Source organism: Pogoniulus pusillus, chromosome 3 (assembly GCF_015220805.1).
Source record: "Pogoniulus pusillus isolate bPogPus1 chromosome 3, bPogPus1.pri, whole genome shotgun sequence".
Lineage (NCBI taxonomy): Eukaryota > Metazoa > Chordata > Aves > Piciformes > Lybiidae > Pogoniulus > Pogoniulus pusillus.
This window is the reverse complement of record NC_087266.1, coordinates 9,341,615-10,344,114: the sequence shown is the minus strand read 5'-3', so window position 1 is coordinate 10,344,114 and position 1,002,500 is coordinate 9,341,615. Positions and strand designations below refer to the sequence as shown.

The 1,002,500-nt window shown below is 42.7% G+C and overlaps 1 protein-coding gene, 1 long non-coding RNA gene and 1 pseudogene across 8 annotated transcripts; 1 reads left to right on the top strand and 2 right to left on the bottom strand.

Moving 5' to 3' along the window:
- LOC135173275 (uncharacterized) overlaps window positions 1-85,904 on the bottom strand; it is a 150,718-nt pseudogene extending 64,814 nt beyond the window's left edge.
- Window positions 85,905-103,155: 17,251 nt separating this feature from the next.
- On the bottom strand, window positions 103,156-589,456 carry FAT3 (FAT atypical cadherin 3). Of its 7 annotated transcripts, XM_064169908.1 has the most exons (30): window positions 589,346-589,456; window positions 480,078-483,389; window positions 354,600-354,914; window positions 254,452-254,513; window positions 221,887-222,201; window positions 218,419-218,629; window positions 217,919-217,987; window positions 210,588-210,727; window positions 200,724-200,999; window positions 198,445-198,655; window positions 191,360-195,433; window positions 182,334-182,530; window positions 181,148-181,301; window positions 179,050-179,283; window positions 166,957-167,346; window positions 163,780-163,994; window positions 163,008-163,145; window positions 158,372-158,515; window positions 157,628-157,825; window positions 153,945-154,743; window positions 144,622-144,756; window positions 143,422-143,579; window positions 134,343-134,811; window positions 123,263-123,416; window positions 121,571-122,226; window positions 118,619-118,732; window positions 112,946-113,005; window positions 110,791-110,866; window positions 110,359-110,394; window positions 109,718-109,729 (listed from the first exon to the last, which is right to left on the bottom strand). In XM_064169908.1, the coding sequence occupies exons 2-28, from the start codon at window positions 483,370-483,372 to the stop codon at window positions 110,796-110,798; spliced, it is 13,254 nt and encodes a 4,417-aa protein (XP_064025978.1). In that variant the 5' UTR covers window positions 483,373-483,389; window positions 589,346-589,456; the 3' UTR covers window positions 109,718-109,729; window positions 110,359-110,394; window positions 110,791-110,795. The 7 variants fall into 7 exon arrangements, with proteins under 7 accessions (XP_064025943.1, XP_064025963.1, XP_064025953.1 ...); XM_064169873.1 differs by lacking the exon at window positions 110,791-110,866 and having other exon boundaries at window positions 103,156-109,729; XM_064169893.1 differs by lacking the exon at window positions 110,791-110,866 and having other exon boundaries at window positions 103,156-109,729; window positions 118,619-118,690.
- A 136,668-nt stretch (window positions 589,457-726,124) lies between these two features.
- On the top strand, window positions 726,125-729,049 carry LOC135173533 (uncharacterized). The gene is made up of 3 exons (XR_010301366.1): window positions 726,125-726,188; window positions 726,301-726,442; window positions 728,529-729,049. It is a non-coding gene; the product is annotated as an uncharacterized LOC135173533 (long non-coding RNA).
- The last annotated feature ends 273,451 nt before the right edge of the window (window positions 729,050-1,002,500 follow it).

Below are 1,002,500 nucleotides of genomic sequence, written 5' to 3'. Positions count from 1 at the left end.
GGATATTAGGAAGAAGTTCTTCACAGAGAGAGTGATTTCCCATTGGAATGGGCTGCCCAGGGAGGTGGTGGAGTCGCTGTCCCTGGGGGTCTTCAAGAAAAGCCTGGCTGAGGCACTTAGTGCCACGGTCTAGTTGATTGGTTAGGGCTGGGTGCTAGGTTGGACTGGATGATCTTGGAGGTCTCTTCCAACCTGGTTGATTCTATGATTCTATGTTCAAGCCCATTTTGTGACCCTTGGGACTCTCCACCACAGTGTGGCTGTGCATACTTCCACAAGTCAGCTGTCCAAGACCTGGACAGTTAAGGAAAACAGAAATTGGAACCGGAATGCTGAGTGGCTTGGCAGACTCTCTGAGCCATCCTCAATCCCGTTCAACCACAAGAAAGGGATTTCAGTGATGCAAGTAGGTTAGAGATACTCGTAGGTATTTTCCATAAAAGCAATGAGCACTCCTCAACAGTGAACCTGCTGAATGCAAGTTGCCTAAATTAATCAGATCATTCGAATGTTAATGATATTGTACTTAGGCTACCACGACAGCAAAGTTTCTGACATTTTACACAGTGCCACAGGTAAAGGGCAGCTATTACAAACCTAATCTGTATTTGGGGAAATACAACACAAAAATTAAGTAGGCTGCAGCTCCAGGGGCAGATAACCAAGTGTAGGTGTCTATCAATGAGCTAAGAGTTTGAGCTCACATGGGAATCAAGGAAGCTCAGAGAGCAGTGAAGCTTGTGCTTCAGCAGGCATCACTAATTTGCTCTGCAGACTGTGCTCTTAATAAATGAATTATTATTAGTTTCTTCACAGAATCATAGAATCAACCAGGTTGGAAGAGACCTCCAAGATCAGCCAGTCCAACCTAGCACCCAGCCCTATCCAATCAATTAGACCATGGCACTAAGTGCCTCAGCCAGGCTTTTCTTGAACACCTCCAGGGACGCTGACTCCACCACCTCCCTGGGCAGCCCATTCCAATGCCAATCACTCTCTCTGGGAAGAACTTCCTCCTAACATCCAGCCTATACTTCCCCTGGCACAACTTGAGACTGTGTCCCCTTGTTCTATTGCTGGTTGCCTGGGAGAAGAGGCCAACCCCCAGCTGGCTACAACCTCCCTTCAGGTCGTTGTAGACAGCAATGAGGTCACCCCTGAGCCTCCTCATCTCCAGGCTGAACAACCCCAGCTCCCTCCACCTCTCCTCATAAGGCTTGTGTTCCCTTCCTTGGTTATAGTAGAAATGTAGACACTTATGACTGTACAGTTGTTTCAAGACAGATCTCTAAGGCCATCTGAGATCACCTTTGATCTCCATCTGCTTTGCCAGAAGTACATGAGTCCTATATACCAACACTGTGCAAACGTACCAGGTCACCCAGAGGATCTTGGCATCACAAGACTCCTACCCTGGGAGCAGAAGGATGAGGCCTAACAGGAGAAAAAGAATGTCATTGGGGGATTGATTTCTGTTTCCAGCTGCTTGAAAATAAATCCCTGCAACACAATTTTCATTTATTTGTTTGTTTGTTGTAGGAGGAGGGTCTGTTTCTGAATAGGTTGTTGTTAACATTAGCCAACTGTATGCTGACCTGGAGCTCAGGCTAGCAGAAATGCAGCCAATCAGATCATGATGCTAGGGTCACTTGATCAGTTTAGAAACATATATAAGGCAGCATTTGCCACCAATATGGAATCATAGAATGGTTTAGGTTGGAAGGCACCTCAAAGATCATCCAGTTCCAACCCCACACCATAGGCAGGGACACCTCCCATGAGAGCAGCTCGCTCAAGGCCTCATCCAACCTGGCCTTTAACACCTCCAGGGAGGAAGTAGCCACAACCCCCCTGGGCAACCTGTGCCAGTGTTACACCACCCTCACTCTAAAGAACCCTTTCCCAACATCTAGTTTGAATTTTGTCTCTGCCAGTTTAAACCCATTACTGCTTTTCCAGTCATTACAAGACCTTGTAAACAGTCCCTTCCCAGCCTTCCTGTAGGCTCCCTTCAGATACTGGAAGGCTACTACAAGGTCTCCTCAAAGCCTTCTCCTCTCCAAGCTGAAGAGCCCCAACTCTTGTAGCCTGTCCTCACAGCAGAGGTGCTCCAGCCCTCTGATCATCTTCGTGGCCCTGCTCTGGACTCGCTCTAACAGTTCCATGTCTTTCTTGTGTTGGGGGCTCCAGAACTGCACACAGTACTCCAGGTGGGGTCTGGCGAGAGCAGAGTAAAGGAGGAGAATCCCCTCCCTTGCCCTGCTGTCCACACTACTCTTGCTGCAGCCCAGCACACAGTTGCTGTCTGGGCTGCATGAGCACACTGCCAGCTCATGTTGAGCTTTTCATCAACGCAGACCCCCAGGTGCTTTTCCTCAGGGCTGCTCTCAGCCATTTGCCCCCCAGCCTGGATTTGTCCTTGGGATTGCACTGACCCAGGTGCAGGACCTTACACTTAACCTCCGTGAATCTTATCAGATTGGCCTGGGCTTACCTATAATTTATTATAGAAGAAGGCACCACTTACTATTAAGAACTAATTTAGCTTCTTGGTTATCAACAACTAGCAGAATTTGGCATGCTGTAAAGTCTTCTGTCTAACTGCTGGTTACAGACTTCCTAGTTCCTGTGCCAGCCTTAATGTTTAATGCTATTAGATCTCAATGTCATATATCAAATGATATTAGATAGAATCATAGAATCAACCCTGTTGGAAGAGACCTCCAAGATCAGCCAGTCCAACCTAGCACCCAGCCCTAACCAATCAACTAGACCATGGCACTAAGTGCCTCATCCAGTCTTTTCTTGAAGACCCCCAGGGACGGTGCCTCCACCACCTCCCTGGGCAGCCCATTCCAATGGGAAATCACTCTCTCTGTGAAGAACTTCTTCCTAACATCCAGCCTATACCTACCCTGAGACTATGTAGGTAACTGAGTCAAGTCTTTCAGGTTGACTAAAGCACTGGTTTGTCCATTTTGTTGATAAGGATTCTAGCAAATATATATTGTGTTTCCTTATGTCCACATCCCTGAGGTTCTTCTGCACTCATTAAATGCAGTTTTACTTTTCCATTCTAAATAATAACTCATTTGAATTGGTAATGGTTTTAAACAGAGGCATTTCAATCAGAAGCAGCAACCCATTTGTTTCATTTTCTCTGGCTGATGCATTTATGCATAACTGAGCTGGCTGAGAGAACAAAAGTAACTTCCTCCTGTTTGTGAAATGTCAGTGTGACATCCTGGGCATGGGGTACTGGAGTCTCAGGAGAAGCTAAGTGCAGTGAGTAACTTTATTTTGTCCAGAAGTGGAGCTGCACCCATTGGCTAGCTGGGTATGACGCACTCTCCGCATGCCTTATGTGCGTGCTTTCGTTGGTGATGGGGCAAAAATGACTCACTGCCGTGTGGGTTGGCTATCAGCTCAGCTGAGCCTTCTAACTTCGATGAAGCTTCTTAATTGACTCTGACAAGTCTATATCTATCTTTTATATAATATTTTATAATGCCCTAAGGTCAAAATAAAGTTCTGCTCCTTGCCTGACCTTCTTTTACAGAACGTTAAAAAAAAAAACGGACTAAATCATCTGGAACTAAGTATTATTTAGGGGAATGTACTGTGAAGTAGCATTTTGTATCTTTGCTGGCAAACTCTGCAACAAATAAAATAACAAATTCTGCACGTATCAGAAAACCTTCATTGCTTGTCAAGGAATGTAAGCTTTGTCAAACCTTGCTCTCTGAGAGATTGGCAAGTGCTTTTATTGCTGGCTGACAAAGTCGCTGTGCATATTCATGTGAAACAAACAAAGCCGATGGTCACTGCTCTGTAGTGCAGGGTTACTCTTACAACATGGAGTACTGCAGCTATAAAGAATGCTAATGCTCAGAGTTAGGGAGCAAACAATTAGGTAATGATTTTAAAATAAAAATCTTCCTTATTATTATGCCACTTTTGAAGAGCTGGATAAGCCAGATAAGCAGCAGCATTGCACACCAGGAGATTCTATTTCGTGTTGCCCTGTACTTCGACCAAGAAGAGAAAGCTGATTATCAGAGTTTTCATGAGTACTCTGTCCTTATGCTGAATTATGGGAAACAACAAATTTTGCAGATTAGCATTATGAAAATAATAACCAACAAAAACTAAGAACATCAGATGCTCAGGCTTGAGTTCAGGTATCAAACTTTACACATCTTTGCCTGAGTGTCTCGTTCAAGCTCATCTTCTAGTCTCTCAGTCCATAGGGAAAGAGGGTGATCCATGTGGTACCTCAAGGCTGATTCATCTCTCTTACTCTAGGAGGAATTGTCCTTTGGAGATGCTAGTCACTCTCATACTAGCTCAGTCTGATGCTGTGATGGTTTGGGTGTTGCCCGTCCCCCCCCCCCCCCCCCCCCCCCCCCCACTTTGGAAATCACCCAGACTAGACTCAGCCAGTTCTGGAAATATGAATGAAGCTTATATTTACAGCTAGCATAATATACAAGCAGATATTTACAGTATATACAGTTATATACAGAAATAGACAAGATAAAAGGTAATACAGAAACACAACAGCCCTCCCAGAAACCTGAGTCCCCAGGAGGGGCTTTCAACCACCGCTTCACCTTCCTTCTACCCCTCCCAATCTTACCCCAGTCCCAAAGAAGAATAGAGGTTCAGCTGATGTGGGTAGGAAGCAAAGTGGATTAGCCAAGGAAACGGAGGATGTGATTAGGAGAGAGATGCAGCTCAGAGCTTGCCAGCAGTAGAAGTGGCTTTATCTATGTTTTGCTTTTTATTCTTGTACATCTCAGTGAGCCTCTGAGGGAAGTAGGCATCACCATTGTTTTTCTTTTGCAGCCTGTAATCTAGTTCTTCTTACCAAAACACTCTAGCCAGCTTCAAACTAGCACAGATGCTTGGCTTATAGATAAAGTTAAAGAAGATGAACCCCACCTCTGGCTTTTGTTTTGAGGAGGCAGGCACTGGCTTTATTTCCTATGTCTGTGTAGTGACTGGCCAGCAGTTTTGACGAGCAGGCTATGGTTTACGGTGGAAGCCCTCAGGTGATAGTGCAATCTCTACATTTTTCAGAATTCATGGGCTATTATCATACTTCAGTCTCACATTGTGCTGGGGGAAGTACAGGCTGGATGTTAGGAGGAAGTTCCTGACAGAGAGAGAGATTTGCCAATGGAATGGGCTGCCTCGGGAGGTGGTGGAGTCACCGTCCCTGGAGGTGTTGAAGAAAAGCCTGGCTGAGGCACTCAGTGCCATGGTCTAGTTGACTGGCTAGGTCTGGGTGCTAGGTTGGACTGGCTGATCTTGGAGGTCTCTTCCAACCTGGTTGATTCTATGATTCTATGACTCAGTTCTTTGGGCTGATACTAACTTCCGTCTAGCCCCAAATGAGGACACAGACAATCAGAGAGATAAAAAGGGAGGTACACTTTTAACACAGAAAATAATGAAGATACATATGTGTCATTTGCTGCAACATAGGTAGATCGGTAAGTAGATGACGGAGAAGAGAAGAGGCAACTTTTGCGTTATCTGTGCGTATTTATCATGCACTTCAGTTGCTGCAGCTCGAAAATGAAACCACTTATTTTAACAGTACTGTGGTAACATCAGAAAATTGCATGTGAAGAAAATGAAGCCCAAATTAGATACAATGAGACCACAGTGACTTACAAGTTTGAATGAGGAGAAGGAAACAGATCTGCTTTCTAAGAGTCCCTCAGTGGCTCAGTTGAAGGTTAATATGATACCATTAGCCTTCAACTAAATCATAGAAGCTGTTTATCATTACTGTGAAGCTGAAGTAATAGCGAGCTTAAGACTGTGACTGATAAATAGCTTGATAATGACAGAGTTGCCTGCAGCCCATTAAAGAACCACCACTGAAGTCTGCCACAAGGTTTCTGCAGCCTGACACAGATGAGGTGGTGATGACTGGGAGATATCCAGATCACGCTTTAACAGATAACTAGTAAAAATTGAACACATGGATCTTGCATGCATATGCAGCCCAGGGCTAAAGATATTCACAAATTAAAAACTGTGTGATGAAAGATGGTAAGGGAAGATGGAAAATGTATAAGTACAGGGAGTAATTTATGTGTCTGGGAATATGCCAAAGCTCATGCAAAAGTATTGCACCACTATTAGTAAGAAGTGAGAAGAGGACCACAGGATCTAGAATAAAGGCAGTAGACCAGTTAGAAAGGGCAAACACTGGGGCAGAGAGAGAAGGAGAGTAGGGAGTATGGCTTTTAGTTAAATAATGGGGAACTGTGCTGCAAAAGAAGTCAACAGCTGTGTGTGCTGGAGAGTTCACCAGTCTTGGGGGTTGCTGTACCATCCCATCTGCACATCACCATCTGTCTAGATTAGGTGGTCTAATTCTACCAAGAGCCAGCATGACCAACCAATATGGGAAGAAGCATGAATGGGACATTGAAAGGATGGTGATACTAGTGAGTCAGCAGGACATATGCCTGCTGCTGCTGGTACATATCTTTGTGGTTCTGGCTTTTCATTCCATAAGAAAATTCTGCATTTCAGCTGCAGGATCAAAAGAAGACAGAGGACAGTTCTCTGGATGTGGCTCCATTCACCACCACTCTATGGGTCCAGCCACTGAGATCCCCTCTCAGTGTTCTTTTCTCCAGACTAAATGGCCCCAGGTCTCTCAATTGCTCTTCACAGAGGAGATGCCCAAGTCCCCTAGTCATTCTCATGGCTCTCCATTGGACTCCCTCTAGCAGGTCCCTGTCTCTCTTGAACTGGGGAGCCCAAAACTGGACACAATACTTCATGTATCTTCTCACTAGGGCAGAGTAGAGGGGGAGAACCTCCCTAGACCTGCTGGACACACATTTCTTGATTCATCCCAGGATACCATTTGTCATCTTGGCCACAAAGGCACACTGCTGTTCCATCAAGAACTTGCTGTCCACCAGGACTCCAAGGTCTTTCTCCATGGAGCTACTCTCTAGTAGGGCAATCCCTAACCTGTACTAGTACGTTCTGTCATTTCTCCCCAGATGCAGGATCCTGCACTTGTCCTTACTGAATTTCATGAGGTTTGCTTTCACTCAGCCCACCAGCCTGTCCAGGTTTTGTTGGATGGCAGCACAGCCTAATGGAGTTTTGGCTTTTTGTGTGTGTTTGTTTTTATTTTGTTTCATTTTGTGTTAAGTTTTTATTTCTTTAAAAAGTTCATGAAGACAAATCCATGATAGACGAGATCTCTTGTTAAGGAAGCTCTTCTAATATGAAACTGCTTATCCTTAAATGCCTGATTCTTCTTGAGGCAAAAAAATTGCTCTTGGTTAAAAGTTGAAATTTCCCATAGTCAGTTCAACAGAGTTCTAATTACAAGCAGAGATTTGACAGTCTCTCAGCAAAGTTTATTCTGGATGTGGACTGTTTTGTAACAGAGGCTGACTCCCCACAGTGACGGACAAAAAGAAGTCTATAAATTGAATATCTGATGTCTTAATACCAAAGAATTTTAAATCTCAGGTTGATGACAGTCATCCTTCCCATCAGGCAGGAAAAGCACTGCTCCACTTTGTAACACATCTGGTACATTAAAAATTCCCTCCCCACCAATCTGTGAGGCCCAGGAGAACATGAGAGTAGGCAGTTCAAGGGGTATTTAAAATATCAAATGAATGTATGAGACATTAAGTCTTGCATGGGGTGGCAAGTTTAATAAGCACTGCGATGTTTAGTAAGCCTCCATACTTAATAGCAGTTTCCTTATTGGAATAAGATACCCAGCAAAGTCTGTCACTACTCTGAGGTATACATTTATTTTAATCTTCCACCCTGTGCTAGTTTGAAGCAGGGTAGAATGTTTTGGTGAGAGGAACTAGATCATAGGCTGTGAAAGGAAATCAGTGGTGATGTCTACTCCCCTCAGAGTCTTGCTGAAGAAGAAATGAAAATATTAGATAATACTCTTGCCATTTTGTCTCACTCTGCCTTGGGCTTCTGACTGAGCTACATCTCTCTAACACACCCTCCACTCACCTACCTTTCTTTCTTTCTTTCTTTCTTTCTTTCTTTCTTTCTTTCTTTCTTTCTTTCTTTCTTTCTTTCTTTCTTTCTTTCTTTCTTTCTTCCTTCCTTCCTTCCTTCCTTCCTTCCTCCCTCTTTCTCTCTCTTTCTCTCTCTCTTCCTTCCTTCCTTCCTTCCTTCCTTCCTTCCTTCCTTCCTTCCTTCCTTCCTTCCTTCCTTCCTTCCTTCCTTCCTCCCTCCCTCCCTCCCTCCCTCCCTCTTTCTCTCTCTTTCTCTCTCTCTCTCTTCCTTCCTTCCTTCCTTCCTTCCTTCCTTCCTTCCTTCCTTCCTTCCTTCCTTCCTTCCTTCCTTCCTTCCTTCCTTCCTTCCTCCCTCCCTCCCTCCCTCCCTGCCTCTTTCTCTCTCTTTCTCTCTCTCTCTTCCTTCCTTCCTTCCTTCCTTCCTTCCTTCCTTCCTTCCTTCCTTCCTTCCTTCCTTCCTTCCTTCCTTCCTTCCTTCCTTCCTTCCTTCCTTCCTTCCTTCCTTCCTTCTTTTCTCCTTCCCTTTCTCCCTTTCTTCCTTTCTTTTGTGTCTTTTTCTAATACTTGCCATTAGTAACAATCTAAATCTTTTTTATGAGCAAAGAGGCTCAGTTTATATAAATTTACGTATATCAAATAATTTATTTTTAGTATACTTGAAGTCCTGTAATTCTAACCATTGCTGATCCAGACAGAATTGTTACAGCAAAGAATAACGAAGTTGCATGTGTCTCTACAAGATGGTCTACACATGGTAACTTGCCATCGCTTCTTGTCTGTAAATCAAAATTGCATAAACTTCTAAAAATATTCTGCAGGAAGGGAGGAGAAGAAAGGACATAAAACCTACTGCCAAAAATGGCATGATAAAATCACATACGTTTCAATTCTGCAGGAAGAGAAGCAAAATTGTTTGTCTATCAGAATTACACAATCATAGAATAGTTTGAGTCAGAAAGGACTTCCAAATGTCATCTAGTCCAAGCCCCATGCAGTGAGCAGGGGCATCCTTCACTAGATCAGGTTGCCCAGAGCCCTGTCGAGGCTAACCTTGAATCTCTTCAAGGGTGAGAGCTCAACTACCTCCTTGGGCAACCTCTTCCAGTGTTCTACTGCCCTCACTTGCTCCTAGTGTCCAACACTAATGGGACAGCACACAGAGTCTTACAGATAACCTTCATCTGCTTAGCTTCCCTTGAAAAGAAAATGTGCCTGAGCACCCATCTCATGTCCTCACTACTTTCCATCATCTCCAGCCTGAACTCCAACTTTGTCTCTATCTGCTTTAGTTCCCTCAACATTCAAGGAGGATGTCCTACACTCCCATTACACTGTTGTTTTTGACAGGAGACTATGAAGCAATGGGAGAGGCCATAAGATATTCTGGTTCAGTTGTAACTCTGGTACTCAAGCAGTTGCCAAATAGCAATTTTATTAATGCAACATATTTCAAATAAATAAAAGCAGCACCATAGAGCAAAATATCCATCACCAAATAATACCCATGGGATGCAGTAAATGAAGTTAAATAGATAATAGCTTTTTGTTTAAAATTGCTCTGAAGTGTGTGGAGGGAAAGGAGCTTATAGCATACTGGGTTTATAGACAAAAGTAAAACGATAAAGCTTTGCACTGAAGACAAGAGAAATAAATTCTAATCCCTGTAGAAATTATGTAATTGACACAAAGTGTAAAAATTTCATTCTTGTTTAAGTAATTTGTTTATACATCCCTGATTGCTAATCTTTCCCATGCATCTAGGATGTTTTGCAGACCCTTGTCAGTAGTAAAGCCAAACATTAACGCTGTGGGATTAACTATCCTTCTTAGTCAATCAGGTCTGTGTCCTGGCATAACACAGAAGTGATATTTTTTTTCCCAGATGTCCTGGAGTCCTGTACCCCTAAATTCCTCTCCTGCCCGGACTTCGGGGGGGAAGGGGAAAAGCCGCCTGGTTTCCCCCCCCCTTGCCTGCCCTGCAGCCGAGAAGGGGGCGGGGACTGCCCCGTGAGTTCCCGCGCTGGAGCCAGGCTGGGATTGGCCGTGCGCTTTCGCGCCTAAAGTGTGGTAACTCTGCCCTTTGTCTAGCGAAGGGTATAAATATTGGGGGTCTTCCCGCCTTTGGGGTTCCCGCTTTTGGATTTTGCCTGTGCCTGGACGAGTTCGCTCACTCTCCTGTGCCTGGACTGCAGAGAGATAAAGGACTTGCCTTGGTGTTAGGCACACCTTTGTCTGCCTAACGACCCTTAACGACCCTTAACGACTCCTGTAGCCGCTGGAGGAGGAAGACCGACTGCACGAGCCAGCCTGAGTGAGTTATTTGGCTTAGCTTAATTTAGTAAGAAACCGCTATTAATTAATAGCAGAATCCTTTTCCAAAAACTGACTTCTAAATATATATAGTCAGATTATTAATGGTATCCTTGTAGAATTCTCATGCAACTTAACCTGTTTATCAAACGAAATTAATCTTTGTATATATAGTTGTGGGGGCGGGTTTTTTGTAAAAATAAAAAATATCTATTTTTGATAAATTTCCTTCTCGGCCACGTATTTCTGCCCTCCGCAACATTATGGCGCAGTGTATGCTGGGTAGTTCAATCATAGAATTTCTACAAGAAAAGGGATGCCTAATCACAGGTCTTGATTTAATTTGGGCTCAGAAAAATTGTAAAAATCCGGAGAAAATCCTGGAGAAATTAGCTGAGCGCTCAGACCCTGTGATTTCTGAGTCTCCAACGGAGCATTTCTCTGTTGTTCTGGGGTCAGTCGTGACCCAGACTCTGGCCGAATTTGAAAATTATGAAAAAAGAATTCAGGCCTTGGAAAAGGACTTATTAGCCGAAAAAGCTAAATGCCAAAGCATCTGGGAAAGCATGCTGGCGCAGACAAAGAGCCTGACCGCGGCACTGACTGCCCAGATGAAAGAAAGGCTTGTAACGCCTGCAGACACCACCTCTTCGGTCTCCGTGTCTGAATTTGAATGGAGTGATTCGCGGGAATCGGGGAAAAAGGCAGAGAATGCCCCGAGGGGCTCTTCGGGGGAGAGGAGTTCCCCGAAACCAGGCACAAAAGACTCTGCTAGAGACTCAGAGAATTCCTCTGCACATGCCTCTGCGCGGCAGAAAGCCTCAAAGCCACGCAGAAAGCGCAGGTCCCGACCGGACTCTCCCGTAGCTAGCGGAGAAGAGAGCTCCGGTGAGGAGGGCGCCGCGGTGCAGAGGCACGTGTTGCCTGTGATAAGAATTGAGTCCGTGAAGGGCAGGAAAGGCGGTGCAGGGACCACCGTGATCAAAAAGCAGTTCACAGATGCACAGCTCAGTGACTTACAAGTCAAATATGCGAGAGATCCTGGAGACTCAGTCGCTGACTATGTGTATCGAGTGTCCCGAGCCGGTGGGGACCGGGTCCTTCTAGACTCGCAGGAAGCTGCTGGAGACTGGGGGGACGATGTGTTCCTGACTCGTGAACCCGAGGGGACACACAGCCTCACCGCTCGGATAGCCTACTGGGCAAGCAGTGTCCGTCCAGCCTACCGGGGGGAGCCGACGGAACTAAAGGTCACCAGCTCCTCTGAGCTCATCACTGCTCTCCGCAGACTTGCCTGTGTCCAGGCTATCTATGATAAGGGACATTATGATTGCCCATTTTATGCCCCTGTGGACCCGGAGAGACTGCACCCTATTATGAAGGGTTTGCCAGCAACTCTGCAAATCCAACTACTGAAGAATGTTGAGAAAATTGAACGTGTGCTTGGAGAAAATGCAGAGAACGATGGTGCTAAAGAGCACGTAATGACTTGGGCTGAACTGTTAACTGACTTAAATGCCCACGGGCTGCAGTTTGGGTTTGGGTCTCCTGAAGGAAAAGGGGCTGGGGAGAGACAGTCTCGTGCTTCTCCCCCAGAAAATCCCAGGACTCTGCGCAGGCAGGTCCGGCCAGTGCAGGACTGCCCCCCCAGGGGGACCGGTCCTTCAGGCTTCTCCCCGAGGGGAAGGGGCAGAGACCCACAGAGTGACTGGAGACCCAGAGAAAAGAACAGTTGGTATAGACAAGCCCTGACTTTAGGGGTACCAAAAACTGTTTTAAGGCAGCTGGCAGACTGGCAGCTGAAGGATCTAGTGCGGTGCCTTCAGAAATCGGCTGCAAAATCCAGAGGCAGCCGCGCCAGGGCCAGCGGCAGCGGCTCGCCCAGCGGTGGTTCCCAGAGCGGCTCGCCCAGAAGCGGCAGCCCCCCCGCTGGGAACTGCAGCTCGTCCCCAGACAGAAAGGTTAACCCTTTCTCGTCTCCCACACGGGAGGCAAAACACTGAATTACCGTAATAGTGGCTCGGCAGCTTTTAATGGTCAGCAGTCACGGGGAGAGCTACAGAAGCCCCCAGAATAAAGACCTGCTGCCTAGGTGAGCCACGTGGTCACTGACCACCTGCCCCAGTACAAAAGGCCAACCTATAGGGGTAGTGCCAATGGCATGGGGTAAACCCAGAGGCTTATATGCCTGGGAAGCCCTAGATGCAAATGGAAAAGGCCACCGGATCAGTACACGGTGGATCGTCCCCAACTATTAATTGCTAAGCCTGGCCTTCATAGGCCGAGGCAGGTTTTGTCTCCTTACAGGTTAAGGTCGAGGCAGAGGACCAGTTCCTGACCACCTGACCAGCACCTGGGAAAGGGAGAACCAGCTACACGGGAGATGGAGTCATATCACCGGGGTGGCCAGTGGATGATGGCATCCGGACCCACGGACTGTGACCTCCAGCCATGGACTCAGAGCATCTAAGGCTCTGCCATGAACTTGGTTGCTCTACCAGGAACAGAGCAATCTTCAAATGGACTGTGTAGCTTTGTTAATACTGTTTGGGCTATTGTTAAGCCTTGTTAAGTATTGTTAAATATTGTTGGGGCGATTAATGTATTGTTAATGTTGGAAAAGGCTAAGCCATATATATATATATTAATAGGTTCCTAAATTGAAGGGGGATCACCTCTCACTCAAGTTCTAGACAAAGATGCTCATTACCACCGGGGTGGGATGTCCTGGAGTCCTGTACCCCTAAATTCCTCTCCTGCCCGGACTTCGGGGGGGAAGGGGAAAAGCCGCCTGGTTTCCCCCCCCCTTGCCTGCCCTGCAGCCGAGAAGGGGGCGGGGACTGCCCCGTGAGTTCCCGCGCTGGAGCCAGGCTGGGATTGGCCGTGCGCTTTCGCGCCCAAAGTGTGGTAACTCTGCCCTTTGTCTAGCGAAGGGTATAAATATTGGGGGTCTTCCCGCCTTTGGGGTTCCCGCTTTTGGATTTTGCCTGTGCCTGGACGAGTTCGCTCACTCTCCTGTGCCTGGACTGCAGAGAGATAAAGGACTTGCCTTGGTGTTAGGCACACCTTTGTCTGCCTAACGACCCTTAACGACCCTTAACGACTCCTGTAGCCGCTGGAGGAGGAAGACAGACTGCACGAGCCAGCCTGAGTGAGTTATTTGGCTTAGCTTAATTTAGTAAGAAACCGCTATTAATTAATAGCAGAATCCTTTTCCAAAAACTGACTTCTAAATATATATAGTCAGATTATTAATGGTATCCTTGTAGAATTCTCATGCAACTTAACCTGTTTATCAAACGAAATTAATCTTTGTATATATAGTTGTGGGGGCGGGTTTTTTGTAAAAATAAAAAATATCTATTTTTGATAAATTTCCTTCTCGGCCACGTATTTCTGCCCTCCGCAACACCAGATTAGATCATAATTTCTCTGTTCTCTTCCATTTTGCACCCATTTCCAAATTATCCTTCTCCACTGCTTAGCATCTCACTTGAATCACTCCAGTCCTCGGGGTTTCATAAATGAGCTCACAGCTGGTATAAATCTAGAAGCTTGTTCTGCTTATGAACAAGTTTCTGTGCAACAAATGTCTGCAATAGCACCTAACTAAACCAGGGACTAAAAAAGGTCTCTTCTACTGCCACATTCATAGTGGTATGAATTGAGTGCAGCAAGCAAAACGTTAACCTTACCCTAACAAGTTAATATCTGTCAACATAGCTAAAGGAATTAATTATAACTACCATTGTGATACTAATTCAAACAAATCAACTTAAACTGCAACACAAGTGAGCATCTGTCCCCATCTTAGCTACTCTGTGATCTCCATCCACGCTTTGCATCATTCAATTTTAGCATGAATACACAGATTTATTATGCTGAAGCTTCTCTCACTAGAGTCATGAGTTCTGCTTGACCTAAATTCCTAGGACTTTGAGTTGGACGAATGCACATTTGTTGCTTTAGCAGTAAGTTTAGACATGGAAAAATGCAATCAAGCAAAAATCCTTCAATGTATAACCTGATTATTTTCAAAAGTGAGAAGACAGTGGTCAGCCATCAAAATAGGTTGTCCAGGGAAGTGCTGGAGTCACCATCCTTGGAGGTGTTCAGGAAATGCTTGGACATGACACTTCAGGACATGATTTAATGCCCATGATGGTCTTAGGTTGATGGTTGGACTCAATGATCTTAGAGATCTTTCCAACCAAAGAAAATTCTAAGATTCTGTGATACTAAGGCAGGTAAAGAAGACTTTGAATAGATCATTTTACAATGCAGTGAATTTTGTCCATTGTCAAGATATTGGATCACTCTAATTAGACATTATCTGGATATCTTATCAACATGACAATTTCTAGTTTAGAAAATTGTATAATCAAAGTAATGAAACAGAGTTGTGTGACACATATCAATCCCATCAGTCAGGTGTGCTGGATCTACTTATGTCACTCTATTCATGCAAGTTGATCCTGACTAGATCCACACACCTGAAGGAGTACAAGCCAGTCCCACAAGCAGGCTCTGAATACATTATTGCAGGACAAGTGGCACAGAATCACAAGAGATTGCACCAACACAGACACAGATACAAATACATTATGGCTAGAAAAGGGAATTTTTGAGTCCATATCTGAGTGCAAAGAAGGGGAAACCATCCACTGAGTAGGGTACAGTGGGTGCAATGGGTATAATTCTGGGAATATGGCAATGGTGATGGGACAAGCCTTGTTAAAGATGGGGGCTTAACCTTAAAGATATGGATTGTACATTAACAGCAAGAATCATAGAATCATAGAATCATAGAATCAAACAGGTTGGAAGAGACCTCCAAGATCATCCAGTCCAACCTAGCATCCAGCCCTGTCCAATCAACTAGACCATGGCACTAAGTGCCTCATTCAGTCTTTTCTTGAAGACCCTCAGGGACGGTGCCTCCACCACCTCCCTGGGCAGCCCATTCCTGACTCCTAAGCCAGGACAAGCTGCCTTCATTTAGGCAAAAAGAAGGTTAGTCACTTCCATCAGGGCATTTGGGAAAAGGCCATGGGGCTTTCTCCTAGGAAATCTCTTCCTATCCCTAGAAGAAAGACTTGCTGGAGGAAAGGAGGGCAGGATGGATTGAGCCTGGTACAAATGTGCTAGATGCAATAACTCCCCTCAGAGCATTTCAGCATGCAGTGCAGTAGAACCTCAAATTTCCATTTTCATGCATATTTTAATGCAAAATCTTCCATTTCATGAGACCTGCACAGGAAGCTTCATGCAGAGCCTATGAGGTTTCCTGTTAAGAGAAAATTTTATTCAGAAAACATAATGTTACAGTCTGCTTTATGATTTCTGCCCACTCTTGTTCATATTCAAGTGTCTTTCCCTGCTTGAAAAATGGGCAGTCTTGTGTCAAACTGGAAAAGTATATTGGATATTGAAGAGACTAGCAGTGTATTCCCTTTGACTCTACTCATATTCTCTTGCTAATACATTCTTTTTCAGTCTCCTGAGCAGGACAAAACCCAATCTTCTTCAAATCCTCCCTGTTAAAAAATAATGTTCTGTTTGCCCTTACAGATAGATGAGTTCTCCCTACAGTGAATTGGTTTTTAGAGCAGCTTCACTTTGAGATGATTAACATTCATTTCTGGGTCAGCAATGTGTTTCTGCTGGTATATCATTTGCAAGATCTGAAGCCTCATCATCCTGTAAAGTTGGAGACTATATTGTGTTGTGGGGAATCACAGAGCTGGAGTTTCTGAAGGGGATATATGTTTGTTAGAAGCATGAAGATCGTAGAATCATAGAATCCCTAAGGCTGGAAAAGACTTTTAAGATCATCCTGTCCAACCATACCCTAACTATCATGACCACTAAATTGTATCCTGAAGTGGCATATCTATAGGATGGCAACTCTACCACCTCCCTGGGGAGCATGTTCCAATGATTCACCTCTTTTTCAATAAAGATTTTTTCCCCTAATTTCTATTCTAAACCTCTCTCAGGACAACTTAAACCCATTTCCTCTTTCCTCTCTTGCTAGTTTGAAGAAAGAGACCAACTCCAGCCTCACTACGTGCTCCTTTCAGGTAGTTGTAGAGAGTAAAATCTTCTCTACAGTCTTGAAAGGAGCATTTTAAACATGGAAAGGTCACTTCAGAGGAGGTTTTATGCATCCTTCTAAGCTTAACTTCTTAGGTTAATGAAAACTAAGGCATATAGCTGCATATATGAAAGGGCACAAAATCTGAATATTGGAAGCATATAAAGCTTCTATAAAATATCTAAGAGAATTGTTCTGTAACCTAGGGAGCATATGTGTAACAACTTAAACTTATTTGACAGACTGAGAGTTGCACCATAGGGTTCAAAATTTTGTTCACAAAATATTTGATGGTAGAATTTTACAGTATGCACATATTTGGGAAAATTCCAGGAAATGCTAGGCTTTCAGCTATCATCTTCCATGACAAAACTCCAACCTATGCTTGACACAAATGAAGGTTTTCATGCAAGACCCAAAAAAGGTCAATGAGAAGCAAACACATTAAGTAAGTGTTTTCAAATACAATATATGTATAGTTGTGGTAGGCTTATCCATGTCCTGCCTTGCCTAGGCATGTTTTTCTGCTCCATGAGAGTGGCAAGCTTGGGAAGAGGACACAAAAGAACCTGAAGCCACTGAGTCTGGCCTTCCCAGGGTCCTGTGGTGTAAGGTACAGACACTTAATTGTGCCTGCCTAGTGCAAGGCCTCTGCTTTTCCCAAATTAGGGAAAAGTGAGCCTATGGCTTTGCCTAATGTGCTATGGTTTGGCTAACTGCCATCCTGATTGGCTGTTCTGCATCCAAAGGGCAATTAATCTCAGTCCACACTGATAAAAGGAGAACACAGGTAAATAATGTGCTTTGCTTCCCTGCTCTCTCTGCTGTGCTCAGCCATGTTCTACCGTTGCCTGTCGCAATTGCCAACTGCCTTATTGTTTGCCTGGTAAACTCCACTGCTGTGAGTTACCAGAAGCAGACCCGGGATGCCTGTACATATTTGGCCTGTGTGGTCAGCATGACATTGTACTGAGACTGCACAACATCTACATTCTGCACCTGAAAGTCCTGCTTAGAAGAGCCAGGAGACAAGGTCAGAGTTTGTTTGCATCCTTTCCCCAGAAGCTGGGAAGAACTGAGTCTCAATGTCCGACAAGACAGAGTCCCCTGAAAGCATTTGGGCACTGTCTGGACTGTGTCTGCCCCCTGCGAGTGGGTAATAATAATTTGTGAGTAAATGCTTAAATCCCTCTTTGTAATTCTCCATTGCCTTCTGCCATAAGCAGAAAGAGCTCCTTGAGCCCATCTAGTGGGCAAGCAGCATATTGACCCAAGCAGCATTTGACTGTGGGAATCTTCTCTTCCAGTTCAATTACTGTTCACATATTTTGATGATTATTACCAGATCTAGATATTATCCATGGAATGTTTCCATGACCATGTAAGAACCAAAATATTATTAAAATGAGTGGTCAGGGGTGGTGAGAGTTCTGAATAGCAAAATTAATAAACAATATTAATTTTTGGAAAAAAACCTCATCCCACATAATTAATTTTCCCCTCCACAACAATAGTGTTTGCTTCATTGTCACTTTCCAGGTAAGAACCAGGGATTTGACACACAGAAGTTAATGTAGATAATATGCCTGACAATGCTGTCTACAACTACCTGAAGGGAGGTTGTAGCCAGGTGGGGGTTGGTCTCTTCTGCCAGGCAACCACCAATAGAACAAGGGGACACAGTCTCAAGTTGTGCCAGGGGAAGTACAGGCTGGATGTTACGAGGAAGTTGTTGCCAGAGAGAGTGATTGGCATTGGAATGGGCTGCCCAGGGAGGTGGTGGAGTCAGCGTCCCTGGAGGTGTTCAAGCAAAGCCTGGCTGAGGCACTTAGTGCCATGGTCTAGTTGATTGGATAGGGCTGGGTGCTAGGTTGGCCTGGATGATCTTCGAGTTCTCTTCCAACCTGGTTGATTCTATGATTCTATGATTCTATTCTATGAGGATTTCAAAGTCATGCACTTCAGCCATTTTTTACCAGGACAGTCTTCTGGAAGTCAAATGGGTACTAATTTAATATTTTGCTGGTTTTAAAACTGGGTTAAAGTCTTGCTGGTGTTCACATTTACCATGCATACTCCATACAAGAGTGACTTAAGCTGCTAACAATTACACCTAGTCACATTGCATTTTGGGGATGGTACATAGTGGTGGAGCTTAAACTAAGATCTATGATTTCCTAAACCACAGGAATTGGATTTTATCTACATCTAGGTACATGTAGAAAGACATTCTTATTGGTATATAAATTTGCATTCAGTACAACTTCACTCACGACATCTCATGGAACAGTGCTGTGACTGAAGGGATATCACTGCAAGTGCATTTCCCCAGGAGAAGCTTCTGCTGAGTCATCTTATGTGCTGTCTATTGAAACAAAAGCAAAGGAGGGACCTTCCCAGTCACAGCATGTTACTGGAAATTCAGTATCTGAAGCTATCTGTGCTTTAAAAAGGCAAACTATGAAAGATGCCTTAAGTGTACATACTGCACTTGCTGCTCTCTTTTCAGGTGAAATATTCAGCAAGGCAAGAAAGCATTCAGAGAAATAGAGTCTTTTGGAACTCAAAGGCATCAAAAAGTGAGCAATCTGGAAGAGCAGTTTGAGATATGTATGCCCACAGGTAAGATAAGAAAGAGACTGAGAATTTGCTGAATTAACTACTTTACAAGAAATCAAGGTTGTAAAACCAGCTCTGCCATCCCTTGTATGAGAGTGGGATGTATGGGAACTTTAGAGCATAACTGGCTTTTAACAAGCTGCAATGTGGCTTTCTCTAAGTGCTGTGCTGGGAAGCTGTCCAGGGGATATTGACTTCTGGTTTTCTGGATCCAGGAAATAGTACTGTCAAGTCCTGAGGGCTAAAACTAATCCTTATTTAATTAAGAATTTTGATTAACTGAGTTCGGGTAAACAGGATGATGCAGTAACCAAAATATCTTGAAAGCAAAATGTGGGAACTGAGACACATGTCCCTGGCCAGCCACTTGTCAGTAAAGATACATTCTTTGTCTTCCTGCCCTTGCAGCTGCTGGGGATAAAAATTCAACCTCCTGGCTGCAGAGGGATCAGTGTGGGAAGAGCTGGAAGAAGGCTTTGGTAGAATTCATGAAAGGCATCTGTCAGTAGTGTTTTATAGCATTAAATGTGCTGCCAACTGTGTTAGAAGGAAAAATGAACCTTCGTACTGGGTCTGCTTGGGGTGGTTAATTTTCTTCGTAGCAGCCTGTACTGCAGTGTGTTTGGGATTAGTGACCAAGCCAGTGTTGATAACAGACTGATGTTTTAGTTGTTGATGTGTTTGCACAGTTTCAAGGGCTTTTGTTTGTCCTGTTCTGCTCTCCCTAGAAGTAGGCTGAACGTGGGCAAGATGTCGAGAGGAGACCCTACCAGGGCAGCCAACCCAAGGTGGCCAAAGGGCTACTCCATATCATATGATGTCACACTCAGCTAGAAAATCTCAGAGAAAGTCAGAGGAAGGGAGGCTATCTGTAGTTATGACATTTCCCTTTTGCACATAGTGAAGCCCTTCTTTCTGGAAATGGCTGAATATTTTCCTGCTGATGGGAAGTAGAGAATGAATTCCTTGGCTTATTTTGCCTTGCTTGCACATGCCATGTTGCCTTGATCGTTAAACCACTACAAGAGGTAGGGCTTTTCAGCCTGGAGAAGAGAAGGCTTCAAGGAGACCTTAAAGTTGCCTTCCAGTATCTGAAGGAGGCCTGCAGGAAGGCTGGGGAGGAATTGTTTGCAAGGTCTTGAAATGACAGGATGAAGAGTAATGGGTTTAAACTGGAAGAGGGGAGATTCAAACTAGATGTATGAAAGGGTTCTTTACAGTGAGGGTGGTGAGACACTGCCACAGGTTGCCTAGGGAGGTTGTGGCTGCTCCCTCCCTGGAGGTGTTCAAGGCCAGGTTGGATGAGGTTGTTCTTGAGCAAGCTGTTCTAGTGGGAGTTGTCCTTGCCTATGGTGTGGGGTTGGAACTGGATAATCTTTGAGGACCTTTCCAACCTAAACCATTCTATGATTCTAACATTCTTTGGAACACTGGAACAGGTTGCCCAGGGAGGTGGTTGGGCCCCCATCCTTGGAAATATTCGAGATGAAGCTCCACAGGGCTCTACACAGCCTAATCTAGTTGAGGATGACCCTGTTTACTGCAGAGGAGGTTGCACTAGATGACCTTTGGAGGTCCTTTCCAGCCCAGACCATTCTATGATTCTGTTCCACTTGGGGAGAATAATTGAGCAACTGGCTTACCTCCTAGCTGGGATCAACCCACCCATCACAAGACTGTGATGAGACCCTCATGACAAATTCTTTCCCTGCCTCTGAATTTTCAGCTTTAAATGTTTTTCCCTTTTAACTTACACAAAAAAATGCTCAAGAGACATTTAAGAGTGGACCAAGTAAGTAACATTCAAGTATGCAGTTGCACAATTAATTTATGTGTACAACTTTGAGGACTCATAAAAAGGAGACACTCAGAAATAAAGTATCTCTTGAGTGAGATGGTCATTTGATTATGAAACAATAATTTTCCAAACATTATTTAATACAAGTGATGCAACTGCTCTGTTTGTGTGACTGATCTCTTGGAACACTCTGCTAAAGGCTGTCCTCAGTCATAGCCATGCAAACACGTTGGTAGCAGTGCAATTGTACAAGCATGGCTGCAGAAAGAAGCTCACCTCTGTGGTGTACCTTCCTCTCCTGCAGAATCACCTGCCATTTAGATCTTATTTTTTGCCATTATAGTTCATTACTCCTTGTATAACTAATGTGACAGTGTATGAGTGATTCTGGTCTCAAGCCTGTACCAAGGCACGTTGTCCTGAGTCACAGTATCACAGTATCATCAGGGTTGGAAGAGACCTCACAGATCATCAAGTCCAACCCTTAACCACAGAGCTCAAGGCTAGACCATGGCACCAAGTGCCACATCCAACCTTGCCTTGAGAGTCCTGCCAAGTCATCCTAGGAGGACTTCCACCTAAATGACTTCCTTTGCATCCAGACTCAATAGCTTACCAGACTCCTCTTCCCAATTTATTAGATATACTTTGATTATTGTTTTCCTTTACAACAGTGTGAAAATAATTAATTTAGAATGGAAAGTACAGAAAAAATGTTTGAGGCACTATCATAGTCCTCTGTCAAACTTGAAGGTGGATTTTGGACAGTCTTAGTACTGAGATCATTATAGTCCCAACCCCTGCATTTCAAATCCAGGTAAGGCTACTACAGTGCAAGCAGACCCACAGACTTTGCTAGGTGATTTGGTTAATTGTCCTCACTGTTAAAAATTTCTAGTAGGAATATATCTGTCTTTAGCTTCCAGCTGTTGGATACTATCAGAGCCCTGAATTTATTGCAGGAAGTTTAGCTGATCAGGGACCTAGTCAACAAAAGGGAAAACACAAAGCTATAAACCAGAATGTATAGAGACACAAACCTAACATAGAAGCACTGACATGAGACAAATCTTGTCAGTCTGTGCTAGTTTGAAGCAGGCTAGAATGTTTTTGTGAGAGGAACTAGATCATAGGCTGTGAAAGGAAAACAGTGGTGATGTCTACTTCCTTCAGAGTCTTGCTGAAGAAGAAAGTAAACATTAGATAACACTCTCAACATTTTGGCACTCTCACTCAGTCTCTGCACTGAGCTGCATCTCCCTAACCTCACCTTTCACTCACCTTTGCTTCTTAACCTCTTGGCTGAACCTCTATTCTTCTTTAGGACTGGGGTAAGGTTGAGAGGGGCAGGGGGAAGGGGCAGGGGTGGTTGAGAGCCCCTCCTGGGGACTCGGGTTTCTGGGAGGGGAGTTGTGTTTCTGTATTACTTTTACCTTGTATATTTCTGTCTATAACTGTATATACTGTAAATATCTGCTTGTATATTGTGCTAGCTGTAAATAAATAGCGTCAGGGAGGTCATTCTGCCCCTGTACTCTGCACTGGTTAGACCACACCGTGAGTACTGTGTTCAGTTCTGGGCCCCCCAGTTTAGGAGGGACATTGAGATGCTTGAGCGTGTCCAGAGAAGGGCGACGAGGCTGGGGAGAGGCCTTGAGCACAGCCCTACGAGGAGAGGCTGAGGGAGCTGGGATTGGTTAGCCTGGAGAAGAGGAGGCTCAGGGGTGACCTTATTGCTGTCTACAACTACCTGAAGGGAGGTTGTGGCCAGGAGGAGGTTGCTCTCTTCTCTCAGGTGGCCAGCACCAGAACAAGAGGACACAGCCTCAGGCTGTGCCAGGGGAGATTTAGGCTTGAGGTGAGGAGAAAGTTCTTCACTGAGAGAGTCATTGGACACTGGAATGGGCTGCCCGGGGAGGTGGTGGAGTCGCCATCCCTGGGGCTGTTCAAGGCAAGGTTGGAGGTGGCACTTGGTGCCATGGTCTAGCCTTGAGCTCTGTGGTAAAGGGTTGGACTTGATGATCTATGAGGTCTCTTCCAACCTTGGTGATACTGTGTGTGATTGATATTCCCAGAGCCGGCTGAGTCTAGTTGGGTATTTCTAAAGTGTGGGGGGGCAGGGAACACCCAAACCCTCACACAGTCATAATAATTTATCAGGAAACTACAGACCACACTTCCAGGAAGATCAATCCAGACTTTGCAACTGCTAAGACTAAAGCAGGAGAGATCAGACAGTCGGCTGGGAAGGGTGCAGGAACTGATAACTGAGATCACCTAAAGAAGCTGAACACCCACAAATCCACAGGCCCCGACGGAATGTACCCACAAGTGCCAAAGGAGCTGGCTAAAGTTATTTTTGAGAGATCATGGAGAAAAGGAGAGTTAGCTGAGGATTGGAGGAAAGCTAATGTCACTCCAGTCCTCAAAAATGCAAGAAGGAGGACCTAGGATACTACAGGCCAATCAGCCACACATCCATTCCTGGAAAGGTGATGGAAGAGCTCATTCTGCATGTCATCTGTAAGTACATAGAAGAAAAGATTGTCAGGAATAGTCAGCTTGGATTCATGAAGGAAAAGTCACATTTGAGCAACCTGATAGCTTTCTATGATGGTGTGGCCAGCTGGGTAGAGAAGGGGATAGCAGCAGATGCTGCCTACCTCGAGTCTGGCAAAGCCTTTGATAGTCTCCCATAACATCCCCAAAGGTAAGCTTGGGAGGTGTGAGTTAGATGAGTGGACATCTCTGAATGACAAAGCACAGAGAGTCATGACCAAGTGTGCAGAGTGTAGTTGAAGGCCTGTGGCTACCTGTGTTCTGCAAGAGTCAGTACTGAGTCCAGCCTTGTTCAACACTTTCATCATCAATCTGCATGAAGGAACTGGGAGGAGTGATTGACACACCAGAAGGCTGTGTTGCCATTCAATGAGACCTGGACAGGCTGGAAAGTTGGGGAGAGGTGACCCAAAGGGATCTTATGGGGGTGGACACTTTTCAGTGCTGGCCAGTGATAGGACAAGGGCCAACAGGTACAAACTAGAACACAGGAGGTTTCACTTGAATTTAAGGAGAAATTTCCTTACTGTGGGAGTGATGCTGTACTGGTCAGGGAGGGTTAAAGAGACCCCCATGAAAATAATAGGCAGGTGCTGATTCGTAGCACAGGTTAAACAGGGCCCTTAATTCCCAGAGAAGGCTAAATGCATAGATACTCAGCCCTTATACCTATGCATGGGCTGGACAGTTTCTGTGAGGAGAAAGTTCTTCACTGAGAGAGTCATTGGGCACTGGAATGGGCAGCCCGGGGAGGTGGTGGAGTCGCCGTCCCTGGGGCAGTTCAAGGCAAGGTTGGATGTGGCACTTGGTGCCATGGTCTAGCCTTGAGCTCTGTGGTAAAGGGTTGGACTTGATGATCTGTGAGGTCTCTTCCAACCCTGATGATACTGTGATACTGTGTGATACTGTGTGATCTGCTCCAAGGAGAGGTACCCATTAATTCCTAGGGAGGATTGAGCAGGCTGCTGCTCTGAGACAGATGCATTTGCTCTCATATATGTGATCAGCAGACTATGTATCTGAGAATGCTGGAAAACTCACACTTCCTGCTTTCTAGGAAGAGCCCAAAGAGCAGCATCCAGAAAGTGTAGCTGTTCCTTCTCTCATCACTGCAGCAGAAAGATCTCGATCTGTCTCTACTAGCTGAACTGAACAAGATGAAGGAGGTCATAATAAAGCATGTGAGCAAAGACTATTTTTGTTCCCAGAGCCAATTGTAAGATGAGACAAAGAATGCTACACTCAGATGCAATTTATGTATATCAAGCAACTTGCTACTGTACAGGTCAAGGAAGATGCTTGGCAGTTTGCTAAGGAAATTTCTGCAGAATATAACATAATAGGACAAAGAGAGGCATGCATTAGTTCCCAGGGAGGGCTGAATCAGACACCACTCCACAGACAGCCAGCTGCTATTTGTTAGCCCTAAGGAGAGACACATAATACATACAGCTCTGAAGTTCTCAGCACAGGAAAGACATGGATCTGCTGGAGCAGGTCCAGAGGAGGACCACAAAAAATTATCAGATGGATAGAACACTTCTGTGAAGAAAAACAAGAGAGTTGAGGCTTTTCAGCCTGGAAAAAAAGAAGGCTCCTGGAACACCGTATAGTAGACTTTCAATACTTAAATGGGGTTTATAAGAAAGATGAAGACAATGTTTTATCAGGAGCTATTGCAACAGGTCAAGAGGTAATCATTTTAAACTAAAAGAGAGTAGATTTAGATTAGAAGAAATTTGGAATTTTTTTTTGCAATGAAGGTGGTGCAACACTGGAACATTGCTCAGAGAAGTAATAGAAAACTCATTGCTGGAAATAACCCAGATCAGACTGGACGGGGCTCTGAGCAACCTCATGCAGCTGAAGGTGTTACAGCAAACTCAACGTGTGTTATGCAAGCTAATGGGGTCACTCGTGTCCTGTTGCAGGGCTGTTGCAGAGGCAAGTGGAATTAGCTTGAATTGAATGTGTTAGGCATGGGCAGCCCCAGGCTCTCCTCACAGAAACTGCATCCCTCCCACTTCCAGCACCTTGCCATGAACACCCAGTACAGTTATAAACAGACCATGGAGCCCTGAACTCTTAAATTCATTTCTATACCATTGCCTAGCAATAACATTTTATGCTCCTTTTTGGCAAGCACTGTACAAACCCCAGGAAACCTCCATCCCTAAAAAGTGAGTGTAAAGCAAGCAACATAGCTGGGGCACAAAGTGAATTTCAGAGGTGTTTAAAAGATGTTTGCAGTCCAGTTTACACGCCATCAGTCATCGTTACCACAGTACACTGCCACTCTCTAGACCCTATCTTTTTGTCTGATTTTATTTTGTCTTACTGCCTCCTTACATCATACCAATGGAGTCTCATTTTCTGCTCCCCTGGATTCTCCTGCAGTCAGTCATCCATGTGAGGTACAATGCCATTGTGTTTTTCATCCTTTTCACACCTTCCTTTTTCAAAGCTTTTCAAGTGAGCAAGGATCCTATCTCAGAAACTTGGGATTTTTTTCTTGGCAATATCTGAAACTCCTCCCTTTCTTGATAAGTAATTTGTGCCATTACTGTGCACAGCCATCTCCTCAAAATATCATTTCAGAATACACCTGGCTGGTTTAGTGCACAGTCTGCAAACGAAGGACCAATTTTATAAATACTTTGATTTTTTTTCCCAGCCTTTATCTATCACACTGTATGTCCTCAGCAGCTCCAATGACCTGTTGGAGACAGAAGGCAGAGGGATAAACAACCAGGAGAAAAGCTTAGTAAATACACGATTTGAAGCCTGTAGCAGAAGTCTGTTTAGCTTAGAATCATAGAATCATAGAATCAGCCAGGTTGGAAGAGACCTCCAAGTCCAACCTAGCACCCAGCCCTAGCCAGTCAACTAGACCATGGCACTAAGTGCCTCAGCCAGGCTTTGCTTGAACACCTCCAGGGACGGTGACTCCACCATCTCCCTGGGCAGCTCATTCCAATGCCAATCACTCTCTCTGGCAAGAACTTCCTCCTAACATCCAGCCTATACTTCCCCTGCACAACTTGAGATTGTGTCCCCTTGTTCTGTTGCTGGTTGCCTGGGAGAAGAGGCCAACCCCCATCTGGCTACAACCTCCCTTCAGGTAGTTGTAGACAGCAATGAGGTCACCCCTGAGCCTCCTCTTCTCCAGGCTAAACAACCCCAGTTCCCTCAGCCTCTCCTCATAGGGTTTGTGTTCCAGGCCCCTCACCAGCTTTGCCGCCCTTCTCTGGACACATTCCAGCACCTCAACATCTCTCTTGAATTGAGGACCCCACAACTGGACACAGTACTCAAGGTGTGGCCTGACCAGTGCTGAGTACAGGGGCAGAATAACCTCCCTTGTCCTACTGGCCACACTGTTCCTGATGCAGGCCAGGATGCCATTGGCTCTCTTGGCCACCTGGGCACACTGCTGGCTCATCTTCAGCCTACTATCTACCAGTACCCCCAGGTCCCTTTCCTCCTGGCTGCAAGAATGTGGTCAAGGCCCCACAGATCAGTGTGATCAAGGTGATGCCACATGGGCTCCAGATGATTCAATGTGAATTATGCCAGAGACGTTTATTGATCATTTTGGCTCTCAATGTATACCTTCAGGGCATAAAGCACATGCCTACACATTAGCATAATTAGTCAAGGACAACCCACTCCATCAGCATAAACCATGCCTTGTTTTCATCATTAATGAGGTGTCCATTATCTATCCTTTCTGAGATAAGGTAGCCAGCAGCTGGTGGGAACCAAGGTCAGCATCTGCCTGTTATTATCCTTCTTCACTTTGCATTCCCACAGAAGCCCATTCCACCTGAGGCCATACACAAACAACTAATACCCCGCTTATAACCCATGAAACACTATTTAAATGATGAATACTTCTATCTAGATCTTCATGGCTAGAACTTTTTGCGTACCTAGTTATGTCAGAAAGTCAGTTAATAGCATCTGGATGTATACATAGGCTGGAACACAGAGTGCAGCAGGTTGGAGGATACTTTATCAAAGTACCACACAAGATCAGCTGCTTCAGCCCCTTTTCAGCCCTGACAGTTTGTTCCAGTAGGTATCACGGTCAGAAGAGTATTGGCACTGGCAGTGCTGACTGTATGATTCAGAGCAGCCAGCACCAACTTGATGGCCTTTCTGCATGAGAGGAGCTGTGTGATCCTTTGTATAGTGAGACCTTTGAGATGAGATATGATTTTGTCACTTTGTTATCAAATCACTCTGACGAGGTTTTACTAAGATTTTGACTGTCTTTCTGCCTGCAGAATTTCTCAGGGGCAGTATCAATAGCTCCAAGTGCAGGGTGCTGCACTTTGGCTACAACAACCCCATGGAGAGATACAGGCTAGGGTCGGAGTGGCTGGAGAGCAGCCAGACAGAGAGGGATCTGGGGGTGCTGATTGATACCTGCCTGAACATGAGCCAGCAGTGTGCCCAGGTGGCCAAGAGAGCCAGTGGCATCCTGGCCTGCATCAGGAATGGTGTAGTCAGCAGGAGCAGGGAGGTCATTCTGCCCCTGTACTCTGCACTGGTTAGACCACACCTTGAGTACTGTGTTCAGTTCTGGGCCCCCCCCCCCCCCCCCCCGTTTAGGAGGGACGTTGAGATGCTTGAGCGCGTCCAGAGAAGGGCGACGAGGCTGGTGAGAGGCCTTGAGCACAGCCCTACAAGGAGAGGCTGAGGGAGCTGGGATTGTTTAGCCTGGAGAAGAGGAGGCTCAGGGGTGACCTTATTGTTGTCTACAACTACCTGAGGGGTGGTTGTGGCCAGGAGGAGGTTGCTCTCTTCTCTCACGTGGCCAGCGCCAGAACAAGAAGACACAGCCTTAGGCTGTGCCAGGGGAGATTTAGGCTTGAGGTGAGGAGAAAGTTCTTCCCTGAGAGAGTCATTGGACACTGGAGTGGGCTGCCCGGGGAGGTGGTGGAGTCGCCATCCCTGGAGCTGTTCAAGGCAGGATTGGACGTGGCACTTGGTGCCATGGTCTAGCCTTGAGCTCTGTGGTAAAGGGTTGGACTCGATGATCTGTGAGGTCTCTTCCAACCCTGATGATACTATGATACTACTATGATACTATGATCTTCCTCTCTCTCTGTCCTGTATGGGCAAGATGGGATTTCTACAAACCCAGTAGGTAGCCTGAAGAAATATGCTGACTTTCAGTGAAAGGTCCAAGCTAACTTGTCCTCAGAGAACAAGGTGAACTGAGAGCTGTATGAGAGTGCTGAAAGGAGAGAGATAAAATAAGCTTCCATAGGAAGCAGAGAAGAAAAATGACAATATCCTAAGGTTCATTGTTTAAAAGTGACTTGATGGTCCGAGTCAATTCAGCATCAAAGCTTAGGGCTGGGCCAACCACTAAACAACTCACAGACACTCTCTATTAACCTCTTTCCTTTCACAAAGGGGAAAAGAAAGGGAATAAGGGAGAGAGACTTAGGAATTGTAAAACAAAAATTAGAACTACTCCAATGAAAATAATTATAATAAAATGAAATATACACAAATACATACAAGGCCAATATTGAATCCATCCCTCCTCATAGCAGTTAGTCACCTTCACCACTGGTGCTGTGGCAAAACATCCCAGACTAGACTCAGAGGCAAATGGGAACTGGATGCATGAGCTGGATTCTGAAACTAGATTTAATACCTCAAGTATCAGGATTGCAGGCAGAATCATAGAATCATAGAATCAACCAGGTTGGAAGAGACCTCCAACATCATCCAGTCCAACCTAGCACCCAGCCCTGTCCAGTCAACCAGACCATGGCACTAAGTGCCTCAGCCAGGCTTTTCTTGAACACCTCCAGGCATGCTGACTCCACCACCTCCCTGGGCAGCCCATTCCAATGCCAATCACTCTCTCTGGGAAGAACTTCTTCCTAACATCCAGCCTATACTTTCCCTGGCACAACTTGAGACTGTGTCCCCTTGTTCTATTGCTGGTTGCCTGGGAGAAGAGGCCACCCCCACCTGGCTAGAATGTCCCTTCAGATAGTTGTAGGCAGCAATGAGGTCACCTTGTATGATGGTCATTGAAGACTAGCAAGAAAACGAGACCCTACCTCTCATGACCTCTCAGCTTCCTACCAAATATGACAGACATGGAAAGGAATACTTGGTTAGTCAGTTTAAGGTCACTTTAACTGTTTGGTCCTCCCCACGGGCACAGCATTTTACTCCGCGTCCCTAACACAGAAGATTGAACAGTGACTTTGGTCTGCATACCAATCATTGTTGCTCCTTAGAAAGATTGAGCACTATCACTGCTAGAAGAGACACTGTGAAGAAATGTGGTTAATCTCAGAAATTGTAGTTTCTTAGAAGTACTTAGAAGCTGAGAAGTAAAATCACTGCGCAGGATTCGTTCTGTTCTAACGCAAACTAGGACATTCAGGCAACTCCAAATCCCTGATGTCTGAGTATCTTTTTTTAGTAAAACATCTTCGTCAGGTTCTTCAAATGTCTACCATTTCACTTTTCTGAAGACCATGGACATGTCACTTTTAGGAAGCAGGTGGGAGATGGGAAGAAGCCCATTCTTGGAGAACAATGACTTCAGGATAAGGCTAGAGAATCTGCGGTCAACAGGGTTTGGAGGACAAATCTTACAAGGCAAAGGTCAGGTGGCAGATATTGTCTCTTTCCCTCACATTGTGAGTATCACCTGTGGATACTAAGAAGCATCTCCAAAGCACTCCAAGCTAATTTGTGTCGACAAATGAAGCATTGGCATCCAGCACGTGACCCAGATGGACTGGGTCTCCAAGGATAATGCTCAGAGCTCCTGCCCTCAGCCTTCCCCCACCAAGGAGTGTACCTTTGTCCCCCTTTGCCTCTCCCTCCCCATTATCACAGGTTATAATTCACTCCTCTCTGTGAATTTACATGGTCATAATACTGTACCTGCCCTTGTAAGGGTGGAAAAAAGCCCAGGTTGTGAAAAATATCATTTTAGGAGAAGTCTTTTTCAAAACTGAGATAATTTAGCAGAAGCAGGAATAAATGGATGGTGTCAAGCTAAGGATAGGAACACCTGAGGTAGGCATAATAAATAGGTTTTTTTTCAGTGCTTTAGGTCTTTTTCCTTTAACTGAGACCTTGCCAGAGCATGAAACTGGCTCTCTGTAAGACAAATATCTTATTTAAGAGGGTGAGGAGCGCATTTGCCTAAGGGGGGGCAAAAAAAAGGCAAACAGTACTAAGTTGTTGATCTCTATTTACCATCCACTTTATACGGCTGGGTGTATAAGAGCAGCAAAAATGCCTGTCTCTAAGCAGGAATCTGCAAGATGAAGACTGAAGTAATCCTGAGGGCTACATTTCACACAGCTATGACTCTGCTGTCTTGAATAGATGTTCAGGGAAATATTAGCCTGGACAGACTGTCCTGCCTGTCTTGCAGCTGCCCTTATGGAAGAGCACGGGTTTTATGTGGGGCTGATGACACGTTTGTGTCCTGGAGTCCTGCACCCCTAAATTCCTCTCCTGCCCGGACTTCGGGGGGAAAGGGGAAAAGCCGCCTGGTTTCCCCCCCCCCCTCGCCTGCCCTGCAGCCGTGACGGGGGGGAGGACTGCCCCGTGAGTTCCCGCACTGGAGCCAGGCTGGGATTGGCCGTGCGCTTTCGCGCCTAAGGTGTGGTAACTCTGCCCTTTGTCTAGCGAAGGTTATAACTATTGGGGGTCTTCCCACCTTTGGGGTTCCCGCTTTGGAGTTTGCTTGTGCCTGGACGTATGTGTCTGCCTGAGCTCACACACTCCCCTCGGCTGGACTGCAGAGACCTTCAGGAATTCGCTTTCCTATTGACACCTTTGTGTGCCTAACGACCCTTAATGACCCTTAACGACTCCTGCAGCCGCTGGAAAGGAAGAGAAGGACAGACCCCACGAGCCAGCCTGAGTGAGTTATTTGGCTTAGCTTAATTTAGTAAGAAACCACTATTAATTAATAGCTGAGGCCTTTTCCAACTTCTGACTTCCAATATGGTCAGATTATTGATGGTATCCTTGTAGATTAATTCTCATGCAACTGAACCTGTTTATTAAACTAAATTAATCTTTGTATATATAGTTGTGGGGGCGGGTTTTTGGGAAAATAAAAAATAACTATTTTTGATAAATTCCCGACTCGGCCACGAATTAATTCCTGCTCTCTGCAACAGTTTGTGTGCTGGTTTTAGGGCCACGAGCTACCCAATACCAGGGGGCAGAAATGATGTTTGCTCCTCTGGGGGAGTAAAAATGGGCACGCTGCACACTGATTGGACGTTTAAAGGGGGGTTCTATTTACAAGTACATATGTACAGAAGGCAATCAGGTAGAATGAATGCATTGACAAACTAGGCCAAGCTTACCAGGTCAAAACCATCCAGAATCCTGCACCCCAAGAGGCCTGAGAGTGGGCCAAAGCTGCCCTCCCCACCTCAGGCTTACAAGGTCTCGGCGGCCTCATGATGCATCTCAACATTCTCTGCCAGCTAGAAGCTGTCTCCCACACACAGACCATGAGGCAAGCAGGGATGTGCACTCGTCTCAAAGAGAGAAGTGAAGGGAGGAGAAGCAGGGAGGAGAAGAAAATTATATTGGCCAGGCACTGCTTTATAAACTGCGATACCAGAAAATGGAGTAGAATAACAATGTCACAACGTCCTGGGATGACCAGGTGTGTCCCTTGGGACTCTCTTTTTGGAGGACTTTGTCTTTGTGGTGTTCTTAAGGGTGCCCAGGGCCCAAAACCACCACAGTTTGTTATGCTGGTACACGTATGCCATAGTGTCATGACGTTCTATGGCATCTCTAGTGGACAACAATTAGATAGGAGCCCTCAGTGTGCACTTGCAGCTCAGAAATGCAGCCATAGCCTGGGCTGCATAAAAAGAAGCATGAGCGGCAGGCTGAGGGAGTGACTCTTCCCTCTGCTCTCACGAGATCTCACCTGTAGTACTGCATCCAGCTCTGTTGACCCCAACACAAGAAAGATTTGGATGTGTTGAATAAGGTCCAGGGTACTGCCACAAAAATGATCAGAGGGATGGAACACCTATCTGTGAAGATAAACTGAGATAGTTCTGTCTTTTCAGCCTGGAGAAGACTCTGGGAGGCCTTTCCATATATGAAGGGGGTTTATAAGAAAGGTGGAGGGGGACTTTTCACCAAGGTATGTAGAGAGAGGATAAGAAGCATCAGTTTTAAACTGAAAGAATATGTTTAAATTTGACATAGGGAATATATTTTTTTTAATTTAGGTAGTGAGGCTCTCACACAAATTGTCCAGAAAGTTGTTAGGCATTCAAAGACAGGTCTGGACGGGGCTTTGAGCAACCAGCTGAAAGTGGGAGATGCCTTAGACTGTGGGCTGACAAGACAATCTTTAGAGGAGATCCCTTCTAACCCAAAGCATTCTATGATTCTTTGATTCAATGTTTTTCTTTTTAATTAAATTATCTTGTCCACTTCTCTTTAGGCAACTAACATTGCCTCCAGCCAAGCTCCTAATTTTTTTGGTGGGGAAAAGTCTCTTCTCCCAGACAACCAGCAACAGAACAAGGGGATACAGTCTCAAGTTGTGCCGGGGGAAGTATAGGCTGGATGTTAGGAGGAAATTCTTGCCAGAGAGAGTGATTGGCATTGGAATGGGCTGCTGTGGTGGTTTGGGTGTTACACGCCCCCCTACACTTTGGAAATCACCCAGACTAGACTCAGACGGCTCTGGAAATTTGAATGAAGCTTATATTTACACCTTAGCTCAATATATACAAGCAGTTATTTACAGTATATACAGTTATAGACAGAAATATACAAGGTAAAAGGTAATACAGAAACACAACTCCCCTCCTAGAAACCTGAGTCCCCAGGAGGTGCTCCCAACCACCCTTCTACCTTCTCCCACCCCTCTCAACCTTACCCCAGTCCCAAGGAAGAATGGAGGTTCAGCCAGGGGGTTAGGAAGCAAAATGGATTAATCAGAGAGACGGCAGAGAGGCTAGAGAGAGAAATGCAGCCCAGAGCTCCCAAGCAGAAGAGTGACTCCCTTATCTATGCTTGGATTCTTGTTCTTATACCTCTTAGCAAGCTTATGAGTGAAGTAGACATCACCCTTGTTTCTCTTTCACAGCCTGTAATCTATTTCTTCTCACCAAAACATTCTAGCTAGGCTCAAAATAGCACAGCTGCCCAGGGAGATGGTGGAGTCACCGTTCCTGGAGGTGTTCCAGAAAAGACTGGCTGAGGCACTTAGTGCCATGGTCTGGTTGACTGGACAGGGCTGGGTGCTAGGTTGGACTGGCTGATCTTGGAGGTCTCTTCCAACCTGGTTGATTCTATGATTCTATGATAATTTCAGTCTTGGAAGAGATAGGAACACTATGTATAGGTAAAAGGGAAATACAGATTTGAGGACGGATGAAGGTACAAGAATATCTATGAACGGAGAGGTGGCTTTTGTGGACATGAGATGTGGTTTCAGCCACACTTCAAGTAGATCTGTTTCTCCACGTGATGCAGTCAACTGCCCCTTCATTCAGTGAAACTGCTTGTGGATCTTCTCCAGCAGGAAAAATAGCAAGCATACTGTTGCATCTGTTCAAAGCATGGGGCAGAAAGTTGTGGCTCCGAGGCAAGAAGCAGCAAGTAGAGAAGAAACTCTGTATCACCTACAACCTGGGAGAAAAATCTGTGCAAGATTTCTTTAGATGAGCTCAGAATCTGGAAATCCTTTATCCTGAAGATGGATTTACATGAATGTTGTCACTGTGTTTAAGCATTGGGGTTATGAATTATCTGATGGAAAGGAGGAATTGACTTGCATTTTGGGATAAGTAAAAGCTCTTCATCTGCTGTCTCAAGAAAGTCAGTAGTCCAGCCATTTGTGCAGACCCTTATACCCTTCAATCCTATATCCAATAGGCTTTTCAATGCTATCCCTTACATATAAATGTCCCTTTGTCCCAATGCAAACTTGCAGCTGTCAACACAGCCAACACTAACTACCAGGAAATGATCTGTCTGAGAAGGAAATGTTGCAAACTATCAAGTCTCCACAATGTGCTAAAACATCCGTAGAGGCAGACTGCCAGGGGGCTATTATAAACTATGGCACATATGTTCTCTTGGCTTCCATAGTTTTGAACAAGGAAATGTGTCATCAAATAATCCTGAAGGGAAAGGAGAGTGCACTGCTCAGGGGAAGAGTTATAATGATACTTCACTGGGATGGTACCCCAACATCTGCTTTCCTGAAAAGTGTGAAGGCTGAAAAGACCAACACAGATAAAAAAGGGGGTGTTACTAGAGTGTGGATAGGAACAAAATTGACAGGAGCTCCACCATATGGAAACCTCAGGATATGTGATAGATTTCAGAGGAAATCCTGCTGTCATTCATGCTGGTATAAGGAACAATAACAGTCTGATGTATGTATCTTTCTTGGCTGTAGTCAAGACAGGTATGCCAAAACATGTATGTATCACAAGACTCAAGGTGAAGCAGACAAGTAACCCTACCATCTAGTCTTGTTGACCATTCTGGTGAGCTGGTGCCCCACGTATGCAGTGTATATACAACTTGTGTCGAATAAGATCTGAGTCTGGCTGACAGATTCACCTGCTAGGGGACAGAACTGAGGCTACATCGAACTTTTCCATTCCAAGCTGGTATAATTTCTTTACAGGCTGCTGTTTTTCTGTGCTGATACCAGACAGTGCAGGTAACACTGCCTGTTCTTACTCCTGAAATTGCAAAATTCTGAACTGCATGAGTTATGACATATTCATTTATCTGGCAGTTGATGTCACTAGTACCCAGGATGACTCTCACAGTTCAGTGCAGAGCCCTTCAGACCTTGAAAATATGTTGATGAGCAGGCACTAAATGTGAATAATGCCTGAGGTGAGCAAACAAATCAGTCCATTGGAAACAGAGATTGTAAGTACCTTCAAGCATATTCTTTTTACTAGCAAGGTTGAAGTCATAGAATCATAGAATGCTTTGGGTTGGAAGAGACCTTTAAAGGTCATCTCATCCAACCACCCTTCAGCAAGCAGGGACATCTCCAACTAGGTTCAATTGATCAGAGCCTCATGCAACCTGACCTTGAATACTTCCAGAAATGAGGTTTCTATCACCTGTCTGGGCAAGTTATTTCAGTGTTTCATGACCCACACTATAGCAAATTCATTCCTTGTATCTAGTCTGCATCTACCCTCTTTTACTTTCAAATAGTTATTTCTTGTTCTGTTGCAACAGGCACTTCTTAAGCTAAAAGCTGAGTTTGCTCTTGCAAAGTCTGAAGTTGGCCAATTGATTACAAACCAGAGACACAGTTATGAAAATGCTGCCACAAACAAATATATTTTGCTGAACACAATCTAACAAAAAGGTTAGTATATAAATTAAATAACTCATATTCAGTTGATGGTCAACCAATACCTTCAGCTCCCTCTCCAAGCTGCAATTTTCCAACCACACACTCACAAGTCTGTAGCTTACCATGAGATTGTTGTGACCAAAGCACAGGACCCAGCACTTGGCCTTGTTGTGCTTCATGCAATTAGCCTTGGCCCATTGGTCTCACCTGTACAGGTCTTGTTGTGAAGCTTCCCTAACCTCTAAGAGATCAACACAGCCACTCAGCTTGGTGTCATCTGCAAACTTAGAGTGCATTCAATCCCCTCATCCTGATCATTAATAAAGATATTAAAGAGGACTAACCCTAGTACTGAACCCTTGGGCATACCACTAGTGACTGGATGCCAGCCAGAGTTAACTCCATTCACTTTGGGCCAGCCATTTAGACAGCTTTTATCCAGTGCAGAGTATACTCATCCAAGCCATGTGCCATGAGCATCTGAATGCTGTGGGAGATTGTCAAAGTCTTTCCTGAAGTCCAAGACAATCTGTGCAGTTCTTCCCTCATCCACTAGGTGGGTGTAATGGGTTGAACCGAACCAGTGGGTTAACCTGTCTGCCTCTTCCAACACAAAAGTGGGAAGCAACACACACAAAACTCCCAAAAGTCCAAGGTGCGCCCAAAAAGAGTGAGATAAAACAAGAGTTTACTGAGCAAATCAAACAATCATAATACAAATGCACGATTAGCTTAGCCTTTTTTGCAGGAAAAGCACAGTAGAAAGCAGCAGCAAGCAGAAGCAAGCAAGCTAAAAACACAAGCCAGGGAGCTACCCCCCCATCCTTCCCTGTCCTGCTGCCATCTCAGTGGAAGAGAGACAACAGTCAAAACCCTGCAACTCCAAAGCAGCAATGAGAACAGGAAGCTTCCCAAGTCCTAAGCTGAACTCAAGCCCCACAACACTTTGCTCCAGCCGTCACTTTCACTTTGAAGCTGGCATAAGGCAGAATGGTTTGAATAAAAGCAGCAGATTAAAACTCAACCTGTGACAGTGGTTCACCTTGTAGATGGAGATCAGATCAGTCAGACAGAGCCTGTCTTTCATAAGCCTATGATGACTGGACCCAATCACTTCGTTGTCCTACACATGCTGCATGATGGCACCCAGGGTGACCTGTGCCTTAACGTTCCCTGGCACCAAGGTAAGACTGACAGGTTTGTAGTTTCTTTGTAGATGGACATCACATTAGCTACCCTTCAGTCAACTGGGACCTCCCTGGTTAGCCTGGATAGTTGATAAATAATGGTGAAGTGACCTGGTGAGCACATCTGCCAGCTCTTTAGGTATACTTGTGTGGATCACATCCATTCCCATAGACTTGTATACATCTAAGTAGCACAACAGGTCATTGGTCATTTCCTCCTGTGTTATGGAGACTGTATTTTGCTTCTCATCCCTGTCTTCCAGCCCTGAAAGCTGGACTCTCAGGGAGCAGCTGGTATCACTGGCAAAGACCAAGGTAAAGCAGTCTTTCAGTAGCTCAGCATTTTTCTTGTCCTTGGTATTCAGATTGTCTCATGCATCCACTAGTGAGTGGAGATTCTCTTTAGCTCTTCTTTTATTGTTCTGTGGGACAGGACAGACAAGTACCATTAGGTAACCACAGCCCCATGGAGGAGGCTGTCCTCACACAGACTGGAATGACAGCAGGCTTTGCCTTTAGGCCACTTTCCCCATGAACCTGAGCTTTGTATTTAACAAGTCCAAAGAGAGACAGTCACATTTCCCTGCACAGCCAAGGGCTGGGCCTTCCATAAGCTGTGGAACCCCTGGTGATGTGGTGGTGATGTGACAATAGATGGAACACCTCAGGGGTGGTTGCCATGAAACAGGGCATCGGTGACAAAGCCACCAGGACTGAGCACAGAAAGGGTGTGCAACAAGCTGGCCCAGAGTGCAGACCACCAGAGAGGTGAGTGAGGGCTGAGGAGGACATAGGGGAGTGAAGAGGGCAGACAGGAGAGAGCAGGGCTGCTGGGCATGAGCAAGGGGCAGGTGTTGCCCATTGTGCAGCAGATAGCGATTGGTTTTCCTTTGCTTTTCACAGGCAAAGACTCAAACAAAGATAGAATCAAACCATGGAGCAATCCTACCCAGACAGATTGCCTACATTCTGCCTTGACATTAAGCTAAGTAATCAATTGACTGGCAGAGCCCTGGGCAGGGCTTCCCTGTGCTGAGCTAGAGTGACTGTTCCCTTGTTTGCTCTCCTGCCTTCTAGAGCTGCAGAGCAAGACAGGCTCAGGACCACAACATGGTACCCTTCTGCCTTCTGCCACGCAGCTGAGAGACTCCCTGCATTCTGCCTTGACCTTAAGCTAAGTAATGAATCGACTGGCACAGCCTTGGGCAGGGCTTCCCTGTGCTGAGCAAGAGTGGCTGTTCCCTTGTTTTCTCTCCTGCCTTCTAGAGCTGCAGAACAAGACAGGCTCAGGACCAGAACATGGTACCCTGCTGCCTTCTGCCGCACAGCTGAGAGAGTCCTTGCATTCTGCCTTGACCTTAAGCTAAGTAATGAATCGACTGGCACAGCCTTGGGCAGGGCTTCCCTGTGCTGAGCAAGAGTGGCTGTTCCCTTGTTTGCTCTCCTGCCTTCTAGAGCTGCAGAGCAAGACAGGCTCAGGACCACAACATGGTACCCTTCTGCCTTCTGCCACGCAGCTGAGAGACTCCCTGCATTCTGCCTTGACCTTAAGCTAAGTAATGAATCGACTGGCACAGCCTTGGGCAGGGCTTCCCTGTGCTGAGCAAGAGTGGCTGTTCCCTTGTTTGCTCTCCTGCCTTCTAGAGCTGCAGAGCAAGACAGGCTCAGGACCACAACATGGTACCTTGCTGCCTTCTGCCATGCAGCTGAGAGACTCCCTGCATTCTGCCTTGACCTTAAGCTAAGTAATGAATCGACTGGCAGAGCCCTGGGCAGGGCTTCCCTGTGCTGAGCAAGAGTGGCTGTTCCCTTGTTTGCTCTCCTGCCTTCTAGAGCTGCAGAGCAAGACAGGCTCAGGACCACAACATGGTACCCTGCTACCTTCTGCCACGCAGCTGAGAGACTCCCTGCATTCTGCCTTGACCTTAAGCTAAGTAATGAATCGACTGGCACAGCCTTGGGCAGGGCTTCCCTGTGCTGAGCAAGAGTGGCTGTTCCCTTGTTTGCTCTCCTGCCTTCTAGAGCTGCAGAGCAAGACAGGCTCAGGACTAGAACATGGTACCCTGCTGCCTTCTGCCACGCAGCTGAGAGAGTCCTTGCATTCTGCCTTGACCTTAAGCTAAGTAATGAATTGACTGGCACAGCCTTGGGCAGGGCTTCCCTGTGCTGAGCAAGTGTGGCTGTTCCCTTGTTTTCTCTCCTGCCTTCCAGAGCTGCAGAGCAAGACAGGCTCAGGACCAGACCAGGAGATTCCCCCTGCCCTTTGCCACACAGTCTGAGATTCCTGCAGCGTTGAAGAAAGCCACTCACCTAAGGACAAGATGTGCACACAGCCTCAGTCTGCACCACACCATGGTCCCAGAAGGCTCCCTGGGGAGCCTCCACATCACCTGCACTGTGTTTGAAACTAACCTTGTAAATAAAATCTTCTGATTCGTGAACCATTTCTGGATGTTCTGCTTTGTGCATGTTTTCAGGGCAAAACAATTGGATTTTCTGGTTACATTTCTTACTGCATAGAATTTCTTCTTCATAGATGTCCATAGAAAAATGTGTAGATATCTTTGTATAGGCATATGGAACATGTGGACATAAGGTGGCCAGGTGAGGCTTCTTACAGTACTTGAAGTGGCACTGGAGCCTATTTCCAGACATGTCAATCCTGCTCTCTGCAGTCAGGTGTGAGTATAGAGACTGTGGCCTTCTAGGTTTCACAATCAACATTTCAATGAGCATTTAGTGGATTTTTCACAGGTTGCATGTTTTATCATGTTTATCCATAGGTTATGAGGCTGTAGGAGAGGTCAGCATGCTAAACACCTGAATTGCTCCCCAGTGTTTAGGCAATACATTTATTACTCTGTGTCCTCATGCTGAGCTTCACCTTACTCTGCCTCAGACCTGATGGCAATGACAAAGTCTGGAGTGGGACAGAATGGTTAGGTTCCATTAGGTGACCACAGCCCCAGGGAAGAGGCTGTGCTGATGCAGACCAGAATGACAGCAGACTTTCTGTTCTGGCTGTTTTACTCAAGGTCCCAGATTTATGTATCTCCCAACTAAGTATCTCCCAATTCCCAATGTATCTCCCAACTATGTATCATGTCCCAACTATCCCAAGGAATTCCTTCCTGTGTCCTGGCTCCCAATGTACCATGCTTCTGATAAATGTGCTACTTCTTTATTCTTCTGAATTGGAACTAATAGTACTGACGTGGTGCAGCTGTGGGAGTGACTCAGCGGAATGGCTCTGCATTTTCCTGCACATGACATCCTGTGACAAAAACCATCTCACATTTCAAAGATAAAAAATATCTTAGTTTCATTAATTCCTTCCTCAAGGGGAACTAAAATTATTTTGAAGAGGAAACAGTAAAATTGAGATTCCACTACATCAATCTATCAAGATGGCAAACATGAAAATCATATCAAGAATAGGTTGCACTTCAAATTTTATTGAATTTATAGTTATTTTCATACTTTCTAGGCAGAATTTAGGAGCATCTAAAGCAAGATTTAAAATGCAAAATAAGTGGCAGATGAAGATATTAAACAGGACTGTGCCAAACACAGATCCGTGGGGCACACCGTTGATGACTGGCGACCAACTGGGTGTGGTGCCACTCACAACCACTCTCTGTGCCTGGCCACCCAGCTAGTTCTTGGCACAGAGTGCCCCTGTGCAAGCTGCCACAGGCTGCCAGCTTTGCCAGGAGTTTGCTATGGTAGACAGTAAACTCATGTATGTTTGCTCATGTCACCTCAAAGAAAGACTCTGCTGCACCAAATTTCTCAATTTGCAGCTATTTGACTTCTGTACTGTGGCAGACTGAGGAGACAGACTGCAAACAAGCTCTGATACAAAACACACTCATTCTGCTTTGGGGTTAGCCAACAATCTACACTGCTAGGAAAAATCACAGAATCATAGAACTGTTTTGGCTGGAAAACTCTGCTAGGATCGTTGAGTCCAGCCATCAACCTAACTCCACCATACCACTTAAACCACCTCCCAGAACACCAAGTCTGCATAGTTTTTTTAAGACCTCTGGGGACTCACCATCTCCCTGGGCAGCCTATTTCAATACTTGACCACTCTTTCAGAAGAGACATTTTTCCTAATACCCAATCTAAACCTCCCCTGATACAGTTTCAGGCCATTTCCTCTCATCCTACCACCTGATATTAGGGGAAGAGTCCAACTCCTACCTCACTACAAACTTCTTTTAGGTAATTTTAGAGAGCGATGAAGTCTCTCTTCAGCTCTCTTCTCTGGGCTAAACAATCCCACATATCAAAGACAGATATTTCACAGAATCACAGAATGATAGGGATTAGGAGGGATGTCTGCATATAATTTTCCCCAAACTCTCTGCTAAAGCAGGTTCATCTAAAGCAGGTTTCCCCAGCTCCTTTAAGTTTGGATTATTATAGCTGGTGAGGCTTCATGGATGTGGATAGGGATTCCTCATTCAATTATCTAAACACACTACATAATGTCATTGGAATTTCCCTATGCAATATACCTATACGGGGGTGGCAGTCATGGTTAAGAACCTCTATGAAACCCTTGCCTTTTCTCAGGGGTGATTTGATGCTGGAATGGCACTACAGGTATGTGAATCCCTCCACTAATTAGTAAATCAAGTGAGATTCATGAGAATTCCAGGTCCAGGTGCCCACTTATAGTCTCAGTGTCCACATCTAGTCCAAGTTGCACTGTATCCACGATGTGCTCTTGGAGCTTGTAGCTTCATCACTACCTATATATAATCATAGAATCAATCAGGTTGGAAGAGATCTCCAAAATCATCCAGTCCAATCTATCACACAGCCCTCTCCAATCAACTAGCCCATGGCACTAACTGCCTCAGCCAGTCTCTTCTAGAACTCCTCCAGGGAGAGCGACTCCACCACCTCCCTGGGTAATCCATTTCAATGGCAAATTACTCTCTCTGGGAAGAGCTTCCTCCTAACATCCAGCCTATACCTCCCCTGGCACATCCCCTGGCACAACTTGAGAGTTGTTCTGTTGCTGGATGCCTGGCAGAAGAGACCAACCCCATCTGGCTACAGCCTCACTTCAGGTAGTTGTAGGTAGCAATAAGGTCACCCTTTAGCCTTCTCTTCTCCAGGCTGCACATCTCAAGCTCCCTCAGTCTCTCCTCATAGGGCTGTGCTCCAGGCCCCTCACCAGCTTTGTTGACCTTCTCTGGACAAGTATCTCAAAATCTCTCCTGAATTGAGGAGCCCAAAACTGGACACAGGACTCAAGGTGTGGCCTGACCAGTGCTGAGTACAGGAGTAGAATAACCTCCCTTGTCCTAATGGCCACACTCTTCCTGATCCAGGCCAGGATGTCATTGGCTCTCCGGACTATCTGGGTACACTGCTGGCTCATGTTGATGAAAGGCTACCTAAAGGCCAGGCAGAGTACCCTGTCTTGTTTGCCTTGACTGATTGATTGTCATCCGTCAAAGTAATCAGATTTCTGACTGTAGGTAATGGAATCACAGCAAAATGCTGTTTGTGAGAGTATTCACCTACTTTTGTGAGGCCTCTATAAGGATGACTCTTAGTCCAGATAACAACAGTTTTCATAGAATCATAGAATCAACCAGGTTGGAAGAGACCTCCAAGATCAGCCAGTCCAACCTAGCACCCAGCCCTATCTAATCAACTAGACCATGGCACTAAGTGCCTCAGCCAGGCTTTTCTTCAACTCCTCCAGAGATGGTGACTCCACCACCTCCCTGGGCAGCCCATTCCAATGCCAATCACTCTCTCTGGCAACAACTTCCTCCTAACATCCAGCCTAGACCTCCCCCAGCACAACTTGAGACTGTGTCCCCTTGTTCTGTTGCTGGTTGCCTGGGAGAAGAGACCAACCCCCACCTGGCTACAGCCTCCCTTCAGGTAGTTGTAGACAGCAATGAGGTCCCCCCTGAGCCTCCTCTTCTCCAGGCTAAACACCCCCAGCTCCCTCAGCCTCTCCTCATAGGGTTTGTGTTCCAGGCCCCTCACCAGCTTTGTTGCCCTTCTCTGGACACCTTCCAGCACCTCAACATCTCTCTTGAATTGAGTGGCCCAGAACTGGACACAGTACTCAAGGAGTCAAAGGTTGCACAGCTTGTTGTACCTGCTGTTGTTTGCAGTGTGCTCAAGGAGGATGTGGGGGAAAATGTGTGTATGAGAGCATTTTCTAATTAAAAATGCATCTCCCAGAGGTGAAGCTCTGGTTCTGTGTATCCTCACAGTGAAAGCGGAGGACAGGCTCAAGTAAAAGCATTTGCTTTGCGTGGGAGGAAACATAGGCCAGTGATACAGAATTACCTCCCACACTTTGGCTGGTATGTGTGACACTTTGAAAAGGGTATTAAACATTAGATGAGACAACAGAGAAACTTCCAGTCAACTGGCATTTCGTTCTGCTCTGTCTGCACTCTCTACACTCATTTGAATGCCATCCTAGTATTTTCCTTTCAGTGAAATTCTAGGTTTGCTGAATCTTCCATCAATCCAGTGAAGTTCTTTCGGGTCTCCTTGTTTTGCAGGTGATGCCTGGATCCCTCTGGCAGTCTCCTGTGGGAGCACTGCTCTCCCAGCATCTCTCCAATGCTTGACCTCCAGCTTATAATGAACAACCACACGCATGCCAAAATCCTGTGATCGAGAACTTTGACTAAGTCTGCAGGAATGTTCAACCTCAAAAGCAAAGTGTAATCTATAAGGTACAGAGCAGAAGGATGTCAGTCATGGTCTACCTTGCCCTGTGGTCCATCTAGCCTAATATTGCATGTCAAGTAGAAGCATTGAGAGGTACTAATTAGGGAGAACATGTGAGTGTGTCAGTGATTTAAGGTTACTGATGACACATGCCTATGTTTTCCATTTACTATGTCTTTAGGTACCTGCTTTCCAAGAACATATTTCCCTTTTGAAACTGCTGTACTTCTACCTGCAGGGCAGACAACAGTCATGAAGTATAAGGACTAAATAGCTTTCAGGTCATTTAGTTCACTGAAGATAAAAAAATCATCCCAATTCATCTCAACTTGTTAAATTCCAAGCTGTAAATTACAATAAACTACTTAATTTATCTGAAAAACAAACTGTATCCCATTCCATAAGGAGAAATTGCACCCACTAACAGCTGGACTAAAACCTAACCCAGAGGTCCACCACTTGTTTCTCTACAAGCGACTTCCAGCAAGAACAAACTCATCTCACAGTAGCAGTCTTAGCACTGGGATGTGGCTTTTGCTGTTGAAAGAAAAGCTTGGATGAGACATTTAGTGCCATGGTTTAGATGACTGGCTAGGGCTGGGTGCTAGGTTGGACTGGCTGGTCTTGGAGGTCTCTTCCAACCTGGTTGATTCTATGATTCTATGAAGGCAGGGAGATGCTGGCTTAGATCAAAGCCTGATGTCTACATAATAAAAGTCCAGTGAAATGAATCACAGTGCTGGTGGCCATATCATTACTGAAAGCTGGGAAGTTTCTGAATCAAAAATAAAGGATAAGGATCTGGTTGTGCTTGTATTCCTGAAGTGGCCCAAGGCATGACACTGATGCTGCGTTGCTAGTGTGCCCACAGACTGGGCTGGAGTCATGTTTTCTGGCTCACTGCTCAGGCATTATCCCTGGAGATGTTCAAGACTGGATGAGGCATTTAGTGTCATGGTCTAGTTTTTTGCACAGGGTTGGGTGCTAGGTTGGACTGGATGATCTTGGAGGTTTCTTCCAACCTGGTTGGTTCTATGATTCTACGAATCTACGATTCCATGATCACCACACAGCCTGCCCCACTCCTGTTAAGACACCTCATCACAGCTGCTTCATTTTTGCTTTCTTCTGCTCTGCACAACCCTCTAATAGTGCCTTCAAGAGTCTCTTTTCCAGGTATACAGCACAAACCCTGGGCTTCACATTGTAAAAATAACTTCCTATTGGATGGAGACATGCAGCCTCATAGCAGCCACAGATCTGAAGCTGGAAGAAACCCCACATGAACAAAGCAGTAATTATGATTGATGGCCTTCAAGGGACACACACCACATTGTACTCAGAAAGGACCCAGGACCTATGGTTATGTGTCCTTTTTCATTGATCTCATGGTAGGATAATCTCTCAGCAAGATGCTCCCTGACTTCAGATTTATATAGCTAGACAGATGCAGTCTGTGATACAGATATAGACTGTGAAACAGTCAAGAGTATAAACAAGGCACAGAATGCCATGTATTGACTCATAAACCCCAAGCATAATCTCTTTAGAGAAGAACCATATGAAGATTATTTGACCTAGCAGTGCTCTGCACCAAAGCTGCTGAAGATGACCAGAATTTAATCACCTTAGACAGGAAAACTACTGGGATGAGAAGAAAAACATTCTCACAGTTTCAGAAGAATAAGAATGTACTTTTCAAACTGAGATCCTGTACTCTCCTGCTTCCTCAGCTTTTCCTACATTTTAGAACACATTTTCATCCTGTGTAAAAATGAGATGGATACCTAACCAAGAGTTGAACCCTCAATAGAGCAAACTAGCACAGTTCCAGCTCAGCCAGTGACATTGTAAGTACGAATCTAGCCCAATAAACACACACACACAAAAATGTCATCAAGTTATGACTGAAATGGTCTGGACTGAGCTCATTAAACAGCATTTCAGATTGCTCTTGTCAGTTGTAATGCAAGTGAAATTGCAGGGTTCCTTTGAAATCACATTAATGAACAAGGGATGTTCTTATCTCACACACAGATGATAATTCAGTGGTGAGGGAAAATGGCACATCCTCTGCCTCACACTGCCAGCTAATCACTCACAGCAGAGAACACTGGGGATTCCCATATGCTGGAGTGCAGCCAGCAGCAGGATAATGCAGATGAACTTGACTGAAAGGACAAGATTCAGGACATTTCAGGGCGATTTCCATTCTCAGCTAAATGTCAAGACTTATTGAAATTCAGGCAGTTCAAATCATGTTCTCTAATGAGCTAAATGAGGATTGCTGCCATTGCCAGAGCAGCACAATGCTGTCCAGGCCCACCCTTTGCTCCACCTGGGACACTGAGTAAAAGATAGGATCAATAAATTGTCAAGTATTCACTCTCTAGACAGGTCAGATGGTAATTAACCCCATGCTTGTTGCTGCTGCTTTGAGAGCTAATTCAGTATCAACCATGCAGCTACAATTTGCCCTGATAACCACTATACAGGGGAGGTGATAAAGGTGTGCAGAGCATCACAGGAACTGTGAAAGGAAGGGCACAGGCTGAACAGGCACCTCTTTGAACAGGGATTGCTGTGGGCAGTGAAGCAGCCTAGGACAGATTGAACAGTCTCTAAAATTGTCTGTTCTCTCCAGAGTCCTGACTTTGCAGTGACAGCCACAGCCAGTGCTCCTGACATGCATGCAACTTTGCTCTGCTGATGGATGTGGACACGAAATGAAACAATTCTTGCTCAGTTTCATTACTCCCATGGAAGTACTCCCACAGCAGTTTTTCCTTTGGAGATCTTTTCTAGAAAGGCTGCACTAGCCAGTGTGTTTTCTGCAGTGCTGCTTCTCTCTGGCAGAGGCAAAAGATCCACCAGCAATAAAAACAGGCTTAGTGCCATGCCTTGGTATCACCATTGATACTACACTTTGAACTGGTAGAGAGGGGAAGGGTAACTTCCCCTTCAGGTAAAGCTGCTTCATCTGTCCCCTTTTGTGTGAAAGATTTCATGTTTTTAAGGATGAGCTGATGGCAGCTGGTGTTTATGAAACATCTGGAAGCACCAAGAATGCATTTCTTTCCCACACCAAGTGCAACACAAGCCTTGAAAGCCTAGGGTTTTTTTAACATACCAAGGGAGGGGAATACGCATCCCCACACTGGGTTGGAAAACCTGATACTCCTTTGTCATTTGAATGCCCATTTAAAAAACTTCATTCTTGACCTACCTGGGTGATTAGAACTGGGAACTATATTATCCAGAAAGATAAAAGATGTGGAATAGAGGACTTCTCACAGAACTCCACAGGTCTCAGTATCACTTGCTTTATTGATTTTTCTGTTGGCAAACTATAAACACAAAGAGGCATTGAACATTGAATTGTAGTGCTTATCAACTTAAAGATGAGATAGTCAAGTTAAATATGATCAAATTTTACCAGAGAACATAGTAAAAGCAAGGTCACTTAAGAAGAATAAATGTCAATCAGTCAGCAGTCAGTCAGTAAGTTGCATGAATCATAGAATCAACCAGGTTGGAAGAGACCTCCAAGATCATCCAGTCCAACCTAGCACCCAGCCCTGTCCAATCAACTAGACCATGGCACTAAGTGCCTCAGCCAGGCTTTTCTTGAAGACCCCCAGGGACGGTGCCTCCACCACCTCCCTGGGCAGCCCATTCCAATGGGAAATCACTCTCTCTGGGAAGAACTTCTGCCAAATATCCAGCCTATACCTACCCTGGCACATGGGATACTTCTGTTATAAATCACCCCCTGTACCTGCAAACCATTCAACAGCACTGAAGTGATATTGGACTGAGTTTTCCACAGTTGCTAACACAAAATGCTGTCTCTCTTTTAAAATCTGTATACAGGATTGACTGGATGTCTTACACACCTCTTTGAATGCACCACAGGGTGGGGTACAGGATATCAAGGCCATTGAATATACCCTGCACTGAATAAGGCAGAGTTTAGATATAGTTACAGCTATATCTAAAGGAAGTGCAACTGTTCCTCTTCTGTCTTGAAACTTGTGTTAGAAGATGTTTGCCAGATTTCATATAGAATATGTCATTATCATGCTGATTTTCTCTCCTGGAATGGTTCTGCAAAGACAAGGACTGCACACAGCAGAGTCCTTATTTCCTTTGGCTTGGACAGACTCTTACTCTGTCCTCTCACTATTGCAGGTCCGTGGTGGACTGAATCATAGAATCAGTTGGAAAAGGCCTTTAAGTTGATCTAGACAATATGCTTTAAACAAACAAACAGCCCTTTTATAGTGACATTTTGGAGCTCACATTGGCCAGAAGAAAATAGAAGGAAAACATGAGACTTGTAGCACTTTCATGCCCCTTGTCTCAATGTGGACTGTGGTGACTGCATCTTCTTCAGTGCACAAGGCTTCTGCTGATTTGTTTAAAATCACTTTTGATTTCTGAGAGCTCAACAATGGAAAAATTAAATGATAGATTCCATAACAGGCTCTCCTTCTCCCAGCTGCTAAAATGGTATGGCAGTGTGGAAGAGCACTGATGGAACAGACTAGGCTGTTGCAAACTGATTTTCATCATATATAAGGGCTGGACTTTGTGATCAAGGATTCTCCTGAAGCACAAGATTTTAAGCCCAGGATTAGATGCTAACCATATAAATGTCTCTTGAAGGGATCAAATCTTGACCAAGGCTTAAAATTAACTATTACAGTATCACAGAATCACAATATCACCAAGGCTGGAAAAGACCTCACAGATCATCAAGTCCAACCCTTTACCACACAGCTCAAGGCTAGACCATGGCACCAAGTGCCACATCCAATCCTGCCTTGAACAGCTCCAGGGACGGCGACTCCACCACCTCCCCGGGCAGCCCATTCCAGTGTCCAATGACTCTCTCAGGGAAGAACTTTCTCCTCACCTCCAGCCTAAATCTCCCCTGGCGCAGCCTGAGGCTGTGTCCTCTCGTTCTGGTGCTGGCCACCTGAGAGAAGAGAGCAACCTCCTCCTGGCCACAACCACCCCTCAGGTAGTTGTAGACAGCAATAAGGTCACCCCTGAGCCTCCTCTTCTCCAGGCTAACCAATCCCAGCTCCCTCAGCCTCTCCTCGTAGGGCTGTGCTCAAGGCCTCTCCCCAGCCTCGTCGCCCTTCTCTGGACATGCTCAAGCATCTCAATGTCCCTCCTAAACTGGGCGGCCCAGAACTGAAGAACACAGGTTTAATCCGGATTCCTTGTTTCCTGCTGTAACTCCCCTGAAGAAGACAAAGTGGCTCTTGCAGTGGTGCATGGTGGTTAATCAGCCATCGTTTTGAAACCCGCGGGATGTTGGCATTCATTGGATGTTTGAGAAGCAAGGCATGCAAGCAGAGTGTAGTTGCCAGCGAAGCAGAGAGTGGATTTTCAAGTCTCTCATCACCACCACAGGCAGACAGTACACCCAGCATGTAACATCAAAGAATGAGAATTGCATGTATCTTCATTTTCTCTGTGCAACACAGGTGTTTTCTCTGATGTCAGAGACACGTCAACAGTCAAAACGTGTTTCAAGCAGCAAAGCAAAGTTAAACCACATGAGCTTAGGCTGAGGTTTAACACACGGCCATGCTCCAGGTGACAGCGATAGCAATGGACTGCAGAGCACACCTCAGCATGTTTCATGCAATCAGACAAGGCTGTCCTCGGCTGTGGAGGACCAGCAGGGCTTCTGCCCTCACTGCCCATGTTCCAACAAAGAGCAATACTAATGTTCTGAGGCCACCTACTGTTTACTTTTAACACCTACACGTCAGTGCACAGGATGCTGCTGGAGAGAGCAGCCTGTTCTTAGTGACTGACAAGTGCTCCTGACCGGCCTGAAGGAAATCAAGAGACATCAAAACCAGAACTTGCTCGACTTCCATTGTCAGTGTTTTCTTCATTTAGTCATCTCCAGCTTGCTCCATTTTTTTCTCACGGAAAGTAACTATTACTATCTTGCTAATTTTTTTTTAACTTCATTAACATCTTCTGCCATCTCTGTAAGAATAGCATTAAAAATGCTAGTTCCACTTTCAAGTACTAAGGAGGAATATAGATGAACAGAATGAAATCCTAGCTCTGCTGACTCACAAGCAATTATTCCCCCTTGCATCAGTAGAGCTAAGTTAGGGTTTTTCTCTCTCTCAGTTCATCATAACAGGAATTTGCTGATCCCATGCTGTTAAATTCATCTGCTGCCTCAAGCTTTGGCTTGAAGTACAATGAATAAGAGAGAGAGAGAGAAAAGGAGAAGGAAAATCAGAAGCTGTTATCCACAAAATGTCCCAGGCTGAAAGTCTCAAGCTGAGCCTGTGGAGGCCAAGCACTGCAACACAAATGGAAAGAAAGCTGAAACTTGAGGCACTATAATCTTCTGCCTATTACTGATAGCAGGATTCAGCCGACTCCGTGACGCAGGGACTCCCTTCCACTTACACGTTTGTTACACGTTTTCAGCCACTATTTAGCCCTGGGCTCCCAGTTCTTGTTGCAACACCAAAGCCACTTTCCTTCCTGTTAAGCTGGATCGGTTGGATGCTCAGCCCTCTCTTCCAGTCTCATTCAGCAAGCAACGGGACATTCAGTTTGTCTAACATTAGTACTTCTCACCAGCATCTGGTTTATACAGGCTTTGATGCTTCAACCCAACAATCATCCATCAATTAAGGCTTTTATTTTTGGCTTTTTTTTTTTTTTTTTGGTCAAATCTGCTTCACTGAAGCTCCCATCTGTCTAAATCAGCTTCTTCAGAGACTTAAAGAAATATGTGTTCCCAAAGCTAGCTCTATTTAATTTGCTGCACCTTACTGGCTAGCTGTACCTTGACTTGACAGCAGGACTAGTTGTGCAGAACCACTGCTTCTGGGTACTGTCACAGAATCACAGAATACATCTGGTTGGAAGAAACCTAAAAGATCATCCAGTCCAATCCTTGATTCAGCACTGAAGGGTCAACACTAAACCATGTCCCTGTGCACCAGGTCCACACACTGCCTAAACACCTCCTGGGGTGGTGACTCCACCACTGCCCTTGGCAGGTCATTCCAATGTTTGATAACACTCCTCTGTAAAGAAATAATCTACTAATTCTAAGAAAGAAGTTACTTAGCACATTCCACAGAGCTGCAATCTCCATCTCCAAGGAAGATGAAAACAATTTGAAGCATGTATAGTCTTGCATTATTTGCAGAGTATAAAAACAGACAGAGAAAATAATTATTTTAAAACTCCCTGTAACAAGTAACCCTACTTAAAGGCAACAAAGCTGGTGAGGGGCCTGGAACACAAATCCTATGAGGAGAGGCTGAGGGAGCTGGAGCTGTTTAGCCTGGAGAAGAGGAGGCTCAGGGGTGATCTTATTACTGTCTACAACTACCTAAAGGGAGGTTGTGGCCAGGTGGGGGGTGGCCTCTTCTCCCAGGCAACCAGCAATAGAACAAGGGGACACAGTCTCAAGTTGTGCCAGGGGAGGTATAGGCTGGATGTTAGGAGGAAGTTCTTGCCAGAGAGAGTGATTGGCATTGGAATGGGCTGCCCAGGGAGGTGGTGGAGGCACCGTCCCTGGAGGTCTTCAAGCAAAGCTGGATGAGGCACTTAGTGCCATGGTCTAGTTGACTGGCTAGGGCTGGGTGCTAGATTGGACTGGCTGATCTTGGAGGTCTCTTCCAACCTGCTTGATTCTATGATTCTACGAACCCATGTGTTAATAATAAAGCCCTCTAATTTTTAGTTCCATGTCTTAAAAATCACCTAGCGACTCATGGATGTTGCCAAGTTATGTGAAGTTGGCAAGACAGCTAGGCTTCTGAGTGATTTCCATTTCTAATTATACAGCAGTCTGTCTATGAAGATTCCTTTTATCAAGTATTGAAAAACTGATGATCGTGAGAAATAACTAGCACCTCCTCCCTACTCATATGCAACAGCACAATCAACAATCAGGTTGATATTTGCTTCAGCCCATAGCTGAAACCTTTTTACTTACTGTCACTACATCTACAGAACAAATCTATTTCCATGTACTGCATATATGTACTATTTTACTGAAGACATTGACAAACTAAGGAATAAAAAATTGCCATTAGTTGTCAGCTTATCACACCCATGTTTATGTTTTCATCATTTTTTTTTCCCTACTATAGTAAGTCTAAAGCTAAAATTAATTCAGATGCCAGTTCTTCCCAAGGAGGAATGCTGACAATAAGACTCAGTGGTTTCTCAATCAATTTAATTTTTTTTTTCCCCAAAACATTCCCTGGGAAACATCCACATGCACTGTGTCTGTGTATACTCACTGTGATACTTTAACACAATAAGCAGACTTACAAGAAATATAGAAAGGGAGAGATTTTGACCAGGGCCTGTAATGATAGGTCAAGGGGAAAGCAGTTTTAAATTGAAAGGGAGTGGATGTACATTGGACTGAAGGGAGATTTTTTTTTTTACCATGAGGATGCCATGAGACCTGCATGGTTAAGTAAGGAACTGTTAAGCAAACTAAAGTGGAAAAAGAATCATAGAAGGCTGGAAGGGACCTCAAGGATCATCCAGTTCCAACCCCACACCATAGGCAGGGAGACCTCCCACTAGAACATCTTGCTCAAGAACAGCCTCATCCAACCTGGCCTTGAACACCTTCAGGGAGGGAGCAATTCACAACCTTCCTGGGCAACCTGTGCCAGTGTCTCACCACCCTCACTCTAAAGAACCCTTTCCTAACATCTAGTTTAAATCTCCCCTCTGCCAGTTTAAACCCATTACCCCTCAGCCTGTGATTACAAGACCTTGTAAACAGTCCCTCCTCAGCCTTCCTGTGGGTCTCCTTCAGATACAGAAGGCCACTATAAGATCTCCTCAAAGCCTTTTATTCTGCAGGCTGAAAAGTCCCAACTCTTGTAGCCTGTCCTCATAGTAGAGCTGCTCCAGCCCTCTGATCATCTCGTGACCCTCCTCTGGACTCTCTAACAGTTCCATATCCTTCTTGTGCTGGGGGCTCCAGAACTGCACACAGTACTCCAGGTGGGGTCTGATGAGAGCAGAGTAAAAGGAGAGAATCCCCTCCCTTGCCCTGCTGGCCACACTGCTCTTGATGCAGCCCAGGACATGATTGCTGTCTGGTCTGCATGTGCACACTGCTGGCTCATGTTGAGCTTTACATCAACCCAGACCCCCAGGTCCTTTTCCTCAGGGCTGCTCTCAGGCATTCATCACCCAGACTGTATCTGTGCTTGGAATTGCTCTGACCCAGGTGAAGGACATTACACTTGGCCTCATTGCATGTCATGAGGTTGTTCTGGGCCCACCTCTCCAGCCTGTCAAGGTCCCTCTGGATGTCATCTGTGCCCTCTATCAAGTCGACTGTGCCACATAGTTTGGTGTCATCTGCAAACTTGCTGAGGGTGCACTTGAAGAGAGTCTACAGATCATGAAAGGAGGGGCTGACCACCTCAGAGGAGTAAAGGACTTTTGTCAGAGGATGTAATTGAAACAAGTAGGAAGGCTAAAGCCTCATTGGAACTCAATCTTGCAAGGGAAGTCAAGGATAACTAAAAGGGCTTCTTCAAATACATTTCAGGAAAAGCTAATGACAAAGGAATCCACAGAACAAGGGGACAGAGTCTAAAGTTGTGCCAGGGGAGGTATAGACTGGATGTTAGGAAGAAGTTCTTCACAGAGAGAGTGATTTCCCATTGGAATGGGCTGCCAAGGGAGGTGGTGGAGGCACCGTCCCTGGAGGTCTTCAAGAACAGACTGGATGAGGCACTTAGTGCCATGATCTAATTTATTGGACAGGGCTGGGCGATAGATTGGACTGAATGATCTTGGAGGTCTCTTCCAACCTGTTTTGATTCTGTGATTCTATTCTGTGATTCTATGCCCCTGCTCACAGCATGTGGTTTGAACTAGCTGATCTTTGAAGATCCCTTTGATCTTTGAACCCTTTGAACCCAAATCATTTTATGATTCTATGATTCTTTGATTCTAATATGAAGATGGGGAAAGTAATGAAGGCATAACAGTCTACATATGTGAATCAAATGATCAAAAGCACTTGAATACAGAACAAAAAGACTATGAGAAAATATCATCCTCCAAGAAAAGAACAGTGCCTATAAATGTGGGAGTAAGTAGGTGTGACCCATTGATTTATGACTCCCTTTAGTTTTCATGTAAGTTTATTTCACCCCAAAAGCCAAAGTCTTCTTTTTAGAGTGTGGCCGTTCCCTTGAAGATGAGTTGACCAGTTTGTATTCTATGGTGATCCTTACAGAAATGTATTGCTCACTGCTGGTATTTTAAGAGAGTAGGCCAAAACTACAATGAATTACATCCTGTGCAACACCTCTGATTTCAGAAAGACTGCATGAATTGCAAATTAGTGCAAAAGCTGGTCCAAGCTTTGTAGTCTTTTTAGAGAGCACACAACACATGCACTAATGCAAAGGGGGGAAAATGCATTTGATAGAACAACCACTTGGACTCCTTAATAACTACGTGAATTCAATAAACCACTTGAAAAATCAGTGTCCTTGGATTTTCATGCAAAACTGAAAGTCCCTTTTTAAGTGGCATGATTCATAGCTATTCAACTTCTGTAGTTCTACAAAGAGCATTTATACAGCAAGTTGGAATAGAGGGTGTTAAAAATGAATAAGCAGTACTTAGGGCTATTTTTATTAGAATAGATCACATTAATTAGCCCTGGTATGGAGAGGAGGAGAAGTTTCTCTTCAGTGCTCTGCTCTGCAGCGCATTATTAATTTTCTCATTCTTTTTTAGCTCATTAGTGTTTAAATGCTATAGTTTAATGCTGATGTGAAGATGGAAGTGTCTGTTCACTCTGCCATCCATTTCAAGCCATCTCACAAAAAATGTCATTGTAATTAATTTACTGTGGTGGTACCCAATCTAGTGTAGAGATACTGTCACCACAGCTTGTGGTAATGACAAAAATGAACTCTTAAAGAGAGATTTATTTCTGTAACATTTTAGGACTTTTTAGGGTTAAGGTGAATTAAGGAATTAATCAAATCTCAAGTATCTTTCATTTTCTAAATGCAAGCAGAGGATTGGTGGAGGAAAGAAGTAGGTACTGGTGAGATTATAGGACACAAAGACTTGTATTTGGAAAGAAAACTGAAGATTGGTAGATCTTTCCTCCAGGTAGAGTGTTGCACCAAGTAATCTACAACTTAACACCGTTTGTCCTCTCCAACTCATGGCCAAATAGCTGAAAGACTTAATTATTCGTGGGATGGGGTCGGGAAAAGCATAGAAACAGTCTCATAAAATGTCATCTGGCTCACTGAAAATGTAATCTAGCTAACAGAAGTGAACAAACCCAAAAATTCTTACATACCCCAGCAGCCTCACCTTTTGAGATGGAGGAGCCTAATTTACCTAACTCTTAATTCCTTTCCTCTGACATCTAATTATTATGGCACCAGGGCTTGGTTCACTAGGACCTTGAACCTCATGCAGTGCTTCTATCAACAAAACCTCCTTAAAATGCAACTAACTGATGATGTGGTGGAGTTTCAAATGTAATTGTTACAGGAATGCATAACTAGAGGAACAGTCAAGTTGTGACAATGTTAATTGGCATTTTATATGGACATTTCACACCACAACTCCATAATGCTTATGGAAAACACACATTAACAGATAGGACCTGCATCAAGCAACTGCCTCTACTCTTTGTAGGCAGCAAGCTCAAGAACAAAAGTTAACAGTGTGCTAATGCAAGTCCCTTCAGGATCTTTGAGCTGTTAAACTTTGTTTTGTAGGATATTCCTTTGACTAATGAATCACCAGGCTCACACTTTTGGAAGAGATCTCCTATATGACGTCATACGACATTTTATGGCCTGAGGCTGTAAACAAATATTTTTACACTGTTCTTTTGGTGTCCATCACGCAATGAATGCCATAGTGCTCCAGTCAACTGACTGAACATTTCTTAGCTGAAATTCCTCAACTTACTTGTATTTCTGCCTTTGTCACAGAAGACTCCATTAGGTACACTGCAGAAACTGGCTCCCTTCACCGCTGTGCTAAGCACTACAAGTGCCAGGAGCTGGTATTTGAAGGAGGCAGTTGAAACCTGTGAGTTGTCTGAGAACACTGTGACCCTGCTTTTATGTGTTATAGTGTATTGCCAAAGGGATTATACTGGATGACATGAAATATTTTCAGGCAGGTAAGGTTCTCCCACACTATGAAAAACATATGACTCACTTCATGCTAATCACACAGTATTTTTGTAGCTGTACGTCATAGCAATTTCATCAGTTCTCGTCAGTATTCAGCCTCCTAATCAGATGGAGCTGCTGAAAGGGAACTGAGAATCAACTAGATGTTGAAAGTCAGTGAAACCTGCAATGCAAACCTAAAGATGAATCTCCTCAGCTTCACGATTTCTCCCATGCCTCATTTGCCCAGCCCTCCATCCTCACCTTCAAATCCACTTTAGTAATCTCCAATTATTTTCATTTCTCCCTAATAGAGGTCTCCAAAGGGTTTCTCTGCCACACCTACCTTGGTCATAAAGCACAAGGTGACCAACAACAGAAATTATGTCTCTGCCCTGTTAATATATGGTGACTGAGGTTCTCAATAGACACTGCAGTGCTGAGTGTCCTGTGCAGCACAGCAACCCTTTTCCCATCCAGTTAAACACTTTTCATGCACCACATGGAACTACTGGGAGAGAGAGAACATATTTATGACTTGCTAAAAACTTTGCTAAGTCACAAAAAAGTTTACAGTTTTGGAAAACAATTAGGGGAGTCATGCTGCTTTCCTGGTCTACTATTCTTTATGTCTTCATAACAGCATCACCACTAGCAAGTGACTTCTTTTTCATGTTCTTTCTATTTACATAAAATAGGCTTATAACATAGCATGTCTCCTGTTTTCCTAATCCAAGTTGTTACAAATGGAGTTCATTTTACATGAAGAGGAGGTTCAGGGGGGACCTTATTGCTGTCTACAACTACCTGAGGGGTGGTTGTGGCCAGGAGGAGGTTGCTCTCTTCTCTCAGGTGGCCAGCACCAGAACGAGAGGACACAGCCTCAGGCTGTGCCAGGGGAGATTTAGGCTGGAGGTGAGGAGAAAGTTCTTCACTGAGAGAGTCATTGGACACTGGAATGGGCTGCCCGGGGAGGTGGTGGAGTCACCGTCCCTGGGGCTGTTCAAGGCAGGATTGGACGTGGCACTTGGTGCCATGGTCTAGCCTTGAGCTCTGTGGTAAAGGGTTGGACTTGATGATCTGTGAGGTCTCTTCCAACCCTGATGATACTGTGATACTGTGAAAATCTGTGCCCTATTCCTTTTCCCCAAAATAACTGAAAGATTCAGAAGTACTTTGGAGACTAATGCTCTGGCTTCTGAATCTGCTGATGCCTGTGGTTTATCTTCTGGAATCACAATCACCTGGAGCGCTGCAGCATCTCAGTTTAGCTCAGCATCCTTGTTGAAGGAAACAAACCTGTAAGATTTTACACGGGCTTGTTGCTGGAGGCTTTTCTTACAGTTTTATAAGATGTACCTACTCCCTGAGATCCTCTCTCTTCATCTACAGCTGCTTCATCCTCATGGTTCAATCTGGAAGAGAGATATGTTTCCACCAAACTGACTGCAAGTACTGACTGCTCACAAAAAGAAGAAATCCCCTCTTCCCTCTCCTAGCTATACATCTTTTTTAGTGCCTCTTTCATGCCAGCCATTTCTGGTGCTTTTAAAAGTTATAATTACCCAGTAAAAATGTGGATATTCTTTTGTTATCTTATGCCAGGTGGATCACATTATGCTTCAGTGAGCACGCAGCCATCGTGCTCACTCACAAGAGTGCATGATTTGGAACAGAGGAAAAGCTGGACTGTCGTGGAGGGGATTTCTCTATTCCTCCCCTGTTAGGGGGAGGTGAGAAATTAATTTGAAGCGGTTTTGATTTTTTATAAAATTATTTATTAAAATTAATATTTACAAATTTACACCACCCCCAACCAGTATGAAATCCAGGTTCTTATGCAAAGTTATGACAATAGCTTGGGGTATATTTACAGGGATTGATTATTAAATGGAAATATCAAATTATTAACAATTACAGACAGAGAGAAAGATTTCTTAGGCTTAATGCCTCTTAACAACTCTAGTGTTTGCCCAGCGAGGGCTGAAACTGTGTGTGCTCTTCAGATAGAGATAACTTATATTACAAAGGTTTAAAGCTTGCTTAGGTGTGATGCTCTTGAGTATTAATCATTAATCACCCTCCCGGGATCCTGTCTCAGCGTGTGCCCAGTACTTGGGGTCTTTGCAGCTGGAGTCTGTCCCGGCTTGTAGGGTTGCTAAGGTTTCCCAGTCTCTGGGGTAAACAGAGTTTCTCTAACCTTCTCTCCTGGGGTGAAGTGGTCTCTGCCTCGGTGCTGCAGCTTCTGGATGCTGTGCGTGTCCAGGGATGATCAGCTGGTAGGAATTCCAGGTGCAGGACAAAGATTGGTCCATGTAGCTTCTGACATGGTCTCACAGCTAGCAGGCTGCGTTTGCAGGTTTGCAGACAGTCTGAGGGTCTGATGAGCTCTGGGTCTTTCCAGAGTTACAGAATATAGCTGGCGAGCAGTATTTATGCCAGGCTAGCAGGGTCTGTGCCGTGCTGCAGGGAGACAAGCTCTGTAGATTAATCAAGATAGCTCTAGGCAGGGGGTCCTCGGCTCCCCATATATGTATGGTGCAGGCATGAATGTGCTCTGCTTCTCAAAGGGTTCGCAGGTAGCTTGACTGCGCCTTGAGATCAATGCATGAGGTCTGAGCCTCTGTAATGCTTGCAAGTGAGTAAGGCCTGATCCTGTGTCTAGGCCATGCAAGCAGGGTCAGGGCAGCAGGATGCTGCTGTGGATCAGAGCTGAGTCTAAATGCTCTAAGCTTCTGAGCCATTTGAACCTCTGGACTGTGTGACCACATGGTGCTGCTGTGCACCCCTCTTTATGGACTCTGGGCCGAGATTCGTGGCTTGTTGGACATCTAAAATGACCAATCAGGTTGGCAGTAAGCCAAACCTTGCCCCAATAGGCAGTAGAGACATGCCTGGACCTCCCAACAGGGGATTACCTGCCCGGACCTCAGGGGCACACGGGCTGTGCATGTGTGTGTTACACAATTTGTTTGCTGCCTCTTGGGTCCTGGCAGAAAAACATGTCCGGGCATGTAGAGGCATGGTGAAGCCTCAGTTTTGGGGCTGCTGCCCCTCCACCACGTGGACTCACCTTATTTGATGTGATTGAATCAGTTCACCTGCCCTTGGACAACTGCTGAACCTCTTTGCAAGTGTTTTATGGCTTATCAACAGAGACATCTTATTACATGCCCTTGAGCCCACCACCTGAGACAAAGAGTAGTCAGTCACAAATCATGTCTGGACACGTCCTCACTAGGAACTGGAATGCAGTGCAGAGATACGGAACCATGCAGAGATAGTAAGACCCTGAGGCATTAAAGCTACAGGATGTGGTACAAGGTGGCATGGGCTTAATATTCTGTGCCTGATAACAGCACAGCTTTGCTTCCACCATGCTGTGTGTAAGCTAGAGTACCTTGCTTCTTTAGACTGGCAGTGCCTGTATTTGGAAAGAAGCTGGTTGCAAAGGACGCAGCTGCAGGGGAAACTATCTCCTACAAATATGTGAGCCATGCTGCAAAAGCTGAGAATAATAGTTCTGCTCCCACCACAAATATGGCCTCTTAAGAGGGCTGCCTTTGTGCTTCTGACTTGCCAGCTCACGTTAAAAAATGAATATGAACGGTGCTTTCTATCTCAGTAGTTCAGGCACAGCATCACCCCAAAAGTGCTCTCCTACTCCCACTGAAGGGACACTCTACAGAGCCCTGCTGTAGAGTTAATACAGAGCTCTGGAATTAGGGTTTTCTGTGCCTACAGCATAGGTAGTCAGAGTCATGTAAGCCTCATGAGCCATTAAGTGACACTTGAAAAAGAAAACATTACACATACTATAATGTGCCAGGGAACAAAGTGTTCATTCAATTACAAAGGGCTTTGTTAGCACAGTTCTTGAATAGCAATATTCTCTTGCATGAAGAGATTTTTTTCTGCTCTTTCCTATGATATTAGTGAGTTTCATTCCAGCCTATTAAAATTTGAAGTTTTCAGCCTCCAGAAATTAAAAATTCTGCAGGTTCGTTTGAGAAATGAAGTGTGCTACATACTAGAAAAAACACTTACTATGAATTCATACAGTTACTACTGTTACTGTTTGAAATAAATGGAGAAACACCATTTCAGTTGTAAGTTTAAACAGTGGAGGCATTTCTGTATCAGTAGCTAATTCAAGACAGGTAAAAAAGGATGTTTATGCAACAAAGACACAAAAGCCATGTGCCTCTGAGTCCTCTTCCAGATCAGAAAGCCTCATATATAAAATGTTCTCTTATTCTCTTCCTGGAAATATCAGCTTGGTTTCTGAGTCAGCCATGACCACCCAGGTTGATTTAATCACCAAACCCAGTGCATCTCACTGACAATTTCCACAGCACTGAAGGAGGCCAGACCCCTTCATCAAATCAATTACTGCAGTCACAGCTTCAAAATTTGAAAGGTGAGACACCATCTCAAAATCAACAATATATGGATGGTTGTCTTCATTGCACAAACTGTTTTCATGCAATTCATAAACCAGTATTTGACAATAAGTGAAATGTAGCTGATGTAACAAACCCTTGCACTTCCATAGCCTTGTCGTGAGTTTCTCCCCTCTCCCTCTGCCCCCAAACCAGTAATCTGGGGAAATCTCCTTTTCCTATGAAGAAGTTAATTGCTGAATTAAAACAATCATGGAGAAGATATACTTCTTAGCTAGAGGGCCAAACTCACATCACATGTTTCTTCCAAGCTTTTTCATCATTGTGTGGAAATGAATACTTTTTTCCCAGCACATCCTGTCTTAGTTCTGTACAGAAAACAGGACTTCCTAGACATGTCTTCCCTCTCCTGATTTACAGAAAGAACTCTGCCTTTGTAATGCAGATATGGAAATTTCTGGGTTGTTGTAGAGCTGACTGGGTGTTTAAGAGGTTTGGCTCATCTTGCTTTTGAACTGTGGCTTATTAGAGCTAATTGATGAAAAAATCTGACAAAGGATGAGGCTTTCTCTCAAGCTCTTCTCTCCAGTATTTGTTCGTTTATCTTTTGTTATATAGAGGACTCATCAGAGATATGTGTTCTGATTCAAGGTTCATGTGAGTCATCACATTAGCCACACTATTTGGTAGTAGTGGAGATGGAAAAAGAAAAGTAGAAGAAAAAAACTTGAGAAACTAGAGCAGAAGGTAAAAACCCCGAGGCACTTCTTATTCTCCAGAAATGCTGCCAACTAGAAACATCACTGGCAGGAGTTTTGTCTATACGTGAATGCAAACAGACCTTCTGGAAAGGAAGACGTGAACAAGGTAACTATTTTTATTTGGATATTAATGGGTTGGACACAGTAGATTTAGTAGCTGGACTTAAGCGAAGAAGAATATAACAGCTTGATGGTTGAAGATATTTTAAGAGTGCTGTGCTCTGACAAAAAAATTATGCATTTGAAACATATCAGCTTGATAGAAGAAGCCAAAAGAAAGGCAGGAACTGCTGCATCATTTATAACAAATTTGAGATTGTGGAGCTGAATGTGCAGTTTTGGATGTTTTGCAGGATCTGAGCCCAAAAAACAGTATCAGGGACTCAAAAGAGGCACAGAACTGCTTAAGTTCCTTTTTTTAAGCTGAGGAAAAGTAATAAAATTTGTCAGGCAGCAGAAAATATCTTTTCAGAAGGAAAACAGAATAGTGCATAGTGGACTGCAAGATCCTACAACAGAATGTGCAAAGAAAAACCAAACCCATATATCCCAAGAAAGGATTTGTAAAATACAAGATAGATCTGCAAGGAGAAGCATGATAAACAAAGCAAGAGTTTGTTTAGCAGAGGGCTAGCATGCCTGTAAGAAACAGGGCTTTGCAAAAATCTCCAAAAAAGGAATGTACTTACTGAAAAGGGTTCCTGGTCTACTTAGAGAGTCAGAAATCTTGGTTGAGAAATCTTGCTTCGAGATCCAGTTAAATCCAGTGTGGATATTTTACTCTGAAGACAAATGAGACTCTTCTAAGCAGGATGATTTGGCTCAGATACATGGGGTACTGTGCTGACCAAATTGTATCTATTAGAACAGGGAAACCACAGATCTTATGCCAAGAGATCATTCTTTGTGATTCTAAGTCTCCTAACTGTTAAAAAAGTAGATTAAAAAAAATTAAAAGAGAGAGAGATAAAATAAACAAACTAATAGAAATAGTTAAAGCCAAAAGTTTGAGGTTCTTTCTGTGAACAGATTACCTTTTATTAAGTGGGAATGCACCCTGTATCAGGGCTAGGAACAGTCTCATCCTGCTTGAGTTTTCTGCTAGCCCACTCATTCACCTGTCATGAAATGGAGAGGAGCAAAAACTTTTGTAATTCATTCATTGCATTTTTTCACACATCTGCATTAGGGAGCAGTGAATTGTGCCCTTGAGTTGCTCATGGTGGCAGGCTCAAACATAGGCACATGAGGTCTGATAAATCCCTCTGATGGTCTCAATGACAGGGTTCATGCTTTATGAAGGCTGGAGAACAGAAGGTTGCAATCGCTCTATCTTTTGCATTCTTATATATAGATAATCTTAGGGAAATGTTACAGATCCAACATCTGGCTTGTTTTTAATCCATTGAGAGAAAAGAATAAGGCACAACAACTCCATGCAGAGCTACAGACTGGGAACAGAGTGGCTGGAGAGCAGGCAGGCAGAAAGAGACCTAGGGGTACTGGTAGATAGTAGGCTGAAGATGAGCCAGCAGTGTGCCCAGGTGGCCAAGAGAGCCAATGGCATCCTGGTCTGTATCAGGAACAGTGTGGCCAGTAGGGCAAGGGAGGTTATTCTTCCCCTGTACTTAGCACTGGTCAGGCCACACCTTGAGTGCTGTGTCCAGTTGTGGGGTCCTCAATTCAAGAGACATGTTGAGGTGCCTGTCCAGAGAAGGGCAACAAAGCTGGTGAGGGGCCTGGAGCATGGTCCTATGAGGAGAGGCTGAAGGAGCTGGGGTTGTTTAGCCTGGAGAAGAAGAGGCTCAGGGGTAACTTCATTGCTGTCTACAACTACCTGAAGGGAGGCTGTAGCCAGCTGGGGGTTGGTCTCTTCTGCCAGGCAACCAGCAATAGAACAAGGAGACACAGTCTCGAGTTATGCCAGGGGAAGTATAGGCTGGATGTTAGGAGGAAGTTCTTGCCAGAGAGAGTGATTGGCATTGGAATGGGCTGCCCAGGGAAGTGGTGGAGTCACCATCCTTGGTGATGTTCAAGAGAAGACTGGCTGAGGCACTTAGTGCCATGGTCTAGTTGATTGGAGAGGGCTAGGAGATAGGTTGGACTGGATGATCTTGAAGTCTCTTCCAACCTGGCTGATTCTATGATTCTATTCTACGATTCTATATCCATATAAAAAATAATGGCAGGTTAAACAGCCCATGTCCTGTATGGATATCTATTTGCTAACAAAGTAGACAAAGAATGCCACTTCTGGTAGTAAGAGATGATCATCACAATCCTTGTGCTGCGTGAAGTCTGATCTAAAGGTACCTGGCATTGTAGATAAGTGGAACATCAAAACACAGATGTTCCTTTCCCAGTGAGTGCCCTGCTGAAGCACCACAGTGCCGAAAATGCACACCGATCACTGAAGCCTCCACCCAACACAGCAATCTGTGGAGGGCTGCTGCCCTATTATTCATGGGCTGCATGGTGTGTAAAGAGGTCCATGAAGGACACTATGGGCTTCTGCCAGCAGATGTACACTCGATGCTTGAAAAGCATGCTAACCAAGATTGGAGAGTCTCATGGTCACTTCAACGTGTTCATTTTATCAGTCTGTCTGGTCTCTCACTCCAGACGCTTATCTAAGTCAGATAAACCTGCCTTGTCAGTACCGCTCGCCTCCACACAAATGTTTTGGATAGTGAATTAATTCAAGATACACAATGAGAGCAGCAGGCATCCAGCTTGACAGTCACATGAATCATTACTCATACTATTGAGCAGGATATAAATTAACTTGCACTTTTTGAGTGTATGGAGATGTTTGTATTTCCTGGGAACAACAGCTTTGCAGTTCAGGGTATAAAAGACCTTGTGCTTGGGAAGGTGTAACAGGGCTTCTTCTGGTGGGATGCTTTGCATTTTTTCAAGGCAAAGCTCATGAGTAAGGATTTATAGTGTATCATTGGGGGAAAAAAGTCTTTTTTCCTTACATTTTTCTTTACTTGAATTGGTAAATCTGCTTCTGATAATAACAGATGATAATGAATCACCACATAAAGAGCAAGATCAGCCATTTTGTCATCTGTCATGTTTTTGAGAGAAGTGGTCTTTTGCTACCCTAAGTAAGAACCTTGGAATTACCTTTCCCATGACTGTCTGTCTCCAGGATTGGATGAATTTTGAAGATGCTGGATACAAAACTAGAATAATCCTGTTGTGCGCTAATCCTTTCAGCAAATGTATTATTGTGAATATTACTGCACAGAGATATAGACAAACACTGTCATTCAATGCAAGTCTCCTTTAGCTGTGCATCTATAAGCATACAAGTGGGAAGGACAGATAACAGCTCTATTGCTCCATTCAGGCTTGAATGAGCTGTGCTTGTAAATATGGTTAGCCTCGTCTGTCAGATGTGATGCCGTCAGATCTTGCTGGGTTTTCAAAGGTTTTTTTGCAGCCTCTTCCCCATGGGAGTGAGTGAAGTTGAGCATGTGTCTGGGCTTTGGTTTTCAATGTGCACACCATGATTGTGGATTTATAGCTAAGGCTCCTTTTTGCTGAATGTTCAGCAGGGACAGTAAGTACCAACAGAAAGGCAGAGCAGGCAACTGTAGACATCACCATCCTTACAGCAGAATTTGCCTATAATTGTATGAAAGCCTTAAGCTATGTCTGCGTAAGAATCAGGGCTAATGTAAATTGGAAGGGATCTCTGCAGGCCCTAGGCTATGTCTACATAAGTACCAGGCAGACCTAATGTTAGTTGGAAGAGATCTGCACAGGTTTCTTCTCTAACCTCCTACTTAAAGATCACTTAAAGCAGTGTTGCTTTAATGAGCCTTCAAGAATGGAGACTTTTCAGCCTTATTGGACAGTATGTTCTAGTGCTGGTGAAAAGATTTTCTCTTATGCCCAACCTGAACTTCCCACATTCTAGTCTGTGATTGTTCTATTTTTTAAATACATATGTTCAGTTATGAATGAAAGGAGTTTCTACTTCTCCTTCAAGTCATATAGATTGCAGTTAGGTCACCTTTTAAACCTTCTCTTCACTGCATTGAACAATCCCATCTAAACATCTCCGTGTTGGAATTCTAGGTACTGAGCATCTCATCAGCATTCTCTGGACTCTTTTCTGTTTCTCCACATCCCTTTTGGCTGGGAGATCCAAAGCTGAACTGAGTTTTGTGAATTATGGTTTCACCAGGACCAAATAGAAGAGGCTTATACCTGCCTTTGATCTGCTGGTCTTTTTTCTCCATACTTAGCACTGCTATACATTTTTTTTGGAGGAAAGCACATTGACATTTAGCCCTGTGTCCACCAAAACTCTCAAGTCCTGTTAACAGTTAGTCAGTCAGCTCACCAAGTTTATTCACATCTGTAACAGTGGAGTTATTCTGCCCCAGGGGAAGCACTTTGCGTTTCTTGTTGAACTTCCTGAAATCTTGATTGATCCCATGCCTGATTTTACCAAGATGCCTCTAAATTGAAGCTCTACCACATTTCATGTCAAGTGTCTTCAATTTAGCTTAATCTACCAATCTGCTGAGGGTCTGTTCTTCCTCATTGCCCAGATGCTAACTGATGAAGATAACCCCTGATACCTTCTATCCATTTCTGGCTGACCACTGGGCACTGAAGCACTGGCCACTGCCCTCTACTTCTGCCAGTACAGCCATTTTTGAGTACACCTAAGAAAACATCCATCCAGTCTATGATTTTGGTCTATGCCAACAAGCACTGTCCCAGGGAATGCCCAAGCGGAGTCTGATAGACAAAGCAAGCTATGGACCACTCCCAATAGACTCTGGGGACAGGAAACAATTACATAATAGTTTGACACATTAGACATAGCATTGGACATTGGACAGCATAGAATTTTCAGGCACATTTAAATCCCGATTTTACTTTTAATTAAACATCTTTATGAGTCTTTAACATCTTTATGAATTTAATCTATAAAGGAAAAGCTATTTTACCTGAAGAAAACCAAATCCAAAGATGATGAAATCAGATACGTAGACATCTTGCATTGTCCAGACTTCCTTCTACAAGGGGAAGAAAAAAAAAACAAAAAATGTTGGCTTCAACAAATGGGCATTTATTGATTAAAAATACCATGACAATTCTTATTTCTTTTGATGAACAAGGTGCCATGCATTTCCTCTAACATTAACCATTGCAACTGTGTTAGTAGAAAGGATGCAGTTATTCTAACCAGAGACTAACAGTCTGCTTAGTCAGACTTCTCCATCAGTGTTTTAGGAATCAGCAGCTGGATGTTTTAACTTAGTTGTAGTAGGAAGGACTGGAAAACCATTGAAACTCATGATGAAGTCTTTATTGTATGCCTGCAGGGCAGCATATCCAAAGGCATTTTAGTCACATTTAGAGTCTTGAAGCAGAAGTCCTATAATAAAAGATAACAATCAACTGGAAACAAACTGCACCATGAATGAGAGGAGTTTTGAAATTAGTGGAAGCAATAATCGTAGCCCCTAAAATCTTAAAAACCTTTTACTTCTTTGGTCAAGGAATTTCTGTGTTCCCTAGACTGCAGATTCTGCTGCCACACATGGGCCATTGCTTTTTATCCCAAGAAAATAAAATTACTCCATTAGTAGAAAGTTATATGGATTCTATTAGATTGTTATTGAAGAACATTATAAAATATTAATGTATTTGTATGGTTCTGGCTTTTTAAGATGTTTTCTATTTTATCTAGCAAAGATCATTAATGCTAAGAGAAGAGGTCTGGGGTTTTTTTTGCATATGTTGCTAAATAAGTCATATTTCAGTTATATGACACAGAACATCTTAAAAAGATCTCATCTTTAAAAGTTCACAGTACCCTCATCACCACATTTGGACATATATGTGTGTGTGTATCTACATATATGTATATATGTGTGTATATATATAGATACACACACACACACAAATTTGATATTCTTACTTAAAATAAATATGAATTGAATATGTTATTCTGGAAGCTGCACCATGAAGAATAACAGAGTATTTTACATAGTAATATAGTGCTTGCCAAGAGTAAAGATACCTGCACTGGTTCCTGTATGTTAGTGACAAAATAAAATAGGAATACTAATGTAGACTTATGCTAAAATAAAAGGTTCCATCAGACATTATGTTTCATGGGAGATCAGCCTGCTTTCCACTCTTCCAGACTGGTGTTAACCTCATCTTGTGGAACTAGTACATTTGTTTTCATCTTTTCTTGCATTTACCAAAGAGGTCACATTCCATTATATTGTTCATCTGAGCAAGAGTTGCAGAAGTCAGCCTGGTATTTACGTCTAGGAAGGGATGTAAACAGAGATAAGTGGACACTTTATGAGCAGAAACATCCTGCTCTAGGTACACATGTACCAGCCTGTCACTTCTGTGCACAAATAAAAGAACCATAATTGGCAGCACTTTATATAATGGACTGTTTTCCATTTTGTCTTCAGCCGCAGAGACATTAATTCCCCAAAGCTGCAATGATGTGACAGCCCTTTGTGCTTAGGTGAAACTGAACTGCTGCAGAGGACAGGGTCTCCAGGGAGAGTATTGCCTCTCTCTGTTTTCCCTTTTCAAGCATGCAGAAGTCATATGCATATTATTGCTGTCCCTTCTCTCCCTCCTCACCATCAGCTGCCTGTGAGTTTGCGCCAATTGTGATGCTTTCAGCAGGTCTCTGTACCAGCTTCCACATAATCACCAGGAAATCCAAGTGTTCTTTAGCTGGTGAGGGCTGTGCTTTAATAAACTCCCAGAGGACATAGGTTTTTTCACATTGTTCCCCAGGAAGTGGCAAAAAATATCTGTGGGTGACTCTCAACCTTCAGCAAAACAAGCAGGAGGTTAGAGAGAAACATGGATTGAGGGAGACAATCTCTCTGTTGCAAGAGGAACAGTCAGAAAGGGATTGCAGTGAGAAATCTGAGCTAAAATACCTGATATATGACTGACACTCCTTTCTGTAGCCAAGGTCAAAACCACAGCCTGATTCACCAAGGCAATTATTAATATGGGCTTTTCCCCTTAGGTTATTGAAATTGCTGAATTCAACAGTAGAGGCTTAAATGCTAGCTAATCCCAAGGTTCCCCTTCTCCCTGTTCAATGCAATTGCTTGACTCAAGTAGTTCCTCTCTGCCCAGCCAGTATGGAAGCTTAGCACTCCACACCTGTGTGTAATGTGAGGCCAGCACATACATTCTGAGTAACAGCTGAGATGCCTTCCTGAGCAATTCTAATAATGCACTTAGTTTTTCACTATAGGCTTGTGCACAGTCAGCTCTTTTCCTCTGAGTGAGGGCTTTTGTCCATGATCAGGAGGTGACTTGACCTTTGCCAACAACATCTGAGGGCTGTGTTTGCTAGCAGGGTGCCAGGTGCTATGCTCGGCTTCTTTCTGGCCATGGGTGTATGAAAGAAGAGAAACTCATAGATTTGACTGAGCTGCTTGATAATTCTTTTCAACCAGAGTTCACCAATGTAGATGTGTATTAAAAACAAACAAGCAAAACCTCTAGACTCTACTAGTAAATGCACCTCTGTGTCTGTATTCTCCCCATTGCCAAGCCCTATCACTGCTGAGTGCTGGCAGTCGGTACAGGAGCAGGGATCAGATCCCAGCTTTCATTCATCAGGGGTTCATGGCTTCCAGAAACTGCTGGCAGGTTCTCACAGTTTGCTGAATTTACATCAGCTTGCTTTAGGCACTGGAAACAACAGCAGCTGCTATGTGCTGAGTGTTGCTGATAAAAATCATCAAACTTGCTAGCATTTCAATAAATACTGTTCTTGGTGGAAATAAAGACACAAACAGAAACCTGGGTGGTGGTTTGCAGATACAGCTGGTCCTTTTCAGCAGAGAGCACAGAGGGAGGCAGGCCATGCAGTAGACTGCATATAGAAGGGGTTTAGAGAAACCCTTGCTGAGGAATGGACTACAGGCTACGAATTCCAGGCTGGGCCACTATGCACCACTTTGACAAAGTCTCCAGATGGACACCTTTATATGTCAGTGCCAAGTGTATCACAGATGCACAAGGAGAACTGAAGGCCAACAAAGCCTGTGTTTGAAAGAAGGCAGCGGTAACAGAGGGTTAGAATCAAGGGGAAGAGAACAAGTGAGGCCCAGGCTGTCATGATAGGCCTGAATAGGCCAAAATAGGCTTATGCATGTTCTGGCTTGCCTAGACATGTTTTTGTGTTCTCCTCCTTCTGTTTTGGGGAAAAGCAACCATGGGAAGAAGGACAAAGAACCTGGATCCACTGAGTCTAAGGACTCTGGCTTGCCCAGACTTGTTTTGATCCTGTTTACATCCTGTGGTAAACAAGGTACATACATTTGGCTTGTGCCTGCCTCGTGCAAGGCCTATATGTTCCCAAATGTGGATAAAATAAGCCTATGGCTTCACCTGATGTGGTCAAGCTCGACTAACTGCCATTCTGATTGGCTATTCTCTGTCCAAAGGCCCATTAATCTTGGGCTGTATTGATAAAAAGAGATGAGCAGGTAACACAACATGCCCTGCCATTGTATTTGTGCTTACTGCTGCTGCTGCCTGCTGCCATTGCGCTCTTCCTCTGGCAGTGATTCTGTTATTGCCTTCTGCAGCATTATGCTATGCTACAGTAAGCCCAACTGCATAAAGAGAATCCCTAATGCTTTGGGCCTGCACTGCCTGGAAGCTGCCTGCTGTGAATTTACCAGGAACAGGCTCTAAATGCCTTCATGTGATTGGCCTGCATAGTCACAGTGACATCTGTGCCACAACTGCACATTGCAAGACAACCTGCCTACATCTGCCAAGACAAGGAGCCCTGGAAGGGACACATACATTGTCCAGAGGGGCCAGGATAAGGTTAGAGATCATCTGCCTCCTTTCCCCAGCACTCTGTGAAGTCTGGGAAGAATCAGAAGCCTCAGTAGCTAAGACGACACCAACAGAACCCTCTGCAATGGGTATGCCTGAAGCTGTAGCTAGCCGCATGAGTTGGGAGATAAATATTTATGAGTAAATACTTAAATCCTCTTGTAATTCACTAATTGCCTTCTGCCATAAGCAGAAAGGAGGTTCCTTGAGTCCATCTAGTGGACAAGCAGTATATTGACCACCAGAATCATAGAATCATAGAATCAACCAAGTTGGAAGAGACCTCCACGATCAGCCAGTCCAACCTAGCACCCAGCCCTATCCAATCAACTAGACTGTGGCACTAAGTGCCTCAGCCAGGCTTTTCTTGAACACCTTCAGGGACGGTGCCTCCACCACCTCCCTGGGCAGCCCATTCCAATGCCAATCACTCTCTCTGGCAAGAACTTCTTCCTAACATCCAGCCTATACCTACCCTGGCACAACTTGAGACTGTGTCCCCTTGTTCTATGGCTGGTTACCTGGGAGAAGAGGCCAACCTCCACCTGGCTACAATGCCCCTTCAGGTAGTTGTAGACAGTAATAAGGTCACCCCTGAGCCTCCTCTTCTCCAGGCTAAACAGGCCCAGCTCCCTCAACCTCTCCGCATAGGATTTGTGCTCCAGGCCCCTCACCAGCTTCGTTGCCCTTCTCTGGACATGTTCCAGCACCTCAACATCCTTCTTGAATCGAGGGGCCAAGAACTGGACACAGTACTCAAGGTGTGGTCTGACCAGTGAACCTTCTCTTCCAGTTCAATTGAGTTTAATGTTTATATTTTTGCTAGTAATTTCTTAAACATTATAGATCTTATGTTATTATCTGTATAATATTTCCATGACCATTGCAAAATCACCTAATTATTATGAAAAATTACTGAGCAAGAGTTTTGAGTATTGAAAATTAATAAACAATATTAATTTTGAAAAAATACCATCTTGCATTAATTACCCTTCCATCAGACAAAGAAGGAAATCGTAAAGAAATGGAAATATGGATGCAAGCAGCTGTATCACATTCTTTTTCTGTCCCCTTAGTCATACACTCTACCTCTTCCCAGGTTTTTTTCCTCACTTTGGCTGTTTGAAATGAGTTGAAGAGTTCTAGCTAGGGCATTAGAAAAAATCCCAGTGAATACATTTGTCCAGGATAGGTTTTCCCTCTATATTTTTCATACCTTTTGGTTTCAAAAGAAAACCTTCATCAGAAGATAGAAGTCTTAGGTTAATCACAGTATCACACAGTATCACAGTATCACCAAGGTTGGAAGAGACCTCACAGATCATCAAGTCCAACCCTTTACCACAGAGCTCAAGGCTAGACCATGGCACCAAGTGCCACGTCCAACCTTGCCTTGAAGTGTCCCAGGGATGGCGACTCCACCACCTCCCCGGGCAGCCCATTCCAGTGTCCAATGACTCTCTCAGTGAAGAACTTTCTCCTTACCTCCAGCCTAAATCTCCCCTGGCGCAGCCGGAGGCTGTGTCCTCTCATTCTGGTGCTGGCCACCTGAGAGAAGAGAGCAACCTCCTCCTGGCCACAACCACCCCTCAGGTAGTTGTAGACAGCAATAAGGTCACCCCTGAGCCTCCTCTTCTCCAGGCTAAACAATCCCAGCTCCCTCAGCCTCTCCTCATAGGGCTATGCTCAAGGCCTCTCCCCAGCCTCGTCACCCTTCTCTGGACACGCTCAAGCATCTCAATGTCCCTTCTAAACTGGGGGGCCCAGAACTGAAGGGTTTCTGTTGGAAAATAACATTTGATAAGTAACTAATGCTCTAATGAGCCTGTGAATTGCTGACAAGAAGACTGCCCAGGCACTTCTATAAACCATGTATGGTCCATGATAGACATACTATTATCAGATAAAATCCACTTGGTAAGCCAGATTTGAAATCTAATCCAGAAAGACAGGCTACTAAGACTTTGCATTAAAAGACAAATGCAATTGTCCACTTCTCGAGCCCATGTGGGAAGAAAAAAAACAGTAAAACAAAGGATTTGTTCCTTGCATCCAGAGACTGTAGTATTCTGTCTCAGAATGTAGTTCTTTCAAAAGTCTGCTCACAAAAGCATATTGAGATGCCTGCCTTGGAGCTGTTTGTGGAAGTAGTGAAGTGCCACAGTCTTTATGAGAAGAAAAATTACTATTGAGCACGAAGTTTCTACTCTGAGAGACTCACAGGGCCTGTCTCTTGTCCCAGGCAGAGCAGTTCAGATGCTTTTTCTTGTTCAGGAGTCTCATGGCTGGGAACTCAGCTGTGGAGCTGGCAGACTGTTCTTTCTTAGTTCTTCATTCGTGTGACATGCCCTGGAGGTGCAGCAAAGAAATGCTTTAGTGTTTACACAGGCAAGGGAGTACCTAGTCTTTAGCTCTTCACCTTGGGAGAGCTTCTTCAGATAATTGTTACCACTGAGCAGCTGTAATCCTTCCACCACCCCACATCCTCCACCAGGGAGGTGGTGGAAGCCACATCCCTGGAGGTCTTTTAAGGCCAGGCTGGATAGGGCTCTGAGCAACCCGATCTAGCATGAGGTATTCCTGCCCATGGCAAGGAGGTTGGAACTAGATGACCCTGGAGGTCCCTTCCAGCCCTGACAATTCTGTGATTCTATGATTCCTCTGAGGATCTCTGTCCTAGTCTTGAGCCACGAGCTGCCCAGGGCAAAAGGACAGAAAATGTGGTTTATACTTTTGCAAGGAATAAAATAAGAAATGCTCCACACTCATCAGATGTTTAAATGGAAACTCTGTTTACAAATATATACAAAAGGTGTTCAAGTAAGAGGAACACATTCACAAACCAGGCTTAGCCTTTTACTTAGGCCTACCAGGTCAAAACCTTCCGGAGTCTTCCAGAGAATCTCCACTCACCTCAGACTCAACAGGCCCAAGAGCAGGCCAAAACTGTCCCACTCCACCTGCCCTCCCCACAGACACACACGCTAGAGGTCTACCGGTGGCTTCTAGAGGCTTTGTGGCGCAGCTGGGAATTCCCTACCAGCCAAGGCCAGGAGAAAAGCATCTTCCCCACAAGCCAAGAGAAGGTGAGCTCTTCCCAGGGTGGAGAGAATTAGCTGTGCACTCTCTTAAACAGAGATAAACGGGAAATAGGAATAGAATAACAAGTGTGGCCATAGTACGAGAAAGGTTATTCTGGCCCTGTACTCAGCACTGGTCAGGCCACACCTTGAGTGCTGTGCCCAGTTCTGGGCTCCTCAATTCATGAGAGATGTTGAGGTGCTGGAACGTGTCCAGAAAAGGGTGACAAAGCTGGTGAAAGGTCTGGAATACAAACCCTATGAGGAGAGGCTGAGGGAGCTGGGATTGTTTAGCCTGGAGAAGAGGAGGCTCAGGGGTGACCTCATTGCTGTCTACAAGTACCTGAAAGGAGGTTGTAGCCAGCTGGGGGTTGGCCTCTTCTCCCAGGCAACCAGCAATGGAACACGGGGACAAAGTCTCAAGTTGTGCTGTGGGAAGTATAGGCTGGATGTTAGGAGGAAGTTGTTGCCAGAGAGAGTGATTGGCATTGGAATGGGCTGCCCAGGGAGGTGGTGGAGTCAGCATGCCTGGAGGTGTTCAAGAAAAGCCTGGCTGAGGCACTTAGTGCCATGGTCTAGTTGACTGGCTAGGGCTGGGTGCTAGGTTGGCCTGGATGATCTTGGAGGTCTCTTTCAACCTGGTTGATTCTATGATTGTATGATTCTATGAATATCCAGGGACAAGCTGCCCATGTCCCGGGCACTCTCTCTAGTCTCTCCAGCCTCTGGAGGAGTTTCCTTACAGTTATACCAATTAACTCTTAATTTCCCTTAATCTATAACAACCTCTCAGCCTGTGCACGCTTGGTGGTCTTTCATGCTTTTGTTTGCATCTTGCTTTTGTGGTGGGGTCTCAGGAATTCTTTTGAATGCCACACAAGACCAGCTTTGTGCTGGAATATGAATGAGAGTTTGGTTGTTCATCATATGAAAATCACATCTGTGACATAGAATTCACACTGGCAAGACAGACCTAAAAAAAACCTCTCATAGAATCATAGATTCACCCAGGTTGGAAGAGACCTCCAAGATCATCCAGTCCAACCTAGCACCCAGCCCTGTCCAATCAATTAGACCATGGCACTAAGTGCCTCATCCAGTCTTTTTTTGAACACCTCCATGGACAGCGACTCCCCCACCTCCCTCCCCCATGATGCTGAATGGTTTGTTTTACCTGACCCAGATGAGAGTCAGCATTATGACACTATCTGTGTTTGCTTAAACTATTCTCTAAAGACTGCAGTGATGGAGATCTGCTGCTTCATGCTTCTTCCTCTGCTGAATATTTGCTTAAAATCTAACTGGAAATCTCTTGCAAATTCTAAACCCATGTGGTATCTATCTTTCTTAGAACACGTGTTGGTGAAAAATAGACACATCATTGTGAAGTACACCAAAAATATTTAAATTAAAATGCCAGGACAGAGCAACAGGGCTGGTAAAAGCTTCCTAGCAATGTGTCAAAAGTGAGGTATTTTTCTGTTTCCAGGTGAAGGCAGTGAATTTCTCATTGTTTCAGACTCCCCCAAGAAAGAGGGAAGACAAATGGCATTTACAGTAAGAACAGGAGTTCCATACAGGAGTAAACAAAATGCATGTTTTTTTCTCAGATGAGTCATTTCATCCTGGCAGAGTCTCTAAACTGTTATTCTAGGAGAGCTTTTGATTGTCTGTCATAACCAGCATTAATCTCTGTATGTCTGTGTCTTGTCTGCTTCAAGTACTTCTGGGGTTACGCACTTGAATGCAGGGTTACATCTTGAACTAACTGCCACACTCTTGTGAAGGCCTCCAGCAAGAGATTTCTCCATTCAGGAGTGTCATTGCAGCATATTTATGTTGCTTTTCACCATGCTCTTTACCATATCTTTAGCAATTGTAACTGCCAACGCAAATTCACCAAGCAGGAGTTACAGTTTGTGGAGTTCACTGTAAAAATAAGCTCTGTTTTTCCTTTTTCCTCTAGACTTGCTAACAATGGCATTTCCTTAGCAGGGGTATATTTACTATGGAGGCTAATTGTGATCTATACCATAAGAATTATCTTTTTTCCACAAGAATTATCTTTCTGTGGTGGGGGGGGTTTGGATCTGGGTGGGTTGGTTGGTTTTGTTTTTTTTTTTTTTGTTGGTTTGGGTTTGTTTGTCTTTCCATTTTGCTTGTTTGTTTCTTTTTTCTTCCCCCCCCATCTTAGGGGGGGAAATTAGGCTTATCTTTGGTGCTTTTAGCAGGTTGAGACACTGGAATGGGCTGCCCGGGGAGGTGGTGGAGTCGCCGTCCCTGGGGCTGTTCAAGGCAGGATTGGACGTGGCACTTGGTGCCATGGTCTAGCCTTGAGCTCTGTGGTAAAGGGCTGGACTTGATGATCTGTGAGGTCTCTTCCAACCCTGATGATACTGTGATACTGTGAGATCTGCTGACCATTCACACTTCCAATGGCAGGACCTCTGTCCGTATCACAACGGCATCTCCTCAGATGTGTCATGTATGTCTTTGCTCTGTCACCACTTCTTTGCTCTGTGACATGGCTGTGTGTGAGGAGATAATATTGTGAATTCTGCCTCCTCAGCTAGCAATGGCTTTTTGGAGTCTTCAAGAATGGAGAGAGGAGAGAGGAGAGTCGACTCGAGCAGAGGAGACTTGAGGAGACTTGACTCGAGGAGAGCAGTGGAGATTCGACTTGAGGAGAAGAGAGGAGAAGCAGAAACTCTAAACTACTGCACTGACTTAATTACTTCTCTCTTTCTGTGTTCCTACTCCTTTTTGCCTTCTTCCTTGTCTGCCATTCCCACTCAATATAACTAGTTTGTAATGTCTGATACCATATTGACACAGTCTCCTTTCACTGCATATTCTACTTCATTCGTTAAGTGCTTCCTGAATGTTAAGGGTTTCCCCTTAGTCGTTTCTTCACAGGGAGATGCAATGCCATGGATGTGCAGGTACCACTTAAGAAATGAGAATTATTGCTTTGTCACCGTGTTACACTTTGGGGAGTTCAACTGGCATTTAAGTGGTTCAGTTCAGCCATTAATATGCACAGCCATACTGTCAATAAGTAGCTGTAAGCCACCTTTTGTGTCTGAATCCTGAATAACGTATAACTGCACACCTGTACTGATCTTTCCCCTTCATTGAGTGCTGCAGAATCAGAGAATCAAAGTGGTAGGGACTGGAAGGGGCCTCTAGAGATTATCTAATCCAACTCAGTACCAAATGCAAGTGTATACTTAATGTCAACTTCAGTTTGGTGTTTCAGCTGTCTCTATCAATGAAACATTTTGGATTTGGGGGATATATTCCTTAGAACAACAAGCAATTGCTGATTTTCATCTTCTTGAAGAAAGAGGGTGAGTTAACTCAGCAGTCTCCTTTATGAGCTTCTTATAAAACAAACTTGAAAAGAAAGATTCTGGGTTTGTTTTTAAAACAAACTGCTGCTGCGAACTCTTTTAGCATCTTTGTATTTTAGAATATAGTGTGCTGCCAAGAGGAAAAAAAAACAATAAAGTGCATCCCTGCCTCCAGATACTCACTGCATTTAATGATTCACCTACTTAAATGTCAAAGCAGATGCCTGAAATCAGACTGTACCTGAATGTGGAGGAGTGGCCTTCTTATACCAGTCACCAACAGCACAGTGACTTGATAGTGTGGTTTCAGAGTCTTAATTCCCTTTCCTTTTGTACAAATATCCAGACACTCTTGTGTAAAGTTCACATTTTGTGGCTTTTCTCCCTCCTGATCCACCCTCTAATTTCTTTTTGTGTGGAATACATAGAAATAATATTATTATAGAGCACAAAGAAACCATACCTTAGTTCTTTGGTGTGAGTAGCCCATGTTTTTAGGAAGAGCTTGATGTGAGATCATAGACACCTGGGATCCTCATTATTTTTCCCCAGAAATACTCATGTTTGAAATGAATTAATTTTCCTGTTTTATGGCTGTAGACACTTGGCACTGCTCTTACATAGAGGAGACATAAGACAAAGATGTGAGATTGCTGTTCATTTAGTCTTCTTATGAGTAACAGTTTTCTATAACATCTACTCTTCTGTAGAATGAAGATGATCATAAGAACCACTTTTAGGAGCTCATTATAAAGTATAACTGTTCAAGTCAGTTGTAATTTTTTACACCAAAAATATTGGGGGTTTGAGATGAGAAAAGTTCTTCACCATAACAAAAGATTGAAGTGAAGACATATAGGAACTGTCACTATTTTAGGAAGAGATCTGATGGAAATGAAGCTTGGTCTCAGTGGGAAGAACTACTAACCCACTGGATGATACTCAAACCAACAATGCTTTCCTATGTCCTTATCTAAGCAGCTTCTTACTCATCTAAAGCTCAAAGCAGTTTTAATTTGAAATAGAACTTTTTATCTTGATAATGGGAAGAACAATTCCAAGTCCTCTCTTCCCACTTGTATCTGGATAGTGAACACATGCAATTCAGTTCCTTGCATATCAAAACTGATGTGCTGAAGAAGGTGAGGCAGTAGAAATGTCAATTGGATTTACAATACTGTGTTTCAGGCAGTTTTCAGGGAGCAAATAGCTTGTCTCAGGCCTTCCTTCAATCATAGAATATAATCACAGAATCATAGACTCATGGAATCATAGAATCATTTTGGTTGGATCTGGACAGGTTAAATGAATGAGCTGAGATCAGTGGATTGAGGCTTAACAAGAACAAGTACCTGGTCCTGAACTTTGGTCACAGTAACACAAAACAATGCTACAGGATTGGGGAAGAGTGGCTGGAAAGCAGCCCGGTGGAAAATGATCTGGGGTTGCTGGTGGATGGCTGGCTGACATGAACCAGCAGTGTGCCCAGGTTGTCAGGAAGGCTAACAGCATCCTGCCCTGTATCAAAAACAGTACACAGCAGGAGTAGGGAAGTGGTTGTGTCCCTGTACTTGAACACCTCCAGGGATGCTGACTCCACCATCTCCTTGGGCAGCCTATTCCAATGCCTGACCATTCTTTCAGTAAAGAGATTTTCTCCTAGTATCCAATCTAAACCCCTCCTGACACAGCTTTAGGCCATTTGCTCTCACCCTATCACCTGATACTAGGGAGAAGAGACCAACTCCCACCTCACTACAAACTCTTTTCAAGTAGTTGTAGAGAGCAATGAGGTCACCCCTCACTCTTCTCTTCTCCAGATTAAATAATCCCTGTTCCCTCAGATGTTGCTCATAAGACTCATTCTGCAGACCCTTCAACAGCTTCTTTGCCTCTCTTTGGACAAGGTCCAGCAACTCTGTCCTTCTTATAGAGAGGGCCCTGGAACTGAACACAGTAGTAGAGGTGCAGCTTCACCGGTGCCAAGTACAGTCTCTCAGAGGCTGATCTCAACTTTTTTGTCTGCATACTTAGTATCTTGATATCAGGCTTATGAGCACTAAAGGAATCACTATTAATTAATAGTGATGAGCACCGAGCAAACAGGAACTTCTGGGTAAAATTTTGCTAGCATTAACAACACTCTCTTTATTCTCACAGTTTAGGAAACACATGGTTGTCTGTAGGTGTTTCCCTGTGTCCTTTCGATGCTGAGATCTGGTCGTCAACAGTTTGTGGTGCTTGTTTCAGGCAGCATTTTCTGTGTATGAAGCATGAAGCTCCCACTCTGTGCAAAAATGTTACCTGCTCTTAGAAACTGAGATTACCACTCACAGTGTAAAGGCTAGAGCCACAATACTCAGTGGTTTGATGTCACAGCTATGAATTATGAATATTTCTTAGTCATCGCCTCCAGACTGGAATATTAACAAGCAAGTGCAATCTCTCCCATTCACTTGCTGTGGGTGTTAATACAGAAAGGCCTTTTCACACATATTTAGCTATCAATGCTGAGAAGCTTTTCATCCATAATCAGAAATCTTTGAAGTTCCTTATGATGTTTCAAGCAGCTATTATGCTGGCTTTGGTTTTTAAAAGAAACAATCATTTTGGCCACCTGTGTTTTGGGTGCCTTGTTTTCAGTCTGATTTTCTCAGCATGGGCAGAAAACCCTTGTAACCACACCATGCCTCAGAGCAAGCTTCAGAAAGCCTGAAGAACAATATAGAATCATAGAATGATGTCGGTTGGAAGTGACCTCAAAGATCATCTAGTTCCAACCCCCTGCCATAGGCAGGGACACCTCCCACTAGAACAGCTCACTCAGGGCCTCATCCAAGCTGGCCTTGAACACCTTCAAGGAGGGAGCAATTCACAACCTCCCTGGGCAACCTGTGCCAGTGTCTGACCACCCTCACTCTAAAGAACCCTTTCCTAACATCTAGTTTGAATCTCCTCTCTGCCAGTTTAAACCCATTACCCCTTGTCCTGTCATTACAAGACCTTGTAAACAGTCCCTCCCCAGCTTTCCTGTAGGTCCCCTTCAGATACTGGAAAGCTACTATAAGGTCTCCTCAAAGCCTTCTCTTCTCCAGGTTGAAAAGCCCTGACTCTTGTAGCCTGTCCTCTGAAGAGAGGTGCTGCAGCCTGATCATCTCCATGGCCCTCCTCCGGACTCGCTCTAACCGTTCCATGTCCTTCTTCTGTTGGGAGCTCCAGAACTGCACACAGTTCTCCAGGTGGGGTCTGATGAAAGCAGAATAAAAGGGGAGAATCCCCTCCCTTGCCCAGCTGGCCACACTTCTCTTGATGCAGGGCAGCACACAGTTGCTGTCTGGGCTGCACATGCACACTGCCAGCTCATGTTGAGCTTTGCATCAACCCAGATCCACAGGTCCTTTTCCGCAGGGCTGCTCTCAGCCATTCACCACCAAGCCTCTAGCAAGTCAACTGTGCCACACAGCTTGGTGTCATCTGCAAACTTGCTGAGGGTGCACTCAATTCCTCTATCCATATCACTGACAAAGATGTTAAACAGCACTGGTGCCAGCACTGACCCCTGAGGGACATCACTTGTCACTGGTCTCCAAGTGGACACTGTGCCATTGATCACCACTCTCCAGCCAGTTCCTTATCCAGCAGTGCTCCTCTCATTGAGTCCATGTTTTTCCAGTTTGGTGACCAGGATGTCATGTGGGACAGAGTCAAATGTCAGGTAGATGACATCAATTACCCTTCTCTTATCCACTGTTGCTGTGACTTCATCATAAAAAGCCACTAAATATATGTACACATACTTTGCTAGCCACACACTGCCTGGGAGTGTGCAGTTCACCTGCTCAGGCTACTTAGCAGCCACTAAGCCACCAAGCCTGGGGCTTTTTTTTGGCAATGAAGTTTATTTGCACTTGATTTTAAAGAGACTGTTCTGTAAAAGAAGGGTATACTACTCCAAATACAGATGTATCTTCATATTTATAGAATCATAGAATCAACCAGATTGGAAGAGACCTCCAACATCATCCAGTCCAACCTAGCACCCAGCCCTGTCCAATAAAATAGACCATGGCACCAAGTGCCTCATCCAGGCTTTTCTTGAACACCTTCAGGGACGGTGACTCCACCACCTCCCTGGGCAGCCCATTCCAATGCCAATCATTTTCTCCGTGAAGAACTTCCTCCTAATATCCAGCCTATGCCTCCCCTGGCACAACTTGAGACTGTGTCCCCTTGTTCTGTTGCTGGTTGCCTGGGAAAAGAGACCAACCCCAACCTGGCTAGAACCTCCCTTCAGGTAGTTGAAGACAGCAATGAGGTCACCTCTGAGTCTCCTCTTCTCCAGGCTAAACACCCCCAGCTCCCTCAGCCTCACTTCACAGGGCTGTGCTCCAGGCCTCTCACCATCTTCGTTGTCCTTCTCTGGACATGCTTCAGTACCTCAACATCTCTCTCAAACTGAGTAGCCCAGAACTGGACGCAGGACTCAAAGTGTGGCCTGCCCAGTGCCGAATACACGGGAAGAATAACCTCCTTTGTCCTACTGGCCACGCTCTTCCTGATCCAAGTATATGTGTGTGTGTATAGATATAGAGAGCACATCCAGGCCATGTTTGATATAAGGATCCTGCTTTGCAGCCTGCTATATAAATATTGTTATATGCAATGTTTTCCATTTAATCTGCTGTGTAGGATAAGGACTGATGATGGTAATTCACAGGATATTAGGGGTTGGAAGGGACCCAAGGAGATCATTGAGTCCAACCCCCCAGTTGCATTGTGCTGTCCAGGGATAGCAGTTCATGTTCAATGACATTCTTCAGGACTATGAACATTTTTGAGCCTTGAGCCCCAGGAAAAGAAAACCACATGTTTGCCACAGCTTTTCTGTCCAGTCTACTGTATGTGAGACAGTCTGTTCCCCACCAAGCAGATGATGACTCATGTCAATTCAGTACACTGTCAAAGATAGGACTAGCTGGGTCATGTTAGCATCTGGGAGCATGCTGGGATTACCATTGTGAAGCAGTAATCTATAAGCTGAATTTTATTTGTTGAAATATGATTTTAAAAAATACTCTAAATCTGTTGCCAGGAACACTTTTCTAATGTTTAACAGCTTTTTGGTCCTCAACCAAACTGGTTGCATTTGTGTAACAGGTATTTGAACTGGAGATACTGGAATGGGCTGCCCGGGAAGGTGGTGGAGTCGCCATCCCTGGAGCTGTTCAAGGCAGGATTGGAGGTGGCACTTGGTGCCATGGTCTAGCCTTGAGCTCTGTGGTAAAGGGTTGGACTTGATGATCTAGGAGGTCTCTTCCAACCCTGGTGATACTGTGATAGTGTGTGATAATTTAGGTGAGATTAATCCCACTTCTAAAGACTTGCTCTTTGTGTATTTAAAACTGGATAATCTAATATTAAGTGTTGTGGAAGGCCAATAGGCCTAAAACATGTCCTGCTGATGGAGGAAGCAAGGGTGGGAGGAAAACAAAGGTTTGGGACATTATGTCTCCTCCCAAAGTGATAAACAGGTACCCACAGGTGTTTATGCTCTTGTCCTGTCCTTGTCCTTGTCTTGGCCAAATAAGGGTAAGCAAGCCCTGGTTTCACCTAATACAGTCAATTTTGGCAAAGTACCATTCTGACTGGTGAGTCTCTGTAGACAAAAGAGCCATTACACTCAGGAAAATAACATAAACTGAGCTACGTTGCAAGCTGCTCTGACAACATAGCTTTGATGTGCAAGATTTGAACTGCCTGGAAACTTAAGTGCCTCAAGTTTAGCATGAGAAGGCATTAAGTGCCTCACGATGTGGCAAGAAGTGCCACTGACACTGTGCTCTCTGCACATCTGCAAGAGATCCTGCCTGCACATCTGGAAACTTCTGTATCAAGTCTGGAGTGCAAGAGGAACCAGGATCAGGTCACAGATCATCTGCCTCTTTCTCAGAGCTTTGTTAGATCTAGAAGCCTCAACAGCTATTAAGACACTGACAGAACTCCCTTCAAATGTTTGGGTACCATCTGGAAACTATAATTCAGCTCTGGGAGATAGTATTTTGTGAGGAAATATTCAAAAGCCTCTATGTAAATCCTCTAACTAATTCTTGAGCTGAAAGGAGCTTCTTGAGTCCCTTTAGTGGACACAGTATCACAGTATCACAGTATCATCAGGGTTGGAAGAGACCTCACAGATCATCAAGTCCAACCCTTTAGCACAGGGCTCAAGGCTAGACCATGGCACCAAGTGCCACGTCCAACCTTGCCTTGAACTGCCCCAGGGACGGCGACTCCACCACCTCCCTGGGCAGCCCATTCCAGTGTCCAATGACTCTCTCAGTGAAGAACTTTCTCCTCACCTCCAGCCTAAATTTCCCCTGGCGCAGCCTGAGGCTGTGTCCTCTCGTTCTGGTGCTGGCCACCTGAGAGAAGAGAGCAACCTCCTCCTGGCCATAACCACCCCTCAGGTAGTTGTAGACAGCAATAAGGTCACCCCTGAGCCTCCTCTTCTCCAGGCTAAACAATCCCACAAGATTCTCTTTCCAATTCCTAATAGCTGAATTAACATTTGTTATATTGATGCTAGTTATTTCTTAAGTGTTCTAGATTCCCTGTTTCCCTCTGTGCAATACTTTTCATGACTGTACAAAGAACCTATTATTAAAAAATTATGGTCTGTGGAGAGATTCCTAAATATCAAAGTTAATAAATTATATCAATAAAAATAAATTAATAAAAAAGAATTAATTAAATAAATAAAATTAGTGAACAGAATGAATAAATAAAAATAATAAACCATTCCTAAATATCAACATTAATAAATTATATTAATTTTGGAATAGATCCTGCCCATACTGGTACATTAAGTCACCTTGAGCAATTTTTGAAAGGAAGACTTGATTGTAGATCCAGTTTAGGAAACTGAACCAGTATATTCTTTAAAAGCAACTAGCTAGAGACCAAAGGGAAGAACTCGACTGAGTATAGTCTTCATGAACTGCACTCTCTTCAGTTATACTCAGGTGGGGGTTGGTCTCTTCTCCCAGGCAACCAGCAATAGAACAAGGGGACACAATCTCAAGTTGTGCCAAGGTAGGTATAGGCTGGATGTTAGGAGAAAGTTCTTGCCAGAGAGAGTGATTGGCATTGGAATGGGCTGCCCAGGGAGGTGGTGGAGGCACCGTCCCTGGGGGTCTTCAAGAAAAGCCTGGCTGAGGCACTTAGTGCCATGGTCTAGTTGATTGGCTAGGGCTGGGTGCTAGGTTGGACTGGATGACCTTGGAGGTCTCTTCCAACCTGGTTGATTCTATGATTCTATGATTCTATTGGGCAACTTGAGAGACACTATTGTGAGGCCATTTGTAACCTAGTTAATATTTTTTCAACCTGCTAGGAAGTGTTAGTTACTATTTTATTTAAATGTATGATAGTAAAATGTGGTTCACAGGCTGAGAGAACTGTCTCTGTGCTTCACAGAAGACACTGTAGACTCATGCCATGCTAGTAAGATACAGTGTGATGAAAACAGAAAAAGGTGAAACTGGAAATGGATTTTGTAAAAATGCATATTCTCACCAGTCCTGAGCAGTGGAGAATCCCAATGAGAAGTGCATGGGTGGAAGATCAGTCTCAGTGAAAAATCCTTTTTTACATTGAACTTAGTACTGAAAAGTGCTAAGCACAGAGCTTATATGAAAACTCCTCAACGATCTGATGTTTCAGCAGCCCTTGTAGCTCCAACAGCTGCGCTTGAATCCATCTAATCAGTGAAAGCTGTAACTTATTCTGGGAGCGTGTCACCAAGATCAGTCAAACTCAGGAACTGTACAGAACATCTGAACTTCACATGAACCTTTTTCCAAGAACTTGGTGGCAGATGAAGTCAGCAAAGGAAATGAATGCAAATGAACATCAATACAATCAGTTTTATAGTGCCTAGTGCTCAGATCAGACCTGATCAGCAAGACAGGTATTCCAAATCACAAAACACTTAGTTGAACACTAAGTGTAATAAATAGCTGCAAATACCAAAAAGCGTGGTTAGAAAATGGAGTTGTGATTTCAGCTGTGGTAATTAATCTTGCAAGACAAATGCCATCTAACTGAAGGTTACTTGAAATCAGATCACTTAGCTAAACCGAAAAGCAGGTCTACAACTACCTGAGGGGTGGTTGTGGCCAGGAGGAGGTTGCTCTCTTCTCTCAGGTGGCCAGCACCAGAACGAGAGGACACAGCCTCAAGCTGTGTCAGGGGAAATTTAGGGTCGAGGTGAGGAGAAAGTTCTTCACTGAAAGTGATGGAATGGGCTGCCTGGGGAGGTGGTGGAGTCGCCATCTCTGGAGCTGTTCAAGGCAGGATTGGACGTGGCACTTGGTGCCATGGTCTAGCCTTGAGCCCTGTGGTAAAGGGTTGGACTTGATGATCTGTGAGGTCTCTTCCAACCTTGGTGATACTGTGATACTGTGAAGTGTTTATGGTTCTTAATGAGGAAACACTTTGCTATTTCTTTCTAAGGTAAAATGTCTTTATATATTGTCTTCCCGTGTGGTAGAATGCCACTGCTGCTGCATCCTGTCCTGCACCTTCTTCAGTTCAGCTGTGCCCTCTGTGAGATGGAAGACCAGAAAAAAATCCCCCAGTGTTGAAGGTAAGGGTGCTTTATGGATTTAGATGGAAGAATATTTTTACCTCTATTTTCAACTGTTTTCCTTATAGAATCATAGAATCATAGGATCAACCAGGTTGGAAGAGACCTCCAAGATCATCCAGTCCAACCTATCACCCAGCCCTAGCCAGTCAACTAGACCATGGCACTGAGTGCCTCATCCAGTCTTTTCTTGAAGACCCCCAGGGACGGTGCCTCCACCACCTCCCTGGGCAGCCCATTCCAATGCCAATCACTCTCTCTGTGAAGAACTTCTTCCTAATATCCAGCCTATACCTACCCTGGCACAACTTGAGACTGTGTCCCCTTGTTCTATTGCTGGTTGCCTGGGAGAAGAGGCCACCCCCCACCTGGCTACAATGCCCCTTCAGGTAGTTGTAGACAGTAATAAGGTCACCCCTGAGCCTCCTCTTCTGCAGGCTAAACAGGCTCAGCTCCCTCAACCTCTCCTCATAGGATTTGTGCTCCAGACCCCTCACCAGCTTTGTTGCCCTTCTCTGGACATGCTCCAGCACCTCAACATCTCTCTTGAATTGAGGGGCCCAGAACTGGACACAGCACTCAAGGTGTGGTCTGACCAGTGCTGAGTACAGGGGAAGAATAACCTCCCTTGTCCTGCTGGCCACACTGTTCGAACAACTTCTAAGCACTAAGATATTTTCAGAGGAAACCTGATTTTTGTAATGTCTGCTCACAATGGCTCCTAGATTTCTTTTCTGAATAAAAAATATATCATTAGAATCCATTATGCACATGGTTAGAGCTATATTTGTAACGTGCAGTACCTGACATTTATCAACGTAAAATTTCATCTGACATTTCCCCATGCTGTTACTCAGACTTGTAATAACCTTCTGCAACTGTTTGCAGTCGGCTTTAATTTTGACTATCCTGAATAATTTTGTATTATTTGCACACTTTGGTACACGATTTTTGTGGATAATTTATGAATTAAGTTGAACTGCACATATTCTAGCACAGATCTTTCCCAAAGTGTTTCTGTAACCTTGTGAAAGTAAAACGAGTCAATGCTCAACTTGTTTCTGATGTTTTAACCACATTTTGCAGTGAAGAGATCTCTGTCTTTGCATGTCAGCTTAAGTTCTTTGATGATTATTTCTTGCAGAACCATATTGAAAGCTTTTTAAAGACTCTAGGCACAGTCACTGACTTCTCCAGAGAATTCAAGTAGATTTGCAAGATATTATTTCTGTGAACCTCATCAGTGCTATCTCTTCTCTAAAGCTACTCTTCATCATAGTTTCCAGTTATTTGCTTAAGGCAGTGGTCAGTCTTGCCAGTCTGTAGTTAGCTGGAGGTATCTATGCAATATGTCATCACAGCTGCTGTCTTCCATTCCCCTGGTATTATCTAAAGCAATAAATTTATCAGTTAGAAGTGCAGTAGATTTGTAACTGTTAGAACTCTTGGGGATATTCTAGGAAAATCAGAAATCAATTCACATTCCTGGCCCACCAGTGAATGTGTTTACCTTTCTGGGAAGTAAAATTTCATTTCTTGAACTGGTGCTATGAGAAATCACTTTGAGAAACCTAAGCTGTCTTAAGGCTTCAATTAAATGAGTAGCTGTATGCCAGCAGATGTTTTTTATGCATTCAATACAGTGGCACAAAGGAACTTCACCTCTAATCCATGGATGTCTTAATGCTTTGTGTATATTATGCTGAGAGGCAAAGGGCTGCCAAACTTTTAGTCATTGAATATTCCTGTGAAGGAAGAATTTAACCTAGGATGATAAAGCAGATAACCAGATGTATTAGAGACTTCACAAAGTGACACCAGCATTCATACATCAGTGTTGCCTCTGTACAGATAGTGCAGGAAAAGAGCTATAACTCTGCTGAAGGTTACCAGCTGCACAAAACACAGTCTCCTGAGATTAACATAACTGAAGGCTGAAAGTAGTAGTGGAAAGTTTCATACATTCTCATCCTGCTGTTGCCCTTCCCTGGGTATCTGTTTGTTGCCATTGAGCATTTCTTTTCTCTCCCCACATCACACCTCCCTCCACGAATTATTGCTCTTGCTGGATGTAAATTATGTCATTTTGGAGACATCTGTGGTCTAGTCACAGCAGCCAGAGATCGTTGAGTATTAGCCTTATGTGAACCTCAGAAGTGAAGCAAGCATCTATGCACAGGGATTTCCACAGGTGTTCTAAGTCTTTATGCAGTTTTCAGGTCCAGGTGGACCTTTTATCTGAGCTTTTATGCCTTTTTCTGTATCTTTCACACACGTAGGCAAAACCCCAGATTTGAGTCTTACTCTTCTGCTTCTTTCTTTATTTTTTTCCCTTTTAGCCCAGAATGTGTAATTTTAAAGCAATAGGGTGTTGATTTTCTTTTCTTTCTCTCTCTCTGTCTTTTTTCAGGTGGAAAGAAAAAGTCACAACCATTTTATTTTGAGGGTAGCAACAATAATGTATTCATCAGCAACAATAATGTATTCTGTGGCTAAGATGGGGGACTAGTACCTGTCCCCAGCTTACCCACAGACTTTTAGCAGAGCCCAGTTCTTAAATTCCCATTATAAACAGGTTGATTTGGTTCATTGAGAGTTAAGTATTTCCATGCTGAACTAAATTCCAATTATTCCTTATATTGTAAGCACTCTATTTATTTTGGGAGACAATGGTATGCAACTTAGCAAAAGGGCAGCAAAATTATTGCAATATTAATAAAAATGCACCACAACAGTTCTGGAATAAAGCATTAGGCTTTAAATCAGAGAGGTAATTACAGGCCTATTAACCAATATGGCTACAGCTGCTCTGTGTATTTATACACACAATTGCTTTCACATATACATCAGAAGGATTAGAATGAAATAAAACCCATGAAAGAAAGTAGTTATCCAGGGAGTTAGAGCAAATGCAAAGATTTCCTTTCCATCCCAAGAGAAAAGAACCAAGCAGCTGTTCAGTCATTTTGGGTTCTTGTTCTGGCTTGACAGTGGTTAAAGATGTTAAGAGCACTGAAATGACAGATCAAGATAATAAACAAGGTTTTCTTTGTGATCAGCATCTGTCATCAGAATTTCTAGTCCTCTCAGCAGTGCATGGCTACTTAACAAAACTCCACCCACCAATAAAGATTGCATTATACTTGCTCTTGCACATATTTATTTATATTTTTCCTCTGAATAAGGGTGTTTTATTTCATCATAAATCTCTGCAAAAAGAGAAACAATTCAGCATTAAGGAATACCCCAAGCTGCCCATTTTTTCACTGAGAATCCAAAGCCCAAGCAGGCAAAATGCTCATGGAGTTTTAGGAAACCACTATGCTCCCATAGCAATCAGTTCCCTGCATTTCTATTCTGGCCATGCAAAAATGTTTCTACCACACTTCTCTTCTGCAGTGTGCTATTCAGTTGCATTCTAGCCTAACCCACAAGTTACACTTCCCAACGCCACAAACGCCCATGTTACACTTCGGTTCGAGATGGTTCCTGTAGGCAGAGGCGGCTGTTTTAGCCACTCTAATCTACTGTCAGAGAAAGCTAAGCTAAACCAAACCAACTTCTTTGAAGAGTAAACTTTTTATGTTGCATTCAGAAACTGGGAGAGGTCCAAAGACAAAAAGAACCTATGTGTCTAGTGGCCATTTCAGGATCAGCCTCATGGCAGAGATATCTGCAAGGCTGTTGCTTGCACTCCATTCACAGAAGGGAGGGATCAAGCACTGTGCTTTAGGAAGTGATACAACACCTATGTCTGGAACAATAAACCAGCTGATCTTCTCAGGTAGAAAGCAGAAAGGGTGAAGAATGCCTCTGCTTAACAAAGCCATCACAGGCAGGTTGGCTCCTGACAGTGCCATCTTATATCCAGAGTGGCAGCTCCCAGGTAGTTTGCTCCTCTCTGTGCCTAGATGATCAAAGTTTCTTAGCTTTGAAAGTAGTTTGTAGCACAAAAGCAGATATCCTGGGATTCTGCCCTGTCAGAAAGCCATGCTATAACTGGCCCCATGAACCCATTCTGAGGACAAGGATAACTCTCTGGTATGCATGACAGAATCAACCTAGCAATAAGTAGTGATACAGAGGTTCGTAAAGGAGATAGATGCACATATGGAAGGCACATGAGAGGGAAACAGATGTCAGGGTGAGGAAGAAGGGGCATATATGGGCAGTTGGCTGGTAAGTTACCTTAAACTTGTGCTTTGGGCTCACATCAGTGCCAACATTGCTGCTTTGTACGTAGCAGCCTCCACTGCTATGACTCACCCCATCATGGCTAGAACCTCCAACCAGCCAATTACTGAAAATAACTCATTCAGCTTGACTATTCTTTCCTGCTGGTACCTTATTTTAGTTAAAGCTGCCTTTTCATGCACATCCTCAGGGTGGTTTCCCTGGGCTTCTTTGTCTTATCTCATCCTACTGCTTTGTTTATGTACTCTTCTGCTTCTTCATCCAGACAGAAAAGCAAAGGTTAGAAAGAGGACAAGGAATGAAGTAGAAACTAATGCAAGCTTTGGTCTTTCAGGGGAAAAAAAATAAACAAGAATACTGAAACACCAACAACAGAAAGACCTAAGTGAGCATGGACATATCTTAGCACTGGACAGAACCAACAGCTTCTGCCTTGCTGCTTTTCTGGCTGGTGGAGACCTGCTGCTTGCCTGTCAAGTTGTTCAGTGCTACAGGTAGAAGGGCAGAAAAATATGACATCTCAATGATTTGCACCTTTTCTGGCAAGAAGATATAGGAATACAGTTTCTTCAGCTTTGCCCTTTGATACAGAATCATAGACTCATAGAACTGTTGAGGTTAGAGGCTTTGAGATCATGAAGTCCAACCACATGCCTACAATCCCACCATTGCTCCTAAGTTACTACTACTAAATCATGTTCCTCAGCACCGCATCCACATATCTTTTCAATGCCACCAAGGATGGTGACTCCATCACTTCCCTTGGCATCTCATTCCAATGCCTGATAACCCTTCCTGTGAAGATTTTTTTCCTAATATCCTGCATGAACCCCTCTTAGCACAACTTGAATTTCCTCTAGAACTGTCACTTGTTGTATGTGAAAGGAGACCAACTCCCACCTCACTTCAACCTCCTTTGAGGTAGTTATAGTGAGTGATGAGGTCTTCCCTCAGCCTCGTCTTCTGAAGGCTAAGCAGTCTGCTTCCTCAGCCAGTTGTCACATGGCTTGTGTTCAAGGTCCTTCACCAGATCCGGACACACTTCCCCACCTCAATGTCCTTCTTGTACTCTGGGACTCAAAACTGAACACATTACTACAGTGTGGCCTCACCAGTGCTGAGTAGATGGGGACGAACACATCTCTAGATCTGCTGGACACACTACTCCTGTTGCAAGCCAGGATGCTGTTGGCATTTTGGCCACCTCAGCACACTGCTGGCTTGTATTCAGCTGGCCATCAATCAACACCTCCAAGTCCTTCTCCACTGAGCAGCTCTGCAGCCACTTGCTCTTATGATACGGAGGAGAATCCAAAAGGGCCCTAAATGCTATTGATAGCCACTGAGGTAGCTAACCATCAGAACAGCATTTCATGGGAGGCATTGTTTGAAACTGGAGAGGTCTGAGATGACTAAGTGATGCATATTATTTCAGTGTTGCCTATCACATACTACATATGCAACTATATCACACTATTATTGTGCACTACTTCACAACTGAGAAGGGATGCTGACAATGTGTTGGAGGAGAGTTAAAAGGTCATTTGAGCTATGCTAATTTGTAAAGGCATTCTGCCTTTGATACAGGCTGTGGCCGTTTAAGCTAGACTTCTAGCTCAGACAGATAAATATTCCAGAGAAATTTAGCAGTAGAAGCTCTGAGTGCAGAGGTGAACATTGTAGGGGTAGGCCATAGAATGGCAACAGTGGATAAGTTAATATAATTTCATAGAATCATAGAATCAATCAGGTTGGAAGAGACCTCCAACATCATCCAGTCCAACCTAGCACCCAGCCCCAGCCAATCATCTAGACCATGGCACTAAATGACTAAATGCCTCATCCAGCCTTTCCTTGAACATCTCCAGGGATGGTGACTCCACCACCTCCCAGGGCAGCCCATTCCAATGCCAATCACTCTCTCTGGCAACAACTTCCTCCTAACATCCAGCCTAGACCTCCCCTGGCACAACTTGAGACTGTGTCCCCTTGTTGTATCGCTGGTTGCCTGGGAAAAGAGACCAACCCCCACCTGGCTACAGCCTCCCTTCAGGTAGTTGTAGACAGCAATGAGGTTCCCCCTGAGCCTCCTCTTCTCCAGGCTAAACAACCCCAACTCCCTCAGCCTCTCCTCATAGGGTTTGTGTTCCAGGCCTCTCACCAGCTTCATTGCCCTTCTCTGGACATGTTCCAGCACCTCAATATATCTCTTGAATTAAGGAGCCCAAAACTGTACACAGGACTGAAGGTGTGGCCTGACCAATGTTGAGTACAGGGGAAGAATAACCTCCCTTGTCCTACTGGCCACACTGTTCCTGATGCAGGCCAGGATGCCATTGGCCCTCTTGGCCACCTGGGCACACTGCTGGCTCATGTTCAGCCTACTATCTCCCAGTACCCTCAGGTCCCCTTCCTCCTGGCTGCTCTCCAGCCCCTCTGTCCCCCTCATTGGAGCATCAAGAGCTTTATGTTTGGAAGCACAGCTTGGACCTTTCCCTTGCTGCTTCTGCTGCATCTGCTGCTATCTCCCCCCCCGACACCCGCACGCTGTTTTGGCTGCTGCTTCTGCTGCTTTTGCTGCTTCACCACTGCTTGACCCCTCCCCCATCTTCGTTGAGGTTATTATACTTCTCTAGTAGTTTATTCTCCTTATACTGTTATATTTAAACTGTAACCATTTCATTTTTCTCTGACTTTCCAAAAATCTGTGTTGTAGTGAGTTTATGCTAGCAGGGGAGGGATCCACCCTAACTGGGACACAGGCAATTATAGATCCTTAAGTTAATAAAATTTGCAGTTTGGATTTTGTTAAGTTTCTCAGGATCAACATGCAACTAGGATAGGTAACTTCATTGTTTATTTCCTAGCCTTTGAGTGCTTTTCAACACATACATCTTAAATGAGTAGCTGATCTTGCAAAACCTGAGCCCCATACTGGTGTTGCCATAACCTGAAATTCAGTGAAACACATGTACCTAATTTGATTCAGCCCTATGCAAAACTCAGCAACTGGTTTCTGCTTTGAGCCCATTCGTCTGGGGCAGTGTCTTTGTGACTCACACAGGAGTTAGCACAACAGTTCTGTGGGATGCAGCAAGAACACCGGATAAAACAGTCTTCCCTATAACAAATCTCAAGGCATCCTTGTCATATTGATGTGACACATACTCTTAATTTGAAGACCGAGCTGAAAGCTGCTAAATTCTTGTCTTCTATGCTACCAGGAGTGTGGCCATTATCTTTCCTCATCTATTTGTGTATGGGAACATGCCAAAACCCTCTTTTGTTATCTAAACCATTCAGAGTCAGAGCTTCTAGTAAGTGCTTCTGACAATTTGAAGTTTTTCTCTTTTCCTTAGTTCCTGTAAGCAATGAGTAATTCTTCTTATGATAAACTCCATTGCCCCCTAAAATTAGTCTCCTGTAAAGAAACCACATCAAAGCAGTCATCTAATATCAAAAACATCTCTGGCTCAAGAAAACAGAGCAAACAAGAGAGAGGGGAAAAAAATATTAAAAAAAAAAAAGACACAAAACACCTTCACTGGCAATTTGGAGAACTTCTTTCTTCCTACAGAGTTCATGATGAGTAATTCCTTAGCAAATGCTAAATCCCCTCAGAAACTGTTTTGGAATAATATTATTGAAGTCTTGTGCTTTCAGCATTGCAGTCTGTATAATCAAAAATCCCTGAATTAAGAATACACTTTAAGAAAGAAAAAAAAATGAGTGGTGAAATAAGAAAGAGGTACTGCAAATTCTCATAGCTTGCTTCCATCTCCCTCAAGAGTTACGTTCAGCACTGTTGTGCAGGGTCTGTAGGCCCAAAAAGAGGCTTCTTTGTTCTTCACTGAGAGAGTCATTGGACACTGGAATGGGCTGCCCGGGGAGGTGGTGGAGTCGCCGTCCCTGGAGCTGTTCAAGGCAAGGTTGGATGTGGCACTTGGTGCCATGGTCTAGCCTTGAGCTCTGTGGTAAAGGGTTGGACTCGATGATCTGTGAGGTCTCTTCCAACCCTGATGATACTATGATACTATGATGATACTATGACCCCTGGCTGTAAACAGATTGTGTAAGCCACACACACCCAGCTCGTGTCTCCCTGGGGCTAATCCACGTGATCCCCATATTTGGGAAAGTCCAGGCAAGAGCTCCTGCCTATTATGGTAAGGTTTGGCTAACTGCCAACCTGATTGGTCACTCTGGTGACTTAAGGAGTCCATTTAATCTCGGCCCACAGCCCATAAAGAGGGGTGCACAGGAGAACCACGTGTTCAGCTCAGCTCTCTGACCCTGCCTGCAAGGATCAGACACAGCTCTGACCTTCACCTGAAGCGCTCAGCCGCTCATACTCACACGCTCGGATGCCACTGCATTGCTCCGATGCTCAGAGGCATAGACCTCATGCATTGATCTCAGTTGCAGCTGACCTGTCTGCGTACCTTAGATGCAGAGCTCATTTAAGCCTGCACATTTATATATAAAAGGAGCTGATAGCCTCCTAAACCAGCTGTGCACATCTGCAAGCTGTCTTGCTTTACCTACGGAGCTCAGACTCCCAGCAGCCTAGCACACTTTGCATGCTCGCCACTGCTTATTGCCTGGTAAAGCCATTGCAGCTGAAAGAACCAGGAAGCAGACTTCTGGATTGTCTGCTAACACACACACACACACAGCCTGAACCTGTGAAGGAATCGTGCCAGAGCCAGCACGGACATTCTTCTCCTGTTCCTTTAATCCTGCCAATCTGATAATCCCTGGACACAGCATCCAGAAGAAGACAGCAGCATCGAGGCAGAGATTGTCCCTCGCCAGGAGAACAAAGGTTAGAGAAAGCCTATTACCCCAGAGACTGGGAAGATTTATCACTTCCCCTCACGCCAGGAAGATTCCAGCATCCAAGGGTCCACAGGCAAAGATCCCCTGAAGTCTGGACATTGGGCACAGGCTGTGACACAACCCTGGAGGGTGATTAATAATTAATAGCAACACTTGCAAGTAAAGCTTTAATACCCCTGTAATATAAGTTATCTCTTAGAGCAGAAAGAGTTTCAGCCCCTCTGCTGGGCTAACAGCATAAGCTTCCCAGCAGCACTAAGCCAAAGGGAAAATTCCTCTCTTTGTTTATAGTTTGAATGTTTTGCTAGTTAAATAACCAAATCCCTGTATATATTCTATCCTAAATTGCTTTCATAACTTTGCACAGAACTAAATACTATTACACAGTGGTTGGGGGTGGCAAGAGTTCATAAATATTAATTTTAATAAATTATATTTTTATATAAAATTTGTATCACCTCAAATTAATTTCTCACCTCCGCCAAATAGGTGTAGGTACAGAAATCCCCCTCCGCAACAAGCACTGTTGCTCCTCTTGCACCCAACTTCAACTGGGGGTGCAGATTCTCCACACAGGGTCTGCTCAGCATCAGAAGGAAGCTTGCATCTCTTTTAATTTCCTTTCTGCAATTTCCTCTCCTCTTTTGGAGAAGAGGAGGCTCAGGGGTGACCTCATTGCTGTCTACAACTACCTGAGGGGTGGTTGTGGCCAGGAGGAGGTTGCTCTCTTCTCTCAGGTGGCCAGCACCAGAATGAGAGGACACAGCCTCAGGCTGTGCCAGGGGAGATTTAGGCTGGAGGTGAGGAGAAAGTTCTTCACTGAGAGAGTCATTGGACACTGGAATGGGTTGCCCGGGGAGGTGGTGGAGTCGCCGTCCCTGGGGCAGTTCAAGGCAAGGTTGGACGTGGCACTTGGTGCCATGGTCTAGCCTTGAGCTCTGTGGTAAAGGGTTGGACTTGATGATCTGTGAGGTCTTTTCCAACCTTGTTGATACTGTGATACTGTGATGAATGAATATATTTTCAGTCTTAGAAGAGATCAGTTTTGACCACATTAATCTGCTTTCTGTTTACCACAGACCAAACAGCATTCTTGGCCATGCTGTCAGTTTTGCAACTTTTATCTGAACCTCACCTTATCTTTTGGAGAAACAGATGGAGATTTAAGAGCAGACAGATTTAAGATCAGACAGATTTAGCATCATAGTGATCTAAAGGTGTTCAGAGACAGACAACCAATCCAAGCTCTAAGTGACTCCCTGCCTTACTCCAGACATAGTCTTAAATGGTTTTCTCTGGGAATTTTTAACCATGTTTTGATTACTAAATAGAGGTTTCAAAATTGTACTTTATCACTGTAAAGTTTGCATCTCAAATCTCAAAGCCTTGCAGCTTTTCTGAATGCTTTGTAGTTTCTCAACATCCTTTTTCTGAAGCATGGAACGAGTCTTACCTATTCCCATTTGGTATGCTCAGTCTTCTCCACCCCAAGATTGCTTCTCAGCCCAAGCTCAACCTCCTACCACCACACTGAAAGCACTTATTCAAAAGATTATCTTCAACAGTATTTCTGAGTTCAGTTTACTGAGACACTGAGAGGCTGAGGGAGCTGGGGTTGTTTAGCCTGGAGAAGAGGAGGCTCAGGGGTGACCTCATTGCTGTCTACAACTACCTGAAGGGTGGTTGTGGCCAGGGGGAGGTTGCTCTCTTCTCTCAGGTGGCCAGCACCAGAACGAGAGGACACAGCCTCAGGCTGTGCCAGGGGAGATTTAGGCTGGAGGTGAGGAGAAAGTTCTTCACTGAGAGAGTCATTGGACACTGGAATGGGCTGCCCGGGGAGGTGGTGGAGTCGTCGTCCCTGGGGCAGTTCAAGGCAAGGTTGGACGTGGCACTTGGTGCCATGGTCTAGCCTTGGGCACTGTGGTAAAGGGTTGGACTTGATGATCTGTGAGGTCTCTTCCAACCTTGGTGATACTGTGATACAGTAGCAACTTGCAGTTCCTCCAACTTGTAGAAGAGATCTATGTTTACTTATCTGACTTAAGTACTTTGATTGTCCTGAAAAAAAAAAGGATCATCTTTCTGAAACAGTCCTGCTCCATCCTGCTCTGCATGGAAGCTGCAATCAGCTTCTGTAATTATTTACCATTCACAGAGTAGCTTTGTGTCACTGCACCATCTATTAATTATACAAGCAAATTCTTTTATACATTTCCAGATGATTTTTATGAATGAGATTGAGCCAAGAAGAAAGTCTATGCTCTTCTGGGAACGTGTCTACCCTGTGGGATGATGATCCACAGTTGTTTCATTTACTACTGTGATGTTTATTCAAGAAGAACTTACATAACTTTTTTTCCCCACCCTCTTCCTTATAGTCTGGGTATTTTTTCACTCATTTATGTCAGCCTCTGCAGTCTCATTCAGCCCTTAATGCTGGGCATATCTCCCTTCCCACCACTTCTAGCTGAGATTTCAGCCAAACTGAGCTCCTGCTTTGCCCCACATAGTTGCCATATACACACTAATTTTCACAGCAGCCTAATATGTAGTGGCCATATCTTCAAAACTTAGCATATTAAGAAGGAACATGGCAACTCCACACATACAGACCAGGCAATGTTAGGCTCTGAACCATCCAGCCCTTAAGGATGAAATGGTCAAAGGGCTTTTCTTCCTTCATGTTGAAAGATACAGTGCAATGATTACTGGACTCAGCAACACTGCACAGGTCTATAAAGAACTGTATAGTCTACTATAGTTTCTCAACTATAACACTTTGGCTAATAACAGTTTGATACAGCATCTTCTGAGTTGGCATGAAAATAGGCAACTACTGAAGCTTTAGTTGTAAGGAAGAGGTACTTTCCGTGGTAGCAGAGAGAACAAGAAGCCAATTTCCCTTAAAGATTTGCAAGGCAGAAAAGTGAGAGTGTTGTCTTGGGATTATCAGAGCCCAGCACAACCCAGCAGGATCAGCCACAGCAGCTCAGGAAGAGTTTTGATAAGCTCAGTCTGAAGGAAAGAGATGTTGGGACCAGAAGTGGCAGTCTCAGAAACCCGGTTCAGAGGTAGCACAGCACTCTTAGGGTGATAGAAGCTTTGGCAAGGTGTGTCAAGAGATTCAACGCTAGCCTGGCCTGTCTTGTAACCAGGCATTTAAGGCAATATATGGCAGTTGCAGAAGAAAATGAGAAGCTTTATTATAGTGATAAAAAGAAGAAAATACCAGGACCTCAGGGCAAAGAACAAGAAGACCTGCTAAGAACTGGCACTGCACCTAAGACAGTGTCTGCATGGAAAGGAGCAAGAAAGTAGAGAATGAAATAAGGGCATTATGCTGGGCATAAATTGCAGGGTTTCAGGGGCATGGGGGTTCAGGGGTGGTGTGTGTGTAAGCAGGTCAAGGACTGCCCTATGCTGGTCACAGCTGATTTCATTTAGCTATGAAGATGATGTAAACAACTAATCAGGTTCCAAAACCTCATACTTAAACTTGTTGAAACTTGCCAGCTGCACATGTTAAGACACATGGAAAAAATACATAAGGAAATATCTGAAAGAAGTTGTTGTGGGCAGGGCTGGAGATGCTCGTTGAAAGAGGTGTTCCAGGACAAAGAAGCTAGCTCTGAAGAAACTGCCACTGTGGGTAACCCACTATAGTGGATGGAGACACACGAGGAACTGCTGCCATAGGCTACCCACACAAGGGCAGGAATGCCTCTGAGGGGCTGCAGCTTGTGTAAGAGTTGTGTCCCTGTTTCTCTGTTATATTGGCTGGGTTTTGATCTTTTCTTTTTTGATGTCACTGCTCAAATCAGCAATCAAAAGTTGTTAACTAGCAGTATATTAAATTACATTTATGAAATAGAGACCACTTCAAATACCACAGCAGTGCAGGTCTCCCTGTTCTCTAGACTCTCATTTGGAGAGTGCTGCCCCCACACCTAGCTGTGTACAGCCCAAAGGACCAACCTGCCAGGAAGGCAGAGGCTGTAGTTGAGTCATGAGCATTTCTTGCACTTCAGATGAGCAGGCCTTCGGGTACTTTTAAAGGTGAATGATTGTATTCCCCTGATTTTGCTGCACTTTGCTATCACCCACAAGTCACTTTTTCATTAAGTGACTTCAATTTATCACTGAATAATAGTAATCAAAGGAATTAAACCAGCCTTACCTCGGGATGAGAGGGAAAAATGATGACATTGTCTGAAATGGAAGGGCTGCATAGCAGAGGAGCCCAGCACTTGGCAGCAGTACAGTGCTGCATTTTCCTGTGAGCTTGCAGCACTGATGTCCTGCTGGTACCTAATGCTTGAGCTCTGCTGTGTTCTGAAGAACTCCTGTATCTCTGTGAGACAAAGTAAGCTTACACCTTCTTGTCATTCCAGAAGTCACTCATTTTAGCAAATAGATTATTATGTTTTCACATAAAAAAAAGGTATGCTTTCTTGGCTGCCTCTAGACTTAGGACCTCTTGATCCAGGATCTACACTACTTCTTATTGGAATAGCAGCAACAGCTCCACAAGTACATAAGGGTTGGACTTGATGATCTATGAGGTCTCTTCCAACCTTGATGATACTGTGATAAGCATCCCACTTACTGCAGTTATACTGATTAGGTTTCTGCAGAGTCTCTACTCACAGGTGGAAGAAATTCAACTCTTTTTCTGCTCTGGAAACATGAGATTTATGTAGCAAATGTCTGTCCAGGAGCTCATAGTACTTGGCTTACAACTATAGGCCAGTGGAGAAAGCAACAATCCTTAACACTTCCAGGTTTTTAACAGAGGACGGCAGGAAAACACAGGCTGCTGGTCAACCTGGCTGAGCCTGAGTGCTGAGTAGGTGACACTGATGTACAGTTTACTGCTGGTTACATCAGGCTATGCATGAATGCATTCATCAGCAGCCAGTATGATAGCATGTGTTAGCAAAACTTCACAATGGACAACAGGCCTTCATCAGAGAGTTGCATTCTTGCTTTAGCAATAACATTTCTTTTTGCATTTTTTATAATATAGTAATGTGGGTTTGAGTTTTGCCTTAATTAGTGTGATTGAAATTAAACAGTAGAGAATCATAGAATAATTTTGATTGGAAAAGACCTCTAAGATCATTGAGGCCAACCATTGCATACTCTCTCTCTGAGACAGTCTCCAAGCAGAGAAAATACAACATAACTTTTCCTGGAGACTTACTAAATGAGGTTCATATTTACAGCAATTAATGTAAGGCAATATGTGTGTGTGTGTGTATATATATACACATATATATATACATATATTTTATATATATATATATATATATATATATATATATATATATTATATACATATATATTTTTTATATATATATATATATATATATATATATATATATATATATATTATATATATATATATATATCTCCCTGTGATAGGACAAGGAGCAATGGGTGTAAGTTGCAGCAAAAGAGGTTCCACCTCAACACATGGGGGAACTTCTTTACTGTAAGGGTCACAGAGCACTGGAACAGGCTCCCCAGGGAGGTTGTGGGGTCTCCTTCTGTGGAGAATTTCAGGGCCTGTCTGGATGTGTTCCTCTGTGATCTGTGTTAGATTGTATTGTCCTGCTCTGGCAGGGAGGTTGGATTCAGATTCAATGATCTCCTTGGGTCCCTTCCAACCTCTAACACCCTGTGATCCTGTGATTTTATATATATATATATATACACACATATACACACACATGGCTAAGGAGGAATTTCAGTAGAACAGAAAACATTGTATTTCTTATGATAGCACAGAACAAGATGAGTCCCTTAAATACTCCCCATGTCATATATCCCAGCCCGATCCTCTTAATCGTTTTCTTCTGACTTCTTTCTAGTTTATTCATCTCTCTCTTGTAGGAGTAAATATACTCAGTTACATGAAACGACAATTCCTGGTGATAAATTATGTGCTGGGACTGGAAACCATAGGATACAAATAAAAGTTCATGGCTGTATCATTTGGAATACTTAATAGTCATTGAAGACAATCTTCTCTCAGCTAGTGTCCTCCTAAAATAGATACTAACAGTAGATCAGATGACTGTGCATCCTAGATCCCTTCACTGGATGTAAAGAAGCTAAGACTGAGTGGCTTAGATGGAGACACTACCACTGTAGATATCAGAGGGTAGATGTCAGAATCTACTCTGCATTACTGCATTTTGATCTTTGCTGTGAAGGAAACACAAGGCACACAGTTTTGCACTGGAAATCCTGCAGATAGTGGCCTCAGTACTCACAGTATTTATCTTTGACCACAAGGTGCACAGAAACTGTTAACTCTCGCTTTGCTCCAAGTGGGATGGAGAACTTGGTCTGCTTGCAACCTGTCAATTCACATCGAACTCTGAAGTACCAGATATGTTTTGCTAACACACTACTTCTAAGAGAAACCCTTTCTGCTTCTGCTTAGGCAGTAATAATGCCTCAGCTGCTGGGTTACAAGCATCCCATCACTTTTTGCATGTATTAGAGCTGAATTACTTGTGCTGATTGAATCCTCACACGTTGTTTCACAAAAATGTGATCACCTTGTGACACAATGTTAACAGCAGTTAATGCACTTGATTTACTATGATACTTTAAATAAAGAAAATCTCTTACAGGGACTTGGGGGAAAATATTTCTCATCATCATTTCTCTTACCTATTTGTCATATAAATGACCTTGCAAACTCTCCCATGTAAGTGTTTAGCAGGTTGCAGTAGGCAGCTGCTTTCTCCGCTTGGCCAGTTTACAGCAGATTTTTTTCCCTCAAGAGAGATTCATGACATGTCTGAGCAAGCCAGGAACTAGCCATGTGGGACAGCTGGGATTAGCTTCTGTGCAGCTGGTTCTTTGTACCTTCTTTCTACACTAGGCAATAGCTTCAGGGTAGCTATGCCTACACAGTCTGGTGGATTTACCTCTAGCTTGCAAAGTGTATCACCCATGGGAGGTGTCTGTGACTGCCCATTAGTTCTAGTGGGAGTTCAGGTTAGGTGTGCTGTAGAAAGTTATTCCAAAGATGCTGAAAGCTGCAAGTCTATCAAACTGTCAGTGGACTTACAATTCACATGTTTGTGAATTAAGACTCCCTTGACTGGCTTGTGTTCAGTCATCCTTGGCTGTATCTCAACTATAACCAAAATGGCAGTGGTTTTAGGAACAGTGGGATTTTCTCTGCCAGGGCTAGTCACAACCTTTTTATGTGTCTGGCTCATTGAGCCCTAGAAAGAGCCCTAGGAGATGACCTCTCCTCTGCTCCAGAAGGAGGAGAATGAGGGTTTCATGTGCTGGGAGGAAGCCTAAAAAAACAAGTTTGACAGAGGACATGAGCTAAAGACCCTTGATACTGCTGGAAAGAACACACACCAGAAGTTAAATTAAGAAAGAACTCCATGTTCACCTGTTACATTTTCCTTGCCTCATCTCCTATTTGACCATGCACATTCCTCTCTGCAGGCAAGAGCCCTGCTTTCAGCTGCCTGATGTGCACTCTGGAAAAAGGCTTTGCTACTTGTGACATATGACTGCTGGCTGAGAAGTGGCAGGGAGTTTCTAAATTGCTTTCTTTGAACTTGAGGGAAAGTCACAGTTATTGCACTGCTGTTTTCCATCACTGCACAAGAAGAGTGGGGGCAGGCAAGACGAAAAGTGGAAGCAGGAAAGGTGTTACCACTAGGAAAAAGTCTTTCTTTGATCTGAAAATGGAGATGTTCCATAAGCTTACAGCTAGGAAGGCCTCCCTCTGTCTCTTCATGTCCAGCTCACTGATCCCTAGGATATTGCATTAGTGCTCCACGTTTTTCTGAAGGGTTGGAAATGCCACAGCCAGCCTCTTAAACTTGATTTTCACATTGTTTTGCATTACAGATGTTTCTGTGGCCATAAAGGAAGATCTTAGATTGAAAACTCCAGGTCCAGTGCAATCACTAGACGTTGGTTTTGTGCCAGCTCCTTTTCATTCTTTCTCCTTAGATGCTACACCACAATAGCTACTGCTGCTATGTGACTCCATGCACTGGCAGCACTGCAGTGTTAGTGGAGGAGGACAGTTCCTACCAGGTTGGACTAGATAATGACAAGTTTACACAACTTTCTACTGCAACACATAGAAGGAAGAAAGAGAATATTTTTGGCCCAAGTTAAAGGGACAGTGGTGGTGACTCCATTTAGACAAGACACTTACATGTTTTTTGACCTGTTTGCCATCTTGATTCTCACCTTTTCCATCCCAAAAAAAAAAACCCTGATGTTGTGCTGGTTTGATGCTAATTGGAATATTTCAATGAGAGAAATTAGATCACTTGTTGTGAAAAGAAAATAATGATGACATCTATATCATTCATTGGTTTGCTGAGAGGGATAAAAAAACCAAAATGTAAGTAATTTGCCCCACTCTGTTCTGCAATGCTGCAGAACAGCTTCACTTCCCCCTCGCTCCGCTCTAATCTCTCCACTAACAATAACAACTCAAGCATTGCTGGGTTGGTTTGTTTGCCTGTCTGGGAAAGTAGAGGGAGAAAGAGCTTTGAGCCCCTTCTGGACAGTTTTCCTTGTCTGGGAGGGAATTTGGAACAGAATTAGGAACAGAAGAAATTAGACAGTGATTGTAAAGTGGAAAAGTACTGGGGTGTCTGAGTGAAAAGGTAAACATACCAGGGGTAGGCCATAAAATGGCTACAGCAGATGACTTAATACAATTTCACTGGAGCATCGAAAACTTTATACCTGGAAGCACAGCCTGTATCTCCCCCTTGCTGCTTGCTGTGCCCACAGCTATCTCCCCCTGCCGCTTGTTTTGGCTGCTGCTTCACTGTGCTCCTTTACTCCATCCTCACTTCCTCTAAGGTTGCTATATTCTGCAATAGTTTCTTTTGTCTATCTTGTTATATTTAGCTTGACTGTAGAAATACAATTTCACTTTCTGACCTTCTAAATCCTGAGTTGTATGGAATTCACTCTCTCTGGGGCAGTTTTACACTAAGTTATCGGGGGAGGGATCCAGTCTAACCCATAACAGCAAGAAATAGTCAACACACCTGGGCTTTTCTTTTTGTTTACTTGGAAAACGGTTTTAACCATCAACTTTTAGCAAATTTTGGCAGTTACAAACCTGTACACTTTTTTTTTGTTGTCGTTGTTTTGTTTTTTTATAGCAAAAGAACACAAGACAATACTGCCAACAGCCATTATGAAGGAACAGTTAGGTTTTGGATGAAGGATTATTACCCACTCAAAGTGATAAACCTTCCTTTTTGCATAAGATTGAATTTGCTATTGTCGGCGAAACGACATCGCTCCATATCTACTTGAAATGGCATAAAAATCATATCTCTAGGTTGTTGGGTTTTTTTTGTGCAAAACACACTTGTTTTAGAAAAGTCAATAAAAAACACCCTCTTAAAACCAGAAAAAGGTTAAACAAAAAGCGCTGAACCCAAAGGGAAGTTACAGTACAGTTTGAAATGGTTAAAAAGTTTTCAAATCTAAAACTTTTTTTGCATCTGTTTTTTTTTTTCCTGTTGCCTTTTTTTTTTTTTAAATATATTTGTGTTTTTTTTTAAGCTGTTACCTTAAAAGTTTAAACCAACTTCAATGACTCTTTAGAATTGCATCAAACAAACAAACAAACGAACAGAAATTAAAGCAACCTGATTGGCATCAAATATCTACAAAAGCCTGGTAACTTGAAACCATTATATACATTATTTTATAAACTTCTTTTTTAAACACCAAAACATACATCTTTTACAAACCAGCCTGCTTGGGGCAGGTAAAATTTACAAGACAATCTCTTCTGATACAGTGCTTCCAAGAGAACTGCTTTCATTCCTAAACCTCTCTGTCACCTCCTGAAAAGCAGCGGTATGGGCTCCTTGCGTTGTCAACTGACAGCGATTCAGGTCTTCCTATGACAGAAGAATGCTACAGTTCCCAGGGCTCCAATCTCTTTCCATAATACAGTTCAAGTGCACTCTTAACACTGGTAAAGATTACTTATGGCCTTTGTGTAACACCACATATTTGCAATTATTGCTTTTCATTATTACATAAAGAAATCAATTTCACTTCATTTCCTCCCCATCCGTCCATCTCTTGGATGATGCAGCTCAATGTGCTAACTGAGTGGCCCTTCTGATAATGGAGATGTTAAATGTTAATTTTATGAAACACAGGATAAAAAGTCATGGATAATGGGTGGTAGTCTAAATTTCTAAGGCTCAAATCACACTTTGGTGTATTGAGAGGAATAGAGATGCAAATGAGTGAAAAGCACATTTTTACTGCATGAGAATGGATGGTGAACTATAAGAGAGTGAACCTGAACGAGCAGTTCTCTCATTGGAACCTTAGAAAATAGCCATTACTACTCAGTAAATAGCTCCAAAAATACCAACAGATACAATTCCAGTACAGGTTTTAAACAGCTGGCTTTCTCCATTATTAAGGATGCTACCTTTTCAAGCAAAGCTTAGCAGAACTGGTCCAGGACAACTCCAACTCTCTCTCCTAGGACTGTAATTATTATCAGCTATAAGGATACACTACAACATCCATTTAGCTTTTTCAAGCAGGAGCTCAATGAGGAGTAAAGCTGTGTTCTTAACCATTGTCTTGGCCAGCTCACATTTCTCTTACAATGGAATTTATACTGAGACAAGAGAAACAATTTTTATGTCACATTAGCACCTGCCTGTCTCACAGAGTCAACGAGCTGCTGCCTCCCTATTAATGAGCATTTCAGTGGCATGCATTTCTTCACTGTGTTGCACCTACTCTGGGTTTTTGACTAGAGGGGGGACCTATACATGAAGGCTAGAACTACCTTAGATTACACTACAGAATTTAGAGAAGGGAAGAAAAAAAAGCATTTCAAGGAGCAAAATACATCTTGTCTGTGGGACATGCAGAGTGAAAGAGCTTGTGTGACAGAGCTTCCTTTCACTTCAGGAAAAGAGTGACAGTGAATAACCTTTGACTTCTTCCATCTTTTTATCACAACTACAGGTTAAAGAAACCCGTAGGATAATAGAGGATTAAAGATGTCACCAAGCTTTAGGAAAATAACTTGATTGCCTGGAAAGTGCAGTACTGGAATAAATCTCTGCATTACAACATCCTCCTGGCTGCCTTCACATGCAACTTCACAGTGCTCTCCCAGTGGCGCTGTCCATTTGACCTCACGGGAGGGAAGTGATTCTGCAGCTCCTCGGTGTCACCTTTTGGCCTTTGCCTTGCTGTAGGATACTGACTCAAGACAGCAGTCAGGGTTTGTGGGTTTGAGTTTGGGTTTTTTTGAATTACATTCTTTAAGATGCTTATAATACAAAGGCAAAAGAACATATTTAAGCAAGGTACATAAGCCTATGTTTTCCTTTTGCACAAGGCCATTTAATGTGGTATTGGCAGCATTATGTTGTTAGTCACTTTAAAGGCTCTTTCCATTGCCAGAGTTACCAAAAAGGCTGTCAATGTGCATGGCATTCTCAGCCTGATCAAAACACAGAGAACAAGCATCCTTTTACTCAGACTCACACACCCCTGGCAGGCAGTGATCTCTGACAAAAACATGGGTTTGTATTTTAACAAGTTGCTTATTTTGCTTGTTGTTTCTTTACAAAAGTAGACTGTACTGATCCTCAGAGGTCTAATCCACTGACACTCGAAAGTACTGTTTTAAGTCTATGAAACCTCTCCTGTGGATAATTCTGAAAGAAAACACCACACAGTGGAGCCATCTACAGGAATGTGAGTTGAATACAGACGCACAGGACAGGCAGACATGTGAGAGGAAGCTCTAATAGAACCAGGGACCTGGTAATGACAGCAGCAGTGACATAAAAATCATCATACAGCAGAAAAATATCTATTGGATGAAATAATACAAACAATAGTTCTTTCACTATGAATGTTATGACTGTCTTGTTATCTGCCAGGTTAGACAGTTGCAGCTTGTCCATGCAGAGCAGTAATTAAAAATGAAACAAAATGGTTTGGATTAATGGGAGAGGTGCTAAGATGAAGATCTTGCTCCTAAGATGTATTTCACCTTAGGTCTGCATTAGTGTCTTATCGTTATCAAGAAGAACCAGAAAGGCCACGGAAGGGCATCTGTTTGAAGATGGATTAGGCCTGTTTGATTTGGAGAGGAGGAGATACTGAGGTATAGAAATCATGAGTGTGACAGAGAAGGCTGAAGCAGTGATCCTTTACACCTTCCCAACAGCACTTTTAACAAGCACGCGTTCAATGAAATGAAATGGCAACAACACCAAACCAGTTAAAGTACTACTATACATTGTATTTATGCATGTTTTACTAGTAAAACTCACTATCAACAAGATATTACTCAGTCAACAAGCTTGGTAAGAAACATTGATTCTTTTTTTTGTATGCCACTTGCTAGACTCCCATGGTGTTCTCCCTCGTGACACTTTTGATATGTCCTAGTAAAGATTTGATATTGGTATCTCAGGCTTACTTAAGGATTTTCACTACAGAGAAGAGATGCCAAGTACATTCTGTAACTAGCTGGGGGCTCAAACAGAACTAATTGCATAATGGATAAAAATGTCTCACACCAAGACTGAGTAGGAGCAAACCTCATGTAAACCACAGCCTGATGCTAAGAAAGCATTACACAGAGAAAGTCATACCAGCTTTAAAAGTGCAGCTATATTTGCAGCTTTCTTTTCCAAACTCAGACGTTTCTGCTCTTGAAGACACCTCAGTTTAATTGCATCTGTCTTGCTGCAACACAGACTTCTTGAACAATGCAAGTCATCCTCTTTCTGTGCTTCCAGGCTTGCCAAACCATTTCATGGCTTTTTGGCAAATCCCTCGCTTCCTTGCAATCATGATATACATTGCCACATTTTTTTTTCTTCTTGAAAACATGTGGGTTGTAGCAGGGAAAAGGCTGAAATGCACCATGAGCACATTTAGAATGTATCACTCTTACAGAAGCATGTTTGCTTTGAGAAGACCAATCACATTAGCAAACTCAATGGACAGGAACTCTTCGCAGACAAGTACATGACATACTTGTATGTGCAGCACATTCTTTCTAGAAGTTCACTCACTTTATTCATCTACCTGTATAACGAGCTGCATTTTAGTGAAGAATTGCTGCATGATCCCAACGGAAATATCTACACCAGTTTTTCACGGCTCTATGAGCTCTTGGAGGGAAGTGGCAACACACTGTGCCTACTCTGAGAATTTCAGAAATCCTGTTTTATTAAAAGTGTTACAAGCTGTAATTCCTTACAATGCAGTCTATTCATTCCTTATTTGTGCTGGGGCAATTTCGGGAAATAATCACTTCCTGTATGTCAAGAAATGTCCCACAAGTCAAGTTTGGGTGAAACTCAAGTTGGTCAAGAACACGCCCTGGAAGACAACTGCTGAAAGCATCCAGTTAGGACATTTGACCAAGAGACAGGACATGGAAAGTAACAGAGGAGACCTGTTAATGAATCTGTTCATCTATAGCAATGATTTATGCATTCAGTAGCTCTCTGGAATGATAGAACTATGCCATGGGAGGAGTGGCTGAAACCCCAGTGGTAATGCAGATTGCAGACTGACATTCACTGTATAAGGTGTACAGATGCTGTAAAATGCAGTGGTAAAAACACTTTCATAGCACCAAGCAACAGGTGTGCACATTCTGCTTTAATATAACGAGTGAAAGTCCCATTTCCGCCTAGCTGCTCGGGTGAAATCAGCGTGAACGGCCTCTGCTCAGGGCAAGGGAAACACAAAGCACACAGATGCCAGGGCTCTCCCCAGTGCACAGCAGTGTTCTGAAACCTACAGATGACCTTTGGAAGTCCTTCAATCTTACAAAATCACATGTCCAGCAGAAGACCTAGGGCCAGATCTTTGGCCACAGCTCATCCCACTGAGTCAGTTCACAGCAGCTGAGAATTCATTCTGTACACTCCAAGCATGGACATTTGCCAAAAGACGTTAAGCTAAAGATTTGAGGCTACAGCAGCATTATATGCAACTTAATTTTACTGCAATAATCGTAGCATGATGATTGCTGTTCAAGAGGTGATCACCCAAGCAAAGTATTTAAAAACAAAGTCATCAGTGCTTTGTAGATAATTAAGGTTTCCTGATGCTTTCAGATACGTGTTTACATTGCATACAGAAGTCAAGGGAGGCTCTGTATATTCAGCTGGGGCAAAACTAGACCACTACTTAGCCAAACTCTGACACTTCTAGATCCTCGGGGGTGAAGATATGCACACACACCTGACATCAGGTTTTAAAAAGTGGCAATCAAAGTAGGCCTGTTTGGAGTAAGTACAGACTGTACATATGTTGCTCTATATGCACATTAAGTAGAATGGAATGCCATGTAACAAACAAAAGCAGAGACAAATATTTATGGACAAATGCCTGTTTGCTTGTCTTCGATAGCTCAGTTTACAGATGCTGCTTTTTCAGCCATCTGACCTGTTGCACACTGCAGCCTCAGCGATCAATTGCTTTGACTCTTTTGCTGACAACATTTCACGCAACAGAGCATCTTGGAATGATCCATATCAGTTTCTTAATACTGTGGGGAGATCATAACACTGTAACACTTTTAATAATACAATACAATAAAATAAAATAAAATAAAATCCAACTTTGTGGGGGGAGAAAGAAATTATTTTGCAATTATTGTTTCCTCCTGCCTCAAAAGCTGAGTTAGTCTTGGTAATAAATAGAAGGTACATACTCTCCAGATTGTCTGTAACAATTTTGTGATGTATAAACACTTAACACAATTGGTCTCGTTGTGTCTGCACATACAATATCATCTCTGAACAAGTTAATAATGGGTTATACTGCATTTTTGCCTTGCCCAATATATATAGATACAACTTCAGCAAAATTTCTTCTCAATATTTATACTATTAATTGGACAAAATGACAACAGAAAAACAAAAACAAGAAGAGGAGGGAGAAGAAGGATAATAAGAAGGGAGCTTCCTTTACACTTGTGTCTGATGCTGGGTCTCCAAAAATGGAATGTGAACATTTTCTAGGTTGAGTTCCTCCACACTTTCATAGTCACTCATGGCTACTTCGGAGTCATCAAAGCCGCAGCTGGCTGAGACATCAGAGGAGGAGGCATCTAGAGAGTTGTGCAAGGATAAGGGCGTCTTACCTGCACTAACATTTTCTGTGTTCTGGCTTGGGCCCACAGCAAAAGTACTAAATTCGTTCCCAGTCTGAGACCCTGTGGTGTCCGTCTCATTGGGGAACTGGTGAGGAGGGAGGTACTGGCTAGGGTGGAAGTGCGGCCGTCGCCTGCAGTCAGGGCTGAGTGTATTTGCCATTGAGACTGGCTGAGAGGGTGGGAGGGCTTCGTACTGGTCCGGATAATCCTCTGGAAGAGGAGGTGGTAACTGGTCCTGGCTTAAAAACTCATCTTCATGAGGGGGAGGGTAGTCGCTGTCAATGTCGTAGCCACCAAGGTAGTAATCTGTCTCCAGCTCTCTGGTACTGCCACGGTGAGCTGAGCCTCCATCTGCCGTCTCAAAATTGGGCACTTCCTCAATGTCAGACAAGCGAGCACTTGGCATCCAGTCAGAGGTATCCCAATGATACGCTGCAGCAGGAAAGAGAACCACAGAGCTCCATTAGGATGGGGCCACTAATGAGAGAAGGTGTCCTGCATGCACTTGCCTCTTAGTCCTCCCAGCACGTTCAAATCACAGCATGCACCACAGGCCATCGACACAGATCAGTCATGCTCTGACCAGCGGGGCAGGAGAGGAAGACAAATTGTATTGCGATGCTAATGCAAACGAGCAAAGAAACAAAATGTGGCCACTCTCAGGTGCTTCCCTCTTTAGGACACCACTGGGTTATGTGAGAAATTACAACTCCAAGAAACCAAAACAACGAAAATCTCTGAACTAATGCTTTCCACAGCTGATTGAAAAAAATCCACAAATGCAGTCAGCATGCTTATGATATCACATCTAGCCTCTCCTTCCACCTCCAGTGACTTCATTTCAGGAAGAAAGTGTGCAAGCATGGAATCTGATCAACTGAAAAGTAGACTCTGAAGTAAACAAAAAGTGGCTGGCCACTCTCATGCAGCACTTGAACCCAACACAACTCAAATGTAAGAGGACATGTGAAGCAGTTCAAGAAAAAAAAAAATCTGATGAAGCCAGTGCCTCGCCCACCCTAGCCCACTCCAACAGGCAGAAAGTGTCTCAGAAAAGTCACCTCTGTTGTAGTTCTGTCCTTGATCCATAACAGACACTGTTAGACACAAAGTGAAACGTAAAAACTGGTAACTCGGAGCTTGTTACCAGCACAGAACTGCACAGAAAAACACACAACTCTGCATGCATATTTCTAAAGTACAGCTGCCTCAGTGATGGTTTAATAGGGTATTTAAATGTTGTTTATTTTAGAGCACAAGACACAGCTTGCCCAGTCAAATGCAGACACACACAAAGAAATGACTATGTCACGTGTATTATATTCCTTTTCTATCATATCTTAATTATTTACCCTCACTGAATAGATATGGAATTACATTAGAGCTGGAATTCTTAATTACAAAAAGGGCTACCCATCTATTCTGTGATTTATAATTGCAAAGCACATTTCTCTCTCACTTGTTTACTTTGAAACAGAAAAATAAGAATCTACCATTCTCAGGGCCGGTTCAAACAAATCTGGGCCCACCTGGGCTCAGATACCATGGTGATGGGCACGGTATAAGAACCTGAATAGAATAGAATACAAAGCCATTTAATGGGGCTGTCAGCTACAATGCCCTGCTACCCCATACCCACCTCCCACCTGCAATGCCATGCTAGCCGGTGGGGAGGGAGGCATTCCAGTATGGAGAGGGTGCTGGGGTGGGGGAGAGAGCAAGGAAAGAGGGTTCATGTGAGACAAGAGCAGGGAATAAGCTGCAGCATTTTCTAGATGAGATGCTCTTGTTCAGCCACATTTTATTTGGCTCCATGCAAGAAGTCACCAGGCAAGGTCTCTGGACTGCATTGCTGGAGGAGATCGGGCCAGGCAAATAGACCCTCACGGCATTATAGTACTTAACATCTGGATCTCAGCCACAGAGGAGGACAGAAAAGACTGCCCTTCAGGCCCCCATCTATTAACATCACTCTTGCCCTTGTCTATCACCACATGGTGCTTGCGGTGATGGTAATTAGCTCACTGGCCAGACAGAATCTTTCTACCTGCTCTGTGTTAGCCTGCATGGGCTACTGTGGGTTTAGCAGCAGTGTCTGAACCGGCCCTAACCAATCTTCTCCTTCTTTTTGGTAAAGTGGATTTGGCTATCTTTTGGTCGGTGTATAACATTGTGCTGAGATGCACCAGGTCCCTCTGAGATGTGTTGTTCCAGGATCCAGGAGAACCTCACTAATTTGCTGACTCACACAGCCACTAGAAACTCCCTGGGGAAGGAGCTCCATCCTCCTGTGGTTCTCCAGCAGTGGTTCTGCCCATGCCGCACTGGGAGATCCAGTGAGGCTAACTATTCACCTCTTCCACCAGCTCCTCTGCACAGCATGCAAGGTTCCTAAGTCTCATGTAAGGAACTGGGAAGTGGACAAAGCATTTTCAGTGACAGCCTTTTGAAACTGCAGCCAGACCGGCCTTTTCTGACCTGCAAAGCCAATGTGTTTGCTTAAGCTTTCCTTTAGGAAGGCAAGGCCATTTATAGTGTCTATGGTTTCCTTTCAGGGTTATAATCAAGTGGGACTTTCTTTCTGAATGACCCTTGGCTAGTTCATTTTATTTGACATGGAGAAGAGTGGCATTCCTATACTTAGGAAATCAGTAATATACTATGGACAAATACCCAAGTGCCATCATTAGCTAGGAGTGAAAGTGCCTTTCAAAATCACCAGGACATCAGTTCAAGAACAAAAGTCAGTCAGTTCACAGAAACCATTTACTTGATCATCTTTAAGTATTATGCAGACTAGATCAGCTGAAGTCTGCAAAACATGGCTTAAATTTGCTAAAGACAGATGGATTTCTGGATAAATTCAGTTAATGTTGACCTGACATTTTCCCAAGAGTGAGACAAATGTATAAATAAATGAATGCAATGTTTATTTAGTATACATTTCCTCAGTGCTTTATGGAAAGGGGAAATAGTGACAGTCCTCCTTTACAGAGGGGGAAAGCAATTAACTTGTAACACCATGTGCCTGAGGTTATGCAGGAGGTCAGTGGCAAAGCTCCTTGGACCCAAATGCCACGCTGTGTTCAAGGGGCACATCAGCTGGAGGTGAAAGGTGGGGCAGGCAGGCTGCCTTGCTACACGGCATCCATGCAGTTGTGCTTACACATCTTATTGTTTGGGAGAAATGAACCACCCACATACCATCACTTTTCTATCCATTTAGTCCCATGGGAGTGTGCAACATGGCTCTGCTGCAGCTTGAGATACATTACAGCCTTCCTGTATCACCTGTTTCCAAGTCTCTGAAGCCAAGATAATCTCAATGTTTTGGCTTCATTATCAATCTAATCAAATCCTTCTTTTCATAACTGAAGGCAATGTGAACAAGCAAGCAAAAACATTGACTTGAACAGAAGAGGATGAAGGCCTTGACACCTTCTCTACCACCTCCAATTACCCACAGGTATTCTATGGTACATTCCTCTGGTGGTAGTGTGCTCGCTGGTGAACATGCTGATCTGAAAAACCCAGTTCCTGCCACAGGCTGGCTGGTCAGTGTGGATTAGTGAGGTTCTGCTGGAATGTTTCACAATGAAAACAGGAAGCATTGTTGCATAACAAGAAATTAAAAAAGAAATTAAATACCTTCATTTTCTATAGTGTCAACTACATTGTTGACAAGCTGTATGACAGTCACTATGGAAGCTTGCAGGGGAGGGAAGGCAGAAAATAAAGGGAGGGGAAGGACAGCTTCAGGTTAGTATTTATAACACACATCGTATGTTACCACAATAAATTCTCTCAAACAGACAGAACTGACATTGAAAAAAAAAGAGGCTGCTGACCAGTGCATGATTTATGCAGTGGCTTGCAGGACATTTCATTTCAGATAATCCCATACATTTTCAGAGTGGTGATAAATTCCAAACCAGCATTTCCAGAAAGGCTTCTGGGATGATGGGTATGGCCTCATAAATTCAAGAGGACTGGTCAGCTGATTCAGTTAACGAAAGCAGTATCTTGTCTACCTGACATTAATTTCTAATTCATTCTTGCTTAAAGGTTTCCAGAGATGATGCCACATGCTCCAAGGGATTATTGTCTTTTAAACCATCACCAAATGGATCTAAGCTCAACCTAGTTCCTAAGATGAATGTTCTACTTATTCACTGCTTGTGTTGTGCCTACTGTATAGTAGTAGATTACACTTAATTGTACTGTGTCTTTATTGCTGTAATTAAGAGGACACATACAAGCAGATTTGGTTCAATTTTTTATCTCTGTCTGATCTGAGAAAATATTTTCACAAATGATTTGTGTGTTCTCTGCAGGTGTTCTACCAAAACATAATCTTCCTTTGAGATAATTAATATAGACTGTGCAATTGCTTAACGTGGAGTTCAACAGACCCACAATGTGTGGATGCTCTGCATTTGTGACTAACACCCTTGCCTTTGAGGGAAAGACCTGCTTCAGTAAGTACTGGATCTGATCCTTTTCCTTTGTCTTTAATTTTGAGAAAACTGATTGCACTGGAGCAGGCTAGAAGAGGACCAGAAATGTTGGGCAAGGCACACTGTTTTGTTTCATGCATAACAGACTTAGAGGTCATAAGAAACATGTTAACATTAATAGTACCATTCAAATGTACTTTGACTATTTTGCCATCCTTGCTAAATTTTGGGCATAAGACCAAAGACCTCATCCATTTTCCTTGTTCCTTGTGAAGCCTTGGGAAAAAAGAGCCTTGCTAAACAAAAAATCATGTTCTCTGTCTGAGTTGAGCATGTTTGTGCCATCAACAGCAGTTGGGGGTGAGGGAGACTTGCAGTGGCTAATGTGTAGTAAACATTGTGGAAGAGTAAGTGACTTCATATAATTAAATGGTGCATGGCTGGGAAAAGAGATGGAGGGCAGATGTAAAATCTAATAGAAGAGCAACTTAGACTGAAAAACAGAAGGTCAAAAGTGAAGGCCAGCAGAGTCACAGAATCAACCAGGTCAGAAGAGACCTCTAAGATCATCCAGTGCAACCTAGCACCCAGCCCTAGCCAGTCAACTAGACCATGGCACTAAGTGACTCAGCCAGGCTTTTCTTGAAGGCCTCCAGGGACGGCAACTCCACCACCTCCCTGGGCAGCCCATTCCAATGGGAAATCACTCTCTCTGTGAAGAACTTCCTCCTAACAACTGTGGGCACTGAGTAGACCATACTCATGGAAGGGAGGGAAATCACAGTTGGACATGAGGATCTTACAGGTCTTTTCCAACCATAGTGACACTGTGATTCTGTGTGATTCAGAGCAAGGCAACATCCAAATACAGCATCCTTCAGGGGTAAAAACTGCTCTCATCAACAACAGTTCTGCAGATTTCCCAGCACAAACATCCATTGGCCAGCAGTGAAACGGTAACCTAAAAATACACTTTTATCACTCCCCCTACCTCTCTTCAAAGCATCTTACTACAAAACCTTGTAACTTGCCTCGGAAAGGCTTCTCAAAATATTCTTGCTGAAAATGGATAATATTTTCTTAAAAAAAAATTGGCTAATGATTTTTTTTTAATTGTTGCTGACAAAACCCATTGCTAACTACTCTCAGCAAGACTGGGGGAGCTGATCAATTTAGATGTAGTAGAAATAAGGTGGAAAAGAATAAAAGTAGGTAAAAACTCACACCAGGAAAGAGTTTGCACAGTAAGCCAAAACCTGTTTGACCCGGCAAAAAAAAGGCTTCATGCACCATGGAGAGTGTGAGTGGAGGCTGCCTGCACCTGACACAAAGTGAAGAGTGTAGGGCTGCTCACAGCTTCAGTGGGATACTTCCCGGTACCTCCCTGGTGCAAAACAGGTTTTCCCAGTTGGGAGCCATTAACCAGTTTCACAAGAGTGTTGGCACAGTCAGCTGTACAGAAGCATGACACGAGACTGTCCCTCCTCCTCACTGGTTTTGGAGGAAGGAGTGTTGAGAAGGAGCAACCTGGCCACAGAGTCGCTGAATTGTTTTTGTTGTGGTTTCACTGACAACCTCCTATCCTTTGCAGGGATGTTAAGCACAAAGAATTAAAATGACAGGGAGGGGAAGGATTTATAGCTTCAGGAAGAACATCCATTAGCCCCTCTGCACATATATATAAGCATAAGTGCCATGGTCTAGTTGATTGGATAGGGCTGGGTGACAGGTTGGACTGGATGAACTTGGAGGTCTCTTCAACCTAGTTGATTCTATGATTCTATATATATGCTTACTTATGCTTGTATTTATATTTTAAGCTGTTTCATTGCAAACTCTCTCTGCCACTGCAGGAAAACCAGAGCAGGCAGTCTTGGATTGACCTCTGCAAAATGACTTAGGTGATTTAAGTTTCTTTAATTTTCCCTAAAGATACAGATTTGTTTAGAGCCTGGACTAGAATTGTTATCTCTAAAGACCATATTTTAAATACATCTTACACAAAAAATCAGCAGGCACCAATGGTCCAATCCAGCCTCAGTGGACACTGTGTTACTGATTTAAATGGGGGCAGGAGAATATGCTTGAAAAACTTAATTATAATTTGGGAGATATAAAAAGTAACCACATTCAATAAATGATTACCAGAATAAATATTCTGAAGGTAATTATAACATAAATATACATTATTAAAATAATAATAATAATAATAATTCTAAAATTTACTCTAAAAGAAACAAAAGGTTTTTGGGGTTGTGTAGGGGCTGAAAAGCACCGAGGAGTTTGACAAAAACAGTGCTTCAGACACAGCTGAACCAAAAGGAACTTCAAGTGCACTTCTGTATAAGTGCTTTTTCCAACATTTAGGAGTAGCTGGGGAAAAGCTGCATGACATGACTGAGGAACTGAGTCTCCAGACAGTTCATTAACTGGAGGCTGAGGAAACTAAGTGCAATTTCTTTGTGCTAATCTTTTTCTGTGTATCTGAATGAGGATTACTTGACATTCATCATCCCTTCCCAGCAGAAACATCTTGCCTTTACTCAGACCCACCACTCAACATCTATGGGCCTTCAGGAACAAAGGTTTGCACTGACTTTGTAGGACTCTTTCAGGCTGTGTATGGCTCTGCCCATGTCACCCACTGGGATAATGATGTAGGAGCAGGCCATGAACATGAACTGAGCAAGGATTTAATGGTGCTCTATTGTTCACTGAGCTGTGATTGCCAGGAAAAGGCCAAGCCACCAGGGACTGGATCATCTGCTTACTGCTGCTGCTGAACACCAGCAGAGTTTTGTGGGGACCATGAATAAGACCTGGCACACAGCACAAAAATTCCCTTTAACTGATAAAACATGAAAATTATGCTCTTACAAGACAGAAAAGGATAGAAGATCTACAGTTTCACTTGTGACCTATTAGTCTACAACTACCTGAAGGGAGGTTGTAGCCAGGTGGGGGTTGGTCTCTTCTTCCAGGCAACCAGCAACAGAACAAGGGGACACAGTTTCAAGTTGTGCTGGGGGAAGTCTTGGCTGGATGTTAGGAGGAAGTTGTTGGCAGAGAGAGTGATTGGCATTGGAATGGGCTGCCCAGGGAGGTGGTGGAGTCACCGTCCCTGGAGTTGTTCAAGAAAAGCCTGGCTGAGGCACTTAGTGCCATGGTCTAGTTGACTGGCTAGGGCTGGGTGCTAGGTTGGACTGGATGATCTTGGAGGTCTCTTCCATCCTTGATTCTACTATTCTATGATTCATTCAGCTATATGAAGGACTGTCCTTCACTTATGTGATGGAAGTTGTCCTCAGGTGTACCTCTCAGTACAATAGGAAGATGTGTGCTGCTTAATATGTGAAGATCAAACAAATCTTAGGTCCTTAGCTGACCAGGATATTCAATGGTTAGTGCACTCCACAGCTTTGCTATGAAACAGATTTTCCAAAATAAGTGTATTACTGGAAGTAGTATATGCAGCATCAGCATGAATTCACTTGCACTACTTGGCCTCGGATTTGTGTATTCTCTAAATGTTTTATTTAGCAACATAGAATTGTTGGGCTCCTCACCTCTCAAGGATCAAGGAGCTGCTAGAGGAGGGCTACAGAGATTGAGGGGACTGGAACAACTACAACTCCCTGAAAGGCAGTTGTTGTGCAATGGAGACTTCCAAAATTTGTCTGAGTGCAAGCCTGTGCAAAATTTGTCTGAGTGCAAGCTGCTTTAGCAGACACATTGGACTAGATGATACCCAGAAGTCCTTTTCAACTCCTAACATACTGTGATCCTGTAAAACACTGACTTCAGACAGGCTGACACTTTGCCAGCAGCTCTGCAAGTGCTAGTACTGATTTACTGGGAATTTCAGTGGGGATTTTTCACTTACAAGTAGCACAGGTTCTGAGCTGCTAAATACACTGCCCACTTGGCAAATGAAGCGGTGGTTTGAGATGTAAATACTGGCACTCGAGCTCACCTTGCCTTGATGAAACTGAACCCTCATTGCCAGGCTTCCTCCATGCTGATTCAATGCTTCTCATAAACATAGCACAGGTTCATTCCTGTCAGTTTTACAGGCGAGCAGAAAGAAGCAGCTGAACGTAGAGGAGCTCAGCCTCAGTGAAAAGGCCCAGCCAGCAATTGTGAGTGATGCCACAATCAGAATGAAGCCTACTCCTATGAAACCGGGGGGCCACCAGGCCCCCCGGCCTTTGAGTCCCCTTCACCAGCCACCCAGTGCGTACCATGGGTACTCACCAGTGATGACAGGAGGAGGAGGATCCCTCTGCCCAGTTGGGCAAGCTTAGGCACTGCCTTTCCTGGGGCCCGTTAAATAGGGGAGTGGACAGGGAGAGAAAAGTGGTCACACCTGGGGTGGGAGGAGACTCCAACAGAACCCAGGTGCTCTGGGTTTGGGGGGAAAAAAGGGGCAGATATGGTGGAAAATGGGACAGGGCTGAGTGCTAGGTTGAACTGGATGATCTTGGAGGTCTCTTCCAACCTGGTTGATTCTATGATTCTAGTTGGCTTATACCTTGTCAATGTGACTCTGCTTTATCACACCTCTAATCCACTGTAAAGCTTGATATTGATACACCATCTCCAAGTGTCAAAATTCTAATTACAAGTGATCCTGCTCTGTCAAGGGGGTTGGACTACATAAATCTTTTGGAGTCCCTTCCACCCTCTAACAGTCTGTGATTCTGTGATTTCTATACTTTGAAAAATGGACAAAAAGTGAGCACTTAAACCCAGGACTTTCTGACTTTTAGCATCGCATTAACACATTTTCCAGATACTACCTAATATTATAAAGACTATTAAATAGCATTTCCCCCAGCATAATAAAGATAAAATTATTTCTTACCATTATCATCACCGGAATCAGACTGGAAGGAGCTGAGGGACTGTACTTCAGAGTTGCTGCCTTTATTACTTCCTGAAAAACAGGTCACTTCTTCAGCGTCATCAACCCCTTTACCTTCATTGACAGCAAAAACAAAGCAAAATGATACTCTCTCGGTAAGCACCTTTGTCTGTTTATACTATGGAGCCATTTAAATACTGCCAACAGGGAGTTTTATTTTTGTCAGAATAAAATGATTTCCTTCAGACAGAGGAAATGACCTATTGCTGTAGAAGTCATCTGATGAAGATACCTAATTTTTTTTGGATTGTGTGAAGCCCAGAGAGTCTTCCAAGTGGCTGACACCACTGTAATCAAGGGAGAAACATCTGTATTCGGTATTGCCTTTTTAGATGACATGTAGTCTCAGTAGCAAAGAAAATGATGACTGAAAAAATGTGGTATAAATGTCTTATACAAGAGATTACAGTTACATTTATCTTTACTGTTCATGTCTTCATTTGAGAGCCTCATTAGAGGCTCATTCAATGCTCAGCATATTATTGTGCATCTTTTTATTCATATCAGTGTCTCTTGGATCAGATTTTTACAGCTTCACCACTGACATATAATAGATTATGCTTCAATTTACATTGCTTTTCATCAGGGACATTCAGTCTTGACAACTCTTGTACAATTTGGAAATGTAACTGCAGCCTATGGTATAAACCCTCATGGAACACGTGAATAAACATATTCGGCTACGCATTACGTAAGTGATAATGAGGAATACAAAAAGTTACCCTCCATAGTAAGCACTGAGATAGATGCCTGGGTTAATGAGCAAGCTCAGGTGTTGCAAACATGTAAGTACAGCTCTCCACCTGCTAGCTGGAGATATTTCTACCCAGCGTGGGGCACCTCCATACAGTAAGGGCTGATTTCCTCCTGCTGAGAAGCAGGGTATATATAGTAGATGGAGAGAGTGCTGCAGTAACAAAGCTGCACTGCTTCCCACTCCTTAACAGCTGAGGTCCCTCGTCATGGTGTGGCCTCATGCTGTGCAGAAATTCATACAGACACCAGCAGTGTCAGCAGCAGAAGCACACAGGAGAGCAGAGAACAGAGCAGGTACGGGGGCTGGCATGACGATGCTTTCAATCAGCAGAACTGTTACTTAATGGTTACAAAGGTCAGACACAACACAACTATGAAATGTAGACCAAAAAAAAAAAGAAAATCAGTTCCTGTTTTTCACTGGAAGACTTTATCCAGTGCTGTCTTAGATGAAAAAGTGCAGACCAGGGCCAGAGTCCTCTCTTTTCTTCAATTCTTACTGCTCAAAACTACGGGACCGAGAAAGTTTACCGCTCAGGGAGTTTACCTTGGCAGTTTTTGTTTATGCTGTGTTGCACAGAGTTTGAAGATGCATTAGGGAAAAGTGCTGAAGCCAGCTTCTTCTAGTCAATATGGCTGACTTGCAAGGATAGGTAAAGTAGGGCTGTTATTGTGTCCCAGCAAACTGCCATTTCCTGCCATGACAGAAAATGCAGTTTGCTGCATGCCTAGAAACTTGTTCAGGACTTGAGGGGGCACTGTGTTATCACAGAACCACAGAATGGCTTGACTTGGAAGGGACATTAAAGATCATCTAGTTTAAACCTTCCTGCCATGGGCAGGGATGCCTCCTCCTAGGCCAGGTTGTTCAAAGCCTCATCTAGCCTGGTCTTAAACACTTCCAGGAATGAGGCATTCACAACTTATCTGGGCAACCTGTTCCAGTGTCTCACCACACTCATAGTAAAGAACTTCTTCCTAATGTATAATCTAAATCTACCCTGCTCTGGTTTAAAACCACTGCTCATTGCCCTGTTAACTGCAGGCCCTTATGAATAGTCCCTCTCCATCTTTCCTGTAGGCCCTCTTCAGGCACTGGAAAGGTGCTACAAGGCCTCCCTGCACCTTCTCTTCAGGCTGAACAGACTTAGCTGCCTCAGCCTGTCCTTGGAGGAGAGGTGCTCCAACCCACTGACCATCTTTGTGGCCCTCCTTTGGACCCACTCTGACAGATGAATGCCCTTCTTACGCTAGGGAATCCAAAGCTGGACACAGTGATCCAGGTGAGGGTCTTACAAGAGCAAAGTAGAGGAGCAGAATCACCTCCCTTGGCCTGCTGGCCATGCATCTTTTGATGCAGCCAAGGGTACAGTTGGCTTTTTGGACTGCCAGTACATCCTGCCGACCCATGTCAGGCACCTTATGAACCAGCACCTCCCAATCCTTCCCTGCAGGGCTGCTGTTAATCTAATCACCTCCCAGCCTGTGCTGGTACTGAGCATTGCCCCAGCCCAGATGCAGGACCTTTCACTTTGCCTTGCTGACATGAAGTTGGCTCACCTCTCCAAGGTTTCAAGCTGGGTTACTCTCAGGTTTCTCTCAGGTGAGAAAACACCAGAGCACAAATAGGATTAAGAGCGGGGATCAGAAATTTTGTGATCACTGTGATACATGGGACTGCAGTGAGCAGAAAAGGAGGTCCCAGAGCTAGCACATGATTTCCAGAGAATATTAGTTCACATGTCCCTATTGCAAAACAAGATTGCATCTTGCAGGAAGTTTGCTCTCCTCAAGAGGCAAACTGCCCAGACCTAGCAGTGTTTATATCTGAGGATTTTGCCCCAGATTACTTTTTTTCCAGTAGAAAGCTGATTGCATTGTATCACTTGAAGAACTAACACTCAGAGCACTTACTCATATGTACTTTCTGAGCAAGTGAAATAAATGTGTTTAGTCATACTTAATGCATACAAGTAGAGGCTTTGTATGCTTCATTTAATTATAACCTTTCAAAATGAAACTAAATCAGTTCTTGGAGAAATGCAACAGTTGTAACTGTACGAGGTTGGAGCATTAAAAGCACCAGTGCCACTGTACCTGCTGCACCCTATGACAAGGCAGAGGAATGGTACTTACTTTCGGTCCCAGCATCCCATGTGCTCTTCCTGATGGAGTCACAGTCAGAGCGACAGGGAGACACAGCAGGCAAGTTTGGAGCCACACTGCACACCACCACCCCTCGTCTGGCTGTCAGTATTCGAGGGGACTCAGGATGAAACGTTGTCATCTCCTGGTGCTCCACACCAAGTCCATCCACTATCTTGTCCAAGTTATTACGTGAGTCACTCTGGAAGCATGGGGTATAGGCCATTGGCCTCACTGGGACCTGTGGAGGCCCAACCTCTTGGTAGATATTTCTAGTGTCTCCACTGTTCCTCATGTTCTTGAACTGGATGCCATTGCTCTTGTTGAGCAGTGCAGCAGTAGCTGGGTCCTGTACGAGCGTGATGTTGTTGCGGGAATAGTTCTTCCTGAACACTTTCTTACGAAAGATGATGAAGAGGATGATCAACATAAATATGACAAAGAGGACCACAGCTATTCCTATCAGCTCCTCCTTGCCAACATATGAATGCCCAGCTTGTATATTGGGAACCACCACAGGGCGAAGACCACAGTATTGCCCCACGTAGCCAGGGGTGCAGTTACACAGAAATGAACCAAATATGTTGACACAGGAGCCACCATTTTCACATTCTTCTCTTTCACACTCATTGATGTCTTCTTCACACCTTAAAAGGAGGAAAAACAGAGCTTAGAGAACACCTAGCAAACAGCCCAGATGGTACACAAGGAATTATCTTGCCAGTGATACTATTAGAGTTACGCCTTGAGGGTGCTTGGCAAATGATCTTATCATGATATTGTTCTCTTTTTCTACAGACATTCAATAGTTTTTTAAGATAGTAAAATGAAAGCATCAAGAAGGAAATAAAAGTTTAAAGCATCTGAAAGGAAAAGAGTCCTTGACCTTAAGGATGCTCATTGAGTGTGATAGAGGATCTCAGCCTTTTTACATTGCTTTTGGACCATCCTATGGGATCTAATTCAAAATACTAGGACGATTCAAGGAGAAAATAATTCAGATATATATAGCAAAATAATCAGACTACTCATTTAAGAGGAGGGTATACTGACTATGTAAAAGAGAAAATGAGCAAATATTAGAGAATTGAGGGAAACAAAAGAACAGCAACCTTAATGAGAGAGGAGAATTGGAAGAAAAAGAGGTGATTTTAAAAAAAAAGGCAGAATAAAAACCACAAATGCTGGACAAATGAGATGAGAAAAAAACAGTTGGTGGGCAGGCCAGAGAAATTTCTGTTTCTACACCAACTATGAGACCAAGACTGTGATTTAAAGAAAAAAAGGGGGTGGTGGTGGGGAGGGGCAATAAATTAGGTTTTTATGTCAGGGATAAAATAACTAAATAATTGATCTATTAAAAAAAAAAACATATCAGCTTTCACAGATTATGAGATTGCTCAAAAAGCCTCTAACACAGTTGTGCTTACCTCAGTGAAAACTGTCTGGAAATAATTCCCTGAAACAACAACTTAGGGGGGCAAGGTCAGAAAAGCATTTCTGAACATGCAAGTGTCACGGATTTCTCAGCTGTTGTCAGCTTATACTGGAAAAAAAACCTATTAATTTGAGGTTATTTTTTGCTAGGTGAATCAAGTTTTTGGGTGCAAGACGCCTGACCAAAAAAGCCTTTCACCACTGAACTGCCAAGCTCCTGTTGCCCATGTGGGGCAGGTCACTTACGTTACTCCTGTCAGGCCATTTCTGCAGTTGCAGATGAAAGCGTTGCCAATGGGATCGCACGAACCTCCATTCCGACAGGGATTTGGGAAGCAGGCTGTGATCTCTGACTCACAATTCCTTCCTGTGAACTGGGAGAGGCAATTGCACTGGTAGCCTGGAAGGTGAGGGACACAAAGAAGTAAATCAGAAACCTATCACTGCATCTGTTTGGAAGCAAGGAGATCCACTTGGCTAATTTACTCAAAAAAATATGTTGTACTGCGGAGTGAAGAGGATGTTTATTCTCATTCTGGTACATCTGTGCTGTCCACACTCGTGCCAGTCAAGTGTTTGTTTATCTGAGATGAATGAACATTTGGAGCTTATGGGTACAACCAGAGATCACAGAAACTGCTGCAGACCATCCTGATTGTCGTGATTCAGTTTAAAATAAATGTCATTCATGAACAACTTCGGTTACAAGAACCATTCTACATTAAGGATGTTCCTCCCAATAGTTTTGAAAATACAGACCCCAACTGCTGATAGCAGCAGCCCACACTCCTTTGGGGGCTTCACTGAAGAACAAATACAGGAGCTGAGAGCTTGTCCTCATCTGCCTTTTACGAAAACAATACAGTAGAGGCATGTCAGTAAGAACACACTTGGTGGGGATACTTCCCCCTTTCATGAAGCACATCATCCAAGCATGAACTATCAACTTTATAACAACAGCTGACCTGGACAACACTCACCCCAATCACAGCTGGTTATGTGCCATGTGCACTATTAAAAGGCTGATTAATCAGTGGCTGCAATACATCAGACATAACTCCACTCTAGTGGAGGAGGACCCTATAGGGGATCAAAGTCCTACTTTTATGTTTCATGCCAACAGAGGAGCCACATCAGAGTGAAAAAACAGTTCTTAAACCCATCGGTTCACTCTGCCAAGTATCAAATAGACACTTGTGTTTTTCCTCTCCTTGTGATTTCATATGGCAGAATTCCATTAACAAAATATTTAAAGTCACAAAGAAATCCAGTGAGGTGGTGAGTCTCTTCATGTTGTGAACTTGACATTGAAGTCTGAATGCTTTTTCACCCAGAAAGAGCAGGAACATGTATATTGTGAGGGCCATGAGATGGCAAAGGCAGTCCCTGGGATGGAAAGACTCCTACATTAGAGTTACTGAACTGGCAACATTTTCCAGAGCATCTGCAGAACACTTTGGCTGACTTTTAAAAAACACTACACACACAGTCCAGATGTCCCAAACAGATGTGGAGGCAAAGTTTATGCTCCAGTTACGGGGTTCACATACTTACTGAATATAACATATTAAGCAACCTGAAGAAGAAACCTTTCTGCCATTAATACTGTTGGAGGTAGAGTTGAAATGGTTGACTACAACTCAGTCCAGTGTCAAAATCATTTGAGATCAAGCTGATGTAGCTGAAATACCATCTCTTGGTGATAAGATTTTAAAACCTTTTAAAAAACTTTCTGTATTTATACAGCTGAAAAGAACCTCAAAACCCCAAAGTTCTTTTAAAAGCCACTGGTTAAGAATCAAGGCAGGAATTTCCAGCGGAGTTACAAGGAACAAAAAAAAATAATCATGGAAACAGTGTGGAAAAGCTCAGTGGAGGCATGAAGCAAAAGTAATTTTGCTTTAAGACTCTCACTTCTTTTATGTCCTATCCAGTTCAATTTGCCTTGTTCGGTTACTCTAATTGAATTCTTTCACAAGGACAGGCTTTTGAGACTAAACCTGGAACCAGACTTGCTGCATATTCAGTCACGAGTCCAATCCTATTTAACTGAAGATAAATGAGATAGATACTCAAGTATTTTTTTTGTTGTCTTCCTACATGAAGAGAGGGAGAAGCACTGCTGTTTTCAAGGTTGCAGACTTAAGAGAAATTATTTGACTTTGGAGATTCTTAGAAAGCAAATTTGCTCAGCATCAGTAGGATGGGATTATTATTTCAGTGTCTTACACACATATCACTCAGACAATGAGAACAACTTTCTTGACCTGCAGAGAAGTGAAGAATTACAAACAAAACTGTGATTGCTTCAGGCAGTGAACTTCAGTGCCATCCCTGTGATAGATTTTATTGTTAGTTGGCAGAGTAGCTCAGCTGGAAATACCACAGGTAGAAATCTCAGCATGAATAAGCAAGGCTGCTTCACAGCTCCTCATTTCATGACTGAACAGTGACATCTATAGTTCAAAACTCTGCAGTAATGCTTTGTATATTTTCATGGTCTCACTGAGTTGATGTGAAATGAAAACGTTCAAATATAAAATATTTTATTCATAAACAAATCTCTGCCTTATATAAACAACAGAATAGATATGTCCCATCTGCCAACTGCTATTGTAAACCTACGTGACCTAAAAGTTACTTTAAAAATCAGCTTTCTGTACTTAAGTTGCTACTTGTCATTTGTCAAAGCCTTTGAAACACTACTTGCATATCTTCCACTTGTTTCAGCTGATGAAGTTCTGTGTTCTCTGTCTGTAATATATTCTGCTACGTTTATTCATGGCACAAAATAAAATTAAATGGCACTAAATAAAATATTTATTTAGTTTAAAAAAAAGTCCTTTGACCACTAAATAGAAGAGGAAAATACATATCTTAATTATTACGGTTGCCTATTGTATATATTAAAGGTGCACTAATGTCAATGGAGATTTCACACCAAGAGGAGATTTAATTGAATGCTCCAGATAGGTCAGAGCTCAGACCAGCAAGACCAGAATGAGAACTGTAATTCTGAAAGCCTGCAGTTTTGACTGAATTTGATTTACTGATGGTGGAACACAAATATTAGAAGACTGAAGTAGTCAGTATAGGTTCTAAGTCTAAAGATCAAAGTCAGAATTAAGAAAAGGCCTTGGAACCAGACTGTATTAAATTATTATAGTTATCACTGACTTTTCTTCCTGCTGGAAGCATTGCCATATACCTGCCAACTCTGAGCCACTGGCAAAAGACACAGAACTTTCCCGTGACACACATGCTGAGAGGCACAGAACATTCACCCGGGAGGTCTCCAACACAGCAAAGCATATGTTGAAATTCATGGAGTGGGGAAGTGAAGAGCTGACACAATGGCTTGGTACACAGCACACACACTGACTCGGCCAGCAGACATGCCAGACCTTTCATGCCTTTCCAAATCTCTCAGCAGTGGCTGTAATCCTGCCCACTACTGCACATTTTAGCCACATGGCCACAGACAAACTGCACTTTTGGTCAGGAAAGCATTCTAGGTCTAACAAAGAGGTTTTATTACTCTTTTAGTTTAATATCCAGGTAATGTATCATGCATTTCTTCCCATCACTTAGCACAATAAAAAGCAAACTTTCCATGTCCAAGAACAACAGAGCTGAAATAAAGGCTAAGTACCCTGTCTTCTCAGAAAGGGATGAAAAACTCCTTTCAAGCAAACTAAGGCTTGCTCTTGCTCACAATGAGGGCATTGGAAATCTGGGAAACTCATCAGTATTTAAGACCATACAGTTCAGCTGGGCTCCCTCCAAGACAGAGAATGATATTTTATATTCACTGATGCTGGAAAATGTTGCTCTTTGTTCCTCATGGCAGCAAATGTTGTGATGTCCACCACTGTACTTCTTCAGAGGGAATCAGTGGAAAAAGAAAGCTCTGCTAAACACACCTGCAATGCTGCTGAGGTGGCATCACAACACTTTCAGCATGTGCCACAATTGCCTCTACTAGGAGCTAACTGAAGAGCAGTAACAATTCATGAGCAATAATATAGCCCATTCAGGCTACACTGTATCTACACTAGGAAGCCCTGTGAAGCAACCAAGGGGTCTGTGGAGCAAAACACTTGGTGCTGAGACCCCAGTATCCTCAGCACATGCATTTCAGGACTTTAGGAACCTGGTTGATTCTATGATTCTATGATTAGCAGCACTCCTGGTGCAACATCTTCCAGCTCAGCATCAGTCAGAAGGAAGCCTGGTCCTGTCCTCTGAGATGTCACGTCTCCACAGTAGGAAACAAAAAGCAGTGAGAGAGGATGATCAGAATATTCACACTAATGCTCATTTGTGACCTAACCCATTATGCAGACATAGCCCTCTCCTGCTTACACATTGTCTTGGGCTTTCTGATTTTTTTAGAGGACTTCTCTCATGGCCCTCCACTAATATGAATCCCCTTTATGTAGCTGAGCCCCACCTTCTCAGCCTCCAGCAGATTTTCTTCCTGCCTTGCTGGCCTGTCTCTGTCCAGAGGAAAAGAGATTTTTCAGCCCAGACCTTACTGGAGAGCAACATGCTGTAAGTGAGGACTCTACACAGGCTTCCTGCCTATACCTATGTTTCCTTGGCACTTAATAAGCAGAGACAGTGGCAAAAGGCAGGCATGGTGCCATCAGCAGATGGGATGCCGCTATGCAGCAAGCGTCTCCGTTGGTAGCGTTCCCAGCCTGAGCATCTGAATGTCTGTCTATCCTCAGGTTTACTTGGCTTTAATAAAGAGGATGCTCCGAGCTGCTGCCAAGTCTTTTTTTGAACATGTGTATGCTCGTTTCTATCTATCACATACAAGAGGAGCTGGCTTTTATCTGCTTTGTGCTTTGACTCCTGCATTTGATCTCCCCATGTAGTTCCTTTCCCTGCTGTGCAGCTAGCCCTGACAAATTCAATGTCCAGCAACAGACCTGCCCTTGACCCAGCTCATAGAGTTTTTAACAGAAAGTTAACTGATCAGAACTGAAGGTGAAGAGGACCTCTCCTATCACTTTTATTTTGGGATGTTTAAAGATGTATGAGGCAACCTTCAAGAACTCTGTGTTCTTCAGCCATACATGTTCCTGCCTCTTCAGATTTACTTGATCTGTTTTCAAGCAGATGATGGCCTGTTGCCACTAGTTGAAAATGAACCTCAGTCTTAGTACTTTCTATGACTGGGTTGCTGCGTACGTGCTTGGAAAGTGGGAATTTCAATCCAGATGTCTAAAAGTGTAGCCGTAAAAAAAGATTAAACCCCCTCAATTTTTCATGAGCTTTTAAAAATCATCTGATGTGCCTTTGCTACGCTCACATTGCAGCACGGTGGTTTACTTGTGTGTGTGTAAAATCAAGACTGAGAACACGAGTACAACCAGGTCAGTTCATGACTGCAGTGTTAATATGCCCATTTTCCCCTAATGTCATTTTTATGAACCACATAATCCTCAAAAATACTCGTGTGCTGATCTTGCCAACATGCTTTAAAACACATTTTAAAACCACCTCCTAAGTGCCAGGTTGCATTTTTTTCCCATTATTTGGATTTCACAGTATCACAGTATCATCAGGGTTGGAAGAGACCTCACAGATCATCAAGTCCAACCCTTTACCACAGAGCTCAAGGCTAGACCATGGCACCAAGTGCCACCTCCAATCCTGCCTTGAACAGCCCCAGGGACGGCGACTCCACCACCTCCCCGGGCAGCCCATTCCAGTGTCCAATGACTCTCTCAGTGAAGAACTCTCTCCTCACCTCCAGCCTAAATCTCCCCTGGCGTAGCTTGAGGCTGTGTCCTCTTGTTCTGGTGCTGGCCACCTGAGAGAAGAGAGCAACCTCCTCCTGGCCACAACCACCCTTCAGGTAGTTGTAGACAGCAATAAGGTCACCCCTGAGCCTCCTCTTCTCCAGGCTAACCAATCCCAGCTCCCTCAGCCTCTCCTCGTAGGGCTGTGCTCAAGGCCTCTCCCCAGCCTCGTCGCCCTTCTCTGGACACGCTCAAGCATCTCAACGTCCCTCCTAAACTGGGGGGCCCAGAACTGAACACAGGACTCAAGGTGTGGTCTAATCAGTGCAGAGTAGAGGGGCAGAATGACCTCCCTGCTCCTGCTGACCACACCATTCCTGATGCAGGCCAGGATGCCACTGGCTCTCTTGGCCACCTGGGCACACTGCTGGCTCATGTTCAGGCGGGTATCGATCAGCACCCCCAGATCCCTCTCTGTTTGGCTGCTCTCCAGCCACTCTGACCCCAGCCTGTATCTCTGCATGGGGTTGTTTCAAGTCTGATAATGAAGAAAAGAAATAATTAAAAATGAGGAGGGGGGAAAGCAGTGACTCTCTGCCCTCAGACTCTGCCCACAGCCTTTGACTCAGTAGATATTTCTGCTCAAATGCTTCGTGTTCAAATAAAATTGCCTACTCATATAAGCCATTTACTTTAATCAAAGCCAGATGTCTATCGGACTGATCAAATTAAAAGGAAGTAACCATACTTACAATTGCAGCCTTCATAAACATGAGGTTTCTCTCTGAAAAGCTTGGCACAGTACTTGGGCTTGATTACAGTAAAGCTTTCTATTGCTGTGATTGCTCATGTTGTTATTCATGCAGATATACATACATTTACTATTGGCAGACCTGGTAACGCCACTCTCTCACAAAGCTTGTGTGACATGTCCCATTTTAAGATCTCAGATTCAGCAGCTTATAGCTTAACCACATTTCAAATACTTGGTTGAATTTTCTGTTTTTCTGTTTCTGAAAGTCAGGTTTTCTTGTCAGGTTTCAAAATGCTAACTACTTTCTTTAAAAATAGCTTTACTGACCCATACTTATGGGTAGGGATTGCAAGAATGTGGCCCAGATTCAGGGCTGTGGTTTTCAGTGTCTCCCAAGAAATGTCCTAAAGTTCTATACTTTAGGAGTTTCCTAAACTGTCAGATCTAGTCAATGTATGCCTTTCCTAGCCCTTTCTAAGCATGGGATCCAAGGACAAACAGTACCCAGCCATTGATGTAGCATGGGCTGCATCAAAAGCATTGTGACCAGCAGGTCAAAGGAGGCGATTCTGTCCCTCTACACTGCTGTGGTGAGACCCCCACCTAGAGTATCACAGTATCAACAAGGTTGGAAGAGACCTCATGCTGGTGGTCATCAGAACAGGAAAGGCATGGACCTGTTGGAGAAGGTCCAGAGGAGGACCACACATTCTATAATAAAAGACTGAAAGAATTGCGGTTATTCAGTCTGGAGAAGAGAAGGCTCTGAGGAGACCTCATTTCACCCTTTTGGTACTTAAAGGAGACCTACAGGAAAGACGGGAACAGACTTTTAAAGCAGGATTTGTTGCAACAGTTGGTTTTAAACTAAAAGAGGATAGACTTAGACTAGATACAAGGGAAAAATATTTTACAATGAGAGTGGTGAAACACTGGAACATTGCCTATAGAAATAGCAGATATCCCATCCCTGGAAACATTCAAGGTCAAGCTGAAAGGGCTCTGAGCAACTTTAGACAGCAAAAGCTGTCCCTTTGCATTGCACAGGAGGCTGTATTAGATGACCTTTAAAGGTCCCTTTGAAGCTAAAGTATTCAATGATTCTATGATAATGCTGGGCATACACTGCTGCCACAAGACTTAATTTGGATCTGTGGGAACACAGACATGCAAGCAAAGGTTCATGTCATGCTTGCTTCTGCTGGCCCACAAAGCAGATTTTGAAAGCAGAGATATTTATTTCTGTAGTCTCAGTGATGTCACAGAACATCTGAGCTATCTATGCTTTCCTCTGCAGGCTAAGATCCCTGTTCTGTCCTTCTCTTCAATATGCAGAGAGGTCAGACAGAAAGAGCCGACACAGGTGAACTACTCCTGTGACAACTCTCTCTTCAGGGCTATACCTTTGCCATCAGTCACAAACTCTGTGAAGCCCATGAACAGCACTGTTCTTGAGCTGGATGACTCCAGGTTGCTGTGAGTTTACCACACAGACACTAACAGAAGTGCAGACACACTCATAGGGCATACAAAGCATCACTTTAGCAAAAATGGGCCATAATGCCTGTAAGCACAGGATGAAGTAGAAGGTGATTAGAGGCAGCTTTTTATTAATGGTGAGTAGGGCAGTAGGCATTTCTGTTGAAGGGAAGATCTCACAACAGGAATACTATTATGGAAGGTTGTGTTTTAGATGACCAATTTATGCAAATTGTATGGAAATTAGATATGGCCCCTTTGATTTCTGGCATGTGGCCAGCAACTCTTTCATGTTATAATCTTGGGTAACCTTTGCTTGACTGTTTTCTTTTAAAGTTAGCTACAACTCTGAGCTTTCTTTCTCTCTCTCTTAATTTTCTTGTAAAGCACAGCAGGGGTTTTTTTGTAAGAAAAGGAATGTTAACAGTATATGAAATCTGCTATGTAGAATTTAAAATAGGGGATTTATTTATTAAAATAAGTTCCATCACAAGCTAAATACTCTCTCTTTAGGAAAAGACACATTAGAATCATAGAATCAGTCAGGGTTGGAAGGGACCACAAGGATCACAGAATCACAGAATCAAGCAGGTTGGAAGAGACCTCCAAGCTCATCTGGTTCCAACACCCCTGCCATGGGCAGGGACACCCTACTCTAGATCATTGTTCTCCACAATTTTTTATAGGAAGATAATATGGTAGTAAATAATTAGCCAAGAGACTCTGATGATACTGAATCACAGAATACATTCGGTTGGAAGAGACCTCAAAGATCATCCAGTCCAACCCTCGACCCAGCACTGAAAAGTCAACACTAAACCATGTCCCTGTGCCCTCGAATTGGATACAAGACCTTTGCACAGTATGTTATTGAATGCTTCTTCCCACCAAAAAAAGCCAAAAAAGCTGCCATTTTCTTTGTTAAGATAAAAAATGAAGAAGTACTACTTTTCCTCCTGTTTTAAATGAAAATCATCTGCTGACATCTAAGTCAGCAAATACAATGGTTGATGATTCTTAAAGGCACACTGCAATTTGTGGCTCCATAACTAGCATTTGCCATAGTGCTGAGCTCTCCACACTGTGGAATTTAATATGGTGGCCCTTTTGCATGCAGAGGACAGAAACGACAGAACTGCTTTGCTTGGTGGAGACCAGCATGTCCATGCCTCCTCCTTGTGGGCAGGGCTGCAGAGTCACCGACACAGAGTCAGGGCCTGTTGTGCTGGAATTATGGCTTTATAACCATCCTTTATTTACATGCACTGCTGAGGCAGTGGAAGCAGCAAATAGCTTTTTTAACTGCAGGCAGCTGAAACACGTCCCTGCAGCGCATGTGCCCCCTTGCCGAGGCAGGAAGGCAGGCAGGCAAGTCAAATCAGTTCCATGACTGGTTTCCAGCAGCGAATTATGTTGACGTGAAAATGATGTGTGCCATTCCAGTAATAAAATGGGTCTAATCTTCAGCACTGCCTGTGTCTCCTCCACCCTACACATCCCCTCAGTTTGAACTGGCATGCACACGGCACCGGGAAAAGAAGCATTACTGTAAAGTGTTTGGTTAGAAAGGTTTCAATTTACTCATCATGAGATTGCTGAGCAATATTGTAAGTAGACTCAAAAAAAAAAAATCAACAGGAGCTGTTCTTGTGTTTCCTAGGATGCTAGGGGAATGGTTAACCTAATCTATTAAGTATGGAGTTTGAATCAAAGCCACACTACGTTCATGTACATATTACAGACGTATATCCTGGGGACTTGAACAACCTTGCTTAGCAGTTCTCTCAGTGGCTGCAGCAACCTTTTGCCTCAGAAAGTTTTTCTTGTGCCCTTGTGCCAGCCTCTTTTTCTTTTCCTGCCCTTGGAAAATAAAAACCCATAACGACACACACAATCAGCAACACTGGTCTGATGATGCACATCGCACCCTGGCTTGCTAGTGCTGTGCTTCATTCCTCCCAACTGTCCTCCCATCTCCTTCCACTGACAGCAAAGCCGATAGCATCTCTCACACATGATTTGCCCTGACGTGGGAGAAGTGGTGGCTGAACCAAAGTCAAGGATCCAGAGGAGACTCTAGCTGAGATAGCTCAGCATCAGAAAATCCACGTTGTCAGGGCTTACTCTGCAAGAGCAGGGCTATCCAAATGAGAAACTTCTGTTTGACATATCTCACCAGATTTCAGCCTTGAAATGAAAACTGTTCTGAAGTTTAGGAAGTTTCTAAAGTTTAGAAAAACCTCTGTGGAGGAGGGGAGCCAGAAAAGAAATATGAGAACAAGGCTCAAAATAATGAAAACTGAAGTAGTAATTATGGGTGCAAGGGAATTGCATGGACACATTAAAGCAAGAAAGCTCTGGGACAGTGGTTAAAATGATCCCTAGAAAAAGAGTTTAGTGGGAACTTCCCTGGGGAACCACAATCAAAACCACTGACAATAAGTGGATGGGAAGTTTTAGAAGAAGATCTTTCTGTTAAGCATCCTTCTTTTCAAAGGAAGTTTCTGTCTGCCAGAAAAGGTAAGAAATACTACCTGCTATATAGAGAACGGGAAGGGACACTGCAGAGAGAAACCAGCTCTAAAGAAATGTCCTACTCATACGTCAGTTGCTTTTTTTTTACTAAGATGCTAACTGTTCTCATGGCCTAGTAACTTGTGCACTGCATTACTGTGTGGTAAGTCACTGGCACCAAATCACACAAGGCACCATCTAACCACTGGATAGGAAACTCCAGCACGAGCACAGTTTAAATCAATGCCCTATAAACTTTGGATAGTATTACTTAGACCTTGAAGCACTCAGACCTCCAAGGAAGCCGTAAAATACACTTCTGAGAAGGTTTATAATGGGGTGAACTTGCTATTTTCCATGCAGACATGTAATCAAATTACTCACTCGCAAAAGCACCAAGGTGTTTGTGGACAGCTCAGTAATTATTTGTGACAGCTTCAGAAACCAAGAAAGGCACCAGTGCTGTTGCAGCTGTGAAGGACATTTGAAATCACCATCTTTGTGTACAGCCTTCCTGTAAATGGGTCCTAAAAAAATCCAGCTGAGCATTACAGTAATTGTAATTCTATTGGTTTCTATAGAAATAGGATTACCCTAACAGCCAATAAATCAATTTCCTCCTGGAACTCTAATGCAATGAGAAGGGGCACCGTTTCACCGTTATTTATAGAGCAAACAGCTTTTACACAATTTGCAATACCTAGCAGAGTTTTATAGAGTTCCTGAGATTTTTTTCAAGCATGTTGCTGCATAAAACTATCTCTGGCAATAAATCCTAGAGGAAAACGGGGAGGGGGCAAGGCGGAAAGTAATGCAAAAGCTTTACCACCAGATGGCACGCTGGTACAAGTGCCGCCGTTCTGGCACGGCTGCCGCTCGCAGGCGTCGGGGTAGAGGACGCAGCCGAGCTTCAACTCGGTCAGCCCGACCACTTCGGCAAAGCTGCTGCGCTTGTTCTGGAGCGGCAGCTCGTTGTTATTTAGGACAACGGAATCCAGGCAGCCCTGAAAGCCGCTCAGCACCTGCGTTGTTCTCTTGTCAGTCAGGCTGCGGACGTTATCCACTTGGACCTGGGCGCCGAAGTAGACGGAGCTATCTGTGCTGAGAGTCTGGAAGTAGAGGGGGGCTTTGCGGCGCTCCACGTAGCTGTCGTCCAGGGACAAGCTGGTGAAATTGCGATTCAGCTCCAGGAAGACGGAATGCCAGCTTCCATCATTAACGGCCCTGCCAGAAATTCCCAGGATTCCTGGGCCACTTCCACAGTCCAACTGGAACCAGAGTTTGCCACCGACAATCTGCAGGAGGAAAACAGAAATTAGAGCGCTTCAGGTACTCACCATCTTGGAATATTCTATCATGGAGGACTGGAAACACAGAAGACTTCTGGAGCCTTCATTGTTAAAGCTGCACTCCTACACAACACTAAAATAGAAATTACAGTATCACAGTATCACAGTATTATCAGGGTTGGAAGAGACCTCACAGATCATCAAGTCCAACCCTTTACCACAGAGCTCAAGGCTAGACCATGGCACCAAGTGCCACGTCCAACCTTGCCTTGAACAGCCCCAGGGACGGCGACTCCACCACCTCCCCGGGCAGCCCATTCCAGTGTCCAATGACTCTCTCAGTGAAGAACTTTCTCCTCACCTCCAGCCTAAATTTCCCCTGGTGTAGCTCGAGGCTGTGTCCTCTCGTTCTGGTGCTGGCCACCTGAGAGAAGAGAGCAACCTCCTCCTGGCCACAACCACCCTTCAGGTGCCTTTATCATCAGGAGAAAGAATCCAAAATGCAAACCAATCAACCAAACTCGACAAAACCCAAAGGTGATAAACATCATCTGGCTCTGAATTCACCCAATGCCAATTAATGCAAAAAACTGAGAATGTAGAAAGAAATCTGGATACAGAGCTCAGCTGAGGGCTGGGATAATGATACGTCTCATTGAACATGGGCATGGGCTAGAGGACCATGCTCTGATGCTGAGTTGTGCTATTTCTCTGAGCAAGTCCCACTGTACACCCATGCACCCTGGTTCTGCTTCCGTGGGTGGTGCTACTAAAAGGACAGTCAAGGCAAGGGACCACCTCTGAGTGATTGAGAGAATCTTGTGGCAAAACGATTCGTCACTGCTTTTAGCTAGGGATGTGAGGTCCTCTGTTCATGTACACATCCTGTGATTTTGCAACCTTTTGGAGTATCTCAGAAAGGTTTAGATTTGTCCCTAAGTGCCATAAGTTCAGTTTCCTGAATACAACAATAAGACTCTGCTTAAGTCAGCTCTTTTCCAAGGAAGCTATAACATCTGCTCTGTGTACACCTCATAGAAGACATAAGATGGCTTTCACGTTTCTTTCTTTCTTTCCTCAACGGGTTCGTGGTTTTTGAGGGCTTGTTAGGATTTCTCATTCTCCTTCCTGTTCCTCACCCATCTGAAGTCCTCACAAAGGGCAAATCTGCGCTAGCCTGATAGGGCAGGCAGCATGAAGTGAGGGAATAGGGATGAAGTGCTGATTTCCTGATTAGCAGTTTACACGAAGATTTTAGGTTTCTCTAACAGATGGCAGATAAGTTTAAAAAGGCTGACAAGGCTGGATATAATTTCTTATGACACATTAATTGGATTCGAGCTCTCTGAAAGCTCTTGCGATTATTTTACCTTTATGTCATACCCTAGCAAGTATTTATTTCTGCAGACCTCATCTCAAGACAGTTCTGTTCCATTATTTATTCTCCTGAAAAGTTCAGGTGCTGTGTCCTTTTTCATCCTTCCCTGTAGCACACATTGTACTCTCACTGGTTTACCCATAACATAACCCTACTGCTCTTTTGCCAGTGGAGGTGAGTTACCACAGCTGTCAATGCAGAGCTCTGGTATCCTGCTAGCCATCTAGCCTGGCAATGGCTGATGCAGATATAGGATGCTGCATTGTGCCCATTGTCTTTGGCCATTTTGGGGCATTTCTGGCATGAATAACTGGTTGAACTTGAACTGGGCTGTAACCTCAAACTGAATCAGATTGGGTAGCTGCGGGGTAAATCACACAACTCCACCATACAAAATGATGTTATGCACGTGACAAGCTCTCTGTTAAGTCCAGCATGGCATGAAGCATGTTAGAAGGATACACACATGGAAAGAGTCAGAAGAGGAAGAATTAGACCCTGCTATGGGCAGGGGACCATTCTGAAGTCCTTGACCTCAAGAATGTAATGAAACTGAGATTTATGATTGTAATACAACATGCTTGTGGGATGGATGTTCCCTGGTTCTCACCACAGCTCAATCAAAACTGGCTAATGGATGTATAGAAGAATAAGTCTGGATCATCTTTAATTAAAAAAAAACCCATCTTTTCCTACAGGACTCAAAACTCAGCTGTAAACTACTTCTGTTGATTAAAATTTGGCCTATTAAAGCATCTGCTCAGGAAGAATTTCTGCAAATAAGACGCCCTGATAAACTGAGCTGATTTCTCTCCAGAGATGGAGCAATAGTTTTCACAAACCTTTAAGTCACTGCTTAGAAAGTGTGGTCTGGCACAACAGGAATACAAATCAAACAGAAAAATACATGCCAGCATAATGCACTGAGAAAAACAGCCATCATCGGATAAGCAGTTAACTTGCTTCTTGTTCAAAAGGCTTTTTCTTATGGAAACTGTTCTACCAACTGTGTATAATATACATATACTTCCCCTAAGACTACTTATACCCTGAAGGACCTACTGCCTGCATGTCTATTATCCTTGCTCACAGAACATGCTTTTCCAATTATCTTTATAAATACTACATCACATATGAGCACCTGGGATAAAGATTACACCATTTGTATATGGGAAATGATGACCTAAAAGATTTGCCATTAAAATAGGCTTTATACATCTTTCTCATCCAGTTTTTATTTCTTTTTACTAGCAGATGATCTGATGTGCACGGTAAATATATACTGTACAAAAGGGTATGCTTCCTTTCTTTTATTAAAAAATCTCTAGTAAGTCCCACCTCAGGCTAGAGTGAAAGATGGAAAGGATGGTCTGATGCTTACAGTACTGGCCTAAGATATGATAGATATGCATGGGAACCCACACTCTGCAGCACTCTTCCTCTGAGATCTCAAGCAAGCCATTAGTTTCAGGTCTCCATCAGTACAAGAAGGATAACGTCATTTCCCTACCTCACACCACTGCTTTATAGATACATACATTAAAGGCTGTGACATGCCCAGATACCTCTAGCAATGGGACCATAAAGGTGCTTTCATTAATCAGATGGTCACAGGCATTGATGGAGAGGGATAGGGAGGAAATATTTGCCCCTTGATGGTCCCATGCCTCTAGGAGAAGAAGAGTCCCTTCCAACCCAATGCAATCTGTGAATCTGTGAACAGCTGGTGAAGAGCAAGTGCTGCAAAGGGCTCCTGTCCCACTTGCTTAGTAGCTAGGCTGTCTGGACTCAGAAGAGTCCTTCACTCAACAGGACAAAATGGCATCTCTGCTCCTTAGCATGGAGAATTCAACCATAGATCTTTGATTCATCAATTAAACCCTGGTGCCCCCATGATTCCTTGTAGCCACTGTGATATCAAGGACACCATTCAACCTTCAAGAGGAGGATCTTTGATTTCAGCCAAGAAAGGCTCAACTTCAAGTTAAATTCTGACTAAATGAGGTACACTCAAGCAAATAGTATGGAAATCCAATGAACAGCTAATGGTGTGGTCCAGCAGTTATACAGTGGGATTACTGGTCTGTTTGAATGCTGGTAGCATCAGACTCTCAGTTGAGGACTGAAGGTGTGGCACTGATTTTGTCTCCATCTATGTGATGCAACACAGCAGAGCCTGAGTTACTCCATCTGCAAATTCTGCAGCCCCTCCCCAGTGCAGCCCCTGGTGCTAGCAGAGAGTCTGCGTACCAAGATGAAAACAGCGAGACATTGCTTCATTCTAGCTGAACAGAAAATTCCCACCAAGCTTCCAACTCTTGGAGTTTTCTGAGCTTAGTTACAGTATCTCTCATTGTAACTACTAGGAAAGTGAGGTCAACGCATACTTAAACATATATGGTCTTACAGATACAAAATTCCTCACCTGTAGAGAAGTACAAAGAACAGAGAAGGCTCCAAAAGCTGATGCAATCTGTTACATTTCAACATTTTCATTCAGTGAGCAAAATGGAGCCAAAGACATACTGTAAATTATATTAGAATATTAGCCTGGCTAAGATGTTTGGCTAGCAGCCATATTTGTGTATCAGCATAAGTAATAAAATGATCAAATGGTTCTTCTGAGACCACCTTCAGCTCACACAGTCCATCTGCAGTCACACACCACGGATGCAGCATGCTGTCTACTCCTCTATCTGGGGAAATATTTCCTTAGCCAAATTACATTTCAGGTTCGTTTGTGTAAAACGGTGTCTTTAATTAAAATATTCCTTGTTTCAACTCCAGCCATAACCGGGATCATATCCAAGCTTCAGTCCTATCCAGCATAAGCCACACAGCAGTAATGCATTCAAATGTATAATAGACACTTAACTAAGCCACGCAAAGTTTCGCGTTAGATGTCTGGATGGAAGAGCATATGCTTGCCTTTCACCATTTGACATCTAGATTTGTGCCATGATGGGAAAGCCTTTCACAGTATCACCGTATCATCAGGGTTGGAAGAGACCTCACAGATCATCAAGTCCAACCCTTTACCACAGAGCTCAAGGCCAGACCATGGCACCAAGTGCCACGTCCAACCTTGCCTTGAACTGCCCCAGGGACGGCGACTCCACCACCTCCCCGGGCAGCCCATTCCAGTGTCCAATGACTCTCTCAGTGAAGAACTTTCTCCTCACCTCCAGCCTAAATCTCCCCTGGCGCAGCCTGAGGCTGTGTCCTCTCGTTCTGGAGCTGGCCACGTGAGAGAAGAGAGCAACCTCCTCCTGGCCACAACCACCCCTCAGGTAGTTGTAGACAACAATTTTGCAAAACAAGTTGAATTTCTATTATATCCCTTGGGGGAAAAAAAAATTAAATACATTGTATAATTCTCTTCTGTGATGGCCTCGTAATGCTTTAAACTGCTAAATCTTACTTTTCCCAAAGAGATGCTACAGAGCAAAAAGAAAATGGTGATACCAGTTTTTGGCACATGTATTCTCTTGAAATGAAAAAAAGAAGAAGGGTCATTGATCTGCATCTCATTTTGCTCCAGTCTTAAAAGCAAGAGCATGCAGCAAAACCAAAAATATGGCCAACCTCTCAAAATCGATGGATGAGTTGCTTTATTTGAACCAGTTGAATAAATAACACCCTTATTATATTGTATCAATACAGCAGAGATGGTAGGCTCTCAGCAAAGTAGTAGACAAGCAGTTTGCTCTATGGAATTGATTATTCATCCAAGTGTGCTGTGTTTATGATTATGAAATATTTCCATCCCTGGAGTTATCACAAATGTATGAGCTCTCAAAAGGAAGCTGGTCATTTAAACACTGAAAACCATATTGCAGCATTAATTATTAAATAGACTTTGATAGGGGAGACTTGCTTCAAAACAATTAATGTCACTATATGCCCCAACACTGGTGGCATTTTCTGACCATTCTCCCATGTGCTCACACTGTGTGGTGAGTCTACATTTCTTCCAGCTGCCTTCGTTTGCAGCTCAGTGATGGTGTTGGGCTCTCTAGTGCTAATCCAACAGATACTTAAGTACATGCTTAAAATTAAGGTAGGTGAGTAGTTCCAATTGCCTTCAAATGCAGGAAGTTAAGCAAGTGATTAAGTGCTTTGCTGGAGAGATGCCAGAGTGCTCAAAAGAGTACAGGATCCCATCCTTTATCCTCTCTTTGGAAAGCTTCTCCTCATGTTTAATTTAATTGAAAGCAATGCACAAATGATAACAACTTCACGTTTACAGACCTCTAATTAATCTATTTAATGGCCTCATTTCTGAGTACCTCCCTATCTCACAACATACATACCTGGTTAAAAAAAAAATAGAAAAAAAGGCTTTATCTCTGGTTTACAATTGAAAAAAAACCAGATGCTTAGAGAGTCTAAGGGTAACATCTGAGTTAGGGACCCCTACAATGCAGTTCAGAAGTCAAATGCTATCCCTGAAGAGACCTACTATGGCTATATCCCTAGAGCACAATACCATTTGTCTGCTCATAGAGGCACTTTTGTGAGACTTTAGTCTAATGTTTCTCTGCTAAAATGACCTTGACAAAACTCTAGCAATTTCTGATCTTTTAAGTGCTGTCTTTTCTTCAAAAAACATGATGAATGTAACAGTTTGCTCTTCTTTAAACCCTATGCTTATAGAAGCCAAGGGCCAGTACAACAGTAAAATCTGCCCTAGCTAAAAGCTAAGCATGAGGCTCTGAGTAAGGAATTCCCTGCTGAATGCATGGGAGAAAGTGGAGTCTTTGCATCCATACATGACTCTGGACCTCACTCACTGGACAAGTGAGGTGACAGCTGCTTCTGAAGCTCTGCAATGAATTCTGCATGAGATTGTTTCAGAGTTGAAAATTCTTTCTTAGAGCTAGGAAGCACAACAGAGCATGACAGAGATCGGCCTCCGAGATGAGAACAGCATAACCATAGCTTTTATCACTGCTCCTCTAAGTACTGTTTTTCCCCCCAATATCTTTTAAAGCGTAATGGTTAGGTGTTTGTTTGAAGTGGTGACTGAAAACATGTAATTCCTATCCCACAACAAAACCAGCCCAGGTGGCTGCAGTGAAGGGGCTCTCTTCCTTCTTTTTTTATTTTGGTAATAGAATGTTTTTTTCTCTTTTGACACAGAATTTCCCAGCTTCAACCAGAGATTTCCAATCAGTTACCTATGACCTCACCTGCTGCACTCCTTAATCATGATAGTTTTTTACACAGGAAACTGTAACAAAAAAAAAAAAAATATATATCCATTTCAGTCTGTCCCTGTATCATCTCCTGTTGTTTTCAAGTGGCACCTTCCAGCCAGGCTGTTTGGTTTGGTCCAGTCATTTTTCAAAACTGCAGCACTGCAAACATTCCCTACTGATATATGCAAATAGCAGCTATGATGAAGTCTTCAAAGGCCTTCAAGCCTGAAGGTTTGTTTTGGGTTTGTGAACAAAAAAGTATACTGAAAGGTTCAAACTATGCATTTTTACATGTCTCAAAGCTGAGTTTATCCTGAACAAATTTAAGCTATGCTGAGAGTCCCCAGTGAATGACAGACAGTACTGCTGCTCATGAAATACTTCAGTGTAACAGCTCTAAAATGATTTGTTGCCCATTAATAACTCATCTAGCCATTTTAACATTACCTAAGGATTCAGCCAAAAGAACTCTAAAGATAGCAAATACAGACACAAAAGGCTCTGTGCCATTTCTCCTACTGCTGCATAATGGGACATGGCCAAGTTACAAAAGTCAATGTCTTCATTTTGTACCTTAGAGGCTCTTGCTAAAACACTACACATGTAGGCTCTTGGATGAGCCTAGGACTCACTCTTTTTATCATCCAGCAGATATTTGCCTTTCCACAGAAAGAACAAAAGGAACAAGAACGCACAGAGACCTTATCAACTAAATACTGATTGGCTACCTCCAACTATACCATGCCTCTCTCAGCAAATAATCTTAATTCACAGAGTGCAGAAATCTTCATGTTCACAGAATCACAGAGACATTCCGGTTGGGAAACACCCTGAGGATCATCAAGTCCAACTGTTTCCCTACTCTACAAAGTTCACCCTTAAACCATATCCTCAAGTACCACATCACAGTATCACAGTATCACAGTATAATTAGGATTGGAAGAGACCTCATAGATCATCAAGTCCAACCCTTTACCACACAGCTCAAGGCTCGACCATGGCAGCAAGTGCCACGTCCAATCCTGCCTTGAACAGCTCCAGGGACGGCGACTCCACCACCTCCCCGGGCAGCCCATTCCAGTGTCCAATGACTCTCTCAGTGAAGAACTTTCTCCTCACCTCCAGCCTAAATCTCCCCTGGCGCAGCCTGAGGCTGTGTCCTCTTGTTCTGGTGCTGGCCACCTGAGAGAAGAGAGCAACCTCCTCCTGGCCACAACCACCCCTCAGGTAGTTGTAGACAGCAATAAGGTCACCCCTGAGCCTCCTCTTCTCCAGGCTAACCAATCCCAGCTCCCTCAGCCTCTCCTCGTAGGGCTGTGCTCAATGCCTCTCACCAGCCTCATCACCCTTCTCTGGACACGCTCAAGCATTTCGATCTCCCTCCTAAACTGGGGGGCCCAGAACTGAACACAGTACTCAAGGTGACTTTTAAACACATCCACGGTTGGTGACTCAATGACCTCCCTGGGCAGCCCATTCCAATGCCTGACCATTCCTTCTGTGAAAAAATGTTTCCTAATGTCCAGCCTACACCTACCCAGTCACAGCTTGGTCTATCACTATGTACCTGTAAGAAGAGACCAGCAGCAGCCTGTTCAGTAGGAGACACGTTATAAGCATTTGTTTTTTTGGAATTAACAGCAGTGAGGGCATATCCTTCAACCACAGCCATGGACACAGAAGAAGAATAGCTATTTCAGCATGCACAATTTTGACTATATGGCCATATAAATGACCAAATCTTGCATCTCATGCAGACTGCCTCCTGCATGCAGACAAACATAATGCTCTTACAACGAACAGCAGCCAGTGGAGCATTTTCCAAGTGCCACTAACAAGCTGCTTTTTTTTTTAATTGTTGTTGTTGTTGCTGCCATATTCAAAATTGTCGTTTTCCGCTGCAAGCATGAAACAGATCAGACTTCATCTTCTCAACCTACTGCTGAAATGAGAACAGCATTCCCCAAATCAAGAGCCAACAGAAAACATATAATCAAGAAAAAAACAACTGTGGAAAAGATAAGCTATTTTAATTACCTTCAGAATTATACAGGGATTCGCTCTGGTGTACATTATAATCCCGTTGCTTTGCAGGGTTCGCAGACGGAGAGCCAACTTGAATTCCTCTTTCTTGCTATTTTCAGAAACCCGGTATTTAATGTAGCTATTCCCAGCAAAGCTAAGGGAAGTGTGGCCTGAAATAGCCATTTTGAAAAGACACACACTCTTTTAGTGACACATGAAATAATTCCTCAGCTGTCAAGTTAATTAAAACAGTTTTCAGAGCTAATGAGAGTGACTAAGAAGAAGTGAATAAAACTGAATTTTGATGGGAAAAACAAACAAACAAACTGGAACTACAAAATAATAAAACAAACAACCTACAAAAATATTAACAACAATAAAAGTATTTTTCAGAAGATGAAGAGAAGTTTTATTTCTCCATACTTGCATTAAAAGAAAGAGATTTCTCTAAGTATGCAGCATTTTTAAAGTTATAACCCCTGGAGGCATCTACCTTCCTCACTGATAAAAAGGAGTCAAAGATGACCATAACTGTACATCAGGCAGTTGAATTAGTGCATATAATGTTAGGGTGTGGGATTATGCCAGTCAAACCCTTTCAGTGAGTTCCCTGCAACCGCTGCCCAGGACGACAGTGCTACAGCTCAATATCTGCTTTGTTTCCAGCAGAGAAATAGCACATGTCCTCTGTCATGCAGCCCTGGATTCACTGAAGTAAACAGAAAGCTCTAATTCACCAGCTTTCCACCTGGCTCTTTATCTCCCAGGGAACAACACAGCTGCAGAGAACTCACAAATGTCCTCAATCTTTCTTTTTTTGGGGTGGTGCAGTGTTTTCATTAATAAAGGCTGGAATTCCAGTAATCTAAATAGTAAGCAGAAGAGTTAATTATAGACCTTTGCCCATAGCAGGAAAACATCTGGCATAACAGTCTCTAGGAAAAGTCCTGTTTTCTTAGCAGCCTGTTTTACTGATCTGGGATTCAACCAAGTCAGTGGGAATTTCCCAACAGAAACTGGATCACAGTCTTCGTATAGCCCCACAGCTGTGAAGACAAGTATTTTACAGGGCTCAGAGATCCACTGAGTGGCAGTGGTAAGAAGGGTTAAGTAGTACATCTTCTGTTAACTTCAGTAACATCTCTACCTACAAAATGAGAACGGCAGCACTCTGCAGTTCAAGTATACCCCCGTTACTGCTGTGATAGACACCTGAACATTCGCCAAGCTTTCCTGGTGGGCACTGGCAGATGAATGGTCTCCGGTTAGCTTCATACCCCACACACTGCATGTCCCCTGGACATGGCTTCTCCAGACAGGGATCGTTAGACCCTGGGCAGAGTCCTCCTGCAATGAGTTAAAACACTGTCAGGGATACATAGTGCAAAGCATGATCTGCAGCAAGACAAGAGTCATGAAAGACAATCGACCTTAAACTTCAGTACAAGCAAAGAATGGCTTAATAATAATAACTGCCCCAAAAGAAAACCTTCACAGAAAAGACATCCTTTGGACAAGTATGTAGCAAAACCATTATGGTTGCTCTTCAAAGGCTTCACTAAAACCCAAGGCATGACAAAGGATTAAAGCCAAGTATTATGAGCAGTAACGGCTTTGTAATTGGTGTTGTGACTTTCAGGCCATTCATTTTCTCACAAAGCATTCTGTGCAGGGAATGTAGAGATATGAGAAAAGAATTACTCCTCTTGCATCAGTGTACCCATGAGAAGCAAACTGAAAGAGGCAGAGGTCTCATGGATAAAAATATGAACAAGTAATCCCTGAGCTACAAAGTGATAGTTGGACTTTTGTTGTCATGATGGACAGGACATGCCATCAGCCTGATCATACAGCACAGGCAAACCTGCCTTGTCCCCATGTTCCTCCTGACATTTCTGAGAGCTCACAACCTTGCCCAGGCTGCCAGAACCTATCCTCCTTCCTTCTGGTTGCAAATACATAAATCTCACTGCACCTGGAAGTGCATATGTCCAGGGAAAAAACAAACAAACAACAACAACAACAAGAAAAAACAACCCCAAACCCTCCAAAAAAGTTAATTCCTTGCTTTGGAGACTCCAAGTGAGTAAGTTTTGAAAAGTAAAAATAAAGTTGACTCTATTTCTTAACATTTCCTAATTGAAGACAGAAGTTGTTTAGCATGTTAAACAGCCAGTTGCAATTTATAACTTTGGCAAAATATCCATGAGCTTTTGTATTTGGAGAAGATTCTGACAAAGTTATTTTGGATGCTAGTGCAAACTCCTTTGTAAAGAACTTTTATTAGTAGAATTTAATCTTGCCCAAGAATAGGTGAATTCAATACTACTTATTTCATAAGGAGAGTAAGAAGAAATAAGTACTACTTATTTCATAAGGACAGTAAAGGGACAGAGGGATGCTGAGTTTACAACTTGTTTAAAGTACTTGTGTGACTCAATCACATTCAGGGTCTTCAAAACCTCCTAAAATCTTAATGTCTACCAGGTTGAGCATGTCCAGGGCTTACTTCGAAGCCTGTCAATGTCAAAGGAACTTCTTGCATTTCTTATAGTTTGGTTGACACTTCTATATTACTTATTAAAGTGTTTAAAAAAATGGTTTAATTGCCCTTTGCAGTGTTTGCAAATACAAGAACACAAAGCACAACACAACTATTGCAGCTTAATGTGAGAATTCTGAGGAACAGACAGGTTCCACACGAGTTATCTTTCTTTTGGTTGCAAAAAGGAACTCAGCAGATGCAGGGTCAACTTCTACCTCTGGGGCTGCTATGAAAGTAGCCTTTAAGAACAGGAAAAAATGCACTCCTGCTCTTGTTTCTGTTGATTTGCAACCAGAACTTCAAGAGAGTGAAAGACAGTTCCTAGGAATGGACAGGAGCCTCTTGTTTTCTTATCAAATTCCTAGGAATGGAGAGGACTCTCTTGCTTTCCTATCAAATTAATTTTCTTGTTACATGGAGGTGATGATTTTCCCAAGCAAGTCATCCCCTTCCTACCCATCACCTTCTGAATGTTGCCAGTTCTTGTTTATTGTGGACTCCTGATGGCATTCAAAAATTACTTTATTTTATGAGTGTATGTTTTTTATTCACAGTTTATAAAGGAAGAAATCAACTTGTCATAAAGTAGATCTCTCAAAGTAATGAAAGAAAGGATCTTACTGCTGTCACAGTTTAGTGTAAGCCAAGCAGGGCTCATAGTAAGCAGAGCTGAAAGTACATAGCACTGTAAGTATTTTCTGGAAAAGGCAAAAATACTACTGTAGGTTTCAAAGTGGATGTGGGCTGACTACTAATATGGCAATGACTGTAAATGTCTTGCTTGATGTATAGCACAGTCAATTTAATCTTTAACATCCTCCCCTCCTTTGTCAAACATTTGTTTGAGAGGTCTATGCAGTAAACGATTTACAGTGCTGCCTATAGCACTGTTAGAAAATGATGCATGGCAATCTTTATTAATCACTTCAGTAGGTAACATTAGCAGGAATAACAGCTGCCACATACACTCACATTTTAGGTCTTACGGAATCAAGAAACAAATGCCAATTCATAAGGGTTCTGCACTGCAGAACTATATTCTATTTAAATGGAGAGCCTGAAGAATTTAAGAGAGAATATGATGCTTTCTATAGCTTTTCTTTTTAGAAAAGGCCTCCCTATTCTTTGGAATTCAATGGCAAGTAACAATTACTTCCGAAATTATAACAGGTGGTTAAATATTCTGTAGGCTGCCTCCTTTTTCTATTTGGTTGTTTCAGCCATTTTAATTAATTCTTATGTGACAAATACACAACATCCTGCTGTACACAGAGTATATCTCCTCTCCGAACACACTTAAACATTTTGTGAGCTGTAATTCAAGTGAACCTCTGCGTAGCTGACAGACAAGTCATTTGGACAAAAGCCGTACAGCTCATCAGCGTGCAGCAGAAAGGGGCACTGAGATTTCCAGATGTAGCTCCGCCAATTTTCACACCCTTTAACCTATGAATCTACCTTTGACACGAAGCAATAAAAGAACAGCTTACTTTGTTATCCATCTCTGCCAGGTTTTGAGCTGATTTAAACTCTGATTTGTACTTCAGAAATCCTTCCACAATGACAAAAAATATATTGAAAGGATCTGATGTATTTAGCGCAGTTGTGGAGATACACTAACAAACTCCTTTTCCTGCACCTGGCCATGGATAGTTCTGGTAAACTAGAAGCAAATCAACGTTTTATTCATCCTGCTGCAGCAGCATTTCATAGCTGTCACAATATTTTTTCAAATACTCAGACTTGGGAGGAAAAAAAAGCCTTATGCCTGCCTGTGCAGTTGTAAGCATATAAGCTACAAATCTGCATTATTGAATTGCTCCAGCTTACACGCGCTTTCAGGCTGATTTCACAACTGTATGGAGCAAAATTGTCAAATTGTTTGAGGTTATGTTGCCCACATCAAAGATTTACAGCCTGAATTTAAATAAAATTATTCTAATGTTGCATTTCCACTCCAAAGAGCAGCCTATTTACCATCCAGCAAGAGATTCAAGAAATATCTATTTGAATTGATCTTTATTTTCTGTAGGTGAGTCCAGACAACCCACAGTGTTCCCTTGAAACTCACATTACTATTAATAAAGCTGTTCTCTGCAAGGTATCACAGAGACACATGAGCTAGCACCAACTAGTGCATGGCAGGAAAAGGTGCAATAGACCCACTTGATTCTGACAGCTCAGCTTCAGTTTAATTCTTGAAAAGAAGGTAAAAGTATTACAACCTCCTTCTAGTATCCTGAGGAAGAAAACACACTTCCATTGCAAAATGAGACATACATTTAATTCCTGTCCCTCTTTGGAAGGACCACTTCCAGGAGTGTAAATGTATTTTGAAAATGGAGTACTTCAACAATTTTAACTTTAGCCTTGCAATATTTGGTGTTTTGCTGCAAGCCCATTATCCTGAATCTGTGTGAACATTAGAGCAAGAGACTGCCTTGCTCACTTGCAGAGGAAAGTTTGAAAGGTAACTCCTGGAGAGCAGTCTCACCATGTAAAGCAAATGCCAAACCACTACTTCTAAGCAACTGAATAACTAGTTTTATAGGAAAACTGTCAGCTCCTAAGCTTAGGTTTGCTCTTATGTTTGGAGCATGGTGCTCATGCATTGTAAGCAATGACTGCTGTATACGGATCAGTGCAGACACCACAAACTTGTTTCGGTATATGTCAGCCATGGGTTTCAGTTAGCTCGAGTGACTGGAAAACTTGGTGTCACACAATACATCCAAATGAATCAGATTCACTCCCAATTTTAGAAGAACTGATCTATTTGGCCTCTTCCATCCAGGCCTGGATCACAGCTACCCTTAAGAAATCTTCAGTGATAGATGGCACTTCCTAGTCACTCTAATTCTACATTTATGCCTCCACTTCATGCTTCAGCTCTTCCACATTTTTATGAGATTGTGCATTCTCAGCATGGGGCCTTAATACGAGAGATAAACCTTTCTCCTTATACAAGTGCAGTTTTAAAAGGACTTTGGACAGACCCCCAAATCTATCAAATTTATCTCTAGTTCTTTGATCCTAAGCACAGAAAGGACATCTTCATCCATATTCCTGGCTACCTTGCCTGGACAACTTAAGGCTCATCAATAGGTGTTGCTTCCTGAAAACACAAAAAGTGATGTTGCACACATAGGAACTGAGTTCTTCATGCTGCATCCTGCAAAACAGGCAAGGTTTTGTGACCTACTCTAGGTGATCCTGCTCTGGCAGGGTGGGTTTTACAAGATGATCTTTTGAGGTCCCTTCCAACTTTTAACATTTTGTGATTCTGTGACTCTTTAAGAGGCAGTGTGTGCTCTGTGGAACTGAGGACATCACCTCTGAAGATGAGGTCTTATATCAGAAGCAGATCATCACAGCCTGTGATCTGCTTTTGTCAGAGCATTCACAAAATGCTAAAAATGGCTCTATAAAGTCAGAATTGCCTGGTTTCATGAGAAAGTGGTCCAAGACTGCCATTCACTTGATTAAATAACATGGATGTGAGTGTCTGCACTTTTACTGAACACTTCTGGGTCTATTAGAAAAATTCTTTCAAACTATTTAACCAGAACCATATTAAACACTTGAAATGGAATTCATCTCATCTAACTTTAGGGCATGATTCATCCGACTGATTTTAGACATCTAGGGAGAGATGTATCACATCATTAAAAATACCTCATTCTTTCCACTGTCTGCAAATGGGGCCTGGAGTGACCAGCTGAGCTGTAGATAGAAACCCACATTTGTCAAGATGATTTCAGTGAAGCCCTCTCCCATAGACATATTGATATACTCCCACTTTTCTAAGGTTGTAAGTGCAAGACAACTCTATAGCAAAAGCAGCCCAAACAAAACCTGCTTCTTCCTTGCATCTTTGTCTCAATACCATAGAACCATTTTGCACCATGAAAAAATACAGAGTAGACTTTTGCTTCTGAAAAACGAGAATGTCACGAGAACTCTTTGACACATATATGTTTATCTTCGTCCTCCCAGCTCTATTTCCCACAAGCATTGACAGATGTTTGCATACCTCAGGTCATGTGATGGCAGAATGGATATTGCATGCTCCTGTAGCTACACTGAAACAAAGCCCAGTGTGTTGCAGTGTTTTTCATACAAACACAAGCAGATGAGCTAGAAACCTAGGAAGACAGTCTGTTATTGGAGAGCTCCTTAGTTCAATTTTATTGATCCTAAAGTCTTAGATTGATGCGTGTGAACTTTCGAACTTCTCCCTGAGCTGAGCTGCTGAACCACCGAAGCTCACCCACTCCCTGCCTTGCAGTCTCCCTGCATTTTCATGTGAGATAGCTCTGTTTGCTCACAAAGGTAATCTAGGTAAGCTATGCACAGCTGGCATGCATAAATTGTGCATATCTGTGACATCTCCCAACGGGAAAAACACTCCAAGTATGATACATATTTCAAGAACGAGTGAATTAGTTCAAACTTCAGCTTTCTGGGTCATAATTGAATCAGATCTCTGGGACCATATGCAATACTTTAATGGCTTTGTCATAACTCAAGCTATTAATATTTACTGGACTAGATCATGAAACTATCCTAGTAACAAAGGAAGTATAATTCTTTTATCATACTCTTATCTTGTTAATGCTGTCTTGTTAAATGAGCCAAAATAAATCTATTCAAGTATTTTGTGTGTTTCTTCCTGACTTGCTGTATTTATATGTACTTACAACAACTACTGATCAAAGGAGTTGCATTTCTCTATCTCTTTAACTGGGCCTAGTCTTGTCCTTTGTGAAAATAAAACTATACATGTAGTCTCTAATTAACATGCCCTCAGGAAGTCTTTTTTACCACCTACATGATAAACACATTGTGTGTGTCTGTATTTACCTAAATACCAAGACATTCCTTGTGGCTCCTTTGCCTGCTCTCTAGCCCTACTTGACCCATCTTGTTCTATTCAAAGTACAGCAAAATCTCCTAAGAGCAGGAGCTGTTTCATTTGGGGGTGACTCTTGCAGTCTTGAGGAGAAGGGTTTGGGTGTGTCAGTGGGGAGGGACTATTTACAAGGTCTTGTAATGACAGGATGAGGAGTAATGGGTTTAAACTGGAAGAGGGGAGATTTAAACTAGATGTTAGGATGAAGTTCTTTACAGTGAGGGTGGTGAAACACTGGCACAGGCTGCCCAGAGACTGTGGATGCTCCCTCCCTAGAGGTGTTCAACGCTAGGTTGGATGAGGCCTTGAAGGACCAGTTCTAATGAGAGGTGTCCCTGCCTATGGCAGGGAGTTGGAAAAGGGATCTTTGTGGTCCCTTCCAAGCTAAACTGTTCTATAATTCTATTCTATATGATAACTTGGCATAAGTCCACAACGGTTGCTGGCAGCCCAGAAGGCAGCAATGTGCTGGTCTGCATTGAGAGCATCTTTCCTGTACTGAGGGCTGCAGCTGGGGACACAGTACTCCAGATGAGGTCTCACCAGAGCAAAGTGCTGGAGTGGGTTCAGAGGAGGCCATGAAGATGATCAGAGGTTTGGAGAACCTCGCATCTGAGGACAGGTTGGGTGAACTGGGGCTGTTCAGCCTGGAGAAGAGAAGGTTCTGGAGGAGACCTTGGAGCAGCCTTTCAGTACCTGAGAAGGGCCTACAAAAAATCTGGAGACTTTTACAAGGCCCCATAGTGACAGGACGAGAGGGAATGGATTGAAGCTTGAGGAGGGCAGTGTGAGGGATTAGGAAGATTTAGACTGGAGATTAGGAAGAAATTCTTTACCATGAGGGTGGTGAGACACTGGAACAGGTTGCCCAGGGACATATAAATTCCCAAGGGAGTTGGTGGATTGCCCTACATTAGACAGTTTCAAGGCCCAGTTTGACAGGGTGCTGTGCCATCTCATTTAAACTACGTTCTTACCCTGAAAGGTTGGACTAGATGACCCTTAAGGTCCCACCCAACCTGGTATTCTATGAATTCCAAACAGTGTGAAGAGGTTGAAGCACTGGCTGCTGTGGAGAACATCTTTAAAGCACGGATACTTTATACTTTCCTTGGAGACCTCTTATCTCTGTGCAGGTAATAGACACCAAGGCTTTCTCCTCAATGGTAACTATGCTTAAATCAGAAGTTCTGGACACTTTTGTTATAAGAGGGATGATGGTGGACTGGACATGCAGAGCCTCACCCCAGATCTTGAGGACCACCTATGGGAAATCAGCAAACACTGGCTTGAAGGGGAGCTGTGGGAATTTATCCAGCTTTCCATCTGGACCATGGAAAGCTCTCTGTTGCAGCTGTTCCCATGCAGCAGTCTTCAAGGCTGTGATAAATTGTCCAGAAGCAAGGGACCACAGGCAGTCTGCAGAACCACAGTGCCTTTCTGGCAGCCAGACATGCACTTCGAGGACTGACTGGTACATGATATAAAAAATGTGGAAATCACTGTCCCACTGAATTTTTGTGCTTCCAGTGCAAACTTGCTTTGCAAGGAGGAAAAGGGAGAGAACTGATGGATCAGAACTGTACTGCATTGAAGTCCTTTTTTGGAGCTAAGCTAAGGGATTATGAGGGAGATCCACTTACTATCAGTATCTGAATAACACATCTTTATTGACTTCAGTAAGTAGTGAAATGAAATTACAAACAGTGAATATTTTGGCTGCCAGAAAACCAATTTCTGACAGCGAGGGCTATCACTGTCCCCATGGAGATGAGGATTTGTGATTTCTTGGTATAAAAATAAAACAAAGCTACAACTTAAGAGAATCAAAAACTGTCTTGCAGACAGTGCTGCTGCACTGGCTCCTGGACTTGTCTAGATGATATTGCAGCATTGTCCCTTTTAAATCTGTGAAAATCCTTTATTTCAGAGCCTTTCATGTGTAACAGCATGCTGGCTGTTGTTATAATAGGTACATTAATTTGAAATTTATAAAGCTGTTACCTAAAAATTGACCGTTCTGCTCTTGAACGTACATGAAAACACCTCAGGTGCAGTATTCTGTTATTTTAACAGAACCGAACTTCTATGGCATGATTATTTATGTGCTGCAGGAGACAATGAGTCCTGGGTAAGGTTTATGCAATTTATGCCTGTTTTCATCCCCACTGAAGTCGATGGTAAAGACATGCAGTCCTGCTGACTGCTGCAGAAATAAAGGTTGGTTACTGAGACATGGCTGCTGAATTCTTGTGGTGCTCTGTGTGTGTATATGTGCACATGTGCTTACGATGAGAGAGACTTAGATGTATTGATTTTACAGCAGCTTTTTTCTCTGCTCTTAAATGAAGTGGAATGAGGAGCAAATAGCCTGACAAACAAAAGAAACAGAACTATTATTATAACTGCCTGAGGTTTTACACTCCAAGTGGAGAATCATAAAGAAGATTGGCTCTCAAGCCTATTTGTCATACATGCCCACGTGGAATCTCTACCAGAAGGTGGAGCAGCCTGAAACCCAGCCAAAAATGCACCCTGTGACCCATTTTAGCTTTAAAGGTCAGAAACAGTGCTTGCTTGCAGTTGCTTAATAAAATACTTCATTGGTTTCTATGCCTCTGTAAAAATGGAATTGGAAAAGGCCTTTCCACCTGCAATACATAGGTCAGGGGTCTCCTTCCTTAGAGACTGCTGGTGCCTCGCTGCAGAGCAGCCTGTACTGCTATGGTTACACTCCAGGTTTATCCCTGCGGTGGCAGTGAAGTGGTGGAAAACCACATCCCTCCCTCTCCTCTCCCTCTCCCCTTCCTTCCCCTGGAAGCTGGCTGATGGCTCTGATTATGGAGCCTCCAGGAGAGCTGTCTTTGTCGTAAAAGGCCAAAGTTCATCAACTTCCATTTACATCAGTAAACATGAACAATTCCTCCTGAGCCTGAGAAATCAATTCCCACAATACATCAGCCAGTCGTGCTTTAACAGACTGAATTGAAATGCCCCTTCTAATCTGCATCAGAGGAATAAAACCAATCCTATCGCATAATGTGCAAGGCTGGAAGGGGAAGAGGGAGCAGTACTCACCATTGCACATGCAGCGCACATTCCTGTAAAAGCGGGGACACACAAAACTAATTCGTGCTGTGCTATAGGTCATCAGGGAATGGGAATCAATAGACAGACTTTGCTCACAGTGTTGCTCCTGACAATCCAGTCCGGAGCAATTCTTCTCCAGGATAGCAGAAATACGAATCACATTTTCCAAGTGTCTCCTTGCATTGGTAAGCTTCTGAATCAAATAGGCAGGCTTATAGAAACCACTGTTGTGCATCTGAACCGCAAACAGCATGTCAAGCTGATTGCCACCTGCCACCGGCTGAATACTGATGATGTGCAGGCTGTCCTGCTTTTGGGAGAGCACTGCGTTCCGCAAGGTACGCCTGAAACCGTGCATGTGAAGGCCCACAAAATCTTCCGGGGAGACGTTCTCAAAACGGATGGTGACTGTGTTCTGCAGCATTTCTTGTAGCAACTGCTCAACGTGGACCACAACATCGATGGGTACCTGGAACCGGCCATCGCTGACAGACACATTCAGGATATACTTGCCGTTATCCAGCCCTCCAAGGGCAATAATCTTCCCGTCGTGGCTGTTGACCTTGAACAAACTTTTCTGCTCTGATTTGAGTGTGTAAGTGAGGACATCGTACACATCCTGATCTGTGGCATGAATTTTCCCAATGACTCCCCCAGGAAAATCATCTTCCATGGTGACAATGAAGATTTCCAGTGGAATGGCAGTTGGTTTGTGAATGCTTTCTTCAATAACCCTCACCTGAACGTAGGTGTGGGAAACCTGCTGAGGCTTCCCAGAGTCCTTTGCCTAGTGTAATTTAGAAAAAAAGGAATGAAAAATGGAAATAAACCACACATCTATAATACAGCCAGCAACCATAACTTCTTGCTATATATATTTTCACAGCGTTAGGAATTCTGAGGACCTCTCAAAAGAGTTTCCCAAATGCATTTGCAAAATACATATGTAAAGAAATGTCTCAGCCATTTCTAGCAGTGGAACTTACAAACTCTTTAGGGAAGCACAGATACCTCATCTAAGTGGATTGCAGAGAGAAATGTGTCAGCAGAATGTCTCATTACTCAAACTGAAACGTTCCCAGGATCCCACAGCTATCACTTGTCCTTTTCACCACGGAATCACTTGAATGTGGTATATATGTGGTATATTCTCCACCAAATAAAGTTTGATCTCAGTTCTATATTGGAAAAGAGACTGAAGTCCAGTGAAATACTAGCATCCATTTCTGCACTGCTTGGTGTGCTCCAAAGTTTCAGACTCTTAGTTTGTGTGGATGTGGAGGAGTGCAGAGGTTTTCTGCAGTGCTTTGCCTGAAGCAATCAAGAAACATTCTTGAAATAAATAAAATTTATCATCCAACAAAAATAAAACAGGGTTCTTGTGCTGCTACTAAAGATAAAATAAGAGAGCAGCCCTGCACTTGGACAGATGACTGCATGACCCAGAGCACATATGATAGCATCATTTGCACTTTTTCATAGAGAGTAAAGGAGCCAGTATGACAAAAAACAAACCCAAGGCCATCCTGACAGAAAGTTGTGCAAACTTGAATCAGTCCTTCCCTGCACTAAGAAAGATGATTCATCAGAGTTACTATTAAGATATACTGCTCCACACATTTATTTGCTTCAGAGAAGAACAGGACCAAACTACCACTGGGCAGAGATGTAGAGCACAGTCAAAGGTCTCTGTACTTCAACACAGTGAGGAAAATTTACAAGATTAAGAGAGAAAAAAAAAAAGCAGGATGACAACAGCAATAGGGAAATTACTAGGAAAGGATTGGTAAGTCTAAGGCATAAAAAAATCATTTATCATAATTTCTGAAGGGACTGGCTTAAGTATTTAAATGAAGACTTTATGTATGCACACACACATATACACATACATGCATAAAGATTTCATCCAATTCCACTTCCAATTTTATTATTGCTTTTTAACAAAACTGTGGGCTTTTAAACCCTCCAGGATGGCAATTCACTGTGCTAATTCTAGCCTAATCAATTGAAATACAAGATTGAAGCTATTGATAATTGACTGAAGAGAACAAGGGGACACAGTCCTGAGTTGTGACGGGGGAGGTGTGGGCTGGATGTTGGGAGGAAGTTCTTGCCAGAGAGAGTGACTGGCATTGGAATGAGCTGCCCAGGGAGGTGGTGGAGTTGCTGTCCCTAGAGATGTTCAAGAGAAGACTGTCTGAGGCACTTAGTGCCATGGTCTAGTTGAATGGATAGGGCAGGGTGACAGGTTGGACTGGATGATCTTGGAGATCTCTTCCAACCTGGTTGATTCTATGACACAGAAGAGAAATCTGACAGTGGATAGGAGAAAGCGACACTCTGGCACATATGAACAGAAAGAAACATTTCTGTGGTCTGCACATAACAGGAAAATATGAAATACATTTTCACTGCAGAAATCTCTAAAGGAAATAATACTGGGAGGAATTAGGTCTCTGGAATCCAACAGTGTGGTTTTCTGAACATGTTGGTTCATCTCAGATATTGTGGTCTGCCTAATATTTGATTTATATGACAAACTTGGATCTGTATAGCTAGAGGATGTTGCTTAAATTTAATTTACACACCAAATTTTGTCTGTGTTGGAATTCAGGCTAGCAAATTTTCCTGAAAGCAGGATATTATAGGATGAGGGCATGTAAGAAGGAGAGGTGAGGTCTTTTTGCTTGTTTGTTTGTTTTGTAAAATCATAAAACTGAAGGCTCAAAACACAGGTTTCCAGAATATTAAATAGCAAACTTGTAAAACTGTACTCTGATTTGAGCTGTTGATTAGCATCACAGCTTCAGCTTATGTTTTTAGACTTGTAACTAACTGAGGATATTACCACAATGTGCAGCATTAAATGTGCTTGTAATGAAGCAGACAGGCTCTATTTAGAGAAATAACAGAAGTGAAGCAAGGGGAGGAAGCCTATATTTCAGACTTAGCTTATAGGACCACATCCCATTTCACTGAAGTGTAGTTCATTCCCTGGACTTGCATATTTACTCAGCCCTACAACATTTTCTCTGGCAGGCCCGAGAAACATGGACAAATTACTTCTGGATTTACAGTTTTTTGCAATACAAATTACCTTGGTTACAAGGTTCCTCAACAATGACTCTAAAGCTAAGTCTGAGCTGGACTTCTATTGCATGGCTTATTTTCACATTCTTTAAAAGCTAAGCTGACCTTGGAAATGTGATTTCATGAATTCTTGGTAAGCTTCCAGAAATTTATGATTAAATTTATGACTTAAAAGCAGAAGTGATTTTCCTTCCTAGAACAATATTTTGCTGTCACTCGTTCTGTGGTGTATTTATATGTATATAATGCATTTTTGCTTATTTTCCTCACTTGGCTACAGAAAGTAAAAGAAACATACGAAAAAAAAAAGATGAAAATCTTAAATCATAACGTCTGCTGATCAGAAAATCCATTTCATGCAGAGGAAATTGGAAAGGTGGCTGGCTACCTATTTATATTTATGTGAAATTAGGTTTGAGGACATCAAAGGCAATACACCATATTGTGAACCTTCAAACTGGAATGTACGGTATTTACTCATAGAATACAGTCAATTAAAACCAACCCATACAGGCACTGCACAGATGACCTGCCACTATGAGGGCTTTTGATTCTGTGCAGATGCAAATATCAAGTCATACCTGCACGCAGAGCACATATTCAGTTGCTACCATGTGCTTGAATATGACTGCAGATCTCAAGACTCCGTGAGGGTCCAGAGTAAACTCCTCCTCTTCATTACCCGTGAGGATGGTGAAGGTAAAGGGGGGCCCGTTGTGAAAAGAGTCTTTGTCTGTCACCACCAGCTGCAAAATGCTTGTGCCCACTGGTTTATTTTCCTTTGCACATATAGACAGTGTACAGAGAAAAGTATTAAAATTGTAGGTATCATCATCATAAAATACCACACTTTGCTGTTGAGAATATTTAACTGAATGCTCTTTGCTCAAGATGAAATTCGACAAGCAGTTTTTATTTTGACACTACTTATGTCCCATTGATCAGAAGCAGAGATGGAGGTCTCCACCATATAATCAGGGACTGATGAACTCTGCCTGATATTGAGTCTGATCAGCACTAATCATTATGACTCAGACCCTGAGCAAGGCGGAAAGAAGTGCAAACTCATTCCTGCTCAGACTTTTAAGGCTAGAGTAACTGGTGCAACAAAGATGAAGGGTAAAATGTGTGACAGATGCTGAGGCTAAGGAACCTCAGCAAACAGAAACTTAGCAAAGACTTAAGAAAGACGTGTTTATACTTTCCTTTAAATAAGATCAGTTGATATCTTTGGCAGATAAACCACCAAAAAGCTACTTAAGTGAAACCAAACACTTTTATATATTAAAAGTCAGAGAAGGTTTTGATCTGCAGAGTAAACTTACTTGAATTACAGCTGTATAGTTAGCTGGAGTAAATACAGGGCTATTATCATTCACATCTGAAATGTCCACATTGACCGTCACAGACGAGGACAAAGGAGGGATGCCACTGTCTCTTGCCTGGATAACTAATGAATAACCAGATATCTGTAAAAAGGTGAAACCATTAAATCACTATGAAAGCACTCTGAAATGTTAGCTCATGTTTTTTACATCCAGTGCAACACCTGCCATATACTAAAGCAAGCTGTTTAGCCTCATTGCCTTCTCTGCCCTTAATATAACATTATCCTGTTTACTGCCACACTGTGTCCCAACTTGTTGTATAACGCTAAGCAATAAACAGCCACTGTACTATAATAACTGTATCAGATGAAATATTCCTGAAAGAAAGGAGCAGACAAGAATTACCACATGAAGTTCAATAAGGACAAGTGCAGGGTCCTGCATCCAGGAGGAAGAACAACAGGCACCAGTACAGACTAGGGGCTGGCCTGCTGGAAAGCAGCTCCTTGAAGAAAGACCTTGGAGTCCTGGTGGACGGCAAGTTCTGTATGGGCCAGCAACGTGCCCTTGTGGCCAAGAGAGCCAATGGCATCCTGGGGTGCATCAAGAATAATGTGTCCAGCAGGTCTAGGGAGATTCTTCTCTCCCTCTACTTTGCCCTAGTGAGACCACACCTCGGATACTGCATCCATTTTCGGGCTCCTCAGTTCAGGAGAGACAGGAACCTGCTGGAAAGAGTCCAGCAGAGAGTCACTCAGATGACTGGGGGACTTGAGCATCTCCCCTGCAAAGAGAGACTGAGAAACCTGAGGCTGTTTAGTCTGGAGAAGATAAGACTGAGAGGAGATCTGATCAATGTCTATAAATAACTGAGGGCTAGGTGTCGAGTGGATGGGGTAAATTTCTTTTTGGTAGTCCACAGCAATAAGACAAGGAGCAACAGATTCAAATTGAAACCTAGAAGGTTTCACTTCAGCATGAGGAGAAACTTCTTTACAGTGAGAGTGACAGAGCACTGGAACAGGCTGCCCAGAGAGGTTGTGGAATCTCCTTCTTTGAGACTTTCAAAACCCGCCTGGATGCACACTTGTGTGACTACCCTAGGGGATCCTGCCTTAGCAGAGGGTTGGACTTGATGATCTCTGGAGGTGCCTTGCAACCTCTAATGTTTTGTGATTCTGTGAATGAAACAATAGATAATACCTAAACTTAATCATTACTAGAATCATAGAATCAGTCAAGGTTGAAAGGGACCACAATGATCATCTAGTTCCAATGCCCCTGCCATGGGCAAGGACACCCTACCTTAGATCAGGCTGCCCAGAGCCCCATTCAGCCTGGCCTTAAACACCTTCGGGGACGGGGCCTCAACCACCTCCCTGGGCAACTCATTCCAGGCTCTCACCACTCTCATGCTCAACAACTTCCTTCTCACATCCAGTCTGAACCTACCCATCTCCAGCTTTGCTCTATTCCCCCTAGTCCTGTCACTCCCTGATAGCCTGAAAAGTCCCTCCCCAGCTTTTTTGTAGACCCCCTTCAGACACTGAAAGGCCACAAGAAGGTCACCTGGGAGCCTCCTCTTCTGCAGACTGAACAGCCCCAACTCTTTCAGTCTGTCCTCATAGCAGAGCTGCTCCAGCCCTCTGGGCATCCTCACGGCCCTTCTCTGGACATGCTCCAGCACATCCACATCCTTCTTGTAATGGGGGCTCCAGAACTGGATGCAGTACTCTAGGTGGGGTCTCAGCAGAGCAGAGTAGAGAGGGAGGATCACCTCCCCGGACCTGCTGGCCACACTTCTCCTGATGCAGCCCAGGATCTGGTTGGCCCTCCGGGCTGCAAGTGCACACTGCTGGCTACAGAAGATAACATTTTCATCTCTCCTAGGAACATGTGGCCTAATTCTATTTATCTTATGTTTGGTTTCCAGGATGTTACATAAACTGATAATTAGAGCCAACTTCAGCTTGAGACACGGCGTTTCTAATATGGTGATGGAGAACCAAGAAAAAAATCACAGGCAGTTGGCTTAAACAGAGTGGAAAACATTTGAGACTACTAGAGACTACAGTCACTGTAGCAACAGGGAATTATCCATCACCCAGTAGAAGATAAGAGTTTTTTGAGTCTACTTGTTTGCAACAGACACCAACTACTCAGCGCAGTGTGGGCAGTTTGGTGCATCACCCATGGGCCCCCACTGCACATATGTGCCTGTGCCTGAGGTGTGAGTGCATGTGACAGTTTGCAAAAGCTCCATCTATGCACAGCGTATGGGTGACAGTTTGATTTCAAGAACCACATCCGTATGTCAGTCTCCTTACGTCTTACAACTGCTCTTTGCTGTACAGTGCTCTCGCTTCCCAGGGAAGGCTGCTAAGATGTCTGCCCATGAAATCCCTCTGTGGGGAAGGGATCAAAGGGCAATGAAAGCCAGGTAAAACACCACTCTCGGTGCAGGGTTAGAGAAGGGAAAAGCAGGTACCCTGCAGAGGGGTACAATGCCATGTTAAAGGGGCTTTTTCAGGGTGGGAGGATATCCATTGGGGCACTTCTGGGATATGGGAACAACCCAAAGGAAAATAAAAAAGTTTTGGGGATGGATGGTGTGTGCTAGTTTGAGCCTAGCTGGGATATTTCAGTGAGAGGAATTAGATTATAGGCTGTGAAAAGGAAACAATGGTGATGTCTACTTCACTCATACACTTGCTGAGACGTATAAAAACAAGAACACAAACATAGATAACATAGTTGTTTTCTGGCTCTGGTTGCCTCTCTTCTCTCTTCAACTTGCTGTCTAACTAATCCATCTGCTTCCTAACCCCCCTGGCCAATTCTCCAAACTCACCTTGAACATAAAGCAAAGTCTGGGATAAAGTAGAAGGGTGGAAAGGAGGTGGAAGGGTGGTTGGGAGCCCCTCTTGGGAGGGGTGTTGTGTTTCCGTATTACCTTTTTAACTTGCATATTTCTGTATATAGCTGTATATATCATAAATACCTGCTTGTACACTGTGCTAAGCTGTAAATACAAAGCTTCATTCTGATCTCCAACTTGGCTGAGTCTAGTCTGGGTGATCTTCATAAGAGTAGGGGGTCAGGTAACACCCAAACCATCACATGGCGGGAGGAGAAAGACTGTGATTTGGGTAGGGCAAAGTGATGCAGGTGAAAGGAAGAATCTTGAATGCTGCAAAAGTTGAGACATTGAGGCAGAGAATTAACTGGCTATTCTTCCTGATTTCCTTTTTCAAGATGTAATTTCTGCTGCTAGATACATACTTGACTGACAAATTTGTGAGATCTTTCTCAAATTTTGTTTCTTTGCTTTCATTTCAATGCATCCCAGAAAGGGAAATAACAAAAGTCATGATCTCTGTGCGATTACAGCTCTGGAAATGAGCTTCCTTAAACCACTGAAACTGGGGACTCATCACTGCTTTTGGGGATCTACAGCAGATGTGACACTATGTACCATTTTCCCCGAAGTGGTCAAAAACAACTGTGTCTAGGAAATGTGCCAAAGAAGCAAAGAAAAAGACAGTTGTCACAGCCTATTTTAACCAAGGGAAACACAGATAAAACAGATCAGGTATTCAGTACGCACACCGATTAATGGTGAAGGTGAACGTGTCTGTGTCTGAATGTAGTTGCACATGATGGCACTTCAGAAACAAAATCATATTAAGAAACTAAGTCTGTATCATTTAAGAGAAATATATTACAGCAAATTAGTAACATGCCTAGCTGTTGTTACTTCCCTGTTCTCAACAGCCTATAGTTCAGTCTTTCTGCCACCAAACACTGACAACTTAATCCTGGTTTTGTGAGAATATAAAAAGGGTATTTGCCACTGTTTTAAACAGCAGCCCTGTATCCAGCAGAGAGCTTTTCCAGCTGAGCCTATATTCTGAGGATAGCAACCAGCTTCCCCATTTTTGTGGATGCATTGCTCAGAGGCAGGAGGCATGGATTTCTTTCTGTGTTGTGACTTTTGAAGCCATGTAGCATTCTCCTGCCCTGCTAGTAGCAGAGGCAACTCTGTCTGTGTTTTTTTTTTTCTTCAAAAGCTGCTAATTGCTAGCTATGGCAAAATGGTGATAAATCACTCTGAATGAATAATCCAGTGAGCAAACAAAGCAGCAGAATCTGTTTAATGAAGCACTCTTTCAGTTTTGGTGCAGCCTGGCCACTTCATAACATCACCTCCCCAGTGACATGTTCTGCACAGTGCTAATTAATGGCTGAGGTCTCAGCTCAGTGCTTGCTGCCACAATCTGGAGTATGTTGTAATCACTCGGTTGCACACACCACTGCACGTGTGTGCTTGCACATGCAGAAGAGAGGAGGCAGCTCATTAACACAGCAAGAGCTGCCACAGGAGAATCTAGAGTTATTTTTTACCCTGAATTGTCCTCAGCTGCTGTCTTGGAGCAGGATGGGAATGCTAGCAGAGCAGGTGGCTTGTAGAAAGGATTTGGGATGGGGTTGGGGTGGGAAGAAGTGAACAACATTAGAAAGATGTTGGAGCATCTCAGATTGATCATTGGAGACTATACAAGAAGCTTTTTCAAAACAAGCTAGCAGCAGAGCTGAGGTAATACACATCTGTAAGAAGTCCCACAAAACTTACTCTTTCTCTGTCCAATTTCTTTTTAACCTTCACGAGTCCCAAAACAGGATCAACTGAAAATTCATTGTCTTGGTCACCATTCACTATGGAAAAATGAATCTGGCCATTGGAAGGACTGTCCAGATCTTCTGCTATCAGCTTTTTTGGGAGAAGAATGAAAATTAGCAAAAGAAATACTATAAGCCATTTGCATGACCAATTAATTTCTCAACACCCCAAAAAGTCAAGTTCATATTCCGTCAGACTGGCTACATCTAAACTGCACACCTGTACAGTATCAAGCCAAGTATCGAATTAATCAGTTTTTGGTAAGAGGTTCCCATTAGAGATTCTCAAAATTCTATCCTTAAAACATACACAATATTTTAATCTTAATATTCCATATAATGTTTTATTTCTGCATCCATAAGTTCCAAGATAAGAGTATTGTGAGATTTGAGTGTGGCAAACTGCATGCTACACAAGTACTATGCATTTCACTGAAAAGCTGAATTCTACCTTTCCAGCAAAAGCTACTTGTTTCTAGCTGACTCATGAAATATGACACTGCTCTTAGCATTTTGGGGTCAAAAAGAAACAGACAGTACCGCTACTTTCCTTTGAAGGAAAAGTAACAGGCAGCAGTCTGGATAGCAGTAGCAGATGCAGACACACCAGAGATAACTCTGGGTGATTCAAGATAGACTTTGTTAACCACTGCAGCAGTATTTTACTAAAGGCCATGTGGCAGAGGGCTTTGGTCTGCCTAACTCCTGCCCATGGCCTCACTTACCATGATCACTGAGTCACCGACGGCAGCATCCTCGCTGATGACTGCACTGTAGACCAGCTGGCTGAACGTTGGTGCATTGTCATTCACATCTGTCACATTAATGTTGACAGTCGTGACGGCGCTCAGGGCTGGAGTGCCTCCATCTTTTGCTTCCACTACTAAGTAGAAATCCTTACACGATTCATAATCCAAAGCTTCAAAAATGGAAATCACTCCTTTGAAGCAAGGGAGGGAATGTCAACAGCCAGTGAAAGCCATATAATGCTAGAGACTAAGGATATGACTAGTAAACAGTACAGCATGCTATTTATCACCATGGCACACAAACAAAATCTGTTGTTCTAACTGTAACGCTGCCCAATGCAATAAAAATATTTGTTCAGGTTTCTACTGCTGTTGTTTGATTAAAGAATGATGCCAATTGCACTTGATTGCCTCTGCAGAAAGGACCTTCACATGGCATGAAGCAATCATGAAAATAGCTTTTATTGTGTGAGGATTGTAGATGAAGAAGTGGGGGCCTGGGATCATGCACAGAGCCTGTGGGAGAACTGGATGCTGACTCTGGAAATCAGCCCTGACCAAATCAACAGAAATTCACTCCCACATAATTAACTTCTCATGAATTAAATACAAACAAATGGGGTATGAACACCTTTGAGGAATCAGTTGTCTATCATGCAATTTAAAAGGGACTTCTCCACTCAACTTGGCTTACACACTCTAGGATCCCTCACCACACAATCAGAAATAAGATTCTCTATAAATCAACTCACTCTGTGCACCCAGACACTATCCAGGATGGAAATTATTTTTATGCAAGCCTTCCACTATTTTCCTATGCACCCAAAACATTAATGAGAAGAGAGGAGTGGGCTGTGCACAGATTGTGAGTACCTTGAAAGACATAGTATTTACCATGGCAGGAAAAAGTTAAAAGCAAATCCTTAACCCTGGCATGCTTATCCTTTTCAATACAGACCCATCAGGAGTGGGGATGTACAGGGCTTAAAGATCATTTAGGCCAGCTGCTGCCCAATGCAGATGAGCTAAACCAAATGTTTCTTGAATGTACTTATCTCTAATGTTCTTATAAACTTCCAACAACAGCAGGTTCCTAATCTTCTTAGGAAATGTATTCCAGTATTTTAAAATAATTTCAGTTAGGAATTTCTTTCTATCATTTAACCTAAACAAATCAAATGCAATTTAAGTCAATTCACAAGTTATTTCTCACGAGTGGACATGGAGAACTGTTTACTCTCCTCTTATTCATGGGTTCTTTTGACAGGCTTGAATACTAACAGCAAGCCTCCCCTTTTCTACCTTAAATAGTCTCAATTCCTCTAGTATCTCTTGGTATACTACACTTTACAGACATTGCATCATTCTTCTTAATCTCATCTGGGCTCTCTCTGAATGAATTCTACCTTTCAGCATGACTTGCTGGAAGCAGAAGCCCTGAAGAGAAGCTTCAAAATGGCTAGGAGAGAGCTCTCACTGGTAACTTGTGAGAAGGGCATTATTTTTCAAGACCTGATCAGGCATGCTGTATCAGCACCAGGCTGTCTGGAAACGGAGCTCCTGCCTCTAAACCGATAATAATGGAGCTGTCACACATTAATGAATAATAAATAGTTTGAGGTTTTTTTTTTTTTCCTGTGTGATTAAGCTTCATTATCAGTTTTTATTGATTTATCTTCTCGGTTTCATTGTCAAATGTGAAGTTAAGTGTTGCTGCCTGGGCGTATTTGTTTTTGTATTTTGTTAGCACTAATCAACATTATGAAGATGACAGACAACACACAATCACGGTAACTCCCTTACATGTAAGGCAGTGGCCTGCAGAGCGTGGAAGAAGACTTTTGCACACAGTAATATAAATGACACAATACATCATTTTGAGATCTTCCTGGTTATTACAGCTGCCCTCCAAGCGGTACCCTTAGCTAGCAAAATCATGATTATTTAGCTCTGAACCTCTGATGTACTGGTCATCCTGAATGCTATAAGGGGATATGCCAAAGGAAGCATAGAAGAATCATACCTTACTGTATGTGCCAGTTTGAAGCTAGCTAGAATATTTTGGTGAGAAGAACTAGATTACAGGCTGTGAAAGGAAAACAAGGGTGATGCCTACTTCCCTCACAGTCTGGCTAAGGAGTATGGGAAGAAGAAATGAAAACATTAGATAACACTCTCGCCATTTTTCTCTCACTCTTGCTTGGGCTGCATCTCTCTAACACACCCTCCACTCACCTTTGCTTCTTAACCTCTTGGCCAAACCTCCATTCTTCCTTGGGACTGGGGTAAGGTTGAGAGGGGTAGGGGGAAGGTGAAGGGGTGTTTGGGAGCCCCTCCTGGGGACTCAGGTTTCTGGGAGGGCTGTTGTGTTTCTGAATTACCTTTTACCTTGTATATTTCTTTATGTAACTGTATATACTGTAAATATCTGCTTGTATATTGTGCTAGCTGTAAATAAATAGCTTCATTTATATTCCCAGAGCTGGCTGAGTCTAGTCTGGGTGATTTCTAAAGTGTGGGGGGGTGGGGAACACCCAAACCATCACATTGTTGATGGATTAAAACCTTAATAAGGATAAAGAATATCACCCACTAAAAAAAATCAGATAAAATAAGCCATTTGCACCAAACAAGGTAGCTTTTCTTAGAATTCCTTAAAGAGAAGCAGCTGCATGGTTTTAAAATTTGTGATGCATAACCAGAAAAAAACACAACCACAAACCATGGCTGAAGTCAACAGTCATAACACACAAATCAGGAGCAACCTAAGTCAGTGAGGTTGCATACAATTGTATAAATATGTTTGAACTTGTAGCTAGTGGGTCCTGATAGCTTGGATGATGCTGGCTAAGGCCCATCTGCTCTGATGGTAAGCAAGTAAACACTGACAGTGCTTATCACCGTAAGGGTTGTTACATCCACATCAACTTCAACAGATGTACTAATGGAGAAACTACTTGAGTTGGGGCAGCTGTGTGTGACTGCAATTTACATCACTCTCCATCCTAAAATTGTCTTTTAACTGTGCAACTAATTCCACACTGACAGGCTCAGAGTCTGTTCTGAGAATTTTTTTAGTCCAAGAACCCTTCCTAAAGGGTTGATGTTTTTTCTGAAGCTTGTATTTTGCATTTCAAGTAAGAGCCACTTTACCTGTTCTTGAGTTAATCCTGAATTTCCCTTTCTCATTCCCGGATCTGATGAAATAAGCAATCTCAGCATTAGTACCAATGTCTTGGCTTGTAGCAAAAACAGAAAGGACTTCAGTACCAGGTGAGGTGTCTTCAGGTACTGTAACAAGATAATCTCTTCTTTCAAACACAGGCGGGTTGTCGTTAATGTCAAGCACTGTAATGGTAACGGTGGCAAACGAGGACAAGGTCAGCACAATGCTCTGATCTGAGGCTTTTACACTGATGTTATAGGAAGATTGAAGCTCTCTATCAAGTGGATGCTCCAAAATAATGATTCCTGATGATCGGTCAACTGAGAAGTAACCATTTGCAGAGTCTGCCAGGGAATAGGTAACTTTTCTGTTCACACCTGAAAGAAGCAAATGTGAAAATGATAAAGTGAAGAAAATGACCTTTCCCCATCGAACAGAAACCCTATGCAAAGTCTACTATCACACCGATCGTCTCCAGTGCAAGTGGAGTACGTGTAGGCAGGTCTGCCTGTGGGTGTTGGTGTGCTGAAATTTGAGAGATCAGAACATGCTCTTCTCACATGTCAAACCTTTGTGGATAAGTAAAGTTTCTTCCTTCATCACAACACTTTTCTAAAAGATCGCTTTGCAGAGCTGCTGTGAAATGAAACTCGAAAGAAGAATCCAGATATGGTCCTCACTCAGGAAGCTTACAATTGAATTAGATGTGACAAACAGAATGCTTAAATTGGAAATGTCTCAGAGCACATCTTGAAGGAATAGAAATGTACATAAGGGGAAAATCAACCCATAAAAATACATCGGGTGGCACAGAATTTACTTGCTACAATGGCACCTGCATTTCACCACTGAGCAGCAAAACATTATCAAAACACAACTCCTCTTAGACAAAAGCTGCATCAAACAACTCCTGACAGAATATGGACATTTTAGAAAGAGAAGACCCACACTCCCCCCCAGTTTGAGATAAAAAATTGCATTGTATGAAAGATACTTTGTGTTTTTCAAACCCTGTCTGTATTTCACAATACATAACACCTATCCACTTGACTGCTGAATATGCAGATCCATGCTAGTGCTGTTGTCAGTAATAAGGCCTGAGGGGAGACCTTGGTTGCTTTCAGTACTACAGTGGGATAGCCATTTCAAATCTAATTAGAAGTGAAAACAGATACAACCCAATTCAACTCCCTCGATGCTGGTTGATTATGTGATTTGGTCCTGGGTGCTGTGCTTCACTGAGAGATTATAACTAAATGCAAAGATCTTTAAAATGGAGAGACTCTGTTTTTAGTATCTCTCACTTGAGCATTTGCTGCCCTTTTTGTTGGAAACAGACTTTACAAGCCTGGCATTAATCAGATGAACAAGAGCTACCAACCCCTTCTAGGCATATTTTGTTAATTTAAAATTTGTGACACTATTATTCTGCTTTTCAGGAGCAAAGCATTGTAGAAATGTCTGATCAAAAGCAGTACAAGTCACAGTTGCATTCTGCTTGACGTAGCAGTAGAGCATCCACACAAGGGGGAGCTGGGAGACTCTTTCTTCAATCACAGGCACATAAAAGCAAGAGCAACTACAAAGTCCCAGGCCCTGCTTGGAGACTGTTAGGAATTACTATTTGGCCTCCCAAGGGAATGAAGCTTTTATGCAGTGCTTGACACATCACAGTATATTTCAGACGTTAAAATGCCTTGAAAATAAGTAAAATCTTAAGCAGCAGTGTTGAAATGAACTAGGTTTACTGGTTTGTTGTTGTTGTTGCTGCTGGTTTTGGTTTTCTTTTTTTTGTTATCATAGCAAAAGCTCTCTGTTCACTATGGCATCTCAAATGTGAAAAACACACAGGCCCTTCCTTCAGCAACACAGGCAAGGCAGCCCCAAGGTTTTGACTCCTGTTTTGCAGACCAGGGATCAAGCTCAGCACAGAGGCACCTAAACTCTGAATATCCCCCCAGCCTGCTGGAGACCACACCATGCTTACCTCTTCACTTAGCTGCTTTATATATGCATCCAAATGCTTTGTCAGCTGACAACCAACCAAACTGACAGAAGAGAAAAGGACTGAAATGTTATGGAAAGGGAAGGTTTCGAGGTTCTGAATGGCTGGAGATGTGGATGCTCACCTCTTCACTTAGCTGCTTTATATATGCATCCAAATGCTTTGTCAGCTGACAACCAACCAAACTGACAGAAGAGAAAAGGACTGAAATGTTATGGAAAGGGAAGGTTTCGAGGTTCTGAATGGCTGGAGATGTGGATGCTCACCTCTTCACTTAGCTGCTTTATATATGCATCCAAATGCTTTGTCAGCTGACAACCAACCAAACTGACAGAAAAGAAAAGGACTGAAATGTTATAGAAAGGGAAGGTTTCGAGGTTCTGAATGGCTGGAGATGTGGCTACATTTCTGGGAGAGAAGCTCCCAGAAGGAAAAGCTCTTACGGGTGAAAATGTCATTTTATGCAAGGAGAGACAGAAAATGAGCAGAGAGGACCTGAGCTGGGACCCTCAGATACCAACCCATGGTGGCTTTCAGCCTGAACACAGAGGCATGATAGAAGGAGAAACACAAAGGGAGATATCAGCTGCCCACTGACTTTCTCCCACAGTGTTTCATGGGTCTGAACTTTAACACTTGCTTCTTGGGAAGAAAACAAATTCAGTGAAAAGCTGTGACAGAAAAAGCACTTTGGAGAAAATATGTTATACCTAGAACTGTCTCAAATCAGCTTCCTGCCATGAGCCTGAAAACAAAATGAGCATAAGGCAAAAAGTTACGTAGGAAGTTATTTTCACTGAAATCCAAAATGCTTTAGTCCAGGGGCTACCATCTGAGTGAGAAGCATCCACCACTGTGTGTCAGTGGTATCCCTGCCACGGAGAAGATAGTGGATTCTACTGTGACTATGGAAGGGATGATTTCTGCAGAAAGGAAACAACTGCTCCAACACCAGGGTTTCTGCACTGGTAAAGAGAGCAGTCCTCCCACACTGCTTGCCCACAGCTGTTGAGGGATTAATGCTTGAAACTGTGTTGTGTCTATTAACTTACTCACTTAACTTCTCAGATTTCGAAGGTGCCAATCACGAACTTAAGCTATTTGAACATGGAAAGCTTTGCAGGAATTACCATTACTATAAGAGGATTGCAATACAGTTTTTAAATAAAGGAATAACCAAGTAGGCTTTCTATTAAGATTTGTATTAGCATATCATAGAATATTGCCTTTTGCAAACTCTCTGGTGTGAAGAGCTTGTAGTCTAGTCACTTAGTACCTCAAATTCCATCCTTCAAACAGAGCTTTTTTTCTTCTTTTGCTCTCTACTAAACCACGCTGAATGTCACATAAAGACATATTGTATGTCATAGAATCAACCAGGTTGGAAGAGACCTCCAAGATCAACTAGTCCAACCTATCACCCAGCCCTAGCCAGTCATCTAGACCATGGTACTAAAAGCCTCATCCAGGCTTTTCTTCAACACCTCCAGGGACGGCGACTCCACCACCTCCCTGGGGAGCCCACTGCAATGCCAATCACTCTCTCTGGCAAGAACTTCCTCCTAACATCCAGCCTAGACTTCCCCTGGCACAATTCGAGACTGTGTCCCCTTGTTCTATTGCTGGTTGCTTGGCAGAAGAGACCAACCCCCACCTGGCTACAACCTCCCTTCAGGTAGTTGTTGACAGCAGTGAGGCCCCCCTGAGCCTCCTCTTCTAATTTAAATAGCATCAGAGAAATAAAGTAACTTATTTTTATAACTCAGAACTACCAAATTCCTCCTTTTCTAACTCATAACATCATTTAAGTTGGAAAGGACCTTTAAGATCATTGAGTCCACATGTCCCTAAGGGCCACATCTATGTGTCTTTTAAATACATTTAGGGGTGGTGTCTCCATCACTTCCCTGGGAAGCTTGTTCCAATGTTTGATGATCCTCTTGGTGAAGAAAATGTTCTCAATATCTAATCCAAATCTCCCCTCATGTAACTTGAGGCCACTTCCTCTTATCTTACTGCTTGTTACTTGAGAGAAGAGACCAACATCCACCTTGCTACCACCTTCTTTCATGTAGTTGTAGAGAGCAGTAAGGTCTCCCCTGAGCCTCCTTTACTTCAGGCTAGACAACCTCAGTTCTCTAGCTGCTCCTAGTAAGACTTGTGCTCTACACCCTTTGCTAGCTTCACTGATCTTTGGACATACTCCACCACCTCGACCTCTTTCTTGTAGCGAGGGGTCCAAAACTGAATGCAATATTCGAGGTGCAGCTCAGCTGACAGTGGCAGAGTTACAACATAGACCAACATGAACTAAAAACCTGAGCACCCTGCAGCACCAATATAACAGTGAGTTTCTGCAGTGGGCAATACCTGCTGACAGCAACACACAAACTAATATTTATATACATTAAAGACCATGCATACTGTGTTTCTCCTTTCTGTTTCCATCTCTCACCCTGAACTCATTATTTAATGTATTTTCTCAAGTACAGCTAACCCATTCACTCTTGTTTATCTCTGGAAAATGATGCTTAACTTTTTCATCTGCTCATTTTCACTTTGAAAACTTACAGAAATAAAATTAATGGCAAGCATTAAAAATGAACCAACAAGAAATAAAGCAGAAAGCTGTCCAGAAAGAGAGCTGTAAAAGAGTTATGTATCGATTTAGCAGTGATTTGCAAGCCTGGTTGTCTGATTATTGTGCTTCCTCCCACTTCTGCCTTTCATGGTGTGACTATTAATGTCAGTGTGTACCTATGGCCATTCCTGGCCATCCAAATCTTAACCACAACATCAATTACTGGAAGTTCAAAGGCCACAACTTCATTAACAACAAACAAGACAAAAGGCAAATAATAAACCAAATTTTATAGCAATCTACTACATCATTTTCAGATGAAAGAGAAAAACCTTGCCAAAAAACCTTGCTGAACTGTAGAAGAATATATAGCCCCATAGGGAAAGATACTTCAAGTGAGTTTTACAACTTAAGCAGAAAAGCTAGCCAAGTTCAATCCATAACACTGCTACTGAGACAAGCTTTCAGTGCTCTGTCCCATTTCTGTGGGGAAATGATAGCCTTAATCCAAAGTAAAGAGTCATGCTACCATGGGATGAAAGCAGGGCCACAAAGGACATGGGATGAAAATAACCAACCCCTCACTGAAAGGAAATATCATACAGAAATGGTACAGGGTGCCTAAAACCCCGTTTTCCATTTCTGCTGGGTCAGATGCTGTCTTTTTTTGTAGGAAGATGAGACCTGGCTGGTTGGCTCACTGTTTTCTAGCAGAGATCTACAGAGTCCAGGATACTAGTTGTGCTAGTTTGAAGCGGGGTAACCCCCAAACCATCACACTAGTTTATAAAGCTTGACATGAATGCTTGTTTCCATCAGCGTTCCTCAGCTTTTCACTTATTTGTGCTGATCAGGTGTAAGCTTGATTGTTTTTCTCAAGTAGGGGAAGCTAATTTGGATTCACCTGATTTAGGACTACACACTGCAGCTGATAATATTGGGCATTTTAGCCTGAAGCAATCGAACACACATGTCTATGTGCATATATATATCTATCTATGAAGAAGTATATGTATGTATGTCTGCATATAAACATATATATATGTGTATATATATACAGACACACACACACACACACAAGCATATAGATGTTTCAGTGATCCAGTTTAAATATGGGGCTCATTCAGTCAACACAACCCATGGGATATAATTCTCCTTGTCCAGTTCTTTGTCTCCATATCTTTGAAATCTCAAAAAAAATACAGAAATCAATAGAAATGACAGAGTATAAAGACAGCAGGAATCTTGTGAGGTAATTTAATTTTTCCCCTGCACAAAGGCAGGATGGATGCAATTTATCCCCAAATATGGGCTTATCCTTTGATCATGAACTTGCATAACCTCTTTGGATAATACGCCCTAGCGACTCATTTTTCTTACAACTGAAAATCTTGTTCTGTCATTTTTCTGAGACTGAATAAAAATAATAAAAGAGAGGGAAAAAAAAGAACAAAGGTTGACTTCCTTCCTCAGAGCCACTTCTCTGAAATCTGAAGTCTGTTCTACTTTATCATCTCTGTCTTCTTTTCCCTGGCACCATCTCTCAACTGTTTTAATATTCCCTGGTAGCACATATTTTCCAGAGCTGTGATCTTTCCTGTAAACCTCCAGGTAGCCTACATCTTCCTGGAAGTGCTGTACTCAAAATTCAACACAACCTTTCAGGTCAGGGTTTGACAACACCAAATAAAAAGAGTGAGCCTACTACTGACTTCCAGCATTACTCTTGTTTGCCCATCTCATTAAAATATTTACCTTCTCACAAGAGTATGAAAGTGTAAACATACATTCCACCTGTGATTCCCCATGACACAGCTGCTTCTTTGCGCTTCTGCTGCTCAGTCACTACCCAGACAACGCTGGTGCACTTAGTTACTCTTACCTAAACAGAGGATTTCACACTTGGTGACTTGCATTGTATTTTTCCATACCACTGTTAAATCCTACTACTACTTTGATGCTGGGCAGGGCTTGTTACGAAAGGGGCTAGTTGAAATCTGAGTTTGGGGTGAAATGCAATGAGGCTGATTCAAAAGTTATTAAATAATTTATTAATATACACAAAATAATTCCCCCAAACTTGTTCACAACTCTCCACACAAGTTCTTGGATGTGGTTAGCAGAGCTATTTTACAGAATGTCTCTGTACCATGGAATTTTGAAAGGTTTTAGAAGTGTCTCTGCTAGAGAGTCTGGCGGCTTCATTCACCACTTGTGAGGTTAATTAAACTCCTTTAGCAACTTGAATAAAGAATTCAGAGTACTCACTAGCCCTCATGTCTGTGGCCCAAAACAGAGAAGGGCAACGAGGCTGGGGAGAGGCCTTGAGCACAGCCCTACGAGGAGAGGCTGAGGGAGCTGGGATTGGTTAGCCTGGAGAAGAGGAGGCTCAGGGGTGACCTTATTGCTGTCTGCAACTACCTGAGGGGTGGTTGTGGCCAGGAGGAGGTTGCTCTCTTCTCTCAGGTGGCCAGCGCCAGAACGAGAGGACACAGCCTCAAGCTGCGCCAGGGGAGATTTAGGCTGGAGGTGAGGAGAAAGTTCTTCACTGAGAGAGTCATTGGACACTGGAATGGGCTGCCCGGGGAGGTGGTGGAGTCACCGTCCCTGGAGCTGTTCAAGGCAGGATTGGACGTGGCACTTGGTGCCATGGTCTAGCCTTGAGCTCTGTGGTAAAGGGTTGGACCTGATGATCTGTGAGGTCTCTTCCAACCCTGATGATACTGTGATGTTGTGAAAACATACACAGGAAAATATTCAATAGAAGTCCTGTGGCGAATTCCACGAGGGCTGAGATGTGGAATCAGCTGCTGGCTGAGGTGGCTGAGGCGGCTGAGGTGACAGGCGGGCGAGCGGCAGGTGAGCGAGGGACGAACGAGCAGGCAAGCAGCTTATTCCCCTGTTCACCCCATTTACAGGGTAATGGCCGAGGCTAATGGTCTCTTTGGCCACACAATCACCCAATCACCTCTGGCAATCACCCAAGTAGACCCCAAAATGGCAGAACCCACAGGCTGCTGTCTTCCAAAAATGGGGGGCGCGTTCGCCTTGCACGCCACAGGGGCATGGGCCTCATGAAACCCCTCTCAGGCGACCGGATTAAACCAGACTGGGTTGCCTGGGTTTCTTTTGTCCTGTTTTCCCGCCTCTGGCTGCAATGCAGACAGGCAGGTAAATATGTCTGGACAATACAGGACATGCTCAAGCCCATTTTGTGCCCTTTGGGACTCTCCACCACAGGGTTGCAGCCCCATCTGCTTTCTGACATCTTGTAACACAGACCTTGTGCTTGTTTATCCATGCAGGAATGAAAATAAGACCAATGCTACATCCAGTACCTTTCTCACCTGACCTCTCCAGTGTAACAGTCATTACTAACTCACTATCATTTCCACTGTAGACCCTGTTTCCCTACTTGCTTATTAAAGTATCATATGCTACAGTGTCAAAAAGCTCACTAAACCTAAGACACATCACCCATAACATCTTTTTCTATATGGCCTCTTCACACGTTGCAGAAGGAAAAGAGATTGTTCTGCTGACTTCTGCTTGTTGAACACAGACCAGCTCTTAGTCATCTTGATATGCATATACTCATTATTTTCATGCAAGTTGGCTGATACTACCTTGTCTGCAACTTTAAAGCTCTGTCCCTTTGAAAGATTCCACAAGAGGGTAATACAGACTGACTCTGCCCAGGATTAGGTCTCCTAAGGGCCTAGGCGTGGAGAAGCACAATCAGCAACATGAAGCAGGGCTTATTTAGGCAGAAACATAAGCTTTCTGTAATTCCAAAAGACCCTCTTCCTTCCCTCCCTAACTCTAGGTACTCTAAACTCCACAGAGCCTGACTACTATTTTTTGTTTGGCCATTCTCAGGATCCCACTGTGCTGTATCTGTGTTTCTGGAAGTGCTTCTGCTCTTATTACAAGGGTAGTAAGTTTTTTTTCCTGAACAAGTTACTAGGTGAGCTTAGTCCTGTATCTGTCCTCAGGACTGGTCACTGCCCCTTCAGACTGCAGAAGCATTGGACTAAATGACCTATAAAGGTCCTTTCCAACCCAAACCATTCTATGACTGGCCGGCCCACTGGGGAACGTGGGGCATTGCCCTCCAGCTCTCCCTATGGAACAGAAGTCTAAAGGCAAGGACACATTTCCAAGAAGGAGGAGTACAGGGGTACCTTGTCATAGACAATTACTTTATACTGAATTAACCTTGGGGAACAAAACCCAGAACCAAGCCAGCCACCAGGCTACAGTGAATGATCACTCTTGTCTTGTTTTTTGGTTTTCTTCATCTGGACCATCTTTCAAAACAGCTTCCGTGACAGTGGAAAGGAACCCCTACTTCAACTATAACCCTTTACTTCTGAATAGATACAGAAAATAGAACTAAATTGTAAGGCTGCCATATTCTGCATTAGTGCACTAACTCCTGGATTATTTTAAAAGCCAGTAAGGCAAAGACATGAGTAAAGACATAGGAAACTCTACAGATGTTTTAAAGAGAATGAATCACAGAATTATAGCATCATAGAATCAACCAGGTTGGAAGAGACTTCCAAGATCATCCAGCCCAACCTATCACCCAGCCCTATCCAATCAACTAGACTGTGGCACTAAGTGCCTCATCCAGGCTTTTTTTCAACATCTCCAGGGATGGTGACTCTACCACCTCCCTGGGCAGCCCATTCCAATGGCAAATCACTCTGGCAACAACTTCCTCCTAACATCCAGCCTATACTTCCCTCTGGCACAGCTTGAAATGTGTCCCCTTGTTCTGTTTCTCATTGCCTGGCAGAAGAGACCAACCCCCACCTGGCTACAGCCTCCCTTCAGGTAGTTGTAGACAGCAATGAGGTCACCCCTGAGCCTCCTCTTCTCCAGGCAAAACAAACATCCCCAGCTCCCTCAGCCTCTCCTCACAGAGCTGTGTTCCAGGCCTGTCACCAGCTTCGCCACCCTTCTCTGGACACGTTCCAGCATCTCAACATCTGTCTTGAATTGAGTAGCCCAGAACTGGACACAGGACTCAAGGTGTGGCCTGACTAGTGCTGGACCAATCCCCTGGTCCAGATCATCAATAAAGATATTGAACAAGACTGGGCCCAGCACTGATCCTTGTGGAACACCACTACTGACAGCTGCCAACTGGACGTGGCACCATTCACCACCACTCTCTGGGCCTGGCCCTCCAGCCAGTTCTTGACCCATTTCAGAGTGAATCCGTCCAAGCCATGAGCTGCCAGCTTTGCCAGGAGCTTGTTGTGGCAGATGGTGTCAAAGGCTCTGGAAAGTATATTACAGTATTCATCTTACAAAAGCTTAGCCAGTTATCCAGAAATATCACCTAGGTAGTGCTGGCCACACTGCCTAAATTAGCTACCTACTGAATAACCAAAACCTGACTCTACTGATGTTATCAGGATGCTGGCCCACAAAACCTTGCAAGGATCTCAGACTCATCAGGAATATTAATAGTATGTTTTGCTCTGTGATGGGAACATTGTGCTACCTGGACTCACTCATTATGCAGCAATATGCAATCAGAAAATTTAGTCTGGACTAATATAAAATGCAATTTTAGAGGACAAAACCACTTCCATATGCCACAATGTCTTGTTTGCTTTTCAAGGCTAATCATTAAGGAAGTGCACAGCCTCTTCTCATTCTTCGCATGTGTCACTCTCTTTATCTTATCTAGCTTCAGAAGGAAGATGCAGCAATTAGCTCATGGGTTGTTTTTCTTTCATGGCTAACCATCTTTTTATGTGAAGTTGGTGCCAGCAAGAACTTTTATTGAAAACTTTTAATTCTAATTATTTCTGTCTCCCCTCTCTCCTTGAATGTCATCTCACCTAAGAGAAAAAATGGTAATTAAGACAACAGTGGAAAACAACAACATTGGGTCTCCAGGCTGCTCAGTAGTTTACTGCCAGTAATTGGCTTTTCACTGCAGGACAGTATCATAATTTTAATTGTGATTTTCCAACCAAGGCATATAATACAGCTCTTCATAGATACATTAATGAATGCTTGCTGCTTCTATACTAATTCCTGTATATTTGCATTATCAGCCTTAGTAACAACTGAGACTTCCAGCATGCACTCTACTTCAAAACATAAAAAAAGAATTTTAACATGAAATATTTTTTGATTCAGCAAAAGGTCTTAGAGTCATAGAATCATAGAATCAGTCAGGGTTGGAAGGGACCACAAGGATCATCTAGTTCCAACCCCCTTGCCATGGGCAGAAACATGCTGCCCTAGATCAGGCTGGCCACAACCTCATCCAGCCTGGCCTTAAACACCTCCAGGAATGGGGCCTCAACCACCAACCTGGGCAACCCATTCCAGGCTCTCACCACTCTCATGCTCAACAACTTCCTCCTCACATCCAGTCTGAACCTACCCATCTCCAGCTTTGCTCCATTTCCCCATGTCCTGTCATTACCTGATGGCCTGAAAAGTCCTTCCCCATCTTTTTTGTAGGCCCCCTTCAGATACTGGAAGGCCACAAGAAGGTCACCTGGGAGCCTCCTCTTCTCCAGCCTGAAAATCCCCAACTCTTTCAGTCTGTCCTCATAGGAGAAGTGCTCCAGCCTCATGGCCCTTCTCTGGACACACTCCAGCATGTCCACATCCTTCTTGTAATAGGGGCTCCACAGCTGGATGCAGCACTCCAGGTGGGGTCTCACCAGAGAAGAGTAGAGTCTTCTTTTTATGTGAAGCTACTCAGGTCATGATTTTTACAAAACACCTCCAAAACCACAGGAAGAAAAAATAAACTGTAGGCTTTATTTATTCTAGTTGAAGTGAATCAGTTGAATGAAAAAAAAATTTAAAAACTGATATTCAGTAGGTTTTACCACTGTGTAATGCAAAAAACCTCAACCTTTAAATATTTATAGTTCGGCCCAGATTTCAAGGTTAAGGTCCTCATATCATAAACTATTACACTTTGAAAGAATGCACAGTTAAATAGCCAGAACATTCACAATGTACATTCAGAGTGTACAATAGCTTTATGCTAAGGTACCCAGCTGGAACAAATGGGAGTTACAGTGGTATAAAACTCCAGAAAATCTGTGATCAATCAGGCACATAAGGGTATTATTTGCATAAGTAGAGGTGTGGGTAATCAAAATCATGGCTCAAGAAGAGATGAGACCACCGGAAGAAGAAAGCTGGAATTTACCCCCAAAACTATCATTTACCCTTAAACATAGCTATCATCAATCAAGGCAATAAAAGACCACATGCTTCTGTGGCTGCTGCCATGTGGTTCTGTTTGTAACACCATTATGTCAAGATCAGCCGTGAGTATTCAGAGGCAAAGAAACAGAAGAGAGAAAAATGGGGAGGATGCAGAAACAAAAGAAGGAAAGACTTAGAAATGGCATCAACAGAAGAATTCATCTGCACTGCAGTTCCACCAACCCACACAGCATTCACGAACGGTAATTATTGTTTTCAGCTTTTCTCACTTACCGACATCAGGATCAGAGGCTTGGACTCTTGTTAACAAAGCTTTAGGGGCTGTATTCTCATAGACACATGCAGTGTAGTGATCAGATGAAAACACTGGTGGATTATCATTAACATCTTCCAAAATCAGATGGACTTCTGATTGGCAAAACCTGCCACCACCATCTGTGGCTCGGGCAACCAAGTTGTATGCAGGGATTTTCTCTCGGTCAAGAGGGGCCAAGGATTTCAGCTCACCTGAAATTGATTGAAAGTAGTAGCCTTCATTACTACAGTTTTAACATCACTAATGCTCCACAGTGTATCTCAAAACCATATATTTGACACTTCCTTTTTCGTCAGGAATGCTAGTGCAGAGAGAGCTGATTCCTGCTAGCGAGGGAGAGGAGGCATTGCACAAGGACTTAGTCTGTCATTATGGAAATCAAACTCCTAAGAATAACAGAGGGGTGGGATTTTTATTCGTGGAAAAAACATTTTATTTAGCTTCACTTTGTAACAAACACAGAAACTAGACCTTAGGAGAGATCAGTATCTTTTTCCAGACCAACAGCCAAATTCATAGAATTCCTGGATTCGTACACTGGTTTAGGTTGGAAGGGATCTTAAAGGCCATCCAAGTCCAACCACCCTGCCATGGACAATGACAACTTCCACTAGGTTAGGCTGCTCAAGGCCTCATCCAACCTGGCCTTGAACGCCTCTAGGGAGGTGACCAACCCAGTGGCCTTCTATGTTGGAGTGACTAGATCAGTGGACAAGAGGAGAGATCTGGATGGCATTTATTTGGACTTCTGTAAGGCCTCTGATATGGTTTCCCTAAACATCCTTCTCTCTATATTAGAGAGACACAGTTTTGATGGATAGGCTGTTTGGTGGATGAGGAATTGGTTGGATGGTCACATCCAGAGGGTGGTGGTCAATGGCTTCATGTCCAGATGGACAGTGACTAGTGATATCCCTCAGGTGTCTGTACTGGGGGCAGTGCTGTTTAATGTCAGTGACAATTGACAGCAAGTTTGCAGACAACACCGACCTGTGTGGTGCAGTTAACACTCTGACCAGAAAGATGAGATGCTACCCAGAGAGACCTGGACAAACTTAAGAAGTGGGTCCATGTTCTGCACCAGGGCTGGGACAACCCACACTACCACTGTGGACTGGGAGATAAATGGACTGAAAGCAGCCCTGAAGAGAAGGTCTGGAGGGTACTGGTGAATGAAAAGCTGGATACGAGATAGCAATACGTGCTTGCAACCCAGAAAGTCAACCTGTATCCTGGGCTGCATCAAAAACAGCATGGCTAACAGGCTGAGGTAGGGTATTCTGCTGTTCTACTCTTCTCTAGTGAGACCCCACCTAGAGTACTGTGTCCAGCTCTGGAGTTCACACAAGAATGATGTGGTCTGCTGGAGCGTGTCCAGAAGAGGGCCACAAAAATGATCAGAGAGCTGGAGCACCTTAGGAAGAAAGGCTGAGGGAGCTAGGATTGTTCAGCCTGGAAAAGAGAGACCTTATTACAGCCTTCCAGCACTTAAAAGGGGCATATAAAAAAGATGGGGACAATCCTTTAAGCAGGCCCTGTAGCAACAGGACAAGGCACAATGGTTTTAAACTAAAAGAGGCACTGTCCCTGGGGGTCTTCAAGAAAAGACTGGATGAGGCACTTAGTGCCATGGTCTAGTTGATTGGATAGGGCTGGGTGCTAGGTTGGACTGGATGATCTTGGAGGTCTCTTCCAACCTGGTTGATTCTATGATTCTATGATTTAAACTACATTCAGGGAAGAAATATTTCACAATGAGGGTGGTGCAACCTGGAACCAGTTGCCCAGAAAGGTGGTAGATGCCCCCATCCTTGGAAATATTCAAGATCAGGTTGTACAGGGCAGGGATGTTGAACTAGGTGACCTTGAAAGGCCCCTTTCAACTCAAAGTATTCTGTGTATGATTGTATGATCCTATGACCTGTGACCTAACATGCCTGCCATAAGAGGAACAACTATCTGATAACCAAGTGTAAGCTAACTCTGCTTAAGGAAACTAGCAACCACTGCAGTATAGGAATTAAGAAAGGTATTCAGAAATATTTGTCATCTTACCATTTTCTGGATCTAAGAAAAATTTATTGTTCCCAGCACCATAGAGAGAATAACGAATTTCACCATTGGATCCAATGTCAGCATCTTTAGCACTGATTTTCAGAATTACTTTGTTTGATGGAATGTCTTCAGGAAACAGTGCTGTGTATGCAGCCTAGAAACAAAACCAGAAATGTAAGCTATGCTGAAACAGTATTTTGTGATCTTCATACAACTTTTGTTTATAACTTCTCTGTAATGTATTCTTTCTAGATAAGAAACCATTTTCTTTTATGTAACATATTCCTAGAAATTCAAATCACTCTTAGGCTTTGAGGTGTTATACAAACAATGCTGAATTATGACTCTTACTAAGCTTGCCTTGGGTGTTAAATGCACTCTTGTTTTCTGTTTTCTGTTTGTTTCAGCAACACCCATGCAATGGGAACTTTCATGGGTATGCTAACGAAGACAACTGTTTTTATTGCATCATCCAGCAGTGTTTGAATGAGACACAGACTGTGATTCCCCAGAGTGGTGCTTGCAATGACAGTGGCCCATTAGTGATAATGCAATGATGTGAATTATAGGAGTACATTAATACAAGCAGGTATGTAGACATAAGATTCTGTGAGCAGTACTGCTAAGAAACTTAGGATTTCATCATGTCTTTTCTTCACACAGATCATTGTATTGGAGTAATGTCAGTTCTCCACTTTGCCTTTCCACAGAATAAGAGACAGCCAGCTCTGTGAAAGCTGTGGTTAGGCCACAGTGCATGCACATCCAACAACATGAGAACAAGCTACAGTCTTCTGCCTTTTACACTGAGTCTCTGGAATATGCCAGGTTCAGAAAGGCTGGAGTTAAACTAGATTGAAGACATTTTCACATTGGTTGTGAAGGGAAAGCACATTTTTTACTGTAGAGGAGGAGTGGATGCCCAGTGCCACCTTGCAATGATTCATTTTTCAATGGAGTGGATGAAGGTCACTGTTGGCAGGACTCCACTGCTAGCTTTACTGGTCCATATCCTTCAGTCTTGGTGTTAGAATGCTACTTTATTCTGCTCCTTTCCCAGATCACTCCAGATTCTTCACCTAAAACCCTGAGGATGCAAATGGGCCTTGCCTATGAATAGCTGTAAATTGCAGGGACAGCCACAGGAGAACACAAGAGTCCACTGCTGTGGACAGTGCTAACTCACCTGTTCACAAACGGGATTGTTATCATTAACGTCGGTGACGGTCACCTCCACGGCCGTTTGGGTTACGAAGAGGCCATCCGTGGCAGTTATGTTCAGATAATAGAGGTCTTGCTCTTCCCGATCTAGAGGCCTTTTCACATAAACTTTCCACTCATTCTGAACCAGTCCCAGGGCGAACTTCCCTTTGGGATTCCCTCCTGCAATGAGACAAGCAACATGCAATGGGCAGAGGTGTCCCTTTGGAGCTCCTACCTAGTTTCAACACACAGACATATCACAAAGAACCTAAAGCAAGCAGATGTCATTTCCTTTACAGTGATCAGTGCCTTCAAACTTGCAGACTCAGGAAATCTGTAATGAGATTATGCTCCCCGTGTTTATTGTCCCCCCAATGCCTTGTAAGAAAGTGAAGCAATAACTTTCAGTGGAGACAAAATCCATGTAGGAGCACTGAAGATGATCTCTTGTTTAGCTCCCCTTAAGGGCAATCAGATTCAAACTGTGAACAATCAATAGTCCTCTCAGGCTGCTACAATTGTCTTTCCACTTAGTCTCGGGAGAGGATGTAATACACCGTAGCTCTTGTTACCAAGACAATTTCATTAGCGGTTGATTATGTAATCAAGGACTGGAAGTGGGTTCTATTAAGGAATCCTCTAATGAAAGCTTTATCATACAGCTGCGCTGTTCTTCTGCTCATTAAAATTCTAATTTTTAAGAAAAAGTTTACATGACACAGGAAGACACATTAGTATTAAATAGTCCTAACAAGAGGTCATTCGAGGAGCAGTTGGAAGATAAGCAGTACAATTAGATCAAATGGATCCGACAGTGAAAGCTGGTGAAAAAAGAGTGCAGGAGATGAAGCAGAACAGCTTTTTATCATACCATAACACTGACACTGAACCTGGCAATGTTGCTTTTCCCCATCATTAAATTGCTTGGTAACAAAAGCAGGCTGGGTGAGGAAAAGTTTAGGTCTACCTCATCCTGAGGAAGGAGGCGTGTCACAAGTAGAAGGGTACCATAATCAAGGTGGCCACAGCTGTTGTGAATGTTTTCCTGCCACCTTCAATCACCTTTCTCTGAGCTCTATCTCAACCTTCTGTCAGATCAGACAGTAAAATATCTTAAACCAATGTTGTGGCTTAACCTCAGTAGGCAGCTAAGCTCCACACAGTAGTCACTTGCTTATTTCCCCTCGGTAGGATGAAGGAAAGAATCAGAAAGGTAAAAGTGGAAGTCATGGTCTGAGATATAGTCAGTTTAACAGGTAAAGCAAAAGATGAGTGTGTGAGCAATGCGAAATAAGGAACTCAGTGCAGGTGCTCAGCCATTTCGAGGAAAACAGAGGTATATTACCCATAAGTGTTACTTGGGAACATAAACACCATAGCTCCAAACACCACCCTTTTCTCCTTCTTCCTCCACTTTTTCTGCTGAGCATGACATCACACAGTATGGACATTCTTTTGTTCAGCTGGGATCAGATGTCCCAGCTGTGTCCCCTCCCAACTCCTTGAGTGTCCCTAGCCTACTTGCTAGTGAGATGAGAAGCAGAAAATCCTTGGCTTTGTGTAAGCACTGCTCAGCAATAGCTAATGTATCTCTGTGCTATGAATGCTGGTTTGGTCACAAACCAAAACATAGCACTTGCCAGATGATATGAAGAAAATGAATTCTAGTCCAGACAAAAACCAGCAAAGACAGCTACCAAGTCTTCTGTGCTCAGCATCTAGCATAACCTTGATCTGCAAAATCAAATCTGCACATTTATTAATTTAGGACAGAGCACCACAGTCATAGTAAACTCATGTGCTACAGAAATTGAGTGAGGACACAGACTAAAGCATCACACTGCTCCACCGGGTGAACTTTAATTCCGGATAACCCACTACTGGCACTTTCTCCACTATATTAAGTTTTCTGATGTGCTCTCCCATGCAGAAATGCAATCTGAGAACTACTTTCCATGTTTCTCATGTATAATAGGGGCATAAAAATACTAAGGGAATGCTTATTCTTTCTTGTAACAGGATCAAGAATGTCAAGTGTGCTTTTGCCAGTGTACTGTTGCCTACAACTTAATGGCATCTGCCCAAGCTCAAAGGAAATACCAAGTTCTTAAACCTTCCTCTCTAGAAATTTTGTTAAATGCTTGAGTAATTAAGTACTGAAAAAAACTCAAACAACCAAAAACCTCAAAAGCTTATATGAGTTGCCTCTGCTGTCAAGAAATTAGGTGTCACTATTGCTACTGATGTCACAATTCTGTCAGTTCCCAGGGACCTCCTCAATGAAAAAAAAAAAAGGCGGAGAAGATCTGAACTTGCAACTGATCTTAAAACCAAGCAAAAAAGTCTAATGCATATTTCATACCTTCTCTCTACATCAAAAAGCAGAAAAGAGGTCACAGGCTGCAATCTGTGCCTTCTTCATTAGCTACCAATGACAAGAGAGACTGTTTTCTATTTAATGTGAAAGCTATGTAACTAAGTCAGTTGAGACAGGGTGAGCAAATCATTCCTGTTAAGCATCACCATTTATGATAGCTGGAACTATGTAAAAAAAAAAGCACATTGTAATGAATAATACTTGCAGGATATTAATCAGATACGTGTTATAAATACAAACATAAAAGCCCCTCTAATTGTGAAATTAATCAGATAGGTGTTACAAATACAAATTTAAAAGCCCCTCTAATTGTATGGAGCACAAACGTTGTATCTCAAACCCAGGCATTTTCTGTTCATAGAAAAATCACCAAGCAGGTCCCAGTTTTCTGACTGATTGCTATGACAATATGGAATAATCATCTCAGGACTCAGATAAAATTTATCTAATCAGTTGTGTGATAGAAGCACACATTTCTCTTGGTGGGTAACACGGTAGGTTGATGTGCACTATAGCACAGTTCTGAATACAATCCAAGGCAAAAAGGGCCTGTACATTGACTTGGGTCTTAATGTGTCTTCAAAGAAGGTAGATGCCTGCTGACTGACTTCTCTCTATTCCATTGAACATCAGTACAAAAAGGCTTAAGTCTCCTTTATAAAAGGCTGCAATCTTGTCACAGTGAGTTTAATGTTGTAAACCATTAATAAAAATGGTTTAGATATTCTTATTTAGCTTCATGATATCAATCAGTGCTTTCCTGTATATTAGTCCTATTGTGAAAAGAAATGATTAACTGTCTTGGCCAGCTATGAAGCAATACAGTCAAGGTATGGATACCCCATTGCTAAGAAAAGAGCAAAGGTAAAAATCTAATTAAAATCAGTTGGTGGCTTTTATGGCTGGCAGTAACACTAGCTTGGAGTGATTTTTAAATCACTCTTGCTTTGTTATTGATGGAATGGCTTTTAAATCACGCATAGAAATTTGAGGAGTATGTATAAAAAGAAGAAAAAAAAAAGGATCCTTTTTCCCTGGCTTCACCACGCTGGAAAGGGATCAATTTGAACGACAAGAAACCTATGCAATAAGCAGCAAACATGTAACAGTTTATCTGTAAGACTCCTTCATTAGAGGTACCTTTCTTGTGTTTTTTGATTCTCAGGACTGGCCACGGACTTTGTTGATGGAAGACAAAAGTGGAGATTGTACTATAAAGTGTGGCAAAAAATAATGAGATGTAAAGACTGAAATACAACAAGGAAATAGTCTTTAAAAAAAAAGAAAGGCAAAAAAAATTCCATGCTGTGGCCCAGGCATTTTCTAGTACTTATACATATGTCTTGACGCAGATCTCGTTCTGCAGTGATTAATTAAGTTTTTCACTAATATATGTAAGCAGATTCAGCTTCCTAGGGGCGTTCTAATTAATTAGTTTTTCACTCTGAATAATGTAGCTTTTCTAAACGGAAGCCTCCTGACTACATGTATTAATGGATTCTTTAAAATCTTTTGGCAGTTTTCTTATGTTCTACTTTGAATGTCACAGCAGCAAAGTGCCAGCTAGAAAAAAAACACAACCCACCACCCACTCCAATAACTTTTTAGAAAGGCTTTGAGACTAAAAGAATCAGCATTATCTTTTATCTGTTGTTACTTGAAGTTTAAATAACACTCCCCCTCCCTCCCTAGTCAGCAAATAGTACAAAGTCAAATCAAGCTCAAGTTTAAGGAAAGAAAGAAAACAGCCAGACACAAATGAAATGCAGAGGCACAGTGATCCAAAATAAACAAATCTTGACACACATCATTACTAAAGCACACACAGAGGGAATTATAATGGCTAAAAGGCAACTGGAAACTAGAAGCCGACAGTATCACTTTTCACTGCAATGCCCCAGTCTGGCAGGGGGAAGAGAATATTTGCTAACTTAGTTTCTCTCTTACAGTTATGTGTTTATTCAGATACTTTCAGCTCTCAATCAGAACTCTAGGCATTTGCATCACATAAACCCAACAGCTTTATTCTCCACTCCCAGTTTAAGATGCCGCATGTCTACTGGGGTGCCAAAATGACAAACCCAAACCTCTAAGCTTCACTATCATAAAATAGCAGAGGTTGTTCTTAAGCATGCAGCACACATCCTTCCCAGTCACTGAAATATCCATTTCTCCAGAACTCCAAGATCAAGAATATAAAATAAAAACAATCAAAAAAGCAACACTTTGCTTATTCTGGGCAATCACCCCAGGAAAAATGCTAGTTCTTTCCTCCAAAACACACTGTTTCTGCTTTGTACTCAGCTGAACCAAGCTTCAAGGCTACTCTCTGTCCTTAGATTTATGTGTCTGATAGAGCTTAATTAATATCACTAAGAAACACAAACCACTTTACTGTACCAAAGTCTTAGCAACTGGCAGTCTTCTCATGGCATTTTCTAGTTTACTTCTGTAAAATCTCAGTAACATCTGTCTGGGCTTAGGCTGGCTAAACATCCTAGTTAAACATCATCAGAGCCCTGCTTTTAGCCAAACTGTCTCAAATGAGGCTTCAAAAGAAAACTGCTGTGTGCCCTAAGTGCATCTGTGTCATCTGCTCTTCCTATTGATTTTCTGTTAAGATTTTTATATATGTAGTGCTTTGCTTTGTGAACATCTCCAGCTGCTATCAAACCACAAATAACAAAGGGTAACTGCAAAATTCCTTCCCATCAGCACCAAATGCAGATGAAGGCGGATTTGAAAATGGCAATTACTTGCCAGTAATCACAGAAACCAATCCCAAACCGAAGGAGTTCAAAACAGAATATATATTTATCCACTAGAATGTATCCACTCCTCTTCAAAGTTAACCAGAAGACTGTAGTAAGTGTTTGCATTTCTCAGAAGAGTTCAAAGCACTTCTGGTGAAGTTCCTGCTGACTAGAAACATAATTCCCATCTTCAAGAAGGGAAAAAAGCATGACTCCAGGAACTACAGACCAGTTAGTCTCACCTCTGCCTGGCAAGATCATGGAGCAGATCCTCCTGAAGGCTCTGCTAAGGCAAATGGAAAACAAAGCAGAGGTGATTGGTGGTAACCAGCAATGACTTCACCAAGGGCAAATCATGCCTGGCAAATTTAGTGGCTTTTTATGAAGTCACAGCAACAGTAGACAAGGGAAGGGCAACTGACATAATCTACCTGGACCTGAGTAAGGCATTTAACTCTGTCCCACATGACATTGTGGTCACCAAACTGGAAAAACACAGACTTGGTGGGTGGAGCCCTGATGGATAAGGAATTGGCTGGATGGGGGCATGCAGAGAGTGGTGATCAATGGCACAGTGTCCACCTGGAGAGCAGTGACAAGTGGCATCCCTCAGGGGTCAGTGCTGGCACCAGTGCTGTTTAACATCTTTGTCAGTAATATGGACAGAGGAATTTAGTGCATCCTCAGCAAGTGTGCAGATGACATCAAGCACAGTCGACTTGCTGGAGGGCAGGGATGCTATCCAGTGGGACCTGGACAGGCTGGAGAGGTGGGCCCAGGCCAACCTCATGACATTCACCAAGGCCAAGTGTAAGGTCCTGCACCTGGGTCGGCACAAATACAGGCTGGGTGGTGAATGGCTGAGAGCAGCCCTGAGGAAAAGGACCTGGGGATCTGGATTGATGCAAAGCTCAACATGAGCTGGCAGTGTGCATGTGCAGCCCAGACAGCAACTGTGTGCTGGGCTGCATCAAGAGAAGTGTGGGCAGCAGGGCAGGGGAGGGGATTCTCCTCCTTTACTCTGCTCTTGTCAGACCCCACCTAGAGTACTGTGTGCAGTTCTGGAGCCCCTAACACAAAAAGGACACAGAACTGTTAGAGAGAGTCCAGAGGAGAGCCATGAAGATGATCAGAGTGCTGGAGCAGCTCTGCTATGAGGACAGGCTACAAGAGTTGGGACTCTTCAGCCTGGAGAAGAGAAGGCTTTGAGGAGACCTTATAGTAGCCTTCCAGTATCTGAAGGGGACCTACAGGAAGGCTGGGGAGGGACTGTTTACAAGGTCTTGTAATGACAGGACAAGCAGTAATGAGTTTAAAGTGGCAGAGAGGAGACTTAAACTAGATGTTAGGAAAGGGTTCTTTAGAGTGAGGGTAGTGAAACACTGGCACAGGTTGTCCAGGGAGGTTGTAGATGCCCAGGGAGGTGGTGGAGTTGCCATCACTGAAAGTGTTCAAGACAAGACTGGATGAGGCACTTAGTGCCATGGTCTAGTTGACTGGCTAGGGCTGGGTGCTAGGTTGGACTGGATGATCTTGGAGGTCTCTTTCAACCTGGTTGATTCTATTCTATTCTATTCTATTCCCTGGAGGTGTTTAAGGCCAGGTTGGATGAGGCCTTGAGCAACCTGTTCTAGTGGGAGGTGTCCCTACCTATAGCAGGGGGTTGGAACTGGATGATCCTCGAGGTCCCTTCCAATCCAAACCATTCTATGATTCTGTGATTCAGTGATCACATCTGACCCAGAACATCTATTTCTTGAATTTCTTAAATTTCTTTTCTGTGTGCTACTTTTTTTTCAAGATGTATTTGCCTGAAGCTGGTTTTGGTGGACCCACATGTCTTTCTCACAATTTTTGTTCTGTTCTCCCTTTTTCTCACTGTCCTGTTCTTCCTCAGAGTTTGCTTATTGTATTCACAAAAGTTTCTATGCCTCAAAATGCCTTGAGAAAGCCACTGCATTTCTACAATCATCTTGCTAATCTGATTCTTTGAAATACCTAAATGCAGTTCCTGAGCTCAACTTGAGGTGAAGTGTGAATAAATTATTGTTAAACTATACTTTAATGTGACTTGACAATTTAATCAAAAGTACCTAATTTTCCTTGTGCATTCCCATAATTCAAAGGCCATACTCAAAGACTGTGAAATTTCTGAGCTCACACACTTTAGTAATTGTACAGTACACATTAGAGAAAGTTTGGGACTGTGACTTCTAATGTTTCCCAAAACTGAAATACCAGGAAAATGTCTGACATATTTTGAACTGTGATAGAAATGAAGGTATAGAATAGTCTATAATTTTTGACTTCTATGTGACAGTTATTATTTAAAAAAGTCTGGTTTTTTTTGCTAAATAAACAGCACAGAGATGTGAAGAAAAAAATCCTGTTTAACTAAGAGCATCATTCATTGTAAGAGATGACTGAATGACTTCAGAAGAAAGAAAAGAGGTACTTTCACCTAATGATCACAGTATATTGACAGATCTTTGCTACAAACATGAAGAGTTTGCATTTCCTACAGTACTTTCTATACTGGGATCCTCATATTCTTCTAATATCACAGAATCTCCAGGGTGAGTCATTATGTTTAGGTATGTGGGAAGTGAGGCACCAGCAACTAATGCACCTTGCCCAAAGCTTTTATCTAGAGGATTATTTTTGCCTCTCTTTCTTACATCCTACACTATAAACAGACACAAACCTTTAAACCAAATCTAGCCTTTGAAGGAAATGGTTAGAATGTATTTCTGGTTGCTTTGAAAATGATGCTATTTTGGATGAATAACACAGGCAATCTACGGGTAACTGGAACATCACACCTTCCCCTATGCACCATTTCTGACCTGATAGCTAACAGAGGGCTAAGAAGTCTCATTCTCAAGAGCAAAGTATGCAAACTAGTATCCTGTTAGTTAAGTCATTTTTACCCATAGCCTGCTTCCTACATACAGTTGTGTAATTCTAATCCCATCCAGTAAGAAAAATGTTATTTTGTCAAAAAGTCTGATTATGACTAGGAAATTAGCATTAGTTCTTTGATTGCAAAGATTGTGGGGAAAGACAAAACTGTTCCCTGACAAAATCTATTGGACAAAGAAAGCTGCAGGCAGAAGAATAACTGCAGCACCCCATCACTCATAGCATACTCACACAAACGCCAGTCTTAATCTACAAGAATGATAATAAATAGAGTGCAATAGGAAAGAGTAATGTTGTCACACCTTGAAAAATATGTTAGTAAAGGAATCAAAATTGCCTTACACTGTATATAACAATGCATGGCATCTAACCAAAGCTTCTAAGTGGGATACCATTTCCCTGGCCAGAAATCTGTGTTGGTAAGATACAGTATCCCCGTACTCCTTCAAATGTAAATTCATTCCTTTTTGATTTTTCCCTCCCTCATAAATGGTGGTATTTTGAAATGGCCTTTCCATGCACTTTCCCATCTCAGGAAGAAAAAAAATGTTATTTCAATAACATTTTAAATGCTTGGAAATGTAAGAATTTTCTCCTTAGGAATCAAATGTTCTTTTCTTGGATGAAACATTAAGTCCCGGTGGTTTCCAAGCTGACATATCAATTATGATGGGTTGATGGGTCACAGTACGTTGCACTGCAACAAATCATGAAACTTTAATCTTGGAAATTGGAGAGATAATAACCCAAACAGACAGACAGACACACATTCCTATTCCCTCTTTTTAGCTTTGCTACTCACTGCAAATTCAGTCTGAATAAAAAAAGAGAAAAAAAACAGAGAGATGCAGTTGTTTGATTGACAAAGACAGTTTGGTTATAACACTGCTACATGGACACATCACAGTTCCTCAGTAAAGCTGGCTTTGGGAAGAATGCATGCAAATGGTTTCTTACCTGTGATATGGTAGCTAACCTGTCGGTTCACATCAGATGTGTCTTCATCCCAGGTGCTAAGCACAGCCACAACTTCCCCTGGAGGGTCACTCTCCTTCACTGATCCTCTGTACACCTCATGCTCAAAGATGGGTGCGTTATCATTTATATCTGTCACAGTAACTGAGACCAGGGTGGTTGATGACAAGGATAAAGCTTCTCCCAGATCTGAAGCCACCACTGCAAAGGTGAAAGTGGGATCCTTTTCATGGTCCAGATCCTTCAGTGTGCTTATCCAGCCACTGTTGCTGTCAATGGTGAATGCTTCTGTGATCTTTTCCAGCTCTGATTCCATTGCAAGTGTATAGGTGACCTGCCCATTGGCACTTGAGTCTGCATCAACTGCTTTAACTTGCATAAGTTTTGTCCCTATAGGCATCCCTTCCATTATGACAGCATCATAGGTAGCTGTTTCAAACATGGGTTTGTTGTCATTTACATCCAATACCTTAACTTCCACATCCACAGTCAGCACAATATCTACTTTGTCTAACTGAATGGTGGCTGCAACCTTGAAGTGAAAAGCAGGATTTGCCTCATGGTCAAGCCTCTTATCCAATTTCATGAGCCCTGTGTCTTGCTCTATGATGAAAACCCCATCTTTGTTGTTCTCACTCATCTCACCATTAACTGTGCTGTACAAAGCACCCTGGCTAGGCAAAACATGCAGAATATCAATGGTGCTACCTATGAGAGCGTCTTCTGCTATGGTGAAAGAATACTGGGGTTGAGAAAAGGAAGGCAAAATGGTTTCTGGGGGTAAAACATGGATGTAGACAGGAATAAGGGAGTGCTTTACAGGAATACCACCATCAACTGCTTTGACAAAGAATGACAGAACTGTGTTTTTCAGCTGGTTAAAGCTGCCCTTGGTAACCATCCATCCGTTGTCTGGATCTATTTCAAGCAGATCAGCTACTGAAACAGAGGCTTCACTATAAAGAGAATAGGTAATTCTAGAATTTGGTCCATCATCTGGATCTACTGCTTGCACTTGGGTCACCAAGTAACCTTTCCCAACATCTGCCTTGACACTTGCTCTGTATTCAACCGTCATAAATTGCGGAGCATTATCATTCTCATCCACTACTATCACTCTCACTGAGCAAAATGTACTTCTGCCACCTCCATCAAGGGCTCTCAAAAAGATGCCAATATCACTCTCCAGCGGGTTCTCCCGGTCTAGCCTCTCAGTTGTCAGAATCTGTCCATTGTTATCAATCAAAAATCGGTCCTTGGCAAAGTCATTTATTATGGAGTAGCTTATCTGGCCGTATATACCTGAATCCCCATCTGTTGCCTTCACATGGATTACTTTAGTTCCAGGAGCAGTGTTTTCTCTAACCTCTGCAACATAAACAGTCTGTGAAAACACAGGGCTGTAGAGGTTGGCTCCAAGGATCTGTATGTGCACCTGTGCTGTGCTGGTGAACAGCCCGTCTGACACAGAGACGTTTAGGCTGTACATGGGCTCCATCCGTTGTTTGCGGTGGTTGGAAAGGGTGATAACGCCACTCTTGCTGTCCATAACAAAACTGGTCCGGTCATTTCCTGACAGGATGCTGTACTCCAGTCTATCAAAATCAGAGCTGTCGGCATCAGAGGCTTGGACACAAGTTACAAAATGACCTCGAGGTGCCAGTTCACTCACATATGATTCATATATTAACTGGTTAAAAACTGGAGGGTTGTCATTCATGTCTGTTATTGAGATACTGATAAGAACCTCACTGCTAAGTGGTGGGAACCCATTATCAGTTGCTCTGACTTTCAAGCTGCACTTCTGTATGAGTTCGTGATCCAGCATCCGGGCTGTCAGAATTAGGCCACTGGTGCTGTCTATATGGAAATAGTCCGTGCTGTTAAAGGTGTCCTGGACTATCTGATACTGCACAATCTTGTTATTCTCAGAATCAGCATCGATAGCAACAACCTGCAGTACAGGAGTCCCAATCAAAGACGCTTCAGATAAAGTGGCGTTATAAGCCGACTGATCAAAAACTGGAGGATTATCATTAACATCATTAATGATCAAGTCCACAGTGACCTCTGCTCGCGCACCAGTGAGGGCATCACTGGCTCGCACCATCAGCTTGAAAAGAGAATTTATCTCATAGTCCAGTGGGCTGATGACGCTCAGAACCCCTGTGTCAAAGTCGATATTAAACTGGTTGTAGGGATCTCCATCGACAATGATATAAATGATACCCTGGCCTTCTGGACTGGTTGCATTTATGCTTAAAATTGGCGTGTGCATTTCTACATCTTCATTCACAGAAGCTGTGTAGAAGGGCTTGTCAAACACTGGCATTGCTTTGTTAACAATTGTAATGGGCAGCTCTACTGAAGCAGACAGTGATGGGTTACCACCATCTTTTGCAAGAATGACAACCAAATACTCTATGTTAGACAAATCAGAATTAAAGGCTGCTTTTAAAGTGACGCTACCAGATTCTCTATCGATTTCAAAATGCCCATAGTCTTCCTTCAGAAGATACGACACATCACCATTTTCACCTTTATCTTTATCAATAGCTGTGACTCGATAGATCAGGGTACCAGGCTCGGCATCAACTTGCACAGCAGCGTAGTATGGAAGCCCTACAAACACTGGGGCATTGTCGTTTATGTCCTCAATGTAAACTCTCACCACCACTCGAGCAACACGAAGATGATCGAGCTCACGGCTCGCTTCCACCACCAACTCATACAGCTCTCGTTCCTCTCGGTCGAAGGGGATGCCTGTGGTCTGAATGACCCCTGAGGTGGATTTGATTTTAAATTTGTTGCCTGGGTTTAAGATACTGTATTTCAAAGGCTCATTGAGGCGGTTACCAACCGCATTCACCACAGCAATCTTTGTGATGTTGGTGCTGTTTTCTGAGATAGAAGTGGAATAAAAATTTTGTGTGAAATGCAGCCCGCTGTCCATGGCTTCTTTTACCATTATTGTCACCATAGCAGTGCTATAAAATTTCCCATCAGATACTCTTACCATCAGCATGTAATGGTCTTTTGAGAGGCTATTGTTTTTAATGGTAAGTACCCCTGTGCTTGGATCAATTAAAAAATGGTCCACATTGCCTTCAATTAGACTATATGTTAGCTCAGGAGGGATCTCGGAATCTGGGTCTGTAGCTTTCACTTTGAGAACCTCAACACCAACATATGTGGGCAGGAGCAAGACTGTCTCAAATACGGTCTGGCTGAAGACTGGTGGGTTGTCATTGACATCAGTTACCTCAATGGTCACTTCGACTGGGCTCTCTGCTGTAAGCTGGGGATTCCCACTGTCTCTAACATGCACGTGGAAGTGGAAGTGGGCTATTGTTTCATGATCTAAATTTGCAATTGTTCTGATTGCACCTGTGCTGGAATCTACAGTGAAATACTTCTTTGCAGTAGATTCAACAATCTGGTAGACAAGCAAAGCGTTCTGGTTACTGTCACCGTCAGTGGCACGTATCACGAGGGGGCTGTTATTTGCACTCCGGACTATGCTGTTCACAGGAGCAGCTTCGCTTATGCTGCCTGAGTACTGAGAGAAGAGAAAAACCGGTGGGTTATCATTTTCATCAACAATCTGAATGTTCACAGTGGCATTTGATGCCATGCCAGCCATATTTGTCGCCTGTACGATGAGCTGATAGGAAGAGGTGCGTTCATAATCGAGTGCCTTTTGACTGGTGATCACTCCGGAATATGGATTTATGGTGAAGGCTCCGTCCACATTCCCGTCTTTAACCTCGTAAACTAACGTGGACTGGCTGATTGCAGAAAGAGAGATGACAGAAGTACCAATATCCATGTTTTCATTAATCTCTGCTTGGTATTCTTTGAGAGTGAACTTGGGGTGGGAGTTATCTGCCATGGTCACAGATATCCTCACAATTGCTGTTGCAGACAGTGGTGGAGAACCTTGATCAGTCACCTTGACTGACAAAACAAACTGTCCCATTGTGGTTAAGTCTGGCTCCTTCAGCAATGTAATGATCCCTAAAACTGGTTCAATCTTGAATGTGTTTCCAGTATTTCCTAAAACACAAAGATCAGAAGCAAATTAGAAATTAAATACAGTACACTCGATAATTTAAAACAGGATTATAAAGCCCCTTCCAGCTTTCCTTTCTGAAAATCAGGTATCTCAGTAGATGGATGGTACAGGTTCAAGAACTCAGGTGCTGCTATCTGTATCTTGATTGTGAATATCAACATCTGAACAAGTGCTGCATGAACATTACTCCTACTGAAAAAGGAAAAAGCATCCCTAAATTATGGGAATTAGTCAAATACATGTACACCTAAGGCAAAGAGACTAGATCAGAGGCTAACAAGCCAATTACATGATAAATGGATAACAACTCAGGCTCTTAATTGAAGGGGATATTAAGGAACTGTAGAGAAGATTATAGTAGCTCAAGAGTCAAGCAACTAAATATAAGAAGGTTAAAATGGTATTTAGAAAAACAAAACAGAATAAACAGTACAGGAAAGAGATTCAAGTAACCTGTGGCAGAAAGGTTGATCACATAATCTCTGAGGAGAATGAATCTAGATGAATGAGATTTAGCAGAAAATGTCATTAAATGTTTGTTATAGCATGAAAGCATGGATATCACTGACTGCACAAAGCTAAAAACAGTCAGTCTCTATCAAGGACCTCCTTGGGGTCTTCACAGTCTTTTTTTGCCAACCTCTTGTTCATTGTGACAGACTCAGAACTTTTGATATGTATCCTTACCCTGCAATTAGAGATCACCTTTATTAGTCATCCTTGAGTACCTGCTTAAATTATAGGATGCCGTGTGTGTATATGGTGTGCATTCTAAATACAAACAGCATGTGCTGAGTTACAGCCGTTCCAACCATCGTAACATGTTCCTGCTATGGTAATTTACACCTTAAAATCCAGAGCTGCTTCCAATCTACAGCCAAGCATAAGTTCATGACCTGGAGAGAAATATGTCTCATGGAATTGGTGATAAACAAGAGATTTTCTTTTAATGGTGACCGTTAGAGGTGCTGCGCACAGAGCGGTAAACGTGAAAATTGTAGCTGGAATACCAACTAAGTGGAATCCTAAATGAAGTGAGTTAATGTGAATTATTTCTAAGATGTGATTCACTATCTTGTAAATTCTGGGGTTTGGAGACTAATTTAAGCTGCCTACTACTGTATATAGTTCAATACTGGTAGTGGCTTTCTATTTATAGCCAGCCTTTCAGATCAGTAAAGCTAGCTCTACTAGCTAAAGCAAAAATTGTGCTGTTCACAGAGGAGCTGAGATACTTGCCGAGCTACAAATTCTCATGAAGATCACAGTTATCTGTCACATTTGGAGACACCACAAATGCTATTACAGTTATTTTTTCAGTGCTTGTTAATACAAATACAATCCCCCTGGAATGGGTTGCGCAGGGAGGTGGTTGAGGCCCCATGCCTGGAGGTGTTTAAGGCCAGGCTGGATGAGGCTGTGGCCAGCCTGATCTAGGGTAGGGTGTCCCTGCCCATGGCATGGGGGTTGGAACTAGATGATCCTTGTGGTCCCTTCCAACCTTGACTGATTCTGTGATTCCATGATTCTCCAATTTTTAGCCACTGGCTGCCTCATGTAAGTCCAGAGCTGGTTCTTCTCCTTCAGGAATTTCTTATGAAATGACACAAAAGCTACTTTCTTTAGCAATTGCTCTCCTCACATGATGTAAATAATTGCCCTGATGAGAGTGCTGTGTACAATTTGGATGCTGCAGTGAAAATCAGTATCCTCAGCTGCAGATTTTATGGACCATAGAAACTGCAGCAGCAGAAGACTGAATTTTGATGCATCTGAGATTGGAACATTGGTGGATGATGAAACTGAGGGAGTGTATGGCTCACAGAAAATGGAAGTTTGGATTCTAACACTGAAGGGAGAGCTCATGATGAAGCAGAAGCATGCTGTAATGGAAGAGAGTGCCTCTAGAAATGAGAAAAAGATGCAGACCAGCTGCAGACCTTAAGAAGTGCTAAAGACTCTTTTTCAATCATCATATTTTTTCTGTCTGAACCAGGTATGATTCTATTACCAGTGTATGGGAGCCATGCTTCTAGCACATCAACTTGCTCTTTATATTGTGGTGGCAGCTATAGGTGTTTGGGTTGGATCCCATAATAGCAATAAGATGTCAAGAAAAAGATGGGAACAGTCCTGAAGAGCAAGATTTGCTGTTCTTGCAATGTAAAGATTCATATCACTAAAAAAGTAAATAAAAAATGCAGAAATAAAATGTTAAAAAAATCAAAGTTAAACATTTCTGCTTCCTTCTCTCTTTTTCCAGGCACCACTCTTGTATATATGTCAGTGGTTTATCTCAGAGATAACTCTTAACTTTAGATCCATATGAGCCATGGAAAGTTAAGTTCATTTGCATGTGTGGCAGAGATAATGCAAATTTCTCGTGACCGTGCTGTTGCACTGGCACAGCAAACGCTTTTGCTGGTACAGATTATGTGGTGAATGTAAATATCCAAAGCTTAACAGCAAAAGCAATTTTAAGCTGGTATTGTGATGTCCTCCCTTAATTTCAAGAGAATTTGTGCCACTAAAATGCTGTGGTCCCACTGACAGAAGTTTTTAGCGTAGCCCTGGTGTTAGTCTCCTTGTTCCTCTGACTTGAATACTGGCAAAAATTCCAGGACATACCAGCTGTTGTGGCATTTGTTTAGGAAGGATTCACTGTGTACTAGACTGAAGCCAGCAACCTGAAAACAAGTCACTGGCAGCAGCTTTCAATAACTATCTTCTGTGATGGTTTTGAAGCAATAATTTAGAGGTAAAATGCTCTGTAGCCACCTAGAGAACATGAATGAGATTCTGCTCTGATAGGTGTTGAGGATAGTAGCTTCAACATAAAAGTCATCCATCAGGAAGATGTCTCCTTTGCCCAGCTCTACAGGAGAGAGTAGACCAAAAAAGTTGACTTGTATATCAAGATGAACCACCATCACTTCACTACTCATATATATGGCATGAATCATGACATTACATTTGCAGCCTCTGTCCTAACCTGCTTCAATAGTGTAGATAAGCTCTGCATTTTCTCCTTTGTCTTTGTCCAGAGCTGTGACCTGTAAGACTGCTGATCCAACTGCTGCTGACTCGAACACTGAGGCTTCATACAATGGGCTGGTAAAGTAGGGACTATGGTCATTGGAGTCTTCTACATTTATGATCACTCTGGCCAGGTTTCTTCTGTAAGGGAACTCTTGATCTCGGACCTACAGAACAAATGCATAATACATATCTTGATATCCATGCAGCAAAACGTTGCAGCTACTACTCATCTGAGCGCTAATAATACTTTCATCTCTATTTAGTACCAAGCAATAACGAAACCCATTTGTCCCAAAGAGCAGTTTAAAATACTCCTAAGATGGTAGATGGCAAAAATTAAAGAAACAGGGAGAGATCAGGGACGTATTCTTTCTTATGTGAAAAATTCATGTCAAGTAACTATCATGACAGGAGTTTTTAAATGGCAACTAACTATCATGACATGAATTTTAAATGGCAACCACATGACATCCTAAACTCTGTTTCAGGTTTGCAAGAAATACTTTGTTTTTTATTTTAAATACATGCTAAATGCCTTTGTCCTGCTCTACTGCATAGAGGCAAACAAACCTTGTCCATTAGCTCCCTCTTTCAAAGAGCTACAAAGAAACTTCACAGAATCATGGAATCAATTAGGTTGGAAGAGACCTCCAAGAGCACCTAGTCCAACCTAGCACCCTGCCCTGTCCAATCAACTAGACCATGGCACTAAGTGCCTCATCCAGGCTTTTTTTGAACACCTCCAGGGATGGCAACTCCACCACGTCCCTGGGCAGCCCACTGCAATGGCAAATCACTTTCTCTGTCAAGAACTTCCTCCTAACATCCAGCCTGTACCTCCCCCGGCACAACTTGAGACTGTGTCCCTTTGTTCTGTTGCTCATTTGACCAATTCTTTATCACAAATTATTGAATGATTTGAGCTGGAAGGGATTATGGTCAGTTATGTGTTAGTCCAGTGCTTGTAGCTACCAATGGACTTTTTTGCCATTATGTAGGTACATATCTTTCTGAAGATGATGACATTAACAGTAAAGAGAGTAAGAACTACCTAAAGGAGTGCTGAGGGCTCCTGACAAAACTACTATTTATCACATCTCTCTCAACCCCCCCCCCAAAATACCTCAGCACTGATACACTGATAACCCTGCCAACACTATCCCTGACACTTTTTCTTCTTGAAGATAGACAAAATCTTCTTGTATCAGGTAGAGATTAAAACCAAGCACCAGGAAATGAACTCTGTCAGCCATGTCTCTCTGTGATTCAGTTTATATTTAGCTTGCAGCATCCTGACCAAAGGACTTGCAGCTTGTTACTCTAAGCTTAGACCCCACTCAGCTTGTACACACAGCAGCTCTGTGATTCCTAGGGTCTACTGCCCAAAGCTGACCCCATACCCAACACATCCTGAGCTGCACCTCAGGGAGGTGGTGGAGTTGCCGTCTCTGGAGGTGTTCAAAAAAAGCCTGGATGAGGCACTTAGTGCCATGGTCTAGTTGACTGGATAGGGCTGGGTACTAGGTTGGACTGGATGATCTTGGAGGTCTCTTCCAGCCTGGTTGATTCTATTATCTCTTCTACAGGAGTCTCATTAAAGACAACAGCAGAGTACCACATTTCAGTTAATTTTTTTATCAACCTCCTGCCACTAATATACATTCTTCACTTAAAAACCAGAGAATCTTTTGTTCTCTAATTTATGCATACTGAGCAAAAAAATTTTAATTAATTTTTTTTCCTGTCTACACAAAATTTGGAAATGCAGATGAAATCTGGGTTTTTTTATATCAACAGTTTATGTACTGAAATAAGTCTGTAAAAGTAAACTATAAATGAGGCTTGGATCCAGAGTGGCTGTAAAATCCTCAATGGCAAGAAAGTAGTTAGTTATCTTCCTGTGAATAACTTCTCAAATAACATTCAGCCTCACTTCAGAAACTCTGAAAATTACTTTGAGTGAGAGGGCCAGATGCCAAGAGATTAAATAATTTCCTGCTTGCTCTCCCTTGAGATAGGAAATCATATCACATTCCATACAGTGAATTCACAATGCTTCCCAAAAAGTCCAAATAAAAAAAAAAGTAAAGTAAATACACAGCAGGGCAGGTAAGATGAAATTAATGACTACTCACTCAACTAACAATCCTTTACTCAAGCAAAGACTAAGGCATGGACGCACCTGAAGCAGCAGTGACTCTGTCCTGAGCGAAATGAGTATTGCATTCTTACCATGACATTAAGGATGTGCTTATCTTGAGCTTCATGGTCTAATCTCTCAGCAGTATAGAGCACCCCAGTGCTAGGATCAATTCTGAATTTTCTCATGCTGACTGTATCGATGCTGCTGTGAATTATGTAGCTCAATTTATGCTTTTCATCTCTGTCTATAGCTTCAATCTGCAGAATTTCAGTATCAGGGAGGATGTCCTCTGAAATGGTGACATCGTAACTTGGTTGAGAGAACTCTGGGCCATTGTCATTGTTATCCAGTACTCTGATAAAAACCTACAGTTAATAAAAGAAAAACATTTGAAGCTGTTGAAATCTAGTCAGATAACTAAATAGACACCTAAAGAAGTGTAACCCACTTTAGATGGCTGATGAGGTTATGCTGGCGTATGATGGGACAAAGAAACATTTCACACTCAATGCTTACTGTTCAGATCAAAAGAAATAGTAAGGATATGACTTTGGTGGCAAAACGTTCCTAATGTTAAGACCTACTCAGAGCCAGACAAAGAAGTCCATATTTTTGGTATATAGACTGGAAAATAATCCTGCAGCGTTCATAGGAAAGGTTTTGTCATCACTTGTAACTGCTCTGGTTACAAGAGCTATTATGGGATTTCCTTCCCCCTTCACTGTTAGTAAGGCTATAAACGAATCCTTTTCATATTACTTAAATCTGCTTTTTATACAACCAAGTTTCTGCTAAATCCTGTGTTATTTTCTACCTGGCAGATTGAGCTGGGATGTACTAGCAGCATCAAATTGTGACAGCAGCAAGGGCTTCCCAAGTTTCTGTTACACCTTTGGCTGTGTTAGGAATGATGACACTTGATGAAGCGAGAACAGGAGATATCTCACCACCACACAAGTCCACCCCACACACCTCAATGCATAATACCAAGGACAAGTAATCTCAGGGCACTGGTGACAGGGAAGGATCACTTTTATGGTTTTGTGCTTGCTTTTCCTTTACCAGTCATGGCTGCCCCTATGGCCAAGTATTTGCCTCTCTTCTGTTGAAGTTTATGAATGTCAGTGAATGGTAGAACTTCTGGCTAAAAATGTGAATGAATATTGTGCTATTTGCTTCAAATCTGACTTTAAAAGTTCATTATCGATCCCTAAAGAAATCTGGAGGAGGAAGGCAGCCAGGATGCTGCAATTGCTGTTCATTACACCCATTTTAACACATCAGAAACTGAGCCTGGTAAGTAGTAAGAGTCACTATTCTCAAGACTTTGCCTTTGAGAGTTTAGGTTAACTATGCAATATTATGCATCTGTGGCTCCAATGAGTTTTTGTGGGTTTCACCATTGGAGGAATCACTCCCTGCAGAAAGTTTGATTTCCAGACTTTGTTTGCTCTAGAATAGCAAACCCCCTAACAAACTCTGTAATACTGAAAAACGAAATGGAAAGAGTTGATTCCTTTTTCAGTACCTGAAGCAAAAAAAATTTGTGTTGCAGAATATGCCTGTGAAAGCACACACCTAATTTTACAGTGACTGAAATGGAGCAATCTCATTATTCAAAGGCTTTGAAATATGAAGCAGCTCAGTGAACAACACAGATTTAGTCTCTAAGACCAATCCCCCATGATACTGGCTTTGCTGTTCTGAAAAGTACTTGGCTAATTTTTAAGCAAATATTTTATTACTTTGCTTGATCAAGTCCTTTTCACCTACACTTTCTTAATAGAAGAAAGAAATACACTTTTACTGCAATATTGCACAAACAGATGTTGGCCTTAGAGGGAAATGAAATTTTAGATTTCCATGATATGTGAAAGGGTTTGCAGAACACATTACCCAAAGGAACATGAGCAATTGGAAGCAGCAGTCGTAATGAACTAGCCTGGGAACTGTTTAAAAGACAGCTGAAATAAAATGCTCTGCAAGTTAAATGGCAGAGGACTTCAACTGCACGTTCCATGGGATTTAATTTTCACCAGATTATCGTACACCAGAGTGAAACAGGGCAAGGCCTATATTAAGTTGTGCTTCAGTCTTGGACAGACAGCAGTAAAAACTGGGGGGTTAAGATGCAATGCTGGGGCGATAACAATGAGGAAGATTTACTTAGCTTTTCATGTTCTTTGGTGTGAAGGTGTGTTTTTAACCTAATGGTGTTTAAAGAAAGGCCAAACTCACATCTGATAAATACAAGAAGGAATTAAATTATAATACATGGAAGAAAGTCTGAGAGAATAATTAAAGACCAATGGGAAGCAGAGCTTGTGCTGAACCACCTTTGTTAGTGCACAGAAGTGACCTGGAAGTAGCTCAAATTGAGAATATTCTCATTAGCAGTGTTTAAGACTTAAAGGCATTTTCTAAAGCAGTTTTGATGCCCTCAGTTCTTTGCCAAGTATCACTGTAACATGGCTGGATTATCTTATGTCTGCATTGATAACAAAGACAAAATCATAATTTATTTTCCTCATAATTAGGACCCAAAAACTTTGTCATGTTATCATTCTAGACAGTCTAACAGAGAAACAAAAACATCTCAGATGGATTCAACTGAAAATATCAAGTGTTTGACTCTGCTGTAAGGCAGTCTGATGTGGGATCTGCACAAGTAAGTTGCTTTGTGAGGGACAGACAAAATCTGTGAATTCATTTTTAACATTTCTGTGTACAAGATCAAGTTATTCTTTAAGCAACGACAACAACCAAACAAATAACAAGTCCAGATGCACCCTGCTGTGTCTTAAATATACTGCTAAATCACTGACACATCATTTTGTTTGTGTGCTGCATGATCACCCCGGTGCTGGGGTTCATTTCCCATTATATCTAATGCATTTTGGGATCACTGGCAAATCCTGAAAGCAGGGGATGGCACAAAGCTTTATCCACCACAAAGCCTGCACCGTGACTGTGCAAGCCACAGTTCCATGATTTATGCCTTCACTAGGTTGCATAAACTCAACAGAGTGGGACGAGATCAGCATCAGAGGCCAAAGGTAGGCCATAAGAGTATGAAAATTGTAGCACAGATTGACAAAGCAGCACTTCTTCCCACTTATAAGCTAATGTCCTGGCACACAGATGTGTCATGGTGGTTCCTGGGAGGCATGAAGAAAAGATAAAAAACTATAGGTCCTCATTCACTGTGCTCATCAAATTTACAGGGAACTATACAACTGATATTGCTTTGATAGTTTCTTCTATTTTTTTTCCTCATTTTTTCATCAACTTTCCCCTCTGCCCCCTTTCATTTAATACCTACTGTAAAATTTAACAAGTGTCTAAGTGGCAAGCATCTTCCTCCCCAGAGACAGCAGCATTTTAATGATTTGTCAAGAGATCTACACTGAACCACACATTATTTGTTACAGACTCTGCATTTCAACAGTCACTTCCATCTGGAGATGGAAGGCAGTGGCTTAGAGAAGCTAATGAATAAAAAGGTCATTATTGATTCACAATTTCTTCTATTTAAGCAGTTAAGAGTATTTCTAATTTTTTGTCAGCTGTCCTTCAAAATCCCCCAGAGTCAACTGTAATTTTAACATTATGGTCTCTCCTTTACTGGAGGGGGCTAGGTTTTCCTTGTAACAAAGGGAAGTTAAATTATATATGAGAACAGTGATTATATGGAGCTCTGTTAAACCCACAAGCTATGGAAAAGGAGAAAATGGAACTCTTTTATGTTTTTTAAAAAAATTAACTGTCTTGGGAGCTGCACGAAACAGAATCAGGTAAAATAAAATGGAACTTAAGTTTTACATAGATATTAGCCTCTCAATTCTTACAACACCTTTTGAGGAGGAAGTGGTTATTACCATTCCCATCTTTTGCCTCCATGAAAACCTTGCAGCAAGGTTAAATGACTTACCAAAGCCACACAAGAAATGCAGTGGCAAAGGTGGAGAAGATGTTCTAGGTTTCTTTTTGAGCCACCCTTCTTTCTTTAAGGTGATTTTAAAATACCACCTTCCTATACAGAGGATTGCCTGTTTCATCACCATAACTTCTATTAAGGTGTTACTTAAAAAGGGGGGGCAATGTATTCCTTTAATAACAGGCAAATGTTTCACTGACATGAACACCAGGCTCACAGAAAACCTGATCCTACAAACATATGTGAAGTTGAGTAAGCTGAATGCCACCAGATCGTTAATATGTGGAAAGTTGCTCAAATTCATTTAATGGCTGCCAAACTTAGGCACAAAATCTTGGTACTACTGGCAAATTTCCCACTGAATTAAAAAAGGCTAGCACTCTGCTCCTTGAAGCCTTAAGCTTTAGCCAGCCTGTAGCATGTCTTTCACCTCAAATAAAGTGTTATCCTACTGAAGCAACGCATAGCCTCAGAGTGTACGAGCTATTTAATACTTTCTTCATATTTATTTCCAACCAGAAGTTATGGCAAGAATGCAAGAATGAACAGTTGCATAAATAACTTTTATTACTGTGTAGGAGCCCGGGGTGTTAAGTTGTGACAATGCCCGTTGTATAAAATCAAAGGCAGGCTTTGAAAGTTTCCCAACATGTCTCTGGAAGGTGACGAATGGAAATGTTTACTATTTGTTTGCTGCTAAGAAGGGATTTCTCTTTGCTGAGGACTGTACAAGGTTACTGACTAAACCACTTTTCATAGGCAAACATTAGCTGCAAGTCTTTTTTCCACGCTCATAAAGCAAACAGGCAGCAAAGCAGTCTCTGCCTGGTTATCCTTGAAAACTCCTATCTTTCCAGCACGTCGTGGGCTTCAGCAAGGCAGGCTTGCCTCCTTCTGTTTCCATTGTGCACAGCCTAATTTATAGTCCGAACAAGCGCCTTGCTATAAAAGATCTGCTTCTCCCCGCTCACTTCCTATTTCCCACAGTTAAAGCAAGTTTCAAATAAAAGATTCACAGGCCTCCAAGCTTACAAATTAGGCAAAGTAACACTCAGAGCACTAGCAAAAACTTTGTATTCAAAATGGTAAGTGAAAGGCCTACAGAAAACACAATCAAATCAAAGCAGGACAAAACCTAATGCAGGAAGTCTCTCCAAAGCTGTTTTTAATGTTGCCCATCACAAATACCTTTGGTTTCGGCGCAAACATATTTGAGTGAAAGCTGGATAAATGCCAGGAGCTGCTTTAGAGGCGTTCGAAGCTGGAAGAATATGCTTGGCTAATTGCTTGGTCTGTGCACAGTGTTGTAGTACAACCTATTAAGTGCCTGAATTGCTTAAACTCAAGTTACGCTTTTGTATGCGTTTTGGAAACCTCTTTGATTTAATATTGCTTTAAATGGTGCTAGCACACAGCTTCGTTTGCTTCTTCCTTACAAGTGCTTCTTCCCATCAAACTCCAACCTTAACATGAAAATACAAATAGTTTTTCTACCAAGCTCAGTGGTCCATTATTTACACTTTACCACGCTCTGTGTGTTATGTTAAAATAAGGGACAAAGTCATTGTTTCACTGGCAAGACAGTGCTGAGATCGCTGGATGGGACAGAAAAATAATCAAGGATTGGGTTGTTCCAGTTCAGAAGAAATGTTCAACTTGGCAAAAGTGAAAAACTGACTTGAAACTCCAGGACTTCTTGTCCATCCTAGAAGAGTCCACAGCCCAGAACCTCTTAAGGCAGGCCCTTATAGTACTCCCTGTATTTTGGCCACAGTCCTCTAAAAAGAGCTTTTCAGTTAAAAGACCCAACCTCACTTGGGATGATCAATTGTCTCCTCCCTGTTAGGAAACAATGTTATAAAGAAAAGGTGTTCTCTGAAAGGTGAGACCAAGTTTGATACCCTGAAACTCAGACCTAAAGGTCAATCCTGAACAGACGAATACATAAAAGTCCACAACCTTCAGCAGAGACAGAAAGGGGTAATGAACGGTGACTGCTCCTCCAGCCATGCTGGCTCCAGCTGAAGGCTTTACAAGTAAACCATGTATTGATCTACAAAACTGCACGTTCCTCTCTGAATGTCTGCTATACTGGGACATAGTGAGATGGTTTGTCAATAAGTGAAGCTGAGGCACTTTTTGCCTCCTAGCTTGGAAGTCTGTGTGCTTTAAAGCATCCTTTTTATTGCAGTTAGGATGATAAGAAAGAAAAGGGCAAGAAAAAAAAGGAAGAGGTAAAGCCATCTTTCCTAAAATACCAGAGCTTCAGGATTCTGGTCTTAAAAAAATAATTATCTGTTAGTAGAACATTCTCCATTAAAGTGAAAGAAAAACCAGTTGGGTGACTGTTCCCCATTGTGCAGTACTTCTGTGGATATGTTCATAAAACACAAAAGTATGCACTACACATAGATTGCAAAATGCTATACCTGTGCTGTGCTTGGATGTAAAGATTCTGACTTGTTCATTTAAAAAAAAAAAGGCTTTGGGATAAACCTGACTCATGACCAAGACTAATGTTACACAGCCAAACTGTGGCAGGACTAGGCATTTAAATGCCATTACACTGGGTTTTTTTTGCTGGGAGGTGGTGATAGTGAGGAGCCAGGTCTCTGTGCAGATCTCTTGTCCTGTCCCTCTCCGACGTGAGACACAGAAGTCCTGTCCCCACCCAAGGCCAATAGCTCTCCTGACAGCTGCAGGAATCGTGTTTCGTGGGGATTTAAGGCTGGCGTATGCCTTCAGCCTTTAATACATTACTGCATGGCCTTGAGCAATGATGAATTAAGCTAAGGGAAAAAACCCAAAAGCTCTCCTTAGCTAAGCTAGGAGACTTTGCCTTCCCAGAAGTTAATCAGTGTGACACAAGCTTTATATCCGCACTCCAGATACATAAATCAAACAAATCAATATTTCTTTGTCTCTTGCTCCCTCCATCCTTCCCCATAAGGGTGTTATTGCTGAGATGGCTGGGGCCCAGCTGGACAGGCAGCACAGTGAGTGGCAGTGGCTTAACAAGTCCTGGTTCTTTGGTTCTCACATTGGAGATTTTACTCCTTTTTGAAATCCTCATCATGTCCAAACTAAACAGGCTTTCAATTACCAAGGAAGTTAAATTTTTTTTCCAATATTATGTTCTTTTCACCTCCTAATGCAGCAGCAAACCATGAATACATCAGATGCAGCTTTAAAATCAAAACTATTTCTTCCCTCTCATCGTGGGTACTGAAGCATGTGTGCAGTGAGTCATGAAGGAAGCAAACAGTTTATCAGAGTTGAAGGAGTGCAGGAACACTGCTAAAAAAACTTGTGCAAGTCGGTGCCAGGGATCATGTTACCAAGGCAAAAAGCTTTGGCATTTTTATGCTCTGTTTTACCACCTCCAACTGTGTAATAGACAAAAGGCCAGAAAGAGATAAAGGGAAACAGGTGGGGTGGAATAAAAAGCAAGACTGTTCATTTGGCATGGTGGTGATCAGCTGTTTCATAACAAACTAAGGCATATTAGGGGTGGGGGGGAGTATAATATTTTATTATTATAAAAGAGAATGAGTTTATATATTTACTTTCCATCCACTTCCTCTTCTATCCTATCTTCTTATGGTTTGAAGTGCACATGCGACAAAATGCTCACAACATAATTTTATCAACACTCAGAACAAGGCCAACCAAAGCCATCAGTAGATGCTTTTTTGATTTGTTCTCTGAGATACTTTGCTTAAGCTATCAGTTTGATTTATCTTTTTTTTTTTCTCAAAGGAAATAAAGATGAATAAGGTAACCAAAGACTCCAAAGTCCAGTCAAAAGAACAGTATGAAAGTTTATTGTAAAAGAGAGAGATAATGAGGCAGGCTCACAGCTCTGGCAGCTTTGAAATAATGATAGCTTTTGAAATCTATGTTGTGAATACCAAAAGAAACACATTCTCAGATGTGATCCAGGTCACAATTAAGCACTTCAGTGGTGTCAACATGGAGAGTAAGAGAGATGGAGGAGAGATGGGTCTGTACCCTCAATGATTATCTAATGCTATATTATTGCAATCTTAAATTACTATCTTACATGTTTAAATAGGCCACATCACTGTTGCAAGAATGTTCAGCCTTCTTTTAGAATGCAGCAGTTTTACTGAGATATGTTTTTACCATATGTTTTAATTAAAAATGTAGAGTTTGCATCAAAATAGCTTTTGAAGACTGTCACAGAGATAAATTTATTAAATCAAAAGCAGCAAGACTAATAAATATATTATCCATGAGAAGATCAATTACTTGGATCCAGCATGTTCAAAATGTGCTTTTTAGCTCTTTTTTTTAGCTGGACTGTTTACCAAAAAAAAGAGAAGAGTCACATTAGGGATTCAGCACCAAATTTCTGAAATGTGAACTTCAAAAAGCTTCTACTAAACAAATTATTAGCTACTACTACTGGTAGTATCATTCCTAGTGATAGTAGTTTAGCTACTCCTAGTAGTAGTTTAGTCATTACTAACTAAACAAAAAAATTCTGAAGGGCTGAATAAAATGAATGATTGAAAGAGAATGTAAAGAGGTTTGTCATTCTCCTTTGCTTGTCTACCAGAATACTGGGAGGTGATTTGACTGCTCTGAGTAAGTGCCTTCCTGAGGAGAAAATACTGTTTATTAAAGAGCTCTTTAAGTGACCACAGAAAGGCATAACAAGGAATGCAAGCCAGATCGATCAAATTAAAAATAAGTGATGTTTTTAGCAGAAACTATTAGGGAAAATAGTAGATTCCCTACGATGTAATTTACTATCAACTGATGTTTTCTTACTAAGAGTGGACTATCAGGAGAAATTATCAGATAAGAATACTTACAGATTTTAGGGCTGGTTATAAAGAGGAATTCAGACTGAGAAAGTACTTAATGATTTAACAGTCTTAGAAAGCTGGGGGAGTGACTCAGTGAATACAGATTTACATCTAATCCATTTCAGCAAAAAAGGCAAGGCAGAATGAAAGCATCTGTGTGTGCATGCATGAATGTAAACACCTTCCTCTGCATTATAAAGGAGTAAATAGCATCACAAACCTATTTTTTTAAATTTCCTCTACAAACCACATTCAATTTGAATTTGAGGACACAGATGTCCTCTACTAGTACATTTTTCCCTATGTATCAACTAATATTTAGGCTATAAACACACTTTACACTTAAGCAGCAATTCAGAATTTCAGGACCTAGCTAATCCATGCCCCACAACTCCACCTAGTATTATAGGTTGCTCTCTTTGAAGTCTACCCAGTGTCACCTGGACTGAAAAGTCCCTGTCCCTGCACCATGGACTCTGACCATGTCCCATCTCCAGACTGGCTCCCACTGAACAGATACCCAGCCTCTCCACCAGTCTGTCTGACAAGGATGTGTCAGAGCCATCACTATCCCATCCCTTAACGTTTATCTGACCTGACTTCTTAATTGCTGAAAGGCACTACGCCTGAGAAGCAAGTCTGGTTGTAAAGGATTCAGTGGGGCTGTTCCCCAGAAGACAATGTAAACGCAGGCGATGACACTAAAGGAAAGATCCTTTGAATTTTAAGCTTCGCCTCTGAGCAATTTCTTCTCTGAACAATTGATTCTGTGTCCCACATTTGAGTCTTTGAGGATGAGAGGAATAAACTTCACTTAATTCAATCAATAGCAATATTCCCTAACACCACAAAAGCACTATTGTATTTTAGACCATTGTAGGGTGATACAATTGTCAAAATCTAAGTTTTGCTGCCTTTGACCAGGACTCCCTCAGCTGGAGGAAGGCGAATTACTTTTGTGTGAGCCTGAAGAGGACAAAAGGAGAAATAACACCTTGAAATCTTCAACGGCTGACTCTTTACAACTAGATGGACAAGCACTGCAGACTACCCCCTCCATTAGTTAATGGTGATCTCAAAGAATCTGGTTTTATTTGAATGGCAAAACAATTCGTCTTTATAGCACGTACATTCTACTAACAAAGGCAAAAGCTTGCTAAGAAAGGAAAGTGAGGTTCTACCTGAGTCGTGGCAATGTTTGTTCCATCGGTGACCTCCACAGTCATATTATATATTGACCTCTGCTCTGCATCCAAGGGCTTTGCAATGACAATAGTGCCCACTCCCTTCTCCGCGTCGAAAGAACTATCGTAATTCCCTCCTAATTGTTGCACAAAAATACAATTAAATTAGCCATTTCTGGAAAATTTCCATGGAAAACGTTCCTAGAAGAGGGCATATCTGGCATCCATCTTAACAGCTTGCCTTAGCATACATAGTACATCTACTGCTACTTCTTTGTCCGTAACTCATTTATATTTCAAAGCACAGTTTGTATATTGGAAAGCAGACATCATTAAAATGCACTGAAAAAAAACCCCAAACAATCTAGCAGTGTATTTAAGTGAACCATAACTGAGTCTATAAAAATAATCAAATGGCTATAAGCTCATAAGATGTGGGTCTGTGTGGTTTGGATAATGAACAAGCACAACTATCTTGGCTTTATAAAACTAATTTCAGAGGCTTTTATTCTGCAAATTTTATTTTCAGGAAATTCTCACTGATGCTCCTGGGTGCAAGGATTGCCAACTGAGACTTTAAAAATTGCAATTATCATCAATTTTTAAAATGCAAATAGAGAGTGGTTAGGTTAATTTCAAGGACAGTGATAATTACTGGCAGCAAAGGTCAAATTCTGCTAGTTCTTTCAGAATTATTCAAATAGATCTGACAGGATACACATCTTAAATTCCTTTCCATTAAAGAAACCCTCACAATGCATTCTTCTGAAGCTAATAGCCCCTTATTCTGTCACACACTGAATGATGATGCAGCAGTGGAAAAACCCTCCCAAGTCTCAGGTGAAAGAAAAAAAAAACCAAAAAAATAGGTTAAAAAATTATTGACAAAGCCATAAATAATTTGAGATTAAAGGGGTTTATGATTTCTCAGCCACAGCTACAGCTTATAAATTAGAACCACACATTGTGCTCAAAAGTAAGGCACAGACTCCCTGCTGCTAAGCTGTATCATACTCATCTATAAAGTGGTATTTACTATGATTTGAGCCTGAAACTTTTGGAGGCAGGGGACAGGGAGAGAGAGGGGGAACATAACACTGCTGACAAATGAACTCTTAAGACATATTCATCAAAGCCATGTCATGCCACTAGCTACTGTCTTTGACAAGGCTTTTCACTTAAAAACTGTATAACAGCTGCTCAGACCTCTTGAGATGAGACCCATTCTTGTGCATTATATATAGACAGAGATATATTTTAACGGCTCTTATTTTAGTGCTGGGGACAAAGAAGTGAAAGAGAACAGTTTGTCTATCATCAAGTCTTGCATGGGCATGGTTTTCTGACCAAAAACCAACATTATTCTCAGAAACCCTCATGCAGTTAGTGAGAGGAAAAAGGTATTGACATTGCAGGGAGTTAAGATCAGGAGAAATCACAGTCATATCGAAGCCCTTAATGTGAAGAAATCTTGAGCTCTCTAACTCTTGCACATTGCAAGGAAAGTGTAATCTACAAGAAGCAATGGCCTCAGAGGCCATTCAGGAATGGGAGAAGAAAGAGAAAGGAGGAGTAAGAGTACAGGTGACCTGTGCAAGAGGGAAGAGGAATAAGAGTACAGGTGACCTGTGCAAAAGAACTGATGGACTTCTTCATGCTTAAGTGATCCAAATGTAGTCCTTTCAGTTGTGCCATCAGACTGACTTAGACATATATACATTTCTAAGCTTAATAGATGAGTTGTGATTTTCCAAGAAAATCACACTGGATCTGCTGTGATGTATGGTGGATAGAAACATTGCTTATTCCCTAACCTCCTGCAAGCCCAATCTGCATAATTTTCTCTCTCTCTATATATATATATACATCTAAAACGATTTGACACTAGGAAAAGATACGCAATAGCCCACGACATTTAAGCAATAGCAAGGCTTTGGACATTGATCCATTCAGTGTTTGGTTGTGGATCTTTTTAAAAGTTGAGTTTGGAAGAAAAAAGATGCCATCTCTCAATTAATGTTTCAAATTGATTTACTGGAGAAAAAACATGCCATGAAAACTAACTGCAAAAAAAAAAAAAGGCTCCTTTGAAGAAAAGAGTTTGAGCTCCTTGCAAGAAAATCTCTGCTGAAATGAAGCTAGCCTTGGGATAGTAGGCACTTTACAAAGAGAATGTTTCATACTGATAACCATGAAAACAAAATGAAAGTCTATACTTCAAGATGCTTAATAACCATCTTAATGAGCAATCAAAAATTATATGCTATCAACTGGCATGCACTTCCAAATATCTCCCTGCCTTTAAAACTTCCACTAAGTAACACCGAAGGATTAGCAACGAATGTTTTAAATGCCCTTCCTCCGCTGGCTTAGAGCTGGGTTTGCATTGCAAATACACTGACTTCTTCCAGCCATTTTCATTAAGTGAAGCACATTCCCCTAAAAAAAAGAATTGAATTAATCATATGATTTTTTTTTTTATGTTACTCACATATTTCAAAATGCTCTAGTGGCAAACAAATAAATCCTGGTTGCCAGCCACCCCAATCCAGCCTACACTTGTAACTAACCAGGCAAGGTATTTTATTTTACATTGACTAATGTTGTATTAAGTAAGGCAGAAACTGCATCAAACACTGAGACAGAGATAGATCAGAGAACATCTTGCTGTGAGATTTGTAATTACAACCTCTTCTGGAGGGAAATTCTGATCTATTCCTGTCTCAGTGTGGCACATTTTAAGAGCCCATGGTCAAATGAAGAATTACTCAGATGGCTGAACTTGTGGGAATAATACCTGAGATATTGTGCCCTGCCTCTCCTCATTCCTAGCTTGTTTCTTGGCTTCAGAGTCACAGCAAACATATTTTCCATTTGACAAAAGTCCCATATGCTTTGGAAAGAACAAACTTTCCTTTTAATAAGAAAGATAGTTGTGAGACGTTTTTTTGGTTGTTGTTTCTTTGGGCTTTCCTGTTTTGCTTTAAAAAAAAAAGAATCAAAACCCCCACTGGACCTTATATAACTAACAAGAGAGGATCTTCAGATGTAAAGTTGCAGCTGGAGAATTTGTCTAAGGCAAGACATGATGCAGATCTTGCACTCCACAGAATGTGGGCTCTGCATCATTTTGGATTTCAGTGTTGGTTTTTCAGTGAGTTTTACTTTGAAGCATATTCCGCTTACATTTTGACTATTGCATTTGCTGAAAACAATTACTCTTTCTGGTAGTGGTTTTCCTGGATGAATTCCTTTTTGGAAAGATACTGACCTTCCCTATATTCCTACCAGATACTGGTATTCAGTTTATGATGGGATTATGCTGCTGTGAGACATTTTTTCTCCTCTGAGAAGAAAATACATAACAAATCTGGAGGACTTTCAGGCAAATTAGTCCCACACAAAAGCTTTGTGTTCCACATTTCCTGTGGGACAATCCAGAAGAGTGAGATTGACTACACAGCTCAGAAACATCTAATGATCATGGGAAATCAGACTTGTTCAGTCTTAGATGTAAAGATGGATCACACCAAACTCCAGAGGACATCCTCAAATAAAAGACAGGTAAAAAACTTGCAAGAGTCTTCCTTCAATGGTAGATGGCAAAGAGTATGCATGTTTCAAGTTCAAACCTACTGAAGCCAGGAGTACACTGAGATCTTCACACAGGTCTCTTTGGCTATGATTGACAAGTGGAGAAGAGAAACACGAGAGATGATCTCATCTAGAGAATAGTCCTCTGAAACATATTTCCCTGGAGAAGGGAAGATTCTTTACCAAAGTACAACACTAAGGACATTGATGATAAATTGGGCCAACTGCTACAATTCACATGTTGCTCAGAGCAGAGATTCAGAGGAAAAAGTTAAAAAGGAATTAATCCTGAGACTCCAAAAGTGCCTCTGGGGTTTTCAGGAAAAGAAGCAAAGCCAAAATTTCAATTTTTTTCTGGTTTTAAAAAAGATGAAATAAACCTAGTGGCTGCTTCAAGAGATACAAATTTGACTACAGCCTTTTATTAATCAAGATGTAATAAATATTAATAATGTGAGATATAAATATTTATTCTTTCATGTACTATATCAAGCTAAGAAGAGAATAATGCAGACTGAGTTTTCAGATAAAACAACTGGAATGAGAGTCAAAGCCTTGGATTTACTGCTAAGAAGCAGAAAGTACGGGCATAAAAATCAGAAAAGAAATCAGAAAGGTATTTTAGAGAAGATAATTCTAGGGCTAGCTAGGGAGCTATGTATTTTTGACACCAATGAAACTTTATAGTACTGTGAATCAACTGGACAATGAATTAAAAGTAATAGTTATTAAAATTATTGCTATTTAAGCACCCTTGATAAAAAGTTCTGACATGCTTTTAAAGTTTGGCTGTTCTTATAAAGGCACAGGTTGGGGGAAGAAGGAAAGAGAGAGAAAGAGAGAGAGAGAGAGAGAGAACAGGGAGGCCTGTTCAGAGACATCAGAGAGATGTTGTGCAACATGCTACTTAAGCAAAAACTAGCACCATGCAGCTTAGCACCAGTGTCAAAGTAGTCATCACACCATTCCCACCACTAACAAAGGAAGAGACAAAGAGGGCTCAATTTACCTGGGAGAAATAAAGATATCTGAATTATTTTGGAGTTGTCATTAAAAATTAGTGTCTCATGAATGACTTAATAAATTCAACACAACTGAAACGACCTACGTTCATGTCTTTCACACTGTGGAATCTGCATGAACTGAGAATGGCTTTGAATGCAGTCTGAAAACAGAAACCAAGTATGACATCTCAACCATTCTCAATTAAACAAACATACAAATGAAACATCCTGATCCTCTCTAGTCCATGGAGGAGAGGCAATTTCTTTCCCTGCCAGGTGCTTTAATCTCTTGGAATTGATTCGTTCAAAAATGTAATTTTTATTTTAAAGCATATATAACTGAGGTGCAAATTCGATGCTGACATTAGGCAGACAGAACACTACATGGCCAAACTTCATCTGCCCTCATTCCTTCTTTCTTTTTTAGCAGGGAGAAAGTGTATGTTATCCATAAAAAGAAAAAAAAAAAGAGGTCCCCTGGAATTCCAATGCCCATTTAGTTTGAAAAGGTCATAAACATAAAGGTCAAGCTGCAAACTCTATATTAAATGATGCCTCCACATAAGCCTTAAGGGCTTTTGTTGACATTGCTGTGAACTGAGCAAGGAGGTTCAGAATCACAAAATAACCATGGAGCAGCATCAGATCCAGGTTTTACAGCAGCACAGAAGCCATCTTTTGCATCAGCAGTCCCATACAGCTCTCCATACATCACAACTAATTTCTGCTAATAACCCACATATTTCCACGTGGTGATACTGTGGAACAAGGACAAGAAATGGTTTCTACATACTGACACTGACTAAAGGCAGCAAAGATAATCTGAATATACAGTGTTCTGTCTATAAACTGCTCAGAGTGAGGTTTGGATGTGCATCTTGCATGCTGAGCATCTGAAACAACACAGTCTTCTGCATGTCCAGGATTGCTGGCTATTCCTATTGCAGAAATGGGTGCTGTTGCTACTGCTATTATTTGTAACAGCAGTAATATTTAATGACAACATTCATATGGTAACAGTACTGAACTGCATAGCCAGTCACCAATTTCTCTGTAAGTCTAGGGAAGCTCTGTCTCCACAACCCTCTGCACTGATGAAGCATCTTGCACTGTGAGGAACTATATCCTATAGGGAAACAGTAAGAATTGTTTAACCAGCAACAATCTAAAACATTTGAACTATTTTAGCCATAAAGGTCACATTAAGTGAGAAATTAAAGGCTTACATTTCATAAAGCTCTCCATATAATCTCTGTTTGGTAGGCAAAATTGGAATAATACTGTAAGGTGCTGCTTGATTGGAAGTGACTCTTAATAACATAAAAGAATGCAGCAGAGTGAGGGCTTCTCTCAGTGCTTAACACAGGCAGCATTTTAATGAGAGCTAGTGAATTCACCAAGGGAAGCACCAAAAGGCTGTGAAAGGCAGAGGAGTCCAGCAAAAGGTTCAAACGGGAAAAAAAAGTGTCAATGACATCAATAAAGATGGATTTCTCCTGGGAGGAAAGCTAGGGTCAGTGAGAAAAAGAAACAGAATGTAAACATTAGCTAACAAATTGCATGTAGCATACTGAAACAACCAAGGGAATATGATGTAAACTGTAGGAAGCATATGCTGTCCTTTTCCAGGGGCTAGCAGGAACCCTAGAACATGATAATAGCTTTGGGTTTAATTTTAATGCGGTTGGCTCTTCAGAAACCATGCTACAAATTCAAAGAGGAAATGTTGCTGCTTCTGTCTTTCATCTGCACAAATTAGCAATAAACAGTGGATGAAAACAACTCTGACAGATCCTTTCTCTAGTGGTCCTTGTCTTTCCTGTTGGCTAAACCCATCCACAAATGGCTTTGCTGAAATGAGAGCCAGGCTCAATCCCTGTAAAAAAGACTGCTGATGCACCCCATCCGCTAAGTCTGTGGCAAAGGCTTTTTGTTTCTCTAACCTTTCATATAGTATTTGCTTTCTATCCCTTCATCTAAATAACACCACTTTGTGCAGACATAGTGCTTCACATCCAACAGTATGCACAATTTATGCACAAGTACCTGCAAATATGAATTAGCATCATAACTTTGTAGGGCCATTGTGCTGCTGGAAAAGGTCTCATTTTGCAGATGTTCTTTTAAATGACCTGAGTCTGCACCAGAAGCTATGAGAAAATGCCTAGGAACACTGACTTCTGTTTCTCCACTGCAATCAAGTGAGATCCTCTGCTCCCTGTCTTTTTGGCAGCAACACCCTTAGTGGCACTTCCCTGCAATTTTGAGATTGTTACTTCTGTGGCTTCTTCTCATCTTCGCTAAAGATACTTCCCCTTATCTCTATAGGCAATTTTATGTCAGGCAATTTTGTGGTTGAAATCTCCCATTAAAACACATTTTCTCTTTTTCAGCTTGCATTCAAGACAAACTTTTGGTGGCTCCATTTGTAACCCATATGTTGATTCATCCCATTCTGTTTCACAGTTAAATGGGTGGCACTGGACTGTGAAAAGTTGGAATTAATTATTTGTGATAAACTGGGGAAAATCCGTGAATAAAATGATAATAATTTGACACAAATACGGTAAAAGCTGTCATAGAAAGGAACGCAGCACATCCATGTGTCGCATCGCATCCTGTCACAGGCACTTATGAAAGATGTAATATAAATTGTCTCAAAAAAACTTGCAAAAATAAAAGGCAGCCTGGATAGTTGTATTTTAGCAAATGTGTTTGCACTAAGGGTACCTTCTGTTGAACAGTTCTGCCCACAAGCTGTCTGTAGAATATAGAACATCTCTCGAGCATGCTTGCCACCTTGAAGCAGGGCAGTCGGAAGCAGAAAAAAAAGAACAGAATGCAGAAAAAAAGGTGAAGAAAGAGAGAAATGAGGGACAGCAAGTCTAAGTACCATAAATACATTCAGAAATGAGATTAGCCAAGTATGACAATAGAATTTAAATGACAGACAACATTAAGATTGCAGTAAATAACGTAGTACAAAAAAAAACAACCCAGTTCAGCCATATAGCACTTTTTTTTTCAGCTTAGCTAAGGAGTCATAACAAAAGCAGGAATATTATTCTTATTGTTACAGCTATATTAAAATGGCATTTTCATTTCAGCACTACAAAAGTGGGCTGAATTTTAGGGGGACAGTTTATGGTTAGTTTTCTTGCTCTCAAATCCACACATCCATATGCTTTGCTTCTGAAGCATCCTCCTCACGCCACTGGCTCCCTACTTACCCACAATATCAAACCAGAGAGGAATGTTAGATGGCTCCACAGAGACCACCCCAACGATTTCTGTTACTTTATCACTTTCCATGATGGTGAAGTTGTAAAAGGGCTCATCAAAAGTCAGGGGCATGGGTGAGGGCGCAGGCTTTTTGATCCACTCAATATGAAGGCGTGCAGTTGAAGATTTTTGGGGCCGGCCATTGTCCACTGCTTTGATCTAGCAGGCACACAAAAAAAAGGAGGACTCAGATTGAGCATCCCAGCTTGTCAGTTCAGACCTAATTCTATAGCATGATGATGACTGCTTGGAAAATGGTCTTTGTAATCCACTGTGTAAAATCTCATTGAAAACAAAAAAGAGACATATAAACACTGTTTCTCAGGTCTGTTTTTTTTTTTTCTATTACACTTTGACTTTTTAAATGGAAATATTTTGTTTTAGAAATTCTGGTGCAAGGCCTCCAGGAGATGCAGTTCAAGTGCTCCCCACACAGATCTTCGTCTCCAGAACCAGCTTCCCTCTCCAACTTCATCTTTCACTCAGTTCCCTCCTGCAGCAAAGCCAGGAGCTTTATAATGACTCTGTGGGACACGATGTACTTGCAAAACATGCTCACCCAGACCATGTTTGATTGCTTTTAAGTGGCATCTGTATTACAGATAAGATTGGTATTTTTAATACTGTCTTCTTCAGGATTTTCAATTGAGCTAAATACATTTCAGATCATTTCCCTTGTTCTTCAAAACAAACATAATTTAAAATTCAACCATATTTATTTTCCTTGCTTTCTCACTCTGTCATGTTCATTAAGAACTGCCCAGCTTGGTGCTAATTCTTTTTATAATAATGTCCTGTAGAGGGATGGAGAGACTTGATATTTGCCTATCATGCTTTCTGGCTTTAGCACAGCAAAGAGAAGATAATCAGCAATAAAGATTAGGCTTAAGGAAAGAGAGGAATGTAAGTTATAAAATGGTTGCTTTGGTGTATCATAAAATCATAGAATCAACCAGGTTGGAAGAGATCTCCAAGATCATCCAGTCCAATCTAGCACCCAGCCCTACCCAATCAATTAGACCATGGCACTAAGTGCCTCATCCAGGCTTTTCTTAAACACCTCCAGGGACGATGCCTCCACCACCTCCCTGAGCAGCCCATTCCAATGCCAATCACTCTCTCTGGCAACAACTTCCTCCTAACATCCAGCCTATACTTCCCCTGGCACAACTTGAGGCTGTGTCCCCTTGTTCTATTGCTGGTTGCCTAGGAAAAGAGACCACCCCCGACCTGGCTACAACCTCCCTTCAGGTAGTTGTAGACAGTAATAAGATCACCCCTGAGCCTCCTCTTCTCCAGGTTAAACACCCCCAGCTCCCTCAGCCTCTCCTCACAGGGCTGTGTTCCAGGCCCCTCACCAGCTTTGTTACCATTCTCTGGACACATTCCAGCACCTCAACATCTCTCTTGAATTAAGGAGCCCAAAACTGGACACAGTACTCAAGGTGTGGCCTGACCAGTGTTGGGCACAGGGGCAGAATAACCTCCCTTGTCCTACTGGTCATACTATTTCTGATCCAGGCCAGGATGCCATTGGCTCTCCTGCCCACCTGGGCACACTGCTGGCTCATCTTCAGCTACTATCTACCAGTACCCTCAGGTCCTTTCTGCCTGGCTGCTCTCCAGACACTCTGTCTTCAGCCTGTAGTGCTGTTTGGAATTGTTGTGGCCAAAGTGCAGAACCCTGCACTTGGCCTTGTTAAATCTCATCCCATTGGATGCATATGGTGAATAACATGAATGTGAAGCAAGGGGCTTTTCTTTTAAAACTGAAGGAAATATTTCAGGCCCTATAGGTTCACTGGTGCATCCATGCTGTTACTATGCCTGTTAAAAATGAGAAATATTTTCCTGAAATACCATACCCTATTTCTTCCTTGAGAAATGTGTTAAGTGGGTTTGATGCTAACACTCATCACCCTGCTCTGTTCAAGGCAGGCAGGCTCTTAGTGAAAAGAAGGTGAGTGTGTGAGAGGAGTTGCAAGGTAGAGAACCTTCAGTTGTTGCATTCTCTTAAGGGCCAGATCCCAGATGTGACTTCAAGCTCTGCACAGAAAAAGGCACTCACTCACCCAAAGAGTGGTCTGTTCTGCCTACCAGATATTTTTCAAGATTTGGATACTTATTCATTTTCCTGCCACAGTTTCTTACACTATAAAGGTATCCCAGTGGAGAGTTGTTACTGTAAGAGACATCACTTATTTTACTACAGGCCAGATCATGGATTTCTAACAAAGTTTTTTCATCTCCTTAACTACACCTTGCTGGCTTATTGCTGTAGATGAAGAGAGAACATTAAAGCCTTACACTGCTTTACCTAAACACCATTATCTTGTATTCTTTCTTTCTGTGATCTTGTCTATATGGTTTGAATTCTGACAGAGGTAGTTTTGCTGAGTCTTCTTTTAACTTAAATTGATGCCATACTTACATTAATTAATGTGGTGAGGAGGGTACTACAACACAGAGTACACACTACTACTCCTGGAAGCCACTTTACTTGGACAGTATAAAGAACCTTCCATGAGGACAAGTAACTGTGTCCACACAGAAGGTGAATAACCATTTGTCCTAGCCCCTTCTTTTGCCATTAATATACCTATAGAAACATTTTTATTCTCCTTATCAGTGGCCAGTCTAAGTTCTAAATAGGCTTTTGCCTCTCTAATTTTTTTCCTACAAGACTTAGCAACATCCTTGAACTCATCCTGGGATACCTCCCCTTTTTTCCAAAAGCAATACACCCTCTTTTTTTCCTTAATTCCTTCAGAAGCTACTTGCCCATCCAGTCTGGCTGTCTCACTCATCTGCTCATCTTTCATCACAATGGCACAGCCTGCTCCTGCACCTTCAGGAGTTCTTTCTTGAAGTAGGTCCAACTTTCTTGGACTCCTTTGTTTTTAACCATAGAATTAGTCAAGGTTGGAAGAGACCACAAGGATCATCTAGTTCCAAGCCCTCTGCTGTGGGCAGGGACGTCTCATATTAGATCAGGTTCTCTAGAGTCTCATCCAGCCTGGTGTTAAAGACCTCCAGGGATGGGGCTTCAACCACCTCTCTGGGCAACCCATTCCAGGGCCTCACCACTTTCATGGTGAAGAACTTCTTCCTAATATCCAGTCTGAATCTATTCACTTCTAGCTTTGTTCCATTTCCCTCTAGTCCTATCTCTACCTGACATCCTAAAAAGTCCTTCCCCAGGTTTCTTGTAGGCCCCCTCACCACGTCCAGCGCTATCAATAGTCTCTCAGACTGAACTTTCTGGCGGCAGTTGTATGTGAATGCATAGTTAATACAGTCAGATCTTACATATAGATCATCCACTAAGCAGTCATATATCTTTATACAAGATGGCCTATTTCTAAACATAAAAAAGTTTAAGTCCTAAGTTTGCATGCCAGTGAAAAAGCACTTACTGTTAAGATGTCGTAACTCCCTGCTGTGAATTGCTTTCTGGATGAAACCATCCCTGTTTTGGGGTCAATAAAAAACTTCCCATCATCGTTTCCATCCACAATGCTGTAGGAGATTTCTGCGTTAGGGCCTTCGTCTTTGTCAAAAGCAAAAGCTCTGTAGATTGGCTCCCCTCTTTTCTTACGGTCCCTCTCTGGCAGCTTGATCTGATAGACTTTTTCTGGAAACTGAGGTTTGTTATCGTTTTCATCCAGAACCTGGACCACCACCCAAACGGATGACTGCCTGGGAGATGTACCCCCATCTGAGACGGTAACCTGAAAAACAACAGCAGTAGAGGTTATTCTGCACAGGTACTGCAGGACTTCATAAATTAGAAATAAAAAACGTAAGGAAACAATCTTCACTCCCTAAATCTAACCTTGTGCTAGTTTGAGACTAGGTGAAATATTTTAGTGAGAGAAATTAGATTCTAGGCTGTGAAAAGGAAACAATGCTGATGTCTACTTCACTCATAGGCTTGATGAAATGTATAAAAACAAGAACATAAACATAGATAACACAGTCACTGTGTGTCTCTGGGAGCCTGTATTTTTCTCCCTGGCTTGCTTCTGTGTGACTAATCCTTCTGCTTTCTAACCCCCCTGGCTGATTGTCCAAACTCACCTTGCATGTAAGGCAAAGTCTGGAATAAGGTAGAAGGGTGGAAAGGAGGTGGAAGGGTGGTTGGGAGCCCCTCCTGGGGACTCTGGTTTCTGAGAGGGCTGTTGTATTTCTATATCACTTTTAACTAGTATACTTCTGTCTATAGCAGTAAGTATTGTAAATATCTGCCTGTATATTGTGCTAAGCTGTAAATATAAAGCTTCATTTCATAATTTCCAGCCAGCTGAGTCTAGTCTGGGGAATTTCATAAGGGGGAGGGGGGGGCACTGTAATGTCCAAACTGTCACAAACCTGCAAGTTTACAGAATCTTCTGTGTACAGAAGACACGCTTGCTATAAACATACTCAGTGCCTAACTCAGATATGACCACAATGGCAAACACAGGAATCTAGATGACTTTTTACTTTTGAGATGAACAAGAAACAGGGAAGCTGCAGACTAGGAATCAATTTCTCAAAATATAAAATCCTTTTATATCAAATTCTGCAAGTTTATCTCAGAAGAGAGAACTGGAATTAACCCATTAAGCAAGACCCTTATTTTTTTTCCAAACCTATTTCAAAGTTTCTTCAGTCATGCCATGAATTTGAAAGACGCATTTCTTCTTAAATTGTAGAAGAACCTCTGTCACTTTTTTTCCCCATTAATTATTTAGAATTTCTTAAACAACAAAAGGATTTCTGTCAGCTCTTCTCATTCATTACCTGCGATGTGACAGCTCATTAATTCCAAAACTGCTTTATATGATTGTAAGGGGCACAGAGAGGCAGGTAGCAAAAAAAATTCTGCTGCATTGAGTAAAGAGCGCACTGCGCTGCCAGGAACAGCTAAGAAATAAAATCTTTGAGACAAAAGTTAATTAGTAACTTAGCTGCAACTTAAACAGAATTACTAATCATTTTCAGTGTGAAACACTGGAAAAAAAAATCGATCCAAGATCAACAAGTGCTCAAGAGAGTTAGTAATATGCCTTCAAAATGCAATCGATATGCTTCGAACTTCTTCCTCGATATTTCGATTGCATTTTTCAGAGGAAGAAATATGGCAGAAAGTTATTTCTGTTTGCATGAAAGAAGTTCAAATTTCACTTTCAGCTACACAGGCTAACATGCCAATTCCCACAGCAGCAGTTTAATGGTAGTGAGCCAAGGTACTACAGACTCTCCCCTGACCATAGCGAACACTGCATATCGATTGCTTTGCTGATTAACTCCTCATTGCTTTATTTTTCCTAAAGGCTTCTGTGTTCCCTTGCAAATCACAGAGGTTAGGCTAAGTAAAATTTTCTGGGAATAATATCCCTTGCCATTTTCCCCTCCTTGAGACCAGAAGTCTATACTTAGGGTATCACCCATTTAGAATCACAGAATCATAGAATCATAGAATCAACCAGGTTGGAAGAGACCTCCAAGATCATCCAGTCCAACCTAGCACCCAGCCCTAGCCAGTCAACTAGACCATGGCACCGAGTGCCTCATCCAGGATTTTCTTGAACACCTCCAAGGATGGTGACTCCACCACCTCCCTGGGCAGCCCATTCCAATGGAAAATCACTCTCTCTGTGAAGTACTGAGATTAGCAGAAAATTTCAACTTTTTTTTTCTGTGAGAAAGGCAAAAGACCTTTTACATTTCCTGTATTTAATTGTACATTCAAAAACTGATGCAGTGGAGAGGAGCAAACTGACAGCCTTAAATGTAAGCTCCTATTTACAGAAAAAGAAATGTTTGGGCAATAAATAGTGGCCACGTAAAATCCCACAAATCAGCCTGTAACTCATTTGGAGGGTGGAGCCTGCTCTTCCAATGACACATACCAGCCTCAGGCTTCTCTCTAAGATTGTCACCAGGGCTGGCAATTAGCACTTGTTGGGATGGCTGTCTCATGAGGAGGATGACTATCTGCTGAGGGCAGGGACCATCCCATCCTGCAGAGCCACCAACGCGCCATCTGTCAGTCACTGGCGAGGGGTGTGGGGAAAGGACCTGCAGCTCATTACTGGAGTACTCAGCCCTCCAGTTCCCACTTGCTACACTTCCAAAATAGCATCGATCATGCCGAAAGGCTGCACGCAAAGCTGCGAATCCGCCTGTCCACCCGGGGAGAGCAACACCACCAGGGACCTCAGCCTCTCCACTTCCCCGCTGCTGCAGCAAACAGAAAGGCAGTTGTGCCAGTTCTCCCATTACATGCCTTTGATAATAAGTAGTTTCTGCCTCACCTAGAGACTGATCCCCTCTGTGTCTATTCTACTCTGCTGAGACAGGCCAAGCTCTCAGGAAGAGCACAGGTTAACAAAGTAAAACCTTTTTCAGGATTTCTGATGACTCTGCAGATAAAATAATCGATGATGCCAGGTATTATAGACTGTAATACATAGAAACACCTGGAGACACACTTAATTAGATGCTGGCTAAAAATACCCCAAAAATGCTTTTTAATGAGTGTAATGCTCTTAAAGCACAGGACACAGTCTCAAGTTGTGCCAGAGGAGCATAGGCTGGATGTTAGGAGGAAGTTCTTCACAGAGAGAGTGATTGGCATTGGAATGGGCTGCCCAGGGAGGTGGTGGAGGCACCGTCCCTGGAGGTGTTCAAGAAAAGACTGGCTGAGGCATTTAGTGCCATGGTCTAGATGACTGGCTAGGGCTGGGTGCTAGGTTGGACTGGATGATCTTGGAGGTCTCTTCCAATCTGGTTGATTCTATGATTCTATGAAAATAAGAGCAAATTTAAGAAAACTCTTGTCTCCTGAACATAAATGTACTCAGCTTTTCACTAAAAGTGGCATATTCCTCACCCTTCTAGTAGTCATCTAACAAAAAAGGTGTGGAGAGAAGATATAAGTTGACAATAAGAATAACAAAACCTCTAAAAACCAGAGTGATATAAACCATCAAGTGACTATGATGAAAAACTTGCTTAAGACAAGAGACTGCTCAAGAGGTGAAGTCATTCTCTTGGCTTACCAATGCAAAGTTTGTTAGGCTACTGCCAAAATCCAGACTAGCATGGTGCTGTGGCAGTAAATTCATGAATGCATTTGTTTGTTTTTGTAAGCCTAAACTTGTGGGAAGTTCATTCAGCAACAGAAAAGCTGCACTGAAAATATTTCCTGACAGCTAATTGAAAAAAGCAACTGCTAAATCACAAAATGTCAGCTAATTAACAGAAATTAACGCAGCCAGCCTAAAGTTAGTCAGTTCTACTCTCTAAAACTTTGTATCTCTGGAGAGGAAAATGTTATATACCAGTTAAGCTTTTTTCTCTGGGTGACACTCAAGGCTCTTCAAAATGACAGGCTTCAGCTCTGCTGAAAAAGCCAGATGCAGGAGCTGAAGTGTGAGTTAAAGTTCTCTCTTTGCAGGCATGTAAATTAATTAGTTAAGCTGCCCTCACACCAGAGGTGATCTTTCCCTCAATGTAAATCTGTACCCTGCATGAACTCGCCTTCCTGCTCCACTGGCCTGACCCTAGCCTGGTTTTTCAGGTTTCAGTTATCAAGAGGGCAAAATGTCTGCAAAATATCTTCTGCCTCTACAGAAAAAAACCTCCAGGACAACACATTAAAGAAACCTGACAAATTGCTGCCATTTCAAAATCGTTCCCAGACGCAAATGGGGTGGACCAAAGAGGTTGTCCAGCAGACAGCTCATCAAATACTGTTTCCATCAGGACACTGTATCACACCAGCACTTAAGGGCCCCTCTAACCAAGGCAATTTTGATTCAAACATTAACAAAATTCTCAGTAAAACCCTTAAACAGCTGGAAGTTACAGCGAAAAGTAACTGGGGCGGGAGGTTGGGACGTTTGCAGAACAAAGATACAAAAGCTAATTCACAGCTGGTATCTCTGGAAATGTGAAAAGCAGATGTGCAAGGCACAGGAGAGCCTGCCAGCATAGAAGCTGTAATTCAGAACCAGTGAAGTTCTATTTGTCTAGACACCTGCAGATGGAATGGTAGGGGGAAAAAAAAGGCAGAAAAAAGGTGATATAGATGAATGACAGACTGTCTCAATATGTGCTTGTCAAGATCTGTCATCAAAAACCCAATAAGAAGTGAATCTCTCTGGAGACACTCAAGGTCAGGCTTGTTGGGGCTCCAAGCAGCCTGATCTAATTTAGGATGCTCCTGCTTACTGCAGTGGGCTCAGACGAGATAACCTCTAAAGGTCCCATCCAAGCCAGTGCTTTCTGTGATCCTATGAAGTGGTGAGGACCAGAATTAAAGCTTTCCCAGAGGAGGTAAGGAACGGCTGCCTTGTCAGCATGTGCTTTCTTAAATGCTGAACGCCTTCTCCAGTCTGTGTGTTGTGTCTGCTATCCAGACACAAGGGATACAGACACGGTACTCCTCACCCATGTGCTGAGACAGCTACTACTTCATCTGCCCTTCTGGTTAGATATTATTGCTTATATAGTATCAACATGGCCTAAGCAGAGGATATAACCTCCCAAAGCTGGGATATGGCCATGAAAGAAGTTGAATTGTGACTCTCTGACCAGCCACATAAAGGGTTGATCTATTCACCAGGGGTGGAACATCTTAAATGGAATGTGATGACTTGTTTAATGGGGTCTGGTGGCATCAGACAGCAAAAATAATATGAACTTTATATACCACTTTCACAGTGAAATCCTACACTTCACTGCTGTTCTCCTACAACCTACAAACAATTCCACTACAGTTTTTGTCATAAAATAAACCACTCTCTGCCAGGAACCTGCATTGGCTTTAATGCTTATAACTTTCCTGAACAATGTCAGCCTGTGCACAAATAGATATTAGTTACCTGGAAACCTCTTTGCTAGAGTAACAACATTCACACATCCCTTACAATGCTTAGTTCAGCAAGATGAAGCAGGATAAGACCTCCTGAAATTCCCATTTCTTACATCAGAAACACATTTTTGGAGAAAAGCACACAAAAAATATCTCCTCCTGCAGAGTATAACATATTCAGTAATGTAACAGATATTTCAAGACACAAGCCAGACAATTTCCATTTCTTCTGCAGGGTGGCACTTGGTGCCATGGTCTAGCCTAGAGCTCTGTGGTAAAGGGTTGGACCTGATGATCTGTGAGGTCTCTTCCTACCTTGGTGATACTGTGATACTGTGATCTATTTCACCAGATTTGGCCCATACACACTAACACTACCTCTCCTACAGGACTAAGAGATGCTCTTTCATATTCATAGTTATTTGCAAGTACACAGAGATTTCCAGAGCAGTGGACCTGCTCAGTGACCTAGGTCAACACTAGATGTTAAGGTACAACATCTGGAATGTTAGATGGGAACATTTACTTTTATTTTCACTTGAAGACATGGAGGAGCTGTCTACTGTGAAAGTACTGGCAAAACCACAGCATCAGTCTAGCAGACATCACTGCTGGTGACAAAAACAATTTTGCCTTGAGACAGTCACTCTTCCTATGAACTGGACTTTGACACTTGGCTGAAGAAGGAATAGCTCTTGCATTTCTTTTTAGAATACTGTGAGGACTGACATCCTGAATTAAAAGTACACTATTGAGTCTCATTAAAAAAACTCGAGACTTCCAAAACAATTATTAACTCAGCTGGAGAGAGTAGCTTACAGGGATCTTACTTCAACAAGTATAACAAGACAATCGGCTGTATTTAACGTCAGTTACAGAGCCTTGAAAGAGAATCTTCTTCCACAGCATTTCTTGTCAAGAGGAAGTACTCAGCCTACCCAGTTCTTAAGAGGAGCTGCCACACTACTGTCATTAGCATTGCAAAGTGCTGAAGATGTCCTATTTGCTTGTTTATTTTTGTCTCTGTGATAACTGATTGATGCAAAAAAAAAGCAAGCTGAGACGGCTATGTCTCATCTGAGGAGTGTGCATAATGAGGTTTCCAGGTAAAAGCCTCTCCCTTCCCCCAGCCAGAAAGGCCAGTTTTGCTTCAGAAAACTTTAGAAAAGAGAATCTGGTTGAGTTACTGGAGACAGAAAAAATGATCAAAGGGAGCCTGAGAGCTGAGGCATACCCCTGCTGTTAGTGACTAATGGGTTTATTTCTTCTGCCAATGCACAAACGAGCTGCGATGCCTATTGTAAGAGTCTCTGGAATTCGGCCCAAGTAAGAGAAATAAAAGATTATAAAGGAGAGCTCATTGAGGGATGAATGGAACTTTAAAGTCAAATACACTGAATTACTATCTCTGCCTACTTCAGAGACACTAATTCGTGGCTGAATTCTTACAAGGAAATACTTCCCTGAAGCGCATGATATTATTGAGCTCTATGTCAGATAACTGTTACAAAGCTAATGCATCATAGCTCACAGATATAAAGAACTGGCAAAAAAAGAGAAAAGGTACCTAAGTTTGGGGGGTTTGCGTTTGTTTGATTGTTTTAACACAAACAGTGAGTTAGCTGTAGCAAACTAGATGCCTTTTCTTACTAATCTTTTATTTGGCAACTGTGGTAAACAAGGGGGCAGCTGCTTACTTCACTTACCTAAGTGAAACCTGAAAGACAAATTTACTTAAACACTTCTTGTAAGAAAGTGTGTTGATGATATTGATATGATCCACCTTTCCTTATTTCTTTTATAATGTGCTTATTTGGGAACTTCTTCTTTCAATCATAAAAAAAAAAACCCACCCAAAACAACAGAAACCCAACTCACAAACAAACAAAACCCAGCAAAAAAAAAACACAAACAAACAACTTTCACTCTGGCCAGTTCTGAGAAATAAATAATTGAGAGTGTACTTTAAATACAGATTATTACTGACACAAACACTCTTGATGGCTGATTAGTAAAGTCAATGGCTTCCAGCCACATTCAAGCTAGAAAGCTATGCATAATGGTCTGCTATACCATTTGAGAATTAATGATGACACCAGATAATTTCAACACTGTATTGCCAAAACACAGGAAGGAAGGAAAGCTTCTTCATTTGGAGTTGAATGCTCCCTACAGTCTCTGCAAATCTAAATATTAGAAGAGTGTATTGAAGAAAGTCTTAAGAGGCTTGAAATCTTAAAGATGTCACTGACAGAATGGGTGACTAAAAGGTCCAGAAATACTACTACTACACCAATTATTCTATGCTATGCTTTATCATGCTTTATTCTATGAGGTTTTTTAAACATTGAAACAATAAACAAAAGTGATAAACTCTGAAAAGAAATATAAGACTTGTAGGTTAGCTTTAGCAGTAATGCAGGGAAGGATCTGCACATCTTTTGGCAGCTGCTCTCTAACAGAAAAGAAGTAGTTTTCCATGGGCATTGCTTTTACAGTTCGTTACAACTTTGAGATGTTGGCAACCTCAGTGCATCAGGCTGTATTCATAGTGTCCTTCAATCAATACATCTTAAGGTAAGTGCAGAGCCAACCATTACTCCATTAAATTCCCAGGACACCAGAGCAGCCTGCTAAAAGAAACTCCTTTAGGCAATCTCAGAAAGTAACTTCTCTTCCTTTTCAGTAAGTAAAAAGAAGAGTACAGTCCCCGGGAATGTCAAACTTGTATGATTTTGCTTTTGACAAACTGCAAATAAAACTTTGCCCAGAAGTGACTACAAGCCAATCACTTTCCAAAGTCCAAAGTTGCCTCCTACTTCCATTGCTGGACTTAAATACAGAAATTCTTCCCCTCTACTGACTAACAGTAGTGTATGTCACTTGTGATGCAGTGAAAGTCATCTGTGTTGAGCAGTTCCAAAGTTTGTAACTAGGCTGTCTGAAAGTTTGAGATGATCATAGTAGGAACCTCAACAGCATTCTGTGATTCTGTGATCAGTCTCCAAAACACTGCCAAGGTAAAGATCTTGAGTACATCAAGAAATTAATTTCTTTGTTCATGAGGCTGAAATAACGAATCTCACTACCCTAGCAAACCACAGAGTCACAGAACATTAGGGTTTGAAAGGGACCTTGAAAGACCATTTAGTCCAAGTCCCCTGCCAGAGGAACATCCCCTAGAGTAGGTCACATAGGAATGCATCCAGGCATGTTTTGAATGCCACCAGAGAAGGAGACTCCACAGCCTCTCTGGACAGCCTGTTCCAGTGATCGGTCACACTCACAGTGAAAAAGCTTTTCCTTATGTTCACTTGGAACCACCTATGCTCCAGGTTGTGCCCACTGAAGAAAAGTTTGGAAAACAGAAGAATATACTCAAAATAGCTCTTTGGCAGTATCTGGACCCAAAGACATTTACCAACCTTCAGGCTGACACCTGACACGCAAGATAAAGACTGCTGTGTAATTGCTTAAAAATACTTTTTACAGGCATATGAAACCTCTTTAGGAACAGCCTATTACTAAAGAGAATTATAACTACCCTCATAGCTTCTAAATGAGAAAGAAGATAAAAGTTGTGCATTGATCTTCACAGTAAACTCTGAAGAAGTGTTTAGCTCCTGCTGATAGCAAAGATTACGATCAGGGAGTTCTGTGAAAAGAAAGTAAGGAATAGTCGACTCTGAAAATATTTCAGTTCAAGCAGCTTTAAATAACATCAAACTTGCAAATTAAGATATTTATGCAGTTTAATATTAGTTGTAATCTCTATCTCAGTTGTAATTCTATCCATATTTGAATATCTACTTCAACCATTTGTGGATTTTGCTTTTCTTGTGATAAGAAACACCTGTGATCAGATATCAATAAGTTCCCCTTTACCAGCTCTACCTCTGCCCTTCTCCAAATAATGACCTTTTCCAAAAATCTTATCTTGGTATTTGGGAAACACTGTAGCTCTCAGCTTCTGTGCTTCTAAAGAGGTGTGCATCAACTTCTAAGATCACTGCACTGCCCTTTTCTCAAGTATTCAATTACCCTTCATTTTCTATCCACAGAAGTAATTTGATTCTCATCTTCACTGTAAGAAGGACCAAAACATCTTCTTCAAAGTTTTCTCAATGTTACAAAGATTGTTACATGCCCCAAATGTGGGGTTTTTTTTTCCCTATGAGACCAGTCAATATATGTAATAATTCTGTTTAATAATAAAGACATAGATTTTATCCTTCTTTCAAGGTCTTTCTCTAACATTAATTTATTTTATGGTTTAGCTATCAGCAGAAATGCTATGCTCAAAAATATGTGTTGATCTATTGCCAAGATTTAATCAAGCTCTAGTACCAGTCACTGTGTAGCTTATTAATCAAGCTGCAAAACGATTTATACTTTATATCCCTGCTTGGGTGTGCAGCTGTGTCAGTTTATAAATGTAGGTCCCAGGATATTCAAATTGGTGGAAAGTTAAGCAACTCATTTAGCAGAAATTCTCAAATTTGGTGTAGGTAATTTTCTGTGTGTTGTAGTAACTCTCCATCTATTTATCAGCAAGTCAGCAGCCATGTCTCACGCTGATGCTATTGAGCTTCCTCTAAGAGAAGCCTGCTCTGCGTGTCCTTAGAAATATCATTTCATGCAGTTTCTGCAACAACAGATTAATAACTTTGACTAAAACTTTAAGTTTTCAAATGAAATATTATCTTCTCTGCTAAACTATAGAAGTTCTATACAATTTTTGTCATGCCAACAGCCAGTGCCTTTTGACATTCGATGAAACACCCTTAGGTGAGGCTCTGTGATGGTCAATCTTGAAATGATATTGTTACTGCTTAGGAAGTAATACATTCATTTGGCCACCACTGAGGTGAAAGATACACTGAAATTCCTTTCATGTTATTTAATTTATAGGTACACTGTATCCAAATTCTACATTGCTATATGAAGCAGAACTGAGTAATTTTAAAAAGAAAGATAACTTTTTTTCCCCCCCTAAGTTTCCCCCATTGCATTAGCAAGCAGCACTTGGTTGTGTTAACAGAGAGTGACATCACCTTGTCTCTGGCAGAAAGTCAGATTAAGATACATCAGCCTTATCTTCAGGTTCTCCTCCTGCCATTTGTTCTTCCCCATCATCAGTTCATAGCCACATTCAGCCATCAATAAACTATTTGTGCATCTGTGCTATGAATTGGGCAGCTAAAATAACCAGGGCTTAAAGTGAGCCATCAAATAAAAAGAAATCTCTCAAAAGGAAAGTGATTAATAAGTGATAGTACTGAGAGGGCCAAATGAGGAGAGGCATGCTAGGTCCCCAAGTCCTAGCACAGGGGACATTTTGGTCACTGAAGGCAAATGCACTACAATTTGAGAGAGTGATTTGCCATTGGAATGGGCTGCCCAGGGAGGTGATTGAGCTGCTGTCCCTGGAGGTGTTCAAGAAAAGACTGGATGAGGCACTTAGTGCCATGGTGTAGTTGACTGGCTAGGGCTGGGTGCTAGGTTGGACTGGATGATCTTGGAGGTCTCTTGCAACCTGGTTGATTCTATGATTCATTGATTCTATGAATTTTGGTGATGAATTCTGCAGTTTCACAACATAGAGTAGTTTCCTCTCTGCACCTTGCCCCACAAAATACCTACAGTAGCATACATCATTTCCCAACAAGCCTTTGAACAACACCAAAGGAGGCTAAACCAAAACCAGTGATCTCACATTAAAGGTCTTTGTCTCCCACCAGTAACTGCTGAAAATATCCAATTTCCACCTTACACCATTTTCCCACAAGATGCAAGCAATAATGAATGCTCTCCATCTACACATACATGTAAAACGTTCCAAAGACAGTTTTATAGCTGATAGCCTGATGAGTAGCCTTTCTCATTAAAATGCAATTTAGTTTTTTCATGGTAAAAAAATGAAGCTTCTACAGTTTTATGTTCAAAATGAAACTTACCAGTTAAAAATCTTATTAACAAAGATTTATTTCTCAGCTAGGATGAAAGCATAAAATGAGACCTGTAAGGGCTACAGTCTATGCCAAATTTTTGAACTCCTGGAGACATTCTGAATTTGTAAAAGGCAAAAAATGGACTTTATTTAAGCTCTCAGGAACACATCTGGCTTTAGTGAACACTCAGGAAGATTACTGTGACCATTGGTTTTAATCTAAGAGTTAAAAAAGGAAGATATGATTTTTTGGTGATACTCAGGTTATTTGATTAGCAATGATGTGCAAAGCCAGATCTTATTCATCTTAGAGGACAATATGATAGCAATTGCTTATGCATAATTTTTGTTGTCAGATGGCAACTACCTCCTAAAATATCATGTAAAGTAGTATAAAAATACTCAGAAAATCAGTTTAAGAAGTAAGTAAAATCAGAAGATTGGTTGTTGGGCTTTCCTGAAGGCAGGGTTTTTTTTTTTTAATCACAGTATACTCCTGATTTTGCCAGACCAGGTTAAAGTAAATCACATTGATAATTGCTTTGATTTTTAGCAATAAAAAGTTCTACTTGACTTCTTGATGCCTACTTCACAACCTTCTGTGACAAATTAATTTTAGACAGATAATAAGCATTAATTGGGCCATATTTAATCACACTTTCATCTAATAAGGCAATATAGACAAGCCTTATTATCTCAATCTTTACTCGTCTTCAATTCTAAGTGTCCTATAAATATCTACTATCCAGTTTACATTGACATAGGGTCAATTTTACAAGCTGTGTGGAATTACATACAAGAGAATAACACAGATTCTGATTTTGAAGCAAAACTCAAATTTTTGGACTGTCTTCTGATTTTTTCCCACTTCAATTTCTATCTTTGAAAGTTCAGCCTGGAAAATAGGCTCAGGTATTATGTCCGGTACAAAAGATTTGAAACTGAAGTTTAAATAACTGTCCTAGTGATTAAGGATGAGTGCAATCAGCCCTTTCCCTGATGGGAGCACTACGACTCTTTCATTTAACACAGCAAGACACTTTTTCCCCCCCTTGCCTTATCTTGCCTTGCCTTTCTTTTCCTTGTCTTGTCTTGCCTTTCCTTGCCTTGCCTTTCATGGAATCATGAAATCATAGAACCAATCAGGGTTGGAAGGGATCACAAGGATCATCTAGTTCCATGGCCATGGCCAGGGACACCCTACCCTAGATCAGGCTGGCCACAGCCTCATCCAGCCTGGCCTTAAACACCGCCAGGAATGGGACCTCAAACACCTCCTTGGGTAACTCATTCCAGGCTCTCATCACTCTCATGATGAACAATTTCCTCCTCACAACCAGTCTGAATTTCCCCACCTCCAGTTTTGCTCCATTCCTCCTAGTCCTGTCACTCCCTGGCAGCCTAGAAAGTCCCTCACCAGATTTTTTGCAGGCCCCCTTCAGATCCTGAAAGGCCACAGGAAGGTCACCTCAGTGCCTCCTCTTCTCCAGACTCAACAGCCCCAACTCCTTCAGTCTGTCCTCACAGCAGAGCTGCTCCAGCCCTCTGATCATCCCAGTGGTCCTTCTCTGGACATGCTCCAGCATCTCCACATCCCTCTTGTAATAGGGACTCCAGAATTGGATGCAGTACTCCAGGTGGGGTCTCAGCAGAGCAGAGTAGAGGGGGAGAATCACCTCCCTCACCCTGCTGGCCACACTTCTGATGCAGCCCAGGCTCTGGTTGGCTTTCTGGGCTGCAAGTGCACACTGCTGGCTCATGTTGAGCTTCTCATCCAGCAGCACCCCAAGTCTCTCTCCTCAGGGCTGCTCTCCAGCCACTCACTGCCCAGCCTGGATTTGTGCTTGGAATTGCCTCGACCCAATTGCAGGACCTTTGCTCTTAGTTCAGTCCATTACATATACAGCCAGTGATCCCCCAAACAGCAATGAATATGAATCATTTTCAGAACGTGCCAAGACCATACTGTCAACATAAATAGCAGGTGTGCATAGAGGAATGAGCTCATTTGGGGGAATGATACAACACAAAACATTGTCCCAAAGTTTTAACATTCCAAATGAGTTTACAAAAAAAAAGGAAAAAAAAATCAAAAATAATCATGCCTCAAAATGTTAATTTCCCTGAGTAGCACTCAGAACGCATTAAAAATGTTCGGGTTATTAATATTAATTAAACAATTAATACTACTATAATTAATTAATTACACAGTGCCTGGAGTCCTGGAAAAGGATCTTTATGTGTCTGAATAATAAGAAGATGATATTCTACTCTTGCAGTGCAGAAGGAATTTTAAAAGATTGCAACTTTTTGAATATTCTTAGCGCTTTGATTCTTCTGCAGAGTTAGTTTTTAACATGCATTTGGTTTTTGCAGCCACAGGATGGCATTCACTGCTGTGCAGAAGGTCAATGAAATGTAAGCTGAGCCTAGGAAGAATATTTTCCATCTGCGAAAGGGAACATTTAATCAAAAATGATTAGTGTAATTTTACTGCTTTCTACTGATGACAACCATTTATTCAAGAATGTAGTATCAAAACCCTGCCATTCATGGGCTTTAAGGTTCATGTCCTTACTGTATGGACACCAAGGAGCTCAACAAATACTTATCTTGCCTGACTTTGGTAAGCTGAGACCCTTTCAAAACACAGACCAGCAATTACAGCTTGCTGGTATCACCAGCAACTGTGTAAAGCAGTTGGGTTTCACTTCCATGGTTTATGGAGTCACAGAAACTCTTTAATGGATTTATACAGGCTCATAATTTACTGTTTATTTTCCCATTAGGGCAGTATAAGGAGTGGGTGTTGACACATGGCATATCAAAGGGAGGACAGTTGGACTGAATGCATGGCCAAGGTGACCTATAATTGGATTGCAAATGTCAAAGAGTGTGGTTGAAAAGCCAGGTACATCAACCCACACATACTTTTCCCTGTTGTGAAATGAAAGTTAAGAGCAGGGAAAATCAGCTACAAGTAGTTAGGATTTATAGAGTTGGGGTTGAAGTCAGTGGTAAGCAGTATCCAATTAATTTGAGTAGAGATGTCTAATGCCACTAGTAAAGCTACTGGATTTAGAGTGATGAGCAAGAATGTCAGACTGAGAGACAAGATGGTAATGCTATTAACCTTTTTGAGATTGTCCCATTGATAATGTCACCTGGGGGACAATAAAACACTGAATAAGAAAATATGCCCAAACTGGTAGTGAATGATTGATATGTGGGAGAAGAATAACTTTTCTGATTTCAGTTTACGGGCCTCCAATTAGCCCTCACTAGATGAAGGGAGCAGAAGAGGGGAAGCAGAAGGAGTCCCTCTAATGAGTTGCTTTGTTGGTTTGTAGAAGAAGAGATTGAACAAGGAAAGTTTTAGTTGGTGTTCTGCTTTTGAGATTGTCTCAGGAGATGTAAAAGGGGTTGGGTACTTTGTTGGAAGTAGCTGTGAGAAAGCTCCTGATTTATGGGAGCTCTTAAACAGCAGCGAGTGCATCCTGTCAGGATCAGTACAGGGAGATCAGGCACGTCAGCCCCATGCACTAATCCCCATGGTTAGATGCTGGGGCCAGAACCCCAGGTGCTTGTTCACGATGTGCAGCCCTAGTTGGCAACATCTACAGATGCTACTGCTGCTTCCTCTGACCAACTATATAAAAACACTTGTTCTGCAAAAGTGCATCCAGTTTCAGAAAGGGGGATAAGAAAAGCAGGTCTAATCCACGGATTACTGCTCTGACAAAATGTCTAAGTCTCATTTGCAGGCTCAGCGAGGCAAAGGTAGTTTGTCAATCAAATGAAGTTTAAGACACATTTCCTGTTTTGCCACCGTATGTCTGGCAAATGTGTGCTCAACAACCTTGAGAAAATGGAGCATGGATGTGTGGTTCATTCAATTACTACTGTTTAGGCATCCAACGTCCAGAGTAGCTCTCACAGAAACTGGAGTGAGTTTCAAGTTAGAAGTCCTGAGGTTACTCTCAGTCCATACTCCAGCATAGAGGAGAGGGAAGTGACACCAAATTAGCCTTGCAAGAACTGAACAAGGTACTGAAAATGCAGCCCACGGCTCCAAGTAGGGTCATTTGCTCTGTCAAGAAGCAGGATAAATGACTGCCTCATGCTGAGCACTACGCTGCAGCAGCAGGGATTTCTTTCAGGAGCTCAGCAGCTTTTTGGAAGTTGGACATCATATCACTGGTGTGATCCATCACCAGGCACCCTCCTAGCACTGCAGAAAAACAAAATCTGCCAAACACTTTTAAACATCTTCTTATTAGGAATGCCACAGCTTTCAGCTGATACTTTCACACTGAGAGTCGGATATTATGAGGATTAAATGCCAGAAGGGAAGGCATTTAAAGCAAATATTATTTCACTTTTTAAAATGCTGTTCCCTGGCTGAGGTGCTACAGTTAAGATTGCACTCAGGAGGTATCCAGCAGTTTGCTACAAAAAATAGAGAAGCATCCTTAACTGCATACATACTTGGTAAATGCCAATTGAAATAAAAAAGACAAAACTTGGACTTTACTATTAAATTTAATTCCACAAATACGGTCAAAGCTACACAGAGACAGTTCAAGCAGGTCCATCTGAACAACAGAGCTTTGGTGAGGAGGATAAGGACTATATGAAAAGGAACCTCGTGCATCATTTAATATTTTCATTCCTGCTGCTATACATTAGGGTCTTGCTGAGGCCAAGCTAATGCACTTGTCTGCCTGCCTGCTGCATCGCTTTCAGTTAACAGAGGCCACGTCATTTTGGCATACTTTGATGTATCACATAATAAAGCATCATCTCTGCTTAGCTAAAGTATGTATTCTAAAACTTATCACAGAATCACAGAACTTTAGAGGTTGGAAGGGACCTCCAGAGATCACCGAGTCCAACCTCCCTGCCAAGCAGGATTCCCTAGGGTAGTCTGCACAGGAATGCCTCCAGGCAGGTTTTGTATGTCTCCAGAAAAGGAGACTCCATAACCCCTCTGGGCAGCCTGTTCCAGTGCTCTGTCACCCCCACTGTAAAGAAGTTTCTCCTCATGATGAGGTGAAACCTTCTACATTCCAGTTTGTATCTGTCGCTCCTTGTCTTGTTGCTGCTGACAGTGGAAAGAGATTGACCCCATCCATTTGACACCCACCCCTCAGATATTTGTATACCTTGATCAGATCTCCTCTAAGTCTTCTCTCTTCCAGACTAAACAGCCCCAGGTTTCTCAGTCTTTCACTGTAGGGGAGATGCTCAAGTCCCCCAGTCACCCTTGTGGCTCTCTGCTGGACTCTTTCCAGCCCGTCCCTGTCTCTCCTGGGGAACAGAGTGAACTGGGGAGTCCAAAACTGGACACAGTATTCCAGGTGTGGTCTCACTAGGGCAGAGTAGAGGGGGAGACTTTGCAGATTATTTTTGAGTGTTCTTTTAAAACTTGTTCTTATTTTTATTTAACGTGTGGCAATATAAACCTTCGTGTTTAAATTCTGTCTTGCAAAGTGTTAACCCCCATGGGGGAGGTCTGAACCTGACCCCAGGTCCTCCTGACTCCTTCCTAGGGGTGGTCTGAACCTGACCCCAGATGTAGTGGTTAGCCCACTGTCCAGCTCCCTGTAAAAACAGAGGAACATCCTGTTTCTTTCTTCTTTTTGCCCTTCCTGCCTGCCAGCAGCATCCTTGTTCCTACTGCTCCTGTTTCTTCCACGTGGCCATCCTACCACATGGTGGACAACTCCTTCCTCTATCTACCTCCATCCATTGCCATCAATCTGCTTGTATATATATTTTTTTGTCTTGCTACCCTTCCCTATACCTCTTTGCAACTCCCTTACCTTAAATACCTTTTATTTATTGTTGAAGTTTTTCTTTTAACTTCCAAATCAGAGCAAGACTATTCTTTGGGTGTTTTACCCTATTCCTCTCTACATCTAGAATAGAATAGAATAGAATAGAATAGAATAGAATAGAATAGAATAGAACAGAATAGAATCAACCAGGTTGGAAGAGACCTCAAAGATCATCCAGTCCAACCTATCCCCCAGCCTTTCTTTCCCAAATGGGGGGAGAGGGGAAGGCATCCTATTATCATATTGGTTCTGTTAGCTATATTTTGAGTCTCTGGGAAGCTTAAACTAGAACCAATACATCCATGCTTTTTATTTTTTTCCCCCAATTGAGTCTTTAAAACAGCTCTTTGGCCTCGAGGGTTATGAACACATCTTTATTTATACAGCATCTTAAAAATTGGATGGGAGAACACTGGAAGGAAACAAGATTCACAGGGAACCCCATATACATTTCAGTCTGTGACAGAAAGTATTAAGCTATTTGTTGGCATCTGGATTAAAGATAACATGCTGGTCTTCAGAAAAGCCAAAGCCATAAAGTGACAGACTGCTATTAGCAATATTTGCATTTTTTACTTTCCCATGGAATGTCAGAAAAGAGAATGAGTTAATTTTTATTCTGATACTTCTGCTCTCAGTCATTCATGTTAATCCTTGCCTTTGAATATTCCTTGCCAAAGAAAGTATTGTTTTTTGCCAAAACATAAAATGTACTCTAGAACTGCTATGATAACATTTTCAACGTCTCCGTATCATGAGAGATTAACAAACAGCAATATTACATTTCAGAATGAGGAGATTAATATGTTTCCTGACAACCAAAATTTGTTAGGCTGGGAAAAGAAAATTGCTGCTTTTGAGGGCAGATTTCATAATACTTGATGCTTCAGGGTCTTTGTACTTTTCTGTTTAAGTCATATCTTCATAAAAAGCAAAATAATTGTTTGGTCTCTGATTACCATCAAGCAGGAGTCAGATAAGAAAAGCATTAGGACTCTTATGTTCCATGATAACATAGTTAGAAAGGAAAAAAAGGTGTCAAATATGCTTATTAAACTGATTCTCAAGCTGATTAGAGGTTTCCTTATCTCTAGGTGTCGAGAAAATACTTTAATTTGTGTCATGTTACAAATTACACTGAACACTCTGATCTTATTTCAGTACATTTCACATAATGCTGCACTTTTGTCACAACAAATCACTTAAAAAATAAAATACAATAAACAACATTTTTTCAGACATTCTGTATGACATTTTCCTACCCTTTCCAGTATGTCTTTTTGCTCAAACTGAATGTGGCAGAGGGATAGGGTGGAAATCTGGGAATATGAATGATCAGATAAAGAGGACAAGTACATAATATTGAAATATATTAAAGGCTATGGTAAGAAGACTGTAAGGGATGTGATGAGCCTTGAAGAAAATGTGTATTCAAAGGGGATACAGTCTCAAGTTGTGCCAGGGGAGGTATAGGCTGGATGTTAGGAGGAAGCTCTTGCCAGAGAGAATGATTTGCCATTGGAATGGGCTGCCCAGGGAGGTGGTGGAGTCACCGTCTCTGGAGGTGTTCAAGAAAAGACTGGATGAGGCACTTAGTGCCATGGTCCAGTTGACTGGACAGGGCTGGGTGCTAGGTTGGATTGGATGATCTTGGAGGTCTCTTCCAACCTGGCTGATTCTGTAAGAGGCTGCATGAATTTGTGGGGCAAGTTTTGGGGAATGAAGAGTTTTCAGTACATCACATATACTGGAAATTATGAGGCCCTGGACAATACGAGCGTTAATAAGGTGAAGACAAAAGTTAACTAAAAAGTCAGAGAAAGCAGCACTGATAAAACCCAGGTGATGTTACTCTACAATGACAGTATGGCTCAGGGGATTAGACCTCAAGAATATAAATGATCTTCATCATAATGAAGGAAAGAGACCTGTAGGGAAGGTAGCAAAACTTAACAGAACTTTCAAAAGGAGAGTTGGTCCAGTTTTCGCCTTGCAGAGAAGCTGCCTGTGAACTGAACTATTCTCAAGTGAGGGTGACCTGGGAAATGGACTGCTTAAAATGCAGTCCCATCAACCAGCCCCAGACAAACTCTATGAACACTGCAACAGCCTATGACCAAAGACCATGTCTCGATCCAACCCAAAGTCCACTGAAGCCAAAGAAATGGGAGATTTAGTGTTGGGATCTCTTCATGATGTGTTGCAGTGTGGTTGGATTTGGTCTCTATAAACTGTGTCAGTAAGTCACTGTAAAAACATCCCAGAATTAACTTTTTCCTTTTTTATAGAGATAACAAGCATGGATTCTGAACAGCTGACTATAGATCATCCTGGGAGAAAGGACAAATGGATGCAAATCTTATTCAAGGGCATGTTTCTAAATGATGGATTAATTAAAAGGCATAGTGAAATTTCTTACGCCCAGGAAGGATTAGGTACAGATACAATGCATTCCTAACAGAGGAAAAAAGATGCTCCCCTGCCTTAAATCCAACACTCACTCTGGTCTTAAGCAAGAAGTCAGAAAACTGAGACCTTCACAAAAAGTGTATGTGCATGCACGTATGTGTGCTTAAACACTTAAGACATACATTAAAAGTCTGGCAGCTGATGGGTATTGCAAATGCTACAGAAAACATGATATAGCACTAAAGCAGACATGCTTCAGATAACACAAAGGCTCTGTATATCTAAAATAGACTCAAAGCATGTGAAAGATTTCCTGCTGTTTCTGCAGAAGATTAAAACTTTGGTACATTCATAAAACAAATGTGAAGACTTAGCAAAGCAGCGTGCCCTTCACAATGACTCTTTGTCTCGCCAAGCACGGAGCCTGGCAAAGGAGACACCCTGAAAGCTGTATCTGACCAGTTTGGGCCTGGTAGGTGGGCTCCAGCCCATTAGGAAAAAAAAAAAAAAAAGAGCTACAGATCTTAAGAAACATTCAGTGAAGAAAAAACCTGTTAACCCTGAGCTAATCTGTGAGCTAATCCCTCAGCAAGAAAGCAACATTAGACCAAACGCTGAAATTCTGGCAGAAAAGGACTTGGTATAGATTAAGCACAGAACTTGCCTACACAAGCTTAGCTTCAGGAACGATTTATAGCACAAGGAGACCATTAACATATCCCTCTCCATTTCAACAGCATTTAACACATGGGTGCAGAGTGACTTTTCAAACCTCACAATAATGTTTGTTGTTTTCAACAACACTTTTTCACCCCATTTACATTGATCTAATGCTCTGACACCTCATACTTCTGCAAAGAGCAGGAAAAAAAACCTCCCAGGTTTTGTGTACATAGAAATTGCTTTTCTCTCATGTGCTCACTCAGTCATTTCCAGGACTGTTTAGGGAAATGCAGCCATGGGTGCTGATGTCTAATTCTCTTGTCATGGGGATTACTATGGATAACTCCAAGAAAATTACTGCCACTGAAGCCACATTGAGCACACCACTCAGGGTAAGCAAAGGAACTCAACTAGCCCTCAGGATAATAAATAAGACTCTCCTCCCCACAGTGCCATCACATATGTCTCAACATAATGCTAGTTAACAGAAAGTTCACTTTGTTTCACCACTTCATTTCACAACTGCATGATGCTAAATTCCGTGAGATTTTAATTAGGTCCAGAGGATGAAGGAAATGCTGATGCACCTTACGGCTACCAGGAGATGCTCAGAACCTTGCAGCATGGCAGCTTGCAGGCTGGATTTGCTTCCTGGCACAATTCCAGTTTCTCTGTTATGTCTTTAAAACAATTGGAAAGCACCTGATAAGACAACACACAAAGCCTATATGCTGAGCATCTGCTTCTGTGCTTGCATGCAATGAGGTGCTTAAAGTCGAGACCTGCTTCTAGGCTGCTGTGGGTCCAAAAGGGAAATCCTAAAAGAGGCAGTGGGTGCCCAGGATGAAAAAAGCTGACAGTGCTGTGCTTTGCAGATTTTAATTTCTTCATTTCATGACCCAATGGTTCAGGTCAGTGATTCATGAAATTTGTAAAACAAGCTTCCTCCCCTCTGCAAATGTATGCAAATCATTCCTTAACTAAGGCAAAGCTCCAGGCAGTAAGAATGTGATTTTTCCAAAGAGATACAGCAACTGTTGTAGGCAGCAGTGTGTGATCCAAAACCCTAACCTTGGACAACTCTGATCTTGCTGTGCTCTTCAAAACGTGAACATGAATTGCTACATGCAAAATCATCTGTAGCTTTATATTGAGTCAACTTTTCATCTAAATGGCCAATAGATTTTTAAACTTGGATCATAATACCAATTGTTCCTTGCCCATTTCTAGCAGACTCACTGTCTGGTGAAACGTGATTCTGTGTGAAACGTGATGTTGTGGAAAATACACTTGGGGTAGTGTGTAATTTTAAGCAGTGTACCTGTCATTATACAACAACGAACAGGGAAAATTAAACCTCTTCCATGAACTAAGGAGTAGTTATATTATAAACAAGTTGTACTTTTTATTTAATGCCCAAATTAATACCATTTTACAGCACCTCTATAAAAGATAAACTGTACAACAAAAGATACAACATATTTGACTAATTTCTGTAATTTATGGCAAAACTCCAAAGTTTTGCATATTGAGTTATGAGGGTTTCTGATTTTGGAACTTCATTAAGCATAGAAAAGAGGATTGCTTTTTTTTTTTGTTACTACTGTCCTGAATCAGTAGAATGGAATAATCAAACAAGTGTGAGATTTTAGTACTGTACTAAGTTCTGCCATTTGAGAACTTTTATACAGCTTGAGATTAGCTGGATGTCACCAGCAGTCTCCAAGAGAGACCATAGTCAGATACTTGGACATAAATGATACACTTAATTGAGCTGTCAGGATTGTGTTTATCCTTGATCTCATCCTGATGTTTGCATGTCCAAAACATTTTGAAGAGAAACAATCCAATCTAGAGAGAGTTTGAAGAATGAGATGAATGATATCTAAAAAAGTAAAGACTGCTATCAACCATAAGCACAAGGCAAAAAGCAAACAAAGCATCCTCAGGGTTGACTCAAAGTCTACAAATTCACCAAAGCATGCTGTTCAGTGGAGCTACATCCAGCTGGTGGCTGGTCACAAGTGGTGTTCCTCCAGGTTCAGTGTTGGGACTACTCTTTAACATCTTTATTGATCATCTTGATGAAGACATAGAGTGTGTCATCAGGAATTTAGCAATGACACCAAGTTGGATGGCAGTGTTGATCTTCAAGAGGGTAGGCAGGCTCTATAGGGCGACTTGGATAGATTGGATCAATGGGCCAGTGTTAATGGCATGAGCTTTAACAAGGCCAAGTGCCCGAATGAATAGACTGGAATAATCAAACAAGTGTGAGATTTTAGTACTGGACTAAGCCCTGCCATTTAAGAACTTCTATACAGTTTGAGATTAGCTGGATATCACCAGCAGTCTCTAGGAAAGACCAAAGTCAGTTACATAGACATAAATGATACACTTAATTAAGCTGTCAGGAGTCTGTTCATCCTTGGTATCATCCTGGTGTTTGCATGTCCAAAACATTTTGAAGACAAGCAATCTAATCTAGAGAGAGTTTGAAGAATGAGATGAATGATATCTAAACCAGTAAAGACTGCTATCAACCGTAAGCACAAGGCAAAAAGCAAACAAAGCATCCTCAGGGTTGACTCAAAGTCTACACATTCTGTGGAAATGTCAGAGTTAATCTTTGCACATCCAGTCTCTTAAGGCTATTGCTATTTCATTGAATAACTTAAGCTGAGGGTCACCAAGACTATTTGATATCTGTGGACCCATTCTTGCCCCTTGCCTTCACTATATATTATGTCATGAGAATTGTGTGTATATTTCCTATTGGCTTAACACAGAATATTAAGGAATTTAAATACACATTTTTTAATTAAATATTTAAACTTATTATCATTTTATGTAGCATTTTGTTTTTTTTTTTAATTCAATAAGAAAACAGAAAAAAAAATTCCACATGCTTGAAAAAAATGCAAGTAAACTCAGTTTTCCCAGTGCTTAAGCTTTGTTGTCTGTGTTACTTCTCAAGTCGCTATCTAAAATAAAGGGGCATCTGAAAGCTATTGCAATTTGCAATAACCAAAGAGAATAATCCATAGACATGTCATGCCTTAAGTATTTTGCAGTTTAAAACTCCTCTTCATATCTCTTGCACAGAGGCCACTCAGTTAACAACTGAACTAGTAATGTTTTCAGAGATGCACTTGATAATTTTTCATCTTTTTGGACCGTATTAGTTAGAGACAAAAGTCTGATTGGGGATACCACTTATCACTGCAGACAGAAGAATCACACCAGGAGTTTTCCTGTATTTTGTTGTGTAAGGCTTTCTGCCTGAACACACTTGAGAAGCAGTGTGCAATGTCATATGCAAATCTGTCTCTGAAACAGTTTCAACCTCTGGTCATCTCTTGCCTTTGGAAGGTTGTTGCTTACTCCTGAAAATAGCAACTTGATGAGAAAAAATAAAAGTAATTGTGAGGGGAAGGGAGCAAGCACAGCCCAAGCATAACTAGAAAGCTGATGCAGAATAACAGCTCTCAAAAAACACAGGGCACAGCATGGAATTCTGCTATGTGAGATGAGCAAGTTCAGCATGTCCCTTCTTTGCTAGATCCACCACCACACTGACCTATCCCTGCAGGTGGCTGCACCCTCTGCTGATCTATCCCTGGTGACGTAGTAGAAGAACATGCTTTTAATTTTCCTTTAAACTGTTTATTTTCTTCCCTTTCTCTTATTTTTTTCCTTCTTATTTTTTTTATTTTAGTTTTTTTTCACCCAACTTTGAAGTTGACATTCAAGTTCCATGTTCTACCACTCAAAGTTTATATCATGATAGAGCTTTCATTGCTTGTTGTTTATTCTTATTTAGAAATTCTCCTTTTCATACTTAACCGTTCTACTAACAATCCTTTCAGGTGCCCTCAAAATCATAAATAGTTCTCTTATTTCCAGCCAGCACTTTAAAGCTCAAGCTGGAAACAAGAGGCTGTTTACCTTTTTGTTTTGTTTTGTTTTTACATTTCCCTTGCATCATCTGCTAGGCTTCAGTGTTAAAAAGGGGAAAGCATGTGCCTTTGGAGCCGTGCAGTCCACAAACAAAATGTTCAATCAGACACACTGCCTCATTTTTACCCTATCACCAGCATGTCACCATGAAAAAATGCAGCTTTTTCTGCCAAATGTGGGCAATGCTAAAGATCCATGAAACAAATGCTTACACAGATTCGTAATCCAGGATTTAAGCAATCAATGTTCTCTAGAGCACTATTCAGCTACATAAACCAAATGAACTTCAGCTTTTGTACTCCTCCTGGAAAAATATACAGGAGCATATTGCCACAGGGCTGCCATTCTTCAAAACCAGCTACAGTTTCTCACAAATGACACACTGACTTTAGGCATCACCATTAGCAAAGGCTACAGACTAATTCAATAGGCTCAAAAGCAAAACAAGGTTAAATCTATTAAGGTCTTGGGAGATGCTTGAGGAAAAGAGGAAGATGGCGGAGAACACAGTACTGATCCAGTGCTGAACCACCATGTAATGAGTTAGGAACTTCCCCTTCTCCCCAGTTAAATTTTACCAGACCAGCTTAGATGGCTTGGAAGTAAGATAAAGCTGTATTTTACAGCAAAGCTAAAATTACAGCATATATACAAAATACATTTACATGTATTTACAATTACACACAAAAAGGTCAAAGAAAGCCTAGAGGGGGCCAATGCCACCCTCTCTCTCTCCAGATAGAAAAAAAACCCAGCAAGGCTTACGTGCTATCTGGTCATTCACGGTTAGTGGAGGAGATCAGAGAGAAGTGAACAGAGCCAGTATCCAAGGGCCAAGAAAGAGACATTGTTTAAGTATTCACTTTTTATATCAGTTAGCAAACCAATGAATGACATAGATTTGATTGTTGTTGTTCTTTTATAACCAATGCTCTGCTCATTCAGATTCTGTACAAATTTCTCTTATTAGAATATTCCAATCAACCTTAAACTACCACACACCACCACGGTGTTTATGGGGGAAACTGAAAGGCAGTGCTGCTTTTAATGATTTGACTCTCTCCCCCCTATAAACTGTGGTCATAGTTTCCAATAGCGATTTTCCCTGTGATATTCCAGATCAAATTCCAAGTGGAATAAAATGACAGTCTCTCCATCAAAATTCCCCTCACAATTACAACTTCCCATTAAGCAAATGGAAATGTGAATTCTCTTTAGAAGGCTACAATTACAGGCGATTATTATGTTTCCCTCTAATTGCTGCATATAAATACATACCATGTAACAGAGTTTATTCTATCCTCTTAGTGTACTTACAGTAAATAGAAACCAATATGCTTCATTCAGCTCATGCATTTTGACACTCACATCAGATTTACCAATTTATCTTAATTACAACCCCTTGCACTGTTACTGACATCCTTCTCAGAGCTATGCTCAAGCATCACAGCAGGAAGATTGATGAGGCTTGTGTATACTGATTTGCGACACAAGCAAGACACTTGAGGGGCACTGTTACCATTCTGATAGTGCTAAGCTGGCTAAAAATTAGCTGCACTAAGCCAACACTCTGCTCTCACTTCTCCTCCTCATTAATTATGGTACATGACTTGGACCTCCAAAAGCTAAAGCTGTTGAAACAGCATTTTTACACCTATTGTCCTCAGCTGCTGAAGTTCTGACCATGCCTATTAGCACCTCTTTTATTCTTTAGAGAGGCTTTGAATAGACAAGTTTGCCACCATGACAAATGCTGAAGAAGATAATTTCTGAATGAATCTACAGCGGTAAATTTAAATGTAGTTTAACAGGAAGAAGAGGAACAGGAGGATACTATGCACATGATTTTTAAAACTGACTGAAGGACTGAAGAGCCTGCACCACATGCTCTCATCAAAGAGACACTAAATTGCCTCAGCACTTTAAAAGCACCGACTCATTATATGCTGTTATCAAGAGGATGAAGAGGTCATCTCTTGCTACAGATAATTTATCACTCCAATCATGAAGTTTCAGAGACTGTTTCTAGAATTGCACATTGAAGCCTGTAACTCTTTTAGCTCATTCTTTTGCTAAATACAGGTCTTGCCCCAGCAATCTCCAGCAAACTGAACTCCCCAGCAGTGAATGCATTTTGCAGAGACTTGCTGTGTTGAACGTAGTAGTAACTCAGCATCTACAACAGAGCACGCAGAAACCACTCAGGATGAGAAAGTGTGCACTCAAAGCCTCTTTCCAGGCTGAACATTCACATCTATGAACTGTAGCCTGGATTCAACAATCCCTTCCCATCAAGCCGCACAAGTACACTGGAGTTATTCTTATTCTGAACACCTCAAAATCAGCTGACACAGGACAAGGATGTAGACCCTGCATGAAATGGTTTCATTTTTATGTTTATAACCAGACCTCCATCACTCCAGCAGCTGTTTGCATAAAATCACATAACAAAACCACTAGAGTTTGTAAAGCTGTCAGACCAGGATTAGGAGGCATTGACAAAAATTATGGGCAGAAAAATAGTCATGTTATTTTCTCTGTTCTCCCACAGCTCAAACTTCTCTAATATTTCCCATTTCTAGCTTCTTTTTTGGAAACAATACAAAAGTAGATGTTAACATGCATAATTATTAGAAGATATAATGAGAAGGAACTAAAGGAAAGAAAAAAGGAATTCTGTGTGCAAATATTGAAGAATAAAGACAGATCACTTAAACCCTGCAATTGCATCTCCCTGCAAAACACATTGATATTTTCATTTACTTGCAAAGTAAGAACATAACTCTCAGAATTACTTTCCTTATTTCACATGGATATTAAAATATCTCATCCCAGTTACAGAATGTTTGAGTAAGTCTGTGAAATAAACCAAATGCTTTTGGCTTGCTTCATGTGAGAATGCAATCAAGTGGTCATTTTCCTCCCATTTCAGTCAGAACAATTTGAATAGGAAGAATCCTCTAAAGCAAGAGACCATCCAGTATAAAATCCAGTGACATCCAATTTAAACATAAGCAGAGAAAGTCTACTAATGAGCACTGAATAAAACCTGCAGCCTTGCAAGACATTAAAGATGAGTGCAAAGAAAAATTAAGCCTTCAACTTGAGCGCTGAAAAAAAGTAGCATTTACAATGTCACAAAAATCAATGAAAAAATCTGGCATAAGAAATACTTTTTTTTTTGTCTTCCCAGAAAGTCTAAAATAATAAAAGAAACTCTCACCCACCCCAAACAGCAGCACCAAAACAAACAAAAAGACTCAATTTTCATAAAGGGGAGTTTATTTCTGATTCCTCAGGTATCTTTTAACTCAGTTCCTGCACTCACCGTGGCACATACCCTTTGGTAAGTGCCCGTGGCAGGGGGGTTGGAACTACATGATCCTTGTGGTCCCTTCCAACCCTGACTGATTCTATGATTCTATGATACAGCTGAAGGCTGTGTGGCCATCCAGCAAGACCTGGACAGACTGGAGAGCTGGGCACAGAGGAACCAAATGAGGTGCAACAAGGACAAATGCAGAGTCCTGCATCTGGGGAGGAATAATAAAATGCACCAGTACAGACTGGGAGATGATCTGCTGGAGAGCAGCCCTGTGGAGAGGGATCTCAGAGACCTGGTGGATATCAAGTTAACTATAGGACAGCAATGTGCCCTTGTGGCCAAGAAGGCCAATGGGATCTTGGGGAGTGTATTAAGAAGAGTGTGTCCAGCACATCAAGGGAGGTTGTCCTTCCCCTCTACTCTGCCCTGGTGAGACCTCATCTTGAGTACTGCCTTGAGTTTTAGCCTCCCCAGTTTCGGAGGGACAGGGATCTGCTGGAGAGGGTCCAGTGGAGGGCTATAAGGATGATTAGGGGACTGCAGGACATGTCTTATGAGGAGAGGCTGAGAGACCCTGGACTTTTTAGCCTGGAGAAGTCTGAGAGGGGATTTAATAAATGTTTATAAACATCTGAAGGCTGGTCAGGAGGCAGGGACAGGCTCTACTCACTTGCTCCCTGTGATAGGGCAAGGAGCAATGGGTGTCAGTCACAGCACAAGATATTCCACCTCAACACAAGGGGGAACTTCTTTACTGTAAGGGTCACAGAGCACTGGACCAGGCTCCCCAGAGAGGCTGTGGAGTCTCCTTCTCTGGAGACTTTCAAGGCCTGTCTGGATGTGTTCCTCTGTGATCTGTGCTAGATTGTGTGGTCCTGCACTGGCAGTGGAGTTGGACTCAATGATCTCCTTGGGTCCCTTCCAACCTAAACCATTCTATGATTCTATGAACACCCACCATCTTATTCCATCTTGTTTCCCTAACAACTTTTGCTAAAGAGGTAGAAATACTGTTTGTGATGGAATGTGCGCAGCAAGTACTGGCTGGTATGGATATAACATCCCTGTCAAATTCAGGTAGGGAAAAGACAGGCTTATTAAAAATAATTAAGAAGTTGTATCTAGTGCCTCACACACACACTGCGAAAGAGGAGCAAGGGTTGCCAGGTCAACCACGAATCAGAGCTTTTCAAAGGGAATTAACTTTGCTCTCTTTTATATCAGACAGCCTACTGGAAGAAGGGTATGAAGTGAAGCCAGAAGGGAAATACTGTACTACTGGGAGACCACGGTTGCCTCGACAATTAAGACCTCCCCAGGGGGTTAATCATGCACAGAGACAGGCAGGCATTTTAGAAAATGCTTTCTGAGTATGCCACAAGCATGAGCAAAGCTTGGCCTACCTGGATCCTGATCCCCAGCAGCTTATCTGCTCTGATGGCCAGGAACGCACTTCCCAAGAGGCAGCAATGGTCGGTGTTTCATCAGCAGCTCCAAGGGTCAATTTGGCTATCAGAGTCGTGTTGCTGTCACAGTTTCTTGCACACTATGTCCAGGTGGGCTTAATAACAGTGTGGTTCTCCCCTACTTCCCTAGACACCCCACTCTGGGGTTTCTCTGCATCTTGCCTTCTGTTTCTGTGACAGTTTGGGTGTTCCCTGCCTCCCCCACTTTAGAAATACCCAGACTAGTCTCAGCCGGCTCTGGGAATATAAATGAAGCTATTGATTTACAGCTAGCACAATATACAAGCAGATATTTACAATATATATATACAGTTATAGACAGAAATAGACAAGGTAAAAGGTAATACAGAAACACAACTCCCCTTCCAGAAACCTGAGTCCCCAGGAGGGGCTCTCAACCACCCCTGCCCTTTCCCCCTGCCCCTCTCAACCTTACCCCAGTCCCAAGGAAGAATGGAGGTTCAGCCAAGAGGTTAAGAAGCAAAGGTGAGTTAGGCCAAATGGAAGGTGAGGTTAGGGAGATGCAGCTCAGTCAGCAGCCCAAGGCGGAGAGTGAGACAAAATGTCGAGAGTGTTATCTAATGTTTTCATTTCTTCTTCCCAAACTCCTCAGTGAGACTTCTGAGGGAAGTGGACATCACCACTGTTTTCCTTTCACAGCCTATGATCTAGTTCTTCTCACCAAAACATTCTACCCTGCTTCAAACTAGCACAGCTTCCTTCCCCATTCACAAACTTGAAGCATCTAAAGACTTCAATTTCCCTCAAGTCCCATCTTCGGTCCTCAAAATCCTGTGGATGGTTATTTTTCCAGCCAAGATAAAATTTGTGTGAAAGAATATATTAACTTACACTGATGATTAAAGCTTAATTCCTCCAAGTAATTTTTTTTTTATTTTTACTATTAATAGCAACACTTCTTGGAGGTCTCTTCCAACCTGCTTGATTCTATGATTCTATGATTCTCCATCTGTGTATGGGAACCCTCTGGTAAAAGTGTATTTGATAGGTTTCACTAAGGTCTCTGTGGAGAACACATAAATCCAAAAGAGACTTACAGACCTAAGATTCTCATTAATAGATAAATTTCAAAATCAATGACTATTTCATTTAGTTTGCAATATTCTCTGGCAGCATAAACTGGAAAGCCTGCAATTAGTAGAACACAGGATTACTTTACTAACTTTCTGACTTAATAATTCTAGGGGAAAATTCTTTTACTTCCCTCCATTTTATTTATGGCCTGGAATGTGTAAGAATCTACAGCGAATTATCAAGGGAAAAAAACCCATGAAAACCCACCACAAATATGTGTAGCAATAAATTAACCCCTTTTCTTCTGTGTTCTGCACTAACTAAAATCATTTGGGATATCTAGCAAACACAAAATAAACATGAAATATGCTCAGACCAGGATCACATTGGGAGCTCTTTTGTCCAGATGTTTTTTAGCTTATGTAGATTTTGTGCTAGTTTGAGCCTAGCTAGAATGTTTTGGTGAGAAGAACTAGATTACAGGCTGTGGAAGGAAAACAAGGGTAATGTCTACTTCACTCATAGGCTTGCTGAGAGATACAAGAAGAGGAATGAAAACATAGATAAGGCACTCAGCTTCTCCTGCACAGGAGCTCTGAGCTGCATCTCTCTCTGTAACCTCACTCTCTGTTTCTCTGACTAATCCATTTTGCTTCCTAACCCCCTGGCCGAACCTCCATTCTTCCTTGGGACTGGGGCAAGGTTGAGAGGGGTAGGGGGAAGGTGAAGGGGCAGTTGGGAGCCCTTCCTGGGGACTCAGGTTTCTGGGAGGGGAGTTGTGTTTCTGTATTACCTTTTACCTTGTCTATTTCTGTCTATAACTGTATATACTGTAAATATCTGCTTGTATATTGTGCTAAGCTGTAAATAATAAGCTTCATTCAATTTCCAGAGCCTGCTGAGTCTAGTCTGGGTGATTTCCAAAGTGTGTGTGGGGGGGGGGGGGGGGGGGGGGGGCAGGTAACACCCAAACTATAAAATCTTTGAAGATAATTTCCTTAAAATACATAGCAGGGATTATTTTTTAGGTGGTACAACTTCTTATTTAATTTTTTTTTCACTTGTACCAACGCAAGTCAAGAATTGCTTATTTTGCAAACAGACAAAGAAAAGAGAATCAAGGATTCCAAGTCCCTTCCAACCTAAACTACTCTATGATACTATGACTCTACAATTCTGTGATTCACAGGTTCACAGAATACCACGTTGGAAGGGACCAAGGATCTTTTACCCAAAGGAAAATAAAAAGCACAGCAATGTGAACAAAACCACATCTGGTAAAAGCAGTAGTTTACAAGTTTATCACTCTCTGTCTAATGTATGTGAGCAACTTGTAAACAAAAACATTCACTTAAGGCCCAAGGGAATAGAATCATAGAATGGTTTAGGTTGGAAGGGACCTCAAGGATCATCCAGTTCCAACCCTCTGCCATAGGAAGGGGCACCTATCGCTAGAACAGGTCATAGGATCACAGGATGTTAGGGGTTGGAAGGGACCCAAAAAGATCATCAAGTCCAACTCCCCTGCTGGAGCACAACAATACAATTTAACACAGATCACAGAGGAACACATCCAGACAGGCCTTGAAAGCCTCCAGAGAAGAAACCTCCAGGACCTCCCTGGGGAGCCTGTTCCAGTGCTCTGGGACCCTTACAGTAAAGAAGTTCCCCCTTGTGTTAAGGCAGTCACTCAAGGCCTCATCCAACCTGGCCTTGAACATCTCCAGGGAGAGAGAGCATTCACAACCTCCCTGGGCAACTTGTTCCACTGTTTCACCACCCTCACTGTAAAGAACTTCTTCCTAACATCTAGTTTAAATCTCCCCTCTGCCACTTTAACTCATTACCCCTTGTTCTGTCATTACAAGACCTTTTCAATAGTCCCTCACCAACCTTCCTGTAGGTCCCCTTCAGTTTAGGTAATCTTTTTAGATGGCAATTTTAAGTCTGAAAATTGTCATTGCTAGTCCCAGTGAATGAACGCTAAGAAATTATTCTCTGATCCTGATGAGGCAGTAAATGTGAGCAAGGTCACAATTTGTTTTCATCCAAAAGACAGCCTGCATGTTAGGTTTGAAATGCAAAAAAATGTAAACACACTTAACCTGAGAGACTGAAACTCTTGCAGGGTTGGGGTGATTCTGGCAATTTAAATTTTTTTGTCTTTAAATCTTGCTCTGGATATTCTAAACTTCTGTCACAAATAAAAGGGCTGCAATGAGAGATTTAACTGAAGCAGATTAGAGGTGGAAAACAGGTGTTGTGAATATGTGCTCAGTTTTTTTCTTGTGCTTGTGAAGTGCAAAATGTATTATTTGTTCTGTATAATCAGGCAATTCCCAGCTTTGTGTGAGTCTGTCATACACTGAGAGAAGAGAGAATACCTCTCTCCTGGAACAGGAAGAAGTGATTTTATAATACAAAACTCAGTTAACCTTTTAACATATCTCTTCTAACTTCATCTTACCTCCAAAAAATGCTCTGCTTGCTGCTCCCGATCCAATTTTCTTGACGTTGTTGTAATAAGACCTGCGGAAAAAAGCATATTTGATTGTCAATAGATGCTGAAAAATATGTCTCCATCGAGCAGAAAAAAAACAAATTCACTTCTCAAATACTCAATGGAAGAAAAAAAAAATCTATTTGAAGCTGTATCAGACACAGATTTCCTGACATCTGTCAAGCAAGTTCTTTCTCAGTGCAGCCATTGTGACTTTCTGACTAACAATGAATCTTTAGGAAAAAAAGCTGTGAGAAAAGTAACTAAAAAAGAGTAAGCTGTGCATCTAGAGTTAACACACTACATTTATTAGTGAATTAAAAAAAAACCTTACTAAAGAATTACTATTTGTCTTATGATTAAGTGCTTCAATGAATCATTTGCATTTGACTGAAATCCTTCTGTAAAAGACCTCATTAAAGATTTCAGAGTTCTCAAACAATTAATGGGATAGGATGCTGATTACTTCCACGCCAAGAATACTTGACAAAGGTTATTTCTGTAATAACCACTTGTATACATAATGATTTCCAAATGTAATCATTTCTAATGCATTAAAGTTTTTGTACTACAATTTCATCAATTTGTTCCACACTCAAATTGAGGCTTTAAAATAAAGTACCCTTTTACAGGAGGATGATGAAGATCTCTTTTTTTCTTCTTCTTTTTTTTTTTTTTTTCTTTTAAAGCAATATACTTCACAAATGATTAACCTCTTGGGAGATTTATGCCAAGGAAAAAAAAAATTAAACAGTTCCAAGTTGCCTGAAGAAAAATGACGCATATCTTCTATGAACGCAGCTTAGGTTTCTGTTTCTTTTATTTTCTTCTCACTGGAGATTTAAAGGGCAGATTTGACTTTTCACTCATACAAAAGATTGGCTTTTTTAACACGAAAATGCATCATGTGCTTCTTTTGTGAGAGATTCCGATGAGAATAAAGGGATGAACTTTTCCTAGGGACAAACCCGGAGACAATGTCAGTGGAAAAAGTCATTCTTAAGAATTCTAGGTTTGTAAGCTTATCAAGTAAGACAAAAAAATAGATACTCCCTGGATTACCTATTGAGTAAGAAGAAGAAGCTCCCAAGTGACCTCATTGTGGCCTTCTCAGCCTACTAACCACAGTCCTTCTATACCGTAACCACTATTACTGCTACTACTACCATTACTACTATTACGACTACTGCTGCTTCTCCTCACAAAACTGTATTACTAAAGGCCTTTGTTTTATTGTTTGGGGTTTTTTTTCTCCTTTTTTTTTCTTTTCAGTGTGCAGCCTTTTAAACTGCAGTAATGGTCAAAATTCCTTCAGACCTGAATTTCCATCTAAAAGAGGTGTATGAACATATGACTCTACGACAGCACTGCCTATAACACAGCAGAGCTTAACAGATTTAGCATCCTTACTTAAGAGGTGATCCTAAGTGGCAGGTAACCAGACCATCATGACCAGTTCTGTTGACCTCATCTTGAAGTATGGTGCTAGCAAAATTAGTAGGTTTTTAATTTAAAGACAAGTCTACACATATCTGCCAGTTCTGGCCAGTTTCACTAGGTTGTTAAAATGCTCTAGAAATAATTGGTCACAGATATTCACAGCCATGGGGCCTCCAGATTCCATCCCAGTCTCCAAGGAATCTCTACCATCTGACACTTGTGTTGGCCCCATTGCAGTCTCATGGCTGTTCACTCCCATGGACATTTCTGAAATCATGGATAGATCACACTATAGACCATTAGTATTTAAAATATGGCTATACACAGAGTCAGATCTCAGCTACTTAGCATCATAGAATCATAGAATTAACCAGGTTGGAAGAGACCTCCAAGATCAGCCAGTCCAACTTATCACCCAGCCCTATCCAATCAACTAGACCATGGCACTAAGTGCCTCAGCCAGGCTTTTCTTGAAGACCCCCAGGGACGGTGCCTCCACCACCTCCCTGGGCAGCCCATTCCAATGGGAAATCACTCTCTCTGGCAAGAACTTCCTCCTAATATCCAGCCTATACCTACCCTGGCACAACTTGAGACTGTGTCCCCTTGTTCTATTGCTGGTTGCCTGGGAGAAGAGGCCACCCCCCACCTGGCTACAATGCCCTTTCAGGTAGTTGTAGACAGTATTAGGTTAGTATTTATTTAATTATAGTCATGCATTGGTATTGATGTTAATCTGGTCCTTTCAGATTATAATAACTGCATTTCAAGACATTCTGTTTAAGACCAATCATCAAAACTGAAAAAAAAAAAGAGCAATTATACTCCATTTATGTCTAAGATTACTCAGAGCTTTACTACTCCAGTCACAAAGAAATTAATTTCACGGGTTTTATGAAAACCTTGCTGTGTATTTCACTCCTGTATTCAGTACTCCATCTCCTAGATACATAATAATAGTAATAGTTAGCAGGATGTAGAACATTTTTTTTAGCTACAGGGACAACTGAGAGAAACTTGGCTTTTCACAGAAGATTGCATCTGAGTTTCAGTTGTCTAAATGTATTAAATCGTCATACTCTGTTATGGTGTAAAGAAATTATCTAAAGAAAATAACTCACAGAGAAAAATAAACCAAAGAAATGACATTAGGCTGCACTGCTGTTTATGGTATAAAATCACAAGGGGCCGATGATGAAAAATTACCTTTCCCCCCCCCCCCCATCTTCAATGTGTGCCGTAGCTCTTCTAGACACAGTCATCTGGACAACTGTCTAAAGCCAGCTGGGAAATACAGCACAGATTTATCACAAAATAGTCAAAACCACTAACAAGCTTCAGAAGTCACAGCACACCTCTCAAATGGTTTCTCTCCAATTTCCAGGGAAACATCATGATCCTGCTAAGGGCAGGAGATATTTATAACTGTGATGGCTCTTTAAGAACAGCCATGAAAGTGAAGAGGAAAAGTGGATCCAATAGAAAAGTTATTTACAACAAAACCACAAGCAAGGTTATGTGATTTTGTTGCCAGTATTTCACATTTTTCTTTGACTTTCTGAGTTAAAACATCTTTCTGTGCATCCTGGCACATCTGTTCCTCAGGCCATATAAATGAACTGTTTGGTGAAACTTCAGAACACTGCTTGACACCACATTTCAGCTTGGAGGTAACCACACGTTCTTCTATAACTTGCTTTTTGACAATACCTGTTACTTTAGCTATTGAAGCACTCTTTACATCTTAATAAATAAACAATTACTGTTCTCCTTTCACTACAGAGTTCAGTGAAAAAGCTCACCCCATACAACATATCTTGTTATACTGCAGGACATGGTGACAAGTCCTGGCTGACACCAACTGGGAAATATACTCCAGCATATCAGCATAGACTGAACAGGATCATCATCCTTTACTGAGTAACTCCCCCCTAAAAGGAAATTCTGCATATAGATGGAGAAGAAGTCCTGTGTTCAGTTCTGGGCCCCCCAGTTTAGGAGGGACATTGAGATGCTTGAGCATCTCCAGAGAAAGGCAACAAGGCTGGTGAGAGGCCTTGAGCACAGCCCTACAAGGAGAGGCTGAGGGAGCTGGGATTGGTTAGCCTGGAGAAGAGGAGGCTCAGGGGGGACCTTGTTGCTGTCTACAACTACCTGAGGGGTGGTTGTAGCCAGGAGGAGGTTGCTCTCTTCTCTCAGGTGGCCAGCACCAGAACAAGAGGACACAGCCTCAAGCTACGCCAGGGGAGATTTAGGCTGGAGGTGAGGAGAAAGTTCTTCACTGAGAGAGTCATTGGACACTGGAATGGGCTGCCCGGGGAGGTGGTGGAGTTGCCGTCCCTGGAGCTGTTCAAGGCAAGGTTGGACGTGGCACTTGGTGCCATGGTCTAGCCTTGAGCTCTGTGCTAAAGGGTTGGACTTGATGATCTGTGAGGTCTCTTCCAACCCTGATGATACTGTGATACTGTGAAGAAATATAAGTATCTTTCACCCTATCATCTAGAATGGAGAACCAGAGATTTGGCCTGGACAAGGCAGACCTGCCTTCCAGCCTATCTGCAGCCATTATGACACAGAAGAAAGGACAGGACCAAGACTAAGCAATCCTGACACTCTAAACAATACAATCTTTAAGTCTAGACAATCTTTTTGGGAACAAATCACTAGTTACTAACACCCAGCTGCGAACAAGACATCTGAGCAACACTTAGCACTAATTCTTGGAATAATGCTTTTAGCACACTGCACAAGTGAAAAACAGGAAAAGAACTTTGGTGAAAGAGATCAAAATCCATGTGAGTTACTTCACATGTGCAATGAACAAAGCATGCAGTTACTAAAGTGCAAACGAGGGAACATAACTTAAGAGTAAATGGTAAGTTGGTCACAGGTCTGTTGTCTTAGAATTAATACCAGGTATGCACACGGATGTGTGTGTCTGGGTGTGTCTAGATGACTGGATTACCATAAAATCAGCAATACTTATGAATTCAATACTATGACTAATGTTCTATCATTTAGGGGTTTTTTTTTGGCAGAAAACTTCAGCTTTGCTAACAATAAAGCCAGCAAATCTAAAAGAGAGAGCAGCAATTTGTTGGTTCTATTTTGTCAGCTAAGGTGTGCTTTGTTATCCACAAGTGGCATAATGTTCTGTCTCAAAATGAGTTCTTTTGTGCTATAAACAGTAGCTCTGTTTGGAAGTGTAAACACGTGGCTGTGCTAAACGTCTGTGGCTGAGGAATACCCAGAAGTACACATCAGTCTCTGATGATCTGCAGGTAATAAGCTCAATCTAGTGCAATTTCACTGCAATCAAAGAGGCTTTGTAAATTTTTGTTAGCAAAGAATCTCTCTCAAGTGACTGCCATCTTTGCATTTTTATTTTTAGTCAAGAATATATGAAAAAGCAAGGAAAGTTATTATTTAACACAAACAAAGCAAGGCAAACAGCTTTATATTCAAATGTAATTTAAGGCCAACATCTTTCACTTCAGAAGATTCAGTGTCTGTATTTCTATTTGCATATCCAAATTAGTCCTTCCTTGGAAGGCTGTGATACTGCCATGTAATCTTACCAGAGCTCCAAAATTTAATTGGAATTCTGACATTTTTTTTCCAATCTTTATCAAAGTTTGCTTTGTGTGCTACTGAAGATACAAATATACTTTATAGGATGCCTAAGGCTAGCAGAGATGTTTATGGCTATTTTTATTATTGACAAGAAACGTGGGGTAATATGCAAGCAAGGTTAAGAATCTTGAGAAATCCAGACAGAGGAAAGGCAAATAGCTACTTTCCAAATCTTTGGTCAATCTGAAGCAGATCAAAGTGAAGGGTGACTACTGAGCACAGGGGAAGTAATGCCAAAACTGCACTAGTAGGAATTGTCACCTGAGGATCATGTATTTATTGGACAACACTGTTTATAAATTCCATAAATTATCAGCTAGGAAGCCAGTGCAGACTATGCACATAAGCCTTAAGTTATATACTGGAAAAGTTAGGCATTTCTTAGTTTTCTTAACAGTTTTGTTCTGGAAAACTCAAGGCATTTGCTAGCTTTGCTGTTGCAGACAGAAAGGGTGATGGCACCTGGACAAATGTGAACCTTCCTGCTAGCTCTACTTTCAATGCTTTAGAGTGGTCAGTTGCTAATTAGGATTTTCCATCTGATTAATCCATGCTTTGCTGGCTTTCTTTCACAGAAAGCTCCTCATACCTATAAAACCTCTGCACTTCTGTGTGTGCTTAAGTCAATAGATGATGCTGTACACATATGTACACACACAGAATCATAGAATCAACCAGGTTGGAAGAGACCTCCAAGATCATCCAGTCCAACCTAGCACCCAGCCCCAGACAATTAACTAGACCGTGGCACTAAGTGCCTCAGCCAGGCTTTTCTTGAACACCTCTAGGGACAGTGACTCCACCACCTCCCTGGGCAGCCCATTCCAATGGCAAATCACTCTCTCTGGCAAGAACTTCCTCCTAATATCCCTAACATCCAGCCTAGACCTCCCCTAGCACAACTTGAGACTGTGTCCCCTTGTTCTGTTGCTGCTTGCCTGGGAGAAGAGATCAACCCCCACCTGGCTACAGCCTCCCTTCAGGTAGTTGTAGACAGCAATGAGGTCACCTCTGAAACTCCTCTTCTCCAGGCTAAACAGCCCCAGCTCCCTCAGCCTCTCCTCATAGGGCATGTATGGGTGTGACATTTTATGTATGTCAAATGGCACAAATGTTAAAGAATTATCCTAAGCCACACATATTTACAGAGGTATATTTAGCTCTGAGGTTTACTGATGCTCATTCTTTCAATATATATGCATTATTTGAAATATTTGCATTAGAAACTACTTAAAGCCTTTAGTCACAGAGGAAAAATCCACCAAGGTCTGTCAAATGCAAGGGCTGTGGCAGGGAACATCTCTAAGTGCTGGACAGTTTGAACAGCGCTACCCAGAGGGAAACACTGATGTGGGTTTGCCTCTTCTGATACTTATTCTTTACACATCCAGATCAACCCACAGCTGGAGGAGTGATAGTGAACTAAACTGACCTTTGGCTTAGAAGAACTTCACATATTTTTCAATACGATGGCGCTTAGGGACCAAAAATCAGTTTGCCACAGGCTATTTTCTAAGAGAGATTGAATTTCCCTAATATGTCTATAAAGCCAGGGAGAGTTCAATAGCCTTCTCCTTATGAAATGAAATTATTTTCGCTCAACCTGTGGAGGGACAACCTTACCTGAGCTTTGTCCTGAAATACAGCTTAAAATCTAACAGAATCTGGTATGGAAAGACAGCATATTTTACTCCTGACACTGCAAGTGCTGCAGATTTTCTGGTACAAAGATTTTTTTTTTAAAATAAACTATTTTATTCATCTTTCATTTCCAAATTTTGTTTAGATGAAATATGAAAAGAGTAGATATCAGGTAGTAAGCAGGCTAAAGTGAAAGAAGCCAAATACATTCCTTTGCTTTAAGCTGAAGGTCTGTCAAGTGCCTTCACAGATTTTAGGGAGTAGGAAAGCAGCACCTTCTCATTCTGCAGCAAAAGACTAACAAGATACAATTTACTGCACATATCACTGTCCATTATCAAATTGTATTTTTTTTTCCCCTGTTATGCATATTCATAAAAAAAACTTCTGGATGAAAAAAATCCAAGTGTGAGATAAGTTAGAAGGATGACTAAAGGCTTCAGGTTATTACACTGAGTTTGACTGAAATCTCATGGTGTATTGCTTAGCCGCAACTTTGAGCAATACATGTTTTATACCCACTCCACTCCCGGTGTTCAACCACAACGGTCAGGAAGAACAGGACCATACATGGCAGAGCTTATACATCATATCCACACAGAGATGGTCTGGTTGGATTATTGGGGGTCTCATATCAAAGCTCTCTATACCAAAGTTGCTGGGGGGAAACTGTTTCCTCATTATCAATCCTGAAAGAAAACAGTTTTGAAGTGGGAACAGGAATATAGAACTAGCTTTCTCTGAAGCGTTCCTACACCTTGCAAGATGCTTTGAACATCCTGCAACACTGATGATACCTCTTCGCAGTCCAAAGTAGATGTGGTTCCCAATGTGCCTTTCTCAAATACTGAAAGGGACAAGGAAAGAAAAAGAAAACCATATGAAGGTATCAAAGCAAACATTCTGCAGAGTTATCTTTGGAAAGCTCCGCCAGGGGAGAAAAATGCTTTGGGTTTGCTAAAAATGCAGGCCTTTTAACCCAACAAGTTAAACAGACAAAAGGAGCAAGTAAAACAAACACTGCTTTTCCAAAAGTGCACCATAAATTCAGTGCCTGGTTATAGTCACTGATCGTTCAGCTGAGCCCCTAGGCTGAACTTGCAGAAATTCATATGGGAATGTATGAGTTTACTGATGAGTTTATGACAGATCTCAAATATTTATTAACAGTACACACACAAAGGTATGAATGCAGCCTTTCCACAACTATGTTGAACACAGAAAAGAGAACACATCTGTTGAACAAATATAACCATCAGCTGTCAACTGCCCTGCTACTCTTTGAAAGGAAATTTAGGACTTTAGATGGAAAAAAAAAGAGGTGGGGGTCAGACACAGTAAAAAGCATTAGGATTTCTACCCTATAGTCAGGAATGTATAAGTATTGTGTATTCCCAACCACAGAAATGTTGAAATGAATAGCAATAACCAGGGTAATTTTATTACCCAAGGCAGTGAGAGGTGTTGTGAACACTCTTAACAGCACATTCATCTCTTGCAATAAATTAGGGATCGACAAAATGAAATTGAATTTCAAAGATAAATGATAGAAAACAATGTGCATTTTACTTGATGTAAACAAACATATCAGTTTATGTAATTACACATGTACACCTCTAATTTAGAAAGACTGTATTCTAATCTAAATGAATGACACTTCATTCAACGAGAAAGAGAACCCACCAGGCCAGCCTGGAGGACTGCTGCCCTATTGTTTTCCCTGAGGTGACAATGAGTGTGAAATAACCTTCTTCAAATAGGCATTAAAAGCGATTGCTTTTAAAAACAGTTACACTTTCTAATGTGTGGTTTTGTTTGCAAAAAAATAAAGGAGAAGCTGAAACTAAACTTTTTAAATTCCTCTTTGGCTGTCTGTTCTGTTTCTTGTTAGAGTTCCCTCAGCTTATTGCTGAAAATATCAAAGCACTGCACAAAATGCACAGCAAACATTTACTTCAGTGAAGAATTTGGATTATACTTTCATTGAATGGCAGACTCTGGCCTTTATTCTGTTCCTAAAATCTGTTTAAAATGACAATATGATGTGCCAGCCTGGAGGAACAGGAGACTCAGAGGGACTCCCTTTCATCACTTCACAACTCAGCCAGCACAGTCCTCAGTATCTGCAGGCAAAGCCACCGTTCTCCTAAATAGTACTCTCCATTTTAGAAGTGGCCAGGTTTTCTGTTCACTTATTTCTCCTGGAAGGCTATTTGGGAACATGCTTACACGGCAGAAAGCCTCAGTTTCCAGACAGACTGCATTTATAAGTGATTTGCATCTTCATTTTGGCCAGCTAAACAAACCAAGCAACTCTGGCGTCTTCTCACCTTATGAGTTTGCCATTGCCCTTCTTGCATTGCAATTCTAGCCCTCATCCCTCCTAAGCCTGATGGATGCAGGCTGATGACTTTACAGCCCCAGTATAGCAGCCTCCCTACTGCCACTACACAAGTGGAGGTGTGTCTATCAGAGTGGCAATTTCACTAGTCCCCAAATGCAACTAATTACTTTGTATTCTTCAACCTCCCAGGGATCCTTTCTTTCTATTTCCCCGTCCCTTCCTGTTTGGATGATAGCTGCTAACTCTGGATCAGAGCAAACTCCCAGTGTTGAAGCCAGTATCATTGGAGAAACCATTAAACAAGACCATTTGTCTTGTCAATACTTGAAATAATCTGTTAATGTGTGCCCTTCAGCATGCAAATTCCTCTTTCAAGACTCATCATTTTTATTTCCTCTCTAGCCAGACCCATATGCACATATCAGTTGGACTATTAATCTCCATGTTTCTGTACCTCATAAATTCTGCAGTGCAACCATATCAAATGCATTACTGAAGTCCATGTAGATGGCCACAGAGGATTTCTTAGAACACCATTTATCTTATCAATGACATCGAGATTGGCTGATATGATTCACTTCTGGCAAACCCATGAGCATTTTTATCCCATTTTCTATTTATTTCCATGTTTTTAATGATACTGTCCTTCAAAAAAAAAAAAATCCAAAAGTCTTGCAGATAAGAGGTCAGACAAATAGTTCTGTGGCTGCAAGGCTTATTTCTTTACCCTGTCTTCCTGCCCTTAACATTGGCATTTTATTTGTTGTCTCCCAATGTATGCTTCAAATCCCTGTTTTGATAACATCCCTCCATAGTTATTTGCTACAGGAGCTCATTTGTGGTGCCATTTCTTTCACATTTCTAGAGTGGACATTATCAAAGAGTGAATTTGGTTTGTCCTGAAAAAAGCCAAATCCCAAGTATCTGTCTGTAGATTCACACCTCATCATGACACGACAGACAAACCATAAAGTGACTGTTGTCACTTTGGACCATAAATAGCTTCAGGCATCTCAGTGAAGTGTCTGACCTCAGGTGAGATGAAGTTACTGCTCAAACTGCAACACTAAAAAAGCCTACCCTCAAAAGCAATTCCTTAGCAACAGGTGGTAGAAACGCCATCAAACACAGACTGCAATTCACAGTTACAACTATTAAATGAAAAGGCTAACAATACTCAATGTGTTCAAGCTGCACTGGCTCCTCTAGCACATTTGATGGACAATTTCTTCACACTGCCACTGTAGCCTGAGCCACTTCTTAGGGCTGCAATGCTCTGAAACAACTAAGCAAACAACCTCAAGGAACTTAGCTGTCCTGTAACACTTCACACAGAAGTTCCTAGTTTGTAGGATAAGAAGGTTTTTCAAGTTCAAATTCTTTCTTTAGGCTCAGAAGGGTACATAAGAATAGAAACAGCATTCATGTCTTCTTTTATTTTCTTCCCTTAAAAGGTGCAGTGCCACTTAAAAACCTAATTGCTAATACGGTGTCTCAGCACAGATTTTAATGTCCCCCTGCATCGCTTCCATTTTCAGGAAGAAATTACAGAATTTTATTTGGGTTATAATTAGCATATAATTATTACTGGCAGGAATAGCTATAAATACATATAACTGGTGGCTAGTTTAGTAACCAGCACACATAATCATTATACAATTTTCTTCAATTTTTTTTTTTATTCTGTGCACAAAGGCCTCATAATTCTGCAAAAGCAATGCCTCAGCCTAACTAGATTCTGGGTTTAATTTATGCTAATTAATTTCACTATTTGCAGGAAAGAAGACTTATATAACATCCCTGGCAGGGGGGTAGGTGGTGCCATTTTCTGGGGAAAGGGGCTATGCAAATAAACTCTGCACCTTGGGCCTGAGTGCATTGTGAACTGCTGTACATCTCTTCCTCTGGCATATTGTGAAGTAGTGACAAAGGAAGGAAAAAAAATAATTAGAACAAGTCTCTAGTGTATGCTCATGTATAACATATGCCTAGGTCACAACATGATGAAGTCTTGATATTTTCTTTTCTCAGTTGTAGAAGAGGTGTGGAGGGTGCATAGGGCACTGCTGTCAGTTTTTCCTCCGAATATGGACACTCTCACTGACTTGTAAAGAGAAGTGATTTTTGTGCTGTTCCCTACTGGGCTCAAAAGAAAGGCGTTGATCCCTCATTACCAGCAATTGTCTCCAGCTCAGCAAAGAGGCAGCACTAGGAGGACAACCTTAAGCTAGCTGCAGATTCCCCAGGTCAAGGCAATCTCATCTCCATTTCTAATAGAAAAAAAAAAGATTAATCATCCAGATGACCTTCCTGATCCATAGGCAGAATGCAGAGCTGTGGAAGGAAGCCTCATAGAAAAGATAGATGGCCTTGATTCATGTCATGCAACTTACAGATAGACCTTAGCACTATCAAGATCCAATGCCCTTTCCAAGGTGGTTTCCTGCCTAAGAAACCACACTGAGACACATGTGCTCAGTTTCCAGCTCTGTCTTGGTCTGTAACCTTACATGAGACATTTTATGTCACCATGCTTCAATTGCCCCTTCCATAAAACTGAGATAATTGATATCTTCCTTTGTAAAGCACCTTGTCACCTATAAAGGAGAAAAATGACTTGTATAAAAGTAAGATAATATTACTACCAACATTATAAAGCTCAGCCATAACAGCACTAAAGATTTTCCAAAATTCATTAAGTAAATAATTTATTTAAAGCCTGCAACGAATCCCTTTGCTTTCCAGGGTATTCTGTTCTTTTTTTTTTTTCACTTCTCTGTGCATTAAGCTGTTATCAATAGGTAAAATACAGCATTAGCTCTCCACCTCGGCAGATCAGCACATAACAAATAGCACACATTTACAGTAAAACCAGAGCATGGGCAGTAGCTGTGTTTCTCTGCAAAGCCACTCTAGTACCTCTCAGCCTTGCCAAACTGCTGTCAGAGCAGAGAGGCAGGAGTGGGTCCTTGGTACCAGGAAATCTTCAGCCAAGGAAGAGAAGCGGAAGCAGTTATTAGTGAAGAAAGAGCTCACTCTTGCTTTGACACCAGATGAGAGGTAGCATCCTCAGGCTGAGTCCTGTACACTTGCACAGGCAGATGGAGCGGAGGAAGGGCAAACAGACGCCATGTTCTGTTGCTCAGTCGGGAGTCTCAGCAGCATCCCAAGCACTGTCCCTGCTGGCTGCTTTTAAACAATGACACTGATGTATTTATAACTCCCACAGTGACTGGGGAAGAACCTGAAGGGCTAGGATGAGAGTATAGAAGGGATGAAGGAATGAGATGTGCACTGGGGGAGGATGTCTATGTGCATCAATCCCAGCAGAGAGGACTGAAAGCAGAGCATGCTAAGCAAGCCCTTGCCACTGACAGGCTAACAACAGCAAGGGCTAGCCATCACCTGATGACTTATGACGGAGTGGTGCTACTACAAGGGTCGATTTTGGAACAGAAGACACATTCAGAGGCTGTGACAAGCTGGTGTAGGAAGTATTGCAGATGCAGGGGCAATCACCACTTGCATTTTACTTTCTCCTGCCTGAAGCATAGCCCTGCTGTTTTGGTCCATCACTGCTTATACACTTCCCCTTTCTATTTTCTACCTGTTGTGCTATCAATGGGTAAAATACAGCATTTCATCTGACCCTTTCTTCAGTGGATCAGCTTGCAACAAACAGCAAAAATGCACAGTAAAACTGTAATATGAAGAGAAGCTGCTTTTCTCTGCAAGTAAGAGAATATTCAACTTTTGGTTAGTGCATAAGTTTTCATGTTCCACTTCTTCACCCTTTGAGGGCCTCAGATAGTAACATTCACCTAGATGAGAGAGGGATGTGTGCAACTTGAAGCAGATCTAACCTATGCTTCTCTCCTGGTCAAACAAATGGGGCTCTGAGGCCCTTCCAGACCTGCATGGCAGAACTCTGAGCACAGGGACCAATGGAAGCTACTCCTCAACTCAACCTTTAGTCCTTCTAGTTGAGTAAATCAAGTCTTGTTAGCTACCTTTCTCAGAAATATTAAGATGAATATAGATGAATGAACAATGTGTTTGGAATATGTATGGAATGAAAATGTGTGTTAAAGCACCGAGAGAAACAACAGGCAGATTTAGAAGAATGGTCTGTATTGATAAATCAGGGTGATGACTAACAGCAGGCAAACAGGTGATCTCTGGGGAATGTGCTATTTGTAATCTAGGCAGAAGCCTCTTAAAAGGTCCTGTGTTTTGGAAATAAAAGTTTAAAAGGGACGTTGAGATGCTTGAGCGTGTCCAGAGAAGGGCGACGAGGCTGGGGAGAGGCCTTGAGCACAGCCCTACGAGGAGAGGCTGAGGGAGCTGGGATTGGTTAGCCTGGAGAAGAGGAGGCTCAGGAGAGACCTTATTGCTGTCTACAACTACCTGAGGGGTGGTTGTGGCCAGGAGGAGGTTGCTCTCTTCTCTCAGGTGGCCAGCGCCAGAACGAGAGGACACAGCCTCAGGCTGCGCCAGGGGAGATTTAGGCTTGAGGTGAGGAGAAAGTTCTTCACTGAGAGAGTCATTGGACACTGGAATGGGCTGCCCGGGGAGGTGGTGGAGTCGCCGTCCCTGGGGCTGTTCAAGGCAAGGTTGGACGTGGCACTTGGTGCCATGGTCTAGCCTTGAGCTCTGTGGTAAAGGGTTGGACTTGATGATCTGTGAGGTCTCTTCCAACCCTGATGATACTGTGATACTGTGATAAACTTGGCAACAAGTTTACAGCATGTCACATATACTATCATCCTCAGATAAACACAGACAATATTCCTACAGATATCCAAGAGGAGGAGATGAAGAAAGCTAGCAATTATTTACAGAGATAAAAGCAAGCAAGAATGCGATGCAAAGATAACTGTTAATTTATAAATGCTTTTAAAGACCTGTCCAAAATTCAGTTTCTTGTCAGTCAAAAAGAACCCAAAAGACACAGTGAGGATATCAGTTTCCCACACAACGCTTGGATGTGTAGGGTAGGAGGGTGTGAACAGGTAAAACTAACTTACAGAGCAAGCTAAATGTAATAAAAAGTCTTTCTCCCTTCAGAAGGTCTCACACTGGGGTTTGTTACACTTAGCTGTGACACACTTAGAATCATAGAATTATAGAATCATAGAATCAACCAGGTTGGAAGAGACCTCCAAGATCAGCCAGTCCAACCTAGCACCCAGCCCTATCCAATCAACTAGACCATGGCACTAAGTGCCTCAGCCAGGCTTTTCTTGGAGACCCCCAGGGATGGTGCCTCCACCACCTCCCTGGGCAGCCCATTCCAATGCCAATCACTCTCTCTGTGAAGAACTTCTTCCTAATATCCAGCCTATACCTACCCTGGCACAACTTGAGACTGTGTTCCCTTGTTCTATTGCTGGTTACCTGGGAGAAGAGGCCACCCCCCATCTGGCTACAATGCCCCTTCAGGTAGTTGTAGACAGTAATAAGATCACCCCTGAGCCTCCTCTTCTCCAGGCTAAACAGGCCCAGCTCCCTCAGCCTCTCATCATAGGATTTGTGCTTTAATCTAGGCGACTTCTTTATAAAATGGATGCCACATTTCACTCTCCTGCTGACCACAAGCTGAGGAGAACCATGAGGCTAATACACACACTCATTGTGAAACCTATTCTGTGCTAACCTATCATGACTCAAAAGCTGGTTGTTATTGCACTCCTGGATACAAAGGCTCTGAAGCAGAGTGGGATGCTTGGTGTGCTAATTTGCATCTCATTACCCAGCATGCTCTTCCTCCTCAGAGCTATTTTCATAGTGGCATTGTTGTCCGAGGCCTGGGAACAAGTGCAAAGATTTGGTGACTTCGGATGCATGCAGTTCTTTTCTACTTGCTCTGCTCCCCCTTTATAATGAAAGGCTTTTACAAAGTGGTGAAAATGAATCAATTTTCCATTTTTTAAGGCTGCATGGATGGGATTTTTTCAGTAGTTTAAGCTATCAGGAGCAAATCTTGAATAACAAATAAGATTACAGAAATGTGAGCCTAATGTTCCTCTCTACAACGTGCTCAAGCATGAAGGTTTTGATCGGAGACTAAGAAATTAGATTTAACTTCCTTCTGATTTGAGTTTCATTTGTACAAAGAACCTATTCCAGCAAAATGTGATTGCAAGCTCATTATTCAGTGAAGGGCAAGTATCTTCAATTGCAATCCAGCAAGATCAGCAGCTTTCTCTGTGTGTTACAAGCTTCAACGAAGAGAACTGAACATACTGGCTTCTGTCATTGTCTACTTCTAAGACTGTGATGATTTCATCCTGTCCAATTCATTTTAAAAGCTGTAGCTTCCAATTAAAAGCATAAGTTGTCAGCCAGAATAAGTGTCTATCATTTGAGCCAGAGCAGTTTTGGTTTCTGGCAGTTTTACTGCATCAAAGGGTTGATTTACAGATCAGTTACTTTTCTTTCTTTTTTTTTTTTTCAATACCAAAGGGAATAAAATTGCCTCAAACAAGGGGACTCAAAACAACAGCAGATTACTTAATTTTTCCATAGGCTTTGGTTTGTTTAATAAAATGTGAGATAAAATTAATTTCTTTGTGGCTTTTTAATTTTCAACAAGCTCTTAAAAGGATTAAAAAACAATTAAAATCCAGGAACAGAGAACGGAATCATAGAATCACAGAATGGTTTAGGATGAGGGGACCTCAAAGGTCATCTAGTCCCAACCCCATGCCATAGGCAGGGACACCTCCCACTAGAACAGGTCACTCAAGGCGACCCTCTAAGACCCTGAACATCACGGTTTTTAACAACATCTAGCACACAATGATTACATTGTACTTCATAAATATCAACTGATTCAGTGCCAAACCTGTGTGAGGTATGAGGTTAACTCCTCCACAGGTTAAACAGATTTCTCCCATTTTACAGATAGAGTATCTTACCCGTGAAACTAGATGTTGAAAACTGGTGTGAACTATAGCAGAAGCTCATTTCAAACTCTCATCTTCACTCTGTCAGGTTTGTATTTTAAGTATGTAAGCAAATTAGAGACTTCTTGGGATTAAAAAAAGGACAAGTATAGGTAGAAATAATGTACAAATACATGACAGAAAGTCTCTGGAAAAGGCAAAATCACAAGTTTCTGGGGTTTTAAGACTAAGACAGTACCTCCTTAAAACATGCAGAGCATTTGCTCCTTGGGCTTCATGTGACTGAAGGCTGAGTGAGCATTTCACAGCAGGATACTTTGACGATGCTTTTAAGTGTTTGTGCTGCATAACACTTGATGAATCAATTAAGCATCCTCACTCCCCCAAATGATCCATTTTACAAGCAGTATTCTTTTTACAGCAACAGCACAGCCCTAGGTCTAGAAACTGGTCTTGTAAGGTCACAAGAATTACAAACCAAAATTTATATCTAGTAACAGTGACACAGCGAGCTGAGTGCACTGCTGGAGCACCTGGACAATCCTGATAGCTACTGCACACAATGGTGATGGTGCTAGAAAAACAGAGATGTGTGGAGAGCTACAGCTGCTTTTTTGTCTTCCAGAGGTGATGCTTGTAGATGTGGGCAAAAATGAATTGAGGCAGCAACAATGCAAAGTAACAAAATAACAATCAGAAAGTTCATTAAAAAGTGATATGACCAACAGTTCATTAAAAGTTCACTAAGAAATCCTGTGGCTGTAAATAATTTTGCTTTGTCAGTCAAAGGAATTCAAACAAGTAAGGTTCTGTGCATTTTCAGAACATGGATTTTTCCAAGAGTCAGGAAGCACTCAACCCAGCCATGCTCGAGAAACAATTCTCAAAGCCAAGGGTCACTACAGGTTCCATGAATCAGAATAGGACCCGGGTTAGCCAGTACGGGTTCATCCCTGCAGCCCACCTGGCTGACAAACACCCTTGGACAGTCAAAGGAGAGAAGCAGGCACTTATTAAGCATGATTTTTATGGTTCATTTTAAATATCCAAGCCAAGAACAGATAAAATGAAGTGTCAGTCACTATAAGGCAGTATACAAAACTAGCTCAGGTGCAGATGTGTCCTAGGATATGAAACCCAGCAGGCAGGTAAGGGAGGCAGAATGGGACTATCTCTCTAGGTCCTCCTGGATTTTGAGCTATCAGAGAGGCCGCATGGCATAACTTAGAGCACCCTCCAAATACTGGGAATCAGATCTGCATCCTTCCCATCATTGATATTTCTACTGGAGACTCTGCCAGATGTCCCCTTTCAACGTCTATGTGCAAGAAGGGACCTCTCCTGTCCTGCAGCTGAGACGGTTTCCTTATTCTCCAGCCACTGGAGTCCAAGGAGGGAGATAGCACCTGTGACCCCTATTTCTACTGCTGAGATAAATTCAACTTTCCATTCCATTTTTATTTCTAGGCCACGACAGCATGATAGATTAAAAACAAAAATAGCTGAGCATTCAGTCTGGAAGCTCCTGCAGTGCTGCACTTCCAGCCTGCCAGACCCTCCTGACTCCAACTATGCCAGTTATTGATTTTTGTACCAAAACATTTACACTGGCACAACACTCACTAAGTGCAATTATATGAGTATAAAGGTGCTTTATACTAGCGCAGATTATGAGATAAACAAGCTCATTTGTACCCCTGAAACTGCATTCAGTTCAGGGTATTTGTACTGCTTTAATGGCACCAGCATAGTTAAAGCAATACAACTTGTGTTTACAGACAAGACCTCAGCCTAATGGTAATTAACACAGACATTTCCAGCCATCCTGAGCAGCTGAGGTTCATATTAGAAATAGCAACTGACCCATAACAATTTGCAACAGCACCAGAAACCTCTATAAAACAGCTCCACCTTCAATTGCTTTTGCCACATTTGCAGGAAGGATGTTTATTATGTCCCTTTTAGCAGAAGCCTCCGAGGGCTAAAAGTTGCTAGTAGCCACTTTTCTTTTGCATCTGGACAGCAAAACAAAAAAAATCATCAATTCAGCCACTGACATTTTACTGTGAAAGAGCTAAGCCAGCACAAAAATGCTGATAAAGGTGGCGGTTAACCCTGTGCTACCCTTATTGTTCTTTATTCACCAGATCTGAGTGCTTGAGTAGCTCACAGAGCGCGGGAGAAAGGGGCTCTACCATCTGTTGCTAAGGCTGACATCACCCCTGTTTGCTCAAACATCGCTCCTCGGGGCTGTGTTTGCATCATTAATCAACCCTGGCTCTGCACTGGCTCATTCAGCAGGGTCTCGGCTGTCAGCTCTCGAGCACCTCGCTGCAAAAAGGACCTGCCAGAGAGTTTTGCCTCACTTGGAGAGAGATTTGGATATACATCAAGATTACTTTGGATGGAGTATTTGTCAACTCATCCTGGGAGAAACTGTGCCCTGCACGGAACATAACTTGACAGTGGCAGAAAAAAACAACTTCAGAAACCCATCCTCCTCTTCTATAAGTACCTCCATGGGTTAAAGCTAACTCCAAACACGGAAAACCAGATTGTGCTTTCTGTTGAGACTGGATTTGCCAAGGGGCTGCTGAACCCGTCAGTGTGATAATGGATACACATTTTGCTCAGCTTCATACTCTCAGTTTCTTTATCTGTTTTCTCTGAGTAATAGTAGAACAATCTCATGGGAAACTACAAGGAACTTTGTGTCCAGAAAAAAATGAGGTTTAATAAAACATGGGCTGCCAGTGCAGATGGGTGGGAACGCTGTTGCTGGACAGTCAGAGAACCGAGGCACAAAAGGACTTAGTGACTTGCTTGAGGTTAAACACACAGATATGCAGGAGCAAGGAAAGACCAAAGTGCTGCTGCAAACATTGCAGTAGCACAGACACCAACTTGACACACAGAGTCCTCATTTGCAATCATCTTCTTCTATTTTCCCAAATGTCTGAGTGGGTCATGCAACATTGGAAGTCATGTTTAAAATATGTATGATATAAGTATGAAACAGTGACACAGAAATTGATCAGGAATCCAGAAATAAGCAAAATTTCCATGTGGAGCTGTGGTTTTGGTTGATTGTTGGTTTTGTTTTTTTTTTCCTTAGAGTTGAAGACAGGAACACAAGTACAAGGGATTTTTACAGGTCTGTAATTGAAAAAGTATTAATACTTTAAATGTGAAGCATCAGATGGGTCTCACTTTGAAACTAAGACATCTAAATATAAGTATCTGCATAGGACATAGAGAACACATCAGTACATGTTCAGCTGGGTTACACATAAGCATCTAGGGCTCTGGGTACTTCCTCTGGTTCCTAGCCATTGCAGTGGAGGGATACAACTCTCCTGCAGGTCCTGCAGATTCCAGAGCTTCTCATTTAGCACTCCATGCCCATGTCTGGAGTGCTTTTTTCCCAGTTTGAGGGAGAAAAACAAAATGTTATTTTGCTTGCATATTCCTACAACTTGATGATAAGGACAAATTATTGAAGAACAACCTAGGTTCCTACTTTCAGTGACCTTAATTTCATTATCATCTTATATGGCCTATTTTCCAGACCCTACCTGACATCAAGCTGTGCTCGTTAATATCTTCCTACAGTGCTCAGCACCAGTGACAGTGTCTCTCCCAAGTGTTTTCAACAAAATTAAGCATCAAATGAAGTGCTTCTCTCACTGAATCTCAGCTTTGAAACAGTTGTGTATTCTTGGGAAAAAAGCCCACACCTGTCCACTACAGTGTTTTTTCATTTCCATATTTTTCCCCTGAAATTGGTAGTTTGGATTTGGGAATACCACTGTGCTGTCTAATAGTCTCTATTCATGCCTTGATGCAGGCGAAGTTCCCACAGCCCTCCTATCTCCGATTCCCAAAGGGACAAAAGCTGCTGCTCAGAGGAAGCTGTCTGAGTAGGTTGCCTGACCTAGAGGACTGGCAGCTGTAGAAAAGACACTGCAATTGCCATTCCAAGCAGAGAAAGAAGTGGTGTAAATTTTGATCTTTCACCCCAAAACCTCAAGTTTGTATACAGCATTTTTTCATCAAGAAAAAAAAAAAACAACCGAGAAGATTCAGACTCTTCTATGCTTTATATACAGTGATATAGCACTCTGTGGCATGTCACCAACTGCAAATCCTCCTGTTACAAAAGGTGTCTTGGCTGACATACATCCAGTTTCTGTACTACTGTGCTGACTGCACAATATGTGCAATCTGAGAAGAACTAAGAAGCTGAGTTAGACCCTAACTAGCTCTTGAATAAATGGGTGCTCAGGGCTGCAAGCAGATATATCAGTTTTCCTGTTCTTCTCAATACACTGCCACTGAAGACATCAGAACTTGAGTGAGAAGGCCTTGTGCTTTTTCTCTGCTCTCCTAACTCAGTTGAAAAAGAAAGGAGTTGGCTTTGGACAGAGGTCCAAGTGGTGCTATGTTCGTTCTTGCTCCATGCTGCCCTTTCTACAGAGATGATACCATCAGAATATGAACCTTAAATGAAGTTGCTTGATAGTTCTACAGTAAGACATCTAACAGGGTAAAAAACCACAACCTTTCTGACAACTTTACAAAATGGTAGCACCATCCTGTCACAGAAGAAGGATTAATATCTCAACTGATATGATGCCAAATACTACATCAGATGAAAGTCTGCTTGTCAAGTTTTTGCTAAGTAAATCTGGGTGTCCTGTCCAAGCCTGCAATCCAGGTTTCTGATGCAAGAGGCACAGGTGGTGTTCTCAACACTCTGGACTGCCATTCCCTCTTCATTTTCTACAGACAAACCTTTGTGTCTGACTTAGTATGGATGCTTGACTCCAAACGCTGACACTAACTAAGATTAATCCCATCCTTTGTGGCCAGTGGCACGACCACTGAAGCTGTCCTCACTGCTCCTTACACTTCTCCCCTCTCTCTCCTTGCTCATTCAGGTATATTTTATAAGTTCCTGGGCAGCAGCATGCTGGTACTCAGAAATCTTGGTTTCTTCTGGCAATTTAGTCCCAAAGTTTAGCTGTTTATACAGTAAGACTTAATGAGTACAGCTACTTGTGTGAAAACAGAAGCATCTGTGGTTGTGATTATGGCTAAATTCAGCCTGCAACCTCAGCTGTCAATAGTTTGTTATCTTTTGTAAATTATAATAAAATCAAACGCCATCCTCTAATTATGAAGGAATTCTTTTCAGTAGCTGGAAAAAGGTGACCTGCACTTTTTTGGGCAGGAGCATGCTTGCTCTGTGACCTTCCTGTCACCCTAAGCACAACGAAGCAGAAATAATTGGGAAATTCCCTCCGATGTCACCTCTCAGACTGCGCTTGCTGCTTCTCAAGGCTGTCATCGCACTGCCGCCTGCTCGCAGTAATCGCTGCTGGCACAGGACGTGCTCGTACCACGCTGCATTATTAGCAAGCTGTCAGACACCAGCAATGCTGAGCCCCGGTGCCAGCACCGAGAGTTATAGGGGCAATAATGTTGTTTGTTAGGTAAAAATAACTGAACTTCTAGAGTAAAAAAAAAAAACCAACAACAAAGCAAACCAAAACAAAAAACCCCAACCCCAACACAACACAAAATTCTAGTCTTTGGTTGAATGCTGTTTTATTTCTTTCCCCATGCCAAGCACAAGAATTAATTGATGAGGTGGATACAAGAAGATGTTGGAGAGTGGTAATTTATCTGCAGAGTTCTTTCTCTAAGCCTAAAAGGGTTGCCAGGGGGGAGTACCAGCTATGTTTTAATTGCCTTTCATAGGCCAGATAGTGCCAGTAAGCTAAGCTCTGAGTAAGGATTTGAACACAACCTGCACGACAGGGAGAAGAGCTCCAGGAGGCACCATGGCTCAGATACAAATTTTATAGTCTTACTTACTCCCATGCTTCCCTGTCATGTCCACTGCAGTCACCCACTATGGACCCATGCCAGTATCAGAGCTTGGCATGGTTCTTTCTGCTCTGGCTTCCTGGAGAGTCCAGAGGCAGGAGAAGTCACTCATACAGTCCTCGTTCATCTGCTCCCACTATGAAGACAGAGAATTGAGCAGTGATCCCCTGTAAGCCTGGCCCTGTATTTTGAGCAACCAGCAAAGGAGGTGGGGGGGATTCACATGCTCCTATACAAAATATCCATCACAAGTCAAAGTCCAGCTGTCAAACAGTTCATTCCTTTATACTGTCTTCCCCTACATAAGGAACAGCCTCTCAGTTCAGTTTTCAACCTAACACCTCATTCAAATCTCTCCTGGAGCCCATAAAAAAAATCTGTGAAAGGCAAGCAGTAAATACTTCAAGAAGAACAACTCCAAGTTATTTCCTCTTACTAACTTCTCAGCGTATCCTCTCCTTCACTTCCCCTGTTTCTCTTGGAAACCCAGGATGCAGGAACACCACCAATTTGCAGCAGTGACGACTGTTCATGTATCACAAAGACAATAGGATAATAAAACAATTTATGAGTAAGTTGAAACGCTTAACAGCTGACCTCCTCTCTGTGCTGATGAAATCAATAGCCAGAATTTCCCTTCCTATAGCTGTAGCTTAGCAGCTTTGTTACTGTACCTCACTGCACACTGCCTGCATCTGTTCACGCATGTGGAGTGCAGGGCACGTAGCATGGGATGGCCTCTTTCCAAAGGATATTCACCAGATTAAATGGAAATAAAATATAGACACGTATTTCCTGCTCTCTCCAAGTGACCGAATGCAAGATTCATTTACAGAGACGGCCTAGGAAACTTCACACAATCTGTGTCACTTCCAGCACCGAGGGAGAAATATATTTCTGAAACATTTATTTCTAAGACAAATGGTCAACACTTAAAGTTTCAAAGCAGCATTTTAGCCATTGCTGTTTTTATTAGGAGACCAGTTTCATACATCACCATTTTGATCTTGAAGTCCTATTTTACTGAAATGAGTAAAGGTTGGGTAGGTTCTGGATCTGTAATAGACAAATGGTAATTCCTCTCCCCCAAACATCTCTAAGAAAAAAGAGACTGAACAGTACACCAGACTTGGGTGAGCCAAACCTTGAGTTTTGGCTCTGCCATATCAGTTCTCGGAAGCTGCTTGGCAAAGGGATAAATGATCAGCTTCCTGCACCCATTTTGTGAAATCTCATCACAGTTCTCAGCATAGGAGTAAGATTCAGTGTGCTGATGAGGTTTCTGCCTTCACAAATCAGAGCCAAAGGCCAAGAAGAGTAATCACCAGGCTTGCATTGCTGAGCTGCACAGGGCTCCATTCTCTTCTACATCCACGCAATGTCCACACAAACATCTCAGTCAAATTATTGCTAGAAACTAGAAAAGATCACAGCCTGGAATGGCAGCAGTGCATCAGCATGCTGGCAATGTTTCCCTCTAAGCCAGCTTGCCAAGGAAACAAATTCACACCTGAAGGAATTGCAGGCAGTTGAAGTTGAGGCTGAGTTATTATGATCTTAAGCATAAGAGACGAAGACATATTTTAATATCTACTTTTTCTTTTGAAAACACAGCAATTTGAGGTGCTGTGAATGGAGGTACCTTAAAGAAGCCAAGTTTTAAGAAGACTGAAGAACACCATCTTCTGAAATCAGATCCCTGTTCATTGTTTCTTTTGGGGTGCCCCTAAAGTAACATTTCCATATTGAACTATATCCATAATCACTCTGAATTTAACTAATGGCTTTAAAATAAGGCTAGATAGTAACTGCATGCTTAAATTTGGAGGCAGTCCTATCTTGCTAAATTTATCTTTTCATTCTGAGGTCAGGTACAGATTTTACTAGATAGTGTCCCTCTCATTAATCACTGAATGTATGTTTGTGTCTGTTGTCTGATGCTTTGCAACCACATAGTCACATCTCTGGTTACAGATCCCTGGCTCACTGGGAAGGATTATCTACAGCTGAAAATCAACTACTACACAAGAGGAGGCTTACCACTAAAGACACTTCTGGACATTCAGTTCTATGAGAGGCCCAGACTAGAGTCACCACCTCTGCAGGCAATGAAAAAAAATTGAAATAAATCCCTAGCTGTCAGAGTAGAAGGAGACACAAAAGTTGAAAGCTCCTGAGTGATCTTTATGGACACTGAGGCAATAGGAAAGTGTGGCTGCTGCTGCTGTTTAGATAATCTGGGAAGCACATAAAATGGGACATAGTGGGGGAGAAAAGCTGTAACTATTGCTGCTTTTCAAGGAGAAAACAGAGGAATCTAAACAAGAATAATGTGAATACACATACATGAAATAATGAGCTCTGAGGCTAATATCTTTATAGGTCTTTGGGGGGAATATATTAGGCTTCTCTGTTAAGCAAGGGTGGGAGAAAAGCTACAAGAAGCCATAGCTGCGGTAGCCTCTTCACACATGAGGTAGCTCATGGATTAGGGAAGATCTAACTCTCCTATTAAGAAAATTTTAGAAGCATCTGTATTTGATACACTTGTCAGAACATGATAGGTCCAGTTAGTCAGTGATCAGGATGACAACTGCATCAGTTTCTCCTTCGGTTGGGTAGCTCCAAGGAGTAATCAAAGCTGCTGTCAACTAGAAGCCATCATTTGAATTTGGGAATCAAGCACATCTTTTCTCAGTAGCTGCACAAGCACCCTGTTCCATGTCTGTTTGCAAATGAGATATTTTCTCAGCATAAGTTTATCTGAGATCTACACTTCTGCTTACCCATCTGGTCTTGCGAGATAATTCTTGGGTATCTTTTGTTCTTCTTATTCCTAATGCACTCTGCTTGTTTGGTTAAGGAATAATTTATTCTGTCTGCAGAAAAGAATATTAGAGAGATCTATGTTTTCCTCCAAAGATGCTAAGCTATCCTTACAAGAGAGAAAAAAATTAAAAGTAATGAAAAAGCCATATGCCATTAATATATCTTCACACATATACTGTTAACAGAAAAAACAGGGGCTGAATGTCTCATTTTCGCTTGATCAGTTGTTAATGGACAAGATCAGCTTTTAGTGGACAAAATCTGTGTGACACATAAAGTATTTTTTTACTACTAAAGATGGAGTATTAAGAGAAGTTACCAAAAGTCTATCCTAATTTTGGGAAGACAGCTTTCCCTACCTGTGGCTAAGACACAGTTTAGATTGAGGAAAAAGAAACTGGTGTTACCTGGTAACACTTTTAAGAGACCAAAACACGTATTCAGTGTAATATGACGTACAGAGTGGATCAACAGGAGGTATTTACATAAATTTGAATCTGAGATTCCATATCTACACATCTTGTTTTTCAGTCTTCAGAGAGTATTGCCTTCCTCTCAGACATGTAAGGATGTAAAAAAGTGGGTAACCTGTAGTCACATGTGCCAAGTTTCTTGGATTTTTCACAAGGAATTAAAGTAACTTATGTTTGCAGCTATAAATCTGTCACGGCTAGACAAAGTAGCTAGCAATCAGCTGTTCATGGAAAGATACTTTGGAGATCTCTGTTTGAAGTTGTAATTGCCTTTGCAGAAGAAAAAGGTGAAAAAAAGGGGGGAAAAAAAGGCAGACTGGTAAACATATCAGGCTGAGTTATTGCTGATCTGCAAGTCTCCTCTATGCCACTGAACTCTCAATCCCTATTTGCAAAGGGGACAGAACTAGAGGTTAGGAGACACTATTCTATTCTTCCCTCTAAAGAGAAATTAATCCCCATATAGTGCAAAATACAGTGCAGGTAATTCTTACTGATCCAGGTTCAAAGCATGAGATGTGAATTTGAGAAAAGCTGTAGGTGGGTCAGCATATCTCAAGATTGGACTCTGGGGCACTAAACATAAATAAAGAAAACCGATGGAAACACGATTGAACAGAAAATATTATTTCCAATTTGTTGGGGTTTGTAGGGAAACTCTTCAGTATGATTCACTATGCGACAATGTCACCGAAGATAACAGCTCTCATTCTCCAATTTTACACTAGCTAAACTTTGCTGACTCTTTCGTGGCCACTTCTCATTCATGCTATTGTAACTTGGAAGAGAATTAACTCAAGCATCCTAATGAAATTTTAATTAATCATTCAGCGCAAGCCCTCAAGAACATTTTTAACACTGCAGCAAGTGGAAGCAAGCAGACAGAGTAACCAGCTAGGAATGCTCTTAACGCCAAGACAAAGAGACGTGGTGTCGAGCCTGGTTTTGAAAGACTGAAGCAGCCCCAAAGAATACATCACTGACACAGAAAATTACCCAACATTTATGAATAATACAGCATGCTCAAACCTATCACACTACAAACAAAACAGATCAGCGAGCTATCAAGCAGCTGATGAGAAAGGAAGACACGAAGGCAGACAGCCTGAAGTCAGCAAACTGCTGACAACTGCTGTACACGATGGGGCAGGTGAACCGAGGTTTTAAGGAGGTCTAAAGCAAGGGGGGCTGCAAGGGTGTAAGCCACCCTCACTGTCCCAGCTGTTCTTATGACTGGCTTCAACTCCACAGCCACAGCTGACATGCCTCAGCCACCCACAGAATCTGTGAGAAAATCAAGGTATAAGGAGCAAGATATGGCAGTGAAGGAAAAGTCTGATGCTGGAGATTATCTCCAGCAGTGAAGTGGAAGTGACATTGAAAGTAAGCTTCATGGATAAAAGATAAACGCAGTCAAGAAATCCTAAGTACCACTAAAAGGCTCTGTGAACCGATATGTCTATTATGAGAAGCAACATAATTGGCTCTCTTCAAGTCTGAATGTCACTCAAAGAGTTTAGCGAGACAAAGAAGACATAAATCATATCCAGAAGGAGGTTCTTTCCCCAACCCATCGCTGAAATACTAGATAATAGGTCATAATGCTACAATTTAGTGCTCCTGTCAGACAGAATTTTAGGTAAACTAGCACTGCTTTATTTACAGATTCCATCGTCAGGGTCAAATCATCACATCAAATCAAAATTGGTAATGAAACTTAATGGATTCTAGCAATATTAACTAGACGAGGATGTAAAATCCACTTCCCTTCCTCTCTTGTTGACATCCAAGTCAGACAGAAGTCACAGACAGACTTCATAAAGTACCCTTTGTTTAGCTTCTTTTCTGAGGTAACAAGATGACAAGATTGTGTCCCTCGATAAATGCCCTTGATTGCTTTTGCACGCCTGATAAAAATCTTCCATCATTTTAAATAGGTAATTCTGACAAACTTTAACAGAGGAGTACGGTCTCTATAATACTAATTTGATATAACTTGCTATATATTTCACCAAAACTGGTAGATGTAGACAAGAGTGACAGCAATTTCAGGAAAGTGGTGGTGGTTCTACTCATGATGACAGGTACAAGTCTCAGGACTACTGGACTCCAGCACAGGGATGGCCAATTCTAAGCTCATGACTCTCAATTTGGTAATTCTTCAGTTTTATGTTGGCCATTTTATTCAAATTATGGTTCAGTAAGAAACACCAAAGATGGCCCAACAGTAGAGAAGAGGGTTGTGAGAGTCTAAATCCTCTCTCTTGTTCATCAACAAAGATAAAGATTGCATCATGTCTCCCTGACCAACAAAGATGAAGATTGCCTTTGTTAACTTCTGGGACTCAGACTTGCTTGGCTGAAAGCTCAGAGATGCAAACCAACAGACAACACCTTGGAAACTCCTGGACCTCAGCCTGGCTGGAATGCTCAGGATGCCTACATCTTACCTACCCCGAAGAGAAAAGGCTTCTGTGTATTCAGGGTATGGACAGGTACAGCCAGGGAGGGGGCGGAGGCCCTGTGGTGCCGGACCCCGGCGAATGCATGAGAATACACAGGAAGAGTTCCTGGGGAGCTGCACCTGGACACCCGAGCAGACAAGTGTACAAAAGGCAGGAGGAATGCCTGCCAAAGGGTGGCACTCCCACCAGACCACCAAGGGTGCATTTCTACCAGACTACCAGGTGTGCACTTATGCCAGACTACCAAGGGTAGACCTCCACCAGACCACCAAGTGGACCTCCACTAGACTACCAGAGCTGTGCCACCACCAGAAGAACCCCTGATGAACTCCACAGAAGATCATCCCTGTGCCACGCACCCATCTCTCTCTCTCTCCCCCCATTTGTGACTGAGGGTAATATGATCCCAGCTCTTTTCCTTCCCTTCTTCTTCTCTTCTTCTCCATCGTTTTCTTTATCTCTCTCTCTCTCCCCCTTCTCTCTCTCTTCCTCTGTTTTGTCTGACTTTATCCTTTAATAAATAGTTTTGTGGTGATATATGGGTCTCATTTGCACCTTAATTTCACAAGACAGAAATCCATAAGAACAGATCTTGCTCCTCTGGACAGAGATACTGTTAATCTCTGCTCTCTGGACCTTGACAAGGGTCTGGAACCATCCCATCCCAGGTAATGTTCATAACACTGCAATGGAAAAGTTCTCTTGCTCCCTCTGCAAAGATTGCTTTGTATTACTTCTCATCTTCCATTACAGAAAATCATGATTTTTTTTTTCTTTTCACTGAGAGACAGCAAAAAAGAAAGGCTGCAGCAGTCATCAGTGCCTCTTATACAGCACACTGATTTCCTGGAAGAGGAGAAATGCCAACTTGAATCTTCGGGCCACTAAGTTTTCTGGGTAAGTGCTGAAGTCACATCATTACTCCATCAAAGACAGAGCCTCTCTGCCCTTCCTACAGCCATCCTCAGAAATGACAAAGCACAGAGAGCACAACCCTGTCAATGGGTGCTCCTTACACACAGAGAAATCCTCCTACATCAAGCTCATCCAGTTTTATATGTGAATTACAATGCAGGCTGATCAGTCCTGTTGTGACCACAGCGATCCAGGGATGGGAATCTCATGACCTTGGGGTGGCAGGAGCATTCAGTATTAACATAAATGTGCTGAAAAGATGAAAAGGCCTCGGGGTTGTGTGTAATAAAGGATTTTGGGACTGTAACATTAGATTTAGGTATCAAAATTCTAAGTATAATTTTAGGCAATCAAGATGTTTTCTGGATCTGACTCCTGGTGAGTAGTCAATAGAAGCAGATTTCATGTTGCCTAAGTGTGCAATAATTACTTTCCCACAGAGTAACTAGTAGAACATCACTTCACTCTCAAGGGAGCCTGGGTCCAGAAATGCTGGTTTGTTTTTTTTCTAAGAGATCCACATTTGGCTGAGCAGTTCTACTCCAGGTGTTCATTTGACATAAAAAATGCCAAACGCAGTTACATTTCCTGCAGTCTGTAGGAAATACATGCAGATCTGGGGATTATGTTGAAGGGGAAGCAGGCCCTGGATGGTTAGATGCTTACTGGGAGAGCTGGAACAACCACAGGAAGAAGAATGGGACAACAAAAAGGAAAGTTTTACTGTAGAGTCTGAATGCCCCTTCCCAGCATCAGCACTACCCTCAGGTGCAGGGCATGTACTTTGGTCACTCTTGCATACCACAGGTTCATCCACCTCACACACACAACACTACTTGCAAAACTAAACCCAAGCCATTTCCTATGGACAGTTACAAAACTCAAACAAGATGGTCACACAAAAGTCCCCAAAATTATTTTAGTAGTAAAACACTGTGGGGTTTGTTTTTGAATGACAGTACATATTAGGAAGTAAATTCACCCATTGCAGCCCCTACTGTATAGCTCAACCTTTTGGATGTCAGACATGATGACAGGGATGCGAGTAGTCTAGGCTTTAGAAGTCACACTCACTATGATTTAACATTGTTGTTTCCCTAGTATGTGGTCCCTAGATACAGACTCTGAATTCCAAGGGCTTTCTATCTATTTTGTATTCAGTGCTTTACAACACTGTGGTCACATAAAAGTGATGTCAGCAGGGTTCATTCTTCCAGGTCAGAAGATCTGGATCATGGCTTTGTACTGGAAGAGTAGATGGTTCTTGTGTGAAGATACTAGTATCTACCATACAAAACCTTCAATTAATGTGTCTTAAAGCAACTGAAAAAAACCCACATTGTAAACAATGCACCCATCTAAGATTTCCTGCAAAACAAACACATGCTTCAATCATGTTTTACCATTAAAATAGACATGTGCCCCTATACAGATCCAGAACTTCAATTTCTTTGTCCAAACCCAAGTTTCATGGTGTGCATAGTATAAAGGCTCCTTCACCTCCAGGCTAAGACAGAGGATCCCCTTGCCTGGGATGATGATGGGATAGGGACTGTGAGGAGAGCATGATGCCATGGCCAGACAAGGATCACTATTCTTCATATGGATCTAGAAGGCTGATGGCTACAGCAGGTATGAGACAGGACATCAAGACTGTGTGGGGCACAACGCAGCATGTATATTTCAGTGAAATAGATCCTGAACTTCTCAAGAAGTCTGTGATCTGCAACTGCATTGGCACTGGAGGATTCCTGAAGTCCCATATCTGGATGATTTCAAGGCTATGCTGGATGTGGCTCTGGACAACCTGAGGTAGCAGAAAGTGTCCCTGCCCATGGTGGGGGTGGGGGGGTTGGAACTAGATGATCGTTGAGGTCCTTTCCAATCCTTATGACTCAGATTTTGTGAAGCTTGAGGGGCTCCTGCAGCACCAGCAGGACTGACTACTTAGTCCTAGTTCGGCTGCTACTGACAGAGACTGTCACATGTCATCGAAACAGTGGCAATTTTCATAAATAAGGAATTGATTAAAATTATGCAGTCAAATTTTCCTCTTACAGAAAATCTCAGAGAACCCAGGAGATGCCACTGAAAGCAGCTGACAGTGCCTCCTGTGTAGCTCCAGTAAATAACTTAGACTTGAACACATTCAAAACCTCCCTAAGGCTCTGGGCCAGTCTTGCCTCCCTATGTTTTGCAGGACCTCACTAACCCTTTCCACAGCTGTTGCTGCAACTTCTTCTTCAGCTGAGCAGCACTCTGCAGTCCAGCAGAGATCCTGCTGGGGCATACCGGCTGCTCAGGCTGACGTAGTTTCTTTGAAGAGAGATATGGAGAGCTGTTCCTAAATCACAGAGGTAGTAGTAACTCCACAGAGCTAATGTGTGACTTTCATGAGGCCACTGAAGGACTTCACGTTGGAGCAAAACCATAGGCAGATCAAGACAACAGGCTCTAAACCCTTAACACAGGCACCAGAATTAGTCCTACTGCTGTGATACAGATCAAAACTAGTTCACTGCCTGATAAACTCATATAAACATATTAATAAATTCTTTTTGGACTCCAGAATGCTGGGGGAAAAGAAGATAGAACTACTTAGATAAAAAAAGCCATGATACAACTCAGTTTACAACCCTGACCAATTTGCAGTGTAAAGGATTAAACTCTAGACTGCTTTCCTGCACTCCTGAAGTTACCCCATGTCTTTAAAAGCAGGATAAGAACCTGAATCCAGCAACAACCAAAAAGTGTTTACAGGTTATTCCCTAACCATGGCTAGATGTATTGCATCATAAAATGTCAACATCAAAACAATATAGAAAAAATAATTACAGACAGTGTTAGTGTTGTAAGCTGATAAGGACCAGATGGTCTTTTGTATTTATGGTTTGCCTTGTGCATACAAATGCTTTTGGGATCTAATTAGCCTTCTACAAAACTCAAACTGGGTAATTACTATCATTATCCCCTTTTCAAATAAATCTGAAGTCTAAACTGCAATTAAGTTTTTTATGCCACGATTCCTATCCACGCATTTTGCGAATTGTTCTTTGCTATCTCTTCACAAATCTTCTTCCAGTGAGTGACATAAATAAAATGGAAGAGCTTAAAACAGTTTGAAAAAGGGATGGTTTCGTACAAAGAAGAGTTTTCAGTGGGTTAGAACATTCATGATGAACAGGTTGCTGATTTCCTGGGTATTTGAGTCTGCCACCTTTGTGGTTATTGAACCACCCCATATTCCTATTGGCAGCGATCACTAAAAACAAAGAGTGAGGCGCAACGGGCAGAGCTGCTGACAAATGTGTATATGGAGACATATAACTCCTCCTGTACATACAATGATCATCTTTTATATGGCACAAAGTGGCAGTCATTCTAATTAACTTTTGACTTAGGCAACACAAAGGCTGATGATGGGCTATGAAAGAGTAGTGGTGCAAATAATAAGCAAGAATGTCATTTTTATTGGTTTCTTGCCCTCAGGACAGCTAGTCACCTGACAAAGGTAGCATGCTACACAAGAGCATGACAGTATAATAATGCACACCACTGAATTCATTTAATGGAGAATTAATCAAAATCTGTCCAAAAATAGATAGAAGATGAGATTACAATGTTATAAACTAATCACCTTCACCCTCATCTCCAACAAACGATTATATGTCTCAGGACTGCACCGCCATTTCTTCTTCCAAGAAAGAAAGCACTGAGGAAAAAGAAGATGCTAAAAAAACATATTGTCTCTGGTCACCAGAGGAAGGTGATCACATCTGATGCAAATTTCTGTTTTCCTGCTGAAAAATTTTCATTTTATTCTACTGCTTCTGTAAGGATCATTACTAAGCAGTGTATCAAAATCAGTAATAAAAGCAAAGTGAAAGCTCTTATGCTTCAACCCGGACTGGCTTTCTGTAAAATAACCAAACCCCAGTTGTTTTTCTAGATAAAGTTCTGCAAACATGCCCTTCCTCTGCAAACATAAACTGCTTCCTCAAAAGACATTTAAGTTTGGCTGTGCTGTGAACAAAGGTTTAAGCATTTTTAAACACTCCTGAACGCAAGCCAGGTATTTCAGGATATAGGACCACAGGATAATTCAGGCTGGGAAGAACCTCAAGAAGCCCAGTTTGTCACAGTCATCACGGGCCTTGCTGACCCACGATGTGTGGTAAATGTGTACTGTTGTGTGGATGAGGCTCACATTTTCCCTTTTTACTAAACATTTTCATTTTACAACACCAAAACTTGAAGCATTGAAGTCAGAAGATGATCATAGGGTCCTACATCAATATGGAAGGATCCCCAGACATCTAAATTCCCACCACTGCCGCATTTGAGAGCTGACATCTGACATGTGATGAGGAAACAGTTTCATGCTTGGATAAATCTTCATGTGAATAAAGTCAGGCACCCGTTTGATGTCATCTCACTGAAACACTAAGGTTGGAAAAGACCTTTGAGATCATCACGTCCAACCATCATCTAACTCTGCTGGGGGCATTACTACACCATATCCTGGAGTACCATTTCTAGATGGTTTTTAAATACATCCAGGGATGGCAATTCAGCCACTTCCCTGGGCAGCCTTTTCCAGTCTTGGATAACCCTTTTGGAAAAGGAGTTTTCCTTTACATCTAACCTAAACCTCCACTGGAATATCTTGATGCCACTTGCTCTCTCTCTATCAGATGTCACTTGGGAGAACAGACCAACACTCAATTCTCTACAGCCTCCTCTTGGGTAGTTGTAGAGAGCAATTAGGTCTCCCCTCAGCCTCCTATTCTTCAGACTAAACAACCCCAGCTCCCTCAGCTGCTTCACAATCTCATTTAGCTGCAGCAGTGTAGGCAAGTGTGTTTAGAACTTGCCTAAGTACCCAGATAAGAACAGGAAAGTGTGACCATCTTCCCTCTCTTACCTCCTCATTCAGAGATTAATATATGAAAGTGAAATAAATTTTTTCCCTCCTCCTGCCTGATGAGGACCAGAGACCTGAATGCAAGCCTGACTGCAGTGACCTGACAAGAGTTTTCTGTGCCATGGTCTAGCCTTGAGCTCTGTGGTAAAGGGTTGGACTTGATGATCTGCGAGGTCTCTTCCAACCCTGATGATACTGTGATACTGTGATACCTCCTCGTAATGCATCCCTTGCATTGGGAGAAAAATAAGTATATATTAATGGGAGCAGGGGCAGAAAAACAGACTTATCTTTTCCTAGCCGAGTGCCTGTATCACCTGGTTACTGAGTCACTGTCACTCTTTGTGCCCTAATTCTGTAATGATTTCCATGACAACAGAGCTATTTGCTATTTGAATATTGTGAAGTCTGAAAAAAAACCCCAACAACTGACTTCTTTACAGATGATAATGCAAAGAAATATCACAGGTAATATTAAAAGCAAATCTAAAAATGAGAAAGACAGCTACTACTCAGGAAGCAATCATCATCTCTGACTTCAGAAGGCAATTTCCCTGTGTTTGCAGGCTGGCAACAGAAACTGCTTATGTGCATCAAAAGATCTTTCCTGCCATAGTGAGATAAATACATGCTTAGTTGCTGATTTCCTAATCTTCAATTAAAAAGTGCATCATGTCAAAAGGCAGCCTTGCTTGGCTCCTCAGATAACTGTCCACTGTGATTTTTGGGAAGGGGGATGTTTTTACTTGCATACTTGCTGTTTGTGGTACAGTATGCAAACAAACTCATTTTACATGAAAAAGGTTCTTATAACTGGAAATTCATAGCTGAAAAACAGTCTTACTTCCCAGGAGCTGGAGCACTTTGTGATGTGCATGCATCAGAAGCACACGTGCATCCTACAGGGGAGGGAACACATCCCACACATTAAGCTCCAAAGAATTTTGGTTTCTCTAGTGTTTCTTATAGAGGGCACATCTGCCCTACCCTTCTATGTACATTAAGGGCAGAGTTACAGAATCACAGAATTAACCAGGTTGGAAAAGACCTTCAAAATCATAAAGTCCAACCTATCACCTAATACCTTCTAATTAACTAAACCATGGCACTAAGTGCCTCATTCAGTCACCTTTTAAACACCTCCAGGGATGGTGACTCCACTACCTCCCCAGACAGCCTATTCCAATGCCAATCACTCTTTCTGTGAAGAAATTCTTCCTAACATCCAGCCCCAAGGACAGCTTGAGACTCTGTCCTCTTGTTCTATTACTGAATGTCTGCGAGAAGAGGCCAACCCCCACCTGACTACAACCTCTTTCAGGTAGTTGAAAAGAACAGTAAGATCTCCTCTGAGCCTCCTCCAGTTCAGTGCTTCTCCCTCCCCTTTTCTCTCCTATGGCAGAGCTCAGAATGCCACTCCAAGGAATAGAGGCAAAGAGGTTACAGATCGCCTAGACAAGCTGGACACCCACAAATCCATGGACACTCCATGGGATGCACCCAAGAGTGCTGAGGGAGCTGGCTAAAATTATTGCTAAGCTGCTCTCCATCATTTTTGACTCCAGTCTTCAAAAAGGGCCAAGAGAAGGACCCAGGAAACTACAGATCTGGAAAGGTGCTAGAACTGCTTGTTCTGGAGGTCATCCCTAAGTACATGGAGGAAAAGAATAGACAACATGGATTCATGAAGGGAAAGTCATGTTTGACCAATCTGATAAGCCTCCTGTGATTGTACGGCCAGTTGAGTAAATGAGGGGAGAGCTGTGCAAGGCTTTTGACACTGTCTCCTATAACATCCTCAATGGTAAGCTTAGGATGTGTGGGTTAGATGAGTGGACAGTGAGGTGGATTGAAAACTGGATGAATGACACAGTACAGAGAGTTGTGATCAACAGTGCAGGGTCTAGTTAGAGGCCTGTGGCTAGCAGTGTGCCCCAAAGGTCAGTACTGGGTTCAGTCTTGGTCAATATCTTCACCAGTGACCTGAGTGAAGGAACACAGTGTACTCTCAACAAGTTTGCTGATGATACAGAACACACACCAGAAGGCTGTGCTGCAATTCATCAAAACCTGAACAGACTGGAGAGTTGGGCAGAGCTGAAGCTCAACAAAGGCAAGTGTAGAGTCCTACGCCTGGGGAGGAATAACCCCATGCATCAGTAGACATTAGGGGTTGACCTGCTGGAAAGCAGCTCTGCAGAGAAGGCCCTGGAAGAGCTGGTGCACAACAAGTTCACCATGAGCCAGCAAAGTGTCCTTGGTGCCAACAAGGCAAATGGTATTCTGGCATACATTAAGAAAAGTGTGGCCAGCAGGTGGAGGAGTTTCTCCCTCCCCTTTACTATGCCTTGTAAGGCAGCACTAGGGAGAGCTGTGTCTAGATTTGGGCTCTCCAGTTCAAGAAGGACAGGGAACTACTAGAGAGAGTCCAATAGCAGGCTGCGAGGATGCTTAGGGACCTGGAGCACCTCTCTGACGAGGAGAGGCTGTAAGAGCTGGCTCCCTGTAGCCTGAAAAAGTCAAGACTGAGAGGCAAGACTGCTCTTACCTGCTGCTGCAGTGAGCAGCAGAGCACCGAAGCTGAGCTCACAGCCGGACCAGCACCGGCACAGCGTGGCAGATCAGGCACACCGTCAGGTCACTCCCTGCCTAAGCCTGAGTCTTGCCAGAGGGGCAGGCCAGACTGGGGCGGACGGAGCCGCAAGGGTTGTAACTTGGCCCGAAGGCACTTCTGAAAGAGCTGTGTCCACCCAGAGAGAGGTCAAACATAAACACGCAGCTGTCCGGGCTCCTGGCTGCGGGGAGTGCTGGAGTCTCTCACTTCTCATGTTAGGCTGCAGGAACTACAGGTGTGAGCTGTGAGCAGGTTAATGACCTTCTCACTCTAGCGGCTGAGCTGAAGGAGGAAGTCGAAAGGCTGCAGACCATTAGGGGGTGTGAGCAGGAGCTAGACAGGTGGAATCAGACACTACCATCGCACAAACAGTCCCATCAGCCATGCAGAAGTCAAGACCGTGAGAGCTCCTTACCCTCTTGTCAGCTTCCTTGAGGAGGGCATGGATGCGAAAATGCAACGGATGAATGCCTGCTGCGGGACTGGTGCCAACGTCAGAACTTAGGGTTCTTTAAACACAAGCTACTCTACAAGACCCCAGGCCTGTTGACTACAGATAGGAAATGCTTGGCTCTAAGAGGAAAAAGAATCCTGGGTCAAGAACTAGCAGGACTGGTTGACAGGTCTTCATTTACTTTCAAAGGGGGAAGAGGGAAAAACCAGTTTCACTGAAGAAGCTCCTTGGTGCCCGGTGGAATCACACCTCATCTAGTCACTGACCAAAGTGGCTCAGCTTTGGTCACGTGTTGGGTTAGATGACTTCCAAGGGTCCCTTTCAGTCTAAACTCCTCCATGATTTAGTAGATGAAGGCAAATAAAGAGAGGAAAAGCATAGGAAGGAACACATTCATAAGACGTATGCAGAGTAGGAGCGCTTTCTTTTGAGCAGCAGTAGAGGAGAGCAGTGATTGCGCAATATTATCCAGGCTCCCTTTGCATGGGGTACTTAAAGCATGTGGATACACACATGACAGACAGATACACTAAGGAAAGCAGTCTTGGCACTTGTGCACTGGAGGTGCACGGAGGCCAGCAGTGCAGTGTGCACACAGACAGGTACTTTAAGGATAACTGCGTTCTTCCCTCCAGCATAAAACTCAATTGTCCCAGTAATGACATGGCTGGCAGCCAACAGTACTGTGGTGGTTTGCTCCGAACAGTAATTGAGTTGACAGTCCATTTTTTCACTGGGGGTTGAAATATCAAATTTGATCAGATATTAGTACTGATGCTGCTGCATTTTGCCAGCTTGCCAGTTCTTCTGGATGACAGGTGGATTTGTGATCACAGCACCATGACTGAGAGCCACAGCTGTGGCAGGAGATTGCCTTGGTCATGAGTTCAGAAACTTGTGCTGTAGAATATAATATAGTGGAAAAGTGTGAAAACAGGTCAGTCAGGAGTCAGACTGATGAGTGACAGGTGACGTGAATTCATAGAGTCACTGCAAATGTCATAGTCTGTGATGCCTTTGCTGCCGTTTCTCAATCAGACTCCTGCCCCTACTGGACTTATGATGTATTCCTAACGAGAGTGAAACACAGGACAGATAAGGAATATTAGAACACGTGTCTTTTCTGTCACTCTGTTAAACCTGAAGTTGGAAATTACATTTGAACCTTTCCAGTCATTGGTTTTCAGGTTGGGTTTTTTTTCAGTCTTTTTTCCAGTGAAAGACATTCTGCATACAATTTAGTGTTCTTGTTTTCAAGACCATTCTTAGCTTTAGGAGTGTGCTAAAGTGCCTTCTTAAACTGCTTTGTGATATGTGCCTTAACACAGGCTGACATAACTGCTTAGCCATGTAGCAGCTCACCCAAAAAATTCTTAGTACCTGGATGGCTCATTACATCTCTCCTGCAATCTCTGCTGCATGCCAAATGGCTCCTAAGTAAAGTTTAAGGAGTGGTACTTGACCTTCTAATGCCATGTATAGTTCATATCACTTGGGAAGCCATCTTTCTTCTCCTTTATAAAAACCAAGCAATCACACTCTCCTGATGATTAGCAGTGAGCTAAGATCCTCAGCACAAAAGCTTCATGATTTGAAAAGGATGAGAGCAGGTAGTGAGTTCCTAAATAGGTACATCCTGATGATACTTCCTGAACCATGAAATGCATCTTCCTCCATCAGAAGCCACACCTGCTGACACACTGCAAACCTCAGACGGCCCATTTCCAAAGAACTGAGAGGTAAGTGAACACAGTATGTGTGCCTGTCATCCTTTCCTGATAACATTTCTACCATCTTAGACAATTTTAACCTTAATTTAACACAAAGAGAGAATTATCTGTCTAAGCTCCTATGAATATGATGAAAACAAGCAGCCAACTAAAGCATGGTGGCCCACATAACTGCTTCTCTGTGCTCAAACTGTAGCCTTCCTGCAGCTAAGTGGTAATTACAGAATCCATGTGCCAAAAAATGAATTATGAATAGAGGAGTAAGAGGAAACGTGCAACTCATCAGACATCAACACCAGATTATTTTTCTCCCTGGAAGACCATGGTCAGCACAATTACATTTCATGCACTTGCTGCATCCTTGATGCTCCTGTGATTTTTTATCTTTTTTTGGACAGTGTAAACCAAGCGAGACTGAGGGACAGTTAGAAAAAGGAGAAAAAATGCTCAAGTACTCATTCAGTTCAATTCAATTCTAAAATCTCATCTGTTAATCTCTGCAGCTCTGTGTAAGAGCCTATGTGTCACTGTCAGAATACTCAGAATGAGAAGGTGAAGGCAGAGGACTTTAGAGATGTACAGAGAAAGAAGAAAAAAATCTGTTTGCCGAACTTCAATTTACAAGCACCTTTAGTTGCTTGTAAACATTTTGATTAATATTTTCTTGTGACAAGCATGGTTACAGAAAAAAAAGGGGGAAAAAAAGGAATTCTAAGCAGAAAAAAAATATTTTTAATGATAATTCATTATCATCACTCTTAAGCAACACACCTTTCTGACAAACTGCTGCCAAGTATTGAGACCAGTTCATATGTCTTAATTTGGGGATATCAGAGAATCATAGGATCAACCAGGTTGGAAGAGACCTCCAAGATCATCCAGTCCAACCTAGCACCCAGCCCTATCCAATCAACTCAACCACGGTTCTAAGTGCCTCATTCATTTTTTTAACACCTCCAAGGACGGTGACTCCACCACCTCCCTGGGCAGCCCATTCCAATGGCAAATCACTCTCTCTAGGAAGAACTTCCTCCTAAAATCTATCCTAAAAATAATAGTTTATAACAGAGTAATAATGTAATAGGGATAATAATAGGGTAATAGTGTTGTGGAAGTTACATGTCCTGGCTTGCCCAGGCATGATCCCATGGTCCCTTCCCTCTGCTGAGGGGTGGGGAAGCAGAGCACAGGGAGAAGACAAAAGGCTTGGAGAGACCCACTTTGAGGGTCCAGGACTTGCCCAGGCTTGTTCCTCCCAAATAAGGGAAAGCAAGCTCCTGACTTCACCTAATATGGTCAGGTTTGGCAAAGTGCCATTCTAACTGGTGAATTTGGCCAGAAGAGCCATTACATTCGGGCAAAGCAATAAATCGGCCCTGCCACATGCATGCTTTCACTTTTGCTTTGCCTGCTCTGCCCTGCCACATTATGCTCTGCTTTGTCTGCAATGACTTTTGAGACACCGACAGAATTCCCTTGAAGGCTTGGGTACTGTCTGATACTATTTTGTGAATAAATATTCAAAGCCTCTCTCTAAGAAATTCTGTAACTAGACTCTACTGTGCCTTTCTGCCTTAGTAGCAGAAAGGAGCCTCTCAAGTCCCCTGGTGGGCAAGAGGTATAATTGAAACTATGGACCTCTTTCCAGTTTAAAGTTTAATGTTTGTGTTTGCTAGTTATTTCTTAACGTGCTCTAGTTTTGTCTGTTCCCTGTGTGTATAAGTATCCAAACTGCGCATCTTGAACACTGTAAATAAGTTTTCTGTCGAGATTTAATGTCAAGAAACATTTTGCATAGTTATTAGCAACCTTCACCTGGATATCAAAATTAAAATTGATTATTAATTTGGCATTAATTCACAACAAATAGTAGGAAAAGCAATAGTTTGGTTATATGCACAACCAACAGGATCTAATAGTAGTTAATGGTATAATTTAGGAACTAGTTCTTTACCATGAGAGTGGTGGAGCACTAGAACAGGTTGCCCAGAGAGGTGGTTCAGGCTCCAGCCATTCTCAGATTCTATGAAAACCATTAATTACTCAGTTTCCAGCTCAGTAAAACAGCAGGGCTATTGCATCTGAATGACACCAAAGAATGAGTACAACTACCTCCTTCATTTGTGGATCTTCTCTGTACGTACTCTTTTTCAAGGAAACTTTTCCCAGGAAGCATGTTCCCAGGTGATGCTTGCAGGCTCATGGCTCTTCCTGGGCTGGAAACATATTTAAACATGCAAGCTGGGAAAGATGCCCCTTGCTGAAACTCCAGTGTGTGCTCTTAATTCAGCCAGCAGTTCTTCCAGGTACTTAAAGACTCTCCACATCTTCTTAAAGTTCCCAACTTATTCAAATAAAGGAGGGTAGCAAGGTGCAGTGTGCAGTACTAGATCCAACCCCCAAAATATGTGCACCCATAGGGCAACAAATTAATCAGATATAAGAAGAATCTTACACTGAATTTAAACAGGTAAAATGAGAACCAAATCCTATTTACTACTTCTACCAACATTAGATGTTAACAATTTTCTACTGGCCTCACCACTTTTGTAAGGGCTGAAGTTAATTCATGTCCTTCTGGCTCCTGTAGCAGTTAAGGAAAAAAACCTGGGTTTGCATTCCAGAAAATGACAGTCACAAACATCTGCCCCAAGAGGTCTCCTTGGAGGAGACACAATGACACAATTATTACTAATAATCTTGCTTCATTTATCAAGCTGATTTGCTTCAAAGGAATGACTGAGAGGAACTCAGCAGAGTTTCCAAAGGACTTTGAGCTAAAGGGAACACAGAGAAGCCAAGCTGTGCATCAAATGGAGGATGCTGCTAATCCAGAACTGCCAGTGTCAGCTTCCTACTGGTTCAGAGTACAGCTGCTTCTTAACAAATTAAATAGCAAATTTAGCACAAGTTCTAGGGGAACAGAGTACTGATACTGGAGCCAGAGTGCCACATAAGATCCTTTACTAATACCAGTCATTGTTCCCCACACAACATATTCCAGTTTGTCATTTTTTCTCTAACCAATGGACCTTTCATGCCTCAACACAGGATACTTGATGCTACGTGTCCATTCATTTCTCCTGTCTTTTCTATTCACATGTCAATCTACCACTTGCCTACTTATTCTAGTTTTCCCTGGAATTCCAAAGAAGTGCTAAGGTCAAAGCTATGGCAGGCAGAAACCAGCTCTGCCTCAGTGAACTCTCTAGTCAACTCAAGCTGTAATAGAGAAGATCAACTACATATCTCTTATCAGAAGGAGAGCATCTCCGATCACCCTTTTCAATCAGCTCTTACTCTCTTCCAACTGTTACAAGCTTGACAGCATCTGTTACCACCAGTCTGAGACTAGTCTATTCTCCAGTTAGAGCTGGTTTTATGAAATTTTCTAACCTTTCAAACCTTGTCAGCAACCACTCACATTTCACTATTGGACCCTGAATGTGAACTGAAGGACAGGACTGCCTCTGCTTATTCTCTCTCTGCAGACTCTTACAGACCAGCTTCCTTGAAGGAACCAGAGGGTGTCCCTTGAGTCAAAGCCAAAAGACAAAAAAAAAGACTAGGGCTACACAAACCCCTCCAAATGTTTTCCACTAAGAATGCCTGGCAATATGGAGACAAGCCCAGAACAGTAAAGTAACACTGTGTGCTTCAAGCATCAAAGAATAATGCGAAAAGACATTCAACAGGGAATTGTCTAAGAGAGAAGCAAGGGCTGCCAAAGAATTCAGGTTCCTAATGGTCTTACTGCTTTGTGACAGTGACATCTTGAATGAACGTCTTGATTAGATTATATCGTAGTTGGTGTGCAACAAATTTAAGGCAATAGATCTTTGTATTTGCAAGTGCTCCAAACATGAACATCATGAACATATATCACCATGGGTAGCCTGCTACTGAGAGCATGTTGTCTGTACTCCAGCTTCAAGAACTTTCAATCTGTTAGAGCATCACAGAATATATGTCAATATATCCATGGAAAAGGGCCATCATACTTTTTATTACCCTCCCCATATCAGTGCCAGTCTCTTTTGAAGCCAAGGAAGGACGCTTCTTTGAGCATTTGTGTTTCACCATGCCTTCATTTCCATCAAGACACCCGTAACACATATTGCAGTCTGTTGCAGGCTTCTTTATGCCCCGAGGGGAGAGAGGGGTGTGAGCTGTTCAAATCCAAATCCTCACATAAACATGATGCAGCCTTAGAAACTGAGCCCCTTCTGCCAGCGGCAGTCAATGGGGAAGCTATTGCATGCTAAGCTTAGCTTTGTGCAATCAAAGATTGTTTTTCTCCTCCCCAAAAGAGAAATAATGGCTTATACAGAGAAGGGCTGGCAAAAGTAAGTTACTGCAGTATAACTCACCCATGAATCAAAAGAAGAGTGCAACCTATAACCAACTGTGATGTCAAAACACAGAGAAAAGAAAATTAAGTGAACCAGAAACTCAAGAGAAGGAAATCCTCATCATCAACATCACACACCTATTGCAAAGAGTATGTGGTGCTGACAACTCAGCCTGTATTATAGGATGGAAATGTCACATCAGAGGAAAGGCCAGATATATGTGCAAATAGTTTTACTGTACTATTAATGATCATTCACAGAAATTGGCTGATCTAGATTCGTGTTATAAGTGCTCTAATAATAAGTAGTTGCTGCACTGTGATTAGACTGGGAAGACATTGCTTAGAGCAAAAATTAATTCCAATTCTTAACATTCTTGTGTAAGATGTCTTCTTTTGCTTTTCCGGATTTTGTATGGAAATAGTTGGCATTCTGTATCTAAGAATATGCATATGTATATATACACATAAAATGATTTACAGAAGACTTTTATTACACAGCAGTGCAGCTGTGGAAAGTATTACAAGGCATGAATTTAAAGTAAATCAGACCAAGTCATTTGCTGGAAGACCTGTACATTCCTATGAACAGCAGTAGATAAAGTGCATAAAATATCTGAGAAAGAGATCATCTGAATCCCAGAGTTAATAAACTTTTTTAAGTGGACTAACAGGAATTATATCCTTTCCATTACTTGAAAATATTTGACTATAATTTGTCCTACCAAGATAATTTCTACTTCAGAGATAAGATACAGAACAAAATAGGAGGCAAGAGCTGCTTCTACAGCAAAAAGACATCAAATCAATCAGTTCCATGTTGTTCTGAATAATGGCAAAGCTCTGAATTTGGTCCTTATCCCACCGAGAATACCTAAACCAAAGCGGTCTCTTTTTAATTTGTTTCTTGTCACTACCAAAAGAGGTGCTAGTTAAAAAAAAAAGCTTGAGGATTTTCCATGCTGAGCCTTTCAAGGCTCTTAATTTTTACTGTGACATCAATCTCACTCTCATTGCAAGTACTATCATCAAGCAAAGACGATCACTTTTTATAAGCAGTCAAAAAAGGCTTCTGAGGTTTGCCAGAATACAGTTAAGGGGAAACTTTCCCAATTAATAGACTATTTTCCTTTTCTTCTGGAAGATTTAAGGTCATAAAATCTCCTTTAAAAATAGATTAAGGTGAAAAGAAGTCTTTGTGATTATCAGAAAAAATTAATTTGAGAAGAGGTCAATGAGTGCATTCTCAATTCATTATTAGACTACACAGCAGAGGACTGGATGGTCAGACCCCAGCTCTTGCCACAATCGTCTATTGCAAAGTAAAATCAAGTCTTTCATTTCCCCTGTTGTTCCATGTTGCTCAGAGGGCAACGTAACAACACTAGAAACCTCTGCAGATATGTTCTGGCCACCTTTTGCCCTGGTGAGTGATTACTGAAAATACTATAGAGATAGTCTGCTGAAGGATTTATTCAGGCTTGCAAAGTGTTCCCATTTTACCAACGCTTTAATCACCAATTAGTACACACGCTGCTGCTATTAACTTACTACACTTTTATCTACAGTGAATAAAACCCATCAGCCCACTTCTGCTTTGGAGAAAATTAATAGGAATGAGCAGCACAGGACTGGCTGAGCTAAATGGTATCTCTGTTTTTATAAAGGCAACCATGTCACAGGTTAGGCAGAGAGCAGCAAGCAATCCTAGTTTTCAGGGACTGGACAAATTGTTTTAAAATGCTTCAAGGTTGAAAATCTTTTCAAACACATTCCAGACAAGCTCAAGAGATAGCACATCTTTGACACTGTACTGCTGACAATTACAGAGCAATACCAAAGATATGATCTATGTAGACATGATGGTGAACAGAAATTCTAAACCATGGCAGGTGATTTAAGTCTAAGGTACAGGTGGTTCTATTACACCTTCTTCCTTTGTGCAGTGTTTGATTCCTGTCTTATGTGTATGCTGGTCACTGTTTCACCCACGTTTTTATGCATATATCTGACTTTCTGCTTCCAGTCTTGTATCGTCATCCCTCCACTGACTAAATAACAAAACTCATATCCACAAAGAAATCTAATGCTCCATATAGCTGCCAAACAATGTGTAATCAGCATCTTCATCTACAAATTTATGATATTCAACTAGTGCCCTGAGCACTTATTAACTCTGCCACCTTCACTTTAACAGGGATGAGTACCAGATGTTCTGAAGAAGCTACAAGAACATGTACCATCAAAATATGTACTCTGTGCACTGTGGAAATTTCTTCATACCTCCCTGTCAATTAATGGCTGTCTCTGAAGCATGAAGATTTATAATTCTTGGGTTTTTTTTTTTTTCTCTTTACCCTTCCCAGTGCAACTGTGGATATTCTCATTAGCTGGTTTCCCATTAAGCTTTATACCTTGAGGCCACAAGCAGCGCAGGTTCATTATCTGGCATTACTTTTAATTCTGATTGTTCAATGATTGAAAAAAATGAACAGTAAAAACTTCTAAATGCCTTAATGTTATGTGATTCGCTAAAGGTGTTCCTAATGGAAAGTAAAGCTACCTGAAGGGACATTGTAGCCAGGTAGGGGGTGGCCTCTTCTCCCAGGCAACCAGCAATAGAACAAGGGGACACAGTCTCAAGTTGTGCTGGGGAAAGTATAGGCTGGATGTTAGGAGGAAGTTCTTCACAGTGAGAGTGATTGGCATTGGAATTGGCTGCCCAGGGAGGTGGTGGAGTCACCGTCCCTAGAGGTGTTCAAGAAAAGCCTGGCTGAGGCATTTAGTGCCATGGTCTAGTTGACTGGATAGGGCTGGGTGCTAGGTTGGACTGGATGATCTTGGAGGTCTCTTCCAACCTGATTGATTCTATGATTCTATGATTCTTTTCACAAAGAATAAAATACCAGTGGTGGAATAAACCTTACCACTACCAATGACTGTGCCTTAAAATCCTCACATATGCTTTTATGTTCCTAAGTCTTTCACTAAACATTTGTTATGTGGATACAATTTCTCATCCTACATCTTTTCTGAAGATATTTCAAAATCATTTAAAGCCCTAACAGCTTTAGTTTCTTCTTCCTTTTCTATCTTTGCACACAAAGCAACAATTTAAGTCCACATAACAGACCCAACAGATTTGCATTAAAAATACGACTTCAACATAAAAACAAAGAGCCTTTTGACAAGCTCACTTTACAAACTGATGAATATACTGCACCTAACTGTGATGAAATATTTAATACTACCAGCTATTTGCAGTTCACTTATAAAAAAACACTGACAACTCTGAGGAAACTGTGAAAAACATACTAAAGAATTATGCTGATTAATTACAGTTTCAAATGGAAGAGTCCTTCTATTTACCTAACCAACAAGGTTGGCATTAAGAAACTGAACCTGTCCTCCTCTAGCAGGAAGAATGACAGTGGTTTGCTCAACATAGAAGAGAGCCTTCATGCAAGTGCAGCCAGAGAAAATGTCCTACAGGAAAATGTCAAGCCATTTCAGACCACCAGACCCAATGACCAGGGCTTGGAAACCAGTAGCCGATGGTGGAACCCAAGGCCAACTATTCATGCAGGAGAAAGCTTGACAGTATCACAGTATCATCATCATCATCATCAGGGTTGGAAGAGACCTCACAGATCATCAAGTCCAACCCTTTACCACAGAAGTCCAATCCTTTACCACAGAAGTCCAACCCTTTACCACAGTTTTTGGGCTTGTTGAAACAGAATCACACATCGAGGACCTTGATCTTGTTATGAAGGATTGTTTTGCTTATTTTATTTTATTTTATTTTATTTTATTTTATTTTATTTTATTTTATTGCTTTAAAGTTGGTTTGTTTGTTTGTTTTCTTGAGGAAGGGGAAACCACGTAAAAAATAACCTCTGCCAGGCTGAAAACTGCTTATTTTGACTTTGACAATACTCTCCTGTTGTTTCATCCTCACCTGCCTTCACATGCTGTGTACTCCTGACTGTGAAATCCAAGCTATTACACTGAGAACAAAGAACCACAGATGTCTGAGCAAGAAGTAGTAGAATATTTGGTGCAGGTGAGGTCTGCAAAGATTATTTTTTCAGAAGCTTATGCTGATAAGAGTAGCCTTATATATATCCACACACAAAGGTTCCTCTCAGTGTTACGAGATGCAAATTAAACAACAGATGTTATACTGGGAGAGGAAGCTGGAAGTGACACAGACAGAAGGGAAGAACTCAGGATATATAGAAAGAAGTGTCTTAGTATCCAAGGTGAAGAGGCACAGCCAATGTTTTAAAAGAGCAGAGCTAGAAAGGGAGCTTAAATGGAGACTGCAAGGATGACTGAATGCAAAGCTGATTCAAGAGAGGAAGCAAGTAGGAGCCCTCTAATCAAGTACAGGCATGTACAGTACAGATCTCTATAACTTAGCTGTCAGTGAGGAATATCCTTCATCCTCATACAGATGCCTAAACTGGGTCTTGTTTGTTTTCAGTGAATATTCAGGAAATCCTGAGGAATGAGCTGAAATTTCAATATCCATATTTACGGCTTTTAAAAAACTAGGTGACAAAAATTCTACCAAGAAGACTTAAATGGCTCAGCAGTGCAGTTTTTTTAAAACAAGTGCCTGAGAAGCTGCTGGAAACATAGTGGAAATTCAGAAACTTAGTTTCCAACAAGAAGCAATTTTTAGGCAATGGCAGTAAATTCTAAAATAGGAGATTTCTCATAATATGTGCTCAGTGGTACTTTTCACATAAAATTCCCAGGAGTCATCAGAATGTTTATGTAAATGAGGAAAATATACACTAAAACTTTAATGTGATAAAATGAGTCCAACCACTAACTACTACACCAGCTGCTGAGAGCACAAGCATGGCACAAGCTATGATCACATGATATGCAGATTTTATCACACTTACTGTTATTGACCTGGACATACAGCCTGGATATAATGATTTGAATACTGGTAATCTGTCAGTGCCTTCAAATTGCTGATCTGATTTACCTTGTCACATGCCTCATTCCATCGCAGTTAAAACTCGAGGCCGTGAACACAGCCATAACAAACCTGTCATCCACAACTACACAAGAGCTGTATCAAAATGGTGCATCAAACCCTGAGTCCAAATTAACTTTATATCCAAATGAAGACCATGGGCAGATGAAGGCAGGGGGAACATCTGGAAAGTGATGAAAGTTTGTGCCCCAGCAGGATCTGGATGAAAACTGAGGTTTGCAGTCCAGACAATCAGGCAGAAGATTGTCCCAGCTGTTTAACTCAATATACCACCAGGCAGCCCATAGCAATTTTTAACTACAGCGTCTACATAAGGTTGATGAATTGACCCAAGATCTTCACAAAAGGGGTCAAGACTGCAGCAAAACATTATGAGATGATGCGCAGGCCCCCAGGTTATAAACATCCTGGTGTACCCATGTGGATTTCTCAAGAGAAGGTCACAGTGCTTTACACTTATTCAAGTTTCTCATGTGGCTTCTGTTGCCTCAAGAAACTGCAAAGCAAACACTGAGAATAGGAAATTTGTCCTCTGGGATTGGCCACCTCACACTAGGCTTTGAGTAGTGCTGAAACTACCTTACTGTTTGAGGACAAAAAAGGAGGTAAAATCAGCATTTAATCAAACTGCATGTGCCACAGAACACACATCCTTACAGAATGATGACCATGAAATTCCAGCTGTAGGGATCGTACAGTTATCTTATTTACATTATCAACTTCTCAGATCCAAACATTACTATCAGTGAGGAATAAAGCCACACTACACATCTATATAGAGTTTTATGTGCATATAACTCAATTATGTATTTATAATGTAAAATAAAGTACCACAAAATAATATGAAGAACTAACATAACAAAGTCATCAATGTCATTCCTCCATAGTGTCTTTAAATTCTAGCCATAGGCACTTCAACACAAGCACTGAAACATCACTGATTATAAAATCAGAGAGAGATTCAGAGGAGTAAAACTAAATGTACGAATTCACCTGAGTATTATTCACTTATACTGAGAATAAAGCCAGACAATGGATTATTTACACAGGATCAGTTACATAACTGCTAATAGTCAGTTGCCAACAAATGCTACCTGCTTAGAAAGATTATTCAACCTACTGATCTCTGTATTTAACAATGACAGTCTTGCTAGGTGGGTAGGAGTTACTCACTTACATGCTGTATTTCAGAATGGTTGGCCTTTTACTGCTTACCACAAACATAATTAACGATGCCCTGTTTGCAGGAATTTGATGGAAAAGGCTTTGGGGAGAGCTCATAGCAGACTCTGAATACTTAAAGGGGGGCCTACAGGAAAGATGGGAAGAGATTGTTTATCAGGACAGTAGAGATAGGATAAAGGGTAATGGTTTTAAACTGTAAGAAGGTAGATTTATATTAGATTTTAGGAAGAAATTCTCTACTGTGCAGGTGGTGAACACTGGAAGAGGGTTGCCTGGAGCAGTTATGGATGTCCCATCACTGGAATTGTTCAAGAATGTGTTGGATGGGGCTTTGACCAACCTGGTCTAGTGGAAGGTGTCCCTGCCCATGGCAGGGGAGGGTGAAACAAAATGATGCTTCAGGTCCCTTCCAACCCAAACCATTCTATGATTCCACGAAATACAAGAGATCCAGTCTGGCAGCATGTCAGTAGCAAGGCTTCTTTCCTTTGCCCAGGTTTTAGAGGTGCAGACAAGGCTAGATGCTCTTCTTTTTAAGTCTTCTTAACTAAAATGATCATTTCTCCTTGGAAATCCCTAGTGTCCTTCTCAAGTCTTCTTATACAACCTTTATAACCTCCTCATTCCAGTAACTATGGTCTTTGAAAAATCGCAATACTCAGATATTTATCAAACCACTAGATGTGACAACACACCTCTTTTGACACCACTTAGGTCAGGTATTGTCTCAGTCATCCTAAAAATCCTTACTGAATTCCCCTTCCTAAGCATCGTCCAGAGCAAAAAGCCTTCCACCTGCATCACAGTTTGGGGGTTGATTTGTGCACTGTATTACACTGCTGAGCCTGGATATAGATATATAGATATATACACAGACTTGATCTCATCCACAGAAAGTCATCACTGCCTTTAGCACCTTACTATGTCATTCTTTTTATTACACATTTCATTGCTAAAACACCCACATCCAGGGTGAACAGTATGTTCAGAACAACTCATTAATCATCTAATTTAATACAATAATATGGAAAACAAGACCCAAAGATTTTAAGAACTTCTATCCACCTCGTGACCCCAAAGATGGATCAGCAATACCTAAACCCTTCCCAATAGGTATTGTCTTCACTACCTTGCTATTACAGATATTCTCTTATTACTCCACTATTCCTGGGGATGTTTCATGGCCCCTCATGCTTCATCACTGCACTACTTAGCTATTCTTATAGTTTAAAAGTTTCCCCTGAAGTTTAGCCTAGATCTCTCTCATTACCATGGCACTTACTGAGAAAATGAGCTTGGATTTTTCTTTCAATCACAAGTCCAGTGAAAAGGTGTCATATGAAAATTGATGTAAGAAAATCCCTTGGAAGCCTCCAGCCTGAATATCAAGTAAAGGAGAAGAGCAGGAGTGATATGAGCTGTTCAGGCAGCATACACTTACAGACGGGGCAGCAGCATCACCATCTGCTGGAAGAAGCGGATTTAGCTAACGTACCAGTTGCCACCAAAGGAGGAGTGAGAAATGCCTTTGGCAGATATGCAACATAATGAGAGGAACATGGGGATGCCACGTGTTGTCCAGTTCACAAGAAGTGAAAAGCCAAATGGCTTTCCCATGCTACAGAGCAGAATAAACCTGCCCCCATAGTCTTAACAAGAGTGGTTTCAAACGTTTTGTACTTTTATCTATCAATCAAAATGTATAGCCTAATCCTTTTTAAATTCACCTTTCTTCTGGCAAAGGCCATCTGCTGTGGTGGAGGACTTCTGGTCTTCTCTGCCCAAACAGAGCAGATTTCCTGTCACTGCCTTGCAGGGATCAGGCAAGAAGGCACACGTGTGCTTTGGGATCTGCCCATCACTCTGTGAGGAGCCAAGAGCAATGGGAGTGTGAAATGCTGATAATCACCTCGGGAACAGATTGGGCTCCTGCTGAACTGGAATTTAGCACTTCTGCACAAGCACCGCCTGGTCAGATGGTGCTCCCTTGTGCTGTGTCTCTGCATGCACATCCAGGCAGCTAATGCCTACTGTATCTCCCTAATATCTGTTCTCTTCTTCATAATTTCTGTAGTAGCACCAGGGGTCCTGCATGAGGAGGAACAGGAGCCTCCAGGCACAGTTGGAAGTGGAACACCCTGTGGCAGAGCACAGGGGACAGCACTGGGGAGATGTCTCTGAGGCTACTGTGGTGCATCAGGTAAGATGCTGCTCTCCAGAGGGACTCAAGACATCACTGACGACTTCAAAACAAACTGGAGAGAGAGCAGTGTCTCAATGCACTTGGCTGCTAGAATTACTGGCAATAGTTTGACTCTCAGTGCTGTCATTTGAGCCCTTCTGAGGGCTCAGAATAACAGGGCAATGAAGGCAAGTTTCTAACACATTGACTGTGGTAGCCTACCGTGTCATTTTTGGGGTGAGAGTCCAGGCTCTGAGAGGTGCTGAAGAGGGTTAGCATATCAATTAATGTCACCTTTCACCACAGACAAATGGTCTTGAGAGGTGTAGCAAGAGGAGATCCTGCAGGTGCAGCACAGTAACAGCCACTGGACTAGAGCAGCCACTTTTTGCTGGGTTTAGCAGTAAAAAGGGCTGGGAATTCAGGACTGATGGTAGGATGTGAAACACCAAAAAAATGTAATTCTTGCCACACTGTTCACCTCTCCTTCCCTTTTCCAAAGCCAACAAAATGCAGACAGGAAGGAATGTATTTTATCCACAGGACAGCCTCTGTAATTTATCTCAGTGTAGAAACAAAGTGGTGACAAGGCCTCGGGGCCTTGGAGGTATGGAGGATCACTGCTGGTTAGCTTGCTAAGGAGTAGTGCAGGGAGGTTGTCGCCCCTGATGATTTCAGATCAAACCAAACACTGTATGCTAGCTGTCTGTGGGAAAATACAATAATGCATTTGGCTTTGTGTCAGTAGAGATGGCCTTGGCATCTCCTTTGTACAGGGTCTTCTCCCCTCGTGCTCTAGGGACTGGCCCCAATCACAGCCTCAACACGATGCAAGCCAAGCACCAACATCTACCATTTCTTATGATAAGACATCAGTATGACTGACGGATGTGACATACACGAGTGTGTGTCTACGAATCCATTCCCACCCTTAAGATATGACATTGCACTTAAAATATGTTTGTGGTATTAAATAGCTGTAGCTATCAGCAGCCCACATTTTGCAGTCTGGTGAAACCCTGGCTTTGCACTTCAACAGTATCTAATACTGATGTCATTTTAAAGATGCGTTTCTTTTTCTGTTGTAAGAAAAGACCAAACTCTCACTATTTAAGGCCTCCTCCGAGCCCACAGGCAAAGTGATTATCACCACATGCCTGAAATTGCTATGTTTTATTAAAGCTGGCATGTCACATTGCAGCAGGCAGGCTGTCTTGTGAATGACATGGTGGAACTGCAACCATGAGCACTGCCCTGCTCTGCGCATCGCTGCGAAGGCTGAGTAGTTTTCAAATCTAGTACGAAGTGGGATAGTGAACTCCTCTTAGCTCTTACTGCTAATTGCACAAAGCACTATGCTACTGCTTCTAAATAGTTTGGGAACAACTACTGAAGTTCCCAGTTCGTGGCCCCTTATAAATGCCAGGAGATAAGCCTCTGCTTACAGAAAACATCAATGTCCTAACTGTCTAAAAAATAATGATCAATCAAGTTCATGATCCATGCATCATCTACATTTTAGGTGATATATGTACACCTGTGTTATCAACCACTGGTGGTGTTATCCTTCTGAGACCTGTACTGTCATGGTCTCCTGAGCCAGAGTCCAGTCTGGGTGCTATGAGAGCAGAGGAGAGATATGGCAGCACCCAGAATTCCATCACTATCAACATGATGGGTTACAACTGCCCACAGTAGTGTTCTGCAAACTTAGCAGCCACCAGCTAGATCTAGTAGTACCAGAACAAACTTTCTCTCAGGTTACATGTTATGTGGTGGATTGATGCTGGTGTCTAAGAGGATGAAAACCTGGCAAAATGGTCCTAGTCATAATTTCTCAAACTCTCTCTCCTTTTTACTCTTTCACCTTTTCACCTGACTGTTTATCATGCAGCTTTTCTAGTGTCCAGTAAGTCACAAATTCACAGCACTTGCTTCTGTCCTTCTCTCCTGTCATTACTTGTCCTTATGTCACCTGAAAGAACTTAATCATCTTTCAGATACTTATCTTACTGGCAAGGTTGAAGTTGGTCAATGAAGTAAAATAAAACAAAAAACTGGGGGTTAACAAAGACAGAGAGACAAAGACACAAATCAGATGATCACTGATACAGTCAGGCTATAAGAAATCACTGTGTGATAGAAATGTTCTTGATTTATACTAGCAACAATGTCCTTCCCATCAGATGTTCTTCTTTTTTTTCTTTTCAGAAAGCAGACATAACTGATTTGAGAGATGGAGAGCATAAGGCTTCCTTCCAAATGTTGTCACCATATTTCTTTAATACAGAGGTTTGGGTGCATTTAGAAAAATCTTACAGAGCAACACTTCCAAGAAGGGATCTCCAGAGGGTGTTAATTTTAAAAGCAAATATTATATTATAATGGATTTCACAACAAAAAAACTACTGGATATAAACTTTGAGTATTCAGCGCTACAAAAAAGCAGAATTCCAGGAAACAGACCTAGTGTACAAGCATTTAGGCCTAGACTTCCAGTTGCTCTGCGGCTCTGCAGTCTCAAGTTGTTGCAAGGGAGGTATAGGCTGGATGTTAGGAAGAAGTTCTTCACAGAGAGAGTGACTTGCCATTGGAATGGGCTGCCCAGGGAGGTGGAGTCACCGTCCCTGGAGGAGTTCAAAAAAAGACTGGATGAGGCACTTAGTGCCGTGGTCTAGCTGACTGGCTAGGGCTGGGTGCTAGGTTGGACTGGATGATCTTGGAGGTCTCTTCCAACCTGGTTGATTCTATGATTCTATACAGTTGCTGAATACAGTGAAAATGGTACTTACCATTACAAGCCTGGCTGAAGAGCCCCTTGTGTTCATTTCACAAGGGCCTGGCTACAAAGTGCTGGGCCCTGTGGCAAGTCAGGATTAAGTGGCTTATTCATTTAGGACATAGAAAGCTGATGCCAGTATTCTTACCTTGTTATTTCATGGTTAAAAGGGCTCTGAATGGCAGACATCTTTATCTGGAAGTAATATACCTGGCACTATTTTCAATAGTGAATACTCAGAATGGCTTTTCTTATTTCTTCAACCCCATTAACTAGGTGTGACATCAAGCCACGCCAAGCAACAACACTTGTGACAGAATTAGGAATTACAAACAGACTTTAAAACCCTCAAACTTGCAAACAAAGTGATGTAGAAAGCTCAGGTAGCGCCCCACTACATGTATCATTTCGGATTAGAGTTGACTTGCAGGGGTATTTAGGTCTCCAAATACCCGGAGAGATATAAGAGGATTCTCAAATGCATTAAACATAAAATAGCAATCAAGTGTCTAAGGCCTTTAAGCACTGAAGGAGCACCTTTGAAAACATGGATTTTAGGCTTTTCTGGGATTTTTACTCACTATCCTTTAGCTGAGCGCAGTACTGTACTGCAAAAGAGAAATCTCTTCTGAGGAGGTATCACTGATTTTCAAATTAACACTCTGTCCTGTTCATGAGGCAACATAATAGCAACAATGATCATGATGCTACTGTAAACAGGCTACCAAATATTAAATGATTTTCAGCACAAATCTCTACTGCCCTCATGAAATTGCCATATATTGCTGTCCTAAACATACCAAGGAACCAGATAAGGGACTTGAGTGTTCCCACACATCTGGGAAAGAGATTTCAAGAGCAGGAAAAGGCAAAGAACTAAATGATCTTTCAGCTGGACAGAAAATACATAAAAAACATGCAGCTGTTTATACATTCAAGCAATATCAAATGTCTGCCGCTGAGGAAAGGTCTTTACATGTGGTAAGACTGATTCAGCCTTTCCAATGCAGGTCCCTAGAAGCTGGGCTGATATCAATGGTGCCAGGCAGCTGGGGTTTCAGCACCTGCAATGGCCATTTACAGGCTATGCAGCACTGATGAAAGATGAACCTTGCAGTCAGATGTCTGTAGACAGATAAAAGGGTCTACCAGTGGGACTACAGGTTTCTCCATCATCTTTCATACAAATAAACAGACCTTCAACCCCAAACTTCTGCCCAAGAAGAGCTTCTTCTATGAAAAGAGATAAATGTCAAAAGACTTTGTGACATCAACTTAGGACTTCAGCCTGTGTAGGAGTTGCAACAGAAACAATGGTTGTACCTACAACAGCATCACATTTTGGAAGAGACCAGTGACCAGGACCTGCTGTTTTTCAGGAGTGCCACGAGGCAGCCCAGGGAAAATCAGTGGGTGCAACACTTAGGCAAAGTCAGAAATGGTCAGGATGGGCAACAAAGCTGGTAAAGAGTCTAGAGCACAAGTCTTATGAGGAGTGGCTGAGGAAACTGCAGTTCTTTAGCTTGGCAAAAAGGAGGCTCAGCAGAGACCTTACCACTTTCTACAAAAGGCCTCGAATACCTCATGAGAGGTATGAATTGAACAGTAGGAGAAATGTCTTTGCTTAAAGGGCAGTTAAGCACTGGAACAGGCTTCTCAAGAACTTGTTTGAATCACCATCCCTGGAGGTATTTGAAAGACATGTAGATGTGGTTGTTAGTTTGTGGTTTAATGGTAGACTTAGCAGTGCTAGATTAATAGTTGGACTGGATGATCTTGAACATCTTTTAAAAACAAAAAATTATGCACCAGAACAGGGCTTGACCTGCTGAAAAGCAGCTCCATTGGGAAGGACATTGGATTCCTGGTGGAGAGTAAGTTACCCATGGGACAGCGATGTGCCATTGTGGCCAAGAAGGCCAAAGGTATCCTGGGGACATTGAGAAAAGTGGGGCAGGCAGGTCAAGGGAGGTTCTCCTGCCCTTCTACTCTGCCCTAGTGAGGCCACATCTGGAATATTGTGTCCAGTTCTGGGCTTCTCAGTTTAAGAGGGGCAGGGAAACACTAGGAAATACTAGATGGAGTCCAACAGAGTGCTACAAGAACGCTAAGTGACTGGAACATCTGTCTTAAGAGGAAAAGCTGAGAGACCTGGGACCGTTTAGTCTGGAGAAGACTGAGGGAGGATCTTATTAGTGTTTACAAATATCTGAATGGTGGGTGTCAAGAAGAAGCAGCCAGTCTCTTTTCAGTAGTGCCTTGTGTTAGGACGAGGGGCAACACAAACTGGAATACAGGAAGTTCCACCTTAACATGAGGAAAAGCTTCTTTACTGTGAGAGTGACAGAGGAACAGAACAGGCTACCCAGAAAGATTGTGGAGTCTCCTTCTCTAGAGACTTTCAAAACCCAACAGGACACATTCTTCCTAGATGATCCTGCTTTGGCAGGGGAGTTGGACTCAATGATCTCAAGAGTTCACTTCCAATCCCTGCCTTCTGTGATTCTGTGAGGCTTTCAGAACTGTGGTTTGAATGCATCTCTCTGCATAAACCCATGGATAAGAAGCTTTGCTCAACACACTCCTTGAATTTTTAATCATTCTCTTGAATCCAAACATCAGAGCAGGTGACTAAGTTTGCCACAGTAAATCATCTGAATATGAGCTATGTAATTTTTTTTTAATGTGGAAAAAGCTTGAATAACATTGAGAAAGGTACTGGGGACATTTGAATAATGCTGTGTTACAGCAAGTCAAGCTTGTGGGCAACAGAAAACACAACACTTGGAAAAAGTAAATGGTGTAATGGTGTCAGGAGGAACCTCTTCAACAGAGAGTTCACTGAGTCCCATATGATTCAGCAGTCATTAGTCTGCATCTGTATGTTAACAGAGCAGCTGTTCCACTGCTAATTGCTGCTCCGACAAATTGCTTTTTTCCAATTAAGATTTTATTATTGGATTTATCATCACAAACAGAAATAGATGTATTTCAATTTTAGAAAGATAACAGAATGGTGCAATTATCCACTACTCTTCCAGCCAGGTATACATCAGAACCCCCAATTCTGAGGTTTTACAGGCTCTTCAGAAGCCGAGCAGATATCTAGAGATCTAATCATGCACCTTCTGTGAATGTCTTCCTCCCCACAGATGCCCAGATTAGCCTTTTTAAATTGCTGTTTTTAAAATGCCTGGGTAAAATCCAGGCATTTAAAGCCTTAACTAGAAATACTGATAAATGGCTTGATTTTTAGAAATGTTGAATACTTACAAACCCCATCCTCATTTTCATTTGGTAGTCTTAACGCAGTTGATGCTACAAGGTGAATTAATCTTATGAAAAGAGTTATGGTTTTCTTAGAGTCCTCTACTATAAGGCTTCCTGGCCAAGTGGGAACTAGACTTTTCAATGAAAAGTAATAGATTTTTTTAAACTGAATTCAATACTACTTCAGAAATGTGAGATCTGAAGAACCTCTTAATAAGTGTATACCTCAATGTTCATACAATGCTTCACTATGGTTTGAAATACATTTATCTATGTACAATTTTTTAATGTAGGAACTTTCAGAAACTCAATAAATGCTGTGTTAATCACAGCAGAAGTGTGGTATCCTCAGACGGAAGACAAAGGCTTCACAAGCCTCTGTCCAGTGTCACACTTATGACACCAAGCTGGGGACAGATGTGGCTGGGTTGGAGGGCAGAAGGGCTCTGCAGCGGGACCTTGACCGCCTGCACAGATGGGCAGAGTCCAATGGGATGGCGTTCAATAGCTCCAAGTGCAGGGTGCTGCACTTTGGCCACAACAACCCCATGCAGAGATACAGGCTGGGGTCGGAGTGGCTGGAGAGCAGCCAGACAGAGAGGGATCTGGGGGTGCTGATTGATACCCGCCTGAACATGAGCCAGCAGTGTGCCCAGGTGGCCAAGAGAGCCAATGGCATCCTGGCCTGCATCAGGAATGGTGTGGTGAGCAGGAGCAGGGAGGTCATTCTGCCCCTGTACTCTGCACTGCTTAGACCACACCTTGAGTACTGCGTTCAGTTCTGGGCCCCCCAGTTTAGGAGGGACATTGAGATGCTTGAGCGTGTCCAGAGAAGGGTGACGAGGCTGGGGAGAGGCCTTGAGCACAGCCCTACGAGGAGAGGCTGAGGGAGCTGGGATTGGTTAGCCTGGAGAAGAGGAGGCTCAGGGGTGATCTTATTGCTGTCTACAACTACCTGAGGGGTGGTTGTGGCCAGGAGGAGGTTGCTCTCTTCTCTCAGGTGGCCAGCACCAGAACGAGAGGACACAGCCTCAGGCTGCGCCAGGGGAGATTTAGGCTGGAGGTGAGGAGAAAGTTCTTCACTGAGAGAGTCATTGGACACTGGAATGGGCTGCCTGGGGAGGTGGTGGAGTCGCCATCCCTGGGGCTGTTCAAGGCAGGATTGGAGGTGGCACTTGGTGCCATGGTCTAGCCTTGAGCTCTGTGGTAAAGGGTTGGACCTGATGATCTATGAGGTCTCTTCCAACCTTGGTGATACTGTGATACAGCAAGAACCCAGTTCATGTGGGTGCTTTGATTTGCAATTAGCTGCACTGAAAACAGCACAAGTGCATTTAACTTTGCTGCACTTGAGGAATCTGTTCAAGGGTACTTGGGACCATGAGGATAAATGAAAAAAAAAAAAAAAATCAAAACTCAAGACCACAAAAAATACAACCAACTAGCCACCCAATAAAAAAAAACCCAATCAAACAAACAAAAAAAAAAAAAAAAAAGAAAAAGAGAGAAGACTAAAGCACACAGCAAAAATTAAGAATGTGGCAACTTCACAGACCCACACATGTGATGCTGGGAGGATAACACTTTCAGGACACTGCAGTGGTCTCAGGAGGAGAGGAGAAGAAATTTTCTAAGACTCTTTTTTTTTTCCCCTATGTGCTTTATAAAATCTTTCTAGCTCAGCAAGATAACATAGAAAAATCATGTAATATAAAGAAGCCATCCCAGGCTTTCTGGTCTTTAATTGTGCACTGTATGCCTCTTTCAAAATACTGCTAGCAGGCCTAAAGCTGTGTCTTCACTGGACTGGATGGATAATGGTTATTTCCTCTTCAGAGGAAAGCCAAATGGTTACCAAGAAAATAAAGTATTTATAATCCTTGTAGAAGGATCTGACTTCCAGTTCAGAAATGAGGTGCACAAGTAAACAAAAAGGAATTTCAAGGACACATCTGCTTCATAGCACAGCTTGTGGCAAACAGTAACCAGCAACAATATGCAATGATACTACAACTGCAGTAAGGAAAGCCAGTGCCAGACAGCTGTCTCTGCATCAGTGGTGATTAGGAAATATTATTGCTATATTTATTTTCCTATTAATTGTTTCTATGGTTGATCTCTTCATGAACACAGAACACCCACCCACCACCTTCCTTCCTTCCTTCCTTCCTTCCTTCCTTCCTTCCTTCCTTCCTTCCTTCCTTCCTTCCTTCCTTCCTTCCTTCCTTCCTTCCTTCCTTCCTTCCTTCCTTCCTTTTTCTTTTCAAAACATTGCAAATTTCTAATAAGGTTTCACTGGCTTTTTAGACAGCTGGAAATAACTCTGGCATCAAATTTATAGCTGGAGAAATAAATATTTTAAATACAAACACAGCAATAACCATCCATCTATCAAGCATCAACTTAAGAGTAATGGATTATAGAGAAGAGCCACTTTAGTTAATCGAGTTGGACTTGGTAATACTTTTGTGTTCCATAAATAATACTCTAACAGAAGCTTTACTTTTGGAGATCACTTTGAGCAAATGGTGAAAATGAATCTGTCTTGTTTTCAGAAAGCCTCAAATACAAAGACACACTGATGGCTATCTCTGCCCTTTTAAGCACACTATTAGAAAATGAGTCTCTTTAAAGATTGACCTCCACTAGCCCCAGAAAGAACCCAGCATCTTCAAAATCATCTACTGACTGTCCAAAATAGCAAGGCTAAAAGTGCTAAGTCGGAGAGATGCAAATATGGTTATTTTCTCTACTTAAAAAAAAGCCCAAGCCACTAAAACTTTTGAGGTCTCAGAGCCAATGACTTGGGAATACAACACTCACTAAGGAACTTTGCTGGAGATTATGAGGGCTATGATTAAGTGGTCATGTAAGAATAGCATGCTTGAGCCCTTTTATGTATTTGTTCTCACAAAAATTGCCTGTAATGCATCATATTGAGGTGAAGTGTGACAAGGTCAACAACCTTCTAGAATCTATAGAAAATAAGTTTTCTCAATTAGGCAAAACCTCTGACTCCTTAGAAACATTCCCTTGAACTACCCTTAGAAAAACTATCAATAATGTAATAATAACAGTAAGTTAAAATGATGAAACCATTTCTGGCAGAGGTATCCAGAAAGCTTACATAAAGTGAGTACTCCTGACACCTTCAAACAGCACATGTCCTTCAAGTAGAAGTGTCTGTTATGATGATCAGAAACTCAATGTCATTCAATGATGTGAGTACTGCCAAAGAGGCATTCCCCTGATGGATGGCTACTACAGTGTTGAAGGCTGTAGACAATTAGTAAACAGCACATCACACAAGACAAAATTCTGTCTAAAGTGATTTGGCAAATTTTTACTGTTACAGAAAGTGGTAATGTAGTGTAATAGCCACATCGATCAGATGAGGCATCAGTCATTAGTATCTCATCTAAAAGAAGAAAACATGCTAAAATGGCTAGTCTTTAATTCACCTAACAGGAAAAGATAAACACTTAGGTGATTCTGCTAAGATTTACATCTGTGGTTCCAGGAAATCAAGGTATTTTTGTCTTGATGCTAAAGGTTAACAATAAATCTCATCTTGCTATTCATTTGTCATCCTTCATTCTGAAGTATTCAGCAGCATTTTAAATTACAAATCAGGAGCTCTGCTTATAGTAGAATTCACTTTTACTCTTCACGCTTTATGAGCTCCTAGAACATCAATAGAGAAGTAATGGGAAGAGGCAGCTTGATGTTTTAAAGCCAGCACAGTTCATTTCCTGCCATTGTTACTACTAAATAAATACATAGTCACCCAAGCTCTCCCATCAACAAGCAACCAAAACTCGCCTGAGTTTCTGCAGCTTGCTTTCTTTCACTCAGACTGCAGACTACAGTCAAAATGGAAAGAAACTGAGATTGGGCATAAATAAAATGTCAATCCTTCATGAAAGTTCAGGGTGAACACATCTCTGACTACTTTTCTTGTAAGTTCAGTTATTAGCCACTGCCATGAAAAATGCTAGATACTTTGACAGACCTATTATGAATGCAACTGAGGCTGCACAGAAAGTCTATGCTGTGAGGTTAAAACTTCTAACAATATAAAAGGATTAATAAAAAAATAATCTCTTCCATGTAATTGGTTCCTGCTTCACAAACTATAGCTTTTATGAACTCTCTGGGGTTAGCCACAAGGACTGCTAAATATCCACAGACAAAAGCCATAAGGATGTATGCATTTTACAATAAACAGTGAGCCTTGCGTGCCAAAGTATGTACATTACAAATTCAAGTAACCCTTATTTTGTCCTTCACTGACTTCTTCTCAGTCTTCCTCCTCCATTTTCACACTGAGTGGACACCAGCAGCTCTGTCCATCTTCAGAAATGCTGGTCAACACTTCTGAACAGAGAGAGCCCATAGGCATGGACCTAGGAAGACACACTGTTTCAGCGAATCCCAGCTATCACAGAGATGTCTCTCTCCTACTTCTGTTTATGCCATAAGCAGCTTCAAAGCTCTGACACACACTGATTTGGCCCCCTTTTGAAAATGTAACCAGTGGAATAATTTGCAGCAGCAATAAATAACATATCTATGGACACAACTAAGGACTTTTTCTTATGATTTACCAGAGAGATAAAAAGAAATCAGAAAACCACGTCAGCAGCAGAAGACTTTCTAGGTTTTAATGCAACTGAAAGGTACTGCATCTTCCCACCAGGAAGAATTTATCAAATATGGCCTATTTGATGATGTTCTGAATTATCTTGCAGGAAGCTGCTAGCCCATCTACCTCTTCCAAATTCCACTGTGGAGAGAGTATTGAAGACCCTTCTCCCCTCTGCTGGCTCACCATGTGAGAAAGGCAGAGGTAGCTACCCTTCGATGCAGCAATGCAATTCCTGGCTGTGCTTGCACTTACTTTTGAACCTGATGGCTGCTCTTCTGAGACAAACCCAAATGCCTCACCTAATCCATCACTTCACTGCAAGATGAAATTTCCTAAGAAGCATGCACAAAGACCTCAAATATAATATTTACTTGCTTGATAATGCTTTTAAGAAAATAAATTATTTAACCCATTTCTAGAACACTTTTTTTTGGAAGTGAAAGTGCTGTGTAGTGTGAAGAAAGACCCAACAAATTCCACTTGTAGCTGCATAGGCAGACCACAATAAAAGCTCACCTCCCTCTCCTCCTCTGCCAAGCCACTCTTCCTCCACCAGGGTCAGATTTGTGATTCACAGGACAGTGAACCACTGATTCCAGTGCCCAAATGCTATCAGGAAGTCTGTTCTGGAGAAGGTGCATAGGAGTTCTGCACTCTCATTAGCTTCTGTGAGATTGATTTCCTTTACTTCTGCCTCCTTGCATGACATTGTTCTGGATGCAAGCCTGATGAAAACACAAATGGCCCCGGTGTGGATTCTCTTTATTAAGGATGTATGAGAGGATACACAAATTGTTTAGCTGAAGGAGAATGACTCAATCCCTTCTGACACTAATGTAAAAATCCTTCAAAGTGCAGGTCAGTGGCTTGGTTTATTTAGGAAGACTAACAGCATAATATCAGTTCTTTAAGTTGCAAGTCTTTGGTTTCGCTTTCTTCTCCCCCGCCGCCCCCCCCCCCCCCCCCCCCCAAAAAAAAAAATGTCTTTAATGAAATTCCATTTGCTACTCCATAGAGCTGGATCCCACTAAAATGCTTTTTTTTCAGGAATCCACTCTTGCCACCCTATGAAGCTGCCCCACATAATTACAGCATGCAATGAGATTAAAACCTTTTGAATGTCCTTAACCCCATTACTGGTCTTTGATAGGTTTGAAACAGAAGTACAAAGAAGAGAGAACAGCACATTTTGCATTCCCTTTTGCATTGCACATCACCAAATTTACTTATTAGAAGAATTATGATTTTTTCTAAAAGGAAAAAAATAACCTTGGATGTTTGACTGAACAAAATGTGTGCATTTTCCACCTCTTTAAAGTCAGCCAGAGACCTTCTCATATTCATTTTCTCATGCTTTAGGCAAGTGATATTCAAAAAAATGAAGATTTCATTATGATCTCTTGTATTTTCAGTAATTTGGTTTAACCTCTAGGTTATAGTGACAGCTCTCATGTATTCTGCTTGCAAGGACTATGCAAACTCTCCAGCTGTCTAAGATTATTCACTTATATGAAAGAGAAAAGTTAACACAAAACTTGTATTGTATGAAGTCAAACCATGCCATACTAAGCCAATTCTGAATAGTGAGACAGACAATAAGCAAGGTGGCTGGAATCAAACACACTGTTTGAGTTTACAGACTTATCACTGAACTACAGTGTGCACATTCCTACTCTGCTGCAAATGCAAAGGAACACACAAACTAAATTTAAACTCTCCTCGTGGTGATTTTTGCACTGGAATGCCTCAAGTGGGATTGATGTCCATCACCATGCTCAGCTGAAAAAGAGTTATTTATTAACCACAGCAGCTGTGGTAGTGTCACCAGACAATGTCCTCCTACAAGTGCTGGGAAGAATTGTCCAGGATGACAACATTACAAGCCCTATGATGAGAGGCTGAGGGAGCTGGGGGTGTTTAGCCTGGAAAAGAGGAGGCTCAGGGTTGACCTCATTGCTGTCTACAACTACCTGAAGGGAGGTTGTAGCCACGTGGGGGTCAGTCTCTTCTCCTAGGCAACCAGCAATAGAACAAGGGGACACAGTCCCAAGTTGTGCCAGGGGGAGGTATAGGCTGGATGTTAGGAGGAAGTTGTTGCCAGAGAGAGTGATTGGCATTGGAATGGGCTGTCCAGGCAGGTGGTGGAGTCACTGTCCCTGGAGGTGTTCAAGAAAAGACTGGGTGAGGCACTCAGTGCCATGGTCTAGTTGACTGGCTAGGGCTGGGTGCTAGGTTGGACTGGATGATCTTGGAGTTCTCTTCCAACCTGGTTGATTCTATGATTCTATGATTCATTGCAGTAGGAAAGGACAAGTAAAACAAAAGACATTTCAGGGGAAAAAAAAATCACTACCTAGGTTGTATAGAGGCCAAAGGAAACAGTAATCACAGGATCATAGGATGTTAGGGCTTGGAAGAGACGTCCACAGATCTTGACTCTACCTCCCCCTGCCAAAGCAGGAGCATAGAATCTAGCTCAGGTCACACAGGAATGCTCACACAGGAATGCATCCAGACAGGTCTTGAAAGTCTCCAGAGAAGGACACTCCACAACCTCCCTGGGCAGCCTGTCCAGTGCTCCGTGACCCTTACAGTGAAGTTCTTCCTCATGTTGAATTGCAACTTCCTGTGCTGTAGTTTATATCCACTGCCCTTTGCCCTACCACAGCATGCAACTAAGAAGAGTTTGTGCCCTCCTTCTTGACCCCTTGCCCTCATATATTTATCAACACTGATTAGGAGTTATAAGTCTTCTCTTCACCAGGCCAAAAAGCTCCAGGCACCTCAGCCTCTCCTTCTAGGGAAGTGCTCCAGCCCCTTAATTATCTTCATAGCCCTCTATTGGACTCTTTCAAGTAGATCCTTCTCCCTCTTCAACTGGGGATCCCAAAACTGAACACAATATTCCAGGTAATTAGATAACTTGTGATACAAATGTAGCTTGTTTAAGCACAGGGAGAGAAAAAAAATCCTTGATTAACTAATGAAGGCAGAGGCAGTTCCATCATACTGAGAGAGGAAATAACATTTCTGGACTTGGACTGTCAGTCTACAAACTGTATAAAATGATATAAATAGAAGTGACTTAAATCACCCATTTTAATCATGATTTAAATCAGCAAGCAGGAAACATTCATTTAAATAATCAATCCTAATCTTGGTTTGCAGCTGTACTTTTAAGTTATTTCCCTAAAGTAAGTTTCACTCCAGTCACTCCAGTGGATGGTAATCATTAAAAAACACTGAATTGTAACTAAACTGTAACTATAAGCCAAATTGGAAACCTTATTCTAACCAGAACCCTACACTAAATTTCCACAAACTTTAAAGCAGTTCTTGGCTATGCTAGATTTGTGATTTTTTTTTTTTCCAATTTGCTAGATTATTTTCAGTATTTCATTTTATCTCTTATTCCTTAATCCAGCTGCACTGGGAGCCTAACTAGAATTCAATTATAAAGGCTATAAACAATATTTTAAAATCATGCATTGCTTGTTAAGAAATGACAGATTAAGTATAGGAAAACAAACTAAAATATTTATTAAATCAATAAAATGCTACTCAGAGAATCATAGAATCAACCAGGTTGGAAGAGACCTCCAAGATCATCCAGTCCAACCTAGCACCCAGCCCTAGTCAATCAACTAGACCATGGCACTAAGTGCCTCAGCCAGGCTTTGCTTGAACACCTCCAGGGACGGTGCCTCCACCACCTCCCTGGGCAGCCCATTCCAATGCCAATCACTCTCTCTGTGAAGAACTTCCTCCTAGCATCCAGCCTATACCTCCCCCTGGCACAACTTGAGACTGTATCCCCTTGTTCTGTTGCTGGTTGCCTGGGAGAAGAGACCAACCCCCACCTGGCTACAGCCTCCCTTCAGGTAGTTGTAGACAGCAATGAGATCCCCCTTGAGCCTCCTCTTCTCCAGGCTAAACACCCCCAGCTCCCTCAGCCTCTGTTCATAGGGTTTGTGCTCCAGGCCCCTCACCAGCTTTGTTGCCCTTCTCTGGACATGTTCCAGCACCTCAACATCTCTCTTGAATTGAGGACCCCACAACTGGACACAGCACTCAAGGTGTGGCCTGACCAGTGCTGAGTACAGGGGAAGAATAACCTCCCTTGTCCTGCTGGCCACACTGTTCCTGATCCAGGCCAGGATGCCATTGGCTCTCTTGGCCACCTGGGCACACTGATGGCTCATCTTCAGCTTACTATCTACCATTATTCCGAGGTCCCTTTCTTCCTGGCTGCTCTCCAGCCACTCTGTCCCCATGCTGTAGCGCTGCTAACTGAACTGCTGGCTTCTAGCTACTGTCTCTCTGAAGAGATTTCATGAATCTCCATCTGTGCCTCTTCAATCTAACCTGACATTACAAGATAAAGTCTAATTCCTTGGGTTTTGTGGTTTGGGTCTCTGGTAGCTAAAAAGGACACCAAAATGAACAGGATCCGAAAAAAAAAAAAAAAAAGAAAAGAGAAGAAAACAACAGTAACAACAACACCAAAATACTCCCCCACATATCCCTGCACCCCCCCCCCCAGAAAAAAAAAATCACAAATCAAAACAAAAAACAAACCACCAACTTAAATGAAAAGGCTCCAGATAGCAATTCTTGGTCCCATTTTCTGACTTGGTGACACCACTTACACAAAGACCATTAACAGAATAAACCAGGTTGGAAGAGACCTCCAGGATCATCCAGTCCAACCTAGCACCCAGCCCTAGCCAGTCAACTAGACCATGGCACTAAGTGCCTCAGCCAGGCTTTGCTTGAACACCTCCAGGGACGGTGCCTCCACCACCTCCCTGGGCAGCCCATTCCAATGCCAATCACTCTCTCTGTGAAGAACTTCCTCCTAACATCCAGCCTATACCTCCCCTGGCACAACTTGAGACTGTGTCCCCTTGTTGTGTTGCTGGTTGCCTGGGAGAAGAGACCAACCCCCACCTGGCTACAGCCTCCCTTCAGGTAGTTGTAGACAGCAACTTCAGGTAGCTGTAGGCAGTACTGTCTATTGAAATCACATTTGTCTTGATCGAGTTTAGGAACTGTAGCGCTCTCATCTTCCAAACTGTTTGGGAGAGCAGAGCACAGTACTTGGGAAGGAGAGGTCTGGGTTATCTGTTGCATGGTGAAGGCGAGGAGATCTGTTTGCCAATCATAAAAGGAAAATGGAGGATACTGTAGCTTTGTTCCAGTGCTCAAGAATGTGAGCCCACCTGCCATGTGCCAGGTTTTGGGGAAGGCAGCAGTTTTGTAGCTCTCAGTGTTCAGAGGCAGCAGCAGCCAGGACCAAGTACATCACCTATGTATGGCAAACCAGTTTTGGTGCCTATGGGGAAGATGAAGGTGAAAGGCCCTTTCCAGCCTCCTCCACTGCACAGCAAGTGTCTCTCCTCAGGCAGAGTATCCTCCTGACGGCCAAACAGCACTGACACACAACCAAAGCCATTTAAAATGTGATGTTGTTAATTTTACTTAATGAGGTGCCATACTTCGGGTTGACTATTTACCACTGGAGTTCAATGTACTTAGTATTTTATGTCCCTGCTCTGAGCATTCAGCAAATACAAGCAGTGTAACATGTGAAAGGGCACAAAGGTTATGCAGTCTTGCTTAATGTGTGCTACTGAACAATTACTGCTAGAAAAAGAATTAATTACTTAGCTATGAAAAAACAAAAAGCCAATTCTCTTTCACATTAGTTTTATGTTGGAAATTGGAAATATTTTTGCTGTGTACATACAGTTTTTGCTGTGTTATGGAACGGGCAAGAATTCAAACCAGCTCTACAGCCATTAGTAAGAGAAGACACCAACTATGCCTTATATTGAGCTGCTGCAGGGAAAATGACTGACCTGAGAAAAAACAACAACATACTAAGGGGATTTAGCAAGTTGATGTTTCATGAAAGGTGGATTTGGCTCCAAATTTGGATCTGTGTTGCAAAAAAGAGCCAAATAAAATAAAGCACAATTGCAGAGCATCACTTCAAAATGGAGATTTCATATACGGTTCTCTGCCCACTAACCTTTTCATTAAGTGCATAAGTAATGCAGTTAGAAGGCACAAATTGCAGATCATGGGGTTTTTAAACACAATCCCATGGCGTAAGGGCTCTTTGGAAAATTTAACACATTGTGCTCAGCTACTAATTGTAATACTAGAACATCACAATTGTACTTCTTCTGAAAGGCAGTGGTAATTACTGCCTCTTGTTCTGGAGTGGGACCAGTCAACTCTTTAAATTGTGTTGGATCTAAACCTCTGGGTGGGTTGCAGATCATAAAACACAGAGGAGACAGCAGCATGCTGGAACATTGCCTCTGCTTTTAAGATCTTGATGTCATCACTTATTTTACTTCCAGATCAAAATGTGGTCAGAGATACATAAAGCAGAAGGGATCGGTTCTGACAGTTTAAAAGTCACTTTCAGGATGGCAACTCAGAGATTTAGTAATGGTAAATACTTAAGTTACATTTATCTTTAGTTATTAACTATGCTTATCAATATTCTTTTCCATCTGCACTTCCCATAGAATATTCTGCACTACTAATGGAATAGAAAATTGAATTTTTAATGCAGAGGACTGAAAATGTTGAGTGTTTTTTTGCACACATTCAGAATTATATATACATATATTCAAAACAGAAAATACAGAAATATACCAGATCGCATTTTTTCTCAATCACTTTCCAATTTTCCTTCCTACCTTAACAAAGAAACATAATGTGTGTGTGTTTGTGTGTATGTAGATATGTGGCCAGCAGGACTAGGGAAGTGATTGTCCCCCTGTTCTTGGCACTGCTGGGGTTGCACCTTGAATGTTGTGTTCAGTTTTGGGGCCCTCACTACCAAGAAGGAGACTGAGGTGATGGTGCATGTCCAAAGTGCAGTGAGGTTGGTGAAGAGTCTGGAGAATAGGTGTTACAAGAAGCAACTGAAGGAAGTATGGGTCTTTAGCTTTGTGAAGAAGAAGCTGAAAGGAGACTTTGTTGCTGTCCTCAAATACCCAAAAGGAGGTTGCAGTGAGGTGGAGGAAAGTCTGTTTTCCCAACTAACAAGGGAAAAGACAAGAAGAAACGATCTCAAGTTGCACCAGAGAAGGTTTAGATTTGACAGTGGGAAAAGTTTCTTCACTGAAATGATGGTCAAGCATCGGCATAGGCTGCCTAGGGAAGTGGTAGAGGTATTTTAAAGATGTTTAGCTGTGGTGCTTAATGACATGGTTTAGTGTTGGACTTGGCTGTGCTAAATGGATGGTTGGAATTGATCCTAGTTGTCTTTTCCAACTTAAACAACTGCATCATTCTATATCACAGCATCTCTTTTTCCTCACTTTTCCTATTCAGTCATTAATAATGCCAAGGACCAATTCTATGTTGACTTTTAAGCCACATTATCCTAACTAAAAGAAAGGCGTTACACTGATTTGCAGTCACGGGAGAATTCAGTTTACAGGCACTGTGCTATATTCAAGCTGTTCTTGTACACTATCCCTTTGCAATGATCAAATCAAATTTTACTCCTCGTAAGTAAAAAGCTAAAGAGGTTTAAAACTTAGATTGGAATATACAAATACTTTCTTACCCAAGGGAGACTTAATTACTGATATTTAAAACATTCAGAGATGACCTGCCTTTGTTTCTTTTGCTAGTTCTTGTTTCTTGTGACAAACTGGGACAGCACTGAATAAAGTGATGGTATTTCAGTAAACCACATTATTCCACAGATCCTTGCTTGAGTGGGAAGCTGTGTGCTGAAATCCAAAGGGCCTTGGAATAAATCCCTTCCTATTATGAAACTGAAGAAGTGAGACTCTGAGGGTCTGTCTTCCACTTGATAGGTAGGATGCAATTCAAAGAAGAACTTCCTTCTGTCCAGGCCAACTTTTGCAGTGTAAAAATACAACTTAATAGTAAAGACACTGTAAAGACAACAGCGACAATTTTCCATATTCACTCTTAAAAAACTCGGAGCACCTGACCAGCATTTTTCCCTTTCATCTTCCCAGTAGGTTCATTGTTCCCATCAGGCTCAAGAAATAGAGGAAATTTCCTCTTCAAGGTACAGTTTTAATATCTACAGTTGCACCAGCTGCAGGGTGGACATGACATTATAGACAGCAGTGGCTGTCTCTGAAAAGCACACAGTGCATTTTCCTGAATAAGTGAATTAATGAAAAAAAAATAAAGAATTTGATGAAAAAGACTTCAAAGACTCCACTGTAAGTCCTTCTCTACATACTAAGGGATTAAATGCAGCCTGAAATCCCATCCAGAACTATAAAAAATAGTATTATGTTGCAGCAATTCTTTATGGTGGCAAAAAAACTGTGCACAGAACACTTTAAAATAGGCTTTTAGGAAGCCTTCCAAAAAAAACCCCAGCACGCTCTATTCACTGGATTTACCTGGTTCACTTGTAGACCTCCAATAAGTTTGGGAGCAGTGACATCCTTTACAAAAGCTACACTGATCAGGTTTACCAGTCTGAAATTCCTGGAAGCGTCTTTTCAGATGCTTCTGAAGGATGCTGCTGAACACTCTAGGTTTTGCAGAACTGAATTCTGGGCTGGGGGCAATAATCTTGTTAAAAAGTCCTAAAAAAAAAGTTTGTGACATGAGACTTCAAAACTGGTACCATATAGCAGGGTGGGAACAGCTAGGAACTCCACTTCTGGTTGAAACTGCCTTTGAGAGTAAATGCATGTCAAGGGTTAGGGCTGGGCTGGCCACTATACAAATGATAGATGCTCTCTATTAACCCCTCTTCCTTCCCCAAGGGGAGGAGAAAGGGAATAAGGGAGCAAACTTTATGGATTGGAAAAGAAAATTAAACCAGCTTTAATGAACCAGTAACAAAAATAAAGATAATAAGAAAAAAATAATGAAATTAATGAAATATACACAAATATATACAAATCCAGTAACAAACTCTATACTGGACTCAGCAGCACAAGGAAGCTGGAATCAGGAATGCACAGTTTGAGGACAAAGGCAAAAGAACTATCAGAGTCCTCCTTGGGCACCAGACACTAAAGAAAAGAGATTAAGCCCTGTGTTCCCTCAGCTTTACACTGAATATGAGGTATATGGAATGGAATATCTTGTTGTTAGCTTTTGGTCACCTGTCCTGCCTGCTCATCCCCACAGGTGCAACTTCTACTTCAGACTGTCCCAATATGGAGCACAATATTTAACAGTGACCTTGTTTTCTACAGGAACAAGTATAAGCAAGAGCCTTTTTGCACACCAATCGTAAGTGATAGCTATGAACATCAAGTGTTATCACTTCTAGAAGCAGACAATGTCTGCAAAACTGTGTCACTAACTTCAGAAAGTGCAGTTACTTAGAAGAAATTTAGGTGAAATTTAAAATCAAAATTAGTTCTGTTCTAACTCAAACCAGGTCAATGATCCAGTAAACTTTGATCCAAAATAGTCCTGTAACAGCAGCACAGAAAAGATGCTGTATGTGAAAAGACCTCAAATAATGCCACCATTTATTTGGTCTGTTAAAATACAGTCTCAGAGATAGCATTGTCTTGCACAGCTACCCACCTGTATTTGAAGAAAAAATAAAGGTGTTTAACCTACATGTGGAACAGAGGGAACAACTGAAGTGACTTAACATGCAAAATACATTGTCTATCTTGTCTTGTAGTGAAGAAGTGACTAGAATCTCTAATGAAGATCAGCACACCTCTCTCTTTCATATGCCTAAAATGTCCTACTTTCCTCACGCTGCTGCCTGCACTAGAAATGTCACCCATGCAACCCAGCTTCTCACACCACGCACACTCCATTCTTTTCCAAACACAACTTATCTACAGCAGCAGACTCCGGTTTATTCACCCAAATGTTTTTATTGGATCCTTCTCTCCTTTATCTTCATGCAAACTTGAGTTGAGAATAATGCACATTTGTACTCCATACAAATGTACTTTTCTCACTGGGAGCTGCTGGTACTTTCTCTGCTGGCACTTGGGGAATATTGTTTGAAAGCCTTAGGCAAACTATTTCTTAGATTTAGACATTCCTTTTATATTGAGGAGGTTGCTCCTCTCCTTGAACAGTTCAACAGCTGCAGTATAAGGTGTGTCTTTCAATTGTTGCCTCATAGCAGCTAATAAAAATAAAAATAGAGAACCTAGATAAACATAAGAAGATTAATTAAAATAGCAATAAATAAATAAAGGTATTCAAATGCCTTTTTGATGGGTATGGTAATGAATTCAGAGTATAATGTCTCTTTCTGAGGTACTATACTGAGGCCTTTCTGAAGAAAGCATTTAGCAAAGCTGTTTCTCATAAGTTACAATAAGTGCTACAACTTGTTTCCTAATGCCATTTTAACACCAGACTAGCAAAACAATGCTTACTTTTCATCTTATGCTTGTTTGATTGTTTTTCTGGTAGGACTAAATGACATAGTTTAATATATGACACATCTCCTGTGCCTGTGACAGCTTCTGCAATGAATACAGAATCACAGAATCATAGAATGTCAGGGGGTGGAAGTGACCTCGAAAGAGCATCTGGCCCAGCCCCCCCGCCAGAGCAGGATCACCTAGAGCAGATCGCACTGGAATGCATCCAGATAGTTCTTGAATATCTCCAGAGAGGGAGACTCCACAACCTCCCTGGGCAGCCTGTTCCAGTGTTCTGTTACCCTCACAGTGAAAAAATTCTTCCTCAGGTTCAGATGGAACCTCCTATCCCTGCCTGTGTCTGTATTGCCTATACATGTATCCACGGCCTAAGTGATCCTGTAGTGATTCAGAACTAAAGTGCCACAGATTTAGTTGGCTCTGTAAATGCAACAATCTGTAGAAAGCTCTCTCTCAAACCCCAGATGGCCACAGAGCTACAGCATACATTGAAATAAAGCAGAAAACACAGCAAGTACAGCTTATCTGGCGACACTGTTGACCAAATCAATGCCATTTAACAATGAAATGCCTCGTTTTCTCTCACTTGGTGTTTGTTACAGAACACTGAACAAATAAATTCTGGTTTGTTACAGACCACTAAAGTATACAATGGATGTTTAAAGACTGTCCAGAAACAAATTATTTATAATTAAAAGGTCCTAGAGATTGAGTTGCCCTTCTATTATAAAGAATAAGTGAGGGGAAATGCTTTGATTCCTGCTACACTTCATCTTTCACAATGAAGACCTCAGACTACCTATCTTTTATGTCTGATAGTACAACTGCAAAGATCTTCATTTCCAGATATCCCAACACAGAAAATCCTCAAGCATGTCCTTAACGTAGAGCAAAAACATGCTGGCATGCTCTTTGTGGTGTGCACGCATGTGACAAGGCACTGCAATGACAGACGGAGAAGCAGCCACAGCCTCTGCTAACCCTCCTTCACCTTGTCACTGAGACATTAATCAGGCTCTGCTCCTCTGCAAGATCTTCAAGATGGTTTGGTCAGTGTCAACCCTTGGAAAATGAGAAGTTTGCCCTTTTGTCAAACTCATCTTGAGAGACATCTTCACCAATTATATCCAGGGCTGTTGAGAAGAAAGCTTGAACTCTATGAGATTTGTACGAAGGCACCTGACAGCATAAAAAACGACCAAAGAATTCCCTTCTTTATGTTTCACCATCATCTCTTACATCTTGTTCAAAAGTACTATGCAAAGCTGTATTCTTCATCACTAATCCATCTTCTAACAGGTTACTGTGGAGCTGTGGAAAGCTACCTAGGGTGCTCTGAAGCTGCACTCTTTATTCTTCATAAGCCCAGCAGTCATTTTGATCAACAGATGTACGATGCTGGGACTCTGGTCTTAGACAGTCATTTTAGATTTAAATAGCATGAGGTTGTTCTCAGCATGTCAAGGAAGAGTAGGGAAAACCCACAAAGGACACTACTTCACTGTTCTCAGTACTGTCAACCTAGAGAATTTAGAAGCCATAGGGTTACTCTAACCACAACGATGGTAAGCAGCAAAACACATGGTGTAGGCAGATAAGCTGTCTTCTTTTCGTTGATTTCTGAATACAGTCCCCAGAACTAAGGAAGCTCAGCAGATGTTCTCCATCTCCCTTCTTCAAGCACTTCTCCATCATCAATTTCATTCTGCACCACAGCAGGAGAGAATTGAGCCTGGAGTGGATCTGCTTTTTCTGCACTGTCTGATACAAGTTCACGGTGCTGGGACACTGTGTGTGCTACCATATTGCTTGTGTGTGGTTCTGAAAATTAAAAAGCTTCCCCTCCACTTCTATCACACATCATCCCCACCACCAGGCCTCCTCACTCACCTCCCCTTCCCTGGCTTTCTTCTCCCTGCACCTACATAAACCTCCAAAGATGAGACACTTGCTGGGTGCTATTTCTGAAAATGCTAAGCTCTGGTTCCAGAAGCCTCAACAACAGTAGTTTGTGCAATGTTTGGATCTCAGCCCATACCTTATGCCTACACCTACACATCCATATTTAGTCAGACTCTGCAATGCTCCCCATTTCTATAGTCAAGTGCTGACTGGCTGAATGAGTTTTAGCAGAATATGACTTAAAGCTTTGACACATGCTTCATGTGAGAATGGCAGAAGCTATGTTAACAGGGTCATGTGGCTAAACTCATAAAGTTTAAACAGTGAATATGATATATTTGTCTTGTTGTTAGAATACCATTGTGAGACATATGAAAAAGCTGAGGCTATGTTGCAAAGGAGGTGCCAAGCAGAACTGTTCTACTGTTGTCTATATTGTGCCTCCTTGGGCTGGCACAGAGAATTTCCCTTGTTAAACAAAGTCTGTGCTGTGGAGAGGTCAAAGCAGCTGAGAATCACCTGCTAAAAAAAACCAATGGGTGTAATGGTTGCTTCCCCAAACCTCTGGCTGCTGCATACTCAGAGGGCTCTGCTCTCACCTCTTTCTTCTTTTGACTGCTGCATGTGGCCACCTAACCTCAGCTCTGCTGCCTGCCCCTGCTACACTTTTGCCTGGGAAACACCCCCAAAGTGCAGAAGGCTGAAGACAGCATGATCTATGAGAGCCTTTGCAGCAGAGGCTGCTGGAGAAACCCACACAGCCTATTTATACACTGACAGCTGCAGCAGAGGCAGAACAGACTGAACACTTGCAGACTCAGGAAAACAGCACCTCCTCAATTCAGCAGATCATTGTAATAAACAAAATGTATAGCCTTTTTTGTTCACCTTTAAAGAAAAAGCTTAAACTGATCAATCTGCTCTTCATGATGGCTACAACATGCTCCTCCTTAATGACTTCTGAACAGCCAGCATTTGCTAGTGCCCAGAGCAACTGTGGAGAAAAAATATTGAGACCCCGATCTAAAAAATGACTGGCAATTTTATCTGCTTCAATACCCAAGTGGTGTATGTTTGCAGTCGATTAGTCACTGCAGATTACTTTTCAGCCCACGTGGTAATAGTTGCTTGGGTGTTTTTTTTTTTCACTGAGAACAAGGAAAATCAGGCCAGAATGGTGAAATACGAATCCAATTTTCTCACGTCCTTACAAATATGAAATTGTTCGTTTACACGTAAAAAATGCAGCTGCATATAATGAAACATGTGAAATAAAAGTAAGAATTGGTGCTTTTAAAATTATATTAGGATTCTTTTAACACATAGGGAAACATACAAACAACAACCAATCAAACAAACAAAACTAAAACAAAAAAAAACACCAAACATTGAAAAACCTACCAATGCCTGGCACCACCATTGAAATCTAATCATTAAGTAGCATCAGAAGAATATTCTTTCTCTGAGCACTGTCTTCTAAAAGACAATTTGAGTAATAACCATAGTTGCTATGTAAATTAAACCTTGATAAGTCTTCCCCAACATCATTTTCTCCTGTGTAACCTCTTTAGAAAGACACATGCTCAATTTTACATTTTTCATTAATGCACCAAATCACAGGAGGTTGAAAAAGGTTAAAGATGTTTAATTGTTGGTAGATGGTAATAAGTCAGAAATTATATTCTAGCATGTAGGTGGCTGGCAAAGAGGTTGTATTTTCAGACACATTCCTCCTATTTCTTCTTTTCCCTTTGGAATCTATCATCAAGCTACATTTATATGCCTCACATGACATGTACAGTCAAGAATCAATCTGAAAAGCCAATTCTGAAAGCTTCATGTAATTTCTCATTTTCTGTGACCAAGTAAGGGAAACAAGGCTTCTTCAGTGGAAGAGAATAGATTTGCTATTTTCATTGTTTACACTGTGACAGCCTTCAGAGGCCCCAAATGTGGACCAAGACAGGACTCAGGGCAAGCAAAAGAGGAAAACAAGCTGGATGCCAATATATATGTGTGTGTGTGTTTATGTGTCTACAGATATAAAAAGACCTGGGGGTCTTGGTTGATGAAAAGCTGAACATGAGCCAGCAATGTGTGCATGATGCCCACACAGCACTGTGTCCTGGGCTGCCTCAAGAGATGTGTGGCCAGCAGGGCAAGAGAGGTGATTTTCCCCCTTTACTCTGCTCTCATCAGACCCCACCTGGAGTATTATTAGCAGTACTGTTAGGAAGAAGTTCTTTACAGTCAGGGTGGTGAAACACTGGAACAGGTTGCCCCAGGGAGGCTGCAGATGCTCCCTCCCTGGAGGTGTTCAAGGATAGATTGGAGGAGGCCTTCAGCAATCTCTTCTAGTGGGAGGTGTCCCTGCCTATGGCTGGAGATTTGAACTAGATGTTCTTTGAGGTCCCTTCCAACCTAAACCATTCTATGATTCTATGATTATATATATGTGTATATATATATACACACATATACACACATATACCATTTCACACCTCTCCTTCCAGTCTCTTTACTGAAAGTGATACCAATGAATGTGCAAGACAGGGGATAATAAGAGGACAAAAGAGACAAAGATGTGGCGATTTCCAACTTGAGGCCTCTCCCTCCTTTTTGGTGTTTTTCTAGTCTGGAGCAATATATCCTACAATGCAGGTGGTGAGGCTCTAAATAGTGATATGTCACTTGAACTTTTTCACTAAGACCTTCAAGGACCCATTTGCCCCTCCAGCTAAAACCTGAATAGGAAGAACTGCCTGTTGGAGAGATTTTTCTCTGCACTTTCATTTCAGAGGGATACTGAAGGATTTAGTTGGGTTTTTAGGCTTCTGGCTTATATAAGCTCCAACAAACAGTATGTTGATGATATTTCTCATATAGAAAAAGTTTGTATCTTCCTGGAGATGTTAAATGGATTGGTGAATGCATGAGTATGGGCATTAAATCTTCATGTAAAAACCTGAACAAGAAAAAATGCAATTTAATAGGTACTACAGTACAGTATTTCAGGCACCAATTCAAGTGGCAAATTATACTGTTTGATAACCTTACATCTGCATTCATTTAAAAAGTAAAATACAATATTGACAAGAGCATAAGCACCTTAAAGGCTGCAGAATATATCAAAGGTCATAGAACTGGTTGGCAAAAGTTAAAGGATATTCGACTTACAGGATATTTTGATTTTTTTTCTTTTGCAGATACTGAGTAACACTGCCACATCTGCAAAGCTCTCTGTGAATGGGTACGAGCTTAGATCTTTGTCCTGACTGGCAAAGGCATAGACACGGAAAGTCCTGGGACCTGGCAGGGCCTCCAGACCCAAATTCTCTGTGGAAAACAGAGGCTACCTCAGAGAAATCGGTCCTTTGAGTTTGGGCCCTGAGGAGACTCTGTAATCTCCATACTCCTACCTGAAAAAGTGGGAAATAGTTTTTCCTCTGACTGGTTGTCTCAAAGACCCTTGGAAGCAATGTCATCAGGCATTGCTTCCTTCTCAGAGGGAAGACCAGGCTGAAACAGGGGATTACCATCTAAGAGTATAGCCACAGGAATTAGAAAATCAGTGAGGTAAAGCCCAGGGACAACTCAAATAGTGTCACAGTAGCCTGTTGGCATAGGGCAATACCCAACTGGGCACTGACAGAAAGCAGAGGGGGACAGGTGTGGTACACCAAATCAACCACCTTGCCTGGCATCAGGGACACCTGAACACAAATATCTCAGTGGAAATGGAGGATGGGTGAGAGCAACCACGGCTGAAGTCATGGGCTGTAGCCACAGAGGTGCAGGATGCGAGGCCACCATGGTGCACCTTGAGCACCTCAACAAATGCTGAAGACAGAGCAGCAACAATGCCAAGTGTGACTTTGACTCTGCAAGTTGACTTTTATGATGGAGAGCAGTTACACTGAATGCAGAACGCGTCTCTGTGAAACAAAGTGCTGCAGCATATTACATCCTTCTAAACAATATTATTAAGCTACCATAATAATCACCCTGCTCTTCAATCCAAGGTCTCAAAGCACATTACAGGCAGTAATGAAATAACTCACACAAGACCACTGTGAGGAAGAAGGGCATCATTACTGCTGCTGCTCATAGTCATAAAGATGTGCTTTCAGACACAGAATTTCATTGCAAGACAGTGCACTGCCAAGCACACGGGCATCACCATATACTTCATCCCACTGAAGTCAGGGATTGGTCCTGCCAAGGATTTATTCTTGCTTTTCTGATTCTTAGTACTTCATCTGAAGTTCCAGCTATTTGAGAGTCTTGTGATTACAAGAGACTCTTGGCTTCCATACAAGAAACAAAACGAAAATGATCTCAAGAAAAAAAAAGCTGTGTTTGTGGATCTGAAGTTAGAAATCTGTTCAGTCTATCCTAAGACAGAAGGCAAATGGAAACAACACAAATCTATTTTCTTTTTGTGCTTTAGATACTCACATTCTCCTAAGAAGCTGCAATATCTTCCTAGAGGCTGAGTCAGGATTTCTTTCTGCATGTGGCCACCAGCCCTGCACCACTGGCATTATGTCAGCTGGCTAAGATTAAGTCCTGACCTCTGAGCAGAGGAAGCTGCCCCAAGAGACATTTCCAGATTGTGCAAGAGCCTTATGGCAGAGCTAAAGAGGGAATCCATGTTCTTAATTACCCCACAGTTCACATTAAAGAGGAGTTATTAATCCACAAGTGAGTTAACTGGCAACTTGCTAGAGGAAATGCAATGCAACGTCTTAAGGTTCACTTGTAGCTGAAATTTGGAAGGATCCAGTTCAAACTCATGACTTTCTCACTGCTTTCCAGTGTTGCCTAAATCCAATCTCTCATTTGTGACGCCTCATTTTCCAAAAGCACAATTCTCTCTGACTTATTACATTGGCTTCTGTGCCATCAGTAAGGTTTTGAGACAGGGAGTAAGGAAGAGAGCTTCATCTTGTACATAGGACAGAGATGAATGGCAGGGCAGCAAGATACAGCCCAGACACCAGCACTAGTTCTTTGGTAGGAAAACATGTGACCTCAGTGCTAAGGTGATGGATCACACCTGAATTATTCCTATTCTGGAATATACAACATCCCTCATTGACTGTGACAGATAAATACACATTAGTTGGGTCTGCAATGTGTGCAAATCTGAAATCCATGGTAGTAAAGGGCAAACAAATGGAAGTTCCTAGGAGTGTCTGCTGTTGTTTATAGTAATATCAGAACTTGGGCCTTTATTGCATTTTTCCTTTAAATATATATTGTTGTCCTGGGTTAGGCTAGGATAGGGTTAATTTTACCATCAGTTGGGAGAGGCTGTGCCCCGGGGAAGTCAGCTGAACCAGCCCATGGAGTATTCCATACCACACCATGTCATGTCTGCTATATATGGGGAAGGCTGGCATGAGTAGGAGCAGGGTTTTTTGGCATGGGCAGTGCTGGGTGAGATCATCGGGGTTTATATCACTCCCTTTATACATTACCCTATTTCTATAACTGCTATTCCTGTTGTTTTCTTCGTTCTTTGCATCGTTCTGTTTAACTCTCCTTACCTCAGCCCACAAAGTTTATCATTTTGCTCCTTATTCTTCTTCCCAGACTACTGATGGGAGTGGGGGGGAGCAGCATTTGAGCAGCTGCATGGAGCTGGGCTGTTGGCTGGGACTAAATGGCATAATTGTGGAGTTTAGATAGTTAACATCTGTCTAGGTTCCCTATCCTCAAAATGCTTACTAGGTGTTTAGATGCAAGACCAATTTTTTTAGCTGTTGACAGTGAAGGAAGCATTAGATGGGGTGACTGCCCCCAAATAAGAAAAAAAAAAATCCATCTCTAGCCTTAAAAAACATGGACTAATTTGTCTCTGGGGAAGAAAGGAACAGCTACGGTGAATGACAAATAACTAAGTCATATGCATTCACCTTCTATCTACACCAAAAAGAAGTAGCTATCAGTCTACTGTGGAAGCCAGAGCCACAAGCAATATTTTTTGTGAATGACAACCTGGCACATCTTCTCTGCTGCCTTGGGAACTGCTGTTATTCATGTTGGGAAGGTCCTTGGAACTACTTCACACCTCTGCAGCTGCATCTGTCTCTGGTCTTTCCTACATGCTGGGCACTTAAGGAAGAAGGACTTTAGAGGTCACCGCTGGACTTTGACCACTTAACAGCTTTAAGGAGGCAGAAAAACCTGTCAATATAGTCAACACTCAGATAAGACAATGACAATCTGGCACTAACTAAATTAGTGCTTGCTTTCCCCTCTGTGCAGTAAAGAACTACATTGTAATTAATTAATAATTGTGTTAACGTGTGTAAGTACCTGATCAGGGAGAAATTACTAGGGCATAAAGGGCTCTTTATTCTAACAGAGAAAACTACAACCAAAGCAAATGACTGGAAAGAAGAGGCAGACAGATCCAATGAAAAATAAACTAGAGAGTTCAAAGAATGAACAAGATAACCATCAGGGGAAAAAAGGTCTTGTAGCTGTTAAATCAGCATCTTCCTGGAATACAGGCTTTAGTCAAACATCAGTTCAACATCTCACTGTAGGAGCAATTAGGTGATTTTCTACCATTTAAACTATATAGGAAGTCAGAGTAGGTGATCTAATAACTCTGTGACCTTAGGACTATGAATCTGTTCATTCACTATCCTATCACACTGCAAAACCTCCACAAAACCTCGGCTTCCATGTCTTAAACCAAAACTATCACAAGCGGGAAAAACAGAGGAGCTCTCATGAGTTATGCTGGGAGGTCTAGGGAAAAAAATCACTTCCACTGCAAATAAACAAATAAAACAGAATAGCAATAGTGAGTAGCACAACAGTAGTAAAAATTGTAATACAACAGTATTGTAAATACAATGATATTCCAGCTATAGGAAAAGAACCATTGCCTGCAATTAGTGTTGGGCCTCTCAATTCAAGAAAGATGTTGAGGTGCTGGAACATGTCCAGAGAAGGGCAACAAAGCTGGTGAGGGGCCTAGAGCACAAATCCTATGAGGAGAGGTTGAGGGAGCTAGGCCTGTTTAGCCTGGAGAAGAGGAGGCTCAGGAGTGATCTTATTACTGTCTACAACTACCTGAAGGGGCATTGTAGCCAGGTGGAGGGTGGCCTCTTCTGCCAGGCAACCAGCAATAGAATAAGGGGACACAGTCTCAAGTTGTGCCAGGGTAGGTATAGGCTGGATATTAGGAAGAAGTTCTTCACAGAGAGAGTGATTTCCCATTGGAATGGGCTGCCCAGGGAGGTGGTGGAGGCACCGTCCCTGAGGGTCTTCAAGAAAAGACTGGATGAGGCACTCGATGCCATGGTCTAGTTGACTGGATAGGGCTGGGTGCTAGGTTGGACTGGATGATCTTGGAGGTCTCTTCCAACCTGGTTGATTCTATGATTCTATGTTTTTTATCTCAAGTTAAAATAATTTCTTAAAATGGAGTCAATTTCTGAAGGGCAGACAAATAGAAAATATTTCTTTAGTGTTACATTATAATCTCCTCACAGAGAAGAGATGCATATGGGGAAAGGGATATTTCATACTTATGACATGTTTTATGGTCAATATGCTGGAAGACCATGGAAATTAGCCCCAACTGTTATCTGAGAATTTGTCGCTCATATGAACCCAGCTAAATATACTTTCTCATTTCACACTCAATCACTACAGGTTCAATCCCACACCCATCTGCAGCAATGGCAGAAATCCCATTGACTTCACTGAGAGCAAGACAGAACTCATTCCTTGGAGGTGTTACACCACAATAATAATCACTTTTTCAAAAGTATCCATGAGATTAAAAAATGTAGGGTTTGCTGATTGTTTTTTGCTTGGTTGGGGCTTCTTAAATATTAAATTAGGAGTAAAAATGAAGTTAAGGTTCTTCTACACCCGCTGTGATTTAGATCAAAGTAACCTGGTCTGAAAGCCAAGTGCACAACACCAAAGCATTCAACGCAGGAGTTATGTTATGAGACCAGACAGACATCTAGGAAGCATATATTTTTGAAGGCATCTAAAATGAATTCTCAGAAGTCATTCCTAAAAAAAATCATTCTCAGGCATTTTGCCTAGGGTTGTTGTGCTACCTACCTTACAAATCAGTTTTGACTGAACAGAATGAAAGATTGCAACACAATTCAAGGTGGGGAAAGGATGGACTCTAAAGTAGTAAGATCAAGCTGTTAATCATTTACAGTAATTTCACATGCTGACAGTTCCACGATTTCTTGGAAAGATTTATCATGTTCTAACAAAACCATTTCTCAAGTGTCAGGACTTAAGTGGACCTCTAGAAGGGGCAGGGTTGAGGACTGTGTGCCAGGTGGAAGCTGGTACAGTGCAATGCACTTAGTTTCACATCACCAATAGCACGGATGCAGTGACAGAGAGGGGATGTCTCTGCTTGGAGTGTGGGAAAACTGATCCTGCAGTGATTCTGAAACTATACCAGCATGGGAAATAATCCCAAATTGAAACAAATTAGTCTTATCTTTTAAAAAAAGTATGCAGCTTGCAGTTGCATTTCAGTGAATATTTTTGGCAGCTACTCATTTAAACCATTTCTAAGGCACTCAGCATTGCATTTATATATATATATTTTTTAATGTTAAAGGCAACTGAATATTCAAATACACGTTTGTATTTTAAGTGTGCTTTCTAATTACATGCACAATTGCTAATCCATCTGTTTACTACATACTGTAAATGTCTGTAGTTATATATGCTTGAATAATTATTGAAAATTAAATATTGTAAACAGTCAAATTAATTTCTCTCACATACCAAATTGCAAGAAGGCTGCAAGATGATAAAATATTACATGCCCCCAGAAATGGAACAAGTCACTCCTACTCTACACCTCACTGAATGTGTTCATTGCTGTTCTGTAGCAGATAGGAAACTTTTTTAATCCAAAATTTTGTGACAAGAAGAGACTGAAAAGCTCTATTACACTGTGCTATCAGTGACAGAGTGACTTAAAACGAATGTGGTCTGCAAATGTTTCAGCTGTGCTAGAACAAGAGAATCGTGTTTCTTACGTGAGGCAAGTTGGTGTCAATGCATTTCCACCCTGTTAGAAGCACCACAGGAATATATGCAACTGTATTTTTCTTTTGTTGATTTATTTATAATGTTGCATGGCAGTGATGCTATTCAAGAAGGCCCAAACTGGAAAACACAGGAATGCACCATATCCTCATATCCTCAATTCACTTGAGGTGCTTGAACGTGTCCAGAGAACGGCGATGAAGCTGGTGAGGGGCCTGGAACACAAACCCTACAAGGAGAGGCTGAGAGAGCTGGGATTGTTTAGCCTGGAGAAGAGGAGGCTCAGGGGGGACTTCATTGCTATCTACAACTACCTGAAGGGAGGTTGTAGCCAGGTGGGGGTTGGTCTCTTCTCCCAGGCAACCAGCAACAGAACAAGGGGACACAGTCTCAAGTTGTGCTGGGGGAAGTATAGGCTGGATGTTAGGAGGAAGTTCTTCCCAGAGAGAGTGATTGGCATTGGAATGGGCTGCCCAGGGAGGTGGTGGAGTCACCGTCCCTGGAGGTGTTCAAGCAAAGCCTGGCTGAGGCACTTAGTGCCATGGTCTAGTTGACTGGCTAGGGCTGGGTGCAAGGTTGGACTGGATGATCTTTGAGGTCTCTTCCAACCTGGTTGATTCTATGATTCTATGTCAAATATATAAGTACATATATTCAAGAATCGTCTTGTTTCGATTTGGAAATTAGAAGAAAAACTCCAACAGTAAACAAAAGGTATTTATGGTAAAGGGAGTTACCTTTTCCCTCAGCATTCTGCACAAAACAAAGTTGTGTCATAAAGCCCTCCTACTGCTAGGGTTGTTTCTGGCATAAGCTGTGTCGCAGTTATGCATTAGTAAGTTTTCAATCCAGATCAGATTATCTTTTTTGACCTCTTGGATAACAATGGTCAGGGAATGTCACTGTTCAGCTCCTTTTTCTGGACCATAGCTTTGGAATAGCCCCTTTAAGGTTAAAAATATCCTGAGCCTGAAAAATTTGTAGTCTAGATTTTTCTAACTTCACCTTGCACTGACTTTCATGCCTTTTATCTGTTAGATGAAAGAAAACTTCAGTCAGATATCCTGTCCCCATGTAGGCACACACAAACTATGAATGCATCACCTCTTCAACTTTTCTTGACAAATCACACAGCTGCATGTCTTTAGCTCCTCATGGTAAGGTGGTGAAAATGTTAGATTTAAAGAAAAAAAAAAAAGGTGATTAAGAACCCCAGTGATGAGATCCTTTCAAGTAGATGGCTTGACACAGCATCAGACAAACTTGAAAAGAGATGAGAGTCTGGCTCTAAATGTCTGACTTCACGATTTAACAGTGACTCTCACTGCCAACACGGAGAGGTAGCTGAGGGGAAATGAGGATTTTAACTCTGATACGGGCATCTATGCACACACTGTTATCCACAAGAAATCAGGTACCCAGATGCCATCCCAGAACCCACCCTGGTTGCAGACATCAAGTCTCTCTAAATTCCTGCTACAAAAGCCTTTGAGCTATAGTGTAGGAGGAAGCAAAGGAGCTGCTTCATTACATATTTTAACTGTGGTGAAGAGAGTAAACGGAGGAATTTCATCTTTCAAGAAAGCAGCTGGACATTGTGTTTGGAAAGTTTGGCCTTCCTAGAGGCTTCTGCCCTCACACCCCAAAAAAGCAGCAGTTAAGCTCTGTTATTATAGGACTGCCACTGTCTTTCTTTCCTCATGAGAAGGGAAAAGGACTAAACTTACATATATGACATTAAAGTGAAAATAAATTTTAAAACCCCCAATTTTTAATGGTTTCCCTTAAACCTAGTTTAATTTCAATAATATTTTAATTTAAAGAAATTCAAAATCAAAATAAAACACAGCCCTTTGCAACTTGTGCAAGGCCTTGGAAACTTTATATTTATTTTTATACATATATATATATATATATATATATGTGTGTATATATATATATATATATATATATATATTTATATGTATGTATATAATGATAACACTATCACAGCAGGAGGGAAATCTCTCTCTCTCTCTCTCTCTCTCTCTCTCTCTCTCTATATATATATATATATATATATATGCAGGAGATATGTATATTATATGTAGGGCAATTTGGGGCAAAACACCTGCACTCTCTCCTTTCTGGCTTTGCAGAAAGAACATCAAATGCTCCAGTCCCAGGACAAATGACACGGCACACTGAGGAACTCTGGCACCTTGCCAGGAAGAGACTAAACTGCCTGCTCCTTGATTTTCAAAGCCTGGTCTCCATTTCTTCTCACACCAAGAATGTCCAGGCACAAACTTAGCACTGATCAATACCGCCTTGGTTTTTCTGCTGCATCTCCATCTGCTTTTCCCCATCTGTTGTCTCAGCTCCCCTTAAAACTGTGAGCTTTTTGGTGTAGCAACCATCTTTTACTCCACTAATCTTGCCAAGCACAGCAGGGTGCTGCCTCATGACTGAAGTTACAAAGGTGTCACAAAATAGCAAATAAATATTAAAGAAAAAGTCAGAGTTTCGGCTTACCAAAAGGCAGCATACGTTTTGCTTTTCCTCAGTTCTGAAATATATTTTCAACTACTAAATGAAGGGGAAAAAAAAATATCAAGCACCACCACCCCACCTCCCCCACAATGAACACAGAAAAGAAAACCAATCCAAATAAACAAAACAAACTCAAACCCACAATCCCTCCTCCTTATCTTGCAGGACTGAATGTGAAGAAATTAATGTACTTTGAACATAAGTTTCTGGGTTCTATTCTGGTTTTTCTTTCTTTTCATCCAAAGGCACTATCGGAGCATTCATGATGACAAAAGCCAAGTTCATGCATATATGTGGGTGAAACCGACTGGAGCAGAGCATGTCCTCCGGTACAACCATCTTTGTATGTTCAGTTCAACAACATACATATTATTTCCTTCATCTTTTCATCTCTTCTCCTCATTTGTTTCTAAGCAAAAAGGAAGGTGGTGGAGGCACTGTCCCTGGAGGTCTTCAAGAAAAGACTGGATAAGGCACTTAGCGCCATGGTCTAGTTGACTGGATAGGGCTGGGGGATAGGTTGGACTGGATGATCTTGGAGGTCTCTTCCAACCGGGTTGATTCTATGATTCTATGATTCTCTCATCTACATTTTTTGTTTTCCATTAAGTAATTTTATCAAATTCCTAATGCTGCACTTCTGCTGTTAATGAAGCAGCCAGGTAAAGAGCCTTATGCCTTGCAGGGCATTTGCAAAATCCTGACTATTATGCACAAAGATTCCAAGCAGAAAGTAGAAATAGAAGTTTCTACTCTGCTCTCATGAGACCTTATGTGGAATACTGCATACAACTCTGGTGTCCACAACATAAGAAGGACATGGACATGTTGGAGCAAGTCCAGAAAAGGACTTTGAAAAGTATGAGAATGCTGGAGCACCTCCCTGGTGAGGTCAAGCTGAGAGAGTTGGTTAATATCAACTGATTAATACATTGGTTAATACCAGTGTTCATCCTGGAGAACAGAGGGCTTCAAAAGCCACAGTAGCCTTCCAGTATCAGGAAGTCTACAGAAACAATCTATGATGCTGTGATTATAAGTTTTTGAGATGGAGAGGGAGCTTCTTCCTGCAGGTTGAATGAGATCTTCCCTTGAGATCTTCCCTTCTCGACATAAGACAGCAGCAGAACCAACAGATTTGAGCTCATGAGAGTGCGAGTAAAGTGCCTGCACACAGCTGACCAAAGTAGGGCTACACCCAAATCCCGTCTTTTTGACTCTGACTCCAGGTTTTGTGTTGCTCAATAAAGGACTTTGTTCTCAGCAAGCAAAATCAAGCTGAGGAGTTTACGCACATATAAATTCAGCTCATGTGCATCTTATTGAGTCAAAGCTGCAGTTTGCCCCAGTAGACTACTCTAGAGTTAATTCTGGTCATGTGGCTGCTCAATGTTTTGGGGTTTTGTTTCCCTTTAATACATAACATTCCCTTAATCAGTTTGGATTACATTAAGTGTTACAAGAAGGAAAGAAAAAACCTGAGAGAAATCCCCTAAGAAATTACAGACTTTGCTGAAAAATATCTACGGCATCAGGCATATTGAAGCTGCTAATACCATCTAACAACTTTTCCATCCCTGCATCTACTTCAGGTAATCTCCTGTGTGTTTATTCTTTGTTCAATCCATCTAATTCACACCTGCTCAATAAATTAAATCTAGCAAACATTATTCTTTGTGTCATTTGTAGTATGTTCTCAAGTCCTATCTCAAAAATTGCCTCATGCACATTGAATAATAAGGAAAAAGATAAAATTCTCCATTCCTGGTTGCCTCACCTAAAGGTAGCCAAGAGAGCCAGTGGCATCCTGGCCTATATCAGGAATAGTGTGGCTAGTAGAACGAGGGAGGTTATTCTTCCCCTGTACTGAACACTGATCAGGCCACACCTTGAGCACTGTGTCCAGTTCTGGGCCACTCATTTCAAGAGAGATACTGAGATGCTGGAATGTGTCCAGAGAAGGGCAACAAAGCTGGTGAAAGGCCTGAAACACAGCCCTGTGAGGAGAGGCTGAGGGAGTTGGGGTTGTTTAGACTGGAGAAGAGGAGTCTCAGGGTTGACCTCATTGCTGTCTACAACTACCTGAAGGGAGGCTGTAGCCAGGTGGGGGTCAGTCTCTTCTCTCAGGCAACGAGAAATAGAACAAGGGGACACAGTCTCAAGTTGTGCTTGGGGAAGTACAGGCTGGATGTTAGGAGGAAGTTCTTCACAGAGAGAGTGATTGGCATTGGAATGGGCTGCCCAGGGAGGTGGTGGAGTCACCATCCCTGGTGGTGTTGAAGAAAAGACTGGATGAGGCATTTAGTGACATGGTCTTTCTAACTAACATCAGTGATGGGTATATAACATTTCTTCAGAGACTGAAAAAACCCACTTTGTTCTCACATTAATAAAAGCAACATGAACATCTTTGAGCAATGACAGCATTGTCCCTAATAATATTTTCTATAGAATAAGGCAGTCCAGTTCTCTGGCAGCACAAACCACATAATTCATCTGAAGCTGTAGTACCATAAAGCACCTGTGCTTCTTTAAGCAACAACTTTTTTATATGCTGCACATTTTATTACATAGTGTCTGTGATTCAAATGAAGGTTAGAAAATACAAGCAGATGGTGAACGGAAGCAAAATTAATTATAGCCAAATATTCTTCTGCAGAGCAGACTTAAATTTATCTTTCGGATATTGTAGCTACATAAAATACCCAAAACAAAACAAAAGATAATGTGCACTGTTGTTCATACATTGTTGGTAAGTTAAAATTAATTAAATAATACTTTTCCAATCAAATCCCTTGATCTGAAAAGCTACTTGCTAATTATGATACAAATAGATCACTGCAGCACAGAATCCTTGCACATAACTCATCTGACAAAACCAAGACATTTCTCTTAAAAGGCAACAAAACCACAGCAGAACATGACATTGACTCATACTCTCAGGATGGAATGAGCAAACATGTTCTTGCACAGGAAGTGCAAAGAAATGTGATATTGAGAAAGAAAAAGTGAAATTATTAGGGAGTATCATGGGACTTAGGGCTCTGGACTGACCTCCTTGCTCTACAGCAATGTAAGACAAGATGTTTAGGGCTGCAACTTCATTAGCCTGATGGAGAAGGGGTTTGCTTCATCTCCCAAGAGACATGAGTGAGCACTGCCCTTCGAATGAAGAGAAGGCTTCATCACAGCCGTGCATGCCTACTTGCCCCTGGGCAAACTGGAGTCTTTCCTTGCATAGGGACAAGACAACTTCTGCATGGGAGGGAACACTGGTGGTGGGTCAGACTTGTTTTCAAGATTCAGTAGGACAGCCTGGGCTGGACTCATGCCAGTAAGGCTTTGCACTGCATGTGGCCATCAGCTTTGAAGGCACATTAAGACCAAATCTTTATTACTGGCATAGGACAAGTTAGTTGCTTCCTTTGTCTCAATAATCTGCTTGCTAAAAAAGCAGCAGCAGTGCTGCTCTATCTTGCCACATGCTATTAAGGACTTTGCTATCATGGGAAGATGAAACACATATGTACAACAGGTGAGGAAGTACAGGCATAGCAGAATCCACAACATGATCATGGCAAAAACAAGGTTACAAGAGCAGGTTCCCCAGTAGGGGAATCATTAGGGTTGGATCAGCAAGCCCAACCATCAATCCAATACCACCATGCCCACTAAACTATGTCTTCAAGTGCCATGTCTACACTTTTCTCGAACGCCTCCAGGGATGCTGACTCCACCACTTCCCCAAGCAGTCTATTCCAATGTGTGACCACTTTTTCAGTAAATAACTATTTTCTAATATCCAATCCAAACCTCTGCTGGTGCAACTTGTGGACATTTTCTCTTGTCCTAGACCAACACCCACCTCGCTGCAACTTCCATTCAAGTAGCTGTAAAGTGTAAGGTTTCTTTTCACTCTCATCTCCTCCAGGCTAAATGACCTCAGTTCCCTCAGCTGCTCCTCACAAATCTTATTCTCTACACCTTTCACCAGCTTTGCTGCCCTTCTCTGGACATACTCCAGCAACTCAATGTCTTTCTTGCAGTAAGGGGCCTCAAACTGAACACAGTATTGGAGGTGCAGCCTCACTAGTGCCGAGTTCTACAGAGAATTTGGTATAAAATGAAAGCTGTGATTAGGGGGGTCTGATATTTAACCCCCAGATACTGCTTTATTTTTATCTATCTACGTCTCCTGTTAAATTAAGCTCTGTGCGTCTAGACATATGGCAACACGATCTGTACAACTGTATAGATAAGGTCACATACTTAACTGGCAACAGCACTACTAGCTTCAAAGAAGTTGTGTCAATCTTCCCAGGGAGAGAAAAGCAGTCTCATTAACATAAAGGGAAGGGGGAAAGAGAAGGGAGAGTAATTTCACAGGAAATAATTATCTTTGGTTATATGAGCTTAGCTCTGATGGAGACAGAGACTGAGAGAGTAAAGGAAAAAAAACAACACAATTCCAATGTTAACCTTGATTTTTGCACTAGTTTGGCTGCACTGTCAGGTGACAAGACTTTGGAGGTTTAGTAGGTGCTGATACCAGCTCCTATAAGACAGAAGACAAAAGATGAATTAATAATTGGTGATTACTGACACCATGATGGTTTACACAAACACACCTGTCTTCACAGTTGCTTTTTTTCCTTATTCCCATTTCTGAACTGTTTGTTTGTTTAATATTCACATGCAGCATATATCAGTCTCACTCTCTCAGACAGGAAACACCTCAATCTTCTATAATTCATACCAAGGATTGGAGGTAAACTGAGAGTAAGCTCCAGCTACAGTCCTTGCCTTTAACTTTCAATCCATAAAGAGATATCAGAAAGTGCTCATACAATACAGCAAAGACACCCCATTCAAGTCACAAGAAGTGTCTGTTCTAAGATGGCACAAGTGTATCCATTGTGATGGCCTTGAGCAGCCAAGTCTAGTTGAGAGGCATCCTTGCCGTTTGCAGGGAGGTTGGAGTAGATGATCTCTAAGGTTCCTTCTAATCTAAGCTATTCAGTGATTCTATGCAAAGAGAAAAAATACTTTTTCAATTTTGCCTGCTTGGGATTTGCAAGGATTTGCAAGAGCCAACATCATAGACACATGCAGTATCTCTGAGCATTGAACAAAAATTAGTTTACTGATTAAAAAGCAAAAGGTGCTAAAGAGAAAACTAAAAACTACCTCTCATCCTGCACAAGCCTTCACCTCATTTGGGATACATAGGAGCTTTGCAGTCCTCCCTGATAGCTCCCTGTCCACATCCCTACCCTTGCATGAGCACCACACTAAGGGGCTCCTCATCACGGCATCCCTAACTCACCAACCTCATTCCCCTTGCCAGAAATGAGAGCTGGATCACAGGCGATTACTGCAACGCAAGGACATTCACCGCTATTATCATAATAATAACATACGGAGGGTTATGGCAAGCATCCATAGCATATGCACTGGGCATAAATTTGAGTGGGCTGTGACTTGTGGTGCACAATTTCACTCAATCATCTCAATTATGCTTCTGTCACTGATAATAATTCTATCAAGAGTATTCAGCTACCTGGAAGTGAATGCTACAGCCCTAATTACAAATTAAGGAAGGGACACTGCAGCATACGAAAAAAGGTAGGGTTTTTTTTCACCAGTTCTGACTAGTTGTGGCTTCTGGAAATTCATGAAGAGAGACTGAACTGACAGACAAGGTAAAAGATTTATTTTGACAGCTAAGCTGCTAGCCAAAGTCAGCACTCACAGGACAGAGGATCTGATGGGATGATGTTTTTTGTGAAATTAAAAAATGAGTGCTGTAATGTATAACAATGTAAATTCATGGGATTAACAGAAAAACCCTTGCTGTTCCAGAATGGCTGCTGGAGGAGGAGAGGAAGGAGCCTTCTGGTTATTAGGAAGTAACATTCATCAGCAAGCACTGACTCACTGGCCCTCACCAACCTTTAGCCATTCAGACATATGTCTCCACTGAAGCAAAATAGCAGTTCAGGTTAAAAACTGATGCTGCATGGAATAGAATCATAGAATCATAGAATTAATCAGGTTGGAAGAGACCTCCAAGATCATCCAGTCCAACCTATCAACCAGCCCTATCCAGTCAACTAGACCATGGCACTGAGTGCCTTATCCAGTCTTTTCTTGAAGACCTCCAGGGACAGTGACTCCACCACCTCCCCGGGCAGCCCATTCCAATGGGAAATCACGCTCTCTGGAGTAAGTGAGGACACAATGGTCCAGTGAAGGCAATGAGAACACTTCTTCAGCTTCTTACTGTGAAAAAGAACTAAAAAGGTCATCACAGAGATCTAAAGAAAGGTTAACATTTCTATAAGCCAGGTTTAAATCTGCTGATTACAAAGAAATGACATTTATAAGCACTATTGTATCTTCTAATGCCATTTTAAAAGAGGCACTTGATACTGGAGCCATAGAGCAATCTCTTGTATTCATTGCTGCATGAATCAAAACCCACTGCTAGCAGAAATCAGGTCTGTTCAGGAGAGATGATAAAGCTGGATTTATTATTTTATTAATAGCAGCATTACTGTAGCCTCAGCTAAGGTGACACAGCTCACACCTTTTTCCTCTCCACAGATAACACATGCAGAGTAAGGAGGGAATTACCACCAGGAAGGGTGGAACAGATAGGTTGGTTGAGCTCAAATTTCTCATTTTCAGTGGAATCAGTGGTCTGGCACTAGACTTGTGTAATCTAAAAAAAAAGTTTTATATTCCTCTTCATCCTACCATATCAGAAGGGATGCTTCTCTTTCTTTTTATATGCTTATGAACACACAACTGTGTGTGGATGTCTCTTAGTGCCGAGATGCCTAAAAATCAATAGCTTGCATTTCCACAGCCTATTTGATCTGCAAACTGTCTGCTGTGAATTAATCTCCATGACAATCACATGAGGTAAGAAAGTATTTCCACTTCCACCAGAAAAAGAAAGAAAAAATAGAACACCAGTGAGGTTAGGTGATTCACTCAAAGTCAGAAGAAGAGTCTGTGTCAAAGCTGGGCTGCAGCTGGGGAATAAACGTGCATTGGGAAGTAGATGGAATTGATGATTTACATAATTTCCTCTCTGCTTTTTGTTGTTTTGGTTTTTAAATTTTTTTCTTAATTATTACTATTATTATTGTTATTACGAAAGGTTTCTTAGTGCAGGAACTTTGTCTAATGTGAAGTACAGTGCCTAGCAGGCTTTTAGGTCCCACTGTGATTAAGCATGTAACTAACATCTACGGTCCTCTGATTTGCTACTGGTTCACCTTGGGCTCAAAGCATTGGAAATATGGTGTCTAGTTAAGAATAAGTCATCCCAAAGCAGTAAATAAAGCTTTAAAAAACAGAAGTTCAGTTTTTAACAGCAAGTATGTCATAAAGAGTTCAGTTTTTAACAGCAAGTATATCATAAACAAGGCATTAAGAGCCATACTATTAAACAATATTGAGAAGTGTAAGAAAAGAGAGATCACCTAGCACGTGTTGATACAACACAAACTGCTCAAAGTGGAAGCCATACAATGCACTGAAGAAATGACATTGTAAAAATCTGGTTTAGCCATGGATAGTTGCAGTGATGGATATACTGGGTGCGATTCTGCAACTGTTGGTGAACTTGGCACTTGTATGGTGTTACAGATCACCTAAGTAATAGAGATCAATTCTTCAAGTTCACTTTTGGATGAAGAAAACTACAGTCAAAGGTTTCATCCTCTGCAAGGTCTTCTATGATCCTGGTGTGGTGGTTTGGTTATGGCTGGGGTCCAGATGCCCATCAATGTCACTCTATCATTCCCCTTGGGGATGTGGGAAAATATAACATAAGGTCCATGAGTCAAGATGGAAGCAAATTAATAGGACAAAAAGCAAAAGCAAAGGCCACTCATGGAAGCAAGAACAAAGAAAGATGTTATTCTCTGTTTCACATCAAGCAGACAGCTTTTGGTCATTCTCCAGGTAGAAGAGTTTCAATATGCATAGCAATTGCTCTGGAGGACAGACCCCATCAACAAATGTCTGCACACTTCTCTTTCACTCAGCTTTTATATCTGAATGGATGTCATATGGCATGGAATACCTCTTTGATCAGTTTAGTTCAGATGGCCCAGCTGTGTCCTCTCCCAAGATCTTGCCCATTCCTCAGCCTACTGTTGAGGGGCAACATGCTGGAAAAGCAGAGCCTTGGTGCTTGTCTCAGCAGTAGCCAAAATACTGCTGTGTTATCAACACCCAGCTACAGCACTGCAAAACACAGCACTAGAAAGACACTCTGGGAAGAATTAACTTCAGCTCAACTGAACTCAATATACCTGGACAGGTCAACTGCAGGGACACATACAAGACGAATAGCAGTGAGTGTGACATGATCTGCATAGCCAGTTCACATTGTAGACAGAGCCGCCAAATGTGGCTGCATGGTCAGCACATGTGCAGGAGATGACACCAAGCACCCTTCAGAAGGAACCTCTTTGTGAGGTTTTCAATATTCAACACATGCATTTCCCAAATTGATCACAATAGCACCTAAAACCCACTCTGAAGGGAGATGGCAGGTTAGACTGCACAATCCAAACAAGCATAAAAGCTAAAGACCTTCATTTGCACATTACTAAAGATTTTATTCTAAACTTAGTAAGAGTTCAGCAGCATAAACAGCACCAACTACAAAGTCAGGTAAGTCTCCCAGTCATACAGCCAAACTTCAAAGACAGTGTGGGAGCTAGGAGAATCGGTGGCCAATGGACATAAAGAGCTGCCCATTCTTGAAGAACAGTCTTGGGAAGGAAAAAAGGTATCCTACGCTGGCTGGCTTAGTAAGTGCAAAAGGAAGCAATGTCCAGCCCTCTGAGAAGAGCAGCAGTCATATCAATTCTGACACCCATTCCATGTTAGCTTATATAAATATTAATAGCCTATGAAAATATCCATTCTTTTTCCAAATCCAGGTGCAGATGTGACAGTTCTGAGATACATTCCAGAAGCAGAATCACTTGCTCTGGAAATGTGTACTGACCTACATACTATTTCTAAACCCACTAGTGCATCCTGCCTTAAATACTGCAGCAAAAAACTATTTCAGGAGTGCCAGGTGTTTGCCTCTGCTTAAAAGGTGCCAGCAAGAGACTACACAAGGTATAAGTAAATTCTTGCAGATACGCCAGCATAATTTCAGAGTAAATTAATTAACATCAACGTGCAAGAGAGTAAAATTTGGTCTGTTAGCATGTTAGCTAAAATATCTCTTAATCTACATAAGAATGAAGAGAAGCCTACTGGGTTTGCCCAACATATGTGCAACAGTAAACAAAATAATGCAATGCTTTGAATTAAAATTCATTGTTTTCCTCAGAGCACAGAAAAATAATAAATCAAGACAGTAAATTACCCCTGTGCTGTGCTGTGGAATTAACACCATAACACATGAAATAAGAATTTACAGGCCTAATCAATCAATTTTTTTATGAACTCCATCATCTATTTTATTTACCTTATTTCACATGCCTCTCACCCCAAAATAACTCATTCAGCTCAGGGTGGTCGTGACACTCCAAGAGGCTCAGCTGGGAGCTAATAAGCCACTCCACCAACAGCCCTGCCTCCCTCCTCTACCTCTTTCTCAGCCCCGTCTGAAGCCACCTAATAAGGAGCAAATCCTTGTGACTGCTTGTTCTGCTGAAGCAAGCCTGAGCCCTCTGCAGCATAAAATTCAGGCTAAGAGGGAAACTGCTGGCTGCTCCAGCAGCCACACTAGTATTTAGGCTGACTTGTGGTTGCTGGAGCTGTCAAACACCAGGAATGCTCCCATGACTGCTGGGTGCATGACATGGCTGGGGAACCAATGCACAGAGGATGTGTTGCCTTGCAGTCATGTAACATGGATAGCCACTTTGTCTACTTGGAAAGCATGTTACCTACCTCCCTGGAAAAATTCTGTCTTGCAGTATCTCTTGCCTAGATTTGGACAAACCCAAATTAGATCTCTTGCTAAACCTAGGCAACAGTCTTCACTAGTTTGCCGAATGAAGCAGCCTTGCCCTCAAGCACAGATGTGTCATGGTACACGTCTCACATGTACTCATGTGCTACAATATTAAGTTTTTATGCCAATGAATCATAGAATCATAGAATTATGGAATAGTTTGGGTTGGAAAGGATCTCTGAAGGTCATCTAGTCAGTGAAGCACAGAATCACAGATTTAATCACGTTGGAAAGGACCTTTGAGATCACTGAGTCCAACCTATTACCCAACACCATCTAATAAACTAAATCATAGCACTAAGCACCACATCCAGTCATTTTTTGCTTCACTGTATGTTAGACAAAACAGTTGAGGTGAGAAAGCAATAATGTTCATGGGACGTTGGCCACGCTGCCTTTGCACACTTGTCCAGCTGCACTCACATTCCCATTATCCTCTCCTGCAGCACCTACATAAACCTCAAACCCACAGGGGAGAGTTCCCACTAGCCATGTGCACTTTTTTATCACACAGTGGAGCCAGCCCCTGGTGAATGCATGGGTTGCCCAGGGTGACCTCACTGACAAAGTCCTCCTCTCAGTAGCTTTTCAGCAGCCCTTAGCTCTTGCAGGAGCAGTTCTTCTCCTTTCCAAGATATTAGAGAAAATTGCAAGATATAAAACTGAAAGGTCTGAAGACTGCATTCTAACAGATCCAAATGCATGCAATGTATCTGCAGTTCCACACTAGCTAAAACAGTCACCCAGAGCCGTGCCAGTCTATAAGAAGGTGGGTAGTGGCAGGTTGTCTAATGAAAGGTTTCTTCTATCTACAGACACAGCACTCCTCAGGTGGTAAATCAAGATTGTAAGATTCAGCTGTTTGGTTACTATCCTGTATCAGAACTGGGAACAAAACTTCATCTCCCTGCTGTCCCTACTCGGTGCCTTGATCAGATGGCAACACATGCAGTGGTACATGTGCCTCCAGAAATCTGCATGACTCGCAGCAGCTATAAAATGGCTCAAACTACACTGCAGAGGTAGGCAAACACACTCATTGCTGAGATCCAGTAACCAACGTGAAGCACAAGACTCTGCAGAGGCAGAGAATAACATCACACAAGCAGAGTGCATCAATGCCCAGGATATTCTTTTCCATGATGGCAAAGACCACCCAAAAAGAAGATGGGATTACTCACCTCACCTAGGCTGAATATAGCCACATTTTCTGGACTCAAAGCTATGATGTGCCCTGTGCATTCTCTACACTGTAACAAACATAACTTTATCTGTACAGAGCACCAAGTCCTATAAAGAACAAAGAGGTCACAGGAGGCCACAGATAGTAATACCTTGTTCTCCAGCAATAGTAGGAGATTTCTGGCAGCAATATAGCCAGGCGATCTAAGGAAGCAATCTTTGAACCACAATATATGCTTCTTCACAGTCAAGGAAGCCAAACTCCTCTCTCTCACCTGTTTTCCTGAAACTGAACAATCCAGGCGTAGGGGATACTCATTTCTGGCTACAAATCCATCAAGAGGTTTAACCCTGAGTGCATTAGCAAAGTCTAATCACATACTGGATAATTTCTTTAGCACTCCAAGAGCACCCATATGCTTCAACCAACTCTCTGTCACTAGTCAAGGCCAAATTGTGCTGCTTCCCATGCAAGGCTGGAGAAAATGTAGGATGCCGCCTTCTTGTTGCCTCTCATCACCTGACTAGTCACAGGAGTGAGATGTCAGTTTGTTGGCAGCGTTTACACTTCCAGAGTGACAGAGAAAATAAAAGATCTCCTTTCTCACAAATGAGTGTTCTATCCTGATGGCAGGATCATGCTCACTCAACCCATATACATGGCAAATGCCACATATTTGGGTTCACATTGAACATTTTCATCTTGATTATCCAGCACTAATGTGCTTAGGCTGCTGGGCAAAGCATCATGTTGAGTTATTGCTGTGCTGAGTCCCAGCGACCACACAGAGCTGGCACGCTACAAATCTCTTCTGTGTGTGCTGAAGTTGCTTGTAGAAAACAAACAGGGTGTAAAACACTATTTTAGAGAAGCTAGTGCACTGCAGGGGCCAAAGATCCCCAGGGGCACTCAAGGAAAATCCATTATGCTTTTATTCATCAGACATCAGCATTCCACCAGGAGAAAGCCTCCCCACATTGGGGCTGGGCCGGCAGAGATCGCCACACATCGTTACTTTCTTTCCAATGGAGAACAAAGTCCCTGTATTCAAGAGGACAAACCTCCCTTTTGGGACAAGTCGCCTCCTTGCACAGATGGTCTATCAGCCTCAACGTTTTCAAAGACAAAAACAAATTAGAAGAGATGACCTTGCCAAGCTCTCATTACTCTGTGTTTGGCATTGAAGTAAATAGAAGGGGATAGTTTATCCCTTCTTTGACAAATCCCTGCCAGCCACCAGCCGGGATGTTCACTGAATACAACAGAGGTCCTTCGAAGGTTGTCCAAGCAGCAATGTTACTCACTGAATCACAGAATTAACCAAGTTGGAAAAGACCTTCGAGATCATTGTGACCAACCTATCACCTAACACCTTCTAATTAACTAAACCATGGCACTGCTTCATCCAGTCTCCTTTTAAAGATCTCCAGAGACAGTGACTCCAATACCTCCCATGCAGCCCATTCCAATACCAATCACTCTTTACATGAAGAACTTCCTAACATCCAGCCTAAACCTGCCCTGGCGCAGCTTGAGATTGCGTCCCCTTGCTCTGTCACTGGTGGCCTGGCAGAAGAGACCAATCCCCATTTGGCTAAAACCTCCTTTCAAGTAGTTGTAGAGAGCAGTAAGGTCTCCCCTGAGCCTCCTCTTCTCCAGGCTGAACCCCAGCTCCTTCAGCCACTCCTCGTAGGGCTGTGCTCCAGCCCTCACCAGCTTTCTTGCCCCTCACTGGAAGCATTCTCATCCTGAAGCATGTAAGCTCTAAGACAAGCAAAAAGAAGAGGAACCATCTTCAGTGTTGGCTGTGAGGAGGAAAATCTTGTTAGGGAAAAGCACCCCTGCCCACTGCTCTGTGTGAGGAAATGCCACTCCACATGGTGTGCTACCAGGCTAGAGTGCTGTGGGGCTGCAGCAGACCCAGCTCCACTCCCTGGCACGGGGTCATCCTGTCTGCTGTGTGGACAGGCATAGCTGTGCTGAGCAGGTTGTTCTGTGGGGAGAGCTGATGGAAGAGAAGCACATGCATCAAAGACTGTGGAGTCCTCACTCTGCTACTTTGCCCAGATGGGATTTATGGGGTGGGGAGGGGGAGAAGGGATGCAGATGGAAGAGCCATCTTTGGCCATTTCAAGTGTTAAAAATAAGTGAGATATGTGCCGTAGGGCTCAGCAGATTGAACATCATGATTATATATGCTCCACGATTCTTCACCTGGGCTTATGTCTGAAAAGGTCCTGACCCCTTCTTATGCTACATATTGCAATAGAATTGCCCAGCCAAATGTTGAAAACCTATTTAGTGAATGTCATTTTCCTACACCAAATTAAAGATGTTTCCTCTCAGATCTATTCCTTCTGCTTTTCTGTCTGTTTAACAGTTTGCAGCAGACATAAATAAATGTAAAGAAAAAGCAATCCAAACCTCAGCACAAAACAAGCACTACAACCAGCACGAGAGATATGTGAACCTGATAAAGATCAATCTACTGCTGTGAAAGAATCCCCTGACTCTCTAGCTCTAGATCATGCTGGAAAGTCCTCACCCACCACTAAACAACATGGGTACACACCACAGTGAGGATCACATGTGGCCAAGCACAGTTAGGCACCCAGTAGAGCATCCATGACCTTGGGTTATGTCTCCTGGGATGAATTCTTCTTTGAGGAGGTACTGGGGACAGTTAGCTCAGCAAAGACACTGAGAGTGGAGAAAAGTGCAGAGCTGGTCTGCACAGGCACAGTGCACCACTGCCAGGCTCCACTGGCCATGTCAGCCAACAGCAGCACTTAAAACTGTATCTGCAACACCCTATTCACAGGCTACATCCACAGCTGTTACAAGTCAATAATAACAACTAAAATAATAATAATAACAACAATAATAATAAGCTGTAGAATTGCATCCAGCTACTGTAACGTGGGGACTAATTAGTTGTGCTGGACAACACTCATGCCACTCACTTCAGTGGTAGCACATCAGCTTACAAAGGATGTTCCGTAAATTGCAACAGCTTGAATCTGCTTCCTAGAATTGCTCTGCAGGCTCAGCTTAGCAAAATCCCATCCCTATAGACGCAGGGAAGAGGCAATAGCCAGAAGCTATTTGGTGACCTCCAGAAGAGCAATCACTGCAGCAGCACATCAGCAGCATGTCATCTGCCAGTGTGCTCATATACCGATGTAAAAGAGGATGCTTCAGACACATACAAGAAGTTTTAGACATGTAACTAACCAGAAAACAGAGGCCAGAAAACAGTGCAACACCAGCAGATTCTGAAAGGGAGAAAGCTGATAAATATTTAAACTGAAATTTCCCAGCACTGTAAGAAAGTAGGAGCTTGTTACCTGTTTTGGGGTTGATTACAAAGAAGTTCTGGGGATTTCCACTTGTAATCCGGTAAGTCAGTTTTTCATTAGTACTGGAGTCGGGGTCCTGGGCTTGGATTTGAATGACAGATACATCCTTTGGGGAGTTTTCCATGACAGATGGGTAATAGATAGGTTCAGAGGTGAGGGGGGCATTATCATTCACATCCTCAACTTCGATGTAGACTTCAATGGTAGTGTAGAGTGGAACAACACCATGATCAGTTGCATACACTGTCAACCAGTAGGATGTGGTTGTCTCCCGGTCAAGAATATCTGCTGTGTAGATAACTCCTGCAGAAAAAACAGCAAGCAGAGGATGTTAGGAATAGGATCAATGAAACACCACATCTATTTTGATTTGTCTATACTATAGAAATGTGTTCAGCATGTAACAAATGCTCCACCCTAAGAAAAACAAAAGTTGTGTATATAATGAAAACAGAAACTTGAATGTGGCCATTGTTTCCTGAACCCTGCTTAAAATCTCAATCGTTTGTCATAAGAAAATCATGGGGAAACATGAAGAAAGTGGCTTTTTGTAAGCATCCTAATGTCAGAGCTAGTTATTTTCTGGGACCGCAGCTGGAAGAGTAACAGAAGAAACACCACGATTTTCTACCAGTAAGGCACACTTGTACAAACCTCGTTGAGAGATATATCACCATTAATTGCCAACAGAAAGTGACTTCTCTTTTCAAATTCTACCAGGGCCCTTGGTACAGAAGAAAATCTGGGAGGCAGTTTAAAATTAATTTGTTCAACTCCAGCAAATATATGGTAAACTGAGAAACATGATCACTCATTGCACAGTGCCAAAATCCTTGATAGCAAGCGATCAAACACTCATATAGTAGAAGCTCTCAGACAATCATAGAGGTTAAAAGGGTTTGTCTATTCTTATCAATAGTTTAAGAAAACATCAGGTGGTTTCCTCCCTGGTCCTAAAAAATCACGAGAGAAAGTGGTTGTATGTAATAGAGTTGTAGGGAAGCATGGCACCCACTACTCCATTGAAGTACTACCCATACCCCTGTACAATTCCTGCCATGAAGAACTTCCATCCACCTAATTTTTTCCTAAAGTGATTTAGAAATCCATCTTGCTCCTGAAATGAACACCAAAACTATGATGACAACAAGTAAAAACAGACACAGAGCTCTTAAACCAGAAACATCTCTGAGTATTGGAAGACCTGCTCATTTTTGTGGACTCCAAAGCTTTACTAACTTGAGAACTGACCAAATGCACAGAGGACTATATATGCCAGTACCACACACAACCACACCAGCATCAACATAACCAAATCCACCTTCCCACCACTTTGCAACGCATCTATGAAGAACATTTTCCTCTTCTAACATTGCATTACTAAGTGTTGGGTGACAAATCAATACAATAGATCTCACGCTTGAGGTACTTAAAAGGACAGTTCACAGACACTCGAGTCATGTTATTAGATGGAAACTAATAGTGGAGAAGCTGCAGAGCAGGACAGGAGCGTAAGAAATTTGAATTTAGCCTCAGATGTGTTTGATGCTGCCTGGAACAACATTATGAGTTAATCACTGAGGAAAAAGGTTCTCTGAGATCAGCACCAATAAGGGGTGCATGTCTTTATGGCTTTTCAGGAGGGCATTTTTTTTTAGTATCAGACTGCACTGAAAGTTTCTATGACAGTCTGAAGTCTAAGAAAGCGTTTGAAGACACTGGAATAGGCTGAAAGGTTTTGGGCAGACTTTGGGCTTGGCAAAGAAGGTGAAGGCTCTGTGCTCAGCCACTTCACAGAGCACACAGACTTCCAAGAAGGGATCCTGCTTGCCGGTCTTACTGGGACTTCTTGATGAGGTATGTGAAGTTCAGATGTAATTTATCTGCATTACTTTTCAGCCCTGGTCTTACAAGTTATGCATTAAATATAGCTTTCTAGATTAGACCAGCAATTAATCCCTTTATGGCACTGGATTCAGACAGGACCTTTGGTTTAAACATTAACTGGTAAGTCTATTCCATTTCTTGAAAAGTAGCCATGCAAATCACGGGGCCATGCTCCTGAGACATCAGCAGAAGGGATGGATTTGATGGGAGATACACCTTTTGATATTTAACACCACGAGCAGCCCTGATGCCACCTTCTCCAGACATTTCACTGCAGAACACATCCTATACTGAAGTTTACTGCCCAACTGACTAAATCTCTTTGAGGGGTAGCAGCAAGAGGAGAATGACAGAACTTCTGCTCTAAGGGACTACCACCCCTGGCATAACACAGAGAAGTCAATCAAATGATAAGGGATGTTGCCTGTGCTCAGGGACTGAGGTCCTGGCTCATCCAGCTCTGCCCTGGGCAGAAGTCAGCACAGAAGTCAGCACAGGGTTACAGAGATGCCTGATGTACTTGCTCTTGTCTTAGAAGACACATCTGTTTAAAAAAAACATAATCTGAATAATTGTTTTCACTTCATGATTTTTGCATTATGTTTTTGACCTGACAAGTATTTTCTTACAATTTGATCAAATATATAGACAGGAAGGGGAAAGGACAGATGTCAGTTCCAGCCATACATGGACTCAGGTCTTTTGATGGTAGTATCAGATTCAAGACCTTCTTCCTCAGCTGTATTTTTTGATCAACAAGGTGAGCACTGCAGGACAAAGGCAGAGTGTATTCTAAATATTCTTGCTGGCAGCAGCCTGTGCTATGTAACGACTTTCTGCAGAAACATGGGTGAAATATGTAGCAAACTGTGATGAAAATACTTAGAAGTCCAGAAGAGAAATTACATTGCAAGGAGGAAAAGAGCCAATAATAAATGACACCCAGTGGAAATAAATAAATAAAATAAAATCCATGCGGGCAAGGATGAGGCAAAAAAATATGAACATTACTGCTCCTAGAGATGTTGATTTATTCAGAAGACAAGAAGAATTATTTCAAATTTTGAAGCAAAATTTGAAATAAGCAGGGTTTTCACCCAGAGAGAGCAGGAAGGTTTTAACAGATTAATCTCTGTTTACAAAGCTGAATTTCACCAATACGAAGCTGATTACCAAAAAAAATTATCTTCTGAGTCATTCCTTCATTTTATGACTCCTGGCAACAGTTACTTTCCATTTCTGTACTTCAGAAGGAAAGGATCACTGAACAAGCATTGGCAACTGCCAGTGGATCTGCCACACGGGTTCTTCTTTGTACTTTTGATTTATTAGAAGGTACCAGATATAAATTAATTCCTTCTGCTCAATAAGTCTTGTCATTTCACCTGTTACCAACACACAACAGCTTGAAAAATAAGGCCTTTGTTCTCTTTGAGGTTTTCCAAATGGAAACCCTCCTTCCATCACTCCAGGAACATCTACTTTCAAATGTCCTGCAGAGAAAGTGCCTCCTTGCTGTGTACCCAAATACAGGCCTAAAACTAGTACCCACAGAAGAGACATGCTGCCTGAATATTTAATCTATGGAGGTATGGGTGACACATTCCAGATGGATGTCAAATTTTGTATTCATATGAAGTGTTAACTCTGAAGATAAATGATGAAACTTGATTATCAGCACCACTTCCTCACCAGGATGACATGAATGCTGACAGAGCCAGCATCAGGAGTGGCCAATCCAGTCCCAGTCACTTTAGCTGAGTGAAAGTATGGGGAAGGTCAAGAATACTGCTGAATAAGACCACAACAAATTCGAAGTGGACCTCACTTACTTCAAAGCTGTGCTAGTTTGAAGCAAGCTAGAATGTTTTGGTAAAAGAACTAGATAGTGGGCAGTGAAATGAAAAACAATTGTGTCTCCTTCACTCACAGTCACGCTGAGACCTCTGGGAAGAAGAAGGAAACATTCTCCATTTTGCCTTTCACTTCTGCTTTTGCCTTCAGACCTAGTCACATCTCATTAACCTTGCTCCCACTAACCTTGCTCCCTAACCTCTTGGCTGCACCTCTATTCTTCCTGGGAACTGGGGTAAGGTTGAGAGGGGACGGGGAAGGTGTTGGGGTGGTTTGAGAGCCCCTCCTGGGGACTCAGGTTTCTGGGAGGGGAGTTGTGCTTTTGTATTGTTTATCCTTTGTATATTTCTGTATATAACTGTATATACTGTAAATAGATGCTTGTATATTTGCTGCTGTAAAATAAATAGCTTCATTTATATTCCCAGAGGCCGTCTGAGTTAGCTGGGGCAATTCCAAAAGTGTGGGGGGGCGGGTAAGAGCCCAAACCATCACAAAAGCTTATAGATATCAGCAGATAATAAAGAAAGATAGAACTTTGTTTTCAGGGCCCTGAGAGGAGAAGCCTCTTGGAGTAGCTCTAAGGATTTCTTTTTTATAGCGTTTGTGGTGCACTCTTCCCAGCTGCCTGCTAATTGGAAGAGAAACGTGACCAAGGCAACGATTCCTGAGCTAGACAAATCAAGAAGAAGAAACAATAGCAGAGATCCTGAAAATTTCCAAGTGATTAAAAAAGTTCCAAGATTTTGGAGACACATTTCTGAACAAGACAGAAAAACAGATGTTCTCATCTACTGGGACGCTACAGCACAGAGGCGCTACTGCATTTCTACACAAGGCAGCTGGAATCCCAACTGAGCAGTCTGCAAGCCAGCCTTTTATGTCACCCTCAGCCAGATTTTGCAGTATCCCTAAAGGACTGAAGCCAGCACTTCCTTGGGCCCAAGGCAGCCTTCGAAATAAAGCCAGCCATCAATCCAAGAAATGGTGCCACCGACATGCTCGCCACTGCATTCCTTCAAGTATATTTGTCCTGTTTGATTTGCCAAGCACTACACGCATTATAAACAGTGAAAATTAACAACAGAGTGCATTAATCTCTGATTAAAATCCTGGGCACACTTATATGTAAATTAAGTGCAGCCCTTAGGCTTGGCAAATGGCCAGGAACGCGAAGGTTGTGTGCTTCTTTCTCTTAAAGGCTTGTTTTCTTTCTTTGCCCAGGAAAATAACAGGATAATGTTTTCTTTATGGCTCCTGCAAGTGGCACACACTGAGACGCTGCACTACAAAGGGTAAAGGCAAAACAAAAACCCAAACCACGAGTAGGAATGCAGATGTTACTGTGGAGAAAGAATAGGCAAACTGGATTTCCTGCCTGCCTCTCCCGCTGATCTGCTGCACACCTTCTGTCAGATGATTTCAAATGATGCAGTCCGCTCAAAAATTATCTCCAAATTATGTATTTATGAAAGCCATGAGACCCCTGAGAGGCTCTCTGGTAGTTTGAGGGATCCCAGGTGCCCCTTAAACAAAACCATAGGGACAGAGGCCCATCCCAGGGGATCACAGAATCATAGAATCAACCAGGTTGGAAGAGACCTCCAAGATCACCCAGTCCAACCTAGCACCCAGCCCTAGCCAGTCAACTAGACCATGGCACTAAGTGCCTCTTACAGGCTTTGCTTGAAGACCGCCAGGGACAGTGACTCCACCACCTCCCTGGGCAGCCCATTCCAATGCCAATCACTCTCTTTGTCAAAAACTTCCTCCTAACATCCAGCCTAGACCTCCCCCAGCACAACTTGAGACTGTGTCCCCTTGTTCTGTTGCTGCTTGCCTGGCAGAAGAGGCCAACCCCCACCTGGCTACAGCCTTCCTTCAGGTAGTACTAGACAGTGATGAGGTCCCCCCTGAGCCTCCTCTTCTCCATGATGGACCTGCTCACTCCAGGCTATTGTAATATTGCTGTTGTGTTCCTTTTCTGGTATCACAGCTTAAAAGACAGTGCTTGACTGCACTTCTGCCCCTTCCTTTCCCTGCTTTCCTAGCTTCTGCTCCCCCTCTCTCGGAACAGCTGTGTTCCTCTTACCTCACGCCTGCTGGAGGAGCTGGCAAGCAGGGAGTTGGGTCCCTGCGGCCTTGTAGGCCCAGACTGGGCGGGGGGAGGCGGCTTCGGCCGACCTTACAGGCCGACTGGACAGTGGAAGGGGTCGAGGATTCTAGAAGCCCAGCTTGGGCCTAGACAAGTTTATACTTATTATATCTGACTGCCTTATATACACAGTCTCAAGTTGTGCCAGGGGAGGTATAGGCTGGATGTTAGGAGGAAGTTCTTCCCAGAGAGAGTGATTTGCCATTGGAATGGGCTGCCCAGGGAGGTGGTGGAGGCACCGTCCCTGGAGGTGTTCAAGAAGGACACAGCCTCAAGCTAGAGGACACAGCCTCAAGCATAGAGGACACAGCCTCAAGCTATGCCAGGGGAAATTTAGGCTGGAGGTGAGGAGAAAGTTCTTCACTGAGAGAGTCATTGGACACTGGAATGGGCTGCCCGGGGAGGTGGTGGAGTCGCCGTCCCTGGGGCTGTTCAAGGCAGGATTGGAGGTGGCACTTGGTGCCATGGTCTAGCCTTGAGCTCTGTGGTAAAGGGTTGGACTTGATGATCTGTGAGGTCTCTCCCAACCCTGATGATACTGTGATACTGTGATACTGTGAGATAAGAAAAGACTGGATGAGGCACTTAGTGCCATGGTCTAGTTGACTGGCTAGGGCTGGGTGCTAGGTTGGACTGAATGATCTTGGATGTCTCTTCCAACCTGGTTGATTCTATGGTTCTATGATATATATACTCTTATAAATAGAATTCCTCTCTAAGCTTCCAATCAGTGTACAGCATCCTCATTCCTACTTCTGAAAAGGGGGAAGAGTCAATTCTGCTCTCCAGAACTGGGTATGCTCATGGCCCAAAGTGGAACAGGCCCTTTAAACAAAAAAAAAAAGGATTAGATAAAAGCACTATTTCTTTCCTCGCCTCTTCTTTGTCCCCTGTTTGTTTACCTTATGTGTTTGACAGTAGTTTGTGCACAGGTGACGTGACGAATGGACCTGCCACAGCTCTGCAAGAGAGTGTTTACTGGAACCATCAGCCTGAGTGTTTACATAGGTGCCCATTGCCATGGATATCTGCTTTGCACGTACGCTCCCCCTAAAAGTCAGATCATCCTTGATGAATGCTCTCAATAGTGCAAACACTGAGAGGAGTTCAATGCTGGGCATTTATTTTCAAAGGCAAGATTAAAAGACAGCTTGGTGGTCTGTAAGAAGTTGGGCAAGGAGAAGACAGAGGAGAGTAATGAGGTTCTTTAATCTAGCTGAGAAAAGCAAACTGAAGTCTGATGGCTGGGAGTCAGTGGCAGAAAAGCAGAGTGCAAATACTCAATGTGGAAGCTATTTGGCAGGAGCTACTGCTTGCCAGCGATGGGCCAGAATCTCCCATCTTCTCACATCTTGCTACTGAGATGAGACAACATAACCTATTTCCTAGGTTATTGGCCTAGATGCAAAAAATAATGTAGCATGTGGTTTTGCTGAGTCAGCAGTCCGTGTTAGCAAAATTTGCCACTCTATGCAGTCATATCCTCATTTTCAGTAAATAATGAACAAGATGTAGAGAGGCTCCTGTGCAGACAGAAAGAAGACTCACTTGGAAGTAGCAGCAAGTTATCACACATAAGTATATTACAGAAAACCCCTCAATTACCCTTTCTCTCCAAATACTGCAGTGGTTTTGCAGGAGGGCATTCAGTTTCATTTGTTCAATTGAGAAGAGCCCAAACAATAAGTCATTCCCTGTTCTTCTTACCCCTTTTCAGGAATATGAGTTAACTGCACAAATCTGCATCTCAGACTGGGCAATTGGGAAAGGCCAGGGAAGGTGAGCAGCCCACTTATTCCCAAAGCCTGGCCTAGGATTGGCCATAGAGGAGTGGGAAGCAGCAAAGGCAGAGCCCATCCTCAGCACAAGCTGCAGTGCAGGATGGAGGCGACATGATGATATCACAGTCCCAGGTGTTTCCAGCTGCCAAAGTGTGGGACATCTCACCCAAAGCCAAAGTACATTTAAGGTTTAGCAGTTAAAATGGCCATGACTGAAGAACTAAGAGTGATGGATGGTCCTTCCTGACTCCAGCCCCTGGGGCACCTTCAAATTCACCTTCAATATGGGAAGGGCCACATCAGCCTCTGCCATACAAAGTAATACAAAAATGCATTTCCAAAGCCCTAATTCTGCTTCTCCTTCAGCTTCTAAACAAAAGGTCTCAGTAAAAACAGCTACAAAGTAGAAGCTGTTTTGTCCCCAAATTAAAATGACAGGAATGAGGCAGTCAGGAATGCCTACTGACAGCGAAGTATTCAGGGTTCCATTTCATCCCTGAAATTCAAAGGAGAAAAAGAAAAAAAATCAGTGGCTCTGAAATGTCACTAATTATTCATGACCCTCATCAAAGACTCCTTGAGTCTCATTGCAGTAAACACAAAACCTTGTTTGTCACTGAGTTGTCACCTAAAGGTTCTTGCTTGCATTGCCTTGCTGGGTAAAAATAATACACAAATTCAGTCCTAGCAGAAAATACTTTGAGTTGAGCAGCCTGATGCAGTGGTACAGGCTGGGGACAGAGTAGCAGGAGAGCAGACAGTCAGCGAGGGATGTGGGGGTACTGGTGGATGGCTGACTGAACATGAGCCAGCAGTGTGCCCAAATGGCCAAGAAGGCCAAGGGCACCCTGGCCTGTATCAAGAGTAGTGTGACTAGCAAGACCAGGGAAGTCATTCTACCCCTGTACTCAGCACTGGTCAGGCCACACCTTGAGAATTGTGTCCAGTTCTGGGCCCCTCAATTTAAGAAAGATGTTGAGGCGCTTGAACATGTCCAGAGAAGGGCATCAAGACTGGTGAGGGGGCTGGAGCACATCCCTATGGGGAGCAGCTGAGGGAGCTGGGGTTGTTCAGCCTGGAGAAGAGGAGGCTCAGGGGTGACCTTACTGCTGTCTACAACTACCTGAAAGGAGGCTGTAGCCAGCTGGGGGTTGGTCTCTTCTGTCAGACAACCAGCAATAGAACAAGGGGACACAGTCTCAAGCTGCGCCAGGGCAGATTTAGGCTGGATGTTAGGAAGAAGCTCTTCACAGAAAGAGTGATTGGCACTGGAATGGGCTGCCTGGGGAAGTGGTGGAGTCACCATCCCTGGAAGTGTTTAAAAAATGACTGGATGTGGTGCTTAGAGCCACTGTTTAGTATATTAGATGGTGTTGCGTAATAGGTTGGATTTGATGACCTTGAAAGTCTTTTCCAACCTGATTGATTCTACGATTCTGTGCCTTTTTTCAAAACTTGTCATTCTAAAATACTGGGTGGAAGAAAGAGTTGACACACACACTTCCTCTGCCCCTACTGAGATGAACACTTTACATCTGCCTAGTCCAAGTCCTTACCCAGAGCTCTGGCCAGACCCTGCTCCCTCACGCCATTTTACAAGGTGAGCATGGAAAGATTTGTGAGTGTAAATTCAAATGTCAGTGCTAATCTGGACTCCTTGCACTGAGCAAAGCTGTGATTTTTGAAGGACACTTTGCAGAGAACTAAGATAGGCAGGAAAAGTTTAAACATACTGCAAGCCCATTATTCACCAAACCAACACACGTAAAAGCAACCAAAATGGAATGATTTGTAGACAGGAATTGAATTTCACACCCAATTACAGAAGAAAATTTATGATTTCAGGAAAGCTAACATTACACCTAAACTATATATTTTTTATTCAGATGTTTCACATAGAATGGCTCTGATGTGTATAAAATCAGAGTGCATGCCTCTTTTAGCAGCTATTTATTTAGTTACTTCCATTAAGGGTAAATTGTAAATATAACCCACAGGATTAAACAGCCTTAGCATAACGAAGACACGAACCTGAGCACTGATGCTAGACAGATTCAGCACACAGGGGCCACCAAAGCTAGTGCAAATCTGAATAAACCACACATTACATTCACCTCTTTTTTAAGTCCTCTGAAGCCATGAATCACCGGTGCCAGCTCTGAATACAGATGGTGGTATCACATCAGACACAAACTCAACCAGAGCATGAAGGAGACCTATTGCCTATCCCCCCTACTGCTCACAGTTGGTAGCTTTGAAAATCAGGCTCCTTACTCTGGTGATTAAATGCTATTTCAGTGCCTTAATTTAAGCCCCCCCATTGTGCAAAGTGTGGCCTCCTGGTTTTATTTTATTGCACAAATTTTCTAGGCTTTAATGCATATTAAAATGCAAACCCAGCTCCTTAGTGAAGTGAATGGAAATATCTCCATTGACTTAAATAGAGACTATATCACGCCCAGGAACAAATCCAAAAGCAATATTAACTTTGTGAGCCTGTATATACTCAGAAATTCCTAATAGTCTTTTTTATGGTTTAAAACATATATAATAAACTTCGCTTGTCAAACAATATAATTCAGGTCATGTTCCTGTCTAGGATTTAACTTTTAATTTTCTCTTATTCACTAATGTTTTGAATGTGCAAATTTGCTGTTACCTCAAAATGCAGTTTCTGCAGTGTGATTGGAAATTACCTGCTCCCCTACTCTAATGAAATCACCCAGACTAGACTCAGTTGATCTGGAAATTAAGGAATGAAGCTTTATATTTACAGCTTAGCACAAGATATAAGCAGATATTTACAATATATACAGCTATAGACAGCAATACGCAAGTTAAAGGTAATACAGAAACACAACAGCCCTCCTGGAAACCTGAGTCCCCAGGAGGGGCTCCCAACCATCCTTCCACCTTCTTCCCACCCTCTACCTTATCCCAGAGTTTGCCCTAGGTGCAAGGTGAGTTTGGAGAATCGTCCAGGGGGTTTAGGAAGCAGGAGGATTAGTTACACAGAAGAAGAGAGGGAGAAAGCACAGGCACCAGCTGCGACAGAGACCCACTGTGTTATCTGTGTTTTGTGTTACTGTTTTTCTACATCTCAGCAAGCCTGTGAGTGAAGTAGACATCACCACTGTTTTCTTTTCACAGCCTATAATCTAATTTCTCTCACTGAAATATTCCAGCTAGCCTCAAACTAGCACATGCAGTGAATATTACATTCAAGTTTCCAGAGTGGTAAAAGAATTAGAAAGCAAATCCCCAGCAACACTATTTCCACTGACGCTGGATTAGCCTGCAAATGCACCTTTTAGTGTTACTATACACAGTATCATCAATATCACAACCAGCCTGGATTGTGACAAGGACATTCATCATTGATAAATTTAATGTATGTCCTCCATGCAATAGGTAAGTAGGTAGACAATGTGCAGGTTTACAGTTCTTACTGAAGATGACGTGCCACCACGTGTTTCAGAAGTAACTTCAACTGTGGGCTCTTTCCAAAGGAGGAAACACTATTGTTCTTGTTGTGCATAGCTCTGGGTGTACAAAGAGGCTGTAAACCACTTCTGCTCACCCCAACCACACAATGGTTTAGAACAAGCATCACCAGCTGGTCTGAAATGCAGATCAGGTACATATGGAAATTTCCTCTGACCTCTGAGGTCTTAGGCCAGCCAACAGCTCAGCTGAAGTCAGGGATACTCATGTGATTTGGAGGCACAGTTCAATCACACATCAGGCTTGGTAGGTGCCATTAAATCAGGTACAACTCCATCAGCACAGATTGCATGAGCATGACCTTGATACCAGGCTGAGGATATTGTCCTGTATGAGCACAAATAGTGGTCAGCCCTGCCTCAAGCTGAAAAATACAAACATAACTTCATTTACTACAGGTAGAATGGAAATTCAACTAATTAAAGTGGTAATCAAGATTAGGTCCGGCCAGTGCTCCCTCAAATCAAAATGATATGATTTTTTATACATATGTCTGTTTACCTATTTGTTTATATGCATATATATACAGATATTAATATTTATGTACATATCAATATTTATGCATTTATTAATATTTATGTCTGCTATATCCATAGACATGAATGCCAACAAATATGAAGAGTGTACACATATTTACATATATGAATGGCATGATGCAAAGGGTAAATGCTGCATACAGAATTAGCAGTGCCACTCCATCATACAGACTCGATCTTGTCTGATTGCAGTTCCCTGGATGTCCCAAAGCAAACACCAAAGCTGTGGAACTCCTACCACAAGGGGAGATTTCACAGAATCACAGAACTTTAGAGGTTGGAAGGTACCTCTCAGAGACCATCAAGTCCAACCTTCCTTTCCAAGACAGGACCCCCTAGGGTAGTTTGCACAGGAATGCATCCAGGTGGGTTTTGAAAGTCTCCAGAGAAGGAGATTCTACAGCCTCTCTAGGCAGCCTGGTTCAGTGCTCCATCACCCTCACTGTAAAGACGTTTCTCCTCATGTTGAGGTGAAAGCTTCTATGTTCCAGTTTGTATCTTTTTGCTGACCAACAAAAAGAGATTGGCTTTATCCATTTGACACCCACCCTTCAGGTACTTATAGACATTGATAAGATCTCCTCTCAGTCTTCTCCAGATTAAACGGCTCCAGATTTCTCTCTTCATAGGGGCGATGCTCAAGTCCCCAAGTCATCCTTGTGGCTCTCTACTGCACTTTTTCCCAGCAGGTCCCAGTTTCTCTCAAACTGGGGAGCCCAAAACTGGACTCAGTATTCCAGGTGTGCTCTAATCAGGGCAGAGTAGAGGGGGAGAGTAAAGCAGCATCTTAATGGCACTGAAACTGAGGCATAGTACTTGACCTTCCAGGTTACTTATATTCTGAGTTTGGAGGTAACTTCAAATGACTTAAATTCAATGTTTCTTGTTTCCTTTGCTTGTTTTATTTGAACCTGAGAGAAGAAAGGCTTTCAACTTCACATCAAGATGAGCCATCACTTAAATAGAACATCGTCAAGGTCACTTACACCTCAATTTCACAGCAATTTTCCAAACATATCACCAAGACACTGAACCAGAGGCTTAGTCAAATAAATGGTCTACCTTCTTCCATTTATGAATTAAATGAAATAAGAATCACCAACGTTTTCAGTTTACTAGGCTTTATTACAGTCCTTGTATCTTCCATCACATCCCTCGACTTATTTAAACAAATACCCATATTCATCTTGCTTTGATAATTTTTGCTTAGGTGAAAAAAAAAATTCCTACATGGGTAAACTAAATACACACAGTGGACATCTCTGGAAGAATCAAATTGCCTTCAAAGGCACAAATATTATAAGGAAAACCTTTCACAGAAACATAGAATGTTACAGGTTGGAAGGGACCTCCAAAGATCATTGAGTCCAACCTTCCTGCCAAAGCAGGATCACCAAGGGCAAGACACAGAGGAATGCATCCAGGTGGGTTTTGAATGTCTCCAGAGAAGGACACTCTGCAGCCTCTCTGGGCAGCCTGGTGCAGTGTTCTGTCACTCTCACAGTAAAGAAGTTTCTCATGTTGAGGTGGAGTGTCCTATATTCTAGCTTGTACCTATTGTTCCTTATATTACTGGGCACCATAGAAAAGAGATTTTGTATCTGCTTGTCCCTTCAGCAAATGATGGCTTTTGCCTTGTCTTCTGAGAACCATCAGGATTACAATGCCTCGCACCCATCTCTGCAGATTTCCCAAGCAAAGCTGCAGCGGGAATGGTACCAATAGAAATCCTCACATTGCTAGCACCAACGAGGAAAGCTGTTAAATCTCAGTAATAACCTGCTTGCATGGAGGAACTTTTTTTTTTTCTTAAAGAGTTTGGCTAATGCCCAGAGCAACCCAGGTTTTCTGTACATCCTCTTTAGTAGATTAATAAAGAGATCAAAGTTTGACCCATGTGTTCTCTGCCAGGAGGACTGGGAAGCTATTTTAGAAAAGAAGGGTTTGCTCCTGGTTATTTTAGAAACAAGATCAGAAGCAGAGCAAAGTTGAAGCAGGAAGAAGGGATGGAGAAAAAAGGCAAAATATGCTCAAAAGGATTCTGATAGAAGTCCTAGAAAGAGACTTCCATGCAGGGTCCTCTTCCTTTACACACAGCTCTGTCTACATTTTGTGCTGATCTACTTCAGCTGTTTTGTACTGGTGGTGAGGAAGGTGGAGGAAAGCAAAGACAGCTCTGCAGAGGAGCCCTGCTGCTGGGGCAGGCTGCCCTAAAGAGCAAGTGATCCCTCAGACAAAGGAAGGGAATGTTGACCTTACCTAGGCTCAAGGACGACATAAATAGGCACTGCCTCTTGTGATGGTTGGAAAAGCAGCCAAGGGACTATTGGGACTGTTCAACCTAGCACATGTCTTTCATATTTTAGTTTTACACATATTACACTTGATGTAGAGTATTAATGATATGTTACACTAGAAATTTCCCCCCTTTCGTTGCTTTCAGCCTATAGCAAATAGGCAACCATATGAAAAGAATAACAACATTAACCCTGAAATCTGCCTTTATCTTTCTTTCTATCCAAACATAACCCTGGAGAAGCAGTCAAAAAAGACAAAAAGAACACCTCTGAAAGGGGTTTAATAGCCACATTGCACTTGAACATGAACAGCACAGGGAAGAAGAGAGTGTGATGCACAGAGAGAGCACGAGGGTATCATTTAACCACTCTGTAATGCACAGCCACATTTTCCCTGCTTGGAGGTACCATGCATGACTCTGGAGTCTGTCTTACCAAGCATGTCAAAATATAGGAGAAGCTTAACAAAAAAAAACTCCACAAACAACATGAAGAGCAGAGACAATGATTTTTACAGTAAGAGTTTAAGATTTTAATCTTCTAAGCTTATTAAAAAGAAGATGCAGAGGCAACTTGATTATAAAATTCAGGTAAAGTTTAGGGAGAAAAATTATTGGTAAGTAAAGGGTTCTTTAATCTAAAAAAATAAGGTGGAGTAACATTTAATGATTGGAAACTGAAGCCAGGAAAAATAAAATTAGCAATCAGCTTTGATACTCTTCTTTTTTTTTTTTCTCTATGTGTGTGTGTGTGATTAATTCCTGGACTAATTTCTTCCTATCTCTAGACATCTGCAAACGAGAGCTAAAAGCTGTTGGGGGACAAAGGTTTTGTGCCAAATGTATGCTGCACTTTAGTTAGAGAAAGATCATTTAGTCAAGATCTATGAAAGTTAAATATAGTAGGAGGACACATAAAAGGAGTGAAACCAAATGATCAGGTCTCTTCTGGCTTAACACATTACAGGACCTGGGAACACAGTCCAGCTGTTTTCTCTTTGAGGAGCTTGGAAAGAGGAGGTTCACTGCATGGTGCTGGGCTGCAGTGTCCCCAACCTGCACAGCTGCACTTCCATAGCCTCATTGTTGTCCCAACAGCTTCTGAATTGCTGTTCCTATGGAGGGGAGAAAACATACCTAGTGGAAAAACTGCTCCTGGAATCTTCTCACTGTCACATCTGAGGGCATGAAAGAAACTGAAGAGTCTGTTTTAGAGATGTGCTCAAGGCATTAGAAGCAGCACATCTGCTGGCTGTGATTATATAGGTGAGTGTGGTGAAACAACCACCCTTTGTGTGCCGGCTGAGCACTGGGAGGCAGGTAGCAGGAGGAGTGGCAGGCAGTGAACAACCTGGCTGCCTTCAGTGTTTCAGGAGAGGCTCTCAGATTAAAAGAGGCTCTCAGGTGGCCAACCTTGTGGCTCTGTAAGAACAATCAATTGCCCTTGTGTTTCTTTGAGTGAATAAGGGCTCTCTAGACAGTACATACTTTGTCAATATTGTCCATGACAGCAGCAGAACGCTGTTGTTTTGCAAGGTGCCACATTTTCTGTTTCTCTATGAAACGCAGACTGTGTGCACTGAAACCTGAAGTTTCATCCTGATCTATTTGCAGGACTCTCCTCAGCTTTCCCTCTTTATCACAATGGCTGTGCATAGAGGGGCCAGAAGTCAGTATTTAAATAAATCTATTTTTTATAAAAAAAGGAAAAAAAAGATAGTTATCTGTAATCAGAAATACTGCTTTAAAACACCCAGAAGCAAAGTATTTTTTTCTTAAGTACACTTCAAGGTGCACTCTCTCTTCTGTTCTCCAGAGATGATGAGGAAGACACTCTTGCTTTCATCCTTTCTGTCCAGAGGGTTTAAAAATTACTTCAAGCTGCTGCTTCTGCTCTGGGCAGAAGTTTCCTTTGCTGCAGCAGAAACGTGTTAAGAGGGTTGCCTGGAGGCAAAAATTTAGTTCAGATTACCTGTCAGCATCAAAAGGATTAGGACCATCTCTTGCCATGTACGTCAAAAAAGACAGGGGTTGAAGTTCCCTTGTTCAACAGGCACAAGAGCGGCTCTGGTCAAAAGCCCCAGATCTCTTTCACTAATGGGAAATCACCCTCCACAAAGTGTGAGACACTCTGCATAGATGCTGAATCTCTCCAAGGAAACTGTTATTCCAGACCTAATCGAGGAGAACCACAACTATCTGTGCACAGTTGGTAACTTATGACTTAGGAGATGGTATTTACCAATTCATACAAGCCACACAGCAAGCAAGCTCTGATGTCTTCATCTGAGCTGGCAAGCTAGAAGACCACTGATGAACTGGGTCTAGTTTTTCTACCTGACTGACTGATTCTATGATTCTATGATTCTACTAACTGAGACCTGAACTTGCAGAGTGAGCAAAAAGAGCAGGACAGAACAGCTCAGTACTTGACTCTATGCTGAATTTTACTGTATCGAAGCGACTGTGGAGATTAGTTTTTCTTTTGATGCCTAAATGGGTAGGCTGAGGAGCTGCCTACCGCCCCAAAACCTTACCTGAATGTCATTCCAATACTCTCACCTTCCTGAAAATTTTGATTTTTCTAATGCTTTGATCATGTTTAGAAAACAGCAAGCTGCTCCCCTAATTTTCTTTAAACCTCCATTTCTCATTTCCCAACATCTACCCCAAGAGCATACTTCCTTTGACAAGACCAGCATTCAAAAAATGCTGACAACTCTTATGAATTATGTAAATTAGTAACTGCTCTAAATTTTTATATACAGGCAAAGATTGTTAGTAACTATGAACATTGTTTATTAACATTAAATCTCACCAGAAAACTTATTTACCGCATTCCAAACACACGGTTTGGATACTTGTGCACACAAGGAATAGGCAAACTAGAATACGTTAAGGAAACTAACAAATACAAACATTAAAACTGGAAAGAGGTTCTTAGTTTTAATTATGCCTCTTGCCCATCAGGGTACTTGAGAGGCTTTGAATATTTACTCACAAAAATTAGCTCCTGACTCACGGGGCTAGCTACAGCTTCAGACAGTACCCAAACACTTGCATGGGGTTCTGTTGGTGTCTTGTCAGCAGCTGAGGCTTGTAATTCTTCCCAGGCTTTACAGGCTGCTGGGGAAAGAGGCAGACAATCTCTGACCTTATCATCAGGGTCGGAAGAGACCTCACAGATCATCAAGTCCAACCCTTTACCACAGAGCTTAAGGCTAGACCATGGCACCAAGTGCCACATCCAACCTTGCCTTGAACAGCCCCAGGGACGACGACTCCACCACCTCCCCGGGCAGCCCATTCCAGTGTCCAATGACTCTCTCAGTGAAGAACTTTCTCCTCACCTCCAGCCTAAATTTCCCCTGGCGCAGCCTGAGGCTGTGTCCTCTTGTTCTGGTGCTGGCCACCTGAGAGAAGAGAGCAACCTCCTCCTGGCCACAATCTCCCCTCAGGTAGTTGTAGACAGCAATGAGGTCACCCCTGAGCCTCCTCTTCTCCAGGCTAACCAATCCCAGCTCCCTCAGCCTCTCCTCGTGGGGCTGTGCTCAAGGCCTCTCACCAGCCTCGTCGCCCTTCTCTGGACACGCTCAAGCATCTCAATGTCCCTCCTAAGCTGGGGGGCCCAGAACTGAACACAGTACTCAAGGTGTGGTCTAACCAGTGCAGAGTACAGGGGCAGAATGACCTCCCTGCTCCTGCTGACCACACCATTCCTGATGCAGGCCAGGATGCCATTAGCTCTCTTGGCCACCTGGGCACACTGCTGGCTCATGTTCAGGTGGGTATCAATCAGCACCCCCAGATCCCTCTCTGTCTTGCTGCTCTCCAGCCACTCCGACCCCAGCCTGTATCTCTGCATGGGGTTCATCCCTGACCCCACCACAGTCTTCTGTAAATTTTGCCAGCTTTCCCTGCCTGCTTTTCCAGGAGATGTTTTGACTCTCCCCATGACACCAGGAAGCAAAGCAGGCAGCCTGGTACCCAAGGGGTGTCAAGACATCAACATCTACCCAAATACTCCCTTATTTGTTTGGGGCAAGGCTCAGATACACTCAGTAGCAGAAAGTATCACATTCCCCAGCTGGTTTATATCTACTTGCACATAAACTGCAGCAGCTCAATTTTAGAGTGTTTTATGATGAGGCAGACTAAGCTCCCTAAAGAGGCAGGGAAAGTCAATGTCTTGATAAAGTAAATAATGAAATGTTGCAGTACCAATATACACCGTGTGATCCCATGAGGGAAAGCACAAGCGCAAGCCCTAATGAAATAAGACACACAGCAAAGAAGGACTTTGCTGTGGACACAACCCTTACGGGCTCATTATGCACCACAGAGACTTCTATCACTTTATCACACTTACTGATCCCACTGAAGCGTTGTATATATGTATAGACAGATATGGTATGTATAAAAACACATGCACATATATTCTGCATGAAAGATGGCAAAATGAAAAGTGATTTATTTTCATCCCTGCAAATGACCAGACTATAAATACAGAGTATGCTTTCTCTGCATGGATTGTCTTGCAAGTCAATCATTGTTATATTCCAAAGCTTTCATAAACACTTGGTGTTTGAACTTGCATTGTGACTATTTTAGCTTTTTCCAATGTGCTTGCACTTCACAGTATCACACAGTATCACAGTATCATCAGGGTTGGAAGAGACCTCACAGATCATCAAGTCCAACCCTTTACCACAGAGCTCAAGGCTAGACCATGGCACCAAGTGCCACGTCCAACCTTGCCTTGAACTGCCCCAGGGACGGCGACTCCACCACCCCCCGGGCAGCCCACTTCATGCTTTAAGTTCTTAAACACTTAGTAATATCAGTGTGGGCTTTGCCTAGAGCTAATGAATAGGCTGCACTTAAGATAGAAAAAGTCTGTTTAGATATTTATACACAATTTTGAAAGGGAGATTATATTTTCCCTGTCTGAAATGCATCAGTATGAGTAAACTGTAGAATGAATTTATTTGTTTATAATGCAACTTGGGCAGCTGCAGAAGCAGTAAACCCAACTAAACAAACAAAACAAAGGAATTATCCCAGTTTCAAGAGCAGGAAGAAGCATGGTTCTCTCTAAATGAGTTTCCTTTGCTCTTATCTTCTCAAGATCCCTTAGATTGTTTTCCAATTTTCATTTCCATTTCTTCCATTAAATGCCTCTAACCTATGACCTCCATTTACTGCCACCCATTTATCTTCCATATTTAATTGAGATGTGATGTGTCTGCTTGTCCAGCACTGAAACTCTGACAGAACAACTGATAAATATTAGCTCCTTCAGAAAGCCTACTTGGGAAAGAGCAGTTCAAAACTTGATTTGTGAACAGCTAAGTCTGTCCCATTACACTTAAGTTTACCTTATAAACATACCATGGTGACAATCCAAACCCCAATAACTAGTTATATCTTTGGGCTTATTTGGGCTTTTTTCTGCTACAATATGTAATTAGATTTGTTTTGACCCTGAAAGGGTATGAGGTGACAGAGCCAGTGGGAAGAAACATTCAAGGCAGCTTTCAGCAGTCAATCATTTTTTGGTTTCAGGTAGTATAATTTTACATGCGGTGGTTTAGAATCAAACTCCCTCCCCTGGGACTTGGTGTACAGGACTTTTTGAAAGATGGCATTCTTTAGAAAGTAGTTAAAGCTTAGACAACATTACTTGAGGAGCTTTTGATAAACATTAATAAAACTTCCAGCAGCCAGGTGCCTCTGCATGTATTTAACAGGGCGGTAAACCCAGCATCAGAGAGTCAAAAATACAAAAGAAGAGAAAAAGTAAAGCCTCAGCTACCAAGTAGTGGCAATTTGAATGAATGAATGGTGCCACATCCAGTTGGCAGCCAGTCACTAGTGGTGTTGCCCAAGGATCAGTGCTGGGCCCAGTCCTATTCAACATCTTTGTTGATGATCTGGACAAGGAGATTGAGTCCAGCATCAATAAGTTTGCAGATGACACCAAGCTAGGAGCAGGTGTTGATCTGTTGGAAGGTAGGAGAGCCCTGCAGAGAGACCTGGCCAGGCTGGATGGGTGGGCAGAGGCCAATGGGATGAGATTGAACAAGGCCAAGTGCAGGGTTCTGCACTTTGGCCACAACAACCCCAAGCAGCACTACAGGCTGGGGACTGAGTGGCTGGAGAGCAGCCAGGAGGAAAGGGACCTCGGAATAGTGGTAGATAGTAGGCTGAAGATGAGCCAGCAGTGTGCCCAGGTAGCCAAGAGAGCCAATGGCATCCTGGCCTGCATCAGGAATAGTGTGGCCAGTAGGACAAGGGAGGTTATTCTTCCCCTGTACTCCGCACTGGTCAGGCCACACCTTGAGTGCTGTGTCCAGTTCTGGGCTCCTCAATTCAAGAGAGATGCTGGAACACATCCAGAGAAGGGCAATGAAGCTGGTGAAAGGCCTGGAATACAAACCCTATGAGGAGAGGCTGAGGGAGCTGGGCCTGTTTAGCCTGGAGAAGAGGAGGCTCAGGGGGAACCTCATTGCTGTCTACAACTACCTGAAGGGAGGCTGTAGCCAGGTGGGGGTTGGCCTCTTCTCCCAGGCAACCAGCAACAGAACAGGGGGACACAGTCTCAAGTTGTGCCAGGGAAAGTATAGGCTGGATGTTAGGAGGAAGTTCTTCACAGAGAGAGTGATTGGCATTGGAATGGGCTGCCCAGGGAGGTGGTGGAGGCACCATCCCTGGAGGTGTTCAAGAAAAGCCTGGCTGAGGCACTTAGTGCCATGGTCTAGATGACTGTCTAGGGCTGGGTGATAGGTTGGACTGGATGATCTTGGAGGTCTCTTGCAACCTGGTTGATTCTATGATTCTATGAATTTAATCCCATGGAGTAATGCTAAACTAAAGCAGGAGAGAACCAAGCAGTAATACCATAGCCTCTTGGAGCAGTAAAGTAAAATTACTACAGTACCTCAGGCTGCTATCAAATTGTGGTCAGTTATCCAACCTCTCAAAATAAATAGAATAATCACTCCATGCTTATATTAAATGACTAAATGTGACACCAAGTAAAACACAAATTCACTGGGATCCCAAAGGCAAACATTCCAGAGGAAAATTTGTCATTCTAAACTATGATAGTGGAGTCTAGGCTGGAAAGCTTCATGGCCAAAACATCTGAAGGGAGTGCACTCCTCTTTCATGCTCCAGAAGTGTGATTGCGAATGGTGCCAATGAACTCCGGACAGCTTTTATTTAAGGCTAAGGTTTGGTACTGATGGACTGATAGTGGTGCCAGTAAGGACTGGAGAAGGCTACATGAACTGCAGCAAGCGGGCCATACCTAAAGGCTGCCCAGTTTCAGTGCAGCCACACTGCTGCATGAGCAAGCACCAGCCCTTTCCCCAGACATTCCTAGGGGTCAGTCCTCAGTGAATAAAAGGTATCCAAGGAGACTGAAGCATTGTGATTATTGTCTAGCTGCAGATAAGAACAAGAAGTATGAGATGTTCTATCTTACTTTCTGAAAGGTGACTGACAGGCAAATCAGCTACAGTACAATCTTCAAAAGCTGAAGCAAGGAGTATTTTACTGTGTATGGGTGACAAACACACAGCAACACTGACAACCAGGTATCCACAGGGCTCCCAGCTGAGCAGAATATTACACTTTATATTACAGCCATTTATAAGCTGAGCATTATGTCAGAATTACTCCTTGTGTCTCCTTGTGTCTGGATGTCTGATGGGCACAATGAATCCCATCTCAAGACTATGCCATTCATCGCCTGCCTGCCATGCCCAAAGTGACCCTCAGAGGCTTACATCTGGATAGCTGCTGGCATGGGAACAAGTTAGTTGAAAGGATCTCTATTAACTGGCACTATGACCACAACACTGAATGGCAGGCAATGTAGACTTTGCCTTGATATAAATTTGCAATTCAATAGGAAATGTACTGTCAAAGGTTTCCAATCCTGGATGCCACCAAAGAAGATCCTGGGAAAACACAACACTTTTACTTTGGCTGGTCAGTAATTTTAAGCAATGCACTGGAGCATGCAAATCAAGGTCTGATGGAATGGCCCTTGCAAGGAACTTGAAGACACAACAAAAAAAGGAAAGCAGAGGTTGAGAATAAGGACACTATGGATGTTTCTTGCAGAAAACATTGCTCTGGGGACAAAAAGAGAAGGGAAGCAGCAATGGCACTGCGATGACATTGGTATTCCCAGCATGAGTGCTCCTCAATTCACTTACTACCAAACAAGCATCTGGTGCCACCTAATTAAAACACCAGTTCCAGGAGGTGACATCCAGCATCACGAATCAAATGAAACATCTGTTAATTCTTACAACAGACAGACGAAACAAGGATTAAAGAAGGCAAAACAAACAGGCAGACACACACATTACTAACTTTGGCACTGACATCTCCGCTGAACAGCAGAACCGCGCATACTTCCCACGTTATTAACCAGTGCATCTTCAGCGTAACCGATCGACTGTGCAAATGTGCTACAACACATGTTCAGCTGCTCAACGGGAAAAAAAGGATCAAGTTCTACAAAAGTGAGTAAACATGCTCCACTGCACAGCACTGCACTGCAGAGAGCAAGCCTCCCTCGTGCTCATGCAGGCTAATGGCACAAGCTATTAACTCAGATGATTAAAGGACTGGAGACTGCAGAAATTTCACCACATGCATGACCTATGATAGCAGAAAGAGGGTGTGTTTTCCTCAGTTACAAACAGATGCTTTATTTTTATTCCTGCTATAAGTAATTGGGGTTTTTTTTAATAGGTATAGATAATCAGGCATTTATATGGGTTCCAGCAGTGCAGCGATATTAAGCTACTACATTACAGCCATTCATAAACTGAATATATCGCTGGAATTACTTTTTGCTGTCACTATTATCTAACAGTCTCTACACTATGCATTGTTACCACAGCAGTAAAATCATTAGATTCTGAGCATTGCTGGAAATCTGTAAGTAACACCACAGAGGTGAACCCTGAGCAAAATAAAGTATTTAAGGAGAACTTCAGATCACAGTATCACAGTATCATCAGGGTTGGAAGAGACCTCACAGATCATCAAGTCCAACCCTTTACCACAGAGCTCAAAGCTAGACCATGGCACCAAGTGCCACCTCCAATCTTGCCTTGAACAGCTCCAGGGACGACGACCTCACCACGTCCCCGGGCAGCCCATTCCAGTATCTAATGACTCTTTTATGGTCTTTTATGCTGAACCCTGAGGACTCCTGAATACAGAGGAGGGACACAGTTCATGGTTTCGGTTCTACATTCTTTTACACCATTTTTTTCACCAGTAGTACTTCATCTACATGGTTTTCCTCTACCAATGAGCCTACCATATACGTGTGTTATGGCATTTCTTGAGATGCATCATTTTGCTAAGTAATCTCAGTGTTTTGTTTAGCCTTGCCTTCCCTCTCCCCATTACTCTTACATAAACTTGTTCTCTACATTGCTTTTAACTTATATTGTTTTTCTTACTCCACTGTAAGCCCTTAAAGCAGAGGCTATGTTTAACCTGAATGAACCCTATGGAATGTAAGTTGACCTCCTTGCTGTTACTGATTTTTCAGCAGCATTTTGCATGAAAGATGTAATCAGAAATTGAGCAAAAAGACAAAAGATATTCTACAGAGACCATTAGTTCTGTCTGTCACTAAGAGTGTTCATACACAAAGGTATTTTGGAAGTGCTGCACAAGGAAAATCCTCTGGTAACCTTCAATGACCTATCTATGCTCAGTCAAAGAAAAAGAGTTGGGCTTGGGTTTTTTACCCCCCTGTGATACAGAGGAAAATAGGACTTTCAGGAAGGGATAATGCATAGGCTGATTGCAGCAACTTACAAAGGAGCTAGCAGGGGGTGTCTGGGAATAGATACCAATTTCATTCCAACCAGAATGGAAGTTTCGATATTAAAGGGCATTATTTTTGAGCAGTCAGCATGGAAGAAGCAGCTGATGCAGTAAAAACATATGAAACCTCTAAGTGATCAGGACCAGAAAGAGAGAAGGAAAGCAACTGAGGCTGTAGCCTTGCTAAATACTAAGATGAGTGGGATACGGAGAAGATGCAGCTGCCAAGGCAGTCACTGAACAACACACTTCAGAGATAAGAGGCACCAGCCATTCTTTGAAGCAATCATAGCTGCCAAGAGCTACAGAGAAAAGAGTGAATTGAAGGGGATAGAGGGGTCAACTGCAGTGAATACAAAAACAAGTCAGGGCCAAGGACAGGCAAGACGCTTTGGGATTTGGCCAGGAGGTGATAATTTCTGGTTTTAGTCAACTGCAATCTCAGTGGAGCAGAGAGGGCAGAAACTCAACAAGAAAACAGAGCTGGCAGCAGAAATATGAAGGCATGCAGAACACAGAGCAGAAATAAGGAGCTTGGGTAGAAAAGAAGGGGTGCCTGGCAGTGGCAGATATGCTTGGAGAATTGTGGGTTCTTTTGCCAGTTCAGGGACACAAAGGCAGACCTTAAAGTTGAAGTTATGCCAAGAAAAAAACAGGGTTAAGCAAGGTGGCACAAACAACACAAGGGATTGAAGAAGCAGCTCAAAAGAGCAAGTTAAGAGCAGGAAGAAAGAGGTTTGTCCACCAGAGGTCTCACATGAAAGAGCAAATAAACGTAATTTGCATCATCCTCAGCTGGTCCTCTCGAGGCTTCTTTGCACCCATAGTCTGGGAAGCAGCTATCCAGACTTTCTCAGAAACCAATTACATCCTTTCACATCTTCTGCTTTAAGTTCTGAATTAGATTTATATAGATCCTAGGTTAAATAAGGTATGGTATATTCTTATTTTATCTTTCTAACTCTTCTAGCTTAAGCACTGTCTGGCTATAAGAAGCAATGACTTTGACTTGCTGCCATCTTCACTTACAACACTGACAGAGGAATACCACATATCACTCCCAAGAAGTCTATTTGCATGAATTTCCATTAAGACTACAGCAATAACCTCTAAGCAAATGTAGCATGAAATCACAGTGGTATTCACACCAATGCTACATCTCTCACGCCCTCTGAAAAAAATCCAGATCCCACCCTCTGGTTTTAGAAGTCTCCTGTAAGGGCAGCTATAAAACTTCTCCACTGGTCCTGATATCATTTCATCATCATATCACCAACTAGATCACTATTCACAGTTGGTATATTTAGTATAATTTTCAGGATACAATTCCTTATCCTGTTTACAAAACGTAAAACCTTTGCCCCAACAGTTTATAGGGAGAAAAAAAGCTTGCTGTGATTAGACAAGGACAACAGCATTACAACCACAATTACAACAAAGCTGCACTTACTGACCTCAGTGACAAAGGAAGAGTTGGAGGGAAATTCTGTGTAATATTTTATATCCTGAACTAATTAAAGATCTCATTCCCCAAACAGCCAGATAGCAAACACAAGCAGTGCCTCCAGATGAAGGATTCTTATTTTGATGGTTACTGTAATGAGCACATTCCCAAAGGAAACGGCCAATAAAAGGCATCTCCTATCTGGAGGATGCTGAATGAAAGTTGGAGTTTTCTTAATTTTATAGCAATTCCTTATTGCACCATAATGGCCTCCACCAAAGGTCTCAGTTCAATTTTTCTGTAATGAATGTCAAGAAAAATTCCATCCTGCCTTAGCCAGCTCGATTTCTGTCTTTGACTTAGAGCTGACAATGATTACAAACAAAATGCTGGTTTTACATCATTGTATGCAGCTGTAATTAAAATTTATTAACTTGAGAGAAACTATCTCCTTAGCACCAACAGACACTAGAACAAAAATGCCTTTGATTGTCATATTAACTGATGCTTAAGACAGAATCATCACTACAGCACACTGTAGCTCAACTGCCTATAGCAAATTAGACTGATCTTTCCCTCTGTCCCTCCCCTTTCTTTTGTGCCTCAGGCAAAAAATATTACACTAGTGCCTCTGGCAAAACTGTTACACCTACAGCCTGATATATCTGCTGAATCACACACAGTTGTCCTTAACCAAGTGCTGGGCCACTTAGGAAAAATATTTATGTACTTTGTCTATCTCTTATAACAAGGAAAGCAAGTACCAGGGACAAGGTTGTGATGTGCCAAGCCATGCAGCATGTACACTTTGAAAGAATCTTTGGAGTTACTACTTTAGAAGTGACAGCTGGAGTTAAGAGAGTCAGATAGAGGACATATAAAAGTAAGGATGTGATGGTTTGGGTGTTACCTGCTCCCCCCCTACACTTAAGAAAATCGCCCAGACTAGACTTAGATGAGCTGGAAATTAAGGAATGAAGGTATTTACAGCTTAGCACAATATACAGGCATATATACACAAATATACAGTTATATACAAATTAAAAGTAATGCAGAAATACAATACCCCTCCCAGAAACAATCAGAGTCCCCAGGAGGGCTCCTGACCCAACCCCCCTTCCCCCTTCCTCTTTCCCTCCCTTCAGAAATAACCAGATCAACCCACGTATATCTCAGGCGGTAAATCTGGAGACGTGAGGTGAGATGTCAAAAAAAGAGACAAGGAGGTTAGAGGAAAAAGGGGTTAGGTGGATTAGAGAGTTAAAGGCAGAGTCAGCCAAAGACCAGACCACCAGAAAGAAAGCACAGCCAGAAGAGAAGAGCTGAGCAGTCTGTGTGTATCTTATCTATATCCTGACTAGTTGTGCTTCTCAGCAGAACAGTGACATAGGTTACTGCTGGTTTTTTTTTATTTCTTCTCACAGCTAAGGATTTAATTTCTCTCAGTAAAAATTTTAGTTAGTCTCAAACCAGCACAAAGGAAAAAAATTAAAAGACTATTGAAAAATTTAAGATATCAACTGGAATCATGATGGGGAATGGCTAAGTGAAGCTGGAAAAACAAGCTGTAAACCAGGAGGAGAACACAATACACCAAAGCCAAAAAAGGAAGAATGGCACACATTGGGTGGCTATTATTTGAGATGATGTGATTGGGAGTTACTACAGAGCTGACTAGTATCTGCAGTGACAAGGAGTAGTCAGAAGAAATTAAGAGAATCACATAGCCAGGTGAGGCAGGATGTGACACAGCTAAAAGTAATAATAGGAAGGAATAAGCAGTGGTCTCAGCAGTGGAACTCCTCAGATGTGATTTCACAAGTAGGTTTTATTCATGGCATCTCTCTTGCATGGGGTGGAGAGAAATGGGAACCACAGGCAGAGATAAATACAACTATCATGACCACTTAAATCTGTTTTTCTCAAGGAGCAAAATTGGAAGAAAGAAAGACAGAAACAGCAAAGAGGTGTAAAAAAAAGGCTTTTCTCCTTGACAGAAAGGAGACAGAGTTTTATTCTGGCAGTGGGTACAGCAGAGATAAGCACAAGAAGAGGCTTCCCAAAGGATGAAGGCTCACTGGACTGAAGTGGTTAACGAGGAACAGAAAGATTACCAAGAAAAGCAGGGCAAGGAATGAAATTGCTGCATTAGTAAAGGACATTGAAGGTGAGAGACAATACACTGGAATAGATATTTATTGTAGCAGATTGAGTGGAGTGGGATCATTTACATGTGCTTTGAAAAACAGTACACAGCAAGCAATTACACCACAGTAAATAAACCAGTAGTGCACATGCAAATGAGGATGCCTAACAGACTGTGCACAGAAGATATGGCACATCCCAGGAGACTTGATAATCCCTGCCCAGAGCCAGACTTGGAGAGGTCCTATGGGTGGAATAGGGATACCTTCTCCATCACGGGCAGAAGGAAACAGATGATGCCATGCAGAGCCCTCCTCTGCCAACCTGCTGCACACAGTTACAGACATAGAATGACAAAGGCCTAAAATCAGGTGAAAAAGGGATTTTTCCAAATTCCTTTCTCATTCATTAGAGCCAAGAGCATGACTGGGGGACTTGAGCATCTGCCCTGCGAAGAGAAACTGAGAAACCTGAGGCTGTTCAGTCTAGAGAAGACTGAGAGGAGATCTTATCAATGGCTACGAATATCTGAAGGGTGGATGTCAAGTGGATGGGGCCAATCTCTTCTCAGTGGTCAGCAGCAATAAGACAAGGAGCAACAGATACAAACTGGAACACAGAAGGTTTCACCTCAACATGAGGAGAAACTTCTTTACAGCAAGGGTGACTGGAACAGGCTGCTCAGAGAGGTTGTGGAGTCTCCTTCTCTGGATGCTTTCAAAACCCACCTGGATGTGTTCCTGTGTGAACTACCCTAGGGGATCGTGTTTCAGCAGGGAGGTTGGACTCAATGATCTCTGGAGGTACCTTCCAACGTCTAAAGGTCTGTGATTCTGTGATTCTCTTTGAAGATAGCCCACAAAGTTATGCAAACACTGAGTTAGCTCTAGTTGCTGATCATGAAAATCAACCCACTTCTGTTTACTGGGACTTGGGAAGTAGCCACATCCAAGTCCCAGCAATTTTTAATGGCTTCCTAACCAGCCATTAAAACAGTATTTTAAAAGCATGAATGTTCTCAAAACTGTGACCCTTCCTCCCTCCTGACACGGTGCTTGTCCTAATGCTTATAGCTAGAAGAGACTGAAGATCTCTGCTCTACATATGGATTCCTCCCTGTGTATGGGTTACTGGCCATGGCAAAATATGATTTCAGTCTCATGGAATATGGTTATTTTTGTATGTTATCTAATATGAACAGTTTTTAACTCACCTTTTCATCCTGATTGAAAGTCCCCACCAAACTCTTGGCAATCTCATCACCCATTCTGCCTGGTAGCACTCCACAAAATACCAGTCCATCCCAGGCTATGAATATTCAACAGAGACAGTACTTTTTTTCCAGACAATATTGGAAGTTGATAAAGACAATCAGTTCATCCTGTTTAAGTAAATCCTAGGCACAAAACTACAGCAACATGAGACCAAAAAATCTCTCCTTTGTATCTCTACCCCTAGCTTGATTTAAGAGCTTTCAAGTCAGGGCTAAAGCTAAGAGTGATTCCAGGCACTGTGGAGAGTACTTCCTAGCAAGAGGATGAAGTTTAGAGAATTAATTCTAATTTTATTCATAATCTATTATTTTAACTCCTTTTTGACAGTTAGAATCATAGAATCATAGAATGTCAGGGGCTGGAAGGGACCTCAAAAGATCCTCCAGTCCAACCCCCTGCCAGAGCAGGATCACCTAGACCATATCACACAGGAATGTGTCCAGGCAGGTTTTGAGTTATCTCCAAAGAGGGAGACTCCACAACCCCCCTGGGCAGCCTGCTCCAGTGTTCTGTCACCCTCAAAGGGGAAAAAAATCCTCCTCATATTTAAATGAAACTTCCTATGCCTCAGCTTCCACCCATTGCCCCTTGTCCTGTCGTTGGGCATCACCGAGCAGAGCCTGGCTCCATCCTCTTGGCACTCACCCTTTACATATTTATAAACTTCAATGAGGTCACCTCTCAGCCTCCTCTTCTCCAAGCTAATGAGTCCCAGCTCCCTCAGACTCTCCTTGTGATGTTCCATTCCCTTCATCATCTTTGTGGCTCTGCACTGGACACTTTCAAGGAGTTCCATGTCCCTCTTCAACTGGGGGACCCAGAACTGAACACAGTACTTCAGATGTGGCCTCACCAGATCTGAACATGGAATGTAACCCAAAAGTGTCCTTGACTTCATAGATTCTCTGCAAGTTTCTAAGCAAGACTAAAAACATCTTTCATCCCACTACTCCTGTAAGGCTCTCCTTTAAAGAATCAGAGAATCACGGAATTCTTTCGGCTGGAAAAGACCTCTAAGATCATCAGGTCCAACTGTCAACCTAACACCACCGTGACCTCTAAATCATGTCTGTGTCTCCAGGGATAGCAACTCCACCACTTCCCTGGGCAGCCTATTCCAATGCCTGACCACTGTTTCAGTGAGGTTTTTTTTCTTTCCTAATATCCAACCTAAATCTCCCCTGGCACAACTTGAGGTCATTTCCTCTTGTTCTATCACTTCAAACTAGGAAGAAGAGACCAACATCCACCTCACTACAATGTGTTTTCAGGTAGCTGTAGAGAGCAATGAGGTCTCCTCTCAGCCTTCTGTTCTCCAGACACTTTCCCCAGCCACATCTTCTAAGACTTACTCTCCAGGCCCTTCACCAGCTCGAAGTGATGATTCATCAATCCTGACTGCCACTCTCCAAGCACTTCCTGCATAGTAGCTGTATGTCTGGGCTGGCTTTTTCTGCAAACAACTGCCTGTCGGAGTTGCTCCAGAGGTGTGCAGCATTTTGCCTTCACTGCCTGCCTCCCAGCAGCATCTCCTCCTAATAACCTGCAATTTACACTTGCACAAAGCACTTAACCCCCACAGCTCTTCTGGGAGTCCCACATTTCATGTTGGTCTGCAAGGTATCTCAAAAAATCCCACTAGCTAATTGAATAGCACAAGTGAGTGTTAGAAATTAACAGGACATCTTCTACTGCATTTTTGCTCATTTATGTTGAGGCTAAGGGGAAGATCCTACCCTCTCAGAGGCAGAAGCTATACGCAGCTCCACTCATATAACTAAAGAAAAGCCTTTGTCTTGTTTACTCACAACGATTAAGACTTTGTCAAACTGTCTGTCTCAAATGAAAATAATCCATACACTGGGATGGGTTTTAAAGCTGGCAGGAGGAAAAGCACTTCCTGGCTTGTAAGCTCAGGGAATTTGACAAGGATATGTGCTTGGACAGCTGCAAGTCTCCTTTTACAATGACAGTTTTCAGAATAAAATAGATCAGTAAAGGCTCTTTCCTGACAGTCACAAATAATTCCAGCAGCATTGTTATAAAGTGTCTAAAAGATGTTTTAACCCTTCTTGAAGAACCTGTATGACATCTCTGGCTGTCACGAGAAGGGCAAGCATTAAAAACACGGTTAAAAGCATGAGGAGTTACTCCTGGAAACTGGAGTAACAGGCACAACAAAAAGATAGGTTAAAAAAAAACCCAGTGCAATAAAAAGAAAATCCACTGCTCTGGAAGGCACTCATGATGGAACACAAACCCTATGAGCAGAGGCTGAGGAAGCTGGGGGTGTTTAGCCTAGAGAAGAGGAGGCTCAGGGGGGACCTCATTGCTGTCTACAACTACCTAAAGGGAGGCTGTAGCCAGGTGGGGGTGGCCTCTTCTCTCAGGCAACCAGCAATAGAACAAGGGGACACAGTCTCAAGTTGTGCCAGGGAAAGTATAGGCTGGATGTGAGGAGGAAGTTCTTCACAGAGAGAGTGATTGGCATTGGAATGGGCTTCCCAGGGAGGTGGTGGAGGCACCGTCCCTGGAGGTGTTGAAGCAAAGCCTGGCTGAGGCACTTAGTGCCATGGTCTAGTTGACTGGATAGGGCTGGGTGATGGGTTGGACTGGATGATCTTGAAGGTCTCTTCCAACATGGTTGTTTCTATGATTCTATCATAAGTCTCCAAAGAGGAAGCTACAGCCTCTTTCTCCACCCCTGGAGTTATTTGTTATAGATTGTCCCTAGGACAGAGAAGCCCCACAAGAAATGGGGTGCTTGCATGACCACCTCAGCCATATGTAGCTGTCAAGAAGTGACACTTTCTTGAGGAGAAAAAAGATGATTCCACAGCAATGCAATCCTTTAACGGGCATGCAGCTGGGGAGAGGCATGCTATAGAGTGAACTGAAATCTAGCCACACAGTCCACAGTATAGTAGTTTTAACCTTTTGTTAATCAATCCCTCACTTCCTTTTACTTTAAAAGCCTCTTTAGGCACTGGCTTGCCTTTTTTCCCCCCTCCAAAGCACACATCTCTGTGCTGACCACTAATAAGCCATAGTCACCTAGCTGAAATACAAACTACAACATTCAAATCACAAACATAGAAAACCTGCATTCGAGCTTATCATCATTATTTAATCACATGTTAAATGAGCTAAGAATTAACAGTTAGCACATGAAAAAAGTTGGCTTTCCATCAAAAGCAATTATAATTAATTCCTATGAAATGTATTTCTGGATGCCAAATCAGATGGAAGAATCAACTGGGGGATAGATATGCTCCTTCCATAGCTCCACTCGAAATTCTAATTAAGACCAGAAATACAAAAGTGGTTGTGGTGGAAAGGTTAATAGAAGAGGAGGAAATCTCAAGAGAAACCATGCCAGATATTCACTCCCTCTTTCTGGTTCTTCCACACTGCTCCCCTTAATAGACAGTCCCTAGAGACACAGATATGTGAACACACACACTCCATCACATGGATATTTTAGTTAAAAAACCCCAAGTGTTCTGCCATCCTAGAAATCTCATGGCCAAAGTGGCTTTGAAATCTTGGTCTCTGCTGTCACCAAAAATTACCTAGAAAAGTGTATATCCTTCAGCTGCTGAGGAACGGAGAGAAAGGAAAGGGAAAGGTGCAACTGAGGATGCTGAGCATGCAACCCACTCCCTATGCAATAGTGATGCTGAACAATTACAGTTCAGACAACAGGATGACAGTGTGTGGGTCAGAAGGGCAAGGAATGCTTTTCAGCTAAAAAGCTCCTTTCTTTTGCACATATCCTCCTGAAATATTCGTTAAGATAGATAAAGAGACTCTGCACAAAAGAATGGAGCTTTCTAGATGAAATCATCATAGACTGGGAAGGAAAATTAAGAGGCAAGTGCTCAAGGCAATGTTTCTCAAAGCTTATGGTCTCCCAACAAGGACACAGAAATGAGGTTTGAGATGCACTCGGATGCGTTCCTGTGTGATCTGGTATAGGTGAACCTGCTCTGTCAGTGGGGGTGGACTGGATGATCTTTTGAGGTCCCTTCCAGCCTCTAACCTTCTGTGATTCTGTGAAAACAGAAGATTTCCCAAATCTTCCTGAGGTATATTGCCCTTAAATAAACCTCCAAGACTAGAATGAGTCTCCCCAGTTTGCAGGTTCTGACTAGGCTTGCAAACACCCTGACTGCAGTACATCTGAGCTACAAACTACCACCTTCATTTCAACTGCAGGTCTTGCAAATACCAAGAGCAAGACTTCCAATGTTACTATTGTGAACACCTGAGACTATTGAGACACACCTATTGTGTCACCATGAGCAGTCATTAAAACACTAGTTAAAATCAGGCCTTTCTGATGACGACAAAAAAAGATCTTTTAGGGAAAGTCATAGAATCATAGAATCAACCAGGTTGGAAGAGACATCCAAGATCATCCAGTCCAACCTAGCACCCAGCCCTAGCCAGTCAGCTAGACCATGGCACTAAGTGCCTCAGCCAGGCTTTTCTTGAACACCTCCAGGGACAGTGACTCCACCACCTCCCTGGGCAGCCCATTGCAATGCCAATCACTCTCTCTGGCAAGAACTTCCTCCTAACATCCAGCCTATACTTCCTCCAGCACAACTTAAGACTGTGTCCCCTTGTTCTGTTGCTGGTTGTCTGGGATCAGAAAGATATTTTTACACACATTTATTATTCAACTATTTCTCTCCTTCATCAATACTGGGCGAGAAAGGGAGGAGCGAAGATATTTAAAACAAGCTCTGCTGTCACCTCCCAAGCCCTTGTGCATATGCTACATTGTTGAGAATTCTCCTGAAGGCAAATATAGCTTTCAGAGGCTGAAGAAACACTGTCCTGTGGGAAGGTAAATCAGAAAGGATCCTAAGACCAGGAGTTGCTGTTCCTGGAGGTGTTCAAGGAAAGACTGGCTGAGGCATTTAGTGTCATGGTCCAGTTGACTGGGTAGGACTGGGTGCTAGGTTGGACTGGATGCTCTTGGAGGTCTCTTCCAACATGGTTGATTCTATGATTGTATGATATTCTTTTTTATTTCCACTTAAGACATTTTCCACTGAGAAAGAATATACCCTGACCAACCACCTCACCGTGGTCACTCAGACACACCTCATGAATGGCATGAAAGGAATCTGTCCGTCACCTAACCACTCAAATTAATCTCAAAAAAAACCAAACTCCTCCAAACCTTTATCTAATGTTCTTTTGATGACTTAAATGTCAGTCATTTGGAAATAAAGTAGCACAGAAGATCCACTGCCTGTGATTTCCATAAATATTTAGGCTGCTTAACTTAGGCACTGTGCACAAAGGTATCTTCAGGATTATTCTATTCCTGTCATCTTATCAGGAGAAATGCTTCCCTTCCTATTATTAATCTTACATGAAGTAAACCATAGAGCTAGGGTGTTGTTTTTCTTTTTTAAGATTAATTTATTGGAAATTCTCTGTCTGCATTAAGATTAATTTAAGCCCACTAAAACTGATAAAGTGTTGTTATTGGCCTCAATCCACACTACTTTAAAAATATTTGGATTTTCATTTCAGGGCTTTGCTGAAAGATTCATTCCAAGTACACAGAGTAATCTTTGCTTTCTTCTCTCTCTCTCCTACATGCCACTCTTTTCCAGTATAATCCATTTTATGCTTTCAGTTATAAATACCTAGGTCTGTATACCTGGCACTTTAGATAACAGAGGTTCTCATATAGCACAGTCTGCCTCAACCACATTCAATGTCAATCACAGACACTTTCTCTCTTACTGATGCTGGTCACCTCACCCTTGGTGCAAAAGAAGAACGAAGCTTTTCCATGTTTCCATATTCAAGGCAGAAAGATAGAAATCATTACTATAATTTTTCATCCCAATCTCTACAACTCCGAAAAAATATCATAAATAAAGCATTATCAAACTATCAGATTGGGGATCAAACCTGGTACACATGGACATTCCGAAGAAATTGACAAACTTTACTCCAACTGAGGTTACTTCACACTTTATTTCTATCACAGTATCACTAAGGTTGGAAGAGACCTCATAGGTCATCAAGTCCAACCCTTTACCACAGAGCTCAAGGCTAGACCATGGCACTAAGTGCCTCATCCAGTCTTTTCTTGAAGACCCCCAGGGACGGTGCCTCCACCACCTCCCTGGGCAGCCCATTCCAATGGGAAATCACTCTCTCTGTGAAGAACTTCCTCCTAACATCCAGCCTAATGACTCTCTCGGTGAAGAACTTTCTCCTCACCTCAAGCTTAAATTTCCCCCGGCATAGCTTGAGGCTGTGTCCTCTTGTTCTGGTGCTGGCCACCTGAGAGAAGAAAGCAACCTCCCCCTGGCCACAACCACCTCTCAGGTGGTTTTCTAAAGTAACTGAAACAGAAAAGCTGAGTGCTTTATACACCACTTGCTGCCACTTGAAAGCTGTGCTCATCTGAGCAGAGGCTTTCTGTAAAGCTGCTTTTTCAACTGTATGATTTTTTTGTTTCCTTTTAAATTAAAATTTCTGATGCCACAGTAAATAATCAGGTGCAAACAGAAACTTGCCCAATAAAAACTGTCTGGCAATACACACAAATGCACAGGCACCAACACAGTTTTACACTGAGAGTTTTGACTGCACTGGGCATGTAGCTGACTTCAAGCATACACAGATATGTCATTCTACACCAAATAAGCACTAAACCTAAACTAATATTTATTATCTTAGTGCTGCGGGCCAATAAAAACCAGGTCACAAATGTAGCAACTTGGAATACAATATTCATACGAATCAACTTTATTTTCTATGACACCACGAAAGGTATAAAATACTTTAGAGGGTTAAATAATAAATGATAGGAGACAAATGAGAGGGAAAATGCTTTAAGGAGTAAAATTTGTATCACTTGATGAAATACAAACTGACGTGGACTCACTGAAGGAGAAGGAAGCAAAGAAACTGGCCCAGATAGGAAAACCTGCAGAGGCTCTTTAGGTCGAGGGAGGTGATTCTCCCCCTCTATTCTGGTGAGACCCCACCTGGAGTACTGCATCCAGTTCTGGAGCCCCCATTACAAGAAGGATGTGGACCTGCTGGAGTGTGTCCAGAGAAGGGCCACAAGGATGCTCAGAGGGCTGGAGCAGCTCTGCTATGAGGACAGACTGAAAGAGTTGGGGCTGTTGAGTCTGGAGAAGAGGAGGCTCCCATGTGACCTTATTGTGGCCTTCCAGTATTTGAAGGGGGCATACAAAAAAAATCGGGAAGGACTTTTCAGGATATCAGGGAGTGACAGGAGTAGGGGGAATGGAGCAAAGCTGGAGGTGGGTAGGTTCAGGCTGGATGTGAGGAGGAAGTTGTTCAGCACGACAGTGGTGAGAGCCTGGAATGGGTTGTGCAGGGAGGTGGTTGAGGCCCCATGCCTGGAGGTGTTTAAGGCCAGGCTGGATGGGGCTGTGGGCAGCCTGCTCTAGGGTAGGGTGTCCCTGCCCATGGCAGGGGGTTTGGAACTAGATGATGCTTGTGGTGCCTTCCAACCCTGACTGATTCTATGATTCTGTGAGTTAAAAGAGCCTATTTCTTCATTTTTATCTTGAATTTCATTTGCATTCTAGGATAATCCTGTATTCACAGGCCATCTAAGGCATAAGAGCTTTATCAAAGCACAACGTTTATTAAGTAAGAATAAAATATTCCCATTTTCACGTTTTCAGATCTTGGATCAAATGTTGCTTGTGGTGGTTTTTTTAACTCACCTCGCACTCTGGGTTGTCTGTTCATGGTCAGTGCACACAATGGAGAACAATGGCACACAGGTATCTTCTCAGATCTCATGGGTTATGTGAATATGCTAGAGCAGAGATTTTTCTCATTATGATAGAATTCATTACTACAGCATTGATTATGTTATTAGCATTTCTTAATTTTGTTAATTATCATGTAATTGATTATACTATTATATTACTGATAGCCTCATCTGCCAGCAGGATCACAGGCTTCACTGACTCCAAACCACTACTTTCAGAGGCTCCATTTCGCTGACATTCAAACTCCAAGAAATACTGTTATCAGATCCAGTGAACTACTCTATTACAACTGGCTGGAAGGCCAGGCCCAGAGAGTGGTGATGAATGGTGCCACATCCAGTTGGCAGCCACTCAACAGTGGTGTTCCCCAAGGATCAGTGCTGGGCCCAGTCCTGTTCAACAACTTTATTGATGATCTGGATGAGGGGATTGAGTCCAGCATCAGTAAGTTTGCAGATGACACCAAGCTAGGAGCAGGTGTGGAGCTGTTGGAAGGTAGGAGAGCCCTGCAGAGGGACCTGGACAGGCTGGATGGGTGGGCAGAGGCCAATGGGATGAGATTTAACAAGGCCAAGTGCAGGGTTCTGCACTTTGGCCACAACAACCCCAAGCAGTGCTACAGGCTGGGGACTGAGTGGCTGGCGAGCAGTCAGGAAGAAAGGGATCAGAGGGTACTGGTAGTAGGCTGAAGATGAGCCAGCAGTGTGCCCAGGTGGCCAAGAGAGCCAATGGCATCCTGGCCTGCATCAGGAACAGTGTGGCCAGTAGGACAAGGGAGGTTATTCTGCCCCTGTACTCAGCACTGGTCAGGCCACACCTTGAGTGCTGTGTCCAGTTCTGGGCCCCTCAATTCAAGAGAGATGTTGAGGTGCTGGAACATGTCCAGAGAAGGGCAACAAAACTGGTGAAAGGCCTGGAACATAAACTCTATGAGGAAAGGAGGCGGGAGCTAGGGGTGTTTAGCCTGGAGAAGAGGAGGCTCAGGGGTGACCTCATTCCTGTCTACAACGACCTGAAGGGAGGCTGTAGCCAAGTGGAGAATGGTCTCTTCTCTCAGGCAACCAGCAACAGAACAAGGGGACACAGTCTCAAGTCATGCTGGGACAAGTATAGGCTGGATGTTAGGAGGAAGTTCTTGCCAGAGAGAGTGATTGGCATTGGAATGGGCTGCCCAGGGAGGTGGTGGAGTCACTCTCCCTGGAGGTGTTGTAGAAGAGACTGAATGAGGCACTTAGTGCCATGGTCTAGTTGACTGGATAGGGCTGGGTGCTAGGTTGGACTGGATGATCTTGGAGGTCTCTTCCAACCTGGTTGATTCTATGATTCTATGATTCTATGAACTGTTACCACCTACCAAAGTTTACCACCTCTAAGAGTATTAAACTTCTCCCTGAAGTTTCTGTAAGACAGTTACAGAACTTGTGAGCTACCACATGCAGCGTTCACAGGCTGACACTGCATAAGCAACCTGTATTTTCTTAACTGGGTCTTTCAATTATTTAAGATACTTGGCAACTGTGCTGCTAACAGCTGTTTTATAACAGATTTCATCGTCCTGTACACCTGGTGCTAGTGCTTCAGCATGTCTAAACGGTTTTCCAAAGATTACACAATCAAACATTGTAAGATAATATCACTGTAATTGGAACCCTCATCAAAGATGAAATTACTGCTACAGTTTACAAACTGTATGCACTACTTCTCAAAGCTGAACAAAAGGCAATATTATGACAGCCAGAGGACTGAAATATCTATGTCCCCTCATCTTACCTCAAATTTAGGGATCCCATTCCTTGCTGTGAATCTGAAACAGCCATACAGAGTCCACATGACCATATGGAACACAAAAGCCATCTCTGGTGCACCTGCTCTATTTCACTTTAAAATTTAAAGCAGAGCATCGCCTCAACTACTGCGCCACAGACCCTTTTTACTTATCTGGCAGCATCCCTAGCAGCCAACATTTATTATTTGAGTCATGCCTTCAAAAACTTGATTTCCTCAGCAGTGATAGCATGCTGAAAGCATTTATTCTGATCCCTAAATGCTACATAAATAAGTGGATATTTTTTAGATGCTGAATATTAAATTGGTGCCAGATAACTCCTAGCTTCGCCCAAGTGTTTTCAATAAGACAAGCTGGGTAAAAGTAATGCAATACAGATGTGCTGAATCGATGATGTCTTTAGGGAATTAGCTGTGAAAACAACACAGAGGAATCACACACATATCTCCAGGTTTAGGTTCTGTCTGGGAATCCAGAAAGAGGAAGATAATTTTTATCAACATTAATTCTTGCACCTAGTTAAATGTTGTAGGACTGCTGTGACTGTGACTGGCATGGAAACGGTAGCTCTGCAGGTGTTCAGGAGTTCTGGGCCCCCCAGTTTAGGAGGGACATTGAGATGCTTGAGTGTGTCCAGAGAAGGGCGATGAGGCTGGGGAGAGGCCTCGAGCAGAAGCCCTACGAGGAGAGGCTGAGGGAGCTGGGATTGGTTAGCCTGGAGAAGAGGAGGCTCAGGGGAGACCTTATTGCTGTCTACAACTACCTGAGGGGAGGTTGTGGCCAGGAGGAGGTTGCTCTCTTCTCTCAGGTGGCCAGTGCCAGAATGAGAGGACACAGCCTCAAGCTGTGCCAAGGGAAATTTAGGCTGGAGGTGAGGAGAAAGTTCTTCACTGAGGGAGTCACTGGACACTGGAATGGGCTGCCCAGGGAGGTGGTGGAATTGCCATCCCTGGAGCTGTTCAAGGCAGGATTGGAGGTGGCACTTGGTGCCATGGTCTAGCCTTGATCTCTACGGTAAAGGGTTGGACTTGATGATCTATGAGGTCTCTCCCAACCTTGGTGATACTGTGATACTGTGATACTGTGATACTGTGACTGCTGATAGCCGTGCTGGGTGAAATCCTAAGTTTACTGAAACTAATACTAAGTTTGCCACTAACTTCAACAGGGATTTGAACACAAATAGAGTGTGTTAGATGAGATCACATTAGATTGCAACAGATCAAAGACTGCACGACTGAGCTAAATTAAAACAGAATGAGGATGACTAATAGGCAAAACCACGGACACACAGTTCTGCAGGCAGCGTCTCCTGAGCTCTGAAGGCCAGTAGGGTCAACCACAAGAGCAACCACCTTTCTCAACTGATTCCTATGAAAAAGACCATGATACTGATCAACAAGTGAAGCAGTCTCCTCCCTCCTCTCAAGGGTCATTTCACAGGGTGCTTGCAAGTGAAGCAGCCACCTCAATGCTGACCTTTTCTTCACTACCGAGATTAAACACTCAGTTCGCAGTTGGCATGAATGAAACTGGATGCCCACCTGCCTCTCAGAGTATCTAAGTAATACTAATAGAGTTAAAAGAAAAGTTATTCTGATCAAACCCCTTGTGCTGTCTTCCCCTCGGGGAGTTGCACTCCCACTCCAAAAGGTTTGAAATAAACTGTTTTTATTAAATCACATTCAATTACAACAGTATTTATTAAAACCAATAACTGCAACTGGTAAGAATCCCCCTGTGCTTGTTTCTAGGTATTTAAATTAAGTTAAATGCACAATAAACTTTACATTGTTTCAATTTACATGACCCCAGAGTCTTTAGACATCCCGGAGGCAAAATTCACAGACTTATAAACTGCCATTAAACACGAACATATGGTGGACTCAGCGTCCTGTGCTGTTGCTGCTCTTACAGGAGGGTTGTGAAGTACCCTGCTGCCTCTAAATCCACTAAAGCAGCCTTTCACCAAGCCAAATTTCCCCTTCATCCTAAGGAAAGGTGCTTTATTTCCAGCAACAGCTCTGGTTGAAGTCACATCAGGGAGAAATTTATTTTCCATATGTGCTGGCACATGCTGGGCTTTGGATGTATGGCTGGACCTGCATTTTCCACAGCAGATCCACCAATGCTCTGGTTACCTGGGCCACTATCACAGTTCACAGACCTCAGAGTTCACAAGGGACACATATTTGCACAAGCTCAGAAAAAGTCTCCTGACAGAAAGATATCCCCTCATTGTAGTTGAGGAGGTGCTTCTCATGGCTTCTTCCAGTACTGGCTCACTAACTCCTAAGGTGGTATTCAGGCTCCCTTACCTACCCAAAAAAAAGCCAACCCCTAATATTAAAGAAGAGACTCCTCTTTTTCACTTGCCATCCCCTCTCATGGCTGTGTAAGCCACTGCTCTGTATCACCTCTCTTAGGGTTTCCATTCCGAATAGAAGCAAGTCACTGAATTTCTCTGGTCAGTTCTTGACTCCTCTTTCTGCCCTCTCACCTTTTGAACCCCATTGTGGGACTGAATCCAATATCACATTTGAGCAAGTATCTGCATTCATTCCATTCCATTAGTAATTCTGCCCATAACACTTCCCTCACGATCGGCTTCCCTGAATCACTTTTCACATCACATTTGAACATTTTACCTATATTTTGCTGTAGACCTTCCACTTAGTTTCCTGACAAAGACTATATGGTTTGAGCAGTACAACTGAAGTAAAGTTGTACTTTTTCCTGTGCAACAGAAAGTTCAGATAGCATTTTCTGAGATCTCATTCACTGGGTGATTTGCCATTTTATAAGTGTGCTAGCTTGAAGCAGGCTAGAATGTTTTGGTGAGAAGAACTAGATTACAGGCTGTGAAAGGAAAACAAGGGTGATGTCTACTTCACTCATAGGCTTGATGAGATGTATAAGAACAAGAATCCAAACATAGATAAGGGAGTTGCACTTCTGCCTGGGAGCTAGAAGCTGCATTTCTCTCTCTCTCTCCTCTCTGCTGTCTCTCTCATTAATCCACTTTGCTTCCTAACCCCTGGCTGAATGTCCATTCTTCCTTGAAACTGGGGTAAGGTTGAGAGGGGTGGGAGAAGGTGGAAGGATGGTTGGGAGCCCCTCCTGGGGACTCAGGTTTCTGGGAGGGGAGTTGTGTTTCTGTATTACCTTTTACCTTGTCTATTTCTGTCTATAACTGTATATACTGTAAATATCTGCTTGTATATTGAGCTAAGCTGTAAGTAATAAACTTCATTCAAATTTTCAGAGCCAGGTGAGTCTAGTCAGAAACCTGAGTCCCCAGGAGGGGCTCCCAACTGCCCCTGCACCTTCCCCCTGCCCCTCTCAACCTTACCCCAGTCCTAAGGAAGAATAGAGGTTCAGCCAAGAGTTTAAGAAGCAAAGATGAGTGGAAGGTGAGGTTAGGGAGATGCAGCTCAGTCAGAAGCCCAAAGCAGAGTGTGAGACAAAATGGCCAGAGTGTTAGCTAATGTTTTCCTTTCTCCTTCAGCAAGACTCTGAGGGGAGTAGACATCACCATTGCTTTCGTTTCACAGCCTATGATCTAGTTCTTCTCACCAAAACATTCTACCCTGCTGCAAACTAGCACAGGTTAACCTTAACTCTAGAAGCACTGCATTTCTTGAGTTGGGTTTGGAATAACTGCAATATACCTGTAACGTGCCCAGACCTAAATCAGTTTCACACATTCTAATCTTTGTCTGCATTTTAATAAAACTTCAGCTTTCAAATATGTTTTTAATTATCCCTTTGTAGAACACAACAAAAATGCAAGTGTGCATACACCTGTATGCAATACACCTGTAATGTGCCCAGACCTAAATCAGTTTCACACATTCTAATCTTTATCTGCATTTTAATAAAACTTCAGTTTTTAAATATGTTTTTAATTATCCCTTTGTAGAACACAACAAAAATGCAAATGTGCTTGTACTCTATGACGCTTAGGAAACCTTTATTTGAAGTTAAATCACCTTTTTATGTGCCTGTTTGTGTCTGTTTCGCTTTGCTAAGTCCCCATCTCACTTCAAAAGCCTGAGTGTGTCCAACCAAACTCATTGATTCCTCTGAAAACCTGGACTTCAGTGTTCCTGCTTTTGCCATCTGCTTCCTACGTGGCTTTGCTCTCCTCCAAATACATAAAACCTTGCAAAAACTCATTCTACTTCTAGCAAGTGAACTTAACACCATGACATTTGTGTAATACGCTGGTACAGAAAGAAGAACACTATTTATTCACTCATCTACACCATCGCCTGTAGTACCTGGATTCATCACTAATGGTCTCTCCCCAAGTGCTGATTAAGTCGCACGGCGCTTATCTTCTGACAGCAGGCATTACATGGTAAAACTCAAAGAAGGAAAATAATAATCCTAGCCCATCTCACAAGAATTTTAAAATGTCCTTGCCATTAATCACTATTCTCCCTTCAACAAACTTTATCTGGCAGCAAGACAAATCACCAAAGCCAGAGCCCGTATCTATATTAAAAATAGGAGACCACAGGAAATTTCCCCCAAGAAATCAGGTACAAAGGCATAAAACTCAGATTCTAATTATTAATTTTGACTTTTTTTTTTCTCCAGACAAACAGTATCCTAACCATGAACTATGTGTAGCAGCTGTGGATTATCGATCTCTGAAATGGATAATGGCACATAGTAATAGCTTTTAAGGTCAAAAAAGATTTTCACACAGTCTGACCTCTCGTGTGACACAGACAATGTCATTTCACTCATCTGACCCCTGACTGAACTTCAAACTCTGGGCTTGTGTAGTCCCTTGAGACATATTTTCCTGAAGGTGCAGGGAGATGGGGCAGGCTGCTCCAGTAGTGGCTCATTCTCTGAGATCCAAACTCAAGATGCTTGTCTGCAACCTCTCCTCTTTTGGGTCTTTCTTTTCTCCTCATTCTGCAGTAAAGATCCCCACAGCACCTGGCACTGTCTCTGGGTGAAGACTTTCACCGTGTTTCCCAATCACTACTCCATCATTCTGACAAACTGTGCTAGTTTGAAGCAGGGTAAAATGTTTTGGTGAGAAAAAGTAGATCATAGGCTGTGAAAGGAAAAACAATAGTGATGGCTACTCCCCTCACAGTCTCGCTGAGCTGTATGGGAACAAGAAGGGAAAACATTAGATAACACTCTTGCCATTTTGTCTGCGCTCTGCTTCTGGCTTTGGACTGAGCTGCATCTCCCTAACCTCACTTTCCACTCACCTTTGCTTCTTAACCTCTTGGCTGAACCTCCATTCTTCCTTAGGACTGGGGTAAGCTTGAGAGGGGCAGGGGGAAGGTGCAGGGGTGGTTGAGAGCCCCTCCTGAGGACTCAGGTTTCTGAGAGGGAAGTTGTGTTTCTGTATTACTTTTACCTTGTATATTTCTGTCTATAACTGTATCTACTGTAAATATCTGCTTGTATATTGTGCTAGCTGTAAATAAATAGCTTCATTTATATTCCCAGAGCCTGGCTGAGTCTAGTTTGGTACTTCTAAAGTGTGGGAGGGTGGGTAACACCCAAACCACCACACAAAGTAAGCAGAATAACCTCTATAACTTTAAGATTTCTCACTGAAAAGCAGTCTCTCACAAATCCACTCATTTTTCTGTTTCCTTATCAACTATATTGAGTTAGATGGGTACACACATATACTTTCCATGTTCTGGTGGACCATGTCAGGAGTCACTGATTTTTTTTTTTGTCTTGTTTCCTTGTGCTGTCAAAGACCAATTATTTAATTTCCAACTCCAAATATAAACATTCAGTTTTGAACAGTAAAAATCTAGAAAAAATACAAGTATAGGTCCATTGCATCCAGTTCTGGAGCCCCTATTACAAACAGGATATGAACACGCTGGAATGTGTCCAGAGAAGGGCCGTGAGGATGATCAGAGGGCTGGAGCACCTCTGCTGTGCAGACAGACCGAGGGAGTTGGGGTTGTTCAGTGTGGAGGGGAGAAGGCTCCAAGGAGACTCTGTGGCCTCCCAGTATCTGAAGAGAGCCTGCAGGAAAGCTAGTGAAGGACTTTTTAGGGTGACAGGTAGTGACAGGAGGACCAAGAGGAGGGAGAAGGAAGGCAGATTTGCCACCATGAGGATGGTGAGACGCTGGAATGGGATGCCCAGGGAGGTGGTAGAAGCCCCATCCTTGGAACATTTTAAGGTCAGGCTGGATGGGGCTCTGAGCAACCTGATGTAGTGTAAAGTGTCCTTGCCCATGGCAGGGGGGTTGGAGCTAGATGATCCTTGGGGTCCCTTCCAGCCTTGACAATTCTATGACTCTAACAAAATAATAAGTGAGCTTAAATGGCTGCTACAGCTTGAGCCAAAAAAATGGGATATTCCTATAAGCTCAACCACACTGTGTGCTACCAATCTGCAAGCTTGCAAACTTTACTATTCTATTTGGTTCTTAATCATTAACCAACCTCATGGACTGCAGTGTCCAGAAGCTATGAAGTGCATGGGAAAGCAACAGAACAGTGGTCTGGTGTCAACTGCTTTAGTTGAACTCAGAGCAAAAAAAGTAATAGATATTCAATGTAGCATCCTGTAACAGTAACTGCCAGTAGTCAAGGATGAAGAAAAACAAGGATAAATTAATACTTAAGGCATGTTGCTTTATGGGTGCAGCCATTAACCCAAGGGACCATGCTGACAATAGAATCATAGTCACAGAATCAAGCAGGTTAGAAGAGACCTCCAAGATCAGCCAGACCAACCTAGCACCCAGCCCCGTCCAATCAACTAGACCATGGCACTAAGTGCCTCAGACAGTCTTCTCTTGAACACCTCCAGGGATGACAACTCCACCACCTCCCTGGGCAGCCCATTCCAAAGCCAATCACTCTCTCTGTAAAGAACTTCTTCCTACCATCCAGCCTATACTTCCCCCGGCACAACTTGAGACTGTGTCCCCTTGTTCTGTTGCTGGTTGCCTGGCAGAAGAGACCAAAACACCTGGCTACAGCCTCCCTTCAGGTAGTTGTAGACAGCAATGAGGTCTGCCCTGAGCCTCCTCTACTCCAGGCTGCACACCCTCAGCCTCTCCTCACAGGGCTGTGTTCCAGGCCCCTCACCAGCTTTGTTGCCCTTCTCTGGACACATTCCAGCTTCTCAACATCTCTCCTGTATTGAGGAGCCCAGAACTGGTCTCAGTAAATAGAGGCATTCTTTTCCTTTGGTCTTGCTTCACAGGAGGAGGGAAAGTGGGGATCCACCCTAGGGTGCTGAGAGAGCTGGCAGCTGAGCTGGCCAAGCCACTCTCCATCATTTATCAGCAGTCCTGGCTCACTGGAGAGGTCCCTGAAGACTGGAAGCTGGCCAATGTGATTCCCATACACAAGAAGGGTCGTAAGGAGGAGCCAGAAAACTACAGACCTGTGAGCCTGACCTCAGTGCCAGGCAAGGTCATGGAACAGGTCATCTTGGGTGCCATCACAAAGCACCTACAGGATAGCCAAGGGATCAGGCCCAGCCAGCATGGGTTTAGGAAGGGCAGGTCCTGCCTCACCAACCTGATCTCCTTTTATGATCAGGTTACCCGCCTGGTGAATGTGGGGAAGGCTGTGGATGTAGTCTACTTGGACTTCAGCAAAGCCTTTGACACTGTCTGCCACAAGAAGCTCCTAGCCAAGCTGGCAGCTCATGGTTTGGACAGATTCACTCTGTGCTGGATCAAGAACTGGCTGGATGGCAGAGCTCAGAGAGTGGTGGTGAATGGTGCCACGTCCAGTTGGCAGCCAGTCACAAGTGGTGTTCCCCAAGGATCAGTGCTGGGCCCAGTCCTGTTCAATATCTTTATTGATGATCTGGACGAGGGCATTGAGTCCAGCATCAGTAAGTTTGCAGATGACACCAAGCTAGGAGCAGGTGTTGATCTGTTGGAAGGTAGGAGAGCCCTGCAGAGGGACCTGGACAGGCTGGATGGGTGGGCAGAGGCCAATGAGATGAGATTTAACAAGGCCAAGTGCAGGGTTCTGCACTTTGGCCACAATAACCCCAAGCAGCGCTATAGGCTGGGGACTGAGTGGCTGGAGAGCAGCCAGGAGGAAAGGGACCTGGGGGTACTGATAGATAGTAAGCTGAAGATGAGCCAGCAGTGTGCCCAGGTGGCCAAGAGAGCCAATGGCATCCTGGCCTGCATCAGGAACAGTGTGGCCAGCAGGACAAGGGAGGTTATTCTTCCCCTGTACTCAGCACTGGTCAGGCCACACCTTGAGTACTGTGTCCAGTTCTGGGCCCCTCAATTCAAGAAAGATGTTGAGGTACTGGAACATGTCCAGAGAAGGGCAACAAAGCTGGTGAGGGGCCTGGAACACAAATCCTATGAGGAGAGGTTGAGAGAACTGGGCCTGTTTAGCCTGGAGAAGAGGAGGCTCAGGGGTGATCTTATTACTGTCTACAACTACCTGAAGGGACATTGTAGCCAGGTGGGGGTTGGCCTCTTCTCCCAGGTAACCAGCAATAGAACAAGGGGACACAGTCTCAAGTTGTGCCAGGGTAGGTATAGGCTGGATGTTAGGAAGAAGTTTTTCACAGAGAGAGTGATTTCCCATTGGAATGGGCTGCCCAGGGAGGTGGTGGAGGCACCGTCCCTGGGGGTCTTCAAGAAAAGACTGGATGAGGCACTCAGTGCCATGGTCTAGTTGACTGGCTAGGGCTGGGTGATAGGTTGGACTGGATGATCTTTGAGGTCTCTTCCAACCTGGATGCACATTTAGTCTCCAGCTGCTGGACAGAAAGAAATTCAGTGGGCAGAACCAAAATCAGAATTGTTTTGGGGATGTTGCAGGAGATGTGAAATTCTTAACCTTTTCATTACAATTCTTAGCAAAACTGAGCAAAGTGACAAATCTGGATCATCAAGCTGAGAGGTTCTCTGACCATGAAGACTTGTTATACTAAAATTATAATAAACAATCATATCTAGTGATGCCAGCATGCAGTATCAGCAAACTGTTTTGCTCCATCTCACTGATAACCTGGTGTCACAGAGCAATGAAGAAGACAGCCCACCTTGCCCACCCAACCCTTAGGGTGAGCACTGTCCCCAGGTCCTGCCTGAGCTCTCCCAGTCATTCCCCCTAGGTGTGCAAATTGTACTGCAAGTAACTCCCTGATGTCCATTTGTGGTTTTAGGGTATCTTACCAAGCTCTGAGTCAGCTGAAAATCTTTGGGATTGTTTTACTGTAAGGTTCTCTGAGCATGAAGTCTCCCATAAAATACCATGAACAGGACTCAAAAACTCGGTCATGGGTAATTGCCAGTGGCTCAACTCATGGAGACAAATGGTTAATATTAGCCCAACTATGTCTTACAGATTTTATCTTCCACTCCTTTGATTTATCAAGGCAGATTGAAAGTCAGCCTACAATTAAGATATGGGGAAAAGGGAAAAAAGCCTTGCAGGACAAGTAAGTGTAAACAGACTTACTTCAAAATGAGAATCTATAATAAGGGATTTGGGTTTTTAATTACAGTTATATTACAGCAATGTCTCCCCAAAACCTTCCACAAATATTAGGAAGGACTAATTTAACAGCTCAGCAAAAGAGCAGAGAAAAGGAGAGCTGGACTGAATCAGGCCATGAGTTCATTTTTGCTGCTGCTTGGAGCCAGATGTAAGGCTACAGCATGAGTACAGGGACACCTCCCCAGGCAGAGCTTACCAGCCTCTGGCAACCTAAAGAGGATTCCTGAGGCGTGAGAAATAACTGTTTCTTGGCAAATAACAGCTCTTGAAAGTCTTTTCATCCACGACTTTCTGTAGCCCTCTTGTAATCCTGTTTTGGTCCCCAGCAGGCAGACTGAACTTGCTGCCTGGTTATTTCACTCAAAGTCCCCAGACTCTTTATCAGGTACACCTGTGAAATATCACTCCCTCCTACCTACTCTGTCTGCCACTTCAGAAATGCCACCGCTGGCATTTCCATCTTATCTTAGCTCTCCATAAGATGCAGTCTCAAGTCCTTGTCCATTTAATCTCTTGCACAAAAGCCATTCCACACACGTGAGCATCACTGTTGCCTTGCTGCAGTTTCTCTGCTGCCATATCCTTTTTGATCTAGAGATGAATGTACTTTCACATGCATTTCTTATTATTTCAGAGTCTCAGTGCCTTGGCAGTATGGCAATACTGATGACTCAGCCTTGCATGGTGCACTTACAGACGTATGCATTTGCTCACACACTACAGAAGGGGAATGTGCACTTCAAGTCCGTTCACAGCTAATGCACACACTTTTGGCTGTGGGACTCTGCTCCTTCACATTTTGCCAAATTTAAATGATTCAGTATTTAAACTTTTGTACCAGAGATCTGTATCACAGCAAATGAATTATCACCACTCTTTATTTCAGGCCAAAGCAAAACCAGCTACTATTTTTCTGGATGTAACACGTACATTTGGTGGGGAAAATCTCAATTTTCATGGGATGATTAGAGATGCATTTGTGTTTGACTTGTCAGGATGCTCTTGGTGTCTGAGATGCAGACCTAGGGTGAAATGCTCCTGTAACAGCCGCTTCAGTTGCAGCAGGACTCTCGTTACACAGCAGGGAAAGTAGGATTTTGATACGGTATATTAAGTAGTGTATGATTTAAGTTGGAAAAGATCTTTCAGATCATCAAGTCCAATAGTAAACGTAACAGTGCCGAGTCCACCACTAAACCACATCCCTAAGTGACACGTCTTTTAAATGCCTTCAGGGGATGGTGGCTCAACCACTTCCCTGGGCAGTCTTTTCCTGTGCTTTACCAGGAAAGAGAAAACTCAGAAGCACTGGATTAGGAAGACAGAGATGGACCAGCACAGACAAGTGAGATTGGCACGATGAAGGATGAAGGCATGTAACAATCCCTTTCCCTGCATCTAGGACTGGAATACAGAAATCTCAGTCTCACTATTTTAGGGTCCCTGCAGGTATTGGCACAATGCACAGGGAGGCGCTAACCCCTGCTAGTCCTGTGGGGATTCGCAAAGATACAGAGGAATGACAAAAACAACAGCACAAAGAATAAAAGGCTGCTAAGTCAAGTGCTCTAACTTAGTGCCAGAATTTGCTATGACACAAACTCATCCTTGATACACACATCTATTTTTTTCAGCAATTCGTGTTCTTTGTATTAGGCACCAGAACATACACTGGTTCCTAGAATCATAGAATCAGTCAGAGTTGGAAGGGACCACAAGGAGCATCTAGTTTCAACTCCCCTGCCATGCCCAGGGACACCCTACCCTAGATCAGGCTGGCCACAGCCCCATCCAGCCTGGCCTCAAACATCTACAGGGATGGGGCCTCAACCACCTCCCTGGGCAACCCATTCCAGGCTCACATTTGTGCATGAAAATAGAAAAAAAAAAATACAGATGATGTTTGGTTGTTTTTTTTCTTTTCTTTCCTTTAAAAAAAAAAATACTAACAGACCTGCCTAGCATAAAATGCTTTGCATTTACAGTACTCAAACTTGAGTCCCACAATATCATCCCACCATAAATACATATGTTGTCTCACCACAACTAACCCAGATTAAATTATCAGCAGTGTAGTTCACCTCATTAATTGCCTAGCACAGAAAGGCATTCTGGCTTCTATCTTTCCACAAAGGGAAGTTAAAAAAAAAGACAAAAAAGGCAACAGTAAGAACAACAGAAAAACCCTATAAAGCTTTAAATTGGAGGTGTTCAAGAGAAGACTGGATGAGGCATTTGGTGCCATAGTCTAGTTGACTGGATAGGACTGGGTGCTAGGTTGGACTGGATGCTCTTGGAGGTCTCTTCCAACCTGGTTGATTCTATGATTCTAAGATACTGGTGTGGTGCTATGCAAAGCTGTGCATGTGAAACACTCACACAGAGCACCAGATAAAGGCTTGTCCACATGACACAGATGGAGTAACGGAAAGGAGGCCGAAGAAATAACTCCCTACAGATATCTTAGCATCAGCAACACACCACTTCTGCCATAGTGTTACAATGGTCTGGTCCCCAAGTTTTGGTTATTTTCATCTCTTTTGAAATTGGGGAAGAGATGCAAGACCTTTTCTCTAAAATGCTTCTGTGCACTATATTAAGAAGCTCATTTGCACTTTAAAAACCCTGGCAGTCACTGGGTTTGCTTGAACTTTGTGGCGCAAAGCAAACAGGAGTCTCTCAAGACATTCAAGACTCAAATATAATTCCATTAGTTTTCAATTAGCAGTTTGCCCACGTACACGCAAAACAAATTGATTTAGCACCTCAGTCCTGAGATACCAAAATCTAAATGGAGGGTTTTTTTCTTCCTCTATTGTATCCTGTCTGCAAATATTAGTTACCATAACAGAATATCACGTAAATCAAATAAGCGCCTCTTTTTCATAATCACACTGGCAGCTGCAGTGCCATGTTTCAATGGCTATCCACTGGAACTCATTAAGAAAGTATTATGTATAGTAAATTAAAATGCAGGGTCTATGATCTGCAGACAAAAGGATGACAAAGCTTATCAAATGTGTGCTGTGGACTTCTCATTAACTCAGGGTTTAAACGGCATTGTCCTCTCCGAGTAGGTTACTGTGCTCAAGCATTTTTCACTTTGTAATGAGCTGCCTATATCTGCTTTCATGGAAATTGCTCTGAAGAAAAAAAATTATTTTCCTTAATAAAAATAAGATGAAATTTTGATTGGGATGAGATTGCACCTTGAGCCAGCTTCTGCAAATCTGGAAAATATCAGCAAATAGTTTGGCAGTGAGCACTAACAAAGGCAAGCAGCATTTGTGAGGACTGGTCTTTGCAACAGCTCAGAACCTTGGAGAAACAAGAAACAAATTCAGCCTAGTCCCACAGGAACGACCTGTAAACTTCCTCAACAAGAGGGTTTCTCCTCCATCTGCACAGGGTACCATGACCAGAATTCATCCCTTTCTTTTGTAAAATAACAGAGTTCAAACTTTCCCTAACACAGCTCTGGGCATTTCCAGCATCACCCTCCCAGTGCTTCAAAAGCAGTGCTGCAAGGGACGGATGCAAAAGACTTCCAGAGCAACAGGAGAACGTTAGTTACACAGTGCACAGACTTCATTTGTTAAGCAAATCAAACCCCAGCCTTGTCTCACAAAATGTCATGGGTTAGTTCCACGCGCTGTGGCAATCTCATGTTCTTCACTCTGATTTTGTGTTATAGATGCTTGTCTTTCACATTATAGATGGTGATCAAAACATCTACGCCTCACAATAAGGCAAGATACTGTGAAAACAACCTGAAATCCCAACAGCTAATACAAATTTTCACGAATTTAACACAGGAATGCACAGAGCATTTGTCAGTGTATCTGACATGCATAATTAGCTTTGCCCATAAGCTTCGCTGTAATACTGCTGGACTTGCACTGAAAATGACAGTGCAGACAACACTGGTGTGCTTCAGTACATCTCTGATTTCCCCAGTGACAGCTCTCTTCAAAGAACATCATTCATTCACCAGAAAATTAAAGAAAAAACACCCAACCCACCAACAAATCAACAAACTGTCCAGGCCCTGGCAAGTGCTTAATTATCTGCAACCTCTTTAATACAACTAGGGTCATCAACATTGATGTTCTTTGCCTCACCTCCAAAAAGAAAAAGAATCATTTATTAAACCAGTCATCAAATACTCATCTGGGCTACAAAACTCTCAAGAAGAAAAGGTTAATAGCTGCTGTTTAAACACTAACAAATGAACACATCTTGAACCTTAATAATTGAAGAAGAAAATTTTCTACTCACAACAGATTCTTTTTACCTATTTTCAATGCATCTGAGCAACTTCTTTTTTTTGTTACTTTCCAGTGCTAGGCACACAGACAAGTGGTGCTTCATAAAACACAGTGCAGCAGCTAGAGAAAAAGCACACAGCAGTGCCATGTCTTAAAACTGCACAACACTTTGGCAACTGTTCAGATGCCAACACCAAGAGAGATTTTTCTCGTTAGGAAGCAGCCACCACAATGCCAGCAAAGTAAGGTCTACCAGATTCCAACTCCACCAACCCTTCCAAATTTGGATTAAGATATTGACAAGACAATTGTAGCCCTGTGGCCACCCCATTTCCATGTTTTAATACTTCCCTCCTGCAAGCTTGGAACTGCAGGCAGGTCACCAGCCAATTAAACTGAGCATCTATGCTGAAGTGACCATCTGAATTCTCCATTTTCCACTGTTGGGTCTTCAAAAACTCTAACCAAGCTTGATGCTGCCTAGAGCTACAGCCATGAATCCTCCTGCATCACCTTGATCTCTCTGCATCTCTGCTCATGGAGTGTCCTCAGTCACAGAATGGACCTCCCAGAGCCCACGGACACCATGTCTTCAGAAATGAAAGCGAATAGGTAGAAATGGGGATGCAATCATGACTCATTTAAATTCACTCCTATCTCCACAAGGTCAGCATTTGTGTTCAGTGTAAAGGCATCAGGGGATCTCTGGTGAAGCTGAGATCTTGAGGATCTTAGACTGGAAAACAGAAGGCTGAGAGGAGATCTTAAAAATCAATATCTAAAGAGTGGAGGTCATGAGGATGGAGTTGGGCTTTTTTCAGTGGTAGCCAGTTACAGGACAAAGAGCAGTGGGTACATACCAGAACACAGGATGTTTCACTTGAACTTAAGGAGAAACTTCATTACTTTGAGGGTGGCAAACCAATGGAACAGGCTGCCCAAAAAGGTTTGGGAGTCTCCCCTGGAGACTTTCAACACCCACCTGAATGCATTCCTGTACAACCTGACCTAGGTGCAGGTGAACTAGATGGTCTCAAGAAGTCTCTTCCAACCCCTACCATTTGTATTCTATGATTCTCATGGAGGATGCTGAGCAGAAGTTCCCTTTCCACAGCCTGCACACCATGCAAGGTGGTGAGACAGGGTATCTACATCTCACCTAGCTGAGGCAAAGCCAGAATTGTCCTTTGAAAGCATTATCAGAGGTTTCCTGGAGTCAGAGTTCTGGAAAACTTTGCTGTGTAGCCAGAGATCACATTCATTCAGTCCACTTCAGAAGAATGGGCTCCAGTCAGACCACATCAGCTCTTCACAATGATTAGCTCCTGCTTCATCTTCAAAGACCTACAAAATTCAACTCCTCAGTGCCTCCTTAAACATCTTAATTTTATGATATTTTTTCCCCTTCCTTTTCCCTCAGCTCTTGGCTGTCGTCTTCTGTGAGACTGAGAAAGTCTTTGCATTTGCTCACATTTAAGGGAGATAAAAACATAACTTGAGAAGGAAAAAGAAAATGAAGATTAGAACCCTTGAGCTTTGCCAAAAGAGTGAAGCTTATACAAGCACTATAGTTTCCTTCACTGCATACAGATGTGATTGAGGCTATGAAGTTTAATTATTTCTCTTCTTAAATATTGGTAGAATATTACTCAATATTGACTAACAGCATGGAGGTTGTGGGACTCTAAAGAAGCAAAGACAGGAGAAATATGGAGATGTGCAATCTTGCACTTACACATGTACAATTTGGCATGTGCTTAACGACTCACATGTCCCATAACCTTCCAAGAAGATTTTACCTCATTCATAAACTGAGCCAAAAAATTTGGAAAATGCCAGTAATGGAGGTAGTTTTGATGCTAACAACCTTGGAAAAACATAGGCACTCCTACAGCTTCAGACTTTTAGGAAGCAAAGATCATGAATAAAGCAGGACAGGAAAAAAGACAGGAAGAAAACAGCTGTGATAATGTCATGGTTCAGGCTCAGCCAGCAGCTCAGCCCCACACAGCCATTCACACAGTTGCCACCACCACCCACCCCACAGTGGGATAGGAACTAGAAGAGGGGAAAAAAAGCCCCATGGGATGAGATAAGGAGAGTTTAACAGAACAGCATGGAGATAACAACAGTCACAGAGAAAAATAATACTGATGGAATAGTGCATAAAGCAAGTGATAAGGAATGCAGCACTGACCAAGAGTACTGTGTCCAGTTCTAGGCCACTCAATTCAAGAGAGATGTTGAGGTGCTGGAACATGTCCAGAGAAGGGCAACAAAGCTGGGGAGGGGCCTGGAACACAAACCCTATGAGGAGAGGTTGAGGGAGCTGGGGGTGTGCAGCCTAGAGAAGAGGAGGCTCAGGGGTGATCTTATTGCTGTCTACTACCTGAAGGGACATTGTAGCCAGGTGGAGGTTGGTCTCTTCTCCCAGACAACCAGCAACAGAACAAGGGGAGAGAGTCTCAAGTTGTGCTGGGGGAGGTACAGGCTGGATATTAGGAGGAAGTTTTTCACAGAGAGAGTGATTGGCATTGGAATGGGCTGCCCAGGGAGGTGGTGGAGTCACCAGCCCTGGAGGTGTTCAAGAAAAGCCTGGATGAGGCACTTACTGCCACACTCTAGTTGACTGGCTAGGGCTGGGTGCTAGGTTGGACTGGATGATCTTGGAGGTCTCTTCCAATCTGGTTGATTCTATGATTTTATGATTCTAAGATGGCTTGGCCTGGAACAGCCTGATTCTGCCACACTGCATCACGCCAGTCACCTGCTCAGAGCACCCATACTTGCCCCAGCCAGCCCTTCCCTTCCACAGTGGGCAGAACATCAGTATGGTATCCAACATCCACGGGCTGGTTCAGCTGCCTGTCTTGGCTGTGGCCAGCCTTATGTGAAGGGTAAAAACAAAACTACATAAAATAAACACCACTCGACTGAAAACTTAACCCTATCCTAGCCAAAGCCAGGACAGACAGGATGGACAAAAGAAATAGAAGAGATGGTTAAAAAATTTGATCAGCACTTGGTCAGCCTCTGAATCAAGACAAGATTTTGCATTTTCAAAGAGTCAGCAAGTTACAAGCATCTCTGTGCCCCTGAATCATGGGGTGGAAAGCCAAGCAGTGCACAAATGCTCAATCCTGGTTGCAAGGAAGAAGGAGGAGAAGGAGGAAGAGGGGAGCCTGTCCTGCTTCATGGGGAATTGCTGTAGAGGTTAACTTCCTCAGCTTTGCAGTGGAGTACACTTTCTATTCCCTGCATCACCCAGCTGTACAGGAGCCTTCCCAAGCTGCTCCCTATGGAAGACCAGAAGTTGTAAATGCCCTCCCAAAACACAGACACATGGCCCCACCATGACATCTTTGAGAAGATCAAACAGGAAAGAAATAGCTTTAGGAAAGGGAATGGGGTGAATTAAATGACACTGCAAGATCTGCATTCTAAGATGATTATTTTCAAGACTGTGCATTTGAGGATTTGGTTGGGTGTGTGTCCTCCCATGGACTGCCATTCAGTCCTGCTCACCAGACACACAGAATGAAGCTCCTATAGTGTTAATCACCAGGCAAAGGCCCAGACTTCCTGAACAGAGGAAATACTCCACACAGTAAAAGTACTTAGTGGTTTTAGTCTGCACAGATCTCCTTGCAGAGCTAAGGAGGCCAAAGCAAAGCTGAGCTGAACTGTGTCCTGTCATGAGACAAGGACATCACTGTGCCTGAAGCATTTTATCAGTTATTGCCCTGGGTCATAGGATGCAGACTTCAAAAATAATCAGATGTGGATGTTAGTCTACTTTGGTAAGCATTTCCTTCATTCTTGTTGGTGTCACCAGATGGCACATACTGTCACTGAACTTCTTCATGAAACATTCCTACAGCTTTCAATACTTGGATTTCAATTAAGCTGTAAATTCCCAGGGTTTTCAGTGGCTGCCTCTGGGGTAATTACAAAATTGATGTACTTTAAACCAAAGAAAGCTCACAGGCTAATGATGTGAATGATGGAACATCTTAACACTGCCCATGTTTGAGATGATGGCAATAAATGTAACCTTATGACCTAAGACCAAGAAGCCTCCAAAAAGGCACTATTTGGTGTTACAAGGCACCCAAAGGTCTGAAACTTGCAGACATTCTCTGGAGCAAAGGCAGTCAGAGAGCCCAAACTCCTTGCACCAGGAAACTTCAAAATACCAATCCAAAGCAAAACACCCCAGTCTGGATGGTGAATGTGCAGCTCACAGATGCACTGAGTTTACTGACAAGCAGAAGATGAAAAGGAAAACTCACCAGCACCAGTTAACCTGTGAACCAATCTGCACAAATCCCAGCACAAGAAGTTTGCAGAGGCTGTGTCATGCCATTATTTAACCACTTTGGCTGAAAGCAGGCCTTAACAAACTATTGTGCAAGATTCACTTAAAATACTATCAAAATGGGATCTACTTAGTCAAGAGACCAAATCACATCTTCAGCAAGTTTTGCCATCCACAGACAACCCCCACAAGTTGGAGTCTTCCTGCCTTTGGTGCAGGATTGAATGCCTTCTATGGCTTCAAATTTGGTTTCCAACACATGGTCATGATTGCTAGTCACCATAGTTTACATATGCACACAGAGGTATTATATATACACATATACATGTAGAAACAGAAGAGAGCAGCTCAGCCACCAAATACTGCTAGGAACAACAGATTGCTCAAAAATGGCAGACTCCTACTGTGCATTTCTCCAAGTTGCTTAGTGTTTGTTTCTGTTTCTCAGTAAAGGTTCATCTTCGTAATATAATTTATTGTAGGAAGCTATATAGAATCATCGAATCAACCAGGTTAGAAGAGACCTCCAAGATCATCCAGTCCAACTTATCACCCTGCCCTATCCAGTCAACTAGACCATGGCACTAAGTGCCTCAGCCAGGCTTTTCTTGAAGACCCCCAGGGACGGTGCCTCCAACACCTCCCTGGGCAGCCCATTCCAATGCCAATCACTCTCTCTGTGAAGAACTTCTTCCTAATATCCAGCCTATACCTACCCTGGCACAACTTGAGACTGTGTCCCCTTGTTCTATTGCTGGTTACCTGGGAGAACAGACCACCCCCCACGTGGCTACAATGTCCTTTCAGGTAGTTGTAGACAGCAATGAGGTCACCCCTGAGCCTCCTCTTCTCCAGGCTAAACACCCCCAGCTCCCTCAGCCTCTCCTCATAGGATTTGTGTTCCAGGCCCCTCACCAGCTTTGTTGCCCTTCTCTGGACATGTTCCAGCACCTCAACATCCTTCTTGAATTGAGGGGCCCAGAACTGGACACAGTACTCAAGGTGTGGCCTGACCAGTGCTGAGTACAGCGGCAGAATAACCTCCCTTGTCCTACTGGCCACACTGTTCCTGATGCAGGCCAGGATGCAATTGGCTCTCTTGGCCACCTGGGAACACTGCTGCCTCATCTTCAGCTACTATCTACCAGTACCCCCAGGTCCCTTTCCTCCTGACTGCTCTCCAGCCACCCAGTCCCCAGCCTGTAGCGCTGCTTGGGGTTGTTGTGGCCAAAGTGCAGAACCCTGCACTTGGCCTTGTTAAATCTCATCCCATTGGCCTCTGCCCACCCATCCAGCCTGTCCAGGTCCCTCTGCAGGGCTCTCCTACCTTCCAACAGATCAACACCTGCTCCTAGCTTGGTGTCATCTGCATATGGACTACTTGTTAAAGCTCTAGGAAAGGAAGACAGAGGAAAGTGTTATGTTAGTCAGAACTCATCTGGAAAATTTTGGCTTTTCCCAGAAGAAAAAAAAAATAAAAAAGGTTTTATATAGCATGTGGAAAATTGTTCTCCAGGAAATTAAACCTTCATAGCACCTTCAACCTATCAGTCTCCTTGCCAATTACTTCCCTTCCCATGATTACAGTGCAAACAGGGAAATGAATCAAACTGGAAAAACAATGTGTACCTCCCATTCATGATAGCCCATCACGGGCAGCAAGTTCTGCATAGGCCAGCAATGTGCCCTTGTGGCCAAGAGAGACAATGGCATCCTGGAGGGCATCAGGAAAAAGTAGGAAGGTTCTTCTTCCCCTCTATTCTGCCCTGCTGAGACCACACCTGGAATACTGTGTCCAGTTTTGGGCTCCCCAGTTCAGGAGAGACAGGGACCTACTGGAAAGAGCCCAGCAGAGAGCCATGAGGATGACAGAATCACAGAATGTTAGGGGCTGGAAGAGACCTCGAAAAATCATCTGGTCCAGCCCCACTGCCAGAGCAGGGTCACTTAGAGCAGATCACACTGGATAACATCCAGAGAGTTCTTGAATATTTCCAGAGAGGGAGACTTCACAGTCTCCCTGGGCAGCCTGTTCCAGTGCTCTGGCACCCTCACATTGAAAAAAAAAATTCTTCCTCAGGTTCACATGGAACCTTCTATGCTTCAGTTTCCACCCTTTGCCCTTTGTCCTGATGACTGTGGGGGACTTGAGCATCTCCCCTGCAAAGAGAGACTGAGAAACCTGGGGCTGTTTAGTCTGGAGAAGAGAAGACTGAGAGGAGATCTTATCAATGTCTACAAATATCTGAGGGGTGGGTGTCAAGTGGATGGGGCCAATCTTTTTGCTGGTCAAGCAATAAGACAAGGAGCAACAGATACAAATTGAAACCTAGAAGGTTTCATGTCAACATGAGGAGGAACTTCTTTATAGTGAGGGTGACAGAGCACTGGAGTAGGCTGCCCAGAGAGGTTGTAGGGTCTCCTTCTCTTGAGACTTTCAAAACCTACCTGGATACATTCCTGTGAGAACTACCCTAGAGGATCCTGCTTTGGCAGGGAGGTTGGACTTCATGATCTCTGGAGGCCCCTTCCAACCTCTAAAGTTCTGGGATTCTATGATTACCCTCTCAAGACAAGCCAAGGCTCTACTATTTCAAGAACCACTTCTTTTTTTTTTTGCTTTTAAAATAAACACTCTTGCTGGGACAGTCAAACATGCCAAACCTTCCTTGCTCCCCACCACCACAGACAGCCAAAGGACATCAATGGTATAATATCTTCCTTCCTACTCCAGGATGCCTACAGCTGCCAGGAAGGCTCTGCACACCAGGGTCTCTCCCTGTTGGAGGCACTTCTTTTCTATGGCAAAAGCAAAAGGATCCAGAGGAATTCAGTCATCCCTTAGACCCCAGCAACTTTAATTAGTATCTCTGGTGTCAACAAAAGTAAGACTATACTCAAATCCAGAGATTACAGATTCAGTGCCGAGTGACCACACTGAATTCAGCAGTGCCATGACAGAAGCTCAAAGAACCTGAGATACTTACACATTTGAAGTTCAAACATAAGGATGTCTATATTGAACCCTTCAGGACATGACCAGAGTCAGGCAACAGCAGAAATAAATGGCCATATGGGACCAAAGATCCCAGGGTAGCTTTGCTGAATTTGGCTCCAGTGGTCAGCACTACAAGTGGCCAAGTCAATACCAATTAGGGGAAAAAAGGCAATTTCAGGGAAAAAAAAAAATCCATCTGTGTTATTGACTTGATGTTTCTTTCTCCTTCTCTCTAGCAAACTGCTGCTCCAGAAGTACTACTTTAGGGCTATTGAGTCCTAAGTGCTAGCTTTTGATTTTGTTTACCCCTGATTTATTTATTTGTTTATTTTCTCTTCAAGGAAAAGCAGCTCTGGTCACTGAGTGCATCCAGGGGTATTATGTGGTTATCTGCTAGAGAGAATTTTGCCTTTTTAACCTTTCTTCCTTTGCCCCACATCCCCTCCCCTTTCTTTTCGTATATTCAGTTCCTTCACAAGGCTCATTGGAAAAGCCTACTAGAGATAATTAAGCATGCAAATTGCCCTAGCTAACCAAAATGAAACAGCTCCTTGAACATGCATGATAGGCAACCACAGGAGCAGTTTTGAAGGACGTGAAGAGAGCTGATAGTATCTTGAGTTTGGAAGTGCTATGGTGGCTAGAAAAGAAAAAGGAGTAGGAAAATGCTTATTCACCATTTAACAGTGTATCAAAACTTGCCATGACACCAAGGATCAGGAGTATTTGTTAGCAATGCCTCTGAGGAATGAATGGCTTCAGGAAATGATCAAAAGTATTAATTAGACTTTCATCTTTCTGTCTGCTAGTCTGAAAACCAAGTTCGCAGTGACAGCAAACATGGCTCTCATAAGGCACAGGTGGTGACATTGGCAGAGACCTTAGCTGAAAGGGCACAGAAGTGATACTCTTCTTTCTGCAGGCTACTCTACCCTGTCAAACTTTGGAGAGAAAGCATTGGAAATGTTTGCTCTGCACTGAGGACATGGACTCACAGAGGAATTCTGTGAGCTGAAGTATCCTTTGCCTTTTGAATATAAATTTCCTTTTAAATGTAAATCCAAAACCAGAACAAAATTCTCTGGGTATAAGCAATCCCTCCAGCCTGCACCCAGTTACTTTAGATGTCCATGAATCTTCTCAGTTGATGGCTTTGTCTTGCATTTCTGGGAACATCATTTTCCATCTTCATTTCAAACACTTCAATGAATGATTTTACCAGAGAAGACTTCATGAGACCTTATTCTACTCTATGTGGCTTTACTCCTCCAATGCATGCTCTCTCCTTAGGATGTCTCCAGCACCAGATCAGACTATTGGCTGTGATTTCCAGATGCTTAAACCAGTTTATTTCACCTTTGGTATATCTCAGTTTTAAAAGAAGTCATTAAGTAAAAATAATACACCTACATTATCTTTGGTTTTGGTATCTGTACCAGTGTAGTACCATCAACAAGCAACAGTCCTCAGGATTTGGATGCGAGGGTAACAGTAGTCAAGCTATTGAGAGCAACAGGGTTTCCTCCTCCAGGCCTACATAGTCATACATAGAGCCTCTGCAGACATGCTAAAGCTAAAACTCTGCAAGTTGCCATAAAATCCCAGTTTCTCACCTGGCACAAGTAGATCTGTAACTCCCCCTGGGCTGCTAAAGTAGGTTATTTAAGGATGTGGGTTTTTTTTTCTCTGTTTGCTTTGCAGGTTTGGAGGCTGTGTCAGGCTCATAAGGCTCCAGTGCTTCACAGGGGATGAGCTACAGGGGCAGACAGTGGCAACATCATTCTAGTACACTCTAGCAGGAGCACAAGCATGGCTTAGAGAAGCAACCATCACCTTGATTATAGCTCAGATATAACTATTGTCAACTTACTTTCCAATGGCATAGTCCATCAGTTGCATATAGGTGTAGAAAAACCCTGTTACTTAATACATTTCTTAATAAATAGCAAGACTTCTTTCTGAGCAGGAAGGAGGACTGATGGAAAATGCTGATGTATACATGTCAGGTCATGCTAGACACAGAGAACCACAGAAAAGTACAGGTTGGAAGGGATCTCAGAAAATCATCTGGTCCAACCTTTTATGGCAGTGAGAGTCCAGGTGAGATTATCATAGAATCATAGAATGGTCTGGGTTGGAAGGGCCCTCCAAAGATCATCTAGTCCAATCCCCTCTGCAGTAAGCAGGGGCATCCTCAACCACATCAGGTTATCTAGCACCCTGTCCAATCACATCTTGAAAATCTCCAGTGACTGTGACTCTACTGCACCCCTGGGGAGGTTGTCACAGTGACTAATTCTTCTCACTGTAAATAAATTATTTTTCCCATATTTCAGCCTTTCCTCCTGGTATCACAAATGCAAACAGAAGAACCCTTACATTCTCTCCTCATCACCACAGCTCAACCTATGGAAGACAGGTCCTGCACTCACCCAGTGGTTATATTTCAGTATATCTGCACAATTCTCTTTTAACTGACCACATGAAATGTTATATCTTGTTGTTTAAAATATGAACAAAAGCACTGGTGTGGAGTCTTCATTTTTAATCTTTTAAATGATGGAGCTTGTTGCTAATCACATAGAATCATAGAATCAGGGTTGGAAGGGACCACAAGGATCATCCAGTTCCAACCCCCCTGCCATGGGTAGAGATACCCTACCCTAGAGCAGGCTGGCCACAGCCTCATCCAGCCTGGCCTTAAACACCTCCAAGAATGAGGCCTCAACCACCTCCCTGGGCAACCCATTCCAGGCTCTCACCACTCTCATGCTGAACAACTTCCTCCTCATGTCCCGTCTGAATTTCCCCACCTCCAGCTTTGCTCCATTCCCCCAGTCCTGTCACTCCCTGATAGCCTAAAAAGCTCTTCCCCATCTTTTTTGTAGGCTCCCTTCAAACACTGCAAGGCCACAAGATGGTCACCTTGAAGCCTCTTTTTCTCCAGACAACAACCCCAACTTTTCCAGTCTGTCCTCATAGGAGAGGTGCTCCAGCCCTCTGATCATCCTTGTGGCCCTGATCTAGAAGGTACAAGATCAAGAATGTACAAGGCCACATACATGAAATTATACTATATTTTAAACTGCTTATTTCCTAAATTATTTCCCCTCTGGATAGGATATTATACTGTTACTATGTTTATTCTCCCATTATCTATAGATTTATTGCAAAGATCTTGTAACAGATGATGACTTTCTGGCTAGAAGTGGCTAGAAGTTTCTCTGAAAGAAATGTTTTGTTATATTTTGTTAGAAGTGCAATTGCAAAAAAAATACATAAACATGTAAATGACAGACAATAGACATTTTAAAAGCCAGCATGCATCCCACTTAAAATAATTGCCAGGATATTTATCTAAAGCACTTCAACTTAATGCAGATGCATCCTAACAAATAAAATGCATTTTGAAATCTGTCATCATCCCCAGCCAGGCAATCAGTTGTCCATATCCTTAAATTGCTGTACATTTAGCAATGTAGGGGAGAGGGATATCAACACTATTAATCATTCTTTATTTACTTAATGTTCATCCCTCTTATATACTCCTGCTGATATGCTCATTCAATAAAAATTAAAGAATGTCTACCTAAAATTTGAAAACGACCCAAAAATATTAATTACACCCAAATAAACAGCATTAATGAAAAAGAGAGAGAGAGAAAGAAGAAAAATAGAAACAAAACAGTACCTCATCCTACCTTTTTCAATGACTTTTAAATGAGACTGAGTATAGGAGAATTATTTTAACTTGTAAGATATATAGACTAACCTAGAAGTTAATCCAGTTAAGACCTATTTTTGGCTCTCCCAGCAATGTTGCTGCCTTCACTGAGCTCAGATCTGCATGACTTCAGCCATGCCATTGGAATGGGCTGCCCAGGGAGGTGGTGGAGCTGCTGTCACTAAAAGTGTTCAAGAAAAGATTGGATGAGGCACTTAGTGCCATAGTCTAGTTGACTGGACAGGGCTCGGTGCTAGGCTGGACCGGATGATCTTGGAGATCTCTTCCAACCTGCTTGATTCTATGATTCCATGATTCTATGCCAGTTTTTTATTGCTGCTAGAGAGGTTCTCTTAATTCTCAGGAGCTTCACAAGATCAGGAAGACAGGAAAAACCTGGGCTGACACAGCCTTGCTAAGGTTTTCACATTTCCATTGAGCTTTCAATTCAATTCCAACATGAAGATTAAAACAATAAAAGAAAAGCCATCAAATCACCTCTGCATCCACAGCCTGCTTAATTCAACACAGGTCTTTAATCTGTTTCTGATGTGCTTGGATGTGAGCTAGTTTGTGGGTGTAATTCTCATGTGTATCCTCCAGCAGTCTCCTGGACCAGCCCCTTACAGCTCCTGCACACACACACAGCCTCTCCTGGGAAATTGATGTTTGCTCCAAGCAGCACCAGCTGTACCTTGGCCAGCGGGGTCCAGGTGACAGCCCTGGCAGCACTTCCCTGCTTGCTTTAAAAATAAAGGGCTTGATGAAGCAGCATTTAATGAAGTTGTATTTAAATAGTAACATATGGCCTCTTTTTCTATTGTTCCAACTTTCTGTTATCTCAAAAACATTGACATTTACATGCTGGCAGCAATTTCAGAGATTTTGGGTTGTTTCATTTACCCAGAAAGAATCCTCATGCAGTTTAACAAAGCTCAGCTGAACAAGGTGCCTAAGTCTGATGCCTGTGCCATCAGCATTTACTTCAGAAGTTTCTACAGGTCAGCAGCAAGTGTATTTCAGGAAATTCAGTTACTGGCACCATCTGACAAGTGCACAACTCCTGGGTAAGAAGAGGGGAAAGGTCATTTTTAGGAATGAAGAACATTCTTTTGTATTATTTTTTCCTAATGTTGTTATAAGGTCTCATGTCTGCCATGTTAAAAATAAGGCAGATAAATTGTTCTTTCAGGAAAGCAAACCAGTTTTCACTGCCAAGCTTTCACTTTTGAGAGTTATTAAAGAGCACATGAACTTCAGCTCAAATCCCAGCACACTTGTAGAAAGACTCACAGAAGACATTGAAGAGGTGCTTGATCAATACAAGTTTCTGTTCAGGTCTTTACAAAGACTGTAAAACTCTTTCATCCCACACCAACAGCCTGTACAGCAAGACCTACAGTGGGTCCCACAGAAGCTGGCCATGGCTTTCCCATGCCAGATGTGGCAATGAGCCACCCTCCCAGCCACAGTCAAAATACAGTGCAAAACTGAAAGGAAGCTCAAAGGGAACTCAGCTGGATGGGAGATGCTGGCTTATCAAGATGCTGGTTTACCAAGTGATGAGCTTGCTGGGGTCCTGGTACAGTCACCAATGATTTAAGGTTGAAGTGCAATCCACAAGTGGTGTTGAACACTTCTAAACAGTGTTTACTGTCTCCTGGCGATGATTTATGGGGTTTGATTACCCATTTTTCATTACATCCAAAAGTGAGATTAAAATGTTTCAGCGGCAACTGCTCGTATCAATCTCCAGAGCAGAGGCTGGGAGTGGAGCTGTCACTCAGGGAAGTGTTGGCATCCTGGCTGCCAACACCACTACAAGGCAAGAATCATTAAAAGCAAATACCTTCTTATAAGATAGACTGGAGACAGGGAGAGCTGTGGCTGGCCAAAGAACGTTTCTGAACGGTGGCCAACACACACACATGAGCAGCCAAAATTCACTGACTGTCCTCTGCTGATTTCATCTCAGAAAGAAAAACAGAAGAAGTACTGAACCAACACCAACGTTTTGTGTAAGAATAGCACATGCATTTTAAATATCTGTATTTAAATCACCTGTTCCTTTGCACCTAATAAGGCACAAAAATTAAAGTCCAGGCAGGATTAATAAGCTGAGCTGAAAGGAGTCACTTTGGTGAGGCACCAAGAAAGTTCAGCTCCAAATATGGAGCGGTGAGATGTGGAGAGGCGCAGGCGAGCAGCGGGCAACCTCCCTGTTCCCTCCCAACCTGAGCCATCTTCAGGCTCAGCTCAGTGGGAAGAATTTATCTTATCTTTCCAGGGTGAAAGCACAGGAAAAAAAAAAAGAAAAGAGAGAGAACATCAAAGTAACTTCATACTAGACTTCAAACTGCACAATAATATCCTCTCCATGTGAGAGAAAATATTAAAGCAAGCTCCAATCCCACCAAGCCACAAGTCACTCTGTTATTTTCAAGGGATTTTGCAAGCATCTGAACAATCACAGTTATTAACAGTAGCTTCATATTCGTGTCTGATCCATGTCAGTATGAAATGCAGCTCAGAGGGGAGTTTGGCGTGCTCCACGTCAAAACGAAATGAATCACAGACTGCTCTACCCCATCACAAGGGGAGACAAACATTGCTTTCTCTGCCTGTTGGCCCAGCCCCTTGCTTCATTTTAGGAACTTCATTCCTAAAAATAAAAAAATAAAACCCAAAAGCATTTACTGTAGTAATTTACTGCTGAGGTTAAGAACGTGCTCCAGGGGTGGTAATGGCAAAGAGGAACTACAGTGGGAATACAAACAGACACTTTCCTCCTAAGCTGCTTTGATGTGCCATTCCTAGGAAGACTGGGCTTTTTTTTTTCCCTTTATAGCTTTGGGCCTGTGAAGACTTTACACTTTTTCTTTATTCTTGCCTTTTTTTTCCCCCTCTTCTAGATATCCTTAATGCAGGACCCTTTCACGACCTCACAGTAATAACAAACAGGAGATGAAAAATCCATGTGCTGCCTTATCAAAGCCATCTGCAGAATTTAAGCTTTCATTTAAAAAATAAAAATTAAGCTTCTACCCTTTAAAGGTTGTAGAGATAACCTTCTCTACGTCAATTGATCTGCAGCCATTCTGTATTTCTATCCTCCTTTGTCTGCGTGTCTTGAGGGACATAACTGCTCCCCATAGTTGAACTATTTAGGGAAAAACGTTTGACAGATAAAGTTGGCTTGTCTTTCCCAAGTGAAAGAGCGTCAGTTTCCAACTCCTGATGTGTGAAGTGGAAAAGCAGAAGCAAAGCAAAGCTTTTGCTGGAATCTCCATACATTCACAGGATCAAAATATGGACTTTTTAAACATTTATGTATCTAAGCTTAGTGTTCATGAGTCTCACTATAGATCACCAAGAGAAAAGACTACTTTTGGGTGGAATTCATCACACCGTCCTCCCAGGTATGCAGGCAGAGGCAGGTGCTTCTAAGTGAACTGCTCTCAAGATGCCCTGAGGCTAAAGGATGCTCACAGCTCCTACCAGAGACATGATAGGGAAGTGACTGGAGAAGAAACGGCAAAAATTACTGCCCTAGATGATGGATTAGCCCTGCTGCAGAGACATTCTTTTTTCCAAGTTCTCCTTTAATTATGCCAGGGAAAAATATCTCACTTCAAACAGCTATCACTGTGATGTTGACCAAATATATATATATATATATATAAGCCTCTCTGGACAAATTGGTAGGACCAAGCATTCGTTCATCATGCTCAGGCTCTTACTTTCAAATCAGGTTCCACACTCCTCAGGGAAGAGACAGGAAGAAAATTCAAACAAACAAAGAGAAAAACAGCCAAGGAGAGATCCAGCACATCCTTGGCAAATTATGGAATAAGGAGGATCCTAGTAGACAACAAGTTTGAAAGGAGGAGCATGGAACCAATTTTATTTACCACCAGCAGCACAGACAGTCTCAAATATGAAGAGTCCCCTGAAGGCTAGACAAGTAATCTTGCCTCTCCCCAAGAGCCAACAAGGGCTACGATAAGCAGGTGGGTGCATGACTTCTTGATTTGAAGGTCAAAAGCACAAAGCACAACTGCCCAGCACTGTGTACATTATTTTCTTTCTCAGAATTAACTAATCATTTTTAAACTTCCCAAGCCAGGTCCACCACCTTCCTTTGCAACCATTCTGGTATTTAGTGACTTTCATTAGGAAGCAGCAGGCACTTTGGCCACAACAACCCCATGCAGAGATACAGGCTGGGGTCGGAGTGGCTGGAGAGCAGCCAGACAGAGAGGGATCTGGGGGTGCTGATTGATACCCGCCTGAACATGAGCCAGCAGTGTGCCCAGGTGGCCAAGAGAGCCAGTGGCATCCTGGCCTGCATCAGGAATGGTGTGGTCAGCAGGAGCAGGGAGGTCATTCTGCCCCTGTACTCTGCACTGGTTAGACCACACCTTGAGTACTGTGTTCAGTTCTGGGCCCCCCAGTTTAGGAGGGACATTGAGATGCTTGAGCGTGTCCAGAGAAGGGCGACGAGGCTGGGGAGAGGCCTTGAGCACAGCCCTATGAGGAGAGGCTGAGGGAGCTGGGATTGGTTAGCCTGGAGAAGAGGAGGCTCAGGGGGGACCTTATTGCTGTCTACAACTACCTGAGGGGTGGTTGTGGCCAGGGGGAGGTTGCTCTCTTCTCTCAGGTGGCCAGTGCCAGAACAAGAGGACACAGCCTCAGGCTGCGCCAGGGGAGATTTAGGCTGGAGGTGAGGAGAAAGTTCTTCACTGAGAGAGTCATTGGACACTGGAATGGGCTGCCCGGGGAGGTGGTGGAGTCGCCGTCCCTGGAGCTGTTCAAGGCAGGATTGGACGTGGCACTTGGTGCCATGGTCTAGCCTTGAGCGCTGTGGTAAAGGGTTGGACCTGATGATCTGTGAGGTCTCTTCCAACCCTGGTGATAAAGGGTTGGACTTGATGATCTGTGAGGTCTCTTCCAACCCTGGTGATACTGTGATACTGTGATACTGTGATACTGTATGTATCCCTGTGGAAGGATGAAGACACCAAGCAGCCTTTCATAAAATCAAATACACAGAGATCCTTGCTTTTGTATTTTTTAGCAGAGACTGAAGTTCAGCCTGGTCACTGCTCAGTACAGCATTGGTAGTCTCACAATATGATCCAATGGTTCTGTTTTGACCAGTTGTCCTGGAAGGTTAATGGGCCTAAAATACGTCCTGGCTTGTGATGGGGTTTAGAAGTAGAAATACTTTTGCAGTGATGTAAGTCTACATATCTGCATACCTAAAACTAACGAAGGACAAGCTGTGAAATATCTGCCCACCCAGAGACATTGAGATAAGGAAACAACGACTCTTACAGAGACCCTGAAAGCTGGAGACATCAAGATAAGGAAGCCAAGACGCCTAGAGAGCCCCTGAAACTGGCCAGAACTGACCTAGCAGCTTGGGCTCAGTGATGAGCTATACAGCTCAGCACATTTTGCAACCACAAGGGCAGCACAAGAAAGGCTATTGCCTTCATCCCTAGGACCCCAGAGAACACCACCAGGGCAGCACCTGCCTGTGTCAGAGATAAGGACTGAGGGCAGGCAGACATAAAACACCTCTCAGAAGTACTCTGTATAAACTTTCCCTACAACTCTCATGATTATGTAGTAAGTAACAACACATAAACCGCAAGGTTGGGATCCGGGGTGTGAGCATGCTTTGGTGGAGAGATTCCCCATGCACCAGCATGCTTAATAAACACACCTGCTTTATAACCTTTAGGGTTATAAGTTTGGGGGCTTTTGCCATGTGTCATTTGCCCCACCCTTCTGCTGATGGGGAGAAGTAAAGGCAGGAGGAAAACAAAGGCCTGGGTCATTGGAATGGGCTGCCCAGGGAGGTGGTGGAGTCACTGTCCCTGGAGGTGTTCAAGAAAAGCCTGGCTGAGGCACTTAGTGCCATGGTCTAGTTGACTGGCTAGGGCTGGGTGCTAGGTTGGCCTGGATGATCTTAGAGGTCTCTTCCAACCGGGTTGATTCTATGATTCTATGATTATGTCCCTTCCCAAAGTGATAAACATGTACCCAGAGGTGCTTAGCTACTTGTTAGCATCTTGCCCAAATAAAGTAAGCAAGCCCTGGTTTCACCTGATATAGTCAGCTTTGCAATGCCATTTTGACTGGTGAACCTCTGTGGCCAAAGGAGCCTTTGCACTCAGGCAAACAACATAAATGGAGCTAAGCTGCAAGCAGCTGTGCTGCCTCTGCTTCATTGCTCTGACTCAGCGTGTGTTGCTCTGCTCAGACAACATGCTCTGCCTCACTGCTCTTGGCTTGGATGTGTTCTGCTCTGCCTGATGCTTAAGACCAGTTTAACTCTGATGTCTGGGGCTTGAACTACCTGGAAACTTAGGTGCCTCAAGTTTAGCAGGAGGTGAGGAGTGCCACCAACATTGTGCTCTCTGCACATCTGCAAGAGATCCTTCCTGCACCTCTGCAAACCTCCATGCCAAGAGGAACCAGATCTAGAAGCCTCTCAACGACTATCAAGAAGCCCAGCAGTTCCAACACTAACACAAAGGAGCCAGGGACTATCTCTGAACTGTACTGTGAGTAGAACAGACTTGCCCTAGGGCTCCAGGCTGCCTATTTATAAGTGGAGCAAAACCATTTTGTGGCTAAACCTTTCCAGTTTTCTGATTCTTCTAAATTACTGAATTGCCCATAAGCAATCCCTGTGAGGATTTTCCCAACCAAATTATAACTTAAATATAACTAGTTTGTATAGAGTTTGTGGGTGGGGCTTCTTGGAAAGAAAATAACTACACAATGTATAATTCCTGCCTCATTAACTGCCCAAACTAATTCACCGCTTTGGAGATAAAATCCCCTCTCAGCTTCTTTTTTTATGTGTCAAAGGACTGAATTTGCTTTATTTTCTTCACACATTAACAAATAACCTCCTCATTTTGAGCATACTCGCCTATTTTTATGTCACCTGCAAACACTTCATACCATTGTCTAGGCTGCTGCCAAAAACATTGAGCAGCATCAGCCCAAGAACTGTTCCCAGAAGCATCAGTGAGAAATAACTTCCTCACTGATACCTCTCCCTAACAATAACATTTTGACACATACCATCACACTGGCTTTTAATCCATCTAGCACGTGCTGTTATGGCTACATGAGTTGAATCAAAAGATCTGGTGGCACCAAGTCCAAAGCCTTATGGAAATGTGAGTACTCTCTAACAGCAGGCTTTATGTTGACTTTATGTTATGAAACATATCTCTTGACCAGGATTGACAGGTGCTATCTTTATAGACATAGCAGTTTCACAATGGAGTGGTATCAGGAGACTTTTCACTTCATGTAACAAAAAGGCAAACTATGGAACATGTAGAAAAGGGGATAAAGAAAAAAAAACAAGTAGTGCCAAAATATCAAGTGGCAACAACTGCTGGCCTGAATTAGAAAATCCTGGCAAATTCAGAGTAGAATTAAATATTTTATTCATAGAAAGAGTACCAAAAAAATTATCATATTAACCAGTACATTCATTCTTTGTTTCCTGGACCAAAACTGTCTGTGTGTGCTGTCATAGAGTTGAAAGAATCACTGTGGTGTTTCCATTACTCTGAAAGAATCACTGTGATGCTTCCATTACTCAGAAAGATGAATAATGGTCCTTTCAGGTCTTCAATTCTGTGATCTTATCAGACAGAATAAGCCTATGTCTATGCTCACAACAGTATTGGAGTGGGTCTGCATGGCAAAGTATTAGGCTCTGAGGAGCCCAAAACCAAACTCTGTGCCCCAGAGGGATGTGTTCCAGCTCACTCCTATTGCTGCACGCAGCAGAATTAGGCCCTCTGAGATAATTTCCAACCTGAACCAAAGCCCAGTAATAGGAGACAACCAGATTTGCTTCCAAAAATCCCTCTTGATCCAAATATTTGGGCTGCCCAGGGAGGTGGTGGAGTCACTGTCCCTGGAGGTGTTCAAGCCTGGATGAGGCACTTAGTGCCATGGTCTAGTTGACTGGCTAGGGCTGGGTGCTAGGTTGGACTGGATGATCTTGGAGGTCTCTTCCAACCTGGTTGATTCTATGATTCTACGATTCTATGTCTGAAGAGTTGCTGGATGCAAATGGTAAGCAAAGACCACAAAAATGACCTGTTGGTTGTGTTTGTCTTTTTTTTTTAAAGAGAGATGACAGAATGAAGCTCTCAAATGAACTGGACTAAAAAACAGAATTATATTTGGAGAGAGAGATACAGAAATTACAAAGCAAATACAGCATCCATGGTGATCCCCTTGAATTTTCCCCCAACCCAAAACTAAAGCTATAAACCCCAGTGCTTCAATCCTCCCTCCCCCCACCACCTCTGTCATCCGAAAGGCCTAAACATAAGCCTCTGGAGGCCCTAAAACAGGTCAACTCCTTACATGTTTGTGCCAATAAAAGTGGCTCCAGCCTGACACAGGGCTGGAGGAGGAGGAAAGGAGAATGAGGTGGCCTCACCATGAGTTTATAAAGAGATAGCAGAATTATGGGACTGAATTACAATCTTCTGATCTCTAGAGAACTGTGTTGTTTTTTTTTTTAACCCACATAGTTCTCAACTTGGGACACTGTTTTAAGAGTTGGGAAAAATATTTCTTTAGTAGTGTGACATGTTGGGGCTGACTCAATAGTGGCGACATTTAAAGCTATTAGTAACAGACGTAAGTTGGAGAACATCATTAATAAGCCTAATCCTAACAAAAATGCCTTTGACACAACTGACACAGGGTCCACCACATCAGCCATTAGAGGAATGGTGGGACACTGTATCACAGTATCACAGTATCACCAAGGTTGGAAGAGACCTCATAGATCATCAGGTCCAACCCTTTACCACAGAGCCCAAGGCTAGACCATGGCACCAAGTGCCACATCCAACCTTGCCTTGAACAGCTCCAGGGACGGCGACTCCACCACCTCACCAGGCAGCCCATTCCAGTAGCCAATGACTCTGCTTCCAAGGGAATGAACAGCTTGGTGATCTAAGCTCAGGATACTAAAACACAGGTACCTCTGCCCGAATCCATGAGAATTACAGCTACTTTTGTGTCATGCACAGCCCCCAGGGCGTACCCAAGCACTTCCTCCCACAGCACAGCACCTGCTGCAACCATTGCGTAGCCCTCAATGAAGATGAGAATGAAGCATAAGGCACTTACTTAGACTAAAACTCCCACTAAATACCATGATATTTCCAAACACCCCCCCACCCAGTTTTAAGTCAGGGTTGTTTTTTTAATGCATTTATTTGCTTGGATTTTTTTTTTTCCTTGTAACCCTTTGTCTGAATCTGTCTTAGTTTTGTCCAATATATTTGATTATTTCTGCTTTTGCCACAAACAAAAAAGGCATTATCCACAGAACCTCAAACAGACACACTCATTTTATCCTTTTTTTTGCCTTTCAAAGCAGCCATTGTCTCTACTAGATCATATTTGTTTCCTTCAGAAATAAATAGCAGATGACATTATGCCTCAGTTACTGTATTTAACACTTTTTCCATTTTTGTATTTATTGCAATGAAAATTTCCATAGATGAATGTTTCCCTAATACTAACAGCCCCTCTATTTATTATACACCCAGCCTGGAATGATACACTCCTTTTTTCTAGGGGTAACCCCACACCATTTCCAAACACTGTGCTAAACTGCATACACTGCCCTTATGGTAGTTTGGAATCTGTCCCTACTTTATCTCTTTTTTTATTCAAAATCCTTGTGAATTTGACAGTGCTGTTTCACCCAGTCCTCCTTAAGGGCTGAGAGAGGAAGAAGACTGGGTTAGTACAAGCTGAAATACTGTGTTTGAACAATTCTCAAAGGATCTCACTGCAAGACAAAAGAAAACAACAAAACCCCCAGACAAACAAAGCTCAGAGTTGCCCTGCTGTTAATGCTCTGTGCTGTTCTGTGGCATGGCACACACTAGAAACCTTTCCTGAAGAAATGAGAATGTATTTATTTATTTTTAATCATAAAAATTAAAAATGCCAGCACAGAACAACAGTCTTGATGACTCTCTCAATGAAAGCCACCAGTAGTGCCTCTGACCATCCTCCAGATTTGGCTTTCTGCCACAGCAAGACTGAAGGCACCGATTCAAAGCAGTCATAAACACAGGTCCAACAAGAGGCAAGGCTTTGGGTAATTTCACAGCAACTAAACACCTTCAGTCTTTCAGGGCAGATACAGTTATGTTAAGTGGTGTGGTGGTAATGTCTTCTTTAACTACCTGAAGAGAGGTTGTAGCCAGGTGGGGGTTGGCCTTTTCTCCCAGACAACCACCAATAGAACAAGGGGACACAGTCTCAAGTTGTGCTGGGGGAAGTATAGGCTGGATGTTAGGAGGAAGTTCTTCACAGAGAGAGTGATTTGCCATTGGAATGGGCTGCCCAGGGAGGTGGTGGAGGCACCGTCCCTGGAGGTGTTCAAGAAAAGACTGGATGAGGCACTTAGTGCCATGGTCTAGTTGACTGGCTAGGGCTGGGTGCTAGGTTGGCCTGGATGATCTTGGAGGTCTCTTCCAACCTGGTTGATTCTATGATTCTCTCCACCCATCATCCTGCTCTTCATAGCAGCCTCCAAATCCAAAGCTTGTCCTTAGGGGAGAGAGAAGAATGTGTCCTCTTTCTCTGCCCTCATAAAACAGGACTGTAAAAGGAGGAGTCCAGAGTAGATGCTTCTGTTCAATCTTGCTTCTTGCTCTTCTAGCAGAAGTCACGTATCTACCATAAGGGTTAAATCAATGAGCGCTACAGCAAGCGCATCCTTGGGGCCCAGCCCAAGACCACGAATTTAATTGCTCTAGGAATAAAGGCATGAGGGTTTTTTTGTTTGTTGTTTTAAAGCAAAAATTCTACCAAGTAAAACACTTTCCTGCCCGCTCCATGCAGGCAGGAAATGAACCACACAAGACAAATTCTGGTCATCTCATTTAATTCCCAAGATTATAGCTACAAGAGCAGGGAGGCAGTTGAGCCAGACTACCCAATGATAGGTTAGAACATCATCACTAAAGGCTAATGTAGCCACAAAGAGGCTGCATCTCAGAAGCATATTTAGACTGGAGAGGAAATATCCTCACTAAGGAAAGCTTAGGACCTAACAATGGCTAATGTGCTGTGGAGTCATACTTTGTGCAGTACATGTTTGCGTGCTGCATGCTAATTTCATCTTATAGCAAGTACAGAGAGGTTTATGCGGGAGGGAGAAGTGGGAGGGGAGGGTTCCACTCATTTTTTTTAGCATGCCTAATGGCTTTTGGTGTTAGAGAAATATAAATAACTATATCATCAGGAGGCAAAGATTAGATCTGAAGTATTCCTTGGAATGTGAAAAACAGATTCTCAGAAAGCTTGGGTTTGAAGCACGTGGAATAAGACCATTATTTGACAGACTGCCCAAAGAAGTGGCATTTCATGGAGGAATTCCTTTCTGAGACAGCAAAGACAACGCTTTGCCCTTCAAGAAAAGAAAGTGATTTCACTCTTCAATATGCATGTGAGGAGGCAAATAGTTCATCCTTAAAAGTCTGCTTGTTTCTCCAAGTAACAAATGTCAAGCTTCACAGAAAAATGGTTTTGTTAGTGCTGCAGTTTGGCTTTGTGCTAGTTTCCTTCTCCTTTTCTACACAAAACCTCTGAAATTGTCAAAGTTGATTTTCTGCTAAGTGATCAGTGAACTATTTAATGTCATCTGCTACAAGGCAAAGCAGCCTTGAGTTGGGCTTGCTGAACTTTAGCACATTCAGTATCAGTCTCTGTTGATTCCCAAAATGTCCTGCAGCAAGCAGGGTAACTGGCAAGTGGTTAAGCACTTAAACTTTTTTTTCCCAGCATGATGTATCATAGTATATATGATCATAGCATAAGCCCTGATTAACATTTTCTTCAGATATCTTGACAGTGGCATTACTGAGTCTTTTAAAAGCTTGAGCACTGTGAATCCCCTCTCCCACCGTGACAGCAATCCAATGACGTCCCAGACTAGGAAGATAACCAAAGCCCATTTTTAGCAGCAGAGAAACCCAATCAGACAGTGTGGGAGCAAAGCAGGACATAAAGGCAGAGTGGAGCCTCGATAGCTGAATACTTAACCCAAATAAAGTGCATTGACTCTGCACCTCTGTACTTGGGATGGGCCTCCAAGTTGCTGGAGTCTGCTGTTCTCTCTTCTTTCTGTCGACCCATGCAAGGACAGGGTCAGTTTTGAAAGCTCACCGGTTCTCACCATCGTGACAAAGTGTATCCAATGCCTCCAGGCTGATGTTTCATTGTCCCAAGTAATTGACTACAATGGAAACACCAAGCCTCAAGTGTCCTCTTATCCTGAGAGGGCTCTCATCTACCTTGCACTGGTGCTTTTCTACCCTGCTCACAGATAGAAGCACAAGTCCATGGAGACAGTACCACACTTCCTCCAAGATCAGGAGGAGCTGCTTATATGCTTTCCAGAGGCTATGAACCTACAGTTTTGATGAACAATTTTCCATGTATCATTTGCTGGGTAAGAAATGAAACTTGTAGCCCCCATTCCACAGCAGTTCATCCTCTCCAGGTGACCCTGTGCAATGGGCAGGATCCCAAAGGTGATTACCAGGGTGACAGGGTGCATGCTCAATCACATGAATCTACACCAAACCAGTTCTGGATGGTCTCCACAATACCCATGAGCTGGGCAAAGGAGGGAGTTACCAAAGAGCCACAGGTTTCTCATCAGCACAGGCAGGGATGTTAGGTCCACCCATGAGTTGTGCTAAAAATTGCCTTGTCTATTTGGAGAATATACAACAGCTTTGTCTTCTTTCCTCATGTGTAGGTTAGAAGACTTCAGACTGGAACAGTACTTCAACACTACAGATGAGCACAGGAGTCCAGGGGTGCATGTGGCAAGTTTGCTTTGTTACCCCAACCTCAACTCTAACCAGCCTTACCAAGGCAGGTGAGGGTTGGTCTCTTCTCCCAGACAACCAGCAATAGAACAAAGGGACACAGTCTCAAATTGTGCCAGGGGAAGTACAGGCTGGATGTTAGGAGGAAGTTCTTCACAGAGAGAGAGATTTCCCATTGGAATGGGCTGCCCAGGGAGGTGGTGGAGTCACCATCCCTGGAGGTGTTCAAGAAAAGCCTGGCTGAAGTACTTAGTGCCATGGTCTAGTTGACTGTCTAGGGCTGGGTGCTAGGTTGGACTGGATGACCTTGGATGTCTCTTTCAACCTGGTTGATTCTATGATTCTGTACAAAGAGAAATGGAAGCTATGGAGTTTGCACATTCAAACAGGGCTGCACAATCTATCCAGTGACAACACTGAAAGTGAACTGGCAAAAAATGGGTTGCTCAGACGCTGTGTGAGGGTCAAGTTCACCCCTGTTCTTGTGTAATGCTCTCTCATTAAAACTGCCCTTTCACAACTAGGCATCTGGTTACTTACACATAGGACACAAAGCACAGAGACAGATGGATGGTTGTAGGTGGATAGTACATACTACTGCATTATGAATCACATCCCTGTCATTTTGATTCACACTCCTTCAGTGCCTCAGCTCTACTCAAAGAAGGACAGGTCTTACTTTTGAGGCAAACCCACAAATATCAGGTAGCACAACTGAAGCCCTCTATCTGACACAGGTTGTTTCTCCCTGTATTATCTGCTTATTCATCATAACCAAAAAAAAAAAGATGAAAAAAAATCAAACAAAGACACTGTATATGGGCACCAAGATGCTGAAGAGCATCATTAAGTTTGGATCATGCTCAAGCTTTCTGCATTTGTAGAAGTACTTGGCAAGTTATCAGTTCTCCATCAATAACAAATAGATGTTTATACTGTATCTCTACTGGACTTGTCAGGTCTTAGGCTTCCTCTAAACTGAAAATACAGCACGCAGTTAATGCCTGTCTGGATGTGTTCCTCTGTGATCTGTGTTAGATAGTATTGCCCTGCTGTGGCAAGGGGGTTGGACTCGATGATCTCTTTGGGTCCATTCCAACCCCTAACATCCTATGCTCCTACGATCACATATCAGCCATGTGCGAGACCCAGATAGGAGGCAACCAGTTTATGGAATCCTCCAAGAACGTGCTCCCAGTGGTGCTGGGAGACCTTTCAAACATAGGGAAGTGCAAACAAATGGAAGTACAAAGCACATTACTTTTATTGTTAAATCACAGAATCATAGAATCAACCAGGTTGGAAGAGACCTCCAAGATCATCCAGTCCAACCTAGCACCCAGCCCTAGCCAGTCAACTAGACCATGGCACTAAGTGCCTCAGCCAGGCTTTTCTTGAATGCCTCCAGGGACGGTGACTCCACCACCTCCCTGGGCAGCCTATTCCAATGGGAAATCACTCTCTCTGGGAAGAACTTCCATTGACACAAAGCAGTATGATTGATGGAACTGTTATAAATCAGCTCAAAAAAAGAGAGAAAAGTTGATATTCTGCTCTTTTCTTTTTTTTTTTAAGTCCCTTGAGGCAAAGCCAAGAATCTCAATGTGCCACAATAACCACGTTTACTTATTCCCAACTCCTGTCTGTGGTATCATATCATATCAGCTCAACCTGGCATCAACACGGTGCTGTTTGTCGATGAGCCCAAGGAATCGAAGGAATCCAATCTGTTCCTCATTATGTGATGCTTGGGAGATATGGGAGGGTTAAAAAAAAAAAAAAAAACCAAAACAGAAAGGAGAGAAGGGGGAGCTAACCAGTGGACAGTATGAGAAATTGAAAAAAGTGAGTAAGGACCAACAAAAGTGTGAAGGAGGAATGTGATGTTGAGACACAAAAAGAATGAAAAATAGAAGAGGTGATATATGAGGGGATGGAATAGGTGGGAAGAAGAAAAGCAACAAGACAGCCTGAGTTAGAGGAAGGAGAAGTGAGAAAGCCTAAAGAAAACAAACCTTCTGGAACAGGGTTCTATCCCTCTGTAAGGTACAGGCTTTCTAAATATTTCTTCCCAGAGCTTTATTCACTGGTGGAATTGAAAAAAAAACCACACCAAACAACAGGAAAACCAACTTCCAAGCAGGTGGAAAGTGCTCCCAACCAGCCCACTCCCAATAGGGCATGATTTCCTCTAATTGCAAGAGAATAATCATGTTCCCTCTGGGCACAATGTTAGTGAAAACCCAGAGCAAAGTGAGTGAGCGAACACCTGCTTAATGAGTAGGTTTGCCTTTCCAGAAAGGCTGGTTTATAGGTGCATTATACAGAGCCATAGCAGAGTTTAGGTGTGGGTGTGAGCTTATACAGTCAATTAAGCATAATTTAATTACATTTAAATAATTAATAACGAAGCATACTTTAATTGCATATAATATTTTTGTTGTGCAGTGCTGCGCACTTTATAAAGAGGCAGTTCACATACACTCAGCAATCCAGGTTTCTGTACACCCAGGCTACCTCCAGCCTCTTCTACCCTTGCCTTAGGACGTGGGGAGCAATTAGTTCAATTCATGTTACTATTTCCTTCACAGTCCTGTCTCTTAAAGGATATAGAACAAGCAGAGCTCCTGAGATATCAACACTTGTTTTCATCTGCCACGTTACATTGTGGGGTGCCTGAAATATAAAGGCAAAGACCAAAAGATCCTGACTACCTGAACTGAGCTTCAGCTGTCAGTCAGGCAAATATATGCATGTGGTCCTAAAAGCCTGTTCCCTGATACTTCCTAAACCTACAGCTGCTTCCCAAGTGTTTCCTCCTCAGTTCCCCATAAGGCTTCCTGCTCAGCAAACATCGTTCTTCAGGCACAAAACTTTTTTTTCCCCCTCTCTCTGCTGGGGTGTGTGTGTATGTTTTTGGATACTATAAGGGAATCCAGATGCTTCATTTCATTTGCCTGTTGGAAAGCTATGCTTACCACTAAGGCTTTATTTAGCTGTCAAAAGTATGTAAGTATGGCTCTTGGCCCTAGGCTTTAAAGGCTCCCAAAGATTTTGCAAGCAGCTGCTTACTAGGCTTGCCATATACGGTTTGCATGATGGTGTGATTAATGCAGGTTTCCTTGGAACTGATGTTGATTTTCACATCTCACAGCCAATTAATCAAAAGCAGAATCAGGCCATAGGCTGATATAGCAGGTCTCGAGAACAGGGCAAGATAATGGCACCGAGAGATGCCTGAGGCATCTGCATTACAGGGCAGTGGCTATTTCACTCCTTTCAGACACCACCACACTTCTTATGCCAGCTATGCCTGAAGACAGTGAGACTCCAGGTAAACTAGATGATGTCAAAACTCACCAAAATCAATAGTAATTAGTAAACACACATAAGCAAGCCAGAAATCATGGGAAGGGACATGGTGGATAATTTGGGAAGAAACATGGGTAAACAATTGCTATTAAATTTACAATATTTAAGCCCAGGAAACTCTGCAATACCACAGAAACTGAACCTTACAGGTAAGGTTCATCCCTCAGATACTCCTGCACAGAGCTCACTAATTTGTGTTTCAGTGAAGGACAGTTTTGCTGGGCTTAAACAAGAGTAAGCAAGGCAAGAAACTTTGAGATCAGAAAGAAAAATCCCACACTTCCAATCATAATGTTTCAATGGATTCTAACTGTCAAAAATGTGTCTCACTTCCCATGACAATTTGTCTGCCCCAACGTTCAGACACCCCTTTATGCAATGCCTTTCCCCACTAGATTTAAGACCCCTTTAATGTTTAATGTTTTCTTTCCTTTAAAGTCCTTAATGCTTGCAGTAAAGAACTAGCCATTTCAGACAATTTTCCCTTCAAAGCCTGTTATTTCAGTGTAACTGCATACCAATGTCAAAAATCACACAAAGTGTCTAGACTGGTGTATTCCTTCTGATAATATGCTTACTAAGCAGAACTACTTGCTAAAGCTCAGCTTAGCTGGTCAACTGTATAATACTGTCTTGTTTACTTAATACTGTTTCCAAAGGCCTTACAAATTGCCTGTATAAAGAAGTCTGTCAGTCACTGAAATAATCCTGTTCTTCACTGCAAACTGGTGGCTGAGTGAACTTGGGCAGCACTTCATAATGGGGAGTGCTCAAGAACACCAGCCTGCAGCCTCTGCAAATCACAGAGTGCCTCTACCCAACACGACCATGCATGTATTTCCCTTGCTTTTCTAAGCTACTCTTGAAATAAGCATTAACTGCCACAGAATTTATTATATTCCAGCTTAATAACTGTCCATAAGCCAGTTGGTATTTTAACCTTACTGCACAGCACTCCTACACAAGAAAAGACTTCTCTGATTGCCAGCTGCATTTAATGCTATATGGAAAATAACCAGTTGTGCTAGGTACAAACCCACATTTGGGGTCAGTACTGTCACCTGGTGTTAAAATTGCCCAAAAATGCCTTATACAAACACTGGTAATACTGGTTTTGATAGCTTATTTGATACTTTTCCAAACTATAACCTTTAACTGACTGAGATTTCCAGGCCAGGTTGCCCTGCGTCATGGTGAGTACCTTTGAAATTCACTGAAGATGGAACAGCTACTTAATTATAGCTAATAATAAACACAGAGCTGCCTGAAAATGTATACTGTCCATGTCTTTTCAAAGATGGACTTAGAATTGCAGCCTTCATGTCAGAGATGTATTGGATTTTTTTCCCCTCTGTCAAAACGCTGCCCATTTTCTCACCCAAGTTATAAGCCTTTAAAAAACTATCACTTATAAATATCACTTATAAACACTTGGTGCTTGTTTCCTAAAAGTTCAGAGCTGACCTGTGTGATATCCCTGCAAATGAGGTGTGATCTATTCCCTATCAAACAGGACTTCTCATGCTCATCCTTATTTGTTGTACTGGGCTTTGCTACCTGCTCACCCCTGAGCTGAGCACAGGAACTGTGCATGACAGTGACCTCTCACTGTCTGTCCCAAGACAGTAAGAAATGTTTACCAAAACATACCAAAAATTGGAAGTAAAGAAAAAAAAACCAACCCAAAACCAAACCCACCAGACCTGCATTATGAGGATGGGAGAGAGATAAAACAAGAGAACAGGGAGAAGTTGTGTCAAGGATGCTAATGAGGAAAAACAGGTAGTGAAAAGCTAAGAAGCAGAAAGGAGAATTGGGACTTTAAATACAGGAAGAAGCTGTATTTAAAAACTTTGACCAAACCAAGAATGTGGTTTTCTGGACAGTGGATAAAAAGCCTATGACTCTGAGCCAAGAAAGGAAAAAATGCAGTTATGGAGTCCAGCAAGGAAAACCTGGAAAACCATGAATGGCCTGCTGAGGAGGATGGGACTGGAGCAACAATGTACCTAGAGCCAAGTACAGATCACTAGGCTGGGCAGCCGAGCAGAAGAGAGGAGAGGAAGGGAGAAGGAGATGATAAAAGCAGTGTTGTACCAGAAATGAGCAGAAAAAGCCCATGCCCAGTAAGCTGTCACTCAAGCCTACAGTGAGAAAATCCCCAAATTTCAATATTTCAAGGGAAACAATTGCAAAGTACAACTGCAGAGTTGGTTGCAACCATGCCTTAACAATGGCTCACGTTAGACAGTCTGTTACTAAATGGATTTGCCATTTAGCACTGCCATACAACAGTTATTTCTTTTCTGCTTTTCTTTGCAAAACAAGGAAATCTCATGCTGAAAACAAAACCACTATCGGAAAGTCAAGTGCTGGATAACAGAAGTTGTCTTCCAGCTTGTTGTGACCCTGAGCTCTTCCCCTCACAACTGCTATCTCTTTGCATGCGAGTGATGAGGCTGCTGTCAAGTTAAGCCCACAGATCTGCAAGGGTCATGAGGATCCTTGTGCCACTTACTACTTTTCACAGCATATATCCAGTGATCTTCAGTCATATGTCTTCAGACAAGTCAGGCAAACAAAATCATCTACCTTTTGGGATGTTAATCATTCTTTATTTTAGCACTGTTCTATAAATTCCATTTTGAATATGGAAGAGAAAGAAAGTTGAATAGTCATGCAAAGTCCAAGTACCACTCAAGGAAGGAACTGGATAAGGCTATCACTTCTCAAACTGCACAAGCTTTTAAATTCAAACCTGTGGATACTGCAGGACACAAGAGATGCAAGCACCATGGGCAGCCTTCATCCCCCTGCTACTTGGAGCACTTGCCTTCACAACTTCATCAATCCTTTAACATAACTGTATCACAGTATCACAGTATTATTAGGATTGGAAGAGACCTCACAGATCATCAAGTCCAACCCTTTACCACAGAGCTCAAGGCTAGACCATGGCACCAAGTGCCACCTCCAATCCTGCCTTGAACAGCCCCAGGGATGGCGACTCCACCACCTCCCCGGACAGCCCATTCAGCCCATTTGCAAAAGATAAGCAGTGACAGAGCTTGTTCACCCAGTGACAAACACAGTGACAAACACAGAATCACAGAATGGTTTAGGTTGGAAGAGACCTCAAAGATCATCCAGTTCCAACCCCCTGCCATAGGCAGGGAGACCTCCCACTAGAACAGGTCGCTCAAGGGCTCATCCAACCTGGCCTTGGAGACCTTCAGGTAGGAAGCAGCCACAATCTCCCTGGGCAACCTATGCCAGTGTCTCACCACCCTCACTGACAAGAAGCCTTTCCTAACATCTAGGTTGAATCTCCCCTCTGCCAGTTTAAACCCATTACTCCTTGTCCTCTCATTACAAGACCTTGTCAATAGTCCCTCTCCAGTCTCCCTGTAGGCCCCCTTCAGATACTAGAAGGCCACTATATGGTCTCCTTGAAGTCTTCTCCTCTCCAGGCTGAAAAGACCCAACTCTTGTAGCCTGTCCTCACAGCAGAGCTGCTCCAGCCCTCTGATCATCTTTGTGGCCCCCCTCTGGACTCGCCCTAACAGTTCCATGTCCTTCTTGTGTTAGGGTCACCTTTATGATTGTGACAGCTTTCATGTTATTTGAACAAGATGATAAATGCCTGTCACTGCTTTTCACCTGCCTAAACCTAGAAACAGATTATGTTTGCTTGTGCTATGAGACACTGTTTTCTAACGGGAAGGCAGAATTATCTGATAGGAAACACAGTTAATGTGGCACAAGCAAGTTATTAAATGGAACCCAACTGGGCACATGATGAGCCATCCCAAAAACACAATTCAAAGGGGTAAAACAGCACCATGCAACTGAGCATAATAACCTGCTTGCAAGGCTTAGAATCTGCGTGGGACAGAAATAATTTTAAATCAATTGAGTTACTGTTTCTTGGCAATTTGATAGCAAGGAGAAATAGTGTAATTGGCAATCAAATACTCCTTTGGGAGCTTCCAAACAGCCAGCTGGATTTGTAAATGCATGTTAATCTGCTGGGGCCAAATCCTGCAGGCGCCTCAAAGCAATGGAGTAAACTGCACACTGGGTGTAATTTACTCCGATCAGGGATGTAAGCAGTAAAGGAATACAACTCACATGTCAAAGGAACACTTGCTTTTGTCCCTAAAAGTAAATACAAACCTGCTTTCACTACCCTGCCAAAACAGAGAGTTCATTGAATGTAATCAAGCACAGATCTACTCACCCTTTACTTGTTAAGCAGTAACCAAATATAGCTCTGGGACGAAAATGCAGTCTGCATGATTAATTAGTTGGCTTCTTTATCTAGCTTTCCATCAACCTTTATATGCTTAATAATATCTATTTATTAAACCAGTGAACTTACGTATAAAATCAAGTCCATCAGTTTAAGTCACTATAGATAGACAGGATTTCACTGCAGGAGCAAACAATATGGGGAAATTTTACCAGTCAGCTGGATCAAAGGTCTAGAAGAAGTGAGGGGAGACAGAGAGCCTGATCTCAGCTCGAAGAGACATGCATTTCTATGATCCTTTAATGACTCTTTCAGGGTTACTTTGAAAAAGAATAATATTCCAACTGAGCTAATAACCCTGCACTCCTGGAAATATTTTCTGTAAGTATTGATCATCTTCATTTGAAAACCACAAAATTGACTTAATGTCCTGTGCTCCGAAGGAAGTGACCTTTCTTACTTACTGATCAGACTGCTTAGATGAACAAATCCAAAGAGAAATTATCTTCAAAAGGAATGATGCTTCTTGCTCCTCACTGCATTTCAAAACCATTCAACCAACCATCTCAGGTACTTGATTTAGGAATGATGCACTGTGTCCTGCAGAGGACTCTCAGTATTCATTATGGCAAGAGCCCAGATGATTACCTATAATTATGTATTTAACTTCCAGATGGCTAAAGTCAGGTGAGATGAATCCCATCCCAGCCTGTCATGTCTGTGAAAAAAGGGAGACCTTCCACAGAGCAGCTTCAAAGAACTTCACTTTAGTGGATTCCAGGTAGAAGCCACACATACAGAAAATCAGTGAAGGTTTCTTCTGTCTATTTTTGTCTGTTATCTCTTCCAGATGAAGAAATGGTGCTGAATGCCAGTCCCATTGCTGTTTGTTTGAAGCCACTCATGAAGCTAGACCTTGCAGTTGCAAGGCCAGGCATCCTGCAAGTAAATCTTTGCAAGTAAATCCTCGTGAAGTTGCTCAGAGAGGCTGTGGGATGCCAAGCAGTTAAGTCAGGCCAGCATCTTCTGAATGCCCCAGGCAGTTTGATATCCCACTTATCCCTGCATACAACACAAGTGCTTTCTGGGAGGGATCCAATCCAATATGGGTGAAATAGGAGCAGCACAGGGAATTATAATCAGTGTGGGACCTTATAAGCTACACAAAAAAGAAGAAATCCTTCTTAGGTGCAAAAAAAATTATCATATATCCTGTTCCATGCATTTCTCCCCTCATGAAGAACACACACTCTGGGAGGTCAAATCTTCTGACACCATTATATGTGACTCATTGTGTTAAAAAAAATAATATTGAATTTAACAACTGCAAACTAATTCATAGGAAAAAAATAACAACAGCAGCATAAGAACAATCAGACAACTCCCCCATCCACTCTGTTTTCACATCCTCTGAGAAAGCAAAATCCCATTGTCCATTTTAATTCCAAAGGTTCAGAGTGAAATTAGCCACCTCCAGGTGCAATAATTCAGCAACATGGAAACTGATGATGACTTTTGTTATTCCTGAGCCATTTGAGAAAAATCACTTTATTCTGCATCTGGCCTGAGACTGTTGTCTGAGTGGCTCTCAAGGAAAGTTCTGTAGTGCCCACAATAAGCAAGTACTTTAGAAATAAACCAGACTGAACAGTAGAAATTACAACGGGAAGTAAAATACAGCATTTTTCCCCCAGAGATGGCTCTCTTGCACCCTTCAGAAGTGCAAAGCATCACAGGAGCACTTCCTTTCTCCTGGTTGTGATTAAATCCTCATTTGGAAAAGTGAAATGCACCATTAAAAAAAAAAAAAAACAAACAAAAAAAAACCTTAGGAGTTGAGGAAAGAATCAAATGGTCTTAAAGACAAGGTCAAATCTCACCACAATCAATATTATCTGCTGTCTTCCTTCTTCATTTACACTCTTCCCTTCACACTCTTCCTTCCTTCCTTCCTTCCTTCCTTCCTTCCTTCCTTCCTTCCTTCCTTCCTTCCTTCCTTCCTTCCTTCCTTCCTTCCTCCCTTCCTTCCTTCCTTCCTTCCTTCCTTCCTCTCTCTTTCTTTCTTTCCTTTCTTTCTTTCTTCTTTCTTTCTTTCTTTCTTTCTTTCCTTTCTTTTTCTTTCTTTCTTTCTTTCTTTCTCTTTCTTTCTTTCTTTCTTTCTTTCTTTCTTTCTTTCTTTTTCCCTCCTTTCTTTCTTCTTTCTTTCTTCCTTTCTTTCTTTCTGTTTCTTTCTTTCTTTCTTTCTTTCTTTCTTTCTTCTTTCTTTCTTTCTTTCTTTCTTTTCTTTCTTCTTTCTTCTTTCTTTCTTCTTTCTTTCTTTCTTCTTCCTTTCTTTCTTTCTTTCTTCCTTCTCTTCTTTTCTTTCTTCTTTCTTTTTTCTTTCTTTCTTTCTTTCTTTCTTTCTTTCTTTCTTCTTTCTTTCTTTCTTTCTTTCTTTCTTTCTTTCTTTCTTCTTTCTTTCTTTCCTTCTTTCCTTCTTTCTTTCTTCTTTCTTTCTTTTCTTCTTTTCTTTCTTTCTTTCTTTCTTTCTTTTCTTTCTTTCTTTCTTTCTTTCTTTCTTTCTTTCTTTCTTTCTTTCTTTCTTTCTTTCTTTCTTTCTTTCTTTCTTTCTTTCTTTCTTTATTTATTTCTTTCTTTTCTTTCTTTCTTTCTTTCTTTCTTTCTTTCTTTCTTTCTTTCTCTTTCCTACATTTGTACCTTTTCCTAAGTTTCTTTGCTGAGAAGCTTCAAATTGTCCCTGAAGCTCATTGGAACACCTCCAGTGAGCTTTACCTCATCTCTCCCATAGGGTAAGGGTAAAAGGATAGGTAAGTAAATCTCCCCTGGTACGCCAGGAGCAGGGATGAAAGAGCACTCTGTGGCAACCCACTTTCCTGGAGAGTGAATCAGATGTGGGTACCCAGGAACAGCACATCTGGGCCATCCCGTTGGGCAACCATTGGCACAGTTCAAGCAAGCACTTCATAGGTATGTCACCCTAGCCTCTGTTTGAGCAGGGTGTAGACCAGAAGGCATTGAGATGAAAAGTCAGGAATTTCACTTCTTCACCTGTACATTGCAGCACACTACCAGGAAGAAGAGCTCTAGCGTGGGTCTATCACACAGAAACAGAAACCCAGGAGACTCCCAAAACAAGGGGAAAGAAAATAGCTTCCCAGAAGAGAAGGGAGGAGAAGAAAATGCTGGGATAAGGACATTTATTTTTGGCTATGACTAATGCAGCACTTATTCTAAGTGCTTCACACAATTTAAAAGAGGAAGAAAAAAATACTATTCATTTGTCTCCATTAATAACCATAAATACAGTACTTCAGGCTTCTCTTTGACTACTGCCATGATTAAAAGGCATGTAAAAAATGTGGGGATTTTCCATTTGAACCTGAACAGCAAGGACAGAAATTGTCTTATTTAAGCTATATAAAGATTAGGAAGCCCACTGCAAGGTAATCATTTCAGTTCCCATTATAATTCCTGAAGAAGGAAGCCCCCTGTGTGCGCCTCCAAAATGCAACTTTTTGACTTAACATGAAATGAAAGGATCACTGTTGCTAACTTAAGAGATGACAGTGAGAAAGAGCCAAAGACAGCAGCTATTTGCTCTCCAGAGCATGTGAGATATTTACTTATCAGAAGCTGTATGCAGCAGAGAAACAAGAAGCAGTCTGGAATTTTACTTCAGAACTGTTCTGCGGTTGGACATATCTTGTTCTTCCTTCCTTCCTTCTTCTTTCTTTCTTTCTTTCCTTCCTTCTTTCCTTCCCTTCCCTTTCTTTTCCTCCTTCCCTTTCTGTCTGTCTTTGTTTCTTTCTTTCTTTCTTTCTTTCTTTCTTTCTTTCTTTCTTTCTTTCTTTCTTTCTTTCTTTCTTTCTTTCTTTCTTTCTTTCTTTCTTTCTCTTCTTTTCTTTTCTTTCTTTCTTTCTTCTTTCTTTCTTTCTTTCTTTCTTTCTTTCTTTCTTTCTTTCTTTCTTCTTTCTTTCTTTCTTTCTTTCTTTCTTTCTTTCTTTCTTTCTTTCTTCTTTCTCTTCTTCTTTCTCTCTTTCTTTCTTTCTTTCTTTCTTCTTTCTTTCTTTCTTTCTTTCTTTCTTTCTTTCTTTCTTTCTTTCTTTCTTTCTTTCTTTCTTTCTTTCTTTCTTTCTTTCTTTCTTTCTTTCTTTCTTTCTTTCTTTCTTTCTTTCTCTCCTTTCTTCTTTCCCTCCCTCCCTCCCTCCCTCCCTTTCTTTCTCTTTCTTTCTTTCTTTTCTTTCTTTCTTTCTTTCTTCTTTCTTTCTTTCTTTCTTTCTTTCTTTCTTTCTTTTCTTTCTTTCTTTTCTTTCTTTCTTTTCTTTCTTCCTTCCTTCCTTCCTTCCTTCCTTCCTTCCTTCCTTCCTTCCTTCCTTCCTTCCTTCCTTCCTTCCTTCCTTCCTTTCCTTCCTTCCTTTCCTTCCTTTCTTTCTTTCTCCTTCCTTCCTCCCTTCCTCCCTTCCTCCCTCCCTCTCCTCCTTCCTTCCTTCTCTTATTTTTTTTCTTTCCACCAAAACTGCAACTGAATCAATGAATTGAGAGTTTGGAAACTAAGAAAATCAATACTTGCTGGAGTTTTCTATTGGAGTTTCAGAATGAGCAATTCATTCTGTCCATTAAAGTGCAACGTTAACTACATTATAAAACATTTAAACACTGATCTGAAATAGTTGACTTAATATTATCCAAAATTTGCTGTATTCTTAGTTCACAAAAATGAGGAGTTGGAGCTTTTTGAATCAATTAAAGAACAAACAGCCTTCAAAACACCAAAGATACCCCTGAATGAAACCAGTTCCACATCAGTGGCTCCTAGCCATTACACATGGGGCAAAATTGAAGGTAGACAATCAGTATTCTTGTTAGTTACTTGTCTCTCCAGTTCTGGAAACCAGCAGAAGGGTAAAATAACACAAACTAAGAGAACTCCCTCTCTTGTCTAGTAGGATGTACCTCAGCAATCTCTCAACTCAGCCTTTCATCGTACGATGCCAAATGGACTGTGAAATTGTTTACCTTAATGGACAGTGCTAGTTTCTCTTAGAATGAAATTTATTGGGTAATCCAAACCAAAACCATGGGATTTTATTCATTTTTAATGAAATCACCTCTATTGTTTCTCTGTTTGCACAGCCAATAATTCACCAAAAATGGTGAAACCTTAACAATCACATCTGCACCTCTGTCAAGCACAACAGGCAGTGGTGGTGCAAACCACTGTGGTTGGACTAAGAGCTCACCAACCTCATGGCACTGACACCTACCAAAATGGACAACATGTCCCACTAAATGAACTGCAGGGCATGGCCTCTGGATTTTAATTTCTAAAGCCAAAATTGTCATTTTTCAACTGCCACACAATTTGACGTTGTTAAGCCTTCACCGATGAAAAGAAAACCCAAAAGCAAGTAAATATAAAAAGAAAACTCAAAAAATCACCATGTTTTCATCTAAACAGGATTAGACCCAAAATACCTCCAGTTTCCTGGCATTCTTCAAAGCCTATATCAACAAATCCCTATAGAAATATATGGAATAATCTCCTCTTTTGAAAGCCTGCACCTGGACACCAGAAGTCATACACTGGTCTAGCCCAGAGCCTAGGAACCACAAGTAGGGTTATGGCAGTGACAAATGGGGTGACAAATGGGGTTACAAGCTATCCAGAATTCAATCTCATTTGATGTTTGGGCTATTATTAAAGTAACATAAGGCCACAACAGTAGATAATTCAGAAACCATTGGATGAAATTTTGAAGCACAAGATCCAATATACCTTCTGAAATTGTTAACATCAATAATGATAAATTCTCATAGCCTTAAAAAAAAAAACCACCTTTTAAAATACAGGATACTTTCAAATCACTTCCTCCAAGTTATCAAGCTGCTATCAGATGGCAATGTTATCAGCCCAGGGGTATAAATGGAAAAGTCTGTTTTCACAAACAGCACCATAAGCCCTTACACATTTCTTCATATTTCTCTTTAGAAAAGGATGCCAGAAGTATATCCTGAAACACAAGACCAGCACACAGCATGAAATGAGGAAAACATCCTCCATAAATTCAGGCACCTCCCTTGAACATCGAGCTCACAGAGCTACAGTATTTGTGGCTTGTTTTGGTTTTAGGGAACATAAGAGGAAAATACATTTGAAATTGCTAAAACTGCTATAAATACCAGATGGAAAAAATAAGGCAAGAAGTAAAAGATGTAAAGAGAGGGAAACCAGGGAAAACTCTGATTCTTTATCCATCTTGACTGTCCAACACTGTGGAAATACAGAAACCCAGGAACCACAGAGCATGAACAATAATGAAAATGGAGATCAGTCGATTTTCAGTATAATGCAAATACCACAAATGATACTCTCTAATTTCTGAATAAACAAGTCCAAATCCAAAGAAAATTAGAAGGGAAGAGTTAAAGCTCTCTGCTATTTATTCTCATCTAATTCATACAAATAATTTACAGAACGTATCTGAGCCATTCTACAAGCTCTGCTCTCAAATCCTCCTTCCTTTCAAATTAAAAGGAAATAACATATTTTGACTTCAAATTAATTTAAATTAGGGTCTTAACCTGAAATCTGCTCTGGAAAAAAATGCAACACCTTATCTTGAAATCTGCTGGAATAGAAGTACTTCTTTCTAGCTCACAAAATTCAGGCAGGATTCTGGGTGAAAGGAGAGAGAAAATATTTTCCATCTCTACTCGAAGGAGGAAAAAAACATAAACAGTTTGTTTGGTTTTTTTTTTTTTTGGCAAAACCCACCAAGCTTCTTAAAACCAAAAGTAAAATCACCTTTAAGTTATCATCTAACCCCACTATCCTGAAATTCCTTTTTTTATATAATCTCAGAAAGGTAAAACTGTCCTATTTTGCCACAACTAGCAACAAACCAATGAGTCTATAATGGACCTAAAATCACAGCAAGAAGAAAATGTAGTGAAGGAGAGGTGAGGACCATGAAAATCAGACGACAGAAGAACCAGGAACAGAAAAGGAAAGTCCACCAGACCCGAAAATGGAGCTGATGAGAGAAACAGTTGATCCTTAACTTGATAACTCAGGGTTGACCAACTGTGTGCATCATCCCTAAATGTCACTTTATCTGTCCAGAAGGTTAAGAATTTTTGGGAAAGTCTTCCTATTATCACCATTTTGCTTTCACATCAGCTTCACTGTGCTCATCCTGCCTCGACTCCAGGGCTCAGGTGGGCTCTCCTCCACAAACATACTACATTTTACCTGGTTGATGTGACTTGACCAGAGCAATAAGACACACAAAGAATAAGACTGCAAGTCACAGAGCCTAAAAGCACAGTCCACAAGTTTCCCAGATCTACTTTTCTAATGAAAGGGACAAATCTTAAGTAATAAAACTGGTGTCATTTTCTGCAGTCCTGGAAGTCAGTCTGTATACTATTTAAGGGCACAATTTCTTTCCAGCTTCCCTTACGTATCTACATTTGGTGTCCATCTGGTCTCATAGGTTTGTGGTGGAGCCAGCATTTCCAGAGGAGAAATCACACACAGCTTCTCAGAAGGGTCTGTTACAAAGGAAGCTCAAGTAACTACACTAGACAGAACATGCAATTTCTAGATTAACAATGTCAGGTTAAACAAGCATCTGACTGGCAAAACAGAACACCAGTAAGTGTGTAACCACAGGATCAAAGGATGTTAGGGGTTGGAAGGGACCTCCACAGATCATCAAGCCCAACTCCACTGCCAGAGCAGGACCATAGATTCTAGTGCAGGTCATCCAGGTGGGTCTTGAAAGTCTCCAGAAAGAGAGACTCCACAACTTCTCTGGGCAGCCTGTTCCAGCATTCTGTGACCTTTACAGTAAAAAAATGTTCTTCCTCATTTTGAGGTAGAACTCCCTGTGCTGTAGTTTACATCCACTGCACCTTGTCCTATCACAGGGCACAAGTCAGGAGAGGCTGTCCCTTCCTTCTTGAAACACACTCCTCATATATTCATAAACACTTAGTAAATCCCCTGTCTTCTCCTCTCCAGACTAAAAAGCCTCAGGTCTCTCAACCTCTCCTCATAAGGCAGTGCTCCAGTCTCTTAATCATCACTGTAACCCTCCATTGCACTCTCTTGAATGGATCCCTGTCCCTCCTAAACTGGGAAGCCCAAAACTGGATGCAATGTTCCAGGTGAGGTCTCACCAGGGCAGAATAGAGGGGGAGGAGAACCTCCCTCAATCTGCTGGACACACTCTTCTTAATGTACCCCAGAATATGTGGCTGCAAATAAACCCCTTCTTGATGCACTCTTTCTCCCACAGCTGGGCAGAGCTTTGGTCCCTCCCGCTCCAGGAGGCTAAGACCTAGCTCACACTCAACACAGGTCTTAACACCAAGAAGCATATGAGAGATAAAACCAAAGTGTGACACCTATTCTTATACCATTGTGAAGAAGTTTCCTAGCAAATATGACAATTATTTCAACTTTCAGGATTTCAAGCAATCAGGCCCAGTCTGAATGGGTTTATGAAAGCAAAATCAGCTTGACAAACTTGAACTCCCTCTATGACAAGGTGACCTGCTTAGTGAATGAGGGAAAGGCTGTGAAAAATGTTTTTGGGACTTCACTAAAGCTTTTAGAATCATAGAATCAACCAGGTTGGAAGAGACCTCCAAGATCATCCAGGCCAACCTAGCACCTATCACCCAGCCCTAGCCAATAAAACAGACCATGGCACTAAGTGCCTCAGCCAGTATTTTCTTGAACACCTCCAGGAATGGTGACACCAACACCTCCCTGGGCAGCCCATTCCAATGCCAACCACTCTCTCTGTGAAGAACTTTCTCCTAACATCCAGCCTAGACCTCCCCTGGTACAACCTGAGACTGTGTCTCCTTGTTCTGCTGCTGGTTGCCTGGCAGAAGAGACTGACACCCACTTGGCTACAGCCTCCCTTCAGGCAGTTGCAGACAGCAATGAGGTCACCTCTGAGCCTTCTCTTCTCCAGATTAAATGACCCCAGCTCCCTCAGCCTCTCCTCATTTGACACCATTCCCAGCAGCATTCACCTAGAGAAACTGACTGCTCATGGCCTGGATGGGTGAATGCTTCACTGAGTTGAAAAACAGCCGGGCCCAAAGAGTGATAGTGAAAAGAGTTAAATCCAGCTCGTGGCTGGATGCAACCCTTTGCCGTGCTACAGCCATGTCTGCTTTCCCTTTGCAATCATCACATTTCACAACAACCATTAAATGTAGTTTATTTCTATATATAACAGGGAAATAGCCAATTTGTGAAGCTGGAAGTCCTCACATTTGGCATTCCTCTCATATCATAAACTAAATGTGCTATGTAACTTTACAGACACTTTTTATTAGCTTGGCTAAAATAGTTGGGCTGCAGTACTGACACTAATATTTCTAGAACTTAATTTCAGAAGTATTTATCTTCAGTTCTTTGAAAGTCTGCTCTATTACTACACTTAGTTTTTTTTACTAAACCTATCTTCAACTCAATCTTTTCCTATGGTTCAGCTTAAATTGGTAGCACCTATCAAAAACTATGTCAGTGAAAAATGTTTTAAAACATTAAGAATAGAAACCCCAAAAACATTTTCTAGGAGATGCCACAGCAATTCCACAATTTAAACTGAGTAAGAGGTCAGAAGTGGCAGGCAGGTACAGAGGTACCAAGTCATCAGAGCTTGGTCCTGGATGATGCCACCAAGGCTGGAGCTTGCTGAAGAAGGGAGTATCAAGAAGGGCATCCCACACCCACAAAGTGAGCAAAATGTGCTCGGGAAGCAGAAGGGAGTGTGAAGAAAAGCCAACAAGAAAATGTTGTGAGAGGTAAGAACACGCTCTTGTCTTCTTGTCCACTCAGAAGCACTTAGGGAGCTTCCAACAGTTTATGTCAATGGATCCAAGGAGTTAAAGAGGGAGTTGATGTGGTTCTCAGCTGAAAGGCAATGGTATTGGATCAGCCTGGAGGCATCTAAGACAGACTGTCCTCCAAAAAAAACAACAGGGGAATGTTGCTCTCTTTCAGCTGAAAAACAGCTACAGTCATAGGCTTGTCACTCACAGCTGATCATGGTGAAGTTAAAGCTTTACTTCAAGACAGCTTTTGTTATGTTTTCTGTAACCTAATTTTGGGGATCTAGATGGGAAGGGGGGACAAAGTGGAGTAACTGATGGACTGCTGGGCTCAAGTAATACAGGACTGTACTTCCAAAAGACAAACTGGTGTCTGCTACTTTGAGCCTAACTGGAACATTTTAGAGAGAGAGATTAGATTTAGAAGCTGTGAAAAGAAAACAGTGGTGATGTCTGCTTCACTCATAGGCTTGCTGAGAGGTATAAAAACAAGAACATAAACATAGATAAGACAGTGTGTGTGGGTCTCCGTCAGTGCCTGTGCTTTCTTCCTGGGCTATTTTATATGTAACTAATGCTTCTGCTTTCTAGCCCTCCTTGCCAATCCTCCAACCTCACCTTGCACATAAGGCAAACTTTGGGATAAGGTAGAAAGTTGGAAGGAAGGTGGAAGGGTGGTTGGGAGCCTCTCTCAGGGAATGTGGTTTCTGGGAGGGCTGTTGTGTTTCTGCATTACCTTTAACATGTGTATATCTGTCTATAGCTGCATATATTGTAAATATCTGCTTGTATATTGTGCTAAGCTCTAAATAATAAGCTTCATTCCTTAATTTCCAGCTCGGCTGAGTCTAGTCTGGGTGATTTCATGAGAGCAGGGGGGAAGGGCCAAACCATCACACTGGTGTCTATTCAGTAAGACTCTCAGAGGTACCAAGAGCATAAAGCAGGATAAGAAGCTAAAGGAAATGGGTTACTTAGATTGGAAAGAAAAGATCAATGATGGCAGAGGACAGACAATCTCATTGCAGTTCTTCCCACCTAAAGAGAGGCTGTGGAAGAGACACAGCACAGAGAGGCAACTGTCAGGGGTTACTTAGATTGGAAAGAAAAGATCAATGATGGCAGAGGACAGACAATCTCATTGCAGTTCTTCCCACCTAAAGAGAGGCTGTGGAAGAGACACAGCACAGAGAGGCAACTGTCAGGAAGTGCATCAAAGGCAACTCCTATTAGACACAAGTGAAAACTCACAGCTGCAAGCATGGTCAAGCACTAGAACAGGTTGCCCTGATGTAGTTTTCTTGACCAATTCAGATAAAGCCTGCAGCAACTGGACCCAACAGGTTGGAACAACAGCAGCCCAGTCTAAAAGTTTCTGCAGTTTTCTGATGTGCTTTGAAATACAAATTGTTGCATTTCCCATATCCAACAGTTCTTAAAGTTTCTGTGTATTTTCTGTCTTAATTTGGGCCTCTGTTCCCTACCTGCAATATGTTAAGAACATTAGCATCAAGGATGGAGTCCAAGGCCAGATTCAGATTCCTAACCGTAGGTGTCTCAATGTGAGTGGAACACCTATACTCCCCTCATGCTCAACAAACATCTGAAAAATCAGATCCTTCCAACTGGCATCTAGTGACATTTAAGGCTCCCCAGTGTATTACTCAAGACATCCTCAAAGGACTGCCAGATATGACATACTATGCATGGAACAATACTCCTATGCATTTCTAGCAGGAGACGGGGCAAGCAATGCTAGGGCAGATGAAGTGACTCTGCCCTTCAGCTGACCAAACAAAAGTTCACACTCAGAAAACTCTGACACCAAGCCCACATATCTACACTTGCAAGCTTCAACCTGGGGTCAAACCTCAACTACAATTTCCACAGCCAGACAGGGTCATGATGAAAAGAAAGCAAGACAGAGTGAGGAGTAAAGAGTATCAAAAGAATCCCAGTTCAATATCATGGAATGTGTCCCACTGGAGATCCTCAAGAATGTGAACTGTACCACAATAAATGAACAACGAGGAAAAGTAATGAACAGTTCCCAAGAACTTGTGGTTTGAACAATCAAGATCATGTAAAGATATTACTATGCTAAGAATGATCATATAATTACAGAGTGCCTAAAAATGCAAACAGAGACTGGATTCATATGGGCACCACCTTAACTTTTTTGACTTTGCAACGTTAATTATGCACCATCAGTGTGCAATATTCCAGGCACAGTCATGAGTGTATGAACTAAAAGGTGACGTTATCAAAGACACTCAGTGTTGGATTAACATTTCTCTCCCTGAAGACCAGGGCAATTTCTTTATGCTTCTAACATCTTCCTCCCCCTCTTCCCCTCTCCAACCTAAGATTTATAACGTAATCTTAGACAACCTTACTTTTTCTTCTTGAAATCATTCCTGAAGCTTTGTGAATTACATCCAGAACAACATGTTCTGAATACTTATTTTAAGGAGTTTCTTTCATCCTAATAGTTCATACAGAAAATTGGCTGAAGTTGGCAATGCTCCAATAAAGTTCATGTTCAGTTACTCCAATAAAGAAAAAAAAAGGGAATACTTTTGCATATGTGCTACCCTACAACATAAACTAGCATATGTGAAATACTGCCATTATTTTACAGCACTGATGTAATTTTCTATTGAATGTCCTAAAATGAAGGGTTTCTTCAGAGCACAGAATACAAGGACATGGATTTAAATATGGTAATTTGTCAGCACTTCAGACTTTTAAAAAAAAATAGATTTTATTTCCTATCATATTAAATAACACCAACTGACAACAGCTCTACATACTGAGTAAATCCAGATGCATTTCCTGAGAGTAAAAATCAGAGAGTTACAATGTGGCAAGAGACTGGTATTGTGCTCATTAGACCACTAAGTAGCAGTGCTTATAAACAGAATATTTAACTAGACTCTACAAAGATATTCAAATGTAGCTGCCAGAATGTACTTTGAAATTTTCCACCTAATACAAAAATGCAAGAGATGAGAAATTATCTTTCTTTAAAGGAAAAAGTTCAAGGTGAGTGTTACCTGATTAACTCACTTTGTTACTAACCAAATTCAATAAAAATCCCCAATATGGCATGCCATCCCTTATTAGCATTTCTGCAGAAATAAGAACCACATTTACCCAAGGCTAAGTGCAGGGTTATGTAGTTTGGCCACAGCAACCCCAAGCAGCGCTGATACTGTGATACTGTGATACTGTGTGATACAGGCTGGAGACAGAGTGGCTGGAGAGCAGCCAGGCAGAAAGGGACCTGGGGGTACTGGTATATAGTAGATGCAGATGAGCCAGCAGTGTGCCCAGGTGGGCAGGAGAGCCAATGGCATCCTGGCCTGCATCAGGAACAGTGTGGCCAGTAGGACAAGGGAGGTTATTCTTTCTGTGTGCTCAGCACTGGTCAGGCCACACCTTGAGTGCTGTGTCCAGTTCTGGGCCCCTCAATTCAAGAGAGATGTTGAGGTGCTGGAAGGTGTCCAGAGAAGGGCAACAAAGCTGGTGAGGGGCCTGGAACACAAAATCCTATGAGGAAGGCATGCGGGAGCTGGGGGTGTGCAGCCTGGAGAAGAGGAGGGCTCAGGGTAAACTCACTGTTGTCCACAACTACCTGAGAGGGAGTTGTAGCCAGCTGGGGATTGGTCTCTTCTGCAGGCAACCAACAACAGAACAAGGAGATACAGTCTCAGGTTGTGCTGGGGGAGGTATAGCTGGATGTTAAGAGGAATTTCTTCACAGAGGAGAGTGATTGGCATTTGGATTGGCTGCCCAGGGAGGTGGTGGAGTCGCCATCCCTGGAGGTGTTCAAGAAAAGACTGGATGAGGCACTTAGTGCCATGGTCTAGTTGACTGGATAGGGCTGAGTGCTAGGTTGGCCTGGATGACCTTGGAGGTCTCTTCCAACCTGGCTGATTCTATGATTCATTCTGGAGTTCAACAATTAAGTGCTTTAACTAGCCTGAGGAACTTGAAATCTCTCTTGTTCTGTCAAACATTTTGGGCAAAAAGCACAAAACTACAGCTTCCAATAACTGTCTTCTTTCAATAAAACAGAAATGAACATCTTAAATACTCCACATATGTCTATACTTCCAAGCAATTACTTTAAAACATTCTTTTTTAAGCTTGAAACACTTCTTCTCCAGGAAGATACATTCCCAGTAGAAGGAACTTCCCCTGATAAAACCTTCTTCTAGCATTAGGATGAAGAAAAGATCTCTCCAAGTATTTGGGTGGAAGAAGTAATACAGAAAAGAGCCACTCCACAATTTCACAAGCATTAATACCCACTCAATATAAAAGCACTGCGCCAAATCTGTGACTCAAGAGAAAGCTATAATGGGTATTAATTGATGCCATCTGTAGACAGGGAAGAACCCATTTGTGACCCAAATGTCATGAAAATCAGCATAATTACACACTTTATCATTTGGGTGGGTTTTTTTCATTAAATTAGGAGTTCAAAGTGTGACTACAGTTGCATCATTTGATTACCTTTATCTCCTGTGATCATTTTCTTCCAGGCAAACCCAGAGAGCAATGCTGAGAATTAAAAACTGTATGTGCAAAAAGTGAGACCTATGAAGGCTATCAAAAGCTGAAATATGCCACTTAGAATCGTAGAATCATAGAATCAGTCAGGGTTGGAAGGGACCACAAGGATCATCTAGTTCCAACACCCCTGCCATGGGCAGGGACACCCTACCCTAGAGCAGGCTGCCCACAGTCTCATCCAGCCTGGCCTTAAACACCTCCAGCAATGAGGCCTCAACCACCTCCCTGCACAACCCATTCCAGGCTCTCACCACTCTCATGCTCAACAACTTCCTCCTCACGTCCAGCTTGAATCCACCCATCTCCAGCTTTGCTCCATTCCCCCTAGTCCTGTCACTCCCTGATATCCTGAAAAGTTCTTCCCCAGCTTTTTTGTATGCCCCTTTCAGATACTGGAAGGCCACAAGAAAGTCACCTGGGAGCCTCCTCTTCTCCAGACAGCTCCTACTCTTTCAGTGTGTCCTCACAGCAGAGCTGCTCCAGTCCACTGATCAACCCAGTGGCCCTTCTCTGGACACACTCCAGCACCTCCACATCCTTCTTGTAACGGGGGCTCCAGAACTGGATACAGTGGTTCCAGAACTGGATAGAGTTTTTCAAGGTTCAGATCTGGTAATCAACCAGAAGGTTCCAAAAAGCTACCACATTGCTGAAATGTAGGAAATAGGTAGTTCAAACAGGGAGAATGGTACTCTCAAAGACTCAAGGAGACCATCAGGAGAAACACTAAGAAAGTCCATCCTGTGTCTCCTCTAGGAAGGAGACAGTGGTAGCCCCTTCAAAAAAGGGAAACTTCCCAAAATGTGAGATTTTATTTAAAACATAAACATGTCCCAGGCTAAGCAGTTATGAAAAATGTTCCCAGTGAATTTATCCATGAGACAAATCCATCATTTCGAGGCAGCACGAAAGAGACTGTATTCAGGAGAAAGAGAAATGCATTCCCTCATGGTGTGAGTAATTTGGGAGGCACCATGGTATTTGCTTAGGGAATGACTAATTAGGTATGAAGACAATGGGGGAAAGAGGGAGGCCTCTAATGTGCTAAAAATACAATTATTTTTAAAAATGCATGAACTGCAGCTAGAAACATGGTCACAGGCAGAGCCCAGGGACATGTCAGGATTCAGCCTCAGCCCTCTGAACTAGTGGCTCATGAAAGGACTTATTTGTCACCATGCCAGACACTTGGAAATCACTGAAGTAATGACGAGGCTGAGGAAGAAGGGAGGCAGACTAGCAAAAAAAATCCCTCTTAATCACTCCACTGTGTGCTGTGGTTAGGAAAGGCAGGCAGCTGGGCACAAAGTCACCCCAAGAGATGCTGAGAAGGGAGGAGAAGCCTCCTGTGACAGGGAGGGCAAGAGCACTCTGCACTTTGACCATCCAAAAACATTTACAAGAAAAGGTACTGTGAATTTTTACCCCTTGCCCAAACACAGTCATGCATCTCCACATCAAAAATCTTGATGGGTGATGTTTCTACAGAATCATAGAATCAACCAGGTTGGAAGAGACCTCCAAGATCATCCAGTCCAACCTAGTACCCAGCCCTAGCCAGTCAACTAGACCATGGCACTAAGTGCCTCATTCAGTCTTTTCTTCAACACCTCCCAGGGATGGCGAATCCACCACCTCCCTGGGCAGCCCATTCCAATGCCAATCACTCTCTCTGTGAACAGCTTCCTCCTAACATCCAGCCCATAGCTTCCCTGGCACAACTTGAGAATGTGTCCCCTTGTTCTGTTGCTGGTTGCCTGGCAGAAGAGACCAACCCCCACCTGGCTACAGTCTCCCTTCAGGTAGTTGTAGACAGCAATGAGATCACCCCTGAGCCTCCTCTTCTACATTTGGAACATTTAAAATGAGGGCTGAGCATCATAACATGATGGCTTTGAAGAGCATAAAACAGTGAGGTCAAGGTAATTCCAATCACTGTTTTTTATGATATGATCAAGTACTCAAAAGAGTCAGGAACCAATTTCTTTCTTTTACAAAAGTATGCCGCTCAGCAGGCGCCTGTGCACCCACGCATGCACTTATCCACTGCATTAGTCACGTACTGCTACCAAAACAGAATAAAAATATTTTAACAACTCTTGCACAAAGTCAAAACATCTTTCCTTCACAGACATGTTAGTCCACAAATCCCTGTCACTCAGTTAGGCTTACAGAATCTCTTACGGCCTGCATCAGGAACAGTGTGGCCAGTAGGACAAGGGAGGTTATTCTTCCCCTGTACTCAGCATTGCTCAGGCCACACCTTGAGTGCTGTGTCCAGTTCTGGGCTCCTCAAGTCAAGAGAGATGTTGAGATACTGGAATGTGTCCAGAGAAGGGCAACAAAGCTGGTGAGAGGCCTGGAACACAGAACCTATGAGGAGAGACTGAGGGAGCTGGGGTTGTTTAGCCTGGAGAAGAGGAGGCTCAGGGGGGACCTCATTGCTGTCTACAACTACCTGAAGGGACATTGTAGCCAGGTGGGGGTTGGTCTCTTCTCCCAGGCAATCAACAATAGAACAAAGGGACACAGTCTTAAGTTGTGCTGGGGAAAGTATAGGCTGGATGTCAGGAGGAAGTTCTTCACAGAGAGAGTGATTTGCATTGGAATGGGCTGCCCAGGGAGGTGGTGGAGTCACTGTCCCTGGAGGTGTTCAAGCAAAGACTGGATGAGGCACTTAGTGCCATGGTCTAGTTGACTGGATAGGGCTGGGTGCTAGGTTGGACTGGATAGTCTTGGAGGTCTCTTCTAAAATGGTTGATTCTATGATTCTATTACACAGACCTGCCAAAGCCATAATTTACTTTATGACAACAAGTAATAAATATATAATGCAGACACACATTTTCTCTTTTCAACATTCAGCTGAAATCCATTTCTTTAGATAAGAGCATGACCTGTCCAAGTCACCTTCCAAAATGCAGAACATCTCTCTCCACTGAGGGAAGCACTCCAATCTTGTCATCCTGGCTGCTAATTGAAAAAGGAGCTATGTACATCCAGCATCTGACACTAAAATTGGAATTTATGACCGCTTTGTGTGTGTCATTGACATGTGAAGTGCCATTCATAAAGCAGATACTCATGGCAGGGCTGACTGTACAGGCAGAACCAGGTGGCTCCACGATCCGTAATTAAAATGTTTACAAGGAAAACACCATGCAGGCTGCTCCTGAGCCCAGAACGTGCTCAGTGGTAACATGTTTAACCTTACACAATTTCTGTCCATCTGGAGGACAGTGGCCTAAACTTATGGTGAACGTGGGACTCTGCAAACAGTTACACTCCAATTGTCTCCTGAAATTGACTTCTATTAAAGGATGTTGATGCTGAGACAAACAGTTCACATATAAGGAAATAGCCAGCTCTGTACTGCTTAAAAATGTAAGCGTCACCTTTTCAGGACTAACATAACTAAAAAAGGGATCTGTATCACACAGCACTTACACAACCTTACAGATACCAGCCCTGCTGATTAATGCTTTAATTTCATAGTCAAATAGAGGTCACTGCAGTAGGTGTTTCTCAAAAGAAATTATTAGGATGGGGAAGGATGTAGGGAGGATTTGCAAGAGATGAAAACAAATGACACTGGCCTTGCAATAAAAATTCTGAGTGCAGCAGGGAGGGGAAGATGTATCATCATTAGCTCATTTACCGGTTGTGAACTAGCAAGGGCTCAGATCTATGAATCTCTCCATACTGATTGCACATTTTCAAGAAGGTAGTGAGCTCTAGCACGTAACCCTAAGATCAGATCAAATGATCACACGAGCAATATGCCCCAGAAGAGAAGAATAACAGTTGAAGTTTGCTAGCTGTTGCACTTCTGAAGTCTGCTACACTTCAAACAGAACAAGAGCCACCATAGACACTTGCAAAAAATAAACCGTGCTCTGTCAGGGGAGTTCTGCCACTGGGAAAGGTAAAACACATCCCAGCTACTGCTGGGCAAAATTAGGACTGAGCTCAGGGAAATACTCAGCCTTAGTAAGTTCAAACATAAAGTCTGACCCAGGAACAGGAAAAATTAGTCAAGCAGGAAAGCATAAGGACATTTGGATTCATGTGGCTCTTTGCCTTCCAACCTATATAGAAACAAGGTTGGGTTTTCAAACTTAGCAAAACAAAGATTAAGGAAATCTGACTTTCAGTGGCACTTGTACTCCTTCATTATAAGGGATACTACGAAGAATAGCAGCAGCACAATAAGGCTGAGGTTAAAAAAAGAAAGAGGAGAGTCTGGGTCCATGCAAGGTGACAACCGCTCAGATGGAGCTACCACTCCATCTGCAACCCCTGGAATCCTGCAGTCATTAGGAAAAGGCAGAAAGAGATGCCAGAATCAATTCAAAGGTCTGACAGCAATTCAATGCAAAGATTTATTGCTCTTATTTGTTGATGAGTTAAGGCAGAAGACATCACAGTGTTGGCCCCCTGGATGCAAGGAGCAAAGAATTAAGGATCATGCAAAGGAAAGAGATTAAGCAGCAGCTGTGAAAGGAGGAGATGGCATGGGAAAAAGAAATCACCCTCACTGAGGACATTTTCTTGTTAGCTGATGTAAAACCAAAGATTGGCATTTACATCAAGACAAGGCTAACTGTTAACTTCGAAGTCCCATGCTTAGTCACTTCTCTTTTTAAGGTAAGAAGAAGACTGTGACAGTGAAGAAGATCCAGCAGGATGGGCCAGTCCTATATCTGGCTCACTGGATTTGAATGTTGGTAACAGGTATTTGGATTTGCAAAGGAATTTAAAAGCTCAAACCATGCCAGAAGAAGGCTCCTCAACATTCAGTGGTTTCAAGCTGACTGCAAGCACATCTGTCTTCTCAGTGGCATTGCCTTTGTGACTCAGCTCTTTATCTACACAACTGTAGATGAAGACCGAATCATTGCTTTCATAGAGGACCGAGTTCAGTAAAGCTAATCCCATTCCAAAACGCTCAGACAGAGATTTAAATCCCACTGGTTCTGTGGGTTAAAAGCCCTTAAATGAATCAGGGTCCCATGCTGGTGGCAGAGACAATAAGAAAAGCTATGATGGATACACAGGAGGAGAGGACATACCAGGGTATGCTTGAATTTGCTAGAGAAGGCTTGGAAGACTGCAAGAGCCAGAATTAAAAAATGAGAGAAAGCTTTCTAGTTAATTGAAGATTAAGAAGAAGTAGAAGTAGAAAGTGCAGCACAGCTGAAGGTATGATAGGTTCACAGCAGAAGGCAGGAGATTACTTAATAGTCTTACACAATTAAATTAATTCCTTTTAATCTTTTTATACACATTGTAAACAAGATCTCTCTATCCCATGAAAATTACCTTTTAAAGGCTGGGTAAATACATTAACTAATCCTAAAATCCCAGAAATCCCAGTTTAATTTTTTTTATTTCCTTTCCATTTTTTTTTTTTTTTTTTTTTTTAGAAAATAAAAGCCAAGCAGGGAAGAGCTTTGTAAACAGTTTTGACCTTCAGAGAGCCTGGCACTGTTTATTTATTCCAAAAATGAAACACTGCTTCAAGCAGCTAAGAAAAAAAAAAAATAATGGCCATTTACATAGAAACAGCTACACCTCATTTGCAGTAACTAAGAGGATACACCCTAAACATGTGCAATATTACACAAAAACCACGGAGCAGATAATTAGTAACAGCATCTAGAAGGAAAGTCAGGTGGAAGGTAAAAAATGTACTTTTTTTTTTTTCAGAAAACAATTTAAGAATCAGTTTTAAATCATTCAGCATGGCACAGAGGTAGAAGCAATGTTGATGATGTCTCTGAGTTTACAATAGACGATTACTTAACTGCTACTATCTCTTCAGGGGTTCACTGGCAAGTATTGTAATTCCTGCTGTTATTAACACATACCTTGTTACTTGCACCCCAGGTGAAACAGCAGCACCCTGCACCAGCAGGGGTGCAGACTTAATGGGTACTAACACATCCATTTTGGATGTCATAGAAGAACCATGTGTGTCCAGCAGATCAAGGGAGGTTCTCCTCCCCCTCTACTCTGCCCTCGTGAGACTTCGTCTTGAATACTGTGTTCAGTTTTGGGCTCCCTAGCTTGAGAGGGAGAGAGATGTGCTGGAGAGGGTGCAGCTGAGGGCTGCAAAGATGATTAGGGGAGTGGAGGGCATGGCTTATGAGGAGAGGCTGAGGGACCTGGGGCTTTTTTAGTCTGGAGAAGAGAAGACTTAGAGCACACCTTGAGTACTGTGTTCAGTTCTGGGGCCCCCAGTTTAGAAGGGACATTGAGATGCTTGAGCGTGTCCAGAGAAGGGCAACGAGGCTGGTGAGAGGCCTCGATCAGAAGCCCTATGAGGAGAGGCTGAGGGAGCTGGGATTGTTTAGCCTGGAGAAGAGGAGGCTCAGGGGTGACCTCATTGCTGTCTGCAACTACCTGAGGGGTGGTTGTGGCCAGGAGGAGGTTGCTCTCTTCTCTCAGGTGGCCAGCACCAGAACAAGAGGACACAGCCTCAGGCTGCGCCAGGGGAGATTTAGACTCGAGGTGAGGAGAAAGTTCTTCACTGAGAGAGTCATTGGACACTGGAATGGGCTGCCCGGGGAGGTGGTGGAGTCGCCGTCCCTGGGGCTGTTCAAGGCAGGATTGGACGTGGCACTTGGTGCCATGGTCTAGCCTTGGGCTCTGTGGTAAAGGGTTGGACTTGATGATCTGTGAGGTCTCTTCCAACCCTGATGATACTGGGATACTGTGATTTGATAAATGTTTATAAATAACTGAGGGCTGGCCAGGAGGAGGGACAGGCTCTGCTCACTGCTCCCTGTGATAGGACAAGCAGCAATGGGTGTAAGTTGCAGCAAAAGAGGTTCCACCTCAACACAAGGGGGAACTTCTTTACTGTAAGGGTCACAGAGCACTGGAACAGGCTCCCCAGGGAGGTTGTGGAGTCTCCTTCTCTGGAGACTTTCAAGGCCTGTCTGGATGTGTTCCTCTGTGACTTGTGTTAGATAGTATTGTCCTGCTCTGGCAGGGGGAGTGGACTCGATGACCTCCTTGGGCTCCTTCCAACCCCTAACATCCTGTGATCCTGTGAGCCAAGGCCACCCTCCAGGTCCATCGTCGCCACAGCCTGAGCATGCAGTGCTGAGTGCTCAGCAGGGTCTGACTCCACACTGGTGGATAAGGGACCCCCAATTCTCCCAACCACCATGAATGCAGTCATCTGTACTGACTCACTTCATTTTCACAGACTGTTTTTTCAGAGAGGGATATCATAATGAACAATACAAATACACCACACTATTTCTTTGTAAATTTAATTAAACAATTGAAGGCAGAGTTAAACCATGGCCATGCAGTGCAGTAATCTTTAGCTGCTCTGCCACATTGTGCCTAGGAGAGCAGAAAGCCAAATTAACAGCCACAAGCAAGTGTTATAGTTTTGTTTCCAAATATCTGCAGTGGGGAAAATAAAAGTCAAGAGAACAAAATGTGAGATTGAAGTAATATTGTCAATATTATCTAGCAAAAGGTGAGTCATATAATATAAAGGCTACTGCATCTGTTTTTACTTTGGTCTAAACATGCAGTTAGCCTACACATTTTATATAGAGAAACACAGGAATTTTGATTACAGCATAAGCAGTTCCTGTTCCACCCTAACGTGAAGGGTGTAACCTACCGCTCTCAGCAATACAGAAATCTCAATTAACAACAAAACAGAAATGTTAATTGATCTAGGAGTTTTGTCATAAGGAAAGAGATAGCCATTTACTCCTTAACACTCAGTTTCTATTCAAGAGAGAAATTGTATCTAAATTAATAACTAGAGATGAAAATGCCGATGCCTCCCAGAATGAAGAGCTCTGGAGGCAAATTACAGAAAGGTTACAGGATGCAGGTAGCACTGCTGATGAGAAATGTGGTCTGCAGGATTTTGACTTGAAGTTTCAGGGCAACAAAACTCAAGTTCAAGAGCTGCTGCCAGGGTGTAACAACTGGCAAGGCAGTACCTATTTTTACATAGATTTCTTTTTCACCTGTGATACTGTACATTTCGCTGCCATGACAACAAAACGCTTTCTGCCCATCTGTATGGCGAACCGAACAGAGATACACATCTGTTCATGAATCTTGTTTTTAGGAGACAGATAATATTTTCCCAACTTTTGTATGTTTTTAAAGCTGCCTTCAGAACGAAGCAGGATATTGCAGCTTCTCTAAAATAGTGGTCCATAAATCACACGACACAGGCAGCATGTTGCCCAGGAGACACTCTTAATATCGCTCATCGCAACCACAAATGAAACAGTCAAAGCAGAGGATGATGACAAGGACCAGGGAACATTACCTTCAGCACATGTTCCCTCCCCATGTTGCCTTTGTTTATCACCATTTCCAATATTACTATCTAGAGACCTACTTCCTTACCAGTTGATTAGAAAGACAAAGCCATTTCCACAAATAAAATAGGACAACATATGAATAAAGAGAGCGAAATGCATTTTATTGCCATGCAGTTTAATAATTCTTTAAAGTCTATGTAACAACTTCCATCACAAGGCCTTCACATCTCTAGAACACATAATCAATAAAAAAACATCTCTTGTGACACCAAGAAACTCAAGCAAGGCTGAAGCATCACTAATCTTTGCATTTGCCTAGTCCTTAGGCACTTCCATTAATTAAAACTTCCTCTTCCACACTACTGAACCCTGACCCTACAGCAAGGCCAGACTGTGAGACTGGCACATGAGACTATTCCCAACCACAACAAACAAGAGCTTCCTGATATCTTTAGGAAGATTTCCAGCCCTGTGCTTTATCTCTAGATTAGTGAAAAATTGGGCAGGAGGAGGAGAAATTAGTTCTGGAGTTAAGGCACTGCAACAAGGTTGCAGGAGATAACAGAGGTTTTGATGTGGAATAGATTGAAATTTAGATTGCACTGGGAAGGAAGACATTTCACACACACTTAAGTAAAACAAATAAATCTACAAACCAAAAAAAAAAACCAACAAAACCAGTGAAGGTTAAGCATCATGTGGAATCAAGGAACAATCTACAACTCTGCTTGTACGGTAGAAGTCAGTATGGTTATTGAAATAGAGTTGAAAAATGGGATGAAAATGAGACAGTGGAGCATCCTTTCCTAAAAGAACTACTACTGTATTTTATGCCACATAACACAGCAAGCATTTTGGCAAGGCAGTGAAGCCACAGTAGACACATTCCTTCTCCACATTTTTGAGCCAAAATACCACGTGCTGCAGGCAGTATTAATCTGCTTCTCCACTTTCTGCATGCTGCCTTGAACTGCCTGGCCCCAAGCCCAAAACTAGGAATTAGTTGTTCAGATTAATTCCTGTCACTTCTATAGTGAGCCTTGTACTGGATTTAAACAAGGACATTACAGCAGAGCTCCTTACTGACATGAAAGTTACTCTAAGCAGACAGGTTAGCTGGTAGCTCCTGAAACAATTTATTAAGGTAAATGAAGAGAGAAGCATCAACTGAAGTCCTAGTGTGACTCTTCCTTACCTACAGCCTTTCCATCTTGCTATGCTCATGCTGCATATATTGAACCATGGCACAGATGCAGAAGATGGGCATTTCTTGTTTGCCTTGCTGTCTGTTGTCCCACAACCAGGCATGCCAGCAACGATGCAGGGATGAAGGTTCTCATGCTATCCAGGGGGCAATGTCACAGAAAACCACCACCAGTCCTGGTTAGTAGTGTAGTGGAGCCCCTTCTCATTCTGTACCTTCGACAAACTAGAGTATCACAGAAAGTATTAGCTGGCTCAAGAACACCTAAGCAGCTTTCTCTCACAGCACCTAAGAGGCAAGACCATAGGTCCTCCAAAATCTTCTAGGTCCACCAAAATGGTCTCTTATTATTTCTTACAAAGTATATTTCAACAAGGGGAACATCCAACAGCCCTTTCAACCTCTAGCACTCAGCTCCACAACTGACAAAAATGGCTACAAATATTCTGTAGCTGCATTTTTAACCCCTTTAACACAATGCATCATAGGCATCCAGGCCACATGGAGACATGGCAGTTATGACAGGCAGAAAGCAACACTAAGGAATCATGTCACTTGATCTTGGCATTTATTTTGTGTCTTCATAGAATCATAGAATCAACCGGTTTGGAAGAGATCTCTAAGATCATCCAGTCCAACCTAGCACCCAGCCCTAGCCAGTCAACTAGACCATGGCACTAAGTGCCTCAGCCAGGCTTTGCTTGAACACCTCCAGGGATGGCGACTCCACCACCTCCCTGGGCAGCCCATTCCAATGCCAATCACTCGCTCTGGCAAGAACTTCCTCCTAACATCCAGCCTAGCCCTCCCCCAGCACAACTTGAGACTCTGTCCCCTTGTTCTGTTGCTGGTTGCCTGGGAGAAGAGAGCAACCCCCACTTGGCTACAACCTCCCTTAAGGTAGTTGTAGCCACAATGAAGTCACCTCTGAGCCTCCTCTTCTCCAGGCTGAACAACCCCAGCTCCTTCAGCCTCTCCTTATAGGGTTTGTGTTCCAGGCCTTTCACCAGCTTTGCTGCCCTTGCATTTCCACACAGAGCTACAGCAAGCCAGGTTTCAGAGCAGCACTCACCCCTGGAAGGCTGAAGAGAACACTTGGGCAACCTGAGCACATGGCTGTTGGGTATGTCCAGCACAGGCAGTGTAACATTGCTACAGTTAATTATTTGGAATAAATGTACTATCTTAAATAGGTCACTGCAATAACTATAATTCTCCTTGGAGATTAAGCTGGGAAAGAGTGACTCCTGAAGGGACATCTACTTTAACACTCTTCAACTCCAAACACCAAGTGACTGCATTACACACAACTGCCGCAATGCCTTTTGCTAACGTTCCCATCAAACTCACTCCCAGCACTTTAAAATCATTAATCGTGTGAGCAATAAAACGGGCACAAAAATGCCTTTGACAATGTGATGATCATTAGACTTACTGTACAGACAGGTAAAGTGAGGCATGAAAAGGTTAGTTGTGCTGCCAGAGGGATTTTATCTGTCTCTGTAACATGTAGCATCGAGCTTTATCCCCCTGACAGTTACTCTGACTTGTGATTTCCGCTTCAGGCTCAGGGCCCCACACCATATACACCACACAGCAAATAAGCATGCTGATCAGCTAACACACCAAATCCCCATGTTAGCTCATATCCTGCTCGCTCCATCACAGCTGCCTCTTCCACACCAAAGCCAGGCCAAAGCAGCAGCTCTCACCATGTGTTGTTATTTCCAAGTCATTCCTCCATCCTGCTAAAATCACTTCTGGTTTATTAGGATCACTCTCCATTGAGCAACCTCTACAAAACAGGGAATTACTAAGTTCCTGTATGGACAAATTTAAATGTCTGCATATGATGTGTGTGTGTATATATGTGTGTGTGTCTATATACAAGTGTATGGTGTCTATATATGAATTTGAATAACATCACTCATAGAATCATAGAATCAGTCAGGGTTGGAAGGGACCACAAGGATCATCTAGTACCAAACCCCCTGTTTCAACCACCTCCCTGGGCAACCCATTCCAGCCTCTCACCACTCTCATGCTCAACAACTTCCTCCTCACATCCAGCCTGGACCTACCCATCTCTAGCTTCACTCCATTCCCCTAGTCCTGTTACTCCCTGGTATCCTGAAAAGTCCTTCCCCAGCTTTTTCATAGGCCCCCTTCAGACACTGAAAGGCCACAAGAAGGTCATCTCAGAGCCTCTTCTCCAGACTGAACAGCCCCAACTCTTTCAGTCTGTCCTCATAAGAGAGCTGCTCCAGCCCTCTGATCAACCCAGTGGCCCTTCTCTGGACTCACTCCAGCATCTCCACATCCTTCTTGTAATGGGGGCACCAGAACTGGATGCAGTACTCCAGATGGGGTCTCAGCAGAGCAGAGTAGAGGGGGAGAATCACCTCCCTCACCCTGCTGGCCACACTTCTCCTCATGCAGCACAGTACCTGGGTTGGCTTTCTGGGCTGCAAGTGCACACTGCTGGCTCATGTTGAGCTTCTTGTCCACCAGCATTCCCAAGTCACTCTCCTCAGGGCTGCTCTCCAGCCACTCACTGCACAGCCTGTACCACAGCACTTATCACTGCATCTCTGTGCATGCATGCTCTCCAATCCATATGGTCATAAGCATAGAAAGAGCAACACTTAGTTTTATACCTGATCTCTCTTCCCTGACTCCACCAAAATGCCTACCATTTGCAGGGCCCAAAAATCCCATCAGGGAACAAATCCCCTCACTTCTTTTCTTTATAAAAAACAAACAAACAAGGAAACAAAAAAAAAAAAAAAAAACCAAACAAAATAAAAACCCAGACAAACTAAAAAAACAATAACAAGAAAGAAAACAGAATTCTCCTCACTGCTTTCTTGATCTGGCTTACCAAGTGGCTAACAAGAAAATAAAAAGAGCCACTGTCCACTGCAGTTAGGACCAGGAACAGGATGCCTCTGTTGTAGTCAGAACAGATCAGGTTTAAAGGAAGCTGGGAATCACAGCCTTACTTTACTGAAGAAATGGGATTCTTCTGTAGTAATTCAAATTAATACAGCAAAAGGTGTTTTGGTTTGCAATTTCTTGTTGATTTTTTTTTTTTCACTGTTGGTTGGGTTTTTTTTTTTCACTACAGATCAGCCCCTCAGGAACCCCACTAGAGAAAACAGTATCTCCTAGATTCAGGTGACTAGCAAAAGGAAATCACAGCTCCTTTGCCAGAGGTTCCCATCTCTCCAGAGACTTTCCATCAGAGTCCAAATCCTCTTGTAAAACTTGACTGAATTAGACTTGACAGTGTAAAGCAGCCTGCTTATCCTCCCTGTGACCACATGGTTAATTCTGACCACATACAATGTCTAGACACAGCTTCCAACTGGTATCAGAGGAGTTTTAATTTGTAAGTAGAGAGAAAGAGAAACAGATTTTCTGAGAATTAGCTGGATTTTATCTTTGCCAGTGATAGATTAATGTTAATTATGAAAGATTAAGCAATTAAAGGAAATCCCCACGAAAGAGCTGAAACATATGCAAAAGGTTTGTGTAAACATACTAGTGTTTAAAAGACAACACAAACACTCCTATCAACTCAACAGCACTGCACTCTGCACTGCAGAAATGGCTATGGCCAGGAATCTCCACCAGCAGAATGGGTTTTATTCTACTTCCACCATCAACAAATTCAACTCTTATAATTCTGATATACAGTATCACACACAGTAATACACAGTAATTTAGATATTAAGCAGGAATGGGTTTCAACAGTACTTGTTGAGGGGCCAAACTCTCAAATCAGCAGTCCTAAATTCATTAACATTTACTAAACAGATTTTGCCATTTATCCTTTAGTTGGCACAGCTAAGTCCTGTTCTTGCCTCCTAAATAGTCCTCATTTCCTCTCCAAATGTTGCCATAGTCACAACTTTCCTTTTTCATTATTTTGTCTTTATCCAGAAGGCAGCTTCACACCTCAGACTTGCTGCCCACACTGAACTATGCATTCTTAAAAGGACAATATCTCATTAAATGTAGAGTCATACTGAGAAGCAATGGAGCCACAGGCTCACAAAAAGCATCTCATCTCATTAGCAAATGGCTGGTGTAACTGCTTATCATGGAGATGAAGATACACCATTAATTTGCTCTGCATTTAGATAACAAAGGCATAGAACACACTTCTACATCCCTGGAACTGTGGAAGGAAAACTCAAACACTGAGAGTTTATCAGGCTTCTAATGGAAGTAGCTCATGTGGGCTGAATCTGTTGTTTCCTGAAGCAGGATGAGGTGGGTGTCTGTGAAGAGTGGTATTGGGAAAGGTTAAAGCAAGGGAGGCTGCCTTATCCCCGTAAAGAACACACAGCTGCTCAAAGCATCCATTGCTGCCCCAAAGAACCAGCCCCAAAGTCCCACTGAGATTTCACTCCAATTCCTCTACAGCTGCTGGCAGCCCCAAAAAACACCATGGGCAGCCTAGAGACTCCAGCTAGCCCCAGACTGGATCACAGTGCTGGTGTTTGTTACAATCCCCCACAGCAAAACAGATTAACATCCCAGAGGAAGCTGCATTAATCACTGATGATGGTTTGGACTGCAATCCACAATCACCTAGGAGTTACTGCTTAATGATAATCAAGGCAAGGTGATAAAAACAACCAACTAATATATAGACAGTAGAAATAGGGCAGCACAAACCAGTTCATAGAATCATAGAATCAACCAGGTTGGAAGAGACTTCCAAGATCATCCAGGCCAACCTAGCACCCAGCCCTAGCCAGTCAACTAGACCATGGCACTAAGTGCCTCATCCAGGCTTTGCTTGAACACCTCCAGGGACAGTGCCTCCACCACCTCCCTGGGCAGCCCATTCCAACGCCAATCACTCTCTCTGTGAAGAACTTCCTCCTAACATCCAGCCTAGACCTCCCCCAGCACAACTTGAGACTGTGTCCCCTTGTTCTATTGCTGGTTGCCTAGGAGAAGAGACCAACCCCCACCTGGCTACAACCTCCCTTCAGGTAGTTGTAGACAGCAATGAGGTCACCTCTGAGCCTCCTCTTCTCCAGGCTAAACAACCCCCAGCTCCCTCAGCCTCTCCTCACAGGGTTTGTGCTCCAGATCTTTCACCAGCTTTGTTGCCCTTCTCTGGACATGTTCCAGCACCTCAACATCTCTCTTGAATTGAGGGGCCCAGAACTGGACACAGCACTCAAGGTGTGGCCTGACCAGTGCTGAGTACAGGGGAAGAATAACCTCCCTTGTCCTACTGGCCACACTGTTCCTAACGCAGGCCAGGATGCCATTGGCTCTCTTGGCCACCTGGGCACACTGCTGGCTCATCTTCAGCTACTATCTATCAGTACCCCCAGGTCCCTTTCCTCCTGGCTGCTCTCCAGCCACTCTGTCTCCAGCCTGTAGCACTGCTTGGGGTTGTTGTGGCGAAAGTGCAGAATCCTGCACTTGACCTTGTTCAATCTCATCCCATTGGCCTCTGCCCACCCATCCAGCCTGGCCAGGTCCCTCTGCAGGGCTCTCCTACCTTCCAACAGATCAACAGCTGCTCCTAGCTTGGTGTCATCTGCAAACTTACTGATGCTGGACTCAATCCAGCAAAGTTCATTCTTACAGACCATCTCAGTAAGAAACAATAAAATTTAGTTCTTTTAAAAGCAGCTCAAAGACTCTTCATATTGTAAGAAGGGTGACCTTGCATGGAAAGACATGCTGAGAGTCAGAAAAATCTGTCCTATCCACCACCACATGCTATGGTCAAGCACAGCTTCAGCACAGAGATCTCAAATTTTCTTTTAATTTTTAATGAATTTCTACATTGTTATTCACTGCCCCCAAAGAAAAAGAATCAAACTATTAACTTATCTACACCTCTCACACCCTTTCAGTAAAATGGGAAACTACATAAATGTTGTACATCAAAGAGCTTCCTTCATTAAAATGTGAAAAAATAATTTGTGTACTTTAGATGAAAGGTGTTCTGGGACTGTGAAGTATTCTGGCAAATTTAATTAAATCCCATAGTTATTCTCTCATAAAAATAAAGCTTTTTTTGGGGGGAGAAAAAAAAAGTTATTCAAAATTTAACTGATTCACATTTAGGGTTTGTTTTTATCATTGTATCGTTTACCTTCTAAACTGAAGCAGTGCCAAGAAGCAAAACTATTTTTAATGACTTATGTGTAAAGTTATATTTCCAGAACATGAATTTTTGGTAGAACTTTCACAGTATCACAGTATCACAGTATCACTAAGGTTGGAAGAGACCTCATAGATCATCAAGTCCAACCCTTTACCACAGAGATCAAGGCTAGACCATGGCATCAAGTGCCACATCCAATCCTGCCTTGAACAGCTCCAGGGACGGTGACTCCATGCATATAATTCATTATGGGCTGCAATAATCTGAAGTCAGAAATTAATTTGCTATGCAAATTCGATAGAACCGAAAAACTGAAGGCTTCGATTGTGAAAGACTGGCAGATGTAGCTGTCACATCATGAAAACACAGCTATTAAAACCTCAGATAGCTCTCAGGCCAGCATAAACTCTTCTTTGCAATTAGTCCTGACATAAATTAAGAAACAGAAGTTTAATTTAATTTCTTATAGTTGCTAGGATGATTATTCATCAGTGCTAATGGCTATGTGCTCAAGTTTATAACTAAAACCTGATTTTCACTGGCAAAAGCTCAAGACAGACCCAAACGTAGCATCTCCTTAGCTCCAGAGCTGCACATCTCTCCAGTCTGTCACCCAGGAGAACTGTCACTCGTACAGATACAGCAAGAACATTTTGCTCAACTCCAAGAGGAAAGTATCTAAGTAACTGAAAAGCATTTCCTGAGAGAAGCAGCTTCAGGAGGGGTTGTGATAACCAGACTGTCACCAGTGGGGAACAGCTGCGAAGTTGAGACATAGCTTGCTACAAAGACACTGGTTCTTTAGGTGCCTTCAAGACATGGTACAGGCATCAGAGACCAAAAAGTAAACATGTACAACTATGTGTAGGGGCAGGTAAGCTCCACAGAATGTGTCCAGTCACAAAATCATAGAATCAACCAGTTTGGAAGAGACCTCCAAGACCATCCTGTCCAACCTATCACCCAGCCCTGTCCAATCCACTAGATGATGGCACTAAGTGCCTCATCCAGGCTTTTTTTGGCCTGGGAGAAGAGACCAATTCCCACCTGGCTACAGCCTCCTTTCAAGTAGTTGTAGACAGCAAAGAGGTCTCTCCTGAGCCTCTCTTCTCCAGGCTAAACAACCCCAGCTCGCTCAGCCTCTCCTCATAGGGCTTGTGTTCCAGGCTTCTCAGGCAATTAGTAGAGTGACGAGCTGGAGCGTGCAAACTCATATTCCCCCTATTCCCCCCTTTTTTTCCCTCTTGTTTCCCCAATGCAGAGACCACAGAGAAGATCAAGCACAGCACTACATCTTCCCATACTTCCCACTCTCATGGCTCTCTGCAGCAACACCTGCCCAAGCAAGACTCACCCAACTATCTTTTCACCACCTGAGGCAGGACTCACCTCACTTTAGTTGACCACCATGTTCACGTCCAACCTACATGAGACATTTAACCAGGAGAGCAAAGCCATATGAGATGAATACTGCCTCATGTTATATGTCCAAACTAATCCCCATGTTACCTCATTACAATGCCAGGAGGAACTCGGTAGGAGATCATATAGCTTCCCATTCCATGTCCCTGACTCATTCTCTGCAGAAGACAGGAGATGAAGTGTCCGAAGAGCTGTCCCCAAAACGTCCCCAGAAGAACAGAATGACATGACAAACACCTAACCACAACTGATCCAATCTACCCTTTTTCTTGATAGCAGTGCACAAAACAATCAAACCAATGTCAGCGGGCAACTCTGAGTAATACAAAAATGGATTAGTGCAAACACCTAATGCAAACCAACTGCGGTGAAAATTCCCTCCCCACATGCACTCTATTTGGCTTTCCCTCTGTTATTTCTTACTGGCAGCACTTCAATACTAATGAGACACCATAAGCGTATAAAATGTAATAAAGATGTTTATGTTAAACAGCAGACTACAGACTGAATGAATCTGTTCCACTGGCTATAGAAGCTCATCGCCAAACATCTACTTCAGGTAAACATGTATGCATGAATAGAAAGAGATCTCACAGCAAAAGGACTTTTTAAGTTTTACTTTATATTTACCTTCATGGCAAAAGACTTGACAAGTTCCAAGCCTTGAACACTGAAATTAGGCAAATAGCTTTAGGTATGACACAATTTTTAGCGATGAGAGCAGTGAAAGATTGGAAGAGCTTGCCAAGCAATCATAGAATCATAGAATCATAGAATCAACCAGGTTGGAAGAGACCTCCAAGATCAGACAGTCCAACCTAGCACCCAGCCCTATCCAATCAACTAGACCATGGCACTAAGTGCCTCATCCAGTCTTCTCTTGAAGACCCCCAGGGACGGTGCCTCCACCACCTCCCTGGGCAGCCCATTCCAATGGCAAATCACTCTCTCTGGGAAGAACTTCTTCCTAATATCCAGCCTATACCTACCCTGGCACAACTTGAGACTCTGTCCCCTTGTTCCGTTGCTGGTTGCCTGGGAGAAGAGGCCACCCCCCACCTGGCTACAATGTCCCTTCAGGTAGTTGTAGACAGTCATAAGATCACCCCTGAGCCTCCTCTTCTCCAGGCTAAACACCCCCAGCTCCCTCAGCCTCTCCTCATAGGGTTTGTGCTCCAGGCCCCTCACCAGCTTTGTTGCCCTTCTCTGGACATGCTCCAGCACCTCAACATCCTTCTTGAATTGAGGAGCCCAGAACTGGACACAGTACTCAAGGTGTGGCCTGACCAGTGCTGAGTACAGGAGAAGAATAACTTCCCTTGTCCTACTGGCCACACTGTTCCTGATGCAGGCCAGGATGCCATTGGCTCTCTTGGCCACCTGGGCACACTGCTGGCTCATCTTCAGCTTACTGTTTATCAGTACCCCCAGGTCCCTTTCCTCCTGGCTGCTCTCCAGCAAGTGTCTGATTCGCCATTACTTGTTGTCTTTGAACTGCAAATAGCCTTCTAAGAAGTACCCTTTTACCTAGCTTGTGAGGTAAACCCTGGAGCCTGCCTATGTGCTCAAGAAGGGGAAGAGATATGCAGACTTTGATTTTTCATCAGTTGAGTGTAACTACCCATAAGATCCTGATTAACTCTACTGCTTCCTAGAAAGCTACACAACCTGCTGTAAGGGTCAAACAGCAGGATCACAGTATCACACAGTATCACAGTATTATTAGGATTGGAAGAGACCTCACAGATCATTAAGTCCAACCCTTCACCACAGAGCTCAAGGCTAGACCATGGCAACAAGTGCCACATCCAGTCTTGCCTTGAACAGATCCAGGGACGGCGACTCCACCACCTCCCCGGGCAGCCCATTCCAGTGTCCAATGACTCTCTCAGTGAAGAACTTTCTCCTCACCTCAAGCCTAAATCTCCCCTGGCGTAGGTTGAGGCTGTGTCCTCTCATTCTGCCACCCTTCAGGTAGTTGTAGACAGCAATAAGGTCACCCCTGAGCCTCCTCTTCTCCAGGCTAAACAATCCCAGCTCCCTCAGCCTCTCCTCGTAGGGCTGTGCTCAAGGCCTCTCCCCAGCCTCGTCGTCCTTCTCTGGACACGCTCAAGCATCTCAATGTCCCTCCTAAACTGGGGGGCCCAGAACTGAACACAGTACTCAAGGTGTGGTCTAACCAGTGCAGAGTACAGGGGCAGAATGACCTCCCTGCTCCTGCTGACCACACCATTCCTGATGCAGGCCAGGATGCCACTGGCTCTCTTGGATGTGTCCTCCATTTTATTCACCACTTGAAATTCCTGTCTTTTGGACTTGTTTCAGTAAAAGATTAGGCAGTACACCAAAATGGCTCCACGTAATCTTTTACACTGTTGAAACATCCTCCTCTGTACATCCCAGGAGGACAGGTCTGCTTGTGTTGTCTTCCATATGCTCATAAGCTTGTAGTTTTGCATTAACAACATCACTCTCGATGTCCCTGGGCATCTGTTGGTACTTTGGAAGAGCTAAAATGGATTTTTCTTCAGTTACCTCTGAAGTATCATGAATTGCTTACATGGGAAGATAGATCATGGTCTGAAGTGATGCCAGGACAAAGCTGGTGCTCAGATGTTCGGACTGAACATCAGACAGTGAAAGTCAGCCTTCCTCTAGTATTGTCTAACTGACTACCTTGTGGTTTGGTCCCTTCACTGACACTTTGGACATAAGCTTTCTGCAGGAGCAGTTGGGTATAACTTAATAGATGGTGGTGCACAGGATAGACTAAGGATCACCTCTGGGTTTACACACTAAGGGAGAGAATAATAGACAGTAAAAATACTCTGAGAAACAAATTTCAAGGGTGATAAAAGGTAACTAGTTCTTGCCTTAGAAAGAAATACAAACTGCACATTTCCTCATTAATAAATAAATTACTTCAAGATTGAGATAAAATATCCCATCATCAGAACCATCCTTAATAATAAAGGTGATTTTCTAAACATTTTCCAGAGAAGGGAAAACAGGCAAATTACAGCTAGCTATAAAAACTGTGAGCTGTTTTAGAGGATATAAAGCCAAGAGAGCTGAGCAATTTGAATGGAACAACTCTGCATGACTGGCCTCACTAGGAAATTTTGAAAGCAGGTCAGAGTGATACTAACAGTCCTTTAAAGTACATATTATAGTAAGCTGATGCATTATGTTAGGGTCCATATTATTAAATAAAAAGTTAAACAAATCCATTCTAGTGAAACCACAAGCTTGCTCCTTTACTAATTTGCAGCTACAAATATCACCAAAATTATAAACATACAGACACAGAACTCATAAAAAAGTCTTGTTTTTCCATCACAGACAATTTCAAAGAAAAATATTAACAATTCCTTTCCTAAAACTGGAAATCCTAACTGAAAGAATGCTTGCACTCTCAGAAGCTGCCAGAGATAACTCACAGAACAAGGATAACAGTACCACAGAAATAGCTGCTCCCAGGAATGCTTTATTCAAGCCTGACGCAGATACAGGATGATAGACCAGATTTTGGGCTCAGCAATCCATTTGGTATGCTCCTTCCCATAGAGGCTGATCGTGATCAGGATGACCATCAAGAATCTCCAGTCCCAAGTGGCTGCTGCAAGTGCCTCTCCTGTGAGCATCGCCTTTTCTTCAGTCACTTCCCAGCAACACCCACTGGTACTTCTCTTATTATGTGGCTTGAACTTACTTTGAAGTTACAGGGTTTAGAAGCCTGAGATAATTAAGTGACTCTGAAAATACTGGCTCTGGGCAATGAAATTTGCCTACACTCAAGGAAAATGAAGAACATTCACAATACTAATGCCTCAAAACTTTATAATGAATTAAATTCTATCACTGAGTCTGCCCAGATTTAGCCACTGGCTCCTACATGTTTTCCTAAAATTAAACAAGTGAGAGGGAAAAAAATCATGCATCACAAACCCTTTTCATTTTCACTTGATTTCGTTTCAAGGACATGCTTGTAATGTTCCTACACAAATATTTATCAGACCACTCAAACTGCAATAAATGAAAGTATCATTCAACAATCAAAAACTTTCAGAAGAAGGTGAGAATTAAGGGGTGTAAAGCAAGAAATTTATTCCCTTCTGCCAAACAGGTATAGCAGTGCAGGCAGGTCTGGTTTATTGTAAAACATATCATCTGGTGTTTCTAGTTACTATTATTAGTCGTTTGAAGCCATGATCAGGGTTTTCCAACACCAACTGGCTTCTTTTTAGACTCTAGCCACAGTCTGTCAGGAATTTCCATCACTCCTGGGGTACCTTAAAAGGTATCAAACCAGAAGACCAGACTGCTGTCCTTGGCACCATTAATGTATCTGTGGAGTCTGTAATAACTTAGACTTCATCTCAGTGTAATATAGCGACTTCAAGATTTCGGCATTGAGAAAGGTGGGATTGGCTCATTCATTTGAGTTTCAGGGCTGAAAGCCCCCAAAGAGAACAAGTCCATAAGGTCATCTCCACCATGTGTTCTTATTAAAGGGCCTCCACATGGGTGGAAATTAGAATCATAGAATCATAGAATCAGTCAGGGTTGGAAGGGACCACAAGGTTCAGCTAGTTCCAACCTCCCTGCCATGGCCAGGGACACCCTACCTTAGAGCTGGCTGGCCAGAGTCTCTTCCAACCCTGATGATACTGTGATACTGTGTGATACCTCCCTGCACAACCCATTCCAGGCTCTCACCACTCTCATGCTCAACAACTTCCACCTCATGTCCAGCCTGAACCTACCCATCTCCAGCTGCGCTCCATTCCCCTTGTCCTGTCACTATCTGGTAGCCTAAAAAGTCCACCCCCAGCATTTTTTGTAGGCCCCCTTCAGATACTGGAAGGCCACAAAAAGGTCACCTCGGAGCCTCCTCCTCTCCAGACTGAACAGCCCCAACTCTTTCAGTCTGCCCTCATAGGAGAGCTGCCACCTAAGTGGCCCCTAAGGCCTAAATCAGTGCCACCTAAGGCCTAAACTTAAAGCCCCAATGCAAACCAGGGCACTCAGACTCCTGAACACCCGTAGGAAACGAGGTCAGTAAATTCTGAAAGCATTGCTTAAGACCATGCTTATGGGCTTTGCAAGAACATTGAAGATCTCCTAAGCATTTAATTAATGCCACTATTTTATCTCTATATTCAATTTCAGTGGTATTTAAGATGTTGCAAACCTTTCCTGAGAAGCAGAAAAAGACCTACTGATTCATTCTTCCCACCTATTCAGAGCCAACAGTCACTCCTTGCACCCGAGGGCACTGCCACATCAACTCCAATCAAGCCTACTGAATTCCAGTCTCTCTGCTCCTCTAGAACTCATTTAAGCCATTTGCTGTTACCAGTAGATCCATGGGTGGCGTAGAGGTAAACATAGAACCTGTTTGAGTGCCAGGTTGTTACATCAACTGTGCACAGAGCAGAAACACATGCCAGACTAAAAAGTGCAGCTTGAGTAAAAAATGCTGTGTAGCTAAACCACAAATCATTAAAATATGAGAAAGGAGACGTCAGCACTTAGGCTAGGACTGATCTCATCTCACTGAACCTTTGGAGAAGTTGAGAAGACTCCATAGTTGTCCAAGTCCCCACCGCAGCCAGACAAAAGGTACCAGTAGATTGTATTTAGTCACCCAAGGTAGATGGTAGTGTAAACCTATGTGGTTTTGTTGGACTCAGCGTTGGCTCCTGAGACAGCAAAAATACACCACTTTGCTGTGGCATCAGCACTACGAGGGTGCACATACCAGAAGTGAGAAAATCCAGGTTTTTACAGAAGGCAGACATCACTTCCAGCAGTGTAGTTTTCTCTATTAAAGCTATCACTGTGATAAAAACTCAGAGCACACTGACATTCCCCCCCCCGCCAAAAAAATGTACAAATTTGTGCCCATTTTGTGCTCATCTGGAAATACAGAGGAGGGTTTACGCAATTCTCTTCTAAGGAACTACAATTAGCAGGCTGGTGAGGAGTGTAGAAGGACAGAGCAGGCAGGAAGCAGTACTAGAGTTGACAAAGTAATTCAAGCTTCTCCATAGTCCTTGTGTTGCATAAGGGCAATGTCACAACCTGCTTCCAGCACTAAGGTGAAAACATCAGATCTTGATGACTTTCTGGAGGTAATTCTTAAAAACATTTCTATTTCTAGAAAAGCATTCATGTGTAGTTTTCTTACTGAGAGACAATTCCCTGTAATTAGGCTAAAACCACTCATTAATCTGGCAGGAAGGAGATAGATTACTTAGCATGAAAACCTGACAGCAAATATTCTTGTTTACAGTTCCTTTACAGTTAACACGGCTGGATTGTATCTCCAAAAACCTGAGTGTTTAGTGTAGACCTCCACCTCAGAGCTAGGCATACAAAGACCTCTGCACAGTTTTAGAGCATGATTCATCTAATTAATTTCATATTTTTACTGTAGGGTACAATGAATCATGTTTCTTAATTGCCCCTTTCTCTCTGTTGACCATGAGGAAAGCCTGCAGTGACTAGTTCTGATGGTAGACCACCATATTTCATCCTATGGATTACATCCCTGGAGTCCAAGGGAATGGGAAGAATATGGGGGAGGGGGGCAGCAATTTTTTACAGGAGACAGAACTAAGAAAAGAAGGCATAAATGTCAGGATGACTTTATATGTCCCTCAGTGCAGGGATCTTAAATGGTATGCTTGTGGCATTTACACCATCAGTCAGTAAACAGGCCAATGAATACAAGAACATCAATGACTTTGAATCATACACCTAGGCTGGTGGCAAACTCAAGTCTCCATCAAGGCAGGAGTCAGCAAGTAGGAGTCCACTGTTAAAACAGAAGAATTTTGTTTGTGGGATTGTTTTGTTGGGGTTTGTTTTAATTGCTTGTTTTTAACCTCTAGAAAAGTCTTAAACCACTTAATTTTAGCTACAAGTCACACTTGTCTTGTAAACCCATGAGAATTTAGTCTGTTGGCTAAGACACTAGTGGGAATCCAAGGATGAAGCTGGAGGAGGAGAGGAACTGATGCTTTCTACTTCAGGAGAGTTTTTACTGATTTTCAAATTTGTACTGGCACTGCCTCCTGGAAAAGGGAAGCAAATCCACTGAAACAAATCTGAAAGTGATTCACAAGGCTGTGGGACCAAATACCTGTAAAATTTCACTTCATCAAATAGTTCTAGCTGGCAAACACTTGCTATGCCTCTGGTGACTACCACATAAGAACTACAGTATTTAGCAGTATATGCTAAAACACAATGACAATCCTCAAAATTGATTTTCTATGGCAGAGGGCAGGAGCAGCACTGTCAGAAGGAAATTCCAGGCTCACTCTCTTGGCAGACCAAACTGCAACAGAACCAAGATTCGCACATATGCCCTATGCAGAGATTCACATTGGTCAACATGGAGGAGACTCCTCAGCTTACAGTTCAGACCTGTAAGGACACAACCCTGTTGTGGAACTCACAGTAAATGTCAGGTCAAACCCAGAGGAGCAAGACACACCTCTATGCACTTCTACACATCTGTAATGGAACAAGAACAAAGCTACTATGCCAACAAGCGTGCAGCAGCATGGTGTGGATTCACCACTCGGGCCAGCTCCTTCTTAGGTGTCTCTGCACCAATTCCTCTCCTTGGTATGGACATGTCTCGAGGAACACAAGCACCTCTCACTCAGCACAGGGGATGACACCATTAAGATGGAATATTGCAGAAGAATAAAAATAATGCCCCCAGGCAGAATTTTGCTGAATGCACAGGCTTACTTGGAGTTCAGCCTACTCACATATCAGGATGAATTTGGTCCAGTTAATATCCTAATGATATAATGGATACTGCAGGCTTCTCTTCATTAAGGCAGCAGCCAAAAATATTGATTTGTTGTACTTCCCACTTCTGCTTACCTTCACAAATTTCAGGAGAGATGGTGCAGAAGCCAATAGAGCTGGTCAGTTTAAAAGTGACAAATTAACTGTGCTGAAAGTAAATAAACAGCTATCTCTTTGTAAATTAATTCAGTATGTGACTTGAGCTCTTTTCTACAGCTAGAAAGCTGATTCATCATTCAGCAGCATTTAACTTGCCATCAGTTCGATAGCAGAGTATTAATGCTCTGTCCTGTTTGACACAGCAGGTCCCATTCTGCACTCAGGTTATGACAGCTCAACTTGGAGTAACTCTTGCACCCTCAAGTCCTGCTCTCCACATTGCCCTGGCTGCAGCTATGCACCCAGGTCTTCTCTCAGTTGGTTTTGAGAAGGATCAAGTTGTATTGAACAGTTGGGGAAAACAGATAAAATAAGAATCAAAAAGTCTTGTGATCTGTTGGATTACCAAGTGTCTTTTGGAACAGTCTATGTGAAACAGCACAGCATGGTTCTTTTTCATGAAAACACTTGTGAAAGATTAAAAGGTAGACAAATATTTGCAACTTTTAAAGTTCAAGGGATTGTGAGGTATTTTTCTCTACACAAACTAGATTTCAATTCTGGAAAGAAACCATGTACATTTAATTTGGAATACTGAACACGATTCCCACTCAAGTCAAAACATGATTTGTGCTCCAGTGAATGGAGGGCCCTAACTTGCCCTACTAATCCAGGAAGTAGGTACAAACTGCAGGCTAATTTATTAATGAGAGACATGGATTAACTTAATTCTCCCTATCAATCCCTTTCAGTTCAATAAATGTTGAATCCTGAAATTTCCAGATTAATACTGGAGCATTTGGATCAATCATAGAATCAATTCAGGTTTGAAATAACCTTTAAGAGCATTGAGTCAAATCATTAAAGTAATGAAGAAGAAGGAATGAAGAAGACAGTTGAGGAAGACCTACCCTCTCCTCTATTACAAACATTAATACAACATGAAGCCCATCTCCCATTGCTTTACAATGAACTGCTTTAGCTGAAATTGATGATACTCAGTAAGCAGGAAGGCAAAAATTTTCAAAGACAGGAGCTGAAAATTGAAATTCCCATTCAACTGCCTACATAATGTTGCCTGAATGCCTTCAATTGCTGTTCAGCACTGCAGGATACACAAGCTCTTAAGGTTTCTGGAAATTAGAGTGGGTGCCCTTTTGACTTCTGACACTCAACTTTGATGTTCATGGACACCAAGTTCTGCCTATCATCTGTGAACAGCTGCAGCAGAGAGACTACAGCACAAATAGAATACAAATATTTTGCACTGCTTATCCTCAGACATAATCCACAGCACTTGTAATGTCATCTGTTTTTCATAATGTTCAGTTTAGAAAGTTGACATTTGATTAAACAGTTTGCATTTGCCAAAACATACATTTTAATCTTATGTTTTAATATCACGTTCTCAATTAAAAGCTTTAGAAAAATACATACAAAGTCTGCTTAAACCACAGTAAACCCACAGACCTAACACACTTAATATGATTTCTGAAACTGTTGACTAATATTTTTTAATTCCCCCTTGCTTTTAGTACCACAGCTGCACCGTTATTCCCAGCAGCTCTAAGACATTCAAACAGCCAGTCTGTAAAGGTTTTACTAGACAGCCTTTTATACTTAGTACTTTCCACATTTTCCAATAGGGTGGCATGGTAGCTAAGTTCAAAACCTTAAAAATCTTCACCCTATTAGTACTGCTTTCTAACATCAGTGTTTGTAATACAAACACCACCAAAGGCAAGCTAACACAGTTGGGTTTACAGCTAAGCACCTGTCCCTGTATTTCTACCTCTACACAAGCATGCCGACACTGATGAATGATGTGCTAGAAGGAAGTGTATTACAGGGAATGGCATATCATTCCAGACTGTTAAATCCCATGAAATATTACTTGCAACAACAGTAAGCACAAGACCACAAATAGGTTTTAGGATGAAATAACTCTTGTCTCAAGCTCCTTATTTCCTTTCATTGGGTTTAATGCTGCATTCAAGGTCACAAGTGCTACGGCTCTGTGGAGGTGACCTGAGTAATTTACAATGATCAACAGATAGCACAGAAGCAAACCATTCCACAGCTATCACCGCTTTTTTAAATGGAGTCATCACACAGCTGCTGAAAAGGAACATGTATTGTTTCACACCCACTGAGTGACGAATGTAACCAGGTAATTAAATCATGTCACTGCTGTGCCTGGAAAATCTTTATTTTATCATTCTATCTTGCCTGTTAAGAAGAACTGAACTTCTTGGTAAGGACAGAAGACAATTATGTCTTCACTTCGTTTTTGCAAAAACCTCTATGAAAATAAAAGGAGATGAGAAGCAAAACTCACCGGTTTCTTCATCTATGCTGAATCTCCCCAGGCCACTGCCATCCCTGATAGAATACTGGATCTCTCCATCCCTTCCAGAGTCCTCATCTCGAGCAACAACTTGCAAAACACTTGTACCAATGCGGGAGTTTTCCTTTACAGATCCAATGACAGCAAAGTCAGGAAAGTAAGGGGTATAGAGATTTTCGTTAACATCCACCACTTCAACTTCCACGAAAGAAACAGAGGAGAGCGAAACCGGGCGCCCCTTGTCCTTCGCACGCACAGTCAGGTTGTAGAACTGCTGCTTCTCATAGTCGAGCTCCTTGTTCAAGCGGATGGCGCCGCTCGCCTTGTCTATCTCAAACCGCCCGTTGTAATCGTTCACCAGCGAGTAACGAACTTGACCTCCCAAGCCGAGATCTGGATCGTGAGTTTCCAACCAAGCTATGACAGTGCCAACTGGCAGGTCCTCAAGGACCTTCACGTTGTAGCTGGATGGTATAAAGGCTGGAGAGCAATCATTGACATCATCCAAAAAAACCTTCAGAGGTACAACTGAGAACTGCTGATGGCCACTCTCTGCTTTGTCCCTCGCCTCAATCTTCAGCGTGTAGTTGGCTTTGGATTCCCGGTCTAGTTGATCAGCCACATACACCATTCCTGTGGAACTGTTGATGGCAAATTGCCGGCTGTCTGTCAGTACTGAGTAAGTCACTTCACCATTAGATCCTAGGTCTTTATCTCTGGCTTCCACCTGGATTATCTCTGTACCAAGACTAGTACTTTCTAAAATATTAACTGAGTAACTGTCCTGTAAAAAAACAGGCTTGTTGTCATTTGCATCCTCCACAGTGACAGTCAACAGTCTCCATGCAGATTTCTGTGGGTTACCTAAATCATAAATTGTAATATTAAGGAGATAGAGCTCTGTTTTCTCACGATCCAAGGGCATAAGAACATTAAGCACCCCGGTCTCCATGTCAATGTTGAAACAACTATCTACATTACCATCGGAAATTGTATAAAGTACTCTCCCATTAAAGCCTGAGTCTGCATCGTAGGCTCTTATCCTCAGGATGGTAGCACCAACTGGCAGATCCTCTAAAACCTTTACATCAGTAGGGAAGGATTTGTCAAAATGTGGCGCCTGCCTGTTAACCGAATAAAAATCAAGAAAACCATCTTCCAAATTCAGCTTCACATTTGCTTTTGCCTTTTTGAGTAATTTTTCTGCTAGCTTCTGAGCAACTCTAGTTTCTCTACAGCTAAAGGTCTTTGAAGACACTTTCCCGTGAACTACTGAAATATTAACAAACATAGCATCAGCAAAGTTCTCTCCATCAGTTGCCGTTATCTTAAGGCCAAAGTTGCTGTTCTTTATGCCAGAATTAATTAGAGATTTTTTAAGCTGCAGGACACCAGAGTCAGGATTTAAATAAAAAATGCCTAATTCATTTCCAGATATTATTTTGTACTTCACGAGCTCTAACTCATCTATGTCTATTGCAGAAACAGCTGTGATGTGACCGCCAACAGGAAAATCAGAAGAAATCACTCCCTGACACGCCACTTTTTCAAACAGGGGTTTGTTATCATTGACGTTGCCTATGTATATGGTGACGTTCACCTCACTTTCATGACGGTAGGGAGAACCCCAGTCAGAAGCTCTCACAATGAACCTGTAACTTTCTGGTGAGGACTCAAAATCCAGTTCTTCAGATGTGCTGATGACACCTGTAAATTGGTTTATTGTAAATGGTAGGGAGTTCAGACTGGCAATGCTGTATGTTATGTACCCATTTTCTCCCCTATCTTTATCAACTGCTGAAACGGCCAAAACGCTGGACCCCACAGGGACACTTTCGTTGATGAATGAGCTGTAGGAAGGCTGCTGGAATTCTGGAGTGTGATCATTGGCATCTTCTAACCTGACAGTAACCTGTGCTTTTAAATCAGCACCTTTGTTTGTATATACTTCTAATTCATAGACGTCCTTCTCAATGATTTTCAAAGGACGAGCAGTAGTAATAAGGCCTGTTCTGGGATTGATCTTAAAATACTCAGCTTCCTCATCTGGAGATAATCTGTACTCCACACCCTGTGGCTCATGCAGCAGCCTAACTACTGCAACCACTACACCAGGAGGTGAAAATTCACTGATCAAAAAATCATACGATTCCTTTTCAAATTTCAGGGGGATACTCTCTTTTTTGGGACTAGCAATGTGGACCAGTTTGACTGCAGAAAATTTCTGAGGAGATCCTTTATCCTTTGCTTGAAGAGTCAGGTTATATCCATACGGGAAGCTGTCCCAATCAATAGGCTTTCTTTCTTTGATTTTGTACTCATTCATCCATTTACCTTCTTTAATCAGAAAGAACTGTTCCAGTGGATCTCCAGCCACAATAGAAACAGATTCTATTTCTCCGTTGGCTCCTTCATCTTGGTCATCAATGTTAACAATTGCATAGGTAGGCTCCTTGTCTGATGGGAAGGGAACATGAGTTACTACGCTTATCGTTGGCGCGTGTTCATTTATGCGTTCAATGTGAACATAAAGCTTGGCAGTGCTGCTGACACCATTGTTTCCATAAAGCTTCATCCCGCGGTCCACGGCCAAAATCTCAAGGTCGTACCTGTTTTTCTCATCGTAGTTCAAGCGGCCACTCAAGGAGATGACACCACTGGTAGGATGAACTGAGAAGAGATCAACTTTGTTTTTGAAATAATAATAAAATTCACCATTGGACCCAATATCTGCATCCGTTGCGGTCACCTGTGCGATGCTAGTCCTTAAAGGAGTGCTCTCCGCTATCGTGACAGAGTATGTGGTTGGTGAAAACAAAGGCCTTAAGTCGTTCATATCCAAAACCTGGATGCTTACTTTTGTCCATGCTTCCAAGTCCTCTCCTCTGACAGACCCTTTCACCATCAATAAATAGTTGTCCTGTATTTCTCTGTTCAATATAGCTGAATTCCCACCTTTAGTCCTTATTCTTAGGAAGCAAAAGTCAGCAATGATTACTTCTTCTGCTTTAAAAAAGCCCTCATCATCACCAGACACGATCCTGTACTTGATATCCCACGAAAGGTCAGCCAAAGTAATGCCCATCCTTGCTTGACTGTTGACATAGGTCCTGGCTGCAGAATTCTCATACACTGTAGCATTGTAAGTGGAATGTGTAAAGTGAAAGCCAAGTGGGGCGGTCCCATGAACTACCTGGCAAACAGAGGCCAGGAGCCTGACAATCAGAAGGGCAAGGCATGACGGAGGTGGCCGTGAGCCTGACCAGCGGCCCATATTCATCTCCATCACATCATTCTTTCACCCTGTAATAAAAACAGAAGACAGGAAATAGTTGAGGAAATAGGAAACAGTTGATCAAGAGACAAAAACTGTACTGGGAAGTGTCATGTCAAAAGCACTTTATACACTTCTAGCAAAAACCAAAATATTTGTAAATATTATTTAGTATATAATTCCCAAAACTGAAAGGTAGCACTATTGGAATGGGCTGCCCAGGGAGGTGGTGGAGTCACTGTCCCTGGAGGTGTTGAAGAAAGGACTGGATGAGGCACTTAGTGCCATGGTCTGGTTGGCTGGATAGGGCTGGGTGGTGGGTTGGACTGGATGATCTTGGAGGTCTCTTCCAACCTGGCTGATTCTATGATTCTGTGATTATACATACACACATACCCATTCTGGAATATATGTTTACCTGTGTGTGAGTGTGTAACACATATATATGTTACTATATATATGTATACACACTTCTTTCTAAACATAAAACACCCCTATGAGACCCATGAGACCCTACCACATCAATATACCACATGCTATACAGACAGGAATAACAATCACAGTGAAAAAAACTAAACCAGGCACACACATTTGACTAAGTTTATACAAGAAGACAAACTACAATCAGAAACTGGTTTTATTTACCAGTAGCTCCAATTAAGCCTGAACTTGTTTGTTTTCTGAGCATATTGGAAAAGTCATTTTTATACCCAGTGTTTGGAAGGGAAACAGGATTTTCATTATGTATGTAGCAATGTGATATCAAATGCTACTAGTGTTTTTATGGACAGTTAAGGCAAATTATATGGTTGATGAAATCTGAGACATCAGGAACAAGCAGTACATAAAAGTCACTATGCAGCTATTATTTTAATTACAGATACCTTCAGAAAAAATCAAAATTTAGGAAGAAATACAGCTAAATAAACACAATTGCATGCATATATATATATATATATATGCTTACACATACCTAGACACCGAGAACAGGCAGAAGAAAAAAAGAAGAAAATAAAGCTGCTCAATAAAGCAAACAGGTAAAGACTGAGGTTAGGAAACAGCATGGCTGAGAGAGCCCAGAGAGTTTACCTCAATCTTTGCATATGCAGCAAAATGCACACATTCTAAATGAGCTCACAGACGAACATCCATGAGAAGTGTGGCCAGCAGGTCAAGGGAGGTGATTCTCCTCCTTTACTCTGCTCTTGTCAGACCCCACCTGGAGGACTGTGTGCAGTTTTGGAGCCCCCAGCACAAGGACATGGAACTGTTAGAGCGAGTCCAGAGGAGGGCCATGAAGATGTTCAGAGGGCTGGAGCAGCTCTGCTATGAGGACAGCCTGGAGAAGAGAAGGCTTTGAGGAGACCTTATAGCAGCCTTCCAGTATCTGAAGGGGGTCTACAGGAAGGCTGGAGAGGGACTATTGACAAGGTCTTGTAATGATAGGATGAGGAGGAATGTGTTTAAACTGGCAGAGGGGAGATTCAAACTAGATGTCAGGAAGGGGTTCTTTAGAGTGAGGGTGGTGAAACACTGGAATGGGTTGCCCAGGGAGGCTGTGGATGCTCCCTCCCTGGAGATGTTCAAAGGACAGACTGGATGAGGCCTTCAGCAATGTGTTCTAATCAGAGGTGTCCCTGCCTATGGCAGGAGGTTGGAGCTGGATGATCTTTGAGGTCCCTTCCAACCTAAACCATTCTATGATTTTATGATTCTATCTTTTTCCTGTGTATCTCCAGTAAATGCTCCATTCACTGGGTACTACTGCCATCCCAACCTAAGGTAGGTGAAGACTCCCTCCTGCTGCCAATGGACCACCCCAATGAGAAAAAGCATGAATGTTTCCTTGCTCAGATGGAGTTAATTCAGCTTACGTCACATTTCGCTTCTGCAAACCCAAGGAGAATGTGGCTACATGTAAGGCACAGAGCTCAAACATCATCAGTCTGCCTCAATCCAGTCTCTCCCACTCCTGTCAACTCAAAGCAATAAGAGACTTTCTGTTCACTTCAAAAAGCTCATTATAAATGTAAGTATTTAAATGCAGTTAATAAGCAGCCACTTGGGGAAGATTTAAGAGTCCCTCCATGCAGTCCTGTGACGGAATAGCCCCAGCACCTCACTTCAGGGATTTAAATCAGGAGTTCAAACAGAGACAGAGTAAGTGGAGACACTGGCTGAAGGTTGTTAGAGGATGCTGCAGAAGCTGAGAGCTCGGTCCTGCTTATTGCTTCCCACTGAAAGCAGAGGAATCCAAGGAAACTAGGCAGGTGCTTAGAGAGGCAATGTGAATAACTGTCTTTGTTGCAGAGTGCATTCACTGCTACTCATGAAAATCAGAAAAATCAATTCCAAAAGGCAATTATTGAAAGACTCAATGCACACACACATTGTTCTCACTGTCATTTAAAAGCTGCTAGAAAATGTAGTATTCTCCAAGCTAAGACACAGAATGGAAAATGATAGGAAAAGTTGTTGATAATGACAGGGGTTAATTTAAATTTCCAACATGATTTCAACATCCCCTCAGAGACTTACAAATTGCATGTAAGTTTTGGAATCCGAATTCACATTAGTTATCACTTCCAGTATAACTGGATGATTACCACAGCCCAGTATAACTGGATGACTACCACAGTTTGAAGTTCTAAGGACAACCAGTCACACTGATGTTCTAATGTTCACAGAAAAACACTTCCTGATCCCACACTCTATACTTCATTGCTTTACACATTAATCAATTTGATCAATCCTCTCAATGTTTGTCAAGACACTAGTCTTTCCATACATCTGTTTTCACACACAGTTCCTCCCTTGCTTTGTCTCCTTTTTCTTTTCTATTGTACCAACAAAGCAAAACAAAACAAAACAATGAAGAAGGTAAGCTGCTGGACCCAGAGTCCCTAGAAATGAGCAAACCCCCACAGAACTGCATGAGGCAGTTCCTTTTCTGAATACACACACTTAATTGTTGTACACCTGTCCTACAAAACCTGAGATTAGTATTTCATCCCACACAGTTTATACATCAAATATGTACAGTTCCCCAATTTGCTTTGTGTACATGAGGGATTGGACCTCTCTGGGCTTTCCCCATTCTCAGGATGCTTCTCAGGAGACCCACGATAGAATTTTTCCGCTTCAGCTATGATATATTATTTTTTTATTGTTGTTGCCATTTCACTCAGCCAAAAGATCAGAGCAGTGGCACCTTATTTTTCAGCACAGCTAACATTCATCAACTTAATCCACTAGTGTGAAAATATCAAAGTCCCTTACTTTCATGGGGCTTTATGTGCTCTCTTTGAGTACTGCCATTAAAAGCTGCTGCTCCAGCCTAGCATGGCAGACAATGCTCTCCAGTAGAAAATACAACCAATATACAGTATGCTGCCAAGGAAAAGCCAGCCATGAGTAATGAGAAAATCTAATGACAGAGACTTAACTCACAACAAAATAAAGGGCTGTGCCTTTCCTGTGAGGTAGCATTATTTAAATACTCAAAAGACAAATCACTGTAGTGAAGCCGTTCACCAAGAGCACTTCAGCATCCTCTGTCTGTACTGCAATTCCAGCCTTTCCCCACTGCTAGGAGGAAGTGGATCTTTGCTGGCTTACGATGGAGACTGACGTTACATTTTATATGAGCATGTAGAACCTACTCCACCAAAGCTCAGAAATTTCCCAAAAGCAGGTCTCTCTAGAGTAATTAAATGAATTGTACTATCCAATTTATGGATAACACCAAGCTTAGTTTAGACTGAGTTGGTTTCTCTTGTCATTCATGGAAATCAACATGAGGTTTCTAGGTCCACTGTGAAATCAGTTTTCCTGAGAAATTAATTACTATAAGCAAAAATTATTTAGAACTTCTAGTTTAGTCATACCTAAGGTTAGAGACTGCTGTGGAAAATTGACATCAAGTCCTAATCTGTACTGCTGTAAATGCAGTCATGTCAACATTTTAGTGGTTCAGTGTTTCAGGACTGATCTTGATTGCACTAAATTCCACCTACAAACAAGCATGTATATGAGTGTGTGCATGTTTGTGAATTCATGCTTTAGCTGTGTATACACACGTATACATAAACACAAAAACTGTGTCTGTTTGGGTATAATTTCAGGGTTGGCACTGGAAAAAATTGGACCTTCCCATCAGGCAGCACTTTGAGAGTTTGATTTCTTTTCAGATGTGGTATGCAGAGTTGTAACAAGCTCCTCATTGAAGTTATGCATCTATCCATATATTTATATGGCCATCATCATTATATCATTTGAATGCCGCAATGGATGAGCTATTAAACTGCCACTTAAGCTACCCAAGAATGTTTTATTCATTTACCAAATCCCTTTCTTCTGGGATATTTGTTTTTAAGATCTTATAATACATATATACTCAATGCATAGGAAATGTAATGTGATAGGTTACAGAAACAAAGTACAAAGCAACCCACTGTAAATTAAGGGGCATTTCTTTAAAGGCATTTCTTGTCCAAAAAATGTTATAGTTTCAAGTGAAGAGAAAGGTTGTGATTACTTTTGCTTGATTTTGAAAGATTTGGGCAGGAGGCACTAAAAAGAAAAAAAAATTCCCCTGGTACTGCTCAACATGAATCTTGGTCTGATGAAAAGAAACAGCTCTAACAAGGGCAGATTAAAATAACTCTCCTTTAAAGTAAACAAGGAGGTGAGAAGATAACAAAAAGCAGGAGTCCAGCATTTTCCACTCTGTCTCACACTAAATACTTCAGCCTTCAAGGATGAAGGAAGAAGTGGAGAAATAGAATGTTGTGTCTTTATATTCAATGCTCTTTAAAATAACCTTGAACATCATGGAGGTCTCTCCACTCAGTTACTTTCCTCTGCTCCTTGAACAAAAATTAACTACGTAACTCAAACCTTGCAGAATAGCTGCAGGGACCTGTAGGTGGATGGTAGTCCTTAGAGGAATTGAGAGAGGTATGGGTATCATTCCTTTTTCTCATCTTGGCTTTGGCAACCTCCAGTCTGGGCTGCATCCAAACATAACACCCCACCAGACTGAAAAGGGAGATTCAAGTCCCAGGAACTGCCAGGATTCCTGCATAGCAATCATGGCTCTAATTCAACGTGCAGATATGAAACAAGTGCTGTGTGTTCCTTTGTTTGATTCCCTCTCCCTAGAATAATTCTTCTAATCCCAAAGATCTCCATACCATAAAATACTTGAAAAAGAAAATAATACTTACATCTCTTGGGTAAAATCTAAAAAATATTTACCAAGAGCTGAAAGGACTTTTATAGAACAGAAGGCATACAGAAGGTAAACTTCTTCAGCAAGCAGGAGGAATATACTTTCAGCAGACCACAATAAGGAAAAGAGCCTTCTTCTCTCTTCCTGCAAGCACAATTATACCCTATGAGATAAGGTCATGTAAATTAATTTAGGCAATGTGACTAACTAATACCATATGACTATTTAAGACTTTTCTCAAGTTCTTTGAGAAACAAGAGAGAAGAAACCAATTTGTGCTTTAACTTCCATCTTTACCACAAGGATCCAATGAATCTCACTTATAGGGTCCTCTGGGCTGGGAGATGAAAAGACACTTGCTCAACTCCAGATGACAAATTTCTGAGTCAAGGTACTTATATACCACTGTGACCAGGAAAAAAAGGTTAACAAATCTTGACTTACAGGCTTTTATCTTTATTGGTATTGCTCTTGGAGAAGTGGGGCAAGAAGGGATGTCTCCTCATGCAAGACAAGACTAGAGACCTTAGTGACCTCATGGTTTGGAATTACTATTTCTTTCTCAGCAGAGTTGTCACAATTCTCTTTCAAAAGGTAGCTATTTGAATCCTATTAAATAAGCAGCTTCACAGCAAAAAGGTATACTTAAAATATAAAAGCCTTAGAAGAATGAAGAATATTAACTTCACATGTGCATTAAATCTAAATAACATGTAGTGAAGTCATACATTTGTAAGCAGGAACAAAGCATTGATTTTGTTTGTCTTAATCTTACAATTCTTTCACTTGAGACAGGTCAGCATAAGCAGTATTCTATGTGTTCTTATTATCTAACCATAAAACCTACAAGCCTGCCACGCAAGCAAATCCATGCATCAGAACGGAGCCTCTTACTCTCGGTGCTGTGTTCATCAACAACGACCTGCCTACACAAAAATTTCTTCATGGTCAGGCTATGAGCACCTGCAAAAAGAGTGTAATGAAGGTTACAAAGCATCTTGACTGGTTTATAATTTGTTATCTATTAAAGGCTTATGTCAGTCTGCAACAATGAAAGGACAAGATGTTTCTCACAATCTGTTGTGGATACTGCACAAGAAGGTGGGACCCTGTGCACATCACTGTCCTTTCTTGGAAGGAGCCTCTTCCATGGTACAGAACTATGGAAAATTCTTCCAAATTAATGGAAATTCATACCAAAGGCACAAGGAAGCCTTCAACATTGAAGTCTAAAGACCAAGACATCAGCCTACCAGCAAACAGAGCAAAGATAGCCACAGATTTTATACTTCCACTCCTCACATGTCTAACCAGGCAGCTTGCTCAAGTTGCACTCCACAGTAATTTAGCTAGCCAGGAAAGGCTAATAATTTACTAGCCAGGGAAAGAAAACAGAATGTAGAATAAGAATCCAGAATTTGTGTCATGTGGAAATAAATTCAAAATGTGTGTTGAACTCTAGGCAGAAGGGGGAAAAAATCCTGACTGACACCAACAGATTTACAACTGGGGATAGATTCAGAGGGCTACCTGCTCCCCGATGAGCACAAAGATACACTTTTCCATGATTGTATCATGATATGTTTATCCCAAAAAGAGAAGATGAAAACAAAACGACCGTTTCTGCAGAGTAAGCCCTTGCAAGAGACAGCACCATAAATCCTAACCTTCCTTAGAGCTGCAAATCCTCCTGCTGCCTGCATAAAATTTCAGACAGGAGAAAGGCCACTCAGCATGTAGCAAGTGTAATTCAGGCCGTCCCTAGGAAGCAGAGATTTAGCCACCCAGCCGTATGTCATGAATAACTTTGTTTTCCTAGCAGGTGCTGGGGATTTTTTCCATACAATACCAATTTTTGCCAAGTATCAGTTCAGCAGCAAATGCTTCCACTTGTGAGCAGGAGTCAGGCGTCATTTGTCTTCCCAGGGAGCGGGTGCAAAGGGTCTCTCCGACTTTCCCTTCCCCCTCTAGGATGCAACTTGGCTTGGAAATGATGGGGGTGGGGGTGGGGGAGAGGGAGGAATAATTTGCCGCCACGGGAGATTTGTCAAAAGGGAATTCCTGGGAGCCACCTTACAGGGATTTGAGCTTGTCCCTTGGTGGTCTGCCCCCAGGGAAACAAAGCCTGGTATCCAGTTTTTATGCTTTGCGTATTTGCAATCCCTCCAGGCTCCTGCTTCTTAATCACTCTAAAAAGGCGAAGCTTTGGGGTAGTTTCGAAATGAGCCAGTTATTTTCATAGGAGCTAGACGAAACACAATCAAGGATACTATTTTCTTGCATATTTGGCTTCCCATCCCCCTTAAGTTTATCTCATATTTCTCCTTTGACCCCCTTCCAAGGAGCTCTGCCTTGAAAGTTCTTTCTAGGTACAATGCCAATGTTAAGCATCCAGGACCACTGAATTCCACTCTTAGAACCGCTGATTTCTCCCCAGCTCCCCCTTCACCACATGTTAATTTGGATCCCCCCTAGGCAGTTCTTTCCTGACCTGCACCTCTGAACCTCAGGGGAAAGGGCAGTGCTCATCTATCTGGAGGACTGCTGAGGACTGGAAGGCAGGGTCACATCCTGCCATGCAGCACCTTTCAGCTGCATACTTTGGAACTGGAGTGGTGACTCAACTGAGCCATTAGCAAAACTTACCCTAACTACAGTGCATGTAAGAAACACAACTGAGACCAGCAAGCCTTTTGTACAAAACCCTAGAGCAATCTGATCTCTGCTTTTCACAATGCCAGGTGAAACTCAGTAATGGAATAAGTACTAAGAGTCACAGCACAGCACCAAAGCAAATGTGCTGTCCCTGCAGCTGAAAAAGCACCTTCTATCTTTCCTATGCAAAGCTCAGTTGTCAAGCTTCACTCTATTCCATGTGAGTTTTTCTGCAAAGCCATTCCTGCTAGCGTTGGTTGTTGCTGCTGGTCTGCTCTGTGTTCAGGTTACTGCACATGCTCCTTCTGACAGCTCACACAGGCTCATGTAAACTATGTGGATACAGTTTATATTAAGAAAGAAGTCTACAAGATTTACAACTACTGTTTCCAGGGCCATAATAGGTATGTAGGTATAATGACTGAGGTAAGCTGTTACTCCTGGAGTTAAAAAATACTATATATCTCCACTAGACACTGTGTGTGGAGGTAGGGCAGCTCAAATGGTCCAGAGCTTTATATACAGGCAAAAGGAGGGTAGTTGAAAAAGATGTATATGTAAAAGCTTCTTTCCAGTTGATAGCTCCATGTAAAATCCACAACATAAAATTGAGATAGGGGAAAAACACTGACATGTTGGACTAGATGAGTTTTAAAGGTCCCTTCCAACCCAAACTATTCCATAATTTGATGATTACGAGATGTCATGATAAAATGATAGTCCAGCAAGGACTTTACAAAGGGATTGCAGGATAAAGCATTTCACTCCACACCAGACCTTGTGATAAACCCAACTCTAGGCTTGTTTCAAAACGATTTGCTGAGTAACAGAGGTGTCAGTGGGACTGTCTCCTGCAGTGGCACTTAATGCTGAAAAGGCAAGTATGGACAGAATCAGTGAGAACAAGAATGGACAGTCAGGATAGGCATGAGCAAAGATATGGGACCTGGAGAATGAGACAAGGCCAGGATGGTGAACAGCAGTGAGGGACATGTTCCTCTAACAAGCACCATGCCATTTACTGTGCACACAGGCACACATGGCATGCCAGCAGTGTCTAACAATTCAGCCTGTGTTGCTCCAATTTCTTTGATGGTATTTGGTCCATGCAGGAGTAACATCCCAAATGACCTGAAAAATTGGCATTGCCTGAAAAATACAGGAATAAATCTCAGAAGATATGCAGGTGCCATAAAAAGGAAAAGAAAATACATATATATTTATTAAAAAAACCCAGAATAACCACTTGAGAAGTACCTCGATCTTATGATTCTAGAGGAAAAACCGTGCCTTTCTTGAAGCTAGGAACTGGGTGGAGGTTTGTAATGCTATTTCTCTTTGAGATGGCTGTCACACAGCAATAGACAGAGATCATGACTGAAGTGCAAGAAGCAAATTTTTTGATTGAGAATGTCAGTAAATTCGAGATCTGAGAATCAAACCTAGATTTAGCATGGAACACTTTTCTTTCAACAGGGCAGGGATCTGCAGGGTGCTGGCAACTGCTGCTGTGCCACAAGCATAAGTAAGGACTGCTTCCACTTCTGGAGCAGCCCACTTGTCTGCAATCAGCTAGAGATGTCCACACAGGTCTGACTTACAGGCACTGCAGAACAAACAACTTTCTGAAAGACAAGTCCCAAAATTAAGCCCTCTGATGAAGTAACCTCTGCAAACTTGGACCAATCCAAAGCCCAGAATTGTTCACTGTGACAGTTTGGTAATTACCTGCCCTCCCACTCTTATGAAACCACCCAGAATAGACTCAGCTGAGCTGGAAATTAAGGAATGAAGCTTTATGTTTGCAACTTAGCACAATATACAAGCAGATGTTTACAATATATACAGCTATAGACAGAAATATGCAAGTTCAAGGTAATACAGGAACACCACACCCCTCCCAGAACCAGAGTTCCCAGGAGGGGCTCCCAACCTTTCAACTCCTTTCCACCCTTCTGCTTTATTCCAGACTTTGCTTTATGTGCAGGGTGAGTTTGGAGGATTGACTACAGGGGTCAGAAAGCAAAAGGATTAGTAACACAGAAGCAGGCCAGGGAGAAAAGTATAGGCATCAGCTGCAACAGAGACCCGCTCTCTTATCTATGTTTATGTTCTTGTTTATATACATCTCAGCAAACCTATGAGTGAAGTAGACATCACCACTGTTTCCTTTTCACAGCCTATAATCCAATTTCTCTAACTAAAATATTCCTGTTAGCCTCAAACTAGCACAACACATTAAAAAAAAAGACTACTTTCTAAACCTTCTTGTGCAAAAAAATCAGCAGGGTTATTATTGCTTGCTCAAACATGCAGTGTTTAGAGAAATGGCTACTGCCATCACCTGTTAAGATTAGATCCAGTTCAGGCCATGGAAATTACTTAACCTAAGTAAGAAACAACACGCAGATACAGCAGGTAAAACACATCACAGTTTCCCTCAGACAATGCAGGCATCATGTGAAAAATAGAGAAGTAGATGGAGCCAGCCTTAAATCGAACAAAGTTACAACGGAAAGCCAGAAATGTCTTTTCCAACCCACATGTTAAGGCCCAATCACTGAAAGGAAGAAAGTTTTCCATCAAAGCTGGCTTTAGACTTTCAACTGCATCAGACATATCTGAATCCATACAAGGAGCAGAATCAAATTACTTTAAACAGGATATTATAACATGCTGTTTTCAATGCACATAAGAGAGCACTGGTGGTGTTCAGACAGATCTGCCTCATCTGCACAGAAGAGCCTCAGGTACTACCTCGGCCAGGTACTCACACCCCACTGCGCAGACACCACAGGAAAGGCACAGCACCAAAATACTTCTGTGCACTGAAATTCTCACCACATTCAAACCCACGCTGAAACCATGTGTGCTTTTCCCCCCTCGCCTCCAGTGTCTGGCCCAGACATAGATACTTGAGATGATAACCACTTTTTAGCTAACCAGACATTAACTCAAACCACTACAGCTTCAACTTTCCAACTCAGCCAGTTCAGTCGCCACAGCTGGGAATCCCTCAGAGCCTGTTGCATGTTTGCAAAGGTCCAACTTTGCAGGCACAGCCCAGTTTAAAACTCCACAGAGCAGAGATCACTATTTAAAGCTGAACTGTTTGCTTTTGTTTATTTATAGCAAAACCATTAATTGCTAATCACATATTTGTTTGCTGGAATACCAAAGCTCCAAAATAAACACCAAGTTTAAAGACCATTCCCAGAACACTGAAAGCTATCAGGAACAGCGCTAAAAATGTAAATCAGACACATCAAAACACATCAGGATTTCAACTGGGGGAACAAACAAACCGTTATTTCTGTGCCAGAAAAGAGGTTACCCATAACCCATCAGCTGCACAATCATCTACAGCCCACCAGTTCTTTATGTCCTGCAGAATGACAGGCACCACTGCACCAGATCTGCTGAAAGTATCTTCATGGCAATCAGCATATGCTATATTAAATGAGGTATGTCTTAATACAGAGTTTTGATAACCACCTTGGAAAACTGCTTTTTTAAGTATTTGGCATTAGAGAGAGAACTTCAGAAAGAGGACCATGTCATTTATCACAGTATCACAGTATTATTAGGATTGGAAGAGACCTCATAGATCATCAAGTCCAACCCTTCACCACAGAGCTCAAGGCTAGACCATGGCACCAAGTGCCACGTCCAACCTTGCCTTGAACAGCTCCAGGGACAGCGACTCCACCACCTCCCCGGGCAGCCCATTCCAGTGTCCAATGACTCTCTCAGTGAAGAACTTTCTCCTCACCTCCAGCCTAAATTTCCCCTGGTGCAGCCTGAGGCTGTGTCCTCTTGTTCTGGTGCTGGCCACCTGAGAGAAGAGAGCAACCTCCTCCTGGCCACAACCACCCCTCAGGTAGTTGTAGACAGCAATAAGGTCACCCCTGAGCCTCCTCTTCTCCAGGCTAAACAATCCTAGCTCCCTCAGCCTCTCCTCGTAGGGCTTGTGTCAAAATCATACAAAACAAAACAAAAATTAAGAAGCTGCAGGGGTTTTAGTCCTCTTCACTAACAAAGATTCCCCCAAACATCCACAGGAATCACACATGGAAAATTAAGGAAAACAGCCTTACAGGGCTGTGATCAGCCCTCTCTTCATGAAGGGTATTTTAAGCAAGCACAGCAGGCCAGGCTGAGGGAAGCCTCACCACCAGCCACACTGGGAAGCAGTAACAACTCCACAGCAGAATGCTTTGTTCCTCCTGAAATCCTTATGGGTACAGTACTTCCCTGAAGTACCCACACCTACTGGCTGTCAGAAGGGTTCAGCTACAAAGTGCCTACACCTGCCCTGAGAATGCTGCCCTTGAAGTTTCCTGACTTGCATGCATATTTCAACAAGAGGTTAAGTGCACACATTCAGCCCATTTCAGGATCAGAAAACAGATACAGCAGCTCAAGCCCTTTGCTCCAGGCCACCCTAGAAGACCCGCAGCCATTCCAACTATCAGCTCTCACTGCCTCACTACAATGCCCTCCATACCTGCATAGTTTAGGGCAGAAAGGTTTCCCTACAGAGCAGTGTTCACCAGCACTAGTAGCCTAAATTTCCAAAACAGGGAGTCATAAAGTTATGAGTCTCACACCAATTTTAGTGGTTCCCATTCAAAAGTCATCACTTTTTTACAGTTGAAGAATTTGGGTTCAGTCTTGAAAATTATATCTAGATTTTCAAAAATTAATTGAAGACACTGATCATGAAATGGAGACCATTAAGGCAGAGATAATAATGATGATAATAATAATACCAACAATGAAAGTGTCAAGATTCCATTATGCTATTAAAAATAGTAGCCCGTAAGAAGAACAGGCACATATCTTGATGCATCATCCTTCTCCATTTGCTCTCCTGGAGTCAGGATCAACTGCAACCCAAGGCCAAGTTGGAAACCCTACGCTCTCAAATCCTGGGCAGAAGGAAAACCTCACATGCACACCAAACACTAACTGCAGTAAATCACCTACATACAGGAGAAAAGGTCAAGCTCGATGCCTCTGACTGTGCTTTCATCATGCTTTACCTAAGTTTGCCGAGATAGCTCCTTTGGTCTCAACTTCTCTCTGCTTGCTGTGGCTCCATGACACTCCCTGCAGCCCCAGCAGATAAATCTTCTTAATGGGAGCCACTTTATGCTTTGGCTGAGAAGTTGTCACCACATGAACACAGAATCACAGAATCATAGAATCAGTCAGGGTTGGAAGGGACCACAAGGATTATCTAGTTCCAATCCCCCTGCCATGGGCAGGAGCACCCTACCCTAGAGCAGGCTGCCCACAGCCTCATCCAGCCTGGCCTTAAACACCTCCAGGCATGGGGCCTCAGCCATCTCCCTGGGCAACCCATTCCAGGCTCTCACCGGTTTTGCTTACTGGATGCTTACATCTCAAATCACACAATGTTGAGCATCCAAGTTAGCACTCAACAATGTAAACAAGGTAATTCACTCCTCCCTGAGCTGATCCACACCCTGGAAACACAACCAGTCACTGGCTCCACATCTTCTGTTCATGTGCCAGGAGAGGAGGAAGCAGTGCTGGGAACCCTGTATCTTCCCACAAACTATCTCTCTGCATTTCCAAAACCAGGCATGTCTGCCTTGAACTGTTCTGTCACTCCTGGCGTGTGCCAAAGGTGCCATGCTGGTGCACAGCTGTCAGGCTCTGCCCCTGCACAGGCACAGAGATGTTCTCTCTTTTAGCATCCTGCAGAAGCAAAGTCACACTATGTGCCTCCCAGCCACCTACTTATTGTTTTTCCCCATTTTTTTCTTCTGCCAACAGATGGGGAATGCTGCTGAAATAAAAGGACTCCAGCCTAAGTAATAACTGTTAGCTCATATCCACTGAAGCTTAGTGCTGATCAATTTAAATCCTTAATTTTAAAATGAGGCTTCATATAGCAAGGTGCTACTTGTTCCTCAAATTCCTCTATGCACTGATTGAAAGTCAGCTGTCATTTCAATCTGACTCCAGCAAATCTCCAGAAAGGTGTCAAAAAAAAAAAAAAACTGGCTCAGAAAGCACCATTTGGGTTACATTCTGAAGTGACCAGGAATAATATTGCCTAATTTGATGCTCCACTACCTGTTTCCTTTGTGTTTATAAAGCGAAAAAGCAAGAGTTATGAAATAGCAATGCATCAACTGAACAACCCAAAACTTAGCAAAGGAAAGCTACAAATCCATAAGGAGGAAAAAAAAGCATGTCTCACTTGTGAAAGGAGCAAGGATAAGGAAATAATGTCTGTGGCTATAATTTGTTTCTGTACCACTTTAATAGCAAAAGGGTCTCAATACCTTTTGTCATATGAAAGTCACTGTGAAGACTGCAGTAAAATTGACTGTACTGTAAAAGAATCATCACACGTGCAACCCTAGAATTTATGTTCAAATCCTACAGTATTAAATTCCATATTCTGTCATTTTGGGAATTCTAATTTATTTAATGAACTATATGATACATTGTTTTTCCAAAGAAAAAGCATAGAATCATAGAATGGTTTAGGTTGGAAGCGATCATTTAGTTCCAAACCACTGCCATAAGCAGGGACACCTCCCACTAGAACAAGTCACTCAAGGCCTCATCCACCCTAACCTTGAACACCTCCAGGGAGGGAGCATCCACAGCTATTAAAATGGTTTCAACTTAAAACACTCCCAGTGTGAAAGCATCTCTAGTGTGATTAGGGGTGTATACACATAGAATCATAGAATCATAGAACCAACCAGGTTGGAAGAGACCTCCAAAATCATCCAGTCCAACCTAGCGCCCAGACCTAGCCAGTCAACTAGACCATGGCACTAAGTGCCTCAGCCAGGCTTTGCTTGAACACCTCCAGGGACAGTGCCTCCACCACCTCCCTGGGCAGCCCATTCCAATGCCAGTCACTCTCTCTGTGAAGAACTTCCTCCTGACATCCAGCCTATACTTTCCCCAGCACAACCTGAGACTGTGTCCCCTTGTTCTATTGGTGGTTGCCTGGGAGAAGAGGCCACCCCCCACCTGGCTACAATGTCCCTTCAGGTAGTTGTAGACAGCAATGAGGTCGCTCCTGAGCCACCTCTTATTCAGGCTAAACATATACTGCCCATTTCACCACCACTGTGAGTAGGGCTATACATACACATACTGCCCATTTCACCATGCCCAGATGCCCTCACCCCTCACATAACTACACAGTCTCTGACAGTTACAGTTATTTAGAGTTTAAATCCTTTTTGCTGTGTTTCTCTGTGATATCATAAAATGGCTTAGATTGGAAGGGAGCCTGGACGTCATTTACTCCAACCTCCCCATCATGGGCAGGGGCACCTCTCAACTACACTTGCTTGCTCAAGGCCTCATCCAGCCTGACTTTGAAGATCTCCAGGAAGGGGGCATCCACAGCTTCTCTGTGCAACATATTCCAGAGTCTCATCACCTTCATATTTCTTCCTAAAATCCAGTTTAAACCTATTCTCCCTCAGCTTAAAACCATTTCCCTTTGTCCTACTGCTAGACACCCTTATGAAAGTCTCTCTCCAGCCTTCCTGTAGGTTCCCTTCAGGTATTGGAAGGCAGCTCTAAGGTCTCCCCAGAGTCTTATATATCCTAAAGTCCAAAAGTCCAATGACATCTCAAAGAACACAAAAGCATCAATTTTTTGACATGCAAAATTATTGCTCCTGAACATATATTCCCCAAGTGCATTTAAGTGCAGCCTTTCAAGCAAGTGGAGCAGGCAGACTTGCTGCATGCCATGGAGGTAATGCACACTTTGCTGCAAGCTCTGTGACAGGTGACCTCATTGAAGTTTATAAATATGTAAAGGGTGAGTGCCAAGAGGATGGAGCCAGGCTCTGCTCGGTGATGCCCAATGATAGGACAAGGGGCAATGGGTGGAAGCTGAGGCATAGGAAGTTCCATGGAAACACGAGAAAGTTTTTTCTCTGTGAGGGTGACAGAACACTGAGACAGGCTGCCCAGGGGGGCTGTAGAGTCTCCCACTCTGGAGACATTCAAAACCTGCCTGGATGCGTTCCTGTGTGATCTGGTGTAGGTGATCCCCCTCTGGCAGGGGGGTTAGACTGATTGATCTTCCGAGGTCTCTTCCAGACCCTAACATTCCATGACTCTGTGATGCTTCCATGCAGGAGCAGTCATGGGGTGCAACACCGAATGCCTCACCCTAGCACACTGTACCAGTCTGGGCATCACAGCCTGATGCTCCTAACAACTTATCTGCAAGAGTGGCAGACACTCTGCACAGTTAAACCAAATAATATTCAGACACAATCAATTCATGCCACAGTTTGGTGCTTGTTGTGCAGAAGGATAAGCCACTGTGGCCACTCAAGCAGCTGTCCCAGACTCGCCCTTTCTATTTTTTCCCCTTTTCTTTTTTATTTCTTCTTTTTTTTGTCGATTTTGTTCACACCAGGGATTGAGCTTCCCTATTGCAAAATGCCTGTGAACAAAAGGGAGGGAGGGAGATGGGAACGGGTGCCTGGGGCAGGCGGGAGGGATCTTTTCCATGTCCATGGCAGCTTAAACTGTTTGTCAAACAACAGCCGGAGTTGAGGCAACCAAGATGGTGTGTAAAGACCAGAAAGTACCTTCGAGAAACATACTGAACACTATCAAAATACCCAAGTCTTAAATAGACACATGAAGTATTTAAATGCTTTCACACCCATAACAAATTTTGTTTACTGCCCAGCATTTAAACAGCTTTTTCTTTACTATTGTAAGATTGTTCCCAAACAGTGTGAATTTGATGTTGCAATGAATAGTAGCACTTCAACTCCTATTTACAACCCATTCAGCAACACAATTCCACAAATAGCACAGAGGATTTCCATGCTTTATGAAATAAAACCTGCTCTTGGCTCAAAAGAAGTTGTGCAAATTAGCTGACAAAAATCACTTTCTTTTGTTTTTTTTTCCTCTCCAATACAGAAAATTAAGCAAAAAAGATAATTACTAACCAAGTAATAGGAAAAACTTTCTTAAAACTATTAGCACTATCAAGCATTGTTCACGTTCTTCTTGTGATTATATGCAAAACGTTCTGTATCCAAGGAAACAGCGTAGTAATGAAGCTGGAGAGTACTGTATAACTGCACCTTCTAAATCACCACCAAGAATGTCTATTCCAGGGAGACTGGCCAGTTTATTAGTGTGTGACACTCTGATCTCTTAGACATGCCACAGCTTAAAAACAAAAAGCTAACAAGCTACTTTTGTATAAAGGACCCTTTTGTCTGCTGTGTATGAACAGCCCCTTCTTAGCATCTACTTACGGGGTTCCTCAACAGAGCTGCAGATTTCTCTAAGCCTATATTCACCTTTAGGAGAGTTGTTCAGAAATCTGTAATGATGGGCACTAATTAAACTGCATAACCAGTAACAAATGAAGCAGAGACACTGTCTTTTGCTCCAGCTTCTCAGCAAGCTGCAATGTGCAAGAGGAGAAATACTGAAACATTCCTTTATTCCAGAGCTTGTTGGTCTGAAATCCATTTCATTAGCACCAAACACTAGTGCAAACTGACTTATGCCCACACCATTAAAATTAACTTTAAAATGAGTAATTATGCTCTAATACCAGCAGCTCATTCTCAGGGATGCGTCCTAGGAAGACAGACAGCTCGTACAATATAGAAGCAAACACAAAATCAGCTCACACTTTTTGGTGTTAGCACCTTAAGATCATCACACCAAATCCATAGTTTTTAGGCTCAATTTCATCAAGCATTCATTTATTCTACTGACTTCTGTGGCAGCTTATTCCACCCAACAACCAGTGAATATAAAGCGGTTCCAGCCAGGATCAACCACCCCATCACTTTGTGGATGAACTTTGGTATTTCTCCTTTCCAGCACGTGTGACAGCTTCATAGGAGCACATACCTCAACTTCTCCACTTCTACCATCGGATGCCCCTGCAATCTTTCTCTGTGACCTTTACATTCCCTTTGGCTCATTCTTTTCCATGACCATAATACCCTCTATATAAGCAGATAGGCTAAGCCTCACACAGTATTTCCAGTGTGGGCTCAGGCAGAGATAGCCAAGTGCTAGAATATCTCCTGCCTGAAACATGCACAGTCACACAACTCTCTCACTTTTTCAGATGCCCTCAGGCACTGTGCTGGTTTGGTTAAAAAACTCCATCATCTTCATATCCTGCCTTGTCTTTTGTGCTCTGCCTCTTTGGTTTTCACAATGGTAGCCCTCGTTGCCACTTTATGCAGATCCAAAGACAACCTGTATGCCCTTCTTTCCACCCACACTGTTTTTGGGGGTCTTACATCTTGGAAACAACATTTACATCTTCACTAAACTCTGCCACTCTTCTTACACCTCCCCTCTTCCAGATCAGCATAGGGCTGATCTCCATTCCTCACCACCACAAACAGCTTCATGTCATGAAACACCTCACTGCTTTGTCTACTGCTTTCTCCTCCCAAGCTCTGAGGCTCACTTTCACACATCACAATGACTGATCTTGCCCAATTAACCTTTTTAGCCAGCTCCTATGCTTAACACATTTTTTTAAGGCTATAGAAAACTGGACCACAGCTTTCTCTCACTACTCACATCTTCTCTCTCTTTATCAATATACCTCAATGGTACAACATGCTCTAATGACAACTTCTGTATTGTATCAGTAAATCTGCAAATCTGGCTTTTAGTGGCATAATTATCTGATGCTTCTCTAGATCTCTCTTTCATTAACTTTCTTTAAATTCACTCTATAATTTTATAAACAAGTTAGATTGGCTAAAAACTGTATTTTGTAAAGGTGTTGTCTTGTACTCTTGTACTTAAAGCATGGAAGCAAGTGAACTTTCTTATTCCCATTCCGTTTTACTCTACTGACAGCTCATCCACTTCACTAGCACTGTCAGGGACTTTTTTTGCCTATGACCAAGCTTATTGTGGCCTTCCAGTATCTTAAGGAGGCCTACAAAAAAGCTGGGGAGGGACTTTTCAGGCTATCAGGGAGTGACAGGACTAGGGGGAATGGAGCAAAGCTGGAGGTGAGGAGGTTCAGACTGGATGTGAGGAGGAAGTTGTCCAGCATGAGAGTGTGAGAGCCTGGAATGGGTTGCCCAGGAAGGTGGTTGAGGCCCCATGGCTGAAGGTCTTTAAGGCCAGGCTGGATGAAGCTGATCTAGGGTAGGGTGTCCCTACCCATGCCAGGGGGGTTGGAACTGGATGATCCTTGTGATCCCTTCCAACCCTGACTGATTCTATGATTCTGTGACCAACAGTAACCACAGCAGTCATCTTGAGAGCATCAGCCTTCTCTCAAAAAACACATTAGTGGTGGAATGACTAGGAACATTACATCAGTGAAGTCAAAACCTAGTAATGGTCAACATCTGTCAGCACTGTGAGAGTTGGTACACCTTAGTCCAGCACTTTTCTGCTCAACACAACATGATACTTAAAAGTTACAATTCCAACCAAAGCTGATTAATTCAGAAAACACAAGCCTCTATGTAAAGGAACTTTTAAATAACCTGATGCTGCTTATGCAGACTCTCCAAGAACTCACCAGCAAGGAAACTTTGAGGGAATGTGAACTGATTTTGTCTCTAAAAAGCCAGTGCTGGATGCAAAACTGCGAATACTAACTGCCTCCACAAAGTCCATCTCCAAAAGGGTAGCTCTCCTAGCCAAGTACCCAGCAGCCTCATTTCTGGAAACACAAGACACCTCTAACTCCATCCAGGAGGTGTTAGTAGTTGAGCTCTACACCTCTTTGTTTTAGCTTACTGCTTGTGGTTCATCCATATCTGCCTGTCACTGATGTCATAAGGTTTAATTTTCGGCCTGTAAAACACACTGACATCCCCCAGAAAAGTTGTATATGCATTCACAGTAGATAATTTTCTTGGCATCCCCAGAGTAACTGACATGAGCACTCAGAGGACAACTCCAAAGACAAAGTACTTGAAGCACCAAGTTGTCTGCAATCTCAACCCGTATTGAGGATCCAAAGTTTCAGGAGTAGCCTTTTGGTCCAACATATGCTGAAAGTGATGTGGAAAATAACACCAGGTTTACAGAAGAGTACTTGAAAACACATTCTCATTAGCAGCTTTCATCAAAAATGAAGTAAAAAAGAAAGGACACCATGAAATAGAAACAATAGGTGAAAAATGCAAAACAACACAAACAAAAGCACCACATGAGTGTTTTAAAATATCTCAAACAGCTTAAAGTTGCCCAGACTTCTGTATTCACTAATTGCTTGGGACACAGATTCATTTATTTATGGCTCAGAAAAGAATTCCCAGCTCGGAGGCTTTCCAAAGAACAAACCTCCCCAGTTCTGCATGGCCACCTCGGCCAACTCACCCTGCCATTTCTTATTCTGATGCTAATGCAGTTCAAACAACCCAAGCCTGCATTTTTTTATCTATGCAATAAGCCTATCTTTAGGTCACTTAGTTGTGTCAGTTTAAATCACAACATTCCCATAGAGAAAAATCTGAACACTTTACTTACTTTTGGAGACGGAGAGGGGAGTAGGGAAAAAGTTCACTGTAAAAACAGTTTCAGTGGCTTGTTTTTTTTTTCCAATCATTTGTGCTGCCTAATTCTAGGCTCACCAAAATCTACATCAGTTTAAACAGAAATAGAACCATGAGAAAGAACACATTTTAATTAAGACTTGCACAGCTACCTACCATCAAAACAGGATACCTCGAAAGTATCTGACCGTGCATACTATCGTAACTACGTATCACTAGGTCTTATCCAAAGTCTGCTGGAATTAAAGGCTGATCCCACTGATCTCCATGGGCTTCAGATCTTACTCTTTTGTAAAAGAAACCTGGATTTTGCCACTTTAGCTTTCACAAGCATCCACACAGGGATATTCGCAGGGTTCCTCGCAAGCGGGATAAAACCACGAAGTTGAAGTCATCCATGAAAGGTACTGGATTTATTCCAGATGTGGAACTGGTTTTAATTAATCTGGAAGCACTTGAAGTATTCGCTCATTAAATATGCTTTGCATTTCACACATGCATGTAAGAGAGCAAGAAAATCCAAAACTGAAGCCACAACCATAATGTCTTTTTAATAGAGTCTGACACAACTTTGAGGAAAATTAGGCTCACATGCAGACAAGAACTACAGTACAGTCATGTCCACACCAATGTCCAAAGTGGTTAGTGCTTCTTGTGCTGCACATCCCCAGAGAAGCTCACCTTGGCCTGGAGAACATACTGGTTGGGAACTCTCCCACCTCCACTCAGCCCTGCCCATCTCTGTACTGTGATACTGTGATACTGTGATACTGTGAATTTCTTCACAGAAAGATTGATTGCCCATTGGAATGGGCTGCCCAGGGAGCTGGTGGAGTCACCATCCCTGGAGGTGTTCAAGAGGAGGCTGGATGAGGCACACAGTGCCATGGTCTAGTTAATTAGAAAGGTTAGGTGATAGGTTGGACTCGATGATCATAGAGGTCTTTTCCAACCTGGTTGATTCTATGATTCTGCGATTCTGTACAAGATACTTTCCAGTGTGTCCATCCTCATCACCCAGGGAAATAACTCAGGTTCAAGATATCTATCCTCCAGAGAAATATGAGACAACTTATGGTATATCTATGCACTAAGTCACCGTTACCAATAAACATTTTGCATGTGAACATACCTCATTCAAGAAGCCAGCAAGGCAGTAAAGACACTTTCTCCAACTTTTGAGGTCTTGAGACAATGCCTACCAGCTACCTGTCACCACTCAACTCCAGTTGAAGCAATCCATGAGCATACCACAGTCACCTACAGACATGAAGAGCAAACCAAATACAAACGGATTCCAGGTTTTGTCAAGTTTACAGCAAAAAGCTCCACCACATACACACAAGAGTAACTTCAGACACCTGCACCAAGGCTGGGCCTACTCCTGTCCAAGCCAGGTGAGAGAGAGGTTGTGCTCAGAGACACTCGGGCAGGTCCACATGCAGCAAAAGACAGACCCTTCAGCACAACGCACAGATACATTTCTGATGCATCCAAACTTTTAATGGGGTATTATTCACAGTATCACACAGTATCACAATATCATCAGGGTTGGAAGAGACCTCACAGATCATCAAGTCCAACCCTTTACCACAGAGCTCAAGGCTAGACCATGGCACCAAGTGCCACGTCCAATCCTGCCTTGAACAGCTCCAGGGACGGCGACTCCACCACCTCCCCGGGCAGCCCATTCCAGTGTCCAATGACTCTCTCACTGAAGAACTTTCTCCTCACCTCCAGCCTAAATCTCCCCTGGTGCAGCCTGAGGCTGTGTCCTCTCGTTCTGGTGCTGGCCACCTGAGAGAAGAGAGCAACCTCCTCCTGGCCACAACCACCCCTCAGGTAGTTGTAGACAGCAATGAGGTCACCCCTGAGCCTCCTCTTCTCCAGGCTAAACAATCCCAGCTCCCTCAGCCTCTCCTCGTAGGGCTGTGCTCAAGGCCTCTCCCCAGCCTTGTCGCCCTTCTCTGGACACGCTCAAGCATCTCAATGTCCCTCCTAAACTGGGGGGCCCAGAACTGAACACAGTACTCAAGGTGTGGTCTAACCAGTGCAGAGTACAGGTGTTCCTTGAGGAAGAGGCCCTGAATCTGCCCATGCTATGCCCTGTGTGACCACTGCTAGCTTCTCCCAGCATCCAGAGGGCTCAGGTTAGGTCGACTATTCCTACTGCACGGCGCAACCCCCCACTTCAGCACCGTCGTGTCTGGTACGCCGTAGGAAGGGACGCGAGCGTAGCGCAGCTCTTGTCTGCCCTCTAGTGGCTGACCCACCACAACCGCTTGCATGTCTTCCGCTGCTGCTGCCAACGGCGCCCAGGGCTGGAGCATGTCCCCTGGCAAAGCCACCACATGCTGAGCTTATAAGTCTCCGAGCTCGGGCTCAGTGCCACGGCCAGGCAGGGATCTTGTTGCACAGGGAAAATGCGTAAGGCAGAAATGAGCACATCTGGGCAGATGCACGTCTCTTCTGCTTGCACAGCAGCCCCAAGACTCCCAGCTGTGACAAGAGGTGAGCAAAATCACCACTTAGTGTGAAGAAACACAGCTAAGTTTAGAACACAATTAAAACAATAATATTTTCAGAGACCTGAAAGAATCGGGTACCTGGGGACTACGAAACTCTCAAACTTTTCCTGTCCAGAGACTTCAGTTGTATATAGGACAACAATGGTTTTGTCATCAAGGGTCAAAATCAATTCTAGTGATCACCAGACAAGTCATACTCCCATTGATCTCTAATCAATTTTACCATGTGTTACCAAACAGCGTGTGATGCCCTCCTGTTCAAAACCAGCTCATAGCCCCTAAAACTTCACATTTCTTCACAAGTCATCTTCCTCTTTTTTTTCCCCTTTCTCTAAAAAAACAAGCAGGAACATTCAAGTTTCTTTCCTTTGGTTGCCAGTGCTAAAATATGCTAACAGCATTAAGGCAAGGGACGACTTGCAGAGCTCACAATCTGTATTCAGCATAATTAGCAGATGCCAATTTAACTTATTACTGCTTCTTCCTTTCTATATTATAAAAAGGATGCCACTGAAAGCCTGTTATCTAAATGACTGTTTTCTCAGTGCTGATATAAAGCAACAATCATGGGAAAATAGAGTCACAGAGCAAGTGTTAGGAAATAACTGATTTAGAAATGACATTATAAACAGCCACAGTAAAGAAAGAAATTAATGCCTGCAGACAGGACATTTCTCTCTTCCTTCACACTTTGCATTTTCAGACTGCTTTTGATCTAATTACACATTTGGTGGCATTCCTACCTATTCAAATAAGCAATGCAACATTCGAGGTAAACTGATACTATTAAATGAGGTTGCTCAACTGTCTCAGCCACTGATCATTTCAAAGCGTGAGAAATGAACACACTTAAGATGCATTTTCTATGCAGAGAACTAACAGCTAAGAAGTAAGGACACAAATACCTGTGAAAGAAACCAAGGCAAAGCCTAAAAACCAGCCTTTTCCAAAATGCCCAACGATGGGCTGTGTCACAGCTAAGCAGACAGTTGCAGAGTGCACTTCTGCCTGCGAAGCTGAAACACATTTTATAAAACAAAGCCCTCTTGAACTAAGAGGCTGTTGAAAGATGCATCCAGCACACACATTAAAAAGCAGTGCACACCAAGGTTGTGGATTTAACAGGTTTCTAACACACAAAAGATGTAATGATCCAGTCCAAGCATGATTTGCTGCTACTTCTGCTTGGTTAAGATCCCTTCTCAGTAACATTTCTGCATATTACAGCGCACTGCAAAGAAATATTTTAATAAACTATCTTCTGACTTTCAGGGCTAAGTTGGAAAGCCTTGTAAGGCTATGCTTCTCTGCAGCTTTAATTGATTTCAGCTATAACTTCATTTGTTACGCCTAACAGACAGGGTAAACTTCACCCTTCCCAAGAATTAAGAAAAAAAAAAAAACATTTCATACTCTCCCATAAGCAGTGTATGTAAAGCACAAAATAGAACCACTGCACACATGCCCCCAGTTAAATTGGTCTCTGTGGAAACTAATAACTTTCCACAGTATGCACTGTAATCCAAGTAATAATTTTAAACAGGCATAAGCTGCAGTGTGCTGAACTAAGGCATTCTTACCTTGCAAAGAGTGCTTGAAGACATTTAGTTACAGTAAAAGAGGAGAAGGTGCATGCTGCCAAGTATTTCCCATGTAAAGGGGATACGCTTTACCCCACACATGCGCACGCACACACAAACTGGGTGCGTGTGCTTCCTAGGTAGAGAAAGAGGACCAGAAAAGATAAGCAGCAGCGATAATGCCCCAGCTTTATGTCTCAATCAGTGGTGAGTAAAACTGGAGGCACTCTTTGACATGAAAAGGGGAACAATTCTGAGAAACAAGGTATTTTCCTCCTCTGGATGCCAAGAGCTTTGCTTGGGTGACCTATAATACCTTAACACAGAAATCTTACTAACCCACCTCCCTCCCGAGCCAGTGAGTTGCACATGTCAAATGACACTGCACAAACAAGGCACAAAGACTTAAAACAAGTGAAAAAAAGAAAAAAAGAATCCCTTACCTTTTAGTCAGAATAAGTGACAGATAACAGGCATGAGAAACTCAGTTGGCACAGTTGCTGTACATATTTCTCTGTGGACTTCTCTTCAGTGTTCCCAAAGGCACTGAACACAAAAAAAACTCCATCCTGCCTGCTCCATTCTTCAGCAACAGAGATACAGGCTGTCACGGTAACGCGAAAAGGCAAAAAGAACTACAGAGCTTAGTTTTTAAAGCCTTTGTGCTTATAGGGAAGAAAAAGAGGGAGTGGGTAAAAGAAGGAACAAGAGCAAACACTTTCTAGGAGAAACCTGGTCTTGGCTGTAGAAGTAACCACAGCACAGAATCATCCAGTTTGAATTTCCCTGTTTCAAAGCTCCTTGGGAAAAAAATAATTAAAAAGAATCACTCTTTAAGGGGAAAAAAAAAATCAAATGCATGGATGGGGGAAGGGAGAGGAGGAGGGTACTGCTCCTATGTGACATACATATGGAATGAGCATTAGAACAATGCTGACAGGACAGCTAAGCAACTGCACTCTGGGGCAGCAGTTTTCAAAGCAGAGCTTTTGCAGCTTTGCAGAAAGGAGGAGAAAACAATAATAATAAAAAAAAGCCTTCCGCAAAGAGGGGGAGGGAAAAAAAAAAAAAAAAGGAAAGGGAAAATAATAGAAAAGAAAGGAGATGTTAATGCGAGAAGAACTACCAGACTTTAAAGAAAAAAAAAAAAAGAAAAAGAAAAAAGAGTTGCCTAATTTCTGAAAGGGGGGCGGGTGGGAAACACGGCGAGTGCTTCCCAGCGATGCAAGCAGCAGCCTTGATGTCTAGTGCACTTACATTTTATGCGGCGCACAGTGGGTCCCCTCCTCCCCGCCTGCCTCCCTCCCACCCCTCCTCCCTTCCCTCCCTCCTTCCCTCCGCCCTCCCTGCCTAGGAAGCTCTCCCTCCCAGGGGACAAGAATTCCAGTGGACCCAATTAACACTGTACTTTGCTGGCTCCTTGGTATGATCGATATTAAATAAGCCGAGTTTTAGCAGCACTGAAAAATAAAGCAGCCATGTAATGTGTGACTGATGGAGACCGTGGGTTTTTTTTTCCCCCCTTACTTCCCTACTCCCCCAGCCTTAAAATCATCCAGCGCTGGGGGGGGGGGAGGGGAAGGGGGGAACAACAATAAAAAATCCCATGTGCCAGCACCAGGAACACAAGCTGCATCAGATATTTGTTAGAAACTTGATGGAAGCTGAACATCAGTTGCTCATTTCACTAGCTTCAACAGTACTTTAATAAAGTGGATTTACAAATCAATGGAAGGAATCCAAAGGTTCACAAACAGGCTCTTTCATCGGGTCCACTGCCTGACCATACAGGAAGTTTGCTGAAGGGGTCTGGGGGCTGTTTCGCCAGCACGCTTGTTTTCAATGGACTCCCAACAACATGACTTGTTTGGCTTGGTGAAAGAAATGCAGTAAGAGGTTCAGCGCTCCAGGGGAACGCTGCCCAATGTGTTTGCTGCTTCGTGCCCGCAGCACGTGCGAGGGGGCATCCTACGAACTGCAAATTATTGTCATTTGAAGGGGAAAGGGGCTGGGAGGCAGCAACCTTCTCTGGCCCTGTTTTGCCTGATCTATCAATCACAGATTGCCATGTAAAAACAATCTACTACTGGCTCTCTCTATAGAGGAAAAGCAATTACTAGCATTAACTCTTGCCATTGCAAATTAATGCAATGCAGTCCACAACTGATAGAGTCTGCCTGCTAGCCATTAATCTAAGAATAAATGGGTGGTTTGCTTAAATCCACCTGTCTGAAATTCTCAGGTTAAGATCTCCCCTTCCCCTTTCCATATTTCTATTCGTGTTTGTGCAACTAAGTGGAAAGGAAAGAAAGCCATATTTATTTCCTGGGACTAGCATAATTTGAAGCTAACAATACCCATCAGTGAAATTGCCTACACATACAGGATTTTACAGCCAGCACATGCTTTTCTTTTTGTGTTTCTAGGGTAGACACAATCTTCAAAGCAAGCCAAATAAAACAGCACCCAGCCATATCCTTGGTTGAACATCTGGACTGACCAGCGACTTGAATCCATCTTGTTAAATTAATGTGAGATTGCATTTCCATACAAATAAGATCAATTACAACGACTCATAAAACCATGCTACCAAAAGGCAGTGAAGAGTTAAATTAATTAACTCAAAAAGCCTCTGATTAAATAATGTTAAGGCCATGAGTCTCCTAGGTGAGGGAAGAAAAAACCCAACTGTAGGACAAAATTCCAGGCAGTGACTACTGTTAGTAGCTCTACATGCCACACTGTATGCCACAAATTCTTTAGGATGCCCAGTAACATCCTTCACAGTTAGATAAATGTGGAGTATGTAGAAATTCCAAGCAGTGGTCAACAGATAGCACAAACAAAAGATTTATTTACATGGGAAGATCTCAAAAAGCACAGCTATATTTTTTGTGCACATGAAGTATATGTTTCTGGAGCTGTAGTAATTCTGGGCTCCTATACTCACGATAAAGATGCTGCACTTTGTGTGTATTACCTTCAAAAATATAATCTAGCTGACATGATTGTTTGGTGCAAAAAGGGTCAGGGAAGAAATGTCCTTAAGTAACATGGCACTCAGCAGGGAAGTGATGGGTTGCAATTTGAGAAGAAAACACAGAAAAAAATCATAGGTAATCACAGAAAATGACGCAAAGCTTCATGCTTCATAGTCATTACTGACCCTGCATCACAGCACAGCAAACATACTGATTTCAAGTGAGATGTGGTGATGGCTGATACCTGCCTGACAGTCCAGAGTCTTCCAAATTATATCACTCTTTCAGTCCTCTAAATTACTGGGCAGTGTCAATTGGTAGAAGTGTCCCTGAAAGTGGCCTCAACCTTGTATAGAAAGCTTCTCTTTGTAAGGGGATCAAAGCACTTGGCAAGTGCTTTGGAATCCCATTTGAGTGAAAGAACATATACATTCCTTCCACTACAGAAAACGTAACCACCTTCCATGAAAACACGAGACACAAAGCTAAGTTTCAGCCAAGATGGCTGAGGAAACTCCTGCAAAAATGGGAAATCTCCTTGAAGGGCATCTGGCAATAGCCCTCATTCCTGCAACTACGCTCATGAACTGCTGAAGACTTCAAGCCCAGTCTGACAAAAGGCAGAGAAAACTCACCGGAGCAATGACATTATTCACAGAGAAAAGCACTGTAGTAAGGATAGAATCCACTGAATATATCCACACTGAAGTGGTCCAGTGAGTAGCTGCATTTTGGGAAAGGTTGAGGCTTAGAGCTGCAGAGGGGATCATAAGTGCTTCTGGATCCCATGAATGATCCATCAATCCACCTGTCATCTCAACATTCCTAGGCACTAGGAAAGTCTTTATTATCACCATCTTAGAGAGCCTAAAATGTCTCTCCAAGGAGGTGCAGGAAGTGCTAGAGAATACCAGGGAACTGATTCCAGGCTTTTTAAGTCCCTTAACTGTGAACACTGTTCTTGCTTCAAACACAAGCAACTGAATTTGACATATACTGAAAGTCAAACTGTTTGTTCTGTAAAAAAATATCAGCATCGTTCTAGTCTATCTCTAAGTATGAACCAAAGTGCAGTTCATGGTATTTAAGCAGCTCCCATGCTGCTTAAGAAATCTGCATGTGTATGTGCTGACAAGGTTTATTCCAGATAAAAATTAACAATTCACATTATTTTACTAGAAAGTAACTTACATGTCATTCCACAATTAGAATTACAGTTCCAGTTTGGTTTGACATTACAAACCAGTGAGGAATTGCATGGAAGAACATGTCTTATGTGTGAAGACAAATGGAGAGCAAGCATCTCTCAAAATAATCAATTATGTCAGTATCAGACCAATTGTCATATAATGCCTGCCACATTAAAGACCCCAGTCCCTAGATGCCAACAGAGCAACCCTTGCTGTTGCTGGAGGCAGGGAAAGAGGGATGTGTTGCCTGTCGTGATGTGAACAAGAGGCTTCCACAAATAGTCTCCCATGCACAGACACCTTGGCAAGCTTCCTGTGCTGCCTGAAGATCTTACTCTACCACCAGAGCCCCTGAACACCCTACTCAAGAAAAAACAGTTCTCAGAGATCAGCATTACCCAGCACATAAGCCCACCAGTGTTGTCCCTGTCAGAGCCCATGCCCTGACAGTACCAAAAAGGTAATCCACAGAAAAGCACATTTTCAGATGCCTGTAATTTGGAGGAAGAACATGTTTGCATTGTTCTCAGAATTTGCATTATTTACACAAAAGCCAACTCTGCAGAAACTGTAAAGAGTACCTAACAGAAGTCCAAGAAGGAAAGATGCATCAAAGAAAGAGCTGGTGCCAGAAGAGGAGGAAGTCAGTACTTCCTACCTGAGGGCAGGAACTAACGACTGTTAATGGGACAGAGGAAAAGCTATAGAGATTTTTCTCCCTTCTCCTTCTAAAACTATTATATTATGAAGTGTCAGCATTAACAGCTCTCTCTGGAGAACTATAATCTCTCTGGGTGCTCTTCAAGAACCTATGACTGAAATTACAAACACAGAAGATTAGTTATGTAAAGATACATGGTATAACACAACGTGTAACAGCTAATCCACTTTATTACAGGCATCATCAACTCTGTTCATTATCTAAAACTCCCAATTCAAATGTTCTCAAAGACTATAGCCTTTGGCACTATTTAAAGTTGCTTACATTTTCTAATATGCTCATTTTGATTATTAAAAGGCAAATAAATTGGTAGGGTTTTCTCTCTTCCTTTATCTTCAATTTTGTACAGTACAATAAATATTAGCAGTTATAAAAAAATATTTAACTAAAATAAACCCTAGCTTCAAAACACTGATACTTAGAAGCAGAAACAAGGGTGAACACATGGTGCTGTGGTCCTTGCTCAAGAATGTGAAAAAATGTCTGTGGATATTTTAAATATTTACCAAATGAAGGGGGTGTATATCAGATTGCAGAGCTTTGGCTTACACACACTTTCAAGAGACAATGATTCATGTTGATCTACACCAGTAGGCTTGGAGGTCTTGCTTTGTTCTTTTTAATTTCTTATTGCATTTTAGTAGCAGAATAAACACAATGAACATATAAAGCCAGAAACAAAACCTAAAATAAAGGAACAACCTTTTAAGGCACTTAACATCAGAGAAGGTTAGTCAGCCGATCACGATTTACAGCTGCACAATAAACCACAGCTAACTAATGCTCTGCACCATTATGTAGTGAGTGCCAAAGAGAAGAGGCCAATTTCCTATTTGAAAACTATATTTCAGTAAAATGCAGCCACCAGTCGGGGGGGCTACAGCAGCATCCATCATCGAGACCTAGTAAACCCAAACAGAGCCACAGTGCCCATCAAATGCACTTCCACACCCAAGCTCTTCAGGAGGTGTCTGTGCTCTCCAGCCAGGTACAAAGGGCTCACTGCACCCTACACCAAAGCACCTATACTCCCATGGCAGTCCTGAGCCAGGTGAACTGGGATTTGAGAAATCTCGTTATACAAACCCTTGTGCTGCCAATAAGCTGCCCAAAGGTGACATCTTCAGACTTGTTTTGTAGCTTGAAACCAGACCCTGGCAGAATTTTGCACCAACAAAGTGCACAGGTCTGCAGGCACATGCATGAGGTCCCTTCGCCCACCAGCATTTGTATGTTGTTCCTGAAGCTTTCCTTGCATCCTGGCATCTTTTGAGCGTGCTTGATTTTCACTGCTAAGTGCAAAGGCACTTTATTTCAACTGACCAAATAATCTTCTTGCATCTGATTTTCACATCTTTTGACTCCTACAAAACAGACCCTTCTGAGAAAGGTATGTATAAAATAAGATAGAGCACAAACTTAAAAATCCATAGCTATTTTTTCACCGTTCCCAACAGAGATGCTCTTGCTCTGTAACAGCAAAATGCTGATACTGTACTCAAAACCTAACTGCAGTACAGACAAGCAAACCTAAACTAATTTTAAACTAGACTGAACAGCATTGCTATTCACACCACTGAAGCTACAAATATCAGCACAGACCACATAAATCTAATCTGGATCCAGAAGACTCTGACCACTGACCATACCATGATAAAGCATCTGTTACCCAGGCTTCAAGGCAGCAACAGCCAAACTTGGTTAAAGTGAGTTGGGACACTCTTCACGCCTTGACTGCAGCATCAGAAATATCTGTAATTTACTGGGGAGGAAAGAGCTCCTTCCAGAATGAATTGAAAGAAAACTAATCTTTTTAAAAAGTTGGAAGAAATTCATACAACTTGACTTTAACTATTTCCTTACAGTTCCCACAGCTACCACAGATAGTGCAGGATGGCTCCCAGGGCACCTGCCTGGCTAGGATGAGTGCACAGTCAGCCTGGATCACTGCTGCCAACTTGACACAGCCCATCCTACCATATGTTTAAGATTACACAATATACATCCCACTCCTACTCTTGGTCCTGCTTACACTGAGCACTAACACAGGACAGCTCTTCTCAAACAGCTTTTCGACACTACCCTGCTGGTGTTACCATGAGTTACCATGCTTCAGTTCCTCCTCTGCGACATGGAAACCTTCCCCTATTGCTCCAGCTTGGCAGCTTAGGGGTGAAAATAAGTATGAATAAAAGCATTACAAGTACCTAGCTAAATTACTATGTAGTGGTCTGTGACTCCATAGAGAAAAACCCAGCTTATATGATAATATGGCTCCAGGGCTAATTTTGGTTACTGATACGTCAGACCTTTCTATAGACTGTTGGCATACGATGTGGAATATGTTTTAAGTGTCACTCTGCTTCAATATATACCTTCAACACATGCTAATAACAGCTTAAATGTAAAACCCAGCCACGTCACAGCTGCTCATATCTATTACTTTGGAAGATGAAAAGTAACGGCTAAACACCCTTCTTCAGAAATGGAGAATGTGGGAAAAGAGATGGATGGATTTGGCAAGAGATTGCAAATGCCTAAGATTTCTGTCTCCTGCTCACTGCAAGCCTGCATACTCAACTCCCTTGGTTTTATTTTAGCAGCAGCTTCTCTCAGCATCATTTGCAAGCCACTCTACCCAGCACAAAGTGTGTTGGTACATCTCAGCATCACAGCCCAGTCACTATGGTCAAGTAGTCAAAATCCCCATCAACATTTTTGGAATAAACATTGCATTGGAGTAGCCAAAAGCACTTCCTGTCATATGTGGACTGTCTCTCTGAGAGCCTCCTTCTGGGAAGATACAACTTTACAGGGTGTCTTCAGGCACAGCTGGAAGAGATGACTGTTAAGATCACTTTTCCATTTCAGGGACATTTTTGAAGGTCAAGCTGTAGCTCAAATGTATTAGCCTCAAACTAAATAGGCAAAATGACAGTTCTCTCCTCTGAACCCTTGTTTTCCACTTGTTTGGTATGTGTTTTCTCACCAAAACTTTCTTTCCTCTCTCACGCCTATATAAATACATCATATTCTATGATTTGCTTACACAGGCTTCAGTCACTCCTTAGAGAGGAAGGGAGAGAAAGAGAGGGACCACTCTTGAAGGACCATGCATTTCTAACAAGTTTCCAGCACATCCAGACTGATGGCCTGCTATTTGGAGAGCGTGGATTAGTGTAATTGCCTTACAGTTCTGACAGTTTCTGTCATCTTCGGAACAGATGCAATCTGAGTTCCATTCTATTTGCTAAATGCTATCACATGACAATCCTCATCCATTTCGGGGAGGACTCATGAAGTAAACTGCATGGGTCTTTAAAGAGACTTGGACTCCTTCAAAGGAGGACTTAGGACTACTCTTTGAAAGGCTGCAAAGTTGGTTGCCATGGTTGCTGGAACTTAAATCTGGCAGGGCTTATGTCTTTATCAAAGCCATGCACTGTCTGTGGAGTGAGCTCCAAAGGCCGTGGATGCTCCAGAAAGGCAAGTTCAGGGCTAGAGGTCCTGGCAAAGAGCATTGGAAGGGAGTATGGCAAAAAAATGCATCCAGCAAATGATAACTGGAATGGTCTAACGCTGGACTGGTAGAAGTGAGGAACTTCCTAGTAAAACCAGAAAACCATAATGCCATTTTCCTTAAACAATCTGATGTTATTTTTATAAGAAGAGATTAACATTTACAGCTTCATCCATTTCCTTAGCATGTCTTCAACTCTAAACCAGAACAAGAAGAGTGGAGAAGACCTGGAGTGGAAAAATTTACACTGCCCTTGTTACAACTTGGGTAAGACAGTTACCATTGTCTTAAGCCATTCTGAATCCACCCCTCCTCAGCAAAGAAGGGCTGAGATATCCATTACAGGGCAGCTCCAGTGGACAGAGAAAGGAGCAGCAGCATCTTCACCATGTGTGCCATAGCTCAAGTGTGCTAGGGCTTAATGGCATCTACTCCAAAACTCAGGTTGGAGTCTTAGATTACACACAACACTACAGTTCAAATTAAGACTTTATGGCTGCTTAACATTTTTCTGCTCTTTACACACAGAACAAAAATGTCAGAGCAAAGGACACTAATGTCATTTCCACTGAGCCCTTTCCCATCCCATCTGAAGACCGCAGAGCCCTGCTTACAATATCCAGCACTACACAAAAACAAGGGCAGCAAAGAACAGAGTAATGGGATAACATGCAGCATATCCTGTGAGGTTCATATTGTGGCAAATGATGGAGACAAGAGATCAGGGTTCACCACACAGAAAGCACAGATTTCAGTTTAATTGTTACTAAACTATGTGCTACACTGAGTAATTGCATTTATGGAAGTTCCTGGCAGAGACAGAGGGGAACCCATCCTCTCAGGGAGCTAAGTGCTTGACTTCTTTGTATTTTTATGTGTTTCTCAAACACTTAGACACTACAGGCACTTAGAATCCTTTAAATAAATAAAATGCATTGTGTTAGCTCAGTGCAAAAGGCATTGTATCAATGCATGTTAACTACTTTAGATCGAAATTATAACAGGATATGAGCCTAAGTGCAACCAAAAGAAAAGCTTAATAAAAACAGGGTAGCAGAGAGAGGGGGGGGGAGGAAATGTAAAGCTGACAGAATTGTAGCCTGAAAGAAATCAGAACGGTAGATCTGAGAATAGCTCAGATCCTAAGATAGAGAGGGGGAAAAAGCACCTCCCGTTTTACTACAACTAGCCCAGCTTACATTTCATTAGAGGGAATCCAGGATAGGCAATTGTGTAATCAAGAGCCAGACAGCTTTACTCATTTATAATTAATGCAGAGTACTTTGAAAGTGAGCTTAGAAAATAGCCAAGTGCTTCCCTTTAAGGAAACCTCTTGTAAAATGCTTCTGCAGGGCACCATAAGCAAAGCAGAAGTTGTTCGGCTGAAGACAAAAGGTTTTCTCCTGACATAAATGAATAAAGTGTTACCACAGGCAGTGGAGCAGAGAACATGGAAAGTCATCCTGAAGGAAGGCTTTCATCCAAGCACTGCAGTTTTCCAGCAAGAAACACCATTCTGAACTCTTTTACACCATTTTAAGGGTCGAGATACGTTTCAGTACATTATGGACTGAGATACAGACTATTCAGTCTCCTATTTATTGTATACAGACAACTGCTCCCTTAGAGACAAGCGCTGATTTTTGGCTCCAAACCCACAACCAGCACATCCATCCACTCAGCACCTGCCAGAAGAGTGGGTGTTAAAACCCAGTATGGTTGCACTGTCCTCCATGGAGTCTGCCACCCCTGCACTGCGAATTACATCAACAGCAGAGCCCTGCATCCTGGCACTGCTTGTTCCTTCCTATCCTCAGGTATTCATTAGCTGCCCAGTGCCCACACAAATAATTCAGAAAGTTAAATGCTGCCTTCCATTTTGCGTAGTTACTAATTTATCTACGCTTAGCTTTTCATCTGTAATTCACATTAACATTAATGGAGAGACAAATATGTGTGTAATAAAACAGAAGCAGAACAAAATAAATGAGAAGAAATGTGGTCACCAGCAGCTAATTATACATTCAAAGCTACATAGGGGAAGCCACCAGGGGTGTTAAAGTGAAGTGAGGAGGAAAATGCACCAAAAACATACTTGGTCTAGGAGAAGAAGGGGGTGCTGGGACAAAGTTGCTAGCACATACAATCAGTCTCAGCCTCATGGAAAAGAGTATAAATATTTAGACAAGAACAGACCTCTTAAAATACAGTTGCAGAGTCTGCTGGCACATGGACAAACATACAGTAAGCCCACCAATGTGGAGACACAAATCAGGTAAATCAGACATGAAATTGGCAGGCAACATGTGCAAGATGTATTTTGTAAAGGCAAAAATGTGTTCACCACCAATAGGAAGATGAATTTTCCAAGACAATTTGAAGCTTCAGTGTAAAAGAAATAAACATCAAATATTTAAGGCTGTTCACCTAAATGCTATCACTTGGAGCACATGGTGGCTTTTTCCTCGATCAGCATTCTTCTCACTAGAACAAAAATAAGAAAGCTTTAAAGAGAAATACTTGTACAGTCTTGCTACTTTGAAAACTTAACATCTCCCTAGATGTCCCTGAAAGAGTTAACTGCTTCAGAGCTCAGATATTCTCCTTCCCATGTCTCACAATAAGTACTAGAAGATTTATGTGCAATGAATTTCCAATTACTGATCTGCACCAGCTGGGCTGTCAATCATCCTGCCTATACAGTCCATGTCTTCACCTCCCCATGTTCTCCTTGAACACAGAGATTCCTTCTCCCCTCACGAGTACACACAAAAGCATGTAATTCCCACACTCCTATTAACTGGAGTAGGTTAAATGTTGCTTTGGACTTCCCTTGCTCCTCCAGTTGAAGACTGACATTATTTTCTCTCCATGCCGTCCAGGAGAACAATTCCAGTGATGAATCTGAGACAGTAAAGTCTATTTTGAAAGCAGAGCTACACTTCCTCCAAGGCTGTTTCTATTAGCAGTCATTGCCAGGGAATGAAGGGTATGAGGAAAATCTGGGAGGGAAAGCTTAGGATCAGGACACAAAATTCTCCTACATTGGTACACAAGGTCCAGATATGAAGACTAAAGAGAAGGGAAAACTTACTGCCCTGTCTTGGAGGTCTCTTCCAACCTGGTTGATTCTATGATATGATATGATATGATATATGCCATTAATTACAGTTTTGCCCAGGTGAAAAAGATACAGTGTTGTCAGACAATTAGCTACTGTAACTTTGGGATCTCCAACAAACTCCTCAGATTAACCTCAGAGGTATTATCACCAATAAATGTTAAATTTCTCCATGGGGGTATCAGCATTTTTAGCTCACAGAATCATAGAATCAACCAGGTTGGAAGAGACCTCCAAGATCATCCAGTCCAACCTAGCACCCAGCCCTGTCCAATCAACTAGACCATGGCACTAAGTGCCTCATCCAGGCTTTGCTTGAACACCCCAGGGACGGTGACTCCACCACCTCCCTGGGCAGCCCATTCCAATGCCAATCACTCTCTCTGGCAACAACTTCCTACTACCATCCAGCCTAGACCTCTCCCAGCACAACTTGAGACTGTGTCCCCTTGTTCTGTAGCTGGTTCCCTGGCAGAAGAGACCAACTCCCACCTGGCTACAGCCTCCCTTCAGGTAGTTGTAGGCAGCAATGAGGTCCCCCCTGAGCCTCCTCTTCTCCAGGCTAAACACCTCCAGCTCCCTCAGCCTCTTCTCAAAGGGCTGTGCTCCAGGCCTCTCACCAGCTTCATCACCCTTCTCTGGACACATTCCAGCATCTCAACATCTCTCTTGAACTGAGGGGCCCAGAACTGGATGCAGGACACAAGGTGTGGCCTGACCAGTGTTGAGTACAGGGGAAGAATAACCTTCCTCGTTCTACTGGCCACACTGCTCCTGATCAAGACCAGGATGCCATTGGCTCTCTTGGCTACCTGGACACACTCAGCATACATAGATTTCAATAAAACAGGTGTTCTGCTCAGGGTCATCATCCACCCCATTTTGATGGATTTACATTTATTTCTTTAATACTTGAGAGTCACTCTTAGCATCAAAACACATACTTCACCTCATTTCTCAGGCACATGACTAAGGGAAATGCTGAATCAATAAACCTTTTGCAGAGCAACATTAAGCAGTATAACCAGTGATTAAATCCTGTTTTCAATGCAGGACTCAGCCTGAAGAAACATAATTAAAACAAAACAAAGAAAACCCTAACCACAAAGCTAAGTAAAAATATTTTCCTCTTCTGTTTTCAAAGATTTCACTAAGTCATATCCTTGAAATAAAAAAAAAACAACAAACCACAGACATGGCATCATCCTTGAAACTGTGCCTGTTAGAACATGATATTACTCCAGGCTGTTGTTTTTGCACCTGCATTTCACTTCCTAACCTGGGTTACAGAGAAGATGATTCTTGAAAGGTTAATTAGCAGCTATGTAAACAGCAAATCCTTGCTATGTATCAGAGTGAATGTGTTTTAAAGCAGAGGTTGAGCAACCTGCGAAGGGCAAGGCTTTGAGATACAACACCAAGCCAGATCCTCTAGCAAGACCCATAGAGGCCTTACCAGAGCTCCCTGGAAATTTTTATCCAGGCTCAACTGCCTATAAATAGAGAGCTGCAGCCCCCGGGGGCTGTGTGGCTCTGTGCTGCTGGTGAGCTGTGAGTTGCTAAGGAGATGGCAGAGCAAAGGCTTGCTAACTGCGTGGGGGAACCAAGGGGAAAGTGGCACTCCTGCGGGGGCTGGCACAGAACCAGGGAGGTATCTTCCTGTGGGTATCCTCTGGATCAGAGGAAGAGAAAAAAAAGGATGGAGATTCCCTCTCAGCCTGGCAGAGGCCAGGCACTGAGAACATCAGGGCACACATTCCCACTGACAGAATGGGAGTAATTATTAGAAACCATCAAGCGTCTGGGTTCACACAGCATCTGTTTCCTGAATCCAGAATTGGTTCTTTATCTTAGAGGAAAGTAATTACAGCTTATATTAGACAGCACCAGCCAAAGGGAATTTTTTTTGTTGTTGTCATTTTTTTTTTAAAATCATGGAATCACAGAATCATAGAATCAACCAGGTTGGAAGAGACCTCCAAGATCATCCAGTCCAACCTAGCACCCAGCCCTAGCCAATCCTTTTACTCACTTCTATGTAGACTTGTAAATAAGACTGACATACAAAAGGTGAAGCTTTGAACTGCAGCACTGAGGAACTGAGACTAGGATGACCCTTCATGCACAGATGTGAGCCAATTGATTTATACTGAGATAGAGGACGCCTGAATGGAGATGGAGTCTGGCTCGAGACATGGGAGGAAAATAAGAGTCATGTTAGAATTAAGGTTGTATATAGATACTACTGTCTACTTCAGCTGGTCACATTACATCTCTAAGTAGGAGATGATTCACATCAGTGTGGTGGTAGTAAACACCAGCAAGACTGAGTTTACACCCTGAAAACAGGAGTTTCTGCATTTCCAACATAAATGGAGATACAATTCCACTGGCACATAAGGCTTAAAGTTTATGCAGAAGCAACACTGCAATTGCTCCTGGTGGACTGGGAAACCGCCTGAAGATAAAGCTAACTGTAAGAAAAAATCTAGAGTAGATTCTAAGAACAAAACCCTCAGGAAAACAGCAAGAAAAAAAAAAAGGTGTAGGAATTCCTCAAAAGAAACAGGTAAATACAAAAAACGCCAAGGTGGCTCCTGCAAATGCAGCAGAAATGCTCCACGGTGTTAGCGACGGCTTCTCACACAGATCACTTGGTTGTGATAGAAAATTAAATGCTTTTGTTTTCCAAGACTCATCCACAGCTAAAATGATAGATCTTAGCAGAACAAAGGCAGTATCTCTTGCCAGTGGTGTATAAGCTCATCTTTCACTGAAAAAAAACCAAAGACTTAGCAGAAAAAGGTGTATTTTTCTCTGCAGCCACAGCTGTTTCAAGTCACAGAAGTATCAAACTGTGCCTGACAGTTGCTCATTACTAGGCAGGTGAAAGAGAAAACTGAACTTACTTCTTTTGCCCAAGACAGCCATGAAACCACATTAGGAATACTTAAAACAAAGAACATGTAGAGCAACCAAACAATATGAACTTTTACTGTCTTCCATCTTTTACAGACGCTAATGCTAACTCCCCAGCAGCAAATCGACAGAAAGGGAAGGAACATATGATCACAGCTTATTTCCCAGTGTACATAGTTCTTAATATAGAAGAGTGTGCAATAGATCTGCCACCATCTGATCTTGATTGTTGTAAAACCAGTCACTCTGCCTTCATCTGCCAAAAGAGTTTCAGAATTACTGGGGATATTTTTGGCAACCTTAAGCATACAGAAGCACTGAGGTATATTCCCAGGGACAGATGAAAGTTTTTCAATAGAATCGTAGAACCAGGTTGGAAGAGACCTCCAAGATCATCCAGTCCAGTCTATCACCTGTCACCCAGCCCTGTCCAGTCAACTAGACCATGGCATTAAGTGCCTCATCGAGGCTTTTCTTCAACACCTCCAGGGATGGTGACTCCACCACCTCCCTGGGCAGCCCATTCCAATGCCAATCACTCTCTCTGGCAAGAACTTCCACCTAATATCAAACCGATACCTCCTTCCGCACAACTTGAGACTGTGTCCCCTTATTCTGTTGCTGGTTGTCTGGCAGAAAGAGACCACCCCCCATCTGGCTACAACCTCCCTTCAGGTAGTTGTAGACAGCAATGAGGTCAGCCCTGAGCCTCCTCTTCTCCAGGCTAAACAACCCCAGCTCCCTCAGCCTCTCCTCTTAGGGTTTGTGTTCCAGGCCCTTCACCAGCTTTGTTGCCCTTCTCTGGACACGTCCATCTATTAGATGCCACTTTTGCACATTACTTGAGGATTGTCCAGTGTGATTTTAAGTTATTTAAGGATGGTGAAAGTATGAAAGGAGGCTTCAGCTCTTACTGATATTACTACATTTCTTTTTTCTCAAAAGAAGCTTTTATGTTTTTGACAATAAGAAAAAAATCAGAAACCTGATCTTCTGTCTACTCAGTTTTATGATATAATGCATTCACTGAAGGGACAACATACAACACGGATCTGATAAAATATTATTTGGTCATAAATATAACTCTGAACTGGGGAGGAGGAGGGGGGTGGAAAAGAAATAAATCAACCCACTCACACATAAAAACGGGGGGAAATTGCAGTAAGAGTTCTTATTCAAAGAATCACAGATGGGTTGAGGTTGTTAGGGACTTCTGAGATGTAGTCCAACCCCTCTTCCAAAGTAAGAACACCTAGGACAGGTCACACATGCATGCAGATGGGTTAGGAGAGCCTTCAGAGGAGACTCTACAACCTCTGTGGGCAGCCTGTTCCAGTACTCTGGCATCTTCACAGTAAAGATGATTTTCCTCACGTTGAGGCCACCTGTGTTTCAGTTTGTTCTGTTGCCCCTATACATTTTTAAAGACCTAACTTCACATTGTGAATTCTAAAAATAAAGTATTTTTACCTTGATTTCCTGTTAAAAAAAAACAAACAACCAAAACCAGGAAATTATATGCACAACTGAACCAATCTAATTTCACAAAAGGTCTAATACAAATTATTCTCACGAAGAACATTTTTATAGGCAAGAGGCAGTGGGCACAAACTGAAACACAGAACATTCTCTTCAAATGTAAAAACCCCACAATCATTTCTCCACTGTGAGGGTGGTCAGGGTCTGGTGCAAGTTGCCCAGAAAGGTTCCAGATTCTCTGTCCTTGCAGATATTCAAAATACAACTGGACATGGTCCTGAGCAACAAGCTATTGCTGCACTTACTCTGATCAGGGGCTTGGACCAGATGATCTCAAGAGATGCCTTCCCATCTCAGCCAGTCTGTGATTCTCTGAGTATTAAGCCAAAACATTCAAATTTACCAATTGTGTCAAGGCTAAGCACGAAATTAAAGTTAATTTCAGCTACACAAATACAGAAATTTGGTTTGGAATCTTAGGCCATAAAACTGATGTTGTAATTTTAAATGAATGGAAGTCTTACATGATCATATTGGATATCTGCTAGCCAACAAAAGAGTATATGAAAAAAACCTCCACCTTTTATTTTTACATACCTTACATTTCCAACACATGAAGTGATGTGCCAGGAATTCTTCCATTTTTAAATCAAAGGACATGAATTCTGGATTTCTCTCTGCATATTGCTGTAATAGTGTTGATGGTTATGAGCCCTTTTCCTGCCAATCTTTATTTCCATATGCCATTTGAATGGCTATCACACTTCCTGTATTTCCTTTTATATTTCCTCCACTTTCCAAGCTTGAAACCCATATGAGGTTATTAGAAAACAGTATCACAGTAACACAAATAAACCATGCAGCCCTTAGCAAGCATAGCCAAGTTAGCTATGGAAGCCTCTTAAGCTTCCACTCAAGTCTGAAAACACCTTTTGCATCACAAAATGATGCTCATTCCAGCACTGATTGTGCAAATCTAGTTAGAATAGAATAGTACAGAATCAACCAGGTTGGAAGAGACCTCCAAAATCATCCAGTCCAACCTATCAACCAGCCCTGGCCAATCAACTAGACCATGGCACTAAATGCCTCAGCCAGGTACTGGCTCCCTGGGCAGCCCATTCCAATGGCAAATCACTCTCTCTGGCAAGGACTTCCTCTTAACATCCAGCCTAGACCTCCCCCGAAACAGCCTGAGACTGTTTCCCCTTGTTCTGTTGCTGGTTACCTGAGAGAAGACACCAACCCCTACCTGGCTACAGCCTCCCTTCAGGTAGCTGTAGACAGCCATGGGATCACCCCTGAGCCTCCTCCAGGCTAAACAACCCCAGTTCCCTCAGCCTCTCCTTGGAGGACTTCACTGCTAATGAAGAAGGGACCAAGCAGCAGTATCAGATTTACCATCAGTGGCACCCATTCAGCACAAGTAGATTCACAGCAACTTCGGACAGGTCAAGAGGTTCAGGAAAAACTGCAGGAGCTCAGCCTCTGCTATGAGCACAGGGCTGGAGCACAGGCAGGCAATCAGAATTTCAAAAGCTCTAAGCTAAACTGAACAGCAACAGCTGAACAAGCAATATCTAGACACACACAAATCTGTAAGATAAGAACGAACATAGCAAACAATGGTGTAAGTCACTAGGGCGCAGTGTTAGAGAAGGGAAGTATTTGAGGGCCATTCATAATCATCTGAATTCAGGTATTTCTACAATGTCAGACAAAGAAACCTTCTTAGGTAAGTTTTCCTTTAGTACACAGATGTTAAAAATTACTAAACATGGTGAGGGGAGTGGGGAAGAGTCAAGTCAAAATATATTCAAGATAACAAAGTCCTTACACACATTGTACAAACTCTTTAAATACTCACCATGCTGCTTTTACTCTGCACATTTCCCTCAACCAGCCTACTGGAAGAGAGGGGAAATGTGGCCAGATGCAATGCAGCTTTCAGGTTTGCATGCATCAGTGTTGCAGCATCCATGCTGACGAGATTCAAAGGGTTTAATTCATTGCTGAAGCAAAACCTTTCACTGAGTCAAAAATGAATACAATTTCCATGAGTGTATGGATGCATATAAGTGGCGTTGGGCAAGTCTACACTGAGAAGCCTGAACTCCTCGTGAGCATTCACTGATGTCTCCCTGGAGGTTCAAGGCCCCAGTGCTGCCCTGCCAAAGAGGCAGGGGCAAAACAGGTGCTGCAAGTATCTCTTTGCAGAATGTGGGCTCGCAGAGCTTTCAGATGTTTACCACTGTGAGCACAAAGAGTTAAACACCGCAAGGCATTGCTCTGATCTCACACATCAGTGAAAAACCAGCAGCAGCTACCCAAAGCAATGCTGCAAAATAAACACAAAGCTGAATCAGATCCATAAGCTCTTAAAGAGAACAGCGAACTAGATATAGATATGAATTTCCCAAGGTGAACCTCCTTTGTGCCAATGCAACCTCTAAATATTATTGTTCAACCTTCTTGAGGATTTGGGTTTGATTTCAGGTTAGCAGCCATTTGGATCAGCCAGACAAAGTAAATCTACAGAGCTCCTAAGTATTGAAAAGGGATGGCAGAATCCGCCTGAAACAAACATTTTGCCAGACCTCTGCAGTGCTGAAAAATAACATTACTGTCAGCAGAGTGGAATCAACATTTGGTACGTTCTTAGTGATAACAACAAAGGATCCATGTGCCACCTAAAGTTGAGACAGGCTAAGGAATTAAATAATGAAAACTTAGGGGCACACTTTTCCTTATCTGGGCTGACAGTGACACTATTTAAGCTACAAATAAAACATTTTTCATAGTATTATCACTGCCCATCTGTAGTCCTCACAGGGTTAAAGTTGAAATGTCCAACTCTGCTTCTCAGTTTGGAGCTTTTTGCCCCTGTGACCAGCTGTTAGAGCTTAGGCATATCATCAGTAATCCAGTGACACAGGGAAGGTCTGAATGCAGACATACTTTTCTGACTCCTAGTAAGCAGAAAGCAGATATCAAACTTATGCCCATGACTAACAAGTCCCATCATGCTTTCCAAGGCTCTTTGGTATAAACTGATTTGAGAATGTAACAGTGATCAAACTTATTACCTTTTCTTAGAGAACTGTTGGGGTTTTTTTCCAAATCAAATGGGCTTTTCATTTTTTTTTTCTTAGTTTAAAAACATGTAAAGATACTCATCTATGATCACGACCACAGCCACTTGCAAAACAGCTCGATCCTGCTCTGAACCTTGCAGACACAACTAATTTTGCTTCCTGCATTGCTGTAAGGTCAGCAAGAAGTCAGAATTCAATCACTAGTGCAAGCGGCAGCACATTTTTCTCTCCAAAATAGCTGCTAGCCAGGGGGCACAAGGCAAGGCTTGGCCACCCAGGTCTGCAAAGCCAGTCGACTTCCACAAACAAGCACTGCTAGAGTTTCTCCATCCATGGTGCTCTTGAGAGGTGTGATAGGAAAGCACGGGGAAACAACTGATGAAAAAATGAATTAATGAATTAAAATCTGTGTCTGGGAATTAATATAAAGGAATAGGCAGAGATTTTCTTTCCCCTCCTCTCTATTTTTCTTCACTTTAACTTTAAAACCACTGCCAAGAGAAAGAAGAAGAAGTGGGATGAGTTAGTGAGTATGACAGCATCACTAGAAGACACAAACAAGGAAGCTGGCAGCCCAGACGATGCACCAGGGCACAGCCTAAGCAGGGATACGGCAGTGGGTCATGGTCTCAGCCACTGGCCACGCTGCAGCATGCTGGGACACCTTATAGGAGCTGACAATACTTCATTGCAGAGCTGGGCCAGGATGCCCCACAACTGACAAACAAAATTGGGTTTTGAGTGTGAAAAGTGGGTCATGGCTACGTAGAAGAGGACAAGCCCATTGCAACAGCAATGTGCAGGGAGTGATGGAGGAGCAATTGGCAGGGACCTCACAGCTTTTACTAGTGGTGCTGTTTTGCAAATTCAGCAGCACCCATCAGCCTGTCAGCCCTGTAGCAGTGAGGTTACCTAGGAGATTATCATTAAATGCCCTGTCCCCAGTCTGTGCTTCTTAATGCTCCTATCCTTCTGCAAACGCCCTCCTTCTCTCTCAGCTCTTCCATTCCTGCCCCAGCCACCTGCCCATCCCACACTTCTCTGGCCTCACCACAGACCCTCCAGCATTCACCACCAGCACTCATTAGGCAATCTTCACAGTATCACAGTATCACAGCATCACCATGGTTGGAAGAGACCCCACAGATCATCAAGTCCAACTCCCCACCACAGAGCTCAAGGCTAGACCATGGCACCAAGTGCCACCTCCAATCCTGCCCTGAACAGCTCCAGGGACAGCGACTCCACCACCTCCCCGGGCAGCCCATTCCAGTGTCCAGTGACTCTCCCAGTGAAGAACTTTCTCCTCACCTCGAGCCCAAATCTCCCCCGGCACAGCCCGAGGCCGTGTCCTCCCGCTCCGGCGCTGGCCACCTGAGAGAAGAGAGCAACCTCCTCTCGGCCACAACCACCCCCCAGGTAGTTGCAAACAGCAACAAGGTCACCCCTGAGCCTCCTCCTCTCCAGGCCAAACAATCCCAGCTCCCTCAGATACTGGAAGGCCACAAGAAGATCACCTGGGAGCCTCCTCTTCTCCAGACTGAACAGCCTTGTTCAGTTCTGATTAGTTGGCGGCCCTAGACCACAGAACCACAGAAAATCAGGGTCCATCTGGGTCCATTTTCAATTCCATTTCTGCAGGTGTCCCTGGCACTAAGCAAAGGGGCAGTTTGGGAAAGGGGATACTGACTTTGTCCTCACAATCCCATCCTGTGCTTTGCCTTTTGCAAAACCCAGGGCTGAGGCCACGAGCATGGACACATTGCAAAGTCTGGATTTCTTTTTAAGCATTCTGGGTTTCCTCCAAAGGTTGAAGTTTCCTGATGCATCTGGCTTCCACGGAAATAGCAGAACCAGGCTCCTTCAAGGAGCAGGTGGGCACCCACCTGCATGTTGAGAAGGACACGAGCACTGCATTGAATGCAAGCAGCACTGTGCATAAAAGCCTTGGTCAGACGACTTTCCAGTCATCCCCTTTAGTAACCATTACAATCTTTACACAAAAAAAATCTGGACTTTTTAAACAGTGCTTAAATGATTCTCTCCCCCAAAGAATTAAATTACCATTTATAGCCTATTCTTCCTATTAAAAATTTATCAATTTATTCATCACTTCGAGGACTGAGACCTTTCATTTGTTTTACAATGAAGAAACCTTTGATCTGCAATTCTCCAAGGCTACCATTTTTTATTCTTTACTTCTTCTCATTAAAAATAAAATACCTCTCTTCTCCAAAATGCCTTGATGACACTCTCAAAATGCCTATTTTAACAATAGAAACTTTTTTTCATTCTTACCTTGGGATAGGCACTACGAAAGTGTAAAAGATTTTTTTCTACTTTCATTTTTTCATTTTTAATCATAACTGTACTGTACTGCAAAAAAAAAAAAAAAAAAGAAAAAAGAAGAAAAGAGGTTTTACATCCAAGAATCACCAGGCTGGAAGATTGCAGCCAGGCAGTATTTATAATGTGAGCCAGAAGAACACTTTTCTCCCAAAGACACAGAAGTAAATAGCAAAAATAGAGTTCTGCAAAATTGCTTCACCTGGTATGCTGAATTTGGCTAACTTGAAATGACTTTGCACTGAGATACCTAAGCTACACCTCAGCCCTGCCAGTCTGCTTCCAAGGGACAACTCCTGATTGGAGCCCAAGCCAGAGCATGCATTAAGACTCAGAGCATGAGTTCTTTACAGAAGAACATTTGGAAACCACATTTTAGCATTTTTGCCCCCCTTATTCTTTGTGTTCTCCACAGCTGGACACACAAAGACCCCTCTCATCAAAACAATCATTAGCACTTGGGTGTGACTACAACTACAGAAAGCAGATTTACCACTACCTAAGCTACTAAATGTGTGTTTCACATCAGTGGCCTCAGGCTACCTACTCAGAGCAGAACAAAATGCCCAAGTGGTTATGCCTTACTGTAGTTCTGGTACAACTCATATTTCACCTACTCCAAGGAATTTCTGCATTAGTTTACTTTATAAGGTTTTCACCATTAATATTATTAAAGGCACACAGATTTCACACTACCAAGCAACAAAACAGTGCCAGGGACCATTTGCCCAACTTTGGGTTGCATGGCACAGTCTGGCCATGTCCACCTACATAATAGCAGTGTGCCCAGGTGGCCAAGAGTGCCAATGGCATCCTGGCCTGCATCAGGAACAGTGTGGTCAGTAGGACAAGGGAGGTTATTCTTCCCCTGTACTCAACACTGGTCAGGTCGCACCTTGAGTACTGTGTCCAGTTCTGGGCTCCTCAATTCAACAGAGATGTTGAGGTACCAGAGAAGGGCAACAAAGCTGGCAAGAGGCCTGGAGTACAGCCCTGTGAGGAGAGGCTGAGGGTGCTGAGGTTGTTTAGCCTGGAGAAGAGGAGGCTCAGGGGGGACCTCATTGCTGTCTATGTCTACCTGAAGGGAGGCTGTAGCCAGGTGGGGGTTGGTCTCTTCTCTGCCAGACAACCAGCAAGAGAACAAGGGGACACAGTCTCAAGTTGTGCCGGAGGAGGTCTAGGCTGGATGCTAGGAGGGAGTTCTTGCCAGAGAGAGTGACTGGCATTGGAATGGGCTGCCCAGGGAGGTGGTGGAGTTGCCATCCCTGGAGGTGTTCAAGCAAAGCCTGGCTGATTGGACAGAGGTGGGTGCTGGGTTGGACTGGATGATCTTGGAGGTCTCTTCCAACCTGGTTGATTCTATGATAAATACTTTGGCCCAACACAAAGCACAAGGACATCGCTACTGTGGCTCTTGAGTTTCGAGTCAAAACAACTCAAAAGTTTTACCACCACTGCTCCACAGAGAGGCACTTTCACACACTGGAGAATGCTGCAGGAGAGCCCCAGGATGCAAATTCATCAGCAGTGATTTGATCTCATGCTTTTGTCCTGTTTCCTGAGGGCAATGGCCCAAAGTATACAGAAGAGTACTAGCTGCTGTCGGCCAGGCAGCAGGCTACTGTGTCTTCAAGCTTGCTCTTATTTACAAGTAGAAATGCAGCAATAAGGGTTACACTTTGCTGCTGATCTGCATAAAGCTAGTATATCTGGCACCAGGCTATTCTCTGGGACAAAAGCATCTCATGGACTTCTGTTGGTCCACCACATACAGTTCTGCATTGCACCTCTGCACCACAGAGGGCTTTGCAAGTGTTCCAGCACAGGATTGCTGCTGAAATGGACCTTTATAATAAGCTTCCACCACACAAAACCTTCTGAAAGGGGATTTTTAAAATAGACATAGCAAAGATTTTTCCTTTAAAATCATCCTTTCAGGAAAAAAAAAAATGATTTTTATCCCAAGTACACATTTCCCCACATTCACTCTCCACAGAAACTCTGTGGGGAGAGCATTGCTTGAAAAGCAAAATGTGCTGCTTGCAGTTTGACTTTTAACATAAAACCATTTTCTGTCCAATGAAATCTCTGTCACAGCTGAAGAACAAGCTCAAGCTGAACTCCCAACAGAGACTAGACCCCATTCCAAATCTGCATTCAGCTCAGATGCAATGTTGAATCAATCACACACTCATCTTCTGAGAGGTCAATGAAAAAATGAAACCTAAAGCACCAAATTCCCAACACTTAGGTGCAGGAACACCAAAGCAGAACGACCCAGTAACTTAGTAAAGAAACAATACACTCTACTGCCAAAGCAGAGCGTATCAGAGGATCAAAAGCCATTTAGTGTCCAAGCCTCTGTTTAGTGCAATGTAAACTCTCCAGCTGCTACAGTGAAAGAAAAGGCAGCTTCTGCAAGCAGATGCATTTCAATGAGTGAGTGACTTAATTCTGAAGGCAGTGGAAGGCCCAATATGCAGACCAGATCCGTGTTTTCAGGAAGTCTGCTGCCTCCCAGGAGCCCAGATTAGTGATGTCAGGAGGAAGCTTCTTTTCCTACTGCAGGCCTTGGACTGCTATCCACTGCTCATCTTCCAGGTAGGCAGTGATGAAGCAATGACACAAAGTCCAAGGACAACAACAAGAGACTTCAGGGCCTTGGGATGACTGGTTAAGAGATCTGGAGCACAAGTCTCTATTCCCCTAATTGCAGAGGGTGACGAAAGAATAAACAGGAGGAGCCAGCAGATCGATGCCTGGCTCCAAGCCTGGTGTCCCCAGCAGGACTGTGGGTTCCTCAGTCACTGACTGATTTACAGGATACCAGGCCTGCTGGCAACAGACGGGATACACCTGTCTCAGAGAGGAAAAATATCCTAGCAGAGGAGCTAGCAGGGCTCATTGAAAGAGCTTTAAACTAGATTTGAACGGCTCAGGGCACAGAATCAGGCTTGCTAGGAATAAACCCAAGGGCAGCACACCAACATTTGAAGGATGGTATGCTAGCAAGGTCTGTTGGTCTGATGTTATCAGTGGAGATGGGAAATGGAGACCCATGCAGGAGCTAAGTCACTAGGGTCACTGATGACTTAGCAACCACAGGAACACCTGAGAACAGCCAGGCAAGAACCCTACAAAAAGGTGGCAAGACCTTCAGACCAACAGAAGTGCATCTACGCTAACACACACAGCACAGGAAACAAAAAGGAGGGGATGGAAGTCATCAGGAAAACTATAACTTAGTGTCCACAACAGAAACATGATGGGATGTCTCACAGGACTGGAGTGCCCAATCAAGGCTACAAACTCTTCAGAAGGCATAGGCAAGGAAGGAGAGGGTGTGAGGTGGCTCTTTATGTCAGAGTGTTTTGATTGTATTGATGTTAATGATGGTGATGATATGGTTGAGTATTTATGGGTAAGAAGAAGGAGTAAGGCTAACACTGCAGATATTGTGGTAGAAACTTGTCAAAGACCATCCATCCAGGATGAATAGACAGAGAGAGTATCTTTATGCATCTGGCAGAAGTCTCACAATTGCTTGTCCCTGTTCTCATGGGGGTCTTAACTTTTCTATGTCTGCTGGAAATAAAACACAGCAGAGAGGTACCTAGAGCATGGAGGATAATTTCCTGACACCTTGCTGGACCTGCTGCTTGCAGACAGAGGACTGGTGGGTGGTGTAACAACTGGAAGCCATCTTGGGCACAATGATAATTATAGAGTTATCAGTTTTCAGAGCAGTAAAGATGGGGACCAACAGAACTGCTACCTTGGACTTCTAGCTAGCAGAATTTGGGCTGTTTCAGAGACTGGTCAATAGAGTCCAGTTGGGAGATAGTCCTCAAGGGTCAAGGAGTCTAGGAAGGCCAGACTCTGATGAAGGAAGAACTTTTAAGTTGCAGAACAGGCTATCCCTTCATGCTGTCAGATGAGTTGGTGGGGAAGAGCCCCGTCCTGGCTGAACAGAGAAATCTGGTTGCTTCTTAGGGAGAAAAAGAGAGTTTATGGTGTCTGGAAGAAGGGGCATGCTATCAGTGGTTCTGGCTAACTGTGGAGGTCTCAGCTGACTGGAGACTGGCAAACCTGATGCCCATCTACAAGAAGGGCCAGAAGGAGGACGTGATGAAGTACAGGCCTGTCAGCCCAACTTAGTGCCAGAGAAGGTCATGGTGCAGATCATCTTGAGTGCCATTATGCAGCAGGTACAGGACAACCAGGGGATCAGGCCTGGTCAGCATGGGTTCACAAAGAGCAGGTTCTCCTTGACAAACCTGAGGTACAACATGGTGACTTGCTTATTGGATGAGAGAAAGACTGATGATGCTGCTTAGCTTGACTTCTGTAAGGCATCTGACACAGCAGCATCCTGGAGAAAATGGCTGCTCATGGCTTGGATGGGTGGATGCTTCACCGGGTTAAAAACTGGCTGCATGGCCAGGCCTAAAGAGTGGTGGAGGACAAAATTTAACCCAGTTGGCTGACAGTCACAAGAGGTGTTCCCCAGGGCTCAGTTTTGGGGCTAACCTTAATATCTTCATCAAAGATTTGGATGAGAGCACCGAGTGCACTCTCAGTAAGTTTGTACGTGATACCACATTGGGAGTGTTGATCTGCTTGAAGGTAGGAAGGCTCAGCAGAAGGATCTGGACAGGCTACATCAATGGGCTGAGGTCAGTTGTATGAGGCTTAACAAAGCCAAGTTCCAGATCCTGCATCTGGACCACAACAACTCCATACAACATTACAGGGTTGGGTCAGAGTCTGGCAAAAATGTGTGTGGGGGTGCTGGCTGAAGGGCAGCTGAACATGAAGCAGCAGTGTGTCCAGGTGGCCAAAAAGGCCAACACTATCCTAGTCTGTATCACGAATAGTGTGACCAGCAGGTGCAGGGAAGTGATCATGCCCCTGTACTCAGCACTGATGCAGCCACACCTCAAATACTGTGCTCAGTTTTGGGCCCCTCATTACAAGGAGAACATTTAGTTGCTGGAGCAGGTCCAGAGAATGGCAGCGAAGCTGGTGAAAGGTTTGGAGAACAAGTCTTACGAGGAGTAGCTGAGGGACTGGGGTTGTTCGGTGTAGAGAAGAGGAGGGGGATGTGAGACCATACTGCTCTTTACAACTACCCAAAAGGAGGTTGTAGGGAGGTGGCTGTTATCTCTTCTCCCTAGTATCAAGCATTAGAACGAGGTAAGGGCCTCAAACTGTGCCGTGGGAAGTGTAGATTGGGTATTTCTGTAGTGAGAGTGATCAGGCATTGGAATAGGTTATCTAGGAAGGTGGTGGAGTCACCATCCTTGAGGTGTTCAAAAAACATGCAGGGATGGCACTTCAGGACATGGTTTAGTGGTCATGGTGGTGTTAGGTGAACAGCTGGACTTAGTCTTGGAGATCTTGTCCAACCAAAACAGTTCTATAATCTTCTCATTTGTGTGGGAGCCCCATGGGAAACAGCCAAATATAGCTGTGCTTTCTATCCCTCATCCCAACAATTGTAGCTACTTGCATCAGGAGAGAGCAAAGGAGTCAAATCATTATAAAATATGAGGTGGCTAAGTGCAACTAATTATACTTTTGTCACCAAATAAGAGATGGACCAGAAGTATTACTGTCTTGTAAGCCACTTACATATGCCAGAATATTTCCATTCTGTATAAATGGATTCCATTCAAATATTGTGAAAATGAATTCATCCCAAAAAAAAACCACAACAGGCCTAACTGCATGTCACCAGATGTCACCCAGGCTATGATACAGCCACTTGAGCATGCTCTTCACCAGCAATGCAGAGGAGCCATGAATGTCTGATGAGCCCCAGGAACACAGGCTTGCCAAGCACTTGTCAATCTCCAGTGCCTGTTATTCCTCTTCAGTAATCTAACGTCAGCATCTTGTTCCTGTGTACATAAAAGCTTGCTCAGCGTGTTCAAATTGCTATAATTCTGACAGCCTAATCATTTGGTGAAATGCTGCCATATTAACAGATAACAGCTTGCCCTCTCTGCAGACAGGAGGCTCCTACTCTGCATCACTCATTTCGAGGAAGAGGATGGACAAGGGAGTTTCACCCCTTATTATTATCCTTAGTAGGATAATATTAACTATACTTAATGTTCACTATCCTCAAGAGTGAGTATGGTGCTCAAATGTATGGTGGAGGGCTGTTTCACTTAGGCAAAACAACACATACATGCAGAAAAGAAGCATTATCCCCATTTTATAATGTGCTTCACAGAGACAGGAAAGAACTTTTTGTGACAAAGGAAACCTGTGGGCTGAGAAAGAAAACTAAATTCATCCCATCCAGCCACAGTTCAAACAATCATGATATTATTGAATTACCACTCTGCTTAAAGTGAGTGGAGAACAGAGGCCCCCAAAGTGTGGTTTGCAGTTAACCTTTGCTTCATGAATCTCAGGAATGACTGACAGAGGTCAGGCCAGAGGTTTCCCTAGCCCAATATCCTGTTCAATAGTGGCTCTCAATAGATGCATACAGGAGGGTAAAACAAGGCAAAACACACTGTAATAACTCTAAGCAACAACACAGCAATTTGCAGTTTCCACATTTCAGGAACCTGAGGAGATTTTTCTCTTTTTAAAAGCATTTGATGGATTTCTCACCCATGAATTTATACAGATGCTGTCTGTTGGCACAAAAAGTTCTGGCATCCACAAGGTCTGGTGGCAGCAAGCAGTACAGCTTCATTACAGATCTCTATCAGGTCATTTTAAGCCTGACGCCTCAGACTTAAACCAGCTGGGACAAAGAGCAAGCAATCCTTCACTTCCCAGCTAAGCAAGTTTTCCTTTCTGATAATAGTTACTTTAGATCTCATTACTGTGCATACAAAGTTGAGGTTGTTCTTCACATAACTTCGCATTTGAGTCCATCCTGAGGAAAACACTAAACTCTGGCCGAAAATGCAGTGAAGCTTTAAAGCAAAAGGTACATTTCAAATGTGCCTGTGTTGGTTTTATCTTTTAAATGCAAGGAAGTATTTGTGTGTTCCCCTTTTCACAGCGTACAACAATTCACGAATGACTCTCATCACAGGAGGAATCTTGCAGCAAGTCCTTCTAGTACAGTAACTGTAAGGAAAGTGCTTGATTATTTGGGCCAATGGTTCCCAAATGATCTCTTCTAAAGTGTGAACAACCTTCACCTCACATTGCTTCTTTCCCAGAAACCCCTCCAAGCACTCTTCCCTTGAATAAGGGATCAAGTTATTATCAACCCTGTCTTCTTGCTTCTCTTTGCATATTCTACACAGCTCAGATACTCACAGTAGTGCACACAACATTGCTGCCAAGTCCAGGGCTTCTCAAAGAGATCAGTAAAGGGAGTACCTTCATTATATCAACAATACATTGATCAACGTAGAAACTGGTTTGTACAGGAAATAAACAACCTCCATCCTGATCAAAGGTTCTAAACATATAGCTTGACAGACTGTAAAGAAGTGTTTTAAACACTTCAGGGCACTATGTTTGTATTTAATCTTTTTTTTTTTATTATTACTTTCCTTAAAAAAAAATAAAACAACCCACAAAACATTTTCCCCCAACCTGTCAGTGTTTGCTTTGCAGGATTTGTTTATGCTGTGTAAGCTGTAGGTTATTTCTGTTACAGACCCTAATTTCCTCCTCTGCTGGGACTATGGCGATAGCCCCAAGGAAGTTTACACAGAGAGAAAAAGCATGACAGGCAGTGAATTAAGTGGTTCAGAAAGAGATTCAATTAGCTTTCTCAGAGCAGCAAAATGAAGATAAAAAGAAAGAAATTCTTGGCAGTTTCACTCTCCTGTCTGTCTCAACTTTGGCAAATGGACATCGAGAGACAGTCAAAGAAAATAATCATTAAGATCTGAAATTTAATAGGATGTGTGATTTATTGATATGAGACTGAGTACCAAAATCTGTCCTTCCCTTTTAATTATTTTAAAATTTTATTTAAAACTCTCATTCTTGGAGGTATCACATGCAAAATGCTGAGTTCATACTTCTCACGGAGAATCCCAATACCAACTATTGCAGTTGATCTACAGGAGATGATACAGTGATCATCTCTCGTCACTCCTCCGTGCCTCCTGTGGTGACAACAGCACCAGGGACAGAGAGGGAGTGATCAAGGAAAGATTTGATGCACATAATTAAAAATATAGTGGGAGTTACCTGTCAGTTACAGCAAATGGAGTTATGAACTTGTGATGACAAGCCACAGGGCTGGAATAGCCCTGAGATGCCCATTAGCGGCTGCATAACTCCTGTGCTCCAGCACCACCTCTCTTCTTGCTTCCAGAACCTTCAAAGTCTGACTCACAGCCAGGAAGACCCCTTCATCTCTCTGGGTCTTGCTTTGCAAGGGATCAAGCTTTCCTGACAGTCCTTGTTCTTCCTCCCAGCCTCCTGCCAAAAATGTTAAGTTCCAGGTTTTTTCTTTGGCAACCCTCTAAAAGGGCAAAAGTGTAAAGGAGGAGCTTAAATTTTGACTTTTTCTTTTTGTAGCCAATTCTCCAGCTGGCTGAGTTCAGCTCTTTCGCTTCTACCGAATGTTTGCTGTTTGAGCTGCTGTAAAATTAGATGGCAGGAAGCCTAGAGCTGCTGTGTAGGCATCTTCCCTACCATGTCCCAAGCCATGAAGCACAGAAATGGTGTGTTCATTCCAGTGAAGAAAAGCTGGACAGCATTTCCACAAAACTTAGAAATGCTTTGAAACTCAGCATTGAAAGCTTCTGGACTGATCAAGGCTTGTATCCTGCAGGAGAAATCCCAGCCTAACAAAACAACAACTCGAGTATTGAGAGAAAGCCAGATCCTGAGAGGTGTTAGAACTCTAAGTTTTGAAAATGCCAGACATTTCTAGATCTGATGCCTAAACTACTAAGCTGTCCTAAGGCATTAGTTGAAATATTTATTATTTTTAATACCTGCTGCCTGCAGGCTGAGGCAAACAAAATAAAAGAGAAATGACAAGTGCCCCTTCAAAGGGACTAACAGCTGAAACAAGAAAGCTGTATGTATAGTTCAGACCATACCTCTGAATGCATCTGCACCTACAAAGAGAGACAAAGCAGTACAATCATGCTATTCCTGACTCCAACCATTTCTTTGCATTAAAAAAAACCCACACAGAATGCCACAAATAGTCATTATTCTTTAATGGCATTCTTTGGCCAGGAGAATCAAGTGCAGGAAAATAAAAGACCTCGTTTGCTATTGAAAATTGACAGCTTCTCATTAGAAGTCTTTTTTTTTAAGGAAAGTGTAATAGTCAGGAGAAAGTGTCTACCTTTAACTCCCTTCATTTGTTCCTCCCCAGCTGAGCTCAGGGCCATGAAGATTAAGCAAGTATTAAGAAAGAATGCTTAATAAAGGAGACTTTTTCTTAAGAGCAAATTGCAAAAACTATAAGGGAATCTTAATCTGATTAAAATAACAATGACATTTACCAAACCAGAAAGTCTGGTAAGTCTATATGCAAAACAATAATTTTCAAATCTTTGTGACTAGAAGACTATTTTATGATAGACCATAAAAGGCTGTGTTCAGCTGTCCTTGGGATTTACGAGGTGCTAATAACAGTTCTCCCGTAACTTTTTTACCACACCAGAAATACATTCAGATAAATGCCATCATGGTGGATGAGTGATGTTACTCTAAGAGGGCTCAAAGTACCCTAGAGTCAATGTACAACCTTTTCACAGTCTTCCTTGATAACATCTTATCTGAAATAGGAGAAGCATAAAATTTACATCATATTAGTAAGAGCCAATGACATAACACATGGTCCATCCACTTCATAAAGACTAATACACGGGGAGACAGTACATTATTCCCTTGCCGGTCTGGTTTGTGCACCATGGAGCTTTGCAGCAAAAACCTCCCAGGGCTGATCCCCAACAGACCAACATACACCGAAAGCTGGACCTTGTAGCATCCCAAAGACTCTACACAAGGCAGCAGCTCTCACCTTCCATTCAGTTTCTACTGGCACATGTAACCTCCAGTTCAGGAAAAAAGGGATATAAGGTGGCATACCCTCGCTGAAAAAATTCCACCTGCTCTACAATAGCTCTTTTAAATTCCAGGATTTCTTGCAGCCAATTTCATCTAACTTCCATTTCATTTTATTGCTACAGTCTACAGCCTTTTTGCTCACATAGCTTTTAAGTCATTATTTCCTGAAGTGAAAGATAATGTGTCATTATTATACTATATCTTAAGAAAACATGATACAATACTAGATCGATATCCCAGTCTACTATTAAATGACTGCACAGCCAGCCACAAATCTTCCTGTCCCTATCACTCAAATACAGAAATACCAAAGGTTCTTCTCTCCCACAAAAAGCTCTTCAACATTTAGTATCTTTTCCACTTAATGGATTTACTCCATCCTGAAGTCAGTGGCACATATTCTAATAATGCATTTCCTCTACGACTTCTCCATCTGTGATTTATGCATGTGTGAACTTAACTCCTGTGAACAATAAATTCAAAGAGAAGAAACAGTGAGCAGCCATCATACAAACTTCTTCAAACTCATCTAATCTGATAGCCTTCTCTGAGGGCATGACTAGACAGATGAGGGAAGGGCAGTGGATGTTGTCTACCTTGACCTTAAAGCTTTCAACACTGTGTCTCATGGTATCCTCATAGGCAAGCTTAGAAAGTGCATTTTAGATGAATGAACAGTGGGGTGGCCTGAGAAGTGGCTGAAAATCAGAGGCTTATGGTCAGTAACACAATCTAGTTGGACATCTGTTACAAGTGGCGTTCCAGGGGTCAGTACCAGGTGAAGTCCTGTTCAATATGTTCATCAACCACCTGGATGAAGGGACAGAGCGTACCTTCAGCAAGTTTGAGGATGACACAAAGCTGGGAGGGGTGGCTGACACATTAAAAGGCTGTGCTGCCATCCAGTGTGACCTGGACAGGCTGGAGAGCTGGGCAGAGAGCAGCCTTATGAAATTCAACCAAGGCAAGTGGAGGGTACTGCACCTACAGAGGAGTAACCCCATATATCAGTACAGGATAGGGGCTGACCTGCTGCAAATCAACTTTGTGGGAAAAGACCTGGGAATCCTGGTGCACAACAGGATGACCACAAACCAGCAATGTGTCCTTGTGGCCAAGAAGGCCAATGGCATCCTAGGGTGAATCAAGAGTATGGCAAGCAGCTGAAGTTCTCCTCCCTCTTCACTCTGCCCTAGTGAGGTGTCATCTGGAGTACTGTGTCAAATTCTGAGGTCCCCAGCTCAAGAAGGACAAGGAACTTCGAAAAGTCCTGGCAGTCAGGTCTGGGGACTGGGAAAAAAGGAAACATTACACCCATCTTTAAAAAGGGTAGAAAGGAGGACCCTGGGAACTTGTCAGCCTCACCTCCATGCCTCAGAAGATCATGGAACAGGTCCTCCTGGATGCCATGCTGAAGCACATGGAGTTTGCAGCCTAGAAGGTAAATCACACCCTGGGCTGCATCAACAGAAGTGTGGCCAGCAGAGCCAAAGAGGTGATTCTTGCCACTCTACTCTGCCCTGGTGAGATCTCACCTGGACTACTGCATCCAGTTCTGGAGCCTTCATTACAGGAAGGACATGGACCTGATGGAGGAGGTCCAGAGGAGGGCCACAAACATGGACAGAGGATTGGAGCACCTCTGCTATGAGGACAGGCTGAGGGAGCTGGGGTTGTTCAGTCTGGAGAGGAGGCTTTGGGGACACGTAATAGCAGCCTTCCAGTACCTGAAGGGGGCCTAGAGGAAGGATGGAGAGAAGCTGTTTACAAAAGCCTGCAGTGACAGGATGAGGGACAATAGATTCAAGCTTGAGAAGAGCAGATTTAGACTGGATGTTGAGAACAAGTTCTTTACTATGAGGGTGGTGGAGCACTGGAACAGGTTGCCTAGGGAGGTGGTTGAGGCCCTTTCCCTGAAGACATTCAAGCTGAGGCTTGATGGGGCCCTGGGTGACTCGGTCTAGTGAGCACATCCCTGCCAACTCTAAAGATCCCTTCTGGCCTGGGTTATTCTATGAGTCTGTGATTCTATGAACTGTTTGACAGGATACAGCAAAGGGCTACAAGGATCATTAGGGGACTAAAATATTTCTCTTAAGAAAGGCTGAGGGAAAGGCTCTTCAGCCTGGAAAAGAGAAGATTGAGAGGGGATCTTAACAATACTTATAAACACTTCAAGGGTGGGCATCAGGAGAACAAGGCCAGTCTTTTTTCAGTGGTGCCCAATGACAGAACAAGTGGTAACAAGCAGAGAACCTGAAGACAAGAAGTTCCATCTAAACATGAGGAGGAACTTACTTTGAGAGTGGTAGAGCAACATAATGCACTGTCAAGAGGGGCAGTGGAGTCTCCATCTCTGGAATTACACAAAACCCACCTGGATCTCAAACTGTTTTCTGATCCATCTCATGTGGGCCAGAACTGCCATCCTGTGGTAGCAACCTTGACCCAGTGCTCCCAAGTAATGCTTGAAGAGGCCACCATAACTGAGCTGTCCTACCTAGATGGTATCATTAAATATGAAAACACAAACTGGTAGGGGATGCACATGAGGTTCAAAGATGCATGTGAAGTTCAGACAGCTCCTTCAGCCTCAGGCTGTGTGGGATCCTGCCATCAATGGCAGTGTGTGGAGCAAGGAGGAAAGAAGAGGAGGTTTCTGGTCTCTGGTGGATGGGTATCAGTCATCCAGAAGATACCTAGGATCACCATTATACACTTCCCTCCTCACAAAGTCACCAGGCTTCCCAGTCAGCAGTGAGCCCTCCCCAGCTTCACAGCTCTGGGCAGAAGAGCAAAACCTTGGCTTGTTCCATCAAGTGATAGGTCTCCTCAGGACACAGGCCAGGATAGACGTGCACCACTGGCCATGGATGCTGCCTGACCTGGGCTGCAGTCACCTGCTCCCCCTGTGGATCCTGGAGCTGGAGGACTGGGAAAGAGGAGGTTCTCAAACAGCTCCAGGAATGATGTCCTGACATTATTAATGCACTGAACTAACGCTTAACTGCAAGAGAAAACATCTTAAGAATCTCCCTTCCCCAGTACCACATAATCACAGAACTAACCAGGTTGGAAAAGACCTCTAGGATCATCAAGTCCAACCTATCACCTAATCCTTCTAATCAACTAAACCATGGCACTAAGTGCCTCATCCACCTTCCTTGAATTTCTTATATTTTGTGGAGAGTGAGAGGTTTTCCGGACAGATCTGCTTTTGCAGGGAATGTAGGCAGAGTCAAGAAGCATTGTAACACCAAAATATTCTAGCAGCTTTGCCTGGGAGTGTCCATGCAGAAATCAAGAGGCTGTGAGCAAGTCTGAAGCCCTCCCGCCCTCTCCTCCCAGTCATCCCTCCATGAGCGCAGGCACTGCCAATGACACAGCACAAGCTCCGTGGCCAACAGGCACCATCCCAGGTTAAAAAAAAAGCTCTAATCTGGTTTCAATTAAAAGAAACTGTTTTGAAGATACTTCGGTCCCAGTTCCAGGCGCATCAATTTCTGGCTGGGTGCTTTAGAGAACTCCTCTCACACAGGCTGCTGGTCTCTGGCCGCTGTACAAGCAGTGCTCGTTCTAAGCTGTGGACGTTAATCAAGCTGCTCTTTATTTTTAGCTTTTCTTCCTATGACTTTATGCCACAAACTCTATTAACGTTATGTCTTGGAACATCAAAGTTATTCGCAGATCAATCAAACTGACAGAAAACCTTCCTCCTGCTACGGGAGAACTGAACTCAGCTGGCTTTTTAATAGAAGGAGCTGAGAGGGAAAAAATAGTTTAAAAAATACCCCCCCTGCAATAAATCAACTGAGTGGACATCTTGGCTATGAATGAAATCTCTCTGCGGAGGTAGGGAAGGAAGGAGCAGAGCAGCGATTCTTCCCCGCAGCTGCCTGTGTGCGCAGGTTAACCACTTGTCTGCATGGAGTCGCAGGAAGGCTGTTTGACTTCAGGGCAGTGCCCATCGGAGGCTGGGGTGAGAGAACTTAGCTCTACACTTCCAGCCTGTTTAAAAAGCACATTTTCTTTTGTTCTTCTTCCTTCTTCTCTCTCTCTCTCAATATGCTGAATGACACCACAGCTGCAAAAAGTCTCAAACCCCAATCCCCTCCTAGCCTAATAGGAACCTTCTAATTCAACCAGTTCAAAAAGGCTGAATTATTCAGCTAACACACTGGGACCTGGGGCAGCTGCAGGTACGACGATCCCAGTTGCAGGAGAAAGAGAAGGGCTGCAACCTTACATTATGTGCTATTTTGAAGCAGGGTAGAATGTTTTGGTGAGACAAACTAGATCATAGGCTGTGAAAAGAAAAACAATGATGGTGTCTACTTTCCCTCAGAGTCTTGCTGAAGAAGAATGTAAACATTAGATAACACTCTCACCATCTTTGTCACTCTCAGGCTGGGCTTTGACTGAGCTGCATCTCCCTAACCTCACCTGCCACTCACCTTTGCTTCTTAACCTCTTGGCTGAACCTCCATTCTTCCTTAGCACTGGGGTAAGGTTGAGAGGGGCAGGGGGAAGGTGCAGGGGGGGTTGAGAGCCCCTCCTGGGGACTCAGGTTTCTGGGAGGGGAGTTGTGTTTCTGTATTACCTTGTATATTTCTGTCTATAACTGCATATATTTTAAATATCTGCTTGTATATTGTGCTAGCTGTAAATAAATAGCTTCATTTGTATTCCCAGAGCCGTCTGAGTCTAGTCTGGGTGACTTTTAAAGTTGGGGGGGGCGGGTAACACCCCAAACCACCACACATTACATTCCAGTAGCCCATCTAACTCATGGTCATAATTGAAGTTGTCATTCTCCAAGCAGAGACGGAAAATAAAAGATACAACTGCTTCAAGCCCCGTCTTTTCTGCTTACCATACTGAACACTGCTCTTTAAAACACTCCTAAACTCTCTCTCCAAAACCAGAAAGAAGTCACAGGTCAGCAGCTATATGAGAGGCTGAGTTTTATCTAGATTTCCTCACCAGCACTCAGAAGTACTTGGGAACCTTCCTGAATTACCATGTTTTGTTGGCACCTGGAGGTACAAGTAAACCATTAATGAGGAAAATCTTCTGCTGCATATCTCAACTGATGGAAGAGTGCAAACAAAAACAAACTCATAAATGCACAATGAAGATTAAAGGCATGCTGTCAGCTAGTACTGTGACTTCTGACTGGCAAATCCTGACCTGCAGCTCTTAGCAGTGACACCCAAGATTATGTAAAAAGGATATTAGACTCTTCTCTTCCCTCCCATGTGCTCACACTGAGCACCACAGCAGAGTCTGTGACTCTCCGGGGCCCTATGTGACAGCTCACACGATGCCACAGACATCCAGGGTGAGACCCAAAACCAAGAGGTGAAGTTTCAGCTTCTGTAGGAAACAGCAGCTGTAGTATCAGCAGAGCTATGCTAGGGAGTGGTAGAAGTTACTGTCTGCTCAGAGCAAGTAATACAAAGCCAAGCTGGGAGTAATGCGACACCCTTTTTCACTGTTCAGAGCAAAAATCCAGGGGTCACTGAATATTGTGAATATTTATTTTTATTCAGTGGGAAGTACTGAATCAGTCAGGGCTGGAAGGTACCACAAGGATCATTTAGATCCAGCTCCCCTGCCATGGCCAGGGACACCCTACCCTAGAGCAGGCTGCCCACAGCCTTATCCAGCCTGGCCTTAAACGCCTCCAGGCATGGGGCCTCAACCACCTCCCTGCACAACCCATTCCAGCCTCTCACCACTCTCATGCTGAACAATTTAGTCTTTTCACCCAGCCTGAACCTACCCATCTTCAGCTTCACTCCATTCCCCCTAGTCCTGGCACACCCTGATAGCCTAAAAAGTCCCTCCCCAGCTCTCTTGTAGGTCCCCTTCAGATATTGGAAGGCCACAAGAAGGTCACCTGGGAGCCTCCTCTTCTCCACACTCAACAGCCCCAACTCCTTCAGTCTGTCCCTATAGGAGAGGTGCTCCAGCCCTCTGATCACCCCAGTGGCCCTTCTCTGGACACATTCCAGCATCTCCACACCCTTCTTGTAATGGGGGCACCAGAACTGGATGCAGTACGCCAGGTGGGGTCTCAGCAGAGTGGAGTAGAGGGGGAGAATTGCCTCCCTCAACCTGCTGGCCACACTTCTCCTAATACAGCCCAGGATCTGGTTGGCCCTGCAGGCTGCAAGTGCACACTGCTGGCTGCTGTTGAGCTTCTCGTCCACCAGCACTCCCAAGTTCCTCTCCCCAAGGCTACTCCCCAGCCACTCACTGCCCAGCCTGGATTTGTGCTTGGGATTGCCTCGACCCAGATGCAGGACCTTGCACTTAGTCTTGTTGAACCTCATGAGGTTGGCTTGTACCCACCTCTTCCAGCCTTTCTAGGTCCCTCTCTATGGCATCCCTTTGAGTACTTCTGCTTTGTCCCCACCCCTCAGTGTGATCCACCAAACACTTGCTCACTGCTACCATAAAACAAACAAGCAACCAAACAAAACAAACGAGCCCCAAACACAAGGCAGTAGAAGAGCGTAAATACTAAAGACATTACCCCAATCCCTTGCTAAAGAAACACAAGCTAAAATTTCACAGCAGAAAAAAAACGTTTCAGATTGTTTTTTTAATTCCATGCACTGCCACATAACTGGATTAGTCCTGTGCATCTTGTATATCCTGTTATAAGTTGGACTTGGTGATCCTGAGGGTTTTTTCCAACATGGATGTTACTTTGATTAAGGTTGCAAACATTTAAATGGCAACTTTTTGTAAAAGTCATAGAATCATAAACCCATAAAATCACACACAGAATCAAGCAGGTTGGAAAAGACCTCCAAGATCATCAAGTCAAACCTACCATCTAACCCCTTCTAATTAATTAACCCATGGCAGTGAGTGCCTCATCCAGCCTCCTCCACAGACTTACTGAAGCTGACACCAACTGAATCATAGAGTCAGAAGAAATCAGAAACTCATGGAATTGTTGAATCATAAAAGAATAAATTCATAGACTCATTGACTCATGAAATCATAGACTCTCAGAATTACTGTGGCTGGAAAAGGCTACAAAGTCAGGAAAATTCTGTCATCAGACAGAGCAAAGTGACATTCTCTGCCAGTTCTCCAGTTTCATGTTTATTATGAGGGGGATTCTCCTTGAATTTCTCAGTATGAACAATTTTACTAAGCAAATTGCAGTCCAGAATGATATATTCCTATTCTAAAGGTGTTACAACTGATCACTGAGTTATCCTCTAACCCAAGGAAATGAATGAGAAAGCACTGAGCAATAAACTGTATGTTCACAGAGCTCCAGGTGCATAAGCACCCCCACTGGCTTCACCATCCTCACCAGGTTATTGGCAGGATCCTGCACACAAGCCACCATCACACCAGTGACCAGTGCCACATGCCAAGGCCCCAGACAGCACATCTAACTTCCATTCATGCTTTCCACACAGGAGGAAAATTATAGCAACTGTTGGCAAACAGGATGCTTTGTCAGTACAAGTACCATACCGACTGATGGAGGTTGAAGAAAAGGAAGAAGAAACCTTAACTAAACCTGGGCTTATGACTTCAAGACCAGAAGATAAGAGTTTAATTTGTGAATATTCCTCCCCAATACCAGACAAGAATTACTTGTTTTGCCACATCAAAACACACAGGGCTTTTGTTATGCTTTCTGAAGTGTTGTATTTATACACTGTGGTTATAGTTTTTCTGGCTGCTTCTCTGATGCTTAAGGAATGATAAGGATTCCTTACTGCATTAAAGAGCTTTAAAATGCAGTGCACAGTCAAGCAATTTGGGAAGCAATCACTATGTTTCTAAAGTGAACTTTAATCTAGAAATGCTCATAAAAATCATATTATGGCATATGGAAACAATAATGTTAATTAAATAATTTGCATTTACATAGCAATCGGTCCCAAGGGCCAAGCATATAGTAGCACAATTCACATGAAGTACACCACATGCTCAGCAGCAACAGATCTTGCAGGTTTGTCCTGAAGAAACCCAAGCACATGCAACATCTTCTTTCTCTCACACCTTCTCCCTTCAGCCCTCACATGTCCAAAGGCAGCCAACAGGTTCTGGCTGCCTTAGGTTATCTAACAGAACTTTTGTGCTTGGTGGTTAGCTGCATGAGATGCATCCACACCTCTGGTACATTGTTTTGTTTTACTAAGCCATACACAAGCATGCAAGTGACAACAGGTCTTTTGAGTACCAAGGAGATGCTCCACCCAAGCACAAGCACCTTACTCAACTTTGCCGCACCGCCTTCAGCTAACTGGGCAGAGGGCTGCTTCTCTGCAGGTAACAGAGCAGCACACAGATGGGACTGTCCATCCTTAAGCCTTCTTTCACTTCTTCACTGCAAGCAAAGATAACTGCAGAGACATTTACCATCCACAAGTCAGCTTTAATTTAAAATTCTTGTCCAAACCGGATTTGTACACAACAGAAATAGAACTAACTGCATTACAAGAGAAATGAACTCTTTCCAAGATCCTGCCTATTGAAGGAGCAGTGCCAAGCTCTTTAGATTTATGTGGTTCCCTTAACAATTTAGGAAAGAATCAGTAGTGGCAAGAATCACAAAACACTAAAAGCACACTATTGTTTTTAAATGAGGACACTGTCAAAATAAATATATAGAGATATATAGACACACTTTAAAAATGTATACAATCCCATCTTCATTTGTGTTTCTCGTTAGATTTTTCTGCCCCATTTATTAGCTCTGTTGGGGAAGCTGCACTAGCTAATTTCATTATTTGTTCTCAGCCAACTCGACTTTTTGGCTTCCTTCCTATGCCCTAACAGAGATGCTCTGTTTCCAAAGAAGGGAAAACAGCCATTGCATGACTGGGGATCAGATAGTTTTCCCAAGTTCGCTCTAGCTCTGTGGGAGAAAAGCATCCCATAAGCAGCAGGCAGTGGCACCTGCAATGCCAGGCACCTCCAGCCAGGACAAGAGCAGGACGTGATGTGGGAGAGCTCTCTGGAGCTGTAGCAGCTGTAGGAGTGAAAAGTCATGAGACTAGAAAGTCTCTTAGCAAATCAGAAGGACTAAGAAGTGGAAGCACCTAGACTACATTTCAAACTGGAACTTTGTTCTCAGAAACGATTTTCTGAAATCATAAAAACACTAAGCTTGGAAAGGACCTCTAGACCACCAAGAACAACCATCAACCTAACACCAACATGCCCACTAACCCATGTCCCAGAGTGTCATGCTTACAGTTTAACACCTCCAGGGATGGTGACTCCAGCACTTCCCAGGAAGCCTGTTCAAATGTCTAATCATTCTTTCAGTACAGATGGTTTTTCTAATATCCAACCTAAATCTCCTCCAGCACAATTTCAGGCCATTTCCTATCTTCCTATCCCTTGTTACTGGGGAGAAGAGACCAACACCCTCTTCACTACAAGCTCCTTTCAGGTAGTTGTAGAGAGCAATAAAGTCTCCCCTGAGCCTTCTTTTCTTGACTAAACAAACCCAGTTCCCTCAGCTGCTCTTCAGCTCTCTAGACCCTGCCATTCTCTGGACATGCCCCAGCAAAAAAATATCCTTCCTGTAGTGAGGGGCCCAAAACTGAGCACAGTATTTGAGGTGTGGCTGTACCAGTGCCGAGTACAGGGGCACAATCACTTCCCTGCACCTGCTGGTCACACCATCCCTGATACAGACCAGGTTGCTGTTGGCCTTCTCAGCCACCTGGACACACAGCTGCTTCATGTTCAGCTAGCCTTCAGCCAGCACCCCCATATCCTTTTATGACAGGCAGCTTTCCAGCCACTCTGCCCTAAGCCTGTAACACTGTGTGGGGTTGTTGTGAGCCAAGTTCAGGACACAACACTTGACCTTGTTAAACCTCATACAGCTGACCTTAGCCCATCAATCCAGCCCATCCAGATTCCACTGCAGAGCTTTCCTGTGTTCAGGCAGATCAGCATTCCCTCCCAACTTGGTGTCACATGCAGATTTCCTGAGGATGCACTCAATCCCCTCATATGAGGATATGAAACAAGACTGGCCCTGGAACTGACCCCTGGAGAACACCACTTGTGACCACCCATCAACTGAATTTAACTCCATTCACTTGCGCTCTGAGCTTGTCTGTTCATATTTTACCCAGCAAAGAGTAAGTCTAAGACACGTGCAGCCAGTTTCTCTAGGAGAATGCTGTGGAGAACAGTGTTGAAGACTGTACTGGAGTCCAGGCAGACAACATCCACAGAATGCCTCTCATTCACTAGGCAGGTCACCTGGTCATAGAATATCAAGTTTATGATGCAGGGCCTGCCCTTCAAGAACCCATACTGACTGGGCCTGGTCCCCTGGTTGTCCTGCACATGTGCAAATGCACTCAAGATGATCTGCTTCAAAACCTTACCCAGTACCAAGGTCAGACTGAGAGGTCTGTAGTTCCCTGGATCCTTGTTGTGGTCCTTCTCACAGGTGGCTGTCACACTGGCAGCCTGTTAACCAGCACTGCTTATTAATAATGGAGAGTGGTTTAGGGAAGCTTCACCAGCTCCCTCAGCACTCTCAGGCGGATGCCACCTGGCCCCATAGTCTTGTGAGTGTCCAGATGGCATAGCAGGTCACTAACCACTTCCCCCCTGGATTATGGAGGGATTTATTCTGCTCTCTGTCCCTGTCATCTTCCAGTCCAGGGTGCTGAACACCTTGAGGTATACTGGTCTGACTAATGAAGATTGAGACTAGAAGGCATTAAGTTCCTCACCCTGTTCCTCATCCTTGGTGGCAACAGTCTCTGCTTGAACCCAATAAAGGGTGGAGATTCAACTTGACTCTCTTTTTGTTCTTAATGTATTTGTGAAACCATTTTTAGTCTCTTATAAAAGTGGCCTTACTGAGTTCTCTCTGCATGACCTATTAGACATCCCTGTACTCTTTTTGAGTTGTCTTCTGCTTCTTTCAAAACTTAGTAGATTGCTTTTATTTCCTGAGTCGCAGTAAAAGCTCCTTCTTCAGCCTGGCTGGTCATCTTCCCCATCAGGTCATCTTAAGGCACATTGGGACAGCATGCTCCTACACCTTTAAGACATCCTTCTTGAGTGTCCAGCCTTCCTGAAACCCTTTGGCTTTCAGAACTGTCTCCTAAGCGACACTCTCAAACAGTGCTCTGAACAGGCCAAAGTTTCCCCTCTGCAAGGCTGTGGTAGTGGTTTTGCTTATCCCTTCCTTACTAACAAAAATCTCAACCTTTATCATTTCATGGTCACTAAGCCCAAGATGGCCTCTGACCACCACATCACCCACCAGTCCTTCTGTTTGCAAACAGCAGGTCAAGCAAGGCACTTCCCCTGGTGGACTGTGTCAGGAAGTTACCTTGCACACACTCCAGGAACCTCCTAGACTGTTTCCTCTCTGCTGTGTCACATTTCCAGCACACATCTGGCAAGCTGAAGTGCCCCATGAGAGCAAAGGCTAGTGATTGTGAGACCTCTGCTAGCTGCTTGTAGAACGCTTCATCTGCCTCTTCATCCCCATTAGGTGGTCTATGACAGACTCCCAGCAGAGTATCTGCCTTGTTAGCCTTTCCCCTCATCCTTACCATAACCACTCAACTTTATCACAACCATTGAGCTCTATAAAATCAAAGCACTCCCTAGCATTTTGTGCCCTAGGACATCAACCTTCATCTTCCATGGAGGCTGGAGGCCCAAGGCTTTGCTAGGGGAATACCTCTAGACCTCACCTTTTTCTGAATGCTACACAAACACACCACGGGCTACACACGAAGGGGCACAGTGAAACACCTGCAGCTTTTCTGCAAAAGCAGGCACTTAGACTGCATGAAACTGAAAGGCTTCAGCTAGTTCCACACAGGCATACGTTGATCTTTATCACTCAGTTCAACTTTTTCAATCAAAAGGATGATTTAAGTAACTCAGATCTTAACTGGGGCTCTTACGTCTTTGTTTTTAGCAAAAAAACCTGAAGCCTCAAAACCCTAAAAACAAAATAAAGGATAAAGAACTAATAAAAGGTAGGCCTAATCTAAGTCCCACAAGTTTCAAAGGGATTTGCATAGGGCCCAGTGCTGCCATTGTATTTTTCACATCTGTCTGGCATTAAAGGAAACAACCAAATCTTGAAATTAAAGTTGGGTGTCCCTCGTGGCAGTGTCGAGGAACTAAGCCTTTTTCCTTGCCCCTTCATTTTCTTTTCATCTTCAATTTTGTTTGCCACTGCTAACTTAATATACAGGAGTTAATTTCTTTCCTGATTTGAGGTATCACTAAGGGAATATTGTGTGTTACTGTGGCAGCTGGAAGTCATTACATCTATATAAAAATTAACCTGTGGCACTACTCTCATTTTTTTCCCTTCCTTTCTTTTTCGTATTTATCCAAAAGCACCTGCCTTACTAATACTGGAGTTGGAGCAATTGCTAATGCAAATAACTGAAATTCTAACTACATTAAATACGCAAATACAACCCCCTAAGCATTTCCCTAAATCAATATAAATAAGATCATAGTCCTTGAGCTGCAAAGTACAATTTATCCTACAGCAAGGCAGTTTTCATCAAGAAGAGGTAGGTTTTCCATCTCAACCATCCTCATGATAAACCCTTCATGTAAAAATCAAGCTTCTTTTTTAAAGCAATCTCACAAGCAAAGCTATTATTTTTACTTCAGAGACATCTCCTATGAGGACAGACTGAAAGAGTTCAGGCTTGTTCAGTCTGGAGAAGAGGAGGCTCCCAGGTGACCTTCTTGTGGCCTTCCAGTATCTGAAGGGGGCCTACAAAAAATACAGGGAGGGACTTTTCAGGCTCTCAGGGAGTGACAGGACTAAGGGGAACAGAGCAAAGCTGGAGGTGGAGAGATTCAGACTGGACATGAGGAGGAAGATGTTCAGTATGAGAGTGGTGAGAGGCTGGAATGGGTTGCCCAGGGAGCTGGTTGAAGCCCCATTGCTGGAGGTGTTTAAGGCCAGGCTGGATGGGGCTCTGGCCAGGCCGATCTAGGGTAGGGTGTCCCTGCCCATGGCAGGGGGCTTGGAATTAGATGATCCTTGTGGTCCACTCCAACCCTGACTGATTCTATGATTCAAAGTAGAAGACTAAACCCGCAAGAAGACAATTTAAATGGACTGAAAAAAAGGAAACAATGGACAGAAAGCAAGTGGAGTTGTTGAACACATGGAGGAAACCACCACATCCTGCAAAGCCAGTTACATTACTCTTATTTAGAACACTTCTTCCAGAACCAAGTATGCCTGTACTATTTTCCTAGATGTTTAGTACACACAAGAAGCAGGGAAAATTGTCCTGTGTGGAGCTCTATCCTACCATTGCTAAATTGCATTTAGTGCCCAACTTATCATTTAGAGCAACTTGAGGTGTTTCTGTGCTGCAGTGTATTCTTGGGATTGCTGTAGTCATACCTATGAGGGCAGCCAGTAAAGAAACAAAACAGGCATGTGCTCATCCCAGAGTGGCGTAGCAATCTATCCAGCCATCGCTCATTCAAAACCATTCCATCCCATCCAGATACACAAAAGGCACAAAAGCACATTCTTCAAGAGTCAGTGCCCACAAGAGATCTTATCAGGGAGCTCTGCATGAAAAGATTCTGTGCATTTCCACCTCCCTAACACCAAAAACGTACATGATGCCAGAGCACGGACAGCAAGACTGTAACAGAAACTCCTCAAGCATACTGAAAACACTGAACATATACTACACATAAACAAATTATATATGGTGCCATCCCAAAGGACTATAGCAAACTTCCTAATCTACTGCAGATGCAGTTTTCCCACAAAAGTATGTTCAAATCAATGCCAAGAAACTGAAAAACTTCATTGGGAAGGGATAATTCTCACTTAAAATTAATCCATACGAGTAGTAGCCTGGGGGAATGCTCCCACCTTCATCAGTGGAAACCAATCAGCACCTTAGCAAGGCAACACATCCCATCGTTAAAAAGATGCCTCAGAAGAGGAAACAAACCATTTTCTCTCTTTACAGGCTACAGAAGAGAGGACAACATGCTTGGATCACACTGTGTTTCTAGCTTGTGAATACTGGTATTGGATCACACTATGCTCCTAGCTTGTAAATACTGGTATTCAGCAAGATGAAGACCAGCCTGGTGGACAACCCTCTCTCCCTCCTGCTGCACCACAGGACAGCAGCATTCTCTATATAGTTAGTATTGGCTCTGGCTGGAAAAATGAACCCCTGGGTCACTGGGTCAGCTAAATATTTTCCAAAAAATTGATGTAATTGAAAGCATAGCTGTGCAGGAATGTGAGGTAAGCAAAGGTGGGAAATTACAGTGTGTTTTTGACTGCTCTTGTGTATTTTGCTGCGTTGAGATTAAAGGGTAAGTTATTTCCCTGCCAGGTCTCAGAGATAGGGGTATGTATTTACCAAGGCAGCTACAAAGAGCAAGTTACAGCTGGGAATGTAATGCCCTACTAGTCATCACCTTGGTTTACCCTCTGAAAGCTCAAAAAGTTACCTGACACTTAGAAACTGCAACACACACATTTGCCAGCCCAGTGCTTCCTTCTCCTGCATCCTCCTTCACCATCCACCGAGCTCTCTTTTATAGATTTGTACTCTTAACCTGGAAACTCCTCCAGCTAGGGAATACATCTGTCTCCACTGACCATGGCGTGACTAACCAAACTAGTAACAGTGCTCAGAGAAACTGAAGTGTAACCCAAAGGCCAGCCCCACACCAGGCACGCAGCAAGACATGAGAATGCATCCCCTAGGCTGCAGTCAAGGAGGCAATTCTTGATCAAAAGCCAAGCAGAAATGCTGCTCTTAGGCCCTGCGGAGAAAGCAGGGCACTTTGGTCAAGGCTACACACTGAGATTTGGACCTGATCCCCTTCCCTCTGTTTTGGCATGCGGCTAGAGGGGAGCTTGCAGGAGCCTATCACAAGCCTTAATCAGTCTGGAATGCATCCTTACGGCTCTCTTCTAATGCAGTAGCATTATTGTTATCATTTATAAATTAAACCTTTCTGGCAGCAGTTAAATACTATAGATTTTTTTTCTTTTCTTTTTTTTTTTATAATTTCATAGGACCAAGATTTTACATATCCTATTTCAGCTAAAGCTTTGACTTATTCCCCATCCCAGGCATCCATGCTGCGGCAGATGAGAAATCAAACACTGCAGTACCTAAGCACCTCGAGGCTAGAGTCTGAACTTGAACCTGTCTGCTTTCTTCTCCTAATGCCATTTCCAAAGCAGCTTAAGAAGTGAGAACTTTAGAACTTATTTAATTTTTTTTTGCATTCTCCCCAACCTTACCTCCTGTCTAAGTAAAAATCCTTCACAAAAACCTCTAGGGATCCTGTCTTTGATTTATTGGAATAATACTGTAGTGCAGAGGTACAGTGTCAGAGTTCAAGGATACGAAAAATGATACAACTTCTGCTCCAATGTCTTCTTCCCCTTTCCTATAAACAGCTATTGCCATATCCAAAAATAAGACAGCTTTCCCTCCCGCTATTCAAATCATTTAGCATCCCACCACAAAATCAGAACTAGATAGCTCTTTTTATTCTTGTTGTTTGGAAGCTTTCACACTGGCACAAAACCTGAAGAATTTCATATCATTTCTTAGGTTTCATCATTCAAGCTGCCATTAGCAAAATTTTGATCACCACAAACTATTTTTCTAGGTCAAGCCCAGTTATTGCACTCATTACAGTCAATCTTTAACGCAGAAAGGTTGCTACTGCTTGGACCCAGCAAAGAGGTAAAATAAATGAAGCAAAGACCACTGTGAAAGGCAAGGGAGACAATTTTTATTGTGACCTGACAGTAATGGGTTTACTTAGAGATGATGTTTAACCAACAAACAGTTCATTAACTCATAACTCTATTTTCTAAGGCACAGAAATTCAATTTCTTAATGACTTCACTGCAGTCTGTGATTCTTTACCATTTCAGAATAGGCAAACAACAGATTCTACACAAGCTATCCAACAAAAATTCTGTGGACTGCAGCACCCATTTTTTCAAATTCTACTTCCATGGCTTACAGAAAGCTGTGATAAAGCTTCTACCTTTTCCCTCTCCCTGGTTTTGACTCAATCTGAAGATTTCTAACACTGGAGTTCAAACTGAAGCCATCCTGTTCCATATTCAGGAAATGGGAGTCTCTTTTCAGATGCCAAATCTGCAACATTAGCAGCATCTTTGCTGCCACACATACCTGACTTATAGCTTGTCTGGGTCCATAACAACTGCTCCTTATGCATCCATACATACCTGTACAGCTGAGCAGGCATAGGCTGGGAATGAGAGCTCAATTTCATTGAAAACAAAAACAGTCCCCTTCTCCCAGACAGAAATTTGCTAAGCTCAGAGAATGATCCAACAGAACAAGAGACATCTTGTTCACATGATGGGCTGAATCTACTTTGGAAGGGTTACAGGCAGGAAAAAAACTAGGCAAACAAAAAGGTCAAGCTTTGATTTCTTGGTACATTGGTACTTATAATTTCAATGAAATGTACAGCATTCAGGATGCATTAACTTCCTTTTTCTCTCTAAAACCAACCTGCCAGCCTGATAAAAACAGCAGCATTTGTATTCAGCTGTACCTTTCAGCACATAAAAGCTTGGAAAATAGAAAAAAAAAAAAGATAAAAACCTGATGAATCAGACTGCCCTTCTCTTTGCAAAACTCTACAGAGCTCCATCCAGACCACAGACACAGCAGTTTGTGCAGCCAGTGCTCCTCAATGCTGAGGGTCTCTGTGCCATGGCTCACAGGGGAGACTGATGTACTTTCTGGATGCATGAAGTGGAAAACCAAAGCAGTGCCTGGGTCATAGTTGAAGGAGAGTTGTGCTACTCACCAGGTGCAGCTTGTTTGGTGCTGCTGCCCAAAGGTCAGCAAAAGCTGGGGTACATGGCTTCATTTCCCTGCAGAAATTAAATGAACTTACCTTGATGCCACTGAAGTTTCACAGAGGAACCAACTGGAAGGTAGCGATGGCTCAGGAATTAAAGACCTCATGGTCTACTTTTAAAATCTAATCTCACAGACCATCAAACAAAATTACTACTAGCTTTGACAAATGATGCATAAAATGCAGGAAACTCCTGGTGGGAGCACAAAGTACCAAGTTCAGAGCAAAGATCTTGGATGACTCTCGTCTGGGGATTTTATGGTCTTTCTTTTCCTTGGGTGATTTCAGCCTGGAGGTTCACAACATCACTTCTGTGGGGAAAGGTCACTGCCAAATGGTAGCTAAGCAACAGCTGAAGACTTGTGGCACTCAAAGAAGGCCACAATGTTTTTGGTTAACTTTTTCAAGATGTGATGGACAGTCCACAGAATGGCAAGTGACATCCCCCACAGGAAGTCAGTTAAGGTGATTTCTTTGTAGTTCTTTGCATGTTTGTGCCAAATGAAGGTAGGAACTAATCTGGAAAAACACTGAATAAACATAAGAGCTACTTGAATTTCAACCTGATCATGTTTTATATTATACCAAAAATTCCAGTTTCCACAACACCACAGTGGGAGGCTTGCACTATTTATTGCTTGGAGGAGAGCCTGCATTGTATTCCTTTTTGTGCCACTTCACAGCTCTCATCCACTCCAGCTAGGGTAAGAAAAAACACTGTGTCCACTGCTCACACTGCACAGGTGGAGGGCTCAGAGACTTCAGCTCTAAACACTTCCAAACCACAGAGCACAGGTCAGCATGGCTGGAGACCCTCCACTATGCTTAGCTCCAGCTGTTGACGAACTAATTCAGGTCTCTTACAGCTGCCCATTCAAGGGTTCAACAAATATTGCTCTGATTACCTGGGTATCAAATGCATTAACCCAATCTTTGAGAGACTTTGGGCACGTTAAAGCCTCAGGCTGTACCATGACTCAAGTCAACTCTGTTATACAATTTCTTAATCATTTTAATCCTTTTTTTCTTCCCCTTTCAGTGAACACCCTAAACTTTGTTACATGATTAGGCTCCCATCTTGTTTGCTTTCCTCCCAACCCTTAGATTGCTGGCTACCACAGCTTTACAAAGGAAGAACAAAGGTCCACACATCATGCAACATCCCTGCTGAAATGCAGGTGCTACTATGCTTTCCCTGCCTCTAGGGCTGCAAAGCCTTAAATCAGTATTCTCAAGTGCTTTCTACAATTCAAGCAGCTAGATATTTATTGAGCACACACTTCAGTAGCCAAAAATGTAAATGCTTTTCTGCTTCATCCCTACATTGACTCATTTACCTGAAGCATTTAGTCTTTGGCACGTGGGCATTCTGAAGTCTGCACAACACCTGGTTCCCAGTCACACCAAAAAACTCTGGGACCTACTGATGTATTGATAATGATAGCAGAGAAGTGAACAAAATCTTCCATCATCTCTTCCCCAGACAACTCCCATGCTAGAAACAGGACACAAAGGAAAGTGGTGAGAAGTGCATTGTCTAGGTGGATATTTTGGTGTCTTCAAGCCCCCAACAGGCCTGTGCAGCCATACAAATGCCAGAAGGGCAGTCTGTGACCTATTTTCCCTCCTTTGCACAAGGTACTGTGCTATTGTCAAAACTGTCACTGAATTTCAGTTTCCTAACAACAACGAGAGGGATTTCAGGTAGCTACATGCTGTGCAGCTAACTGTGCAATGGCAACCACTACCCTGGTGTCATCCTCTGCCACACTGGGCCTTAGCTGCTGCATAGAGAAGTGTGGCCCTCCAGGGCAGCTTAGCAGCAGGCTCACACAGCAACTCACTTATGTCATAAGAACTGTTATTTCTTCTGCCTCAAGCTCTACCTGAACAATAATCCCCCAGTAGCTGCACTGAAGTTTCTTGCATATCCTCTCTGTCTTGGAAGACCTTTACCCTGCTGAGACCATTGCTGCTTCCCTGCTGTCTTGCACAGAGACAACCATGCCATTAACATCACAACTAGGCAAAACTTTGCAGTCCAGCTATGACCACTGGTATGTGTTGCTTACAGTGGTCCCACAGAAGCCAGCCTTACAGCCAAACTGAGCTATAAACAGCTATTTGATCAATTTAAGTAAGAAGCATTTGTCCTTAGCACAGCTCTCAAAGAACATAATGGGTGTCTAAGTGTGGATCTGGGGGCTTACCTTCAGGGACGCAAGCCTGACAAGGGTGGCTGAGAGCCCACGAAAGGATCTCAAAATTAGTTGTGCAGTATCCACACTGCAGACAAGTGAGCCTTCTCCAGGCACCAGGAGACTGATCTGTACTGGAGCTGCCCTGTTCACCGTTCCCTTACCACCCCCAGGTAGGACTTTTTCAGGCAGTTATTGAGCAGTGCTATTCCAATGGCACATTCTCCAGACTTGGGCAAGTCCACAGGCTGAAGAGGGCAAGCTCAGCCATTTGCACAGACATGTCCTTGCTGCAACCAGCGTCAGCAGCTTCTGTGTAGTAAAAATGCCTCTCCTTTGCCTGGACAGGTTTGAACTGGGGCTGAGAGACCTGGCCATTCAGATCCCAGCTCTTGTTCATCTATGGGAAGGATGAGCTGGCCAAGCAGCCTTTCCTGAGGGCTGATGACAGTGTTTCCCTGAATTACCATTTCACACTTATCTTTGTAGCTCTGGGGAAACCTTTGAGTCTGTACTGCTCAAATCCAGTTCAAATAGGTGTCTATTAGTCTCCAAGGCAAGTTTCATCCAGTACCTCCATATAATAAAATGTTAAATGAAAGGATAATAAGAAAGACACTTTCCTCTCAGTCTTACAAGACTGGATTGATCCTCAGATGCTTTTCACTTCCCTACTACTACTACAGAATATGAAATAACCATAACTTCCAAACATGGGCCTACCTACCCACTGAAAGATACTTCACTATTTTCATAGTTTGATGTCTACTGAGAATAGCAGAGTTTCCTGGAGCACTCCTCCTCTTTTTTCTGCAGAGAAAATAAAATACCATCTCAGTACTGCACAATCTCCTTCTCGAAAAAAAAAGAAAGACAAAACCCACTAATCAGCTAATTACAATAGCATCAGTCTTTTCAGCCTCAATTAGTATTAAATAATCACCTGGATACAGAATGCCTTCATCTCAAAGAGAGAAGATAAACACCTCAAGTGTTTATCCAGCACACTAATGCAAGGGATACCACCAGCAGTCCAACTGGTGGTGAAGAAGGAAAGCAAACAGTACTGCTGAGCACACTGAGGATAAGCAGGTATTGAAAAATACATTAAAGTAAAAAGCACAGTACTCATCCCCTTATAGTTACCATCTTCTCAGGGTGAGACAATTCCCATTTTTTTAAACTATAAACTAACTTTAAAAGAACATACTGAAAACACACACAAGAGTGATTCAAGTGTCTCACAGAACTTAAGGTCAAGAACACGCTGCTTGACTCAACAGTTCAGTCCCTGAACAAGTTCAGGCCAAATGGCTTCTGGATCAAGTGTACTGTTTCTAACTGAACTACAACACCTCTCTCAGAAAGGCACTCAGTCGTGAGAGCAGGTGACAGCCATGCATCACACTTCTGGCTGAGATTTTCCCAATCGTTAATTGCCCTCACTGAAAAGAAAAACTCAAGTGTACCTTATTTCCTTCAGTTCTGCTTTCCAGAACACTACTTAGTCCTTACTACACCTCCACCTCACAGACTGAAGTACCACCCAGTCTGGATAACCTTCTCCTTGTGCAGGTACAAAACCACCACGAACAAATACCTTATTCATTATTGCTTACACCTCCCTTCCACCTGAGAGTGGGCTGTGGGGTTGGTTGGTTTTCTTCAGTTTCTCAGAAAAAACAACACCTACTTACAAAATTACAGGGTTTGGTCATCAGATGAAATATTCTTCAGCTCCCAATTTTCATCTACGACGCCTCCTCCAAAGCTTTTGGTTTCAAATCATCTCCCCGTAAGTGATGTAAATGATATGAGATGCCAAGAGCCTCCTCCCATTTTCCGTGCAACAAAGATGTGTGGAACTTGTGCAGCAATGAGGATATGGAGCAAACAAGTGAGAAATGCCTGCTACACACCTTTAATAAAATTCTGGGTTTGTGCATGTCTTCAGAGAAGCAAAACCTCTGATACTTCCACTGAAAGGTTTGCCTGAATCAATGTTCAGGATAAGGCCCTGCTGCAGTGTTTTAAAACATACTGTAAAGTTGTCCAAAACAGCCACCAAAAGGCAAGACAGATGGAAAGTGTGCACATTCCTTCAGCACATTTCGTTAAGAAAGGATAATTCAATATAATTATTGCCAGTAATATACTACCAGTGTAGTGCAGGTCTAAGAAGTTCTTCTCTCCCTCTACTCTGCCCTATTGAGATCACAGCTGGAATACTGTGTCCAGTTTTGGGATGCTCAGTTCAAGCGAGATGGGCACCTTCTAGAAAGAGTCATGCAGGGAGACATGAGGATGACTGGGGGACTCCTACATCTCCCCTACAATGAAAGACTGAGAAACATGGGGCTGATCAGTCTGGAGAAAAGCAGACTGAGAGGAGATCTGATCAATATATGCAAATATCTAAGGGGTGGGTGTCAAGTGGATGGGGCCAATCTCTTTTTGCTGGTCTGCAGCAATAAGACAAGGAGCAGTGGCTACAAATTGGAACACAGAAGGTTTGACCTCAACGTGAGAAGAAACCTCTTTACAGTGAGGGTGACAGAGCACTGGAACAGGCTGCCCAGGTAGGCTGTGGAGTCTCCTTCTCCAGAGACTTTCAAAACCCTCCTGGATGCATTTCTGCACAAACTACCCTAGGGGATCCTGCCTGGGCAGGGAGGTTGGACTTGGTGATCTCTGGAGGTGCCTTCCAACCTCTAAAGTTCTGTTGATTCTGTGATTCTGTGTATCAGCACTATCTGCTGTTCTCCAGTCTTGGGTGAAGCTGCAATATAACTCAGGTAGCTCTTGTAACCTTGAAAAACTCCTACTTTCCATCTTTAATGACTCTGAATAACACAAGTTAATTATTTCAGACAGGACAGCTCATCTTGTTTCTTCTTTCACTTCAAGAAAGTGTCAAGGAACAAAATTAAGAGGAAATTAAGTATTGTGCCATCTCTAACCACATGAAAGAAAAGAAGGTTATCATCAAAAGTAGTCAGCTTGGATTCACTAAGGGAAAATCTTGCTTGACTAATCTGATAGTCCTCTACAAAGGCATGACCAAACAGATAGGTGAAGAAAAAGCAGTAGATGAAGGAAAAGCAGTGGATATCATCTATCTTAACTTCAGCAAGGTTTCCAATAGTGTCTCCCATAACGTTCTCATAAGCAAAGTGAAGAAAAGAGGGTTAGATGATTGGGCTATGAGGTGGATTGGTAATTGGCTCAACAACAGAGTTCAGAGAGTTCTGATCAGCAGCACAGAGTCCAGTCAGAAGCCTGTGGCCAGTGGTGTTCCCCAGAGATCAGTACTGGGTCAAGTTTTGTTCAGTATCTTCATCAGTGACCTAAATGAGGGGAGTTTGCTGGTGATATGAAATTGGAGGGGTAGCTGACACACTGCAAGGCTGTGCTGCCATCCAAGACGATCTGGACACACTGAAGAGATGGGCAAAGGCAAATCTTGTCAGGTTCAATAAGGACAAGTGTAGAGTCCTGCATCTGGAGAGGAGAAACACCAGGCACCAGCAGAGACTAGGGATTGCCCTGCTGGAATTGCCCTTCTCCCTCCATGCAGAAAGACCCTGGAGTCTTAGCAGATATCAGATTCTCCAAGCGACAGCAATGTGCCCTTGTGGCCAAGAAGGCCAATGGCATCCTGGAGTGCATCAAGAAAAGTGTGTCCAGCAGATCTAGGGAGGTTCTCCTTCCCCTCTACTCTGCCCTGGAGAAACTACACCTGGAATACTGTGTCCAGTTTTGGGCTCTCGAATTCAGGAAACACAGGGATCTACTGGAGAGAGTCCAGCGGAGAGCTGCACGGATGGGTGTGGGACTTGAACATCTCTCCTATGAAGAAAGACTGAGAGAACTAGGGCACTTTAGTCTTGAGAAGAGAAGGCTGAGAAGGGATTTTATTAATGTCTATAAATATTTGAGGGATAGGTGTCAAGATGAAGGTGCTAGTCTTTTTGGTGGTTACAGTGAGGGTGACACAACACTGGAACAGGCTGTACAGAGGGGTTGTGGAGTCCCCTCCAGAGACTTTCAAAGTTTACCTGGATGTGTGCATGTGCAGCCTGCCCTAGGTGATTTTGCTTTGGCAGGAGGAGGCTTGGACTCAATCTCTAGAGGTACTCTCCAGACACTAACATTCTGTGACTTGGTGCCACCAGAACAGGCATCAGAAGGCATCCAGAGCACTCCAAAGCCTCTCCCCAAGCCCTAAGATTATGACACCCTCAATTACCAACATCATACTTACTTTATATAATAGCTACACACATGGACCAGTAGAAATGTCTTTGGAGCATACTTTCACCCCTGTCACTCATGGAGGGGGGGAACCACAAAAACCCCCACAACCTAAAAATCATTCTTATTGTGTTCACCAAGTCATATGCACGAAAACAAAAGAAAGGTTTAGTACTACTCAAGCAACAATCTGCATTCAAGAAAAAACACAAACAAAAATCACACTCTCCATCTTGTCTCTGGCTTTTGTTCTTGTTATCAGGTTCAAGCAAAATCCCTTCAGGCATATTAGAATGCAGCAAGGGCATAATTAAACCTTCAAGAAGCATGAAGGATATTACCTTTCACAACAGGAACAGGAAAGAAAGTCCTATACTTCCCTAAGGACCAGATCTGCTAAGTGTAACACTTATCAGCCCCTGACTTCAGCTTTCATTGTGTAAACATGTAACTAATGGTGAGTAATACTAAACATATGAGACGTAATAGAAACCCTTATATGCCAGCAACACTGGGACACTGGTGAAACCAAAAGGACAGCCAAGATGCTACCATGTATACATATACCATATTTCCTACAGAACTCTCCCGAGGTTGGCAGATATTCCCTGCTCCCAGAAAGAGATTACTTTGGACCCTTCTCCAAAAGGGTGAATGGCTCAAAGACAGTATTGCACTATCAGTGCTTTCATCTGTGTAGTTTGCACTGCACAGATCTACAGACTCAATCTGGAGATTTGTCCCCAGCTTCTTCTCTCTTTCCCACACTCATCATCATCTAGAGTGGTTGGTTTCACACTAGGCTTATGGTGCTTTACTGTGGCTAGAGTAAGCTCCTGGGCACCTCTTGTATTTGGTCACAAATCCATCCTTCTGGTCACCAGAAATGAAAAAGCAAAATACAAAACAACTCCTTTCACAGGGTGACTTATGAACTCATAAAAGTTTAGAACTTAGTCACTAGGTAATGAAGTAAAACAACAAAAATGGCAGGCCACATGGCTGATGGCTACTGCTGTATATGCTGAAAAGATTTGGTTCATTTAGAAGAGCTCTCACCCTCTGATTAGCACTGATTGATGTGCAATACAAACATGTTATCTGCTGCCCAAGCTTTAAACTTTTAATTACCTCCTTGGGGTTTTTTGTTTGTTTTGTTCTAATCAAATTCCCAAATCAGTGCCTCTGGACACCAGTAAATTCCATCTTGATTTATCAAAATTTAGGCTTCAACCAGCATGTTTAATGTCTATGCCTTTTGGTTATCATCACTAGCACCAAAATCCATGAAATCCTCCACAGTACTGTAAAATGAGTTTAGTCAACATGGTGGATAATGAGGCACAGTACACTTCAGGGTCATCTTAGCATTATAGGGTCTTTACTTCACGTAATCACTGTGGCACATAAATTTGTTTGTGATAGCACTTGAATGAAGATCTAAAGGCTGAAACTTGACATATCCCCAGCTTCCATTTACAGTATCAACACAATCATCTGGTCATCTCTCCTTTTATTTGACAGATGTAATATCTGCAATTAAAATCTGAATCAGTGGGGGCTATTTTAAGAACAAAGAAGGTATTTCAGCTCGGTGGAGCGCTGCAAGATTGGGTAGGATATGCTACAATCGACATTCCAGCTCATTAAAACAGCTTTGCTGTGGACTACTTGTTCTGAAAGCATTCTGCAACTGTATATACACAACACAAGAACCACTCAGCACCAGCATTTACTGAAATCCAGCCAGCTTCATGTTGCCCTAACACATGAAGATATTTGTCATTGCAGCCCTCAAGGGGCCAGATGAACAACTGGAGCCAAGGAGAACTCAAGGGAGGCAGCATGATTCCTTGCAGGTGAGTGGGAACTATAGCACCCTCTCATCTTGCTTGAGGCATCCCAGGAACATTGTTCCAGCAATCATAGTCATGAATTTGGCCCATGCTGCACCCAGGAGGTAGCATTTGATATGCTCTTGCCTCTCTCCCTTCTCCACAGCAGCAGCAGTTACTGTTTCCTTCCTCTAAAGTCCTACACAGCACAGTCAATACCCATTGATCATAGATTCCCCCATGAGAATAAAATCACAGGTATTGAGACAAATTTCAGAGATAACTAAGAATCACACTTCAGCTAGACTGAGACCTTATAATTCAAGATTTCAGACCCTAAATGAACATCTGCTCTGCAGAGGGAACCCTGAACAGATCACTAGACAGGCATGTGGCATTAGACAGATATGCTCATCTGTCCTCTGAACACACCTTGAGAGCTGTGGTGAAGAAGAACATGGCCCAGGAGATGCTGCTCACCTTGATTTGTATGGTGACATGCAGCCACAATGCTCACACACCAAAGCATGTTGTAAATTCATCCATTTATGAAGTCATGCCGCTGTATCTCAGGACTCACACAGGTAAATTGTCCAATAACAATGATTTGAAAAGCTACACTACCTCTTGGCTGTAAATTCCACCAAATGTGGAAAAAATTAAAGTCTAGATAATAATCTTGCTTGGATTTTTTTTTAATGGCATCTGGAAGAACACACTTTGTCATTCAAGAAAGGTGGAAACAGGAAGGTCCTGTGAGCTGCAGGACTTTAATGCATCTCAGGACAACAAAAAACCCAAAAAACCCAATTTCAGCTTAGCTCCTCTAAAGTTAGGTATCCAAGACAATTACAGAATCCACAAAATCACAGAAAACATCTGTTTGGAAGAGACCTCAAAGGTCATTCAGAACAACCTTTGACCCAGCACTGAATGGTCAACACTAATCTATGTCCCTAAGTGCCAGGTCCACACACTGCTTAAACGTCTTCAAGGTCTGTGACTTCACCACTGCCCTGGGCAGACCATTCCAAATGTTTGATAACCTTCTCTGTGAGGAAATACTTCCTAGCATCCAGCCTGAACCTCTCCTGGAAAAGCTTTCCTCTAGTCCTGTCACTTGTCAACAAGGAGAAGAGGCTGCCCTCTTCTTCCTCCAACCTCCCTTCACATAGTTGTAGAGAGTGATGAGGTCTGCCCTCATGCAAGTAAATAAATACAAATATGTATTTATTTGTATATTCGGCCTGTTCAGAGAGGTGTGTTCTCATGGAGAGAGAGAGGCAAACTGCCTGCCATAGTGCCAGATTAAGGTAGAGAGGTGAAATGATTAAATTTTTCTTTAAAAAATAAAGGGAAAAAAAAAGTAAAGCAAAACAAACCCAAGGAAACTTAAATTCTTCTCTCATTCACTGTTTTAGCATCTCTCATTTAGCAAAACAAACCCAAGGAAACTTAAATTCTTCTCTCATTCACTGTTTTAGCATCTCTCATTTATTTTTCCAGCTTCCCTTTGCTAAGATTTATTTTAACAATACCCAGTTATTAAATGCACCAGATAGCATGACACTAGAGATAAATTTGCAAGACATGACAGCAAAGCAAATTAAAATAGTGGAAGCTGTCAATGCACAGCAGCTCCTTTCTAATGTCAAACTTCTGTCCTGCCACAATGGTACACTACTGAAGAACTAGATACAAGCACATCCCAATAGGATCTATCACAGTGAATTTGTTTTAATACATTACTACCTTTCAACTCTTTTATTGCATTTTCTCCTTAAAAAACTTCCAACTTCCTTAGCAATGGGTATATTGAACTAGCATAATGGATCAGTATCAAACAAATTCGTTTTGCCAGGGAAGAATAAAAAATTGTGAAGCACCACATCACACACTGCTTTGCCCCCTTCATAGCAGTCTATCACCCAATTACCAAAGCATGTAAGAATTTCACTTGGCCAAGCACTGGGGCATGGTATCTTAAAATGCATCTTGGAAGCTAAAAGAGATGCCTTTCTGGACCAACAATGATGTGCTACCCTAAAGTTCCTAACATGGCAGCAGATATCTGTTCAGGCAACTCAACTCCAGCCTTCATGCTTATTTAAGCATTGCAATGCTCAGTGAGGATTGCACCAGTTGGCTTTGGGCCTCTGTCATTTGTGTGCTCTCCAAAAAGAGCCCATAGATGCTGCCAGGACAATGAATACTAGTCAGAAGCTTTTAAAAGGAGTTGAGATGGCAAAGGAATACAGACTGCATCCAGACACTCTCAGAATGACAGACAGCTGATCAGATAATTCCTTAACCCAGAGGAAAATAAAATACTCATGAATTTTCATACCGCATAAAGTCATTACAAAGAGCAAGGTTGGGAGTACGTGGTCTCTGCCAGCGTGGGTGTACTGTTTGGGTCCCTGTATTTGGCACCATCTACTGCACACATCACTTGTCTTCTAGGAAGAGATTAAAAATTGAAGCTCTGAGACCAGGCTTTCACTAGATTAGCTCACAAATTCTCTTTTGCTTGCAGATCACATCAATTAAGCACAGAGCAAAGAGAAGTGTACTGACTTGAGATGCAGACAGCTCAAGTCCAAGTTCCTGCACCAGCTGATTCAAAGTGAGACGAGGAAATGTACTTGATTCAGAAAAAAAGCATCTTAACTGCAGTACCCTGACACTTCTGATTTCATGGAAAGGAAGGAACGCAGAATACATTTAGGCTGGTACAGAGTGAAGTCAGATTTCAGTACTTGCAAGTTACTGAAAGCACAGGTGCATTTTTCCAGTCAGCTCAATGCTTCCCAGCAGTTAGCACAGATAAGAGCACCTGAGACTAACTCAGTTTTACCAAGTTACCAACAGTCACATTGCCTATATTTCTAAATAACCTTCCTTGGCTTGCTTTGCCTTTAACGTCCCCTGGTGAATAATCCCAAGGACATTTTCATTGTTGGGTCAAGTACTTCTGATTCTTCGCCAGCACATGAGGAAATTCATCCACTCTTTCAGGTATCTGGGGAAAAATACAGGAAAGCTCTGGAGAGCTTACTGGTATTCCGCTGGATTTTCCAAGTCCTCACCAGGAAGAGGGAGGGTTACCAGCTTGAGTGAAAGCAGAATATGGGCTCCAAGCCATCACCAGCACAGCCAATTTGAAATGACCACCACACACAAGCAGGAGTTTTCTGCATGGACACAGGAGGACTGAAATCAAGGATTACAAGCAAGCTGAAGGCAGCACACATTCTGCAACCCAGACGTGTTACCAGTGAGCTGGGCCAACCCTGCTGCTTCTCAGCACTGGCCACAGAGAAACCGTTTAGGCTTAGCTAGCACAAGCAGTAGCAGTGTGCACTTCAGTTACATCCTGACCTCACATCTCAGGACCAAAGCTCAAATCCAGAAAATCCAATTTCAGTCCGTATCTTTACAGCAAAACCAGTTTAACCACAACACCAGTCTCACCTGCAAGAGAAAAACAAACTGACAGAAATAATGCAACAACATTCACCATCATGAGAAAGCAGCAGCATCAGCCTGAATGCTATCTGTTGATGGGCAGCTCCTCACATAAAGTGTCAGGAATGTTGTTAATAAATTAAAACAGCAAAAAACAAGAGTGGTTTGCTTGGTTGCTTTTTCCCCAAAGATATCCTCAGCTGATGTCAGGCACATCTTATCCAATGCCATGCTTTCCAGAGCCGCTTTCTCACCTTCAGTGATATCCCCGTGGGCAGTGATTAAAAGTGAAGAATTAAGGTCACAGTGCTAATGTATGATATTTGGGGAACAGATCAAGCACTGTAACAGAGAATACATAAAGTAAATTACATTGTCTCAGGTTTAAAATTAAGAGGTTTTATTCTAAATGATGGTTTGTGTAAAACGATTTGCCTGAAGAGCATGTGTATGGTAATCCTCTACATAGAGGCTTTGGACATCCCACCTCACTTCTCCATTATCCTGTGGGATAAAAATTAAAACAAACAAACAAACAAAAACCAGAACAACAAATAGCTATTAAGGAATCACAGACATACTGTGATTTAATGCCAGGTGCAGAGGAGCAGAGGAAGAGGTATCACATTATACCTTCAGAGACAAGTCATGCTCCCTTCAAAAACCTTCTGTCAATCCATCTGAAGAAATAACCACGCTGCTCTCTACAATGTCATTGGATTCAGAAACTTGTTTTATGCATGCTTCACTCGCTCAGGTGGCTCTCAGACCTTCTGGTGTCTCACAAAAACAAGAGACAGCACCTGTCTCTTCAAAGACAGTATGTAGCACATGTATTCACTCATCTTTGGTAGGCTGCAAGGTGCCAGGTGCACCCTTGACAAAAATCAGATTCATACCTGCAACAGTCTTTTCTGCTCAGACATTCATACAAAAGGAAAATAGTTAAATTTTCTTGCATTTGTTCTTGAAGTGGTTTTGGACTACATTTTGCTATAGCATGCAATAGCCAACCTCTCCTGAACTCATTAAGGCTGTACCAATGTGCAATACAGTCATAAAACACAGTTTCACTCGTAAGACTTCCTTTATTTTCATTCAAAGCTATGTGAAGCTCAAATTTAAGAAGGTCACACTTTCTCCAGCACAAATAGAACAGAAGAATAAAACCAAAACAGAAACCCAGAACATTATTGCACTTTTCCTCTCTCAAGTCTAGCACTGCATAGTAACAAGAAGTCTGAAACACTTCCACAATGCAAATACGCAAATTAATTACCCTCTTATGTTGATTGATGCAAGTTATTTTGGTTGAGAACAATGCAAGTCACCCAGAGTTTACAAAACAATATGTCAATAAAATGAGCTAGACCTGCTGAAGAAAATATTTGTTGTAGCCCAAAGCTATTTTTGCACATGCATAACCTTGAATTACAGTTTTTAGAGAAAACCATGCCACTTCCATGTTCTGATTAGCAACTAGTAAGTAGAGATTTGCTTTTCCTCAAGTATTAAGGAATCTATTAACATACCAGACAAAAATACACAAAAGAAGGTTACAGGGAGCATATTATCATCCTTCATGATGCCTGCAAACAAGAAGTGACAAAAATGGAAACATTTTGCAGAAAAACTTTTTATCAAGAAAATAAAAACGCTTTGAGACATCAAGTGTTACTCTCTCAGCATGTTTTCTCCTTCTCCAGCCACCCCAGCATATTTGTATGAAGAGAAAAAAATAACCTTTATAAAGGAAACATCACTACAAATAAAGTGTCACTTTGCATCGAACATTTAAAACACTTCATAGCACCTTCCACAAGGGCTAAAGCTGTTTGCTGCTCTAGTTCAACCTGCTACGCCCACAATTTCTCACCCTGGCCAAGAAACAGGGTGGAAATTATGCAAGGGAGAGCAAGAGGGACTCATCAGTTTCTGGATGAAAACAACAAGTATTCAGGGTTGGAGATACTCAGATAACAGTGGTTAGAGTCTCTTCAACGCTGTTTGGGATGTAACATATCTATAGCTAACCTGAGATAAGCCCCACAGGTATATCAGCTCCCCAGATGAGGGTAGGACAAGATGGAACTTTGCACTGAGAAGCCCAGTTCATGGCATGCAGCTCTTAAAACCACAATGCAGCAATCCCATAAAAATCAAGGGACTTGCTGGTTTGTTCTTTTTATGACTTGGGCAAACTGAAGTGAGTCATAAGTACCAGAAAGCTTCAAATATGCAAATATACACTGCAAAGAATCAAAACATTTACCCGACACCTGCTTGCTGAAGGATTTAATTCAGTCAACAAAATTCTTGGGTAACTCCCTGCTGAGTACCCAGCTTCTTGTCACCATCTCAGCTTCTGGGAATAAAGGTTCTGGGATTTCTGTCAGAAAACTGTCTCCCAGTCCTATCCATTTCTTGTGTTAAATTTCAAGGGAAAGATGGGAGAAAACTGTGAAGTTTCACATTCCTCTCCAATCCAAGTTGCTGCAGAAAGATCAGTTTGTCACCTCCTCCCTTCTTCCAAAGCTCTGCTTGAGACACTGCTATAGGAAATCTGACTTTATCCACTGCCTTGAAATTGCAGCATCCTGTATTTCAACCTCTCTCAAAGAGAACTCTGGCCTCCCTCGGTGCTGCTTGGTACTCCCCAAAAGGACACCAGCCACAAAGGAGCTGGGGGGACAACTGCCACTCCCACCACCCACAAAGCTCCCGGTATCAGCTGCAGAACAACCTGCTAACTTCACTCTGCAGCTGCTAGGGAAAGTATTTCAGCTGCTGATCTGCATTACATTAAGTTGTTACCCTAGAAACATAAGAGACAGTACAAATTTAAGCTTCCCAAACAAAAAAAAATCTATTTTGCAAAAACTTTACATTTCTCACCATGCCTTTACCCCTACCTCAGTACTTCCTAAAAGGCTTTAAACCCAATAAATGCAAGTAAAATCACAAAAACACCCAAAGAAGCCTTCCAATTACAGACAAGGAGCAATTTCCAAACACTAATGATGCCTGTATCTTAGTGGACATTACATTAGGACTTAACAAACTAAAACCAGTTTTGCAGCGAGCTTATATTATTCAGGTCCAATTAGCAGTGAATGCAAAACTGAAATGAGATGAAAACCACTTTATGCTAGAAGCCTTACTGAGCCTGTGACATTACCAAAGATCAAAAGAAGCATCTTAAGCAAGCTATTCTCACTGCAAAATAAATAAATACATTTTAATGAGAAGGAAAATATCCTGTGTGTCAAGAATTAGCAACCTGAACCTGGAACAAGTCTGCCTGACTGTAATGGCAAGGAGACCTCAAAAACATCAGATTAACTAGGAGCTTGCAATAACAGCTCATCCTATCACTTCTTAAAGCTCAAAATACAGAAAGAAATGTAAACTAATATATATTCCATTTCTGCAGGATACATATTTTTTCTGCTCGCCTCCCCATTGACGGATATTACTTCTGCATCAGTGTATTATCTCTCTGTATTTCTATTTCCAGAAAGTAATAAAAAAAAAACTTATTTATCTGAAGCCAGCTAAGAAAACTCTCAAAAGCCACCTCCCCACCTCCTCTGAATTTCCTTAGACCAGGCATATTTAAATGAAGATGCTAAACTGGAAAATCCAAACATTCTAAAAGGCATGTGTGATGTGATGTTTTTTTTATCCATGAGTTTTATAAAATAGGGAAATGGAGAAAACACCTCAGTGTCTTTAAAAAAACCCTGAAAATTCATTCCAAAGATGACTGAGTAAGGTCACAATTTCTGGGTTACACCTTCAGCGCAGAAAAAGACAGGAAAAAAAACCACAAGCAAAATAATTTGAAGTTCCTATCAACTACTGACTTGTTAAAAGCTATGACAGGCAAACCTAAGTAATTGTAGAATGGAAGGAAGACATCAACCTAATAGCAACTTGGACTTGCATTAGAAAATCTCATACTGCACCAAAGTAATATCCACATTAAAGTGTATAATATAATTATTTCTTTATCCATTGATCTGATGACTCCTCCTAAAGTGAAATATTGTTCTATGCCACAATATTAATGATATCTCAGGCTCCAGTTTTGTTTGCTTCGCTTGGCATGTTCATGAAAAGTGATTTCCTCTTGCAATTTTAGGCTGCGATTTTACAGCAAAGCTGAAATTTCTCCACCTCCATCTCATACTAGATATTTTCTTAGGCCAGTTTTTCATTTTTATTTCCACACCACTACAAAAAGTAAAAAAAAACCCAATGTGATGCAGGAGTACCTAGCCTAAAGAAAATAATGCTGTGAGAGATGAGGGCTGTTTCCAATGAGGGGGAAGAAAAAGAGCAGAATGGAAAGGCATGTCCCTTCTATTGTAAATTCATTGCAACAGCTAACAATGCCACTAAGACACACAATTATGACACTCCAAAACACCAAGTTTATTTTGAGAGACAGCTGTGTAAAGAGGTAGATATAAACTCCACCATAGGATGGGCTGCAGGAACAGTGTCCTATGTCCTGCAGAGGGACCTAGACAGGCTCGGTGGGTGGGCAGAGGCCAATGGGATGAGATTGAACAAGGCCAAGTGCAGGGTTCTGCACTTTGGCCATAACAACCCCAAGCAGTGCTACAGGCTGGGGACTGAGTGGCTGGAGAGCAGCCAGGAAGAAGGGGACCTGGGGGTACTGGTACATAGTAGCTGAAGATGAGCCAGCAGTGTGCCCAGGTGGCCAAGAGAGCCAATGGCATCCTGGACTGCATCAGGAACAGTGTGGCCAGCAGGACAAGGGAGGTTATTCTTCCCCTGTACTCAGCACTGGTCAGGCCACACCTGGAGTACTGTGTCCAGTTCTGGGCTACTCAATTCAAAAGAGATGTTGAGATGCTGGAAGGTGTCCAGAGACGGACAACAAAGCTGGTGAGGGGCCTGGAACACAAACCCTATGAGGAGAGGCTGAGGGAGCTGGGGGTGTTTAGCCTGGAGAAGAGGAGGCTCAGGGGGGACCTCATTGCTGTCTACAACTACCTGAAGGGACATTGTAGCCAGGTTGGGGGTAGCCTCTTCTCCCAGGCAACCAGCTACAGAACAAGGGGACACAGTCTCAAGTTGTGCCGGGGGAAGTATAGGCTGGATGTTAGGAGGAAGTTCTTCCCAGAGAGAGTGATTTCCCATTGGAATGGGCTGCCCAGGGAGGTGGTGGAGTCACCATTCCTGGAGGTGTTCAAGAGAAGACTGGATGAGGCACTTAGTGCCATGGTCTAGTTGATTGGCTAGGGCTGGGTGCTAGGTTAGACTGGATGATCCTGGAGGTCTCTTCCAACCTGGTTGATTCTATGATTCTATGGCAAACCAACTGCCCTATCTCTTCAGAGGAAACTGAGGCACATCCATGCTTCTAATATTTTTTTAATTTATAACTTGGATTAATTTATTCTAATACTTCTATGGGCTCATTTGATAATTTGAAGCAAGGTGGACTTGCTTTTAAGTTCCAGTTATTTCTCAAGCTGACTTCCATTACTTCTGCAACAAATTCTGGCATATAATTTTGTAGTCAGTGAAGAATAATTTAGTCTCCAGAATTATTCACTCCAAAATGTAATTCTGTAGTACACTATAAAACCCCTCTAGCACTGCATCTCTAGTTTTATATTCCTCTAGAAGACTCCAGAAATTGTTTGTGCAACTTCCTTATCCTGAAAAGTAATAGGATGACTCAGTTAATTTATTTGCATTCTATGTAATTTGGCATTTGAGCCCACAGAGACATTACTTTGTTGCCATCTCCGCTCAAATTCTGTCTTGTTAGTGTCTAGAGAAATCAATGCCATGAAGCATTTCATTTTTATAACTTCATCTTCTTTCAACCTAGAGCTTCATTAACATGAAAACTAAACAGGTACACAGCTGACTGTCTCTCTAAACATTAAGTAAATTTATAGAGAAAAATTAGAAGAGGATGCCTGATAATTCTGTGCATGCACACAGTTTACTGAAGTCCCCATTCAAGTTTATGGAAGATGTTCAATCTATCTGGAGAACAACCATAGGTTTTGATGATGATGCAACCACCTCTTTATTTCTTTTGCACTTTGTGTCATACAAGAATAGGGGGGGGAATTACTTGAAATAGTCAAAACTAGGAGAAGAATCCTCTCAAGTTTTACAATGTTTCTAAACAATTCCAATTGGGTGGTTTTTTAATGTAAAAACTAAAGTAACCAAACAAAAATAAGTTGAAGCTTTGAGGTTCCAAACCATTTTCAGGACAATTGATCACTCAGGATTTCTCATATTTTCCACTGAAACAGCAAACTGAGCTTCCCAGAGTGCTGACAAGTCTCCTCCTGCAGCTTTGTAAGCACCAGTCAGCACCACAGCACTCCTGGCTGACCAGTACCAACGCATATCCCATCCACTGCTGTCACTTCAACAGCTTCTCATCCCAGTTCAGTTTCTGCAGCTGTTACAAGTTTCCCAGATCAAAACATCACTATTATAATTCCTCATTTAATAGCATTAGTCCACATAAAGAAAGGTCTCAATTTTTTCTTGCTAAAAACAAAAAATCACAGTCAACACTAATAGATTTGATTCTTTTTCTGCATTTACACATCCTTACTCTGACTCACGAATTACTCTCCTCTTCCATTAGCTCTGGGAGGTTTCAAAAGAAAGCTAAGCTATACATTCACACCCCCTTCCCCAGCAACCTCTTTCCAACATTACCTTACGTGATCCCCAGATATACCATGATGATCGCTGCCTCCTTTCAAGCACTTAAAAACTCAGAGTCAGAACTTGATTCATAACCATGTAACTAAATAATGAAGTTTTTCAGTGTAAAATGGAAGTATGAGAATGCTCCCATTTTGCCCTGCCAAACTCCACTCCCTCTTTCAGTGACCTCCTCATTATGTGCAAAATAATTGGACTCTTACCCTTGTGTTCACTGGGGAGAGGGAATTGGTGTCGTCACCTGCTCATCACGCAAATGGTTTTCTGTGGGTCCCAAATCAGGGCACCTCAATTCCTGTGCACACCCCGTGACTGCAGTCCTGTGCAGGGGGGAAGGGGGTCCCACAGTCCCACCACCACCCACGCAGCAGCACAGTTTGCCTCGCATGGGACACACACAAAGACGGTGCCTTCCACCATGTGCAAGAGAATAATCTTGCATGGCCTCAATTAATCTGTTTTCACCCCTTCATCCAGAAAAAACAAAAGGCAAAATATTTGGCTATCTCTACATGGGACTGCAGAGCTGACATCCTTCATTTCCAAAATCAGAATATAAGACAGTTTGTGCAATTTTCCAGTACTCTTTGCTTTACACCACCAACACTGATTGAACCACCACCTCCGCTTCAGCATCATTCTTCCAACCTTGCTGTGTGAGAACTGCAGGTTTGTCCAGGATCTCTCAGCTCACTGACCTACTTACTACCACAAAGGCATTAATAGAATCTTCTTTCTCTCATAATTTCTGCTATTTTGTCATTTCTAATTGCTACTTCCCAACTACAGTCTCTGTAAATTAAGCATGCTTATGCTTTTGTCCAAAAAACCTACTTTCACAAAACAATGCTCATATGCTTTTTAGAGCAGACATCTCCAGTAAAGCACATCTTGGGGCTTCATATTAAAGAGAATCTAATAATGACACTTTTTTATATAAAAAAACCCAAACATCCAAATGAAAACACATCTATAAAGACTTTTTTTTACACTTTTCTTTCAGGAAATCTCTTTCTAACAGATGCTAGTGTGGTAGCACTACTGGAGGTTACACTCAAGATGACAAGTGGGGATTTTTTCTGATCTGATTTCAGCCAGCTTAAAGTTAGGTACCTAAACTAAATTAGCCAATTCCACCGCCACTGTAATCAACAGTAACAGCATGAGTCACCCACCCCAAGAGCCTTGCCAGATATTTGGGAGGGAATGAAGGAAGGAATCTCACCTGGAAGTGCTCATCGTTAACCATAAAGGGAACCTCTGCTACTAGGCTGGGGTGACCCTTCATACATGGAATTCCTTTACCTCCAGCTTTGCTGATAAAGAGCCCAAGAGATCTCTCTTCTTTACAGAAGATAGCAGCAGTTCAGACTACCTTAAAACTTGGATGTCTTTATATTAATTACTACTGTACTAAGTGTACTTTATAGGAAAGAGAAGGATAGGAGGGAAATCTCATGTTAGATAAATATGCACAGCATCCTAACCAACGAGACTTGCCTCACTACTGCTGCAGAGCTGGGGCAAGCTTATGTAATACATAGCACATATATAGCCAGGGATTGCACCGCTAGAGGGACTCCAGAGCAAGATGATGAAATGGGATCTCTTCTTTACTCTTTTCCCTTATCTACTGTGCCTGTGATACACAAAAGTGCACTCTGCACAAGGACAGTCCAAGACAGCACAGACTAAATAAAATATCAAAAGGAAAGAGCCTCAAAGGCTGAAATCATGAAGTTTTAGTTTTTAGAGAAGATGCAGGCAATTCTGGGTTCCAGCTGATCTGGATTACTAGAAGAAAAGAAAAAAACTGGTGGCAGATGAACAACATGGATCCAAAACATCTTAGACCCATCTCTGTGCTCTTCTGACCCTAGACAAAATCACTGAGCACATTAAATACTGGTTTCAGTGGAAGAGAATGGGTTATCAGCCAGCCTACGGCAAAAGGGAAAATTATACCCAATGCTGAAAAGAGCTCAGGGGCTTGCAGTAACATCAAACCCATCTCAGGTCTCTTCCCAAGTCCACCAGCTCTGTATACCAACTGAAAAGTTCTTACCCAAACAAAACAACACAACTACCTTGCAGTGTCTTCCTTGTCAGCGAAATTGCTGAGCAAGGTCTGCTGCTCATCAAAAACCTGATGACAGCTGGCTCCTGTATCTCACCCCCTAACCCTTGCATGGCCCCAGACCAAGTCAATTCATCTGCCTCTGCCTTGATTCCTTCATCTCTAGAATAACTGAGGTTCTTGTCATTCCTTTTGAAGTCTTTTGATATTTCTCAGCAAAATACTACGTGCTTGTGGACTGAAGCTGTTCCTGCAATACACAAATGCAAGCAAGCCTCCAGAAGAGGATTGCTGTGAAGAGCAGGAGAGCATAGGAGATAGCAGCAGCTCAGGGCTGCTTAGCAGCATTTTGACTCATTATCAGTCATTCCTATCAAACTGCTCTATAGGTTTCCTCCTTCTAAAGTCTCATCTTCTAAAACACCCACATACTAAACACCGAGATATACTTAATGTTTTCTGGATACTCAGAGAAAGCTATCACCAGGACAAATCAGAATCCCGTATCACTGCAGTACTACTGCAGATGGAGCTCAAGTCTGTCCATTTAAACAAAGAGTGAGGGCTTGTTACTAATCCTTTCCTAGGAAATATAGCTTTGAGCCTTACTGCTGGGGGGAGGGAAAGCCCACCAGGCCAACACCTGCATTGAAAATTTGACCCTTAGAAATTTGGCACAGATCTTGTACAAGGTGATAGGCAGTAACACCTCTCTTCAAACGAATCTGGAAATATTCCTCAACTTGTTCAAGTTTCAGGATTTCCATTTTTCCCCTCAGTTTCTCGTTTCAGTGGGAAGAACTTCAGCACACAGACAAAAACCAAAAAAAAACAGTTTCTTTTGGGGAACTGCTGCTCTGCACACTGATTTTTTCATTCCCTAATTGCTAAGCAATTATGTCTTGATGGATTTGAAAATCGAGACACTACAAAAGATGCCAAACTTTCACATTTTCACAATATAGCCACCAAGGAAGCCTGCTTCACTCAGAAAGAAAAAGAGTTACTGGTTTTGGAAATGGTGGCATAAACCACACTTCTCATTCCTGCTGGTGTCCCAGTGACCCAGTGTCGAACTCACAAACAGATATGGAAGAGATGCTAAAAGCTAAAATCAAACAAAAATGGCAAAACACCCAGTACAAGAAAGCAAACTAGAAAAAGTTTTACCTTTAAAATTAACAGATTGACTGATAGCTTTAAACCTCCCAGTCTGGTGTGGTTTTATACTTAATTCTGTGGTTTTGCTTGGCTCATGATAAAATAACATTACTTCAAATGAAAGGCTCTGTCTGGCAATAGGAAAGAAGAGACGAGTACAGTCCACAGGATTTCTGACTCTGTATCTCAACAACCTCCTGATTCCTCTCAGCTGCACCTGCAGTTGACCTGCTGGAATAAGCAAAGTACCTCCACTTGCAAGACATGGCATGCAACTCTGCAGGGTGGCTGGTTTTAAAATCCTGCTATATAAATAGGAGCCACTCAGCAATCACTTTGCAAAGGACTCCCATCTCCACCCAGAAGAACAGCTTCAACCTTATGCTGATGGCATTGCCCAAAGAAAAAGGAAGGAAAGAGCAAACCAACCAGCCACGCCTCCCTCAGGAAACATCCAGAATTAACTCAGCTTTACCATTTCCACAGAATCACAGAATGCCAGGTTGGAAGGGGCTTCAAGGATCATCTGATCCAACTGTTTTAGATAATAGTATAGATTAAATGAGATGGTCTAGCACCCTGTAAAGCCAAGTCTCAAAACTGTCCGATGTAGAGGAATCCACTACTGCCCCTGGATGGTTATTCCAATGTCTAATTGTTCTCATGGTGAAATTTTTTTTTCAGGAGTCAAATCACAATGTCCCCAGGAGCAACTTGTAACCATTACCCCTTGTCTTTTCCATGTGATTCCTGGCAAAATGGAAGTCTCCATTCTCCCGGTAGCCACCCTTTATATACTGGTATGTGGCAATAAGGTCTCCCCTAAGCCTTCTCTTCTCAAGGCTGAACAAAGCCAGTTCCCTCAACCTTTCCTCACACGGCATTTTCATGGAATCTCATCCTTATGACTTCCTAACAGGTATCTGGAAGGGAAATAGTCTCAAAGACTTGATTTTTCCTTTTGATATGGGTGTGCTTGATTAAATGCCATGCCACAGGCAACTCTGGCATTAGAAGGCTGTTTTGATAGACCTACAGCTGACTATTACTGCAGATAGAGCTACCCTAAAATCCACCTCTCAGTTTTCACTCCCATTACAGTCAGAACTACATAACCAGATGTCTACATTTAACCCAAACCTGAGGTTAAACTACAGCAGTTAATTTATCACCCACTTACCCCTCCCCATCAGAGAAGAACAATCAGGAAAAGAAGAGAAATCCCACAGGTCAGAATGAAAACAGATTTAAAGAGATAGCCAAATTGATATCAATGTCAATACATAATACATAGTTATACTTTGCCCAGCACACAGGCAGCAGTCACGATATGCAGGAAAGATGACCTCAAGAGCAGGCAAGCAGGAAGAAGAAGCAAAAGCAAGATGCTCCAGCATAAGGGTCCTCTCTCTCATCAGCAAACTTCCTCCTCCATACTGAGTGTGATGCTCATAGTCTGGGATACACCTATAGGCCAATTCCACTCAGCTGTCCAGGCTGACTCAGAACTGTATTGGCCCACAGGCCATGGCTGGCCTGGGATTCCATCCCAGCAAAACCAGCACAAGATTGAAGGAGTTAAATTACAGCCCAGGCTTACATTTTTTAGTATTTGTTATAGTTACCCCTGGATATTTTGCTGTGAAATTTGATCAATGTGTTAATGTAGACAGAGATTAAGTCATCCAGCTTCTGCTATCAGGGAAACAAATACTCACAAGAAGTCACTATTCTTTTCATCCAAAATGCAAAGAATCTCTGCAGCAGATTGGTAACAGCTCCATGACTGCCAACAACTACTTAACCAAGAGGACAGTACAGACTAGGACTTCTGTTAACCTTCATCTACAAACATAGTTATGCTGTCAGTACAATAAAGATAGCTCACGCATAAAGTGCACCCTGAAGGTGGCCAATCTCATTATGAATAACTTTAAGACATGTAAGAGCAATGTTATTCCAACTCTGAGGATGTAATACGATAACATCATCCTCAGTGTACACAAGCACTGCACAAGAACTCCCACTCCATATAGGATAATGACCTACATAATTTCTGCTTAATGGTTCCTACTAAAGCCGGTGCATATCTGCATATAACCCCTGAAGGGCACCTGTGATAATGGCCATTGGGCACAGCATGCTCTGCGGTCATGACAAGAGCCTGCTGTCTGTACGTGGCTGCCGTGCAAGCCCCCCAGCTGCCTGGGAGCACCATCAGCCAACACCTGTACTTGGGTTCACGAGCTCCTGATTCAGCAGAGGGCTGACCTCTGGCTGCTAGAGAGCTGGTGTGGTCGTGATGGCAATATCTGAGCAACCCATAAGGTGCAGGACTGACATACCAAACAGGACTATCCAAATGAGTAATGATGCTTCTAAGACTCTAGCATCACATAAACTGGGAGACAAACTACTACTACAAACCAGGTCTCTTACACTCTAGCATGTGGACTGGGGATATCTCACTGTGGTTGAGCAGAGAGGGAAGAGCACACAGTAGATTAAAAGCAACCAAAGTGGAAAAGGTAAAATGCATATGCAAGAGATTACTGGAGCATGCTTCAGATTCTCCCCTCTTTCCAATGACCCTCTTGATGCCTGGGTGCTGAGCAGACTAGCCCCTTGCAGGACATAAACAGCAATCAGACTGAGATAGGTGTTACATCTGCAGGAGTGATGGAATGTTAAGTTCGTTTTATAGATGCTTGGGCTAAGAAGTATTTGCACAGCAAAGAAATTATGAAGGTAAAAGGAATCTCTTAGAACAGTTAGTGAGTGAAACAAAGTGAATTTCTGCAATAAGCAGAACAATTTCCTCCTCACATCTAGCCTGAACCTACCCATCTCCAGCTTCGCTCCATTCCCCTTAATCCTGTCACTACCTGATAGCCAAAAATGTCCCTTCCCAGATTTTTTGTAGGCCCCCTTCAGATACTGCAAGGCCACAAGAAGGTCCCCTCAGAACCTCCTCTTCTCCAGACTGAACAGCCCCAACTCTTTCAGTCTGTCCTCATAGCAGAGCTGCTCCAGCCCTCTGAGCATCCCAGTGGCCCTTCTTTGGACACACTCCAGCATGTCCACATCCTTCTTGTAATGGGGGCTCCAGAACTGGATGCAGTACTCCAGGTGGGGTCTCAGCAGAGCAGAGTAGAGGGGGAGAATCATATCCCTCGACCTGCTGGCCACACTTCTCCTGATGCAGCCCAGGATCTGGTTGGCCCTCTGGGCTGCAAGTGCACACTGCTGGCTCATGCTGAGCTTCTCATCCACCAGCACCCCCAAGTCCCTCTCCTCAGGTTCAGGCAATCCCAAGCACAAATACTGGCTAAGCAATGAGCAGACTGAGAGGAGCCCCTCTGCAGAGATGGACTCAGAGGTGTGGTGGGTTAAAAGCTGAACATGAGCCAGAATGCACCTAGGAGTCTAGATGAAAGATGGGATAGAACACTTTACCAGGGCATATACTGATAGAATAAAGGGTAATGGCCTTAAACTGGAGGAGGGCAGATATAGATTAGACACAAAGAAAACATTCTACACTGTGAAGGTGCTGAAGCACTGTAACGGGTTACCCAGAGAGGTTGTGGGTGCCCCATTCTATGATTCAGAGAATTCAGCTACACCTCACCATGTAAATTCACCCAAATACAAACCACTGCCAAACAGATGCATCAGATATTGATGAGGGTCAATCCTCAAAGTCCTGTCAGCAGTGTATGTGCCTCACTGTTTATTCTTGTCCTCATGATATGCCTGCAGAAGCACACCAAATATTTGCTTATGGCCCTAACGCTCTATATCACAATGCTTTTTACTGAAGCAATAAGCCACATTGAGGAGTGTGGTTTTTAAATACTCCCTGCATAAATCATGTTGGGTAAAAAAGCCTACCAAACAGATGCTGCCATGTGAAAAGAAGAGAATTGAGCCAGCAGCCTGCTGTAAGGCCACAAAGCCCCACCCAATGCATCAGCGGTGACCTGAAGCTCACACATCATTTGGAGTGAACAGTGTCTACACATGGAAGGTCAACAACAAAACTTTCTAAAATGAGTCTGATCCATAAAAATCCACAAGAATTCCAGCATTATCCAACCTCCTGGCTCTGGATTAAGCAGCATAGGTGCTACAATGCATTACTATCATGCTGCCCCTCTTCTCTGTGTCACTCTTTACATCACCCTCCAGCTACTCACTGTTTGATAACTTCTAAATCCTGGCTACTGGAAAACAGCAGCTGCCATTTCACTCTGTTTGTATCCTGGCCTTGAATGAAAACCTCAAACTTAAAATAACAACAGTAATAATAATTATTACTGTTATTCCACCCAATCCTCTAGCTTCTTTGCAAGAGAAATATTTTCCTTACAGTGGCACAGGCTTTTTCTAGGTCTGGGCCACTACAATGATATGGACACTCACTATTATGAGCAAAACAGTAATAAAGAGTAACATTTTTTCTTCAAAAGTGGAAGAACTAAGAAAAAGGCTGGATTTTTTCCAAAGAAAACTAGAAATGAGGCTCCCTTGAAGACCCTAATAGTGAACAGTGGTGTCTAAATTTTGATTAAAGAATACCACATCAAGCCACTGGAAAAAATGCCCATGTAAAACCTCAGCTCTGGTTTTACTGACTGCCAGTGTATCCATCACATGCATTGAACTGCAGTGAAAATCCATAAAACTAGGTCATCCCAACCGAAGCTGGCAACCTCACATGCAATCACACCACAAAGATGCAGCCACGTGAGCAGCAACTAAACTCACCTGGCTGTAGCATGAGCTGCCATTATTTAATCTCCACTTAGAGGATACAAATGAAAGAATTTCAAACACTGGCTTTCAAAAATAAAACAAAACCAAATTAAACCCACCTCAGACAGGCAAATTTCAAAATTATTTAAATATGAAGAGTCAACAAATCATTTCACTCTGTGGCAGAATACAGAGGCATCTTCTTAAGACTCTAGGTGCTGTGATTTGTTTAATCGATATGGGACATCATCATGTTTAATACTAAAAAGATACCAATGAAGCACATGTGATAACAAAACTGACATTTATGCTGTCATTGTCACTAAATTTAATCTGCATTATCATAATAAGTGCTCAAATGGTTCAAAGGCTAAAAAACAATGTATGTTCAAAGTTATTAAGGAATATTAATAAGCTCCTTCATTTTTAAGATGCAAAACATTAAGAGTTATTCTGAAGAGGGCTCGCTTTTAACCTTTAACAACATTCAAGTGGCTGTAATTTGTATCAGATTGTTTGGATTTTGATTTAGCTCAAGTCCTGAAGCTACAATTAAACTTGCAGCTACCTTCTCTCACTAGACTTCCTTCAACAGCTGGAATAATCTTTGAAGTTTGCTAAGACACAGAATAAATGTTATTTACAGACAGTTTGCAGAGTGCAAGCACAGACAAGTTGCGTTGTGCATTTCCAGGGCTGGTGACAGCCCATTTCTCACCAGTACTACAGGAAGTCATCAAAACTATTTCCCCCCACATACCCCGATGCTCTGCAGGACCAATCTAGGAAGCTAGACATGCTGCAGGACAGGGATTTAAGTGCACTGAATGCCCCAAACCAGTTTTCATTGCAGTTAGTGTTAAACCCCAGCACCAGCAACAATGAAGACAGAAGTGGCCTATCTCAGCCTGTCGATGGCCACCCACCTGGAAAGCCCAACAAATCTCAGAATGGGATGATAAATCCATTTGAAAAAAAACCCCAAAACTTTAAAAAAATCACAGATGTCTTTTAAATGTATTTTAAAGCAGAGAGAAATCCAGGAGAGCCAATGGCATCCTGGCCTGGATCAGGAACAGTGTGGCCAGCAATACAAGGGAGGTTATTCTTCCCCTATACTCAACACTGGTTATGCCACACCTTGAGTACTGTGTCCAGTTCTGGGCTCCTTAATTCAAAAGAGATGTTGAGGTACCAGAATGTGTCCAGAGAAGGGCAATGAAGCTGGTGAAAGGCCTGGAACACAGTCCTGTGAGGAGAGGCTGAGGAAGCCGAGGTTGTTTAGCCTGGAGGAGGCTCAGGGGTAACCTCATTGCTATCTACAACTACCTGAAGGGAGGTTGGAGCCAGGTGGGGTTGGTCTCTTCTGTCAGGCAAGCAGCAACAGAACAAGGGGACACAGTCTCAAGTTATGCCGGCGAAGGTATCGGTTTGGTATTAGGAGGAAGTTCTTGCCAGAGAGAGTGATTTACCATTGGAATGGGCTGCCCAGGGAGGTGGTGGAGTCACCATCCCTGGAGATGTTCAAGAAAAGACTGGGTGAGGCACTTAGTGCCACAGTCTAGTTGACTGGCTAGGGCTGGGTGCTAGGTTGGAGATCTCTTCCAACCTGGCTGATTACATGACTACATGATTACATTAGGGAAGGAAGGAGGAGCCACCCCACATCTTGACACATCTCACCACATCTCTCTGACCAGCTCTGCAGCTGAGGGATGGAACCATGTACTTTGCAGGAGCACAGGGACACGACCACCAAACCCAGAAGAAGCTGCATATATGTAATGATCAGGGCAACACTCACTGATGTCAAAGGAAGTTACACTCACGCACTGAAAGCCATACAATTAGTAGTGTCATCATCCAGTAGAAAGAAATAAAATATTGTTTTCTCCCAGGCAAAGCCACTGGTGTTTTTCATTTGTGTTAACGTGCTGTAAGTGCCTGCAGGGTTCATGCTTTGATTTACTGTGGATGACTGGCAGTACAGGCACAGACACGTTTAGGTATAATCACTATAGTAGCCAAGCTCATACACCAAGAACAGCAGCAAAATCAACAACAGTTCAATAAGACAATGGAGAATTTTCCAACACAAAACCTACATCACTCACATCAAGGTTTGCTCCTGATACTTCCATGATAAAAAAAAAAAAAAAAGTGTGAAATCAGGAGTTTGAGATCAGTGGTAGCTTTGATACTAATCAATTTCACCAATATTACCCTGTATTTTGCAGTTTTCATATGAATTTAAGCAAAAAAACAAGCTAAGAACGATGCATTGCTCAAACCGTGATACACATTCCAGCTCAGGACCCAACAAGTCATGTCTCCGATTCCCAGCTTAGCACTCAAGTCCAGGCACTGAAGAGAATGCAGTACTTAGGGTTTAGACAACACACAGACCAATTGACATGTTAATGGGTATCATCAACTCTGACTTACACTTCCTAAAAAACCAGAACAAACTCAGAAGATGGAATTCCATGCAGATCCCATAGCAGACATTTGAAGAATAGCCCAGTGGGGTTTGCTAAGATCCCTCTTCACAGCACTGCCATCTTTTGCATTCTGATAGTACTAACAGTGCAAACTTACTTGCCATTGATACATTTGTCCAGATTTTAACATCAGTAGTACGACTTCAGGGTTTGATTCAATGCTTGATAATGATATCTACAGTTTTTTATACAGACACAAAGTGAGAATTATGCAGTTATCTAAATTAAATGAGAATCAGGACTGGGGTTTTTTTTAGATACATCAATTTTTATAGCAAACAAGATAAGACATACTAACAAGGTATAATTTATAACTATGTAAGATTTTCTTCTTATTTAAGTCTATTAAAATAAAGACATATGGTTGCACATGGAGGACAACCTACTCAGCTCTACATTAGTTCACAGTGTCGTCCCTTTCGTAGTCACACGAGCAAAACACCTAAGTCAGGAGCGAAGATACAGTAAAAGAATGCACTGTAAAAGAAAACTGTCTGTACTGGTATTACAGAAAGTGTTTCCACTGTAAAAAAAAAAAAAACCTCACTCAAAAAATATCAGACAGATCCAAATACCACAATTCCATTCAACATTTTTGTTGTGTATTAATAAATCCTCTTCCATGCCACCAAATACAGCAAAACGAAGCAATGCACTCCTCCTGAAAAAAACAGTATTATTACATGGCCATGACCTAGACTAGCCTTCAACCAGCACTGATTAAATGCAAATTCTGATGTTCTGCACCATACACCTTCCATGGCAAAAAACAGTATCACACAATTCCCATTTGTCACTGTTGTTTAACATAAAAATTTATCTGGATGCTGATTTTATCTGGATGCTGGATATATGAAGTGTCTCTGATAATAGCTCACTAGATCACACAGACACAGAAAACTCACTCGATGTGCACAGGCTAAGTAGGGCTGAATTAATGAATGTACTGTTGCTTCGCATGTTGAATGTCTGTCACTAAACTGATAATCTGCAGAAGTAGGGACCGGGCAGCCAGGACTGGCTGCAGCCGCTCATGGCTGCCTCCACTCCGGTCTCAAAGAGCTAAACTTGCACAGTTCAGAGTTCTTGGTCCATGTCCCTAGGAACAACTCAGGATATGAGCAATGAAACAGTAAGTATGTGTCCACATTTCAGTTTTCATTTCCACTCGTATCTGTCCTGATTTCCTTCCTAGGAATGCTGTGCTTGTGAAAGGCACAGTGTGACATCCTAAGAGACTTACATCTTCTCTGAACTAACAGACAGTCTGGGTGGCAACAGAAAAGCAAAAGCTTCCTTAGAGTATATACCAGAATTACCAACAAAAAAGGAAGACTACTTCTGGACTGAAACTTTGGACCATTGTCATCTATGGCAAAACTCCCACTGAAGTCAGCATAGCCAGCATTTCACTTCTGTTGCAGTGATTTTGACTGCATGCCCATCCCGCCTTGGAACTTCCAGCCAGCACAACAAGGGTCTTAACACTGCCAGCAGCTTTTGTGTAATGAACTGCAGGCAGAAGTTGTGAAACCGTTCACAAAAGCAACCAAATACTCATCAGATAGTTAAGAAATTTAAGACACTGCCGAATTGTAAGGGATTCAAACCTGCATCCAGAAGTATGAAGTTTCACATTGGCACACCTCACTAAAACAAACCTTATCCTAACCAACTTTCCATCCCTCAGAAAAAAATCACTGTAAATACAAGTGGTAGGAGTGCAGTTGGCATGTGTCAGAAGACATTTGAGAATTCAGCACAGAAAAAAAACATCTGTAATGGAACAGCAGCTACAAACTGTTCCTAACAAGTAAAGGCTAAACATTCTAACTCTCTCCTAATTGCCCATTTCATCCTATTTGACAGAATCAATCAACCAGGGTACATCAGATCACAACAGCACAACTTGATGGTAGGAATCATGACAACACAACCTGGTGGAATAGAAGGCCCTCGAATCAGAAACAGTGCAAGCCAGCACTTAGAGAAACTATAAGGGTTATATTCCACCCCTGTCCTGTGCACACAAGATAACAACATGCTAATGTAACACAGTTCCAGAAGCATCCTGTATACCTTCAGCACACAGGTATTGCACCAAAAGATGCCAAAAGATGTCATGTTAGGAATCAAGCCTAAAAAACAAAAAGGAGCAAAGACAGTACAATTTGATGCATCAAGGCAAGTGCAGCTAACTTGCTGATTTTCTACAACACTAGCACCACCAAAGGATCAGGCAGAGGGATATCCATAGCTTCCAGTGCTGCAGTACGTTTGCTCCTACCTGGCTCTCTCAACAAAACTCCACTGGTTTTCTGAACACAAAGATCACGCCTGTAAGCTCTTTCTCAGCAGCACCTACCAAACGCAAGCTGACTGAGGAGGGGTCGTTCCTTTCCTCCTCGCATCCACAATGAAGTCTTCTCCAAGCAACAAAAGTAACTTTTTGTTCAACTGATGGGTAAGCCCTGTGTATGTCAGCAGGAATTAAAAAAAAAAAGGCAGCCAGGAACTTAGGCTATTTTGCCTTGTTCTGCTTTCCCAGCTAATGCTTATACCTTCCTCACAACTGCTCCAGACCAGGAAAAACCTTTAATGAAAGCACACAACCCAGACAGTGACTAGGAAAAGGCGTAGCACTCCGCTCTGCATTTCTCATAGCTCACCTTCTTATGATTTTTAATTCCTTTGTTGAGAAGTCAAACCAGATTTTATAAAGCAAAGCACTTGCTAAAGGAGATCCAGTTAAAATGCCTGTGCCTATGGAGAAGACTTTATTTCTTTCTGCTGGACAGAGATCAGTTAAAGATCTGCAAAACCCTAATCAAATGATGCACCTCTCTAACCCTGACAGTGCTGCAAAGGAAAGCATTCATTTCCTTGAGCCTTCCTTTTAACCAACCTTGATGCCAGGATGCCAGTGCTGACTTCCCTTTTCACCCCATTTACTTGCATTTATTTTAACTGTATCTGAGACTAAGGATGTTCAGCAACCCTTACTCCTCCCAGCAACAACGCAAAGGCATGAAGCCACCACGAGCAATAACAAAAAGGAAAGAAAAATAAATATAAAAGACACCCACTGCTGCGCTGCTCGGGGTAGCACGGCTCTCTTCTCCTCCTGCAAATAATCCAGCGGGGTTCAAAAAGTGGGCAGGAGAGGACGGGTTACTTCTTTTAATAGCTGAAGTTAGAGCTGTGAGAGCGACGTTTAGCCCACCCCCGGCCGCAGCAGGTTCCCTCCAAGCGCCTCCCCGCCGCCGCACACCCCCAGGCACGCAGCACCCTGCGCGCACGCACTCACAGGGACGGACACACAGCGCGCGCGCCTCGGGCGTCCCGGGGACCCTGAGGCATGGGAAGAGAAGAGACGGGAGGCGATGGGGCAGAGCCCAGAAGCGGCGAGTAAGTCTCGACTGCTCTCCCCGTTGCCCCCAGCGTCCCTGCCTGGGGGCAGAGCGCTCCCCTCAAGCTCCGGCCAGCATCCCGGTGCCTGCCGAGCGGGAAGCGCGCGGCGAGCCCTCCCTTCCAATATTTGGGAAGAGGACAGATAGACAGACATACAGATAGATAAAAATATAGACAACGTCCTCCGATACCAGCTCGCTCTCCCCAGTCCAAACAGCTGCTGCCAGTCCCCAGGCTCAGCCAAGAGCAACTGCAGCTGAAAAGCAGCGACAGACATGCACACCCCCTCTTTCCCTCGCCCGCTCCCTGCGACGAAACAAACAAGGAAAAACATTTTAAAAGCCGTGAGGAAAAATTCCTTAAAATAAAAACACAGCTCCTGCATGCGACTTCAAACCCTGCGCGAAGCGGGAATCGAGCCCAGGGGCGGCCGCCAGCCGCTGCACCTTGCAGGGTAGAGAGCGACGCGCTGCTGGCAGGGGAAGGGAGAGGGGAATGGAAGCGCGACACTGGGACAGCTCTCAGCTCAGCCCCGCGTCCGCTGCGGAGCGGGCCTGAGGGACCGGCGGCGGAGCACCCGCGGCAGAAGTTTCTCCAAGTGCTGGTTGCCATCCTCGCCGTCCCCGCACCTCGGCGTCCTGCCGAGTTGGCCCTGTGGAAAGTTTCTCCGCCATCCCCCCCCGCGTCCCGCTGCTTAGCCTCAGTCAGGTACGCACCGGCCAGCTCAGCTCCGGGGGCTGTCCCACGGCTTTCCGCGCCGGGTCTCCATGCCTCCTCGGACGCCGCTGGGGGCTGCGGCGGGAGGGACGAAGAGACGAGGCAGGGGAGCACGCTCAATCCCCGCCTGGCAGTCGCGCCGAGCACAGCGCAGCCTGCCGGGAGCGCGGCCCGCACCCGCCTCTCGGCCCGCGGGGAGGGACCGCCACCGCCGCCCGCCCCAGCCCCGCCCGCTGAGGGCTCCCGCCGCCTCGGAGCGGAGGGTGGCTGTGAACAGCTCCCAAGAAGTTTCTCACACAGGGAACGCGGGCAAGGTCACTCGTTCCCAAAAGGGCGCCGGGTCGCTCAGTGTAGGTCCTTCCCGCTCCCCTGGAGGTCAGTGCTCCTCTGCTGCCGTCGCGCCACCGAAGGAAGGCGCTGGCCAAGTGGCAGTGCCGGCTCTGTGCTCGGCGGCTGCCGCCCCGGTCCCCGTGCGACTCCGCGCGGCTTCGCCTGCCCCCTGCGCGCTGCCGGGGTACTGGCTTTGGGCTGGCGCCGGGAGCTGGAGGCAGCTGCGGAGCTGGTGAGCCCACCTCCGCCGGTAACCGTGTGGGGTGGGAGCGTTATGAGGACTGGGGAAACCTCCTGGGGCCCAGTGCGGTGGGCACTTGCCTGTAAGCACAGTTAGGCTCTTGAGCCACAGGTCTGTGACAGCCTGTGACACTGCTGCGAGAGCTCCACATGTCCCAAGAGTTGATCCCTTTGGCTTTGCTAGCGAGGAAACACGTTTAGCGCCCAAGTCCCCGTTTTGTTTGTTACAATAGGATGTTGTGATGAGGTACCTGTTTGATCATCCATTAATTTCTTTCTCTACCAGTGCACACCAGGCCCCTACCTTACCAGGTTTGTCGTTGTTTGTGGTTTGTTTTGTTCTGTTTTGGAGTAACAATAGCAACCTTCAGCTATTCCCTTCTACTTTTGTTTGTTTTCTAGTCTGCTGCTCTTTCACTTTGTCCATGCTTCCCACTTGGCTGAAGTCACAACTGCTAAAGCAAAGAACAGGTAAGAAGGTCCCCCTGAGGACCAGCAGTGCAGTGCCAGTGCCCTTCACCAGTTCCATAAAACGCTCACACACCCCCGGTCAATCTGCTGCTGTAATTTAGTGTGAAGGTGAAAAAACAAGCGAGCAAACAAAGCCAACCAGCAACACTGTGCTAATCACAGGGACCAAGGTAATAATCACAGAACAGGAGGTCATGGTCTGGGCTGTGAAAGATGAGAAGGAAAATACATACAAAAACTGCTGGTAAAATTTACCAGCTTAAATTAAAAGTTCTGCAATGGAAGCGTGTAACAAGTACCATCTTTCTCTAAAATCTGAAACAGATTTTAGGATTTTTATGATCTTATACTCACTCCCTGGTTGCACTGGTCCCAGAAGGTGATCTTGTGGAAGTCACCTTCACTAGCAGGTTATCGTCACTTGCATTAAAAAGCTATCTAGAACGTACAATAAAAGATCAAAGTCTCACTGTGTCACTCAATAAACACTGTGAGAAGATGTCCTATTCCAAAAAGCTCATAATCTCCATCAACAAGACAAATTTAGAGTGGGAGGAAAATGTATTATGCTGCAGATGGTACTGAGAAAGAAACCGATTTGCCCAAGGTCATGCAGGAAGTCTGTGGCAGAGCCAAGAACGAAACACAACTCTCCTGAAATTCAGTCTAAAAATAGGGCTTGATAATTGTGCATAAACTTCAGAAAACACACATTACACAGATAATCATCTTTTGACCAGTATTTTGGAGGTACTGGGCTCCATTTCATTATAATTTTCAACTGCACTTATAACTGAATGGTCACTTTCTAAATTTAAACCACATTGTTTGAAAATCCTCTCTCCAGAAATTCATATTGTGGAACAAAAAGCACTAAGCGATAGCATCGGGGCCAACACAGATGCTTTCTGAGTGTGTCTGATTCTACTCTCTTCCCAAGGAGAATCAGAACGGTGTCCAAATCTGCACCTCTGTCTTGGAAGAGGCAGATTCAGCTCCTTGTAATGCCTTCCTGAGGCTCCAAGGGGCCACACTGTCCATACTCACACTCTTCCTGGTAGCAGTACTCCACATTTGATCCTGTACTCCACCATCCCCTGTTTAGTCCCCTTAAAATATTCTCTGGAATACAGCTTTCATTTGCTTTTATGGCAAACCTGCCTCAGGTCTCAGAAGTTGACTTCCCTCTGCCTTCCTCCTATTCTGGCTCTCCCTTAACCACTGTAGAGGTGTTGGTTGTGATGCAAACCCCATACAACTGGAAAACAACAGCAACATCATGCTGCACCCTTCAGGCACCCTTATTTGTCACTTAAGAAAGCTATTTACACATACATATTTTGTGAATGTTTCAATGTATAAATGATAATGAGTATTAGTAGAAGTAGTTAATGCAGGTTTGTTGGTTTGTTTTTTGTTTTTAATTAATCAATCCTACCAGCATGGTAATAATCTATGTTGTTCTTCTGGAGCTTCTTCCAGCAGCTCTGTTGATAATTGTGCATTAGCAAGACCATTTTGCATGTATATAACATTTTTGTTCATCTGTAACAACTCATTATCATTTTTGCTTTTTTTTTTTTGTCAAGGAGGTGAGCAGTTCTCACTTTAAGCTTAAGGAATAACTAGGGCAGAAGGAATTGTGTTGTCTCCCATACCACCATTTTACAGTCAAGTATCTGTCAGGTTTAGCAGAATTTACTCTGCTATGAAAGAGGAGCAGGAGCAGGATGGCTGAGTTGCCCCAAATTAGGTAACAAGTCAGGGATGGCCAGAAGCAAAGCTGGCAAAGCAAATCTGCTGTTTTGCAGCAGGTCTTTAAAGGTAAACAGCTTCAAATGACTCTTGGAAAGACAGTAATGTAACTACCATGTCTGATTTATAATGTCATCAGGTACAGACGAGGAAACAGCTTTTAGGTTCCTGCATTCCAAGCAACAAGAATAATTCCTTCTCATTTTTCTGCCAAGATTATCAGATTTAAGAAGATGTGAGTAAACCACAACAACAACAGAGTATTTCACTTTATCTTAAGTCAGTAATTTACACTGAAATTATAAAAAAATAATTCAGCTAGTATAAATCAAAATAATTCCAAGCAGGGAAAAAAAAAAAAGAGTTTTCCCAAAGATTGAAGCTTCAGAAGACAGGAAGATAGGTTTTAGGCTTGATGTTAACTGAACCAGTAGTGAGCTATTGAAGCTGAATCTCAGCATACTATCATAAATTATGAAACACTGACATTTCACTTTGAATTAATGCAAAGGGCTATTTATACACTGTTTTAGAGACAGTTGCCTGGGCAAATTACTACACTTTTTCCGTCATCAGGCCAAATGTTAGCAACACAGCTATTTTTCAAACTATCAAACTATTTGCATATTGAAAATCTTTTAATACAATCTGTCCCCAAGGGCTGCTGTATGAGGTACTTTGAAAAGGTTATCAGTCATAATTCACAGAATCACAGAATGATAGGGATTGGAAGAGACCTCTGGAGATCATCTAGTCCAACCCTCCTGCCAGAGTAGGTTCACTTACAGCAGGTTGCACAGGATAGCATCCAGGCGAGTTTTCAATTACTCCAGAGATGAAGACTTCACCACCTCTCTGGGAAGCCTCTTTCAGTGCTCTACCACCCTCCAAGTAAAGAGGTTGCTTCTTATGTTTAGATGGATCTTCCTATGTTCAAGTTTGTGCCTGTTACCTCATGGCCTGTCACTAGGAACCACTGAGAGAAGACTGGCTCCATCGTCCTAACACACACCCTTGATAAAGTTCCATAGAATCATAGAATCAACCAGGTTGGAAGAGACTTCCAGGATCATCCAGTACAACCAATCACCCAGCCCTGTCCAATCCACTAGATTATGGCACTAAATGCCTCATCTACTCTTTTCTTCAACACCTCCAGGGATGGCGGCTCCACCACCTCCCTGAGCAGCCCATTCCAATGCCAATCACTCTCTCTGGCAACAACTTCCTCCTAACATCCAGCCTATATTTCCCCCAGCACAACTTGAGACTGTGTCACCTTGTCCTGTTGCTGGTTGTCTGGGAGAAGAGACCAACCCCCACCTGGCTACAGCCTCCCCTCAGGTAGTTGTAGACAGCAATGAGGTCACCCCTGAGCCTCCTCTTCTCCAGGCTGCACACCCACAGCTCCCTCACCCTCTCCTCACAGGGCTGTGTTCCAGACCCCTCACCAGCTTTGTCACCCTCCTCTAGACACATTCCAGTATCTCAACATCTCTCTTGAATTGAGGAGCCCAGAACTGGACACAGTACTCAAGGCATGGCCTGACCAGTGCTGAGTACAAGGGAAGAATAACCTCTCTATGTTAAGTCTTTTCTAGGGTAAAAACCCCCAAGTTTCTCAGCCTGATCCCAAATCTAACTTGATTCAAAATTCTGATAATGATTTTCGGTGTGAGAGGCTGTTTGTCATCAGGGAATTCCTTTCTATTTTTATAGACCACCAACATCAGAAAAGACATTAAACAGACTATGATTGCTTTTCAGACTTTGTTACCAGTAAAAGATCTGTATAGCAGATAGGAGTGGAAGATTCAAGCATGAGGACATACCAAAATAATCATTATACTTGCCTGAAATGTGAACTTTGGGTAGGATTACACATTGAAACTTTATCCTACTGCTGATATGTGTTTGTAATGCTTTTGTCTTCTTTTTTTAAATGGTGAAATTGTAACACCCCTAAGCAACTTTCTGTGAGACTACATTTCGTGTATCAATGTTTTAGGTGCCAGTCCATAAAGCATCTGTTAAGGATGTGCTAAAAATACTGAATGGTTAGACTTATAAACACTGGAGTGAGGTTTAAAATAATTGTTTGAGAAGTGATTCAAATGATACAAAAAATTGTTAGTCACTTTTAGAACATTACATGGGTTTGGAGGTCTATCTTTATGAACAAGTTAATCTGCTATCTCCTGCTCAGAGCCTTTTCTTTATCTCAAAGATAAAAAAGTCCCAGATCAGAAGTGCCTCAAGACTGATATGAACACATCCCAGTCCTGTATCCCGTGCATTTCTCTGTGACTATCTGATTCCCTGTAGAGTGGCAGCCTCCTGGTCGTACCAAAGGCTTCTGTACAAATTTCTTGCAGCTTTTTTTGTCTCTTCTCACTTCTCAGGGCAATGAGTAACACTAGCATAATATTAAGAGAGTTAACAAGTAGTGACAATGCTCATAGACTTCTCTGGAAACATGATGTGGCAGCACAAGCCAGCTCAATGAGGATGACACCAGAAATTTGCTTCGAGGCCATTCTTCACGTTTCCTCAAAAAGGCATTCTTACACAAATGTTATTCAAGGGCATTGCACATCTCTGAGTCTGCAGAAGGGTCAGCGTCAGAGGGGTCTGCAGCCTGCAAGTGCTACCACAGGAATAGTGGAGGGGATATGTACAGCTTGTGGATTATCACTAGTGGTACCATTCAGCAGGGAAGATCTGCTAATGCAGGGAACATCTCTCCATCTTGTTTGGAGACTGAAAAGAGATCACGTATCAAAAATACATGTTGACAGCGCACATTGAAGTATTTATCTTGCGTTATGCTGGTTTCTGCCTTGCAGCACAAAACTATCAGCATTTCTAGCAAACAAGTTAGCAGAGATTTGGCTTAAACTCACAAAGTGAGGTTGTCTTGTGTAGAAAGTAAGCATCCAAGTTATTGTGCCCGCAGTTTCCACCATGTGAAGGCTACAGCAATGTTTGTGAAGGGCTGGGTCAACTGTGATTGTTTAACTTTGACTATTTAAGTTTGCTTTCCTCTTTGCTCTCTTTTGCTCGTCCCAGCCATACCCTCATCTCATTTGAGGCCAGATTCATGTAACACTGACTCCAAAAGGATTTGAGCAAATGCTGAGCCTCCTTTCACAGGGAATCAACCTGCCAGTCAAAGAGGGTTGCAATGTCATCAATGAGCTGCAGGCAACTCAGGGCAGATGATGCTGGTACGCTTAACTTCCATCAGAATAGTAGTAAGCTGTATTTGTTGGCTTGATCTAACATATCAAAACCTGCTTGCAGAAAATTGAGATCTGAGTTTATGGCTGCTTTTTTTTTTTCATTGAAACAGATCTGAGAGAGGAAGGAAGTGCTATATGGAGCCTGAAGTTTCCTATTTGTCTTAGTTCTGTCAGTGAGTTTCTAGGTAGCCCTTGACCTCTACCTTAACCTCTTTGAGTTTGATTTCCCATTTTGAAAAAATAAAGAGAGAGTCACTGAGGATAATAATACAAAAAAAGAAAAAGATCATTTTTTTGAGGAGAGGAGGGGGAGGAGGATTTTGGAACCTGAATTGCACTTTGATTTCCTATTCTACTCTCAGTATCTTGAGAGACTTTAGAGAAATAACAGGTTATCTCTGTGCCTCAGTGTTTGTCTGTGATACAAAACTAGAGACACTGTTGGTTTGTCTCTTGGTTTTAGACAAAAAAATAAGCCTATTACCTTCTCAATGTCTGACTTTGGCAGAGGTCCTTTACTTTTAATAGTGGAGTCTGATAAATAGTTCTGAGATTTCTTCTCGGAGAAATCTGAGGTCAGTGGAATGATGCTGTAGAGGTACTTTATGTTAGCTAATAACACAAGAAAGAATAAAATGAAAGCAACTTGATTTTATAGAAATTGTGAAAGGTCCTGCAAGCAGACAGGAGAGAGCCCTAAAGATTCAGGATACTCTGCAGCATAGTGGAATGACTGATCTTACCCATGGTAGTTTTGTACAGCTTTTTCTGTTCATTGTACCAAGAACCAACTCTGGTAAATTTAAATATGTGCTTACCTTGATAGACATGAGTGGCTTTTTGAATTCAACATTAATGCACATATAAGCTTAGGCATGACTGTTTGCAGGGCGGGGATTTAGTATGGGATTCCCTGGTCCTTTACACTCATGATTTCATTAGGTGTTGGCTGTTTCTGTAACGCTGCCTTAGGGCATGAGCCAAGCCCATCTGAAGTCAGAGGGAATCTCCACAGATTTTTATGTCAGTGGGACTGGACCCTTTATAGGAAACAAACCCAGATTTTGTGGAACATAAAAGCCAAAAAAAAAATCCTCCTAAATTTGTGGGGATGAAATACTCATTTCCTGTTTTAGGACTAGAGACTTTATAAATCAAGCTTCTAACCAGAGCAAAATTTCACCAGCTGTTCTATAAGCCTGTGAAAATAAGGGGAAAGTATAAGATACTCTGAGCAAACCTTTCGTTTTGACTGAGTAGCAGGCATTGTCTGGCTGGGCGTAACGGTTCAGTAGGAGGTAATAGCCACGGTTATTTGGGTTCACAGGTTCTCTTGCTGTTGTATGCTGTCACAGTACCTGGTATAAAAAAAAATCATGATGAATATATTTACCAATGCCAGCTTATCTGTGCTTTCTTGTCATAGCTGTCATCTCACATGAGATGAGGAGAATTTCAGTTGCCGTGCCAAGCCATCCTAGATTAACTTGTATCACAGCTCCACTTTCTGCTGTTGGCATCAGCTCATAATATACTTACAGGACTGAAAACTTGCCATTCCTGAAAGCCTTCTCAGTAATGAGCAGAGCTTGAAATGTGGATTTGAGTCTATTTGATTGCATTGTTACTCTTCCTCCTTTTATGCCCATGTGAGCCATTAGTGTGCCCATGTGGCCAAGAAGGCCAACATCCTGCTTTGCCTGAGGAATGATGTGTGGCTAGCAGGAGTAGGGAAGCAATCGTGCTGTGTATGCAGCATTGGTGTGGCTGCATCTCAAATACTGTGTTCAGTTTTGGGCACCTCACTACAAGAAGGACATAGAGCTCCTGGAGCATGTCTAGAGAAGGGTGATGAAGCTGCTGAAGGGTCTAGAAAACAAGTCTTATGAGGAGTGGCTGAGGGAACTAGGATTGTTTAAACTGGAGAAGAGAAGGCTGAGGGGAGACCTCATTGCTTTCCACAGCTACCTGAAAGGAGATTGTAGTGAGATAGAGGCTAAGTTCTTCTCCCAGGTAAAAAATGATAGGGCAAGAGGAAACAGCCTCAAACTGCACCAGCAGGGATTTATACTGGATATTTTTTTAAAGTTCTATAGTGAAAGGGTGGTCAGATATTGGAATAGGTTGCCCAGGGAGGTGGTGGGAATCACCATCCCTGGAGGTGTTCAAGATATGTGTGGATATGGCTCTTCAGGACATGGTTTAATGGCCATGGTGGTGTTAGGTTGACAGTTGGACTCGATGATCTTAGAGGTCCTTTCCAAGCAAAATAATTCTATGAATGATAGGTTGGCAGGTGTAGCTCATTCTTCCAGTACTGGCTTTGCATGAGGCATTCCTTAATCACAATCCCTGGTGCTTGCACTCAGTAAGATAACAAACAGAAACAATGGATAAAAGAGAGGACAAAAAAGAGAGGGGAAAAGGAAAAAAACACCAGCTGTCTGCTGGTCAAATAAGAGTGTCCAGTATGCTAGTGGTGCATGACTTCAGTAAAGGCAGTTAAGAATATTCCTCTAAAGAGGAAAAAAAAGATACCATGAAGGATGAAATAACAGCTGAAATGAGAGGATAAAATATGGTAAAAGTCAATCAAGACAAGTATAGCGTTGTCAGCTTGGAGTGTCATTGTGTTTTGAGTGCTCATAGCTGCTGGGAACCTGCTGCCTCACAGCTCCTCAAAGTACCAACTGATCATAAATAGTCAGAAGATCCAGCTTTGGAAGGCCTTTGTTTTTTAGTGGTAGCTTTTTCCCAGTTTCGTGGAGATAGCTGCAAAAGTTGCTCTCAATTACATACCCAGAAGGTTAGTCTCTCTCTGGGAGTTAAAGGAAGATCCAAAAGAAGAGCTAGGGCTGAAGATGTTTTAAAATGCTTAATTACAGGTGCTACAAGTTTTAGAGGGCAATTTGCAACAACTAGAACTGGACCTGGTTAATTGTTGGCTGTTCAATACTCTCTGAAAATCAGGAAGCTCTATTGTTTTTTTTTTCCATCTGGGAAACTGAATCATAGTTGCAACTCTTATCCTGGGGCCACAAGGGCAGAAATGGATTCTCTGGTTTCTATTAAGATGCAAATTGAGATCTTTTCCACTTTAGAGAAGTGATGATATCTCTTTGTAGAATGAATTCATTGGTATCTAGTAAATGTCTTTCCCCCCCCTCCACGCTTCTTTCTTGCAACATATTTTTGTAAGTCTTAGAGGAATTTAATATCTTTGAGATCCCTATCCTTCTAAACAGGGATTCAGCAGTTTTGGGAGCAGACTGGCTGACAGCGACAGTCCAACAGTGTGACTGAGCTGAACAAGGTGTTTCTTCAGCAAGCCAAGCTGCAACACAGAAAGCTCTAAGGAAGCACTGTACTGAAATCTGATCTGGGAAGGTGCTTGGTGGGTTTGACATTTGTGATTTACACTGAATGAATTAGGGCGCCTGACTGAAATAGTTTTGCTTTCAATCCTAAATTGGTGGTGAAAATGCTGTGATCTTCACCAAGACCAAACTTTTGTCTCTTCTTTCACGTAGGAAAGAGCTTCCTATCACAGGGCACTTGGCCATACCTGTATTAAACACAAAGTTACAAGAAGGTCTGCATCAAGAGCCACAAAAACATCAGCTCTTCCCTTTTCCCACGCCCTAACATACCTCATGCATCCATCCCCCTAGAAACCACAAAAAGCAAGGTGACTTTCATCTCACCCAGTTGAGATCACATCCTCTTCCCTTACCAGCATCTCCTTAGACAGAAAGCAGTTTTAAAATGAGCAAGTTGTGTGATGAAATTAATGGCTATTTCTTTCTGATGGAAGAGGTAGCAAGATCATCTGAAAGTAGCACCAGCTTCATTGTTTTATGTAGGAGGCTACCTTGCAAAATAACCCAGTAATCTCAATTAAAGATTGTGTTTTAATGCAAATAGCAATCTTATTCCTAGCAGGAAAATTTAAAGCCTTTTTAATGTCTTAGTTACACTCTGCTGTTGCTCCATATATTCCACAGGGCTTCTGGAACCATTAGGTTGTGCAACATGCATACAATATGGTTATCAAGTCACTCTTATTTCTTGTATGGCAATTAGTTGCTGGGATTAGCTATAGTAGACAGGAGAGGAGATTTAAGAGACACATTAAGGTAAGACCTGGAAAAAATGAGAAAGAAAAGATCTCAAGGAATACAAGCTGAGGGTTCCTGGGAAATGATGTTTCTGTGAGAGACATGTTAAAAGGCTAAAACAATGTAAAACCTGAAAGGAATGTTTGAAGCACTTCAGGAATGGCCTGCAAGAGGAGAGCCCAGTAGGTGGTTAGGAAAGCTGAGGGCTATTTCCGGAGATCATAGAATCAATCAGGTTGGAAGAGACATCCAAGATCATCCAGTCCAACCCATCCCCCAGCCCTATCCAGTCAACTAGACCATGGCACTAAGTGACTCAGCCAGGCTTTTCTTGAACACCTCCAGTGACAGCAACTCCACCACCTCCCTGGGCAGCCCATTCCAATGCAAATCACTCTCTCTGTGAAGAACTTCTTCCTAACATCCAACTTATACCTCCCCCAGCACAACTTAAGACTGTGTCCTCTTATTGTATTGCTGGTTGTCTGGGAGAAGAGACCAACTCCCAGCTGGCTACAGCCTCCCTTCAGGTAGTTGTAGACAGCAATGAGGTCACCCCTGAGCCTCCTCTTCTCCAGCCTAAATAACCCAAACTACCTCAGCTCCTCCTCACAGGGCTGTGCTCCAGGCCTTTCATCAGCTTCGTTGCCCTTCTCTGGACATGTTCCAGCACCTCAACATCTCTCTTGAATTGAGGGGCCTAGAACTGGACACAGCACTCAAGGTGTGGCCTGACCAGTGCTGAGTACAGGGGAAGAATAACCTCCCTTGCCCTACTGGCCACACTGCTCCTCATACAGGCCAGGATGCCATTGGCTCTCCTGGCCACCTGGGCACACTGCTGGCTCATGTTCAGCTACTATCTACCAGCACTCCCAGGTCCCTTTCTTCCTGACTGCTCTCCAGCCACTCTGTCCCCAGCCTGTAGCACTGCTTGGGGTTGTTGTGGCCAAAGTGCAGAACCCTGCATTTGACCTTGTTAAATGTCATCCCATTGGCCTCTGCCCTCCCATCCAGCCTGTCTAGGTCCATGGAGGCACCAGGGGCCTTTGTCTTCCTTTCCTGGAGTTGCTTCTCCCATCAGCAGAAGGAGGTAGAGCAGAGAACATGTCTGGGCAAGCTAGGACATGTTTAGGACTAATTTGGCCTACTTTGGCCTTCCACAACAAAGGCCCAGCAGAGTCCCAAGGTAAAAGCTGAGACTGTAGAATTCATCATAGTGTTAGGATTCTCCTTATCATATGAAAAGCAGAAGCTTACTGCCATTTCATCTCTTACTTGAAGAACTTGAGCATAACAAGGAAGTATCCTGAGCTGAGATAATACAAAGGTGGAAAAAGCCCCAACTATGTATTTGTTTTAGCAAACATAAATTTCATGGGAGGTTGATCTTTATCAATGATCACTTATTTGATGAAGTGCTACACTTCATTTATGCCTTATGACAAGAAAAGGGCAGTTGCTAGACTGGACCCAACCAGACACAAGCAGGATTCAGCAGCCTGGTGTTTAGTGTGCCAACCTCCTGATGGTGTGCAGAAAAGGCCAAGAAATGCCCTAATAGATGATAAGGATATAACTTGCAGACAGAAAGTTTCTTCTGGGTAACTCCAGACAGCCATTGATTGGCTTCTGCCCTGAGGCATTACAGTTTATATCCCTAATATCTTTTTATATTGCCTAATAAAAACTGTTGGCTGTTGCCATTATATGGGTAAAGGACATTTATATAAAACTCTTTATGAGCTGTAGATGGAGATCATCCTCTTCATCACATACATGGAGCCATCCTTGAGTAAAAAATGGCATTCTTGAGTAAAAAATGGCATAGCCTGGCACTATTAGTAAACCCCAGTTACACCAAAGAGGAAGAAGGACTCCTTATCTAGTTGAGACTGCATGAAAAAGTTAGAAAACCAGATTTTCCTTCTCCCAGAAGAGGTTAGACCAACACAAGGTCTTTCTGTGCTTCCTGGAAGTCATTAGCTCTAAGAAGTTTGGTTATCTGTTGTGTATTGGAGTGGCTGGAGAGCAGCCAAACAGAGAGGGATCTGGGGGTGCTGATTGATACCCGCCTGAACATGAGCCAGCAGTGTGCCCAGGTGGCCAAGAGAGCCAGTGGCATCCTGGCCTGCATCAGGAATGGTGTGGTCAGCAGGAGCAGGGAGATCATTCTGCCCCTGGACTCTGCACTGGTTAGACCACACCTTGAGTACTGTGTTCAGTTCTGGGCCCCCCAGTTTAGGAGGGACATTGAGATGCTTGAGTGTGTCCAGAGAAGGGCGACGAGGCTGGGGAGAGGCCTTGAGCACAGCCCTACGAGGAGAGGCTGAGGGAGCTGGGATTGTTTAGCCTGGAGAAGAGGAGGCTCAGGGGTGACCTTATTGCTGTCTACAACTACCTGAGGGGTGGTTGTGGCCAGGAGGAGGTTGCTCTCTTCTCTCAGGTGGCCAGCACCAGAACGAGAGGACACAGCCTCAGGCTGCGCCAGGGGAGATTTAGGCTGGAGGTGAGGAGAAAGTTCTTCACTGAGAGAGTCATTGGACACTGGAATGGGCTGCCCGGGGAGGTGGTGGAGTCGCTGTCCCTGGAGCTGTTCAAGGCAGGATTGGACGTGGCACTTGGTGCCATGGTCTAGCCTTGAGCTCTGTGGTAAAGGGTTGGACTTGATGATCTGTGAGGTCTCTTCCAACCCTGATGATACTGTGATACTGTGGTACTCTATTGCCTTTAGAAGGAGAGAAGACCATTGCATTTCAGACATATCATGGAGGAGTTAATTTCCAAGGGTCATCTGCTGCAGTTTGAGAGAGGCACAGCAGACTCCACCATCCACTGAATTAATTCAAATGTGTGTTTCTTCAGACATATTTGATGTATAAAAAAATGCCTGCTTGAACACATCTACCTTTTGCAAATTCTGTACTCTTTCTTACTTGAAATAATTCTGTGTGATCTTAGGTTTTGGTTTTTTTTGCAAATCACAAGAAATCAGTCCTCTAGGAGTGAAGAAAAATCATTGTTGAACCTAAATGTAAAAAGTGATTGGTCATTTCCTCTCACAAAACTGTTTTACAAAAGGCAGAGTGAAAGATAACTACAGAAGATATGAAGACCTTGGTCTTGCCAAGAGAAAAGTCTGTCTGAAAGAGATGTAAATACCTAAAATATAAGAAAAAGAACCAATTCGGGCAATATGTGCAATGATTTTACATTTCAAGACTGAGTAGAGAACAGTTTCTAGTTTGTTTGGGTTTATGCAGTAGGTAAGATTTGATGTAAAAATCCATTTCAAAAAGAAAACTATTTTTTCCTCTCTTTGCTTTTGTATACATAATAGTATCCAGCACTCGTGTAAAGATGTCTATTTCAAAAGATGAGAATTAGTTAAAAGCAAACTGGAAAATTAATCTCCATAATCTGCCAAGGATAAATATTTCCTTCCTACGACATCTGGGGAAACTGAGAACAGAACTTAGGCAGATTGCTAAGGGCTTCTCATACCTGAGCTTGCATTAGAAAAGTGGAGTCTTTGCCACATGGGTTTTCCTCCTAAAACAGTGGAGGGGGGTTGTCTCATACCATTAATTTCCCTGTCTTTCTTAAACACATCATTAGAATAATATCTTACCCATTTGAATTAATTGGATATAAAACATTAACTTTTGCAGAGGTATTAGAGCTTCACCAAGGAGCACTCACAGATATTACAGAGTGACATCAAAATTGACATGGAAGCAATTTAGTCCCTCAGTTTAAAGGCCTTCAGCAAAGCATTAAGGTTTTCCCATCACACACTTCCTTACATACTCACTGCTTATCCTGTTCCCCTTATTTACTGTGCTAGTTCCCTTCTTAACCTAAAAGTAATGATGAGAATCTTTCCTTTGGCTCCTGATAGTTTCCTTATTCAATTCCAAAAAAAAGGAGAATGTACTAGTGTTTTTATCACTGTTTATGCTGTTCTCTAGATATTACAGTTGATTTAATGTTTGTGAAACTTCGCCCCCCTCCAGAGCAAAGACTGAAAATAAACCCTTATATGAGAAGGATTACGGAATGGAGAAAGCAGTGTTCATTAATACATCCCAGTCAAGCTTGATGAGAAAGCCTTGCATATTGGTCATGTGGATTGGCAATGAAATAGCATAAAATAGTTTTTTTACTGCTGGTAAAGGTGATTGTGCTTGGAAGGTTGAGGGCATTATGGCTTGTAGCAAATAAGAGCATAGAATCATAGAATGGTCTAGGTTGGAAGGGATCTCAAAGATCATCCAGTTCCAAACCCCTGCCATAGGCAGGGACACCTCCCACTAGAACAGGTTGCTCAAGACCTCATCCAGCCTGGCCTTGAACACCTCCAGGGAGGTAGCAGCCACAGCCTCCCTGGGCAACCCGTGCCAGTGTCTTGACACCTTCCCTCTAAAGAACCCTTTCCTAACATCTAGTTTGAATCTCCCCTCTGCCAGTTTAAACTCATTACCCCTTGTCCTGTCATTACAAGACCTTGTCAATAGTCCCTCCCCAGCCTTCCTGTAGGCCCCCTTCAGACACTGGAAGGCCACTATAAGGTCTCCTCAAAGCCTTCACTTCTGCAGGCTGAAAAGCCCCAACTTTCATAGCCTGTCCTCATAGCAGAGATGCTGCAGCCCTCTGAGCATCTTCATGGCCCTGCTCTGGACTCACACTAACAGTTCCATGTCCTTCTTGTGTTGGGGGCTCCAGAACTGCACACAGTACTCCAGGTGAGGTCTGAGGAGAGCAGAGTAAAGGGGGACGAATCCCCTCCCTTGCCCTGCTGGCCACACTGCTCTTGCTGCAGCCCAGCACACAGTTGCTGTCTGGGCTGCATGTGCACACTGCTGGCTCATGTTGAGCTTTTCATCAACGCAGACCCCCAGGTCCTTTTCCTCAGGGCTACTCTCAGCCATTCACCACCCAGCCTCGATTTGTCCTTGGGATTGCACTGACCCAGGTGTAGGACCTTACACTTGGCCTTGTTGAATCTCATGAGGTTGTCCTGGGCCCACCTCACCAGCCTGTCCAGGTCTCTCTGGATGACATCCCTTCCCTCTAGCATGTCAACTTCTTTGTGTCATCTGCACACTTGCTGAGGATGCACGCAATTCCTTTATCCATATCACTGACAAAGATGTTAAACAGCACTGGTGCCAGCACTGACCCCTGAGGGATGCCACTTGTCACTGGTCTCCAGGTGGACACTGTGCCATTGATCACTACTCTCTGCATGCCCCCATCCAGCCAATTCCTTATCCATCAGGGCTCCGCCCATCAAGTCTGTGTTTTTCCAGTTTGGTGACCAGGATGTCATGCCCTTGGTGAAGCCATTGCTGCTTACCACCAACCACCTCCTCTTTGTTTACCACCAATCGCCTCCTCTTTGTTTTACATTTGCCTTAGCAGAGCCTTCAGGAGGATCTGCTCCATGACTTTGCCAGGCAAAGAGGTGAGACTGACTGATCTGTAGTTCCCAGCGTCATCCTTTTTTCCCTTCTTGAAGATAGGTGCTATGTTTGCCCTTTTCCAGTCAGCAGGAACTTCACCAGTCTGCCATGACCTTTCAAATATGATAGAGAGTGGTTTAGCAACTTCATCTGCTAGTTCTCTCAGGATCTCATCAGGCCCCATGGACTTGTGCATGTTCAGATTCCTTAGGTGCTCATGAACATGATCTTCAATTATAGTGGCAGATCTTCCTTCTCCCATTGTAGTTGGAGCCCTTGCTGTTGACAACTGAGGCAAAGAAGCCATCAAGCTCCTCAGCCTTATCCACATCCTTTGTCACCAGCTCTCCATTTCCCTTCTGGAAGAGTCCCACATTCTCCTCATTCCTCCTTTTCTCACTAATATACCTGAAGATGTTCTTGTTCTCATTAATGTCCCTAGCCAGATTTAATTCTAGCTATTCTTTAGCTTTCCTAACCTGAGCTTTGGTTGCACAAACAATTACTTTGTATTTGTCCCAGGTTACCTGTCCTTGCTTTCACTCTCTGTAGGCTTTCTTCTTGCATCTGTGTTCAGCTCTCTATTCATCCATACAGGCCTGTTGGTATTCTTACCTGCCTTCCTCTTGTTTGGGAGGCATTGCTCCTGGGCCTGGAGGATGTGATCCTTGAACATTGAGCAACTTTCCTTGGCCCCCCTTCCTTCCAGAGTTTTTTTCCCATGGCACCCTGCCAAGGAGGCCCCTGAAGAGGTCAAAGTCTTATTTTCTGAGGTCCAGAGCAGTGAGTTTGCTATGCACCCTCCTTGATGCCTCGAGGATCTTAAACTCTACAATTTCATGGTCACTTCAGCCAAGGTTACCCTTCAGCTTCACTTCACTCACCAGCCCCTTGTTGTCCAGCATAGCACCTTTTCTTGTGAGTTCCTCTACCAGCTGGAGGAGGAAGTTATCATCAAGGCATTCCAGGAACCTCTTAGATTGCCTCTCCTCTTGCAGTGCACTGGGTGAAAGGAAGTTTTCTACTGACAGGTAACAAGAACTAGTGGAAGTGGAGATGAACAGCAAATGTAACTGTCAACATATTTCAGCCAGAGGGGAATCAGAATGAGCCTGCTATGTGTAGTCATGCCCCTTTAAATACCTGAACATGCACTTCAGAAATGTTTGCAGGTGACATTTCATGTGAAAAGTTGATCCAATTTACCTGAGCCCTTTTTGTTAAGCAGCTGCTAGTTCTGTATTTTTAAGCAGTATTGCTTGTGTGGTGAATTTGTGATGTGCATGAAAGTTATATCTGCTTGGAGTTTCTTGCTGGTAGGAAGAAGGAAAAACTGAGCTCAAATGAGTGTCAGATGCCAGGGCACCCTCGACTGGAAGGCAGGAGTATTTTGGGTTCAGAAGAACTCAGAGTACGTTCTGAAGCCTGGTCTTGGAGAGAATATCTAGTCTTTTGTGGTTTATTTTTCTCAGGAGCCCTTTAGATTAGATTACCATAGGTGGCAGGAGAGTGTAGACTGGGAGCACTGAGATGGCAAGTGTGTCAGAGAGAAGCAGAGACTAGACTGAGACAAGTAAAGATAAAGGAGCAGTCAGGAGTATAGTCCTACATGGCACAAAAATAGAAATGGGGGGACATCATGGCAGGAAAAGAGTGAGAGTGGGAATGAATGCAGAAAGGCTGGAGAAAATAATTTGAAGGAAGGTTGTACGTTAGAGCTCAGAGTGCTTGTCCTGTCCCGTTTCACAGTATTACTGAATCACAGAATCAATCAGGTTGGAAAAGTCCTCTAGGGTCATCAAGTTCAACCTATCTTGTAACGCTTCTAATTAACTAAACCATGGCACTAAGTGCCTCAATGCAGTCTCCATTAAAAAAAAAAAAAAAGTATAACATCCTAAATCCTCTTTCAAGAAAAGTCCATGGAGATGTCAAATGTTGAGCCCTGCCTTATGGTTTATCTCTGGACATGATCCTGCGCACTTCTAATGCCATCAGGCCTGTGAGGCACTTGAAGAGCACCAGTGCAGAAAGCTGGATCTGCCTCTAAGGTACAGGGAAAGCTTTTTGTGTTCTGGGATGCTACCAAGGCAAGTCCTGCTCTTTCTCTTGGACAGTGTTTGTAAAGATTGGTGAAGGAATCTGTACATAGATACTTCTTTCCCATTTTTCCCCTCCATGTGCTCTCCTAAGATGCACTATGTCTCTCACAAAGCCAGTTGTACTTGTTTTTCAGTGATGCTGACGCTAGTGCTTGGTACTCACATTTCCCCACTGCATCATCAGCCTTTGGTTTGGCACAGGGCTTCAGTATGAAGCACAAGGCATCCCTCACCACTGGCTGGTGAGGTCAGCTGGAGGAGTTCTGCACTATCAGGCTGGGCTGTCTCCAGGATGTTAAGATTTTTTTCCCCTCTTTTTATCCTTAGAAAGCTAAAAGGCTGCCAGAAAGCTGTCTGTTGGCCTTTGGTCTGTGCTAGTGTCTGATTCATGGCTGAGAGAAGGTGTTTGGCCTGGCATGAGTGATGTCAGGGACTCACTGGCAAGTTAACAGTGTGTAGAGGAATGATTTCTAAGGCTTGGGAAGATTCCTGGCGCTGTTTGTAAGCAGAAGTGTATATAAGTTTATAAGCATATGTGTAAGCATACTCTCTAACTACTGTTTCCCCACAAACCCTGTCATTTTTCAATGATCCTTCATTTATTCAATCCAGATAGAAGCTGGTTCCTTTGATTTACATTTTTTACACTTTTTTTTTTCCCCATTCTCCTGCATATTTTAAATCTGGAAAGAGTGTTTGTGATCTTCCAGCCTGATTGCCCACGTAACGCTGCATTTCCCCATCAGCCGACAAAAGTGAGAGTTAAATGGTTAGAGTGTTCCCTTTAGAAGCAAACAACCTGTTCTTTTGGCACTTTTTGGGACACTTGGAAATGATCACTGGTGGATTTAAATTAGCAGGATACCACTTTGAATGCAAGTATACCAGATTTTAGCCTGCATTCATTTTGAAACAGGACTTCTGTGCTCATGTTCTCCGTGCATTTATCTGTCATTCTCTTCCTCAAGGTTTCTTCCACTTGTGCAGTTTCAATCACGTTTAGCAATGGTCCCAAGGAGATTATTTTTTGACAAGTTCTAATATAACAGAGGGTGGACTGATAAGAGAGACACTGTTAATATCCCCAGAATGAGGGCCATAACTTGAACTCAGGTGTTATGAGGGCAGCAGAGAGTACAGCTGCAAGGTCCATTCCAACCCAATGTATTCTCTAATGCTATGATTCTGTGGTATAGATCCATAGGAGACCAGGCTTCCCCAGTTACACTGCCTGCTGATAAGTATGTTGTGTGCTTTGTCCATATTAACAAACCTGACCATTTCCTGGGGCTCTGCTGGATTTTATTTTCAAATTTACTCCCAATGGAAGTCATAGAATCATAGAATCAACCAGGTTGGAAGAGACCTCCAACCAGGTTGGAAGAGACTTCCAAGCCTATAACCCAGCCCTGTCCAATCAACTAGACCATGGCACTAAGTGCCTCAGTCAGGTTTTTCTTGAACACCTCCAGTGGCTGTGACTCCACCACCTCCCTGGGCAGCCCATTCCAATGGCAAATCACTCTCTCTGGGAAGAACTTCCTCCTAACATCCAGCCTATACCTCCCCCAGCACAACCTGAGACTGTGTCCTCTCATTCTGGGAGAAGAGACTAATCCCCACCTGGCTACAGTCTCCCTCCAGGTAGCTGTGGACAGCAATGAGGTCTGCCCTGAGCCTCCTCTTCTCCAGGCTAAACAATCTCATCTCTCTCAGCCTCTCCTCATAGGGTCTGTGTGTTTCTTGCTTTTTCCAGTCCTATAAAATGTGAAGATATTCCTGGATCTGATAGCAACAGACATTTTCTTTTAAAAATGAGGATGATCTGAATATAGAACTAGCATCAACAGGCCAGAATAGCTCAGAACTTGGGGTTTTGTGCAAGTGAGTAAGAATCTATTGGCAAATTTCTATTCTGTTTATGGATCATAGCAGAAGGAAAAAAAAAAAAGAAGTTATAAAAATATTTTAGGAGTTGAATTAGAAATGGAAAAGTGTTCCAGAAATCACCTCTGTATCACTCATGTTTTCTGGTGTTGGCACACTCTGTGTCAGGAATTGCTGCTGAAGTTTTGAACAAAAGCTGTAAACTGGAAAAATAAACCATGTTTCAGGTCCAATTCTGTGATGTCTATGCACTGAACTGGATCGTAGCAAGATGGAACACTCTTATTCTGTAGCAAGTGGCAGAATATGTAGCAGCTGGTAGGGAAAAAAAAAAGGCAAGAAAAAAAAACCTACAGGAAGAAGTAGGGAAAAATGAGAAGAAATTAGAAAACCTGCATGCAAACACTAGTGAATCATTCCCACAGGCTTCCTGCTTGCCTAGTATGCTTTTTGAGTGCCAAGACTGAGGAAAATCACACCACTTTATTAAGGTAAGCTACTTTTCAAAGGCAAGCCTGGCACGTGAACACTCCATTTGAGGGAGGACATTACAGCCTTAATGCACTATTAAAATGCACAGATGATGGCATAAGCTCTTTTGGATAAGCAGCACTGCCAGAGTAGTAGCTGAGGGTTTACTGTCCTTCCCATCCCCACTTTGATGATAACTGGCCTACTGCTCACTTAATACTGCTGTGGTCACCTGTCTGCTAGTCTGACAACAAAGCCTCTGCATGCAGAGGATCAATGTCCCATGAATCTGCTTTCTTGCTGTTTATGTGTATGGCAGACACCCAGAAAGTTATGATGGTTTGGGAGTTACCTGCCCCCCCCCCCCCCCCCCAATAAAATCACCCAGACTAGACTCAGCCAGCTGGAAGTTAAGGAATGAAGCTATATTTACAGCTTAGCACAATTTACAAGCATATGTATACACAATATCTACAGTTAAAAGTAATTGAGAAACACAAAATCCCTCCCAAAACAGATTGCCAGGAGGCTCCTGACCCAAACCTCTTCCCCCCTCTCCTTTCCCTCCCTTCAGAAATCACCAGACCAGTCCCTGTGTATCTCACGTGATAAATCTAGAGAGAGCTGACGTGAGATGTCAAAAAGACAACAAGGAAGGTAGAGGAAAAAAGGTTAGGTTGGACTAAAGAGTTAAGGCAGAGGCAACCACAGAGAGCAGACTGCCAGAGAGGAAGAGCAGAACTGAGAGCTGAGAAGTGTGTGAGGAATGTCTGTATCTATATTTTGACTAGCTACATTTCTCAGCAGAAGAATGGGTGATATAGGGTACTGTTGCTTTTTTTCTTTCTTACTTTCTTCTCACAGCCAAGGATTTAATTTCTCTCAGTAAAATATTCCAGTTAGCCTCAAACCAGCACACAGGTTCAACCAGATAATGCTTCACTTCAGCCTGTACCCGCTAGGTTCATAGTTGTCACACAGAGAGGCAGTCATAGAATCATGGAATCACCCAGGTTGGAAAGGACTTCTAAAGGTCATATAGTCCAACTGCCCTGCAGTGAGTAGGGACAATCTCAATTAGATCAGGTCCCCCAGAGCACAATTAAGCCTCACCTTGTTTATCTCCAGGGATGGAGCCTCAACTACCTCTCTGGAAACCTGTTCCAGTGCTCATCCACCCTTATTGTAAACAACTTGTTGCTAATATCCAATGTACATCTACTCTTCTCTAATTTAACACCATTGTTCCTCATCCTATCACTACAGGCCTTTGTAAGCAGTCATTCTCCATCTTTCTTGTAGCCCCCCTTCAGGTACTGGAAGGCTGCTATTAGTTTTTCCAGAGCCTTCTTTTCTCCAGGATGATCAACCTCAGCTCCCTCAGCCTGTCCCTATAGCAGAGGTGCTCCAGCTCCTTGATCATTTTCGTGGCCCTCCTCTGGACCCACTCCATCAGGTTCATGTCCTTCCTATGTTGAGGACTCCAGATCTGGACACACTACTCCATATGAAGTCTCCCCAAAGCATAGTGGCAGAATCACCTCTCTGGATCTGCTGGCCAGGCTTCTTTTGACGCAGCCCAGGATGTGATTTGCCTTCTGGGCAGCAAGTGCACACTGCCTGCTCGTGTCCAGCTTCTCATCCATCAGCACCCTCAAGTCCTTTTCCCCAGTGCTGCTTTCTATCACCTCATCCCCCAGCCTGTATTGATAATGAGGGTTGTTCTGAGCCAAGTGTAGGACACTGCATTTGGTATTGTTGAACCTCATAAAGTTCACCTGGGCCTACCTCTCCAGCTTGCCCAGGTCCCTCTGGATAACATCCTGTCCTTCTGGTGTATCAACAGCACCACTCAGCTGGGTGTCATCTGTGACCTTGCTGATGGTGCCCTCAATACCTCTGTCTATAACATTGATAAAAATATTAAACAACACAGGTCCCAGTACAAATCTCTGAGGGACTCCCTGATAGCCTAAAACGTCCCTCCCCAGCTATTTTGTAGGCCCCCTTTGCCTGATACTGGGAGGCCACAATGTGCCAACTAAACGTATGCCAACTACAAGGCTCTTGGTGCACCCTGAGTTTTGCAGCGAGGTAGAAAGCACAGTCTGGTTCCTGTGAATCCAGCCTCTATTTTGGGCATCAGCTGCTCCAGTGGATTTTATCTATGTCAGTGCTTTTGAGGAAAGTTGTTATTTTGAAAAAACATGTTTTTTATGCCTGTCGGATTTACTGAATTATTTTTTTTAGAGCTAGACAGGCTTGAAATTAAAACAACAAGCAATGTGTGAGCAGGATTAACTGCTTAATTATGTAATTGTTAGCAGAAGAAGAAACCCATGGCAGGCAGCACTTGATTATACTTAAACTACAGTCCTCCTTAGCTGTTTTAGTGCCTCAGCCAGACAATAAACTATCAAGCTGCAGCAGCACTGAATTGTGCTTACTACTGTTGTGGCTTGGTTTAGGAGACATGGAGCTCCATTTGCCATACTCCTTTCAAAGATAGATTCTTATTCCCTTTTGCTAACTATCTTTCTTCTAACTTCCCCCCATTCTTTTCTAAACAGGAATGTAATATTAATATTGGCACTAAATATGATTGTGATGACTCACAATTTTCTCCTAGGTCTCCAGAGAACTATGCTTCCCTGCTGCATACTGTTTTCTTCTACTTGAATTAGAAAATGCAGATATAGCAGGTTTGACCTCCTCTCTGCTCTCAAGAGGTTTCTCCAAATTTACTTCTCTCTTATATTGCACACTTGCCTAAATTTTTGCCATACCTTATAAACCCCACTGCAGTTTCACATGACAAACAATTTGGCCTCAAATATTCCTCCCCTCTTACACAGGTTATTTTTTGCATCCTTGGACTGCAATGTGCTGCCTCACCTCCTGCTGACAGAGCTGTTGTGGGATCATCCTGTCAACTGCTTCAGGAAACTGGGTTTCTTTCCCTGTGCAATGTTTTGCTCTGTGAAACCACATCCTTACATGCTAGGAAAGGTAACCCTTTTTCAGACTCTTCTGGTTGGTTTTTACATTTCATAGAATCATAGAATCAACCAGGTTGGAAGAGACCTTCAAGATCATCCAGTCCAACCTAGCACCCAGCCCTAGCCAGTCAACTAGACCATGGCACTAAGTGCCTCATCCAGGCTTTTCTTGAACACCTTCAGGGATGGTGACTCCACCACCTCCCTGGGCAGCCCATTACAATGGCAAATCACTCTGTCTGTCAAGAACTTCCTCCTAACATCCAGCTTATATCTCCCCTGACACAACCTGAGACTCTGTCCCCTTATTCTCTTGCTGGTTGCCTGGGAGAAGAGGCCACCCCCCACCTGGCTACAACCTCCCTTCAGGTAGACATAGACAGCAATGAAGTCCCCCTTGAGACTCCTCTTCTCCAGGCTAAACAACCCCAGGTCCCTCAGCCCCTCCTCATAGGATTTGTGTTCCAGCCCCCTCACCAGCTTTGTTGTCCTTCTCTGGACATTTTCCAGCACCTCAACATCTCTCTTGAATTGAGGGGCCCAGAACTGGACACAGTACTCAAGGTGTGGCCTGACCAGTGTTGAGTACAGGGGAAGAATAACCTCCCTTGCCCTACTGGCCACACTGCTCCTGATCCAGGCCAGGATGCCATTGGCTCTCTTGGCCACCTGGGCACACTGCTGCCTCATGTTCAGCTACTATGTACCAGCACTTCCAGGTCCCTTTCTTCCTGGCTGCTCTCCAGCCACTCTGTCCCCAGCCTGTAGCACTGCTTGGGGTTATTGTGGCCAAAGTGCAGAACCCTGCATTTGGCCTTGTTCAATCTCATCCCATTGGCCTCTGCCCACCCATCCAGCCTGGCCAGGTCCCTCTGCAGGGCTCTCCTACTCTCCAACAGATCCACCCCTGCTCCTAGCTTGGTGTCATCTGCAAACTTACTGATGCTGGACTCAATCCCCTGGTCATCTTTATCATCAATAAAGAAACTGAACAGAACTGGGCCCAGCACTAATCCTTGGGGAACACCACTAGTGACTGGCTGCCATCTGGATGTGGCACCATTCACCACCACTTTATGATGTTCTGAGAATCCAGCTGGGGCAAGATGGAACAACTTAAATAACTTTTATGTAGGTAAAGAGCTAATTTGAAGTGTGCTTAGGTATGTAAACTCAAAGTCTAAAAGTGTCCAACTTTCTCAAAACCTGCATGCAATGATTTGGGAGAGGTGGAGTGACCAATGCTTAAGATCAGTCTGACATGCCTCATAAAGGCACATACATAAAAAGCAGAGAGGATTCAAGACCTGCAGAGAACTATGATGAATTATGTCTGCTTGAAAAAAGTATTGAAAATAGCCACTGTCCTATTTCTCATGAGTAATGGACACAACTGTCTGCAAATGGCATTTCAGGTCTTTTCTATCCCTATTTCATATAATTTCCATTACGTCCTTAAAGTAATTTCCTAATTTAACCTTGACTTTTCAAAGAAAAGACACATACTGTATTAGTAATATAGATGACAGATAAAGCATTTGGAGTAATTTTTCTAAGTTAACCTCCTCTTTCTGACAAGCACTCTCTCAGGTTTGGGGTCCTGCCATCACAGCAATCTCCTTCAAAAAAGACAAAAAGAATTGGCTCAAACCTCAGCTAGAAATACCTCAGAAATATCTCTGAAGCCCAGACTGCAGATACATGATCATAGAATAGAATCACAGAATCAACCAAGTTGGAAGAGACCTCCAAGATCATCCAGTCCAACCTAGCACCCAGCCCTATCCAATCAACTAGACCATGGCACTACGTGCCCCATCCAGTCTGTTCTTGAGCACCTGTCTACAACTACCTGAAGGGACACTGTAGCCAGGTGGGGGGGTGGCCTCTTCTCCTAGGCAATCAGCAAAAGAACAAGGGGACACAGTCTCCAGTTGTGCTGGGGAAAGTATAGGCTGGATGTTAGGAGGAAGTTGTTGGCAGAGAGAGTGATTGGCATTGGAATGGGCTGCCCAGGGAGGTGGTGGAGTTGCCATCCCTGGAGGTGTTGAAGAAAAGCCTGGATGAGGCACTTAGTGCCATGGTCTAGTTGACTGGATGGGGCTGGGTGCTAGGTTGGACTGGATGATGTTGGAGGTCTTGGAGGTCTCTTCCAACCTGGTTGATTCTATGATTCTACCTCCAGGGATGGCGACTCCACCACCTTGACGACTCCACCACCTTCCTGGGCAGCCCATTCCAATGCCCACTTTATATTTGTGTCTACTTTAGTTTAAGGTGTGAGGCTCATTTCTATGGGCCAAGATTGGCCCTCACCTGTCTGTGTAGTTTGGCCAGGCTGCTGGGTACTGAGCAGGTGAAAGGTAAACTAATTCATCAACATGCAATGAAAATGTCCATTGACAGGTTAGAGAGCTTGAATTGAGGCAGTTCTGAGAGAGGGCAAAGAATGATCAAGATTTTCTCTAATGATTGTGGAAAGATATGGACTAGAACATGACTTTGAAAATAATGACAACTGGGTAGCAGGGCCAGAAAGCAACAAGACGACCTGTGAAGAACAAGAACATGGGTCAGAATAGGCTGAGAAAGACTGGAGGTAGCCAAAATGGGTCCAGCAATAGAGATATGTGGATGAAAGATATCTGCACTGCCATGAAATCCAAGTAACTGGTTTTACCATTTCAGATTTTTGAGAAAAGCTTTGACCAGGAGGACTGTTAGGTGTTTGCTCATATGGTAGCAACTGTGCTAACTCTAGAGAACATACCTAAAGCCTGGAGAAGAGGAGGCTTCCAGGTGACCTTCTTGTGGCCTTCCAGTATCTGAAGGGGGCCTACAAAAAAGCTGGGTGGGGGACACTTTTTAGGCTATCAGGGAGTGACAGGACTAGGGGGAATGGAGCAAAGCTGGAGGTGAGGAGATTCAGACTGGATGTGAGGAGGAAGTTGTTCAGCATGAGAGTGGTGAGACTCTGGAATAGGTTGCGCGGGAGGTGTTTGAGGCCCCATGGCTGGAGATGTTTAAATCCAGCTGGAGGAGGCTGTGGGCAGCCTGCTTTAGGGTAAGGTGTCCCTACCCATGGCAGAGGGGTTGGAACTAGATGATCCTTGTGGTCCCTTCCAACCCTGACTGATTTAATGATTCTATGAAAGCCAAATTTGCCTTCTAGAGCTGCATAGTTCCTTGCATTTGAGAAACTTCACTGACATACCACATCAGTTGCTAAAGGCAAGGAAGACCCCAAACTTGTCCCTCTTCCTTGGCCTTATGGCAGCAGAGAGGCTTAAATATTAGAGCATATGAGTCCCTGTAGTGAGGGTGCCTTGTGTTCTGCAGAAGATACGACATCACAGTTGATTTTGTGCCTTACTGAATGTGTGCTTCAAGGTGGTCTCAACATTTCTGGAGCTGGCAAAACAACATTTGATATTTTGTACTGCTGTCTTTTACATTGAAAAAGACTGCATCACTTGTGTGACACACTACCATGGGGAGGATGAATTCCTATTGACATTATACCCACATCCACACAGGCAAAAAATAATGCTTTTCAATATGGTATTTGCCCTTAGTAAGGCCGCAGTTATGAGTATCTGAATGCAGAAAGCTGAAGGCAAGGTGGGACCATTAAATCACCAAACTTCCTAAGCATAACAGGGTATTGCATTTCATTCTTGACCCTGAATGGAGCCCAAAACTTATGTTTGTCTGAGACACAATTTCCAGAAAGGTGTAGAGTCCTGCTCTGAAGGCACTGAGTGATGGGGAGTTTACCACTTCCTTTGGTAGTTTGTTCAGGAGGTGAAGCACTCTCAGTGTATTAAAAATGTTTCATTTTATATATGTATTCTTTGGCTTCCATAGGTTCTTTTTTTTTTGCTTATTTCTGCTAGGATGAAGAGGCTTTTATAGCTCAGGTTGAGTACCCTTGTAGATCAGTGTAGCTTTTAAGTAATTTCCTAATTACTCCTTTTGATTAGTGGATCGAACTATGTTATTCTTTTACCACTGGATGATTTCTCTGTCCCGCGGACAGTTATGTGTGGCCTTTCTAACTCACAGTGAAATTTGGATATCTGAGCACCAAGGCAGGATTCAAGATACTTTACGCTGGTGAAAACTCACCTGGAGTACTGCATCCAGGTCTAGAGCCCTCAATATAGGAAGGACATGGACCTTATGGAGCAGGTTGAAAGGAGGGTCATGAAAATGATCAAGGAGACGGAGCACCTCTGCTATGAAGACAGGCCAAGGGAGCTGGGGTTGTTCAGCCTGGAGAAGAGAAAGCTCTGGGGAGACCTAATAATGACCTTCCAGTAGCTGAAGGGAGCCTACAAGAAAGATGGAGAATGACTTTTTACAAAGGCCTGTAGTGATAGAATGAGGAGCACTGTTTTTTTTAACTACAGAATAGTAGATTTAGGTTGTATGTAAGAAGCAAGTTCTTTACCATGAGGGTAGGGAAACACTGGAACAGGTTGTCCTGGGTGTCCCCCTATCCCTGGAGATATATAAGGCGAGGGCTCAATAGGGCTCTAGGCAACCTGATCTAGTTGAAGATGCTCCTGCTGACTGCAGAGGAGATTGGACTGTATGACTTTTGGAGGCCCCTTCCAACCTAGACCATTCTGTGACTGTGCTAGTGAATGCTGCCTTGCTAATGCAATGCATAGAAAGAGAGAAACCAATCATCTTGTTTCTCCTGTGCTTGTATACACAAAGACTCTTAGTTGCTTTTATCAAACTTTGCTGGGGAGAACAAACCATGGCTCACAGAACAGAGTATAGAACAGCTTATGTATACACATCTCAGGGTGATGCCCTCCAGAGAGAGGCCACATCCCTTTTGCATAGTGTTTGGTTGGAGTCTCCTCTAGACCACATGCACTTTTTTTTCCTGTGTTTCTAACTACATTGCAGAAAATAGCATTGCAAAGAAAAACAAACCTGAACCAACAAAGGCTAAATGCCTTCATTTTAAAAAGGAAATAAATATTTTTTAGAAGTATGGGGTGAGGAAACTTAATTTAAAGCCAGGGTAGATCATCTGCAGCTGATCATGAATAACTTTAAAGACAGGCTGCAAAAGTATCAAACTGAGTGGTGAGAAGAGTTGGATTTTTTTTTTTAAGTAATATTTTCCTTCAAATTTCAGTGTTTTTTTTATTTGCTTGTTTGGTTTTTTAAATTAAAAGCACAGTATCCCAGCAGTCTTTATACAAGTTTTGGTCCCAACAGTTCAGTTTCAGCCTGCCTTTAGGCAACCTATCAAAAGTATTAATCTTTTTGGCTGCCTCTTTCTCTGAGTGTTTGAAAGTTATCTTTTTTCTAAGCTTCTGTCAGTGTAATATCACACCATAATAGCTGGTAGGGCAAAGGAGTAGGCTGCCAGTCTTATTGCTGCTTTCTGTGAAGAGAATCAGCTCCATTTACCTGTTGTTCTGCTGTACTCTGCTGTCTATACCTCTGACAGTGCTAGGGGCAGGGGATATTTGACAGAAATTCTACAAGTAAAGGAACTAATGAATGTATCTGCCCTGGTTTTGGCTAAGGTAGTGTTAATTTTCTTCTTAGTAGCTGGTATAGTACTGTGCTTTAGCTTTAGAATGAGACAAAAGAATGGATGAGGCACTTACTCTCATGGTCTAGTTGATTGGATAGGGCTAGGTGATAGGTTGGACTGGATGATCTTGGAGATCTCTTCCAACCTGGTTGATTGTATGATTCTATGAAAAATGTTGATAATACACTGATGGTTTTAGTTGTTGCTAAGTAGTGTTTGTACTAAGTAATTTTCTTTTGTCCTCTCAGCAAGAATCACAGAATCAGAGAAACATTCCTGTTGGAAAAGACCCCCAGGGTCACTAAGTCCAACTGTTATTCCTACTCTACAAAGTTCACCCTTAAACCATATCCTCAAGTACCTAATCCAAACGACTTTTAAACACATCCAGGGTTAGTGACTCAACCACCTCCCTGGGCAGCCCATACCAATGCCTGACCACTCTTTATGTGAAAAAATGTTTCCTTATGGTCAGTCTAAACCTACCCAGTCTCAGCTTGAGGCCATTCCCTCTTGTTCTATCACTAATTACCTGTGAGAAGAGACTAGCAGTAGCCTTTCCACAACATCCTTTCAGGTAGCTGTAGACAGCAATGAAGGCTGGAGGGGTACAAGAAGTCAGAAGCAGACACAGTCAGAACAGCTGACCCAGACTGGCCAAGGGGATGTTCCTTACTGTGTAATGTTATGCCCAGTATATAAACTAGAGGGAAGGCTGTCCAGGGACTCCTGCTCAGAAACTGGCTGGGCATTGGTCAGTGAGTGGTGAGGAACTGCACTGGCATAGTTTCTTTTGTATATTTAAATCTATTTATTATTATATTTTTAATTATTGTCAATTTTACCACTATTATTATTATTTTCTCCATTTTCTGTCCTATTAAACTCTTTTTATTTCAACCTGTGAGTTTGACTTTATTTTGATTCTCTCCCCCATCTACTGGGCAGGGGAATGAGCAATTGGTTCTGTGGTGCTTAGTTGCTGGTTGCTGTTAAGAAGCTGTTGTTGAAGTTAAGTGTATAATGAGTGGAGAGCACTTGCTCTTTGACTTCTTGAAGTTAATACGTCTTTGTGCCATCTGGTGGACCCTCTCCTCATGTATCAGGAAGGGGATTGGCTTAATCAAGACTCAGGAGGTGTAGCAGGGCCACCCACCAGTGGATTGGTGGAGATGACTGACAAAAGAACTGCAGAACAAATTGTCCCTGTCCATACTTTGGACATGGGAAGCAACACAGCCATTGATGGGCAGCTTTGCATCCAAGCATTCAGTGCTGCTGTGAGCCAACTTTTCTGGATGTATTACTGTACTGATGTACCTGAGCTGCTTCTTTTTCTAGAAAGGGCTCAGGTGATATTTCTACCTGACTCCACACTGTCTCCTGGCAAAACATTAGGCCAGATGGGTGAATGTGATTCAGCAGCAGCATATGTATTGGAAAGACAAAAGGCTATTCCTTTGCAAGATCTCCTTAACATTGCTGAAAGATGGCATGTTCCTGTGGCTGCCTCCTTCCTGGAGGTGTTTAGGACCAGACTGGCTTAGGGGTTGAGAAAACTGATCTAGTGGGAGATGTCCCTGCCCATGGCAAGTGGGTTGGATTTAGGCAATCTTTAAAGTTCCTTCCAGCTCAGACTATTCTGTGATTTTATGACACGAAATGAAAAAGAGACTTAGCACAAACTGGGGATCTTCATCTGTTTTCTGGTATGTTCTGATGGGCCATGAAACAGTTAACAATATTAGCATCTAAACATCTGAGCTAGCATCTTTGCTGTGAGGAGCACAGCAGTTTATATTTCCTGAAGCAATTGTTTCAGGCTCCTCTGCTGTTCCAAGCTCACACTGCTGCTCTAGTGAAGCTCAGCTTGGGTTTTCTTCACAGTTGTGACAACCAGAGCTGTCTAAAAATACAGAGAGCTGAAATTCCTCACAGCAGTTGTGACTTCTGTCTCCACTTTCTCCCCACCTATTCCTTCTGCTTACATTTTGGAAAGGGATATGCAGGGTGTTCACTGCTTTTCCTTTTTTTAAGGTTGATTAAGGCACAATATGAAGGAAATCAATGTATGACAGATGCACCATCTGTCACTATTCAATGAGCATGACACTCAAAGAGTTTTGGAGATTTAATCCACATTTCTAAGGATCTGAAACACCCTTGAATTGATACGTTGCATTGGTATGCAGTATAATATACAACCACAGCAATCAATCTGAAACTTCTTGTTAAAAATTATATTGGTCAGATATATTTTAAACTTAGGAGGGAAAGGAGATATCATTTCCTCATCAATCCTTGCTTCCAGAGATGTTAATGGCTTCTCAGTCATGAAAAGATTTTTCTTCTGATTCTAAACACAGGTCTGTTTTGCCTTCTTTTTATTTCCTCTGGGAGTCACATTGCCATAAGCTACAAGCTTTGGTTTGCTGTTTGAGAGTGGCATATGGTTCCTCCCTTTAAGGAATTTTATAAGTATTTCACTTATCTTTTATGTTTAGCAGGAATTCAGGGAAAAAAAAAAAAAGAAAGAGATGCCATGATGCTGGTTGGTAACAGAGGATCTATTGCTGGGTCATTCCTGTCTGTTTATTTTCAGCATTGTGATGTTAAACAGTTCCCAAGGCAAAAGCAGAAGAGCAATGCATGCACAAAGTGAAAGGGACTGCCTAGCCGGTTAGAGGGAGGATGGGTAAGTGTACTCCCATAGGGCTTAGCCCGACTACACTGAAGTACTTTCTCTGTCAGAGAATCAGAGAATCATAGAATCAAACAGGTTGGAAGAGACCTCCAAGGTCATCCAGTCCAACCTAGCACCCAGCCCTAACCAGTCAACTAGACCATGGCACTAAGTGCCTCAGCCAGACTTTTCTTGAACACCTTCAGGGACAGTGACTCCACCACCTCCCTGGGCAGCCCATTCCAATGGCAAATCACTCTGTCTGTCAAGAACTTCCTCCTAACATCCAGATTCCTTAATGTTAATATTTATACTGCTTGTGTGGCAGTTGCTCCTTTATACATTACTGAGCCACAAAAAAAGATGTGCTTTAAAAATATGTCCACCCTCAAGCAAGAAAAAAAAAAGCACTTGTTTGCATTTAATAATGACTAAAAACTTGAAAATCTAAATTGGATTAATTGTGTCTATTATAAATTGATGGGGGAATAGCAATGCATTAGCCCTGAATTCTGATTACCTGAGAGGTTCCACTTGTAGTATAATTAAGAGCAACTTCATAATAGTGGTAGGTGTATGATTGAATAATACATGCGTCCCCTGCTGATGGAATTCAAGGCAACGTGCTCATGAAGGAGTAGAGGAGTTAGTTTTCTTTTTTCTTGCACTTAAAATTCTGAAGGATTATTGCAATTACAGCCCATGTTTACACTATTAATAGAGACATGCCAAAGCCCTTGGTACAAACACTTTCAGACTTAAGAGGGGTTGGCAAAATAATTCTGATTTTGCGGCTCAGCCCTTGGTCTGCTTAACATCAAGTTGCTGGGTGCCTGTGTTGGCTGATTCAATTAGGAACATAGATCAGACCTTGAAAGAGGCACACTGTCCTGGTATACAAGGGACACCACTTTGTTGACAACTCCTTGCCCACTAGATGGCTGTAACTGGTATGGTCATTTCTAAGATATTTTGCACACTCCTGTCTTGGAAGCCTCCTGTAACTCCTGTCCTTTGATGCCTTCCTGTGCTTTCTCAACACATAACATCTCCATAGATGATCTGGATGAGGGCATCGAGTCAGTCATCAGCAGGTTTGCAGATGACACCAAGCTGGGGGCAGATGTGGCTGGGTTGGAGGGCAGAAGGGCTCTGCAGCGGGACCTTGACCGCCTGCACAGATGGGCAGAGTCCAATGGGATGGCGTTCAATAGCTCCAAGTGCAGGGTGCTGCACTTTGGCCACAACAACTCCATGGAGAGATACAGGCTGGGGTCGGAGTGGCTGGAGAGCAGCCAGACAGAGAGGGATCTGGGGGTGCTGATTGATACCCACCTGAACATGAGCCAGCAGTGTGCCCAGGTGGCCAAGAGAGCCAATGGCATCCTGGCCTGCATCAGGAATGGTGTGGTCAGCAGGAGCAGGGAGGTCATTCTGCCCCTGTACTCTGCACTGGTCAGACCACACCTTGAGTCCTGTGTTCAGTTCTGGGCCCCCCAGTTTAGGAGGGACATTGAGATGCTTGAGCGTGTCCAGAGAAGGGCAACGAGGCTGGTGAGAGGCCTTGAGCACAGCCCTACGAGGAGAGGCTGAGGGAGCTGGGATTGTTTAGCCTGGAGAAGAGGAGGCTCAGGGGTGACCTCATTGCTGTCTACAACTACCTGAGGGGTGGTTGTGGCCAGGAGGAGGTTGCTCTCTTCTTTCAGGTGGCCAGCGCCAGAACGAGAGGACACAGCCTCAGGCTGCGCCAGGGGAGATTTAGGCTAGAGGTGAGGAGAAAGTTCTTCACTGAGAGAGTCATTGGACACTGGAATGGGCTGCCTGGGGAGGTGGTGGAGTTGCTGTCCCTGGAGCTGTTCAAGGCAGGATTGGAGGTGGCACTTGGTGCCATGGTCTAGCCTTGAGCTCTGTGGTAAAGGGTTGGACTTGATGATCTATGAGGTCTCTTCCAACCTTGGCGATACTGTGATACTGTGATAAATGTGGAACCCCTCGTCAATGCAGAACCTCTCATCAACCTGCAACTGTTTACCACACTGAAGCTGAATATTCATAGGTTCCAAGACTGGACAAGCCCATTGGGTACTCCAGTCTGACCTCTTGTATGGCATGAAATTTCACAGCACTGTAATTTAAGCTTTCCACCCATCCAAAGAAGGAGGCAGCCACATGTGTGCTGCATTTCAAGTGACAAAACAAACTCTGTCCTCAGTGAAATTGCTCCTGCTTGAGATATCAGGCTGAGATGAAGGGATTCAGGAGCTGAGGTCCAGAAGTCATGGGAGAAGGAAAAGTGAACTGTAAAAAGGGGGCAGAGCTGTGTGATGGCACATGGAGGTTGTGTCAGGAGTGCGCCTGCGACACTGGACTGTCCATTCTTTAGTGTCAGGATCTCAACATTGTTCTGTCTCTTCCTTTTTTGACATTCTGCCTCTATGTTTAATTTGAGTCAATTGATGAGAAGCTCAACACAACTCATCAATGTGCACCCTGTCCGATTCTATGATTCTATGACCCACTGACAGCTTGAGCAAGCATTCTGAGCAGTGTTTAACACTGTTTCTGCAGTCCAAAGATTAATATAATGTCATATGGTCACTTGCAAGGGTTTTGAGGCTTTTTTGGCCCAGAAGGTTTGAGAACCAGCACAAGTCTTTACAAAGGTATATATACATGTATATACACCATAGAAATCTGCTTAGATATTTGTGAATAGAAAGAAAACTTTGCTCTATAATCAGCATGTTGTTGGTCATTAGTGGCACAGTTGTCTGAAGTGCTTCTGACCTTAACTTTCTGTGACTTGTTTGGTGTTTGACAGCACTCTGGTCCTGTGTACACAGTCAGGTTGAAAGCACTAAGAACACTCCTGAGGTATAACACCAAACACCTACATATCCAATACCCAATACCCTGTCTCACTGCAATCTAACCTAGGTTACCACTGCTGATTATTGTGCAGGTAAGGGAAAACCCTGGAAGGCTCTGATCAATATGTGAGCCCTGAGTGACCCTGATGAAAATGAAACACTTGTACTTCACAGGAGGCTGGCAGCTGTGCCTGCATGATCATTGCACCTTCAGAAACTTTGGCAAAGCAGTGTCAGGAAATGTCATATTTTCTTATTTGCTTTTCTCAGAAATTTCCTTGCTTACTCTCTGCAGGCTGAAATCTCAGCTGAACTGAACTGAGACTTCAGCTTTAACACCTCACTCTGAATTCAAGCACAGGGCTTTGCAGACAGACACGGGATGTTCATAATCCCTGTCAGAATATGTGGGGTTTTTTTCTGTTATACTATACCTATTTTTCAGTAGTACATTTTTCAGTTACCTGAAATCTCCAAGTCATCTGTGCCCTTTTAACAACTTCTCCCTTATGTTGTTGGCCATACATTTCACATACACAGATGAAATAGAAAACAAAACAAAGAAACCTTAATCTGAAACATTTGCAGAGGCTAATTATATCATGGCAAAAGCTTTCACTTTGCTTTAATGGGCTGAGACATTTATATTTATTTTTTCCCCTTTTATTTGGCTGGAAATGTGTAATATGCCTGTCACAGATGCTGTAACACAAAGAACCAGCCAGCACATTTTCTTCAAACAGACTGGTTCATAACCCAGTGCTGCATTCTGCAATGTTTTTGTCTGAACAGTGGAAGTTGAAATTTGCAAACAAGACTCTGAATCTTCAGCATATGAGAATAAAAAACAGTAGAACAAGTCAGCAACAACTTGTTTGTGAGAGACAGCATACCATCAAAAAAATCCATACTGTTTGTGTGCCTCCAAAGTGTTGCTTTGTCTTTACATTGCTTTTACCACATTAGTGATAGACAACAAAACAAAAACGTGGTCTTGGTTTTCTCATGTGGAAGAAAAGTCTCTGTTCCAAATGATATCAGGAAGTGACTGGAAAAAAGGGAAATCTTTTCTTAGATACTCTGCTCTGGTGAGACCTCATCTTGAATACTGTGTTCAGTTTTGGGCTCCCCAGTTTAAGAGGGACAGGGATCTGCTGGAGAGGGTCCAGTGGAGGGCTATGAGGATGATTAGGGGACAGGAGGGCATGGCTTATGAGGAGAGGCTGAGGGACCTGGGGCTTTTTAGTCTGGAGAAAAGAAGACTGAGAGGGGATTTGGTAAATGTTTATAAGTACCTGAAGGCTGCCAGGAGGGGGGGGACAGGCTCTGCTCACTTGCTCCCTGGGATAGGACAAGGAGCAACGGGTGTAAGTTGCAGCAAAAGAGGTTTTGCCTCAACACAAGGGGGAACTTCTTTACTGTAAGGGTCACAGAGCAGTGGCACAGGCTGCCCAGGCAGGTTGTGGAGTCTCCTTCTCTGGAGAATTTCAAGGCCTTTCTGGATGTGTTCCTCTGATCTGTGTTAGATAGCATTGTCCTACTCCAGCAGGGGGGTTGGACTTGATGTTCTCTTTGGGTGCCTTCCAACCCCTAACATCCTATGATCCTATGAAAGTCAGACCTAGCCTGATTAATTGATGTGTCCATCATCACACAAGGAAGCATTTCCAAGAAATGTTGGAATTAGACATCTCATGTGCTGGCTTTAATCCTGGTTCTTGTGCCTTGGAAATCTTGCACAGCACCTGTACATTACTAGATCTCTCTTAGAGAGATCTTTATGTTTTACTGGGGGGAAGATTATTATCACCCCTTCAGTGGGATTTCTTTAGAGGCATAGTGAAATTTACTCCATTCAAAAGATCTCATGCATTCCAATGCTAGAACACTGTCACCTTTCTCTGAAAAAGCTCACGTTTCTCACCCAGCCTGGGCCCACTAAGTCTTGTCCCAACACACACAGTTTCATAGCCATTTCTGTGTTTTTTTGTTCTCCTCATGAGGAAATCATCCTCAGTTGGTAGCTGTGAGTTTGACTTGGGAGATTTAACTATCACAGAATCACAAAATTAACCAGGTTGGAAAAGACTTCTAAGATCAGCCTATCACGTAGCCCTTCCAATCAACTAAACCATAGCACTAAGTGCCTCATCCAGCCTCCTCTTAAACACCTCCAGGAATGGTGACTACCACTGCCCCAGGCAGCCCATTCCAGAGGCCATTCAGTCTTTCCATGAAGAGCTTCTTCCCAACATCTAGCCTAAACTTACCCTGGATCAGTTTGAGACTACGTCCTCTTGTTCTGTCACTGGGTGCCTGGGAGAAGAGACTAACCCTCACTTGGCTACAACGTCCTTTCAGGTAGTTGAAGAGGAGGTATCTAAGGATCAGAGATCCTGCTACTTCAAGTGAACAGTTTTGTGTACCTTTCTCCCATAAGCAGATTCCTGTATCAGTGAAGAAGCATCTTTGACAAAGATGCTCTTTTTCTCTAGAGCCAGTAAGAAGAATGGAAGCATCTGCTATGACCAAGGTAACAGAGATTGCAGCTGGGACCACTTGTCCAGAGTGTCCACTCCTTTGATTTGAAGGTCAGCCCCTGGAAATATATTCCTGCCTATTTTAAGTATGTCATTATCTATGCAAAGGACTAGTCCAACAGTAAGAGAGGGAAATGAAAGTGGGAGGATCATTCAGCTTGCTCTTTCCCAAACACATCCAATCTGTTTCGAGTACATGTGTCTGGGGCTGTTTAACACCACTCTCCCATCCCAGCACTGCACGTTCTGCACATTCAAAATCTAGGATTCACAGACACCATCCAAATGCATGAGATAGTGCAGGAGGCTGTCAGATCATTGAAAACTCAATTCTTCCTCCCACCTCCTACTGTTTTCTTGGCTTCCTTTTTTATTTGTCTTTATATTTTTCAAGCGTCGAGATTTCTTCTCCAGCCATAAAAAAATAGAAACATTCTTTAAAAATGAAAATAAAATTGATGTATAGTCACCAGACCCAAGCACCTGTGACTTTAAGTAAATCAGTAAATATCTCAAGCTTCAATAAAACAGAGAAAGCTGGCAGCCCTGAAGCACCAACCATGCAACTTTATTTATTTTCTGTTATTTCTTTTCAACCCTTGTGTCCAAAAAGCACCACAAAATGCTATAAGGAGTAAAATCTCTTGGCTCTCCAGACTCCTCAGTCTGATCCATTCTAATCTCATTTTCTTAATATGTAGATACAGAAGGAACCACTCATTGACTGGGTCAAGAGCCTAGCAGTTTGGGTGCCTGAGTTAGAAACAGCCACAGTATGCTTCTGCTACCAGCAGTAGTGAAGTAGGTCAGGTTTTTAAGATGCTTTGAATAATTCAAACCCATGTATGTTTAGGGTCAAAGAACATTGCGTTCATCCTGACCAGCAAAACACAAATCTCTCCTTTACTGTATCTCCATGATGCCTTTACAATATGTTGGCTATCATATTTCAGGCATATGCTTTTTTCCTAGCATGGATAGAATTGAAGACAGTTTTGTCTTCTCAGTTCTTCCTTGAACTTGTGCATAAGCTTGCATTTCCCCTGGGAGTGGGGAAATGTTAGAATCTACTTCTATGCTCTCTCTGCTTTGGAAACACCAGGATTTTCAAAGTTTCACATGCAGAAAGGTGATGTATTGATGGTAGAAAATGTCACATCCCTCAGCATTTAAATAAACTAATGGTTGTTTCCCTTGAGCTGTTTAACATTAGGGACAAAATCCCACCTAAACAACACAGGAATTTTGCTGTTCAGCTTACTACAAGTGGAATTACAGATGGCTGCTGAACCCGTTTCAGTGAGTATGAAAATTGAGAGCAGGGGGTAGGAAGGAGAATAATGCAGCAGCTCTGTATTTCTTGCTGATAAAGTGGAAGTCAAATCTAAATGCAATTTAGCATAGAAGTCTCCTAGGATGTAGAATGGAAAAGTTCTCCTCCCCTTTCATCCAAAAGTTATTAAGGTAAAACAATTTAGGAGGTAAATAGAGGGAGGATAAAGTATATATTTTCCTGTTACAACAAAACATTGGGGTAAGCAGAGACATCTAGAATGTGCTGCACTCTATTTTAATAATCCAATCAGTCTTTCTTCTGGGATAAAAAATAGCAATTTATCTGAGCAACTGCCAAGTTCCAAGAGAATAGACTGAAGTAGCCAAAACCACAATTTCTAATTGTTTATAGCAATGTTGCTCTAGTTTCCCTTCCTGGGGTATCCAGAGGCTATTGACAGAATCATGTAAACTGTTGTTTCTCATTGCAAGTTGGACTGTGAAGGTTTATTCTTAAGGGATTAATTTTCTTTCCTTCACTTTCAACAAATCTTCCAGGTAAGTCCCTGACCTCCAACCTCTAATGCATGCCTCTGTGAGGAAATAAAAACCCAAGAAACCAAACCCCAAACTTGCTCTATAATAGCTTGTTATAAAATGTTCATGTCATTTTGAGAAGCCTGGGGAAACTGTACTGGGTAAAAAATCTACTTCACAAGATGTGCAGTTCTGACAGTAGTAGGATAATCTTGGCAGCTGTATTAGCCCTACTGCATCTTGGGCAATAAGCACTGATTTCCATCAGATTAAAATCATAAAGCAAAATCTGTTTCTGATAATGTTACTGGGTTTTGTGGTGTTGAGAATATGCCCCAGATGGCTTAGTTCTGGGACATGCAGCATATGTTGGCCCTGATCCAGCACAGCATGCAAACCCCATGTTTCTATAAATGTGTTTAGTCCAATTTTTCAGTGCAGGTGAAAGGCCCTCATTATCCCTCAGCACTTGAAAATTAAGGGAATAATTCTGCTGCTCTTGAGGATGCTACAGTTTCGATGTAGGAGAGACATAGGTGAGCTTTTGGTCTGGAGTCTTAACTGTAGGTGTACTGAATGGCCTCAAATGACACCAACATAATAGAAGAAAAATAGCAATTAAGAGCTTGGTAGTACTTAGTTTGATCTGGAAGGGGCTTATACTTCCTCGTTTAAGCTGGAGATACCAAAAATGTTGTAACCAGGTTCGAAGAGACCTGCAAGATCATCCAGTCCAACCTAGCACCCAGCCCTATTCAGTCAACTAGACCATGGCACCAAATGCCTCAGCCAGGCTTTTCTTCAACACCTCCAGGGATGGTGACTCCACCACCTCCCTGGGCAGCCCATTCCAATGCCAATCACTCTCTCTGGCAACAACTTCCTCCTAACATCCAGCCTATACTTCCCCCGGTGCAACTTGAGACTGTGTCCCCTTGTTCTATTGCTGGTTGCCTGTCAGAAGAGACCAACCCCCACCTGGCTACAACCTCCCTTCAGGTAGTTGTAGAGAGCAATGAGGTCACCCCTGAGCCTCCTCTTCTCCAGGCTAAACAACCCCAGCTTCCTCAATCTCTCCTCACAGGGTTTGTGTTCCAGGTCCTTCACCAGCCTTGTTGCCCTTCCCTGAACACGCTCCAGCACCTCAACATCTCTCTTGAATTGAGTGGCCCAGAACTTGACACAGTTTTGAGATGAGGATGTATATCAAAGCTTATTTGGTACTTTTTCCTCCCTCATGGACACTTTTTTCCACTGCCCTGAACAAATCTTCCTAGTGTCTGGGGCACTGGGGCAAGTTAATACTGTGATAGTATTCCCAGATGTGAGCTGACGACCTTTCTCTTGCACTGTTAAATCTGTCGAAGATTGTTAGTTTAAAAGTCCAATTAAAAAAAAAAAAAAAAAAAAAAAAAAAAGAAGTTGGTCTTTCTTTGAATCAAATGGTTTTTTTAATCCAAGGGTAAATGTGAACTGTGTGCATGGGCTGTGTAATTGAAATCTCTTGGCTGAAGAACTTACACTGTAGACAGAAACGATCATTTTGTGGTTAAATGAATGGGTAAATACTCAGGAGACTTGCCATCTATTCCTGCTTCAGTCACGAATGTCAAGAATGGTTTCAGACATGTTACTTAATATCTCTCATCAGCCTGTAATATCCTAAATCCAGACTGGTGGTGAAAGTGTTTGAAGAGGACTGGCTATTTAAGTTGCTCGTGGCAAGTAACAGCACAAAGTGTTATTGCTATTGCTGAATCTGTTTTGATATGTTGCTCCAAAGTGAGCTTGTGCAGAAGGAAATGATGTCATTATCTGGAAAGAGAATGAGTATTTCCTTTTCTTAGACACTAAATATCTGCAATGTTGAGTTAAAAATGCAACTCTTCAATTTTTAGATGCTGTTTCTATCTCAACATGTGCATGGAAGCTTGGTGTTCATCAAAGTTACAACCACATGCATAAGTGCCAGTGAGATGGTTTGGGTGTTCCCCCACACACACACTTTAGAAATACCCAACTAGTCTCAGCCGGCTCTGGGAACACAAATGAAGCTATTTATTTACAGCTAGCACAATATACAAGCAGATATTTACAGTATATACAGTTATAGACAGAAATAGACAAGGTAAAAGGTAATACAGAAACACAACTCCCCTCCCAGAAACCTGAGTCCCCAGGAGGGGCTCTCAACCACCCCTGCTTCCCCCTGCTCCTCTCAACCTTACCCCAGTCCTAAGGAAGAATGGAGGTTCAGCCAAAAGGTTAAGAAGCAAAGGTGAGTGGAAGGTGAGGTTAGGGAGATGCAGCTCAGTCAGCAGCCAGAGCAAGAGTGCCACAAAATGGCAAGAGTGTTGCCTAATGTTTTCCTTTCTTGTTCAGCAAGACTCTGAGGGGAGTAGACATCACCATTGTTTTCCTTTCACAGCCTATGATCTAGTTCTTCTCACCAAAACATTCTACCCTGCTTCAAACTAGCACAGCCAGCAAAAGCTGTAGAAAAATATTAGGTACTAAATAGATTTATAAAACTGTTGACATTCTTCAAAGGGTTATTTGACCTCCTTATCTTTAAGGTTATCCATGAAATATCTGGGCCATGTTAAAAAGAACACCAGGTCTCATCTGTGGAAGACATGCTGTTGCACAACTGAGAAATGGAGGGGAAGAGCTGCAGAACTTTCTTTGATATCTTTCAGCAGAGAATATAATGAGGCGTTGTGAATGGTGTCTTAGGAGTGACCAGAACAACACTCTCTGTCTTGTGCAAGCAGATTCCTGCTGAGATGTCATCTGCCTGTCAGGAACCTCCATCTCCTTCCCATTTCCTGTGTCTCCTCTTTCATCCTATCTCATCTAAGGCCCTTCTCTGAGTAACGGGTGTGCTACTTTGAGCCTAGCTGGGGTATTTTGGTGAGAAGAATTAGATTACAGGCTGTGAAAAGGAAACAATGGTGATGTCTACTGCACTCATAGGCTTGCTGAGATGTATAAAAACAAGAACACAAATATAGATAACACAGTTTACTCTCTGGCTTTGGGCTGAAGTTTTCTCTCTAACCTGCCATCTAACTAATCTTTCTGCTTCCTAACCCCCCTGGCTGACACTCCAAACTCACCTTGAACACAAGGCAAAGTCTGGGGTAAGGTAGAAGGGTGGGAAGGATGTTGAAGGGTGGTTGGGAGCCTCTCCTGGAGACTCTGGTTTCTGGGAGGGCTGCTGTGTTTCTGTATTACCTTTTAAACTGTATATTTCTGTCTATAGCTGTATCTATTGTAAATACCTGCTTGTATATTGTGCTAAGCTATAAATATAGCTTAATTCTTCAATTTCCAGATTGACTGAGTCTAGTCTGGGTGATTTTCTTAAGTGTGGGGGGGGCAGGTAACACCCAAACCATCACAAGGGGAGAGCTTCTTTAAGTTCGTACCACTCCTACAGGTATGATGTCTCTTTTACTGTGTATTAACAAAAACATGCAATGTTTGGATGCATTTATTGGCATATTGGGGGAGCTGGGATTGTTTAGCCTGGAGAGGAGGAGCCTCAGGGGTGACCTTATTGCTGTCTACAACTACCTGAGGGGTGGTTGTGGCCAGGGGGAGGTTGCTCTCTTCTCTCAGGTGGCCAGCACCAGAACAAGAGGACACAGCCTCAGGCTGCACCAGGGGAAATTTAGGCTGGAGGTGAGGAGAAAGTTCTTCACTGAGAGAGTCATTGGACACTGGAATGGGCTGCCTGGGAAGGTGGTGGAGTCACCGTCCCTGGGGCTGTTCAAGGCAGGATTGGAGGTGGCACTTGGTGCCATGGTCTAGCCTTGAGCTCTGTGGTAAAGGGTTGGACTTGATGATCTGTGAGGTCTCTTCCAACCCTGATAATACTGTGATATTGTGATTATTTCCCCCTTTTTGTTCTCCTTTTTAAGAGTTCTGTAAGCATTACCTTGTCATGCAGAAGGGTCCCAATTCTAGCTTTGTGGGCATTTGTCCTTTGGAAAGATTGGTAGTATCGTGATGAATTTACTGAACCCACTGAAACTATGCTTTGATTTCAGCAAAACTGGTTGTTTTCTTTTCAGCCATATATAGGAAGAAATTGTTGCAGTTAAAACATACTTTAGTATGTCACACACAGTTGCCAAATGTGGCATAAAAAGAGACCAGTGTCATAATTTATCCTGACACACCTACAAGACAAACCACAGACCCTCTGTGATGTAATTCATGTTCAAAAGGGAGGAGATCATTCAAAGACCAGAAAATTTATTTTTTCATTTAAGAACCACTAGTGGCAGAGAGCCTGCTACAGCCACAGCTATGTTGTATGAACAAGTAATTATCCTAGCTAATAAAAAGACAGCCTCTGTATTTGAATTCAACTACTGTAACACTTCAGCCAGCAGCATCTGTTGTATCATTGTCTGTGTGTCTGAGGACGTGTTGTAGGTGTTTTTGCAGATAAGTATAAACTGTGACCAACTCACTCCCCAATCTTTTGATCACACCACTGTGGTCACATACAGTCCATGTTTCCTTTAATTAGAGTCACCTTCCAAGAGCAAGGCAAAGCAATTCTCAAATCTAACAGAGTTATCAGCCTGATCACTTAATAAATCATAGTCAGGTTCAGGAAGTTTTTTGAGCTGGATTTTAGAAAATCTTTAGTAGTATTTCTTAACCATAAGATACCAAATCTAAATGCTCAGGAGTAAGTGAAAAGGTTTCTGTTTGTTTGTTTTCAGTAAAATCATCAGTTTTGCTGTCATTTGCAAAGGTCTGGGACTGATTTAAAATTTGCAGTGGGGAAAATCTTTGCAGGAAATCAAGTTTTAACGAAGCAGATATTTTTATGAGTGTTATCTGCTTTCCATAAAAGTCATACATATGTTGGGGTAAGAATTGGGAATAAGTCCTGAAAAGCTGTGGATCTAATTGCTTTTGCAGTTCAGACACCTCCTGTCTCCTCTGTGTATCATGCTCCTGCGCTGGTCTCCATTCCATGATACCCAAGAGAATTGTTTTGCTCTCAGTGAGACAACTTTTCTTGCCTTAAAAAAAACTCATAATGGTAGTCTGAGGTGAGATAGAGTTTTTTTGGGCAGCTCAGCTGATAAAGGAGTATGTGAGTTGAGGGAGGTGGACAAACTTGTGGAAAGTGCATCTGGAGTTTGATTTCCAGAGCATGTCCAATGCTGGACATTGATGTGTAAAACACAGCCAGTGGGATGAAACAGTTCTCTCAAGTGCTTCTGTCCTCCTGCTGTGTTTAAAGTGGTGTTTTTTTATGTTCCACTCCAGTCCAACAGGCGGATTTTGTGCCCCTACACAATATCTTGATGCCTTAAACTGGGTCTACTGTCAAACATTATTATGCTGAATTGCTGAACAGTCTAAAAACCTATATGATACCTCTGTGGCAAGGTAGATAAGACAAATGAACTTAGAAGAAGTTCACTTGTGACATCCTTGGAACCTAAGGAAAATATCCCTAAAATTTTGAGGAGTAGGGAAATACAGTTTTGCCTATTCCTGTTGAGGTAACCTGGACACAGTCTCAAGTTGTGCCGGGGAAAGTATAGGCTGGATGTTAGGAGGAAGTTCTTGCCAGAGAGTGGCACTGGAGTGGGCTGCCCAGGGAGGTGGTGGAGGCGCCGTCTCTGGAGGTGTTCAGGAGAAGGCTGGATGAGGCACTTAGTGCCATGGTCTAGTTGATTGGATAGGGCTGGGTGCTAGGTTGGACTGGATGATCTTGGAGGTCTCTTCCAACCTGGTTGATTCTATGATTCTATGAAAGCCCTGCTGACTTTTCTGATGGAATTCTTGTTTGGAATAAGTGTGATTTAGAACAAGCAAAATTAGATCTAGACTTGTTTTCAAAATTATGACTGGGAGAAACTCACTTCAACACTTCTAAATTGTCTCAACCACATGCATCATTGAAACATGATAGCTAACTTCTAGCCTGAATTCATCTACATTCAGCTTTCAGTTTGTGATGGCCAGGGTCTTGTCAATGAGACTATCACCTAGGTTTTATGCCATCAGGCTTTCTTTATAAACTATCCTTTCTCCACTCACAGTTTTGAACACATCTCCAGGGACACAGCTGCTCAAAGAAGGAGTGCTGCAAGCTATGTGGAACAAAGCCTTCAGCTGCAGCATGAGCAGTGAGCAAGGCCAAGAGCTGCAACAGTAAGTTGGTGTGTGTGAATGATCTGTAGTGGTGAGAAGCTCCGTCAGAACCCAGGCTTGGTCACTGTCTGGTATCTGTGTTGAGTGGAGAAAGCACAGCAGCTTCCTTGGAAATCTGTAGAAGGTCTCATTTAGAAAAACAAAAAAATTGAGAGGAGGTTAAAAGGTAAATATTACAAAGCTATTATTAACTTGTGTCAAACCTAAGAGCAGCAGGAAAACATCAGGGAACATGCTTAAGTTACTAAGAGACAGTGAAGGCTTTTAAGTAGAATTTCTTGTGTGGGGTTTAGTTCTGTGTGGAATATTCACAGGCAGCACTGGAAATCACTCAGATAAATAAGGAGGGGAAAACAATGGAAGGTGGCATGAGAGGAAAAGCTGAAGTCTTTGATTCATCCTGATACCTGAGCACCTATCTAATCATGACTAGTTGAAGCCCATGAGACTGCTGGTGCTTTGGATACAGTATTCAGCTGAAAGTCAATCCAAAGCTCATCAAGAGAAATGCTGCTGATAGATTGCATGCATTACTTAGAAGATTTTCTGTAGGTTACTTCTATGTATTCTTTTGCTCATTTCAATATGAACTTTCCTTTATCTCACAATTATTTATGTAACCTCCAAGTCCCACTTCTGGTTTGTAGCAGAATGTAGAGGTCTCTCTTTTGGGCACTTTTCCCCCTCTAGCAAAGCTCAGTGTTGGTTTGGCTTTGGACTGAATGATGTGTTGTCTCTGATGCTTTCCTTCAGTTCATTAATTCCTTTGGTGTGTTTTGCATTCTGTAGTTCCAGTTTTTGTCCTCTATTATGCTACTTTCAACACACCTAGAAACCAGAACTTCATCATTTTTCTCCCTCTGATTTATATAAGGTATGACAAAGAAATAAATACATAAAGTGCTTGTGAATTAAACTTGACCTATGAAATGCTTTCCTACTTAAGCTTTCTTCCAGCATGAAGAGAAAGGGTCCACTTGTGGCTTCTGTGTGTTTAGTGCTTTGTGCAACCAGTTGGTATAGCCAGAACCAGCAAGTTCTCCTGTGATACTAATTAGATACTAACCTAATTTCTGAGTACTTACTTAAAGCTAAAAGGTTCCAGTGGCTATAGAACTCTTTTGTTTGTTTTTAACTGGGGCAGTGACATAGTTAAGAAGTACTTGGAAAAGTAATAGTCTCTTTCCTAATGCTAGTTCTTGCTATATCTCTGTAGCGTTTGCAGAGATTAGGAGATTTCTTAGTCTGATTTTAAGAATGGCAGTCCCAAAATCCATCCCAGTGAGAACCAGTTACTGCAAAGTAAGCCCCAGTATACAACCATAATTAACTTGACATGCATCTTATGTTTGCACCCTTTGCAAAAGGAAGTTGTATCAAATGAACACTCACATTTCTGTAATGTTTCTTTGATTTGGAGGTGTTTTTTTCCTGTATGAACAGCCTTATCTGGTTCAATGAATGCTGTTTGCATGTAGTTATTAAACCTTGCTGCTGCAGGAGGTTAGAGATACAAGGCATCCATTTATTTTGGTGTTAGAAAGTCACGGGGTTTGGTTTGGGTTTTGTTTTGGTTTTGCTTTTGTTTTTGTTTTCCCTGAGGAAAAGAAAAAAGAAAACTCATATTCCAAATAACACAAGATTTCCAGAGACAAAATGCACATTTTGTGCACAACAGAGTTGAAGAAGAAAATATTAATGACCAGACAGACAATAAATGAAAAACCCTGTTATGGCATCTAGTATTATCTCAAGAGACCTCTGCATGCAAGCAGGGGTGTTTAAATTGCACATGTGGCCTCTTCATTCACGATTGCACTGCATCTGTGTCTGAGGGTAAACTTAAATGTTTGACAACAACATTCCAAATCATCAGAGATGGATATTTTAAGTATAGAATACAAGTAATTAAGAAGGAATATGTCTCAGCATCAAAATGGAGCTTGTATTCTTATATAAAGTGTTCAGGGATCTTCAGTGCCAATTGCCAGGGCTATAACGTTATGTATGAAGAATAGATGTCTCATAGAATCATAGAATCAACCAGGTTGGAAGAAACCTCCAAGATCATCCAGTCCAACCTAGCACCCAGCCCTATCCAGTCATCTAGACCATGGCACTAAGTGCCTCATCCAGTCTTTTCTTGAACACCTCCAAGGACAGTGACTCCATCATTATCCTACCTTCCCCTCCACTGCTGATTTCAAATTTACTTTAAAAACAAATAATAAAAAATCCCAAATCACACAAAACTTCACAAGTTATTAAAAGAAGACACAAGGCTTGTCCTGCTTTACATCTCATTTGTTTCATGACATCATTTATACCTGTGTAAGACAAGTGCACTGTAGCTCAGCTGCTCTAAATGAAAGCCCTGTTGCACTCAGCCACTTTATTGTGCCACAGACAAGATATAAGGCAGAGGACAACACAGTTTTTCATTCCCCAAATCACCCAGAGCTCTGGAGAAGACAATTTAGAAAAAAATCTGGCCTATGAGGTCAGGTACAAGAACATCCTTCCTTTCTTCTAGGAAAAATGGGGGGACACAGTCTCAAGTTGTGCAGGGGGAAGTATAGGCTGGATGTTAGGAGTAAGTTCTTGCCAGAGAGAGTGATTTGCCACTGAAATGGGCTGCACAGGAAGGTGGTGGAGGCACCGTCCCTGGAGGTGTTCAAGAAAAGCCTGGATGAGGCACTTAGTGCCATGGTCTAGTTGACTGGATAGGGCTGGGTGTTAGGTTGGACAGGATGATCTTGGAGGTCTCTTCCAACCTGGTTGATTCTATGATTCTATGAGATACCGATCATAAAAGCCCATACAGTCCTATCTGAGGATCAGACAAAAGGCAGTTTCAGCTGATGTAACCTGGAAGTTAATATAAATAAATAAGGAAGAAGAAACTCTTCTTCCAGTTTGAAAGTCCCCTTCAAAGTCCCAGATAAGCTCAGAGGATATGTAGCCTAAGTGCAAATTAGAGATTTAATGTGATTTACCAGTCCTCTCTGCAGATATGTAAGTGTCAAGGAATAAGGGAGAAGCTTAAGCTTCTGAAAAACTCAAGGAGTCCCTGAGCATTTAGACATTTCCCTTTTGGGGGGGAGAGAAGGAAGCAGTGAGCCTCTCAGAGCTGCTGAGAGCTATGGTGGGAAATAACAGTTCAGTCCTTGTCTGCTCGTATGTGAAAGGCAGCCACACAGAAAATCAGCAAGGAAACCTGGAGCTGAGAGAAGGTGTTACTTTCTATTTGTCACAGGTAATGAGGAGACAGATGGGGGAGAAGTAGTATGTGTTGTGGTTTGATTAAAACTTTTTTTTGAGAGAGAGAGAGAAAGAAAGAGATTTCCTTCTCTCTTTCCCCTGTCCCCTCAGTATCAGTAATTCACAGGGGATTGGGTGATTTAGGGATGCAGTGTCAGAGCTAATCTTTGTCTCCAGAGCAGTTCAAACCCTAATCTCAGATCAGAGAAGCTGCTGTGCTGTGTATATGTATGTGTATGCATATGTGCAGTGTGAAATCCAAATTTAAATCCAAGTTCACTTCATTCCATCTGTGGTTTTAAGTTCTTTGGATGCTTTTCAAACTCTATAAAAATTAAAGTCTTGAAAAAAGTTTCAAGTAGCAGAGGGGCTGGTCCTGCGCCGATGTGTCGTGCAGTCCCTTCCATGCAAGTGGCAAGTGTTGCCCAGGGCTTCAGCCCTGGGAGTTGCTGTGATCTCCAAGCAGAAGGAGGGGAGCATTGCCAACACCTCCAGCTACCTGGCCTGGCTTTGCAGCTAGCAGAGAGGAAGAGTATGTGCACACCATGCTGTTTCAAAGTGTGTCACATCTGCTGCCAGGGTGCCCGCTGCTCAGTGCTCTCCAAGGGATTTCTCCGAGTCACGCATCTCACCTCAAACATGTGCAGGGCTCTCTTTGTGAGACATGCAGAGCAGCAATCTTTTACATGCAGGTATTTACATTTCAACAAGGGAGAGCTGTTTTGTCCCTTCTTCAGAGATGCTGCAAGCAGGTATGTTATCCAAAGCTGCACCAAGAGATCCAGAGTGTGGGCCCCCAAACTGCAGGATCCTTCTTGTGAAGGTCAGATGATTTAAATGCATAACTGTGGAGATAATGGGGTACCAAGGAGTGTCCTTTCGGAAAGGACTCCTTTGTGGTTGGAGACTTCCTCTGGAAGTCTTCTGCTTGCCAGCTTCTGGTCAGAGTGTTCATAAGGAGCAGGGGTTAGTGGTCAACATCTTGTTGATCCCTTGTGCACAGGGGCACTTGATTCTGGAAATCACATAGTGGGAAAGAGGCCCCAGACCAGTATTTCTGCCTTGTGGGGAAGAATAAAGGGGGGAGCAAGGAGGAGCCTGGCAGTTTCTCAGCCCAGCTTGACAGGGCTTCACGTGTATGTGCTGCTTGGCTGTGGCTGTGTGTGCCTGCAAGGATTCGCTACTTGGCAGACGTGATTTAGCTCTCTTCCTCTGAAAATCTGACTCCAATTTTCAAGCAAAAATAGAATATTTTTTTTCCCCTTTGGATGTTACATTTTATATGATGTTGCTACCAATGCCAGATGATAACATTCTCCCCCTGCCACTGTGGAATGAAACGAAGCAGAAAATATGTGTGGGGGGGGAAATATTGTTTTGATCTAGAAGCATTTGTTAATGATTCACTTTTGTGTCCCAGGCTGGGATTGTTTTCCTTCTTTGTTGTTTTACACTTATCTAGGTAGAGAGAGAATGTATCAGGTCCCTGGGTTTCCATAATTTGACAAGACAACATTGCAGAGATACCATTAACATTCCTGATTATCAGAGAGACAGTGGAAAAGAAATTGTCTTCCTCTTGGTCATATGGATAGATCTATTTCACAACGTTTTGAAGGCAGATATGAGGCAATCACTTGCGAGGCTGTTTTTTTAACTTTCACTGCCACTCTGCCCTATTTTTGTCTGTCACTTGAGAGAATTCATCCCCAGGAAAAAAAAAAGTCAAAAGAATTGTAGGATGAAAAAAAAAATTCTCCATCACTTCTGAAATGATCTCATATCTAAGTGTCAGTGGGGATGTTGCACCACTGATAAATTCAACGTTTAACATATTCAGGGTTGCCTGCCCTGGGGAAGCAGAGGAGAGAACAGGTTATTTCACCTGATACCATCAAGTGATGATTTATGGCCTACTATCTTTACATGGACATTTGTCTAGATTTTTCATTGTTCATAACCTTACAAAATGCCTAGCAGATTCCTCTTACTCTTCCACAGGTGTAGTAGAATTTTAAATAAGAGCACAATTAAATGGAAAGCTGAATTGTAGCCAGCAGGATGCTCACAATAATCCAGTACACTGGGGCAGTGTGCAGTATTGATCTTCTGCTGTTTCAGTGGGAGATAACTTAAAATCAAGCTTCTTTATAAAGGGGCAGGTTTTTCTCTGAAACCTCTCTCCCATTATAATGGTGAGTTGTGCCAGGATCTAAGCTGAAATAATTAGTTCTGATGCAAAGCAGAAGTTTGTGGTGGTTTTTTTTTTAATTCTGCCTTGATTGATATTTAAGTTTGTTAATGACAGAGCTGTGACAATTGACACTTGTTCATCACCACTTGAAAACAAAAAGTAAACAAAAAGTCCAGACTTTGTCAACTTAAAAAGAATTACTGGCTGCAAACAGAAAAGGAATTAGGAATGAATCCATGCAAAGCTGTGTAAGAGTAGATGCTTCCCCAAACAACTTCCTTTCTACCTCAAAACTGAGAAACTGCCAAGAAATAAATTGGCTGGTGCAAACTGAGTTAACTTGTGTATATAAAGGTGCTAAACTCACATACAGAGGTAGTAGAATTTACACATTTTCTAGATTTATTCCTAAAATGTTGTCACACCCAGTAAAAGAAGGAAAATATTGCATGTCATTCAGTGTAAATCATAGCTAGGGCACAAACTGCTTGTTCTTTTCATTATAAGAAACAAAAGGTAGGGCATCAGCTTTCATTTTTCAGCCTTTGAGGTAGAGGTCAAGAGATCAGTGTGCATATAAAAAGACACCCTTCTCTTTACAGAGATGCAGCATGTAGATTGAGTTGTGCCACATATTTGTGGGAGAGGTAAAGTGAAGTGAGGAAAAATTCCTTTGTTCAGTCAATCTTGAAACCCTGCTTAATAAAAGGAGATGAGCAGGAACCTCCAGAGTGTGATTCATCCATTTCTCAGGTGGATGTCTAAAATAGATGAGATGAAATATGCCTTGGCAGAGGCAATTTCTCTTCCATTTCCAAAGGACTCTTGATGTGTGATCACAGATCCGTCCATCCATCCACCCATCCAACCATCCATCGCATCCTTCTACAGCACATGACTGCATGATTTCAGCACAGTGTGAGTGACTGTTAAATCAGGTGTCAGAAGCTGGTCATGAGAGCCATGCCTACAGTGGACAACTACCAAATCTAGCTCAGATGTGAGAGTTTAAACAGTTGAGGAGTAGGAGGGAAATAAATCACATCTGTGTGCTTGTGGACAAAAGCTTTGTTTCCAGATGAAGCAGTTGTCAGTTTTGTTTCTAGTAGGTGCAGATTCAGTGAACTCTTATACAGACAGGGGGGAATTTGGCTTCCTTTCCAAAAAGGAAAGGAATTCTATGAGTTTTCCTAAAGTTAGTTTAAAAATGAAATATACAAAACTTATTTGATGATGGTACCTGTCTTTATTCTGATGTTCCCTGATGCTGTTGGCATAGAAAATCCTTTACATTCTCTTCACTTCCAATGTCACCTAAGGTTTAGGAATTAGGAGAATATCCATCTGAAGATGCCAAAAGAGAAGTGGGGTAAGACCCAAAATATTCTTCTTTCAATGGCAATTAAAGAAGAAAAAGGAGAGCTCAAAAATGGGCTGTAAGCCACATCATGGAATGCCTCAAAATATCATCTTGAGTATAAAACCACTGAATAAAGTGCTTGCAATGACAAGATCAGAAACAGGATTAGTGCATCTCATTATGTGGGATCTAATCTGTCAAATGGCTAAATTTAAGGTACAGTGATTAATTATCTCACTTGCTGCTGAGTACTCCTGCCTCTGCCCAATGCTGATACAGAGCAGCAGCCCCTGATGTAGTCACAAATCCCAAGGGTCCCTTAGGCTCCTCAAACACCCAGCTATTTTGAGTAAGAAAAGCAGCAGGAGCATCTGCTGAGCTTCACTGAGAAAGAAAATCATTGACCTGTAAATTTGGATGGAGTGTGGCATGGGGATTCCACAGATTACAGTTCTTTTTTTTGTTGTTTGTTTCCAGGCCTTCTGTAGATGTCAAACCTGATTATATATACTCGTGGCATCTCCTCACTGAGTCTGTGAATGGCTTTGTCTGTCAGTGTGCTCTACAAGATGAAGTTACCAATTGTTCTGGCAAGAGAGTGCTGTTTATAAACTTCGTTAGTACCATTCAAACTCAGTCAATGATGGGGCTGCTCCTGACACATGCCTAGGGTTCAAGGTGTTTTTAATCACAACAATGCACAGCAAACATACAAAAATAGTATGTGTCAAAATTGACCATCTTGACCAAATCCTTACAGAGGCTATTACAAAGTGGCCAGATATGTGTCAATCACATAGCCAAGACTCTGGTCTCTTCAGTCACAGAATGAACACTAGCCAAGCCTTGTGAAAGGATGTGCAAGCAGTCTTTGTTCACATGGTCCAGTGTCCAGAACAACTTCCTCCACGTGCCTGGGTGGATGTACACGTACCATATGTTCAGCTCATAGCAATATATGCCAACAGACACGTTGGAGGAATGCATGAGTCTGCAGTCATGCCATTGAAGAGTCTCTGAAGAGCCCTTAGGAAGCAAAATGATGAGGGCCAGGATGAAGGCTGCCAAAATAATTATTCTTGCTTGCAGCTCACTCTCAGGTACATCAAGAAGCTGTTTAGAAAGAAGGCAGCTGGTTTGGGCTCTAGGCAGATGGTTTGGCCCTCTGGCAGCTTTGTGATGGTAATACTGGAGGCTACAATGCCGCCTGAGAGTGAAAATCCAAAAGGCTGGAAGCTTGGGATAAAGTAGAGAGATATTTCTGAAATTAGTTTGGCGACTGAGTCAAATAATGATTGATACTTCAGACACTTGGTGAAAGATCTGCATCAGTAGTTGAAAGCAAGACATAAATCCAATAACCAGCTATGCTACAGAGCTCAAAATATGTCGTGGCTCTTTTTCTTTCCTTTTCTCTATTCTAGCCTAGAACAATGGATGATCATATTAGAAACCCTGTTAGAGGCTTGGTTTTACTCATGTTCCTGAGACTTGACAAATTGCTTTACACAGGCTATGGAAACTGCAATATCTCACTCCCCAGACAGAGTGAAAAATATCCTGGACTTCAGGCCAGAACCATCCAGTTCCTCATCTAACTTGACCTCTGCTGTATCCATCCCAGGCTATTGCATTTCATCCAGTTTCCGTTGCACTGTTTCAGTAACTTGGCGTAGATTGAAGCATTTATTTTTGGTCTGGAGGTGAATGACTGCTGAGTGAAGCTGCATATGATCTAAATTTTCTGTTTTCTGAGTAACTATTTGATGCTGATATATTTTTCTCCATTCCAAGAAGGAATGAAAGCAATGTGCTTGTTAAAACAATACCCACAACCCTCTCCCCTCCATTTTAAAGAAAAAACAATCCCAAGCTTCAAGTAAAGCATTTAATATAAAGGAAGCCAAAAGGATTTGTTTTGATAACTAAATGTAAAGCATTCCATTTTCCCTAACTTTCTTCACTTGCCTAATACATAATACAGAAGTTAAATATGGAAACAAAATGTCTTTGGAGGGCAAAAGGTTCTGTGATATCTTTAAAGTGAAGTCTCACTGAAATCAGGGTGAAACGTTAAGATGTAGACAAAGACAACATTGACATCTTTTAACCCTCCACACCTAAGGTAATTATCCAGCTTCCTAGTGAACTTTTTTTAGTTCTTGGGATAAGTGAGTCAAAGATCTGGGAAACTTGCTTTTCTCTGCAATTTAAGCAAAGCTGCAGTGGAAATTACATAGATAAGTTGGCCCAAAACGGGGCGCTGTGATTACTCCCCTTAATGGTATTTTTGGATAGCAACCCAATCGCTGGAAAATTCTTCATCAGTTCATCTGCTGAACTCTCCTATGAGTAGCTCTCAGAAGTATATCAGCCTGTGGTCATTTGGCATAAAAATGATGTGGGTGGCAAACCTCCACAGAGTTTTACTGTGTGATGCTTTCTCTCGCTTTTCCCAATTAATGTGATTTCTTCATAGGTCAGAAGGATGGATCACTTAGTGGTTAACAAGGTGGTGATTCAAATACATCCAACACGCTGCCATATGGCATGTGACTTAGTCTCTGTTCTGCTTCTCAACCTGTTGACTCAGCCAAAATGGGGAGAGACTGAAGTATTGCAGAGAGCGAAAAGAGTTAGGGGTCTATGTTCAAGATGAGTCCCAGTGACAGACTTCCATACCTTCCTTGATAAAATGCAGATTACAACCAACAAATGGCATACAATGAGACTGCATTACTCAAAAGGTGTTAAAGAAAATGCAGAATGTTATATGGTGTTAGGGGACTGCAAGTGCTTCCAAGACTTTGCATGCATCTAAAAAAATTAGGCCATATCTTAATACTTGCCTTACACAAGGTAAATCACATTAGAAGCCAGACAAGAAAAGCCATCATGAATCAGTTATTCTTTAAAGGGATACATCTCTCACAAGGCAATAATTCTGAAGGGGCACCCAGGGTAGTTCTGCTGCTTCATTTCTTTTCAGAATGCAGGCATTTATGCAAACTGGACATTTTTTTTTTCTTACTAATTTGCATTTAATATTCCAATTGCCTTTTATTTCAGTTCTGAATGCAAAAGCATTCAATCCTGAATAGTGGCTGAAGGTACTTGATGTAGAGTGTGTTTCATATGAAACCACTGCAGGCACTTGAGCAGTTTTCAAATAATTAAATATAATAATCAAACTGGCTGTGAGTGTTGGCCAGTCCAGAAAGTCAGTGCTTCACAGAGAGCCACCAGAAATGAACAGTGAAAGGGCATTTTCATATAATAGGTCTGTACTCTGTTCCAGAGAACATCTGTGCACTCTGTTTAAATTGAAATAGAATAGAATAGAATCAACGAGGTTGGAAGAGACCTCCAAGATCATCCAGTCCAACCTAGCACCCAGCCCTAGCCAGTCAACTAGACCATGGCACTAAGTGCCTCAGCCAGGCTTTGCTTGAACACCTCCAGGGAGGGTGACTCCACCTCCTCCCTGGGCAGCCCATTCCAATGCCAATCACTCTCTCTGGCAAGAACTTCTTCCTAACATCCAGCCTATACTTTTCCCAGCACAACTTGAGACTGTGTCCCCTTGTTCTATTGCTGGTTGCCTGGGAAAAGAGATCAACCCCCACCTGGCTACAACCTCCCTTCAGGTAGTTGTAGACAGCAATGAGGTCCCCCCTGAGCCTCCTCTTCTCCAGACTAAACACCCCCAGCTCCCTCAGCCTCTCCTCACAGGGCTGTGTTCCAGGCCTTTCACCAGCTTCTTCACCCTTCTCTGGACACGTTCCAGCATCTCAACATCTCTCTTGAATTGAGGGGCCCAGAACTGGACACAGCACTCAAGGTGTGGCCTGACCAGTGCTGAGTACAGGGGAAGAATAACCTCCCTTGTCCTGCTGGCCACACTGTTGCTGATTGAGGCCAGGATGCCATTGGCTCTCCTGCCCACCTGGGCACACTGCTGGCTCAAATAGTTGGTTTTTTTTTTTTTAATCTATGAGCAAGCCAGACAAATGCTCTGGAGAATTTCCCTTTCACATAGCTGTCTGTGGTGGTGGAGGTGCTGCTGTTTGGTTTGGAGTCTTGTTCAGCATTCAGTTGTGGATTGCAAAGCAGAAACAAAGCACTATGAATGCTGATCTGAGCAAGTTTGGAAAAGGGAGTCATGACCTAATCCCTGGTGTTCTCTGTGGTGTGGTTTTGATTAGTTATTAGCCAGGCATACAGTGTTTCCCTGTGTGGTCATGCAGCTCTGTGGCCAGGGTTATGATGGGTGAGATTGGACCTGCTGTCCTGCCAGCCACACTTCTCTTCTTGCTGCGTGGAAACCCAAGCACAGAACAGCATTTTGAGTTTAGTGTTCAAAGGGAAGGGAGTGAATCACCATTTAAAAGGTGCCAGTTTCTCCTCAGAGGCTATATGAAGAGTATAGTTTATGTGGTTAAAGGTTAAATTTGAGCTCTGAGTACATGCCTGACAACAGTATTCTCTGGGACCTGATGGGCCACAAAGATGTACAGAGGGCTGGAGCACCTCTCCTATGAAACCAGGCTGAAAGAATTGAAACTGCTTATCTTGGAGAAGAGGAGGCTCCAGGGAGACCTTAGAGCTGCATTTCAACATTTGAAATGGCCTAAAGGAAGGTTGGGGAATGAAGGGCTTGTAGCAAGAGGGTGAGAGGCAACATTTTAAAGCTGGAACAGGGTTGATTTAGCTTAGATGTAAAGAAGAAGTTCTTCACAATGAGAGTGGTAAAATACTAGAACAGGCTGCCCAGGGATGTGGTTGGAGCCCCATACCTGGGACATTCAAGATCAAACTCAGTGTGCCCCTGGGCAGCCTGATCTAGTTGAAGGTGCCCCTGCTGATGGCAGAGGAGTTGGCCAAGACGACCTTTAAAGATCTATTCTGACCTAATGGAATCTATGAGCCTGTGAGTCTGTGGGCTCTTGACTTATACCCAGATCCCTAAAATATCTTGGTCCAGGAACCACCATAGGGAAACTTGGATGAATGCCACTGTGCTATTTCTGATGCAGTTTGCTTTTAAAATTGAATTCTGTCCAAGGAAACCTAATTCCTTTTGTTGTGATATAGTATCATTTCGCTGGGCACATCCACACAGGTCATTTTCAGCTTTTTAATATGACATGAGGAGTTCCTGGCTGAAATAAGTGTAAATTAAATTGTCCTAAGTGAAGGAAATCTACCCCTCTACAGGAGTTCAGCACTTCTTAATTTCCATTTATGGTAGCTGTTTGGGTGTTTTTTAAAGCTTGTCATATATAGGTCACAGAATAATTTATGAGAGGGAGAATATAATCTTGCTGTGCAGAAATGTAAAGCACTAGTACAAAGCTCTAACATCTCAGCAATACTGAGCCAAAATTTCTCATTTCTAAAGTTTAATAGGAGGACCCTGCCCACCATGGAAGCAAAGCCTCAGGTGGTGTGTGGTGATGTACGAACTGTTTATTGATCTCAGAATCGTAGAATCATAGAATCAGTCAGGGTTGGAAGGGACCACAAGCATCATCTAGTTCCAACCCCCGTGCCATGGGCAGGGGCACCCTACCCTAGAGCAGGCTGCCTAGAGCCTCATCCATCCTGGCCTTAAACACCTCCAGGGATGGGGCCTCAACCACCTCCCTGGGCAACCCATTCCAGGCTCTCACCACTCTTAAGAAGAACAACTTCCTCCTATGTCCACTCTGAACCTATCCATCTCCACCTTTGCTCTATTTATCCAGTCCTGTCACTCCCTGACAGCCTAAGAAGTCCCTTCCCAGCTTTTTTGTAGGTCCCTTTCTGATACTGGAAGGACACAATATGGTCATCTGGGAGCCTCCACTTCTCCAGACTGAACAGCCCCAACTCTTTCAGTCTGTCCTCATAGGAGAGGTGCTCCAGCCCTCTGATCACCCCAGTGGCCCTTCTGTAATGGGATGAATTTTGTCCATCAGAATTAGAGAAGAGCAGTGCAAATTTTAACTCAGTGTCTCATCTGTGCACCCAGTTTTAATTTCATTACTGCCATCAGTTTGGAGCCTGACTTCTGTAGATATTAACAACAAGCATTTGTATAGTAGTTTTCCTAATTAAACTAAAATGTCAACTTTATTCCTGTGTGCAGTTTTATTTTCTGATTTAAAGTTCTGTTCTGCAGGAAATGTTTTAATTTAAATAATTATCTTTGGGGAAATCTACTTCTTTTGTGACTTTCAAGTGAATTATGGCGCTTGAAATAAATAAGCCATGTGATAGAACTCTGCTGTCTTGAATTAATGAAATGGAAGTTGGACTGTTTCAGAACTGCAAACAGAGGGTGTCTTAACCAAAGCCTGACTGGAGTCCCCTGTGCGAAGGGCGGCCCTCCAGATGGCCTGCTGCAAACTCCATAGCTCCACAGCTGGGGATTTAAGGACTTCCTTGTTTTGCTGTTGAGTAACTTCAGAGATGAGATAGGGACTCCACAGATTTCTCCTTTGCAGGTAATTTCTAAATATTGGAACTTTATTCTAGGGCTGGATGGAATTTCAACATCTCTACATGACCTGTGAAATATGATGACCTTTCAGCACAAAGCAATGATAAGCACATGCTTAACTGCTCTTCTGAATCAAGTTCACACAAGGAGATGCTGATAGACCTGGGACTGTTCAGTCTGGTAAAGAGAAATTGTAGAAAAAATTATCAATCTCTGTAAGTATTTGATGGAGAAGATTAAGCAACGAAGAGGAACTTTTCTCAGCCCAGTGAGAGGACAAGAGATGATGGACACCAACTGAAATACAGGCAATTCTCTCTGAACATGAGAAGAAAAACTTTTTTCACTGTAAGCGTGGTCAAAAACTGGCACAGATTGCCCAGAGAGGTTATTTCCACCGTTTGGGATATGAAAAAAAAAACAGCTGGACACAACCCAGAGAAGCCTGCTTTCACTGTCTCTGATCAGAGGGATGGACCAGGTGCTCTGCAGAGGTGCCTTCCCACCTTCACCATTCTGTGATGCTGCAAAACTGCATGGAGGAAACAGGAGAGAGCTTAGTCCCTCCTCATCTATTCCCAGCTGTGGATATTGCAGGAAGGGGACTTTTTGATCTGGGAGCTGATGTTCACCTCCATAGCCATTCAGCAGGAAACCAAGAATGCAGTGCTGTTGCTTCTATGATTCTTCTGAAGTGGGCATTTGTGCCTTAAGCACTGTATATGTATTTATTTACTTAGTTTGTCACCAGGGGATGTGCTAAAATTCTCAAAGGTTCTGCATTAAAACAGAACAAATAGTTGAAATACTGGTCCCAGAGAGATGAAGGATGAAATTCACAGCAACTTTAAGAGACTACTGAACTCACCAAAGATTAGGTATTTGTAACAGCAATCCATTTGTGTCATATCTGAAGCTTGTTTACAACCCTCTGGAGTACTTATCTTTGACAAACAATTTTTGTAGAGAATCTGAGTGTCTAATGGCCCTGAAACAGCCATTTGCAAGTGAGTATTGAGTGTCTTGAGAAGGGCGAAGAAGCTGGTGAAAGGTCTGGAACACAAACACTATGAGGAGAGGCTGAGGGAATTGGGGCTGTTTAGCTTGGAGAAGAGGAAGCTCAGGGGTGACCTCATTGCTGTCTACAACTACCTGAAGGGAGACTGTAGCCAGCTGGGGGTTGGTCTCTTCTCCCAGGCAACCAGCAATAGAACAAGAGGACACAGTCTCAAGTTGTGCTGGGAAAAGTATAGGTTGGATATTAGGAGGAAGTTACTGCCAGAGAGAGTGATTGGCATTGGAATGGGCTGCCCAGGGAGGTGGTGGAGGCACCGTCCCTGGAGGTGTTGAAGAAAAGCCTGGCTGAGGCACTTAGTACCATGGTCTAGTTGACTGGCTAGGGCTGGGTGCTAGGTTGGACTGGAGGATCTTGGAGGTCTCTTCCAACCTGGTTGATTCTATGATGATATGATAACCCCAGTGTAATCCAACCTTTGGGTTATGTTTGGACCACATCGATGGAGACCTGATTGCTGTCTACAGCTATCTGAAAGGATGTTGTGGACAGGTTGATGCTGGTCTCTTCTCACAGATAATAGTGATAGAATAAGAGAGAGTGGCCTCAAGCTGTGATTGGGTAGGATTAGACTGGACATTAGGATTTTTTTTTTTTCACAGAAAGAGTGGTCAGGTGTTGGAATGGGCTGCCCAGAGAGATGGCTGAGTCACCAACCCTGGATGTGTTTATAAATCATTTGGATGTGGTGCTTGGGGATATGTCGTAGGGTGAATTTCATAGAGTAGGTTTATCGATTGGACTTGGTGACCCTGGAAGTCTTTTCCAACCTGAATGTTTCTGTGATTCTGTGTGATAACTCTAAAACTGAGAACTGAATGTCAAGCATTTACCAGATAATGCTACAGGGAGATTTCTTATCTGAAGAGGAAAAAAAACCTGACTTTGTTTTAAACTCTTTCTGGTTTATGACAGTTCATAACCAAAAATAATATTAGGAAATATTTAATAATAGTAATAGGCATTAGGATAAATAGATATAAAAACTCTGTTCTCACTTGAGCTCTGTAAATGGGTGAAGCTTAGAAACAGTGGAAGTTTTTGTCACAATATTTGTTTCTTGCTTCAACTCAGTGAGATCAGCTGTGGTGCTGCAGGACAGCCATGGTGTGCTGTGAGACCTCGCTCTTGGCAAGGCAAGTACCAACTGCTCCCTTGCCACAGCAGCTCCTTCAGCCTGGGCAGAGCAGGCAAGACATTTCATCTCCCTTGTATTCTTCTGTGTCATTACAGAAACAGAAAGAAGCTGCATCACAGGGAAAATCAGGCTGCTTTTGTCCCAGTTGCAGACATGGACTAATTACAATTTTTTAAATGAATTTAGTTGTTTGTATCACGTTCAGAAAATGAATTCTGTATTGGCAAATGTTTAGTGCTCCTCTTTTTTGCCTGCCACATCTTCTTGGCATGTGCTCATAACATTCACTTTGGGGATGGGAGTTGTGGGCAAATATAGTATATTTGATAAATAGTGTCTTGAGCAAAATATTGAACATCTGTAACAGTTCTCCACAGTTATTAGGCGTAGCCATGTCCAAAGAACAAGGCAGTGGATTGAGTTCCCAGTTAATTTGTCTTCTCTTAGAATCATAGAATCAACCAGGTTGGAAAAGAACTCCAAGATCATCCAGGCCAACCTAGCACCCACCCGCCCTGTCCAGTCAACTAAACCATGGCACTAAGTGCCTCAGCCAGGCTATTCTTGAACACCTCCAGGGATGGTGCCTCCCCCACCTCTCTGGGCAGCCCATTCCAATGGCAAATCACTCTCTCTGGGATGAACTTCCTCCTAACATCCAGCCTAGACCTCCCCTGGCACAATTTGAGACTATGTCCCCTTGTTCTATTGCTGGTTGTCTGGGAGAAGAGACCAACCCCCACCTGGCTACAGCCTCCCTTCAGGTAGTTGTAGACAGCAATGAGGTCTGCCCTGAGCCTCCTCTTCTCCAGGCTAAACACCCCCAGCTCCCTCAGCCTCTCCTCACAGGGCTGTGTTCCAGGCCCCTCACCAGCTTTGTCTTTTAATAGCTTCTAAGATTTTTCCATTCCAGGTTGAAAAAAACCCCACAATCCACCTGTGTTCTCTAAGTAGTAGTATCTGTGATATTCCTTACACATAGTGACAATGCCAGCAGTTGTTCCTTGGATGTGTTCCCAGCAAGTATAATTTAACAGGTGAGAAATAAAGTATATGAGTGAGATAACAGTGTGATGCTCTAAATTTGGGTTATATTGAGGGTTGGGTGGTTTTTTTTGGTAAATTGTAGCTATCTGTTTTTCCAGAGAAGGCATGGAGAGTTCGTGTTGTCTGTATTAAAAATGAGGAAGGTTCTGGTGTTTGACTGGAAAATTAAGTTTCTAACTTTTTACAAGTTGCTATAAATCAAAGAACAAATTTCTGTTTGTTTCTTTGTTTCTCAGTCTTCTTATGAAAGATGACTCTTTTAGAGATGGTGTTCAGAAAGATACCCAGGAGCCAGAGTGCTGCTGGAAATGATGATTTTATACTGTACTTGATTAAATTCCCATTTTAACTGTTTGAATTTGGAGTTCATTTCTGTTCTACAAGAAGTTTAATGGAAGGTAATGAGACAACTTAACTTTTTTGGTTCAATCTTGCATTGGACAGATCAACAAACATTCTACCTGCCCAATCTGTTCTGGAAAATGTTGCTACCTAAAGGTTTTGGGTTTATTTCCTTTTTATTTTTCCCCCTCCTTTGCTTTTCTCTTGCCTCTTATTCTTTGTTTTGATTAAGGGACTGACTGTGTGCTGGGATTCTACATTATCTTGATTTTCCCAGACCCTCATAATGGTGTTCTGGAAAAGAGAAACATCAGGTGGGATTTAAGTCTGTGAAAAAGCAGAGGATATGTCCTGGTGTTCTGATAAATGAGCAGCAGATATCTATCTGGTAAGTTTCTACAGAAAAGTGAGATGAGGTTATGGTAACAGCAGGAAAGCTTGTTTAGATGGCCCTTACACAAAGTGACCCCACGAATCCAGATCATTTCCCATGAAGATGTAAGATTTCTTCTACTTGAAAAGTCACATTTTTGAGACACAAGAAGAGACTCTGGTGCAGCTAAATGATATGGATGAAGGCAGGTTTAAACCTGACAAGTTTAGGATTCTGGTCCTCCATACCATAAAATGTGACAACCACTTATCATCTGGGTAAAGCCTGAGGTTAGGACATAAGGACTTACAGTCTTACATCTTCACTGTAAGGGTGGTGAGACGCTGGAACAGGTTGCCTGCAATGGTGGAAGCCCTATCCCTGGAAGTTTTTAAGGTCAGGCTGAATGTGGCTCTGAGCAACCTGATCTAGTGGAAAGTATCTCTGTCCATGGCAGGAGGGGTGGAATTAGATGAACATAGAATCATAGAATCAACCAGGTTGGAAGAGACCTCCAAGATCATCCAGTGCAACCTATCCAGTCAACTAAACCATGGCACTAAGTGCCTCAGCCAGGCTATTCTTCAACACCTCCAGGGATGGTGACCCACCACCTCCCTGGGCAGCCCATTCCAATGGCAAATCACTCTCACTGGCAACAACTTCCTCCTAACATCCAGCCTATACTTCCCCCAACACAACTTGAGACTGTGTCCCCTTGTTCTATTGGTGGTTGCCTGGCAGAAGAGACCAACCCCCAGCTGGCTACAGCCTCCCTTCAGGTAGTTGTAGACAACAGTGAGGTCCCCCCTGAGCCTCCTCTTCTCCATGCTAAACAACCCCAGCTCCCTCAGCCTCTCTCATCCTTTCTGTCCCATCCAACCCTGACAATTCTGTGATCTTATAGACACTTTTGGAAGTCTTATCCATTGTTCCTATGACCAAGAGTAATTATGTAGCAACTGTGATGATCATATTTTCCCATAATGTTAATACAATGTGTTCATGAAGATATAATGAGCACTGTTTGGCAAGACTGCAAGAATCTATCTAATGTTCTGCAAAATGCTCTCTGATCTTATATGCAACACACAAATTGTCATTGCCTTGGAGAGGAAGCCAAATCTCCAATATTCTATATCAGCATCCCAATTTTATTGCAGTGAAAGACAGAATGATAGAACCATAGAATCATAGAATCAACCAGGTTGGAAGAGAACTCCAAGATCATCCAGACCAACCTGTCCCCCAGCCCTATCCAGTCAACTAGACCATAGCACCAAGTGCCTCATCCAGGCTTTGCTTGAACACCTCCAGGGATGGTGCCTCCACCACCTCCCTGGGCAGCCCATTCCAATGCCAATCACTCTCTCTGCCAACAACTTCCTCCTAACATCCAGCCTATACTTTCCCCAGCACAACTTGAGACTGTGTCCCCTTGTTCTATTGGTGGTTGCCTGGCAGAAGAGGCCAACCCCCACCTGGATGTAGCTCTTCATGAAGCCTATCTATTCATTTCCAAAGGCCTTTTGTTGCTTAGCTAGGAAATAAGAGTCTCTAAAGGATGACTCCCTAAACTTATTTTAATGTGCCTGCATTTTGTTAATTTATTTGGAAGCGAGTTTTTAAAGCCAAATGTTATTACACTATAATGTGTAATATTGAGCTTCCTTGATCAAAGATATGTTATTACTTTGAGCCTATTAAAAAAAAAAAATCAAGCATCTCAACCTTGGAGTTTGAATTGAAATATGTAATGATCCATGTATGCTCTGCTCTGATTGGCCTGTTAATCGATATGGATTCCAATATTATGTTTTAATAACTCCCTTTCTTACCTCAACATTTGTCATTTTGATGGTCTCCACAGATGTCTTAAAACCAAAGCACCTCCTGCAAATGTTATATGAGGAGTATAATAATGAAATAATAATTATAATGTTCAAACAACAGGAAGTCATTAAAATGATATTCATGTTTGCTTTCCATTTTAACGAGCCTAAGCTTTATATTTTTCTTTCACCACTGTCTTTTTTTTGCTTCAGGAGTGATCCCAATGGTTTCAGGAAGAATACTTGGAGAAAGGAATACTGCTCAGCATCATCAGAATGACAGAATACATCCTCAGCATGTAGTTATTCTCCAGTAATAAGTATTCCTACTGTAAGTCTCCTTAAAAAGAGGGAGAGAGAAAATCTCCGGGGAAATAAAGTTTCCTTCATATTCATAGAGAAACTAATACATAAAAGCAGAGCTGGTCACTAAGACAATACTTTCAGTACTAACTATCTTTTATCTTAAGAAAAAAGAAACAGTTGGAGCAGTTGCAGCCTCTGAACTCTTCTTTTGATGTCAACTGCCAATTCAGTTTAGAATATCAATTCCTATGTAGTTATAAATACTTATACATAAATAAGGAAATCATACGATTTAACAGTCCAGAATTCCTCAGCTGAGCTTATTGTTCCTTGCAGGTTTTTATAGATGGTGACTGGTTTAGATATTTAAAAAAGCTGTAGATGTGGCACTATGAGGTGTGGTTTAATGGCCATGGTGGTGTTACTTAGACGACTTGATGATCTTAGAGGTCTTCTCCAAGAAAAACAGTTCAGAATTCCTCAGCTGAGTTTATTGTTCCTTGCAGGTTTTTATAGATGGTGACTGGTTTAGAGATTCAAAAAAGCTGTACATGTGGCACTATGAGGTGTGGTTTAATGGCCATGGTGGTGTTAGGTAGATGACTTGATGATCTTAGAGGTCTTCTCCAAGCAAAACAGTTCTGTCACTCTATGATTCTATGATATTTCAGATTAAGAAGGAGGCTGGACCAGGGCTAAGCTGATCTGCTGGTATGTTGGCAATGTTTTTCTGCTGCCTTTAACATGAGGTAATCAGTTTTGGGGATTCTAAAGTTTTGTGAAAGCAACTTAAGTGGAGAAAGGCAAAGGAGTTGAAGCATTGAAAATACTTGGATAGAGTCCATTTTGGATTTTGAACTCAATGATGAAGGATTGATTATTTTGGCTTAAACAACTGTGATGTAAGCATCAGAGTCAGTCTGCCCTCTACACTTTTCTGTAGATAGTTGTGCTGTATTGACTGCCAGGACAATGGCATATTTCTTTGGGAGTAAGCAGAAAAAGTTAGTCTGCCTGCCGATGCTCCCACAGTGGAAGGAAGGAAAGCAGGGTATGACCACCTCTCCTCTGCAGTGCTGGAGGTAAAGGTTTGGTATGTGTAATCTCTGGGAACTGGCTGAGAATATAGTGAGCTAGTATATTGGCCTTGCTGCTTAGCTTGCTGAATGATCTTGTTTCATTATAAACTTCAAAGGTGTGCATACTGAGAATACTTACACGCATGCTTCTGTTATTGTGTAGCTGGAGTTTGCACTCAAGCAAGTACTCCATATAAGTAAGTACTGTGTAACCATTACAAGCATTAAATGCCTCAGCTGTAACTGTAGTTGGTCTCTGACCCATCGAGAATCACTGAGTATTAGAGGTTGGAAAGGACTTCCAGAGATTTTTGAGTCCAGCCTCCCTGCCAAAGCAGGATCACCTAGGGCAGCCCACACAGGAACACATCCAGGAGGGTTTTGAAAGTCTCCAGGGAAAGAGACTCCACAGCCTCTCTGGGCAGCCTGTTCCAGTTCTCTGTCACCCTCACTGTAAAGAGGTTTCTCCTCATGTTGAGGTGAAACCTTCTGTGTTGCAGTTTGTATCTGTTGCTCCTTATCTTATTGCTGTGGATCACCAAAAAGAGATTGGCCCCATCCACTTGACACCCACCCCTCTGATTTTTATAGACATTGATGAGATCTCCTCTCAGTCTTCTCCAGACTAAACAGCTCCAGGTCTCTCAGTCTCTTTCCATAGGGGAGATGCTCAAGTCCCTCAGTCATCCTCCTTTGTTGGACCCTCTCCAGCTTGTCCCTGTCTCTCTTGAACTGTGGAGCCCAAAACTGGACACAGTATCCCAGGTGTGGTCTCACTAGGGCAGAGTAGAGGAGGTGAAGAACCTCCCTACACCTGCTGGCCACGCTTTTCATGATACACCTCAGGATGGCATTGCCACTTTTGGTCTCAAGGGCACATTGCTGGCCCAACCAGAACTTGCTGTTCACCAGGACTCCAAGGTCTATCTCCACAGAGCTGCTTTCCAGCAGGACATCCCCCAAGCTGTACTGGTGCCTGTGATTTGGTCTGACCTGTGGCTGCTACTGACTTGTGAATGTCTCTAAAAAATGGTCAGGTCTGCAATTTGTTGAGTTTCTATCCAAAGCTTTTGGGGAAAGAAAATGAGTTATTGTAGGTACTAAGATCATCTGCCCACTCTACATACATCCATATGCACATACATCAGATCACTCATCATGACAAGAAATTAGGCTAAGATATATGCCATGACAAGGAGGTTGGGCAGTGTTGGCTTTGCACCAGGTAGACAAGCTCTTGTGATCTCACCATGATTTAAATATTTGTCACAGTTCACTGCAGATCTGAGCTAGGATAATAAATATTCATAGAGTTTGCCACAGAGAAAGCAGGACTGTCAAAGGAAAGGTTAAACACAACTTTATTTGAAATTGCAAACATCAGTATGATAAGTAGCTCCAAATTAGTGCAATGTAAGACATAAGATGGTCTACTCATGAAAGAAATACACATTGTACTGACTGCAATCAAGAGTGGGGGAAGAAAATGAAGGGTTTATATGCAGAAGGTTCAGAACTCCTCCTTAGAACTGGTGGGCCTGTTAGGAGAAAAAGTAATGTTTTTCAGGGACTGAGTTTCAGCAAAGGTCCTGAAGCCTGTGTAGATGGGAGTTTCTGTACAAACATGTTCAGGTAAAGCAGAACACAACACAAAGCTGTTAACTCCACTAGTTACTTGTGCACAGGCGTGCTTTCCTGGCCTTGATATCGGATGATGTCAGCTTATCTCTCACTCTTCACATCTGTCTTCAGGCGCTTTGCTGTCATTTGATGACATGACAAATGTGAGTAGCCATGGCTACTTGGGCTCCAGCTATCTGCCTTGTGCAGTAGCCTGTGCTACTGCCTGTCCTGGTGATGGACATGGCATCCCTGCTCCTCAGCAGTGTGGCTAAAGGCATTGCTGCCAGGCTTGGTGCCCCACTGCAAAGGGAAAGTGCAGAGGACAGGAGCCCATAGGCTTGAAAAGTGTATGAATTTCATGTTACTGAGCTTGATATGGAGAAAGAGGAGGGGATTGGGTGGACCACACCATGGATAAGGAATTGGCTGGATGGTCACATGCAGAGAGTGGTGATCAAGGGTGCAATGTCCACCTGCAGACCAGTGACAAGTAGTGTCCCTCAGGGGTCAGTGCTGGCACCAGTGCTGTTTAACATCTTTGTCAGTGACATGGACAGAGGAATGGAGTGCACCCTCAGCAAGTGTGCAGATGACACCAAGCTGTGTGGCACAGTCGACTTGCTAGAGGGCAGGGATGCCATCCAGAGGGACCTGGACAGACTGGAGAGGTGGGCCCAGAACAACCTCATGAGCTTCAACAAGGCCAAGTGTAAGGTCCTGCACCTGTGTCGGTGCAACCCCAAGCACAGGTACAGGCTGGGTGGTGAATGGCTGAGAGCAGCCCTGAGGAAAAGGACCTGGGGGTCTGGGTTGATGCAAAGCTCAACATGAACCAGCAGTGTGCACATGCAGCCCAAACAGCAACTGTGTGCTGGGCTGCAGCAAGAGCAGTGTGGCCAGCAGGGCAAGGGAGGGGATTCTGCCCCTTTGCTCTGCTCTCCTCAGACCCCACCTGGAGTAGTGTGTGCAGTTCTGGAGTCCCCAACACAAGAAGGACATGGAACTGTTGCAGCGAGTCCAGAGCAGGGCCATGAAGATGCTCAGAGGGCTGCAGCAGCTCTGCTGTGAGGACAGGCTATGAAAGTTGGGGCTTTTCAGCCTGCAGAAGAGAAGGCTTTGAGGAGACCTTATAGTGGCCTTCCAGTGTCTGAAAGGGGCCTACAGGAAGGGGGGGGAGGGACTATTGAGAAGGTCTTGTAATGACAGGACAAGCAGGTTTAAACTGGCAGAGGGGAGATTCAAACTAGATGTTAGGAAAGGGTTCTTTAGAGTGGGGGTGGTAAGACACTGGCACAGGTTACCCAGGGAGGCTGTGGCTGCTGCCTCCCTGGAGGTGTTCAAGGCCAGGCTGGATGAGGCCTTGAGCAACCTGTTCTAGTGGGAGGTGTCCCTGCCCATGACAGGAGGTTGGAACTGGATGATCTTTGAGATCCCTTCCAACCTAGACCATTCTGTGATTCTAGGATTTGTGGGATTTCTTTTTTGACAGTTTGAAGATGTAAAGAACTACTTAAAAAAGTAGTTTCTTTGTATTTCTCTAGTCTGACTTTTAGCTGTGTGATATGAGGATGGTGACTATGTTAGGATGTCACTCTGACATAGCCCAAATACAAAGGTATAAAAATGCTAAGGTCACTGCTGTAACGAGGGAAGGAGGTTTTAAAGAAGAGAGGTGTGATGGTTTGGGTGTTCCCCACCCTCCCACACTTTAGAAGTTACCCAGACTAGACTCAGCCAGCTCTGGGAATATAAATGAAGCTATTTATTTACAGCTAGCACAATATACAAGCAGATATTTACAGTATATACAGTTATAGACAGAAATAGACAAGGTAAAAGGTAATACAGAAACACAACTCCCCTCCCAGAAACCTGAGTCCCCAGGAGGGGCTCCCAACCACCCCTGCACCTTCCCCCTGCCCCTCTCAACCTTACTCCAGTCCCAAGGAAGAATGGAGGTTCAGCCAAGAGGTTAAGAAGCAAAGATGAGTGGAAGGTGAGGTTAGGGAGATGTAGCTCAGTCAGAAGCCCAAGGCAGAGAGAGACAAAATGGCAAGAGTGTTATCTAATGTTTTCCTTTCTCCTTCAGCAAGACTCTGAGGGGAGTAGACATCACCATTGTTTTCCTTTCACAGCCTATGATCTAGTTCTTCTCACCAAAACATTCTACTCTGCTTCAAACTAGCACAAGAGGAGACAAAATGATTGCAGCCCACCTCTGCTAGGAGGTGGATGTTGTCCTGGTCATGGAGTGGAGAAGCAGCTGAAGGGCTGAAGCTCATCCTGTTGTGGCAGCTGCTGCTAGCACTTGTCCTGCTAGAGGCAGGCAGATGAAGCCTGTCTGTACCTACCCATAGTTTGTCAATATTTCAGATATATAATTTCTATCAGTTGTATATTTTTCCTCTGTAGACTAAACAGACCAGATGTGTTGTTTCTGCCTAAAAAGGGGGATGATCTGCAGTTAGGAAGGCCTTCTACTCAAGTGGTTGCAAACAAAAGCAGTTTATTTACATCAGGAGGAATGTCTGAGCACTGAGTTTGTCATCTGTTAGGTAGATTTGTACCATTTTACATTATCATTATAGATACAAAAAACATACTGAGTAAACTGGTACTAAATGGAGTTACAGAAAAGACAGAAACCTCACCCAAAAAGCTGACAGCAATACTCAAACCAAATCTATTAAGGAGCTTAGAAGACAGCAAGTAGGTAGCAAATCTCAAGGCCAAAAGCATCCGTCTCCTTTGTGCACTTGCCTGGAGTGTAACATCTGCTTATTGTCCACCTCTGCCAGAATCTCCACCCCACTCCCCTTCCCACTTGCACTTTTGCCCCTGTTCCATTCAGCTCCATGGCTGTCCTCCTATGCCTGGTGCTCACAATCATTTCCTTAAGCTGCTGGTGATTTTTTTAGGTGCTGAAGTGCATAATGCACAGAGCAAGACACCAAGCTCAGGCTGGGAAGCTCAAGCTCTCTCCCTCCCTCTGTAAGTAATCTCCATCCAGCTCTGTGCCCGTTTCCCTCATGTTTTTCTTTCTTCCTTTTGATTGATAACTCAGTGACTAAAACATACTTCTGAAAATGTAGCTAGCATAATTTCATCCTGAAGTGGCCTTGGAGCTGTTTGGGGCATTCAGGAGCTATGGAAACACCAGAAATAACTATTTTTTTTAATCTCTAACTGGAAAAAAACACCCAAAAGTGACAGATACTTTTGTTAAGGTGACTGATCTTCATGCTTGAGAAAGAGCTGACTGGTGAGACAACATTGCCTCTGTGTGATGGTTTGGGTGTTACCCCCCCACACACACTTTGTTAGGTCACCCAGACTAGACTCAGCAGCTGTGGAAATTGAATGAAGCTTTCTACTTACAGCTTAGCACAATATACAAGCAGGTATTTGCAATATATACAGTTATAGACAGAAATATACAAGTTAAAAGGTAATACAGAAACACAACAGCCCTCCCAGAAACCTGAGTCCCCAGGAGTGGCTCTCAACCACCCTTCCTCCTTCCTCTCACCCCTCTACCTTACCCTAGATCTTTGCCTTACGCCCAAGGTAGATTGGAGGGTCAGCCAAGGTGGTTAGGAAGCAGATGGATTAGTCACACAGATGGCAGGTTAGGTTAGAGAGAGAAGAGCAGCCCACAAAGCCCAGAGAGAAACTCTGTTATCTGTGTTTATGTGCTTGTTCTTATACATCTCAGCAAGCATCTGAGTGAAGTAGACATCACCATTGTTTCCTTTTCACAGCCTGTAGTCTAATTCTTCTCACCAAAACATTCTAGCTAGGCTCAGACTAGCACACTGTGCAAGCTTCTGTTTGCTGACAAAAAGCAACACTGCCTGTCAGCTATCTATCAAAAATAGCAAATAATAATAATATTGATAACATTACTACTAATAATATTACTAATAATATTAATAAAAACACAACCTCAAGTTGTACCAGGGGAAGGATAGGCTGGATGTAAGGAGGAAGTTCTTCCCAGAGAGAGTGATTTGCCATTGGAATGGGCTGCCCAGGGAGGTGGTGGAGTCACCATCCCTGGAGGTGTTCAAGCAAAGCCTGGATGAGGCACTTAGTGCCATGGTCTAGCTGACTGGCTAGGGCTGGGTGCTAGGTTGGACTGGCTGATCTTGGAGGTCTCTTCCAACCTGGTTGATTCTATGATTCTATTACTAATAATATTTACAACGAGAACAACCACCTATGAACTTATGGCAAGCATTGCACAGAGTACACCCTGGCACCCTTCAGGCAAAAGGAGGGAAGTTATAAATGCTGTGGTCCAGTGTATGAGTGGGACACAGGAGGAGATTTTATTTTAGTAAGCTAGATTTTGGAGCATGAGCAGCTGGTGTCCAGGAGTCAGATTGCTTTGGGTGCTCTGCCTTCTGTGCTCGGGAGCCAACATGAAACTGGTTGCTGACTCCAGCCACAGAGAATTTGACATAGAAACAGAACATAAAACAGTGGAAATTGAGCAGTGTTGCTGAGTAGCTCGGTTTCTTTTACTGAAATTAATTACAAGTGGATATACTTGGCTTCAGTTTGGCTACTGTCCACAAACTTTGAAGGTGCTTATCAGGTTGCACTCCTCGTGCTTTCACATGTTTTCAATCTGACCTCTCTCACTACTGCAGCTGGTTTACCTCTACAATAATAGATAGGACAGTACAGCTTAAGGTTTGGTTATTTTATGAAATACTCCCTTCCCAATTAAAATTATAACCCCTGGCAGATTTATTATTAATTGGTGAGAAGAATGCTTAAGAACTATACTTGAGATACTGGGACAAAAAGCTTGTAGTTCATTTCATCCAGGCACCAAAGCGACATCATTTCTTGTCTATCTCTTTTAGTTTTCAGGACCTTCATGCAATGATTAAGCCAGATTTGGAAAGCTATCAGAAAGAATGCAAGTAAAAGATGTGAAGAGCTGTGAAGACTTCTGTTGAAACATCAGTCAAAATCACTAGAGAGCTAATCTTTATTTTCTCAAAGACTTGGCCTATCTTGAGTTATGTGAGGATTATTTGTGGGATGTTTTATTGTATGTGTCTGGTTTTAGTATTTTTCTTCCTAGTGACTATGGCTAAGTGGAATGCAATTAGGCACTGTAGAAACACTTGGGTAATGCTGTAGTCAGAAACAGTGATATATTTGAGCACCTTATAGAATCACAGAATCATAGAATCAAGCAGGTTGGAAGAGGCCTCCAAGATCATCCAGGCCAACCTAGCACCCAGCCCTAGCCAGTCAACTAGACCATGGCACTAAGTGCCTCAGCCAGGCTTTTCTTGAAGACCCCCAGGGACGGTGCCTCCACCACCTCCCTGGGCAGCCCATTCCAATGCCAATCACTCTCTCTGTGAAGAACTTCTTCCTAACATCCAGCCTATACCTACCCTGGCACAACTTGAGACTGTGTCCCCTTGTTCTGTTGCTGGTTGCCTGGGAGAAGAGGCCACCCCCCACCTGGCTACAATGCTCCTTCACGTAGTTGTAGACAGTAATAAGATCACTCCTGAGCCTCCTCTTCTCCAGGCTAAACAGGCCCAGCTCCCTCAACCTCTCCTCATAGGATTTGTGCTCCAGGCCCCTCACCAGCTTTGTTGGACATGATCCAGCGCCTCAACATCTTTCTTGAATTGAGGGGCCCAGAACTGGACACAGTACTCAAGGTGTGGTCTGACCAGTGCTGAGTACAGGGGCAGAATAACCTCCACTCATCATGACAAGAAATTAGGCTAAGATATATGCCATGACAAGGAGGTTGGGCAGTGTTGGCTTTGCACCAGGTAGACAAGCTCTTGTGATCTCACCATGATTTAAATATTTGTCACAGTTCACTGCAGATCTGAGCTAGGATAATAAATATTCATAGAGTTTGCCACAGAGAAAGCAGGACTGTCAAAGGAAAGGTTAAACACAACTTTATTTGAAATTGCCCTTCTCTGGACATGTTCCAGCACCTCAACATCTCTCTTGAATTGAGGAGCCCAGAACTGGACACAGGACTCAAGGTGTGGCCTGACCAGTGCTGAGTACAGGGGCAGAATAACCTCCCTCATCCTGCTGGCCACACTGCTCCTGAAAAAAACATCAAGGATGTATCAGATATTAAACTGATAAGAACAGATACTATACCTTGCAGGTTGCTCCTCTGTTTCAATGTCTGTCTACAGACATGTTTCATTTAAGATTGTCATAAAGCTGGAAGCATTTTAAAGATGATTAACTAGCAGACTTTCCAGATCAAAGGGAGATGAGCTAAAAGTGCATTGCTTCATGAGAACAAACAAAGAAAAAGGACTCTTCCCTTAAATTTGCTGTTGATTCTTGACTACTGGATTAGCTCGAGACCTTGAGCACAAGCCCTAAGAGGAGAGGCTGTGGGAGCTGGGATTGTTTAGCCTGGAGAAGAGGAGGCTCAGGGGGGACCTTATTGTAGTTGTAGACAGTGAAATTGGTGACGAGGGTGGGATTATAACCGTAGAATAACTACAGATTTATGGCAGAAAATATCATGATGGAGCAGCAACAGCCGCAGCCGCAGGCTATGGCAGCTGGAGCAGAGTCTGAGTCTGCCACAGTAGAGGCAGAAGATTCAGTGGAGGCAGTAGCAGATGATCCAGTTGATAAGTTGATGTCTGTTTTTGAGATCGCTCACATACGAAAGACTATGGACGCGCTTGCTTGCTTGAGCTCGCTGGTACCTGCTCCTACCTGCTCGCTCGCTAGCCTGCCTGCCTGCCTCGCTCCTGCCGCGGTGCCCTCACGTTCCTGATCGGCCCTGCCCGACGAGGGGCTCGCAGAGGCCTGAAATCTGCTTGGGCCCGATCCTGACGAACAAAGGGACACCGCCCAAAGCCTTCGAACTTTGCTGAACTGAACTACGGAACAGTGAGTAAATTGGAGAATGAACTCTTTACCTAAAGACTGAGTAACTTTAAAGACTCAAAAGAACTCTAAAGAAACCACAGACTCTCCTTTATCTGCTATTTTCTGAACTGTTATTCTACAACTTCAATCCAAAAGAACTCACGTGGGGAATTTAGTTCGGGAGGGGATCTCCGTGTTTGAGCAATAAATCACTTGAAATCCACAGGTGAGTCTCCACGTATTTTCCCCACAACCTCCCAAACTACCTTCCGTGACAAATTGGCCACTGGGATGCTCAGAGGGCTGGAGCAGCTCTGCTATGAGGACAGACTGAAAGAGTTGGGGCTGATCAGTATGGAGAAGAGGAGGCTCCCAGGTGACCTTCTTGTGGCCTTCCAGTATCTGAAAGGGGCATACAAAAAAGCTGGGGAGGGACTTTTTAGGCTCTCAGGCAGTGTCAGGACTAGGGGGAATGGAGCAAAGCTGGAGATGGGTAGGTTCAGACTGGACGTGAGGAGGAAGTTGTTGAGCATGAGAGTGGTGAGAGCCTGGAATGGGTTGCCCAGGGAGGTGGTTGAGGCCCCATGCCTGGAGGTGTTTTAAGGCCAGGCTGGCTGAGGCTGTGGGCAGCCTGCTCAAGGGTAGGGTGTCCCTGCCCATGGCAGAGGAGTTGGAACTGGATGATCCTCGTGGTCCCTTCCAACCCTGCCTGATTCTATGATTCTATAAATGCTCCCATAAGCCCTAATAGGCCAGAGTCCGTTTTACAGGAACTCCTCTGAAGCTGGTTGAAAATCCCCTGTCTCCATTTCATCACTTAAAACATTTGTGCTGTGTTTCTCTTGAAGCCAAAACCTGTTTGCTTTCTCGAGATACATTGTTGCACTTCCCAGAACGTGGTCTCTCTTTACTGGGAGCAAATGGTCCAAGGGAATGAGTGCTCAGTGTGATGGGTGACATATGGGATAGAGTGAGACATCCAATGAATGTGGATGCAGCAAAAGCTGTTCTTTCCCTCAGAGTGAATGCTAATGATGTCTCCACAGTTCATGAATACACTCAGTCAGAACACAGAGTTCTCAGGGAAAAAGGCACAACCTCTCCTATTAAAGAAACATGCCCCTGTTGCTATTGAGTCAGAAAACAGCAGCAGCAACAGTTGCTGACAGTGTAAGAAAACACAAAACAAACCCAAACCCAAACCACCCCCAAATGCTGTGCATTCTTTTTCATACAGTTAGTTCAAAGTCCTAAAGATATCAATGCAGAAATATCCTAGCGCTTTATACTGCCAGTATGTGAACCAAGCCCAGAGGATCAGGGCATCAGCAGCCTGTATCTCTGGCTACGTCAAGATTGTTGATTTACTTGGATCCAGATCAGGCTTTTCCTGGCCACACTATACCTCCAGATTTTCTTTCTGTGTAGCACAGTGAAATGAGACATGCTCCACAGTATTGTGTCAATATGCAGCCCGACAGTAAAGCTGGAATGTGATTACCTCCCACATCTAACCTCTAGTTTCTTTCACGGGATCACAGGATGTCAGGGGTTGGAAGGGACCCAAAGAAATTATTGAGTCCAACCCCCCTGCCAGAGCAGGACCATACAATCTAGCTCAGATCACAGAGGAATGCATCCAGATAGGCCTCGAAAGTCTCCAGAGAAGGAATCATAAAATCATAGAATCAACCAGGTTGGGAGAGACCTCCAAGATCATCCAGTCCAACCTAGCACCCAGCCCTATCCAGTCAACCAGACCATGGCACTAAGTGCCCCATGCAGGCTTTTCTTGAGCACCTCTAGGCATGGAGAGACCAACTCCCACCTGGCTACAACCTCCCTTCAGGTAGTTGTAGAGAGCAATGAGGTCACCCCTGAACCTCCTCTTCTCCCAGCTAAACAACCCCAGTGTGGGAGAATTTCTCCTGCAACGAGGTGTGGAATGTAAACATCAGGCCCTGTGATGGGGGATGTCCTTGGAGCCTTGCAAGTTCCCAGGGGCCTAGGCTGAGAACAGTGAGCAACTCACGCACAGCTGCCAGGGGGTGGAACCTGCCTGCCCCTGAGGCAGGCAGAGCTCCAGGGGGCTGACCCCCGCCAGCCCCCTGGGTGGCAACCACAGGTTGTTTACCACAAGGTGACCTATCTGCACCCTGCACGTAGCTTGGGGCCAATCTGTACTGTCCACTTCTGCCAGCCCCAAGCTGGTTGTGCACACCCCCTCTGGGGGCTATATAAACTGCTGTATTGCCTTAATAAATCGTACTGATGCACAGATGCCTAGCAGCTACAGAGTGGACTCGTCAGTACCCCAATCTCGCCTCTCGCCAGCCTCCGTACCCCAACACCCTAGCTCCTTCAGCCTCCTCTCACAGGGCTGTGTTCCAGATCTTTCACCAGCTTTGTTGCCCTTCTCTGGACATGTTCCAGTATCTCAACATCTCTCTTGAATTGAGGGGCCCAGAACTGGACACAGCACTCAAGGTGTGGCCTGACCAGTGCTGAGTACAGGGGAAGAATAACCTCCCTTGTCCTGCTGGCCACACTGTTCCTGATCCAGGCCAGGATGCCATTGGCTCTCTTGGCCACCTGGGCACACTGCTGCCTCATGTTGAGCTACTATCTACCTGTATCCCCAGGTCTCTTTCTACCTGGCTGCTCTCCAGCCACTCTGTCCTCAGCCTCTCTGGGGAGCCTGTTCCAGTGTTCTGTGACCCTTACAGTAAAGAAGTAGTTCTCCCTTGTGTTGAAGTGGAACCTCTTGTGCTACAACTTGCATCCATTGCTCGTTGTCCTATCTTTCCTGTTTGAACAGTGCAGTATTTAATCTATGAAGTACTCCCATAAAAGCACACTTGACCTTCACTCCTTCCCTCTTTTTCAAATGTGGAAGTAATGAAGGAGCTCTCCTCTCTGGTCATCAGCCACAGGACCTCTCACAAAGTTGTATCAGTGCATTTATAGTATGAAGTAAAATAGGCAGAATATGGAACAGCTCTCACAACTCCCATGGTGAAGAACTTTCTCCTCATGTCCAGCCTGAGTCATTTTCCCACCAATACCCCCAGGTCCCTTTCTACAGAGATGCTCTCCAGCCAGGTCTGTGCCAGTCTGAGATGCACTCCTGGGTTAGGTATTCCCAGGTGCACGTCCCTGCATTTGTCCCTGTTGAACTAGCCTATTCACTCAGTCTGTCCAGCTGGTGTCTGCAAAGTTCATCAAGGTGCTCTTGATCTCAAAATCCAGGTTGCTTATAAAGATGTTAAACACTGTTGGCCCCAGTATCAGTCCCTGGGGAACTGCAGTTGTGACTGGCTGTCAGGCTGAGAGAGAACTATTTAATACTACTCTAGTGGTCTAAAGCTTTAAAGTGCAAAACATTAACCCCAGCTCAAATTCCTGAGATTTCAATTCATGTCTGCTGTGATAAAAATATATTTATATAAACTCTACTGCATATAAATTCATTATGATGGACATCAGCCATGTTTTCTTTCTCTAAAATAACCAGTTTCAGTAAGGAAGTACTGAACAAGAATGAGCTTTCACAGTTATAATTTAGAAGAAAATCATGCTTCATGATGAACAGGAGATAAAAGCTGCCTTGAACAGCTAACAGACTAAACAGCCAATACAGCCAAAGACAGGCTCAATCATTCAATCAAGAGGCAAAAATAAAGCTTTTTACTGAGCGGAGATTTCATTTTATTCAGTGTATTTTCATGTCACCAAGCCATTCATATGTTATTTTTTGCCACTTTATCTGGATTATAGAGCAAGGCAACTTCTTCTGCACAGGCTGCATCAATCCAGACATTCCAGCTAAGATTCTCAGTGCAAAGTCTTGCAAACCGTTGCAGATTATTCATTATTGGACACATCCTTTATCAATTTCTGCAGCAAAGCATCAGATAGGAACAGGAATGCTGCATAACATTTTAGTGATGTTTTTATTATAAGGAAAGAAAATATATGACTAATTCTTAGCTGAAGGAATTGCTTGCAGTTATGTAGTTAACTTCTAATTTATTGCCAAAATTTATTTGCTGTTAGGTGACATTGGCTCCAGTGACCAATGCCTCAGATGATTTTTTAAGGAACAATTTTATAGCTGAAAAGACCACATATTACAGAGCCATTTGTAAATGTAAAATGTCTTAAGCTAACAATATGTGATTGCACAGCCAAAAGTGAAAACATTATGGCTTGCTAGGAGAACTCATAACTCTAATACATGGTTATGAAATTGGGCTTACGACAATGAAAACACAGCTTATGTCAGCACACTTCCTCTAATGAGGCTGCAATTGTAATAGAAATCTCTGTGCTTCATCTTACCTAGGCATTCAGCTTATGCCTGTTCCCTGATTGCTCTGATTTCATGCAGTCACACTAGGAAGCTTTTGTATGAATATTTAATACCGTGATTTGCATTACATTGGTGCCTCATTGTGTGAGGGACTGTACAAACCACACAGTGAGAACCAACGCTGCTGTAAAAAGTTTAAATTTTAAATTGACAAGAAGACAGAAAGGAGGGAAAAAAAAAGTCTAGAGAAGGAAAGAGAGTCACCTACAGCCTCCCTGCAAATATGTCACAGAGTACTTCTGAGCCCTGTGGCCTATTCATTCTCTCTCTAGGAAGCTTATTCATGTTTTTGGGTAGTGATAACAACATTAAGCACTCTTAATAATTTACATCTTTACTCATTAAGTAGCTATTGGCTCCTTCTAAGTGATGGCTTCTGTGCTGTAAGGGACATCTAATGACTGGCAGAAGCAATACAAATATTTCATTCACAAAAGGAAGCATATGATGAGCCTGGTGTTTGAAGCCATGAAAGTCTTCTTATGCTTCATGAGCTTTTGTTCTTGGTCTAACCTACTTTATCTCCATTTTTGCCTTATCTTGTGCTCATCTACCAGCACACAGTGACACACACCTGCAACTTCACAGCAAGGCTATGAAGCCACTGAAAAATTTAACAGCTTTTATTTAGATGAGACTGATAATGATGCCAGTGGTTTCTATACTAAAGTGATAATCTTTTCTTCACTCCTTTTTAATCAGCATCATTCATCTATGACGTCCTGAGCGCTAAAACTACCTTCAAGAGCACACTTATTTTGGGAACTAGGTATAGAAATTTGTAATTTGCTATTCCCAGCCCATATTTTATTAATGGTTTTGCTGTTGCCAGTTATTACTTCAATAACCTTCCATTCAAGCAGTTAAAATGCAGATGATGTATTTGTCTCATAATGGTTCTTCATCAATTAATTGGCAAGGCTGGAGGTGCTTCGAGCCAAATGGTAGCCAAATGCTCTGATGAGCTGCAAGAGTGGAACACAAACGCGAGTGAGAAGTACTTGTTTGTGATGTGATATATACAAAGGAAAGTACATTGAAAGATACATTTTTGAAATGATGAAAAAAAACCCACATCTGGGTTAAACTTCACAGTGACATAGACATGGTATAGAATCATAGAACCGACCAGGTTGGAAGAGACCTCCAAGATCATCCAGTCCAACCTAGCACCCAGCCCTATCCAGTCATTGAGACCATGGTTTGAACTGAGGGGCCCAGAACTGGACACAATATTCCAGATGCAGCTTCACCAGTGCAGAGTAGAGGGGGAGGAGAATGTGTCTCAACCACAGCCCTTCTAATACATCACAGGATGACATTGGCTTCCTTGGCCACAGGAGCACATTGCTGGCTCATGGTCAACCTTCCATCCACTAGGACCTCAGGTCCTTTTCTGCTTCACTGTTCTCCAACAGATCAGTCCCCAACCTATACTGATAGAATCATACAGTTTATCCTCCTCTCCTTATCAGTGCGTCCTAGTTTTTATTCTGTGTGTTCAGGCTGAGGACAGACTCAGGAGAGGCAATGATACACACACTTTCTGTTTACTATTTGTATAGATTGTTACGTGTTGCTATATTTAAAAGGAAGTGCTCCTCAAAGGTTTTTCAAAGCACAATTTAGAGCTGGAAGAAGCCTTTCATTAGGGATGTAAAGATGACCTCCAGCCCTAAACTGGACTTTGAAATACACCACAAGGATGGATCCTAGAGCTTCTCTGTGAACACCACTTTTAGTTCCTTGTCCTGCTTAGCTTTCATGAAACTGAAACAAAGGAGTTTTAGGATTCAGCCTTGTGGCTCATTTCCCTCAGCTGTGTAGACTCTAGAAAAAATGCTATTTGTATCTTTTTACATCCTTTTGCCTAAATTTTCTTATTTCTTTATCCAGACTCTTAGACATGCCTTTAAAATGCATAGTAAAGTGTGATGCTTTGGGTGTTCTCTGCCCCCCCGCCCCCCACGCTTTGGAAATCACCCAGACTAGACTCAGCCGGCTTTGGAAATTGAATGGAGCTTATTATTTACAGCTTAGCACAATAGACAAGCAGATATTTACAGTATATACAGTTATAGACAAGGTAAAAGGTAATACAGAAGCACAACAGCCTTCCCAGAAACCTGAGTCCCCAGGAGGGGCTCCCAACCACCCCTTCACCTTCCCTCTACCCCTCAACCTTACCCCAATCCCAAGGAAGAATGGAGGTTCGGCCAGGGGGTTAGGTTGCAAAGTGAATTAATCAGAGAAATGGCAGGGAGGCTAGAGAGAGAAAACAAATGCAGCTTTGAGCTCCCCTGCAGAAGTGCCCTATCTATGTTTGGATTCTTGTTCTTGTGTCTCCCAGTAAGCCTATGAGTGAAGTAAACATCATTCTGTTTTCCTTCTCACCAAAACATTTTAGCTAGCTTCAAACTAGCACATAAAGAAGCTGTGCTTCTTTGTAACGAAGCCTTACCAGAAAAAGCTTTTCCAGATATTCAGCTCTACAACATTATCCACACATGCACACAAAAGATCAATGTTTAAGCTGAAAGAGTGATTGTATGTGTTGAGGTAGGAAAAAAAAAGCAAATCAGGAATTTTCATTTCAAAGAATCTGTAAAAATGTGATGTCAAAAAATGTAAATTCACAGTGAACTCTTGAAACAGTGAAGTTTCACCGTTTCAAGAGAAGTGCCTAAATTGTTGATCTGTTCTTGCCTTATATATCCATTGCTATAACTGCTTCTACATAGCAAGTGGATAATGTTCACATCTCCAGGAGGAATGAAATAAAGCCCTGCTACAGACACTTCCTAATCATCTTGCTTGAAGAGAGATGCTAGCTGTGAGCCATTAGTGTGTGTGGAGAGAGATAATTAGAAGAAAAGCAGAGATTAAACAAGAAAATTTAATTTATGTGTGAGAAGCCAAATGCTGCAAGATAAATGTTTAATCCAGAATATTTAACTATTTCATTGTTCAGTCTGCTAGCTGAAATGAAAACGAGTGAAAAGAAAGAGAGCTCGTGGTCTCTGTGCTTCCCTAACTGGGGCCACTTCTCATCTAGGTTCATTTTGGGATGACAAACTCTGAAAGGTAAGGGTCATTTCTCCCTTCTTTTTCAGTATGTCCATCAGCAGAGTTCTATTGAATGCAAAAATAAACCTTCCTATGTGTATTTCTAAAGCTGCAGAGCAAGTATTCTTTGTGACATTTCAACACATTAATAACACACTTGGCAGCAAGTAATTTTTTCCAAGAGAGTCGGATCCTGAAGTGGAAAACCAAATGGAGAAGAGTCTTGGAAGGAACAATTTTAAGTGCCTTTGGAGAGATTGGTGGAACCAGTAGTTTCCAAGCCCACTATGGCTTTGTATTCCTTGGCTATTGAACTCAATGTCTATTCTTGACTCTGCTGATATTTTCTGCTTCTCAGAACAAAAGTATTCCTGAAGTTTCAGCAAGACTGAAAATCTGAAGCTACTTTGTGAAAATAGGATGTGAATTATGGAACCTGTTCAGCTGTGCAGCCACCATGCTGGTCACTGCTTAAAAATGATTCCATGAACGAGGTGCTTCCTTCACAGACATTTGCCAGTCAACAGAGTTAGGTGGGTCCTCAGTGCAGGGAACATTAATGAATCAGAGAGATATAACTTCAGCCTTGGCTACCCAAATATCTCTTTCCTAAATCAACAATATTGCAAAAGAATGAATAATTAAAAAAAACCCAACAACTGAAAAAGCATCAAACTCATCCTGAGACATCTCCCTACAGTATATTAGCAACACAGTGTCTTGGCATCTATGTATCTTACTATTTCTGTTACCTGCCTGGAGGCTGATTCTTAATCTGTTACACCATGGCTGCTTTGACGCTCTGCTATATAGAGTGTTTTGGTGGTAAAGAACTGTACACATAAGACTCATACACATAAAAATATTTGCAGAACTCAGTGAGATTCAGCATGTTTAGGGTCGTGGGGCCTTGGGGTTTTGGGTTGTGCAGCTTATACATGTATTGGTTCCAGTATTTTATTTATCTTTTTACTGCACCGCTCCTGTGTGACACTATTGACCAGATTGTGATTTACAGCAGCGTGATCAAATTGAGAAGCCAGACTCTGGTAAGCTCACAGCACAAAGGGCTCTGACTAGCTCTGAATCTCAGCACATCTAGTACTTCACTGTTAGGGCTTTTTTGAATATTTATTGGGAAAGGGAACACATTAATTAAAACCATAATTTTGGATCGTAATAAGTGTGAATTTGAACTCTGTCTGGAACAGAAATATCACAGTTCTCCTGTCTGGTCTTGTTAACCTACTAATGAGTAAAGAACATTGAATGCAAGGTTATTTAATTTTGTCCTTTCCTCTAATTTCATTGAAGAAATCTTTTGCTAAGGCATATTTAAATATATGCCATGCTGGAACTCAGAGCTGCAGGGGAAAACATGCTGATGAGGATGCACTCAACAGCACTCTTTTAATCCCCTGCCAAGAGGAGGGTGACTGGTTCAGCTGCATGTGCTGCAAGCAGAGGTCTTCTTTCAGTCAGAAGAACCTCACCAAGACATGGGTGAGATCTGAGGGCAGTTGCTTCTGGCCATGGTAAAAGCTTTAGGGATTTCCTGTTGTCAGTGAATTAAAAATTTAAAGAGTGGATTCAAGACTCAGCAGGGCTTTGAGATGCAATGATGGAAGAGTGACAGGAGCATATTGCTCCACATGTAAACAATTAGCATCACTCATCATTTCAGGTGCAAGAAAAGGCAAACAAGTGAGAACTATTAAAAATCAATAGTGGTTCCAGGTTCACTTATACAACAGAAAGGAATTTCTCTAAAACCTGACACATTAAATCTACTGCTATAACTGAAATCAGCTGGTAATGTACTTGGGTAAAATGGAAGTGCAGCAAACCCAAGCAGCCTGTACAGGCTGTTGCAAAGTGAAGAGCAGGAGACCTGGATTTGTCACATCAAACTTTTAACGCCCTCAGTACAGCTTAGATGACACAGACTGAAACATAGGGAGCAATTCTCAGCAGCAGTTGTCACCCAGTAGCTGAGCCTTTTAGCTGCAAGTTATCACTATAAACTCTATTCACTGTACAGACTTTAGTTATAGATATTTTAGATGGAATGGGTTGCCCAGGGAGGTGGTTGAGGCCCTATCCCTGGAGGTGTTTAAGTCCAGGCTGGATGAGGCTGTGTGCAGTCTGCTCTAGGGTAGGGTGTCCCTGGGCATGGCAGGGTGGTTGGAACTAGCTGATCCTTGTGGTCCCTTCCAACCCTGACTGATTCTATGATTCTATGTCCATTAATAGTGGAAGTGAAGACATCATGTTAGCCATCTCCAAGGATAAGACCTATGTCCCAGTTAATAAAGTAGACTTTATGTAGCTAATTGCTCTACACCTGCCTTCTGGCTGGAATAAATATATGAAACAGCTTTGGTCTTGTTTTCTTTTGCATTACATATTTAAACCAAACATCACTAATACACTGCACCGTGCTGTGGAAGTGCTGTCCATTAGGATATGTGCAGGAGTATGTCTCTCTTTGTGTGTGGGTAAGGCAAAACTTGGTTTAGTTTATTCAGGTGCATTATGCAGGTGTCCTGAGCACTGCAGAACATCACTGTCTGCAGGTGGTGCTTTACGTGACATCTGTCAGAAGCAGCTCATTCACTCCTGTCTCAGCCTCAGGGCAGAACTGCATGATGACTGGCTTGTTGCATGATGACTGACTCGTTGCATGATGACTGGCTTGTTGCACGATGACTGACTCATTGCATGATGACTGGCTTGTTGCATGATGACTGACTCTGCATGATGACTGACTCTGCATGATGACTGACTCGTTGCATGATGACTGGCTTGTTGCATGATGACTGACTCGTTGCATGATGACTGACTCTGCATGATGACTGACTCGTTGCATGATGACTGGCTCATTGCACGGTGACTGACTCGTTGCATGATGACTGGCTTCTTGCATAATGACTGACTCGTTGCATGATGACTGGCTTGTTGCACGGTGACTGACTCGTTGCATGATGACTGGCTCATTGCACGATGACTGACTCGTTGCATGATGACTGGCTTCTTGCATAATGACTGACTCGTTGCATGATGACTGGCTTGTTGCACGGTGACTGACTCGTTGCATGATGACTGGCTTGTTGCATAATGACTGACTCGTTGCATGGTGACTGGCTTGTTGCATGATGACTGACTCGTTGCATGATGACTGGCTTGTTGCACAGTGACTGGCTTGTTGCATGGTGACTGGCTTGTTGCACGATGACTGACTCGTTGCATGGTGACTGACTCGTTGCATGATGACTGGCTTGTTGCACGATGACTGACTCGTTGCATGATGACTGGCTTGTTGCACGATGACTGACTCGTTGCATGATGACTGGCTTGTTGCATAATGACTGACTCGTTGCATGATGACTGGCTTGTTGCACGGTGACTGACTCGTTGCATGATGACTGACTCGTTGCATGGTGACTGGCTTGTTGCACAGTGACTGGCTTGTTGCATGGTGACTGGCTTGTTGCACGATGACTGACTCGTTGCATGGTGACTGGCTTGTTGCACGATGACTGACTCGTTGCACGGTGACTGGCTTGTTGCACGATGACTGACTCGTTGCACGGTGACTGGCTTGTTGCACGATGACTGACTCGTTGCATGATGACTGGCTTGTTGCACGATGACTGACTCGTTGCACGATGACTGGCTTGTTGCATGATGACTGGCTTGTTGCACGATGACTGACTCGTTGCACGGTGACTGGCTCGTTGCACGATGACTGACTCGTTGCACGGTGACTGACTCGTTGCACGATGACTGACTCGTTGCGTGGTGACTGGCTTGTTGCACAGTGACTGGCTTGTTGCATGGTGACTGGCTCATTGCACGGTGACTGACTTGTTGCATGATGACTGGCTTGTTGCAGTTTGCTTGGTTTATATATTTTTTTTCTTTGTTAAATAATGTTATTTAAGGTTTTACATGGTAAAGGAATAGCAGCAGTGACTGAGCATCCCACCAATACCTGGTGCTCTAGATGATGAGGCAATCTGAGCTACAGTGGACTGTGTAGCAAAGAGGAACCCCAAAACCAAGTTTCAGAAAGAAAAGAATCACAGAATAATAGAATCGCCAAAGTTGGAAAAGGCCTCTAAGATTATTAACTTCAGCAACCAACCCACCACTACCATGGCCATTAAATAAAGTCCTGAAGTGCCACAACATCATGTTTTGTGCTAAAAGCAAGAATATGATCCCTGCTGCTTTGCAGCACCATGGCCTCACTCCTGCTCTAGTACTTTGTGCATCCAATACAACAGGCTCTAGACATGCTGTGAAACCTGTGAGCTACTTTAGTGTGCAATATGTTAAGAGACCAACCCCCACTTGGCTACAACTTCCCTTCAGGTAGTTGTAGACAGCAATGAGGTCACCCATAAGCCTCCTCTTCTCCAGCCTAAACAACCCCAGCTCCCTCTGCCTCTCCTCACAGGGCTGTGTTCCAGGCTTCTCACCAGCTTTGTTGCCCTTCTCTGGGCACATTCCAGCACTTCAACATCTCTCTTGAATTGAGGGGCCCAGAACTGGACACAGTACTCAAGGTGTGCTGAGTACAGGGGAAGAATAACCTCCCTTGCCCTACTGGCCACACTGTTCCTGATCAAGGCCAGGATGCCATTGGCTCTCCTGGCCACGCTGCTGGCTCATCTTCAGCTACTATTTACCAGTATCCCCAGGTCTCTTTCTGCCTGGCTGCTTTCCAGCCACTTAGTCCCCAGTCTGTAGTGCTGCTTGGGGTTATTGTGGCCAAAGTGCAGAACCCTGCACTTGGCCTTGTTAAATCTCATCCCGTTGGCCTCTGCCCACCCACCCAGCCTGTCTAGGTCCCTCTGCAGAGCTCTCCTACTCTCCAACAGATTGACACCTGCCCCTACCTTGGTGTCATTCACAAACTTACTGATGCTGGAGTCAATCCCCCTGTCCATATCATCAATAAAGATACTGAACAGGATTAGGCCCAGCACTTCTGTGTGCCCGTATAAGGGCCAAGGGCATGCTAAGATGCTGTTTTAGGGCAAAATGAAGGTCTCTGATGGGATACTTTACTTAAGGGCCTACAGGGATAAATACCTGAAGTGACCCTCCCATCTAGCACTTCAGCATTTGATAACCCCAAGTTAGTGCTTTAAATATGTCCTGTTAGTATTATTCTTTGCTAAACACTGAAAATGGACTTGGCAGTCTATAAAGAACAGCAGAAGATGCCATTATGTGCTACTGCCAAGGAGGAGAATGTGTGGATGGGGCAACTAGCTAGTTGTGTCTGCATGTTTCTCATGGCAGTAAATCTGACATCAAGGACAATGAATTTCAGGAGCACTGAATCACAAAGGATTGTAAAATCATACTCATGAAGGACTCAGTTCTTCAGATAAGACTTTATGGTGGCAGACTGAAGCATCTGTCCAAAAACTTTGAGGTTTGCTTTTGCAAGAGGGCTCCCAGATCCACTTGGAGGGCCTACCATCTAATTATTTTTCATGGATAAAAGTCCATCTGTCATTAAGATTTATTTGAGGGTAAATATTAAAATTCACTTCTGATCTGAGCAGACAGTATCTGTCTGATGTGCGTTCCCTAAGGATGGATGCATGGCTAGATGTTACTGTGGTCAAAGGGTGTCCTGATTCAGAGAGGGAGCAAAAGGGGAGATATATATTTGACATATATATGCATATGCAGATATAGTCATTGCACTAGTTTGAAGCTAGCTAGAATGCTTTGGTGAGAAGAACTAGATTACAGGCTGTGAAAGGGAAACAAGAGTGATGTCTACTTCCCACATAGGCTTGCAAGGATGTATAAAACCAAGAATCAAAACAGAGATAAGGCACTACTTCTCCTGCTGGGGAGCTCCAAGCTGCACCTCTCTCTCTAACCTCCCCTTCCATTTCTCTGACTAATCCAGTTTTGCTTCCTAACCCCCTGGCCGAACCTCCATTCTTCCTTGGGACTGGGGTAAGGTTGAGAGGGGTGGGAAAATGTAGAAGAGTGGTTGGGGAGCCCCTCCTGGGGACTCAGGTTTCTGGGAGGGCTGTTGTGTTTCTGTATTACCTTTTACCTTCTCTATTTCTGTATGTAATTGTAAACATCTGCTTGTATATTGTGCTAAGTTACAAATAATAAGCTTCATTCAAATATCGAGAGCCAATTGAGTCTAGTCTGGGTGATTTCCACAGTGTGTGTGTGTGGGGGGGGCAGGTAACACCCAAACCAACACAGTTATGTATGTATATACACATACAAATATGTATTTATACATACTTCAAAGATATGTACCTATATTAATGTGTGTGTATAGACATAAGGAAATGTATAGATATATTTGTATATGTGTCTATATACCCACTGTAAGCAAAGTCAGTGTTGCTGTCAGTCCTGTATACTTTAAATTCATGGAAGATGAAAGCATTTGAAATAATTTTCTAATCATAGTTTCTATACTTCCTCTTTCTTCCCCCAAACTACTTGAGCGATAGAAGCATTGTTGTGAAGGGGAAATTAATTAATGCAAGATGATATTTTTCCAAAATTAATAATGTTTATTGATGTTGATACTCAGAACTTTCACCACCCCTGACCATTAATAATATTTATGTTCTCACAGTCATGGAAATAGTCACAGTATCATAAGGGTTGGAAGAGACCTCACAGATCATCAAGTCCAACCCTTTACCACAGAGCTCAAGGCTAGACCATGGCACCAAGTGCCACATCCAATCTTGCCTTGAACAGCTCCAGGGACGGCGACTCCACCACCTCTGGATAATATCTAGTTCCAGTAATAACCAGCAAAATACACAAACATTAAACTGGAAGAGAAGATTCCCCATGGTCAAATGCCATTTGTGGTCGATGTGCCACTTGCCCACCAGATGGACTCCAAGAGCTCTTTCTGCTTATGGCAGAAGGCAATGGGGAAATTACAAAGAAGCTTTGAAGCATTTTCTCACAAATTATTATTACCCGACTCATGGGGCTAGCCACAGTCATAAACAGTGCCCAAATGCTTTCAGGGGAACTCTGTCTTGTTGGTTGTGGTGCTTGATTCTTCCCAGGCTTCTAGGGAAAGGAGGCAGACAGTCTCTGACCTTGTCCCTGGCTCACCTGGCTGATCTGTGTATGCCCAGGACTTCTAAGCAGGTGTGTAGGCAGGGCATCATGAGATGTGCAGTCTCAGCACGATGTCACGCTGACCAAGCAGGTCGATAGCATCCAGGCATCCAGGGCCTCCTGATAAGCTTGCAACAGTGGAGTTTACAGGTAAACAAGGAGGCAGCAGGCAACAGCAGAGCACACCAGAACACACCAGAGAGCATGTTGTTCATTTGCATATCTCTTTTTATCAATGTGGGACAAGATTAATTGCCCTTTGGACACAGAACAGCCAATCAGGATGGCAGTTAGCCAAACTTTACCATATTAGGCAAAGCCACAGGCTCACTTTTCTCTAATTTGGGAAAAGCACAGGCCTTGCACTAGGCAGGCACAAGCTAAGTGTGTACCTTGTTTACCACAGGACCCTGGGCAGGCTCAGGTGCTCCAGGTTCTTTTGTGTCCTTTTTCCCACACTTACCTCTCTGGTGGAGCAGAAAAACATGCCTAGACAAGGCAGGACATGGATAAGCCTATTTTGGGCCCATCAGGCTACCAGAACAAGCATGCATCTCATTACATGAAAATAGGTATGTCTTCTAAAAAACACAGTAAGATGCACCTTGGGATTGGATATGGAGTGAGTTTGTGTAAAATATTCAAATTAATTGAGCTTCAATTGCTATGACAACTTACACTTAAGGTACTGCCTTTTATTTTTTGTATTCTTTGATTTTATTTTGAGCAACAACACAATTGAAATCCATCTTACCTCTCTTTTTGTCTTCTTGCCATTGGTGAAAGACAGATTTCTTTTTCAAGGACTTTACAGGATTAAGCTGTTTAAGCATCACAAAATGAATCTACCAGCTTCACCATACTGAAATATGACCTTTTTTTTCTGCTTAGAAAAAAAAAAATCTCAAAATAATTAGGTCAAAATTTTCATAGCTGATATTTGTGCTGCAGTAATTCATGGCTGATAATTTAATTGAATTTTCATATGTATGAAGCAGATGTTATAGGTTCTCTGCTACATCACGATGGTAGCGTTAGTCATGCAGATTTATATTAAAGCAATCCTGTATTGTTCATTTCCACATTTATCTACATTTGGTTCTGCAGTTGATTTTGCAATTGTCTCATTTAATTATGAACATTGACATCATTTACAAGATTTATGCATCTAATTAAACAAGCTCTAATAGAGAAGTTTCAGAAATAAAGCCAAGAGACTAATACGGGTGTGCCAGTGGTTACACTGGTTTCTATTGTTACTCTTAAGCAAGGGGAGCTAGAAAAAAAGTAATGCCTTTGTTCACTGATATCAGACTTCAAACATTTTCTGTCTTCTCAGTCATATTATATATGAAGCAATATTTTAAAATGTTAAATTGATGGTTAGGAGTAAGCACTGCATAGAACTAAGAGAGCAGAACACAAAAGCAAAAGTGGCAGTGAGAGCTGAGAAGCCCTGATTATGGGCACTCTATTGACCAAGGAGGTTGTATAACAATTGGTAAGTCATTTATTAAGATAGATATTTATTGTTTGAATAAGCCTTTATAAATTCTGTGTGCCTGACATGAATACCAAGTGTGAACTTTTTCATTTTCCAGGCAAAGATAAAATGAAAGAGATTTGTTGATTAATGATCCTCTACAATGGTGGACTAGCCCAGCAAGGTCAGGAATGAGAAAAACATCCAGTTCATTAGTCAGCGAGTTTTCCTCCTCGTAGTTTTTATTGCTCAAGCTTTCATATTTATTGGTCAAGACAGGGGAAATGAACAGGAAAAAAGGCCATCTAGGGTTATAGTCCAACTATGTAACAAGCAGATATGGCTACCTGCCCTTTGGGAGTGACCACTTCTGATCATATCCCACCCATCAAGTCTTGATGTGGTCATGATTCACAGAAAAAACACCAGCAATATTAATTTAATGTGACCTCCACCACAGACAGGACAATAACTGTGTTTGTTGGTTTCCATAAATCTGTTTAAACTTGATGGCCTTCAGTTGAAGGGAGAGTCTTCTACATCTCTGGATACTTTGTCTAGTCATTTATTCAGAACCAAGCCCATCACCACGAGTCATTTCTCATCAAATATGACAGTAGGGTGATTGCAGCATCAGTAGTGGAGGTGAAGATATTCAAAGCAACATATATGTGATAAGCATTTCCTATCTCATGGCAAAAATGTATTGCTTTCCCCCCAAAATGTGAAAGCCTGTATGCCTCCTTTTAATCTTCTGTGTGTTGAACAAGAGTAACTTTTTTTTAACGGAGAACAGAGAGATTTATTCAATACCTATGAATTGAATATCAATGTGCAGATCTATTAATTCACTGCCATTTGTCACCCTCAGCCTTTCAGCCTAATTGTAATGAACAGGATTTCTTTCCATTCCGATCTTTCCATTGAAATCTTTTTGTTTGGGTTTTTTGTTGTTTTCATTCAAGTCACAGCTCCAGAAGTCCTAGCATTATTCAAAACTTTCAACTTGCTTTAGAAGAACTTTTCAGAGGGAAGTGTAATGCAGAAAGAAAGAAAAGAAAGAAATGTTCCAGACCTACATGCACATGATTCTTGTCCATCCTCACTCACATTAAACATGATTTTTGTCATCTTTGAAAGAGCAGATCAACAAAAGCTTTTAATTTGCTTTTTGTCTCAATTCAAGGGAAAGAACATTTGCTAACATTGTGTTGGCTAGCACACAACACAACTGCTATGAAAGCTTCCCAGCACCTACTGTCAAGAGAATGTTTACTGTACTGGTTGACAAACTGCAGTGGTTTTGAGCAACTCACTACCTCCAGGAGAGCTGAGATATCTTTCTCAGAATGGAGAAAGATCTAGTGGCTGGGGTATGGTATTTTTCATCTTTGTGCTTTCAATTTGAATAAAAAAAGAGATGCAAAGGTACTAGCTTTCATTCCTCATAGCATTGTCACTCTTATCAGCAAACTGAACTGATATGCTGAAAAACCATAGCTTGGTGGTCATATTTAATTCTCAAGCAGTTATTTTTGCCTGTTGTTTCTTAGCCTGACAAAGACTGCCTTGCAAGTACCCCGTGTTTTATCCACTGCCACTGCACACATTTCTGCTGGAGTTCTTCTGTAATCACGTGGAAAGCAGATAAAGCTAGTTGTAAAGTAAAAACTGAATCAGGTTATGAGAGACCCACAAGGTGACTTTACAAGAGTGTTGTCAAAGGAGAGGTGTGACTAGAATTAAGCAGAAGACAGCTGTGGTAACAAGGTGCCAAATGACAGGATGGAGTGGTCTGTGAAAATATCTTAATGTCTGTCACTTAAGCACATGCTAGTGCTTGAATAGGTAATTCATTAGAAAGTTGGAGTATTGCTTTTCTTGTTTGTGCTCCTCTGTGCATTAGAGGAAAAGGCATGGTTCATCTTTATATGCTAGATGTGTTTTTCTTCTGTTCACAGTCCACAGTTAAGTGATTTAATTTACATGTCTGGCTTCTATTTCTTCCACAGAGCCAGAAAAGTTATATCTGTAATGGTCTGATGTAGGCTCCTTTAGAAGTCAGAGGAAAGTCTTCTGCTAATATTAATGGCTTGTAAATTGCATTGTTAACCAACGTTTTAAGTGAAGAACTGCATTTGTAGCATCTGCATTTCTACAGATTAGCTTATTGATAGCACTGGGCTACATTTTTAAGAACAGAAGATTAATTTTACTGTGTAAATCAGTTAATCGCTCTTCTATGTACAGTGGCTTAAATTAATCATGCTTTTCTGAAAACACACTGTATTTTTCTTCCCTCTTTTTAAATGTAGCTCCATCATGTTAAACGAAAAGGAAAATTAAATCATCCTATTGCTTTAAGCTATTCATATTGTTATTATCTGTGAACCTTGGGTATTCTTGAAGTGGGTAGCGAGACTTAGGAATGAACTCATCTGAACTCAGCAGGAAATTGAGGTACTTGCAAAACAAAATAAGCTACAAATAGAAATTCTTGCAAAGAGAGAAGCAAGAACTTGTGGACGAAGCATCTGGAAGCACAGAAGAGTTTACTGGTTCTAAGTTAAGGTGATGTGCTTGTCGGATGAGAGAAGGTAGGTGGGATGTGGGGACTTTCTTTACTATCTCAGGGAATCTAACAATTACTGATGCAAGAGATGCACGAGGCTGGCTTTCTGCATGCTCTAGTCTTGGAAATGTGTGAATTGCCAGCAAAGGTCAATGTAATAGAGGTTTGGAGCTGGGCTTGTTTAGCCTTGAGAAGTGGAGGCTCGGGGGGACCTCACTGCTGTCTACAACTACCTGAAGGGAGGTTGTAGCCAGGTGGGGGTTGGTCTCTTCTCCCAGGCAACCAGCAACAGAACAAGGGGACACAGTCTCAAGTTGTGCTGGGGAAGTATAGGACTGTGTCGTAGGCTGCGATACCATAGTAGCAAGGGAGTAATAAGAGACGGGGCAAAGGCCTGATGCAATGGTATATCCAACAGGCTAAAACAGACGTTAGGAGGAAGTTCTTCACACAGAGAGTGATTGGCATTGGAATGGGCTGCCCAGGGAGGTGGAGTCACCATCCCTGGAGATGTTTAAGAAAAGACTGTCTGAGGCACTTAGTGCCATGGTCTAGATGGCTGGATGATAGGTTGGACTGGATGATCTTGGAGGTTTCTTCCAACCTGGTTGATTCTATGATTCTCTTTCTGTTTTTTGTCAATACCTAGGAACTTGATGGCTACTGTTTGTCTTTTTTTTTTTTTTCCCTTTTACAGTATCACAGTATCACCAAGGTTGGAAGAGACCTCACAGATCATCTAGTCCAACCCTTTACCACAGTGCCCAAGGCTAGACCATGGCACCAAGTGCCACATCCAACCTTGCCTTGAACTGCCCCAGGGACGACGACTCCACCACCTCCCCAGGCAGCCCATTCCAGTGCCCAATGACTCTCTCAGTGAAGAATTTTCTCCTCACCTCGAGCCGAAATTTCCCCTGGCGCAGCCTGAGGCTGTGTCCTCTTGTTCTGGAGCTGGCCACCTGAGAGAAGAGAGCAACCTCCTCCTAGCCACAACCACCCCTCAGGTAGTTGTAGACAGCAATAAGGTCACCCCTGAGCCTCCTCTTCTCCAGGCTAAACAACCCCAGCTCCCTAAGCCTCTCCTCGTAGGGCTTGTGCTCGAGGCCTCTCACCAGCCTCGTCGCCCTTCTCTGGACACGCTCAAGCATCTCAGTGTCCTTCCTAAACTGGGGGGCCCAGAACTGAACGCAGTACTCGAGGTGTGGTCTGACCAGTGCAGAGTACAGGGGCAGAATGACCTCCCTGCTCCTGCTGACCACACCACTCCTGATACAGGCCAGGATGCCACTGGCTCTCTTGGCCACCTGGGCACACTGCTGGCTCATGTTCAGCTAGCTTTTGTCTTATCTTTCTGTGAAAGCAATAGAAGGGAAAAGAACCACTTGAAATATACTTCAAACAGTGCTCAGCAAGTGAGTGTGAGAACAAGTACCTCTAACTCACTACACAGATTCTTATGTGCTAGTGCTGCTGTGTAGCAGAGATAGCAAGAAAGTGGTTCACAGCTTTTCGAGCTTCCCTCCCACTATCTATATTTACACTCGTGGATGTTGTGCTCTGAGAACCATATACACAGAGATGATTTTCACACCTGTATTTACCATTCATTGTTCCCACCCTGGAGCAGAAACACTAACACATGAGGGCAGGGACTACACCTGTGATTTTTTTCCAGAGGTCTAACAAACCCATCAAAAATATTTCCAAGCATATTCATGCTCTCTACATCGTGATTATAATGGATACAATAGACAAAGGAACATTTTAGGGTGAAGTAGCATCCTTTACTTCTATTTAAACTTGGTTGCAGCTCTGTGCAAAACACTGTAAAGCAACTACTTTGTGCTTGATTGCACTCTTGCCTGAGAAAGTTTTTCTTCCTGAAACAGATCCCAACACTCTGCTACCCTTCCAGCTTTCCTCCATCAAAAGCAGGCAGACAAGGTAAAAACTAAACTACTGAAGGAGGCAAAGTAGCCCCTTGGAAACAGTGCCAGAACTTGTTAATCAGATACAAGGCTGCCCATGATGTCGTGTGTCCTTCTGCAGTGCTGAATTAATCTGCCTCCAATCTCTAAAAGCAAATACAGGTGAGGAACATCCATAATTCTGCCATCTCTAAGTGATATGCTGTACCTTCACCAGATGTGTGCTCCTTGTACCTGAAATGACTAGAACGGGAAATGCCTACTGTGAACTACTTTCCATCCTCTGAAAATCAGCACATCTGCTAATATTTATGGTTCTTCCATTTCCTTTTGTAATCCCCTCACTTCATACATGATGCCACATAACACCACTCCCAGAGTTTTCATTCATCTCTCATTTAGCAGATTATAATCCTCAAGAGAAAAAGAGAAATTATGCTAAACTTGTGGAACAACCTATTCAGCACACTACTGAAATGAGGCACCACAGCCTTTGCTGAGGTGCATTTGTAGCTCTTCTTTTCTCCACACATACAAAGGATGCCTGAAGCACTTCACATCATAATCACAGCTCTCCTGATTGCTCCATATTAACTTCAGCCCTTCAGGACACTTACAGCTATTAAACTGGATACAGTTAAACTACTGGCAGGTGCTTCTTCCTTTCTATCACTTCACTCAGGGTCAGCAGAATTAAAGCTGCCTGTGTAGAAAGTGTATCTGTATGACTAATACCTATTATTTTCTGGTTTTCAGAAGCCTGAGATTCAGGATCTCAGTTGCAGAAAATACTGTTGGTAGCTGCAAATAGCACCAAGCTTTTGGGAAGTATTATATGTCTTGATGTCTCCAAGCATTTTCCACAGGAAATAGAAACTCTTCCCTAAGTATAAAGTCTGAATTTATATGCTGGGCATATTCTAGACTCCAACAACAAGAGACAAAGGTATTTTCTTTCCCTGTCTGAGCTACAGCTAAAGTCTGTACGAGGAATGACATGATTATTATGTAAGGTTCCCACCTTGTGCATATAATATAGAAAAGGAGTCATTTTCTTCATGCTCTTGACCTTCAAACAGCAGTGCTAGGCACCATGTTCTCATCTTACAGACTGAGAGCTGGTTCTATGAAATACTGAACATTCCTTTCACCAGCTGGGCACACCCTGGGTTCCTTGCTACTTCAACGGGCACTGAGGAGCCCACATGTTTCCTGAATGGCTCTGGGGACAGGGATTCCACTGCCTCACTGGGCAGTCCCTTCCAGTCCCTGACCCCTCTTACAGCAGGGTAGTTTTCCCTCACCTCAAACCTAACCCTCCCATGTTGCAGCTCGAGGCCACAAGCAGATGCCTGCATGGGACACCTGCACAGGACCAAGGTTTTACACATTGGCAACAGCACTCATAGGATCAACTGCTTGAATTTTCAGCACCTCAACAACAATCATAGAGCAATAAAGCATCACAGAATCTAGCACTGCCCTGGAATTTACTATGATCAGTGCCTGCTCTCCTCATCAGTTGCCTTGAATCACATTTGGAATCCTCTTAACAAAGATGGAAACAGTGGGGGAATGGGAAGGCTGGAGCCAAGGCAGGTGAGCTCATTGTGACCTTGTTCAGACCTGATCTAACTCCAAACCATTACCTCTTCAGCAGGTCTTGGGTGCAGACACTCCAGCTTCTGCAGCTCACCCAGGCTGGCTCTTGCAGTTGACAAGCAGCATTGCTTCTGTGCTTCTGTTCAGGCCAACTTTAGGTTTGCTTCTCCATCACCAGGTGCTCATGCCCTTGGTAGAGTAAGTATTAAGCCTTTCCCTACCTGACCGGGGGGCCACACCAGGCCCCCCGGCCTTTGGATTCCCTCCACCATTCACCCAGTGATGCACCATGAGGACTCACCAGTGACGATGTGAGGAGGATCCCTCTGCCCAGATGGGCACAGCTTGAGGCTTCTGCCTCTCCTGGGGTGGATTAAATAGGGGAGCAGACAAGGAGGGCAAAGTGCCCACAGCTGGGATGGGAGGAGCCACAAACAAAAGCCAGGTGCTCTGTGTTTGGGGGAGGGGAAATTAAAGGGGAAATGGGGTGTGGGGTGGGAAAGGGGCAGGTATAGTGGAAAAGGGGAGGTGGTGCTGAAGGGAGGGAGCTGGAGAGGAAAAGGATGGAGGTGAAAAGAAGAAAATGGGGAAAAAAGGAGTAGGTGAAGGAGGAAGATGGGGGAAAAATGAAGATAGAAAGAAAAGAGATGAATAGAAAAGGAAAAAGATGGGGGAAAAGAGGAGATGGAGATGAAAGGAGGGATTTGAGAGGGAAGTGAGACAAAAAAGAAAATAAAAATGAAAACTAGACTGTAGGGGAGAAAATAACAAAGGTGACCCTGCTCTGCCAGGGGGGGATGGGACTGAATGATTGTTTGAGGTCCCTTTAGCTCCTTTTTGTGATTCAGCAGCTTTCAGAGGCGCCTGCAGCAGTGCTGACTAGTGATGGGATTTCTGCATCAGTGAGGAACCCAGGGGGAGCATTGTTTTTTGTGGTATATTCTTCTGCACAAAGTAGTCCCATCTCAATGCCTGTGGCCTCAGCATGCAGCATCTTTGTGCTTAGTAAAATGCAGAGGAAGAAGTTGGTTAGAAGGGTTGCAATCACAACAGTCCTTTAGGAAGTAAGGTGTAATCTGTCCATAATTAATTTAACAAATGTTTTATCCTGCTTTCAAATCAGTTAGCTAAGTATTTCAGGCCTAGCTTCTTAAACCACATGGAAATCCCATAAAGCTTGGATAAAGGAAAGCAACTGTTCCTGCAAACCTTCTCTTTCGGTGAACAGACTTTTTTGATTAAGAGGTGTTTTTAAACCAGGATCAGAGGGACCTTAATAGAGATCTATTGAACAGCATCCAGGAGGTAAGAACAAGGGGACACAGTCTCAAGTTGTCCTGGGGAAGGTCTAGGCTGGATGTTAGGAAGAAGTTCTTGACAGAGAGAGTGATTTGCCATTGGAATGGGATGCTCAGGGAGGTGATGTAGTTGCTGTCCCTGGAGGTGTTTGAGCAAAGTCTGGATGAGGCTCTTAGCGCTATGGTCTAGTTGATTGGACAGGGCTGGGTGCTAGGTTGGACTGGATGATCTTGGAGGTCTCTTCCAACCTGGTTGATGCCATGATTCTATGATTTTTATATATGCACTTCAAACACAGATTATATCTGTTCTATTCTGCTCTGCCCGAAACTGATCTCTCCTTTCACTCAAGGTATCCTTACAGCCAGGAAGGTGGTCTACCTCATATTTTCTCCTGTTATTTTCTATAGCAATATGCTTTATCCTACTTAAACTGATCTCTATGTCTTCTTAAGTAAGACACATTTACCTGACCTGCATTTGGAAATGGAGTTGTAGCTCCTCACACAACTTAAAGATATCAAACTACCTGACTTCTAGGAAGTTTTGCACCTCCATATGGCCATGTATTGCTGCTGTGATGGCTGTCTGAAGATATGCACAATTACCTAATTCTTTATTTAACAGAAATTTTCCTATGGATTTAGCTGGCACAGGATTTTTTTTGTGGGGAAGTGAATTACGCCAATATAAACAGGATCCTGTCAGTAACATTCACTCAGTCCATATGAAGCAAAACCATAAAGGCCTCAATTTCTAACAGTAGCCAGAAAGAGTTTGGCTTTTCCTATAGCTCTGCTGGATGACTTCTCCAGTCATTCTGACTGATCTTTCGTATTCCTGTCCTGTGTGCTTGCAAAATACTGTTGCAGTTAATTTCGTGTGAGTGATAATTCTCATGATTCCCATCTCACCCCTATACCTCTGCAATTACTCTTGCTCACTGCAGGGAATGTCTCACATTTTTATATGATTTTTGAAACATTTTGTGCACATAACTCTGCTCATGCCTGCAGATTTAAAACCTGTTCCAGCTTGCTGTACTTGTCTTGCCCTTGATTTACTATTTGAAATAATAAATGCAGAGCATTTATGTAAGGCTTTGCCTACAGAGACTCTGCGATGCAGAACAAAGTAGACAGGTAACATTATCCCTGTTTTACAAGTGGTAAAACATGACATAGTCATGGTTTCAACCCTTTCAGGCAGCCCTAAAATTAAGGGGGTAGCTGGAATTCAGTGGAGTTATACCAGTTTTAGACCTGAGTAAAGCAGTGCTGCATTGAGTGTTTATAAAGCACAAGCCCTGTGATATACCCTCTCACTGACATGGGGCTGAAGAACAGCAGTTTTGAGATGGAGGGAAACAAAGTGCCAAAGCAAGCACCTACTGCTGGCTACAAGTGTTAATTGGGAGCGTGATTAAAGAACAGCCTTGTAGAAGAGGATAGGGGAGTGCTGGTTGACAGCAGGCTCAGTAATGAGTCAGCAGTGTGTCCTGGTAGCCAAGAGGGCAAACTGGGGTTCATCAAACACAGCAAGATCAGCTAGTCACAGGAAAGTATTATCCTGCTGTATTCAGACATCTGTTTCACATACCTTTGACACTCTTGGTATGTATATTGAGATCTTAAGCCTGTCTAAAGTGGTGTACCTCTATGAAAGACAAGAGAATGGCACCACTTAGAGCCAGCTCACAATCTCAGTATTGAACACCCCTCCTGTGAAGAGAGAGACAGAGTCAAGCTTGCTTTTTAAGGAGCAGATGGGATAGCGATTGAAGAAGAGGTGAGGACCACCAAGTTAGTTTTGTTTCTGGTATGGGCATGACTCTTCATTATGGATTAAAAGCAGTGTGTCCGTGCAATGGCTCCATTTCCTTCACCATTTGTTTTAATCACTGCTGACACACTGATTTGCCTCCAGTCACTTTGCTGTGACAACAGTGATTAATAAGGATAATTCAGAAAGATATGCTTATGGGGAAAATAGGGTTTAATATCCAGGTAGAAAACATACAACTTACCTCTTAAATTAAATGACTATTTAGAAAGCATTGTCAATGCTATAAGCCACACTGTGCTTTTGCATGACAAAGACACTGTAATCCAATCATGCTAAGGAGTCACTAGATCGTTTATGCTAAATAATCAGAGGGAAATGAGATGCCCTATTAAAAATGTGCTTGGGTTTCATTTTGGTTAATCACAGGATATTCTGGAGACTGAAGAATATCAGTAGCAAATGGCTGTTCTGCAATACCATGTGCAGTGGCTGTAGAAACCACATTCAACTTGGAAATGAGGCATTAACAGAGGATTTTCAAAGGAATTAATAACAACCACGAATTGGAATCCAAAAATCCTTTTTTGCATTTTAGATACCACCTGATGTGATAAAGAATAGCCACAACCTGCTTCTTACTTCAAGAAACAGATGCAGACCATGAATTGCAAAGGCTTTGCTCTATTTTGTTTCTGAATTTATTATCTCACTGGACGAGGTTTTATAGGTGCTACCTTTTGCAGCTAAGGCTCAGATAATAAACTTCCTATGCCACACAGGGCTACATTTCCAGCCATATTCAAGTTCTGCTAGTGCAAACACATCAACCTGGTGTTTTGTTTGCAAATGGGTGTTTGCATTTTCCATAAGGATTATAGGAATAATCCATCCAATATTAAAGACTGTCACACACAGCTTGGGCAAAATTTCCAAGTATAACACCAGACATCTAAAATTCTACACAAATAAACCAAGATTAATTTTCAGGAACATGAGAAACCTGCCTTTGCTATTGACCTTAGTAGGTGTTTGGGGTATTGCACAACTTGGAGAATGAAGCTACTTTCATTTAGCTGCCAGTGGCATCCTGGTCTGGATCAGGAACAGTGTAGCCAGAAGGACAAGGGAGGTTATTCTTTCCCTGTACTCAGCACTGGTCAGGCCACACCTTGAGTACTGTGTCCAGTTCTGGGCTCCTCAATTCAAGAGAGATGTTGAGATGCTGGAACGTGTCCAGAGAAGGGCAATGAAGCTGGTGAAATTTCTGGAACACAGCCATGTGAGGAGAGGCTGAGGGAGCTGGGGGTGTTTAACCTGGAGAAGAGAAGGCTCAGGGGTGACCTCATTGCTGTCTATGACTACCTGGAAGGAGGCTATAGCCAGGTGGGGGTTGCTCTCTTCTCCCAGACAACCAGCAACAGAACAAGGGGACACAGTCTCAAGTTGTGCCAGGGGTGGTATAGGCTGGATGTTAGGAGGAAGTTCTTGACAGAGTGAGTGTTCAAGAAAAGCCTGTCTGAGGCACTTAGTGCCATGGTCTAGTTGATTGGCTACGGCTGGGTGTAGGTTGGACTGGATGATCTTGGTGGTCTCTTCCAACCTGGTTGATTCTATGATTCTATTCACTTAGGACAGTAATTTAGGTGCTTGGTCTATGGATATCCTGCCAAGATAAACATGCTGGGGAAAGCTGTTTGGTGTAGAGGCTCTAGAGTAGCTTATGTGCATTCTAATTAGCCATCAAGAGAGGGCAGCTAAATAAAGCTGTCTTTTGGAAATAGTCCCTGGGCAGTTTAGCACCCAGAACATAACCTGTGCTGTCAGTAAAAGAGATAGTGTGAGAAACCCATATGCATACTGGGGAACAGTGTAATGGTTTAATAGCAAAGATGACCTAGATTTGGGGCACAGGAATGTTGCTCAGCAGACTTGGATTTATTACTGTAGGTACAGCTTTTTGCTTTGAAATTTTGCTTGAAGATGTTAGAAGAGTCAGATTTAAGCTAATGCATTGGGGCAACCCTGTGGTTTTTTTTTTGCTTTGAGGAGAACCTTAGTTTTCCTTTTTAGAAGCATAAGTCCATCTGGGTGTTTTAAGGTGCATAGCTACTGATTAGTCTGAACACCTAACATCTTTGTGAAGGATCTTACTTCACAGTCCTGAACAGTAGGACACTTGTTCAGGAGTAAATGATAAAAAAATGTGAATAGGATGCAGCTGAGGCTGTACATAGCAAAAAGTGTAAGGATTTATGTACTACCAGTGATATTCCCCATCCTATCTGAAACAACTATCAAGCATCTCACTCCCCTGTCTCCTCCTTTTCGAGTACAAATATCAGTGCCTGGTGTGTGGTGGGGGGCCCTGCTGTTTTCTAGTCTTTCACTTTATCAAGTGCCTCATGGCCACTTCGCTACTGGCAGTGGCAGTGGAGCTTTTGAAAGGGAAGCTGTCAGCTGTGGCTCAGCTGAGCTCCTAAAGTAGTATTGCAAGGGCAATTTCTTGCCTTGCCTATGGCTAAGCAAGGATGTGATAGAGACTATTGGTTTTGTTCTTATTTCCTCTCATGTCAAACTGGAGAGTCATTGCAAATATTTGTTAAAGGGAGTGACCTAAACTGGGCCCCCCAGTTTAGAAGGGACGTTGAGATGCTTGAGCATGTCCAGAGAAGGGCGACGAGGCTGGGGAGAGGCCTTGAGCACAGCCCTACGAGGAGAGGCTGAGGGAGCTGGGATTGGTTAGCCTGGAGAAGAGGAGGCTCAGGGGTGACCTTATTGCTGTCTACAACTACCTGAGGGGTGGTTGTGGCCAGGAGGAGGTTGCTCTCTTCTCTTAGGTGGCCAGCGCCAGAACAAGAGGACACAGCCTCAGGCTGTGCCAGGGGAGATTTAGGCTGGAGGTGAGGAGAAAGTTCTTCACTGAGAGAGTCATTGGACACTGGAATGGGCTGCCTGGGGAGGTGGTGGAGTCGCCATCCCTGGAGCTGTTCAAGGCAAGGTTGGACGTGGCACTTGGTGCCATGGTCCAGCCTTGAGCTCTGTGGTAAAGGGTTGGACTTGATGATCTGTGAGGTCTCTTCCAACCCTGATGATACTGTGATTCAGGAATCTTCATTTGAAATGCCCATGTTTTATGATCTGTCTTTACAACCTCTCTTTTAAGGCTGAAATCAAACCTCATGACACAAACATAGACTCATCTTGTACATCCTGCAGCCAAGTCCAGGAGCTGGAGTGGGAAACTATCCCTACTGCAGCTCATTTCTTCTCAGCCCACAAATCAAAAACATGATAGTAATGACAAAGTTTGTGTAAAAGCAGTAGGTACTGCTTAGTGCTATCACTATGCATGTGAACTGAAACACACTGCTACATCAGGTTAGAAGTCCTCAAATGGAATTTCTCCTTCCCTTTGCCCCTTACTTTACTGGCATATGAGTTTTTCCCAAGTAAAAAACATGTTTATAGTGCTGGATAACTGTTTGGCACCTGTTTATTCAATAGGCAAGCTGTTGGCTGCCCCATCTGAGAAAAAGCACAGTAAAACACATCCCACAGTGCTCCAAAAAGGACATGCTCACTTATCTAAAGTGGATCGAGAGAACACATGCATCTGTACTACATGTTCTCTTAAATTAACAAACACTTTAACAGCACAATAACTTGTATTCACAAGATGTGACTGAATAGAAACCTGACTTTAGACTTACTGAAAACCTCTCTAATGAGAAATTAAAGCTAAAGAATGATCTTATCGGAAAGGATTCTGAACACTTTCCTTGGACTGAGAAACAAAATCCCTGAATGCCCTTTTGTGCTCGGAGTCACTGAATGTTACTGGCTTCTTTCAGGAACGTCTTTATCTGGCTAGTAAATGAGATTGGAACCAATCAGACAATCTCCCACTGATGATTTCTGGAGTAAAGCATGAAAAGAACTAGAGAATCTGATCCCACATTTCCTCTTCTGGTCCTTTCATTCTGTTTAGCTCTGCTCCCTTTTTCTTGTGAGTGATTAAACAGCACTCAAAAGTCAATGAAGGAAAGGAAGGTAGGATGCATTTTGAAGGCCTTGGCCAAAAAGAAAGTTCATTAAGTTTCTGTGCAAAAGCAGATAAAGGCCTTAGGGAGGAATATCTTTGTATGTGTTTTGAAACACAGCCCCTTGGAAGAGAAAGAAAGCTGTATTTCCTTGGGCATGGCCAGCTAAAGAACAGAGAGAGGATTACCAGAGGAACACTTAGGAGCACAGTTTCTATGGATTCCAGAATGTCTGTTCAGTTTTCTATAAACCTTCCTTTGCCAAAAAAAAAAAAAAAAAGACAAAAAAAAAAAAAAAGACAAAAGAAATAGGAAAGAATATTTGTCAATCTCTCCAAACATGAACCAAATATGAAAACTCTAATGAACATGCAGTTACTCTCTTCTCCTCAGAAATTTCTGTACTGGCAATATATGAGTTCATCAGAAGCACTATGAAATGTGCCACTCTCCTCAGAAATTTCTGTACTGGCAATGTGTGAGTTCATCAGAAGCACTATGAAATGTGCCTCACCAAAGGTTAGCAAACCAAGCTTGCAAGGAAACACTATGCCAAAGAAGCCAGAATTTGGAACTGTGGATCTTGCCACGAGCTCTATCAGGACTGAAATTTAGCTAGCCTCTAAAATGTTCATGTATTCTGAGCTGTGATTTTTACTGGCTTTGTAACACTCAGGAGGTATTTCTACAGGCTAAACAGATGACTTACAGACCTCTTAGAGGTACCATAAAAATGAATATTAGGGAATAACACACTCCATGCTATGTTGGCTTTGCAAAACACACTGCACACTATTTCTCTGCACAGTCCATTTTCTTTGTGGTGTGAAAGATTCACAAGCTTTTTCTGAGAGGGATGACTTCTGCGCTGCAGCATCAGCTGTGTAATCAATGTTTTATTGGCCAACGAGATTGAAATGCAGCTCGTTCAATGTTATTATGTGATGGAGGTTAGAAATCCCTCCCCTACTCCTCAAAATAAAATATTTGGTAACCTTAATTTAACACTCTAGTGGCAATCCATTTCAGCTGATCACTTATGATGACAGGGTGTTTTTTTTAGCTGGGACAGTGGGCGCAGTTGGGACTCTGGCACTGCACATACGTTCGATTCTGTGATGGTTCAGGGGTGATCTTATTGCTGTCTACAACTACCTGAGGGGTGGTTGTGGCCAGGGGGAGGTTGCTCTCTTCTCTCAGGTGGCCAGCGCCAGAACGAGAGGACACAGCCTCAGGCTGCGCCAGGGGAAGTTTAGGCTCGAGGTGAGGAGAAAGTTCTTCACTGAGAGAGTCATTGGACACTGGAATGGGCTGCCCGGGGAGGTGGTGGAGTCGCCGTCCCTGGGGCAGTTCAAGGCAAGGTTGGACGTGGCACTTGGTGCCATGGTCTAGCCTTGAGCTCTGTGGTAAAGGGTTGGACTTGATGATCTGTGAGGTCTCTTCCATCCTAATAATACTGTGATACTGTGGTTTGGGTGTTCCCCCCCCCCCCCCCCAACCCCCTCCCCCCCCCCCTTTAGAAATCACCCAGACTAGACTCAGCCAGCTCTGGAAATATGAATGAAGCTTTTATTTACAACTAGCACAATATACAAGCAGATATTTACAGTATATACAGTTACAGACAGAAATAAACAAGGTAAAAGGTAATACAGAAACACAGCTCTCCTCCCAGAAACCTGAGTCCCCAGGAGGGGCTCTCAACTGCCCCTTCACCTTCCCCCTACCCCTCTCAACCTTACCCCAGTCCCAAGGAAGAATGGAGGTTCGGCCAGAGGTTAAGAAGCAAAGTGAATTAGCCCAAAATGGAGGGTGAGGTTAGAGAGATGCAGCTCAGCCAGCAGCCCCAGTGAGAGCGATGTGCATAGTGTGATTACCTAATGTTTTGATTTCTCGTTCCCATACTTCTCAGCAAGCCTATGAGCGAAGTAGACATCATCATTGTTTTCTTTTTACAGCCTGTAATCTAGTTCTTCTCACCAAAGCATTCTAGCCTGCTTCAAACTAGCACAGATTCCTTATTTTCATGGTGAATGGCAATGTTTGTTTGCAAAATGCAGGTGGGATGAAACTTGGAATGGTAGGTGTCTGGCAGCAGTGACGAGTTATGTAGTTTCTATTTCCTCTCATCAACCAGATCCTGGGAAAAAGTACTACAGAAGCATTGGATCTCTTCACTTCAGTTTTGGATGCCTGCTCTCAAGAAACCTGTGTCTCAGCTAGTCATCATCATCATCTCCCTTTAGACAGAGGAAAGAATTAGGAACTTAAGGGCATAAATTAGATGTTTCATTTTAGACATCCCATTTAGATGTGTAACGTAGGCTAAAATAGCCCATTCTATTTCAATGCCTGTATCTTTCAAAGAACATAATGGGAAGGGAAGAATCAACCTTGTATGTTAAAGTCCACATTAAAGATGTTTAGTCAGGTGCAATCCAGTTTAAGGCAAAGGACAAAATGAATAAAAAAAAAACTCTTTATAACTGTATAGAATATTCACCAGGAATCAACAACTCATCTTACCACAGAGATCAAGAATTAAAGCACTGTGTTTCTAGTAGAATCATAGAATTGACCAGGTTGGAAGAGACCTGTGTTGCGGAGGGCAGAAATACGTGGCCGAGAAGAAAATTTATCAAAAATAGATATTTTTTATTTTTACAAAACCCGCCCCCACAACTATATATACAAAGATTAATTTCGTTTGATAAACAGGTTAAGTTGCATGAGAATTCTACGAGGATACCATTAATAATCTGACTATATATATTTGGAAGTCAGTTTTTGGAAAAGGCTTTAGCTATTAATTAATAGCGGTTTCTTACTAAATTAAGCTAAGCCAAATAACTCACTCAGGCTGGCTCGTGCGGTCTGTCTTCCTTCTCCAGCGGCTACAGGAGTCGTTAAGAGTCGTTAAGGGTCGTTAGGCAGACAAAGGTGTGCCTAACACCAAGGCAAGTCCTTTGGTCTCTCTGCAGTGCAGGCACAGGAGAGTGAGCGAACTCGTCCAGGCACACGCAAAATCCAAAGCGGGAACCCCAAAGGCGGGAAGACCCCCAATATTTATACCCTTCGCTAGACAAAGGGCAGAGTTACCACACTTTAGGCGCGAAAGCGCACGGCCAATCCCGGCCTGGCTCCAGCGCGGGAACTCACGGGGCAGTCCCCGCCCCCTTCTCGGCTGCAGGGCAGGCGAGGGGGGGGGAAACCAGGCGGCTTTTCCCCTTTCCCCCCGAAGTCCGGGCAGGAGAGGAATTTAGGGGTACAGGACTCCAGGACATCCCACCCCGGTGGTAATGAGCATCTTTGTCTAGAACTTGAGTGAGAGGTGATCCCCCTTCAATTTAGGAACCTATTAATATATATATATGGCTTAGCCTTTTCCAACATTAACAATACATTAATCGCCCCAACAATATTTAACAATACTTAACAAGGCTTAACAATAGCCCAAACAGTATTAAATAAAGCTACACAGTCAATTTGAAGATTGCTCTGTTCCTGGTAGAGCAACCAAGTTCATGGCAGAGCCTTAGATGCTCTGAGTCCATGGCTGGAGGTCACAGTCCGTGGGTCCGGATGCCATCATCCACTGGCCACCCCGGTGATATGACTCCGTCTCTCGTGTAGCTGGTTCTCCTTTTCCCAGGTGCTGGTCAGGTGGTCAGGAACTGGTCCTCTGCCTCGACCTTAACCTGTAAGGAGACAAAATCTGCCTCGGCCTATAAAGGCCAGGCTTGACAATTAATAATTGGGGACGATCCACCGTGCACTGATCCGGTGGCCTTTTCCATTTGCATCTAGGGCTTCCCAGGCATATAAGCCTCTGGGTTTACCCCATGCCATTGGCACTACCCCTATAGGTTGGCCTTTTGTACTGGGGCAGGTGGTCAGTGACCACGTGGCTCACCTAGGCAGCAGGTCTTTATTCTGGGGGCTTCTGTAGCTCTCCCCGTGACTGCTGACCATTAAAAGCTGCCGAGCCACTATTACGGTAATTCAGTGTTTTGCCTCCCGTGTGGGAGACGAGAAAGGGTTAACCTTTCTGTCTGGGGACGAGCTGCAGTTCCCAGCGGGGGGGCTGCCGCTTCTGGGCGAGCCGCTCTGGGAACCACCGCTGGGCGAGCCGCTGCCGCTGGCCCTGGCGCGGCTGCCTCTGGATTTTGCAGCCGATTTCTGAAGGCACCGCACTAGATCCTTCAGCTGCCAGTCTGCCAGCTGCCTTAAAACAGTTTTTGGTACCCCTAAAGTCAGGGCTTGTCTATACCAACTGTTCTTTTCTCTGGGTCTCCAGTCACTCTGTTGGTCTCTGCCCCTTCCCCTCGGGGAGAAGCCTGCAAGACCCGTCCCCCTGCGGGGGCAGTCCTGCACTGGCCGGACCTGCCTGCGCAGAGTCCTGGGATTTTCTGGGGGAGAAGCACGAGACTGTCTCTCCCCAGCCCCTTTTCCTTCAGGAGACCCAAACCCAAACTGCAGCCCGTGGGCATTCAAGTCAGTTAACAGTTCAGCCCAAGTCATTACGTGCTCTTTAGCACCATCGTTCTCTGCATTTTCTCCAAGCACACGTTCAATTTTCTCAACATTCTTCATTAGTTGGATTTGCAGAGTTGCTGGCAAACCCTTCATAATAGGGTGCAGTCTCTCCGGGTCCACAGGGGCATAAAACGGGCAATCATAATGTCCCTTATCATAGATAGCCTGGACACAGGCAAGCCTGCGGAGAGCAGTGATGAGCTCAGAGGAGCTGGTGACCTTTAGTTCCGTCGGCTCCCCCCGGTAGGCTGGACGGACACTGCTTGCCCAGTAGGCTATCCGAGCGGTGAGGCTGTGTGTCCCCTCGGGTTCACGTGTCAGGAACACATCGTCCCCCCAGTCTCCAGCAGCTTCCTGCGAGTCTAGAAGGACCCGGTCCCCACCGGCTCGGGACACTCGATACACATAGTCAGCGACTGAGTCCCCAGGATCTCTCGCGTATTTGACTTGTAAGTCACTGAGCTGTGCATCTGTGAACTGCTTTTTGATCACGGTGGTCCCTGCAGCGCCTTTCCTGCCCTTCACGGACTCAATCCTAATCACAGGCAACACGTGCCTCTGCACCGCGGCGCCCTCCTCACCGGAGCTCTCTTCACCGCTAGCTACGGGAGAGTCCGGTCGGGACCTGCGCTTTCTGCGTGGCTTTGAGGCTTTCTGCCGCGCAGAGGCATGTGCAGGGGAATTCTCTGAGTCTCTTGCAGAGTCTTTTGTGCCTGGTTGCGGGGAACTCCTCTCCCCTGAAGAGCCCCTTGGGGCATTCTCTGCCTTTCTCCCCGATTCCCGCGAATCACTCCATTCAAATTCAGACACGGAGACCGAAGAGGTGGTGTCTGCAGGCGTTACAAGCCTTTCTTTCATCCGGGCAGTCAGTGCCGCGGTCAGGCTCTTTGTCTGCGCCAGCATGCTTTCCCAGATACTTTGGCATTTAGCTTTTTCGGCTAATAAATCCTTTTCCAAGGCCTGAATTCTTTTTTCATAATTTTCAAATTCGGCCAGAGTCTGGGTCACAACTGACCCCAGAACAACAGAGAAATGCTCCGTTGGAGACTCAGAAATCACAGGGTCTGAGCGCTCAGCTAATTTCTCCAGGATTTTCTCCGGATTTTTACAATTTTTCTGAGCCCAAATTAAATCAAGACCTGTGATTAGGCATCCCTTTTCTTGTAGAAATTCTATGATTGAACTACCCTGCATACACTGCGCCATAATGTTGCGGAGGGCAGAAATACGTGGCCGAGAAGAAAATTTATCAAAAATAGATATTTTTTATTTTTACAAAACCCGCCCCCACAACTATATATACAAAGATTAATTTCGTTTGATAAACAGGTTAAGTTGCATGAGAATTCTACGAGGATACCATTAATAATCTGACTATATATATTTGGAAGTCAGTTTTTGGAAAAGGCTTTAGCTATTAATTAATAGCGGTTTCTTACTAAATTAAGCTAAGCCAAATAACTCACTCAGGCTGGCTCGTGCGGTCTGTCTTCCTTCTCCAGCGGCTACAGGAGTCGTTAAGAGTCGTTAAGGGTCGTTAGGCAGACAAAGGTGTGCCTAACACCAAGGCAAGTCCTTTGGTCTCTCTGCAGTGCAGGCACAGGAGAGTGAGCGAACTCGTCCAGGCACACGCAAAATCCAAAGCGGGAACCCCAAAGGCGGGAAGACCCCCAATATTTATACCCTTCGCTAGACAAAGGGCAGAGTTACCACACTTTAGGCGCGAAAGCGCACGGCCAATCCCGGCCTGGCTCCAGCGCGGGAACTCACGGGGCAGTCCCCGCCCCCTTCTCGGCTGCAGGGCAGGCGAGGGGGGGGGAAACCAGGCGGCTTTTCCCCTTTCCCCCCGAAGTCCGGGCAGGAGAGGAATTTAGGGGTACAGGACTCCAGGACAACCTGCAAGATCATCCAGTCCAACCTAGCACCCAGCCCTATTCAGTCAACTAGACCATGGCACTAAGTGCCTCAGCCAGGCTTTGCTTGAACACCTCCAGGGACAGCCCATTCCAATGCCAAACACTCTCTCTGGCAACAACTTCCTCCTAACATCCAGTCTAGACTTTCCCTGGCACAACTTGAGACTCTGTCCCCTTGTTCTATTGCTGGTTGTCTGGGAGAAGAGACCAACTCCACCTGGTTACAACCTCCCTTCAGCAATGAGGTCCCCCCTGAGCCTCCTCTTCTCCAGGCTAAGCACCCCCAGCTCCCTCAGCCTCTCCTCATAGGGTTTGTGTTCCAGGCCCCTCGCCAGCTTTGTTGCCCTTCTCTGGACATGTTCCAGCACCTCAACATCTCTCTTGAATTGAGGAACCCAGAACTGGACACAGGACTGAAGGTGTGACCTGACCAGTGTTGAGTGCAGGGGAAGAATAACCTCTCTTGCCCTACTGGCCACACACAGTAGAAATGGCTGATGCACACTCCTGTTTATGCTTCCTACTTTAGTGAGGAATTTTGTCACAGAAATGTTAGAAGAGGCAAAATATATAATGGAAATAATTTCCATACTGTTATGTTCAACACAGTCTTAGACTGAAAAGGTACCCCAAAAGAGTGCAAAAACTGAAAGTTTTTTCTCTCCAAGGGTGCAGGAATAGAAAACTTGGCAAGTTGCTGCACACAAAAGTAACCTGCTTGGGGTGTGCACTCATTGCTAATTCTTTCAGTGTAAAATAATTCACAAACAGAAACACCTTAAGGTTGTAAAACATCTTGTCATGCATCTTGAAACACGTTGATGTGACAAGTTGCAAGATGAAGCAATTTGGCAGGTATACATTAGGGGTATCATATCACACACAAATATTTCACTGTTTTCAATAGAAGTTAAGTTTCTAATAGTCCCAAATGCTTTTGAAAAGCCCACACGAGCCTCTCCAGGCAATGTGGGCACAAATGACTGCCTAATTCCTGAGAATGAATCCGAAGTTACACAGGATGAAATGCAATCAAGCCATGGAAACTCAGAAAGTTACCACTCATCATCTGTGCTCCCAGCACTGATTATTGTGTGCCTTTCTGGCCTGCAATCAAGAACGATTGGATCATTGTGGTGTAAGAAATCATGGCCCAGCAGCTGGGTGCTAATAACTGACTCTTCATGCTTTTCTCCACCTCTGGGGTAACACATTTTGCTTCGTCTAACACATTCTGTTTCATTATTGCAATAAACCAGGGTCCACAACTGGCCAGCTGTGGGAGCTCAGCTGCAGAGTGGCAATTTGTTCACCTGTCATAATCCAGATTGTGTGTCCACAGCTGCTGTGTCCTAGCCCTGTTAAAACCCTAGACCTGGCTCTTTTAATGTGGGTGTTTGAGGTCTGAAATTTGGAAACATTTTCCCTGGAGCACCAGTCAAAGAGAGTTTTTAATTACAGTCTGACCAACATGAATATTTCAGTGACATCAGCCACAAGCAAATACATCCTTTCATCAGTTCAATCTTTAATTACAGTCTAACCAACACAAACATTTCACTGACATCAGGCACAAGCAAATACACCCTTCCATCAGTTCAATCTGCTGTACAGCTCTCAGGATTTGGGTTGAAAACTGTAATCCTCTGGGTGAAAATTGTCACAAGAACCAAGTCAAACTAAAAGCTTTAAAAATTAGTAGTATTACATAATGATGAACTCAGTAATGTAATCTTTCTTCAGAAGAATCAGCATAGATGAAAGAAGGATCAGAAAGTTTCTTTTCCCAACTCTTACCCCCAGGAGAAGATATTGATATGGAAAGTCAGGGTGTCCCTATATTTTTATGGAAAGGTGACCTTAAACCTGTGCTCTGGAATAACCTCAGACCATAGAAGTTGTCATCAGTCTGTTCTGTTTTGTATCTTCTGTTCCAGAATTATCAGCATATTCCATCTGAAAGTCTCAAGGATACTACAGGTCAAATAATTCCTTAAGAGTGTCCTTTAGGACACATCACTGGGAACAGAGAGGACAGTGGAAGCTGTAAGAAACATTTTCTATGAAAGACGTAGTAGAGCAGCACTGCATGGTAGGACTCCACGAAGAATTATTTCTTGGTTTGGATAGTAAATGGAGGAGGAAGTCTTGCTTCAACTTGCAACTAAATAAACCCCCCCCAACCCCCAAAAACAGTTGCAAAGAAGCATTTCATCTCACCTGAAATGAAAAGCCTTATTCTAATTTTGAGCATCTTTTGGAAAGAAAGGATACCTATGGCTCTGGAGGACTTCATTCATAGGCCTTTACAAAATAAATGAAGGATAGGAAATGTGTCCTTTCTACTCAGTAGCTCAATATTAAAGGTTGGTTGTTTTTTTGTTTCAGGGATGAGAAACTTGAGGCCAGTTGTGCTAGTTTGAGGCTAGGTGGAATATTATGCTGAGAAGAATTAGATTACAGGCTGTGAACAGGAAACAATGGTGATGTCTGCTTCACTCATAGGCTTGCAGAGATGTATAAAAACAAGAACATAAACATAGGTAACAGAGTTGCTCTCTGGCTCTGGCTGCCTGCACTTTTCTCCCTGGCTTGATGTCTGTGTAACTAATCTGTCTGCTTCCTAACCCCTCCTGTCCTGTGTCGAGCAGGTAACACCCAAACCATCACACCAGTTCCCTGCTTTGCCTTTGACTCCCACCTACAGATACTTCCATAGTTAATTTATCACCAGACTTTTTGGGTGGATTGCTCTCAAACTATAGTTACCTATTTGGTAGAGTCAGATGGAAGATAGCCCTGATGATGAAAGCTACAGGATTGCTTTCCATCCACCTTGTCATTGTATGTCTGCTCCTTTCCCCTCCTTAGAGCTGCTGCTAACACTTGTGTTGCCAGGAATATGGCCTGGCTGAAAACTAAATCCATGTAGAAGAAAAAAAACCAGCTCTTTCTGTCTGGATTGGCTCATGTCTTCAGGCTTTCTCATCAGCTGCCCAAGCACTAGTGCTAGTGTGAAGGAAAGACTGTGGCTGCACTGCTGGAGATGGTGATGGAGCATGCAGCTCAGGCTTTTAGCTGCCTGTGACCCAAGGCCTGGGTTTGTGAAGCTGAGCTCTCTGACTGAAAAAAGTATTTGCTGTTGAGCTCTAAGGGAACATAAGCTAAAGCCATGCAAAGGAAAAAAGTGAAAACACAGAAGGAAAACTGTTGAGCTGTAAATTAAGTACTTAGGAGAAGTACCAGTGCTGCTCTCCAAGGATCAGTGCTGGGCCCAGACCTGTTCAATATCTTTATTGATGATCTGGACAGGGAGGTTGAGTCCAGCATCAATAAGTTTGCAGATGACACCAAGCTAGGAGCAGGTGTTGATCTGTTGGAAGGTAGGAGAGCCCTGCAGAGGGACCTGGACAGGCTGGATGGGTGGGCAGAGGCCAATGGGATGAGATTTAACAAGGCCAAGTGCAGGGTTCTGCACTTTGGCCACAACAACCCCAAGCAGCACTACAGGCTGGGGACTGAGTGGCTGGAAAGCAGCCAGGAAAAAAGGGACCTGGAGGTGCTGGTAGATAGTAGCTGAAGATGAGGCAGCAGTGTGCCCAGGTGGCCAAGTGAGCCAATGGCATCCTGGCCTGCATCAGGAACACTGTGGCCAGTAGGACAAGGGAGGTTATTCTTCCCCTGTACTCTGCACTGGTCAGGCCACACCTTGAGTGCTGTGTCCAGTTCTGGGCCCCTCAATTCAAGAGAGATGTTGAGGTGCTGGAATGTGTCCAGAGAAGGGCAACAAAGCTGGTGAGAGGCCTGGAGCACAAACCCTATGAGGAGAGGCTGAGGGAGCTGGGGGTGTTTAACCTGGAGAAGAGGAGGCTCAGGGGGGCCCTCATTGCTGTCTGCAACTACCTGAAGGGAGGTTGAAGCCGGGTGGGGGTTGGTCTCTTCTGCCAGGCAACCAGCAACAGAACAAGGGGACACAGTCTCAAGTTGTGCTGGGGGAGGTACAGGCTGGATGTTAGGAGGAAGTTCTTGCCAGAGAGAGTAATTGGCATTGGAATGGGCTGCCCAGGGAGGTGGTGGATTTGCCATCCCCAGAGGTGTTCAAGCAAAGCCTGCATGGGGCACTTAGTGCTATGGCCTAGTTGATTGGACAGGGCTGGGTGCTAGGTTGGACTGGGTGATCTTGGAGGTCTCTTCCATCCTGGTTGATTCTGTGATTCTATGAAAATTACTGGCATATGACAGTATAATACTCCAAGAACCAAAACGAGAGCAACTGAGAAAGGTCAAGTCATTTCCAAGAAGGAGGCTGACACTTCCCCATCTGACTGATGGCTGCCTGCACAGGAGATGTTCACAGCCTGCCTCTATCATAGGCAGTGAGCATGCTCATGCTGAGCCTAGTAGCCAGTTAGCCTTGGCTGCCTGCTGTTTGTATTAACTGATACATAATTGTTGTGAGCCCATAAGACGTTTATAGTCCTTGCAGTGTCTCTCCACCAGGGCTGTCCTCGACCCTGCTTCTTCTGCCTCTGTAAACATAGCACTGTGATATCCACACTGGAGCAATGCCCTCAAGAGAAGCTGACAGCTACTCACCACATCAGCCTGTGCAATGGAACAACGAGTGCAATGGGAGAGAGGTTTTGATCTTCTCCAGCAGGGCTGGGACCCAAGTCTAGGTCAAAGCCCCAACCACTGTGATCCTGGGTGAAAATGGGGTGGTCACCAAGCCATGCAAACAGTTAATTCACTGTGCTCTGCTGCTGCCCAAGCAGATCTGTCCAGTGTGATGTGTCCTCTCTTGTTGCAAATTAGCCATAGCCCACCAGCAGCAGAGACAGACATCATATTGCTTGTAATCGACGTGTGTGGAGCTGTGCCAATTGACACCAGCTGAGAATCTGGCTTATGTACAACTTGCATTGAATTTATTGGCAGCTAGGTTTGTGCACACAGGCTTTGTCTTCAGTGCACAGAGGGGAGTTTCTGCAGGATTTACAGCTATCTTGCTGTAAAATACTAGCAGAGACTGGATGCTGGTAGATTTTGCTGCAAATAAGTAGCAGGTGAGGACTGTAGGGCTGAGTTAATTTAATTTTACTGAGGTTACAATCTGCGTCTTGCCGTTAGGATTTTGCAGCAAGAATGATCTCTGCACAGAAACAACCATCACTGGAGTGAAGATGAACTATAGGTGACACCGAAATTCATACAACACATCAGATTTTCCCACAGAAAGAACACATACTGGGCTGAAGACAAAGCATTCACTAAATCAAACTGTTTGGCATAGGGTGAATACACATCACATCTCTCTGCACGTTGTAACAGAGAGCTAAGCTGATCCTAGGAATGCACTGTCTGTGCAAATGGGAAAGCTACTGTGTTTGTGTGTACATAATAGGCTCATCCCTGCTGGGAAGCTAGCAATAGGTTATGGGTGGTTGAGAATCGACATGCCTAATTGCTTCACCTTGGTAATCGGTGACAAAATGTGGGGCAAGGAGCAGGGGGGAAAGTAGCAGAGGTGGCTATCAGCCAGACTAATGTATTATTCAGCTATTCTTTTCATGAAGAGTCATTTCCAAACTAGTGATCCTCACTGTAACTCCCATCCTCTCTTTCATTTGTCTTATTAGACCCACTGGACTCATTTACACCTGTTCAGATGAGTTAACTTTCAAAGGCAATAAATGAAGGGGGAAATGAAAAAACTGTCCACTCCCCAGGGGTGTTTTTGTGCTAACCCATTCATTACTGCCTGACTAATGTCCTGAAGCATGAGATTTTATACCCTTTACGTGCTTTTATTCTGTCTCATGCAACTAGCTGATATTAACCCCGTGTCTAATTAAGATTTTCATTCCTTCAATGTGTAATAGGAGAGAATTGCTGTATCCTCTCACCTAAAACTTTCTTATGAGCTGGCAAAATGATCTCTGCTCACAACCTGTAAGACTCTTTGAGCTTCTTGGAAATGAAAAATGTTAGCAAACTTTTCTGGATGATGAGCATAGAAAGGAATAGATTGGCATATAATGGATTTCCTGCATTGGTAAATTCAAATGAAGGGACTGAAATTGTGAGATTGTTTAATAGTTATAGGGCAGATAAACCAGTCTGAGACCTATTTATTTTTATTCCCCTGCTCCCTTCCCCCCCCCCCCCCCCCCCCCCCCCCCCCGCTTTAAGGGAAGCTATTCAGACCAAGAAAACTCAGAAAACTGGCAATCAGCAAATGAGGCAAGTAGCATGTTCATTGAGCTCAACTCCTGAAGACACATTGCTCTAAGGCTGAAAGCTTATTTTATGGCTTCTTTTTAAAGAGCATTCCATCTTCTTTCACAAGCTCTTTTAAGTTAACATCATTTGCCACCGCTCCCCTGGCTGGAAAATGCAAATAAAACCTGCATGGAAACATTTACAACCCTTTCAAAATTAGCTCTAGTTTTGCTCACTTGTTCTGAGAGAAGCCTGTGTGTGCTAGTTTGAATCTAGCTAGGATGTTTTGGTGAGGAGAATCAGATTACAGGCTGTGAAAAGGGAACAGTGGTGATGTCTACTTCACTCATAGGCTTGCTGAGATGTATAAGAACAAGAACACAAATATAGATAACACAGTCGATGTCTGGGCTTTGGGCTGAACTTCTCTCTCTCTCTAAACTAACCTGCTATATGTGTAACTAATCCATCTCCTTCCTAACCCTGCCTGGCCGACCCTCAAAACTACCTTAAACATATGGTGAGACCTTGGGTAAGGTTGAGGGGTGGGAGGAAAGGTGGAAGGGTGATTGGGAGCCCCTCCTGGGGACTCAGGTTTCTGGGAGGGCTGTTGTGTTTCTGTATTACCTTTTACCTTGTCAATTTCTGCATATAACTGTATAGACTGTAAACATCTGCTTGCATATTGTGCTAAGCTGTAAATACAAAGCTTCATTCAATTTCCAGAGCTGCTGAGTCTAGTCTGGGTGATTTCCAAAGTGTGGGGGGGCAGGTAACACCCAAACCATCACGCTGTGTTTGCTCACAGAGTATCTTCTGAAGGCTCTGCAGAAATGCATCGTATTTCAAAGTTTCCTGTTAGAATTTTTGCACTTGTAGGAAATTCTCATGGACAGAGGTTTTTTTTTGCTAGTCTGTGTTTGAGGCTTTTTCATTTAAATATTACAGCAAGCGGAGAATTTTTCTTTCATGAAGAACCAGATGGAAAGCAGTGCAAACTTTGAGGAAGAAAACTGATAATTTTTGTTGCTATAATTTTACTGTTCCAGTGCCAGTCATCTGTCCCATCACTGCTGTAATGTACAGCTCATTAGTGTCTCCCAATGCATTTTCCTTTGTAAGTGTAGTTAGTCTACAGAAATGCAGATGCTCAGAGTCCTGCCCTTTCATTTGGTTCTTATTCGTTGCTTGTGCAGGCTTATAATCATACTATCCTAGAATTTATCTTTGATCTATGTAGGCTCTGACTAACACTAAAATGGTAGATATTAAGCATCTTTTTTTGTGTGTGTCGGGGTTCTCTGGAATCTCCTTCAGCAGGTTTTTGATAGCAGTGCCTCTATAATCTAAAGAGCATACAGGAGATGCTAATGAGGTGTTGAAAGCATTAATGGCATTTGCAAAGTGAAGAATTGTAAGTTAGTCTAGAAATGAGCCCTTTTAATTTAACTTGAATTTGTAGGCACAAATGTACATATTTTCTGGTTGTGTCTTTACACATAGTACTTTCTCTGCTGTTTACAGTGTGATTTTATTTACCTGATGGAAATTTATCATCAAAGTGTGGCTGTTACCTTACAATATTTTGTCTTGGATGTGTTTCCATGAGAAGACAGGCAATGTTTAAAAGACCTATTTCCATCACTCCATCTTTTGCTTGCACAACATAAAAGTGCAAAAAAGCCCTCCATCTTTAGTCTCCACAACCTAAAACCTGATTCTCTGACAGAAATAAAATGGAGATACATATAATAAGTGCACATCATCAGCCAGGGCAGGACAGACTCAGTTCCTCCCTTTCCTGGAGAGAAAAGAGCTTTCCTGATGGCCACATCATCAGCCAGGTTCTCAAAATGACTACCTGTGCAGTGCCTTGCCTACAGCACTTGCTCCAGCACAGGCAGAAAAAGGAGGAAGGAGTATGGCTGGGGAGCTCAGCCCCTGTCCAGGAGAATCCAGGGAAACACTGGCTGCCTATTTCCCCTGTATCTGGCACTAACAATATCAATATTTCAGTGTGTGAGCAGACCACATGCATGTCCCTATGTTGTGTAAGAGAAGTTTTTCTCTAGCTGTGTTAACACCTAATGAAATCTATGACAGTGAAATCTATTACAGCAGTAGATTTTTACACACTGGGACAGCCCTTCTGAAGAAAAATAAAACTGCAAAGCATGGCTTCATCCATGCACTTTTTGTCTGCATCCTTGCTGTGCCTGATACTGATCATAATTTGCAAAGAGCTGGAGGCTCTTCTGGTTTTCAGTGTGTTTTTCCTTGATCTTTTTCAAATGACCATCTATCTTCTATATCACAGAGTTTTCTACAGCATCCATCACTGTTCAATCCACACACTTCCCTGCTAAATCAATTTTACGTTGTGAAGTCCCTGCAGGACTCTGCGGCTGTTTCTGCTCAAGCCCACAGTCTGCTTGGGGAATACTTTGTTTTAAATCATCATCATTCTCAAAGCCTTTTAAATTGTGCCAGAGTACGGCTGTCTTTCTAGTATGGACAAAAAAGGGCTTAGAAGTGTTCAGAGGGATAGCAGATAACTTTAAGTGATGTGGTTTTTGTCTGAATACCAAGATCTTGTTTTGAAATCAATTTATAGGGAAATTATCCTCTCTAAGCAATGTATATTGAATCTTCATTGCCTTGTGTGGAACTCTTCACTGTTTCATCATGGCCTTTGCTAAATAAGAGAAATGAAAGGAAAAAAAAAAAGCCAGAGAGAGAAGTGCTGTGTCTGAAGGATTGTTTAGCCGTGTCATAGAATCATAGAATCAACCAGATTGGAAGAGGTTCTAGCAAAGCAAATTCTGAAATACAAATACTTGCTGATCAGTGTCCAACGTACCAAATTCTGCTCTTAGTCACAAGCTCTGGTGAGTTGTAAGGGAATGAATGTATAAGGATGAATGACACACCCCGCTCCCCTCACTGCTTCGGATGCAAATGCCTCATTGCACTGCTAATGCTCTAGCAGGTGTTTGGTGATACTCAGTATTTAAGGTGTTAGTTGAAAAGAATTAAAGACCTGGTGCCTGGGTTTGACTTTGCTATCATCTGGCTCTGTGGGGCTAAGGCAACCACTCCACTCATATGGGATATCTGCCCAGGACTTAGTTTCTGTGCACATCTCGTCTATACAACCATCCTTTCTTATTGCTGTGACTTTAGTTTTCCTCCACTTCCACTCTGATTTTTGTTTTACTATTGACCTCTGATCAAGTCTGCTCTTAATTTTGCAATTGTGGAGGAGAAAACTGCTGTCTTTGCAGAGAGTCCCTCTTGTAATCGAGAGAGAGACTGCACGGGGAGCAGAATGTTGCCAATCACCAGGATTTAGCTTGAACTTAAAAGCTTCTGGAGGCAGGGCCATTAGCCCTACTCTCTGTTCCAAACTACTACAAAACAAATGGAGCTCCAATCCTGGACAAGGCTTTGGGCACTGTGACCTTGTAGACACTGAGGAGAACCTCAGGAATCAATGAGAAGCCTCTTCAACTTGAGGAACTAACACAGAACCAGCTTTAGTAAATGCCCTGATATCTCTGGCTCAGGTCAAAAGAAAACAACTCCTTTATCAATATTTAATTGATACAAAGTAGGTTTAAGTGGACTTTTCCTCAGAGGGATAGCTTAAGCTCTTCCTGACTGATATCACATCTATTTCCATTCTAACATTTCAGTTAACTGTTTCCCACTGATGAGCAAAGCCTTCTACCTCATTCAGTTCTTACAGAGTATTTTATTCTTCCTGCTCAAGCTCAGTTTCTGGTCACTTCTCCTCCTATGGAAGATACATAATTATGAACCAGACCGTGTGTGCACCAGGAAAGCTCCCAGTCACTGCATGTACAGAGTTACTTGAAGAGACAAGGTACAACTTTGTGAGTTTATTAGGGCTGTCTAAGAGCTTACAGCACCAAGAGCCTTTATCAGGTACCAGAATGCATGACAAATGCCTGGAGGCTGAATGGGATAGTGGCAGGGGATGTGCAGGAGTTACAGTCTAGTTGATTGGATAGGGCTGGGTGATAGGTTGGATTGGATGATCTTGGAGGTCTCTTCCAACCTGGTTGATTCTACGATTCTATGACATGAAGCAAGACTGTTCTCCACATCAATTTCCTTTCCTATCTCCTCTTCCCACCTGAAGAATCTTGCCACCTGCCTGTTCAGCACAGTCTCTGTACGTGAAAGGGCATCCCATTGCTACTGCCCTGCTAGGGGTACAGCCTGACAGGACCAAGCTTTTTCCTCTGGGTTATTAATTTCTCCTACAGTAGGAGTAAGGAGTCATAATTCAGGTGATCAAGAGCAAAACCTGGTCTGTGGGGTGTGAACTTGCTGCATAGTGAATGGTTTGCAATAATTGTCTGCAATGCTTTGTACTTTCTCCAAGACAAATGCTTCTGACATAAAAAATGAGAATCACTTTTCTCCACCTGCATTGCTGGTTCAAGTAACTTGCATATAATGTCAGGTAAAAGCATGTTCATAAACACATCACAGGCAGCTTACATACTACCTAACAAATGCACAGCTAAGATTATCCAAAGGAACCTGTTCATATATCTCCATCTTAAAAAAAAAAAAAAAGAGTAATAATTGCATGCTGGTTCTTTTAATTTCCAGTTTGTCTTTTTGAGCACTCCCAGTAAAATATTTCACTCCTGCTGAGAGTCAATTTTATAGTCTCATTAGTGACATTTGAATTGTAGAGACACAATCGTTTACAGCATTATGGAATAAGACTCTGTTATAGAGTCTACAATGATGTACTCCAAATTCATACAGGAATGCCACGTTTTGATGTTCTTGGTGAATTTATAATGGGAAATACCATGGAACCCCTCATTTTGTTGGCTTGGTTTGTTTTGTTCTTCTTCTTTTAAAAGTTGGATGACTTTATATGCTGTATAGTTACCCAGAGGGCATGAAACATCTGCTTTTCCCTGGTAGGTAAGGAATAACTCCAGCTAAGCCTCCAGACACAAAAACTAATCTGTGCTACATGGTCTGTAGAAAGAAGACCAACAACTTACATGATTTTAGATGATATGGGGGGTTGGACTAGATGATCTTTCAGGGTCCCTTCCAGCCCCTAAACTTCTGTGATTCTGTGATATAAGGCTATGTTTTAAATAAATGTTGGAAAAATCACAGTATCACAGTATCACCAAGGTTGGAAGAGACCTCACAGATCAGCAAGTCCAACCCTTTACCACAGAGCTCAAGGCTAGACCATGGCACCAAGTGCCACGTCCAATCCTGCCTTGAACAGCTCCAGGGACGGCGACTCCACCACCTCCCCGGGCAGCCCATTCCAGTGTCCAGCAGTTAGATAAATTCAGTGCTCACATGTTGAAATACTGGGGACTAAATATTTCATTTGATTTATCTCCAAACTTGGGTGTCTAGTTTTGTTATGGTCTTGCTGGCAGAACTTCAAATTAAAATATGAACTAATTTTGGTGGTGCCCAGGAAAAAAAAAAAAGGAAGAAGAAAAGAGGCCCAACCAAAATAAATCTTTGTGAAAACTGAAAGGATAGGAAAGCACAAAATACTCAGTCATTGAGTTCAGGTACCTGCTCATCTAAAAAGGTATCTGTGAAAAAGATATCTGTGTCAAAACCAGGGACCTATGTTCCAACCTTGAAAAAGGAGAAGAAACTGACTTGGGAAAGAAAAAAACTGACAAAAATTGCATTTAACAGTAGCAGAAAAAAGTTAACAGAAAAAGCAAATAGACAAGAAAAAAAAAATGTGTAACAAACTTGATATGGATTTTGTTTATTTGGACAAAGTTCCTTTACATAGGTTATTTTAATCACACATGTACTCTTTTCTTCCACTCATTCACACTGCATTTTACTTGTAAGTCTCTAGAAGAGCGGTTCCAAAGAAAGTTCTCTTTTACTTTTGTTTTGGGGTTTTGTGGGTTTTGGTTTTTTGTTTTTGTTTTTGTTTTTTTTTTTTGTAAGTGAATATTGATTATTTTACTCCACTTGCAGTGGAGCTTGAAATGAATATTTCTGATAGTTTCCTTGCTTGTGCACCAGTGTTATCAATAATCCTGGCAGAACATTAGTAAGAGGAGGTGAAACCGCACCCAGGCATGTTGATTTGCTTGGTATAATGGTAATGACATAAGTAGGCTTGCTACTGATTTATACTCATGTGACTGGGACCAAGCCCTGTAAAAGCAAAGCATAAACATTGCCTTTGACTACCCTGACTTTCAGGGTCAGGGCCTATTCTTGCTGATGTTGGTAGCAGAGTCCCTCTTAATACCAAGGCATGTTCTTTTGCAGTAGAGTTCATAGCCTTACTGAGGTACACTTTCTTTATGCTGGACTCTAATGAAGTTATGGTGTCTCCATAACCTTCAGCTGAGTAGAACATAGGTATTCCTGCAGGTAGATGCTTTAGGCTGTTAGGATGAAGTTCTTGTTGCTTAGATTTATCTGCCTAAAATTAGGCTAGATGCCACTGCAAATGGAAGAGAATTAAACCCAAATCTCTCTCACAAAGCAATCCAGACCAAGACAGATGTTTGCAGAATTGACTCTTTGGATCCTCTTACCTCACTTTTTTTCTCTCCTTTGAACAGAGCAATTCAACCTCTTTGACACCAGCTCAAAAGTCACAGACATGATCCCTCTTCCCCTTCCTTCTTAGACACACTTACAGCCTCCTTCATGTCAGGGAGTATATAGTACATGATGGAAAAGATTATTCATACTCTCTGCATCTATAAGGAACATCTCACATGTGCTGTACTGTCCATCCCACCCTGCACATAGCCAGAGGAACATTTTCCTCTGTTGCCTTTTGCTTTTCTTGCCCAGGTTCCCTTGAGCTGCTCTGAGCTGTATGTGTGTGGTTGCCAGTCTGAAGCATGCTCTAACATATTGGGTTACAACCTCTCAATTTCAGTAATTCCAGAGGTTTCAATATTGCAGGGTTACAATAGCTTACAAAAAGTAATTACATTTTGATTTGGACTGGAAGGAATGTTACAATATATATGAGATTCTGCATTTCAGGCCTGTGACAAGAGGGATGAGGAAGAGGGTTATGTCCATATAGGAGAACTAAAGATAATTATTTTGTCCTACCTAGCACTGCTAGGATTATAATTGAAATCCAGCAGTCCATTACAAGCAGTGGGTTTTGGAGACAACACAGAAAAACTAGGGAAAGATCAGAGGGAAAGTAACAAATACAGGCTATGTTTTGTGACAGAAAACTTCTCCAGATTTCCCAAAGGAGTTCCTTTGCATACAAGGAAAGAGGACTGAAGGGAGATAGCCTAACTATCTTATAACAACAAAAAAAAAGGTGATTCAAGCCATGGTGCCTTGCCCTCACGTAGCACCTTGGTATTGTTGTTTCTCATTACAGTTGCTCGCTTGTGGCCAGCCTTGCCCAGGAGGTCAGCCTTGCCCAGGAGGTCAGCCAGCACAATGCTAATGACTCCTTCAGCCCCAGCTAACCCATGCTTTGTGCAGTAATCCACACAAGCACAGAAGAAAGCCAGGCAGCAGCTAAAGTGCTCACAATCTTCCTCAAAAGTATCTCAGTGTGTTTTCAAAAACATAACCAGAGAAAAGTAATGGAGAGTATTACACATCATTACCTGCAATTAGTTTTGTTTATGGTGGTTCCAAACATGCATGCCTTTCACTCTGTGGCACACACTGACAGGTGAAAATATAGCAAAGCACTATGGAAAGACCTAATTTCTTCCAACAGTGCCCAAATGATGTTTAGTGTGGAGAAGAGGAGGCTCAGGGGAGATCTCATTGCTGTCTATGACCACCTGAAGGGAGGCTGTAGCCAGGTAGGGGCTGGTCTCTTTTGCCAGAGAATATTTCTGCAGTGCTTGATACAGCAGTTTTAGATGAAGATTCTCCCAGGCAAACAGCAACAGAACAAGGGGACACAGTCTCAAGTTGTGCCGGGGGAGGTCTAGACTGGATGTTAGGAGGAAGTTCTTGCCAGAGAAAGTGATTGGCATTGGAATGGGCTGCCCAGGGAGGTGGTGGAGTCACCATCCCTGGAGGTGTTGAGGAAAAGCCTGGCTGAGGCACTTGGTGCCATGGTCTACTTGATCGGACAGGGCTGGGTGATCTTGGAGGTCTCTTCCAATCTGATTGATTTATGATTCTATACTAGAATTAGAAAAGAGATAGATTTATCCCTATAAACACTGATCTTTCTTAGAATTTCCCAATCAACTCTTTTCTTAAAGCCTTTCTGAGCCCTGTTGTTACCCATCTGAAAAAAAATATCCACACAAACAAAGACAACAACAAGCCCACAAATTCCTTCTTATACTTTATTGGGTTGACATTAAGTTATGTGAAATGAATCTTAGAATCATAGAATCAATCAGATTGGAAGAGACCAGCCCTGTCCAATCAAGTAGACCATGGCACTAAGTGTCTCATACAGTCTTTTCTTGAACACCTCCAGGGACGGCGACTCCACCACCTCTCTGGGCAGCTCATTCTAATGGCAAATCACTCTCTCTGGGAAGAACTTCCTCCTAACATCCAGTCTAGACCTCCCCTGGTGCAACTTGAGACTGTGTCCCCTTGTTCTGTTGCTGATTGTCTGGGAGAATCTTCATATAAAACTGTTGTGTCAAGCACTGCAGAAATATTCTTGAGTAAAGAGCTGAATATCTTGAGCTGCTATAAATTAATTGGAGAATAAACCAAGGCTGAAATAAAACCTCTTCTATTCCTATTTTGACTAATCTTCCATTTTCTCCATGGTATTCAATTTCTCCCTATTGAAATTCTTAAAAAGCAATTTCAACTAACATCTGAGTTTATGTTGCAAAAAGTACCTAATCAGTGGTCAAAAGTCATGCAAGTGGCAGGCTGGATCTGATGGGCAGACACCTGAGTCCACTCAGAGCTTTGTGCATATCCAGACAAGGGAGATCAGTTCTAACAGCCCCAGTATCCAATCAGCAGATCTAGCAGTTCAACACACATAATACATAGGCATTTGCTACCTTAATAAGCAAAGATTGAACCAATGAATGATGCTTTGTTATGCTTGGTAACGCTGTCTGATGCTTCTAAGTTATGCTTAAGGCTGAGAGGAGAGGTTTTGGTTAGCATTTGCCGGTTTGCACCTTTGTCGTTATCATGTCTAAGTGAATGGTGCAGCCATTCTCATGCAGTAAGGGATTCAGCAGCTTTAGGAGCATGCAAGGTACCTCTTACTGCTTCCCTTTATAGCCACATGTGTCACCTTTTTGCTCTGCTTTCTTTCCTTCAAGCAGTGTCAAGAACTATCCAGTTTATCAGTTTTAGAGGCTGGGAGATCCAGAAGACTCACTGAGTCTTACCTGGTGATGTGTGTAGTATTCTGAGTTGACTCCCTCCCCTTGCCATTCTACCTTCTTGTCTAAAAAGCTCAAGTCTCACACTGCCTCACTTATTGTCATGTCATATGTATGTGGTTTGCACTAGAGATGACCAAGGAGGCAACAGTCACTTCTGGCCTTAATACACCACCATCACCTACTCATTGCACTGAGCAGGGTCATAACCACCTTAATACCTGCTGCAACCATACTCTTTCTGCAGACACCAGCTTAGAGGAATATCCCTGGTGGTATGTGGATACAGACGACCATTGATGCATTCCTTGCTCAGGAAGCAGCAGCACAAAACCCACACTGTGTTCCTTGAATATCATAATTGCTTCCTTTAGAAGTTAGGAAATTAAAGCACTTCTGTCTCAAAGATGACCTATCAGCAAAGAGAGCACTTTGGGTAAGGGGAAAAAAAAAAAGTCTTATTTTTCTCACTGTGAGTTATCTCAACCTGAAAGAGAAGAAAGCATCTTTATTTTTCTTCCTAATTATATTTCATAGATGTCCCAGAACAAGCCATTTCTACAAAGCCCCTTGAAAGTGCATGGGGTGATGTGAAATATGGTGTGCTTTCCCAGAAGAGCGATTGGAGTGCCCTTTCTTTGGCAATACAAAGTACACACTTGAGCACTCAAGGGGCAAGTGCTTCCCTTCAAATGCTTCCCAGTTGAAAAGGAGGCACTGAAAGAAAAATTGCTTTCCGTGAGCTTTGACATGTTGTGTAAGGCAAAGAATGATCCCACAGAGACTTACTGGACTCAGGGTATATCTGTGCTGCCCCCATATCAGCTCACGACACTATATCCTGGAAGCTTTCAGCTAAGTACCCTGGGTGAAACCCACAGCTTAACCCCCCACTGAAGAGAGTACAATGCTGCCTGAATTCTAGCAGTCATTGTCTGGGTGTCTTAAAGTGAGTTTATCTATATAAATTTTCTGGATACATCTCCTCTTTGCTCACGAAAAACAACTTCAGATCCCTAAAGCATTAAAGCAGAATTTGTGACGTTAGGACTCTCATAATGGGAAGAAGATCTCTGCCTGGACAGCCATTGATGGAAAGTGAGGCATCTAACCCAACCCCATGGCATCTACCTGATGCCTCTACCTGCCAACCTGTTTGAACATATAAAATCATTAGATTGGGATGCCCAGGCTGTGACCAGATAAGGTGAGAGGAAATGAATCTGAAGTTAATCTTATCCTCAGCATCTCTACAGAGCAATGAAAACCACACTTGCAGTCTTCCTTCCTTGGTTTTATCTGCTTCTAGTCAAAAGTATTTGGGCCAAAATAAGTTCTTTTTAGTACCCTGGAAATTTGTTCTTAATAGCCTCTTGAGACTTTACAATGGGGAACAAATCTATTTTCTCTATTTGTACAAGAAGTCACAGTCTTCTGGGCACTGTTGCAATCAGGCAGGCTCAGAAGGACCATGCCACAGAAACAGAATATGTCTTTCATCAATGTTTTTACTGTCTTTTATTAACACAGGTAATTTCAGGATATGCCTCATGTTATAAGAAAACAATTTATATTTATAATAAGTAAGTCCTTAAAAAGATAAAGCTGATCTTATTTCTCACCTGTATACTCTTGGCATTACCAGAAACATCTCACTTCTGTTATCTGGAGCTAAATTTGATACAACTCCAAACTTGAAAAAGCAAGCCAGACCATTAAGTTCAGCACTGGAGAGTCTGTAGGTAAAGGTAGACATATTTATAAGAAGGAAATATTTTTCAGATTTCCTTTATTTTTTAGAGGTAGGTACCAAGACCCTCTGAAGTTTGACTTAATTTTGTTTAAATTAATAATTTTGAATATTTCAGCTCAGACCCTGAAAACATCCCTCTTCACAGATGTGGTGGTTTGGGTGTTACCTGCCCCCCCCCCCCCCCCCCCCACTTTGGAAATCACCCAGACTAGACTCTGACAGCTCTGGAAATTGAATGAAGCTTATATTTACAGCTTAGCACAATATACAGACAGGTATTTACAATATATACAGTTATATACAGGAATATACAAGTTAAAAAGTAATACAGAAACACAACAGCCCTCCCAGAAACCTGAGTCCCCAGGAGTGGCTCTCAACCATCCTTCCTCATTCTTCCCAACCCTCTACCTTACCCAAGATGTTGCCTTATGCCCAAGGTAGATTGGAGGGTGGGCCAGGGGGGGGTTAGGAAGCAGATGGATTAGTCACACAGATGGCAGGTTAGGTTAGAGAAAGAAGAGCAGCCCACAAAGCCCAGATCATGATTCTGTTATTTGTATTCATGTTCTTGTTCTTATACATCTCAGCCAACCTACAAGTGAAGTAGACATCACCATTGTTTCCTTTTCACAGCCTGTAATCTAATTCTTCTCACCAAAACATTCTAGCTAGGCTCCAACTAGCAGAACAGACACTCCAGCTTTCCAGTACCAAATCGAGGTTCAGTCCCCATACCTCTGAAGTCAAAGGTAGGACTTACATTGATTTCCAGATGCACCAATTGATGGCCATAAGGCCTCTTCCAGATGATCAAAAGAAGGGTTCATTTGCTTGGATTTTATGCTTAATTTGCCACCACTATTAAGTAGCTGCACTGGCTATTAAGAATTGCACAATTGTGCATTTGGCCCTCTAATTGCTCCTTCGTTTTCATTTTTAACACTCATTTTGTGAGAATGTAAGTGAAATGAAACAGTAATTAGGGGACCAAATACACAGCTGAGCAATTCTTTGGTCCTGTGTTGTGAAGTCCAGTGGCTATAGGTCTTGAATAAAAATGCCAAAGGAAGCGTGAGGACGTCATCATTTCTCTGCTACTGTTTCAGGCCTTGGGAAATATATTCAAAGATAACCATGATGCTAATCTTCATCATCTGTGAATGCTAGCAACAATCCATCTTAAAAGGGTAGTGGCTTTTGGGTTTGCATTTTATGTGTGGAAACTAAGTCCTTTGACAAACGGCAGATATCTTAATTTGCTTGCAAACAGATAGGGAACTTCTGCTGTAGCAAAATGTATTAATTTTTCTGGACATTGAACAGTCAAAGTATGAAAAACTCTGAGACTTGCAAGGTGTGATGGTTTACGATACTGGCTTTTGAAAATAAATACCCTTTGGGCTTAAAATATATGTTTGATGTGAAAAGCTTTCATCCCAACTGGACTAAAATGTACACAATAAATCACACTGTGCTTGAAGATATCCAAGATTTTGTTGATAAAGTATAACAGAATATTTGCTTGGCAACAAAAGGAAATGAGCAGAAACACTTCTCTGATGAACAAGCCAAAAGAATGGCACAGGTTTTTTTCCACCCTACTCCTTCTGCAGCCCCAGGTTAAATCCATCACAAGGAGTTCTCCCAGAAAACAGACTGATAGGTAAAAACCCCATTAATAGAAGATTAAAATGACTTCAAACTGTCCTTGTTCAAGGAGGAAACATATGGAGAATCCCAAGTGGAAGAAGAAAGCACTTGATATTCCATGGATGGCAGCTGGAAATGCTTCCTTTTGACTTCATGTGCATGCATTCAAATAGGTATGACCTTGACTATTTTTGTCACTTGCAGTACACAACGAACACTGTCTAAAATGATACCTTACTAGTGATCTTTAATTGTGCAGAAATAGTAGTGTTTGTAGTCTTTGAGTCACCATAAAACTCTTATTTAAATGCATGATGACTTTCAGCAGTTGGGGTTGTGAGGAAACCTGTTGCCATTTCCTACATTTAATCGAATAGTTAACCACACTCAGCAGGCACAGCGTTGAGCTTTCCTGTGATTACTGGAGAGGGAGGGAAGGAAGAAGTGGGTGGGAGGGCAAGAAATAGTGATAACAATGGTTTTAATTCATCCTGCAGGTGACATTGAAGACATATTGCCATCTGGCATGATAAACATTATAATATATCAATGCTTGTTTGCCAGATGTTGCTAGACACAAATAGACAGCGGTTCAGATGCACAGGGATGATTTAGCAAAATGAATCTTGCTGAACTGGAGTATCTGAGTCATCATGTTTCATCTTGCCTCTGCTGGCTATGTAAAGCAGGAGGGAAATCAGAGTTACTGGGAGTTAAGCAAATTGTATGGTAAAGCAAATCCTCCACTACAGACCAACAGAAATAAGGCCACTCAGTGTTGCAGCTAGTTCAGATTGGTACTGTCACTGAAATAGGCTAACACGTGACAGGCTGCCGCGCCAACGCTTCATACATTCATGCAAACACTTGTCAAACGTAGCTCACAAGCTGAATAAATGTTTCTACCCATATTTCTCAATTTTTCCAACCAGAACTTTTTAATTTCCATTTTGATCAGTGTATGCATATGTCTAAGTGCATGTCTAGGTCCCCACTGTCTGGGACTTACTTACTCCTCCCTAGCTGAGATCCGGAATGTAAGGAGCATCAGTATGCCTTTCACACAGAAAATCAGACATTTTCAGTCCTGAGTTGCTTATGCATTGAATGAAACCAAAGTGGTAGGGGACCCTGAACCCTGTGAAAATTGAAGGTGAACATCAGTAGGCATTGCGGGGAGTGAAAGGAAATTTAATAGGCAAGACTTCTGCATTACCCTGCAGTACTCTATTTTCATTTCTATTACAGCTGTTGCAGGAATTAAGGCAAACTGGGGAAAAAAAACCTCAACCAAACAAACCCTAAAAGTTTCCTTCCTGATTTCAGCCTTTTTGTGTCAGCCTCATGGGCAGCCTATGGAAAACACAAGAATGAAACATAGGAATAAATCAGGAATAAAAGATCTCTTCATTCTTGTATTCTTCCATATGTATTCATTTCTCCCAGAAACATCATGTCTGTTCAGGGTATTAGCTGGAGGATAAAAACTGGAAGAACTGCAAAAAGGCAAAGAATCTTCAATTCTGATAAACCATCTATCTTGGTCTAGACTGCTGCTTTTATGCCTTGGTGATAGTGATGCTATAGAGCAGACTGACAAGTGGTATCAGGAAAGAAGAAGGAAAGAATAAGCAAAGCATTGCTACAGGGATGTCCCCAAAGCAGGGCTGATCTCACATTATTCCATTTCTTAAGGAAACAGGAAATGCACTGCTGAGTCAGGTCAGTGGCCCATGTAGTGCAGGCTTCTGACTCTGATGGTGACAGGAACTGAGACAGTGAAAGGAGGAAATTTGAACCTGTCAACTGTAATATGTTTTCCCTGCTATTCTACAACCCCAGTGAGCACTGCTGCAGTCAGTAGAATGCCAATATCTATTTGTGGCTTTCTTACCTGTGTGTGATATGGTTTTGAACCTGTTGATTCTGTCTACTTCCAAAACTTCCCGTGGGGACAGTTTTGCTACTGGATACACAAAGAACTGTATGATTGCAACTGTTTTAAGACCAACCCCCTACTAGCTTCCCTTTGAGTCACTAGTTCTAAAATGGTGGGATTTGCTGAGCCATGGTTTTGCATCCTGATGATCTGCTGATTCCTTGATAATTTTGCTTTAATTCTAGTTAGATTGGACCCTTCACTGCTTCTTCTCTCCAAACTGAAGAGCAGAGATATTTTTAATCTTTCCAGATAAGACAGCTCCATCTTATCATAATTTTCTTCTCTGTATCTTCTCTTCTCTGCAGTGTGGAGGTGTGGAGATAAGAACCATGCAAAGTAGATCAAGATGTGGGTGTGCCAAGATTTTATACAGTGGAAACATAAAGCTTTGCATTTTGTTCTTGGAGCCCCTTCTGATGATGCTTTCTGTTCCTTGAAAAACACATTTCCTGATGTTTTGGTCACTTTGTGAAATGACCATTGAGCCCTACTTTGTGCTTCCCATTCTTTAAATAGTTGCCCATCTATAGAAGGGCTAAACCTCCAAAGTCTTATCATTGCTTTTTGAACAGTCTTTGGTGAGAAACCCTCCAGGAAATCTTTTTTCTTGGAACCCAGATCTATGATGTCCGTTGGATTCCCTGTATCAGCTTAAAGGTATCCTCATTGAACCAAGACAGAAGTTCCCTCTGCAAATGCCATGCTGACCTGTTTCCAACAGTTAGTCTTAATTCACCTGCTATCTGATCTTTCTCCATATAGCAGACTCTTCTGTCACACTGAAGTTGGAAGTCAGGCTTGGCAGTCTGTGCTTCCCAGAAACCCTTCTTGGCCCTTTTCCATGGACAAGTCCCCATGACACCTCAGCATTTGTGTGGCACAGGGCATCCTAGCTGTGGTTATTTGACATGCATCAGCTGCAACTTTGCAGTTTCATATTCTCTTCAGTTCTCCCAGGTAAATGCCATCCACTTCTGGTGATAAGTTAATTGTCTGCTGGATTTAAAAATACTTTTCTATTTATCTGTATCCTGCCAAACCTCTCATCTACTGCTGTACTCAGCACTGGTCAGGCCACACTTTGAGTGCTCTGTCCAGTTCTGGGCTCCTCAATTCAAGAGAGATGTTGAGGTGCTGGAATATGTCTAGAGAAGGGCAATGAAGCTGGTGAAAGGCCTGGAACACAAACTTTGTGAGGAGAGGCTGAGGGAGCTGGGGTTGTTCAGCCTGGAGAAGAGGAGGCTCAGGGGGGATCTCATTGCTGTCTACAACTACCTGAAGGGAGGTTGTAGACAGGTGGGGGTTGGTCTCTTCTGCCAGGCAACCAGCAACAGAACAAGGGGACACAGTCTCAAGTTGTGCCAGGGGAGGTCTAGACTGGATGTTAGGAGGAAGTTCTTGCCAGAGAGAATGATTGGCATTGGAATGGGCTGCCCAGGGAGGTGGTGGAGGCACTGTCCCTGGGGGTCTTCAAGCAAAGCCTGGCTGAGGCACTTAGTGCCATGGTCTAGTTGATTGGATAGGGCTGGGTGCTAGGTTGTACTGGATGATCTTGAAGTCTCTTCCAACTTGGTTGATTCTATGATTCTATAATCCCTAGTACAGAAAAAACTGGATGCAAACATTTCCTCTGCAAAATAAAGAGAGCTGCAGAGTTCACTGAGCATTTCCACTCAGTCCCATTTTTATCATCAGTCCCATTGATTATCTCACCTGCTTTCTGCTTTTGAAATATTTAATGAATTTATGACTGTCTGGAGAAATACTTACCCTATGTAAGGCACACTGCACAGTCCTTCTAAGCCTTTGAGTGACCCATTTTATTTTTGACACATTCTCTTTTTGATCAAGCTCTCAATTTTTAAACTGCTGACCTTTTCCCTGTGACAGCCTCCTTAACTTTCCCATTGAGCCATGCAAGGGGGTTATTATTAGATTGCTTTGTTTTCTGTTTGAATTATGACATATATTTTATCTGGGCTCCTAATAAAATATTTTCCTAAAGTCTTCAGAATGCTTGTAGAGTTCTTGGTTCTGGACTGTTCCTTCCAGGTTAGGATTTCTTTTTTTGTTGTTAGTGTGTGGGTTGGTTTAACTTTTTATTATTTCCCTCTCTCTGAATAAATTGCCTTATTTTTTTTGTATATTTCTTTTGTGTTTTATGTATGAGAAACTAATTCTCTTGAAAAGTTAACAGGAAATAGCAGGCCCTTGACAGGGATCTGAGTGGATGGATAAAAACCAGCCAGGGACACTGAGTCGCTCACAACAACAGGACAAATACAGCTACTATCAGTCTCCTTTTTACTGTTTTTGGATCAAACCCAAACTACTTTTCCATATTCTCTTTTCCTTCTGTGTCACATTATGTCCACTGTTCATTCAGACAATCCCCAAATAGGTTTTACTTTTTGTATATATTTGACTTCTGGGTAAAATGGCAATCCTTCTTGCCATGTGTGATGGTTTGGGTGTTACCTGCCCCCTCCCCACACTTAAGAAAGTCACCCAGACTAGACTCAGCCTAACAGGAAATTAGAATGAAGCTTTATATTTACAGCTTAGCACAATATACAAGCAGGCATTTAAAATATATACACAGCTACAGACAGAAATAGACAAGTTAAAAAGTAATACAGAAACACAACATCCCTCCCAGAAACCACAGTCCCCAGGAGGGGCTCCCAACCACCTTTCCACTTTGTCTCCACCACTCTACCTTATCTCAGACTTTGCTTTATGTTCAAGGTGAGTTTGGGGAGTTAGCCATGGGGGTTAGGAAGCAGATGGATTAGTTAGACAGCAAGTTAGGGAGAGAAGTGCAGGCAGCCAGAGCCAAAGAGCAATTCTGTTATATATTTATGTTCTTGGTTTTATACATCTCAGCAAGCCTATGAGCGAAGTAGACATCGCCATTGTTTCCTTTTCACAGCCTGTAATCTAATTTCTCTCACTAGAATATCCCAGCTAGGCTCAAACTAGCACACCATGGGGTTTTTTTTGTCCTTCTCAGAAAATTAAGATTTTAGGTTCTAATGAGAAAAAAAAAATGCAAAGAATTTGTTAATTAAGAATTTCATTTTCTTGAAATGATGCATTTTCTTTCTTGTTGGTTCTGTCAGTTTTATGATTTTTTTAGTGTTGTTTAATGCTGTGCTGGTTTGAGGCTATTTTTTACTGAGAAAAATTAAATCCTTAGCTCTGAGAAGAAAGAAAAAAAAAACAAACAACAGTAATCTATATCCCCCATTTTTTCTGCTGAGAAATGCAACTAGTGAAAATATTGATAAGACAGGCACTGCCTGCACAGATGGGCAGAGTCCAATTGGATGGCGTTCAATAGCTCCAAGTGCAGGGTGCTACACTTTGGCCACAACGACCCCATGCAGAGATACAGGCTGGGGTCAGAGTGGCTGGAGAGCAGCCAGACAGAGAGGGATCTGGGGGTGCTGATTGATACCCGCCTGAACATGAGCCAGCAGTGTGCCCAGGTGGCCAAGAGAGCCAGTGGCATCCTGGCCTGCATCAGGAATGGTGTGGTCAGCAGGAGCAGGGAGGTCATTCTGCCCCTGTACTCTGCACTGGTTAGACCACACCTTGAGTACTGTGTTCAGTTCTGGGCCCCCCAGTTTAGGAGGGACATTGAGATGCTTGAGCGTGTCCAGAGAAGGGCAACGAGGCTGGGGAGAGGCCTTGAGCACAGCCCTATGAGGAGAGGCTGAGGGAGCTGGGATTGGTTAGCCTGGAGAAGAGGAGGCTCAGGGGTGACCTTATTGCTGTCTACAACTACCTGAAGGGTGGTTGTGGCCAGGAGGAGGTTGCTCTCTTCTCTCAGGTGGCCAGCACCAGAACGAGAGGACACAGCCTCAAGCTGCGCCAGGGGAGATTTAGGCTGGAGGTGAGGAGAAAGTTCTTCACTGAGAGAGTCATTGGACACTGGAATGGGCTGCCTGGGGAGGTGGTGGAGTCACCATCCCTGGAGCTGTTCAAGGCAGGATTGGATGTGGCACTTGGTGCCATGGTCTAGCCTTGAGGTCTGTGGTAAAGGGTTGGACTTGATGATCTGTGAGGTCTCTTCCAACCTTGGTGATACTGTGATACTTCTCTCACACTTCTCAGCCCTCACTTCTGCTGTGACTTCTTTCTGGTGATCTGGTCCCTGAGGCTGACTCTGCCTTTAACTCTCTAATCCACCTAACTCCTTTTTCCTCTAACCTTCTTGTCGTCTTTTTTTTTTTTTTGACATCTCACCTCGGATCTCCAGATTGATCATGTGAGATATATGTGAGTTGGTCTGGTTATTTCTGAAGGAAGGGAAAGAGGGAGGGAGAAGGGGGTTTGGGTTGGGAGCCCTCCTGTGGACTTTGATTGTTTCTCTGTTACTTTTAATTTGTATATAACTGTATATATTTGTGTATATCATAGAATCACCCAGGTTGGAAGAGACCTCCAAGATCCAGTCCAACCTATCACCCAGCCCTATTCAGTCAACTAGACCATGGCAATAAGTTCCTCAGCCAGGCTTTGCTTGAACACATCAAGGAGCAGCAACACCACCACCTCCCTGGGCAGCCCATTCCAACGGCAAATCACTCTGTGAAGAACTTCCTCTTAATATCAAGCCTATATCTCTCCTGGCACAGCTTGAGACTGTGTCCCTTTGTTCTATTGCTGATTGCCTGGCAGAGGAGACCAACCTCCACCCAGCTGCAGCCTCCCTTCAGGTAGTTGTAGACAGCAGTGAGATGTCCCCTGAGCCTCCTCTTCTCAAGGCTAAACATCCCCAGCTCCCTCAGCCTCTCCTCATAGGGCTTGTGTTCCAGGCCTCTTACCAGCCTGTATATTGTGCTAAGCTGCAAATATAGCTTCATTCTTAATTCCCATCTCAGCTGAGTCTAGTCTGGGTGACTTCATAAGAGTGGGGGGGCAGGTAATACCCAAACCATCACAAATGCAATGATACACAGAGGGTCTAACTGTTATTCTGTCCGTGTCTTCCTGCTCCTCACACTTTTTTCCTTTCTCTAAGTGTCCCCCAGTTCAAACTCCTTAACTCTTCCGTTTACTCTGTGAAAGTTTCTGAGCAGCAACAGGAAAGATGAGAACAAAAGAAGAGAGTGAAACTTCAATTACCCTGGGCAGCATGGACAATATTTATTGTGTTTGCTAAGAGATGAAGTGAGAAGATTAATATGAAGAGGCCTTTCCACACTAACAATATTTCAGCAATAATTTCTTGAGCAGTTCTGGGCTGATTTTTTTTCCTTTCGTTTGGCATTTTATTTATGTCTTCAAAGTTGGCCAATTTTTGACTCGTTTCATTTTTCTATGATGCAACATTTCTAAGTGTCATCTCATAGACAATGAGTACTTCACCTTTGAATTTCACTGTTGACATATCCAAAGCTATTAATGTCTGGCTGTCCAACATAGAAAAGAAAGCATTTCATGTCAGAAATGCTGTTATATCCTGTTTCTTTTTCTGACTAAATTTATCCTTTCCTGTATATTTAAAATAGCCACTCCTCATAGCACTACAAATCAGCCATCCATAATATGAAACAAATGAGTGAATCACTAACTTTCACTTAAAGGACATTACTGAAGTCTATGCATAGGTGATCACAGAATGTTAGAGGTTTGAAGAAACCTCCAGAGATCATCAATGGTGGTTTGAAGAAACCTCCAGAGATCATCAAGTCTAACCCCTCTGCCAAAAGTAAGATCTATTCGGGTAGTCCACACAGGAATGCATCTGGGTGGGTTTTGAAAGTCTCTAGAGAAGGAGACTCCACAACCTACCTGGGCAGCCTGTTCCAGTGCTCTATCACCCTCACTGTAGAGAAGTGAGGCGAGTCAGTGAAGGTGTTTGGTTACTACTCCACACAAAAATGACAAAGGGTTGGCTATGAAAAGGGGGGTTTCAATGTAAACTCTATAGTCCAGTTGTCATTTTTACTATTTTTTTAATCTCTCTTCTTCCCCATCTCCCCCCTTTCCTCTCCATGTCCTATTTCTCCCCATTTTCCTCCTTTTCTTTCCATCTTCTTTCTTTCCTATCTTCATCTTTCCCCCATCTTCTTCCTTTCTTCTTCACCTACTTCTTTTCCCCCCATTTTCTTCTTTTCACTTCCATCCCTTTCCTCTCCAGCTCCCTCCCTTCAGCACCACCTCCCCTTTTCCACTATATCTGCCCCTTTCCCCCCCCCCCACCCCATTTCCCCTTTTATTCCCCCTCCCCCAAACACAGAGCACCTGGCTTTTGTTTGTGGCTCCTCCCATCCCAGCTGTGGGCACTTTGCCCTCCTTGTCTGCTCCCCTATTTAGTCCACCCCAGGAGAGGCAGAAGCCTCAAGCTGTGCCCATCTGGGCAGAGGGATCCTCCTCACATCGTCACTGGTGAGTCCTCATGGTGCATCACTGGGTGAATGGTGGAGGGGATCCAAAGGCCGGGGGGCCTGGTGTGGCCCCCCGGTCAGGTAGGGAAAGGCTCAATACTTACTCTACCAAGGGCATGAGCACCTGGTGATGGAGAAGCAAACCTAAAGTTGGCCTGAACAGAAGCACAGGAGCAATGCTGCTTGTCAACTGCAAGAGCCAGCCTGGGTGAGCTGCAGAAGCTGGAGTGTCTGCACCCAAGACCTGCTGAAGAGGTAATGGTTTGGAGTTAGATCAGGTCTGAACAAGGTCACAATGAGCTCACCTGCCTTGGCTCCAGCCTTCCCATTCCCCCACTGTTTCCATCTTTGTTAAGAGGATTCCAAATGTGATTCAAGGCAACTGATGAGGAGAGCAGGCACTGATCGTAGTAAATTCCAGGGCAGTGCTAGATTCTGTGATGCTTTATTGCTCTATGATTGTTGTTGAGGTGCTGAAAATTCAAGCAGTTGATCCTATGAGTGCTGTTGCCAATGTGTAAAACCTTGGTCCTGTGCAGGTGTCCCATGCAGGCATCTGCTTGTGGCCTTGAGCTGCAACATGGGAGGGTTAGGTTTGAGGTGAGGGAAAATGACCCTGCTGTGAGAGTGGTCAGGGACCAGAACAGGCTAGGTAGGAAGAGGCTTCTGGTAAGGTAAATTTCAGATGGCACTGTTAATATGAGGAAATGTCATTTAACTTTATGCTGTTCAAGGAAAATGAAGTGAATAAGGGACTGGTGAAGTTAGGGGAAGATGGAAAATATCAAGGGATGTCATGCAGGCAATTAGAAAGTGTAGCATAGGCTGGTAGCTCTTACTTAGGTATTCATGAGAGTAAGATCTTCTGTATGAGTTCCTGTACTTTTGCCTGTTTTGTCTCTGCTGGGGTAGGCTTCTCCCCCTCTGCTCAACCTTAGTTGTACCACATCTGTATATTATGTACAGTTCTGCACTCCTTGGTTGGAGAGAGACTGGGAACTATTGGAGAGAATTCAGTGGAGGGCTAGGAGGATGATTAAGGGAATGGAACATCTCTTTTCCAGAGCTCTCAAACTTTCCTTATAAGAGAGAAGGCCAAGACAGAAACTTATCAATGTTTGCAAATATCTGAAAGGTGGCTTTCAAGGAGGGTGGAACCAGTTTCTTCTTACAGAATCAGTCAGGTTGGTAGGAATCACGAGGATCATCTAATTCCACCCCTTCTGCTGTGGGCAGGGACACCCTACCCTACATCAGGCTGCCCACAGCCTCATCCAACCTGGCCTTAAACATCTCCAGGGATGAGGCCTCAACCACCTCCCTGGGCAACCCATTCCAGCCTCTCGCCACTCTCATTCTCAACAACTTCCTCTTCATGTCCACTCTGATCTCCCCATCTCCAGCTTTGCTCCATTCCCCCTAGTCCTGTCACTCCCTGACAGCCTAAAAAATCCCTCCCCAGATACTGGAAGGCCACAAGAAGGTCACCTGGGAGCCTCCTCTTCTCCAGACTGAACAGCCCCAACTCTTTCAGTCAGTCAAGATCCTTTTCAAAGATCTCAATGATAGGATGAGGGACAAAGGCTGTAACCTCAGTCACAGGAAATTCCATCTCAACATGGAAAAAAACCCCTTTTTTACTATGAGAGTGACAGAGAAACAGGTTGCCCAGAGAGGTTTTGGAGTGTCCTTCTCTAGAGATATTCAAAATCCACCTGGACATGTTCTTATGTGACTTGCCCTAAGTGGTTCTGTTTTGCAGAGAGTTTGGACTGGATGATCTCTGTAGGTCCCTTCCAAACCCTAGTATTCCATAATTCTTTGATTCTCTGTATTTATCAATAAATAAATGAAATGAGACAAGAGAATGAGCAAAAAAAGAAAACTGACTGCATGCTAACCACTGCAGTTCATTTAATCTTTAATGAACACTTGGAGAAAGGCAGTTGTAAGAGCTGATGCAACCTCAAACCTCTATCACAACTAATAAGCTCCTGCTGGACTGACATTGATGAACTGCTCATCACAGATTTCTCTGAGGTAGAGTAAAGCCATGGGCTTTCTGGTTTAGAAATAGCTACCTGAGGATAGTCTCAGCCCTGTACTGTTCTGCATGTGTGTCTCAGCAGGAGACTTATGAATAGTTACAATGCATCACACTCACTACTGAGAAATTTGGTCAAGGATGTTCTGTTTAAGCTTAAAACTCGTGGTCACAGAGCCATCTTTCTTAGTGTCAGGAGGAACCTGCACTCACATGAACTAAGAAACTTAGCTCCCTTGTTTGCTGCATACAGTAAATTGCTTTGGTTGTTCCTTTTGTGCTTTGCATTCTGGAAAGGGCCACCTGGCACCAAGGAGGAATGTCGAATGAGAAATGTCTGCCCAAAGACTGGAAACTTTCTGCAACTTCAATATGTATTTCAAATATTCTTCAGCTGAGAGACGATGGATGCCAATCAACAAATGGTGCTGTTGTTGATTTCCTGGACCTCGGCCTGACTGGATTGCCCAGGATGTGCACATCTGATGTCAGCTACCTTGAAGAGAAAAGGCTCATGTGCATTCGGGGTATGGCCAGGTAACAAGCGCAGGGACGGGGCAGATGTCCTCCCCAGTGCTGCCACTGGACTGCTGCAAATGCATGAATACACAGGAAGATTTCCTAGGGAGCTGCACCTGGACACCAATCTAAGAAACTGTATAAATAGGCATGAGCAATGCCTGCCAAGTGTGGACCTCCACCAGAAGAACTCCTGATGAACTCCTCAGAAGAACATCCCTGGGCCATGCATGCTTCCTTTTTTTCCCTCTCTCCCTCTGCTTTGTTCAACTTTATCATTTAATAAATAGTTTTGTGGTTGATATATATGGTCTCATGTGCACCTTAATTTCACAACATGGAAATCTATAAGAACAGATTTTGCTCCTCTGGACAGAGATATTGTTAATCTCTGTTCTCTGGACCTTGACAGCTATTCACAGGATCATCTTGTTCACCATATAGCAGTTAAGAGACAAACACGAAGAGCACTATCAATCCATCCTTTTAACCTAGTCCTCAAAATACTATTCAGAATAAGGTCTAAATGACTTGATATATGTTTTTAATTTGGTACAAGTATTACCTTTTAAAGGAGCATTTTGTGTAGTTGGATCAGATTGCCTTCCCTTTTTTTTAACTTTTCCTAGCCATTCAAATATTTTTATGCTTACTTGCAGACTTCTGGGGCAAATACTTTCCAAAACAGTTGTAGAAAAAGACCTGAGTGTTTGGGAGGGTTTTTTCCTAACTAAAAACAGGGGAGCTAGCAATGGCTATTAGTGCATATAAATAGGAAATAGTTTTCTCTTGAGATACAGATTCACAACCTCTCTGTCAGTTTAATGCAGCCAATAAGTCAGACTTGCTACAGATTAGGGGCAATGATCTGTCAGAGAGTAAGAGAGCCCTGCAGAGGGACCTTGCCAGGCTGGATGGGTGGGCAGAGGCCAGTGGGATAAGATTTAACAAAGCTCAGTGCAGGGTTCTATACTTTGGCCACAACAACCCCAAGCAGTACTACAGGCTGGGGACAGAGTGGCTGGAGAGCAGCCAGGAAGAAAGGGACCTGGGGGTACTGGTAGATAGTAGGCTAAAGATGAGCCAGCAATGTGCCCAGGTGGCCAAGAGAGCCAATGGCATCCTGGCCTGCATCAGGAACAGTGTGGCCAGTAGGTCAAGGGAGGTTATTCTTCTGCTGTACTCAGCACTGGTCAGGCCACACCTTGAGTGCTGTGTCCAGTTCTGGGCTCCTCAATTCAAGAGCGATGTTGAGGTGCTGGAACATGTCCAGAGAAGGGCAACAAAACTGGTGAGAGGCCTGGAACACAAACCCTATGAGGAGAGGCTGAGGGAGCTAGGGGTGTTTAACCTGGAGAAGAGGAGGCTCAGGGGTGACCTTTTTGCTCTCTACAACTACCTGAAGGAAGGCTGTAGCCAGATGGGTATTGGTGTCTTCTGCCAGGCAACCAGCAACAGAACAAGGGGACACAGTCTCAAGTTGTGCTGGGGAGGTATAGGCTTGATTTCGGAAGGGAGTTTTTCACAGAGCAAGTGATTGGCATTGGAATGGGCTGCCCAGGGAGGTGGTGGAGTCACCGTCCCTGGAGGTGTTCAAGAAAAGCCTGGCTGAGGCATTTAGTGCCATGGTCTAGTTGATTGGACAGGGCTGGGTGCTAGGTTGGACTGGATGATCTTGGAGATCTCTTCCAGTCTGGCTGAGTCTATGCAATGTCCTGGGAAAAGAAGCCAGCATGCATCATACCTCCACTGATGAGCTGAGAACTGACAATGTAATCTTAGATGATTAGAAGGAACTTGGCTTCTTTCCAACTGTAGAGTAGCTGTTAAGAGAACCTCTCTATAAAGACACTTCAATGTCACTGTAAGAGTATGCTTTCATTATAATCAATGTTGACTCCTAGATTTGTTTATAGGAAAGAAAAGGAAGAAAGGGGGGGGGGGGGGGGGGGGGCGGGGGCGGAAGGAGAGAATGGTTAAATTAGAAACATTCTGCAGCTAAAAATAAAACTTGCAGGGACAGGTTTTTGGTTAAGAACCTTTAATTGCAATAATAGATCATGTACTCATAGCTCAAAGTCAACACCAATCGAACAGCTGCCATTCAGCGTAAATACTGGAGGAAAGAATGGTCCTGAAACAGACTGAGCTTGAAGCAAAGATTTAATAATTAATTGTTGCTCAGTTTAGAATCAAAGTGAAACATTGGGTTTTAGCTCAGGAGGATATGCAAAGGGAGTGTGAATGAGATGGCTAAAGCAAGTTTAAGCATCGATTCCAAGGTGAGCAGCATTGTGAGCAGGATGATAGATAGAGCACACAAGTCTGCAGATTGTTGAGTTTGGGAGCTTGTGAAATTTTAGAGGGAGGATTTCAAGGGTAGTTTGGTCTGGCCTGAACATTCAGGGCTACCTGGCCAAATATTAGAGTTTGAAATTGTGACTAGCTGAAGTAATAAGGTTCCCCCATACATCAGCTCAATAAATCAACATCTAGTTCTAGGTAGCTTTAAAGGGTTACTGAGAAAATACACTAGAAGAACATATCTTTGTAAATCAAAAGTGCATGTTTAAGAATGTTGGCCTCTTCTCCCAGGCAATCAGCAATAGAACAAGGAGACACAGTCTCAAGTTGTGCTGGGGTAGGTATAGGCTGGATGTTAGGAGAAAGTTCTTCACAGAGCGAGTGATTGGCATTGGAATGAGCTGCCCAGGGAGGTGGTGGAGTCACCATCCCTGGAGGTGTTCAAGCAAAGCCTGGCTGAGGCACTTAGTGCCATGGTCTAGTTGACTGGCTAGGGCTGGGTGCTAGGTTGGACTGGCTGATCTTGGAGGTCTCTTCCAACCTGGTTGATTCTATGATACTTCTTTGTACATACTGTTGTAAGCACTTCAAATTGTAGTGCTTCTCTTACAGTTTTAAGTGGGTTTTATTTAGAAGGAAAACCCAGTTCAACATATGACTGACAGTTTTTGTTATAAATCATCATAAACTCCTACTGGATCCTAGCTGAGGTGGACTAATTTGGATTGGATGAGTTTTTAAGAATTAGAAAACAATGAATTATTATTCTGGAACACAAATGTCTCTAGGAAACATTCTTTCCATTTTATCTTCTTTTGTAAGGACACTTTCACGGATCATTGAAATCCTGAGAAATATTGAGAGTCTGGATGAAGTCAGAGGAATTGGTAGCATTTGTTATGACATTGGATTGGGATTTTGGACTGGACCCAAATCTGGGTTTTGATTGTTCACAGCTGAGGGTGTTAGAATAAACTGTCTGACCAGAACTGTACTAGAACAAACACTCTCTGGTGGAAAATATGGAGATAATAACAACTACTATCAAGTCCTTCAGAGAATAAATTCCAACTTTTTTGATGTTCAGGAATTGTTAATGAGCAGCCTGTGATTGTTTTTTTTTTTAAACTTATAAATTAATTAAATTAATCTCCTCAATATTTTTGATAAACACTCCATTTCCAGGGTTGTTTAGAAACAATTAATTGCAGGTTGTCTTCAATCAAAATGTTATTGATGTTAAATTTGCATCTCGGCCAACATTCTGTGTGTTATACTTGGAGCTAGGCAAGAAACATTTCTTAGATTTTTATTTTTTTTTGGGGGGGGTTGTTGTTGCTGGTAAGCTTTTAAACTCCCCCTGTTTCCCAGTGAAACCAGACACTTGGAAATGCCTCCCAAAAGAATGACTATTGCCCATATGGTATCCATGCAGATTGTGTTCTTCCTATGTGGAACAAATCCTTGTGTGGCATTTGAAACACAAAACACAATCACTTAAGGTATTGCTTCTTTTGGCTTTCTGTCTTGTACTTTGACTTTTAATTTGGACCCAAGAAATCTTTATTAAGTTTTTTTTTTTTTCCCAACCAGGTAACCTCAAGAAATGTTTTAATTTAAGCAAACTCAATTTTTCATCAAAACCACTGTTCTTTGAAAATGCTATCCTATCTATAATAATATAATACACATATAAAATATACATACAATGCACATTTTAAAATATAAATGGTAGAAACTCAAAAGTCAGGAAAGAAAAAAACAAACCCTTACCAACTTATTTCTTCAGTTCAGAGGATAAATTATCCAAACTGTTTGGAACGGAAGAAAAATACTCACAACTTTTCTGGTAGACAGCTTTCTACTTTCTTACAGCAACAATTTTTGTAGCCTTAAATAAAGTAAGTGAGGTCAAATGGAGCTTTCTAAACCCAAGTAATTTGGTTGAGGTGCCTTCTCCAGGACGTTATTTACCCTACCTTAAAGTACATGCCGAGAATAGTGTGATGGTTTGGATGTTACTTGCTCCCCTTACTCTTATGAAATCATCCTGACTAGACTCAGCCAATTAAGGAATGCAGCTTTATATTTACAGTTTAGCACAATATATACAGCTACAGACAGAGATGTACAAGTTAAAAAGTCATACAGAAACACAACAGTCTTCCCAGAAAACAGAGACTCCAGGAGGAGCTCCCAACCACCCTTCTACCTTCTTCTCACCTCTCTACCTTACCCCAGACTTTGCTTTATGTTCAAGGTGAGTTTGGAGAATTGGCATGGGGGGTTAGGAGGCAGACAGATTAGTTACACAGACAGCAGGTTAGGGAGAGAAAGGAGGCAGCCAGAGAGAGAGAGCAACTCTGTTATCTGTGTTTGTGTTCTTGTTTGTATACATCTCAGCAATCTTATGAGTGAAGTAGACATCACCACTGTTTCCTTTTCACAGCCTATAAGCTAATTCTTCTCACCAAAATATTCTAGCTAGCTTCAAGCTAGCACAAATAGGTAGACTGCAGGTGGAATGGCAGTATGTTGAACTGAAATTGCTAATATTATCTGAAATGGTTATTTATGTCCTTTCGATTTGTGGATAAGCTCCTAAAAGTCTTTCCTCCCCCCAAAAAAAGTTCTCATTTGTAAGTCCCTTAATCTCACGCTCTGTGAATTCTTTTAATATCCATTTAGAATGAAGCATTTCTTTGAATGCTCCTTCCAGCCAATTTCTTCTCTAAATGGCTCATGGAAAGCAGAGGATATGGTGTGTTTGATGGTGGGATGAATCATGGATTGGTTAAAGCCTTTGAGATGGAACAACTTCTAACTTTTAAGACATTCACACCAAGAAGCACCAAATATTTCTAATCTCTAAAGCTTTTATGTTATTTGAACACAAGCTACCATGACATAAGCTTTCATGTAAAGGATACTTTGAGTGAGATAGTTGAAATTAAAGGCTTAAAACTCAATCACTTTCCCCCAGTCATTTCGTCCTTTCAAGGAAGGTCTTTATTAGAATCCTTTGTGGGTGTATGTGAATTCCACAGTGCCCACAGGATCCCTGGGAACACCTCCTTGCAATCATTTCTCCAATTTGACTTCATCTATGTTCTCTGCCAGAAACCCTTCAGCTGTATTCAGGACTTTCCTGCTCTTCATTTGGAATCACTGTGTAATTCTAAATCCTTTTCTGTCCTATTGCATTCCAGAAGCTTCACCCAGCTGTGATTACTCTGTTACTCTCCAGAAGGATGCTCTTTCTCATCTATTCAAGACGTGCCACAGCATGTAATTAGCAAAGACCAAGGACCAATGAAATGCTTGTATCATCTATTTGAGATGTGAAAGCAGGTCATGATTTGCTGCTATACATCCAGAGCTTAAAGGCCAGAAAGAGATAATCTCCACCATAGATGCACTTATGCAAGAGAAGTAGTAATTTATTTTACCCCTCAGCTTGCAAGGTCTGTGACTCTGCACAGCAGTAGCTCTTGCAAACACACAGCTTCTTCATCCTGGGAGCCTCTTTTCAGAGCTCTTTATTTTTGGAGCTTGTTTGGGATTGCTCTTTGGCATGAGTTGGTGAATAGAAACATATACACAGACAAACATGTACATTGGTCCTCAAATACATGTCTGTGCACACCTGCCTTGCATTTTTTCATCAGCAGGCTACACAAGACCTGAAATCAGTCAAGATTGCTAAGACAAGTCAACAGAGTACAGTAGTGGTCCTGATATTTCTCAGTTTCCATGATAGATAAAAATGTAAGTGATTGGAAAAATCTTTCTAAGGTGTCACTAAGGAGTTCTATAGCTGACAGGACAAGATGCTGACAAAAGAAAGCTACAAATGGAATTTTCTATAGGTTTAATTCTTAGCTCATAAACCTTAAAGGAAGGCAGAAGGTTTTGCTTGAAGCTGCAAAACTCAATGTAATATGATAACATGCTGATTCCTCTGATTTTCCTGGGAATTAAATAGAAAATAGGTAGGAATACAGGGACAGTTGCAAAGTAAGAATGAACCTTAGGAAGTGTTAATTCCTGGTGGATAGAGTCAAGAGGAGGAGAAATGTGAAAGACATAAATTTATCTGTCTTACTAACTAGGGTCCCTGGGATGGCAAGTATTAGTTCATAAACATGTGAACTGGGTGGCATAAAATGGAGATGACAGCATAGTAGCAGTAAGACATCCATCCTTTATTTCAGAGGGAAGAGACAGAAGATTACAGTGTTTGTCTTTCTCAAGGCAGAAATATACAGAGGGAAGTGAGTGTGTGTTTTCTCATATTTAACTGGAAGCTAAAGAAGCCAAACCCAGATTGTTCTTTCTATAATTGCAGGAGAGCACACACACTTGCAGTAGCTGACTGCCTTTTGCTACTTCACTGTGGCACTACAGATGTTTTATTAAGTGAATTGTAATAACCTCTTGCCTTGAGAGTGCAACACCATGTGGTGATGTAATGGGATGTCCTTCCTTTTATGTTCTGTCTGATTCATTTCTCCCTTTTAATCATTTAAATGCTTAGACAGGTGGTTTGAATAAGTCAGAAGTACTACCTTTTATGTACTTTCTGGTATCCTATGTAAAAATATTTCCACTGAGTAACAGGAGAGAGGGTAGTCTTTGCATAAAGCTGTTCATGCAATAATAATCTTACTCTGCAGCACAAGAATGGGTAGATTATGAAAGAACAGTTCCAAGTCTTCTTCTACAGTTGCAGGAAGGGGATTTTTAGATGGTTTGCTGCTTCAGACCTTCCTGATACCTGCATCATGGATGAATGCAAAAGAAGTATCATTTGCTTGAGATGCTCATCTGTCTTTATTTTTAAATGTCTATCTAAAGATAGACAAACGACTTATTATTTTTTTGCCAGAGCTGGGGTGAATTGAATGTCATTTCAGGATCAAAAAATCTTCCTTGAGCCTCTGACTAACCAGAACTCTGAATGTTCTAAATACTTTTCACTTGTATTGTTTGTTATAGGAAGAGATAACACATTGCTTTAGCTTATACAACAAGCTCATACACAACAGGGCCTGCTAAAAATATTGTTCCCATCTTTGCCAGAAGCTCCCTTTAAATACCCAAATCCCACTCTACTCCAGGCTGACCAATCCCAACTACCTCTCTCAACCCTTTCACATAGAAGAGGTGGTTCAGCCTTTTCATCCTGGACACTCTCAACTAAGTCCATGTCTTTCCTATTTTGAAGAGTCCAGAGCTGGTTGCAATACCCCAGGAAGAGTCTCATCAGACCATAGTAGCTGGGCTGAATCACCTCCATCAACCTGCTTTTCATGCTTCTTTTCATGCAGCCCAGAATGATTCATCTACTGGGCTGTAAGTGTACACTCTTGGCTCATGTCCAGCTTTTACCTCAAGTCTTCTCCGTGGGGCTGCTCTCAATCCTTTCATCCCCCAGCCTGTATTGATACTGGAAGATGCTTCAACCCTGATACAAGACCTTTCACTTGGTCTCGTTGAAACTCATAATGTTCACATGAGCCTGTACCTCAAGCTTGTCTAGGTCCCTCTTGATGGCAGATTCCCTAAAAATAACATTTCACATCTCTTTATTGTTTTTATTATGATGACCATTCCTTTTTGGTAATGAAGGTGTCTGTGATGGTTTGGGGGTTACCCCGTCCCCCCACACTTTTGTATTTGCCCCAGCTAACTGAGACGGACCCTGGGAATATAGATGAAGCAATTTATTTACAGCTAGCAGAATTTACAAGCAGCTATTTACAATATATACAGTTATATACAATTATATACAGAAATATACAAAGGATAAACAATGCAAAAGCACAACTCCCCTCCCAGAAACCTGAGTCCCCAGGAGGGGCTTTCAAACCACCCCAACACCTCCCCCCGGCCCTCTCAACCTTACCCCAGTTCTCAGGAAGAAAAGAGGTGCAGCCAAGAGGTTAGGGAGCAAGGTTAGTAGGAGCAGGGTTAATGAGATGTGACCAGGTCCAAGGCAAAAGCAAGAGTGAGAGACAAAATGGAGAAAAAGTCTTTCTTCTTCCCAGAGTTCTCAGCGAGGCTATGAGAGAAGTTGACATCAACTGTTTTCATTTCACTGCCTGTTATCTAGTTCTGTTACCAAAACATTCTAGCTTGCTTCAAACTAGCACAGTGTCTAAATTGGTCATTTCTGGTTTTAAGAATGTTCACATGTTGCTAAAAAATTTAAATAATTGATTCTGTTCTCCACATAAGGCACTGAAGTAAGCCAGCTGCTGAGACAGAACTGTTCTTGTGCTAGTTTTGAGCATGTCCAGAACTAGAAACAGGATTTTTTTTAATGTGATCCTTTTCAAAGAAAGGTCTATTGAAAACTACCTGTCAAGGAATGAATTCTGAAGGACCATCTTCTGATTAGTCCACTCTGTCAGCCAACCATGTGTCCACTGAAGACATAAAAAAATCTCCTCCTATTGATATCAAGAATACAGTTCAAAGCCTGCTGCTCAAACTAAGGACTTGATCTGACTCTTAAAAAAATGTATGTAAGAAGGACTGCTGTGCCTGTGTGAAATTCCACCAACACTGGTGAGGCTTTTATGTCCAGGATAGTTTGGTTATACATTGCAGTTTGAGGTGAATAAGCTATTTGATATTAAATCAACACAGAGCCTGATCAACCTGCAGGAAACAAACAAACTCTCTTTCTGTGAAGCCACACAGAGCAAGGATAAGCAGCACTGGGAAATCCTAGGCTTCAGATCAAGATGCATGTTGAGTGTAGGGCTTTGGAAGCAGAGAGATGAGCTAACTCAGCTGTGACATGAGATCACTAGCGTGAAGAGCACATGCTATGGAAAACAGCTTAGCTGTGCATATAGGTTGAAGCTGCAAATGAATGAGAGGAGTTGGAATATGAACAGCTGATGTTAATGTGCTTGGAGTTAAGTGCATGTGGACAAAGTGCTGAATAAATTCAGAATTGCATGAGGGGAGATCATAACTGAAAGCGTTGGGCTGTATCCCACAGCACTTAGACTTGAGCTGCTGTTTGACTCTGCTACGCTGTTTGATTAGCACTGTGATGCATTTCCTACCTACCATGCTGCCCGAACAAAGGCATGTAGAGTGTCTGGTGCAGCTTGTGGACCAGTTCATGTCTCTTAACAATTGAGTCAATAATGGACACCCAAGGAGGAAACGGGCATCAGGATTTGTCACTGATGGCTCACCTGGTTCACTGTTTAAAATCAGTTTTGAATAAATTGCTGCTTCTTTTGTGATCCTTGGGCATGCTTGTTGCGGAGGGGATTTCTCTTCTTCCTTCCTTATTAGGGGAAGGTGAGAAATTAATCTGAGGCAGTATTAATTTTTTATAAAATGATTTATTAAAATTGATATTTACAAATTTGTACCACCCCCAACCACCATGTAATCAAGTTCGTTGTGCAAAGTTATGAAAACAGCTGGGATATATTTACAGGGATTTGGTTATTAAATGGAAATATCAAATTATCAACAACTATAGACAGAGAGAAAGATTCCCTTAGGCTTAATGCCTCTTAACAACTATACTGTCTGCCCAGCTGTCAAGGTCTGGAGGAGCAGAGATGAACAGTATCTCTGTCCACAGGAGCTAGACCAGTTCTTATGGATTCTGTGTTGTGAAATTAAGGTGCAAACGAGACCATATATCACCATGAAACTGTTTATTAAAGGATAAGGTTGGGCAAAACGGAGGGAGAGAGGGGAGAAGGGGAAGAGAGAGAGAGATATCAGAACAGAGTGAGAGAGGGGAGAAGGGGGAGAGAGAAAGAGATCGATGGAGAAAAAAAGAAGGAGCAGGGAAGGGGAAAAGGCTGTGATCATATTACCCTCAGTTGCAGATGGAGGGGAGAGAGAGAGATGGGTGCGTGGCCCAGGGATGATCTTCTGTGGAGTTTGTCAGAGGTTCTTCAGGTGGTGTGCAGTTCTGGTGGTCTGGTGATGGTCTGCCCTTGGTGGTCCAGTGGAGACGTCACTGGTGGTCCGATGGAGGTGCCACTCTTGGTCTGGTGGGGATGCCACGGGTGGTCTGATGGGAATACCACGGGTGGTCCAATGGGAATGGTGGTCCGCTGGGAATGCCACTGGTGGTGCGGTGGGAATGGCACTGGTGGTGCGGTGGGAATACCACTGGTGGTGCGGTGGGAATGGCACTGGTGGTGTGGTGGGAATGCCACACTTTGGCAGGCATTTCTCCTGCCTTTTTATACAGTTTTCTGCTCAGTGTGCAGCTGCAGCCCCCGCAGGGCATCTTCCTGTGCATTCTCACACATTCGCAGGGGTCCAGCGTCGCCGGGGGGAGGGCCTCCGCCCTCTCTCGGCTACACCTGTCCACACCCTGCATACACAGCCCTTGGGGGCAGCTGAGATAAGATGGAGGCTTCCTGGGCAGTCCAGCCAGGGTGAGGTCTAGGAGTTTCAAAGGTATTGTCTGTTGATTTGCATCTCTGAGCTTTTGGGCCAAGCACCGAGTCTGAGTCCCAGAAGTAACAAGATTAAGGAGAGATGATGCAATCTTTGTTGATTAAGGAGGGACGATGCAATCTTTATCTTTGTTGATTAACAAGAGAGAGGATCAGACTCTCACACCAGCAAGGGCTGAAACTGTGTCTGCTCTTAAGACAGAAGTAACTTATTTTACAAAGGAATTAAAGCTTGCTTAAATGTGTTGCTCTTAAGTATTAATCATTAATCACCCTCCCGGGATTGTGTCACAGCGTGTGCCCAGTATTGGGGTCTTGGTGAAGCTGGAATCTTAATCTACCTTAATAGGCAGTAGCTGTTTGCTTGGACCCTCCAATAGGGGATCACCTGGGCAGACCCCAGGGGTACACGGGCTGTGTGTGTGTGTGTTACACAACCTGTTTACTCCCATGGGTCCTGGCAGAAAAACATGTCCAGGCATGTAGAGGCATAGAGAGGCCTCAGTTTCAGGGCTGCTGCCCCTCCACCACAATGCTTTTGGCAGATATGGGGCACAATGAACACAGTACATATATGGATGTAAGGAGTAGCTTGGGCTGAGGTATGTGTCTCCATATTATACCTGTATTCCAATGATACTCTGAGCACTCCATGATCCTGATGCAGGAAGGACTTACACAAAGAAGGATCATTCTTATTTCACCCTGTCTATCACTGTAAATACTGACTAATGCCTCAGACAAACACAAGAGACGAGTCAGGCCTTTAGTGCCTGGGTGGCACAATGGTATTTTATGATATTTAAGACTTGCTTACTAAGAGTAGTACTTTTGAAATCCCAGACTGGCTTGAGAAACAAAGTTTAACTTCTAAATCTAGTTATATCTGTTCAAGTCAATAGTATGCTGATTCTCCCTGCCCCATTTCATCTCATCCCATTCCAGCCCTAGGGCAATTTTGTTGACTGCCTGAGGATGCTTTGTCCAGCTGTACTTGACAGCATGCTCTATGGGATGGAAATTCTGGGCTTACAAGTTGTCATGCTTCTTTGGTTCACAGGATGCATCCATTTGGAAGAGACCTCAAAGATCATGCCACTGTTAACCCAACACTGAAGGATCAACAATAAACCATGGCCTCAGGTGCCAGGTCCACACCTGCTTAAGCACCCTCAATGACAGCGATTCCACCACTGCCCTGGGATGATATTTCCAATGTTTGATAACCCTTTAAGGAAAGAAATTCTTCCTAATGTCCAGCCTAAACCTTCCCTGGTGCAGCTTGAAACCATTTCCTCTAGTCTTGGCCCTGGAGAGCAAAAAGACATGGGCCAAATTCTCACCCCAGTTTCCTTTCAGGTAGCTGTAGAGAGCTGTGAGGTCTTTCCTCTATCTCCGCTTCTCCAGACTGAACAACTGCAGCTCTCTCAGATGTTCCTTGTAGGTCATGTGCTGCAGTGCCTTCATGAGCAATGTCAGCTCTCTCAAATGTTCCTTGTAGGTCATGTGCTGCAGTCCCTTCATGAGCAATGTCACCTCTCAGATGTTCCTTGTAGGTCATGTGCTGCAGTGCCTTCATGAGCAATGTCAGCTTTCTCAGATGTTCCTTGTAGCTCATGTGCTGCAGTGCCTTCATGAGCAATGTCAGCTCTCTCAGATGTTCCTTGCAGGTCATGTGCTGCAGTCCCCTCATGAGCAATGTTACCCTTCTTTCGGCATGCTTCAGCACCTCAAAGTCCTACCCTCCAGCAGCTTGGCACAGCCACTTGGTTTGAGAGGTTCTGTCTGAATGGGGAACCAATCATTTGGATTCCTGGAGAATTAATACATTGGAAATCATTTTCAAAAATGCCTTGAGTGTTTGGTGAAGAGCAAACATCAGAACAGTGACAAAAAATAAGACTATCTAAATGCTCAACCTACCAGCCCCTGGCTGATCTGAGAACAAGTTAAATTTGGTCACATCAGCACAACTGGGCAAGCACACATGTGTGGCTAAAGATACATTTTGTGGTGCTCTCAGAATGACAGCCAACGCTTAACTCCAATCAAGTAAGATTATATAGATCTCTGAAGGGGGTTGGGACAATCTTAAAATGTTGGCCTCCTTTTTTCTTTGCTTAGGAAAAGCTCTTGTCTTGCTTTCCTATGACCCAGCTCCTCGTACAGACAAAGTACAGTCACTGGGTTTTGTAGCTGTTAGAGTTCCATATTCCTTTCCATTTAAAAGTCTGTCTGGCTTCTCTGGAAATTCAATATCCTTTGTGATCTAGTATAGAGGCATCATAATCGATAAATAATGATGCTTTAAACTCAGCCAAGAGGCAAAGATCTTAAATTCTGTTGAAGGAGGAGACATGGACTTATGCTGCAATACAGGCTGGGGTCGGAGTGGCTGGAGAGCGGCCAGACAGAGAGGGATCTGGGGGTGCTGATTGATACCCACCTGAACATGAGCCAGCAGTGTGCCCAGGTGGCCAAGAGAGCCAATGGCATCCTGGCCTGCATCAGGAATGGTGTGGTCAGCAGGAGCAGGGAGGTCATTCTGCCCTTGTACTCTGCACTGGTTAGACCACACCTTGAGTCCTGTGTTCAGTTCTGGGCCCCCCAGTTTAGGAGGGACATTGAGATGCTTGAGTGTGTCCAGAGAAGGGCGACGAGGCTGGTGAGAGGCCTCGAGCACAGCCCTACGAGGAGAGGCTGAGGGAGCTGGGATTGTTTAGCCTGGAGAAGAGGAGGCTCAGGGGTGACCTTATTGCTGTCTACAACTACCTGAGGGGTGGTTGTGGCCAGGAGGAGATTGCTCTCTTCTCTCAGGTGGCCAGCACCAGAACAAGAGGACACAGCCTCAAGCTACGCCAGGGGAAATTTAGGCTGGAGGTGAGGAGAAAGTTCTTCACTGAGAGAGTCATTGGACACTGGAATGGGCTGCCCGGGGAGGTGGTGGATTCGCCGTCCCTGGGGCAGTTCAAGGCAAGGTTGGACGTGGCACTTGGTGCTGTGGTCTAACCTTGGGCTCTGTGGTAAAGGGTTGGACTTGATGATCTGTGAGGTCTCTTCCAACCTTGGTGATACTGTGATACTGTGATATTATACATAAATGGTATATTATGGTTATACTATATAGAAGAAAAATATTGACATGAACTGTTGACCTGCTCTGGACCGTGCTAACATTAGTCTAGCATATAATGATCTTGCTTATACCCTATTGTGACTTGTAATGGTAAATGAGTTTTAGTTCAATGGTTACAAGCTTTGATGCCAATAGCAAACAAAATTTCAACAGCATGTAACAAGACTGCCACTATTTTTAGACTACAGCAATTCTTTTATAAGGAGACAATTCTTGTACAGTGTACATTAACTCCTCAGAAAGCTTTTCCACGTGGTAAAATAGATTTGGAGAACAAAGGCACTGAACATTGTAACTTGAATAAGAAGATGGTCCTTTATTGTTAGCTTTGAAGAACTGAACAATATCTGTGACTTTGTCTGCCAAAGAGAAAGGGAGAAATAGGGATTTTCACCTCCATTTACATTCTAATGTTCTCTCAAAATAGAATTCCTCTCTGGCTCTCAAACGAACACTGCGCAGTAGCTTGAGGATACTGCTTTAATTTATGTGGCTGGTGACAAGAGAACTGGACACAAACAGTTCCTTTTCTCAGATGCTTTTTGCCTTTGCTCAGGTAGGGGTTGAGTTGGAATTAGTAGTAAGGTAAAACCTTTCATAGTAAAAGGAGTTTCTCTGACCTGACAAATCACCTTCTGATTATTGAAATGATAATCTGACGTGATTGACTCTGGCAGTAACCTTTTTGCAGGTAATAAATCCCATGCTGATTGGGTGATGCTTTGTGTCAGACAGTCTCATCAGATGTGAGAGCTGGTAGTGGTGATGATGGCAAGGAGAGGGTGACAAGGGATTGGTTGCATGGGAAGATGGGGCAGATTATTAAATGTGACTTCGGGGTAGGGTGTGGTCCTGCTGTTCATTTGTTTATAATAATTTATTTGATTAGCAAACAGAAAAACCAGCAGGAGAGAGAAGGAACTCCTAGGAAATCCATTTGCTGACAGAGGTATGATATGGGTTTGGTTTTGTTACATCTGAATCCTTTTTACTCCCAACACACATTTGCATACTCTATCTTCTGCAGAATATCTGCTTTACATCTACCTGCAGACACTTAGCCCTGTGTGCATGTATCTGAACTGCTTGCTGTCATGTTGCATCTAGCTGGTGGCACTGGGACAAGGCAAAATCTGAAAATATGTCTGCCCTTTTCTTACTGTGACAATCTATGGACTGTTTGGCTGTTATTAAAGTTGTCAGCATGGTGCAAACAGCTGACTGATGTTTCACCAGGGTCATGATTGCTCTTACTTAGCATTGCTGTCGGCACAGGCACATCAGGGAAAATAAAAGAGCTTGCATTCTGGCTTAGGACTGCTGACTTTAAGCCAATCTTAATATACACTAAACCCCAAATTTCTACCCTGCATTCTCAATAGCAGTCTGGTAGCAAGTCTGCTGGACATAAAGAATGATCAGAGAATCTCACCGCATAATATAGGCTAGATGCAGGTAACATCTTGCCAACCATGTCCTGGGCTGCATCAAGAGAAGTGTGGCTAGCAAGACAAGGGATGGGATTCTTCCCCTTTACTCTGCTCTCATCAAACCCCATCTGGAGTACTGTGTGCAGTTCTGGAGCCCCCAACACAAGAAGGATGTGGAATTGTAAGAGTGAGTCCAGAGGAGGGCCATGAAGATGATCAGAGGGCTGGAGCAGTTCTGCTATGAGGACAAGGTACAAGAATTTGGGCTCTTCAGCCTGGAGAAGAGAAGGCTGTGAGGAGACCTTATAGTAGTCTTCCAGTATCTGAAGGGGGCCTACAGGAAGGCTGAGGAAGGACTATTGACAAGGCCTTGTAATGACAGGATGAGGGGTAGTGGGTTTAAACTGGCAGAGGGGAAATTCAAACTAGGAAGAAGTTCTTTACAGTGAGGGTGGTGAGACACACAGGTTGCTGAGGGATGTTGTGGATGCTTCCTCCTTGGAAGTGTTCAAGGCCAGGTTGGATGAGTCCTTGAGCAACCTAGTGGGAGGTGTCCCTGCCTATGGCAGGGGTTTGGAACTGGATGATCCTTGAGGTCCCTTCCAACCTAAACCATTCCATGATTCTATCCTCTAGTGCTTATTTTGGCTCTGTGGTTAGTGCTAGAACACAGGTAATGCTGAGTGATTTTGAAGCTCAAGTCAGGGCTTTATATTGCACACTGCATGAAAAGCTTTTGCAGACCAGTCACTGAGCAAAGGAAATCCTGTCCAAAGAAGTTGTTGGTTTTTTTTTTCCACAAATGCCAAGTGAAGGATAAATTTATTAAGAGATGAATCCCCCTGAGTTCCAGCCAGTCCTCAGGGATTAGAAGAGCCAGACGTGGCTGTACTTATTGCTTAATAGATACAGCAGTTTTGCCTGACACCACATGCACAGACAGCCTGGCTGCTGCAGACCTGGCTGCACTCAGAAGAGGCAGTTGGGTGCATGAGTTTATTTGTGTGCAGCATATATAAATTGTTTAATATTGCCAGTGATAGCTATTCTGCAGTTTAGTGCATCTGTATAACTCCAAAATACATCTGCACCCACAAATTTAATCTCCCAGGGAAGTACTTGACACTGCCAAAATCACAAATCTTACCAAAAGGTGTCCCTTCTAGGGGAGCTGAGGACAAACCAATTGGTCTCTCCATGCTGCTTGGTGTTGAAGTTCTTGTTCTTCTATTAAGTGTGAAATCAGGGTGATATTTGTACCTCATGTCTGCTGCTGCGCAGGGTTTGGAGGGTAGGATTGTGGTCAAATCATCATTCCCTTATCAGTTACCAAAACTCTGTCAGCCCTTTTGAAGGTTATCTGTGGAAGAACAAGCCTCCAGGCCCACTGAGTGGAAGAGTGAATCATAGAATCAACCAAGTTGGAAGGGACCTCCAAGATCATCCAGTCCAAGTGGGTCTCCACCTGCTCCACACTCCTACCCTGTGACAGGGCAGCATAGACCACTGTCTCTCCACCCAGCCTCTCTTTGCTGTGGTCACCATATGTCTATAAATAATTCTATTTTGTGCTTTTCCACTGCTTGGTGCTTCTGTCAACTACTTTGGGATCTAGTCAGAAAGTTCTAATTCTATAGCACTGACTCAGCAGGCTGAAGAATCAGAAGTTTTAAGATTCATTTGTCTATTTGAATTATTGGTCTTTCACATGTGTGTATGTCTGTATGAAAAGAGAGACTGTTTGAATGTGGGCAGAGTTTATCATACAGCTCATTCTGCATGTTATCATCTCTTGCCCTTGCAACTTGGTTTTCCATGCTGTTCATTTGATCTTGTGAAATGGTGGCTCATATTGTTGAGGAATTAAAAAGAGACTTTTGGCTGATAGCAGGTGAAAAGTAATTCTGGAAAAGAAAGGAAACTGCAAAAAGCACTTAAGGCTTTCAGAACTCATTTGGCAGATGCAGTACACTTGGTGTCCACTTCATTCTGTCTGCCCATTGACGATTTAAATTTGCAGCAATATTGTCCCCACTGCTGTGTGTCTTGCTGGGATCCCTTTAAGATATAGCACCTAGTCAGATCAGCATGATGAACAGTGAGTTAAGTTCAAAAGGTTTGATTCAGATTGTGCAATCATTGCAGAACTGGGATAGTCCTCAGAAGATTGCAAGCTCTGATTCAAGCTCAACTGAGTCTTCATACAGACTATTAAGACCTCTTACAAGCTTGGAAGAGAATTCCAACATCATCCAGTCCAACCTATTACCCAGCCCTGTCCAATCAACTAGACCATGGCAGTAAGTGCCTCATGCAGTGTTTCCATTGACGTGAAGCAGTGTGTGAGGCTGGGAGTGAATATATCTACTGGTAGTCTACTGATCAGCTGCACCTGCATATTAATTTATAAGGGATTAAAAAAGAGAAAGTATTGAATTTATCATGATTTGTCCTTGCTTTGCCTATGACCACTGCTAACCACTGGTTTTGTGCAGTTCTAGCTAATACTTAAGATCATCTCTTGTCCTTATGCTCAGCCTCTGCACTTCCATGGTTATATTTCAAAGGGTACAGTTCAAGAAGGCCTGATTTGAACATATAGTATTTGAACTTTGTATGCCTTGGCAAGCAGAATTAATTGTATTAATACTTGGTAGCCACAACATCAGCTCTAAGGAAGATAAAAAAAATATCCTATCTCCTTCTCCTTAAGTAATTAAACAATTTAAAATCAGCAGGTTTTAAATGGTACTTTGGAACCACTACTGAAAACCTTCCTTAGCAGTCTTCCATCAAACTCAGGCTTGTAAACACTTAGAAAGAGAAATCAGAAGCTTCTTAGCTCCAGTACTCTCCTCATTCATACCTAAACTCAGCGGGAAAAAAAAGGGGAAATTTAGACAGTTACACTTGTGCAATTCTTTGAAATGGAAGACAGTTGTACTATAGTTATTGATTTCTGTGGAAACAAGTTCATCTATCACAGAAAGGGCTATGCCATGGAGAAACTGCCTCAACATCATCCTTTTACACTGAAATACTTCTTTTCTCCTGCCTCAGAGGCAAAACTACCAGACCCAACTTCTTAGTTGTGTCATGGGAGAAAGAGCCTTGCCAGCCCTAGTGACAGAAGTGCTAGGGTGGAAATAAAAGCACCATGGATGGTCAGTGAACATGAAATGTGATATGCATCCATGGCATCTGTGAAGTGGGAGACAGGGCAGGTCTGACTGAGAAAGCTGCTTGGGGAGATTTGATATTAGGAAGTAGTCCTTCATGAAACACACGGAAACAGCAGTGAAAAGCTACAAAGGCAAAAGGGAATGAAGTAAATGAACAGACTAGACAAGTAAATACCATCTCTGGCACAAAGGCAGTGGGGTAAAACTGTGAGAAAAGCTGTGGTCTTTTGCAAATAAAGAAAAATGTTGGCAGTAGGATGAGGCAAGTGACTTTTCCCCTCTGCTCAGTGTTGGTACATGTCTAGTAAAGGGCCACTAAAGTAACTTAGGAGCATTTGCCATGTGAGAAAAGTCTGAGATAGTTGGTACTACTTAACTGGGAAAAGAATCAAGGAGATCTTTGCAATGTTGATCAATACCTGGGAGAGGATGCAAGGAAGATAGAGCTGGGCTCTGTTCAGTGATGTCCAGTGAAAGGACAAGAGTAATAGGCACAAATTGAAACACAAGACTTCCATTCACATGTAAGAAAATAGCTTTTTCACTGTGATGGTGATTGGACCTTGAGAGAGTTTGCCTAAAGAGATAGGCTTATCTCCTGGTCAGTACACAACTGGGCACAGGACAAAGTAACCTGCTTCTTCTGGCCCTGCTTTTGGGTGGTGTTTTGGTCTAAAATGGTGTGTTAAGGGTTTTTTCTTATGCAAATATGGATTTTATTCACTAGCTACAGGTGCTAGCCCTTCTCTGTGTGTGTGATGCTATTTTCAATGGCACTTGAATTTCAAAAGCTTAGGATGAAGAGCCTTAGATACAGAATCACAGAAAGATGGAATCATTTTGAATGGTAGAGATCATCAAGTCCAGCCATTAAACTAGCGCTGCCAAGTCCAGCACTAAACCATGTCACTAAATGTCACATCTGCTTATCTTTTAAACACACCCAAGGATGGTGACTCAATCATTTCCCTGGGCATCCTGTTCCAATCCTTTCACTGAAGAAATTTTTACTGATCTCCAATCTAAACTTCCTCTTGTGCAACCCGAGGTCATTTCCTCCTGTCCTTTCAGTTGTTGCTTGGCACAAGTGATGAACACCCACCTCACTACAACCTTTTTTCAAGTAGTTGTAGGGTCTCCCCTCAGCCTCTTCTCCAAACTAAACAACCCCAGTTCCTTCAGCACTCCTCACAGGACTCGCTCTCTAGACCAGCTCTGTTGCTTTCCTTTGGATCTAGTCCAGCACATCAATGTCTGTCTTGTAGTGAGGGGATCCAAAACTGGACACACTATTCAAAGTACAGTCTCACCAGTACTTAGGCACAAGGGGCTGATTACTTCTGTAGTTCTGCTAGCCACACTATTTCTGATGCAAGCCACCTTCTTAGCCACCTGGGCACACATATTCAGCCAGCTATCAACCAACACCCTCAGGGCTTTTTGCACCCAGCAGCTTCCTAGCTAATCTTTCCCAAGCCTGTGGCATTGCATGGGGTTGCTGTGACCTACATCCAGGACTTGTATTTGGGGAACCTCATACCCTTGGGCTCGGTTCATTGATCCAATTTGTCCAGATCTCTCTTTAGAGCCTTCCTGCCCTTAAGCAGACCAACACTGCAAATATACTGTGAGTGCATTCTATCCCCTCATCTAGATGATTGGTAAAGACATTAAAAAGAAGAAGTCCCAGTACTGAGTCCGAGGGAATATCACTTGTGACTAGGCTCCAAGTAGATTTAACTCTATTCACCACAACATTTTATGCCCAGCCATATTTTAATCCAGCCAAATGTCCATCCATCCAAACCATGTTCAGCCAGTTACTCCAGCAAAGTGCTGTGGAAAACACTGTCAAAAGACTTACTAAATTATAGGTAGACTAAGGTCATGGATTGAATCAAACCTACTGCTGTTATTCATATTGTGCTACAGTCATGCCAGCTTCAAACATGAAAGTGCTTAGTGGAGCAAAATGTTACGGGGCTTGAAGTTCAGATTGCAACATGGGAGGCTTCCTGTTCTGGTTGCTGCTTCTAGGTTCTGGTTTCTTGGGTGTTGGCTCTTTTCTGCAGGCATGGCAGCACAAACAGTGGGACTCAGGTAGCTGCTAGTTTTGGTTTCCTGCTTCACGCTGTCTTTTTCCCTCCTCTATTTTACTATGCTTCTGCAAATAGGCTTAGCTAAGGTGATCATGTATTGTATTATTAGATTAATTAGATCATTATCTAAGGTAATTATGCATTATGCTTATGATATCTTATGTTACCTTAAACTTTTATTTCTTTATCTCAACCCTGGGTTTTGTGTTGGGGGAGCAGGTGGTTTAGCCCTTGTACTAAACTGTTACAACTCAAGTCCAGATTGTCCAAAGAGGACCTGTAGGCCCCTCTGTTGTTTTCATTTCAGTTTCTAAGACCTTAGATCATGTAGCTAGCCTCCAAAAGTTTTACTGATATAAACTGAAGATAAAAAAAAATACAAACCAGAGTTTTTACTTTCCTGGAAATGATACAGAGAGCATCATAATGGATTTTTATTAGGTATTGTCATAGAAAATCAGTGCATGCATCTTCCTGAAGCCCCAAATATTTTAAGAAGTGAGAAATGACAAAAGAATCTCAATATTCTTTTAGAAGTAGTCCTTTGTTATATGAATCACTAATTCTAACATAGTCAATAATGTTTGATTGATAGGAATCTCTCTTTAAAAAATATAGGATGTTAACCTGGCTTTATATTAAGATTTTATTGATAAAACATATGTAAGGGGTTAATAAATGACTAGTAGTGACTGTAAATGCATTATAGATTTGGGCTATATCCAAGTTATAAGCATATCAATAGATGACAATATTGAATGTTGTAAGAACTACTCCATCAAGCTGCTGGACTGCATAAAATGTGCATCCATTCTTCATCCATTTCTGTAGAGTTCCACTCATCATTTATTACCTATAAACAACTTTAAAATGGAATTTTAATTACAACTGTGACAATGGTGTGAAGAAGAACACATCTGATATTTTAAAGACTTCTGAGTATATTTTCTGGAAGGCCTCAGTGGTGTTGGTCTAGGTGCTACAGTGCCTGCAGCTGGAGAGAACTCATCATAATAATTTAGAAGCTCCTTTCCAGTCTTGAATACTGAACTCGGTTTCTAAAGTTCTATGGGCCAAACATAAACTGATGAAGTTGCATTAAATCATCAGAGTAACTGATGATTTGCTTCTTTTATCATATTATAACTGAGGACTGGAAACTTTTCCCCCCATATTAAGATGTACTCTAAGATAAGGTGTTGATCTGTTGGAAGGTAGGAGAGCCCTGCAGAGGGACCTGGACAGGCTGGATGGGTGGGCAGAGGCCAATGGGATGAGATTTAACAAGGCCAAGTGCAGGGTTCTGCACTTCGGCCACAATAACCCCAAGCAGCGCTATAGGCTGGGGACTGAGTGGCTGGAGAGCAGCCAGGAGGAAAGGGACCTGGGGGTACTGATAGATAGTAAGCTGAAGATGAGCCAGCAGTGTGCCCAGGTGGCCAAGAGAGCCAATGGCATCCTTGCCTGCATCAGGAACAGTGTGGCCAGTAGGACAAGGGAGGTTATTCTTCCCCTGTACTCAGCACTGGTCAGGCCACACCTTGAGTACTGTGTCCAGTTCTGGGCCCCTCAATTCAAGAAAGATGTTGAGGTGCTGGAGCATGTCCAGAGAAGGGCAACGAAGCTGGTGAGGGGCCTGGAACACAAATCCTATGAGGAGAGGTTGAGGGAACTGGGCCTGTTTAGCCTGGAGAAGAGGAGGCTCAGGGGTGATCTTATTACTGTCTACAACTACCTGAAGGGACATTGTAGCCAGGTGGGGGTTGGCCTCTTCTCCCAGGTAACCAGCAATAGAACAAGGGGACACAGTCTCAAGTTGTGCCAGGGTAGGTATAGGCTGGATGTTAGGAAGAAGTTTTTCACAGAGAGAGTGATTTCCCATTGGAATGGGCTGCCCAGGGAGGTGGTGGAGGCACCGTCCCTGGGGGTCTTCAAGAAAAGACTGGATGAGGCACTCAGTGCCATGGTCTAGTTGTCTGGCTAGGGCTGGGTGATAGGTTGGACTCGATGATCTTGGAGGTCTCTTCCAACCTGGTTGATTCTATGATTCTATGATTCTATGATAATGATCACAGTTCCTCTCTAGACAATGCAGTGGATGCAAACCACAAAGACAATACACTGAAATAAATCAAGCAAACAATTTCCTAAGTTAGCCTGGAAACAGAAAGGCACATCTGGTGTTCTTCAGGACAGAATTTATGAAATTTCATTATTAGTATGCAAGATTGGTCTTCAGTTGTGAAGCAAGCAGTGACCTGCCTAGAGGTCAGAGTAATACGCATGAATAAATAGTTAGTTATCAGTACAGCACTTCATGTGCTTCTTGAGTTGTTTCCTCCTGAAGAGAAGTTGGCTGAAGAGGATAAGGATTGGTTTGCTATTCTTGGTCATGTCATGTCTGACATATGGTGTAGGCTCTTCAAAATCCTGCCCTGAGAACACAGGGCCAGAGCAACAGTATACTTGGCTTTATTGACCCAGCACAGTAACCACCAGTTAGCAACCCAGGAACAACTCTCCTGGGGTCATGGAAACAAGCTGAAATACTGGTAGGAGGGTATGAAGCAATTAACACTGCTGTTTTCTGCAGCTCAGTCTTGCAACAGGTTTTACTCCATTTACGGTAAATAGAATCATAGAATCATAGAATCAACCAGGTTGGAAGAGACCTCCAAGATCATCCAGTCCAACCTATCACCCTGCCCTATCCAATCAACTAGACCATGGCACTAACATCAGCTGGTGAAAAGTGTCTAATATTTAACTCATTAAAAAAAAAAAGAGTTAAATATATTAAAAAAGGTCCAACAGCCAATTCGAATCAAACCTCAAGTTGAAACCACAGCTGATGCAAAAACAGTTGACAGCAACAGAAAATTTGGCCCACTGAGTTGTGTATAAGCAAAATGTCAGTGTTGATAAATTCCTTTCACTGTTGTGTTCACCACAAACCATCACTTCATGGGTCAGAGTCATGTCAGCATGAAACAGATTTAAGAAATTGGATAGATTTGATAAGTGGCCTGCTGGTTTTGCTCTCTGAAAATATTCTCTCTCTTAATTTTCTTGAATAAGTATTATGATTAATTTTGGGGACCTGTGAATTTTAGAACAGATTTTCACCTTAGACATGGTGGGATTTGGAGGCTGTATGATGAACTTGCTGTGACAACACCTGTTTTCTGGGACTACAATTGGAAAGACCAAAATTGCAAAATAAATGCTGTCTGTGATGGTATACAAAAATCCTTATGTTGCCCCACTGCAAATGGAGAACAAAGCTGTTACATGGCCATAATATGTGATATATTTGCAGAACTCTGTTCTTTATTAGCTGCAGGGTGAGGTATTTGCAGGAGATTGCAGTCCTCGGTCTCCCTCTTTCTTCCACATCCATGAAATGAAATACTTTGGTCTCCAACTAATATCTTCATGTCAATAATCCCTTGTAACCATAGACCATAGAATCAACCAGGTTGGAAGAAACTGCTAAGATCATCCAGTCCAACTTATCACCCAGCCCATGCCAATCAACTAGACCATGGCACTAAGTGCCTCAGCCAGGCTTTTCTTGAACACCTCCAGGGACGGTGCCTCCACCACCTCCCTGGGCAGCCCATTCCAAAGCCAATCACTCTCTCTGGCAAGAATTCCTCTTAATATCAAGACTATACCTTCCCCAGCACAACTTGAGACTGTGTCCCCTTGTTCTGTTGCTGGTTGCCTGGGAGAAGAGACCAAAATACCTGACTACAGCCTCCCCTCAGGTAGTTGTGGATAGCAATAAGGTCACCCCTGAGCCTCCTCTTCTCCAGGCTAAACACCCCCAGCTCCCTCAGCCTCTCCTAACAGGTTTTGTGTTCCAGGCCCCTTCTCTGGACACATTCCAGTATCTCAACATCTCTCTTGAATTGAGGAGCCCAGAACTGGATACAGTACTCAAGGTGTGGCCTGACCAGTGCTGAGTACAGGGGCAGAATAACCTCCCTTATCCTACTGGCCACACTGTTCCTGATGCAGGCCAGGATGCCATTGGCTCTCTTGGCCACCTGGGCACACTGCTGGCTCATGTTCAGCTACTATCTACCAGTACCCCCAGGTCCCTTTCTTTGTTTTACTACTTCTCCTTTGAAACTTTGAATGGAGAAAACACTTTTGATTTGGAGTGCTGCTGTTAGACACATCAGAGCCTTTCCTGGTAGCACTAGGCAAGCCACAGTGCAAGGAAGTCTTCAGTGAGAGCTTTCAGCCAGGCTCGCAGCCTCTGTGTGCTTTTGCATTTTGTATGGATGGGTGCTGATCATCATTCTCTTGTGTGCTTCACTCCACAGTTCCAAAAGTCTTCTCTTTGTGTTTGGTTCAATGCTTGGGTTAGCTGGGCTGTAATCTTACCTTGGGCTGCAAAGCACAGCATCTGTGTAACCAGGGCTCTATTGCACTCTCCACTGAGGAGTGCTTAATAACAAGGATTGCTCATTTGAGCTTAAATATCTCACGGCCATGAGAAGTGGTGCCATGAGGAATTTTATTAAAAGGCAGCATTTGACTGCTCTGTGTGAGTTTAAGTAGAGAGGATTAGGAGTAAATTACTCATAGAAGTAGCATTTTTTTGGATTGATAATCCCCTCTTGTCTTCCCTCAGTCTCCAGGGCTTTATCTGGGTATTGCACATTCACATTCCCTGACTGAAATACAACATCCAAAACACAATGAGCTAGGTGGTGCAGAGATCTGCTGGTGAAAGGGTTTAGGGTTTATTGTATTGCATAAGAACTGAATATGCCTTTGTTTAGATGGATTCATTTTAGTTTTTCATTTTTCCTTCCTGTTTAGAGCAAATTAAAGCTTTGAGTCAGATTCTCATTTGGCATGAATCAGCCAAGAAAAATGAAATCAATGAAGCTATATTGATTCATAGTCACAGGGGACCTACTCCATTCATGGATGCCAATTGGAAAGGTGTATTTGGCATAGTAAATTTTAGAATATAGGGTAGAAGAATTCACCATAAAAACCATTTTCACATTGTCTCTCTGACCTACAAGAATATGCAAGCACTGGAAATGTTATAGATGTGTTTGGCTTCCTGACATGTGAACAAATAAACAAAGGTAAGTCTAAGGCTGCAAATTGGAGCTCAAGTACTCTCCAGTGTGACATTTTACAGGTCTACAATGCCTCTGAGCTTGCCTGAAACCAGAAACTTAGAAGAAAGAATCATGCAGCAGACAGATACATGTCAGTCTGCCTTCCTGATTTCTAAATGTTAAATTTCATAGTATCATAGAATGAATAAAAATTCCTCTTTGATCTGCAGTACAGGAGGAAATAAACTTTCAAAATTTCAATTCATATCAGTGATCATAACTGGATAATTTTGTTGCTTGATATGGCTGTGGATAAATTATCAACTGCTTTTTGAACTGTGTTAATTTATAGGCACAAGAGCTTGTTGAAATGATGAGGTAATTATAAGACACATGTCAGAGAGGTATTTCTGTCCATGGGTTTTGAATTCCCAACAATCATTTTGCATTGCCTTTTCTTCCCCTTTTGCTCTTGTTAGATTGTTCATTATTTTCATTTCATTCACACAGGTTAGAAAAATAAATACTTGTGCATCTCTCTTAAACTTGGTCTTCAGACTTGTGCTTCTTATTCTGCTCTGAAACTCTGCTGGTTTTACCACATCACTTCAAAGCTGCATGGCATGTAACACACGTGGTCATCTAGAGGTGTTTCTGCTGTGGATTCTTTTAAGATCATTACAATAATATTTTGTGTTACTTCCTATCAACAGTTTTTCTGGATCAGCATTTTCCAGGTCTGAATTTCATCTGATGAACATACCTGATGTTCATTCACTGTATTCACTGGCTGTTAGGTTTGGAATCACATAACACAGGGACTACACAGAGATGTACAAAGGGTTGTGAGTGGGCTGCTGAATGCACTGTGCTCAGAGGCAGGAGCAAGAGATGGGGGGAAAGGACTGCCAATAACAAAACCTCTTGAGCTTTGTAGCAGATGACATGCCCAGTGCCCTCTTCAGCATCTGCTGCTGTGCTGTGGTAGATATCACCAGGCTTCTACTGTCTAATAAAACAAGATTGCATTCCTGAGTTACAGGATCATAAGATCACAGGATCACAGGAAGTTAGGGGTTGGAAGGCACCCAAGGATATCATAAAGTCCAACCCCCACTGCCAAAGCAGGACCACACAATCTAACACAGATCACAGAGGAACACATCCAGAAAGGCCTTGAAAGTCTCCAGAGAAGGAGACTCCACAACTTCTCTGGGAAGCCTATTCCAGTTCTCTGGGACCCTTACAGTAAAGAAGTTCCCCCTTGTGTTGAGGTGGAACCTCTTGTGCTGCAACTTACACCCATTGCTCCTTGTCCTATCACAGGGAGCAGTGAGCAGAGCCTGTCCCCTCCCTCCTGGCAGCCTTCAGATACTTATAAACATTTATCAAATCCCCCTCTCAGTCTTCTTTTCTCCAGACTGAAAAGCCCCAGGTCCCTCAGCCCCTCCTCATAAGCCATGCCCTCCTGTCCCCTAATTATCCTCTCAGCCCTCCACTGGACCCTCTCCAGCAGATCCCTGTCCCTCTTAAACTGGGGAGCCCAAAACTGAACACAGAGTCATATTAGTCTATTTAAGACCCTGTACTGATGAAGACTTATGTTTATTGTCCTGGTGGTGGGTACAGGAAGGTATGCAGCCTTTCATTCACAATTTACTACCCAATGATGATACTTCTGCCCATTTTTTCTTACCACACACAAACATATTTGTGCCATTAAGAACACTGTAAAAAATGCCAATTAACAGACCCTTGGATTCTGGACAGAAGAGAGAGAAACACTTTTGCAACAAGCTTAGTTTTGAAAATTCTGTAAAATGCAGCCATGTAAATACATGCTTTGAAATCTCCTTAGATTACTTTTATAAAGTGAAGACATGAACAGGGAAATATAAGTGACTGACAAGCCATGGAGGTCAGAGATCAACAGAGCACAGACAGCAAAGGTGAAAGTGCAACGTGCTGCACCCAGCATGTTATTTGTTTAGCTCACTAAATCACAATCTGGAAATGCCACTGACAACTTCCTAGAGTTTGTTTCTCAAAGTGAAAAATAGACCTGGAAGCTGTTCCAGTCTAATCCTTGGTTTACTCTCTCCACTTAAACCTCTGTTGCATCATGTATAATGTTCACAGTATCACAGTATCACCAAGGTTGGAAGAGACCTCACAGATCATCAAGTCCAACCCTTTACCACAGAGCTCAAGGCTAGACCATGGCACCAAGTGCCACGTCCAATCCTGCCTTGAACAGCTCCAGGGACGGCGACTCCACCACCTCCCCGGGCAGCCCATTCCAGTGTCCAATGACTCTCTCAGTGAAGAACTTTCTCCTCACCTCCAGCCTAAATCTCCCCTGGTGCAGCCTGAGGCTGTGTCCTCTTGTTCTGGCGCTGGCCACCTGAGAGAAGAGAGCAACCTCCTCCTGGCCACAACCACCCCTCAGGTAGTTGTAGACAGCAATAAGGTCACCCCTGAGCCTCCTCTTCTCCAGGCTAACCAATCCCAGCTCCCTCAGCCTCTCCTCATAGGGCTGTGCTCAAGGCCTCTCCCCAGCCTCGTCGCCCTTCTCTGGACACGCTCAAGCATCTCAGTGTCCTTCCTAAACTGGGGGGCCCAGAACTGAACACAATGTTGTGCAGCTCTGGCCTGTCTTGGTATGAGGCCTGTCTTAAATCAGCCTTTAAGAAAGGAAACCATTTTCTGAGATGACTGTTTAAGATGGCTAGAGAATTGCTTTATCTTTTATGTATAGGCAAGCAATGGGATAAAACAAAACAAATGCTTACAAACCACCAGGAAGCAATCAAGCATCTGAAAAAGAACAACAGCACAAAGCTGTGCATTTTCAAGTGAATGCAAATCCTTAAGAGGAGGATAAATAGCCTTGATTCAATTGTAGGTATTCTCAGGCTACTTAACCCAATGGCAACATGACCAGTTTGTTGTGAGTTGATGAATGTGGCAGTTCATGAGGATACCATAGACAAAAACTCCAAAGGGGATGTGCCTGGAGTAAGATAATATGTCTCATTAAGCCTTGGTTTAGCACAAGAGCCTATTTAGTATAGAGTCATCTGCAGCAACCTGATTTCTTTACTGGTCTGCTTTTCTTATTCAGATCTCTTAGTGAAACAGAAAGCCTTTCCTACCATGCCTCTCTTAATGTCTTGGGGGTGAAGGAGAGAGATATATCCTCTTTCTTTGCTGTCTGAAATAACACTGATTGTAAATTAACCGTGCATCCAGAGGAACAGTATTGATTGCCCTTGTGAGCAGCTTCAAGTTTTTGAGATTCTTTGAGGAGTCCTATGTTTTGTCCTGCTCATGGATGTTCCAGTTCTGGGCCCCTCAATTCAAGAGAGATGTTGAGGTGCTGGAACGTGTCCAGAGAAGGGTGACAAAGCTGGTGAAGGGCCTGGAGCATAAATCCTATGAGGAGAGGCTGAGGGAGCTGGGGGTGTTTAGCCTGGAGAAGAGAAGGCTCAGGGGGGATCTCATTGCTGTCTACAACTACCTGAAGGGAGGTTGTAGCCAGGTGGGGTTGGTCTCTTCTACCAGGCAACCAGCAATAGAACAAGGGGACACAGTCTCAAGTTGTGCCAGGGAAGTCTAGGCTGGATGTTAGGAGGAAGTTGTTGGCAGAGAGAGTGATTGGCATTGGAATGGGCTGCCCAGGGAGGTGGTGGAGTCACCGTCCCTGGAGATGTTGTAAAAAAAGCCTGTCTGAGGCACTTAGTGCCATGGTCTATGTTTCTACAGCTCTGACTGGGAGGAGGAAAGTTATATCTGTTTAAGAAGAACCTTCCATCCTGAAAGAGTAAACGTTTCCTGCTCTGTTTTCACAGTTAGTATTACAGAGACAATGCTCCAGATTATTTCTGAATCACAACTGTCAAAGCTGTAGCACCCATGGTCAAAGCTGTACCTTTATATTGTATGCCAGAGAGAAATTAGCAAGAACTCAAGGATGTGAATCTTCCATTCCTCTCAGTATGGTTGAGAACACATCTTGAGTGCTGTGTCCCGGTCCACAAATCTTTGTCTCGTGGAGGCTGATCAGACTTCTGCTGCGTGGATCCACGTGATTGGATATAACTTGCAGGAGGCTTCTTCCACAGAGAAATCAACAAAGGAGCATCACTAATTTTCCCATCTCACCTCTGTGAGTAAAAGCTGTTTCTGTTAGATTCTCTGCTCAGCCTGATTAGTAACTGGGGAAAGCTGTGTTTGTAGCTTAGCCTTTTCCATTTTCTGACTTTCCTCAATCTCTACATTTGCACATAAACATCCTTTGAAGATTTTCCTGACTGAGTTAGAGCCTGTAAATAGACCTTAACTAGTTCTGTATATAGTTTGGGACTGGGGGTTTTGGGAAAACAAAAATAATTCTATTTTTATAATTCCTGCCTCGGTCAATTGATAGCCCAAACCTTGGCAGTTGGTTTCTACCCAATTTACTCTAGCTGAAGCTTTTGAGAGACTACAGAGGACAAATCATAGAATCACAGAATGGTTTAGGTTGGAAGGGACCTCAAGGATCAACCAGTTCCAACTCCTGCCATAGGCAGGGGCACCTCTCACTAGAACAGCTCACTCAGTGCCTCATCCAACCTGGCCTTGAACACCTTCAGGGAGGGAGCATCCACAACCTCCCTGTGCAACCTGTGCCAGTGTCTCACCACTCTCACTGTAGAGAACCCTTTGCTAACATCTAGTTTGTATCTCCTCTCTTCCAGTTTAAGCCCATTACCCCTTGTCCTGTCATTACAAGACTTTGTCAGTAGTTCCTCTGTAGCCTTCCCATAGGTCCCCTTCAGATACTGAAAGGCCACAATAGGTGAACTCAAAGCCTTCTCTTCTCCAGGCTGAAAAGCCCCAACTCTTGTAGCCTGTCCTCACAGCAGAGCTGCTGCAGCCCTCTGAGCATCTTCGTGGCACTCCTCTGGACTCGCTGCAACAGTTCCATGTCCTTGTGTTGAGGGCTCCAGAACTGCACACAATACTGCAGGTGGGGTCTGAGGAGAGCAGAGCAAAGGGGCAGAATCCCCTCCCTTGCCCTGCTGGCCACACTGCTCTTGCTGCAGCCCAGCACACAGTTGCTGTCTGGGCTGCATGTGCACACTGCTGGTTCATGTTGTGCTTTTCATCAACCCAGACCCCCAGGTCCTTTTCCTCAGGGCTGCTCTCAGCCATTTGCCACCCAGCCTGTATTTGTGCTTAGGATTGCACCGACCCAGGTGCAGGACCTTACACTTGGCCTTGTTGAGTGTCATGAGGTTTGCCTGGGCCCCCCTCTCCAGCCTGTCCAGGTCCCTCTGGATGGCATCCCTGCCCTCTAGCAAGTCGACTGTGCCACACAGCTTGGTGTCATCTGCAAAGTTGCTGAGGGTGCACTCCATTCCTCTGTCCATATTTACACAAACTGTATCTACAGACAAGAGATACTGCAAAGGCAAAAATATTCATAGTTTGCCCAGTTTAGCAAGAGTTATTCTGAGTGCCACAGTAACACACTATGACAAAATAAAATAACAGGACCAGAGAGGTGACTCATTGGGTGTTAAGACAATACACTAAGTGGTGAAAGTCACTTAAAAATCTTCCTGGAGTAGTATAAATAACAGAGCTTCAGATTTTAAGGGCATTCTTTGTGTTGCAAATTGATACCTACCTCAGTTAATATCTGAGCACTCTGCTTAAAGTCAAGTAGTGTTAGCTGGAGATATTGAAAGCACTCCTTCAGCAATATTCTTGCAGCCAGTGTCTATGTATTCAAGTACTCAAATCTTCTTTCACCAAAGAACTGACCTTGGAGTTTTATACTTGGAGTAGTATCATGTGCTTTGGGGTAAAAAGTGCCTCCATGCATATTGTTTTCCTCCTCTGCCTTTGTTGCTTTGTTTTATCCCAGTCAAACCTATTTGGTGGTTCTGACCTGAGTTCTCTCTGGTTGCAGTAGGAAGTGATTACAATGTTTGGCCAAGAGCATTTTACTAAAAATATCCCTGTCTTTTTGTGCCTGGAATTGTTTTGCTGTGGAATTGTTTTGCCTGGAGGTTTTGCCTTCAGAAAGAGGGGATGGTTCTGGGAAGTGTAACTTCAAAGGCTGAATATCCTAGTCAGAAAGTCTGGACAGAGCATAGAGACACTCTAAATTATATGTAGCTAAATAACCACGTACTGAAGTGCAAATACTTGAGCACTGCAGACCCTGAAACATTTGGCCACAACAACCCCATGCAGAGATACAGGCTGGGGTCGGAGTGGCTGGAGAGCAGCCAGAGAGGGATCTGGGGGTGCTGATTGATACCTACCTGAATATGAGCCAGCAGTGTGCCCAGGTGACCAAGAGAGCCAATGGCATCCTGGCCTGCATCAGGAATGGTGTGGTCAGCAGGAGCAGGGAGGTCATTCTGCCCCTGTACTCTGCACTGGTTAGACCTCACCTTGAGTACTGTGTTCAGTTCTGGGCCCCCCAGTTTAGGAGGGACATTGAGATGCTTGAGTGTGTCCAGAGAAGGGCAATGAGGCTGGTGAGATGCCTTGAGCACAGCCCTATGAGGAGAGGCTGAGGGAGCTGGGATTGTTTAGCTTGGAGAAGAGGAGGCTCAGGGGTGACCTTATTGCTGTCTACAACTACCTGAGGGGTGGTTGTGGCCAGGAGGAGGTTGCTCTCTTCTCTCAGGTGGCCAGCGCCAGAATGAGAGGACACAGCCTCAGGCTGCACCAGGGGAGATTTAGGCTTGAGGTGAGGAGAAAGTTCTTCACTGAGAGAGTCATTGGACACTGGAATGGGCTGCCCGGGGAGGTGGTGGAGTCGCCGTCCCTGGGGCTGTTCAAGGCAGGATTGGACGTGGCACTTGGTGCCATGGTCTAGCCTTGAGCTCTGTGGTAAAGGGTTGGACTTGATGATCTGTGAGGTCTCTTCCAATCCTAATAATACTGTGATACTGTTATACTGTGATTTTGAACACAGAAGAGAGGCTGAATGTATGGTGAGAAACTTAGATACCATAGCAGTGGGAGTGGAATAACCCAAAGTAACTTTTTTAGATTACTGAGCTGAAAAGGCAACATGATAATGACTTAACTTTCATGGGCAGATTTTCTGGAGTGGGCAGAATTTAGCCACAGTGGATGACTTTCAATAGGGATTAAAAAAATAATCCCAACAAACTTGCAGGTATTTGATTCTGCAGACAGGAGAGGAAGAATATGAAGAGTTCTACTCAGGTACTCACTTTGACTAGTCCTGCTAAACCAGGCTCTTGAACAAAGATGGAAAGTGTCCTCAGATTTGATTTCTCTTTATATATTCAGTTCTCTTTGAATCCACAGGGTGACGCCAGTGTGAAAGGAGGCAGAAATAAAAAGCCATTCCCTTTATTTTTAACGTCATTGCACTCAGAAAAGTGCACTCCTGGCTCTGTCCCCCATCACCTGCACTGTGCCAATTCTAGTGCAAAAAATAGATAGTTATTTATTCAACTAATAGAGATTGCTTTTGTGAATTGAGTTAATGATGTGTCTTGGGCACCAAAAGTGGTGCAGGAGATGGAAGGGTGTAGTATGGAGCATCAGCAAGCAAGGAAAGAGAGCATCATGTTTTGTGAGGGGTGGCTGTGGAGAGTAGATCCCTTGCCTTTCCATGGGAGGGGTTGTGGCCATTTGAGCTGGATTTCTAGCTCAGACACTGGGGAGAGGTGAACATTCTAGGGATAGGCCATGTAATGGCACCAGTGGATAAGCTAATGTAATTTCATTGGAGCATCAAGAGCTTTATGTCTAGAAGCACAGCTTGTACCTTCCCCTGGCTGCTTCTGCTGCTTCATGATTCTATGATCCTATGATTCAGCTGTGCCTGCTGCTATCTTCCCCCGCTGCTGTTTTGGCTGCTGCTGCTTTTGCTGCTTTGCCACTGCTTGACCCCTTCCCCATCTTCGTTAAGGTGATTATATTTCTCTAGAAGTTTATTTCTCCTTATACTGTTATATTTAAAGTATGAGAAACACAAATTCATTTCCCCCTGATTTTTCAAAAAAAATCCATGTTGTGGTGAGTTTATTCTACTGGGGGAGGGATCCACCCTAACCCTGGGACAGGGGTGAATTAAATTAGCTTGACTGCCACGGACCACAAAGTCACTAAGACCAAAGAAGTTGCATACTGTAGGCTGAAGATAAGTTTGGCACCTTAATCGGTGGCAGTGTCAAGAGGACCGTGTGATATGTGCTGTGCCTTTGATTTTGAAAAGCAAACCAAGTGCTTTACATTTTGCCTGGATATCTCACTTTGAGCACAGGCTTAGACTGACCTTCAGTGACCTAATGAGGTCTCAGCACTTGATGCTATAGCTACAGCCATGTGTGGCAATAAACTACAGGAAATAAGAATGCTTTATCAGTAACAGGATCAGTTCTGGAGAAACAATTCTTTGAATGCAACTTTTTCTTCCCTCCCACCCTTTTTTTTTCCTTTCTTTCTACAGGTCAGCAAACATATCAACCACACCACAGTGCAACATTCAATTAAGCATAAGAGAGGTTCGACAGAGATGCAATTACTGAATAGGTCTCTCCTGACATTATTCTCAAACAATCAAAATGCTGAAAATAAGGCTCTGAAGGCTCACCAAGCAACCAGCACAAAAAGCACATTCATGTTTGGTTTAGTTGGGGCAATTAATGAGTCAGGAATTCTAAAATATGTAGTTAATTTTGTGTCTGCAAAGCCCTGCCCACAACTATATACAAATTAGTTAAATTTGGGTTCCAATTCAGTTGGGAAAATCTTCACAAGGATGCTTATGGGCAATTCATTTGTTTAGGAGAATCAGAAGATTGGAAAAATTCAGATAGAAAGTGGCTTTGCCTCACTTACAAATGGGCAGCCTGGAGCCCTAGGGAAAGTCTGTGCTGCTCACATAGTGGAGTAGAAATTTCAAGATAGGCCCTGGCTCCTTTGTGGCAGTGTTGGAACTGCTCAGTCACTGAGAGGCTTCTAGATCTTCCAGGGTGCTGGGAAAGAGGCAGACCATCTCTGACTTGATCCTGGTTCCTCTTGGCATGGAGGTTTGCAGAGGAGAAGTGCAGGCAGGATCTCTTGCAGATGTAGAGAGAGCACCATGTTGGTGGCACTTCTTGCTATATCATGAGGCACTTAAATACCCTCTCCTGGAAAACTTGAGGCACTTTCCAGGTAGTTCAAGCCCAAAATATCAGAGCTAAGCTGGTCTAAAACACAAGGCAGAGCAGAACATGGAGGCAGTTTGTGAGGCAGAGGAAGCAAGGCAGAAGCAGCTTAACTCAATTTATATTGTTTGCTCCTTTGGCCACAGAGGTTCACCAATCAAAATGTCATTTGCTAAACTGACCATATTAGGTGAAGCCAGGGCTTCGTACTCTTATTTGGGCAAGACACCAACAAGTACCTAAGCATCTGTGACTACCTGTGTATCGCTCGGGACATAATGTCCCAAGACTTTGTTTTCCTCCAGCCCTTGCTTCCCCCATCAGCAGAAGGGTGGAGCAAGCTAGGACATCTCATAGGCCTATTAACCTTCCAGGACAATGTTATATAAGTATGTGCTGAACAGTAAATTTCCACTCTATTTTGCATATTAAAGAATCATCTGATCAATATATGTGTTGAAAAGAACCAACAGAGGGAGAGGAAAAGTGTGCATGACCTCAGCCCTGGAATGGGTTGCTCAGGGAGGTGATTGAGGTCCCATCCCTGGAGGTGTTTAAGGCCAGGCTGGATGAGGCTGTGGCCAGCCTGATCTAGGGTAGGGTGTCCCTGCCCATAGCAGGGGGGTTTGGAACTAGCTGACCCTTGTGGTCCCTTCCAACCCTGACTGATTCTGTGGTTCTTATGAATGAAGCTTTTAAAATATCATTTTAGTTATATCTGTGTTGTCCTGTAGACTTCTCTTCCTATCTCTGTAAAAAACACTTTTTTGCTTATTTCCCTCCTTTTCACGTGCCACTAACATAAAGACTGAAGAATGATATATGAGTTATTTATGCTCCTGTCAAGATGCATGCTGCTGTTAGTCAGTGAAAGAAGTGTGGGGATGACATGTAATTTAAAAATGCTGATACATAGTAATTGTTACTGACTGGAAGAGGATAACTGCTACCATACTTCGTTGGAATATCTTTTGCCTTCCAAATGTTTTCTAAATGTTAATTAGCTACTGTAAATCACCAAAAATTTTCTGCAAAGAAACTTTTCTGCCATCCAGGTAGGTTATTTTCTCCTGGCACCAGATAGTTTTTACAAACCTGGATAAAACTGATGCAGAAAATGTTCAAACAAGAAAAGATGTGTGGATAAAACCGAAATGGTGGTGTTAAAACAATGTTAGCTGGTTGTGCTAGTTTGGACCTAGCTGGGGTATTTTGGTGAGAAGAATTAGATTGCAGGCTGTGAAAAGGAAGCAAAGGTGATGTCTACTTTGCTCATAGGCTTGCTGAGATGTATAAGAACAAGAACATAAACATAGATAATGCAGTTGTTTGCTCTCTGTCTTTGAGGCTTCACTTCTCTCTAACCTAACCTGCTGTCTGTGTGACTAATCCATCTGCTTCCTAACCCCCTTGGCCGACCTTCCAAACTCACCTTGACCATAAGGCAATGTCTGGGGTAAGGTAGAGGGGTGGGGGAAGGTGGAAGGGTGGCTAGGAGCCCCTCCTGAGGACTCAGGTTTCTGGGAGGACTGTTGTGTTTCTGTATTAATTTATATCTTGTCTGAATCTACTCTCATTTAGTTTAAAGCCATTACTCTTTATCCTACCCTAGCCCCAAAAATGATTCTTCCTTCGTAGAAGAGACTGAGGGAGCTGAAGCTTTTTAGCTTGGAGAGGAGGAGACCAAGCGGTGTGACCTCATTCCTGTTTATAAATATGTAAGAGGTGGGTGCCAGGAGGATGTAGCCAGGCTCTTCTAGGTGATGCCTGATGACAAGGGGCAATGGGTAGAAGTTGAGGCATAGAAGGTTCTGTACGAACCTGAGGAAGAACTTTTTCACTGTGAGGGAGACAGAGCACTGCAACCAGCTGCCCAGGGAGGTTGTGGAGTTTCCATCTTTAGAGATATTCAAGAACTGTCTGGATGTTTTCTGGTGTGATCTGCTCTAGGTGATCCTGTTCTGGCAGGGGGGCTGGACCAGATGATCTTTCGAGATCTCTTCCAGCCCCTGACATTCTATGATTCTATCACAACAGACCCTGCTAAAACCCTGTTCCCATCTGTTGCATAAGCCCTCTTTAAGTACTGAAAGGCCACGATAAGATCTCTTGGAGTCTTCTTTTCTCCAGGGTGATCAATATCAACTCTCTTGGCCTTTCTTCATAGGACAGGTGTTCTAGATCTCCTATCTGCAAACTTCCCAGGGTCCTCCTTTCTATCCTTTTTATAAATGAGTGCAATGCTTTCCATTTTCTAATCACCAGGGACTTCACCTGCCTGCCTCAGGACTCTGGGATGCATTTCACCATAGACTTAAGTATGGTCAGATTCTTCAGGTTGTCATAAACCTGATCTTACAGTGCAAGGGATTTTACCCCTTGACTCTCTGTCTGGTGGACCATCAACCTGGGAGGTATGGGAGGAGATATTGCTAGTGAAGATGGAGGCAATAAAGTTGTTGAGAACCTCAGCCTTTCCCTTGTTTCTGCTTACCAGCTTGCCAGTCTTCCACATCATGGGGGTAAGCTTTTATTGACCTTCCTCTTCTGATGGACAGACCTGTAGAAACCCTTATTATTCTTTGTGTCTCTCAAAAGTTTCAGCTCCAGTGCTCCTCTTCATCAGTTGTCCTGTAATAGACACCACCCATAAGGCTCCCTTTGCTGTCTTGGTCTCTAATTCTTATCCATAACATTTCAACCTGCTGGTGGCTATTTGTCACAGACAACTCTTCATACTTTATCATTTTCTTGACACAGAGAGCAATTACTCTGTCCCTCCTTCCTTGTCTTATTGCCCATCCTGCGTGCATTGGTACAAAGGTACTGAGCTCTTGGCCATGTCATCTTCTTAGATAAATGCCCCTTAACTCTTCTGAAATACTTAATCAGTGTTTCCCTGTTGGGCCTTATTGCCTCAGATTTTTCTTGCTCATCTTTGAGCAAGTGTGCTGCAATGTCCACAACATGCCTCAAAGCAACAAGCACACATAGAATACTGGGAAGGATTTGTGAATCTCCATTTACTCAGTGCAAACTCCAGCAGCTTTAGTTAGCTACAGATGAAAGTGTGCTTAGTCTCAGCCTTGGCACTTGGTGATGAAATACACATGTACACTCTTGCTTCAGTGCCTCTGCTATGAAGGATAGGTTGGCAAGTTACAACAGGCACTCATTAAATTGTTAAACTCCCTAAATTAGGCTTATTGTTGATGGTCTTGGACCCTGCTTCTCAAAATGCTGACACATTGTGCAGTTATCTGCAACCTGTATAACAAAATTAGAGAACAGATCAGTTATAAAAGTATGTTCAGTGTCAGCAAAGGACCTTTTGTGCTGGGCTCTGCCTGTGTGTTTATATGATAGGAGCCATTCTTTGCCTGGAAGATGAACAAGGGCTGACAGATAAATCAGTCAATGGGTAATAAGTAGTAAAAGGGCTGAACTAACTTCTCCATAATAATACATCAGAACTGGAACAGGTCTACAGCAGCCCATGTTGCCTGAGAAGTTCTTATATTTCTGTAGTCTGCCCACTTTCAGTGTTATCCTGTTTGAAGCAGTTTTCAATGCCATGTGAAGTAGTAGGCAATAAAGTATCTCAGTTGCTGAGGGTTTATTACATTCCTAGGATTTTGCAGAAAGCCTATTTAGGGAAGGCAACACACACTGATGAATTTAGGGTTGCTGTTCTCTAGATGGACATTGTAAAGAGAGTGGAGATCATGTTTGTGTAATAATGTTTACTATGATTGGATTGAAATGCAGCTGCATACTTGCTTCTGGAAAAAAATAAACTGGAAATGACAGTTTGAGTTAAATCTCTCTCAAAAAATTTCTATCATAATCCTTGGGTGAGCGTGTTGGAGAGAGATACATCTATCTTTGACACTGCTCCTGTACAAGAACTGAGAAATATCTGTGCATTCCCAACAGAGTAAATGCTAATATTGTCAAAAATCTTGACAGCATTCTCAAAACAAACTTGCCTTTCTGTGCAGCAAATTGCTGGCTTTGCAGAGCATTACCAAAGCTTTTCCTTGGTTCCTGGGGGAAGATGCTGGGCTATCCCAGGTCTGGAGTCTGCTACAGTGTTTGGCCGACGATGCTTTATGAAGACATTAAAATGTCCTTTTCTGTTCTCTATGATAGCTGCTTTTAAACTAGTTAATTCTCTCATGTGCTTGAGAAGCCTAAGGAATTGGTTAAATCCTTTGACTTTTTCTCCCTTTAGCAAAAAAAAATAATTGCCCCTTGGTGCCCTTTTGCTACTGAATGATCACTCTGACATGGGTTTGGTTTGATCCAGGCTTGACGAGGCTCTGGCCAGCCTGATCTAGGGTAGGGTTTCCCTACCCGTGGCAGGGAGGTTGATGATGGGGTAGATGATCCTTGTGGTCCCTTCCAACCCTGACTGATTCTGTGATACAGTTCATTCAAAAATGTTAAAGGGTTGCTAAATGCCTTTAGTTATGCCATTACTGATGACCTCATGGGTGGCATTTTGTTTTTAAATCTATTAATTTTTAGCTATTAATAACCATTAGCAAGTAAAGATAAATGAAGGATGGTTTATGCTGTGTTTGCTGCGTAGAGATAGTACATCTTCTACTGCAGATGTGAAACTATGCAGACCAAGTAGGTGATGGAACATGAAACAGTTTTTAAGTCTCCAAGACAGAATTCTAGCTAGAAGAAAGTACTCATTGGCAGTAACTCGTGACAGGAAGAATTTATGAATTACTGGAGAGTAAACGACACAAAATCTCAGCAGCAAAACTGATCAGTCAGAATTTGCAAGTTCCATCTCTTGTCACAGCTTTGTCAGCTAAAGATCCTTTGGGACATCAAAGTGACCTTGGAAGTTAATAGCCTACTTCCTGCTGCAACAAATAAAATTAAAATCTTCTTGTTTGATGAATCATTCTCAGTATTATTAATTAGAGGACCTGGCCCTAATAGAGGTACAGGATACAGGAGACTGAGTTCTGCTTCCTGCTGACTTTCGGGGACTGATTCAAATCCTTTTGGAGGCAAAGTGTAGGCTCAATAGGACTTTGAATTATGTTGTTAAAATTAGTATCTATAAGCAAGTCATTTTTTCTTCCAGAGCCTCTTTGTTTATGTGTTCACATGGGGACAGCTAGTAATTACTTATATCAGGATGAATCATAGAATCAGTCAGGGTTGGAAGGAGCCACAAGGATCATCTAGTTCCAGTCCCACTGCCATGGGCAGGGACACCTTACCCCAGATCTGGCTGGCCAGAACCCCATTGATCCTGGCTTTAAACACCTCCAGGGATGGCGCCGCAACCACGTCCCTGGGCAACCCATTCCAGCCTCTCACCACTCTCATGTTCACAGCACTTTGCTGTATGTCCATGGACAACATTATAGAAGGACATATTACTCACTCACACGTGCAGAATTTATTATTTATTCTAAACCATATGTAATATGTATCATAGTCTATGGAGGAATTAATATTTGTTTCTCTAGTAATTAGCACTTAGCTGTAAGAGGATCACAATGAAATGCAAATACAACAAATTAACATATATAAAATAAATGATTTGTGAGATATCTAGAATCAAATAAAAAATAATGAAACATCAAAAGTAATTCTGATATAAGCAGAAATGGCACTACACTATGACAAGCCTGGCAGACAGGATAGGTGCTTGTGCTAGTTGGAAGCTAGCTAGAATGTTTTGGTGAGAAGAACTAGATCATAGGCTGTGAAAGGAAAACAGTGGTGATGTCTACTCCCCTCAGAGTCTTGCTGAAGAAGAAATGAAAATATTAGATAACACTTGTGCCATTTTTTTTGTCTCACTTTCTGGCTGGGCTTCTGACTGAGCTACATCTCTCTAACACACCCTCCACTCACCTTTGCTTCTTAACCTCTTGGCTGAACCTCCATTCTTCCTTAGGACTGGGGTAAGATTGAGAGGGGCAGGGGGAAGGTGCAGGGGTGGTTGAGAGCCCCTCCTGGGGACTCAGGTTTCTGGGAGGGGAGTTGTGTTTCTGTATTACCTTTTACCTTGTCTATTTCTGTCTATAACTGTATATACTGTAAATATCTGCTTGTATATTGTGCTAAGCTGTAAATATAAAGCTTCATTCCATTTCCAGAGCCACTGAGTCTAGTCTGGGTGATTTTCCAAAGTTGGAGGGGGGGCATCTAACACACAAACCATCACAGGGAGCCATAGAGCAGCAGCAGCACAGAGTGAGGGGGCACCTGAAGAAGAGGTTTCTCTTCATTGGCAAATAGACCTGTAAATAAAAGGTAATTCAGTTACCTTAGAAGATAGAACCACAATGCACGTCGTTGTAGAGCAAGGCATCACAGAATGACACTGAGGACAAAAAAAGCCATTTTCTCTCACCAGGAAGCACCTTAAGGTCACGCTTGTGCTAGAGCAATCAAATTTATCAGTTCTATTTCTCATGAGAGAATTAATGATTATTTTGTGTTGATGAAATACCACTGTTAGTAAATAGCATCTTTTAGAATAAGGACTTTGAGGGAGTCTGTCTTCCCACTTCCTCCTTTCTCACCAAACCTTTATTTTTATATGCACAGAACAGCAATCTTTAAATTGCCACTTTGAAACTAGAAAAAACACACACAAGGAGACAAACATAAAAAGTACTTGAAAACAGGAGGCTAAACTAGCTGATCCATCTCTTAATGTCATCATCTACTGCAGCCACTGTTGTAGATGGAACAAAAACCAACCAGATCCCTCCTTATGTGTAGTTTGTTCTTCAGTGTGCACAGGTTTCAGTGGGCCAAGCTGTGTGGGCTGAAAATGACTTGAGATACTGAGAGCTTTTGCTGGTATTAATAAGGTCAAAATGTTCCTTATTTTAAGATAAAAAAAAAAAACAACAGAGAAACACTCAACACCTAAACAATGCTAGAAAAGTGAAGTGCAGCAAATACAGAAATGAATATTAAGTCCACATGTCATTATCTCTGTGGGTAGTATTTTGAAAGCCAAAGGCAACTCAATAAAAAAGGCAGCAGAAGCAGCAACATATCAATTAGGTGAGAAGAGAGTAGCCCCTGACAGTTCATTGCTGAGCTGCTTCTTCCAAATAGTCCCTTTTATTTTTTCCTTTGTCCCAGTTAGTTCATTAATCCTAGTCTCCAATTAGAAGCAATATTTCTAACGAGATCTCTAGTTAGTAACCTTTGCTGTCTTTTTTTCTGCCCATTTCATAAGTGCAGTCATAGAGTTGTGATGTAACTTTTGAAATCTGAGGGCTGAATCACCATTAATGTCAGTACATAAATCACTGAGCCCCAGAGAACAAAGACATTATGTGGTGAAATAGCAACAAGAGGAAGAAAGAGGTGGAAAGAGAGAAAATCATGATAGAACTGACCAGTTCTTGGTCTTGTCAAATACACCTGCCTTGCATCTCTCTTGCCTTAAGGCATCACATAAACTCTGGGAAAGTGTGATATAAATCTCAGACTTTGATGAGGACTACGGCAGCATGGATCTTTGCTTACTGTGTCTGCCTCTGCAGCAGTAACTTCAAGCACACTTGCTGCACAGAGAGATGTCACAGCCACCTCCAATTCAGACACCTAGGATGCAGGAAGGGGTAAGGTTCCATTGAGGAGGTCTATCTCCCTGTACCTGCATCTAGTTCTTACAGTGGATCCATTTCACCCTTCTTTAGCTTCCCACTTCTTGTCTATTTAAACGAGGGAACAGAGCTAGGATAGGAATCAGGTAAGATAAGACAGATTTCCACTCCCCAAGTACCTGGAGAGTGGTCAAATATGTCCTGCTTTAAAGTTGCTGCTTTCTGATTTCTTTTTAAGCTTAAATTATGAAGCTCAAGAGCTATAAAACAGTGTTAAGAAGATTGAAAGAAACTGCACTGATTGAAGAACAAGTGCAGCACAGAATTCCATCTTAATGAATCCCTTCACAACTTCATTCAAACATCTACCAGCACACTTGCAAAATGAATTAAAAAACAAACCAGCAAAACACACTTGAAAATAACACCTATAAGAGATTCCAGTTCCTGATGGATATATATATTTTGTCAAAGCAAGAAGAAAGTACTCAGCATAATATAAGAAACCCATCTACTCCCTAGTATGACAGTTTGTTCTGCTTTAACAGACAGGTCTATATCAAGATACATAAGAAATAGGAACTAAAAATTGAGCTGTTACAAACTTGGGAACTTAGGTTTTCATAGGTATATTATGCTAAATGGCTTACTCCTTATTGATTCACCCAGTTATTAATCAGAAAAGCCTGACTATATAATCCCACCTGATCTTTAGGTCCTTGGAAATGACAGTTAAAGCTGGCAGCTGGCTTAGTGGAAGCACGGTGGGATGAAAAAAAGCTAATGAGTACCATGTTGCATTATTCATATAATTCCACTAACAGAAACACAGGACTTCCATTAACTGTTGTTGCTCAAGAGCAGGACTCAGGATAAAAGTGATGTTGAGAACACTAGTCTAAGGCTGTGAAAGGCTACTGCCATTTTTGTTTGTTTGTGGGTTGTTGTGGGTTTTTTTTCCTTGTTTGCTTATTTGGTTTGTATTTGTTTATTCTTTGCTTATTTTGTGGGTTGGTTTGTTTGTCTGCTTTGGTTTTTTTTTGGGTTTTTGTTTGTTTGGTTGTTTTTTTTTTTAATGTTCATTTGTTTGGTTTTCTTTCTAAAATATTTGTGACCTAGGATGACATATTGAGATTTTAACACCAAGCTTCTGTTTCATTGAATCATAGAATCATAGAATCAACCAGGTTGAAAGGGACCTCCAAGATCATCCAGTCCAACCTAGCACCCAGCCCATGCCAATCAACTAGACCATGGCACTAAGTGCCTCAGCCAGGCTTTGCTTGAACACTCCACGGATGGTGACTCCATCACCTCCCTGGGCAGCCTATTCCAGTGGCAAATCACTCTCTCTGGCAAGAACTTCTTCCTATCATCCAGCTTATACCTCTCCCAGCACAACTTGAGACTGTGTCCCCTTGTTCTGTTGCCTGGCAGAAGAGACCAACCCCTACCTGGCTACAGCCTCCCATCAGGTAGTTGCAGACAGCAAAGACGTGCACTTCTTCTTACTTTCTTTGGGAGCTGTACAGCTATGTTTAGACATTGTATTTGACCATAAGAAGTCACACCATAATGAAGGGATAGAAATTGATGTGGCAAATGCATATGCTACAAATCACCACCACAAGTAAAATGTTACATGTGTAAACAGCTGAGGCAGCACAGTATTCTTGATGTCCAGCCTTATTCAGCAGAGCTCCAGAGGTTGGAAAAGACTTTCAGAGATCATTGAGTCCAACCCTGTGCCAAAGCAGGATCACCTAGGGTAATCTGCACAGGAATGCATCCAGGTATTACTGTTATTGCAACTGTGTCCAGAAAACAGTAGCAAGGGAGCCTGTTTTGTTAGCTAAGTACAGTTTAGATAACTGAATTGTAGAATGGACTGAGTTAAAAGGGACTATTAAAGATCCAGTAGTCCATCCTGCTTGGAGTAAGAGACATCCTCAAATAGATCAGGTTGCTTAGAACCCTATCAAGCCTGACCTTGAATGTCTCCAGGGATGAGGTCTCCACCACCTCCCTGGGCAACCTGTGCCAGCATTCCACCAACTTCATTATAAAGATTTTCTTCCTAATGTCCAATCTAAATCTACTCTTCTGTAGTTTAAACCCATTGCCCCTTAGTCTAGTGCTACATGCCCTTTGTAAACAGTCCCTCCACGGTTTTCTTGTAGGCCCCCTTCAGGTCCTGCAAGGCTGCAATAAAATTTCCCTGGAACCTTCTGGTTTCCAGGCTGAACAACCCCAACTCTCTCAGCTTGTCTTCACAGGATACATGTTCCAGCCCACTGATCATTTTTGTGTCCTTCCTCTGGACCCACTCCAGCATGCTCATGTCTTTATTTTGTTGAGGTCCCCAGAGCTGGACACAGTACTCCAGAGAAGGTCTCACCAGAGCAGAATAGAATCAGAATCACCTCTCTTGCTGTAATGGAAATGCTTCTTGTGATGCTGCCCAAGATGTGGTTTGCATTTTGGGCTGCAAGTGTGTGTTGTTGGCTCATGTCCAGCTTTTTCCCCACCAGTACCGGCAAGGCCTCTTCTGCAGGGCTGCTGTCTATCACATCCTTTCTCAGCCTGCATTGATAATGAGGATTATCCTGACCCAGGTGCAGGACCTTGCATTTGGCCTTGTTGAACTTCATGAGGTTCGCTTGAGCCCACTTGTTCAGCTTGTCCAGGCGATGAAGTTATCAGGCATTGTCATGAAGATATCAAACAGCACTGATGCTGTTCCCTGAGGGACACCACTTGTTGCCCATCTGCATCTAGACATTGAGCCTTTGACCACTACCTTCTGGAAGTGACCATCCAGCCAATTCTTTATCTGCCTGTCATGGATTGAATTGAACCTGCTGCTGTTATTCATACCATGCTGCAGTCATGCCAGCTTCAAAAATGATAGTGCTAACTGGAGCAAAGTGTTATGGGGCTTGAAGTTCAGACTACAGCATGGGAGGCTTCCTGTTCTGGTTACTGCTTCTGGATTCCCAGTTCTTGGGTGTTGGTTCTTTTCTGCAGGCATGGCTGTGGAACTGGTGGGAGTTGTGTAGCTGCTGGTTTTGGTTTTCTGTTTCATGTTGGTTTTATTTCCCTTGTATTTCTGATTATCCCCCCCCCCCCCTCCTTGTATTTCACTGTGCTTCTTCTGCTAATAGGCTAAGCTAAGGTAATCATGTATTGTATTATTAGATTAATTAGATTATTAGTTAAGGTAATTATGCATTGTGCTTATGATGTATTATGTTATTTTAAACTCCTATCTCTTTATCTCAACCTTGAGTTGTGAGTATTACTCTTCCCCTCGATTTTGTATCTGGGGAGCAGGCAAGTTAACCCTTGTGCTAAACCATTACACCTATCAACAGTCCACCTGTCAAATCTGTATCTCTGCACACTAGAGAGAAGGATGTTGTTGGGCACTTTGACAAAAGCCTTGCAGAAGTCCAGACAGACAATACTCATTGCACTTCCTATGTCTGCTGATGTAGAAAGCCACTAGGCTGGTCAGGCAGGACTTGCCCTTAGTAAAACTGTGCTGCTCCCTGTCCTCCATGTGGCTTCAAGAAGGAAAGGAGGAAAAACTCCATGAATATATAAGTTTCTTGCCTACCTTTCCTGAGCAAATCAGCAGAGAAAGTGAACTAGACCTTACCTAACCTTTCATTTCACAGTCTTATGATTTCAGGAGGGATTCAACTAATTTAGGTTAAATCTGTACAAATTTAGCATTTAATGAGAACTAGACATTTCCATCCATACTCTATGCAGAGGCATGTTAAAAGAGCTGCTCATCCCTTCCTGGGACAGCATATACAGTATGAGAGAGACAAGCTGTTCTCTGACAATGCCTCTCTTTTCCTCTTTAATATAAAAGGAAACTAAAGGATTAATTTCAGTCTTATCTTTTTACTGGAGCTAGTTCAGATGAATCCTAACATTCCATTGGCTCACAGTACAAAATTGAATACCCTGGATGTGTAGCATTGGGATCTTCAGATAAGTATTAGTCAAAAATCCAAGATATGCATATAAGGACATCTTAATTTAAACTCTTCTCCCTACATTTGAATACCTAAGTAGTAGATCTGATCGAAGATGTAACTTTAATCTGTTGTTCAAAAGCGTCACTTCAATTTGATTTTTCTCAGGTTTTGTTTTTCAAGGACTTTCAACTTTTTCACACCATAGGAACAAACTTACACTAGTAAAAGGCTTCTAGTATACTGTTGCTATCTCTTTCACTTCTGGAATTACAGCACAGGAACATAAAATTAGGCAAATTGTGCTGTGGTGGATGAACCTGAAGTCCTTACTGGAAACAAGCTCCCTTCATTCCAGCAGCAGGCATTTGAAATGTGAGTCTTAACAGGTGAGGAATGCTTTTTAATGAGGGGGTCTACCCAAGTGGCAGACTGCTGCATGATTTTCAGGCTGCCTAATTTAACCATGCTAAAGCAAATAGCTTTCTCTTGTACTGGTAATGTGTATTTTATGTTCTCTTAATAATGTAGGTTCCCTGTGTAACTCTTCACTTCAGCTTTTGAAGACCTAGGGTGCTTCAATCTCCTGTTTTGTACCATGATGAGAACCAGAAATGATTACAGAGTTGCTGGAATTGCTCATTTGGTCAAGAAAATAACTTTGATTCACACAAACACCTTTGGAGACTCCTGCAATGTGATTTTTGAAAAGTATCACAGTCCAAGCTACAGAAAATAGATATGTCCTGGGTTAGGATGGATTCCTCCCCCGGCAGAATAAACTCACCACAACATAGATTTCTTTGGGAAATAAGGGAAAGATGAGAGTGTATTTTTTTATAGTTTAAGTATAACAGTATAAAGAGAAATAAACTATTAGAGAAAAAATATAATAACCTTAAGGAAGATGGGGAAGGGGTCAAGCGGCAGCAAACCAGCAAAAGCAGCAGCAGCCAAAACAGCAGCAGGGGAAGATAGAATCATAGAATCATCCATGTTGGAAGAGACCTCCAAGATCAGCCACTCCATCCAGCCCTATTCAGTCAACTAGACCATGGCACTAAGTGCCCCATCCAGGCTTTTCTTGAACACCTCCAGGGACGACGACTCCACCACCTCCCTGGGCAGCCCATTCCAATGCCAATCACTCTCTCTGCTAACAACTTCGCCCTAACATCCAGCCTATACCTACCCTGGCACAACTTGAGACTCTGTTCCCTTGTTCTATTGCTGGTTGCCTGGCAGAAGAGGCCACCCCCCACCTGGCTACAACCCCCCTCAGGTAGTTGTAGAGAGCAATGAGGTCACCCCTGAGTATCCTCATCTCCAGGCTGAACAACCCCAGCTCCCTCAGCCTCTCCTCACAGGATTTGTGTTCAAGCAGCAGAAGCCAACAAGACGAAGAACAAGCTGTGCTTCTAGGCATAAAGCTCTCGATGCTCCATTGAAATTATACTAACTTAGCCATTGTTGCCATTATATGACCTTTCCCTGGAATGTTCACCTCTCCCCTAGGTCTGAGCTAGAAAATCAGCTCAAATGGCCACAACATGTAAGAAGCTCTCATGCTGTCAGGCTTTCTCTCTGCATCTCAAATACAGCAATTTATATTTTTTTTGCTGAAAGCCCAGGTATGATTCGATAGTTTCACTGATGAATTTCTATACTTATTACATATTTGAGTCAGTTCATGTCCATGAATTAATGTTTAGCGAACAGTCAGTGGGATCTAAGATATATATCTGCTATTAAAAGCATATGCCCTCACCACAGTATTGGCAAATTATTTTTTGTGGTCCACAGGGCTGATAGTTTACAGCTATATGGAAAGGTGTGTGCTGGTAACACTCTACTTGATGCATTTGTGTAATTACTGCTGCATCTGGCCGTTTCTGTAAGCATCTCAGCAGGACTGGCTGTGGAAAATGGGATGCAGTTTCTCTCTCTGTCTGGGGCTCTTGGAATAATTTTTTTTAGATGTGTTTACTTTTTTCCCCCCACAATTATGATTTTGAATACAGAGAATTAACAAGGGAATAAGCATCTGCTTCTTGAATCTTTCAGTTTGTGTTACTTCTCTAGCACAATCCCTTCCAGTTACGGCTGATGCTGCCACAGGCTACTACAGTAACAGCAACTGGACTCGGGTTGATGCCACCCAGCAGCCTCTTACTTCACACAGAGCCTGTCCTGAAATGGCAATTTACTGAAGTGACTTGAACTTTTTCAGCCTTCCTCTTTACTGTGCACTATTATTTCTGGTCAACAAGCCTAATTTTTACTTTTTCCCCCCACTTGACATGCTCTTTCCTGTTTGTATAGAGTTTCTCAAGGCTAGAAAATAACATCAAATGCAGAAAGCAACCAGTGTAGAGCACTCAGAAAATGCCTTCTGTGTAGAACACAATTTCTCTTTACTTCAGCCCTCTGGTACGTGATATGTGAAAATACTTTACAGAAATTGGTAGGACAGAGATGAGGCACTTGTGCTGCTAGACAAGAAAAATAATGTGCAAAGACAAAGACAGAGATGAAGGAAGAAAAAAGTTGGAATTTAAGAGCACCAAAGGTGTCAGAAAAGTATCCTCGCAGACTAGCTGAAATGATAGGAAAATACAGAGAACAGAAATGCTGCTTAACATTGTGGTGGTTTGGCTGTTACCTGCCCCCCCCCACTTTAGAAGGTACCCCAGCTAACTCAACCGGACTCTGGGAATAAAAATGAAGCTATTTATTTACAGCTAGCACAACATACAAACAGCTATTTACAGTATATACAGTTATAGACAGAAATAGACAAGGTAAAAGGTAATACAGAAACACAACAGCCCTCCCAGAAACCTGAGTCCCCAGGAGGGGGTCTCAACCACCCCTGCACCTTCCCCCTGCCCCTCCCAACCTTACCCCAGTCCTAAGAAAGAATAGAGGTTCAGCCAAGAGGTTAAGAAGCAAGGTTAGTGGCAGTGAGGTTAGGGAGATGCAGCTCCGTCCAAGCCCAGCCAGAAAGATGAAGACAAAAATGGAGAAAGTGTTATCTAATGTTTAGTTTCTTGTTCCCATACCTCTCAGCGAGACTGTGAGGGAAGGAGACATCACCATTGTTTTCCTTTCACAGCCAACTATCTACTTTCTCTCACCAAAACATTCTAGCCTGCTTGAAACTAGCAGGAAGGAAGAAAAAAGTTGGAATTTAAAAGCACCAAAGGTGCCAGAAAAGTATTCTCCCAGACTAGCTGAAATGATAGGAAAATACAGAGAACAGAAATGCTGCTTAACATTAATCAGACTCTAAAGTGAACAGAAAAGCTCTAAGGCGACAGTTTAGAGAAAACTTGGTGGTATGAAAGGGATTTAGAGAGGAGAAAGAGTTCCCAGAGTGTGCAGCAGCATAGCTGGGGAAAAATTCCCCGGAACCTCCCAGAGCAGATGCAGTAGGAGAAGGAAAACAGCACGAGCCAGAGGGACAGGGTACAAGGCCAGACAGGGTGGATGGTGTAAAATATCCTTGGCTTGAGCCACATAGGTAAGAGTAAGGCCAAGTAAGGAAAATAAAGTGTATCATTAAAACCACTCACATGCACTTCGTGCACTTCGAAATCAACATTTACCCTAAACTAACTGCAGTGCTAATAGCAACTTTGGCTTGTCCTGTCTGAGCCTCTTTACCACAGTATCACAGTATCACAGTATTATCAGGGTTGGAAGAGACCTCACAGATCATCAAGTCCAACCCTTTACCACAGAGCTCAAGGCTAGACCATGGCACCAAGTGCCATGTCCAGTCCTGCCTTGAACAGCTCCAGGGACGGCGACTCCACCACCTCCCCAGGCAGCCCATTCCAGTGTCCAATGACTCTCTCAGTGAAGAACTTTCTCCTCACCTTGAGCATAAATCTCCCCTGGTGCAGCCTGAGGCTGTGTCCTCTTGTTCTGGTGCTGGCCACCTGAGAGAAGAGAGCAACCTCCTCCTGGCCACAACCACCCTTCAGGTAGTTGTAGACAGCAATAAGGTCACCCCTGAGCCTCCTCTTCTCCAGGCTAACCAATCCCAGCTCCCTCAGCCTCTCCTCGTAGGGCTGTGCTCAAGGCCTCTCACCAGCCTCGTTGCCCTTCTCTGGACACACTCAAGCATCTCAACGTCCCTCCTAAACTGGGGGGCCCAGAACTGAACACAGTACTCAAGGTGTGGTCTAACCAGTGCAGAGTACAAGGGCAGAATGACCTCCCTGCTCCTGCTGACCACACCATTCCTGATGCAGGCCAGGATGCCATTGGCTCTCTTGGCCACCTGGGCACACTGCTGGCTCATGTTCAGGTGGGTATCAATCAGCACCCCCAGATCCCTCTCTGTCTGGCTGCTCTCCAGCCACTCTGACCCCAGCCTGTATCTCTGCATGTGGTTGTTGTGGCCAAAGTGCAGCACCCTGCACTTGGAGCTATTGAACCCCATCCCATTGGACTCTGCCCATCTGTCCAGGTGGTCAAGGTCCCGCTGCAGAGCCCTTCTGCCCTCCAACTCAGTCACATCTGCCCCCAGCTTAGTGTCATCTGAGCTTGAGGAGTAGAAAACAAATTCCCATTTCAGAAGACGAGCTCAGGGACAAGCTTGGGCAGTCTCAAGGTGGAGGAATGCCAAACTAATAACCTGTGATAAACGAACCAGGTGGTTCCTTAGTTTTAATTGTGTTGTTCTCACAACATGGACATCTGTTAGCTGTTTTAATTGCTTAGCCTGTGAATGATCATGTTTAAACTTTCTGCATCGAATGCAATAATGAACATTTTTAGCCATAACAAGGAGCTATATATTTAGGCTGAGTTACACCTGAGGTTAATGTGTCTTGACTAGATCCTTTGAGACTCGAAAAAGATACTATTGAAATGAAAACTAAAGAATGGACACTTCTGAAAAGCTACTCTGAATTGAGAAGACTGCTTTGGTAAAACACGTTAAGAAAACATCAGAAATGAGGGAAAGGAATATGAGAAGTATTTTTTTTTGTTGTGATAAAGAATAAGAATCTGAATTTTTGGGAAGAAACTGGTGGTTATTTCTGCATAGAAAGGTTATCTCCAATTCTGGTCTCAATATTTCTTTCAGTCTCAGTCTAACAAAGCCTTTATACCAGGAAAGCAGGTGAAAAAAGTGTCCTGCCAGAAGCTGTGACTAGGAACTCATCCGGATGAAATGATTGCTTAGAGGCTTTGCTGGATCCTTGCAGCAGATTGATGTAGTTGCTAAGATGATGTTCATATCAGTGAATAAAGTGGGTGAGTGACTATTTTCTTGGCTTGATGAGGAATAGCATGCACGGCTTTCAGCTCTTGTGTCTGTTTGTTTATCCCCCAAAAGTAGTGGCTGTCCACCAAGAGGGGGTGGGTAGCCCTGGGGCTGCTCTCCTCTGGCTCGAAGCCCACTGGGTGAGGGCATGCACGTTGGTCAGAGTTGTGCCAGAGATACATTGGTGACTTCTGTGAGCCTGGGCTCCACGCTGCATCCATGTGCTGTTTAGTTCAATGCTGTCATTATCCCCTTTTTGATTCTTCACTGACCATTCACTGTAAAACCCTTAAATGATGTGGGGGTTTGTGTACTTTTAGTCTTTGCTAGCTTAGGAATCCCTCATTGTATATGAGGACAAGATCTCTGAGGCATGACAACTTTACAAATCCATCCTGTTGTCAATATTATGCTGACAGGTATGGCAGGGATGTCTGAGATGCATAGGTAACACAATTGGATCTACAGAGTCGCAAGAGGTAATGCAGCTCTACACAACGTGGGGGTAATTTCATCTAGATTTGATCTCTGTCACTGCAAGCAAAGAAGATAAAAATTGGAACAGTCTTTAGAAACCTCACATAAACAAATCCTTCAAGTTGTAGGGAAGATGTCTCAATAATAAACCTACTGGCAGGTAAAATGCTGTCATATAAAGAAGAGTTAAATGGAAGAGGAGCAGTGTCTGGATCAATGGGAAATATATGCAGCCTGAACTCTGCCTTACAATAAAGAGAAAATACAGTCTGTGAGCAGGAGCACTGTGTGATAGCACAGCCCCACAATATTTCAAAGCTGTATTTACTGAACCCTGGCCATTTATCTAATTCCTCCTCTTCAGAAGGCTAGCTGGGTAGTTGGGTATTATTTTGTGATTGTTTAAGAGAGAGAAAACAGCCTACAAAACAAAAAGAAAGCATCTGACTATCCCCAGATTTGTATATTGTATCTTTCTATCCCCAACTTTTTCCTTGGTGCAAGCAAACTGCAGTACATTTTTGAGGACATAACAGACAGATGTCTCTAGTGGATTAAATTAAAGAATATAAAAGAACATTAAAGGAGGTAGTATTATATTGGAAAAGACAGCTAGTGCTTTCCAGATAGTACTGATGAATTTGATTCAATGATACAGTGATTAAGTGTCACTTAAAGTAAAATCAAACTGGACTTTACAAGAAGTGATATACATATATATGTGTGGTGTGGGAAAGGATTTTAAAATTAAACATCTGGTAAAGACTGATGAAGGAAGACTGCCTTGTATTTTATAGAGAAGATGCTATTCTGTGTTTGTCTGCATTTATTTCCATCAAAGAAATGAAACATGCAAGACAAAAAGGATATTAAAGCTCAATAAAAATGCACATTATGCTATTGACTCCATTAGGAAATGGACTGAACCAATCTTCTCTGTCCCGGTACAGTTGCTCAGTTTTAGGTTCATCTTATGTAGCTTTGGTATGGGTTTTAGTTGTTTAAACATAGGTTGCTAGAACTCTTTTGGATGTCCAAAGATTACTATGACATCCACATGATGAATGGGATGAGATTTAACAAGGCCAAGTGCAGGGTTCTGCACTTTGGCCACAACAACCCCAAGCAGTGCTATAGGCTGGGGACTGAGTGGCTGGAGAGCAGTCAGGAGGAAAGGGACCTGGGGGTACTGATAGACAGTAAACTGAAGATGAGCCAGCAGTGTGCCCAGGTGGCCAAGAGAGCCAATGGCATCCTGGCCTGCATCAGGAACAGTGTGGCCAGTAGGTCAAGGGAGATTATTCTTCCCCTGTACTCAGCACTGGTCAGACTACACCTTGAGTACTGTGTCCAGTTCTGGGCCCCTCAATTCAAGAAGGATGTTGAGGTGCTGGAACATGTCCAGAGAAGGGCAACGAAGCTGGTGAGGGGGCTGGAGCACAATTCCTATGAGGAGAGGTTGAGGGAGCTGGGCCTGTTTAGCCTGGAGAAGAGGAGGCTCAGGGGTGATCTTCAGGGGTGAAGGACATTGTAGCCAGGTGGGGGGGTGGCCTCTTCTCCCAGGTAACCAGCAATAGGACAAGGGGACACAGTCTCAAGTTGTGCCAGATTGCCTGACCATGGGCATGTAGTATTATCTTAGGTACTGTGGTCCCATCCAGCAGCCCAGATACCATCAAAGGCTACAATGAAGCTAGGACTGGAGCTCATGTTGCTCAGCTTTCATACACCTGTAAATATTACCACCACAAATTTGGACAGAGGAGTAAGAGCACCTGTCAATTCACCTTCAGTCTTGTAAAGGACAAACTGCTATTGAAGGCATACAGCTGTGTGTGATTGTCAATAACTTTGCATCATCATCATATATCATACAGTATCACAGTATCATCGGGGTTAGAAGAGACCTCACAGATCATCAAGTCCAACCCTTTACCACAGAGCTCAAGGCTAGACCATGGCACCAAGTGCCACGTCCAACCTTGCCTTGAACAGCTCCAGGGATGGCGACTCCACCACCTCCCCGGGCAGCCCATTCCAGTGTCCAATGACTCTCTCAGTGAAGAACTTTCTCCTCACCTCCAGCCTAAATTTCCCCTGGTGCAGCCTGAGGCTGTGTCCTCTTGTTCTGGTGCTGGCCACCTGAGAGAAGATATGTATATACATATAAAGGCAGCTTTTGCTCTGGATAGATTTCCAGATGATTATTCACATATCCACTATCTGTATGAATATAATACAAAAATGGATTCAGATGTCTGAGAAAATTCCAGTGAAAACTTACTTATCTAAACCTGTTTCTTTTAAAGCCTGAGGATATGTTGTAAGACTCAAACATTTTATTTTGTTGTCTGCTAAAAAAAGAGGCTGACATTTTAAAAGGTGGTTTTGTGCCAAATTCCCACTGTTTTCACTGAGAATTAGCCAGCTAATGCCTTCAAAGCCTGGCTTGTAGTCACAGGGTTTCCAGTGCAGCCCCTTCATTTACCTGTTTCCATGCTTATGTCCTCAATTCTTTGATAATGTGATTGCAAAGTAGCAGCCAGACCCCACCACCCAGCTCTGAAAGACACCAGTGTAGAAGGAAAAGCAGAGTTTTAGTTTCTTTTTGTACCAAAGGAGCAGGTAAAACTGCTGGTAGTGCATATGGATAGATACGCCCTACACATTCACAGCCAATGGGCACCAGGGTCATTGAGGTGGTTGTGTCTCCAGACAGCAGGCTTGGGCATCCAGCCAGATAGGTTAGAGAAGTTGTCTCTGTTGACTAAGTAGGACAACCATCATGGAGCCTCTTCTCTTTATCAGATGCAGCCACCAACACAAGCAGAAATGGTTTTTCCTGCCTGACCAGCCTGATCTCCTTTTATGATCAGGTTACCCACCTGGTGAATGTGGGAAAGGCTGTGGATGTAGTCTACCTGGACTTCGGCAAAGCCTTTGACACTGTCTGCCACAATAAGCTCCTAGGAAAGATGGCAACTCATGGCTTGCACATATTCATTCTGATATGAGTCAAGAACTGGAGAGCTGGGCCCAGAGAGAGGTGGTGAATGGTGCCACATCCAGTTGGCAGCCAGTCACTAGTAGTCTATGATTCTATAAACAAAGATGACACTGCATTGCAGAAGGACTAATGACTAATTTAGGCAAAGTCCTTGTTATGAACATGATTTAAGCTGGTATATTTTCCTTTGCACTTTCATCATAGAATCATAGAATCAACCAGGTTAGAAAAGACCTCCATGATCATCCAGTACAACCTGGCACCCAGCCCTACCAAATCAACTAGACCATAGAATCATAGAATCAACCAGGTTCGAAGAGACCTCCAAGATCATCCAATCCAACCTATCACCCAGCCCTATCCAGTCAACCAGACCATGGCACTAAGTGCCTCACCCAGTCTTTTCTTGAACACCTCCAGGGACGGTGACTCCACCACCTCCCTGGGCAGCCCATTCCAATGTCAATCACTCACTCAGGGAAGAACTTGTGTTCAGACCTGCTAGCAAAACAGAACTTTGCACTACAACATACTAACACTTAAGATCACGCTTGCTTTTTTGCTCTTACATAAAAGAAAAACACAAAACATGGAGTCTTGCATGAAATAATTTTCTGGCATAATTAAGTTTAATTAGTTGCAAGTGCCTAATCTCTTTTATAGCATTCTAACATATGGTAAACAGGCCATGTAATAGTAACAACATATAAATAGATATAAGAATGAAAAGAACTTCAACAGAGTACAAAAGCTGAAGTAAGATCCAAAGTATTTTCACTATAACAAAAGAAAATTTTAAGGACATTAGAAAGGTTTTTATTGTTTTTCCCCACTAAAGAATAATCAAATTCTCTGTGTTTCCACAGAATATATCAATACAGAGGTAATCACATTTGCTAATGGAAAATCTGTTCTGGAATAACTTGATCAGTCCCAGTGAAGCCGTTCAGTCTAGTCCTGTAAACACTTTCTCTCTCCTAATAGCCCTCCCATACCTGCCTTGATGGCACAGTACATTCTTTGTCATTTAAAAATCCTTTTCAGTCTGTTTTTTTCTTTCTCTCCAGCTGGGTACGTTATTTAAAGGATATGTTTTACTCTCCTTGTGGTTCACAAGAAGCTGAATTAAAATTAGCTGGGCTAGAAGAAAAGGGAAGAAATTTTTCTCCATTTGACTATATTTCCCCCTCTTTTTGCCTTAGAAGCAGTTGGGAAAAGGATCTGCTGTTTATTCTTTCATCAGGCAGCTGTGTGGAAGAGGTGATTGCTCACTACTGTTGCTAGCTAATGTCACTGTGTACCGCTCCTACTGTTTAGCAATGGGAAGAGCTTTCTAATGAACCTGGCATTGCCAGAAACCATGCTGGTTTTAGATAGTCCAGAAGCATTGTTTAACATAACCATGGGATTAGCTGCCTTCAAAATATATTGTTTTATTTTCTGGACTTTCATTCTTCAAAGGCTGTGGTGGGATAAATGTCATCATTAAAACTATATGACATATGCATGGTGAGCTTTCAAACAAGGAATCTCTTCTATGTTAATTGTGTGGCAGTTATTATTGTTTTCCACTGGGATGTATTTCTTCAGCAGATAAGAAAGAGCTGTTCATGACCCTCTGCTGTCTTTTTCCTGATTACTTCTTGCTCTTGTTTTTAATAGCACATGGCCACACCTTGAGTACTGTGTCCAGTTCTGGGCCCCTCAATTCAAGAGAGATGTTGAAGTGCTGGAATGTGTCCGGAGAAGGGTGACAAAGCTGGTGAAAGGCCTGGAACAGAAGCCTTATGAGGAGAGGCTGAGGGAGCTGGGGGTGTTTAGCCTGGAGAAGAAGAGGCTCAGGGGTGACCTCATTGCTATCTACAACTACCTGAAAGGAGGCTGTAGCCAGGTGGGGGTTGGTCTCTTCTGCCAGACAACCAGCAACAGAACAAGGGGACACAGTCTCAAGATGTCCCGGGGAAGTATAGGCTGGGTGTTAGGAGGAAGTTGTTGCCAGAGAGAGTGATTGGCATTGGAATGGGCTGCCCAGGGAGGTGGTGGAGTCACCATCCCTGGAGGTGTTCAAGAAAAGCCTGGCTGAGGCACTTAGTGCCATAGTCTAGTTGACTGGATAGGGCTGGAGAAGAAGTTGGACTGGATGATCTTGGAGGTCTCTTCCAGCTGGGTTGATTGGTCTATGATTCATGGCAATGTCAGAAGTGAAGGGGTTTGAGAGGACTACAGTGAATGTAAAAGATCTAGCATATGTAACAGAGGTTTAGGGGGAATACCTCTACATGCAAAAGGTCAGTAAAGAAGGCCAGGAGCTCACTTTGAGGTGACTCAGCTTGAAAGCTTTATAATTGGTCTTATCCCTTACCTGGGACAAAACCTACTGTGTGCCAGCCTCAGTTTTCCCTTTCTGCTGCAGCCTCCATGCCTTGCTGGAAGTGGAAGGAGCAGAATATAACATGGGCTGTGATTAGAAAGAGAATAGAACAGAACAGAACAGAACAGAACAGAATAGAATAGAACAGAATAGAATAGAATAGAATAGAACAGAACAGAATAGAATAGAATAGAATAGAATAGAATAGAATAGAATAGAATAGAATAGAATAGAATAGAATAGAATAGAATCGAATTGAATCGAATCAACCAGATTGGAAGAGACCTCTGAGATCATCCAGTCCAACCTAGCACCTAACCCATGCCAATCAACGAGACCATGGCACTGAGTGCCCCATCCAGGGTTTCCTTGTACACCTCCAGGGGCAGTGACTTCACCACCTCCCTGGGCAGCCCATTCCAATGCCAATCACTCTCTCTGGCAAGAACTTCCTTCCTAACATCCAGCCTATACCTCCTCTGGCACACCTTGAGACTGTGTCCCCTTGTTCTGTTGCTGGTTGCCTGGCAGAATAGTCTGACCCTCACCTGGCTACAGCCTCCCTTCAGGTAGTTGTGGACAGCAATGAGATCTCCCCTGAGCCTCCTTTTCTCAGGGCTAAACACCCCCAGCTCCCTCAGCCTCTCCTCACAGTGTTTGTGTTCCAGGCCTTTCACCAGCTTTGTCATCCTTCTCTGGACATGTTGCAATATCTCAATACCTCTATGCAATCAAGGAGCCCAGAACTGAACACAGTACTCAAGGTGCTGAGATCCTTTTAAATACCTTACTCTCTTAGATTTCCTTTGGTGCTATGTGGCAGGATATAAAAACCCCAGCGTGCTCCAAGGTGTGGCTTTGTTAATATAGCTACCCAGATGTTGGGCCACATCTGGCTCACAGCATGGCAGAGCTGAAGTACAGCCAAGGCAGCGACTGTCAGCAGACTTTCTTGTAGATGTACCCCCAAGATGTTTTGAAACTCAGATGTGTCTCACTCAATACTCCTTCCAGGCACAGATGGAGTATGACAACATTTTTTTGGTCAGTAAGAATTTGTTCCCTGAAGTAAGCATGGGGATGTGCTAATTTAGGCTAAGTTAAGCAAATAATTTGACCTCTGAAATTGAAGAAAATAAAGTGGTTTAAAAAAATACCCCCCAAATGAAATTAGCTTAATTCCTTTTTGTCTTTATAAGTTTAAATAGAAAAAAAAGAAACCAGCTAACCCAACTTTAGAATCTTTCCTTAGAGGTGACTGGGATATTTGTTTGATCCAAAATACATTATATTTTTTTTTGAAAAGCAGAAGGAAGGAGACAAAAGAAGGGAAAATGTTAAGCTGATCTGATTGATGTTTTTTTCTATACCTTTTTTGTTTGTTTGTTTGTTTGGCTACTATATCAGTAATTCATTTATTCCCACAAACTCTAAAACCTTGCTAAATCTGAAGCTAATTACTGTAATTGCTTACTGCCTCAGACCCTGGAAGGAGATGTTGATATCTGGAAAGAAAATCCATAATTTGCAGGTAGGGAAAAAAAAATAATCACACAATATAGATGAGGAATATAACAAAAAGCCCAAACTAGTACTGATATATACACATCACATTCTGTAACAGTGGCTCCATTTACTGGAATTCTCTGCTCCTTGACTTTTATGGAATGAAATGGTGACTCTTCTGTAGCAGCAGCAAAAATATTTCTTTGTTCCAAGCAATATCTCAAAGAACGAGTTGGGACCAAGACACTCAATGCACTGTAAGATCAGGGATTAAAAGAGGATTGGAAAATTTTCAACTTGAAACAGACATAAAGAGGTACAAAAGAGTTAGAAGAAAAGGTTCAGAAATAGGTTAGTAAAAAGGAGTCCCTGGACACTGACAAAGAAATGAAGAGTTGGGAAGAATGCTAAGGAGGATGAACAAGAAAAAAGCAGATGATTAAACTAAGTAGTTCATAGAATCATAGTATCAACCAGGTTGGAAGAGACCTCCAAGATCATGCAGTCCAACCTAGCACCCAGCCCTAGCCAGTCAACCAGACCATGGCACTAAGTGCCTCAGCCAGGCTTTTCTTGAACACATCCAGGGATGGTGACTCCACCACCTCCCTGGGCAGCCCATTCCAATGCCAATCACTCTCTCTGAGAATAACTTCCTCCTAACATCCAGCCTATACTTGCCCCAGCACAACTTGGCAAACAGCAATACATAAATACAGTACCTCTACTACAATTCTGAACATACACAACAGTGATAGTAACCACAACCCTGGCATGGTGACTGGGCTACTGTTTGTCAGCATGTGGAACATGGACCTCTTCTCCAGGAGTTTATTGGGTGTTGCATTGCTGCCTTTTGAGTGTACTGGTACCAGGAATCTTCATCATTTACTACCTTCTGCAGTTCTTGTAATTACATGCTTTTTCTCTAAAAGGGTCTAAATATGACTCTTATCAGCCATGAGGCAAAGCAAGAGTTCCACAAGGTCTGGAGTAGCTGTTGGGGAAAAGAGCTTCAGCCTGAGTATGGAGTGTGCAACTTTGGCAGTTGCTCAGCTTGATCTCTTTTGTTCTGCTTTGGCTTTAGCTTTTTTTTTCATCTGTGTCTGTATTTTATTGGCTCTAACAGCTGGTCTGGGTATGCTTGATGGCAACAGTTGCAGCAACAGTCATTTTAATCTGGAAAACACCAGGGTGAGTGTTACATGTAATTTATGTGCCTTTTCCAATTTGGGCAACTGAGAAGTCAGGCTTCCCTGGTGATAGAAACTGTGGAAATTAGTAACCAAGAGCAACGCAGGGCACGACCTGGTCTTCTGTGAAATGAAAGGAATCTAAAGGAAACATCAAAATACACAATCTTGTCACACACCTGTGCTGTCTGCCCCTTCTGACAGTATATCTCTGGACACCCACTGACCACAGAACTCATACAGAGGTCCCTGTACTCCAGTGGCTGTAATAGCCACTTGCTCTGCAGAGATACTGAATGTTTTCATTTAGAGGAAATCAATGTGTTCTGCTAGCATCTGTCTTGAAATTGTCCCCAACATGAGAAGGTGAGGTTCCAGAGCAGTGGCAGTAGAAACAAAACACAAGAGGCTCTGCTTTTTACAAAGATTTAATAATTACACAACAATATGTTAACTGCCCTGGGCTAAGTTATGTGCATGGCTAATTTTGCTAAATATTGCAAGATTCTGGGTAGAGGCTGAAGGAAGAAAAATGAGAAAATGTTCAACTTAAACCAGATTAATACAGCACTTTGAGCTATGTGTGCAACTTAGCTGGGTATATGAATCAGTTCTCTGTTGGTGCAACCTCAGCCCCAGGTCTCTAAGCTCAGTCTTGGCCAATCTCACCAGCTGCTGTACAAATAGATGACAGACTGCTCACAGCATCAAGGAAGAAAATAATTCATCACCATGCCTGTTTTGAAGATGGGGAGCTGAAGTAGCAAGAGATTAAGTGGAATGTCTGACGTCATGACAGAAATCTTTGGCAGTGCTGTCAGCAGGATTCGTTTCTCTTCTGTCCTAGCCTAGTGTAGCTAACGATGGAGTCCATCCATCATCTTCTGAAACAGCTCCAGTTCAGTATGAGGAATCTCTTCCTTGTATTATTTACAGAACTTGAAAATTAAAGCACTATTTAAAACAATTTTTGTGCCACACTCTTTTTAGTTACTAATTTTGTGAGTACCTGACTATTTTTTTCCCCCTTGAAACACAGTAATGTCTAGAGCAAGAATATGCCATTCAGGCAGCTTGCTCTGCAAAGAGGAGTCTTTTAATCTGTTTCAAATGGACAGCTGAGAGAATGGTACAGATGAGGAGATGCTGTCATGATTTCAGTATGCACCACTGCAAAGAAACTGTAATACATTTGTAATCAGGTGAATCCAGACTTCTCATCTTTTGCCCTGTATGCTCCCACTTTTAATCACTCTGGGAGCTGCATTTCCAGGTCATTTTCTGTACTGAGGGCTGAGGCTATGAATCCTGTTGCGTCTGCTTTTATAGGACCAGGTTTTATGGTTAGAATCATAGGATCAACCAGGTTGGAAGAGACCTCCAAGATCATCCAGTCCAACCTAGCACCCAGTCCTAGCCAGTCAACTAGACCATGGCACTGAGTGGCTCAGACAGTCTTTTCTTGAACACCTCCAGGGACGACGACTCCACCACCTCCCTGGGCAGCCCATTCCAATGCCAATCACTCTCTCTGTGAAGAACTTCCTCCTAAAGGGCAGTAGGAAGTAATCATGCTGATCTGTATGCAGAGAAGCAGCCAGTAGAAATCTGAGAGGAGATGACATGTTCTGCTGTGTATTGGACAAATGTCTTCTGCCACGAGGGTAGCTACAGAGTCACGTTTGAGTCCTTCCCATTATAAAAAAGGTGTCATTTTCCCTATATACACATTTCTTAGTGTCTCTTAACAACAGTTATTCTGGTGAAATGACTGCTGCTTGGGAACATAAAAGAAAAAAGAGACATCAACAGCAAATCAATTCCACCCACTTTTCCAAAGACTTTGTAAACTGGCTTGAAGTGTTGATTGCTCTTGGTTAAAGGTGGTCAGAGTATTATTTCTGCCACTATTTCTAAAATGACAATACAGACTTCAGCATTTTTAATGTGAAACAGCTCAGTCGGTGCAGATCACAGTTAAAATTTGATCTTGCTCATGGCTTTGTTAATAAAACCCAAATACTCCTCTTGCTGTTATGTAGCCCAACAAAATGAAGAAAGGGACATTCACTCCTCCAAAGCTTTGGATTTTGTTCATGACTTTGCTATGAGACTTGCATCAGGGCAATCTGGTTACAGGAGCACCTTGAGGTGTGTACTATGAAACCAGGACTAAGTCTGTACCAGCGCTTGGCACTGCCAAGCAACATATTCAGGGTACTTGGGCTCTGTCATCAACTCTGCTTGAATGCTACATTTTCAGAATGGCTTAGGGCACATGTTTGGCTCATGTCAAACTACTGTTCTCCTGAGTAACTCCTAGCTGTTATTCAATTGCAAATACAGGTAAAGCACTGTTCCCAGGAGACAGTATACATGCAGCCAGTGTATTCTGAAGGGCAGAAGGGTGTAATACTGCAAAACTGGAAATTTCTCTGCACATTGGCCTCCATGCTAAGAAGCAGTCTGAGATTCAGTTAATATTGTGGTGGCTTTAACATTTCTACCTAGATCAGAAGCCTGCTTTTCAACAGAATCCCCTTGCTTATGCTTTGGTTCACATCACAGACAAGGCTTGTAGAATCTGATCTATATTCATAGAATCATAGAATCATAGAATCAACCAGGTTGGAAGAGACCTCCAAGATCATCCAGTCCAACCTAGCACCCAGCCCTAACCAATCAACTAGACCATGGCACTAAGTGCCTCATCCAGTCTTTTCTTGAAGACCCCCAAGGACAGTGCCTCCACCATCTCCCTGGGCAGCCCATTCCAATGGGAAATCACTCTCTCTGTGAAGAACTTCTTCCTAATATCCAGCCTATACCTACCCTGGCACCACTTGAGACTGTGTCCCCTTGTTCTATTGCTGGTTGCCTGGGAGAAGAGGCCACCCCCCACCTGGCTACAATGTCCCTTCAGGTAGTTGTAGACAGTAATAGCATCACCCCTGAGCCTCCTCTTCTCCAGGCTAAACAGGCCCAGCTCCCTCAACCTCTCCTCATAGGGTTTGTGCTCCAGGCCCCTCACCAGCTTTGTTGCCCTTCTCTGGACATGTTCCAGCAACTCAAAATCTTTCTTGAATTGAGGGGCCCAGAACTGGACACATTCCTATAGGATGACACTAACCCAGAAATTGTGTACAGCTCAAAAGACCAGACTGATGATAATCTGCAATGAGACCTTTAGAGGTGTGCATTGTGAATGTCTGGGTCTTTGGCACTCCCCCTTGTTCATTGCTTCCTGCTCCTACTTGTTTATCCAGACACAGACTGTGGATTCATACCTGTGTGGAAACACATAGTTTCTCAGGTGGTGGTATGGCCATGCTGTCATTTGTGTTAAAGAGCTACAGCTTTTGTCCACCTGGAGCTTTAGAAGGGTCATCATGGACACTCAAGGTGAAGGCATTCTTAAGCCCTCTAGCACTGAGGTTGTTAATGCATCCTAAATGAACAACGCAAGAGTAGCACTTCTTCCAGAGGGTATGGATGTAACACTTGCATCACCACATATGTGAGGTCCTACCCATAACATTGTCATTATGACTGCAGAAGTCTGACCAATTTGATATTTCCTCTGTTCTCAGCTTTTCTTGTCTGTGTGAATTTTGCCACAAACAGCTGCCAAGCTGCCCCTGCAGGCAGTTATCTTCAGTGCATATACCAACTTCAGCTCTGAGTAAATGTGAAGAGAGATAATACTCCAGTGGCTGCAGCTCTGATGGGATATCATGACACCTTTTCAGAGGATCAAAGCTGAAATTGTAGGACTTCAACAATGAGAGCTGTGGAGTCACAGCACAGGGATCTTGACAGGCAGAAGGTCTAGAATCGTGTTCAGAGGTGCCTCCTTGCCTGTTGAACTACAGGTCACGTATTTTGCCTCTTTATGTTCAGAGCCATAATGTTGCAGGTTAGGACAGCAGCAAAGGAAAGAAGCAGAAAGACTGTGAAAGCGAGGAGGGGCAGATGAAATGTTTCCTTATCTACTGAAATAAAGAAGCAAAAAAGCAAGGGATTTAAGATACTTAAGACTGTATTTGGCAAAGGTGATGATGCTTCTTGGCATAAACAAAAGCAACAACTGGTAGATGACATATATAAATGTACCATGACTGTGATAAGAGATTTAGGAAAGCTTAGTATATCTTGTGCCCTTCTCTATCACACCCTTCTCATTTAAGTGGCATTAAATGTAAATATTGAAAAGCCAGATGACATGCTATTTTGGACATTAGTTCAACCTGTTTATCCTAGCATTACCATGGCATTTGAAAGCGTTATCTTTGGGTACCAGAGCACGGATGAATGACAATGAATGGTATTTCAGAGCTGGCCTATCACAAGTGAAATCCACACTTGTAATTACTTTCATCTAGAGAGCATGGAGTTTCCTCACTAGGCATTTACAGTTTTTATTCCAAATTTATAACATTCTTACTGATGCAGGAGTTAAAAGGTTAGATTACTGCGTGTCTGGAGTGATCACAAAAACAATGGGAACAAAGCATCTTCTTAATCAATCATCTTGCTGGCTGTTTGTCTGGCTTTGCTCCTACAAGATCACTGGACAGAGAGGTCATTACTCAGAAAATAGAAAGAAAAAGAAATCAGAGAGAAGTACACTTGTTATTATTTTCTAACTATGCATCCATGCTGCTTATGCCATGTGAATGACATAGTTTGTGTTTCTGGAAGAATCCCTAATCAGGTTCTGTAATGCTGAATGCCTTTGTTTGGGATGTAGGCATGTCTGAATTAACCTCCCTAACACTTTTCTTCCCCTTTATACACCACTCAGTGAGCATGTAGTCCTGGGAACTGTTCATCTTGGATTCAATTGTCCATTGTCTGCACAAAGGATCAGACATCACTTAAGGCTCTAGGAGCTGACTGACTATTTACAGTATGTCAAAAGTCCTTTGGACTTTCATTTCAGGTTTCAAAAGGGATTTGTGGTGAAACTTATTCACCTTTTAGCCCTTCCTGCAATGCTGGATATGCCTTTTCTCAAATCCTCCAAATCTGTTTAACTGCCTAGAACATTAATGCTCAGCCTGAAACAATGAAATGATACAAAGGATGTTTTCTGTAAAAGCCTGCTTAATGCAGTGTATTTAGATCCCTTTTGGCCTTTTATAAGCAAGGTTGTGGAGGGATGTGCATTTTGTCCAGAACCAGTGTCGTGCATTCCAAGTTATTTCCAAATAAAGACCTTGTGCAAGGTCTGTTTTGCCTGAAATCCTACTCACTCTTTCCATTCAGTTTTTCTCCTCTTCCTAAATTTGATCCTGAACCCTGGAATTCTCTCCTTATTTTCTTAGTTATGATGAGAGCGAACAGCTGGACCATTTTGTAGACTTTGTTGACAGGGCTTACTTCTTACTTTCCTCCCCTCCCCCCTCCCCATCATTTTATTCAGACAGTCCCTGGCTCACTTTGTCTGGCTACTGTCTGACATGTCAGCTTACACTGTTCCAACTCCCAGCTGTTCTTTCCTTTCATGCTACGGATTGTTCTTTGCATTATAGTCAAACACGGCGTTTTATTTCCAGAGGGCTAATCTGTTTCCACAGCAACCTATAAAATGGAGAAATCTGATCCCAGAACTTTTCCTTGAAACTTTTGAATGTGAAAATAAACACACATGTATTTGTCCATACTAAAGGCAACTGCTGTAGCTATGAAATGGAAGCTGTTCCGAACAGTCGGGAAACAGTAAGTTCTCAAACTTCTTAAGCTACACCATCACAGCTCTGATTCTCATTACAGATATTGGCAGAAAATTACTGGCACTATTTTCTGTCAAACGTGGTTGCAGTTGCAAAGTTGGATATGTTAAACAAAATTATTGGGATGTCCCTGTTTGCTCTGTGTCACATATTTCTGTTTAGATTTTGCTGGTTAACCATTAACTGCTGTCAAATGCTACTGCTGTGACGTTACTTGGAACAAGTGGCTGAACTGACACCTCAAGCTGTAAATTCTCTGGAATCTAAATGAAACACTGCTATGTAAGGAAAACAAGATCATGCCTTCCCCTTTTGAAAAGCCCCCCCCTTGGTAGCTGCTGAAAGCTAACTACAACACAAACTCTCCTGGTGATAAGCTGAAACAAAGAGCAAAAACCTGCCTGTGGAGAGAGCTTAATCTTTGCAGTTGTGTGAGCAGTTTTAAATGAAAGGGAACATATTTAATGAATGAGATCCCATGCAAAGTCTTTTCAGATAAGATGGCCTTAACTCATCACTTGGAAGTTCAGGTAAAGTACAATTTTTTACCCTTATATAAAACTGTTGAGCAGTATGGGCAGCACTGACTGGCTAGATGTCTTGGTGTCATCAACATATTTGAGTCCTTCCAGGCTGGGTGCCATATGCTTTGTCTTCATTGTCCACTGGCAAGTGTTTAATAGGCAGGCTGAGCCTTCTTTAAAATACATGAGAGCTTGCCCTGACTTTATAATGTGGGACTTAACACCTCAGTATATGAGACGTCTCTTAGGATATTTGTATCACAGTATCACAGTATCATCAGGGTTGGAAGAGACCTCACAGATCATCAAGTCCAACCCTTTACCACAGAGCTCAAGGCTAGACCATGGCACCAAATGCCACGTCCAACCTTGCCTTGAACAGCCCCAGGGACAGCGACTCCACCACTTCCCTGGGCAGCCCATTCCAGTGTCCAATGACCCTCTCAGTGAAGAACTTTCTCCTCACCTCAAGCCTAAATCTCCCCTGGTGCAGCCTGAGGCTGTGTCCTCTCGTTCTGGAGCTGGCCACCTGAGAGAAGAGAGCAACCTCCTCCTGGCCACAACCACCCCTCAGGTAGTTGTAGACAGCAATAAGGTCCCCCCTGAGCCTCCTCTTCTCCAGGCTAAACAATCCCAGCTCCCTCAGCCTCTCCTCAAAGGGCTTGTGCTCAAGGCCCATCATTCACTTAAGGGTTAGTTTCACTGAGTTAAAGCCAGGACAGTGAACTGTTACCTTCTGGGCTGGGCCCAAGAAGGACAAAAGGTCAACAAGCCAAGTCTATCCAAGGTACAGTAATTTGATGTGGTAACATTTTTGGCTGCCTCTAAATCCTTGATCCAGGAGTGTCAGGATGGAAAAGTCATTACACTTTTCAGATACTACTGGGAACTTTTCTTTGTGCAATTTCTCACCAGGTATAGAGTGTTAAGTATAAATATGTAATACTAAAGCATCTGAATCAAAGGTGAGTTACATCAAGGCTTCTGAAAATATTTTAAAGAATGACATTAAATAAACCAATATTGAAACATCCTTAGGGCATAAGCTAACTGCAAACACACCTCCTGTGTTGTTAAAGAGCTATTTAGCTCCTTATTGCATTATTATTTTAATCAGTATATATTATAGAATGAACTCTAAAGATTTCTGTTGAAATGCTGCTTTGAAGAGAGACTTGAAAAACATTCACACCACTCATAAGTCAAATCTTGATTCAGATTGCTTTCATGTGTGTGTACTCATGTTCCTCAACCTACACACTATTCCTGCCCACTACTACATCATCAGGCACCCTGTAGTTAACCCGGGCACCCTTATGTGGTTACACATAAAGCCACTTGCTAGTGGTGTAGATTTCCAAACTTCTCTCAACAGGAAAGGTCTCATTATCTAATCTGTGCTAATTTGAGGCTAAATTGGAATCTTTTAATGAGAAAAATTAGATTATAGGCTGTGAAAAGAAAGCAATGGTGATGTCTGCTTCACTCATGAGATGTATAAAAACAAGAACACAAAACACAGGTAAGACAGAGGGAGTTAGTGTGTATGTGTCTCTGTCACAGTCAGTGCCTGTGCTTTTGTCTCCCTGTGTAATCCAACTAATTCTGCTTTCTAACCCCCCTTCCTGATCCTCCAAACTCACCTTGCACCTAAGGCAAACTCTGGGATAAGGTAGAGGGGTGGAAAGAAGGTGGAAGTGTGGTTGGGAGCCCCTCATGGTGACTCCAGTTTCTGGGAGGGCTGTTGTGTTTCTGTATTACTTTTAACTTGTATATTTCTGTCTATAGCTGTATGTATTTTAAATATCTGCTTGTATATTGTGCTAGCTGTAAATATAAAAGCTTCATTCCTTAACTTCCAGTTGGCTGAGTCTAGTCTGGGTGATTTCATAAGGGGTGGGGGAGGGGGTAACTCCCAAACCGTCCCAAAGGTTGCTTTTGAGAAAAGCCTCAGCAAGACAGCAGTGGAACTACACTGAAGCAGAAATTACATTAAATGCATCCTGAAGGATCTGAAAACAGACTGGTTTGCCTACTCCTTCTAATTCCTATCTTCATCCTGCTTTTCTTCCACAGAAAAGTCAAACTTACATTTTCCTTCATTTTCTTTTTACCATTCAGCTCAGTTGTACTCAAACTATGAACCTTGTAGTGTCTAAGAGAAGTTTTATTCATGGGAAGTCCTTGCAAAAACATTCATAACAATGTGGACTGCTGGTCCAACACCTCTGGGTGACAGCAGTGTTTAAAACATCATTTGGAGGAGCATTTCTACTTCCTAGCATGCTTCAAATCATTGACTTACAAGGAAAATCCCGGGGCAGAAAAATCATTGGCTATAATAAGGCTAATGAGGTACTGTGAGTGTGTTATCATTAAAATTGGGCAGATTTTATGATCCTGAAGGATTCATGAATATCTCTAACTAGTCTTGGAGGGATGCCAAAGTAGTTTGACGTTTCCTCCTCTCTCATGCACTCCTCATCCCTCACATCTGCCTCCTCAGGCCTTTGGTGATTTGAACAAAACAAATCCCATATAAATATATGTGCTTTTTCTTCTACTTAATAACAAAACTTGTGTTTTCTATTTAGAGTTATACCCTCTGTTGGAACTTCAAATGTGGTGTCTAAGCTGACAGTGTTTCTTCTTCTCTTGCCTGATCTTATTTTAATTTTCTCTCAGCTGGGTTCTTTTCTGTCTCCCCTCAGCCCTTTTCAAAGTGGGTTACTAATCTGAGATTGTTGAAAATAATAATTAATTTCTTAACAGCCTGGGAGTTTTGAAATACAAGCAGATCTCCCATCAGTGCTTTCAAGGGGATAAGTCACTGCAGTATTAACAATAAGCTGAGTAAATACAATTACTTTTTTGATGTATGGCCTGTGGCAGTGGAGCCCGAAAAGTTGTGCAGAGGGAGATTCATGACATATTGCATGACTAACTGTGCTGGCTCTGCCCATAACTTGAGTTGGTCAGGCTGCTTGTGCTGCTTTGTCTTCTGATCGTTACGGCAGAGTTTGCTGCCTCTGTGAATCACGAAGCTGTCTGTGCGTGCTCTGTTCTGTGCACGTGCGGAGTCTGAGAGGCTTTAGATGTGTTAAGAGTAACCACACATACCCTGACCATCTGCAAAAGGTTTGCTGTTCTCTGGAAGCTCTTCTACATGTGGCATGGAGCAAGCTGAGATAACCTCATTGCTGTCTGCAACTACCTGAAGGGAGCTTGTAGCCAGGTGGGGGTTGGTCTCTTCTCCCAGACAACCAGCAATAGGACAAGGGGATGCAGTCTCAAGTTGTACTGGGGGAAGTATAGGCTGGATGTTAGGAGGAAGTTCTTCACAGAGAGAGTGATTGGCATTGGAATGGGCTGCCCAGGGAGGTGGTGGAGTCACTGTCCCTGGAAGTGTTCAAGAAAAGCCTGGATGAGGCACTCAATGCCATGGTCTAGTTGACTGGCTAGGGCTGGGTGCTAGGTTGGACTGGATGATCTTGGAGGTCTCCTCCAACCTGTTTGATTCCATGATTCTATGATTCTAACTCTGGCATTTAGGTAGCTGATGATATGCTGAGATTTGCATTTCTGTATTAGAGTTAGATATGTACTGTACTGTACTGTTTCAAACACCCATATGTTTTCTTAGATCTTTCCCTGAACGCCTCACAGACCTGTCCTTATTAATATTCAATAAAGTTGGGAGGTGCTAATAAGGCCCTTTCCCTACTGAAGAGGTGAGGGACATGAATTGTAAAGCACAAGCATTTGTAGCTTTTGTAAGAACATGTATATCATTAACAACACAGGGAGCAGCAGCTTTTCACTGACCTCGGTGGGCACCTCAAACATTTTGAGACCTGTTCTCTTTATTTTGGGGTGAACTCCCACTGTTTGCCACTGACTTGTTGCCTCATAAACTCTTGCAGAAGGATGGGCCAAGGGCTTGCTCTGGCCTCCAGCCATCTGTGTAAATTTCTTGTTTTTTTCAAACAAGCAATGTCAGAAAATTTCAGTAATTCTTAGCTGACACCAAAAGGAATGTTTGAAGATGAACAAAGGGCTACATCTTCAAAGTGATTCTTTGTGCTTGTGGAATAAATGTCTCTTTCCTCTACCTTTTATGGACCCAGGCAATAAGAACCACTTTTGGACAAAGGACACAAACACAGATGTATGGGATGGGCAGCTCAGTAACTTGATGGGTAAAAGTATTGCACCCTCAACCCTCCTTAACAATTGCATTTGCACAGAAAAAAGCCTCCTGGAGTCTGGTTTTCTAATTAAAACAACTTTACTAAGAAAAGGTCCAAACCTTCACACTGGTGTTTTCTTCCTCCCAGGCTGTACATTTGCAATAGCAATCAGCCTCAACTTGTCAGAGCATGTCTCTGATATAATGAGCCAGAGGAATTAACTAATTTACCACAGCTGGCCTCTCTCTTTTGCCCTGAAAATTCCTGTACTAAGATAATGCAGCTGCAAACTTTCCTCCATCTTAAAAAAAGAAACTGAGGGGATTAAAAAATAAGAAAACAAAAAGATTGTGACACCCATCCCACCTCCTGGTCAAAAACTACCCTTGGTCTGTGTATATCCTACCTCAAGTCACACAGATTTTGCCTTAAAGGATGCAGCCATGGTGGTCCCAAGTATCTCAGTGTAGTCTCTTGTCTCAAACAAGTTTCTTATGATGCATTGAAAATCCTCCCTTGTGTCCAGTCTTCAGGCAATATCTGAGGCTATTAGTAAAGTGCTTTTTACTTGTACAATAATGGCTGGAGCTTAAGCTGCAGTTCACGGTGTGGATGTGACAGATGTTCACAGTTGCCTTGCTGTATTTCAAGAATGCCTACTTCTTTTGCAGGAAATTTCTGAAAATAAAGGTGGTTATAACTCCTATTAAAACCAGAAGTTATGTAATCTCATATTGAGGATTGAGGTCCATCATGAAAGTCATATCCATCAAGGTGTCTAAGCCTTCACGTATCTGCCCCAAGCTACCTCCATGATGTGCCGGGTCCTTAAGGGGAGTCCCACAAATCAATCCTCCTCCATGGGAGTCTCACAAATCAATCCTCCTCCATGTTCCTCTCTAACTACAGGCTGTGTAAGAAAGAGGAAGATGTCCTAAAATAACAGAATTTGGGACTTTGGGATTATTTAATACCTGGTTTTCTGATGGCTCAATCTGCTGGACTGCATTGGATCAGCACCTCAGAAGATGAGGATTTGGGAAACAGAATGCTGATGCAAGGAGTACCTTTTCTCCACTTTTTGGTTTGTGAGTTCAGAAAAGTCCACTCTGTGTCAAGTTGGATGACAGATGTCTTAAACAGTGTCTGTGTCTGGCATGTTCATAGCCACCTGGGGATGTTTGAATTCTCAGGTATATGGCTTGCAGTGGGCAGATATGGGCAAACAATCAGAAGAAAAGAAACATAAAAGTGGGAAACCCAAAGTCCTGTATTCCCCTTGTGCAGTCCAAAGGAGAAGTGATAGCCCATGTTTTATGAAGTATGTGACAGTCTCCAGCAAGACATGTTTGATCCTAGGCATCAACGTTCAATGAGGTTTCTGTGTCCCAAGATGAGAATCTTCTTGTGCAAACGGTCTTTAGAAATGTCTTGTGGACTTAACCAGAAACTAGTGCTAAAGTTTCCTACAGCTACTGGTATGGACTTGCACTGAATATTCCAGGCTCCAGAAGAAGGCAGAATTTCAATCATACCTGTTATGTCCTCATTGTTTAGCCATCATTCATTAACTTGCATGCTGGTTGTTTTCATAGAATCATAAAATCATAGAATCGACCAGCTTGGAAGAGACCTCCAAGATCATCCAGTCCAACCTAGCATCCAGCCCATGTCAATCAACTGGACTATGGCACTAAGTGCCTCAGCCAGGCTTTTCTTGAACACCTCCAGGTACAGTGACTCCATCACCCTCCTGGGCAGCCCATTCCAATGGCAAATCACTCTCTCTGTCAAGAACTTCCTCCTAACATCCAGCCTATGCTTCCCCTGGCACAACTTGAGACTGTGTCCCCTTGTTCTGTTGCTGGTTTCCTGGGAGAAGAGACCAACCCCACCTGGCTACCCCTGAGCCTTCTGTTCTCCAGGGTGAATAACTCCCAGCTCCCTCAGCCTCTCCTCACAGGGCTGTGCTCCAGGCCTTTCACCAGCTTCGTTGCCCTTCTCTGGACATGTTCCAGTATCTCAACATCTCTGTTGAATCAAGGAGCCCAGAACTGGACACAGGACTCAAGGTGTGGCCTGACCAGTGCTCAGTATACAGGAAGAGTAACCTCCCTTATCCTACTGGCCACACTGTTCCTGATCCAGGCCAGTATACCGTTGTCTCTTCTGGCTACCTGGGCACACTGCTGCCTCATCCTCAGCTACTACCTATCAGTACCCCCAGGTCTCTTACTTCCTGGCTGCTGTCCAACCACTCTGTCCCCAGCCTGTAGTGCTGCTTGGGGTTGTTGTGGCCAAAGTGTAGAAATTTTGAAGGTTTGCTTCTCATTGTGAGCTGAATACAACATAGAGCTTTTGAGTCTGAAGCCAGTCTTGGTTTTGCTGATATGCTTTGTATAAAATAAGTAAAAGTAAAAGTAAATAAAAAGAATGTGACTCACTATGTGGCATATGGAGAATGAGAGCACAAACTGACTCTTTCAGATCATCACCCTGAAAGGCAGTTGTCTGCCTTTCAGAAAGTGCTATCTTTGGTGGCATTCAGGAATAGGAATGTCATGTGTTGTTTCACCTTTAGAAAACCTTTAATTCCTCTGTGAGATGTGAATTGAAAGTTTGATATTCTTCATACATTCCCTAAGTAACAAGCTTGCCTACCATCAGTCATCTGTCTCTCTCCCTTCAAAAGCTAAGTATTTTATATGGAATTATTCACCTTCAAAAGAAGTGAACATCCCCCACAAAACATCCTGGTTTATGTAGATTGAGTCATATTTTTAAGCTGTTGGTGCGTTTATCTTACCTGAGAAGAGGAGGAATCTGAGCTATTTCCCCCATTTCTAAGGAAAAATTGCTAAGGAATTCTCCAGGGGTGATGTCTGTAAGAGCCTTACAATTTACTTTGTTTCATTCCACTTTTTAGACACAAGATTGTGAAAATTCAGCTCAAAGTCTCAAATTCTCATGGCTTTTTTTCTACCAAGAACATGAGTACACACACACATGCACACATACAGAGGGAAGGGACAAAGGAAAGAAGAAAAGGAAAGAAAGTAGGAAGAAAGAAAGGAGGAAAAAGAAAGAGGAAGTAGGAGAAAAAAAGAAGGAAAAAAAGATAGAAAGGAAAGAAGAAAGAGGGGAAAGAAGAAACTATTAATACTGCATTCTTGTAGAGGAGGCTCCCAGATCACCTTCTTGTGGCGTTCAAGTATCTGAAGGGGGCCTACAAAAAAGCTGGGGAAGGACTTTTCAAGATATCAGGGAGTGACAGGTCTAGGGGGAATGGAGCAAATCTGAGGATGGGTAGGTTCAGGCTGGACATGAGGAGGGAGTTCTTCAACATGAGAGTGGTGAGAGCCTGGAATGGATTGCCCAGGGAGGCAGTTGAGACTCCATCCCTGGAGGTGTTTAAGGCCAGGTTGGATGAGGCTTTGGCCAACCTGATCGAGGGTAGGGTGTCCCTGGGCATGGCAGGGGAGTTGGAACTAGATGATGCTTGTGGTCCCTTCCAAGCCTTACTGATTCTGTGATTTTATATTCTATGTTCCTGTCTCTTTAACACTACAATTTTCTGTTTGGCCAGTTTTCTCTGGTGATCTGGAAGAGGTCTTTGTTGTGACCATCTTTTCTCACTCTGTTTCTATAAATTATTATCCATATTTTTCTTTCATTCAGAGAAAGGGGAAATTTAAACAGGGATTTGCAATTTTGCTCCACATTTCAGGACAATGGAAATACTTGAGAGTGATTCCTTACACGGGACTGTTACAGATTACATAAACTACAGAAAAGCCTCCTACATGAGAGCAATATCTCTCCTCAAGATGGAATTTACAAAACACTGAAAAGGTAAGATAATTTTAAGACTTATTTAATATGCACCAATCTAGAAACTGTAGTTTCACAGCTCAATAACCAGAATCTACAAAGCATGTAATCAAATTTAGGCTAGATTTCCCTGATTTTATATCTTCCCTGATAAAATAATAATTTGAGGATCTGTTTGCATAAAATGATTTTCCTGCCATTCTGAAGCAGAAATAGAAATGATCTAGGCAGCTAGATAAAGCCAAAAATAGAAGTTTACAGAAGAAGATACACGAAAAAAAGCAAGAGGATGTAAATTAGAGAAAGAGATTAGAGGTAAAAAATGAAAAGGGAAACAGAGGCAGGCAGAGGAGAAGTCATGAAGTCTCTTCTGCCAGGCAACCAGCAACAGAACAGGGGGACACAGTCTTGAGTTGTGCCAGGGGAGGTATAGCCTGGATGTTAGGAGGAAGTTCTTCCCAGAGAGAGTGATTGGCATTGGAATGGGCTGCCCAGGGAGGTGGTGGAGTCACTGTCCCTGGAGGTGCTCAAGAAAAGACTGGCTGAGGCACTTGGTGCCATGGTCTAGTTGATTGGATGGGGCTGGGTGCTAGGTTGTACTGGCTGATCTTGGAGGTCTCTTCCAACCTGGTTGATTCTATGATTATTCTTTGATATATGCAAGCCCACATTGGTTCTAATTATAATAAACAAGCATTATTTTTCTGAACACACTGCTATAGTGCAAGGACTTGGCAGAAACCAAGATTAATAATGTTTTTTTCTTGAAGAGAATGAGTACCTCAGGCAATAGATAAGAGGGTATCAGGACCACGTACGTACTTAATAAAAATAAATAATTTTTGTTTTAGCTGTGAAAATCAATAAGAAATGTAATTTCTCATCATTTTCATATAGCTCTGAATCATGCATGGTGCTTACTGCGTAAGTGACATGACAGGTTCTCCTGATATTAAACTTATTTTGTTTAGTAAGGATTATAAACAAACAAAAAAAAATGTTGTATGTCTACAGTGGTGAAAGGCAATGCTGTATATTCACTAACATATGGATCATGTTGACTCTTTTTTCACTCTTACATATAATTTATCGAACAGCATATGGAGAAATATGCCTGTGGACTGATGCCCAGGAAAGAGTTCATAGCTGGAAAGTGATAAGAAAGTCTTTGAGCTGGCCTGTAGGTTGCAGCTCAGGGCAGCTGGCATGAATGCACATTACAACATGTCTTTCTAGATAGACTATGAGCTCACAGAACAGGACTTCAGTTCACTTTTGGTCAGGGGGTGCCAGCTACTGGGAAATTTACAGATTATAACCATTAGCTCACAGGATGTGCCCTCGTATACAAGAGATGCAAGGTATGGTTCTACCAGCAGTGAAAACTTGCAATGATTGGAAAGGTTCATGGTGTGAAAACTGAAGCATGAGAGTGGGAAGGTGATCTCCCTAGCAGCAGTCCTGAGTGAGCCAAAGGCCTTTTGCTTTTCCCTTTCTTGAGCTGGGAGACAGAAGAAAGGAACAGACTGCCCAGAGAGCTTTGGAGCAGACTATCCAGAGAGCTTGTGGAGTCTCCTTCGCTGGAGACATTCAAAACCCTCCTGAATGTGTTCCTGTGTGACCTACTCTTGGTGACCCTCCTCTGGCAAGGGGGTTGGACTCGATGATCTTTCAAGGTCCCTTCCAACCCCTAACATTTTTGATTCTGTGTGAGAGCTTAATTTTTACAGATATTTTTTGAATGCTAAAATGAGTTTTCTCCCACTGTTAAAAATGATCACAGCTGTCAGGATGAGGAGTGCAGGGGAAGATCCTTCTCATATATGGCACAGCTGAAAACCTGAATGTTTATCTATTTAACAACACTTCACAGCTGCCAGATTTACATTCACATTGTACATAGCCCAGTAGAAAAATTTATACCTCTCAATTTGGACTGCATAATTCTTTCCCTATGTTAAGGGAAAACTATATCCAGAGGAAAAGGCAAATCTCCTTTAATGATCAGTTGGTTGCTTTATGAAATGTTTAATATTATGGACATTACAATTGGTATTACTAATATTTGTTTGTCATTAACCCTCCATAGAGCCTTTGCAATGAACATTTTCATTCCAGATAAGGATACTTAGGGCTATGTTTGGAAATAGTATTTATATGTCTGGCTTGAGGCAGGCATCTAGTGAGGTTTTCAAAAGAAATGAATGCTTTGCAAGTGATAATGCTAAGAACCGGAGTATTTGGTGCCTTTGAATGCATGATAGCAGCTTCTCTGAGTTGTTAGGCAGCTAAGTGTCCTCCAGAGCTCTTCCTGTGATCCTTTATCCGGTACTCCAGTGGCCATCTGCCACTAGTTGCTCTTCTTGAGGGATGTAGACAGACTGTGTGTTTAGGCTGTTTTGGAGAAGAAAATGCCTGGGGTAGGAATGTGGGAAAGAGATTTCTGGGACCAGAGGAAAAGGATAAAAACATCTCAAAATGCTTAGATTGATTTCTAGGACAAAAAGGGAAGGAGATGCCGAAGTGCAATTGTCTTTCTTAAGGACATGCTTCACAAAAATTACAGCAGTGTCTTGAATGCACACACAGGTATGACTCAACACCCAAGTTAGGCCATATCTAACCCTGATGTATTCACCTTCTTCATGAAAAGGGAGAACAAAGAAACAAAACCCTTCAGGTTTCTTTAAGGCTAAAACTGCTTGTGTGCCTTCCCCAGCAAGAACAGACCTCACTTGAAAACCAAGTGATGGTTTTACTTTGATCTTGTGTCTTATCTGAAGCATTCTGAATCAACCTTACAAAGTGACTGAGGCATAAATGGGATTCCTCTAAACAGTCATCATAGCCTCTTAATTTCAGTCCTAAGCAACTAAATGTGAAATGGTACAGATTAATATAATTGCAACCAGACATGATAAGCAGTAATTATCTGTAGTCTGTCATAATACTCCTGTGGTAATTCTGTAGCTCGTTGTAGACATGCTGTCTGCTTTACCTTTTACATAGCGGCAGCTGTCTGTGGTAGCAAACAAGCCTTGAAGCCTTTCTTTCACCCGGTATTGAGTGATTAGTTCCTGTATAGCTGAGTGGACAGGACTGTTAATGCTTGTGTCATGTTTGCTGTGATTACTCCAGTCTTTCCTGCAGCATCAGTATTTGCCTTCAGTTTGCAAGTTTTCTCTGGAATCCCACAGATGTCTGCCCTCTGCAAAGTGTGTATATCAAGTCTTGGTGATTATTATTCAGTGTGACAGGGGAATGAATGATAAAATAAATGAGGAGAATAAATAGCAGAATTAGTTTTTAATTTCTTTTTCCCTTGATTGCTCTCACTGTGTTTGGAGAGGCATGAAATGATGGTAGCTATCCTGTATTAAAAAATTGCCAGGAATTGGTGTGAATTCACTTGTAGAAGGGCTGATCTCACAAGACCAATTACAAGGAAAGAAAGAAGGCAGGCAGTTCAGAAGCAAAAGTAAAAGCACAGCCTTTTCTTTCAGTATTTTCTTTCTAATTCATGTCTGGCAGCATGATGCTAGCAATGTTTGCAATGTGTAAGACTTTCACACTGCTAAGTTCTGTTCATTAAATTCCTTGTTTTGCCTGAGTAAATCCTGTAACATTCACAGTCTTAGAGGCATGACAAGAACTGTGGTTGTATCTATCACTTCATAGAATCACACACTCAGAGGCTTGCACTTATCTGCATGTGTAATATCTTTTCTCTAAAGACATGCTGAATTGCACAGGACCAGATCATGAAGCTTTTAATCCTCATTTGGTGTGCATTTCACAAGTACTCCTGCTGATCAAACTGGTCTATGAGCTGATGCACATATGAATGTGTTGCTTTATCTAGTCCACAGGGCAAGGTGGTAATGTATACATGTATCTGCCCTTCAGCTACTGTGTTCCCTTGAGTGTGCTGGTCTGAGAACTGACTCTGAGAAACCAATGTTGCTCTCGTGCACACATACCTGCAGCTCTTGCACATAGAAATCAGAGCTCACTGTATTATTTTTCATGTAAATGTTAACATGTAGAATCATAGAATCAGCCAGGTTGGAAGACATCTCCAAGATCATCCAGTCCAATGTAACATCCAGCCCTGTCCAATCAACTAGACCATGGCACTAAGTGCCTCAGCCAGGCTTTTCAACACCTCCAGGGACAACGACTCCACCACCTCCCTGGGCAGCCCATTCCAATGCCAATCACTCTCTCCGGCAAGAACTTCTTCCTAACATCCAGCCTTGACCTTCCCCAGCACAACTTGAGATTGTGTCCCCTTGTTCTGTTGCTGGTTGCCTGGCAGAAGAAACCAACCCCCATCTGGCTACAGTCTCCCTTCAGGTAGTTGTAGACAGCAAATGTAATACAGAGTTTTGTTTCTTTGTTTGGTTTGTTTTTCTTAAAGCAATGACAACAGCTTCTAAAAGCAGAACTGAAGGCACCACTTTTTTTTCCCACATTAGGTAGCGAGTAGATGGTTGGTCAAAACCTCCCTGGCCTTAAATTCCACCTAATTACTTCATTCTAAAGACCATGGATCATGCAATCATTAATCTCATGTTGCTACCTAGGAGCCAGTATATGCTTAGTTTACAATGCACAATCAGTCCAGCAGACCATACTAGCTTCCTTGGTGCTGATGTAGCCTATGAGTAATCCAGCTTCAGTAATTTTCTCCATCATTTAGTCTTTCCTCATGCTTGTATGTAACATTCATGTACTAGAGAGAAATGTCTTCACACTGGGAATAGTAATTACAAAATGCAGCTGAAAGTTTAACAACAAAAAAAAAATAGATTGCAAACAAATTATTGTGTTCAGGGTTAGAAGCCAATATATAAACTTTATAGCTTATTTGCCCACCTTGATTTAATAAAATGCCATAATTCTGAACCTACCTTGACTGCATTGTCTAGCAGTAACATGCCCATTGAATTGTCAGACAAACACAGCTTGTACTTCCTATACAGAGATCTGCAATTTAAAAAGAGACTTCCAATCACATACGTAGAAATTAATTTATACGTGGAGCTGAACTTTGTCACAGTGAAATGGTTGATAGCTTTACAGTGACTTCTGTGGAAGCAGTATCACGCTGTAATGATTTTATGTGGCAGTTTCTGTCATCATTTGTGCATAGGTATCCATGTTGCTCTCAACTGCTGCCTTCTATCACAGGTTTTTGAACTTTTAACCCAAAGATGTTTATCGATAGGAGGGTTTTTTTCGTTGAAACAACAGTAGGCATGTGGTTGAGGGGATGCAGGTAACAACATGAACTAGGTTTGATCATGGCATGGGAAAGAGATGCAGCTGAGTGTGAGAGTCTGATCCTCTCTCTTGTTAATCAACATCGTCCCTCCTTAATCAACAAAGATTGCATCATCTCTCCTTAATCTTGTTACTTCTGGGACTCAGACTCGGTGCTTGGCCCAAAAGCTCAGAGATGCAAATCAACAGACAATACCTTTGAAACTCCTAGACCTCACACCAGACCAAGAGTGGCACCTCCATCGGACCACCACAGCTGCACACCACCTGAAGAACCTCTGACAAACTCTGCAGAAGATCATCCCTGGGCCATGCACCCGTCTCTCTCTAACCCCTTCATCTGTGACGGAGGGTAATATGATCACAGCCTTTTCCCCTTCCCTGCTCATTCTTCTCTCCTCCATCGATCTCTTTATCTTTCTCTCCTCCCCTTCTCCCCTCTCTCCCTCCATTTTGCCCAACCTTATCCTTTAATAAACAGTTTCATGGTGATATATGGTCTCGTTTGCACCTTAATTTCACAACACTGTATCCATAAGAACTGGTCTTACTCCTGGGGACAGAGATACTGTTAATCTCTGCTCCTCCGGACCTTGACACTGAGATATGTACCCACACCTGGGAGCTCAGCAGAGCGTACACAGAGACTGAACTGAATGAGTAATAAGCACATTTTGGAGAATAGTTTGGTGTCCCCAGCTCCCAATAAAACGAAGATGTGTATCTTGAATCTGTTCCCATGATAGGTCTTGTTGTAGTAAGTTGCTGTGGAGGTTGTGGTAGGCCTAAATAGGTAAAAAAATGGGCTTGTCCAAGTCCTGCCTTGCCCATGCATGTTTTTCTGCTCTCCCCCTGCCTTCTGCTGTGGGGAGAAGTAACTGCAGGAAAGAGGACAAAGAACCTGGAGCCACTGAGTCTAAGGACTCTGGCTTGTTCAGACATGTTCCCCTGCTCCCCCTCTTTCTGTGCTGGGGGAAGCAACTGCAGGAAAGGAAAACAAAAGCCCTGGTTTCACCTAATCTGGTCAAGCTTGGCAAAGTGCCATTCTAATTGGCTAATCTATGTCCAAAGGTCCATTAGTCTTGGGATGTGTTGATAAAAGGGATGAGCAGGTAGCACGGTGCATGCTGCTGCCTCATTGCATCCTGAGCTGCCTGGAAACTCCACTGCCTTGAGTTTACCAGGAACAAACTCTAAATGCTTGCATGCAATTGGCCTGCATAGCCAGCGTGGCATTGTACTAAGATTGCACTTTGCATGGCATCCTGCCTGCCCCTCTGCAAGGCTTCTACTGAATTGGGAATCAAGAGGGACCAGACTATGCTATAGACTCCCAGCTTTCTGGGAAAAGAGCCTGGGAAAACTCCAAAGCCTCTAATGGCTTTGAGACCACCAACAGCAACCCCTCCACATGCTTTGGGTACTGTCTGACGATATTTTGTAAGTAAATACTTAAAGCCTCTTGTAATTCACTAATTGCCTTCTGCCATAAGCAGAAAGGTGCTTCCTGTATCCATCTAGAGGATAAGCAGTATAATTAACCACAAGCAGTATAATTAACTTTCTCTTCCAGCATGTGTGCATTTGCCACTTTAAGGAATATGTGCTCTAGTTTTGCTTGCTCACTGTGTGTATAAATTCCCAAACTGTGCATTTCAAACCTTGTAAATAAGTTTTCTAGTGAGATTTAATGTTAACAAACAGTTTTCACAGTTATTGACCATCTTTGCCTGGATATCAAAATTAATACAGATTATTAAATTTGTATAATTTGTAACAGTTACTTCTCTTTGAGCACATTGTACAGGAGAGGTACAGGCTGACAGAGCAAAGGAGCAGCTCTGTGATAAGACTAGGGGGAATGGATCCAAGCTAGAGAAGGGTAGATTTATATCAGAGTGGCAAGGCACTGCAAACTCCCCACCTCAACCTTTCTGTCTCCAGAGGTTTGAATGAGGGAAGAAGTAGGCAAGAAGCTGCTTTTCCCACCCCTGCATTTTTGATCAGGGAAGAGCAAAATGTGCCAAGCATACATACATGGCAATTGGACACATTAGCTAGGTGGACCTCGGAGAAAGGTGATGAGAAAGCACTCAGTCCTCACTTTTGGACTGCCACATCTTCACTTCCTGCTGGAATGACCTGCCTCTGCTATAAACCGCCAACGTTTGTGGGAACAAGTCAAGCAATTTGGCTTTTCCCTGTGCTGCTAAGGCAGTGCTGCTTCATGAGATTCACCTTGTAGAAGCTGTGTCTACTGAGACTTTGGACTTCAGTGGGTTTGTTTGCATTGGAGTCTTTGCTGTGTTGATCCACAGCTGGATTATAATTTGCAATTTCAGACACTGCCGTGAAGGAGCCAAGGGACAATCTCCAAATTCTACTCCACTGCCACAAATAGATCAGACCTTCCCTAGGGCTTTGGGCTGCCTTTTGTCTATAAATGGGGCAAAGCTATTTTGTGGCTTAACCTTTTCCAATTTCCTGAATTACTAAAATTGCCTATAAGCATCCTTGTGAAGGTTTCCTGACCGAAACAGAACCCAAATTTAACTAGTTTGTATATAGTTTGGGGGCAGGAGGTTTTGGAAAAATAGAAATTACTATATTTTTATAATTCCTGCCTCATTAAATACCCCAAATAATTCAATTAGACATTAGGAAGAAGCTCTTCACCATAAGGATGGGGAAAAACTGGGACAGGTTGCCTAGGGAGGTGGTGGAAGCACATCTCTGGATGCTTTTGAGGCCAGTCTGGATGTGGTTCTGGGCAACCTGATCTAGTGGAAGGTGCCCCTGCCCTCGGCAGGGGGATTGGAACTAGATGATCCTTGAGGTCCCTTCCAAACCTGACAATCCTATGATTCTGTGAGAAGAACTCTGGCAGCTAGAGTTTGTGAGGCCTTTCTCTAAACACCATCTTCAGCACATACAAAATCCAAGTTTTTCTCTTTGGTGGTATTTAGCGATTAGGAGATGAGAGAGGAGTTGCATAACTCCATCTTCTATTGGCAGCAGTTAGGGGAAGACTGATCCTAAGTGACAGGTAGTCTAAGCAATAGATGTACTGTGGAGGTAGTACAGTGCATGTCTGTAGGAATTTCCAAGAGACTGTATTTAGTCAAGTTCCAGTAAGTTTGCCTGTTTGTTGTAAAAACAGTGAAAAAATGTGGTTTAAGGTCTAGGTTCATAGAATCATAGAATGGTTTAGGTTGGAAGGGACCTCAAAGATCATCTAATTCCAACCCCCCACCATAGGCAGGGACACCTCTCACTAGAACAAGTCACTCAAGGCCTCATCCAACCTGGCCTTGAACACTTAGAATCATAGAATCAGTCAGGGTTGGAAGGGATCACAAGGATCATCTAGTTCCAACTGCCCTACCATGCCCAGGGACACCCTACCCTAAGTCAGGCTGGCCACAGCCTCGGCCAGCCTGCCCTTAAACACCTCCAGGGATGGGGCCTCAACCACCTCCCTGGGCAGCCCATTCCAGGCTTTCACCACTCTCATGCTCAACAACTTCCTCCTCATGTCCAGCCTGAACCGACCCATCTCCAGCTTTGCTCCATTCCCCCCTAGTCCTGTCACTCCCTGATATCCTGAGAAGTCCCTCCCCAGCTTTTTTGTAGATCCCCTTCAGATACTGGAAGGCCACAATAAGGTCACCTGGGAGCCTCCTCTTCTCCATACTGAACAGCCCCAACTCTTTCAGTCTGTCCTCTCAGGAGAGATGCTCATAGGAGAGGTGCTCATAGAAGAGGTTATGTGTTCTTATCCTTTTAACTGTAATTTTACAGTTAATGCATATGCACCACTTATATTTTAAAGATATTCTTGGTCTCATTTTTCTGACAGGGCCAACTGGTTTCACAGTAAAGAAGAAAACATTTGCAATTTGCAGCATCAACAAAACTGAAGAAACCTTTTGTCATTATTTTTTTTTTCAAACAGTGATTTGCAGTCAGCAGCATCATTTAGACAAATAACTACAGAAAGCATTTTGCTAGTGTCTAGGTATAAACTTCTTCTCAAGCAGGGAATTAGGTGAAATGGTGATTTTTGAGCCTGAGAGGCCTGTCCTGAATTACACAGCAGTTGAATGCATGTGTTTACTATTACCTTGTCACATGTTTGTTTAATCATATCAGTTAACATTGCATTGCAAGACCACTCCAGGTTCATTTTGTTTGGACTTTGCTGTAGTTTATTTTTGCACATGTTCTGTTATTAATGAGGCTCCGACTACTTTGTCATGTATACTGCATCATGCAATAACTAATCTATGTTTATTTTTTCCTGCCTGCTTCCATGCATGTTCAGCCTGTGTATACAAATTCCAGCCTTTTACTGGAGCAATAAAGGAGATTAAGCTGCAGATTATGTTGTGCATTATTCTGAATGCTATTTTTAAAGGACATATTCAGAACCTCACCCCTAGTTCTCTATGGCTTCCAGCTGCAGTCCTCATGGCCAGCTAACTTCTCTCTTTCCTCTAGTTGCAGTCACCCAGGCTGTTCTTACTCTCATTTCCTTTCCCTTGGACCACATCTCTTGATCCTTCTGCATCTCAGTCATATTTGTTACCCAGATTCTCTAGAAAAGACACTGAGAACCAGCAGAAACAGCTGCTTGAAGGTCATGGGTCCATTCTGGGCCATAGGAACTGCCTTTTATGAGGCAGCTCTGACTCTCCTCTTACAAATATGGCTTTGACTGTGCTAGTTATATTCAATGTCCAGTAACAGATAAAAGCAGTGCAGGAGATAGAATGTGCACCCAGGGAGGACAGTATTCTTCACTGCTAACTCCTCCAGCCTCTCAGAAGTAAGTTTGTGTGACCTGAGGTTCATTAGAAGTTCTGAACTTCTGCATGCCTCCATGGGAATGTCAAAAGGCATGTTCTGGATGGAAATTTTTCATGATGAACTCCTAGCTCAGTCAGAGCTGTTCTTTCAGTGAAAGCAGATGCAGACTGTCATCTGCCATGGCAAGTTACTACTACCCAGGCCAGCACTGGTTCAAGCAGTTGCTTGCAACTTGGCTCTCATAGGGTCTCTGGCCAGCCTGCTTTCCGCGACAAGTAGAAACTATTTCATCAGGGACTCATCTGAGCTGTCACAGCCATCAGCAATATGGCACTCTCATGCAGGAGCAATTGTGTGGTGCTGTTCAACACAGAAAGTGGCACTTTGGCACACTCTTGCGTAGACACTCCATCTCAGGCTCAAATATCTATTAAATGTCTGAATTCATAGGACTGCATTGCATCAGAACCAGTCCCTGGCAAACTGTTTCCAATACTATGACAGATGGGGAAAAAAAATTAGGCAATGAAGTTTCTCAGACTGCAAAAAGCAAAAAAAAAAAATCTCCCATTCTCTACATAGAAACCTGAATCTGTAACACAATTTAGACTTCCCAGTATATGCTTCTGTCTGCCAATTCAGAACAATCATAGACCCAAAGGCCTCATCTACAGGGGTAATACTGCGGGAACATGGCCACGTTGGCCATTGGTCTAAGGCATGACACTGATTTATACCCACTGATACTTTCATCCAGAGTGCCTTAGCTTTTATGTGCTAGCATCCTTGAGAGAATGAGCAGAAGATTGAACTGTCTGAGTCTGTCATTATCTCTTTTGCAGCTGCTATACAAGGTGACAGCAAACTGGATTATTAGATATTTCTGAAACTAGAATTTTCATTTATTCTTTAACTTTCTCCACTGTCTAATGCAGTTCCCTTTTCCAATGAAAATCTCAAGTTTTTGAAAGTGGGGTGGTGGAACACTGGAACAGGTTTCTGAGGGAGGTGATGGAGGCCCCATCCCTGAAGACATTGAAGGTTAGCCTTGATGAGGCTCTGAGAAACTTGGTGTAGTTGAGGATTCACTGCTTTCTACAGAGGAGCTGGACCAGATGACCTTTTAAAGGTCTCTTCCAACCCATTGCATTCTACCATTTTGTGATCCACTAGGAGAAAATCTCTCAACTATCCTAAAGTTTATCCTCACTTTAATGGTCAATATTCTCAAATAAATTTCCCCTGACTGGATATTTAATCAGAGGGACATGCTTGATTTTATTTATATAGGGTCTTAGTCTTCACCACATTAAAAAGTGTGTGCTAAAATGTGCAGTTAGGGAGCTGCCTGCAACAAGGTATTGTGGGCAGAGACAGCGAACCGGTTTCAGTCTTTGGAGGACCAAGCAGAGATTGTAAAGGATGTTGAAGGAGGAGGTACAGAACACAGCTTGGAAGAGTAATTGCATTATCAGGAAAGAAAAAAGCCACAAACTGTATTAGAGAAGGGCAAGAAATCTGGGTAATGATTTGTATTTGTGAAGAGAGCTGAATTTGCAGTTTTAGTAGTGTAGATTAAAGCTATTGTCTGAAATAGAGAATGATAGATGTTAAAGTGGGATGATGCTGAGATATATGAAAGGAAATGCTACTAAGAGGTGTGAGAGGAAAAGACAGAAGGAACCTGAATTGGAAAGTGTTACAGGGTTATCAGCAAAGAGATGAAAATTAAGACCAGATGAGAGAGTTAAAGTTACTGTGAAACTGGGGTTAGATCATCCCAGCCAACTCATCAAAATATCCTGCTGGGATCTGCTTCTTTCTTTCCTAATCCATGTGAAAAAAAAAATATCTTCACTATCATCTCACATTGAGAAAATAAAAGAGTCTGCCTGAAGGGATTCAGGTCATACAAGATCCTGCTGTTGGAGGATTCATCAACATTTATGTTCTTCAAATGTTATATTCTCTGCAAGATTCATATGTATGTGCATGTGGCCATGAATACTGCATGGTTTTCTGAAATACCAGGTGAGTTTTGTGATATTTAAGTGTAGAACAAGGTGACTGTTTTCTTATTGCTAGTTATGGAAGAAGAAGGTTTAAAAAAAGCACTTTTTTAATGACTCATCTATCACTCATTTCAATGAAATTTTAATATGACTCATTTTAATGGAAATGTTCTGGTTTAATATGATGAGTACCCAGCAATAGTATGGTTGTTTTACTGAGCTGAACTGAACAGCATTAACAACTTCAGAATGCTTGGCAGTTGTGGCAAAACCTGAAGTTAGCAGTACTCCAGTTGACTGTTTTTATTGGAAGACCCTGTGAGAGTAACACCCAACAGACTGAGAAGAGATCCTAGATTATAAAGCTCACATTGATTTCTTTGAAAACAAGAGCAGGAAAAGGTGTGTATGGGAAGATAGGAGCCATACTTACAAAGAACAGTGCTTTGTGTACCCTTCTCATGGTTTGAATCATTTGACTGCTTTCACAGAATCAGAGAATCATAGAATCAACCAGGTTGGAAGAGACCTCCAAGATCATCCAGTCCAACCTAGCACCCAGCCCTATCCAGTCAACTAGACCATGGCCCTAATTTTCTAGTCATTGCATTTTCACCTTGCTTGCAGTATTGAGAGAAGGGAAGCAGGACAACCACTTTCTCAGGTGAACAACTCAACAGATAGATTAGAAATCAGTTCTCTGTTGTGGCTAGCTTGATCAAGCCCCAAATCTTTTGTTGCTGCCTGCAGGAAGGACTCTAACAGGACAGATACCACAGTGGCTGAGGTGTTCTCCTTGATTACGAGGTTGGTGTTTCATATTGACAGGTCTTAGAATCTACCAATCTCATTTCTGAGACCAGTGGTTTCCCTGGCATTTTAAAATTGCTTGAAAACAGTATGAAAGGCTAAATATAGTCTGATCATGCCCAACATACTTAATTTCTGGATGGACTTAGAACCAAAGATTTCTAATCTTTGAGTTTCAGGTGAGCTGGTGTTTAGGTGTCAGTTCATGAAACTTAATGACATTTAGGGGTACCTAAGGATTCAACTTATTGTGCCAACAGAGAGTTTTTTTTCTTCTGAGATGTCTCAGCAGTATAGTTGGAGATTTCCTGCATCTTTTTCCTGAATGTGTAAAGTTTCCCTGAGTCTTCTTAGGATCTGCTCCACAATCTTTAGATATGCAGAAGATTTTAGAAGGAGCAACTGTATTAAGAAAGCTAAACAGTCACAAAGGTCTGTGTAATGTATTAAAATAGTAATTGTTTTCTTGTTCAACAGCCAGCTTAACCATTTAATGAAACCACCTCAGGCTTGGTTTCACAAACCAGCACTGCAAGGCAGTTACATTTCAGTGACTTGACCACTAAATCATCTTATGAGAAACAGCCAAGGATTAAACGACATATACTTACTTAATGGTGGTAAGAACTGATCCCAAACCTTAACTTAATAGAAAGCTGAAGCTTTGACATAGTATTAAGAAGGCTGTGGTGTTTTCTTGTGTGGCATGACCGTGTCTTAACATCTCTTTGTGACTGTAAAAAGTCCTTTGGTCCATTCCATATAAAGGCAGATGGCAGGAGTACATGCCAGCTCTGTAGCAATATTTTGCCTGCTTTAAATATATACCACTGATAACTTCAATGCAAGATATATATATATATATACATACATATATATATATATATATATATAATTTCTTGTCCTTTGCTTCTAAATAATGTAAGAGTAAGTAATGTAAGAGCCTTTATGAGGAGTTCTTCATTCCTCTGCAGAGATACACATATGCCAGTGGTTTATTTATTAACTCGTGCAATAAGGACTAATTTGGTGACCACAGCAAAAAGTCCAAGTGAGGTCATTTGACCAGATCTATAATTTCTAAATACAGAAGAAGAATATGTAATACATTCTGGGAAGTTTCAGTATTAAAACCACTACATAAATGAAAAATTCCCATTATTTCTCTTACGAGAAGAGATTTTGATGTCAAAGTATTATAGTGGAGTAGACATAGTTGTATGTTATATGTGGAATACTAGTAAAATATGTTCTGCCAGAAACTAATGCTTCTATTATCAATACTTTCTATTCAGTAACTGACCTTTGTTTCCTGTAGGAATAATCAGGATCACTGAGGAGAGTTTTTCATGTTTTCAGACTCCTGTGAATAATATGATGATATGATTTCCTGACTAGATGTAATCCAGGAGCATTTGTTCATGCACTGAAGGGTAGCTGATAGTGATCAAACTTAATTTAATAAGTTTGCATTTATTTCCTACAAGGCTCAACCCACCCTCTGTGTTGTAGCATTTACTTAACTCTTCTGTGGACCTTCAGAAATTCAGGTTGTACGGCTTGTCAGTCATTCACACTGAATAATGGTTACAGTTATAACAGTGGCAGTTTATCTGCCCCTTCTTTTCTGAAGTTTTTAGGGAAAAATCTTTCTGCTTGTCCAGGTCAAGTTGGAATTCCCTGCAGGGCTCTTTCCTGATCATAAAACATCAGGCAGAGAGGACAGATCTTTTATATTAAATAGCATTGTCTATACAAGGCAATAACCTTGGTCAATGATACGGTCCCTGAGGAGATGAATAACCATTTCTTTTATTATTGTTATGCATTAAATGAGCTGTTAATTTTCCACTCTATTTAAAATTCATATGTTTTATAGCAATTATGTTTTACTTCTCACCTTTGCATTAAACTATGTCTTGGTATCAGTTCCAAAGCTAATATTAAGAAGCTGTTTCGAATTCTTTACTTTGTTAAATAATCCTTGTATTTTTGGTGTAGTTTTCTTGACAAATCCCTTGCTGTAGACTCCATTTAGACTCGAGCACCCCAAGATTCTCTGCAATATAGAGGGATAATTTTGCACAGGAAAGGTTTAGTGGGCTCAGTCTGAGACATGTATACAACTGTGTTGGCATACACACCTGCATGGATATATTATTATCCTGACACCTTTGTTCCAACAATTCTTCAATAGAGAACTAGTCTTGTGTGTACATATAGAATCATAGAATCATAGAAACAACCAGGTTGGAAGAGACCTCCGAGATCATCCAGTCCAACCTAGCACCCAGCCCTAGCCAGTCAACTAGACCATGGCACTAAGTGCCTCATCCATTCTTAAGCACCTCCAGGGAAGGTGACTCCACCACCTCCCTGGGCAGCCCATTCTAATGCCAATCACTCTCTCTGGCAGGAACTCCCTCCTAACATGCAGCCTAGACCTTCCCTGGCACAACTTGAGGCTGTGTCCCCTTGTTTTGTTGCTGGTTGCCTGGCAGAAGAGACCAACCCCCACCTGGCTACAGCCTCCCTTCAGGTAGTCATAGACAGCAATGAGGTCACCCCTGAGCACCTCCTCTTTTCCAGGCTAAACACCCCCAGCTCCCTCAGCCTCTCCTCACAGGGCTGTGTTCCAGGCCTCTCACCAGCTTTGTTGCCCTCCTCTGGACATGTTCCAGCATCTCAACATCTCTTTTAAATTGAGGAGCCCAGAACTGGACACAGTACTCAAGCTGTGGCCTGACCAATGCTGAGTAGAGGGGAAGAATAACCTCCCTTATCCTACTGGCCACACTATTTCTGATCCAGGCCAGGATACCATTGTCTCTCCTGGCCACCTGGGCACATTGCTAGCTATCTACATGCACATATCTCTTTCGTCATCCATCTATTGTAAACTTCTAAAACTTCTAGAGCCACTGGAACTCCGCCAGCTCATGGGTGTAAGGCAATGACTCTTTAACAATGCACTTATGAGAACAAAAGGTTTTGACTGAACTTGAGAAATAATTTATTTGGTCTGTTTATTCATTTCTGCAGTCTTAAAAAGTCACTTATCACTTTTCCCTGTAGATATAAGCAAAAAATAGATAACTGTCATAACAAATTCAATTACAAATAAATGTCTTAGAAATGTCTCTAGCAAAATCTAAGCTATTTTCAAATGTTTGAATCACAGAATCACAGAAACAGCCAGATTGAAAAAGACCCTCAGGATCACCAAGTCCAACCTATAACCCTACTCTACGAGATTCACCTTAAAACATATCCCTAAGCACCACATCCAAACGACCCTTAAACACATCCCAGATGAGTGGCTCAACCACCTCCCTGGGCAGCTCATTCCAGTCCCTGACCACTTTCTCTGTGAAAAACGTTTTTTTCCCTGATGTCCAATCTTAACCTACCCAGCCTCAGCTTGTGGCCATTCCCCCTTGCTCTGTCTCCAAATACCAGCATAAACAAACCAGCACCAGCCTCTCCATAACTTCTTTTCAGGTAGCTGTAGACAGCAATGAGGTCTCCCCTCAGCCTCCTCTTTTTCAAACTAAACAGCCCCAGCTCCATATTTGGGCTATTTTGCTTTAATAGCAGTGTTGTGGGTTTAAGACTAGATGTCTTTAAGAACCACAGAGTTCTTTAAGGTCCTCTAGAAAAGAATAGATTAGATCCAAGAGTTGGACACTGGAAAGTGTAATCTTTCCTTATTTCATTCCCATAAGCTCTGCTTCTCTATAAGAATTGACATTTCTGTCTGTCCTTCCCTTATTTTCCTCTCCCTCTCTGCTCCCAGGAGGACATGTGGAACTTTATCTCAGGTTTGGTGCGGGGGGACTGAGGTCTGGTTCAGACTTGGCAATGATGCCAGCTGGGGTCCCGAGCAGCCTGGCTCACCCTGAAGCTGGCAAGCAGAATTTGTAGCTGTGTCACTTGGGTATGGGGGAGCAGAGAGGCATAGTGGAGGGTTGAGGGCATTTGTGGCCTGTGTTTTTTTACCTGGCTTGGAGGGAGGTAGATGATGAAGCTTTGGCCTAATGAGGCTCTGTGGTAGACCTAGAGTGGAGAAGCATGGCCAAGGTGGACTACAGATCTTGTGTATTCTATATGCTTTTGCACTTTTGTATGTGACTATGAACAGTACTTCCATTTAAACTTCTATTTCTTTCCAATCCTGTGTGAGGTGTTTCTTTTACACTTCTTGGAAGGCATAAGGGCATCTGTCTTCACTCCCTAAACCCAAGACAAGCAGAAATTATTTTCAGAGCTCCAGGAGCTATTGGAACAAATCACCCACACATCTCTTTTCTAAAGGTTGTACAGCTCCACTTCACACTGTCTGTAAATTGCTGTACTCACTGAACTCTTGGGTTGCTCCAACCAACATCGCAATAGCTTCAAATGGATTAGATTTCCAATGATTCTTTGTTGCCCAAACCCTAGAAAATACCACGTAAATTGGCTGCTAAATGGGGCAGAGAAGGAGATGCAGATCATCTGCTGCAAGCAGAGGATGGAGCATCCCAAAGAATTTTGCTTCCTTCCTGGAAGTCTCAGTGATATTTTGACAAGCACACGTGATTAAGTGGGTGAGAATCCCCTACCATAATCCCTGACAGTGAGAAAGAGTAAAGAAACCATTGTCACCTTGAAGTGTCTGAACTATATTGTTGCCATCACAACATGGAGAGTTTGTCAATTCCTGGATCAGAGCACATGCATCATCTCACTTTCCCTCTCCCTGTGAGGTTGAAGCTCAGACTTACTTTAACCAACCTTGCACTCCCATGTTTCTGAAGCAAATGCCTCTTCAAAATTGAGTCTATGAAGTCTAACTGAGCAAATAGAGCAATTAGGCAACCTGCTGCTATAATATTTGGCATCATTGTTACAGAAGAGAGAAATGCATAAGGTGAATGTATCTACAAGGACAGTGTATTGTAGAGAAGCAGAAGGCAATTATTCAGCTCAAAATTAATGAGTTGCTAATGACTGCCATTCCTTTGTAACCAAGCTGTGCTTCTTTACTGACAGCAAATGACAAGGCCTTGGGTTTACATCATGTCTTAAAGAAGCTGCCATGTGTCTTTAATGACCATAGACAGAAGAGCCTTGTTTCAATGTCTCAAGGCTGATGACCACTCTTTACACATGACTAATGTGCTTTACAGATAGTACTTTGCCCACAGAAGCCATCTAGATATCATAGAATAATTGGCAGAAAGAGTTCTGAAGAAAGAATGAATCTGACTAAAATTGAGGAGCAGATATTGCATCTTCCCATGAGGGTCTGGATTTGTCTTTCATGGCTTTGAAGGCAAGTGCAAAACCAATGAAGAATAACAGTAAAGATGTTTATAAACTTGTAGATATAGAGGTCCATGAGAGTAAATTGATTCAGAATGGCTTATAAATGTCTGTGCTTCATTACAAGTAAATTAAAAAGCAAGAGCTTTTTAAGAGTGTTCATTAGTTTGTACACCTCTTGTATGTAATGTTCACTCATCGATCTGTCAAATCAAACAGAAATGGATTATGACTTGGCCAGATGGTTTGAGAAGATTATCCCTGAATATTAGGTGTCAGAAAAGAGAAAAAAAAAGAATCTATTTGTTGGAAGTTTAGCATAGCTCATGTCCAAAATTATTGAATTAAGTCCTAGTCACTTGTCTCAGCTGACTTGAGTAATGGTGCTTTCTGAACTGAGTCTAGGAAAGGTCTCCTTCTCAGCTACTCATCTTCAGCTGTCAACATGCACAGGAACAATTGTTGTTACTGTCAGAACTGACATAAAATATCGACCACAATCCTGGATTAGCTTCTCTTTGGATGTCTGCAAACTGCTTTCACAAACAATGATTCGGTCTTCTTTTAATTTCTACAGGCTTAGTTCTTGGGGGTTTTTGGTTTGTTCTGGGGTTGTTTGAATTTTTTTTTTTTGTTTGGTTTGTTATTGGTTTTGTTCTTTATTTAAGGATGTTTTTAGGTGTGTTGCTCTAATGCTCCAAAATGTTGACTGGGCTGAAGAATGAGAGGAGCCTTGAAGAATGAGAGGAGAGGATCTGTGACATTTGTCTGGTAAATTCAGGAAAGACAGTGCAGAGACTGTGACCAGAAGGAAGACATGGAAGCAGAATCTGTGCTTTGCTCAAGTAAGCATTCAGGTCATACTCCTTACTATGTGAATTTACAGTGAATGTAAAGACTACAATGTCATGGCCATCCACAGGAAGGGCTGGAAGGAGGAACCAGGAAATTACAGACCTGCCAGCCTGACCTTTCTTCACAGAAAGAATGATTTGCCATTGGAATGGGCTGTCCAGGGAGGTGGTGGAGTCACCATCCCTGGAGGTGTTGAAGAAAAGCCTGGATGAGGCATTTAGTGCCATGGTCTAGTTGATTGGCCAGGGCTGGGTGCTAGGTTGCACTGGATGATCTTGGCAGTCTCTTCCAACCTGGTTGATTCCATTCTATGAATTTCACTGCATTTGAATAAGGGGAGGAATGCCTCTGAACTTTGATATTCTGCAGATGAGCTGTAATGAAAACCCATGTAACCTGTCTGGGACATGGTTGAAAAGTTTAACTGAACTAGAGGAGTCACTATATGTAGTCAGAGACAACAAAAAATTTTTCCATTGCTAATCTTGCTCTTGAGACATGTGGTGCCTAAATGTGTTTCAGCAATGTGTGGCCAATGAATGCTCATCTCTTGTTGGCATGAGGCCTAGTATGCAGCCTTCTTCCACTTCCTCTGTAGCTAGGGCTTGGAACCTAGAAATCTAAATGTGGTACCAGGTAGAGAAAGTTGGTGCAGCCCCTAGGACAGAGACAGCATGACAAGACATAATTTTGCACAACGTACATGCTGCCAGAGTGAACAACTTATTTTCTGATTTTCTGATGATAACCTCAAGCTATCAACTCAGTCTAATGAGGTGATAACTGTCCTTGAATCCATATACTGCAGGGTCAGATTCAATTTTTTAAGAGCAAATCATATCTGAGCATGATTGTCAAGTTGTTTCTTTTTAGCTTGGTTAGAATGAAAGATCCACAACTTGGTGAGTGTAGTGGATATTTTCCCATAGATTTCTATGAGTTTTGGATTAAGAATGCTATATTTGCTGAGCTGCACAACATGATGTTCTGATATTTTAGAAGGAAATACTCACATTTAAATGGTAGTGAAAACACAACATAAATTGTTATGTTTCTCAACCTCTTTCTGATGCCCTGGCTGTTAAAGCACAATATATATGTGTATTTAAACTGCTGCTGGAATTTACCCACAGGACCAAATACTTATAGCTCCTGAGAGAAATCCAGGTGCACCTCAGACAAAAGGCTAAATATCTTTATTGCCCAAGATGGCAAAGGAACATTTCATTCAGACCAGGTGTAGCAATTTTAGAGGCTATGTCCTTACCTCTGTTGATGGAAATTGGGCTCATGCTCACTGTAAGCAAAGGGCTAGAGTTTCATCTGGTGATACTTTAATAGCTCTCAGATGATGTACCTCAGATGAGCATCAAGCCCGGTAGAGCAACTGCTCTAAACTTGAGGGAGTCAAACCTATTCATGATGGTTAATACAAGTTTGCTGGCTGATATTCATTACACATATATTACATAAACACATATAAAATCAGAGTTTTCATGATTTATATATTATATATATATCACACTTTAAATTAAACACATACAAATCATAGGTCAAGCTCATAAGAGGCAACACTGAAATCAGTGGAATGAAACTGGGATATACAGACTTTCAAAACTTGCCTCTCCTTTATCCTACTTGGATCTTGCTCTGAACAGAAATTGCTTCAGTGAGAATAGGTAGGTGAGTAATGACTGCTTTCCTAAGGAAAATATTTGAAAATAGACTGAATCAATAATAGAGCAATCCTCAGCCTTCCGAGTACATACCCAGAAACGGAGCAGCTATGATGTCTCATGTTGTTTTTCATTTGGATGAACAAGAGCACATAACTTAAAGAACTCGTTCCCAACAGCAATAAAACACTTTCTGCCAGACTTCTATTGCCTATATTATAATACTAGATTGTGACTCAAGCTGTATTTCTTGTATTTGGTACTTTTTGTTTGTGCATTGTTGGGTTTGGTTGGCTACAAGTGTGCTCACAGGGCTGGCAGATTCTTTCAGTCGCTTCACAGTATAAGTATTCATTTTCCCAAAGTTGTGATGCTTTTCTGGCCCAGTGAATTCAAACTCGCAGCTATGCCTTATATACAACAGTTAGAGGGGGAGAGGATTCTGCTAAAATCTTTTGTACCCATAGTTTAGTGTATGAAACGAATGAGGCTAACTAAAGGCTGACATTCAGATGACTCTCGTAAGTATAAATCAGACACATGAAAAAAAAAAGACAATACTGACTAAGCAAAATCTCCCTCCCTCCCTCCCTCCCTCCCTCCCTCCCTCCCTCCCTCCCTCCCCTCCCTCCCTCCCTCCCTCCCTTCCTTCCTTCCTTCCTTCCTTCCTTCCTTCCTTCCTTCCTTCCTTCCTTCCTTCCTTCCTTCCTTCCTTCCTTCCTTCCTTCCTTCCTTCCTTCCTTCCTTCCTTCCTTCCTTCCTTCCTTCCTTCCTCCCTCCCTCCCTCCCTCCCTCCCTCCCTTCCTTCCTTCCTTCCTTCCTTCCTTCCTTCCTTCCTTCCTTCCTTCCTTCCTTCCTTCCTTCCTTCCTTCCTTCCTTCCTTCCTTCCTTCCTTCCTTCCTTCCTTCCTTCCTTCCTTCCTTCCTTCCTCCCTTCCTCCCTTCCTCCCTCCCTCCCTCCCTCCCTCCCTCCCTCCCTCCCTCCCTCCCTCCCTCCCTCCCTCCCTCCCTTCCTCCCTCCCTTCCTCCCTTCCTTCCTTCCTTCCTCTGTCTCTCTTTCTTTCCTTCTCTCTTTCTTGCTTCTTGATTTCTTTCTTTTTTTTGAGTGGAAAGTGGTTTCAGTGTCAGAAATGGATGTAGTTTTACTAATCTCAGTGGTGTTTCTGTGGGTAACAGGCTTTTACCTGTTCTGAGAATATCCAGGAATCACTTTTTTTATTGTCACTGCACATAAGCAGATTTGCTCCTTCTGAAAGAAACAACAAAATAAAACCATGATAAATCCTTAGTAGTCTTTTCTCTAACCATCTAGATTGCAGGAGTGTTGTCTTACAGCTGTTTCTCCTCGGATATGCCTAAAATCCTGAGTACGTCTTGGAGAGCCCTTTGCACCTCTAGAGCACGGAGCTGGACACTTCTTATAATTTGAGGTACATTTGAGAAAGAGTATTGGATTCACACATATCAGAAGATTCCACTTCCCTGCAGAGTGCCTGCCTTGAAATATAAAAAGGTCTGCATTTCCTGCTGCAATTTGTTATCCTTTAGAAAGTTTCTTCACTAATAGGTTGTACCATCTGTTGGACAATTTGCTGAGATGCCATCTTGCCAGCAGCACTCCTGGATTTAGTCATGTTGCAATGTTTACTAATAGAGTAGATAGATAGACACCTGTCTCCCTTTTCCCTGTGCTTAATGGGGTGGGAGGAAAAAAGCCTTGGATGTGTTTGTTTTATCTTTTCTTTTTAATAATTTCAGTCTCTCTTCTTTGCTTCCTCTGTGTAAAACACAGAGAATTTTCTCAGCCTAAGTATCTAAACAGATTCTATAAAAGGGATCTTTTTTCTCCCTCCTCACCTTTTTCTTTCATTCTAAACTTCACTTTTTAGGGGCAGAAGAGGGAAGAAGATGATAAGTAGAATTTTAATTTAATTTTCTTTCACTTAAAGCCATGTCAGCCTATTTGGGCAAGTTTTTAATTCAGTGCTATTCATTTTAGGGCTTTTCCCCCAAAAAAGTTAGTGTTTAATTTGTATCTAATCAGTTCTACCTAAAATGACAAGTATCAGTTGAAATGGTCTTTCAGAGCATAAAAGGAAACTAGAGTTCTTCCACTGTAACATTCAGTCAGCTACTTGGATTACACATACCAGTGGTGACACAGCAAAGATGATCCCAGTCACCAAAGTCCTGCCCTGTCACTCCACAGGTAGAATCATAGAATTATAGGATGGTCTTGGTTGGAAGTGATCTCCAAATGTCATCCAGTCCAACCACCCCATGCAGTAAGCGGGGACATCCTCAAGTAGATCAGGTTGCTTTACCTTGAATATCTCCAGAGATGGGGCCTCAACCATGTCCCTGGGCAACCTGTTCCAGTGCTCTACTACCCTCACAGTAAAGAACTTTTTGAAGACATTGCCCCTTGTGCTATCACTGCAGGCCTTTGTAAACAGTCTCTCCCTAGCCTTCACGTAGGCCCCCTTCAGGGTACTGGAAGGCTGATATTAGATCTCCCTGGAGCCTCCTCTTTTCCAGGCTGAACAACTCCAACTCTGTGTTCTTTTGTGTTCTTCCTATATTGAGGGCTCCAAACCTGGGTGCACTACTCCAGGTGAGGTTTCATCAGAGGAAAGTGGCAGAAACACCTCTCAGGTTCTGCTGCCAATGTTTTTTGATGCAGCCCAGAATGTGATTTGCCTTCTGGGCTGCAAGCTCACACTTATCTGCTCATATCCAGCTGGATTCTTCCTTACTTGCCCTTACTCATAGCTGGAAAAAGGGCACTTACACAGCAATGGCAGAAGAAACACTGTTGAAAATCCACCCTATTTTGACCTCCTGTGTAGTTTTTATCAGGCTGTGCTCCTTCCATCTGGGAAAGGAAAAAAAACCCCACAACACCACAAAAAATCAAAACCAACCTTAAAAAAATAATTTAAACATGTCATAAGAAATAATGCTTGGGCTTGTAGAGTGAAACAAAAAGACAGCAGAACTCTGAGATTATTATTGTTATGGAGGAATAATTAATTAATGCAAGATTATTTTTTCCCAACATTAATCTTGTTTATTAAATTTGATATTCAGAATTCTCTCCACATCCAACTACTAATTTTAATAATAATAATGGGTTCTTTGCACGGTCATGGAATCTTTATGCAGGTAATAGCATAGGATCTTGAAATAACATGCAAAATATGTAACTATTAATTGAACTGGAAGAGAAAATTCTTGTGGCTGATATACTGCTTGTGGTCAATATACTACTTGCCCACTTGATGGCCTCAAGGAGCTCCTTTCTGCTTATGGCAGAAGGCAATGGTGAATTACAAGAGGTTATAAATATTTACTCATAAAATTATTATCTCCTGACCCGTGAGGCTAGCTACAGCTTCAGACAGTACCCAAATGCTTTCAGGGAATTCTGTTACTTGTTAGCTGCTGAAGCTCTGATTCTTCTCCAGGCTTCATGGAGTGCTGGGAAAGGAGGCAGACAATCTCTGACCTTTTATCCTAACTCCTCTGGATGATCTGTGTATCTCCAGGACTTTCTGTCTTGGTAGGAGACTTCCAGGTGTAGGCAGGATGTCTTGATAAGTGCAGTATTAGCATGATGTCACACTGACTATGCAGGCTGATTGCCTGGAGGCATTTAGAGCCTGTTCCTGGTAAACTCAGTTTACCAGGCAGTTTCCAGGCAATTCAGGATGCACAGAGACAGCAAGTAGTGGCAGCAGGCAAGTAGCAAGCATGAATACAACAGCTGAGCATGTTGCACTGCCTGCTCAACTTCTTTTATCAATATGGCCCAAGACGAATGGGCCTTTGGACACAGAGCAGCCAATCAGAATGGCAGTTAGCCAAACTTGACTACATTAGGTGAAGCCATAGGTTTGCTTTACCCAAATTTGGGAAAAGCATATGCCTTGCACAAGGCAGGCACAGGCTAAGTGTGTGTACCTTATTTATCACAGGAGCAAAACAAGTATGGGCAGGCCAGAGTCCTTAGAATCAGTGGCTCCAGATTCTCTGTCCTCTTTCCCATGGTCGTTTCTCCCCAGAACAGAAGGAGGGAGAGCAGAAAAACATGTCTGGGCAAGGCAGGACATGCATAAGCCTATTTTGACCTATCAGGCCTACCATGACAATTATGAGGAGAAATAATCTAATTAGAAGCAAGTGGGGCAGTTAAAAGACAGAGGGTCACATGCTTATTTTCACTTGCTCAGGACAATTGTCTCCATGACTCTTCCTTACCCTAACTCTTCCTTTAACTAAATTTAAGTAGCAGTGTTAACTGTAGCTTTTATAAACAAAGATTGTTCCAAACTTTGAGCACTGAGATGAGCCAGAAGGAAAGTGCAGTATTAGCAGCTGACCTTTCAGAGCACTGTGTGGAAAATGATTGACAGGTTTTGTTTGGCTTAAATCTTCAAGGGCTGTGAGAGAGTGTAACACAAAGTCATTTTTCATTCAAACCCTATAGGCACATTAAATGTTTCATATTCTTTCAAGAGTCACTGAAGTTACAAAACTCATTACATTCTGTTTTAATTATTTCTACTTTTTTTTCCTTTTCTTCACTAGGTAGCAATTATTGGCAAATATATATATTCCAGAGAATCTGCATTTTCTTCCTAGCTTGAAACCTAATATTCAGTTGCATTAGAAATAGTCTGTTACCAAGAGAATATTCCAATCAAAGCTGGTAATAATGAAATAATTCTGTTTGGATTTAATATAATTCCCTATTAAATACATTAAGGATTCTTCCACAATCTCTTTCCTCCTTTGATATTTTCTTTCCCCTTTTTTGGTGCTGCTCACTAGCACAAGTCATGAAGGTAAAGTCTTCCCAGTGTCTCAAGAGTGTGAAGTATTTTTTTCCATACTGGCTTCCAGAAAATGGGTTGCACTTTTAAACATATCTGTTCTGACACTTGTGACTGACCAATAAACTCCTAAAACTGACGAAGGCTCAGAGAAGATGGGTAAAGACAATGTGCCCACAGAGCTCAAGAATATAGAGTCTGACTGATCTCAGCTGCTACAAGGCATCCGAATTTTATGTCAACACAGAAAGAGAACCTGAGGGTGGCCTTTGTTTCAGCTAAATAGCTATCAACAGCTGAATGTATCATCCAGTGGTGTAAACATTTCTCCCTGAGTTCATTAGGGTGTGAAAGCCTCCATGAGTTTAGCCAGACCATCATGGGAAGAGTAAATATGTGTCTCAGATCTACCTAGAATATGAGAACTAAAAAAAACTGTTAAAAGAATGTGATGGAATTGAGTTGGCTTCAACCCATATATTCCTTTCCAGCAACTGGGGATGCCCAGAGTCACAGTATCACAGTATCACAGTATCATCAGGGTTGGAAGAGACCTCACAGATCATCAGGTCCAACCCTTTACCACAGAGCTCAAGGCTAGACCATAGCACCAAGTGCCACGTCTAACCTTGCCTTGAACAGCTCCAGGGACGGCGACTCCACCACCTCCCCGGGCAGCCCATTCCAGTGTCCAATGACTCTCTCAGTGAAGAACTTTCTCCTCACCTCCAGCCTAAATTTCCCCTGGTGCAGCCTGAGGCTGTGTCCTCTTGTTCTGGCGCTGGCCACCTGAGAGAAGAGAGCAACCTCCTCCTGGCCACAACCACCCTTCAGGTAGTTGTAGACAGCAATAAGGTCACCCCTGAGCCTCCTCTTCTCCAGGCTAACCAATCCCATCTCCCTCAGCCTCTCCTCGTAGGGCTGTGCTCAAGGCCTCTCCCCAGCCTCGTCGCCCTTCTCTGGACACGCTCAAGCATCTCAATGTCCTTCTAAACTGGGGGGCCCAGAACTGAACACAGTACTCAAGGTGTAGTCTAACCAGTGCAGAGTACAGGGGCAGAATGACCTCCCTGCTCCTGCTGACCACACCATTCCTGATGCAGGCCAGGATGCCACTGGCTCTCTTGGCCACCTGGGCACACTGCTGGCTCATGTTCAGGCGGGTATCAATCAGCACCCCCAGATCCCTCTCTGTCTGGCTGCTCTCCAGCCACTCCGACCCCAGCCTGTATCTCTGCATGGGGTTGTTGTGGCCAAAGTGCAGCACCCTGCACTTGGAGCTATTGAACGCCATGCCATTGGACTCTGCCCATCTGTCCAGGCGGTCAAGGTCCCGCTGCAGAGCCCTTCTGCCCTCCAACCTAGCCACATCTGCCCCCAGCTTAGTGTCATCTGCAAACTTGCTGATGACTGACTCCATGCCCTCATCCAGATCATCTATGAAGATGTTAAAGAGGATGGGGCCCAGCACTGATCCCTGAGGGACACCACTAGTGACTGGCCGCCAGCTAGATGTGGGATCAAAAATGGGAGTGACATAGCTATTCTTACTGAGCTACACATTGCAAATGTTATACATTTTGCTAAGTGTAACTTACATTTGTGTTTTGCTATGCAATGCAATGTATTTTTATAGCTACTGAATCAGAAATCTCATCTTTAAATTAGTGAATTTGATACTACACCTTGCTCTCCTTATATTTAGGCAATCTAAACAAACTCAATCAGAGGGCACTGGGTTCTGATAATGTTGTACAGCAATTCTGGTATCGGTCTCAGAATGTTGAATGGAAATTACTTTGGAAATGAGACAGCAATAATGGGCAGAAAACTAAATAAAAAAAAAGCAGATTCTTGCAAATTTCAGATCAACAGAACAGAACTGCCCACAGCATACTTTGATTGGAATGCAGTGATAAACTAAATCATGGAAGCACAGAAACGTTCTGGTTGGAGGAGACCCTCAGGATCACCAAGTCAAATTGATAACCCTACTCTACAAATTTCATCCTAAGCCATATCCCCAAGCACCTCACTCAAACAACTTTTAAACATATCCAGGGTTGGTGACTCAAACATCTCCCTGGGCAGCCCATTCCAATGCCTGACCACTCTTTCAGTGATTTTTCCCCCCTAATATCCAGTCTAAACCTACACAGTTGCAGCTTTCTTGAAAACTATGACTATGTTTGCAAAGAACACGTCTGTTAAGAATTTTTTCTTTGGGAGTCACTGAACCAGCAGAAATGCCTAAGCATTACCAGGATTGGCTCAAGGCAGGGAGAGAAATATCTCTAGATCTGTGAAATACTTCGGTTATTTGGAACTGATGGTATCTGGTTAGATAGCTAGGTGTTTTTTGTTTGCTTGCTTAAGTTCCCCTCACTACAAAAAGATATTGAAGTGCTGGAGCTGGATCTAGACAAGGACAACGAAGCTGGTAAAGCATCTACAGAACAAATCTATGAGTGTGTGAAAGGAACTGGAGAAGAGGAGGCTCAGGGGTAGCCAGGTGGGGGTTGGTCTCTACTGCCAGGCAACCAGCAACAGAACAAGGGGACACAGTCTGACGTTGTTCTGGGGGAGGTCTAAGCTGGATGTTAGGAGGAAGTTCTTGACAGAGAGAGTGGTTGCCATTGGAATGGGCTGTCCAGGGAGGTGGTGGAGTCACCATCCTTGGAGGTGTTCAAGAAAAGACTGGATGAGGCACTTAGTGCCATGGTCTAGTTGACTGTATAGGGCTGGGTGCTAGGTTGGACTGGATGATCTTGGAGGTCTCTTCCAACCTGCTTGATTCTGTGATCCTATGATTCTACGATTCCTTCTCTAGAGACTTTCAAGACCTGTCTGGATGTGCACCTGTGTGACCTGCACTAGATTATGATCCTGCTCTGGCAGGAGTGTTGGACTCTATGTTCTCCAGAGGTCCCTTCCAACTACTGACATTCTGTGACCCTATGATCCTGTGATTGTCCTTAGAGGTATTTACAAGGCATAAAGACATGGTGCTTAAGAACAAGGTTTAGAAACATGCTTGGTAGTGTTTTCTTAATGGTTGGACTTGGCTAACTTAAGAGTCTTTTCCAGCCTAAATGATTTTAGGTGGGTTTTTTTCTTCTTTTCTATAGTGTTGTTAGAAGACAGGATCTCAGGACAGTATTTCAAAACTCACTTGTCCAATCCTTGCTGACATGAGTTATCAGAACAGACCAAACACTACCAACTTGTCCTGCAATGGGACAGTGTAAACTAGGCCATTGGCCAAAACACTGAACCTATCTTCTAGTCCCTTCTGTGGGCTACAATAGCTCCTGCTTATTGTAAGCACCTGGACAAGGCTGCAAAGCCTGCAGAGAGCCTGCATTTTGGGCAGCTGGTCACCAGATTTAAACCAGACGGCTAAGCTGCAATAAAACACCATATTCTGTTGCTTCATTTCCTAATTTAAGTAGTCTGTAAATGAAAATTATGCAGTTTGTGTTTTAATATGAAAAACACAGCCCTGTCTTCCTGTCTGTCATCAGATGTCAAAGGTTCATTACTATTTACTGGGACCATGTCTTGTCATGCAGAAATTTAAATAAAATGTTATTTATTGCAGTAAGGACACCCCAGGGGAAATGAAAAAAAAAAACAAGCAAAACATAATGCCCAATAGAGAGAGTGAATGCAACCCCAGACCTTCTGAGCCATTGTCTTTTGTGGTAAAGGCTGAAAAAAGAAAGGTGTGATGCCCTCTTCCATTCCAAGCACATCTCCCTCATCATTCTGTTTTACTAAATCTTTTCCTGAGGTTAATTTCTCTGCTTGCTTCACATCAGTGGGGGGCATCAGGGTCCATTTGATCTCCTGCCTTCTCTACTGGCTGTAAGCTCCTAGAGACAGTCTATGCTTCAACCTGCTTTTGCATACAGAGGCTGGCACAACAGGGTTCATGACGCAGGGCATAGCTATACCAGTGCAAGCTCTCTTAGTGTTACCTTGCTTTGACAAATCTGATGGAGTGTTCTAGGTTTCCTGAACCCAGGCACTCAGGTGTTTGATAGCCCTGGACTTAGTGTAGGCATGCTTGATGTGTGCACACTCTTGTAAATAGAACTATGCAAGTGCCTGGAGGGGTCTTTGGCTTAAGTGGAAGCCAATGCTTCTTACCACAAAAGCTCTATGAACTCTTCTCTAGCCTGGCTTTATATATATATATATATAGAGAGAGAGAGAGACAGGGGAATAACTGCCTCTCTGAATGTTTGCATCTTTCCTCCCAGGTTTCAGAGGAATGGAAATGCCTTGCTGAACCTGATGGACTTCAGCTTTGGAGCTCATTGGAGTATAGTTGGAGCTGTCATCTTTACACTTTTCAGGGAAAGACAGGGTAATGCAGTGCCCACATCAAGGTCTAGCATTGGTGTTAACTGATGTGGTAAATCATTGTGATAGGAGAATTTCTAGTTTATTTTATTGGCCATGGAAACATTATACCATGCAAACTTCTTTACTACAAAATATCATAGAGATAGCTTCAACACTGTTCTCACTTAGAATCAGAATCATGGAATCATAGAATCAGTCAGAGTTGGAAAGGACCACAAGGATCATCTAGTTCCAACACCCCTGCCATGGGCAGGGACGCCCTACCCTAGAGCAGGCTGGTCTGAACCCTATCCAGCCTGCCCTTAAACACCTCCAGCCGTGGGGCCTCAACCACCTCTCTGGGCAACCCATTCCAGGCTCTCACCATTCTCATGCTCAACAACTTCCTCCTCATGTCCAGCCTGAACCTACCCACCTCCAGCTTTGCTCCATTCCCCCCTAGTCCTGTCACTCTCAGAGAGCCTAAAAAGTCCCTCCCCAGCTTTTTTGTAGGCCCCCTTCAGATACTGAAAGGCCACAAGAAGGTCACCTGGGAGCCTCCTCTTCTCCAGACTGAACAGCCCCAACTCTTTCAGTCTGTCCTCATAGCAGAGCTGCTGCAGCCCTCTGAGCATCCTCATGGCCCTTCTCTGGACATGCTCCAGCACCTCCATATCGTTCTTGTAATGGGGGCTCCAGAACTGGATGTAGTACTCTAGGTGGGGTCTCAGCAGAGGAGAGTAGAGAGGGAGGATCACTTCCCTCAGCCTGCTGGCCACACTTCTCCTGATGCAGCCCAGGATCTGGTTGGTTCTCCGGGCTGCAAGTGCACACTGCTGGCTCCTGTTGAGCTTCTCATCCACCAGCACCCCCAAGTCCCTCTCCTCAGGGCTGCTCTCCAGCCAGTCACTGCCCGGCCTGGATTTGTGCTTGGCATTGCCTCGACCCAGATGCAGGACCTTGCACTTGGTCTTGTTTAACCTCATGAGACTGACTTGTGCTCACCTCTCTGGCCTGTCCAAATCCCTCTGGTTGCCATCCCTGCCCTCCAGTGTGTCTGCTGCACCACACAGCTTGGTGTCGTCAGCAAACTTGCTGAGGCTGCACTCAATGCCTCTGTCCATGTCTCCAACAAAGATGTTGAACAAGACTGGTCCCAGGACTGATTCCTGAAGGACTCCGCTTGCCACCGGTCTCCACTTGGACATGGATGGACTCATTGGCAGCCACTCTTTGGGTGCAGCCATCAAACCAGTTCTTTATGCATCTCGTGGTCCACTCATCAAACCCATGTGTCACCAGCTTGGAGACCAGGATGTGGTGCAGGACAGTGTCAAAGGCCTTGCTTAGGTCTGGGTAAATGACATCAGTTGCTTGCCCCTCATCTATTAACGTTGTGACCTGTTCATAGAAGGCCACCAGGTCTGTCAGGCAGGATTTGCTTTTGGTGAAGCCATGCTGACTGTAGCCAGTCACCTCTCCACTATTCTTCTGTGTCAGTAGTGCTTCTCTACGCTTCTCTACACTTGTCTAACCCGGTGTTTTTACAGACAACCCTACAGTCTGATGCAGTGTTACTGACATTCTCAGCTTTAATTCCAAGTGTAAAGTAGCACATTGAATGGCTAGCTCTTTTTGCAGTGAGATTTTTTAATAAAAGGTATTGTGTCTAGATATATTAGCTACTGTACTTTGAGTTTTCACTTACAAAAAAACCCAACAAATCTCCCCCCCAAAATAATCCAAACCAAAAAAATCCCAACCAACCAAAATTAAGCCCCCCCCTCAAAAAATCCAAACCCAAAGAAATAATAAAACCAAGCATAAAACTCCACATAATTTTTAAATTGGATATAATTGGCTTTTCCTTTAGAAAAGCAGTCTGAATTACTCCATAATTGAACTGATGAAAAAATGAGTTAAGACTGTGGAAACTGTAATGAGAGTACAGCCTTAAAAGGATTGGAAGTTAATACTTCTGAATCAAAAGACAGCCTTTTAACCTGTAGCCTCTGCAGTCTTGTCTTTACCTTACAGCCATTAACCCTGAGAAGTAGTTTAATAATAATAATTAGCCTATGTTTTCATTCTAATGCTTAAATTCTTTCGAGTGTATGGCAGGGCTGAAACTGTAAACAAACCCTTCAGCTGCCTCACCACAGGCTCTGATCCCTCCATGTGTTGTGCTTAGTAAATACGTTCACTGCAGTGCTTCCCTCTCTCTCAGTTGTACAGCCACATACTGACCCACTTGCCACCCCTGTAGCAATGAACTCTAACTTGTGAAACCTCTCCTACAGCAGCCTGTTCCTGCTATCTCTAGGCACCTGGAATAGTGGTGCTTTTTCACAGGGAACAGAAAGTCAGAGCTTTGAAGGACATGAGGGAAAAAGGGTACAGAAAATATTTCTGGTGTGCTCCCTCACACAGAACTGGTGTCAGGAATGAATCTGGGGAAGGAGATTTGTGGAACGAGAAAACCAGAGAGGAATAGGCTTTTAAAGTCCACAGAATGGCTGTATGTGGTTGCTTGCTAATTTTTCATCCCTCTTCTCCTCTAAGTCCTTCTCTGTGAGTGCCCACTTTCAATGGTAATGCCTTTCAAAGTAGTTGTTGTGAGCCACTAAGGACATTTTGGATGACGGCTAATCGATACCTTTGATGGGAAAATATAGAGGAGTTTTGCTGAGACAGAGCCTTTCACCCCGGATCTTTTCTGTTGTCCTGATGTTACAATGAGTGTCCCTTTCTCTTGTCCTGGAATACAGCTTCAGACAGTGCACTTTAGGAACTCTGCAAATAGATTGGAAATTTTCACTACACTGTCCACTGGTATAGATCTCTGCAAGTGCATTCTGAGTCACCAGGTCCTTCTAATACTTTTTCTAGCATTCTCTGGATATCCAGCTGCCAGCTCTGATCCCAGAGCACAGCCATGGCTAAAGTGAACAGGACAAAACCTGTATGATCATCTGCAGTGTTTGAAAGGTGGACCAGAATATTCCACACAATTGGAAATACATTATTTTGTCCACTGGAGGGCTCACAGTTTGTTCATCAGCTCAGTGGAGAGACATGGCGAATGAAGAGGTAAAGTGAGCAAAGTGCTCAATTCCAGGCACCTGTTACCTTTGTGCATGGACTCCAAGGTCTCTATGGAAAAGTTTTTCAAATTCAAACTTGCTTTTCCCTTTTTACACTTCTGCACCCATCACATGAGGAAGTCGAGAGGGAGACAGGAATTATCTTGAAGTTGCATGCAACTATAAAAAAAACCCTCTGTATGTAGAAAATTATCTGCTGATAAATCAATCCTTCCATGTCTTGTTTTCTCATGGCTTTATTGCTCCTGGCCCAGGCTCTTGATCTATTTTACACATTTACTCTGCAGAGACATGCTTTGGGCAGCAAAGAGTTTCTCAAATGTCTTGAGTCACAAGACAATAAAGTTAGTGATAGCTCGATTTGTTCTCAGTTACTTCTGTATTTGCCTTGGGAAAACTCTTCCACTCTCATAATGCAATCCTTGTAAGGAAGGATTATAATCTATTATTTGGCTGGGGGCACATGCTTTGACTGTAGTCCTTCACTCTGGGCCCCTTATTCCATCACTCACCAGCATAAGAGTTTTATGCTCGTCTGTCATGTCATCTTGGTTCTGCTCTGCTGTTTTGCATTACATTCCTGGAGCAATCAAAGTTTGGGTTTGGCTCAGTCACAATTTTATGGACACGAAGCAGAAATCCCAGAGGACTATCTGACAGCTTGTGTAGTTGAAGACATCCAACTAGATGCTTAAAATTACCATAAGCAGCTACAAACCCACCACAAAAACAGCAGGATGGTGAAAGCCTACTGTCACCGCCGTAGTGCATTTCTCTGCCAGTCAGCCTTCGCTTCTCTTTTTTTGAGATGCTCAGCTGCTGAAGGCAGTGCTACACTCTCCTAGTAAGATTATTTTAAGGATAATTGCTGCTATAAATCGTAGCTTATGATTCCAGTCCTCTTGAAGTCAACCCACATTTTTCCCCTGACATAAAAAAAAACCCCAAACTTTGATAGCAATGGTTACCATATCAACATCCTCTTAATTCGAGTTGCACTCCCCAAATAATTTTTCTCCTTTTATGATAATTTAGAGATAGATATTCATCTGCTCATGTAAGAAGCTATTAAAATATCTCCATATTCATCTCTGTCTATCAGTCAATGACAAGCATAGATGCATTAATACTGAGAGAACTACAGTGGAATTCAATTAACTTATTAATAAGACATCAGGATGTTTTAGAGCCTGTTAGTGCTGTGCTTTGGGATGTGAACCGCAGACTCATAGACCTTCTGGGGTGTGTAGGCAGTGTGCAGAATGCATCTCCTTGTCAGAAACTTTGTGACTGTAGATAGAGAAATGCCTCTCAATTCGTTACAAATGGCTGTTGCCACACTTCTTGCATTGTCAAGATTTCCAGGGCAATGAAGGCTCACATCCCTTCAAGTAGATGAGAGAACACAATACTCATGTTGTCTACCCTCAAGCATTTAATGTAAGTTCTTTGAATTGTCCTTTAGAGACACCTACCCCTCATAAGTGTTTTATGAGAGAACTGAACTGCATATAATAGACTTAACATTCAAATTGTCTGGGCTCTGTCTCAGCTCCAGCCTGTGGTGATACTGGCTCCACCTAAACATGGCTCAGTCAGTTAGATAAACTGAATCTGCCCAATTGTATAGGACAGAGTGAGTGGCAAGAGGTAGCTTGTACCCATACAGCTGAACTCCATTCTCTCCTGAAAGGTAAACTAGCTTCATCCATGGAGCCTACTATGAAGACTTTCATGCTTTTGTGATGTCCTTAGCCATAGAATCATGGAATATCAAGGGCTGGAAGCAACCTCAAAAGATCATCTAGTCCAGCCCCCCTGCCAGAGAAAGATCACCTAGAAGAGATCACACATCCAGATGGTTCTTAAATATCTCTCCTGGGTGTTGGCTGGAGGACTGCAAGGTGCACATAACTGTTTCAGAAGGATGATAAGGATGAGAAAATGGGCTGTATGAGAGAGATGGGGCTCAAAATTCCCCCTAGGCATATTTCATTTATTGCTGTAGATGTAGCTCCTGAAAGCAGTCTACATGCCAGTCCTTAGGGTCATTTCTCAACATAACATTTGCCAGTTAAGTTTACTTTATTAGAAATCTTATGAATGGTTTTAAGTGTAGAGAAACATACAGTTAGGATCAAGAATTCAAGTCTAAAGGAAAGAAACATCACTGTTGAAAAGAATACAAAGAGCCCTATATCTTTTCTCTAAACCATAAGGGAAAAGTATGCACACCCAAATTAAATTGAATAGAAAAAAAAAAGCATTTCCTTTAGGTATACCCTATTATGCACCATAAAATAGTCCCTGAAACACATTTGCACAGATAGAATGCTATCATAACTCTAATTAAATTTTAAATCCTAATGGAACACTAACTTTTGTGTCTGGTAGAAATTCTTTCTCTTATAAAAAATATTTTTTCTTTGACTCACTCTTCTGAGGGAAGTGTTGACTGAAAGTTTCTTCAGTTTCTTCATAAGATTTACTCATAAAAGGAGTGGTACTCAGAAGTTACATCAGCACTGGTTTGAATCATACAAGAAACCTACCCAGATTATTGTTGTAGAAGGACAAAATCTGTTGCAGTTTCCAAAAACATATGCTGATTTTGATGACTTCCATTTCAGGCTAGAGAAGCAAAGCCCCAGGGACAATGTGAGAAGTAATTCATAGAATCAACCAGGTTGGAAGAGACCTCCAAGATCATCCAGGCCAACCTATCCCTCAGCCCTAGCCAGTCAACTAGACCATGGCGCTAAGTGCCTCAGCCAGTCTTCTCTTGAACACCTCCAGGGACGATGCCTCCACCACCTCCCTGGGCAGCCCATTCCAATGCCAATCACTCTCTCTGTGAAGAACTTCCTCCTAACATCCAGCCTATACTTCCCTCAGCACAACTTGAGACTGTGACCCCTTGTTCTATTGGTGGTTGCCTGGAAGAAGCTAAGAAAGCAACAGAAAATCAGCATGGGTGATCAGATACTATTTAATCATTCTCACAGATTTACAAATTACACTGGTGTTCCAGGTTAAGCTCATTTGGGATGGGAGAGTGGTCTGGAAACTTGACCCTAGGTATCCCTGGCCCCTCATGGGGGGAGGACTCCCTAGGTCAAAATTTATCCCATTCCCACTTCCTGTCCACAACACTATTTAAGACTCAGTTGAGTTCCTTCTTGCTGCCTCCTTCACATTTGCAACACTTCTTGTTGCTGCTGCTCCTGATAAGCACATGGCCAGCTAACCATGTGGCCAACCATGCTACCTCCTGAATCCAAGGATAATCGTCTCAATCTAGAGAACCCACTGCCATCCAACTTGGTTTGGTGTATGCACCTGCATCTACTCCCTTCCCTTACATGTCTGTAACCTTCCTTTACCTTAAATACCTTTTATTTATTGATAAAGTTTTCTTTTCAACTTCCAAGGCTGTTCTTTGGGTGTTTTACCCCTTTTTACTCTTCTACCTAATTTGGGGAGGCATCCTAAATTTTGTTCTGTTGGACTTGTGAGCTCCAGGAAAGCTTAAATGGCAGCAAGTGGTTTTGAAGGGACCTTCAAAGGTTGTCTAGTCCAACCCCCCTCCAGTCAGCAAGAAGAATTCTAACTAGATAGAGTACCCGGGGCCACATCAAGTCTAATCTTGAATGTCTCCAGAGACAGGGAATCAACCACATCCCTGGGCAACCTGTTTCAGCATATTACCACTCTCATTGTACATGTCTTCCTCCTTATGTCCAACCTAAATCTACCCTGCTTCAGTTTAAAACCGTAGCTGCAAGCCCTTATGAACAGTCCTTCCCCAGCCTTCTTGTAGGTCCCTTTCAGATATTGAGATGTACTTATAAGGTCTCACCAGTGCCTTCTCTTCTCCAGGCTGAACAGCCCCAGCTCTTTCAGTCTGTCTTCACAAAAGGGGTGTTCCAGCCCTCTGATCATTGTGACCCTTCCTCTGGACTTGCTCCAGCAGCTCTATGTCTCTCTTATATTGGGAGTCGCACTGCTGAAGTCAGTACTCCAAGTGAGTCGTCTCCAGAGCAGAGTGGCAGAATCACCTCTCTTGCTCTGCTGGACACACTGCTCCACTTGCTCCCTCTTTTATGAAATTGTTATTTGTTGTCAAGGGACTAAATGAGTACAGAACAACTTTTCTAAATATTTGAGGAGATAAACACTTGACTGGTACTCCTTACCAAAACAGTGAATTTGTGTCTGGGTGCCCACAGCTTCCAGCCATCTGCTCTGTAATTTCAGTCCTTAACTTCTGTGGAAATTGCTTGCAATTACCAGCAAAAATGGAGAAATAGCTTCTCAATTTTATAGAAACAGCAGCTCTGGATCTTGGAATATTTCTAATGGCTTAGGCTTATAATGTAGCTGGCTAGAACTGAGTACCTCTCCTCAATATTCTTATGTTTCTCAGACCCTAAAAATCCTTCTGCAACATCATGAGGAATGGTGCAGTATTAAACTCTCTCAGCACCTCCTGAGGACTATTCCTCCACTTTATAACCTCTTGATGGCAGAAAGCACAGGTGAATTTTAGGAATGCTGAGGTAGGGGAGTGGTACAAGTGACGTCCTGCACTAAAACCCAATGTGTAGCAACACAACAGTGAGAACACCCTGCTCCTCTCACCTGTCCTCCTGAAGGTAGAGGTGTGTTTGGCAAGCATGGTATCATCAGAACAATTTCAGGGCTTATTTATAGAATCATAGAATGGTTTATGTTGGAAGTGACCTCAAAGATCATCTATTTCCAACCCCCTGCCCTAGTCACAGACATATCCCACTAGAAGAGGCCTCATCCAACCTGGATGACTCAATGCCTCACCCAACCTGGCCTTGAACATTCCCAGGGATGGAGCACCAGCAACCTCCTTGGGCAACCTGTTCTAGTGTCTCACCACCCTCACTGTAAAGAACTTCTTCCTAGTATCTAGTTTAAATCTCCCTTCCTTCAGTTTAAACCCATTACTCCTTGTCCTGCCATTACAAAACCTTGTAAATAGTTCCTTCCCAGCCTTCTTGTAGGCCCTCTTCAGATACTGGAAGGCCACTACAAGGTCTCCTTGAACTCAACTCTTCTCTTCTCTTCTCTTCTCTTCTCTTCTCTTCTCTTCTCTTCTCTTCTCTTCTCTTCTCTTCTCTTCTCTTCTCTTCTCTTCTCTTCTCTTCTCTTCTCTTCTCCAGGCTGAAGGGTCCCAATTCTCATAGCCTGTCCTCAGAAGAGAGGTGCTCCAGCCCTACGATCATTTTTGTGGCACACCTCTGGACTTCAACAATTCAATGCCCTTCCCATGTTGGGGGCTCCAGAACTGCACACAGTACTCTAGGTGGGGTCTCAGGAGAGCAGAGTCAAGGAGGAGAATCCTCTCCCTTGCCCTGCTGGCCACGCTGCTCTTGGTGCAGCCCAGCACACAGTTGCTGTCTGAGCTGCCCATGGACATTGCCAACTCATGTTGAGCTTTTCATCAACCCAGACCCCCAGGTTCTTTTCCTCAGGGCTGTCCTCAGCCATTCTCCATCCAGCCTTGGGATTGCACCAGCCCAGGTGCAGGACCTTACACTCGGTTTTGTTGAATTTCATGAGGTTGGCCTGGGCCCACCTCTCCAGCCTGTCCAGGTCTGTCTAGCAATTTGACTGCACCACACAGCTTGGTGTCATCTGCAAGCTTGCTGAGAATGCACTCGATTCCTCTGTCCATGTTGCTGACAAAGATGTTAAACAGTACTGGTCCTTGAGGGACGCCACTTGTCACTGGTGCCATTGATCACAACTCTGCATGCAGTGACTGGGTGCAGAGCTCCCAGATATGTACTTTCATGCTTTACACATCTTATCCCTTTTGGTGTTTCTTGGCCTTCATTTTTGTTGCCCTTGTACCTCCAGGCCTCTTCCTAAATAAACAGCTTGAAGCCCCATGAAGTTTTCTCCACTAGTCCAAATTTTGGCACAGCTATACCCACACGAGGTATTTCTGAGGTTACCACTGCTACTGTGGTCATCACAGCATAGCCTGCTGCTGCTGGTTTCCCAGACCTTACCTACTCCAGTCCCTCTGAATGCCCCCAGTGCTCCTCTCAAGTGTTAATTCGGCATGGCTCTCTTTCATGTAACTCACCCGTATGCACAGGCAAAATGCTGTCATCCCTCATGGCACTGCCTATTTTTTTTTCCAGCTTCTAGCTTCTCATGAGACTTTCTGTCACATCTCTCAATTTCTTGTCATGTTCAGTCGTTTCCCACAGGCCATTGAATTAGCTTAACCTCAGGCCATGACCTAGTGTCCTAGTTTGAGGCCAGGAGCTGCCCAGCGCTGGAGGACAGAAATGACTCTAACTCCTTTTGAAGAGTAAGAGTGAAGATACACTGATTGGAAATTTAAAGAGAGATTCTATTTACTGGTGCATATATGCAAAAGGCAATCAGGTAGAATGAGTATATCCAGGAGCTAAGCCAAGTCTATTAGACTAAAAACCATATAGAATCTTCCACTCCTTGCATCTCCAGCAGGCCTGGGAGTAGACCATAACTGCCCCCCCCCCCCTTTTTTTAAGCCAAGAAGGCCTCAGCAGGCTGCATGATGTAGCTCACAATTCCCTGCCAGCTAGAAGCCATCTCCCACACAAACCATGAGATAAGGAAGGTGTGCTCTTCTCAGAGACAGATGTGAAGGGAGGAGACGAGAAAGGGAAAGAGGGAGATATCGGCCAGGCAGTGGCTTGTAAGCTGCGATACTGGAGAAGAGGAATGGAATAACAATATTAGAACATCCTGGGATGACCAGGTCCATCCCCTGGGATGGGGCTTGGTCTTTTCTTAAGGGAACCTAGGACGTTGTGCCAGCGGAAGTATAGGCTGGATGTTTAAAGGAAGTTGTCAGAGAGAGTGATTGGCATTGGAATGGGCTGCCCAGGGAGGTGGTGGAGGCACTGTCCCTGGAGGTGTTCAAGAAAAGCCTGACTGAGGCACTTAGTGCCATGGTCTAGTTGACTGGCTAGGGCTGGGTGCTAGGTTGGAGTGGATGATCTTGGAGGTCTCTTCCAACCTGGCTGATTCTATGATTTTACCTAGACACTGGCCAAGCAGTTACCTGCTGCCCCAGCACGTTCTCAGAACATTTATTTTTTCTTGCCTGAACCTTGAACTGGCTGCTCCTTAACTCAGGGATCATTTCCCAAAGGCACACTATCCACAGCCAATTGCTCTCAGGATCACGCTTACAATGGATCCTTACAGATGTTGCAGAGAGCAGGGATAACGTGGGATCAGGTTGCTGTCTTCAGTGATCTCTTATGCTGCTTAAGAGAATAACCAGAGATGGTTTAGCCACCTAGTTCTGGGTTAGATTTATAGAATCATAGAATCAACCAGGATGGAAGAGACCTCCAAGATCATCCAGTCCAACCTAGCACCCAGCCCTATCCAGTCATCTCAACCATGGCACTAAATGCCTCATCCAGTCTTTTCTTGAACACCTTCAGGGACAATCCACTGTGTGCTGTTTCCAGTGGCAGACCAATGCAATATAAAAGCAGATAAAAAACATCATAAACTTGTATATGGAGATCATGACACTAATGTATACTGTTTGCCTTTGAGCTGAAATTGATGTTTTGCTAGGCAGGTGGCCTCTGAATGCAGGGTATATATTGAGAAGGTGTTTTAAGACCTCTCACTCTTCAAAAGCTTTAAGGGAAATTGTGCACCATACACATGCAATATCTTCTGTTAATGAGCTGTATTGGATCTGTCTGGCAGGTTCTTGGTGCTACATCCCTCTTGTGTAAGCAAGCTGTCTCAAAAAATGACCAAAATTTTGGAAACTAAAGTCCCAGGACCAGGTGAGAATAAGTTGAGGAAATCCCTTGTTAAGATAGCTATATCCCCTATAGCTGTCTTAAAAGCTCTATATTTTGAGCCAAAATAAATTTTTCAGAGCACAGGATTTTTATTATATTTTGGGAGTGTGATGGATCCTTTCTGCCCCAGGGCAGTAACAGAGTTGTAACTTATTTCATAGAACCATAGAATCAGTCAGGATTGGGAAGGACCACAAGGATCAACTAATTCCAACCCCCCTGCCATGGGCAAGGACACCCTACCCTAGAGCAGGCTGGCCTGAGCTTCATCCAGCCTGGCCTTAAACACTTCCAGGGATGGGGCCTCAACTGCTTCCCAGAGCAACCTATTCCAGGCTCTCACCACTCTCATGCTGACCAACTTCCTCCTCACGTCCAGTCTATTTACATGACAGAATCCTGGTGCTGGATGCTAAGTGGGGAAATGATAATAGGACTGATCCCTGCACAAGTTTTGGAAGCTTTGATGTGCCTGTCATGCTACTCAATTGAAAAAAAAGTCATATTCTGGATTATAAATCATCTTGAAATTAAATGTATGAGTCACTTCACAACCACATGATTTAGTTACAGCTGGCTTTGATGGACTTTTCCTTGATATTTATCTTATGTCATTGCCATTTTCTTGACTTCTGGGAAAAAAATGCAGTCATTTTTAACTCAGAATGGCACTGAAATCGTAGGCAGAATTCCTTTTGCCGTCGAAGGGAGCAGGATTAGGTTCGCAGTGGTTAGAACATCAAATTTTCTAATGAAAGATTGTTACAGTCCCTTATTAACTATTCCTCTTTCATGATAATTCAGATATAGCTGCTCATCTGCTTAGGAAACTTTTAAATATCTTCAAATTCGTCTCTGTCAATCAATGACAAAGTGAGCTTCATGAATACGAGGAAAATTACAGTGGATTCAATTAACTTATTAATAAGACATTGGAATATTTTATCGCCCAGTAGAAGTGTGCTCTGGGACATGATGCATTCACTGATAAATCTCACAGACTACTGAGCAGAAAATGGATTCTTTCTCAGCGATTCTGAAGTCACACTTAAGCAGATAAAATCAGGTATATAATTCTCAGCTGCTGCCTTATGGAATAATGATGGTGGAAGTTGCAAAGCAGCAGAGATGAGATGTTTTGAAGGATTGGGCACTTTTGGTTGACATTTTGCCTGACTGGAAGACAATTTGAGTATAAACACTTCCTGACACAGATTCCATTTTGATTTGTGTCTATATCAGTTGCAGTAGAGATGCTCTTAAGGATACTTGTGAGACAGGTTTACCTGGGTGCATGGGAATCTTTGACATTACATAAATATTTATTATTGATGGATCTAGTATTACACTAGTGATTCAGACTGTTAAGCAGCTTACAAGGAGAAAGGTAAGATTCTTAAAGTGCAAATTCTGAGGAAAGAGGAAATTTGTTAATCTCTCTGTGTTTTTATGAGTAGTGATGGAACCAGTAGTTTTGTGTACCATTGATCCTAAATGCACAGGGAATGTATTAGTATTGTACAATATGGATATGTTATTTTCTCTTCTGCTGTTCAAGATGCTAGGTTTATCTTCAAAGCTTACTACTGAAGTAGAGCTGAAAGAACTATTGCTAGTAAACAAATACTGTAACTGTTTGCTGTTGCTTGAGACCCAGAGCAGAGTGTTTTGATCTGAGGAAGTTTTGTCAACTACCCACAAAAGAAATGGTGAAACTCAGACAAAGTACTAAACTGAAGGACTGCGGTTGGTGGCAGAGTGGGGGAGGCTACTCACACACACAGGTAGATGCAGTCTTTATACCTTTAATTATTAGTATCACTGCCCTGTTGGGGTATGAGCAGGGCTGCGTAACTGAATAGACCTAGGTCATTCTGATAAGGAGGCACAGCTGCAGAAAAATGGCCTTGGGAGGCTAGCAGAGAAGCTGAGAAAGTTCTGAGTTGTGCGAGGGGACAGGCTGGTTAGCCCTGGGAGCAAGCAAATGTTGTGGCTAGCTGTGCAAAGGGGGATTAAGGGGGGTAGTTGGTCAGGTCTGCCTCTATGTGTGTGGACAGCCCATATTCTGCTATGTAAGCCTATCAAAAGTACACACCCCTGTACCAAAGTCCACTATAGAGGTGTCATGCTTAGCTTCAATAAATGGATTGATGTCCTGTGTACCATATTGGTATAAGCTCATGTCTTTCCCGCTCCCACATGGCCTAAGTGAGGCCAACCCAACACTGCCCAATTACTTACAAATAGGCAACCATTTCCATAACTTGATCTGTTTAATTTGTGAGTTTCTAGGGTAGTGAGTTTGCTTTGCTTTGCAAATATATGCTGAGTCTTGCTCCACATCTGTTGGCAAGTCCCTATGGCTGCTTGTACACTTGAAATAAAAGGAGCCAAGGTCTGATCTTTGCCAGTGGGAAAGGTAGCATGTTATGGTTTATGTCTATATGAATAAACTTAGAACAGGTTGGCCCTCAGCCTAATGCTTTTTGAGAGTAGTCCCTCATTCATGATGTCATTGCATTGTGCAGGCGTGTTGTATGGGATCATACCAGTGAGCACGGGCAGCTGCATGTCTTTAGCTCAGTCTCTGCTTCAGTTCAGAACAAGATAAACAATAATTCTGTTCAGGCTGATACATTATTTCCACCCTGTGTACCTTTCATACTGCTTCACGACTTGTGAGTTAAATCCTTTCAACTCAGAATGAACAGGGTTTTAAATAAAAATAAGGGGGTCAAAATGCACTCTCTCTCTCTATATATATATAAATATATATAATCTTGCAGTTTGTCATCATTAAGGCAGTAAACACTTTTTTAACATTCTGGATTTCAAAAGGTTTATTTATTTCCAAAAGTAAGCTGTGTTAACTTCTTAAAGAAAAAAACAAAAAACCCAAACAACCATATGATAAGATTTCTGAGAACTTCAGATGCACCAGTACAGAGTCTGTATTCAGGACTTTAGAGGGGCTTCTGCAGGCACAGCCTATGGCATCAGTTCTTAATTTGGTGGATTTCATAACAATTTACAGAAAGATTTAGCTTGATCTCTTTTTTTTTTTTTTTTTCTGGAGAAAAAAACAGCCATGTGAGCTGGCCCAAGATCAGGAAATCTCAGCAAGAACAATTTTCTGTCTGCCATTTTATGATGCTGGTTTTTTTTTTTTCTGATGAAGTGGCTAAAGAGAAAGGACTGCTAACTTTGTAGGTTCCAAAGCCCAGGGATCTCACAGATATATGAAAGAACCTGCCATCAGCTCCACAACTGTGTGGGAACCTTCCTGAGCTGATTTGTTGCTATAGAACAGTGTTGCTTTACCAGTCCAACACAGACAAGGCTGATTCAGTCCCTTGCTCCCAGGACCAACCGGTAGCAAGGATGAGTATGAGCTCCCAGTGGACGCAAGCACATGGAGCATTCATGTGCAGCATGTTATATGACACATGATTCATCACAAAGTCCAACACAAAACACTGTGGTCACACACATGCAAACACAGATGCCTTATTCTATTATTTCCTCTGCCTGATAGTAGGGAATACAGAAATGTGCATATAAATGCATATATTGATAACATGGATGGATATATTTGTAATATGGATACATGCATGCTCACAAATGTACAATGTGGATCTGTCCTGCAGTTGAATTTGTAGTAGTTTTCCTGTATTTTAGTAAGGCTCTTGATACTGTTCTTCAAGACATCTTTCTGGACAAGTCATCCAGCCATGGGATAAGCATGTTCATGATGCACTGGGTGGAGAAAGACTGAAGAGCAGAATGCAAAGGGCTGTAGTGAATGAGGCTTCATCTGACTAGGAGACAGTCACCATTGGTGTTTCTCAGAGTTCAATTTTAGGGACAGTCCTGTTTGGTATGATCTGGATGAAGAATCACAGAATGACAGAAGGTTAGGGGCTGTAAAGGCTCTTGAAAGATATCTTGTCTAACCTCCCTACCAGAGCAGGATTGCTTAGAGTAGGGCTCATAGGAATATGTCCAGGCAGGTTTGAATGTCTCTGGAGAAAGAGATTACACAACCCTTCTGAGCAGCCTATTCCAATGTTTTGTCATCCTCACAGTGAAAAGTTTTTCCTTATGTTCATGAAATAAGCAGCAAGATTGCTGATGATATCAAAGTGGAAAGTGTTACATGCTCTCTTGAGGGACAAGAAGTCTTGCAGATGAATCTAGATTGATTGAAACATTGAACTATGATTAATGGGGTGAAATTTAGGAAGTTGAAGTGCAGACTTTGCACCTAGGGTGGAAAAACACCAGACATGGGTATAAACCAGGAGAAAGGGATCTGGGGATGCTGGTTCAGCATGAGTCAGCAGTGTGTCCTAGCAGCCAAGGAGGCAAACCACGTCCTGGGGCCATCAAGTGCAGTATCATCAGCTGGTCAAAAGGGTGATTAACCTGCTGTAATCAACATTGGTTTGGCCTCACATTGAGTACTGTGTATAGTTCTGGACCTCACAACTTAGGAGAACGTGAAGTTTCAGAGGAGAACAACCAAGTTAGGGAAAGGGCTGGAAGGTGTACTGTATGAGGAGCGACTGAGGGCTTTGGCCTTCAGTAGTTTGTAGAAAAGGAGGCTGAGAGGTTACCTCATGACTTTCTACAGCTTTCTGAGGAGGACAAATGGGGAGAGAGGTGCTTATTTCTTCTCCCTGATATCCAGTGATAGAACATATGGGAAGGGTTCAAAGCTGCCCTAGAGGAGGTGTAGACTAGGTATTAGAAAGCATCTCTTTACTAAGGGGACAGGCAAACAATGGAGCAGCCTTCCTAGAGCGATGGTTTGTGGCCCAAGCCTGTCAGTGTTTAAGAAGCAGTTGGACAATGCCCTTAATAACATTCTTTCACTTGGTCAGCCCTGAATTTTCCAGGCAGTTTGGCTAGATAATCATAGTAAGTCCACTTCAGCTGAAATAGTCTATGCTAATCTATTTTTCTGCCCAGTAACTACCTCTGAATCCAAATCTCCCCAGCTGCTGGCACCTTGGCAGGTGAGCCTTCAAGGTTACAGCTTCCCTTCAGCTTCTGGTACTCAGACCACCTCCCTTACATGCACAGGCACCCATGCAAACAGGTCTCTTGGTCCAATCCTAGATTCTCCAGCAGCTGTCCTGGAGTCTCCTCTTGTCCCTCTAGTAAACAGCTTGATTTCAGTCACAACCCATCATACTCAGACATGGAATTGTGATTTCTCCTTGTAACTACAGAATAGGTTGCTGAAGATAAAAAAGAAACAAGAAAAGTATTTAAAAATAATACATTGATTGCTTGTTATTTTTTTTTTAATTAGTTGGTATTTTTTTAAACTTGCTTCAGAGCAGTGAAGGAACAATAAAATACACATAAGACCCTTGCTCTTCTCAATTCAACAGCAAGACTTTCAACCATTAAACCTTTTCCAGGTTTTTCCATGTGCACTTTCTTTGGTAGAAAAGTGAACCAGTGCCAGAACTTCAGGCAGTGCAGGCTGGATTAACTACATTTAATCAATATATCTGCTTCAATATTTCTCAACAGAGGACCTGGCCCTCTGCTCCAAAGGCAAGAGTGATGATTTTAAAAATATAAAACTTTATGTGAACCTATTCCACTCTTAAGGAAGGTGAATGTGTTGCACAGGAGGGAGTGAAATTAGCTTTGAAACAGTTTTGCACGTAGCTACTTAGATGTTTTTGCTTTAACTGGCTTGCTTTCAGCAGAAATGACATGCTTTCTCTGTCTGTTTTGAAAAGGCTTAATCTGAAGAAGACCAGAACTTGGTGTTTCACTCTGACAGTTATGGCGTGCTCCCTGGATGCTTGCTCCAAACACCACAAAGTGTATTCATTCTTTACTTCCATTCCTGTCTTTCCCATCTCCTGTTACTTTAAACATAGAAGCAGTGTTTGATCACCTTCGAACTGAAGCTGTGTGCCGATTACCAGTTGCATGGCCACAGCTGCCTAACTACTTTCCAGGAGGAAATTAAGTCTACATGGAATTAAAAAAAAAAAGGCAATAAAAATATTAAAGTACTTTAAATAAATAAGGTATGTTTTTTCTATTTGGTAGTCTTAGGAACACAGAAATTGTCCGACCAGATCACGCTCCAGGTCTGTTCAGTCCAACATATTCCCTCTAACAGTAACCAGGACGAGCTGCTCAGAGGAAGTCACATGAACCCCAGCATATGCAGACATGGCATAATCTGTTCCTCTGTGATGTCTCATTTTTACTCTTTGGAGACTTTCACTGGGGTAATTATTGTAGTTCTGGATCATATGTTACTGTGTAAACTTCCTTTTCTTTGAATGGGGCTTGTTAACATATTTTTTTTCCTCTTTTGTCTGGGACAAAAGTAGATGCAATTATATTCCTACATAACCACAACTGAAAAGGAAGTACTACTAAAATCCTTAACTGACTGCTCTGGACTTTTCAGACAGATGAGCAGTAAGCTTTATGAGGACCATTTTGTGACTCCTGAGGCACGAGTCAAGTGCTGGTCTTATGGCAGGTGCCTGTCGGATGCCTGTTGACAAGACGGTTCTGACATGTGGATGTTAGTGTGGTATTGTCATCTGAAAGAGGTGAGCCAGCAGGTATGTATGAGCTTGTTCTTGAAACAGCCTCCATGCTGAGTCCTGTATCACCCTGCCATGCCCACTTCAGATATCCCTGCTTCTCACCATGAGGAATTTGCAATGTGTGTCACAGCATCACAGAACTTTAGAGGTTGGAAGGGACCTGCAGAGATCATCTAGACCAACCTCCCTGCCAAGGCAGGATCCCCTAGGGTGGTTCACCCAGGAACACATCTAGGTAGGTTTTGAAAGTCTCCAGAGAAGGAGACTCCATAACCTCTCTGAGCGACCTGCTCCAATGCTCTGCCACTCACACTGAAGAGTTTCCTGCCCCACTTACAGGAAGGCTGTCTGGTGCTGTCACATGGAGTCATGGGTGGCAGCATAGTGTCTTGTCCTTCTAAAAGTTAAAGAAATGTATATACTTGATTTTTGACACGTTTGAGTATTTCAGCCTTCCAGAGCAATGCATTTGCCTTTAATGGGCAGCAACAACTAAAATGCCTATTTGAGGAACACAGAAGTCATAGTTCTCTAACTAATCGGTAATTAGCCAAAGTGATCTGTTGTTTTGATTAAGTTCTGTGAGAGGAGAGTGAATAAAACTCCCAGCCATTGAGATAGGCTGGATATAAGAAGCACATGGGATTTTATTTCTATTATTATGAGCTGTGATGATTTTTTTCATTCATGAGCTGAGATGCATATGTGTTCCTTAAGCTACCTAAAGCCTTCAAACCCCACTGCTCAGCTGCTGATTAACTCAAGAGGGTTAAATGACTAAATTTCCACTGTTGCACATATACAAAGCAGATTATGTGCTGATCCTACTCCATATTTTATGAGCTTCTTGGCTTCCTCACTCAAACTACAGCCCCAAACCTGGAATTAATTCCCCCTGTCAGTCTCCCATAGTCTTTGTCAGAGCACTGCTCAACTGGAGACTGTTCCCAGCACGCCAACTCCTTGACATGTTGCTCCAGACTTGCTGAAATCTTGCTTCCTATTCAAATCTTCCATCTGAACAACTTTATAAACCCAAGAGATGTCATTAATTATGTATAATGAGGGAGGTAAGCTCCATTTTTTAACTTCATTCAGGTCCATACTCTGCTCTGCAGACTACTCTCAGGTGAGTTAGGTCAGGATTTGGAGCAGACACCCTGCCTTCTGGGGCCCAGACTCCTAACAAGGAGCCAGAAGGCAAAATCCAGAGATATGTTCTTGGTTATACAAGGAGCAGAAAAAGATGCCATTGATTGTCTTGAGGAAAAGCCATGGAATTGAATTTATTATATTAAACTAAATGTATCTGGCATCACTCACAGAATTAATTTTTTTTAAATCCCACATTTTGAAATATTTAACTTTTAAAAAGTTTTCCATAATTACCAAGTATTTCCATCTCTACTGCACCTTTAATAGCTTCCACTACCTGTAGTGAGCAGTGAAAAGTGAGGTGACTTCTATGTAGATAGTGCAGTCATTCATGCATGCTAACATAAAATCATAAAAAATCATAGAATCATAGAATCAACCAGGTTGGAAGAGACCTCCAAGATCATCCAATCCAACCTAGCACCCAGCCCTAACCAATCAACTAGACCATGGCACTAAGTGCCTCATCCAGTCTTTTCTTGAAGACTCCCAGGGACGGTGACTCCACCACCTCCCTGGGCAGCCCATTCCAATGGGAAATCACTCTCTCTGTGAAGAACTTCTTCTTAACATCCAGCCTATAGCTACCCCGGCACAACTTGAGACTGTGTCCCCTTGTTCTATTGCTGGTTGCCTGGGAGAAGAGGCCACCCCCACCTGGCTACAATGCCCCTTTTGCAAGCTTGTACAGTAATGGCTGCAAAGAGAGTGAGAATTGCTCCATGGTGTGTATCCCCTCCCTTTCAGAAACAGATGTCACCCTAGAGCCATCTCCTCACATTCTCAGGGAATCTCATAAGCTTACAAAAGAAGTTAATCTATGAAAAAAACCTCTGTGCTGTTCATTGTACTTCAATTTCAGTGTCCAAAGATGTAGAGCTTCTGGCCATGATAATTTCTAACATGTGCTTCCTTCTATATTACCAATTTGCATGCATATAAGGTGTAGGTTATCTGTAAAGAAAGCTGGTGTTTCAGCAGGCAGTATGGATTACATTCAAGTGTAAGAAGCAAAAGGACTGTTTGAGAAATTTCTCTAGTAAGTCTCTGCTTCTGATTTCCTCTAGATTAATCCCTCCCTCCTCCTCACATTTGCCTCTGATTTTCCATTCTATGTTTTCTTTTTCTTTTTTTTTTAAACAAGAAAAATTTAGCTGAGATTTTATATTCAGGTGCTTGTAAGAGGTAATTATTGCATGTAGTACTTAAGCATACATGGTTGTTACAAACTCTGCTGATATAAAGTTCAGCTCTTTCTTTTAGAGCTCTCTACTTCTAATGAATGCTTTCTGCTTTCAGAGACAAGACTGCCCACTCTCCCCCATGATACATGCATTATGCCCTGTTACATTTGCATCACAGAAGCAAACCTGCTCATAGCAGCTTTAGAGTCTCACATAATTTGTGATTGGAGAAAGAAACCTGATGAAAGATTCAACCGGGAACTCAAGCCTGGAAAAACATCTATAGGACCAGTTTAACCAGTAGACACCAGGCATGATAATGTCATGTGGAGCATCTGAACAGCTGTCTGTTAAGAGATGCTGATGGGCTGTTTGTACCTACCCTAGTCCCTGTATCTCAAACTGAATCTCCACTAATCTGTTCTGCCAGCTTTCCTTTTCTCTCCCTACTCCCTCCTTGTATAACTATTTCTTCCCTTAATTGGTAATTTCTTTCTGCTTGTTTCTCTTGAATTGTCTTCTCTGAGGTCATCTTGTTCTCTTGTCAGAGCAGAGATGGCCCAATGCCCAGCAAATTCAGACCTCCACTCACTGTTTTTCCACAGACACTGCTGTGGTAACCCTGTTAATCCAGGTATCACAGTATCACACAGTATCATCAGGGTTGGAAGAGACCTCACAGATCATCAAGTCCAACCCTTTACCACACAGCTCAAGGCTAGACCATGGCACCAAGTGCCACGTCCAACCTTGCCTTGAACAGCTCCAGGGACGGCGACTCCACCACCTCCCCGGGCAGCCCATTCCAGTGTCCAATGACTCTCTCAGTGAAGAACTTTCTCCTCACCTCCAGCCTAAATTTCCCCTAGCGCAGTCTGAGGCTGTGTCCTCTCGTTCTGGCGCTGGCCACCTGAGAGAAGAGAGCAACCTCCTCCTGGCCACAACCACCGGGTAGAACCAGGAATTCACTTTCAGAGCATCAGTGCAATTAGACAGCAAAGCCTCATGCATTTGCTAATACAACAAACTTCAAATGACCTGAAGTCAAACATTTGGGTCTCCTGGGTCCTTCTGTAAGCATGCAACCACTTAGAATAGCTTTGACTAGTCAGTAGTGATAACACACTTCAGGGGAACCCTATCTATCAATACTTACCCTCTTTCCACTGGGGGACCTGAGCTGCCCTTCCCACTAAGCGGCCAAAAGCTGTGCACTTACCTACCTGCACCAGTCCTTGATTTTATTTTTATCAGCTTATCGTGTGTCTGAAGCAGAGACATCTTGAGTGCTCCTTAGCTGATTGATGAGAGGGGACCTGCTTGCTCAGTGAGGACATAAGTGAATTAAATCTTAGAAATCAATTAGTACCCTTGTAGTCCTCAGCGCTGTGCCACTCATGTTCTGAGACATCCAGCTGTACCAGTTCTGAGTTAAGTAAATTTTACATAGAGCAAGAGTGAAGAATGAAGCCAGTTCAGTCAGAAGACTATTGGTGCTGGAAGTGTTGGACTGAGCAGCAAGAAAGGGATTGATGGAATGATTCCTGCATCAGGAATGGTGTGGTCAGCAGGAGCAGGGAGGTCATTCTGCCCCTGGACTCTGCACTGGTTAGACCACACCTTGAGTACTGTGTTCAGTTCTGGGATACCCAGTTTAGGAGGGGCATTGAGATGCTTGAGCGTGTCCAGAGAAGGGCGACGAGGCTGGGGAGAGGCCTCGAGCACAGCCCTACGAGGAGAGGCTGAGGGAGCTGGGATTGTTTAGCCTGGAGAAGAGGAGGCTCAGGGGTGACCTTATTGCTGTCTACAACTACCTGAGGGGTGGTTGTGGCCAGGAGGAGGTTGCTCTCTTCTCTCAGGTGGCCAGCACCAGAACGAGAGGACACAGCCTCAGGCTGCGCCAGGGGAAATTTAGGCTGGAGGTGAGGAGAAAGTTCTTCACTGAGAGAGTCATTGGACACTGGAATGGGCTGCCCGGGGAGGTGGTGGAGTCGCCATCCCTGGAGCTGTTCAAGGCAGGATTGGACGTGGCACTTGGTGCCATGGTCTAGCCTTGAGCTGTGTGGTAAAGGGTTGGACTTGATGATCTGTTAGGTCTCTTCCAACCTTGGTGATACTGTGATACCGTGATACTGTGATATTTACCAGCAGTAATTTCAGGCAAGCAGGATTTCTTTCTTTTTTTTAAAGCATTTGCAAACTGAAACATGTCCATCATTTTTTTCATTGAGAAAGCACTGGGTTTATGGCAAGATCAATATTTTGCTCTTGAACAGTATGAGATGAAAAACAACACTACAGCTTTAGAATGTGATGCGTCATCACCAGAAGATCATGTAAATCCTGAAAGCCACAATTATTGTCATACTTATGGTTATAAATATTGGTACCCCAAAATATTTAGCTTTCAGAACTGGAGAGAGAAAACAAACCCCCCCACTACTCTTCCCATGATTTTCATCACCACACACTGAAACTTTTTTCACTATAGAGGTTTTTGAAACTGCTTCAGGGTTTCTAAAGCCTGAAACCAGTTAGCCAAGCCAAACTTCTGTTTCTCTTCAAGATAAATTGCTAGCAGTTGATCTCTCCAAAATTTCCTATTCATAAAGAATGGGTTAATTATTGTTAGATTTTTATTGCAATTTAATCTGTTTACATTAAGAAGTTCTTTATTTACAGTCTTACATTGCACAGAAGTGTCTCTTCAGATTTACCCCGGGTGTGTTCTGTTTCTCTATAACATTTACTGTTGATCATTGCCAGAGGGCAGTTAATAGGCTAATTGGATCTTAGATTTCATAATGGACTGGGTTTTTTTGTGTGTTCCCAGAGTACCTGTACTTATTTTATTATCATAATATTCTTAGAATCATAGAATCATAGAATCAGCCAGGTTGGAAGAGACCTCCAAGATCATCCAGTCCAACCTAGCAACCAGCCCTAACCAATCAACTAGACCATGGCACTAAGTGCCTCATCCAGTCTTTTCTTGAAGACCCCCAGGGACGGTGACTCCACCACCTCCCTGGGCAGCCCATTCCAATGGGAAATCACTTTCTCTGTGAAGAACTTCTTCCTAATATCCAGCCTATACCTACCCTGGCACAACTTGAGACTGTGTCCCCTTGTTCTGTTGTATAATTGGTAATCCTCTAATCCTTGGGTTTTGCAGACTGTGCTTTGCATCAGGCTGGGTGATGTGAAATCAGGAGATTTTGTTACCCAAACGTAGGAACTTTGCATCATTTTAAACACAGAGCAGAATCCTCTCAGGCTTCCAGCTGCTACTCCTGAAGGCTGCACATCTTCCAGACCTGTGTCCCTGCACAGGTTTAGGGTACTCTTGGGTGTCCCATATTGTACTAGGAACCTGTAAAAAGGCAGCTCAATCCTGTTCAGGCAGTTTTACACTGTTTTACAGTGTCTAGCACAATGAATCTCACAGCCTGACAAGTGACTCTGGGTGCTATAAGCAACACTAGGCACTTTGTGAGACAGCCCTAAATGTGAACTTAGAAAAGACCACGAATAGATCAGATCTGTGCTGCAAAGTGTCTTCAGAATGGAAACATTGAATTTTCTTTGCACAATTTGGCAAAGGCAAACACTGCATAGCAACAAATACATTTAGATTTCATTTCACTTTGAGAAATGGATAAAAAATGATCTCAGTAAAGGACACTTTGATTGTCTCCCTCAATTGGTTTTGTTTCCATTTTTAAAATGCAATTTTAGATGTAACATTCAGATGTAACACACACAAAATGACATACGTCCATATGTCTATACTATGTCTAAGAGTAATGTCTGCCCATATTGCAAGAGATGAAGTTGGAATGGAAAATTTGGGTTGTGTTCTCATGGAACATTTGCATCACTCTGGAATCAATTTCCTCACATTACATCTTGTGGGAAATTTTACAGAACCCTTCCCTATTGTAGCACAAAGAATTGTGTAGGAGGGCTGCTACTTGGGAAAAAAGGTAAACTCCAGCTCCTAACTCCCTCCACAGCTGCAGAATATCCATAACTTGAGATCATCATGAACTAATTAGCATCTGTCACAGTGCTTAGACATACTGTATCCTCCTTTGCAGTAAGTATTGGACTAGGAACCATCTTGAGGTCATTTTGGTGTTGTTTTTTTTTTAAGTGATTCTATGTGTTTAACCACAACATTTGGCTTTATCTACATAATTTGTGACACAAAACTGAACTACCCAAAAATTAGAAGCCTAGCAATTTTAGTCACCCTATTTAAGCCATAAGGGGGAAAAAAAATAGAAGCCAGTTTTGTTCTAAGCTGGATGGGACTGGACTCTGAACTGGAAATGGAACCAGGACTCATTTTCCTGACACTGTCATCTTCTGTTAGTATCATCTTGATTAATTTTGGCCTATGAGTATGAATACTTGAGCATATTTTTGTGATTTGTTTCCTAACCATGTAACTGATAGTGAGCTGTTCTCTGCTTCAACACATATTTTTAACACTAGGTATGACACTCCCTAAAAATCTTAGGTACTTTTTCCATTTAGGAAAAGCTGATTCATAAACATAGGACGTATCAGTTACAGAAAATGAGAAGAGAATGGAAACAGATTTATACACCATCGAGACAGAGTCATCTCTAGAATCATAGAATCATAGAATCAACCAGGTTAGAAGAGACCTCCAAGATCATCGAGTCCAACCTAGCACCCAGCCCTGTCCAATCAACTAGACCATGGCACTAAATGCCTCATCCAGGCTTTTCTTGAAGACCCCCAGGGATGGTGCCTCCACCACCTCCCTGGGTAGCCCATTCCAATGGGAAATCACTCTCTCTGGGAAGAGCTTCCTCCTAACATCCAGCCTGTACTTCTCCTGGCACAACTTGAGACTGTGTCCCCTTGTTCTGTTGCTGGTTGCCTGGGAGAAGAGGCCACCCCCCCACCTGGCTACAACCTCCTTTCCGGTAGTTGTAGACAGCAATGAGGTCACCCCTGAGCCTTCTCTTCTCCAGGCTAAACAACCCCAGCTCCCTCAGCCTCATAGGGTTTGTGTTCCAGGCCTTTCACCAGCTTTGTTGCCCTTCTCTGGTTGAATATTGAGAGCTTTTGCATTAAATTCTTTAAAGGCAGTGACCATAAACACATGTAAGTAGAGCAGAGCAGTCTAACTGTAATGCAGAACTCATTAATCTGTTTTTTTCAGTGCAACTGATCTGTGAATACAGTTGGGAATATATATATATATATATATATACACACACACACACACACACACATATATATATATATATGTCTGAAGTGATTTCCCCAAATAGTTCATACAGACAGATTTCAGTTGATGAATTTAAACCACCAATCTTTTATTTTTCATTTTTTGGGTGCTGGTTTTGTACATGCTTTTTCAACTAATATTGTTGGTTATCAAAATGGCATTTGGGTGTTTCTCCTCTTTATATGGCTCTGTGAAACATGTATAAGGAGAAAGGCTTATGCTGGGTTGCCTGTGGTGTAAATATTCATAGTAAGTGGAAGGATCATGGCTTTCATCAGGCTTTCACTGCTTGCAGAGAAGGAACAGAAGGAAAGAATAACCTTGTGATTAAACTAGTGGACTGTGACTCAGGATACCAGAGTTCAATTCCTGCATCTAAATGTATTGTAATACAAATATTCTAAACCTCCTTCTTTAGTTTCAATTTATATTTTCTTTCCACATCCTTCCATTGCTGGTTCAGTTCCTTTGTGCTGCATGAAGGAGGATACTGCAGGTTACCAGTGAAAGGTTAACGCATTAGGGAACATGCTTTGAAATCAAATGACCTGAATTATTGAGGTGTTGATTAGTATGCAAGAGATATTGTGTGTGAGTCAGGATCGTCCTAAAGCAGCCTCATCTAAGTGAAAGGACATAAAAATATTCACCCCCTGGGCATTTTGAAAGTATTTTTAGCTTCATTGGTATGGAACCAATATCCTTAGGAGCTGGAATTGAATGTTCTTAACATGAGGCAGAAGAAGCAAGTGCAGCACAATAACAGAATGTGACATGCCATTAGCAGAGTCCCAGTGATTCTTGTTTCCCTTGTTCCCTAAATAATTGTCCATTAGTAAGTAACAGAAATTTTCCTCTTAAGACCAAAGAATTGAAAAGTACAGACTAACAGGCCTAGATACCAGTGATTTCAAATGCAGTAATGGAGAAACCCATCAGAGCTGAGGAAAAAAACATGTACATAGCAATCATAGATCTCCCAGTTGTAGAGCATCACTGTTTTTTTCCTATGGGTTAGTGGAAAAAAGAAAGAACAAAGACTGCCAGGGAGCAGACATTCTTGATAGGTGAGGAAGACAAAGTCATTACTTACAGAATTAAGTTAAACAGCTGATCACAGACAAGAGAAGGAAGGAAGAAACCTGTGAGGGATTCTAGTTGTATCACTCATCGCACTTTTTAGTTGGACAAGGATCCAGGTAGGATATAAAAGAATGAATTCCATCCCCACTGGATAACAGCAGGCAGTAATGTCAAAGGGAAAAAAATAAAATGGGGAAGAAAAGTAAAAAGACAGCCATGGAAGGAAAACCTGTAAAGATGGAGAACTGCGTGTCTGATCTGCCCAAAAGAGGCACTATTTCAAGCATCCTCTGACCTAAATCCTCACTACTTTTTCATGTCTCCTATTTGTTTGCAACAAGGATAATGAATATTCTATTTATTATGTACCAAAAATGTGTTTGTTTTATCCAGAAGTACTAGTTGAATCCAAAGTACTATCTCACAGTATCACAGTATCACAGTATCATCAGGGTTGGAAGAGACCTCACAGATCATCAAGTCCAACCCTTTACCACACAGCTCAAGGCTAGACCATGGCACCAAGTGCCACGTCCAACCTTGCCTTGAACAGCTCCAGGGACGGCGACTCCACCACCTCCCCGGGCAGCCCATTCCAGTGTCCAATGACTCTCTCAGTGAAGAACTTTCTCCTCACCTCCAGCCTAAATTTCCCCTGGCACAGCCTGAGGCTGTGTCCTCTCGTTCTGGTGCTGGCCACCTGAGAGAAGAGAGCAACCTCCTCCTGGCCACAACCACCCTTCAGGTAGTTGCAGACAGCAATAAGGTCACCCCTGAGCCTCCTCTTCTCCAGGCTAAACAATCCCAGCTCCCTCAGTCTCTCCTCGTAGGGCTGTGCGCTCAGGGCCTCTCCCCAGCCTCGTTGCCCTTCTCTGGACATGCTCAATGTCCCTCCTCAATGTCCCTCCTAAACTGGGGGGCCCAGAACTGAACACAGTACTCAAGGTGTGGTCTAAACAGTGCAGAGTACAGTTTCCTCCATCACTTCTTTACACATTTGTGACTACAGCAGTGACACTTCAGCTTTTCCGAGGTGAAATGAAACCTTGTGCAGCAGAGAGTGACAGTCAGCTGCTTTTCACAGCTTAGTGTGTCTCAGTGAAGTTGCTCTTTGCTGTACCTGATTACCTTTCTCTGCCTTAGCATGCTGAAGACAACCCTTCTTACCAAAGAAATTTGGTTATGTGCCGTTATGGCTCTTATTCTTTACTGACATCACTAGGAAACATGGATTCAAGGATTTTCTTTCCCTACACTTACCTCTGGTTAGCATGATATGTGCTGTCATGTTGTCTCACTGCCGTAGAGACTAGCAGCCCTATCTCCAGTGCATACTAGAGTTGTGTTATACAGTTATTTACAGAAATACACAAGGTAAAAGGTAATACAGAAACACAACAGCCTTCCCAGAAACCTGAGTCCCCAGGAGGGGCTCCCAACCACCCTTCCACCTTCTTCCACCCCTCTTAACCTTACCCCAGTCCCAAGGAAGAACGGAGGTTCAGCCAGGGGGTTAGGAAGCAAAGTGGATTAATCAGAGAGACAGCAGAGAAGCTAGAAAGAGAAATACAGCTCAGAGCTCTCAGGCAGAACAGCTACTCTCTTATCTATGTTTGGATTCTTGTTCTTATACATCTCAGCAAGCCTATGAGTGAAGTAGACATCACCTTGTCTCTCTTTCACATCCTATAATCTATTTCTTCTCACCAAAACATTCTAGCTTCAAACTAGCACAGGTTGCAATGGTTCTGTAACACGCAATTAACGTGAAACAGATCAGAACAACAACTTCAGAATAGCACAAGAACTCAGATTAAATTTATTGAGATTTCCTGTTAGAAAAGTTTTAAAAATGCATTCATATGGTTCATTGCAAAATTGATGGGAACTGCTTTATTTTTTGTAATCCATTCAGAGTTTTTTACTTCATAAGATTTTCTTCCAGGGGTGTTTTTTTGGCTTTGTGTTTGGTTTTTTGTTTTTGTTTTTGCTTTTTTTCTCTTGGGAGGGGTGGGTTGGTTCAGTTTGGTTTTGGTTTCTTCTTCACCAGTTCTTATCCTGATCTTTTTCTCAGCTGTTTATCTCCCTGGAAGCTTGGATGTGGAAATGATCACAATCCACTGCTATTCTTCAGAGCATATCACCTGCAGTCCATGAAGTTCTAAATTTCTAAACAAAAAACAATTGGAATGGGCTGCCCAGGGAGATGGTGGAGCCACTGTCCCTGGAGGTGTTCAAGAAAAGCCTGGCTGAGGCACTTAGTGCCATGGTCTAGTTGACTGAATAGGGCTGGGTGCTAGGTTGGACTGGATGATCTTGGAGGTCTCTTCCAACCTGGTTGATTCTATGATTCTACGATTCTATGATTCTATGATTCTATGATAAGAATTGTGTTGGTTTGAGGCTAACTGGAATATTTTAATGAGAGAAATTAGATCATTGGTTGTGAAAAGAAAATAATAATAAAATCTAAGTCATCACTGATTTGCTAAAAGGGATAAAAAGCCAAAGAGCCAAAGTGTAAACAATTTGTTCCTCTTTTGCTTCTGAGTGTTCCCTTTGGATGTCTTTGCTCTGCTCTAACTAACCTTGGCTAACAGATAACAAGTGAGCTTTGATGATTGTTTTCTTTCTGAGAGAGAGGGTGGCTTTGAGCCCCTTCTGTGTTTCTTTGGGAGGGCTTTGGATTTCTGATTATTTCTAAATTGTATATGGTTGTAAATATTTGTAAATATATTGTGTATATATGCTTGTAAATTTATCTTTGCTGTAAATATAAATTAGAAACATAGAATCATAGAATCAGCCAGGTTGGAAGAGAGCTCCAAGATCATCCAGTCCAACCTAGCACCCAACCCTGTCCAATTAAGTAGACCATGGCACTAAGTGCTTCATCCAGGCTTTCTTTGAACACCTCCAGGGATGGTGACTCCACCACCTCCCTGGGCAGCCCATTCCAATGGCAAATCACTCTCTCTGGGAAGAACTTCCTTCCATCATCCAGCCTCCCTCAGCACAACTTGAGACTGAGCTGGTCTGGTAAATTTCACTTGGTGGGGAGAAGTTTCCTCAACACACTGCAAGAATTCATTAGTTTAGGTGACTTTAACATTTCTTAAAGAAGGGAATGCATTTCTTCAGCCTTTCTTACTCTTATGATATTTGAGATGGATAAACCTATTGTGAATATTTTAAAAGATTTTCTAAAGCAGTGTGAAGGAGCAAATGTACACTTACACATGTTGCTGAGCCAAATGTAGTGCAGTTTCACTAAGCTAATCAAAAGTGGCACAAAACAATAATTAAATTGAGGTCACAACCAAGAATGAATCAATGAGTTCAAATGATCAAACTTTCAGCCTAGTAGTGTGGGTAATCAAATAATGGTTTGGCACTGTTTGAATTAGTTTAAGTTAGCTTTTCCTTGGAAAAAAAATGAAGTGAGAGCTCAATTTTTATCACCTCTGATCTTAGCTATATGTACAAATATTTCTGGGAAAGGAAAAAGGTTCCCAGAAGATGGAAATGTATTTGATCTAAATGCAGTTTCTCTCTCTTATCTTTGCTCATCTGAACATTAGACATCAAATTTAAAGCAGCCATGTAGCCCTTGTGAAGTAACAGAAAGACATGAATCAGATCTGTTCTGCCTTTCTAATTCTAAACATTCAGTACAGGGCAAGGTGGAGATCTTTCTCCCCAGTTGTGTAAAGAGTAAGTACATGATTAGCTTGGGCTAAACAACTGAAAAAAATCTGCTTTAGACATCTAACATTTATTTAGTTTTCAAGGTCAGGGAAAACTGATTTGGACCTCAGCATTTGTTCTAGACTTAGCCCTTTGACAACTCAATTCAGAAAATGCAAGTGATGAAGCCCCTTTGTTCTTCTCAGCAGTGTGACTAGACAAATGCCATTTGAATGACTCCTGCTTAAATATCACTGCTACACATTATTGTGGTTGTTCTTATTCCACCCCCTAACTTTAGAACAAAAGGACCTTTTCAAAGACTTCACACAGAGGTGATGGATAAATCATACACATTAACTGCTTTTGAATAACACCATTTTAACCTGAAAAATCTATTAATTCTGTACTGTTTACTATAAGAAAATCATTTAAGGCATTGTTTATGCATATGCTGACACATGCATATAATACAATTGGAAAAATAATAAGGAAAGAAATGAAGCAATTGTCATCACACACAAAGAGACTGAATTCTACTTCATTTCTTGGGAGCTTGCACTCTGTTGGATGCTGTCCTTTGTTATCTTTCTGTAGACAGCAGGTTTATTGTCAGGATTGGCAACATACTCAGGCTATCTCATTGGCCTGCAGGTGACTCATGCTGGCTTTACTAGTGAGACAAGTTTTTCATGTTTCCCTTTTATGTTTGGAGAAAGGTGGGCAGCACTGGCTGTGATTTACAATGAAAGAGAAAGACTTGTTCTTGTGCAAAGGCTTGTCTTTATCACGGTGCTATCCTGACTGCTATTTCCTGTGCATACATCTGTGGCTTTTGGGGCAGCTAGGTGAACTCAGATTCTCATGCCTCAGACCTTTCAAAGGGAATCTTTAGTGTATGATAAACGTTCCCCACATTTGCAAACCCAGGATTATTGACTGCAGATATAGACACTCAGAGTGGTTTTATCAAGGGAAGTCATGAAGTTGGTCACATGCCTGTTGTAGGTTAAGGGTTAGCAGTACTGGAACAAAGTGAAGCTCCTCTCGGGGTGGGGAGGCATTGGATATTGTAATATGTTATTCCATCCCTTTCCTTGCTTTACTCTCTATTTAAAGGGTAGACCTTCTGGTCAGCACTCTTTTGGCCATGCTTTCAGCGTGGCATGGCAGCTTTTGCTGCTGTTTACATATATTCCTTTTACCTTACTACCTATAGTACTTTGTTTATTGTTGTAAACATTGCTTTTATTAGCTTCCAGTTCTGAGCAAGTGTTCTTACTTACTCCTTGGGGGTAAAGTTTACATTCTGTCCTGAATTGGAGGCTCAAACCAGGACAATACTTTACAATAATGGATGTTATACAAGCAGCTGACAGTCATCCTTTAGACAAATACTTAAAAGTTGCACCTAATGAGAAGGATTTTCACATATTTAATACCTAGGAAGTTGGATAATTGATATCAAATCGTAAAAGGAAAGGCAAAATGTCATCTTTGGCATTAGTCTGCTAAATACTGGGCATTTAAGATACTTACCTGGGTTCCTTCTGCAACCTGTAGAGAGAGGTAGACCTCTCTAGATAGCAATTTGTCCTGTCTCATTTAGACATCTCTCTTACTGTGGTATAAATTGTCGTCTGAGCGAATCTATATTTGAATTATCTCTGGAGCGAGTCCAGGTACTTAGCTTAGGCTTGGTAGTTATTTTTCAGATGAAAAATATATCCTGGGGCTTCCAGCCAAAGCTTCTTTTCATTTCTCTGAATATGCCTTCTTCACATTGAATTTTCCTAAGGCACAAGTCAAACCTTATTCCACCTTCTGTGTCAGATGCAGAGCTCAAGCCAGATAGCTCCATTTAGGCACCTATATTGCAGATATGTAGTCATTCAGTAGCCTAGACATAGGTTTCTAGTGCCATCTGAATTGCCCCAGGGTATTCCATGTGGCTCTGAGTAGTGTTCCTGCAGCCTGTGTCATATCTGTCAGCCTTTTGTAGATGATTTGGACACTCCAAATTGCACCATATGTTTGGGCAACTGAACAAAGACTGTGGGGTGAAAGTTAGCTTCAGAATAAGACATTTAAATTCAGGTGCCTGCATGTACTTGTCTACATGTGAGTTAGGTGCCTACGTGTGAGTGAAGTGCTTAAGCTTCTGATTCAGTCAATGAAAATTTAATCACTATACTGGAGCCTAAAAAGCAATTCAGCTGACCCACTGGCTTCAGCCAGACTTAGGATAAATTGAGTTGCTCTAGACTCTACTTCCTATATTGACAAGGGACTGAAGGCCCATGGCTGGAAGCCAGAGAGAAAGCTTAAGGGCATCTCAAATAGCACTAGAGACTTGTGTGAGAACAAATGAATTGAGTTTGTACTGCTATAATAGAGCTTGGACGCTGCCTCATGGTTAGACACCAACACGCAGGCATTTTAAATTAGTAGCAGTTTTATCTCAAACTGAACCACACCCTGAAACAGAAGGAAATAAATCTCATGCTTGATATCTGGGCAAATGGCTGCAGGTCCTAGATATGTCACCTTTCTCATGATGAAGAGGGAATTGTATGCGCATAAACATAATTTCAACAGCTTCAGACAGGATGGGCTGGTAAGTGACTGGTGGAGCTGAAGTTTATGTAGTGCACAGACTTCAGAGACAGTAGACTAAAATCTAATAGACATCAACACAAGGAAAAAAATGACAGTGTGAAGCTGAAGGCAATTACAGATTGAAAAAACCCCAAAAATTTAGTGACTTTACTTGATGAGGCAGACCCAGCAAAGTCTGTGAGCAGCAGACAGATTGATGCTGATGAATGGTATGATGATTCTGTGCTGTGAAGAAACACTGAACAAAGAGATTAGGAGGTGGAGAATGAAGATGAGTAGAAATATACCAGAAAAAAAAAGTTATTTTAAAAAGGAAGAAAGTGCCAATTCTGACACTGTGTGGGCTGAGGCAGCAGCTCTGTAGACCAATTCTATGAAACAAGAAATCATTTCTTGTTTATAACCCTTAGCTCATGCACAGCAAAACACATTTTCTCTGTCCCAATACATAGATCTCCATGTTCATTGCCAATAATCCTGTTATTTGAGAAAATTTTTGGCAAGGGAGATTGACAAATGAAATTAGCAAATACAGCATAGACTGGTTTATGTGAAATATTTTGAGACAACTGCCCTTGAGGTTAGTGGGGAGAGTCTTTTGGCTCCTGCTAGTACAGCTGGCTGGGGAAAAGTGAAGGTGAAAATAATGCCAGTCCGCAGTAACGACCCATCAGGAATGCCGTATGCTCCGCACCGTGAGCTGTCAGGGAACCCTTAATGCCAAAGAAATATGGATATTCATTTATGGCATGCATGTGTCAGACAAGTTGGAGCTGACATTACAAATCAAGCTAGTCAAGTGCTGTAGTGTTACATCTTACGTTTAAATCATTGTTCTGGCAATAACTTTTTATTTGAGCCTATTGGGGTGCGAAAAATGCCTGGCCAGAAAACTCTGCTGCGTTGAGGCTCTATTAATAAAAGGAGATGGTATGGTGACTGACAGTGTTTGTGGGGTTTTAATTTTTTTTTTTTTTTTTTTGTTAAGATGGGATGGGTATGATTTTATGGGGGAACTAGCTCGTGGTTCTTGCCAAAGAATGCAAAAGGGAGTAAATATTTTTAACAGGCAAAGCAGCGAATTAATTCACTGATTTGTATTACATGATGTGGTCATTACATCAGTGCTGGCTTGAAAATATGGAGAATACCTTATTCATGCTCTGCTTGAGAATTCCCTCTGCTGGGAAGCTATTCATGAGAATCTTGCATGTCTTTCTAATCTCTTTCCCATGAACAGAGTTGGACCAACACAGGAAAGGAATGAAGGAGAAGCTCACATTATCATCTAACCCATAGATTTACTTGCATGTTCTCAATTGCCATTTAGAAGTCTGATTTTACAGGACTACCTTCAGTTCTGCATTGAAACTTCAACCTCCTTATACCAAATTTTGTTCAGGTACACCCACTATGAAAGCCTTGGGAATCAGTAGAAAAAGAAAGGGTTATTACAATAAGGGTCAGGAGTCATATGGGTCATAGAATCAACCAGGTTGGAAGAGACCTCCAAGATCATCCACTCCAACTTAGCACCCAGCCCTAGCCAGTCAACTAAACCATGGCACCAAGTGCCTTATCCAGGCCTTTGTTCAACACCTCCAAGGACAATGACTCCACCACCTCCCTGGGCAGCCCATTCCAATGCCAATCACTCTCTCTGGCAACAACTTCCTCCTAACATCCAGCCTATGCCTTCTCTGGCACAACTTGAAACTGTGTCCCCTTGTTCTGTTGCTGGTTGCCTGGCAGAAGAGACCAACCCTCACCTGGCTACAGCCTCCCTTCAGGTAGTTGTAGACAGCGATAAAGTCATGCCTGAGCCTCCTCTTCTCCAGGTTGAGAAACTGTGGTACAGAAAAATAGTTCTCTTGGGCCCTGGCCTAGATCTGTGTCAAATAACAGAAAATAATGGTAGAATCTAATCACTGAAATGTATTCTTCATTACTAGGTAAAACAGACACATGGGCAAACTGCTATATCTAAGATATTGGCAGTCAGTTACAGATGCCTTACATGTGATCTTGTCTTCACAAGGTGCTACTACTGAGCTATTAGTGGGATAAGATGAGTGGTCATTTATAGGAGTCAAGTGAGTAGGAGCCAAGGGGAGATAGGTTAACTTAACCACGTGCATTACAGAGAAATAATGCTACCTTCTTTGTCTATCTGGCCTTTTCCAGATTGCATTATGCTGGTGGTTTCTCTTTTTGTAACCAGTGAGGGATACGTGCAGGGATTCATATTTTTGTGACCGTTGCCATACAGGGAACTAAAAGCCACTCTGAACCCATGCCAGACCACTTCTTTGTGCTTGGATTTTGCATTGCCACAGTATCATTCCTCACTAAAGATAAGCAAGCCGAGGTTCCACAGGAATACGTGAGGAATGGCTTCTCACAAATATCAGCCGTATTCTCCAAAGGCTTTGCCCATTTGACAGGAAGAGGCATGAACATACTGGTCTCTAATGGGTGTAATTGTGTTGGCAAGGTCTCCATACACTTAGCTTTTGACAGTAAGAGAGAACTCTGCTTCAATAACTCATGTCATTGTGGGGAATGACTTATCTACACTGGCAAAAAAAGCAACATCTATTTTCCTCTGCAACTAACAGAGCAACAGCTTTTTTACCTAGAAATATTCTGGGCTCATATCAACCTAAAATCTTGTGTGGACAAACTGAAGCTTAAAAAATGGAGTAAAAAAAAATCAAACCTAAGCACCCTCCAGCCTGTCCTGTGTGTAACATTATGTGTTTACATGGTTTCATCCACCTGTTCAATTCCCTTCTCTCTACAGGTCTGCTAACTAGTGAGTCCAGCACACCTCATTAGCATTTATATTCTATTGAGTGCTTCATTAGCTTTGGCATTGTATTAATAATAGCTGGGGAAAAATAAACTAGAGAGGGAAGCTTTGAAACGGAGACTACTTAGACTGTGATCAATTGAATAAATATACAATTTCATTTAAAAGACTGGATGAAAAATTGACCTGAATGTTACTCCCAATCAGCATAATATATGGAAATGAATGGAGGTGTCTTTGTTCACTGCTGCCCTTGCTGTTTTGCTGATTGAGTGATGATCATGCCTGTACCACTTTTTTTTTTTTTTTTTTTTTTTTTTTTTTTCCTTCTGATGGAGAGGATGTAGCACTGCTATCTCATTTATTGACAGGAATAACTACTGGCCTCTGTGTTTTCTACTGTCAGATGCCTGTTCTTGCAGTTCATGAATTCACGGCCACATTGTAGCTGTTCGGAGAGGATGTACATGACCATTTCTGATGTTAGACTGAGAAAAGCAGTGAGGAGTTGCAGAGACAGACTGTCCTGTGTAATGCTGTCTGCAGTGATATATGTGTCCCACAGATGCAAGGGCCTATATGCCTCCTTGCTTTCCATGTCTGTGATCCCCCTTCTTGATATGTTTCAAGAGGGGATGTCTGTACATGTGTTCATTATAATAGGTAGGCTTTTTAGTCATAGAATTAGAATTGTAGAATCAACCAAGTTGGAAGAGACCTCCAAGATCATCCACTCCAACCTAGCACCCAGCCCTATACAGTCAACTAGACCATGGCACTAAGTGCCTCAGCCAGGCTTTTCTTGAACACCTCCAGGGACAGCGACTCCACCACCTCCCTGGGCAGCCCATTCCAATTCCAATCACTCTCTCTGTGAAGAACTCCCTCCTAACATCCAGCTATACTTCCCCCAGCACAATTTGAGACTGTGTCCCCTTGTTCTATTGCTGGTTGCCTAGCAGAAGAATTGTGTAACTAATTATGTTTTCAGAGCAAAATTTGAGGTGTTAGTCCCTACTAGAAACAAAAGAGGGGAGCAGATCTGAGAGCGCTAAACTGGGACTTTGAAGACTGCACGGTTTTTCATCTGTGATCCACTGTGATTCTGGGAGTCTTTTCATCTCTCTACATCAGTCTTCCCCTTCTTCCTCCAATTATTTCCCAAAAGATTTTTGGGAACCAGAGGTGTATCTTTGTATGTTTATATATATTTTGGTAAATAATAATATTGGTCTCATCTTGAATAGAACTTAACAGCCTGAAAATGCCAGTGAGGAGTAATAATGATAAGAATTACAGTGTGCAAACAAGTGCCTGCTACAAGAACCTGCAGGTACTGGTTAGTGATCATGTATGTTCAAACATTACATTTTCATAGAATCACAGAATGTTAGGTGTTGGAACAGACCTCAAAAGATCATCTGGTCTACCTTCCCTGTTAGAACAGGATTACCTCAAGTAGGTCACACAGGAAGGTATCTAGGTGGGTTTTGAATGTCTCCAGAGAAGGAAATTCCACAGCCTCTCTGGACAGCCTGTTTCAGTGTTTTGTCACCCTCTCAGTGAAGAAGATTTTCCTTATGTTAACATGGAACCTCTTATGTTCCAGCTTGCATTCATTGCACCTTATCCTGTCATTGGACATCACTGAGAAGAGCCTGGCTCTATCTGTTCCCAACACTTGCTCTTCACTTGTTTATAAACATTAATGATTTCACCCCTTAGTCTCCTTTTCTCCAAGCTAAGAAGCCCCAGCTCCCTCAGCCTTTCCTCGTCAAGGAGATGTTCCACTTAAATCTTTGTGGCTCTCCACTGGGCTCTTTCAAGATATTCCCTGTCCTTCTTGAATTGAGTGGCCCAGAACTGGACACAATAGTCCAGATGGAGCCTCACCACAGAAGAGTAGAGGGGGAGGAGAACCTCTTTTGACCTACTAACCACATGCCTTATAATACACCCCAGGATACCACTGGTCTTCTTGGCCTCAAGGGCGCATTGCTGGCTTATGAATTATCCTTGGTGTTTGATTATTTCCTGGATCATACTTATATATACTTATCCTTTTTCTTATATCCCTGGACAGCCCAGCTAAAATTCAGTTTACAAGGACTTCATATACAAGCATATAACAAGCACTGGACACTCTACTTTGCCCATGATGTATGGCTTAGCTGGTTACTGTAAAGGAGCATCTGGGAGTTCCATAAGCTTTTTAGAAGGGTATGCCTCTTGTCACTGTAATTGACATAAGTGGTATGTGTTTCACCACTTAATTGGTGCCTTAATATATTTTCAGTGTGCAGCACTCTGCGATTCTGAGATTACTTTCACTTTGTGTGCGTAGAGGAAAATGTGAACATTGGGGACCAACTGCATGTCATTCGTACACCAATAATAGCTGGAAGCTACTCCACTCATCTATTCAAAGAAAAAAAAAAAGGAGAAGAAAAGATAACAAACCAGATGACACAAGAGACCACTTTCTTTTCTTGTTGTACCACAACAAGAACTATCATGAAATCATGGATTGTATGTGTATGGCAGATGTTGCAAAAGGAAAGAAGCTCCTGATCTATGCACTCCTCTATTGATCTTTCTGACACTGGAAACAGGAGAAAAACAGGATGCTGCACTTCTCAGAAATTCCTCTAGAGAAGGAATGTATAAAAATGCTCTCATCTTTCGCAGTTACAGCCTTCGAGTTTCTCTGCAAGGATTTAGCACTGAATATCCACTTCTGTATACTTTATGGGAAAGACCTGGTAGAATTCAGATTGATGGCTCTCTTTCAGTGGCATATTGCACAAGAAAGTTCAATTCAACCCTTGACATATTTTTGCAAGTCAAACAGAAATCACATTAAAACATATCCTCTGCAAGGCTGCCCTCTGCATAATACAATCAATATTGTTTAATTAAAGGATGATACTATTGATTCTAATTAAGCCAAATTGCCTACCTCATTCATTTACAGTTCATATGTGTTCCTAGAGACAAGATGATTTAGTACTTTTCATACTACTTTCCATGCACAAGAGAAATATACTTGCAGTAAAAAAATTCTGAGCTCCAGTGCCTCACATGTCATTTTTTTTCTCTTGATGAATGGACAGTTTGATGTGTACAAATGTAATTTAAGAATAATAAATTATGTGAGTGTGTGATCCCAATGTGCAAACATAGGGTTTTGGAAAATTGGATTTTAAGATGTTGGAATCATTAGATTACAAAAACAAAAACAAAAATCTCTGCAGCTATTAATGGTACACTTTAATATAGCTTGGAGCTAATATTTTTTCACTCCAAATAATCTGTCAGGAGATGGTTTCAGTGAGATACGTGCAAGCATTGTAGGCTGAGGTGTGCCAGGAGCATATTTATCACTCAATTTGAAGAGAGTAATCTAGGTTAGATTGATACAATATGCAACTTAATATGAACTGTGGAATGATTATTTTTCCTTTTCATTGTGGGAAGTGGCATGTAACCAAGGGTTAATGACCTTCAGTTCTCTGAAAAAACTACATTTTAATTCTTATTGGGTGATCATTTAAAGAGGCCACTATGTATGGGAGTATTTTTATGTTAACCTCTAGGATTCTTATGGCCTCAGGATGCTTTGCTTAATTACACAGTTTTATGTTTTCTTTTTTTTTTTTCCTAAGAAGAGCCATTAGACAGTAATTAGAATATTATGATATAGGCTGAAAAATACATTACCCAAGGGCTCTGTGTATGATTTTGCACAGGAGATACATTGTGTATCAACGAGTAATGGATTTGGAAGGCATTAAGTGTAAAGCATTTATGAGAAAATTTAAAACAAAATAAAAACAAGCAAAAGCAATGAAAAGCCTGCTGACATTTAATGAAAGCAGTGAGGTTTGTAAGTGTCAGCTGGTGTACTTGATTTATTTCTGAGGTAGACCTGATCTGATTTATTTTCTTAGTAACACCAGTAGATAGGCTTACAAGAACGGCTGTGTTATCATCTACATGGAAAATTTCAGCAAAGCAAATGTGGAAATTCCCAACAGGGTTTTACTAATACATAATTTGGAGCAATGAAATTACAGAGGATGGGAAATGTTGTGACAAATAGTGCAGCATAGATTGTTTAGGCAGATACCTGAAGTAATGAAAGCTTGCCAAAAATACTGTTACTGTGCCAGAGAAGAAAGTATAAATTGTTTTGTACCAGCCCCCTTGACTTATTGATTATCTGAAAGAAGCTTTGATCTTATAGCAAATTTTGCTGAGGGGGAGACTAGGAGTCATGCAGTAGTCAATGGACTTCAGATGAATACTTTTCCTGAAGCCAACCATTCAGAAGGGGATGTGGGTGATTTTATAATCCAGAGCAATTAAAAGACATATAATGTAGTTAGCATATTCCTGCTCCTTCTTCGTTGCAGAAATGTAAGACTAGATATTACAAAACCTCTCTTAAACCTCTAAACATGCAGGGGTGAATGTTGAAAATAGCTTAAAGACACTGGAAGCACATCAATATCTTCAAAACCAATCAACCTATCTATAAGGCTGCTCCTGTTCCTTGGAAAGTTGAATGAATAAATGAAAAGGAGAACCATGGTAATCCTTTCTAGTTATGATTAGCTCTGTTTGAGAGTTCTGGCAGACTAGAGAGGGACTGTTCTCCAAGCAGGGCTGCTACTAGTCATCAGCATTAGGTTCAATAGTTAAAATAAGGCAGGACTGGTTCAGCCATGCAAAGCAGCTCATATCTATATGACTTAACTGTTTCTACCAAGGTGGGTGACTTCTTCCATACATACAGCTGAGTAAGAATCACCAGGCTGGTCTGTGTCATGTCACACTTATCTCAGGGCTGGTCTGTGGACACTGGCTATGAATGTGCCAAGGAGCTTGCCAGCAGTTAGCTGGCATGGATGATCATGCACTGGTGCTTGAAGCTGTGTGCTCATTCTCTTTACTTTTTTAACATAGAAAGAACTGAAGTCATCATCGTCATCATCATCTCACAATGTTGCCACTTAATTAAATTAGGCAGAAAACTGTTGATTCTGTCTCCTGCAGTATCTTAGGTAGATTTGATGCACAACAGACAATGTCAAGCCACCAGTGAGATGAAAAATGGGGGGGTATTATCAGGAGATCAAATTAAGAGGTAAGGTACCTTGATATGTTGCATCATCTGCAAATTTCTACTCATATACAGTCAAATCTTGTTCCCACGTAATGATAACTGAGATGAGTCCTTACACAGGTACGGAGCAGCACAGAGTTTAGATTGCTTCATACATGAACAGAGATATAATCCCTGTAGAAAGTGAAAACATGGATTTGGAGGAGGCAGTGATGTGTAGTAATCTCAAAGCCATTTGGCTGATGGAAATATTTTGCAATAAAATGTTTGCTTTATCTCCAATTTCACCTATTCTTTGTTTGCTAGCCTTGTGTCTTCTGCATGCTGTGGCCAGCTATTTGATTACAGTGATGAAGAGAGCTGTGTGGCACTGAATTTCAGTTGTGCATCGATCTTGCTGGGAATTAATGGGGGGAGGGGGGATGGAAATCAATAGGAGCATCTTGGTCACCAGCCAGAGAAATAGGATGTAAGTGGCTTGGAGTTACTGTATGATGGGTCAGCTTAACAGGTGCTCTGGACAACTGACATGACAGAACATAATGGTCATTGTGGAGAGACAGCTAATAGTATTGACAGAAACACAGAGGCATTTGAAGACAAAAAAAAAAGATAAGAGAAACAGATTGAGATATCCATGGTGATGCCTGAGCCAAGTGACTTTTTAACACTTTCTGGATGAAGACCACTGGAAGATTGGTCTGTAGAGTGAATAGATAACTGATATTTTGCTTATATGTAACCAGACTGAGATAATTAGAGGATAATTTTGGTAGATGAAATACAATCCTATTATAAAAACAAGGAACAACTACCTGGGCTAGGAAAGAGTCCATTATAGTTCTCATTAATTAGGAAAAAAAAAGAACTCATTATTAATCTGCAGATTAAATGCATCAAATTATTCTGCATTTTATACATGGATTTACTGCTTGGCTTACCCTAGCGTACAGGAAAAAGGGATAACCACCAAAGGCAACTTTATTCTCTGGGAAAAGGAAGCAGGGATAATGTGCATGCCTAAAGCTTAATCAGAGATGCTGAAAGAGATCAGGTCTCAGACTCTCTCCCTCTCACAACTGTCTGCTTCTGCTTGGTGAATCAGGCTGCATTCGTTCTGCAGCACTGTGTAGAACACTGGACAGAACTGGGTCCTCATATCTGATACTCTGAAAGTGCATTTAGCCTCACTGTACCTTTATGTAGGCCATGCCAAGGACACAGAGGTGACTATGAATCACCAGCCTTATGATTTTTTTGGAACAAACCATGAGGATGAACTATGAAAAATCTCTTGTTTTCCACCTCTGTGTCTTGGAAGGACTGTGTCCTTCCCACGCTTTCCAGTAATTTTCCAGTTTGTGTAGGTACTGCAGGCTCCCTTATGGCTGCATCTCTCCTCTTCTGTATCTTCCATGGCTCCCTCAGAGTCCCAGAGGGTTCTTCTGGCTTAGCATCCTCAGATCCAATTAGAGAAGGTGCTCTCATCTTTTCTCCCCATAGGGTTGCAGAGGCCCAAGGATGAAGTGACAAGGAAAATGAGCACTTAGTCCACATGAAGCAACAAAACAGTGTGAGTCAGCAAAATACATTCACCTTCTGTCATCATCCATTTATACAAGTTTGTGCAATTTACACACAACATAAAAGAACAGGAGGAGAGGCTGAAGGACCTGGGGCTTTTTGGTATGGCAAAGAGAAGACTTAGAGGGGATCTAATCAATGCTTGTAAATATATGAGGGCTGGGTGTCCAAGAGGGAGGGGACACACTCTTCTCAGTTGCATTCTGTGATAGGACAAGGGGCAGTGGGTGTAAACTACAGCACAGCAAGTTTCACCTCAACATGAGGAAGGACTTCCTTACTGTAAGGGTCACAGACCACTGGGACAGGCTCCCCAGAGAGGTTGTGGAGTCTCCTTCTGTGGCCGTTTGAGCTGTTTTTCTAGCTCAGACATAGGGGAAAGATGAACACTCCAGGATAGGCCATATAATGGCAATAGATAGAAGGCCACACCTTCTCTGAAGACTTTCAAGACCCATCTGGATGCATTCCTGTGTGACTTGATTTTGGTCCTGCTCTGGCAGGGCGGTTGGACTTTATGGTCTCCGGAGGTCCCTTCCAACCCCTAATATCCTGTAATCTTGTGAACAGATATTCTATCTTATCCTAAGTGAACCATGTGTAACTGCCTACAGGAAAACATACAGAAGGATGTATGTGTATTTATGAACTGTCTCAATTTCTATACAGTCTTCATATATACCTGTGCTCTATAAAGCAAAATCATCTGGGGAGTCTATAGATTTCATCTGCACTATAGGGCTGATGAGGACTGTGTATCTCAATGTGCCTCTGCCTTCTAGAGATAGTATGTAGGTGTCTATCCCATCTCAGTGACCTCTGGTTTCCCTTAGGAATTATGAATTGCAAGTGCAATAGGAATGGAAGCTCGTTTACAAAGAAACTTCTAACCACAGGCGATAGAAGTCAAGATTCAAACTATGTGTTGGGTTTTAAGCAGGAAATGTGGTATTAGTATTGAAGTACAGTGAGCCAAATTGATCTGCTGTACTAGGTCCTGGTTTCAACACAATTGCAGCAGGGAGAACATTATCCTGTCTTGTCCAGCCAAGTGTCATGTTCCAGACTTCTACTGCCCTCTTTTTTTTGCCACAAGGTGAATTGCACAGCAGTAGGCAGGAGATTATCTGCTTGGTTCTTCCAGCAAACTCTTTGATTTCCATGTAGCAGCTGATGACCAGAGGTGTATTTCAGTAGTGCTCTATGTTGATGTTTCCAAGGTTTGTGAAAAAAAGCACCCCTTTTTGGTTTGCACGAGATTCAGCCCTGAAACTGAACGAGATTTAGGCTCATTTTGCACAGAGTTCAGCTGAGTTGCTTTATACTCCATGTTAACATAGAAACATCTCTCAATACACTCTTGTTCCCATGCCCACATGTATCTTTTACCATCCTTCACCCATCTCTATTCTCTATACCTAGCTCCATATTTTGGCAGCATTAAAAGCAGGAGGAAAAGTGGCATTCTTTCCCTCGGCTCTATTGGGCTGGGTGACAGGCTTATCTAGGATTTCAAAGAGCAGGATCTATCAGGATATGTCCTTCTTTTACACTTTTCAGCCACTAGATGTCTCTGATGCTGTAGAAAAATCCATTAAAAAATGGCATTTTGACCCTGGTAAACAAGAAAAACAAAGCTAGAAGTTGATCATTGTGGAGACTGTTTCGTTGCACCATAGTTTGTTGCTCTTCTCTCTGATAACTAACTCTTATTTCAAAAGGTCATGCTTTGTCTTTATCTCTCAGTAGTCATGGGCTCCTTTCCTCTTACTATCAAAGGTGAAACATTAATGCACTAATATGTTAAGTGTCCTCCTGCTCTACACAATTTCCACCTGAGAAACAGGTATCACACTTGTGATATTGTCTCCACTTTTGAAACAGGTCTTGGATCTTGCAGGGAATATAAAGGGCCAGAGAATACTCAGTGGACTGAGGGAAGTAGATTTGCTGATCATAAATCAGCACAGGATACAGAAAGCTCCTGGCAAGTTCAGAACACACGGAATTCAAGGGCAGTAGCAGAAGTATTAGCTGATCAACAGGTTTCACAACATTTTCTTTCTGCTCTTTTTTCTCCCCATTTACCATTGGGAAAAAAAAACCCCAACAACAACTATGTTGCACAGCAGTTGGAAGAAAAAAAAAGTTGAAAACTTAAGAAACTATTTTCCTGCTCAGGTTCAGTAGTGTGCCATAGATGTTACCACAGTGCTATGGTTGGATATAGAAGCTTCTAAGGGACATTGAAAGATGTGTCCTTAGATTTTAGGATATGTGAGAACTAAGACATTTGCAACCATGATCTTGAAGGTATTGCAAAAAATTGAGTCAATGGGACTAGGACAGCCTGATCATGGGTTAACTCAAGTATGTGCAACTCTTCTCCCAGGCAACCAGCAACAGAACAAGGGGACACAGTCTCAAGTGTGCTGGAGGAGGTATAAGCTGGATGTTAGGAGGAAGTTGTTGCCAGAGAGAGTGATCTGCCATTGGAATGGGCTGCCCAGGGAGGTGGTGGAGTTGCTGTCCCTGGAGGTGTTCAAGAAAAGCCTGGCTGAGGCACTTAGTGCCATGGTCTAGTTGACTGGCTGGGGCTGGGTGCTAGGTTGGAGTGGATGATCTTGGAAGTCTCTTCCAACCTGGTTGATTCTATGATTCTATGATTCTATGAAGACAGGACATATTTGGATATTTTATTGAGAAAAGCCATGGTATGCTTAATGGGCTTCAAAAGGGAAGTAATTTGGAATATATTTCTCTTTTTTTGACCTTTCTATCTTTCCTAAGAACCCTTGCACTTTTGAATAACCTTAGTTCAATTTGTAGACCTATCTTTTAGAGACCAATCTATGAATTATTTCTGGGGATAAACTTTTAAAAGTTCTTCTGTAAGCTACCAGTGCTCACAGAATACAGTACCTGACTGTCAAACACAAAGTGTATCATAGAATCATAGAATCAACCAGGTTGGAAGAGACCTTCAAGATCAGCCAGTACAACCTAGCACCCAGCCCTAGCCAGTCAACTAGACCATGGCACTAAGTGCCTCAGCCAGGCTCTTCTTGAACACCACCAGGGATGGTGACTCCATCACCTCCCTGGGCAGCCCATTCCAATGCAAATCACTCTCTCTGCCAACAACTTCCTCCTAACATCCAGCCTAGACCTCCCCTCGCACAACTTGAGACTTCTGTTGCTGGTTGCCTGGCAGAAGAGACCAACCCCCACCTGGCTACAACTTCCCTTCAGGTAGTTGTAGACAGCAATGACATCACCCCTGAGCCTCCTCCTCACTCTTCACTCTGAATCTGTACTCTCAGCTATGAACTTTATGTGATTATCAGTAGTATGCACACACAGAGCATTTTATATAGCACTTTCTCAACCAGCACATTTGTTGTATTTGACTTCAAAAAGCCATACATGCATTCCAGTTGTACTCCCAAAATGCTGGTCAAAAGAAAAGCCTGCTTTTCACTTAAGCCTCAACCAGATTCAACAGTGACATGTCCTTTACATAATATGCTCTGTACACTTCTGCCTCTCCCTAGAAATGTATATGTCTTCTTTGCTACAAGGGAATGCTTACACTGGTACACTTATACAATTTTTTTCTGTAGCCCAACATTTTGCTCTTTGGTCCTTGCTTGATACTCCTTTTCATAGAATCAACCAGGTCGGAAGAGACTTCCAAGGTCATCCAGTCTAACCTATCACCCATCCCTATCCAGTCAACTAGACCATGGCACTAAGTGCCTCAGCCAGGCTTTTCTTGGTGGAGTTGCCATCCACCTCCAGGGATGGCAACTCCACCACCTCTCTGGACACCCCATTCCAATGTCAGTCACTGTCTCTGTCAAGAACTTCCTCCTAACATCCATCCTATACCTCCCCTGGCACAACCTGAGGCTTGTTTTCTGTTTCCTTAGACACAGCATGGCTCTTCTAGCCAGCATTGCTTCTCTCTTGCTATTGATTGTTAGGATGTCTGTGCTTTTTGTTTCTCTCTGCTTGTGTTTTCATATAAATTAATGGTATTGGGGGTTCTACTGGCAGAGGTCTTTGAGACCAGTTCCTGGTACTTTGATCAGAATACATTTGTGTCCTTATCTGTCATGCTGCATCACAGCTTGGGAAGCATAAAGCATCACACAAACATTTTTAATTTCAGCAAGCAAATGCAAAAGCATAGTTCTTTATGGGGTTTGGCAGAAATCGCAGGCTATACAGATACTCCCAGTGTTGAAAAGTGGGAATACTGTAGAAAATATTGTCTGGCTGCAAGCAGAGTAGATGTCTAGTTTTTATGCCTGGCTACTTCTCATTGAAACAGAGCCAAATTTAGTAGATCAGGATAACAGAGGACTGAATCTCTTGAATTGAGTCTATGTAAATATTGCCTTAAGTTAGTTGTCAGCACCTAAGTGTCCAGTGTAATTGGATGAATTGGTTGGTAGATATGATGCAGAACCTACACAAGATCTCTGTCCTGGTGTGACAGCTGGTGTCCAGACACTTTGTTCTAATGCATTTGAAATTATACTAACCCATGGAAGCAGCCAAATCCAGCTGAAGACACTCAAACTGAGCACTCAAGGCAAGATTAACCTCATCCAAATGTAACTGTCTAGAGGAGATGTCTAGGCAAGCTCATCATTCAAACAGGGTGAACTCAGTTTCCACATGCAAAGTGTTTTCTGTGATTTGAAATGATCTAAGATATTCCACCTTGTCTCTTCTTGCTGAGGCAGAAGAACAGCTGCTGATCCTCTGGCATATATGCTGGCCCTTTATGGATGCCTTGGATACTCCAGGGTTTCTGAAATGGGATGAAATATATGTGTGTGGGCATCTGAGTATCTTTCTTAGGCTTCCTTTGTAAACAAGAGAGAGGAAAAAAGATTAAGTAGGCTCCAGAGAGCTATCCATCTCACTTTAAGGAAGGTTTCTGAGATAGTAGAATGAATTGTTCCACAAAACTGCCACTGATTCTCCAGTTATATAGATAAGGTGTACATAAATGCTTTGTAATAGGTACATAATTTTTAGAATCTAGGAGGAATGAATCTGTAGAGGCCTGATATATCTGGAACTAAAAGTCATAGGCAAATGTTATATACATTTTAACTATGATACTTGATATTTCCATTCCAAACCCCATCTTATTTTGTTCTACCTACAGATCAATGACTATAGCCTCTTAATGATCTCCTTTTCCATTATACAGATGAAATACAACACCAAGTGAAAAGTGACTTTGGAGCATTGCATTGGACATTAATAATATGTTATGAATTATGAATATTGATTTATGTATGAATATTAATTTTTATTATTAATATTGACAAAGCAGGGAAATTCTATGAGATTCTTTGGATTTTCTGTTGACAGGAAGCAATTGCACAGAATTAAACAGTTTAAACAATCGGAGCTTGGAAAATAGGAACGTGAAACCATGCTTATGGAGTCCTGGCATTCACTCCAGCATAGGTACTCAGAATGTTTTTGGTCCCTGACTAAGCCTCCTGTATCAAAAATGCTTTCAAACTCGTGATAATGATCCTGGGGTAAAATACAAAATATTGCAGGCAGAGGAAGGAGAGGAGAGATGCTGCTGAGCTGCCAGTGTTAGCTGCATACATGCGACTGCCTTGATTCCTGGTTAATGAGCTATGAATGAGGAACGACAGAGAGGCTCAGTGTAGAAAGGCTGAATGTAAAAAGGCAGTTACTAAATCACCCCCCTTTAAATGCTTCAGTTTGAAAATCAAACTGGCCAATAGGCACTAGCACCCTTGTTCTGGCCAATGAATTCAAACCTTCGTGCCTCGTTTGACCATGTAGGCATGTTGAAGGGCAGCACAAGGCACCTGACATATGGTGTTAAACCTCTAGCCCTCAAGGCTTTGCTCATCTGACTCAACTTCCCAGGATTTCCTTCAACAGGAGGAGGAGAGCAAGGGCTAAACCAGCCTGGCAGGACATATGCTCTACCAGGACAAGCATAGCCAGTGGGAAGTGATGCGTGTCTTAAAAGGACAAGTAAGAATGCCAGCACCTAAGGTCTCCCACACTACATGGGAAATTTGAAGCAAAAAAGGCATAGCTTAAAGATGCAAGATCATAGAATCATAGAATCATAGAATCAACCAGGTTGGAAGAGACCTCCAAGATCATCCACTCCAACCTAGCACCCAGCCCTAGCCAGTCAACTAGACCATGGCACTAAGTGCCTCATCCAGGCTTTTCTTGAACACCTGCAGGGACAGCAACTCCACTGCCTCCCTGGGCAGCCCATTCCAATGGGAAATCACTCTCTCTGGGAAGAACTTCCTCCTAACATCCAGCCTATACCTACCCCGGCACAACTTGAAACTGTGTCCCCTTGTTCTGTTGCTGGTTGCCTGGGAGAAGAGGCCATCCCCCACCTGGCTACAATGTCCCTTCAGGTAGTTGTAGACAGCAATGAGGTCACCCCTGAGCCTCCTCTTCTCTAGACTAAACAACCCCAGCTCCCTCAGCCTCTCCTCATAGGGTTTATGTTCCAGACCCTTCACCAGCTTATTTTTTTTTTATCAAGTGACATCTCCTGAGCAGGTAGAACTCTCAGTAAATCCTGTATAGGGAGAAATCAAAGTTATGGATTCCAATCATCAGGGAATAGTGATTAGCTTCTGGTATGCTTCTAGCTGGACAAGAAATGGTTATAGTATAGCCAGTTTTAACACAGCAAATACAAGCCAAGACAACAAGCTCCTTGGTCTTCCTCGTCTTCAAGGCAAATTTGTTGCAACATGGTAAAATGAAGAGCTGGAAAGTAGACATATATAAAATGTGGTTGCAGGATATGAAGCAATAATGACAAGCAGATATTTTATAAATCACTATTACCAGGTGATAACACAGGAGGAATAAGAACAGTTGACCTAGCCTCCTTTCTACAGACAGCTAAAATGAAGCCCAGAGTTTGAAGTCACAGAAGAGGCTAAATGCAAGGCAGCCGACAGCACACCGCTGCTGTGACTTCTCTACCCTGCCTTCTGTGATAAATCTTGTGTGTTGATGTTAATCTCAACCTACATTTAATGATCTGTTTTCTTCTCATTTCAACAGTATTTTTAGCCAACTAAGAGATGGATGCTGATCAACTAGAGAACCTGAACAACTTTTTCATACTGATTTTTGTTCTAGTTTATAAATAAGTTAACGAGTTCCTATAAATAGGTGTAAGTGAAATCTCTTTCCCTTTTTTTCCTTCCTTTTTTTTTTTTTCTGATTAATTTCAAGCATGAGATAAGATTTCTTGGCTTTTCTTTTAATTTAAAGAGCGTGCAATGAGCTAGAAAAGCAGCATGTATCAGAAGAAGCAGATGCAATGGATTCAATCCTATGAAGACAATTTTCTAAACATCTGTTATGGTTGTAAAGTACTAAAATTGAGACAGAAACGTTAATGAATGGCTTGGTACACTCAAGAATACATCTTAGAATCTCTTTAAAAATTGTGCCAAACATATTTCACAAAGTCAGACTTACCTCCTGCAAAAGACCTGGGCCAAGTGTTTCTTTTCCACCAAAAATAGGTGGGAAAAGTTGAAATGGGGTACAGAACTGGCCTCTTGTTTTGGCTGTGTGTAGCATACCTGTAGAAGAAATTACTTTTGATTACACTTCTGTAGAGGTAGTGCAGTATGAGGCTGTAAGCAAGAAAACACAGGACAGGACTTAAAACTGCACAATGTAAGAAAGACTCTCCAGGTTTAAACATCCAGACAGTTGCATGGAGAGTGGGGGATTACATCCAGTAAATTAGTCCAGAATCATAGAATCATAGAATCAACCAGGTTGGAAGAGACCTCCAAGATCATCCAGTCCAACCTAGCACCCAGCCCTAGCCAATCAACTAGACCATGGCACTAAGTGCCTCAGCCAGGCTTTTCACAGTATCACAGTATCATCAGGGTTGGAAGAGATCTCACAAATCAGCAAGTCCAACCCTTTACCACAGAGCTCAAGGCTAGACCATGGCACCAAGTGCCACATCCAACCTTGCCTTGAACAGCTCCAGGGACGGCAACTCCACCACCTCCCCGGGCAGCCCATTCCAGTGTCCAATGACTCTCTCAGTGAAGAACTTTCTCCTCACCTCCAGCCTAAATCTCCCCTGGCGCAGCCTGAGGCTGTGTCCTCTCGTTCTGGTGCTGGCCACCTGAGAGAAGAGAGCAACCTCCTCCTGGCCACAACCTCCCCTCAGGTAGTTGTAGACAGCAATAAGATCACCCCTGAGCCTCCTCTTCTCCAGGCTAACCAATCCCAGCTCCCTCAGCCTCTCCTCGTAGGGCTGTGCTCAAGGCCTCTCACCAGCCTCGTTGCCCTTCTCTGGACACGCTCAAGCATCTCAACGTCCCTCCTAAACTGGGGGGCCCAGAACTGAACACAGGACTCAAGGTGTGGTCTAAGCAATGCAGAGTACAGAGGCAGAATGACCTCCCTGCTCCTGCTGACCACACCATTCCTGCTGCAGGCCAGGATGCCACTGGCTCTCTTGGCCACCTGGGCACACTGCTGGCTCATGTTCAGGCGGGTATCAATCAGCACCCCCAGATCCCTCTCTGTCTGGCTGCTCTCCAGCCACTCTGACCCCAGCCTGTATCTCTGCATGGGGTTGTTGTGGCCAAAGTGCAGTACTCTGCACTTGGAGCTATTGAACCCCATCCCACTGGACTCTGCCCATCTGTCCAGGAGGTCAAGGTCCCACTGCAGAATCCTTCTTGAACACCTCCAGGCACAGCAACTCCACCACCTCCCTGGGCAGCCCATTCCAATGCCAATCACTCTCTCTGGCAAGAACTTCCTCCTAACATCCAGCTTATACCTCCTCCAGCACACATGAGACTGTGTCCCCTTGTTCTGTTGCTGGTTGCCTGGGAGAAGAGACCAACCCCCACCTGGCTACAGCCTCCCTTCAGGTAGTTGTAGACAGCAATGAGATCACCCCTGGGCTTCCTGTTCTGCAGGCTGCACACTCCCAGCTCCCTCAGCCTCTCCTCACAGGGCTGTGTTCCAGACCTCTCACTACCTTCATCACCCTTCTCTGGACAGAGGCAGTAAGTAGAGGACTTGTGTGGAGCTGTAGGAAAGTCATGTTATTTCATTCTGATCTAGCACTCTTTTAGGTGAATGGATTTTGCCAGTTGGAGGCACATGAGTACACAAATTTTCAGTTGAACTGCATAGCAAGAAGGCTTTTGAAATGGTAGGAAAATGTCCCTTCTGTGTATTTTGCCCTGTATCCTGAGTGGGGCTTGACAGATGCCTTGTCTTTGGCATGTAGTCAGACAGAGCTAAATTCCTGAATCTAAACTGTCCAGCAGGGAGGATGGCAGCCCTACTCTGTTGTTAATTATGTGCAAGACAACTTTCCCAGGGCCCACTCCAGTCTCTGTATGTGCTTCTGGTTAGCTATGAAGACCTCTTTAACCATTATTTGTCCATAATAGATTATAACAAAGGAAGAACAACACCAGAGGGAGGTGAAAGATGCAGGAAAGACTGCCTGAGACTGCCTGGGACTGCAGTGGGTTTGGGTTGCAAATGTATATGAAGCAAATGGAGGGAGAGTCTGATGACTGCAAAATGGATTATTATCCTCTAGCTTTTAATAAAAAAACAGTAACCTTCCTGTAATTTGTGACCATATAATGTAATATTCCCCTTGTACACTCCTTACACTACTGTAAAAATATTGCTATTCTTCATTGTTCTCAGCACAGATTTGAGAGCAATTTCTGTCTGCTGGTCTCACAGAACAGTTTTATAGGGGTTCATTTGACCAGATGCAGACATATACATTTGAGTTAGTTGTCTTGGCTACTTTTGCTTCCTTGGCTTACTTTCAGGGTGATTGCAGACTGTAATGTGTGATTCATTTTGTCCTAACACCAGTCAGATGGATCTGACTGGTTCTACTTCTTCACAGTGACTGCAACAGCAGTCAGGTTAAGGTAACTGGCTCACATGTTCATAGAATCATACAATCATAGAATCAACCAGGTTGGAAGAGATCTCCAAGGTCATCCAGTCCAACCTAGCACCCAGCCCTAGCCAGTCAACTAGACCATGGCACTAAGTGCTTCAGCCAGGCTTTTCTTGAACACCTCCAGGGACAGCAACTCCACCACCTCCCTGGACAGCCCATTCCAATGGCAAATCACTCTCTCTGGCAAGAACTTCCTACTAACATTCAGCTTAGACCTCCCCCACAACAACTTGAAACTGTGTCCCCTTGTTCTGTTGCTGGTTGCCTGGCAGAAGACACCAACCCCCACCTGGCTACAACCTTCCTTCAGGTAGTTGTAGACAGCAATGAGGTTCCCCCTGAGCCTCCTCTTCTCCAGGCTAAACAACCCCAGCTCCCTCAGCCTCTCCTCATAGGGTTTGTGTTCCAGGCTTCTCACCAGCTTCATTCCCTTCTCTGGACATGTTCATGACCATGTTAGAAATGTTTAAGGATAGAAGGGAAAACTGTTTTTTTCTGTGAGTTACTATGAGGTCTTTAGCAACAATTTACTTCTTAAAAAAGCCTTCAACTCATATTTAGTACAGTTAATGGAAAGGAACTAAAGTGTCCTCGGGAACATGGAGTGCTGGTGATTTACAAATGATGTCTCTTAACTAGGAAAATAGCCATATTTAATTTTCTTAAAGAGAAATAGTGTTTACTGGTTATGTCAAAGTCAACAGTAAGTGGCTTAATATTAACATATAGGAATTATAAATGTTTTATTGTGGGGTTTACCTCTGGGTTTTTTTTATTTGTTTGTTTTGCTGTGGTTTTGGTTGTGTTTGTTCCTTCTGCATGCAGAGGGCTCCTCTACATGCATCTTACCTTCCCCATTTTGGCTAGGATGCCTAAGCTGTAGTTCTTTTCCAGCTTAATTACATAGTTAGGAGAGGTTTTGACAGATTATACAGCTGTATGCATTTAGTCATGGCACACAGAATTATTATTTCCTAATTATTCTGGTGTGTTCCCCAAAAGCTGACAAGCCACAGACAGAATCCTAACTCTTAGGTACATACTTCACAGGAAAACAAGTAATTTTTCTGAGTTTTTATGATGAAGACATTTGGTATGTTTCTGTTCTTCTTTTGCTTTTCTTAGTTGTGGCTGGTTTTGGTTTGTTTTTCCTCAAAAAGAAGAGTTCCAGAGTAAAGGCAGCATTTGCTAATCTAATAAAAATGCATTATTGCATTTAATAGTCCCTCATTTTAAGAAAAAAATATTCTCATACTCATTCTCACTTCTATTTATTAAAGACACTAAATGTGTCCCAGGGCAACTTATCAAGTTCATAGAATCATAGAGTCATAGAATCAACGAGGTTGGAAGAGACCTCCAACATCATCCAGTCCAACCTAGCACCCAGCCCTAGCCAGTCACCTAGACCATGGCACTAAGTGCTCAGACAGGCTTCTGTTGAACACCTGCAGGGACAGCAACTCCACCACCTCCCTGGGCAGCCCATTCCAATGCCAATCACTCTCTCTGGCAAGAACTCCCTCCTAACATCCAGCCTATACTTCCCCCAGCACAACTTGAGACTGTGTCACCTTGTTCTATTGCTGGTTGCCTGCAACACTGCATGGCTGCATAGGATTTTCTCTCAGGATAAGGCACAAGCAGACAGAGGAAGGGAAGTGCAGAGTGATGACACACAGGAATGTGCCTAGAACTTATTCAAAGCTGTTTTCTGAAGACTATTCCTTCCTTAAAGTGCCTGAAATGCCAGAAGATAAAAATGAGTTGATGCAAAAGCAGGAGGCAATATCTTTAGAGAAACTGTGTATAGATAACTCTTGGTCTCAAGAGATACTTTGCTTTAGGAGCAGCTGTGGATTGGGGCTTAGAATTTTATTTATTTTTTTTTTAATGGGGGAAGATTTGCAAGAATGTATTTTGTGATTATACTTGGGTTGGGTTTTTTTAACTTTCTAGATAGTGCTATTTTTTTGCCTCAGAATAACTAATTCTTGTGGTAATAATTGGTTAAGAGTTAGGAGCATGCTTTCTTTTGCCCAAAATATATGCCTGTAATCAGGTGGAAAGATGAAGAAATGCTATCAGTTTCTGAGATCACCTGCATCCTTACTGTGCTTGTTTGAAGCTAGCTGGAATATTTTGGTGAGAAGAATTAGATTACAGGCTGTGGAAAGGAAACAATGGTGATGTCTACTTCACTCATAGGCTTGCTGAGATGTATAAAACCAAGAACATAAATATAGATAACAGAGTTGCTCTCTGGCTGCCTGCACTTTTCTCCCTACCTTGCTGTCTAACTAATCCTTTTACTTCCCAACCTCCCTGGCCAATTCCCCAAACTCATTTTGAATGTAAGGCAAAGTCTGGGATAAGGTAGAAGGGTGGAAAAGAGGTGGAAGGATAGTTGGGAGCCCCTCCTGGGGACTGGTTTCTGGGAGGGCTGTTGTGTTTCTGTATTACTTTTTAACTTTTCTATGTCTGTCTACAGCTGTATATATTGTGTATTGTGCTAAGCTGTAAATATAAAGCTTCACTCTAATTTCCTCTTTGGCTGAATCTATTCTAGGTGATTTCATAAGAGTGGGGTGGGGGCTAACAGCCAAACCATCACACTTACACAGCAAAGTGTCTGAAGGTATCCCTGAAATAGTTGGATCAAGACCTGAATGAGTGGAGGGAGAGTGGGGTGGGTGGGAAATCTCCTTTATTTAAGAAAGCCCAAGGGTATCACAGAAAACTTTTCAGGGGAAATTTCCCTTCTACATCATTTAATATCTTTGTCTAGTTTAGATGAGCCCACAAATCCTAATTTCATTTTTGCTTCATAATAAATCAGCCCACATCTTTTCATTGATTCTTTAAACAGTCTTACATACTGTACTAGAGTAACATCCAGAAACAGCCTTTTTGGATTTGTAGTTAAGTGATAACAAAGACTGATATCAAAGGCAGCTTTGGAAGAATGAAGATAATATATGGCTTTTTGTCCCTTCTCAGCAGCTTATAGGCGACATCAGTACTTTCTCAGGCTCCAATGAGCCTGCTGGCATTCTAAGGATGTTTAAAATTAGTGCTAACATTGTCTCAAACGGTCTGTTCAATACTCTTAAAAATTAAGCACAAGCTGGGACTGAAGGGAGCTGTAATAGGCAACTTAGTACCTTCATTGTGTTGCACTTCAGACAAGTGATTTCCAGGTGCATTGCTTTGTAACTGGATGACTGCTGAGAGCACAATCAGTAACAAATTTCATCTTCTTTCTCTGTGTAACACAGTTGGCAACTAATCGCTTTGCAAAATGGAAAGTCTTGCAGAAGAGTGTAAGCCTCTGGGAGTGTTAACATAACCTTGTAGCTCTGATTAACAGGCTTCCAGATGCTAGATTAATGAGTGGGTCTGAAAAGTTTGCATCAGCATAAGCTTCACTCTTGCTGCAAGCAGTAAGCTTTGTTGCTAGCACACTGCAGTAAAGGATGAGAGGAGCTGTGGCATGTGAAAAGCGTTGTGCAAAAGAAACCCCACATAACATCTAGATACTAAAATGTGGGGTTTTTTTTTCCCCCAGCAACAAAGCCTCTCCAAGCTGAGATAAATCCCCTTCTGGTGCTCATTTTAGTCTCAGAAGTGCAATGTGTTGTCCTATTTCTATAGTAATTTCATTTATGTCTGCATTATCAAGAAGAATAATCTCAAAAACTGAAACAAAAATGAGCCAAAGAGAACAGATCATCACTTTGCTCCAGTGCACCAAAACGGTGAGTTTAAAAGGAAGTAACATACCCTATACATAGACACTTTAGAAAGATACTGAAAGATACTGGAGAAGAGGAGGCTCATTGCTGTCTACAACTACCTGAAGGGAGGCTGTAGCCAGGTGGGGGTTGGTCTCTTCTCCCAGGCAACCAGCAACAGAACAAGGGGACACAGTCTCAAGTTGTGCAAGGGGAGGTCTAGGCTGGATGTTAGGAGGAAGTTGTTGCCAGAGAGAGTGATTGGCATTGGAATGGGCTGCCCAGGGAGGTGGTGGAGTCACCAGCCCTGGAGGTGTTCAAGAAGATTTTAAGGCACTTAGTGACACGGCCTAGTTTATCGGGTAGGGCTGGGTGCTAGGTTGGATTGGATGATGTTGGAGGTCTCTTCCAACCTGGTTGATTCTATGATTCTATGAATAAGGAGCTGCTAGATGAGACTGACAAATGGTGACAGCACTGAAGACTGGGTAGAGTTGTGCGGTGGGTTTGAGAAATCTCCTCCCCCTCTCCCCCTAAAATAAAATCTACTAGGCTAGCCCAGACAGTTCAGAATTAACATGAAGCTATATTTTACAGCCAGTTAAATTTACAAGCATATATAAAAAAATGTATTTACATGTATTTACAGTTATATACAATTATTTATAATTTAGAAACAATATAGAAATCAAATCCTGGACAAAGAAAGCTCAGAAGGGGCCAACACCACCTTCTTTCCCCCCACTAGATAGAAAACCATCAAGTTCTCATGTGTTATCTTGTCAGTGAAGATTAGTATTCAGTCACACACAGAGGAGCAGTGGAGGAGGTGGAAGCCAGAAGGCAAAGAGGACAAAGAGTGGGAAATTACAGAATCACAGAACTGGAGAGGTTGGAAAGGACCTCCAGACACCATTGAGTCTAACCTCCCTGCCAAGGCAGGATCCTGTAGGGTAATTCACACAGGAATACATTGAGATGGGTTTTGAAAGTCTTCAGAGAAGGAGACTCCACAACCTCTCTGGGCAGCCTGTTCCAGTGCTCCATCACCTTCACTGTAAAGAAGCTTCTTCTCACGTTGAGGTGAAACTTTCTGTGTTCCAGTTTGTATCTGTTGCTCCTTGTCTTATTGCTTCTGACCACTGAGAAGAGATTGGCCCCATCCACTTGTTTCTCTATCACTGTTTTATCCCTCTTAGCAAACCAATGAATGATATGGACTTTATCATTATTTTCCATTTACAACAATACTTTGCTCATTCACTCTATAGTCAAAAGAATGTCCAAAAAGTTCCTTTCTCTTGTTCCTAATTTATAACCAAATCAGGGTGTTAACTCTTAAACTACTACAGGTTCCACCAAAATTACTTATTTTTACTTCACTGTGTCATAGCAGAGCTCTTACCTGAGCATATGCTGATTTTTTTTAACTTATTATTGTGCCCAGGCCAAGTGCATGTTTATAGTTTGGGTTCAGTGGCTGATTAGTTCAAGCCAGTCAATGGCAACAAAATAATGGGACGGACACAGTCTCAAGTTGTGCCAGGGTAGGTCTAGGCTGGATGTTAGGAGGAAGTTCTTCACAGAGAGAGTGATTGGCATTGGAATGGGCTGCCCAGGGAGGTGGTGGAGGCACAGTCCCTGGAGGTGTTCAAGAAAAGCCTGGATGAGGCACTTAGTGCCATGGTCTAGTTGACTGGATAGGGCTGGGTGCTAGGTTGGACTGGCTGATCTTGGAGGTCTCTTCCAACCTGGTTGATTCTATGATTCTATAAGCTAAGTCAGAGGTGTCATCCCTTCAGTGCCATTTCTGCACACTGCCAAGCAAAGGAAACAATGTGGGAAGTACCCTGGAAATAAATTTGTTTCCTTCTGAGCAGCTCATATGATGGCATACAAGGACATTCCCCACATGTTTACCTTGCCTTTTGAAATTTGCTCTCTGTCTCTGGTCAGTTATTTTTCTGAGTCCTTAAATGAACTTTAGTGCTGCTGCTTGTACTGTAGTGCAATCGTTTATCTGTCCACAGAGGCTGCTTTGGCTGTCAGCTCACACTATATATTTTGCAGTGCCTGCTGCAGACTTGTTTTGTCTTGAACTGTCAATCTATTCCTCTGTGGAAAGGAAAGATTTAATGAAAAATGGCAACAAATATGGTACTACTACCATAGTTATTTCCTGATCAAAGAGTAAACTTATTGGCAAGAAAATAACTGACTGCTGTCTCTAGGCTAATTTTTATTGGGTTCATAAATGTTTGCCTTGTGTTATTTCACACTTTCTGTGCTGAATAAGATTAAGACCTGTTACTGCTTGTATGCCATGCTATGAAGCCTTCTAGCTAACCGAGCAAATGAAGCTGTGATGCCAGCAGTGCTGATTTTTGTAAGGACTCAGGACAAGCATGATGATTTTAATATGTAGGATAACCTGGGCAGAAGAACATGCAGAAGAAGAAGACATGTTGCTCCCAGGCAACCAGCAACAGAACAAGGGGACAGAGTCTCAAGTTGTGCCGGGGGTAGGTCTAGGCTGGATGTTAGGAGGAAGTTGTTGCCAGAGAGAGTGATCTGCCATTGGAATGGGCTGCCCAGGGAGGTGGTGGAGTTGCTGTCCCTGGAGGTGTTCAAGAAAAGCCTGGATGAGGCACTTAGTGCCATGGTCTAGTTGACTGGCTAGGGCTGGGTGCTAGGTTGGACTGGCTGATCTTGGAGGTCTCTTCCAACCTGGTTGATTCTATGGTTCTATGATTCTATGTCAGCAACTTTGTGAATGACAGAAAAGCCTCATTACAGAGAGATGTTCATAGATACATTTACAGCAGCTTTTAGCAGCACTGATCTCACAAGGCTGCCTTTTCTCCTCTGTGCCAGTTTGAAGCTAGCTAGAATGTTTTGGTGAGAAGAATTAGATCACAGACTGTGATAGAGAAACAGTGCGATGCCTGCTTCACTCATAGGCTTTCTGAGATGTATAATAACAAGAATCCAAACAATAAGGCACTTCTCCTGCCTGGGAGCTCTGAGCTGCATTTTTCTCTCTAGCCTCTCTGCCATTTCTCTGATTAATCTACTTTGCCTCCTACGCCCCCGGCTGAATCTCCATTCTTCCCTGGGACTTGGGTAAGGTTGAGAGGGGTGGGAGAAGGTGGAAAGGCAGTTGAGAGCCCCTCCTGGAGACTCAAGTTTCTGGGAAGGCTGTTGTGTTTCTGTATTACCTTTTACCTTGTCTATTTCTGTATATAATTGTATATACTGTAAATATCTGCTTGTATATTGAACTAACTTGAAAATATAAACTTCATTCAAATTTTCAGAGCCGGCTGAGTCTAGTCTGGGTGATTTCCAAAGTGTGGGGGGGCATGGAACACCCAAACCATCACATCCTCTGAAATTCCTGCATGTTTCTGCCTCCAGAGTGACTGAGAACTCACTGCCTGATGGCTCACTGCAGCTGTGTTACAAAGTGTAGGTCCAATCTGCCATTCCCCACAGAGCTATCATCTTTACAAGTGACAAATGGAAATAATTCCTTGTTTTGACCTGAATTTTAGGATGCAGCAAGCCCCTTCTCTGTGATTAGAGACCAAGACTCCCTAGGCTTTCCACTATGAATTTGATTCCCCTGCTGTAGGCCTGTGTCAGCTTTGCAGCAGCAGTTCCACCAGGGTGGAAGGAGGAATGAGAAAACGAGCGTTTCCAATAGCTTACAGGCAGCATTTGCAGCTGACACTGATGCTTTGCCATCTGTGTGCTTGGTGTTTACAGTACCGACTGCGGTGAAATTATGATCGAAGAACAGCTCAGTAACATATTCTGTTGATCGATTTTGTTCCAGAGTATCTGCCTCTAGGGCCAATTTGTGACTTCACCTGAGCAGTGAAGTCATCTTGGATTCTAATTTTATCATCTCTTGTTCAACCAGCAGCTGTAAATGGCACTTTTCAGTCTCGGAAGCACTTTAGTCCTGATGCTGACTATAGTCCTCTAGCCAATAATAACATCAAGCCAAATTCAGGTGTAGAAAACCTGCATTAAATGGAAAATTATTTAGTACAGTAATTGAATATTGAAAGTCCTTGTCAGCTTGCATACACATCAGACAATTTGTCATCTGTGGATTAATCCCCCTGGTCTCCAAGGGTACTAATATGTCTAGTTGCAGGAGAATTTGTTTAATTCATTTGCTCTTCACCAACCACTATTTGCTCTTTTCATGTCACTGCTGGATAGATTTATTCAAATACAAATGACGGGGACATCGCTCCAAAGTTCCAGCACTGGGTAATTTGTTACAACGAAGCCACTGCTTGAGGGACTTTGGAGATACAGCCTTTATTTCACTAACTGTCAGGTTATTCCCTTTCCAAAACCTACCTGCAACTATTGATCTTAATAAATACAGGACAACAAGTAAACCAGGCTATTACGAACAAGCAAACAAACAGCTATTGGATGTGGGGAAAAAGAAATGCTACTGACTACTGTTAGAAAGTCTCTGTGTCTTTTGGGATCACTTTACACCTATAAATTATTTATTGTTTTTTGTTTCACTAATAGACCTTGAAGTGCTCCTGCCAGGCCTTGCTGAGCTGCTGTGGAGCCACTGAGACCTAAGCAGTCAGCGGTCTCTCTGTTGTTTGGGCAGATTTAAGGAGCAGTTGCCTCTTCAGTCTCATTCTTGAAAGATAAAACTGAGATCCTGCTAACATGACAAGATAGAGTGGTCTCTAAGCAATGAAGACTCACTTTGGAAATGGTTGAAAGGCTGTTACACATCTTATGAGAAGCAAGTTAACAATATCCAAGGGTCCCTGTTGTGGAGGGCAGGAATTAATTCGTGGCCGAGTCAAGAATTTATCAAAAATAGTTATTTTTTTATTTTCCCAAAAACCCGCCCCCACAACTATATATACAAAGATTAATTTAGTTTAATAAACAGGTTCAGTTGCATGAGAATTAATCTACCAGGATACCATCAATAATCTGACTACATTAGAAGTCAGAAGTTGGAAAAGGACTCAGCTATTAATTTATAGCGGTTTCTTACTAAATTAAGCTAAGCCAAATAACTCACTCAGGCTGGCTCCTGCGGTCTGTCTTCCTCTTCCTTTCCAGCGGCTGCAGGAGTCGTTAAGGGTCGTTAGGCACACAAAGGTGTCAACAAGAAAGCGAATCCTTGGTCTCTCTGCAGTCCAGCCGAGGGGAGTGTGTGAGCTCAGGCAGACACATACGTCCAGGCACAGGTAAACTCCAAAGCGGGAACCCCAAAGGCGGGAAGACCCCCAATAGTTATAACCTTCGCTAGACAAAGGGCAGAGTTACCACACCTTAGGCGTGAAAGCGCACGGCCAATCCCAGCCTGGCTCCAGCGCGGGAACTCACGGGGCAGTCCTCCCCCCTTCACGGGGCAGTCCTCCCCCCCTTCACAGGGCAGTCCTCCCCCCCTTCACGGCTGTAGGGCAGGCGAGGGGGGGGGAAACCAGGCGGCTTTTCCCCTTTCCCCCCGAAGTCCGGGCAGGAGAGGAATTTAGGGGTACAGGACTCCAGGACAGTCCCTATGCCTGTTGAGGGGAAAATCTCAAGCAATTCTTTGCCGTGTCCACTTGGGTCACAAATTCGCGATGTACAGCTGAGCAATGAGAATCAGTGTTTCTATGGGGGTCTGTGGCTAGATCTTGATAGCTGTGTGCAATCCTAATCAAACTAGCCAGTATCTATTAATTGAATCCACTTTTCAGGAGAAAAAGAAAAAAAACATGAAGCACTGTCAGCAGTAAAAGACGTTTCTCTGTTGTTTCAGTCTCAGATGTGAAAAACAGCAAAAAACATTCAAAGAGTGCTAGCTCACTTTGATTCACGATGAAGCATTCCACTTTCATTCCAAAAGAAGCTTTAATCCAAAATAAAACATTTAATGTCAGGATTGAATGAAATCATGGTTGGGTTTTTTTTATTATTATTATTCATTTCAGACTGATAAGAACAGAAATGTAAATGTAATATGGAATAAAATAAAAGAACAATGATAGGAAAAATATATGTATTTGGGAATAGCAATTTATTTGCATGCAGTAGAATAATAAATAAAGGGTTGGACTTGATGATCTGTGAGGTCTCTTCCAACCCTGATGATACTGTGATACTGTGATAACAGGTGTCTTCCAACCTGATTGATTCTATGATTCTATGATTATTTTATTTTATTTAAGGGACTTTTTAGGCTATCAGGGAGTGACAGGACTAGGGGTAGCTTCAGGCTGAATGTGAGGAGGAAGTTCTTCACCATTAGAGTGGTGAAAGCCTGGAATGGGTTGCCCAGGCAGGCGTTTGAGATCCCGTCCCTGGAGGTGTTTAAGGCCAGGTTGGACAAGGCTCTGACCAACCTGATCGAGGGTAGGGTGTCCCTGTCCATGGAAGGGGCCTTGAAACTCATGGAATCATAGAATCAGTCAGGGTTGGAAGGGACCACAAGGATCATCTAGTTCCAACCCCCCCTGCCAGATGATCTAGAATTAGATGATCCTTGTGATCCCTTGTGCTAGTTTGAAGCAGGCTACAACGTTTTGGTGAGAAGAACTAGATTACAGGCTGTAAAAAAGAAAACAATGGTGATGTCTACTTCACTCACAGGCTTGCTGAGATGTATAGGAACAAGAAATAAAAACATTAGATAATCACTCAGCATCACTTCCACTTGGGCTGCTGGCAGAGATGCATCTCTCTAACCTCACCCTCCATTTTGGGCTAATTCACTTTGCTTCCTAACCCGCTGGCCAAACCTCCATTCACCTTGGGACTGGGGTAAGGTTGAGAGGGGTAGGGGGAAGGTGAAGGGGCAGTTGAGAGCTCCTCCTGGGACCTCACATTTCTGGGAGGGGAGTTGTGTTTCTGTATTACCTTTTACCTTGTCTATTTCTGTCTATAACTGTATATACTGTAAATATCTGCTTGTATATTGTGCTAGCTGTAAATAATAAGCTTCATCCAAATTTCCAGAGCCAGCTGAGTCTAGTCTGGGTGATTTCTAAAGTGTGTGGGGGCAGGGAACACCCAAACTATCACATCCTTTCCAACCCTGACTGATTCTATGATTCTATTTATGGAAAGAATTTCTTCTCTTTCATGAGTGTATGTAGGTAGTCTGATTCCTTTGCCTTCTCTGGTTTCTTAATGCTGAATTTTCCAAAAGCTATGCCCACAGTTACCTGTATGACTTAGAAAGGACTTTGTAAGATTTGTTTGCTCTGGTAGAGAAGTTGTTGTAAGAAGTTTCTCTCTTGCATCTCATTTTTATGTCATGACCCAGCTCACTTCTATCTTAGTAGTGTACATATGTATGTATATATATATATATACATATATATATATATATATATGTATTAAAAATAGTATATAATATAACTGCTGGTGGGATTGTGCCATACACCTGCTTTGTTTATTGCATGTCCCTTCTACAGACTTACAGTGATGAAGGACATTGGAATGGGCTACCCAGGGAGGTAGTTGAGTCACCGTCCCTGGAGGTGTTCAAGAAAAGCCTGGATGAGGAACTTAGTGCCATGGTCTAGTTGACTGGCTAGGGCTGGGTGCTAGGTTGGACTGGATGATCTTGGAGGTCTCTTCCAACCTGGTTGCTTCTATGATTCTATGACAGTGGGAGGAACATATTAAGGCCATGATAGTGGATAACTTCATTCTATGATCCAATAAGAAATACCCAAAAGAAAGTGTTTGACATTGGATTTCTAAGCCATGTGGGGTTTGATTTTTTCTTTGATTTTTTCTTTGATTTTTTTTTAAACAAAAATTAAGCTTTACATGTTGCTGTAAATTCAGTGCAGAGCCTGAAACTGCTCCCTGGATTAGGAGCCTGTGACATGTCCTGGAGAAGAGGAGGCTCAGGGGTGATCTTTATTACTGTCTACAACTACCTGAAGGGGCATTGTAGCCAGGTGGGGGATGGCCTCTTCTCCCAGGCAACCAGCAATAGAACAAGGGGACACAGTCTCAAGTTGTGCCAGGGTAGGTATAGGCTGGATATTAGGAAGAAATTCTTCACAGAGAGAGTGATTTGCCATTGGAATGGGCTGCCCAGGGAGGTGGTGGAGGCACCGTCCTTGGAGGTCTTCAAGAAAAGCCTGGCTGAGGCACTTAGTGCCATGGTCTAGTTGATTGGTTAGGGCTGGGTGCTAGGTTGTACTGGATGATCTTGGAGGTCTCTTCCAACCTGGTTGATTCTATGATTCTATGATTCTATGTCCTGTGTTTGGTAATAGGGATCTGGAGTTCTGTCATCCGTAGCTGCTGAGTGGCTGGTAGATTGCTGCTATACAATGCTGCTGCTGTGTAATAACCTCACAACGAGGTAACTGGGCATGAAGTGGATCTGGTAGAGGGGTGGAATAGGAGATGACCTTTTTAATTCACTCTTCTGCTGAAGCTGAATGACCATACAGCCTGCAAAGTAAAGCTGATAGGCCCAGAGCAGGAGGTAGAGCTGAAGAGGAATCCTCCACTAATCAGTGCAACTGCCTGGTACCTTACTCAAGAATCACATTTATTTTATGTTAGAGAAAGTAGAACAAGCTGAGGAAGCAGCCTTTGCCCAGAGGCACAGAAGTGCTCTCAGATTTTCTTCCACCACCTAAGCACAGAAACTGTGGAAGGGGAAAGAAGAAAAATATAAATCATTGACAGATCTGGGAATACAGCCCAGATTTTTCAGTTCCCATATAGTGATTTGCTAATTGACCCGTGGTGTGGGTTTTGGACAGAGTTTTTTTTTGTTTGACTTTGGTTTGGTTGGTTTGTTTTGTGGTTGTTCTCTGTTTATTTGTTTAGTTCCCTCCCAATAACCAGGCTCCTCTTGTGTTAAACTTCCATCAGTCCAGAGCTGAGATAGAAATCTCCCTAGCCATGGTTTACATCCATTTAGTTGGCTTTAACATCAGTAGGTACAAAGGTCTATGTGAACATACGTCTTATCCTTATCTTTTTTTGGCTGATATCCATAATGAAAGATTCTGGGTTGATGGTTAAATTATTAAGAGATTTTATTCTGAGTTCCTTGATATATTATTCAAAGACAGACATGTGCCTGGGGCTTATATATCAGAACATCTGATTTTCTCTTTCAAATCATACAGTGGTATTTCTGATTTCTAGAGCCAGAAGCCAAGGAACAATCCCATCCAACCTTATAATCACTTTTAAAGCTTAAATATTGGATGAACACATTTTGGAAATGGCTAAGGTCTATATTAATTTTGTATGATTTCAAACAAGGGGGAATTGCAACCATTGACTGAGTCACATTTCTAGGAGGGTTCATTGCAGCCATAGATCCCAGAACAAATCTTGCAAAATTCACTTCTCACCATTAACCAACTTAAGGAGGGAGAAAAGAGGAAATCAGACATAAAGGTTTTTCTTGATAGTCTTCATGATACCTCTCACTTCCCAAATACTCCCCTTTCTGTCTGAAACAGTCAAGAAGCAGTAGGATTTTGATGAAAGCTATCAACAAACATTATGTTAGGGAGGGCTGGTCTTTTATTATCTCATAGGCTCAATAGATTTGTAAAATTTCAAAGTTCATGCTGGAGTTAATAACTGTAGAAGCACTACTAATTGATGCAGATGTCACTGGGCCCTGTGATGGGCATGTATCCAAAGCAGCTGTGCTTCTGAAGAAGCCAGGAAGGAAATAAAGATCTTACAAGTGCGATTAGTCAAGCCTTCATTGATATAGACCCCAGAGACCAGTGGATTTTAGAGATGATTTTCCAAGGAAACCACACAATACCTCTTTCTCTGTAGAATACCTAAACCCAAACTAACAAAAAAGCCTCTTGTCGAGTTTACAGTTTCCTGTCTTCTCTTGGATCTCATACTTTACTGCAGGACATACCAGGTGAAGAAGCTTAACCTTGAAGTGTAGCACAGCAGCGTTATGCAACAAGTGTCTTCTTCAACACAGGAAAAGGTAGCTCAGATGGAACAAAACCAAGCAGCTGGGGCCAACTTCACTGCTCCTCTTGTGAAAGGGACATGGGATTTTTATTGTGCATGAAAGATCCTTGGCTGTGCTTTACGGCTCGTCTTGAACAGGGTATCTAGCCCCTGACAACTGGCTGTGGTGTTTCAGTGATGGTTCATGAAGTGCATTTTTAATACCAATTTTGTTTGTTGCAGCTCCTCTGATCTGTAGCAGTCACCCAGAATCACAGAATCACAGAATGATGACCTTGAAAGATCATCCAGTTCAACCACCCTGCCAGAGCAGGATCTCCTATACCGCATCACACAGGAACGTGTCCAGGCAGGGTTTGACTATCTCCAGAGAGGGAGACTCCACAACTCTCCTGGGCAGCCTGTTCAGTGTTCTGTCACCCTCACAGGGGAAAAATTCCTCCTCATGTTTACATGAAACTTCCTATGCCTCAAATTCCACCCACTGCCCCTTGTCCTGTCATTGGGCATCGCTGAGAAGAGGCTGGCTCCATCCTCCTGGCACTCACCCTTTACATATTTATAAACATTGATGAGGTGACCTCTCAATCTCCTCTTCTCCAAGCTAAAGAGCCACATCTCCCTCCGTCTCTCCTTGTGAGATGTTCCACTCCCTTCATTATCTTTGTGGCTCTGCACTGAACTCTCTCAAACAGTTATGTGTCCCTCTTGAACTAGGGGGCTCAAATCTGAATACAGTGCTCCATATGTGGCCTCACCTGTGCAGAGTAGAGGGGTAGGAGACCCTCTCTCGATCTACTAGCCACACCCCTTCTAATACACCCCAGAATGGCATTGCCCCTCCCAGCCATGAGTGCACATTGCTGGCTCACAGTCAGCTTCCCATGAACTAGGATCCCCAAATCCTTTTTCCCTTTCCTGCCTTCCAACAGGTCAATCCCCAATCTATACTGATACCTGGGGTTGTTCTTTCCCAGGTGCAAGACTCTACACTTGCCTTTGTTGAATTTCATTTGATTTCTTCCTGCCCAACCCTCCAGCCTGTCCAAGTCTGCCTGAATGGCAGCACAGCCTTCTGGTGTCTCAGCCATTCCACCCAGTTTAGTGTCATCATCAAACTTGCTGCCAGTGCACTCTGTGCCCTTGTCCAGGTCATTGATGATGCCTTCTAACCCTTGCTCCATGAGATTTCACTCAGCAATTGCTTGAAAAGGCCAAAGTTAGCCCTCCTGAAATCCAGGGTTGTAATCCTGCTTGATATCCTGTTCCTACCAGACAAGATCTTGAACTCAACCATCTTGTGATCACTAAGGACAAGTTTTTTCCAGCCTAAATGATTCTGGGTTTCTCTCTTGGGTTAGTTTGCTCCTGGGACTCATCTTGCTGGCTATATCACTGGAACTGTGTTGTGTGTTGGCTCGGTACACTGTAGCATCTTCTAACAGTGCTCAAGTGCACTTTGTGTTCTTGAGAGCTTACATGGTCTCCTTAGGGTATATAACCTTCATCCTTGATTTCATCATGTAAATATACATGTCCATGGCATTGAACATTGCTTTTCTGTACTCTAAGAATATTCAACTGAAAATCATCTGCAAACCAATAACTACTTTTCAGACCATAGAATCTAGACTAAATTCAGTGTCATGGTGTACATGGCCTTTTCACTTGTGTTATGTGTTATGAGTGACATGACTTACCATGTACTACTTCACCTGTGATATGGGATTTCCTTTCTGGACTGGCAACATCTGTTGCTGCTGATATAGCTTTACTTGATCAAGCAACATGCAGTAAACAACACCGAGGTTCTCTTGGCATCCTAGTTTACTTTTTGATCTCTATGAATGGCTAGGAACGGCATGGAGCACAACATACTTCAAAGCTGAATTTTGCTTTATGGAGGACATTCATAGAATCAACCAGGCGGGAAGAGACCACCAAGATCATCCAATACAACCTAGCACCCAGACCTATTCAGTCAACTAGACCATGGCACTAAGTGCACCATCCAGTCTTTTCTTGAAAACCTTCAGGGATGATGACTCCACCACCTCCCTGGGCAGTCCATTCCAATGCCAATCACTCTCTCTGGCAACGTCTTCCTCCTAACATCCAGCCTATACTTCCCCTGGCACAACTTGAGACTGTGTCCCCTTGTTCTGTTGCTGCTTGCCTGGCAGAAGAGACCAACCCCCACCTGGCTACAGCCTCCCTTCAGGTAGATGCAGACAGCAATGAGGTCACCCCTGAGCCTCCTCTTCTCCAGGCTGCACACCCCCAGCTCCCTCAGCCTCTCCTCATAGGGTTTGTGTTCCAGGCCCCTCACCAGCTTTGTCACCCTTCTCTGGACACGTTCCAGCACCTCAACATCTCTCTTGAATTCCCTGCAAGAAATTTAAGATTCTTTCTTTAGTAAAGAAAAAAATAGTCTGGCATACAATGGAATAGAAGGTTTCAATTTCTTCTTTTTTTTTTTTTTTTTTTTTTTTTTTTTTTTTTTTGCAGGGGATGTGAGGCTAATTGCAAGTGAGCTATGAAAAAAGTAGCTAAAGAATTTACTGTCAGGCCAGCACAGATTTGCTACACTGAAAAATTCTGAGAGGTTCAAAATTAGGGAAAGAAATGTTGAAAAAACACTACAGACAGAAGTGTGAGGCCGTGTTCTTTCCATCATTAGGTGTATAAAAGTCTCTTTTTCTCTAGTATGGATGTTCACAGGTGTGTTGTGAAGCTTAAGTGATTCTCCAAACAGAGTTCACATTCTCAGGTTGCAAACAGGCCTTAAGAGATCAGCTGGCTGAGCTTGCGTTAGTCTTCATACATGGAGTTCTGTTGAGCTCTGCAGTATGAGTGCAAATCCAGAGGAAATTTCCTTAGGAAACAGCACTGGGAAAAAGATTAATCTGTTCTGGTGTGAGAGCACCACCAACATGCAGACTTACTTGGAACTATGACATACAGTTATGCCAGTAGCAGCTCTTGTTCTCTGTTGAGGGTGTTAAAAATTGACACAAATAAATTATATATGACAGACAAGTGGAGTAGCCCAGGTGTTCTTGGCAAATGCTGCCATGAAAATGAAATAAAATAAAAGCCCTTTTAGGTGGATCAGAATGAGCAATCTTTCATGTTTCATACTTGAGCCACTTGCCCACCATAACCATCTCACTACAGATGAGGAAAGAGACATTTTGAGGGCCCTTGAGCTTTATGAATGATCACAGTGAATCAGCAGAGACTGATTTAACACAGGTGTTCTGTAATTGGGATGCACAGGAAAAATCCTGAGTTCATTCAGCGATTCTCAATGTCACCTTTCCAGGGGGAGAGTTCAAGTGAAAAGTCTGCTGACTGGCATGTGAATAAAACAGCTTAGTGTGGTGAATAGCTCCAAGTGCAGGGTGCTGCACTTTGGCCACAACAACCCCATGCAGAGATACAGGCTGGGGTCAGAGTGGCTGGAGAGCAGCCAGACAGAGAGGGATCTGGGGGTGCTGATTGATACCTGCCTGAACATGAGCCAGCAGTGTGCCCAGGTGGCCAAGAGAGCCAGTGGCATCCTGGCCTGCATCAGGAATGGTGTGGTCAGCAGGAGCAGGGAGGTCATTCTGCCCCTGTACTCTGCACTGCTTAGACCACACCTTGAGAACTGTGTTCAGTTCTGGGCCCCCCAGTTTAGGAGGGACATTGAGATGCTTGAGCGTGTCCAGAGAAGGGCGACGAGGCTGGTGAGAGGCCTTGAGCACAAGCCCTACGAGGAGAGGCTGAGGGAGCTGGGATTGGTTAGCCTGGAGAAGAGGAGGCTCAGAGGTGACCTTATTGCTGTCTACAACTACCTGAGGGGTGGTTGTGGCCAGGAGGAGGTTGCTCTCTTCTCTCAGGTGGCCAGCACCAGAACAAGAGGACACAGCCTCAGGCTGCGCCAGGGGAAATTTAGGCTGGAGGTGAGGAGAAAGTTCTTCACTGAGAGAGTCATTGGACACTGGAATGGGCTGCCCGGGGAGGTGGTGGAGTCGCCGTCCCTGGAGCTGTTCAAGGCAAGATTGGACGTGGCACTTGGTGCCATGGTCTAGCCTTGAGCTCTGTGGTAAAGGGTTGGACTTGATGATCTGTGAGGTCTCTTCCAACCCTGATGATACTGTGATACTGTGATACCTTTCCAGGGGGAGAGTTCAAGTGAAAAGTCTGCTGACTGGCATGTGAATAAAACACCTTAGTGTGGTGAATACAGGCAGCCTCAGTATTTCCTTTACATTTTTATGGGCATATTTGTTAGAGGTACTTATTTTCATTTCAATAAAAAGCATTTAACAGGTGGCATATTTTAAAAAGCCCCAATTAGTTCTGACAAAGTTAATACTGAAGCAGCTCCGACCACCACGTTCATACTGAAAAGGACACTGCCCCTTTCCGTTGTGCCCTGTGGCAATTCTCAGCACCTCGTCAAGCATCATTAAAATCTTATATGATTTCTAAAACTGAAATTCTAAGGCTAGTTTGAGGGAGAATAATCATAATAAAAAAAAAAAAAAAAAAAACAAACAACAACCCAGGGAAAGTACAAGGGAGAAAAAAGCATCAAGATGCATGAAAAACAGATTAATACATCCATCAGAGAGATGAATACCTTCTCCTGGAGTGTTTGTTGTATGGGATATTTTTGACTGTCAGAGCTGAGCAGAGATTGTTTTTTTTTTTTTTCACAGATGCAGAGTGAAAACCAAAAGCAATGTCATGAATTAATTTTGGAAACAAAATGGAACACTTATGCTCTGCAGAGCCTGGGAGAAACCCAGTGTGCTTTCCACCAGAGTTTCTTTATCCTCTTTCAGTCCTAACTTTAAAGTGTGACTGTTCTTACATACTTCCAGTAATTAGAACATATTGTTTTTGTGCCAAGAGAGACAGGGGCCTGTGGAAAAGATTTTCCCTTAAGAATATTTTTCAGCTCCTTTTCAGCCTCAGCTCTTTGTATGTCATGTTGCCAAAGCTTTAGAGAACTAAAGCTCCCTGTTAATGCATTAGTCCCTTAGTGTTTCATATGCTTGGAATACAATTTTCCTTTGTTGAATGTTCCCCTCAAAGCAAAGTTCCAGGTAAATTATGTCTCATAGCAGTGAGGCACATGCTGTTACTTCAAAATGGCAAATTGAAATAGTTAAGTCTGGCAGTTTTTTATTGTTGAGAAAAATCTGGTCCAAAGACCCTGCCACGTGGTAGAAACAGTTTCCAGCCTATGTCTAATCTCTGCAAGCTCAAACTCCCAGCCACAAAAGTGGCTCTAGCCCTCCAAAGGACAAGCCTGCCTGCTCTGGTGTGCCTACCAGAGTGTCTGGCCAGAGATATGCTAGAGTACATGAGAATCCAGTTCTCTGGAGAGTGCACTCTGGTCATAGTGAATTCATGTGGATGGATTTGCTGACTGAATGAAATTACCCCTGGTGTATGGGGTCTAAATTCCCAAAGCCACAGGGAGTTCTAGGGTGAGGCACTGGCTTGTTCTTTGCTTCCTATTGTGGCATATGATATTTTCACCACCTTCAACAAATAATGAGGCACTTTGCACAGCATCCTTCCAATGGTTTTTTGAGATCCATTGAGTATCATAGAATCAGCCAGGTTGGAAGAGACCTCCAAGATCAGCCAGTCCAACCTAGCACTCAGCCCTATCCAGTCAGCTAGACCACGGCACTAAGTGCCTCAGCCAGGCTTTGCTTGAACACCTCCAGGGACGGTGACTCCATCACCTGCCCGAGCAGCCCATTCCAATGCCAATCACTCTCTCTGGCAAGAACTTCCTCCTATCATCCAGCCTATACCTCCCCCAACACAACTTGAGACTGTGTCCCCTTGTTCTGTTATTTGGTACACTTAAGACTAAACCTGGGGTTTCTACACTACCTCCTAATTTCCAGATTTGTTAGAAAGAGAAGTTTGCAGAGTTTCAAAGTAGGTATTGCTTCTGTTGCACTTTTAGACTGGCCGATAGGAAGATGGGTTGGGAGAAAGTTAATCCATTACTTGGGAAGTTGCTAAACTGACACTGGTCAATGGACTGTGCAAATAATCTATCTCTGGATCTGGATTATTGTTTGTGGATAACCCTGTGCAAAGGCTTGTATTTATGCATGTCCTATTTATTTTATTAGTCTGGATGCAGACTAAGTTAACATCTTACCCCATTCTTCAAGAATGTGAAAGACAGGCAACACTGCTAAAAACGTGAGTTTATTTGCACTTCACTCAGTGATGAAATAAATGACTTTGTTTAGTTTCCATGGAATGGTTACACAACACTGGCATTTGTTGATGCAGTAACAGGCACATTATAAAAATTCTTCTCCTCAAAGAAAAAAGTTTATTTTATTTTTGTCTTCAGAGTAGAAAAGAATGAGGCAAGTGAAATGTAGCAAATGAAAGCCTCCTTTCAGAACTGCCAGAAATGCATATCTCTATCTTGTGAAATCTATGTATTTGAAGAGATGAACATATGCTTTGCTTTCTTGCAACAGGGAGAGAAGACACAAAACAGTTTTTCTGTAACTTAGTGTGGGCGGTAGAAAGGACTGCAGTAAGAATAGTGGTATATGAACATCTTAAAATTCTTAGACACAGCAAAGGTTTGACCTGATCCCTTCACCCTGCACACACGAAAAAAACCCCACCTTTGAAATGCTCCTTCTGTCTGCTCAATTTTACTTGTCCTAAAGAAAGAATTCTTAGTGTAGCTGTAAAGCACTGCAAAATACAGACACCTGAAAAGGGATTTGGGATGTTCAGAGGTCATTAGAAAAATGGCAGAGCACCTTGACTTGCTTGTCAAGTTCAGGTTCAATATACTTTATTTTCTATCCTCCAGCAGCTGGCTGGTACAGCCATCTTAGACTCTCTAGGGCCTGGACTTCACTAGCTATTTCAGTGCTGCATGCTAGGATGAAGGTTTCAAAATACATCACATTCAGAAAACAGATTCATTAAAGTTTGCAGGTGCTTGGTATTGGAGTTTGGAATGAATTGATATTGAGGCACACAAACATTTGCATCCAGATTAGCATTTCCTGCACATTCCAACGATGCTTGAAGTGTTCCTCTTTCAACAGTAGGAAGAAATTGCAATGAAACTTCAAAAAGATATTTCAGAAAGCATTTCCATTTATCATATCTCTACGAGGAATACAGGAAGAGGAGTTTAAGAACTGAGATGTAGGAAAAGATGAAAATCCCTGAGGAGTCAATAGGCATAAACAGTATTGACTGCAGGTAGTGTACACTGTGCCTAAATCCTTCCCATGTTTAGGGTAAATCCATGAACTCACTCAGGGTCACAAAAAACAACCTACCTCATTAGAGTTAATGCTACAAGGAACTACATTTATAAAGATTGTCCCTCCTTATTCTCAAATTTCTAACTTCATCTGCTTGCTGAAATGCAAAATCTCCTGCTCTGTGGAGAAAGGTGAAAGTTTATGTGCCTTTACAAGCTTCCAAAAGTCTGCTTGGTTGCTGTTTTCCTGAGTGTACTGAGACCATGTAGGTAGGCCAAACTCTGCAGAATGCATAGGAATGCTTTAATCAGGGCTATTCCTTGGCATTAGAAGACATCATGAGAAAAGAAGGTCGAGGGGAGATCTTCTTGCTCTCTACAACTATCTGAAAGGAGATTGCAGTAAATTGGGCGCTAGTTTCTTTTCCTAGTATCAAGTGATAGAATGAAATGGCCCAAATTTGCACCAAGAGAAGTTTAGACTGGATATTGGAAAAAAATTATTTACTGAAAGAGTAGGCAAACATTGGAATAGGCTGCCCTGGGAAGTGGTGGAGCCACTGTCACTGGAGGTTTGCAAAAAACATGTAGGCATGACACTTTGAGGCATGGTTTGATGGCCATAGTGGTGTCATGTTGACATTTGGATTCAAAGATCTTAGAGGTCTTTTCTAGCCAAAACAGTATCACACAGTATCACAGTATTATCAGGGTTGGAAGAGACCTCACAGATCATCAAGTCCAACCCTTTACCACAGAGCTCAAGGCTAGACCATGGCACCAAGTGCCACGTCCAACCTTGCCTTGAACAGCTCCAGGGACGGCGACTCCACCACCTCCCCGGGCAGCCCATTCCAGTGTCCAATGACTCTCTCAGTGAAGAACTTTCTCCTCACCTCCAGCCTAAATCTCCCCTGGCGCAGCCTGAGGCTGTGTCCTCTCGTTCTGGTGCTGGCCACCTGAGAGAAGAGAGCAACCTCCTCCTGGCCACAACCACCCCTCAGGTAGTTGTAGACAGCAATAAGGTCACCCCTGAGCCTCCTCTTCTCCAGGCTAAACAATCCCAGCTCCCTCAGCCTCTCCTCGTAGGGCTGTGCTCAAGGCCTCTCCCCAGCCTCATCGCCCTTCTCTGGACACGCTCAAGCATCTCAATGTCCCTCCTAAACTGGGGGGCCCAGAACTGAACACAGTACTCAAGGTGTGGTCTAACCAGTGCAGAGTACAGGGGCAGAATGACCTCCCTGCTCCTGCTGACCACACCATTCCTGATGCAGGCCAGGATGCCACTGGCTCTCTTGGCCACCTGGGCACACTGCTGGCTCATGTTCAGGCGAGTATCAATTCTATGATTCTATCATCTACTGAGCAATAGGATTACAGTTCCACCAGGCTGAATGGAGCTGAAATTTCTGGACCTCTCTTTTCTCTTCTAACCATCTGACTATTATGGTAAACCACTTGACAGACTAGGAGTAGAAACACAGAATCACAGAATTGCCAGGGTTGGAAAGGACCTCAAGGATCATCTAGTCCCAACCCCCCTGCCATGGGCAGGGACACTCTGCACTAGATCAGTTTGCTCAGAGCCTCATCCAGCCTGAACTTAAAAACCACCTCCCTGGGTAGTCTGTTCCAGTGTATCACCACCTTTCTCCTTAAAGTCTAATACAAATCTACTCTCTTCTAGCTTGGATCCATTCTCATTCTTTCTTATGTTTACAGCAGAAGAAGAACATCCCAGAAGAGGACAACAAAGCTGGTGAAGAGCCTGGAGAATAAATTTTATGAAGAGTAACCAAATGATCTGGGGTTGTTTAGTTTGAAAAAGAGGAGGCTGAGGGGAGACCTCCTGACTCTCTGTAACTACTCAAAAGGATGTTGTGGAGGTGCTGGTGCTAGTCTCTTCTCAGAGGTAATTAGCAATAGAACAAGAGAGAATGGCCTCAAACTGTGACTGGGAAGGTTTTGACTGGGTATTAGGAAACATTTTTTCACAGAAAGAGTGGTCAGACATTGGAAAGGACTGCCCAAGAAAGTGGCTGAGTCACCGATGCTGGATATGTTTAAAAGTCGTCTGGATGTGGTGCTTGGGGATGTGGTTAGGGTGCACCTTGTAGAGTAGGGTTATTGGTTGTGTCTTGGTGATCCTGAGGATCTTTTCCCATTCTGTGATCACTATCAGAGGCAGACCAAATGCTCTTCAGAATTGTCTAAATTCCAAATGCTCTTCAGAATTGTCTAAATTCCCTATTTACTCAAAAAAACACCTTAGAACTTTGTTATGGTATGGGATGAACTGCCCATGGTGGTGTCAGGTTCTTGCTGCCTGTTAAAGCAGTATGTTACAACTTGACAGGCAGTTAACATAAAGTGAGATGAGTAATATCCCAGGAAACTGTTACTGAGTAATTGGGACTGCGTGAAGATTTGCAAAGCTCTACTAATTCTCTAGCCACTCAACTTTTACATGCTTTAATTCACAGTTCTTAACGTTTTTAACATGCATGTTGCATATATATATGTATATATACATACACAGAGTTCTTCAGTTTGCCTTAGAAAACACCATGTTGCAGTGGCATGCTTCTGAGGAGAGAAAGAGCTACTTGAAAGCAGCTGCTCAGCTCCCACAGGAGGGCTGTGCCCAGTGTGTGGAACATCTAATAGGAGGAAGAAGCTGGCAGTGGTGGGAACACGGTCAGAGGAGTCACAGTCTGTGGAGAGTGTCTGCTAAACTGAAACAAAACTGAGAGTTTTTCGGAGGCAGAAATTTGTGGACAGTTTGCTTGATTGATTCCTGCTTTTCAATTTAAGTAGAGGAGGCAAAAGGTGCATCTCTGGTATCAGGACTTTTACTCTCCTTTCCATGCAGAATTTCAGGTTCTTGATGCAAATTTCTAGAACTTAGTGAAATGGTTGTAAGATAAATGCATTTCTTATTCTTGTAAGTATGAGGGAAATATATTTTTCAGTTGGATATCCAACAGCTGGACTGTTTGAGTTAAATATTCAAAATAAGTAAATCTGTAGCAGAGATTTAAGACTGTAGTGCTAAAATTTGACAGTTTGAAGACAATGGAAGATTCTCATGATGGAAAACATGAAAGAAGTTTAATTCTATGCAGTTGTCTGTACTGCTTGAAATCCACTTTTGCTACCAAATCATAAAGCACAGAACAAGTACAAGGAGGTTCTTCTTCCCCTCTGCTCTGCCTTGGTGAGAACATACCCTGGAATATTGTGTCCAACTTTAGGCTCCCCAGTTCAAGAGCGACAGGGAGCTGCTGGAGCAAGTCCAATGGAGAGCCATGAAAATGATTAGGGAACTTGAGCATCTCCTCTGTGAAGAGAGGCTGAGAGACCTGGGACTATTTAGTCTGGAGAAGAGTGAGAGGGAATGTGATCAGTGTCTACAAATATCTGAGGGATGAGTGTCAAGTGGATGGGACCAATCTCGTTTTGGTGGACTGCAGCAACAAGACGAGGAGTAACAGATACAAACTGGAACACAGAAGATATCACTTGAGCATCAGAAGAAGCTTCTTTACAGTGAGGGTGATGGAGCAGCAGGCTGCCCAGGAAGGTTGTGGTATCTCCCTCCACAGAGACTTTAAAAACCTGCCTGGATGTATTCCTGTATGAACTACCCTAGGGAATCCTGCTCAGGTAGGGGGATTGGACTTGATGACCTCTGGAGGTCCCTTCCAACCTCTAATGTTCTATGATTCTGTGATGGTAGCTTTTAATACGGAGTTATATGGTCCAAAGAACAAGTCTTGCTGTCTAAAACTTTGTAAACAGTCCTGCCTTTATGTTTTCCATTTTTCCACGTGCCATGGATAATAGCCCATTTTTAACATCTGAAGTTACTTACACTGAAGAAAACTGAGATATTTTCCTCACCAAAGCACAGCTCATGCACTTCTATGATTTGTTCTTTTTTTTTTCTCCTCTATGTCTTGTATTTTTATGTTGTTTACATGTAAGAACATGCAGAAAATCAGAAGAGAAAATGAAACATAATTATAATTGCACAGTCTAATCTGAGTTCAAATATGGTCCCCTTTATTTTGCCATGGCTCTTAAGAAAATACCACAAGCACTTTTACTACTGTAACTAGAATAAGCATGAAAAACAGCCAATCTTGAGTTCCAACAGTGTCTTACCTTGCTGTTAGAGAAGATTCAGCTCCTCCTGCCAAAAAAGGCATCACAGCTTGACAAGATATATCAGTTCATCTGTTTTACAGGTCACTTTTCTAGGGAATTTAGCTGAGATGAACTTGTGGAATAAATCGTTGTGCATGTAGAATTTAAAGACAAATGTTGATTCTTCAAAGACATGTTCAGAAGAAACATCTGGCTGCACTGTCAGAAATACTCAGCACAGTTTGCTGTTAACAAGAAGTGAGGATGTTTAAGATTTTAACTCAATGCACTGGAAAACAACTTCTGGTTTATCTGAAGGTATGCAGAAAAGATATGAGCTGCTGAGTCTTAGCTGGTAGATGTTTTGAAAAGGATGGATATACATAGAAGGGATCATAGTAGCATTGTAGTAGTCAGGAGAGGAGCTAACACTGTAGGGAAAATATTACAGACAGATAAAAATAGAATAAAAGAAATAAAAGCATAGAGAGCTGTGTTTAGAGGCAATTGTCTGCTGACAATCTAGTTAACACAATTACAAATGTGGCAGACAACTTAATCTGTGCCAAGGAACTTTAAAGACTAAATTAGGGCAACCTTGCCCTAACTGAAATTGAAAAGACTGTACTGGAAGACTCTCTTGGTCTTTTAGCAGCTCCAGTCCTGTCTGTAATCACTGTGAAGGTTTGTCAGTTTGCCAAACTTCTCATTTCACTGTGGGGATTGCAATTGTAGGATCTGTTTTAAAACAAATACATAAATAAATGTAAATGTAGAACACCATCCATGTGATCTGTACTCAGAATTGTCTTGTCTGAAGCATGAGGCACTTAGTGCCATGGTCTAGTTGATTGGATAGGGCTGGGTGATAGGTTGGACTGGATGATCTTGGAGGTCTCTTCCAACCTGGTTGATTCTATGATTCTATGATTCTATGATTCTATGTTTCTGGTGGGAAAAAAATGGATTCTCTTCAGAATCTGTAAATATTCAGGAAGAATGCAGTGTGTTAGATTCAAATAACTTAGACATCAAATTCCTTTGACAGCGAGAAAGCAGGCAGAGTGTGTATGTTTACTATAAAACCACGTAAGATGTCAGGGAAGAGCAGCAGGAGATGAAGTATTTTGAGAGATTGGTGATGTCTTAAGTACTCACTCCTGTCTTCCCTGTCACAAGATGCCAGGGCTTTACTGTTGGTGACATCGAGATGCTTGAGTGTGTCCAGAGAAGGGCGACGAGGCTGATGAGAGGCCTTGAGCACAGCCCTACGAGGAGAGGCTGAGGAAGCTGGGATTGGTTAGCCTGGAGAAGAGGAGGCTCAGGGGTGACCTTATTGCTGTCTACAACTACCTGAAGGGTGGTCGTGGCCAGGAGGAGGTTGCTCTCCTCTCTCAGGTGGCCAGCACCAGAACGAGAGGACACAGCCTCAGGCTGCGCCAGGGGAGATGTAGGCTGGAGGTGAGGAGAAAGTTCTTCACTGAGAGAGTCATTGGGCACTGGAATGGGCTGCCTGGGGAGGTGGTGGAGTCGCCGTCCCTGGGGCTGTTCAGGGCAAGATTGGACGTGGCACTTGGTGCCATGGTCTAGCCTTGAGCTCTGTGGTAAAGGGTTGGACTTGATGATCTGCGAGGTCTCTTCCAACCCTGATGATACTGTGATACTGTGAAATGAGAGGTGCACCCTGCTGAGCCAGCCTGGCTACCTGGGAGAACCAAAGCCACATTCAGAACTAAATACAGTGATTGCTGCAGTGTCCACTGGGAATTTGGGTTCAACTTCAAGTTCAAAATGCTGAGCGCATGTCACACTTCTGGTCTCGGTTTCATCACTTTGTCACTTTTTTTTCTCTCTTCCTGTCAAATGGGGGCTTGATGCCTCATCTACTCAGCTTTCAAGAACTGGCTGTCCTGCTTTAACTGTAATTCAGGAATTGTTTTCCTTTCCTCTGAAGTCAGAGTTATGAGACCTTCTGATAATGAGCCACAACCTGCTAATGTTTCTCCATTTTGAAACAAATGACTGAGTTTGAGTGGGAATGACCTAAACCACGCAAAATCTAGAGGCTGTTTTTGATTTTCCTGATGATCTATGACTTGTGCTGCAGACATATTGAATGTCCAGGGCTTTTCTTTACATTTTGGTTATAGGCTGTATGATTTATTAATCCATCAGCAGCCCTGCAGCATACCAACGCTTAATTGAACTTCACTGTTATTATCAAGATACTTTGACTTTTCCCGTCATTGAGATAGAAGTATCAAACAATTTATCTTCATAAGAATCTCCTGCAGTAGTTTATCTTTTCTGGTTAGTTCTACAGAGTGGAACAAAGAGATTTCTAACTTTTATGTAGGCACCTAACTCCTCTTAAAGAGAGAAAAGGAAGAGGAGTTAAGTGTTATTCAGGATATTTGGTTAGATAAATTGTTTGTACTTACAGAAGAAAGTTGTTCCACAGCTAACTACTGAGTCCAGTCATCACATACATGAAGTCTCACTCATAAGGCCATCATTTTGCATCTATATTTTGATAGAATTATGCAATTGATTCAGATTAGAATAGACTTTAAGAGGTCTTTAGGTTGAGATCTACTCAACTCAGAGCAGGCTGCTCAGGGACTTGTCTAGTCAGGTCTGAAAACCTTAAAAGATGGAGTGTCTCTTGGTAATCTCTTCCATATGATAGGTTCTCCCAAAGTCTTCTCAGCTCCATGCTGACCAGGCCTGGATTTCTCATTCTCTTTTCACAGGACAAATGCTTGAACCATCACCATCCCAGTGGCCTCTCCTGAAGTCCCTTCAGCTTTCAAATATCCTTTTTTTTATACTGAAAAGCTGAAAACTGGATGGAGTATTCTGGATGCAGCCAACTGTTGAGCAAAAGAAGAATCATCACTTGCTTCAGTCTACTAGCTAATCTCATGATAATGTAGCTAATCTCATGCTAATTAGGGTTAGGGTTAGGGTTAGGTATGTTGCTACCTTTGGCAGCTAGCAGGGCATACTCCTGGCTTGTATTTAGCATACAGTCCATCAGGACTCCAATGCCATTTTCAGCACAGGTGCTGCCTGTGCATTTAAAAGTGATGGCACCATGCCTAAGGAACCCCTGAGGGCACAGAAATGTATCAAGTGAGTCCTCACAGCACTGATTCTCTGCTCTTGTGAGACCCCACCTTGAATACTATGTCCAGTTTTGATGTCCCCACCATAAGAAGGACACAGAGATGTTGGAGTGAGTCCAGAGAAGGACTACAGTGATGATCCAGGGGCTGGAACACCTCTCTATGAGGATAGATGGGGGGAGGTGGGATACTTCAGCCTAGAGAAAACTCTGTGTGGACCTTCTAGCTACCTTCCAATACCTATAATACGAAGGCTGGAGAGGGACATTTCCTAAGGATGTCTAGCAATAGGATCAAGTGGGAATAGTTTTATGCTGAGGAAGAGTAGGTTCAGATTGGATCTTAGGAATTACTTCAGAATGAAGGTGGTGAGACTCTGGAATAGATTTTCTGTGGAGGCTGTGGGTGCATCCTCCCTGGGTATGTTCGAGATCAGGTTGGATGAGGCCTTCAGCAGCCAAGTCTAGTTGTGAGGTTTTCTGCCCATGGAGGGAGAAGTTGGAGTAGATGACTGGATAGGGCTGGGTGCTAGGTTGGACTGGATGATCTTGGAGGTCTCTTCCAACCTGGTTGATTCTATGATTCTATGATTCTATGATCTCTAGGAACCCTTCTAGCCTAAGCCATTCTATGATTCACAGCAAAACTATACATGGGTCATTTTAAAGTATTGTGTCTAATAAAGCCCATCATCCAGAAGGTTTTATTAGCTTGAGCTTGCTGTGAGACAGGCTCAGCTGGTCAGGGCATCAGTCTGTTTATACATTGCTCAAGTGGCTCTCTATTTCTGTTTTGCAAAGGAAGACAGTAATCACCAGCTGGAATCATAAGCAACGATGAGAGCTGGAAAAACTCTCCTCTGGTTTGCTCCATGGTGGAGAAGGTCCAGACTACTAAAGCCAATGGCTGGACTAAGCCAGTGTTCCCTATTCAACAAACCTTTCTGGTGTTTTCTGAATGATTTGGGCTCTTGCTTGTCACAGCAGGTGATCAGTTGGAAAAGTGGATTAAATATGAATTTTCAGATGCAGTTTTCTCCTTTCCTTTCATGACCTCTCCACGGCTGACTGCTCTTGTCAGCACACCCACTTTGTGGATGTGCCTGGAGGTGAGCAGAGACCACTACTGAGTGAGAGTATAACCTTGTTTATGCTACAAATCAGTGGAGCTTGGCTGATTTTCTGTCAAATGCTGCTGGGAGCTTATGGCTCCAGTATACCAAAATGAGCATAATATCTTAATTCAGTGGCTGAGGAAGCATCTTGACCTTTTGTTGCTAACAAATTAGGTATCTGTTGTATCAGCTTTCCTCTGTGTTACTTTCATTTTTTTTTCTCTCCTGTCCTGTTATTAATTCACAGCTTGGGACTTTATATCTCAGTGTTTCTCTTTCTGAGAGTTTCTGAATTAATTTTAGTAGAATAGGGCTTGAAGTCAGAACATATGAGACTGCTTTATATATCATCTGACTTCAAGGAAAACAAGTCACACCCTCATTCCTCAGTTTCTTGATGTTTAAATTAGTGCTGATAATTCTGATCCTCTTTAGAAGCATTTTGAAAGCTAACAATGAAATATACAGTTACAGATCTGGGCACATCACCTTGCTTTCTTCACTTGCTTTCAGTTTTGATTTGTTTGTGGGTGATGAGACAGCACTGTGAGATTTATAAAGTCAATGTGCAATCTGGCAATGAATTCAAGATTCTCCTGGCAACATTTAAAATGCCTGCCTGGGAATTTCCATCTAGAGAATACAAAGGTTTAGATGAGATATCATTGTGACTATCCCCAAGGAAAACAAAACAAGTGCACTGGGGATCAGTCAAAGGTTACTATCCATAGCTAACACACCTTAGGAGATCTCAGCTTTCACAGAGGATTGGAAGCAAGCTTCTCTTCATTCAGTTGTTGAGGGAACAGAGAAAGAGTCCTCCATTAGTAAAATAATAAGTTTCCTTCCCTGGCTCTGCAGTAGTGAACAAAAGCCTGTGGTTTCCTCTGGATGAACTGATTTTGCTTCTGGCTGGTTAGCTGGATCTCTTAAGTTTATCAGAACATTACTATCTGTTGTTTGCTTAAACTGCAAAATGATGAAATCAGACCACAGGTCCCCAAGCTGTACCTGTCATTACTGGTATCAGACTCACTCTAAGAAAGAGTGAATCCCCATTCATTATTGATGGTTTACTTAAGAGAAACTGTAGCAAGACCAGTACACTAGTAAATTGATCTCATCTGTGTTGTAGGTGTTGGTGGGCTGCAAAGTAGCTCTGTAGATAAAGACCTGGGGGTTCTGATGGACAACAGGATGGCCATGAGCCAGCAATGTGTGCTTGTGGCCAAGAATGTCAATGGCATCCTGGGGTGCAGTTTTGTAGATTAGGAACTATAGGGTTAAAAGAAATCCTCTAGGGACTAGAGCAGAGCAGCCAGGCAGAAAGAAACCTGAGGGTATGGGTAGATAGTAGGCTGAACATGAGCCAGTGGTGTGCCCAGGAGAGCCGATGGCATCCTAACCTCTGTGAGGAACAGTGTGGCCAGTAGGAAAAAGGAGATTATTCTTCCCCTGTACTCAGCACTGCTCAGGCCACACCTTGAGTCCTGTGTCCAGTTCTGGGCTCCTCAATTCAAGAGAGATGCTGAGATACTGAAACGTGTCCAGAGAAGGGCAACAAAGCTGGTGAGAGGCCTGGAACACAAACCCTATGAGGAGAGGCTGAGGGAGCTGGGGGTGTTTAGGCTGGAGAAGAGGAGGCTCAGGGGGGACCTCATTGCTGTCTGCAACTCCCTGAAGGGAGGCTGTAGCCAGGTGGGGGTTGGTCTCTTCTGCCAGGCAATCAGCAACAGAACAAGGGGACACAGTCTCAAGCTGTGCCAGAGGAGGTCTAGGCTGGTCTAGAAGGAAGTTGTTGCCAGAGAGAGTGATTTACCATTGGAATGGGCTGCCAAGGGAGGTGATGAAGGCACTGTCCCTGGAGGTGTTGTAGTGGTCTTAGTGCCATGGTCTGGTTGAATGTGATTTACCATTGGAATGGGCTGCCAAGGGAGGTGATGAAGGCACTGTCCCTGGAGGTGTTGTAGTGGTCTTAGTACCATGGTCTGGTTGAATGGCTAGGGCTGGGTGCTAGGTTGGACTGGAGGATTTTGGAGGCCTCTTCCAGCCTGGTTAATTCTATGATTTCCAGCTGCCTTTCCACCTTCTCCCCCACCTCTCAACCTTACTCCAGTCCCAAGGAAGAATGGAGGTTTGGCCAGAGGGTTAGGAAGCAAAGTGGATTAATCAGAGAGATGGCAGAGAGGCTAGAGTGAGAAATGCAGCTCAGAGCTCACAGGCAGAAGAAGTTCCTTATCTATGTTTGGATTCTTGTTCTCATACATCTCAGCAAGCCTATGAGTGAAGTAGACATCAGCATTGTTTCTCTTTCACAGCCTGTGATCTAATCCTTCTCACCAAAACAATCTAGCTAGCTTCAAGCTAACACAAGAGGGTACAGAAAAGTGCTAAGAAAATGAACAGGAGACTTGAACACCTCTTTTATGAAGAAAGGTGAGGATTTAGGGCTTTTTAGTTTACAGGAGACTGAAGGGGGATTTTGTCCTGTGCAACCTGCTCTAGGTGACACTGCTCTGCTAGGGGATTTGGACTCAACGACCCACAGAGGTCCCTTTCACTCCTCTCATTCTGTGATTCTGTGACTGTTCTTACATGGTGATTGAGGCACTGTGCTTATTGCAGCTTGCACAAAGCAAACAAGGCATGTAATAATCTTTAATTTTTAGATATCCAGACCTCTGAGAAAGATGATAGTTTCTCAGAAAATGTTGTTGAGGGCTGACAGCAAATCTTCATAAAGTATTGCTCCCATGGCAAAGAAAGATTTGTCTAAAGTGATCAAAATTTTCATCTTAACTTTTAAATCCTTTGCATTATACCAAAGAATGTTGAGTTCTCCTTGATTTCACATTAAGAAACCCACCAACAAATAAAACAAAAGCAAACACTGAGACATTAAAGTAAGAGAGAAAAGAGGTCTTTATAATCATCTCTTGCTTTACTAAGAAGAAAATTGAATGAAGAGAAAAGAGAAAAAGATACAAAAAAGCAAAATCTAAAAGAAATATGTCAGTGGTTCACTTTAAAAGAAATAAATAACTGAAAAATTAAGTTCATTTTTTTCTCTTAGAAAAGCTTTGGGATATTTTGCATGAATCTCCTTTTCTTCTTATGAAACTCAGTTATCTGGTTTTCCAATTAATCTTCAAGGCAGCCCAGTCTAAGGCCAATATCTATATAATATTTTCCATGAAAGGCTATAATGTTTCTCACCAATTGACTTTGAGAAGCAAAGCTCTTCCATTATCTAAATTATCTCATTTTAACCATGATAATAACACTTTGCCTATCTCTAAAGCTACCAGAAGCAACTTTTCTGATGGGAAGGGCATTTTTGTGTGAATAAAGAGCTTGCCAGCTTAGTCAAAGTTTAGAAGAGGAGTTTTTTAGAAGGTTGGTTTTTCTTTTTTTTCTTTTTTTTTTTTTTTTGTCTTTCCCCCCATTATTCTGAGGTTTTGTTTCACCTTTCACAGATAAATAAGGGGGTTTGATTGCAACCTGGGACTGAGTAGTGATATGATACCTACTGAGAATGCTAAAATCATTTTCAGTGTCACACATGGAGTCGGTAGAGTTAGAGGTGCTGGAGAGTTGGACAGGGAGATATTCAATGAAATTCAACAAGAGCAGGTGTAAAGTCTTGAACTTGGGAAAGAACAGCCCCAGGTATCAGTATAGATTGGAGGCTGACCTGCCGGAAAGCAGAGAAGGGGAAAAGGACCTGGGGGTCCTAGTGAATGGGAGGTTGACCATGACCCAGCAGTGTGCTCTTGTGGCCAAGAAGGTCAATGTAATTCTGGGGTGTATTAGAAGGGCTACGGCTAGTAGTTGAGAGAGGTTGTCCTTCCTCCCCACTCTGCCCTTGGGAATATTGTGTCCAGTTCTAGGCCACTCAGTTCAACAAGGACACAGTCCAGTGCAGAGCCAAGAAAATGATTAAAGGAGTGGAATATCTTCCTTATGAGAAGAAACTGAAGGAGCTGGAGCTCTTCAGTTTGGAGAGAAAGGAGACTAAGAGGTGACCTCATATGTAAAGGGTGAATGCCAGAAGAATGGAGCCAGGCTCTTCTCAGTGATGCCCAGTGACAGGACAAGGGGCAATGGGTGGAATTGGAGACATAGGAAGTTTCATGTAAACACAAGGAGGATTTTTTTCACTGTGAGGGTGACAGAACCCTGGAGCAGGGCTGTCATGGAGTTTCCTTCTCTGGAGATATTCAAGACCTGCCTGGACGTGTTCCTGTGTGATCTGGTACAGGTGATCCTGCTCTGGCAGGGGTTTAGACTGGATGATCTTTCAAGTTCCCTTCCATCCCCTGACATTCTGTGATTCTGTGAATCTAGAAGCTGAGCTATGTGAATAGATAGTGCCTGCTACCTCTGACTTGCTGGGAAATCTGACAGTGATGCTGGTACCTTCTCCTCCTGCTTTTAATCCTCTTAAAACTGTGGAGAAGACATTGATTGTCACATTTACAAAATAAAGTACCCCATCACTCTGCATATTCGACAGGTAAAGAATACACTGGGAGTAAAAATCCATGATGGTATTTGAAATGTATCAGGTTAGATCCTCAGCACCTGGCAATAGACTTCAGCGAAGCTACACCTACTTGTATCTGCTTCTGGTTTTCTGCATTCCACAACAGGTTTTAGAGAAGTCAGCTCTAAGCCTTCCTACTGTGCGTTCTTAAATCTGCAGAGACAGAGATCCTGGACTGGTTGCTAAAAACCATTATGCCACATTAAGCCATTATTCTTTCTAGATCATAGAAACAGACTCATAGAATGCTTTGAGTTGGAAGAATCCTTAAAGTAGACTAGCAGAAAGCCCTTGCAGTGAGAGCGGACATCTTCAGCTAGATCAGGTTACTCAGAGCCCCATCCAACCCAACCTTGAATATTTCTATGGATGGGGCATCCACCTCCTCTCTGGGGAACTTAGTCCAGTCCTTCATAAACCTCAGTGTGAAAAATATGTTCCTTGTAGCTAGCATAAAAAAGTCTCCTTCAGTTTAAAACTATTAGCCCTTGTCCTGTTGCGACAGGTCCTGCTGAAAAGACTCTCTCAGGCAATCTTCACAGGAGAGGTGCTCCAGTGGCACATCTATATCACATTTCTGACAAAGATAGATACCTGCCTGAGCTATCATAGAATAATACACAAACTGTAGGGACAGAACTGACATTCCTATACTGACCACCATGCCTTTTGTTATCTATTTTACTACATCAACTTGCATGGCAGTTCGTATCAGTGTTATACACTAACTTGCCAACTTTAAACATCTGGGCATAGTGCTTGACTTGATCACTGGTGGCAATTCCAGAAGGAGGCTACAGGTTGTACATAGTGTCTATTATCTCTGCTTCTTCTACATGGACTGCCCTCTCATTTAATCTTCTGTCCTACTGTCTTTGTGCTATGTAACACAGTTAGGAGGAGAAATTATTTAGTCCCTATGACCTTATTAATCGAAATATCCTCCTTTCACTTAGTCTCCTCCTCTCCAGGCAAATACATTTAAGCCTCTCTGGTTTTACTGATCTCATCCCAAGTATTTAAACTATTTTTATAAGCCACATAGCTCCTTTTGATCTTTACTGTTGGCTTCCAGTAGTTTAAGGCCCTGTGGGATCAAAGGAGTAATCTCAGCAGCTCATTCATCCTCAAAAATATTCTTTTGTCACTTTCTATCAGCTGTCAATTGCAATGCAGCTTTTCAGAGGCTTTATTTCCAGCAAAGGTCTTTGGCAAGTTTTCTAGCAGAGCTCACTCCAGTCATTATTGTGAGGTGCTGACTATCTCAGTGCCTCCAAATGAAAGATGCACCCATGGAATCTAGGAATATCACCCAGAAAGGTAGATCTGTATTATGAAATATCTCCACAGAAGCCTCTCCGTCTTCATTTCTTATCCTTTTAAATTTAACTCAGTTTCAACTAACAGCTCAATTGTTATTTACAAAGAGTGATTCCTGTCTGGCTCTTAACAACACCTGAGCTCAGTCCCCAAAATGGGCAACAATGTATTAAATGTGAAGGGAAGGAGTGGAGGAATAGTAGGGCCTATGAACAAATGCAGATGAATCTCATACAGGAATTCAAACATAGATGAACCCAGTGGAGTCACAGCACATGAAGTATGGAACAGACTGATGGGAAATATCTCTGTTAGAACTAAAACATTCTAAAGGCTCTTCCTTTCTTGAACCAAGATAACTTAAGACATCCTGATCTCACAGTGTCTGCTTTAAGTGAGTTGGGTCTTGAACTACAAAGCTTATCCAGCTGGGAACTAGCAGTCAAGTCTTACCTGTTCAGCTGGAGAAAATGGATGTCTGACTGTCAAAAACTTAGGACTGAAGATCAGGCAAGACCTGATCTGTTCTCCCCTGAAGTTAACCCAGACTTTTCTCCTGTATGATATATAGCTGTCTGATTTTCCCAAGTGGTTGAATCCTTGGTATTCTCTCTCATCATGCCCTCTCAGAAAGCCTATGACTGGCTTGCTGTGCTTGCCTTATTGCTGCCAACAGTTCTGCGATTACCCAGGCATATGGGGAATGAGCTACTCAGAAGAGTGCTGCCACTTAAGACCTGATGAACTCAAGGCATCTCCAAGAGAAAGCTTTTGGCAGTGTTCTCACTGCAAGGGCTGGTGCTGCTGCACAGAAGGGTTTGTTTGAAAGGTGGTGTTTCTCTTTCCTTTACAAGCCAGGGGAGGCTAATTCATCTTGGCTCACTGCAGCCTTCTGCACCGTCTGTGCTGCCTGCATATTAAACACTTGGGTTTATATCCCCTTCTCCATTTCAGAGTTTCCTTTTATTTCTGCTTGGGAAGAAGATTTTCTATTCCCTTTTTCACCCTTATGCACTAGGAAGGCCATCTTATCCAGCCACAGCTGGGGTCATCTGGTATTTTAGTCTGATTTCTGCATTTCAGAGGCCAAGTCAAACTTGTCATTGTATCAATTACGACTCAGTCATCTGGTCCGAGTGCTAAGTCAGCATGAGGTAGCAGGCTTGCAATGGCACTCAAGTCAGCCAGGTCTCTGAGATCTAGACTTTCAGTTTTGCCTTTACAGTGAGCTTCCCAATGAAGACCAAAAAGGCTTTTAAATTTAAATGTTTATTTCAGTTACAGACAAAGTTCAAAGTGGTCAGGTCCAAAGAATAAATTTACAAGAGGGGTATAAATAGTCTCTTTACCCACTTTGTAGTTGCCTCCAGGCTGGCTTTAAACACTTCAGTGAGTTTATGTGTTGCAGTAAGTATTGCACTGTCTCCTCTGGTCTCCATGAAGTTTTCTTTTTGTCCCTGTGGAGGCTAAGTGTGTCTGCATCTCTCCTCTCAAGTGTTTCTCGTTTTTGAACAGCTGGTTCACCACTCCTTACTGCATGAATCTCTCTCTGTTTCACCCTGCCATACCTTGCAGTAAGAAAATTAACTTCTCTCAGGCTTGTTCAGGTTCTCCCAATGGAAGGAACAACCTCTTTCTTTCCAGCAGTCTTACCTCATTGTGCTAGTTTGAGGCCAGCTGCAATATTCTAGTGAGAGAAATTAGATTATAGGCTGTGAAAAGGAAACAGTGGTGATGTCTACTTCACTTATAGGCTTGCTGAGATGTGAAAAAACAAGAACACAAAACACAGAGAATGAAAGGGCTCTCTGTTGCAGCTGGTGCCTGTACTTTTCTCCCTACCCTGCTTTTCTGTGTAACTAACCCTTCTGATTTCTAACCCCCATAGCTGACCCTCCAAACTCACCTTGCATGTAAGACAAAGTCTGGGATAAGGTAGAGGGGTAGAAAGGAGGTGGAAAGGTGGTTGTGTGCCCCTCCTGGAGACTGGTTTCTGGGAGGGCTGTTGTGTCATTAGATACTGGAATGGGCTGCCCGGGGAGGTGGTGGAGTTGCCGTCCCTGGGGCTGTTCAAGGCAAGATTGGACGTGGCACTTGGTGCCATGGTCTAGCCTTGAGCTCTGTGGTAAAGGGTTGGACTTGATGATCTGTGAGGTCTCTTCCAACCCTGATAATATTGTGATACTGTGATACTGTTTCTGTATTACCTTTAACTTGTCTATGTCTGTCTATAGCTGTATATATTGTAAGTATCTGCTTGTATATTGTGCTAAGCTGTAAATATAAAGCTTCATTTCCTTAACTTCCATCTCGACTGAGTCTAGTCTGAGTGATTGCACAAGGGGGGTGTGGGGTGTGGGGGGTGTGGCTAATGGCCAAACCATCACACTGATTTACACATACTCTTCACAAAAATGAAAACTAAAGAACAGGTGTAATAGATACTATCTATATATGGCTGGCCACCAGGTGCCTGCCAAGCTGCTCTCTCAGTCCCCTTATCAACTGGATAGGGGGAAAAAGAAAATCAAAAGCTCATGGTTTGAGATAAAGACAGGCTTGCTTATCAGTTACCATCATGGACAAACCAAATTTGACTTGGGAAAATAATGTTTTGACAGTGACAGAGCAGGACAAGGAGAAATAAAAAAGAAACTAAGAACACCTTCCCAGGCTCCTTCCTCCAAGTTTAACTTCACTCCTGATTCTTCTATCTGTTACCCCTTAAGCTGTGCAGGACAATGGGGTTTGAATTTAGTCCATAACACTTAATCTCTGCTGCTCCTTCCTCCTCACACTCGTCCCTTGTTCCATCATGGTATCCTTCCCATGGGGACAGTTCTTGAACTACCGCAGCATTGGTCCTTTCCACAGAGTCCAATCCTTCACACACAGACTGCTCCAGTAAGGCTTCCGTGTGGGGTCACAGGGCCTGTCAGAAAACTCTCTCCTGTGTGGGCTTCTCTTCACAGCTTGCAGCTCCTGTCAGTAGTCTGCTCCAATGTAGCTCCAATGGGCTACAGCTTGGCTTTATGCTCCAACACTCTCCTCCATGTGCTTCATGGGGACGACCTACATCACCATGGTCTTCACCATAGGCTGCAAGGAAATTTCTGCTCTGATGCCTGAAGTAACATAAAAATTGACATCTTGAGGTTTTTGGTAATTTTATTTACACCAGTTTTGCTGATGTGACATCCTCTTAAATTGACCAGACATAAATTGAAGTACTCTTTTCTTTAATTATCAAGTGATACAAATCAAATTATCATAATTTAGTGCTGCAAATGCACTAGAGTAGAAATTCTACTGGATTTTGATCCAAAAGATACAATGAACATAAAGAATTCAAGCAATACTTGTGATATAGAGGGTGTATTTTTTGTGTCAATGCCCAGTAACTGTGTCTTGGTTTGGATGTGTGACCTCAGCTCTAACCTCACAGTTCTACTGTCGCTGTTCTGTTTCACATGCCATACAGCACCCATAGAAAAGAATGCATAAAAAAGAAGGTGAATGCACAGGAAACAAGGTGAAAAGATGACATATCACAAATACATTACATGAACTTGTGATTTACATTTTCTGAGAATAACTGTCAGCCCAGGAACACGATCAGAAATGTGCTCCTTAGCTTTGTGATTCATGATGCATTCAGAAGAGCTGACTTTGTAGACTCTGTCTTTGCTAACCTGTTGTAAATGGAATTTTGTGCTTTTACTGGTTTTTAAGGTGACACAAGGTGTTTGGTTCTGTAGGTGCTTTCAGAGATTATTTATCAGTGGAATTTTCTGCAAAATCCTTAAAAAGCTGGAGGCTTAGCTTTAAGCACAACATGTTTCTCATTTCTTCAGAAGCATTAATTGAAGTGGATTTAAAGCTTTAGTTTGTAGAACCTAATCAGAAATGACTTGGCTTATACCACTGTCAAATACAAAATCTACTGAAGTCAATGAATGTGACGGGAAAATTTGTCTAGCTAAATAGATGTCAAGTCAAGAACTTCCAGCAGGACTCAGAGCCTCTTACAGAGGTTGGCTGGATGTTAGGAGGAAGTTCTTCACAGAGTGATTTGCCATGGGAATGGGCTGCCCAGGGAGGTGTTCAAGAAAAGACTGGCTGAGGCATTTAGTGCCATGGTCTAGATGACTGGATAGGACTGGGTGATAGGTTGGACTGGATGATCTTTGAGGTCTCTTCCAACCTGGTTGATTCTATGATTCTATGAAAACTGAGGGGTATACTGTAGCTCTTTAAACGTTGTAGTGATCCACCAAGACCACAGTATTTGGTTCTTTCTCTGCCTCATTTCTCCCCTACATCTTGACACCAGCAACACTACTCTTCACAGTTTGTCCATCAGCTCACTGCAGTTTGGTGAGCTGAAATGTACAAATGAAGGCAAGAACAGTGTTTCTCTTTAAGCTACAGAAATCACTCAGTGTGCTTATTTATAATCCATTAACTAAGCATTAAAGCAAAAAATGCCAGTTCATGATGTTTCCAGCCTTAGACCCTTGTACACAATATCTCTGGAAACTGGGAAGGTCCTGATAAGGACATGCTCGCTAGATAGGGTATGTACAAGTAGAATGCTCTGCATTATAAAATAGTAGACAATTCAACTCCATCTGGCTTTTGGAATGCAAATTTCAACTGTCAACTCTTAATTAAAAACTACCAGTCAGCACTATTTAAAAAGTGGAAGGGAACTAAGTGGTAGGTTGTTGCAGAGAACGTGCAAGTTGCAAGCTAAAAAGAAGTAGGTAAGATGACAGGTGTATAATTATCATCACATCAAGTGAAGGACAAGAAGCAGTCTGCAGTTCATGTAGAGGTGGGGCTTCAGCAATTTTCAGCACGGCAAGGGCTTCTTCAGGGTTAATCTGTCACTCCATTTATTTGAAAGGAGAATCTTCTTCTGTGATAAACCTCTGAGAGACCTCGAAACTGGTGATGTGCTGGGTGAGGTTCATGCATGAAGAGATTAATATGAGTGCAAATGCTTGCGTTTCATGCGTCAGGCAAGGATGAGTTTGAGGTACAATGCCATGGTCAGGTGTTTGGCAGGTTCTATTCAGCAGCACATCACAGCTGTCCTGTAATCCCCCATTCAATGGAAAAGCAGCAAAGTAATGAATCGAAGGCCCACTGCAGTTAATCACCTGCAGACAAAGTCTTACATCATCTTCTGCAGGTTTTAAACCAGGAAAGAAGTTCTTCTATGTATGCTGCTAAAAAGTGAAAGTTTTGTGTGAAGGATCATTTTTTGCTATCTAAGAAGCAGCCACTCAGAGATACCGTTCAGTGTTCCTTAAGACTATGATGCCGATGCAATATGACTTAACACCACTATCCCTCTTGCCTATAGCTGCACAGAGAATGACTTCCTGCACAAGCTGGTCCTGGCTGAACACATTAGTGTAAGGCCACAGCAGTGCTCCATTTGCTCAGGTTACACAGGTCAGATCTTTTGACCTTCACCCACTGCTGCAACTGGAGTGTAAGTGCATAAGGATAGCAGTAGCCTTGTGTCTTAGACCCCAAATCCTTGTTGCAAGTGTGTTCTCCCCTATATATCTCTAAATTAGGTGCTGGCATGGCATCTCTTATGTCAGAGTAGTTACAGAAAGTGAAGAAAACTTGCAAGGAGGAGGTGTCACCGATAATTCTTCAGACAAGTTTTAAGAATAAAGTGCCAATTCAGATTTGAATTTTCTGATTTTGTCAGCTTAAGGCTGACTGTGTTAAAAAAAAGGTAATCTCTTTAATATTCAACCTGAAAATTTGACTAAGTAGGCTTAATAGTCAAAACTCAGTTTTAGAAATGGCATCATGCTAAAAGAGCTTTCCTCATCTCCCTTCAGTTAGAAAACATTAACCTTTAAATCTCTGCAGGTTTGGAATATTCAGTCTCCTGGATGATATATAATCAGTACTGGAGAGGCATGGTGTGTTAGCTACTCAGGCATCTGTCACAGGAAAATCTTTCTTTAGTAGTTTCCCACATTTGTAATCCATATTTGACAAATTTGACTTGACTGATTATTCCTAAACAAAAGGAGTGTTATGCTACTTAATTTCTGTCAGGGTCTCGAGGACTCTGATAGGCTTTAATGGCCCTTTCCAGTCATTTCAGCCTCTTAGGGCTATCAGTCCCTACTACACTGACAGCATAGCACATTGATTTCCAGCTCCTTACAACTCTGCCCTACCTAGTCCTGGGCCCTGCAAAGCCATGAGCTAACATTTTTGTCCCTATGCACTTGTCAGACCACCTCAGGGCTGTGTCTGACCAGGGTGGCCCATCACTGGGCCTGATCCTAGTCCTCCATTGCCTTCTTCCCCAGTACTGCACATCCTCTAGCATCCATCAGGGATGATCTGAGCCAAATTCCTTCTCTTCTTGGCTCACCTGACCCCTGAGACCCCTTGGGCACCTTCCCCACCACAGTTATCACACAGTTCCCAGCCGTCATGTCTTAGGGAACAGCTGACTCTTGCTGTTCCTTGGCAGTTATTATACAACACAAATGCTCCAATTCTTAATTGAATTAAATTAGATTAAATTAAATTAAATTAAATTTTCTATAGTCCCAGATTACATTTAGGACAAACAAACAAGAGTGAGATAAAATGAAGACTACTGGAATTCCCATCTGCTTGTGTTTACTGGCTTTACTTATGGCAAGATCTTTGGGACATTTGTGAAGGCTGTGTGGGTTGCCTTGGGAAAGATGATTCAGGCTGAAATAAAACTGCTTGGATGGAATTAATGTCGCCTCTTCTTCAGCATAATTTTGGACTGTTTATGGTGACTAATCTGTTGTTGCCACTATCAAGATGAGTGCAGTGATTTCAGAAGACTTGTAAATCAAAACAAATGAAATTCCACAAAAGGTTGTATGCAAATACTGTCCTACAGGGTGGTAAGTAGCACTGAATTCCCACTTGTCAGAAAGGTAAATGAAACCAATGAGCTTTTAACAGATATACTATTTCATTATGTGTCAGTTAAAGCACAGTGTGAAATCTAAACAGAAATCAGCACCTGCCAATGCTTGTTGAGCTGTGTGGTTTATTTTCAAGCTCCTGAATTAAAAATCTTAAGAACTGGAATAATAGTCCTTTCTTTTAATATATAGTGTCTCTGAAAATCCACTGAGAAATTGAGATGTGCATTCACCAACACAGAAATTGGTTTGCTTTACTCAAACCCTCCATGTTGTATCCTGTTTTCCTGAGATGTCAATTGCTATATTTAAAAAGCATTGGAAAAGCTTTCTCTGAACATGGTGGCATCTCATTCTTTTCCTTCATATGATGTCTTATACTTTATTGTTCCCTAATGGCTACAACAAAAAATAGCCCTAACAGGTCACTGTTTACATCAGCATCTTGCTGACCAACTTGTACTTTTTTTCAGGTTGTGTTGTTCAGCCTGGTGGCATTCCTGTGACACTGGGTTCACAATGCTAAATCAGATCAGCTGTCAGCTGCAAATGTCTGTTTCTTTCTGCTATCTGCAACGGGAGTGAAGACAAATAATTTAGATGAGCTTGCCTTTGTGGACCTCTACATTTAGATGTAGTGAATCCAACACTTAATTTCCTTTTATTCTCTATCTGCATCTTTCTCCATTCCCCCAATGCAATGCCAGTATCTTTCAGCTAAGCAGACATTCTTGACCTGAACCGTCTTTGCAGACATAAAAGGGACTTGATAGGAGCAGACTTCTAAAGGCATCCTTCAAAATGGAAAAAAAAATGAGCAGGGTGTCTTTCTTGTCCACATTCTGATTTGAAACATTTTATATCTGTGTCTCCCCTACAGAGAGAGACTGAGGGAACCCAAGGCTGTTTAGTCTGGAGAAGAGTGAAAGAAGATCTCAGCAATGTCTGTAAATATCTGAGGGGTGGGTGTCAAGTGGATGGAACCAATCTTTTTTTCTGTTGAGGTTTGTGTGGATTCTGCTATGTGATGTCCCGTTCAGTGATGGGGACTCTTGGGAGTTAGAAAATCCTGTGGAAGAAGTACAAGGGAGGTTATTCTTCCCTTGTATTCAACACTGATCAGGCCACACCTTGAGTACCGTGTCCAGTTCTGGGCTCCTCAATTCAAGAGAGATGTTGAGATACTGGAATGTGTCCGGAGAAGGGCGACAAAGCTGGTGAGAGGCCTCCTTCTTATGAGATATAAACTTATTGGTTTGGATTTGTCCTTGGAAACTATTTACATCTGCAGAGAATGAAAAAAAAAAAAATAAAAACAAGCCAACCAAATAAAAGAGGCTTAGTTTTAATGACTAATTTGTTGTTATCCCCAGTCCTCTGAAAAAAAAAACAACCAACAAATTAGGATCTGTACTTTTACTGTTTCCCTCCCATGGAGATGAGACATATTTAGTTCTATAAATATTTGATCAGGACTCAGCCACCTGGAAAAGCTTATAGAGGAGGAAATAAACTCCAAGAGGTCAAACCTTTCTTTGGTGTTTGGTTCACCACACTGAACACAGAAATACTGGGACAAACTTCTCAGAGAAGCTCAAGGATTATCAGTACCAACTGGTGTGATATGTGTTCCCACATGGTATGACCTCACCCTGTTATGAAACCTGAACCCATTTCTATGTGCAGCCAGGTTTGTGGGTGGGATTCATCTCATTTCAGGTTAGATGTCCACGTGTTTAGTCTCTGCGTCTGAGACAAGTCATCCTAGGTTCCATTTGCAACCACTGGAGTGTTATAGGCATTTTAGAATATGAGTCATTTGGTTTGTTTCAGATGTCTCCTCAGAATGAGCCTAATTTCGTTCTAGAAATACCTGCTTTCCTCTCTTTATTGTACAGAAAGCCTGGTGTGACTGGTTCATAAATGGACATCTCTCTTTCATCTGTCAGGTGCCATCCTGTTTCATCAGAAATATTTTAGATACTGTCATCAAGCTTTATCTGTGATGACCTTGCTGAGTTTAATTGATTTGCTATCCAATACTGGGTAGCAGGTTAATATTTCTGGTTTTCTGTGTGACAGTCTTTTGTCTAAGAATTCAAGAAGAAGTAAGAACGAAGAATGTAGCATTTGGTTGCATATGGACTCCACAGGTTTTTCCAAGTGAAGACATTTATTTGCACAACTTATTTTTCTTGTATATACTTCCAGTTCTATTCATATGGCAATCTACAGATAGTCTTCACATCACACCCTTCACTACCCATCCATGCTAATTACATTGATTCATTACATCAGACCTACGCCTGCATTCCTTCTGTTCACACTTCTATTTATCTTATCTACCATCTACACCTAGATGGCAGGCAATTGTTTCAATATTGAGCTGAAATATGTCATGCCCAGAGAAGAATGTGACATTACTTTTCTAAGATAGTAGCTGTAGGGAGAAATTAGAGACTCATATTAATGTATCATACCAACTCTATGTCTACATGCAATGGATATAACCCTAGAGCAGAAGGCAGCATACGGAAAAAGTTGCTTATTCCTCTGTAAATGACGTTCAGGTCTTGCTTTCCAGCAGGATGTGGTTTCTTGACAGGACTTGGGACAGAGGCCTTTCAATCTCAAGGCAAATGTACATCCCGAAAGAACATTTCCCATTTGATAAGTGCAACTCTGCCCTGGTCCTTGTTACTGAGGTAGCACAAGGAAACTGCCAGGTTATTCAGAGCAGAGCTAGCTGAATATCCTTGGGTTGCATAATTAGAGCATTTTGCAGTCATATTTGAATGCATTATTCACTGAGTTTCCTTTTCCTCCCATCTTTCATCCAGTTCATGAAGTGAATAATTTGGGATTACATAATATAGTCCTAGCCTTTATCAACACATTGCACACTTTCACATAAATTCATTGTATATTATTTGCTCAAGTTTAATAAACACACCTGAAAATAAAGAAACAACAAAGCGTGGTATAAAGTTTTCCTGCTGCTTGGATACTAAGCATAAAGGGCAACTGATGGAAAGAAAAGCCCTATTTCATTACCTGTACCAAAACACAGAGTGTTCTTCCTGTCATGATAACATGTCAGCATTTAATCAGGAACCAGATTACATACTAGTATAATTGTTATTCTGTCTGTAGGCTTATTGAGAAAAGGAAGTTCAGTGACATCTGAACACCACTGGACTTTCTCTCATAGTTAAATGAGCATTCAGGATTAGCTGTGACAGAACTCATGCTCCCTGGTGAATCTTAAGGTGATTACAGTTAATTTTTTTCTTTGGCATGTGTGGTGTCTTCTCCTTACTACATAAAACATACCTATGGGCTTCATGAGGAAAGAGATGGCCAGCTTTTAAAGCCTCTGAGGTTTTATAGTGTACTTTGGCTAAAGTCCTAAAATAAATAAGCATGAGACAGGACTAGAGGAGCATCTGTTGTGTGTAGTGCAACACTGGGGTGGGAGGAGATAGGCAGAGGACAAAAAGAGCTTCCTGAAAGGCATCACCGCTGTTTTTCCTCTTTTGTGTGCTGCTGGGGGAGCAGTTTAACAAGCAAAACATGCAGGCAAACAGTGCAACAGATGGTGCAACCTACTATTGAGGAAACATTTCAAAGGGTAACAAAATATGGTTGAAACCAGCTTACAGTTTACACACTGAATGCAAAACCGAACATGCTGTTTTCAGCAGGCTGTAGCTGTTTTCATTTGTTGATGCCAAGTGCTTTGGGGAGCCGCAGCTCCAAAGTGGTTAGTGCAGCAGCAGGAATCCCTGGGAGAGATTATACTTCACTAAGCTAGGTAGATGAACTAGGACAGCATTCTTACCTGCAAGTATGCTTTAGTGTGAGCAGAGGGATCCCTTAGGGATATTTTTAATGCAGTTTTCTAAAGGTTGTTGTCTTTCTGTCTTTCCACCCCTGTGCCACTAATAATTCTAAACCCTGGAGATTTTGATAAATATATACAAAATGCAGAGAAGATCTCATAAAGAAAAAAAAAAATTAACCCAGGAGAAGCTGTGTTTTCCCAGGAAATCACAGAATTTCAGTCAACAGAAAGGTTATACAAATATTAAAGACCTTTGGCAAAATTGTGAAGTCTTTGTTCACTCTAAACATTAGGTGTGGCTAAAGTATAGACAAGCTTAGATCATTCCCTGCCCATGGCAGGGGGGGGTTGGAACTAAATGATCCTTGTGGTCCCTTCCAATCCTGACTGATTCTATGGTTAAGCATACATCAGGAGTACATAGGAGCAAATTCAGAATGGACAATACAGAAAAAAGCCCTGTAGCTAGGAAGAAAACCTGCAGGTAATAAGAAATCATTCTTTGACTGCATCAGCAGCAATAAGAGACCCAAAGGAAAGTGTTTGACATTTATTCTGTGCAAAGGAATAGCTGTGACTAAATAGTGCAAAGAAAACTAAAGAGGTAAAATATGGAAGTCTTCCACTGTTCTTTATAAGGTTTACTTATGACAACTGGCCTGACCTCAGCATGGGCTGAAGAATGCTCAGAAACATTAGCAGAGAATGTATAAGGTATTGCTGGATGGGAAAGGTGCAGTCTTAATGTGTACCCATATAAAAAGAGGCCAAAATGAAGTGTAAATATAGACAAGACAACTTTACTTAAAATCCTAGAAATAGTCTAAAATCAACAGTCAGAGGTGACTAGCAAGAACATTGAAAACAACAAGGATGAGAGCAGCAACAAAGATGAATTTGCCAAGGAGAATATATCTTGTCAAATCAGTGCAATTTTCTTTCATGAAAAGAAGAAGTAATAATCATGTATCATGTTTTCATTAAGGCTTTTGTCTTGCACTACTTTCTTGTAAGCAAACTGGGGGATATATAAAAAGCAAAATTGCTGTTAGAGAAGAGTATGAGGTTGCACATAAACAGCTAAAGTTATCACTTGTTCCCTGTTGTGGTGGTTTGGGTGTTACCTGCCTCCCCCCCCCCTCTCCCCCCCCACTCTGGAATTCACCCAGATTAGACTCTGACAGCTCTGGAAATTGAACAAAGCTTATTATTTACAGTTTAGCACAATACACAAGCAGATATTTACAGTATATACAGTTATAGACAGAAATATACAAGGTAAAAGGTAATACAGAAACACAACAGCCCTCCCAGATACCTGAGTCCCCAGGAAGGGCTCCCAACCACCCCTGCACCTTCCCCCTACTCCTCTCAACCTTACCCCAGTCCCAAGGAAGAATGGAGGTTCAGCCAGGGGGTTAGGAAGCAAAGTGGATTAGGAAAGAAAAATGAGGTTGAGGTTACAGAGAGAGAGATGCAGCTCGGAGCACCCCAGCAGAGTGCCTTATCTATGTTCTGACTTTTGTTTTTATACATCTCAGCAAGCCTATGAGTGAAGCAGACATCAGCCTTGTTTTCCTTTCACAGCCTGTAATCTAGTTCTACTCACCAAAACATTCTGACTAGACTCAAACTAGCACAACCCACCCCTGTCTATCTCAATCTGTCCAACCTTCGCTCTAATTTGTTAATGAAATTAGTTACATAATCAAATCAAGGCTACGCTTATTAAATCCACAGATGACATCAAAGTTATAGCAACTGCAAGTATTTCAGAGGAAAGGACAACAATTCAAGATGACCTCCATAAATTAGAGAAACAGTCTGAAAGAAACCAGTACACAGGCAGACATATTCCAGCATTTCTTCGCAGAATTTTGATCCAAAGTTGTTAATAACAATGAAAATTTACCCTTTAAACTCTGCAAACTTTGGAGAGAGACAGCTGCAATGGTGACTGAAGATCAGGTGGAAATATTGAAAGACCTTGGAGAAAGGATGAAAATTCTGAGATAATCCATAAACCTTAGCTCTAAATAAACACCAGCAAAGATATTAAGGCTATTTTCAAAATGAAATGAATGCTGAAATCCATCAAAGATAGGTCCAAGTGTCAGCAGTCTTTTTCTAAAGTAGAGTAATGGATTAAATGACAGCGTTAGGTCCTGCCAAGTTCCTTCCACAATTTCTGGGTATTTTACAGGGTTTGTTTATTTTTGTTAAGTTGTTATGTATTTTAATTAAATTTTGTAGGGTGGCCTTTAAAGTATATGGGAAATGGATCTTAGTCTACTGCAGTTTCAGTCATCTGATACCATTCTTAAAGTGTTTATTTTGACAATTTTCTGAGCATTGCTCTGCCTGTTTTCTATTGACAGACTCTCGCAGGGCAGAATGTCACTAATTGAATCTAATTAATATGGCTGAAGACTTATGGTAGACTGGAGGCAATAGATAAAGCAGACACACATCAAGGCTTCTGTGGATATTAGCAGCAGGAACGTCCATCAAAAGACAATTGTATCATGGCTACAATTTGCATATGCAAATACCAGGAGCTTTGGAGAATTGATGTAACAGCAGGCATGCACTCTAGGAAAGACTGATCTTATGAGTTTATGGGCAGCTTACTTACATGGTGAGAGGCGGAAAACGCAATGGGACAAATAAAGTGTAGTATCTCTGGATGCTCAGGAGTTCAGTTCCTGTCATAACAGTTTTATTCTGGATTCTGTGTCCAGTTCTGGGCCCCTCAATTCAAGAGAGATGTTGAGGTGCTGGAATGTGTCCAGAGAAGGGCAACAAGGCTGGTGAAAGGCCTGGAGCACAAACCCTATGAGGAGAGCCTGAGGGAGCTGGGGTTGTTTAGCCTGGAAAAGAGGAGTGTCAGGGGGGACCTTGTTGCTGTCTACAACTACCTGAAGGGAGGTTGTAGCCAGGTGGGGGTTGGTCTCTTCTCCCAGACAACCAGCAATGGAACAAGGGAACACAGTCTCAAGTTGTGCCAGGAGAGGTCTAGGCTGGATGTTAGGAGGAAGTTCTTGCCAAAGAGAGTGATTGGCATTGGAATGGGCTGCCCAGGGAGGTGGTGGAGGCACTGTCCCTGGAGGTGTTCAAGAAAAGCCTGGCTGAGGCACTTAGTGCCATGGTCTAGTTGACTGGCTAGGTCTGGGTGCTAGATTGGAGTGGATGATCTTGGAGGTCTCTTTCATCCTGGTTGATTCTATGCTTGTATGATTCTATGATTCTTCCTGACTGAAAGAGTATGACTTGCACACTGATAAATTTATCCTAATGTGAATAAGGGGCTGTTAGTATGTGATCCCTAAGGCATGTTTCTAGACAAGAAGGTAAATATACAGACTTCCTTTCTATTGGTTACAGCATTTTGGAGTGAAAATAGCTCATGACTGTTGTTCATCAAAGTTCAGATTTCCACAGAGGTAGGAAAAAGTTGTTTGGTTTTTAGTTATCTCCCTCAATATTTCTAATTACAGACTGATTTTTTTTAGCCTGATGGATAAAAAAAGGTCATTAAGAAGGCATCATGACCCCAAGGGATCATTAAAATCATCTTGTGTTGAGTGCTTTGCAATTTATTGAACTGAGTTTCCTCTGCTGAGAGAAAAGAGGTGGAAATGTCATGGCTCTCTCCACACAGCTAAATGAGACAGGCTTAAGGTCTAAATTCCACCCTGCATGTCAGCAGTCACAGACTGGGTCAGGCCCAAACAGTTTTACAACAGTCTTAGAAGGCTGCTGTGGGTTTCTGCTGTTCAGGGGCTGCTGTGGATTTCCTCCAAGCCCTGCATATGTGTCACACTCTCCCTAAATACTAGAGATTGAGATAAATATTAGAGTTTGAGATACTGAAACATGTCCAGAGAAGAAAGGGCAATGAAGCTGGTGAGAGGCCTGGAGCACAGCCCTGTGAGGAGAGGCTGAGGGAGCTGGGGGTGTGCAGCCTGCAGAACAGGAGGCTCAGGGGGAACCTCATTGCTATCTACAACTACCTGAAGGGAGGTTGTAGCTAGGTAGGGTTGGTCTCTTCTCCCAGGCACCCAGCAATAGAACAAGGGGACACAGTCTCAAGTTGTGCAAGGGGAGGTCTAGGCTGGATGTTAAGAGGAAGTTGTTGGCAGAGAGAGTGATTGGCATTGGAATGGGCTGCCCAGGGAGGTGGTGGAGTCACCGTCCTTGGAGATGTTCGAGCAAAGCCTGGCTGCGGCACTTAGTGCCACAATCTAATTGATTGGCTAGGACTGGTTGCTAGGTTGGACTGGATGATCTTGGAGGTCTCTTCCAACCTGGTTTATTCTATGAACTAGATTAAGAAGAGCTAAAACTTAACTTTTTTATTTTGATTTTTTTTAGCAGAATGTTATTGCATAAGGCCTGATGTTACTCAGGAGTGTTGGGTTTCTAATTAAGAGACTTGTGTGCACAGGAGTTTGCTTCTGCTCTCTGTATGTTTGCCTTTCTCAAGCACAGGAAAAACAAATAGAGGAAAATACATTGCCATAAGGTGATTATTTCTCTTTACTAAGAGAAAAAGAAACACAAACAACAAAACTCCAAAGTTTTGTGCTCAACAAAGGTGTTTTTTCTAACTACTTCAGAGGGTTGTTTGATTTTTCTAGTATAGAAACTTGCTGCTCAAGTCCTTGTTGTCCTTCTTGTGTGCAGTGCAATACCACATGGCTTAAATGCTTGGTCTTGAGACTGAGTAAGCAGTGGCCTACTCAGGTAGAAAAGGTAGAAGTTTGTTCAGAGAATAAACAAGTCTAAGTATTAGGCCATCCAATAACAACAGAGAACAACTAGGCCATGAAAGAGACAGAGAGAAAAAAATAGTAGAAGATGTAGTATTGTGAAATAAAAATTCACTTAGATAAAATTGTTATGCTTGGAAGGAGCTTCAAATTTACTGATGAGATGAGTGGGGTTACGTAGGATAGATGCCAGATACCCACCAAAATGACTCTGTCATACCCCTCCTCAGCTGCACAGGAGAGAAAAAAGGCACTGGAAGGCTTGAGAATCAAGGTTACAGGCTTGGCAGGAAAAAAATGAATTTAATTTATTGCCAATCAAGTCAGAGTAGGACAATGAGAATAAAACTGTATCTTAAAACACCTTCCTCTCATTCCTCTTCTTCACAGTCGTAACTTTACTCCGAAGTTCTCTACTTCCTCATCTCCAATGTCACAATGGGACAGAGAATAGGAATTGTAGTTAGCTCATAACATGTTATCTCTGCTGATTTTTCCTCCTCAGTGGGAGGATCCCTCACAGTCTTCTGCTCCAGCATGGAGTCCCACAGGAGACTGTTCTCCATCAACTTCTGAAACGTGTGTCCTTCCCACAGCCTGCAGTTCTTCACAAAACAGCTCCAGAGTTGGTCCCTTATGTGAGGTACAATCCTTCAGGAATGGACTGCTTCATTGTGGATCCCACACAGTGCCACAAGTCCTGCCAGAAAAACTATTCCACTGTTGGCTTCTCTCTCTCCACAGGTCCTGGCAGAACCCTGCTCCGGTACAGTCTTCCTGTTTCACAGCCTCCACTGGGCATCCACCTGCTCCAGCATGGGGTCCCCCATGGGCTGCAGGTGGGTATCTCCTTTAATGTTAACCACCATGGGCTGCAGAGGGACAGCCTGCATCACCATAGCCTTCAGCATGGACTGCAGCAAAATCTCTGCTCCAGTGCCTGAAGCATCTCCTCCCACTCCTTTTTCACTGACCTTGGTGTCTGCAGAGTTGGTTTTCTTATGTATTTTCACTCCTTTCTCTGTCTGTAGTTGCTGCTGTTCAGTTTCCCCCCCCACACACACACTTCTTAACCATGCTATTTCAGAAACACTTCTGTCATCACTGATGGGCTCAGCATAGATCAGTAGCAGGTTTGTCTCAGAGCCAGTTGACACTGCCTCTGTGAGGGGTAGGGGAAGCCACCCCTGTAGCTCACCTGCTACCTTAACTTTGACACAGAAACTCAATACAAGTGACTGCAATGAAATGGCTCAAGACAGTGAAGAGGAGATAGACTTTTCTGAGAAGAAATATGCTGTTCAATAAAGATTGTTTTGCTAATAAACACTAAGATAAAACAGCCCAGTGTGAGTGGTTTGCTATAAAAGGTTATAAATAAGAGCAGGAGAAAGAAATATGTTTTTGGAAGCCTAAAATATCAGAATGGAAAAATAATAAAAATATATATTGATCGTAGTTTAAAAGTATGAGAAATGTGTTAAAGCAAGATTAAGGTAGTAAAGATATAATAACTTATGCCTTGCATGTGAAAGAAGTTCAGTGTTGTTTAGGCAGAGCTTTGGCAGGCAACAAGAACTCCTGCTCAATCATCAGCCTTGCTGGTCTACTTCTATCCATCTCTGCTCTGCTCTTTCATATGGAGAGTACAAACTCCTTGGGGCAACAAACATCTTTTTACTCACATTCCTACAGCACAAATGGCACTTGTTCACTGTTATTTTTTTACAGCAGTATCTTACAAATAAAATACTTATGGCAAAATAACCAAAGGTAAGTATTTCCAAAGCCACAGTAGGCCATCCTCAAGGCACTGTCAAGATGAATGTTTAAAATAATCTCTTTTCTTAAAGGGGAAGAGAAAAAATACAAAAGTCACTGGTCCCTTAAGTGGCAGAATGAATTTTTCTGAAGATCTGATTCTGATGTACGTGTACTATGGATAATAAATACAACTCATAGAGCCTCCTAGGTCCACCTGTAAATTGTGAACGTAGTGAGTTTTTGGGATGCCAACCTCGTATTTCTCAGACAACACCTTGGAAGAACAGCTCATTGAATTTTGATACACTGCAGTCCCATGTGAAGCCTATTCCTGATTCTTGACAGGCCAAAATGATAATATTTAGTCCCTACATGCTGCTTCCCCATAAATAGAGTTGGGATTTTGACAGTTCCTTAGTGGCTTACAATCAATATTAAGTTGACATATCATGCGCTAAAACCGCTTCCCAGGATAAAGTACATCAAGCTCAGACTTACTGTTCTTAAGGTTTTTCCCTTCAATCGAGGCTTGAGCCTGTTTTCAGGAGCTGTCATGCACCTGTTATTTTTAAAGCATTGTGCTGAAGACCAAGGATTCAGAGAATACATCCAAAAGGGTCAGATATATTCTACAATAGGGAATGTATTTTTGTGTCCATGCTTCAGAGAAACTCCGGACTTCAGATATCTGTAAGATTATCTCCAGACACTGAAGAGATCCTAAGCCTGTGATTTGTCTGTAGGAAAGATGCTGGACGTTTTGGTAAGAGGTGAGGCTTGAGCAGCATTTCTAAAATGATTGATGTGATAAATAATAGGATTGACTTCAAAAATATTAAGTGACTTCAGAGGGACTCATTTCTTTGAAAGCGTTTCTGAGTGAGGAGATGAGAGTAAAGAAGAGGCAAAATGTATTCAGGTTTAAGTAAAAGAGTTGGTATTTGGGTAGATAAAATATTCCAGCTCTTTCCCCTCTCTCCAGTTTGGTGTAAAAAATAATTGATAACACAAGCCCTTAAAAATCTAAGGAGAAATAGGGCCATAAGAAGTTGCAGAAGGAAGTGTTAGAATGGTAAGAGTTGGTGCATGGACACTGTCTAATGCAAGCCACTCTTCCAGATTTTGCTTGTAGGTAATGAAAGCATTTTGTTTAGTGAAGAAGGTAATTCCTAGCAGTGGAATCAGTAGCACCTCCTCACATCATCCTTGCTGAAGGCTGAAGGACTAACTGAGCCTCCTAGCTGTAATAATGGATGCAGTGGGAAGCATAGAATAATATCTTTCTTTGTCTTTACTTGCAGGTGAGGCCTCTGTTTTTGCCCTATTAAACTCCTTCTTGCTTGACAGGCATCTTGTTATATTTTGCCTCTCCCTTGTCCATTTAAGAAGTGTAGTGATAGAACAGCTTTGGTGGACATCTGTAACCCAACCATGCCCAAACTACTACATGATTTGACTCAAGGATTTTAAAGATCTTTTCCAACCAAAAGGATTCTATGATTGTGTGATTCTCTACCAAGGGTATTAGATGGCCTCTATGTTTTGCTCTGCAATGACAGATGTCTCCTGTAGATCTTTTGTCATAGCTGCCAAGACTGTACAGATGTTTGCAAGCCTCTATGGAAGGTTAAGTAGTACTAGGAGTATATGTTAGGCAGTTGTTTTGCACCTCTAGTCAATACAGTTAATGGAGTTTAGAAAGTGGTTCATCTATCTGACCATGTGTAGGTGTCTACGTTGATGGCAGTTGGAGTTTGCATGTAGACTTCAAAGCTGTTTACATCTGAAGTCAGCTGAATGTACCTGACACTGAATATCATCCCTAAAGTTACATGAGAATAATTTATTCCAAGGAGGTAAGAATTCATATCTCTTTTCAGCTTTGGCACTGACTTTGATTAGCAATACTGAGAGCACAAATTTGTTGTACTTGACAAAAAGGCTTCTGACAGAAGCTCTTTGTTATGTGGGAATACTAAAAATATGTATGTGACCCACTGAAACTGATGTGCAAGAGGTGGACTGTAAAGAGAGAGAGTTGCATCAACAGCTCTAGCTGAAGCAAGTGTCTTGTGCAATAATAACCACACACTTGAGAGAATGACAAAAGAGCATCTAGAGCAGCTGGGAATTTCTTACTAGGCTGTGATTTTGCCATGAAAGATAGGAAAAATGTTATTGTTGAATCTGGTCATATTCAAGTCATGTTGGAAGAACTGACATGAAAATTTATGCTTGTTTTACAGTAAATTATTATAAAGACAGATTAATATTATGTTTTAAATTCACTGTTTTGCAGACTCTTGCCAGTGCTACAAAAGCTACATAATGAGACATCTTGTCCTGTTGCATAGTATTACTACTGACTGTTACATTGCATGAGTGTTTAGGATACGTTCAGTGATCTCTTGCAGATCTTGTGTGATACATGGAGAACTTAAAGAAATTGCTCTTTTCTGACATAACTATGTTTTAAGTTGGGTTTGGTGTTTTTTTTGCCTAAGGTTAGGATTTAAGAATGGAAAGTAGACTGGTACAAGGCTGCAACTGAAGGAGCACCTCTAGAAAGAACTGGAGTAGCTGAATATGTGGGAAGCATTGAGGGATGAAACAATAAGACAGTATTTGAAGTGAATAAAGTGACTGTGAAGCAGACAAATTTACTGTTACCTATGCATAACACAATAAAAACATTGGCAATTGATGGCGAGGGACAGAGAGAGCAAAAGAGAAGCTCATGTGTCATCTTCTTGGGGGATCAAGTCTGGAACACAAATCATTGAACTACCTCTGGCTAGACAATAAGACACTATTAATTAAAGCCAGTTCTAATTCCTGACCCTACAGAAATTGCTTAAACACTTTCACTGAAGCCAATCAGTGTTCACCAGATAACCATGCAGCCCTGGGCCTTCAGAGGGATTGTGCTGTCTGCCAAGGCCCTGCCTCACCTCACCTGTTTGCAGGAGTTCCTTAAAACTGTCCTTAGACTGTTTTGTTGCCTTTGCTCAGTCCTAAAAGGTCTACCTCGAGTTTGCAAAGATATGCAGTGATCATGACCAACTGTGAAGGCCACATGCCATCAATTTCAAGTGCCCAAGAGAATGCCAATAGAAAGAAAACAGTGGGAGTACATATCGCAGAATCACAAAATCACTGCATAATGGGGGTTGGACTGGAACTCTGAAGATCATCAAATCCAACTCCCCAGTCAGAGCAGGATCACCTAAAGCAGTTCACATAGGAATATGTCCAGAGATGGAGACTCCACCGTCTTTCTGGGAAGACTGTTCCAGTGCTCTGCCACTCACAAAGTAAAGAAGGTTGAAGCAGCTATTTGGAGGAGTTGCAATAAGATGAACAGGGGAAAAAAAAATGTACAATAGATGCTCGTGCCTGAGCTCTGTGTTTGCCCCCATAATCATAGAATCATAGAATCACAGAATCAACCAGGTTGGAAGAGACCTCCAAGATCATCCAGTCCAACCTAGCACCCAGCCCTAACCAATCAACTAGACCATGGCACTAAGTGCCCCATGCAGTCTTTTCTTGAACACCTCCAGGGATGGTGCCTCCACCACCTCCCTGGGCAGCCCATTCCAATAGGAAATCACTCTCTCTGCCAAGAACTTCCTCCTAACATCCAGCCTATACTTCCCCTGGCGCAACTTGAGACTGTGTCCCCTTGTTCTGTTGCTGGTTGCCTGGGAGAAGTAGATAATATTGCTGCCTGACCTCCCATATTTGTCCTGGTGTGGAGGTGGTTCAGGCAATCAGCACAACAAATAGATTATACTTCCTCAGCTGAAAATGTGGCCTGAGAGCTTGAACTCAGCAGATTCATTTAATCATCATTAGAAAAGTACTGGCTTTAGTGCCTTAGGAGAGAGCTGTTTTGCTTACAAAACATTCAGGGAACATTCTCTGACAATTTCAAAACCAAAGAGGCACAAGAAAAAAGAAGTTAAAGCCTACCATCATCAATTTTAAAAAACAATGCATTTTTTTCTCAGCAATCCCATCGAGGGGTTGCTTTTATTTTTCATCTGTGACTCGCTGGATGTATGAGAGAGTCTTGTTTCAACAAATTGATTGAAGCTAAAGGTGTTAAAACCAGACAGGCACCTGGAAGTGCCAGAGGTGAGGGAAAAAGAGCATACAATTTATTTCAAGGAGACCCATGGCATCGTCTCTGATTCCCCTCATGTATAAAACAAATATTATCATTCTCCTACTTTTCTCCTTCCCCTCTCTTAAACTTTCAAAGGGGCTCAGGGGATAGAGTTTATTTATCAACCTGGTAATAACATTAATATCCCTGAAATGCATTTTGGAGAAAACTGGCAGGAGTTGTCGTTAGCCTTCTGAAACACTGATTAAGATATTAAGTTTCCAGAGCCATTCTCCCTTACTGTAATGTTTGCACGTGGGTAAACTAATTAGAGTGTGTGTGTTGGGGTGGTTTGTATCTAACAAGACAGGAAATTGATAGGTTTTCATTTCCTGGCATAGGTATCCCTAGCTATTGTGATAAAAGTTCTGGAAGAAATACAGGCAGTAGCTTTTGAAACAAAATTAGTCTGGCTTACCCTCTGGATGCAGATGAAGCTTTGGTATGCTGTGCTAACCTGTGTGGATGTTTTGCCAGATGATATTAGTGTTGGATCCAAATATCCAACAGATGAAACTGGGAATTCTGTGGCAGCCAAAAGTTCTGATACAACAAAGCCCTTAAGTGAATAATCCAGTCTTCCCACAATAACATGTTTAAGGACCTATTTAACTCTTTTTGGTTCAGTGGGACTTGGCCATGTGGTTAAGTTAAGCATATAATTATATGCTTAACCCTGGAGGTGTTCAAAAGACTGGATGAGGCACTTAGTGCCCTGGTCTAGTTGATTGGACAGGGCTGGATGATAGCTTTGGCTGGATGATCTTGGAGATCTCTTCCAACCTGGTTGATTCTGTGATTCTATGATATGCTTTGCTGAACCACAGGTGCAATGTATGGCCAAATCTCCTGATTCCTGATAATAGAGGCCACTCAGCATCTTAAAATCTAGTGCCTTAGTAAAACATTGTCTTTTACCTGTTTATGCATATGCCTCCATTACAACCTCCTACTTGTACATCTATTACAAACAGGCATTTGGTGAGGTGTGATCTTTGGCCAAAGCAATAATGCCTTTTAATTTGTAGTTTTTCAACAAATGCATCATTTTTTTCACCCATGCAGCTCATTTCACTAGCAAAATGTGGAAAAAAGAGCCCAGTATTTGCATTTGCCAATATAGCTCAGTACACATTAGAAGAGATTCATGGTCATTATGTGCCAAGGTCTTTTTGATTAATGAAGTGCTTTTATGTGAAGAATTAGCTTCCATAGTTTCAAGTTTTAAAATATTTTGGCTGACAATGGGGCAGCTAACTAAGGGAGGAAAGATTAATCTCAGTTATTAGAAGAATACTCAATTTCCTTTAAAATTGTGACACTGATTCTGTGCACAGAAATGATTCTGGATGAACTGCAGTGAGTATAAAGGAATCTGGAAAGCTATTTGATGCATCTAAGTGGTCAAAGGGGACACAGTCTCAAGTTGTGCTGGGAGAAGTGTAGGCTGGATTGTAGGAGGAAGTTCTTGCCAGAGAGAGTGATTTGCCATTGGAATGGGCTGCCCAGGGAGGTGGTGCAGTCACTGTCCCTGGAGGTGTTCAAGAGAAGCCTGGCTGAGGCACTTAGTGCCATGGTCTAGTTGACTGGCTAGGGCTGGGTGCTAGGTTGGACTGGATGATCTTGGAGGTCTCTTCCAACCTGGTTGATTCTATGATTCTATGATTACATGAAGTATGTGTTTGCTGTCTAATATATATATTAGGTGATAAGGAATTTCTGCTCTATCTATACTCAACAAAGAGGTAAACCTTAAAGTCATTACTGAGGTCCCCAGAAACATATGGAGGATCATCTTGCTAAGTTTGATGCATCCAGAAGTTACACACTTGCTTCTAACTACCATTCCTTTGAAGTCAGTAGTGGGTGCAATGAGAGCATCTCTTCTCAAAAGAAGTCATCCTGTGGCAAACATTCTGTTGGATAAAATAGTCATATGAAAATGTCAGCCTCTCTTGGCTGAGTATAGAGGGAGTAGAAGTGCTTGCTTTAACTTGAAGCCTACTGTCTTGAAATACACATGCACATCACATGTACTTTTAGTGTATTTTAAAGTCTGTGAGGTCTGGGTGTTCAAATCTCATCAGTTGTGCACTGTGAGGAGCAGACAACAGATCTCTCTAAGGCACTCTTTCGTCTTGCATGATATGTGGAATAAGTCTCTGTGTTATCCTGTGTGGTTTATCTGCTACAACAGCCCTAGAATAATATAAAGGAAGATGGTTTGACCTCTTTTAGATCTGGTGAAAGATACTCTCTGGGAACTACCTTCAAGGCAAAGAGATTTATAGAAATAAATCTATACTCTGTGTTACAGGCATACTTTCCTCCTTCTATTAACCTATTTATTGATAGGCCTGGTGACTGCTTAAAGTCAGCTAGATTCTGCCGACATAGTCAGGTGCACTGTGCGCTGCTGTTAGTACTTGTGCCATAGAGTCAGCATCTTTGCTATGAAATCACTTCATTGAAAATTCATATAACATGGGAAAAAAAAAAGGGATTAGAACCTTTAGATGTATTACCATTTCTGTTGGTTTTGTGGGTGAGGATTATTAATTTGATTTTCTTTCTCTTCTGGTATCACAGATAAATTTTAAAAGGATATAAACACAGAAGAATTGGATTATGGCATTGGATATTGAACTATATTACATTCCAGCATCAAAGTTACTTTCCTTGACAACCTCCCTTTTTTATTTTTGAGATTAGTGTATCTTTTGATGCTGCATTAATTACAGCTGGACCAAAGATGGATCAGAAAAGAAAAGAAGTTCATCATTATTTTGGATCTGATAAAATACTATATTCTGTAAACTGACTTCACAGAAAGAAGTACTTCTAGAAATAAGAGGCTATTCTGTAGATGTTTTTGCTTTGGAGGTGTATTTTCCAGGCACCTTGCCTAGTTCTACTTAATATTTATTAATGGGCTTGATAAATTCTTTCTGTCCACTAGATTTTGTTTCCCCTCTGCTGTATCATAACCTCTAGAAGCATAAGCTCAGAACTCAGCCAAGTGCTGAGCGCCCTTCTCTGTAGCTTAGGTCAGGACTATCATTCTGTTTTCATCTATGATACCTTCATGGAAGGGAGTTGGACAGTGTGTTTTATAGAGCTGTTTCAAATTTCCTCTTGGAAGAAGAATGAGGCCTTGGTGTTACGTTTGTACTCTGAGGAAGGGTGGTCTCCATATGGCTGTGCAGATGGTATGTTACACCTGCCACTAGCATCCTGTCCGTATAGCTACCTTATGGGCTTTCTGCTGAGTGCTGACAGACAGCCTGTCTGGGTGAGCTGCAAAGTGTGATTTCATCTGAACAGGCTAAAAACATGGAAACAAAATGGATTTGGAGTGTGAGCTTTGACAGCACTCTGAAGGAGTACTGATTTGTTTGTTTGTTTGTCAGTGCACCCTTCACTCTAGTTAGGAAAATGTCCTTAATGTCTTTGTGGGCAAGTGCAGGTATCTCCAAAAGACTTGTCTCAGCTTAGTGCACATAGGGTGGTTGTAACAGTTTATAGTTTGGACTGTTTTTCCTAGTTAAAGGTAATTTGAAGTAAGTATTTCTCTTATTAGCCATACCCTTTAACACTAGTTTAGGAATGCATGCTCCCATCATGACTTGGATGACAATAGTGATTTTTCTCATTAATGATCTAGACTTGAACCTGATTAGAAGAGAAAATTTCAGCAATGTCAGCTCAGTGTATTCAAAAGCTTTGCTTAAGAAAAGCAAAAAAAAAAAAAAATATATATATATATATATATATATTTATAGGATATGATCACTTAGTTTTGTGATGGTTTGGGTATTAGCTGCCCTGCCACACTTGTGAAAATCACCCAAAGTAAACTCAGTCGATCTGGAAATTGGAAGAATGAAGGTATATTTACAGTTTAGCACAATATACAAGCAGGTATTTACAATATATACAGAAATATACAAGTTAAAAGGTAATACAGAAATACAACAGCCCTCCCAGAAACCTGAGTCCCCAGGAGGGGCTTCCAACCACCCTTCCACCTTCTCCCACCCCTCTACCTTACCCCAAACGTTGCCTTGTGCCCCAAGGAAGAATGAAGGGTTGGCCAGGGGGGTTAGGAAGCAGGTGGATTAATCAGAGAGATGGAGGGTGAGGTCAGAGCTCAGGCTGTGCTCAAACTGCCTTATCTATGTTTGAATTCCTCCTCTTATACATCTCAGCAAGCCTATGATTGAAGTAGACATTACCCTTGTTTCTCTTTCACAGGCTGTAATCTAATCCTTCTCACCAAAACATTCTAGCTAGCTTCAAACTAACACATAGTGGTTGCCATTTGTTTTTGTTGTTGTTATTTGCTTTTCAGATGTGTGTTTTTTCATCATAATAATAAGAATGGTAAAAGAATGATTGGAATTGTTTTTCCTACAATCAAAAGGTATTTATAATGCTATAATTCAGACAGCTGCATCATATTCAAATGTCATTTAAGCAACACCATTGAGTCAGTTGTTGTAATAGCTCAAGGGGGTGGATCCTGGAGAAGAGGAGGCTCAGGGGTGATTGTCTACAACTACCCGAAGGGGCATTGTAGCCAGGTGGGGGGTGGCCTCTTCTCCCAGGCAACCAGCAATAGAACAAGGGGACACAGTCTCAAGTTGTGCCAGGGGAGGTATAGGCTGGGTGTTAGGAAGAAGTTCTTCACAGAGAGAGTGATTTCCCATTGGAATGGGCTGTCCAGGGAGGTGGTGGAGGCACCATCCCTGGGGGTCTTCAAGAAAAGACTGGCTGAGGCACTTAGTGCCATGGTCTAGTTGATTGGATAGGGCTGGGTGCTAGGTTGGACTGGATGATCTTGGAGGTCTCTTCCAACCTGGTTGATTCTATGATTCTATGTTTCTATGATTATTATGGAGTAATTAAATCACTAAGAACAGGGCTCTTAACTCCTGTCTCTAGAACAAGGAGCAAACAACAAAAGAATGAGCAATCTTCATGCAGCCTGGAATATTTCCCTGTCTGCCATATGGATCTTTTAAGGTAAAACATAAGTATTTATCTTTGAAGGAATAGTTTGTATTGAGTCAGATCTACAGCTGAAATCAACAGAAATTATCTTGGTGTAGACCTTTAATGAGCAGTACATCTGGTCCATGTTGAATAGTGCTACATATTTTAATACAGGTTTGGAGGTCAGGACATCTGAAATTTGGTTCTGCTTAGATATCTGACTCCCTGGATAGTACTCAATAAGCCATACATAGTTTTCTAATCTGTGAGAGTTGATTTGACCTGGAAGTCCAAAGATGGGAGCACATTTCAGTCCTGCAATACACTATGGCTCCATTTATCATGCTGACTTCAGGTGCTTGGGTGAATAATTTCCTACACACTGAGGACGTGCATTATTAAAACAGACCAGGTTTTGTTACTTAAATACAGAAACCAATGCCATTTGTGAGACTCACATACTGCAGATACAGCATGTGAATGGGAGGTGAGGTCTGAGGAAGACCATGTCCTTCTGGAGCAACAGGTGAAGATCAGGCAAGATTCCTTGAGGTATGTCAAAGAACATGAAACACTTGTGTTAGGGAGGCTGAAACAAGTCCTAAATAACCAATGCAGTGACTAATTAAATTTAATTAGCTGAACATTAATTGTGCAGGTTGACATTCTGAAGAAGAGAGGAATTCCTTACACTGTAATTCTTTCCACCACTTTTAGCTCTGTTGCAGGAAAAGACTGGATGAGGCACTTAGTGCCATGGTCTAGTTGATTGGCTAGGGCTGGGTGATAGGTTGGCCTGGATGATCTTGGAGGTCTCTTCCAACCTGGTTGATTCTATGATTCTATGATTCTATACAGAGGACAAGATGAATTGCCTTTTGGAGCAGACTATCTCTCGATGAGCATTGACAATCAACATTGTTTTGATGTCTGGCCAACTAGGGCTGAACTCACACATCTACAGACACTTGGAAGGCACAAATTAACCCTTATTTTCTTCAGCCAGTAGTTTAGTAGAGCATGTATCTCTCCTAGCTATTGTGACATTTCTTTTGGCCTGATGCAGAAGTCTTTGATATCCTAGGACACGTCATATGTTACCAGACTATGCATTGACAACTATATCTATCTCCTGATGTTTGGGGAAATATACCTGACTTCTACTTTATGGTTTCAAGGACTTACTGTAAAAAGTATCATTTTCAGAGGATTAGCACCAGATATCAAGGGGGGGAACCAGAACATTCAGATTTAAGTGCTTAAGTCTCTGCATGTCTGGTGAAAAGTGAGAGGATCATTTATGGTGACAAACTTTAGAAAGTGTACAATTTGTATAGTTTATCATTCCCAGAGGAAGCTGCCCTGTTCCTCTGGAATTGCTTTGTATGCCAAGAAATACTTTAGCAGAGTATTTTGTCACTCTAAATTGTCATCACTCTACTAGTAGCAGAAACAAATTAATTAACTGAGATCATTAAAGTTACATTTGGGCTATAAATGAACATTTTCATCAACGCAGGAGTGCGTTATTGATTCAGGGACTAAATTTTCTGCTGGACAACTGTGGTGAAGAGAGCAGTGAAAACAAACAGTGGGAGGGAGAGAATGACAGTATTAACATCCCTTTTATAGATTAAGTGAGATTTCTCTGAAAAAAACCCCAGTGACAGTTATGAGCTCTAGTTAAGAACTGCTCCTTGTAAATTTTGTTTGCTTGTTTTCAGTTAAAAAGACTGCATTGAAGCTACGTCTCCATTAGTTCTGCATTCTCTTCTAGCCTTAGTTAAGTGTTTTAACAGGGTTGGTAATTAGCAGAGCTGAGTGGCATGTCAGTCTTTGGCTTCGTGGATTAACCTGGCAGACTTTTCCTGTTGAACTTTGCTCCCCATACCCTGCCTTACTCTAACCATATGTTTCACGATAAGCAGCAGTAACAGTGGGACCCTGACACACAATCACTGCAGATGGCTTGAGACATTACTCATGTCCCTGTCCACTCCATGTCTGTGCCAGAGATTTCTCTTGGAACACATGCTGGTGTGTTAATCACTATAGATAATCCCTTCATTTTAGCTTGAATGCTTGAACTCCCAGCAAAAGCCTGGAACAAAGTATAAGTCGATTCTGTCTTCAAGAAAGACTAAAAGTATGATCCAGTGAACTAGAGGCTGATCAACCTCACACAGATATCTGGGAAAGTGATGAAGCAAATAATCCTGGAAATGATTTAGAATCAGAATAAATAGAATAGAATAGAATAGAATAGAATAGAATAGAATAGAATAGAATAGAATAGAATAGAATAGAATATTACATTTGGTAGGGACTTGCAGTGGTTATCTAGTCAAATTGCCTGATCACTTCAGTACTTAGCAAAATTTGAAGGATACTATTAAGGGCATTCTCCAAATGCCTTTTAAACACTGACAAGCATGGGGCAGTGGTCATTGTAAAGTGTTAGGAACCTTCTCCCCTTCCACTACTTGAAATTACCCAGACTAGGTCAGACGAATTTGGAAGTAAAATGAAGCTGTAATTACAGCACTGCAACATCTACAAACACACACACACACACACACACACATATATATATATATATATATATGTACACAGACACACACAATATATACAAGTATTTACAATTACATACAAGTTAGAAGTAAAACAGAAGTTCTAATTTCCCCCAAGAAGGGCTCAAGGCTAACTGACCCCATCCCCTTCTCTGTTTCCAACTCCTTCTAGCTGAGAAACCCACACATAAACAAAGCAAAAACCCATAGCTTATGTGATTAGTTGCTGAAATTAGATGTAAGGTGTCAGTGCAAGTGAGGATTAGAAAAGGTGATTAGATCAAGCAACACAAATTCCAGACAGAGAGAAGTCAATGAGACAATGTCTCAGTAGAAAAGACTGAACATTGTTTATATTTTGACTTTTTATCCTACTCAGCAAACCAATGAATGATACAGACATCATCATTATTTTCTTTTTACAACCAATGATCTATTTTCTCTCATTAAAATATTCCAATTAGCCTCAAACCAGTATAGTCATCTATGAAGACTGTTCCAATGTTTGACCACCCTCTTGGTAAGAAATGCTTCCTAACATCCAGTCTAAACCTGCCTAGACATAGCTTGGAATCATTTCCACACGTTGTGTCACTGGATACCAGGGAGAAGACAGGTATTGATGTACCTCCCTCTCCACTTCCCCTCCTCAGAGCTTTCTAAGCATGGAGAACAAGAGGGTGATTTGGAGTAGTCAGTGTACATTTATGAACGCGCAGGAAATCATTCCTGAGCCACCTGACAGCATTCTGTGATCTGATTCCAAGCTGGACAGATAAGAGCAGGAGATATTATTTTGATTCCATCAAGGCTTTCAGCACTTTCACCCACAACGTCCTCATTTACAAACTAATGAAGGACAGACTAAATAAGCAGAGAGTGATTTGGACTGAAAAGTGGCTGATCTACTATGCTTAGAGTCGAAGTCCACCTGGGAAGCCTGTCACTAGTTCTATACCTCAGGGCTAGATACTGGTGCCAGTATTGTTTAACATCATCATTAATGACCTAGATGATGTGACAGGGTGCACTCTCAGCAAACATGCAAATGATGCGAAACTGGGAGGAGGGGATGATACACCAGATGGTTGCACTGCTTCTCAGTGGACCTGAACAGGCTGGAGAATTGTTCTAGAAAGAGGCAATGAAATTTGACAATAGGAAATACCAAGTCTGGCACCTGGGGAGGAACACCACTCCACCTCCTCGCCCAAGCTGACACTAATCATCTAGAAAGCAGCTTTATCATGGTGGACCTGGGTATCCTGGCAGACAGGCTTGCAATGAACCAGCAATGTGCCCTCATGGATATGAAGGCTCATGGCCACCTGTGCTGCACTGGGCAGGAGAAATCATTCAAACTATCCATTAGAGCACTTAGATCCACTTTAATCAAGCAGTGACAGATATTATAACCAATCCATGAATTATGTGATTTCACCATTTCATTCCTTTCAGTCAGTCAGGTGAATTCTGAGGCCAGTGTGCAACTTTCAGGGAAAAGGTACTTAAAAGTACCCAACAAAATCAGACTCCTTTTTTTTTTTTTTCAGTGACAAAAATTAGTAACAAATTTGCTCTTAATTATTGTACGAGACAATTAAGATCCTATTATGAAATGCAGCAGCAGTATACATATGGAAAAATGAATATCTAAGTGCTGAATGGAATTTCTTTAAGTAATCTTTTAAAAATGGTATAAATCAGGTTTTGTTCAATTGCTAATATTAATAGAACCTCTTAATGAAATCTGAATTGCTATCATATCTTGTCTCCCTCTGTCTCTTGTGTGAAACTCCTGTGAATATGCCATTTAGTTTGCTTAAATAACAAGTGCTAAGCAAATATCATAGGATGGTATCAATCGCTGAGTTTTTTTACTCAGGAGTTTTCCTATCAGAAGTCATAGAATTAAAGAAGAGTTTGGAATGAAGGGACCTTTAAAGGTCATCTAGGCTAACTCTCAATCTTAAGCTTCACCTTCAAAGGAAAAAAAGATAATATAAAACTTATGAAGCAGTTTTCATAGAATCATAGAATCAACCAGGTTGGAAGAGACCTCCAAGATCATCCAATACAACCTAGCACTCAGCCCTAGCCAGTCAAAGAGACCATGGCATTAAGTGCCTCAGCCAGGCTTTTTTTGAACACCTCCAGGGACAGTGACTCCACCACCTCCCTGGGCAGACCATTCCAATGCCAATCACTCTCTCTGCCAACAACTTCCTCCTAACATCCAGCCTATACTTTCCCCTGGCACAACTTGAGACTGTGTCCCCTTGTTCTGTTGCTGGGTGCCTGGCAGAAGAGACCAACCCCACCTGGCTACAGCCTCCCTTCAGGTAGTTGTAGACAGCAATGAGGTCCCCCCTGAGCCTCCTCTTCTCTAGGCTAAATACCCCCAGCTCCCTCAGCCTTTCCTCATAGGGCTGTGTTTCAGGCCTCTCACCAGCTTCAACACCCTTCTCTAGACACATCATTGATTCCACAAACCACTCACATTCCATATTTTGTGAGAAATACAACATTTTATTACAACAGAGCCTGCAGTTACGTGCATTTAAATTCCTAATATGCAATAAGAAAAATAATAATTATCTTAAAATGTTAATTTCTACTAGAATTGACTTAAGATGTTTGAAAAAGGATTCAGCTTGATTTAAATAGTGAGCATGCAATGTAGGCTTCTACATTCCCAGTATAGCCAGTGAGAGCTAGGGCTCAGATCACTTTCTTACAAGTAGATGCCTGGATCCATTTGAAAAGTCACTGTGCATTACTAGTTTGATGATACAACTTAAGGCATATTTAGCATAATTGTTCTGTTTTTTTTCCTAAATGCAATGGCTATTAGATCTAAGCTTAACCTTTCTGATCATAAACTGTGAGTGCATTGATGTTTTTATGAGTAACATGTGCAGGGATTTCAGTTCAGTTAGTGGTAGCATTGACTGGTAGTTTTTTCTATTAATAGAGAATATTGAATCAGAGAAAGGGAAAGAACCATAAAATAAACTCTTTCTTTTTCCTGTTGAACACAGCTTTCAGACTGAAACAATCTTCCTTTCACAAATGATAGATATTGAGGTGAATTTGTTTTTAACTACATCCATATAGGCTGCAGTCTGACGTTAAAGGAAAGTCTCTTCAAAGAGCATCTCTGCAAATTACCTCCTGACTCAGTAAAGACAGCTGTGATACTGCTAATTTTCAGGCTGTGACTGCTGCCAAAATACAGGTGTGAGTCCCTCCAAAAAAATTTAGGAAGCTTCATAAATAGAATTCCCAGTGTGAAGGCTCTATTGTCAGAACAGGAGTTGGGATGAGAGCCATGCAAAGTGCACCGTGGATATCCCAGAGGTTTTGCAGAAAACCAAAAGTGTGTATTTGCTGCTGAGGTTACTGGCAAGAGCAATTGGCTTCAAGCTCTATGAATGTGTTTGATAAACTGATTAAACTGGGATGATTTAGGGGCATGGGGGTGAATCCTGAATAGGTTAAATACTATGAAAGGAAAAATGCTGGAATGTGCCTAGAGAAGGGTGTTGAAGCTGGTGAGAGGCCTGGAACACAGCCCTGTGAGGAAAGGCTGAGGGAGCTGGGGTTGTTTAGCCTGCAGAAGAGGAGGCTCAGGGATGACTTCATTGTTATCTACAACTACCTGAAGGGAGGCTGTAGCCAGGTGGGGGTTGGTGTCTTCTGCCAGGCACCCAGCAATAGAACAAGGGGACACAGTCTCAAGTTGTGCTAAGGGAGGTATAGGCTGGATGTTAGGAGGAAGTTGTTGGCAGAGAGAGTGATTGGCATTGGAATGGGCTGCCCAGGGAGGTGGTGGAGTTGCTGTCCCTGAAGGTGTTGAGGAAAAGCCTGGCTGAAGCACTTAGTGCCATGGTCTGGTTGATTGGCTAGGGCTGGGTGCTAGGTTGGGCTGGCTGATCTTGGAGGTCTCTTCCAACCTGGTTGATTCTATGTTTCTATGATCTCTGCCCAGGTCTCTGGTGTCACACAGTTCCAGTTTGCAGCTGCCTTTACAGGTACTGAACACGGTTCCTCAAGGTGGATATATTTGCATACTTGGAAATAAAATCTTAAGCCATCTTTTAAACATGTCAACAACTGATAGAATGTACAAGTTTCTACTGTCTTTTAGATTTTTTTACTATCATCTCCACTAAGGAAAGAAATCTGCTTTTGGGAATCTTTCCCCCAAAAAAGGAGGTGTTAGTATGATCTAATCTGATGTTTTAAACTCGGGATATGTTCTGTGAGCCACAGCCAGCTGAAAAGCAGGATGCTTTTTGTGCTTATCTTGACAACTCGACATCAGTTGCAAAGTAGATATTACACATGTTGAGTGAGGATATTCTAGAGGGTTTTGTAGCTGAGGTCTGTTTCAGATAATGTTTTAGAAAAGCAGCTCTCAGTCTGGAAACTGCCTGACATGTACCACTGTGCCAAGCTTCTATAGTTGGTGCAGTGTAGCCTGAATGCAACACTGATGTGTAGCAGGAGTAAAATCTATACTAAGAACAGGATTGAGGTAAATTATGGTGGATATTGTAGATCACCTAAAAGAGCATGGATTAGAAGATAAATTGGTGATGAATGGAATTAAAATGCTTGTAAACTAATTTACATAACACAGCTGCTGAAATGCAGCACCTGTTCAAACTGGTTCTAAGACCCCAGAGACATAGTAGGTGAATAACTTTCATATGGCAGATTTTCTGTATACTCTGAACAAGTGCTTATAGACTAGGAAGTAAGTTAAAGAGTCCTGTCCATACAAATTAATGTTCACTTCCATTATGAAACACTTAGAAACAACGACTGTTTCTTCTAGTGTTAATTAGTGTTTCTATTCAGTTCCATTAAAAAAAAAAGGAATAATAAGGTACAGCTCTAGTGTAAGATTCCAGATAATATTGATATTCTTCAGTTCCTGGCAGAAAGAAAAAGCAAAAAGAAAGAACAACAAGCAGCAGAAGGCAGATGTATGGACACCTTCATAGGATGTTCTAGAGAAGAAGCCAATGCATTATCTAGTGAGGCTACTAGATAACAGCTCGCTGTCCCCAGAGCTGTTAAAGGCAAGATTGGACATGGCACTTGGTGCCATGGTCTAGCCTTGAGCTCTGTGGTAAAGGGTTGGACTTGATGATCTGTGAGGTCTCATCCAACCCTGATGATACTGTGATACTGTGATACTTCTTCATAGTCAAGCTCAACAGTGTTCCCTAATTCTGTGTATGCCTTAGGTATGCATCTGCTATAAAAGTGATACAAGAAGTTATCTTTATGTTTCTTTTTTCCTCTTTGGTGCCTTATTTTTTATAAAAAGAAAATTGAGTGAAGCAGAGAATCATAGAATCAACCAAGATGGAAGAGACCTCCAAGATCATCCAGTCCAACCTGGCACCCAGACCTATCCAGTCAACTAGACCATGGCACTAAGTGCCTCAGCCAGGCTTTGCTTGAACACCTCCAGGGACAGTGCCTCCACCACCTCCCTTGGCAGCCCATTCCAATGCCAATCACTCTCTCTGCCAACAACTTCCACCTAACATCCAGCCTAGACCTCCCCTGGCACAATTTGAGACTGTGTCCCCTTGTTCTATTGCTGGTTGCCTGGGAGAAGAGACCAACCCCAACCTGGCTACCACCTCCCTTCAGGTAGTTGTAGACAGCAATGAGGTCACCTCTGAGCCTCCTCCAGGTTAAACAACCCCAGCTCCCTAAGCCCCTCCTCATAGGGTTTGTGTTCCAGGCCCCTCACCAGCTTTGTTGCCCTTCTCTGGACATGCTCCAGCACCTCAACATCTCTCTTGAATTGAGGAGCCCAGAACTGGACACAGTACTCAAGGTGTGGCCTGACCAGTGCTGAGTACAGGGGAAGAATAACCTCCCTTGTCCTACTGGCCACACTGTTCCTGATGCAGGCCAGGATGCCATTGGCTCTCTTGGCCACCTGGGCACACTGCTGGCTCATGTTCAGCTACTATCTACCAGCACTCCCGGGTCCCTTTTCTCCTGGCTGCTCTCCAGCCACTCTTTCTGCAGCCTGTAGCACTGCTTGGGGTTGTTGTGGCCAAAGTGCAGAACCCTGCACTTGGCCTTGTTAAATCTCATCCCATTGGCCTCTGCCCACCCATCCAGCCTGGCCAGGTCCCTCTGCAGGGCTCTCCTACCTTCCAACTGCTCCACACCTGCTCCTAGCTTGGTGTCATCTGCAAACTTACTGATGCTGGACTCAATTCCCTCATCCAGATCATCAGTGAAGATGTTGAACAGGACTGGGCCCAGCACTGATCCTTGGGGAACACCACTAGTGACTAGCAGATCATGCCTGGTAGGAAAAACATGCTTCAGTAGAAAACATCCTGGCACATGATTCTGGACATAGGGGAACTGCCCACTGGAAGAGCTCTCCCTGTTTTCACTAGAAACAAAGCCTGGCTTCTCAACTTAGCTGTCAAAAGGCAGATGACCATAGTTAGGCTGTGCAAGTTTCTTCACAAATGCAGTTTTGCTTTGAGAATTGTGCATTTTGAGAATTTGAGTCCCAAGAAAGGCAATGGAACCTCAGCCAGTGCAAGGAAAGGAGAGAAAACCTCAATATTATATCTGTAAGAATGAACAAGTGGGGTTTTTTTTTGGAGCTGAAGTTGGATTCACTGTGACATTAACAAGAAGCTGAAGTGTAAATATGTTTTAAAAAGAAACAAATAATCTCTCCTGTAACAGAGCAAATACACTAAAAACCTGGGAAAACAAACATAAATTTGTTTGCAACATTGTTTCTCAACTTCTAAGAGTAAAAATGCACTTTATTGGTACTATTTATTTAATCTTTTTGTTAGTGTATTTCAGCTTCTTTATTTCATCTTCTTCTTTGATTTCTTTACTGGTGTGGTCAAAAGCCATACTGGTGGAGCAGGAGCAGATATGGCCAAGTTGAGTATTGGCACACTGCTTGACAGCCCTGCTGATGAGTGTTGTTATTCTACATTATCAGGACAAAATATGTCAGTAAGTGTTATATTGATTGCAGATGGCTTTTCCAAACAAATGCATGAAGTTTACAAGCAGTCTTCAGCCTTCTATAACTGTGCTTTATTTAAGAAATGTTTCTCTCTGTTAAAAATCTATCAGGGGTTCTCTTCATATTATATTTGGCCATAGGTTTCCAGCTGCTGCTTTGAAAAGTTGGGGGAAGTGTACTTGCCTCACCTGATCCTGTCCCAATACAGAGCCTCTTGTGGATGGCATCACATTGGCCAGCTTCCAGTCTTTGGGGACCTCTCCAGTGAGCCAGGACTGTTGATAAATGATGGAGAGTGGGTTGGCCAGCTCATCTGCCAGCTCCCTCAGCACCCTAGGATGGATCCCATCTGGTCCCATGGGCTTGTGAGGATCCGAGTGGCTCAGCAGATCCCTTACTTCTCCCTCATGGATTACAGGGGGATTATACTGGACCCTGACTCCATCTGCCACTTCAGGAGTCCAGTTGTCCTAGAGATAACCTGTCCCACTATTGAAGATTGAGGCAAAGAAGGTGTTAAACACCTCTGCCTTTTCCTCATCCTTTGTCCCCTCTCTATCTAATAAGGACTGGAGGTTGTCCTTGCCCCTTCTCTTGCCATTCATATATTTATAGAAACATTTTTTATTCTCCTTAACAGCTGTGGTGAGCATCACAACCTTCTCCTTTGTTTGCTTGATTGCAGGCCATTCAGGTACACTCACCTCTGGAGATCTGAACACTCCAAGATCTTATTGTCTTCAAACTCCTGTCTTCTCCTTCCTGACTAGTTTTAAGAAACCTGCTTTGTGAAAATCAAGAGGCAGCTTTTAAACCTGTTTCCTGCACTTCCCTTCACCACTGAAGGAAGGGCTGTAACCTTGCTGCCCACAGCTCTGTTAACATACCCTTGATCAGTCATCTTCTCACTGGATCAGCTCAAAGCTGCCAATACATCTGGGTTTTTAATTAAAATAAAATGGGAGGAAAAAAAGTTCCCCTTCCATGTGTGTACTCTGAAAGGAACAATATCTTGCAAGTGAAGCGCACACAATGATCCTGTCTATTTACAAGTCTGAAAATCAGATGGAACTAGAAAAAAGGAAAGTTTATTCTGATTAAAATGACAGTTTGATATGAAACAAAAAGGGTGGCTTTCTAAAACATTTCAAAAGACAGATTTCTCTGAAGCTATGTTTCTGAGAGAAATTCTCATCCCACTTCCAGGGGTTTGCAGAAACCAAGTTTAAAAAAATCAAAGGAATTGTAGGACTTGAACTAGGATTGGATCCAGAGAATAATGAAAATTGAGTCTGTTGTGCCATTTTCTGTGTGGAATGAAGAAAAAAAAGCCATGGAGATCAACATCCCCCCTTTAAAGACAGCTCTTAGTCACATTCCTCCAAAACTAGCACTGGTTTTCTTGTTTTGACCATCACCTGTGGACCTAAAGATCAGACTTAAAGGAACCATACAAAAGCCTTTTCATGGTTTTGTTCCTGTCCTTCACACATTGAACTCAGTCACATCTGCCTCCATCCTCTTTAACATCTTCATAGATGATCTGGATGAGGGCATCGAGTCAGTCATCAGCAAGTTTGCACATGACACCAAGCTGGGGGCAGATGTGACTGAGTTGGAAGGCAGAAGGGCTCTGCAGCGGGACCTTGACCACCTGGACAGATGGGCAGAGTCCAATGGGATGGCATTCAATAGCTCCAAGTGCAGGGTGCTGCACTTTGGCCACAACAACCCCATGCAGAGATACAGGCTGGGATCGGAGTGGCTGGAGAGCAGCCAGACAGAGAGGGATCTGGGGGTGCTGATTGATACCCGCCTGAACATGAGCCAGCAGTGTGCCCAGGTGGCCAAGAGAGCCAGTGGCATCCTGGCCTGCATCAGGAATGGTGTGGTCAGCAGGAGCAGGGAGGTCATTCTGCCCCTGTACTCTGCACTGGTTAGACCACACCTTGAGTACTGTGTTCAGTTCTGGGCCCCCCAGTTTAGGAAGGATATTGAGATGCTTGAGCGTGTCCAGAGAAGGGCGACGAGGCTGGGGAGAGGCTGAGGGAGCTGGGATTATTTAGCCTGGAGAAGAGGAGGCTCAGGGGTGACCTTATTGCTGTCTACAACTACCTGAGGGGTGGTTGTGGCCAGGAGGAGGTTGCTCTCTTCTCTCAGGTGGCCAGCACCAGAACAAGAAGACACAGCCTCAAGCTATGCCAGGGGAAATTTAGGCTGGAGGTGAGGAGAAAGTTCTTCACTGAGAGAGTCATTGGACACTGGAATGGGCTGCCCGGGGAGGTGGTGGAGTCGCCGTCCCTGGGGCTGTTCAAGGCAGGATTGGACGTGGCACTTGGTGCCATGATCTAGCCTTGAGCTCTGTGGTAAAGGGTTGGACTTGATGATCTGGGAGGTCTCTTCCAACCCTGATAATGCCGTGATACTGTGATACTGTGAGTTCTCAGTGTCTGACAGAGAGTTCACAGAGGCATGCAGTGGCTACTGAAGTGGGATTCATAACTGGGAGAATGGTTTTCTGTACCACATATGCATAGCAATGAAGATACAAGTTAGAAATGCACCAGGAGAAATCAAGACCTCCTGACTGTTTTTCCTCTGCCTCATCCATGACAAAGCTACCTGATAAGTTGTTTGCTCAAAGTTTCCCTATCAATGCTACAGCCCTGATAAGCTTCATTTATCTAACAGTATTCATCAGGTTACTGGTGATTAAAACCAATCTGGGGCCTCACAGATGATATATTTCAATTTAATTACATTTCCTGATAATGAATATGACTCCTGCCTCAGAACAAATGACAAAATTATGTGATGCCAAATTCTGCTGCATGCTGAGCATAGCGACACAGACAGCCATAAAATCTTAATTCAGGAGCTGCAATTGATTAGCACCAGTACTACTGCTTACTCAGCATTCCCCAGCCAAGTCTAGGGTGGAAAGCTGAAAATTGTCACCTAAAGCAAGAAGAGATAACAAACTGACAGACAGTATGATTTGAACAGGTAGAAAATTGCCCCAAATATTTATTTCTTTTACTCAGTAGAATGAGTGAAAAACAAACTCAACAATGAAAGCTCTGCAGGACTTACAGTACTGCAAACAGGAGTAGAGTATCACTCTGGCACCAACACTGTAGTCCTGACAATGCTCATGAGTGCCTACTGAAAGCTATTGCTAGCTGACATATGTTGCTATAAGTGCTAATTGAATCTCAGGGCTGTGTTCTATTATTAAAACAAGAATCCTTAGCAGCTACTAAACAGAGCTGCCTCCCCACAGGAGCAGAGCCATCAGCTGCCTGGCTTTCCCTGATATGTTCTCCTTTTCTCTCCTTGGAGCACCATCTAAGCAGATTTTTGAACAAATGCAGCCTGTGTTTGGGGTTTGGGAATTTCCAGCAGAAGCTTTGCAAGGAATAGGTTTGGCAGACTGCATTGAGCAACCACAGGGCAGTAGTGAGCACAGGCAGGCGGAGGGAGGAGGAAGGAAGAGATGTACATGCAGTGCTAGATCTGAAGTGCTGGCAGCTGCTGCACTTGGCCTGGCTCCACAGAGACGCAGATGTGAACAAAGCTGGGGCTTGGGGGCAGCAGAGCTTAGGACAGAGTGGTTGAGATTTTGGCACAGGAAGGGATTTAAGTCAGAGCAGTGAGAGCAGGGAAGTGTAGGGATATTAGGATCATGTTACTGAGGGTTGTACAGGGAAGACATTGGAATTGGTGGTGGAGATATTGGGGAAAACATATAGGTGGGTACTGGGGCTTTAGATTGGAAAGTGTGGGAAGTTGAGGCAGGAGGCCTGAGTTCTGAGCCAGTATTTTTCCTTGTTATAAGAGAGATTCGATGTAGGATTGTGGGTTAGGAGTGATGCTCCACAGACAGACAGGAGTGTGATGTGGCAACGTTTGCTTGGACACAATGCTTTTGCTTTGAGCATGATTCAGCAGCTCTTCTTCAGGAGAGAGCAAGCACCCGGTCAACAATGCACTCTTCTTGCTTCCTTCTCCTTCTAGATCTTTGTCTCTACTTTTCATGTATTTGGCAATGTGCTTGCATTAATCAGGATACACAGTAAGATATGACTGTTCTTTTCTCCAGGGGAGAAGGTCTCAGCAGATGTGAGACAAACAGATGAGAAAACAGACAACAGACAATAAAGTGTCTCCCATTCCAACAGCAACAGCTGACACCCCTGTAGGCCAACAGCATCTTGGCTTGTATAAGAAGTAGTATAGCCAGCAGGGCTAGGAAAGTGATTGCCCTCCTGGTGAGGCCACACCTCAAATATTGTGCCCAGTTTTAGGACCTCGAAATGTTGGAATGTGTCTAAAGAAGGGCAGCAATGCTGTTGAAGGGTTTAGAGCATACATCTTCTGAGGAGTGGCTGAGGTAACTGAGAATGTTTAGCCTGGAGAAAAGGAGGCTGAGGGGAGATTTATTCTCTCTCTACATCTGCCTGAATGGAGGTGGGTGTCAGTCTCTTCTCCCAAGCAACAAGCCACAGGACAAGGGGATACGACTTCAAGTTGTGTCAGGGGAGGCTTAGAAAGGATTTTAGGAAAACTTTTTTTCGTATAAAGTGTTGTAAAACATTGGAATATGAAATGGTGGAGTCATCATGGCTGGAGACATTTAAAACATGTAGATGCGGTGCTTGCCAACATGGTTTAGTGGTGACCTAGGAGTGTTATGTTAACAGTTGGACTTGGTGATACTAAGTCTCTTCTAACCAATGCAATTCTATGATTCTATGATTACTTTCTGTGGTTAGTGTCCATATTACTAGCTTTTAGCCATGCTCTTAGTGCAAGGACTGCAATGCCAGCATGAAGTAGTTGTCTTTTTCACAACTGCATTTTGATACATATAACCTGTCTTAAATGAGAATGATGTATACATAGCAGCTTCCCAGCTCTGCTACTCACCGCTGTATTTCCACTGAAAGTAGAAGGAATTGTAAGCACCCAAGTTTCTATCCCAGGTGCTTAAATTTAGATGGAATCAGCACCCCTGATGTCATCCTCTTTCTACATATAGATGTTTTCTAGAATGACCACATCTGCACACAGTCAGACTCAATCCACTTGCTTCCTTAAAGCTGGTGGACTGAGGTAGTTCCAAATGTAATGCTCACATCTTAGTGTTACAAATGTAAACCCCAAACTCTCTGTGAGTAGAGCAGTATGAAAACCTCCTATCCTTTTCAGACAATTGATAAAAATACTGAAGTATTCTGAATATTAACTTTTTAAAGAAGTTTGTGGCTCAAAGGACAGTGTCCCTACATTACCAGACAAGTATCTCACTGTCCTGAAAGGAAAGACATGAGGAAGCTTTTCTTTTTTCCTGGTTCACTTATAGATCGCTGCTAACAGGTTTGCACTTGCTGTTAACAATGAAAAGATTTTTTTTTCCCCTCAGTGAATCAGATAAACAATTCTACCATAAATATGCACACAGTTTAAAAAAGTAGAAATTCAGTAAACCAAATGCTGTAGAGGATGCATTAGAGCACTTTAATCTCTCCACAAGTATCTGTAGATGGATGCAGAAATATACAATCCAAAATTTCTGTGTACAAATGCAGTGTTCCAGGTTTAATAAAAACCCCCATTTGGCTATGGGGGTGAGCCCCACATAGCCAAAAAAAAGACGATGTCATCCTGGAATGGTTGGAGTAACTATGAGGTCAGAGGCAGAAGACTGAAAAGGTCTGGTATGGAGCCAGCTCACTGCTATCCCAGGCAGCCATAGTGCAGGATTTCATTGACAAGCTCACAGCACCCTACAAATAAAAAAGGCATGTTGATTTTCAGTCCTTCTGACAAAAATGTTCTAGATCTTCACTCTTTTTTATGCCAGAAGGATCATCTAGTTCCCACCATGAATATCTTGCTGGCTATCTTGTGCCCATTTGCCTTGTGCCAAACATGGAACAAATTTATTAAGAGATTTTATCCTCATACTACTATTTTTTTTTTCCAGCAAAACTATTCTTGATCATTAAAAAAAAACAAAACAACAAACCAAAGCAAACAAGTTACCTTCCCTCCTCCTCACCCCAATTATGAGAATGCAAATCAAATACAAATCAAAATGATTTTTTTTCTGGTATATTGCAGCATTTTATTCCACACCCCCCCCCCCCCCACCCACCCTCCCCCCCCCCCTTTTGTTTTTCCCCCTTTGTATTTTTAACTTGTCTCAGTTAATGAGGTATGTTCTGGACATGTTTTCAAGCTTTTCTTAGAAACTTATAAGAAAGATGAAGACAGCAGGATTCCCTGCATTCATGTGACTCTCTTCCTGGTATTTATCACTAAAGAAATATGATGATTACTTGCGCAGATTTCACAGGTCTAATAACGTTCAAATGAGTTGAGCTGAGTGACATAAAGGGCAAGCCTGAAGTCTGGAGGAATTCACTGTAGCAAATTCATTTTGCACTCATGCTTTGTCTTCAAAAATGGATTGTTTTCAGTAAGAACTTGAGCGTTTCCACGCAGCAGCAAAGTTTCTTAATGGCAGGATAGACAGAGACAAGATGAAAGTTCTAGTTCTGAGAAGGTATTTTTTTTTCCTTTTCTTTCTTTTGTAATTTAAGTTTCCCTCAAGTCTCCTGACCCCACATCCAACAGCATTCTCAAAACTAAAAAAAGCAACTGAAAGATAAAAATAGCTGTTCCTTGTCAAGTCTACACAGAGGTCCTAGATTTTAGTTTTCAATATTTTGTATCCTGGTCATCTTTGCTCTGACTTCAGCAACATTTTCTTTGAAATCTTGTCTTGAATGCACTAGGAGCTCCTCAAATCTGAGACATTTTACACTTATTATTTCTGCCTCATTGCACACATATATTTTGATGACACTTTCCTTGGTAGGAAACTAAATTGAATAGGATTATTATTATCATTATTATTATTATTATTGCATTTTTATACAGTAGTCTGCAAGAATGTGGTACCACCTTAAAGTCAAAGAGCTTGACAGGAAGACAAATGCTGAAGACAGGATGACAGAATTGTGATAAATGTCTTCTGCACAATATTTTCCCCCTTAGTTCAAATCTCTGCAGCCATTAAACAATCATCTTAAGAAAGCTGCATGGCGACAGTGAGGAAGGAAAGTCAATGTTCCTTCTTCCTCTCTAGTTTGCAAAAATAATTGAGAAAAAAATAGAGTAAATAGTAAAAAAAAAAAAACCAAAACAAAACACCCCAACTTGTTTTCCTTCTGTCCTTATTGCCATTGGAATGGGCTGCCCAGGGAGGTGGTGGAGTTGCCATCCCTGGAGGTGTTCAAGAAAAGCCTGGATAAGGCACTTAGTGTCATGGTCTAGTTGACTGGCTAGGGCTGGGTGCTAGGTTGGACTGGGTGCTCTTGGAGGTCTCTTCTAACCTTTTTGATTCTATGATTCTGTAATTCTTATATTCTGATTAAAATATACATATGAATGCACTCACACATGGAGAAATCCTGATTTTCTTCCTGATATCCTTCCCAGGCTTAAAGAATTAACCTCACAAAATATTTAAACTACAGCAAGAGTAAAATAATCACCACATGAACAGAATAACCCATGGGAAGCAAGGCTGAAACAATAGCCTGCATGTAACAGCTTTGAGCAGCTACACTCAAGACAAGCCCAGCTCCCTGGAGAAGCCTCATGCTGGACTGGAATCAAGTGTAAAAAAAAGGGCAAGATTACATCCAGTGCACCTTGGTTTGATATGTTTCAGTGTATCCCCCTTCTCTCCTCAGCGTTCTTAGAGGGCTTCTATAGTACCTATTTTATTGCCTCCATGGTGTGAATTAATGACAGGCCAAGATTTGTGCCTGTACCATGTTTTTTAGGCCCTCAGGGGTGACCACAAATGTGCAGTAAATATGATGTCAGACACTTTTGACTAAATGAATGCTTATTATGCAGCCATGTGGACATGTGCAATGGGATACTGCTCAATTCCCTCATATTTGTATTGTAATATCCTCCACAGAAGCATTCAGGGTAGGGCTAAGGGCTGTCAGAGGTTCTTTGTTGCTGTTCATGGTACGGATTTCAACCAGTCAAGAATATTTCTAGAGAGAAGTTAACACTCTGAAAATGCCATCTATCTAGATAGCATTTTCTATTTAGCATGTTGAAGACATGTTGTGGCCAACGAGATTACAGAAAAGAGCAAGAATATCTCTCAGTGAGCACTCCTGCAGGATAATAAAGTGACAGAGACAAAGTTTGAAGCATATTTTATTTTTACTTTGCACTGTGTCTTCTCTGGTGCAAGTATCTGCTCTGTGTAAGAGATGAAGCTTTATGCTTCAGCACAATAGATTTCCTTAGATTGCCTCAGGCTCAAGAGAGGTTTTCTGTGTTAGACACATCTCACCAGTTGCCCTTTATGGGAATCTTCCTGTAGTTACTATGAAAACTTTCTAGTCACCAGAAGAGACAAAACAGAGGCCTATGAGTACCATCTATTGTGCCTAAACCAATATTTGTGATTTCCCATTGGAATGGGCTGCCCAGGGAGGTGGTGGAGGCACCATCCCTGGGGGTCTTCAAGAAAAGACTGGATGAGGCACTTAGTGCCATGGTCTAGTTGACTGGATAGGGCTGGGTGCTAGGTTGGACTGGCTGATCTTGGAGGTCTCTTCCAACCTGGTTGATTCTGTGATTCTATGATTCTATGATTTCTGGTCTTCAGTGCTGGTTAGTTATTTTTGTTACTGATGAACCCGTCGTGCCTGCAGTGAATGATGCTCCAACACTTATCCCTAGCTCTGTGTTTCTATTTCATTATCTGTATATTTTCAATGATTTCATTTAACCTTTAACATGTTGTGATGGTTTGGGAGTTACCTGCCCCCTCACACTTAAGAAAATCACCCAGATTAGACTCAGCTGGCTGGAAATTAAGAAATGAAGCTTTATATTTACATCTTAGCAGAATATACAAGCAGGTATTTATAATATATACAGCTATATAAAAGTTAAAAGTAATAAAGAAACACAATACCCCTCCCAGAAACAATCAGAGTCATCAGGAGCGCTCCTAACCCAATCCCCCCTTCCCCTTTCCTCTTTCCCTCCCTTCAGAAATAACCAGATCAACCCACATATATCTCAAGTGATAAATCTAGAGATCTTAGGTGAGATGTCAAAAAGACAACAAGAAAGTTAGAGGAAAAAGGGTTAGATTGGATTAGAGTTAAGGCAGAGGCAGACACAGAGACCAGACCACCAGAAAGAAGGCACAGCCATGAGGGAGAGCTGAGCAGTGTGTGAGAAGTGAGTGTCTTATCTATATTTTGACTAGTCATATTTCTCAGCAGAAGAATGGGTGATATAAGGTACATGTTATTCTCTTTCTTTTCACAGCTAAGGATTTAATTTTTCTCAGTAAAATATTCCAGTTAGTCTCAAACCAGCACACTTGTGCAACCTAACAGGTAACTGCTTCACTCTGTATAATGGATGTGTTGGAAAGGTTATGCTGGTAGAGCCAGGTGTCTCAAACCAGCACACCTGTGCAACCTAACAGGTAACTGCTTCACTCTGTATAATGGACATGCTGGAAAGGTTATATTGGTACAGCCAGGTTAAACTCAACCAACCATCTGCACCTCTGCCATATGTGAATTACAGCTTACCTTAGTACTTTCAGGAGCCAATCTGTGCCTTTTACCCAGTAGATGAGTTGTTGTGTTTTAAAGCTTGACAGCTCCCTTTATTTAGGCAATTGTTCACATTTTACTTGGAAATTTAACTTTTTTGCTCAGTCAAAATGTAACTTTTCTTGTCAGTGCATTGCAATTTATGCTAACTAAAAAATGAATAATAAAAACTTGACATTTTGCTTCGAAGCACAGGAGCATGAAAGGTCACATTTTCAAAAGGACCTGTAAAAGTCTCATAACAAATTACACTTGAGTCTTTAAGTGCACTAAGGCTTTTTTGAAATTATTTATTTCCCCACTCCCACCCTCCCCCCTGGAGTGCACTGAATGGAGAATGAATGTAATTCTGGCTATGTGTTTCAAAATTTGGCAATGAAGGTGAATCAATGGAATTAGGACAATTTTTTAAAACCAAATGTGTCATGTAGGAGCCTAGATCCTATTTTTCAGGAATTAGGTGGAAAATCCCTGAAACACTTCATAGTCCTTCATAGAATCAACCAGTTTGGGAGAGACCTCCAAGCTCATTCAGTCCAACCTATCACCCAGCCCTATCCAATCAACTAGACCATGGCATGAGTAATGATTTTTTTATTTAACCTCTTCATGCTTTTAATGATTTTAGTGACCTGTAGTGTGTCTATATTAGAATCATAGAATCATAGAATCATAGAATCAACCAGGTTGGAAGAGACCTCCAAGATCAGCCAGTCCAACCTAGCACCCAGCCCTAACCAATCAACTAGACCACGGCACCAAGTGCCTCATCCAGTCTTTTCTTGAAGACCCCCAGGGACGGTGCCTCCACCACCTCCCTGGGCAGCCCATTCCAATGGGAAATCACTCTTTCTGTGAAGAACTTCTTCCTAATATCCAGCCTATACCTACCCTGGCACAACTTGAGACTGTGTCCCCTTGTTCTATTGCTGGTTATCTGGGAGAAGAGGCCACCATTAGAAATTAATAATTGGTTATGAATCATGAATATTAATTTTTAGTAATAATATTGAAAAAAAACTGATGTTCTTTGGATTTTTGGTTGACAAGAAGCAATTGCATAGAATTAAACAATTGAATCAACCATAACTTGGAAAACAACAACATTGGAACAGGAAAACATTCTAACTAGCTCCTATGCTGTCTTGCCATGTGCTCATAATGCCTTTGGTCCCTGAGCATGTCTCCTGTATGAAGGACCCTTTCAAACTCGCATTGATCCTAGGGTGAAATACAAATATGTCAGACAGAGGAGGAAGAAGAAGCTGCTAAGCCACTGGTGTGAGCTGTAACACGTGGCTGCCTGTTAACAAGCCGCAAACGAGGAGATGCTCTGTGCAGACAAAGGCGCGATGCAGAAGGGCTGCCCTTGAAAGGCAAATGTAGAAAAGCAGCTGTAGAAAAGCTGTTGTAGAAAGGTGCCATGTAGAAGGGCATGGTTTTCTAAATCACCCCCCTTTATGTATTCGATTTTGAAATCAAACTGGCCAATAGGCACTGGCACCATTGTTCCGCCCCATGAATTCAAAGCTTTCTGTCTACTTTCACTGTGCAGGCACGTTGAGGGCAGCACAAGACACAAGTGCTAAGCCTTCATCCCTTAAAGTTTTGCTGGGGTGAAACCCTTATTGTTTGTTCAATCTACTCACTCAAGGACCCCAGCACAACAGAAAGAGGAGAGCCAGCGTTAAACCTGGCCAGCAGGATTTATGCCCTACCAGGACAGTGTCACCCCTGAATCACCTCTTTTCTGGGCTGAAAATCCTTAGTGACTGTCTTTCCTCATATGGGAGAAAACTAAGATTTATACTTTTGATCATTCTTCCCTCAATATTCTGTTATTTTCTTAAAGATCAGGAGATTATAGCACTCAGAAATTAAGATACAAACAAACTATGCATTTATATAGTGATATAATTATATTTCCTGTTTCATTCTCTGCTTTTTGAACCTGCGCTTTTGACTGGTTGCACCTTAGGAACTGGTTGCAAGATAGAGTTCAGAGGGTGGTGATCAATGGTGCCAGGTCCAGGTGGAGAGCTGTGACTAATGGTGTCCCCCAGGGATCAGTGCTGGGTCCAGTCCTGTTAAACATCTTCATCAATGACATTGATGAGGGTACAGAGTGTCTGCTCAGCAAGTTTGTTGACAACACCGAGCTGGGAGGCTTGGCTGATAAGGCTGAAGGCGGTGTAGGCATCCAGAGACACCTGGACAGACTGGAGAGCTGGGCACAGAGGAAGCAGATGAAGTTCAACAAGGACAAGTGCAGAGTCCTGCATCTGGGGAGGAATAACAAACTCCGCCAAAACAGGCTGGGAGGTGATCTACTGGAAAGTTGTGAAGGACCTGAGGGTCCTGGTGGCTAACAAGTTAACCATGGCACAGCAATGTGCCCTTGTGGCCAAGAGGGCCAATGGGATCCTGGTGTGCATTAGGAAAGATTTCTACCAAACCATGTGTTTCTTTCTGTGTGTTTAAGTGAAGAAACACACTAGAAATTTGGTTTCTTAACATAAAACAGCAATATACATGAAAGCTAACAGCTGGAAGGGTGCAGGCAAAGATGCCCATCTAGCCTATGAACATGAAGTCAGGATCTTCCTTTCTGACGGGAAAAAACACCAAACATTTACTATATTGCAGGTCAAACTCTGGATTCAAACTGTGTAATTAAGTTTATGCTCCTTTTTTAGGTAGCCTACGCTAGGGTAAAAAACAAAACCAAGAAGATTCCTCCCACCTTATTTCATGGGTAGTCTCCAAATCACTAGACAACCAGGAAAGATGAAGGAGGCAGCAGGTTGTAATACATGTGACATTTATCTAAGCCAGGCCAGAAGAATATGGCAAACCAAACCCTTCACTACAACTGTAACATTTAGCACCTTTTCCATGTCATTCGATTCGTAGATGTCTAATTGAAGAGCACTGAACCAAGTTTCTAAAAGCAACCAATTTAATTGCTGTAATTGTATAATTTAGATGAATAATAAATGTGCTAATGATACTGTAATATTAAGTGTTGCAAGCTGGCGATCGAGTCAATTAAGATATAATTGTAAAGCAGCAACCCACAAATGATGAGTGAAATCCTTCCCATTGAGAACAGTGTTGACTAATAAAATAGAGCAACTACCTCATATTTTGACATTTAATTTGATAGAAGAGAACATGTAACCCCACTGACCCTAGAGAAATCAGTGTGCATTACCTTCCCTCTTTTGAACAGAGATGCAGTTGGAAGCAAGTTATAGCAAGTGTTTTATGAGATGCTTAACTTAATTCTGGGATTGGCCTGCAGTAGTGAGATCTTCAAGAGCTATCTAAATCTGATGTAATGGCCACACTGATAGCTTCATCAGCTGTCATTAAAGGGGAAATCCTGTACTTTTTTTCTACCAGAAATGGAATCTTTAAAAAAACATACACTAGAAAAGAAAGGAGAGAGGCCTGGAACACAAACCCTATGAGGAGAGGCTGAGGGACCTGGGGTTGTTTAGCCTGGAAGAGGCTCAGGGGTGATCTCTTTGCTGTCTACAACTACCTGAAGGGAGGCTGTAGCCAGGTAGGGGTTGGTCTCTTCTGCCAGGCAACCTGCAACAGAACAAGAGGACCCAGTCTCAAGTTGTGCCAGGGGAGATGTAGGCTGGATGTTAGGAGGAAGTTCTTCACAGAGAGAGTGATTTGCCATTAGAGTGGGCTGCCCAGGGAGGTGGCAGAGTCACTGTCCCTGGAGGTGTTCAAGCAAAGCCTGGCTGAGGCACTTAGTGCCATGGTCTAGTTGACTGTCTTGGGCTGGGTGCTAGGTTGGACTGGATGATTTTCGAGGTGTCTTCCAACCTGGTTGGTTCTACAGTTCTATGGTTCTATGATTGTATTCTATGACTCTGGTGGCTCACACTGTGGATGGGTGGCTGGAGCATCCCTGGATTTCTGCACACCACATTCTTACGTGTTTTTTTTTTTTTTTTTTTTTTTTTTTTTTTTTTTGTGAGAGGATTTGTGATTCTGCTCTTATCTAACTTTTGACAATTTTTAAAAGGATATACATTCTCAAAAAGTATCCTTCATCTGCAGAGCTCCCCTGAACTTTGCCTCACTCTGAATAAAGAGAAGATTTGAGACCACACTGTGTAGCTTAGCTCCGCCACAAGATTTAAGGGTGGAAGTACTACCCTGTCGCTGTGACCTCTGAACGGCAGAAGGCAAATGAATAAACACAGCTGTTGGCCCTAGATAGAATATAAAGCAGCTCAGAATGATGGCAGGATCACTGCCAAAATACTCAGTACTGGAAACAGGCCCACACGTGCTTTTACACGTGTTGAGTTGCTGCACCGTGAGTTTACTTTGCTGTTCGATAGGAGCGCACTCACATTTTTAGCTGTTCATCCATACCAATCCCTACACAAAAGTTAAGACATTGTAATTACCTCAATTCAAATGAAACTTCACTGCATAAATTATTTAAGAAAATATATACCTTTACATGGTTGTGGTGGTTGCTGTGATGCAGAGAAAGCAAAGAGCTTGTGAGCAAGTATGAAATCACAGACCCTTGGAGGGTGGAAGGGACCTCCAGAGATCATCAAGCCCAACCTCCCCTGCCAAGGCAGAATCCCCTAGGGTAGTTCACACAGGAATGCATACAAGTGGGTTTTGAAACGCTCCAGAGAAGGAGACTCCACAACCTCTGGAGACTTTCAAAACCCACTTGGATCCATGTATATGAGTTTTATATATATATATATATATATATATATATATATAAGTTATATAAAGATGTATTTGAAGTAAAAATAGGTTTCTATCCCTTCTAGTTCACAGAATCACAGAATCAGTCAGGATTGGAAGGGACCACAAGGATCATCTAGTTCCAACACCCCTGCTATAGGCAGGGACACCCTACCCTAGAGCAGGCTGGCCACAGCCTTAGCCAGCCTGGCCTTAAACACCTCCACGGATGAGGTCTCAACTACCTCCCTCAGTAATCCATTACAGGCTCTCACCACTCTCATGCTGAAGAACTTGCTCCTCACATCCAGTCTGACCATAGATATAAACCCAAGTTACCTAAAAATGGGATCAGATCATCAAAATCTTAGTGGGGAACTCAGGACAGAGAAAGACACTTTTGAAATGGCTACATGTGCCAAAAGGAGAATTAGCTGATTGGACAGGGCTGGGTGATAGGTTGGACTGGATGATCTTGTGGGTCTCTTCCAACCTGGTTGATTCTATTCTATGATTCTATTCTAGCTCCCAGTAAAAAACATCAGCATCTAAACAAGTGGGTTGAGTCTGAGTTCCACTGAGATTTTCAAGAGCTTGTAACCACCTCAGTTGTCTTGATATTTTAAATATTTTATTGGATTAATCTACATATTCTGAAATAATTTATGTGAGGTTTTACAAATGGATATCTAAATAGAACAAGGGGACACAGTCTCAATTTGTGTTGGGGGAGGTATAGGCTGGATGTTAGGAGGAAGTTGTTGCCAGAGAGAGTGATTGGCATTGGAATGGGCTGCCCAGGGAGGTGGTGGAGTTGTCATCCCTGGAGGTCATCATCATAGAATCATCATCATAGAATCAACCAGGTTGGAAGAGACCTCCAAGATCATCTAGTACAACCTAGCACCCAGCCCTAGCCAGTCAACTAGACCATGACACTAAATGCCTCATCCAGGCTTGGCTTGAACACCTCCAGGGACAGCAATCACTCTCCATGGCAAGAATTTCCTCCTAACATCCAGCCTAGACTTCCCCCAGCACAACTTGGGACTGTGTCCCCTTGTTCTATTGGTGGTTGCCTGGGAGAAGAGGCCAACCAGATGAGGCACTTGGTGCCATGGTCTAGTTGACTGGATAGGGCTGGGTGCTAGGTTGGACTGGACGATCTTGGAGGTCTCTTCCAACCTGGTTGATTCTATGATTTTATGATTCTATCTAGGGAAAGATAACACTTGATGCACTCTAAGCTTTTTTTTCCCCTTTAAATATGTTGAAGAGCACTTCTTCACATGACCATCTGAGTTATAGTGGCCTACCTGGGTAGAATTCCAAAATATATCTGTAATATCTCTTTTCAACAAAAACAAGAAAAAAAGAAATGCAAAAAATGCCTTAAAATATTGAAAACAAAATAAAATTTGCTTGCTATGCAACTTTATCTCTGTTATAGTAGTGAAACTATTAGTTTTTAAATGTAAGTCATAAAACACTTCAGCATCTTCTTGAATTTAGATAGATTTTATAAGCCTTGACATGCATATGCTTAACTACATTGGTGTAAGTACTCTAATTGCAGTAAATATATTTTTAAAAGTCTTTTTTTCGTTCTTTTTTTTTCCCCTTCACTAAAATATGTATCATCAGTTGAGCTACAGCTTGAAGTATCCTGTGGTTCATGGAAATGCACCTACTTACAGCTGTCATTCTTGTGATCTTTCAGGGGTTTATTGTACTACTGGATAAGTCTCAATGAAGATATTTAATAAAGCAGACTTTTTCCTCTTATCACTCAATAGTGGAAAGATTAACCTGATTTGGGGAATCTTTGTATCATTAGACTTTGTATAATGATTTCACCTATCAAGTTTCCTGTGTTATTGCATTACTTCTAATTAACTCCCCTGTTAATGATTTGATACTTTTCATTTTGCAATTTGAGAATGCTATCAAAGCTTCACTGAAATTAACTACTGTTAGTTCTATTCATTGCTTAAAATTCATCATTGGCTTTTCTGAATTGTTAATGGCTTCATTTAAGGAGCACAGCCAGAATACTGTATTATCCTGCTAAGCACTTGTGTGATCCTCATCAACACTTAGTCATTAATGAATATTTGTCCTCTCTTATGCATGGGAAATAGTGAAATATTATCCCTCTTCGATATGAGGAGAAGTGAAATGGAATTGATTAAATAGATTATTGCACAGGGTTAAACCTCCAGGGAGAGTGACCTTGAACCTGGCCCTAGGTGGTCTTTACCCCTCCCCAAGGGTGGGTCTGAATACCACCAGGTGATTCATGGTTAGCCCACTCCCCCTTCCTGTCTAAAGGTCCATAAAAGCAGGGGGGACTTCCTGTTCTCTCTCTCTCTGTACTCCCTGCCTCCTGGCTTACCATCATCACCATCCTGTTCCTGGTTATCTTTGTTTTACCACGTGGCCATCATCCACAAGGCAGACAAACCCATTACCATCAACATTTGGTTCTATTTCACAGAATCATAGAATCAACCAGGTTGGAAGAGACCTCCAAGATCAGCCAGTCCAACCTAGCACCCAGCCCTGTCCAGTCAACTAGACCATGGTGCTAAGTGCCTCAGCCAGACTTTGCTTGAACACCTCCAGAGACAGCGACTCCACCACCTCCCTGGGCAGCCCATTCCAATGGCAAATTTCTTTCTCTGTGAGGAACTTCCTCCTAACATCCAGCCTATACTTCCCCCGGCACAACTTGAGACTGTGTCCCCTTGTTCTGTTGCTGGTTGCCTGGGAGAAGAGACCAACCCCCACCTGGCTATAATGTCCCTTCAGGTAGTTGTAGACAGCAATGAGGTCAAATTTACACATTTTGTATCTTGTTTTCCCTTCCCTACACCTCTATCACTTCCCTACCTCAGATACCTTTTTAATTTATTGTTAAGCTTTTATTCTTTTAACTTCCAAATTGGAGTGAAATTATTTATTTGGGTGTGCTTACCTTTTCCTCTCTCCACATCTAATTTCTTTCTTTTGGGAAAGAAGAGGGAAGAGGGAAGTGCACTCTAAAAAATTCTTATTGGTTCTATCAAATATATGGGCTGTAGCATTCGGAGAAAAAGAAAGATTGCTACCAAAGCATGTGTTTCTTTCTGTGCAAGTGAAGAAACACACTAGAAATTTTGTTTCACAGTATCACACAGTATCAAAATATTATCAGGGTTGGAAGAGACCTCACAGATCATCAAGTCCAACCCTTTACCACAGAGCTCAAGGCTAGACCATGGCACCAAGTGCCACGTCCAATCCTGCCTTGAACAGCTCCAGGGACGGCGACTCCACCACCTCCCCGGGCAGCCCATTCCAGTGTCCAATGACTCTCTCAGTGAAGAACTTTCTCCTCACCTCCAGCCTAAATCTCCCCTGGCGCAGCCTGAGGCTGTGTCCTCTTGTTCTGGCGCTGGCCACCTGAGAGAAGAGAGCAACCTCCTCCTGGCCACAACCACCCCTCAGGTAGATGTAGACAGCAATAAAGTCTCCCCTGAGCCTCCTCTTCTCCAGACTAAACAATCCCAGCTCCCTCAGCCTCTCCTTGTAGGGCTGTGCTCGAGGTCTCTCACCAGCCTTGTTGCCCTTCTCTGGACATGCTCAAGCATCTCAACGTCCCTTCTAAACTGGGGGGCCCAGAACTGAACACAGTACTCAAGGTGTGGTCTAACCAGTGCAGAGTACAGGGGTAGAATGACCTCCCTACTCCTGCTGACCACACCGTTCCTGATGCAGGAATCTTTATGTTTCTTAACATAAAACAACAATATACATGAAAGCTAACAGCTGGAAGGATGCAGGCAAAGATGCCCATGTAGCCTATGAACATGAAGTCAGGATCTTCCTTTCTGACGGGAAAAAAACACCAAACTTTTACTATATTGCAGGTCAAACTCTGGATTCAAACTGTGTAATTAAGTTTATGCTCCTTTTTTAGGTAGTCTACGCTAGGGTAAAAAACAAAACCAAGAAGATTCCTCCCACCTTATTTCATGGGTAGTCTCCAAATCACTAGACAACCAGGAAAGATGAAGGGGCAGCAGGTTGTAATACATGTGACATGTATCTAAGGCAGGCCAGAAGAATATGACAAACCAAACCCTTCACTACAACTGTAACATTTAGCACCTTTTCCATGTCATTCGATTCGTAGATGTCTAATTGAAGAGCACTGAACCAAGTTTCTAAAAGCAACCAATTTAATTGCTGTAATTGTATAATTTAGATGAATAATAAATGTGCTAATGATACTGTAATATTAAGTGTTGCAAGCTGGCGATCGAGTCAATTAAGATATAATTGTAAAGCAGCAACCCACAAATGATGAGTGAAATCCTTCCCATTGAGAACAGTGTTGACTAATAAAATAGAGCAACTACCTCATATTTTGACATTTAATTTGATAGAAGAGAACATGTAACCCCACTGACCCTAGAGAAATCAGTGTGCATTACCTTCCCTCTTTTGAACAGAGATGCAGTTGGAAGCAAGTTATAGCAAGTGTTTTATGAGATGCTTAACTTAATTCTGGGATTGGCCTGCAGTAGTGAGATCTTCAAGAGCTATCTAAATCTGATGTAATGGCCACACTGATAGCTTCATCAGCTGTCATTAAAGGGGAATTCCTGTCCTTTTTTTCTACCAGAAATGGAATCTAAATAACCAGATACACTGGAAAATGTTAAGCTTTGATTTCAGAAGTAAAATCTGAAAACTCATTTTTGGTTCTGGTCTGTGATGGTTTGGGTGTTACCCACCCCCATCCCCAGACTAGATCACCCAGACTAGACTCAGCTGATCTGGACGTTGAAGAATGAAGCTATATTTACTTCTTAGCACAATATACAAGCAGATATTTACAATATATACAGCTATATACAGGGATATTCCACTTAAAAAGTAATACAGAAACACAACATCCCTCTCAGAAACCTGAGTCCCCAGGAGGGGCTCCCAACCAGCCTTCCACCTCCTTTCCACCTCTCTACCTTGGTCCAGAGTGTGCCTTATGTTTAAGGTGAGATCCGAGATTGGCCGGGAGGAGTTGAAAAGCAGAAGGAAGAGTTACACAGAAGCAGGCTAGGGGGAAAAGTGCAGGCATCAGCTGCAATAAAGAGCCACACTGTCTTATATATGTTTATGTTCTTGTTTATATACATCTCAGCAAGCCTATGAGTGAAGTAGACATCACCATTGTTTCCTTTTCACTGCCTATAATCTAATTTTTCTCACTAAAATATTCCAGCTAGCCTCAAACAAGCACACTGAATTAGAACCTATAAATAAACTTCAACCAGCTGTGCATATAGTCTGGGGACATTCTATTTCTATGAGTCCTTCCTCAACCAATTAATTTCTAACCAAATCAGTTGCTCCTGAACTCTCGTGCAGTCCCAGTTTATTCACTAGGTCAGAGTGAGAAGCAGAGAGGTCTTGATCTTGATGCTGTGCAAGAGCTGCTTAGCAATAATTAGATGATGAGAGTGCTATCAACAGTTTGTGGTCACAAATCCAAAACATACCACCATGGCAGGTACCATGAAGAACGTTAACTCTGTTCCAGCCAAGCTTGCATGTATAATCTTCTTTAGCTTGGAGAGGAGGAGGTTGAGGGGTGAGCTCATCAATGTTTACATATTTATAAAGGGAGAGTGCCAGGAGGATGAGGCCAGGCTCCTCTCTGTGATGCCCAATGATAGGACAAGGGGTAATGGGTGGAAGCTGAAGCATAGGAAGTCTCATCTGAGCATGAGGAGGAATTTTTTCCCTGTGAAGGTGAGAGAACACTGGAGCAGGCTTCCCGGGAGGGTTGTGGTGTCTCCCTCTCTGAAGATATTCAAAATCTGCCTGGACACGTTACTGTGTGATCTGGTCTAGGTGATCCTGCTCTGACAGGGTGGTTGGCCTAGATGTTCTTTCAAGGTCCCTTCCAGGCACTGACATTCTGTGATTTTTGTGATCTCTGTAGAGTTCCTTTACATGAATATAGAATTGGCCAAATAACGTGTCCCAAAGGAATTGCTTTGCAATAATACACATGCAAATCATTCCAGCATGTGATCTATATACAGAATGTCCATATATGTGAATGTGAAACCTTAATCTAGGGTTGCCATTTTAGTCTTTGTGAACAAATATGGACACATGCATTATGTAATTAATGGACTAAAGGTGAAATTTCACTGAAGGCAAAATTATTGCAATGATTTATATGCATCTCAGTCTAGATACGCTGATGTCTTGTGAGTGGCTGTTAAGAAAATCTTAGACTGTAAGTTCAACTTCAGGCATTTAAGCTACCTGAAGTGAGGTAAGATGAATGTCAGTGCCTTGTGTGCCAAGATTGTTATAGATTTCCAACATTTTTTCTTGTTCTCTCCTCTATCAATATCTACCTTTTGCCTTTCGTTTTATGAGATATCAGTTCTTTGTTAATAAGAGGAGTCTCAAAACCAAAGTAGTCAATAAAGTTTCTAGATGCCTGTTGCCAGCATAGGGAGCTAGAACTGAACGATCTTTACATTATCTTCTAACAAATTCTTAATATAGAAGATTGAAGGGACCTGACATTTCATAATGCTATGTAAAGCATCCAGCACAATGGAGCATTCATACATGATGAAAGCCTCTGGCTTTTATCACAAGAAAAGTAATAAATCATCTCTGAATCTTGATCAAATTATGTCTTTGCTTTTTGCCTATTTAAATGTCACTTACAGATTAAATTGGATCATAGGTGTTGGGTTTGGCTGGGGTTTTTTTTTTGTTGTTGTTTGTTTTTCTTCTTCCTCTTAACTTTTTGTAATTGCAGTTTAAAGCAATATTAAGCCATTGAATACCATGCAGCATTTGGATTTCCCTTACAGACTGTGAAGTCTACCTACAGGAAAATTCAAAGAGAATGAGGACATTGAAAGGTTAGAGATCGATAAATTAGTGTTACTTAATTTGAGTTCCCTAACTATATAGGAGGAACTGATTAAAATCACAGAATCATGATTGTTTATAGGTTAAAAAGCTTTTCACAAGCACATAGATCACATTATATGCATACATACATATATATATATATATATATATATATATATATATACGTAAATACCCCTCCCAGGAGATTGCTATGGCAATACATACAAAAATATGACAAGATAACATGGCTACTGTGAATTATGGGATTATAGGTTAGGTAATCACACAATACAATTCTAGTAATGAGATTGCAAGTTCATCCTTTCATTCGTCTCATTGAATGAAATAATTAAATCAAAACAAAGAGACAAAAAAGAATAAGTTAGTTTGAAAATGAAGACTTTGATTTCAAAAGGTAAATAATAATAATAGCACTCTCTGGGTTGTCCAAGAAACAGCTTGGTGGAGGAGAATTTAGATGTGGAAAGTAAATAGCATTTATTCAAGGTGAAGGTTCACAACTCAGTCATTGCCCAAGCATAGAAGCATGTCAATCACAAGGGCATGTGACAGCTAGGATTGCTAAATTATGAGCTTAAACACATCTTTTATCAAGAACAGAGGAGATTATTTTCAGATAAGCAGATGCAGTAGCATGATTTATTAAAGAGATTTGTCCCCACCTACAAGTTGTTGTAAAACTTGCTAGAAGTTCATGTTTCTTAGGTATTACTTTTTGTTTTACGTTTGGCTGACAAATTGGGGGTAGAGTTTAGTGACAGTGCCTTGGCTGCTTTGCGGTAATGTTGGAATTGCTCGGCATGTTCCCATGAACAGCAGCAGTTATCGGCAGAGGCAGGTACTTCCAGCAGGAAGTCAGTTGTCCAAAAGCGGGAATTGCATGCTTTCTCTTCACCCTTCTCCAAGATGCTCCTCAAGGTCTGCCTCAAGGTCCACCTCAGGATCCCAATAGGCAATGTCCCTTCTGGTAAACTTGAAGCACTTGAATTTCCAGGTAGTTCAAGCCCAAAACATCAGAGCTAAGCTGGTCTGAAGCACACGACAAAGCAGAAAGTGTTGTCCAAGCTGAGAGCAGTGAGGCAGAGCACATCTGAGCAGAGCACTGTTGCTGAGGGCAGGAATTAATTCGTGGCCGAGTCGAGAATTTATCAAAAATAGATATTTTTTATTTTCCCAAAAACCTGCCCCCACAACTATATATACAAAGGTTAATTTAGTTTAATAAACAGGTTCAGTTGCATGAGAATTAATCTACACGGATACCATCAAGAATCTGACTATATTAGAAGTCAGAAGTTGGAAAAGGCCTCAGTTATTAATTAATAGTGGTTTCTTACTAAATTAAGCTAAGCCAAATAACTCACTCAGGCTGGCTCGTGCGGTCTGTCTTCCTCTCCTTTTCCAGCGGCTGCAGGTGAATCGTTAAGGGTCGTTAAGGGTCGTTAGGCACACAAAGGTGTCAGCAGGAAAGCGAATTCCTGAAGGTCTCTGCAGTCCAGCCGAGGGGAGTGTGTGAGCTCAGGCTGACACATACGTCCAGGCACGGGCAAAATCCAAAGCAGGAACCCCAAAGGCAGGAAGACCCCCAATAGTTATAACCTTCGCTAGACAAAGGGCAGAGTTACCACACCTTAGGCGCGAAAGCGCACGGCCAATCCCAGCCTGGCTCCAGCGCGGGAACTCACGGGGCAGTCCCCCCTTTACGGGGCAGTCCTCCCCCCCTTCACGGCTGCAGGGCAGGCGAGGGGGTGGAAACCAGGCGGCTTTTCCCCTTTCCCCCCGAAGTCCAGGCAGGAGAGGAATTTAGGGGTACAGGACTCCAGGACAAGCACTGACTGCTTGCAACTTAGCTCCAGTTACATTATTTGCCCAAGTGTAATGGCTCTTTTGGCCAAGAGATTCACCAATCAGAATGCCATTTGCCATACTGACCACATTAGTTGAAACCAAGGCTTGCTTACCCTTGTTTCGGCAAGACACTCACAAGTCCCTAAACACCTCTGGGTACCTGATTATCACTTCAGGAGGGGACATAATGGCTGAAGCCTTTGTTTGCCTCCTGCCCTTGCTTCCCCCAACAACAGAAGGGTGGGGCAAGTCAGAGCATGTTTCAGGCCTATTAGCCTTCCAGGACAATATCTTTGATAAGTGTGATTGGGAGTTACCCACCCCCAACTCTTATGAAACCACCCAGACTAGACCCAGACTGGGCTGGAAGTTAAGGAATGAAGCTTTATGTTCACAGCTTAGCACAATATACAAGCAGATATTTACAACATAATACAATATTTACAGCTCTATACAGAAATATACCAGTTAAAAGTAATACAGAAACACAATACCCTTCCCAGAAATCAGATTCCCCAGAAGGGGCTCCCAACCACTCTTCCACCTTCTTTCCACTCCCCTACCTTGTTCCAGAGCATGCATTACATGCAAGGTGAGTTTGGAGGATTGGCAAGGCAGGGTAGAAACAGGAGGATTAGTTACACAGATCCAAGCAGAAACACACACTCTGATAGACAGAGACACACCCACTGCCATATCTATGTTTGTGTTCTTGTTTCCATACGTCTCAGCAAACTTATGAGTGAAGTAGACATCATCATTGCTTTCTTTTCATGGCATATAATCTAATTTCTCTCATTAAAATATTCCAATTTGTCTCAAACTAGCACAATAAGTTTATAGATTTTCTAGGCAAATAACTTATATCCAATCTATCTGCACTTTCAAAAAGGATTCCCTGTAGTGACTAACAGGAAATTAGTTTAGCTAGAAAAATTGCAGAATACAAGGTTGCTAACAAGAATAAATTAAAAGGGTTATCTCTAATAGAAGAAATTAAAGTACTGATAAGAAAGTGAAGTAGTATAAAAAATGTTAATATTAAACTCAAGTACTGTGAAAATAATCAAGCAAACAGAGACAAGATTTTTCAATGAGAAATGACCAAAGGAAAATGTTCAGCTGGATGTGTGTCCAGGAAGAAGACAGTATATAATACACCCATATGCAGTGGTAAGAGAAGAAAACCAAAACAAGATAGAGGTTGCAAAAGGAATTCTTAAAATGTGGGGCTACAGGATTTGCACTGGTGACTTGTCCAGGAATACCCCAAATTCCTCTTTTCTCCTGCTCACTCCATGCGTTTGAATGAGAGAAGAAAGGTATGAAAACCTCATTCCCCCTATTCTTCCCTATAGGCTTGAAGTGGGGCAACAAAAGGTGCCTTCCTGCATGTGCACTGACCTGTGGGGACGTCCACACTGGAACTGGGCTGGTGATTGGCTGTGTTTGTGCACTTAATATACATGGTAAATGGACACTTTGTCTAGAAAAAGGATAAATAGAGCAAGGCTTCCCACCTTAAGGGTTCCCATCTTGAAAGTTCCTGTCTTGAGAGTCCCCTGCCACTGCAAAGGACAAGATCCTGTTGTGACTGAACGTCTCCACTTTTGGACAGCTCCTACCTTTTGTATGGCTCTTGGTTTTATCTTGCTTTTGGAGGGTTCTCCCCACTTTTGCACCATTTTGTGCAAACCAGCAGGCTTTACAAGCCTGGGGTCCTTTGGGAGAGAGACACAGCAACACCTGGACTGCCCTCTCTCAAACTCTATCAGTAGCCAACTTCCTGGCTGCCTCTAGGACTGGAGGACCCTAGCGGTCTTGACTCTTCCTTGCCGCTCTGAAGGCATCATCATTCCACAACCATCCCACTTGGGAAGAAGTGCTCAAGACATTTCTGAGTTTGGTGTCTCTGCGACTTGTCCCAGACTTCTGTGGATCTCTATTATTAGATAGTACCTGCAACATCAGAAGGCTGCTCCTGTCGAGGAATCCAGTAAGGGATCATTGCCAAATGCTTATCTCACCTCCATGTGTAAGCTTTTCCTTTAATCTTCTGCTCAGCCTGATTAATAGTGAGGTAAAGCTGACTTCCTAAATACCTAAATTTATCTATAATATCCTTTTTTTGGATGATATTCCTGATCAAACTGAATCTGCTAACAAACTAAACTAATTTTGTGTATAGTTTTGGGGATGGGGTTTGAGGAAAATAAAATAGTTCTACCTTTTATATTTCCTGACTCAGTATGGTGGTGGCTTGGGTGCTACCAGCCCTATGCACACTTTGGAAATCACCCAGACTAGATTCAGCCAGCTCCAGAAATTTGAATGAAGCTTTATATTTACAGCTTAGCTCAATATACAAGCAGACATTTACAGTATATACAGTTATATAAAGAAATATACAAGGTAAAAGGTAATACAGAAACACAACAGCCCTCCCAGAAACCTGAGTCCCCAGGAGTAGCTCCCAACCACCCTTCCACTTTCTCCCACTCCCCTACTTTACCCCAGATGTTGCCTTGTGCCCCAAGGAAGAATGGAGGGTCGGCCAGGGGGGTTAGGAAGCAAGCAGATTAATCAGAGAGATGAAGTGTGAGGTTAGAGAGAAAAAATGCAGCCCACAGCCCAGATGAAGAACAACTCCCTTATCTACCTTTGGATTCTTGTTCTTATACATCCCAGCAAGCCTATGAGTGAAGTAGACATCACCCTTGTTTCTCTTTCACAGCCTGTAGTCTATTCTTCTCACCACAACATTTTAGATAGCTTCAAACTAGCGCACTCAGCCACATTAGTTCCCTGTCTCCACAACATGACTGTAGCATAAATGGTGCAAACACATTTATCCTTTCAAAGAACAAGCAAGTGCTTGCACAGGTAGGAACCAGAAAGCTCTACAAAGATACTTTTTTCTCTCTCTTCTGCAATTATTTTTTTTTCTACATAGAAATATTTCTGCATTCTTTTAGGATATTTTCTTGATCACATAGTTAATCTTGACATTTTCAGTAACCTCACATGGGCTAGCTTTAGATAAAATTCCCATCTGGAACGTCAAGAAATGCTGAAGGATGAGTCTCATTCCACATTTTATTGGAAAAAAAAATCAATACTGACTGTTTGCACAGACAAATATTGTTAGGAATTGTTCTGCTCCTGCTCCCTTGCAGTGGGAGATAGCCAAATTTTTTAGAAGAGCTTTTATCTCATGCCTCTGGAAAACAAAACATCAAGAGTCTGTTAGAAATTAAGGCTAAAGAAGCTTGAGCCTTGACTCTAAAAAAAACTTTACAGTGCTTGTTGTCAAGTGCAAATTTTGTCCTGATTGTCAAAAGGTTAAAAAAAAAGTCAGTATTTTTTTAGGAATAATTTCTTTGCTTTAAGAAATCACAGTATCATCAGGGTTGGTAGAGACCTCACAGATCATCAAGTCCAACCCTTTACCACAGAGCTCAAGGCTAGACCATGGCACCAAGTGCCACGTCCAATCCTGCCTTGAACAGCCCCAGGGACGGCGACTCCACCACCTCCCCGGGCAGCCCATTCCAGTGTCCAATGACTCTCTCAGTGAAGAACTTTCTCCTCACCTCAAGCCTAAATCTCCCCTGGCACAGCCTGAGGCTGTGTCCTCTTGTTCTGGCGCTGGCCACCTGAGAGAAGAGAGCAACCTCCTCCTGGCCACAACCACCCCTCAGGTAGTTGTAGACAGCAATAAGGTCACCCCTGAGCCTCCTCTTCTCCAGACTAACCAATCCCAGCTCCCTCAGCCTCTCCTCGTAGGGCTGTGCTCAAGGCCTCTCCCCAGCCTCGTCGCCCTTCTCTGGACACGCTCAAGCATCTCAACGTCCCTTTTAAACTGGGGAGCCCAGAACTGAACACAGTACTCAAGGTGTGGTCTAACCAGTGCAGAGTACAGGGGCAGACTGAACCTGCAATGTCACCTACACTGGCTACAGGCAAAAAGCTCATCTTCCTCAGTATGTTGAGTTATTAGGGCTGAGATGATAGAAAAACACTGCTTTATTTGAATTATGTATGGAAAAGTCTGCATATTTATAGCTCTCTAATTCTGTAAGTAAATAATCTTAAATTCTATCCTTGTGAAGAAACGCAGGGATTAGCACAGAAAATCTGATTAAAAAAAACAGTGTTTAGTTTTCCAAGTGATAAAAATAATTTAAACAATCCTGCTTTGGAGCTGAACTCACCTGGTGTTTGCTATGGCTTTTTGCTCTAAATTCCACTTGCATTTTTACTGAACTATAAATGGTGATTACCTCTAATATCAGTATTTTGAAAAGGTAAAGCCATAGGGATTCCAAATTTCATAAATCTAGCAAAGTCAGCTGAAAATTTCCTTTGGAGCTGAACTCACCTGGTGATTGCTATGTGTGATGGTTTGGGTGTTACCTGCCCCCCCACACTTTAGAAATCTCCCAGACTAGACTCAGCCGGCTCTGGAAATGTGAATGAAGCTTATATTTACAGCTAGCACAATATACAAGCAGATATTTACAGTATATACAGCTATATACAGAAATAGACAAGGTAAAAGGTAATACAGAAACACAACAGCCCTCCCAGAAACCTGAGTCACCAGGAGGGACTCCCAACCACCCTTCCACCTTCTCTCATCCCCACTTCTCAACCTTACCCCAGTCCCAAGGAAGAATGGAGGTTTGTCCAGGGGGTTAGGAAGCAAAGTGGATTAGTCCAAAGTGGAGGGTGAGGTTAGAGAGTAAGATGCAGCTCAGCCAGCAGCCCAAGTGAGAGTGGTTATCTATGTTTTTATTTCTTGTTCCTATACATCTCAGCAAGCCTATGAGAGAAGTAGACATCACCATTGTCTACCATCACAGCTTGTAATCTGGTTCTTCTCACCTAAACATTCTAGCTAGCTTCAAACTAGCACACTATGGCTTTTTACTCTAATTCCTCTTGCATTTTTACTGAATGCTTCACTAGAAATGGTGATTACCTCTAACATCAGTATTTTCAAAGGTAAAGCCTTAGAGATTCCAAATTTCACAAGCCTAGCAAATTCAGCTGAAAATTTGGGTTTCATCTTCCTTTTGTCCATATCAAACAGAACCAATTAGATTAGTATTCAGTTGTCCCCTCCCCTCCCAAAAAAAAGAAACAAACAAAAAAAGGTTTGATGACTTCTCTTTAAGTATAAGGATTTTTAGACAGTTGAGTGGAATCTGTGCAAGAAAGAGTTGGAAGTGAGCTCTGGGGATCTTTTGTCTAACCACCCTACTAAAGTAGGTTTGCCTTGAGCAGGTTGCACCAGAACACATTCAGGTGGATTTTAAAAGTCTCTAGGGAAGGTGACACCACAGGCTCTGTGTGCATCTTGTTCAAGTACTCTGGCACCCTTAAAGATTTTTTTTGTGATGTTTAGGTGGAACTTTTTGCTTTCCAGTTTGTGCTCATTGGCCATTGTCCTATCATTGCTCATTACTGAAAGGAGATTGGCACCACCCCCTTGGCACATGTTTTTCAGATATTTATAAGTATTGATAAGATCCACTCAGTCTGCTCAGAGTTAATAAGCCACAAATCTGTCAGTCTCTACTTGTAAAAGAGATGTTTTTAGTTCTCTAATCAACTTTGCAGCCCTCCATTAGGTTCTCTTCAGTAGTTCCCTGTCTCTCTTTAACCTGAAAGCCCAGAACTGGACACGATACTCCAGATATTGAAATCAGCATAATTGGGGTTGGCACAATCCCAAGCACAGATACAGGCTGGGTGGTGAATGGCTGAGAGCAGCCCTGAGGAAAAAGACCTGGGGATCTGGTTTGATGAAAAGCTCAACGTGAGCCAGCAGTGTGCACATACAGCCCAGACAGCAACTGTGTGCTGGGCAGCAGCAAGAGTAGTATGGCCACCAGGCAAGGCAGATGTACTCAAGGTGTGGCCCGACCAGTGCTGAGTACAGGGGCAGAATAACCTCCCTCGTCCTGCTGGCCACACTGCTCCTGATGCAGGCCAGGATGCCATTGGCTCTCTTGGCCACCTGGGCACACTGCTGGCTCATCTTCAGCTACTATCTACCAGTACCTCCAGGTCCCTTTCTGCCTGGCTGCTCTCCAGCCACTCTGTCCCAGCCTATAGTGCTGCTTGGGGTTGTTGTGGTGAGAGTGCAGAACCCTGCACTTGGCCTTGTTAAATCTCATCCCCTTGGCCTCTGCCCACCCATCCAGCCTGTCTAGGTCCCTCTGCAGGGCTCTCCTACCTTCCAACAGATCAACACCTGCTCCTAGCTTGGTGTCATCTGCAAACCTACTGATGATAGACTCAATGCCCTCATCCAGATCATCAATAAAGATTTTGAACAGGACTGGGCTCAGCACTGATCCCTGGGGACACCACTATTGACTGGCTGCCAACTGGATGTGCCACCATTCACCACCACTCTCTGGGCCCAGCCCTCCAGGCAGTTCTTGACCTATATCAGAGTGCATCTGTCCAAGCCATGAGCTGCCATCTTTGCTAGGTGCTTTCCAACTCAAAACTCAGTCTTAATATGTAAGTTGTTCCTTATGTTTGTCACCATGTTTGTCACCATTTTTCTGGAATTTTGTGGTACTAAAACTGATAATTTTGGAACCTGGAGATCAAGAATTATCTCCCCTTTGTGATTTTCTCATGTAACTAAATTTTTAATCCATTTTCCTACTATGTGCTGAGTTAAAACTGTGATAACTTTGGAGATACTGAATAGATAACTCCAAGACATCGGTGATAAAAAGCATAAAAAGATATTAATCCAATGCCCTATAACAGCTTGCTGTAGGATCTAGTCAAATACACTTGAAATGCAAAGATGAAGACTGTAATTTGGTGATTCCTAGTCTCCTCCTTTGAGTACCACACTGCCAAACAGTTTAACTGCTGAGAGTCCTGAGCAAGAATTTGAAGCAGACTATTGTGTTTATCTTGTGTGTCCTTCCCATTCCTAATAAAAGGAGGGAAAGCCAAAAATAAGTTCATTATATGTGTGTAGAGTCAGCTTTCAATCACCTGGAGTCACAGTGCATGGGGTATTTTCAAGAAAGGAACAAAGCAGCTAGTAAGAAAAGTATTTGAAATTTAGAAATCTATTTAATACATCCATTTTTTGAGTTAGTCAATCTTGTAAATTGATCTCTTCAGCAGTTTGATGTGGCCTGAGGTAGGCAGCATGGGCTCTCTATAGACTTTTCTCCAGCCTACAGTGCGAGGGAGAAAATGTGCTCTAGATTATTGTGAAGGCTGCTCATGCACTTATGAAATATCAAGAATTGACTGCCTTTATGTGGAATAAATATCTTTATGATGATGGCTGGAGCAGAGTGAGTGGTGGGAGGGATGGGACTTGCTGCAATTTCACATTATGTTCCAAATATTTTCCTATAATGATGTGTTGTATCCTGTTATTGTTTTACATGCTGCTTAAATGTTTTGTTATATCCTGTAACAGGCACAGTATTTGTGAAGAAGCAAAAAATTGTTTGGTGATTTGGCTTCTCTTCTCTTCTCTTCTCTTCTCTTCTCTTCTCTTCTCTTCTCTTCTCTTCTCTTCTCTTCTCTTCTCTTCTCTTCTCTTCTCTTCTCTTCTCTTCTCTTCTCTTCTCTTCTCTTTTCTTTTCTTTTCTTTTCTTTTCTTTTCTTTTCTTTTCTTTTCTTTTCTTTTCTTTTCTTTTCTTTTCTTTTTGTTCTTCCATCCCTAAAAGCCTTCAGATCAATATTGCCTTGAAGTTGTTTATTCTTCTACTGGAGACTCATGTACATTTCGTTGTGACTGTTGTATCTCTAAAACAAGGCAGGCATTGCTGCTGTCCTTTGACTTAGTGCTGAGTACCCTACAGGGCTTTTAATGTATAAATGATTGAAGCAATAAAAAATTATTGCAACATTTAAAGCAATAATGTTGGCCCAGATGCAGTTTCCAGATCAGTGAATTCCCAAACTGCTGAAAGATGTGAATATATAACCATGGAAACAGCAACTCTGTACCTGTCATTTTCCTGGGCTCTTTCTCTACAGACTTATACCATTGCCCTTGCTTGATATCTGGGAGAAAAGTCTTTATTGGAGTGAAAGCAACCTGTGGGGGAGAAGGAGAAAAAAGAGTATAAAGAAAATAAGATCTCTCAGGGACATTACTAAATGACTGTCCTCTTTGGTGCAATCTGGTGGATTCGGAACCAGTGGAGGTTGATTCTGGGGCATTCTGCATAAGTATGAAGCACAGGTGGAATGATTCCTACCATGTTAGACATCTGCCTCTCTCATTTTGATTTGGGCTTCCTGCACAAGCAGAGATTGTTGACAGAGAAACCAACAAATGTGATAGTCCTTACCCACCACCTGGTCAGTCTGAGCTGGTTCAAGTTTCTACCCCAAAATTCCTTTATTGGAAGAACACAAACGTATGGCCTATATCTTCTTTTTTCTTGTGCTCCTTTCAGATTTCATTCAGTCTCTGACTTGATCAGAAATAATTCCTCCTTTTCTATTCTGCCCTAAGCACCTTCTTTTTTTTTTTTTTTTTAATCTGTTCAACCTGACTAGAAGTAGAGCACAGCAAGAATCTTTTCCTCATTTCTAACAGTAAATGAAATTCATAGAGGTTGCTATAAATAATTAAAGGATGATAATTAACAGAGCATAAACATATGAATATTTCAAGGTTTTGACAATAACTAACAAGTGCAAGTGCATTCAGTGAGGACTGTTAGTCTGGATCCTTCATGACCACCAGAAGCTCTCAAGAATTAAAGTTTTCAGATTGGATCAACTTTTAAAAAAAGATTTTTTTCCAAGTTCCATAAAGGTCCTGAAAAAATCAAATCATTCTGCTGAAATAGCTAAGCCAAAACTTAACCACACAAATACTTTCATCCACATGAGAAAGACTCATTTAGTCTCCAGATGAAATACTTTCAGGTTCGGTCCCCTACATACAGATGAATCAGTTGGAAGTTCTTAAAGATAATGGAGCCATATTCTACATATCCCTTACTTTATAAAAAGACCCAAACAATTATTTTCTCTGTTTTCTGATAGCTGAAATTTAGTTTTGTTGCATAGTGATCATATTTACTGACAGCATATATCTCTGCTGTGATAATGACTGTTCACTGGATTATATATATATATATGTATCCTGAGATCCTTCTGGACAGTCAGCTTCAAGAGCTACTTCAAGAACTGACTTCTCTCTAACCCAGAAGAGTTTGTAAGACCGTAGGCAAAACTTTCTTCTCATTTTTAACATTTGAACTGAATTATTTCAACCTTAGAATGACTTCTACTGGACCAGGACACTGCACTTCTTTCCAGTCATATCTCTTTCATTGTTTGCAGAATATTCCAACAACTTCCCATGTGTAGAAGGCTACTTGCAGGAAGAAATGTATCCCTGCATATGTGATTGTGATTTGGGTGTATAGTTTCAGAGCATAAAAGGGAAGAACCAGTTCAGAGCAGAAACTCTAAATGAGCCAAGCCATGTCTACAAAATACACTCACACTGGGTTTAGAATTGCTTTCTCTGTTTCTCGTGGCCTGCTAGAGATAGAGATGGACTACACCTTTGCAAAAGCAAGCATGCAAAATTCTCACTACTGAATAGAACAAAATATATTAGGGATAATAAGGCCCTGAACCTGGCTCAGGGCAATGCCAAGCACACATCCAGGCTGGGTGGCAAATGTCTGGAGAGCAGCCCTGAGGAAAAGGACCTATGGGTCTTGGTTGATGAAAAGCTCAACATGAGCTGGCAGTGTGAGTGCACAGCCCTTACAATAACTGAGTCCTGGGCTGCATCAAAAGAAGCATGGCCAGCAGGGCAAGGGAGGGGATTCTCCCCCTTTACTCTGCTCTCCTGAGATCCCACCTGAAGTACTGTGTGCAGTTCTGGAGCCCCCAACATGGGAAGGACATTAAACTGTTGGAGCGAGTCCAGAGGAGGGGCAAGAATATGATCAGAGAACTGGAGCAGCTCTGCTATGAGGACAGGTTATGAGAGTTGGAGCTCTTCAGCTTGGAGAAGAAAAAAGACTTCAAGAAGACCTTGTAATGGCCTTATAATATCTGAAGAGGGCCTATAATAAGGCTAGGGAAAAACTATTTATAAGGTATTGTAATGATGGTATGAGGAGTAATGGGTTTAAACCGGCAGAAGGGAGATTTATATTAGTAGTTAGAAAGAAGTTCTTTACAGTGAAGATGGAGAAATGGTGGAACAGGCTGCCTCTGTGGAGGTGCTCAAGGTTAAGTTGAATTAGGTCTAGTGGGAGGTGTCCCTGCTTATGGCAGGGGGTTGGAACTAGATGATCTTTGAGATCCCTTCCAACCTAAACCATTCTATGATTCTGTGATTCTAGCAAGGGCAAAGAAAAGCTCATCTGAATTCTGGATTCACATGGCTGAATCTATACCTTAGGAAATTCCATAGAGAAGGTACTGTGTGCACAGTTGTTCCTGAATTACTTATTGAGCACTAATTTTTATTTAAGATCTTACTGATTGGATAAATTACCTTGCATGGAGTTATAGAATCCTCAAGGAAGCTTGCAATGACAGGATAGGGAGAAAATAGCCCATAGTCAAGGGACAGGCCAGATTAGCAAGCAAAGTGTCCAGATGATTCGGAGAGAAAAGACTTTGAAAAACACAACAGGGTCAAATAAATCCCTCCCCAAGTGTACAAACACTAAGAAAAAGCTACCTACAGGGAAGGATTATTAGGCAAACTCTCGAGGATCACCTCCTGCAAGCCCAAGAATGGAGCAATTTGAGGTACAAGAAAGCAAGTAAAGGTAACAGTAGTACTCACCTGAAGATGGGAAGTAAAGAAGATGGAGCCAGATTGAATTATTTATTTATGTAATGAATCTGAAACAGGCTACCTACAGAGGTTTCAGACTCTTCACCCTTGAAGTATTCAAAGCCCAAATGGACTTGGCCCTCAGCAACCTGGTTTCTCTGAGCTTTCTTTGTGCAAGGGGTTTGACTAGGTGATCTCAGGAGGTCCTCTCCCACCCTCGCCAATCTGCAGTTATGTGATCCTGTTCCTGTTGAGCCAGGCACTATGCCCAGCTGCATCTGCTCTGTTACAGTTATTAGAGCGTCCAACTGTTTCATCTAAAGCCCACACTTCCAGCAATAGCACCTGTTCTTTGGTTATTTCTCATCTTTAACAGCAGCTCATGTAACATATGGGATCACTTAAGAACCTTGGTTGCTCAAAGGAGAGCTTTTAGTTCTTACTTTCCCCAATGACCTTTATACCCCAGCACCGCAAGTCTCCTTCAGGGTAGAGAGGACATTTACTGAGGCATATTTAAGCATAATTAATTGCTCCCCATTTTAATATATAGAAAAAGCTATTAAATTTCCCCATTTTTTAATGGCTTTCTCCTTTTGAAAAGCGATGCCACAAATATTATCAATCAGGTTTTTTTAACTGAACAGATTTTGTGCCTGGATTCTTTCCCCTCTGTTATTGAGACTCCAATAAAGAAAATCCTGAGGTTTTTTTTTTTTTTTTTCCCTTTCCTTCCTGCTGCTTTTCACTGCTATGCTTTGCCATTGGCCTTGCACAACTACAGTTCTTGCCCCTGCACATGTTTATGGGACCATTTTTTAAAATTACTTACCCAGACTAACTCATACTAAATTCAGTATGTGTTTGACTCCTAAATATTATGTAGACTGCTCCCAAAAGTGTTGCTGCTCCAGGAGAGAAGGGAATATTTTAAGTATGAGCATATAGTCAACCTTTCCCCCCCCTGAAACTATTGCAGTGCTCCCTGTGGACATGAACACCAGGTTGTGCAATGTTAAAACAGCTGTGCCTCTCTAGGGTCCCAGTGTGAGAGGCTGTGCCAAGAGGGGAATGTTAATAGGGTAGATCATATATATTGCAATCAGATGAGCATAACTAGTTCTGCCTAGGGGTTACACTGTCTTACAGTGGGGACATAGTAAGCCCTAGACACCAGGAGCGCAAAGGTGGTGGAACATTTCCCTGTGTGCTTTCTGCAGCTTGAGAAGAGCAATGTGGTTTCATGCTATGAGCTGTCTGATCCCACTTTGCTACTGAAAAAGGAGGTCTGCTCGCTCCTACTTTTCTCACCTCTTCCTCTCCTTCCCAACCAGGCTTATGGTTGTGCTGCTTATCCTGCTTCACTTTGTGGATTCTGTAGCCAGGGGTGAGGCAAACTGTTCATTGATCTAGTGAAAAATAACTCCTCTGGTGATCACACCTTGCACTCAGCATGCAGCTAAACCAAAGCAAGCCCAAGGGAGAAGGCAGAACTGTGTGATCAGAGTGACAAACACACAACAGAAAGGCACTGTCAGCCTCATTCTGTCTTAGATCAGTTTAGGAACAGCAAGCCAAACAAGAACTGCAAGATTTCGTTTACAGAACTAGATATTGATTTGACCTCCTATGAGGACAGGCTATGAGAATTGGGGCTTTTCAGCCTGGAGAAGAGAAGGCTTTGAGGAGACCTTATAGAGGAAGGCTGGGGAGGGGCTATTGTAAGGACAGGACAAGGAGTAATGGGTTTAAACTGGAAGAGGAGGGATTTAAAACAGATGTTAGGAAGAAGAGGTTGCCCAGGGAGGTTGTGGCTGCTTCCTACATGAAGGTGTTCAAGGCTGGGCTGGATGAGGCTGTGAGTGACCTGTTCTAGTGGGAGATGTCCCTGCCTATGGCAGGGGGTTGGAACTGGATGACTTTTGAAGTCCCTTACAGCTTAAACCATTCTATGATTCCATGATTGCTCTCTACAGGTCCCTGGAAGGAGTTTGGAGTGAGGTGTGAGTTGGTCTTTTCTCCCTAGTATCAGGTTGTAGAACAAGTGGAAATGGCCTGAAATTTTGCCAGGTGAGCTTTAAGTTGGGTATTTGAAAAAAAAATTCTTTGCAGAGAATTGAAACAGGCTGCCCAGGGAGGTAGTGGAATCACTGCCCCTGGAGATGTTCAAGAAATATGTGGATGTGGCACTTTGGGACATGGTTTAATGACTATGGTTGTGTTAGGCTGATGATTGGACTTGATCTTTGAGGTCTTTTGCAGCCAAACCAATTCTATGGTTCTATGACTAAGAAGTTTTACAGGACAAAAGGAGCTTTTCTGCTGTTTATACAGTACTGAACATCACAGCATTCCCATGTGGAAAATGGTTGCAAGGGTAGATGTGGGTGAGATGGGAGTTGTGTGACACCAGCCAGATATCTTGCTGCAGCTGCACTCTTTATATTCATTATACTTCCACCTTCACAAATTCTGGGGACTTGAGCTGCTATTCCTGCTCTGGCAGAGGAGTTGGACTAGATGATCTTTTAGGGTCCCTTCCAGCCTTTGACATTCTGTGATTCATGGTAGATATGTTTGATGGTGCCCATGGGATAATATTGTTGTGTCATTTACACTGTATGAAGCAGTCTAAACTTTCCCTGGTCAGTAAACCAGTCTGACTGCTGACCCAGTGAGAGAGGATTACCCTCTCCATTGTGTTTCTTGGATTCCTGTGGGCTCTGAATGTAGAAATCCTGGTATGTCCTATCTAAATATTAGTATGATCTTTGATATCCTTTATTTTCAGAATAGAAACACAGTGTGGGGTCTAAAGAACAGTTACTACAGCTCTTCTCTCTATGATGATGGCAGTTGCAGGAGACACAAGGGAAGGATTGGATTGCATCAGTCTGTTCACTGAAGACTACAAAAAAGGCATGTATCTCCCAGACTGTCAGTCTTTAAGTAGCAGATAAATAAATATGTCCCATGCCTGACTTGGTCTTCAGCATATGTTTAATAGCTTCATTGCTTTCACTGAAGAGAGGAGGAGAATCTCTAGCACTATTTGAATAATGAGACTAATTGGAATCTCCTTGTCCTTCTCTTCTTCCCTTTCTCTCTCTCTCTTCCATTTGTGGTCAAAGATATTAATGTTTTGAAGATTCCCAAGAGTAACCAAGGTCATACATTTTAGACACTGAACTGAGACACATGTATTATAGAATTAGTTTACAACTCAACTAAAGGCACTCTGAATTTTCTTTACCTGGAGTCCTTACACAGAGGAAACAGAATAATGAGGTTTACAACTGTTTTTTCAGTTTGTTGATTTATTTTTTTAGCCAAATGAAAATAGTAAACAGAAGGTTTATTTTGCCAGCAAGGAAGCTGAATGCATGTCTGCCATCTAAAAATAAAACAGGAACCACTGGTTTCTGGTGCCTGGCATAGATTATTTTGTGCTATGGAACTTGAGGATGAATCTTCCACTGTAACATTGTCCTGGTAGGGCACAAATCCTGCCAGGCTGGTTTAGGCCTTGCTCTCCTCCTGTTGTGGGTCCAGTAAGTTGAGTCAGAGCAAAGCTTTGAGGGCTAGGGGCTTAGCACCACGTGTCATGTGTCTTGCATTGCCCTTCAATCTACCTGCATGGTCACACAAAGCACGAAGCTTTGAATTCATTGGCCACCATCCCTTCTCTGGATACATTCCAGCATCTCAACATCTCTCTTGAATTGAGGAGCCTAGAACTGGAAACAGCACTCAAGGTGTGGCCTGACCAGTGTTGAGTACAGGGGAAGAATAACCTCTCTTGTCCTACTGGCCACACTGTTCCTGAAGAATCATAGAATCATAGAATCAACCAAGTTGGAAGAGACCTCCAAGATCATCCAGTCCAACCTAGCACCCAAAGGTTGCAGTGCATAAAATATTTCTGAGGAATGTGATGAAAATGGAATTTGCCATACCTCGTGCAATTAAGAAAGAAGATAAATCTTTAGGACTGAGGCCAAACTTTATGAAAGGAGTCAGCATTTGCAGGGCACTACTCATTGCTCAAACAACTGTAAAGCTTTCACAGTGAATGTGAAATTCAGATGTCTGGGAGAAATAAATAACCAGACACAAAGAACTGTTGTCTGAAAACCAGGACATCAATGGGTAAAACAATGTGGATATGGTTTTCTCACAGAAAATTATGATTTAGAATTGATTGCCAGGAATTTTTATTTTTCAAATAAAACTTGCCTCGTGGGAGGGAAAATGTCATATTCAGGTTTGGATTGAGGACTGTTTTGATAGCTAAAAGAAATATGTGGAGACAGTACCTTTCAGAAGAAGAAAAAAATAGCCCCTATTAAAATAAAAGTGGTTTTAATGGGATAAGTCAATAATCTTTAATTAGAAGCTATTGAAGCTGGTAGTTGCCTCAGTTCAGTGTTATATATGTTGCTGATAGGGATAAGGCTATTATTTAGTGCTCTAAACTTCATTTTTATGACTTACTATTGATAGGCCACGCTGCTCAGAATCATTGTTATGGTAGTGAAGCTTACCTGAGGCTTTCATGCTATTCTTTTGTCCTCATGCCATTGCTGGTAGCAGTTTCAGCTTTGGTGATGTTTCAGATCCATTGCTGAACAAAGATACTGAAAGAAACTCTAATTGCTATTGATAGGACTGTGTTACTTTATAAAGTCCTACCCAGTACACTTGAGAGTGACTGAAGGCAGATAAGCAAAGGGAGTTAATTAAGCATCTTTTGCTCTACATCTGGATCAAAAAATACTGTTATGTGAAGACTTCTGAAATCAGAATTTACTGTCTATCATTTCAGTTTCCTGCAGCTTTGGTTAGAGTTGCGGTGTGCCTCTGTTTAGCACTCAACAGCATTGAAGCTTAACTCTTAGATAAGTGAGGGTTATCACAGTATCACAGTATCATCAGGGTTGGAAGAGACCTTACAGATCATCAAGTCCAACCCTTTACCACAGAGCTCAAGGCTAGACCATGGCACCAAGTGCCACGTCCAACCTTGCCTTGAACAGCTACAGGGACAGCGACTCCACCACCTCCCCGGGCAGCCCATTCCAGTGTCCAATGACTCTCTCAGTGAAGAACTTTCTCCTCACCTCCAGCCTAAATCTCCCCTGGCGCAGCCTGAGGCTGTGTCCTCTCGTTCTGGTGCTGGCCACCTGAGAGAAGAGAGCAACCTCCTCCTGGCCACAACCTCCCCTCAGGTAGTTGTAGACAGCAATAAGGTCACCCCTGAGCCTCCTCTTCTCCAGGCTAACCAATCCCAGCTCCCTCAGCCTCTCCTCATAGGGCTGTGCTCAAGGCCTCTCCCCAGCCTCGTTGCCCTCCTCTGGACACGCTCAAGCATCTCAATGTCCCTCCTAAACTGGGGGGCCCAGAACTGAACACAGTACTCAAGGTGTGGTCTAAGCAGTGCAGAGTACAGGGGCAGAATGACCTCCCTGCTCCTGCTGACCACACCATTCCTGATGCAGGCCAGGATGCCACTGGCTCTCTTGGCCACATGGGCACACTGCTGGCTCATGTTCAGGCAGGTATCAATCAGCACCCCCAGATCCCTCTCTGTCTGGCTGCTCTCCAGCCACTCCGATCCCAGCCTGTATCTCTGCATGGGGTTGTTGTGGCCAAAGTGCAGCACCCTGCACTTGGAGCTATTGAATGCCATCCCATTGGACTCTGCCCATCTGTCCAGGCGGTCAAGGTCCTGCTGCAGAGCCCTTCTGCCCTCCAACTCAGTCACATCTGCCCCCAGCTTGGTGTCATCTGCAAACCTGCTGATGACTGACTCCATGCCCTCATAGTTCAGTTCAAGCAAAATGTAGGATTGTTAAAGAGAGCTAGTACCACGCTGAGTCTGTTTGTGTGACCATTCAAGTCACAAGCAACAATGAACAAAAAGAGAGGATTCATGACCTGGAAGTAAAAAGATTTTCTTTTTTTTAAAGGGGAAACAAACAGGAATATAAGAAAGAAGGACGAATGAACATGGTGTGAAAAATACTCTCTGAAGCAAAGTATTAGGAAAGAGGATCTAAATTCTACTTTGTTATTTTCTTTTCTGCCTAACACATATGAAATTGATAAGATTGAGAGCTTTGAAAATTAAACCTTACTGTTTGTGATACTCCTTTTAAAATGGAATCACTTCGTACAACAGTACTTTTTTTCCATGTTGTTGTCAAGTGATTTAATAGAGCAAAGGCAGGCATTGCAACTGGAGAAACCTGGAGTGGAGCAGCACCAGGGAACCCAAAATAGCCCACCAAAGCTTTTGTCTTTGTACTAGAAAAGATCATCAGCTAGTTTGAGCACAGCTGGGATATTTTAGTGAGAGGAATTAGATTACAGGCTGTGAAAAGGAAACAATGGTGACGTCTACTTCACTCATAGGCTGAATCTCCAAACTCACCTTGAATGTAAGCAAAGTCTGGGATAAGGTAAAGGGGTGGAAAGAAAGAATCATAGAATCATAGAATCAACCAGGTTGGAAGAGACCTCCAAGATCATCCAGTCCAACCTATCACCCAGCCCTAACCAATCAACTAGACCGTGGCACTAAGTGCCTCATCCAGTCTTTTCTTGAAGACCCCCAGGGACAGTGTCTCCACCACCTCCCTGGGCAGCCCATTCCAATGGGAAATCACTCTCTCTGTGAAGAACTTCTTCCTAATATCCAGCCTATACCTACCCTGGCACAACTTGAGTGGAAGGGTGTTTGGGAGTTCTTCCTGGGGACTTTGTTTTCTGGGAGGTCTGTTGTGTTTCTGTATTACTTTTTAACTTGTATATTTCTGTCTATAGCTGTAGATATTGTAAATGTCTGCTTGTATATCGTGCTAAACTGTAAGTATAAAGCTTCATTCTTTAATTTCCATCTGGTTGAGTCTAGTCTGGGTGATTTTATTGGGGCGGGGAGGGAGTGATACCCAAACCATCACAATGATCCACTAATTTCATTCCAGAAGAGCAAATAGGTGGATCTGGGATTGGAGACTGAATATCCAGTCTTGTGTTGCTCATTTTCCTCTGTGCACACAGGAATAAAGATTCTTATCTCTGTTCAGATACACAAGACAGCCCTTCAGCTTCTGTTCTCAGTGCAGTCCATGGCTCCAAGGGCAGAGGGGAGGAAAAAGAAAGCCTGCCTATGGTATCTGCTGCAGAGCTGCATAAGCCTTGGCTTCAGCCAGCCCTTCACACTTGGGAATGTAAGAGAGAGACAGAGAGAGAGCTGACACATCTTAAACAAACCATTCTCTGCTCCAAAATTCAAGGAAATAAGTCTCTCCATCACAATTTGTCCTCTGCTCTGCTCCCAGCATAACACAGTGGTAGAAGCCTCTTCAGCACTAAGGTCAAACAGAAGAAAAGTGAATCCTCAGCCAAGCCAGCCAAGTTTTTCATAAGAAAGAATTCACAACTTCAGACATAATACTATTTCAGTTCTAGGGAACATTTCCACAATTCTCATAAAGCACAAGTGACATGTGAATCAGCTCCCTCAGTCTTGTGAATGTGAAAGCAGGCTCAAACTGTTCCCCCTTCCAGCCTGCTGAGTGCAAACACTGCGAGCAGAATAGCTGGCTGTGTCTCCAAAGCCAGCATCAAAATGTCCAGTGACTGCTGAATCAAACCAGATTCATGGGAACACACACTTCTTTTGGCAAGAGGTTCTAATGAGGTTAGGATGGGCTACAGGGACTACACGGAGGCTAAACACCATGTCCAAGTGAACCTGGCACTACCACAGTGTTTAGGATATGTCATGCCTAGTCCTGGTTCTACTCCAAGGCTGTTGTGTATGACCTTGGAGAAGCTGTTGTGTCTCTTTCTGTCCAGCTTGTTCCTTTAGACAGAAATCTCAGTGATCTGGTGAAAGCCTCTCATGCAATGTGAGCTAACCCCTGTTGCTGTCTCTGCTTTCAGAGAGCAAATATTCCCATCACTGGTAAAAGGCTGAGGTCAAATTGCTCTCAGTTCAAAAGACAAATGTCTGTACCCCACTTAAACAGAGGCCTGGTGCTGGCTCTGTGCTCTCTGTATTCCACTGGGTACCCTTTATCCTTCAGGAAGAAAGAAACCAATCCATACATGCCAGAAAGACAAATGCAAGACCCAAAGCGCTTCCACTTGCTTGGGTTAGATGCATAGACCTGGAATTGTTTTGATCCATTTAAATATTACACTACCAAACGCAGTAATCAGCTCTTCTGGATAATTTTAGACACTGTCTTTTCAGAAAAACAGCAGTTGTGTAGTAGTGTGAGAGTAATGAGCAGTGACAAATTATTTGTGCTATTTCCAGGGGAAACTGTTGGCATTAGCTTGATGCAGAGTCTTTGTTCTCTTATGAATAAGAAGTGCAGTTAATATATTATACTCCATGTGTCTTCCAACTCTACCCAGAACCTAATTACACTTTATGGAAAGTTAAGTAGGCAGTAAACTAAGTGGTATGGAAAGTACATACAGTAAAACTCTGTTGGCTGCAAATAGTGAACAGTTGTTTTGTCCTTCTACTTTGGAGAACTTCATAATTATACATTTAGTGCTACTGAGAGGTCTACTGTGTAATTACACAGCTCAGCAATAATGGCACCAGTTACTGTGCAAATACAAGGAGCCACAGGGGATTAAAACAAATGTAACAACAGTAACATGGAGAAACAAGAAAAGAACCGACAGTGAGTCCAGGTGTTGTTGGGGTAGAGAGTTTTACAGAGGTTTTTCAGTTCAGAGGAAAGTGTGGGCAGTGGTTTCATCCCCTAAGAGACATGGCATTGGCCCAAAGCCTCTGCAGAGAGTTGATTTGGTTTGGTAGAAGCCATATGTAATCAGCTGATGAGGAGAAGCAATGCAAGGGCTATTCAACTGCACAGTCCATTTCCTGACTCATACTGCATTGGGAAGCAGACTGCAGAAGCTGTGAGTCCTAAAGGGATTGGAACAAGGTTTTTACTTTAAAACATGCTATTAGAAGCATCTAGAAACTGTCTGCTTCTAAATTACCTGAGCATCTCACAGTTGTTACAGTGTCCGCTATCAAAGTGCCTTTGCGAGACAAAGTGACTTGAATATTTTCCCCAACCTTTAGGTGCCCTGATTTTGGAGCAGAAACTCCTGTCCTGCATTAGAAGGAGAGACAAGCCCTTCTGAATAGGATATTTAACTTTTAAGAGAGCTATGTGAGGAACAGCTGAAGCTACACTAAGGGAAACAACGAGGAAAGCAGAATTGTTTGTAGAGAATAATGGAAGGTGGTTTAATATCAGGTCACAAGAAAGCTTCTGATCAAAGCTCATAGACCAGGTTGATGAAAAAAAGGTATATGAACATTGACTCTGATCTTTGCAGTAAAATAGATGCCAAACTGTTTGTCTAGAGCTGTATACCTTCTTAGGGGACTGCATGCCCTCAGCAGTGCCTTACAAGACTAGCAGAAATGATTTGTTTTGCTTTATTTGATAATACTGTGGCTGTTTGCCCTCCGTATCAATACAGCTTTTCCAGACCTCAAAACTAAACCAACAGTCTAAGCAGGCTGCTGGCAGGAAAACCAAGCCCTAGACTCTTACCCAGCTGAGGTGCATCCCAATATCTTTTATCTACCAGTGTGAACCACCTGTATCAAGCCTGGAGCTGCTTCCCAGTCAATAGAGGTTCTACCTGCCCTGTTGAAATTGTGATGAATTAAAAAAACAGACCAAGACAGTTCTGAGAATATGGAAGCCAGGCAGAAGAAGGTGGCTTGGCTTAGTAGCTCTGACATGACTTCATGGACTTAGGAATTTGAAAGCTGGGACCTTTTTTAGGACAAACAGCTTTACACTTGACTGCAAATCTCCCATCTTTCTTGCTCCCTCTGTCTTTCTTTGCCCTAAATTATTTCTTTATCAAGCAGAAAAAGTATTCACCCTTTTCAGAGATGCTTTCATCCTCCTGGTTCAAGCAGTCTCTTGGCTTTTGTGACTTGGACATAGGACCTCTCTTAGGCTAAGAAAAACTTACTTTTTAAAGCTGACTTCTGTACGACCTTGGTTTTGCACACTTCTAACGCTGCCTAGCATCTCATCTCATCTGTCATGTTTTTTTCTGTTACATTGGTCTCCTTTACAATCCAGATTTACCTCTCACTCACATTGAATATAATTTCCTAAGAGTACAATTAATCACACTATCCAAACTGTTCATCCCATCAAAACTGTGCCTTGACTTAGATTTAGATAAAGAGCATTCATGTAAGTATACCCTTAATGGAGGACAAATTAAATGCAAGCCTGATTAATGCCTACTACAAACAATATTGCTGTCTGAAAACTTCTGTATCTTCCTTATGGGAAACTTCTTTCAGAATTTGCTTAAATCAGGTCCAGAGAGAGACGACTCAAGCATTCTGCTGCTTGGTTTCCAACACATTTGTAGACTCAAGCTACACCAGGGGAAATTTAGGCTGGAGGTGAGGAGAAAGTTCTTCACTGAGAGAGTGATTGGACACTGGAATGGGCTGCCCAGGGAGGTGGTGGAGTCACTGTCCCTGGAGCTGTTCAAGGCAGGATTGGACGTGGCACTTGGTGCCATGGTCTAGCCTTGAGCTCTGTGGTAAAGGGTTGGACTTGATGATCTATGAGGTCTCTTCCAACCTTGATGATACTGTGATACTTTTTTTTTTTCATTTCTTTTAAAATGTAGTCTTTATCACATTTATATATCTTACAAATTGTTGTTAAGATCTGGTTTCCCTCACAGATGGGAGTAAGAACAGCAGTCCCTCAGCAACTTCTTACCAATTCACATTGAATTAATGGTATTCAAATTACAGTGACACTCTCAGCATACTCAGCTAGCTCATTGTAATAGAGCTCTGCATGCATAGGACCTTTTCTCTAAAAGCTTTGTTGCATATTGCATGTCTAGGTCAAATTAGTCCTCATACCCCTGTGAGAGAGGTGAATAAGCATACTTTCAAGACTGATTGTTTTCCAGGCTTGGGCTTAGTTACTCAGACAAGTTCCTAGCCATGAAAAAAATCCTGAGGTCGTTTTTTGTGTAGAACTAACGTCTGTGTTAATTTTTCAGAGTTAACTGTGTTTTCCATGTGTTTGAAATTACATACTTTGGTACTTGTGAGTTCTGAAAGAAAGACCCAGTAGGTGTGTGGCTGTGTTTCAGAACTGAGATGCAGAAGACTGGGCATGCCATCAAGAAAATACTCTGTAGATGTATTTCTCCCTATGTTTCTATCTCCATTATATATTTTTAAGTTGACAAAGTTTTTTTATAAACCAATTGTCAAATACATATTAATTCATCCAACAAATGCTTTAGTATTTATCTTTCTAAATAAATTCTCCAGCTTGCACTAAAGAAAAATTCCCTATTTTCTTCAATGACAGTTTGACTAGGAGTGCTTTTGAACCCACAATAATTCCCTTACCCCTTTCTTACCAAAAATTAAACAAGACAAATATGCCAAATGAAAATTATTTACAGCCACATTTTATATGTATTATCATTAAATCCATTCATAGAATCATAGAATCATAGAATCAGCCAGGTTGGAAGAGACCTCCAAGATCATCCAGTCCCCATTCCCATTTGTACAGGCAGAATATTCTGACAGCTTCCCATGTGTAGAAGGCTACTTGCAGGAAGAAATTTATCCCTGC

Bases quoted from the DNA above. Each gene is read 5' to 3' on its own strand.
- FAT3 (XM_064169873.1), bottom strand. From the start codon at position 483,372: ATGGAGATGAATATGGGCCGCTGGTCAGGCTCACGGCCACCTCCGTCA. The intron at 179,284-181,147 runs GTAAGATGACAA...AATCAATTTCAG, and splicing joins TTTCTTAGATCCAGAAAATG to GTGAGCTGAAATCCTTGGCC. The intron at 123,417-134,342 runs GTAAAGCTTTTG...CTCACCTTCCAG, and splicing joins TACCAGCGTGCCATCTGGTG to GCTACCAGTGCAATTGCCTC.